Source organism: Lissotriton helveticus, chromosome 3_1, assembly GCF_964261635.1.
Source record: "Lissotriton helveticus chromosome 3_1, aLisHel1.1, whole genome shotgun sequence".
In the NCBI taxonomy this organism is placed as follows: Eukaryota; Metazoa; Chordata; class Amphibia; order Caudata; family Salamandridae; genus Lissotriton; species Lissotriton helveticus.
In genome coordinates, this window is record NC_136061.1 from 2,034,698,558 (window position 1) to 2,035,851,990 (window position 1,153,433).

At 45.2% G+C, this 1,153,433-nt stretch overlaps 1 protein-coding gene across 3 annotated transcripts; it reads left to right on the forward strand.

Moving 5' to 3' along the window:
• The first annotated feature begins 82,431 nt into the window (after positions 1 to 82,431).
• On the forward strand, positions 82,432 to 841,511 carry AKAP13 (A-kinase anchoring protein 13). 3 transcript variants are annotated; one of them, XM_078683158.1, is made up of 32 exons: positions 82,432 to 83,085; positions 114,991 to 115,072; positions 171,024 to 171,160; positions 234,007 to 234,377; positions 255,546 to 255,599; positions 268,835 to 268,897; positions 285,384 to 285,576; positions 300,736 to 300,844; positions 337,260 to 337,376; positions 363,399 to 363,441; positions 368,587 to 368,710; positions 469,203 to 469,377; positions 541,247 to 541,314; positions 589,764 to 589,827; positions 590,723 to 590,858; positions 591,221 to 591,339; positions 613,329 to 613,475; positions 614,732 to 614,982; positions 615,523 to 615,648; positions 615,741 to 615,858; positions 629,767 to 630,015; positions 655,621 to 655,697; positions 685,847 to 686,028; positions 686,133 to 686,215; positions 692,610 to 692,792; positions 693,940 to 694,098; positions 722,404 to 722,474; positions 747,687 to 747,731; positions 799,228 to 799,278; positions 800,576 to 800,989; positions 807,414 to 807,696; positions 836,973 to 841,511. In XM_078683158.1, exons 1-32 carry the CDS (start codon positions 83,005 to 83,007, stop codon positions 837,020 to 837,022), a joined length of 4,425 nt encoding a protein of 1,474 aa, XP_078539284.1. In that variant the 5' UTR covers positions 82,432 to 83,004; the 3' UTR covers positions 837,023 to 841,511. The 3 variants fall into 3 exon arrangements, with proteins under 3 accessions (XP_078539284.1, XP_078539285.1, XP_078539286.1); XM_078683159.1 differs by lacking the exon at positions 337,260 to 337,376; XM_078683160.1 differs by lacking the exons at positions 255,546 to 255,599; positions 337,260 to 337,376 and having other exon boundaries at positions 82,441 to 83,085; positions 589,767 to 589,827.
• The last annotated feature ends 311,922 nt before the right edge of the window (positions 841,512 to 1,153,433 follow it).

Genomic DNA, 1,153,433 nt, shown 5'->3' on the forward strand with positions numbered 1-1,153,433 from the left:
TGCGTGACCACTTTCGGTACTGACACGCACAGAATGAGACAAACAATTCTAAAAAATTGGCACCTCCTAGAGGGATTGGAATGTCCTTTTCCCCGCCCAATTTTCGCGTACAGAAAAAACAAAAGTCTTGGGCAGCAAATTGTAAGGGCGAATTTAACACAGCCCAAACCTAAACATGATCTCTTAGCCCTGTGGAACATGAAGCCGGTGGCTGGCCACCATCGATGCGGCAATTGTGTCGGCTGTCCAAGCACAATCGAAGGGACTGATTTTGAACATCAGGGGGTGTTGTGGAAACACTCTGGTTTCTCAAATTGTAAGACTAAAAACGTTGTATACGTAATTATTTTTCCGTGTAAAAAGATCTACATTGGCAAAACAAACCAGCAGGTCAACTTACGTATTAGCCAACACAGGTCACGGATCAAAAAAGCGGTACTAACCGCTCCCATGGTTGAACATTTCATAGAGAAGTCGCATACTGAGAACGACTTTAAATGGTCAGTACTCTTTACAATGGGTACAGTACAGCGCCCTGCTGATGTAGACAAGGTGTTGCTGTAAAAGGAAGCATACCTTATTCTCAAATTTAACAGTACAATGACAGGTCTTAACAGCATCTCTGAACTGTCAAGGATCTAAATAGCCGTTATTTACAATGGCTTTGTGATCAAACTCCAAAAACACCTTAATTTGTCCTAATGTATCACTATATGATTGGTTGTGACTGTATGGAAATGTTGGCAACACACGTAGCCAATACAGCTAAATAAGAAGATAATATTACCATGTGGAGCAGTCTAACACACTAAATAATATTTTTCTTCAAACTGTGCTGTGATTCCACCTAGAAAACACAAATGCGCACAATAATGGTTTGAGAATGGAACAATTTCCCAAAAACACGATTATGCATCAACTTTGCTCGTTTTTTTACTAAGTTTTTCACTACATTTCCCACAATACATCGGGGCACTGAACACGTGCCTCCTTAAAAAGTATCCGAGATGGTGGGCGTAGTTTAGTGAGGCATTCCAGTGGGAGCTTTACCAGCGGAGAGACAGCGCTAGCGCATTCAGGTAGGAATGGCGGAATGACCCCCTTTTTTTTTTTTTTTTGGTTAACGCCATATGTGTGATGCACTAAGATATTTAGCTCTAGTCTTGATTTGTTTACGTAGAGCGCTGGGAGTTACGAAGGATACATAGGACCCCCGGGGGGGATACCTTCCTTGGAAAGACACAACAAGGGAGAAACTCATTGTACGCACAGGTACGAATGAAACATTCTACGTAAAATGGAATTATGAAAGGCTTTGGTTTTCTACTAATTGCCTAGCCACGAGCCCCGTGTAATTAGCCCTCTATTTCCGACAGGTCGCCAAATATTTAACATTCACCCAGAGACGTCTCCTTAACTAAAATACGGATGTAAGGTATGTAACTCGCTAAAAATGGTCACGGTTTTCTGTTGAGATTTTACACGCATAAAGCTGAATGAAATTATGGATAATCCTTTTCTTTAATTAGGATTTCCGATACAGCTACTACGATCTCCTCCTTCCAAAGGAGCGCCGGATGGTGCATATGGAGGTATGTTAATAATATTTGCGCTTTTTAGCGGTAGGTAACTCTAGTGTTGTTGCCAACATTTTGTATACAATCTGCGCTCCATTTATTGTAGAAATAACACGTGAAGCCCAGCAAAACGTCCCCTCCTGACTTGTTGATAGTACTGGAAACAGCACCAGTTCAAAAGATACAGGTAGATTTCGACGATTCTATACCTAAAGAGTGGTAGGTTGAAGGTTGACAGGTTGCTAATAAAACTTTGTTTTTTGCATCCTACATAGATAAAATAACAAAGCCCTGATGAGGGTTCGAAAATTGGGTATTCGAACCTGAAATGTGTCGGCATATCTACAAGAGTGAATTGTATCATTTGTTGATATACTAAAATAATACATACTGTTTTCTCTTGTGATTTGACTTTGCTTTGTTTATCTTGAATAAGGAATTGATTTGTAATTTCTGATGTAATGAATTTTTAATGTCTAATGTTTTGTGTCATTTGGATGTATTCTTGATTTTTGTCTTATTAGGATTGTGTAGTTCGTAATGTTTTGTTGTAAATGTATCTCTCTTTGCCTATAAAAAACAAGCTTCTTTAAGAAAAAGTAAAAAATATGAGTCAAAGGTATAAATAAAAGTACCTGACCAGGTTTAATCAATTTGTACTTGGTCCTGTTTTTGAAATAGTTATATCATTAAGATATGAGGGGTTGGGGCATTCCTCTTTTTTTCTACGCCCTATAGAACTCAGCATCGCTACCTAACCATTCTAATATAGCTTTTTTTAAATATGTATATATCCGGATATGGGTTATTCCAAAAAGGATTGATCGCTTGGTACATGGTCTGAAGCCCCCAGACAAGAGAGGAGCCATATATTGCCCCACCTTTCCAGAGAGTGGATGCAACTCTCTCAGATTAGTGAAAAAAAAAAATCTGGGTTTTCTCCTGTTTGATATCTCTGCAAAATTGCTGTGGGTACATTTGGGTGGACTCTGGTATTAGCGATCACACCAGTTAGCTTGTGCAATGGATGTTTCATTGACTTGCTGATTACTAGTTATTAAAACCTTTTAAAGCTGCTTGCAAGTTTGCACACTCTTTTTGGGTTATCCTGTTCTACCACTAACTGTTTAACCATATCCTCCATTGATATGGGTTGTGCCGTGATTGCAGGCACAAGTCTATACCACTTCTGATACCACTGCGACGGAACTCGCAATCATGTTTCAGGTAAACAGTTTTCCAGGTTAATTTAATGGCTATACCATGTTTTGCAAATATAATCTGCAAGACCTCTGTCTTCTTCACAGACTCCAGAAGTCTTCCTTTACTATTTTCTTTCTCCTGTCTGCTTGCATTCACTCCCCATGGTTTCTCAGAGCATCACCCACCTTTGGTTCTGGAAGCTAGGGTCCCCCTCGAAGTAGAATAGAAACACAAAATTGAATTCAGATTCTCCCAGTGGAAATCAGCCAGTTTCACCCTGTAGTACCGTCCCCATTACATGCAGATCAGTCTGTGAGCAGACTGAGTCAAACTCTGAACATTAGTCAACTTGTCCTACAGACAGCAAGAATGCGGAAAAACCCTTGTGGCTCCCCAGGTGTCCCAAGGTTTAGCTTTGCACGTCTTCGCTGTACCACCAACCAAACACCTTTACCAAGGTTGGGTGAAATACTTGCCTGAGGCTCTGGGAACCTCAGCGCCAACTTTCCTGCGATATCTGGGCCTGAGAGTATCAAACACTGCAATCACCTGGACTTGTCTCATCGCTGGTCTCTGCGTCTCCTCCAGCTGCCCCTTATTCGGACTCCCAATTCTCCTCTCATGTGGGTAATCCTCCGGTCTCCTCCTCGAGGTTTCTGGCTTTAGGCTCCTTCCCCTCTCCTCCCTTGACGCCTTCTGTTCATCTTCCTCCTCTTGTCACTACAAATGTCCTCGCTCTTGATGGAGCAAGGACTCGTATAAAAGAGACTTGCTCGGAAGCAATCCTCTCATATAATCTTGTAACAAAGTATTAATAATGTTTGTATTACTAATTTTGCACTACATTTCATATATTTTACAAAATAGGGAAGCTTGCCTATGTGTTCTACTAACAAATAACCAGAGTGTGTTTTAAAATGGCTGCTAACGCGAGAAATTGAACTGCGCATCCGTCAACTGCCTGGCGTCTTAACGCTTGGAGGAAATATTCTGCTTCTGCGCAGTAGCATTTAATATGGCCGCTTGAGAACTCACATGCTAAGCATCTGCTTTTGCTGAAACTAAAACAAGATATATACTAAGTGCTAATGCATAAAAAGTCTTAATAAGTAAATGGGATTAGAGTAGAGATAGGTGGTATACAGTGATTTAATTTATTTTTGATTCTAATACTTTGTCTTTTGACTGCTCTATTAGTTCGTATTTGGTCTGCCACCCATGTGGGTCTTGGGGCATGCGCAAAGAGACAACTCCGAAGTGGTGAGCTCAAGTCTTGGAACCCGCCAAGGACATTCTCCACACAGGTCCTGGGAACCAGCTAACATCCTGAAGATTCAATGGACAACTGTGAAAATTGTATACAATGTTGTCGATATGGTTGCTAATTTGGGTGGGAAATAAAGCTTGGAACAAATTAATGGGTGAGAACTTAAAACAATTGAGCTTAAGCAAATATTAAAACTTAGCATGGTGTGATAATCATCCCCTCAGCTTCGTCCAATCAGAAATAGAAGTTTCATAAAGTTGAAACATTTGGGGGTGGTACATGCCCTTAGAAGTGTATAATTGAGGTAGTTAGTTAGATTAAAAAAAAGGCACAGTCATAGCCAGTACGCTGAGAGACCAAGATGCTGTCCGAATGCTGATCGAATACCTGAAGACTCAGACTTAGAATTTCAAGAAAATAGAAATGAGAAGATCGTTGAAGAATCGAGGAGGTAATAGAAATTAGAAGATGATCGTGGGAGAAACAAGGAGGAAGTTAGTAACAGTGAGGCCTGAGACGCAGGCATCAAATCCAAAAGAGGTCAACGACCTTATCCTTAAGTACCTGTCACCTGAACTTTCTAAGGGGCCCGTTAACTCATGGCTCTTTCGCACCATCCTAGGTAAATATAAATCTCTGTATTGTGTCAATGCGCTCTCTCTTTCTATCCTCTCTTTCCTGAGGTACACGTTATTGTGGAATCATAGACTAATTTGCTAAATCGATCTTACTTCCTCTGAATGATGGAGTTAACACTGTAATTTGTTTGCTCTTATGATTATTTTAGATAAACATTTGAAATCATTTTGAGTCTGTGGTTATTCAAATAGAAAATCAAGTAATTGAGACTGTCATAATCATCAAATCCTAATTAACTAAAATAGATCCACTAGTTATGAAAGGGCTTCGGATCAGTAAAATATAGGAGAAATAAATGAGCATACAATTTTAGCCCTATAAACTTGATCCCCAGCGGTGTTCACTGACCTATATGAGCGAGTGGGTGTATGGGTCCAGGTGAGCATATAGTGATAGATGTCCGCAGGTTGGTATCCCGCTGGATCACCCTTCCCAGTCATCTTCTTGAGCTCTTTTTGCTTTCTCCATCCACTCGCCGATTTTCTGTCCAATAGCTAACTAGCTCATCGCCTGTTCCTTTAAATTTTCCTTGGCAGTCTTGTTGGAAAATCCACTGTTCCCTTGCTCCCTGTTACAGTGCCAATTTAAAATAATGGTTGTGGTTGAATGGGACGGATGCACCATTTACTGCTAACAACAATCAAGCAAGAATGTGTGCCTGATCTAAAAGTATTTTTGGCATACTATTGTACTACTGTATGAAAATATACTAACGTCCAGAGACATATAATTTGCAACCAATATATAGGAGCAGTGTGCATGAATCTTGATACAAGCATAATCAAGCATAGTGTAGACATTTACATGTTTGTGGAAGAGATGCTTTATAAATCTCAACCAATAAGATCACTAGCCTTATTATTGCTCTATTGACCTGAGCACGCTCACAGTCTCAAGCAGCTTCTTCTGTCGAAATTGTTTGACCTACTATCTTTTTCTTTAACCCCTTGGCTGTGGGGTGTTTCCCCCCCGCTATGCGGGGGAAAGGGTGAGCAGCTGCGCGGCGCCGCTGTGCTGTTGAGAGGCACAACTGAACTGCCCTCGTGACGAGCTGAGCTCGTCACACCACACCCGTTTTTCGAACGTTCAGCACAGCGGGGTAATTATCCCCGCGTGCGAACGTTCCAACGGCTGTGACGAGCTCAGCTCGTCATGAGGGCAGCTCAACCGTCCCTCATGACGAGCTGAGCTCGTCAACAGCACACAAGGGTTAAAACGCCGATGTTGTACAAATGTGCAAAGTGTGAAAAAAGACATATAAATTAAGGCAGGTTGTATAAAAATAGTCTGGTTATCCCAGATACGAAAGAGACAAATTAGGATATATAAAGGTGTAATAAAATCATACAGATGGAGCTTCATAGGCCTGATCTGAAAATGTTGTTAACCTTATTATTACACTGTCTTCCTTAACGCTAAAATAGTACCTGACCGCTTCCATAGTTGATCTTAATTTTGCTTTTTTGATCATGGGACGTAAATACTTTTTATCTTAAATGTAACAGTTTAGGGCAAATACACATGATGTGCAGAAGGAATTCAATTGCATGCCCACAAAGACAACAAGCAATTTTATCTTCAAGGACTGAGCTCCATTTCCCTTTGAATTCATGAATCAGAATATAAAACAAACTGAACCGTAAACATTTTTTTTAACATGGCCTGGAAGATGTGACTCTAAATAAGATAGTAGGTATGAAACACTAAGTTCATATGAATGTATTGTTTGGCCTGTGCCAGCTCAGAGTCCCTCTGTTTAAGAGTATAGGTGCATCGGAGTAGGATTTTCTGTGCTGGTCGATTGATATGCGCTAGTGTCTATTGATCAGGTAAATCGTACGTTTCTAAGCTTGCCGGTAAGGTGTGTAACTCTAAGTCCTTGTATATAGTTTTGCTTACTTCCTGATAAATTAAATATTTTAGTGATCTTGGATCTGCTTTTTGTACAATCACAGAAGTAATACACAGTGTTGCTGTAGTGGAGCGATAGTAGAGATTTTAGACTTGATTCTAGTCTTATGACACAGTGGGAGTGGTTTTCTGAACCGAGGTGGAGAATGTTGAGTACACGTTGCATGAACATTTTATCAAGACTGGAAATAGTCGGTTCAACGCGGGAGATGCATTTAGCAAATATGGGATTAGTTTCATATTTAACACTTTCAATGATGGCCGAATTGCTTTCCCACTGAACAGATTTGCAAATTTAGGCACTGATTTTCTGATGATAGTTGACTTAAGCTTGCTAATAGCTAGATGGTTCGACCATGAAATCTTGCTGTCAAATATCACTCCGAGATAATCATATTGTTTAACTATTTCGATTGTAATATCTCCTAAGACCCACCCCACGCGTTTAGTTTTCTTCCCAAAGATTATTACTTTCATTTTGGATAGATTTGCATTTAATCCTTTCTACAAGTTATACTTATTTAGTTGATGTCGTTGGCCTATTGGTGTTTGTGACAGGATCACCAAGTCATCAGCGCAGCCCAAATATGTTATTTTTGTCCCTCCCAAATTGAAAGCAATACCCTGTTCTGACTATAATAATAAGGGGCAAAATACAGCCTTGTTTGAGGCCGTTCTCGTGCGGAATTTAGAAGTCAGGGTATTGTGGGTAGATAGCTTTACGTGTAACCATGTATCTGTATGCAATTTGATGATAGAATGTAGAAGATACAGATCTTTATGAGCTTGCCCCGCCGCCTTTGCCAGTTCACTTTGTCAAAAGCAGTGAAGCAGACATATAATGTTGATTTCTGTATAAGTGCTTTTTTTGCAAGTAGAGTCAGTGTTGTGATGTTTTCAACAGTTGAACAATCCGGTGCGGAATCCTGTTTGTGTTAATGGTATTAATGATTTTTCTTCTGCCCGATTGCTTAGTTTGTTTAGTAGGTGCTTTGCGAACAGTTTCCCTTCAAAATCTAAGTGTGCTATTAATCTCAAACTTGTTGGATCTTGCTATGGGCCCCTTTTGTAGATTGGATGCGCTATCTCGCCTTTCCCAGAGAAAGGAACTTTCCCGGACTTGATTACAAAAGTGTACTCCAAAAGGTGATGTCTAACTTAACCAGATCTATCGGTATGCCGCTTTGACAAGCTGCTTTGGACGAGCGTGAGCTTGTTTTTAATTTTGTTATTTCCTCCTTATTAATATCAGGATATGTTACGAAATCTCTTAGTAGTTAAGATGAAGAGATAACTGATTTGTTCAGGGACTTTATATGAGTTTCCCACTTATCGTTAGAGTTAAACAGGTCATCGGGCTGGTGATACGTGCTTTAACCATAGGCCACCAGAGCACGGATTGCTCTTTCATTTCGTGATTAAATAGCATGGAACAGTTTTGTAAAGGCATTTTCTTCGCTGTCCCATTTTATCTGTAAGTTTCTCTTCTTAAATGCAATCTTTAGATTGTTGAGTTTTTCATCGCGATCCTTGGACGCAGGATATTTTAGAATGTGTTGCAATTAAAAAGTATGCTATTCTACTTATCCGAATGTTCTCCGCCAAGTGCTGCTGCAGTGCTTTAGGCTGCGGACAGTCAGGTTTTAATGATAGGCCTATAGTTATCTTTTTGCAGTCACCTGTGGGTTTTGTAAATACACATCACATCCCAGTAGTGAAGGTCAATATGTATTCCACTTGTGCATTTATCTGGGCCAAGGTACTGTGGTCTCAGTTAAAGGCCATTGGGTGTAGCCAGTCTTTCACATTGTTTCAGGTTGTAAGGCTAAAAAGCATTCCATGCTCTATTTATATAACGAGCATTGGCAAAGCCAATAGGTTGCCTGTAAGGCCTTTTGGCTTTGCTGATGATTTTAGCCATGCTGTACAGCCGTAATCTAAAAAAGAAGCCGGGAATCATGGGTAGTTCCCAAGTTTTAGGTGGACAGCAGTTCCTTTACATGGAACACTCGACAACAGCCTAGACATTCCAAAGCCAATGTTTTTTCCCTCTTTGCCAGTTTCTTATAGGTGGGAAGAAGATGAAGTTAGCACAGCAAAAACTTTCTTCATGCAATTTTGTTTTCATAAACACCTTCACTTGCACAGCACTTTTGTCTTTGTTCCTGCGGCTGTAGGATAAATCAAAATATCTGTTTCTTTGCACACCCCAGGAGTGTGAGAAAAAATTAACACATTTGATCCTCCTTTCATATGTATAAAAAAGTTATGACATATTAAGTCTGTACTGTCCTATATGTATATGTAAAAAGGCTTCGCATCAGAGTGACTACCCCTTACAAATTGAAGGTTAAAACAGTCTTGACTATCGAACTGCTTATGGTCAGGGAATGGGGACCAGAAACTTATAACATTTGAACATTTTTATCTGGTTTATGGTGAAAGTAGAATCTGAAGAGCATGTCACATTGGTGCAGACTTGAAATTCACAGATTAATATCTTAGCGTACTTACACTGCTAAGTTCAGCAGGAACAATTCAAACCTCTAAAAGACCGGGCTTTAGTGCCAAAATGGACAGGTAGTCAGAGCTCTGAACCAAAACAAACAAGTAAATAAGCAAACAAACGTTTCAAATTCTTGAAAAAATGTCATGCACATACTATTGTAATTAACACTGGAACCTTTTCATAGTGGAATATCTGCAGCTCGAAGCAAGTGTAGATGTTGCCTCTTTTTAGACTGAGGCTTACTAGATAGTGCATGTAACGTTGTTGTTTGTTAGGCGTATTTTGATTCATTAAGATCATGCAGTGGCTTGGTGCCCCCCATTATGCTTACCATATGGTATGCTTTCCTTGTCGCAGTCATTTGTCTGCTTCTCATTCGTATCGCAGCTTGTCAATTTTGTGTGTTTTCCAGCCATGGGAGCATTAGCTCTTTCAGTCTTTTGATTGGTTATCTCTGAGGCTTCCATTTCTTGCATTTCAAGAAATATTTTATTCTTTTTTGGTAAGCACGCCTTAAGAGTACATGTGTTTTTGAGTGGTCTCTGTGTGCTTCTCTCTGTCTGCATTCTGTGTTCTCAGTCGAACGCGAACGCCTGCTTCTCCACACTCTCTCCATGTTGTGCTCGCCTGTTTGCCTCTCCCCCTGTTTGCGCCCTTCTTTTCTCACTTCTGTTACTTCTTCCTCCAACCACGCCCTCCATGTTGCTCCCCCAACCCTACGGTTGCTTCCACCCCCATCCTGCTCTCCCTATGTTTCTTGAGGGCACCATCCCTCCACACTCTTCCATGGTGCTTCTGTCACTGGTGTTGTTTTCACCCCCCCCCTGCTGCTTTTAATAGATAAAACGCTTTTGTGTGTTTAATTTTCTTTTGATTTCAGAAAAAGAAAAGCACCCACATCATCACTCGTGCGTGCTGCGCATGCCTGCAAAGTGACTCGATCACCCGCCTCAGTGGCTTTTTTTTAAACTCTTTAGCCATGCTTCTAAGCTACAGGGATCCTGTATTTTGTGGCTAAAATCAACTGGAAAAGCTAGTAGGCTACAAAGGCAATGCTTCTTTTCCTCCAGTAACCTGTTTATTTAGTTAATGCACATGCTTAATTCTTCTTCCTAAGAGGCCCTACTCATTGAATACCTTTTACCTCATGCCTATATCCCTCTCGAAATTTAATTGGCCTCGGTGCTAGGTTTGTACTAACAGATTGCATGTTGCCTCGATGAAATCTCTATAATGCTTTTTGATTTCAAAATGACAATAGGTCTGTGTGCTACCTTGAGTCTATTTAGAACAGGATAGTGTGATGACCTGTCTCTGTGTGGTGGTCTGGTTCCATGCTAGAACTTAGAGCTTGGAACCATCCTTCACCAATGTTCATCTATTGTGAAAATTCCATATTTGTCAGTTGTTAGCTGACTGTTGGTTGGGGCTGAATAAATACTACATGTTAACCTTAACCTGGATGAATCCTACTGTGTTACACTGGCGACGTTTGAGGAGGAATCTACATGTGCAAGTCGGCCTCAACAACAGGAGTATAGCTAAAGAAAACTCACTTGCTGCTGTGTGGAAGAAGGAAGGTCAAACGTTCTCTTCCAGGAATAGGTGTGGCACAGCGAAGGAAACGCGGTGAAAAACGAAAAGAAAGAAGGAAACGCGGCGAAAATCAGCAAAGGTAGACAATTTCAGTGATTTGTGAAAAAAAATATGTAAAAAACGGAGTTTTGAACGTGACGTCGATTTTCGAGGGTAAATTCCCATAGAAAAAAGACTATTTGTTGGAAGAAAGTTGGCTGACATCTTTGAATGGGAAAGTTTTGAGAAGAGGAAAAAACAAGCGAGATTGGCCAAAGAAAGAAGTACAATTGTTGCGTGGCGGCCATTTTGAGTCGATCTAAAAAAAAAAAAACAAGCTCGAACAACCAAAGAAAGAAGTGCTAATGTTTCGTAGCGACCATTTTGAGTTGGTTGAAAAAAAAAAAAAAAAAAAAAGCTCAATCTACTTAAGAAAGAGGACCGAATGTATATGACGAATTAGTAGCGGCCATCTTGAGAGAATTTTTTTTTCTTTTTTTTTTTTCTGTTAATTCGAAATAAAAGACAACAGGAAAAGCGGGGGTTCGGCGTGTGGCAAAGTCGAAATTGGATAGTAAAAGGAGGACTGAAAGGCGTGTGGGGCACAAGGAAGAAAAAAAAAAGTGGTCTTAGAAGGAGTGGAAAAAAACGGAAGGAGGAGTGAAGTCGGAGGAGTTTGTTGAACAGAGAAAAGCACGCAAACTGGAAGAGGTGGCAAGAAGTACTTGAAAAGAGAGTCAGGCTCAACTTATGAAAACTGGACGGGAAACTTGGAGCCTGTTAATGGTGATGGGCACACCTTTTGGGGGAAGAGAGGAAGTACATTGATGGGTAAAGAGTATAAAGGAGAATAAGGATAAAGTGTGTTAAGAGGAAAATTTAGTATAAGGGTAGCAAAATGCAGAATGTAACTGTGCCTCCTTTCTTTCTGATGGAACCAGGGGAGCCACTGATTAAGTGGAAAAAATGGAAGAAAATATTTGAGAACTACGCGAGGGTGTGTGGTGCGAATTTGAGTGGAGAAAGAAAGCATGCCTTATTAATGCATTGTTTGGGTGGAGAAGGCCAGGAGGTTTTGGAGAATCTTCCACTAATTCCACAAGCAGATCAAAGGGGGTTGAATGAGTTTGAAATATGTGTTAGGCAGTTGGATTTGCATTACTTTCCTAAAGTAAGTACCATCATGGAAAGGTACTATTTCGGGTTACGAGAGCAAGGTAAGGAAGAGAGTGTTGAGGAGTATATTACTGCACTAAGAAAGCTGGCATCAATTTGTAAGTTTGGGGGTTTGGTGGAAGAGAGAGTAAGGGATCAGTTCGTTTTGAGATGTGTGAGCGATAAAATAAGGGAGGAGTTGTGGTTAAAGGATGAACCTGCACTTGAAGAAGTGATAGGTATTGCTAAAAGGGTTGAACACATGTTAAAATGCGTTGGAGAACTGAGCAAGGTGAAGAAGGAAGAAAACCCAAGTGGTAGTTCTGCACAAGAAGTGGTGTATCAAGCTGTGAAGAAAGATGATGTGATGAAAAAAAAAGAAGGGTGCGAGGGAGAAAAATTGAAAGGGGAGGTCGATGGAGGTAATCCGAAAATACAGACAAGTAAGAAATTCACAACGCCTTTTCAAGGAAATTGCTATAGATGTGGAAAATATGGGCATATGGCGAATGCGAAAGAGTGTCCTGCCCTTAAGTTCAATTGTAATGTGTGTGGAAGAAAGGGACATATTGGTAGAAATTGCAGATCAAGGGTTGGGAGAGATACGAGGACAGAGACTAAGTTGGTTAGTTTTCAAATTAATGATGATGTTGTAGAACATCCTTCTGATTATGTGTTGGTTGGGGAAGCAAGTGTGTTGATGAAATATGATTCTTGCTCACATGTCACTTTCATTTCAAAAGAAGTGTTTGAAAATGTGTTTGAAAAGAAAAAGACTTTGTGTAAACCGGATATAAGACCAACAGGTTATCAAGAACAACCCATAAAAATAATGGGTTACTTTTTTGACTGCATTGAATATAAAGGGAGGTTTGTGGAAGCAAAAATGTATGTGGCAAACAGGGGAGACAACTTGTTGAGTTGGTCTCATCAAGCAAGGTTGGGTGTGAGTCTCAATCCACATGCTCATCCAGTTATACAAGTACAGTCTGTAGATGATGAAGAGAATAAGTTTATAAAGGATTTTGGGGAATTCTTCAGTGAAAAACTTGGATGTATAAAGGGTTACAATCACGATATCAAACTGAAGTTGGGTGCGGTGCCTGTTGCTGCTAAAGTAAGGCGTATTCCAATTTGTGTACAGGATGCTGTGGGAAAAGAGATTGAGAGGTTGTTGTCGACTGGGGTTATACAACCACTAGAAGCAACTGAATGGCTCGCACCAATTGTGGTCGCGAGGAAGCCAAATAATGAGATTCGGCTGTGTGTTGACCTTCGTGCATTAAATAAGGAGGTAATAGTTGACAAGTACCCTTTGCCAAACATAGAGGAGTTGGTTTCTACATTAGATGGGGCATGCTATTTCACCACCTTGGACATGGCTTCGGCTTATCACCAGGTCCCGTTAAGGGAAGAGTGTCAGGAGCTTACTAGTTTTATAACACCAATGGGGGCTTTCAAGTTTTAAAGGATGCCTTTTGGGCTGGTTTCGGCTGCCTCGGTATTCCAGAGAATTATGGAAGATCTGTTCAAAGGAATACCGGGGGTAAGATGTTATCAGGACGATGTTCTTATTTCTGGAAAGAATGAACATGATGAAAGGGTTCGTCTTGTGTTGAAGAAGATGATGGATGTTGGATTAACTTTACGGCGGAGCAAGTGTAAGTTTGGTGTCAGTGAGCTAGATTATTTGGGTCACCATATTTCGAGGAAGGGCATATGTCCAAAAAAAGAACTTGTGGATACAATTGAAAAGTTGAAGGAGCCATGTTCAAAAGAAGACGTGTCATCATTTTTGGGCATGGCGGAGTTTTACAATAAGTTTGTGAGAAATTTCGCAGGTAAGACTGTTAATCTTAGGAAAATCATGTGTAAGAACTCTGTGTTTAATTGGACAGAAGAGTGTAATAGAGAGTTTGCTCAGGTAAAGATGGATCTGAGGAATGCACCAAATTTGCAGGCATTTGTTCCAGGGGATCCGACGTTTATTGTAACAGATGCTAGCAGTAAGGGTCTGGGTGCTCTGTTGTTACAGGTGAGGAAAGACAAAGAGGTTCTCATAGCTTGTGCTTCGAGATGTTTAAAGGGGGCGCAGTTGAATTACTCTGTCATAGAGAAAGAGGCGTTGGGAATATATTGGGCTGTGAATAAATTCAGGAAGTTTGTTTGGGGTTCCTCCTTTACAATCAGATCTGATCACAAGCCACTAAAGGAGGTGTTTGAAAAGAAGGGGTTGGACTCAATCTCGGCGAGAATTAGGAGGTGGGTAATTTCTTTGCAGGAGTTTGTGTTCAGGTTTGACTATATTCCAGGGAAAACTAATGTCTCAGCTGATTGTCTGTCAAGGTTGGTGGACGTCATGGAAAATGTTGATGAAGCTTTGGTGGAGGATTTTGAGTGTGAATTAAAGGTGTGTGACGTTACTTTGGGTGCGGTGAAGGAAGATGCTTGGAAAGAAGAGTTGAGCAAGGATGAGGAATTAAAGGAGGTCATTAAATTGTTGGAAGGAAATATGTCTCGTTCTCTAAAGAAACCTTGGTCAATGGTTGCTGATGAGTTAGCAGTGTGGATGGTTTGCTTATGAGAGGTACTAGATTAGTCCCACCTGTAAATCTCAGAAGTGTTCTGGTGGACATGGCTCATGAAGGACACTTGGGCATTTCTAAGACGAAAGAACGCATACGAATGAATTTCTGGTGGCCAGGGATTGATTTGTTGGTGGAACGTACAGTTAGGGATTGCTCTTCTTGTCAGGCTAGTGATAAAGTTTTGAAAACTAGGTTTTCCCCAATGGTTTATAGGAGGTTGCCTAGGTCCCCCTGGGATGAGATTGCAGTTGATATTGTGGGGCCGTTACATGGTGAGCATCAAACTCCGTTTATGTTGGTTTTGTTGGACTTGTATTCAAGATGGGTGGAAGTTAGTTTGGTGAGGGAGATTACAAGTGATTCTGTTATTTTTTTCTTGGAGTCTGTCTTTAAGCGCGAGAGTTACCCGAACTCTATTCTTTCTGACAATGGGCCACAGTTTTGTTCTGGGAAAGTTGAGGATTATCTCAGTAGGTGTGGTATAGTTCACAAGAGGATTTCTTTGTATCATCCTGAGGCAAATGGTGCTTTGGAGAGACTTAACAAGACTTTGAAGGAAAGCATTCAGTTGGCAAGGGTTAACAATTTGGACTGGAGAGTTACAGAACAGAATTTCTGCTTATCGATTCTCTCCACACTCAACTACAGGAAAGACTCCGTTTGAACTCTTCAAGGGTAGGGCGCCAAATACTTGTTTATGTCCTGCCTGGATGGCAGCAGACAAGGGTGTAAAAAATAATGATGTGGGTGCATGGCGAGAAAGAGAATTGAAACTACAGAGGCAAAGGAAGATTTATGTAGATAGGAGGAACTCTGCAAAAGAATCTAAATTCATGGTGGGGGAAGAGGTAAAGATTAAGGCTCCTGTGGGTTGTCAAAATTGGTCAAAGTTTTCTGTTCCTAGAACCATCGTAAAGATTTTCAAAAATGCTGTAAAGACGGAGGATGGTCGTATCTGGAACAATAGTCGTGTTTCTCATTTTGGGGTAAAAGGGAAATGTGAGTATAATATTGTTGTTCCAGATTTGTATACAGATTCTTCTCGTAAGAGTGTGAGAGTACGCAGGCCTCCTGTTCACTTGCGTGATTACGTTTAGGAACCCTTTCTATTGTTTCTTCATATGTTTCTTTTGCTTATTTTATTGCTGGACATGTAAACCTGTTTAGTGTTTAAGAGGGAGAAGTGTGATGACCTGTCTCTGTGTGGTGGTCTGGTTCCATGCTAGAACTTAGAGCTTGGAACCATCTTTCACCAATGTTCATCTATTGTGAAAGTTCCATATTTGTCAGTTGTTAGCTGACTGTTGGTTGGGGCTGAATAAATACTACATGTTAACCTTAACCTGGATGAATCCTACTTTGTTACAGATAGCATTAATCAGTGGTGGATGTACCTCTTCTTAATACCATAGTTTACTGCACTATACACAATGAAAACAATAGGTTATGGGACCTGGGTGTTTGGAAGGTGTGAGCGGGCGGAAGGATCGAGGTCTACAACAAGGGGAGTTTGTATTGCTTTTATTTTGAACACACGTTGTGATGGTGTGGCCAGGGTTAGTGTTTGGGGATAATACGTCTTATCCTTGATTTTCCTATTCGCTGGCCTTCCTTTCTTCGGTGGCTCTTCAGGATATTGCAGCTTTCACTGAGGATTTCTTCATTGTTTAGGCTCCCTTCGGAAAACAGAAAGCAAACAGCGCTTTGTTTAATGCTGTTTTCTAACTATGCCTTCACCAACGGAGAAGGGAGTGAGGAGACACCCGGTGCACTTAAAAACAACGAAAATAGGGGCTGTGTAAGTGAGAGAGGAAGGTGGTGAGAATGGTTCAGGGATTTGGGGAATTGTTTGTCACAGTACCGCCGACCTTCTCCCACCTCCCAACCTCGCTCGCAAACCATGCACACACCTGTGAAAGCCACGCTCCTCCAGGAGCGTAGCTCGGCGAAGAATGGGGACGTTGGCCTCCAGGCTATTCTGACGCCTCTGGTTCTAGTCTCTTGGTCATCAGCACCGGAACCGAAGTGTCTTCAAACCCGGCGTGCATCTCCTTCTTGCTGTTTCTTTTCTCCACCGTCTTCCTGAGTCCGTCTTCCGAATCCCCTTCTTCAATTGGGTCGAGGCTGATGACGCGCGACCAGGGAGCAGGGTCCTGGGAGAGCAGGTTCCAGTTAAAGGGGCAGTTCATGGAATCAGACGAATGGATGTCCTTCGTAGTATACCAGCCCGGGGTCTTCTCTGCCTGTGGGGAAAGGAGAGGAGCCCGGCCATTAGGTGCACGCCACCACTCGTCTAGCGCCCTGTTATTACCACCAACGATGGGGCCCCGTGACAGAAGGACTACAGTTTTGTTTTATCTTAGTGTCTTTCCTCTATCCATCCCTAGCCCTTTGTAATCTACCTTTAATTTTTTCTTTAGCCAAACTGCCACAGTGAGGCAGTGGCAATGGTGGAAGGAAATCCTTAATCCTTCTTTCGGATTTAGATTCTTACTACTTTTTGGAGGCTGCATAATTAAAACACCTTGCCAATGAAATCTGACTTTCTTCAGGCCAAATACATAGAGGAAGACTACGAGTAATAACAGTTGCCTGGTACTTAGCAAACACAAATATGAAGAGATTAACACACACACACACACACACACACACACACTTTAATTTGCACTGCCGAGGTCTCACTTTGTGCCTTTTCCCTCTGGGTCTTAATCCGAGTCTACCACCTGAGGCCATCCCCTTATCTCATACTTTGTATTGTATTATAATTGCATTTAGATAGCGCTTACTACCCCTAAAGAGGTGTCGAAATGCTTTTTCGGCAAGTAGCACACTACTCCGGGACCCATAGAGGATTAGTGTTGAATTAGTATAGTATAACTTGCAAGTACATTTTAAGTTAGTCACTTATAGGTTAGTCAGTTTTTTGGATTCGGAAAGATAGCAGAATCTTGAAACACGCCACTCCGGAAACCCATAAAGGATTGGTGCTGAATTAGTATGGTGAAATATGAAAGTAATTTGAGTGGTGGATATTAGTCAGTTATTTGGAGTGAGAAGGGTAGCGGAGGGATTAAAGGGAAGTAAGGTTTGCATTAATGTAGAAATAGGGTAGTGCATTTGAAATGCTAAATTAGAAGAAAGTGATAAATATATAGATCCATAAGTACATTGAAAGTATATAGATGCATAGAGGAGGGAAGTATATATAGATTAAAGATATTGATAGAGGTACAGGATGAGAAATCGGGTTTTTCAGGAGAAAGGTAACAGACACTCAGATCCAAGTACATGGAAGGTATTTATTAAAAGTTAGTGGGGTTGCAGGCGTGTTTGTGGTCTTTGTTTTGCAGTCCTGGACATTATTCCTTGCCTTGGTATAGCAGTGATTCCCTCGGGTTGTGGTATGGTACAATGTGAGGGGCTTTGAGTAAGCAATCACTGTTTATCTCGGCATGTGACTGAGACAAAAATGTTTAAAAGATAGGTGATATGCCTTTCAAAACCATTTAGACTGGCATAAGCTAATAGACTTGACACTCACAGCACATCTGCAGCCTAATGTGAACGATGTCCCAATACCAGCCATTGGCTATGCATACACTTCCAATTGAACAGGCACAAAGACCCAACCAAGTTGTGGTAATGGGTGATCAGAAACACTGTACACAGATTTCCCACATTTACCCTTAACTCAGCTATGTGGATATCGCAGTGGTCAAATCTTGTCCTAGTGATCCTGTCTCAAAAATCATTTACTGTATTCTTTTTCTTTACATAAAGCTCTATTGCTTTACACCGTTTGTCTTTCTCCTATTATTTATATCTAATGCCATTGTTGGTTTAATGTTCTGATAACCCACAATGTCAGACATTTTTTCACAAGCATTTAATACTTGCTGAGTTAGAGATATCAAAATCTTGAACTCCTTCGTTTGCTTGCAACTTCAAAAATTTGGAAAGCAGTTTTCACTCGTGTTCCACCTGAGTTGTAAAATAATATTGTATAGGGCTGCTTACATAGTTGATTACACAAATGAGTTATAAAACAATATGGCGAATGTTTTAGATTTTCCTGGATTTACCAAGCTACAGATATGAATGATTATTTTAGTCATTTACGGTCTCATCGCTGCATTCATCTTGATATGTGGTGAAGTTAAATATAATTGCGTGTGAGTGATATTGACGTACATGTGTATTCGTTGTGGAGAGAGGTCGTGATTCGCAGATTAGCTTTTGCTTTTAAGAGTTTACCGGAAAAAACAGCTTGCTTTGTACAATTTCAGACTATGTGGATAAGCAGACAGTATATCACGAAACCTTTACTGTAAAACGAGTCGTGGAAAGATACCTTTTGAATGATGAATAAAAAGCAAGTCCTGTTAACCATAGTCAACTGCAGTATCATGTGGGACGAGCCTCCAGTACACCTGGGAATGTTTCCCCAAGGTGACCGACTGCTCCTTTCTGCAATTAAGTATCATGTGATCTTTAATGCGAAGACGTAAACACACCAGCAGCATCGGTGTGAGTCAGGCAGGCTCGGATCCACCTAGTATGAAATGTAATCGCGAAATCATTAAGAAATGATATGACAAAAAGAGAACCTTGGTAAAAACATACCGTTGTTCGATTTTCAACGTTGTTTCCTTTTACCGTTATAGAAAGCCTGGATATGAAATGTGAAGATGAAGTGGATTTTGCTGAAAGATTAAACTCGCAATTTGAAGATTTGGTAAGTTAAAATATGTATTCATTTGTATGCTCATAGCTACATCCCTTTTCATCCTTTTGGCGAACTTAATACTTGTGTTATTGTTGTGTTTTTTTCGCTACAGTAGGGTGAATGAGAGCAGTAGCTGTAATAAATAATAGGCTTGAACACAGACCTGCTCTTTCAAATAAGAGACCAGCCAAGGTTTTCTTAAATCTTACATAAGTCTTTAGCTCTTCTTTATATACACCGTATAACCTTTTTGAGTTCTTGGCATTGGTTCTCCTATCTTGAGAAGTTGAAAGATCGAGAAAAAAATATTAAAGTATTGATACCTTTGGTAATCTCAATGCATGTGTAAAGTAGGTGTACCGTAGTTTATTTGCAAATATGTATGGTATCTATGCTTTATTATATATGGTTTTCTAACCCTAAGTATTTCTGCTTTACTTCAAGACATGGCATACTAAATGGGTGAAGAGAGTTCGTTAAATTGTGTAATGTTTTTTTTGTTTGCTAGATGTACATTTTTCCTTTGCAGAAAATAGTGTTCATTTTGTTGATTCCTTTCCTCCATTCATATTATGAATATTGAACATGTTATTGTACATCTCCATTCTTTTAGCAAAACTGAACCATTCAGTTGTAAACGACATGTGTTGACAAGAGTAACAAATGTGGAGCAGAATATTAATAAATGTCCCAAACCGTATTATTTATTAGCGTTGATCTACTGTTCATTGCATTGCATTTTACTCACTTCTTCTCTGACACTCTTCTGGGAATGCCCATTATACTAAATTAATTTAAGAATGAGCTGCACATAGGCTGCGGTCTTGTTCTTGTGTACCTGTCTGCTTTGCATCTACTTTGTCTTCTGTTTTTAGGTCTCGCCTACGCAGTGCGCATTTACTGCATAGGAGGACCTTTAGCTGTCTTTCAGCTCTTTTTCGAAGCACATACTCTTGCTTGTGACGGCATGCAGCTTGCAGGAGTGCGCAGCGGCGCACCACAAACATGAGTATGTGCTTTGAAAAACAGTAGGCTGCGCGCGCACAAGTAGTTGTTAATTAACTTTCCTGGCCGCTGGGCCGCGCTTGCGTTTCATCCATGTTTTTCCTCGACTTCCACACTCCTATTTTCCACCGCTGTCACTAACAAATATAAGCGGCACAATGACCTGACAATTTTACGCTTTTCCAGTAAGTTCCCTCAATGCGCAGGCTGCTATAATTTTGGACGATTCCGTCCCGGCCACTTAGTCCGTCCACTTTAGCACACTTTTCTGCCCATAGGAATATATCCGATATTAGGCACCCCGCCATTTACCCATGGTCCTACTTTCACATATTTGCTTCTTTCCCGGATTTATTCCAATTGCTGCCCACTGTGTCCTCTTTTTCCTGGTGATGATGCATGCTTGTGCCCACTATCCATCTTTGCTCAGGGCTCATGGGGGCAGAAGAGGCGCGTGCATCTCTCCTTCAAAGGCAGACAATTACAGCTCTGGTTTGCTCTGGCGACTACAGAAAATCCCCCTCTCCGCCGCTTCCCATTCACATAAGCCATCTGAAAGTGGCCATATTTCATTCTGCCCATTTAAAACTGCTTTTGTTGTTTGAGTAAGGCAATTTTGGAAATCGTTAAGACAACATTTTAACATTCCTTTACCATCTTTAACACCTGATGTTCTCCTTGCAGACATTTTACTGAAATAAATTGCCCTTCGTTATTTTTCTTATGGGAATATTGTGCTGAAAAGCCCGGTGTGAGCACTGTTAATGCCCGGACTCGCCTTCTTGTAGTTAAACTGTTTTTGTGGGCTTTTTGAATGGCCACTTTTCCCTAGTTCATCGAGGAAAATGTCAGCATTTTAAATGTATGCAAATGGGAAGGTCTGCCAGGGCAGATATATACAGTGGAAACATCGCCCTCAAGCGTGCAGCGATATTGTAGTGCGTGGAAGTACAGGGCTAGTTTGTTTAAATGTGTCATTTCATAATGTAACACAGCAGCCTCTTAGTTACACACTGTATACGTCTCTCCTCTTGTTCTGTGTCCTAATGGTTTTGGGACCAGTTGAAGCCACCCTTGGAAAATCTGCGGTATCTTTATTCCATCGAGTAAGCAGAAGAGACTAAATGTTTAAAATGCAAATGTCACATTTAATGTGGAGAGTAAGTGGACAGGCTGTTGGATTGTAGCAACAGTGGTAGGCATAGCATAAGAGAAATGTCATGTAGCGCTGAGCACAACATCCTGGGTCGCTTCTTGGCACATGCCCAGGACTGCCTGCATTACAATCGGACCTGGTCAGGAGCTGAAGCGGCCTACAGTCTGGAGAAGGTAAGTTTTATATTTTTATTTAAGTAAACCCTTCCCGCCATACATAAATGTATGGCTGCATGCCCGCTCCCCACACCGGTGGGCTTTTGCTGTGCCTACAAACCACATTCTTGGAACGTGGGCTTGTTCTCCCCTCAGGACTGCGGCCGGGCAGAATCCTTTGCGTGTACTTTAAATACCATTTAAAACACTTTTCTTTTCAGCGTGATGTTTATCTTCGTTCCTCAGGGTCATACATATTGTCCTCCTGGCCAGAGTCTGTATGCCACCCAGGGGAGTCAGCTAAACAGTTTGAAGATCACTGCTCCATTGAAATGATGTGTTTATACAAACTGTGAATTACCGAACCTTTTACTAACACTGTCAGTCGAGAGGCCAACAAATGTATGGGTACAGTGACAGAAATTCAGACTCTCTTGTTTACAGTTAAATAATGTTGGTTGGCAGTGCAGGGAAGCCTCCACTCAAACCTTCAAAAGATGATTAACGTGGCCTATAAATCTCTGTAGTACTCTCAGAATTACCACCTATGCACATCTGAGCGATCTGACAGATAACGAAGCGATACATTTAAACAACAAGCATTGGCATAGCCATTAGGTCTCGCTTTTGGGACCTTATAAGTATTTAGTTATGCTGCACAATATCCTTGGTGCAACAACATCAACTGTTGCACGGCTAAACACTTATAAGGTCCCAAAGGCGAGACCTATTGGCTATGCTGATGCTGCTTCTATCAGGGTTCTGACCTACGCAAAAGCTAGCCTTGTTTGCTTCTCCACAGTCACCCGACCGAAACACCCCTACTTTTGACCAGTGGTGACTCCTCCGCTAAGGCACATTGCCACACTGCTCGTTAAGCAGTGGAAAATAAAAATAAAATGATACTAACAAGAATTTATTATCATTTTATTTTCCTTTGTGACTCCGGGTGAGACTGGCTCGCCGCAGAGGGAGCAGGAGTGCACTCCCCCTCCCCCCCTACATGAACATGATGCTTTGACCGGCCGTCTACGGCCGGCTTAACAGTCATGTGTAGTTGGCATGTTCTCCATTGGGCTTTGTTGCACAGCCCCGTGGAGAACATGCCCAGCCTCCCCAAGGCACTGCCTGAGCGGCCAAACAGGCCGCTTAGACCAATCACTATGCTGCTCCGGCAGCGTCGTGATTGGCTGGCAGAGTCCGGAAGCCACGGTACTTCCGATGCAGTCTGGAGGCAGCAGCTGAAAAGAAGACAGAGGAGAGGCATGTGGCGGAGGCGGCAGCAAAGCAGGTACGTTTATTTTTTATTTTGTAAAAAATGTTCATCCCTTTCTCCACCCCACCCCCCCTGTTCAGAGTCCGCCTCCACTACTTTTGACCCATCAATTCTTCCTAACCTCTCCTCCTATGTATACACTTCGGGTATCCAGCTGAAGGGAATAACTGTCAAGGTTTTTTTTTCTGATGCATAATCCCTGTTTGGGCCCAGAAAAAGACTTGGGCCTACAACTCGTTCACACGTTTGTGAATGTTCACTAACTTTATTTTGTAAATACTTTACCTCTAATTATTTGCAAGTCCACCTGCCCCTCCCTCTCTCGTCTGAAAACGAACTACTTGCTTTTACATAACTATACCACCTTCTTGTAGTTAACTAACCACACCTGTTTCCGTGAGCTGTGCATCTTCCTTTTGGGTCGTCATATACACCCAAAACTATCGTAACTATTGGTTTCCTTAGTAGTGTTTTGTGGCTCACCCAGAACCGTAGAAGGTAGGCAATTGGTCTAGAAGTGCAGGACTCGTTCCTGAATTACAAGAATGCTTCCTAAAATCGAATATTTATGCAGTGTCTCGAAGTATAAATGATTCTCCTTATCAGTGGTTATCAATAATATTTACGATGAATATGGCCCACGTAGACCTATCTTGGACACACCCTTTGCCTGTAGTATTTCATTTCCTAGCCAACAACACTGGAAATTGGGATTGATGAAAACCTTCCCAGCTTTACCGAATATTATGGCTCAATGGAGTTGATAAGGATGTTTATGATTAAAGTATAGGTGCGGAGAGAAGCTGTTGGCTGGATGCATCCCAACGCAGGAAAAGTCAAGCACATGTGGTAGGGACAGATAATAAGATTGCAATTCACAGATCGGTACTGGTTAAAAGTAAGATTGTTCACTGGATGCTCTGTGTTGCATTAAACAGAGAAGCAGCTGGCAATTAACAAACCAAGATACAGGCTGTACCTAGGTGCAGACTGGGGCACTAAGGAGAAAGCATTGCAAGGGAGCCTTTACTGACTCATATCAGAGTACGTGTTTTCTTGTGCAGAGTGGTATCCAAACACAATATAACAGATGTTCTTTGCAGTCTCAGGGATGGAGTTTCCGGATTGGCAGGCATTTGCAGGCATTTGCATTGGACAAATGCTGTATTTCAAGGGGCTTGGGGTATGGTGTGGTAGACCAAACAACAGGACTGAATAGTTTCTTGATAATCTGGTGGAAGTTAGATCGACCTATGGTCTTGAGCCTAATCAAATCAAATAAAACGTTTTTCGGATTTCTTTTGAATCCATGAAAGTATGCAACACATGAAAAGAATGCATACATTACAATAAACTTTTTTTAGTATAGCAGGATATAAAATGTAACATTGCATTATGCACAGTATCCTATTGGTGGCGGTATTCATAACTAATGTCCAATAAGTATACAGAACATGAGCAAAGTTAAGCAAGGTAATGAGCAAGTGAGCATATATAAAATGTTTAGCAGTTACATTAATTGGTGTCGACGTTAGGTAACCTAGTCCTGACCATAAGCCATTAAGATTTTTAATAATGTATATAATCTAGATGCGTAAGGGATTTCCTTCTATTCATAGCTTGAAAAAATATAGACAAAGACAGTTCAGCAGAGAACATATATGAAAATGGGTGTATCAGAGACATAATATCATAAAATCTGCAAAACAGGATAAAAAGTGCTGTGGATTGGGTGGCTTTTCCCATCACCTGGACATTTAGTAATATTTTTCTTCCGTGCCTCCTTTTTAGGGAAGACAGCTAACTGATGTATAATACCCATCCGCAGTCTTGTCAGATAAAATCTCTTGAGTATGTGTTACCTTTATTAAATAGCCTTGTATACCTTCTTGCATAGGTCCTGCTGTGTACCTTGAAACACTCATTCTTTCCCTTTCTTTTCTGTCGGCTCTCGTTTCGCTAATATTTGTCTCAACTCTTTTTTTCAAAATTGCAAAATACTGACGGGTCTTAACTGTTAATGTGCCATCAATTTCTTTTAGTAATTTGTCTATCTACATCAACCATGAAATCTTCTGACTGTACTCTAGTGTAAGACAGTCTTTAATGTTTTCCCTGGTAAACATTGTTCCTTCCTTGCTCCAGATGTTAAACCAACAGGTGATTGCATTAACATGAATGGTATCTTCTAAATATGATACTTATTTCCCAATGTGTGATGTATATGGGAACGGAACTGGGTATAGACAGGAGTCTGCAATGAAAGGTATTTCCATATAATTGAAATATGACGTTCTCAGCCATAACCCATAGGAGGTAGTTGGAACATTTACTCTTGTAAAATTGCACCATTTCTCGTATAGGTTTCCCAGCAAATCTAAACAGTGCCTTGATTGATCTGATAAATGCTTTGCCATATCTAAGTTGGGGCCCTAGGAACCATTGTGGGAGAACAGTATACCCAAGTAGCTGAAACTCTTGATTTCTTCTAATTTATATCTCACGTAATGTTTTTTTTTTCTTGGCTTTTCTAAGCCCGCAAGTCATCACAAATGGCGCACATTTAGTATAGGGAAATGTGCAATTGATTTTAGTGGTGGACATGCTAATATATTTTTGGGATTGAAAAGGAATAGTGAAGGGATTAAAGAGGGAAGGGCCTCGAATTTCTTTTTTTGTGTTGTATTTTTGGGGAGTGGGTTTGAGATGAGTAAAGGGGAGTTAGTATAGGGAAATATGACATTAATTTGGGTGGTGGAAATGTTAGTCTGTTATTTGGATTGAAAAGGAATAGTGGAGGTTTAGGAGAGGGAAGGGTTTTTTGGAGCATATCAGTGGGGGGAGGGTTGGGGATGAGTAAAGGGGAGGTGGAGGGGGAAGAGTCTGAGAAGAGTTTAGAAGGCTTGTTTGGGAGATCAGAATAGTAAGAGGTATGAGATGATGCAAGGAGGGGTAGAGTAGGGAAGAGTCTAGAGTGGGTTATTTTGGGGATCATAGTAGTGGTATGGGGTTTGGGATGAATGAGGGAGTGGAGGCAGTGGGTATATTGATATAGGTATAGGGTGAGAAATAGGGTAGTGCACTGGATATGCTGAAATAGTAACAAAGTAAATCACATATAGCTACATAAGTTCATGGAAGGTGTATATATACCCTGTTGAAGGCTCAGGCCGAAACTCGTAAGTCTTTCTTTGCACTGTCAGTGGCTTGAAATGAAAATAAAAAGGACTCACTTTTAACCTGCAGTCCCCTGGCTGTGCTGTTTTCTTTCATGCCCCTGGATTGGGGGGTCATAATTGGTGAAGAACCCTTGGAATATATATAGATTTATGCATAAGGAAGGTAATATATGTAGATTAAAGATGCATTTAATAAACTCAGGCTTTCAAGTGTTGTTGTACTTTAAATGATGGAATTAGTTTTAATTTTTTGTAATTCAATAGTGAAACAATTGTAGATAAATATTTATGATAAAATATTTTCTTATTTATGTAGTAACTTATATACTCGTTAAAAACGTAGAATAATGTAACTATAAGTAATATGTAAATTTTTTAAACAGGACTAACAAATATCTATATTTTTCAAAACATAATTATTATACATGTTTATACAAAGCAATTCACATATGTAGGTACATATCTATAGTCCAAATACATGCTTATATACAGAGGGATATGCTGTATATTTATCTCTGCATATGGTGGTTATGTGAGGAAGAGCCAATACTTGAGTAGTTTTCCGAAGATAAGGTGGTTATCCGTGGATCTTGTGCTCCGGGGTAAAGAGTTCCATAGTTTGGCTGCTGGAGCGGAGAAGGCTATGCCACCCATAGTTTTTTTTATTGTATGTTGGGATTTTGAGGCGAGGTGCCTTTGTTAAATGTATTTGGTGATTTTATTCTTGAAGAGCGGTCCTGTTCCATGTATCGCTTAGTGGGTGATACAAAGCAGCTTGAATGTGGATCTTCTGGTAACTAATGCAGGACTTTCAATGAAGGGGAGATGTCGGCTTGCTGCTTTATATGTAAGAGTAGTCTGGCAGCAGAGTTCTTAATCAGTTGTAGTCTCTTCATAGTCATTAAATGTGATTCGTGGTAGAGCCTATTGGCGTTATCGAGTTTGGACAGAACAAGAGCGGTGGTAGCCTGGACCTTGTGTGGAAATCCCAGATGGGGGAAGATTTGTCGCAGAGTTTTTATAATAACAAAAAGCTTGATCTTGCTAGCTTGTCCACTTGGGCATTCATTGATAGCTTGGAGTCCAAGCTCATTTCGAGGGTACTTACTTGCTTTAATTCTTTAGGCGACGAGTGGGTCATAATTTTTCCTATTCCCACATGTGAGTATTTCAACTTGAGATGACTCCACGTCATCCATTGATCCACGGCTCTGAGACAACTGAAAATTGGTTAGTTTCCATTGTCTTTGGGGCATCCCAAATGAAGGAGTATTTGTGCGCCATCTGTATAGTTATAGCACATGCGGTGAAATTGATTGATCAGTGCCAGTAATGACTTCATGTAGATGTTGAAAAGCATGGGCAAGATTATAGCGCCTTGAGGGACACCTGTGTTTGTGAAGTGCAGTTTGAATGAGAAAAGGGGGCTGTCCCCTCTATGCTGGTTTCGTAGAGTCTTTGTATAAGGGTGTCATGGTCAACCGTGTCGAAGGCAGCTGAGAGGTCCAAGAGAAGTAGCACAGCAAACCCTTTGCGGTCATCTGTGTTATTCAGGTTATCCCAGATGGCAATGAGGGCAGATTCTGTGCCTCCTCCTGGATGGAATCTCGTTTGGAAGTTTGAAAGTATATCATTATCTTCAGTGAATGGTGACACCTGGGCAAATGCTGCTCTTTCTATCGGTTCGCTCCGAAAATGGTCCATTTGTAATCAGTTGTAGTTGTCGGGTTTCTGCGGGTCCAGGTTTGTTTTCTTAAGTACTGGGTTTATGGTTGACTTTTTGAGTTCTTCTGGAAATAATCCGGTAGTTAAGGAATTGTTGATGATTCTTCTTACTGGTGTGGCAGCAGCGGTTGTTAGAATTGTCTTAAAGGTTTGTGATGGACACTGGTCAGAAAGGCTGCCGGCAGGCTTGCTTGCTTTGACCAGGTCCATAAATTCATCGTATGAAATTTGTCAAAAGGAACGGATAGGCTGGGTAAGAATATTGTTATATTGTTGTTTTGAAAAAGGTCGGTGCTGGTGCTGTGTCTCTGTTTTAAATGAGTCCATCGTGTCTGCTTTGGCCGTGAAATGATTTGCCAGTTTGTATGTGAAATCTTGAGTAACAGAATGAGCTCCTACTAGGCAGTTTAGTTTGACATTTTGTGAGAATTTTATAGATTTCTTTATTTGCACATTTAGTATTTTGAATTCTGTCTGAATAGTACATTTTCTTAGCTTTTTTGATAGCTGACTATTATAATCTGTTAACTTTCTGTAGGCAAAGTTTGTCTTGATTGGCACGTTGCAGCTTTTTTATTTGTTGCTTTATCTCTTAATTTCTCAAAGATGCCTGTTTTATTTTGTTCTGTTGAGGAGTTTTTAGTGGTATTAAGATATCAAAAGCTTCCTGTAAGCACGCATAGTTTTTTAACATAATTTTTTGTCTAGGTGTGTATTGGATGTTCTGTTTCTAAGTGTTAAAAATTGAGTTTGTTCCCCTGTTTATAGGTGGATGCAGGTAAGGTGGTTTTAGGTGCATTGATTTGTGGTGTTTTATGTAGGAAAGTAAGCACATGGTGGTCTGACCATGTGACTGGAGTCATTGATTGTAAGGTAACTAGTTCTGGATTTGCAAAAATGACACCTAGGCTGTGTCCAGCAATGTTTGTGGACGATCTGATGCATTGTTCAGTGCTTCTAGGCCAGTGATGATTGTTTTCAGAAGGGACATTTTGGGTTTGTCAAACCAAATGTTGAGGTCACCCAGAATGCATAGGTTGGAGTGTAGTGTTATCATGTTTTAAAGCGTGTGTAGGAGTGCGTCTTGGAATATTGCATTGCTAGGTGGAGGCCTGTAAAGCAGCAGGAAGTTACAGGAGGAAGATGGTGTCGGAATGCATCTGGTGGAAAGGACTTCACAACCTTGTCTGGAGACGTCGTCCGCTTTAGTGATATGTAATGTTTGCCTGAACACAACAGCTAGGCCACCTCCTCTTTTGTTTATACAATTTTGCGTGATAGTTTGATAGCCTAGAGGAACAACTTCATGCAGGACTGGAGCCATATCATCTTCCAGCCATGACTCAGTTTTGATGAGAATGTCAGGTTTTGTGTCAGTGCGAATGTTATAGATATGATTTGTTTTTATAGAGCGATCAAGCACTTATTTGAGTTCGTGAGCTGTGTTGTCTTTGTAGTGTGATTTTGTTGTGCTGTAGGGTCCTTAAAACCTGCATTCACCTGCACTCGTTTTCTTTATTCAAACAGTTGTTTCAAATGGCACCTCCTTCAGGGCCAACCTCTGTCAAGTTACCCATTATAAAGTTTGAAAGTTTGAAATAACCTTTCCAACAGCTCTTCACGGGAGGTGGAGGACCGCGTTTGAACTGCAGCATTTCCCCCCATTAAAAATTTTAATTGGTTAGGTCAGGTGCACTGTAATGCGATACGTACAAACACGTTTGCCTCTTCTTTAATTCTGCCGCTTAAATATATTACACAATAGGATGGGGAAGTTGATGGGAAACGGTGTTATTATTAAGGCTGAGGGGGAGGAGAGCTTGCTGTGGCAGCTTAATTGCTGCTGCACATGACCTGGTGCCGGTGGTGTGGCCCAGTGCTTTAAATGGGAAGAAATAAGTGCAGGTACTCTTAAAATGAGCTGAGTGTAGCAAGTGGGCAGGGCTAGGGGCGGGGCTAAGGACAAGACATATAAGACACTTCTACTATGTGACCGATTAATTATATATTCTTGAGTGCGTACTCACAGAAACAAGCAGAAATGCTCACACAAAGCACTCCAAGAATGTCCTTTAAAATACCTCCCTAGTGTCTGGATTCTCTCCCTCTTTCACTCGCTTTTCTCACACACACACAAACATGTGCACACAAGCAGGCAAACACCCAGACACAAGCAGACAGACACTCATTCAAAAGACTCAGGTGGGATAAAGGCCATTTTACCCCAGCGCTATAGAAAACTTCTAAAATAAATAAAATAAATAAATAAATCAAATAAATAAATAGGAAAAAAACAAAGGTGGTGCGTTTATTAGGCCCATGATTGAAAAAATTCAAGTGGTTCGCCAAGGGTAAAGAGATAGAGGAAGTTGGTACTTACAAGTATTTAGGCATACATTTAGGGCGATGTATGTCCTTTACGGCTCAGAAAAATGCAATAAAAGCAAAGGCACAAACCTTAATTTTTGCATATAAACAGCTACAAACAAAATTGAGTTGCCAGTCTTATAGTCATCTTTTAAAAACCATGGCAGCACAATTACTCCCAGCTATGGCCTACGGATTGGAAATATGGTATGGCCGGGAATTTTAACCCCTTCGCTGCTAGGCCTTTTCCCTTCCTGTGCTATGCCTTTTTTTGGCGATTTGGGGTAGTGCGCGCTTAGGCCCCTGTAACTTTTTGACCACATAAGGTATCCACGCCAAATTCGCGTCCTTTTTCTTCCAACATCATGTGGATTCTAAAGGTGCCCAGGGTTTGTGGATTCCCTTGGAGGGGTCCCAGAAATTAACCAAAATATAGTGAAATGTTTGTTTTTTTCAGAAAAATGGGAAAAACGGGCTGCAAATGAAAGCCTCTGGGTTTTTCCCTGAAAATGTTATCAAAAAAGGGGTTGTGGGGCTGAAATCTCCATTTTCTCAGCTTTTAGGGAATGACAGTCTTTTGTCAGAGAACCAACATTTTTCACACAGTTTTGGCATTTTTCTGGGACATAGCCTATTTTTGCTATTTTTAGAGCTTTTCACCACCTTCCAGTTAATGGTAGACATGAGTATGAAAGCAATAATGGATCCTGGAAAGCTATACATTTTCGAAAAGTAGACAAAATTCTGAATTCAGAAAGGGGTCATTTGTCTAAATCCATGAAGGTTTCTTTATAGAAACTAACAGTTACATATTGGAATAATTGAAAATTTGTTGAAAAAAACAACCTTTTGTCTCAACGTTTTCACCTATAACTTTTTGTAATTTTGACAGCTCTTGGAAAGCAATATACCGTTACATCCGTTAGACCTTCCTGGTTGTGGGGATATATAGGACTTGTAGTTTCACCAAGAACCCGACGAACCCAGATCCAAAAACTGAGCAGCAACTTGCAATGGTATTTTTTTATTTACTAGGTATAGAGCACTTTGTCTTGGAAAATGTATACATGAAAAAATCTGTATGAAAGACACCTATGTATTTCTGAATTGGGTACATATTATATTGTTTAGAAACAGTATATAATTGCACATTTTCAAATTTGGGAATACTCATACTAGCATGAGAATTATTGGTCATTTTTGAAAAAGATTTTTTTTTTACACAATGTCTTTCATTGGGAAGGGAGAAATGCATGAAAACTCAATTGGTAATAACAGTTGATTTACACATCTGAATTACCCTAAGTCTCCCGATAAAAACAGTACCTCACTTGTGTGGGTCGGCCTTGTGCCTGCGACAGGAAACGGCGCAAAATGCAACGTGGTCACACCTCAATTTTGCAGTTACAAATTGACCCTTTTATGGCAAAGTGCCTAGCTGTAGTTTTTGCACCCTAGCTCTGCTGGCACCTAGGGAAACCTATACATTTCTGAAAAGTAGACACCCAGGGGAATTCAGGATGGGGTGACTCGACTGCCTACCACCAGGTTCTGTTACCCAGAATCCCTTGCAAAGCTAAGAAATTGACAAAAAAAACGCATTTTCCTCACATTTCTGTGGTGGAAAGTTCTGGAATCTGCGTGGATCAACAAATTTCCACCCACCCAGCGTTCCCCCGCGTCACCCGAAAAAAATGGTACCTCACTTGCGTGGGTAGGCATAGTGGCTGCAACAGGAAAAGGTCCAAATCGTACTGTGGAGAATTAAAAATAACCTATAGCAAAACTACCTTGATTTTTGGGGGGGGCACCTGAGTTTTTGGCCCGGGGCTCGGCGGTCATCTTTGGAAACTACCAAACCCAAACAGTTCTGAAAACTAGACACCCGGGGGAGTCCAGTGAGGTATGGCATGCGTGGGTCCCCCAATGTTTTCCTACCCAGAATTCCTTGCAAACCTTAAAATTAGGTAAACAAATCACTTTTCCAAATCTGATTTTTTTTTTTTTGCTATAATCGAGATTTGCAAGGGATTCTGGGTAAAGGAACGTTGGAGGATCCACGCAAGCTATACCTCCTTGGAAGCCGCCGGGTGTCTACTTTTCAGAAATGTGTGGGTTTGGTAGGTTTCCCTAGATGGCCGACTAGCACAGGCCAAAAACCCAGGTAACCCCTCTTGCAAAAGCTGGTGGTTTTGACAATGGTGACAACCAGCCAAGCGCAACTCCACACACACCGCCAGCCAAGCACCACTCCGTGCACAGACAGCCAAGTATCACTCCACGCACACCACCAGCCAAGCGCCACTCCACACACACCACCAGCCAAGCGCCACTCCACGCACACCACCAGCCAAGGACAAATCCAAACACAACACCAGGCAAGCACAAGAGCACGCACACCGCCAACCAAACACCAGACCACTCACACCGCCAGCCAAGCACCAGTCCACAGACACCGCCAGACAAGCACCAGTCCACAGACACCGGCAGCCAAGCGCCAAGCCATGCACACAGTCAGACAATGGACACTACACGCAAACCAACATCATAATTTAGTTTTTTTTTTTTAAATAAAAGAAAAACAAATTGCAAATTGATACAAATCTACTAACTCAACAACTAAATCTAAAAAGACTACACAAATGCAAACTTTGAAACTGAACAATAAGACCAACCAGTTCACTTTACCACTCATTGATACTCCCAAAAATTATTTCGCGTGTGGTACAATCTAAAACAAGCAGGTACACACAGCCAGGGGTTTGAAGGGCAGTCGGGGCAGTACATACGAACCTCCTTCCGCAAACCTCTTCGCCAACAGACTCTACATCTCCGACTGGGAAAGTCTTTTGAGGTTGTAGGAGGAATTGTATCAGGAAAGTGGCGATCTTTCAATCTGGCAACATCCTCCACCACTCCAACTCTAGGAACACTTGCCTGTTCCACTAAAACAAGGCTGCCTATTACAGACTCCTGAAACTTTACAAAAGTCATCTTTAACTGGGGACAAGATTTCTGGAACACAACAAAAGCATTAAAGGTTGCCAAGTGGAAAAGATGGATAGCCATCTTCTTGTACCAAATGTAAGCCTTACGAAGAGCAGCATACGGTTCTAACCTCTGTTCTACTCTGTCAACACCACCCATGTACTTATTGTAGTGCATTATGCACACAGGTTTGCGCACTTCTGCAACCTGACCCCAAACAGTCACTGGTTCAGTGCTTTCATCATGTATTGTAGTCAACATGTAGACATCTCTCCTGTCTGAAAACTTCACAGCTAGAAGCTCCTCACAACGCAATGCACTACACTGTCCCCGAGCAAGCTTTCGACAAACAAGTTCTTTTGGGAAACCTTTACGGTTTGAGCGGATTGTGCCACAAGCAACAGTGTCCACGGGGGCAAAGTAGAGAAGTGGAGCATGGACCAGGATTCCACAGGGGAGAATCTCAATATCTTTTAAAAAAAAGATTTTTATTGGTATATCGTAATAAAGTTACTGACAGCACGACATTGGCTTAATTATTTTGTACAGTTTACAAGGTAGCATGACGAGTGACCTAAAGTACATACTTAAGTTACATTTCAACTTTCAACACAGTAAATAACAAATATCTCTTCCAAGCCACCCATGTGTGCCTATGGTAGTTCTTGCAATTCAGTCGCTTAGGTCAGTGTCAGAGGCCTAAGCTGGTGGGGAGCAAATATTACCGCGGAATGCGTTCCACCTACCCCATATCAGAGCCCATTTATGGGGACAGCCTCTGTGTGTGAATACTGTCTTTTTCACCACCATTGCCCTATCTAAGTTGTGACACCAGTGTTGGTGCAGGGGAGAAGCAGGTGCTCCCCAGTGTTGTGCAATATTTCGTTTAGCCAATGTGATCCCCAGGGTTGCCCAAGTCTGCGCTGCGTGGTTAAGATCGGTTGGTTCCCAGATATTGAGGAGGCACCGCCGTGGTTCCAGGAGGACCACTACTCCGCCAACCCTGGTGATACTAGCCATGATCTTTCCCCAGTAGTTGGCTATAATGGGACCTATAACGTGTGTGAAAATGTACCCGGTTGCCCACAGCCCCTTAAACATACAGGTGTCTCAGCTCGTCCGATCCTGTGGAGCGTCGTCCTAGTATTGTAAGTTCTGTGCAGTATTTTCAGTTACACAAGTTGTAGCCGGGACGAGATTGCCACCTCTCGAGGGGATGCTAGGGCCGCCTGCCAGTCTTGATCGTCCATGTCCCCCACGTCTATCCGCCATTTCTCTTTCAAGGTGTGTGTGGGATCTTTCTGGTTATTCACCAGTTTACGGTACATGAGAGAGATCGCTTTTTTGGTAAGATGGTCAGTCAGGAGGTGATCTTCTAGTGGCGATGATTCGGGGAGATCGTCACCTTGGGGTATGGCATTGGTGAGTGCGTGTTGATTTGTAGGTATCGGAACCGCTCCGAGTCCACCATCTGGTATGTTGTGCATAGCTGGGCAAACTTCATCATCTTCCCCTTCTTTCACAGATCCTCAACTCTGGAGATTCCTATAAGGTCCCATTGAGCGAAACCTTTGCTATTGCGGAGCATATCCAATTTTGGGGAGTCCCAGAGTGGCGTGTACTGGGTGATTTTTCCCTCCCAGCCTAGCGCACGTTGTGCCTTTAACCACGTGTGTACCTTGTGAGCAGTGGGGCCGATTAATGTGTGTATCTTGGCCTTGTTGTAGACTGGACCCATGAGTCTGTCTGTGCCTAGGGCGTGTCTGTCCATTCGTAGGGGTGGTTCCTCTAGGGGGGGCATGAAGCCACTGATTTACTACTGTAAGTTGGGAGGCCCAATAGTACAATTGTACATTGGGCAGAGCGATTCCGCCATCGTACCAGCCCCTGGTGAGTTTGGTCATTGCTATGCGAGGGGTTTCCCCTCCCATAGGAGGAGGGTCACTTCTGCCTCGATATTTTTTAAATATGAGTTGAGGACTGCAGTTGGCGTGTTTTGAAGAATGTATAAGAACCTGGGGTGGCCTATCATTTTGAAAAGGGCCGCGCGGCCGAGCAGGGTCAGGGGCAACGAGTGCCAATGCTACACATCGCTATTAAGTCTCCTAAGGGGGGGTGTGATGTTCCGTTCATAGAACTGAGCGGGATCCGAAGTAATGTGAATGCCTAGGTATTTTAACCCTTCATTTCCAAGTTGTATTGTTACGTACCTGGGCAGGCGTTTAGGGGGAGGGGGGTGCAGGAGGGGGGGACTGTGGAGAATGTACATGATGGATTCTGTCTAATTGATCGTGTGTCCAAAGAATTTGCCGTAGGATGCACATATGTGTAGCAGGTAATTGATTGAGCGACTGGGGGAGGCCATGTACAACAGAATGTCATCTGCATAAAGGGAAATGTGTTCTTCCCATCCCTCAGTCCATCGCAGTCCCAGTATCACCAGGTCTCCTCTGATCCAGGCTGCCAGGGGTTCAAGCACAAGGGTAAATAGAAGTGGCGATAGGGGACAGCCCTGTCTAGTCCCGCGCCCCAGGGGAAGTCAGCCGACACCCATCCATTGACCACCACATGTGCCAGCGGTTGCGTGTATAAGAGCCGGACCCAGACCAGAAATCTGGGCCCGAATCCAAAGTTTTGTAGCACTGCGAACTAGAAGGGCCATTCCACCCGATCTAACGCAATGCTGGCGTCTAACGATAGGATAACCGCCTCTTCCTGGATTGTCGACATGCGAGCCAGTACTCCGTGAAGCCGCCTCAGATTCATTGCTGTGTTGCGGCCAGGCATGAAACCTGATTGGTTGGGATGTATAAGGGACGTCGGGTAGGGCTAGAGCCTAGTCGCTAGTGCCTTAGCTAATATTTTGCCCTCCGCATTAAGGCGCGAAATGGGACGGTAGGAGGTGCACTCCTCAGGGGGCTTGCCGGGCTTTGGGAGCGCCACCAGGGTTGCCAATCTCTTGTCTGGTAGTAGTCCCTTTTCTAGGCTGTCCTCGTGCATCTGTAGAAGGTCGGGCCCTAATGCGTCCGCTTCTCTCTTGTAAAGCTCCACTGGAATGCCGTTCGGACCTAGTGCTTTGCGCGGTCGGAGCCCTCTGATCGCAGCCGTGATTTCGTCAGTTGCGAGGGCGGTGTCCAGTGTGTGCATATTGAGGGCTGTCAATTTTGGCAAACTATTTCTTTAAGAAGGCTAGGTTCTTTTGCACGGTGGCATTCCTGGTTGGTGTGTAAACTGTCATGTAGTGATGTGCGAAGGCTGTGACAGTGCCTTGTGAGTCTGTGATATCCTCCCCAGATGATGAGAGTACCTGAGCCACTCTGGCTTGCGCGTTCATTTGTATCTAGCCAGGCAAGGAGCTTGTTGGCTTTGTCCACTACTTCGTAGATTGTATGTTGTGTTTGCTTTACTCGAGCCTTTGCTTCTTCCCATGCATGGTCCCTAAGGGCCTGCTTGGCGAGGGCCACTTTGTGAGTAGTGTCACTGGTTGGGTCTCTCGTGTGGTCTTCTTCTGCCAGGCTAACTGCCCTCTCAAACTCCTGCACCTGTTGGGCTTCGTCTTGTTTGTGAGAAGTGATCAGTGAAATAGCTTGTCCCCGTAGGACTGTCTTGTACGCCTCACAGAGGATAGTGGGAGAGGAAACCAAATGCGTGTTGTCTTGAAAGTACTGCTTTGTGATTTTGTGTAGATTTTTCCCTATGGTCGGGTCCCTCAAATATCCCGAATATATGGGATAAATGCGCCTTCTTCCAGTGCGTTGTAAGGTGTATGTTGCTGAGATCGGGGAATAATCAGATATCCCTCTGGGGAGGTGCATGATCTCTAGAATGCGCTCAAGGCTGGATGGAGAAGAGAAGATGTAGTCAATTCTATAGATACTGTTATGAGCCCCTGAGTGATGTGTGTATTGACGCTCAGCGGGGTGGCACGCGCGCGCCAAACGTCTACTAGTCCTAGAGCTTCCGTGAAATCTCGCAGGGGTGTAGGGGAAGTCCCTTGGCACCTCGGTGGGAGCCTGTCTAAGGCAGTGTCAAGTACTGCGTTAAAGTCGCCTCCCATAATAAGTTCTCCTAGGGGTAGCGAGAGTAGGAATTTACCCAGCGCAGGGAAGATGTGACTGTGAAGTGCTGGGTGAGCATAAACCGAGATGAGGTTGTATGCCCGCCCTTCCCAATGATAAGAAAGCGCCACAGCGCGGCCTTGATCATCCGTCTGGGTGCTCTGGACCACCAGCAGGCAGCTCTTTCAGACCAGTATTCCCACCCCTCTGGAGCCGGAGGTGAATTCGGAGTGCGCTACCATCTTGAAGCCCCATCTGTCAAGCGCTTTGGTGGCAGTCCCCACCAGATGCGTTTCTTGTAGCGCGCCTCTTGAAGTAGTGCAGTATTAACCCTCTCTTTATTTTGTTACAGAGGCCCTTCATATTCAAGGATATCAGATTAAGGGGGGAACAGGGCTGGTGTGCGTCCTCTGACTGTGGCTGTGTGGGTCCAGAATTATGCTCCTCGGGGCCTTGGTGCAATTGTTAGGCATTGGAATAGTATGTGAGAGTCGTTGGATTGCGTGTGCGTTAACCTTGTGTTGTACAGCATAAGCATTGGGCAGCGAAACATCAACAAAATGAAAAGTTCAAATATGAACCTAAACTTTGGTCCATGTCTTCCTATCAGGCAGCTTAACTAAACGAGACATAGAACTGAAAACTGTCTCGCAGTCCCTCCCTGCCTCCCTGCCCGGTGGACCCCATACTCCTGAGGGTATTTCAGGAGGGAGTCCTGTCTTTAATATAGTTGGGGAGGCCCACAGCAACCCTGCCGATGCCACCCGATCTGCTGCTTCAGCAATGTCTTCCTCACCGCGGGCACACACTGCGTCTGGGATGAGGGGGAACACTGCTCTTGGGTGTGGAGGGATCCTGGCGCTATGGGCAACGGTGCCACTGTAGCGCTGCCGAAACCGCATTTAGCGATGGTAGAATGGTGCTGTTGGTCGTGTACACACCCACCACAGTTCCCCTTTGGAGGAGAGTTATCCCAGTCATCTATGTTCCCAGCTCTTCTGTTAAGGTTGTGGCCGCTGCTCGCGGTAGTAGAGGCGGCCGCCGGGCGCAAGAGCATGTCTGCGCGGTGGCGAGTCGATATTGATGGGGAGGGGGTCCCCTGAGGGAATTGCCTGTCGCCGTTGCTGTGTCGTATATTGGAGTCCTGGCGGTACTAATTGGTGTTTCATCACTGATTCGTTTCCGGAGCTCTTGATCGGCACGATTTGTTTAATAGGCGCTCTGTTGCGTTGATGCTCTGATTTCGCCTTGAAACAGCCGGATAAGTGTGCGGATTAATTGAAAGGGTTCTCCCGATCACGGAGCTCCACCAAGCTGGGGCCATGTTGCTTGGCTGCTAGCCACGCCCCCAGAGCGTCTCAATGTCTGAGAGTTAAAGGATGTCCATTGCTGGGAGCCACACCAGGTCTATGTTTGACAAGGTTTTGTGTGCTGCATAGCCCCATGGAGCCTGCCTAGGTCTATAGCTGCCAGAATCGTAATTGACATCCTGGTCATGGGGGGCTGGAAGTGTCCTGCACTGTGTCAGGAACGGCATTGGAGTTGCACCCTATCAGCATGGGGCCCTGGGGGAGGATCAACAAAAGGGCATCCAAAATGTATAATATGGATTAGATCTGTTGTTGTGGAACATAGACCGAGAAGAATTTATAATGTTGGCCAACTAGCCTAGCGGACATCACAAATGGAAATCCCCTATACAGCAGGATGGCCACTACGCCTGCTCCCCAAGAGACCCTGTGTGAGGGAGGGCACCTTAAGGTTTTGAGGGATGGTAGGCCATAGGGCAGATTAAGGGTACTGCTCTGGATTATGAATCTTCGGTGTGGGACAAGTGTCAGTGTGGTGTATGGTCAAACATACAAAATAAAACATTTAAACCACCAAAGTAACCCAACCCTCACCACATACTTCTACCCTGGAAGCATCTGTCACCCTAAACATAATGCCTATTAACTAAGATTGAGACCGATAAACCCAGGAGGAGGCCCCCTTTCGACAGAGGTTCCTAATGCCTGACAGCTATCTCTCTTAAGAACTCACAGTGGGGTGCTGGAAGGAAATCACCACTAATAAAAGGGTAGCATCAATACACAACCAATAAAAACTGAAACAGCACTATCTCCATAATAATATCGGACGAACTGCAGGATAGACTCGAGGGCCCGCTTAGTCCCTCAAGGGGTGGCACCAGGGTCACCAGTCTGAGACCGGAAGAGGTCTGACATGTCTGTTAAGGAAGCATCCTAGTCTCCTTCTCTGTTCAGCCCCACATCATGGTCCGAGCCAGAGGATTCACATAGGCTTTGGAGACGTGGACAAGTCTGATGAGAGGGGTTTGCCCCCGTCTGTGTGGTTTTGGAGGAAGGCAGGTTGCTTTATCTCCCACCTGCGGGTCAGGCCCACTAGGGCCATCCGTTTGCTAGAGCACCCATCTCTCAGCTGCCCTCTCTCAAGCTGGCTCTGGAGTATCAAATAAGTAGGTATGGGAGTGAAAAATCACTTGCAGCCTTGCTGGGAAGATGAGCACATACTGCAAATTGAGGGCACAGAGTTTGTGCTTAACCTCCTCGAATCAGACCCTTTGTGTGTTCATGAAAAATCATAATCTTTGATGAATTTTGGAAATGGAAATTCGAATGCCCCCTGGCCTCTCAGAGTATAGCGTCTCTATCTCAGTGGTTGAGAATCCGCTCAATCAGTGGGCAAGGTAGAGGTGGAGGGTGACGCGCCAGAGATCGATGGGCCTCTCCAGGACGAACTAGGGCAAGAGCTTGTCAATAGGAACCCAGGAACTCAACGTGCCTCCAGAAAGCATTCTGCATCTGAGGCTTCAGCTTCCTCAGAAAATCCAAGAAAACAGAGGTCATTCCTTTTGGAGTGATGCTCTGCGTCTTTGGCCTACTCCTCCAGTTGCTCTGTAATGAAAAGCAGTTTGGAAACTTGTATCTTAAGGGTCGGCAGCTCATCCTCCAAGGAGACTCAAGTCTTGGCCTCGGTCACCCGAGAGGTGACATCTCAGAGGTCTTGGTGCAGCAAAGAGACATCCACCAGGACCTCTCCTACCCTGATCTTCACCGCCACCTTCAAGTCTTGCATCACCTTGAGTATAGTGGCGAGATTTAATTGCACTTTCAGAGGCTGGTCGATGGTTTCTGTAGCAGTCAAGGGTGATGTGCTGTATTGGTTTATTTTAGTGAGGGTGGATGTCAGAGGTGGTGATTAGTCTCACCCCATTTTAACGTAGGGCCACAAGTCCCAGGGGCCCGCTTACCCGCAGGTAGCTCGAGCAGCCTGGGCGTTTGCGTCCCTCGGGTCCTTCCAGTCTGCAGGCTCCAGGCCAGCCCCAGGACAGGCGACCCATCAGGCCAGCCATCTGACTATCCGGGCACGGTTAGGATTCATATCAGGCAGCAAAGATCTCGGGCAATACTCTGGCCCAGCAAACAGGGGCCCCCTCAAGAAGGCAGAGGGAAGGGGCCCGGAGGGTGGTGGGGGGCAGCTTAGCAGGTGTTCAGTCCTTCTCCGGTGTTTCACCTGTGGACGGGGGTTGGGATGCAGCACCCACTGCAATACACTCGTCAACAATGGAATACTGTCAGCAGTGCTAATTCTGGAGGGAGTAGAGGGGGGGGCAACTCCTAGGTGGGAGGCCCTCTATATACCTCCAATGTCTGGGAGCCAGAGTCCGCCCCATGGTCCACTCGACAAGTTGCATCCGAATATCAGTGGTGTCGGGTGTCTCCCGGGCCTTAGGCTGATCAGTGGACAAGCCGTTTCAGCAGCACTTCAGGCCCAGGCCTTGCCCAGCATTGAGCCTTTCAGGGATTCTGCACAGTCAGCAATCAACCAGGGCCAAACACAGGTCGTATTGCTTCAGGCTTCTGCGCGGGCCGCTTCAGCAGGCCAGCAATGTGGCTGGGCTTTGATCGCTGGGCCTAGCCACGTAATGTCTCGAGTCAGCCCTCCTGACCAGGCTCAAGTCTTTGCCCCACTGGGGAGCCAATCACCCTAATGCAGTTAGCCCCTGCGGGCACCAACGCCTTCCCATGGCTAGACGCCGGCAGGCTACTTCTTGTTGGCTCCATCGAGAGCCCCCGCTTGGCTCCCCACTAAGTCCAGATATCTCCGGACCGACATTAGGCAGTGGGCCACTCCCAGGAAGCTGGCAGGAGACTCTTGCAAGCGGGAGGCAGATCCACAGACCTGAGGGGGCTGCTGCTACAGGCTAATCACTCGGGCAGCCCGGCTTTGGCTCGTGTTGCACCAGGCCAGCTCTCTCGGGTTCCCCATCGACTCAGTCATCAAGCCCCTGCACGCAGAGCAAGCAGAGGGGGTCGGAAAGAGCTGTCAAATCACATATGGAAGGGGAGGCTGGAAAAAGGGCACCCGAGCTACACTCGTTTGCAGTCGTCTTCTTGGTCAGCTTGATCACTGCCCGAACGTTTCTCTTTGTGCAAAAATGAATAATTTACAGCTTCCCACATTTTCTGAATGACCTCATACTAGTTTGTCCATGAATGACAAAATACACTAAATGTTAATGCATGACTATTCAGCATTTTTTATATTGGTTGCATATCTGTGTAAGATGAACTTCCCTTTTTAGGTCTAGCTTAACAGCTAAGCTGCCTGAATGAACCACTTATTTTTACAAATACTTTACAATATGCATATATGGCTTTGCTGCACCCCGAAAAATACTACCTTCTCACATCATGCTGTCAGCAAGCGATGTATCTTTGTGCCTTCCACAAACTGGTTCCATTAGAATGAATGCGAGACCATTCAAAATCTGGAAAATAAACTCTACTATGCTTTTTGTCACAATCAGTCCTTTTTCTCAATCGTGCATTCTGCACTGAAAGCTATCGTTATGCTACTTTTCCCAGTAACGGCAATGTCAATAGGACAGGCTTTAATGTGATAAACTGCATTTTGCCTTCACAGAATGCAAATTGCAGCTGTAAACACCTGTGTTTACATTTGTGGGTGCATTAAACCCAGCCCTATTGGATTTGCCAGTGCTTGTTTAATATTTATTGCAGCTCTCTCTGCCTCATGTTATTATGATTGGTTGAGCCTTGGTTCGGTTTTCTGGAATGTTTTTCTATTTTGTCTGTGTTTAACTGCCAGCTGGTCTCGTGACGATTGGCTCATGGACTGTTTTCTCTGTAATAAAACTCAGTTCTGTCTTATACAGTGTGTGTTAAATATTTGGTCACTACAGTAACTTTTTAGGCAAGTCTGATCAGCCTCCAACTAGCCATAGTCTTTAAACAAAGTTTCTTATAAAAGGCCACGCTGCTGTCACCCCGCCCTTTGTACCGACGCTTTGTGACTAATCCTCGGCTGTATAGATGACAATATCTCAGATGTATTAAAATAAATGTAATTGTTTGGGAAAAAAGAACACGCCCAATTTTATGGATGGTTTTGAGAACTTTTTTTCCAGAAAAGAAACCAGGAATGAAGTGGTTTCCTTTCAGTACCAAGTTTTGTTTGGCTTTGCATTTTAAACCTCTTTTACTTTATAGTTGGTTAAATTCTCAGTTGTACTGCAGTTACATGCGTCCTCTCGAAATCTTTCGTGGCTTGTTTGGTGTAGGGACGAATGTAAAGTACTTTAGGAGTTGTTTCAAAGTTTCATGTTTCTGGGTTTTTCCTTTAAAAAAACAGATAATGTTCTGAAATAACTTGCTGCTGATTTAATCATAGATCTCGTCAGAACTGAGTGTTGGGGCTTGTCCAGTACTGGATCAAAAAATATTTCCTACTGTGTTGTTTTTTCTACCTTGCTTTTATTAGCAATACGACTTAAGTAACTGAACAGGTTGTGTTGAATGAAGAAATCATTGCTGATTTTTATCTTTGGACATTGAATTTTGTAGGCTATCAAAGTACCCAACATCACCTGAAGCACAAACTCCACATGTACACACCATCTACATACACTGGGAAGCATAAGCAGAATTGTGCATTTACATCTCAAATAAGAAATAACCAGAATAAGATAGAACGTAATACCAGTAATACATAATCACAAGTTGAATCAGACTCCTGTCTGAAACGAGTAACCTCCAAAGCATGTGAAAATCTCCTGACTGCTGAATGTGCTCCGAGCTGATACTGTCTTATGCAAATGCTGATAACATAGCTGTCCACTCACTACATATTCATAGTTACCAAAGTTTGCACTAAACACTGTGCTGACTGCTTCTGTCTGTTTCCCTGTAAAGCTCTATCCCCCAAAGCACTCTGAAATGCTGAAAGGCATTATGATACTACTAGGTTATTACCCTCCCAAAATAAATACAGAAAAATAATTTAGGTGGAAGCGATGGTACCTTGGGGGGTCTATCAAATCAGTTTGTGACAGGACCCTTCATTCAGACAGGCAGAGAGTGGTGCAGTCTGGAATGGAACATGGCACATTGGTATCAGGATGTAGCTCGTATTATCTAGATCAAAGGACTTTTATTTTAGACTGGGAGGAGAGTCACTGGGAAGAGAGTATATCGAGGATGAGGAGGAAGAATTGATGTCCTGTTGTAGAGATAGCTGCTGGGTCTGCTTCACCTGAAAATAGAGTAGGCGTTTCTTTCAAGACTCAGTATTCTTTTTTTTTTTCTAGTAGAGCCCTGACTTGGGACATAGGACACTATGGGGAAGCCCAAGACTGGCCCCCGAGGAGCAGGCCAGTCGGCCTGGTGTTCACCTCATGTTTTTGTGGGGGCGTAAGGCCCTAAGGTGACGTGTGCGAGACCTCGTTAGTGTTACTGTGGTGCTCTAGTAACTATAGGATGTGTGCCTAAGATGTTATGCATAATGTTTTTATGCGAAGTGTCTTTACCAGTAGTTACTGGTTGTGCTTATTTCTCTCTACTTGTTTGTGCTAATAGTTATGAAAGTGGCCCGATTGGCCCTGTAATGTAGATAATCCCCTGGAAGGTCAAGTCAAAATTCTTTTATTCTGTTGCCATAATTTTTAGAAAACCATAAAAGTACAAATAAAAATAATTCATACATTAAAGCGTTAAAAACATTAGAAGTAAAAAACGGAAACCGTTCTAGGTGCAATGATTATTTCAGGGTGGGGAATTTAACAAGCATTGGAAATGCAATAGGTCTCGCAGCATTAGAGTTAGTGCTTTTAGAATTGTTTATGGGTTTTTTTGTAAATCTTTAGCATTTTTGTTTCCTGTAGCCAATGCTAAAGAATTAAAAAAAAAAAGCCATAAACATTTCTAAAAGCTCTAACTCAAATGCTCCGAGACCTATTGCACTGTGTGAGGGTGAGGGGTTGAGGGTGAGTGAGGGTGAGTGAGGGTGAGGGTGAGTGAGGGTGAGTGAGGGGTTGAGGGTGAGTGAGGGTGAGGGGTTGAGGGTGAGTGAGAGTGAGGGTGAGAGTGAGGGTGAGAGTGAGGGTGAGTGAGGGTGAGGGTGAGTGAGGGTGAGTGAGGGTGAGTGAGGGTGAGTGAGGGTGAGTGAGGGTGAGGGTGAGTGAGGGTGAGGGTGAGTGAGGGTGAGGGTGGGTGAGGGTGAGTGAGGGTGAGGTATTGAGGGTGAGTGAGGGTAGAGGGTGAGTGAGGGTGAGTGAGGGTGAGGGTGAGTGAGGGTGAGGGTGAGTGAGGGTGAGGGTGGGTGAGGGTGAGTGAGGGATTGAGGGTGAGTGAGGGTGAGGGTGAGTGAGGGTGAGGGTGAGTGAGGGTGAGGGTGGGTGAGGGTGAGTGAGGGTGAGGTATTGAGGGTGAGTGGGGGTAGAGGGTGAGTGAGGGTGAGGGTGAGTGAGGGTGAGGGTGAGTGAGGGTGAGGGTGAGTGAGGGTGAGGGTGGGTGAGAGTGAGTGAGGGTGAGGTATTGAGGGTGAGTGAGGGTAGAGGGTGAGTGAGGGTGAGAGTGAGTGAGGGTGAGGGTGAGTGAGGGTGAGGGTGAGTGAGGGTGAGGGTGAGTGAGGGTGAGTGAGGGTGAGGGTGAGTGAGGGTGAGGGTGGGTGAGGGTGAGTGAGGGTGAGGTATTGAGGGTGAGTGAGGGTAGAGGGTGAGTGAGGGTGAGTGAGGGTGAGGGTGAGTGAGGGTGAGGGTGAGTGAGGGTGAGGGTGAGTGAGGGTGAGGGTGGGTGAGGGTGAGTGAGGGATTGAGGGTGAGTGAGGGTGAGTGAGGGTGAGGGTGAGTGAGGGTGAGGGTGAGTGAGGGTGAGGGTGAGTGAGGGTGAGGGTGGGTGAGGGTGAGTGAGGGTGAGGTATTGAGGGTGAGGGTGAGTGAGGGTGAGGGTGAGTGAGGGTGAGGGTGGGTGAGGGTGGGTGAGGGTGAGTGAGGGTGAGGTATTGAGGGTGAGTGAGGGTAGAGGGTGAGTGAGGGTGAGTGAGGGTAGAGGGTGAGTGAGGGTGAGGGTGAGTGAGGGTGAGGGTGAGTGAGGGTGAGTGAGGGATTGAGGGTGAGTGAGGGTAGAGGGTGAGAGAGGGTGAGGGTGAGTGAGCTATTGAGGGTGAGTGAGGGTAGAGGGTGAGAGAGGGTGAGGGTGAGTGAGTGTGAGGTGATCTTCTAGGTATGTATGTGCAAAGACTCAAAGACCTACGCATCATTTGTGCCTGCCATGCCAGTAATCTTGTAGTCCACACCTTGCCTTGCCTTCTGCCGCCACATTGCTTGTTGGAGTTCATGTTTTAATGAGGAATTGTTTCTAGTACAGTGTGGGTGAGTGGGGTGAACAACAAGCTAATTTTACAGCTACAGTTTCTGCACTAACATAGCTTTTCTGCTTTTGTAGTGCAACTCTCCAAAATAGCGAGTGCATCGCAAACTCAATTTTGCTGCAAAACTACAGTGCTGTAACAATTAACGTCTGTTCTTTGTTGTGAAAACACACTTCTGTGCTCCAGTCAGTATTTTTGTGTGTCAAATGACTCAATATCTTTCAGAAGTGAAAGGTGGGGGGGCTTCCGAACGTCATTTTAAAACTCAGTTTGGGCCGGGTCTACACTATACTAGTCTGCCAACTTGAACTCACATTAAGCAGGACGCTTCCAAACTCACTACATGTGGCGTCATACAAAGTAAATAACTGCATTTGGTCCTGTGGGGGGTAGGGGCAGTCTACAACAGCCTGCGTAACCTTTTTTTTCCAAATTAAATTCCACGTGACCACGCCCCGGCACACGCACCGCAAGAGTCATTGCCGCCAGAGTTCAGCACGACGTGGAGGCGGGCAGTGTTCTTGGAGCAGCAGCAGTATTTAGCAGGCCTCTTATAAAGGCAGTGCCACCAGTAAAGTAAACCTGTGAGTAAAAATGAAAAACCAAACCATTCTACGCAATTGTATATTAGCGTTATTTTCTCCTCAAGCGAAAGGATCGGAGACACGACAGTCTAAGAGCATTTGTCGTGTGCTAGTGCACTGCAGTCCTGCTGGCCATTTAATTCCATGGAGCCAGGCGGCTGCATCGCTGTCGTGGGGCTCTGTGGACCAGCTCGCCCTTTTCGACCAGCTCGGCTGAGCTGACGGTGGTGCGGTTCTGTATGGGATGTCGGACATTGGAGCATTTTGTGCAGACTCGTCCCAGTCTGGAGCAGCCGCCTTCTCTTTTGTCAGTGTGCTCTGGCCTTTGCTGGTTGACTTATGACGGGTGGATTTGATAGCCTGGTGATGGCACATGCGTGTTGTTCGGGTTTACGTTCAGAGTTGTGTGTTGGCGGCTGCTGTTTGTACGAGGTAATTGCCATTGTGGTGCTCCGTTGGGGGTCACAGCATTCCTTTTGGTGGTGCGTGCTGGGGGGCGGGTGTTTGCTCTGCCATTTCGAGTGAAGTGATGCATTGATTGTCAGCATTGGGGCGCTTGAGCTCGGCGAGGCTCAAAAGTGCAAGCAGCAGCTCTAAAATACAAGACGGAGGGAAGAGAGGGGAGGGGGGAGGAGAAATGCGACACGGCGGGAAGGGGAGGGGGCGGAGCGGGTACAATAAACAAGACGGAAGAGAGGGGAGGGGGGAGGAGAAGTGCGACAGGGGAAATGCGAGACGGCGGGAAGGGGAGGGGGCGGAGCGGGTAAACAAAAGTTCAGCACGACGTGGAGGCGGGCAGTGTTCTTGGAGCAGCAGCAGTATTTAGCAGGCCTCTTATAAAGGCAGTGCCACCAGTAAAGTAAACCTGTGAGTAAAAATGAAAAACCAAACCATTCTACGCAATTGTATATTAGCGTTATTTTCTCCTCAAGCGAAAGGATCGGAGACACGACAGTCTAAGAGCATTTGTCGTGTGCTAGTGCACTGCAGTCCTGCTGGCCATTTAATTCCATGGAGCCAGGCGGCTGCATCGCTGTCGTGGGGCTCTGTGGACCAGCTCGCCCTTTTCGACCAGCTCGGCTGAGCTGACGGTGGTGCGGTTCGGTATGGGATGTCGGACATTGGAGCATTTTGTGCAGACTCGTCCCAGTCTGGAGCAGCCGCCTTCTCTTTTGTCAGTGTGCTCTGGCCTTTGCTGGTTGACTTATGACGGGTGGATTTGATAGCCTGGTGATGGCACATGCGTGTTGTTCGGGTTTACGTTCAGAGTTGTGTGTTGGCGGCTGCTGTTTGTACGAGGTAATTGCCATTGTGGTGCTCCGTTGGGGGTCACAGCATTCCTTTTGGTGGTGCGTGCTGGGGGGCGGGTGTTTGCTCTGCCATTTCGAGTGAAGTGATGCATTGATTGTCAGCATTGGGGCGCTTGAGCTCGGCGAGGCTCAAAAGTGCAAGCAGCAGCTCTAAAATACAAGACGGAGGGAAGAGAGGGGAGGGGGGAGGAGAAATGCGACACGGCGGGAAGGGGAGGGGGCGGAGCGGGTACAATAAACAAGACGGAGGGAAGAGAGGGGAGGGGGGAGGAGAAGTGCGACAGGGGAAATGCGAGACGGCGGGAAGGGGAGGGGGCGGAGCGGGTAAACAAAGACGGACGTGCACGCGCTTTTAAGCTCAATGCGCATGCGCATTGAGCTTAAAAGTCACGGGCACTGCAAGGAATCGCCACGATTCCTTGCAGTGTGGATAAAGAGCGGATAAGTCCCAATACTCTCGCCTTGCTCGATGCGCATGCGCATCGACAGGCGAGACCTAAAAAGGAATATTTTGAGTTAAAATGCTAGTGCATCAGGGGTTCATCATAATTTAGGCGATATTTAATACAGGCCTTCAAAAAGCAAGCAATAGATTTAGCATAAGGCTCAATATCTAAAAATTGAAGCGCGAGGAAAGCAGGGCGACAACATCGCAGACCCATCAATCTCAGTAGGGGAATAATCCATCTCCTTCGTGGAAATTCATAGTATCTACAGACTAGCACTGCGTGTATTGGAGATTGTACTGAGATACCGTCACAAGGGCACACAGAGAGGTTCCCTGACCAATCATTCTGCTTCGGAAAAATTATTAAACGGGGATAGATGTTAAATCGGAACCGGGTCAGTAAGTACTTCTCATACATATTCAAATTATACAATAGATACGGTTGCACCCCAGGGGTGGTCTGAATGTCTAAAATATGCTGGACTGAAATTTTACTGATCTCTTGGGATAGTCGTAACTCTCGAAGATGAGATAAACACAGGGATTTTAGGTTTTTCCTCGTGATTTCTGAAATAGTGGCTGGATGAGTAAAAAAAGTTACTAGATCTAAATCTTTCAGAAAATTTCTCACATAGAACAACCAACTGATCTTATTCAAATTGTCCAGCATAAGGCAGTCCAGCATAAGGCAGTCAGTAATAAGGCGATATGTCAATTCGCAGTGTTCCGATGACCAAACACGATGCCATAGGAGGATTGGCTGAATTTTGATGATATCTGTTACATAGTCCATTCCTAGTTCTACATGGCAACCGTGTGTCGAGGAACTCTGCGGGACTGCCAAAAGATATCTCAAAAGCCATTCTCAATCTTCTGTAGGGGATCCACGGTTACGTGACCCACACCCCAGCACCGTATATTGCTATGCTGATGCATTTCGCCTGATAAATCTTGATCATCTCTTTGGGTGCCCGCTTCCCAAGCTTTTGGGCGAAAGCTAAAAAGGGCGGTGGTAGCCCTGAGAAATAATAGCTTCCTCGCTTTAATTGCCTGTAACCACCGTGACTTATTATCGATTAAAATTCCTACATATGGGTAAGAATTGGTACAATCCAATTTATTATTATCAATAAAAATGGCTTTTGCCTTTTTAGAACTATTTCCTGCATGCATTACAAAGGTTTTCCTTATGTTAACCAGAAGATCTAAGCTTGCCATACAAATACAATATCTGTCAAGAAGGAGCTGGAGCTGGAGGGGTGTTCTTGCCATGATCACAGCGTCGTCCGCATATAATAGTGCAGGTATTGGACGACGATCAATTGTGGGTAAATCCTGGCTCCCTTCCAGCATTGCGGGTTCCAATCCATTGGTATAAAGATTAAAAAGGAAGGGAGCCAGGACACAGCCTTGCCTGACCCCCTTCTCCACAGCAAATGGTTCGGTAAGTTCCCCCCGTATCCATACCTAACTCTAGCTGATGCATCAGAGTAGAGTTCTTGAAGAAAGACAACCAGCGGAGGGTCTACACCCATTGCCAATAGGATCGACCACAGTTTCGTGTGAGAAAAGCAGTCGAACGCCGCGGTCAAGTCTACATAGGCCATATGTAGGTGCCCTCCCTTTGCACTGACATATTTTCCCATTAGCAAGGAGAGATTTAGGGCTTGCTCCACAGTTCCCAGACCCTCTCGGAACCCGTACTGTAGATCAGAGATTATGTGATTGTCTTTAGCCCAATCCTATAATCGTTCTAAAACAATTCGGCCTGCAACCTTGCCAAGGGAATCTAAAAGGGAAATGGGCCTATAGCACGCTGGATTATTTCGGTCTCCCTTTTTAAAAATGGGGAGCAAAATTAAGGTAGACCAAGATTTAACTAGGCCTATGGTAGTTGCGGCTTCGAGGACTCGGGTGAGGACGGGGGACCATAAATCCAAATTATGTCTGAATATGTCCACAGGAACCCCGTCGGGCCCTGGAGCTTTCCCACCTTTGGAAGCTGTCAAAGCATTAATCACCTCTATGTGGTCGAACAATAATTGAATCGGATAGACTGATTGATTGAAAAGGTCCCCCCCACCGTCTTCAATAGTGTGAACAGAGTTTGCACTTGTGCTTATACCGAAAATTTGGGAGAAATGGTTAACCCAAGCATTTGCGTCCACCGCTACATCTATCTTCGGGGCAGAATTTAGATCTGAGAGAAAGGGAGCTTTGACTACTCGCCAGAAAGTGACGCTATCGTTCGAAGAGCAACTCATATGGAGTTGTTCCCATAGGCTATTTCTTAATTCAATTTTACTTTTTTTTTATAGCCGCATTGTACTCCTTTCTTAGTTTGATAATTTCGTCTTTCCCACTTATGGTCTTACGTAGTGCAGTTTTCAGTCTAGAATAAGCCTTTATGCACTCTGAATTAAACCAGCCATTTTTACGATTATTTTTATTTCTCTGTTTTTGAAATAGCTCATCCCTTATGATAGTTGTAATGTTTATAAAACTAGACAGGATGAGTTCATGGGGAGAGTCTAACTTAAGACATATTTCGAGTAGGGGGAATGCTCGACGAATCACTTTACTTGTAATTTGATCAGAATCAACTTTTGCCCATTTTATAGAGTACCCATTCAGTCTGTCCAAGCTCAGTATTTGTTGATTCAGCAGACTTGGTGAATTACACTTCTTAAAAGCGTTAGCCACTTAGCCACTTGCAGGGTAATACTGTTTGGGAAGTGGTCACTGTTGGCATTGTCAACTGGGGCAAACTTACGCATAAACGCTTTCATATTTCAGTATTCACAAAACAGCCAGCTAGAATAAAAAAAAAATAGCCTTCAATCAAGTGACTTGTAAAGCAGGACTACTCACCAGTAAGAGTCTTAAGGCACGAGGGAATGGGGTGAGGGGGAGGCTGCTGATCCGTCAAAAGCACTGTGGTTCAGTCGAAGAGCCAGGTCTTGAGGTCCTTCCTGAATTGAGGCAGTAACTGTGATTCCCTGAGGTAGCGGGGCAGAGTGTTCCAAGTCTTTGCTGCGTGGTAGGAGAAGGATCTTCAATAAGCCGTGGTATTGCTGATATGTGGGATGGTGGCTAGGCCAGTTGATCCAAGCTGATGGGTGCATTGAATGTTAGGCAGTGGTTGAGGTTTGTAGGTCCTGCGTTGTGTAGGGCACTGTAGGGGTGTGTGAGGAGCTTGAAGGTTATTCTTTTGTTCACTGGGATCCTTCAAACAAACCTGTCGATGCTGGTGACGTAAATAATCCAGCAGAAGCATATTAGTCCCTTTTGACACTACATTGCTCCGCGTTAACTTGCCTGTTCATGTTTTTCACCCTTAAACGTCTTTGCCAACGGAAAACGAAAGTGAAAAGTGCAGAAATTAAATTTTAGGGCACAACATCACATAAAACCAAATTAACCAGTTTCTCTTGGATTGAACATAAATAATTAGATTTCAAGAGGAGTGTGAAGAGAAGTGGGTGACATTTGAAGGGCCTTGTCAGCCTTACTTACTCAGGGCAGTAAACGAATAAGCATTTTCTCCCCCCTTCGCTTTATAGGATGTTAGTCTGGCTTGTGTCTGAGTAACGACCCACCTAGGGCTCGGCCATCTTGAAATTGCATTACCTTTTTTTTTTAAACAATTTTTATTAAGACATATTGTAGAGCATTCCAATGACCGCATGACATTCATCGTTTATAAAATTATAATTATCGAAATCACATCTTTGGCTACAGTCATATGAACCAGCACGCCCATTCTCTTCCCTCTCATCCCAACCCACCCATTCATGGGAAATTGGCTTACTTAATGGGCATTTGTGAACAACAAGGGGGCATTGGGTGTCAAACTCAGGTCATAATTGCCTTCTTTCATTATTGGGTGTGAAATCTGACTTACATTTTGTAGAGCTTCTGTTTAGCTTACAAATCAGAATGCTCTTCCAAATAATATTTCACTCATTTGTCATAATGTTGCTACTTTTGTACTATATTTGGGTTTTAGAGGCTGTTTCACCATAACTTATATAACTATCTAGATTTCTGGGTCAACCGTGATAATGCAATTTTAGCGTAGAGGCACAGTGCTCCACTGCCCCTCTGGCTAGGTGCTCGCTAAATAAGATGCCTATAAACAGGCGAGAAATCAAAATTTTCATGTTCACGATGTCACTTCCCACAAACAGAAGGCACATACCCACATCCAGCAATGATTTGATAGAATTCCTAGCGTATATTCAATATACCTCACAGTAGCAATAGTCTCTAATGTACTTAGCAGTGCCAGGTATGCAGAAATCAGACCCACAATGCCATGCACATATTTTCACTTGCTGAGTAATGAGTGTGTCTCTTGACCTAGAATTTGACTAAACAATTTGTAGATTCTTCAACCCTAGTACAGAGGATCAGAATCGTTGTCCTGCCAATAGGAACCTTCTGAAAAGTGACATGGGGGATCATATTGTATCAATTGGAGCAGAATTCTCACATCCAGAGTGTTAGACCTGTCAGCCTTACGGTGGCCTCCCCTACATTTTTGCCCTTTTTGCCTCCCATTTTTATCCTATGTTTTGTTGGACTTAGGACTCTGGGCGCCTCACCACTGCTAAACAGTGCTGAGGTGCAGGTGCTCTCCCCTAAAACCTTGTGAGGCTGGCATATCTGCCACAAGCCACTGCTACCGCAGTAAGGTTTAATCCTCCATAGGCTAACATTGGGAACCTCCCCTTATGGACTAACTTCTGACAGGGACCTAATAAGTCTATCATGTTTGGTCTTGTTGGACTCGGGGCGGGGAACCCTTTCCAATGATATATAGGGTTTGGGCATTACTATGCTAGGGATACCACTTTTATAAAGGGGACCTTTTCCTGCCTACACTTAGATTAGGCTGCATACTCCCCCCTCCCCTCTGCATACTGATAGCCTGCCTGGGTTGGGAGGTGGGAGTGGTGATTCACACCTTCTTCCCTGGGATGAGCTGTGATGGGCTGCCCACTGTAGCCTTAATGGCCTGTCTCTCGTCACTGTGACAGCTAGGTCAGGGAAGGCAGGGAACATACCAGAACTACCTGGACTCTTCCAGAAGCCCCTGCCCCCAGACCCTTCCAGAGACTTCCACCACTTTCTAGCCCTTAGACTAAAAAGATATATAAGGGAGGGTCCTGGCCTCACATTCTTGTTACACTGCTGGACCTGGAAGAATCCCTGCTGGAGTGAGGACTGCTGCACAAGAGGATTGCCACTGGGAAGGAGGCTGACTGCTCCAAGGAACTGCTGCCCCACAACCTGCTGAGCTGCCCTACTGTCTGCTGATCCTGCCCTGCATTGGAGACTTCAACATCACCACCAGAGTGTCTCCACAATATCCCAAAGGAACTACTTTTCTTTAACCACATTTTAAAGAGTCTTCAACCTTTTAAAGATTGCCTTTTTGGGGACTGCACCCTTTTTAAGCTAAAGGAAACTACCTGTCCTTGAACCACAGCGTTTTAAAGACTGCCCTTTGGAACAGCAACAACACTCTTAAGATTTGCCCTGCAACGCTGTGCCTGCCCTCAGCACTGCTTGCCCCGTGATCCTCCCGAGGGCTCTGTGATTGCCTCTGCTTCTGGTGCAAGCCGACTGAAACTGGCTCTGAGGTCACCGCCACTGGGACCAGAGCGCGCTGTGTAGCGCTGAGAAGCGAAGCGCTGTGTGGCAGGAGACTCCGTCGTTGCCCCGGACTTGGAGGCACTGTTAAGCGCTGTGCTATAGGAGCGCTGTGTGGCCGTGACCTCCACCCGTGCAGCGCCTGCTAAGCCCGAGGCCCCAGGGGAGAGGAGCCTCGCGCCCGCAACCACCACCCTAGGTAACGCCTCAGTGCAACCAGGCTACTGCGAGGGGGCGGGGTGCGGGTTGGCCGGGTACCTGGAGTGTGAGCTTTGTGCTTCGCTGGGAACCGTCCTTCACTGACCGGCCTACGGGGGCATAATTACTTGGTAATTGACACTGGGGCATTTTTTAGCATTACCAGCAGCGCCTGGGCAGCCGCACTTCCTACGCTGGGAGCATCATTTCTATGAGAGGCACACTTATTACGCTACAAGGGAACTTTGGCCTAAGAACTTTCCCACAGTGAATTTTGACCATGAGAACCTACCTCAAGTGAACTCTTGCCATCCAAGGACACTGTGAGAAAGACATTACCAGCAGGAGCCCTTGGCACACATGAGCTTTTTGTGATTTGATCAGGCCTGGGAACTGGATTCATTCTTATTGATTATTGATCTTGCTTGAATACTGGAATCCTTTTTATTATTGATCAGGCCTGGGAACTGGATTCATTCTTATTGATTATTGATCTTGATTGGGAACTGAAATCCTTTTTATTATTGATCTTGCCTGGAGCTGGATTTACCTGCTTTTGGTTCTCGCATAATTTTTAGATAAAGAAATTCTTATTCTTATACAAAACTGGTGTGGTGTTCCTTTTGTGAGTGTTTTTTTTTTTTTGAAAACTTTTTATTGATTTTATAACACAAACACAAACAACTTGCAAGGAAGAAGAAAAAGAGACATCAATATACACAACGTTGCATTACATGGTGTTGGGGCGGGAAGGACAATTCAATGAGCGTTCGTTCTATCGAGAAAGAGTTACACAGTGGGGGGGGGGGGGGCCAGAAGAAACAAATTGCAATCAGTATACAATAGTGTGTGTAGGAACCCTCGGGTTACGGGGACATAGGTGCAACATCAGGGTCAGGGAGAGGAGAGGCACATATATCACCACGATAAGTGTTCCACTGAGTCCATATCTTTCCCCATTTCAGGGGGGTACCACGAGAAATATACACAGTTTTTTCTCTGAACATGCACCAGTCCATGTTTTGTTTCCATTTCTGAAGTCTGGGCGGGCCCTGAGCGCCCCACAATTGCGCAATGTCTCTTTTGGCAATCATGTTGCCCAAGGTCACCCACCGAAGCTGCGACACGGAGTAATCATTCGGTTCCCATACGTTCAGCAGGCATCTTCTAGCTTCCGGCATCGATCGCAACCCGGTAACCTCACTCATCACCTCGTGCACACGGGTCCAGAATCGCACTATCTCAGGGCACTCCCAGATGATATGTAAAAAGGTGCCCAGGAGACCACAGCCACGCCGACACAAACCATCCACAGAGAAGCCCATATGCACCAAACGGGGACCAGTGACATACACTCTATGTAGGATTTTAAGTTGCACAAATCTAAGGCGCGCCTGGATGGCCACCTCTTTAGGGGAGGAGATCGCCGCCTGCCAGTCCTCATCGTCCAGCTCCAGCCCATCACCAGTCCAGACCTCTCTAAGTCGAGACAGGAGGTCAGACCTGGAGTTGATTAACTTTTTATAAATAAGCGAAATCGTACTATCAGGAACATGTCCGTCCAGTACCCTGTCCTCAAGCGGGGGCGACTCCGGAATCTCCACACCCGAAGGGAAGACCGAGAGCACCGCGTGGCGGATCTGTGCATAGCGAAAGAATTCGCGATCACTCAAAGCGTACTCGGTTTTCAATTCCTTAAACGTCTTCATTCTCCCCTTAGTCCAAACATCATCAATCCTGCTGATACCAATCAAGTCCCACCTATCAAACCCCCGGGACTGCCAAAGTGAGCCAAGTCTATCAGAGGCGTACAGGGGGGGGCGGCACGAGTCAATTTATCATTACACCCAAGCGCCATGGAAGCATGTCGCCATACCTGAACGGCCGTCCTAGTGGGGCCCGTCACGTTGCGAGGGGTGAGTTTCGAGTAGAGGGCTCTATTGTAGTCGCCCCCCGGCAACAACCATTTGTCCATCGCGAAGGCCGGATTCGGCAAAGGGCCATACATGCAATGATTTATTGCCCCCAGTTGAGACGCCCAATAATAGCGACGAATATCAGGCAAAGCAATTCCACCGTCGTACCACGGGAGCGACAATTTAGCAATGGCAATCCGGGGCCTACCCCCCCACACCAGTCGTCTCTGTAAACTCTCGACCTCACGGAAATATGTAGCCGGGACAACGTCAAGCGTGTTTTGCAATGCGTAGAGGAATCGGGGCAGCGACATCATCTTAAACAATGCCGCTCTACCCAGGGGAGAGAGAGGAAGTTTCCCCCAGGCGACCACATCCGCCCGAAGGCGCTGAAGAGGGGGCAGTAAATTACGGTCGAACCGCAGTGCAGGGCTCAGCGAGATAAAAATGCCCAGATATTTAAATCCATCTTCCACAATCGCGATAGGACAGCCGCTTGGCAGAAGGGGGGCGGTACCCGACAGGACGTATACACAGGACTTCGACCAGTTGATGACAAGACCTGAGTTTTTGCGGAAGGACGTCAAGACATCAAACAGCACAATGAGGGATTTACGGGGTGATGTAAGATAAAGCAGAATATCATCAGCGTAGAGTGATACACGGTCCTCAAACTCCGAATTCCATCCAATGCCCTTCAGGGACGGTTCCCACCGCAACCAGGCCGCCAGCGGTTCCAAGGCAAGAGCAAACAACAAGGGGGACAGGGGACAGCCCTGTCGCGTCCCTCTGCTCAGTGCAAAGGGCGCAGAGACCCGACCATTGACCACCACCTGGGCCATGGGACCGGCGTAGAGCAATTTGACCCATCGAACGAAGTCCGAACCGAAACCAAACTTAGCAAGAACCGCCCACAAATACGGCCATTCTATTGTATCAAACGCCATCGTAGCGTCCAAGGACGCCAAGATGGCGGGCTCACGCAGCGTCTCAGCCCGTGCCAGAACTCCATGCAACCTTCGGAGGTTAAGCGCCGTGTTACGATGCGGTATAAAGCCGGATTGATCAGGGTGAACCAGGTCCCCAATAACGGACGCCAAACGTGTCGCCAGCAGCTTGGCCAAGATTTTAGGTTCCGCATTAATCAACGAAATGGGTCGAAAAGAGGCGCAGCGATCCCGAGGTTTACCATCCTTGTGGATGACAACAATAGTGGCCAGTCTCTGGTCTGGCGGGAGAAACCCCACCTCCAAAGACTCAAGAAACATAGAGCGCAAATGAGGAGCTAGCGAATCCGGGCGCAATTTATATAGCTCAATGGGGAGCCCATTAGGGCCCGAGGCCTTGCCGGATCGGACCGAACGGACAGCAGCGGCAATCTCGTCCACAGTAGGCGGAGCATCCAGAGCATCCCTATCAATATCAGACAATCGGGGAAGTGCAATATCACGCAATAACAGGTGGGAGTCCTGCTCCGATCGATCAGACACCTGGGAGTACACCTCGCGGAAATAATCGGCAAAACATGCGACAATATCAACAGGGTCCGTACAACACTCTCCATTCTCCGCAACAATCACAGGGACGACACGACTCGCACTTTCCCTCTTATCCAACCAAGCAAGCAATTTCCCAGCCTTATCACCCACATCATACAGGCGTCCCTGCTGTTCCCGCCCCATTTCCTTAGCAGCTTCAGTGACCAGGGCTCTGTATTCATGTTGTTTCAACTCCAGTAGATGTAACCCCTCAGCGGTAACCCCAGATTCCAAGCCCTCCTCCAGGGCCGTGACCTCCCCCTCAAGTCGAACCGTCTCAGCACGGTTGGCCAACTTCACGCTACCAATCAATGAGAGGGCCTGGCCACGAATGACAGTCTTGTAAGCTTCCCAAAGTACACCAGGGGAGGAAACAGAGCCCACATTTTCCTCAAAATAACAATCGTGTGCTTTAACCAGCTCATCCCTGACCCTGGGGTCCTTCAAATACCAGGGGTTGATCGGGGCCACTCGGCCCGCCGAACCCTGCCGTGCATCAACCACCAGCCAAAGCGGAGAATGGTCCGAGATACCCCGTGCCAGATGTTTAACTTCCCGTATGAGGGATGCATGGGCCGAGGGCAGTAAAACGTGATCTAGCCTCGAGAGACTACCATGAGCACCAGAATGATAGGTATATTGCAACTGTCCCGGGTGAAGCAACCGCCAGCAATCAGTGAGCCCCAACGTCTCCAGGAAGTCGCTCAACCAAGTCTGGGCCCTCGGCAGTTCCCTGGGAGGGTGACGATCAAGCATTCCCGAGACCACCGCATTAAAGTCACCCCCAACCAAAAGCAAACCCTCGGGGAGGCCCAGGATAAGTCCACTCAGATCAGCAAAGGTGGTGGCCTGGAGGCCCGGGGGCACGTAGACAGAAATCAGAATAAGAACCTTCCCCTCCCAGCGCCCCACAATGGCGGCATATCGTCCCTTATCATCCAATATGACATCATCAATGGCCAAGGGGAGGGAGGCCCGAACCATTTGTGATTGTTTTTACTGTGTCATCGCCGTTGTTAGTTGCACAAATACTTTACACATTGCCTCTGAAGTTACGCCTTTGCTGCTCTGCGCCAAGCTACCAGGACGGAAGCGTTGGTCCCTACTTGGACTAGGGTGCATACCCCTGCCAACTAGAGACGGCACAGTGCTCCACTGCCCCTCTGGCTAGGTGTTCGCTAAATAAGATGCCTATAAACAGGCGAGAAATCAAAACTTTCATGTTCACGATGTCACTTCCCACAAACAGAAGGCACATACCCACATCCAGCAATGATTTGATAGAATTCCTAGCATATATTCAATATACCTCACAGTAGCAATAGTCTCTAATGTACTTAGCAGTGCCAGGTATGCAGAAATCAGACCCACAATGCCATGCACATATTTTCACTTGCTGAGTAATGAGTGTGTCTCTTGACCTAGAATTTGACTAAACAATTTGTAGATTCTTCAACCCTAGTACAGAGGACCAGAATCGGTGTCCTGTCTACAAGAACCTTCTGAAAAGTGACATGGGGGATCTTATTGTATCAATTGGAGCAGAATTCTCACATCCAGAGGAACTAAAAAATAGGCCCCAAGTTATATGATATTCGACAACCTATCCGAGAAGTTCTAAGGTTAGAGGAGCCATCATCTTATAAAATGTCTGGACAGTATTGCATCCTGTAGACAGATTTCTTCTATCTGAAAGAAACAGGTTAGTATTAGATTCCTTACCTTAGAATATCCCCAGGCGTCAGTCTGGATCGATCCGGAAACTTTTGCGTAGCAGTACCCCTGCGCGTCGGTAGGCGTCGTCTGCAGGCGTCCCCTGCGGCTCCGCGTCCGTCGTCGGCGTCGTGCGCCGTGATGACGTCGCTGGAGTATATAGACGCCGCCTCCGCGCGCTGACGTCAGTTCTTCTTTTTTCCGCGCCAGTTAGCGCAGATCCGAAGAGCAGTACTCCGGTCTTTTGACCAAGTTTTTGATAATTCCTAATTCTTTCTACGGTGCCGGTAGGATGCCCGGTTTCAAGAGTTGCGACGGGTGCGACCGCCTGATGTCGGTCACCGACCACCATCGACTCTGCCTCCGGTGTCTGGGCGCGGACCACGACGTGGAGTCCTGCGTCGACTGCCGGGCCTTGACTAGTAAAGCTAGACGGGAGCGGTCCCGCAAGCTGCTCGAGCTCCGAGTGTCGGCCCCGCGTCGAGAGCGGTCCCGGTCCGGTCGGAGGTCGAGGGAGCGGTCGAGGGAGCGATCGCGGAGCCGCCATGAGCGCTCCGGGAGTCGCCGTCATTCCTCCGGCTCGTCAGGTAAGCGTCACAAGAAGTCGGGGCATCGTCATCGTACCCCCGACTCCCCCCGACGCCCGCGTGATGCGGCCGGGGGTTCGGGTGGCCCCACCCCCGCGGCCCCGCGTGGGTCGCCGACGCCGTCTGCCCCATACCCGTCGGTCCCTGGGGAAGGCGCGTCGCGCGAGGAGATTGAGGAGTTCCTCATGGCTATGAGGGCGATGTCTCCTCCGGCGGGGCCTACGGCGCCTGCGGGCCCGTCGGTCCCGTCTGGGGGCCCGAGCGGTTCGGGTGCTCCTGCCTCGACGCCGCCGGCGGCTCCGGCGCCGCTGGGTCCCTCAGGTTCGTCGCCGGCTGGTCTACCGGCCTCTCCGGCGCCGATTCCATTGGGCCAGCCCGTGGTGCCGCCTCCGCGCGACGCCGTGGCTCCGCCGTCGGTTCCGGCCGGCGTCGGGTCCCCGGCGCCGCGCGGCGCCACCCCCATTCCCTCTCTGACTCCTGACGCGGAGTCGAACCGGCATCGTCCGACGCCGAGTCCGGCGCCGTTGGAGCCCGTTGGCTCCGAGGAGCCTGTCTATATCGTCGACCCAGCCTACGGCGATGAGGACGAGTATGGAGAGGGTTGGGAGGGGTCTGAAGACCCTTTATCCCGTGCCTGCCAGTATGATGTGGACTGGGTAGGTGACTTGGGTGATGCCAGTGGTCTGGACGAGTCGCCCAACCCTGGGTTTGTCTCGCCTTCCCCTGTGGCGTCGGAGGCGGGGGCTGCCTATTCGGTGGTCCTGATGAGGGCTGCCAAGGCCTTGCGCCTTGAGCTCCCCGTCGCTAAGGTCAAACCTAACATTCTGACCGAAGTGTTTAAACCGCAGTCATGCCCTCAGGAGCCTCTGCTGCCGTTTAATGAGGCCCTGACGGATGTCCTTTTGGGCACCTGGTCCAGGCCCGCTTCCGGTGCACCGGTTGACCGGAACGTTGCCAGGCGTCACCGTCCGTGCTCGGACGACCCTGCCTTCCTCTCCACCCATCCCTCCCTGGAGAGTCTGGTGATCCAGGCCTCCACTTCACAGTCCGCATTCCCGTCGGCCCCGCCCGATCGGGAATCGAAGCGATATGACCAATTTGGCAAAAAGGTCTTTTCGTCTTGGAGCGCTGGACTGCGGTCTTGTAATACCGCGTGCCTCTTAGGCCGCTACACCCACTCCCTGTGGGATACGGTCGCGGAGTGTTTGCCGCAATGCCCGCAGGAAGTGCGGGACAAGCTCAACCAGGCCTTGGTTGAAGGCCGGGATGCGGCGCGATACTCGATCAGGTGTGGTCTTGACACGACCGACTCGCTGGGACGGGCTATGTCCACGACGGTGGCGATTCGTCGCTATGCATGGCTGAGATCTGCCAACTTCTCGCCGGACGTCCAGAATGCCCTCATGGACATGCCATTTGATGGCAGTCGCCTGTTCGGTGACAAGGCGGACAACGCGCTTGAGCGCTTCAAGGACTCCAGGGTCACGGCCAAGTCCTTGGGTCTTTCGACCCAGCGCCAGCAGACGGGTTCGTTTCGCCCCTTTCGTGGCCAAGGAAGGGGCGGTCCCACACGTGCTGCCAGCCACGCGCCGCAGAACGCTCCCCAGCGCGGTGGCGGCCGTGGTTTCCGCCGTGGTGGCGGTAGAGGGCAGCGGCGAGGTCAGTCCACACCTCCCCCCGCTGCAGCCTCCAAATCTTTCTAGTCCGAGCTTTCGGGCTCACGTGACGCCAGTGGGTGGCAGGGTTCGCCATCACCACTCCCGCTGGCGCACGATTACATCGGACAGGTGGGTGCTGCAGCTCGTCCGAAAGGGCTACTCCCTCCCCTTCGAGTCCACTCCTCCAGCCATGCCACCGCAGAACCACCGTGTGTCGGGGGACCACTTGACACTTCTGCAGGAGGAAGTTACGGCCCTCTTGGCCAAGGGGGCCATCGAGCGCGTTCCTGGGCCAGAAGTAGGGTGTGGTTGCTACTCCCACTACTTTCTGGTGCCCAAGAAGGACAAAGGAGGCCTCCGTCCTATCTTGGACCTCAGGAACGTCAACGGCTTCCTCCGGAAGGAGAAGTTCAAGATGTTGACTTTGGCTCAGGTCTTGGCTGCTCTAGACCCACAAGACTGGATGGTAGCGTTGGACTTGCAGGATGCGTATTTTCACATCCCCGTCCTGCCGGCCCACCGGCGTTACCTGCGGTTCACGGTAGGCCACGAGCACTTTCAGTTTATCTGCTCCCATTCGGCCTTACCAGCGCCCCACGGGTGTTCACGAAAGTGATGGCGGTGGTCGCAGCTCATCTGCGCCGGTTAGGGGTTTCAGTCTTCCCCTACCTCGACGACTGGTTGTTGAAGGCGGGCTCGCCCCAAACAGTCGTCCACCACCTTCGGATGACGGCAGACCTCCTGCACGAGCTGGGGTTTTCCATCAATGTGCCGAAATCGCACCTGTGTCCCTCTCAAAAGCTCCTTTTCATCGGAGCGGTTCTCGACTCGGCGCAGTTTCGGGTTTATCCCCCGGAACGGCGGGTCCGGGATATTCAGGCTCTGATTCCCATCTTTCAGCCGTTATCCCGGGTTTCGGTCAGGTTGACGCTGCGGCTTCTGGGGCTGATGGCCTCCTGCATCCTACTGGTGCATCACGCCAGGTGGCGGATGCGGGCTCTGCAGTGGGACCTGAAGTTTCAGTGGGCCCAGCATCAGGGCAACCTATCCGACCATGTCCTGATCTCGGAGGGCACTGCGAGACAGTTGCAGTGGTGGCTTACGAACCGCGATTGGGTCAGAGGCAGATGCCTCTCCCTTCCCCAACCGGAGCACGTAGTTGTGACGGACGCGTCCCTCCAGGGCTGGGGTGGCCACTTGGGAGAGGCGGAGATCAGAGGCATCTGGTCTCCGGCGGAGTCCCGGCTCCATATCAACCTGTTGGAGCTGCGGGCGATTCGCCTAGCACTGAAGGCATTCCTCCCCTTTGTCAACGGGAGTGTGGTGCAGGTGTTCACGGACAACACCACCGCCATGTGGTACTGCAACAAACAAGGCGGAGTGGGGTCGTGGACCCTTTGCCAGGAGGCTCTGCGCCTCTGGCAATGGCTGGAACGTCAGGGCGTGACTCTGACGGTTCAACACCTGGCAGGTTCTCTGAACGCCAGGGCGGACGAACTCAGCCGTCGGTGCTCGGTGGAGCACGAATGGCGTCTGAACTCGGACGTGGCGAACGGCCTCTTTCAGCAATGGGGAGAGCCTTGGTTAGATCTATTCGCCACAGAAGAGAACGCGCAATGTCATCAGTTCTGCGCGTTGGAGTTTCCAAGACGGCACTCGCTCGGCGACGCCTTTCGGCGCGAGTGGAGTTGCGGTCTGTTGTAAGCCTTTCCGCCTATACCCCTTCTGCCCAGAGTGCTGAAGAAGATCAGGCGCGACCGGGCCCAAGTTATCCTTGTGGCTCCGGACTGGGCTCGAAGATACTGGTATCCCGAGCTACTCAGCATGTCAGTCGGTCCCTCGATCCGCCTGCCCCTTCAGGAGGACCTTCTGTCGCAGCAGCAGGGGACGGTCCTCCACCCGAACCTGTCCAGCCTCCACCTCCATGCGTGGAGATTGAGCGGCGACAGTTGAGGCCATTCGACTTGCCTCCTGAAGTCTGTGATGTAATTCTGGCAGCCAGGCGTCCCTCCACAAAGTCGGTATACGCCTGCCGGTGGAACAGGTTTGTGGCATGGTGCACAGCAAAGGCTGTGGATCCCCTTTCTGCCCCCCTTTCCGAGGTTCTCCTCTTCCTTCTTTCCCTTGCCCAGCAGGGCTCTGCTCTGGGCACTATCAAGGGCTACCTTTCTGCCCTTTCCGCCTTCTTAAGGCTACCTGATCAGCCATCTTTATTCAAGTCCCCTATTGTTATGAGATTCTTGAAAGGCGTCACGCACATGTATCCACCTGTTCCGTTCGTGATGCCTCAGTGGGACTTGAATCTGGTTCTGACATTCTTGATGTGTGCTCCCTTTGAGCCGCTTCATTCCTGTCCTCTCCGTCTTCTCACTCTTAAGACGGCCTTCCTGGTTGCCATCACCTCTGCCAGGAGAGTGAGTGAGCTCCAGGCTCTTTCTATCAAACCTCCTTTCATGTCCGTCCATCCTGACAAGGTGGTTCTTAGGACTAGGCCTTCTTTCCTGCCCAAAGTAGTTTCTGCTTTTCACATCGGGCAGTCCATCACCTTACCCTCCTTCTTCCCGCCTCCGCATCCTTCAAAAGATGAAGAGCGGCTCCATCGTCTGGACCCAAAACGTGCGCTTTCATTTTATATGGATCGCACACGCCAGTTCCGGGTGGATGACCAACTGTTTGTTGGCTACGTGGGTGAGAAGAAGGGAAGGGCTGTACAGAAACGAACCATCTCTCGGTGGGTCGTCCTGTGCATCAAAGCATGCTACTCTTTGGCTCGGAAGGAGCCTCCTGTTGGGCTGAGGGCCCATTCCACTCGGGCCACGGCGGCTACTACTGCCCTGGGCCGGGGAGTCCCTTTGCAGGACATTTGCCAGGCGGCTACGTGGGCCTCGCTGCACACCTTTGCGAGGCACTACTGCCTGGACAGTCAAGTCCGGAGGGATGGCTTCTTTGGCCGTTCGGTCCTCCAGGACTTTCTGGTGTAGGTTGTATTGGTTCGCAGACCCACCACCGGGGTTGGTATTGCTGGGGTATCTATTCTAAGGTAAGGAATCTAATACTAACCTGTTTCTTTCAGATGAACAAGTTACTTACCTTCGGTAACGATATATCTGTAAGAAACAGTAGTTAGTATTAGATTCCTTACCGCCCCGCCCATCCTCCCCGTTCTGCGAACTGATACCTAGGGTTAAGGACGTCCCTTTCAGGGCCCTAGTTTCAAATGGCACCAGTGTTAGTTCTCACATGGCTCTGCGTGTTCTGGCGCGGAAAAGCTGTGTGCAAAGAACTGACGTCAGCGCGCGGAGGCGGCGTCTATATACTCCAGCGACGTCATCACGGCGCACGACGCCGACGACGGACGCGGAGCCGCAGGGGACGCCTGCAGACGACGCCTACCGACGCGCAGGGGTACTGCTACGCAAAAGTTTCCGGATCGATCCAGACTGACGCCTGGGGATATTCTAAGGTAAGGAATCTAATACTAACTACTGTTTCTTACAGATATATCGTTACCGAAGGTAAGTAACTTGTTCGTTTGATACATGCAGCAGTTAAAATGTTTCTGATGAAGTAATGGACTTATAATTATCTTTAGGCCTACCATGGTTCTTTTCTCGTGTTTACTCACTGAATGGAACTTATACAGAGTATCCTGTATTGGTGCAGAACACAGTCATGACTCACAGAACTTTCTGAAGATGTCTTGAAACCCACTCTAGTAGATTACAAGACCAGAGATTCCGTTAAAGTGGATGTTGGCATCTGCTTACTTCTCTATCCAGAGTGGTTCCTATAGTGTATACATAGAATACAGAGTTCTCAAGTACTTAAAACAGTTGGTTGATGTAAATGAGGAGGAATTGCACATGCAGTTTCTTTCGATGATTGAGTTGTTTATCAGATTACTGTCTTCTGCTACATTTATTGGACTGTGCAACAACTTTGGGATCAGCCATACCAAATGGTGTCATGCGCATGTTTGGATATATTTGTGGAAATATAACCCTGCACATAAATGTGGTAATATAGTTATTTGGTTTTAAGTGCGTGTTTTGTTTTGGTTTTGGCAAACATTTGTAGTTGGAGAAGCTGTTGTGCCCACATGAAGCTTTTTAAATTAATAAATTACAGACTAAGCCAAATGGTCTCAGCAAAATCTATCCATGTGGGGATGTCTTCAGGCATGAAAATGGTGGTGGTTCCCTGTTTCAACTATGTTCTGGGCATGTTACCTATCACAGTGCAGCTTGCTACCCTCCATTTGATTGACAAATATATATGCTCTTTTGTATGGGGTGCAGTACGACCACGTTTGAGAGCCTCTAAACTGATTGCCCATCGATGGACTGGGGGCCTGGGCCTGCCTTGTAATGAACACTATTACATGCCTCTGCACCCTTCCCAGTTATCCTCCATGAGACCAGGGGTGACAGAGCAATTGCAATTTGGGTGCAATTGGAACGTAACATAGCTTGATGCGGCCCAGCCCTAGACCTCTTATACTGTTATTGCACCCCCTCAACATCACCCAGCAATTCTCTCATACAGACCATGATGGAGATTTGGAACGAAGCCCAAAAACCATTGAAGTGGCATGCGCAATTGCGCCTGCAGCCCCCTCTGGAGCAATGTGGCCTTTCTGGTGGACAGTAAACTTGTGTTCTGAAGCACATGGCAGACGTACGGGATCATCACTGTGAATGACTTGATGGCAGTTGGGGATTTGAAATCCTACAAGAGACATTTCACCTCCCTCTATTCCAGCGCTGAAGATACGGACATCTCTGTCATTGCTAACTTAGCATACTTGGGCCCAAGCAGTGGGACCTTCCAGACTCCCCCCCCCCCCCATTTCGCAATACTTGAAGCTATGGAGCTCTTTTAAGGGGGTTATGTCCGGTTTGTCCAATCTTATAGTCCAACACCTTCATTCGCGACCCCAACTGTCCCTCCTAAGCAATACATGGCGAGGGTGACTCCAAATTGAATACGAAGAGCAGGACGAAGTGGAAATAGTGGAAGAACTGGACAGGGGGATCCGCTAGTATAGGATGCAGTTCTTTCTATTTAAAATACTCCAAAATTGGTACTGGACACCACAAAAACTACTGACCTTGGGCCTCCTACTCCACTCCTGCTGTTGATGGTGCAGCACACTTGCCTGACTTTACACAAATCTTATATGACTGTCTGGAGGTGCTCAGGGTCGGTTCCCAAATCCAATCCACTCTCAGCCACTCTGTTGATCTATTCCACACACTTTCACACGTTTTGATTATGATGCAGAATTCTGCATACATCCCTAACCACTCTGGGCATACGCACCAATTTCTTACCACAGCGGTGACCACCGCTAAGCTGTGCATCCAGCAGCATTTTAGGTCGGCACAGATGCCAAATGGATGTCAGAAATGTATAAATTAGCGTCTTATGAGGGGATCGTATACCGGCTCCAAGACCTCATGGACCTTTGCTGCCATCTGGGCATCTTTCCTAGACCTGACCAACATTGATTTGTTTCGATGCATTCCACATGGCACCGTTGGCCCCAGCCAGACAGGCCTCTGTCGAGCACAGCGGAATACAGTGTTCCACGAGTGTAGTCTGAGAAGGCCTTTGGCCCCTGCATATGAGATGTCTGCTATACCCTCCACCCGAATATATCATGGCGCTTGAGAATCAAACCCCTGCAGACACCCTCCCACTTCCCTACCGCACATTGTTTGGGCTCGTTCCCTCCCCATCGACTCTGCCCCATCTCACACCTGCCCCACATTGTGATTGAATACAACCTAGCTCTGCCCAACATCTTCCGCACTTGTCGATGACTCATTCTCTTGTCAATGAGGACTGAGACACTGTTTTGCTCCCACTAAGCAGTCATAATTGTACTTACCACTCTAGACTTCTACAATCCCTCTGGCCCCGAATACAGCTAGCACTTAACAGAATGTCCTGCGGTTTCTATCCCATGGCATGTATGCCCCCCTACCATCGATTAGTGAGCTACACATAGGGTCTCGGCCTATTTTCAAGATGGGCGAGCATGACAAACCTTGTCCTTCATACCATTTCATCACATGACATTTTGTACTGTACGAGTGTACTGTTGTTTTATACCTACAAACGATTAATTAAGAATTGAGACACAAAAAAACCCCATGAATATCCTATAAAAAAGTTACAGTCTCAAAAAGCACACATTCCAGTAGTGGTCCCTGGCACTTGAGGTAGCTACTTTGTGTGTGGATGTGCGCCTTGTGGTAGGGATAATGCCATCAAAAGTCTCGAAACATGGCTTTTGACTGAGGGTCCCCCAGTCAGGGATATTTTCTGACAATGCATCCTTCTACAACCTATTAGTACCCAAATGCATGCCTCTGGTGCTCCTGGGAATTCATGAATGTTCTCTTGGGTGTACAAATGCATTACTTTAATGGCTACTGGCAGGCAGGTTTTTAATACTAATAGACTCTTCCGGTGGTAGACTGAATTTGTGGCAGATTGTCCAGTATGATTTTCTCCAACCCTGTTGCTAATTAGCCTAGTGAAGCAGCTGACCCCCATTGCTGTGAAAGAGTCTTCCAGCCTGCCTAAATTAATGACAAGAGGTGTGGCATCAACTCCAATATTTTCTTGGCACAAAGCCATCAGCAAGAACATTCTTATAAGTTGTCTGTGCCCCTTGGAACTTCTTCAGCTTCTGCATCGACATTGGTGCCATCTTTGGGTATGGCACCGAAATCTGCACAGATCCCTCAAACCTCAATAACACCAGGCCATTGTAGTCTTTGACTCCTAGCCCACTCCATCTCGACCATGGTGACACCCCACTGTTGATGTAGCACAGACATTTCTTATTCATGAGACTCATGGCACACAGTCGGCTCAGACACTACAGCAACTTTTTTACCTGGACTTTGACCAGACAAACCATATTGAGTGGACTTTTTTGCCTCTTTGGAAAATGATCAATGTCGGCAGTTCTGCACCCTCCAATATCCATTGAGAGGTGCCTTGGAAGACACTTTTCAGTTGACGTGGAATTAGAGTACAAAAGGCCTTATGGGACAGTCAAGGGACCTTGGAGCCTGCAAAATTGGCCCAAGGTCTTAGTAGCAAGAGGAAAGGCAGGAAGTTTGGTAAGGCCACTTCCCAAAGTCCACAGGCCCTGAAGGAGCATAATCCTAAGGGCCTTGTGCATAAACAGGAGGCTGCTTCTCTGAGAGATTTGCCTGACTTGGCAGAGCTGCAAGAAGCAGGTAGGCCCTTTAGAGAGGACTTGATCCAGGGACAAATTACTTGTTCCATTCTTGAAGGCCGGGGTCTGGCTGTCAATCAGGAGGATGCAGATTTCACTAAAACCCAAATGATGTACTGGAAGGAGGGAATCCTGTACAGAGAGTGAAATGACCACAAATCAGGGGCAACCAGGAGAGTGGTGGTCCACCAGCAGTACGGAGTGTTCATCCTTAACCTGACTCATTATATCCCCTTAGCTGGACATCTGGGGCAGACCAAGATCTGGGAAAGGCGGGTCTGCCACCCTCAGATGTCGGAAAAAGTGAAGGAGTTTTGTCGCTCCTGTGTCACTTTTCAAGCCAGTGGCAAGACAGGAGGCAAGCGCAAGGCCGCCATTATACCACTGCCTGTGGTGTTAACCCCCTTTGAGAGGGTGGGGATTGATCTTGTGGAGTTAGACCTGTCTACTGCCTCTGGCAATAGGTTTAACAAGGCGGTAGAGGACCAGGCCACCAGATACCCTGAAGCCATTCCCCTTAGGACAGTTACTGCATGGACAAGTGGACTGTGATTTACCCTATCTTGGAAAAGTCACCAAGAAACCTCCCAACAACTCCCACAGGGTTATACATGTGAAAAGGCTCAAGATCCACCATGACAGAACAGAGCTGATATTACAATGTGCATGGTGACAGATGGAGGAGAATAAGAGAAAAGTGAGCCTATCTCTTCCTGATCTCCTGGCCGCCAACGTCAAAGAAGACTCAGTGGAGAGGAACAGCAGAGAGTCTGTTACAACTTGCTCAGTCAGTTTCCTAGTCTGTTTTCATTGAGCCCAGATCTGACTCGTTGGTGTTTCCATGATGTGGACACCGGTGACCGCTTCCCTGTCAAAAGCAAAATCTACACATAGTTAAGCCAGGTCAAAGCTAGCATCAAAACTAAAGTTGCAAAGATGCTGGAGTTGACGACGATTGAGTCCTTTAGTAGTCCATTGGCCAGTATAGTGGAGTCAGTACCCAAGCCAAACTCAAAAGGAGGAAAACCTGAAATGATATTTTGTGTGGACTACAGATATTTAAAAGCACTCAGCAAGGATGTGTCCACTCAGTATCAAGAGCTGATGTGCTCATTGACAATCTGTGGGATACAAAATATCTGAGCTCCTTTGACCTGACTTTGGGGTATTGGTAAATAGCTCTCACACCAGGGGCTAAGGAGAGGTCTGCTTTTTCAACCCCAGAAGGACACCTTCAAGTTAAACTGATGCTCTGCTGAATAAAAAATGCACATGCTACCTTCCTAAGGTTGGTGAACGGAGTACTCTCAGGAGGACTGTAGTGCATCGCATCTGGAAGATATTGCTGCGTGTAGTTCCACCTGAGAGGATCACCTGGTCCACCTCAACGAAGTGCTTCTAGCCCTACTGCTGGCAGGGCTGACTATCAAGGCAAGTAAGTGCCAGTTAAGGAAATCGTTCTAATGTGTATGAGGGCCTCTAAGTAGGTGGAGCTCATGTAAAATCTCTTCTGGCCAAAATCACACAGTTCTGGCCTGGGAAGCTCCTAAGACATAAACTCAAGTCTGAACCTATCTTGGCCTGACTGGTTATTAGAGAAGATTTGTCAAATGTTCTGGTACAATTTGGATAATTTGTTATCCAAACTGATGATTCTGAATAATGGGATTGGGACAGTGTTGTCACAGCTAAATGACCATGGTCAAGATCAGCCATATGGCTTTAGAAGTAGTCAACTCCTCCCCAGAGAGCAGTCTTGGAGTGCCATTGAGAGGGAAGCCTATGCCGTGGTTTGGTCCCTGAATCAGATGAGACCCTACCTGTTTGGGACTCACTTCTGAGTTCAACCTGGCCACAGTGTTCTCAGGCGATGGATGCATATGACAGGAGAGAACCCCAAATGATTGAGGTCCATTTCTCTACAGGTTATGGACATTACAGTGGAGCACAGACCTGGGACTGACCATACAATGCCTTCCCAGGTTCTTTGCTGATAATTACCAGGATAAGGGGTAGTTGCTCATCAACTTTAGTATGGAGGGGGCATGTAAGAAAGTTCCTCTTTTTGCATGATCACCGCCCAAAGTTGTGGATTGATGCTGCTGTTTTTTCTACTGTGAAAGTGGACTGAGGCCTGTTTACCAGACCTCAGTGCCAGTATACTAACAGCTTACAAAATGTTTGATAAATTGGCTACACTCAATTGCCAAAGTCTGACTTATAAGTCTCTAGTATATGGTACCAAGTATAACCAAGGCATGTAAGTTAGTATCCACCCAGTGCTGCAGCACTTATTGTGCCTCTCTGCGTGCGACGAAGTACAAAATGGCTCTCCGCCTGGCACTACAGTCTGGAAGAGTAGTTTACACTGCTAGTATGACTTTGCCATTTATACCAATGGCAAAGGCCTCACTTCCCTTAACAAAATGTATAAGTCTCCTTTAAGTAAGGTCTACCGAGCCATATATTAAGTGGGATCTGTATTTTAATATGCCCCAACAGTAAAACTTCCAATGTTCATCTTTACTGTGGAAAAGCTAGTAGCCCCATTGGCTAGTACCGAGTTACAGGCTGACATCTCAGGTGTGTTAACTTCTGAATTGGAATACTAAAATGGGTACTTTAAATTATCCAATTAATTGTGGCCTCAAACCAGATTTGTTGCCCAAGTCAAATTTAATGTCACTTTTAAGAAAAAGATTCAGAAAAGGGGGGTGGTGGATGGACAGAGCATCTGAATTAAACAGAACACTCATACCCAGTCAAAAGATCAGGGCTTGATCCATCACCGTTTTTTAGCTCACTACACCATCCCAGCTCAGAACCTGGCTATATGCAAATTAGTCTGACCCTGGCCCAGTGCATCATGGGAACAGGGCAGACCAAACTACCAAGCCAATTCTTTACTGGAAAGGAAACAAGCTTCCGGGGACCGGTTTCTGGCATTGCAGCCGTCTTCGGCCCGGCCCGGCTTGCTTGAATCCTGATGGTGCAGTGACCAGTTCTGAACTGGGATGGTGCAGTGAGCTAAAAAACGGTGATGGATCAAGCCCTGATCTTTTGACTGGGTAGGAGTGTTCTGCTTAATTCAGATACTCTGTCCATCACCACCCCCTTTTGAATCGTTTTGGCCACCACAAGTGTGGAAGGGTATGCTCAGATGTGAGTCCCTTGCTCACTGCACCATCAGGATTCAAGCAAGCCGGGCCGAAGACGGCTGTAATGCCAGAAACCGGTCCCCGGAAGCTTGTTTCCTTTCCAGTAAAGAATTGGCTTGGTAGTTTGGTCTGCCCTGTTCCCATGATGCACTGGGCCAGGGTCAGACTAATTTGCATGTAGCCAGGTTCTGAACTGGGATGGTGCAGTGAGCTAAAAAACGGTGATGGATCAAGCCCTGATCTTTTGACTGGGTAGGAGTGTTCTGCTTAATTCAGATACTCTGTCCATCACCACCCCCTTTTGAAAATTTTAAGAAAAGGCAGCTTTTAGAAAGTTGCTACTCTTTTGCCCAGTCCTTTTCAGATTTGCTGGCCACCAGATAGGACAATGCCCTTCTGGGAAGAAGTGTGAACAACTCCCAGGCTTAGGAACAATAGAGGCCTGCCACAGGGGAAGAAGGTGTTACCTTCCCATCGAAGGAGGCTGCACAGGGTGTTGTCCAAAAGGGCACGATATAAAGGAGAAGTAGCCTTTGGTGGGCAAATGGTGATCACACTTGAATAGGGCTGTCATTTTGTTCAGGTAGACCAGCTGGCGATGATAACAGAGGAGGGGAACCAGCAGCGAAACACTTCTAGGGTGGACTAACGAGCTCCTCATGACTAAGGGAAGGGTTCAGACATCTTGAGAGTGGGCCAAATAATGCACTCTGAGATTGCTAGATGCCACACATAGCTGGAAGTCGTCACAAGGCGGGAGAGATCCTGGTAGCCCATTGGCTAGTGACCGCTTTATCCCCCAGGGCACTTTCTAGGCATAAATATGACACCTTTGGCACCCTGAACCTCAGATCATATTCGGACTGGAGAAAGTACCAAAGAAGGACTTCCCTGCTGACCCCTGGACCTGGCAAGAGAGGGTGCACCAACTACTGAACTGCACTTGCTGCTCCCTAGGCTAGTGAAGAGAAGACTCAGCCTGTGGTGCCTGGCTTGTAAAAAGGTTGCTCCAGACTGAAACAGTGACTCCAAAGGTCAGTCAGTTCACCCCCTATTCCAGCACCAGAGGCATTAAAGCTGAAGTAGCCCATCATGGCTAGTCAGTAACCACCTGCAAGGAATCGGCGCTGATCGCTGACATGCATCCAAGAAGATCTCCACTCCAAATTTAAAGTTTCACCAATGGTTGCCCGACCCGGGAGAGTGGCCAGAGTGGGAGCTGGTCACCTAAAAGGACAGTAGCCCTATCTAAACGAAACCGCTGGACCAGCTGCACAGGAGATCTGTAACCCAGCTGCTGCTGGACTTATACTGGCCCAAGCAGGACTTCGAGGGACACTGACCCCTGTGAAGTAAGTGACCCGCTTATACCAAGGAATAACTGCAAGGCGACCCCCATCGACTGCACAGCATCCATCTTTCATCATCCTGTATCTTTAGCATCAGGACCACTCCATTTAAGTTTATGGTTTTTTTAATGTAAATTGTGGAACTCTACACGAAATTGCCTTGGTGACCAGGTAACTGTCCAAATATTCGCTATTGGCCTCCTTGACCAGCTTCCTGTCAGAAGTGGTCTCCTAGTCCAGACCAGATTAGGCAAACATAACTCTTCCAAACTTTACAATGTTTCTAAACTTGATGGTCACTAAACTTGATGGTAATGCTTGTTTGTGCTTTTGACTAAAAAACTGAGTTATGTTTTCTTTAAAAATCCATATTTCCGTAGCCCTCTGGTGGATTTCGCTCATCTTGGTGGCTTAAAATTCATAAAAATACTATACATTTCTAGAAATTGTTGTTGGATTTATTTTGTGTGACTTTATTAGTTTTGTTATTGGTGCTTTTAAATGCAGCTTAGCATCCGAGAGCTCAATGGGGGCTGAAGCAACTGTCACGTGGCCCCCCAGCCAACGATTGAAACAGGGTCGATCTGAAGGAATGGGAGGAGCATTGTGAGCCCTGCAGTTAGTCCCCAGAGCAGTGGCCTCGGGGACTCTTCAGCCTTCCAACCCACTGCCACTCACCCCTCGCACAGCTACCACCACCTACCAACCGAAAAATGGCAGTAGGACGAAAGGGATTTATCAGATTAAAGTAGAGGAGCTGAGGGTGAGGCCTGATCTCACATCGCTCCCACGGCTTCCACTCCGCTGCACTGTGTGTGTGTCTCTGTCAGTCTCACTACTGTGCAGCCCCCCACCCCCTTTTGGCTGGGCGTTCTTTGGTGCCTTGTGTCACCCGTGTGTATAGATGCAAGACTGAGTCACTGGTGACGCTGAAATCTGGAACAAGAAGGGGTGCCTGGTCTCCAATGTAAATCGTCAAAGAACACCTACACCTGGCACGTCATGAGCCCTTCCCGGCCCAGTGTGCTGGTGTCACTACACCTGTTGCACCTCTGGTAGCACCGCCCCTGACATACATATGGTAAATTATCCTGTTTCTGGGACACTCATGTGCCACCTGCACTTCGAGGAGCTGTCCTAGAGCAGATAACACTGGCCTCACTCTGATTCGTGCCTGTCCAGGGCCCGGCCGGGAGCAGAGCTGACAGGGACTCTGAGTTATCGCTGAGTTGTTGTTCACTGGTGAAGAGGGGAGTGCTGCATAAGACAAGCAGAGCATACACTGCACAGAAATTCTCATGGACCAGGGCAGGGTCTGTGTGGATACTCTCTCCCTGCTCCAGCAGCTATTAATACTTCCTTTATTATTGCAACTCATCTGTAGTTTTCAGGTGGGCTCCCTTTGCCTTTCATTTTTTAAAGTCTAAAATAGCAAGAAGGTTTTGTGATTTTTGATGTTAAACAGTGTAAATCCCTGACTAACTCATACACTTGACCATTTTCTTTGCATTCTGGGACTTGTAGGACTATCTTTATAAAAAATATAGCCAAGTCTAGGGGCGTGGCTTGATAGCCAAAGATGGCAAACGCGTGAGCTCACTGCTCTGCACCGGCCTACCACTTATCCTGATTCATCTGGCATAGCTCTCGTCCCAGATGCTCAACTGAGCCCCGGGAGAGCTGTGGAAGTAGTTGGGGCTGCCTGGGGGCTGACGGGGCTCGGAAGCCCTGAGATTGGCGGTCCGGGGTGCATGCCTGCCTCCTAAGATGGCTGAAAAAGAAACAATTGATGGATGGAAAAGTCCAGCCCGAACTGCCAAGCCAGGTCGTCCCTGGACCGTAAACAAGCATCCTGGGACCGGTTTCAGGGCTTCACCCTGCATCACCCAGGCTAGCTTCACTCCAGTGGCACAGCGAGCAAAGGAACCACGTCTGGGCATACACGTCTCACTAGGGTGACATATGCAAAAGAAACAATTGATGGACGGAATGCTGGACAATGCAATCATTCACTCCCCAGTCACAAGGATCTGGGTTCAATCCATCATTCTTTTGGCCACCACCCCAGTTTGGACCCTGCCATATACAAATCAGTCTTGACCCTGTTCCTTTTGGGAACAGTCCAGTCCAAACTGCCAAGCCAGGTCCTTTTGCTTTCTCGCCCCAAGTGCGCCAGGTATGCCCAGACATGGGTCCTGGGCTCACTGTGCCACTGGAATCAAGCTATCCTGGCTGAAGAGGGGTGAACCCTGAAACAGGTCCTAGGAGGAACTGACTTGGCAGTTTGGGCTGGACTGTTTCCATGAGGCATAGGGTCAAGACTGATTTGCATATGGCTAGGTCTAAACTAGGGTGGCATGGTGAGCAAAAAAATGATGGATTTAACCCAGATCTCTTGACTGGGGGTGAATGTTTTGATTTGTTCTGCATTCCGTCCATCAATTGTGTGACTTTTACTTTCTCGCCCCAAGTGCGCCAGGTATGCCCAGACGTGGGTCCTGGGCTCACTGTGCCACTGGCATCAAGCTATCCTGGCTGAAGAGGGGTGAAACCCCGAAACCAGTCCTAGGATGCTTGTTTCCGGTCCAGGGAGGACCTGGCTTGGAAGTCTAAACTGGGGTGGCATGGTGAGCAAAAGAATGATGGATTTAACCCAGATCTCTTGACAGGGGGTGAATGTTTTGATTTGTTCTGTATTCCGTCCATCAATTATGTGTCTTTTGCCATCTAAGATGGCAGCCCGGGATCCCAGTGAGGATGGTGCGGACTCTCTCTGGCCGCAGCTTGGCTTGTCCGTACTTGAGAGTGCTGTATGATGACTGGCTTGCTGTCAAGACTCTGTTCTCCTAGAAGAGGAGTGGTGGCGCTGGGCTAGATACCCTACAGAGTGGAATGACATCCTGCAGCCTGGTGGCTGTGGAGAAGTGGAGGGGCGGCTACATGGGGCGCCCTGTTGCGACCTGAGCAAGGTCCGTGGCCCTGCTGAGCTTGACTGTGAGTACCTCCGTCCTGAGGTAACAGACCGACAGGGAGCCGACAGGAGTGGTGAGTGATGGCGGTTGGCGCTCTACCCGGTGGCAGCTGTGAGGTGGGGAGCAATTGGGGCTTGGTCCCCACCCCTGGCGTGCCCCGCTTCCCCTGCGACATCAAGGCAGTTGATGCCCCTCTTGGTGGAGCATCTCCTGAGCCGCTGACAGAATCATGCCGCCGTGCAGGGGCCTCAGGGAGGGGTCCTGACCCCGGAGGGAGATCGCTGAAGGCCGCAGCAAAGTGGTCGGAAATCAAAGTGGCTCCCTGCTGCTCATTGGGGACCTGTGACCTCTGTGGCGGGAGACACAGCGGGCCCGGTGGAAAGCTGTGGAACCTGGGTCAACACCCTACGAGATTGGAGACTAGTGGAGATTTTCTCGGCCAGGTCGGGCATGGTGAGGCATGCTCCGGGGTGGCCTCCCCTTCTCTGTGATACCTTTTCCTTCTGTGAGGGTCAGCGGGTGGGTCCCTACATTAGCGGTACCACCACACCATAATCAAGCTCACCATTGTGTGCTGGCATGGCTGCTGGCTCAGGGCCATGCCCTGAAGTGGCTAGGCTCCTACACTACAAACATAGTCATACTGCTGCTTAAAGCACAAACTGGCGGCCCCTTTGTAGTGGACAATAGTAAAGTCACCATATACCCAGACTATATGCTAGTTGTCCAGTGACAACGTGCTTCCTTCTTCGAAGTCAAGAAAGTGCTGCGGAAGAAGGCGTCCAATACTCTCTAATTTTACCTGCCTGACTCTATCGTATTTTTTGGGAAGATCCGTTTATGTGAGGACCCCAAGATTGTGTGGGACTGGATTGAGGCGTACAAAACGAAAGGCCCACCTGCAGAGTTGTGGCCCACAGGGGCACCTCATAATCTGGGACACAGGAAAAGACCCAGGAGGCGACTCAAGCGAGGCCCACCGAAGAAACCGAGCCCGTCACAACTGAACAGGAGAGAGCGGAGGCATTACAAGCTGTAGCTAAGATTATGCAGGAGGGAGGATCTCCCTCGGAGACTGGGTCGCACTCTGTGAGTTGGACCGTAGGTTTGGACTCCGACTATTCTCGAGGAGATAGCACTATCCTGCCATTAGCGAACCCGAAGACTGCAGATGAGATTAACTGATACTGGGACCCTCCACAAGCAGTTACGAGACCTGATCTGGGGAGAAGGGCGGCGGAGAGTCTCACTGAAAATCATACAACGCATCATGACAGAGGGAGGTCTGGGAGTGCCAGATTTTGAGCTCTACCTCTTGGCGTCCCAACTGCAATGGTTATCGCAATGTCTAGAGGGAGTGAACACAGACGGGATATTTTTGATGGAGCCCAACACGGCCCCAGCCTTTTATTTGCTAAGTTCCTAAACCCCACAAGAATAATCCCATACCAATCATCGCTGCCCTGCAATGCTGGAAGAGATGTATGTATGTATGTATTGCGACTTATATAGCGCACGTATCACCCGAAGGCATCAAGGCGCTTGCCTTGGGAACCCGTCCTGGTTTTTCCCTGTGAGATAACCCCTACTGGGTATCCCCAGGGTGAAAGCCAAGCATCCCGCAGCGGGTGGGCCGCCGTAGTGGAGATTAAGCAACTATTGCCCAGAGCTGCAGAGTGGGACCCCATGATTAGAATAGGCACCGAGGCGAGAATTATCAAGTCCGTGGACATTTTGGGCTCAGGACCCTGCCGCGTCGGGAATTGAACCCTGGTCCCGGGCCAGACCTCTGCTTCAGAGTCTGCCGCTCTAATCAGTGAGCCACACTCCTGCATGGCAAAGCTGACTAAGACCCCTAGGTACACACTAGTGTTACCTTTGGTGGGTTTACCCCATGGAGTCCCACTTTTGATAATCACAGCAGAACAAATGACAACCTGGACGGAGGCAGGACTAGAGACTGTGGGTGATGCTACCAGGAGAAATACCTGCTCCTGTTCAACTCTCCCCCCGGGACAGTTTTTACAATATGAGGCCCTGATACGCACCTTTGGGAAGCTATGGGAAATGGGCAGGAAGGGGCTGGAGACATATACAGTACTACACTCCTCTGGTCTTTCTGGGCCAGATTCATCAAACCAAAATCCGCTCGCAAAGGGCCAGATTCTGAGAATCTGGCCCTTTGCGAGCGGTATTTTTGCATTTGGAATGCATCATCCCAAATGCAACAAGCATTTACAATGCAATGGTTTTGCCTTTGTTAAAGTTTGAGCTGTTGGCAAAGCTCTTGACCTTTTTTTTTTAACATAACTAAATGGCATTGTTATTTGCAATGGCACTAGCTTTTCTTATTATTTGGGTTAGTATGGCGGATGATTGTATTTCTTGCTGCTGCTCTTGTTCCTCCGTTCACTCTCAGTATGTGCCTGGTTGGTGGGGTGACTAAAGGCGGGCCAATATCAAACTTAACCCCCCCCTCTGTCACCTGGCAATAGCTCATATAATTGTATAAACACAAATATGCAGTATTAATTTAAACGGATGTACCCATTCTTCACTAAACAATCAGCACTGGTCCATCTTTCCACTCTGCTGACATTATTCTAATTTACCACCCAGACTGCACATTCAACATTTCTGGCCAACATGCTCAATCCATTTACATACCATTTATTTTTACGCAACCCCTACAAAGAAAATGAGTTGGAGAAGACTACAACCAGAGATCCTGTACGTATAAGGTTATCATATTTCGATCAGGTACCTGGGAGAAGATTGCCTCAAGGAAATGGACATCTGTGTTTTAGTTGAGTCTGGTTACCACAATGGTATGAATCCAAGACTGAGCAAAGGAAGGGGGCAAACAGTCCTCCTAGACAGCTACACATTCATAACTTTACCCACCATCAACTTTACAACTGAAAGTTATCTGCAGCAATGCAAACGATGATCAACACAGAGAAAATGTCTGGGCAAGAGGGGACCTTTATTTCACCACAACCCATTAAAAGCTTTATATGCTGAATATTAGCTGATAAGGTCAGTTCTATTTGGTACAATGTGCGAGAGAAAGCAATACTTACTGGAAAACATGTTGAATGCCAAGTCTTTAAATGCTTCAGGATAAAACTGGAAAAACCCCTCTTCTGACATCTATTATTAGAAAGTGGGTAACTCCACATTAATCAGATTTCAACTTGAGTCCCTAGCTCAAGAAGGCTATGGCAGAATTTCCTTCGCGACTAGATTTTACTTTTTATGGGTATAGAAGTGTCCTCAATCCCGTCTCAAGAAAGTTAAGGAGCCATGGAACTGTGGAAGAAACTTATAGAAGCGCAAAGATCCACCTGTCACTGTCTGAAATGAATGAATCCCGTAGCGTAGCTGTCCGGACATAAACGGTTTCGCAATACATTCCCCTTACAAATCCCAGGGACACAAACGAACCAGTCTCGTTTTAATGCAGATGAAAGCATCCCCTAAATCTAACAAATGTGGTGCTGTTAGATTACACATTACAACCAACATTACAATCCCAATCAACACCACTGCCCCGATACCCTAGATCAAAACGTGAACTGCAGGCACTGGGTTAGTTGAAGGACCTCGTTAGTCCAATAAGCGAGCGGTAAAGATTGGGCTTGTTAAGAACGTCAGAGGTGTAGATATTCATCCTTGTAAGACCACCAAGCTACAAAAGATCAAAGCAAACTACAACGTAATTACTACTGTAGCCAGCTGACACAAGGAACAGTAACAGATGCCTCCCCTCCCCCCCTCGCTATACTTCTAGCAAGCTCACTTCGATGATCTTTTCCTTTTTCTTTTGTTCCGTTTTCTTCCCGGCCTGCGGACCCGCAGCCGCCGCCGCCCCGGGCTTCTTGGGAGGCATCTTGCTGCTCGAGCACTCACACCGGCTCCGCACCTCGAGCAACCACGACAGAACGAGAGGCGCGCCAATACCGCGCCACTTCCTGCTCACAAGCGAAACAGAGGAAACAATCCAGCACTTGTGGGCGGGGCCACGTCTTATCATCTGCCATGACGGGGCCAGGCAAAATCATTGCTGCTACCCAGGCGTGAAATACACGAGGTCAGAGCAAGAGGTTGGTCGAGCCCTTTCGACCTGGGTTAGAATTGGTGTGTTGTCTCCCTTCAGACAAATGCCGTGAGTGTTGGCTACAGTACTCTGCTCATTCATAGCCAGATTGTTTACTATCGTGCCTCCAGTTTTAACATTCCAGGGAGGGGGACCAGTTTTTCAGAATGAAAAATCGGGACACTGCCATAGAAATAGGACTATGTATTGACCAGGGCTTTATCGCTTACCTGCAATTTGTTCCGCCACAGACAAGGAAACCCGACACGTCAGCAAAAAAAAAAAGGCAGGTCCCGGCAATGCCGGACCAGATTCGGGGGCGTTCCCGGCTTTCGGCTGACGTCGCGTGACGTCGGCAAAAGCCAAAGAATCGCGGGAACGCCCCCGAATCTGGTCCGGCATTGACGGACAGGCCCCTCGTCCAATGGCTAGGCTCCATTTATGGAGCCAGCCAATAAATGACGAGGGCCGACCCAAACCCCACTACAGTTCTCATCAGGTTTTCGCCTGCGCGAAAAAGATGCGCAGAGCGCATCTTTTCGCCAGGCAAAACCTAAAAATCGCAATTTTAGAAATCGCTAAATTGCGATTATTTGCATTTAAGGAATCTCAATTTGAAATTCCTTAAATGCAATGCATGAAAGTTTCTAAAATAGTGAATTCGCTAATAGGGCACGCAAATTACCATGAAGTACAACTTCGTGGTAATTTGCAAAAACTTTGAAAAATGCACTTTTGTGCATTTTTCAAAGTTCCATGTTGCGCACACACATGCCCTAAGGGCATGTGTGTGCGCAACATATGTGAACATATCAATTTCAGGGGTGCAACAGGGTGTCCTTTGGACACCCCTGCACCCTTGAAATCGCAATCTCAATTTGCGAATCGATAATTGCGATTCGCAAACTGAGATTGTCTTCCCATTCATTCCTATGGGCCTCTAGGCCCATTGGAATGAATGGGGAGGTATTCCTTAATTGCGACTCGCAATTTGCGAGTCGCAATTAAGGAATTCTAAGAAATCGCCATTTTTTATGTGATTTCTTGATGCATTCCATTTTGCAATTCCTTAATAGCGAATCGGTATTTTTCGCTATTAAGGAATCGCAAATTGGTTTGTTGATGCATCTGGGGGTAAGTGAATGTAAGGTAATTAGTTTTCAGTAAGCACAATAGCAACTCTCATAAATGTCAAAAGTGTGCTATGTGAAGAACTATGTAAGCACACATTATTGCTTGTCACAACATGAATAGGGCTGTCAGCTATTGTCCTGTATACGTTTTTTTTTTTATAACTACACATGATAAAGTGGCACTCCGTGTCATACATGAGGATGCAGATGTCTTGTAGGTACGCCCGAAAATAGAATGTCACAGATATGCATGCTGACAATTTGGCAGCTACGCACCTACCAGGACTAAGCGAAGGATTATTGTTATTGAATCCAAGGATCATCTGTGTATTGTGAGAATATTGCATGGTAAGGCCTCCCAGCCATATCACATAATATTCCACCTTGCAACAAGAAGCAATAGCATAAAAGTCCTTCCACATAGGGATGCTAAAGGGAAGGGATCCCTAGTAACAGAGGGAGGGGCCGGACACAGTGACGACAGGAAACCATGTGGCACTCTGTAATCTGAGGGAAAAACGGCCTTGAATGAAATCATTGACGAGGGCGAGGCTGTTGCCAAAGCAGAGCTCTATTTTCGAAGCGTGATCAAACCGAAGAGCTCGTATTTTGTAATCTTCGCTGTGGATTCTCAGTGTTGTTTTAAAAAAATGTTTTAAAACATTATGTATGACGGACCTATGCTACTCTTTACTACTTCTTTAAATAGAGGGGAGCTATTCATTGGCAGATCGCCCCGGTTTACTCTTATGAATCATAACGGTCTCTGCTCCTTTTAGGGAGAGGGCGCTTGGTTCATTGTATTTGCATCTTCACACGGGTTGCCTTTTTTATATTCTTCTTTTTATATTTGTTATTATTGCATCAAAATCGTCGCGCTCGGATACATGGTCGGTACCTACGAACAGCTGTTTGTTGTGGGAGAAATGCAGTGATCTTGGATGTCACATCTGTACGAGTATAGTAAGGCATGTCTATGTATAGTCGTAGGAGCGCGAGGCGAGCGTCAGGCAACGAATCTTACTGCATAGAAATGACAAATGCTGACGTTTGGAAAAGGGGAGTGTCTTTTCCCCCCTACTAGAGCCGTTATAGGATTAAGTTCCTCAAACGAGAAGGACCCACCTTGTCGAATATCGAGAAGACAAAAAGGCGTTTTATGTTTATGATTTTAAGCGGATACGCTTTGTTGGCTACGAGGCACAGCCACCGTGATTTTTCTTTATGGAAGATATTGGATTATTTTTACTTGGAATTATTTTTCCTGTGAATGACAGTATGCTGAAGTTGTGTCTAGACCAAGTCATTTTTTTCCAGTTGCTTTCCAGCGCATTACAGTTTTTCACATGACCGTCCAACTTTGGGCTGGCTCCTTTTTTCCATCTTTGTGTTACTTGAGAAGTTTAACTGCGTGGCATTGGAACTTTTTCCCTTAAACTCTATTTCTTTTCAATACGCCAAAAGGATATTGTTTATTCGACTCCATATTCCGAGAGGAGTTACCGGGCAGTTCCTGCTGTGGGATTTTCCGTCTCTTTCCTGTAACCAGAGCTAGACACTGTTGTGATTCAGAGGGCAGGACACAGGCTCCCTTCAGCTCACATATGTGAGAGATTTAGAGTCTACGCCTCCGCTGCTTTGCTTTAAACCTTTGGTATTTTTCTGTGTGAAGATGTATGAACGGTACAAGCGACGGTACAGTCTCTGCGACATTTCCAAAGTGGACAGAGCGGTAGATGTGGTGTTGTTAAAGGTACTTATTATTTCAAAATATGCTTTTCACAAACTAATAATTTGTATTTATTCTACTTAGAAGTGTATTAATTGCTTTTTTGCTGCATTTGTGCAAGATCATGTCGAAGTCTAATGTATATGTCTATGTTGATTTTTGAGATGTCGTTTAGCTTCTGTTAACACCTAATTTCTGGTTGTAATTAAAAAGAGTTTGCACATACAGTCACTACAAGGCTTTAACTCGCGCATTTATGCTACCATAATAATGCAGGAGCATGTGACGGGTAATTTATGCGTCAAATACATCCCAAACTTCGAGTGTTTTTATTACGTTGAGTTGAGGGAAAGCAGTTTGGAGAGTAGAAGCATTTACAGTAATACTTTGAAATATACGTAGTGACAAAAAATACTGCGATGCTCTAGAAACTTCTTTGCTTATACCACATACAGTGGAGTGATTGATTTCACTTTCTTTGCAGCTTTAGATCAAAAATGCCCAAATCGATATTGCATTCCCTTGTATTTTTTTAGAGACCGATGCATGTATGATATATATGCCTACAAATATAAACATTACTGGTGTGGTAGATATTTTTAACGGAATTCTCAAAAGTGCAGATCTTTTGCAGGGACAAATTGATTAACAATGCAGAAGGCATCATTGTGTGTCTGTTTGCTGAAAATAATGCCAGATCGATTGAAATGTTGTTGAGAAAACGATGGTGCTGATAAATCTGATGAAAAAAACGTGATGGGTGGAATGCTTGAATCGTTCCCATCCAGAGGTAATTATTCGGGGCCACCTTAAAGTCTGTTGTTTTTGTGCTCACCATACCATCTCAGACGCGAGCCAGTCCTATGCAAATCAGCCTGGGTCCTGCTCTAGTAGGAACAGTTGAGGCCAAACTGCCAGTCCTGGCTTCTTCCATAAGACAACCAAGCGTTTGGTTTGTGCCTATTTGGTTTCAACAATGACGTGCTGCTTGATTCCTGTGTCACTGAGCACAAATAATAATATAAACTATGTATCTGTCCTTATGGTCTGCACACCCTTTCTTTGGTCCTACTTGAAGGTGATTTCAAAGCGAAATAATATTTTCCCATGATGCTGCTACTTTGTGCACTTCAATAAGATAGAAAGCTTATGTGAGTATCTTTTAGCACATTTGTTAAAAAATTACTTATGTACACTTTTGTTGGTTGCACTTTTTTGGGGATGTTTATTTGTATATTTGCACAATAGCACACCCATTTGCAACATTCGTGAGAATGTTTTGCTAAAAAATATTTCTGTTCCACATTTAGCTATTCTATAAATGCATTTCTATATACCTCGTCTTTTCATTAGTGAAAGTTATTTGCCTCAGTGCATTTTGAGCAATTCTGTTCTTCATCAGGAGGTTCCACAGTGAACTGCTAACATTTTGAAAGCTCACTGTTAGAAATGGGGGTCTCTACTTGGCAATGGTTGGCACCTTTGTATAAGTAGGGACCCTTGCTTTTAGTCAGGATAAAGGTGTTACGCCCTAAGACAACCCTTCTCTCCACCTTGGTAGCTTGGCACGGGCAGACAGGCTTATCTCAGAGGCAGTGTGTAAAGCATTTCTGCACACATCGAGTAACAAAGTGACAACTCTACAAATGGACACCACACCAGTTTAGACAAATAGGAAATCTTTATCTAAATCAAACAAGACCAGAACAATAAAAATCCATCATACATATATCAAGATATCATAAAAAAATAGGTTATTCACAAAAATAAAGCTTGTTGCAATAAATAGCTCCACCTGGGGCTATTACGAAGTCGTTACAGAAGAGAATTCCAAAGTACGTTGCAGACCACGAGGTCTGCAGAATCGGGCCCGGAGTCACATAGACCCCAAAGAGCAGTACCTTGGCAAACCATAAAAACAAAGACAGTGCACAGCGTCGGGGAGGTTATGCTTCGTTGGCAATGGGCGGCGTCTGTTCCTTAAAACCCTAGGGGAGGTGAAGCGGCTGTTCCTTACGACCACAGGGGAGGGGAGGAGTCGGTTTCTTACTAAGATGCAGGGTAGGTGAGGTGTCGGTTCCTTACTGTTGCCATGGAGGCGGTGACAAGAAATCGGTTCCTTAAGACGGTGCTATGTCAATGGATTCGGGAGGTCACCCACGCCAGGTGTCTGCTCTACGATGATGAAGCACTGACGTGGGTGAGGTCTGGGATGCGGTGCGAGTTGGGGCAATGCGTCATGAGTGTCGTGAGCGGTGCGCTCGGCTCCGGTGCAAGAGACAGGGCATATTCAGGTGAAAGGAAAACTCCTCTCACTACTCTAAACACAGCTCTGAGTCATCCAGGAAAGGCAGGACACACCTCACCCCCAGTAGTTGTCTACAGTGAATGCACATCCACAGCCCCTGTCACTCCAAAACCAGATGGTCAATCCACAAACAGGCAGAGGCACACTGCATAGTTAAACAACAAAAGGCCTACTTTCTAAAAGTGGCATTTTCAAACATACAATTTAAAAACAATCTTCAGGGCGTGGCCAGCAACATGGCACTGTAGGCTGCACTTTGCCAAAGCTCCGTCCAGCCGACATTGATCCGCCATAATTACATACGTCCAGTCACCGGTAACCGCTCAGAAGAGTGGCGGAGGGTGCCTAGATACCTGAAGACTGTCCAGTGCGGCCCCCGGAGGTTATCTGGCCCGGGAAACAGACGCCGTAAAGGGTGAAGAACTGGCCCGGTGCTGGGCTCAAGATGGCGCCGACCACTGTGGCCTAAATCGGAGACGGGGTCCGGAGCGCAGGAGACCCTGCGGAGGTGAGGAGGAGTTCGTTGCTGCGGTGCCCGGCTAGGGGCCATGAGCGTTTGAGCCCCGGAGCCCCGAGTCAGCCATCCCGGGGGAGGCACCGAGCGCTCTGCTCCGGCCGCGCTGGTGCGGCGCGAGCGCCTCCCCCATCACCCAGCACCGAGGGAGACGGCCCAGCGGGCTGGTGGCGGCCTGCGGGGGTAACTTGAAGGAGGAGCGCCTGCCTGTGCTCCGCTGCGCCGGACGCTGCGGATCCCTGGTGTGGTGCGGGAGCGGGTGGGGGACCGCGCGGGCCTCCTGGAAGGTCCTCGCCCCTTCCCCCATAGAGCCAAGTGCCGATGAGAAGCGCAGCGGGCTAACCACTCGGGAGTGCTCCGGAGATCTGGTGGCAGACGCGGCTGGAGGGATACAGCACTGGGGATAATTTGCGCGCTCCCTGGGAGTGAGGGAGGTCGAGCCTGTAGCTGAGGGCACCTCTCTGGGGACGATCGCAGGCCTCACGTCCCATCACCCGCATGAGGTAGGCCCATGAGAGCCTGAATGTGAAGAGTTGCAAGTGGGCCCATATTGACTTCGCTACTGCAGCCCCGACCCCCCCTTCCTGGGAGAGAGCGCCCCCCCATGGCAGTTCCGGCCCGGAGGCATGGGATAGCCAGGGAAGTGCTGTCCCCCCTCATTGCCTGGCAGACCCCTACTGATGTGACGGTTGCGCCATACTGTGTGCCCTGGTTACAACGCAACGCCTGATCAAGAGGAGGACGCCCCTTTGGGACGTAGTATTAGCCACCAGGGATTCCGAAGGAGGGCAGACTGGGGCGACCTACTGGACATTATCAGGAAATCTAGAGGGGGTGCCGTGGTGGAGGGGTCCAGAGGTGCTCGGACCGCCGCAAGGAACACAACCCCTGCCCTCTCCTCCCCGGCTGCGTGATCGTGCAGGAATGGGGAAAAAAGACCCGGTCGCTAAGGCCCTGAAGCAAGGCCCCATAGATAAATTCGCGACTGCACCTCCATCCAATGCTACAGCAGGCTCGGGGGCAAGCTCGGACAAAGCCCTACTGATGGGAGCGATCCAGGCGTCCAGGGAAGACATTCAGGCATCTGACGCTGCCCTAGAGGTGAAAATTGGAGAGGTGGGAGTGGAGGTCAACCTATTGAGACAGGACTTTTGAAACCTCACGGAGAGAGTTACCACGGCGGAAACAAGGCTCGGCGAAGCGGAGGACGTCATCCATGCCTTACGGAAGGATGTCGCAGACTTGAAGGCCGCCCATAAGCAACTCCAATGGAAGGTTGATGATGCGGAAAACAGGGCGAGACGCAACAACCTCCGCTTTGTAGGATTTAGGGAAGGAATCGAGGGGTCCAATGTGGCGGAGTTCCTACGCTCTTGGCTGATCGAAATCCTGCCCCAAGCATAATTTTCAAACTGCTTTATCATTGAGAGAGCGCACAGAGCACTCATGGCCAAACCACTGGCAGGAGGCAGGCCTCGGCCGATAATAGCAAGGTTCCTCAACTTCGCTGATAGAGATATGATACTGCGGGAAGCCAGGAAACAGGGCGAGTTACGAATTGAGAACACTCAGATAATGATCTTCCCGGACTACAGCCAGGAGGTGCAGAGGATGAGGAGATCCTTTGATGAGGTGAAAGCCAAACTTAGAGACTTGAGAATTCAGTATATGCTCCTCTTCCCGGCCAAGCTTAAAGTAATCTACAAGGACAAGACACACTTCTTCACCCACCCAGATGACGCGTGGCAGTGGCTCGAGGAACGCCCGCAGCTGCGGAGTAGAGAAGAGGACGGGCGGATCAAAGAGACAGATGGACCCTCCACTGGCAACCTCTGGGAGATGGTGAAACCGCAACGCAGACGCAGACTGCGGGGGTCGAGGAAGATGCAAACGACACCTTACCCACCGCAACATGGGACCCCCAGGAAGAACCGAGACTCTGCTTCTCCGTATCAGGACACCCAGGATGGCTCCAGATTCAGGGCCCTGGCGGACAAGGAACGCTCTGAGGAAGAGGAGGACGAGGGGGGGGCTGAGTCAGAGAGCGAACAGGAGGAAGTTCAATCGCTACATCCATTGGTGGCCGCTATTAATGAATTGGAACAGGGCCCTGATCCGGGCAGCTCCCCTGTGCAGGGAGAAGGCAAAGACCTTAACACCTGAGCGAGAAGGCGTCTGGATGAACGAGATATCGGTTGGACTGACCAGAGACACGCAAGTGGCTTACACGCCCTCTAAATGTTATTTTTCTACTTAGAATCTGGTTATTTTAGTATTGGATCGTTTTTTGGATACAGAACTGTCACATAGAACTGTGGGTACAGTGGGATATTATCCTTCTTAACTGCACTTTTGTTTGATAACTTGGGGTAGGTCAAAGGGAGGGAGGGATTCTAGGGGAGGGCGACAGACCTTTTCCGGCCGATAAGTCCTGCCGTAGAAGGAGGTAGATGGTGGGACTGAAGGGGGAGGAAGGTAGGGAGGGGGGAGCGGGGGGAAAAGGGGGATGTTCAAGATGTTTATTTGGAGGGGTAGCACTGTTGTTTATTATGTCATACCAAGCACGCACAAAGTTGGGGGACGGGAAGGGTGGGGGGGTTCTGTTTTATTTCATGCCACGTCCAGCACACACACGATCAGTATTGCAGATCCCGCTACAGGGCTTAGGATGCCTCCGAATCACATTGTACAAGTACACTGATGGGTGATCAGACTCACGGTACACCATGTCGGGGGGGTTTCAAGGTACTGACTTGGAACGTAAACGGCCTGGGCTGCAAAATAAAACGCGGCCTGGTGAACAACTATTTGAAGAGGTCAGGGGCGGACGTGGTGCTCCTTCAGGAAACCCACCTACGGGGTACTAACTGCGCCTTCCTTGCGAGGGGGCATTACAAAGTCCTGGCTCTTGCGGGATTCACCACAGGGTCCAGAGGGGTGGCAATCCTGATTAGAAAGCACCCGCCCATGAAGGTGACATCTGTAGGGGTCCGAGGAAGGTGGGGGAGGCAGGAATACACGTTGTTCTCGGCCTACGCCCCGCCCAAGCTACAAGCCAGAACGCTAACCGGGGTTTCCGATATCATCATTAACACCTCTGTCACGGTTCAGATCCTTGGAGGCAACTTCAATGATGTGATGGACCCGGTGTTAGGCAGAACGGGAGGGCATGATAGATCGCGGGTGGAGACACCACTAGCTAGATCCATTGCCACGCTGGGTCTCCTCGATGTCTGGCACTGGCTCCATCCAGACACGGAAATGTTCTCCTTCTTCTCCGGGGCCCATAAAGTATACTCTCGCCTTGACTATATTTTCCTGGCACGGCACACTGTACAGATATCGGATGCTGCGGAATACGGTGCGCGTGGGGTTTCGGACCACTCGCCGCTGATTGTGACAGTTGGCAGGAACCCCAGGACGGAACCCAAAATACTTCGGCTAACGGCCTGGGACCTGCAGAACCCAGACATTCTAAAAGGGCTGAGAGCAGATGTGAAGGTCTTTTTGGCGGAAAATGTAGGATCAGTGGAATCCTGCGTAGTCCTCTGGGAGGCACTTAAGGTGGTCCTACGTGACGGGGCAAAGGGTAGGCTAACAGAGGAAAAGAGGAAGGCCCAGGCCGAGCTGCTGTCTTTAGAGGCACAGATCCTAACGATAGAAAAGGAGTACCTGAGCACCCGGGATCCGACTAAACTTAGACGTCTTGCTGATCTCCAAAATCAGTATAGGCAGACTGCAACGGGGGAGGCGAAGTCCCAGGCCCTGGCGACCTTGCACCGTTTGTACGATGTGGGCGACAAATCGGGGAGGCTCCTGGCCTGGCTTAGCAGGAAAGAGAGGGATGATAGATGGGTTGAAAAGGTAAAGAATAGTCGAGGGGAGTGGGCCTGCACGGACGCACAGATAGCGGAGACGTTTGCGGACTGCTATGCTGACTTCTATCAGGCACGAGATTTGGGAACGAGAGAGGACGCACTACATTATATGTCAAAGATGGCTCTCCCAGTGCTGGAGGAGGCTGATCAAAAAGAACTGGAGGCGGACATCACGGAGGTAGAACTCCGGTTGGCGCTCATGAAACTTCGACCAGGGAAGACCCCAGGCCCGAACAGGTTTCCCGCGGAGTTTTAAAAAAAAATGCCGGACCTCCTAACGCGCCACCTGTTGGCCATGTTTCGGGATGCTGAGACGGAGGGCCAATTCTCATTAGACCGTAGGCAGGCAGTGATTGTCCCAATTTACAAACAGGGGAAGCCCGAAGGGGACTGCGCCTCCTATTTATTTATTTTTATTTATTATACTTATATAGCGCATTATCACCGATTGGTCTCTAAGCCCCATATATATCCCTCCTCAACGTGGAGGCGAAGCTTTACGCCACGATTCTGGCCCTGCGACTGAGACTGTTTATTCCTGGGCTGGTGCATCTGGACCAGACAGGGTTTATCCCGGAACGAGCGACAAAGTATAACCTAAGGAGGACCCATAACTGGCTCCAGGAGGTGGGAAACAGGTCGGAGCCCCATTGGTTTCTGTCCCTGGACGCAGAAAAGGCGTTCGACGCTGTCCACTGGCCCTTTCTGGAGGGAGTGTTGGAACGCCTGGGATTCGGGCCTCAATACAGAGCTAAGGTTCGACTCCTCTATACGGACCCGAGCGCTAGGGTCAGGGTTAACGGTATGACATACAGAGCCTTCCCGATCCAGCGTGGATCTAGACAGAGGTGCCCTTTGTCACTCCTGCTGTTCGCCCTTACCATCGAGGAGATGGCCTGTGTGGTCAGGCAGAATCTGGAGATCCGGGGCTTCCAGATGGGGTCCTTAGGAGCGCATGAAGAGAAACTGTCCCTATATGCAGATTATGTACTGCTATATGTTACGCAGCCGGAGACCACGATACCGGCTCTATTTCTCGAACTAGACCAATATGGCGCTAGATCTGGCTATCGGATAAACTGGCACAAGTCCACACTGTATGACCCACGGGGCAGAGATGACTGGCCGGTACTGCCGGAGCGTCTGCAGACGACTAGGGAAGGGTTTCTGTATTTAGGTGTATTTATTACGATTGACGCTGCTTTTTCCTACGACCGTAACATTGGCTGAGTCATACGGAATTTTATGGCGGACGCCACTAGGTGGCAATCGCTCCCTCTAACGATACTTGGGCGAGCAGCCATGTTTAAGATGGTCTCTCTTCCGAGATTTCTCTATGCATCTCAAAATGAATTCTATCCTCTGCAGATTAAGGTCTTCAGAGCAATTCATGCGGACCTAAGGTCGTACTTGTGGTTGGGGAAACATCCCAGAATATCGTTGGTGACCCTTCAGCGACACCAATACGATGGAGGGATCTCGCTCTCGGACCTGGAAGCTTATTATTGGGCGGAGCACATGGCCCCCATAAACGAGTGGATCCATGCACCGGCCTCGCACCCCACATATGCTCTGGAACGGTACAGGATGGGTACACAAACTTGTCTATACTATCTTTATGAAGGGAAGGGACAGGATAGACTCCTGCCGGCGACTAGAATCTCGATACGGGCATGGAGACGGGTGACGAAGGCCACCCAATGGGAACATAGGCCGACGCGACAGACGCCACTCTGGGACTGTGCTTGGCTGAAAGACCTCAGCAAGTTGAAGGGGTTCCAGGGCTGGGACACCATTGGCATCTCTACCCTTGGTGATGTGACCGGACATGGGAAGCTGAAATCCTTCCCCGCGTTGCAAGCAGACTTTGGGCTACACCGCACCCAGTTCTTTAAATATTTGCAACTTAGACATGCGTGGACGGCGGAAGGAGCGTGGTTAGCCGATCTCCCCGAATATGCGCCATTAGAGGGCCGACTGTTGCAAGAAACAATACCGGAGAGGGCGGTGTCTCTCACCTATAAAACCATTATGAACAACAGACCGAACTCGCTGGAGGGTTTGCGAGCTACATGGGAACGAGAACTAGGGGACATGGATGACGTAGACTGGGGGGTCGTTTTGATGCACCCCAGAGAGGTGGCTATCAAGTCCCGCCTCCGCCTGATCCAATTTAAGATTTTGCACAGGGCCTATTTTGATAGGGTGCGCCTGCATAAGATGGGGAAGATACCAGATTCCAGTTGCTTACGATGCGGCCAGAACGGGGGAATTTTCTACACATTGTATGGTCCTGCCCACAAATCCAGATATACTGGGATGAGGTCCTTGCTGAACTCCGGGAGGTATTGGAGGCGGAAATCCCGGCTGACCCGAAGCTCATACTCCTGGGAATGACTAATGATGTGGACCTAGCCCGCCCGCTGCTGATGTTCCTGGTCCTGGCGCTGGTGATAGCTAAAAGGGACATAGCCAAGAAATGGGGAGCACCGGACAGACCACAGATAGAGGAATGGAGACGGGGATTGGATCTCTACATGGCGGCAGAAAGGGTCACCTATAAAGCAAGGGGATGCCATAAGAAATTCCGTAGGATATGGAGTAAGTGGCTTACATACCACGGGCTAGATGGAGGGTTCTAAGGGCACACGACCTTGTCCATGGTTGGCTGCGGATGAGCCAGATGGCACTTGGGGAACAGGGGGAACACTATGCGTAGCATATTGGGGAGGCACGCAGACAGAGTGGTTGGATTGGGCCGCGCTGTTTCTACATCAGGAGGTTGGTGGGAGGGGTACGATGCTAGGAAAGTGGGGATGCTGCTGGATAATATATTCAAAGAATGAGCCAGCAAGGGGTTTTGTTTGAAAATTCTAAATTGTAGCCACTGTGGGACGTAAATGAATAGATTACCCACACTACTATCAATTAATGGCTGAGTCTGATTTATACTAAAACAAATCAATATTGTTTCCACACTAACAACAAGAAAGAATACAAAAACCAGGATTTTTTGGTCAAAAAATTATTATTTTCTTTACAGTAAATATAGGAAGGGTACTGAAAAATGCATTCGGGATATACAAGGAGCGTCCTATATACTCCTATAATACATCTCCAGATAAGTCTATACTGCTAAAAAATGATAGCACAATGATTTCAAATCAACAAGATAAATGGAAATCAATGATGATTAGTGAATATCAAGCAGAATTAGACTTCGTAGTCCAATGGATAATGGCATGTTTGTTAGATGTTACTTTTTTTTTTTTTTTGGGGGGGGGGTGGGAGGGGATATGTAAAAAGAAAAGCAGATACATGGATGACTCGTGGGGGGCCCACGCTCGCTTCTGATTTTGTATTTCCAGCGTTCTACATATATCTGCCGCCCGGCCTCTGGGTTGTGGGCTAAATGGCCGTGTGTTGCTATAAGTTACTATACTGTGCACTGTGACCGATGACCAGCCGGAATACTGTTTGAACGATTGTAATCTCTGTGTGTCTGCAATAAAATACATAAAAAAAAAAAAACAATCTTCACTAAAACATGTGTTATTAAATTCTGAGTTCAGAGAGCCTAAACTATTTCTTGTTAAGTTATACTTGTAAGATGTTACAATAACCTTCCATGTTATCCTATGGGAACAGGTAGCCTTTCAATAGTGAAAAACCAAATTGGCAGTATTTCAATATCAGGACATATCACACACACTAGTACATGTCTTACCGGTTACATACACTACACCCTGCCCACGGGGGTACCTTGGGCCTACCCGAGGGGTTTCTTGCATGTAGGGAAAGTGAAGGTTTGGGCCTGGCAAGTGGGTGCACTTGCCAGGTCGAGTTGGCAGTTTTAAACAGCATGCAGACACTGCAGTGACAGGCCTGAGACACCTTTGAAAGGCTGCCTGTGTGTGTGTGGCACAATCAGTGCTGCAAGCCCACTAGCAGCATTTGATTTACAGGCCCTGGGCACACACAGGGACTTAGTAGTAAATCACATAAGCCAAACATGGAAAAACCAATCCATAAACATAATTTACAGAGGGAGCACTTGCACTTTGGCACTGATCAGCAGTGGAAAAGTGCCCAAAGTATCTAGACCAGCAAAAACGAAATCCAGCACACAGCAAATAGACAGGAGGCAGTCCAAAAAGACAAGGACACCACCCCTAGGATGCCAGGTCTAACTCACCTGTGGAGGCAAGAAGTAAAGCACACTGAAACGTTACACTTCTGAATTCATAATAGAACAAAATAGGATGCACGTGAAATAATCATACCTCTAGGTTAGGTGGCCCGCTATATGTTTTTATCGAATAATGTCTACATCAGAGTGTGTGTGTGTTCCTAATTTTAAGTAATATTACTCTTGCGAACCTTCAGTTGTCGAAAGCAAACAAGGTTTGGTATTGAGAGGGACATAATTTACGGACTTGAATGATCTCTGTTTCTTGTTCTGATTTCCTGGTGTAACGCGGTAAGCACAGGACCCATGTCTGGCCCTACCAGTTGTGTTAAATCTAAAGGCAGAACTATGTTCTTTTATCTTCTCTTAGAAATCTTGGAAGTTTCAAACGGTGCAGTATTTTGTTTGGGGTCGCGTTTGTGGCATGCTTTATTGTACTTTCAAGGGAGATTGTGCCATAAATATGACAACCTACATGGTTTGTCTCTTGATTGTCGTTTTTGATGCTTACTCTCTTTTCAGCTATGGCCATACCAGGAAAAGGTCCTATTAGTATGGTCTGTATTTTGCGTGCATTCTTCTTGAACAACTGAGTGCATTAAAGTAGATTGAAAATCAACAATTTCACGCAAGGTTAGAAATAGGTCCTGAAGAAAGCCGATTGACCCTGATGGGCAGTTACACGGCTGAAACGTGTCGTGTGAAGGATAATTGAACCTTTACGACCCCACCCCCAAAAATGTGGCATGGGCACTAATTTACCTGGGGGCCATCAGCTCACTCGCTTGTGATATTGAGAACAGCAGGTGATATTTAGGAAAATTGGGTGTTCCCTCCCTTAAATAAATTCTAGATTACAGTTTGGGAAGCTGAGGGCCCACCCTTACAAAGACTTCTCATTCCTAAGATTTGATGGAATAGGTGGTAAGAGTGAGCACCTGCCACGTGTTATGATTTTTACATATTCCTTTTCAAAAAGCTTTTGAAACATTCAAAAATAGTTCTTCTAAGCAAATACTTGGAATAAACCTTTTCTAACCGTATATTGACGAGAACGTAACATCTGAATGAATGAATTAATCTGGCTCAGTGTTGCTGACCACAACCATACTTGTATGCATGCATGGCTGTGGGAGTACTTATGTAGCTCGAACCAACCTAGGACAGAACGAAGCACTGAACAGCAAGCGACAGCCCAGGGATATAATTCAATACCTTGTAAGAGGTGTCCTTAATGTAAGCAATCTGTGTTTTATTATTTCCTCAGATATATTTTTCAGTTTCATAAGTTAGACTCCAGCAAAGTAGGTGGGGAATTGGTTCTCCAGTTTATATCTGTCCTGGAACATATGTAAGGGGAAATCTGTTACCTTTACATGCGGCTTACCTCTTTACTGTTTCCTTCTCACAATTTCATATGTTGCCAAATTCTTTTGTTAGTGGAAGATCAAGCTTTTACAAGGCAGGTCTGGTAATTGCCGTTGTACTGTTCAAAGTACCATTGCTTGCCGGACTACTTCTTCACCCGCCTTTCAGGCTATCGTGTAGATTGTTATGCGGCCTACCATTAAGAAATTGAAAGTATTCTGCTCACAAGGTGAAGAGAGGTAACCGTGATCACAGAAATCTAATACTGCCCCTCAGGAGGCTGGCATCATCCATAACCACTCAGTTGTGGGGTTAGGGGATTATTTAAGGGCTACGTGGAACTGACTAATTGACATTTCTCCTAAATTATTAGCTATTACCTTCTTCAGGAGATTTTCATTTTAGTTGCATGTTTGTTGGTAATTGATATCATTGTTATTTTTTTTAAATATAAGTTTTTATATCTTTTTCTTTAACACTTATTTTTATAATGTCAAGTTATGTTTCAATTGAAAGTCAGAAAACGTACATTTCCTCATTTGAAATTAACCACAGCTAATGTGCTTTGTTTTCCATTTCATTAGAGAGACTGAACTGCTCAATATGAAAACTTCACAGTTACTACTGGAGTGTACTTTATATTTTGTTTAATGACCTTAATACCGCAACATGATATTTTCTCATCTGCTTCACGGTGGCACACTGATTGTAAGAAAGAGAACCAATTCTATTGTTTACTTTGAATTCGCATATAGGGTCAATGCAGTTATAATCGGGCCTCGAAGTCTCTGTTTTCTGCGCAAATTAGTTGCACAGGTTTAAACCATATCTAGTGTAAGGAAAATAATTGGTTCAAGTTTCTGCTATGGTAGTTGTAACAGCTGCAAATGTAATGTTCATTAGTGGCATATTAATTATTTATAGTTATTTTTGATTTTATTTAGGATTATATTTCAGTGTATTCCAATGTACATGCTGATATCTTCCTTCACTTCATCCAGACGTTGAATGTAGGTTTGCTGCATGGATGGAAAAATCCCACTTATCGCCACTAAACAGCGCTGCAATTTTTTATTTTTGTGTAGTAAGTTGCAGTCTTTGCTAGATCAAACTCTTGTGGGTTTACTAAATTGAGTTCCTACTTCAGTTTCAACCCCTTTCTATTTTAGCAGAAGCCAGCACCCTTGAGCAATGTTTCTGCTCCTAATAATTGAATGATAGTTCCACTTCACTGTGGGAGGAATATTTTTGTTAGGCCTGGGCTGTAAATCCCGCTTCGCTTGCGGAATTGCCAAAATTCCGTGGAGAACGCGGAATTGCCGAAAATTCCGCTATCCACAGCGTAGCGGAATTTCTTCCTTGTTCGCACTTTCAAAATGTGTGTTCGCGCGCGGTTGCGTCTTACTGGGATTCTTGCGTTCGCCAACGGGTTTTCCTATCCGTTCTTGTGCGCCATGAGATTTTGGTAGCCGGCCGCGTGATCCCTCAAGATTGTACGATTGTGAACACGTCATTCGGAAGCGACATTGGACATCCGGGGTAGCGAACAGGAAACGCGCGTTGCGAGCGGGCCGGACAAGTGAAACAAGATGGCTGCGCCAATTGGTGACCCCCCTGCCCCCCGGGCAAGTCGCAAGATATTTCGCCCCGAGCACGCAAACTGTGTCCCCGAACAGAAAAAAACACATTGCGAATGGATGGAACAAGCAAAAAAAACAATCTGGGGATGGAGTCGATGCCCATGCGCACTGTAGTCCAGGGGAGGGGCCACCTATCTCGTGATACCTCGAAGACTCTTCCAGGACAACAATATGCAATCATCCGGACCCAACACTAGGCGGCGATCTATGCATAAGATATGAATGTTAGCAGCCCTACATGCTAAGAACAGATGCATACTGGTAAGTAGCATATTCATTCCGCATGCTCACGGAATTCTGCGTATCTCGAGAGATTTTTTACCGTTTTTCTGAACTTTGCGTAACACAACAAATTCCACCCCTAGTTTTTTTGTTCTACCAATGAAAATGAGTCTTTGTATTTGGAAACTAATGTTTCCCCAAGATGCCATTAACCAAGTGTTCTAAGTATTGAAAAATAGTTTGGAGATAACAATGTGTTAGACTTGACATCTTTAGCGTGATTTCCCCTGACTTTTTGCCTCTACCTCCTGTATTTTTGATGATGTGCTGGATTTCGTTTTTGCTGGCTTAGATACTTTGACACTGATCAGCAGTGGCAAAGTGCCCAAAGTGCAAGTGCTCCATGTTTAAAATGTGGTTGTAGTTGGTTATCCATGATAGGCATATTTGATTTACTGGTAAGACACTAGTAAAGTGCACTGAATGTGCCAGGGCCTGTAAATCAAATGCTACTAGTGGCCCTGCAGCATTGATTGTGCTACCCACATGAGTAGACCTGCAAAGGTATGTCAGACCTGCCATGGCAGTGTCTGTGAGCCATTTTAAACTGCCATGTCGAGCTGGCAAGTGCACTCACTTGCCGGGCACTAACCTTCCCTTTCTTTACTTGTAAGGTGCCTCTAATGTAGGCACACGGTACCCGCATGAACAGGGTGCAGTGTAGGTGAAAGGTAGGACATGTACTGAGTGGTGTGTGTGACATGTCCTGATAGTGAAATACTGTGTATTTTGTTATCAACAGTTGAAAGGCTATCTGTCCCATAGGCCAACATAGGAGTTGCTTTGTAACATCTTACAAGTATAACTTTCCATAGGGACAAGATTGAGAAGTGGAGTTGCTCTCTGAACTCAGCTCTTAAAAACACATCTTTTAAGAAGAAGGTTTTTAAATTGTGTGTTTTAAAATGCCACTTTTAGACAGTATGCAATTTTCTTATGTAACCATTCTGAGTGCCTGTGCTGGTTTCTTTATTGACTGTCTGGTTTTGGAGTGACAGTGGCTGGGGATGTGCATTCACTGTACACAGGCCCAGGGGTTGAGGTCTGTTCTGCCTATCCTAGGTGACTCATAGCTGGACTGAATAGCAGCAGCGGCTGGCACAGGTAAGGGGGATAGGATGGGCAAGGCGCAGCAAGGGGGAAGAAGACAGAATAGATGTTATTTATTTATTTAAATATACATATTCTGTTGCTTTTCAATATAAATAAGTACGGCATAGTTGGCCATAATTTTTCATTATAAACAGATCCCAACTAAGGAATCTGTGAACTGATAAGGCCTCGAAACTTTATCAATGCTGTGACATCATATACAACATAACTTACTTAAGTGCGCACAAATTAGCAACCTTCAGGTATACCTTTATAAAAATTTAAATTATGTACAAAATTAAAGTTGTTAAACTAATATACAACCCCTCTAAAAAGGGCCTAAAACAAATCATTATAGTGAAATTCTACCACCAGGGTTTATCCTAGTGAGTGATCAACACCAAACCCCTTTCCTGCTATGGTAATCTGAGATTACAATACCCTTCTATGGCCTGATATATATATATATATATATATATATATATATATAACAGTCCAATGATCGAGGCTCATATGCTTTTCGCAATAAATAAGCCTGACCTATTGCCTTTGTAATAACTTTTCGTAATAGACATGCCAGACCTATGCATGTGGCATGGTTCCACGCACACCATTCAAGCCTATAGCTGTTATCACTCACTGACTTGCCCCCATAACGATTTTGGGCCTACTGTACTGAGCGGAAGCTTTCCTCAAAGGCAACCCATCAAACATACAATCATAAAATTGCTAATATATACAAAATTCTAGTTGGCAAAGCAAAATACTATCTCTCCTAAAAGGGTGTATCAAGCAGTCTCTCAATGCAAATCTTCTATACACACGATTTGTCAGAGAGGGTAACCAACATCAAAACCCTTGCCTACTTAGGTAATCTGTCAGATACAATGTAACAAAAAATAAAAAAATACCTATTTGTCGGCTTTAATTCTGAGTAATAACAAAGCCCTGTTAAATCCACATTTACTTTAAAATGTGATTTTCATTTTCAATGTGCCAAGTAGGCACAGCAAAATATTATCTCTTGCAAGAGAGCCTAACAAGGATTTTTATAGTGTAGTCTTCTATCCCCCCAGTTTTTTTCAGGTGGATCACCAACATCAAAACCTTTGTCTACATTCTTTTAGTTGGACTTATCTTTCTACCCTGCTTTCTCGCCTTGATATCGGCCCCCGGTTGCTTAGCCTTATTCGCCCGTTATATATGGACATTAGTGCCTCCGTTCGCGTGGCTGATTCGGTTTCTAAAAGCTTTTCTGTCCGGCGGGGGACACATCAGCGCTGCCACTCCCCCTATCTTTTTGCCCTAGCCATGGAGCCGCTTGCAGATGGGTGCAGATAGACGCGCAGCTACGAGCCTTCGGGTGGGCACCTGGCATTTCTGACCGCATAGCGCTCTACGCGGATGATGTCCTCTTTTTCCTCACTGATCTCAACCAGACTGGCCCACGTCTTGTCTGCATCATGCAGATCTTTGGTGAAACCTCTGGTCTCTTTATGAATCGAGGGAAATCCTTTCAGTGGCCGCTGCGGGTGGAGATGGGCTCGGAGATTGGTCGCGGGAGGTGGTTGTGGTGCCGGATAGTTTTAAATACTTGGGAGTGCATCTCACCTCTTATCAGGCATTGGCACGGAGTAAGAACCTTGCCCCTTTGTGGATGCAGGTGGGAGACCAGACACGTGTGTGGTCCCACCTGCCCCTTTCTCTTTTTGATAGGTCCGCTATTTAAAAAATGATTTCCTTATCGCGTCTCCTATATCAGTTGCAAAACCATCCCTATCCCATAAAACCCACGTGGTTTCGTCAAATGCCATTCTCGCCCAGTTCCTATGGGGGGTGGTGCATCGCGGGTGGCTCTGAGGACATGCCTCCAATCTACATATTCTCGTGGAGTAGCCACCAGGACTTGCAGGCATATTATACAGCTTCCCATATACTTATCCTCAATGATTGGTGACCGTGGTGGCCCGGCATATGCGGTGGAACGCTGGCTGCTGGGGGACAATGCTCCCCACAGGGTTTTATATTCTGCGGCATTGCTCCATGAGCTACCACCTACCACAGCTATAATTTTCAAACTTTGGAGGGCGGCGCTCCGCCAGATGGGCTGGTGGGGTAGACTTACCTGGGAAACTCCATTGTGGAATAATGGACAACTACCACAGCTGATGCATTTGTCTGGTTTTCGGGGCTGGGAGGCCATCGGAATTGATACAGTGGGGCTGTGGTACATGGATGTACCCTTAAGTCCTTTCTTGATATACAAGTAGTGTACGATATGCCAATTTTACCGCTACCTCCAGTTCTGGCATGCCTTCACTCCATCTATATCTCATTTAACGGAGATACCTGAATTTAATCCTATCGAGGCAAAGGTGTTCATGGGCAAATTGGGGGATCACAAATATACTAAAATATATCTTACAATTATTAACAACACTCCAGCGACACTCCATGGGACCAGAGAGGCATGGCAACAAGAGCTGGGTCCCCTGGAGGAGGATGACTGAGAGGAGGCTTTGGAGTCCCCACACAGCACAGCAATTGCAGCCCGCCTGCGGTTTATCCAATTTAAATACCTGCACTGGGCGTATTATAATAGGCATAGGTTATGGCGTGCTGGACTCATTCCATCCCCACATTGTCTGCGCTGCGACTCTATAAAAGGTACCTTTTAACATACTGTCTGGGCCTGCCCAGTCCTGACAATATTCTGGAAGGGTGTAAATTAGCTCTTTTAGCACACCTATTAATGCATTGGACCATGGTTAAGGAAGCGTCTAGCATTATTACCAGTGAGCAGACCAGTGGTGACAGTCCGTGTTAAATCACAAAGATCAAAGAGCTGTAGCAGATCTGGGTTGAAAGATTGTTTTTAATTTGGTAGCAAATTGAATGAAGTTGGTCTTTTTAGGGCTGAGAGAGAAAATGTTTTGCATCCAAGTTTAAATGTTGAGTACGATTTCTCTTAAAGTTAGGATCATTTGGAGTTGTGGATTTCAGGTAAATATAGGTGTCATCAGCATATCGGTAAATGGAGATAATTGAATCTTAGCAGATTTCTGCATGTGGTTGAAGAGTATTGGGCATAGGTTTGATTCTTGAGACACTACGCAAATGATAGGAGCTGGATCAGAAACACTGTTGGGAATTTTAACAGTTAGGGGAGCACTTGGAGAGGAGGCGAGGCAAACCATTTGAGGACTGTATCTTTGAATTCAAAGCGATGCCCGAGCATATCTGAAAGAGACTATTAGTTATTGATTCCTTACCTTAGAATTACCCCCAGGTGTCAAACTGGATCCGGTAAATTTTTCTTCAGCAGTATCACTGCATGTCGGTAGATGGCATTGTTCGACTTCTTGTTCGCTGTTGGCGTTGTGATCTCCGGAATGACATTGTGGTATCCACTTAGATGTCGCCTCTACGCGCTGACGTCAGTTCTTTCTTTTTCCGCGTCAACCAGCGCAGATCCGGTGAGAACAGTATTCTTAGTCTTTTTTGACTAGAGTTTTTTTTACTTTTGTCGACTTCTTTTTTCGAGTCATGTGACTCTTGGTGCACGGAGGGATGTCACATCAACGGTGCGGCTGCAACCCTTGTGACTCCTGTCACAAGTTTGTCGTTTACGGTCCCACATCTCTGGTTCCTAGAGCGCGATCCGACACAAAGTGGTGCTCCGACTGGCGGGCCATGAACCCGAAGTCTATGCGGGAGCATTCACGAAAGCTTCTGGAGGCACGGCAGTCAGCTCCGCGCCACTCGAGGTCGCGGTTGAGAGAGAGAGGTCGGAGGACGGGCCGCGGAATCACCACCATCACTCCTCTTCAAAGTCTTCGTCTTCGGGTAAGTCGAAGCTCAAGAAGGCGAAAAAGCACAGTCCCTCTTTGCCTTTTTCCCGTCTGTCAGCCGATGGGATGCAGGATGCAGAAGGTCGTCGTCCTTCGGCTCTGCCCGCGGAGCTTGTTGAGTTGGCTCCCAGCCTCCCTCCCTTCCCTGGAGCCAGAGCGACCCCAGCTCAACTTTGTACCTTTTACTAAGCCCTCCACTCCATCTTTGGGCAGCCCAAGTCCGCCGGCGCACCATCAGGCCCCGCGGACTTGGCTGCGGTTTCTAGGCCTTCAATGCCGGCGGCTCCGGCCCAGGCCCTGCAGGGTCCCCAAGGATCCAGGCCTGGATCCAGATCGGCGCCGGTCGACCGTACGACACCTCCTCTGGCGCCGATTCCATTGTCTACATCGCCGCCGCCGGTTGTGTCCCCAGCCGGCGTTGACCACGGCCTCTCCCTCGTCATGGACACAGAGCCGGACCGGTGTCGACCGACACTGATACCGACGCCAACCGGTACTTTTGTACACCAACATCAGAAACCATGCTCATCCCGCCATTCCTACTAGATGGTAAGGGCATTGGATTGGTTTTTAAGGGGGTCGCTAATGGGCGATTGGGATTTGTGGGGTTACACAGCACATTATGTATTGATTCAGAGGACCGAATATTTCCCCCCCCCCCAAGGCTATGATAGAACCAAGGTTAGACACGACAAACAGTTCAAGATTAGTTAGTTTCTCCTCGATTAGTGACAGTCTTTCACAGATTGGAGATAGGGATGTTGTAATAAGGGCCCCCATTCTGGCCCATAGGGGCTCTTCAATTTCAAGCACTGGAACGCCAACTAAATCCATATTTCGAGTGCCCGATGTAAGGAAGGTAGGCTGAGGCTCAGTTATCGTTGGCGGTATTGGAGTTGCCGACTCACCAGTCCTGGTTGTTTTTGGCATCTTAGCATTTTTTTTGCCTTTGGGGACCCCCTCCCCGTTTCCTCTTTGTAGCCGGCTCTGGTAGTGTTTACAAAACTTGAGGCTTTGGTTTGGGCACAGACCTTGTAGCAAGACGTGGTAGGGTGGGGCATTCTGTGCCCTCTTAGACCAAATCAACAGGCACAGGGCTGGATGGTAACTCCATGATTGTTGAAATGTGCAGCAGTTCAGTTGGAGTCTGGCTAGAACCTCCTGCCGAGTTTAAGGGATCTGGGCCTTCGGCCAAACAACGTTCTGGCGAACGTGCAGACATCAAACCGCCCAGTGAAAAGCGTTTTGATACCCCGCCTCCGAGCAACCTCCCTTCTGCCAATAAACTAACTGCTCCAGGCATATCTTGGGACTACAGCTCCCGGTGCAGACTGCAAATACTGCTTGCGATTGCAGGCCCATCAGGCACTGCTTACATGTCCTAGGGTGCAAACTAAGGTTTTGCTATGTCACTCCCTTGGCCCCCGGGAACAAGGAAGACATGTGGGAACCCCCAAAATAATCATGTCCTTCCAGACAACCGTTGCCATTCTATTGGGTGACTGGCGACTCGAGTACACCGGTAAACTCTACTCCGCCAAGGTGAAATCTTTTTAGCCGACCTCTGCACTCCAAACAGAGCGTGGAGTGGCAAAACTCCACAAACTGTAGCACCCCAAGTAATGAGGAAGAATTCTGCTTTCTGACAAGTGAGCTTTAGGTTTGCCGATTTTTAGCAGTGTCCAACAGGATTGGAGTTGAGCTAGGTTTATACGAAGGTTGTGAATATTCGGTACCCATGTTCTGGTTACTGGTTGTTTCTGGTTGTCATCTGCATGTTAATGGCTAGAAACGCCTGTTAACTGAAATTCAAGTGCAACATCCCACTGGAGTACTCTGGGTGAGTGCTAGTATAGATCCCTAAGGTAAAGTATTGCAGCTGATCCACAAGTGTATTTTCTAGTCTTCACTGATTGTTGTCAATTGAAAACATGAGAAACTACTCAGGTGGACTGTGGAAACACAAGAAGCGTTTGGGGCTGTGGGTTGAGGATGTTAGATAATCCGAGGACATGACATTTGTTGAATGCCACAGAGTGGTTTTGTAGAATGAGCTAACAAGAATCCTTTGCGTATTTAAGCATTATTTTCTGTAAAAACAAATGTGTACTCTCCACTCATGGTAAAGAATCTACCATGAACGCATGATAACGGAACATGAGCAGCTCTTTACAATGCTGTTGTTTTTCTACTTCTATAAGTCTGAAATAAATCCTCATATCCAAAACTGACGCATTGACACATTGCGTGCTTAAATATAGCGCCAATTGACGGATTCACATTTCGAGTAATTTTTGCTGAAATTTAGTCTAATTACACCAAAGCAAATGACATGCTAATTATAAGGTTTATTTTGCATAACTATGTTTCCGATACACATTTTCTTGCTGCACAAGGAGGCTACTTCCAGAGCTGGTGAACCCATCCATCATATGCAGATAAAATAGGCATTGGCAACGCCAATGGGTCTCGCCTATTTTAGAGCTATTGGTTTGGTAATGTGTTTTAGCCATGCTGTACGCCATTGTGGCTGGTGTTCAACATGGCTAAATGTTAGTGGCATCGCATGGGGTGGGGTTAAATTGGGGTAGAGTGGAGTGAGGTAAATTGGATTGGCGTACATTGGAGTGGAATGGGGTAGATTGAAGTGTAGTAAATTGGGGTGGAGTGGGTTGTATTGGGTTAGACTGGAGTGGGGTAAATTGGATTGCAGTGATGTAGATTGGAGTTGAGTAGGGTATATATCGGAGAGGGATGGAGTGGGGTAGATCGGGCCAGATTGGAGTGGTGCAGCTTTGAGTGGGATAGTTTGGGGAAGAGTAGGATGAGGTACTTAATAGTGGTGTGGAGTAAGGGATATTGGAGCGGAGTAGATTGGGTTGGTGTAGGGTGGAGTATATAGGAGCCGGTAGATTGGCTAATTTGGTGTGGGATAGTTTGGAGTAGCGAGGGGTAGATTGGGATGGAGTTTAGTGGAATAAATTGGAGTGTAGTAGATATTTGAAGGAGTAGAAGGGAGTGGGGTAAATAGTTGTGTTTGGAGTGGAGTAGATTGTGATAGATTGGAGTGGAGTGGGGTAGAGTAGATTGGAGTGAACTGAAGTAGATTGGGGTAGAGTGGAGCTGATTGGGTGGGGTGAAGATGAATGGGGTAAATTGGTGTGGAATAGATCGGGTAGATTGTAGAAGATGGGGTTTTATAAGGAGCGGATTGAGGTAGATTGGAGTGGAATAGATTGTGGCAAATTGGAGTGGAGTGTGGTAAGTGGTGTTTATCAAAGGGGCGTAGAGTGGAGGGCTGTGGCATGTCATAGAGTGTGTTAAGGTGGAGGGGCATAGAGTGGAGTATAAATTCTGATGTATTCTGAAACACCTGCACAGTTCATTTTTGTTGTGTGCTTGAAAAAAAATAACATCCTACAGCCGTTCCTATCACATGGATACCAAACAGGATTGTCAAATAAAGTAATTCACTTTGAAGTCAGAACAAGAAAAGTATACACCAAGCTCCCTCGGAAGACGGAGCCTGACATTTGACCTCTGTCTTTGAATGCACACAATTGTGGCAAGATAAGACCAATAATTTGAATGCCTGTTTACAGAAAGCGAGTGCTCGAAAGGGTACAGTAAACAAGGTATTGCTCCACATGAGGGACAAAAGCAAGCTTGATAGCCTAAAGCAAATATTGCCAGCAAATAGAAAGTAAGCAACTGTGAGTTACAAACCACAAAGCCAATAGTAAGCAATGGGCGAAATGCATTCACAGGGAAGTTTTCACAATGCCCACAAGATGCTGTTGGCAAACCATACATCTATTCTGTCGGGTAGGCTTCGACTTAAAAAAGATGCTTGTGATTGCTACTTCCAGAAGAGTCTTTGTCATCGCTGTTTGGGTTAAATGGTGTGATCTGGTTGAAAATAATTGAGTTTCTCTCTCGATAAGAGATTCAATAGTAATTCACTTTTATTAGATGCTTCCTTGTGTCAATGGACGACTACAGTGGATTGTGTAACCTAAAATGCAAAAGCATATTCTAGGTCATGTTCTTTTTACAAGTGTCTAAAGATATATAAAATAGCCCTGTGTTAAAGAGCAATCCTCCCCTTTGCAGGGACGAGCATGCGTTAGTGAGACACTGTTGTTAACAAAAAGGACTTGGAGTCTGCCCGTTGCTTAAGATTTGTTGGCTTGCGTGGCACTTTTCTTTACAGCCTCGTAGTTCACGCCAGACGTAAGGTCATTTCTGTTCCTCTCTGTGGAGTAGGAACCAAGCACTGATTGATTCAACTTAATCAGTGCCTGCCCACTGCAGCCGTGATAGAGGTACTATTTTTTTTATTTTTTACTTTGACTGTCCTGCGAACAGTGGCCTCTGACTGGCAGAAACGTGCCATCAGGACAAACAACATTGAAAAGATTTATTTTCTACAGTTATCTGTTATTTGGCCAAGTCTTCTTTTCTCACTTTGCCCTAATGTTTTTCTTTTTGTTTTGTTCCTGGGTGTTGGTCTCAAAAGATGAGAATTGTTTCTTTCTTATGTGTAATTTCTGAAATGATGCTTTAACATATAATCCTGCAGGACACCTCGATCCACCCCACCCCACTCCAGTCCAGTCCACGCCAATCCACTCCACCTCACCCCACACCAATATGCCCCACTCAATCCAATCCACCCCAGACCAATCTAATCCACCCACTCCATTCCGAACCACTCACCCCAATCCAATCTACTCAAATCCATTCCACTCCAATCCTCCCAACCCAGCCCACTCAAATCTACTCCCATCCAATCTAAAATAATCTGCTCCACTCCAAAACAATCTGCCCAACTCCAATCTTTCGCACTCCAATCTGCCCCACTCAAATCCAAAATTATCTACACCACTCTAATCCAATCCACCCCAATCCAAACCATTCCCTCCAATCCATACCAATCCAATCCAATCCACCACACTCCAATCTGCCCAACTCAAGGTTGTCCCTTTACAAAATAATCTCCCCACTCCAATCCAAAACTATGTGCCCCACTCTAATCTTCCACACTCCAGTCTGCCACACTCCAATCCAAATCAATCTGCTACACTCTGGTCCAAACCAATCTGCTCCCCTCCAAACGAAAACAATCTGCCCCACTCCAATCTAATCTGCCCACACCATTTCGCCCCAATCTACTCCAGTCCATCTCACCTCAATCCACCCACTCCATCCCAATTTGCCCTACTCCTACCCACCACAATCCACCTCACCACAATCCACCTCACCCCAATCCAGCTCACTACAATTCACCCCACTACAATCCAACCCATTCCCTCCCTAATCCACTCCTCTCAATCCAAAACAATCCACCTCTCTCCTACCTGCCCCATATAACAATCTGCCCCATTTCAGTCCAAAACAATCTGCTTCACTCCAGTCCAAAACAATCTGCCCCACTCCTATCCAAAACGGCCTGCCCCACTTCAGTCTCCTAACTCCAATCCAAAACATTTTACTCCATTTTAATGCAAAACAATCTGCCCCACTTCAATCCAAAACAATTCGCTTCACTCTAGTCTGCCCCACGCCAATCCAATCCACCTCACCACAATCCACCTCACCCCAATCCACCTCACCCCAATCCACCTCTCCCTAATCCACCTCTCCCTAATTCACCTCTCCCCAATTCACCTCTCCCTAATTCACCTCTCCCTAATTCACCTCTCCCTAATTCACCTCTCCCTAATTCACCTCTCCCTAATTCACCTCTCCCTAATTCACCTCTCCCTAATTCACCTCTCCCTAATTCACCTCTCCCTAATTCACCTCTCCCTAATTTACCTCTCCCTAATTCACCTCTCCCTAATTCACCTCTCCCTAATTCACCTCTCCCTAATTCACCTCTCCCTAATTCACCTCTCCCTAATTCACCTCCCCCTAATTCACCTCCCCCTAATCCACCTCTCCCTAATCCACCTCTCCCTAATCCACCTCTCCCTAATCCACCTCTCCCTAATCCACCTCTCCCTAATCCACCTCTCCCTAATCCACCTCTCCCTAATTCACCTCTCCCTAATCCACCTCTCCCTAATCCACCTCTCCCTAATCCACCTCTCCCTAATCCACCTCTCCCTAATCCACCTCTCCCCTAATCCACCTCTCCCCTAATCCAATCCACCCCACCCTAATTCAGTCGACCTTAATCCAGTCTGTCCAATCAATCCCACCTGAATCCAGTTCACCCCACCCCTTTTCAATCCAGTACACCCCCCACTGCAGTCCAGTTTACTCCAATCCACCTAGGACAATTAAATTCACTCCACTCCAGACCTCTATACTCCATCCCATCCCACTCTAATACACCCCAGTCCACCCCACCCCACTCCAGTTCACCCTACTCCAATCCACCCCACCTAAACTAATCCACCATACTTCAATCCACCCCACTCCAATCAAATCCACCCCACTCTACTCCAATCCACCCCACTCTCCCCAACATACCCCACTCTAGTTCAGTCTACCCCTCTCAATCCTAGCCACCCGACGCCAGTCCAATCTACCCCCTCCAGTCTAGTCCAATCCACCCACCTTCTCGCCAATCCATTTCACTCCAAACCACACTACTCTAATCTGATCCATCCTAATTCAATTCGCCCCACCCTAAACCAATCTCATCCACTCCACCCCAAACCAGTCTAATCCACTTCACCCCATTTCAATCCACCCCACTTTTGTCCAGCCCACCCTCTCCAGTCCACCCACTCCAATCCACTTCAGTCTATCTCACCCTACCCCAATCTACTCCAATCGACCCCACTACCTCAATCCACTTCAACCAACGTCAATCTATTCCAACTGACTCCACTCAAGAGCACTCCACTGTACTCTGCGGCACTGCACTCTGCGACACTGGACTCTGACACCCTGCCACTGAACCACTGTACTCTGCTTCCCTCTACTCAACTCTACTAGACTCTACTCTCCCTACTCCACTTTGGGACACTCCACTCACTAACTTTTAGCCATGGTGAACAGCAGCCACACTGGTGAACAACTTGACAAAAACGAATTTCCAAAGCCAATATCTCTAGAAACCTATTGACTATCTTAATAATTGTTTGTACACTGTTTAGCCAGGTCAACGAAGGCTGGTGAGGCCTCATTTTACTTTTCAAAATAAAGGTCCTTTGCGTTATTTCCAGGTTGCTTTTCTCATCCAGAAAAAGTCATCCGTTGAAATGAAAAACCGACTGAATACTTCCCATGTCCGTAAACGCTCCCTTTAAAAAAAAAAAAAAGTTTTTTTTTTGTTAAATAATTTTTATTTAGGAGAAAGAGCACCAAGTTAAAACATTACATAACTCAGAGGATATATAGCAAGAAGTAAATAGAAGACAATACAATCTATTTGGACAAGAATAATAAAGAGAGTTCATGATGCAAATATTATAATAAAATACGAATATATAAGAAGAAAGAAATCATAAGGATAAAAAATCCTAACATCGTAATAAAATAATGTGTTCTAGAAAAAATCAGAAAAGGTTATAGTATAATTATATATTTCTTTTATAAAAAGGAGAGAGAGAGAGTAAAAAAAGGTAGAAGAAAAAAAGATGGAAAAGGGAGTAGATAAAACAACAAGCATTTACAATGCAACGGTCTCGCCTTTGCAAAAGTTAGAGCTATTGGCATTGTAAATGACAACATTTTTATTTATGTGTTGGTTTTGAAAACAGATAAATAAGTGGCAATGTCATTTACAATGCCAATAGCTTAATCTTTCGCAAATGCCACACACAAACACACAGAGCCCCACACTCACACACAGAGCCCCACACTCACACACACAGCCCCACACACACACACACACACACAGCCCCACACACACACACAGCCCCACACACACACACACACACACACACACACACACCCACACACACACAGACCCCCCACACACATAGAGCCCCCCACACACACAGAACCCCACACACACAGCATCACACAGCCCCCCACACACACAGCCCCCCCCCCCCCACACACACAGGGCCACACACAGACCCACACACACTCACACACACAGCCACACACACACACACAGAGCCACACACACACACACACAGAGCCACACACACACAGAGCCACACACACACACAGAGCCACACACACACACACACACACACACACACACACACACACACAGCCACACACACACAGAGCCACACACACACACACAGAGCCACACACACACACTGCGAGGCACACACACCCAGAGCCACACACACACACTGCGAGGCACACACACCCAGAGCCACACACACACACACACACCCACACCCACACACACACAGACCCCCCACACACATAGAGCCCCCCACACACACAGAGCCCCACACACACACAGCATCACACAGCCCCCCACACACACAGCCCCACACACACACACAGCCCCCCCCACACACACAGGGCCACACACAAAAACACAGACCCACACACAGACCCACACACACTCACACACACAGCCACACACACACAGAGCCACACACAGCCACACACACACAGAGCCACACAGAGCCACACACACACACAGAGCCACACACACACACACAGAGCCACACACACACACACACACACACACACACACACACACACACACACACACACACACACACACACACACACAGCCACACACACACAGAGCCACACACACACACACAGAGCCACACACACTGCGAGGCACACACACCCAGAGCCACACACACACACACACACACACACACTCTGACACTCCAAGCCCACTCAAATAAGCCACAGTGCAAAGCCGACACCATTTAGGAGGGACACTGCGTGTTCTCGTAACCCCCTCCCCCAAAAAATTGTCTAAGTTCTCACTGAGTCCCTCTTTCTCCATCCTGAAATTCAAATGCAACCAAAGAACATTTGCCATTTGCTTTGTAATACAATACCATTAGCAAAGCAAATGGCTTTAACTTAATCAAAGGCGCGACCTATTGCATTTTCAATGCTTGTTTTTAATTAGGTGTGATCTTGTCCACACACTCAATGGCCTCGCTCCCATTGTTGTGCTCAGGATCACAGTTCCCATATTTGTGTATGCAGTTCGACCGCTGGCTAAATTAATTTGTTTTAATAGACTTGCTTATTTACGGTAGGCGATTCAGTTAGTGGTGTGAATTCAACTTGGCAGGCATGGAGGTAATACTCCCATATCCTTGGATTGCCTGTCTTTTCCCACTTTAGTATCAACCCTCAACTATCCTCCCTCAAGCGCAAACATGCTCCTTGTTGTAATGGTTAATTCCTCTCTTCTTTCTTCACATCAATGCTCTCTCTTCTGTTCAGCCTGCATGGCTGGAGAATGATGTATGATGTCATGGAATGTTGGTGTGTGAACTGGTGGGTAGCGTCAGTTGGATGATGAGAGGCTGAGCAGTGGGAGACTGCTCCTGGTGGGGCTATACACCTATACTTCAATCTTATTTTAATCTTATTTCCTTCTTAGTTACATCTACTATTGGAACTTAAATAAAGAACTAATTGGAACTACCACCTTGTCTACAACTTGGATTATTTATTTAGAACACTCCCCTGTTCTCTTCCGCATATGACAACAACATTTGCATCAGTTTCAGAGACTATAGAAATCCCTTCGTAGTCGTTGATGGACAGCTGGCTGGCCCAGGGTATTCTTGAGTTGCAACTGACGTAGGATAACGAAATGAGGCTTGTTCTGGGAGCACCTGGTGGAGGTTTCACACCCTTGCTCCTATTGAATATACCCTATCCGGAGTCCAAAGCCCGGAGACCCCAGGGGCTTATTTGAGGACTAATCCTATAAATAACCCAATTTACATTCCAAATACATAGTTCATGCTTGAATCTAAAAACAAAATCAGAACCTTTCTCTGGGTTCACTTTCCCTTGTACCTGGTTCAGCTAGCTAAGTGATCTGAAGAGACTGTAGGGACATGCTCACGGCTGGAGATTCAGCTGAACTCATAGGCCCTGCTCTGAGCACGGATGGCTCACCTCCTCCATGGTGCTTCCCTGAGCTGCCTCATTGTGAACTGGCTGCGCAGTAGCAATGGGGCTGTGGCCAAGATCTCCTAATTCCTTTATGTTATCTAACCGTGCAGGCACTCTACATGTAATCTTTGTCTTCCCTGCACGCACTACCCTTAAAAGCACTCTCCAGGTACTCTTAGCTCCATGTAAAGCACTATTTTCCCGTACAGGCACCCTCCAAGCAATCGTACCTCCCTGTACATGCAACACTCTTATCTACCGGTACAGGCACTCTCAGCGAACTGCACAGTATTGTTATCTACCTGTAGATGCTCTGTCCAAGCAACCTTAGCAGTACTGTTATCTGCTTGTGCAGGAACTCTACAGACAGTCTTAGCTCCCCCCTGCGTGCACTGTTTTATACACTCTCCGGGTGCTCTTAGCTCCATGTGCAGTGTTGTTACCTACCCGTACAGACACTCTCCATGTGCTCAGCTCCATGCACAGTACTGTAATCTACCCGTACAGTCACTCTTCGGGTACTCTTAGCTCCATGTGCAGTGTTGTTATCTACCCATACAGGCACTATCCATGTACTCAGGCCCATATACAGTGCTATAATCTACCCGTAAAGCCACTCTCCATGTACAGGCACTCTCCAGTCAATCTTCGCTCCCGGTACAGTACTGGTATCTATCCGTACAGGCACTCGTAGCACTCTGTACATTATCATTATCTACCCTTACTGGCACTCTCCAGGCAGTCTTAGCTGCCTATACCGCACTGCTCGCTACTTCTGACCCACTCCCGGTCCTTTACCCCTTTCAGTCCGCGCTTAAAATTCAAACAGCACTCGGTGGCTCTCAGTGCTTCATGAGGTACAGCCCCTCTCTCAAGAATGTTTCAAAGAAAAACGTTCTAGTGTTATTTCCTTACACGTCTTTCAAAACGTGAGAGCAGGGAAGACAGGCAAGATAATAACAAGGGTGATTGTGAGAAGCCCTCAAGTCCTATCCCTCACTCTAACTCATCCAAGCAGAGAGTGAAAACACGAGCAATGTAAACTTGTAAATAAAAAAAAACGAATAAAGTTCTGCAGCAGTGCTTCAGTTCTCCCCCATGGCCACTTCACTGCCCTCCTGCACTTACCGGCTTAGGCATTTTGTAGTCCGGGGTGGGGTCAGCCGGTACAGGGGTCCCACGCTCTGCACCCCTCTGGCAGCTCTGCGGAGTGGTAATCTCATGTACTTCCCCAGCGGAGGGTCTGGCTACACCCATGCGCGCATGCCATCCTTCCGCCGTTGCCTCGCGTTCCCGGAAACTATTAGCTGCTCTCGGCGCCCCGGCCGACTCCCCAGCTCCCCGCCAGCCGCAACTTTTGCAACAGACACAAGTCGTCTCTGTTATATTTCAATACAGGTCATTGTTTCCTAAAGTAGCACACTAATCAAGGAGCGACTTGGACACGGAAGTGTTGACCTTGAGATTCCTTTAGCAGACGCAATATTCGGCAACAATGCAAAATATACAAGAAAAAGCCACGAGCGGATGGGGGAGCAAAGAAAAACAGACTCTTGAGCACGGCACAGCCCGAAGCAAAGAGCAGCGGAGGGGGAGCCTTGCGCCGCCGCTGCCCTCTTCCACTACGCCACTTCCAACTCACGGAATACAGTCACGGAGGGAGCCACGCGACACTTGCCTCTCCTCCCCCACCGCACAGCCAAAAGTCCTCCAGGAAAATAGGCAAATAAACAGAGCACGGTGTGCCTGAAACGGGGCCGTGCTCCGAAATACAGTAAAAAATAAAGCACATATCAAATACAGTAAAAAAACAAAGCACATATCGTTTTGACTGCCCTTCCCCCACTACGCAGTCAAAAGTCCTCCAGGCAAATAAGTAAACAAGCGCATTTGTCTCTAAGCCCCTTCCTTTTCAGACTGGGGGCGTGTTTTTGACTGTTGTTTACAGCCTAGAAAGTCAAAAACACACCCCCAAACTGAAAAGGACGGGGATTAGATTCAAAGAACGTCACTGGGACCTCTTCTCCAATGGCTGGCCACCGTTTAGGAGGCCAGCCAATGGAAAAGAGGGGCGGGGCTGAACCTCGCTACTCCAAGTCATTATATCTCACCAGCGAGACTGCGCATGTGCACAGCCTACGGTAGCCGAGACCTAAAAATGGGTATTATAGGAAAGATGAGTGATAAAAAAAGGAATCCTCCATTATCTTGGCTTTCAATGCAAGTGAATGTAATTGGTCGGAACTGAATTTCCCGGTTTATTTTGAAATGCAGAAGTTAAACTGTAAGGAACAATTCTTACACTCGAATGCTTTTGAACTTGCTTTTGAACTTAACAGAGAATGCGACCCCCAGCACGAAGCTTTTACATCGGTTAGTTCCTTACAGGACATTATAAAGTTGATGCGAATATGGAAAGCCCTAATGTTGTAGTAACATTTCTTTTAAATTGACGCTTACCTCATTTGCTAAAAACATTTTTGTGCAGATAATAAAATCTAGGATTTAAATCTGCTTTCTCATTGTCGCAACCAGGCACCACAAATGCTCCAGTTTAGTAAAGCAGCGGCTATAAATCTTATTTCTTCACCTGGAAATAATTAAATAAATCATCCTTTTTGAAGTAGTTAAATTTCATTTTCTTTTTTTTTCCAGTTTCCAAACGTGCAGCAATGTGAACATAAAAATATTCTCACACTAAAAACAGTTGTTTTTAAGACTAATCAAACCAAAGTATTTTAGTACCAGCAGTTGTAAAATGTAACTATATTTTCCCTCCAGATAAATCGCGAGAGCTGGTGTTCAGTAGAACCTTGTCCAGACCCTCAACTGCTGGAAAACAAGAACATAAATGAGTCTACAGGTAAGCAACAAACACATGTAGTCTCGGTGTTTCAATGGGAAAAAGTAAGATAAAATGTTACGGTATGCCTAAATATTGTCTTAAACGCATTTCATTGTATATTTTTGAGGCGAAGAAACAATTTCTTACTTACATAAGATGTTCTTATTAACGTATTAGAGATTTGTGTTTTCATGTAAACACACCCCTCAATAGGCAATATGCTAATTAAGAAATGTTTGTCTTCGTTAAGGTGTACATTTTTACAACAAAAACGTATTTTAATATGTGGAACAAATGTATATGTAGGAGGCATGCATTGATTCCACTAACGACCTGTTTACCTTAAAATAGCTTTGTAGCTACGACTTTTACAGAGGTAATAATGCGAAGACCAGTGCCCTAAATGTATATTTTAGTAGACTATAAATTTCTTTTTTTTTTATATATATAGCAACGCAATATTATTTTCTTAACATTTTCTTGTAAAGTACAAGCAAGTAAGCTGGCAGTCCATATTACCGTGAATGTTAGGATGTCATGCTTGTGACGTCTGTGAACAGGATTGTGTAGGCATTCATTCCATTTCTTCTGATAGGTGGACAGTATCCATAGCTTATGTTTGCTTAAAGCAGGATTGCTTCATATGCAAGAAACTAGGAGTTCACAGTTGGTGCCTCTTTAAGAGGTGGCTAAATAGGTATATTACATTCTATAGACATTTATGCTGGTAGTTTGAAAAGCATAACAATGTGGTTGAAAGAAACTATGCCTTCTAGATTTTCAGGATCATCGATATAGCAAAACACACTGTACAGTAGGGCATATTTTTGAATACAGCTAAGAGGAGATCTGTTTTTTTGTGAACCATTTGCATGGTTCATAATTTGAGCATTTGTGGCTAAAGTGCGAATATGTAATGTACTATTTATTTAAGGTCTCAGTGATGTGGCGGAAGCAGCGATATGTTGCAAAGATGTCCATTAAAATCGGTTTTGACCTCTTCTGGAGAAAGAGTATTTATTTTTATTTACACCACATAGTAACGTCACAACACTTAGGCATAGATTCTCATAATATGCCTCAAACACTGTGAGCTGAATACCCTGTAGTTATGCAAGAGCTCAGAGTATTTCAATTTAGTGCTTCGATGTAGTGGCTCATTCAAAATGTGATATGACCTGCCAGTGTTAAGATGTAACAGCCAGGGAAGTCTTGAAGCACAAATAATGCAAGATCAAATCTTTAGTTTACTGCTGATTTGCTGGCATATGTTTCTTCTGAGGGGCTTGGATTTGCTACAGCCGCCTACTTATGAGTATACAAATTTGTTTTAATTAACTTAAAAGTACAGTCTTTAAAAGAAACTTGTTATACATCTGAACTGTCTACCGGTGTGTCTTGGGAGTACCTTCTTGAGGCATATTGGTATACAGGAGTAATCTTAAGGGACTTGTGGTGAAATGCTCATCCAAATTTATTATTTTGCTGCTCGAATTCCTTTCAAGAACAGGCTTTTGCTATAATTCATACTATACCATTATGTTTTGGTAGTGCTGAAAGTAAATTCAAGTAAACTGTGTGTGGGATAAGGCACACAGACACATGTTGGATTTACTATTAACTTGTCCACAGAGTCCAGTCTGAACAGTAGGCCTGTTGCCAGGGTTTTAGTTTCAGTACTGCAAAACCTTTTCTTCTATAGTTCAGCACTAAGTACGTATTTTACTTGAGCACTCTCGTATCACGTGATACAGGCATTTCTGTTCAAGTGTGTGCTCTTTTCCTATAGTTAAACTCTGCATTTAATTCTAATAGAATACACTGCATACCAATGCTACTTACTACTATTGGAAGTGCCGTACAATCTTAAGTTCTCTGGTATTAATTCATCATAATGGTTTTTTAAAAATCCTGTTATCTCATGATTTCACTCTCTTCCTTGATATTGGCAATTGTCCATCTCCAAGTGAGGTTTACCTGAGTATCTCCAAATTGAGTTACGTTTTTTTGGGAGGGATCTCATTGGTGAAAGGTGCCTGCTGTTTAGGTGCTTTCCTCTCATAGAAACCTCAGCCATTGGGACGTCTGTTGGTATGGCAGTTTAAAAGTTGTTCCTAGTGTATTGTGTTGATGCTAACTCTGTCTGAATGTATTCCGATGTTCCTCACCTGCCACAGGTATTTCGGCTGTGATTATTACTACATTACTTTTTTAATGGGCAATGTTGAGGTTAAGATACTCCTGTTTCTGTTCAGGTAGGATTATTCCTTTGAACTTTTTCTTCCGAGGTGTATGTGCCCATAACATAATTCTGTTTACTTTGATTTATTTTGATATTGATGTGGGCATTATACCAGTCAGTAATATCATATGTGATTTGATGCTTGTGGCAACGTTTGTTACGTCCCATGGCCATTTTTTTAAATTGTTTTCAGAGCTGTCTGAAAAGTCACCTGCATGATGTCATTTACTTCCACCCTGAGTGCTCAACTATACTGTTGTCTGCATCCCTAATGCTGATTTTTATTGTCATACTCAAACACAGATCATACGTGTGAGCCGTAACATAGACCCATCTCTAGAATTGGCATTTTTTTTTATTGGACTGGGAAGGGCACCCAACGCACTTCCATCATAGTGGTGGAAGGCTACTGCTGTCACCTAGAGATAAGCACAAGAGCGGTAGAGGCATCATACTGTATAGTGATCAGTAGGAGTAAAAGATGTGCTTTTCACCCTATGTCACTGGCGTGAGGTCTGCAGGCTCATTCACCTTAATTCCACCTTGGCCTACATCTGTTAGAGGTAGAGTGCTGTGCAGCACAGGAATGGTGACTCTGTGCATGATGTGTGTTCCTGGGAAGGGTACAGTACAGGTATGGAGTAGTGCTGAGCAGTGCATGTATGGTTAGTGCATGTACCGAGTGTGCATTTACCTTCGAAGAATACATGAGAGATGTAGTGCTGGGTAGCGCCTGTGCAGTCAATAGCATGTGCTGGGTATATGTGCATTTGCGAGAAGTACAATACATGAACACTGAAGTTTTGTGCAGCACGCACATGTGTGGTGTGTGCTGTCAGTGTGTGTGGTTGCAAATAGCACACCTTGGTACAATATGGAAAGACTGCAGTACTGATTAAGTGCACACAGATTTAATGTGTATTCTCTATGTATGTGTGTCTGTGGTGGCACAATACATGGAGGTGACAGTATTGGATGGTGTGTGTGCTGTGTATGTTCACTGAGGGCAAGTGTGTCTACAACAGTATATCATATGAAGGACCTTGGGTTCCAGGGCCGGCTAGAAGGGAAGATGGCGGCCGGCTAGAAGGTCCGGTCGGGAGCTCCATTACATCTCCGTGACTGACAGCAAAAAAACCTATTCCTATCGTCCAGATTAGCTTCCTAATGGAGACCACAGCAGCACAACTACCCTTAACAAAGCAATAAGCGGTATCGGTGGCTCTCTGACGGCCGTGCATGCAAAAAAAAAGGAAGAGAACTGAAACGGGGAGGCACTTACACGAGTGAGCGAGCGGCGTTGGCATCAACAGCGACAGCGTCGGTGATCGGAGAGAGGTGAACGGCGGCAGTGGTCTGGGAAGCTGGGACTCCCCTGAAAACCCCCCCTGGCGATGAGAGACCGTGACTTGCTGGGTCCCAGAGATTTTGACGCTGAGGTCACCACGGGGGTAGTTCCTCACAGATGGGCAGCAGCCTTGGGTGCGCGACGTGACTGCCGAAAAGTGCAAGGCAGAGTGTGTTTCCTTTTCCGGAGCAGGAGCGGCAGCGAGAGCAGCAACGGTAGCGGCAGGTTAAGCGCACAGGGATCTCGGCCCAAGCTACAGTGGTTCAGACAGGACTGGCAATTTGGGCAGTGTCAACGAACAGAGAGACGTGGTCTCTCAAAAGAAAAAAATAACTCCGTTTCTGACCGGCTTACAGTATTTTACCCCCGAAGGAGAGCAGATCGGGTCGAGGAGTCAGGGAATCACGAAGACTTCTGGAGATAAAGAAAGGAGGACGGATTTAAGTTCCTGCTGTAACCCCATGAACCAGGTACGAGGGGAGGAGCAAAGTCAGGGGGGGATTGCTTTCGATCTAATTGAAGAGTGTAAGGGGAGTGACCAGGGGAGTGCACCGAGAACAGAAGTAAAAAATGCTGCTTGCATAAGGGAGAGTGGTTCAGAGGCACCAGATTTCTTTTCAAAAAGAACAGGAAAGAAGGTAGTGGGGAAGGACCAAACAGGAAAACAAGAAGTAGAGGAAGGAGGCAAGGTAAAATCAAGCTACTGCCTTAGAAATAGGCAATTCCCCAAACAAAGCTTCTCACAGCCATCAAAACAAGTGACTACCGACACAAACACAAACAAAAAAAAGTAAAAAGTGCCTCTCTAATCGAGAGCGTCAGCCCAAACCTAGATCAGATAAGGCTGGAGCCCTCCCCGATCATAAACTTAAAATCACACCCTCGCTGAGATCTTTCTTTAAAGTGCAACAACCCCCGCGATTAGAAGAAAAAAGCTCCCTTACCGTACCGCCCCACATTGAAGAACAACCTGAAAGTCAGAGCATCAAACCTCCGAAAATGAGCACAGAAACGACTAGTAGTGTACGCCCGCAGAGTGAAAGGTCAGAGGATCCAGAGAATCCTCCTCAGCTAACCACAAATGAACCGGGTGCAAGCGCCTCTAACTGTCCCCCCCACAAACCTTCCTCGAACAGACAGGGAAACTCATGGAAAGCCTCATGGAGAAGGTCCTGGGAGAGATGAGAGAGAAATTCATGGTATCTGAGTCCAACCAGGCCAAGATTCAAGAAGTCTGCGAGACCTTAGACTAAAAGTTGAATGCTTTAGGGGACAGAGTATCTGCGGTGGAATCTGAGGTGGTGTCCCTCAACAAAAAAGTAGACTCTAACCAATCCGAAATCAGGAAATTGAGAGATTCAAATAGAGCCATTAAGGAAAAACTAGAGTCACTTGAAAACCAGGCACGAAAAAACAACCTTAGGATTCTAAATGTGCCACAAAACTTGGAAGGGCAAGACCTAAAGAAATTTATCGTCTCCCTTCTTGAAGAATATTTCCCCTGGTCTAAAGATACAAATCTGAGCGATGACATACAAAGGGTACACCGAGACCCATTCAGAAAGAGCAGAGATAGAAAGACTCCAAGAAAAATGTTAATACATTTCAAAACATACACACTAAAAGAAAGACTCTAAAGTGAAGGCTTAAAGAGCAGCTCACTAAAGAAAGATAATTGGACCTTCAGGATTCGCTCAGATATGTCTAAAGCTACCCAGGATAGGCAGTGGGAACTAGGACAATACATGGCAGAACTAAAAACCCTAGGAGCCACGGTCCAGATGAGATTCCCCGCCGCTCTGAGAATCATGTGGCAGAACAAAACGCACAACATAAGAGAACCAAGGGAAGTAGAAAACTTCATACAACAGATAAAGGAACAGCTACGGTCTAAAACATAAATTTAAGATAGGAACGTAACAATTTGATGAATAATGGAGCTCGAAAGGGCGAACATACCGAAAGAATTTCAAATTTTATCATGGAACGTAAATGGACTCAGAACTCCAAGTAGACGTAGGAGAATCTTTGAATATTTAAAATCAGTAGATAACGAAGTGATCATTCTTCAAGAGACTCATCTACTGAAAGCTGAATGAGAACAAATAATAAAATCCTTGAACTGGGTGGATACTTACGTTACCAACCAAAATTGCAATGTTGAAGGTATCGCAATACTCTTTAAAAAATCGCTCAATGTAAAAGTCATTCATAAAGCAGTAGACAACAAGGGCAGATGGGCCGTAGCAAGAGTACAAATTCATGACAACAACTTTACTATAGCTGGCTACTATGGACCAAACACTGATGATCCAAATCCCCTACAAAATCTATATACAGAACTTCTAACAGCATCTGATCCAATAATTTTGGGAGGCGATTTCAATATTATAATGGACCCTAAATTAGATAGATCCCCACCAGGAAAACATTTCAACTTATCAAAAATGAGAGAATGGCTAGGCATACATAAAAGAGACCTGGAACTGATCGACATATGGAAAGAGAAAGGAAACAAGGAACATCCCTTTACACTACATAACAAAAAACTAGGCCATAAGTCCAGAATAGACTACTTCTTGATTATTAAAAATCTGCACAACAACATCAAAGACCTAGTCCATTTGCCAGAACATTTGTTCGATCATTCGGCAGTGCAACTAACCGTACAATCAGAAATAAATAAACCTCAATATAGATGGACAGTGGATCGCACTCTTTTTCTGGACCCAAAAATAAGGGAAGAACTGGGCATAACCTCAGCTAATTTCTTTGAAGATAATAAAGTAGGCACCTCCAATCAAATAACCTGGGACAGTCATCAGAGGTAAACTCATAAGCCTAGGGGCTCATAAATCAAAATTCATAAAACAAGAGGGTCAGAGATAAGGAAGAAAGTATAAGTCAACTGGATGTGCAGATTAACGCAGAACAAAACTTGGAAATAAGAAATACCTTGGAGATGGAGAGAAAATAACTAAAAGGAAATCTGGCAGACTATCTAGAAGATAGAGTGAAAGCGAGGTGGGAGGCCAGTAAACTAGCCAATCATGAGTATGGCGAGGGTTGCGGAAAACTATTGGCTTGGAAAACTAAAACAGACCAAACCAGAAACAAAATAGCCAGTATACAACTGAGCAATGAAACAGAGGTAACCTCTGATGAATTTGAAATCAAGCAGGAATTTGAAAACTTCTTCTCTAAACTGTACAGGGAAGATTCCTCCTCCTCCTCGGACCAAATAGGAAAGTATCTTGATTCTCTAAACCTACCGAAACTGTCGGAGTCAGAAAACGAAGAACTAAATGCAGAAATAACAACTGAAGAAGTAAAAACAGCCTTGAAAAACTTTCAAAAAGGGAAAGCAGCCGGACCTGACGCTCTACCAAACGAATTTTATTCAGCTTTAAGGGAAATTGTAGCCCCCGTATTAACGAAATTACTAAACAAAATCTACAGGGAAAATGGTAAAACCCCGGACTCCTGGAATGATGCTATTATCAGCATAATTTTAAAACCAGAGAAAAACCCATCAGTTTGTGAGTCATATAGGCCCATATCCCTGCTAAACTGTGATTATAAAATCTTTACACAAATAATAGCAGGGAGATTGGCACGTGTAATGCCAAAGTTGATACACCTGGATCAAAGGGGATTCATAAAAGGGAGGCAAATATCCGAAATTACACACTAACTCTTTGCTGCAATTGATATAGCAACCAGCGAAAAAAAACCCCTAACAATAGTAACCTTTGATGCTGACAAAGCATTTGACCGGGTCAACTGGTCTTTTTTAAACAGAGTTATTGGCAAATACAACCTTGGTCAAAATTTTAGTCCTCTGATAATCGAGACTTACAGAAAACTAAGAGCGAAGATTCTGATCAACGGAAGTCTTACCAATAACTTTGCGATACAAAGGGGAACGAGACAAGGGTGCATGCTGTCTCCCCTGCTTTTTAATCTGTACATTGAACCTCTGGCAGACACAATTAGAAACAACGAGTTAATAACCCCCTTTAAACATCAGGATTGGGTCAAAAAGGTGGCGCTTTACGCGGATGACCTAATGATCTTTACAGAAAACTATCAAAGTTCCTCCTCAGCAATAAACAAGGCAATCACAGAGTTCGGGAAAGTATCGGGGTACTTGACAAATGAAGCGAAAACAAAGTCTATGAGTTGGAATTCACAACAGAATACTCCATACACAAAGAATAAAATAAAATATTTAGGTATAACCATTGTGAAAGATCTTGAAAAAATCCCCCAATTAAATCTCAACAGGATTTCAACCGAGACCCAAAAACTGCTCAAGGTATGGGACAAGCTACCTCTAAACATGATGGGAAGATCAAACTTGGTAGAAAATGTCGATCCTTCCCAAATTTACCTACCTCTTTAATGTTATACCACTGGAGTTCAAAAGAGACTACTTGAAGAAAATCCAGGGAGAAATTGCGAACTTCATTTGGGCTTCAAAGGGAACAAGGATTGCCTGGAATAAAATAGGAAGGAAAAAAGAACAAGGGGGAATAGCCAGCCCAGAAATCGTGGAATACTGTAGAGCCTTCCAATTCAAGAATGCAAGATCGCTTGTGAAAAAGTATGAATTCTATCCCCAATTTCTCCAAATACTAACAAACAAAACTATTTTGTTTCGTAGACTTGGCTAAGTCCTGCACCTCAGCCAGGCTGGCCAGCTCCCACCTCTTCTCTAAGAATTATTGAATATGATAAAGGATAGAGGAGGACTTAACACGACAGATCCACCAAAGGGATACTCTATGTGGCCGGCAGAGTAAAGAAAAAGAGAGTGAAGGAATAAAAGTGGAGGTCTTAAAATTCCCCTCTGTACTCCTTACACATCCATGCGCAAAATGAGGGGGAAAAAAAGAAGGACCTTGGGTTCCATTTTGGGAAGTCCAGGCCTGATTGTGAAGACATGAGGAATAGATGGATCTCCCCAACAGATTTGTGTGTTGCTTCATTCCTGTGAGCTGGGTGAGACACACTGGAGGAAGGGAAAAACAGACTCCCCCTTTACACTTAAAAAGGGTACTCTTTGATTTAGTGGTAGATCACAAGGATGGGGCCTGGACGCATGTCAGGAAGGTATGGGGCTGATAAGTGAATTATAAAGAGCAGGCCGGAAGCTTGGGATTAACTTTTCGATGCACATTTCACCATGGCTGACATCCAGGTATGACCTCTATTCACTCCCATGGCCTGTGTTGTGGGACTATCAGCTTCGGAGTCTCTGTTATTGGGACAGACAGAGGAAAGAATAGAAAGAAGTGTACACTTCAAAAGAAGCAGAACCCCAACATTAAACTTCAAAGACACAAACCCTAAATCCCAGTTGGTGTGTGGAAATGGATTATTAGAAGGGGAGGTTAAGATCCCAAACTTTCACCTGCCAAACAGCCAAATGGCTGTGTGAGAATGGGAAGCTCTGCAAGACTTCTTTCTATGACCAGTACTGGGACCAAGGCCTGCTAGTCTCCCTGCTGGGTGAGAGGACATCATCCAGGGAAACCAAGACCACCTGCACTGTAGTCAGTAGCACCAGCACATGCCTGTGTGCCCAGACCAGTGTGCCTTGTGAGGAAGAAGAGAGCATTCGAGGTATCAAGATCCAGTGGGGAGCCCTATTGAGAGGACTCCCTGTGTGAAGACTGAGGATACAGCTGGGCACTGATCCAGTTGTTGCCCATGTACAAAATTGTCTTGGTGATCCCTGTATGCCAGGAGAGGCCCGCGTGGACTGAGTCATGCATCGATTGCCACGCAGAAACTGACCAGTCCGTCATAGCTTGTCGGGGTTGATCCAATATGAAGGGGGGGGGGGGCGGGGCACCTTTGCAGTTATTGTCCAACAAGTGGGCCAAAGACTTGAATCTACCTTAGCAGCAACTCCTGTATTCTAAGAAGGGCCGCTTTGGTTTGGGCGATCCCTGTGGACTGTAGAGGAAGCCGGGAAGAAGGTCACACCATCTCTGGGCTCTTGTATGGCACCCTTCTCCCTCTCCCACCCCATGTGGGAAAGACTGACATACTGCGTCTTTGCAGGCTAGGAGCATCTTCGTTCACTGGGGAAAGCCGGTAGTGCCACTTGGGAGAGAGTCTGCACCTGCCGGGTTACTGGCTCGTTTACTGCGTGTAGCCTGACTTCTCCAAACAGGATGAGAACTTGCAATTCCCTGCTGAAACGGTGAACATTATATGTTGCTGGAGAGGGTTAGACTTGAATCAGGCTTGTTGAGCCCCTGGGAACTCTCTGCTGAAGGTGCTGAGCACCCTAGACACTTTTGACTAATTCCTAAAGAGTCAAAGGGGATCTCTTGAGTATGGCTTACTAATAAGCAAACTCTGGATGTGGCCACCAGTGAATGGGTAATAACCCCGACCACATTGCAAGGAAAAGGGTGTTTTCTGGAATTGCCAGATAAACACTAGAGCCCTGACCTCAAGGGGATTATGGTGTTTTTTTAGTTTTTTTTTAACAGAGTTTCATATAGTGCGAACTTGACCTGAATTGGGTATCAGAGTGCTTTCCATAGTACCAGTTGCATTACATGAGGACACATTCATTTTTATTAGGCACAGGGTGATTAAGTGTTTTGCCCAGAATCACAGGCTATTTAGCGTCATTGCCGAGACTCAAGCCCAGATTCCCAGATTCGAGGTTGACCACCCTAGCCGAGTGCCCTGTGCTACTGTATATTGCTGCAATATGAGCCCCTGTATGTGCACGCGCCATAGGGTTTGTGTTTAGTAGGTTGACCCACCTCACATACTCTGCACTGAACCTGTTATTTTATTGTGTATAGTGTCGATGTCTGTTCTTAGCGGAGGCATTTCCAGTTGCTTAGAGTCTGTATTTTGTTTCGTAGACTTGGCTAAGTCCTGCACCTCAGCCAGCTTTTTTAGTATCATGTCCATTGTGCTGTTTATGTCCATTCTGTTCTTAAAGGGCGAATCTGAAAAGGCCGGTACAGCTTTCGATCATTTGAAATGAGGTTTATTCTCCTTTACTGCCATTTTGTCTCTTTTGGTGATCATTTGTTCTTGCGTGCACTGATGAGAACTTGCTCTGGTGTGAGTTATTTGCTGTAAGCTGTAGGTCTCAAGTTACCTCCATTTTTTCCAATATGACGTTGATAAGCCCTCTGCGAGGCTCTAGTATACGTTTGCTCTGCCACTGGGACCTAAAGAGTTTAAGGTTTTATGCTGTTAGTCTATTATAATGTCCCAGAAGATCCTGGAACGTGGCAGATTTAATTTTGAATAGTGCTCAGAAAAGTGTACTGAGTAGTGCCTGAGCTTACAGTCACAATTCATTCAGGCCTCACTCCACTTCAAATGCATCTTTATCGTAGATCAAGTAGTGAGGGTTTATAGGATGTATGCATGCGGTTATTATCCATTATTGTTTATTTAGGAGGCATTGTTGTGGGTTGAATTTATTGTAAATATTCATGGGAGACAGTTTGGTCTGTGTAGAACTTCAGATTGCAGTAGGATATGTAGGTTTAAACATAAACACAGTAACCATCAACCACCATCTTACGGTCAGGCAGTGATTAAGCAACTCAGGCTGAAGGAATCACTCCTGCAATACAAGGGCTGGCAATACAACTGGCATCTTCTGCATCTATATGAAAGGGAGTCAGTTTTATTCTGGTATCTCTTAAGGACCAGCTGATCAATCGTCAAGCACTTTAAGTGGTATTTGAAGCTGCACTTGCCATTTTGTGAGCTGTTGGAAGTCAGCAGAAAAATGTGTTTATGGTCCTTAATGTGGGTGGATAAACTCTAAAAGAGTTTAGTTTTGTTAAGAGATTTGCTTTTAAGTGGCGGTTGAGCAAGGCATGCAGGTCTAAATTAAAGGGCGCTGGCTCCCCGTCACCATTTTAGGGTCAGGCAGTGTTGTCCAACTATCAGTCTGTAAAATTATACATGCTTAGCAGGATTGTTGGCAAATATTTTAACTGTGGTACCTGGAGACTCTGGTTAAAAAGAATGGCAAGCAGAGATTATAGATTCGTTCAGGGCACTCGTCAGGTGTTGCGATTTGGTCTTGGGATGGCGGTTGCCATTTTTTTGTTGCGTTGAGTGTAAACATCAAATCTCATAATAAAGCCTTCAAGGAGATTGTTTGGGAAAGCAGAGGTCTAGTTCATCTTCAGGGTGTCTCCGCTGTCTGTATGTAATATTGTAGTGTGGTGAACAGGTCCCATAAGGTACGAATTTGGTGGATTTCGCTCTGCGCTGTGAAGTGACGAAGCTAGGCAGCCATGTGCTCTTCCGCCCAACCTACGCCCTTCAAAAACCCCAGTTATAACACTAGCCCAAATCATTTACACCCACCCACCTCTTGGCCTGGTATCTTCAGACATCCTACATGTCAGATTACAACAGAGTTGGTGTCAACAATTGTTAGAGAAATCTCTTCATTACTTCCCGATCTCCAGCAATCAGACCCCCCAGGATATTGCGGCATAGATTTGAAAATTTAGCGGCACAAAAATGGAAATTTAGCGGCACAAAAATGGAAATTTAGCGGCATTATTGCGGCACTTCATTTTACTTGAAATCATTTCTTTTCAGCCTTAAATCAATGTAAAGTGATTTCTCTGAATTTTCCACTGTGAAATAGGCATGTTTAAAGTGTTTGTTGCTCTGCAGAAGCACAGCTCCCATCTACACCTCGGGAGAGGGGGCCCTATTACTTTTAGCACCCATGAATGCACCCCTGCCGGGGCACTGCTGACTACTGGACCCATCCAGAATGTGCTACACCTTTGGGCCAAGAGGAGTGTTTTCCTCGGAGCCGGAGTGACCATTCTTTACCAATCTGCACGTCTCCATCTGCACGTGACTTAGGTTTTGAATGTAGTCCACAATTAATTAACAGCAGAGGTGTGTTTACAGGGCCTTAAGTAGGATGGAAGACCTGGGGGGGGTGGGGGGGGGGAGGAGTTTTGTGCAGTGGGTGCCTAAAGCAAGCCATCGATCTTTCTGCAGCATGGGGTTACTGCAAGACTGTCTTAGCATTCGCTGTAATAAACCCCCTACCTATGCCAACTGCCCCCCCCCCCCGACCTCATGTTTTCCCATGCCCCCTGCCTCACCAAAATGTTTGTGTTCCACTCCCCTCTTACCAAATGACAAACTGGAACCTATTGCTTCTAGGATTGAAACTTTTCACCTGCCGGATTTAAGATTCTTTCTAACAAAGCCCACCCCTCATCGTCACTGTGACACATTCGTCTTCAACAACCAATTCACCAGTGCAAGATATGTTACCTGTGTGCATTAATTTACTGGGGCACATGCTCAGAAGGGCCATGCAAACTGCACCCCAGTGGGCCGCGTTTGTCAGTTTCCTCTCAATTATCTTGATGATCTGTGGGGAAGGTCAGCTTGGCATAGGGTGGTACAGTGATCTCCAACCACTCTTTTCCCCTGTGTAGGACAGTCTGTTCATTATGTCTATGAAAGCGTTTGGACAAAGCAATTGACAGCTCTGTATGTGTGCCAAGCCTATTTTCCATAGACAGAATAGACTTTTCCAGAGGTAAGTAGCGGGAGCTCTGAACAGCTGAGAGATGGCCTAGGTCTGTCCTCTCCCACAGGATCTTAGAATTGTTTTTAAAAGTCCAGAACCGCACCACAAATATGAAAAACGCTTGTTTCTAAAATTTGTAGAGAAACCCACGAAAATTCACAGGTCTTCTCCAAGAATATTTTAACGTGGCCTATTATTCAGAAATTGTCACTACTATCTTCAGAATATTTAGAGCAGGTGTTTAGAAATCCACTCTCCACCATCTCTGCATTTGAATAGTTTTACACTTTTCAACTTTATTAGACCATGAGAAAACTGTTTGAAGGAGCGCACTGAAGCAACTACGAGGATGAGTGGTTCAATGTAATAAAATCATAAATTATGTGTCGAATAAAACACATTACTTGCATCTAAGCGGCAAATGAAACTTATTTTCATTATATAGAAGCCCAAAACATTGACTTTATCAATGCTTATTGAACTTTTCGCCTACTCTACAGCCTTTTTAGACTGCACGCTGGCAGAAAAGGTAATGCGTTCATACTGTCTGGCTCCAGTCCCAGCGGCTCGTAAAGACTTTTATTTTCAGGTTATCTCCGACCTCAACTTAACCTGACTTGTCATGACGCCATGTTCCAATCTGCCTCAGAGACCGCAAGAGAAGTGGGAAGAAGTCTAGTAAGGGGAGGGATGCCATCACGGCGAGGGGTAAAACAGAGAGGCTTGCGCAGCTGAGAATGCAGCCTCTTAATGTGTACAATCGTGTCAATGGGCAGGGCCCACTGACAAGAATGTACTTTGCATTTCTTTTCTGCAATCCCAAATGCCGGCCGCAGTAAGAAGCAGGCAGGTATTTACAAGCTGTACGGCGCCACGTAGTGACGTGTGTGCGTATAGCCAATAAGATGTAAGCATTTTTTTTGTATGCCTCCTGGAGACCTTTTTCGCGGCCAGAAAGGTAAAAATTGCGTTTATCGCGCTCCTCTGCCGATTTCGCGATTATTTTGCGAATCGCGATAAGCTGGAGGGTCTGCAGCAATTAGATGTCCATGATTAAAATTCACTGCAGAAAAGCATGTTTTGTTAATTAGATAAAACTTCTGGTTAATGTGGCAGCTACAGCGATCACCTTGGAGCCTGCTGTATTACTTTTGCATCCTGGCAAGGCGCGGTCAGCCTTTTGTCCTTCAGAGGTTGGTGAGGGCGTTGATAATATTAAGGGTAGTGAGTCCTTAAGCTTTCTGTGCTGCATGGGCTCAGGATCCCGCTACCGCTCTTCTGCCACCCTCCTTCTGTACTTCTTAAGATTTTGTTTGTTTTCAGCTTAGTACTGCTGTTCTATTCAGTGCACTCATTTGGCTGGACAATGCCCTTCCCCCAACTCCTTACCGCCTCGCCCTTTGGATAACCATGTATTTACATCTGAGATAGTGGGGGCGTGGCCAAGATGGCGACGAGAGTGGTCGCAAAGCTCTGAGCTCTGCTCACCGACAGAATCCTGACCCCTGCTTGCCTGGCCAATCACCCTAAACGGAAACGGCGGCGGAAGGCTTCCTGCACCTTTTCCCATCGCCTCTGGAGCTGCCGGCGGTTGCACAGGGCTACTGCGAGACCCGAATCCCGCCCGCACGGGGACCCCGGCCGAGACCAGACTACTCTGCGCGGGCCGTGTCTCAATCAGCCTGCGCACGAGTCCCACCAGATGACAGTGGGCGGGATCTCCGGCCTCTCCTGATCCCGCCGCCAAAGCATCGGGGCCTGAACTGAGGCAAACGTAGCCCCCATCCTGAAGTGGGCTGTGGCTCCGGAGACATCATTCTGGGAAGCGGGTCCGCTCACTCACCCGGCCTGCACCTGCAGTGACCTACCCTGAGACAGGGGGAACTTAGGAGACAACGAGAGCCCACTGACCTGCTGTAAACCCCCCCTCCAGACAGTGAGAGTGCGACTGAGCCCCTGATCCCACCCTTATCTCTGTGCTGGACAGGAGGGTCCGGGCCTGGATGTCCGCCCACCTGAGCTCACACAAAGGCGCCCTGCCTGGGTTGTGCGCACCCCAGCACTGTACTAGCCGTCCACGCCCCGCTGAGGACTACGGTGGGAGTCGACATGACAGAATCCTGTGACAGGCTTAAAGGCTGCATGTGGTGGGTCTGAGAAACCAGGGAGAAAAGGCCAGCACGCTTCTAGAAACTTCAACCTTGTTATCTGGGCCTAATGCTGGGGTTGTATGGTGAAGGGCCCCTCTAAAGTCCTTCTGACGCCGTGGCCGCTTTGGTGGCCCGCAACGTGAGACAAACCAAGTCACATATATTCCCAACCTAGCTACCTCTTACACCCCGTCCACCCATCTCTGCACCGCTCATAAAACTACAGTAACTCCCGTCCCTTTGAGGGGACACACAGACCAGCATCCAGCCTCTTGCCTCCCACAGACTGCATAATGGGCAAGCCTAGAGCGGAGAAATCTCAGGCACAACCTCTGGAAGTGGAATTGGTGCCCCCGGTCATTAGGATTGCAGATCCGCCGGGGCCCTCTACCCTGGGAGACCACAATGACCACTTGCACCGAGTAGAACCTGCCACGTCACACCTGCTACAAACACTGCTCACGCACGGTTGAGGTAGACATGCCGTAACAGCCATCTATACTTCTTTCAGACTAGTCGATCCACCGGCACTGACGGCACTAAATGAGTAAGCAGTGGGTGCAATGCCTTTCCCACCCTTCACTTCACTTCAATTTCCTTTATTCGGTATTTAAAAAACACCATATAAGTACATATTTACACAGTAACAGGGACAATATAAAAATACAATTTATAAACATCACCTGCCCACTGTGGGATACAATTAAAAAGAGGTTAACATAAAATCCAATCAACACAACCCTCTTGTATTCCTCAACCTTACTGCAACCTTGATAAAATTCATAACGCAAAACAACTTGAGGGGATCATTGGTCCTTTGCAGGAATAATAAGGCAGCCTGAGCTTGTCTACACTTGGCCTGTTTTAAAATACATATTAAAAATCTACGCCTAGGTAGTGCGTTAAATGAACATAATAATACAAAATGAAGGGTGTCTTGCGGAGACCGATTGTCGCAGCCGCAGGCACCCTTCTGCTCAACGATAAGAGTAAAACCTGGCGGATCGGCCAGTAAGTGGTGTAAAAGGTTGAGCCTGAAACGGGTAATTAAAAATCTATCCTGTGCGTTCGACATAAGAGCGAGATAAGGTTCAATGCCCTCCCCTGTTTTGACCAGACTATGCGCGCGGACAGTGGGTTTACCTCCTTCCAATACAGCCCTGCGTGAGGCTGCCTGCTCCAAGAATGTTCTCTTTACTCTGGATTTGGCAAGAGGGACGATTACCACTGGATTTGTGAAGAGATCCTCACAGCCAATTCCTTCAAGGGATGTTTTTACATACATTAACCATGGAATTCTTATCCCCTTGTCCCTGCCCAAACAATCCCTAATGATTTGCCTTCTCAGGTCAGCTTCAGCATTTGTCCAGATCTTTTTCCAGGCCATAAGGGGTCTGACCTTTAACAGATCCTCTATATAGGGCCTTCCCAGTTCCTCGTGGACGATCAAGGCCGATGTACTTTTTGAGGTTTTGAGAACCTTCCTCAAATATTTATTCTCCTCCACCTGTAGTGGCGTTGTGTTTACAAACCCCCAAACTTCTGATCCGTAAGTCGCCTTTGAGCAGCATACTGAACTATACAAATTCATGATTTGCTCCATAGATCATCTCCCCAGCCTACGCCCATAGTTCATTATGGCTCCGGTCGAGGCCACTAGTGTGGTGCATCGCTCTAAAATTTGTGATTTAAAATTTAAAAGACCATCAAATAGCAGGCCAAGGTAAGTGAAGGTTTGAACCTGTCCTATTTTGTGTGCACCTATCTTGTAGGAAAATTTCTTGCATGGTTTAGTGCCAGCCAACATGACAAAGAACTTCGAGAGATTGGCCGATAGATCTAGGGTGTCCATAAAATTAACAAACCCATCTATTAAACACTGGAGTTCCTTGGGGGTACGAGCAAGAAGTACCGCTTCATCCGCGTATAACAGCACCAGGATGGCTAGGGTTCCTACTCATGGTGAATCCACATTTAGTTTCCTTAATGCCTGACCTAGGTTGTTTATATATAGAGAGATACAACCCTGTCTAACCCCACTATTGCAGGGAAAAGATTCTGTAGTGTCCCCTTCCAAATTAAACCTCACATTGGCCATAGTGTTCCAATGCAATGCTCTCAAAATATTTACCAAACCCTGGTCCACCCCTAGCCTTGTCATCAGTGTCCACAGTTTCTCCCTGTTTACGTGGTCAAAGGCTGCGGTAAGATCCATAAACCCTAAGTATACCACCTCATTGCTAGCTGTGGTATACTTGGCCACCAGCAGATAGAGATTCAAACACTGATCCGTCGTAGATCTCCCTGCTCTGAATCCATACTGGACGTCAGTGATAATGCAATTATCCTCAGCCCAGTCTGTAAGGCGCTCCAAGACCACTCTCCCCAGGATTTTAGCAGTCACATCTATGAATGAGATAGGGCGATAACACTGGGGGTTGTCCCTGTTCCCTTTTTAAAAATCGGCACTATTGTTGCTGACGACCACGAACGTGGTAGGCCAGCCGCGTTTATTACCCTTGTGAGGATAGGGGCCCATAGCTCCACCCATAATCCATCTCGACCAACGCCAGATTGAAGAATACTCAATTCTATTATTTCTACCACGCATATCTCACACCCCACTGGTTGGCACGCATGGATTGAGTCGTCATGCAAATGTTCATGATGTTGTGTTGTCAAAGTCAATAAAAATAATTTACAAAAAAAAAGTCTGAGATTGCTACCTGTAGATTGAAGTATTGTTGCAGTTGAAGGTTCCAGTGTGTTTGGTCACCAGCCTAGGTTGCATGCCAAGCTTCTCCTGTTAGCTGGAATAGGTAGGCTCCTCTGCTGCGCCACCAACCTTGTTCACTGTAGAAATAGAATTCTTTCATTCCTTGATCTCTATTTGAAGGATGCCCTTTTTAAGCCCAGTTGGCGCGGGTCGCCTGGTTGCCGGATACAATTGTGTTAGAGTGGCAGTGTGCTTCCACTTCTTCGTCATCTTGACCCCAGAAGGGCTTGCACATTTGAGTTTTTGGTACCCCTGCTGGGCGGGTACCAATCTGCACAGAATTACGGTGTAATGAAAGATAGCCATGCCGAGTGATCTACCTGCACTTTAAGAGTAGACCAAGAAGAAATTCCTTCCTTGTAGCATGTAATGGAAAAATCAGGAAAACTGAAGTGAGCAATTGTATACTAAAGTAAAAAAAAATGTCATGGGTGACTGTACATAAAAATCCAATACAGATTTAAATGTATACTAAAAGGAAAACCGAGATAGTGGGGGTGGGGGATGGAGGGAGTGGACTTTTACCGGCACAATTAATTAGTGGTTCCTTCAAATCATAGTACCTGAATGAATGAATGAATGAAATATCATTTATAGTGCGCAGCTATGCCCAGTGGGCGTCAAGGCGCCTAATTCAAATAACAGGCTGTTAGCAGACAGAAACAGGGCCTACTGATATACATTAATAAAAAGCCAAGTTTTCAGTGACTTCCTAAAGAGGTCGAGGGAAGGCAGTAGTTTGATTTCCAGGGGGAGTGAATTCCACATCTGAGGTGCCAGTATGGAAAAAGCTTTGCTCCCCCATCTAGCCTTCTTGGCTCTGGGAATTACCAGTTGATTAAGCTCACTGGAACGTAGGCATCTGCTCGGAACATATCTAATGAGTAACGACCCAAGGGCATCAGCCGAGCCTGCAGTTAAAGCCTTATATGTTAGGCAGAGGAGTTTAAAAGTAATCCTTGAAGGAATGGGGAGCCAGTGGAGGTTCTTCCTCGCTAAGGTCATAGATGCCAACCAAGGCAGAGCGAGAGCAAACCGAGCTGCCGCGTTTTGTATAACCTGCAAACGCTGGAGCAGGCCCTTGTTGGCCCCGGCGTACAGTGAGTTGCAGTAATCTAGCCTTGAGCCAACAAGGGCGATCACCACCTGTTTCCGTGCCTGTGGGGACAAATAGTGAACGATCCTTTTCAGGGTCTTGATGACACCCCAACAGGTAGCCACCGTTCTGTTGACCTGCAGCTCCATGGAGAGCTTGGTGTCAAAGATGACGCCAAGGTTCCTGGCAGATTGTGAAGGTATAGGGCAGCTACCTAGAGAAGGAGGCCACCAATCACCTGACCACATGCCCTGGTCTTTGCCAAAGACCAGGACCTCTGTCTTATCCCCGTTCAACTTTAGGGAGTTGGAAATCATCCACTCTGCAACAAGTTGCATGCAGGCCCTAAAGTTCGATGCGGTTTCATTCACAGAGTGGGTCAGGGATACCATAATCTGCGTGTCGTCGGCATACGACACTACCTCCATCCCCTGAGATCTTACTAGTCTTGCAAGGGGGGCCACGTAGATGTTGAACAGGGTCGGACTTAATGCCGACCCCTGTGTCACCCCACATTGCAAGGACTTAGCAGGGGAGAGGTATTCACCTAGCATGACACGCTGCTCTCGTTGGTGTAAAAAGGAGCTCAGGAGACTAAGAGCCGGTCCTTCTACCCCTGCCTCCCTTAACCTAGATGTTAAAGTAAGGGGAGACAGGGTGTCAAATGCTGCTGAAAGATCTAGCAGCACCAGTACGGTGGTTTGACCCATATCCACTTTTCTGCGGATGTTATCCATGACTTTCGTCAAGGCAGACTCTGTGCTATGCAGCTTTCTAAAGCCATGTTGGGACCCGTCCAAGAAGCCCAAGGTATCAAGGAAGTTTGAAAGATGGAAATTCAAATGGGTCTCCAACATCTTAGCAGGGGCCGGCAGCAGAGAGATGGGTCTAAAGTTCTTCAGTTCTCCAGGGTCTAAGGTGGTCTTTTTCAGCAGCGGCTTTACAATGGCTTTCTTCCAAAGTGACGGAAAAATGCCCTGTTCCAAGGCTCCATTCATTACTTCCAGCATCGGAGGAAGAATGATCTCTCTGCAGTTCTTAAGTTGTTTCAGAGGAACTGGATCAAGTGGGGATGAAGATTTTGTTTTGTCCAACAAACTGTTAAGATCCTCTAAAGAAAGAGCAGGGAAATGTTCAAGGGACTGAGGGGAATCTTTATTCCAAGCTTCCAGTCGTTTAATTTGAGAGAAATCCTCAGAACTAAGAGAGTTCCTCTGCGACTTTAGAGCTATGTAAATATCATCTATCTTCTTGTAAAAAAAGTCTGATATATCGTTACATAGCTTCTGGGAAGCAACTACCGGGTCAGGAACCTGGAGAGAGCACAGAGAGTCAACTATATTAAAGAGCTCTTTAGAGGATGTTAAGGCACAGGTTAGGTTGGAAAAATAGTCCTGTTTTTCCTTAATGACTCTATTTTTGTACTCTCGTAATAGGATCTTATAGCCTTCTCTATCTTTGGGATCCCAGGATTTACGCCACCCACGTTCCTTCTGTCTGCATTTTTGTCTGAGAAGCCTCAAATCGGCGGAGAACCAGGGGGCAGTTGGCTTCTGTCGAGCTGCAGATTTCAAGGAAGGAGGGGCTAGTTCGTCGGCGGCTCTGGTAATGGCATCAGTGAGTTCTTGAGCCGACTCATCCACCTTCCGCTCAGTTGAAATATTGATGTTAAGAATAAAAGGGGCTAGAGCCTCATTAGTAAAATTTATGAAGCTCCTTTTAGATTGTTTTTTGCCAGTGCCCACAGTAACATCAAGGCAGGGAATGTCTAAAGACAGCGGGACTGCTAGATGGACTATATCTATTAACCATGTTGTTGAGAAATGGTCTGAAAGTTTCATAACCTTTTTGGATATTCTGGATGCTTTATTTTTTATTTTATTTTTTTACAATAAGTTCTTTCTTTTCTTTCTTTTTTGAAAACATACGCATCTTAACCAGTCTGAGTTTTTTTGCTGGTGAAAGAACAGGACATTTTTTTCCTCCTGCAATCTTGCAGGTATTTATCAGTAAGTCTGTTGCTGTTTGTCTGAGTAACTTTTTCATGTTTTTATTACTCTCTAGAACTTCCATGTGAAATTCCCATTGGTCGTGTTATTGTACTAATCAACAGACAGGTTAGATTTAGTTCAGAAATGTCGACCTGCTTTGTTATTTTGTTATCTACTTTACTTATCTTAACTTAGTTAGCTTCACTCTACGTTTTAGATTAAACGGTTTATATATTTAAACAATACTACTGTTGCCTTGTTATCATATATTCATTTACAGGTGAATATGTGTATGTGCTGTGTTCAGAAGACTTTGCAGTAAAATGCATCGCTGTATTTTATAGACGTGTGGAATGACCCACCCCTTTGTTGGGGAGCTACAATTGTAAGCAGACCACGTTCAGTTGTATGTGTAGTGCCAAGGATTTTTCAGTCATTCCCTTAGTAACCAGCTATTCAGATGAGCCCATAAGACACAGCACGTTTTAGAGTAGGTATTCGTCGGTCAAAATGTCAGTAGTCCTATTTATGTGACATGCCAGTTAAAATTAATGTGGCTTGAAAACACATTCATTTTAGTTTTTTTTGTTTATATTTTTTAATGTTTATATGTTTTATTGTTTATATTTTTATTGAAAGAAGGGATAAGTCACACAGCCGGGAGTACAATCGTGAGTACTTCCAAATAGGGAATAGAATAGACACTCCAGAGAACAAAGTGCCATATACTCCGATCCCAAACAAGTACATAGATAGAGCTTCTGAAGGTTTTGTCAACTTATAAGTGTATCTGCTGGAATGTGCAGTGAACATTGCGCGACACTAAATCAGTGCCAAATCACGAATGCTAACAGTGCAGTACAGTGCAATGGCATAATGAAAAGAGCACAGCAAGCACTTAAACCTGCACGCCAGAACCAAAAGCACGAAAACTGTTGATAAGGGTTGTGGAGGTGGGGGAGAACAACAGAGTGGAATGCGAGCAGTTGAAAGGCTAGGAGTGTGAGGTCGCATCCGGACTAATTTTAGAGGGAAATGCACAGCTTAATCGCCTGGGTGCATGGGGAGAGGGAGGGGGGCTAGAGAGGGAGTGTGGGGGAGGGGATAACTGGATGGGTTGCTTCTCTTTGTGGGTGCAGTCCAGGATCCCTATCCGGACTCAAGTCAGCTTTGACTGTCGATGGTCATAGGTCTGGGGGTCATTCAACAATGAATGAACATCTCCGTTCTGTGTTCTAGTCTATAGATAATGTGCTCATAAGTGTCAGTTTTGAACATTTTGTCAGCTATTCAGAATGAGTCAGCCTCTGGAAAGAGCGCCAACCGCGCAGAAGGCATATTTGTGCAGCCATGAAAGCTGTTGACAAACACCTCGAGGGGGTTATTCAGTGTGGGCAGATAGACCGTGTGGTGTAAGAGGGCGGGTTTCCTAGAAGTGGAAAGGCATGTCCAGGGCACCAGCTAGAGTAGCACACATTGCGGCTCAGAAAGCCCCCATGGCCTGGCACAGATGGAGTATATGGAGCAGGACCCAATCTGAGTGGCAGTATCTCCAACAGTCCCCAGGGTGTAAAAAGCCTGCAAATGGAGTTTCTTAGGGTCCAGTACCAATCTTTTAAGGTTCTTGTAGAGGGTGAGTTTCATCCTCTCCAACTCTCCTCTGAATAATCCATAGTCAGTGAGTCCTGTCATTTAGCGCATAAGTGGGTCAAGAGGGTTGGGAGTGCAGGTGGTGCACTATCATGTTGTAGATACCAGAGACCACACCTTTGAAAAGGTCTCAATGCTTTAGGTATTTAACGATGGGGAAGTCAATGAAATCCCATGCCGGGGCTTCCAGTATATTATGGAAGATGTGTTTTATTTGTAGGTATGGCCATTATTTGTCGGTGGGGCCCGTGAAGAGGGCCTAGCATGCAGGTCACATTGAAGACAGTCACCGATATGTCGACGACTGAAAAGACGCCAACCATAAAGAGAAAATGAGAATCTCTTGCTCTTTATCCCGAGAAGCTGCCCCAAGGGGCTTACTGGTAGACCAGCCAGAGGGAGAACATCATAGTTGAGCAGTGATGTGGTAGGGTGTCGGAGCAGAGAAGACAGTAGTTGTGGTCCTCTGTCCGTCTCTGGCAGGAGGAATGATAGCCAGGACACTCAGGGAACAGTCAGGGAGACTCATTCCCTTTCGCCACCTCGTTGTATGGGATGGATTGAATACCCCGGGCTGCAGTGTGTCCCACAAGATGAAGGGAGGCCGCGGTCCCTTACCGCCTCCCCAGTGGCCATGTCGGCACACATGATGTCAGCCCCGGGCTGCGCTCCAAACCACAGCGGAGTTATTGTTGTGCATTTATCTCTGGTGGGGTCCTGGTTAATGGCGGTGTGGTGGAAGAAGGCCAGGGGCGACTGTCAGGATGGCCTGGATCCTCCGTGTGGATGGCACCAGAGGGCTATTGCGAGAGCTGTGCATTGAAAGGGGACAAGAGAGACTGCCCTCGGTGGTGCAAGGCCCTCTCAACGCCGGGCTAGCCACGTACACTAAAGGCCTCGGCAGAAGCGAGTGGACTGCTCCTAGGTGCCAGGCTGTCCGTACTCTCTGGAGAAGATCGCCGATGACTGAGACGTGGATGAATTCTCTCTTACCCCTTCCCCTACAGCTTCCCAGTTAAAATGACTGTCTCGACATGACTTTTGGTCTACGTCTACCCTCGGTCCCCGAGAAGATTTCCAGGAAGTGGCGATACATTTTTAATCCATTTCCCATCTTTCTTTTTTTAGAAGGAGCACAGGTAAAGAGCCATCTTATTACCAGAGTTCAGCTAAAGTCACTGTTTACTTTCTCTAAAATTGCACGTGTTGTTTCAATGCCTAAACACAGGAAAACAACTCAATAAATAGTCTCTTCAGTGGCTGAACATTGCTGCACATAGTAAAACTTTTGTTTCTTGAGTTTGTTAAATACAATTTTTAATTCGATAGGCAATGCAATGTGACTACTATTCTATAACTGACAAAATAAAGTTTATTAAAATCCAATTTTTGTAAACAAATGCACCTGATAAAACCTAATTACATAAACCATACATATCCAGATTCAGTGACTATAATCTGCAATTGATAATCGTTGTCAATAGCACATCACAATCAGTAGCACATTGTGCGTTTGTTAGACATTTACTAGAAAAACCAAAATGTAAAGTTATGGGTAGCTTTGGTTTTGACATCTTAATATATGTTTAAAGAAACTCAAGTAAATACAAGTTTAAGTTCATTTACGGTTACAAATCGAAAAACTTAAATTATGGTTAGGACAGCAATCCATAAGTAACACAGCAGCCATGCAAGCTATTACTACACATGACTAAGCATGAAATACAGAGAATGACCGGTCGGCTCAATTTAAGGCCTACAAAAACTACTTTTTCTACTCTAATTTCTTAAACTGTTAACAGATTTATACAAAACCAAACGAAGGTACTTCCTTCAATCAAGTTTTGCTTTACTGCCAAGAAAATCTATTCAAAGGGGTTGTCTGCCACTGTGCCTCCAGCCGTGGTAATTAAAATGCCAAGTTGCCTTTTTTGCCTTCCGTCTGATAGAAATGCACGAACTTGGCATGCCAAACCCAAGTTACAAGAGCATTTTTTTATTTTATAGAACTGCATCAATGTTATTGGCAAAACAAAAAGCGGCTTTTCAGTGGAAATTCTTACCTAACAGTAACTATAGAGGTGTCCTCGCAGCCTAACATAGGTTTATGTATTTTGTTACAGTGGCACATTTACAAACTTATTGATACCACATTCTATGGGAAATTCTATTTATATCCTTGTGAACTTAGCACCCTTTGCGCAATCTCCATCAAACTTGGAGGATAGAATTTATAGGAGGAAATCTAAGAAGTTGCCAAGTGTAATGCAGATCGGACACTTGGTTGAACATGCAAATAATTTATTTTCAAACACAACATAAATGTAAACATAGAAGGAAATGTCCAACTGTGGCTGGCATCTCTTGAGTTTAGCATGAATGAAGCCCACACTTCAGTGGACCATTATTGTGCATCCTCTGACACATACAACTGCTCATACGGATAATTGGGGTTTCATTCTACACCATTGTTGGTGTTCGTGAGGAATATTCAGAGAACACCCTCAAGAGACAAACCACACACTCTTGGAGGCTGGTGTGGGTAAACCCTGTTCCATGGAGGATCATAACTTTACATCAAGTAACTCAAATAACACCTCCCTATTTCATATGGAGTTTCACTTTGCACCAATCATTTTGAACCACGGTTGATGTTTGCGAATTCGCCAAACCCTGCGTTACCCCAATTTCATTTCACACTACAATAAAGTAAAGTTTGTGAACCCCAAAAAACACAACCCCTAAAACACAAGAATACAAAAAAGAATCTTATTTCGGAAAGCAGAAAGGTGATGGGTGAAATTGATATACCTCGACATGTGCAGGGTGGCCATCTATTCTTTGCAAGAAGTAGACACATAGCATAAACAGATACCATTACTAGGTGCAACATCTAATTCTGGCCTTACCACTTTCCATAGATATCCTGGAAATAAACACCAAATTAAAAATCAGGACAGGGACCACAATACCGGATCATTTCACTATGAAGGCTGTACCTTGGTCATTAGTAGTTTCTGCTTCCACAGTTGTTGGCTAGTTGGAACCTTTAGAACCACGGGATCTGGTTTTTAATCCCAACCTTCCCTTATGACTAAATTGTGTGCTCCTGGGTACTCCGTTTTTCAATGTATTCCTCTGTTCCCTTTTTGTGTTCAAGATACAAGAGATTTAGACTCAATCTAAAAAACTTTAGCAAGTTTTTGCTAAAAATAAAAACGAATCTGGATTGAATATATTACTTTGGGTGAGGGTGGGTAGAGGGTGCCAATTTTCATGGTTTTTTCATCAAAATGTAATAAAGAAATAGCCTTTGAAACAATCAGTACTGTATTACAGTCTTGGGTCATTAATTTTACCAAACAGCTTGATGTTGGGCAAATATGACTCCAGATGTTTCTCTGTTCCCTGATCTGATTATATGTGTGCATCTTTAAAGAGGCTTAATAGAACACCAGAGAAATATTCCTAGAATGTTGCTCAAGCATGGTCTTCATTAACATATTCAGAGTAGTTGAACTGCATGTCTCCACATTTCCTATTAGCATTTGTAAAAGTGACATTGTCACCGAATCTGCATCATGCAGTACCCCTCCTATTCTGCTTCTCCTCTCTCCCAGCCAGTCAGATGGCTTAAACAGTGAGACATGGACCCCTTACAACGCTGTTTAAAGTGAGCTTCAAAAATATGGTACACTTGGCATCCTACACAATTTGGTTGTGTGCAGTGAGACAGACCACTCAATAGCAGGACAAACCTGCAAACATAGGATGGCTGAACACCTTGAACTCTATATAGGTTAAGTCCTGAGCTCACTGTGCCACAACTCTATACTTTACTGATGTGAGTACGTATATAAGACACTGTTTTATATAAATATTTTCACTTACAAGTCAAGTGTTTGTAGACAAACCGATTATGTTTGTGAGCATTGCACTGAGTTTGTTTTGGAAAAGCTTTATCTGACTAGCCTAATGAAAATGTAAGAAAAACCTGTGGTTTGATGTGCAGAAGCAAATTCAGGTGACTAGTGAGCATCTCTGGCTGCACTTCAAAAGTTATGCAAAGAGACAGAGTTGTTGTTGTACTTAAACCCGTTGAGTGCTGCCGTCGGCCGACGGCAGCACTACCTCGCTAGTGCTGGCGACTCGGCCACGTCCACCTTTTAGAACACTCTCACTGCGCCAAAATAACAGCCGCAGTTAAGGTGTTAAACTTCCATGGTAAATGCTGCCAAACGAGTAATCTTTAAATATGGCAATATGAAACTATTGTTGTTGCAGCGGTCATATTTCATTTTTTCTTTGAAGAAGTGAGTTGCTTTTAACATTAGGCAAAAAAAAATCTAAGTGTGTATATTGGGATATGTGACCAGTAACAAGGTAAGATATCCCTTCATTTGAAAGCCAAGGTGTAAACTGAGATTGTGTCTAAGATAATTATCTCCTAAATGTAAAATGATTACATCAGGATGGCACAGACCGACCTTACCCTGTTATGTAGTAAACGCTGCTTTCCATATCTGAAAGAGACTGTAGTTATAGATTCCTTACCTTAGAATTACCCCCAGGCGTCGGACTGTATCTGCAGAATTTGTTTCGTGGCATTACCCCTGCGCATCGGTGGGTAGCGTTGGCCGCGTCCGTTGTCTGCGTCGTGGTCGCTGGGATGACATTGCGGTGTTTACTTAGATACCGCCCCTGCACGCTGACGTTGGTTCTTTCTTTTGCCACGCCATTCAGCGCATATCCGAAGAGAGCATACCCTGTAGTCACTTTTTGCCTAACCCTTTTTTGACTTTTGTCGACGTGTTTGTGTCTTCAACTCCTGGTACATAAGGGATGTCCTGTCGTCGGCCCGGTTTCAAACCCAGTGACTCTTGTCACAGGTTGATGTCGGTCACCGATCGGGCTAAGTGTGTATCTGGTGCCTGGAGCTCGACCACAACACAAGTCATGGTCCCGACTGCAGGACCCTGAACCCGAAGTCTTTGCATGAGCGGTCCCGAAAGTTTTAGGAGGCACGGCAGTCAGCTCTGTGCTCTACGAGGTTTCGGTCGAGGAGAAGGTTGCAGGACCGGTCGCGGAGTCACCACCATTTGTCCTCAAAGTCTTAGCACTCCTCGGGTAAGTCGAAGCACAAGAAGAAGACGAAGTAGCATTGTTGCTCTTTGCCTTCTCGCCATCCGTTGTCCGATACAACACCGGACATGGAACGTTGTCGCTCCCCGGCTCCTTCCTTAGAGCCCGCTGGGACAGCTCTGCGCTTCCCTCCTTTTCCCGGAGCCTGAGCGTCTCTGCCCAGCTTGGTGTATTTTACTAAGCGATGCACAGCATCTTTGGGCAGCCTGACTCTGCAGGTGTGCTCTCTGGTCCCAGGGACTCAGCTGGGGGCCCGGGGCCTACGATGCCGGCGGCTCTGGCCTTGGCGCGACAGGGTCCCCAAGTATCCAGGCCTGGATCCGGATCGGCGCCGGTTGACCTTACGGAACCTTCCTCGGCGCCGATTCCAGTGACGGCGCCCCCAACGTCTGTTGCACCCCCAACTGGCATCGACCTCAGTCTCAGCCCCGACCCGAGTGGCAGCCAGAGGAGGGTGAGGAGGACTGGGAGGAGTTTGGGTGATGCCAGTGGTCTGGGTACCTCCCCAGACCTTGGTATGCTTTCTTCCCTTACCGTGCCTACGGAGGAGGGAGCTTCCTACGCTGTTGTGTTGCGTAGGGCGACTGAGGCCTTGGGCCGCGAGCTTCCTATGGTGGCTGTCAGAACTAACCTCTTGATTGAGGTGCTTCAGCCGGAAGCAATCTCATTGGTGCCCCTGCTGCCTTTACTGAGGCGCTCACTGACGTCCACTTGGCCCAAGCCAAGCACAGGGGCACCCGTGGACAGGGTGATTGCCAGATGCCACCGTCCGGCCCGAGCGACCCTACTTTCCTCACCCAACACCCTACCCCTGAGAGCTTGGTAGTCCAAGCCTCATCCTAAAAAGGCACATTCCTTACTGCTACCTCAGATAGGGAATCCAAGAAGCCGGACCATCTTCTTCCGCCAGCTTAACACTGTGGTCGGCGAACACCACAAGTCTCTTGGGCTGTTATACACACACGGTGTGGGATATGGTCCCGCAAGTGCTGCCACAGTGCCTGGAGGAGCCCAGGCCTTGCCCACCTGCACTGTTGCTGTGCGGCGAGACACAGCTAAGTACACCATGAGGTGTGGTCTACATGCCGCCGACTCGCTAGGTAGGACGTTTTACACGTCAGTTTCCCTGAGGCGCTACGCCTGGCTGAGAATGTCTAGCTTCTCTGGGGAATGCCAGTCCAAATTTGGATATTCCCTCCGATGGCCGTCGCCCGTTTGGTGACAAGGCGGGAATGCGCTTGAGCGCTTCAAGGACTCTAGGGCCACGGCCTTGGGCTTCGCAGCAACTTCTCACCCCATGCAGTCTGCTTTTCACCCCTTGCATGGCTACGTTCCACGGGGAGCCACAGGGCTGTGCAAGCTACCCAGCATATGCATGGCCGGGGACGTGGGACCCAGCGTTGCGGGTCTGAAGGCCAGCAGTCGAGCCAGTCCACCAATGTCCCCCCCCTCCCCTGCAGCAGCCTCCTAAACTTCCTAGTCTGACTTTTCAGGGCCACCAGTTGCCAGTGGGCAGCAGGATCTGCCATCACTTCCTTCACTGGCTAAACATCACATTGGACAGGTGGGTTTTTCAGATAATTCAAAGGGGCTACTCCCTCCCCTTCGAGACTATCCCTTCCTCCATGCCACCAACACTCCATCGCATGTTGTCAAAGTACCAATCTTCACGGAAGGAGAACTGGCGATAGCTCCCAATGCCCGCCTACCAGTACCCTCGCTCTGCCTTTCACCGAGCGGGTGCACCAACCAGGGGAAAGGGGAATTGGAATAAAGAAGAGACAACTCCTTCTATGACTGCTTCCATCTCTGCTCCTAGGTAATCTTCTAGTATTCTGGGAGTGAGATGGTACCTAATGCACAGAGGGGCAAAAGATAAACAACAACTCCTCACAATTATATTATTACTAACATTTAGTGAGCTGAATACTTCCTACCAGTTTAGGAAGGAATGTTTGCCTCTCTTCATATGATGCTTCTAAAGTTGTAAGCTGTCTCCCTGAACCTGAAACTAAATAAACACCTTAAGTGATAATACTGAAACAAACTGTAATGAATTGCGTGTGTTGTACTTCTTTTTTGCTATATACCTGTTAATCAAGCAGGGAATTCTGCATAATGCAAATCCAAAGATGTATATATGATTGATTTTGATGAACTTTGAATATGAATCATTTTGGCAATTACAATTTGGGATTATGAAATGTAATTTATAATGAGAATGAGAACACACGTTGCGCAGAACTGGGAGAAATTTTGTTATGTTGATTGTATAGAAGATCTATGTGGTATAATGCAATAGATGTCCTACTTGCTGGCTGAACTGAGGAACTAAGCCAATCCATGGCTCTATTGACTATCGGAAATTTGAGAAGGAGGCGCGAGGCTTTGCGCTCCCTTAAACTCCCCTTGGAGGTAACAACCCGGGGAGAAACGCCGATACATGGCGAGATTTTGTTAAACTTCCGATTAAATTGCACTGAGTAGGCGCACCGCAAAGATGGAAATATGTACCTGAATTGCTGGCTTTAACATATATTTACATGTTTAAAGATGGCGCGGCGCTTAGTTGCACTGTCAATAGTCCATCATTAATGTTTAGTTAAGCATGTGACTGTATTAATACCTTTGGCCAGCCCGCGCAGTCCGACTAACACTGACGAAGGCTTGATGCTGAAACGCGTCTGTTGTCTCTGAAAATAAAAAAACGATGGTGTGAGCATCTACTTGGTTTACGAGTGCGGTTCTTCTGAGCATATTCTTGGGAGCTGAGCATTGTGATATTGCCATATATAGTTAGGAATTAGCATTTAAAAAACCTTTTTTTACTCACACAAAACCATTGAAATTCCATATATAGTTAGTTGCACTAACTATATATCGCGCACCCGCAATCCACTGCTGATCATGTCACATATTACATCATTCATGACACGGTCAGTGACATCACTAATGACATCACTGATAAAATGCTAATTCCTAACTATATATGGTCTATAACCTATGGTTTTTTCAGTGAATTTCATTGGTTTTTTAAAAGCTAATATCTATAGCTGTAAAATGTATTTTTCTTTAAATCAAAAAATATATTTTATATGTTTATTAATAATTTTTTTTATTATTATTTTTTTTTGTTCGCTCCCGGTTCGCGAACCGGGAAGCTTCCTGTTAGCTCAATTTGGTGCCGCGACCCGGTCCGCGAACCGGTAAACGTTCCGTTTGCGCAACTGCCGCGTTAGAAATCAACATCGTGATGCGTCGCGGAAGCGCGACGTATCACATTGTCGCGTAATGCGTCTTATGATGCGCCGCGTTAGCGCACCCGGAAGTGCTCCGGTACGCGAACCGAGACGCGAAGCGCAGCTACCCGGAAGCGATCCGGGGCGCGTCGCGAAAGCGCGACGTATCGCGTTGCCGCGTAATGCGTCTTATGACGCGCCGCGTTAGCGCACCCGGAAGTGCTCCGGAGCGCGAACCGAGGCGCGAAGCGCAGCTCCCCGGAAGCGATCCGGGGCGCGTCCCGCAGCGCGTAACATAAGCGTAACAGGTCATGTGACTTGTTAATAAAACTTTTCATTGGTTCATTTCACTTTTGGTTTCCTAATGATGTAAGGCTAGGTCATGTGACCTAAAAATAACACTTTTAATTGGTTTAGAACTATTTTTTTCCAAAATGATGAAAGCCCCCACCTTTTTTCTCACTCTGACTTTCAACTTTGTGAAAGGAAGACCTATTTTGCTGAGTGGAAAATGGCTTCACTAGTAGCTGCAGCTGGTGCACCCCCACCACCACCACCACCTCCTCATAGGAAGAGAGGACCACCTCCACAGTTCCTTCCCAACACAGAGGAGGAAGAGGATGAAGAAGAGGAAGAGGAAATACAGCCAACACAGTTTTTACGTGAGGAGCCCCGGATATCTCACCATAAAAATTGTTTCATTTGGCAGTTTTTTTCTTTTCCTGAAGGACAAAAAAAAGTTAATGCTCGCTATGTGACGTGCCTCATATGCAAAGAGGACCTATCTAGAGGCACAAATAAGAAGTATAGTTACGGCAACTATACTATGCACCGTCACATGCAGAGGTGGCATCCACTAAATTACAGCAGGGCAGAGATGCGTGACCTCCAGGACAACCCACCAACTCCTGTGGCCAGGACATCGGCACAGGTAACTCTGTCGGGGCCAGAGGCACGGGAAACAGTGCCAAACATTCAAGACAACTTTGTCCACATGAAGATAGTGTGTTTATATTGCGGTACCTTACTCTCATGTGGCAATATGAGTATTAATTTGATAAACAGAGCATTTGACAACCACAAGTGCTCAAAACGCCCCAAAAAATAAATTTTTTTTTTGCTCCTGTTGAGCCCTTTCCAATGCCTGTTTTTCGTTGTTTCCCCCCCAAAAAACCAAAAAAAACATAAAATTGTTCAAAAAAAACAAAAAATTTTCAGAAAAATAAAAAAAATATAAAACAACAAAAACATTAAAAAAAAAGTTCTTTTCAGAACTACCTCCCCTTTATAAAAAAATTGCTAGAATATTTAGCACTCTGGCAACCTCTATTTCTTTTGGTTCGCTTCCCGGTTCGCTCGCCGGTACGCGAACCGGGAGCGAACCAAAAAAAAAAAAAAAAAAAAAAAAAAAGAAGAGTAAGTATAAGGGAAGTAAACAGAGAGTAATGTTAAAAGAAAGACAGCTATAGGGACTAAACCAGAGATACTGATTAATAGATTTATTTACCGAAGAAAAGATGTAAGAGGATATAATTGTGAAAAACAAAATAGATAAGGAAGTGAAAGAAAAAAAGGAGAGTAGAAGAATAACAAAGAAGAGTTTCTTAGAGAATGTGAGTGAATGTTCAAAATAAGATTAAAACATGTGGAATAACAGAGAGAAAAAACAGAAAGCAGAAAAGAAGAAGTAACAGAAAAAGAATAATTGAAACAGCAAAGAAATGTAAATAACATAGGGTCATATTATCAACATAGGCAATAAAAGTTTTGCAGCTTTTATCGGCAGAAATGTGTCGCTAAAGCCGCTTTTGCTGCAGAAAACTGCCGCTAAAACCGCTTTTGCAGCAGTTTTCTGCTGATACAAACAGCAATAATTTTATTGGCTGTGTTCATAATATGCCCCTTAGTGTGCTTCAACTACACAGAGAAAGCATAATGAACAAGTAGTGAAAGAGTGATCAGTCAGAGACACTAAGAGTAATAGAAACGGAGTGAGTGAACAAAAATGAGGAACTATGAGAAGAGAAAGACTGAGAAAAGGAGTGGAAGGAGTAGAGTAAGTAAGTAATAGAGAAAGGAATGAGGGAAGTAGCAAAGGCAGGAAAGTGAGGGTTAAAGAAATGAAGTAGTGAAACTAATAGAAGTTAAATGTGATAGAAATGTAACGAAAAGAGTAGAAAACATTTACCTTATAATTGTCGTTAACTTAGTCACTTGTTATTTTTATACTTTCAATCTGTGAAAGAGAGAACAAACATTTGAAAAATATTAAAACATGTATTTAAAAATTAGAAAAGACAAGGGAAAAGATTGAAGGACAAACAGTTTTTCAACAACTTTGACACTTACAGAAGCTTCTGCTTCTCCAGGCCCCCTACACAGTCCTAAAGATATACATTTTAAACTAACAGTATCTTGATGCAGATGAAGTGAGGCCTATCTTGGAACATGGTGCATCTTTTGCACTGCTGTTGTCTCACAAAAGTGACGCAATGGCAGCGCAAAAGAGGTGCACAATCATCATAAAACTGTTCCTAACATTTTAAATGATTGTTTCAGGATGGCAATAAGGTGTGTCCTATCCAGACGTTTGTTTCAGGTGAGGCCTACTCAGGGTTGCAGATGAAATTTAGGCTTGTTGAAGAGTACAGAGGAGATAATACATGTCCAGGCCAACCAATAAAGTTCAGACCTCCTCTGTTTCCCTGAACAGGCCTAAACTTCATCTGCACAATGTGATTCGTAATGTTAGGAAACACAGGTAATGTAATTGAAAAACGTGCAATTTTTTTTTGCTCATTCCACAATCACATCACCTGTGTTTCCTTTGCTTAGGTATCTCATTGTGCAGATGTAGTCTATCATATGAAAGACTACGTAGAATGTGAGCACTGTATGCAACAACTTTGACACTTACAGAAGCCTCAGCTTCTCCATGCCTACTACACAGTTCTAAATGTATATCATAAATACAAAAAGTACAGAATTAATTATACATGTTAAATGGTTTATTTTTGCTATTCTCAGAATTGATCAAATTTCACTAAAAACAGTGACTTGAAGGTATTCATCATATAACAGCGGGGAAAAAAAAACACAATCAAAATGATTGTGTTTAAAAAACCCATATAACATAACCAATCAGAAATCAGAACTCCTCAAAAGTAACTTACTTTCCATGACGTCGAAGGATGTCCTATGAACAGCTTACACTCGGTTGTGCTGTTTTTATTTTCAGCCCGCCACTTTCTGAAAGAAAACCTCCATCGTTTTGAAAAATATGTTACATACAATAAATGACTTCTCGCTCTCTACTACACGTTTCCACAAGGCCAAATCATGTAAGAGCCATTTATAACTCTTGGAATTCTTGTAAGCAAATCCCGTCATTTTGTATTTCCGCAACTTTCAGAAAGAAAACGTTCAAGATCACTTTCACAATCCTGGACTAGTAATATCTTACCCTTCTTGCTCACTCATGTTCTACATTTCCTATGACACTGATACTGCTTACTATGAAGCAGACTTACACTACCTCTATGACTACTACAATTATTTAATTCTCTACATCACTTTTAATCACAAAGCAATATAAAACAGTAGATAAAATTATATCAACCCCTAGAATCATTACACGCCAGTTACCTACCCTAAATTCTCTTTTCTGAAAACAGAAAGTAAGAATATTTTTAAGTAAAAAGACAACATTGTATCGTAGTCAAATGGGAATAATTTCCGAAACAGCAAATTTTTTTACATTTTCAATAAGCTGTGTAATAAGGGGATCTTGTCAAATGACCATCATGCCATATAATAGCTGCAGTTACAAATGTTCTTCCTAAAATCAACGACTGTGTAGCCACAACATTTGTAATTTAAGTTGAAGACTTACTTTCATCAGGTTTATATAATTGGATTTTTAAAATGACATTATAATCAAAAGTTTGGACCAATAATCTAGACAGCATTGCAGACTTACATTCCCTCTACTCCATGTTTTGATTGGCTGCTTGAATTAGCTTATAAAAAGAAACAGTTTTTCTGAACTCATACAAAGTGCAGTTATTTTTCCATGACGTCAAGTGTTATGGTAAGAACACCGTTTGCTTTGGGAAATACTCTGTTGTCCTTCAACTAATCTCTGACCACCACTTTCTGTAAGAAAATCTTCTTTTTTTCCAGGAACTATTTAAAACTCAAAAATAACTTTTGACTCTGTACTACACTTATCCTCAAGGCCAAATCGTGTAGGAGCCATTAGAACCTCTTGAAATTCCTCAGAGCAAATCCTGAGATTCCTTCCCTAAAATTTTGGTTTTAAAAACACCAGGTAAGAATTTTTAAGGTCAAAAGGCAATTTTGTTTTGAAAGTTAAAACAGAATCATTGCACAATGACCAGCCATTTCTAGACTTTAAATAAGCTGTGTAATGTCCTGATGTTATTGAAGGACCGTCATGATATATAATTGCTGCAGTTACAAAAGTCCTTCCTGATATTGACAACTGTGAAGCCACAAAATTTTTAATTAAAGTTGTCAATTTTGTTCCATCAGGCCTACATCGTTGGAACATTAAAATGACATACTGGCCATATGTTCGTATAAATAATGTTGACAACATTTCAGACTTACATTGGCTACACTCCATGTTGTGATCAGCTGCTTTTACTAGCTTATTAAAGGACACTGATTTACTGTCTGGCAAAGTTAAATATATAAATCTTTCTGAGTCTACACTAGTAGTACTTGATACCCTACAGTTCTCGCAGTCATGCTGCCATTGATAAGAAAGCCCAAACAGGTGATCTATATCTACACCTTCAGCATGCAATACATCAAGCATATATATTAAAAACTCCTGACAATCTTGCTGAATATTTTGAGAGAATTGTTTGCCCTGAACATCTGTCTAACAGATTTCGAATTTCAGACACACTTTCTATTTTTGTTCTATCAGTGCTACATTTCTCTAACACAGAATTCAACAAACTGCAAAATCTTTGATCCGAATTGACCACAATCTCTTCTTTTACATGTTCTAGAGAAAAGACAACATTAACCACTACATTAGCATAGCAGTTGACACCAGAACTGTTTTCAAATTGAAAACCAACAACATCTTCAACAGAATCCTTTTTCTTTCTGCTTATAATTTCAGGTTCATCGACTTTTCGTCTTTTTGCTACAACCTCCCTACTATTGGTCACATTTCTTCGTTTCTGGCCTACCACACGTTTCTCAAACAAAGGATATTGAGGCAAATGTGGCGCATACTCTCTTCTTAACCTATTGTATTCCTTAACACAATCTAGATCCGCACAAATGTTTGTGACATCACACTCAATCAAGTACAATCCCGATAAAGTTCTAACTCGTGACAATGCCACATATGCCATACCCTCCTTGAACACAGAACTGCCAATATTCACCAATGCACTGTCTACACTTAAACCTTGCGATTTATGGATTGTCACCGCATATGCCAAGCAAACAGGAAACTGCTTACGGCGAACATATAAGTCTTTTACAAGCAAAAATCTAGCAGAGCAATGACCAATTAGCTGTACTTCCTCAATGCCATCAAATTTAATTTTTAAAAATTCAATTCCATCTCTATTTCTGTATTTCACAAAATCAACAACATTACCCATTGATCCATTTACCAGACCTCTTTCAACATGTAAATTCCTTCTTAAAATTATACGGCAGTTTAAGCACACATTCAGAGTCTTTTCAAAACCTGCAGTTTTAGATATAGTCTTCTCTAATGAATCCAATTTTGTTTTCAAATTCTCAGACAACATAATTGTTGATCCCATATGCTCTACTCTGTCAATAGCTTCCAGTTTCACAATCTCTTGGTTTTCTAAATGCAACATTTTGTTGTTGAAGATGGCACATTCTGCAAGAGTTGGCATCAAACATATTCCAGATTTCTTCTCAGTAATTTTCTGAAAAATATTCTCAGGCACAACGTCTTGTTCTGGATATAAATTTGACAGTAATCGTGCATGTAAAGCTTCTTTCCCATGCTCGGTAACTTTTCCAATTCTAACATCTTGTAGAATATTCTTGTAATCTTCATCCTTCGCCTGACGCATATTTTCATGCAGTTCAGCATAATTGAAGTTTAACCATATATTGACGTTACCAATGCTCCCTAGGCACTTCCTGGTATCTTCATGCGTGAGCATTTTGAACACAGGTTGTCCTTTCACTGGTGTCAGCTGCAGAAGATCTCCGAAAACAATGATGTGTTTGCCACCAAATAACACATCATACTCTGTTTTAAGAACTTCTTGCATTCTCAAATGCACAAAGGCAAGCATGACATTGGAAACCATGCTTACTTCATCAATGATAAGAAGTTTCATTTTCCTCAAGACTCTTGAAACTTCACAACAAGCATCTCCAGATAACTTGTGGTATTGTAATTTGTTATCATGCTCCACTGGCAGCATCAATAGACGATGCAAAGTAATACCTTTAATGTTATGTGCTGCCAGTCCAGTTGGAGCGGTGACAACACAAGACAGCGATGACTCAGTCCTTTCCTGCAAATAACATGAAATTGCTTTAATGAGGAAACTTTTTCCAGTTCCCGCTTCTCCACTCACGTACAGTCGGACAGGCTTCAACGACGTACATGAGCACTCTTTCTTCTCATGACTTAATCCATGATCAATTTGCTTGGTAACTTCGTCATATATTTTCCTCTGCTCAACGTTGAGTTGTCTTTCCAAGTCGTCTAAGTTAACCACATCCTCCTGAGCATGTGCCATGGCTCTTTCTACTTCATTCATGGCAGTGGCAGCTTCATTTTCGATAACAGGTCCTCCTAGTGGATCCTGACTCAATGAAACAGAACTCTGACTGTCCTGAGAACTGTCTCTGGCAATCTCGGCTGCAATCGTTGCTTCCTGCTCGATTTCCGCATTCAACATTTCAAGATATTTGGGAAAAGCAGGACATTCTATGGTCTCCTTGGCGGCAGTGAAAGAGTCTTCGTAACAGAGGAAATCTCCAAGCAGTTCCTCTTCTGCACGCCAAGGCTTAAAAAGTTGCAAAAGTGCTAAATAGAAAAACTCCTTTTTTTCAGGAGATTCGCCACTCAATGTTCGATGGTTTACCAAGTGGCATTTTCTTTGCTTGACCAGACATCCCTCACTTCCAATTACAGCATACACTCCTTTATCAATATCTTCTTTGATGTTCCTCTTGAATATGTAATTTTGTAGACCCTCATACAGACAAACATTCTCGAGGTGACTGCTTCGATTTGGATAATATGTATCTAACATGTTGGTCTTCAAAATATCGGTACTGTTTGGCTCCTTTTCCGCCAAATACTCAATTTCCCGTACAGGTTTCAGAACTCGATTACGCGTTGCAGCAAGACCAAGACTCGCCCAAACGATACTCCGAGATTTGGCATAGAGACTTGCTGAAGACAACCGGTCAAAAAATTCGTAAGCTCCGATTTCTCGATGCGACAACATCTTCAGACTGAAACTGTACAACTTCTTACTGAGGCTCTTTTCATGGGAAATGTCCTCCCACATATCCTTCAATTCTGTCTTTTTTTTTTTGGTGATGTAAGATGTCACATACCGAGCCACAGCCATACAGTTATCAGCCACAAACTGTATATCCATGTTAGCATTCCACATGGACAAAATCACTGGGTTGTAGTCGTTGATGTACTTGGACTCTTCGTTCCTTTTCAAATTGTATGTGTTTTTAGGTGATTTCTTCATCACATTATGTCGCAGCGAAGACATCAAACTGTTCACTCTTCCTTTAGAAATCACCGGTCGTGGAAAGGCGAAACGACATTTGGTGTAGAACTTGTCCTTGTTTCTGAATTTACGACGACAGTACTTTCCGCAACGATGGCTTTGGAAGCGTAGAACTTGTTCTCTTAGGCTTTTGTCCTCCTTTGCGTTTGGAACAGCACATGTAGAATACTGTTGTATGAAACTCATCACTAAGTCTTCTGGATCTGTTCCAAACTTAGGTGCATCCTTGATCCACAGCAGCATATGTATATGAGGAGCACCTCTTGCTTGGTACTCCTTTCTCCAGAAGAAATCCAACACCTCTCCAAGAGGTGGATTCTTCTTATTCATGATGAAAGACATCATAGCTTCAAATCTATGATTGAAGTACCTGCATACATTCACTGGATCCAAAGAGCACAGTTCTCCGGGTGTCTTGAATTCGATGTTTTCAATGTTTCCATTTGCCTCTCGTAGAAATTCAAGTAAGTCTTCCCAGCCATACTCGGCACAGCTCAGAGTGAGGAACCATGTGGGAGTTCCTAAGTTCCTCAGCATACATTTTAAATCACCATGACAACGGTACCAGTACTCATTAGTACCACGCTGACACGCCATGAGATTAATCGGGTGACAATCCAAAATACTGTCTTGGACATTGACTTTATCCATATAGTCACTTGCCGAGATGTTTTGCATCTGTATACCACTTTTCAAGATGTGGTTCACTGCATATGACAGTCCAGACAGATCGCTTTCAAACAGGAGATGAAACAAATAGGGAATGCATTGTCGAAACCTAGCATCTTCTGCATACAATCGTAAAGTCCGGTATTCAGAAGCAGGAATTTGATGAGGTCGCTCATCATATCTTCCTCCTTGACCTGTTGGAAATAGCTGTGGGAAACACCGAGCTTCCAAAGTTTCCTCCCAAACACTAATGGGACTCCCTTTGGCTTGTTTCATTTGAAACAACTCAATAGCATTCCCCATGACTTCCTTGGAATGCAAAGGATGAACACTATAATGTTCATATATTTCTTCACATTTAGAGGGTTCTACTTTCTCAATTTGACCAGCACACAAATCGCTATCCTCCTCCTCACTTACTTCCTCTTCTGCAACATATACATTCTTATAGTACTTATTATTTTTTTTCAAATACAATGTTGCCTTTTTGACTTTCCTAACATCTACTAAATCTTGCCATATTTTCTTATTCTTTGTCGGAACCCCATTAACTAAGATAACCAGAGGTTCCTCTTCCACTTTTTCTACTCCAATTGTGTTAATGTTTTTCTTCAAATCTAGAGGCAAATAAACAACTCTTCACTTTAATCCTCTCTGTAAATCTGATGGAGGCAATTTCCCTGTCTTTGGCTCCATTCTTACAATAGCCTGAAAGGGATGGATACTTTGAATCAAAATAGATTCATAAGTATTTAAATCCTTCATTTCAGAAGGAATCTCAACCAATTCCAGATTATTATGAACCGCTCTAGCAGGCATCTGGTTTTGATTTAATTTATTACAACAATAAGTACACACACCTTGATCCTATCCCAAATCAAAACAATTTTCTACCATCAAGTATGTTGCGAAATCCTTCCATTCACTATTATTTTCCCTTTCACTTTTTGCATATAAATCCACTAACTTAGTCTGATTCTTATAATAAGTGCGTCGACAACACACACAAGTGAAATTAGGCCTCTCACTTGATTTCACCTGAAACGTGGCAATTTCCTTCTGAAAATTATCTGTACTGGAAACCTGTACACTATCTTCCACATTACCCTCTTCTTCTGGGTCAATTTCAACATTCTCCTCTTTACTTCCAAAGTAACAAAACTCACTTTCTTCACACATATTCTTCACATCTATTTCAGAACCATGCAAAAGAGCAGCGCATAATTGTTTAAGCATAACTGCTGGACTCTTAGCATAATACAACATTCTAACTAATTTCCTCACTTTATTATGATGCACTGCTAGCATCCTGAAATGATGAAAAACACTCTGGCATACTCTCCTGGAAAGACAAGCCAGTGAATGACCATGCAAACCTGTCACTTCTCTCACTCTGCAAGGATCTAATTCTTGCAACAACTTCATTTTCTGCTTCAAACTTTTCTTATTAAATGTCCGTACAAAATCACAAAGCAAATTGATGGAATCCTGTCGCACACTGCAAATACTACTACACTTCCAGGTGTACACAGGTCCCTTAGGACGTCTTCCTAAAACCTCATTACCTAACACCTCTTCTGTCTCTGTTGTCACAAGTTTTTCTTTTTCAACTGGACAACCATCTTTCACCTCATAAGCTCGACCATTGGTGTCAACTGCATGCACCAAATCATTATCCTGGAAATAACTCTCCTCATTAAAAAATGCCTCACAACTTGAACTATGCATCCATTCTCCTGAAAAAACTTCACAAAAATTACTACGATTAACTGTTCTCTTCCATCTACTATTTGTTTTGAAATCATAAATTGCCTTGTTTAGCTTCCTAATTCTATTGATTATCAAAATAAATAACTTTCGTTTAATTTCGAATGCCTGATCAATAACTTTCTCAACTTTTTTTTTCTCTTATAAAAAACCACTTTCTGTTGACCTTTCTTAATATTTTTTAACAAATTGCCAATTATCCTGTCGCGGAACATTCGTTTACGAATGTCCCTAAACTGTTGTTTTCTTCTACTATCATGCACAGAGTTATCTCTTGCTCTAGCAGTAACATTTTTGATTGGCCTTTCCTTTCCGTTTAAATTGCTTCTCTTTTTCTGGACTAAAACATTTTCTGTAGTACTACTTTTTTTTTTACGAATGTTTCTTATGAATGATTTCGTGGTCTTACCCGGTGCTTTCTTGGTGACTTGACGATTTTTTATTGTAGAGGACTGCTGCATTAATTGATGAACCTGCTGTCTTTGACGTTTTGTAGCCTTTCTGATTCTATCCTTAGACGGCATTCTCAAAATTTGAAATGATCTGCCGTTGAATCTGTGGTAAAATATAATAAAAAATGTTATTAACCACTATTACAAACAGTAAATCAATAACAGTCATCAAAAACTTAACACACTAATTGACATTTTTACATAGAATATTTTTTAGTGCTTTGGCAAATTTAGAATACACAAATAGCAGAAAAGAAATGGAATGCTTCTACATTTTACCTGTGCTGTTTTATATGTGAATCTGATCTAATTTTATGAGCACATTTTAATATTTTATTGAAGACACTACACATAACCTGTTTTTGAAGGTGTGTTTATTTTTAAATGAAACGGTTTACATTTTTACTTTTCATTTATTGTAAATTTTAAAAATAAATGTTTATAGTTCCATAGGCTCAAGCAGGTCAGCTTCCCACCCTATGTCATACAGTTCTGACAAATCGGCATCCTCATCATGTTCTTCATCATCCTCAGGATTTAAATCATCCAAGGGATCTACTTCCACTGATGTTTCAATCACAATTTCAATGATAATGTTGAGATCAACAGATTGATCATTATCACTCATGCTTGATGTTGTCGTTATCTTTAAAGAAAGAGAACAACAATGAGATGTTGCAGAGTAAGAGACAAATCTCAGAGACTATAATAGTAAAATTGTTTAACAAGAGTAACATTTTGCAGCTATTATTTAGCCATGTCCAGTGATGCTGAGGAGGTGAGGCCTATGTCCAAGTTTTCAGTGAACAGGACTCATCTCTTCTTAACCTTGGATAACCCTCACCGACTCTGTGTCCCCTGCTCATACTTAAATGTAAAGGGGCAGATTTATGTTAACTGGCGCATCCCCACGGATGCACCAGTTAATGTGCACCGCTGCTCTGCCACCCATAGTGTGCCGCATTTACAATGTGGAGCACCATTGAGCAAAAACAGCACAGATGCGTCACGCATCTGTGCCGCAAAAGCAGCACATTGCAGGAATCACGTCATAAGCGCGACATGTCTACTGCAATGCACAGGAGGAAGCCTCACATTGCATGGTGCATCACTTCTTATGCCTGTTTCAAACAGGCGTAAGGATTTGAATCAGCAATGCTATAAAGCTGACTCAGTGAAATCTTCTAAATTTCACTGTGTTAGTTTTACAGGGCTTTCATGCAAATTAATGCATACCTTGCAACAAAACACCTATATGAAAACTGACGCAGGTTTCATGTGGCACAGGACTTTACAGCATGACACATCTGCCTAGATGCATCAAGTTGTAAATATGTCGCCACATAGCAAATCTTTTGCACCGCCGCTGCGTCACAAAAGTGACGCACAGTGACGCAAAAGAGACATACACCTATCATAAATCTGTCCCTAACATTTTAAATGATTGATTCAAGATGACGATAAAGTGTGGCCTATCCAGAGGTTTGTTTGAGGTGAGGCCTACTCAGGGTTGCAGATGAAATTTACGCTTGTTGAAGAGTACAGAGGAGATAATACATGTGAAGGCCTACCAATTAAGTAAGTCATGTCCACTTCACTCTTGAACAAAGGCCAGACCTCTTCTGTGTCCGTGGACAGGCCTAAACCTCATCTGCACAATGTCATTCGTAAACTTAGGAAACACAGGTGATGTAATTGAAAAATGTGGAGTTTCTTTTCCTCATTTCACAATCACATCACCTGTGTTTCCTTTGCTTAGGTATCTCATAGTGCAGATGGACTCTAGCATATCAAAGAGTACACATAAGTTGAGCAGTGTATACAACAATTTTGACATTTACAGAGGATTCAGCTTCTTATCTTGTTGGAGATGAAATGAGGCCTGTCTTGCAACATGGTGCATGTTTTGCATCACTGCTGCATTGGTTTCATGTGGCACGGGACTTTACAGCATGACACATCTGCCTAGATGCATCAAGTTGTAAATATGTCGCCACATAGCAAATCTTTTGCACCGCCGCTGCGTCACAAAAGTGACGCACAGTGACGCAAAAGAGGCATACACCTATCATAAATCTGTCCCTAACATTTTAAATGATTGATTCAGGATGACGATAAGGTGTGGCCTATCCAGAGGTTTGTTTAAGGTGAGGCCTACTCAGGGTTGCAGATGAAATTTACGCTTGTTGAAGAGTACAGAGGAGATAATACATGTGAAGGCCTACCAATGAAGTAAGTCATGTCCACTTCACTCTTGAACAAATGCCATACCTCTTCTGTGTCCGTGGACAGGCCTAAATCCCATCTGCACAATGTCATTCGTAAACTTAGGAAACACAGGTGATGTAATTGAAAAATGTGGAGTTTCTTTTCCTCATTTCACAATCACATCACCTGTGTTTCCTTTGCTTAGGTATCTCATAGTGCAGATGGACTCTAGCATATCAAAGAGTACACATAAGTCGAGCAGTGTAAACAACAATTTTGACATTTACAGAAGATTCAGCTTCTTATCTTGTTGGAGATGAAAGGAGGCCTGTCTTGCAACATGGTGCATGTTTTGCATCACTGCTGCATTGGTTTCATGTGGCACGGGACTTTACAGCATGACACATCTGCCTAGATGCATCAAGTTGTAAATATGTCGCCACATAGCAAATCTTTTGCACCGCCGCTGCGTCACAAAAGTGACGCACAGTGACGCAAAAGAGTCATACACCTATCATAAATCTGTCCCTAACATTTTAAATGATTGATTCAGGATGACGATAAGGTGTGACCTATCCAGAGGTTTGTTTAAGGTGAGGCCTACTCAGGGTTGCAGATGAAATTTACGCTTGTTGAAGAACACAGAGGAGATAATACATGTGAAAGCCTACCAATGAAGTAAGTCATGTCCACTTCACTCTTGAACAAAGGCCAGACCTCTTCTGTGTCCGTGGACAGACCTAAACCTCATCTGCACAATGTCATTCGTAAACTTAGAAAACACAGGTGATGTAATTGAAAAATATGCAATTTCTTTTAATCATTTCACAATCACATCACCTGTGTTTCCTTTGCTTAGGTATCTCATAGTGCAGATGGAGTCTCGCATATCAAAGACTACGCAGAAGGTGAGAACTGTATGGAACATGGCTATGTAAGTCAAATAATCAAAATCTAAATTTGCCAAGCACACATGGGGGCGTATTTACAAGGACCTTGCACCACAGGGAAAGGTCTTAAATTAAAATGGGAAAAATAACATCAGAGAGACTCAAAGGCCTTATAAATATGCCCCAAGCAACCTATGAAGCTCTAGCATTACATATCAAGAAACCTAATTGATTTCAAAAATCGTTTTTAAACACATCATCTAAATCAATTATATACCTACATTCATCGGGAAGTGACTTAAAATGCCCTAAGACACATGAAAGCGTTTTTTTTAAGCCCTTGCTCCATTTTTAGATCACTTTTAACATGGCTATGTAAGTCAAATAATCAAGATCTAAATTTGCCAAGCACAGATGGGGGCGTATTTACAAGGACCTTGCACCACAGGGAAAGGTCTTAAATTAAAATGGGAAAAATAACATCAGAGAGACACAAAGGCCTTATAAATATGCCCCAAGCAACCTATGAAGCTCTAGCAGTACATATCAAGAAACCTAATTGATTTCATAAATCGTTTTTAAACACATCATCTAAATCAATTAAATACCTACATTCAAGGGGAAATGACTTAAAATGGCCTAAGACACATGAAAGCGTTTTTTTAAGGCCCTTGCACCATTTTTGGGTCACTTTTAACATGGCTATGTTAGTCAAAGAATTAAAATCAAAATTTGCCAAGCACAGATGGGGGCATATTTACAAGGACCTTGCACCACAGAGAAAGGTCTTAAATTAAAATGTGAAAAATAACATCAGAGAGACTCAAAGGCCTTATAAATATGCCCCAAGCAACCTATGAATCTCTAGCAGTACATATCCAGAAACCTAATTGTTTTCTTAAATCGTTTTTAAACACAACATCTAAATCAATTATATACCTACATTCATGAGGAAGTGAGTTAAAATACCCTAAGACACATGAAAGCATTTTTGTAAGACCCTTGCACTATTTTAGCGTCACTTTTAACATTGCTATGTAACACAAAGAAACAAAATCTATTTGTAAAACACTTGACACAAATCAAAATTTTAAATACACAACTTTTTTCATAATGTTCTCCCTAAACCATACTATTCTCTATCTAAATTAAATGAATCTTTTCTCACCTTAGCAAATACTTTATGAGTTTCAAAACAGTCTCAGAAACACACCAAATTGTCTTTAGCAGAGCAAAAGGTATGCACTCCAGAGTCTGCAGCTATAAAAAGCACAGAAAAGCTGTAATTCATCACACATATCTCTCATGTCACCCAATCAAAACTCTTCCCTCACTTCTTTCAAATCAACACCCTTCCCCCCTCTGCCCTTTCTGCCTTTTTTCCATAGCAACCACCTCCTGAAAGACCTCTCATGTTTGCAAGTTCACACAACAATGTTTCAATTGAACTCTGAACTCTCAGTACACCTGCATATCCAGTGCAATCTTTCATAAAATGATTTTTTTTGACCATTCAAATTACATCTTTCAAAGAACTCATCCATGCACCCTAACTTTCTGTTTTCAGCAATCAAAATCCACCAATCACTGCTACTGCTTCATTAACACAGAAACTCCACAGTTTTTTTCATTTTAAACTCTTATTTTTTCAACTCCCATTTCATTGCCACACTTCATCTGACTGCAGCAGAACCTCCTCTCACCATGTTTTCTGTCTGGATTGTTGGACATAGTTACATCTACTGGGCTCAGAGGTATGCTGATAACAGAAATTTACCTAACCTCAATTTACAAGATGTGGAAATTAAGTGGTTTGGCCACAGAGGATTAAAATGTCACCAATTGATACCATTGGTGAAAACCTTTATGCATTTGCCTAAACCTGACCTGTTAATTGTGCACTGTGGAGGAAATGACTTGGGCACTTTGACTGGGGTAGGTCTGGAAATGCTTTTAAAGGACACCTTTGAGCAATTGATGGCACTTTTTCCTCAAACTGCCTTGGTATATTCAAATATATGCCAAAGACAGAAATGGAGGTGGTCGAACCAATTTTGTCCACAAATTGAGAAATCGAGGAAGCATGTAAACAAATCTGTTTCAGCTTACATGAGAGACCATGGAATGGGCTCCATCTACAACAATAACTTACGTTACTACATGCAAGATATCTACAGAGGAGATGGAGTTCACTTCTCAGATGGGGGGAACAGAATTTTCATTCTGAATTTAAAAATGTGCATTGGTACCTACTTATAAGTACCTAAATGTACCATAAACCCAAAAGCTCTTCTCAGAGCTACCCTACATCTGATCACTCACAATTATTATTTTACTCTAACTTTTTTCACTAATTTTCAACAAAGTACGCTCCCCGGTACGCGAACCGGAAAGCTAACCGCGCGAAATTTTTTAAAAAAATGATTTTTTTTCACACATATGGGCCTCCTCAGCCACCCTCAGAAAACCTAGGGGGTCAAAATACGTCTACCGTGCCCCCTTCTACCCATTCTGAACATTATTTGCCCTCCATCTTGTATCTTATTTCGACCGAAACACAAAATGGTGGACTTCCGTAACGCTGCCGGTTCGCGTACCGGGGCGCTCACCGGGAAGCGCTCCATTAAAAAAGGTGGGAAAGTAATTTACAGAAGAAACCCTGGAGACACTTTCACCAAATATAGATTAGCTCATACTACATACCAATCCCTACCATTTTCACACATTTGTTTGGAATTCCATTTAGCCATTTAGCCTGTAGACCTCTCTAAATACCCTGAGGTAAATTACTTCACAAAACACATCTGAAGTGTTGGAATTGACAACCAATTAAAATGTTACTTTCATTTTCTACTTTTTTTTACCTGACATTTGATTGGTTATGTACCTGAATATATATAAAAAAAGAGAGAAAAACACAGCCATTTTGACTACTACTTCCTGAACTACATTGCAAGATCATTTTCACTCACACCTTAAACTTGTTTTTAAAAGGTAAGCTATTATTTTATAAATTTGAAAACATCTTCAGATAGTTATATACTATCCCTCTGTAAGAGTTAGACATTGAGAAAGGCTTGTTAATTATAATTATGGATTGATTTAGGTTTCTGTGGTATTATTATGAATTTACATAGGCTTTCTCACAGGCACTTTTTAATAGTACTACTTCATGCCTCAAAAGTACCTGTCTGAACTTAAACCCAACAGTGCCCTATCTCTACTGATATATTTATTTTTTATTCAAATTTCAGCACAAAAATGCAAGGAGAACAGAACGTTTCCTTTGAAATTGTCCTAGACATGAACAATGAGGAAATAATTGAACACATTGACTTGGAATTCATGGATGAATCACGAGACCATGAACTTCTACAATGTGTAGAATCTGTGGATCATTTACTTCATTATGATGACGGTCAAATGTGGGGAGTTATGTTCACTCATCAAGAGGACATATCGGACAGTCAAATGTTAGACGTTCTATTAAATTTTGAAAAAGAATCAGAAAAATAAAATTATATTTAATAATCAAAAATTGTTTGAGTCTTTAATCATTTTTATATGTAATTCATAAACTAGTACCAAATTGATTATAATGTAAAGTCAGACTTATAGTATACTGTGCACAATTCCAAAAATAAATTTATATTTAATAATCATTAATACTGCTACTTAAATAAAAAAATTAAAAAAAAACAACAAAAAGAACAATCAATAAACATACAATATTTCAAAATATCATAGTCTATCATTCTTTTTTCCTTATAGTACGCTCCCCGGACCGCTTCCCGGTGCGCGAACCGGGCGATACCCACGCAAAAAAAAAAAAACATTTTTTTTTTTTTTTTTTGCCCCGCGGGGCCCTTTTAAAGCCTCCACATCAAACCTAGGGGGTCAGGGAGGATCTACTATGCCCCCTTATGGTCATTTCACCCTTTGTTTTGGCCTCCTCTTGTCTCTCGATCCTACCGAGAGACAAGATGGCGGCCGCTCCAGACTGGTTAGAATGTTGACAGACACCGGAGAGCCAATCAGCTTCGCTTCGCGAAGTTCCGTTACGCGTCAAGTACGCGAACCGGGGCGCTGCCCGGAGCGCGCTTACAGATATATATATTTTTTTTAACGTTAATTTCTCAAAATTTACTGGAGCACATATATTGAGACCTAGCAAAGGCACATCGGGCTAACAGTCCCTACAATTTTGCCAAGTTTGGTGGAAATCCATTCAGCCGTTCGGGCTAAAAGTGAGGCCAACCGCCCTATGGAAATTAACATGGGAAAAACGCGTTTTGGGACCCCCCTTTTTTCTCGGCCCCCCCTTGACGAAACCCCCCCAAATTTTCAGGGGCTGCTCAGAAACAAAATGTTCCATTTTCCCGAAAATGTCAGCCAATTCCGTCCACAAACGCCAAAGTTATTAGACATAGAATTTTCAAAAATCCCATAGAGAAAAAATCCTAACTATATATACCTACTGGCGACCGCCAGTAGGTAATATATATATACATATATATATATATATATATATATATATATATATATATATATATATATATATACACACATACATATATATATATATATCGTACTGCACTGTCAGCGTACACGGATTAACGTCGGACAGAACTCTCTTGGGTATTCTCTAACCAACCCACTCCACAGCACCCACAAGCTACAAACGTTACCGCTGAGGACGCACATATCACGAAGGATCATCAAAAATGTTACAGCTGAGGAGGCACATATCACGAACGATCTTCCTAACACTGCATGCACAAGCGGTCAAACAAATTGCACAGAAATTACCGACTTCACAAGACAGGTAGAAGACGACGTGCAAGATCAATGTTAAACAACGCATAACTATTGTGCCACTTCAGCCATTTAAACGTCAGCATTACCCACTTTCAAACGCTGCTATATTTCATCTCCGGACAATGTCGGGACGGGCTGCTCATATATATATATCTATATCTATATATATATATATATATATATATATATATATATATATATATATATGTTCCAAGTTGGCTCCTGATTAGCAAGACCCCTGGCGCTCCAAAGTCCGGTGCTGAGCCCAGCCTTAAATATATCGCACACCCCCTCACAACGAGGGATTAAGTTCGCACTCACAAAGGTTTTCCAAGTTTTCCAATTTTTAGTTTATTTTCTTATTTCCAGCTCATCAGTCACAAAAACCGACGTGTTTCGCTGCTCCTACACGCAGCTTGCTCACGATTCACGTGAGCAAGCTGCGTGTAGGAGCAGCGAAACTTAATCCCTCGTTGTGAGGGGGTGTGCGATATATATATATATATATATATCTATATATATATCTATCCAGACAAAAACTGCTCGCAGTTAGAGACACCCACGCAACGTCCTGAGGCAACTCCCGACCTTTGCTGTTGCATGAATAAATAAGGTGAATTGAACGTTGCGTGGGTGTCTCTAACTGCGAGCAGTTTTTGTCTGGATATAATGTGGCCGTGCTCAGGTCACAGAGACAACCCCACTGCTGCCTGCGGATCCATGCGCCTTGTAATAGTGGCGCATTCAATGGAGCAACGTACCTGTCCGTGTGGCATGAGAGAAGCAAGGGCCGTGTTTTTCTGAAGCGGTGCTCCCGATGGAAGTGACACAGTGGAGGGCAAGAGACAAAAGCGGCATCGACTACCGAAAGAACATTGTTTGTGACTATGATGACCATGATGCATAGCGAATGTACCTGCCTAGTAGGCGGAACTAAGACTGCGTGAACACTTGAAAAGTTGCCGCTTTGCCTCACTTATCCCCCAGAATGCCATTTCATGATTAAGGACACACTCCGAAACGCGTAGGCAATTATATGGCACACGATAACGCCGTCCTGAGGCAACTCCCGACCTTTGCTGCTGCATGAATAAATAAGGTGAATTGAACGTTGCGTGGGTGTCTCTAATTGCGAGCAGTTTTTGTCTGTATATATATATATATATATATATCCATGAATCGTGCAGCCGTCGTTGCACTTCGCTCTGACCCCTCCTCTAACAACAGTGGTCCGTGCCGGGCAGCGAGCCCATCAAATACCAGCACTCACACGTATGTCCTCACAATCCAGGGACAGCATGAAGCACGGACACGAAAAAAGCGTGTTCCCAAAATATTTAATCAGCAAAATGGCAAACAAAACAATCACTCTCGACGCGTTTCGGGGCTCCTCCCCTTGGTCACGAGAAGTTATATATATATACTGTAAGTCTTTATGTCCTTTGCCTTGTCTTCACCTCTTAAGAGCTTCCGTGAAAGGATTGACGCGCAAAAGGGGACTGGGGAGGGAAGAGAGGACGGGTAGAAAGAGGAAAAACACACAAGGGTAAGTCCCAAGGACAGGGACAGGGTGCGAAAACGCGGCAGCAAACAAGTAACGCTAAGACTGCTGAGGTGAGAGCGCGTAATGATACGCCTTACTCGAATGTCTTGATTGTCTCTTGCTCTGCCGAAATACTAGAGGGTCGAAAATCTCCTTCTAAATTTGTTGAGGAAACCGCTGCTGAAAATTACCTCACCGGAGCTGCAAGATATCTTCTCTTGCAAACTCCGTGAAGCCGAACCCACTCTGGAAGCGTTGAGGAAACCGCTGCTAGAAACGACCTCACCGGAGCCGCAAGATAGCTTCTCTTGCTAAACTCAGTGAAGACGAATCAACTTTGGACGCTTAGAGGAACTCTCCGCAAATTCTACAACTGTAACTAAGGAATACCGCACCTACGCTCATAAAAATATGAGAAGGCGCGGTGAGATAACTATCTCTGACTAAACTTCAGTTGAAGTGCGCTGCGGGAAGAGTGCGCACATGTCTTAACAACCAGTGGCCTCACAGGTGTCATGAAAATGTGTCTAATAATGCAGTAAACTCGGCGGCCATCTTATAATGTGCAAGATCCCTAATGAAGGTTCTCCCAGAGGTTAACCATACATGGTTTTACAATGGTTCTAAACCTTTTCTTGTTTTGATGATTTCTTTGATCAAATGTAATAGCACCTACAATATTCCTGACACATATCAGAGGACAACTTGCTTTTCTCCGCCCGGAAGTTACGGCTCTCTTGGCCAAGGGAGCTTTTGAACAAGTACCTGTGCCAGAAGTAGGTTGTGGATGTTACTCCCACTACTTCCTGGTTCCCAAGAATGACAAAGGCTTATATCCTATCTTAGATCTCAGGGACGTCAACCGGTTCCTCAGGAAGGAGAAGTTCAAAATGTTGACCTTGGCTCAGGTCCTGCCTGCCCTCAACCTGGGAGACTGGATGGTAGCGTTGCGCTTGCAGGACGCTTATTTTCACATCCCCTTCTTCCCTGCCCAACGGCGTTACCTAAACTTCATGGTAGACCACGAGCATTTTCAGTTTACTATGCTCCCCTTTGGCCTTACCAGCGCTCCTCGGGTGTTCACGAAAGTGATGGCGGTGGTCGCAGCGCACCTGCGCAGATCCTGGGTTCCAGTCTTCCCCTATCTCGACAACTGGCTGTTGAAGGTGGGCTCGCCCCAGGCTGTCGTCTCCCAACTCCAGGCTACGGCGGTCCTCCTGCATTCGCTGGGGTTCACTATCAGCGTGCTGAAGTCGCACCTGATTCCCTCTCAGAAGCTGCTTTTCAACAGAGCAGTTCTGGAAACAGCACAGTTTTGGCCTTATCCTCCTGAGCAGTGAGTCCGGGATATTCGGGGTATGATACCAATGTTTCAGCCTCACCCGGATTTCGGTGAGAATGACTCTAAGGCTGCTGGGTCTCCTGGCCTCCTGCATCATGCTGGTAGATCATGCCAGGTGGCATATGCAGGCTCTCCAGTGGGACCTGAAGTTCCAGTGGGCACAGCATCAGGGCAATCTTTCTGATGTCTCCAGATCTCGGAGGGGACTGCGAGTCAGTTGCAGTGGTGACTATCTAACCAAGATTGGGTCAGTGGCAGATCCCTCTCCCTTCCCCAACCCGAGTTCACAGTAGTGACGGTTGCCTCACTCCTGGGATGGGGCGACACTTGGGAGAGGCACTGATCAGGGATCCCTGGTCTCTGGCTGAGCCCGGGCTCCACATCAATCTTCTGGAGCTCCGGGCGATTCGTCCTGCATTGAAGGCATTCCTTCCTTCTGTCAAAGGAAGAGCAGTGCAGGTGTTCACGGACAATACCAATGCCATGTGGTACTGCAACAAACAGGGCGGGGTGGGGTTGTGCAACCTTAGTCAAGAGGTACTTCACCTTTGGACATGGCTGGAACATCAGGGCAAGACCCTGGTGGTTCAATTCTTGGCAGGCTCTCTGAATGCCAGAGTGGAAGAACTCAGCCACCGGTGCCTAGTGGATCACGAATGCGTCTTCCCTCAGAGGTTGTGCAGGGTCTCTTTCAGCAGTGGGGAAAGCCTTGGTTAGATCTGTTCGCCACCGAAGAGCACACGCAATGCCAGCAGTTTTGCATGTTGAAGTTTTCAAGGCAGCACTCGGTGAAGCTTTTTGTCACGAGTGGAACTGCTGGCTCCTGTACGGTTTTCCGCCTGTATCACTTCTGCTTCGAGTGCTGAAGAAGATCAAGAGCGACCGGATCCAAGTCATTCTTGTGGCCCCGGACTGGGCACCAAGAGTCTGGTACCCCGATCTCCTGAGCATAGCTATCGATCCTCTGATCAGCCTACCCCATTCGGGAGGATCTTCTGTCGCAGCAGCAGGCGACGGTCCTCCACTCGAACCTGTTCAGCCGCCACCTCCTTGTGTGGAGATTGAGCGGCTACAGTTGACTAGTTGAATGCTTTTGACTCTCCTCCCGGTCTGTAATGTCATCTTGGTAGCTAGGTGTCCCTCCACTAAGACGTTATATGCCTGTCGATGAAACAAGTTTGTGGTATGGTGCACAGCAAAGGCTGTGGATCCCCTCTTCACCCCTCTTTCTGTGGTTCTTTTGTTCCTTCTTTCTTTGGCCTAGCAGGGCTCTGCTCTTGGCACTCTTAAAGGCTATCTGTGAGCCATTTCTACTTTTCTTCGGCTACCAGATCAGCCTTCTTTTTTCAAGTCCCCATTGTTAACAGGTTTTTTAAGGGCATTATTTACCTCTTTCCTACATCTCCTTTCATAATGCCTCAGTGGGACTTGAACCTGAACTTATCTTCACTTACCTTATGTCTGCTCCCTTTGAGCCTCTTCACAACTGTCCTCTTAGGCAACTTACTCTGAAGATTGCTTTTTTTGTTGCCATCACCTCTGCTCGCAGAGTGAGTGAGCTTCAGGCTCTTTCTTCTAAGGCCCCTTTCTTCTCTGCATCGGGACAAAGTGGTGCTTCAAACGAGACCCTTGTTCCTTCCAAAAGTGGTTACACCTTTTCACATTGAACAAATCATTACTTTGCCCATCTTCTTCCCACCTCTGCACCCTTCCAAGGAGGAGAGACTCCACCATCTGGACCCTAACCTTGCCCTGTCCTTCTACCTTGACTGCACTACAGATTGCCGGGTGGACTATCAACTTTCATTGGCTAAGTGGGTGCCAAGAAAGAGTGGGCTGTCCAAAAGCGTACCATCTCCAGATGGGTTGTCCTTTGTATAAATATTTACTATGCTTTAGCTAAAAAGGAATGTCCAGGGGGGCTGCGGGCTCTTTCCACCAGAGCTACAGCAGCAACTACTGCTTTGTCACTTGGAGTCCCACTTATTGACATTTGCCAGGTGGCCGCCATTTAGGCATCCAAGCACACGTTCACCAGACATTACTGTCTGGACAGCCAAGACCGAAGGGATTCCTACTTTGCCCGTTCTGTCCTCCAGAACTTTCTGGTGTGAACTTCGTTCACAGACACTCCTCGGGAATGGTACTGCTGGGGTATCTATTCTAAAGTAAGAAATCTATAACTACAGTCTTTTTCAGATGAACAAGTTACATACCCTTGGTAACAATGTATCTGTAAGAGACTTAGGTTAGTTGATCCTTACCGCCCCACCCATCTTCCCCTCTCTACGAACTGATGTCTAGGGTTAAGGACTCCCTTATAGGGTCCTAGTTGTGCGCACCAGTGGTCAGTACCTTGCGTGGCTCTGTGCTTCTGACCTGGATAGTCATGACAGACCAGACATGAGCACGCAGGGGCACTGCGACGTCATCCCGGCGACCTTGACGACGTACATGGAGTACGATGCCACCTACCGACACGCAGGGATACTGCCAAGAGAAAAGTTCTCCAGATCCAGTACGACGCCTGGGGGTAATTCTAAGGTTAGGAATCGATAATTAACCTATGTCTCTTACAGACACATTGTTACCGAAGGTAAATAACTTGTCCATTAAGAATTAAGCACCTTGTTTATTCTGAACATATTGTAAAATAGGCTGAGGAAACGAAAATTGTATGGTTTCATCTTGAAAACTTTTGTTTTTGCTTTCCAATCAAATCACAATTAAAATGTTCTCAGCATAGCGGTGGGGGAGAATTTATTTTCAAGGGACACGATTTTTAATAGGAGAGGAAATGTAATGTGTGCTAACATGAAATTTACATTAAAATGTTAATTGTTTTGTCGTCCTAATTATTAGTAAAGGATGCCTTGTTAGCATTAATATTTAGACATCCCTTGTGTTATCGTACATTTTTTATACTTCTGTTTTAAATGCAGCTTTATCTAGGGTGGATAAAATACTTTTAAAACGCTGAATAATGATTATTTTGTTTGAGTAGTTGTACATTACGTATCACTTAAAGCACATAATATAGTGCTTACTAAAACAAATTAGAAAGCTCCTTTATGTTGATAGGAACTTGTCTACATTTGTGGCTTTGATTTTAACATGATTGTAGTGGTATACTATATGAATACTTTTCCACTCTAGAGTTACCATGTTTCCAATAACAGCTACAAATATCTGTCATATGTCTTGAACTTTCTCATTATTGCATGCATTTCACCTGTTTATGTAGTAAACCTGAGCTGCACTGTTGCTTTCTAGAATGTGAGAGTTTCTTGGAGGATGGTCTGGGCAGTGAAAATACTTCCTCTCAGGGAGTTTGTCAGCGTGAATCTGGAAGTGACACTGACATCTTACACTTGCCGAGTGATGCAATGGACGATATGGTATTTGCAAAGGTATGGTTACTTTACTATTTACAAACTCTAACAAAGCCAGTTGAAACTTAATTATGACAAATGGTATTTCTTATTTTCTGCACACACAGTACCCACTCTTGTGCAGGTAGTAGTAAACCATCTAAAACCAAATACTTGTGAATTTTAGTAGCTCAGTTGAGACATTCTAAATTTAATTTCAACTGTTTAGGGCTGCGTTAATTTGAGATTACATAACCCCAAACATAAATAAATTGCCTTAATTCCGGATCATATTTATGTTAACATATTATTACATTAGTTATTTACCTCTACTCATATACTTCTTTTGAATGTCTATATTCTCACACTTAAGTTTGGACACAGGTTGCAAATTCTTCTTCTGAGAAAATAATTTCAGGAAAACATTAGCTAAAACCTTACATACAATGCATAGTTTTTGAGTGAATAAAGGCCGGTTATGTTGTCTGTGCTCTTGGTTTCAAGCTTCATTCTTCTGGTTCATGTGGAATGGTATTTTACAAAGCATTTCTTAAAAAGAAACGTTTTGTGACAAAAAATCCAGAAATCACTTCCTTTTCTCAGAAAGGTTCTTCAAGAAATAGGATCTGCGTATTGCTGCTTTCTTGCAAGGTGCCAGGATATTTTTTAATATGCAAGTTTTCTTTCAATTAAAGATTATGAGAAGAGTTTGAAATAATGGCACACATGACCATATCCATCTAAGCAAACACCTCAGTCTCAAACAGCTGGTTTAATTGTACCCAATATCTACTTTGCTGTGAGGAATAAAAAGACTAGTTAAAATCGCCTTACTAAATGATGTCCTCCTACTCTAGAACGTATTCAGGGTCATTGATTGTACAGATGTAATAATATTATTTTAAGAAAATGTGCATTCATGCTGTTCTCCTTGCAACCATCTCATGTGAGAGACTAATGCTAATAATTTCTATAGCAAAGATGGATAGGGAGTACAAACATGAATTCTTTTAGTTTTAAACTAGTACCACTTGTATTCTTATGAATCAATTTCCATAATTCATTGCTGTCGTGGTAATTACATTTTGCTTCATTTTGAGGTTTGTGTTAGCAAGGTTGTGAAAGGATATCGCTGTGATTACACACAGTTCACAAAAGGGAAAAACCCATACAGCCATAAACTTTGTGATTTTCTAAATTAACATCTTAGAGAAGTGCTGGAAGAAATTCTGATAACTGAACACAAGGTTTATTTATTTATTTATTTATTTATTTTTAAAATTTATAAAGCGCAGCATATGCCCTTGGGCGTCTTGGCGCTAAAAACTCATGGGTGCCTCATTATACTCGATTACAGTTCCAATCATGCATTCAATAATAGGAAAGGTTATTGATCAAACAACCATGTCTTCACTAATTTTCTGAATTGTAGCAGCGTGGAGGTCGATTTTATAGCTAGTGGAAGGGTGTTCCAGAGTCTAGCTGCTGCGATGGTGAAAGATCTATCTCCCCAAGTAGCTGTCCTGGTTCGTGGTACCAGCAGATTGAAAGAATTAACTGATCTTAGTTGTCTATTGGGGCGATATAAGAGAAGTCTCTGTTTGAGGAATTGGGGTCCATGTTGCTGAATTGCTTTAAAGGTGAGACACAATGTTTTGAACTTAATCCGGTTTTTGACCGTCAGCCAATGGTAGCTCCTAATTACCTGTCTAATTGGTCTATATTTGGGTGTCCTGGAAAGCATTCTCGCTGCAGCGTTCTGGATAAGCTGGAGCTTGGCAATTACCCGGGCTTGAGCATTAAGAAATAAGCCGTTACAATAATCCAAGGCTGATAAAACAAGTGCACTCACCACTGTTTTCCCTCCAGATTCTGAGAGAAATGGAATTATTTTTTTAAGAATTTTGAGTTTAAAAAAAGCAGTAGACATTGTTTGATTGGCATGATCGACGAAATTTAATTTCTCGTCGAAGATGACTCCCAGATTACGGACTTTCTTCACAGGACATGGTAAGACTCCAAGGAGCGGAGGCCACCAGATGGATGACCAGATGGGCAAAAGCTGACCAAAAACAATCACCTCAGTTTTATCTGAGTTCAGCCTTAAACAGTTGCTGGCCATCCAGTCCTTAATTGCCAACATGCCTTCCTGAAACCTGGCTGCCACCTCTTCTCCATCTTTATTGATGGCTAGCACCAGTTGCGTATCGTCGGCATACGTGGTAAGACTCATCTGGTAGTTTTTAATTACCCTAGCTAAGTCCGACACATAAATGTTAAAAAGCGTCGGGCTTAGAGATGAGCCCTGTGGCACTCCACATGGTAGTGCTAGATTGGCCGACCGAAAAGGCCCCAAGGTTACTGCCTGTGTTCTTGCAGCCAGGAATGAGGTAAGCAATGCTCGGGCCTTAGAGTGAACACCCAGCTCCCCGACACGGTCAATCAAGGTGGAGTGATTGACCGTGTCGAATGCAGCAGACAGATCTAACATCACCAAGACCGCTGTGCCGCCCTGGTCTCTTATGGCCCTGATGTCATCTGCTGCCTTGATGAGTGCAGTCTCAGTTCCATGCAACTTCCGGAAACCAAACTGAGATTCATCAAGTAAGTCATTGTGCTCAATATACTCTGAGAGCTGGATATTCATTATTCTCTCCACCACCTTGGCTAGAAAAGGCAGGCTGGCAATTGGCCTGTAGTTTTTTAATAACTCTTTATCCAAACCTGTTTTTTTCAGGAGTGGTTTTAATAGAGTATTCTTTAATCTATCAGGGAAGACTCCTGATATGAACATCGTATTACAGATTTGCATAGTGAAATCACTTATTAGGTCAATTATGGGAGGAAAAACCTTGGGAGGACATGGGTCCAAAGCCGATCCTGATCTAATAGACCCAATAATAGCTATGAGTTGATCCTTCTGTACCTTTTTGAATTCGGCAAAGGAGCATTCAATTTGCCTGTTGGGTGGATAACACTGCAAATCTTTTGGTTTGTTAGTAGTTGCGAATTCGACGTAGATGTCATTTACCTTGGAAAAGAAGAAGTTTGCCAAGGCATCACAAAAAGCCTGAGAGGATGGAGGAGCCAGATCCTGTGACTGGCCCGCTAGAGATTTTACTGTCTCAAACAATTGTCTGCTAGAGTTTTTTGCCGATTCTATCTGTTCCTCATAAAAATTATTTTTGGCCTCAAGAATAATTTTTTTATAGGCTGCTAGTGTCTGTTTATATTGTATTTTGCTCTCAGTATCGTAGGTTTTACGCCACCTTCTCTCATAGCTCCTACAGGTCTGTTTTTGTCTTCTTAAAGTTTCCGTTGGCAAGGTTTGCTTGGTACTGTTATTCAAACTTTTGAACTAAGGGTGTGGATACTTCTAACAGCAAACTTAAAATTCTTTGAATATTTCCCAGGTGCCAGACTGGCTCTGGAAATGTTTCATAGCATTGCCCTTGCGAGCCACTAGGTGGTGATGTGTGTCGCTTGGTGTTGGTTTTATTCTGCCACAGAAATGACAGTGCAGAGTCACATGTATGTGCTACCAATGGGCACCAAGAGCAGCACCTTTCTTTCCGTGCTTTCAAATGCGAATCCGGAGCTATCCTCTCTTTTTCCTCCTTATTTGCAGATATCCATATCAAAATCCTGAGAGCAAGGAACTGATGTCCTCACCTAATACTACAGGGTTCAAACCTGCAGTGACTGTAGAAAAGAGATGTTGGCAATTTAACTGCAATAGGTGTGCCTTTGGTGTTTCTGTTCGGGTCATGGCTCCAAGTTAAGCGATGGACATGCCCTCATGCACTCAAATGTGATCCTGGACGGTGAAGTTACCATGAAGCAAATCTGTACTTCGCTGAATATAGGAAAAAGTCACAACCTTCTGTAAGTCGCGTGCCTGCTCAAGCTGAAAGTGAGGACCCGCTCTTGAGGATGATCCCGCAACACATCTTCTTTGTGGTCAAAGTCATCAAGTAAATTGAAGTAGAAAATGAAGAGGAAACATAAGAAGGCGAAGGGGGACTCTAACCTTATCCCGCCATTCTCTGACCAAAGAATGTTCGCAAGGGGGTCAAGGTACCAGTCGATTTCACTCCCGAGCCCCATTGAGGAGCCGATTCTGCAATCTATCCCAATGCACCATGACATCCCTGGATCATTTGTGACGCCACAGCCAGTCAAGTTCCTTAAGGAGGCCATGCTGTGTATGTTTTTGCACCGTCCCGGCTTATTCTGGCAGGCCTTCAAGAATTCTTGTGCCTCAAATGAGGTTACTGCTGGTGGATCCGTCCTCTGTTTTATCTGAGCCTCTATAACCTGTCTTTGGTTCTGCACTGTCTCAGGTGTTGACTTCCATTCAGGCTACAAGATATACTCTGGTCCTTTTATTGACAATGGTCACGACGTCGCCGGCACTAGAAGGCATCTGGTGCCAAATTTGATGGTTCTTATCTGAGTTTACGACCACTTGGAGATGACTGGTGAGGAAGAAAATAATTTACTTCCACATTATGATTATGACAGTTTAATCTGGACTTAAAGGAAGGCCAGAGGACTTCCTCCCCCACCCGCATACTGAGGTGGACCTCCAACGTAAGACAGTACTTCCTTTGCGTTGATGCTGATGTCCTGAACCTACAACTGACTTCCATTCAACTAAGCCTAACCTGACACTCTGACGGTCACTTGGTTGGAACCTTACTCTTGACCTCAGATGAACAGGGACAGTAGCCAGATGCTACACACCTGCACCTGGTGATCCTGATTTTCTTAATCAGCATTATACTGCTGAGGGTATGGCTTCCACTAGCAAGGTGAATTCTAATTAATTCTCCATGACCTTACCAGACATGGGGAGTAGTGGCACACATTACTCCTTTATACGTTTGGTAATCCATCGCACTCCCAATGTTCTTTGCCCTGCCTTACCCATGAAAGAGAGAATCCATCAGCTGGACCCCATAAGAGCCTTAAGCTTTTACACCGATCACACCAAGGACCATTCGGTAGACAATCAGCTTTTTGTGAGATTCTCTAGGGCAAAGAGAGCTAAGGCACTGTAGAAAAGGACTCTGTTAAGGTTGGTAGTGCTGCATTAAAAACTGATATGCATTGGCCAAAGAGCAGCCTCCAGAAGAACGAAGGGCCCATTCCGTCCCAAGATTGCCAACACTGCGTTGGAATATGGAGTACCTGTTGTTGATATTTGTCAGTCCGCGACGTGGGGATCAGTGCACATATCAACAAAGCACTATTGCCCTGACAGCCAGATCTAACAGGACCAGTGCTTTGCCTGTTCGGTCCTACAGGACTTTTTGGTCCTTTCCGCAGACACTTCACTTTTGGAAGGCACTTTTTTGGTATCTATTCTACAGTTGAGGAATCTGCAGTTAGAAGTATCCATCAGAAGAACAAGTTACTTACCTTCGAGACTGCTGTTTCTGGTGGATACTCTCTCTCCGTCTTCTGTTGAGTTGTGTCTTTTTTTCCACATAAAAATGTCCCGTATTACATGCGACTCTGCTCCATGATTTCTGGGGCACAATGAAGTCAACGCATAGGTACACGGCACAACCTAGGCACGCTCAGTGGCACTGCTACGTAAAATTTCCGGATCCAGCTTGGTACCTGGGAAATACTTTAAAAGCAATTAATCTTGGTTAGATAGAGTATCTACCAGAAAGAGTGTTACTGAAGGGAAGTAACTTCTTCTTCTCTGCACTTGTTGAGGCAACGTGTAAGTAATAGGGTGGTTAGACCCACCGCCTATAAATCTGTAGTCCACCTACCTTTAAGGATCACACCCAAACAATTGAATTTAGCTATGTAGTCAAAGAACTGGGGTGTTAGAAGAAGTGTAAGGCCATGTTTGTTATGTTTCCATTGAGATTTGTACACAACATAGATCCAAGGGCTGCACTGTAGTCAGGGAGAGCACTGTCCTCCCCCATGATGGCGAACAATGATTGCCCCATATTGACTTAAAGGCAATCCATGCTGCTGAAAAATGATTGCCCTATTTCATTATTGGGCATCAGTGAAACCTTTTGGAATGGAATTGCTAGCTCATTTGGAAAACAATGAAATGATTTCATAGATTGGCATTATTGAGCAGTACCTGCTACTGTCTGTGTAGGATATGAAGTACGTTCCTCCACGGTGAGGGAGACTTTTGACCTTTTTCAAACTGTGAACATTTTGTAATTTAAAAATATATATTTTTTATTGTCCTTTTAACTATTACAGTTAACAGCTTATAATGCATTTTACACATTCTGAGTATATCAGGCGGTTTACCATACCACAGCATAATACTACCATGCCTCATACAGCGGAGGTTAGCGGTTTAGTGGTTGTTGACCGTGTAGTATAAATCTTTGAGTGCTGCGGGGCACAATTGACAGACGCAGCGATTTAGGCTGTGCAGACCACTCGATACCTTTTCATTGTAATAGCTGAGCTGATTAATAGCTTTTTAAAGCGGTCTTGCGCATTTAGCGCTGTGTGCATTTTAACAATACTGTAATTTTTAAAATATGTGTTTTTGTGACTAGTGAGTGTTCTCACCTGCTTCCTCACGCTCTAAGACCCCGTTCCGCCCCGGCTGAGTGCCGTTTGCGCGGAGGGTCGCCTTGCAGAGCGCCATTCACCCGCCTCCTTTCTCCACTTCCGCCCTGCCTCATACAGCGGAGGTTAGCGGTTTAGTGGTTAAACGCCCCCTCTACATAATATGGTGGCTTGGCGGAAGCGCAGCGGACGAGCGCAGCGGGAGCGCCGACTTCGCGCCGAAGTCAAGCCAAAGTCCTGCCCGTCTGCGCCCGTCCGCGGCCGGATGCGGCCCATGGCCCCTCACCCTGCCCTAACGCTTCGCTATTCGTCAGCGGACCTATGTTCTTTACAACATGTAGTTCCACTGCCCCTTGAGGCCATTAGGAGGTCCCAGAAGTGCGGGATTTCAACCTCTCCTTGCACGGTGAGTCCTCCCTCGCCTGGACCTGTCCCTTCCCCCGTCCCCGTTGTTTCCCCTTCACCTGCTATTGTTACCCTTAAAATCCTTTATCTCAACACGCGCTCCATGGTTAAACACCAACTTGAGATCTACCGCCTATTAGACGATACTAATGTAGATATTCTCTTTTTGTCGGAGACTTGGCTGACAGAAGATTCTGTACCCGATATCCTAGCCGCTCTTCCCAACGGCTACTATATCCTTCATGTCAACCGTCCTGGAGGGCAAGTTGGCGGGGGAGTAGCAGCCATTATTCGTAAAGAATATGCTTTTTCGATCTTAGACTGCACCCCCATCCCCAACTCCCAAACCCTTGTCATCCAACTTCGCTCAATCACTACCTCCCTCATCTGTGTTCTTATGTACAGACCCCCTACCCACATGCCTTCCTTTGCTCTCTCAGTCGGGGAACTTCTTTCCCAGCTTCTGATAAATCACTCCAGAATTCTCCTTCTGGGTGATTTCAACTACTGGCCCTTCGACCCCCAAGAAAGCAGGCTGTCTGAACTGTTCACCGAAACCCTCACCAGCTTGAACTGTCAGCAACTGATTGCCACTTCCACTCACTGTAAGGGTCATATACTCGACCAGGTCTGGGTGGCCAATCTAGACTTTTCGCCTCCACTGATCACCCCTTGTACCTGGTCAGACCATCACCTTATCTCCCTTTCTGTCGACCTTCCTAGTTTTCACCGCCCTTCGCGCCGCGCTGGCATTACGGCCCGTAATTGGAAAAACGTCGATATGACAACATTTCATTCTCTCCTGGCAGGCTCAATTCCTCCAGCCCTTGAATCTGTGTCTCACCAAGCCTCCACTCTTGAGCTCTGGCTGAAGGCAGCTGCCGACGTTGTAGCTCCCCTAAAGACCATCAAAATCTCACGCCCCCATGATGCCCAGCGATGGTTTACTGACCAGTTGAAACTTGATAAGCTAGCCCTCCGCCAGGCTGAACGTCGCTGGCGCCAGAAGTACGACCCTGCACTCAAGATTGAATTTACGAACCTACTAAACACATACAAATCTTCCATTCTGGAGGCCAAGACCTCCTATTTTTCTCGCAAAATTCTCGAGTCGGCTTCAAAAGCCAAGGACATCTTTTTAATTGTCAATGAGCTCTCCCTTCCCGATCGTATTACCCTCCCGCCCGTTCCCACCCAGGCTTTGTGCGATGAGCTCAATGTTTTCTTTCAGGATAAGATTGCCACAATTAAAAACAATATTTCTCCATCTCCCCCTTCCAAATCATTTCCCCTCCCTCCTGAAAATGCCTTTAAATTTCACACCTTTCCTCCCATTTCCATTACTGAATTTCACAGCATTCTCCATAAAGTTAGCTCTGGCTCCCCTAGGGACTGTTGCCCCCCACAAATTTTCAAGGAAATTTTTAGGCTCTGCCCTGACCCCGCCCTGGCCCTTCTCAACTCCTCTTTAACATCAGGAGTTGTTCCAGAGGCTTTTAAGCAGGCCATAGTGTTACCTATTTTGAAAAAGCCTAGCGCAGACCCTCTTGTGATGAATAATTACAGACCCATCTCTCTCCTCCCTTTCTTAGGAAAGATTTTGGAGACATATGTAACCAAGTGTCTGAGTACCTTTATGGAAACTTCCTCTTTCCTTGACCCTCATCAGGCTGGTTTTCGCCCTCTTCATTCCACAGAGATGGTGATTGCAGCAGTAATGGACACATTGAGAACTGGTGCCGACAATAATATTCCTCAAGCCCTAGTATTGTTAGACCTGTCGGCGGCTTTTGACACGGTCGATCATACTATTTTGATCGACCGTGTCAGCAACGCCGGCATTCGTGGCGCCGCCCTGGACTGGGTTCGATCCTTCTTGCAAGGCCGTTCCCAGGCAGTCCACCTCTCCACCTTCTCTGCCCCTTTTATCCCCCTCACTTGTGGTGTTCCCCAGGGCTCATCTCTTTCCCCTCTCCTCTTCAACTTATATATGCAACCGCTCTTGGCATCCCTTCGTCACTCCTCAGCTACTATATATAACTACGCAGACGACTTGCAACTGATCTTTCCTCTGGACACCTCACCCTCTTCCCGTCTTAATCTCCAAACCACAATGTTACTCATCTCTGATTGGATGGCTCATAGCCAACTCAAGCTGAATCCGTCTAAAACGGAACTAGTTCTGATGGGCGGCCCTTCCAATCCCTGGGATGACAACTTCTGGCCTTCTTCCCTTGGCTCTCCCCCTCGCCCGGTCAGCACCGTGAAAAGTCTAGGAGTGATCATCTCTGAGGATCTATCTATGAAACCTCAGATCTCAGCAGTAACATCTTCCTGCTTTTTCCAGCTGCGCAGGATCCGCAAGATCTGTAGATTCCTTACCAGAGAGGCACTCATACTAGCTATATTGGCTTTGGTCATCTCCAGGGTTGACTTCGCTAACGTCCTGTATGTGGGGATCCCTGCCTACCAGCTTCAAAAACTTCAGCTGATTCAGAACCAGGCTGCCCGCCTGGTGTTTCACCAACCCAAACACCAGCATGTTTCCCCCCTCCTGAGGAGCCTCCACTGGCTCCCGGTGGCTAAACGGTGTTTCTTCAAACTCGGCTGCACCCTTTTCAAGTCCCTTCACAAACTCGCTCCTGAGTTCATCTCCTCTAAACTCAAGCGCTACCTCCCATCTCGTAATCTTCGATCCTCTGCCGATAATCTTCTTTGCATTCCACTGATCCGCCGCAAAAAACACGGCGGCCTTCGCTTCTCTTTTTTAGGCCCCACTTTCTGGAATTCCCTCCCTTCTTCCTTTCGCCATTGTCCCACCTACGAACTGTTTCGTAAAACCCTGAAAACTCACCTCTTTAAGTTGGCTCTTGAGTAATGTCTCCCGCCCCGGCTCGCCAGGTCTGTTATGAGCGCCAAGAAACTGTCTCGGTGTACGTGCGCGGTATAAATTGTTTAACATAACATAACACATAACATGATCAAAATGGTCTGTTCTTTACAGAATCATCTATTGACAGTTGGCAGCAAAGCCAAGCTGAGTATAGATAAATTATATACTTGTAGGTTCAAAACAAAAGATAAAACCTGTGTATAACTGGAATTACTTATGCCTGCACCTACCACATGTAGCAGGAGGAGTGAATTGACAACTGAGCATGTGTAAATGTATTTGTGGTGTGCAGTTTTGGGCAAGGGTACCACTTGCGAGCTGCGTCTGGCAACTAGTGCTGTTATTCAGCAGGGAAACGACAATTAATGTGAGCTGGGTGAGTGGTCATCAGCATTCAGGCCAGCAGCAATTCCACCAGCAAAGTACCCCAGCTGCTGTAGATGGGATATTTCCGTAAGCCCTTAATGTTCTCTCTGTGTACGCTTATGTGCCCAAGCCTCAATTCAGAGTTCCCAGGCATAGGGGGTTGGGTGGGAAGGCGGGGGATACTTCCTTCATCGGGTGATCAGGCGTTTATCGAGAATAAGGGCCAGTTCTAAAAATTGCACAACTGCTTTGTTTTTCTTAGTTCGGTGCATCAGCCACAGTAGACCTCCCAGGTGTGTAATGAGGCATGAACCATGCATGGCGCCTAGTGGGCCGTGATACCAAGCCACGATTGGTAAATTGACAGGCAGGTTCAGAACATATGCACGAAATTTGCATTTGGGGCATGGCAGCAGGGGCAGGCAGCGTCTGTGCGATGAAAGTATTGGTTGCTTTTATGGGGAGTAAAGTAGGTAATAGTTGATTAATTTGAAGCAGGCATTGTGGGTCACCAGGGCAGGGTAGTAACAGCACAGCCTGCCATTATTTGCCTGCGCAATTGCAGCCCAAATTGATATCCCAGTGTTGTTGCAGCGTGGAAAGTGTGACTGCAGCATGAGCACGCAAAGAGCTGGCTAGCTATCACACAGGTGTCGACCCCTTCCCATTACATGCAAGTACCGGATTATTAAGGTGCATGCTATGCTCTCATTGTATGGCTCCCCAGCATATTCCCAATGACCGGATGAGAGACGTATATAATAAGAATTGTCCTGGAGGGAGGGGAGCATCCTCAAGAAGCTCCTCTACACAGATGTGGAAACCGTCACAGTACAGGTCTCCCATACTACAGATTCCCACCTCGTGCCAGGCGCCCAACTCCCTCAAAGTATTCATCACTCCTTCCCGTGGCATTCTAAACAGCAGTGCTGGAGCATAAGGTGTTGCCGATCGGGTTAGGAAGAGAATCCAACCGAAGCAGTGACATGTGACCTGTAGTAGCGAGTGAGACAGCGGTTGTTTGCACAGGTGGTGAAATATGTGCCTAATGCGCTTAATGTCCCACAAAGGGGATGTAGTTGTGGTGTCCTCTAGTTGGCATCCCGCAAACCAATGAGCCATCCACTGCATCTGCAAGAGCAGATAGTAATGTTCGAAATGTACACCCTATTCCTCCCTGTTCCACCGGTAGTTTGGCGAGGATCACCCTGAGATGCTTTACATGCCATATAAAGTCACTCTTCAACTGTTCCAGAGTACAGAATTGTTTTGTAATGACCTATAGAGGGAAATTAGCGAAGTAGTATAACGGGCGCAGCCACATGACTGTCTTTGAAAGGGCTATTCGGCCTGCCTCCAACCATGGCAGAGTCTGCCAGAACGACATTTATGCCCATAGCATGGCTGTGCTCTTCCCAGATTTCCATCCTTTAGATATGCTGGTGCATGATAAATTTGAATTCCCAGATTACGTAATGTGGTGCCAGTCCAGTTGGGCATCATTAATCTGTTGGGCAGGGTCTAGCATGGTATGAATGAATGCGAATAAGCAGGATTTATCCTAGTTGAGTCTGAGGCCCGACACCTCAGTAAACCTGGCAAGTAGTTGCGCTATGCTTTTGGGGACTTAATGAATATCCTTAAGATATAGGAGCATGTCATCCCTGTAAAGCGAAACGGAATGGATTCCATCACTGAGAGAGGTATACTCCATTGCTGGCCCTTTTCTCTGAGGTTGTATGTGAGTGGCTCCTTTGCCAGGAAACATAATAGCGGGGACAGTGGGCAGCCTTGCCAAGTACTTCTCTGAATCAACATTGGTTCGGATATAGGACGATCTAGCTTTACCCTGTCTGTAGGATTAGTGTAGAGGAGTTTAATCAAACAGACCAAATGTTTCTCCAGGCCATACCCAGAAAGCACCTCAAACAGATAGGGCCATTCTAGAGAGTTGAAGGCTTTCTCTAGGTCGTGCACCATGCACCCCAAACGTGGCCATGTGAGAGGAGTATACTATATGATCAGGATGGAACAGCTGTGGGACCAGGGAAGCTAGCTGTTCGACCAGGATCTTAGCAAGTATTTTGTATTCTATGTTCAGGAGCACTAGGGGTCTATAAGATGCTAGTTCTACAGTGTCCCTACCAGGCTTGGGCAATGATATATGCAAGGTGTCGCACAGCGTGGGTGGTAGGCAGACTTCTTCCATGGCTTTATCGTATACTGTTTTCAACCTAGGTGCCAGTGATGTTTGCCTAGGCCTTATAAAATTCAGGCGGTAGGCCAACAGGTCCTGGGATCTTGCCCTTTTCTAGCTCGCGGATAGCTTTCTTAATTTTGAAATGAGTAATTTCGCTGTTAAATGCCTCCCCCTGTTAAAGGGATATCTGGGTAAGGGCAACACTAACCATGAAGGACCCAATCCCCCCTGTTGATGCCATTGTCACAGATGTTTATAATGAAGCATAGTGGCTTGTGAATGTGTCATGTATGTCCCTCTGTGTATGTAATAGGACCTGTGTGTCTGCATGGATGTATAGTATGGGCTGGTGCCGCTGCTCCTGCCGTATTTCACAGCCAGATGTGCTCCTGGCTTGTCTTCGTACGTTTTCGCCGTGAGTGCACATACTTGACGCATCAGTCTCTCCAGCAATGCAGCATGTTCGCGTCTCACCTGAACCCAGTGCTCCTGTCCCACCAAGGATGACTGCGCCTATTGCTCAAGTCTGAGCAACATCCATGCCACCCATAGGACCTCGCCATCACTCTGACGGCGCATATACAGAATGTTGCCCAGGCAGTGCCCCCTGATTGCCACCCAGAAGGGCGTCCCATTCATTCTGCCGAGAGGTGGTGGTATCAGTGTTTGTTGAAGTATTTTGTAATGCTACTATAGAGGGATGTTCTGAACAGAGGGTCCTCCAGCTCTGTCGCTCGCAGTCACCACGTTGGGATCGAGGGAGGCCCATGTTCCCTGCTTATGCGCAAATGCAGTGATTTATGGTCGGAGTGCATCCTGCCTAGGTAGTCAATATGTGTAACGTGTGCGATTTCATCTGCTGTGCTGACAACTATCTATTCAGACATGTAAGTCGTGGGTGTGTCTGTAGAATGATTAGACTCTTGTGGTACCAATTCACCAGCAAAATATGCCTCATAAGCCCCAATGCTGAAGCAATCTAGGGATGTGCAGTCGAAGTAGCAGTATACAGGGGATGGGTGGGAGAAGCGGTCTAAATCCACTTTAAGGACTCTGTTAAAACACTGCCAAGGGAGTTTGCACCATCGTGAAGACCCCAGTCAGAGTGTCCAAAAATACTGCCTGCTCAGAATTAGGAGCATTTATTGCTTCAAGTAGCACCCGGCATCCCCCCACAAACACATAGCGACCTTCTGGGTCTATGACCTTGTTATTGACAACAAAAGGCACTCCAGTATTTTTCTACACCAAATCACAGCAGGTGTAAGTGGAGTATACTTGGCCCCCTCCATCTCTTTCTGTAGCCACTCAGACTCAATTTGAGTGATGTGGGATTCCTGTCTTTTTATCCCGCTTTTCGTCCTGTTAACCACGCTCCCATTGGCATGAGCACAGACTTTCTCTCACACCCTAGTCACACACGATGTTGCACTGTTCCTTTAGTTACTCCCGTCTTCACTTATTGATCGGCACTTTAATTCACTATCAACTGACTCCAGGACAGTCCATGCTTTTTTCACTCCCGCTTTTTTAATATATTTACCGTTTTTTTGTTCACAACACTCGATCCTCACTTTATCCTGTCTTCTTTGCAGAACTCCTTGAGAAAGGGCACTGCCCGAAATGCATCGGAGTTACCAATTTTGATTGTTCCTCATTTGGAAATATATTTGAACTTTTTGATATGAACACAATATCAAATCCGTTTTGATGAATAACTTCATTCAACAAATAAAACATATTGGATGAATAAATTTGAAGTATTCCTTCATCTGGTGTGCCGTTTGTGGGGATGTATTAGCATTGCTTATGCATACACAACTTAGGATCATTTTCAGGTGTGTTTCGGACGGAGACACAACCCACGAGTGCACCCAATAGACTTTCTAACCTAATTAATACCTGCTGAGTAACATTGCTGTGCATCACCTATCACCATATAACAACGACATGTGTGCTGCGTTTTGACTGAAGTAGGAATACACAGCATATCTCTGGGAAGCGGTGTGCATCCTCCAGACATTCCATGTAATTATTTTAGTATGACATCATTAACCCCTTCCACGCTCATGACGAGCTGGGCTCGTCATGCAGTAGCCTCCTGCTACGCTGATGACGAGACCAGCTCGTCATGAATAATGGGGTTCATGGAGTTCCAGCACAGGAGAAAAATCCCCATAGCATTCAAGGTGTTAAAGCATCTGTATGAGTAGAGTATGGTATTCTAGGCAGGTGCAGGTTGTAACAACCAACCAATGAAAAACAACAAAATGAACAACTATATACAATTGGGAGCAGGATTACAACCAAATATACTCTCAATAGGTTCCAGTAAACCAGCTTGGTGGCAGTGTTTGTGGTGTGAAGATGCATAGATTATGTGTTGTCTGGTGTGAAAGTGGACCCCTGTGCCACTTTCTCTCCACATGCAAATGTCTGGTAGGGGATGTACCTGCCGTATCCGGGAGTCTGCAGGTCAAGGGAGGAGGCTGAGTATGTGCTCCATTGCTGCTCCCATAGACCTCACCCTCCCCAACGGGTGCTGGTTTCAATAAGGGGGACACCTGGTTATCTCTGCCCCTATTGTGGTGTCCAGCTGCCAGCGCATGCATAGGTATAGAGTGCTAATACTGCCTAAGGGCCTCATTTCCGTTTGTGTGTGTCAAGGGGTGTCTTTGCAGCGACGCGTAGCTGCTCCACTCAACTCCCCAGGGGTCACTTGTGCCGCAGAGTGGGCACGCAGCCTAGGGCCACAGTATGATTCACAGGGTAGCACTTCTGCACCACCGTCCACCATGTGGAGCAGCAGCGGCTCAGCTGTGGGGGGGAAGGACATGGTCAACTGCAGCAGCAGAACAGTTCAGCAACAATCCTACACATGAACAAAACTACACTGGCATATGTTAAAGGATATCATCCGCAGTATGTGGCGTCACACTGGGTGTTGCATTGGAGTCTGGAGGAAAAAAGTTGGATATCAGGGAGCCCTTGTTTCCAGAAGATTTGCTCATCACGATCTCCGCGGTTACATCTTGAAAGCGGAAAACAAAAGCAGTAATTCAGTAGCCACCAACACATTCAAAAGTATAACTAATTAATTCTGACCATCACAGTAGATAACTGATTATATAAATAACTCCATAAAAACATGTTTGAGGCATGTGAGCTGTAGATGACATGCTTTGTATACTCCTGCCATCTAGTGTTGGGTCCGGGTGTATGCAAGTTGTTTTTCTTCTAAGAAGTATTTCCAGTCACGAGTTAAGGTGACTCCTCCCTACTGTGATGTGCGCATGGGCATGGACTCCAGTTTTTTTCCACCATCGGGTTCAGACGTGTGTTTCTGTGCTCTGGTTCGAAACCGTTCTTCGGTTCCCTTCGACGATCAACTCTCTCTACCTCAACAGTATAGTTCTCGTATGCGTTTCCCACTTCTCCGCGTATCGTTTCGGTCGCCGAAAACTATTTTCAATCGGAAAGCTTTGTGGACAGCCTTTGGCCTAACCGCGTCGGGTCAGCTCTCCATCAATGAACACCATTCAAATTTTTCCATCAGTGCCACGTGAAGTATCCGCGCACTGATTCACACAAAGAGTCTAACTTGTGCTTGACTGTGGAGCACAAGTAGGAAGATTGTGACACCTGCAAATCATTTAGATCGAAGAAAATTCTTTACGATTGTTGGGCCTGACATACAGAAATGCAGCGTCAAAGCATCGAAGACACACTGGATATCTTCGATGAACATTCTGATCAAGAAAATGTGGGGGCATCAGCAGCGGAGAAAGAAGAAATCTTCTCTGGCCAGCTTCCACAGAAAAAATACCAAGCTTTGGTACCACCTCTGCCATCTGGCCAAGGTCGGCACCGAGATGATGTTTCCGATGCCCCACCTCCAGACTCAGCTCCGAAACACACCGTCAAGCTTTCTGGCTCCGTACCTACTCAGCAAAAGTCCTCTTCCGATCCGAAACCTTCCAAAGCAGAAATCCAGCTCGGAGCCGAATCTTTCCACAACGAAAGTGAAACAGCCTTCGGCACTGAAGTCTTTGCATCCAAAGTTCATCATGGCATTACCAATGGAACGACTGCACTTCACTGTCGTAAAGGCTTCAAAAATATTACACTCCAGTTCTCTACTTCACACTTTATCTGGGAACATTGAAGATAACTGCTAGGTGTTAGATGTTAGGCCCTATGATATTAGTTTGGCTGGTCCCATCTGTAAAATGATATGCTATAAGGTAAATTGCATTATGATATTAGTGGATTTTTATTAGTTTAAAATTGTTCATATACAAAGAAGACTCAATCATATATTTATAATAGACAAAATGATTGTTGTATCTTTTTTTTTTTAATTTGTTTTGAGAAACGAACATATTTTACAAAATTCACTTTTATAATGATGATGTTGTTAAATGATGTATGTGAATCACATCTTTTCCTTCAAACGTATATCTAAAACGTGAATGTTAGACTGTGATTGAATCAAGACGGATGACGATTAACATTTTCCAATGAGTGGGAAAAGACCACGCCTACACAGGGTGAAGTAATGTGCTATAAATTACTTGTAAAGTCACTCCCAATAAATGTGGTCTGGCTTGGAACGTGTTATTCTCAATGACATCACTTCTTCCCTCCCTTTAGTCTCACTTAGAAAGCCACTGCAACTGTGATTGGTATGTGTTCTTCTCAGCACACACACAAAACCATTTCTACTTAGCGGTCCCTTGTTCACATAGCACAGATCAGAAAACTGTTTATTTCTCGTAATTTGAGTAGGAACTTAATGATAGCCTTCAGCTACCGAAGGTAATCTTTTTATTACGGCATTATGAGGAGGTTCCAGGGTGCAATTAACCAGATGAGTGTTGGAAAAGACGTGTAGTTCGTTTGCCAATATTGGTTTTAATTTTTTTTAATCGGGATGGGTGTCTCAGTTACCTTAGAGCAGTGGTCTTCAAACCTTTTAAAGCCGTACCTCACCCCTCAGCCCCCCCCCCCCCACCCCAGTGATAACATCAAATCAATCGGGACCCACCCTCTTCACAATTATTCTGTTAAGATGGCAATGTTTAGATATGTCTCAACTTATTTAAACACATAACATATTTAAACATTGCAGGTAAATTCCGTTACCTTTTTAAAAAAGCAACCAAATACATGAGTGCCAAACATACTATTTTCGTCAGGCAGTTAATCCTAACGTGTAACATTATCAACAGTGTGACTATTGGAAATGGGATGCATATTAGAAATGGGGTGGGTTATTGAAGAATATTTGGAGCACCTTCCTTTTTGACAAATACTCCCAGCTAGGATATCAATAACAAAAGATGTTTGTGATGGCCTATCACAGAGCAATTACTCCCCTCTTAAAACAAAGCACTGCTTTCAGCATAATGCTGCTTTTGATCAGAGCCTGGCGCGACCCCCCCTCTCCTCCCCTCCCCCAAGGATCACTTGAGGCCCCCCCAGTTTGAAGACCCCTGCCTGCTGTCGATTTCTTGCTTGTAAGCATTTTCAAGTAGTACCTAGTAAAATACCCGGTAAAAAACGGTGGTTCCCAGAAAGCATAGTCTATAAGAAGCAGAGGCCAACCATCAGAAGAGAATTGAGCTTTTGTTCTAAGCTAGGTTGCAATTCTCAACCAACATTCACTCTCCCAAGTCTTCCTGCGCTCACTTTTGATGCGCTTGACATATCATGTTCATTTTTAGGTCTCGCCTGTCGATGCGCATGCGCATCGAGCTTGCGAGACTATTGGGGCTTAACCACTCTTTAACTAACTTGCAAGGAATCGTGGCGATTCCTTGCAGTGCCCGTGACTTTTAAGCTCAATGCGCATGCTCATTGAGCTTAAAAGCGCGTGCACATCAGTTCCCTCAGCCGCACTCCAGTCCCCTGCTGCTTTCACACCCTCTCCCCGCTCCGCCCCCTCCCCTGCCCGCCGTGTCGCATTTCTCCTCCCCCCTCCCCTTATCTGCCTTTCCCTCCGTCTTGTTGTGATTTTTCTAGTACAATGATTATAAATTACATGTCCTACTGTGCCACACTTATTTTCACTGGCGGCATATTTTAGACACTCCCACTTACCAGTTTGTGTCTGGTATATCGGCATGTAAGTAATACCTTGAACTCTTACAATGCCTTTTAGCGATGCATTGCTCGAGAGGTTTCAGTAGGGTAGCAAGTGTGCGTCAGAGCTTTAAATTCATCGTAGCAGGACAATTAAAAAAAAAATTGTTAGGAAAAATACAACGAGCACGCGTTGCAGGAGGTACATTAAATGAATCAAACCCGAGCACGGCTAGAACCACGGTACTTCTATGGATTTGATAAGCTCTCTAGACGGTTTCTAATGCTGCCTGTAGGTGGCAGAGGTTCGTAAGATTCGACACTAGAAGAGGCCGGGACCAACCTAACTTGTGTTATATGTTTTGAAGGAAATATAATTTCGAAAAACCCCGTCCAATGGACTGAATTCATTTTCGGCGTTGAAAAAGACGGCCTTTAAACCTGGGGGCCGGGTTATCGAACGCACTTCTCTTCAATGGACAACTTATCACTTATCGTCCATCAACTTAAGCTATTTGTATGTTGATTCCTAAGGGGCGCCTTAATCGGTAGGGGAGACGGGAGGGCTGCAAACACATACAGCAGAGAGAGGGGCCTCAAATCTGCAGGAGCTTTGCTGCCATAACTTAGTCGAGCATTCATTGCACGCTCATTTCAGCAGCGCTACCCTTGTGCTGGGCTGCGCTGCAATCAGAGTGGTTTACGGGGGGTTTCCAATGCTCCCCGCACCACTCACAAATAATTGTAATACTAACCAAATTATATAAATAACGCATGCTATTTAAAAATCAACGGATATCTTAACAAAAAGGACAAGGTATCTCGCTCTCTTCCCGCCTCCACCCCTTCACCCCTTGCCCCGGATCTATCCTCACCCGCTGTCCTTCTCCATCCTCCGTCTGCCCCTGGGATTCCTCACCAGGATGCTGCCTCTTCCACCACCACCGCTCCTTCAGCAGCGTTTCAGCGGCCTCCGTTACCAGGGCAACAATCAGGTTGAAGGGCCGTGTGCACTGTGGTTGTGCCGACATGTAAGCTCGAGTAAGTACGACCCAGGCTTAAACTTATATTGAAAAACTTCAATAGCGAGTGTCTTCATATTTTTAAGTGTGTATATTTATTTTACATTTCATAATGTTTGATTCTATTCCTTTTTTAACTGCACAGCGTTTTTAATATTTGCGAACAGAAGTGTTTTGGTTGTTACTACGTTTATCAGAAGGCTATACTTTTGTCTTTAAAGATGGCTACTTCGCTGATGTCTGACTTTACTTTCTGCATTATGCAAACGTGCCATTATGCATTGAGCATTTTTGTATTGCCATTGTGCAAGCGCATACAAATGTATTTAAAAAAATTTTTTTTATTCATCACACACCTTCACATCCTCTCACCCTCACAAACCCTCACCCTCACCCATTGTCACACCCTCCCCCACCCTCCCCCACCCTCACACCCCCTCACCCTCACACCCTCACTCACCCCCTCATCCTCACCCCCCCTCACAACCCTCTCACCCTCACTCAGCCTCACCCCCTCACCCTCACACCCTCACTCACCCCCTCATCCTCACCCCCCCTCACAACCCTCTCACCCTCACTCAGCCTCACACCCTCACCCTCACACACTCACCCTCACACCCCCTCACTCACCCTCACACCCTCACACACCCACTCATCCTCACCCCCCTCACAACCCTCTCACCCTCACTCAGCCTCACCCCCTCACCCTCACCCCCTCACTCACCCCCTCATCCTCACCCCCCCTCACAACCCTCTCACCCTCACTCAGCCTCACACCCTCACCCTCACTCACCCTCACACCCCCTCACTCACCCTCACACACTCACACACCCACTCACCCTCACCCTCAGACCCCCTCACCCTCACACCACTCAGTGCTACAACACATATGTGTGTGTAGGTGCAAATGCAATGTTCTTGGATTTTCGTCACAATAAAATACACTGAACATAATCTTCACAAAAGTTATTTACAAACGTTTAAGCTATTGCCATTATGAATTACAATAACTTTTATTTAAGTATTAATTATTTACAAAATTAAAAGCCATTGTTATTTGTAATATCAATACATCTAAGTCACGTAAATACAACACACATTGCATTACAAATGCTATAGGTGTCACATTTGCGAAAGTTAAAACTATTGACATTGTAACTGACAAAGATATTAATTTTGCTATTTTCAAAACCAACACATAAATTAAAAAAGTGTCATTTACAATACCAATCGCTCAAACTTTCCTAATGCGAAAAGTTAAAAGTATGGGCATTGTAAATCACAAAACATAAAATGTCATTTAGAAAACCAATAGCTTAAACTTTCCTACTGCGAGACCTATTGGCAACGCCAGTGCTTGTTTTTAGTGTGTTCTATGCAAGCCTTCAGAATTATTTAGGGTATAATCTCACCCATGTAACTAAATCTGCCCGGCTGTTCAAATGTAGGAAATGTGAATAAAATCATACGTTTGTGGAGTAAATTGGGCAGACAATCTTGACATGTGACTGAAATTATCTGGAAAGTCAAAGTATGATAACCAGATTAGTTCAATTGAATTAACTCTTTTGAACAGTGTACTCCAAAGGTGTCCTCACAACTGTAAGGAGACACTGCCTGACCCTTACCCAAATTGGTATTGTGTCCTGGTAGGGTTTTGTCCTTTAAGGAGTGTCTCTACTACAGTATTTACATGGCTCGCCTCCATTTTCCTCTCATACTATTTAAAATAGTTCCACCACAAGTAGGTCTGCTGGGCCAAGAAGAATCAGAAAATCTTTCATACACAGTTGCTAATTGTGTTCCTTGTACCCTTTGCTGTACGTGAAGCTTTCAAAGCATGCAAACCAAATATCTCAGACGTTTTTGTTTAAATTCACTTGATTAAATATTGCTCCCCTGATGCCAACTGATTTTCTACGTGGACATATATATATGCCCTCTTTTTCTCGCACATCAAAAAGTATTTCTTGGCTTTTCGGTATCTTTAGCCTTTGAAAGCTGGTCATATTTTAAGGCAACTCTTGATAGCTGCCTTGCAACACCAATCATTTGAACACAAAAGGGTGCCAAATTGGAATAAAATGCTGCGAAGTATACTTTTATGCGCGGATAAACGGAGTGCTTAAATGGAAAAGGGTAATTTTGCCTGGGACCCTAGACATCCTTGCACCAGAGCTGTTTCTTGTTACCTCTTACAACAGAAGGTCATCTGGTGTGTGCTTCAGTTAAGAACTCTTATTTACAACAAGGGGTGGTGATGGACACAGTCTCTGAATTAAGCAGAGTACTCTCACCCAGTCAAGAGATCAGGGCTAGATCCAACACCGTTTTTTAGCTCATTGCACCATCCCAGTTTCAGAACCTGGCTGTATGCAAATTAGTCTGTCCCTGGCCCAGTGCATCATGGGAACAGGGCAGACCAGACTACAAAAGCCAATTCTTACACTGGGAAGGAAACAAGCTTCCGGGGACCGGTTTCTGCCATTTCAGGCGTCTTCGGCCCGGCTTGCTTGAATCCTGATGGTGCAATGAGCAAGGGACTCACATCTGAGTATACCCTTCCACGCTTAGGGTGGACAAAATTATTTACAACAAGGGGTGGTGATGGACAGAGTCTCTGAATTAAGCAGAGTACTCTCACCCAGTCAAGAGATCAGGGCTAGATCCAACACCGTTTTTTAGCTCATTGCACCATCCCAGTTTCAGAACCTGGCTGTATGCAAATTAGTCTGTCCCTGGCCCAGTGCATCATGGGAACAGGGCAGACCAGACTACAAAAGCCAATTCTTACACTGGGAAGGAAACAAGCTTCCGGGGACCGGTTTCTGCCATTTCAGGCGTCTTCGGCCCGGCTTGCTTGAATCCTGATGGTGCAAAGAGCAAGGGACTGGGCCAGGGACAGACTGATTTGCATATAGCCAGGTTCTGAGCTGGGATGGGGCAGTGAGATAAATAACGGTGATGGATCAAGCCCTGATCTTTGGACTGGGTAAGAGTGGTCTGCTTAATTCAGACACTCTGTTCATCACCACCCCCTTTTCTGTATCGTTTTTGGCCACTATAGGTGTGGCAGGGTATACTCAGACATGAGTCCCTTTCTCACTGCTCCATCAGGATTCAAGCAAGCCGGGCCGAAGAGGCTGAAATGCCAGAAACCGGTCCCGGTAGCTTGTCTCCTTTCTGGTGAAGAATTGGCTTGGTAGTTTGGTCTGCCCTGTTCCCATGATGCACTGGGCCAGGGACAGACTGATTTGCATATAGCCAGGTTCTGAGCTGGGATGGGGCAGTGAGATAAATACCGGTGATGGATCAAGCCCTGATCTTTGGACTGGGTAAGAGTGGTCTGCTTAATTCAGACACTCTGTTCATCACCACCCCCTTTTCTGTATCGTTTTTGGCCACTATAGGTGTGGCAGGGTATACTCAGACATGAGTCCCTTTCTCACTGCTCCATCAGGATTCAAGCAAGCCGGGCCGAAGAGGCTGAAATGCCAGAAACCGGTCCCCGGTAGCTTGTCTCCTTTCTGGTGAAGAATTGGCTTGGTAGTTTGGTCTGCCCTGTTCCCATGATGCACTGGGCCAGGGACAGACTGATTTGCATATAGCCAGGTTCTGAGCTGGGATGGGGCAGTGAGATAAATACCGGTGATGGATCAAGCCCTGATCTTTGGACTGGGTAAGAGTGGTCTGCTTAATTCAGACACTCTGTTCATCACCACCCCCTTTTCTGTATCGTTTTTGGCCACTATAGGTGTGGCAGGGTATACTCAGACATGAGTCCCTTTCTCACTGCTCCATCAGGATTCAAGCAAGCCGGGCCGAAGAGGCTGAAATGCCAGAAACCGGTCCCCGGTAGCTTGTCTCCTTTCTGGTGAAGAATTGGCTTGGTAGTTTGGTCTGCCCTGTTCCCATGATGCACTGGGCCAGGGACAGACTGATTTGCATATAGCCAGGTTCTGAGCTGGGATGGGGCAGTGAGATAAATAACGGTGATGGATCAAGCCCTGATCTTTGGACTGGGTAAGAGTGGTCTGCTTAATTCAGACACTCTGTTCATCACCACCCCCTTTTCTGTATCGTTTTTGGCCACTATAGGTGTGGCAGGGTATACTCAGACATGAGTCCCTTTCTCACTGCTCCATCAGGATTCAAGCAAGCCGGGCCGAAGAGGCTGAAATGCCAGAAACCGGTCCCGGTAGCTTGTCTCCTTTCTGGTGAAGAATTGGCTTGGTAGTTTGGTCTGCCCTGTTCCCATGATGCACTGGGCCAGGGACAGACTGATTTGCATATAGCCAGGTTCTGAGCTGGGATGGGGCAGTGAGATAAATAACTGTGATGGATCAAGCCCTGATCTTTGGACTGGGTAAGAGTGGTCTGCTTAATTCAGACACTCTGTTCATCACCACCCCCTTTTCTGTATCGTTTTTGGCCACTATAGGTGTGGCAGGGTATACTCAGACATGAGTCCCTTTCTCACTGCTCCATCAGGATTCAAGCAAGCCGGGCCGAAGAGGCTGAAATGCCAGAAACCGGTCCCCGGTAGCTTGTCTCCTTTCTGGTGAAGAATTGGCTTGGTAGTTTGGTCTGCCCTGTTCCCATGATGCACTGGGCCAGGGACAGACTGATTTGCATATAGCCAGGTTCTGAGCTGGGATGGGGCAGTGAGATAAATAACGGTGATGGATCAAGCCCTGATCTTTGGACTGGGTAAGAGTGGTCTGCTTAATTCAGACACTCTGTTCATCACCACCCCCTTTTCTGTATCGTCAGTTAAGAACTCAACATCAGTGGAGAGGTGATACCACATTCGCATTTGTAATATGTATTTACACTCCAGTCCTGCAAAGAGACTGTAGATAAACTCAATGTAGCTCAAATAGTAGTATGCTGCATCCCTTGTGAATGCCAGCAATGAGAAGGTGTATGATGGCTTCAGTTATTGCAATGAATTGTTTTTTTCTTGTTACTCATTCTGTGGGTTGGTATTAATTGCATGTGTACCAGTTTGCTGCTCATGATCCCCACACACAGATGGAGATTCATAGTTTAAAATGTTCCCTGCTTCTGTAGTAGGGGATCTCTGTGTATAGTCATAATCTAGTGAATAGTCCCGCCCATGTGCGAGGACCCCGGCAATCAAAAATAATCTCTTAAGTTGTCAAAAAATTGCAGAACTGCAAAGACACTTAAGAGAGAATTTAAAGACAAATAATGCAGCCTATATTCACAGGTTACACTGTCCAGTACTTCAACTAGAAATTCCACCAAAAATCCACAAACAGCAAAGCCTGTCCAGATTTCCTTTGCTTTAACAGCAAAAACCCCTCTGGAATGATAGAGAGGAAGGCATGGACAGACAAGCCCCATAGGCTGCCATTATGTGGCTTAAATAGGGTACTGTGCCTTTAAGAGAACTTTCCAGAACTTCTCCCAGTATCCCAGAATGCATAGCAGGTCCCTCTCACTTTCAGTTCTTTTTTCCGGCTCCTGCTTACAGGACCCTGTGCATTGAGCTCTCCCTTTTTCAAGGGTTTATTGGAGTTTGTACACTTTTTGGATTTAAAAGTGTTCTCATTTGATTCTTGGTGTTTCCTTTTCACTTTTGTGTGTTTGTTCAGGCTTTTAGGGATCTAAAATGCCTGCTTTATTCGACAAGTGCCCAGCATGTGGAAGGAAGAAGGCCAAGACTGATCCACACGACGTCTGCATTCTTTGCCTCCCTGATGAACATGTCCCTGAAGATTGTGACATCTGCCAGACCTTTTCTACAAGGACCCTGAGGGAAAGGCTGAAAATTAGGCTCCAAGGCCTGGAAGAGAGGCGACTGCAGGCTGCAGGTGGGTCCGGGCAGGCTGGGAAGGCTCCCTCTGCCCCTGCTGAGGCCTCTGGGGGGCTCCCCAGAGGCAGGAAGACCAGCAAAAGGTCCCGCTCTCCGTCGACGTCGATAGCATCGACAACGACGTCGAGAGGGATGACGACGGTGTGTTCCCCTTCTCCCCGGGGCTCCGGGTCGAAACAGCGTGGAAGATCGACGTCGAGAGGCCTGGCTAGGCCGCCGTCGAGGTCACCGACGGCGTTGTCGTCGTAGAAGTCGAGGCATTGCCGTCGACGAAGGCACCGGCGCTCACCGTCGAAACGACACCGCCGGTCGCCGTCGACCAGTTCGACGTCGAGGGCATCCTCGGCGTCGAGGACCGTGAGGAAACGGTCATCGAGGAGGAAGAGTCGACGCTCGCCGTCGAGGTCTGACCGCTCGTCGTCGAGGGGGCGACGATCGTCGTCGAGGAAGAAACACTCGACGTCGAGGAGACGGCGTTCGACGCCAGAGTCGAGGGATCGCCGTTCCACGCCTGAAAAACGACGCTCGACTTCGAGCAGGAAGAGATCAGCGTCACCAAGGATCTCAACCTCCTCTAAGAGGCGCAGGAGGGATTCTGGCGCCAAAAGTCACGCTGGATCTGGTGAAGGACGTCGGAGGCGTCGCTCACGCTCTGGAGGGTTTGGATCCCAGGCCCCTCCCTCGAAGAAGTCAACGGGCACGGTGTACTCGGTGGTATATACGCCGCCAAGGCCCGCGACCCCTCCACCTCTACCGAAGGAGGCTCCTCCGGCTAATCCGCCGCTCCCCTCCCTTCCTCCGCTGCCTCCTGCGGGGCAGCCTCCGCCGCCGGTCCCTCCTCATAGGCCACCGAGGTCGGTGTCGCTGCCTCTGCTTCCGACACCTCCTAAGGGTACGCCTACTCCGAAGCCCCAGGATAGGCCACGGAAGACGCCTCCACGGAAACCGGTGGAGCGCCCACGTGCTGGGAGCTCGCGCTCCCGCTCCAGGAGAAGGGAACGTTCGCGTCACAGGTCTTCCACTCGATCTAGACGGCGCCACAGGAGACACAGGTCTCGTTCACAGACCCGGTCGTCTGGGACCAGGGACTACTCCCAGACCTTGTCGGATTTGCCGGACACGAGGGTTTCACCGATCGACGATCTGGTGTCCTTCCAGGACGTGCTGTTACGGGTTGCGGCGAAATTGGGCATTATTTTGACGGTGCCCACTCCCAAGACATCGGTCATCTTCGAGACGCTCCATCAGAAGCATTTGTCTCGGCCGTTACTGCCACTGGTGCCGGGCCTGGAAGAACCGGCCCTGGATCTTTTCCTCACTCCAGCGGTGACTAAGGCGGCGCCTTCCAGACTGCAGAAGAAGTACCGGGCTCCGGACTCGGACCCGGCCTTTCTAAGGCTGGAGCCCCCTCCAGACTCAGTGATTGTGACGGCGGCGCGCAAACAGCAAGCAACCACGCCTTCCTCCACAGTTCCGCCGGAAAAGGAATCTAGGTGGTTGGATTCATCTGGGAGAAGAGTTTGTGGGACCTCGGCGACCTCAATGAAGGCAGCTAGTGCCACTGCCTTGTTGGGTCGGTATGACAGAGCCCTCTGGGAATCCCTTCAACAATTTGTGGAGCTCCTTCCGCGGGACAAGCGGGAAGACTTCCAAGAGGTGCTGAACGAAGGAATGTTGGTGGCGAATCAAGTCATCAGCGCTGCAGCCGACTCTTCTCTACTGGCGGCGCATGGTTTCTGCCACGGAATAAACCAGCGACGACATGCATGGCTCCGCCTTACGTCTCTGAAACCGGACGCTCAGCAGAGGGTTGCCAATCTGCCATTCTCTGGCGAAACCCTGTTCGGGAAGCACACTGTTGATGAAATGGCCCGCACGACGTCTGCATTCTTTGCCTCCCTGATGAACATGTCCCTGAAGATTGTGACATCTGCCAGACCTTTTCTACAAGGACCCTGAGGGAAAGGCTGAACAAGCTGGGGTTGCACATCAACATGTCCAAGTCGGTTCCGACTCCAGTCCAGTGCATTCAGTACTTGGGAGCCTCCATCGATACGCTGTCAGCAAGCGTGTCTCCTTCAGAGGAGCGACGATTATCACTGCTTCGAAAGGCTCGGGCTCTCATGACCGCTCCAACCACGACAGTGAGGACGGTGTCTTCTCTACTAGGATCGATGGCCTCATGTATCTTCCTTACGCCCCATGCACGGCTGCACATGAGACCGTTGCAAGAGTGCTTGGAGGATCAGTGGGATCAGAGGAGAGGATCTTGGGACGACAAGATACGTCTATCTCTGCATGCTCTTCAGTCTCTGAAGTGGTGGTGTTCAGCGGAGAATCTCCTCAGAGGGGTTCCCTTCCACAAGGACATTCCCACTCAAGTTATCGTGACGGATGCTTCTCTCCAGGGCTGGGGAGCGCATTCCGGAGACCTACAGATTCAAGGGACGTGGTCCCCGACGGAGTCCACGTACCACATCAATTTCCTGGAACTCAGAGCTGTTCACTTGGCACTGAAGGCCTTTCACCCGTCCTTCCAGACCAACTCTCTACTTGTGTAAACGGACAATACGACCACAATGTATTACCTCAACAAGCAGGGAGGCTCGAGGTCACGCACCCTGTCGCATGAGGCGCAGGCGATTTGGCGCTGGCTTCTGGCTAGAGGACTGACGATAACGGCTACCCATCTGCCAGGTGTGCAGAATGTTCAGGCAGACGCACTGAGCAGACTGATTCAGGAAAACCACGAATGGGTCATGAACGACGAAGTACTAGGAGAAGTCTTCGCAAGGTGGGGGACTCCAGACGTAGATCTGTTCGCCACCGCCGAAAACAGCAAATGCCGAAGCTTCGCCTCCAGGTACTACCAGCCGGGGACGCTGGGGAATGCGTTATGGATCAACTGGTCGAACAGCTTTCTGTACGCTTTTCCACCCATTCCCCTGATTCCGTCGGTTCTCATCAAGCTGTCCCAGTCCAGGGCGCGGATGATACTGATTGCCCCGGAATGGCCCAGACAGTGGTGGTTCACGGACCTGCTTCACCGGTTTCTCCTTCCTCATATTCGGCTGCAGTGCAGGCCGGACCTTCTCACGAAGTTCGGGGGGCTGATGTTGCACCCCAGCCTCTCGTCTTTGAGTTTGGCAGCATGGCTCCTGAGTTAGTGCAATATGGTCATTTGAATTTCCCTGCAGATTGTATGGACATACTGAAGGAGTCTAAGAGACCTTCTACTAGGACTTCCTATGCGTACAAGTGGAAGAGGTTTTGTATCTGGTGCAAGTCTAAGAACTATGATCCGACGACTTGTAAGGAAGATGTCATCCTTCCTTATCTTCTACAGTTGGCGCAGTCTGGCCTTAATGTCCATTCTATTAAGGTTCATCTTGCTGCTTTGACTGCCTACAGGAAATGCCCTTCACAGACTTCCTTCTTCCAGATCTCTGTGATCAAAGATTTTTTGGAAGGCTTGAAGAAAGTGTTCCCTCCTGTCAGGCTTCCTTCGCCTTCATGGGAATTGAATGTGGTGCTGTCCAGGTTGATGAAGGAGCCTTTTGAACCGATTCATAAGGCTTCGTTGCAGCACCTGTCCTGGAAGGCGGCGTTCCTCGTGGCCATTACATCGGCCCGCAGGGTGAGTGAAATTCAGGCGCTGTGTTGCCAAGAACCTTATACTGTATTTCATGCTGCTAAGGTTGTTATGCGTACTCACCCTAAATTTCTTCCCAAGGTTATTTCTGATTTTCATGTCAACCAGACCATAACTTTGCCTACGTTTTTTCCGAATCCTTCATCTCCAGCGGAAAGGTCGTTACATTCCCTGGATGTTAGGAGGGTGTTGAAATTTTATCTGGATAAGACCAAAGATATTCGTAGGTCTGACCAATTGTTTATCAATTATGGATCAGTCAGGACGGGTTTTGCGACCTCTAAGCAGTCTATCTCTCGATGGATTGTGTCCTGCATACAGTTGTGTTACCAAAAAGCTAATAAGACCTTAGGAGGTAAGCCTAAGGCTCATTCCACCAGGGGCAAAGCTGCCACGACAGTATTGCTCCGAAATGTTCCGATTGCAGAAATCTGCAAGGCGGCCACTTGGAAGTCGGTCCATACCTTTGCTAAGCATTACTGCCTGGACACTGATGCCAGGGCAGACACTCAGGTTGGGCAGGCTTCGCTGCGAAATCTGTTCGCACAGTAGTGGTGTTATTTCTCTTTTCTCCACCACCGCTTTGGTGTGGGGATGGGCTTGCCATTCTATTCACTAGATTATGACTATACACAGAGATCCCCTACTACAGAAGGAGTATTTTCTGTCCTGTAACTCCAGTTCTGTAGTAGGGGTATCTCTGTTATAGTCATAAGCTCCCTCCCGCCTCCCCGGTGGAGAGAGATGTTCATTTAAGGAATGCGACAGGTCTGGCGTGTTACACCTTCAAAAAGAACTGAAAGTGAGAGGGACCTGCTATGCATTCTGGGATACTGGGAGAAGTTCTGGAAAGTTCTCTTAAAGGCACAGTACCCTATTTAAGCCACATAATGGCAGCCTATGGGGCTTGTCTGTCCATGCCTTCCTCTCTATCATTCCAGAGGGGTTTTTGCTGTTAAAGCAAGGGAAATCTGGACAGGCTTTGCTGTTTGTGGATTTTTGGTGGAATTTCTAGTTGAAGTACTGGACAGTGTAGCCTGTGGATATAGGCTGCATTATTTGTCTTTAAATTCTCTCTTAAGTGTCTTTGCAGTTCTGCAATTTTTTGACAACTTAAGAGATTATTTTTGATTGCCGGGGTCCTCGCACATGGGCGGGACTATTCACTAGATTATGACTATAACAGAGATACCCCTACTACAGAACTGGAGTTACAGGACAGAAACTACTCCTTCTGAGGGACCATACTTGGCAAACCTGACTGAGACGCGAGGCGAGGCGGGCCACTGATCACCGCCCCATCCTAGTAATTTGTTTTCAGACCCATACCAGTCTGATAATAAAACTGTTTAGGGCAGGTTCGCTGAGGAATTTGAACCAACCACATCCTGTGATAAGATGCAAAAGGGCAGCGTGGGGTCAAGGAAGTAGTAGGTGCATTAGTTAAAACGGTTGTAGAAGTGGACGTTCGTTTTGTAAGCTACTTTGTCCAGACATTGGATTAGATCCCATATACCTTACTCCCTCTGACTACTACTAGGCCCAGACCGGGAATGATGGATCAGAAGTGGAATAAAAAAAACGAAAGTCAGGGCTTGAAAAGAAGGGGAATGTAGACTCTGTGTAAACACTTAAAATGATGCAAGATTGCCATCAGCAAGCAGCTTTACTAATTAAATTGTGATCGCACATTTTATGTCGGTGTATAGGGACTTATTTATTGTGCAGTGATTAGCTTAGCAAAGGTAATTTCACATGAATGAAAAAAAACATAACTATGATCAGTAATATTTCAAAGTTTTGACCATTTATTTATCAGAAGAATGAAAAATTGATGAATCGGTTTCTCTGAAGATTTCCGAAAAATGAATTATAGGGACTTCAGTGTTTCACCATATCCATCTCAGTCTAAATAGGTTATCTACTCTACAATTAGATGTAATATTTGGCATGTGTGAGGCTCTGGATAAAGAACGTAACATTAACAATTAGGAAGGAGAGTGAAATTTGTGTTAATCACTGTGCACTCTTGCCAGCCACATTAGTGCAGCGACCTCTAGGTGTGATGGAAGCATGTCTCACTGTCCTTCTCGTTATGCACAGTACATTTTGGCACAGAACTTGGATTTATAACGGATCCTCCTTTGAGTTTGAGTTTAAAACATTTATTGAGCGCGCGTACACCTGGCGGTTTCATGGCGCTATGAGGTACTGATCCCTAGAGGGTAGGGAAGTCGGGGAAGATGAGGAGGGGTGGATTATGAAGGGCAGGCTTGTGAAAAAAGAAAGGTTTTTAGGGCCTTTCGGAAGTGGGAGTATTGAGTGGAAGATCTGAGGTGGGCAGGCAGAGAATTCCAAATTTAGAGAATTTACTGCTGCAACCACAACAACAGATGTACTGAGATCCGTACTGATCTAATATTGTATGTTGTTTGTGAATCATAAACAGTTGGCGTAGGTGGTTATGGTCATGTAGTTTAACATAAGTTATTTTTCAGATTTTAGTTTTTGCGTCGAAACCACGACCTAAACTATCCTTTCAGCTGTACTTTCTAAGGAAAATTAAAATTTTAAATAACAAATATTAGTTTCTTTTTTGAGTAAAGAATAATAACTTCCTTTTAACACAATTTTCAGACATACATACATCCACACACCACTACATATAATCCTCCAAGCAAATACCCTACCCCACTAACCAGTGACATTAAATTATTGGTGGAAAGTGGCTTACTTTATATTGAAACACACAAAAGGGGATGTGATAAATGCTTGCAATTTGTCTAGTTACTTGCAATCGCTCGGGGTAGCATCCCAACCCATCATTCTTTCACTCACCATGCCGCATCCGTTTTTATCCAACCATATGCAAATCAGGCTAGACCCTGCTCCTCATGGGAATAGTTCAGCCCGAACTGCTGTGAGTAAGTTGTAAAACCGGTACAACTGAACAGGCTGAAGAAACACTCCTTTTCAGGTAATACCCCTAAAGAAAGCTAGTGCAGTCCCTAAAAGATGTCATGACAATGGTCAGAGAGTCTAGAGTTTTGCTGGAACAGAAGAGGAACACAGTGGTTCTGGACATCAGCCTGACCATTGGTAAGTTTTAGAGTGGGGGAAAGTGGAAAACTTGGTTGCGGTACATGCAGCCAACATTAAAAACTGCAAAGAAGAATTAACGAACTTAAGGTCGAGACCCAGTGACCAACCTTAGGAGCAGAGGATGCAGAAGAATGTTAATTACAGTGTCCGCGTTGTGGGATTCCCAGATGAAGCAGCAATGTCCTTGTGGGAAATGACCATCTTTTGTCTGATGTCCTCCCAAATTTTACCCTATTGACTTTAGATTTCTATGCACATTACCCCTGCTAAACAGGTAGTGCCTTTGCTCCCCCTCTAACCATTTTGAAATTGGGGTAAGCCTGATTGGTGCAATTAACAGTCCCATGACGTCCTAGTATATGTTGGAGAAATACACCCCTTGAATGGAAAGCAAACCTGTGTCACCTGATAGCAGTAGCTTAAACCCTGCTCCTCAGACCCATCAAATCTCCTTTGTGACACATAGGAAACCCTGATGTCAAATAAAAAATAACCAACCTCTAAGCACACCTTTCCGCCCACAGAGTACTGTGCATATTATTTACGAGTGGGGAAATGTGTGACATTAAAAACATATTACCCTTGTACTATACCAAAAACAAAATATATTCTACATGTTTTTTTAAATTCTTTTTATTAAAGTAACAGGCTCCAAAAACAGTTGCATACTGTAAAGCATAAGACAGTGTGTGGACCCACAGAAGGCAAGGTCATTTATAATACAGTTCCAAACGTTTTGGTCTGCATTACCAACTGCTACCTTACCCTTTTCCCTCCTGAGGCGGAAGCCGGGAGGTCTTCTCTCCATTCTTGGGCTTTTTTAAAACGAGTGTGTTTTGTTCGTGTTTGCAAACTGTATTTTAATTACTGTGCAGCCTAAGATCGCGCTTGTGTTATAAGCGCCCAGCTGCCTGCCTTTGACTTCCCAGCGCTTGCAAGCGCTTCGCCTGCTCCCTCACCCTTGTTTGGGGTTTTAGACCGCCCTCGGCTGAGTGTTGACGCCGATGGCAGGGATCGCATTTCGGTCGCCATCTTGGGGGTAGGACTCTCCGCCCTCGCGCTCTAGCAGCGCTATAAAAGGGAATACTGCTATTCTGCTGGTGATTACCAACTGCTACCTTACCCTTTTCCCTCCTGAGGCGGAAGCCGGGAGGTCTTCTCTCCATTCTTGGGCTTTTTTAAAACGAGGGTGTTTTGTTCGTGTTTGCAAACTGTATTTTAATTACTGTGCAGCCTAAGATCGCGCTTGTGTTATAAGCGCCCAGCTGCCTGCCTTTGACTTCCCAGCGCTTGTAAGCGCTTCGCCTGCTCCCTCACCCTTGTTTGGGGTTTTAGACCGCCCTCGGCTGAGTGTTGACGCCGAGGGCAGGGATCGCATTTCGGTCGCCATCTTGGGGGTAGAACTCTCCGCCCTCGCGCTCTAGCAGCGCTATATAAAGCTCCCCTTTCCCTCCGCGCAGCGGACGCGGTCAGCGGACGCGCCGGACCTGCGCCTGAGTCGCGCCAGAGTCCTGCCCGTCTGCGCCCGTCAGCGTCCCGGAGGCGTTGGGCGTGGCAGGTACCTCTGGCCACTATGCTTTCATACTCCGCTCAAGAGCTCTATTCGTTGTGCAACTGGAATACGTCGTGTCACTTAGTGTATCCTGGCCGATATAGGGGTAAACATAAGTGCCCTGCCTGCTATTGGCACCCTGTTCGCTCCCTCCCTTCCCCTATCCCTGTTAAGGAGTGTAGCATAAAACACCTTTGTTTACTCCTTAATACGAGGTCGTTGCACCGACACACTCAAGAGATTTTTGATCTCCTCTCGACGACCAGTCCCACCTGTTTGATGCTCACTGAGACATGGCTTAATGATTCCTCCCACCCGGATATTGTGGCAGCCATTCCCTCTGACTATACCATCCATCGACAGGACAGGGACAAGGGCAGGGGAGGAGGAGTTGCCTTGGTTGTGAAAAAATCTCTTCCGTGCACGGTCACGCATACTCACAACATTGCAGGGGCTGACTCTCTAGCCTTTACCATCTCCCTAACGCCGCAACAAGCGCTGAAGGGTATGATTGTTTATAGACCTCCGGGTCCAGTGGGATCCTTTCTTGATGATCTCCAGCAGGCCATGTCGGTCCTTGTCCTTAGATCGGAACGGTGCCTACTGGCGGGAGACTTCAATTTCCATATGGACGACCACAATGACCAGGACGCCATAAAATTGCTGGATATCGCTTCTACCCTAGGTCTCTCCCCCTATCTCTCTGGTCCGACTCACGACAAAGGTCACACACTTGATCAGGTTTTTTCCACCACACCGATCATGGCTGTAACACTTCTGCCAGTCGTTTGGTCTGATCATTATCTTGCCCATTTTGAAATACCATCCACCGAGGCTTCTCCGGCCAGGGCCACGAGGCAGCAGGGCAGCAGCTATAGGGCACTCCATCGGGTGACCCCAGATATGCTAATGCATGCTTGGGTTGATCACCCTGTGCCCTGTATGGGCGACCTGGAGAAAGATCTGGAGAGCCTGCAATCCTGGCTTCTTGCCAGACTAAATGAGCTCGCTCCCTTACAGCCACCCAGGTCCGCTGCCCCACGGGTCTCTGCCCCCTGGTTTACGGAGGAATTAGCCCACGCCCGTAGGCAATGCAAAGTTGCTGAGCGGGCTTGGAGAGCCCAGTATGAGCCTGAGGCTAAACAACGTTATAGAATCATGATGAAGTCATACCATGATCTAGTTCTTCAGGGCAAGAAATGTTATTACGCCAAGAGGATTGAAGGCGCAGCTAGCTCTTGTAAGGAGATTTTTTCAATCGTGCGTGAATTCACCAGCCCCCGGTCAATCTCTACTCAGGATGCCCCGGTGGAGACCTGGGCTTATACTATTGCCAACTTCTTCACCACCAAAATCAAGCAAATTCAGGACTCTTTTCCGTCGAGATCTCCAGATAACTTGTCTGTGGTGCCGACTGAGACAGTCTCTTTATCTCCCCCAGGCCTAGCTTTGCTAGACTTCCCTTTCCTTCCGGTTGCTACTTCCTTAGCCTTGATGAGGAACCTTAAATCGGGCTCACCGTTAGATCCGTGCCCAGCAAAATTCCTAGCGAAAATGGCAGACGTCATCAACCCCATAGCTAATCCTATTCTTAATCTATCCCTGAGTCAGGGTTGCCTGCCCCAGGCCTGGAAGCAAGCCATGGTCATCCCCCTGATCAAGAAGCCCAATCTTGACCCAGAGGCGCCTTCCAATTATAGGCCAATCTCGCTCCTTCCAGCACTGACTAAGATCCTGGAGAAGCACGTGCACTGCGTGCTCTCCAACTTCCTGGAGTCTAATGAATTACTTCATGAATCCCAATCGGGCTTTCGCTCCAACCTAAGCACCGAGACGGCGCTCCTGGAAGTCTCGGAGATCGTTAAGGAGGTGCTGGACACGGGAGGCAGGGTGATGTTAGTCATGTTAGACCTGTCGGCGGCGTTTGACACCGTCCCCCATGAGGATCTCCTCACTAGACTTCATGACATCGGACTAGGGGGGACGGTGCTCAACTGGTTCTGTTCCTTTCTGGCCGACCGCCGGCAGACGGTCTGGGTCCCACCTGGGTCCGCCGAGATGCCGCCATTGGGAGTCGGAGTGCCTCAGGGCTCTGTATTGAGCCCTACTCTATTTAACATCTTTATGACCCCTCTGGCGACATTGGCGGAGTCCTACGGGGCCCGGATCGTCTCTTATGCTGACGACACCCAGCTCCTTTTCACCTGTTGTAAGAGCGAAGAGTTCGATGGAGAAAGGATCCGTGAGTGCCTTGGGGCTGTTTTTAGCTGGTTTTCACACAACAGCCTTAAGTGCAACTCGGACAAATCCGAAATACTATTCTTCGGATGCCCATCGGAACCAGATTGGCAGGGATGGTGGCCTGTTGACATGTTCCCTCCCGCTCAGTCCTCTAAGTGGGCTAAGAACCTGGGAGTTAAAATTGACAACGAGCTCTCGCTCAAATCCCAGGTTTCTACTCTTACGGGAACATGCTTTGGGATCCTTAAAATGCTACGCAAGTTCTTTCCCCTTCTCTCGGTGGAACATCGGAGGATCACTGTTCAGGCACTCATAGGGTCCAGATTGGACTATGCAAATGTCCTATATCTGGGTCTGCCTGAATACCTCCTCCAGCGCTTGCAGGTCACCCAGAACGCTGCTGCGCGTGCAATCTTTGGCCTACACCGTCGCACCAGTGCCTCTAATCTCCTTGTATCCCTTCACTGGCTTCCGGTGCGGAAGAGGATACTGTTCAAGGCCATGACGCTTGCCCATAAGGCCTTGCATGGCAATGGTGCCAAATATCTTCAGAGGAGGCTGGACTTCTATCGACCTGCACGATCCCTCAGGTCAGAAGCCTTGGCTCTTGCTCGGGTGCCACGCGTCAAAAGGGCTCGGCTAGGCGGCCGGTCCTTCAGATTCCTTGCCCCTCAGCTATGGAATACTCTACCGGTGTCCTTGCGAAACACCGCAAACCTGCTTGCCTTCAGGAAAGACTTAAAAACTTGGCTATTCGCTGGATAATCTGTCCCATCTTCTAGGCCCCTGCTCTTTCACTTTTACTGTTATGTTTTTTTAGCTCTTTTTCTGTGGTCAGGAGCTCAAAGCGCCGGGACACTCCTTTGGAGTAGCCGTTGCGCTATAAAAGTTCCATTTTAACATAACATAACATAACATACAAATACAAAGATACATACATAGCACTAGGAGGTTATGGAGTCAGACTGGTTTTCCAGTAAATCCCCCTGTACGTTCTCCATGTCGCCCATATTTTCTCCCATTTCTTGGGACATCCTCTACTTGTATATATCACTTTTTCAGCTCTTTGGCACCAGTCTAGGTCATTCTCACAGTCTTCCACTGATGGTAAAACATTTCTACCCCATAATCTCGCTATATTTCTTTTGGCCACCATGCTCGCTAATGCCAGCCAAATCTTTTCCCACTTGGGCCACGTAATGTCGCTCGTAACTCCTAAGATGTGCCATCGGGCCTCCAGTGGAACCGCAGTGCCGACCACTTCAGACATAATGTCCGCCATTCTGGACCAGTATGTCCGGATCCTGGCGCAGTCCCACAAAATATGGAAGAAGGTTCCCACGTCTCCACAGCCCCTCAGACAGTACTCCGTGTCAATGTATCCTATGCGATATTGTGTCGTGAGTGGGGTGTAGGAGTGGTGAAGGATGCACAGCTGGAAAGCCTAAACCAGGCGCGGGTTGCTACTTCTCGGGGACTCTGTAGGGCTGTAGGGCCTCCCTCCAATCGTCTTCCTCCAACAACCCAACCTCGGACTCCCATTTTTCGCGTAGAGGCCCCAGGGCATCAGCTATGTTATTAATTAGCTTTTTGTACGTGAGGGAAATGGCTTTATCTATCATGGGATCGAGTAATAATCTATCTTCCAGTGGGGCATATTCTGGTAGTTGGTCCCCGTGGTGCATGTGTTGGTACAGGGCGTGTCTGAGCTGCTGGTAGTGAAGGAACTCCCCCTTTCCCATTTGGAATTCTGTCTGCAGGGTAGTAAACTCTAGCATTTCCCCTCTTTTCCAGACATTGCCCAATACGTCGACACCAATTACGCTCCACTTGCGAAGGCCCTTCAATTTAGCAACCTCATGCAAATAATTCCCAGCCCCTAGTGGGGTTTGTGCCGTAAGCTTCGCTTCCCATCCCAGCAGTTTAGTCGCCTTCTTCCACGTCTCCACTACTGTGGCCGTTTGAGGTGGCAGAGGCAGACTGCGTCTACCCTTATGGTAAAGGGCGGCAAGGTAGGTATCCCCCCTCAAAGTCCATTCGGTCCACTTTATACACCGGTTCGTCCATCGGAACGAACACCCACCCATTGACGTTGATTAACTGTGCCGCCCAATAGTAGAGCCTGATGTCTGGGACGGCGAACCCCCCTTCGTACGTCTCCCGCTGGAGCTTCCTCAGTGCATTTCTTGGGCAACCCCTACCCATAGAAGTGTGCGTTGCTCCGATTTGATCGCCGGGAAGATCTTCTCCGGAACTGAGAAAGGAACGTTTTGCAGAATATAGAGCAATCGAGGAAGGGCCATCATTTCAAAGAGGACGATGCGTTCCATCAAGGAGACCGGGTGAGTTCTCCAATGCTCGACATCTCCTCGTAGCCTCTCCAGTTGAGCGTATAAATTCAATCGCATGAACTCCTCCTCCGATTTCGTGATCCAGATTCCTAAGTAGCGAAAGGTCTCTTTTCATACCAGCCCCCAACACTCCTCGGACAAGTTCGGCGGAGGTCCTGCCATCAAATGACCTAAGTACTTGTCCCAGTTAATGCGCTAGCCGGAGTACTCGCCAAACGTGCACAGGATCTGCATGATTCTGTGGATAGAGTCAGCCGTCTTTGGACACAGAGTAGGACATCATCTGCGTATAAAGATATACGCTCTTCCCAGCCGCCCACCAGATCAATACCCTATATTCTGGGGTCCGTCCGTATCCAGGCCGCCAACGGCTCCAAGGCCAAGGTGAACAGTGTCTGGGAGAGCGGACAGCCCTGCCTCGTGCCCCGCCGTAGTTGGACCTCCGTGGAGAGGGTACCTCTGACGCGGACCCTTGCAAGCAGTGCAGTGTACAACAACCTCACCCATGCTCGAAAGTTATCACCAAATCCCAGTTTGGCCAAGACTGCATATATATATACCGCCATTCAATACTGTCAAAGGCCATATGGGCATCCAGTGACAGTAGGGCCGCTGGTTCATTCGGGCGCTTAGACAGCGTTTGAATCACCCCAAATAAGCACCGCAAGTTAAGCCTAGTGTTTCTGTGCAGCATAAAGCCCGATTGATCCGGGTGGATCAGGGATTGAATAACCGCCCCCAGTCTGGTGGCCAGGATTTTGCCAAGGACCTTAGTTTCATTATTGAGGAGCGAGACGGGCCTGTAGGAGCTGAATAAATCCTGTGGCTTTCACGGCTTATGTATCACCACTATAGATGCAGATCTAAGATCCTTCAGGAGTAACCCTTCCTGTTTAGCCTCATTAAACATTTTTAACATGTGGGATGCTACCCTTCCCGACACACATCTGAACGCCTCAGCTGGAAACCCATTGGGGCCCGGCACTTTCCCTGCCTGTAAATCTCCCATAGCAGCCTCTACCTTTTCCACGTTGATGTCAGAGTCTGGGATATCCCTATCGTCAGGATCTAGAGTAGGTAGGCGGATGTCGTGCAAGAATTTATCGAAACTCTTGGTTCTTAAACAGGAATACATCCAATCTGGGGGGTGTAGACCAGTCTCTCTTGGGACCCCTTAACTGCACCACCACTGGGGAATGGTCAGATATACCTCTGGCTTTATGACAGCTATTGTGAAAGAGGCCCATGTGACCTACCTGTGTAAGGAGGTAATCTATCTTGGACCCGAACCGTGCGCCGCGGAGATATGCGTATACTGTCTAAGGTGGGGGTTATGCACTCTCCATAGGTCCACTAAACCCATCGCATGCACAAAGTCCCTGAGATGGTGTATTCCCCCATGATCAGGCATGGCTGTAGTCCTATCTGTGTCCCTAGCCATCACTTCGTTCATATCTCCTCCCATGATCAGGGTTCCTTCCGGCATTTCCAGTAACAGTTTCTCAATATCTAGGAGGGTTATGCTATGCAGTTTTGTTGGAATGTAGACAGAGCAAAGATTGATCGTATGACCTTCCCACCGTCCAGTAATAGCCGCATAGCGCCCCAAAGGGTCTTGCCACTTAAGCCCCACCACCAATGGAAGAGAGTTTTTAATGAGGATCCCGGTTCCCCTGGACCCAGTAGTGAAGCCTGCGTGGGCCTGTAGCGTGTATCCGAACCTGTTAAGGGCCTTATAATGATTACCTATCAGGGGCGTCTCTTGGAGGAAGACTATATCTGGGACATGCCTATGGAGATCCTGGAGGATCATAGTGCGCTTTATCTTATTCTGCAGACCATTAATATTCCAGGATAATATGTTAACGCTTTGTGCTTTCGGTGTATGCATCATAAATGTCAGGTATAGAGAGCATCTGAGATGATTGCCCACGCCCAAAGCCACCCACCACCCAAGCGCCCACAGTTGATGCCCCAGGAGCCAAAAGAATAATACCTTGCATAAACCAAAATGTATAGAACAAACATTTAAGTTCCAACTCGCAACCCCCTGTGCCCCCCAAGACCCCCCCTTCCCTGCTACCCTGCTTTTCAGGTCAACATGACCCGACATGCCCCAACGAGCAGAGCGCCTGTCGCCCATAAAACTAAAACTTGGGGGGGGGGGGGGGGTGCTACAACCGGTTAGTCACCATAAGGTCATCGAACAGCCCTCAGCATTGCAAATCTAGCCCCTACAACATCACATCCTAGGGGAGACAGGACAGTCATTATAGCTAGTTCAGACGGGGATACATGGTTCATCCTCTCCCCCCCCCAATTGTACCGTATCCGCTGCTCCAAGTCTGATAGGGACCCAGCGCCCCTCATTCCATTCGTTGGCTTGGCTTCCCGCAATACATCAATGTCCCAGCAACTCTGTACACAGGAGAAATGTTATGCTTTACGTGCTTCCCATCTCGACACCTCCGCCCAGTCCAGGGTGCTCTCCGCGTCATCATCCATCTCCAGGTCGAGGCAGACAGACTCCGCGACCTGGACCTAGAGGACGATCGAAGTCCGTCTCGTAGCAGTCCCTCTCTCTCTGTCGGACCCGTGGAGGAGGTCGGGGAGCGCTGTTCAGTGTTTCTCCAGCTGCCTCTCAAACGTGGGTTGCTTTGCGTTCTCCTCCAGCCAAGCTTGAGCATCCTCCGTGGACGTGAAGAAAACGGATTTCCCATTGGTGATAATCTTCAGACGTGCCGGGAAGAACATCATGTATTTAATGCAGCGGTCTCTGAGCTCCTTCTTAATTCTATCAAACGTGCGGCGCTCCTGTTGGACTTTAAGGGTAAAATCCGAAAGAATCGTATGGTACCATTGTCGATCGGGAGGTCTCCATGTTGTCGTGCGACCTGTAGGATGGCATCCCGGCCCCTATAATTAAGGATCCGGGCAATAATTGTTCTCGGAGAAGCTCCAGGACGTGGTGGAGGAATTGGTGCTCTGTGCGCTCTTTCAATGACAAAAAACTTTGAGAGCCTTTTGGGTTTAAGGTGGTTTAAGATTATGTCCTCCAGGAACAGGTCGACACTCGGCCCCTCCATTTTCTCTGGCACTCCCACCACTCGGATGTTATTCCTGCGGGTCCTTCCTTCCTGGTCCTCCAGTCTGGCGGCTGTCTGTCTCTTTTGTTGGGTCAGCTGGTGAATCCTCTCTTCCAACATTTTGGCTGTTTGTTGAAGCTCGGCAATAGATGTGGCATTCTGGGTGGCCTTCTCTGAGGTCTTATTCAGATCTGTCCGCAGAAGAGTCATTTCAATCGAAACCTTATCAATTTTAGTCTCAAGTGTCGTGCCCATACTATGTATGGCCTGCATGATGCATGATGGAGGCAAGGGATGGCTCCCCATGGCTGACTCCCCAGTGTTGGCTGACTCCCCAGTGATGGCTGACTCCCCAGTGTTGGCTGACTCCCCGGGGGCAGCCTCCTCCGTTCTTCTCGCCGAGGCTGTATATTTCTCAATTGTATTAGTTTGCGTGGTGGTGGACTTCTTAGGTTTCATTGCTACAGCTGATAGGACCCACGAGATGGTTTAAGAAATACTCCACTCACTGTTTCTACGGTCCACCTGCTGCCGGGCCGCCAGCCTGCCTCTCCGGATCCGTCTGCCTCGTTTCGGGAGTGCGGCCGCGTAGAGTGTACAGTCTTCTGCAATAGGTTAGTCAGCCCCTCTGGCCCACGAGCGCTTGGTTACCAACTGACGTCCCACTGTCCCCTGCACCGCTTCGTACACTGCAGGGGCGCCATCTTCCCGCTACCCGGGTCACTAAAGTCCAACACCCAGTGATCCTTGTCTATGTCGCAGAATAGGCTGCGCGCCGACCAACGGTACCGCCCGCTTTGGGGCTAGACCTCTCAAGGGAATTGGCCTCATGAGGGGGCCCTCCTGACGTCTCCCGCGACTGTCTCCGAGGGTGTGGAGAATCGGGGTCCGCAGCGCCGCACCGTTATTGGTGGGATGGACAGTGGCAGGCAAGATGCTCCCTCCAGCTCCACTGTTTATCCTCATCAGTCACTCATCAAGCGGATCCACCACTCCAGCCCGCTTTGGGCCGCTTCACACTGCCCCCGCGAGGGTCAGCGCCCCCCAGGGACTTCCGCATTGTGGTGCCTGGAGGTCTCTGTGTAACCAATAGGCAGGGGCATAGAGGCGTGAATCTTCGCCGTCTCGATGCTTGAGCTCCGCAATGTAGCTCCCGACTTCGGCGCAGGAACCCAGCACCTGTTGACTCAGTCGCCGGTGCCTCACTGGGTCTCTCCCCGGGCCCCCCCTGCCCCCCCTCCCCGTGAGGCTCCGCGGCCTCCTCAATCCCCGGGATGCTGCGGCGCCGACCCACTGTGACAGCACCCGCCCCCCGCTGGTACTTGAGGCCGGTGCTCCGCTCTTGGTTCTCGCCGCGTGTGGGCCGCTGGGGATCTCACCGCCTCCGTTCGGCGTTGCGGTGCTTCCCGCCGTCGGATGAAGACCGGAGTGGCTCTCTCAGGCACCGGAGCACTTCCGACAGCGGAATCAGCAGTTTTTGTAATCCGTGCGGCCGGATTAATTCAGGATGTTTGGGGCCTACGGCTCTCCCTCAGTAGCGCCTCGGAACTATGCGGCCATCTTGGTTGCCACCAGGCCACGCCCCCTATATTCTACATTTTAATCTACAAATATTTCACTGCCCCAGCTAGAGACTCCATTCAAAGACTTGTTTGTATATTTAATAAAAATCCAATCTCTTGGTAAAGTTGGATATATATATTGAAAATATATGTATTGTAACTCTTAGAAAATTACCTTTATCCTGCTCGAAGCTGCTTGATTCCAATTTGCATTAGCTCTCCAGCCACTGCTCAGCCTGTACTTGGCCTAAATGAGGTGTGAGAGAGGTGTGAACACTGCTCCCAGTGCAGAAAAAATGGCCTGAGTGTGGAGAGGTGTTTTCTGCTCCTTGCAGGAAGACCAGTTAGAACTTTAACTTCAAAGTGGCATTCCTTGTCACAAGTAAATGTCAGGTGACACCTGGAAAGACCCTAGCCTTTGTTTCCCTAGTCAGGCTGCAACCAAACCCAAGTGGAGGAAAGTAACTCCAGAACTGGTTTTGTGTGAAAACAGAGGAGGGGACTGCTCATTACCCTGACTACACCTCTGGGTAGGCATACAGGCATTGTACAACGGAAAAATGGATTCTCTATCTGGAACTTTGTGAGTGAGGGACACTGTGATTGTATTTGCACAATGGCAAACAGGAACTGCTAACAGGTGGGTAGGCTTGTCACTGGGTGATTTACCACGTTGGTTGAGGAGTGTACAGGAGTCAATCTGACTCACTAACTGACACCAGGCATAAATGTGGCGCCCCAAGGCACCATCCTTAAAACACTTACTGGACCTGCAGAAGATCAGAAGAGTACTGGACCTGTTTTGTGTTACCTGAGAGAAGCCCTGATGGGCTGGAGTTGCTCCTTCCTATGCCCAGGACAAAGAGGTGAACCCCACGATTCTGTTGGCTGACCTCCTGTGTGGCTATAGGGACACAAACAGTGCTTAATTTGTAAAGAAAAGCGCCATCGTCAGGAACACCACCCACTGCCACTGCCAAATAACTGTGCCAACACAGCGACTAACCATGACACTCCTTAAAGTGTGACAATTCAGTTTATTCCAGGCCCCCACAGTTATAAGAGTGGCTTGGGAGGCAGATATTATTTACTTGTAATGTATATTTAATTAATAAACAACCGTTGTTGTGCTTAGCACTAAATTAGACAAACAGCACCACCATTTGGCAGTCTATCATAAGTGCTGATTTTGACAATTAAGTGCTAGTGCTGAGCACTGGAAACCACCGGTTCAAATTAAGTCCTGGACACAAGCTGCAAGAGACATATACCTGCAGTGCCCAGATGACCAGTGGCAACAAGACCTGAACTGGACTTAGCTGTTGTCACCTGCCTGACACCCTGATCGTAGAAGTATATTCCTGTGGTTTTTTGGACACCAGAAGAAAGTTTGGAATCTTTTGAAAACTTTTCCTACAGAAGTATATGATCAGCAGTTCCAAAATGACGGATTATATTTCAGTTTTGTTTCGCTCAAAGGTCCGAGCACCTCCGTAAAATTAGTTCCATTCTGCCCTGGGACTTAAAAGTAATGTCAACATTTTCTTTAAAAAAGTGACAAAGTCCACTTTTTTTAACTTTGAAATTTACTTAAAAATCAAAGATTACAGGGACGTTATTGTTAGGCTCAGATTTCACTCATACAAAATCATTGCGATTCAGCAGTGTAGTTACCTGAGCTAATTATACCTTACGCCCACCGAATGCACTGCTTATGACCTCACGTATTACATCACTCAATACATGGTCAGTGACATCAATGATGACACCTCAAATTACATCACTGATATTATCCACATAACCACTAACACACCATCATTTAACTTATCACACAACCACTCACATATCCATTCACAAACCCTACAAATACCCATGCGCCCATTCACTTGAGGCACTCACACACCCACTTACTCACTCACTCATACAGGCACTCACACTCGCCCATTTTTTTTTGTTTGAATATGTTTATTGCATTTTTTTTTATCATCGTACAGCATTACACAAATGCGGTCATATCGGGTAAACAGCGCTAACACATATGACAGGTAGTCCTAGGGTTCACAGATCATCACCTCCCTGCGGAGGTATAGTAGTAAAGGGGGCAAATGATCAGATGTGTAGATAATCAGCATGACAGTTTCATATAACTCCAGCATATGTATAATACATAAACGTTCAGCGGTGACAGTGCCTAGCGTCGATCTAAGGATCTCTGTATATTGGCTGCATCACCCAGTTACATTCCATACAGCTCTCATTGCATACCATGACCGGAGAAACAGGTCAACTGTTCACACTGCAAAGATGCTGTATATTCAAAATTGCATAAACCAATAAGAAAAATTATAAACCATAAAGAACAATTCTAGACATATAGAAAATCAGAAACCAGGCGATACCTAACTATGATCCTGTGTGTGCGTGTGGAGCTTGTGTTACTAAATGGAGCGCAACCTGTGGCAACGTGTCAGTGGGAACATGGTGATCCTGGTAGTCGTCTCATGCCCACTGGGGCATGCGGGAAATGTCGAGATGAAGATGAAAAGGGGGGGGGGGCAGGGGCGATCAGGGAGGGAGGCAGCAGAGGTGGGGGGGGGAAAGTGGGAGAGCAATTCTGGCAGGGGCGCCGGTGAGAACATGAAACGAGCTCACGTAATCCCATCCTGCAAACACACCTGGTGATGGGACGGTATGATACCGTCCCACTCCAGCGCAATAGGATACATCCGGAGCCCTGCTGTCTCCTCTCGGCGCAATGCCACACTCTCAGCCCTCGCCCAATTATCCAACGAGCGTCGCCATTGCGCCGTTTGGGGGGGCACATGATGCTTCCAATGCCTAGTAATAAGGCGTTTTGCCGTTATCAGCCCCAGATCCCAGAATCTCGCTTGTACCTTTGTCTGTTTCGTTCTTCTAAATAACCCCAACAGGCAAGCCTCCCACGTATTTGGCAAGGTGCCCCCTGTCGCCTTCGCTAACGCGGAAGACACCGCTGTCCAGTAGGGTTGCAGCAAAGCGCAGGACCAGAGAACATGCAAAAACTGAGCATCCACAAGGCCACATTTAGGGCAGGCTGTCGCGGTGAGTCCAAAGTACCGATTAATTTTGTCCGGGGACAGATATGCTCGGTGGATCACGAAGTACTGTATGATCTTAAAGCGTGCATTGCGCGGCACATGTCGTGATCCAGCTAGCACCTTCGCCCACTCTTTGTCTGTCCAGTCCCGTCCTCTATCTGTCGCCCATTTGTCCCGTAGACGTTGAGAAGAGAATTGTGTATGCGTGTGCAACGCTTGGGCAATCCAATGTACGAGATGGGAGCCGTGGCCCATCACGTGTAAGTATTGAATAAGCAGATGGGTCGGCGGTTCCTCCGCCAGTGCACCCCAAGCCCTCGACAAAGTATGTAATAGTTTCGCGTGAGTTAGAAATTGCCCTGCCGGCAATCCCGTGCTTTCTGCAAGTGCCTCGAAGGAAAGCAGTGCGCCCTCCTCAAAGAGGTCTCCTAAACTTTCTAAATCGACCGCTGTCCAGCAGAGGGGCCGTGAGTATCCCGGGTCCCCAGGGTGTACCCAGCAAGGGCAAATTGGGTGCATACGGCTTTACCGCCGCAGTGAGTTTCAGACCCCTGACGAAGCACTTCCGTGCCACCTCTAGATGGAGCTGATTCTGAACATGGGACCTGGCCAAGGGATGGAACAGCGCATGAATCTGAGAGACCGACATAATGGTTTCCGTAGTGGCGGTGTCACTCAGGTTACGCCCGCTCATCCAGTAAGCCACCCACTGCAGTTGCGCAGCCAGATAATACAGCTCGTGGTTCGGGACCGACAGCCCACCACTCTCGGTTGCAGCATAAAGGGTTCTCAACGCTACTCTGGGACGGCCTTTGTTCCAAATCAGTCGCCTTTGCAGAGTGTCTAGCTCGCGAAATGTGCGAGCCGGGACAAAGACCGGCAGGTTCGCATAATAGTACAGTAGCCGAGGCAATACGATCGCCTTCGCCAGAGCTACACGGCTGGGCACATTCAGCGGAAGAGTATTCCAGAAGGAAACTTGCGCAGTGAGCGAGGAAATCGCCCTCGTGAGGTTACCATCTAGCTGATCCTCTGGCTCGCGGTAAATCCGAATCCCCAGATATCGGAACACTGTGGGGTACCACAGGAACCGCTCACCCATTACCCTGACATCGCACTCAGGGGCGTCTGCCGCAAAAGATTACACTCCCGACTTTGCCCAATTGACGCGTAGCCCCGACATTTCGCTAAAAGTTCTGAATATGTCCGTCAGTGCACGCGGGAAGCAGGACAGGTCCCTGACATATAGTAACAGGTCATCGGCATAGAGCGACACCGAGTGCATCCCATCCATCAGCCGGATCCCCCAATCCTCGCCAGAGGCGCGCAGTAGCGTCGCCAGTGGTTCCATCACGAGCGCAAATATCAGTGGGGAGAGAGGACATCCTTGTCTCGTGCCCCTACGGACGCGAATCGGGTCCGAGAAGAGCCTGTTCGTCCGAACCCGCACCACAGGAGCAGTGTAGAGGAGTTCCACCATTCGGAGGTAAGCCGCACCCAGTCCAAACTTCTCCAGCACTAGCGCTAGATAGGGCCATTCTACCGAGTCGAATGCCTTCTCAAGATCGAGAATCACACACCCCGAATGCGGCCACTGGGACACAGACTGACTCTGCACTCGAAAGAGTCGCCTAATATTGTGAGACGTATTGCGGGTAGGGACAAATCCGTTCTGGTCCGCGTGCACTAATGTAGGGACCAAGGGTGCCAATCTCTGGGCCAGCGCTGATGCTAGGATCTTATAATCCGTATTTAGGAGGGCCAGTGGCCGGTAAGAACCCATGTTTAACGCATCTTTGTCAGGTTTCAATAGGGAGACCACGTTGGCCTCGTTCAGGGACGGGGGAAGTACTGCTTCTCGTATCGCCGCCTCATACACCCGCAGTAATTCAGGAACAAGGATGGTGGAGTATGCCTTATAAAACTCCGCTGGCAGGCCATCGGGCCCGGGGGACTTGCCATTTGAAAGAGAGTATATGACAGACCGAAGTTCCTCTGCAGTGAACGGCGCTCCCAGTTCCTCACACTGCGCCGAAGTGGCTGTCGGCAGCGGGAGGTCCGACAAGTACTCAGTGATCTCCGTGGCAGTCACCTGCAAGCGAGAGCAGTACAAGGCCCTGTAGTGATCTGTAAACGCTTCATGGATAGCTCTCTGAGTGGAGACCACCTCGCCCTGCGTCGTGCGAATCAACATCACGGGAAGCGTTTGGGTGTCCCTTCTGATTAGCCAAGTCAGAAGTTTGCCAACTTTATCTCCAGCATGATGCATGCGCGCCGAATGGGCTGCATAATTCAAGTTTTTCAGCCTATCAAGCAGTACCGCGTGCCTGTCGCGCGCATCCAACAAGGTCGAGTCGTCTCCCTCTACCGCCTCCCGTTCGCCCGACAGTAGTTCCGTCTCTATTCGTGTCAGGTCTCTGTCTACCTGTCGTCGTATTCCCGCCTGCGCTCCCAAACAGTGGCCCCTCAGCACCACCTTGAATGCATCCCATTCAACTTGCGGGGTAGACGCGGTGTCAGTGTTGTCTTCAAAATACTGTAAGATACGGCTCGACAGCAGCTCCCGGAAAGGAGCATCTAACAGTACGTCAGGCTGGAGTCGCCACGTGGGTATCGGTGGGTATGGGCGCTCCCAGGCAAAGTCAAGCGTGTGTGGGTTGTGATCTGAATGAGTGCGACCCAAGTACTGAGTGTCCGTGACCAACGGTAAGAGATCGCTGGTCAACATGAACCTGTCGAGTCTGACATGGAGTGCATGGGCGCCGGAGTAGTACGAGTAAGTCCGTGTCGTAGGATTGCGGCAGCGCCAAGCATCTGCGAGATCCCATTGTGCCGCCCAGTCAGCAAACGCGCGCGACGTTCCATGCATCGTCGCATTTGCCAAAGGAGGGATGGATCTGTCCAACCCCACGTCCAGGACACAATTATAGTCACCTCCCAGTAGGAGCGGCACTCCCGGCCACGCTGCAAGCGCTGACGACAGGTGTATGAGAAAGCGGCCCTGGTCGATGTTAGGAGCGTATATGGACGCCAGGACTATGTGTTGGCCATCTAGATTGCCCCGCAGCAGCACATATCTACCTTCCTCATCTATGTGGCTATGCGTCATAGCAAAGGGGACCCCAGGGCGAATCCATATGAGAGCCCCGCGCGCGTAAGCAGAGTAGCCTGTAGCATATATTTGCCCCCTCCAGCGGCGGCGCAGTGTATGTGTCTCTGGTCCTGTTAGGTGTGTCTCCTGTAATAGCGCTATCTGTACCTGATGCCGCTTGAGATACGAGTACACCTGATAGCGACGTGAGGGGGTGTGCATACCACGTACATTCCAAGTACAAAATGTAACCACAGCCATTAGAGCATTTCTTGTCCATTACCCCGGACCCCCGCCCACCCGCCCCACAGCAAAGTGTGACCCACCCATTCAAACCATCACTTGACATCAAATACATTGCCCACCAATCCGCTCCAAGTCTCCTACACACATTAAGGGGAGGGGAAAATTGTACCGGTCCTGTAACCATGAAACAGTGAATAAAAAGGGCAACTGCAGAACATGCCGTCGTCCAAACGCTCTAGTGAGCACTAACTGTTCGTACTTTCTAAAAGAATGAATGAAGGGGGGGTGTACCAGGCACGTGAAATAAGTGCACTCAGATTACATGCAAGGATGACATGGGTTCTCCCCCCATGCCACAGGCATCTCATTCCGTAGCGCCCAATGACAGTGGAGGCGCACAGATCCTAGTGCCGTCCAGGTAGCAACAGGCCCACAGATTCCGCAGTTGGTACATCTGCAAGGACTTACCATCAGGGGGCAGTGCGCCCATTTCCCCCCTCAATACCCACCAACAACAGGGCTATCCCGGTGTACTGAGCCAGTAGTTCGCTCAACGCGTAAGTCTCCGAGGTCTGGTCGCACCCCAGTGTCTCTCGAGGTGGCACTGCAGGCTTCCCATGCAACAGTATTGCGGAGACACAGAAGGCACGGGTAGGTGGAGTTCCCATTTCACTGGTCATCAGTGAGCTCACTGTGATGTCAGTTGAGGAAATCTGCAGTCTGCGGCGTGACTGTTTCGCCATTTTCCCCATCACCTGCGCGTTGCTCGTGACAGCCCTCGTTTTAGGTCCCCCCGACATGAGCAATTGCGTCGCGGCTGGTCAATGACGCAGTGCAATATGTCCCACTATGGCACAAGTGACTGGAGAACTCCCAGAAGGGGGGGGGGCAGAGTTGGTCCAAACAGTCCAGACTGGCGTGGTCTCCAAGTCTTCACATCCCCCACGTGCGTCGCGCAGGGATCACCGCCCGGGCTAGGCGGATCAGGGCCGTGGTAGGCTGTCCCGTGAGCAAGCTTGCGGCTGCGCCAGGCAAATCGCGGTCCTGGGCTGCTATTGTCTCCCTGCCTCGGCACAGTGGGGGGGTAATGCACTCCCAGCTCCAGCACCCAGTGTCAGGTCAGTGCACAGGCGTCGATGCACGGGTAGGGGGGCACCCCCACAGTAGCGCTGGTCGTCCCGGGGCAGCAGGACGTCGCCTACGTCCAATCCCCTCTGCAGCGTGCGCAGCCCGTGGAATCCGGCAGGGCGCCGCGGTCGTCGTGAAACGGTGGGGGGCGGAGGGTGGGGGGGGTGTAAGCTGTACTCTGCCCTCTCTGCTTCTAGTCCCAGTGTGTGGGCTGCAGTTCCCCTCCTCCGTACAGTGCCCCTGTATTATGGCGATGGCCCCGGTTGCTCCGCATGAGAAGAAGGGGGGGGGGGAGAAGTGCCCCACCGCGCTCCTCACCTCGCTCGATCCGGCGTGATTGGCAGCGTCTCCAGGCACAGGTAGGGCCGTCTGCCCAGCGGTATAGGCCCCAGGCAGCGACCTCACAGCAGGACCCTCGAGGAAGCCGGCACCTCTCCCGCCAGGCCCCGGGAAGGCCGCGGGTCAATCCGTCCAGTCCCCGCTGCAAGGGCGGGGCGCCTCCAGACCGACCTGGTCACTCGATCTGTACTCGCTCCTGGGCCAGCAGGGGCCAGTCTCACTCCGCTGCTCAGTTCTCCCCGATAAGCCCCACAGAAGAGTTTTCAGCAGCGCTCAGGGGCGGAAGGCAACAGTCCACTCCGGCGGGCCCACCAGGCCGGCCGGATCCCCGGCCTCACGCAGATCCCCACGCCGCTCCGCCGTCAAGCTCAGGTCGGGTCAGCAGCTCCCGCGTTCACCAGAGCGGGCGCGAGTGCACCAGCCGTCTCAAACTTCGGCAGCTAGCAAAGAAGCGTCCAGCAGGCACTCGGCTGCAATTTCAGGCCGTCATCGGGCAAAATGACGGAGAACAGACCTGTGGCAGGGGAGTCTCACACGGAGCTCTACCCAGGCACGTCTGCTGCCATTGCGTGCTTAGCCACGCCCCCGGCACTCACACTCGCCCATGCAGCTATTCATACAACCAGTCACTCACCCATATAGCCACTCACACAGCCACACACTCACCCTTACAGCTGCTCACACCAATTTATTCAGCCATAGATCCACTCACACACCCATACAGCCTCTTAAAGCAGCCACTCACCCATACAAGTACTCACACATCCACACGACCACTTACATACACATTCACTTATCCATAGCACTCCTAAATCTACTCAATCATGCATACAGTTGTTCACAAAGACACTCTCCACTACAACCACCCATTCACCAATTCACTTAACCAAACACTCACTCAAACAGCCACTCCCTCACCCATACAGCCACTTACACATCCATTTAGTCACTCATATAGCCATTCAGACACCCACTCACTCACCCATACAGCCATTGGCACATCCACTCTCTCACCAGCATAGTTACTCACACACCCACACAGCTGCTCAGATAACTACTTATACACATATACAGCCACTCACACACCCATAAAGCCACTCCCACAAAACCAGTGACTCACTCACACACCCTCAAAGCCACTCTCACACCCGTACAAACACTCGGATGCCGAATGACTTAACCAGTCCACACTTACAGACCTAGTCAGAAAATCACTCACTCGCCCATACAGTCACTCATGCATGCACTCACACACCCATACAGCCACACACTGATACAGTCAAACATCCACACAGTCTAATCCTAAAATGTTGATTTAAAGGTCTGTTGTGTTATGAATTTAGTTTCTGTAATTCAGGAAACCTTAGTTTTTCTTTTTACCAAAATCTCAATATTTCAGTGCATACACTCATCACATTAACACATTGATTTGTAGTGGATTTACATGTCCTCTATCTCTGCGTAAGCATAAAGTAATGTCAACATGTTTATATCAATGCAAGTCCCCTTCTATTGTTTGATATGAATGGATTCCCATGCTTATTAGTTGCATATATTTTGACTATGCTTGAGTTTTTAATTGAGGGTTGCATACTTCTTATCTTAATGCAATGAAACTGATCATAGAAGTACCTAAACATTAGTTTGTCTCAAAATTTACTGGGACCAGTTCTCCGATAGTGCTTCGGTAAATCTGTATATTTCAAAAATTGGTTAACAGTTTTAGCAAACTGCTTGACTAATTTATGGGGTAAGGTGTAATATTCATACGATCTTGCTACATTTTTCCTCAGTAAATAATCTAGTTTTACACACTTTCAACATGTTGAAGGAATGTCAAGTCATGTTATCTTTAGACCACACTTGTTTAGTGTATGATTAAGTGAAAAGCAAAAGGTTATATTTGATTTCTGGCGCAACAACCAGAACAAAGACAACATGACTGCTCTCAAGCACACCACCCGCAAACACCACCAGCTGATCCGCACCACCAAGAAGACAGCATTCAAAGAACGACCGAACAACAACGCCCACAACAGCAAGGAACTCTTCAGCATTGTCAAAGAGCTCTCCAACCCCAGCGCCGGAACCAACGACATCACTCCCTCGCAAGACCTCTGCGACTCACTCGCCTCGTTCTTCCACAGCAAGATCGCCAACATACACAACAGCTTCGGCACACAGACCACGCACCCTACCTCCGCACCTACGTCCCCCACCTCCACTCTCTGCGCCTGGACCCCAGTCAGCACCGAAGACACCACCCGCACGATGAACACCATCCACTCCGGATCACCAAACGACCCTTGCCCCCACCACGTCTTCAACAAGGCCGCTTCCATCATCGCACCCCAACTCCGGGACATCATCAACACCTCCTTCAATACCGCCACCTTCCCAGAGAGCTGGAAGCACGCCGAGCTCAGCACCCTCCTGAAGAAACCAACAGCGGACCCCACAGACCTCAAAAACTTCCGCCCCATCTCACTCCTCCCTTTTCCCGCCAAAGTCATCGAGAAGACCGTCAACAGACAGCTTGCCGGCTTCCTCGAGACAAACGGATCCCTCGACCACTCGCAGTCCGGTTTCCGCGCCAACCACAGCACCGAGACCGCCCTTATCGCAGCCACTGACGACATCAGATCCCTGCTCGACAACGGGGAAACAGCGGCCCTCATCCTCCTGGACCTCTCCGCAGCGTTCAACACTGTCTGCCACCGCACCCTAGTGCAGCGCCTCAGCAACATCGGAATCCAAGACAGGGCACTGGAGTGGATCACCTCGTTCCTCACATGAAGAACCCAGAGAGTCCGCCTCCCCCATTCAGATCCGAGGCTACCGAAGTCATCTGCGGCGTACCACAAGGATCATCACTCAGCCCAACCCTTTTCAACGTCTACATGAGCCCCCTCGCAGCCATCGCACGCCAACACAACCTCAACATCATCTCCTACGCCGACGACACCCAGCTGATCCTTTCCCTCACCAACGACCCGCCACCGCCAGAACCAGCCTACACGAAGGGATGAAAGACGTCGCCGAGTGGATGAAGAACAGCCGCCTGAAACTGAACTCAGACAAGACAGAAGTCCTCATCCTGGAATCATCACCCTCCGCCTGGGATGACTCCTGGTGGCCCCCTGCCCTGGTCACCACTCCCAAGCCAACGGACCACGCACGTAACCTGGGCTTCATCCTGGACTCCTCCCTCTCGATGACCAGACAAGTCAATGCCGTCTCATCATCATGCTTCAACACCCTGCGCATGCTCCACAAGATCTTCCGGTGGATCCCCACCGAAACCAGGAAGACAGTCACCCAGGCACTCGTCACCAGCCGACTGGACTACGGAAACACCCTCTACGCCGGAACCACAGCCAAACTTCAGAAAAGACTCCCAACGCATCCAGAACGCCTCCGCACGAATCATCCTGGACATCCCCCGATACAGCCACATCTCCGGCCACCTGAGAGACCTACACTGGCTCCCCGTCAGCAAGAGGATCACGTTCAGACTCCTCACCCATGCACACAAGGCCCTCCACGACCTGGGCCCCAAGTACCTCAACAACCGCATGACCTTCTACACTCCCACCCGCCAGCTACGATCTACCAGCCTCGCCCTCGCCGCCGTTCCACGCATCCGCAGAGCCACCGCCGGAGGAAGATCCTTCTCCTACCTGGCAGCCAAGACATGGAACACCCTCCCCATCCACCTCCGGCTAACCCAGGACCATCTCTCCTTCAGGAAGCAACTCAAGACCTGGCTTTTCGAGCAGTAAAGTACCCCCCTCCCCCAGCGCCTTGAGACCCCTCCGGGTGAGTAGCGTGCTTTACAAATGTCATGATTGATTGATTGATTTCATTTTAAAGTAAGTGTATATTCCTGGTGATCCTCTCCTTCTTCCACCTAGCCAAAGATTTACCTGACTAGCAATCATGCCCACAGGTAGTGCCCATCACCATATACACCAGGTGAATTTCTTACACCATAGTTATATTGCTAAATTAAAATGCTGTCCCAATTCCTACTGTACTACATATGCAGTCCTTCTCTTGCCACTCATGAGTTGGTTAACTGACCAGGCAATGCGACAACCAAAAAGATATATATATATATATATATATATATATATATATATATATATATATATATATATATCCACACAAAAAAAGGTTACCCTTTGTGGGAGCGCCCATGGACAGTCCCTTTGCAGTGAGGACCACAGTCACCTCATGCTCACCGCTGGCATCCAAAGTACAAGGCTTAACGCGTTTCAAATTTTTCATTTCTTGTTCACAAGCCATGCAAAGAGAAACGAACAACAAACTGCTTTGAGAACACCTGTTTCATTTATTCAACTGTCCCGCCCCACTGGGCGTGTACTTCCGCCCGCTAGGGCACTTGGTATTTGAAGTCCCAAAGTAAAATAAAACCCCTGTGGGTGTTTGTTGGTTCTCTTAATAAATGCAATTAAAATCCCAAGTGGGTTGACATCAGCTTTGAAGGTCACAGAGTGATTGTTTTAAATCAGGTCTCCCACGTTTGGACTCATCCACTCCTGTTTAGCGTCAGAAAGTCTGGCCCCTCCGGTTCCGTAAAGTCACGGCGGGCGACTCCCGCGACTAGGCACAGCCGCTACTAAATCCACACAAAAAAAGGTTACCCTTTGTGGGAGCGCCCATGGACAGTCCCTTTGCAGTGAGGACCACAGTCACCTCGTGCTCACCGCTGGCATCCAAAGTACAAGGCTTAACGCGTTACAAATTTTTCAATTCTTGTTCACAAGCCATGCAAAGAGAAACGAACAACAAACTGCTTTGAGAACACCTGTTTCATTTATTCAACTGTCCCGCCCCACTGGGCGTGTACTTTTTTTAAAACAATCACTCTGTGACCTTCAAAGCTGATGTCAACCCACTTGGGATTTTAATTGCATTTATTAAGAGAACCAACAAACACCCACAGGGGTTTTATTTCACTTTGGGACTTCAAATACCAAGTGCCCTAGCGGGCAGAAGTACATGCCCAGTGGGGCGGGACAGTTGAATAAATGAAACAGGTGTTCTCAAAGCAGTTTGTTGTTTGTTTCTCTTTGCATGGCTTGTGAACAAGAATTGAAAAATTCGAAACGCGTTAAGCCTTGTACTTCGGATGCCAGCGGTGAGCACGAGGTGACTGTGGTCCTCACTGCAAAGGGACTGTCCATGGGCGCTCCCAGAAAGGGTAACCTTTTTTTGTGTGGATATATATATATATATATATATATATATATATATATTTATATATATCATCACACCATGGTTACGGTTGAAATGCATTACCAGCTGCTGAAATAAACCGCTGAACGTAACCTGAACGTGTTGAGTCCTGTTTGTGGAGGAGGAACGGGAAGTTGATTGATATACATATATTTCTAGCCACAGATTCCCTACCTTAATATTATCTCCAGGTGTCAGACTGGATCTGGAAAGTTTTTCATGAGCCGTACACCTGCGTGTTGGTAAGTGGCGTTGTTCTGCTCCATGTGGCGTTGGTGTCATCCACTCCAAAAGTCATGTCCACGGTGCCTATGTAGGTGCCACCCCAGCCCGCTGACATCACTTCTTCTCTTTCTATGCCAGTCAGCGCAGACCCAAAGTGAACTTCCCCCATTCACTTTTTTGACTGACCTTTTTTGGCTATTTGTCAAAGTCTTTTTTGAGATTTTCACCTGGTGTGGCACGTATGTCCGATATGAAGACCGGCTTCCAGCTCTCCAATGCCTATCTTTGATGGAGGTTGGAGACATACCTGCATCTTGTTTGCCTCTAGTGCCTCTCGAATTCGACCACGACATGAAGACCTGCATCGACTGGCGTGCTATGCACCCGAAGGTCTTAAGGTAGAGCTCCCTCAAGCTCCTTGCTAATCGACATGCAATTCTGCGATGGTCTTGATCCCTTGCCAAGAGGAAGGTTCCAGGATCTGTTGTGGGGCTCAAGATCCTTGTGGCACTTGAGGTCATCTTCGGGTAGTTCCTACCGCAAAAAGAAGAGTAAGAAGTCAGAGGTCTTGACTTCACCCCGTCATTTAAAGTCATCCCACAAGTTGAGGGAGCATTGTCATTCAAGGGCTGGCTCCTGGGTTCAGCCTGGGCCGGCTTCATTCCTTTTCAAATCCTACCCAATTCCGTGAGTTCTATGAGGCCATGCACCTCATATTTGGGGAGCCTGTATCTGCTAGTGCATATTTGGGCCCCACAGGTTCAGGAGGGCCCCCCACTGGCTCTCCTCTGGTGGTTCTGCTCCAGCTCCAGTCGGGCCCCTCAGATCCACGGATGGATCTGGACTGTCATCGGTTGTACCGCCTATAAATTCTCCGGTGCCAGTCCTGATGCCTTTGCTCTCAATTCCATCTCTATTCTCATTCCCAACCCTGATAAATACCACCCTCTAGATCCGAATATGGACTGGTATAAGGATTTTGCGGATGCCAGCGGAAGGACACCTCTTCAAATACTGGCATGGTCTCTCCTCCTACCATGACTACGGAGGAGGGGGCCTCATTTGCTATGGTGGTGAGAAGGGTCGGTCGAGGTCCTGGACCTTAGTCTACCCTCAGTGGCTGTTAAGACTAACGTTTTGACGAAGGTGCTAAAGCTGTGAGTGACCCACCCAGTGCCGCTACTCCCATTTAATGAAGCCCTCACTGACATCCTGCTTGGAACTTGGTCCAAACCCAGCACATGGGCTCCTGTGAACAGAACGAATGCCCGTCTCCACTGCCCCCCCTCCCTGCCCCCCACCCCCGGACTACAAATTCCTTACACAGCACCTTACCCCGGAGAGCTTGGCGGTCCAATCTTCCACCTCCATGTATGCCCTGGCACATTCCCTACTACTCCACTGGATAGGGAGTCTAAGCGACTGGACACCTCAGGAAAGAAAATGTTTTCTTCCACCAGCCTGGCACTGCTGCCCGTGAACACTGTGTGCCTTTTTGACTGTTACTCTCATGCTCTGTGGGATTCAGTGGCCCAGGTGCTGCCCATGGTTCTGAAGGAGGCCTGGGCCATACTTTCCCAAGCTACCGCAGATGCGAGTGATGCAGCCAAGTTCACCATCCGATGTGGCCCGGAAATGATTCTCTCACTGGGCAGAGCGGTTTCTTCGTCGGTCGCTTTGCGCCTCCTTGCCTGTCTGATGACAACTGGCTTTCTGGGATTCACATGTGTTTATGGACATGCCCTTTGATGGCTCATATCTCTTCTGGATAAAAGGTGGACTCGGCGCAGGAGCGCTTTCAGGAACAGCAGGGCTACGGCCAGATACTTGGGTCTACCCATGGCCCCTTGCCAGCCCCAGTACATTTTCCACTTATTTTGTGGCTGTGAGATGTGTCTTTACACACCCAGCCACCAACCCAACCTTTGCGTTTCCAAGGATGCTGTACCCACAGGCCCCATGGTTTGGACAGCCAGAGTTCAGGCCTCTCCACCACCCCTGGCAGCCACAGCCTCCAAACCCCTTTAGTTTGTACTCTCATCATCATGGGCACCCACTGAGAGACTGGATTCGCCATCACCTGTCCGATTGGAGGTCATTAACATTAGACCGCTGGTTTTCTTTAAATAGTCCTAAGGGGCTACTCCCTTCCCTTCGTATCCTCCTCCACCCATGCCACCCACTTGCGACAAGCTGACAAGGGACCACCTCTCCTTGCTCTGCCAGGAAGTGAGGGCTTTCTTGACCGAGGGAGCTATAAAGAGAGTGCCGACACCAGAAGTAGATTGTGGTTGTTATTCATGCTACTTTCTTGTGCCCAAGATGGATGGAGGCCTTCGTCCTAGCCTAGACTTGCGCCCTATCCTAGACTTGCGACCTCTCAATTACTTCCTCAAGAAGGAGGAGCTCAGAATGCTCACACTTGCTCAAGTCCTGTCTGCCCTCGACCCAGTAGACTAGATGGTAGCGTTGGACTTGCAGGACGATATTACCATAGTCCGGTCCTGCCTACTCACAGGCGTTACCTGTTGTTTGCTGTGGGCAGTGAGTCTCTTCGGTTTGCTGTGCTTCCTTTTGGCCTTGCCAGCGCCCCTCGGGGGTTCACCAAGGTGACATCGGTAATTGCAGCTCATCTGCAGAGATCAGGGGTGGCAACTTCCCACATCTCGACAACACGCTGTTAAAGGCGGGCTCCCCCCAGCCTGTCGTCTCTCACCTTCAGACTTCGGCAGACCTCCTGCGTTTGATAGGGATCACTATCAACATGCTTAGTCACACCTGTCTCCATCACAGACACTCCTTTTTTATCGGAGCTGTTCTGTGCATGGTGTGGTTTTGGGCCTGTACTCCCGAATGTTGAGTTTACGCTATAATACTGATTTTTCAGCCTCTATCCTGGATTTCGTTGAGACCGACTGTGAGGCTACTGGGCCTAATGGCCTCCTGCATCCTGCTTGTGACACATGGCTCCTGGCATACGTGGGTTCTGTAGTGGGATCTGAAGTTACAGTAGGCGAAGCATCAGGGGAATCTGACTGACATATTCTAGACCTTGAAAGAAACTGCAAAAGATCTGCAGTGGTGGTTAACGAATTGCGATTGGATCAGTGACAGACCCCCTCCCTTCCCCAACCACATTTCACAGTGGCGACAAATGCACCAGTCCTGGGATGGGACGGCCAACTTGGAGAGGTGGAGATCAAAGGCCTCTGGTGGATACCTGACTCTTCATCGACCTTATGAAGCTCCAGACAATACGACTGTCATTAAAAACCTTTCTGCCCTCGATCAAGGGAAGGCTAGTGCAGGTGTTCACAGGCAAAACCATTGCTATGTAATACTAGAAGAAATAGGGTGAGGCTGGGTTGTGGAACCTTTGTCAGAGGCCCTGCATCTCTGGACATGGCTTGAAAGTCAGGGCAAATCCTTGATGGTTCAACACTTAGTGATCCTCTGGACGTCAGGGCAGACAAACCCATCCACAGATGCCGAGTGGATCATGAAGTCATCTCAATCCAGAAGTGGTGTACGGTCTCTTTAAGCAGTGGGGAGAACCTTGGTTAGATATGTTCGCCACTGCAGAGAGCGTGCTTTGTCAGCAGTTATGTGCTCGGAGACGCTTTTTATCTCAAATGGAGCTCAGGCCTCCCTGATGCCTTTCCACCCATTCCACTTCTGCCTAAAGTTCTCAAGAAGATCAGGAATAATCTGGCCCAAGTCATCATTATGGCTCTGGACTTGGCTGGGAGAGCTTGCTGCCCTGAGCTGTTGAACATAGCCATCAGTCCCCTGATGAGGCTGCCACAACAGGAGGATCTTCTGTTGCAGCAGCAGGGGAGAGTTCTCCACCCAAACCTGTCAACACTCCACTTTCATGCATGGAGATTGAGTGGTGGCAGTTGACCGCTTTTGACCTTTTGCCCATAGTCTTATCCTGGCATCCAGGCATCCCTCATCCAAAGCCGTATATGCCTGCTCTTGGGTCAAGTGTGCAGAGAAACAGGTTGACCCTATTTCTGCTCCCCTCTCTCAGGTCCTTCTCTTTATCCTTTCCCTTGCCAAGCAAGTTTCTGGTCTGTACATCTTAAAGGGCGGTCCTTCTGCCTTCTCGGCTGTCTTCCGTTGCCTGATCTGCCCTCCTTCAAATACCCTATTGTACATAGGTTCTTTTTTTTTATAATCAATTTTATTAAAGTTTTGAGCACAAGGTAATTTTTTCGCAACAAGTCACATATTCCCTCAAAACTGTACATAGGTTCTTAAAAGGTTTGTTACACGTATTCTCCTTCACCCATCATCATGCCAGAGTGGAACCTTAATCTAGTCCTAATCTTTTTGATTTGCGCTCCCTTTAAACATCTCTCAGGCTCCTTATCATCAAAACAGCCTTCCTGGTGGCCATAACATGTGTCCGAATGGTCAGTATCATCAGAGCATCCATACCCGAGTATCTATATAGAAACAGTTTCTTCACATTAGAGCTACCTTTCTGCCGAAACTTGCCACTTCTTTTCACGTAGGCCAATCCATCACACTGCCTACCTTTTACGGTCCCCCGCATCCCTCTAAATAGGAGGAGCGACTTTGATGATTGAACACAAAAAGAACATTGTCATTCTCCCTTGACCGCATGAGTGAGTTCCGGGTGAATGACCAACTCTTCGTGGGGTATGTCGAAGTGAAGATATGAAAGGCCGGTCAGAAGCAGACCGCCTTTTGATAGATCATGCTCTGCATTAACATTCCCTTTTGCAATGTTATGTTATGTTATGTTATGGAGTATTTATATAGCGCCTATCACCGCCGGTCTCTAAGCGCTAAACAGAAAAACATAACACACTGATACCCCCAGAGAATCCTCAGCTGAGCGGAAGCTCATTCCACAGTTGCGGGAGAAGCAAGGACAGAGCCCTGCCTCCTCTGGTTTTTAGTTTAAACCTGGGTTGAATCAGATTGGTAGTTGTTCCTGAGCGCAAGGGTCTCCCGGGAACATACCTCTTCAAACGTTGCTTGATGTACTCTGGGGCTTTCCCAAAGAGTGCCTTATGGGCCACACAGAGACATTTAAACTGGACTCGAAATTTCACTGGGAGCCAGTGCAACTTCTGAAGCAAGGGGGTTGCGTGCGAGTTTCTAGGCAGGGAGTGAATCAGCCTAGCTGCATCGTTGAGAACTACCTGCAGCTTCCTCAGCAGCTTCTGTGGCAGGCCAAGATATAGAGCGTTGCCATAATCAAGTCTCGAGATGACTGTGGCAGATACGATCGATTGTAGGGTGGAGGCGGATAAGATGGGAACTAGCTTACGTAGTTGCCTCAACACACCTATGCAAGATCTGACGACAGCAGAAACTTGAGGAGCCATTGAGAGATCCGCATCGATCCTTAGCGTCAGGCTTTTTACCACAGCACCGGGAGAAGGGGTGGTTCCCAACTCAGGGGGCCAATACAGGTCAGGCAATGGCCAGGAAGCAACAGCCTGAGGGTTTGTGTCCTCAGTCCACCAGAGCTAAGGCTGCGACTGCTGCATTAGCATGCAGGGGTTCCAGTCCTAGATATCTGACAGGCAGCGACTTTGGCTTCTCTACACACATTTACAAAGCATTACTGCCTTTACAGTTGGTACGGGCACCTTGCTTGTTTGGTCCTGCAGGACCTTCTAGTGTGAATTAGTTTCGCAGACCCACCTCCGGGGTGGTATTGCTTGGGCATGTATACTGAGGATTGGAATCTCTATCAGACGAACAACTTACTTACCTTTGGTAAAGCTTTAATTGGTAGAAACTTCATGTAGCTGCAGAGTCCTTACCAACGGACTCATCCTCTACACTCTTCGAATGAAATTCTAGGGACAGGACAGTTTCCCTTTTAGGGTCAGTGTTCTTCGCGGCTCCACGCTCCTGGCATGGAAAGTTGCGAAAACAAATTGACGCCAACGTGCATAGGTGGCCCTGTATAGGCACTGCGCACGTCACTTCCAGCACCAGTGACTCTACACAGAGCCAAATGACACCACCTACAGGCGTGCAGGGACCCCCCCATAAACAATTTCCGGATCCAGTCTGACACCTGGAGATATTTCTAGGGTAAGGAATCTGCGGCTAGATGGAGTCTCTACCAGATAAGGCTTTACCCAAGGAAGTTAAGTTGTTCATTGGGCAGATTCCGCCAGTTACCCTGTTATTCCATGGGTTTTAATGCTGCCCATTAGTTAAAGCACTGTAAGTTACCCATTATTCAGGGTGGCACAACATTAAAGAAGCATGATTTTGGTTTTGTTAGTATTGCTCAATATATTTCTAGATGTAGGACACCTTTAAAATAATCCTGCAATGGAACTTGCTAACACGTTTATTAAAATGATTGTGCATGATTTACAATATGATCGGCTCAATTCTTGGGCATTTTTATTTTATGAGATTTTAAATTGTTTCTGTCTCATATATATTTACAAAGCACTACTATGTTTTGACCACTAGAATTTCTGATGTTGCTGAGAAAGCCACATTGAACTTGTTGAATTTCTTTCTCAAAAAATGACGTTTCATTTGCTTTTTCAAACTTTCATATTTACGTTTCACTAATCCATTACAGCCTGACGAGGAGCATTCGCCATGTGATAGCACAAGCTCCAGCTCTTCTGCGGAAGACGCAACATCTCTGGAAAGAACCTCATCTCGTGGAAGTGACATTTCTCTTCCACGTAAACTTAGCGCGAAAAAGCAGACAAACAGACACAGTCTGGACAGCAGTGCTAGTAGCACAACAGCCACAGCTGCTGAGGAGCAGGACAATGAAGATGCTGAACCAGCAGAAATGGAAGGAGAAGAGATGGACAGTATCACTGAGGTGCCTGTGCAAGTATCGCTTTCAAGAAATTCTCTACGTTCACTTTCCCCCTTCCGACGTCACAGCTGGGGACCAGGGAAAAACACAGGAGCTGACACAGAAATCAATCAGAGAAGGTAAGTATCATTCAGTTAACACCATTACTTGACTTTCCAAATGTGACACTTGTAGTCAAATGAAAAGGTGTATTCTTAAACTAATTGCAATATATTTTATCTTGTGGGATTAGAAATGTCGCTGAAATATGTTTTGGGTCTGTAAGATAGTTTAATTCCAGAAATAATTTCATTGACCTAGTTAATTCTGGTCCACATATATTAACCGAAGTCAGCACATGTAGGAAATTTATGACAGCATTTTGCATCGCAGCTGTTGCATCAGACCGGATAGGTCTGCAATGCATAGCACAAGGTCCTCCATTTTCAATAGCTGTCTCATAATGATTTCAGTTAAAGAACAGCATCATAGTTCATTTTCTTGTACCTTGGGTGTGTCCCACCCAACACACTAAAAGTGATGGGATGAAGGCTAGTAATAAGTCTGACCACTGGCAATCTCTCAGGGTAGCATTCCAGCCCATTGTTCTTTTGACCATTGTGCCACCTCAGTGTGGACACAGCCATATGCAAATCAGTGTTTACCCTGCTCTAGTAGTGACAGTCCAGCCCGAATTGCCAGGCCATGTCCTCCCTGAACCAGAACATTCTCAACCCATAACGGTTTTCTCCCTTATCTGGGCTAGTCAGTCAGGTGTGGGTTGATTCCAGTGGCACAGTGAGCATGGAAGCCATATCTGAAAGAAACAGGTTAGTATTAGATTCCTTACCTTAGAATACAACCAGGCGTCAGCCTGGATCCGGAAACTTTTGCATAGCAGTACCATTGCGCGTCGGTAGGCGTCGTCTGCGGCTCCGCATCCATCGTCGGCGTCGTTGGCGCCAGGATGATGTCGCCGGAGTACTTAGACGCCGCACTCGCGCACTGACGTCAGTTCCTATTTTTTCCGCGCCAGCAAGCGCCGATCCGGGAACATTGGTAACCTTTAGTCATTTTCTGACTAAACTTTTTGATCTTTTTGATCTTCTTTTTCAAAGTGGAACGACTCCGACGGTGCCGGTAGGGATGCCTGGGTTTAAACCCTGCGTCGACTGCAACCGACTGATGTCGGTTACCGACCCCCATCGCCGGTGTCTTCATTGCCTGGGGACCGACCACGATGACAAGTCGTGCCCCGACTGCCGGGCCTTGATGTCGAAGGCTAGGCGAAAGCGGTCCCGCAAGCGCCTCGAGCTCCGGCAGTCTGCACCCGCGCCGTTCGAGGTCCCGGTCCGGTAGGAGGTCGAGGGACCGGTCGCGGGGTCGGATTCATCACGGCTCGGAGGATCGACACCACTCCTCGAGCTCCAAGTCCTCAGGTAAGAGGCACAAGAAGTCAAAGAGGCGACATCGCTCTTCCGACTCCCACCGACGCTCGCGCGACGCGGCCGGCGGTTCGGTGACACCGCCCACGCGGCTCCGTCGGAGCCGCATGCTTCGCGGCCTGCTCCATACCCACCGGTCCCTGGGCAGAACGCGACGCCGGAGGAGATTGACGCCTTTCTCTCGGCCATGAGGTCGCTCACTCCTCCGTCGAGTTCCGCTGCGCCTTCGGGCCCCGCGGCCCTGACTGGGAGCCCAAGCGGGCCGGGTGCTTCGGCCCCGGCGCCGTCGGCAACTTCGGTCCCGACGCCGCAGGACTCTACCGGATCCGGGTCGTTGCCGGTCGACCTTACGACCTCGCCTGCTGCTAGGGTGTCGCCCCCAGCGCCGACCACGTTCGACGCCGTCCCCAGTCGTGCTGACACAATGTCCGGAGGAGGCCCGGACTAAACTCGCCCAAGCCGTTGCGGAGGGTCGAGATGCGGCACGGTACTCCATCAGATGTGGACTGGATACCATGGACTCGCTAGGTAGAGTGATGGCAACGACGGTGGCTATTCGTCGCCATGCCTGGCTGAGGTCTGCCAACTTTTCGACTGATGTCCAAAACACCCTTATGGACATGCCGTTTGATGGCCGTCGCCTCTTTTGCGACAAGGTAGACAGTGCGCTTGAGCGCTTTAAGGGCTCCAGGGCTGCGGCCAAGTCCTTGGGCCTGTCGGCCCGCGCCAGCAATCTGCCGCCTTTCGCCCCTTTCGTGGCCAAGGAAGGGGCGCCCCCACACGTCCTGCCAGCCACGGGCCGCAGGAACATCCAGCGCAGTGGCCAGAAGTAGCGTGTGGTTGTTACTCCCACTACTTTCTGGTTCCCAAGAAGGGCAAAGGGGGCCTACGCCCTATCTTGGACCGGCGGAACGTCAACGGCTTCCTCCGGAAGGAGAGATTCAAGATGCTGACACTGGCTTAGGTCTTAGCTGCCCTGGACCCAGGAGACTGGATGGTAGCGTTGGACTGTAGGACGCTTATTTCCACATCCCCATCCTGCCGGCCCACCGGCGCTACCTACGGTTCACGGTAGGCCACGAGCACTTTCAGTTTACCGTGCTCCCCTTCGGCCTTACCAGCGCCCCACGGGTGTTCACGAAAGTGATGGCGGTGGTCGCAGCTCATCTGCGCAGGTTAGGGGTTTCAGTCTACCCCTACCTCGACGACTGGTTGTTGAAGGCGGGCTCGCCCGAGACAGTCGTCAGCCACCTCCAGACTACGGCCGACCTCCTGCACCTGCTGGGGTTCTCCATCAATCACACCTGTGCCCGTCTCAGAAGCTCCTCTTCATCGGAGCGGTTCTAGACTCGGCGCAGTTTCGGGTTTATCCTCCCGAACAGCGGGTTCGGGATATTCAGGCTCTAATTCCGATCTTTCAGCCTTTATCCTGAGTCTCGGTCAGGTTGACACTGCGGCTTCTGGGGCTGATGGCCTCCTGCATCTTTCTGGTGCATCACGCCAGGTGGCGGATGCGGGCTCTGCAGTGGGACCTGAAGTTTCAGTGGGCCCAGCATCAGGGCAACTTGTCCGACCAGGTCTTGATCTCGGAGGGCACTGCAAGACAGTTGCAGTGGTGGCTCACGGACCTCGATTGGGTCAGCGGCAGATCCCTCTCCCTACCCCAACCGGAGCACGTAGTTGTGACTGACGCGTCCCTCCAGGGTTGGGGAGGCCACATGGGAGAGGCGGAGATCAGAGGCCTCTGGTCTCAGGCTGAGTCCCAGCTCCATATCAACATTCTGGAGCTACGGGCGATCCTACTTGCACTGAAGGCATTCCTCCTCTCTTTCCGGGGGGAGTGTAGTGCAGGTGTTCACGGACAACACCACCGCCATGTGGTACTGCAACAAACAGGGCGGGGTGGGGTCGTGGACCCTAAGCCAGGAAGCTCTGCACCTCTGGCAGTGGCTGGAACATCAGGGCGTGACCCTGGTGGTTCAACAGCTGGCAGGTTCCCTGAACGCCAGGGCGGACAAATTCAGCCGTAGGTGCATGATGGATCACGAATGGCGTTTGAACTCGGACGTCGCGCAAGGCCTCTTTCAGCACTGGGGAGAGCCTTGGTTAGATCTAATCGCCACAGAGAGAACGCGCAATGTCATCAGTTCTGCGCGTTGGAATTTCCAAGACGGCACTCGCTCGGAGACGCTTTTCGTCGCGAGTGGAGTTGCGGTCTATTGTACGCCTTTCCGCCTATACCACTTCTTCCCAGAGTGCTGAAGAAGATCAGGCGCGACCGGGCCCAAGTCATCCTGGTGGCTCCGGACTGGGCACGGAGGTTCTGTTATCCCGAGCTACTCAGCCTGTCTGTCGATCCCCCGATTCGTCTGCCTCTTCAGGAGGACCTTCTGTCGCAGCAGCGGGGGACGGTCCTCCACCCGAACCTCTCCAGTCTCCACTTACATGCGTGGAGATTGAGCGGCGGCAGTAGAGGCCATTTGACTTGCCTCCTGAAGTCTGTAATGTCATTCTGGCAGCCAGGCATCCCTCCACAAAATCGGTATACGCCTGCAGGTGGAATAAGTTTGTGGCTTGGTGCACAGCAAAGGCTGTGGATCCCCTTTCTGCCCCTCTTTCAGAGGTTCTCCTCTTTCTTCTTTCTCTTGCCCAGCAGGGCTCTGCTCGGGGCACTCTGAAGGGCTACCTCTCGGCCATTTCCGCCTTCTTAAGGCTACCTGATCAGCCCTCTTTGTTCAAGTCCCCCATTGTAAATAGGTTTTTGAAGGGCATCACCCATATGTTTCCTCCAGCTCCTTTCGTGATGCCTCAGTGGGACTTGAACCTTGTTCTTACTTTTCTGATGTGCGCTCACTTTGAGCCACTGCATAACGGTCCTCTTCGCCTGCTTACTCTGAAGACCGCTTTCCTGGTTGCCATCACCTCTGCCAGGAGAGAGAGCGAGCTCCAGGCCCTTTCCTCTAAGCCTCCTTTCCTTTCAGTCCATCCGGACAAAGTTGTGTTGCGTAGGCGACCCTCTTTCCTGCCCAAGGTAGTCACAGCCTTCCACATTGGGCAGTCGATCACTTTGCCCACCTTCTTTCCTCCTCCGCATCCCTCGAATGAGGAAGAGAGGCTCCACCGTCTGGAGCCAAAATGTGCGCTCTCATATTATCTGGATCGCACACGTCAGTTCCGGGTGGATGACCAACTCTTTGTTGGTTACGTGGGCGCTAAGAAGGGATGGGCGGTGCACAAGCGAACCATTTCTCGATGGGTCGTCTTGTGCATCAAGGCTTGTTACTCTTTGGCTCGAAAGGAGCCTCCTGTGGGGCTTCGTGCCCATTCCACATGGGCCACGGCGGGTACTACTGCCATGGGCCTGGAAGTCCCCTTGCAGGACATCTGTCAGGCAGCTACGTGGGCCTCGCTGCACACGTTCGCAAGACACTACTGCCTGGACAGCCAAGTCCGGAGAGATGGCTTTTTCGGCCGTTCCGTTCTCCAGGACTTTCTGGTGTGATCATTGGTTCGCAGACCCACCACCGGGTTTGGTATTGCTGGGGTATCTATTCTAAGGATAAGGAATCTAATACTAAGCTGTTTCTTTCAGATGCACAAGTTACTTACCTTCGGTAACGATATATCTGTAAGAAACAGTAGTTAGTATTAGATTCCTTACCGCCCCACCCAGCCTGCCCGTTCTGCGAACCGATATCTAGGGTTAAGGTCATCCCCTTTCAGGGCCCTAGTTTTTATGGCACCAGTGTTGGTTTTTATCATGGCTCTGCATTTTTTGGGGCGGAAAAGCTGTGTATAAGAACTGACGTCAGCGCGCGAGGGTGGCGTCTAAGTACTCCGGCGACGTCATCCCGGCGCTGCCGCCGACGGACACGGAGCCGCAGACGACGCCTACTGACGCGCAAGGGTACTGCTACGCAAAAGTTTCCGGATCCAGTCTGACGCCTGGGGGTATTCTAAGGTAAGGAATCTAATACGAACTACAGTTTCTTATAGATATATCGTTACCGAAGGTAAGTAACTTGTGCGTCAGTGCATATACCCGTGGCACTTGGGGATGTACATCAAACATACTAATGTTGTTGGGTGGTAGGTATAAGAACTACGGGTTTCAACGCTACCGCGAGCGATTGGCAATATTGACTTTTTGCCAGAATTCCTCCCATCACCTTTTGTGTGTTTATGCCCATCAATACCCAACCTTTCCTGGTCCCATTTAAATCTGATCAGTATTTTTGATTCATTTTACCATAGTCAAATTAATTGTTCTCTTCCTTTTAAATTTTGGTGCTCTTGAGAAGCATCCTTGTGGCCCTTTTCCGTTTCCTGCACCTCTTCCATTAAAACTCTGTAAGCGCGAGGGGCACAGGTCAGAGACCCCTAGATGCAGGCCCCTGAATTCCTTCATGATCTTCAGCATGTCCTATGATGAAGGAGGCTGAAAGAGAACCACCACAGTATTAATCAGAAACAAATAGCCTTCAAATGTAATGACGTGTTTCTCCTCCCTGAGACAAAAACAAATATGAAGAAGTTTCTGGTGAGTGAGTGGTATAGAGGTTGGCGTCCGTGATAAATCCACTTTCAAGGTTCTGCCCTCTGTAATTCAATCAGCTCCATTTCGAGCATGAAGATTTCCAGAATTTTTCAAAGGACAAAAGACTTGCCAGTTCCTTAACTATTACGATGTGTTAGTACGCTAAAGAAAATACGGACATGGAACTAGGCATGGGTGGCATACCCACTCTTTAAATGGGTGCCCTTTGAGCCTAATGCAAGCTTTCAAGAATACAACGTAAAGAAATTAGACTATCCATTGATGTCCATGAATGACACAGCACAAAGTCAGTTTCTGTTGCGATGGGGGAAAAGATTTATGCTACATACTGTTTACAAATCATGCTTTACTTTATTCTGAATGTATTTGACAAACTACAAGTGCTGTTTTGATACTAATTCCTAGCACCTAAAATGTGAGCTTTAGTGGTACACAGCACTGGTTCTTAGCCTGTTGACTTTTGTGGACCCCTACTTAATCGTTGCTCAAATCCTGGACACCCACTGAATCATTGTAGGAATTTGGGCCCCCCAGTAGAGCCATTGTTGGATCTGTGGACCTGGCCTAACCAATTTCAAATATTTGAATTGCAAAACAATACACAAAAATACGGAAACAAGTATTAATAAAAAAGAAAAGCACAAATCATGAAATATTTTGTTTAATTCACAAATATACAAATAGCAAAATTGTAATTTCAGTTGAAAGGTTGAAGCGTTTCTTGATTCAATCAAGGCTACCCATTGTCCATACTGGATTCTGTTTGATGTACTTAGGCTGCTTCCCACGGATCCATCTGAAGATACTGATTTAATTTTTAGTCTCCAATTGAAATTCGTTTGCATTACAGAACGTTTTAAAATCTTAAGTTTTATATCTTGCTTCTTTATTAATAAGGTTGCAAGGGTATGAGTTTACCATAAATAAATGAAAAGAAAAGAGGTGTTTGGCAAAACAGGAACAAGTTGATTTACTTAAACGCTGCAGCCGGGAGAACCTTGACGGAGTGAGTCTGCTCAAAGTCTCTGGGTGTACAACGTTTTTGGCTGTTGTTATATACAATTCATTAGGGACAATGAGTCCATTGCTACATTTAAAAAAAGCATCTCAGTCGTAAATCAACATGTGCTTGAATCTGATAAGGACACAGATGACTCTCGACCTCGGGGAGAGCTAATGTGGGCCAGTGTGTATTTGTCCAGCATGAGGAGCGCCAAGGTGGTCATGTTGTGTCCTGATTGGCTGAGTGTTTTTCTATCTCTACGTGATATCTAACTTTGTGGTATTTTTGGGAAACACAAGCCTTTGGCCAAACGTGTTTTATAGGGGCCAATTTCCTTTGGCCTATTTGTGGTGCAACTATTGATCATGTTTTTTTCCCTGGATATGCATTTGTCTTTAGGTTAAGAGAGGCACCACCTATGATCTGGTATTCGATAGGCATGGATGTGGGTCTAACCACGTATCTCTGAATTAGGGTTGATGAGAAGATCACCCTGGGTGAATCCGACAGCAATGATGTGAGTTCATTAGAACTCCTGAAAATGATATGGCGGTCACTGGTACTATTTTTATCAACATCCCTAACATTGTACATACAGTTGTCATATCATACATTGGTATTGTTCTTAATGGTACTGATATGGTTATGTTTACGTAGGTCATAACGTAAATCAACATTTTTCTTACTAGCAACAGTATTGTCATTTGTGCATGGATTATGACAAACATATCATTGCTGGTGGTGCCCTGCTGTGCGAGTACAGTTTGACATACATTGACATTGCATCTATGGGTACTGGCATGGTCATGTAGGCACAGGTCATGGCATACATTCAGATTGCATTTATTAGTATTCTTTGTCAGGCCTGCACATATCATTAACATCGTATTCACCCATTCCAACACTATACACTTTATGAATCGGTTATTTAATTTCCTAAGCAGTCACGGACCCCTTCAGTAGATCTCACCAACCCTCAGCGGTCCCCAGTTCCAGTATTAGAATTGCTGATCTACAATTCAGGTGGGAAATGCATCTGTTACACTCTTCTTCAGAGAGTGCGCTTAAAAATAAAAGCTTGTGATTTACTCACAAGTAGTTGCGTGTGCTAATTGATTTCATACCATCTCCTGTAATTCCACATTATCACATTTGCACTGCGTACTGCAAAGAGGGATATTAAACACACTATCTCTATAGTACGTAGGGGTAGTTTTTTTTTTAAACAGTGACACATGCAAAATTAGATGACTAGTTCACTCGAATTTCTTTTTTTACATTTTTTTTTTTACTTGTGATCCTTGTTAACCCCTTCGTGCTGATGACGGCTCCCGGTCGTCTTCAGTTACGGTGGGCGTGTGCTGATGACGGCCGGGAGCCGTCATGACCACGCCCGCGTTCGGAATGTGCCGCACAGGTGCAGAATTCCGGCCGCAGCCACGGGGTTAAACTAGGAACATGTTTTTTTCTATTAGCAACATTTTGTAGTTTTTTATAGTGCAGTGTCAAATGATCCAGCAAAGTTGCCTAATTCTTAAAGCCCTGATTTTTTTGGGCCATTTCGTACAATGTTATTTTAGTTAATTCATCATGTACACTTGTGTTTGCTGGTATACTGCATAGATGTCTTTGTTTTGTATAGAGCTTGACATAAGGTTCTTAGTTCACTAGGTAAATTCAAGTTCATATTTATGTGGTGGATTTGTAACAGTTAATACGTAGCTGATTTTGGTAATTGCACAAGCTGTTCCATTATTGTGAAGTAATATTTTTATCCATTTTTACTCTTATATCTCAACATCCTAAAGTCAGAAAATCACTACAGTCCAAACTAGGTTCGTCCATTAATTGTATGCTCAATTCTTTTTTTAACACGGGAACCCTTTTGCATCCTCTGGCAGAACTGGAAATCTGTGCTACAGCAGTTTCAAAACAAATGAATGGACTGGCTTCTTAAGGCATACCCTAGCAAATGTACACTACTGTGTGAAACTCCTCTCTGCTCCTCCTTTTCTATAAACGTGTTAGCTCTAGAACTTGAGCCTTAATTCTTACTTTGGCATTGCATCGTCACTAGAGATTTAATTTGTGTCAGACTTAGTGAAAAGCTCATCCTGGATTTCTTTGCAGTTGGTTAATCACGGTTTTGCTGTTCTCAATGTAAATGCACAAACGTAGTTCGGAATACAATAAATGCTTAAATGTGACATGAAAAAACATATCTCTATTACTGTCACCAGTCTTTATGCCGTGCATGCCGTCTTGGAAAGAAAAAGACATTACTGAGATCTTCCAAACCTTTTTAGGTCTCGCCTGTCGATGCGCATGCGCATCGAGCAAGGCGAGAGTATTGCGAGTTATCCACTCTTTATCCACACTGCAAGGAATCGTGGCGATTCCTTGCAGTGCCCGTGACTTTTAAGGTCAATGCGCATGCGCATTAAGCTTATGCGCATGCGCATTGACCTTAAAAGTCACGGGCGCGTGCATGTCCGTCTTTGTTTACCGTGTCGCATTTCTCCTCCCCCCTCCCCTCTCTTCCCTTCGGCTTGTTTGTTGATTTGACCCGCTCCGCCCCCTCCCCTTCCCACCGTGTCGCATTTCTCCTCCCCCCGCCCCTCTCTTCCCTCCGGCTTCGTTTTTTTTTTTGTTTATTTTACCCGCCGTGTCTCCGATCCTTTCGCTTGTTTATTTGAATGAGCGTTTCCCTGGCTTAGAGCGGCACCCAATTCATGGGTGCCTTACTTTAATGTATACAGATGCTTGCTCTCCTCCCTTTGTGAGTGTTTCTCTGGCTCAGGCAAGCATGCTGCTGGCTTTCACGTTCCTGTAGCTGTACCCTTTACATCCGTGTTCCTAACCTTACTGCTTCAGACTATTAAGCCACCTTCACACCACCAGCCCCCTTTAGCAGCCCACGCATGCTCCTCCGCACAGAGGTTCCAATCACAGTAACTGCATGCCACAGCTTCTTCGTAACTAACGTCCTCCTGTGCCGTGAACCTCAGAGAACGAACAAGAAAGAGGTTACTGGAGGTTCTTTCAGTGGGTACACACTCTCCCTGAAATCTCAGCTGAGGGGCACCGACAGCGAAACTGGTTAATGCAATCTAGTATCGCATTTCTCCTCCCCCCTCCCCTCTCTTCCCTTCGGCTTGTTTGTTGATTTGACCCGCTCCGCCCCCTCCCCTTCCCACCGTGTCGCATTTCTCCTCCCCCCTCCCCTCTCTTCCCTCCGGCTTCGTTTTTAGGTCTCGCCTGTCGATGCGCATGCGCATCGAGCAAGGCAAGAGTATTGCGAGTTATCCACTCTTTATCCACACTGCAAGGAATCGTGGCGATTCCTTGCAGTGCCCGTGACTTTTAAGGTCAATGCGCATGCGCATTAAGCTTATGCGCATGCGCATTGACCTTAAAAGTCACGGGCGCGTGCATGTCTGTCTTTGTTTACCCGCTCCGCCCCCTCCCGCCGTGTCGCCTTGCCTACTCTCTTCCACAGCCTCCCCCAGCTCCGCCCCCTCACTACTTGATTGCACGGCCGCTAGGCCGTGCCTCCCCTACTCTCCTCCCCCCTCCTCCCCTGCCTGCCTGCCGCTAGCTGTAGCGCATGTGTATTTAGTTAACGCCTTCGATCAACAGGCTGTGCCAGTTTAAAAGGGTTTATCTTAACGCTTTGTACTCAGGCCAAGCTCATGGTTAAATAAAGAATTATTTCTTGAATCTCTAGAAGCTTTTTCTCCGCACCCGAAGAATAATTAATGTCCTTTGAAAATCAATAAAAGCGCCAACCGTATGCACAAGCTGGGTCAAAGACTGAAGTAATCACACCAAATCTTGGAAGTTGAAAAGTTAATATGTAACAAGCACGCTTGACGCGCTACCAAAACATAGCACTATTGTATTGTAATTGCATTTATATAGCGCTTACTACCCCTGACGAGGCGAGAAGCGCTTACTATGAGAACTATTGCAGACCCCACTGATAACAATAATAAAGCACCTATTTTAACATTGCACAGACAGGTCTTTTGGACGCCTTTTTAAAAGGTGTGAGTTCCAGACCGAACGACCTTCGCGTGCAAACGATTGATTAGCTCACTTCCGGTTAGCATTCCAGGGACACTAATGGGCTGGGAAGGGCCAGTCCAGAAACCAACGAAGAGAAGCTCATGTGTTGCAGTTGCCACTTCCTGTCCAACTCGAAGAGGCGCACCAGGGACCGCGGGACCCGCTGTATGTGAGGTAAGAGACATATACCAGGGCACAGTACTGGCTAAAGCGCCTCCATGGTGGAGTTTTCCTTTACTGCGCAGGGTAGTTAGCGAACTCCCCTGACGTTTTGCACAGAACGCAGATGTTATGAAAGAGGGCGGGGGCTTATGTAAGGCACGCTTTGCGGGCTGCAGCCCCGGTGTCCTCGGTCCCCATGCACTCCACGGATACCGGTTTATTTGGGAACTTCTGCACCTTAAGACTGCATTTGCTTGCGGGGACGCTTCCTTTCACTAAATAAGTCGGCATTTAAGTTTAGAATGTGTTTTTGTTGTTACGCAAGACACTCCTGCGTGGCATTGTGCTTTGGGGATTGTGGGCGGCACCTTTCCTCACCTGGAGGAGCAGGTTTGGGAGTAAGATTAAGGGACGTATTTTTTTAGAGGTTTGATAAAGTTCAGCGGTTCTTCTGGTGAATGACATGCTAATAGAAGCTATTTTTATTTAACGTCCGTTTCTATGTTCTGTAAATAAGAGATTATTACCCACTTAGGTGGCTGTATTGTATTTCAGCATTTATATAGCGCTTACTACTCCTATGTGGGGCACTTAATTGCCTGTCTGCATTGGCAGCCAGCCGCGTTATGCAGGGTGTGTGTTGGGGATTGTGTTGTCTTTCTTTTTTGATCCTGTGTAGTAAGTGTTTCCATGTCGTGCTTGAGGACCACCGAAGTGCGGTCCTTGTGTCACTAGACTTTGTGCCTAATAGTGTGGTTCATGAAGAAGTGGTGGTGAGACAGACACACAGTTTATGTTTTTCTGTAAACTTGCAGGTCCCTCTATAAGGTACTTATTATAATCCTAGTCCATACACAGCTGGTTACTGCACTGGATTGTCCAACCTAATATTTTGTTTTAAGCATGTTTGGTCCTAAGCAGGCCTGGTTAAAGAGAGAGGTGGTGGGAGATCTGCTGGGATGAGCCTTGTTACTATCCTCCTATATCTGAATGACATTGTGAGAGCCCTCAACCCCTCACTCACCCTCACTCTCACTCATCCTCACTCACCCTCAACCCCTCACCCTCACTCACCCTCAACCCCTCACCCTAACTCACCCTCACCCTCACTCACCCTCAACCCCTCACTCACCCTCTCACCCTCAACCCCTCAACATCAACCCCTCACCCTCACTCACCCTCACCCTCACTCACCCTCACCCACCCTCACTCACCCTCACCCTCACTCACCCTCACCCTCACTCACCCTCACCCTCACTCACCCTCACCCACCCTCACCCTCACCCTCACTCACCCTCACTCACCCTCACCCTCACCCTCACTCTCACTCACCCTCACTCACCCTCACTCACCCTCGCTCTCACTCACCCTCAACCCCTCACCCTCACTCACCCTCAACCCCTCACTCACCCTCACTCACCCTCACCCACCCTCACCCTCACTCACCCTCACTCACCCTCAACCCCTCACCCTCACACAGTGCAATAGGTCTCGGAGCATTTGAGTTAGAGCTTTTAGAAATGTTTATGGCTTTTTTTTTAAATTCTTTAGCATTGGCTACAGGAAACAAAAATGCTAAAGATTTACACAAAAACCCATAAACAATTCTAAAAGCACTAACTCTAATGCTGCGAGACCTATTGCATTTCCAATGCTTGTTTTGTTTAGATTTACAGTTTGTTTTTCTGTGGGCTGTATTTTGTATCACATTTGGTCTGTTAAATGGCCGATATAGCCTGAGTAAAGGGATTGGGACTTTGTTAAAGTCATTTTTAGGTCGAACCTAGCGGCAGTGCGCATGCGCTCTTCGCTCTGCGAGACTGCTGTAGTAGAGTATGGGAGAGAAGCCACCCCACTCTCCTCCCTCATTTTTCATTGGCTTGTGTCATTGTCTTTCGTAAATACTGCCATCGGATTCGTTAATAGGCTTGTTAGTCCCTCAAGGTCTTGTCTTCATTTGTACTCTCCCATGGCGACTGGCTCTTTTACTTCAGTTGTTACATAGGACCTGTTATTTATTCTGTAAGCACTACTTACTTTATTGAGTTTCTCTTACTGCAGGCCGGACATGTGCTGCTTCAGCTGAAACAGCTTTTATTTTTTTTTTAAACAGCTGGGCCGCCCCGTAACAGGGCGCTTGCTTTCAATCACTTTAACCTGACATTATCTCGTATATGTTTCAAGCCCCCAAGTAAAATGGATTTAGAAATGAATAGTGAATTAAGTCATGTGAATTCCAGCCCATCTGTGTTACTTGTCATCTACACTAAAGCCACCCGACTGGTTGTTTTCAAAAGCCTGTTTAATTAACACCACCAATACCACTACCACCATAGCATCAATACCACCAACACCATCAATACCACCATCACTACCACCATCAATACCACCACCACCAATTCCACTGCCACCAATAATACCACTGCCTCCACCAATACCACCACCTCCAACATCAATACCACCACTATCTACAATACCACCACCACCGATATCACCCCTACCAATACAGCCACCACCAATACTACCACCACTACTACCACCACCAGTACCACCCCCAAACACCACCATCATTAATACCACCACAATAGCCGCAGCAGCACCACCACCACCAATACCTCCACCACCACCAATACCATCCCCACCAATGCCACCACCACCAATACCATCATCACCACTAATACCGCCACCACCAATACCACCACCAAAATCAACACTACCACCACCAATATCGCCGCCATCAATACCATCACCAATACCGCCACCACCAATACCACATATAGCAGTACCACCACCTCAGCGCCTCTTGCTCACTAGTAATAGCAGAGGCACTGTACGAGTCCGGAGCTGCAGCTTAGACCATCCCTCCCTCCATGCCTGCCATAAAGCACAGTCTGCCCTGCACCAGGAGGTGAAGGCAGGGCCCTACTACAGCTAGAGTGTTTTTTATTAGGCCAAAGATAGCAATGACATTACGCAATGCCACATTGCACACTCAAATCACGGAGAGGGCAGGAAATAGCCACCCCCCCGCTCTTCCTCCTCAGCCCCGACATTGTAATCACAGAGCAAAAGGTGTTGGAGGGCTTTGTTAGTGTTTATAGCTCGGATCATATGTAACTCTCACATTACACTTTGTGTCTTTGTCATTTAAAACACTTACACATCTTCCTCACTGCACTATTTATCACTACTTGGTAGACAACGCAGGCTGGTCTCTTCCTCTGATATTTACAATATAACAAGCAGTCGAGAATGCCCTTTATTGCAATGCACTAGGTCTCGCATTTGCGAGAGTTTAAGCTACTAGCATTGTACATGACAATCCCTTTTATTGATGTTTTAAAACGCAAAACATAATTAAAAGGCATTGTCATTTACTATGCCAATAGATCAAACTCGTGGGAATGCGAGACCTATTGCATTGCAAATGCTTGTTTTAGTGGCTGACACCGGCAGGGCCTGTTGAACCACGTGAGGCTTTGGCTCCTGGTAAACTCCTGACTTCTTCGAGATCCAACCCGAGTGTGCTCTTTTAAGAACTATCTAGTTGGCTTACATTATTCCTTTTGGGCAATTCATGGATACGTATTTTTGCTCCAAGACCTTCCTTTAGATCTTAGAAAGTCAGTAATGCATCTGTACCAGAGTTTTACTATTACTTCGACCTACATACCGTTTGCCCAAGATGACACTTTCTGCATCGTTCTCAGTCTCGCAACTTTTTTTTGTCCTTGCGCCCAACATTCCTTTTCCTATCCTTAATTTCAATTCTGAGACTGACTGCAATGGGATTCTCTGTAGGTCTCTGTAGCAACTCTTTGTATGAGGTAATACAAATTCAGCATTTCACCCACTAGAATTCAAAGCATGATCGTCAGTTCAGTGAGCTGTCATTTAAAACGATTCCCTTAGGTCTGATTTCGAGTTCCATAAAGGTGAACGTTTGAAGTGTCCCATTTTAGGCAGCATAATCACATATCTCATTTATAATAACCTTGTCAGAGTTTGATTGTAGAGCTGCAGTGTTCTTTGAAGACCCACAGTTTATTATTAAAAAGGATCAGAAGTGATATTAGTTAAAAAAAAAAAAAAAAAGAATATCAGAACACTAAAGGCTATCATTCTGGCTCTATGTGTGTCCTTTCCACTGCTTGAAGATGAGATGGACAGGTTTATTAAGGCACTACCAACATTCTGCCCTTAAAGCATTGGATCACTTACTTTCTATGACTTCCTCAGCTTACTGACGGCGGCATTATGTGGGTGGAGCTAGGGTTTCAATTTATCATTAATTGCTGTGTGTCTTGTGGGAGGCAGATGAATGGGAGCCAATCCTGACGGTGTGCAGCAGTAGTCAAAACATAGGGGTTTTTCTGAATATCAACCTCTTTGAGCTTGGATTGTACACTGATACAGCTCGCTGCACATGCACTCCTTGGACTACTGAAATTAATTTTTAGTAGTTTCCTTTTCATCAATCACCAAATTAAGGAAGATGTTTATTAATAGATTGTTCAGTGGACTGATAGTTTCAGTCTGGGCACATCAGAACTAAAATTTAGACCACCTGTCAATACCTAGCAATAGTATCCCAATTCTGACAAAGGAACTCACTTTTTTAGGTCGAGTTTGCAGCGCTTGCACTGTGGCGATCTGGTGTATGTACTTGTGGGGTCTGACTCCTCCCTTGCTTTTGTATTGGCTTTTATGTGTGTTGTGTATAAATTACAGCCTGTAAATGGCTAATGGTGGGTGTTTGTCCCACCTTTTTTTTTTTTAAAAGTTCACTCCCATGGAGTATTGTCTCGGGAGCGAGCATCGGCACACATGTTGGCAGCTGTAAGGCACGACGCATGTTTTGCTCCAACAGTGTTTTTTTTTATACTTCCGGCCTCATTAGCTCCACTCCTTCCCCGGCCTCTCTCCAGCCCGCCACTTTCCGCCCTCGTTGCTCTACAAGAGGAAAACGAAAGTAGGTGGCCCATGTATATAAAAGTATTTACCCAGGAATACACAATATGATTTGAAGGTTAGGATTAAAGCCCAAATAACCAAGTGCCACAGCTAACAATGAGGCTTCCCTTGAAATACCTACCGGGAAGTTCTGTGTAACTTAGTCCCATCATGCTGCCAGTCTTCTTCTCAGCTTTGATTATTTTTCCAGATGGTGGCTGCCACGTTGGGTCTGTGATCTCTGCTCTGCCTCCGCAGTGTCTCCGAGGCTGATGCACACAGGTGAGAGGGGGCATAGTACACCAAGTAAGTAGGTTCATAGTTTACCCATGGACATTGACGGTACAGGGGTGCCTAGGGACAATAGACACCTCAGGGGCACCCCACACAGAGAGTTTCGCGGTAGTGACGTAAGCTCGGCGGGAGGAGGCAGGGAGAGACATCCCTCTGTTTACACAATCCTAGCTGCACATCCTTGCATCGCTTGGACATAACGCCGCAACTGCCATTACATAAGGGCGGGCCGGCTGCCTTCCCTGAGGACACCACTTTACCGAATGGTCACCAGCCGAAGGCTCTAACCGCGGATACCACGAAGGCACCACCGCGTAACACAGGGTCTTACAACTGGCACATATGGGTCCAATCCCCAGTACCACACGGCCGTCTACGGGTACCTGACACCGCAGGGACAAGCACCGGGTACGCGGGGTCTTACAGAAGGCACATAAGGGACCAACAGCGGGCACCTCAAGGTCGCCCACTGGGTATTACCTGTCACCTCCGGGCCCTGCAGCGTTCACCACAAGGCCACCCACTGGCTATAAAGCGACCGTATACCCGACACCTCCGGAACACAGGCTAAGTACTGCTGGGTTTTACATATGGCACATAACGGACCAACATCGGGCACCATAATGTCACCCACTGAGTACCATGGGGCTCTGCACTGGCCCACAAACGCCCTGTACTTGGCACCACAGGAAAACGCATCAATCATTCCCAATGGGCGGTCTGACAGATCAGTGTGTATGCCGCGTCGGGAGTCGGTGTTTCCAGTGAGTGCAGAGCCCCTGGGGGCCCATTGCTCATACCTCCTGGCAGTGTCTCCTTCTGGAGATGGGTGCCTCTGCCCCCACCACGTTGGCATACTGGCAGAACAAGAAAGAGAAGTGGGGGCAGAGTGCTAGGGGCTCCCCCTTGCTTTAGTGGGCGAAGTTAGAAATGGCTAACGATCAGTTTTGTGGTGGAAGCCGTGTAGCTTAGGACGTGTCCCATCCTGCTGCTTTGTGCTGCCTGCCTCCTTTGCAGCCTTGATTATTTTTCCTGGCAGGGGCTGCAGCATTGGGTCTGAGGTCGCTGCGCTGCCTCCACGGTGTCTCAGAGGCCAATGCTGTCGGTGCGCGTGAGGCCTCTGGGTGGGAGGGACTGAGGTTGGGTGCTGCCATGTGTTAGCTTAAAAGCATTGTGGAATAGTTTGGGAAGCACACTTAAAGATTCCCTAAGCGTACTGACCCATAGTCTGACTAGTCCACGCAAAGTGAGTTTTCTTTATGATTGTCGGGATGGCTCATGTGCACAAGGAGAACACAGAGCAGCTTGTATCTTGGCCGGCAGTTGGAGCACCAGTCTAGGTTTACTCAGCCTTCATCCTTCTGAGGTCGGTTAATGAGTACCAATTCTTTAGGTAATAACCTCTGTGCCTACGGATGCGCTTAAGAGACCTATGACTGGTTTGAAGCGCTGTGTAAAAATGGGAAGTCAACTGGCAGTTATTATGCAATTTATATTCTGACACGTACAGGACACACATCACAGAATCTTCCCGTAGGTACCTTGATCGATTGAACTATCTTCATATGGGGTCTGTTTGTAAAAAATTAATGGTCTTTCTGTTACTGACTCTATCCATCAATGCTGCTCCTCGTGATCCTAAACCCCTAAACTACTGCAATTTGTTTCGTGAGATTCCGGCATAAATGTTTCCAATTTACAGCACTGGGAACCCTCTGACTAAATCCTCCACCTACCACTCCTATTTAGCCGAAATTGTCTGTCTCTTGGTGAAACCTATTCTATTCCATAATAGCATAACTGTCACATTTCTCTTGTATTTTGATAAACAGTCATATATTTCCAAATACACAATACAATATGGGACATCCTACTCTGTGGGTGTCTTCAGTACCAGTTTTAAGGATGTCCGAACGATTGCTCCTGCTAGTTCTTATCCCATTCCAAGATGGCGACTCTTTGTGCCTGCTGTGTCTGGGGCAGATTGCTTCCGAATAAAATCGCTGTTCCAACAAAGCCCCTAAAAACCCAGAGATAAATGTAAAGTATGCTTTACAACATTGCTCTTGTAGCAGATGGGAAAGAGTTAGCACTTTAACATGCTAGACGTTCCCGTGTCACTAGCACTGCTCAATAAAGGGGGGCAGTGATGAAATCAACTGATGCAATTGGCGCCTACAGTGCTGCAGCTATGTCTCTGTTCACAGAGGTAATTCTCAGTCTTGTTCTTCTGTGTATTGCTGCCAGGTGCTCCTCTAGTTCCGTCTGTAGTTCCTCATGTTAAGTCTTCTAGACAGTGCTGGTAGCTGCTTCTCTGATATCCTAGGTAATTCCTGATTCAAAGTCCTCCAGACAGGGCTGCATCTGTGTCTCTGGTCCCAGTGGTAATTCCTCATTTGAAGTCCTCTAGGCACTGCTGGTTGCTGCTTCTCTGGTCCCGTTATTATCTCCCCCTTTCTAAGGCCTCTAGGCAGTGCTGCACCTGTTGCTTTGATCATAGTGGTAATTCCTCATTTATAGTCCTCTAGATAGTGCTGCAGCTGCTCCTCTAGTCCTAGTGGTAATTCCTCATTCTAAGTCTTCTAGGCAGTGCTGCTACTTGATTCTCTGGTCTCATCGGTAATTCCTCATTTTAGGTCCTCTAGGCAGTCCTGTAGCTGTGTCTATGGTCCCAGTGGTAATTTCTCATTTTAAGTCCTCCAGGCAATGCTGCAGCTGCAACTCTATTCATCGACCATAATACTCCAAACCAAAACACATAGGTAAAAGACTTACATTTACAACACCAATAGCTCTGACTCTCAAAAATGCTAGACCTATTGCATTGCAAATGCTTGTTATTCTTTCAGGAGCAAGGATGAATTTGACACCACCTTAGCACTTTTCCTTCCTTGGAAGAGTGATTACTGAAGAACTCCATTCAGTGAGTATGAACAAGTGATGATTGTCTGCGTCATACAGTAGAAATGCACTTGAGAGAACAGGAGTCCTGGTTTCCATTTTCCATTAGAGTGTGTTCTGTGTCACTTAGTTCTAAAATACATTTTGCAACAATTCATGCTGACTACAACAAAGTAAAAACAGTCAGCTTCACTTGGATATAACTTCTTTACTATGAGCTGATGTACAAGCATTTTGCAACTGTTTTCGTGATTTAAGTTTTAGCACAGTTTGCCTAGGTTACATTATGAAAAGATTTCCTAGATTCCTTTTCTGTCCAGCTCTAACCCCGTACACCCAAAGTCCCGTGGTTGCTTATTTTCTAAATTAGTAATGAAAAAGAGATGGGTGGAAAAAGTAAACCTGGCATTCGTTGGTCTGTAGATCAACTCTTGCTCTTTGTCACTGGCTTTGTTATGGCCATCTGATTCCATTTGGAATAGATATGATGAGCACTTGAAAAAAATCTGTTGGTCTGTGTTCATGCAGGGCACAAGTGTAATTTGTCGCCGTGAGCACTGTTTCTGATGCATCTACAAGATTATTTATCAATGTGTAGTGTCCACACAAACAGCAAATCTGAATTACTACTAGCTACCAGATGTTTTCCAAAGTTGATTTTGAAAATGTATTACTGTAAGTCATTCAAGTACTATTCCAAAAGTAATCTAAAATGTTATTTGAAAGGTGGATGTTGTGCAAGAAAATGCTCATGCATAAACAAGCACTTTTTTAGTTACAACCATGCTAGAGGTTTTACATGGTAATGTTTCCTAAGATTTAAACCGTTCGGTGAAATTGCAGTAACAGTGCACTTTAGATAGTTAAATAGTGTGAGAAATTGGGTTGTTGAATGAGGGGGCTGAAACCCTACTAAAGCACCAGCCACAATCCTGGTCAGGGTGAACCAGATAGAGTCACTAAGTTAACCTGTGCTTAGTTCTCTGGTAGCGTGGCATAAAACCTGCCCGGCTTAACAGAGGCAATGTGTAAGGTATTTATGCAGCACTTAACAAAGCGAAAACACAGCACACGAACAATTCCACACCAAAACGGCAAAAATCCAATTAGTAGAACCGGAGATATGCAGTTTCAAAGATTTAAGGTAGGTATATCGCCTGAAAGCACAAAGCGCCACTTGTGGTTTTCTAGTTATGTGAGACAGATTGAAAGTCCCAAGTTCAGACCAACCCCAATGAGGTGTGTTGGCCAGATACACAAACCAGGATTTTAGCGCTTAAGGAGTAAACCTTTGACAGTACATCGCAAAAAGTTCTGTTCGCATTGGGGAGGCTGCAAGGAGCAGGGAGAGTGTCGCGGGTGGTCGTCGCTGTAGCGCAAAGAGCAGACCAGGCATCGGGGGCAGTTGTCACTGTAGCGCACAGATCTTGTCGGGTGGGCGGTCGATGCTGTAGCGCGTAGTGCAGATCGCGCGTTGTCGGCTGCTGTAGGGCAAGGAGTCTGATTACCGGAGCTTCACGTTCAAAAACCATTGTTCATTTTCTGGTCTAGGGTGAAAGACAATATTGTTTGTAAATCGCCAAAAACAGTGCCTTAGAATAAAATTGGCAGGCAAAATAATGTCTTGCTTTTGTGATGAGCTTATGTTAACTGTTTATTCTGCCATTTTCATACATTCTCTTGGGGTACATTGTCTTTAATTGTTTAATGTGAATGTTTATCTTTTATGGATAGCACAGAAAATGCTATTAAAATGCCTGTTGCTATCTTAAAATGTATTACTGATACCTTAACTGGGTCAGAATATTTAATGTTCATTCATTTCTCGAGCTTCTCCTCCTAAAGTCCTTCAGCTGTCATTTTTTCAGTGAATGTTTCATTTGCTTCTTTGAGTCTCTGACCACTGTTCATGATTCATTTTCAGTTCAATGCGAATTCTCGGGGATGTTATAAGGAAGTCTCCAATTCATAGGAGAAGGTACTTTTTTCACACTAACAGACTAACCATTTTGCATTTCACAGTACACTAACATCTCCTGTTTCATAGTCGCTAAGTTGTGATTTGATTAAACCGTGGTATACTTTTAAACACAGTAACATCTGTCATCAAGTGCTTTAATTTCTGTTACAAATCCTTATTTGTTGCAGTTTGTAACTCAACCTATATATGTCATGTAATCAATGGCAATGTATATTCCTGATTCCTTTTGAGGCGTTTGGCACTCTCAAGGCTGGCTATTCATAGCATGAGGATTTATCTGGATTTCTACCAACCTGTCCCTCTTGCGTGACCAGGAGCCATTTGTATTTCGACTGGCAAACTAAAAAAATTGAGGTGCTCAGGACCTCTTCATTCATGGGTCCCCTTGTGCATTTTGGACTGACAATTTCTGAATCCCATTATGCACTATGACTGGATTTACGTCGCTCCTTCATTCCTTTACCTTTGTCTAGCTCATTTGAGTTGCTCACACCAGCGAGCTCTGTTTAATTTTTATACAGCTACTTTAGTCAAAAACATCTTAGAACTGATAAAAGGAGTACTCTTGTTAGTTTCATTGATGCTTGTATTCCAAACACAATTTCCTTTCAGTATTCAACTGCCTATATATTTGGTAGCAGTTGTGTGGCTTCGCTCCATTGGGTGGTCTCTATATGAATTTCCTTCACTTAAAACTGTTTTTCTGGGAATGGGCATTTCTTTACGTGGCCGAGATGATTGTTCAAAAGAAAGACCTGTGATAAACATCATTGACAATGCTCCTGTTTGAACTGTTTAGTTATAAATGTTAACGTTAAAGATTCCAAGTTTATGCTTTTCAGTCACCCGATGCCAGACCTTTGGCTCCACTTGGGCAAACAAGATAGCTTATTTTCTGTGCTCAGAGTCATCTATAAGGAGGTCTCTGGTTCTGATTATTTGAAATCTCAGTGGATTTATTCATGAATGTTATTAGTTCTGTAAAAACTATGCTAAATCTTTTCACCTGGCCCATCCATATACACTTTACATCTGAGCCAGAAAAAGATATGGATGTCTATTCATAAAAACGCCTGTAGTAGTAGAAATGACATGACATATGGCCAGGTGTTCTAGGAATGGGGAATATCCTGGTTGTAATAAGTGGCACCCTCACAGTCACCTTAGAAATGAAGAATTACCAGATAAATCTGGGCCCAATCCCCCAAATCCACCAACCCCAATAATTTTCCAGTTTCCCTGGATTTTCACACTGAGATTGGCAAAATCTGTGTGTGAAAATAAACAAATAAGAATGATCTCATAATTCAGATGGGCAGTTTCCAGTCTCATATCTGATGGGTCGCTCGTAGTGAGGACCAAAGGCTACTCAAATGACACGTTAAAACAAAAAAAGACGTAATCCACTGTTTCTTGAAAAGCAGTAGTGCTGCTCAAATAGTTAAGATAGCCTTTTCACATTATGTTATTTGTAAAAGTCTTCACAAGGCACACACCTTTTTTAAATATGTGAAACTGTCACTAAATACACAGTAAACATATATAATCATAGATTATATACTTTTTAAAATACATATGTTCGAGGCACATGAGCTGTAGTTTATATGCTGATCATAGATCGCTATCTAGTGTTGGGTCCAGATGTTAGCATTTTGTTTTTCTTTGAAAAAGTATTTCCAGTCACGAGGTAGGTGACTCCTCCTTTCGGTGATAGTGCGCATGGGCATCGACTCAATCGTTAGATTGTTTTTTTCCGACATCGGGTTCGGACGTTTATCATTGTGCTCCGGTTCGACACCGTTCTTTCGGTTCCCCTTGGCGCACAAGATACTAACCCTCAACAGTATTGTTTTCGATCACGTCTCCCTTTCTATCGTTCATCGTAATTACTTAAAATAATCTTTAGATCGGGAAGGCCTACCCACATCTGGTCGACCTGCAGTCGATGGAATGGAGTCCGAACCCGATGTCGGAAAAAACCAATCTAACGATTGAGTCCATGCCCAAATTCTGCCCTCTGTCATGCGAAATACCTGCGCACCGACTCACACAAAGTGTGTAATCTGTGGTTGTCCCCCGAAAACAGAGAACAAGACTGCGACGCGTGCCAGGCTTTCCACTCCAAGAAGACACTCCACGATTGTCAGGCTCGACGTTGCGACATGCAGAGCCAGCACACAAGCTCCATTCCGGACATCTTTGGTCAACATTTCGGCGAATAGACCGGCGAGGCCATGAGAAGCATGAGCCGATCGCTATCTCAGAACTCGACTCTGGCCAAGAGGAAGATAACCCACAGGGTCAACCTACCGTGAGTACAGCTCCCCCCTCATCCCAAAAGACAATTCCAAGTTAAACGAAGGCTCCGGTCCAACCTGCGCCCTCGGCCCCCGGTCGGCACCGAGATCATGCTTCTGACGCCCGCCCTCTGGTTCGGCACTGAAACCTTCCAAAAAGACTTCCGGCTCCGAAAAGACTCCCTCCAAACCGAGTTCGGAGCGCAGAACTTCGGGGTCGAAGCACAAGTCTGGCACTGACCCCCACCATTCGGCCCGAAAAATCGTCGGATTCAAAAGCATCAGCGGTTTTGACATCGGCACCGAATATTTTTGCGCCGAAACAGACGGAAGTGCAGAAAACAACTGCAAAGCCCAGTTTCGAGGCCCCAACCGAAAAACTTGATCCAAACAAAAGATTTTGTATATCCATCCACAGACTGGCCATATCACCACTAAAGTGACTTTAAAGAGAAGGGCTGATGCAGGAGAAGAATATCACATCAGAAGAGATCTGTCGGAACTAACCCTTCCCCTCCTCCTCTACCTCCACCTCAATCACCACCTTCCCCTCAGCTTCAACCAATTTTGCCTGAACATTCTCCACCACATACACCTGACAGCCAGGATGATGAGGATGATGATCAGCCATTACAAGATCAATGGGACGATTATAACACCAATGTGCCCCAGGCTATGATCCCGACCTGTACCATACCAAACCCTCTCCACCAGACGATAGTGTAGGCTACATTGAGTTACTAGGAAGGGCTGACAACTACCATGGGGTGTAACTACATAAGGAGTCATTAGAAGAGGATTTCCTCTTTGAAACCCTCAGTACCACACAGAAGTCATCACATACACTACCCATGCTTAAAGGGATGGTCAAGCATGTAGGTGACATTTTTAATGACTCAGTCAGAGCTCGTATTCTTACCCCTAGAGTGAACAAAAAGTGCAAGCCAGCACCATCGGACAACGTACATATAAGGGGATAATTGCCACTAGACTCCCTAGTTGTGCCCAATGCAAGAAAAAGAGCCAACTCCCAGACAACAGGAGAGGCTCCACCTCCTGATAAGGAATCAAAACTCATTGACGCTTCTGGGAAAAGAGTAGCTTCTCCGGCAGCCAATTTCTGGTGCATCTGCAACACTCAGGCACTGGTATTGCGATACAAGTGCGCGCACTGAGATGAAATGGAACAACTAATACAATATTTGCCCCCGGAACACTAATCAAAAGCACAGGATCTGGTAAATGAAGGGCAACTTCCTCTCTAGTTGCTGCAGACAATGCTGCTAGAGCTATCAAAATGAATGTCCATCTAAGAAGGCATGCATGGCTCTGTATTTCTGGTTTTAAACCTGTTTATGTTTTTCAGATTTCTGTTTTCAGATTTCTAGAGCGCATGGCTGCCCGTGAGCGTCCCAGCGCTAGTAATAGAATGTGTGAGGGCAAATGCGAGGAATTTAGGGAAACAGCCAGGTCTTAAGAAGCTTACGAAAGGAAAGGAGATTGGGTTGGGCGCGGATGTCCAGTGGGAGTGAGTTCCAGAGTTTGGAGGCTTTGTACGAAAAGAGGCGGCCTCCTGACCGGGCCCTCTTGATCTTTGGTATGACGGTCAAATGTAGATGCGTGGATCGAAGAGTTCTATTGGTTTTGTATGGGGAGATAAGGTCCTTTAGAATAGGCGGGGCCTTGCCATGCAGAATTCAATGGGTAATGCACAGGGCCTTAAAATGTACTCTTTCGACGATGGGCAGCCAGTGCAGTGACCTGAGGGCCGGCTTAGCTGAGCTGCGGTTGTTGGCGCCCGTTAAAATCTGAGCTGCAGTATTTTGCACAACCTGCAGTTTAGCTGTCACTTTCTGTGGAGCGCCCAAATACAACGCATTGCCGTAGTCCATCTGGATAGTATAAGGCCCTGTATCAAGAGCTTCCTGGACTGAATGGGAAGCAGCGAAAGGATTTTTCGCGCCGTTCGAAGGAGGCCGAAACAGGCTCCCGCAGTTTTTTCTGACTTGAGTATTAAGTGTGAGGCCTTGATCGAGCCAGATCCCCAAGCTTTTAATGTCTGATTTAGGAGTTGGAGGCAGTCCCATACACGGAGGCCACAGCGTCTCTGGGCGGAAATAAGACTGATTGCCCATAACCATGATCTCCGTCTTGTCGCTGTTAAGCTTGAGATGGGAGCTGTTCATCCAGCTGGCTATGTCACCGAGACAGGAGTACAGATCGATGGAAGGGCAGTCCTGTTGACTGAGTGCCACCACCAGCTGGGTATCGTCGGCATAAGTCAAGAGCTTAATGCCATAGGGGGTAACAGTTTTTTCAAGAGGGGACTTATAACCATTAAAAAGCGTGGGGCTCAGAGATGAGCCCTGGGGGACGCCACAGTGTATTGGAGTTGTATTGGAGATAAAATTGCCCTCTGCCACCTGAAATGACCGATTATGTAAAAAGGATCTCAGCCAAGACAGAGCAAGTCCTGAAATTCCCAAGTTCCTCAACCGCTGAACCAGCGTTTGATGGTTAACAGTGTCGAAGGCCGCGCTCAGATCCAGGAGGATCACTGCCACTGATCCCCCTTGAATCTAAGATCTTCCTCGCCTCTTCCACCACTGCTATCATCGTGGTCTCCGTACCTTGGCCAGGTCGGAAGCCCGTCTGTGAGGGTTTAAGTAAGTTGCTTGCTTCCAGATAGTCAGATAGCTGCCGGTTAATACATTTTTCTGCCATCTTGCTAGTACCTGGCAGTAAGGAAATCGGCCGAAAGTTGTTCAGCTCCAGGGGGTTGAGATTGTTTTTTTTTAACAGGGCTTTGACTACCGCCCTCTTCCAGTTCAGAGGTACGACTCCCTGTGACAAAGAGGTATTAATCAGGTTTGCCATTGGGGCGAGGATAGTAGGAGCAACTAATTTTAAGATATGTAATGGAACTGGGTCGAGCGGGGAACCGCTTTTCATAGACTGGAAGATGGGGGAGAGGATGTCTATTGTGATGGGGCAAATGAGTCCAAGCTATGCTTGACTTGCTGTGCTGCTAACGGGGGAGGGACATCTAGATCAGCATGGCTATCCGTAGGAAGGTGCTTCAGAATGTTTTGGATCTTGTGATTGAAGAACTCAGCCAGTTCATTACAGCGGCTGTCCGAAGGGGCTACCTGGCAGGGGGGGTCTGGGACTTTTAAAAGTTTTTTCACTATTTGAAAAGTTTCTCTTGACGAGCTCGTAGAAGATCTAATTTTTTCTGCAAAAAAAGCAACTTGCGAGAGTTTGAGTGCCTTTTTGTAGTTTAGAATCATCAGCTTATAGTCTCGCTTTCTGCCGAGGTCATAGTCCTTCCTCCATGCCCTTTCGGCTTGCTTGCAGAGTTTTTTTTGCAGACTGACCTCCTCAGTAAACCAGGGCAGGGTGGCTTTTTTTCCGAGGAATCAGGGTACATTTTTTGGGGAGGAATGTGTCCAGAGAATTTTCAATCCATGAGTTGAACATGGTATCCGCTAGTACGGGGTCCTCCTCACAAGTAGGCGGGGAGAGTTCCAGGGTGTGTTTCCATTTATCTGGGTGCAACTTTGACCATGGGCGCGCGGGCCTTCGGGGGGGTTGCACTATGATGGTGAATGATCGAAATCCACCAACTGAACAGGATAAGAGAATGGTCTGAACATGGTACTGGAATTGGTACGCACACTTTGAGATCAGGAATATTAGAAAAAATGGGGTCCAAAAGGTGCCCCAGGGTGTGCGTGGGTTGATGGTTACCCAAATTGAGCTGGGACGATGCCAGGTCTAATAACAGCTCAGTAGCACGACTATCTTTGTTATTATCAAAGTGAATATTTAGGTCCCCTAGGATCATAAGGTTTGGAAGCGTGCTAGCCAGGGTCAATGATGTTTCTAAAAGCGAACTACAGAATTGTCCAATAGCCCCTGGTGGGCGGTAGATAAGGAGTCCAGAAAGCGATTTACATGGAGAGACTTGAATAGTGAAATATAAGTTTTCGCAGTCTTGTATGGGACTGCCGTGAACCCGGCAGGAAAGGTGCTTCTTATATATTATGGCTATACCCCCACCCTTTCCCTGCGTTCGGTCCAGGTGTTGTATTAAGAAGCCTGGAGGCATAGCCTGGACGATGTCCGGGTCAGAGTCCGGGGCTAACCATGTCTCTGTTAGAAACAATATTTCCAATTGATATTCTTCAACTAATGTATTGATTTCTAATGCGTGTTTCGGCAGAGATCTGCAATTAATCAGGGCCATATTAAAAATAGTGTGATGAGGGCGACAGGACTCAGACTTAGATAGCACATGGGGGCAATAGCGGCAACGATTACGAGACCCCTCAAATATGAATGAATGTGCGCAGGGAGGCGGCATAGGCTGTCTCAAGAGGAGCAGGGACTTCCTGGAGTATTCTAGTGGGGTATGAGGATTAGAGGTATTAGTATTAGTCCCTAGGCCCGGTCCGGCGAGGACGGGCACAGACGGACTTACCTCTTTCGCACCTCCGGCGCGCCAACGACGCGCCCGCTGCGCTCGTCCGCTGCGCGTCCGCGTAGGAGGGGACATTTTGTAGTGGGTGGGCCAAATTGCCCTCACCACTAGTCTGCAGACCGAGATTACCCCCAAGATGGCGCCTGTGTCGGAGCGCTCGAGATCCTGCTCCCGCGTCCCAGGTGACCCAAATCGGCCGCCTAAGGAAGTGTGGACACTCGGGAGGGGCGAATGGAAAGGAAGGGGAAAGTGAGGGGATTCTTAGAAGATGCACAGAAATCGTGCCATTCTGTGAGTAGTTTTAAAATCACTATGTATCCCAGCAATTAACACAATTAAAACAATTCAATGATTCGCTTCAGTAATTCAAGAATTAAAAGGATTAAAAATAATTCGGCCCCTGACTCCCGGCTGTCCCTCAAGAGTCTAGCTTCTATCACTGAACGCGAACTCTGGTCGGTCCTATATGTAGTGGGTGGGCCAAATCGCCCTCACCACTAGTCCGTCGACCGAGATTACCCCCAAGATGGAGCCTGTGTCGGAGCGCTCGAGATCCTGCTCCCGTGTCCCAGGTGACCCAAATCGGCCTCCTAAGGAAGTGTGGACCCTCAGGAGGGGCGAATGGAAAGGAAGGGGAAAGTGAGGGGATTCTTAGAAGATGCACAAAAATCTTGCCATTCTGTGAGCAGTTTTAAAATCACTATGTATCCCTGCAATTAACACAATTAAAACAATTCAATGATTCGCTTCAGTAATTCAAGAATTAGAAGGATTAAAAAGAATTTGGTCCCTGACTCCCGGCTGTGCCTCAAGAGTCTAGCTTCTATCACCTGATGTTTAAACCTCCATTTTGAATACCTCATTTGATAAAGAACATCTATTTAGCCCAGTGGTAGATTCTTCACTTGAGAAAATGAAGAAAGACACTGAGGTAGCCAAATCCATGGGAGCCCTTCCGTCCACACAGGGTCGTGCTTCCTTTCAAAGCTCCGTTTACAATGGGGATCCAAAAACTAAGCATGGGCGGATTTTGCGAATTGGCAATCCGAGAAATTGCGTATTTACGGATTCGCAGTCCGCAAAATCCGCGAACTCTCGCGAATTTTGCGGATTCCTTTTTTTTGTGTGTTCGCAAGTGTTTCTGCCATTTCGCAAGGGTTTTTTACCAGTTTCGCAAACGCGAACTTACTTGTCGGGTAGCAACGGTCGCGACCATGTTGTTTCTACGTCTGGTTCATCACAGCACCCTCTGTTTCACCACTGCCACCCTCAGTTTCACCACTGCCACCCTCAGTTTCACTACTGCCCCCCTCTGGCTCACCCATTCCACCCTCTGGCTCACTCATGCCACCCTCTAGTTCATCACTGTAGATTATGGGGGGGAAAGCACACCTGCCCTGCCTCAACTGACATGAATGAATTAGGGGCTGATTAATGTGTCACTGAATTTAAACTTCTAGGCTGGCACCTGCTTCCTTATCTGTAATTGCTTTCTGTTGCAGTGTAATTTTTTTAACAGGACCTTTGTTGTATACTTGTAGCTATTCTCTGAGCCTGCTGTGAGGGTCAGAGCAGGGTCATAGAATAGTTGCAAGTAGGCAACTGAACTCTGAAGGGGCCCCTCAGGAAGCACTACAGGGAATGGTTACTAATGATAAGATTGAACTTTTGCACCTGCTGAGTGCTTTCAGTTTTGCAAAAATCAAATATCCAGCAGCATCCACAAAAAGTAACCCTTCCAGGTCAAGATCCAAATCAAAAGTGACCAGCACATGAAGAAAGCACTGGGAGGAGCCTGCTGGACAGGAACAGGAAGTTGGAGACTGTGGGGCACTTCCTTCCTCCCACCCCCCACCCCCAAATGGACTCCTTGCAAAAAAAAAAGTGCAGGCAAATGTCAACCTGAGGAGTTATTCTGATAAAAATCATAATTTTCAAGGTTTATGCTGCCTGCTGGTGGATTTCTTGTGCGAAATTGCAAATTTTGCAATCTCGCAATTGCGAGATTGTCGCTGCCCGCCGCATCTACGTGTTCGCAAGTGTTTACTCCCGCGATGCGTGATCACGGGCCTTTATGACGTACTCGCGTTGCCAAACTCTCGCTGTGCAAGGTGGCAAGCCGCGATGAAGTCGACAAACTCCCGCTGGATCCCGCAGCAAGATCCAAAATGGCGCAGCACACGCAAACATGGAGAAAAACAACTCTGCAAACGCTGAATGACGGTAAGTGAACGCTGCGCGCCACAAAATTGTATAGTATTCTAGTTGGCAAGTGCGACCAAGCAAAAAATCCGCTTCGCACGGATTTACTAATTTTCGGCAAATTCGCGTCAGTTCGCGGATTGCGAATTTGCCGAAAATACGCGAGCGGAACGGATTTTACGCCCATGCTTACCAAAAACAACTCATCAGAGGCTACCTCCACATATAAGGGCAATAACCAACACTCTTAGTTCAGGGGAGATTACAGGGGTAACAACGGTATGGGCAGGGGCCGGGGTTCAAACATAGGCGCCTCCCCCGCCAACAAAAAACAGTGACTTGCCTCCACTTCCCCTGACCACTCAACACCTGTCGGGGGAAGACTGTCAGATTTTCTACCAGTCTGGCAAGCAATAACAACAGACTCTAATAATTTGGGTACTCCAAATTATCCATTCTGGTTATTGCCTGGAATTCAACATGCCTCCAAATTTTCCACCAAAGCCCCACAAACTATCAACAGACCATCTACACCTCCTCAAACAAGAGGTTCAGTCTTTACTTTTAAAAGGGGCTATTGAGCCTGTGCCGCCTCAACATCACGGGTCAGGCATATACTCTTTTTATTTCCTAATCCCCCCGAAAATGGTTCTCGCATTGCTTACTCTAGATCTAAAAGACGACTAACTTCATATACCACTTCACCCTGCGCATCGCGAATTCCTCAGGTTTGTGGTAGCCACTATCAGTTCAGGGTACTCCCATTCGGCGTCACCACCGCCCCTAGAGTCTTCACAAAGTGTCTGTCGGTAGTAGCTGCTCACTAAGAAGACAAAGCATTTATGTCTTCCTGTACTTTAAAGACTGGCTTATCAAAGCCAACACATACCAACAAAGTCTGCGGCTCATTTTCACCACAATTCGGTTACTGCATCAATTAGGGTTCACTATCAATGTGCCAAAGTCACATCTCCAACCAACCAATACAAAGGACAACCTAGGACGCACAATAGATATTCAAAAAACTCTTGCTTTTCTCAGCTCAGCCAGAAATAAAAATATTCAGGATTTAGTTCTCCGCTGCCAATCCAACCATTGGATTCCAGCTCAAACTGATAAGCAGCTACTGGGAATGATGTCATCCTGCATCATGATTGTTCTCCATGCCAGACTGCACGTGTCCACTTCAAGAATGCTTAGCCAGTCAGTGGAACCAGTCACAAGGTCTAGTGTTGGTAAGCGGCGTACTCATCGCTCTCTTCAGTGGTGGACCGAAAGCGTCCCTCACTGGCTGGAGAGCTCCTCTACAACAGCACACAGTGCAAGGCTTGTGGAGCCAACACCAGAAGTTGCTCCACATCAGTCACCTAGAACTGCTTGCAATATTCCAAGCACTCAAGGCGTTTCAAACTCACCTAGAGGGCAAAGCTGTCCTTATTCATACAGACAACATGACAACCATGTATTACATACAAAAACAGGGGGGGGGCACATTCTCTCCAACTGTCCCACGTAGCCCAAGGCATCTGGAGGTGGGTCATTTACCACAAACTTTATCTCCTAGCGGAACACCTACCAGGAGTCAACAACCAGATTGCAGATTTCCTCAGCAGACAGAGAGACAGAAAATACATGAGTGGGAACTGCACCCTCAGGCCCTCCTTCCATACTTTCAATGTTGGGGAGTCACATAGACTTGTTTGCCACATACTAAAATGCAAAATCCCAAACTTCCCGTCCAGGTATCCACACCCATTGTCCAAAGGCAATGCACTGGTCAGGGATATTTGCCTACTCTTTTCCTCATCTCCCACTCATTCCATTAGTGGTTCAGAAACTCAAACAAGCATCCCTGAGATGAATCCTAGTTGCTCCCACATGGGCACGTCAACCTTGGTTCACAACCCAATTGGACCTCTCAGTAGTTCTTCACCAGAAACTACGTCTTACACAATCTTCTCACTCAGAGCCATGGAGACATAAGACATCCAGACCCAAGTCAACTCAATCTGGTGATCTGGCTCCTGAAGTCTTAGAGTTTGGCTATCTTAATTTACCGCCAGACTGCATGAATATAATCAAAGAGGCTAGGCGTCGTACTAAAAGAGCCTGCTATGCAGCAAAGTGGAAGCGATTTGTGGTATAATGTAATAACAAACTCATCAACCCACTTGATGCTTCTGTACAAAACATTATATGTTATTTGTTACGTCTAAAACGCTCCAATTTAGCATACAAGTCAATACGCTTATATCTGGCTGTAATAGCTGCATACCTTCAGAATAGACACCATCTATCTCTTTTTAGAGTGCCTGTTGTCAAAGTATTTATGGAGGGACTCAAAAGAGTCATTCCCCCGAGACGTCCACCTGCACCAGTGTGGAATCTCAACATTATTCTCACAAGACTAATGGGTCCACCCTTTGAGCCATTGCACAAATGTGAACTGCAATTTCTCACATGGAAAGTCGCTTTCCTCGTTGCTAACACATCACTCAGAATAGTGGGTGAGCTTCAGGCATTAACTATAGAAGAACCCTTTTTACAAATGCACCAAAACAAAGTGGTTCTTCGTACTAATCCTCAACCAGATTCAGTGGCAGAACGTGCTCTACACACATTATATGTAGAGAGAGCATTGCTTTTTACATAGAAAGGGTCAAACCTTTCCGTAACACAAATCAACTTTTTGTCGCTTTTGCTCCACCACATAAAGGCAATCCCATATCAAAATCAGGTATTGCAAAGTGGATAGTCAAATGCATTAAAAAATGCTATGCAAAAGCAAAACTAACGTTCACAGTTCCCCCTAGAGCACACTACACGTAAACTGAGGGCTTCTATTGCATTCTTAGGAAATATACCCATAGAGGACATATGCACAGTTGCAACATGGTCTACACCTCACACAGTCACAAAACACTATTGTGTAGGTGTGTTAGCAAGACAACAAGCTAGAATGGGCCAGGCAGTTTTCAGACCTCTGCAACAGATACAGGTTAGCCACCGCTTTGGGAGATAACTGCTGTATAGTCTATGCACAGCATATGATCTACAGCTCCTATGCCTCGAACAGAAAATGCTATTTACCCAGTATGCATCTGTTCTTGGCATATAGTGCTGTAGAGTCATATGCCCACCCGCCTACCTGGGTACCTATACCTGTTGCAGTAACGTCTTACTTAGAAACACGCATTAATGGACATCTCCTTTTACTGCTCTTAATAACGCCATTATCCTCCTCTGCGGGAAAACAATCTAACAATGAAGTTGATGCCCATGCGCACTATCACCGAAAGGAGGACTCACCTACCTTGCGACTGGAAAGACTTCTTTGAAGAAAACCAAAGTGCAAACATCCGGACCCAACACTAGATGGCGATCTATGCATAGCATATGACTACAGCTTTATATGCCAAGAACAGATGCATACTGGGTAAGTAGCATTTTCCTTTTTCTTAGTCATTTACCTTTTAATCTTTAAAATGCTCATAATATTTTCAGCCACAGTTCTTAAACTAAGCTAGGATTCAGTGATACACGTTCCAGAAAACCTTAACCTAAAAACTCCAAAATGTGTGAATTTTTCAAAGTGGTCCCCTTACTTAATTAACCCATTCCTCATTTGATAATTCGGAATTAATGCAAATTTAAACATGATTCACTGGTATATAATTAGGACATCAAATGTCAGTTGGATTAAAGTCTGCATGCAAATTTCACCTGGAACAAGATTGGTTTGGGGTGAGGCTGTGTTCTTTGATTTACCTTAGTAAACCCACAAAATTAATTATTTTTTAATTTTTAGAACCACATATACTCGGAGCTGATACTGGTAAAATAAAATGTTTCTAAAACCTGTGCTGTCATTTCCTTTTGTTTTATGAGACCATGTTTTCTAACCTAAAAGTGTGACTTTTCCTTTAAGGCTAACTGATATATATATGTACTTTATACATAAACTTTCAGTTACATTTTGCTCAATGTGCGAATTGTAAATTTGTTGAGTGTTTGACATAAACAAATTCGCTTTTTAGAGATATATGTCTTCTATCAAGCATATACCCCATCCTAAATTGAAAAATGTAATAAATAGTATAACAAAGATTTAATGACACAATATGCTTCTACTGTTTTTCATCACAAGTTGTAGTACATACCTTACACAGCTCAGCAAATGCAATATATTACTGTTACCAGTCTGTATAATAATACTATCCCTGTTTCCTTCTCTACTTTAATGTTCCCAGTATGAGTTGGTGTCCTTCTGATGCAAAATGTGTTCCATTGGGTGGTGAAATTAATTACAGAAGGTATGTTGGCACCACAGTAACAACTAACGGGCATTAACAGCTGTACTAACACAGCCCTTTTTTGTTGGTGGTTGCTTTTCTGTCGCCGTTATGGCAAAGAATGTACATTGCTATTTGTCATTTGTTTACTCCTATAGAAAACCTACTTAATATGAAAAGGCTAATCAGTCTTGCCTAGCATGCTCAATAATTTTTCCGGTTCATACAACATTACTGTTCAGTGCTTCGAAAATAGACTTGGAATACTGTGCTTGAAGATTAACATTTAGTGACAGATGCCACTGTTCTGTACCAGGAGATTGTTATTGTTTCCATGAGTATTTACATTTTGGATGGATACTTCTACCTGCAGATTCCTCACCTTAGAATATTCCATAGGCACCCAAATGGATCCCGAAATGTTTTCTAGTGGGTCTCAAGCTGTCACTGTACAGCTCGTCGCTTTCTCTGTCCCACCCCGGGAGTGATTGAGTCGAGCTGCATATAAGCACCAACCCTGCATGCGTCCATAAATTCCTTTATTTCTATGACTTCCAACACAGATCCAAAGTTCTGCTCCCAAATTAGCCACCCTCCCGATGACTCCTAAAAAGAAATCCAGTGTTTTAGAGAACGCTGTCTCCTCCTAAAATTCCAGTTTTCAAACCATGCAGTGCTTGTCTGCAGCACATTGATCTGAATAAGGAGTGTTTTTGGTGTCTAGGCTCGAAACGCGGCTCAGTTATGCAATAGGTGTGCTCTTAAGCATCCAAAATCGATACGGAATCAAGAAATTAAGTTGTACGTCACTGAACATAAGAAGTAACGACCTTTATGTAACTTTCACTCCAGGGCATGGGTGCAGGCTTGGTCCCGCTTATGGGGCCATTCCTCGAAGAGTCTCTTCGCAGTCAAAGTCCACCGGTAAGTACAAATCGAAGTCCAAACGCAAGCACAACAAAGCAAAGCGGAACTTGACCCCATCCAACCACTCTGTGTCCACGGTGATAGAGCGCATGGGCATCAACTTCTTCTAGATTGTTTTCTATTCTGTCTTATTCGGACATGTGTGCCTCTGCTCCGTGTTTCGACTCTGGTACGATTCTTAGGTTTTTTAGCTGTCTGCGGTATTGTTTTGGTTGCGCTTTTCACACCTGGAGGGCTGCTTTCGAATTTTGTCAGCTTGGCCTTTGACTGACTGCCCTTCGAGGTTCTGCCGATCTCTGGACTACTCCGGCGTGCACGCATTTCCATAGAAGATGTTTTTCTGTTGGAACGCACACCCTTCAGATTTTGGCCGCATTGGCACGCAAAAAATCCGTATACTGATCAACACCTCATGTCCAACTTGTGTCTTTAGCCAGATGTGAGGGAGGGCAGGGAGACCTCGATAAGAACCCCTTCTTAACTCTGTATCTGGTGAGGTATCCTCGTCCAGTAGGTTCCCTGGAGCCTAAAACTGAAAAGAGAAAACTGAAGCAAAAGTTATAAAACTAAAGAAGGGCTACTGGCAGAAGGCGGATAAGAAGGAATCCAGAACCATTCAGGTGGAGAAAACAAGATCACCGGGTGAGGAAGAGGAGAAAAAGGAGATGAAGATTGTAGGTGGGGTGAGAGACCAGGAGTGGTCAGAATGCGTTGAAAATTCCAACACAGATGGACCCAGGAAGGAAGACGCTGTACCTGAGGTCACAGGTCCTGACTGAGCCTCGGAAGAGTGGAGGGAGGAGTGGTGGTCACCTGCCGGGGATGTGCACAATCTGCCAGTAACTCAGGTGAGTTGCGGCAGACACGGTACCTGGGTCAGGGGCAGAACCAAATGGGGGAGGGTTGGGCTGGTTGTACTGAAATGAGGGAATGGGAGGACGGAACTGGGAGGTTGTGTTATTGGTGCACACTTCTTTCCTCACTCGTTCTCACCATAATTTCAGCCTACTGAAACCCGGATAGTCCCCACACAGTTGTTTAGATTTTAACCCTAAACCTCTGAGAAAAGAATTAGACCCGAAAGTGGGTAACATGATTCATTTAATTGGAGCCATTTCAAAGTTATAAATTCCAAATAGCTGATATTAGGTTTTTTTCACCCTTTGGAAAATTAAGGAGAGAAAGGAAATAACAAGTAGGAAATATTCTTTTTCCCTCTTTCTTGCTCTTTTCTTTCCTTAACTCGTGAGTGTGTGTGTGTGTGTGTGTGTGTGTGTGTATATATATATATATATATATATATATATATATATATATATATATATATATATATATTTATTTAATTATTTTTTCTTGTATCAATATGCCAAAGTAGTAGGACTCATGCTATATATACAAGGGTGTGGAAAAAGGGTCCTATTCTACACAAACTGACAGAAAACGAATTACTTACCGCTACAATGTTAATTTTTTTTCTGAGCCTCAGGGTGAGGGTGTCACCATCCTGGTCGAAGTAGACAGTCTAGAAGAATAAAAAAGAGAGTAAGTTGACAGGAACCACTGACTTCAACTCTGATACATATAAAAACTATTAAAGTCAATAAGATTCGCCATCATCAGGAAACATATTCAGCTTACTCGCTTATTTTTCCGCCCATCCTTCTCACACCGGGAGCGGACTGCGATGCGTGTAAGTCATTTCGGTCCAAGAAAACCCTATAGGATCGAAGGGCTCGCTGATTGGAAATGTCTCTCAGAAGCGGAGATGACACTCCTGACATTTCTTCGAAGAGCACGCCCAGGTGGAGCCTGCTTCAGAAGACAAACGGGGAGGTCTTCTCTCCTGATGAAAGCTCCAGCTCCAACATTGAGATCGCTATGGAGATGCGTAGTCTGCGATCCTTTAGGATTGAGCCAGCAACCGACCACATCTACCTCGGTGTTGAGCAAAACTCGGGTCTACACCGGAAGCCTCGTGGCGAAATTACAGAGCCTAAAGCCTCCAAATCTTCTTTGGCTTCCATTTCTCCGGTCAAGCCCATTCTCAAAAAAATAGGCGTTCGCCAATGGAAAATTCAAATCCAGGAAGGCATAGGCTGGATACTTGCTTCTCCGCCACCAAAGAGGAAGCTGTCATTCCAAGAAGCACTAGACAGCCCTGTTCCTCAACAAAGGAAGATGAAGGGCAAAGCCACCAGCCTGTACACCACCCTCCTCCACCACTATCACCTCCAATCCCTCCTACATATCCACCACCTGACCCACTTGATGCCTCACCTCCAGGGTGACCAGGTACAGATGATGGGGGTTACAAGGGCCATTAGGGGATCCTGACCCATGGGATTCATACAACACTGATCCCCTTACCCCTAACGACCTGGATCTGTATCCTGCTCATCCCTCACCTTCAGAAGATGCCACTTCTTTTCAGCAAGTCATTGCTAGGACAGCTGCTTTCCATAATGTTGGTATTTAAACAACAATGGTCCAAGACCTCTATATTTAGATAGATTGAGTCAATCAATAATCAATTCCTAGTTATATAATTCTGAGCATGTACATATAAGTCAGCTCCGTTCAATGTATCCACATATTCCAAGAAGCATAGAAAACAACAGCATCCATTTCAGACCCAAAGACAATATTTTAATCTATCATCTCAAGATTAAACAGTAGTACTTAATTCAGTTTATGATTCAATACAAAATATTAAATATTAGTTGCCCCGAGCAGAGCGTGCAGCATACAAAAGGGTGCAGTAAGATAAGTGAAGTAGTTTAAAGGGAGAAAAGAATTCAAAGAAAGTGACAAAAAATTCAAATTCGTTTTTATCAAACAATGACGGATCTACATTCAACCGTTCTGCATAACCTGGCCACTCAATTAGTACAAAAGGCTCTCTGATAAGTAAGTCAAGACAAATTATATGTCATCAATATCTGCACATAATTATAGAGAGCAAGGTGGTCCGGGTATATTTTATATAAGGCGTCGACGTTTCGACTCGTCTTCGGGTCATACGGTTATTTGAACCTGGGTCATGCGAGTCTTCATCAGGACATCAAAACGGGGCAAGCAGGGATTAAAGATGACCCTACAGGGGAAAATGGATAATTGTTATTGGGGCTGTTGCGGGGCATATATATCTCTAAGTGCTGCCTAAAGAGTAATTTGCTTACCCATATAGGAGTAAAGGTGGTGCTAAGTCCCACGTCAAACGAATAGTTTCAAAACCTATAAAATAAGAAGCACCGGGCTCTTGTCAGAATTTTAACACAAACTCTATCCTCACTATTTATTCTTATAAGACAAGGTCAAATAAATACCTTAAGTTTTTGTATTGGTGTGCGGGCATCAATGTAGGTAGTTTGTAAAATCTGTAAAAACAACGGTGCAAATCCCAATTGAATTAAGTACTACTGTTTGATCTTGAGATGATAGATTAAAATATTGTTTTTGGATCTAAAATGGATGCTGTTGTTTTCTATGCTTCTTGGAATATGTGCATACATTGAACGGAGCTGACTTATATGTACATGCTCAGAAGTATATAACTAGGAATTGATTATTGATTGACTCGATCTATCTAAATATAGAGGTCTTGGACCATTGTTGTTTAAATACCGATTGATACCCAGGTCCAGTGCCTTTTGGGTTACCCCATTACTGTAATGGCTTCCATAATGTTGAGCTGCACAAAGAGTCTCTAGAACAGGTATTTTTGTTTGATTCTCTCTTTTCCACACATAGAGACAACCAATATTTACCTGTGCTTCCCGGCATGAATGGACATGCTTAGGACATTTTTAAAGAGCCAGTCTGTACCTGAGTGATCACTCCACACGTGGGCAAAAAATACAAGGCAGCTCCTTCTGACCCACCATTGTCAGGGGCCAAGTTCCACCAAACTCCATGATTGCAACTAATGTTCATAAAAGAGCTAACAGACAGTGTACTGGGGATAGTCCACCTCCTGAAAAGGAGAGTAATCGAATAGATGCAGCTGGGAAGAGAGTCACTGCACAGGCAGATAATCATTGCTATATTGCCAATTCCCATGCCTTTCTGGCCGCTATGATGGAGCTTATTGGGATGAAATGGAGTAACTCTTACAGTACCTCCCAGAGCAACACCGCCAAAGGGGACAACATATTGTCACAGAGGGTCAGGCAGTTACCAACAATTCCATCCAGTGTGCACTAGATGCTGCAGATACAGCTGCTAGGGTTTTAATAACAGAGTGCTTCTTAGATGACACGTTGGGCTTAGGTGTTCTGGGTTCAAACCAGAGGCACCTCCGGCAGTACTAAATATGCCTTTTGAGAAAGAGTACCTTTTTGGCTCACAGGTAGACACTACCCCTGACAAAATGAAAAAGTACACTGACACCGCTAAGGCCGTGGAGGCAGGACAGACGTCCACTCCTAGGGGGTCCTTTTGTCGCACAGGCTACAGTGGTGCATATAAATCCATCACCTCAGACTCCTCCACTTCCCGACAAAAACCAGGCCAGTCTGCCTACAGTAAGGGCCATTTCAGAGGTTTCCTCAGAGACTGAAACAACAAGGGAAAGGGCAGGGTGCCCCAACTGCAAAGCAGTGACTACCCAGTCCTTCCCAACACTCCACACAATTCTGGGGCAGACTGCAATTTTTCCACCCAGTCTGGGAATCCCTCACCACAGACTAATGGGTACTAGCCATTATCCAACATGGCTACTGTCTGCAGCTCATTACCACGCCACGCAACATCTCACAGGTTATCACAGGATCATCTAAAACTTCTCGAACAAGAGGTCAAAGCTTGCAGGTCAGGCCGCTCCCATCGCCGTACAGCACCTCTGCAGTGCCCGTCCCTCTCCCCCACTGCTGCCGTAAGTTCGCTGCTCCTCCCCTGTAGATTGTGCCTGTTGTTTCTGTAACCCTGTATTCAGTTGCCCATATTTTGTCGCTGTTCCTGTAACTCAGTTTTTTTGTTGCCCATTTTCCTTCTGTGCCGCTTCCGCTATTGTTTCCCATTTTCTTCCTGGTGTGCTCCTTCCCACCGGTGCCCATTTGTTCTTCTGTGCTCCTTCTCTACTGCTGCCCACTCTTGCCATTGTTAACCTCTGATTTTATTTTATTTTGTGCCCCTTGGTGCTCTCTGTGTGGTTGCTGACCCTCCCCCTTCTGTGCCGTTCCTGCCGCTACTTCCCCACGGCCCCACCCCCTCACTCGCCCACTCACCACCCCGCTCCCGCCTCCCAGCTGCTGCTCCTCCCTCCCACCTCCCCTTATATGGAGGCTGTGATGCGGCAATGAGAACGACCCATGCCGCTCCAATCGCCGCACAGCACCTCCGCAGTACCCGTGCCTCTCCCCCACTGCTGCCGTAAGTTTGCCGCTCCTCCCCTGTAGATTGTGCTTGTTGTTTCTGTTCATGTAACCCTGTATTCTGTTGCCCGTATTTTGTCGCTGTTCCTGTAACTGGTTTTTTTGCTGCCCATTTTCCTTCTGTGCCCCTTCTGCTATTGTTGCCCATTTTCTTCTTTCTGTGCCCCTTCCCACCGCTGCCCATTTTTTCCTTCTGTGCCCCTTCTCTGCTGCTTCTCACTGTTGCCATTGTTGACCTCTGTTTTTATTTTATTTTGTGCCCCTTTGTGCTCTGTGTGGTTGTTGACCCCACCCCTTTCTGTGCCGTTCCAGCTGCTGCTTCCGCACGGCCCCGCCCCCTCACTCGACCACTCGCCTACCCGCTCCCGCCTCCCAGCTGCTCCTCCCTCCCACCTCCCCTTATATGGAGGCCGCGCTGCAGCGGGCGCGCCTAAGGCAAGCCCGTCTGCACCTGTCCACGCCAGGACTCCTGGCCCCCGCAGACACCACAACGCCCGCCTCTGTTATGACTCCAGCACCCTCCACACACTCAACACCGGACGATCACGCGATCACGCACCTGCAGCCTGGCCGCCCCGAAGCGCACCCAAGGACCCTTCATCTGCCGGAACTGCAGCTTCACCAGCATCCGGCCTGCCAACCCACGTACCGAAGAACCCAACTTCCTCAGATGCATCCTGCTCAACACCCACTCCGCCCGCAAACACACCGTCGAACTCTAGGACCGACTCGACACCAACGCCCCAGACATCGCCTTCCTGACAGAGACCTGGCTGACCCCCGCCTCGCACCCGAAATCGCCATAGCCATCCCGGAAGGCTACAAGATCACCCGCAAGGACCGCACCAACGGAGTAGGAGGAGGAATGGCCATCGTCCACAGAAACACTCTCAAAATCTCGACAGATACCGACGACGCCCTCAGCACTGCCGAACACCTGCATTTCCAGATCCACACCCACCCCAACACCACCCTCAGGGGCACCCTCATCTACAGACCCCCCGGACCCCGACCGCAGTTCAGCGACTCCATCGCCGACTTCATCAGCACTCACGCCCTCGCCTCCATGAACTACATACTCCTCGGGGAACCTGAACTTCCACCTAGAGAACAACGACCCCGCCAACTCTTCCACCCTGATTGACAACCTCGCCAACCTCTGACTCAGACAACTCGTCACAACACCCACCCACTCCGCTGGCCACACGCTTGACCCCATCTTCTCATCTAGCACCCACATCTTCAACCACACCACTGAACTCCACTGTACCGACCACCGCTGTATCCACTGCACCTTCCGGAAATCCACCATCGCACCCAGCAGATGCCTCGCCGCCACTGGAGCAAGGTCACAGAGGACCAGCTAACCATCGCCCTCGCCCAGAGCCCACCCGCAGACCCAACCGACGCCGCAGCCTCAGACAATGGATCGACGACTGCGCCAACACCCTCGCCCTGCTCAAGAGGCCCTCCAACACCCACACCAGCAAGAGAGCCAGCTGGTTCACCGAAGACCTACAGGCCTCCAAGCGAACCTGCCAAAAACTCGAAAAATACTGGATCTACGAACGAGCACCGGAAAGCTACACAGCCCACAAGAACGCCACCCACAGACACCACCACCTCATCAAATCTGCCAAAAGGACCTCCTTCAAAGACCGCCTAGACAACAACGCACACAACAGCAAAGAGCTCTTCAGCATCGTGGAGGAACTCTCCTACCCCAGCTCGAACACCAACGACATACCACCATCACAAGACCTATGTGACTTGTTGGCCGCCACCTTCCATCGCAAGATCACTCACATCCATGACAGCTTCAACGCCATCACCACCCCGGCAACCGCTGAGACCCCCGCTCCCACGACCACCACCCGCACCAACCGCTTGCTCGCCTGGACCAACATCACCGATGACAACACCATCTAGATCATGAACACCGTCCACTCCGGATCCCCGAAAGACCCGTGCCCACACCACATCTTCAACAAAGTTAGCAGCACCATCGCACCCCATCTCTGGAAAACCATCAACATCTTCTTCGAGACAGGACCTTCCCGGAGAGCTGGAAGCACGCAGAGATCATCGCCTTACTCAAGAAACCCAAGGCGGACCCCAAGGACTCAAGAACTTCCGACCCATCTCCCTATGCCCGTTCCCGGCGAAGGTCATCGAAAAAGCCATCAACAAACAACTGACCAGCTTCCTCGAAGAGAACAGCATCCTCAACCCGTCCCGGTCCGGGTTCTGCAGCAACCACAGCATCGAAACCGCCCTCATCGCTGCCACCGCCGACATCAGGACCCTGCTCGACAACAGAGAAACTGGAGCCCTCATCCTCCTGGACCTGTCAGCCGCCTTCAACACGGTCTGAAACCACACACTACGAACATGCATCCACGACGCCAGAATCCAGGAGAAGGCCCTAGCCTGGACCACCTCCTTCCTCTCCCGCAGAACTCAGACCATCCGCCTCCCTACCTTCTGCTCCAAAGCCACCGAGATCATCTGCGGCGTGCCCCAAGGCTCATCCCAACATTGTTCAACGTCTAGATGGCACCGCTCGCCCAACGTCGCACGAAGGCACAACCTCAACATCATCTCCTACGCCGACGACACCCAGCTGATCCTCTTCCTCACCAAAGACCCCCACACCGCCAAAACCCATCTCCACGAGGGAATGAAGGCAGTTGCCGACTGGATGAGAAACAGCCGACTGAAGCTTAACTCGGAGAAGACGGAGGTCCTCATCCTTGGATCCACCCCCTCGGCCTGGGGCGACTCCTGGTGGCCGACTGCACTAGGAGCACCCACCGACCGCGCACACAACCTTGGAGTCATCCTAGACTCCACCCTCTCCATGACGAAGCAGGTCAACGCCGTCTCCTCCTCCTGCTTCAACACCTTCCGCATGCTTCGCAGGTTCTTCAAGTGGATCCCCACCGAAACTAGAAGGACAGTCACCCAGGCCCTCGTCCGCAGTAGACTGGACTACGGCAACGCACTCTACTCAGGAGCGCCAGCCAAACTCCTGAAACGGCTCCAACGCATCCAGAACACCTTGGCACGCCTGATCCTCGACATCCTTCACCGCAGCCACATCACACCCCAACTGAAAGACCAGCACTGGCTCCCCGTCAACAAGAGGATAACCTTCAAGCTCCTCATCCACGCACACAAGGCACGCCACCACCGGACCAGAATACCTCAGCAGCCAACTCAGCTTCTAGACCCCCACCCACCAGCTCTGCTCCGCCGACCACTCCCTCGCCACCGTCCCCCGCATGCGAAGAGTGACCACCTGCGGCAGATCATTCTCCCACCTCGCCGCCAAGACATGGAACGCCCTCCCCATCCACCTGTGGCAGACCGAAGACCTCCGAACCTTCAGGAGACTCCTGAAAACCTGGCTCTTGGAACAGTAGCAGCGCCCCCCTATCACCCCCCCCCAAGCGCCTTTAGAGCCTCACGGGTATGTAGTGCGCGCTATAAATACCATGATTGATTGATTGATTCTTCTCAAAGGGGCTATATAACTCATCCCGCTTCAACAAGGATCAGGGTTATATATTCTCTATACTTTCTCATTCCCAAACAGGACAGGTCACTGAGACCAATCTTACATCTCACACCTCTCATCCACTTCATCCTGGCAGAACATTTCCATATGGTAGCTCTACAGAATTTTATTCCACTTCTCTAACGTGCTGACTTTATGGCAACCATGGACCTAAAGGATGTCTATTTCCTTGTACTAATACACCCTGCACACCACAAATACCTCAGACTTGTCATAACGGGCAAGCATTACCAATTCAAAGTTCTACCATTCGGGGTGACCACAGCACCGCGAGTTTTCACAAACTTTTTGGCAGTAGTTGCAGCACATCTGTGAAGACAAAATGTTCACATATTCCCATAGCTATAGACGATTGGCCTATCAAAGCCAGTGCCCACCTAAAGTGCCAATGATACACTCAGTTGACAGTAGATCTAGTTCACAGACTAGGGTTTACAATAAATGTCCCCACGTCTCATCTTCAAAACAAACTCTCACATTTCAGGCTGTAATGTGTCTGCTAGGAACGATGGGCTCTTGCACTACCACAGTTCTCCTCGTGAGGTAATACATGAGTCCCTGACCGAATTGTCTAGCCGCCAGTGGTTTCAATCACAGGGTCACCTTGAAGATCTAGTGTAGATAGACCACTGCACTCACCGATCTCTGCAATGGTGGAACACCAACAACCAGCTACAGGGGCAGCCTTTTCTAGACCCTGTTCCCCACCTCACTCTCACCACAAACTCATTGGAGATGAGTTAGGGTGTCCATCTACAAGATCTCACGGTTCGAGGCCAAACATCAATCACTACATATAAACTGCTTGGAACTTCAGCTGGTCTTCCTACCACTAAAGGCTTTCGTCCCTCACCGATCTCGCAAGGTTGTCCTAGTCCGGACAGACAATGACAGCCATGCATTATTTGCAAAAACAGGGGGTGGTGGGGGTGGTCTTCTCAACTGTCAAAACTGTCTCAGACCATATGGAACTGAGATTTTCACCACCAAATTAATCTCTTAGCAGAATATCTGCCAGGAGCGAACAACATTTAGCAGACCTGCTCAGCAGGATGCAGCAGCGGACCCACAAGTGGGAACTCCACCCACAAGTCCTCCTTCCATACTTTCAAAAGTTGGGGTTTCCTCATATAGACCTTTTTACCACAGTCGAAAGCACGCAATGTTCAGACTTCCCATCCAGGTACCCACACCCACTATCCACGGGCAACGCACAGTTCATGAGTTAGTCAGGGATGTTTTCCTACATTGTTCCACCTCTCCCTCTTGTTTTGTTTCTGGTTTGGAAACTCGGGCAAGCATCTCTTACCATTATCCCAGAAGCTCCCACCTGGGCGCGTCAACCCTGGTTCATGGCACTATTAGATCTCTCATTAGTTCCACATGAGAAGATTCCCAGCAGGCCAGAACTTCTTGCTCAGAATCAAGGACAAATCAGACACCCAGACCCTAAAACTCTCAATTCAGCATCTTGGCTTCTGAGGTCATAGAGTTTGGCCTTCTTTTACCTCAAGAATGTATGAACATTCTCAAGCAAGCACGCACACTCACAACTAGAGCATGATATGCTGCAAAATGGAAACTTTTCGTTTGCTACTGCCAACACAAACAAATTGATCCTATGAAAGCTACGGTGCAAGACATTATCTGCTACCTACTTCATTTGCAAAAGGCTAATTTAGACTACACTTTCATTAGTTTACACCTCGCTGCAGTGGCTGCCTATCTCCAAAATAGACCGCATCGCTCACCGTTCAAAATCCCAGTCATTAAGGCTTTCTTGGAAGGTCTTAAAAGAGGCATTCTTCCTCGGGCTCCTCCAGTACATTCTTGGATCCTTAACATTGTTCTAGCCAGACTCACGTGTCTCCCCCTTTCGAGCCTCTACACTAATGCCTCCTCCAATTTCTTTCATAGAAAGTGGCATTCTAAGTTGCCATTACCTTACTCAGGTGTGTTAGTGGACTCCTGGCTTTAACCTTATAAGAACCATTCTTCTAAATACATAATGACAAGATGGTTCTTCGTACTAATCCTAAATTCCTACCTATGTTAATCTCTCAGTTTTGCATCAATCAATCTCTTGCGCTCCCAGTTCTTTCCCCTACCTCTGTAGCAGAAACAGCTCTTCATACCCTAGATGTAAAAAGAGCACTCATGTTCTACATAGATAGAACTAAATCTTTCAGTAAAACAAAACCACTCTTTGTAGAGTTTTCTCCATTTCATAAATGCAACCCAGTATCCAAATTTGGCATTGCCAGTTGGATAGTCAAATGTATTAAATTGTACTGCATTAAGGCCAAAAGGCCTTTATCTGTTATTCCCAGAGCACATTCCAGTCATAAAAAGGGAGTTACTATGGCCGTTTTAGGAAATATTCCCATAGCTGACATTTGTAATGCAGCTACATGGTCTACCCCATACACATTTACCACTACTACTTAAGTACGCCAACAAGCTAATGCTGGTCAGGCAGTGCTACATACTCTTTTTCAAACTACTGCAACTCCCACAGGCTAGCCACCGTTTCTTATGAGGGACTACTTTACAGTCTGTGCAGAGCATGTGTATCACAGCAACACATGCCATCGAATGCATTATGTTACTTACCCTGTAAGCATCTGTTCGTGGCATGTGGTGCTGTAGATTCACATGTGTCCTCCCGCATGCCTGTGGCCATTGTAGTTACATTACATACTTATGTGATATGCTTACATTTGGCATGAACATCTTTGTACTTATATGTTCTTTACACTCCTTTTTCACCCCCCTGCTTTATGACGATCTAACAAAGGAGTCGATGCCCATGCGCAGTATCACCGAGAGAAGTCCCTCAGTCTCATGACTAGAAAGACTTCTTCGTGGAAAAACAACATGCACAACTCCAGACCCAACACTACGTGGCAGGAGTATGCAGAGCATTTGTATCTACAGCACTAAATGCCACGAACAGATGCTTACAGGGTAAGTAACATAATCCTTCTGGTGGATTCTGTTTCATACCCGTAGATTCATCGAGCCACTCTCACCTTCTTGCTCTGTGTTTTGACATCTAAAAATTTCGCAAGTTGGCAGTCTGTACACCGGTATTGACATTTGTTTACACTCCTTGTCTGAGGGCGTGGAAAGTGACATAAATGGACATCAGCACACAAGGGGTGGTGCTTTGATACACCTCCATCCACACTGTCACTTCTGGGGTGTACCACCCTCTCCCCTCCCCCCAGAACTGAGGGTTGAAGACATTTTGGATATGGAGGTCTCTGCAGTGGGATGTGGAGTCCCAGTGGGCACAGCACATGGGGGATGAAGCCGATTCCATCCAGCTTTCAGAGGAGACTGCAAAAGATCCAAAGTGGTGTGTGCTAGACTGTGATTGGGCCAGTGGCAAACCCCTCTCTTTACCCCACCCAGAAATGACAGTGGTAACAGATTAATCACTTCTGGGCTGGGGAGGCCATCTAAGAGAGGTAGAGATCCAAGTACTCGGGACTCCATCCGAAACCTGCCTCAACATCAGTTTTTTTATAGTTAAGGGTGATCCGCTTAGCATTAAAGGCCTTCCTACCATCCATCAATGGGAGCTTAGTACAGGTTCTCACAGGCAACATTACTGTCATGGGGTACTGCAGAAAGCAGGGTGGGTAGGGATCACGTTGCCTAGTCTCGAGGTACTACAACTCTGTAAATGGCAGTAAGACCAGGGGACATTCTTGGTGGTACACCACCTGGTGGAATCTCTAAACACCAGTCCTGGACGAACTCTGGCAGATAATAAATGATATTACACCCGAGGTGTTGCAATACGAATGCAGAGAACCATGACTCTATCTCTTCGCCACTGCTGATAACGTGCTCTGTCAGCACTTTTGCATGTTGGAGTACCACAGTGCTCCCTCACAGATGCATTCCTTCTGGGGTTCAGCTCGGACTCGTATATGACTTTCCTTATTTACCTCTCCTGCCACGGGTACTGAAAAAGTTTCAGGAATGACCAGGGCCAAGTCATCCTAGTGACACTGGATTCGGCAAGGAGAGTGTGGTATCCAGACCTCATGGGCAGTAGCATCTGTCCTCTGGTCAGGCTGCTTCAGGAAGATCTTCAGTCACAGAAGCACTCTCATCTACTCTGAGCTAAGGGGGAAGGAAAGGAGAGGCTGCCCCCACTCACATTATAAAAAACAAAGGGCCTCACATAGAGTATACTTGACAAAAATGACAAGCCCAGGGTTTTCAATTCTTTTTTCGAATCCCTCTTGTGTGATCAACTACTCTGATTTGTCACAGTATATCGATGACTATCCTCACCATTAAACAACAAATCCTACCATCCAGGCTCCCCACCTTCTGCAATTGGAAAAAAAGTGTGAGGGAAGAGAGAAAGTACCTCACGGTAGAACCGCCAACGGGGTTGCTGACTAACATTTGTCAGTTTACCCACTTCTCATCATCGGCAACTCTCTCTCTGTGCATGAAAGAAAAAAGGAGAAAGAAAACAGTATTTGTTCTCCTTTACGCAAACCACAACAAAAATTAATAATATATGTGGAAGCACACGTGATAGTCAGGAAAAATAACTGTGCTTACTATTGTGTATAAGTGCCCAGTGAACCCCTGTGAGAAATAATGAACATCATTCTCACCATTAAAAACTGGTAAGGATAGTCATCGATATACTGTGACAAATCAGAGTAGTTGAATGGATCACACTCGAGGGATTCGAAAAAAGAATTGAAAACCCTGGGATTGTCATTTTTGTCAAGACTCAGTATACTCTAGGTGAGGCTCTTTGTTGTTTATAGCACCCTAGCCTGTACAACCTCCATCTCTGTGCTTGGAGATTGAGCCACAGCAGTTGACTGCTTTAGACCTTCTTCCTGTGGTTGTCGATGTCATTTAGACAGCCAGGCATCCCTCCACCAAATCAGTATACCTCTTCTATTAGGACACGTTTGTAGCTTATTGTGCTACTCTGCAGATACCTGTTGGGTCTTTTAGCTTTTCTGCAGTTGCCCGATCATTGTGATGCACTTTTTTAAAAGGTTTGCACCATACGCTTCCAACCTCTCACTTTGTTATGCCTCACTGAGATCTCAAGTTGGTCCTCACACACCTAATGTTTTATTCTTTGAACCAATGATTAGCTGTCCTTCTCAGCTTCTCATCTCTAAGACAGTTTTTCTCGTCACCATAACATTGGGCCACTGTGCGAGCGACATACAGGCACACTCTATCAACCTGCCATACACCGTCTTCTTCCCAGATAAACTGGTTCTGAGAACCCAAGGCTCCTTTCTTTCAAAAGTATTGACTCTTTTGCAGGTCAGCAAAGTATCATCGTTCTGCTACTCTATCTAACCACAGATTCCTCACCACCCCTCTCTCCTCCGTTTTCTGTGATCTTGCTTGTTTTTCCATCTAAAAAGGTACCACGTCTAGATATCTGCAAAGTGGTCGTAGCCAATTATCTATTAGGCTCTGCGTTTGGGGCTCAGAAAGCCTGGAAAGCAACTGTTGTCAATCTGCTCCAGAGGTGATGAATGGAGCAGCACCACCCATGCAAACTAACCTCAATATGGAGCCGTACGATGCAACCTTCCGGCTCTCAAGGGTACTGCTAAAGAGTTTCTGATCCATTCTGATGCTTGGGGAATATTCAAAGGGTGAGAAATCTGTGATTAGATACAGTATTTACCAGAAAAGGCCTTACTTGAAGGTAAGTAACTTGTTCTTCAGTGCTTGCAATGGCTAAGGATAGTTCTTCATAGAACCAATGCTGTTGTAGTGTCAAAGTAGCTACTCCAGAAAACTGTGAGAGTGTCTGTTATGTTTCTTTGCTCACTCTATCCCTTGTTCATGATTCATATCGTCCCCCCCCCCGCTATTTGTTTTTCTGAAAATAAATACAGCGCAGACTTCATTTTCACCATGTCTCTGTGTTGTTGAATCTGTGATGTGATGTCTGGATGTATTTTTTCAAATAATAACAGCAACTGAATGTTGATTGTGATTTTTATAGATGTGTCAAAGTATGGATCTAGCATAATTTCCCATGGGATTTTTATTTATCGTTTCGGTACAGCACTTTCACTACCCCAAGATAGCTTTTTTTGTGCTGTTAGAGTGGCATGGACATTCAGTGGCCTTGAAACAAGGAAGTAGAGGGACAGAGCAGTTTGTAGTATGAATATATGTCTGAAGAGAAAGGCCTTTCGTTATTTTCTGTGTTTCCGAATATCTGACTCTAAGGAAGGTGGAAGCAGGAATGTGTTTCAAGTATGGTTTTTGAGGCTGACCGTAGGTGATATTGTCCAGAAATTCAGTGGAGTACTTGGTGGTTTGGATTGAAAAAGGAGGCATGTGAAAGATATCTTAGTATGGTAAAAACAGCTTCTATTTTCCCTTACTAAACTTTACAAATATTAACAAACATTGGCAACGCCAATGTGCCTGGCGTTAATGAGCTAATGCATGGAAACACAGACATGCCCAAATGGTCTGTCCCCTGTACAACCTTCAATCCTGACCTATTTTCTTTAACGATGCTTGTTTGAATTTGGCTACATTTTTCCCTTTTTATCAGCCTTCTCGGTATTTAATTTATGATACTGTTTATTTATTTCAGTTATAGCCTGGAAGGCCTTGTTGGAGATGGTGAAGGCAAAACCTTGCCTCAATCCTCTGAAGCAGTTTCCAAAAGTTCCAAGGAGCTAACTCGACCTGCATTAACCTCGAATGACGAAGGCAGTTCTTTTCTCTACCTCAAAAAAGGAGACCTGGAAGCTACTTCCAGGGAAAGCAGAGCTTCTGAGCGCTTGGTAAGTAATGGATTTCCTTCTAGGGTTTTCATAAATTTTTTTAGAATTCTTGGGGCCTAAGCTCTCTGTACATTAACATGCAAAACCATTAGACAGGATGACTTTGCATCATTGTTGAATTTTAAAAAGTAAGTTATTGGCTAAACTGAGTGAACCCTTGATTGTATCTCCTTATGTGCATCCAGTAACCTTTTTTTTAACAGTACAAAGTGCTTTAGTGGCATTGACCCATATACTTTATTTTCAACATAAGAGGAGCATTGACAAAACCAATATGTCTCACAGTTAGCACCTATTGTCTTTGCCAGTGGTTTTTAGCGATGCTGTACAGCATCTCCCTGATGCTGTACAGCATGGCAAAAGAAAAAGGAAAAATAGGCTTATGACTTGGCCTCCAGTGTCATTTAGTAGCCAGACCTCTGACCTGCTGGTGTGAGACTCTGCTCTAAGCTTCAGCAGCTCTGCTGTTGTGCTGCTGCACCTACAGCTTTGTAAGGTAGGTGTTTGAGGCCCACCTCCACCCGCAGGCTCCTGCCTGCACCTCATCCCTGGTGATCCAATAGGAGAGCCTTGCTCTTCTGCTGATCCATTGTTGTCTGTATTCGTGTTTGTGCCTGTTTTTTTGTCTGTCTTTTTGTCTTTTGTTACTGTGCCTTTAATGTTCTACCTTTAATTTGAGTCTTCTGTGTTTATGTCTATTTTGCCTGTTTCGTTACCTGTGCCCTTGTTTGTGTCCTCCGTGCCAGTTTTGCCGCCCTTTTCCTGCCGCTGCTGCCCCCGCGGCCCCTGCCGGTTCCCGCTCCCGCCTCACAGCTGCACTTGCCTCCCCCTTCCCTATTTAATGGCGGCCGTGCGCAGCTGGCACTCCAAAGGTGTGCCAAAGTAATGCCCGTCTGTGACCTGTGCCAGGGACCCTGGTACTCCGACCACCCACTGCTACGACCCAGCTGCCTATGCCGAACACCACCCATGGGCAGTTCTCCTGCCGACACTGCCGACAAACCTTCACCATCCCCCGCACCCCCACGGCCGCCCTCCCCTCATGGTGGACACCAGCCCCCCCGAAGCCCTGAGATGCATTCTGCTCAACGTGCCCATCCTGCACAGACATGCTGTGGATATCTGGGACCTGCTCTACACCTTTCCGCCAGATGTTGCTTTCTTCACAGAACCGTGGACCAACCCCACCTCTGCCCCATCAGCGCCACCGTCATCCCCGACGGATACAAGATACAGCGGAAGGACCACCCCAACCGCTATCGCACACAAGAGCTCCCTACGACTCAGCACCTCCAGCACGAGCGACTCCCCGTCCACAACCAAACACATCCACTTTCAGATCCAGAACGACCCTATGCGGCACCCTCACCATACCGGACTTTGAACCGCGTTCACTACCATCATCTCCGAACTCATTGCACCCCACACCATCGCCTCCATGGAGTACAAACTCATTGGAGACCTCAACTTCCACCTCGACAACCTCAGCGACCCCAACTCTACCACCCTCCTGGACAACCTCGCCAACCTTGGACTGAAACAACGCGTAACCACCCTCACCCTCAAGGCAGGACACTCACTCGACTCCATCTTCACAGTGGGTAACAACATCCACTTAAGCCACACCACACAACCCCCCTGGACTGACCACCACTGCGTACGCTTCCACATCAACAAACCTGCACTTTGCCCTCTGCGAAGGACTGGAGCAAGTTCACCAAGGAGCACCTCAACTCGACCCTCATCCGCGATGGCCCCCACCCCCAACCTCGACCAACGCCAACTCTGTAGCCAAAGAACTTCACAGATGGATCACCAACTGCGTAAACAAGCTCTCCCCCCTCCGCAACCCGACAGACAGTGCCCCAGGAAGGCCACCTGATTCACCGCAGACCTCTCAAGAATCCAGACGCACCTGCAGATGTCTCGAGAAAAATTGGAGAAACAGCAACACTCCAGAAGACCACACCACATACAAGAATGCCATGACCGAATACCACCAACTCATCAGATCCACCAAAAGGACCTTCATACGAAACAAAATCCTCGCCAACACCAGCCACCCCAAGGAACTCTTCAGCATCATCCTGGAATTCACCAAGCCCCCCCCCATCAAATCCACGGACGTCGCACCCTCCCAGGACCTCTGCAACAAACTCTGCTCCTACTTCCACCTGAAAATAAGGTCCCTCTATGCAACTTCAACGAACAGACCCTGGGCACCAAACCCACTCCTCCCTCCAGCAACGACTTCCGGCCCACCATGTCCTCCGGGACCCTAGTCACCAGTTAGACACCGCGTCAACCTTGAAATGCATTCACTCTGGAGCCCCCACGGACCCCCGCCCTCTGCACATCTTCCACAGAGCCTCCGCCCGCCATCACACCTGAGCTATGACGTTCTATCAATGCCACCTTCAAAGGCGCTCATTCCCCGGTGACTGGAAATGTGCAGAAGTCAAAACCCTCCTCAAAAAGCCCTCAGCAGACCCGACTGACATCTATAACTACAGACCCATCTCTCTCCTCCCTTTCGCTGCCATAGTCTCAGAGAAAATAGTAAATGTCCAACTAATGAAATTTATTGACGGGAACTTCATCCTCTACCCCTCCCAATCCGGATTCCGCAGCAACGACAGCACCGAGACCACCCTACTCGGTGCCACAGATGACATCCTCACCCTCCTCAACCACAGCTACACCACAGCACTCATCCTACTTGACCTCTCCGCAGCCTTCAACACTGTCTCCCACCGCACTCTCACCGCCAGACTCCACAATGCCGGTATACAGTGCACCACCCTTGACTGGCTCCACTCCTTCACCGGCAGAACACAAAGAATCAGACTCTTTCCCCCCACCTCCTCTCCAAACTCACAGAGATCAACTTCGACGTACCCCAAGTATCATCGCTCAGCCCCGCGCTCTTCAACATCTACATGGCTCCCATAGTATCCTATGCCGACGACACCCAGCTCATCCTCTACCTCACTAAGGACTCCCTCAACACCAGATTTAGCTTCCAGCAAGAAATGAAGGATGTCTCATCCTGGATTAGCAGCAGATGCCTGAAGCTTAGCTCAGAGAAGACAGAAGTCCTCGGCACCACCCCCTCTGCATGAGACAACACCTGGTGGCCCACTACCCTCAGCAGTCCCCTCACCCCCTAGGACCACACCCAGAACTTCTGCATTATACTCGTCTCCTCCCTCACCATGACTCGACAGATAAACGCCGTCGCCTCCACCTGCTTCAACACCCTTTACATCCTTCGCCAGACCTTCAATTTGGCCCCCCTTGAATCAAGAAAGACCATCACCCACACACTCATAACCAGCAGACTGTAGTTCGGAAATGCCCTCTGCTATGGGATCAACAAATCTCTGCTCCACAAGCTCCATTCCATACAAAATACCGTAGTAAGACTCCTCTTCGGCACCCCACGACACAAACACATCACCCAACACCTGCAAGAACTCCTCTGGCTCCCCGTCGAGAAGAGAGTAACCTTCAATATACTCACTCATGCCTACAAATGCCTCCACAACACCGGACCTCAATATCTCAACAAAAGAATATCCTACCACGCACCAAGAGAATCCTCCTATCCGCCAACCTCGTCCTCGCCGAACCCCGCGCATCCACCGAGCCAGAACGGGCGGAAGAGCAGTCTCCTACATCTCTGCAAAGACCTGGAATGAGCTCTTGATCAACACGAGACACACCCCCACGCTGCACATCTTCAGGAAGACCCTCAAGACCTGTCTCTTAGACTGACCAGAGCTGCACCCCCATCCACCCCCAGCGCCTTGAGATCCTTACAGGTGAGTAGAGGGCTTCACAACTCCCTGATAGATTGATTGTTCACCACGCATGTGCTTGAACAAAATGACGTGGTCTTTTTTTTGCTTGCATTTACCACTCCACCTTCTGTTTTTAATAATTTTTTTAAAGCAGGTGATGAAAGCAATTCAAGCAGGGTGGGTGGTAACTACACGGGTGGTCCGGGGGAGCAGGAGGTAACATGGGTGGGGTAAGTAGCATGGGGGTGTGTATGGGAGAAGCAACACGGACAACCACCGATGGGACTGGAGAAATTAAAACAAGTGAGAGAAAGAGAGCAACTAGAAGCACCGGGATAGAAAAAAAGCAAATGGGGGAAATAATGAGTGATGTGGATCTGGGGCGGGTGAACACATAGATGAGAGAAAAGCAGGGAAAGGAACACACAGCAGTGTAAGGAGGCAGGTAGAAGAACAGTGGGCAATACAAAGCAACACAGAGCGCAGAGAGAGGAAGAGAAGCGCACTAGGGAGACAGTGGTAAAAACACATTAACTGTCATAGTGTTCAAAACAAAAGGAAACTATTATTGACGAAGCCAGTGGGTCTGGCGTCGTCTGACAGCCTTTTGGCAATCCATGTTTTATCTTGCATGGCTTTTGCAAAACTATTGTTTAGAAAGTTGCTAGGTATTTGTCAATCTTAAAATTAAAAAAATTAAAAAGTTTTTTAACGAAAGGCAAACATGTTTTTTGATTAAAAAAACAACACATTACCATAGTACTACCTGGCACTAAAGGTAACTACTTTGTGTCTGGACGTTGTCCTTGTGAAAGACCAGCATGCCTTACCTCATAGTGAAGTCGGCCAATGACTGTATTGGTGTGACTAGTTGCCCTTTGATCAGTGCACGAGTGGGTTGGTGAAAGACACAACCATAGACAAATGGACAAAGTGTGGCTGAAAATCCCTATGTGTAACTAGGTCATACACATCAGTTTAGTAAAATGAAAAGGTTTTGGCTAACATAGACCTAAAACAGACTCTTGCCTTTGGGAAAGAAAAAAAGGAAAGATGGGAAGGCAAGAAAGAAGGCAATAAAAGAACAAGGGATACAACCAGAAAGCAAGAAAGAAAAGGAATAAATCAAAGATAAAAAGTAATACAAACTAAAATAGAGAGGACAAGAAATAAAGACAGAAAGCAAGAGATAAAAAAGAAAGGAGGAAAAGGAATGAAAGAAGGAAAGAAAGCAAGAAAGAAAGGAGGAGTGAAAGGAAGTAAGATTGAAGCAAAAAAAGATAAATGAAAGAAAAAAGCATGAAAGACGGAAAGAAATGATGAAAGAAGGAAAGAAAAACAAACTAAAACAGAAGGAAAGAAAGAATGAAATGAAAAAAAAGCAGCAATGAAAGGAAAGATGGAAGAGAAGGAATGAAAGATGGAAAAGAAAACGGAAATCAAGGAAAAGGTCATCCACGTTGCCCCACCGGACCTCTTCATCGTACACTTAGACATCTCGACTGCATCCACCACACCAATGGAGAGGCAACGCACCCCCAACCACACCTGGAAGAAGGTGCCCGAAGTCTCCGATGACAAAAACACAGGATGTTAAAAAAATATATATATATATGTTGTCATGTGATCAAGCCACTACGGGTGGCGAAACGCGTAATGGCCGACGAATAAAGAAATAACTTATGCACCTGAAAACGGGTCCGCGTCTGCTTGCTGAACGGGATATTGTGGAAGCAGTCTGTTGGACATATATATATATCATCTGTGAACAAGGGCGGATGCCCGAAACGCGTCAGATCTGGTAACTCGATCAAATTAAATACCTGTGCCTGAAAAAAAAAAAACGTTAGATTTGCGTGGTTTCTCTATCGTCGTGGTGGCGGTGTTGGGAGACTGCAGCTGTTGCATATATATATATATATATATATATATATATATATATATATATATACATATATATATTCCTCAAAAAATGGCTCCTTCCGAGATACTGGGACCCAGGAGGGGTGGCGCACACTCCGGCGGAGCGTGCCGGTAATTACAATCCAATACCTTTCCACAAATTGTTAGTGCGCTCTCAGGAGTAGGTTGAACACAGGTTTAATCCACACAACGCATTTCGCCTTGCAGCTTGTGCACGTGTAGACGTGTCAGAGATCAAACCACATTGATAAAGTTTTGTAAGAACATCAAAGACGGACCAAAAGGTACACATAGTGGCAGCCATCTTGGAATGTTACAAAAATAAACCAAAGAATACTCAATATGTAAATCAGAGAGTAGTACATTATGAACAAAGTATACATATTGACTCTCAAATAATCAAATGGTATCAAGCAAAGATGTGACTGTTAATGACTCAGAGAGAAAAATTGCCTGTCAACCACTGGTAATAAAGTAGCGATATTGACAAACATATACAGCGGTAATCCACATTTTAAATGGCAAGTGCCCCAATATGTAGCGAAAAAGTACAGTTCAAAGGATGGTTCAAAAACAGTACACGTGATCTACTTAGATACAGTCGTCTGTGTGGTCAACATAATGTTCAAGGACTACTCCAGAGAATAGAGAAATCAGTGGCAAGTGCCCGAATTACTGATACAATGTACCAATTGTATGCTGTTGCCATATTCAGTGCAGTTATTCAGGACCATATTCTGAGATGTTCTAAACAGTGAATAAGTGAAAGTGACATACGTGACCTCTGAAAAGGAGTGCAAAGGTTAGGTGTGCCCGTGAAAGTGAATGTTCGTGAATGGACCCCTTCCTTTCTTCCTGTAGAGAAAGAAGAAAAAAGGGAATTAAGGAAAAAATCATGAATAAAAACATTATGGAAAAAATTAATTAACAGATGTAAATAAGTATATACAGTCTAAACAGACAATAAGTACAATATTCAGAAAACCATTAGAGAATAACACTAACTAACAAAATATGAAATGCTTTGACGATCATTCTTTTAGGTGTATTGCCAGTTCTTTGTCCATGTTAAGACCCCCAGGGATCTTAGTTTGGAAATCAATTATGTACCGCGATTCTCTTTTTCTGAGAGCGAGAACTCTGTCCCCTCCTCTTGGTTTCAAAGGGATGTGTTCCAAAATCATATAGCTGCAGTCTGAAGTATTAGAGAAATGATGCTGTTCAAAATGTCTTTTTACAACAAGGGGTGGTGAGGGACAGAGTCTCTGAATTAAGCAGAATACTCTCACCCTGTCAAGAGATCAGGGCTAGATCCAACACCGTTTTTTAGCTCACTGCACCATCCCAGTTTCAGAACCTGGCTGTATGCAAATTAGTCTGTTCCTGTCCCAGTGCATGATGGGAACAGGGCAAACCAAACTACAAAAGCCAATTCTTACACTGCGAAGGAAACAAGCTTCCGGGGACCGGCTTCTGGCATTACAGCCGTCTTCGGCCAGGCTTGCTTGAATCCTGATGGTGCAATGAGCAAGGGACTCATGTCTGAGTATACCCTTCCACGCTTAGGGTGGACAAAAATATTTACAACAAGGGGTGGTGAGGGACAGAGTCTCTGAATTAAGCAGAATACTCTCACCCTGTCAAGAGATCAGGGCTAGATCCAACACCGTTTTTTAGCTCACTGCACCATCCCAGTTTCAGAACCTGGCTGTATGCAAATTAGTCTGTTCCTGTCCCAGTGCATGATGGGAACAGGGCAAACCAAACTACAAAAGCCAATTCTTACACTGGGAAGGAAACAAGCTTCGGGGGACCGGTTTCTGGCATTACAGCCGTCTTCGGCCCGCCTTCTTGAATCCTGATGGTGCAATGAGCAAGGGACTCATGTCTGAGTATACCCTTCCACGCTTAGGGTGGACAAAAATATTTACAACAAGGGGTGGTGAGGGACAGAGTCTCTGAATTAAGCAGAATACTCTCACCCTGTCAAGAGATCAGGGCTAGATCCAACACCGTTTTTTAGCTCACTGCACCATCCCAGTTTCAGAACCTGGCTGTATGCAAATTAGTCTGTTCCTGTCCCAGTGCATGATGGGAACAGGGCAAACCAAACTACAAAAGCCAATTCTTACACTGGGAAGGAAACAAGCTTCCGAGGACCGGTTTCTGGCATTACAGCCGTCTTCGGCCCGGCTTGCTTGAATCCTGATGGTGCAATGAGCAAGGGACTCATGTCTGAGTATACCCTTCCACGCTTAGGGTGGACAAAAATATTTACAACAAGGGGTGGTGAGGGACAGAGTCTCTGAATTAAGCAGAATACTCTCACCCTGTCAAGAGATCAGGGCTAGATCCAACACCGTTTTTTAGCTCACTGCACCATCCCAGTTTCAGAACCTGGCTGTATGCAAATTAGTCTGTTCCTGTCCCAGTGCATGATGGGAACAGGGCAAACCAAACTACAAAAGCCAATTCTTACACTGGGAAGGAAACAAGCTTCCGGGGACCGGTTTCTGGCATTACAGCCGTCTTCGGCCCGGCTTGCTTGAATCCTGATGGTGCAATGAGCAAGGGACTCATGTCTGAGTATACCCTTCCACGCTTAGGGTGGACAAAAATATTTACAACAAGGGGTGGTGAGGGACAGAGTCTCTGAATTAAGCAGAATACTCTCACCCTGTCAGGAGATCAGGGCTAGATCCAACACCGTTTTTTAGCTCACTGCACCATCCCAGTTTCAGAACCTGGCTGTATGCAAATTAGTCTGTTCCTGTCCCAGTGCATGATGGGAACAGGGCAAACCAAACTACAAAAGCCAATTCTTACACTGGGAAAAAACCAAGCTTCCGGGGACCGGTTTCTGGCATTACAGCCGTCTTCGGCCCGGCTTGCTTGAATCCTGATGGTGCAATGAGCAAGGGACTCATGTCTGAGTATACCCTTCCACGCTTAGGGTGGACAAAAATATTTACAACAAGGGGTGGTGAGGGACAGAGTCTCTGAATTAAGCAGAATACTCTCACCCTGTCAAGAGATCAGGGCTAGATCCAACACCGTTTTTTAGCTCACTGCACCATCCCAGTTTCAGAACCTGGCTGTATGCAAATTAGTCTGTTCCTGTCCCAGTGCATGATGGGAACAGGGCAAACCAAACTACAAAAGCCAATTCTTACACTGGGAAGGAAACAAGCTTCCGGGGACCGGTTTCTGGCATTACAGACGTCTTCGGCCCCGCTTGCTTGAATCCTGATGGTGCAATGAGCAAGGGACTCATGTCTGAGTATACCCTTCCACGCTTAGGGTGGACAAAAATATTTACAACAAGGGGTGGTGAGGGACAGAGTCTCTGAATTAAGCAGAATACTCTCACCCTGTCAAGAGATCAGGGCTAGATCCAACACCGTTTTTTAGCTCACTGCACCATCCCAGTTTCAGAACCTGGCTGTATGCAAATTAGTCTGTTCCTGTCCCAGTGCATGATGGGAACAGGGCAAACCAAACTACAAAAGCCAATTCTTACACTGGGAAGGAAACAAGCTTCCGGGGATCGGTTTCTGGCATTAGAGCCGTCTGGGTAGGAGTGTTCTGCTTAATTCAGATACTCTGTCCATCACCACCCCCCTTTTTGAATCGTTTTGGCCACCACAAGTGTGGAAGGGTATGCTCAGATGTGAGTCCCTTGCTCACTGCACCATCAGGATTCAAGCAAGCCGGGCCGAAGACGGCTGTAATGCCAGAAACCGGTCCCCGGAAGCTTGTTTCCTTTCCAGTAAAGAATTGGCTTGGTAGTTTGGTCTGCCCTGTTGCCATGATGCACTGGGCCAGGGACAGACTAATTTGCATGTAGCCAGGTTCTGAACTGGGATGGTGCAGTGAGCTAAAAAACGGTGATGGATCAAGCCCTGATCTTTTGACTGGGTAGGAGTGTTCTGCTTAATTCAGATACTCTGTCCATCACCACCCCCCTTTTTGAATCATTTTGGCCACCACAAGTGTGGAAGGGTATGCTCAGATGTGAGTCCCTTGCTCACTGCACCATCAGGATTCAAGCAAGCCGGGCCGAAGACGGCTGTAATGCCAGAAACCGGTCCCCGGAAGCTTGTTTCCTTTCCAGTAAAGAATTGGCTTGGTAGTTTGGTCTGCCCTGTTGCCATGATGCACTGGGCCAGGGACAGACTAATTTGCATGTAGCCAGGTTCTGAACTGGGATGGTGCAGTGAGCTAAAAAACGGTGATGGATCAAGCCCTGATCTTTTGACTGGGTAGGAGTGTTCTGCTTAATTCAGATACTCTGTCCATCACCACCCCCCTTTTTGAATCGTTTTGGCCACCACAAGTGTGGAAGGGTATGCTCAGATGTGAGTCCCTTGCTCACTGCACCATCAGGATTCAAGCAAGCCGGGCCGAAGACGGCTGTAATGCCAGAAACCTGTCCCCGGAAGCTTGTTTCCTTTCCAGTAAAGAATTGGCTTGGTAGTTTGGTCTGCCCTGTTGCCATGATGCACTGGCCAGGGACAGACTAATTTGCATGTAGCCAGGTTCTGAACTGGGATGGTGCAGTGAGCTAAAAAACGGTGATGGATCAAGCCCTGATCTTTTGACTGGGTAGGAGTGTTCTGCTTAATTCAGATACTCTGTCCATCACCACCCCCCTTTTTGAATCGTTTTGGCCACCACAAGTGTGGAAGGGTATGCTCAGATGTGAGTCCCTTGCTCACTGCACCATCAGGATTCAAGCAAGCCGGCCCGAAGACGGCTGTAATGCCAGAAACCGGTCCCCGGAAGCTTGTTTCCTTTCCAGTAAAGGATTGGCTTGGTAGTTTGGTCTGCCCTGTTGCCATGATGCACTGGGCCAGGGACAGACTAATTTGCATGTAGCCAGGTTCTGAACTGGGATGGTGCAGTGAGCTAAAAAATGGTGATGGATCAAGCCCTGATCTTTTGACTGGGTAGGAGTGTTCTGCTTAATTCAGATACTCTGTCCATCACCACCCCCCTTTTTGAATCGTTTTGGCCACCACAAGTGTGGAAGGGTATGCTCAGATGTGAGTCCCTTGCTCACTGCACCATCAGGATTCAAGCAAGCCGGGCCGAAGACGGCTGTAATGCCAGAAACCGGTCCCCGGAAGCTTGATTCCTTTCCAGTAAAGAATTGGCTTGGTAGTTTGGTCTGCCCTGTTGCCATGACGCACTGGGCCAGGGACAGACTAATTTGCATGTAGCCAGGTTCTGAACTGGGATGGTGCAGTGAGCTAAAAAACGGTGATGGATCAAGCCCTGATCTTTTGACTGGGTAAGAGTGTTCTGCTTAATTCAGATACTCTGTCCATCACCACCCCCCTTTTTGAATCGTTTTGGCCACCACAAGTGTGGAAGGGTATGCTCAGATGTGAGTCCCTTGCTCACTGCACCATCAGGATTCAAGCAAGCCGGGCCGAAGACGGCTGTAATGCCAGAAACCGGTCCCCGGAAGCTTGTTTCCTTTCCAGTAAAGAATTGGCTTGGTAGTTTGGTCTGCCCTGTTGCCATGATGCACTGGGCCAGGGACAGACTATTTGCATGTAGCCAGGTTCTGAACTGGGATGGTGCAGTGAGCTAAAAAACGGTGATGGATCAAGCCCTGATCTTTTGACTGGGTAGGAGTGTTCTGCTTAATTCAGATACTCTGTCCATCACCACCCCCCTTTTTGAATCGTTCAAAATGTCTGGCAACAGGGTACTTTGGATCATGATTGGTTATGGCTCTTAGATGTTCCAAGATACGTTTTTTGGCAACACAAGTGGTGCTGCCTATGTACCACAGTCCACATGTACATAAAATCACATAAATGACAAAATTCATACCACATGTAAGAAATTGTGTGAGTTTTTTTGTCACTCCATTGTAGGTCACCGTATCTTTGTACTTAATGTTTTTACAAGCCTTGCAGTAGCCACAAGGATAGAAGCCAACTAGCCCATGTTGTGTGATAGGGGGGTATATAGTTACATCATTTCTTACCACTAAGTCACGTATGTTCTTGTCGCGTCTGTACGTGATATTGGGTCTATCAGGTATGGAATTCCCTAAGATACCAACAATTTTCAGAATATCCCAATTTTTTGTTATGATTTTCTTCACTTTCTGAGAATCAGAGTTATAAGTGGGGATCATACGTGTGACATCTGTGTCATTCGATGAGTTCTCACTAGGTTTGTCACAGAGAGCCTCGCCTCTTTCCACCTCTGCAACTCGTTTGAGTGCTTTGGTAAGAACCCACTGTGGATAACCCCATTTGAGAAATCTTCCTACAATATTGGCGCTCTCTTCATTGAATGTCATATTGGTGTTGCAGTTTCTCTTTGCCCTCAGCAGCTCACCGTACGGAATGCTCCATTTCAGTGATTCAGGGTGACTGCTGAGGGCATGTAGAACACTATTGCCTGCAGTAGCTTTGCGAAACAAAGAGGTACATACATTATTGTTCATTATCTCGAGTTTGACATCAAGGTATTCAGTCATGGTATCACTAATGTTACCTGTCAGGAGGATTTTGTACCTGTTGCTGTTCAGTTTACTGATGGAGCATTCCGCTTCTTCCCTGGTCCCATTCCACACGATGAACAAGTCATCAATGTAGCGTAGCCACATAATGATTTTAGTTAGATCTCCAGAAAGGGTCGTGCTTGCCAGTATCTCTTGTCCCCAAAACCCCATGAAGAGATTCGCGAAACTGGGAGCAAAGCACGACCCCATCGCAGTACCCTTGATCGGCCTGTAGAGGGCACCATTGAAAGAGAAAAAAAATTTGGGAGACAGAAAAGTATCATTTCAACAATCATTTTCGTATGTTCCCGATATCTCAGGGCTCGGTTGGACAGAAAGTACTCACACTCTTCTATACCCTGTTGGTGATCTATGATGGTATATAGGGAGTGGACATCAAGAACTACGAACAAATAATTGGAGTTCCAGGTGGGGTTCTCTATTCTACAAAGAAAATCTTTGGTGTCCCTTATATAGCTGGGTAACTGGCAAACAAATTCACGTAAAAAAAGTCAACATACTTGGAAACATGTTCACTCACACTCCCTATAGAGGACACAATAGGGCGTCCAGGTGGTTTGGTCTCATGCTTATGTATCTTAGGTAAGAGATGCAGAATAGGGATTTTGGGAAAGTCTCTTTTGAGGTAGCAGTACTCCTCCCATGAAAGAAGACCTTTATCCTTCCACATCACAAGTTTGTCCCAGATTAAAGTAATACTCTGGTTATAAGTCAGAGTGGTCACAGGTATGTAAAAGTTGATATCACTCAACTGTCGCATGGCCTCATTAATGTAATCCTCCCTTTCTAGAATCACAATATTCCCTCCCTTATCTGCAGGGCGAATAATTATAGTGGTATCATCATAGAGGGTTTTAAGGAATTTACGGTGACTTAGGGAGAGATTGTTGTTGTTATATATATATATATATATATATATATATATATATATATATATATATATATATATATATATATATATTCACTGAAAAAACCATAGGTTATAGACCATATATAGTTAGGAATTAGCATTTAAAAAACCTTATTTTACTCACACAAAACCATTGAAATTCCATATATAGTTAGTAGTACTAACTATATATCGCGCACCCGCAATCCACTGTTGATCATGTCACATATTACATCATTCATGACATGGTCAGTGACATCACTGATGACATCACTGATGACATCTCAAATGACATCACTGATGACATCTCAAATGACATCACTGATGACATCACTGATGACATCTCAAATGACATCACTGATGACAACATCCAGTGACTGTGTATTTCTGTAAAGTTAAAATATGTCTTACATATTGAAGAATGAGTGGATGTAGAAGTGTCTGGATGAAGGATTTAGTAGGTGCATGCCTGACTGTATGAGTGAGTGGTTAAATGTGTCTCACTGAGTGCATGGGTTAGTGAGAAGCCTGGGCAGAATGTTCTAATAGCCTTATAGCCCTTCGTAGCAGGGCTATACGGCTATTAAAGTCCCGGTGTTTCGTTAAGGTCCCTCGCCTTCGGCTCGGGCCTTTAACGATTCAGCGGGCCTTTAATAGCCAATATAGCCCGCTACGGCGGGCTATAAGGCTATATTATCTCCCTTCTTATTTCTCTAGCTTTCTGCATATAAAAGTACTTTATCAAAAAACCTGTCACTTTATCATTTTAACTATATCTTCAGAATACTCATTGTGTTTAACATTTATTGAATTTTTGCAATATTCTTAACTTATATTTCCCTCATTTATTTCTCTTATTTTTGTTGTTTGACTATTTTTGAAAAATAGTTTTCTTAATCTTAACATAAATATCTAAATTCATTTTAAATTTCATCTTTTACACTGTACATCTTTAAATATCTATTGTTGTGTTGATCTCTAAACCATGCAAAATTAATCTTTATTTTGTTTAGTGTGTTTCAAGAAGTTCCAGTTTTTTTTCCTTTCATCTATGTTTGTCTTATCTTTATACTTAGCTTTACACATGCATAGTTAAATTCTTATGTATCTGGGTTCTCCACATTTACACCAACTTTATATTCAGCTATAAAATGCTAAACTCTTATGATCCGTCATGAAGTCTTATGTTATTTTAGCACTTATTTTTTCTTTCTTCTTGTATCTACTTGACACTCCTTCACTTGTCACATGTGAAGCACATGCATTATTTTGCTGTCTGCAATGAATATGTACTTTGGTAGGTGGTAGGGAATGAAAAAGAAGAGATTGAGGTGCAGACAGCAAGGTCATGCTGACAAAAAGAACTCCAGTGAATAATAATAGCACATATATTTATCTGTGCAGCTTTATGGTTCTTAATATATTGTATCATGGCTCTCTCATTGTTTGTAAAATACACACAGGCAACCATCAGGATTGACTTTACTGTTTGTTCTTCATTTTATTTGTATGCCTCATAGCCCCTTTCAAATGGTTATTTTCTATGTTTGACATTTTATTGCATTTAAATTCCCTAAAAATACATGCAGGCCTTAACTGGTATTCAACGTGTTTGTGGGGGGGGGGGGGCTTTGTATAAAGTCTTAACATCGGTAGTAATGACACTGTCTCAGTTAAATTTCTTTATTAAACCTATTGAGTATATTTCATTTTTGCCATACAATTTGCATGCTGCTGTTCTGCATGCATTCCTTTTTATCATATTCTCAAAAGTACATTAATACCCACTGTCCTTCTGTATGTGGATTTATTTTAAAACAGTCACTCATAATGTTGTGGATGCCTCACACAGGGGTTGGCCACTTACAAATTTTACAATAGAATTGTGTTCATCAGTAAGTGATGCATTATTTTGCGCTAATTTAACAACAAATAGAGGTAAGGATGCATTTTTGGTGTATCATTTATACAGTTACTTTCGTTCTTTTATTCTGTAGAAGCGCTCATCATTGCAGAACCGTGGCTTTTCATACTCTACTTCAGCCTTGTCACCTCCACTAACCAAATCAATGTCACTTGTGACGATACATCAGCCAGGATTGGATAGTGAGTATACAGATTATTGCATTTACTGTTGGATCACCACTTATACCAGAGATCCGTCCTCTTTTGGTAATGACATTTACCTTGCTTTTGTTGATGTTTTTAGTTTCTGTCCTTTTTTTTTTCAGCCCTACATTGTTATGTTATGTACTCTCCTTCAAGTGAAATATATGTAAAACCATTTAAGACAATTGATCATTTCAAATCTCTATACTAGGAAACCCAATGGGTGTGCATGTTGTTCTGACCACCGTTTAAAGGAAGCTCCATTGTTTTAGCAAAGCCCTAGCATGCTATGTTAAGTAAAATGTGTTTCTGCTGTGCGGAATTAGAGGGCTTCGTGCTACGTAAGCAAGCACTACTTGATGAAAGAAGGCATGAGGGGAGAAGAAAGGCACAATGAGGGGAGTTAAAATGCAAAACTAGAAAATGACACTGGCGGGTGGGTATCTGGCAGAAAAGAGCAACCGGAGGGAAACCTATTTATTAAAACAAGGTTTTCAAGAAGCTTCCTTAAACAGCTTAATTGGATTGGGATTCCAGAAGTTAGAGTCTAACAGCACCTCTGGAGGAAACCTTGTCACCATAGGCCAGCATTCTTGTTTTTGGGATAAAAAGTACTTCGTTATTTGCTACTACTAGAGGCCAGCTTTGGTGATGCAAACTAAACCAGGTGAGTATTGTGTATTGTTTTGTGATCAATGGTTGATCTTTAAAGGTTACCCTATTGCATATGAGCTCACAATGCCACTGGATTCAAGCTATCCTGGCTGATGAGGGGTGAAACCCCAAAACCAGTTCTCGGATGTTTGTTTCCAGTCCAGGGAGGACCTGGCTTGGCAGTTCGGGCTGGACTGTTCCCATGCGGCAAGACTGATTTGCACATGGCCAGGTCTAAACTGGGGTGGCATGGTGAGCAAAAGAATGATGGATTTAACCCAGATCTCTTGACTGGGGTGAATGTTTTGATTTGTTTTGCATTCTGTCCATCAATTGTGTGTATTTTGCTTTCTCACCCTAAATGCGCCGGGTATGCCAAGATCTGGGTCCAGAGCTCACTGTGCCACTGGATTCAAGCTATCCTGGCTGATGAGTAGTGAGACCCCGAAACTGGTCCTGGATGCTTGTTTCTGGTCCAGGGAGGACCTGGCTTGGCAGTTCGTGCTGAACTGTTCCCATGAGGTACAGGGTCAAGTCTGATTTGCATACGGCCAGGTCTAAACTGGGGTGGAATGGTGAGCAAACGAACAATGGATTTAACCCAGATATCTTGACTAGGGGTGAATGTTTTGATTTATTTTGCATACCATCTATCAATAGTGTGTCTTTGGGTTAATGAAGGGATGTCAACTCTAGTGAAATGTGCTTTCATCTGGTTATGCCCAAAACCGGATAAGCAGTGGCATTCTGTAACAGTGCAAGATGATGAAATTTACCATGTGTGGCTAGATATACCAAGTTTGCATAACTAGCCTTGATTGTACTAAAGCATTTGCAACAGGCGTATAATGATTGTTATAGATCATAGGCAAGATCTTTTTGAGGATTTGGAGTTGGCGTAATCAAAAGCTTGGCACGCTAAATGCGAGTTGAATAGCAGGTGGGAATCTATAATTACATAACTTTTGCTGGTGTGAGTAAAGACACACTTTTGCTCTACTATTTTATGCGAATAGTTTCAGAGTAGTTTCTCTAGGAGTCTTCCTGGCTATGGCACAAGGAAGGAAGGAGTTTAAATCCTGCCAGCTCAGGATTTCCTCAGCAATGGCTTTACTACAGCAGATTTCCGAGCTTGAGGGAACATACCATCAGTTAGGGAGCTGTTAGAAGGTAGAAGAAACATATTTTAGCAAAATTAAATTCATAGTAATTTCTTGAATCTAGCTGGACACATTCTTTAGAGAAGCTAATCGCAGGCAACCATTAAAAAAGCACCGAACTGAGCACCAGGTTATGGTAAAAAAGGTGCCAAACATTGCATCTGAATAATAAGGTCAGTCCATTTTCCAGTTCTCTTAAATGAATCATGATATGTTGTCACTGGCTTCCTATTGTGGCTAGATACTAGACTGGGCTTCCTATTATGGCTAGATACTAGACTGGGCTGTCTGTAGTGACAGTAACACAGGTATAATATGGAGTAGTTCCATGGAAAAATGTATGGTATATTTGACACTTTCTGCAATTTATAGATCTTTAAGCTTAGGGATTCGCAGTTGTTGTACTTTGTTTTGCGGCCTTGCAGAGTTTCCTCTAAGTCAGAAGAGATGTTGCTGGCAAAGCATGTTGGCACCCACTTGGGCAGAGAAAAGGTCTGGCGCTGGAAAACTGTTGACTCCTGGTAGTCTTTGTGCTAGGAGTTTCGCTGGAAGCCTGATACTGAAAGGGAACCCAATATAATCAGTCCAGCTGAAAGATCATTTCACAAGAAGTAACGCTCCGGACCAGGAGGCGCCCCACTTGATCTGCTTGTTCAGCTGTTATTAGCTTTAAGTTGATAACTGCAAGTTTATTTAAGAAACTAAAACACTGTACTGGAAGGGGCCTCAATCCAAAGAATTAGGTTGGCCAGTCAGTTCAAATTGTTTTTATATAATGTTAATATTGTGACAAGTTGACGACTAATGTGGTCAAATTGAAAATTGACGCTCTTTGAAGGCGAAAGGCTAAAACAAAGTCAAGGCATGTTGCTTATACTGCAGGATAGCACTAATGTTAACTGTTTTCAAGCATTACTACTGTTGTTTCAAATGCACAAATAACAGTAAATCTGAAAGAGACACGTTAGTGATAGATTCCCTACCTTAGAATATCCCCAGGCGTCAGACTGGATCCGGAAAGTTTTTAGTCCGCAGTACCCCTGCACGTCAGTAGGTGGCGTTGTGCGGCTCCGCGTCCGTCACTGACGTCGTAGGCGCCAAGATGACGCCACAGAGACGCCAGCCATGCACACTGACGTCAGTTCTTTCTTTTTCCGCGCCAGCAAGGTCAGATCTGGTTAGAGCACGTACCCTAATCACTTTTTGACCAACTTTTAGGAGACTTTTGTCTCTTCTTCTTTTGAGTCTTTGACTCCTGGTGCCCCATAGGGATGCCTTGGTTTAAATCCTGCGGGGCCTGTCGCCGTACGATGTCGGTGGCTGATCCCCATGGCGTCTGTCTCTACTGTTTGGAGCGCGACCATGACTCCCGGTCATGTTCTGACTGTCTGGTCTTGGCTCCGAAGGCTTTGCGAGAGCAGTTCCGAAAGCTGCTGGAAGCCCGGCAGTCGTCTCTGCGCCGTTCGAGGTTCAGGGGTCGCTCGAGGGAACGACCGCGGAGCCATCATCATCACTCCTCGGAGTCGAAGTCTTCACACTCGGAATCAGGTAAGAGACGTCACAAGAAAAAGTCGACGTCCCCCGGTCGGTTTCCGGACACGGACGAGGGGGCCAGTGGTACTTTCCCAGTGGCTCTGTTGGAGCCTGAGAGTCCCGAGGCCTTCCCACCTTATCCAAGTCCGTCGGCGACTCTGGCCAAGGTGCAAGAATTTCTTGCCGCCATGGACTGCTTTTTTAGGCCTCGGTCTCCTGCTGGCGTGCCTTCGTGTCCCACGGTCCCAGTTGAGGGCCCTGGCTCGCTGCAGGCGGCTCCAGGGCCGCAAGGTCCTCTGCCAACGGCACCGGCCCCGGCACCGCAGGGTCCTACACTGCCAACTCCGGCGCCTTCCGCAGCTTTGTTCCCGGTCCCGCAATGGGTCCCGTTCGTCCCAACTCCGCACTTGCCCGGGTTTCCGGACAATTTTGCTCTGGGTTGGGACCCTATTTGGGACATGGAGCCGGATCGGCGCCGACCGATTGTATCCCCCCTGTCCCTCCCCCACCGCAGCAGCCTGTACCTCGGGCAGTGGAGGAGGGGGACGACTGGGAAAGGTCTGAGAACCCTCTTGCATGACAGTGCGAGTCTGAACAGGAGTGGCGGAGGAATCGGAGGATGCAGGTGGCCTTGACCTCTCCTCTGATCCTGGTTTTCTGACTTCTCCTGCTGTCATGGAGGAGGGCGCCTCATATACTGTGGTGCTCCGTAGAGCAGCTGAGGCCCTTGACCTTGATCTGCCTACTGTCACACAAAACCAACCTCCTCACTGAAGTTCTTCAGCCGGCGGCAAGTTCTATGGAGCCTCTGCTTCCGTTCAATGAGGCCTTAACAGATGTTTTGATGGGAGGGGGGCGTGGCCAACTGCCGAGCATGTAAGACGTGAGCCGACGGAGCTCCGTCCACAAACCCCAGTTTTTGCATTTAATCCTGACAACTTGGCACAAAAGCACCCTCCCTCTACCCGCGCAGAGTGAGACCTAGCTGCCGACCGTGGGAGAAAGAGATTCCATACCCCGGGAGCTGCCCGGCTTCGACCTGACTCCGGAACGTCGGTGAGGCCTACAAGCGGAGACGCAGCCCCGACCCACAGTGAGGACTCAAGTAAGTGCCCTGAGGCCGGGGAAGTGAGTGCTCGCCCCCACACTCCCTCCTTCCGCATACACTCCAGCGGGCATAACTGTTGTGTGACCGCGTGGGCTGTGCCGTTCCCCCCCCCTACCCCCCCCCCCCCGTGCGTTACCTTGGAGATGCTGGCTTGAGGACGCCGGGGGCAAGATTGCACAGACTATCGGCGTGGGACCGGCGGCGGCCGGAGGAACGAGGCTCGACAGCGAGGGAGAGTCGCGGTCTGCCCTCTTCCCCCACCCCCTCCGGACAGTAGATTGTAGGGGGGATGGTCAGTAGCGAGACCGGCAAGACCTGAGGGCGCTGCATTGGGGGTGCGACAAATAGTGGCTGAAGCGGAGCGGAAGTGAGTCGCTGCAAGGGGGCTCGACCAGGATGAAGTCGGCGGCCATTGCCCCGAGACGCTGATGCGCCCTGACCAACTGCTACTGCCCGTGTGCTGACAGGGTGACTCGGTGGGCGCCGTATGCGTGTAGAATTCCTGCACGCGATACCTCCGCTGGCCAAATAGATGCCCCCACGCACGAACTACTGACATAAACGGGGAGCTGCACACCTCCCCCCTTTGCAGCCTGGGTCAACAGGTTTAACACGGAAGACACTGCATTGCTGTAAGCCCATTGCGGGTGTTGGGGTCAACTCTCTACAAGATGTTGTTCCTTGGTTGGTAAGCACAACAGGATATGCTGTGTGGTCCCGGGAGCGCCAGACAGAATAGCGGCGGATCGACTGTGGAGAGTGGTGAGGCTGCCCTGTCCCGGACCAGGAGGGAGAGTGCGCTTGGCTGGCACTTACGGGGGACCTGTGGATTCCTCAAGGAGCGGAGCTCTTGCATAGCTGTAGGAGTAAGGCGACACAATGGTGAGGAACGGACTCCGCCGGACTGACCCGGCACCGTGCATGATGGTCCCCTCCACTGGTTCAGAGGACCCCCTGGCGTCATCCAGTGAGGACATCATTCCACCAACGGGGCTGGAGGCGCAGGAAGCTAAATTGGACCTTATCCTTACGGAAATTTGGGCATCCAGAGAAGCGCTTGAAACGAGAATGGACACAATGTCAACGGGACTCTCCTTACTAAAAGATGACCATAAAAAACTGTCCGAAAAAGTTGCTGAACATAAACTCGCATTGGCTGATCTGATCCCCCAACAGACCGCGAACTCCGCGCGGCTTGAGGAACTGGAGAAGCAAATAAAGGGGCTGCGAGAGAGAGTAGATGATGCGGAAGTGCGCTCCCGCCGTAACAATATACGCATCTTAGGTGTGCCGGAACGCAGCGAGGGAACTAATCCGACTAGATTTGTGGAAGAATGGCTGAAGACGATTATGAAACCCGAGGAACTGACCCCAATGTACAGCGTGGAGAGAGCCCACAGAGTGCCACCTAGACCGCCGAAACCAGGAGCCCCCCCCCACGCCCGTTGATAGCAAGACTACTACACTACAGGGACCGGGATGCAATACTGAAGACTGCGAGAGAGAAGACCCCAATAAAATATGAAAACAAAACAATCTCAATTTACACGGATTTCACTCAAGCAGTGCAGAAAGCCCGGTCATCCTTCTGGGAAGTGAAACGGACACTGTGTGAACGTAACATGAAATATTCACTCTTCTTCCCGGCGCGACTCAAGGTCATCCATGACCATAAGTCCTTCTTCTTCGACACCCCTAAGGAGGCTTCGGAGTGGATGCAGGTGACACTCACACCGTCTCGCACGCAGGGGGGCAGTCGGGAGGGGCGGAGTGGAAGAACACGGAAAACCTCAGGACGACACTTGGACCAACCACTGGAAGCGGTTCTGGAGGATTGATACCCACGCAGCCGAGACCAGGCATACACGGAGGACTCTATGCAGGTTGCGGTTTTGACGACAGATGCCCCTGCAGCACACGATGCGAATAATGATGATGAGACCTCGAACAGTCGGGACAGCTCCCACACAGCTGCATCGGAAACGGATACTAGTGTGCAACTATTCCCACGCATCACGGCGCAAATGGCGGAGGACTTATGAACAATGACACAGCTGGTGCATCTTGATAACGTAGCCATGCCACAGCATACATGTTCGAAGGGAGGAGACAGGTGCCAAGTTACATATTGTTACCGGGGTAGCTAGAAGGGGAGACTTTGAGTAAATTCCTACTAACGGTTACCGGTTGGGCACATCCCCCCTGGCGTAGGCACCACTGCCTTTAGTTCACACCCCAGTTGGGTGCCATGGCTTGGTCCTTCACAGTTAGGAGGGACCTCCTAGTTGGGAAGTTCAACACATATGTAGCACTTATACTATATTACACAATGTTAGCTATATGGAGAATCAGGGTAATGTCTGTGGTGAATGCTGCTTTTTACTATGTCGACTCCTAATAATTATAAGATCTGCACCTGGAATGTGAGAGGGTTGGGCTCAATACACAAAAGACACAGGGTTGTAGCACAACTGAATAGGCGTCAAGTGTCTATAGCATGCCTGCAAGAAACTCACTTAAATAGAGATGAGGGAGTTAAACTTTTGAGGAAATGGAAAGGCCAATTATTTACCACAGAATATTCGGCATTCTCCCGAGGAGCGGCCATTTGGATTAGGAATAACACCCCTTCAGAGTACTCGAGCAAAGGGTAGACAAAGAAGGGAGATTTGTGTTTCTACGAGGGATGCTAGACGGTAAATGCATAGTTCTGGGCTTTATTTATGCACCTAACTCAGAACAGTCGAAGTTCTTTCAAGCTTTAAGTGGAGTGTTGTCAGGATGGGTGACACAAGACTGGGTGATAGGAGGAGACTTCAATGCAGTGTTGGATCTCACGCTTGACAGGTAGCACCCCCCGCTACATGCCACGGACAGTAGAAGGCAGGCAGAGGTGCTGGCGTCCAGGGCAGACGGGTGGGACCTTGTGGACACATGGAGGGTAATGAACAGGGCTAATAGAGAGTACACATTTTATTCCCCGCCTCATAAACTGCACACTAGGATTGACCCTATTTTCTGCTCACGACCATTAACCGGGTCCATAACGACGGTGTTACACATGGGCAAGACGTTGTCAGACCACAATCCAGTAGAGCTGACATTGTAATGGGGGAGGATTCCTACCCCGATACCCACATGGCGATTATCGCCCAACCTTTTGGAGGACTTGGTCTTCCACTCCGCATTGTTGGATGCTACCACCACATATTTCTCCGAAAATGAGAACACGGCCAGTTCCAGACAGATCGAATGGGACGCGTATAAGGCAATGCTACGCGGAGTGGCGATGGGCACGAAAGTGGGTGTCAAACGTATGATACTAGACAAACTAAAGACGGTAGAAGGCGGACTGGCAATGCTAGAAAACCAAGCAATGGGCACAGATGGTAACCTCACCCAGCTCCAAGAGGCACATATCCAGCATGCGGAACTGTTAGAGGAACTGCGGGTGATAGATTACAGGGAATATACATATAGACAGCACACACAGGCGGAAAGGGCGGGCCCTCTGCTAGCACGCTTGACCCGTAACGCTCCAGAGAGCGTCCCCATCACGGAAGTGAAAGATAGGAATGGGAGGACAATAAGACCTCGAATAGATATAAACAATACGTTCAAGGCTTATTACGCTGAACTATACGGCCCAAATGCCCCTCTCGAAGACCAGAACTTAGATTGCTTCCTTTCCGAGGTACAAATTCCACAACTCACGCCGGCACAGCGTACTGACCTTTCGAAACCCATAACACTGACAGAAGTTAGGCAGGCCATTAAGGCAATGCCTCGTAACAAAGCCCCTGGATCGGACGGTCTGCCGGCTGAATTTTATCTAACGTATATTGATATTATGGCCCCGCGACTGCACAAGTTATACGGGGAAGCCCTGGTAGATGGCACGCTACCGGATTCGACGCTGCAGGCATTGATAGTCTCCTTGCCGAAGCCGGGCAGAGATGCCCTACAACTGGAGAACTACAGACCGCTATCCTTATTAAACACGGATTACAAAATTCTCAGCAAACTGCTGGCAACCAGACTATCCCGCTGTGTTGCGGACATAATACACCCAGACCAATGTGGGTTTGTCCCGGGGAGGAGCACCACCCTGAATCTGCGAAGGCTGAGTCAGCTGATGATACCGTCTAGTAGAGAGGGAGGAAATGAGGATGTATATCCTTGGACCTTAGACAGGCCTTTGACTCTCTGAGATGGGACTACATGCTCGCAGTGCTGGCCAAATTCTTAGACAGGCCTTTGACTCTCTGAGATGGGACTACATGCTCGCAGTGCTGGCCAAATTCGGCGTTCCTCCTGAATACATAAAATGGGTGAGATTGCTTTATCACGGCCCCACAGCGCGCGTCGGGACCAATGCTTGTATTTCTGAACGCTTTGAAATAGCGAAAGGTACTAGGCAGGGCTGCCCACTGTCGCCCCTGCTCTTCATCATCGCATTAGAGCCCCTCTTAATAAAGATACAGACTATGGCGGTTCATAGAGGGATAACCAATCTTAATACCCATCATATCATCTCCGCTTATGCGGATGACATATTATTGTTTCTTAGGGATGTGACGGGTCCTCTAACACCACTGCCAGAAATATTTAGGGATTTCCGGGACCTATCGGGCCTTACGATCAATGAAAATAAATCATATGGATACTACTTTCACAGGCCCTCTATGAATGCCCATTTACAGTTTACGCCATACAGCTTCGAGGTCGCACCCGAGACTTTTAAATACTTGGGTATACAGATTTATAGGCGACCACAGGACCTACTAGAGGGTAATCTGGGAAAGACCCTTAGCACCCTGAGGGCACAAGTCCGCATCTGGACCACGTTACCGCTCTCCGTGGCGGGTAGAGTTACGATCTCAAAAATGGTGGTACTGCCCAGGTTGATATATTACTTCACAAATATACCTATATTGATACCCATGCCTTTTTTAAGGCTCTAAACACGGTGCTGACGGAACTGGTGTGGGGCTCGAGCCGGAGACGAATCAGCCTAGCGAAGTTACAAGTATCGACGGACGGGGGCGGGTTGGGAGTCCCAGACATGATTGCATATGGTTATGCGTGCCAACTGCAATGGCTGACCTATTGACTAGCGGGACGTAACCTACACGAACTTAATATGACTGACACTGATAGAGCTCGAGGGGCCATTCACCAGTTGCTGCTCCCACGTGCCAAGATACCGAATACTGCCCCACCTCTACTCAGGCTAGCACTAAAACACTGGAAGGCGGCGGTAAAATACACTAATAAAACTTCCACGTACGCGCCCACGATACCATTGCTGGGGATACCTCTGGGGACAGGTACACTCACGGAACGCAGGCTAAAAGCGTGGCACGATGCGGGAGTACTACAAGTCGGGGATTTTTTCTCAGACGGGACCCTACTGACCTATGCGGACTTTACCAGCTTACACCATACCCCGAGAGAATTATTCCTCACGCATGCACAGTTGACACGTTACATCACCACGCACTGGGCTAGAGACGGACAGGAACCAGCCACAAACACATTGCTGACAATGCAGTACCTGATGGGGACGGGAAGACACCTGACGAAATGGCTGACAAATGGAATACGGGTGGGCAGGGCGATGTCATTGCAGCCTCTCCGATCCCGGTGGGAAGTTGACGCTGGCAGAGCACTCGGAGACAAAGAATGGGAAAGAGTGCTAACATTTCCAAAGAGAGTGGCACGGAGCCCAACATTTAAGTACATTCAGTTGATGATAGTCCATAGAGCATACTTAACTCCACACAGATTGCACGTAATGTTCCCTGAGGCGGCAAATAACTGCCCTAGATGTGGTCTAGATGACGCAGGTATTTTACATATGTTCTGGGTCTGCCCCAAGCTTGGACATTATTGGTCAACAGTCCATGAGACTCTGACAGCGGTGGCACCGGGTAGGCCATACACCTCCTTGTTATATGGACTTTTGGGTCTGGGACACAGCGAAAAGAAGAGGAGTGTTTCCTCTAGGTTTGCAGATTTGGCTCTGCTACAGGCGAAACGCGCAATAGCGATGAAATGGAAATCAACTAGGCCGCCAGACATCACGACTTGGCATGGTGAGGTACTGAGGTGGGGGAAGGCGGAAGGTTTGGAACTACAAAGGGAGGAGCGTAGAGGGCTTAGACGGACACATATTTCAATGGACTGGAACTCAATACTATTGGAGTTTTAAACTCACGCCTCAACATACATTGAGGGAGTAGCCATGATGTGTACTAATATCTGTCTCCATACACATGAGCTCGCCGACATAGGACGCTGTTGTGAGGGTAGTGCAGCCTACACTCCCGACCCGTGTACAAAATGGGTTGCAGAGAATGTTACTATAATATGTTCAATAAGCAATGTAAAAGAAAGGAAGTGGACAGTCCAATAATAATGCTAATATGTAAATAGGAGACATTACCTACAAGACCTGAGAAGATGTAATTTGCAAGTGCTAGGGGGAGGGGGACAAGGAGTTGTTCTAGGTGTTTGAAGGGTTTAGAAATGGAGATAAAATGAAAATTGCCGTATACTACTTGAACCCCAGGCTTGATGGATCACAAATGGCGTCTGAACTAGGAAGTGGCGCAAGGTCTCTTTCTGCAGTGGGGAGAGCCTTGGTTAGATCTATTCGCCACCGTAGAGAACGTGCAATGTCATCTGTTCTGCGCGTTGGAATTTCCAAGGCGGTTGCAGCTCATCTGCGCGTAATGTCACAATAGAAAGATAATGTCGTTTTGATTATGTATATGTCACTGAAGTATTGCTGCACAAATAAAAACATTTTGGAAAAAAAAACAGATGTTTTGATGGGCACCTGGTCTAGACCAGCCACAGGGGTTCCTGTGGATAGAACATGGCCAGGCGTCATCGCCCGGCACCGGGTGACCCAACCTTTTTAACGAACCATCCAACTCGGGAGAGCCTTGTCATCCAGGCCTCCACTTCCCAAAGCGCAATTCCAACTGCCCCGCTTGATAAGGAATCAAAGAAGTTGGAGCAGTTTGGCAAGAAATTGTTTTCCTCTGCCTACTTGTGGCTGTGGTCCGTCAACCCCGCATGCCTCTTGGGCCGCTACTCTCACGCTGTGTGGGACACAGTGGCGCAGACACTACCCCAGTGTCCGGAGGAGGTTCGGCTGTACTTTCCCAAGCTGTTGCGGAGGGGAAAGACGCTGCAAAGTTCGCCATCCAGTGTGGGCTGGACACCGCAGACTCTTTGGGTAGGGCGATTTCCTCGACAATGGCCCTATGTTGCCACGCCTGGCTGCAGTCCACGGGGTTTTCAGGGGATGTTCAGGGTTCCATAATGGACATGCCTTTTGGTGCTACTCGCCTGTTTGGCGATAAGGCAGACTGTGTGCTGGATCGTTTAAAGGACTCTCAGGCTACGGCCAAGACCTTGGGTCTCTGCACCACGCGCCCGGCCACGTCTGCCTTTTGTTCTTTTCGTGTCCACAGAAGGGGCGCCCTTACACGTTCCTTCAGCCAGAAGCCTGCGCAGAACCAACCTCAGCACGGGTGTGGTGGCGGCACAAGGGGGCCAGCGTGCGGGTCAGTACACCTCCGCTCCCGCAGCATCTGCCTCAAAGCCTTCCTAGTCCGAGCTTTGGGGTGAACCCCACGCCGGTGTGTGGCAGGATTCAACATCGCCTCCCCCACTGCTGTGCTGTCACATCGGACAGGTCGGTGCTGCAAATCATTGGAAGGGGCTACTCCCTCCCCTTCAAGTCTGCCCCCCAGCCATGCCACCTCAGTTCCACCGCATGTCGGGGATCACTTTGCGCTTCTCCAACAGGAAGTCATGGCCCTCTTGGCCAAGGGGGGGCCATTGAGCGCGTTCCTGGGCCAGAAGTAGGACATCGTTGTTATTCCCACTACTTTCTGGTCCCCAAGAAGGGGAAAGGGGGCCTGCACCCCATCTTAGATTAGACCTCAGGAACGTCAATCGCTTCCTCTGGAAGGAGAAGTTCAAGATGTTGACGCTGGCTCAGGTCTTGGCTGCCCTTGACCCTGGAGACTGGATGGTAGCGTTGGAATTGCAGGATGCATATTTTCATATCCCGGTCCTGACGGTCCACCGGCGTTACTTGCGGTTCACAGTAGGCCAGGAGCGTTTTCAGTGCTCCCCTTCGGCCTTACCAGTGCCCTTCGGGTGTTCACTAAAGTGATGGCGGTGGTTGCAGCTCATCTGCGCAGATCAGGGGTTTCAGTCTTTCCCTATCTCGACGACTGGTTGTTGAAGGCGTGCTTGCCCCGGGCAGTCATCTCCTACCTCTAGACTACGGCCAACCTCCTGCATTTGCTGGGGTTCTCCATCAACGTGCTGAAGTCGCACCTGAGTCCCTCCCAGAAGCTCGCCTTCATCGGAGCGGTTCTGGATTAGATGCGGTTTCGGGTTTATCCTCCCAAGCAGCAAGTCTGGGATATTCAGGCTATGATTCCAATCTATCAGCCACTATCCCGTATTTCAGTCAGGATGACCCTCCGGCTCCTGGGCCTGATGGTCTCCTGCATCCTGCTAGTGCAACATGCCAGATGGCATATGCGGGCTCTGCAGTGGGACCTGAGGTTTCAGTGGGCACAGCATCAGGGCAACTTGTCCGATCACGTCCAGATCTCGGAGGGCACTGCACGGCAATTGCAGTGGTGGCTCACGAATCGCGATTGGGTCAATGGCAAATCCTTCTCCCTTCTCCAACCGGAGCACACAGTGGTGACTGATGTTTCCCTCCTGGGATGGGTCGGCCACTTGGGAGAGGCGGAGATCAGAAGCCTCTGGTCTCCGGCGGAGTCCCGGCTCCATATCAATCTTGGAGCTTCGGGCGATGTGACTTGCACTGAAGGCATTCCTTCCCTCTGTCCGGGGAAGTGTGGTGCAGGTGTTCACAGACAACATCACTGCCATGTGGTATTGCAACAAACAGGGCAGGGTGGGGTTGTGGACCCTATGTCAGGAGGCTCTGTGCCTCTGGACATGGCTGAAACATCAAGGCCTTGGTGGTTTAACACCTGGCAGGTTCTCTGAACCCCAGGCTTGATGGATCACAAATGGCGTCTGAACTAGGAAGTGGCGCAAGGTCTCTTTCTGCAGTGGGGAGAGCCTTGGTTAGATCTATTCGCCACCGTAGAGAACGTGCAATGTCATCTGTTCTGCGCGTTGGAATTTCCAAGGCGACGCTTTTCGTCGCGAGTGGAGCTGCGGTCTGTTGTATGCCTTTCCACCTATACCACTTCTGCCCAGAGTGCTAAAGAAGATTCGGCGTGACTGGGCCCAAGTCATCCTTGTGGCTTCGGATTGGCCGCGAAGATACTGGTATCCCAAGCTACTCAACATGCTGATCGATCCCCTGATCCGACTGCCTCTTCGGGAGGATCTTCTGTCTCCGCTGCAGTGGACTGTCCTCCAACCGAACCTGTCCAGTCTCCACCTCCATGCGTGGAGATTGAGCGGCGACAGTTGACAGCTTGCGATCTTCCTCCCGAAGTCTGTGATGTCATTCTGGCAGCTAGGCGTCCCTCCACTAAAACGGTATACGCCTGCTGGTGAAACAAATTTGTGGCATGGTGCACAGCAAAGGCTGTGGATCCCCTTTCTTGCCCCTCTTTCTGAGGTTCTTTCGTTCCTTCTCTCTTTGGCCCAGCAGGGCTCTGCTCTGGGCACTATCAAAGGTTATCTTTCGACCATCTACGCTTTTCTACGGCTTCCAGATCAGCCTTCTTTTTGTTAAGTCCCTGGTCGTAAATCGCTTCCTTAAAGGCATTACACACACTTTTCCTCCCGTGCCTTTCATAATGCCTCAATGGGACTTAAATCTTGTGTTGACCTATCTGATGTGCGCTCCCTTTGAGCCCCTTCATAACTGTCCCTTAAGTCTTCTCACTCTAAAGACAGCTTTCCTTGTAGCTATCACCTCTGCCAGAAGAGTGAGTGAGCTCCAGGCTCTTTCTTTTAAACCTCCTTTCCTTTCTGTTCATCCGGACAAGGTGGTTTTAAGCACCCCTCCTTCTTTCCTGCCAAAGGTTGTCACGCCCTTCCACATCGGGCAGACCATCACTTTGCCCACCTTCTTTCTGCCTCCGCATCCTTCTAAGAAGGAAGAGAGGCTCCGCCGTTTGGAACGAAAACATGTGCTCTTGTTCTATCTGAAGCGCACACAACAGTTCCAGGTGAATGACCAGCTCTTTGTTTGCTACGTGGGCGCCAAAAAAAGGTCGGGCCGTGCACAAACAAACCATCTCTCGGTGGGTCGTTCTCTGCATCAAAGCATGTAACTTGTTGGCTAAGAAGGAGCCTGCTGAGGGGCTGCATGCCCATTCTACCACGGCAACTGCAGCCACTACTGCCTTGGGACTCGGCGTTCCCTTGCAGGACATTTGTCAGGCAGCTACATGGGCCTCACTGCAAATGTTTGCCAAGCATTACTGCCTTGACAGTGAAGTCTGGAGAGATGGCTTCTTTGGCCGTTCTGTTCTCCATGACTTTCAGGTGTAATCTTGTTCGCAGACCCACCACCGGTGTTGGTATTGCTGGGGCATATATTCTAAGGTAAGGAATCTATCACTAACGTGTCTCTTTCAGATGCACAAGTTACTACTTGTGTAACGATATATCGGTTAGAGACATTAGTTAGTGATAGATTCCTTACTGCCCCACCCATCCTCCCTGTTCTGCTAAATGATTTCTAGGTTTAAGGTCATCCCTTTCAGGGCCCTAGTTTCTTGGCACCAGTGGTCAGTTTCTTGCATGGCTCTGCGTTCCTGGCGCGTAAAGTTGTGTACAGAACTGATGTCAGCGTGCATGGGTGGAGCCTAAGTAGTCTCCGTGACGTAATCTCAGCGCATACGACGCCACCTACCGACATGCAGGGGTACTGCTGATAAAAAACTGTCTGGATCCAGTCTGACGCCTGGGGCTATTCTAAGGTAAGGAATATATCACTAACTAATGTCTCTTACAGATGTATTGTTCCACAAGTAGTAACTTGTGCTTCTGTTCCTCTCTTACCATGATGATATGTTCTGTCTGTGGTAGTATTCACCTGCGCATCCTTCTGTGGGATAAGAAGGCTACTTTAAACATAGTCTTAATTCACCTCTTGCCCTGTGTAGGTCGAACACATTAATATGGCTCTATAATAAAGAAATGCAAACAAACATCCACTCTTTTGCAGCACTGTAGTCCCACCTGCTATACACTTGTATCTAAAATGCACTTCATTGGAAAGCTTCGCATAATGTGGCTTTGCTTATAATGTTGACGAGAAGAATTTTTATAACATAAACCATATGTGAAACGTTTACATGATATTGTCAACATGTTAAAGGCATTTTCAGTGAAGCAGTTATTTTTAGTTATGTTGCATTTCAACAATATTAAAATATGTATGGATACATAGTTTTCCCTACGATTACTCTGTATGGTTTTAATATAATTTGTCATGCAGTGAGATATTTTTTAATGCAGTCTGCTAGAAAAAAAATCATATATGAAAAATTTGATTGAAGAAAGTAATCTTTATTGTGAAAGATACTGCCTTAAAAGTGTCCCACTTTTTGATGCGTGGAAAAACCTTTTCGATCCTACATTAAATGTTACGATATACTATAAAATGTGTAAAATAATGTTAAAGTATACCTTTTAAAAATAGTAAATCATTGCTTTAGTTGGTAGTGTCTTAAAAGGCAATGCATTACAGATAAAACTTCAATACACCCTTCATACATTAAATAAACCGCTATTTAGAAACCATTTTCGGAAAACATTAGCAGCTCTTTTTTAGCAATTTGCCAACACTGGGCAAGTTGATGTCCTATGTGCTTCTAATATTCTAGCTTCATAAGATGGAAGCAGACCTGCAAAGCTCACATCTGATTTAATAAATTTTATAATGACAATTGTCATGTTGTAGCTTGGCACACAAATACATGTTTAGACTTGTTATCTGTACATTTAATTTGCTTTTGTTAATTTTTCCAATGTGAGTATACAACTACCATAAACCTTGTTTATCTTAGACTGCTTGACAGTATCCATCTCATAGCCATTGACATACACTGTACTGTTCCTCACAAGACCTCTCCCTAAGTTTTAGACCCAAGCTAGAAGAAGTAGGTAAGTAGGTTGAAACAGTGGCAGTACTTGTAGCAGGTGGTCTGAGGCCACTGGGCTTACTGTGGGAGAGGAGTGTTGGATTGCAAAGCTTGCATGTGCTTACCCTTATTAACTGAATTGCTTAACTCTAGGTGCAAAGACTCGTTGAGTATAGGCAGTCCAACAGAAATTGGCCACGGTAGCATTGCCAATTGGTTCTCAGATTTGACCATCAAGGACCTATTTTCCTTGGCACCTTTGAAGAGAAAGCAAAGGGCACAAAGCATCCAACTCGATCAAGCTGGCAGCAATTTTTCATGTTGGTGTGGACCACTCAACTCCAGCCCTGGCATGGAGACCTGGAAGCATGTACCTCTACCACACAGTAACCAAAAGAAGGGGCATGTTAGTCTTCCTTGGGTATGTTATCCCATTGCAGGTAAATAGATTTTGAGTTTTTTCATCAAGAATTGATTTCAGTACCTTGCAGGTAAGTTATTTTTTAATCGATTAGGGGCCAGATGTACAACCATTTGCTTTAGCAACTCACAAATTGCGAAAAATTGCGAGTCGCAAAAGCGAATGTACATCAGGATCAGATACACTGTTAGCGATTTCAAATGTTTTTTTTTTTTTTAAATGCAGCCCGTTTTCCGTAAAAGAAACCGGGCTACATTTAAAAAGAAAAAAACGGTTTTGCTTCATTTTTTAAGGGCAGGCAGTGGTCCCTGGAACCACTGCCTGCCCTTAAAAATATTTTTCCATGCATTCCAAAAGAGGAAGGGGACCCCTTCCTTTTTGTAAAAGCTTTACCACCTACTTGAAGTAGGTGGTAAATTGCGACTGTTTTAGGACTGCAATTGCGTTCGCAAAACAGTCATACATAGGGCACAGACTTGCTATTAGGAAGAGACGCCCTTGAAACACCCCTTCCTAATAGCAAGTTGCAAATCCTAATTAGCGAGTCGCAAATAAATTGTGACTCACCACTTAGGGTTTGTACATGGCCCTTAGTTATTTTTGGATCCGCAAACGGGATGCAATCCTGTTTGCGCATGCATAAATACGGCGTCCATCTAGCCCTAAGCTTCTTAACCATAACTTTTTGTGTTTACCCTCAGACGGATATATGCTGTTAAGGTTATGTCACTTAAATTGTAATAGTATTAATTAGTTTTGAATTTAAGTGTACAAGTGAAATAATTACATTTGAAACATTTTAAGTAATTAGCTATTTAAAAAATATATAATTCAATGTATGGGTATATAGTTTTAAATGTTTGGAGTTTATAGAAGTAGTAATATATTATTTAAACTCAGGAATGGGTAGTGTGTAGAGTTCGCAATGAGTTTTTTAAGGTTTGGAGATGGGCCGTGAATAGAGTTTTAAGACGTTTTTAGAGCTCATGACTGTTTCTTGTATAGGGTTAGTTAAGCGCTGTAAGAGTTAAGTGGTTGATAGATCAAAAATGAAAATGCACACACACTCACAAACAACGTTTCCATAGAAGGGGTGTTTTGTGTTTTGCTAAGAACTTTGGCACTGTTTGGTTGAATCTTCACTAAATCTTCTAAACTAGTACACCAGGGACTTAAGCTGTTGTGTGGAAAGTTACAGGGGTGATTTTTCAAGCGGGGCCAAGAAAGGAGGGGAAGTGAGACCCAAAAACTCATTATCCCCATGCAGTTTCCAAGAGGGATTTTAGACACGACTAACACACAAACCGCTGAACGGAATTACCCCAAATTTGTCAGAAAGCTAGATCAGTCCAGAAAGATCTCTTTTCATATTTTGGTGTAAATTTGTCCAGTAGTTTTGAAGTTATTAAAATAGAAAGATTTATATACAGCTAGGGATGTGAATCCTCCGTGGATCCGACAGATCTCATGGCAAGATCTGATTGGCTGCCACACTTCAACCAGGAAGTGACGGAAGCCATCTTGAGACTTGGTACTGAGCCCAAGACCCCCCCCCCCCATGGAAAAAAAATAAAGAAAGTGAAAAAGAAAAAAATGGGGAAATTTAGACTCTGACACTCTCTCTCTTTCACACATACACACACACACACGTTTACATAGAAGATGCGTTTTTTGCTTTGCTAATAACTTTGGCGCTGTTTGATAAATCTTCACAACATTTTCTAAACTAGTACACCAAGCACTCAAGCGGGTGTGTGGAAGGTTTCAGGGTTGATGTGTCAAGCGGGGGTCGAGAAAAAAGGGTGAGGGAGGTCACAAATTCCTATGGGGATTTTAGACACGACTACAGCCCAAACCACCGAACAGAATTGAACCAAGTTTGGCAGAAAGTTAGATCTTAGTCTAGAAAGATCTCTTTTTGTGATTTGGTGTAAATTTGTCCAGTAGTTTTGAAGTTATTAAAGAAAAAATATTTATATATTGCAAACCCTCCACGGATCCGCCACATCTCATAATGAGATCTCATTGGCTGCCAACACTTCAACCAGGAAGTGTTGGCAGCCATTTTGGGATTTGGCACTGAGCCAGAGTCCCCCATCCCAAAAAGCTAAAAAGAACAAAATGGGGAAATGTTGGAATACCGTGACCCCCTAGGTCTGGTAATGGAGTCCCACCTCGCCGGGGGCCAAAACGTATTATTTTTTTTTTTTTGCTGCAAACTCATTGTGGATTGGCAATTCTGCAGCAAAAGTTTTAAAAAAGCGTGGCCTCCCTCATTTGCTTATTCTAAAGCTTCCCGGATGGGCCAGGTCATGGGGTAAATGCCTTGTATCTCAAAGAGACACGTTAGTATTAGATTCCTTACCTTAGAATATCCCCAGGCGTCAGACTGGATCCGGAAACTTTTGCGTAGCAGTACCCTTGCGCGTCGGTAGGCGTCGTCTGCGGCTCCGCGTCTGTCGTGGGCGCCGTGATGACGTCGTCGGAGTACTTAGACGCCGCCTCCGCGTGCTGACGTCAGTTCTTCTTTTTTCTGCGCCAGCAAGCGCAGATCTGGAAAAAGCAGTAACCCTAGTCAATTTTTGACTAACATCCGTAGGGATGCCCGGCTTTAAGCACTGCGAGGATTGCGATCGCCTGATGTCGGTCACGGATCCTCACCACCTGTGTTTAACTTGTCTAGCCATCGATCACGACGACAAGGCCTGCTCCGACGGTAGCGGTCCCGCAGGCGACTCGAACTCCGGCAGTCGGTCCCGCGCGGCGAGAGGTCTCGGTCCCACGGGAGGTCGATGGACAGGTCGCGGGCTCGGAGCCACACAGCTCCGAGAGTAGGCCGCACTCCTCCGGGTCGATGTCGTCGTCAGGTAAGAAGCACAAGAAGTCCAAGAGGCGTCATCGCTCTGCGGACTCCCCCCGACGCTCGTGCGATGCGGCCAGCCCAACACCCTCCGGTCCCTGGGCTAAACGCGACGCCGGAGGAGATCGAGCGCTTCCTCATGGCCATGAGGAAACTCTCTCCTCCGACGGGCTCCGCGGCGCCTTCGGACCCGTCTGGGACCCCTAGCGGGTCGGGGGTTTCGGCCCCGACGCCGTCAGGTGCTTCGGCCCGACGCCTTCGGGCCAGGCGCCGCAGGTTCCCGCTATCCCGCCGGCGCCTTCGGGCCTGGCGCCGCGGGGTCCAGTTGTCCCGGCGCCTTCGGGCCCGGCGCCGCGGGACGCCGCTAGACCTTCTTCGGGATCTGATCGTCGCCGGTGGGCCTTACGACCTCCCCGGCGTCGGACCATCAGGTGTCGTCTCCGGCGCCGTCTTCGGGCGGTGCCGTCCCTGATCCCCCCCTTCATTCCTGTTCCGACGTCGGGACGGCCCCGATGGGCGCCGCTCCAGACGTCGTTTGGCGAGTTTCACTTCTATGAGCAGGCCCCATTAGTTGAGAACCCTGAGTTTCAGGAGATGGGTGATGAAGAGGATTGGGAGGGGTCTGAGGCCCCTCTGACCAGAGAGTGTCAGTCTCATGAGGACTGGGCAGGAGACCTTGGGGAGGCCAGTGGTCTGGACACTTCTCCAGACACTGGTTTTGTCTCCCCTCCTACCGTGGCTACGGAGGAGGGGGCAACCTACAGTGTGGTGTTGATGAGGGCTGCCAAGGCCTTGGGCCTTGAGCTCCCCGTCACGGCCGTGAGGACTAATCTCCTCACTGAGGTCCTTAAACCGCAGTCAAGCTCGACCGAGCATCTGCTGCCCTTTAATGAGGCCTTGACCGACGTTCTTCTGGGCACTTGGTCCAAGCCCGCTACGGGTTCGCCCGTAGATAGGAACGTGGCCAGACGCCACCGCCCTGCCCCGGGCGACCCATGTTTCCTTTCCACCCACCCTACCCCCGAGAGCCTGGTCATCCAAGCCTCCAATTCCCAGACCGCATTCCCGTCGGCACCGCCGGACAGGGAATCCAAGAGGTACGAGCAGTACAGCAAAAAGATCTTCTCGTCCCTAAGTCTGGGACTGCGGTCTTCCAACACCGCATGCCTCTTGGGCCGCTAAACCCACTCTCTGTGGGATACGGTCGCGGAAGTGCTGCCAGAGTGTCCGTTGGAGGTACGGGCCGAACTCGGCCAAGCCCTTGTGGAGGGCCGGGATGCAGCCAAATATTCCATACAGTGTGGGCTCGATACCACCGACTCACTAGGTAGAACGATGGCAACGACGGTGGCGGTCAGACGCCACGCCTGGTTGAGGTCCGCCAACTTTTCGGCCGATGTCCAGAACACATTGATGGACATGCCGTTCGATGGCCGTCGCCTCTTTGGCGACAAGGCAGACCATGCGCTCGAGTGCTTTAAGGACTCTGGAGTCCTCTCGGCCCCACGCCAGCAATCGGCTGCCTTTCATTCCTTTCGTGGCCACGGAAGGGGTGTACCCACACGTGCTGCCAGCCACGCTCCGCAGGGTAATACCCAACGCGGTGGCGGCCGTGGGAACCGCCGTCCCGGCGGTCGGGGACAACGGCGAGGTCAGTCTACACCTTCCCCCGCAGCATCCGCCTCAAAACCCTCCTAGTCCGTGCTTTCAGGCCCATGTGACGCCAGTGGGGGGCAGGGTTCGCCATCACCTCCTCCACTGGCGCACCGTCACTTCAGACAGGTGGGTGCTGCAGATCGTCCGAAGGGGCTACTCCCTCCTCTTCGAGGCGACTCCTCCAGCCATGCCACCGCAGAACCACCGTGTATCGGGGGATCATTTGCGACTTCTGCAGGAGGAAGTTACGGCCCTCTTGGCCAAGGGGGCCATCGAGCACGTTCCTGGGCCAGAAGTAGGGTGTGGTTGCTACTCCCACTACTTTCTGGTACCCAGGCAAAGGGGGCCTACGCCCTATCTTGGACCTACGGAACGTCAACGGCTTCCTCCGAAAGGAGAAGTTCGAGATGCTGACACTGGCTCAGGTCCTGGCTGCCCTGGACCCAGGAGACTGGATGGTAGCGTTGGACTTGCAGGACGCTTATTTCCACATCCCCGTCCTGCCGGCCCACCGGCGCTACCTGCGGTTCACAGTTGGCCACAAGCACTTTCAGTATACCGTGCTCCCCTTCGGCCTTACCAGCGCCCCACGGGTGTTCACAAAGGTGATGGCGGTGGTCGCAGCTCACCTGCGCAGGCTAGGGGTTTCAGTCTTCCCCTACCTCGACGACTGGTTGTTGAAGGCGGGCTCGCCCCAGACAGTCGTCAGCCACCTCCAGGCTACGGAAGACCTCCTGCACCGGCTGGGGTTCTCCATCAATGTGCCGAAGTCACACCTGTGCCCCTCTCAGAAGCTCCTTTTCATTGGAGCGGTTCTCGACTCGGCGCGGTTTCGGGTTTATCCACCCGAACAGCGGCTCCGGGATATTCAGGCTCTGATTCCCATCTTTCAGCCGTTATCCCGGGTCTCGGTCAGGTTGACGCTGCGGCTTCTGGGGCTGATGGCCTCCTGCATCCTGCTGGTGCATCACGCCAGGTGGCGGATGCGGGCTCTGCAGTGGGACCTGAAGTTTCAGTGGGCCCAGCATCAGGGCAACCTATCCGACCACGTCCTGATCTCGGAGGGCACTGCGAGACAGCTGCAGTGGTGGCTCACGGACCGCGATTGGGTCAGCGGCAGATCCCTCTCCCTTCCCCAACCGGAGCACGTAGTTGTGACGGATGCGTCCCTCCAGGGCTGGGGAGGCCACATGGGAGAGGCGGAGATCAGAGGCCTCTGGTCTCCGGCGGAGGCCCGGCTCCACATCAACCTGTTGGAGTTACGGGCGATACGTCTGGCACTGAAAGCATTCCTCCCCTCTGTCCGGGGGAGTGTAGTGCAGGTGTTTACGGAAACACCACCACCATGTGGTACTGCAACAAACAGGGCGGGGTGGGGTCGTGGACCCTTTGCCAGGAGGCTCTGCGCCTCTGGCAATGGCTGGAACGCCAGGGCGTGACCCTGGTGGCTCAACACCTGGCAGGTTCTCTGAACGCCAAGGCGGACGAGCTCAGCCGTCAGTGCATGATGGATCACGAATGGCATCTGAACTCGGACGTGGCGCAAGGCCTCTTTCAGCAATGGGGAGAGCCTTGGTTAGATCTATTCGCCACCGAAGAGAACGCGCAATGTCATCAGTTCTGCGCGTTGGAATTTCCAAGGCGGCACTCGCTCGGAGACGCTTTTCGTCGCGAGTGGAGCTGCGGTCTACTGTACGCCTTTCCGCCTATACCGCTTCTGCCCAGAGTGCTGAAGAAGATCAAGCGCGACCGGGCCCAAGTCATCCTTGTGGCTCCGGACTGGGCTCGAAGGTGCTGGTATCCAGAGCTACTCAGTATGTCAGTCGATCCCCCGGTTCGTCTGCCTCTTCAGGAGGACCTTCTGTCGCAGCAACAGGGGACGGTCCTCCACCCGAACCTGTCCAGTCTCCACCTCCATGCTTGGAGATTGAGCGGCGACAGTTGAGGCCATTTGACTTGCCTCCTGAAGTCTGTAACGTCATTCTGGCAGCCAGGCGTCCCTCCACAAAGTCGGTATACGCCTGCAGGTGGAACAGATTTGTGGCATGGTGCACAGCAAAGGGTGTGGATCCTCTTGCTTCCCCTCTTTCTGAGGTTCTTCTCTTCCTTCTTTCTCTTGCCCATCAGTGCTCTGCTCTGGGCACTATCAAGGGCTACCTTTCTGCCCTTTCAGCCTTTCTAAGGCTGCCTGATCAACCTTCTTTGTTCAAGTCCCCTATTGTAAATAGATTTCTAAAGGGCATCACACACACATTCCCTCCTGTTCCATTTGTGATGCCTCAGTGGGACTTGAACCTGGTTCTTACGTTTCTGATGTGCGCTCCCTTTGAGCCACTTCACAACTGTCCTCTCCGCCTTCTAACTTTGAAGACTGCTTTCCTGGTTGCCATCACCTCTGCCAGGAGAGTGAGTGAGCTCCAGGCCCTTTCTTGTACTCCACCTTTCCTTTCTGTCCATCCGGACAAAGTGGTGTTGCGTACTAAGCCATCTTTCCTGCCCAAGGTTGTCACGGCCTTTCACATCGGGCAGTCTATCACCTTGCCAACCTTCTTTCCGCCACCGCACCCCTCTAAAGAGGAAGAGCGGCTCCACCGGCTGGACCCAAAACGTGCGCTCTCATTTTACTTGGATCGCACACGCCAGTTCCGGGAGGATGACCAACTCTTTGTTGGTTACGTGGGCGCTAAGAAGGGGAAAGCGGTGCACAAGAGGACCATCTCCCGGTGGATCATCTTGTGTATCCAGGCATGCTACTCCTTGGCTAAAAAGGAGCCACCTGTTGGATTGCGGGCTCACTCTACCCGAGCCACGGCGACTACAACTGCCCTGGGCCGGGGAGTGCCCTTACAAGACATCTGTCAGGCAGCTACGTGGGCATCGCTGCACACGTTTGCAAGACACTACTGCCTGGACAGCCAAGTCCGGAGGGATGGCTTCTTTGACCGATCCGTCCTCCAGGACTTTCTGGTGTGAATATTGGTTCGCAGACCCACCACCGGGGTTGGTATTGCTGGGGTATCTATTCTAAGGTAAGGAATCTAATACTAACGTGTCTCTTTCAGATGCACAAGCTACTACTTGTGTAACTATATATCTGTAAGAGACATTAGTTAGTATTAGATTCCTTACCGACCCCACCCATCCTCCCCGTTCTGCGAACCGATATCTAGGGTTAGGGTTACCCCCCTTCAGGGCCCTAGTTTCAATGGCACCAGTGTTGGTTTTTAACATGGCTCTGCGTTTCTGGCGCGGTAAAGCTGTGTCTAAGAACTGACGTCAGCACACGGAGGCGGCGTCTAAGTACTCCGACGACGTCATCACGGCACCCACGACGACGGACGTGGAGCCGCAGACGACGCCTACCGACCCGCAAGGGTACTGCTGCGCAAAAGTTTCCGGATCCAGTCTGACGCCTGGGGATATTCTAAGGTAAGGAATCTAATACTAACTAATGTCTCTTACAGATATATTGTTACACAAGTAGTAACTTGTGCATATGGAGGGGGGTGCACACTGCCCCTATTCCCTGAGGCCTTGCCAAATTACAATACGGGGATGGGTACACAAGGCATCAAGAGGCGCAGGTTTGCTGGAATGGTGATACTTGCCTTTTGGTTCCCTTTTATCTCTTTTAGGCCTTTTTACTGATTTTTGGTTGATCACACATCTTTGTGTTATACCCTTTGTCCCGTGTGTTTTCATTAGTTGGTCATTATTTATGATTTTCTTTCTGGCATGTTCGCCAGTTAAGACAGAGAGTGCATGCTCCTTTGGCAAAGCTGAAAGTCCGTTAAATGGTAAAATCGTAAAAAATAACTTGTCAAACTAATTTTAAGTAAAATGTGGGGAAATAGGCAGGTTTAGGCAGAAGTGTTGTGTAATGTAGACCATTTGAGGCAGCCAATTTACTTTAGCTTCATAATTCGTTTATTAGTTTAGAGCATATTTTTTCACGATTATAGATCTACATTTTATAGAATTATATATTCAGTTTTCTCCATTCATTTCAAAAGACAGTCATACTTAGACCGCTATGTCAGTCACTAAGCATTACCACCACCACAAAAATATAAAGCGGCAGTGGTAAAAAACTAGCTTAGTTCAATTTGCGAAGAAGCCTCTTTGCATATTTTCGGTAGCAGATAATATTTTTAAACAAAGCAAATTATTGGCACCGGTTTAGTTGCCAATGAATGCTATAAATAATGGCTAAAACAGACCTCCTCGGAATGCCAGTAAGAAAACTCTGAATACAGTTAATACACGTTCCCACTCCTGGGAAAGTTTCTGCAAGACTCGCCCAGGGAATAGAGTTTGACAGCAACTTTACTATCATTGCCAACAAATAAATGCAACCCATTTTTTATACGTCTCTGTTTGCTGCACAGTTTTAATAAGCTTTATAGATGCTACAGTACTAGAATAAAGCATGGCAGTCCTGTATCAAATATATGTAACCGCTGGGAGAGCATGATTTGGGGCAGTGGCAAATTGCTGAGCATTCATGAATTCTTCTGCTACCTGAAAAAAGAAGACTTGAAACAATGTATTTCTTTTTATTTCTACTCTACTCTAGGTGCCAGATTTCACAAACTGTATTTGGTAATACGTAAAGTAGTACTACAGAACTTTTTACAAAATGTTATTTACAAACCTACGGGTGGAGATCTCCTCCTCTATCTCTCCTATCTTTTTTATGTGGAGATCTCCACACACCAAAGTATACTATTTTGTAGTAAATGTCAGAGGGACCAGGGAAGTTGTAGGAAAATGGAGAATAATTTCTTAAAAATGGATGGGTTGAGAGAATCTTATGGAGGAGTTTGGAGGGCATATGGTAATTCAGGACACATATACAGAAAAGGGTAAGACCATTGCAATTCACAAAATGCACTTCTAAATTTATTGCAGCCCTAATGGTGTCAACACATGCATAAGTGTACTCTAGCTCATCCTTGGAGAAAGTCAGGCAGTACACATGGTCACCACTGGTGCTGCAGGAGACAGCCGTGAATTAAGCTGACACCCCATAGGAATTAAATAGTTAAATTATCAAATTAATTAGTAAATGCATTTGTTCTGTATTTCAATTATATATCAATATTTTAGTTATAACAAAAATTAAGTGTCATTGTAAATCACTTAAAATTTTGTACATAATTTACTAAATTCTAATTTAAAAATAATGAAATACAAAACGTTTAACCAAGTTTACTACAAATAAAAGTAGAAATGTTGTGTGGTGTTTTTTTTAGTACTCTTTTAAAATTCGTTTTTATAAATAAAATTAAATGTTTAAATGATTCAATTTTTTATTTCACATTCAATCTGAGAAGTTATTGTGCTGTAATTTCTTTTTCAGCCCCAGTTTAATAATATTTATTATAAATTAGTTTTCCTTTTATAGTGTCCATTACAATAGTTAAATAGTATTCAATATAAAGTTTATTTTAATTTCTCTCTACTTCGCCATAACGAATTCCCCACCCCAGTGGCAGATATCTCCACTAACAGGTCAAAAGTTACTTATACCAACTTTACGTTTGTAAATCTGTTCAAAGGAGGCTTGTAAATTTACCTCTGTGATTTCAGGTCCATTGGGTTAATTAAAGAAAGTGTAGTGTTTCACCTTTTACTTTTTTAGTTGTATGGATTGTGAATTGCAGGCTATACTTTTTTTTTACAGCATGCAATTTAGGAAAGATTTCAAAATAAACTTTCTAATCGTCTCCATCTGCTTTGCAACATCACATGTTCACATTTTTCTGAAAAGCGTGTGGGGAGCGTGTTAACCATATGTGAAGCCATTCATGTTAAAAATAGCAACAAATGAGTGTACATATAGGACAGCTGAGCATCCGCTGACTTAGACTAATTCCAATTCACCTCGTTTGAAGAGTAGTGTCTGGTATCATGTGGTTCCAATGGCTCTGTTGATGAGACAGAAGAAAGATAGGATATTCAAGAAAATTTTCACGTACTTAGCCATGCTAGAGGAAATTATTAAAAAGGACGATAAATTATAACTTTTTAAGTATTGCGTGGAGCTATAGTAGTTTTCATTTCTAAATTTTGTAGCTACTAAGAATTGATATTTTATAGTGTCTCATGTCCCTGCCACATGTAACCATCTACATGGTTAGTGATTGGACGTGTGATTTCCATCATCCAAGTTGTACATCAACACCTTCCCTGCCCATATTAACTTGCTTCATGCCCTTTTTAGCCACTGGCTCCATCCAGATGACCAGTGGTATGATAAGGGGCATATAACAGGCTATGAAAAAAAATAGCGATGGGATTGCTTGAGCTCTTCTCATCCACTGGTGATAACTGTGGGCTGCATTTCTGTCCATTGATTTATTTTCTCACTTTGGCCAGAGCAAGATGATGATCTCTCCTTTAAAGCACACATCAACTCAGCGCCTTTAGCCAATTTTTATTCACTAATTTTACCTGGTAGATATTTCAATTTCTTCCACAGAAACATCAGTTTATGGTGGTTGATGTGTACGGTGGTTGCTTCTTGCATCCTTTCACAGCCTGACTATTGTAAATGTCTCTACCATGGCCTTCCGAACTAGGCATTTGGCAAAATACAATGGATTCAAACTGTTGCTGTGCAGCGAATCATGACATTTCAAATTTCAACTGCTTTCATAGAACTATACGATCTCCAGTGTGGCAGATGTTTCAGTTTAAGAGGTTACATGTAATCCTTAACGCATGCTATAAAAAGTTTTGTCTTTCCAAGAGTGATTTGATTTTGTTTCTCCAGTTTAGAATGTTGGAGCGCCAGACCTTCCTTTGGGGTATACACTGGACTGTGTCATTTCCTATATCAGTCCTTTAAATCATTATCACTGTGCCTTTACAGCCTTGTACCAAATGCATATAAATCACTCTTGTCTTCAGTCCAAAAGCAACCGTCTAGTCTGAACTGCTAGGCTAGTCTGGCAGTAACCATGCCTCTCCCAGGGGTGCAGAATGTCAACAACTGCTAGCAGCAGTACTTCACTATGCCACTATATGGGCAAGAAACGGGTGTCAAAGCCATTCTACATTCAGGACATTTCCCATGTGTATTTTGTGTGCTGTATTCTACATTGCAAATAACCCAGATCCATTTAAAATGTAACAATCATTATCACTGCTCCATCAGCGTGTAAGTCATCTGCAGTGCCAGGAGACAGCTCATGTAAGATCATGCAAATTTCTCTGCTGCCAAACAAAACAGTTGTATATTCTTTTGGTAAGTGATTACAAATAAATTGGACGCAAAATACCAAGATATATGGCTGCTTCATCTTTAGGAGTATGCATTGCACATGTGATGGCATCCACACGTTTATTGAACGCGAAAATGTAAGTTCACACGTTTGAACACATGTTCCTTTGCACTGATGGATGGATTTATACATGAGAATGTCATGCATAAACACTTAACCCTTTAACCAGTTGACAGTATGTAGCCTTTCTGCCTGCATTTCATGATACCATTTTGTCCTCTACAGAGGGTGTGACAAAGCACACATCCACTCACACATACCTTTGGCATTATTTAGCGAACATTCAGAAATGATACTTCATGAAAACACAATGCAAGTAACACTAATGTACACAAAATATATTTTTTTTAATAGATGCTCTTTATATATGTACCAAGCTTCCACTTAGCATGAGCGGAAGTATACCTTTAGTGCATGACTACTCGCCCATTGCCATACCTCCTCCATCCAGTCATACCTCCTCCATCCACTTTCATTCTAGTGATTTGCACCCATCTACCCCCTCAAATTATTCTTAATGATAGGTTTCAGTAAGTTGGATCAGCTGTAAGAATAGTGGAGAGCAAGCTGGATCTGAAAAATGTGAATGTGTTTGCCATTAACTGCCCCACCCTGGGGTTACATGAATTACAAGTGCCTGTGTGGTAGTCAGGTGTTGGGGCAACCTTTTGGTGTTTAAGAGTGCAGACCAAAGCATGGCATTTTAGGATCTAACTAAAAAAGCTGATTACTTGTTGACAACTCCAGTGCTGTAGTACCCCTTGGTTTTCTTCCCCCTCAACTTTATGGCACCTGTTGTTGTGACAGTAGCTAACTTACTACGTTGAATGAGGTTTACAAGCCCATGAAGTCACCATGGCCTACTTCGTAACCCAGCCTCACTTGGCGATTCACTCCAGCATCAGGACCATTGTTTTTCCCCTGGTGCATGGTGTAGGTTGATGGAGAGCACATCCGATGATGGAGCTTTGTTGGAGAAACAAGCTTGGACTTCAGTTACATGCATGACATTGTTCAAATTATGTAATACACACACTGTCTGTCTAGGTATTCAGTGTTGGTGCTTGTCAATGTGCATGAAAGCTTACAGGTATTATGCCCAGCATGTTGTCCATATTATGTTCGCCACCTATGAGTGAAATGCAGTAACAAAAGAACAAATGGGTAGGTTTCTGATGTTATGGTTGAACTATGTAATGATTTATGGCAAGGGGAGCTGATGAGCCAAGCATTGGAGATGAGAGCGGAGGCAATCACTTGCATAAATAAAGTTGGGGATTTGGAAATGGCAACTGTGGTGGGGAGAAAGATGCGGATAAAGCGAAACCGGAAGGGGCTTGGGGCTGGAGAGACAGGCACAAGTAGATTTGATATGAGAGAGGATGTCTTATTTTGTCCTAGGCCTGATTCAAGCAATATAGCTGCTGCAGGCATGTTGGCAAACATCTTCAGAATGATTCATCCCATTTTTCTCCCTCTTCTTGTCTTACCAGCAGGGCACTTCTCCACTTCCAGTGCATTCACTAGGTCATTGATATGCTCCTATGTGGCCTACCAGGAAGATACACTAAGGTTATATGTGATAGCAAGATGCATATCTGCGTAGTGCTCCCCCCACCTAAGTGAAGATACTGTCTGTGTTCTTATTGACGTGTCTCTTTCTCATGTAGCCATTCTATCACAATAGTTTGTGACTCCGTACCCAGTGATGACAGCACCCAGGAGTGTGACATTTCACCACCTATGGGCAGATTTTCCACTAAGGATTTCCACAATACTATAGGTCTGCATTATAATATATCACATATAGTTAAGCTGGTTCTGTAGTAGGGGATCTCTGTGTATAGTCATAATCTAGTGAATAGTACCGCCCATGTGTGTGGATCCCGGAGCAATCAAAAATAATCTCTTAAATTGTCTTCTTTGCAGTCCTGCATAGACACTTAAGAGAAAATTAAAGACAATAATGCAGCCTGGGCCTACAAGGCTGCACTGTCCAGTACTTCAACTAGAAATGCCAAGGATATTTTACCAACATCACATTTACCATAATGTGTCAAGTTCCATCCATAGAGAAACTTCTCCGTCACAAAAACCTTGGAATGATAGAGAGGAAGTGATGGACAGACAAGCCTCCCTAGGCTGCCATTATGTGTCTGAAATAGGGATACTGTGCCTTTAAGGAACTCTCCAGAGACCCTCGGTATCCCCGCATGCACAGCCAAGTTCTTTTACTTTCCGTTCTTTTTTCCGGCTCCTACTAGCAGGACCCTGGAGCATTGAGCTCTCCCTTTTTGGGTTTAATTCTAAATTGTTGACACTTTTCGAGTGTTTAGAGTGTTTCACTCGACGTATACCTACTCCTTCTTCCATTTGCTGGGGTTTTTTGCCACCATTTCTGTCGAAAATGCCTGCATTGTTCGACAGATGCCCTGAGTGTGCCAGGAGAAGGCCAAATCGGACGTCCACAGAGTGTGTATCCTCTGTCTCCCTTCATCCCATGTCCCTCGAGATTGTGAATTCTGTCAGTCCTTTTCCAAGAGGACCAGGAGAGAGAGGGAGAAGATCCGGCTCCAAGGCCTGGAGCTGAGGAACCTTCAGGATCAAGGTGGGTCTGGGAATGGGAGGGCTGGATCTGAGTCCTCTGCCCATGCTGCGGCCTCTGGGGGGCTCCCCAGTCAAGAGAAGGCCAGGAAACGGCACATTTCTCCGTCGACGTCGATGGCCTCAGCGTCGAGAGGGTTGACCACCGTGTGCTCCCCGTCGACCCAGGGCTCTGGGTCGAAGCGGCGGCGCCGTTCAACGTCGAGGAGGCTGACGTCAAGACCTCGGACGAGGTCGACGTCGAGAACTACATCAACGTCGAGGAGCCATCGACGACGTGATGGTTTCAGGCAACGGCGCTCGCCGTCGAGGCGACACCGCCGTTCGCCGTTGAGTTCTACTCGGCGTTCGACGTCGAGGAGCAGGCACTCGACGTTGAGGAAAAGGAGATCGCCGTTGAGGGATGTGGCGACGTCGAGGCATTAGACGTCGAGGAAGAGGTCGACGTCTAGAAAGGAGAAGTCAACCTTCGGGAGGCGATCCAGGGCAAGGACGGCGTCCCCGGGCTCGGTGGTCAGCCTGTCCTCTGCTTCCACGAGCCCCCGGTCGCGGCGGTGCCGGCGTTCGTCTAGTAGAAGATCTGCTTCTAGGACTTTGTCACGAAGGCCTGCAAAGAAGAAGAGAGTGGTCCCTTCTCGGCCAAGTTCGCCTACGCCTCCTACGTTGCCACAGAAGAGTCCCACTCCTCCACCGCTTCCTCCACTTCCGAGGACTCCTCCTCATCTTCCGAAGACTCCTCCGCCTACACTTCCTCCTCATCGTCCTCCGCCTCCTCCACCACGGCCTCCTCCAAGGTCTGTCTCGCAGCCGCGCTTCCCTTCACCACCTAAGGGGACGCCACAGCCAAAGACTCCGGCCCTACCTCCGCAGCGTCCACCCCTGACCAGGCCGGTGGATTGTCCACGAACTCGGAGGTCCAGATCACGATCCAGGTCGAGATCCAGGCAAAGACGCCGTTCTAGGAGTGACCGTCATTCATCTAAAAGGTCCCGGCGGCGTCACAGACGAGATCGGTCAAGATCCCGTCATACGGATTCGTCCAGTGCTCGGGGGTATTCGCCCACTCTGTCAGATTCACCCCACACAAGAGTGTCGCCACTGGACGACATTGTGTCGTTTCAATTGGTGTTATTGCGAGGGGGATGGTGAAGCTGGGTATTACCCTGACGGTGCCCACGCCTTCTACGTCAGTGATCTTCGAGTCCCTTCATAAGCGACAGCTGTCACGACCCCTGTTGCCCTTGGTGCCAGGGCTGGAGGAACCGGTGATGGAACTTTTCCTGACGCCGGCGTCAACAAGATCCACCCCCTCCAGGCTGCAGAAGAAATACATACCTCCAGACTCTGATCCGGCATTTATCAGATCGGACCCGATCCCAGATTCGGTGATCGTTACGGCCGCCAGGAAACACGCTACTGTTCCATCATCCACGGTACCCCCTGATAAGGAGAGTAAGCAGATGGATTCGGCGGGTCGTAAGGTCTGCGGTACGGCTGGTACGTCTATGAAAGCCGCTAGTGCCATGGCTCTCCTGGGGTGATACGACCGATCGTTGTGGGATGCCCTACAGCAGTTTCTGGAGCATCTCCCTAGGGACAAGAGGGAGGACTTTCAGGAGATCGGAAGGCTCAGGTTCTCATATCTGCTCCATCTACAACAGTGAGGACGGTGTCTTCTCTACTGGGGTTGATGGCCTCTTGCATCTTCCTCACTCCACATGCGCACCTCCACATGAGACCGCTGCAGGAATGCTTGGAGGATCAGTGGGACCAGAGGAAAGGGTGCTGGGACGACCGGATCCAGTTGTCTCGTGACGCCCAACAGTCCCTAAGATGGTGGTGCTCAGCAGAGAATCTCCTCAGAGGGGTTCCTTTCCACAAGGACATTCTCACTCAAACTATCGTGACGGATGCGTCTCTCTCGGGCTGGGGAGCGCATTCAGACCATCAACAGATCCAGGGAACGTGGTCTCCGGCGGAGTCCACGTATATCATCAATTTCCTGGAACTCAGAGCTGTTCACTTGGCACTGAAGGCCTTTCATCCGTCCTTCCAGACCAACTCCTTGCTTGTGCAGACCACAATGTATTATCTCAACAAGCAGGGAGGCTCCAGATCGGGCAGCGCAGGAAGCGCAGGCGATCTGGCACTGGCTGCTAGCCAGAGGACTAACGATTACGGTGACTCATCTGCCAGGTGTGCAGAATGTTCAAGCAGATGCCCTCAGCAGGTAGATCCAAGAAAAACTACGAGTGGGTCATAAAGGACGAGGTTCTCGACGACATCTTCGCCATGTGGGGCATTCCAGACGTAGATCTGTTCGCCACCGCCGAAAACAGAAAATGTCACGACTTCGCCTCAAGTTATTACCAGCCGGGGACTCTGGGGAACTCGTTGTGGATCAGCTGGTCGAACAGCTTTCTGTACGCTTTTCCACCAATTCCCCTGATTCCGGTGGTGCTCATCAAGCTGTCCCAGTCCAGGGCGCGGATGATCCTCATCGCCCCGGAATGGCCCAGATAGTGGTGGTTCGCATACCTGCTTCACCGGTCGCTCCTTCCTCACATTGGGCTGCCGTGCAGGCCGGACCTTCTCACGAAGTTCGGGGGGCAGATGGTGCACCCCAACCTCTCATCGTTGAGTTTGGCGGCATGGCTCCTGAGATAGTGCAATATGGCCACTTGAATCTTCCTGAGGATTGCATGGACGTATTGAAGGAGGCGAAGAGGCCTTCCACTAGGACTTCTTACGCTTACAAATCGAAGAGATTCTGCATCTGGTGCACGTCTAAGAACTATGATCCGACGACCTGCAAGGAAGATGTCATCATTCCATACCTTCTGCATTTAGCTCAGTCTGGACTTAATTTCTCTTCCATTAAGGTTCACCTCGCAGCATTAACTGCATACAGGAAATGTCCTTCGCAGACGTCCTTCTTCCAGATTCCTGTGATAAAGGATTTTTTGGAAGGATTGAAGAAGGTGTTCCCTCCTGTTCGGCTTCCTTCGCCTTTGTGGGAGCTGAACGTGGTGCTTTCCAGGTTGAAGAAGGAACCTTTCGAGCCTATTCACAAGGCTTCACTGCAGCACCTGTCGTGGAAGGCGGCGTTCCTCGTGGCCATTACATTGGCCCGCAGGGTGAGTGAAATTCAGGCATTGTGTTGCCAGGAACCTTATACTGTGTTTCATGCTGCTAAGGTTGTTATGCGTACTCACCCTAAGTTCCTTCCTAAAGTCATCTCTGATTTTCATGTTAATCAGACTATAACTTTACCAATGTTTTTTCAGAACCCTTTCACTCCAGCGGAGTGTACTCTCCATTCCCTGGATGTCAGGAGGGTGTTGAAATTCTATCTGGATAAGACCAAGGATATTCGTAGGACCGACCAATTGTTTATCAACTATGGGTCGGTCAGGACTGGTCTGGCTACCTCTAAACAGTCCATCTCCAGGTGGATTGTGTCATGTATCCAGCTATTTTATCAGAAAGGGACCAGGGGCAAAGCAGCTACAACAGCTCTGCTCCACAATGTTCCCATTGCAGAGATATGCAGGGCGGCCACTTGGAAGTCGGTCCACACCTTTGCTAAGCATTACTGTTTGGACTCTGATGCCAGGGCAGATGCTCAGTTTGGGCAGGCTTCGTTGCGAAATCTGTTTGCACAGTAGTGGTGTTGTCTGTTTTTTCTCCACCGCAGGGTTGGTTTTTGGGATGGGCTTGCCATTCTATTCACTAGATTATTATGACTATACACAGAGATGCCCTACTACAAAAGGAGTAGTTTCTTGCCTGTAACTCCAGTTCTGTAGTAGGGGTATCTCTGTTCTAGTCAGAAGCGCCCGCCCTCCTCCCCGGTGGAGAAAACGGTACTGTAATGTATGCTACAGGCCTTGCTTTATGCACCTTCAAAAAGAACTGAAAGTAAAAGGACTTGGCTGTGCATGCTGGGATACCAAGGGTCTCTGGAGAGTTCCTTAAAAGCACGGTATCTCTTTTTCAGACACATAATGGCAGCCTGTCCATCCCTTCCTCTGTTTCATTCCAAGGTTTTTGTGAAGGGGAAGTTTCTCTATGGATGACACATTATGGTAAATGTGATGTTGGTAAAATATCCTTGGCATTTCTAGTTGAAGTACTGGACAGTGTAGCCTTGTAGGTACAGGCTGCATTATTGTCTTTAATTTTCTCTTAAGTGTCTATGCAGGACTGCAAAGAAGACGACTTAAGAGATTATTTTTGATTGCTCCGGGATCCACTCACATGGGCGGGACTATTCACTAGATTATGACTATAACAGAGATACCCCTACTACAGAACTGGAGTTACAGGTAAGAAACTACTCCTTCTTCTAGTCTGTTTGTAGCTGCACGTGCTTGTATATTAGTGTGCACACACTTTTATGGTACACAAGAATACAGATATAAATTCATTTAGGGAATCATCGCAGCAGTTCACTTGTTTGATTACTTGGACACCATGTGTCATACAGTCACAACCACCAAATCAAGATAGCTGCTTATCCTGTCAATAAAATACCAACATTAGATTGACATTCTATTAAACTTTATGAAGTATTAATATATGCATTGATAGGTTTTGTAGACATGTTCTAGAAATAGAATTTTCAATCATTGATTTCCAGAAGAGATTTTGAGGCTTGCATGGCTGCTACCTGTGGAAGAGGATGGTATTTTTCTTTTCTTGCATTTAGTATGACTTTTAGGCTTTTCCATTAGAAACCTACCCTTACATTTGTTATAGCTAAAGAGCAAACCATTAAAGCTCATCATCGTCAAAATCCAGTTGGATGGATAATAGCTGTATCTGTTATTCTTAAGATCAATGTTTGAGTCTATGATTCCACATAGACGATATCTGCATCTCTTTGCTTATGTGTGTCTAAAACCAGCTGCAATGTTTTCTGTTTAATGTGCCTCTGCTTAATTAACGTTATTCTTTTCTGCGATTGTATGCATGCTCTAATGTCTGCTATTAACCTGCTTCTCAGCCCAGGGGCGGACTCGACCAAAGAGGCGAATATCCTTCTCCTTCAACATGCCACCGCTCGTTAAGTCTAAAAATATCTATCCTTTTGGCTCTTCTTCCAGTGATGAGGAGTCAGATAGTAAGTAAATCTATTACGTGAAACCTGTCCCTTTGTAACAATAACGTCTCTGGTTTTATTTTTTGATTCACCGCCTTGCCTTGGTGAGCATCAAAAGACTTGTCTAATCCTCACTTTGCATGTACCATACTAAATTTTAATTGTTAATAGGTATCAATGTTCGTATTGGTATACTCTGCTATAACTTGATTATCATAAAAACTAAAATCCACTTATTGTGGTTGTCTGGTTTTATTCAATTTAATGAAACTCTTCAAAAGCTAGTTCCTCAAATTGAGGTGTTGCAAATCCACAGCCATGGCACGGATTAGCAAATTTAACTGTTTCTTAAATGGTATACATTTTTAACCCAATAGATTGATCTGTAAATTTGTTTGAAATTAAATATGTACTTAGTGCATCACACACCTACTTTGTGATAGTTATTAAAGCTTTCCATCCAAGAATAGGAAAATTGTAACAAGTTATTTCCTATAGCAACATCCATCTTTATCCTGTAGTTCTTCTCTTTCCATGCCAGTTAATCACTGATCCGGGAAGAGCTACCCGTCTGTCGGTTTTTGACAGGCCTTTTTTCACTTTTTGTCGACTTTGGAATTTGTTCAACATTGTGTGCGAGGATGTCTTCAAGGAAGACCGGGTTTAAACTGTGTGGTGTCTGTTACTGACCCCCACCTCGCCTGTCTCTGGTATCACGAGCGCGACCATGATTCTATGTCATGCTTGTACTGTCGGGCTATGGCTCCGAAGGCCTTGAGGAAGCGGGCTACGCAGCTCCTTGCGGCCTGACAGTCAACACCTTCCAGCAAGACTCCACAGAGATCCAAGTCCCAACCGAAGAGTAGGTGGTCGCAGGACCACCCCGGGAACCCCAAGTCCTCTTTGTTCAACTCGAGGTCTTCGTCCCACTCAGCATCATTGGGACACTCTGGAAAGAGGCACAAGAAGAAGTACAAGCCGACTTCATCTTCACTTCGACTGTCATCCTTTGAACGAGGTAAGGAGCACTGATGTCCAGGCACGGCTCTGCGGAGCCAGGGCCGACTTCACGCCTCCCTCTCCGGTAGCCGGAGCAACCCCATCTCAAATTAAAGATTTTTACATGGCCATGCGCTGCATATTTGAGTGGGCTGACACCTCTAGTGAGCCCTCATGCCCTGCAGGGTCGGACCCCCATCTGACCCTGCCCCATCTGATTCAATGCAGTCTGCTCCGGCCACAGCGCCAGTGGGACCTCGGGGATCTGATCCAGACGCCGCTGGTTGTGCAAACGTGACCTCCCCCGACGTCAGACCCAAAGTCGGTGCCAGCCCCAACCTTATCTCGACATCGACGGAACCCAAGGGTTCTATGTCGTCACCTGAACATTTTGAGAATGCTTTATGCTCGGGAGAGAAATGGGAGATGTCTATGGACCCTTTAGAAGGCCAGAATGTTTCTGCAGAGCAGATGGATGGTATGGGGAACTTGGGGAGGCCAGTGGACTGGACACTTTCCCAGATACTGGCATGCTGTCTCCGCTAACTGTGGCTACGGAGGACAAGGCATCTTATGACATGGTGGTTAAGAGGGCAGCTGAGGTCCTCGGACTAGAATTGCCCTCTGTGCTGGTCAGGACTAGTCTCCTGACCGAAGTGCTTCAACCTGGAGCTTCCACCTCTGAACCCCTTTTGCTGTTCAATGAGGCACTGATGTCCTTCTAGGCACGTGGTCCAAGCCTAACAAAGGGGCTCCTGAGAATAGGAAAATTGCATGCCACCATCGCCTGGCTCCGTGCGACCCTAAGTTCTTCAGCCAAAACCCAACCTCTGAAACTTGGTGGTGCAGACTTCTACCTTCCAGGGTGCATTCCCTTCTGGCCCTCCGGTTAGGGAATTCAAAAGTCTGGAATCACTTGGAAAGGATATGTTTTTTTCCTCCAGCCTGGCATTGTGGTCAGTGAATACCACATGGTTATCGGGCCGTTTCTCCCACTCCCTTTGGGTGGCAGTTGCGCAAGTGCTGCTACTAGTGCCAGATGAGGCCTGGACTGTGCTCTCTCAGGCGGGAGAGATGCATCAAAATTCACCATAAGGTGTGGCCTTGACACAACTTATTCACTGGGCAGAGCAATTTCATTGACAGTTGCCTTGCGGCGCCACACTTGGCTTAGGACAACTGGCTTCTCCGGCAATGTCCAGGAAAATCTGATGGACATGTCGTTTGATGGAACTTAGCTTTTTGGGGAGAAGGCAGACTCAGCCCTGGTGCGGTTCAAGGACTCTCGAGCTACGGGCAGATTCTTGGGCTTTTTTTCTGCTCCTTGGTACAGTCTACCTTTCGCCCCTTTCTTGGCAATCAAAGGGGTTTTCAGCTGCGTCCGCACTATGTGAGCCACTGCCCTGCGCAGATTTCCCAAGTTGTGCAGGGACATGGGAGCGGTTCATTCCAACCAAGGAATGGCCTCCCTTCCCTCTGCAACCACTGGCTCCAGGCACTCCTAGTCTGACTCTGCAAGACCACACCATTCCAGGTGGGCGGAGAATCTATCATCATCTCCCCCACTGGAGGTCCATAACATCGGACAAGTGGGTCTTGCAGATCATTGAGGATGGCTATTCTCTTCCATTCCTTTCTTTTCCTCCTCCCATTCTGCCAAATCTATAATTCCTGCCGGAGGATCTTTTAAAATTGCTCCAAGAGGAAGTTACAGCTCTCCTATCCAAAGGAGCTGTAGAGAGGGTCCCTGATTCAGAAGTAGGCAGTGGCTGTTATTCCTGCTACTTTATGATTCTGAAGAACAAAGGGTTGCAGTTCGTTTTAGTTCTTCGGACAGTCAATCTCTTCCTCAAGAAGAAGTGAAGATGCTCACTTTATCTCAGGTCTTTCCTGCCTTAGACCAAGAAGACAGTATGGTAGCGTTGGACCTGCAGGATGCATATTTTCACATCCACATCCTACCGGACCACAGACGTTACCTTCGGTTCAAGGTAGATCACAAGCACTTTCAGTTCACCGTGCTCCCCTTCGGCCTTACCAGTGCCCCCCAAGGTGATGGCAGTGGTTACAGTTCATCTGCACAGGTTAGGGGTATCAGTCTTCCCCTATCTTGACAACAGGCTTTTGAAAGCATCCTCGCCCCAGGCTGTTGTCTCCCACCTTCAGACTACAGCAAACCTCCTGCATTCAGTGGGGTTTTGCTGAATTCACACCTGACTCCTTCTCAGACGCTTTCTTTCATCACAGCTGTTCTGGACACAGTGCAGTTCGACCCTATCCTCCTTAGCAGCGAGTCCAGGATATTCAGGTTATGATTCTGATGTTTCAGCCTCTGTCCTGGATTTCGGTGAGACTGCCTCTGAGGCTATTGGGCCTCATAGCCTCTTGCATCCTGTTGGTAAAGCATGTCAGGTGGCGTATGCAGGCCTGTTGGTAAAGCATGTCAGGTGGCGTATGCAGGCTCTGCAGTAGGACCTAAAGTTCCAGTGGGCTCAGCATCAGGGGAATCTCTCTGACATGGTCCAGATCTTAGAGGGAACTGCACAAGACCTACTCGGCGGCTGACAAACCACAGTTGGGTCAGGGGCAGACCCTTCTCCCTTTCCCAACCAGATCTCCCATTAGTGACAGATGTGTCACTTCTGGGATGGGGCGCCCATCTGGGAGAGGTGGATATCAGAGGACTCTGGTCCCTGGCGGAATCCGGACTCCACATCAGCATGCTGGAGCTCCAAGCGATCCAATTGCCATTAAAAGCCTTTCAGAGGAAGGCTATTTCAAGTGTTTTTTTTTTTTTTTGTTTTTTTTTATTAAAGACCTTTATTGCACATAATACATATACACAGCGGTGTGCCTACAACCCACTGGTAGGGCCGGCCGCAATCAGTGCACCAGTTGAAATAGCTGAATTCGCATATAGTCATCATTGGTACAAGTGTACAGCATGAAAAGGCACAGCACGGAAAGGCACCCCAAGTCGTCAAGAGGCAATGTTCAGTGTTCATTAGAAGACTGCAGCCACATCGCTCTTATAGAATCTCGGTCTCATTTTACAGTTTTTTGTAACAAACTCAAGTAACAACAATCCCCAACTCCCACCTGGTCGGTCCTAGTTCCCGGTCCCAGTGAGTATTCCGAGTCTGTGAGGTAGAATGACAAAGATACACTCAACCCTCTAATAACAAGAAAGTTATCAGACAGGGCATACAGACTTGTCAAGTACTTCCATCATTTTACAAGAAACAGCAGGTACCCAAATGGCATTCGGACTGTGATAAACTCCCAAGGCCCATGTGGACCTCCTAGACAGACACGTGGATCAGCCGGACTAAGCACGACACACGGCATTCATTTCCGCGGGAAACACTCACTCAGGTTCACCCCCTCTGTCCAACGAGCCGGCACTCCCACTCCCAGTGCTATCAACATCAGCTAGAGAAAGCATATATTGCGTATACGGAGCCCATATATCTCGTGGTCGTGCCTTCGCTGGCAGTCCCTCATAGTAACAATTCAATTGATCTCTGCATTAAGCCATGTCATTCAGCCACAATTGTACCTCAGGTGCCCTCCTCCCCCCCACTCCATAGCAACCCTTCGTTTAGCCAATTGGAGCGCCAACACAATGAGACGTCTCGATGTCGCAGCTATACCAGAGGCTATTCCCAGGAGGCATAGGCGTATATCCAGCACAACCTCAGTCGACGTCATGGCAGTGAGCGCCTCAGAGACAGCCCCCCAGAAGGCATACACACGTGAACAGCCCCAGGCCAGATGCACAAAGTCCGCATCATCCTTTCCACACCGGACACACTGAGCACTCACTCGGAGGCCATATCGAACCAGCAGGACCGGCGTGTAATACCACTGATGCACAAACTTATAATGCAGAAGACGAAAATTGCCATTGACCACGTAACCTCCAGTCATAGAGCAACATTCGGTCCATTCATCATCACTCAGTGGTTCTGGGAGGCTTCTATCCCATCGAGCCCTGGCCAGAACAGCGCCACCCCCCTCATCTTCCTGCGCAGCCTGGTACAGTTTAGAAAGCAACTTAGCCCTGTCCGTAGTGGTATAAAGCAATTGCAAAGCTCCAAGTGTCAACGGTTCCTCCGGATATGTAGGGTACAGAGCATGAACAGCAGCCCGAAGCCTGACGTATGTAAAGGTAGACATAACTGCATTAGCCGAGTGGTCTGTCATAGCCTGTAAGGAGAGGAACGAGGCCCCAGGGAAGAGGTCCCCCATAGTATGTAGCCCAGCTCCCTGCAAAATCTGTAAACCTCCAATCTCGCCCGACACCGAGATTTCTGAGTGATGGAGAAGTGGCATGGCAGGTGCATATAACGGCATCCTGGCTGCTCGTCTGCCCAGCTCCCGCCAGGCGGCCGCCGTGACTTTCACAGTGTCAACCTCACCTTTATCAAACACTGAGTGATCATTAACTATCATGGCCCTCAGCGGCTTCGGCATAACAGCACTGGCTCCTAGTGCCACATGCGGGGTATATGGAGGAGCATATAGCCAGTAGGTTGCAAAATGTGCTTGCGCACACAAATAGTATAATTTCATATCAGGTACAGCAAAGCCCCCCAGCTCGTATGGTTTGGTCAGTACCTCCCATGTTACACGCGGCTTCTTACCAGCCCAGGTTAGAGTAATCAGTAGGGACCTTAGTCTGGCAAAAAAGTATGATTTCAGCGGGACAGGGATGTTGACAAAGAGATAAAGAAACTTCGGCAATACCACCATTTTAATTAGAGACACTCGATCCGCCAGAGTCAGAGGGAGTCGTATTCAGCGCGCCACCTGATCCTCCAGCTTAGAGATGGCCACTCCATAATTAGCCCTTATAATTTCTTGGCTGTCCCTATGTACCCAGATGCCCAGATACCGAACTGACTCTGTCGCCCATTCCAACGGAAATTCTAAGGGAATCTGGCAAGTAGCATCTGTGAGGGGCAACACAACAGATCTGAAAGAAACAGGTTAGTATTAGATTCCTTACCTTAGAATATCCCCAGGCGTCAGTCTGGATCCGGAAACTTTTGCGTAGCAGTACCCCTGCGCGTCGGTAGGCGTCGTCTGCAGGCGTCCCCTGCGGCTCCGCGTCGTCGGCGTCGTGCGCCGTGATGACGTCGCTGGAGTATATAGACGCCGCCTCCGCGCGCTGACGTCAGTTCTTCTTTTTTCCGCGCCAGTTAGCGCAGATCCGAAGAGCAGTACTCCGGTCTTTTGACCAAGTGTTTGTAAAATTAATCTTTCTACGGTGCCGGTAGGATGCCTGGGTTTAAGAGCTGCGACGAGTGCGACCGCATGATGTCGGTCACCGACCACCATCGACTCTGCCTCCGGTGTCTGGGCGCGGACCACGACGTGGAGTCCTGCGTCGACTGTCGGGCCTTGACTGGAAAAGCTAGGCGGGAGCGGTCCCGCAAGCTTCTCGAGCTCCGGGTGTCGGCCCCGCGTCGAGAGCGGTCCCGGTCCGGTCGGAGGTCGAGGGAGCGGTCGAGGGAACGATCGCGGAGCCGCCATGGGCGCTCCGGAAGTCGCCACCATTCCTCCGGCTCGTCAGGTAAGCACAAGAAGTCGGGGCGTCGCCATCGCACCCCCGACTCCCCCCGACGCCCGCGTAATGCGGCCGGGGGCTCGGGTGACCCCACCCCCGCGGCCCCGCGTGGGTCGCCGACGCCGTCTACCCCATACCCGTCGGTCCCTGGGGAAGGCGCGTCGCGTGAGGAGATCGAGGCCTTCCTCATTGCTATGAGGGCGAGGTCTTCTCCGGCGGGGCCTTCGGCGCCTGCGGGCCCGTCGGTCCCGTCTGGGGGCCCAAGCGGTTCGGGTGCTCCTGCCCCGGCGCCGCCGGCGGCTCCGGCCCCGGCGCCGCTGGTTCCCTCTGGTCCGTCGCCGGCTGGTCTCCCGGCCTCTCCGGCGTCGGTTCCTGTGGGCCAACCCGTGGTACCGCCCCCGCGTGGTGCAGCGACTCCGCCGTCGGCTCCGGCCGGCGTCGGGGCACCGACGCCGCGCGGCGCCACCCCCCTTTCCTCCCCGACTCCGGACGCGGAGTCGGACCGGCGTCGGCCGACGCCGGATTCGACGCCGATGGGGCCCGTTGACCCCGACGTCTATATCGTCGACCCGGAATATGGGTATGATGACGATGAGTATGGAGAGGGTTGGGAGGGGTCTGAGGACCCTCTATCCCGTGCCTGCCAGTATGATGTGGACTGGGTAGGTGATCTGGGTGATGCCAGTGGCCTGGACGAGTCGCCCAACCCTGGGTTTGTCTCTCCGTCCCCTGTGGCGTCTGAGGCAGGTGCTGCCTATTCGGTGGTCCTGATGAGGGCTGCCAAGGCCTTGCACCTTGAGCTCCCCGTCGCGAAGGTCAAGCCGAACATTCTGACCGAAGTGTTTAAACCGCAGTCATGCCCCCAGGAGCCTCTGCTGCCGTTTAATGAGGCCCTGTCGGATGTCCTTTCGGGCACCTGGTCCAGGCCCGCTTCTGGTGCGCCGGTTGACCGGAATGTCGCGAGGCGTCACCGTCCATGCTCGGACGACCCTGCCTTTTTATCCACCCATCCCTCCCCGGAGAGTCTGGTGATCCAGGCCTCCACTTCGCAGTCCGCATTTCCGTCGGCTCCGCCCGATAGGGAATCAAAGCGGTATGACCAATTTGGTAAAAAGGTCTTTTCCTCTTTGAGCGCTGGACTGCGGTCTTGTAATACCGCGTGCCTCTTGGGCCGCTACACCCACTCCCTGTGGGATACGGTCGAGGAGTGTCTGCCGCAATGTCCCCAGGAGGTGCGGGACAAGCTCACACGGGCCTTAGTTGAAGGCCGGGATGCGGCGCGGTACTCGATCCGTTGTGGTCTCGACACGACCGACTCGTTGGGACGGGCGATGTCCACAACGGTGGCGATTCGTCGCCATGCTTGGCTGAGATATGCCAACTTCTCGCCAGACGTCCAAAATTCACTCATGGACATGCCATTTGATGGCAGTCGCCTGTTTGGTGACAAAGCGGACCACGCGCTGGAGCGCTTCAAGGACTCCAGGGTCACGGCCAAGTCCTTGGGTCTTTCGACCCAGCGCCAGCAGACGGGTTCGTTTCGGCCCTTTCGTGGCCAAGGGAGGGGAGGTCCCACACGTGCTGCCAGCCACGCGACGCAGAACGCTCCCCAGCGCGGTGGCGGCCGTGGTTTCCGCCGTGGTGGCGGTAGAGGCCAGCGGCGTGGTCAGTCCACGCCTCCCTCCGCTGCTGCATCCAAGCCTTCCTAGTCCGAGCTTTCGGGCTCACGTGACGCCAGTGGGTGGCAGGGTTCTCCATCACCACTCCCGCTGGCGCGCGATAACATCGGACAGGTGGGTGCTGCAGCTTGTCCGAAGGGGCTATGCCCTCCCCTTCGAGTCCACTCCTCCAGCCATGCCACCGCAGAACCACCGTGTGTCGGGGGACCACTTGCAACTTCTGCAGGAGGAAGTTACGGCCCTCTTGGCCAAGGGGGCCATCGAGCGCGTTCCTGGGCCAGAAGTAGGGTGTGGTTGCTACTCCCACTACTTTCTGGTACCCAAGAAGGACAAGGGAGGCCTGCGTCCTATCTTGGATCTACGGAACGTCAACGGCTTCCTCCGGAAGGAGAAGTTCAAGATGTTGACTTTGGCTCAGGTCTTGGCTGCTCTAGACCCACAAGACTGGATGGTAGCGTTGGACTTGCAGGATGCGTATTTTCACATCCCCGTCCTGCCGGCCCACCGGCGTTACCTACGGTTCACGGTAGGCCACGAGCACTTTCAGTTTATCGTGCTCCCATTCGGCCTTACCAGCGCCCCACGGGTGTTCACGAAAGTGATGGCGGTGGTCGCAGCTCATCTGCGCCGGTTAGGGGTTTCAGTCTTCCCCTACCTCGACGACTGGCTGTTGAAGGCGGGCTCGCCCCAGACAGTCGTCCACCACCTTCAGATGACGGCAGACCTCCTGCACGAGCTGGGGTTTTCCATCAATGTGCCGAAATCACACCTGTGTCCCTCTCAAAAGCTCCTTTTCATCGGAGCGGTTCTCGACTCGGCGCAGTTTCGGGTTTATCCTCCGGAACGGCGGGTCCGGGATATTCAGGCTCTGATTCCCATCTTTCAGCCGTTATCCCGGGTTTCGGTCAGGTTGACGCTGCGGCTTCTGGGGCTGATGGCCTCCTGCATCCTTCTGGTGCATCACGCCAGGTGGCGGATGCGGGCTCTGCAGTGGGACCTGAAGTTTCAGTGGGCCCAGCATCAGGGCAACCTATCCGACCATGTCCTGATCTCGGAGGGCACTGCGAGACAGTTGCAGTGGTGGCTTACGGACCGCGATTGGGTCAGGGGCAGATCCCTCTCCCTTCCCCAACCGGAGCACGTGGTTGTGACGGACGCGTCCCTCCAAGGCTGGGGTGGCCACTTGGGAGAGGCGGAGATCAGAGGCCTCTGGGCTCCGGCGGAATCCCGGCTCCATATCAACATGTTGGAGCTGCGGGCGATTCGCCTAGCACTGAAGGCATTCCTCCCCTTTGTCAACGGGAGTGTGGTGCAGGTGTTCACGGACAACACCACCGCCATGTGGTACTGCAACAAACAGGGCGGTGTGGGGTCGTGGACCCTTTGCCAGGAGGCTCTGCGCCTCTGGCAATGGCTGGAACGTCAGGGCGTGACTCTGACGGTTCAACACCTGGCAGGTTCTCTGAACGCCAGGGCGGACGAACTCAGCCGTCGGTGCTCGGTGGATCACGAATGGCGTCTGAACTCGGATGTGGCGAGAGGCCTCTTTCGGCAATGGGGAGAGCCTTGGTTAGATCTATTCGCCACAGAAGAGAACGCGCAATGTCATCAGTTCTGCGCGTTGGAGTTTCCAAGACGGCACTCGCTCGGCGACGCCTTTCGGCGCGAGTGGAGTTGTGGTCTGTTGTACGCCTTTCCGCCTATACCACTTCTGCCCAGAGTGCTGAAGAAGATCAGGCGCGACCGGGCCCAAGTTATCCTTGTGGCTCCGGACTGGGCTCGAAGGTACTGGTATCCCGAGCTACTCAGCATGACAGTCGGTCCCTCGATCCGCCTGCCCCTTCAGGAGGACCTTCTGTCGCAGCAGCAGGGGACGGTCCTCCACCCGAACCTGTCCAGTCTCCACCTCCATGCGTGGAGATTGAGCGGCGACAGTTGAGGCCATTTGACTTGCCTCCTGAAGTCTGTGATGTCATTCTGGCAGCCAGGCGTCCCTCCACAAAGTCGGTATACGCCTGCCGGTGGAACAGATTTGTGGCATGGTGCACAGCAAAGGCTGTGGTTCCCCTTTCTGCCCCTCTGTCTGAGGTTCTCCTCTTCCTCCTTTCCCTTGCCCAGCAGGGCTCTGCTCTGGGCACTATCAAGGGCTATCTTTCTGCCCTTTCCGCCTTCTTGAGGCTACCTGATCAGCCATCTTTGTTCAAGTCCCCTATTGTGTTAAGATTCTTGAAGGGCATCACGCACATGTATCCTCCAACTCCGTTCGTGATGCCTCAGTGGGACTTGAACTTGGTTTTGACTTTCCTGATGTGCGCTCCCTTTGAGCCCCTTCATTTCTGTCCTCTCCGTCTTCTCACCTTAAAGACGGCCTTCCTGGTAGCCATCACCTCTGCCAGGAGAGTGAGTGAGCTCCAGGCTCTTTCTATTCAACCTCCTTTCTTGTCTGTTCATCCTGATAAGGTGGTTCTTCGGACTAGACCTTCTTTCCTGCCCAAGGTAGTCTCTGCTTTTCACATTGGGCAGTCCATCACCTTGCCCTCCTTCTTCCCGCCTCCGCATCCTTCAAAGGATGAAGAGCGGCTCCATCGTCTGGACCCAAAACGTGCGCTTTCATTCTATATGGATCGCACACGCCAGTTCCGGGTGGATGACCAACTGTTTGTTGGCTACGTGGGTGAGAAGAAGGGAAGGGCGGTACAGAAACGGACCATCTCTCGGTGGGTCGTCCTGTGCATCAAAGCATGCTACTCTTTGGCTCGGAAGGAGCCTCCTGTTGGGCTGAGGGCCCATTCCACTCGGGCCACGGCGGCTACTACTGCCCTGGGCCGGGGAGTCCCTTTGCAGGACATTTGCCAGGCGGCCACGTGGGCCTCGCTGCACACCTTTGCGAGGCACTACTGCCTGGACAGTCAAGTCCGGAGGGATGGCTTCTTTGGCCGTTCGGTCCTCCAGGACTTTCTGGTGTAGGTTGTATTGGTTCGCAGACCCACCACCGGGGTTGGTATTGCTGGGGTATCTATTCTAAGGTAAGGAATCTAATACTAACCTGTTTCTTTCAGATGAACAAGTTACTTACCTTCGGTAACGATATATCTGTAAGAAACAGTAGTTAGTATTAGATTCCTTACCGCCCCTCCCATCCTCCCCGTTCTGCGAACTGATACCTAGGGTTAAGGACATCCCTTTCAGGGCCCTAGTTTTCAAATGGCACCAGTGTTGGTTCTCACATGGCTCTGCGTGTTCTGGCGCGGAAAAGCTGTGTGCAAAGAACTGACGTCAGCGCGCGGAGGCGGCGTCTATATACTCCAGCGACGTCATCACGACGCCGACGACGCGGAGCCGCAGGGGACGCCTGCAGACGACGCCTACCGACGCGCAGGGGTACTGCTACGCAAAAGTTTCCGGATCCAGACTGACGCCTGGGGATATTCTAAGGTAAGGAATCTAATACTAACTACTGTTTCTTACAGATATATCGTTACCGAAGGTAAGTAACTTGTTCATTTGTCCCAGTTAATGGTCAGACCGGAGTGGCGCCCAAATTTGATAAACTCTCGGAGTATGGCTTCTAGATGTAGAGCAGGTTCGCGCACATAAAGGGCCATGTCATCGGCATACATGGACACTGCCAAAGACCTGAGAGGGAACTTCAGCGCCGCCTCTGCATACCTCTGCCTCAAGATACAGGCCAGCGGTTCCATCACAATAGCAAAAAGCAAGGGCGAGAGAGGGCAGCCCTGCCTCGTTCCCCTCTGAACCGGAAATGGGCTGGAGACATGACCATTGATCCTCACCCTTGCCATGGGCTCAGTGTACAGGAGCGTTACCAATGATGTAAAGAAAAAAGGCACCCCCATTCGGTGTAATATGGCTATCATATATCTCCACGCCACTGAATCAAAGGCCTTGGCAGCGTCCAGCATGACAGCCACCGCAGCTAGCTCCGGCTTAAGCAGATGTAGCACAGCAAACAGAGCCCTCAGATTATGAGTAGTGGATCGGAGCGGTACGAATCCAGATTGATCCGGCAGCACCATGACTGGGAGAAGTAAGCGCAATCTCGTGGCCAAAACTTTAGCTATTATTTTTACATCGGTATTCATGAGGGAGAGAGGGCGGTACGAATCACATTTATTCGGGGGCTTTCCCGGCTTAGGCAGCGCTACCAGTAGCGCCTCTCTCATTGTGGTTGGCAGCCGGCCGCAGTCAACCGCCTCTTCCAAGACCATTGCCAAGTGTGGTATCAACTGATCTGCATATGCTTTATAGAATTCAGAGGACAAACCATCCGTACCGGCTGCCCTGCCATTTGGGAAAGCGGCTATTGCCTCTCTAAACTCCTCCTTCGTAATATGTTGCATAAGGAATTCCTGTTGCCCCCTTGATAACCACACCAAAGCGACGTCCTCGAAGTACCTATTTATTTCCTCCTCATCTGCCGTGTCCCTGTGCTCATACAGCTGTGGGTAATGTTTTGTGAAGCAAGCCAGAATACCATCCGTGCTAGTTACTACGTCCTCGCCGTCTTCTATTTGGCTATTTCAAGTGTTCACTGACAAAACCACCACCATGTGGTACTGCAACAAACAGGGTGGAGTGGGGCAATGGAGTCTTTGTCAAGAGGCCCAGCGTCGCTGGACAACGCTGGAACAGTAGGGCATATCCCTGGTGATTTAACACCTTGCAGGCTCCCTCAACGCCAGGGCAAACAAACTCAGCTGTCGATGCCTAGCAGATCATTTACGTCGTCCCCATCTGGAGGTGGCACAAGGTCTCTGTCAGCAGAGGGTAGATCCTTTGTTTTATCTGTTCGCCTTTGCAGAGAACGTGCAAAGTCAGAAGTTTTGTGCGCTGGAGTTTCCAAGGCAGTTCTCGCTCTGAGATGCTTTTCATCTCAAGTGAAGCTCAGACCGCCTGTACGCCTTTCTGCCTATACAACTCCTGCCCAGAGTTCTCAAAAAGATCAGAAATGACCGGGTCCAAGTCATCCTTGTGGGTCCAGACTGGGCATGGAGGGTCTTGTATCCCAAGCTTCTACAAATGAGCATTGATCCTCTGACATCCTGCCCCTTTGGGAGGATCCTCTTTCGCAGCAGCAGGGGAGGGTCGTCCACACAAAGCTGTCAAGTCTATGCACCCTGGTGTGGACATCGAGCGCAATGATGGTTTTCAACCTTCCTCCCAAAGTCTGCAATGTTATTCTGGAAGCCAGGTGTTCCTCCATTAAGATGGCATGCGCCTGCTGGTGGAACAAATGCGTAATATATTATACAGAAAAGTCTATTGACCCTCTTTCTGCTTCCCTTTCTCATATTTTACTTTTTATTTTGTCCCTTTCCCAGCAGAGCTCTCCTCTGGGCACCTTGAAAGGTTATCTTTCGGCTTTGTCGGCCTTCCTCAGGCTGCCAGACCAACCCTCCTAATTTAAATCACCCATTGTATATAGATTTTTGAAAGGCCTTGTACATATATTCCCACCTACCTTTTTTATTGTATCTCAGTTGGACCTTAATTTGGTTCTCACTTTCCCAATGTGTGCTCCCCAGCATAATTGCCCCTCCGGCTGCTCACCATCAAAACAGCCTTCCTAGTTACATCTGCCTTGAGGGTTGAGTGAGCTGTAGGCTTTATCGTTCAAGCCCCCCTCTCTCATAATATTCCCTGACAAGTTGGTGCTTCGCACTAGGGCCTCTTTCCTTCCAAAAGTGGTAACTCCATTTCATGTAGGGCTATCTGTTATCTTGCCCACCTTCTACGCTCCTTCACAATCCTCTAAAGAAGAGCAACTACTCTACCGCCTGGACCCAAAAAGAGTGTTTTCATTCTACCTTGACTGCACAAAAGTGTTCTGGGTGGATGACCAACTCTTTTTGAGGTACGTCGAAGCGAAGAAAGGTTGTGTGGTGCAGAAGAGGACCATCTTCCGGTGGGTCATTGTTGTATTCTCTACACTTATTGGATCAATCTCTTCATTTACAACAGTCATCATCTGCATCAAAATTTGCTATGCTCTGGCCAAGAAACAACCTCCTGAAGGCTTAAGGGCTAATTCCACCAGAGCTAAAGCTGCTACCACTGCATCGCACTGTGGAGTCCCAGTCGTGGACAACAGCAGATTCCTTACCGACTCACCCATCCTCCATGCGTTGCGGACATGTTTCTAGGATCGGAGCCATTCCCTTTCATGGCCCTAGTTTTTTAAAAACACACCTAAGTCAGTGCTCTTCATGGCTGTGCATTTCTGGTGTGGAAAGTCGAGAAAAGTAACTGACAGCAGCACACTGAAGTGGGCCCTATATAGGTGACGCGGGCTTCTGTTCTTGCTGCTGACGACATCACACATAGCCGACCCACCTTCCGGACTATCCAAAACCCCCAAGGACTGCAAGGCTCCTTCTCTTGCTGCTGAAGAAGAAAACAAAGTATTATTGCGAAGAAAGGGGACACTCTTCCTCAGAAAAACATAACAATTAGGGCTCTTCCTTATCTGACAAGGAGGTAAAGAGGACAAAAATCCCATACCTGTAATACTAGTGTTGAGAGGTTGAGGGGTAAGGTGCCTGCTGAGCCTTCTCCCTCTCACAGAAGATCTCCCTAATCACCATTATTTGTTCCTGATCTCGGCTCCATCTCTGCTGCTAACATCCTCAATTGCCCCATCGGCTGCACTGTCGATGGCTGTGAAAGACACTGTATTTATCTCAGGAATGCCATTCAAGTGCCATATTTATCATGGCATTTCAAAATTGTCTCCTTTGCCTCCAGCACTGGAGATGCAGGAATCGGGATGAGGGTTTCTTTGGCCATGCATACAGCCCACATAGCAAAATATCTTGTGTCAGGAAACCGGATGCTGAACAAGGTCCTTCTGGCGATCTAGAAAGTGATAATTCTGTACGAAACAGATGTCTGGGTCGGCTCAAGAATATGAGACCTTCCAAGAACATTACACTTACAATGAGCCAGAAGAAGAACAGCATTATGGCCAGGGATTCTCTGTTGCGGTCCCTATATCTTTAGTCATCGATTTACACATGATGATTGACTACTATAAGATATTTCCTGAGGTCAGTGCCCAGACACAGCACACCCCAATGCACTTGGACTCTTCAGAGCCGGTATCTCTTCTAAGGAGCCCTAAGAGACCACAGCAAAAGTGAAGGCCAGTGTTACCACCTATCATGATTTGAGATACCTTTTGGCAACAGTGATGGGAATCAAAAGCCAGAAAAAGATGACGTTCCTTTTAACACGTCAGGGGATCACCCAGAATGGTACAAACTATGTGGTCCCATTATCTGCGTCATCAACCCCAGCCCTTGCGGACACACCTCCAGCTGATATTGGTGGCTTTTATTGAGCTTCTCAAAAGATTGTCCAAGCTCTTCGACTTACTGCTCCCAGCTAAACAAAGCAAATCCTTTCTTTTTGACTTTAAGAATTCGGCCCAATGCACATTAAGATCTATCCAAATAGTAGAATTTATCTGGCTAGAGGGATTGAAGCGAATTAAGACGAGAAATGGCCTTAACAACATGGGCTGAGCCCGGCGTGCCTCTTCCCCACAAGCCGTACCACGATTGCCTTAAGCACGCATACGCTGTCAAGTTGCCGAGCGGAAGGGGAAGACAGGAAGACTTGGACTCTGAAGACTCGGGAGAGGACAGTGAAGTAAGTAGGGCTGGGTCTTAGGGGTGAAGGGGTAGTTTATCAGGGTGGGAGTAGGTTTTAAGACTAAGGAGGGGCTTGGGTAGTTTTTAGGGTGTGGGACTGTTTATAGGGCTACGGGTGGGAGGAAAAAGCAACAGTTTCCAGGCCAGGGAGCAGGGTCGGGGTAGTTTAGGGATGTAATGGATAGTTTTTAGGGCTCAGTGCTGGGGTCGTGGTCGTTTTTTGGGCAGGGGCTTAATTTTTAGGGCTCGGGTCGGCGGTGAAGGGATAGTTTACATGTCCGGGTCGGGATAGGTTAGGGCTCAGGACAGGGTCCGGGGTCGTTTTTGGGTTGTGGGTTTATTTTTTAGGGCTCAGGGCAGGTGGTAAATGGACAGTTTACAGGGCGGGGAGCAGGGTCAAGTAGTTTAAGGATGTAGGGGATAGTTTTTAGGGTTCAGGGCAGGGGGTCTCGGTCAGGGTAGGTTTTGGCGTATGGGCTTAATTTTTAGGGCTCAGGGAAGGGGAGAAAGGCCAGTTTACAGGGCAGGGTCGGGGTAGTTTAGGGATGTAGAGGATAGTTTTTAGGACTCAGGGCGGGGTAGTTTTTGGGGGCGAGGGCTTAATTGTTAGTGCTCAGTGCAGGGGGAGAAGGGACTGTTTACAGGGAAGGGTCAGGGTAGTTTAGGGATGTATTGATAGTTTATGGCTCAGAGCAGGGGGGCTGAGGTCGGGGTTGTTTTTGGGGTGTGGGTTTTTTTTTTAGGACACAGGGCTGGCGGAAAAGGGACAGTTTACAGGGCATGGATCTGGATCGTGGTAGGGAGGTAGTGGATAGTTTTTAGGGATCAGGGCAGGGGGGCTGGGCTAGGGTAGTTTTTGGGGCATAGGTTTAATTTTTAGGGCTTAGGGCAGGGGGAGAAGGGACAGTTTACAGGGCAGGGTAGCAGTAGTTTAGGGACGTAGGAGATAGTTTAGGGCGTGGGGCTGGGCTCAGGGTAGTATCTGGGGTGTGGGTTTGATTTTTAGGGGGCAGGGAGAGAGAAAAGAGACAGTTTACAAGGCAGGGGACAGGGGTATGATCTTTAGACCACATGCCCCTTTACCCATCATGTCTTTACCATTAAGTTGTGTGGTAAAGGCATGCGTGCTAAAAACACGGGCGTGGTAGAGACCCCATGGTACAAGCATGCTAGTTTAGGCATGCGTTGTACCATCATACACCCGATTAAGACACCGGCTTCAGAGGCTGCTGTTTTTCCAAAACTGGATAAAAAGTATAAGGCCCCTGACAACTTGCCAGCCTGTCTTATAGGTCAGCCTCGACCTGACTTGGTTATATTGTAGGCCGCCCAATGACGGTCTAACAATCCGTCTGCCCCTTGCTCGTCTTCTACAGACAGGGAGGCTAGAACATTGATTAATATCAGCAAGCGTTTCCCAGCCATGGCGGCAACTCTGATTAGGGCTTCCAATGCGCTGGCCTTAATGGGAAGATATGGTTGTCAGATGTGGTCTGACATTTCAGCATTTTTGGACTATCTCAGAGGACAAGAGAAAAGAAGCAAAATAAATACTGGGGGAAAAGGTCTCCGCAGTGATCATTGATGTAGTCATGGATATTACATCTACTGCTTTTCCATCAATGGCAGCTGCTGAAGTCTTGCATAACTAGGGTTGGCTAAAAGCGACATCGTTCCACCCAGATGATCAGGCTAAGATTCTTGACATACCATTCAATGTGGAAAATCTCTTTGGAAACCATGTGGATGATGCCTTACTGTCCATAAAATCGGACACGGAAGCTGCATGGTTCCTGGGCACATTCCCACACACACACACACACACACACATTCCAGCAGCGACGCTTCCAGCCTTTTTGAAGGGGCAGAGGGAGAAAATAATTTGCATCTTGAGTATCTTACCAGCAAAATAACTATAACTCAGCCCTCCGCAGTGTACTGCTTATGTCCTCACATATTACATCATTCATGACATGGTCACTATAACGTCTCTGTAACCTTTGGTTTTTTCAGTGAATTTCGAAGGCTTTTTTAAGTCAATTTCCTAACTATAACGTCCCTGTAACTATATATATATATAATGTGTGTGTGTGTTTTCTCTCCAATCCTCTGTAGCAACAAAGTATGGTGCACACTCGAGACTTTAAATATATCAGATTACTTTATTCCTGTCCCATGGATTGATATATATATAGGGCTAGTGAAAAAGACCGTCCGGTCGAAACACGTCGCCAATAAACATACATTGTTAAACACGGACCCTGGAGTGCGAGTCATCTTTTGTCCTGGAGAACATCTAACTCGGAAACCTTCGTGAATATACATATATATATATATAAATAAATAAATACATCAGCAATTTCGCGGGGCTCCTGCCACTCTAGGGTGGCGGGCTCACGGCGAGGTCGGGTACCTCATAGACCTGTGAGGAAGGAGTGGCCGCTCCGAAACGAGTCTAGTATTTTCGCTGTATGGAGTAATGAAACAGCACTCGCGGAGTAATGAAACATCACTCGCACTGAAGGAATTGGACTCGGCATTGGTTTCTTGATACAAAACAGAAGGAATGAATGAATATGGATGATTTCTATTAAGAATGTTAATTGCAGTCTGGGTTCGCTGTGTTTCAAATCGCCCACTTTCAAGGCGATCGAAAACCATGCAAAAGCCAGTCGTTGGCGGTGCCATTGCCCTTCCGCTTTCGGCGATCACAAACAACGATTCAGTTTCGGGCAAATTAGACGCTCTTGCTGGCAGTGCAGGCTCACGGCTGAACCACGCTGTTAAATATACAACAAAACCTCTTCTTGGGGAAAAGGAGACGGCCACACTCCACAGCGATTTTAAACCCTTTAATGAATGCTGGCAAAGTCCTTACATGTTTCGATCAGCATTGATCTTCTTCGGAGGTACGCCGAGACATCGACTGAGGGGCAAAAAACCAACAAATCAATCACCAGTTTGTATACTGCTCGCCCCCTAGTGGATGCCCACATAAAGTTGGGTTCACCAGAGAATGGGTTTTTGTCCCTTAATAAATTTGCACCCAGTTCACAAATGTCGACAAAATGTTAGACGTGTTCCATTCGTTTTGTTGTCACAGGACTGAACATTTTGCGGAGTTTAGAGACGGCTTCTGTGACCGTTCTGTTCTCCAGGGCTTTCTGGTGTGAGCCTAGTGCGCGGACCCACCTCCGGGGTTGGTATTGCTGGGGTATCTATTCTAAGGTAAGGAATTTATAACTAACTGTTTCTTTCAGATGAACAAGTTATTTACCTTCGGTAACGATATATCTGTTATAGATTCCTTACCGCCCCACCCATCCTCCCCTTTCTGCGAACTGACTTCTAGGGTTAAGGACTTCCTTTCAAGGCCCTAGTTTTGTGCACCAGTGGTCAGTGTCTTCTGGCGTGGAAAGTCATGTACAGAACGGACGTCAGCGGGCAACGGCGGCGTCTATGTAGCTACCGCAACATCATGCCGGCGACCACGACCGACTTGGAGTCGACCAACGCCACCTACCGACATGCAGGGGTACAGCTGATGAAAAACTTTCCGGATCCAGCCTGCCGCCTGTGGGTAACTCTAAGATAAGGAATCTATACCCAACCAATGTTTCTTACAGATATATTGTTACCGAAGGTACGTAACTTGTTCATCAGTAGGCATGCCTGGATGATTTCCACGGGCTTCTTCGGCTATATTCAGTCCATGTTAATGGACATGCCTTTTAATGGCTCTTAACTTTTTGATGAGAAGGGAAGCAGGGCCATGGCGTTCTCTTTGCACTTGTCCACCCCCATGTGAGCAGCATCAACAGATTCGCCCCCTTCCTGGCAATAGTAGCAGCTCCCAATATTGCCATTAAGTCACCCGCTCAGCAATGTGAACCGCGTTTCCATGTCTGAGGTCATAGTACTCACAGTCCATGTGGAGAGCAGGGGCAGTGTGCAGCACAATCTTTCACCCCTCCTGCTGCCGCAGCCATAAAACTGCTTAAGCGTGTCCTTTGTGGCATCCAGCCATCCTGCTGGAGGTTGGATCAGATCTTTCTGACAGGGCCGCAGGTGATAACTTCTGACATGTGGGTCCTACAGAATGCCTGACGTGGTTACACCTTATATTTCGTATTCCCCCCCACTGCACCGTCAGCCATCCACATAACTGCTGACAGAGGACCATCTAGCTTTCTTGTGGCAGGAAGTGCAGGCCCTTCTGGCCAAAGGAGCCGTAGAAAATGTACCGACATCAGAAGTAGGCCTCGGATTCTACTCCTGCTACTTTCTGATGCCAGAGTAGTATGGAAGCCTATTTAGACCTTCACACTCTCAATGCCTTGGTGAAGAAGTACAAATGTATTATGCTTACCCTGGCCCATGTTGTGTCTGCCCTCGATACTTGATGGTAGCGTTGGATTTGCCAGACTCTTTATTTTCACATTCCCATCTTCAGGCCCATGGGGCAATCTGCCTGTATATGGTGGGAAAGGAATATTTTCAATTCTCTGTGCTCACCTTTAGCCTTTCCAGTGCCTATTGGGTGTTGTCAATATTTCAAGCACATCTTCGAGGGTTGGGGGTTCCAGTTTTCTCCTACCTCGACTAATGGTTGTTAAAGAGGGGCTTGCCCCAATCAGTCATCCCCCACCTTCAGATTCCGGCAAACCCCCTTATTTCTTGAGGTTCACCTTACACATGCATAGGTCACACCTGACTCCTTCACAGATGCTCCTCCTTTTCTGAGCCATTCTGGATTGAGTGCAGTTGTTTGCCTTCACCCCCGTAATGGAGAGAGTCCAGGATATTTTGGTCTATGATCCAGCCTTTGTCCTGGATCTCTATGACAAGGACTCTGAGGCTCCTGGGACTGATGGCATCCTACATCTTGTTGGTCAAGCATGCCAGGTGTCATATACAAGCTCTGCAGTGGGATCCCCTCCGATCAGGTGTAGATTGCAGAGGAGACTGCAAAAGACTTGCAATGGGCGCTACTGAACTGTGATTGGGTCAGCGTTAGACCCCTTACCCTACCTCATCAAGAGCTAGCAGTGGTGACTGACATGTTGCATCTGGGTTGGGGTGGCTACTTGAGAGAGGTTGGATTCAGAGGCATCTGGTCTTTGGCAACTGACTCCACATTAACCTTCTGGAGCTGCGAGCCATCCAGTTGGTGTTGAAGTTCTTCTTACCATCCGTCAAAGTGAGGCTGGTGCAGGTGCTCACAAACAACGCCACAGCATGTATTATGGAAGAGGCAGGGCAGGGTGAAGTTTCCTGGTGGTACACAACCTAGTGGAATCTCTAAACACTAGGGTGAACGAACTCTGCAGCTGATGCCTAGCAGATCATGAGTGCCTATTACATGTTGAGGTGGTGCAAAGTCTCTTACCCAAATAGGAAGAACCTTTCCTCAGTCTTTTCGCCGCAGCCGAGAAAGCACAATATCAGCCCTACTACATGCTGTGGTTTCCAATCTCTCTCTCTCTCTCTCTCCCTCTCCCTCTCCCTCTCCCTCTCCCTCTCCCTCTCCCTCTCCCTCTCCCTCTCCCTCTCCCTCTCCCTACCCCTCACCCTCCCTCTACCACCTCTTCCCTCTCCCCCTTCCCCCTCACCCTCTTCTCCTTTCCCCCTCCCGCCCCTCTCTCTCGCTCTCTCTCTCTCTCCTGCCAGGTGTCCCTTAACAAATTCTGTACACGCCTGTCCGTGCGACAAGTTCATGATTTGGTGTGGTCCAAGCCAGGTTATCCAAAATATTGCTTTTGGTGTTTTGGCTGCTCTTTTGGCTTATTTTTTACGATGCCGGATCACCCCTCTTTGTTTAAATCCCCCATTGTGATGCGATTTTTCAAGGGTTTACACAATTTGTTTCCACCCTCTCAATTTATCACGACCTAGTAGGACCTTAACTTGGGCATCACCTTCCCGGTGTGTACTTCTTTTGAACCAACCCACTACGGCTTCTTTTCCTCAAGACAGTGTTCCTCATCACCACAACATCGGCGGGTGATTGAGCTGCAAGTCCTCTCCTTCAACCTGCCTTCTGGTATTGAGAACTTGAGCTTCTTATCTCCTTCAAATTATCACTCCTTTTTACGGGAGACAAAACATCACTCTATTGGCATCCTTCGCTTCAACTCACCCCTCATAGGAGAGACTCCATCAAGTGAATCCTAAAAAGGCTCTTAGCCTTTACATCAATAGTACCGGGGAAGTTGTGGATGCTCAGCTCTTTGTGGAATTTGCTGGAGCAAAGCAGGCAAGGCAGTGCAGAAGAGGATTCCCTCTCAGTTAAAATGCTATGCATTGGCTAAAAAGCAGCCTCCAAAATTGTTGCTGGCTAATTCCATCTCGGCCAAGGCTGCTACCACTGTGTTGGCATTCATGGACCTCTTTTGGATATTTACCAGGCTGCTACATGGATGTCACTCAATACATTCATGAAGCAACTCCGACCAAGTGGCGCTCTCGGCTAACAAATCTAAAGAAATGTTCTCTTTGGTTAACAACTTGGCCACCTCTGATCGTGCTTGCCCTCACTTCACTCCCTCCCAGGCTCTTTGCTCTTCTCTTAACAACTTCTTTATCGAGAAGATTGTTAAAATTAAATCTAACATCTTGATCACTCCTTTTACTCCTCTCCACTCTGTCCCCTCTGCGCTTAATTTTTCTTTTTCTTCTTTTCCCCCCCTTTCCTTGGACTCTTTTCTAGCTCTGCTCACTAAAATTAAGTCTGGCTCCCCCACTGACTGTGCCCCTGCCCGCATTCTCAAAATCCTTTTTTCTTCCTGTCCTGATACCCCTCTCTCCCTTCTTAATGCCTCTCTCTCCACTGGATCGGTCCCTTCTTCATTTAAATCTGCTATTGTTTCTCCTATTCTTAAAAAACCTGGTCTTGATTCTTCTCTTCTCTCTAACTTTAGACCTATCTCTCTTCTTCCTTATCTTTCTAAAATTCTCGAATCTTATGTTACTTCCTGTCTCTCTGCTTATGTTGAACAGAACCAGCTCCTGGCCTCTCACCAAGCCGGTTTCCGTTCGGGTCATTCGACCGAAACCGTGGTGTTAGCCGTCCTTGACGAGCTTAAAGCCAAGGCCGACGTCAACTCTCCCCAAGCTTTGATCCTCCTCGACTTGTCCGCTGCGTTTGACACGGTCGACCATAACATTCTTTTGGACCGTGTCAGCTTAGCGGGCATACGAGGCTCTGTCCTCTCCTGGATCACTTCCTTTTTGACAGGTCGTTCTCAAGCCGTCCACCTTCCTGGCTTTTCTGCTTCCCCCCTCCCGGTGCCCTGTGGGGTTCCCCAAGGTTCCTCCCTTTCTCCCCTTCTCTTCAACCTCTACATTCACCCTCTTATCTCTTCCCTTCTTGAGCTGGGGGTCTCTGTGTATAACTACGCTGACGACCTCCAGCTCGTCTTCGATCTTTCCTCTTCTTCTCACTCTCTATCCTTTTTTCACTCCACCATGGTCTTTATTTCTGGGTGGATGAGCGCCAACCACCTCAGGCTCAATCCAGATAAGACTGAGCTTGTCCTGATTGGCGGCTCATCCAGCCCTTGGTCCCCTGCCTTCTGGCCTTCCATTCTTGGCCCTCCTCCCACCCCCGTCCCCTCCGTTAAAACTCTGGGCATCAAGGTCAGACAGGACCTGTCCATGCATGGCCAGGTCAGTGCCTAGGTGTCCTCCTGTTTTCTCTCCCTCCGGATGATCCGGAAAATCTCTCGTTTCTTTTCTTTTGACTCCCTTAAAATCATTATTTCTGCCCTTATTACCTCCCGCCTTGATTATGGCAATAGCTTGTTCGCTGGCATTCCTGCCTATGAATCCCGCCGCTTACAAGCTATCCAAAATCAGGCCGCCCGTCTCATCTTTCACTTGCCCAAAACCCATCACATCACTCCCGTCCTCAAATCCCTTCATTGGTTGCCCATTTCTCAGAGATCTTTGTTCAAATTGGGGTGCCTGGTTTATCGGGCCCTTGATCACTCTGCACCGGCTTTCATCAATTCTCTGATTTCCCTTCACACCCCTGCCCGCACTCTCCGTTCATCATCTTCTGCCCTCCTCACTGTTCCCCGTTTTCGCAAATCTCGCACTGGTGGAACCCGTTTCTCTGTTCTTGCCCCCCGGTTCTGGAACTCTCTTCCTCTTTCTATGCGCTCGATCCCTATCTTTTCACAGTTCCGTAAAGCGCTAAAAACTTTTCTGTTTGCCCTGGCCTACCCCCGCTAATCCTCCTGGCCCTGTCTGTCCGGTTCTTTAGAGCTCCCAGCGCCAGGAAGCCGTTTTGGCCATCGCGCGCTTTACAAATATTTTCATTCATTCATTCATTCAAGCACTACTGTCTGCACAACCAGGTCAGTCAAGATAGACATGTTGTCTACTTAGTCCTGCAGGACTTTGTCTTTTGTTCCAGATCACAGACCCACCACCTGGTAGGTACCGCAATGCAAAAGCTGCAGAATCTATGGTTAGAAGTGTCTATCAAAAGAACAAGTTACTTGCCTTCTGTAATGTTCTTTCTAATAGATACTCTATCTAACCTCAGAATCCTCACCGACACTCCCATCCACTCTGTTCTGTAAACTGGGCTCTTTTTCATTTAAAAAGGTCTAACTAAGTATAGAAATCTGCAAACTGGTCAAAGTCAATTTTCTGTTGGGGTCTTCATCTGGGGTTACAGACAGCCTAGAAAGAAACTGATGACAGATTGTTCAATTGGCATTCATAAGCAGGCCCTCATGTCCCTTCTGGAGCAGAATGACATCGGCACAGAGGCGTACCCCGCCCCCTACCAGCATCCAGAGGTCCTGATGAAAAGTTTCCAGATCCAGTTTGATGCCTAAGAAATATTCAAAAGGTGAGGAATCTGCGATTCCATAGAGTATATACCAGAAAGAGCGATACTGAATGTAACTTGCTTCCAGGCCCAGATTAAGAGCCTTTACTCTCTAACACTGCACAACTATATTTGTAGAAACCACAGTCCTGATTTGAAAAATTAAAGAAATGAACATACTCAAGCATCTTAAGAAATTATAAATATGGAGTAGAAACCACCAGCTGAATATCCTCCGCCATACAATCTGAACAATGGAAACAATACATCTGGTGGCTACTTCCCATATTTTATTTATTCACACTGAAAAATTTGCAGATGCTTCTGATACTCCAAATCAGACACTGTCCTTTTGTGGAACACAGTAATGGTCTCCATTGCGGCTTATATTGTTTTGACTTTGGCCAATACCTACCTTTCCAACTTCTTTATATGTTTATATAAATTTTGAGAATAATTTGCACAAAGACTCTGAACAACAAGCAGGCATAATCTTAAGCCATGCTTCTACAGAAGGCCATGAGTAGTGCATACTGTGGGCAGGAGTGTTGGTTCACATAGCGGACAATTAACAAATTCCCAGAGTTTTTATGTTTTGGTTTGAAACACGATGTTGCACATTAAAATATGATTAAAAATATAACATGCCAAATATTCAATTTCTTCATTCAAAATACACCCAAAATTGTAATTCTGTTAAAATATAATTCCTTTACTGACACCTTGCATCACTCAAACTTTCAGAAGCTCAGTGCTGCCTACATCGCACTGCTAAAGTCAGATAAGTGCTTACCGTAAAATCTAAAGAGCTTGGGTTATTTATCCAAATTACTATTGCTTATTTTTCAATGGTGATTGATTGCTTTTATCTTAAACATGTCATTTCAAAAGTTGTTTGCAGGACTACAAGAGGTGGTCCAATATTTAGACACCTAGGTTTAAGCTAATATATTGACTTCCAGCAGCCATTTTGGAAAATTCTCTTTGAGTGATTTGGATGGAGAATAGTGTGTGCCAGGAAAGGCATTGGTAATGGGTGCTGCCATGAGGTCTTTCCATATCAGGATGGTGAGAGAGACTATTATGAAAACAGTTGCACTGTGACTGTTTATATGATTTATGACGCAACGACCACCAACATCAAAGAAACTGGATCACAAATCCCAAACATGTGCTTTGGTATTGTTCATTATTAACTGCAAATGTTCAGAACTATAAAATGTACTTTGATATATTACAAAATAATGCCATAACTTATTTTAAATTTCTCTCTTTCAGGTTCACAGTCGCTTAGCAGCACAAGTAGCTCATTGGCTCAAAGGTACAACATATCATTAGTCAATTATTGTATGGCTTATTAGTAGCTGTGGAGTAACGTTTTTCCTTATCTGGCATAGTCTGTCATTTACTATAATTATTTATATGGAAATACATAAAACATTGTTATATTCATTGTTACATTTTTGACCTGTTTAATATATGTTTTAGCTTAGTACAGCACAACTTGGACAAGATCCAAAAACCTAAAATGTGCGGTTTCTTTGTTTAGCCACATCATGTAAGGCATTGGTTTATATGTTGGAAATTTGCAGTTTCTAGAGGTCAGAATAGTTTCTTCTTTAGGTGTGCCACGGTCATGTAGTCCGGCTTAAATGTGTTTTCAATGCCTCATGGATGATGTAGATGTGATAAAACAGATCTCCTCTAAATTTGTGTGTTTCGATACATATTCTGGATTGACCACTATGTCATTTCTTAATGCTGTAAGACTAGAGTGATACTGCCCATTACCCTTCTCTGCCGGCACTTTCCAGTTCCTTTTTATGCGTAAGAACCTTGCTCGGTTCATGTAGAATTGGCTTTTCCAGACCCACAGTATCTAGTCCTTGAATAGTTGTACTGCCTATTACCCTTTTCTGTTGACTCTCTCTGGCTCATTTTTATGCTTAAGAACCTTGCTCACTTTAATAGAATTGTCTTTTGCAGACCAGCAGGACCTAGTCCTTAAATTTGAATTGGACCAAAAATTCAGAACAGTTTGAAGCTGATCTTTCAAAAACGGTATGCTCTGTGTATTCTATAGAGATGTAGGCACAGGCTGCTGGCTGCTGTATCGGTTATCAAAAAGAGTGTTGTCATTATTTGCAACTTAACTTACATACAGTCCTGTTGGCCGCTAGTATGATATTGCAGCAAATTTGTCAGACTTAGTGAGTTGTGGCTTTCAGTTTGAGGCTGGAGGGCTTTGTACCTAGGCAGTTTGTGTACCTTCTAATTTAGTGCATGTTCCTCTTGCATGGCAGATGTGTTTGTGTAGTTGGCATCTACTGGACAGAAATATGGTTTGAAATAGGGAACTTTACAGGACAAAAGAGATGAATACATTCTTGTTAGTGTTAAGCAAAGAAGGACAAGAAGATGTAAGTTTGATTTTTCTTGATGTTGTACCCTTGTGGTAATTTCCTGTGCCTGAAAATGGATTGTGTTTTTGGATTGGATATGAAAGTGGATTCAGTTGTACACGTCACCTTTTGTCTCTAAATTGCACCGTGATTTATTGCAGTTGCTGATTGACATAGTCAGGTAAAGAAAACAAATTTATACCAATCCCGCATGCGTGCTAATGATTTTAGTGGAAGGTAGTGGCAGATATTACATACAGAACCAACTATTAAAACACCTTTTAATTTTTAAAAACGGGATTGTACCCCTTTGTTATGTAACCTGATAGTATAGAAGAAAAGAAGTAAGAGTTTTTGTTTATTTATTTATTTATTTTGTGGACTTGTAATGCGCACAGCTACACCAAGGGATTTTCCGGCGCAGGATATTTGCCGACCATGAGGACCTCAGCCAATAGCTAGAAGAGCCAAGTTTTGAGATTCTTACGAAACGACATGAATGATCTACATTTCCTAAGGGAGGCAGGGAGAGAATTCCACAGCTTGATGCCAAGACAGTAAAAGGAACGACCTTAGATGCGGGTTAGGCAGGACCTAGGCGTGGTGAACAAAGCATGGCTGGCAGACCTCAGCAGGCTCGTAGGCTCATATGGAGTTACCAGACCTTGAATTTATGCGGGAGCCAGGCATGTTCGGCCTTGAACATATAGCAAAGTGCCTTAAATTCAATGTGTTTTGAAATCTTTAGCCAGTGCAGTTCCTGGAGCAGAAGCGAGGCCGGGGTATGTCTCGGTAGACGAAAAATTAGCCAGGCAGCAGCGTTCTGAATGGTCTGAAGGTGTCTAATTGACGTCTTGTCAGTGCCTAGGTACAGCACATTGCTGTAGTCCAATGTGGACGTGCCCAGGGCCTGAATGACTGTTCTCTGTGCCTCTACAGATATTAGCCAGAGGATCTGTTTCTGTCATTTAAGGACTGAGAAATAAAAAGTAGTGAGTTTGTCATCTATGATGAAACCAAGATATTTGACCTTCAGGAGAAGGAGAGAGGGTATTGGCCCCAGAGAGTCCGGCCAGTAGGTTGGTCCCCAGAGACCTAGATTGTTGCTCAAGACCAGGATCTCCGTTTTCTGCCTTCGGGTTTTAGTGCATTATTGTTCATCCAGTCGCAGATTTACAGTCTGCCTACTTGAAGCAGTGAGGGGTCATTTCAATGGACATCCGATAGTGAGAAGATGATCCGAGGATCATCAGCTTAGGAAAACAGTGTGAGCCCACATTTCTCAAGTTTAACGAGTTTATGCAAAAATCTCAACCTTTAAAACGTTCTAAGTGGCATTTGGCTATAAACAAGTATTAACAGCAATTTGGCAATAATTATTTTTTTTTTTAAATAAGTAAAAAATGTATACTTAAAAACATCCATTTCAATGTGAGGAAAGGAGACCTCTTTTGGCGTTTACTTGTTCAGACTTTGTGCGTCATTAAGAATGCCTATGTTCATCAGCAAATAGCTTGTGTAGTTTGAAGCAAAAATCCACTTTTGCGTGAGTATTGTACAATTAGCATCTCTCTGTGTTATAAACAAGCATCTAAGTACTAAGTGCTCAAATTATATAACAAATGTTATTGTAATTCATGATTGTTCACTCCAAAGTTAGCCCCAAATCTCACGGAGAGTCAATAAAATGTTAACATGTTGAGACATACAAAGCAAAACTGTATGTAAAAGTGTTAAATTTTCTTGTCTACCATTGTCTTCTAAGCTTTTAAGTTACGTTTCCTTTAAGAGAGAAAGAAAATGACAGGGCAATTCCAGAAAGAGGAGTTAGCAGAGAGGAATAAAGATAAAAGGTGCAGTATGAAGGAGAGGCTACATCTCTGATTTAAATGATTCTGGAAACAATAGGATTAGATAAAGAAGTGAGAGCCAATGTCAAATGAAGAAACAATGCCCATTAGGAAGCAATTCAGTAAGACTTTAATTTAATAATTTTGTGTCCACTATGTAACTTTAAGCCTCTTTACCACTACCCTGGTAAATAAACAACAATATGCTGCATCATGTATGTTATGGTTTATATTGTAGAGTTGCAAATGTGCATAAATGTGCAAGTCGTTTTTTTGTGTTTCTAATTTCTACTCCCATGGAAAGGCGGAGTAAAAGCTACATTGTCTTCTGCTCATGTAGAACACATCTTCCTCTCTGCAAACAATTGTCAGTAGTAGAGGAAGCCCCTTATTGGAAAGAGAATAATTGTACCCTCACCTACCTACTTCTAAATATTAATCTAAATGATATGGTTAGATTTTGCATGCTGGGAAGTTTCAGAAATATTAAATTGTAAAAAACAGTTTTGAGATTTGTTTCAGATAAGGATGCAGTATGTGTTATACAGTTTACCTCCTTTGATTGATGGTCTCATTATTATGTGTTGAAATAATTGTCTACATCAGATGTACAGGCTAGCTCAGATTTTAATTTATTAGATCTATTTTACGTACTGTTAGTAGAACTGTGGAAAAGTGACCCTGATAGTTTTGTATGTAACTAATGATTCAATGAAGGCACTCTGGGATTCATCACACACAGTGCAGTGATAATTATGTAACTGTTCTTGTCTTAGTAGCACTGCAGTATTGGGGAAGGCATCATCCTCACACAGTTAAAAGCAATCAAGTCATTGCTTAAGTCATTTGATGTCTTTGAATTCATACATATTATAGAATGTTGTACAGAAATTATATTTGTTCATGGCAAAGAAAATGTGTAGGAGAGCCACATTTAAGACACACCCATCTAATAGACCATTATTTTGGTGCTGAAAATGTAACCTCCCTTTTTTCAGTAAATGCTTACTGAAATGTAGTGATGAACCACATAGCAGCTTAGTGCAGTTGCAGTGTAGCAAAGGTTTAATATCCTGGCAATAATCTTGCTACCATGTGATTGACTATTACTGGTCTGTAGGTTATGTGAGTGTATTCTCTACTGATGCCTATCAGCAAAACTGAACGTTTGTGTCATCATTGTGTAGCAGCCTTTTGAGCCATTAGATAGTTGTTTGGTGTTCTGTTTGTATGCAAATATTTGTAGCATCTTCAGGCAGCATACTGCCAAACGAGCGGAACCAATGTAATGGGTAACTTCCAACCTTTATGCAGTTGTAAATAAGGCACATTCATTGAGAACTATATTCCTTTGTTTATTGTAGTCTATACTTCTTTTAGTGTGCGTGAAACTGTTGCAGTATAAGATATTTGAGAGTTATCTAGCAGTGTGTCATAATCCATGCATACTGTTATTCAAAGTTTGAAAAACCTCAAACAGACCAGTAGGACATGCTGTAGTTATGATAGATTTGCAGTAGGCAAAAAGATTGGGCTGCAACTAATTGCTTGCAAACCTTCCTGAGATGTAATGTGGCTTCATCAACTTGATCATCTACTCTTATCACCTCTGTTTAGTATCTGTGGTTTTCTGTTTCATGCTTTCTTCAAGGGGCAAACCTGCTTCTGCATCAGCGCTAGAACAAAACTGTTCATTTTGAACCATTATTGCTCAATCCTGCTTTTTCGGTAAGGGCAAAACCACAGAGCTTAAAGGCCAGCGGCCGGAGTCATTAATTTCATGTATGGTTATTTTCCTTTCAAATGGTTAGCATTTAATTTGCGAAGCTTTTTAGTCAGAAGTACTAGTCTAATACCAGTTCCAATTAGATCTTAATAGTCAAATGATGCACATTTAGTCGACAGGAACATTCATACAGCTCTTGGCTTTATCATGAGTTATATTCCTTATTTATTTATTTATTTATAACGTTTTATATAGCGCGATCAAGATCCCGAGGGTTATCAGAGCTTGAATTGGTAATCAGACATGAACTGTGTCTTCGGTTCATTTCTAGTTTTTGTGGGATTGGCATTGTTTGAAAACCTTTAAACGAAATGTAAAAGGTTTATTGATTGTTAACTTAGTTTATCTGTTCAGTTTTTTGGGGGGTAGAACATTCAATAATTGTATGCATCACAAACATTATTGTTTTTTTCTTCTTCTTTTGTTAGTATTTCTGAAGAAAGTTGTAACCAATTGCCTCCGAGCCCTTTACGGAAAGATATAGAAGGTAAAGGTGGAATAAGCCGTACCTTTAGCTACATCAAGAATAAAATGTCAAGCAAAAAGACCAAAGTAAGTTTTTTCACTGCACATACTGTGTTTACGTCTTTCAAGGTTTTACATCGAAACAGTGCCCTTTGTTATGCATAAATTGAACTTTGCAGGCCATTTCCAGATGTGTCTGTGATTACACCAACTGACTTTGACCAGCACATGTATAAACCTTTCTCCAGTTCCTACATAAAAGTCCAAATATAGTCATTTGTATGTCTTTGTTTAAAGAGGTTAGACCCTATTTTCCTCTCGACTCTAAAATGACTCCCGGCCTCCTTAACAATTAGGTTTATTACACCTTCTTGAGCAAACTCTAACAGACTTCCCTAACACACATTCATATCTGATTATGTGCAACATCCTCCTCTTCTGACTTCATGCTTTCCTTGTAATTATCTATTATTTTAGGCTGCTTAGGATCAAACGTGACAGACTTTTTATATGTGGGCCGTTACCTGTAATAATTACCTATAGGGTAATATCCGTGGTCTCAGTTAAGTTAGAAGTTAACACCATATCTCATTCTTTTTCTAACATCTAAGTTTTAGCCCCAGCAGTTTTGCTTCTATTCTGCAATGGAGCTTTGAACGTTACATTTTTTTAAAGATGCACACTTTTGGTCTGTAGGGCCTTTCATGCAAATCTTCAAACACTGATTCATACAATGTCCAGTAATAAACTGAACACAGATACATGTCTAGGTAAAACAGTGGCAACTGTTAAAACTCTAAATAGAAGCAGTTGGATAGAATAAAAAACTAAGGGTATAAAAATATATCTCTCAAAATTGTACTGAGACCAGCAGATGTCGAAGTAAAAAAATGGGAAGACTTACTCCAGCCAAAAAAGTGAAGTCGGTGCTTTCACCAACCTTTGCCGCCACCCTCCACTAGGAAGGAACCTGTCAACCAAGCCTCTACACATTGTTTCACCCCTGGAGCAGTCATGTCCTGTGGGATCAGGTGTAAGGTGTCCCAGACTTTTGTAATACAGTTCTGATATCGGCTAGATTGAGGAACTGGGCAAATTTTCCACAACCTTTGTCCATCAGATTGTTTGATGCAGTACCTTTCATTTTTTGATGCCTATTTCAGTGATCATGACTGATTGGTATCTGCGATCTAATTTCATGGCAAATGTTTGGGAGTGATTGGGTCAGAGGTGCAATTTCTCCTAAAATGTTTTTTTTGTACATTTTTCCATGCTTAACTTCATTACTCAAACCCTCGATATTCTCCTTAGATCCCATTATTTCTCATCTTATACTAGGTTTCTTATGTTATCCTGCATAACGGTGTGTCTGTGTAATGCAGGGCCACTCGTGCAGTGTTGCCATACACCCTACTCCCAGCTTCATTGACTTTAAGCCAAATGTCCATAGGCCCAGATACTATGGTTTGAACAAAATACTTTGAAATGGGGCAGTGCTGCCATGTGTCAGTGAGACCATAGTCTTTATGGCTATATGAACATCTATGCATATAAATGAGATGTATGTGTATGGATGAATGAGAGCCTGTGTCACACAAGCATACAGCCATACAACCCTTTTTCTGAAAGAGAGAAGTGCAGAAAAATATTCTGCAAACATGTTCAAAATATGGAAAACTTTTCTGCACTTTAAATTGCTCCCGCTTAAAAAATGGCTGTATTTGTCAGTTATAAATTACACTGTATCTAGCTATCAGAACAATGAGTTGGTCGAGACTATCGAAGCGCGTTTGACAACCAGGTCTAGAGCCCTGTGAAGGGTCACAACACAGCCATACCGGTCACGCAGAGCCCAGGAGGGAAGGCATAAAATGGGTGGCAAGCACATGGGAAGGGCAAGCAGAGCAGCCCAGGACGAGGCCTGGAGCCTGGAGAGGACAGGTGGACGGGAGCCCCGGGGTGCATCAAGCACTGCTGCCCGTCTACTGCAGATATGTGGGTCCCCAGCGAACTGGAGAAATACCGCGTTGCTCCTGTAGAATAATTATCGAATGGCCTAACTACAGCACACAGTTTGGAAGTACACCTGGAAAGTAGGAAGCCCGAGCTGCAGTGCGGGTTGAGCCGAGCATCGACCCTTTACGTCCTGCTTCATTGGTGGTATCTTGACGATGCTCAGAGAATGCGGTCCCCAGCCCGAAGATTACAGAGCCAGGGAATCCCCACCAGCAGGGAACCGGACCCTATCCAGCATCACGTGAACGCCAGCCGTGCTCCTGGAGGAGCGTGGCTCCCAGAGACCATGGGATAACAGAGTATTGTTGCCGATGCAGGGCCGGAACAGACGTCAGACGCGGACTCCAACGGACCTGAACGTGGGAGGTTGCTGAGCTCCGCGTACATTTTGGTGGGAGCTGGGAGCGAGGCAATACTTGAAGGCAGGAGTCCTCTATGGGGGCTCACATCTACAGCCACATTTCCAGCTGCATATCATCCTAAACTGACTTACAGGCTATTACCACTTGGATGCTAAGGGTATTTGTTCTTCTTCATGTAATTTCCATTGAAATCAATGGAAACTCCATGACGAGTTACCCTTGTCATTAGCATTCAAGTGGTTAAATATCCTCTGGCTGCTTTCTCCTGCACTGCTGCTTGGACTTCTGGGAGCTGTAGTTTCTCAGACTTCTGCTTTTGGAGACCGTTTTTTTTACCTTGTTCTTTCATAAACAGCAGCACCTTGAGGACCGGAGCAAGCACCAGCACCCGCAAGCATACTATCTCTATCACTTTACCCCAGTGACCAAAGACTACAGCCCCCGTCATCCTTAGCGCTGGGGGCTGTAGGGGGCGCTTACTGCGAGTGGTACGCGCCAGGAGGCGCATAAAGGCAGTTGCAGGCTCACCGAGGCTGGAGGAGGCTGGGCTGGGCCAGGTCATTAACATCGACGGATCTGGACTGGCGGAATGTAAGGACACTTTTCAATTTGGACCTGAACTGAGCCTGTAAGGCATTGGGTTGTTGTTGAGAGGCCGTTTGAGCTTAGGTTGAATATGCTTTTTTGTTTGTTGTATATTTTGAAATCGGTAGTTGTGTTTTCTAACCCTAACTATTGAAGATCTTGTCTATAAATTAATTTGGTGGCTGTCAGTTTGTGGTGTCAAGTAGGGCTTTTAATATGGCAAAATCTAAGGTTGGCCATGGTGTAGTAGGCACACTTGACGCTTTTCTAACTAGGGCTGAATCTGCGCTCCTGCACAAAATTGAACTAACTGAGCGCAGACTGTCCCTAGATCCACAAGTGTTACCCAGTCGGCAAACCCATATCTATACCCCCGGCACTCCCAGTACTTTAAGTACACAAACAACCTTGGCAAATCGACCACTACGAAGTAATAGGACAAACTCCCCACCCGCTGAGCCTGCTACTGGTCAAATCAAATCAGTGACTTTGTAAAGCGCGCTACTTACCCGTGCGGGTCTCAAGGAGCTGGGTGGGGGGGGAGGTGCTGCTACTGGTCGAAGAGCCAGATCTTGAGGAGCCTTCTGAAGGTGAGCAGGTCTTGGGTCTACCGTAGATGGGTGGGGATGGTGTTCCAGGCGCTTTGTGTGCGTGGGTGGGGAGTGTGAAGGTGATGCTCTTGTTGACGGGGAGCCAGTGCAGGTCTTTAGGTGGGAGGTAATGTGGCTGCGGCGTGGGACGTTGAGGATCAGTCGGGCTGAGGCGTTCTGGATGCGTTGTAGTCGTCGTATGTTTTTGGCCAGTATTCCTGCGTAGAGTGCGTTGCCGTAGTCCAGCCTGCTGCTGGCGAGGGCTTGGATCACAGTTCTTCTTGTTTCGGTCGGGATCCACTTGTAGATCCTACGGAGCATGCCGAGGGTGTTTTAGCAGGAGGAGGAGATGACGTTGACCTGCTTCGACAGGAGAGGGAGGAGGGGATGAATCCCAGGTTGCGTGCGTGGTCCATGGGTGCTGGGGATGCTCCAAGTGTGGTCGGCCACCAGGAGTCGTCCCACGCAGAGGGGTGGGACCTATGATGAGGACCTCCGTCTTGTCCGATTTCAGTTTCAGACGGCTGCTCTTCATCCACTCAGCGACTGCCTTCATTCCCTTGTGGAGGTTGGTTTTGGCCATGTGTGGGTCCTTGGTGAGGGAGAGGATGAGCTGGGTGTCGGCGTAGGAGATGATGATCAGGTCGTGCTGGCGGGCCACTTGAGCGAGGGGGGCCATGTAGACATTAAACAGGGTCGGGCTGAGGGATGAGCCCTGGGGTACGCCGCAGATGATGTCAGTGGATTCGGATCGGATGGGCGGGAGGCGGACTCTCTGGGTTCTGCCGGAGAGGAAGGACGTGGTCCAGTCCAGGGCCTTCTTCTGGATTCCGGCTTCTTGTAGGCGTGTTCTTAGTGTGCAGTGGCAGACCGTGTTGAAAGCGGCTGACCGGTCCAGGAGGATGAGGGCTGAGGTTTCGCCGTTGTCTAGCTGGTGCCTGATGTCATCTGTGGCGGCGATAAGGGCAGTCTCGGTGCTGTGGTTGCGTCTGAATCCGGACTGGGATGGGTCTAGGATGTGGCGGGTCAGCTGCATGTTGGCGATTTTCTCGATAACCTTCGCCGGGAAGGGGAGCAGAGAGATGGGCCGGTCAAGGGATATCTGACCACCAGGCTACCGTGGTTAAGCCTAACGTAGTAACGAGGCCCCAGAAATCCAAAAGAGAGGTTGGATGCAGTTCTGCACCCCCTTCAAAGAAAAGGGCAGGCAGCAATTAAGTTAAATAAATATAGCCAACTTACATCTAAATCACAGAGAGGAAAGGGGGAGCAACTGGTTAGGGATCTTGCACCTGCAACAAATCAAGATATAGCTCCAGCAGAAATGGTACCTAAGCAGACCCCTGACTTATAATTTAGAGGAGGGTTTCTGGGATAAACTGGAAACAGTAATTGCTGCACACTTAAACCCTATCTTTCAAAAATTCATTGACATAGAGAGCAGATTATTATGCCTAGAAAAAGATCCCCCTAGTGTTTCTGCACTGCTTGAGGAGCATAGGCCTAGGCCAAACATATCCATGGGAGGAAACAATTAAGGGAGTGTTAATAACCCATAGCCTTCAAAGAAAACTACTACACAGGAAGGGTCTCATCGAGATAGTTTGGAAGACAACTGCCCGTAAACTATTGTGTCTTTGCCTCAGACTGAAGGTTACCTCCAAAACGATTGCCAGTCTCTAAATCCCCAAAATATCGAGCAAATATAGAGTTCCTAATAATAATAGTGAAAGGTCCCAAAGTGTAGGTGCTTTAGCAAATCGCCATTTGGGTCACTTACGTTCCAGTAATATAAACTTGTATCTACATCTGCCCCCTGAAACAACACCCTATAGTGTTGTCCTAGCTAATGTTCCACCATTATTGCCTGGTGATAGGGAAGATTGGTAATCTTTGAGAAATAAGTCCCTGCATTTAGTAAATACAAAGACAGGCATAAATAATAAAACTCTATTTTCTGAATTTAAGATGGCCGGTAGGGTTAGATGGGTAGGGTCAAGTAATAAGATATTGGATGGGCACTGTGCAGTGTTGACATTCAGGCCGCCAGGCCTAGTAAGTTCTATACTAGACAGGACGGATGGTCAACCCATAAACAAGGCAAGGATTTCCATATTACCACTAGGCTTCTTTTATCGAATGCCTAGATTGCAACCCTACTTCCACCTTGGTTTCATGAAAATCGCTTTGAGCTATTAAGTGGTCTCAGGGACATAGACTGACTAAAGCAGAAAACAAGTTCATTAGAGGATAAAAGCCATGTTTCCGAGACTACTCTTAATATATGTGGTAGTGCTAAAGAGAGTGGACCTCTTGTTAGCCCCCGACACAACCTTTGCCCCCCGCAGTCTCAGCTGCTCTCTAACAAAGGTTTGGAGACACTAGGGGCTAAGAGGATAGATCTAACTGTCGCCCAAGTTGAACAATCCCCGAATAGTCAGGATGGCAATCTTTTAAATCCACAAAACTGCCAAACCAATAGTCCTAGTTTTTAATTTCCTGGATCGTTGTTGGTATCTCACGAAGGTTACTGGATGAGGTATGGCTCCAGTTGGACGGATATGACATACTAGCTGTCCAAGCTGAACCATCATTGACCGGGAGGGCAAAGGGAGGACTAGTTACCTTAATCTCGGTATAGTACGAGTTATTAAGGGGGGGCGTGGCCAAGTACGCGATGTGAGGAGACGTGCCCGAGCTGAGCTCCGAGCGCGGCTCCCCTTCCACGGGCTATTTCTCCTCCATTTCTAGTGCTACCGGGCCCAAACTCGAACCGAGTGCACCTGAGGACCTGGTCAGCCATCACCGAAATTTTCGGAAGGATCAGAGTACTTGACCCTCCGACCGCCGACTGCCACGGCGCCTGCCCGCCCGGGGCTCACTTCCGGTCGGCGGCCCCATCTACCCGAGACCGGGGATCCAACCCATCGAGGTAGGCCGCGACAAGTGTGCACTCCCCGGCGCGCTCAAGTGGGGGAAGGAGATCGCGCCGCAACGCCGGCTGCCCGCCGGCGCACCAGCTGCGCAGGAGCCCCAGCCACTACTGTAAGGCACACCACCCTGGCTTGCAACTGGCGGTGAAATCGGCCCGCCCTGCCCACCGGCTCTGGAGGCATCCTGCCAAGCCCTGTGAGCACCAGAGAAGGGTTGCACTCGGGTCTCTGGGGGCCCATTTGGACAGCATTGCCCCTGGCTCCCGACAGGCTACAGCGAGGACTGACCCGCTCTGCCCCCTGGGCCCTTGCACCCGCCCACCGCCTCGACGCTGGCCCAGCAAGAGGGAAGGGACCGTACCACAACGCCCGGTGCCCCCCGGCGAACCCACAGCGCAGGGATCCCAGAAGCTACCAGCGGGCACGCCACTCTGGCCCGCGGCGCCCTGTGCCACTGACCCGCCTTGCCTGCCGGCACTGGGGACTTCCCGCCACAATTAGCGGATACCGGAGGACGGTCGTGCTCCACTGTTTGGAGGCCCGCACTGGCGTCATCCCCCCCTGGGCCTGAACAACCAGCGACGGAGACTGTGCGACCCCACCTCCTAGACACCAGCACCCGCCCGCTGTTCAAGTATAGCCGCTGGTCGACGCAGGACCCATCCAGCGCCGAAGAGCCCGGCCCGCACGACACACGAACTGCGGCCACGCTGCAACGGCCCATCTCACAGTCTGCCCTGTCCACAGTGGCCTACCCGGGCCCACGCGGGTGAGCTCCCAGGACAGCCCCGCATTCTCCACTCCGGCCGCCCCGGTGCTGACCTCCACGGTGCCCCACACATCGCTAGGTGGCGTCTAGAATCCTGCGCGCCACCCGGCAAGGGCGGAGCTGACGGCCTGACCGGGAGAGACCAGAGCACACGGACCCCGTCAGTGTTCACCGCAAGTTCCTGCCCACTCGGCTGCCTACCCGTGACGACCACCCTCATGTCAGGAGGGACCAGAGCAAAGTCCGGCACCGGTGGGACACTGAGCAAAGGGAAGATGGTGAAGAACACAGAGACTGACCAAACCACCTCCAAACTGGACACTATGCTGGCGGCCATGGAACGCCTGGAGGAATCCATGCAGCTGACCCGTACGTCGCTGGAGAACAGGATCGATAAGGTGGCTGTGGACCTGACGCTCCTTCGCGCGGACCACAAGAAACTGTCCGACCGCACCACGACCTTGGAACAGACGATGGCGGAGACCACGCCCAAGCTGTCGCAGACGGAAAAGCACGTCCGTGACCTACTCAACCGGGTGGAGTTCCTCGAGGACAGGGCGGAGGATGCAGAAGGACGGGCCAGAAGGAACAATGTGCGCATAGTGGGCCTGCCGGAACGATGGGAACGGAGGGAGACGGCGGAACATATGGAGACCTGGCTCAGAGAGCTCCTACCAGAAGGCACACTGTCTCCACATTTTGTGGTGGAAAGGGCGCACAGGGTACCATCCCGTCCACCCCCGGAGGGCTCCAACCCGAGGCCTATGCTTATGCGGGTGCTGAACTACCGTGACCGGGACGCCATTCTCCGCGAAACGCGGAAACTATCGGACATACAGGTAGACAACGCCAAGGTGATGTTCTTCCCTGATTACACCATCCAAGTCCAGCGTCGGCGTCAATCGTTCCTCGAGGTGAAACAGCGGCTCAGACGCCTGGCTCTCAAGTACTCCTTGCTGTTCCCAGCACGTCTCAGAGTGGTGGCGCAGGACAAAACCCACTTCTTCGATACTCCAGAGGCGGCGGCGGCCTGGCTGGATTCAGGAATAGATGCGAACCACGTACCCGCGCCGAAGGAGTAGCGCCGAAATCGTGGTACTCGTAGGCGGAGACACCGACACGCCTCGAGGGCCGGGTCGCCAACCACGGACGCGGAAATCGGACCCACTCCGGAGCAAATACACGCTGAACAGCAGGGGGCCATTCGAATAGTAGCTGAGATCAGTGGATCACAATCACCCATCCTGATCTCCAACGCAAGCCCAAGATCACGCGGGAGCGAAGACGACGACTTCATATACGGGCTGCCAGATGACACGAGCACGGAGGGCCTGCCGGATGTCACACCCCAAACATCGGATCAGATTGTATAAGCCACTCCCCTCAACCTAGTCCGGGCTAGGCCGTTGCAACTGGCATCTTGGAACAGCTTGATCACCTCTAAGGCAGGCTCGGCCGGAGGTCCACGACGGCACTACTGGGAACCACGGCAGCTATGTTCAGCCCCTTCTCCGGGATCTGAGCTCCACTCCTGATCCCCCCCCCCCCTGCCGATCCGTCACGGACCCCCCGTGACAACGAGAGCGGAGCCGGAGCGGTCCCTATGGCACATCACCGGGTGCGGGTGTCTGAAGGGGTGGACGGACCCCCAGAGGTGAGTGTCCCCCCCCCGAGGGAATGGCAGATGGGATCCCCCTTCTGGGGTGGACTGTCTGAGACCAGTGACATTGGGAACTCTGATCTGTCTGCGGACGCTGCCACTGACTTTTGGTGACCCTTGACCCACTGCCCGTGGTGGGGAGCCGCCACGGCTCTCTTGGCGACTTGAACTGACTTGTTCATCCAAGTGCTAAACTTCGTCATCCCCCCATTGAACTCACGGATTGATTGAGCTCGATTGAGCGTTTGGGCGGCGACTTGTTCTGTTGTCGCCCTTTTGGTATTATGTTTCTGTTAAAGTTCTTCCTTTTGAGACTAGTGTGGACATTGATAAGTTACGACGTGCATCCCTGGGCCTGTGTGGGTGGGCGAGGGGAAACAATGGTCGCTGTTCACGGCTGCTGTGCGTGTGTGGGTGGGGCGGGCTGGGGGTTGGGGGGGGAGGGCGGGCGCTTGGGCACGAGGCACACTGTGATGGCTACGGTTAAATTTTGTACCTGGAATGTCAGGGGCATGCACACACCCTCACGTAGATACCAGGTGTACTCATACCTTAGGCGACATCAGGTCCAGATTGCACTACTACAGGAGACGCACCTGGTCACCGCTGAGGTAGCCGCACTTCGCCGTAGGTGGAGGGGGCAGATATTCGCCACCACCTTTTCAGCGTTCGCACGGGAGACCCTGATCTGGGTCAGACCCGGGGTTCCATTCGCACTAACACACAGCAATATCGACACTGAGGGACGTTACGTCTTCATACAGGGCAGGCTAGACGGGCAACAGATTGTCATAGCCTCCATATATGCACCTAATGTAGAGCAGGGGAAATTCTGCACGCGCTTGTCAGCAGTAATTGCGCCCTGGCCAGACGTACCTTTGCTGGTGGGTGGGGATTACAACTGCGTACTGGATGTTTCCCTTGACCGCTCGTCCCCCCCAGCAGCGATCGCCCCAGCGCAAGCAACTTCCAAGGCCCTGCTTGATTGGGCAACGCAATGGAACTTACACGATGCCTGGCGAGTCAGAAATCCCACCGCCCGGGTGTATTCTTATTACTCGGGAGCCCATTCACTGCATGTCCGGTTGGATCGATACATGCTGTCCCGCGCCCTGATTTCCTCCGTGACTGACGCAGATTATCTGGGACGGACGCACTCGGACCATAACCCGCACACACTGGTCTATGGATGGCGGCGCCCGCGTCCGCCCGTACCCACATGGCGCTTGCAACCGGACCTCCTGCTTGACACACCTTTCCGGGAGGAGATGTCCAGGAGAATCATACAATATTTCGAAGACAACGACGACTCGACCTCCTCACCGAGAGTTGTGTGGGACGCCTTCAAGGCGGTCACCCGGGGAGGCTGCCTCAGTGTGCAGGCGGGCATACGAGGTCAGGTAGAGAGGGATCTGATAAGGGCGGAGGAGGCACTACTAGATAAGGAGCGGGAGGCGACGGGGGGCGACGATTCCCAACTGATTTCGGCCAGAGCGGCTCACGCTGTATTGCTAGAGCGCCTAAAGAACGTTAACTTCGCAGCCCACTCCGCGCGCACTCACAACGCGGGGGACAAACCTGGTAGGCTGCTGTCGTGGCTGATACGGCAGGACACGCAATCCGCGTCGGTCCTGTCGATCCGCACGACCCAGGGCGTCGAGGTCTATACCCAGACGCAGATCCACGAGGCGTTCACGTCACATTACAAGTCCCTGTATAGCTCACGGCTGCGGGCCACTGTGGTGGAGATTGTGGACTATCTAACGACTCTACGGCTCCCAACAGCTACTGCTGCCCACCAGACTGAATTGGGCGCTGCGCTCACCGGTGAGGAATTACGGGAAGTGATTTTCTCCCTTTCCAATAGCAAAGCGCCGGGCCCTGACGGGCTCCCGGCAGAATTCTATAAAGCCTACTCACTGGTTTTGATACCGGAACTGCTGAAAATGTATAAGGCGGCATTGGAGGATGCTGAGCTCCCGGCGTCCCTAAACGAAGCTAATGTGGTCTCTTTACTGAAGCCGGGTAGGGACGCGTCCGAACTTGGCTCATATAGACCCTTGGCACTCCTCAACACCGATTATAAAATATTGGCCGCGACGCTGGCTCGGAGACTTGCACCGCTAGTCCCCACGCTGGTACACGCTGATCAAAATGGCTTCGTGCCCACCCGGAGCACGTCCTACAATCTACGCCGCTTTTTTAGGATCCAACGGTATGCAACCCCCACCTGGCCATGTTCAGGGTGTATCGTGCTCGATCTGGAAAAAGCGTTTGATTCGGTGGAATGGCCGTATCTTCTCCGAGTCCTCGAGAAATACGAACTAGGCGAGGCCTATATCCAGATGGTGGGGCTCCTTTATCAGGCGCCCGAGGTGCGCGTCCGGACTGGACGGTTGTTCTCTGGCAGGATCCGCATAGGGCGGGGTACCAGGCAGGGCTGCCCCCTCTCCCCTATGATATTCGCCCTGGCGATGGAGCCATTGGCGGAGCTGCTCCGCACCTCCGGCGCCACATGGGGCATCCCGCTAGCGGACGGCGTACACTCGGTGTCTCTGTATGCCGACGATCTACTACTGTATGTCAGGGACCTCACGCATGTACCCAAAGCAATCGCGGACATCTTCCGTACATTCGGGGATATGTCGGGCCTCCACGTTAACTGGGCCAAATCGGGAACTTATGCATTCAGTAGCGAGCTGCCGCAATGTGAGGTGCGCATGATGGGGGAGACGCTCCGGTGGCACCCGACGGTATTCAGGTACCTAGGGATCTTGATATATCGAGACCCCGTGGATCTCCTGGAGGGTAACCTGGTGAGAGCTATATCCTCGCTCACGGCCCAGGTCACGTTCTGGAACTCCCTCCCACTGAATGTGCCGGCCAGAGTGGCGCTGACCAAAATGATAATGCTCCCCCGGCTCCTTTATTATTATGCTAACCTGCCAGTGTATGTGCCAACGCACATCTTCAGAGGACTGGAAACTCTCACCAGGCGCCTCATTTGGAACAAAGGGAGGCCCCGGGTAGCGTTAAGGACCTTATATGCTGCCACGGACGCTGGAGGCTTGGCAGTCCCCAATCAAGAGCTATATTACTTAGCGGCCCAGCTACAATGGGTCGCTTACTGGCTGAGCGGCAAGAACCTGATGGACACCGCCACGGCCGACACCATCCTGTCCCCCGTGCGGGTGCTAACACTCTTCCACCCCCTAACGCAGGGACGGCACCTCACACAAGTCCATGTGGCGCTTGCAAGGCGGTGCTTTGCGCGGGCCCTCAGACTCACCAAAGGTACCACACCCTATGCCCCGAGCCTACCTCTACTAGGGACTCCCTTGGGCACGGGCATACTGTCCTCGACTGAGCTACGCAGCTGGACTGCGGCAGACCTAGACGACCTGAGCGGCCTGTATAGCGACGGAGAGCTGCTGCCCTTCGAGACCCTGGCCGCAGATACCGAGCTACCGGTGGGTCAATTCCTGACACATGCCAGACTCCTCCATGAGCTGACGAAGGCATGGGGTGACATGAGCCAAGAACCGCCCACTCATCTGCTCATCCAGTACCTACACGTGATGGGCAATGGGTCTCACATAGTGCACTGGCTGGCACAGGCTCTACACACCCATACCCAATTCTCCTCCCAAAGATTGAAGGAGAAGTGGACGGCCGACCGGGGCTCCGGCTGGACGGACAAACAATGGGTCGCGATACTAGCGGGCGCTAGAAATGTTCCCCGCAACGCGCGATTTCGAACCATCCAGTATATCGTTCACCGAGCGTATTTGTCTCCTGACAAACTGAATCGCTATTTTGGACTCACTTCGTCGGCGTGTCCCCGATGCGGCCTCCTGGACTCAGACTTCCTACACACACTCTGGAATTGTGCCCACCTCGCCTCGTACTGGTCAACGGTCACTGACACGCTGTCAGCGGCCACAGGCGAAACTCTCCCCAGGACGTGGGAAGTATGCCTATTGGGACTCTACAAGAGATCCAAGCAGACCAAGCTGCGGGCACGTTTTTGGGACTTCGGCCTCATCACGGCCAAGCGCCTCATAATGAAACGGTGGAAAAGCGCCACTCCACTGCGGACTGGCATCGCTCTTTTGGCAACTGGGCCTGTGCGGAGAGTGTGTCACTACACAGGGAGGAGACCGCTGGCCTACGGAAATACCCGATCGCCCAAGACTGGGACGCTACCCTGATCGCGTACCATCGGGCGTGCGCCCAGGCCGGTATAGAATGCCGCCTCGACGCAGACTAGACAGGACCCAGTTCATTGCTGTCCATGTAGGGCACGGAATTCCCCCCCCGCTGCCGCGCCCCCCCCTCCCCCCCGCCGCCTGCCCTGACTGCTGAGATTTTACACAACGTGGGGTGTCCCCTGCCGCTCCCCGCCGCTGCCCTTCCCCCCCCCCTCCCTCCGCCCTGCAGCAGCAGCGACCCCACATCCTCATTTACACCCGCCCCCGCGCAGCCCACATAGGGTGCACCACACACAGCTAGGCACCTAGATACACACTACCACACACACATATACTAGTCCAACAGTTGTTGAAATATTTTTCCCTTTCCCTCTTCTTTTATTTCCCAGTTATATCTTTTGGTTGACGCAGAGATTGTTGATAACCAGGGAACGCAACTTCATACAATGACTGTTGGACTTCTTGGACACCATGGCCTTTGCGCAGTGCTACGAGTCGCGAGCACTGCGACACAAGACATTTCCTAGCACTGCCACTTGTGAACTAATGCCTCTCCACTGGCTACTGTTTATTTTCACTTGTATATACTTGACATGTCATTTTGTGCTGATAGCCAAGTACCGGTTGTAGTAATGTTTCATTGGTATGACACTGTATGATTACTGCTTACCTCATCTGTGAAACTAAATAAAGTTTGGGACCGTTGGTCTTAAAAAAAAATAATAATAATAAAATAGTACGAGTTATTAAGAATTGATAAAGTAATTGACTCCCGATGGTACCAGCTTACTTTGTTTTAAATTGATTAGTGTAACTATATTATGAATCAATTGGTACCATAACATTTTCGATACACAGAATTCGGGGGTTATTAACTCAATTGACCTTCAGATTGTTAAGGTAGCTGGGAAGATTTCCCCCTTGTGTATTATCTGGGTAGGAGACTTCAACTGTACCCTATGCCTGCATAAAGGGAGCAAGGATTGTGGGCTAGTAGATACTGATGATCAACCCTTGACACATTTTAAACATACCATACAGGGTGATGCGTTATATTCTATTATTGTAGCGAACAACTTAAGTACGATTGATACTTTGGTTGGTACCCCACCGGTGCAATATCCGACATCCAAGTAGGGGTGGGGGGGTATTCAAGCACAATCGATTTTATGTTGAGTTCTAGTAGGTACTCCCACCTTGTCGAAAATTTTTCAGTTGAACCTAACCCTGCTAGTGACCATAATCCTCTTGTTTCTTTGTGTATTGTGGCACAAAAGGGTAAGGTTTCTGAATGTCTAACAGAATATAATCATAATCGTGGAATAAGGTTAAAATGGGACACGATTAATCATAAGGCTTTTGCAGAGTCTATTATTAAAACGAATCTAACTCAAGTAATAACCTGCCTAACCGAAACATCACAGCCAGATGTAACAATACAAAGGCCATGGATACTAGCATAACAGGAGTGGCCTGGGAGACCCATTTTGCTAAAATATTCAATCCAAAGGGTATCCTATTAGGCGAATGTGAGGAGGAAATAAGTATTAATATAGAAACCGCACAACAGTTTAGCACAACACTTTCACTGGGGGAGGTTGAGGAGGCATTGAGAAAGGACATTTCCCTAAAAGCCTCAGGCCCAGACGACGTGCCCTTGGACCTATTCAAAAGTAACTTACAAATTTGGGCTCCGCTGTTACTCAACGTTTTTAAAGCAGTAATTGTGGGTCGTATTCCATTGTCGTGGAAAAATGCTGTGGTGGCATCAATTGTTAAGAAGGGAAACAGTAGCGATCCAACATCCTATAGACCTATTTCTTTAATAGCTGCCTCATGCAAGCTGCTGGGGTGGGTAATCCTTGCACGCCTGGAGTCATGGGCCAATACTTCTGGCCTTATAATGAACTTCCAGTTTGGTTTCAGGAAGGGAAGAGGAACCACCGAGCAGTGCCTCAATCTGTCGTTGGTTATGGGCAAGTACATGAAGGCCATGGATGCTTTGATCCATTTGGCCTTCATGGACTTGTCCAGCGCCTTCGATACAGTTTGTCATGGTAAACTGTGGTCATTAATTGATGCCATGGGTTTTGAGGAACTTCTTGTTACTCTGTTGCGCAGATTACATGTTTCTACCACTGTAGCTATCCGGTATGGCCCAGGGGGAGAAAAGACTAACTTAATTGCTTCAACTGAGGGAGTGCGCCAGGATTGTATATTGGCCCATTTTCTATTCCTGGTTTATACTAATGGCTTAGAGCATTTCCTGCTTCAACAACAATTGGATTTGCCAAAGATTGCTGGTAAAAGGGTACCTTTACTGTCCTATGCGGACAATACTGTCCTGATGACCTTAACACCGAACAGTTTACAAAAATGTCTGACTGCCTTTAGTAAATTTATGACAGGACTGGACCTTAAGGTCAATTTTAGTAAATCTTTTATTATGACCTGCTGTCCAAACAAAACTATATCACGCAAACATACAGTAAATTATATAATTAATAATAAAGTGCCAACTTTTACCTATCTGGGGAATCTTTTTAATAATAAACTGAGCTGGGACAATTTGATCATGATGAGGCTTTCAACAAACTAATAGAACTATAGAGGGGCTCTTCGTTTTGCCAGTAAACTAGGGCACACGCCCGTGGCTGATTTGAAAACATTGTACAAATCTAAATGTCTGTCAGTGGCCACCTATGGGGCAGGAGAATGGGGATAGTATAAAAGTGCACAGATTCAAACATTAGAAAACAAATGTTTAAAACGTCTCTTACTTATCCCCAGTAATTCTCCTACCTCATTTTGTCATTCGGAGGTGGGCCTAGAATATGTTACTGACAGAATCAACATCACCCCCTTGCTTTTATGGGGAAAAATCTGGACCTCAGAAGACTTATTATTCTCAAGAGGCAATCTAAGGGACTGTTTGAATCTTGATAATGTGATGGCAATTCCATGGCTTCTTTATGTGAAAGAAACCTTTTTGTAAGATGGGCCTTGAAGATCTTTCCAAAAATCCAGAATCCATTCAACTTAATGTGAAGATGGTTATTAAAAATGCTTATTATACGTTTTTAAGTTTGTCAAGTCAGAACAATGATACAGTGGATCGTGCACTTTTAAATCAGCCACAATTTTAACTGTCATTCACTACCCAGGTTCACTCACGCTTTCTAATGACCAGACTTCGTCTAAGCACATCGCGTTTTCTTGTGGCTTTTCCAAAACAGGGGGATGGTGTGAGAGACTCACCCCCTGTCCGTGTAACAATGTAGCCAAGTAGAGCACAATGCACCTCATGCTTTTTTGCACACTTTATAAAGATCCAAGGGCCCGCTTTCTTAAGCCTATCCTAAGAGATATTCGTCTGTGTTCTTAAAATGAGGGTTTTAATCATCTGAGGTCGCTATCTACTGTCATTATCTGCAGCTCTGTGTTTAGCTTTTTTAAAAACTGTATTTTTAATTAGAAAAAGTAATAAACTGTGAATTATTTTATTTGAACCTGTTCAATCCAGAATCAACTTCTGTGCACTGCTTTTTATGTAATTTAAAGGAATGTTTGATCTTTCTGCAAACTTTTATGATTCACTTGAATCGATTAACGGTATTTGACTGACTGACACGGTATCTACCAGACACTGGGAGCAAGATGTCTGCTGTGAGTAAATGCAACAATTCAAAATTGGAGAAAACTAAACTAAAGAGTTAACTTTGTTTATATGTATTCCATAAAACTCATCATTTAAATGTTCTCCCATTTACAAACAGCAGGTCTCTTGCCCACACTGGCTGTAGATCGTGCCAAATTTAGAACAGCCATTTGTTTAAATGGGAGGAATTTAAAGTGAAGAGAATTCTATATAAATATTGAGACGTAAGTGGCTTAATAGAGAGTGGAGAAAAACATGGGCTCAATGTTTCTTCACTTCAAATTTCTCCTATTTAAAAAACAATTACTTTATTTTTCAGTTATGAATATGGCATGGTACCTACTGGCCAGTGGGAGCAAGAGACCTTCTGTTTGTAAATGCAACACTTTGAAATGGGAGATTTAAAAGCATTCAGAAACATAACTTTGTTCTAATGCTCCAATATTGAGCTGACAAGGACTTTTATTTAAGATGTAAATTCCTCAGTGCTTCAGTTCTTCACCTCTGTGCCCTAGGTTGTAAAGCTGACTCCAGCATTTCTCATTATCAGACCCTGCTTTCTCCAGCCTGAAGATAATATTGTAAAATAAACCCAACCGTCCCTTACCTTTAAAAGGAAAATGTGACGGTGCCTATTTAAAAATTAACTCAAAGCTTTGAGCTACTCTAAAGGTGTCTGTGAACTACTGGTAGCTCCCGATTGACTGGTTGGTGACACCTGGTGTAATGCAAGGAGTTTCTGTGTATGAGTATGAATCTTGTAAATGTAGGCTTTGAAATATGGGTTGCTATGTGGGTGTTTCAATATATTTTTATACCAAGGGAGGTGTACCTGATGACTAGGTTAAAGATATCACTTCCAAGTCGAAACAATTTCTGGTACCCTCTCTTTGGGTACAAGTCAAAAGTCAACACTTCGTAAATGTTAAAGGCCTGGCCATTTCCTTCAAAGTAAAACTTGCTGTACATGTTTCATCCCTCTGCTGTAGTGGACCCCTTGATATTAAGGATTCTACTACTACTTTATACCCATCACAGTTCGAAACTATTCACTTCCATTGTATGTTCTGTTGTGCCTATTGCTCCATAGCCACATTTCTTGAAGATTTGTGAGTTCTTTGCTTTGTTGCTAGCTCCAGTTTTTTCTTCCTCGAAAGTGTGCAGGTTTTTGGCTTGCATAAGACACTCGCCTATAGAATGAGTTGATAGATAATTGCAACACAGTGTTGCTGTTCCTTATGTTAAATTGCAGTACTTGTTTCTTTTGGTTGCATTTGCCGGACTAGCACATTGGATCCTTTACAATGTTTTTTTTTCCACAATTGACTTTACTACTTAAGACATGGGACAAGGCTACACATTCTCATGTGTATGTAACATTTGCTCCTCCTGCAACACCTTTTCTCTTACTCTAGTTGGGAGGATCTATATAGGATTTCAGTGTTTCAGATTGTTCTAGGTAAGGGCATTTGGTATCATAGAAGCCAGTTTTCTCAGAATTCTCCAATCATGGTTGAAAGTTCCCATTTAAAACTCAGGTTTTGAATCTTCTTGAGGGTAAGATACAGTTTCTCCTTTATTTATGTTTGAAAAAGATTATGCTCATTCTAAACTTTCCATTACATTTGGAAATGATCATGTCTGTTTCAGACCAGCGCCTCGAGTCCCTCACAGGTGAGTAGTATGCTTACAATTCTATGATTGATTGATTCACCAATGCTGTATGAAGATGTCTGTTACCTAGTTACTACAACACAAGTTAAACAATTAAATACTGAATGATGGGTAGAAATCAGGGTTTTATCATTGCACAAGCTTGTTAATCAACCTTCCCAATAATGCTTCTGGGAAACATGACTTAAAATAGAGCATGTGTGTGCTGCTCGAGTCAGGAAAGCTTGTCAATTCTTTCCCCATTTGCCTAATTTAGCATTACAATCTTCACATATGAGGGAAGCATCACTCGAGCATTGGATGGATTATTTTTCAATCCAATCATTCTGTTTAACTGCAGTTCAAATTCATATATTTTCTTCAAGTAAGCTATACATTGAGTAACCAAACAATTGAGTGATTCAGGAAAGTTGTTTTGGTTATTTGAAGTAGGTTATGCCCTGCTTTGTCATTTTATACCCAACAGCAATTCTGGAGCCTCCCAGAAAGCTTGACCTTGAAATCAGGCAGAGCCAAATTTGTGAATTCAAGGAATCTACAGCCGGTTCTGTGACAAAGTGTTTTCCAGGGCCAGAATTTCATAGTTTTTGGGGACTTTGTAAAAGCGGTGTTTCCGACGTTATTGGATTCTTCCACATTTTGGGAGTCTAGTGCTATTTTTTCTAGAGAAAAGGACACATGGCTGTATCTACTCAAATGTTCAGTCCTAATCTCCATAGGTTTGATTTGTTGAACAGGAGTTTTCTGTTTTTGGCTGTTTGATCTTGTCCCAACATATCTATATATACAGTGTGCTCCTTCATCTTTGCACCAAAACTAACAATGCAGCCCCGTAAAAGTCAACCTTTGCTGTTGAATGTGTACAGGCTGTATGCATGTATATATTAAATAAAGTTTCCCCGGATCACTGTTACCAGAGATCTTCTTAGACCCATCCTGGAGAACAGCTTTCGTGTGGGAATCAGCCAGTTTGATCTGTAGTCCAAAATGCAGAACTGAAACTGCTTTGCTTGGTTTTGAAGTGCATACTGAAAGCTTCAAAAGGTTACTATTAATTCTTACTAAGCCTGCATCTGTCATTCAGTAATTTAAATCATGCCATCCTTTTGACAAACCCTTCTTCAGTTTGTTATTCAGTCACCCAAATTATTTTAAAGTACCATTCACAGTGTTCAGGCGCATCTTGGCAAAAAAAACGTATTTCTTAGGTTGTAGATTATCTGCACTATTAAAGCTTTCGTTTTTACATCTATTTTAGGCTCATTTTATATCTCTAAGTTTCATTGTTTTGGTGTTAGCCTTAAGCGGTCGACATCTAGTTTATCTTATTACTAAACAAAAGAAGAGAAATATTACGCTACAAATGATTTAATGAGAAAAGCTGCATACAATCAATGGAACTTCAGTAATGTGGAAAAGTGAGTCTATTGTCTTGCCATTCACTCTGCCATTTTGTGATTCACTCCACCATTTTGTGCTGTGGCCTTGTGTCTGACTTTCTTTCTGTATCACGAACACTGTGAAGCTCCACTTTTGACCTGCTACATTTCCTGCACGGATACTCACACCCTGTTCGTGCTTTGGCCTGCTACAAACTGACCAGCCCGTGCTCAACCAGTCGGACAGGTAGTTTCTCAGATGTTTATCGACCTCATTCTGTACATTACGCCCTGCAGGCGTCCATCAACAGGCCTATCCCTGCTTGCTGTGTAATCATACCTCTCACTTGTGCCCTGCAGTGGTCCAAGCAGCTAATATTATGGACTTATTGTATAAACATGCTTTTCGCCTACACCCTGCAGGGGCCTCACCGTTACCTGTGCTTATCAGATGAACCTTTGTTTGACATGTAATCATGCTATGCCCTGCAGTACCAATTAATCAGAGTGACCTCTATGTACTATGTAATTATAATGTTTTGCCCATATCCTGCGAAAACCCCCAAAGGCTACTCACCTGCTGATTCTCCAGATTGACTATTTGTTTAGAAAAATGCAATGAAGTATTATTGGTACAACTCCCTTACATGCCTGGGGCAGGATAAAGGGTATATAACATGTAAAGTAAGACCATTCTGCAGACTGCCTCCTCAGACAGCTATGGGTGTCTGTTGTTGATGCACCTCTCCATCTCATGAGATTTTAATAAATATCCTTTCTGTCTGGCTCCAGCGTTGGTCTCAGTTTGTATTCTGGACCCGTGGACTATAGGGTGCTTCTGACACCTTTGGTGGACTGCCAAAAGACCCCCAAATCCACAGTAGCATGAAGACTCTTAGTCTTCGGGAAGACACCACATTCGTTTTCGGTTTCGGATGGTTTCTCAAAATGATATCTGGAATTAAGTTCTTAAACTAATAACTCTGGATGTGCACTGTTATAAATGGGGTTCTCTAGTTGCCAATGGTTTGCACCTTTGTCTAGTCAGGCTAAGGGAGTTACGCCCTTTGACAACCCCTTCTCACCCCCTTAGTAGCTTAGCATAAGCAGGCAGGCTTATCTCAGATGCAGGGTGCACACGTACAGTAACACAGTGAAAACACTACGAAGGGACACCACATCAGTTAAGAATAATGGGAAATCTTTATCTAAACACAAGATCAAAATGACGAAAAAATACTATACATATAGCAAGATATCACCAAAAATAGGCTATTCACAAAAAGAAAGCATATAGCAACAAATAGCTCCACCTGGGTCTATTACAATATTGTGACAGTTGAAAGTCCCAAAGTACGGCGCCGACCGAGTGGTGCGCGGCATCAGGCACGGAGTCACATGGACCCCAAAGAACAGTACCTTGACAAATGATGAAAACGAAGAAAGTGCATGGCCTCTGTGAGGTGATGCTTCATTGTCGCCGGGCTGTGTTGGTTCCTTACGACCACAAGGGAAGGTGATGCGTCAGTTCCTTACTGCAATGCAGGGGAGGAGAAGCATCGGTTCCTTACTGTTGCTGGAGAGGTGGTGTTGCTGTGCCGTAGAGGTGTTCGTTCCTTACTGAGATGCAGAGTCGATGGATTCAGGAAGTCACTTGACGTCAGGTTTGTGCTCCACGATGATGAAGCACTGGAGTCGGTGTGGTTGGGGCTGCGGTACAAGTCGGGGTGGTATGCGTGAGTGTCAAGAGCGGTCCCCTCGGCACGGTGCGGCATCGGCAGGCGTCGGGGCTGCGTTGTGTCGTGCAGTTCACGAGTGGGGCCCACAGCTTTGTTGCAGTTCGCAGCGCCGCTCACCGGTGTTGGTGTTCCTTTTTTCTTCTGTGGCAGCTGAAATACCAATTCCAGATCCAGGAGCACAGAGGCAGTGAAGTGTTTGTGTCCCCAAGACTTCAGACCAGGAGGCATGCCCAACATCAAGCCCTTGGAGATCTTCTTCAAGCAGGATACACAGCACACAGCAAAGTCTTGGTCCTCTCCTTGCCAGAAACAGCCACTGCAGGCCAGACCCACACAGCAAAGGGACTGCACTTCTCCTTCAGCTTTACCAGCTCTTCTCCTTGGCAGAGGTTCCTCTTGAGTCCAGAAGTAATCTCATGTCCTGGGGTCTGGGTCCCAATATTTATACTCGATTTCTCTTTGGTCTCTTGTGGCAGAGAGGCTCTAAGCACAGTCCGAACCAGTTCTGTCCACTCTGGCCCAGCTTCCTGGCAGGTTGTGGAGACAGCATTGTCCAAGGCAGACCAGAAGTATTCAGGTGCAGGGAAATCTCCTCTCACTACTCTATATGCAGCCCAGGTCTATTCAGCCCAGCCCTGACTCATCCAGGAAAGGCAGGACACACCTCAACATACCCAGTGGCTCCCTGAAGAGAATGCACATCCCCAGCCCTGTCACCCCAAAGCCAGACGGTCATTCCACAAACGAGCAGAGGCACACAGGATGGTTAAGCAAGACAATATCCACAGTCTAAAAGTGGTATTTTCAAACACACAATATAAAAATCATCTTTACTAAAAGCTGCATATTTATATTCTGAGTTCAGGAATACTAAACTCCAACTTTCGATCTTGTCCCAATGGGAAGTTATACTTATAAGATGTTATAAATATACTCCTATTCTATCCTATGGGACAGATAGCCTTTCCATATTGAAAAACAAAATTCACTTTATTTCACTATCAGGACATGTCACACACGCCAGTACATGTCCTACCTTTCACATACACAGCACCCTGCCCACAGGGGTACCTTGGACCTATCTAAGGGGAGATTCACACATAAAAGTGAAGGTTAGGGCCTGGCAAGGGTGTGCACTATCCAGGTCGACATGGCAGTAGAGACTGTGTGCAGACACTGCAGTGGCAGTTCTGAGACCCTTTTGAAGGACTGCTTGTGTTGATGGCACAATCAGTGCTGGAGCACCACTAGCAGCATTTGATTGATTTACAGGCCCTAGGCAAACACAGTGCACTGTACTAGGGACGTAGTAGTAAATCTAATAAGCCAATCATGGAAATGCCAGTCCATAAACACAATTTACAAGGAGAGCATATGTCCTTTAGCAGTGATCAGCAGTGGTAACGTGCTCAGAGTCATAAAACCAACAAAAACAGGCCAGAAACAGGAGGCCAAAAAGCATAATGGGCCTGAATCCGCTGAAAAAGCCGGGTCTAACATTCCCCATTAGCACAAGCATTTTGTTTCAAGTCAACACAGCCACTGAATAGAGTTTCACACTAATCACTTCTTTTATTGTAGGAGGTTCTGCCAAATTAATAATAACCTCCAAAATATTGTGGCAGAATGGCACTTGTATTAAAAGAATTACATTTCCCACAGGTTTCTAGCAGTGGTTTCACAAGGTTCTACCCCACTTTTTATTTTTAGGCTATATGGTAACACAATGAAGCATTCAGTGAATTAACTTGTTAATTTTCTGTTATAAATGCAAGAGTTACTACTAAGTTAATTATGAAGTTCAGTTCATTATGGCACAATTTACCTGGCTTTCAAAGATTTTTTGTTTCTTTGACCCACACGTTTCTAGCAGTTTTTTCCTAGGTGGACAATCTAGTTTACGTAATAATTTACCAACCATATTACAGAATGATTATATCTGTTTTGCTATTAAAAAATACAGACATCCAAAAATGTTTAAGAAGGTAATGAAAAATACTATTTTGACAGTTCAGCTAGCAGCTTTCTTCCCAACATACTCGTCCCACTTCCTGTACAGAATGCAATTACATAAATCACTTTAATCATGCTATGACAGATATTACAGCCCTAGAGAAGCAACTCAAGAAGCTGGAAGGTACTATACACAAGAAGCTAGCTCATATGACCAGACTAGAAAAATATATGTATACCACCCATAGAGAAAGACTTCACATGGAGGGGGACAGATCGGGGGCACTCCTTGCGTGACTGAGACAGAGAAGGAACACACACCTATGTTACAGCTCAAAATCCGGCGTAAGGAACATGGTACATACACAAGGTGTGATTCTGGAGAAATTTGCAACTCACTTAAACACATGCGCGACTGACGCCTGGATTCGACTGAACACATTGCAGGAATTTCTTGAGAGTATGCCACTTTCTACCCTAGATGAGGCGGAAACTTAAGCTCTGGGGGCTCCCATTTCTAGAGACAAAGTTCTCATATCAATTAAAAAATTAAAACCAGAAAAATTCTCTGGGAGTGATGGGCTCCCAGCGGAGTTTTACCAAAAAGTTGTCCCACAGTTGGCTATGCGCCTTCTTGATGTGTTTCACAAAGCCCTGGTCCATACAGATTCACCCAAACCATGCTGTAAGCGATGGTGTCTATGATCCCCAAGCCAGATACAGAACCCCTCTTCCCGAGCTCCTATAGGCCTATTTCCCTCCTGAACATTGATGCAAAAAATCATAAGCGGCATATTAGCAGCTCGGCTCTTGCCGTACATGACCGGACTGATCTATCCAGACCAAGCAGGATTTATTATTGGGCAGAACACCATGCACAATTTACGCAGGCTTGCACATATTTGGTATACACCGTATGCCGAAAAAGAAACTGGGCATTGAGTCTCCTGGATATTTAACAGGCCTTTAACTCAGTGGAATGGATCTATATGTGGGCGGTACTCAAAGAGATGGGACTGGGTGACAAGTATAGATCCTGTAGACCAGTCCCACGGCCAGAGTGCGCCTCCGAAACCATGTGTCGCATAGTTTTGTATTAAAAAAGGGTACCAAGCAGGGATGTCCCTTATCCCCGCTCCTGTTTTCCATCGCGATGGAGCCTTTGGCGACCATCCTTAGAAATAGGATGGGGGTGGTGGGGAATCCAGCTGGTAGGCACCAATCATGTGGTGTCTATGTATGCAAACAATACGTTCCTGTACCTTCGGCACCCCGAAGAAGCTGTACTTGTGCTTGTCTCGGAGCTGGCAGAATTCGGGCAGTCTCAACCCATGGAAATCTAAGTTTTTCCCCCATGGGTGGCCTGGTTGGGAGGTAAGAAGACAAGTTACCTCAGGTGTGGATGCATTGGATCAGAGATGAGGTACGATACTAGGCGGTTAGACTAGTACACACACAAACAGCCTATTTGAAGAGCAATATAGGGAGCTGCGTGGAGGCCATCCAAAAATTGATTGCCTTCTGGAAGGAACTCCTGTTGTCCCTGATGGGTAAAGTGGCACTGACGAAAATGGTGCTGTTACCACGCTGCCTGAATGTTATACAAAATTTGCTCTATTGAATACCACACAAGTACTTGCAACATTTAGACCGCCTACTGGTGGACCTGCTGGAGGAATCTGAAAGCAAAAGAATAAGACTGGATACCTTGCAGAAGAGACGGGAGCAGGGAGGACTTGAGGTCCCTCGGCTGGAGTTATATTATATGGCAGCGCAGCTCCAGTATGCAGTGCACTTGCTGGACGACCAAGATAACTGGGAGAAACGACTATTGGCTGGCACACATCAAGGGATCTCGCTCCCAGAGCTTCTCATGCTGGGATCAAGAGTGCCTGAGCACCTCCTGTACATTATTAGGCATGTAGCCGCAATCTGGGAAACTGCAGTTAAAAAAGTAGTTAAAAGAGCACCCTACACCCCACTGTGGTCTGGGCAGCCCATCAAAAAGATAGGACAAACTGTCACTCAATAAATCTTTAGAGGGAGGCTGTCACGTGATGGGAGATCGATAAGCTGTCCAGAGATTCCTAACAAGGGAAGAATCCGAAAACATGTTTGACCTGGGCAGGGGGCAATACTTGCAATATGTGAAAATCTTGGCAGGGGCCCTCGAGTTGTGGCCATCATTCCCACAGGAACCGCACACCACAGCAGTTCTACAGATAATAACCACCCTAGCGGGGGCATAGACTGGTCTCACATATTTACATACTGCTTAGGGAGGACCTCCATCCGGTCCCCTCCCAATACATGCGACATGGGACGCTGTACGAGATGAACCCCTAACAGAGACAGAATGGAAGAAAGTGCACAAGGGGGTCAAACAGATTAGCTCCAACACCAGGTTGAAACTCACACAATATAACATTGTTCACCAAACTTATCTAACTCTGCGGGTGCTCCATAAAATATACCCAGACCGATCCAATCAGTGTCCGAAATGTAGATATACAGACGCTCACTTCCGGCACATGATATGCGACTGCCCGGAGTTGGCATCTTACTGGGGGAAGGTGATAGATTGCTTACAGAAGGCCACGGGCAAGAGGGTACTGCACACAGTCAAAGAGGTAATACTAGGACTTCTCCCCGCACCCAATGCTTAAAAACTCAGCAGGAAATTCCTCCAGCTGTTGCTAGTGCTAGCCAAACAATGAATAGCAATCAGATGGATGAGCTCGACCTCCCCCACGGTAGGGAGCTGACCTAAAGACAGCGGGGATGGGCCACTGCGGAGCTAATCCTGATGAAAAAAGTTAGAAGGGATGACAAACTAGAGGAAGATGCGAGGGGGTGGTACACCATGAAAACAGACATAACACAGGATGACGACCTCCCCCGGGAGGGAGCAGATGAGATGCGGGACAGAGACAGTAGCGACACCTGGACGTTCCCCAACGCCTGAGGATGGTACAGCTACATAGACCACATAGGCAGTGATCTGACTTTTTATAACTCAGAACAGACATGGCATGACTAACACGACCCTGGAGGGGTGAGGGGGGATTCGTTTTATCGTTTAGGTTTATATTGTTAGCATACCGCTTTTAGCGCTGACCTGTAACATACTGAAATCCCATTAAGCTTGATAACATTAGCATGTCTTTCTTTGAAGCACACTGTATTGAATACACGGCTGCAACAATTTGAACTGTATAACTCTTGGTTTGATCTTCATGTTATTTTGGAAACTGCTAATAAAACTGTTTAAAAAATAAAAAAGATGCTATGACATTCTTGCCCACTTCTGCAAAAAGAACAGATGGACGTAATGCTGACCCCCAGTCCCATATCTGGGTGTAATCTATTGTTTTGTTGCTCACTATGCCACCCCAGTTTGGTTCCAGCCTTATTATGCAAATCAGTCTTGACCCTACTCTACATGGGAACTGTCCAGTCCGAACTGCCAGGCCAAGTTGTCCCTGGACTGGATAACAGCATCCTGGGACCGATTTCGGGGTATCGCCCCTAATCAGACAGACTAGCTTGAATCTAGTGGCACAGTGAGTACGTGAGGGCAACAAAAGAATAGATGATGGGCTGGGATGGTCTTCATCCGGTCGCCGACTGGATGAAGACCAGCCGTCTGAAGCTGAACTCAGACAAGACGGAGTTCCTCATCCTCGGCTCCAATCCTTCAGCCTGGGACGACTCCTGGTGGCCGACGGCACTGGGGGCAGCCTCGACACCCACCGACCACGCACTCAACCTGGGAATCATCCTCGACTCAACACTCTCAATGACCAAGCAAGTCAACGCCCTCTCCTCCTCCTGCTTCAACACCTTCCGCATGCTCCGCAAGATCTACAGATGGATCCCGACAGATACAAGAAAGACAGTTACCCAGGCCCTCAGCAGCAGCAAACTCTACTACGGAAACGCCCTCTATGCGGGAGCCCCGACCAAGCTCATCGAACGACTACAACGCATCCAAAACGCCTCGGCACGATTGATCCTCGACGTACCACGCCACAGCCACATCACCGCCCACCTGAGAAACCTGCACTGGCTCCCCGTCAACAAGAGGATATCCTTCAAGCTCCTCACCCAAGCACACAAGGCACTCCACAAGACCGGCCCAGCGTACCTACATCTCCAACCGCCAGCTACGCTCCGCCGACCTCTCACTCGCCACCGTCCCGTGCATCCGAAGAACAACCGCCGGTGGGAGATCCTTCTCCCACCTTGCTGCCAAGACACTATCCCCCTGCGCCCCGCCCCCCCTACCCTCACCCTCCCACTCCCACTGTAGGGATCTGGAAGCAAACCTACTATTTTGCTACCAGAAATCAATAAAAGTGTTCTAAAGTTTGCTTCTCAATCTAATAAGACTGAAAGACGAGCAAAGTATGTCCTGAAAACCCAAACAGATTAGTAAAATAAGCTACTTCAAAGACTGTAGAGGTATGAAAAAGATAGAATCCAACATGCAAGGAGGTGGAGCGCTAAGATAAATAGAATAGGAGATTTCTGTCACCCCTGTCTTGGATTCCTTTTCAGTGGAAATGAGTATGACAATACCCTGTTAACCCTTGCTCTTGCCACTGCTGTTTAATTTTACAGCCTAGATCCTCTTTTCCAAAACATTCACTTGAAGGGACATTTTATTCGATCAAAAGCCTTGCCAGCATCCAAAGGAAGCACTATCATTGGCTCGGTGACCTATGTTGTGCTATATGCAGAGGTTCATTTTGGGGGCCGAGCCAGTCATAAATATCCATTGATTGGATTGATTCTTTTTATTGAACACTCAAATGATATAGCAAGCTACACATTGGTTGGTGTCTCCCTTTACATTTATAATTAAAATTAGAAAGTATTTGTCGCCCATGCTCCTAGGTTTCCTTTGCTTACAAATGAGAACTCCTGTGACCAACCTGAGGTCACTTGTCAAACTTTTTGATTACCTTCAGCAATTAAGGGACTATTTTCTATAATATTTTACTGGACTTAATATTGAGAGTTTTGCTAGTTTGCATTCTGAAAGTGCAGATCGAACCTCATAGTTCAATATTTTAAGATGTAGGAGTTCTCCTTCATGCAACGTAAGACACTGCATAACAGTTAATCTCTAAACTCCCACATTTCCCATTTGCCTTCTTACACTGTAGAATCGCAGCAGTCTGTAAAGCTGTTCCAACTCTACAGCCCCTTTAAAACTGGTTCCTTTTCCTCTCTGACTTCTGGGATCCATATTATTTCCTGCTCTCATTTAGTAATACATGCCAAGAGTTGTTATCAGAGTGTTGCATTTAGGAGGTAGGAAATTGAGCCCTTGCTTAATTTAAAACTAACCTTTTATACTCCTCCGCTATGATAAGTCTTTGCTTGTGAAGTCCAGAAGCAGAAGTTATTTGTTGCTCATCATCCCAAGCCATCAGCTTCTGTTCTAACTCTCACTCTTCTCTATCTTGTCCTTCCTTTTCCCCCAGAAAATCATGGCTAATGCCTAGTCCCTGACTATAGCCATATACACTTTCCACAATATGGCAGCATCTTCATCTGTGTGTTTGTTCTCCCGCAAATAGTGATCTATAGTCTCGTATTTTGTCCTGAAGTAAAAACATGACCCCGCTGTTATAGCATATAGCAACATCATTAACAGGGAATGTTCTCATATCTTTCTAGCAAGGTTATTGATATAATGAGACACAATTGATGCAATGAGTTGAAAGTTTCTTAACTTTAATCTTGATTGTCACACCCAGGGGTATAGTTTATTCAGTGAGATTTGAGGAGATGTAAATCTTAAATTTTCCGACTAAAAAAGCACTGGGCTGCAAGGTGGAGGGGAAGATGACCAAGGTTCTGGATGGACTTTTTCCATGATGTACAGGTCCAGTACTGATTTGTATTAAGGTGGGCTCCTGTCAAAAGTGGCACAGTAGGCAGAAATCGATGGCTTGGAATGATACCCGGAGTGATTGCTACTGGCTAAACTACTTGCAAGCATTCATCTCATCACCTTTTGGGTGTTGGTTGCGAGTGGTTTTCCTGGAAAGTTTACAATGGAGCAACTTTTCCAGACTACTATTGCCAATGTTTTTGAATTCCAGAAAGTAGTAAATTCACCCATTGAAAGAGTACTTCTGTGGGTGCCGATTTTCTACAATTTTTGGGCAAAATGGTTAGAATATATATTTAAGATCCCAATACAAACAAAGAACCTTTTATACCTCTTAGTGAAATGAACGATGAGAAAAACGGACACAAACCCTGTAGACCCAACTCAAAGCCCCCAGACTCAATTACCAAACCAAGAAAGCATTTGAGAGCCGTCATACCCCAAACACTCCCACTGAAGTGACACTTCTGCCTGTCCGAACTGGGCCTGCTAATTCTCCCTGGGAACTCAAGACAGTGGTCATGTAGAGCACAACGCTTGCAGTTCCTGCCCTGCGATCACTTATTGTAAATGTATTTTTACTGCATGCACTCTTCTTTGTCTCTGCTGCAAGAAGCCTTGATGGTAGAGTTGTCAAATCGGTGCGTGTGAGCAGGACTCTGTATTTCTAGCCATCAACTTTTACATATCAATTTGTAAAGTTACTGATTGCCCCGTGTACCAAGGCTGATTTACAAATATAGAACAGAGCTTAACCATTGGTCTGGCTTGGCTCCAAGAGTCTGTGAACGAGCTGAGCCAACTTTGGCATGTATCTTGTGCATCAAACATGTTTTGAAAACATATTTTATTTGATTTTTAAACATTTACCATTATTTAATTGTGCATTAAACATAATGCAAAAATATGATTCTTTTATGGAATTGTACGAGATTGTATTTCTGTAACATGCAAAAGTGTTTGAGCTCAGTACATCAGATTATATCACTGCATAGACAAACATTTAAAGTTATTGTTTTAAGAAACATTTATGGTTTTACTCCCCCCGTGATAATGCCATTAGTGATCTAAGAGGCAGTCAGTAGTCTTGTAAACCCTAAACGTGGCCTAGATTTTTATTATAGACAGAACAAGATTTATGACTATTACATCAAAAATAAGATTTTCTTATACTGTCTACCATCAGAGAGGTGGTGGCTTTGACAGCTAAGACTAAACCTTGTTTGGGCTATGACTAAATCTTGTTTGGGCCCCATCTCTTCATGGGAGATGATGTGTCCCAAGTATTTTAAACTTTTTGGGGAGATTTATATAGTTCAAACTAGACCCGAGACATCGGGTATCAGAGCGCTTTACATGAGCATCAGTTTTGTTACAGTGGAACACATCCATTTGTTAGGCACGGGGAGATTGTGATTTGCCCAGAATCACAGGATGTTGAGTGTTGTTGCAGAGACTCAAACCCGACTCCCCAGGTCCGAGGTCGACCGCTCTAGCCGTAAGGCTACATCCTCTCCCCAAGGACTGACCTCACCCCAATCTTGAACTTACCTTTCTTAATGTGAGTGCTATGGTTTTGAAACAAGTAAGTATTTTTTCTCAATTTTTTTATTACACTCAGTAACTTCTATGCCACGTACTATAAAAGCATTGTGAAAGAAAATGACCTTCAGGATTTCTATCTGAAAGAGACACGTTAGTATTAGATTCCTTACCTTAGAATATCCCCAGGCGTCAGACTGGATCCGGAAACTTTTGCGTAGCAGTACCCTTGCGCGTCGGTAGGCGTCGTCTGCGGCTCCGCGTCCGTCGTGGGCGCCGTGATGACGTCGTCGTCGGAGTACTTGGACGCCGCCTCCGCGTGCTGACGTCAGTTCTTCTTTTTTCCGCGCCAGCAAGCGCAGACCTGGAAAAAGCCGTAACCCTTAGTCAATTTTTGACTAACTTTTTGGATAATTTTTGATCATTTCTCTAAGTCTTACGACTCCGATCGGTGCCGTAGGGATGCCTGGCTTTAAGCACTGCGAGGATTGCGACCGCACGATGTCGGTCACGGATCCTCACCACCTGTGCCTAACTTGTCTAGTCGTCGACCACAACGACAAGGCCTGCTCCGACTCTTCGAAAGCCAGGCGGGAGCGGTCCCGCAGGCGACTCGAACTCCGGCAGTCGGTCCCGCGCCGCGAGAGGTCTCGGTCCCACGGGAGGTCGAGGGACAGGTTGCGGGCTCGGAGCCACCACAGTTCCGAGAGAGGGCCGCACTCCTCCGGGTCGAAGTCGTCGTCCGGTAAGAAGCACAAGAAGTCCAAGAGGCGTCATCGCTCTTTGGACTCCCCCCGACGCTCGCGCGATGCGGCCGGGGGTTCGGGTGACACCACCCACGCGGCTCCGTCGGAGTCGCAGGCGCCGCGTCCAGCTCCACACCCTCTGGTCCCTGGGCAAGACGCGACGCTGTAGGAGATCGAGCGCTTCCTCATGGCCATGAGGAAACTCTCTCCTCCGACGGGCTCCGCGGCGCCTTCGGGCCCAGCGGACCAGTCTGGGGCCTCTAGCGGGTCGGGGGCTTCGGCCGCCGCCGGTGCCTTCGGGCCCGGCGCCGCAGTGTCCAGCGGGCCCGGCGCCGCGGGACCCCGCTAGACCTTCTTCAGGATCTGGGTCGTCGCCGGTGGACCTTACGACCTCCCCGGCGTCGGACCATGGCGCCGACCCCGATACCTCCTTCGTTCCTGTTCCGACGTCGGGACGGCCCCGATGGGCGCCGCTCCAGACGGCGCTTGGGGAGTTTCACTTCTATGAACAGGCCCCATTGATTGAGAACCCTGAGTATCAGGAGATGGGTGATGAAGGGGATTGGGAGGGGTCTGAGGACCCTCTGACCCGAGAGTGCCAGTCTCATGAGGACTGGGCAGGAGACCTTGGGGAGGCCAGTGGCCTGGACACCTCTCTAGACACTGGTTTTGTCTCCCCTCCTACCATGGCTTCGGAGGAGGGGGCAACCTACAGTGTGGTGTTGATGAGGGCTGCCAAGGCCTTGGGCCTTGAGCTCCCCGTCGCGGCCGTGAGGACTAATCTCCTCACTGAGGTTCTTAAACCGCAGTCAAGCTCGGCCGAGCCTCTGCTGCCCTTTAATGAGGCCTTGACCGACGTTCTTCTGGGCACTTGGTCCAAGCCCGCCGTGGGTTCGCCCGTAGATAGGAACGTGGCCAGACGCCACCGCCCAGCCCCGGGCGACCCATGTTTCCTGTCCACCCATCCCACCCCCGAGAGCCTGGTCATCCAGGCCTCCAATTCCCAGACCGCATTCCCCTCGGCGCCGCCAGACAGGGAATCCAAGAGGTACGAGCAGTACGGTAAAAAGATCTTCTTGTCCCTTAGTCTGGGACTGCGGTCTTCCAATACCGCATGCCTCTTGGGCCGCTACACCCACTCTCTGTGGGATACGGTTGCGGAAGTGCTGCCAGAGTGTCCGTTGGAGGTACGGGCCAAACTCGGCCAAGCCCTTGTGGAGGGCCGGGATGCAGCCAAATATTCTATACGGTGTGGGCTGGATACCACCGACTCACTAGGTAGAGCGATCGCAACAACGGTGGCGGTCAGACGCCACGCCTGGTGAGGTCCGCCAACTTTTCAGCCGAAGTCCAAAATTCTCTGATGGACATGCCGTTTGATGGCCGTCGCCTCTTTGGAGACCAGGCAGACCATGCGCTTGAGCGCTTTAAGGACTCCAGGGCTACGGCCAAGTCCTTGGGCCTCTCGGCCCCGCGCCAGCAATCGGCTGCCTTTCACTCCTTTCTTGGCCACGGAAGGGGTGTACCCACACGTGCTGCCAGCCACGCTCCACAAGGTAATACCCAACGCGGTGGCGGCCGTGGGAACCGCCGTCCCGGTGGTCGGGGACAACGGCGAGGTCAGTCCACACCTTCCCCCGCAGCATCCGCCTCAAAACCCTCCTAGTCCGTGCTTTCAGGCCCATGTGACGCCAGTGGGGGGCAGGGTTCGCCATCACCTCCTCCACTGGCGCACCGTCACTTCAGACAGGTGGGTGCTGCAGATCGTCCGAAGGGGCTACTCCCTCCTCTTCGAGGCGACTCCTCCAGCCATGCCACCGCAGAACCACCGTGTATCGGGGGATCATTTGCGACTTCTGCAGGAGGAAGTTACGGCCTTCTTGGCCAAGGGGGCCATCGAGCGCGTTCCTGGGCCAGAAGTAGGGTGTGGTTGCTACTCCCACTACTTTCTGGCACCCAGGCAAAGGGGGCCTACGCCCTATCTTGGACCTACGGAACGTCAACGGCTTCCTCCGAAAGGAGAAGTTCAAGATGCTGACACTGGCTCAGGTCCTGGCTGTCCTGGACCAAGGAGACTGGATGGTAGCGTTGGACTTGCAGGACGCCTATTTCCACATCCCCGTCCTGCCGGCCCACCGGCGCTACCTGCGGTTCACGGTTGGCCACGAGCACTTTCAGTATACCGTGCTCCCCTTCGGCCTTACCAGCGCCCCACGGGTGTTCACAAAGGTGATGGCGGTGGTCGCAGCTCACCTGCGCAGGCTAGGGGTTTCAGTCTTCCCCTACCTCGACGACTGGTTGTTGAAGGCGGGCTCGCCCCAGACAGTCGTCAGCCACCTCCAGACTACGGACAGGTGGGTGCTGCAAATCGTCCGAAGGGGCTACTCCCTCCCCTTCGAGGCGACTCCTCCAGCCATGCCACCGCCGAACCACCGTGTGCTGGGGGATCATTTGCGACTTCTGCAGGAGGAAGTTACGGCCCTCTTGGCCAAGGGGGCCATTGAGCGCATTCCTGAGCCAGAAGTAGGGTGTGGTTCCCACTACTTTCTGGTACCCAAGAAAGGCAAAGGGGGCCTACGCCCTATCTTGGACCTAAGGAACGTCAACGGCTTCCTCCGGAAGGAGAAGTTCAAAATGCTGACACTGTCTCAGGTCCTAGCTGCCCTAAACCCAGGAGACTGGAGGGTAGCGTTGGACTTGCAGGACGCTTATTTCCACATCCCCGTCCTGCCGGCCCACCGGCGCTACCTTCGGTTCACGGTTGGCCACGAGCACTTTCAGTATACCGTGCTCCCCTTCGGCCTTACAAGCGCCCCATGGGTGTTCACGAAGGTGATGGCAGTGGTCGCAGCTCATCTGCGCAGGTTAGGGGTTTCAGTCTTCCTCTACCTCGACGACTGGTTGTTGAAGGCGGGCTCGCCCCAGACAGTAGTCGGCCACCTCCAGACTACGGCAGATCTCCTGCACCGGCTGGGGTTGTCCATCCATGTGCCGAAGTCACACCTATGCCCCTCTCAGAAGCTCCTTTTCATCGGAGCGGTTCTCGACTCCGCGCGGTTTCAGGTTTATCCACCCGAACAGCGGGTCCGGGATATTCAGGCTCTGATTCCCATCTTTCAGCCGTTATCCCGGGTCTCGGTCAGGTTGACGCTGCGGCTTCTGGCGCTGATGGCCTCCTGCATCCTACTGGTGCATCACGCCAGGTGGCGGATGCGGGCTCTGCAGTGGGACCTGAAGTTTCAGTGGGCCCAGCATCAGGGCAACCTGTCCGACCACGTCCTGATCTCGGAGGGCACTGCGAGACAGCTGCAGTGGTGGCTCACAGACCGCAATTGGGTCAGCGGCAGATCCCTCTCCCTTCCCCAACCGGAGCACGTAGTTGTGACGGACGCGTCCCTCCAGGGCTGGGGAGACCACATGGGGGAGGCGGAGATCAGAGGCCTCTGGTCTCCGGCAGAGGCCCGGCTCCACATCAACCTGTTGGAGTTACGTGCGATTCGTCTAGCACTGAAGGCATTCCTCCCCTCTGTCCGGGGGAGTGTAGTGCATGTGTTCACGGACAACAACACCGCCATGTGGTACTGCAACAAACAGGGCGGGGTGGGGTCGTGGACCCTTTGCCAGGAGGCTCTGCGCCTCTGGCAATGGCTGGAACGCCAGGGCGTGAGCCTGGTGGGTCAACACCTGGCAGGTTCTCTGAACGCCAGGGCGGACGAGCTCAGCCGTCGGTGCATGATGGATCACGAATGGCGTCTGAACTCGGACGTGGCGCAAGGCCTCTTTCAGCGATGGGGAGAGCCTTGGTTAGATCTATTCGCCACCGAAGAGAACGCGCAATGTCATCAGTTCTGCACGTTGGAATTTCCAAGGCGGCACTCGCTCGGAGACGCTTTTCGTCGCGAGTGGAGTTGCGGTCTATTGTACGCCTTTCCGCCTATACCACTTCTGCCCAGAGTGCTGAAGAAGATCAAGCGCGACCGGGCCCAAGTCATCCTTGTGGCTCCGGACGGGGCACGAGGGTACTGGTATCTAGAGCTACTCAGTATGTCAGTCGATCCCCCGGTTCGTCTGCCTTTTCAGGAGAACCTTCTGTCGCAGCAGCAGGGGACGGTCCTCCACCCAAACCTGTCCAGTCTCCACCTCCATGCTTGGAGATTGAGCGGCGACAGTTGAGGCCATTTGACTTGCCTCCTGAAGTCTGTAACGTCATTCTGGCAGCCAGGCGTCCCTCCACAAAGTCTGTATACGCCTGCAGGTGGAACAGATTTGTGGCATGGTGCACAGCAAAGGCTGTGGATCCTCTTGCTGCCCCTCTCTCTGAGGTTCTTCTCTTCCTTCTTTCTCTTGCCCAGCAGGGCTCTGCTCTGGGCACTATCAAGGGCTACCTTTCTGCCCTTTCAGCCTTTCTGAGGCTGCCTGATCAACCTTCTTTGTTCAAGTCCCCTATTGTAAATAGATGTTCGAGGCATATGGGCTGCAGATGGTACATTTATGAATAGATCGCCATCTGGTGTTGGGCTCGGATGATTGCACTTGTTTTTCTTCTGGAGAAGTCTTTGTCGTCATAGATGACTCCTCCTCTTGGTGTTAGTGCGCATGGGCATCGGCTCCATCCTTAGATTGTTTTTTTCCGCCATCGGGTTCGGATGAGGATCGAAGCGCTCCGGACCGACTTCGATAAAGAAGGTTATATTCGGCGCGTAACCCTTTCCAATTCGACGGTATTGTTATCGAACGCGACTTCACTTCCATACCGACGCGTTTCGAAGGACGACGACTACGAGAAACTCGAAGTAGTCCAGCCCGGGGTCCATGGAAAGGACTCCATTCAAAAAATGTCCAACGTGTGGTGCTAAGTTCCCACACAAGGACCTACACGAGGTGTGCAACCTCTGCTTGCCCCCTGAACACGAATCCAGGGACTGTGAGGCCTGTGCAGCGTTCTCTTCAAAATCGACGATTAGAAACCGTCGAGCCCGAAGACACGAGGTATCGAGAATGCAGTCACAAGCAATCCCGGAGCTGTTCGAGGACCAGCACCCAGAAGAGGAGGAAGAAGAGGCCGACGAGGCGGGGTCTGAAGTGGACGAGTCCGACGTCGAGGAAATCGACGTCCAACAAACCGTGAGTGACGACGTCCCTTTACCAAAGAACAGACCCCGCACGGTGTCGACCCCACCCTCGAGCCCGGTCAGACAACCGAAAAAAGTTTCCGACGCCCCGCCTTCGAGCCCGGCAACGAAACCGAAACACTCGGTCTCCCATCATGGTGGTTCCGATAAACGGACCACATCGACACCGAAGCTCCAAGTCAAGGAAAGCTCTAAGTCGAAGCAGTCCATGTCGACACCGAAACACGTTTCAACGTCGAAAACACCCTCGACAACGGGGACATCTTCGATACCGAAGACATCGGATCCGAATAAAATCTCGGTGCAGAAAATACAAATGGACAGTCAGAAGAAAAAACACCTTTCGGAACCGAAAACTGCGGTACCGACACAGGAATACAAGACCGATCCTAAACAAAAGACTCTGTTTATTGATCCAAAAACTGGCAAGGTAGTCACAGAACTACCTAAAAAGAGGAAGAATGAACATTCGGACGACAAAACTCATCCGAAGAAGAGAACAATGGGGACAAATACAACTCCTCCCCCTTCTCCAAAACCTAGACACACACCATCTTCTCCTCTTCCTCACAATAGACCAAATATTCCTCCCACACGACCATCTACACCTACAACAGATGTAGAGAGTGACACAGGGGAGGGGGAACATCCTGGGGATGATGAAGACACAATCCCAGAGGAGGCAGACCCATGGGAAGAGTACAATGTAGGGTCAGATAACGATAACGACCCTGAAATGTATCCTTCAAAACCTTCACCTCCTGATGATAATACTGGTTTTGCGCAACTCATTAATAGAGCAGCAACATATCACAAGGTAGAACTACATGCAGAACCTCAAATAGAGGATTTCTTATTAGAAACACTACCTACTGCACAAAGAACATCAGGAACACTACCAATGCTTAAGGGCCTTCTCAGTCATACATCAGAGATATTCAAAGACCCAGTGAGGGCTAGGGTACTGAACCCAAGAATCGATAAGAAATATAGGGCAGCTCCAAAAGACCCAATATACATTAAAGGGCAAATTCCTCTAGACTCACTAGTGGTCACAAACGCTCGTAAGAGAGCAAACTCTTTATCTACAGGAGAAGCTCCACCTCCTGACAAAGAGTCTAAGCTAATAGATGCCTCTGGCAAGAGAGTAGCATCTCAAGCGGCAAACAGCTGGCGCATAGCTAATACGCAAGCACTACTTGCAAGGTATGACAGAGCGCATTATGATGAATTAGAAAAACTCATCACACATCTCCCTAAAGAACATCAAAAGAGGGCAGATCAACTCATTCAAGAAGGGAAGTTAATTACTAACACTTCCATAAAGTGCGCCCTAGACGCGGCAGACACTGCAGCAAGATCTACAAACACAAGCATCATGTTAAGGAGACATGCATGGCTCAGGGTATCAGGGTTCAAACAAGAGGTACAAACATCGTTACTGAACCAACCTTTTGATGGGAAAACACTTTTCGGCACAGGGACAGATGAGGCCTTAGAAAAGATGAAAAAGGATACGGAAACGGCTAAATCAATGGGAGCATTGCAACAGCCGACACAAAGAGGTTCCTTTCGTAGGTCCACCTATAGAGGAGGATCCAAAAATACAGGTACAAGCCAGCAACAAACCTCTTTTACACCTACATCACCCAGAGGTAATTCTAGAGGTAGTTACAGAGGTAACAACAACAAGGGTAGAGGTCGCGGAAACAACAACAACCGCAACTCTCCAACCCCAAAGCAGTGACTTCATACAGCTCCCCCCAGACCATATAACACCGGTCGGGGGACGCCTATCACAGTTCCTACCTGTCTGGGAAAACATCACATCAGACAGGTGGGTGAGACAAATTATCCAACATGGTTATTGCCTGGAACTCACATCTACCCCACCAAACATCCCCCCCAAACAGCGTCCAATGAAACAAGATCACCTGACACTGTTAAAGCAGGAAGTACTATCCCTGCTAGGAAAGCATGCCATAGAGAAGGTTCCACAGCACCAACAAGGAACAGGAGTATACTCCCTATACTTCCTAATTCCCAAAAAGGATGGGTCTCTAAGACCGATACTGGACCTAAGACCTCTCAACGCATACATAAATTCGGAACATTTCCACATGGTCACGCTCCAACAGGTACTTCCTTTACTGAAGAAAGGGGACTTTCTTTCTACACTGGATCTAAAAGACGCTTACTTTCATATCCCGATTCACAAAGCCCACAGGAAATACCTCAGGTTTGTGGTAGAAGGACAACATTATCAGTTCAAAGTCCTTCCGTTTGGTGTCACAACGGCACCAAGGGTGTTCACAAAATGCCTGGCAGTGGTGGCAGCTCACCTAAGAAGACAACAAATACATGTCTTCCCATACTTGGACGACTGGCTAATAAAGGCCAAGTCACAAGAGGAATGTCTTCAAAACACACAAAAGACAATTCAGCTACTACACCAGCTAGGGTTCACGGTGAACTACACAAAGTCACACCTACAACCAAGCAAGGTTCAACAATATCTGGGGGCTACTATAGACACAGAAAAAGCCAAAGTATACCCCAATCCAGTCAGGATCCAAACAATGCTTACAATCATTCAAAGATTCCAGCCACAACACTCACTACCAGCAAGAGTGTTCATGCAGCTATTAGGGATGATGTCATCCTGCATACTGCTAATACCATATGCCAAACTACAAATGCGTCCGCTACAAGAATGCTTAGCGACACAGTGGAATCAGGCTCAAGGACAGATTACAGATCTGGTGTTGGTAGACGACCGCACACACCGCTCTCTGAAGTGGTGGAACACAACAAACATTGCCAAGGGGCGGTCGTTCCTAGAACCAATTCCACAGGTGACAATAACAGCGGACGCATCGCTCACAGGATGGGGAGCACATATGGAGAAATACACAGTACAAGGAAGGTGGAGTGTGCAGGGAAAAAAGACTGCACATCAATTACCTAGAACTACTAGCGGTGTTTCTAGCATTGAAAGCCTTCCAAATACATGTTACCAACAAAGCAGTCCTGATCAGAACAGACAACATGACAGCAATGTATTATATTCAAAAACAGGGGGGGACGCACTCTCTCCAACTATCCAGACTAGCACAGGAAATCTGGAGATGGGCCATTCCTCAAAACATCTATCTGTTAGCCGAACACCTACCAGGAGTCCAAAACCAGATAGCAGACATCTTAAGCAGACAGTCGGAACAAATACACGAATGGGAACTGCACCAACAAATACTGCAGCCATTCTTCCAAAGATGGGGACAGCCAGAGATAGACCTCTTTGCCACTCATCAGAACGCAAAATGCCAAAGCTTCGCGTCCAGGTACCCGCACCACCTGTCGCAGGGCAATGCGTTATGGATAAATTGGTCCAACAAATTTGCATACGCTTTTCCCCCTCTCCCACTAATCCCATTAGTGGTCAGAAAACTACAACAACACTCAATGACCATGATACTAGTAGCACCCACGTGGGCAAGACAACCGTGGTTCACCACGCTCCTGCAACTCTCACAAGTGCCACATCAAAAGCTACGAATTCTACCCATGCACCTTACACAGAACCATGGAGAAATAATGCACCCAGATCCCACACAATTGAACCTAGCGATCTGGCTCCTGAAATCCTAGAATTTGGGTACTTAGATCTACCCCCAAATTGCATGGAGATAATTAAACAAGCGAGACGTCCCACCACCAGAGCATGCTATGCAGCTAAGTGGAAGAGGTTTGCTATACACTGTACTAATAACAATATCAACCCTCTGGACGTATCAACAAAGGAGATTATTTGCTACTTATTACACTTACAGCAATGTAATCTAGCGTACACATCTATCAGGGTACACCTAGCAGCTATAGCAGCGTACCTACAAAACAGGCAGCACATATCACTGTTCAGAGTACCAGCGATAAAAGCCTTCATGGAAGGCCTTAAAAGAGTCATTCCACCAAGATTACCACCTTCCCCAGTCTGGAACCTCAACGTAGTACTCACCAGACTAATGGGGCCACCTTTCGAACCTATGCATAGGTGCGAAATACAATTCCTTACATGGAAGGTGGCTTTCCTTATAGCCATTACCTCACTCAGGAGAGTAAGTGAATTACAGGCATTGACAATACAAGAACCATTCCTACAGTTACACCAGAATAAAGTGGTTCTTAGAACAAACCCAAAGTTCTTGCCTAAAGTAATTTCAGCATTTCACATCAACCAGCCAGTGGAACTACCAGTCTTCTTTCCAAAGCCACAGACGGTAGCAGAAAGGGCTCTACATACACTAGATGTCAAAAGAGCCATTTTGTACTACATAGAAAGAACATAAAACTTCAGGAAAACTAAACAACTATTTGTAGCATTTTCCCCAACACATAAGGGCAATCCTATCTCTAAAGCAGGCATCGCTAGATGGATTGTAAGATGTATACAAATATGTTACATTAAAGCAAAGAGAACATTAACTGTTCCTCCTAGAGCTCATTCTACACGAAAACTAGGAGCATCTATGGCATTCTTAGGGAACATTCCCCTAGATGACATATGTAGAGCAGCAACTTGGTCTACACCACATACATTCACAAAGCACTACTGTGTTGATGTACAGGCTGCACAACAAGCCAGAGTGGGCCAAGCTGTATTAAAAACTCTATTTCAAACAGTTGCGACAGACACTGGTGACCACCGCTAGGGAGGTAACTGCTGTACAATCTATTCATAAATGTACCATCTGCAGCCCATATGCCTCGAACGGAATATGCTACTTACCAGTATGCATCTGTTCTTGGCATAGAGGGCTGCAGAGTGGTACATGCCCTCCCTGCCTCCCCGGAAACCTGTGTCTGTCCCAACATTATCTTATTTAGATACACTTACATGGGCATATCTTTATGTATTATACTACACTACTCCATCTAACCCTACTATGGCAAAACAATCTAAGGATGGAGCCGATGCCCATGCGCACTAACACCAAGAGGAGGAGTCATCTATGACGACAAAGACTTCTCCAGAAGAAAAACAAGTGCAATCATCCGAGCCCAACACCAGATGGCGATCTATTCATAAATGTACCACTCTGCAGCCCTCTATGCCAAGAACAGATGCATACTGGTAAGTAGCATATTCCTTCTAAAAGGCATCACACACACATTCCCTCCTGTTCCGTTTGTGATGCCTCAGTGGGACTTGAACCTGGTTCTTACGTTTCCGATGTGCGCTCCTTTTGAGCCACTTCACAACTGTCCTCTCCAAGGTTGTCACGGCCTTCCACATCGGGCAGTCTATCACCTTGCCAACCTTCTTCCCGCCACCGCATCCCTCTAAAGAGGAAGAGCGGCTTCACCGTCTGGACCCAAAACGTGCGCTCTCATTTTACTTGGATCGCACACGCCAGTTCCGGGTGGATGACCAACTCTTTGTTGGTTACATGGGCACTAAGAAGGGGAAAGCGGTGCACAAGAGGACCATCTCCCGGTGGATCATCTTGTGTATCCAGGCATGCTACTCCTTTGCTAGAAAGGAGCCCCCTGTTGGATTACGGGCTCATTCCACCTGAGCCACGGCGACTACAACTGCCCTGGGCCAGGGGGTGCCCATACAGGACATCTGTCAGGCGGCTACGTGGGCATCTCTGCACACGTTTGCAAGACACTACTGCCTGGACAGCCAAGTCCGGAGGGATGGCTTCTTTGGCCGTTCTGTCCTCCAGGACTTTCTGGTGTGATTATTGGTTCGCAGACCCACCACTGGGGTTGGTATTGCTGGGGTATCTATACTAAGGTAAGGAATCTAATACTAACGTGTCTCTTTCAGATGCACAAGTTACTACTTGTGTATATCTGTAAGAGACATTAGTTAGTATTAGATTCCTTACCAACCCACCCATCCTCCCCGTTCTGCGAACCGATATCTAGGGTTAGGGTTACCCCCTTTCAGGGCCCTAGTTTCAATGGCACCAGTGTTGGTTTTTAACATGGCTCTGCGTTTCTGGCGCGGAAAAGCTGTGTCTAAGAACTGACGTCAGTACGCGGAGGCGGCGTCTAAGTACTCCGACAGCGTCATCACGGCGCCCACGACGACGGACGCGGAGCCGCAGACGACGCCTACCGACGCGCTAGGGTACTGCTACGCAAAAGTTAACCGGATCCAGTCTGACGCCTGGGGATATTCTAAGGTAAGGAATCTAATACTAACTAATGTCTCTTACAGATATATCGTTACACAAGTAGTAACTTGTGCTTTAGGAGGTGTTGTATAATTCACCTAAAGACTGCTGCAGCTAAAGCAAGACCAAATAGCAGTATCTCTAGACCCCTAGGTGCGTCACAGGTGAAGTGAGATGTACTGAATCTGGATGGTATGCGGAAGAAAAATAAAGAACACTGATACAGCTTGCCATATCCTACATACTAAACAGTTCATTAATTTTCAGAAAGAGATGCTGTTAGACCTGTCATCCTTAGGGTTGTCTTCTCTCTACGTTTTGCCTGCTTACCTCCAATGTTTGCTGTATCATTTTGTTGGCCTTAGGACTCTGAGCACTTTACAACTGATAATCAGTGCTAAAGTGCAGATGCTTCTCCCCTAAAACATGGTGACATTGATATATACCTAGTTGGCATATTTCGTTTACTTGGTAGTCCCTTGTAAAGTGGTATCTCATATACCCAGGGCCTGTAATCTAAATGCTACTGGTAGACCTGCAGCGCTGATTGTGCCACCCACACAAGTAGCCCTTCAAACCTGCCTCAGGCCTCCCATTGTAAGTCCTGTGTGTGCAGTCTTCTGCCACTCAACTTGGCATTTAAAACCCCTTGCTAAGAATTAAACTCACATTTTATTACACATCTGTCACCCCTAAGGTAGCCCCTAGGCAGCCATAAAGATAGGGTGCTGTGTAAGTAAAATGTAGACATTTACTTTTAAGTTTTGTATGTCCTGGTAGTGACAAACCGCTAAATTATTTTTTCACTACTGTGAGGCCTATTCCTATCATAGGCTAGCATTGTGAGTTCACTAAAACACTGTTAAGGTGTAATTCCAAATTAGGAAGGAGCATCTAAATCATGTTTCATATGTTTGGAATGGTAATGATAAAGCCTCTTTAGTGGTAAAGTTTGATTTGACATTACTACTTTTAAAAAGTCTACAGTTCTCTGTTCTTAACTTCACTCAGTGTGCATGCAGCCTGTCTCCAATACCAACTGCCACAAACACAGGTAGGGTGGGTGTGGCAAAGGACTCATCTGCATTCTGATAGCCTTCCTGGGCAAGAAAGGGGAGAGGGTGCGCACTCTTACATCTGAATACGCTGTGGCCTAACGCGACACAAAGGACTGATTACCCCCCACCCTTGATAGCCTGGCAGATAGGGCTGGTATGAAAGGGGACCTATGCACTTCAAGAAGTGTTGTACTGTTTCCACTTTCCAGTAGGAACTGTTCGTTTGTTGGACAACATAAACGTTAGGATGGTGCTAGACTGATTCCATGCACCCCCTCAGGATATTTTGGTCTAAAGACCTGCTAGCTCACAGTGCCACCATATGTACCCCTAAACCTGGGATGGTAGAAATGGTTTGGGCAACCTCAGAGCATGATCGACCTGAGTTCCCCAGAAATTGTGGTAACAGATCTAGAACCTTTTCACTCGTGCTCACTCAAGGAGATACACTAAGGGGTGTTTTCAATATTTTTTTAACCATTGTGATTCTTGTATAAAACAGATGCGCTGCAATGATTAGTAGACAGAAGCAGATAAAAGTGATTAGCAATACAAGGGCAGTGAACAGAATGTGCGATTCCACCATTGTGCTACAACAGTGTATATATGCTGGCTTATCAGTGCTGAATGTATTGTACTCATAGTTTGCACTCCCTAACCTAGTTGCCTATGGTGGGTGTCCGCCCAAGTATCCCCTACAGGATGATCCAAGTCCCCATTACTTTAAGGCAAAGTGTATAGGTCCCCTTCTTGGTTACACGTTGGAGATCCCCCCCCCCCCCCTTGCAGAGGGTAAACTGGAATCAGCTTGGCTGAGAATCCGACACAGCAAGGACCTCGCAATGACAGCAAAGTGTTTATCTAATTTGAGCACAGAAATGCATGTTTAATTATAATAATATTATCCATGCTTCTGTGTCGAGGATTCAGCCGGGCTGACTTTGTTTATTGTCTCTTTGATAGCCCTGTCACCTCATGGACGAATAATGAACCATAATATTTGCACATGTGAAATCAGGCTTTGTAAATATTGTTCAAGGTGTCATGATAGTGTACTTACTAAGTGGAATTATTAGCAATGTCGTTTCAGAGAAACGAATTCTGCACTGTCGAGCAAGTAAAAGTGTGTCAAAAGTCATGTTTTCGAAAAGAAGGCAACTTAAGAAACGTGTACATGCAAAATGGCAATGTGTCCTTCCGACCCCAACCTAGCCACGTGACAGGAGCTGCTTTGAAGTCACCCCCCACTTCAAAGGGACATTTGGGAATAAATACAGATGCTCTGACACTACCAAATCAATGCACTACTGGTCCCTTGGTAGAACTCTGTTAGAGTAAAGACGACTGTGCTGTAAGGATTGCCACTTTGCTTTACTGACTGTTCTGAGAAACTACTTCTCTGCTTTGCTGAGGTGCCCTGCTGACCACTGCCCCACTGAGGACAAGGACTGGATCCATCTCACTTGAACCCAGAGTGACTTCAAGGGCTTGCCTCCTGTTTTCTTATATCTCAGGGACACAAAAGGCTCCAGACAATTCACCTAGTACTGCTGGATTCTGCCATCTGTGAGTCCTACCTTTGCTTGAGCTGTCCCTCCAGTTCTGGGCCTCAGAGGTGGGTTTTTGCAGTTTTTTCCCCATCATTGTCGACACAGCTGTAACTTTGCACCAATCTGAACAGATGCATCAACTTCAATGCCAAAGCAGCGGTCATTTCAACGATTCTACAACTGGTGTGGCTTGACATTGATGCAACACCTACATCGCAACACTTTGCTCCATCCAAGGCACTGTGTTAGTGGGAACTTTCTGAGTCCTGTAGGCGGCCTGCCCTCCATCGCGGTCAGCCTGAACTTTAGATTTTCCCCGGTACCTCACAACTTCAAATAACCTTTTTAGCGTTATTGACTTCAAAGCACTGTTTCTGCATTGTTGCTTTAAAAATGCATATTTCGACTACTACAGATCGGATTTTTGTCGTTTTGGTCTTGTTTTACTCAGATAAATATTCTCTTTTTCTGTAAACCTGTATGAAGTTTTTTTTCAGTGTGTGTGTGTATGTGTGTTTTACAAATACTTTATTCATTGCCTCGTTAGCCTGCCTGCTCTGTACCAAGCTACCAGAGGGTGAGCACTCATTAATTTAATGTGTTTATCTAGCTTACCCTGACTAGGATTGTGGTCTCTACTTGGACAGGGTGCAAACCTTTGCCCACTAGCAACCCAATTTCTAACAGATGCTGCTCCCCTGAGATTCTAACATTGAGGTCCCTTAGGTTGATGCAAAGTCTGGTCCCCTTCTGACTGATTCTTTTGGTCAAAACTATAGGACGGAGCCACGATAAGTTCTATACCTAATCCCCCCATCAACCCTTTTCAGTTCTTCTTCAATGGGTTTCTTCCTGAGAAGGGAAATGAGGCAACTCTTTTGGGCACCTGGAATTGTTATTTTTCACTGTTATACACTACAAATTATTCAGGTGGCCAGCTTGTCTGTGAATACCTACAGAAAGTCCTTTCATATATCATTTTCACATAAGGACCTACTAATCCGATAGACTTGGTGTAGGAAAATGCATTTTTGCTTGATCACCCTAATGTTTGCTAGATGATATGGCTAATTTTTGTAGTCTGCTTATTAAGTAACTGCTACCCATAGGTGCGTCATTTGATCGGACCTCTAAAACATGTATAGATTGCCTACACTCTTTTTGGCATATTTAACTTACCTATAAGCGCCTAGTATAGGGTATAAAGTGTTCCCAGGGCCTGTAAGTTAAATGTCACTAGTGGACTGCATCACACATTGTGCACTATTAAGGCAACAGTGCAATGCATGAGTGAATGCCTACAACCACAGCCTTTCAGTGCAGTATTAAATCTGCAATTTTGACCTGTCAATAAACCCCTTTTCAGAGGTCATTCCCCTCTTTTTAAATATTAATGAGTTACCTCTAAGTAGACCCAATAAGGCAGGGTACATGGCATTTAAAACGTAGGACACACCTCTAGGGTGCTCTGCACAGGGGAAGAAAGTTGGGTGTAGGTACAGAGGGGAATTGTGGGATTGTTTGCAGTAGAGCACACAGGAACTGCTGCATACATAGTTACTTGTTTCCTATTGGTTTGGTAGAGGCCATGAGTCACCCCACTCACAGTCTAGTGCCAGGCATAAATCTGCCACCCCTGGGCACCCTTTTCAGAACACTGTATCTGAAGTTGAGAACTGTGAGGAGACCCGAGAGGCTATACCTGCTCCCAGGACTACGACGTAGACTTCAAGGGTAAGTTGGCTGACATCCTGCTAAGCAACAGAGACGCATCGAGCTGCAAGGATCCTCTTTTACTGAAGAGCCCATCTGTCCAGTTCCAATTGGACTTGCACTGGACGCTGCTGGTGGCTTCCTCTGTAGTGAGTGTTAACCCCCAATTACTGTTCCTAAAGTAATGGACCCTTGGATGTGTCAAAGTGTAACTCTCCTCTTAACATCCTAAGTAACCTGAGACTTAGAAATCTTTTGGCACCAAAGACCTCAGGAGGACCAGGGCAAACCTGCCTAGTCAAATCAGCTGAAGGTGCGTTGCTGCTGGGCCAAAGATTTAGCTTGTTCCCACTCTGAATTTTTCGCAGCAATCAGTTTCAGCGGGACGCCGCCGAAAGGCTATCTGGCTTCTTGGAGCCCTTTTTTGGCTACAGCTTTCAGTCTTTCCCCGCTGGAGGATTGTGAGCTCCAGTTACTTAGCACGAAGGTAGAAACCTTCAGGTGGGCATAGGCACCAAAGTTTCTGTCCAGTGATTGGACCTTCTTTGGGCGTGAATTTGGAATTTTTCATTCTCAGAGCTTTTCTGCCAAAAGTCTGTGGCTTAACTATGATAACTATCTAAGCTCGTGGAGTCCTTTCCCGACCCAGCCTGCTCTTTTGCCCTTCTGAGAATTTCGAACTTCCATTTCAGAGACTTAGTAAAAGGTGAATCTTCTGACCAGGGCAAACCTGGTTTCTGTATCCAACCTGCACTCCATTGCAGGTGGCCTTTAATCCCGCTTTGGTACTGTTCAAGTGCAATCAGATGACTGCTCTTGGCACTAAAAGCTTTTTGGCACTATTTTCATTTGAAACTATATACATTCATATTGTATCTATTTCTTATTGAATTTGTTTCATTGTGTGTCATTTTGTTCATTACATTATGCTCTGTTTTAAAAAACTGGAGGTGAATTCTTATTGTGTTGTGTTCTCAACTTTTCAACTGTTTTGTTATATGGTTGTACCTTCTCATTTGTATGTATGTGAAAATCAACATCTTGACGACTTCTTCCAACTCTTCAACAACAGTTACTTGTTTGTACACATTTCCTCTACACAGGGCCGGTGCCCCCCCCCCCCCCAGGGCTGGTCTAGCAGCAATCTGCCAGGGCTGATTGCTGTTCCCAGTCCGGCCGTGCCTCTACACACCTGTGCATTGTATTACAATTTCTAGAAACTTGTATTACTGTTGACAAGATGCCCAGTGCCCACACACCGAACATATTTCAACTTAATATAGTTAGTGTTAAGCTTATTTTTGGTCCCTGATGTTTCTCTGGGCTTGGAAAATTTTATAGTCATTTTTCTATCTTGTACTTCACAAATAGACAAATAGAATTCTCTCTGGCAGTCTTTATTTCTTTAACACCTGCTCTGCTATGTGTTCAATATTCTTCACAAGATCAAAGGTACCTTTACCATCAGAGCTGCCAGCTAACAAGTTTTTCCTGTGTTCTGGGATTGTTCGTAAATGTTAATAGTTGATCACATTTTAAAGAATCACGAAGGTCTCCAAATTTGCATGTGCTGGGTAAGCCCACAGACAATGCAATATAAGTCTTAACTTTCTCCTTTTTTACTCGTTCACGTACAAAGAAATTACCTCTTAACCCCTTCGATGCTTGTGAGGGGACCGGTTACGTCAGGAGCGCCGGTTGGGCTGTGCTTATGACGGAACCGTTCCGTCACGGCCACGCCCGATTTTTAGAACCTTCAGCACAGCGCGAAAATTCACGCCGCGCTGAAGGTGTTAAATACCATATTTAGATTATCACCAAATTGTTCTTCAAATAATTTTAATATAACTTGATACATATCCTCCTGCTCTCTCCTACATTCCTCCACCACTGGTACAGGCAGGATTTCATACCCCATTAACCCTTCTATAATCCTCCCCACCTCTCTAAGAGCCCTTGTTTCAGTTCAAATAGTTTAACCCATTGTTGCCATGTTAAAATGGGTTTACCTGCATCTTTTAAAAAGGGAAGAGTATAGAATATACTTGCAGATGCCATGTTAAATGAAGAAGATTGTGCTTAATAGTACCATGGAAACATGTATGGTGACTAGGTTCAACATAAGGAAAGTGTTCTGGAACAATATAGATGGCAGTGCGGCCTTGTGGCGTGAATCACACAACCATATCAGTATGTTTCAGAGGATTTTTTTATTAATAGTTTAGGATTTTTCTTGTCGCATGATCTTCAATATTTTTCCCTTGCAGCCGGTGTCTTGGGCTCGATCTGTCTCTTCTCTCGTCCCAGTAAATGTCTCCTGCTCTTTTTTCCCTCCCAGACCGGTCACCAATAAGTTGGAGATCCTCGGGGCAAACCACACAAATAGTATCAGTAGGGTGTTTTTCATTTTAAGTTTTCTTTTACACTACCTCTCTTTTATAATCCCTCCTCTTTGCTCTCTTCCATCTTCCCTCCCCCTCGTAGTAAGGTGCTCTTTCTGCCACCCCAGTGTTACTACCACCACAACTTCATAAACTGTAACATGGGCATTTGGTGCCCCTTTGCCTCTCTAGGCCACTGAGTGTACAAGTGGTATCTTGTAGGCTCTGCTCCTCGCCACCGCCATTGTTGTGCCCCTCTCACTTCGAGTCTTGCTGCCGGAATCCTCTTCAACGTTCTTGGGGTGGTCATCTTCTTCCTTTGACTCTCCATCTCATCCTCCTCCTGTTCAGACTCCTTTTCCAGCTTCCTTCGCGTCTGGATTTCTTCGTTGGGTTCCAGATCCCATGTCTCCTTGCTCTCCTCCCACCATTTTGCCCGACCTTCCTCGCTTTCTTCTCCTTGTTTCCCCATGGCACCTTGTTGACAGACCCATGAAAGACTAGACCATTGCTTCTTTTTCCTCCACGGAGCATGCTAGCTGCCATCTTGTGGTTCTCATCCTCCCCCCGCGATTCACCAAAGGCAGATACCAAACAATGAAAATCTGGGGAATGCTTAATGAAATACAAGTAGCTCACATACATATTGTTTGCCAGAGCATGTGATACCCCTAATTGACAGTCTGCTGTACAAATTGTGCCCAGCAACTACAGCATAGAGGTAAACTTGCAAAGACAAAGCACCAAAGGCATAACTCCAGTGTGTCTATGACCAACATCGTGTTCTTGCAGTCACTGCACAGCTTGAATCCTGTCCATGTTTTAGGTGGGGACATTCTTCCCTAGCAAAGTGTGAAAAAGGTTTTAGTTGTCAGAAAACCAACAAGTCGGGAGCAGAGCACCAAATCTGCGTTGGAAGGCATGGAAAGAAAGAAACTGATGTCAGCGTGCAAGGTTGGCACTTACATGCAACTTCGCTCCTGACACTTATTTGGGCATTATGGAGTCAGTGCAGTGCATTAATCTCACCACTTAATTGCATGTAGAGTGCTGCTTCAAAAAAATCTCCAACCCTAGTCTGGCGTCTGTGCAATATTTTAAGGTGAAGACTCGAGTATCCACCAGAAAGAATGTTGCCAAAGGGAAGTTACTTATTCGTCATCTAGGCTTCCTCAAGAAGACGTCAAAATGTAGTCAGTTACTTTGTACTTAGTCAGGCACTGTCCCACATAACACATACCTTTCTTAAACTTACTTCTCTCCATACAAATGAAGCCTGATCACACGAAAGGCAGGTATTTTTCAGTGGCTGAACATTGCAGTTGCTTCTCATGTGCTAAGTAGTTGTGCATTCTCAGTCAAGAGTTTGAGTCCTTGAAGAGATGAACGCTTACTACCAGGATGGACACAGCATTGTTATTCGCGGAAGGGACATAATGAGCTGACAGGTCCTCACTCATGCACCAATATCACATATGATGGTGCATGCTCAATATTGCTGTCAGCATTTCCTTGGGTGGAAAGCTCATGCCAAGTACAGTACACTCGAAGGGGGGCGCCTCAGAACTTATAAGGGACGAGGTGGCAGCTTGTCCTGACCCCGCTTGACGCCTACAAGCTTTTTAGAGCGGATGCTCTGTAAGATTATTGCTGCATTACTCCCTGGATTTTAAATGCACTGATTTTAAAATTGATTATGAATTTTAGAAAACGATCTTTTAACTTACCTAGCACCTTGCACTTTGCACTAGCGGCGGATAGCTGTTGAAATTGACTAATAATTTTAAACTGTATTCACCTGTATTGCTATTTGCACTCTGCCTAAGCTGCTAAGGGTCACATTTTCTGTCTGTGCTCAATAATCCAGCCTGCCCGCCCCGGTCCGACTCGGTAGCCAATACCGTTGTGCGGAGGGCGGGGCAGGGCAGGCAAGAGCCAGACACCCACAGGAAGTCGAGCAGTCAGCGTTCTAGCTGCTCACTCCTGAGGGCTATTTAGGCGGCGAGGAGGCACGAATCATTGCGGTAAGGGACGAGGTGGCAGCTTGTCCTGACCCCGCTTGACGCCTACAAGCTTTTTAGAGCGGATGCTCTGTAAGATTATTGCTGCATTACTCCCTGGATTTTAAACGCACTGATTTTAAAATTGATTACGAATTTTAGAAAACGATCTTTTAACTTACCTAGCACCTTGCACTTTGCACTAGCGGCGGATAGCTGTTGAAATTGACTAATAATTTTAAACTGTATTCACCTGTATTGCTATTTGCACTCTGCCTAAGCTGCTAAGGGTCACATTTTCTGTCTGTGCTCAATAATCCAGCCTGCCCGCCCCGGTCCGACTCGGTAGCCAATACCGTTGTGCGGAGGGCGGGGCAGGCAAGAGCCAGACACCCACAGGAAGTCGAGCAGTCAGCGTTCTAGCTGCTCACTCCTGAGGGCTATTTAGGCAGCGAGGAGGCACGAATCATTGCGGTAAGGGACGAGGTGGCAGCTTGTCCTGACCCCGCTTGACGCCTACAAGCTTTTTAGAGCGGATGCTCTGTAAGATTATTGCTGCATTACTACCTGGATTTTAAATCCACTGATTTTAAAATTGATTACGAATTTTAGAAACGATCTTTTAACTTACCTAGCACCTTGCACTTTGCACTAGCGGCGGATAGCTGTTGAAATTGACTAATAATTTTAAACTGTATTCACCTGTATTGCTATTTGCACTCTGCCTAAGCTGCTAAGGGTCACATTTTCTGTCTGTGCTCAATAATCCAGCCTGCACGCCCCGGTCCGACTCGGTAGCCAATACCGTTGTGCGGAGGGCGGGGCAGGCAAGAGCCAGACACCCACAGGAAGTCGAGCAGTCAGCGTTCTAGCTGCTCACTCCTGAGGGCTATTTAGGCGGCGAGGAGGCACGAATCATTGCGGTAAGGGACGAGGTGGCAGCTTGTCCTGACCCCGCTTGACGCCTACAAGCTTTTTAGAGCGGATGCTCTGTAAGATTATTGCTGCATTACTCCCTGGATTTTAAAAGCACTGATTTTAAAATTGATTACGAATTTTAGAAAACGATCTTTTAACTTACCTAGCACCTTGCACTTTGCACTAGCGGCGGATAGCTGTTGAAATTGACTAATAATTTTAAACTGTATTCACCTGTATTGCTATTTGCACTCTGCCTAAGCTGCTAAGGGTCACATTTTCTGTCTGTGCTCAATAATCCAGCCTGCCCGCCCCGGTCCGACTCGGTAGCCAATACCGTTGTGCGGAGGGCGGGGCAGGCAAGAGCCAGACACCCACAGGAAGTCGAGCAGTCAGCGTTCTAGCTGCTCACTCCTGAGGGCTATTTAGGCGGCGAGGAGGCACGAATCATTGCGGTAAGGGACGAGGTGGCAGCTTGTCCTGACCCCGCTTGACGCCTACAAGCTTTTTAGAGCGGATGCTCTGTAAGATTATTGCTGCATTACTCCCTGGATTTTAAACGCACTGATTTTAAAATTGATTACGAATTTTAGAAAACGATCTTTTAACTTACCTAGCACCTTGCACTTTGCACTAGCGGCGGATAGCTGTTGAAATTGACAAATAATTTAAAACTGTATTCACCTGTATTGCTATTTTCACTCTGCCTAAGCTGCTAAGGGTCACATTTTCTGTCTGTGCTCAATAATCCAGCCTGCCCGCCCCAGTCCGACTCGGTAGCCAATACCGTTGTGCGGAGGGCGGGGCAGGCAAGAGCCAGACACCCACAGGAAGTCGAGCAGTCAGCGTTCTAGCTGCTCACTCCTGAGGGCTATTTAGCCCCTCGTCGGGTCTAGCGCGCAGCGGTTGCGCGCAGCGGGGCGCCTAAGACAAGCCAAAGACCTGCCCGTCTGCGCCCGTCCGCGCCAGGACGGAGCCAGGAGCCAGAGGCTATGCCCGCAATTCATGCCGCACAGAGAACCATCAGGTATTCCATCACAGACCTATTGGCCCTTAAACCAGCTCATCCACTCTGCTGCAAAAATGAGAACTGGACATATCCAGAAGGCCCTTTCTCCTGTAAACTATGCCACTTCCAAGCTAACACTCAATCTCGACCAGATTGTAAGATACCACAGACCATTCAACATAAAAACGAACTACAATGTTTACTGCTAAACGTACGGTCAATGCCGAAACATCAACTTCAGATATGGGATCTAATCCACACTTCTCAGCCTGATCTGTGTTTCCTGACGGAAACATGGCTCAAACCCCATACAACCCCCGCCATTACGATCGCAATCCCTTCAGGATATAAGTTCCTACATATGGACCGACCCGTTAAAACAGGAGGCGGGCTAGCCATCATACATAAGGAGCACCTGAAAGTAACTATTATGGAGGAAAAATGTAGTCCAACTATTGAATTTATAATCTTCAGGATTAATCTCTCCACTAAAATCGCCAAGAAAGGTGCACTTGTTTACCGCCCACCGGGACCTAATGCAGGGTTCTCTCTTTCCCTCATGGAATCACTGACACCTTACATTAGAGCCAAGGAAGACTTTGTCCTCCTAGGCGACTTCAATATTCATGCAGACAACCCGGAATTAAATGAATCCATATCCTTGCTTCAAGACATGTCCACTCTAGGACTCCAACTTCATAATTCGGACCCCACTCATGAAGGGGGTCACCTTCTAGATTTACTTTTCTCAAACTACTCGACCATGTCAGGCATAGTTACCTCCCAGTTAGATTGGACAGACCACTATCTGCTGGAGTTCCATCTTCCAATAAAAAACAAACTGCCACCCCATAAAACTCTTCCTCCCATATGGCGACGTCAATGGCATAAAGTCACCATAGAAGGATTACAGAAGGTTTGGGAAATACCCGCATCCCTGGCAACAGACAGAGTAGAAGATACCCTAATCAAATTCAAGGGTTCCCTAACAAAGGCAATAGACAAGCTAGCACCCCTCAAACTCCACAAACAATTCCCAACTCACAAGAAGGAGAAATGGTACACAGAAGTACTAAGAAGTGAGAAGCAAGGGTGTAGAAGATTGGAAAAAAAGTGGAGGAGGTCACACCTCACCGTGGATAGGAAAGCCTTTTCTGATGCTCAATCTATATATTACAAAAATATCAGAAAAGCCCGCAAGAATAGTTTGGCCCAGCAGATTTCAGAGGCAGGCAACTCCTCGAAGGAATTATATAAAATACTTGAATCCTTTGTGAAACCGACTGCATGCGCCAGCGCAGACGATTTTTCACTGCCACTCTGTGAAGAGATATCCCTGTACTTCGAGAGTAAAATTAACATCATCTACGACAAAATCCTGAATGCCACTCTCACTAACAGTGGCAGACACGCCCCCAGTGTTAGCCCCACTAGGACTGCCTCACAACAAAGAACAGTATCGCTACTTACTTTTCCTCTAATATCTGATATCGATCTCCCCCCTCTAATAAACCACATAAAATCTGGCTCTCCTAACGACCTCATACCTGCAAGAATGATGTCCCCTCTCTGCCCCTTCCTAGGTCCATTCATACAAACTATACTAAATAAATCCCTCAGCGAAGGGCAGGTGCCGTCTGAATGGAAACAAGCAGTCGTAAATCCAATTAGGAAAAATACCACACTACCCTGGTCAGATTTATCTAATCTGCGACCCATATCCCTCCTACCCTATCTCAGTAAACTTACCGAGAAACATGTAAATACCCACCTGTCGAACTACATCGAGGCAGCGGGGGCCTGGACCCATCCCAATCTGGTTTCAGGCCCAACCACAGCACTGAATCAGCCCTCCTCTCCGTGACCGACAACATCAGGATGTCACTGGACAGGGGGGAATCAGTGATTCTAGTGCTGTTAGACCTGTCCGCTGCCTTCGACACGGTATCACATGATCTTCTACTCGAAAGACTGAGAGATGTGGGGGTGGGAGGTACAGCCTTGTCATGGCTGCATAGCTTCCTCTCTGACCGAACCCAAGGCGTCAGACTGGGCTCTCATTCCTCACCATCAAGAGAGCTAGCAAAGGGAGTGCCACAGGGCTCGTGCCTCAGCCCCACGCTGTTTAACATTTATGTGGCCCCTTTAGCTAATCTGATAAGATCCTTTGGATTTACCCCTGTATCGTACGCTGATGACACCCAGCTGCTCTTCCCTTTCCAGACCCTAACACCGGCAATTCAGTCTTCATTTGCTGATGGGATGAGGGCAGTAGCACGCTGGATGTCAAAAAAATTTCTTCAGTGCAACGTGTCAAAAACCGAGGTCATGCTGTTTGGAGGGGCGACTCTTCTCTGGTCCCCGCAGTGGTGGCCTCTGGAGCTGGGCCCCGTCCCCAACCAAACAGCAAAAAATCTCGGCGTCAAATTAGACCAGGCACTCCTGCTTAAGGAGCACACCACGCAAGTGGCGGGTGCCTGCCTCCATGTGGTGGGGCTTCTGAGACGCGCCTTTCCTTTCCTACCCGAAAGCCATAGGAAAACTCTCATTCAGACCCTCATTATAAGCAGAATGGATTACTGCAACGGCCTATATCTCTCAGCAAATGAAGAACAGCTAGACAAACTTCAGGTTGTACAGAATACGGCTGCTAGGCTGGCCCTCAATGCCCCCCCCCCAGAACGCCTTCCCGCCCTCTTCTTCGTCAACTTCACTGGTTACCTATAAAACAACGCATCAAATTTAAAGTCTGCAACATCATATATCGATGCCTGTTTGGTACCAGCCCCAGTTACCTGAAAGAAAAATTCTTGCCCTACATCCCTGGACTCACTCTCCGCTCCAGCAACCATCTGTTGCTTCAGGTCCCAAAGATAAGAAGAGACAGACAGGGTGGTCAAGCACTGTCCTATAAAGGACCAATCCTGTGGAACTCCTTACCCACCGAGTTGAAACAGACCAGGACCCTGGAGTTATTCAGGAAAAAACTGAAGACATACCTCTTTACCCTGCCTTAAGTCTGCCCGACCCCCCATCCTCAGCTTTATTCTTACAGTAATCTGCCAAAAGCAAGTAACAGCGCAGTGATATCCCTTCGGGAATTGATTCATGCGCGTAACAAGCAAATAAATAAATAAATAAATGCACATAAATGTGGCCAATGCCTGGGGGCGTCTAAGGGGAAACAATGCTGACACGTGGAGCTCGATTTATTGTGGCTGGTAGTGGTGGTGTCAAGCAGCTCTTCCCCGTAGTCGGCAACAATCTCATGCTGCAAGTGATATGAGAAGATTGAAAACCTATCTTTAATCCTCAAGTGCGACACCACCTCACAGTTGCCCCAGTCAGCGAACTTTCCTAACAAGTACACATGAAGCAAAATACCTAACATCCTGCACTGTCTTAAAAAGGGGGTGAGAAGTAGACCAAAGAAGAGAAAAACATTCATGCATTCACAGTACAACAGTAATGCACGTCTGTATGTTCTATTAAGTGTGAGTTATAATCCCGTGAGTTAAACCAGTAGTGTGTTAGCACTCGTGTAAGCCTCCTTATATCTGTGAGACCAAAGGTTTCAGTATGTCCCTCAACCAAATTCGATCAAATGCTCCCTGGTGAGCTAAGACGGTAGATGCACCAATTCAAACACCACTCTCTCACCATCCCAATTGCACGCTGCCACAACATAACAGTCCAGGGTATGGAGAAACAGTTTATGCAACAAAAAAAAGGAGTCGTTTTTTTAACACTGCAAAGAACAAGAACATGGTTCGCACTCAGATTATTGTCCGCAAAACAACTAAATGAGCTAAGAATTTAAAGGATTTATTTTTGCGTTATCATGAACCATGCACAAGAAAGATGATCAGCACTGGTTGTTAGGGTTTTAAATATGTTTCATTAAGATGAATTTCCTACCTAGTATTTTTTGTATATTTTACTACTTACTGATCCTGCTTGCATAGGCATCTTTCTCACTTGATCAAAAATATTTTTGTGGAAAGCAGTATCATAGTTGTCAATATGGGTCTTGTTCAAATTGATGTGTTAATCCCGATAAACAAGCACCTAGAGTTTTGTTTGCCAGCACTATTTATGCTAAAGAAACTGCACCATTTTTTTCTTCTTTTGTGCACATCGGAATGGAGGGATACATGTATCAGTAGTACGTTATCCACAGTTAAAGGTCAGAAACTGAAAATAGTCCTAAATTGCACACCTACAAAGCACCGAAACCTGCACTGTTGATATTTACTGCGCGCAAACGTAACACTCTAAATATCGTCCAAGTGAGATTAAGGGTATAGATGTTTTCTAGTTCAGTTGAAGAAATATTTTGGTATAAAAATATATATTCTGTCAAAATGATATATAATGCATGTTTCAGTCTGATCAAAAACTGTTAACACGGAGGATGTGTGTTAAAATTGGCAGATTATTTTGTACCATTTATATCTTTAACAGTATACTAAATGTTAAGGTCTGTTGACTATGCAGATACGGGGGTAGAAGCTCAAAATGCTCACAAAGCTCACAATATTTTAGTTATTTCATGCAATGAGTGGGTGAGGAAATGTTTACAACACACCAGTTGTCATTGAGTTCCCTTTTGTGGTCGGATATCCACATGGGGTAGTATCTTGTCTCTTTAAAGTTTGAAAACATATATTTCACAACATGTAAATGAACGATTTTCCCAAAGTCGAAAAAAAAGTGTGTAACATTGTCAATACAAGAACAAAAACTGGATTTAGATGCCTAGTTGCACTACTGACTTGCATGACTGGACAGAAAAAAAAGTACCAAGTTTTGGGAAGCTAAAAAATAATCATGCATGAGCGTTCGCAAATTTCGCTATTTTTTTCTTTTCTATTCTCTTCTACACTCCCAGATTGGACAAGAGGACTGCTTCATGAGAAAAGCATGAATGGTATTTTATAATATTTCCCTATTAACTGGAGCACGTGTACCTTATTGTGTGGCAAATCCACAACTTTTACTTAAATCCGTGTTTCCTTATCCACAGTATTGCCAAGTTACACGTAATTGGTGAAAAGTGGCTTGTTAGTTAAATATAAAATAAAATGTTTTAATGTATTTGCTTTATGTGTTCAGAGATAGGCACCAATCTGCGATATTAAAAATAGTTTGTTAGTACCTCAAAGGTCATTGGTTCAAAATATGTTCTAAAATTATATATAGAAAAATATATTAGTACGGTCTTTTATTTAGTTAATATATCATTTTCAGCAAACAGGCAGCTATGCATGAGGCCAAGTATCTGTACTCTGACTCTTGAGGTCCACCTATGTGTTTTGCGTGGTCTGAATTGACGCCCTACTGTGTTTTCAGTTGCACGGCTTATACATAGTTAAACTGCTTTAGAGGAAGTCCAAGCCTTCCTCCTCCCACAAGCCCTCCCTTCATCATTAGCTTCCTCTTGCAATTCTGTCATGGCGGTTTCTACCTGATGAGACTATTGCCAGTATGTCACCCACATAACAAAAAGATTTCTATCCTTTGTCTTTTTCGGAGCATGTCGTGGGGTAAATTTTGTTCAGTGCCCCAAATAACGGTGAGATTTATTGGCCTGAAATATTGTGAGGTAAGAGATTAAGATTTCGTTCAACTTTGAACGCAAATTCTGTTTGGCATTTTAAAAGAGAAGTAGCATTGGAGTAAAATTTGAAACACGTTTTACGCTTTTATGTAAATGAGGTTTCAACTCTATTGTTTTTTTAACAGTGCTTTAGTTTATTGCTACCTTTTGTTGCATTATTTAAACCTTCTGTAGAATGTCCTTCTGGGAACAGTGCTATACTCGTAAAAGTGTTTTTATTCCTTTTTCATTCGCCCTGACTTCCAGCTAACTGAATGAGAAATAGCTTTTCTTCTTCTTTTTTTTTTTTACTTTATTTGAAGCAGCGTTACAGACGGATCACATAACAGACATTGAAATAGATGTTTGAAGACACTTTAAAAGTGAAAAATCTTCAGAACTAGTGTTGAACTTTAACAAATATTTTATTTGAGCAGCCTAAGAAAATGGATCTAACTGACAATACAGCGCCCATCCTTTGCACAACCACATTAAATATTCTGTGGTTATAAACAGGAAGCTGAGGCACAGCTGTGAGTGCAGCAGCTGCCTCAGGTTATGGTTTGCATGCCGTTGGCAAAAAGAAGTTACAATCTCCCGTTTAAAAAATATTAATAATTATCCCTAGATACTGATAAAATAATTAAGTTCTGATTGCCATTATGAGAATGAAAGTTTGAAAATATTTACCACGTTGCTAAAACGGTAATGTAACTTTTACAATCCATATGTCAAGTCAAAATGAGTATTCACTAAACTGCTGGACATTTTGTAAAAGGACATTTTGGTGTCAATGCCTTATGGGCCTCTAACATTAATTTTGCAGTAGTCATCCATTGACTCGAGATCTAGCTTCATACAACACAATTTACGATTGGGTTCTTTTGTAAAGGCTGTTGTATGTCATAAGAACTCCGGCAAAGAGGCCCCCTAACGGGCCCCTTGGGCATTGCTGCGCTGGCCCAATTAGGAGATGCCAGATGATGAAGCATGACACTTTTCAGGTTGTGTGAGGGCCCTTGCTCCTAATAGGAGTGCTCACTGGATTCACCACACTAGGAGAACTAGATCATCACGCAGGAACTGCTTGTTCTCATTCCTGGTAATCTTGCCAGCAATGCTTTGTGGAAGAAGTTTTTTTTTGTGAATAAAGCCCTAACTGTGTGTCATCTGTTAGCATAAGGACTTCAGGAAACCTATCTTGTGAGATAGCAGCCAATCGGAAAGACCGACCACCTCTTTATAAGGGAAAGGCAACCTCACTTTGCCGACGTGGTCCATTAAAAAAAATAGTAGTGTTTTTGAAGTTCTTCGTGATTTATTACTGAATCAGAAATATTATTGTACTTAGTTTATGCCTTCCCACTCGTCATAATCTAATTGAACAATGGTTTTGTTAGCAATAAAGAGCATATGTACTTTGGAAATAGCTGTCACATCTTTGAGAATAGACAGTTTGGTACAAATATGCGGTACCTGAGATGTTTAACAGATAGACAGGAGCACATATCAGTGCTTGGCAACAGAGCCAATATGTCTGCTGCATGTAGACAAAAGTTCAGCTGAACAACCTTGTTTGTATATTTCAAAGAATGCTTATTAGACAAAAGATTAAGATGCAGCCTATTGTATTACTCAAGCCTTGGTAGAGTAGTTTGATTAAGAATTAAAATCCTGCCTTTTGCATTACTCATGCCTTGGTAAAATGATGGCTTATTTGAATATCCAGATTTTTCCATTATGGTTTAGGTAGAAGTGCCATAATAGTATTGTGGTACTTCAGATGATAGAAATCAGAAAAGGCTACTCAGTTGACCTTCGCCTTCAGTGAATGCTCTTCCTACAATCCAACTCCCTAGTTTTAAGACCTGGGTAGACAATTGTGTTGCTCATAGCTTAGAATATTGGAGTAGTTTCTAGTGTAGATTCTGTGAAGGAGTTCCAGTCGCACAGTTACGATGATGGAATAATGCAAGGCTGTTGGATTGGTAGGTTTGGATAGCAGATAGTTTGCCTGGTGCTATCGGCATAAAGATGCTAATGTAACTGGTAGATTACAACTGCCAACACATATAGTAGACAAGGCTTGGCCTGCTTAGCTCTCCAACAGAAAAAGCCCATCCTGTCCGAGGTTATACACTGAAAGTGTGCCTTCCAGTCTTAGCGATTTGAACATGATTTTGTTTCAGAATTTGTCTTAAACTGATGGCTAACAAGCACATTCACAGTACAGAGGCGCACCTGGTCTAATTTTTGCAGATATTGTGTGCGCACCAACATAAGATCTGTACATCACTGTATATCATATGAATCTTATTAGCCAAAGAACTTGATCATCTTCTGTAAATCACATTTGCCTGGTCATTTCCTATTTTGAGAATCCAATTGACAAATCCTCTATTTGAGAGGGAATGCAGATTTTTCCCTAGGAAGAGGGACGTCACTCCGTTTTAAAAAAAACACAAACTACATTCTCTGAAAACAGTGCAAATTGGAGGCATTGTCTTCTTTCATGTTTGAGGCAGGGTAACAAATGCATCTTCGTAACCACCAACATCAAACCCTGATTAACATTGTATATGCTCCGCTATCATCTGAGAATGAGAAATGTCATTGGAATTGGGACAATGCTCAGCGCATGCATTAAATAGCTGGATAAAACAGAGATTAGCTGACATTCTGATTCTGGACTGCAATATGAAACATTGCTGCCTGCATAGAAATAGTCTTGACACAAAGGAGCAAATGGTGTCAAAAGTGACCATTCGTTGCAAATAGTTAACAATCCTGTGGATATTTAAAGCCCATAAGCAATATTCAATAAATGCAAATATGCCTAAATTAAAGTCCACAATTAAGTTGTGAAAATTAGTTACTTGTTTTGAAACAGACTACACATTAAAGAAATGTGTCTGTGGTTATGCTTCTGAAGGCAAACCGGGTCGTTTTTACCAGTGAGCTACCTTAACGCAGTCAGTGCATAATAGTGAGAATTTGGGGCAAAAACAGCACATGCTGCAATGAAGTGCTGCACATCAGACATAAATCGTTGCAAGTGGTACATCACAGTTGAAATTAGTCTGCTGAATACTATTTTGAGCTCAGTGACTTCTTTGCATACAAACGTGGTGGAATTACGAGTTGGAAGGTATTTAAGGTAGGTGATAATTATGGGATGTCTTAAATACTTCAACCTTTGTTAAATTTAATCAGTTAACACGAGAAAAGCTTATAGTATTTTCTATATGATGCAGATTTCGGTGCTTTAAACACCAAAATCCACTTGTTATTCCCAAAAAACTTGTAATAGGTGCTATTTATCACGCTCTATAAATAACATACCCTGTGCCAGCGTTATTAGGTGCAATAAATAATCTGTATATTCGTAATCAGGCCATATGGTTGAACTTCATTTGTTGCTTTCTCAGGTTTAGTGAAGTTTTGCCACCACTTTTTCAATGTAGTGGTCAAGTGTACATATACATGGGGGCGTGGCTAGCAGGCCATGATGGCGGTCGGAGGTTGTTAGAGCTCCGGTGCTGCCGGGAAGTCAACATCCTGTAACGGCCTCCACAGGGCCGAATAATACCTAGGAGGGGACAGTCCTAGATGCGCTGACCTCCCTGGCGACTTTGGCCGGATTTGGGGATTCTGGCGATTGTGGAAGCGGAGCGGCGAGACCCAGTACTGATGCGGCCTGGTCCCCTGAGAGAAGCCGGGACCTTGAGTTTGGGGCCGGCCGGACCTGCCAGTGTTCTGGTGCAGCCTCTACGGGGCTGACTGGTGTCCCACGGGGGCCGGACTTGACTGTGGCGGCCCGACCACTCTGAGGGCCCCCGGCACAGCTGTGGGCTGAGGGGGAAAAATCGACGGGTCCGGCGTTGCTGCGGCCTACTCCCCCTGGTGACGACCAGGGCCTCGAGTTTGAGGCGCGGAGCGCCTGTGGCCAGAGACTCCGGCATTGCCCTGGGTTGGACCGCAGTGGACCTGAACTCCTCGGCGTCGTCGCGGAAGGTGAGCGGTGGCGGCGGGGCGAGGACCCCCCCACCCGAGACTTACTGCCTGAAGCAGCCACTGCACCCGACTGCTGCCCTGGACTGCACCGTGCGGCGGGATACTGGGGAGGGTGCAGGAACGGAGAACCCCACAACCCTGCTCGCTTGACCGGTGAGGGGTGCGGGGGCGAGGGGGGGGGCACCACCTGCAGGCGATCCCTGATATCGGGCCCGGATTCCCCCTTTTTGCCCCCTCCTCCCCCACCCCATTTGGACCTCCCTCCCCGCATCTCTGAACCCTTCTGGGGGCGGCCGCGGCCGGCAATGGAGCTGCCATTGATCGTGGACTGGGCCCTGAGACGGTGCGTGCCGCTTACAGACGCCGTGGGGACATTGGGACCACCTGGGCCCCCGTGCTGCGACCCCGAGGGAGTGCGGAAGGAGGTGCCACGGCGTCTGAGAAGCGGTGAGATGCGGTCATAACACCCAGTGATCCGGTGGGAGAAGGACACCTAGAGAGGCCGGGGAACTGCCTGGAGTACCCCCCACGCAGACGATCACGCCCGGTTGCTGGCCACGCCTGACTGGGGCAAACATGGTCCGGAAGGGAGCTCGGACATTGGATGGGAAGGAGGGTCCAGCAACTACGGGACTGGCCCCGGGGGCCATGCAAGACGGGTCCGTACTAACACCTCTTGACTCGGGCGGGGATCAGCAAGCCGACAAGTTGGACTTGATCCTGCAAGAGATCAGAGACTTCCGACTGGCCATGGACACACAACTAGGCGCCCTCACTACTAATCTCTCTTTACTAAAAGCCGACCACTGCAAACTGGCTGACAAAGTGAAAGGCCAGGGGGTGACGCTGGCGGAGATAACTCCGACAGTGGCAGATCACACTAACTCTATCAAGCAACTGCAAGAGCAAGTGACGACCCTCATGGACCGCGTGGAGGATGCTGAAGGGTGTAACCGACGCAATAACATCCGCGTCATTGGGCTTCCGGAACGCAGTGAGGGGACCCGCGCAACGGACTTCATGGAGCGGTGGTTCCGCGATCATGTCGCCCCGGAGGACCTGTTGCCGCTCTTCTGTGTGGAGCGGGCACACCGAATTCCTACGGGGAGGCCTAAGGCGGGTCAGCCGCTGCGACCACTGATCGTCAAGATCCTAAACTACCGAGATAGTGATATGCTCCTTCAGAAAGCCCGGGAGAAATCGGTCATTGAATATGAAAACCAGCGAATCTCACTATACCCGGACTATACTAATCAAGTGCAAAGACAAAGGTCCTCCTACTTTGCGGTCAAGAAAAAGCTCCAGAAGGCAAACCTCCGGTACGCCCTGTTATTCCCGGCTCGCCTCAAGATAATCTATGACAACAAGACCCACTTCTTCGAGAGCCCCACTGACGTGGAGGAGTGGCTGGAAGTGATGGGCGTCGAGGCAACTCAAAGGGAGGCGTCCAGCGGCTCCGGGAACAGCTCAGATCGTAGGGGACGAACTTCCCCCACACCGTCGGCGCAGCCCAGACGACGCAAGCCCTCTGTCGCACAACAGAGGGAAGACCAGATGACAGCAGTCAGCATGGTGGGCTCTTTTCGAGATGAACACGAACTAATTAACACTGATACGGAAGACAGTACACTACATTCAGACTCAGAACACAGTGTGATTCTGTTTCCGACTGTGACGCAGAGAGCGGCGGACGAACTACTGGAAAATGGACAGGAGTAACGGCTCAACTTGGCGTGCCCTATGACTTTGTCTGCTACCGATATCCTTTTGATGGTGACTTACACAGGGTTGAGGGGTACAGGGTGGAGGATGCGGGTACTTTGTATGTTTGGGAAGTGCTTCATTCTGTGACACTTGGAGGTTGAATCCACACTACGACATTGAGTGCTCGGCCCTTGATGGATGTACTTTATTGCCCGGTTATATTAGACCTTTACAAGCTGAGATTACCGATTGATGATAGAGTGAGCGGGGCGCGCACACGCCCCCCCTTCCTCTTACTCGCCCCTTTCTTCCTCCCCCCACCCCTCCCCATCTCCCCCCCTTCCCCTCCTCCCCTCCGGAGGTCGCTGAGAGAAATATAGATTATGCAAAGACTTCCCCGACGGCGCCGTTGAGCAGACAGCGTAGAACTGTAAGACTAGGTGGACAGGGTCCATGCTATGCCAACCCCCCAGTGGCGAATGCACCAATGTTTGGTTTGTTATGGTTTACATTTCATGGTTCTGCACAGCAATGTTTTCTAGCTGCGCCAAAAGAGTTCAAGTTTGGGGTGGGCAGAAGTACGTCTCCTGGTTATTACTGATAATACTTGAGCTGCAGCTGAGGGCACTGTTTCTTGCGACACTTATCACCGAGTATGGCTGACACTATAGGGAAGTATAGGCTGGCTACCTGGAACGTGCGGGGACTTGGCGCCATACAAAAGAGACACAGAGTGCATGCATTCTAACTCGACAACATGCCCATATTGTATTCCTACAGGAGTCCCACCTAACACACTCCGAGACACTCACACTGCGGAAGAAGTGGCGAGGAACTGTATTCTCTACAACATATTCCGCTTTCTCCAGAGGGGCTACCATCTGGGTGAGACACGGTACTCCCTTTGTAGAACTGGGAAGGAAGGTTGATGACCAGGGTAGGTATATCCTAGTGAAAGGCACACTGGACGGCACACTCGTAGTTCTGGACAGCATATACGCCCGAACTTTGATCAAGACACATTCCTTGCGAGAGTGGGACGAGCACTGGCTGATTGGGGGGACATCCCATGGATTTTAGGGGGGGATTGGAATATGGTTTTAGACGTAGACCTTGATAGGTGGCACCCCCCCTCCAGACGACAGGTATACACAGACTGGCGGACTCTTTTGGGACATGGCTTCAGGGCTGGGGTCTAACGGACATATGGCGAACACTCCACCCGACACACGGGGAGTATTCCTACTATTCCCCGGTGCATGCCTTACATACCCGATTAGATAGATTTCTGTGTACTAACTCCTTGGTGTCTAAATGCACGTCCTCAGATTACCTTGCTAAAACCTTCTCCGATCACTAGCCTGTGACACTTGACTTGCAATGGGGACGGGTGCCATCTCCGGTGCCAACCTGGAGACTTAATCCGCTACTGTTAGAGGACGGCCCCTTCCGCGATTCCTTGTCGGTCACCTTAGACAATTACTTTCGGGAGAACTGGGATTCAGTGACCTCTAACTTGACGGTGTGGGACGCTATGAAGGCCGTGATAAGGGGGGCAGCCATTGGTCAGATAGTGGGTGCTAGGCAGGAGATCCACAGGAAGCTGTGCGACGTAGAGACTCGCCTACAGGCCCTAGCGTCGCAGTGGGTGAGAACCCTGATCGCAAGGGGGAGTTGCGACTGGGTAATATAGAGCATGCCGAACCTTTAGAAACACTGAGAGTTATTGACCACAAAGACTACTTGCGACGACAACAGGCTGAATCGGACAGATCAGGTGCTTTACTGGCTCGGCTGGTACGAGACAGTCCCGAGGTCCCAGTGATTACACAGATTAGGAACAGCACAGGAGGACTGGTGGCTACACAGTCGGCCATAAATGACGCTTTTAGGGATCACCTTAGTACGCTATACACCCCCCCCCCCCCCCCCCCTCGAGGACCGTGAGGAGATGATAAACTTTCTGAGGGACCTACCTTTCCCAGTCTTGTCCCGAGCTGAGCAGGAAGAGATGAGCGGACCCATCACGCAGCAGGAAATCAAAATAGCCATCCGATCTCTTAACCGAGGTAAGACTCCTGGCCAGGACTGACTGCCGGTAGAGTTTTATCAGACTTATTCTACGACCCTAGTATCCGTCTTGGAGAATATCTATAAGGAATCCTATGAATCTGGTCACCTGCCTAGCACGACGATGCAAGCCTCCGTTATTTCAATCCCTAAACCCGGTCGGGACTCCCTTGATCTTGCCAATTACAGACCCCTCTCAATGCTCTCTACGGAGTAAAAAATACACAGTAAAGCCATAGCTCTGCGAATAGAGTCCCATCTTCCGGTCTTAATTCATCCGGATCAGTGCGGATTCCTGCCGGGGAGGAGCACGCCCCAAAACACGAGGAGACTCCACGCCCTTATGGCTGCGACGCCACCGACTCTCCCTCAGGCTGGCTGTGTCGCACTGGATCTCCGACAAGCCTTTGACTCCCTGTCCTGGGCATTTATGTTTGAGGTCTTGAAACGTTTTGGCCTCCCCGACTCCCTGATACGATGGATCCGGCTGTTGTACACGCGCCCAACGGCTAGGGCGCGCACGGGTCGACACGTCTCCTCTAGTTATAACATATATCGCGGCACCCTACAGGGTTGCCCGCTGTCGCCCCTGTTGTTTGTCTTGACCCTTGAACCCCTGGAGATCGCCCTCCGGACCGGGATGGCTGAGAAGGGCATCTCCATCAGTGGAACACCCAATTTGATATCAATTTACGCCGATGATATCCTTTTGTATTTCCGGGATCTGGAGGAGAATCATTCGGCCCTAGCGACCATCTTTGACCGGTTCGCAAATGTGTCAGGCCTGGCGATCAACCCGGCGAAATCGGTGGGGTTTAATTTCCATGACGGACAACGGCCAGCCCACATACAATTTGGCGCCTCCCCAATTCCGATAGCGCAGACTACCTTCAAGTATTTAGGCATAAATGTCTATAGACGATCGGAAGACCAGATTGAAGGCAATATTCGGCGGGCCATTACCGGCCTCCGTAGTAGTGTGCAATTCTGGACGTCTCTGCCACTTTCCGTCATGGGTAGGATAGCCGTCTCTAAAATGGTCATGCTCCCCCCGCATGCTTTATTACTTTGTAAACCTACCGGTTCTCCTCCCGCAACATATTTTTAATACATTAAATACACTCTTGATCACCCTCATCAGGGGTTCTGGCCGGCGGAGAGTAAGTGTCAAGAAACTTCAATTGGGAACCAGACGGGGAGGCCTAGGCGTACCAGACTTTCGCGGTTATTATTACGCGAGTCAATTACAATGGCTGTCAAGATGGGTGGCGGGTACACATTTGCACGAAATCGGTTTCACCAGTGAACAGATGGCACGCGGAGAGCTGCACTCCTTACTATTTCCCAAGGCCAAGGTACCCCGGGATTGCCACCCTCTTTTGCATACCACCCTGATATGCTGGCGGAAAGCTCTGGCATATACGTCAACGACCCCGCCCTATGCCGATAACATCCCCCTGCTGGGAATCCCAACGCCACAGGGTCGGCTGACGCACCGTAGATTACAGACCTGGACGGATGCGGGGGTAGACAGAATAGGTGACCTGTTTGGAGATGACACACTGTTAGATCACGCTTCCTTTGTGCAAGCCACAGGAGCCCCACCACGACTATACATCCTACATGCCACGGTGACACACTAGATACGTAATACATGGGCCCCACAGCATAGTAAACCAGAGCAGCACGAACTAGTGCACCTACTTAACTTCATGGGGACTGGGGGACACCTAGTACGGTGGTTATACACTAGCATTAGGGAACACGCTGCTACGCCTCGTACTTCACTCAGGAACACCTGGACGTTGGACACAGGGGAGGCTGTGACAGATGGGGCCTGGAAGGTTGTTCTGGAATACCCTAGAAGAGTGTCCAGAAATGTGAAGTTTACATTTATACAAGCCATGATACTACATCGGGCATACCTTACACCCCACAGACTGCACAGGATGTTTCCTGCCTCTTCCCATTGCTGTCCCCGGTGTCAAGCAGATGAGGCCGGTCTTCTCCACATGCTGTGGTCCTGCCCACGCATAGACGGCTACTGGGGACAGGTCCGACACATACTCTACACTGCCACGGGCATGCAGATACCAGAGGGGGCGCTGCCTTGCCTGCTCGGACACAGGAAAAGACCCAAAGGACATAAGGCCCCACTGAAGCTCCTGGACTTAGCATTGTTATTGGCAGTCAGGGCACTGACCATGAGGTGGAAATCTGCACGACCCCCAACTGTAGAGTCCTGGTGATCCGAAGTATTGAAGTGGGGTAGGGCTGAGGGTGTAGTTCTGCGGAGGGAAGAGGAGCGGGGGCTACGGAAACACCCGATTGCACAAGATTGGGAACGGATGCTGCTGGAGTTAGAGGACATGGATTTGACGCCCTCCCAGACGAAGACCGCGTAGCGGAGATGGTCGGGTGGGAGAGGGTGTGACCACGAATAGAGATTTGTCCATGGTGTGTACAGGTTTGCCAGTGGATTATGATCACACTTATTTGGATGTGTCAGCCCTACGCGATTACTAGGCTCAGGAGTACAGCACAGACTATGCTGGGATGCCAGGAGACGTACGCAACGGGGAGGGATGTTGGGAGGGATGGGGACTGGCGATGTCTTAACCTATGGGTCCACAGATGTATACACGCTGAGGAATGATCGGGCATTAGCAGTTTGCACCCATTTGTAAAGAAATATTACTATTGCATAGAGTTGTCCACGCTGTCATAGACGAATTATACGGACCCAACCATGAGAGACAATGAGTCAGTTGCCTAAAGTTTAAAAGGGAGGAAAAGAGAAAAGACTGTAAAAGATGTGCGATACATGTATGTACAATGCAATATCTGATCGCAGTCATGAATAAAGAGTTTTAAAAAAAAAGTGTACATATACATTGCCGTGTTTGTGAAATGTAGGCAAATTCCAACAAGATAAACAATCCCTCTGCATATTTCTGGTGACTGCTAAGAGAAACCACTCTAATGAACTGAAAAAAGTAAAACTACTAACCTGAACAGGAACCTCTGATAGTTTTCTTGCCGCGGCCATATCCTAATCCTTAATTTCATTACAAATATGAAGTTGTTTGAAATTTAAGAAGTGGAACAACTGAAAGAGGTTGAAACTTCTTGTGACCAAAATGGTCGATGGGTACTCCGCAACTTTCTACTTCTCTGGGCTGGTACCTAAACGGCAGGAGAAATGTCTTATGATTTAAATGATAAAGACTGACCACAGGTATGTGGAATGACTCCAAGTCAGACATGCTCACTCGTGGACTCCATAGTGGGTTATGCTCCTTAAAAACTAGAATAGTTTGAATGTTGGTAGTCATGAGGGCTTAACACTATGCCATGAATCCTAATATGTGTTCTAGATTGTTAGTGATTAGGTGCAACCCTCTGACACCGAAGGTCCACTCTGAGCGACAATTTCAACTAAAATAAAATATGGCAAATTAAGTTGTTAGCATATGGTGGTGCCTGTAGTGTAAGAAAACTGATAACAGAATCCCCCACCCCGATAACCTAACTCTCACTCTCATGAAGGAACGAATGCAAACTTGGAATAGATCAGCAGGAGCTGACCATTTTGAAATATCTGTGAGTCATCCGGTTGTATCTGTAAGTGCCTTTCAGGTGGTCAAGACAGCAGCAATTGGAAAATTATCATATTCGCATGAAAGACCCTGCACACTGATCTAGTTGTGTAAACTGTTTGTAATTGGGGTTGTTTACCTGCAACTGTGTCTCATAATCCCAAGCAATCAAGACAACATATACCCCACGTTTCAATTACAGCCGCTGGCCCCACTCCAATAGCAGATGGTCTGAATCAGAAGTGGAGTATATCATTGCTGATCTAAGAAATTATTTACAAACGATCAGTGGTAGAATCAAATGAGCAGCTAGTGCAGTCTGTCACTGGGACAGAGCAAACTACTAACCTACCAATCTCTTATCTGGAATTGAAGCAGTGTAAATATGTCATTTTACATCAGGTTCCAATGCTTGTATGAAAATACAAAATCGAATGCTTGACGCTCTGTTTCTGTGTGGCTGCAGGCACGTACCTCCCACTTCGCCTCTCGCCTTCCGGCAGCAGTTTTAGTTTCGGAGTCACTGACGCCGCGGTAGCGTCTTCCCTCATTCTACTGCTTTGAGCGGGCGGTAGACAAGGAAAAGCGCTGCTTTGTGGCCTGAGGAGACCCAAGACCTGAGGAGAGAGAGTTTAGTGGGGAACGCGCTGCAGTGGACCGCGAGCCTAGCGGGCAGCGCGGGAGGTGGGGGCGCTATCCAGTGAGACGGTCCGTAGTGGTCTGCAGTGGCAGCGCAGGGATAGAGCCACCCCCCCCAGCCGAAAAACAGCAGAAAAAAGGCGTAAGCAGGCACTGGGCAGACCCACTAAGGAGGCTGCTAGGACTGAAGCGGCGATGGGAGAGCCATACCCTCGAAGATAGTGAGGAAACACAAAAGCCACAATAAGACAAAGGTGGTGATCTTTTATTAGCAGTGGTCTCAGCCCAGAGACAGTTTGGTGCTTGGAAAAGTGAGTTCCTAAGGGTGAAGTGTGGGAGGAAAGCGCGGGCCCACAGAACAGAGGTAAGTGAAAAGGTCAATCTATCCATCCCTAATAATTGTATTAAGTGTATTGGACACAGGGGTCTGTAATGCTCCTAGGAACTGTGGAATACTAAAAGAAAGTGAAGGAGAATTCCGCCCTAAAACTTTGTTCCTCTGGAAATTAGGCGTCAAGGAGAAAGAAAAAAAATGGCCCTGGGGAAAAATAAACCACTGAAAGCCCCGAGGAACTCCAAGAAAGCAGGAAATAAAAGCCAAGGAGCGGACGACCTAACAGAATTACCTAAAGACTTGAATAACGTAATAAGTGTTAGGGCAACAACTACTGGAAACAAAACACCAGTGATGAGGTCTACCCCGCCTTCAGGTAAAATCCAACAGAAGGTGCTGGTGCCCTCTAAGACAGCAGGTGCAAAAGGCGGATCGGCAGTCTCAAAATCTATTAAAGACTTTTTGGGCAAGCACTTTAAAGTGAAAGAGACACCTGAAAGGGATATGAATGTGGTGGAGTCTCCACAAATCACAGAGGACCGGTTAATAAACGCGGAAACTCTGAATCAGACAAACTTTGATATCGCCGAGATCCCGATGGAACCACGCCTGTCTTCCTCCCCTCGGTTATTCCAGTCTTTAATTATTCAGGACATTGAAGTAGAGGTGGAGGAAGAAGAAAGCGATATTCAGAGTGAAAACCAGAGTGAAACCCAGAGTAAATCCCTGCGGGAGGAAGACTCTCTCGAAGGGGAATTAAGCACCAATGTGAAAGAAAGACTGTTAAATGTCAATGCTGTCTATGCGGATATATCAGGTCTACCCCTGCATAGTCTGGAGGTGACGGGCTCCTCAAGTTTATCAATGCTCGAGGTTATGTTGATGCTCCAGAAAACCTTGCAGGGCATTCTAGAGGTGTCTGTTTTAAATAATGAAATCTTAAAGACACAAAGTAACCAGTTTAAGAACGTAATTGGGGAGCTGACGCAGATTAAAAGCCAAATGCCTTCTTTAGTAAGACCTGTAGTGATTAATGTGGACGAGGGGGAAGAAGTGACAAGGGTGAACAGATCCAAAGAGGAGGATCCAACAGTATATATTTCCCAATGCCGCATGATTATAAAAAGGTATGGAGAAAGGAGGTGTTTCCCGAGTAGGAGGAAGGGGGAAAAAGGCCTCATGCATAAGTCAGGTAGTATAACAACAGGAGAATGGGATGGAGGTAACAACCGAGCTAAGGCCAAAGACAAGGACGCGCTGCCAGAAACAAAAAAGCGAACTTTTGCGGGCATTGGAGCAAGCTCCCTTAGGCTTGAGGAACAAAGTAGGTGGGAATCAGGGGAATCGGGGAAAAACCTGGTAAAGAGTGTGAAACTCCCCCAGAGGAAGTACCCAGGGGTAAAGGAGGAGGTTGCATCCAAATGGGGGACGGAGACATCTGTAGGGGCAGGGCCCAGTAACCCAACACCAGGGAAAGTCTGTAGGAGTAGGAATAGGAGTAGAGTAGAAGTCAATACAAATAGAAGGATAGGATATGTGAAAGTCTAAAAAGTTCACAGACAAACAGAACTGTGGATACCTGGCTATTTGTAGAACCTATTGGACAGGGAAAGGGGGGGAAAAGGGCTAAGCAATTAAAGCCTCTAAATCGTCCTCGGCTACTCTTGTCATTTGCAAAATGCCCCCGCCTAAAATATGTCAGTACAGATGATTTAACAGAAGTGGGATTTTTGGTTAATACAAAAGGAGAAGAAATAACAAAGGTCCTTCTCCACTCAGCACTAATAAAAGTCGCAGTGGAAAAAGCTGAGGCTGAGATGTTAAGGGAAGGAATTAGATTACTTAAGAGAGAGGATGTGACAATGGATATTCATGGGAAACAATTCCTTAGAAACCATGCGGGGCTGGGAGAACGGCAAATAAAAATGATTACCGCAGGACGGGGAAATAAGGAAGACCTGGAAATCACTATAATCCCTAAAAAGATAGGGGGGGGGGAAGATGTCCTGTTTGGAAATAGGTATAGAGAACTAGCCTATATGGATTGTGAGGAAGAGGGGAACCTGAGTAACATTGATTAGGAATGCGGGTCTTCGCGCAGCCTATTCTTCTTGTTCTGGAATGTCATTGGGTACAAAAGAATACGGTTCCAGGAAGGTTTTAAAAATATCCTGGGGAAGACTGATGTTCTATGCTTACAGGAGACCTGGCTGTGCGACGAAACCCCAGTCACTGAAGGGTTTACTCACCATGTAAAACCTGCAAGAAAGAACCAAGTAGGTAGGGCATCAGGTGGACAGATGACGTTGGTTTCCACAAGGATAGCGAGGGATATACAACTTCTTGAATTAAAGTGTAACTGGGCATTATGTGCCCTATAGACTATATCTTTACGCAGGCATGGTGTTTCCACTTAATATGACACTTTGAAATACTCAGCGTAGAGGGTAGTGATCACTTCCCACTACGGATGGAATTGCAGGTAAATAGGGACCCGCCGAGACAGAAAGTGTTACAAGTAGGTATTGAATATCCAAAGCGTCTTACAACCCAAATTAGCGAAGAATACATAAAGAAACTGAGCGCAGTGCAGATATTAGTCGAGTTAGTAAATCTACCAACAGGAGAGGATATATCCTGGTATGAGAATATAATAAGGCAACTTGTAGAATGCCTGAGGATAAAAATCAAACGGGGAAACCTGAGTAAGCTAAATCGAATCCAAATAATAAACCAGGGTTTGACGAAAAGTGCCGGAAAGTAAAGGCCGCTATTAGGCAATACGAAAGACGCCTTAGGCGTAGATACAACGATGCAGCATCATTAGAACTTAAGAAGCTGAGGATACATTATAAGGCAACTATCAGAGAAAAAAAAGATCCTTTCAAGAAAAATGCTGGGTGAACTTACTAGAGACAATAGAAGAAAAAAATGTCAAAGTCTTTTGGAAAATGATACAGGAATGTACATGGAAAGGGGTAGGGACTATGCAATGCTCTCTTCCAGTGGATAAGTGGGTAACCTAACTTGAGGAAATCTATGGCAAATGGCCAAGGAGGGGGGGAAATACCATCAACCAGCTGGCCAAGAGTCAGGGAAGAAGTTATAGGGCAGATCTCCCCAGGCCATATTAAGACCATAATAGCTGGATTAAATTTAACATGGGCTGCTGGCCCAGATAATCTACCTGCAGTCATTATAAAAACCAATCCAGAGTGGTGGGCAGAATTCCTCTCAAAGATGAAATTCTAACTACAGGAATTATGCCAGATAGTTGAAAAGGGACAATTATAAGACCGATACATAAAAAAGTGATGTAAATTCCCCTAAAAATGATCGCCTAATAAATCTTCTCGATATTGTGGAAAAAATATTCTCAAAAGTAATCCTAGGGCTACTGAAAGAATGGGCAGAAGATAATTTGATAGTACCCCGAACAGGGTGGATTTAAAGAAGAGCCTTCAACTGTGGACCACTGCTTCGCTCTCTGGGCGGTCGCGCGGAAGTCGATAGAGCAGAGGGGTAATCTTTTTTGCTGCTTTGTGGACTTCCGCGCGGCATTCTACCTTGTGGGGAGCAGCTGTGGTCAACCCTGGTAGGCTACAAAATACACGATGACCTGCTCGCCTTTATACAGGCCTTGCATTCAGATAACTGGGCCCAGGTAATCTTGGATGAGGAGGTAGGATTGTCTGGGAGGATCCAGATTGGAAATGGCCTGAGGCAGGGGTGTGTACTAGTCCCCTTGCTTTCTCTTTGTTTATAGCAGACCTACCACTGAAATTAGGAGTGGTCAGAGGGTCTAACCCAAAATTAGGAAGTAACCATATATCATACCTGCTATATGCGGACGACCTGGTGATTGTGGACCAGACAGAGATAGGTCTCCAGAGAAAATTAAACGTGTTTAATGAATACTGCTTAATAAAAAACTAGTGGTGAACATGGAGAAGACCAAAATATCATGTTTCGGTAAAAGTAAGACTAGGTTCCCTTGGTGCCTAGGTACAGTTTTATTAGAGAGGGTAACAGAATAACGATACCTGGGAATATGGTTTAAGAGCAATCTGAAATGATCTACCCATCTGGATGCTTTAAAAATGAGGGCATTGGCTACCGTGAAGGGCCTAAAAAGATTTAACAGCGTCTATGGTGAAATATCAGATGGGCCGTTAATAAAGGGCTACTCAACAATGGTTCCTGCACAGTTTCTATATGGGGCAGAGGTACTTCTTCTAAGTGGGAAAAAATGTTGGGATAAAGAGGAGGAAAATATCCTGAAAAGCTTTTTCTCGTTGCCAAAAGCATCAATGGTACAAGCAGCAAGATTAGAGCGGGGATTCACCTTTTGGGCAGTAACTGCCAGCATGGCCCTAATACGTTTTTGGCAGCACCTAGGGTCAGGGGAAATTCAAAAAATCTCCCAGTGGTGTAGAGGTGAAATTGCCATTAGCGAGCTATCCTGGGCAAAAAAACAAGAGCCTCTTTGAGAAAAGTGTATGGAAGGCTGGGTCTAAAGTTATGCCCGCAGCTAGGTCATGCAATAATAGGTAAAAAAGAACTAAGGTCTCTGGGAGCCGACATGTCCCGTATAGGTGACGAGAGTATCTCTTGCGGAAAACATCGGTGGCCCATATGATACAGGTGTGGGAATTAGAAGTACAACAGGTTACCAAACTACCGTCTAAGACGTGAGGTACTAAAAGTGAGAATGGGAATAAACCCCTGCTATGTAAATAATAGGGTTAAAAATCTCATGATAAATAGCGATTGTCAAATGTACTTGTATGTTAGGTTCCCCCTGCGATATTGTACATATTTTATTAGACTGTAGGTCGGTTTTAGATATACGAAAAGAGATTTTAAGCCCGATATTTAAAAAAAATATAGTATTGTGAATAGGATGCAAGCTGCTAATCTTCTAGTGGAATTGAAAGCGTTAGATGTAGCCTGTGCTTTGGGGAAATTTATGAGCAAAATTAGGGTGTTTCTCCAGTGTATAGAGTAACAGGTGTAGCAGTTCACCCAGTATAAAATGAGTGTATTTTTAAAGGTTCATAGTAATGTATGTATTTTGGAAAGATTGTATATATATGATTGAAACCATTGTGATTTTAACATTTTGAGGAAGAAATCTGATTGGCACTTAAAGGAGCTGGGTTACCTTTTGTGCAGTGATTATGAGCTGCTTCAGTTTTTTAACAATGTATTATGTTGTGTTTTGAAAAGGTTTATAATATGCAAAGTGTATACTTCTATGGTTATGGTTATAAAAAAACAAATAAAGTTTTATTGACTTACTGAATGCTTGTCTGTCACACCTATATAAATAAATAAAAATAGGTTCAATAATCTTTAGTTGACCGTTTAGAAAATATGGTGCAGGTAGCATATGGTTTCTCATTATGGAGTAATGTGCACATCATTTCTGCTGGTATATTGGGGAGAGAACTTCAGTTCGATGTTTATCTCCGAGTAATCTGCACACAAACTCAGTATTTCTAAGCTCCATGAATTGTATTTAGCTATATATTTTTTTTTATTCTTTCAAAGCTCTTTGAATGTATTCTTATTTGGCATTAGGATTATTACCATGTCGGGAGTGGAACTATTTTGGCTGCTCACAATTAAGTATTTTGCACATATATTTTCCTGCCATCTCAGTGGGACAATTTAATTAAATGATAATTTTGAAATAAGTTGTATATAAGATCTGTATTTTATAGCTTCATGAATGGAATCTGGTCAGTATCTAGATGACTGTTATAGAAAGGAGATTATGTGTTCATATATTCTATTTTCAGGTCTTGCCTTGACAGCGCTTGTGCTGTCTCTTCGAGACCTGCTGTATTCAGGTATAGATTTTATGCTACGCCGGTTTTCCACCCATCTTTTCAATTGGCTCCTGTTACTGTGCTTTGTAAATGGTGCCTTTTGATTCGTCAGTAGGCTTAGTTGTTCCTCATTACCTCCTTTTCTCCTGTTGGAACCTTCCATGAGGAGTGCCCCTGTTACATGTGTTGTTACTCTGAATGTTGTAATTGCAGTCTGTGAGCACTATTTTCTTAAATGACCATCTCCTGATTGCGGAGGCAGGATACGCAGCTGCCATTCACATATGTGAATACTTGTAATTAATTGCACCTCATTATCCAGTTTACAGACCTACGGGAGAAAGGAGAGCTCAGGGGACCTCACAGGTGTTAGTTCTCATAAACTTGTGTGCATACGCACACGCGCTCCAGTGGATGAAATGTAACCGACCTAGCAAACGTCCTCCTTTATAATCCTGCACAGATGTGTTTACAAACAAAAGCATGCTTAACACTTGCACCGACCAGCCGACTTTACACAGCAACCAGCGTGTGGCTAATGATCTTGCCTCATACATCAAGCTTGTGGCGCCCCCAGGACTGTGTTTTCAGAAACTTACTGCTATTTCAAAAGAAAAAGCAAATGATTGTTTCCCGCAATAAAGGCCGCTCTGTGCTCGCTGTCCTTCCTCTCAGGCCCCCTTTACCGAAGCTCAGTGCTGCTCAGGAGACAGGCAGCCAGCTTTCACCAGAGATAGAAGGGGGCATGCGCTTCAGCATAGTGCTGGCTCCAGCAGCACACTTCTGTGTTCCTATGTGTGTACTCTGCGCTCCCAAGCACTCAGCCTGTTCTTCGGCTGGAGCGAGAGGGCTGGTATCCACCCATGCTCCAGCGGACCTTTGCACCTGCAGCAGGCTAGAGACAGTCATGGCGTTAAAAATAAAATAAACAAGCACTGGCAACATTAATACTGCCGACCTTCGCAGGCACGAGCGATGGTAACTAACTGAAAGCATATGCCGGAGAAATAAAACATGTTTATTTTTTTTTACAAAATAAACAAAAGGAAGCGTGTAGCTCTTTGACTTGCACAGAACGTGTATATTTATATACTTTTGGATATCTTTTGGCTTTTATTTTATCACCACGGGCCACTTCAGGGACACCGTACTTCTGATCATTACCTTCTTTCTTCACCAGCGCATCAGGGGAGGGGCATGGCTGCTTCATTTATTACATTCCTCCTGCTACTATGAAATAAAACATGAAACGGCAGCTCCACCTGTCACTGCTGAACACGCTGTTCTCCTAGCTGACAACACCTTTGCTCTCCACTGAAGGTCCTCTAAGCCTCTTGTCTTTCCCTCTAAAAGGTCTTAGCCTTTTCTTTCCCCACCTACTCCTTTTCTGTACCTTTACCTTAAATAACCGGACGGAGTCTGCCTTTCTCCTATGGCTTTGTTGACATTGTTTAAAATTATGTTTTTTTTGCCATTTAAATCGCAACTTGAGAAATAGTTTGTGCTGCTACAAATCTTCCTTCAAACGTTGGAACTTTGGGGAGGGGTTCATGACATTGTGTATTTTGGAAATGGTTGCAAGCTCTTAGGTAGAAGCAATGATGCTTAAACTCATACCCCCGCCACCATTAGGTAATGCAGTAGCTTTACCGTGTGCAGTGGAGCACCATGGTTGTGTTTGCTTTTTTAAAACTCTATTTTTGCTCCTACATGGCTTTTGAAATTACAGGAGCCACAAAAAAGCGTTGTGCAAACCAAGAATGACACCTTTTGCAGTTTGAAAAAGGCTGCTTTTATGAAGTAGGTGTTTGTGGCACATGCCTTACAGGCTATTATGGCCTTACTAAAGATTAGCGAAAACCTGTCCACATAACTGCACACCGCATAATTCCACTACACAACATATTTCACCATCTCATTATTCCACAACATACCACATAGCGCCAAGCCATCAAATTCAACTCCACAAAGTTCCATGCCACATAATTCTAATTCACATAATACCACTACATGCAACATAATTCCAGTACACTCCACGCAACACAAAGCAACTCCAAATAATTCCACTACACATATTGACACTCAAACCTACATAATTACGCTTCACACCACATAATTACACTCGTAATATATCCACTCTGCTCCAAACAACATAATTACACAACAAAATTCAACTTTCCAATCTCATATTTACGCTCCACATAATTCCACGCCCCACAATTCTGCACAATGCCACTTCACACAATTTAACGCCACGTAATTCCATACCATACAACATAATTACACTCCACTCCATACCATATAATCACACTCCATATAAATTTACTCCATGCCACAAACCAACACTCCGCTTACTACAGTCCACACCATGCCACATAACTCTCCTCAGCATAATTTCACTCAATGCCACAAAAGACATAGTTCCATTCCATGACACAAAAATTCGACTCCACAACACATTACACTACACACCACCATTGAGAAGTGTGGCTCAATGGTTAGAGCGGCAGACCCTGATGCAGAGGTCTAGTCCGGGACCAGGGTTCAATTCCCCGCCTCGGCGGGTCTTGGGCTCAAAAATTCCACGGAACTGATAATTCTCGCCTCGGTGCCTATTCCAATCATGGAGTCCCACTCTGCAACTCTGGGCAATAGCTTGCTTAATCTCCACAACGGCCCCCACAACGCTAAAGGATGCCTGGCCTCCACCTTGGAGGTGCCCAGGAGTGGACGCCTCACAGGGAAAGCCAGGATGGGTTCCACAGCGGTATTCGTACAAGCGCCTTGAGACCCTTGCGGGTGAGTAGTGCGCTATACAAGTTTCAATTTACAATCCAATTCACATCACAAAATTTCACATCATGCAACGTAATTCAACACCACGTCACATAATTCCACTCATTACATGCGACTCCACCACACACTATACCACTACACATAGGTCCACTACACTTAATACCACACAATTACTATCCACATAATTCTATTGCATAGGCAACCACTGATTGAGTATTTCTCATATTAGTTCACTTCAGGTCTTTCAGCACAGTTCCAAACCGCAAACAGACACTCTCCTCCTCCTTCTTTTGGTGTCTTCTGCGTACACAAGCGCAGCCTCTTTATGCGTCTATAACCTTCTCTCCTTTTCATTCTCTTTCTCTCACACTCTTTCTACTTGTCTATGTAGAGTTAATTCACCACTTAATACACAAACTACTTATCCCTCTCCATCTTACTTTCCATCTGTTCTATACAACTTTAAACTTATCTATTCATCATTTCACATAATTCAAAAATACAAATACCCTACATACCACACAATTCAACATCGCACAATTCTCTAAGAAATCCAAATCAAACCACATATTTCCACTACAAACTACATACATCCACTCCACTGCAAAAAATAAACAAAAGTAAAGAAAAATATTTACAACGCTAATAGCCCTAGCATTCTCAAATGCGAGGCCGATTGCATTACAAATGCTTGTTATGAAGTGTAATGCGATTGGATTGTATGTATTGTATTGCTTTGATTCTATGTGGGATTCTTTTGAGTTCCACATCTTGAATAAAGAATTGAATTGTGACGGTGGCAGGTCCTGATTGGTTTACAGTTCAAGATCAGCATCAGTAAATAAAACTCAGTTACTGTTCTGGCATGAAGGAAAGATGTTCAAGGTCTCCTGGATGCTGTTCTCGACTCTGTGAACGGATTGCGATCATGTTACCCATTCATGTATTTTTGCTTTAAATTGCTTCATACTCTGCATTCTTGAGCGATATAAATGGTCTTACTACTGCTTATTTCGCCACCATAAGTTAATAGAATAACTCAGCAGTTAACTCTTTGGAGAGGGTGGGCAGTGGGTGGAGCAATGTGTGGTTTGCCCTGAAGGTTTGTGAACACCCACAAAGGTTTGAGTGTGTGACCATTTACAAACTCCAGTCCTATCCTTACTTACCCTGGAAATGATCGAAGTTTCACTCCAACAGTGGTCTGGAGTGACTCCGGCACAAGAGGGGCAAAGTAAATAGATCAACTCCAGATTTGAGGGGCATATAATCAAAGGGGTTTCTCCTCGTTCACAATGTTTTCCCTTTCGAAAAGAAAAAACATGCATTTTCTCAACCGGCAGCATTTCCCCAGTGTGTAATTGTCATTCATCATTGCGAAAGCTGTTGACGGGTAGCTGGCGGTTTCTACAGATTGTTATGCTTAAATGTGGGCTGGGCCCAAAGTGTGCTGTGGGTGGACGCAGGCCAGCTATCCGCAGCTCACAGCTAATATGTCTCTTAATGGACATAGGCATTGTGAGGGTGACCTCAGGGATCCTCCGTATCACCCATTTTATTCTTCTTTTCTATGGAAACATAATCTCCCATAATATAGGACATAGGCGAAACAGAGAAATAAAGGGTTTTAAGTTTGAGGGTGAAGTCCATAAACCTACACTTTTCTGATATCCTGGTTATCTAGAACATGCAGTGAGGGTGCTAAAATTAAAGCTAGACCTATTTGAGAAAGTAATAATGGTTTTAATTAACCAGAGAAATACTGAGTCACTGATGGGAGTCGGAAGAAATGTAGCCTCCCATCAATAACCCCTACTCCCAGTTAGATTTCCCTTGTCCTTAGGGACCTTGTGCCTAGCCTGCGTATATGCAGAACTGAGAAAAGATGTGTTCTAACTAACACTTGTATTGACATAGTTCACACGAACGGCCCAGTAGGTAGACTACCTAAGATTTCCCTAAGAGACTGCAGGATACATTTAGATATGTGGGATCCCACACTAAGTCCTGCGAAGTCAGACATTCAAGAATATTTATTTTTCTAGTCTTAGTTTAAAACCTATGTACAAGCAAGGCTATTATATTAAAATTAAGTCTAACAATCGCATAGATGAGTATTGAAATTTGAACAGATAGTAAATGCATGTGATTTTAGTGAGCTAAGAGCTTGTGCCTAATTTTCTGGTGATTTACTAGATAATACAAACCTTCAAATTGCCTCATACCTCTCCTTTGGTCATCAATAGTCTGTGCACACCTCATGGTGGTCATATTGGTATTACAGCCAAATTGCTTCACAAAATATATTGGTGAGCATCACAAAGCGTCTGCTGAAGGTGGAGAGGAGAGACAGTATGCATTTATGGTGGTGTTGCCTCAAAATGATGATTTTCTGATATTACGTTTTGAATACAATTAAGGGTATTTTGACTTTTGGCCAAGCCAGGCTCAGAAGATACTGAATGGTTCAAGTCATGACCCACATTGTGCACTCCATGCAGTCCCCCAATTTCCCTTGGAATATAGCCTTTGCACTCAGGGTGACCTTAGTCACACATTGTTGGCAGTCCAAACATTGATGGCTGTCTTCTGTCTCTCAGTTCCCATGGGCACTGTCTTTGCTCATGTCTAATGAGTAATGTGCTCATTACAGTAGCCTTAATCTGCGTGCTGTACAGTTCCCTCTGCACCTAGAGGATGCAAGACAGATAGTAGTAACCTTGGGCATGTTCCTCAGGTATTCTTTACACCCCCATTATTTGAGGAATTAAGTCTTTGTCGGTCGGAAGTAGATACTGGGCATAGGTCATTCCGTTGCCCATTGGGTGCAGAACATGATTGTGCAAGTGTGTACTTGACATAATGTGTGACCATTGACAATGCCAAGTCTCCTCACCGCCCAGACTACATAGCAAGGATGTATGCCATGCTCTGGAGGTAGGAAACACCGGATTTAGCCTTCGACCACATCCTGTGGACTTTCACCGGCACACAGTACTAACTGAGCTTGCTCCTTTTGTATTTCAAAAATAATTTCATATTGAAAATGTTAATGGACACTGTGGGCCAGACGTATCAAGAATTGCTTTTGCGATACTTGCAAAATGCAATGTATGTAGTATTGGCAAAAAAAAATTGTGAATACTACATATTCCTTAATTGTGAATCGCAAGTTGCGAATATCTTCCCATTCATTCCTATGGGCCTTGAGGCCCATAGGAATGAATAGGATTGCATTCGCAATTTGCGAGTATTTATTTTAGTTATTTATTTGGCTTATAGAGCGCGACAGATACCCAAAAAGGGCTTCCCGGCGCTAAGCAGAATAATGAACTGGAGGGGTAGGAAAGGATTATGAATGGGAGGTCAGAGGAGGTCACTGGTTAAAGAGTCAGGTCTTAATGGCTTTACGAAAGTAAGAATACCTGTTTTCATGACGGGGTGGTTGGGGAAGGGAGTTCCAGAGTTTTGGTCCGAGGAGGGAGAAAGATCTACCTCCCATCCTTGCCCGACGTGTTTTAGGGACGCAGAAGAGACCTTGGGTTGCAGATCTCAGGCAGCGGGCAGGCATGTAGGTGTGCACAAGGAACTGGAGATATTTGGGAGCCTTGCCCCACTTTATCCTGTGCATGAGGCTGAGAGTCTTAAATTTGACCCTATTTTCGATTTTAAGCCAGTGGAGTGCCTTTAGGGGGCTGGACATACGAACTCTCCTATTGCATTTACAAAGCAGCCTAGCTGCCGCATTCTGAACCAGTTGGATGCGTTTTGTAATTGCCTGGGATGCCCCCAGATAAAGGACATTCCCGTAGTCCAAGCGGGAGGTAATTAATGCATTTATCACCGTCTTTTGAGTGTCACCAGGGAGCATCCATATGATCTTTCTGAGCCATCTTAAGATTGTAAAACAGGTGGCTGAGAGGGCGTTCACCTGGGGCTCCATGGTTAGTTCTCTGTCAATAATAAAGCCCAAATTACGGACCTGGTGCGATGGTATTGGCAGTGGGCCCATTTCAGATGGCCAGTGTCTGGAGTTCCAGAGGTTCTGGTCGAGGCCTACTATCAGAACCTCGGTTTTACTGCCATTGAGTTTGAGCATGTTTTTGTTCATCCAAGATGAGATGTTCCTAAGGCCTGCCTGAAGGCGTGAAGGAATGTCTTGGTTGTCATTTGAAAGAGAGAAAACTATTTGGGAGTCGTCAGCATATGTGTACATGATGAGACCTGCGGATTCAGCAATCTGGGCCAACGGTGCTGCATAGAGGTTAAAAAGCAGGGGGCTTAATATTGATCCTTGTGGAACCCCGTGCGAAGAAGAATGGACCTTAGATGTCGCATTGCTGGAGGAGATTTGGAATGTCCTAAGCGTCAGAAAAGATGCTACCCATTCTAATGCCTTTTCTCTTATGCCTATCTTGTAGAGGGAAGCGAGCAGTGTATTGTGGGAGATGGTGTCGAACGCCGCGCTGAGGTCTAAAAGTATCAGCGCGGCAGTGTTACCTGTGTCGACCAGATGTCGGAGGTTTTCCACAACTCCAAGTAGCGTGGTTTCCGTCGAGAATCCCGTGCGGAAACCAGATTGGGAGGGGTGCAAAATGTTGTTTGCCTCAGTGAACTTGGAGAGATGTTCATGGACATGCTTTTCCAGAATTTTGGAGAGTGCAAGCAGGAGGGATATTGGACGAAAATTAGCCAAGATCTTGGGGTCAGCCGCTGGTTTCTTAAGGAGGGGGGAGACCATGGCGTGTTTCCAAGATGACGGGACTGTGGCCGTGGAAAGGGATAGGTTTCAGGTTTGGCTTAGCACGGCAAGGAGGGGAGTGTCCAAGGGTCTAAGAATGGAGATCGGGAGAGGGTCAACTGGCGACCCGGATTTGACCTTTCCTAGGATGTCCCGTAGACTTAGGACGTCTATCTCGGGCCACGAATTAAGAGGCATGTGAGACAGATGAGGTTGAACCAGGGTGACATCTGTATTGGATCTGAGGTTTTGCGTACTTGTAGATTGGGCTTGCTGTTGTATTGTAATGTCTTGATGAATGGTCTCGATCTTGGAAGTGAAATATTTTGCCAGTTCCTCACATTGAAAGCTGTCAAGGGGAAGAGGTTTGGAAGAAGAGTTTGCGCCTGCAAGCTCTTTTACAAGATTGAAAAGAGTTTTTGATTTGTTAGTAGCTTCAGTTATGGATTTAGTAACGTAATTAGATCTTGCTTTCTTGCAGGCTTTATGGTAGAGCTTGAGCTCACTTTTGTAGAGTAGATTGGCAGCCGGGGAGTACTCTTTCCTCCACAGGCGTTCTAGTCGTTTACATTTAGATTTAGAGGCTTTCAGCTGCTCGTTGTACCAAGGGGCAGGTGGTTTGTGGGAAGTGGTTTTTTTGTGGGCTGGTGGCAGGCAGGTGTTTAAGGCATCTAGGAGCCATTTATTGACGTTTGTGGCTGCCAATTCAATGTCTCCGGTGTTTAAGGATTCCTCTGGAGTGGTCAGGCTAAGAGTGGACATAAGGCGTTTAATGTCCAGATTTTTCCAGTTTCTTTTAAAGGACTTGGTGGACCCACTGGTGGGGCTGACTGCTAAGTGGTCTCCCAACTGGAATTTTATAAGGAAATGGTCTGACCAATCTAAGGGCAGAGCCTGCTGGCACTGTAGCTGGGGTAGGCTGGAAAAAATAGGGTCCAAAAGGTGTCCCTTATTGTGAGTAGGACCTGAGTTCCCTAATAAGAGATTCCTGGCGGCGAGATCTTGAATTAAGTTTGTGCCTGGTTTGTTGGCAGGATCATCAAAATGAATGTTCAGAGCTCCAAGAACAGATAGATGGTTGTAGTTCACCCTTACCGAGGCAATCCAGTCCACTAGTTGTGTGGCCCAAGGTAGAGTGGGGCCAGGCGGGCGGTAAATCAGAAGGCCAGTGAAAGTGAAGGTCGGGTGAAGTTGAAGTTTAAAGAGAGCCGCCTCACTTGCAGGAAGATTAATAGGCTCCAGAAGGCATTGCAGCGTTTTCCTAAAAATGACTGCAATCCCGCCTCCGCTGCCGGAGGGTCGGTCCTGACGAATGATGGCGTAGTTGGATGGTAGGGCTTCGGCGATGTCTGGGCCAGAACTAGCGTGTAGCCATGTCTCTGTAAGAAAGAGAGCGTCCAGGGAGTTATCGGACAAAAGGTCGAACAGATCCCTTTTGTGTTTACAGAGCGACCTGCAGTTGAGACTACCAAATAGCCAAGAGCGAGTTGTCTTGTGGTCTTTGGGTCTGGGTCGCTGGCCACATAATTGCGGGGTATCGAGATGGAAGTTGCACGCACGACATGCGATGCTATTATCTCTATAGTTGGTTAGAGTTTCGCAGGTGTGTGTAACAGGAGGACATAGGGACCGTAATAGGTCGGGTGTGTAGGTAATCACTCCACCAGCGTTTAAGGGCCCTGGGCCCGGACGGGCGCAGATGGGCTTCCCTTAGGCGCTCCCGCTGCGCTCGTCCGCTGCGCTTCCTGAAGATACACATTTTAACTCATAGGGAAAGGGCCGGAAGGGGCGTGGCCTCGGGAAAGGGGGTGTGGCCTGTGGGCTCGCCAGTAATGGCGGCAAAGGACTTTATCGTCCCGCGGCAGCGCTAAACTCCGCTGCGCTGGTGTCTGGGAGGAGTAGCAGAGCCACAGAACAAAGTGCAGGTTTAAAAACACAACAAGGTAAAGTGACACTCAAATATTAAAAATCGTAACAGATTTGTCTGCTCCCGGCTTTCCGCCTCAGGAGTTCAAAGTATCTAATGACGCTAGTGATTCAGCGCTTTAAATACGGTATAGCATACCAAATAGCATGCAATTTCAAGGGTGCCAAAAGGACACCCTGTTGCACCCCTGAAATATGCATGTGGTGCTCATGCATGTGTGCCACATGCCACTTAGAAAAATGTTAAAAAGTGAATTTTTAAAGGAATTTGCAAATACCAACTAGAAGTTGGTGGTAATTTGCGATTCCTTAAAGCCAGGGCGCAATTTTTTCTTGCTTTCGGCATTGCATTTAAGGAATCGCAAATTGCGATTCCCTAAATGCATTTGCAAAATAAGTAATCGCAGAAATTGTGATTACCTACTTTGCGAATGCCTTTTGGGATGATACATCCCAAAAGGCTTTTTCCTGTTCGCAAACGGAGCGATTCTGCGAATCGGCACGTTTGTAAACCAGAAAATGCTTGGTACATCTGGCCCTGAATGTTTTGGACCCTTCCTATAAGTTGTGCTAAGTAATATGCATGCAACTTTACAAAATCAAACTTCAATGGAGAAATTTGTTTTGATAAGTTCAGTGCAAATTTGTTGGTGCATGTCCAAAGTTAATATACAATCCAACATTTTCTGAACAGCTGCACACGTTATTCTGTCTGAATACCTGGTACTGTAGGGCGGGGATGACCTTGAGTGTAGTATTCTTGTGGCTAAGTGGACTAATGTTTCCACTGTAGGGGCCTGTATTCGACCTCGTGGTTATAGGTTTAAATCCCATTGGGTCCACTCAGCCTTTCATCCTTCTGACTTCGATAAAATGAGAACCATTGAGTTGGATAACAATAAAGATCAGTTATTCATCGGAAAGATGCCCTTCTGGGTGAACGTACACTTTACAATACACATTATGGTATGTTACTAGTGCAGAGTTTCGTAATACTGTAGAGGAGAGCTTAAAAATGCCTGCTCTTAATAAATGATCTGTGAAGAAAAACAAACTCTTGCCAGCTGTTTGTGGGCTGTACGTGAAGCTGTTTTTGTTGGTGAAAAGGGTATTTTCCGTCAATATGGATCTTCCCAGCCTCTCCATGAGGTGAATTGTTATCTACCTAAAACCTCTAATACATTTTTTTTTACAATACATTTTATTGAGATTTTACAACCAACGGCAAATAATGTTCATGCAAATCACGGATTACAGATATAAAAGCTGCTGATGAGGGTAGCATTTGAGGAGAAATACCGCAGTTAAACCAACAACCCCCACCTTCGCCACCCCCCTCCCTTGCACCGCATTTCCCACTAAAAACATTGTACAGGCATATAAACATATCTCCACATTGGCCAATCCGCGTCTTGAATTGAGGATTCGTTAAATAGTAAGTCTGTCTATAGGGTCGGAATCTGCTGATGGTGATAAGAGGGAGAGGTCTATGCCCCGATAGGTAGCCCATGCTTTCCAGATCTTCCCATGCTTCTTTGGGCAGCCTCTGGTTTGAAACACCACCACTTCGGCTGACATACATTTGTCTAAAGTGGATTTCCAGGCCGCCACCCCCGGGGGGGAAGAGGACTTCCAGTGCTGAGCTATGACTGGCTTGGCCAAAGTAAGTCCCAGGAATATCAGATGCCGTTTATATACGTTCCCCCTAATCACTCCCATCCCATCACTCGCCCCAGGCAGGAGAACACTTGCGACCAGAAATGTTGCAGTGCTGTACAGCCCCAGACCGTGTGCATAAAGGAACCGTCGTTAGATTGGCATCTAAGGCATTTTGGGGACGGGGTAGCTCCAGAGCCGGAGACAGGTGTAGTACACCTGATGAAGGTATTTAAACTAGATTAATCTGTATCTGTAGGACACTGCAGAACCTCTGGGACTGGCGAGGGCCTCAGTCCAGTCATCATCTGAGAGGGTCGATATATCCGCCTCCCATGCTGCTCTCTTCCGTTGTAGGTTTGTCTTAGAATGTGTGGTCAGTGTCTGGTAGAGTTGGCGAATTTTATGTTCTCCTAGATCCCCCATCAACAGTCTACCCTCTAACGGGTGAAATTCTGGCAGAGTCGTAAGGTTTTTAATCAGAGGAGACAGGGCGTGGCGAAGCTGTAGGTATTCATGGAATTGGTACTTGTGTAAGTCAAACTCCTCCTGCAGCCGTTGGAAGGATTTAAGTGTGGGCCTACGCATTACATCATCTAGCTTTGAGATCCCTATATTGTTCCATCTGCGGAACCCGGGCAGAGTCGCGACCGGTCGGAGGCACGTGCCCCGCCAGAGGGGGGTCTCGCACGTCAACTTGCCCCACCAACCCAGGGTCCTAGAGACTCACCTCCATATCTGTATCACCGTGCAACAGGCCGGGGGAAGAGTTGCTATATAGGAGATCAAGCAGGGGATATACCTCCAGAAAGAGTCTCTCCACCGCGTATGCCGGGTCATTGGGCGGGTTATACCACCAGTCATTAATGACTAGCAGCTGGGATGCCCAATAGTGGGACTGCACTTTTGCCGCTGCGATGCCCCCACAGTAAGTAGGTTGAACACAGGTCACCAGAGCCACCTGAACCGCCCCGCCGCCCCAAAGGAAGCTATTCAGGACTGCATTCATTTGACGGAACCAGGACGGCGGGATTGAATATGGGTAGTTTTGCAGTCTGTACAGCCAGCTTGGCAGGGACACCATTTTAAAAATCGCAGACATGCCGTATAAGGACAGGGGAAGATGGGACCATACGGTCTCTTATACATTTTTAACAAAACAACATTGCACATTTCTTGGCTGGTAACGGACATCATTTGACCTGACATAAAATTGCATACGAAACAGGCAGTAATATAAATTCCCACTTATAAAATTGTAAACCCCATTGAATTTGTGCACATTGACGCCTATATAGATATATATATATATATAGGAAAAGTCGTCACCTCCATTCGCTGGCCCTTTTCAAGCAGAAATGACGAAAAGTAGACCCATAATTTGCCGGTGCAGGTATTTAGAGTGACTTTATTGTGCCCAGCGCGTCCGCCATGACGCGTTTCGCTTCCCTCTGAAGCTTGATCACATGACATGCTACGTGACTTCTTGAAGGCTTTTTAAAGTGGCAGTGCATTACATATTCAAATGAATACAGTGCAAAATAAGTTGTATACATAGAAAAAATACTGTGCAAACTACGCAAGATTACTTTATACAATATAATACTGTTGGTAATCTAAAACATCGTACAATTAACACTATGGGGATCATTAAATAGATAAAAATCAAGGTTATTCCAATGTAACAAGGGCGGATAATTATTCTTCCAAGCACACCACTCACCAACCAATTTGAATACCTAATATCTTAATACCAATAAATATAGGCTTGGTTCCCAACTGAAGGTGTACTAATGTACAGATTACACTAAACTTGGAAGAAAGCCCAGAAGAACTCTTGTCTGTGCATGTCGAGTTTGGTGCCATTTGGTCTAGCAGTGTTTTTTTGTAGCTCGTTTAAAAACTGTTAGTGGCAGTAGAAATGGAGTAATGATGTTTTGAGAGCCACCGACTGCAGCATAATTTGTGGCAAACTTTCACGGATGGAACCGAACTGAAATGCATCTTTTTTTTTTGTGCTGCGGTGCCAAAGTTATTTCCTAAACAAAGTGTGCCTTTCATGTGGAATAAACCCTAAAAGCAAGACTACAAGGCACTGTCGCCTTATCCGTAATGTGAAAAAAGTGCAGCTGTAGAAGTTTGACAGCAGTTGCTTTGGTTAGAGTTGAAGGTGATTGAAAGGAAAATTCCATGTTCAGATTTTTTTGATTTACCTAAAATGAACCAAATTACGAAACGCAGGACTCCTTGACGATTAAATAAATGAAGATGGACGATTAAATAAATGAAGCTGGACCACCTTGGAAAGAAAATGTTTTCTTCCGACAGCTTAGGACTGCAGTCAGTGAGCATGGCGTGTCTCTCGGCCTGTTACTCCCGTTCTGTGTGGGACACTGTCGCGCAGGTGCTGCCACAGTGCTTGGGCCATGCTCTCCTGTGCAGCTGCCGAGGGAGAGACACAGCAAAGTTTGCCATAAGATGTGGACTGGACACCGCCGACTGGCTGGGCAGGACAATTTCAACGTCAGTAGCCCTGAGGCGCTACGCCTGGCTGAGGTCCATTGGCTTTTCGGGTGATGTCCAATCTACACTTTTTGACATGTTCTTTGATGGCCGTCGCTTGTTTGGTGACAAAGCAGACAACGCGACAGAGTGCTTTAAGGACTCCAGGGTTATTGCCAGGTCCTTGGCCTCGCTTCTACCTCTCGCCCGTGCAGTCTGTTTTTCTCCTCTTTCGTGGCTACGGAAGGGGTCCCCCGCAATGTTCCGTCTAGTGCCACAGGCGTGCGCAAGCTGTCCAGCCTCTGTGCAGCAGGTGAAGTGGGACCTACCGTTGTGTGTCTTTGGCCAGGAGGCGGGCAAGTCCACCAGCGCCCCCTTTGCAGCAGCCTCCAAGCCCTTCTAGTCCGACCTTTCAGGGCCACCGATTGCCAGTGGACGGCAGAATTCGCCATCACCTCCCCCTCGGGCTCAACATCACGTCAGACAGGTGGGTTTTGCAGATAGTCCGAAGTGGCTACTCCCTCCACTTCGAGACTACCCCTCCATCCATGCCACCTCAATTCCATCACATTTCGGAGGATCATTTTCTCTGCCTGGAAGTTACGGCTCTCTTCGCCAAGGGAGCCATCGAGCAAGTTCTTGTCCCAGAAATAGGTTGTGGTTGTTATTCCCACTACTTTCTGGTGCCCAAGAAGGATAATGGCCTGCGTCCTATCTTGGATCTCAAGAACGTCAACTGCTTCCTCCACAAGGAGAAGTTCAGAATGTTGTCATTGGCTCAGGTCCTGTCTGCCCATGACTCTGTAAACTGAATGGTAGCATTGGACTTGCAGGATGCTTATTTTCACATCGCCAGCCCAGAGGTTTTAAATATGGTTTACGGTAGGCCGCAAGCACTTTCAGTTTACCGTTCTCCCCTTTGGCCTTACCAGTGCCCCTCTGGTGTTCACGAGTGTAATTGCGGTGGTCACAGCTCATCTGCACAGATCGGGGGTTCCAGTCTTCCCCTATCTCGATGACTCGCTGTTGAAGGCAGGCTCGCCTCAGGCTGTCGTCTCCCGCTTCCAGATTAGCCGACCTCCTGCATTCGCTATGGTTCACCATCAACGTGCCGAAGTCACACCTGATTCCTTCTCAGAAGCTCCTTTTCATCTGGGCAGTTCTGGACACAGCGCAGTTTCGGGCTTATCCTCCAGAGCAGTGAGTCCTGGATATTTGGGCTATGATTCCGATCTTTCAGCCTCTATTCCGTAATTCAGTCAGAATGACCCTGAGGCTACTGGGACTCCTGCATCCTGCTGGTGGACTATGCCAGGTGGCATAGGCGGGCTCTGCAGTGGGACCTGAAGTTCCAGTGGGCACAGCATCAGGGTAATCTTTCCGATTGCGTCCGGATCTCGGAAATTGCAGTGGTGGCTAACGAACCAGGAGTGGATCAACGACAGGTCATTCTCACTTTCCCAACCAGAGTTCACAGTGGTGACCGATGCCTCACTTCTGGAATGGGGCTGCCACATGGGGTAGGCAGAGCTCACAGGCTCCACATCAACCTTCTCGAGCTTCGGGAAATTCGTCTTGCACTGCAGGCATTCATTCCTTCTGTCAAAGGCAGAGCGGTGCAGGTGTTCTCGGACAACACCACCTCCATGTGGTACTGCAACAAATAGGGTGGAGTGGGGTCGTGGACCCTATGTCAAGAGGCTCTTCACCTTTGGACGTGGCTGGAACATCAAGGCATGTCCCTGGTGGTTCAACACCTGACAGATTCTGTGAACACTAGGGCGGACAATCTCAGCCAGCCGGTGCATGATGGAACACGAATGGCGCCTTCACTCGGACGTGGTACAAGGTCTCTTTCAGCAGTTGGGAGAGCCTTGTTAAGATCTATTGGCCACCGAAAAGCACGCGCAATGTCATCAGTTCTGCTTGTTGGAATTTGCAAGGCGGCACTCGCTAGTTGACTTTTTTCTTTGCAAGTGGAGTTCTGGTCTTCTATACGCCTTTCCGTATATAACACTTTTGCCCAGAGTGCTGAAAAGATCAATCGTGACCGGGCTCCATACTGTGCACGAAGAGTCTGGTACCCCAAGCTCTTGAACATGGCCATCGATCATCCGATCAGACTGCCCTTTCGAGAGGATCTTCTGTCACAGCAGCAGGGGACGGTTCGCCACCAGAACCTGTCCATCCTCCATCTCTTTGCGTGGAGATTGAGTGGCAACAGTTGACAGCTTTCGAACTTCCTCCCGAAGTCTGTAAGGTTCTCATGGCAGCCAGGCGTCTCTCCACCAAAGCGGTATATGCCTGTAGATGGAATAAATTTGTGGCATGGTGCACAGCAAAGGCTGTGGATCTCCTTTCTGCCCCTCTTTCAAAGGTTCTCATCTTCATTCTTCCCTTGGCCCATCAGGGCTGTTCTCTGGGCACTCTCGGCCATTTCAGCCTTTCTATGCCTTCCAGATCAACCTTTTCTTTTCAAGTCCCCTATTGTAAATCCTTTCCTTAAGGGCATTAGTCACTTGTTTCCTCCTATTCATTTTAAATGCCCCAGTGGGACTTGAACTTGGCTCTGACCTATCTTATGTGCGCTTCTTTTGAGCAGCTGTATAACTGTCTTCTTAGACTTATGACACTCAAAACTGCCTTTTTGGTATGCTCGCAGGGTGAGTGAGCTTCAGGCTTTCCTCCAAGCCTCCTTACCTGGCTGTTCATCCATACAAGGTTACTAGGCCTTTTTGTCTTCCTAAATGGGTTACCCCTTTCCATATCAGACAGACCATCACTTTGCCCATCTTCTTCCCGCATCCTTCTAAAGAGGAAGAGAGGCTCCACCGCCTGGATCCAAAATGTGGGAATTCATTCTATCTGGATCGTACAAAACAATTCCGGGTGGATGACCAGCTCTTTGTTGGCAACGTGGGCGCCAAGAAAGGTTGTGCCGTGCAAAAGCAGACCATCTCTCGATGGGTTGTTCTTTGCATCAAAATCTGTTATTCCTTAGTGAATGAGGAACCTCCAGCAGGGCTGCGCGCCCATTCCATCAGGGCGACGGCAGTCACTACTGCTTTGGGACGTGGAGTTCCCCTTCATGACATCTGTGAGGCAGCCATGTGGGCTTCATTGCACACATTCACCAAATATTTCTGCCTGGACAGCCAAGTCTGGAGAGACTGCTTCTTTGGCCGTTTAGTTCTCCAGGACTTTCTGGTGTGAACTTAGTTCGCAGACCCACCTCCGGGTTGGTTGCTGGGGTATTTATTCTAAGGTGAGGAATCCAAACTAATAGGCTCTTTCAGATGAACAAGTTACTTGCCTTTTTTTTGTTTGCAGAAAGGCTTGCTCCAGCAGACTTTATTGTTTGTGTTTTTACCCTTAACGCCTCTAATTAGCGAGTGGGACACATACGGATGGCATTCCCCGGCCTGAGCTTGGTCCAGCAGCTTGGTTGGTAGGTAAGGTTTGGGACATGATTCCCTCTCAGTGCGAGTGCATAATATTGTTTACCCACCCCTATGCCCAAATTATTTGCTCAAAGCCTCACTCAGCGCAGAAAGATAGTTACGAGCATTCTCGCAAGAATTCGGTTGCTTAGAAACTGACCACATACATGAAATGCATTTGGTTTCAACACGCATTTAAATACAGACAGAAAGCATGGAGGAGATAGTAAAATAAGCCCTGGGTCACTTTTCAGGTGCGCCATCTCTTGCTGCAATTGAAGCTCTGATTGAAAGAGACACAGAGACAAATGTATGGGGTAGAGAAGGCCCTCCACCTGCTAAAATGCCTCACCTTTCTGAGTTGGCTGATTCTGATATGGAAGGGCTAAGTTTATTCTGGGAGAGAAGTTCTGTGAGTTGTTCCAGCATCGGAGAGATAACATTGGACTGTCGGTCTCCGAAGCTGTGATGGGGAAAGAGGATTACCATTCCCAGTATATGCGCCCTGAGCCTGATTCCCTTCTGCTGCCTGTGGCCGTTAAGCCGTTGTTGATCATGAATGGAGGGATGTGGACAAGGCTTCTTTCTCTAGTTTTTTGACCAGACGCTACTCGATCGATAAATTTGCAGAGGCCTTCCCTGCAGTTGCCAAGGGGGACAACCTTATGGCAGAGCTATCAACAGAGGCCCAGTTGTGCCTGAGGATGCTTCACCTCCAGGCTCGATTGATCAAAATATGTAGGGTGCTGTGAAAACAGTTTATGCATCCTCAAATTCCCCTTTGGGAGTTAATACTTATACTGCATATACAGTACAGTCCCTCCTTAAGAATTTTTTAGCCTTTGGTGTCCCTTATGGCAGATGGTTCTGACTGTTCTTCACCCCTGAGTTTGTTGGAGCAACAAGTCTGTTTTACTCTTGGATTTTTCATTTGACAATGTGTGTACTTCAGCGGCTGCATCTGGGACAGTGGCAGGACTGCACCTATGGATGCGGTCCTTGAATTGCCTTTTGATGGTTGTTCACTCTTTGGCCAACAGTTGGAGGACATGATAAAAGAACACTGTGAAAAATAAAAAGGTGCTCACTCTAGTGAAATTATATCCTGAAAGATGAGGTATTGGCTGCAAAAGTGTTTTACCATAAGCAGCTGGAAAAAGTGTTTTACAGCCCTTTCGAGATAGAGGTCATGGCCGGGGGCCCGAACCTCAAAAATTCTGGTCCAAATCAGCTGGATGCTCAGTCGTCCCTGGTCTATTAAACCCATGACGACCAGCATCAGCTGCTAGTGGGTGGCCGGCTGTCCCTTTTCAAGTATTGCTGGACTCAGACTGTGGCAGTTCTATGGGCAGTCAATTTGGTGTCCTAAGTTTATCGTTTGGAGTTGGCAAGCCAGCCCCTCAGATAATTTCCAGCAATTTTGCCCCTCTTCCTCACGACCTGCGAAGGAGTGCAAGCCCTGTTAGCTAAGAATGTGTTGTATCTGGTTCCAACTCAAGAACATGACAGGTTTTTATTCCATTCTATTTCTAGTGCAAAAATCCTCGGGTGACTTTCGTCCTGTGCTGGAGCTGAAGAGACTCAACAGATTCCCAGTGTATCAATCCTTCAAGATAACAGTGCTTCAGCATATGTTTACACTTCTGGCACAAAGATGTTTCCTGATATCCCTGTACATGAAGGATGCTTACTTACACCTTCCCATTTTTCCTGCCCACCAGACATACCTTTGGTTTACTGTACGCCTCCAACATTTTCAATATCAGGTCCTCCATTTTGGCCTTACTTTAGCTCCGCGAGTCTTCACAAAGCTCTTGGCTCCGTTGGTGGGTATTCCTCATTGTCGAGGAATCCAAGTATACTCCTAGCTTGATGAATGACCGAGAAGTCTCACCTCCAGCCAGTCCAGCTCCTGCACTTCATAGAGACTCTGTTTTGGTTGCACAAGGGTGCAATACTCCTCTCTCACGACATAGTCCAGAGACTGGTTTCTCATCTCCAGGACTTACTGCGAAGGTCTCAAGCCTCAGCATGACTGGTTGCAGCATCAGGGGGACCTATCTTCAACATTACCCATAATCCCCTGGAGCCGTCTTTATCTGTACCCTTGGTTGTATCATATGTTGTGCCATTGGGATCATCTCTCTGAGAACTACGAAGCACGGATTCCTGTCACACCACTGGTTTGGGAGGATCTTCAATGGTGTCTCGATCTGTTGAAATTTGGCCAAAGGGCATCAGTTATGTCAGACCCTGCCCCCGCATCCCCACCTCAATAGCTCAATAGTTATATCAACAGATGCCAGCAAACTGGTGTGGGCAGTGTTGGGATCCTCTACAGTTGGTCACGAAAGAGGCCTATTGTTCCTCTAATTTGAGGAAGCTAACTGTAGTCGGGAAGGCTCCAGTTGTCTTTAATCCTCAGATCAGTCGTCAAACAGTGCATTCATTCAGACAACCAGCTGGTGATGGTGTGTATAAATAGTCAGGGAGGAATGGTTGCTCCCCTTTAACACCTGGCCAGAGAAATTTGCTCCTGGGCGGAGGCCAATCCTCTATCTCTTAAGGCAGTGTATCTTCTGGGGAGAGAGAATGGGCCTGCAGACCAGTTGAGCAGGAGATTCCCCTCAACAGTGTCTCTCTGTTTATAGAACACAGTGTATCAGGAAATTTGTTCTAGGTTAGTCACCCATGGCTAGACTTATTTGCGTCTAAAGATAATGCTCTACTGCCTTGCTTCTGCTCTCTAATTTCCAGCAGAAGCAAGGCAGGGAACGCATTCTCAGTGAAGCGGTCTCAGGGTCTACTTTATTGTTTTCCCCAGGTCCCACTCAATATTACAGAAGATCAGGGAGGGTCAGGCTCAGTTCCTACTAGTTGTGCCAAAGTGGGTTCTGAGGCAGTGGTTTCCATTTTTGGCAATGATGGCTATAAAACCCTCATGTTTTTCCCACTTCAATCATCCCCACTGAGTCAACCACAGCTGTCCCAGGCCTCTTTATCATCTGAGTTGAGGGGTTTAGCGGCTGAGCGGGGAGCACTTGTTATCTAATGGGTGTGCCTTGGAAGTGGCCGCTTCCATTCCGCAATCTCGTAAACCTGCAACAAGAAAGTAATATAGTCGCCATTGGTTGAATTTTGAAAATGTGTGCCTAGACAAGGGTTTAGAGGCTTCGCAACTGTGTTAAAATTCTGGATTTCCTGCAAGATGTTTTTCGTTTGGGTTAGTCAATATCCACTATTTGGGCTCATTGGGCGGCAATCCAAAATTGCTCCATTGGCTTCACACCCATTGAGAGGCATTTTCTACAACCCTGGTGTACCACCCTGAGCTCTCACTTTAGTTTTACTAGCTCTTACTCTTTCTCCATTTGAACCTCTAGAGTCAGTGTGTTTAAAGTTACTAACACAAAAAGTGGTGCTTTTGGTCCTTATCTGCTCAGGGGCCAAAGCAAGTGATCTGGGTGTTTTGTTGTCAGTATCCCCTTATATTTGTATATTTTTCTGAAAAAGTGGTTCTGCTCCTCAGCTCTACTTTTTTGCCTAAACTTCCATCCTGTTTTCATTCTTCCTAGGATATTGTTCTTCCAGTATTCTTTCCAGAGCCTTCCTCGGCTGAGGAGGAGGTTCTTAATGCTTTGAATTTGCTTAGAGCACTTTCCATCTATTTGTCCGAACTGCTCTATTTCGAAAGGTAGATGCTCTATTCATTACCTTTAGCTGACCTAATAGAGGATCACATCCTTCAACATCAACCTTATCTAGACAGATCAAGTCCACCATATTTTGTTGCCCCATAGTCCTCTCCCTGTTGTCATTGAAGGTAGATCAACTTAGAGGGTTGTCCGCCTCCTTGGCTTCCTTTAGGGTGGTTCTTTGAGAGACATCTGTTTTGCCGCAACATGGCAATCCCCTCACATTTTCCTCCACCATTACAGGGTTCAGTTGGGGCAAGTCTTTTCTACTTCTTTTGGTAATTGTGTTTTGTCATCTGTTTTAACATTGAAGTTGTAGGCGACTTGACTTGTCCACTGCTTTTATTCTGTCAATAAAAAAGATTTAATACTAAACATTGAAGTTTCTACAAGCTTATGACAAAGGTATTATTATTAAAGATTTTACCTGCATCTTTGAGATTTTGATGTTTATAGTTATAAACAAACCATTTTTGCTTGCTTGTTCTCTCGCGGGTAAGGACTGTAGAGGGGAAAATAGAGGAGGAGGTAATGCCTGGTTACTTACCGGTAATCGTCATTACTCTGAGCCAAAATCTTCTTGATGCAGTCATGTATTCTCGCCCTCCCTCTCCCCTTTCCCCAGAGAGTGGGATTGATTATGTCATCTTGTTTTATGCTGCTTGAAAATTGACAGGATGTGAGGTAGTATTTACTCCCTTTTCTACTGCCTCATGGGTAATGGCAGCAATATTGGGAGGAAGTTTTTGACGTCAGCTAGGGAACAGGTTCTGCAGAGTGGAAGTTCAATCTCGCAGGTAAAGGTTTGTATCGGGGAAGACTTGGACTCGTAATAATGAAGATTACTGGTAAGTAACCAGGAATTCCTCTTATGGGAACAGTTAATGAAGCACCTTTGTACTTCTCTTACTAATCTAGTAGCTATCTAACATGACACCAAGTATCATTGGAGCCCCAATAGGTTTCAGCATGAGGTTCTGTTGCTAGCAATTGGCTAAGGTTGGAAGCTGTGGAAGTATAGAGTGATGGCTAAAGTAATGTATAACAGCCATCTCGTTGGTGTGTATACACAAAACCAGCCACTAGGTACCTAGTTTTCAAAGCTCCAAATGCAGAAGAAAATAGCAAGAGTAGTATCTGTCATCGTCACCACAGCATGCTTCTCTCTGGCAAACTTGTCACTTAAGTAAATGTCAAAGAACCACTGGCATAACTTCCAGTTTCCTTACCTAATTTACAACACTAGTTCATGCACATTATCAGTTAGGGGAGGAGTCAATATACCTTGTGACTCAAAAGACTTCTTCAAAGAAAAACAAGTTGTACACGTCCGAGCCCAGCACTAGGTGGAAGGAGTATGCATATCATGTGAATCTACAGCACTGCATGCCATAAACAGATGCTTTTAAAACAATGTTTTACTTTATTGGATACCAATTAAGGGCTTAGAATACTGATTCAGCAGCACAAGTAGGCCGTCATTACATATTAGAGAGCATGTCAATACAGAGAGGCAATTAAAAAACAACAGGAGCCCCCTCCCCAGCATCGTTGTACTTTAGGACATTGATATGCAAGACCCTCCCTGCTATCCTGCTTCCTCCCATACCCTGGGTACATGTGCATCCCCGCAGCCTACTCAAGCGCAACCGTTACGTCATCAGCTCTATTTCTGAGATGCGTGGCCAAGGGCGCCCATCTGTCTAATGGTCTGGATCTTGCTTGCATGAGATCCTAATACGCGTTGAGCTCCTCCCGGCATGTGTGGGTGCAGACTTCTCCGGCCCCAATGCATTGCAACCCTGCTGTTTGCCAGTAACAGTAGCATCGCTGACAGCCGGCAATATGCAACGTGTATCTCCTCGACATATCCTAGCAGGCAATTCACAGGGTGCGGTGACAGGTGGGCCTCCGCGATGCAGCTAATTGTATCACTTACCTTCCCCCAGATTTCCGCCATCCTCAGGCACTCCCAGGCCTAATAAAGAAACGTGGCACCCTCTGCTGAGCAGTGGCTGTAGGTCGAGATGTCCCGAAGCCCCATTTTGTGTAACTGTAGTGGTGTGCAGTAGAATTTGTGGAGATATTTAAAAATGTATAAATCGCAGCCTATGATGGGGAAAAGGCGCTCCGTTTGCGTGCAACAGTGTGCCATGAACAGATGCTTGCAAGGTAAGTAACATGTTCCTTTAAGAATCATCTTTCAGACATATATAGAAAATAGTTTCAGTGAGATGTCTTTATCATGGTGTGAGTCTTTGTTTAAGGCCTCAATTCAGCAAGATAACAATTTTCCTTTTCTATTTAATACTGTGGACTCAACTCTTTTCGAAGTTTTTAATTATTTGCTTTTCTTCAAAAGGAAAAAGAAAAGGACAAAGACAAGGCTAAGGAAAAAGAGAAGGATACTAAGGAGAAAGAAAAAGATAAGAAGACATTAAATGGGCACCATTTCACCACCACCCCAATTGTGGGTCCAATGAATTGCCTCCACTGTATTAAAACCGTCACATGTAAAGATGCTTACCTATGCTCCAGTAAGTCCACTAACTTCTGTAAGACTGTCTGTGACTATCAAAACATGCTTACTTTAAGAGTGTTTGAAAACATTTGGGTTTTAGTCCTCAGTATTTCAAACATGTCTGCAATGAGCATATATTTGTGATTATTTACTACAGTGTACTTTTGAAGTCCCTAAAAATTAGCATTTACAAGCAGCTTGACTAAAATATTTCACTTTCTGGAATGTGATGTGACTTTGGTTACCTTAGGAAACATGAGCATCATTGTGTTACTAGATAATGTTTTAACTTACAAATAAATTGCAACACATGGTATGTAATGAAGCCCTTAAGATGCAGACTCTACCAGCCTCTATGAGAGAGGCTCTGGTGGTCATGGCCTCCAAGGTAGACAGAGACCCCCAATTATCAAGTTTGTACCAACCTATCTCCCTGTTAAATATAGATATAAAAATCATGAGCTGAATATTGGTGGGTCGGCTCTTGCCACATATGCCGTACCTAATACATCCTAACCAGACGTGGGTTATCCCCAAACGTAGTACCTCCCATAACCTGCAGGGACTGGCTCACATATGGCACTCCCCTTCTCTGGACCGGGACGACCATGCTTTGACCTTGTTGGACATAGAACAATATTTTCATTCAGTGAACTGGTCCTACATATGGGAGGTGCTGCAAGTAATGGGTGTAGTAGGAGTGGAGTTCCGTAAATGGATGCAATTGCTTTACACTGCCCCCATGCCAGAATACGAATGAGGAGTATCAAGAGCCTAGACACGGATTCCGCTTCTATTTGCAGCAGCGATAGAACCATTAGCAGTGACACTGAGGGAGAAGCCGAGTGTGTGGGGGATTTCATTGGGCGATACTAATCATGTGGTTTCGATGTACGCGGACGATACTCTAGTGTACATGGAGCAGCCCGCTGAAGCGATTCCTATACTACTAGATACATTGCAGGGTTCTGCGATGGTTCAGGATTAAAACCAAACCCCAGCAAAGTGAAATTACTCCTGGTTGGACGGTTGGCCTTAAAGCCGCGTGAGTTGCTACCGAGGGTGGGACTCCAATTGGTGGAGGACGAGCCCAGATATTTGGGAATTAAACTGGCAGATACGACTGAGAGGTACTTGAAGATTAACATAGGGAAGGTGACGAAGAGAATACAGGGTTTGTTGCATTTCTGGCGCAAACTACCTCTGTCCCTTATGGGAAGGATTGCTATAATAAAAATTATGATCCTGCCCTGATGCCTATATGCGATGCAGCACTCACTCTATAGAATCCGTGAGTACTTCTTTAAAACATTAGATAGCTTGCTGGTAGAACTGTTATGGGGCTCTAAGCACAAATGGGTTAGCCTGAGCACACTCCTGAGAACATGGCAGAAGTGGGGATTGGAGGTACCGTCTTTTGAATTCTATTATATGGCCTCTCAGTTACAGCATGCAGTCCACTGGCTAGATGAAGCCGAGAACTGCGAGAAGAGACCGCTGGTGGGAAACTTCCCAGGAGGCTCACTCTCCGAGCTCTTGATGTTCGGGACCAGGGTGCCCCCTACATAATCCGTCACGTAGCAAAGGTTTGCGAACACACTGTTAGAAAGGTGCTAGGTCGAGCGCCATATGCCCCAGGTATGCCACTATGGGTGATACAACCCTTCTCTAAAATTACAGATTCTATGTCAGTCTGTAGATGCATAGAAGGTAGATGCCTAACGAAAATAAACAATACATCGCGTGAGAAAGTGCAGAGACCACTTTTGATCTGGGAAACTGGCAGTTTCTGCAGTATAGGAAGATATCCCAAGTAGCCCAGGAACTATGGTTCTCGTTCCCGGAAGAACCCCCTGTCACAAATGTACTGCAAATAATGCTGTACATGGCCCAGGGACGTCGGCTGATTTCGCACCTATACCGGGCAATCCGGGAAGATAAGATGACCCACATACTCCCTATTGAGACGCGATCGCGTCAGTAGTGGAACACACTTTAACAGCAAAGGAAAAAAATAAACAAATGGCAAAACATAAGTGAAGAGATCATATCCACGTCATGGCAGAGCTAGAAGTAAAATACAGTGCAATGGTTAGCTTGCTTCAGACTTTGAAAATTATGTCCTTATTGGCAATTACTGTTGATCGACTGAAATATGTTGGGTCTGTTTTTCTAGATGATACTTTTTCCTTAGAATTAGCCTTCGTCATTTGCTCCATTCATTGTGAGTTTTCTCAATGATAAGTAATGGAGAAAGGTTTCTATAAGGTAAGTTACTGTGTTTATATTCTTCCTGTCCCAGCCAAATGGTGTATTCAGAGACCCAGATAGGAATGCCTCTTCAGTCTCCATATGTTTAATGTGATGGCTAAAATGAATAATTCTGGAGAAGGTAACTATTAAAAGTAAGCATTTGAAATACTTCTTCATCCTAGGTTTCTGCTTCTCCCACCCTATCGTAAATCCTGCCACCTATTAGTAGGCCCAAAAAATTCTCTTAAAAGTAGTTGTCTCTCTTTACATTCTGAGAGTACTCCGACATCCTGGTCTTGATGTGGAAAGTCTCTCTCTCTCTCTCGGATTCAAGCTCTCCCCGCTGATATATTGCTGAAGCTTGTTTGAGAGTAGCTCAATCAATCAATCATAAAGCGCACTACATGCCCGTGAGGGTCTCAAGGGGCTGGGGGGGGACTCTTCTACTGTTCCAAGTGCCAGGTCTTGAGGAGTCTCCTGAAGGTTATGAGGTCTTCGGTCTGCCGCAGGCGGATGGGTGGGGGTGTAGAGGCTGAGACGGCTGTTGAGGTACGCTGGTCCGGTGTCGTGGAGTGCCTTGTGTGCGTGGGTGAGGAGCTTGAAGGTTATCCTCTTGTTGATGGGGAGCCAGTGCTGGTCTCTCCAGTGGGGTGTGATGTGGCTGCGGCGGGGTATGTCGAGGATCAGGCGTGCGGAGGCGTTCATGATGCGTTGCAGCCATTTCAGGAGTTTGCCCAGGGCTCCTGCGTAGAGTGCGTTTCCGTAGTCCAGTCTACTGCTGACGAGGGCCTGGGTGACCGCCCTTCAAGTTTCGGTGGGGATCCACTTGAAGATCCTGCGAAGCATGCGGAGGGTGTTGAAGCAGGAGGAGGAGACGGCGTTGACCTTCTTCGTCATGGAGGGGTGGAGTCGAGGGTGACCCCTAGGTTGCGTGTGTGGTCGGTGGGTGTAGGGGGTGCTCCTAGTGCAGTCGGCCACCAGAAGTCGTCCCAGGCTGAGGGGGTGGATCAGAGGATGAGGACCTCCGTCTTGTCCGAGTTCCGCTTCAGTCAGCTGTTTTTCATCCAGTTGGCGATGGCCTTCATTCCTTTGTGGAGTTTGGTTTTGGCGGTGTGGGGGTCTTTGGTGAGGGAGAGGATCAGCTGGGTGTCGTTGGCATAGGAAATCATGTTGAGGTCGTGCGACGTGGGCGAGCGGTGCAAACGTTGAACAACGTTGGGCTGAGGGATGAGCTTTGGGGTACGCCGCAGATGATCTCATAGCTTTGGAGCGTTAGGGTGGGAGGCGGACGCTCTGCGTTCTGCCAGTGAGGAAGAAGGTGGTCCAGTCCAGGGCCTTCTCTTGGATCCGGCGTCGTGGAGACGTGTCCTTAGTGTGCGGTGGCAGACCGTGTCAAAGGTGGCTGACCGGTCCAGGTGGATGAGGGCCGTGGTTTCTCCGTTGTCAAGCAGTGTCGATGAGGGCAGTTTCGGTGCTGTGGTTGCTGCGGATCCCGGACTGGGACGGGTCCGGGATGTTGTTCTCTTCGAGAAAGCTGGTCAGTTGTTTGTTGACTGTTTTTTGGACGACCTTCGCCGGGATCGGGAGCAGGGAGATGGGTCGGAAGTTCTTGAGGTCCTTGGGGTCAGCTTGGGTTTCTTGAGTAAGGCGTTGATCTCTGCGTGCTTCCAGCTCTCCGGGAAGGTTGATGTCTGGAAGGAGATGTTGATGGTTTTCCAGAGATGGGGTGCGATGGTGCTGCTGACATTGTTGAAGATGTGGTGTGGGCACGGGACTTCCGGGGATCCGGAGTGGACGGTGTTCATGATTTTGATGGTGTCGTCATCGGTGATGTTGGTCCAGGCGAGCAAGCGGTTGTTGCGGGTGGTGGTCGTGGGAGCGGGGTTCTCAGCGGTTGCCGGAGTGGTGATGGCGTCGAAGCTGTCATGGATGTCAGTGATCTTGCGGTGGAAGAAGGTGGCCAAGGAGTCACATAGGTCTTATGATGGTGGGATGTCGTTGGTGTACGAGCTGGGGTTGGAGAGTTCCTCCACGATGCTGAAGAGCTCTTTGCTGTTGTGTGCGTTGTTGTCTAGGCGGTCTTTGAAGGAGGTCCTTTTGGCAGATTTGATGAGGTGGTGGTGTCTGCGGGTGGCGTTCTTGTGGGCTGTGTAGCTTTCTGGTGTTCGTTCGCAGATCCAGTATTTTTCGAGTTTTCGGCAGGTTCGCTTGGAGGCCTGTAGGTCTTCGGTGAACCAGCTGGCTCTCTTGCTGGTGTAGGTGTTGGGGGGTTTCTATAGCGGGCGAGGGTTTTGGCGTAGTCGTTGATCCATTGTCTGAGTCTGCGGCGTTGGGGTCGGTGGGATCTGCGGGTGGGCTTTGGGCGAGGCCGGTGGTTAGCTGGTCCTCAGTGACTTTGCTCCAGTGGCGGCGAGGCATCTGATGGGTGCGGTGGTGTGTGGTGGGTTTCCGGAAGGCAAAGTGGATGCAGCGGTGGTCGGTCAATGGAGTTCTGTGGTGTGGTTGAAAAAGACGTGGGTGCTTGCTGAGAAGATGGGGTCGAGCGTGTGGCCGGCGGGTGGGTGGGTGTTGACAACTTGTCCGAGGTTGGCGATCAGGGTGGTGGAGTTGGTGTCGTTGTTCTCGAGGTGGAAGTTCAGGTCCCTGAGGAGGATTTAGTCCGTGGAGGCAAGGGCGTGTGTGCTGATGAAGTCGGCGATGGAGTCGCTGAACTGCGGTCGGGGTCCAGGGGGTCTGTAGACGAGGTTGGTGTTTGGGTTGGTGAGGATCTGGAAGTGCAGGTGTTCGGCGGTGCTGAGGGTGTCGTTGATGTATGTCGAGATTTTGAGAGTGTTTTTGTGGAAGATGGCAATTCCTCCTCCTACTCCGTTGGTGCAGTCCTTGTGGGTGATCTTGTAGCCTTCTGGGATGGCTATTGCGATGTCAGGTGCTGAGGAGGGGGTCAGCCAGGTCTCCGTTAGGAAGGCAACGTCTGGGGCGTTGGTGTCGAATAGGTCCCAGAGTTTGACGGCATGCTTGCGGGCGGAGCGCGTGTTGAGCAGGATGCATCTGAGGAAGTTGGGCTCTTCGGTGGGTGGGTTAGCAGGCCGGCTGCTGGTGAAGCTGCAGTTCCGGCAGGAGAAGGGTCCTTGGGTGCGCTACCAGGCAGCCAGGCAGCAGATGCGTGATCGCCCGGCATTGAGCGCGTGGAGTGTGCTGGGGTCGTAGCAGAGGCGGGCGTTGTGGCGTTCGCGGGGCCCATAGGTCCAAGCACTGGGCGCGGTCCAGGCACGGACGGGCGCAGACGGACTTGCTAGCTATTTGACCTTGTCTTATATTACATTTTCATTCCCTTTTGTCCATTCGTTTTAATGTTGTCAGTGTACCCTAGTTTTCATATATTGTTTATGGGGTACAATAAACGAAATTGTAGCGAAGGATTGTATCAAAGCGTAGGATTTCAACCTTGTTCGAAATTTGTGTGCACTTTTAAAGTGTGACATCTTGTACAGGGTAATTAAAGCTTTTTATATGCACTTAACATCGTTTCCAATCCATTTGCAATACAACTGAGAAAACCAAAGTGAACATGGCATTTAGTCCCCGGTTATCAACCAAGCCAATTTTTTATGTAATTATCAAAAACACTGTTTACGGGTGTGTGCTTTAGTCATTGTCTTTCGGTAGCCATTCCTGAGCTAAAGAAAACTATTTTTTTAATTTAAACTCAGACCGAATAGAGGCAATTGTGTTTTTTTTATTTAGACTTCCCAAAGTTAAAATGTAAGATGAGGTCGTTAAAATAACTTTGATAGTGTTGTCTTTAAAGGAAGTGGAACGTTTTATCATGGAAAACCTTGGAGTGCCTTTCCCCTTTGTGTACTCCGGAAAGGAGATGTCCTTAATCATAACACTAAGCATCCTGCAAGTGTGGTGCAGCATACACTGTGCATGTAAACATTCTTTTGGATAGGATTTTTGAAGACTTATTTTGTTGATCAGGAAATAAGACTTCCTTTACAGCATTTCTAAAATTACTTTGGAAAGAATGTTTGTTTGCAGTTTTCACCGTTTTTACACTCCGAACGGTAAAAAGCATGAATTGTTAGAGAGTAGTATATGATGATATTCGCATACCTCCGAGTGGCACAAAATACCATTGTGGAAGAAAATCCGTGCCTTCGCGCCTACTTGTAGCCTAAACATGTTTATTGAAACAAAAATATAAAAAATTAACCCTCAGTGGTTTGCCGCCCGCGGTAATGAACAACAATGCTAACCCGTCCCACAGTTTAATCGTTTTCATACATTTTCAACTCATAAGCAGCCATGGAAAATGTGCACATGTCAGAAACGTAAACCGCTAACAGTGGGGGTTTCAGCAGGGGTTCGCCTTTTCTCAAGAGAAGGCCGAAGAAGATCTTGAAAAGACACAGATACTAAACATTTCTCAGACGCTGAGCTCCTCATTTATGACTCCTCTTTACAAGTGTCAACAAGAAAAGAAGGCTACGCACATCAGAAGCATGAACACAGCATGGGCCTAAGCATAATATTGGCAAATAAAATGGCTACGACTAAACAACATGGCTCTATTATTAAATGTATATTAATCTGCACAAATCTTTGAAAAAGACAAAAGGGGTTCACAGCAGAATTTTCCGTGCCCATAGGCCGCTTTTATGCTAATACCAAATTCCTTTTCTGTAGACTCTGCCTCAAATTAAGTTTAAGGAATGTATTTTCCTTGCAATATTAACGGGAGGAAAATGCACATATTTCACTTTCAAGGCCAACTTCAGCATTCCTGACAAAAGAGGGAGAAATGTCGGACATGGAGCTGTTGATTTTGACTAGTTGGGAATGGTTAAGTTACCGTTTACCCTCAAAGATTGTACAGCCAAGCAATGTTAGTATATATATATATATATATATATATATATATATATATATATATATATATATATATATATATATATATATATATATATCCACACACACCAAAACTTTTATGGTGTACATTGACCAAATTTCTGCCATTTAACCTCGACTTGACGTAGTCTGCACTGTATAAAGCTTCAAATAAATACATTACAGCCCTACACACGTGTAACATTCAGTAGTATCTGTACTCTCCCAGCTGTGCCTTGGTCTCCGTCAGCATGCTGTTTTTTTCCCCTAATGCCTAGAAGCCATCATCTTAGTGATCTCTAAATGGCACCCAAGGATGAACCCATTTTTTTTTTTTTTTATATAGTTCGAGCTAATCAACTTCCCACCTAATTTATCATTGTTGCTACTGAAGAGGTCGCCATAGAAGTTTGCAGGAAAGTTTCTTAGCATTTTGCTTATCCAATGCTTGTGTGTTTCTATGCAGTTATGAGGTGTTTTTGTGTGATAATATTTGTACTAGTCGCTTGCTTGTGAAGCATAATGAAGAGATGTTTGTTGGTCTGGTTTCTGAGGACATGGATGTTGCATTAGGGAGGAGCTTCAGTTGCCCATTGACATCAACAACAAAGCACTTCTGGGCATGTCCCCTGCCACTACAAGTAGTTCCTTTATTAGATCTATTGGCTCTTTATCCTTGATGGCTTTCACATTGATTGGGCCTTCTTTTTCATAGCATTTTCTTTACTTCCACCAATAATGGCGTTCTCATGCTCTGTGAGACTGCTGCATTCTTGATCATGTAGGAGATTTCACTCAAAACTCTGAAAATACACATCAGTGGTCCAAAAAATGTATTTTTCCACTTTAAGTTAAAGAAATGTATTTCATCCCATTTTACAAAACATAATACATCTTTTCTGGGAGTACATCATTTTTTTTGTGTTTTGGACACTTGGTGGCAATTATTTGCAAGCAAGTCTTTGGTCAAAACAAGATACATTTGTCACAAATATATTCGAATATTTCACAATTAATCTACCTTCTAGGTTCCTAAATTTAGAGGTTCAAATCAGATAATTGGTAAGGTGCATGGAGTAACAAGATCAGTATTTCTGTAGTGATGAAATTAATGTCTTGTTTATTAAACTAGATAGTGGTTGTCACCTCTTGTAATTCCTTATGTTAAATACGTTGAATTGCGATTTTGGGCCCTTGGATCAGTTAGAGATTCAACACACAGATTGAGGCCATGAAGAATGGACAAATGTGGCTACTGCACACAAATGCCAACATGAGTTTCGATCCTGTATAATAGCAGGCTCATTTGCTAGAATAGCCAACGAAAGCACTGCCCCTAACAGAATTACTTTCTTATATCTCAGAATGAAGTGCATGCATGGTAGGTGAGAGACAGCTGCATTAGTATATTGTCAACTCCAGGAGTCTTTTATCCAGTGTCCATGCAGATGCTTCTCGATGTGATCAACAAATTCGGAAACATGAACAACAATAGACCTGGTCTTTACACGGCTACTGACTTGGCTCTAATGAAAGTTGGTATTAAAATGCATGGTGGCAAACACAGGAAGCCTAATACACTGCAGGTTAATTGCATTTATTTTGTGTTGCCCATGAAGTAGACCACTCCGTACCAGTGGTTTTGAGTATATCTGATAGACCACTTAGTCATCAATCACTGAAAGCATAGGTTGTCAAATATGAGAAATCACCACTGACTAACAGTAACAATTAATTTTAGTTGCAGTTATTTGTCGGGTTTTTAACCCTTTCCACAATCAAGGCCCTAGCTATATCTCCAGCAATATCACAAAATAAACACAGAACAAAGCCTCATTATCACAACATGAACATTATCTTTTCAGCTTCAATGAGTATGAGACAACATGCAGCAGATGGTTCTTCATGAACGGCAAAACTGTGTGCAATTAATAGCTAATGATCTTTAGAAAGTAAAGAAACTTTTCTGAAATGCTCAAAATTGCTTGCTACTCTTTTTAACCTGTAAGGGATAGAGCAGCCTAAGGATGGGTGCACCTAGATGCTGTTCGCTCTGCAGTGAGTGTTACATGTTAATTGCTAAGTAACTTGGTGTCATGACCACCTACCCTGTCCTACACTTCCAGGGGATACTTGTTACTCCATTTGAGCAGACCGCTTACCCAGGTTCTGCAGATCCCAGTGCAATTCACATGTCATAGTGTTTACTCATGATAGTATTGCCTTTTTTGGTTTAAATCTATTGGGACAACTGTTCCAGAAAGTATGTTTGCCTATTGAAAGGGGAAGAGCTACAGAGAAATGCTAATATCTAGAAGGAAAATGATCAACATGGTTCTAACCAGCTCATGCCAATGGCCTCTTGCTCTCTAGTAGTCATTCAACTTAGTCTCATATTAAGATGTACCCTTGTTTGTGTCCTTGCAAAAGAAGACCAATCAACAGTCCAAATAGGTGCTTATACCTCCTATAATCTTTGCAGATATCTTGATGGCCTTCTGACAGCGCTTTGCTTTTAAAACCAGGGTGCAAACCACAATAACAATAGAACATGTTTTTGTTTCTCCTTAGAGAAGTTAATGTTCGTTAGCTGCTAAGAGCCAGTGTTGCATCTCTGCAGCTCATTAGCTAAACAGTTGAAGGAATGTCTTCTGGGGCCGTGCTTGATTAAAGTGTAACGAGTTGTTGTGCAGTTTCATTTGTGTTAGTTTCTTCTGCTCAATTCTGGTTAGTGGACATACCAAAATAACACACTGTCAGGTAGTACTGATGGCAATGTTCTAAATTGGTTCTCTTCATTTCTACTTAACCGTTTCCAACTCGTCAAAATCAACAGCTCCACGTCCGACATCTCGCCCTTAACCCGAGGGATGCAACAAGGCTCAGTCCTCTTCAACATTTACATGAAACCCCTCATCACCATTCTAAAACAAGCAAATATCTCGTACCACCTATATGCTGACGACACCCAGCTGTACCTAGAAATATCCTCTCTTTCCAACATTCTCCACACTCTCAAAAGTTCAAAGCTGGCTATCACTCAGCCCCCTCAAACAAGTAAAAACAGAAATTATAGCTTTCTCCAATCTGAACCACCACACACAGATCCAAGAGTGGATAAACAACCTGGATTCCCTAAACTGCAAGCTTACTCTATCAGACTCAGCTAAGTCTCCGGAGATCTCAATGGACTCCAAACTACGCATAAGATCCCACATAAGCCCAACTGTTAAGAGCTCCTTCTACAGCCTAAAACTCCTTAACAAAATCAAGCCCTTCCTTCCACCCTGTGACCTAAAAACAGCAACACAAGCTCTTTTTTTTATCCAGACTAGACTATGGTAATGCCACACTCACTGGAGCACCCAAAGCACACGTAGCCCCCATGAGAGCCACCCTCAACGGCTGCAGCACGAATGTTCATAGGAGCACAAAATCGTAGAAATCGTATTACATCTCCAATTGGCTCCTCTTTAATCTATCAATAACCACCACCACAAGTTTTTCAATTGCACCTTGTATACTCCACTGGTTTGGTTATGGTTACTTCACTGGGGGTCACAAATCACTTTCAAATGTGAAAATGTACATAATGTAAATACACAGACAGTAAAAAATCTTGTTATGACTTTTTGGATGTTAAAAACTGTTCTGCAAAATAAATAGCACTGACTTCGGCTGAAGTGAGGACAAAAACGTTTTGTCCTGTGGGCTGTAAAGCTTAATCCTGTTAAAATTTTGGTATGCCTTATTGAGCTAAGGCTTCATTCTATATCTGTCTGCTCTGTTTCAGTCAAGCAGGATACCTTAATTGCTGTGATAACTGTTAAATTGTTATGAAAAATGAGTTCCTTGTGAACATTGTCTCTGCTTATTAGCAATACCCAGTTCGCAAGGACATATGGGTCGCTCTTGTTTTATGTAAGATTTACCCAGTTCGCAAGGACATATGGGTCGCTCTCGTTTTTTGTAAGATTTAGTGTGTTTGCAGCTAGCCAATACTTGTTTCTCTCAATTGGCACAAATTACATGGCTCTAAATACTTTTCATTCCTGCTTATTCTGTACTTGTGTATCTCTCTAATCGGTAGGTCTCTTCTGAATGCTTTTCTGCATTCCTTGATACGAAATGGCAATGCCCGTGTTTTGAAATTTGTGAAATACTAAACTATTTAAGATGACCTAATTTAACCGGTATTTTAGTCCCTGGCGTTAGGAGCTGCCCGATTGATTGCAGACCTTTATTGCACATTTGTAATTTCATTGTCAAAGTAGTAGTATAGTAAAATAGGAGATGAAAGAAGAAAAATAAGTGATACACAAATCGGCTGTTGTGGTGCTGTTTAGCATATGCTTGAAAAGCAAAGCTCATATGATTAGCTGGGGCGGTAATTTGTGTATGTTATTAGTAAATTATTGGTCTCGCTTATCAGTAATACTATCGTAGTAATTAAGTGGACTGTGGACCCTTTTTTGAAGCGAGCATCAGATGAAAAGTTTGGTAAGAGAGGGATCTATCAGTACGGCTTCTTGGATGTCAAAATATCAAACCACGCATGCAGATCTAATGGTTTTAGCATTGATTCACGATTGTCCTTACAGGACAGTGACCGAGAAGCTTATTGAATCTGTGCTTAGATCATGTCAGGGTGTATGTTTGAATGTGACTGTGTCTAAATCTGGTTATTCACAGTAAATAACAGAGGAGCTGCCAGGTGTTTGATGTTCATAAATGTGCATCTGTAGATTCGACAGGATTTAGCTGCGTTGTGTGAACTGTGCAGTCTCGCAGCATGCGCGAGACTGCTTTCCTACTGAAGTATTTCTGTTTACTGAAACAGGAGTATTTCGAAGTGCGTGCTGCTTTTACTTATCAGAGCCATCTCTGTTTATACCTAACACAGATTCATTCCTCCACCCATTTTCTTTTTCCCGAGACGCATTGTTGTGCATTGCTTTACTCTCGGTTGTGACATGCAGTATTTCAAGTGCCCTTGAGAGCACAGGTGCCCTCAGCTCTGCGACCAATGTGGCTGTATAGAATGAGTAAGTGCTAAATATTCTTTTATTATTTGATTTTCTGGGTTGTTGCCTAATATTGTTATATTTTTCGTTACACATTTTAAAAAATCGTCTTTAGTATTCTGGTAGATCTTATTGCCACTTAAATTATTTTTTACTCTATTAACAAAGTTCTTTGATAATGTAGGAGTTATTGAACAACGCACTTTCTAGCTTATCACAGTAGCCTGCCTTGCCGAGGTACTGTGGAAAATATATTGATGGTTTTAAAAGTAATAATAGCACAGGAAGTTACGCGGTGTTTTTGCCTGCTGCTACTTGTTATTTGGCGATAAAAGCAAAGAGGAAACATTAGCCTAGTACCAGCAAATTCCGTATTGCTGTCCTCAAGGTGTGTACAAACGTTTCACATTGTCTTTACGGAATAAACATTGTATTGTAACTTAAATAGACCCCATTACTTCGGATTTTGACCTAAGCAGGCCGCCTTGGGCTTGGTGACGGTACTGCTGTGAAGATGGATCAAGGGTGCTGCTTTTGTGTGGCACTGCACTCCGTAAAAGATGTTCAGCTGTGAGCGTGAACTGCTTTACTCGCCTGTCCTTACCTGCAATTTAATTAAGTGTGACCCACGGATACATCGATGGCATCGGCAGTGTCGCGGTCTTTGGAGCTCAGGGGCACTGGTCAGGGGCGGCTGGTGACATTTGAAAGTGGTGGGGCGTAAACTAATTTGCATATTGCAGCGAGCGCAGCGAGCGAGCCCGAACCACCTTGCATCCATCCATCCATACATCATTCATGCATCCACCCATCCATCCATCCATCCACCCACCCACCCATCCACCAATTCTGCATTCATCCTGCATCCATCATTCATTCATGCATCCACCCAGCATCCATCATTCATTCATGCATTCACCCATCCATCCTGCATCCATCATTCATTCATGCATCCACCCATCCATCCATCCATCCACCCTGCATCCATCTTTCATTCATTCATGCATCCACCCATCCATCCACCCATCCATCCTGCATCCATCCATCCATCCATCATTCATTCATGCATCCATCCACCCATCCATCATCCATCCTGCATCCATTCATGTGTCCACCCATCCATCCACCCATCCTGCATCCATCATTCATTCATGCACACATCCATCCACCCTGCATCCATCATTCATTTATCCACCCATCCACCCATCATTCATTCATGCATCCATCCACCCACCCACCCACCCATCCATCATCCATTCCTGCATCCATTCCTGCATCCATTCATGCATCCACCCATCCATCCATCCATCCTGCATCCATCATTCAGTCATGCACCCATCCATCCACCCTGCATCCATCCTGCATCCATCATTCATTCAGCCACCCATCCTGCATCCATCATTCATTCATGCATCCACCCATCCATTCATGCATCCACCCATCCATTCATCCACCCATCATTCATCCTGCATCCATTCATGTGTCCACCCATCCACCCATCCATCCACCCATCCTGCATCCATCATTCATTCATGCACCCATCCATCCACCCATCCTGCATCCATCATTCATTCATGCACCCATCCATCCACCCATCCATCCTGCATCCATCATTCATTCATTCATCCACCCATCCATCCACCCATTCAGCATCCATCATTCATTCATGCATCCATCCACCCACCCATCCAGCATCCATCCACCCATCCATCCATCATTCATTCATGCACCCATCCATCCACCCTGCATCCATCCTGCATCCATCATCCATCCATCCACCCATCCTGCATCCATCATTCATTCATGCACCCATCCATCCACCCTGCATCCATCCTGCATCCATCATTCATTCATGCACCCATCCACCCATCCATCCTGCATCCATCATTCATTCATGCACCCATCCATCCACCATCCATCATTCATCCACCCATCCAGCATCCATTCATTCATGCATCCATCCATCCACCCATCCATCATACATCCTGCATCCATTCCTGCATCCATCCACCCATCCATCCATCATTCATTCATGCACCCATCCATCCACCCTGCATCCATCCTGCATCCATCCATCATCCATCCACCCATCCTGCATCCATCATTCATTCATGCACCCATCCATCCACCCTGCATCCATCATTCATTCATCTACCCATCCACCCATCCTGCATCCATCCTGCATCCATTCATGCATCCACCCATCCTGCATCCATCATTCATGTATTTTTATGACCATATAACTTAGCACACAGCTTGTCAGTGTTTAATACCAGTCTCGAACCTTGTACTCCAGCACCAATGATACATGATTAATATTAATTGTTTTTAAAAACATGTATTTATTCAACACCAATTTCACACCTTAGTCGGAACATCATTTTTATTTGTTTTTTAAAATATCTATTTATTTAACACCAAAGTAAGTCATGTATACATTTTTATGGTTCGATAAGAGGCTCGAACCTGGTTTCCCAGAACCAAAGTCGGCCGTGCTATCCGTCAGGGGTTATGTAACCGGGCTATGTAGTGACCAGCCAATCCTGCGCCCGGATTGGCTGGGGGGGCACCATGACTCCTCGCCCAGTCGCCCTGTGTAACCCCGGGGGCTGCGGCCCGCCCCCTGGTCCTCTCTCTAAGGGGGAATTCACAAGAAAACGATCTGCGCATGCGCGGGCATGTTTGTGCCCAAAAATACACTTGCGCAGCTGCAGCAGCCCGATCCTCCCCCCCACCCCCCTTGCGCACTCCGGGAAGGTCGGGTGTCTCCCGGTTTCCCGGCCGGCAGATAGCGCGATTTTTTAAAATAATTGTGTTTGGCTTCTAGTGACGACGTGGTGGGTCCATGGGGCTTTTTTTTTTGGGGGACCCAAAAACCAGAAAAAAAACCCTGCTCGCCTTGGAGAGGAGGGACAGGTAAGGCTTTTTTAGACGTTAGAATGTTGTACCTCAATTGGCACATTTTTCTCGTCTGTCCATCCTATGTCGTTTGACGACTCGCACTGTTATGATTAGTGTTTTATGCAGTGGTCGAAGTGGGCGGGATCGGCAGGGCACGGCGGGCCCCTATTTCTTTAATTCAATAGATTCTGTTCCCCTACTTTATTTTAAAAATGCGTCCCAGGACTTGAATTACGACGAACATTATCATAGGTATTCGTTGTGCTACAAAGTTTTAGGTAATTATTGAATTACACATTGTGCGCTATATTTTTAGGTATGTGAAGTAATTTGTAATTGCCTCCCAACTATGTCAAAGTGACTGTCAATAATAAGAAAGCATTTCTTGGCTTACAAAAAAACCTGAAGGATATCGCAGTTTCATTACCCCTAAAGCTTACTTACACTGGGAAATCCAAGTTCTTTAATGAAATAATACTAATGCTTCAGCGAGATGTATAATACACATTAATATTAAACACACGTATGAGAACGCACGTTGGTTTATATGAAGAGTAGAAGGAGTGCATGTGACATATGGTTAGTGTACAAGTTTATTGTAGAATTAGTTCTGCATCACTGGCGTCCCTCAACATTTGGAACTGGTGCAGCACCGAGCCAGAGATTGCACAGCGCCTGGTGAGATCACGCCTTCAGAACCTTTCCGAAGAGGTTGCTACCGGTTTATCTAGAACATAGTTCCCTAGCAGCTCCAAATAACAATGACCTATGATTTAACAGGTATTTCTCAATACATGGAACACCAAAGAATCAACACAAACAGCAGCAGAACTTTCAGGGTGCTGACTTGGGTTAGCACTTAAACAAGAATGGTGTCAGAACTTGCATATTCACTAATTCCTCCGCTCAAACATTTATCTCAGTGACTTAAGCAGCCAGTTCAGAAATCTGTCGGTGACCTACATGTCATTCATGCCTTTTCTGTATATGGTCTGTGAGAGAGGGAAGCTTGCTTTGTTACTGCCATACTGTCCCTATTCTGTGAGGAAGTGAAGCTTGTGCTGCTGCTGCCTAAATTTGACCTGTTCTGCGATGGAAAAGGTGTGTGTTCATGCTACCCTCTCAGTACCTGTCCTCTTAAGTTGTGAAACTTACACTGTTTCTGCCCAAGGCGCACCTATTCTATGCAGAGGGGTGATTCCAATGCTGCTGCCCTATCTTATAAAAATACAGAAGATATTTTAAATGCTTTTGCATAGCATGTCCAGGCCAGTCAGAAGCTTTTGCTGGATGCACCGCAAACACTACTTGTGGAGCCCTGAACCAGAAACTCTGGTTTCATTCATAGCCTACCATCTTGTCCAAAACTGTGAGACCATGTGCAGTTGCCGTTCTTCCCTCTGCCTCCTTTGAGAGCACCTTGAAATAATTCACTTCAGAATGTGCACTGTACAAAAACCTTCATGTGTAGTATAATAAACTATAGCGATGCTTCATCGACCGCATCAATAAAGGCCTTGAGTAGGTGTCATTTCAAAACAGACCCGCCTCTCGGATCATCCTACACTCGCTTTTGGCACCAGGACATTTCTTTTCGAAGCATCTGTGTGTTTAACAAAATTTCATGTTTTTATTTGCAAAAAATATCATGAGGACAGAAGGGAAAATAATGAGACACTCATTCAGTGGTTAATTTTAGCCAGTGGTTTCTGGTGCTCGGCACCAGCACTCAATTGTCAACACCGGGGGTTGTGACAGTCTTCCTCAAGGGCAAAAAGAACAATTGATGGACAGAATGCAGAACAATGTCATACATTCACCCCAGTACAGAGATCTGGGCCTAAATCGATCGTTTTTTTGCTCACCATGCCATTCTAGTTTGGAGCCAGCCATATGCAAATCAGTCTTGACCCTGCACCCTGGATTTAGGCCCAGATATCTGTACTGGGGTGAATATATGACATTGTTCTGCATTCTATCCATCAATTGTTGTTTAGGGCTCGCCTGCTGATGCGCTTCAGCGCATAGCTGGCGAAGCTCTATAGGGGCTTATCCAGTGTTTATCCACTGGCGATTCCACTGGCGATTCCTTCAAGTGCATGTGCTTTTTAGGTCATTGCGCTTGCGCAAGCCCTAAAAAGCGCGTGCACAATGCCACCAGCCGCCTGCCTGCCTGCCTCGCATTACCACATCAAAGGCAGCCCTCCGAGCGCATTTCTCACCCCCTAATTATTCACGGCCGGCCGGCAGGCACATCAAAGGCTGCTGCTGCCGTGACTCGCATTTCTCCTCCCTCCTCCCCTATCACTGCCCAGGCCGGCCGTACTTTCTCTTTACAAGGGCGCCCATTCCTGAATCACTTGAAATCTCTCCACATTATTTGCATTTTGTTAATTAAAAAAATTAACTTCAACACAGCGTTGCACATTTTTCTCGACTTCGGAAGGATGAGTCCCAATCTCATTTGTACAAAGTGTTGTAATGGGATTATTGGAGAGTTAGAGAAACGTGCTCACAAGTTACATTTTTATGCAAATCATCTGAGTAAATAAACAATAGCATGGTGCCGTTTGCGTCCTTGACTTGATCTGGTTTTTATTTTTATTTTGCTATTATTCTCACAAAGGCTAAGAAGGTCTGCCTACTTTAGTATTAAGTGCTATACGTCGCATAAGCAACAGCTAACCATTCACTCACCCACGCATCGCCACTCACCCATGCAACGCCACTCACCCACGCAACGCCACTCACCCACGCAACGCCACTCACCCACGCAACGCCACTCACCCACGCAACGCCACTCACACACGCAACGCCACTCACACACGCAACGCCACTCACACACGCAACGCCACTCACACACGCAACGCCACTCACACACGCAACGCCACACACGCAACGCCACACACACACGCAACGCCACACACACACGCAACGCCACACACACATGCAACGCCACACACACATGCAACGCCACTCACACATGCAACGCCACTCACACATGCAACGCCACTCACACATGCAACGCCACTCAACCACGCAACGCCACTCACACACGCAACGCCACTCAACCACGCAATGCCACTCAACCACGCAATGCCACTCACCCACGCAACGCCACTCAGCCACGCAACGCCACTCAGCCACGCAACGCCACTCAGCCACGCAACGCCACTCAGCCACGCAACGCCACTCACACACGCAACGCCACTCACACACGCAACGCCACTCACACACGCAACGCCACTCACACACGCAACGCCACACACACACGCAACGCCACACACACACGCAACGCCACACACACACGCAACGCCACACACACACGCAACGCCACTCACACACGCAACGCCACTCACACATGCAACGCCACTCACACATGCAACGCCACTCACACATGCAACGCCACTCACACACGCAACGCCACTCACACATGCAACGCCACTCACCCACGCAACGCCACTCACCCACGCAACGCCACTCACCCACGCAACGCCACTCACCCACGCAACGCCACTCACCCACGCAACGCCACTCACCCACGCAACGCCACTCACCCACGCAACGCCACTCACCCACGCAACGCCACACACCCACGCAACGCCACTCACCCACGCAACGCCACACACACACGCAACGCCACACACACACGCAACGCCACACACGCAACGCCACACACACACGCAACACCACACACACACGCAACGCCACACACACACGCAACGCCACACACACACGCAACGCCACACACACACGCAACGCCACTCACACATGCAACGCCACTCACACATGCAACGCCACTCACACATGCAACGCCACTCACCCACGCAACGCCACTCACCCACGCAACGCCACTCACCCACGCAACGCCACTCACCCACGCAACGCCACTCACCCACGCAACGCCACTCACCCACGCAACGCCACTCACCCACGCAACGCCACTCACCCACGCAACGCCACTCACCCACGCAACGCCACTCACCCATGCAACGCCACTCACCCACGCAACGCCACTCACCCACGCAACGCCACTCACCCACGCAACGCCACTCACCCACGCAACGCCACTCACCCACGCAACGCCACACACCCACGCAACGCCACACACCCACGCAACGCCACACACACACGCAACGCCACACACACACGCAACGCCACACACACACACACGCAACGCCACACACACACACACGCAACGCCACACACACACGCAACGCCACACACACACGCAACGCCGCACACCCACGCAACGCCGCTCACCCACGCAACGCCGCTCACCCACGCAACGCCGCTCACCCACGCAACGCCGCTCACCCACGCAACGCCGCTCACCCACGCAACGCCGCTCACCCACGCAACGCCGCTCAGCCACGCAACGCCGCTCACCCACGCAACGCCGCTCACCCACGCAACGCCGCTCACCCACGCAACGCCACTCACCCACGCAACGCCACTCACCCACGCAACGCCACTCACCCACGCAACGCCACTCACCCACGCAACGCCACTCATCCATATGCAAAACGAAAAATGTCAAACTCTTCTATTGCGAGACCTATTGCATTTTCAATGCTTGTTTTGCATTTGTCACCCCGAGTTGGAAGGGTATGCCCAGACATGGGTCCCGTGCTCTCCATGCCACTGGAGTCAAGCTATCCTGGCTGATGAGGGGTAAAACCCCCAAACCAGTCCCAGGATGCTTGTATCCAGTCCAGGGAGCACCTGGCCTGGCAGTACGGCTGGACTGTTCCCATTGGGCACAGGGTCAAGACTGATGTGCATATGGCTGGGTTCAAACTGGAATGGCATGGGGAGCAAAAAAAACGATGGGTTTAGGACCACATCTCTGTACTGGGTTGAATGTATGACATTGTTCTGCATTCTGTCCATCAATTGTTGTTTTTGCTTTAGTCTTCCACAAGGGGGCGCTGTCTGGCTAATTCAGAAATGACCACATCAAGAGTTAATTATTAATTCAATATATATAAAAAATGACTGTTACCTGCCACCCAAACCATTCTTATAGCTTTGGGGTCCGGAAATAGTTATGTTGTTAATATCATTGGTAGCATGACAGGGGCAATGTGTGGTGCAAGCTGCAGTTGCCTCCTGAGGAAAGCCACAGCACTTATATTTTTCACTAATTAAGCACTGCACCCATTCAATATCAGAACTTAATAATGCCTAAACAAGAAACCTTGTTTCATTCCTGACTTCCACTCTTGACTAAAAAGTGTGATCCTAGCCAATTACTTTTCTTCCATGTGCCTTCTTTTCCATGATCATCGCAACAGAGAGAAACATGAAAACTGGTACAACAATCTCTCTTCTGTATGGTTTAATAGGCCCTAATATTTCTCCATAGGAGAAACAACACAACCAACTTGCCTCCCGAGTTATTAATAAAGCTGTCAAAGCAGAAAGCATGTGGTATATTCATTCTTCTAAATGCCACTCAGTGCAGTGATACAATGTATTGTGCTTAAGGGAAACAATCCAAAATACACTTTTCATCTTAAAGTTCACACCTCATCTATAAATAAAGTGGCAGTCAGCGACACTTGCTGCAGGTTAGGAGGTGCAGGAGGAGAGCTGCTCTCCTTGGCCTCCACTATGCTGATTTTCCACTGCTGTGACGCACCCTGCTTGATCAAGTGCATGCTGCAGGTGCTGCCTGGTGGGGCCGTCAATGTTCTGGATTGAAGGTTTGAGCAGTGATCGTGCTCTACTGTTACAGATTTTTATGTTTTTTTATTTTTGTCCTCTATTAACGTGCCTAGTGTATTTGCACACTTGATTACACATTGATATAGTATTGTTGTCTTTGAAACAAATTCTCTATGATTGTAGAAGTGCGTTTTTCCGACTCTTGTTAACTATGGCTCAATTTAGACCTAAGCGCAATCTTCTCCAAAATGGAAGTCATCCTTGTCACTCATGCTTTCCCCTGGCAGATCTCACGGTCTTTCGTTTCATGCATCACTCAGGCAAGTGAATTATTATTTATTTCCATTGCGATTGCTCCAGGCAGCCTTTGGTGATCTTTCCTCATGTCCCTCACAAAACTGCAAATATTTATCCAAGGCCCTTCCGCTAGATCACCGTGCCCTATTCATTCATCTCACCCGCTGTAGTTTAGGAATTTAGTTGGTTCTAGATCTCCGTATAACATTCGCATGGAGGAAGCAGAATAAATATTCATGCAGTGGGATGGTGCTTAGGTGGTAAGGCAATATGACATTTAATTTTACTGTGCTCGGATTTTCTGATGAAATGATTCAATTCACGTTTGTTTAGATCAAAGGGAGAGAGAGGACTAGATAAGCTAGGCCGGATCCCCTGAATTATATGTACAAATATCAATAAGGACTAGCTAGTTTAGTAGGATATAAGAGACTCTGATAGGTACGTCGAGGAGCAACATAGAGTGGGGAAAAAACATTGTTTTCCTCATAAAGCCCTCACCCACCGACCTAGTCGGTGGCATGCTTCATCATCGGGCCCACCACAGTGGCACCGAGTGTGCCCCGGGTGTGCTTCAACGCCAGGAGACTGCGGAGCTGGTATGTTGCTGAGTGTGCGGTGAATAGGGTGAGAAGGTGTAGATTAAAAGCTATGCAGGAGGTCCCAGCACCCGAGGGTTGTTTATTTTTAATGAACTGGGCCTCTGCTAGCAGATAAAAAGGCAAGGAGACGTGATGGAGTGCTGATTATGACCTCCAGCGTCTAGTGCGGTCTACATGTTTCAGCCAGTGCCTTGTTGATTTTAAGCTGGCTTTCCTCAGGACCATTTACTATGTGAAAAGTGCAAAATAAACTTAATTTAAGTGAAGGTGGTGTTTTGGCTATGTGTGGCGCTCGCTAAGGCGCTGTAACTGTTAGAGGGGATTCCCTCAAGCTTGACTACATTTAACACATAGAACAAAAACAAGACGTACAAGGTAGAGTCATATCAGTATGGTAAGATTTACTACAAGCTGCCGGCTTATAAGGTGGTGTACGGCCTATAAACGGCTATTGTGGGCTCATGGCACGTGCATGAGACAGGTGATAATTTTATCAAAAACCGGTGATGTTTAGGTGGTGGGCTAAAAGAGCGTATTTACAAGGTGAGGTACAGGTAAGTATAGTGCTAGGTCCTCACTCTGTTTTTCCTTGTAAAAAGCTTCATGGGTCGCTTGGCAGAGAAAGAGACCCTGTTGGCAGAAAGGTAAATTCAACACGTGTCCAACCTGTAGGGGAAGAAATAGGTGGCTTACCCTGTTTGTAGTTGTAGCGGTTCTATTGTACTCACGAGATTTTCGGTCTGGTTCCTCCTTGGACCTATTCGTCCTTCCGCGGCGCCCGTTATGAGGGAAATGGAGCTAGCCGCCTCTTATTAATACTGCCCGGTGGAGTAGTTTCACCTGTGTATAGTAGAAATAGAGGGAGGGGGACGCGCTAAAAGCCATGTCATTGCGGGCTGGGCGCGCAGGTACTGAGGAGTAGTGAGCGATCTTGCGCATGCGCAAAAGGTAGTTGCGTGTTCTTGCGCATGCGCGGGTTGTTGCGCATGCGTTTTGGTGAAGAGTAAGCGCCGGAGTGTGGCGCATGCGTGTAAGTGCCCAAAGAAGTCCGAGTGGGAACTAGGGTGTGGGCATTTCTTACGTGGTGGCAGGGGAACTGCCAGTATTGCATGGTCTAGGACATCAGGGAGTAATCGGCCTGCATAGGTGGTTAGAGGCCGATGGAAAGTATTTTATTACTGGCACAAGAAGTGCGTGGGGAGGGAGGAGCCCGTCAGAGAGAGGAGGAGCGTGGGCGGGCACGCTCATGCAGGGTTTGCCCTGGCAATGATATCACTAGGGTTGTGGACTCTTGTGCACACGAAGTGGGGATTAAACAGCTAGGGAGTTCCATGGTATGGCATCGTTAAGGCCATGGATGTGTGTGGACAAGCGGTATATCCATCGTTGTTCTTTTTGAAGGAGGAGTCTTTCATTGATTGAGTTGTCAAATTTTTCAATGACAGTCCAGGAGAAGTCATTGGGGGTGTGGTTATGGGTGAGAAAATGGTCTGTGAGCTTGCTGATATTTTTACCACATCTTATCGTGCTCCTGTGTTCAGTCATTCGTGTCCTTACTTTCCTTGTGGTCATGCCAATGTATTTGAGGCCGCACCGGCAGATTATCAGGTACACCAAATTGGCTGAGTTGCAGTTAGTAAACTGCCGTTGCGTCCAAACCTTGCCAGGTTCTAGGTCCAGAGTTTTTGAGGGGGACGTTAGGTGGCATACGCTGCAGTTGTTGCAGGGATGGTGGCCTGTGACTTTCGGTAGTCCCCAGATGTTGACTAGGGTGTTGTCGCTGGTATTTTCCTTGGGCTGGGGTCTGGTTTTGACTAGTTGGTCTTTTAGATTGGTGGCTCTTCTGTATGCAAAGCGCGGTTTTTCCCATTTCCTGGTGCCAGAGTTGATAATCTTCCAGTTGCGTTGTATGATGTTGGCTACCTGGTTGGACGCTGTATTGTAGGTGGTCACACACGTTAGGGTGGGTTCTTCCTGTTGCTTTTCATAGGTTTCTAAGAGTGCTTCTCTGTTCTGGTTTCTTGCTCTTTTGCAGGTTTTGTTTATTATCCTTGACGGATAGCCACGTTCTTTTAGTTTATCTGTTAAGTCATTGGCTTGTGACTCTAATCTACGAGCCCACTGGTTCCAGCACTTGGTGATTCGTCAGGACCAGAAACAATACACCATCTACACAGTGATTGGTTCGGTGATGCTCTCCAAGGTGATCCAAGCACTCTTCTTCCTAACATTGAGGTACCTTTTTATTATATATAGATTGGACCGACCTGTACAAATAAAAGGACAAGGAAGCACAATAACTGAAATCGTAATTAATGAAAAAAGACAATGGACACAGCAGCCGCCTAAGTAAAAACATTACAGAAAAGGGGGTGGTGATGAACAGAGTGTCTGAATTAAGCAGACCACTCTTACCCAGTCCAAAGATCAGGGCTTGATCCATCACCGTTATTTATCTCACTGCCCCATCCCAGCTCAGAACCTGGCTATATGCAAATTAGTCTGTCCCTGGCCCAGTGCATCATGGGAACAGGGCAGACCAAACTACCAAGCCAATTCTTCACCAGAAAGGAGACAAGCTACCGGGGACCGGTTTCTGGCATTTCAGCCTCTTCGGCCCGGCTTGCTTGAATCCTGATGGAGCAGTGAGAAAGGGACTCATGTCTGAGTATACCCTGCCACACCTATAGTGGCCAAAAACGATACAGAAAAGGGGGTGGTGATGAACAGAGTGTCTGAATTAAGCAGACCACTCTTACCCAGTCCAAAGATCAGGGCTTGATCCATCACCGTTATTTATCTCACTGCCCCATCCCAGCTCAGAACCTGGCTATATGCAAATTAGTCTGTCCCTGGCCCAGTGCATCATGGGAACAGGGCAGACCAAACTACCAAGCCAATTCTTCACCTGAAAGGAGACAAGCTACCGGGGACCGGTTTCTGGCATTTCAGCCTCTTCGGCCCGGCTTGCTTGAATCCTGATGGAGCAGTGAGAAAGGGACTCATGTCTGAGTATACCCTGCCACACCTATAGTGGCCAAAAACGATACAGAAAAGGGGGTGGTGATGAACAGAGTGTCTGAATTAAGCAGACCACTCTTACCCAGTCCAAAGATCAGGGCTTGATCCATCACCGTTATTTATCTCACTGCCCCATCCCAGCTCAGAACCTGGCTATATGCAAATTAGTCTGTCCCTGGCCCAGTGCATCATGGGAACAGGGCAGACCAAACTACCAAGCCAATTCTTCACCTGAAAGGAGACAAGCTACCGGGGACCGGTTTCTGGCATTTCAGCCTCTTCGGCCCGGCTTGCTTGAATCCTGATGGAGCAGTGAGAAAGGGACTCATGTCTGAGTATACCCTGCCACACCTATAGTGGCCAAAAACGATACAGAAAAGGGGGTGGTGATGAACAGAGTGTCTGAATTAAGCAGACCACTCTTACCCAGTCCAAAGATCAGGGCTTGATCCATCACCGTTATTTATCTCACTGCCCCATCCCAGCTCAGAACCTGGCTATATGCAAATTAGTCTGTCCCTGGCCCAGTGCATCATGGGAACAGGGCAGACCAAACTACCAAGCCAATTCTTCACCAGAAAGGAGACAAGCTACCGGGGACCGGTTTCTGGCATTTCAGCCTCTTCGGCCCGGCTTGCTTGAATCCTGATGGAGCAGTGAGAAAGGGACTCATGTCTGAGTATACCCTGCCACACCTATAGTGGCCAAAAACGATACAGAAAAGGGGGTGGTGATGAACAGAGTGTTGCACCATCAGGATTCAAGCAAGCCGGGCCGAAGACGCCTGAAATGGCAGAAACCGGTCCCCGGAAGCTTGTTTCCTTCCCAGTGTAAGAATCGGCTAACTTGCACCATCAGGATTCAAGCAAGCCGGGCCGAAGACGCCTGAAATGGCAGAAACCGGTCCCCGGAAGCTTGTTTCCTTCCCAGTGTAAGAATTGGCTTTTGCACCATCAGGATTCAAGCTAGCCGGGCCGAAGACGCCTGAAATGGCAGAAACCGGTCCCCGGAAGCTTGTTTCCTTCCCAGTGTAAGAATTGGCTTTTGCACCATCAGGATTCAAGCAAGCCGGGCCGAAGACGCCTGAAATGTCAGAAACCGGTCCCCGGAAGCTTGTTTCCTTCCCAGTGTAAGAATTGGCTTTTGTAGTCTGGTCTGCCCTGTTCCCATGATGCACTGGGCCAGGGACAGACTAATTTGCATACAGCCAGGTTCTGAAACTGGGATGGTGCAATGAGCTAAAAAACGGTGTTGGATCTAGCCCTGATCTCTTGACTGGGTGAGAGTACTCTGCTTAATTCAGAGACTCTGTCCATCACCACCCCTTGTTGTAAATAAGTAAAAACATGCCACATCACTTCAATGGATGGTTTGTGCAACTAAAAAGTGTTTAGCTGTATAAAGTCATAGCAGCAAAACGTGACACATCATGGTACTGAGGTGAAGGGTAGTGGTAATCAACAACTGTCAAATAATTGCAGACAGGAACTCACCCGATTTGTGTTATGGTCAAGCTCTATCGAGTGACAGGCAGAGGATGTACATTACAAAAGTGAACATCCTGCTGGTTCCGATTCGAATAAAATATTGCCAAGGTTAAGAAAAGCAATAAAGATGAGCTGAAATGGGCGTATGCCGTGCAGGCGTTAAGTGGTGCCCCCAAGGGAGCGATCATACTCCCAGTTCAGCCGGGATCCAGTGCCAGGAACCTACCCCTCGCTCCGTCTGCTCGGAAGAGTGAAGAGTGTGTGTACAGGTCTGGTTTAAGTATCCGGAGAGGCGTTGAACTCCGCACAAGTGGCTTGCATTGGAAATGGGCGGCGGCTATTTTGAGTGTCGAGTTTTGAACGTATTCAGTTGGCTACATAATCATGATGTGAAGTTGAGCAACATGGAGAGGTGGGCAGACATTAAGGGCATATAGAAATATTGCCATGTGTATTCCAGTTGCGGCTTAATCATGATATGAATCTGGGCAACAGCGGAACGTGGGTAGACACTAAGGGCATATAAAGTTATTGTAGTGTCGGCATGCATTGCATGGGGTTCACTAACTAGGTAAAAAGACGAATATATGTAGGAAGGAGCCTATTAACTAGAGGCGGAAAGAGTCCGTCAAAAAAATTGTTCAATAAGATGAGTGGGTTAGAGCACCCAAGAAGGGGGGCTTGGGCTTGTCTAAATAATCACATAACAAAGCGGTCGCTCAGAGGATTGGTGGGCAGACATACGGTGCTGTGTCTGACCTCAACTGCTACATGTCGTAGGGAGCACTTAGGGGTTGGTTGCGTGGAAGAAAGGATGTCATTGGAACTTCATGGGGGCAAGGTTACGTTAGTTTATCTTTTGTCCTCACACCATGGGATGTTTTAGTTTAGTCCATTCTTGTCACAGGACAGACGGAAAATCCAAAGCAGTCCTTTCCTAAAGAGGGACTGCTAATTCAGATGTGGGTGTGCCTCTATGATGGTCCATCTCAGACTATCTGGAGGGTGACCCTTTTCCGCAAAGTGCTGACAGAGTTTGGTCTGGACTCTGCGGCAACGGATATTACTGGGGTTTTCCATAATCCTAGTTTTTGCTAATCTCATGGTCATGCCAATATAACACAAGTTGCTGGGGCAAGTGATGGTGTAAATGCAGTTGCTTGTGTTACACTTGGTGTGCCTCTTTTGAACCCATGTGAAGGTGGATGAGAGTTGGAGCTCCTTCGTCATTTAAGTGAGGGGGCAAACAGAGCATGACCCTCTGGGGAAGTGGCATGTAACTTGAGGAAGGCCCTATAGGGGAGGTTGGTTGGTGCGGATGTTAGGTAATGGTCTAGTGTGGATGAGGAGGTCCTTGAGATTGCTCGTGCATTTGAATGCAAATCTGGGGGGTGGCATTGTGAGACCCCTGTCTGTAGGATACCCCAATGTTTATTGATTATCTTTTTGATGCTGTTCGAATTTGGGGTAAATTTTGTCACACAAGTCAGGATCTCATTGTCGTTCTTGGGGTTCTGTTCAAGTAGGGCTTCTCTGTTATTATTGCAGGCCGGTTTCCTGGCTGTGTTAGTATTGTGTGCTGGGTAGTTACATTGTCTGAGGTTTTGTCTTAGTTCTGCCATCTGGACAGTACTGCAGTTCCGTCTAAGTCGTTGGAACTGCCCAAAGGGGAGGTTGTCCCAGAGAGCTTTGGGGTGGTGACTGCCATAGTAGCAAACTGTTACAGTGTAGGTTTTTTATGAACAGTCGTGTGCAGTCTTTCCACAGTCAAACTGATCTTTAGGTACACAAAAGGGATGCTTGTGTCAGAAATGGTGCTCGTAAAGCGCAAGTATGGGTTGAGGGTGTTGATCCACCCACAGAAATTCTCACAAGTTGCCATATCTCCTTTACAAAACACCAGGATGTCATCAGTGTACCTGCGCCACAGGAGTATGTTCTTAGCATACGGATTGGAAGTGTCAAAAATGCATCTGGCCTCAAAAACTGCCATATAGAGGCATGGCAGGCTCGGGGCAAAGGTGCTCCCCATAGATGTACCCTGGGTCTGGTGATAGAGTTGCTTCATGAACTGGAAAAAGTTCTCAGTCAAGGCCAGAGTGGGGCATTTCATAATGAAGTTGATAAGTGTAGGAGAAACCCTGTCCTCTGACAGGAGTGCTGCCTCTCCTACCTCCAAAGTGGCTGCTTGTGGGATGTTGGTGTAGAGGGCCTCCACATCCAACATCACTAATAGGTCAATCTCCGGGGTAGTGTCAAGGGTATGGTGTCCTGTAGGAATGAGGGTGTCTTTTGGACAACAGGTTGGAGGAAGTGGTCGCAGAAACGTGATAATGGTTCAGGTACTGAGCCTATCCCAGAGATAACAGGACACCCAGGTGGGGAGGGAGGGGTTGGTTTTTATGTACCTTGGGAAGGACCCAGATGTAAGGAATCTTAGGTTCATTCTTGATTAAAAAGTCAGCCTCCTTTTGACTGACCCAACCATCAATTTCAGCAGTAAACACCATGGAAATGATACAGGTCATAAAGACACCCGTGGGGTCCTGGTCAATGGGAGTGTATTGTTATAATCAGTAGTAGACATAATCACGATGGCATCCCCCTTGATGGTTATGGAGGTGTCATTAGCCAAGGTGGAGATGGCTGTTGTCTCATTAGAAGATAGGTTGTGAAAGTGCCGTTTACTGTCACCCTTGGCTACCTCTTCAAGGACAACCTGTTAGAACGTGAGAATTTCTTTTGGGACTTGGCCGGCATTGGGGTTAAATTTCGATGGATTATGTAGACCTGAGTCGTTGTGTGGCTGTTCAGGTTTATTTTGGAAAAAGGCTTATTTTCTGTAGAAGTTGTGTAGTTCACAAGATTCCCAAAAATTGTCCTGCTTGGTAGTGGGGGCAAACCCCATGCCCTTTTTGAGGACCTGCGTCTCCATGGTGGTCAGGGGTCTATGGGACAAGTTCACTATGAGTTTTTCTTGCCAGTCTGACTCCAGGTCTGCACTGGTTGATGTGGTGGTACTTGCCACCGCACCCGTTTGTTTCCTCTTCTGCGTCCTCTTTCTCTGCCCCAACCTCTGTCTAAAAAAGGAGGGGGTGTTGAGGAATGGGAATAGAGTTGTTGAGGTCCATGTGGGAACATGGGGTATGGCCTAAATGGGAGGGCCTTTGAATTGGGGTCCCTCATAAACAAAGCATGGGGTTGTGAGCCACGTCTACTTCCACCGATACCCCAGTTATCAATACTGGAGTTGCTGTTGGAGGAGTTTCTCCTCCGAGATGTTTGGCTCTCATCTGATGAAGTATCTCCCCTTGTAGGTGTGTAGTCATCCTTGAGATAAGGGTAAACCTTGGAAGTAGGTTTTAGAGTGTTGGATTTTTAGATGACATTTTATTCTTGTTGTTTGCAACTTGCATTAGTGATGTTTAAATCATATTTTGCGTGGTTATTTTAGATGTGTTGAGCAACCGGGTGCACCTGTTGAAATAAACTTGTGTTTTAGCTAAAGTGTATTTTTCTTAACATATCTTGTGTGTGTATGATTGAGGAGAATGAAAAATGTTTGTTTCTGATCACCAGGGTGTCCCTGGAACTGTTAGTAACCCGAAAGTATTGACCTCACTTCAACTATGTATAGGTGAAGTCTGATGGAGCTACAAAATCCAGTCTTAAACAACTGACTCAGTAACCCCTTATTTTGAATTTTGTTATAAAATCCTTTAACTTTTCCATTGATCTATACCACACTTATTAAGCGGGGCCATCTACTTAATACACTATAATTCTGATATTTTGCTGTATTGAGAGGTGCTTTAATATAAGGATACATAGGCTCATGAAATTGAGGTTTAACACATTTCTCTGTTCCAGTGAATAGTGGGCATTCTGATTGAGGTGAATTTTGAGGTGTTAAATTACATGGTCAATTGCATCCACACAACTAAACATCAGCAAATGTACTGGTCACATTCAAGGTTCAAATCTATAATCCATGGTGGGCATTCAGACTATGCCAATCTGTGGTGTGTAAATGTGTAGTGTGCAAATAATTATTAGCAACGGTGTAACTGTATATTCAGTGTTCAAGCTGGGCAACGTGGTTAGCCAGATAATTGTCACTTACAAGTTTTTAATGTAATATGTTAGTTTGTTATAGCATTGTAGAATTATAGAACTATATTGTCATTAGCACTTGATTGTGTTGCCTCTTTAGCTTGTGCTCGTTTGATTGCCTGTCAAGGATCGACATGTTTAAACTATTATAGATCACTCTCGAGCCAGGCAAATCTGCTTGCTCTGATATGTCTGCCTTTAACTTTAAAAAAAAAAAAAATTTATGTTATCGATCAACATGAGGAAATAAAAAATAGGAAGAAGAACAATAAGCAAACGCAATGAATAAAAGCAACAAAATCAAAACATATCTTATTTCAGGGAAATTAATTAATTTACAGAAAATTGATTGTGTAAATAATTATACCAAAGCATGAGACCAGCTTAATTCTGCAGTAATATTCCTTAAGCTTTAAAACAACGAACCCCAGATTTTCTTGAGTTTACATAGTGAACGGGTCCCCCTCAGTTTAGCCAGTGCTAATTCCATGTCGTGCGTCTCTTTATCTAACCCCCACCAATCCATGACTGACGGAGGATCCCGTGAGATCCAAACCCGAGCAATTGTCAACCTTGCGCCTACTATTAAGATAGTTATTGAATCTTCATGTCTAAATCTCACATTCTGTCCACCCATCATTACATCTATTATTGAAAATTATGTTCCCCTCCCCAGTGTCTGAGACAGTACTTGAGCGACCTTCCGCCAGAATTCTGCTAGGTCAGGGCATGTAAAAAACATGTTTTATATCAGCTGTGTGTAGATCACATTTTGCACACTTTGTCCGGTCGCTAGCTGGGTTGATATGTTTGCCTTTTCCTACACTCACTACAGATACCATTCATTAAAAACTGATTTGTAATGTTAGCACTCTTCACTTGGCTTGTAGAAGATTAATGTAATGTTATTTACTGACACCACTATAGTTTGGAGCTTGCTTAGTTTTGTGCGGTTGTGTAGGGCCTTCTGCACTCAGATTAGTATGAGGGCACAGGAACCGGGGGATCAGTGTCCCCCTCGGGAGGAATGGGGGAATTTGTGTTACTCTTTACTCTTGCTCATCTTTCTAAATTTTTCCTAATTCTTTTCTATTCTATTTCACTTCCTACACAGTGTCCCACCCTCAAAGGGAAGACCGAAGCGAAAAGTAAACATCTCTATGTACAGTGTCACACACCCAATAAACTTCATCAGCCCAGACACTACCCATATCGGAAACATCTAATTTGCATTCCCTGTAGAAGGCAGTTTATTATCATCTACGGTTTGGATACTGCTCCACAGTGTTTGTTAGTCACCTAAAATAAGCTCTGTTTAAAACTACCTACACATACGTGTATTGAGTAATCAAATTCTAAAAAGAACTTCCCTAAACACAAAAACAGTTAACCACCCAGTGAAAAGGAAAAAGATACAAAATTATTGCCACAATCTTAAAGGGGACATAATGCTATTGCAAGAACCTAGGATTAAGTTCAAATCCACATGGATAGAAGACTGCTTATGCGCCCCTGCCCAAAGAAGGAACAACTGTATTGTAATCCTACTTTCTGAAAAAATGGGTTTTGCAATTCTTTTTACAGATGCAGGAAAGTCAAGGGTAATCATAGAAATGAAGAAAGACAATAACATTCTTCATATGATAAAATGCAGGCTCTTAAAAATGACGAACCAGGACTATGGTCTACCCTCAACATAACAATTTCTAATCTACCAGAGAAGATTCCAGCCTTATAATAAGGGAGGATTTCAACCTACCTTTGGATGATGCTCTGAGTAGGATCTCAAACACCACATTTAGAAGTAATTACATGGGCAGATGACCCACTTATTGTAAACCCACAAATGAATGGGCATCTGGTGGCTATAAAATCCTACCAGGAGAGATTTCACATTCAACTTTCATCCTCAATACTCCTTCTCCAGAAACGATTAACTCCTAATCAACCACTCACACCAAATAAACAATGGAGGATGAATGACTTACTTATGGATAATGACGAGAGCAAAATAAGAATTCTACAATACATCATTTATTTACCAGAAAGAAACAACTATTAGGAGGCTTCCCCTGGACACAGTCAGAGGCACAATGATAAGCATCATACTTGCAAAACAGACAATATGAATCTAAACAAACTAGAACAAAAAAATCTTTGAACTTCAATACAAACTAAAGCATACTAAAGGTACAAGGGTTATTACACTTAATCAGCCTTAAGTACAATGAAATCAAGGGTGAAATACCACATAATGGGTTGCATTAGGTAAAGCAAAAAAGTTTGCTTTAAAGCAGTAACGCCGACAGAATTCCTGCAAACAACTTAAAATACGAGAATACTATCCCTGTAGTTTTCCTACAAGTGTAATCCAGCTTCAATATTCTTTCGACTGTCGGCTTTTCATCGCTCATCCGTTTTGCAGTGTTCCTTAAGCCTTCTCTCCGGTGGGCAAAGAACTCTTCATTTCTGGACTCAAAGTTTTATCTCACTTGTTTTGTCCAATACCAAAGTATCTACCAATATCCTTTGTCTCAGCTCTCAATGGATAATGCACCTACTTTTTATGTTTCACAAATGCAAATAAAACTTTTGAATAAAAAAAAGAGAATTAAAGACAAAACTAATATCCCATCTGCATTGAAAAACATATTGGGGTATTTCATAATTTTTTCAAAAACTTATGTAACTCTATTAAGAAATCTCCATAAAGGAATAGGACAAAACTTGAAAACATCACTCTGCCCTCCCTACACACATAAGGAAAAAAACCTACATTAACAAATTGCAGAGGCAGAAATCTTTAAAGCAGTCAAAAGTATTACATTTGGAAAAGCCCTGGGTCTGCCTGAATGGCAAATTCTATAAAGAATGTGTACAGGATTTAACAAGACCTCCTAAAACATTTTTCTACTGCTTCCAAAATCGGCTAGAATTCTTGACAGCTAGTGCCACTGTAAGTGTAATAACCAAAGAAGGAAAAGAACAGCTAGTTTGTGAGAAACTATTGCTACATAAATACTGACTGCGAACTATATGCAAAAATACTTGCAAACAGGTTAGAAAAAGTAATTCAACATTCAACCCACCAAAACAGGGTTCTTAAAAAACAGACTGGCATCACAAACATTACACTCTTCTGTTGTGCAGAAGAAAGCTAAACACCCAGAATCTCCTGGATAAAGCCTTTGACATTGTCTCATGGACCTACCTGCAGGTGGTTCTAGACAAATTAAATATAGAATACTTTATCCACATGGACCTTTGCGCAATACTCAAAGTCTGAGAACAGAATAAGAGAGTAATACTGTACAAATACATCACAAAATGTGTATGGAGAGATAAAAAACAAGAATTTTCTTAACCAAGCTTAAATTAAAACAAAAACCAAGGCAGTATCAATCTGCTGGATCCCTGGAGATAAGAAGCGACATTTCCTGTGAGACAAGGGACATTCGATTCAACACAGACGAATTTGTAATACCAAAAAGGTTGCCAATTGAATGCGATCTCCTCTCTCCCATAATTCCATGCTCTATCCTGCTAACCAAACATTTTAAAGTGCCACAGTCTCACAATTTATTACAGAACATACACGCTGCCTCCACCAGTTTCAACTGCCTTCGCATCCTCCGAAAGACCTTCAAGTGAATCCCCGCCGACTGCAGAAGGACTGTCACCCATGCACTCATTACCAGCAGACTGGATTACGGCAACGCCCTCTATGCCGGTATCAGCAAAACTCTTCTACACAGACTCCAGACCATCCAGAGCGCCGCAGCCAAACTTGTCCTCAGTACTCCACGCCATGAACACATGACCCAGCACCTACGAGGCCTCCACTGGCTCCCTGTCGAATAGAGGGTCACCTTCAAACTCCTCACCCACGCCTACAAATCCCTTTACAACACCGTCCTAAATGCCTCAACAAGAGAGTATCCTTCTATGTACCCAAGAGGAACCTCTGCTCCACCGACCTCGCCCTGGCAGCGTTCCCCGCATCTGCCATCTTGAGACCCTCACAGGTGAGTAGCGCGCTATATAAATCCCTGGTTGATTGAAACAGGACACTCTTCAAACACTAGATAAAAAGCTGTCATACCAAATGACCAGGTTGAGCAATACCTCCCTATGGTTTAATAAAAGTATCAGAATCGATTAGACGACACCGTTCTGGTTCGAGTGAGCATACAAAGGTATATACCTCATGAGAGACTTAGGCTCCCACATTGACCCAAAAAACCCTGAAGAACTACACAGAGAACATAACCTTATGAATATGGAGTTTTATACATTTCTAAAAATCAAGCTTGCATAAGAAAGTTGGGGAAAATACATAATACCCACTCTACCTATTCATGTAAAGAAACTGTCCAATCTGGAATATGTAGGCGCTAGAATATACTAATTACTTGGGGTGGGCGAAATTTGTATAGTTGCGCTACGTAAAGCTCCGCGAAACAGTAAAATTCATACTCTGAATTGCTTGTTCTGCCCGTTCACGAGGCTTTTTTCCTGTTAGCGAATGCTGTTTGCGTACTCGTGGAGAAATATCTCGTGAACACGCATATTGAAAGCGCATACAAGCAAAAAATTCCGCAAAGCTGAGGATCGCCGAATTTCGGGAAATTCCACGTTCTCCGCGAAAGGGAAATTACCCAAATTCCGCAAGCGGAACGGAATTTACCGCCCAGGCCTACTAATTACTCGCTTTAAGGGATACAAGAATAATTACATCTTTAATGAGTAAATAGAATGCACAGTCTTGAAACCACAAATGAAGCCCTATTTTAGTCACAAACTAGCCGATGGTCTGGCATTCCCCCATTTACAGCCAGAATTGCTGTCACTAGGACAATCAAGAATAGGGACAGTTATTAAAGCATTCTGGTCCTCAGAAGAACTTTACAAACTGGGCCTGATCAAATCTAACCAGCGCTGAAATTGTGAAAAAATTGAGTAGGTGGTGTTAACCTTATGTTACATTGCTGCAAATATGACAAATTCGAGATTACACACAAAAATCCCTTGCTACCCACATGGTGCTCAACTGTTTTACAATAGCTCTAGTCGTCTATACATGCACCCCCATTCCATCATTCAAACAAGCAGAACTTCACTTGTTTCATCTGCTCCTTGCTTTATGTGTCAAATACAATCTGGTATAATGGAAAAAGCTCAGCCAACGTTTCCTCCCTACATGGTTGGCTTTTTTGTACTTTATAAGTAGAGCAGGTAATATAATTCATGTTATTCAACTAACCACTCATTCATCTAAACAACTTTGGAATAAAAGTGATGTTTACCTTAAATCTTCGTAAAAACATACCATAGCCACAGTGACCAGTACATGTAGGTTATGCACATGTAATGTAACTGTGTCATAACATAGAATTAAACAAAACCTCAAATCCTCATATCTCCTATAAACATTCACCACCATAGAACACAAGGTCCAATGCACAAATTCTACATGATTAACCTGTTGCCCAGAACGCACCTCTTCCTCACACCTTTCCACTTTGTAGACCTTTATTTCATGTGATCCAGGCCTTAGGTAGGCCAAAATTTGTCATGGCGGTGGTGCAGTGGCTTCAATAAAATGATTGCACTGAGTATTGGGTCTGCATTAGTCTGTTCCTCGAAAAGTGGATGTAATCTGGCGAAGTTTTGCAGCATATATATATATATATATATATTCACTGAAAAAACCATGGGTTATAGACCATATATAGTTAGGAATTAGCATTTACAAAACCTTATTTTACTCACACAAAACCATTGAAATTCCATATATAGTTAGTTGCACTAACTATATATCGCGCACCCGCAATCCACTGCTGATCATGTCACATATTACATCATTCATGACATGGTCAGTGACATCACTGATGACATCTCAAATGACATCACTGATGACATCACTGATGACAACATCCAGTGACTGTATGTTTCTGTAAAGTTAAAATATGTCTTACATATTGAAGAATGAGTGGATGTATAAGTGTCTGGATGAAGGATTTAGTAGGTGCATGACTGACTGTATGAGTGAGTGAATAAATGTGTGTCACTGAGTGCATGGGTTAGTGACTAAACTGTCTTAATTTGTGCATCATTATGTCTGTTGTTCTGTAAACTGCTGCATGTGTTGATCAGTAGCTATATGAGTAAGTATATGGGTTATTGTTTGGTTGCCCAAGTATTTGTATGGGAGACTGAGTGTGTGTGTGTGTGGGTGGGTGGCTGGGAGGTGTATGACTCTGCATAGATGTGTGAGCAGTTGATTCACTAGATGTATGGGTTCAAAAGTGCATGTAGAAACACCTGTATGGGCGGTTGACTGAGTGCATTGGTGAGTGAATGGATATCTCAGTGCTACATGTCAAAGTAAGTACATATGTAAAACACAGTACATGTGACAGTTGACATATATAAATAACTGTGCATAAGAGCCAGTGAATGTGTGAGTGGCTGTATGGATCATTGTGAACTTGTATCAGGCATTGTAAAAGAGAGTAAATATGTGTTAGTATATGTTTGAATAAGTAAGGTGTGTATAACTGTATAGTTGAGGAAATGGAGGTGTGATTGATTCTTTGCATGACTGACTAGGTGTGTGAGTAACTCCATGGATGAGTAACAGTCTGTGAGTGTCTGTTTACACTGAGTGTATCTAAGGTTATATAAGAGTCTGAAGAGGTTCATCATATTATCACATGGATGATGTCATCAGTGATGTGATCAGTAATGTCAAATGAGATGTCATCAGTGATGTCATTTGAGATATCATCAGTGATGTCATCAGTGATGTCATTTGAGATGTCATCAGTGATGTCATCAGTGATGTCACTGGCCATGTCATGAATGATGTAATATGTGACATGATCAGCAGTGGATTGCGGGTGCGCGATATATAGTTAGTGCAACTAACTATATATGGAATTTCAATGGTTTTGTGTGAGTAAAATAAGGTTTTGTAAATGCTAATTCCTAACTATATATGGTCTATAACCTATGTTTTTTTCAGTGAATTTCAATGGTTTTTTAAAAGCTAATATCTATAGCTGTAAAATGTATTCTTCTTAAATCAAAAAATATATTTTATATGTTAATTAATATTTTTTTTTTATTATTATGTTTTGGTTCGCTCCCGGTTCGCGAACCGGGTAGCTTCCCGTTAGCTCAATTTGGTGCCGCGACCCGGTACGCGAACCGGTAAACGTTCCGTTTGCGCAACTGCCGCGTTAGAAAACAACATCCTGACGCGTCGCGTCAGCGTGACGTATCGCGTTGTCGCGTGAAACGTCATATGACGCGCCGCGTTAGCGTACCCGGAAGTGAACCGGTACGCGAACGAGGCGCGAAGCGCAGCTTCCCGGAAGCGATCCGGGACGCGGCCCAAAGCGCGTAACGTAAACACAACAGGTCATGTGACTTGTTAATAACACTTTTCATTGGTTCATTTCACTTTTGGTTTCCTAATGATGTAAGACTGTCATGTGACCTAAAAGTAACACTTTTCATTGGTTTAGAACTATTGTTTTTCCCAAATGATGAAAACCCCTCCTTCTTTCCTCACTCTGACTTTCATCTTTGTGAGAGAAAGACCCTTTGTGATCACTGAGCAATGGCTTCATTAGTAGCTTCAGCTGGTTCTTCCCCACCACCTCCACCACATCCAAGGAAGAGAGGACCACCTGCTGAAGTTATCATTCAGCAAGAAGAGGAAGAAGAGGAAGAGCAGGAAGAGAGGCATTTTTTACGTGAGGAGCCCAGGAGGTCTCATGTGAAAGAAAATTATATTTGGCAATTTTTTACATATCCCAAGGGCCAAAAAAAAGTCAATGCACGGTACGTAACTTGCCTTATATGTAAAGATAGACTATCCAGAGGGACCGAGAAGTAGTACAGTTACGGAAATTACACAATGCATCGCCATATGAATAGGTGGCATCCTATCAACTACAGTGCTGCGCAGTTACGTGACGAGCAAGATAATCCCCCTTCTATGGCAAGAAGATCAGTTGTACAGGAAGTGACGGGACCAGAGGCGAGGGAGACTGTCCCAAATATACAGATGAGGTTCGGGGAAGTGAAACAAGTCTGCGTGCGTTGTAACCAATTACTTTGCTACAGAGAAAGTAGCATCACTCTGATCAACAGAGCTATAGACAATCATGATTGTCCGAAACGCCCCAGAGAATAAATTTTTTTTTTGTTGCTCCTGTTGAGCCCTTTACAATGAATCGTTTTCGTTTCCCCCCCCAAAAAAACCAAAAAAAATATAAAACCGTTCAGAAAATACAAAAAAAGTAAAAAAATGTTCAGAAAAATAATAAAAAAATATAAATCAAAAAAAAAAAAAAAAAAAAAGTTCTTTTCAGAACTACCTCCCCGTTATAAAAAAATTGGTAGAATATTTGGAACTCTGCCAACCTCTATTTCTCTTAGTTCGCTTCCCGGTTCGCTCTCCGGTACGCGAACCGGGAGCGAACCAAAAAAAAAAAAAAAAAAGAAGAGTAAGTATAAGGGAAGGAAACAGACAGTTATGTTAAAAGAAAGACAGCTATAGGGAGTAAAGTAGAAATACTGTTTAATAGATCTATTTACTGAAGAAAGATTTAAGAGGGTATAATTGTGAAAAACAAAATAGATAAAGAAGTGAGGAAAAAAAAGGAGAGTAGAAGAATAACAAACAAGAGTTTCTTAGAGAATGTGACTGAATGATCAAATTAAGATTAAAACATTGGAATAACAGAGAGAAGAAGTAACAGAAAAAGAATGATTGAAACACCAAAGAAATCTAAATAACATAGGGGCATATTATCAACATAGGCGATAAAAATTTCACTGCTTTTATTGGCAGAAATCTGCCGCTAAAGCCGCTTTTGCGGCAGAAAACTGCAGCTAAAGCCGCTTTTGCAGCAGTTTTCTGCCGATAAAAGCAGTGATAATTTAATTGGCTGTGTTGATAATATGCCCCTTACTGTGCTTCAACTACACAGAGAAAGCATAATGAACAAGTAGTGAAAGAGTGATCAGTCAGAGACAGTGAGAGTAATAGAGACGGAGTTAGTGAACAAGAGTGAGGAACTATGAGAAAAAAGGGACTGAGAAAAAGAGTGGAAGGAGTAGAGTAAGTAAGTAATAGAGAAAGGAATGAGGGAAGTAGCAAAGGCAGGAAAGTGAAGGTTAAAGAAATGAAGCAGTGAAACTAATAGAAGTTAAATGTGATAGGAATGTAACGAAAAGAGTACAAAACATTTACCTTATAATTGTCGTTAACTTAGTCACTTGTTATTTTTTAACTTTCAATCTGTGAAAGAGATAACAAACATTTGAAAAATATTAAAACCTGTATTTAAAAATTAGAAAAGACAAGGGAAAAGATTGAAGGACAAACAGTTTTTCAACAACTTTGACACTTACAGAAGCTTCTGCTTCTCCAGGCCCCCTACACAGTCCTAAAGATATACATTTTAAACTAACAGTATCTTGATGCAGATGAAGTGAGGCCTATCTTGGAACATGGTGCATCTTTTGCACTGCTGTTGTCTCACAAAAGTGACGCAATGGCAGCGCAAAAGAGGTGCACAATCATCATAAAACTGTTCCTAACATTTTAAATGATTGTTTCAGGATGGCAATAAGGTGTGTCCTATCCAGACGTTTGTTTCAGGTGAGGCCTACTCAGGGTTGCAGATCAAATTTAGGCTTGTTCAAGAGTACAGAGGAGATAATACATGTGCAGGCCAACCAATAAAGTTCAGACTTCCTCTGTTTCCCTGGACAGGCCTAAACTTCATCTGCACAATGTGATTCGTAATGTTAGGAAACACAGGTAATGTATTTCAAAAACGTGCAATTTCTTTTGCTCATTTCACAATCACATCACTTGTGTTTCCTTTGGTTAGGTATCTCATTGTGCAGATGTAGTCCAGCATATGAAAGAGTACGCAGAAGTGCAGCACTGCATGCAACAACTTTGACACTTACTGAAGCCTCAGCTTCTCCATGCCTCCTACACAGTTCTAAATGTACATCATAAATACAAACAGTACAGAATTAATTATACATGTTAAATGGTTTATTTTTGCTGTTCTCAGAATGTATCAAATTTCACTAAAAACAGTGACTTGAAGGTATTCATCATATAACAGCGGGGAAAAAAAACACAATCAAAATGATTGTGTTTAAAAAACCCATATAACATAACCAATCAGAACTCCTCAAAAGTAACTTACTTTCCATGACGTCGAAGGATGTCCTATGAACAGCTTACACTCGCTTGTGCTGTTTTTATTTTCAGCCCGCCACTTTCTGAAAGAAAAGCTCCATCGTTTTGACAAATATGTTACATACAATAAATGACTTCTCGCTCTCTACCACACGTTTCCACAAGGCCAAATCGTGTAAGAGCCATTTATAACTCTTGGAATTCTTGTAAGCAAATCCCGTCATTTTGTATTTCCGCAACTTTCAGAAAGAAAAGGTTCAAGATCACTTTCACAATCCTGGACTAGTAATATCTTACCCTTCTTGCTCACTCATGTTCTACATTTCCTATGACACTGATAGTGCTTATTATGAAGCAGACTTACACTACCTCTATGACTACTACAATTATTTAATTCTCTACATCACTTTTAATCACAAAGCAATATGAAACAGTAGATAAAATTATATCAACCCCTAGGATCATTATACACCAGTTACCTACCCTAAATTCTCTTTTCTGAAAACAGAAAGTAAGAATATTTTTAATTAAAAAGGCAACATTGTATCGTAGTCAAATGAAAATAATTTCTGAAACACCAGCTTTTTTTACATTTTAAGCTGTGTAATAAGCGGATCTGTCAAATGACCATCATGCCATATAATAGCTGCAGTTACAAATGTTCTTCCTAAAATCAATGACTGTGTAGCCACAACATTTGTAATTAAAGTTGAAGACTTACTTTCATCAGGTTTATATAATTGGATTTTTAAAATGACATTATAATCAAAAGTTTGGACCAATAATCTAGACAGCATTGCAGACTTACATTCCCTCTACTCCATGTTTTGATTGGCTGCTTGAATTAGCTTATAAAAAGAAAGTTTTTCTGAACTCATTCAAAGTACAGTTATTTTTCCATGACGTCAAGTGTTATGGTAAGAAGACCGTTTGCTTTACTCTGTTGTCTTTCAACTAATCTGTGCCCACCACTTTCTGTAAGAAAATCTTCTATTTTTCCAGGAACTATTGTCTCTGTACTACACTTATCCTTAAGGCCAAATCGTGTAGGAGCCATTAGAACCTCTTGAAATTCCTCAGAGCACATCCCGAGATTCTTTCCCTAAAATTTTGGTTTTAAAAACACCAGGTAAGAATTTTTAAGGTCATACGGCAATTTTTTTTGGAAAGTTAAAACAGAATCGTTGCAGAATGACCAGCCGTTTCTAGACTTTAAATAAGCTGTGTAATGTCCTGATGTTATTGAAGGACCATCATGATATATAATTGCTGCAGTTACAAAAGTCCTTCCTGATATTGACAACTGCGAAGCTACAAAATTTTTAATTAAAGTTGTCAATTTTGTTCCATCAGGCCTACATCGTTGGAACATTAAAATGACATACTGGCCATATGTTCGTATAAATAATGTCAACATCATTTCAGATTTACATTGGCTACACTCCATGTTGTGATCAGCTGCTTTTACTAGCTTATTAAAAGTCACTGATTTACTGTCTGGCAAAGTTAAATATATAAATCTTTCTGAGTCTACACTAGTAGTACTTGATACCCTACAGTTCTCGCAGTCATGCTGCCATTGATAAGAAAGCCCAAACAGGTGATCTACATCTACACCTTCAGCATGCAATACATCAAGCATATACATTAAAAACTCCTGACAATCTTGCTGAATATTTTGAGAGAATTGTGTTTGACCTGAACATCTGTCTAACAGATTTCGAATTTCAGACACACTTTCTATTTTTGTTCTATCAGTGCTACATTTCTCTAACACAGAATTCAACAAACTGCAAAATCTGTGATCCGAATTGACCACAATCTCTTCTTTTACATTTTCTAGAGAAAACAAAACATTAACCACTACATTAGCATAGCAGTTGACACCAGAACTGTTTTCAAATTGAAAACCAACAACATCTTCAACAGAATCCTTTTTCTTTCTGCTTATAATTTCAGGTTCATCAACTTTTCGTCTTTTTGCTACAACCTCCCTACTATTGGTCACATTTCTTCGTTTCCGGCCTACCACACGTTTCTCAAACAAAGGATATTGAGGCAAATGTGGCGCATACTCTCTTCTTAACCTATTGTATTCCTTAACACAATCTAGATACGCACAAATGTTTGTGACATCACACTCAATCAAGTACAATCCCGATAAAGTTCTAACTCGTGACAATGCCACATATGCCATACCCTCCTTGAACACAGAACTGCCAATATTCACCAATGCACTGTCTACACTTAAACCTTGTGATTTATGGATTGTCACCGCATATGCCAAGCAAACAGGAAACTGCTTACGGCGAACATATAAGTCTTTTACAAGCAAAAATCTAGCAGAACAACGACCAATTAGCTGTACTTCCTCAATGCCATCAAATTTAATTTTTAAAAATTCAATTTCATCTCTATTTCTGTATTTCACAAAATCAACAACATTACCCATTGATCCATTTACCAGACCTCTTTCAACATGTAAATTCCTTCTTAAAATTATACGGCAATTTAAGCACACATTCAGAGTCTTTTCAAAACCTGCAGTTTTAGATATAGTCTTCTCTAATGAATCCAATTTTGTTTTCAAATTCTCAGACAAAATAATTGTTGATCCCATATGCTCTACTCTGTCAATAGCTTCCAGTTTCACAATCTCTTGGTTTTCTAAATGCAACATTTTGTTGTTGAAGACGGCACATTCTGCAAGAGTTGGCATCAAACATATTCCAGATTTCTTCTCAGTAATTTTCTGAAAAATATTCTCAGGCACAACGTCTTGTTCTGGATATAAATTTGACAGTAATCGTGCATGTAACGCTTGTTTCCCATGCTTGGTCACTTTTCCAATTCTAACATCTTGTAGAATATTCTTGTAAACTTCATCCTTCGCCTGACGCATATTTTCATGCAGTTCAGCATAATTGAAGTTTAACCATATATTGACGTTGCCAATGCTCCCTAGGCACTTCCTGGTATCTTCATGCGTGAGCATTTTGAACACAGGTTGTCCTTTCACTGGTGTCGGCTGCAGAAGATCTCCGAAAACAATGATGTGTTTGCCACCAAATAACACATCATACTCTGTTTTAAGAACTTCTTGCATTCTCAAATGCACAAAGGCAAGCATGACATTGGAAACCATGCTTACTTCGTCAATGATAAGAAGTTTCATTTTCCTCAAGACTCTTGAAACTTCACAACAAGCAGCTCCAGATAACTTGTGGTATTGTAATTTGTTATCATGCTCCACTGGCAGCATCAGTAGACGATGCAAAGTAATACCTTTAATGTTATGTGCTGCCAGTCCAGTTGGAGCGGTGACAACACAAGACAGCGATGACTCAGTCCTTTCCTTCAAATAACATGAGATTGCTTTAATGAGGAAACTCTTTCCAGTTCCCGCTTCTCCACTCACGTACAGTCGGACAGGCTTCAACGACGTACATGAGCACTCTTTCTTCTCATGACTTAATCCGTGATCAATTTGCTTGGTAACTTCGTCATATATTTTCCTCTGCTCAACGTTGAGTTGTCTTTCCAAGTCTACTAAGTTAACCGCATCCTCCTGAGCATGTGCCATGGCTCTTTCCACTTCATTCATGGCAGTGGCAGCTTCATTTTCAATAACAGGGCCTCCTAGTGGATCCTGACTCAATGAAACAGAACTCTGACTGTCCTGAGAACTGTCTCTGGCAATCTCGGCTGCAATCGTTGCTTCCTGCTCGATTTCCGCATTCAACATTTCTACATATTTGGGAAAAGCAGGACATTCTATGGTCTCCTTGGCGGCAGTGAAAGAGTCTTCGTAACAGAGGAAATCTCCAAGCAGTTCCTCTTCTGCACGCCAAGGCTTGAAAAGTTGCAAAAGTGCTAAATAGAAAAACTCCTTTTTTTCAGGAGATTCGCCACTCAATTTTCGATGGTTTACCAAGTGGCATTTTCTTTGCTTGACCAGACATCCCTCACTTCCAATTACAGCATACACTCCTTTATCAATATCTTCTTTGATGTTCCTCTTGAATATATAATTTTGTAGAACCTCATACAGACAAACATTCTCGAGGTGACTGCTTCGATTTGGATAATATGTATCCAACATGTTGGTCTTCAAAATGTCGGTACAGTTTGGCTCCTTTTCCGCCAAATACTCAATTTCCCGCACAGGTTTCAGAACTCGATTACGCGTTGTAGCAAGACCAAGACTCGCCCAAACGATACTCCTAGATTTAGCATAGAGACTTGCTGAAGACAAGCGGTCAGAACATTCGTAAGCTCCGATTTCTCGATGCGACAACATCTTCAGACTGAAACTGTACAACTTCTTACTGAGGCTCTTTTCATGGGAAATGTCCTCCACATATCCTTCAATTCTGTCTTTTCTTTTTTGGTGATGTAAGATGTCACATACCGAGCCACAGCCATACAGTTATCAGCCACAAACTGTATATCCATGTTAGCATTCCACATGGACAAAATCACTGGGTTGTAGTCGTTGATGTACTTGGACTCTTCGTTCCTCTTCAAATTGTATGTGTTTTTAGGTGATTTCTTCATCACATTATGTCGCAGCGAAGACATCAAACTGTTTACTCTTCCTTTAGAAATCACCGGTCGTGGAAAGCCAAAACGACATTTGGTGTAGAACTTGTCCTTGTTTCTGAATTTACGACGACAGTACTTTCCACAACGATGGCTTTGGAAACGTAGAACTTTTTCTCTTAGACTTTTCTTCTCCTTTGCGTTTGGAACAGCACACGTAGAATACTGTTGTATGAAACTCATCACTGAGTCTTCTGGATCTGTTCCAAATTTAGGTACATCCTTGATCCACAGCAGCATATGTATATGAGGAGCACCTCTTGCTTGGTACTCCTTTCTCCAGAAGAAATCCAACACCTCTCCAAGAGGTGGATTCTTCTTATTCATGATGAAAGACATCATAGCTTCAAATCTATGATTGAAGTACCTGCATACATTGACTGGATCCAAAGAGCACAGTTCTCCGGGTGTCTTGAATTCGATGTTTTCGATGTTTCCATTTGCTTCTCGTAGAAATTCAAGTAAGTCTTCCCAGCCATACTCGGCACAGCTCAGAGTGAGAAACCATGTGGGAGTTCCTAAGTTCCTCAGCATATATTTTAAATCACCATGACGACGGTACCAGTACTCATTAGTACCACGCTGACACGCCATGAGATTAATCAGGTGAGAATCCAAAATACTGTCTTGGACATTGACTTTATCCATAAAGTCACTTGCCGAGATGTTTTGCATCTGTGTACCACTTTTCAAGATGTGGTTCACTGCATATGACAGTCCAGACAGATCGCTTTCAAACAGGAGATGAAACAAATAGGGAATACATTGTCGAAACCTAGCATCTTATGCATACAATTGTAAAGTCCAGTATTCAGAAGCAGGAATTTGATGAGGTCGCTCATCATATCTTCCTCCTTCACCTGTTGGAAATAGCTGTGGGAAACACCGAGCTTCCAAACTTTCCTCCCAGACACTAATGGGACTCCCTTTGGCTTGTTTCACTTGAAACAACTCAATAGCATTCCCCATGACTTCCTTGGAATGCAAAGGATGAACACTATAATGTTCATATATTTCTTCACTTTTAGAGGGTTCTACTTTCTCAATTTGACCAGCACACACATCGCTATCCTCTTCCTCACTTACTTCCTCTTCTGCAACATATACATTCTTATAGTACTTATTATGTTTTTTTCAAATACAATGTTGCCTTTTTGACTTTCCTAACATCCACTAAATCTTGCCATATTTTCTTATTCTTTGTCGGAACCCCATTAACTAAGATAACCAGAGGTTCCTCTTCCACTTTTTCTACTCCAATTGTGTTAATGTTTTTCTTCAAATCTAGAGGCAAATAAACAACTCTTCCCTTTAATCCTCTCTGTAAATCTGATGGAGGCAATTTCCCTGTCTTTGGCTCCATTCTTACAATAGCCTGAAAGGGATGGATACTTTGAATCAAAATAGATTCATAAGTATTTAAATCCTTCAATTCAGAAGGAATCTCAACCAATTCCAGATTATTATGAACCGCTCTAGCAGGCATCTGGTTTTGATTTAATTTATTACAACAATAAGTACACACACGTTGATCCAATCCCAAATCAAAACAATTTTCTACCATCAAGTATGTAGCGAAATCCTTCCATTCACTATTATTTTCCCTTTCACTTTTTGCATATAAATCCACTAAATTAGTCTGATTCTTATAATAAGTGCGTCGACAACACACACAAGTGAAACTAGGCCTCTCACTTGATTTCACCTGAAACGTGGCAATTTCCTTCTGAAAATTATCTGTACTGGAAACCTGTACACTATCTTCCACATTACCCTCTTCTTCTGGGTCAATTTCAACATTCTCCTCTTTACTTCCAAAGTAACAAAACTCAATTTCTTCACACATATTCTTCACATCTATTTCAGAACCATGCAAAAGAGCAGCACATAATTGTTTAAGCATAACTGCTGGACTCTTAGCATAATACAACATTCTAACTAATTTCCTCACTTTATTATGATGCACTGCTAGCATCCTGAAATGATGAAAAACACTCTGGCATACTCTCCTGGAAAGACAAGCCAGTGAATGACCATGCAAACCTGTCACTTCTCTCACTCTGCAAGGGTCTAATTCTTGCAACAACTTCATTTTCTGCTTCAAACTTTTCTTATTAAATGTCCGTACAAAATCACAAAGCAAATTGATAGAATCCTGTCGCACACTGCAAATACTACTACACTTCCAGGTGTACACAGGTCCCTTAGGACGTCTTCCTAAAACCTCATTACCTAACACATCCTCTGCCTCTGTTATCACAAGTTTTTCTTTTTCAACTGGACAACCATCTTTCACCTCATAAGCTCGACCGCTGGTGTCAACTGCATGCACCAAATCATTATCCTGGAAATAACTCTCCTCATTGAAAAATGCCTCACAACTTGAACTATGCATCCATTCTCCGGAAAAAACTTCACAAAAATTACTACGATTAACTGTTCTCTTCCATCTACTATTTCTTTTGAAATCATAAATTGCCTTGTTTAGCTTCCTAATTCTATTGATTATCAAAATAAATAACTTTCGTTTAATTTCAAACGCCTGATCAATAACTTTCTCAACTTTTTTTTTTCTCTTATAAAAAACCACTTTCTGTTGACCTTTCTTAATATTTTTTAGCAAATTGCCAATTATCCTGTTGCGGAACATTCGTTTACGAATGTCCCTAAACTGTTGTTTCCTTCTACTATCATGCACAGAGTTATCTCTTGCTCTAGCAGTAACATTTTTGATTGGCCTTTCCTTTCCATTTAAATTGCTTCTCTTTTTCTGGACAAAAACATTTTCTGTAGTACTACTTTTTTTTCTAGAAATGTTTCTTATGAATGTTTTCGTGGTCTTACCCGGTGCTTTCTTGGTGACTTGACAATTTTTTATGGTAGAGGACTGCTGCATTATTTCATGGACCTGCTGTCTTTGACGTTTTGCAGCCTTTTTAATTCTATCTTTGGTTGGCATTCTCAAATTTTGAAATGATCTGCAGTTGAATCTGTGGTAAAATATAATAAAAAATGTTATTAACCACTATTACCAAACAGTAAATCAATAACAGTCATCAAAAACTTAACACACTACTTGACATTTTTACATAGAATATTTTTTAGTGCTTTGGCAAATTTAGAATACAGAAATAGCAGAAAAGAAATGGAATTCTTCTTAATTTTACCTGTCCTGTTTTATATGTGAATCTGATCTAATTTAATGAGCATATTTTAATATTTTATTGAAGACACTACACATAACCTGTTTTTGAAGGTGTGTTTAATTTAAAATTAAACAGTTTACATTTTTACTTTTAATTTCTTCTAACTTTTAAAAATAAATGTTTATAGTTCCATAGGCTCAAGCAGGTCAGCTTCCCAACCTATGTCATACAATTCTGACAAATCAGCATCCTCATCATAGTCTTCTTCATCCTCAGGATTTAAATCATCTAAGGGATCCACTTCCACTGACGTTTCAATTACAAGTTCAACGATAAGATCAAGATCAACTGATTCCTCATTATCACTCATGCTTGATGTTGTTGTTATCTTTAAAAAAAGAGAACAACAATGAGATGTTGCAGAGTAAGGCACAAATGTCAGAGACTATAATAGTAAAATTGTTTAACAAGAGTAACATTTTGCAGCTATTATTTAGCCATGTCCACCGACTCTTTTTACCCTGCTCATACTTAAATGTAAAGGGGCAGATTTATGTTAACTGGCGCATCCCCGGGGATGCACCAGTTAACGTGCACCGCTGCTCTGCCACCCATGGTGTGCCGCATTTACAATGTGGAGCACCATTGAGTAAAAACAGCACAGATGCGTCATGCATCTGTGCCGCAAAAGCAGCACATTGCACGAATCACGTCGTAAACACGACATGTCTACTGCAATGCACAGGAGGAAGCCACACATTGCATGGTGCTTCACTCCTTATGCCTGTTTCAAACAGGCGTAAGGATTTGATTCAGCAATGCTATAAATCTGACTCAGTGAAATCTTCTAAATTTCACTGTGTTAGTTTTACAGGGCTTTCATGCAAATGAATGCCCACCCTGCAACAAAACACCTATATGAAACCTGACACAACTTTCCTGTGGCACAGGACTTTACAGCATAACACATCTGCCTAGATGCTTCAACTTGTAAATATGTCACCACATAGCAAATCTTTTGCACCGCCGCTGCGTCACAACAGTGACGCACAGTGACGCAAAAGAGGCATACACCTATCATAAATCTGTCCCTAACATTTTAAATGATTGATTCAGGATGACGATAAGGTGTGGCCTATCCAGAGGTTTGTTTAAGGTGAGGCCTACTCAGGGTTGCAGATGAAATTTACGCTTTTGAAGAGTACAGAGGAGATAATACATGTGAAGGCCTACCAATGAAGTAAGTTATGTCCACTTCACTCTTCAAGAAAGGCCAGACCTCTTCTGTGTCTGTGGACAGACCTAAACCTCATCTGCACAATGTCATTTGTAAATTTTGGAAACACAGGTGATGTAATTGAAAAATATGGAGTTTCTTTTCCTTATTTCACAATCACATTACCTGTGTTTCCTTTGCTTAGGTATCTCATAGTGCAGATGGACTCTAGCATATCAAAGAGTACACATAAGTTGAGCACTGTATACAACAATTTTGACATTTACAGAAGATTCAGCATCTTATCTTGTTGGAGATGAAATGAGGCCTGTCTTGCAACATGGTGCATCTTTTGCATCACTGCTGCATCGGTTTCATGTGGCACGGGACTCTACAACATGACACATCTGCCTAGATGCATCAAGTTGTAAATATGTCGCCACATAGCAAATCTTTTGCACCGCTGCTGCGTCACAAAAGTGACGCACAGTGGCGCAAAAGAGTCACACACCTATCATAAATCTGTCCCTAACATTTTAAATGATTGATTCAGGATGACGATAAGGTGTGACCTATCCAGAGGTTTGTTTGAGGTGAGGCCTACTCAGGGTTGCAGATGAGATTTACACTTGTTGAAGAGTACAGAGGAGATAATACATGTGAAGACCTACCAATGAAGTAAGTCATATCCACTTCACTCTTGAACAAAGGCCATACCTCTTCTGTGTCCGTGGACAGACCTAAACCTCATCTGCACAATGTCATTTGTAAATTTTGGAAACTGGTGATGTAATTGAAAAATATGGAGTTCCTTTTCCTTATTTCACAATCACATTACCTGTGTTTCCTTTGCTTAGGTATCTCATAGTGCAGATGGACTCTAGCATATCAAAGGGTACACATAAGTTGAGCACTGTATACAACAATTTTGACATTTACAGAAGATTCAGCATCTTATCTTGTTGGAAATGAAATGAGGCCTGTCTTGCAACATGGTGCATCTTTTGCATCACTGCTGCATCGGTTTCATGTGGCACGGGACTTTACAGCATGACACATCTGCCTAGATGCATCAAGTTGTAAATATGTCACCACATAGGAAATCTTTTGCACCACCGCTGCGTCACAAAAGTGACGCACAGTGGCGCAAAAGAGTCACACACCTATTATAAATCTGTCCCTAACATTTTAAATGATTGATTCAGGATGACGATAAGGTGTGACCTATCCAGAGGTTTGTTTGAGGTGAGGCCTACTCAGGGTTGCAGATGAGATTTACACTTGTTGAAGAGTATAGAGCAGATAATACATGTGCAGGCCTACCAATGAAGTAAGTCATATCCACTTCACTCTTGAACAAAGGCTAGACCTTTTCTATGTCCGTGGACAGACCTAAACCTCATCTGCACAATCTCATTCGGAAACTTAGGAAACACAGGTGATGTAATTGAAAAATGTGGAGTTTCTTTTCCTCATTTCACAATCACATCACCTATGTTTCCTTTGCTTAGGTATCTCATAGTGCAGATGGAGTCTAGCATATCAAAGACTACGCAGAAGGTTAGAACTGTATGGAACATGGCTATGTAAGTCAAATAATCAAAATCTAAATTTGCCAAGCACACATGGGGGCGTATTTGCAAGGACCTTGCACCACAGGGAAAGGTCTTAAATTAAAATGGGAAAAATAACATCAGAGAAACTCAAAGGCCATATAAATATGCCCCAAGCAACCTATGAAGCTCTAGCAGTACATATCAAGAAACCTAATTGTTTTAAAAAATCGTTTTTAAACACATCATCTAAATGAATTATATATCTACATTCAAGGAGAAATGACTTAAAATGGCCTAAGACACATGAAATCGTTTTTTTTAAGGCCCTTGCAACATTTTTGGATCACTTTTAACATGGCTATGTTAGTCAAAGAATTAAAATCTAAATTTGCCAAGCACAGATGGGGGCATATTTACAAGGACCTTGCACCACAGGGAAAGGTCTTAAATGAAAATGGGAAACATTACATCAAAAGGAACTCAAAAGCCTTGAAAATATGCCCCAAGCAACCTATGAAACTCTAGCAGTACATATCAAGAAACCTAATTGATTTCAAAAAACGTTTTTAAACACATCTTTTAAAGCAATTATATTCATACATTCATGAGGAAGTGAGTTAAAATACCCTAAGACACATGAAAGCATTTTTGTATGACCCTTGCACTTTTTTTGCATCACTTTTAACATGGCTATGTAACACAAAGAAACAAAATCTATTTGTAAAACACTTGACACCAAGCAACATTTTAAATACACAACTTTCTTCATAATTTTCTCCCAAAACCATACTATTCTCTATCTAAATTAAATGAATCTTTTCTCACCTTAGCAAATACTTTATGAGTTTCAAAACAGTCTCAGAAACACACCAAATTGTCTTTAGCAGAGCAAAAGGTATGCACTCCAGAGTCTGCAGCTATGAAAAGCACAGAAATGCTGTAACTCATCACACATATCTCTCATGTCACCCAATCAAAACTCTTCCCTCACTTTTTTCAAATCAACACCCTTCCCCCCTCTGGCCTTTCTGCCTTTTTTGCATAGCAACCACCTCCTGAAAGACCTCTGATGTTTGCAAGTTCACACAACAATGTTTAAATTGAACTCTGAACTCTCAGTGCACCTGCGTATCCAGTGCAATCTTTCATTAAATGATTTTTTCTTGACCATTCAAATTACATCTTTCAAAGAACACATCCATGCACCCTAACTTTCTGTTTTCAGCAATCAAAATCCACCAATCACTGCTACTGCTTCCTTAACACAGAAACTCCACAGTTTTTTTCATTTTAAACTCTTTTTTTTCCAACTGCCATTTCATTGCCACACTTCATCTGACTGCAGCAGAACCTTCTCTCACCATGTTTTCTGTCTGGATTGTTGGACATAGTTACATCTACTGGGCTCAAAGGTATGCTGAGAACAGAAATTTACCTAACCTCAATTTACAAGATGTGGAAATTAAGTGGTTTGGCCACAGAGGATTAAAATGTCACCAATTGATACCATTGGTGAAAACCTTTATGCATTTGCCTCAACCTGACCTGTTAATTGTGCACTGTGGAGGTAATGACTTGGGCACTTTGACTGGTGTAGGTCTGGAAATGCTTTTAAAAGACACCTTTGAGCAATTGATGGCACTTTTTCCTCAAACTGCCTTGGTATATTCAAATATATGCCAAAGACAGAAATGGAGGTGGTCGAACCAATTTTGTCCACAAATTGAGAAGTCGAGGAAGCATGTAAACAAATCTGTTTCAGCTTACATGAGAGACCATGGAATGGGCTCCATGTACAACAATAACTTGCGTTACTACATGCAAGATATCTACAGAGGTGATGGAGTTCACTTCTCAGATGAGGGCAACAGAGTTTTCATTTTGAATTTAAGACTGTGCATTGGTACCTACTTATAAGTACCTAAATGTACCATAAACCCAAAAGCTCTTCTCAGAGCTACCCTACATCTGATCACTCACAAATATTATTTTACTCTAACTTTTTTCACAAATTTTCAACAAAGTACGCTCCCCGGAGCGCTACCCGGTACGCGAACCGGAAGCTAACCGCGCGAAATTTTAAAAAAAATGGTTTTTTTCCGCACATATGGGCCTCCTCAGCCACCCTCAGAAAACCTAGGGGGTCAAGATATGTCTACCGTGCCCCCTTCTACCCATTCTGAACATTATTTGCCCTCCATCTTGTATTTTAATTCGACCGAAACACAAAATGGTGGACTCCCGTTACGCTGCAGGTTCGCGTACCGGGGCGCTCACCGGGAAGCGCTCCATTAAAAAAGGTGGGAAAGTAATTTACAAAAGAAACCCTGGAGACACTTTCACCAAATATAGAATTGCTCATACTACATACCAATCCCTACCATTTTCACTAATTTGGTTGGAATTCCATTTAGTTATTTAGCCTGTACACCTCTCTAAATACCCTGAGGTAAATTACTTCACAAAACACATCTGAAGTGTTGGAATTGACAACCAATTAAAATGTTACTTTCATTTTCAACTTTTTTTACCTGACATTTGATTGGTATGTACCTGAATATATATAAAAAAAGAGAGAGAAACACAGCCATTTTGACTACTACTTCCTGGTGTACATTTCAATAGGATTTTCAGTAATTACTTCAACTTCTTTATAAAGGTAAGTTGTTATTTTAAAAACTGAAGTATATTGTGCACTTTAAGATAATATGGTACATTTTTTCTGATAGTTATATACTATCCCTCTGTAGTAGTTATACATTTAGATAGACTTCTCTGTTATAGTTATGGATGGAGTTAGGCTTGTCTTGTATAATTATGAATTTATTTACCTTAAATCACACACTTTTTTATATTCCTACTTCCACTCTGATACTATACACTGCCCAAAGATAAATTCACTGTTAAAAACTGCCTATCTAAAATTAATCCCAACAGTGCCCTATCTATACTAATATATTTTTTTTAATGCAAATTTCAGGCAAAATGGAAGGCGAACAGAAAATTTCATTTGAAATTGTCCTTCCAGAGACCAACGAAGAAATCATTGATCCAAATTACATTGATTTTATGGCTGAAACTTGGGACGAAGAACTACTGCAATGTGTGCAATCAGTAGATGTCCTCCTTGAAAATGAGGACATTTTACACACTCAAACATTACAAACTATGTTCAATGAAAATGAGGACATTTCAGACAGTGAAATGTTAGACATTTTATAAAATTTTGAAACACAATGACAATAATAAATAATTGCTTAAAAAATAAAGAAATAAAAAAAAATCAACAAAACAAACAATCAATTAACATACAATATTTGAAAAGTCTATCATTCTTTTTTCCTTATAGTACGCTCCCCAGAGCGCTTCCCGGTGCGCGTACCGGGCACTCCCCACGCGGGGCCCTTTTAAAGCCTCCACATCAAACCTAGGGGGTCAGGGAGTGTCTACTATGCCCCCTTATGGTCATTTCCCCCTTTGTTTTTGCCTCCTCTTGTCTCTCGATCCTACCGAGAGACAAGATGGCGGCCGCTCCGGACTGTTTAGAATGTTGACAGACACCGGAGAGCCAATCAGCTTCGCTACGCGAAGTTCCGTTGCGCGTCAGGTACGCGAACCGGAGCGCTGCCCAGAGCGCGCTTACAGATATATATCTTTTTTTGAACGTTAATTTCTCAAAATCCACTGGATCACATATATTGAGACCTAGCAAAGGCACATCGGGCTACCAGTCCCTACAATTTTGCCAAGTTTTGTGCAAATCCATTCAGCCATTCGGGCTAAAAGTGAGGCCAACCGCCCTATGGAAATTAACATGGGAAAAACACGTTTTGGGACCCCCCTTTTTTCTCAGCCCCCCTTGACAAACCCCCCCCCCCAAATTTTCACTGGCTGCTCAGAAACAAAATGTTCCATTTTCCTGAAAATTTCAGCCAATTCCGTCCACAAACGGCAAAGTTATTAGACATAGAATTTTCAAAAATCCCATAGAGAAAAAATCCTAACTATATATACCTACTGGCGACCGCCAGTAGGTAATATCTCCAATAATCCTCAATTGAGCCAGTGGCAAACGATCCTCGCCTCTTAATTTGTTTACTCTGTGCAGGTAAATTGCAGCCTGTACTTTACAGGTGTGCTGTGCGAAGTGTGCTATTAATTACTGGACGCCCAATTTCAAGTCCTCATTGGTTGTGGTCTACGTTTTTCACCTGCTTCAAGATAAACTGCCCAGTTAGTGTTCCATAAAAAAAGAAGTCTGAGGCCTTAACGCCCCTTGTTGGACCTGGCCCTCTAGGCAGAATTACCCCCAGACAACTTGTCTTCTAGTACTGACCTCGTTTTTATTGTAATTAGGACTCTGTGCACTTTGCCACTCCCAAACAGTGCCAAAGTGCTTGTGCTCTGTCCCTAAAACAGGCTAAAATTGACCTAGACCTATTTAGCACATTTAATTTATCCGAAAGTAAATGGCACTACATGTACTCGGCCTCTAAATTAAATGCTACAAGTGTGCCTGCAGCACTCTTTGTGCCACTATCTACAGTAGCACTATAGAACGTGTCTCCGGTCTGCTACTGCAGCCTGTAGTGCAGTTATGAATTGCCATTTCGACCTGGCAAATAAAACTTTTGCTACATCTAAACCTTCCTTTTTAATGCTCATCAGTCCCCTAAGGTAGACCCTAAAGGCACATAGCGCGGGGTGTATTGTAGGACATATGTACTTAAGTATTACATGACCTGGCAGTGGAAAACTCCTGAATTCGTTCTTTACTGTTGTAAGGCCTTTCTCGTGCATTCCCCAATACTGCATTACCTTATTACATTCAATAAGTACTAACTTTAGATTGGGAGCAGCAAGAGCTATTCTGTTTATACGCAAAATAATTGTAATTTAAAATCATCTTTAATTGTGAAACTGTATTTTAAGTTATAATTATGAAAATGGCACTTTTAGGAAGTTAATGAAAATAAACTAAATATCTGGCTGACCATTTATTGGGGTGCCAACCTTTTAAGCAGACTCAGACCAAATTCATGAATAAGATGGTTTACATCATTTAATTATTTGTTGTTTTCCATTATTATTCTTTTTGTACGTTCACGAGACATATATGGACTACACTTCGAATTATATACCATCACGACAAAACTAAAAAAAATGAAAACATCCAAACAAATTGCAAATGACAATCAATATAAACGATTACCAGTCAGAAGAGAACAACAATAAGGTAACCCACATTTCAATCAATATCAGTTTTAGCGAAACGGGCTAGGGTTACCAACCAACAGGGGTAAAACATTTTGCGCAACAGAAGATATACATTTTAAGCACATTATTTCCCTGAGTCGCTATACATGTTTTTATAGGAACTCTTCCCCTGATGGGGATGTGTGCCACTGCATTTCGACTCCCAATTTATTTCAGGGTATTCTCTTCAGGGCTGTGACCGGATTCTGTTTATAAATCTGAGATTCACTTCGTAGTTGCATTAGCCGAGTTTACTCACATAGCTGACCAACAGGCTTTTAGCTTCTTTAGATGTGGACAAAGCTAGAAGTTTTTAAAAAGGCAGGTTTGTTGCTTAAAGGAAGGGTTTATATTGCCAGTCAGATCGCATATCGTTGGGCACTTAATGTAAAGTAGAAAGCCGTGACCCTCAAAGTTTTCCTGAACACGTGTCAATTTATTTTATACACACAAATGCAGCCATGAATACAGTTAATTCCGCTTCTAGTGGCAGCGAACATTATTTTTTATTTTTTATTTTTTTGTGCTCCCATCTGCAGCCGTAGATACAGTATATTGTAGGGCTACAGTATACTGTATACATATAGGCTACAGTATACTGAGGGCTACGACACCGTATTGTGGTGTCCGATGACTGCGGGCGCATACAAGATATTTTCTTTTCACCTCTCAAGCGGTCAGCGGTCGAATTCTTCAGCTTCTGTCTGCCCTGGCATTTTCTTGTCCTAACTATTTGTGCCTTTTGCCAGTGTCCTGTGTCATATGAATGACTGTGCTGTTTGTGTAATGCTTTCAGACAGAAACACAGAGCAAGTGTTAGGTGTGGCAGGTTTGGCCCTCCCTTGCAGGATGACAGCCCCACTTACACTTAAAAGAGCGTTGCCTCCTGCCTACAAAAGAAATCTGACACCTGGCCTGTCTTGACCTTTTCACTCCAAACAGTTTGGAGCCTTGACATAGGAAGGAGAATAACTTTCCATAACCAGATGTGAGAGTAGGACTGGGAGTCCCCCCCCCCACACACACACACACAAAGACTGGTACCAGGTATACATATAGGACCTCCAGAGCCACTCTGGACCTGTGGAAGTTACTGAAGAAGGACTACCCTTTTGTCTGAGAAGGAAGACTGGACCTCATTGCCTTCATCCCAGGCTGAACATGGTGATTTAAGTGTCAGTTGGCTGACCTTCTGTTTGAGCTACAGGGACACAACACACTTCAGATCCCTCCCTGCAACTGCCTAGGTGGCCTGCTGCACTGGATTTGCCTGGACCTGCCTAACCCTGCTGGCCTCTGATGGAGTGACTCCCTGATCCCCAAGAGGTGCCTCCCCAGGCCCTGGAAGCTTGGCTGGCATCAGTGTACTCCTTCTAAAGGCAATGCAAGAAATCCTGAAGTTTGGGTTCCTCATAAATGGATCAGTTTGCACCAAGACTCTAGCAACAGTGCACATTTTCTGGTGACACCTGCTGTTCACGCCAACAGCGACAACCGGAAAGTTTTGAGAGAGAATGGGTTTGTGTTAAGAGAGCAGGAAGCAGTGGCGCTCTGAGCAGTGTGATCTTGCTGTTAGGATTGTTGTACGGTAGGCACGCAGTGCAAAATCAGGACAGGGGAACACAAACCCAAAGAAAAACACCCCCTGGGATGGTGTAGGGAGGCCTAAACCAAAAGGGAAGAAGAGCAAATCCTGTGCACACGCAAATGTAGGCTGTGGTCCTAGTGTGAGGACCAGTAAAACTTCTTGGGAGAAAATAGACACTTCAAAGTTAAAAAAGGCCAGATACAAAGGTTCGTGTGAGTGAAAGTTTGTTTATCGGTAAAATATTGGTCAGTACAGAAAATAGTAGCCAGCCGACACGTGTTTCGTCACACCGTGAGGGAGATGTGACTCATCAAGGCTGCAGGGCTAAGGTGGAAGACGTGGTCGCGGAGGCACGGAACGGTGGAGGGTCAGCCACGTCCGTGTAGAAAGTAGATGGTGAAACGTCGGAGAGCTGCTATGCAGGCAGGCGTTGTAGGTGGGGACGGTTGCGTCCCGAGTTAAGCAGGCAGGCGTAGTAGTTTGGGACGGTTGCGCCTCGAGTTGAAAGGGAAGCCTGTGGCGGAGAAAGGAACGCACCCGGTACGTGCGTCTTGTGTGTCGAGCGAGGTCCGGATAATGGATCTAAAGCGACAACCGGAAACGTTCGATGTGCACTTTGTGATACAGCAACAACAGCCCACACCGACCACCACCACAAAACTACAGTAACGAGGGCCTGTGCCGCTCCACTAGCTCTTTGTGCTACAGAGAGAGGACTACCTACAGTGGCGACCGTTGTGATGGGTCTTTGCCCTACAGCGATGATCATCTGTGATACTCTCCCTCCGCCTTCTCCTCCAATGTGAACAGAAATCTTTGCAGCAAACTCAAAAGGTAACTTTTTGATGGGACTAACCTGGTCCCCTGAACTTGTGACTTGCCCCAGGTCTAGAGCAGCCCCATGACCATGAACTATGTTCTTCCAGGCACTATTTTCACTTAAAACCTTAAAATTGAATATTGCTAGTTCTGCTGGTTGAATATTTGTTGTTCTATTTTATTTAATAGCATGTACTCCATTTTTATAAATTGGTTTGGTATATTCCTTCTGTGTAGCTTTCCCTTTATTCCGGTTTGTGTGCTGCATAAATACAGGGCCTGGATTTTAGAAAGCTGGAGAATTACAGACCAATTTCACTCCTTCATTTTCCAGCTAAACTGTTGGAGGTCCATGTAGCCACCTGTCTTAGTTCTTTCCTAGAAACCAGTACGTTTTTGGATACTCATCAGACAGGCTTTCGCCCAGCGCATTTCACCGAATCTGTGATCCTAACAGTCATGGATGATCTTAAAGAATAGGCTGATATTGACCACTCTTAGGCCCTGATCCTCCTGGACCTGTCTGCCGCATTTGACACTGTGAACCACACTATTATGTTGGATCGCATTGCCGCAGCGTGTCTCATGGTCGCAGCACTGGATTGGTTCAGCTCCTTTTTAGAGGACCGCAAACAATCAGTGTGGCTTTCGCCATATAAATCCAACATTGTTGAAATGAGATGTGGTGTTCCACAGGGATCCTCCCTTTCACCTATCCTTTTTAATAAATACATATGTCCCCTGATCTCTAGTCTAAGGCAGATGGGGGTGAAAATCTTTTATTATGCTGATGATATGCAGCTAATCTTCACCCTAGAGAACTCAACAGAATCCGAAGATTTCGTCAGGAGTTCCATGATGCATGTGAAAACATGGATGAACAATAACCAAAATAAAATTAAACTCAGAAAAGACCGGGATTATTATTCCAAGTAATAAACGTATCTGCTGAACGCCTTCCTAGTGGCCGTCTGAGCTAGGTGCGGCCCACTTCCCAAACTAGTGATAAAGAGTCTGGGTCTTTATATTGCTTCAGATCTCTCTATGCATGCCCAAATTGGCTCAGTTACATCCGCCTGCTTTGTCCAACATCGCAAGTTGCGCAAGATTAGGCGGTTCTTTAGCAAAGAGGCCAGTATCCAAATTGTGATTGCTCTTATTCTGTCAAAAATTGACTATGGAAATGCCCTTTACCTTGTCCTCCACAGAATCAGAGACGCCGTCTTAAAATGATTCAGAACCAAGCAGCTTGAATTATCTATCGTAAGGAGAGACGCTGTCATATCACCTGCTGCTTAAAGATCTCCACTGGCTTTCAGTGGAGCAACAAGCTATGTTTAAAACTGGCTGCATTCTATTTAAAGCTATTCAAGATACTGGCCCAAGTTTCATCTCTTCGCAAATCAGTAAGCATGTACCTCAGCATACTCTGAGATCTATACATCAGAATCTTCTGACGATGCCCAGAATCAAACGCAACGCATCTGAGGGACCCGGTTTTCTTTTTTGGTCCCGATGTTCTGGAATTCACTTCCTATTTCACTCAGTCTTGAGGTTGATTATGTGTGGTTTAGGAGACAACTCAAAACCTGGCTTTTCTCACTAGCATACAATTAGATGTATGCTGCTTGCTCTTCTCTCTGCTTAGACTCCCTAGCGCCAAGAGACCTGTTGGTGGACGTGCGCTTTAACAAATTCCCATTTAACATAACATACTTTACCTAGTTTCCTCTAAGTTAAGCATGACTGCTTTGTGCCAAGCTAGCAGAGGGTTAAGCACTGGTTAATTCAATTACTTTTGTCGTTCACCCTTACAAGGATTGTTGTTGCTTGGGTGGTGCTTTTACCCTCTCAACTAAAAACACAATTTCCTACTCCACTGTTCTTTGAAAACTGGGAAATCTGTTTTGGATATTGGTGCAATTTATTTAATACAAGTCCGATTCTCTATAAAGGTAGTTCTATTGGCTGCTGGTATGCTATCAAAGCAACACATCTGGACAGCTTGTGGCAGTATTTTATTCAATTTGGAATTTAGCTGAGTGGTGTTTGATTTCAAGATAAATCTTGCCCTTCAGCCATAAAAATAGTAATCTAATTCACCACATTTCTTTGCCTATTCTTTCATGCATGCATGTTTCAGATGGTGCAATTGGCAGTAAAAATGGAAACTAAGTGCTAAATTCCAGTTACTGACATTAACTTTCATGTATCAATGGTTGTTTTACTTCAACTCATTTTTATTTGATTTTAGCCTAACCTACTCCTTAGACCTCATTGATCAAGCTTTCCATTGCCATTCCATAGCCATACCATTTTGCATGGGAATCTGTGGGTCCCCTCCCAGGCCTTCTTTGAAATTACACCAGTGAGAGTTTAGAAATGTGGAGCTTGGTCTGTGGGTCAAGGAATCACGTGGTTATGGTCAAGGAGGGAAACTGTTGGGGGGGAATTTGTAGGAGTCCCCACTCTGCATATCTTGACGAGCTCATTAAAATTTGTTGATGGATGAGGTGTGAATAATGAAAGTTGAATGGGTCTGTAAACTGTGATCTGTATTATCATTTGAATAATGGAGGGCCTCCATTTCAGCAAGGATTTCTATCTCGCTGTGAATTTGCATGCTCTCTGGATGAAGTTGATTGTTAAAAGTTCCATTGCCAGAAGGTGCCATAGTATATTAAAGCAAAGTGTGATAGATGGGGGGCGTGAGGGTTACTTCTTTTTCCAGAATACGGCTATAAGTTGTCTCTCCAGCTCATTCATACATATTGTTAGTGCCCAATATTGTCAGATCCACTATCAGACCTGATTTATCCTTAACAGCACAAGGCCAGGGTCAGCCAGAATAGGGAAGCCGAATGTCCCTTTAATATAACCCTAGACATCTTTGAAAATGTTGGTGTGACTAAGCATGACCAAGATATGTGGAGAAAATGTGCTGTAAGTGCACCAGTAGCATGTACCATTGATGCATTATCTTTTTGGTAAGTTCCCTTTGTGGAATGATTTGGTAGATCGTGGGTGTGTATGCCCAGTGGTTCTCCCACCGGTCACTCATAATCCATCTTTCCTGGTCTTCCTCCTTCCTTGCCTGATAGAGCATCCTCTCAACCACATTGCTAATCTGAATAATTCTGTATATATTAGAGAACAGTATGTCAGAGATCAGTATTGTGAACCTTTGATAGTTTTTTGTAATGCATTGGTACAGATGGCCACTTTTGCATTGGGCAGGTTTAAGGGGCTGTATCTTATTTAGCAATATTGGATTCAGCTTGTATCAGAAATGCTGAAGGCGTCTTTACATTGTTCAAAGGATTTAATTTGACTCTGGCAGAAGAGGTCTTGCAACATTCTGCATTTCCCCTTTACCATATGAGAGATGGCCTCACTTCTCATACCTGTGGCATGCATGGTCTGTTCCCCCTAACTTTGACCTGGTCCCAAACCTTCATAACTATCTTTTGTAGGGTGGTCAGGCATGCATTTTGCCTGGTCTGTGTCTTCCCAAGCTAAGGCCTAGCATCAAGATGTGCGTCCTTTAGGTCAAATGAGATCTGAACATGCCAGGGCCCCAAGTGTTAGATGCATTCAGCATTTTCCTTAAGATGTGAGGACACCTCACACACAGTCAATCACCCTGCTCTGTATAGCTTCTATGTCAGCCCTGGGAGTGCTCCTCAAAAGAGATAGTGGTCTCTAAGGAGTTTATTCAATTTAATGACATAAACATGTGACAATTCTCAAATATTTTGTATTATTGGATTTGAAAAATGTAACAAAGTCAAAATGCTAACACACCAATAAAATTAAAAAAAGAAAGGACATAAAATAACATTGTGAAGTATTTGTCCACCATCTCTTGCACTGAAGCGCACCTCATTTTAGGTATATTTGCACTGCTTGCCCCATACAGTTATTAATTTGTTCAGGTTGGTTCCAGTGGACACCATGGCTACTTATTTCAGGGGCTTGCCAACTACTACATGGTCACAATCCCGGTCCTGGTCTAAGCAGTGGTTGAGGACAGAGTAGTCCTTTTATTTCCAAAGGATATAGAAATAGAAGGAAAGCCACAATAGTGAACCTTCACCATTCAGTATCGCTATAGTCCTTCACTATTTCCAGGACCCACATTGGTCATTAAGTAAGACAATTGCTTTCTCTCCCACACAATGTGCATGCTGCTTACTGGTTAGGCTGACTATGCTGCCGATGAGTAGGCCTCTGGCAGAGGTGCTCACAGGCTCCGGGCATTACTGGTGCTCAAGTTACTAGTTAGGCCCTCCCCCAGCTCGGACCTCTTCCGCCCGAAAACGTTCGGTATCAGTACTTATTTGTTTACTAATTAAGTACTGGCCCAATGCTATAGGCTCTGGTGGGCAGGAGACAAATTATGGCAGTTGAACATACCAATAGATGAAGAGGACAGGCCTTGAGCCCCTTCATGTATGTACATGTTTATGTATTTATAAAAGGTTTGGTTTACATGAGGCTGATGGAACAGTTAAAGCCTTCTCTATGCCATACCTAAAAGGCTCCACTACTGAGACTAATTTTCTGAAAGATCATGGTATTTCGGTAATGGTGAGCAATGACATGGAAATTGGTGCCAGATAAAACCACAATGCTAGTTAGTCTACATTTTCTCCAGCTCTATCTGTACGCTTTGACTATGGTTGTTCACGTGGGAGCCCCTTACCTTTTGCTTATCATTTCTCCTGCATCGTTCAGTAGGAATATTTAAAGACAGAAACGCATTTCCAACGAAGTATAAGGTTTATTCTTCAAGTAAGTACAACCAGGAGCGTCGCACCCTCAGAGGCTCGGTCAGCAACTGACAGCAATGGATCGAACCTCCGGGGATGCACACTCCATGCGCGAGTGAAGCAAAGAATGTAATGACATCAATGGTAACATCAGGCAAATACAGCATGTTTAAACAGCAGCAATATTATAACTATTACAATCATGTAGAGCATTTACAACCCTGTACTTGATCCTGAATATTGTCACAGCACTTCCGTGCCCCCTAAAAACGTTTTACATTGCAACCCTTTCTTTCAGAATCACAACTCAGTTCAAATATGCATCACTTGTACATTTACTCCACTGCTGAATACGTGTTTCTCTTTCCTTCACATTCCTAGAACCAGAAAACCCTTATCTCAGTGTTGTGCTTTATAAAAGACCTAAAATAAGTACTTATACCTTAAATTGCAATTCTCATATTACCATGACCAGAGAATCTGATTCCATTAAAGACACAAAGGCTAACATTATGCATTATTCCGTAAATGCAACGTCAGGCCGCCAGTTTAAAGTTAATACATCGCAAAGCTCTAGAATACTCATAGGTTACACTGGCAACAAGGCTAGATAGATCTGCCTCTTTTAAATGCAATGAAAGTCAGAGTTCAATTATTATGAAAAAGATTAGCTTCTTCTTTAGGAACTGATGAAATCCAAAAGAACAAAAGGTACGATGTCGAGACTTGCTTGGAGGGAAATATTAGAACTCCAAGTGAGATCCTGCATCTTGTGGAGGAACAAATTACGTTAAATTGTCAGAAAAAGGATACATTATTAAAAATTGCACTAAAATCCCTATGAAAAGGGAAAACATTAAGGGTATTAAATAACTGAGATGTTTCCTCATTTTACATCCTTTTTTTTTTTGTCTAATCTTCAAACAAATACAATAAATTAATAACATGCTATAATAAGAGTCCACTCCCGGGAGGGTAGGGTTGGAATAATGTTAGCCTCCGTGTCTTTAATGAAATTCAGATTCTCTGATCATGGTAATAGGAGAATTGCAATTTCATTACAAGACCGGAGGCTACCATTATGCATGTTGGTAGACTAGTAAAACTACATCAGACATATGTTCTACAGTTTGCAGAAATGTTTTGCAAAGCTATAAGAACTGGACCAGTCGGCCGCCTTAAGAATATCATCTAACTTACCTCCTTTCCAAAAAGATTGGCTAGCCATAGCACCTCTTGCAGAATGTGCTTGAAATCATTGGAGGTCACACCTGCCATTTGCATAGCTAATTTAACCCATCTAGCCATAGAGGAAGAGGAGACAGGTTTGAAGGGTTGGACAAAGGAAATAAGAAGCTAGTTTGCACCAGCAATGCGTGCAATGTTTGTTCATCCTTGCATCATACTCCTTCATACAGTGTTACGCATAATTTTGGGCAAGCATCAAACCTAGGGTAAAAAAATCTTGTCAGACATGGTTTTAGTTCTTTTGATACTTTGAAATCTGTCACCGAAGGCGTCATATGATCTATTGGTTATTTCCAGTGATTTGACATCTGAAACCCTACGACAGGATATTAGACATTGGAAAGAAGCTAGTTTAATATAAAGTTTTTTATTATCTAGCAGATTATTATTGGGCCAGTTACAAAATAGGTCAAGTAATAATTTTATGTCCCATAGTGATTCGTATTTAGCTTTAGGAGGACTTTTAACACCTTCCCTGCGCTGCGAATTCCGCTGCTGCGCGGGGGGCTAGGGGGTCAGCATGGCTCTGTGGTGCTTATGACGGAACCATGCCGTCATGAGTCACGGGCGGCGTGTGCTCATGACGACATGGTTCCGTCATGACCCCGCCCGCTCATTAACCACTTCCATGCTAATGACAAGGTCAGCTCGTCATGCAGTTTACTGGAGCTGTGCTTATGACGAGTTGACCTTGTCATGAACAATGGGAATTGATGATGTTTAGCACCCAGCGGGAATTGCCTTAGCAGGCAAGGTGTTAATTAGCCCGCACAGGCGGGGAATTAGTGCCGCGTGGGTGGAGCGGCAGCAACATGACGGCGTGGATCCATCATAAGCACGCAAGGGGTTAAGCCTGATGCTTTTCATAATTCTGCATATTATAGACTTCTTACCAATAGATCTACCATTTAAAAGGGAATTTCCTGCAAAAGTGGCTGATCTATATCAGTTAATTGATCTATAAGTAAGACCTCTTTCAAATTGTTCGACATGAAAGTTGGCTACATGTACGATAGGAGCCTACACGGAATCCAAGTTCCTTTCCAAGCACCAATGAACCCATCTTTTCCAAATACTGTTGTATCTATAGTGTGTACCAGGGCCCAGGATTCTTGGAGGAGAGAGGAAGCCTACGGTGCCCAGGATTCTTAGAGGAGAGAAGAAACCTGCGGTCTGAGATTTCATCGGCTCGCCTGATCCTGTCTGCTTTTCCTTCCACCCTTCTACTCGGGGCCCTCTTCTGCAGGCTGCCTTTCCCTCCCTGCCTTCGGTGTTGTCTCCTCCGTCACAGGAGTCCCGGTGGTTAGATTCCTGGGGGCGTAATATTTTCGCTTCCTCCAGCACTGCTTTGCGGGCGCTCAACACTCGTTGTGTGTTAGCAAGAGCCACTTCCAGCTTGTGGGATTCCGCGGAGTCCCTTTTGTCTTCTGCTTCTCAGGATGGTGCCTGCGCTGATCTGCGGCACCATGTGTTGGATGACCGGGAGCTGGCCGCGTTTATTCTTCGCTCGGCTCTTGATGTCTCTGAGGCTCTTGGTCGCTCTATGGCTAGTTCGGTGGCTAGTTCGGTGGCCCTCCGTCGCCATGCTTGGTTGAGGGATAGTGTTTTCCCTGAGAATGTGAGGGAGCGTCAGGTTGACCTTCCTTTAGATGGCACTCTTTTGTTTCACGCCCGGCGGATTCTGCCATTCAGCGGTTCCTTGCAGGGCTTCGTCGTCCTCCTCCTCCTCTCCTTCTGTAAACCTGGATGTCGGCTGGTGTATTCTGGGAGGTGTTCTCCCATTCTTTTTCTGCGTGTTTGGTGACCCCGGTTGTGTGTTCTGTGTGATTGAGTTGCCTTCAGGGCCGTTCGTTTGGCCCTTCGGTGCTGTTGGCTGCTGGTCCAGCCCTACCCCCTTCCTTTTAGGCCTTGTGGCTTTGGCTGTCGTTAGCAGCCGTGTCAGTCCTGAGATTGGGCCTTCTGTGTCTTCTTTTATTGGCTGACTGGTAAGCCGTCTGCTGGTCTACCCGCAGGTCTTCCTATTTTAGTCCTCTGCTGCGGAATGTTTTTCCTAAGAGGTGTTCCCATGTTTTCTTGGGACGTAGTTTACCCTATGTGGGGTACTTGTAGCTATTGTATAGCTCTGTCATGGGCTGGGGGGGCGCAGCCCCCTTTTTCGGGATCCGTGCCTTCCATGGCGTCGCGGTATATCGCAGGAGCGGTCTCTTTAACACTTGTCCTGTTGCAGCCTGCGCTGCGCCCAGATTGTCCTTTTCCTTGTTCGATTAGTCGCTAGACCAGCCTGGCATGCTGTCTTCGGCATCGTGTTGTGGCGCTTCCGCCCATTTGTCCAGCATTCGACCTGGTCCTCTGTCTGGTGTTCCAGGGGGACTAGTTTTCTGTGTTCTTGTTGAAGGCGTCGGCCATCCTCTGTCTATCTCTTTCTCTTCTCTTCTACCTCGTCCGGTCCCCCCTTTGGGGTGTGTCCTGGCCTTCCCTGGCCTCTGCCTTTGGCCTGCGCCTGGCTTGTTCTGGGTGCCCTGTTCCTTGGGGCTGCCTCTTGCTGGCTGCGCATGCCTGCTTGCTCTGGTCCACCGTCGTGGCCCTTGGTATGTACCCTTGTGCCGCTGCCTCTTGTCTTGCTGGGGCTTCGTGTATTTGTGTCTTTCTTCTCACGCCTGCGCTGTTGGCGGTAGGGCAGTTCCTGCCTTGTCCGCTGCCTTGCGGCTCCTGTCTGCTCAGCTGTTCCCATCTCTGTGTGTGTCTTCTACGGTGGGCCCTTCCTCCGGTTCTACCTATTCTCCCTGGCGTTGGAGGTGGTTCTTTGTTCTTTATGGCACTTCAGGCGCTATCTGTCCCGGCGGGGTGTTAGGGCGGTTCTCCCTTAGCTGAGCCTGGGATACCCTGGCCTTCCCTTTTGTCCTTGTGACATGTCCCCTGTTAGGACCCTGTGTGTCTCTCTCTCTCTCCCTACTGAGAGGCTCTCTCGCAGGCCCTCCTCCCTTCTGGGTATGGCTTGGGTATCTAGTCTACGTTCAGGAATCTGCGGCTAGTAGTCTCTATCAGATGTACAAATTACTTGCCTTCGGTAACGATGTATCTGGTAGAGACGATTCTAGCCCCAGATTCCTAAACGACTCGCCCTTCCTCCCCGTTCTGCGAGGGCCTTCAGCTTCGTTTTCTGCACTCACCTCCCTCTGGGTGGCTTGTCTCCTGCGAGTGTCCTCTTTACTTCCTCCCTGACGGGAGGCTTTGTTCTACCCTTTCCTTGCTAGTACAAGGTTGGTTGGTTCATGTGTACTTAGGCGTCCCTACACCCTGGTTTTCTTTTCCGGTGTGGGGGCCTACTTTTATTTTTCTTCCCTTTACTTGCTTGGGGTTTCTGCCTCCTTTGCAGTCCTCTTGGTTGAGGTCTTTTGGCTATGCCTCACCCCTTGGCTCCTTCCAGGAGATACTACCTTCCTTGATGGTGTTGTCTTGGGGTCATTTGCTGTTACTCATCTGTTACGGACTTGTTGTCCTTCCATGTTGAGGATTGTAATGGTAGACTCTCTTCGTCTGCTAAGATGTTCTTCACATGCTTTTCTGTCTCCACAGAGGATGTCGCCTTAGCTTGAAAGGTTGCTCCTCAGAGCGGTGCTCTGCTCTTTCCCTGCTATGGCTTCAGTACCTTAGCACCTAGCACTTTTCCAAATGGTGCTGTTCCTCTCCTTTTGTCCCTTTTCTATATTTACTGTTGTTTCGCACACTGTTCCCATACTCTCTACAGTTTTGTTTGTGATGGCTCCGCGTTGTGGCGCGAAAAAGTTCTCTGAAGAAAACTGAGGTTAGCGCACGGGGGTGGGTGTTATATGACCTTGCCTACGTCGCGCCCGCGGATGACGTCAGGGCGGAGTCACGTGGTACCGTCCCCGGCGTGCAGAGATGCTTTGGCAAAGAAAATTTTCTAGATCCAGTCTCGCGCCTGGGAATAATTCTACATTAAGGTATCTGCGGCTAGACTCGTCTCTACGAGATACATCGTTACCGAAGGTAAGTAACTTGTACTTCCAGGTGTGTTAAAAGTGTTTTAGGTGACCCCCCACTTTCCCCGTTGAAAAGGAAGGATGAGGTGGAAAGGTACTTACTTGAAGTATTGGAGGAGTTCTGACCTCTGGTTCTGAAGCCTCTTGAGCGGAAGGGTCTTCCTCTTTGAAGGTAGAAGCTGGGATTGGACTGGTAGGGATGACCATAACCGTGTTCTGTAGAAGGATCTTTGGTAGGCACAGCCGGTAGAGCGACCTCTTCTGCAGGCCCTGGCAAAAATACTTGGGTTAAAAACTCTGCGCATGGTAGTTTGCACCTTATCCAGTGCAGCGAATGTTGTCAAGTATTTGCCTAATCCCTTGATCATCCCCAAAAAGAAGTCAGTTTGGGTTGACTAAGGGGTTTTTTTTGGGCCATGTCACAGAGTTTATGGTAAATTTTTGATAAAAACAACTTTCCTTCTTAAGGTGTTAATTGTTGCGTTAGCGTTACCGAGGAGGATTAATGTCCTCTGGCTCCAACCCCTAAACAAAACGTTGTTTGGTGAAGAGCCATTAATATGGCTCTCCTCAATTAAATCAATCATTCTGCACAAGGAACCTAGCATATCGAGCACGTGGTCTTGGCAGGTTTTGATGGAGCGCTCCATCCCTTTCCTAGGGTCCCTTCCCAGTTTAAATAAACTTAATAATTTTTGGGTCCAGGTTTGGAAAGAGACAACATTTTATCTTGGACCATAGGTCTAGGGCATTTGGCTTTAAGGATATTCCTTGTGTCTTTTTCAAGGGGGTTTCCTATCCACCTCTTGATAAACTTGGCCACGTCGTTTTGAGGCCACCATTGGGAACTCTAGGGTGTTGAATGTTATAAGGGGAGAACATTTCCTTACCCAAGGGATCAATGACTATTTCCTTAAAGGAAGAGGGGAGTTCGCCCTCTGAGAGAGCAAAATCGGGGTCATTATCATCCTGTTCCAGGTCAAGGATTCTGTTGTTCCTTGATCATCGTCAATTAAGTGGGGGTCAGATAGAGCACTTGGATAAAGTTAGCCGCTTAGAGCATCCAGATAGATTGTGCCGTTATGGACACCAGATATTTTTGGGGCACGTAGGCCTCCCTTAGTGTTTGAGGTGCTGAGACCTCCTTTCTGGTGTGAGTTGTGTAAGCCTCCCAATAAGTTTAAGGTGCTTGGACCTCCCAGTGTACTCAATGTGCCCTCTCTATCAAAAATGTTGCTTTTCCTTGATCTTTTACTCCCACATTTAGTTAAATCGTCAATGTGCACTCCATGGAGATCAATAGGGTTGGTAGATTCAGGTAGTGGTCTTTTCCCGGCAACAATTGAACTAGTCTCCCTCATGCTTGAGCGTATTTCTTTTTGTTTCATTTTTTAAAATAATTTCCTTATTTGAGTTGGGAGTAGAGGACTGAGCTTGTGAATCATCGGATTCAAACTCAGACATAGTCAAAAATTGAATCACAGGGGGTTAAGTCCTTGAAAAGGGTGTTAACACCGATTATTATTATAGGTATTGGGTAAATAGTAGAATAAAATGTATGCTCCAAGCGTTTAGTCGCTTAATTAGATAATATAAACTGCTTAATAAGGTTAATAGGTAATTTTGTTAAAGCAGTTTTCAAACAAGAAGTCCTCAAAACAGTATTAAAGTAATGTTATTAAAACAGCAGTATTAAATCTATTAACGCAGGTGTATTAATTGTTTTATGCCTAATCTCTTTCCAAACGATAAAATCGGACTTAGCTGATCGCTAGCGTCTCAACCGTCAAGAGACAGCACAAGCGATCAGCTGTATGCAGTATGCATTGCTGGGCAACACAGTGTAAATATCGAAGGAAGATGCCTTCAGGGCACCTCCCCTATGTGCGCTTCGTCTAGGAAGCATAGCGCGTCACTCTGTGCTCGCTAAGGGTCTCTCTAAAATAGGCTAGACCCTGGCTTTACAAAGGCCCGAAAAGCAGAGCATCCCGTACGGGCCAAAAGGAGGAACCGGGATGAAACCGGAGAACAAAGGTGTCCGCAACAAATTGTAAAGTCTTGCGGTCTGGAAAAAAGTGAAAGAAAAGCAGAAATCGGAAAGGGAGAGTGGTGTATCTCTTTTGAAAGGGTGTAGAAGGCTCGGTGGAGGTGACAGCATCGCCAAGGTATGTTGGGAGCAGCAGAATCCCAAAATATTAATAATCAGCAAAGTAAAAAAGGTTAAACAGAAAACAATGGTAGCAGGACATGTTATAGCTATAATATAAGGTTTAATCAAGATTAAACGTACTACAATGAAACCTTGACAATAAAGTATAGAGAGCAATGAAAAACAAAACTTATCTGCTTGAAGCCGCATTTAAAAGAGGCAGCTCTATCTAGCCTTGTCGCCAATGTAAGCTACGAGTGTTCTAGAGCTTTGATTTGTGATGTAATAAGTTTAAAATGGCTGCTTGAAGTTGCATTAAAGGAATAATGCACAATGGTAGTCTCCGGTCTTGTAATGAAATCCCCACACATAATATTGAGGTATTTAAGTTGCACGTATGTTGAGCCTAAGCAATAAAAGAGATTGGTGTTATAAACAGTGTTAACTTTATATTTTTAGTTGTGGGGAAAAAAAGGTTTTCATTTTATGACAACTTAAAAGTAATCCATTGTTACAGGAATCAAGTGGCACACAGCTGGTATGAAAATGATTAGTCCTCAACATATTTAATTATGCATCAAAGAACATCCAGCCCGGGAGATGTACGACCTAGCCCTTTGCTATTATTGGCTAAAGTGCCAGTCATTGACACTTTGAGATGTGCAGCTTGTAACTTGCACCATGTCCACGCAGTTGAGCAGACACGCTATGAAAAACAATAGCTCAAGACCGTAAAGGTGTCTCGTTCACAAACAGCCAACCAGACTGAACGCTATACAGTTTAGCTAAGCCACAATCTCCCCAGCCTATGAGGTGTTTTGCAGTTACTTTGCATATGTTTAGAAATCTGTTGATTTTGCTTGTGGAGAAAATGTATTTATTTAATCTTGCCGAAATGGGAAACTTGTATCTTGTATGTGCTCTGTATTGTATGTCGCTAGTTCAGAATTGATCACTAATGTTATTTGTTAACATTCTCCTATTCTATGCTAAATCTTTTCAGGTTTTAATTCTATATATTCACATTTTTTCAGATTGTAATTCAATTGTGCACAAAGGCTGTAGAGAGAGTTATGCATCGTGTGCAATGGTGAAAATGAAGGTAATTTAAGTAATGCTTTTCTTGCTCTATGTAATTCTTTTTCAAGAAATCTGGGCAGCTTAAGTGAGGGGTACACACCTTATTCAGTATGGGCAAACATCTGCAGGCAGACCACCTAGCCTCACATTTTTCAAAGTATTGCACTAGATAGTTGATTTTATGTGCTGGATGCATGTGATAAAAATCCAATGGAACAAAACTTAATGTTTGTCAGTTCTCTCAGTGAATCTGTCTACAGTATCATATCCAGTCAATACCCCTCCTAGGTTATGACAGCAAAGTAAATGAAATATTTGAACAGATCAGTTAGAATATTCATAAATAGCTATATATTTGTGGATTTCAAGCACTGATGTCTTGTGCTTTTCTGATTGATTTCAACTTCTTCCAGCATGAATTGCTCTAGTTTGTATAATAAAACCTCCAGGCAAGTCATAGAAAAAATAATATTTAAAGATGGCTGAAAAGACATGCATGGTTCAAATAATTAATCTATGAGGCAGTTCAGAAGTTGTAGGGCTTCCTATTATCTATGGGCACTCGCTCGGCTGCAAATAATTGGATGATTTAGTTAACAACTAAATCAAACTAAAGGAGTTACCTGACCAGAGACGGTCTTGACTCACAATAGATTAATCAGTCACCAACACCAAGATGAGGAAATAGGCAAGGCATCACCTAGATCATGAGGAAAGCAAGAAGGTACAATGTGCTACCGTCACTTATAATGCCTACCAGAAAAGAAAGAAAATTGAAAAGGAGTGAGTCGTGCATCTTAAATCAATCCATCTCATTTTGCATGAGCTCAGCACGTTTTCGAAAGACATGGTAAAAAACTGGAGAAAAGAAAGCGTCCACTGTGCTATTTTTCATGCTTACTATGTCTTTCTTTACAGACTTTCGTTTTGAACAAATTTGGCTGGATTTCCTAAAAATATTCTACATGCTTATGGTGCTTCTCAATCTGAAATAGATTAACAAATTGAACGATAAAACAGCGATTCCTTTTCTCCATGACAAAGGAAAAAGTGATTGTGCTCTGACCACACACTATTGCATAGATCACCATCTGGTGGTGGGCCCGGATGATTACATTTTGTCTTGGAAGAGTCTTTGTCTGTTGAATGACTCCTCCTGTAGATCTTAGTGCGCATGGGCATCGACTCCATCTTCAGGTTGTTTTTTCCCACCATCGGGCTCGGATGTGTTTATCGTTCAGTCCCGTTACCAACCTCTTTTTGACTTCCAGTCCTACATCAAACCATCGGCATCGTCTTCGACAGTAATTCCAGTTACCTGTGTCGAAGAAAGGCTTGCACTTCTCGATTCCAGCGTTCGTCGGGCCCAACTGCGCCATTGGGCCTTTGGCTCATGGAAAGAACAACCTTCAAGAAGTTCCCTCAGTGTGGACACAAATTTCCTCACACTGATCTTCATGAGGCTTGCAATCTGTGCTTGTCTCCAGAGCACGAGAGTCGAGATTGTGAGGCCTGCGTTTCGTTCCGGTCCAAGAAGACCATCAGGGACCGTCGAGCTCGAAGAGTCATGGCGCAGTCATCTTCATCGACACCAGACCTCACCATAGGCGAGGCTACGATCGAGGTAGAGTCCGAAGAACAGCAGCGGGATGACATTGTTTCCGAAGCAGAGGATTCAGCTTCCGGAGCAGAGGATCAATCAGAAGACGACTATCTCCTTCCAGCTGGTCAATAGGTCGTGAGTACAAGCGTTGACCCTGTTTACCCCCCCCCCATACCGGGACAGGCTTCGGTTCCACCTCCACCTCCGGGTCCAGGTGCACACCGACCAAAACCTTCCGACGCCCCGCCTTCTGGCTCGGCAACGAAGATTCCAAAGAAGCCTCCAGTCCACTCTGGCTCGAGTCAGTCTGTCGGTCCGACAAGCAAAAGGTCCTCAAACCAAAATTAACCCCGGCACCGAAGCAGCCATCGGTACCAAAACTGGTCGACCTGAAAACAAGCTCAGCACTGAAAGATATTCCCAAGTCTACCGAACCGAAGACAACTCCGGTTCCGAAAAAAGTCGATCCGAAGCCTACTTTGACACCGAAACACACTTCGGCTCCGAAGGTTGATGATTCCAAACGCACTTCGGGAACAACAATTCCGGATCCAAAATGCTCAGATCCGAGAAAGAAACATGATACCAAGTCTACATAACCAAAGCCAAAATCCGCTCCAAAGACAATAGACACTGTAAAACCTAAGCATTTCGGTCCCAAACAAGAAAATCGAAAAAAGGATTTTTCAGCAGAAGAGCTTTTCCACCCAGACCCAAAGCAAAAGACGCTTCGTATTAATCCAAAGACTGGACATGTCATTACAGTGCCTGAAAAGAGGAAAATGGACTCTCCCAAATCTCCTCCAGGTCCTCTCAAAAAGCATGCTCAACTTTCCCCCATAAGAATTCCTTCACCATTAATAGAGATACCAACAGATATTTCTCCTGTACACTCACCATCCAGCACACATAGCCCTCTACCGGGGATGATGATGTTGAAAACAATTATTCACAGGGGGTATAAAGTGAGCATTATACATGACACAGATGACCCAGACAATATTCCTGGGCCATCAGATGATCCCTGGGGGGATTATAATGCGCCAGATGCACCAGATCTGCCACAAGATGAGGCATACCCTTCTAGACCATCTCCCCCAGATGACACTATTGGGTTTACACAGCTCATTCATAGAGCAGCTACTTTTCATGGGGTGGACTTGCATACAGATCCAGTGGAAGAGGACTTCCTTATGGATACACTACTGTCGTTACATAAAACCATGACCACATTACCAATACTTAGTGGAGTGGTGAAACATGCACCAGAGGTATTCAAAGACCCCGTCAGAGCCAGGGTAATTAACCCCAGACTGGGAAAAAAAAGTATAAAGCGGCTCCAACTGACCCAGCATACATCAAAGGTCAGCAGACATTGGACTCATTAGTAGTATCAAATGCGAGGAAAAGAGCTAACTCGCAGACAACAGGGGATGCTCCACCCCCTGATAAAGAGTCCAAGCTTTTAGATGCTTCAGGAAAACGCACCATCGCACAAGCAGCCAATGTCTGGAGAATTGCTAACACTCAAGCTTTGTTAGCGAGATATGATCAAGCTCATTATGATGAGTTAGAATCACTCATGCAACATTTGCCAGAGCAATATAAGACCAGGGCTTCAGACTTAATACAAGAAGGCAAGGTTATTACAAATACCTCAATCCGCTGTGCATTAGACACTGCAGACACAGCCTCTAGAGCAATAGATACAGGAGTACTGTTGCGTCTTCCCATACCTAGACGACTGGTTAATAAAATCCAAGTCATACCACCAATGTGCACAGCACACGCATCAGACCATATGCCTGTTACACAATCTAGGATTCACAGTAAATCAAGAGGTCACACCTCCAACCATCCCTGTCTCAACAGTATCTAGGTGCCACAATAGATAACTCCAAACAATTGCATACCCCAATCCAACAAGGATACAAACTATGCAAGCTCTGATACAAAAATTCCAGCCACAACACTCACTACCAGCTCGAGTGTTCATACAATTAATCTGAATTATGGCATCTTGCATTTTCATAGTACCATACGCAAGACTACAAATGCGCCCCATACAAGAGTGCTTAGCAAGTCAGTGGAATCAGGCTCAGCAACAAATAACAGATCTGGTGGTGGTAGACGAACAGACATATCACTCTCTGCAGTGGTGGAACACCAAAAACCTTTCCAAGGGCCAACCGTTCATAGAGCCTGTGGACGCATCTCTCACAGAATGGGGAGCGCATTTAGAAAAAAAACACAGTACAGGGTACATGGACACCGCAACAAAAACTACTCCACATAAATCATCTGGAGTTGTTAGCAATTTTTCTAGCTCTAAAATCATTTTAACATTACCTATCAAGCAAGGCTGTACTAGTCCGTACAGACAATATGACAGCCATATATTACATCCAAAAATAAGGAGGAACACACTCCTTACAGCCCTCTCCGCTGGCGCAGAGCAAATGGAGGTGGACCATTCCTCAAAAAATCTTTCTGTTAGCAGAACATCTACCAGGACTTCACAATCAAGTTGCAGATCTGTTAAGTCGTCAAAGAAATCAGATACATGAGTGGGAACTTCATCCTCAAGTTCTTTAATCGTTCTTTCACAAGTGGGGCCAACCAGAGATAGATCTGTTCGCCACACACCGCACCTCCAAATGCCCAAGCTTCGCCGCCAAATACCCACACCCATTGTCCAAAGGCAATGCGGTATGGATGAGTTGGTCAAACAAATTTGCGTACGCTTTTCCACCTATCCCACTGATTCCATTAGTGGTACGCAAGCTACAGCAACATTCCCTCACATTGATTCTCATAGCATCAACGTGGGCAAGACAACCGTGGTACACTACACTACTAGAGCTTTCAGTAGTACCACATCAAAAAATAAAACTCTCTCCACATCTACTGACACAGAACCATGGAGAGATCATGCATCCAGACCCAATGCAGCTCAATATAGCGATTTGTCTCCTGAGGTCTTAGAATTTAGATACCTCAATCTTCCGCCTGATTGCATGAATTTCATAAAAGAAGCCAGACGCCGCACCACTAGAGCATGCTATGCAGCCAAGTGGAAAAGGTTTGTTGTGTATTGTACAAATAACAACATTAACCCATTAGATGTTTCCATACAAAACATCATATGCTACCTGCTCCATCTACAAAGATGTAATTTAGCGTACTCCTCAATCAGGTTACATCTTGCTGCTATAGCAGCCTACCTTCAAAACAGACATTTGTCATTGTTTAGAGTACCTGCCATCAAAGCGTTTATGGAAAGACACGAAAGAATAATTCCTCCCAGAATACCACCCTCTCCAGTATGGAATTTAAATATTGTTCTCACTATACTTATGGGTCTTCCATTCAAACCATTACATAAGTGTGAGTTACAGTTCCTTACATGGGAAGTTGTTTTTTTAGTTGCTATTACCTCACTCAGAAGATTGTGAGATCCAGGCATTAACAATTCAAGAACCATTTATACAACTCCATCTCAACAAAGTGGTTCTTAAAACAAACCCGAAATTCCTTCCAAATTCATTCCACCTCAACCAATCTATTGAGTTGCCAGTATTCTTTTCTCAACCACAAACAGTTGCGGAAAGAGCTCTACACACATTAGATGTAAAAAGAGCGCTCCTCTACTACCTTGATAAGACAAAACCGTTTCGTAAAACAAAACAATTGTGTACTTTTCTCCTCCACACAAAGGTAATCCCATTTCAAAATCGGGCATTGCAAGGTGGATTGTTAAGTGCATTCAAATCTGTTACCAAAAAGCAAAACACACTCTATCCATTCCCCCTACGGCTCATTCCACCCGTAAATTAGGGGCATCTATGGCATTCTTGGGAAATATACCCCTAGATGATATCTGTAAAGCAGCTACATGGTCTACACCGCACACATTTACAAAACACTACTGTGTAGATGTGCAGGCAAAACAACAAGCTAGTGTGGGCCAGGCTGTACTCAAAACATTATTTCAAACTACTGCAACAGATACTGGTGGTCGCCACTAAGGGAGAAAACTGCTGTGCAATCGATGCAATAGTGTGTGGTCTGCAGCCAATATGCCTCGAATGGAAAATGCTACTTACAAGTATGCATCTGTTCTTGGCATGTAGGGCTTCAGAGCCACGCATGCCCACCTGCCTCCCGGCTACCTATATCTGTTCCAGTAATATCTTAATTCGATACACAAGATATGGACAGCCTTCTCTGTACTCTCCATAATTTCCCCAATGGTGAAAACAATCTGAAGATGGAGTCGATGCCCATGCGCACTACGATCTACAGGAGGAGTCATCCAACATACAAAGACTCTTCCAAGACAACAACAAAGTGTAATCATCCGGGCCCAACACCAGATGGTGATCTATGCAATAGTGTGTGGCTCTGCAGCCCTACATGCCAAGAACAGATGCATAATGGTAAATAGCATTTTCCTTTTAAAGCAAGGAATGGTGTGCTGTGATGTCACCAAGAGTTTGGCACACCTTAAAGTCATGGGTTGGTGGCGATGGTGTGCTAATGGACCCTTCGATAAGTGTAAATACTAAAGTTTGGTGTTGTGTAAAAAGTTTACTTGTGTTGCAAAACATTGGAAGGTTTACAACATTCCAAACTAAGGGACTCACCATAGACACGTTTCTTTAAATAAACCCTGTATAGTTCATTGTGGTCAATGCATTGCTTTATTTGATTCACACTCATACAAGTAGCCCTACGGAGTCAAATTTAAAAAATGGCATCCTACCTGACTCACACTTGTGCGTAATCTCACTTTTATAAAAGATATTCATGTTCCGCAATGGATTTGGCTTGAAATGCTACCGTCATGTTTTGGTTACACAGACCTCACTGTCCCTATGTCTTATCTTGAAAAACAGTGCATTGTTGACATCAATCCAGTACCCACCTGGGAGCCTTCCTCAAAGTTTGACAAAGAGCTTTATAAACAGGTGTTTTTTAGTTGATTTTCACATTAAAACTGGGGAGGCATAGTAAGATTGTTACTAAGGGTTTCTCTCCAAGCCTGTTTCTTGACTTCTAGTGGTAATTCTTTCCACAGAGCATAGTATTTCATAAAATAACCTTTTCCATTTTTAGTCATTGTCTTGCAAAGTCATGTAAAGAGTTCACTGACATTGTTAGCTGTGCAAAAAAACGAATCTCATGAAAGAAGCCCTATCTAAAGATGGCTTTGGATTCAGAAATTTGTAAACTAGACGTAAATCTACAACTTTGAAATACTCCAAAATGGAATATTGTAGATTTGAATGATCGACCATGAAATGCTACAAATTCCAACATTTGAGTTTTTTATATTGTTTTTGCGTTACTCATTGCATTATTAAGTATTTTATCTGTAGAGTTACTTAAGGCGGGCATGTAAATTAGGGTTAAAAATCAAGAAGCAAAAGAATTGTGCAGATGTTATGAAATTCAGTTTTGATTTTTATTAACTCGGTTTTGTACTCTTGGGGCTAAAATGGTGTTTGCCACGGTCACATACAATTCCCCCTTGTAACTTCCAGGAGACTCTTGTCTTATTCTGCACTTTTCCATCCATGTGACTCCCTAAAAAGCAAACTTCAGCCTGTAAGATACTTCAGTGGATTGATTAATCCATTGTAGACATCTTTCTGTGATCTAAAGGTTTACATCCTTTCATCCTTCTGCATTCGATAACATGAGTACCATTGAGCTGAGTAATAATTAACATATGCTATCTGCTTCTAGTGACTAGCCATATGGTAGAGTGCACTGTAGAAATGTAGTTATTATAATTATTATTACTATTACTTAATGTTAACCAGAACAGTCGCAGTTGACATTCTCTCTGGACTCCAAAACTCTGATCACATTAAGCATTCTCCACAGTCACTGTTATAACTATCATTCTTTCAATGGATCCCGTTTCAAGCTCTCTGCTTTGTCCAAAGAGCTGCTCCCAACACTGGGCCCCTCCCCTGCAAGATTCTCCATAGCCAGTTCTACCAGTGCTGAGTCCTATCTATCCAACGGCTTATTCATTTACAAAGAACCACAGAGGTGGTCTCCTACTAGTTGCAAATGCACCTGCTCACCTTCAATAGATAATTGATTCCATTTGCTTTGAAACATCGTGATGCTGTAGTAGTGCAGTACAAATCTTGCATAACATATTGCTGTAGTTATCTGATAATGAGAATTCAATGGCCTGTTCCTCACGAATACTTAAAACAAGTATAGTGTGGGTAAAATGCAGAATTGTGTTAATTTTTCTCAGCCTTTCTGAAGTGTTGCAAACATTTGAAAAAGAATGATTACAACAAATTGCTGTAAGTTGTTTGGTTTGCCTGTTAGTATTTAACATGCCTGCCCTTAAGGTTCCAAATGACTATTGTTTCCCTTATAGTAGTAAACATAATATATCTTTATTTTGAAGACTATCACAAGATATCATTCTTGTCGGCCATAGTAACACCTTATCACTTGGGATGCCAGATAACCTCAGAGCCAAATTGTAAGGAATACAATATATAACCACACAACTTATTACAGAGACAAAAAGAACCGAAACATATGTAACTTTTTATTTTTATTTCCTGATTTTATTTAGTAAATTGTCCCTTTTCCGCTAGCACCTCTGTAACTGACAACCTAGCTTATCTTAAACTAAACAACTGATATTCCCATGTTTCTGCAGTACCCACTCGGGGCCCAGCACTATCCCTACTGGCTCTTTTGACAGTAATTCATTAACGCCGTTTTACTTACCTTTAGGAAGATGTTTGTGTTATTGAGCTCAGTAGCCAGTCATAGTGTCTAACTGACCTCTAGCAGTAAGTGGCTAACAGTCCTCTTGCTATATAGAATTCATAACACATCTGAATCACAAACTACTTGAGGAAAAGTACAAGTGGAATGTTGTCAAACAATACTGTCTATAAAAACCAGTTCATATATCGTGTGCGCCAAAGCTGCGCTCTTTAATATCAGATTTTTTTTCTATCATAGTCCCGGTGTTTGCTGACAGTTATTAGTGATTGTTTATTTTAGTAGTGCATCCCGAAAGCAGAAAGGCTGAACCAGGGATTTCACTGTGGTGCATGTTGTTCAGTGAAGAACTTTTCAGCTTGTCCTGTCTTCTCTTTGGTGCCAAAAAGATACTGCATGTGTTGGCTTTGCTTTTTATTATGCACAATTCTTTCTTGAGTGCCCCTGATTTTCACGGGTACAGGCCCCTGATCTTTACCCATGCCTGGAGGGAACTCAAGGTAGAGTCTGCAGATATGCCTGGCGAACCCTAGTGCAGACATAGCCTTCACAATATTAGATATGAGCATAAGTTTTAAAGGCATTTAAGTTTGGGTAAGGTGTTCGCAGTGTTTAAACCGGGACCACCACGTGTTTGCCATTGCGCTCTGATTTACAATTAGTCTTTCTTTATAAACTTTATTCGGTGTGTATGAAACAACCCCAAAAGTATGCATAAAATCAAATTATGATGCTAATGATTAATATCAAATAAAAACATGTTGAATAGCACTTGTTGGACAACATGGGGTCAGAGTTAATCACATCATAAGAGCACGTAAGACATGATTTTAAAAAAGCAATATAGTTTCTTCAAATCCTCCTGGGCTCTGCACTATATTGGGACAATTATACTTTTACCTATATTAAGTGCATTTAAAATAAAAAGTGCCACGTTAAGACAGACCTTGGCATCATTAAATTCAGACAAATATTTTAGTGCAGCAAGATGCGATTCATTGCCGTATGCAAGCAGATGTTTTTTAAGTAAGAACTTCTTAAATCAGAATTAAAGTCACGAAACAGCATACAGTGCAGTGCTGTGTTTACTCCGTCCATCGCATGGACAAGGAAACCCGTCCAAATGACAGGTTTTAATTTGTGGAACAGGAAACGAAATGATGGACAATTCCCATTCTGAATCTGACTAGGACAAAACGGCGCATAAGATTGGGAATATAAATTAGATATTCCTGACAGCCAGCTGCTAGAGTAAGTGTTAAATAAAACATGACAGTTGATTGCCTGCTTTCACTAGCAAGCCAAATTTCCCTACTAATAACCCTAAAAGGTTCTCTATTAGAGAGCTTTCTAAGTAATGACACTTGTAGGGGGTTAGTCCTGACTTTAAACAATATTAAACAATTTGCTATACACAGAATTAATATAACTTAGCCAAGGGATCATCATGGCATTATCCAAGGTAGAACAGTCTTATATAATTGCTTTTGGAAAACTAGTTTCTTCTTTGAATCATATAGAGTGCTGTAGGAATATGGGGCATGATGCGACTTTATCTGTGAGGTACTGGAGCCCTACTTCTCTGTGAGTAATCTCAGATGAAGCCAAAGTGGGCAGACCAAGGAGACGTTTAAGAAAAACATTTTCCTTAGTCTGCAATGCTTTACTACCGAAGTGGCCCCACATACCAGCCCTGTATGTTGCAGTGGATACAAATCTTGACCTATACGTTGCAGACATCTCCTTGACCGGCCTAGAACCCAGCTTGACTGAAAATCTGAAAATGCCATGGGTACTTCTGTCCATTTTGCTCCTGACATTGGTAATTTCTCGAGTCCATGTACCATTACTAGAGAAAGTAATGCCCAGGTAGCAGAATGAACAGACGGAAGTCACAGATGACTTGTCCATAAAAAAAAACTCTACTTTTTTTAACCCTGGGCCTGCATACCATTGTATAAGTTTTACTTTTATTAATAACAAATTTCCGGGCAGCAATAAAATCCCCAGAGGCATCTATTATACGTTGCAAACCCACAGGGGTCCTGGTCAGCAGGACTCTATCATCTGCGTACAGTATGACTGGGGTGGGGCGAGCAGCCACTTGGGGTACATTGGCGTAGACTATTTGTAAAATCGGATCCACCCCATTAATAAAGAGAATAAAAGAGGGGCTAATACACAGCCTTGCCGGATGCCACGTTTGACTGCAAAATTATTGGTACATTCCCCACGGGGTCCGTAACGTACTTTGCTCACCATGTTCTAGTATAGTCTAGCCAGGAAACAGATAATTGGCTTGGGTGCTCCGATGTCGACCAAAGTGGTCAAAAGAATGGAATGATCTACTGGATCAAAAGAGCTGCTCAAGTTAGCGGAACAGATATTATCTTCCACCTTTGGCATGGGTGTACTTGCGTTTGAGCAGATCGAGATTCACACGTTGCTCGAGGGTCCCCAGGCCTTTCCTAAAACCAAACTGGGCCAGTGAAAGTATTGAGCAGTCCCAAGCCCATTTTTCTAGTCTTTTAAGCAGGACTTTGCTCACCACTTTTACAGATGAATCTAGCAATATGATAGGCTTATCATTTTTTTACATCTACTGGGTCCCCATCTAGGTCTGAGGCTTTACCACCTTTACTTTCCTCCAGGGCCCATACCACATCCTGTACTGTAATATCTAAGGGTAAAGGGGGACATAACAGCTGCTCCTTGCTTGCTTGCTACTGTTGAAGGGTTAAAAATACCAATAAAATGGGCAACGCAAGCCTCACTAGTAACATGAGACAACAATTCAGGGAGGGAATCGTCCTGTATCCGTTGCTTTGGACAGTTTCGACCAGGCCACTTCTAGCAGTTCTTGTTTCCTTGCTAAAAGTACCTCTCTGTGTTTAGATCTAAGAGATTTAATCAATAAGCTGTCTCTAGGTCTTTTACTGAGGGCCTGCTTCACGTCCCTAGTGGCAGTGGTACATGCATGGTCAAACCGTCCGTTGCATTTTTTGTTTAAAGTCTGTTTATTAAGGTCAAGCATATCATCCATACATGTCGCTATAGAGATACCGGTGAGGTGGCATCACAGGTTAAGCTGGACAATGAGTTAGGAGAGCAAAATACTATTCAACAGGACAGCCCCTCCCCGCAATACATGATAAACAGGAATGGGGCATGGCGTGGAACCCTCTCAAGTCTTGAGCAGCAAAGCCGAAGGGCCCAAGCCAAAAGGGAGCATATAGGAGGAACGAGGGCACAGCAGTCAGACCAGAGTCCTAACTTCATTAGAAAAATGACATAACTGAGCAGACAAAAATGCAATAGAATCTAAAGAGACATCGCTCCAGCAGCAATGAAACCTGCACCGCACAGAAGGTAACTACCTCACCTCGCGACATTAGTGAGTACTCCGTGCCTTATGTAAAACAAACAAGAACCCACAACAAAAGAAAAGGAGAGACATGAATCAGAAAAGAGAAAAGTACAGAGTGTAGGAGGGAGAGTCAGGAGACAAAACCCCCTTCCTGGGGATCGGATCTGGATGCGCCATGAGGAGTCTATATTCAGAGTGGGAGCCAATAGACCCAGGGGCCGAGGAATCTGCCTGCTTGTTCAAGTAAATCAGTCTGGGGTTTCCGGCCTCCGGCCCCAGGAGAAGGGCTACAGGGAGTCTTCAAACAGCTGCAGGGCACGTAGCCTAGGGGGCATCAGGCGGGAATGCTCAGTTTTTGTGAAATTACGTATAAGTGGCTGCCAGATATGCTCAAATCGGGTGTCTGTGTTGGTAAGGCGTACCATGAGTAACTGTAGGGCCAGGACATCCTATAACCGCAGGAACCAGGCTGGGGTAGTGGGGGATGGGTTAGTTTACAGTGGGAGGCAATGGACTGTCTCCCCACCCCAGTAGGTGAAGGATCAGATGCCATTCCACTATGTCTACCTCAGAAAAAGACAGACAAGATTATACAGTTGTGGTCACTGAGACCCAGGGAGACTACTTGTGGCGAGGTGCACTACTTACATGCATTGGCAGATATTAGGATATGGTTGATAACGGACACTAAATTCCTCCCTATAAAGGTTGGGATAAGATCCCCCTTATTATCTCCGGCACTCTCTAGCAAATGTAAATCAAACTTAGATATCATAGAATGTAATTGTTTGCTTTAGTCAGTATGGGGGAAATGCAAATAACCATTCCCAGCCTCATCAGTCACCCCACATACCCATGTAGTAATATGTGGGCAAGTGTGAATATTAAAATCTCCAGCCCATATCAATATAAAACTACGATTAATGGACTTGAGTAGGGTCTCCAATCCCCCATCGAGGGCTAAAACCACCTTGCCCCGGGTATTGTTAAAAACATTATTATAAAAGTTAACCAAAACAATGTCCCAAACTCTCCTAAAAGTTAGCCCAAAAATTAAGAAGTGGGGGCCAATTGACATTTTCCTCGACAACTTTATCAGAAGTTTATTTGATATAAGGACCATAAGCCTCCCTTTCGCTCTTCCTACTGGCGATGACTCAGCCTCCAGCCAATAGGATGCAAAACCCTCAAAGTAGATGGACTCTGTGCACCATATTTCTAGGATACATAATATATCCAAGTCGTTAATAAACTCCAACCACCCTGGGTTAGCCTGTTTTTTCACTAACCCACCTAATTTCCAGGTCGCAATTCTATAGCCACCATCCATCCCAGGGCCCCTACCACTTGGTTGAAGTTGATTGTGTGTAGCAACTGTTGGGTATGTAGGAACCACTTCAATATCATGAAGCGATGGGGTTACAGGTGCAATACTGCGGCCACCGTCCATCCCATGGCCTCTACTACTAGATTGTAATAAATTAGATGTGGCAGCTATTGTATGTGTAGGGACAGCTATATTATCACTAGGGACCAAGGCAGTGACTGGTGATATAGGAATAATATCGTGATAGTCCAAGGGTCCCATATGTGTGTAATTGTCCCTTCCTTCATGAAGTTGATTCCTTGCCTCAAGTCAATCAATATCCTGAATATCACTCAGTGCCTCAAATCTACTAGATACCACCAAACGTTGGAATGGGTGTTATACTAATGCAGGGATATTACCTGTTGGGCTGAGTCTGCTCATCTCGGGGGCACAATGCCTAAAATGCCTACAGAAAAAACCTAGGGGCTGAAGTGACATATTGCATTCAAATTAAATATGACGCACCTTCCCCATAAGGACACTCTCAGCGCACGCACCTGGGTTCCTGGAAATTATTATGATGCAGTCCATTGCATAATTTTTCCTAAGGGGTCCAATCCAGTGCACTCTCGTAACAAACAGAATATCATTGGCATCCCTTACTGAGAAGTGACAATTCCTACTGAGCCTATGAATCACTTTATACTTAAGTGAGTCATAAGTTTCTATTTGACCGGGGCGTAAAGGTGGTATATTGCCTACATCTGCTACATAGGGGACACATTCCAGTGGTAAATTAATTTAAGCACATGCATCTATGACACTGGCTTCCATTGGATTGATATTAATGGGGCTCGTCCAATATCACCATGTGTTAAAGATTTGTTATTCTTGTTAGGAGCCTGAGGCTGTAACAATGTGTTTGGTCTAGATGCGAGCGGTCGTGTACGATCCCTGCAATTAACTTCGGGTGTAATGCCTGTGATCTGTAACTTCTTTGCCATAGTACTTGGTAGCGCTGGGTTGTCGTTCAGTACTGTTACTGATGTATTTGGGGTTACTGTTGGTAGTAATGCCCTATTCAGCCCCTCCTTTGATTATCCTATCGGGAGGGTAAGGTGGTGTGTCCTAATCTTAGGTACCGCGACACATAAGGCCACTAACTTCTCTACAATCAGTGCTAACAAAGCTTCTAGTGTGGAAGTAATCCCTGCCATTAATGATATCCATTGTGGATCCCCCAAATCGCCTGAAATAGACCCACTCTCATTACAAAAGGTGACTGGAGTCTTAAGTGTTTAGCCCTTTAGAAACCTTTGGCACAACCAAGGTCTTTTTACATTTCCTTTTCCTTTTGGGAGTAGGAGGCCTAACGGAAGTAGTACTGGGGGATAGTATTATCTCGTTATTTTGTGGGATGGTTGGATTATCGACAACCCCCCAGCCATTGTCTTCCTTATTCGCACTGTCATTTGCTGGGGGTATTGCTATTATATTGTTAGCTAACCCAGTAGTCCCACACCTAGACCCTCCACCAATAGAGAGGTGACTTTCGACAGTATCTATCTCCTGAGAGATCACATTTACTGCCCGCACTAAATACGAGTTAATAGTTGACCGGCCAGTATCACATGCTGATGGGATATTTGCTGCTTTGCGTTTACCCATCGCCACCTGGATAACTGGGCAGCCACACCAATCTATACGAGAAAAGGTATATACAAGCAGCAACCAATCTTAGTAGCCAGTGGCCAAATATTCTGGAGGGGGGGGTCCAGGTTGATGAATAACAGAAGGCAGAAGGTACGTCAACAATTTAGCCCATACTGTTTAAATACTCCCGCGTCCCACATACCCAACGCTAAAGACAGTCACAATAAAAACAGTACCTTTGGATAAATGTCAGAGGGGTGGTTCAACCCCGCCTTCTCCAGACAGTGACGGGTAAGCACAGGCCCGCCCGGGCGCGTCCCGCCCTGCGGGTGTCTGTGTCCCCTTTTGTGCGCCTCCTGGTGTGACCGAGAGGGCAGAGGTCGCAGTCGCGGCTCCTGCCGCAAAGGATGTTGGGGATTGAAGTCCCCTGCCAAGTTGCTGGCGTTTAGAATTAGTATGCCCTATCATGTTGAAAGAAATTGTCAGGCCACCTTTTTTGGCCATAGAAAATATTTTAAAAAATAAACCAAAGGGCAGTAACCTTGGTAGTGGGAATGTCCTGTGCTCAGTGCATTTAACCCCTTCGCTGCTAGGCCTTCCCCCCCCCCCCCCCCCCCCCCCCCCCCTGTGCTAAGCTTCTCTTTTTTTGGCTATTTGGGGTATTGCACTCTTAGGCCACTGTAACATTTTGACCACATAAGGTATCCAGACCAAATTTGTGTCCTTTTCTTCCAACATCATGGGGATTGTAAACGTGTACCTAGGGTTTGTGGATTCCCATGGAGGGGTCCCAGAAAGGAGCCAAAATACAGCTAAATTTAGTTTTTGGGGGGGAAAGGGCTGCAAATGAAAGCGTCTGGGTTTTTCCCTACAAATGGTATCAAAAAAGGGTTCGTGGGGCTGAAATCACCATTTTCCCAGCTTTTAGGAAATGACAGACTTTTGTCAGAAAACCAACATGTTTTACACAGTTTTTGCATTTTTCTGGGACATAGCCTATTTTTGCTTTTTTTGTGTGCTTTCAACCTTCTACCAGTTAATGGTAGAATTGGGTATGAAAGCAATAATGGACATTTTAGAGAAGTAGACAAAATTCTGAATTCAGCAAGGGGTCATTTGTGTAGATCCATCAAGGTTTCTTTATTCACGCAGATTCCAGAACTTTCCCACACACAAATTTGAGAAAAAAAGTGAATTTTGTCTGCGAAATTTGAGGTTTGCAGCGGATTCTGGGTAGGACAATGATGGGGGACCCACACAAGCTATACCTCGCTGGACTCCCACGGGTGTCTAGTTTCCAGAAATGTGTGGGTTAGGTAGGTTTTCCTAGATCGCTGCCGAGCCCTGTGCCAAAAACTCATGGGACCCACCATGCATAACAAGGTTGGTTTGTGATAGGTAATTTTGATGTCGATTTTGGGCCCTTGCCTGTCACGGGTACTTGACCCACCCACGCAAGTGAGGTACTTTTTTATCGGGAGACCTGGGTGGGAGGAAATTTGTGGATCCACGCAGATTCCAGAACTTTCCCACACAGAAATGAGTGATTTTTTCGGTGAAATTTAAGGTTTGCAAGGGATTCTGGTTAGGAGAATGATGGGGGGCCCACGCAAGCCATACCTCGCTGGACTCCCCCGGGTGTCTAGTTTCCACAAATGTGTGGGTTAGGTAGGTTTCCATAGATGGCCGCCGAGCCCCGGGCCAAAAACTCATGGGACCAGCCTTGCAAAACCAGGTTGGTTTGTGATTGGTAATTTTGATGTTGCCTCAATAGGTTTTGGGCCCTTCCCTGCAGCGGGTACTTGGCCCCCTGCTGGGGGGTTGGACATTTGTTGTTACTTTCTGCAGTGTGAATATTTGGACACAATAATGCAAGGAAAATGTCAGTCACATTTTGAGGTTTATAGGACATTGATGATAAGATAACTTGTTGGGATCCACAACAGAGACATCACCATGCACTCCCATGGGTGTTTAGTTTACGACAAAAACGACAGTTGTTAGGTTTTTCTTAGATGAAATGTATAGCTTGGCAGAGAGACAAAACAGACAAAGATTACTGCACAGCCATCTTTTCCTCAAGCACACACACATACTGGTTGGATTTGGCACGAGGGTGATTGATGGTTCAGTATATACAGTTGTATTAACCAGAGATTTCACAAAAATTAAATGCACTATTAATTGAAAGGACGAGAAACTGAACCATTGACTCACAGCTCACGAGCTGTAAAGCCATGACAAGGTACCAACCTCTTTACAGGCCATTCATACACCTTTCATACTTGTGACACATACAAAGCCATTCACAATGCCTGCCGCCGGCCCAGCACATTACAACACTCACACCAGCAGACAGCGCCATTCAAGGGCCCATCACTTTCACATGACCACATTCCTGACACAGTAACCACACCAGCTCACAGATTGCGTTGAGTGGCGTTTGGCTAGCAGTGCGTGTAGTTGTCATGGTTTGTTTGTTTGCCCCCGTACCCTTGTCATCGGTATGCCTGTGCGGTGCAGGAACCATGACTCATGCGGAAGTGAGCCTCCTCACTTCCGGGTTTTCTGGCGGTTAGCGATCCAGCCTGCCTTGCCAACCGCGTCACTAGCGCTTCCGAGGGGATCCACATAATTACAGCGGCTTTCCTCCGGATCGGCGCTTTGTATTAACGCCTGTACCAGACGTCTTCTCCTTTTCTATCGCCTACAGGTAAATTAGGAGCCGCACATGAGCGCTGCTTTCCCCTCTTGTTCCCATGTTAGTCTGCTGATTTCCATGCTGGAGTGCTTGTCTCGTTGGCTGCCCTCGGTTCAGCCTCACCGCGCAGGAGCACTTGCCTCACCCTTGCTTTGCCCGTGTGTTGCCAGACCGCGCAGGAGCGCTTGCCTCACCCTTGCTTTGCCCATAGGTTGCCATGCTTTTGCCCTTGATACTGCCTATAGAGAAACTGCGCATGCTAGAGTGTTGCCTATAGACTACCTTCGCCACACATGAGCACCTGTAGTAGTACTTGTCCTTTCCTTGCCATGCCGCGCTGGAGCGCTTGTTTGTGTTTTCCGTGACATTGCCTCACCGCGCAGGAGCGCTTATTCTTGGGTTCTTTTTCTTGGTGGCGCAGGAGCGCTTATCTTGTGTTTTCCGTGACATTGCCACACCACGCAGGAACGCTTATTTTTGGGTTCTTTTCTTTGGTTGCGCAGGAGCGCTTATTCGTTCTCTTCAAGGATGGCTACAGGCTTAGGATGTCCAGATATGAGGTAAACCCTAAACTTCCGCATGAGTCCATGTTTGTGTCAGAAGAAGGTTGTTTGGACTGAATGTAATGGTGTTCTCTTGTCTCCCTGTCCAGCTGGTGCCCAAGGTTATCCAAACTGAGAGACGTCCTCCACTGGTCCTCCTGACGCCATCCTGTTATTTTTAGCTACCTTCCTCATTCCCGTCTTCATCCTAGTTTGTTATAGGTTCCAGATTGGGATAAGGTGGGCAAGGGTGCGATAGCTCATGTCGTCTCTGCGAGATCTCTCCACAAGAAGCAGCTAACTTGTGGGGTACCTGACAACTGACAGTAGTGACCAGCAGCTAGTCACTACTTGCACACTGCCAGCCAAGCGCCAATCCACGCACACTGCCAGCCAAGCGCCAATCCACGCACACCGCCAGCCATGCGCCAGTGCAAACACTCCGCCAACCAAGCGACAGTGCAAACACACCGCCAGCCAAGCGCCAGTGCAAACACACCGCCAGCCAAGCACCAGTACAAGCACACCGCCAACCAAGCGCCAGTCCACGCACACCGCCAGCCAAGCGCCTGTCCATGCACACCGCCAGACAAGTACCACTCCACGCACACCCCCATCACATTTAGGATTTTTGATATATTAATAAGAAAACACAAACAAATTGCAAATACATACAAATCTACTAATACAAAATCTGTAACTAAATACACTAGACAAATGCCAACCTTGAAACTGAACAGAAATTATTAAACAATAGAGGCCAGGCAGTTCACTTTACCACTCATGGATGCTCCCAAAAATTATTTTGCGTGTGGTACATTCTAAAAAACGCAGGCACACACAGCCCAGGGTTAGAAGGACACTGGGCAGTACATACGAGTCTCCATCTGCATACCTCTTCGCCAACAGACTCTAAATCTCCTACTGGGAAAGTCTTTTGAGCGTGTGGGAGGAATGTGATCAGGAAAGTGGCGATCTTTCAATCTAGCAACATCCTCCACCACTCCAACTCTAGGAACACTTGCCTGTTCCACTAAAACAAGGCTGCCTATTACAGACTCCTGAAACTTAGCAAAAGTCATCTTTGAGGCAGGACAAGAATCCTGGAACTCAATAAAACCAATAAAGGTTGCCAAGTGGAAAAGATGGATAGCCTACTTCTTGTACCAAATGTAAGCCTTACAAAGAGCAGCGTAAGGTTCCAACCTCTGATCTACTCTGTCAAAACCACCCATGTGCCTATTATAGTCTAAAATGCAAACAGGTTTGCGCACTTCAATAATGTGACCCCAAACAGTCACAGGTACAGTGCTTTCATCATGGATGGTAGTCAGCATGTAGACATCTCTGTTGACTGAAAACTTCACAGCTAGAAACTCCTCGCCACGCACTGCACTGTGCCCGCACAAGCTTTTGACAAACAAGTTATTTTGGGAAACCTTTACGGTTAGAGCAGATTGTGCCACAAGCAACAGTGTCCACTTTGGCCAATTCCCTGAACAACCAAAGTTATCTACATACAAATGGTGGGCTTTGTTAAAAAAAGCCTCTACCAAGTTCCCACACAATTTTCTCAGTTACTTCAAAAGTGGACGGACAACCAGGGGGGTTAATCCTGGATTCCTTACCGGTGTACACCCTGAAATTAGAGACATATCCAGTCCTACTGTCAAACAGCACATACAGCTTAATTCCATAGCGTGCCCTCTTACTCGGAATGCATTGTCTAAAAACCAAGGGACCCTTGAACAACACCAACGACTCATACACTGCAATTTCTTTCCCTGGAGCATAGATCTCAGAAAATCGATCAACAAAGTGATCAATGACAGGCCAAATCTTAAAAAGACGGTCACAATCAGGGTGATCTCGTGGCAACGATAAACCATTATCGACAAAATGCATCATCCGAAGCAGAAGCAAATACCTATCACGACTCATGATTGCTAGAAATATAGCCTTTGCCATCAAGGGACTAGTAGACCAATATGAAGACATTGATGCCTTTCGTAGCAAACCCATCAAAAAAGTTAAACCCAAGAACTTCAGCTCTTCCAGATATGTGGGAGTCCACCGGGTTGCTCTAGAGTGGGGCTTAAAGCTGGCACTATTGTCCCTCAAAAACTGAACGGCATACAAATTAGTCTGCTCAACAATCTCTGCCAAAAACACATCGTCCATAAACAACTGGAAAAAATGTATCAGCAAAAAGTTTTCAGTATTCACTCTACAGTCTGGAACACCAGTAAATTCTGGCAATGCCAGCTGCAAAATGTCTGGGGCAACCCAGAGGTCAGCACTTTCAAGGGAAGCCTTGCAGTCCCAGGCTGCAGCCCAGATGCCTCTTGCCTCACTAAACCAACGGAAAGCCTTGCAGCCCAGGCTGCAGCCTAGATGCCTCTTGCCGCACTATTGGCACATTAATGTCCTCCTCTAACGCAGGCACTTCATCCGCACTAAGAGTAGCTTCATCCGCACTGAGAGTACCTTCATCATCTGATGATTCCATGTGGAGAGAAAACTCACTGCCTGAATCGTCCCCTGCCTCCTCTGCCTCAGATGCAGTCAGTCTCTGAACCATGGTCAGAGGAAGACTCAAAAAGCTTACCAAGAACCTGCTGAGCAGTAATCCTGCAGCTAGCCATTATCCTTACTAAGGAAGGAGACTGCACCAACAAGTCAACAACAACCAACACTGTGCAAAACAAGTAAGTAAAAAAAGTGTGCCTTTATCACAAAGATCTATATCCTCAAAAACTATACGATTCACTTACAAGAGGCAGCTACGCTCACCAGCACCTACTCTGCAGAGACACAGCAATAACCAACGATATCCCACTAGAAAGAAAAAAACAAAACCAATTACTCACAAGACAACAAAATACACAACAAGCACAAATGCAAAAACTTTTTGACACTCAAAAAACAGAAGCCAAACATACTGCTATTACAGCATTTGCAAAAAAATACATTCATGCAGAGAAATAAAACTTGTTTACATTGTACAAAATAAGTCTCTTACCAAACACATGCAACTACACAAACAGCAGAACCACCAATAACAAAACCGCAACCTGGAACAGTCTAAAGAGCAAAAAACCTTGAACTAGAACAAAAAGGGAGAAATAAAGCATTACAATTGCAATTCACAAGAAATAAAACAATTAACATTATAACACGCTATGTCACTACCCAAATGGAGGCAGAAAGGCCAAATAAACGGGCAAATCTGCCCCAGGGGGGCCAGAATACACGTAAAAAAATATCTGGAAGAGGCACGTTAGTGATAGATTGAGAAAAGGGGAGTGTGTGTTCCTTGAAAGGTCAAAAGTGTACTTTTTTTGGATAAATATCCGTTCTTTCAAATTTCCATATGGAGGACAGGACTACTTTAAATTGCAGTGTGACATCTTTATTATTTTGTTGTGAAACATGGACAGCCGACACGTGTTTCGCACCCTATTGGCGAGTTGCGCCGGGGCTTTCTCAAGGCTATTTATACAAGTGCAGCGTATAATGCAGTTGTTTTCATATTTTCAAATATCCAAAGACAAGAGTTTCAATACTCGCAGGACAACATTCTTCTGTAAGTTTCGTCCGTCTTTCCTCGAACTCTCGCTGCACTTTGCGGACCACCCTTGCTCTGACGTCGTGCAGTAGGTCGTCCCAATCCAAAGCTAAAGTAGACCCGCCCCGCTGACAGGAAAGACCTGGCGACGGGGCGGGCCTACTTTAGTTTTGGGTTGGGACGACCTACTGCACGACGTCAGAGCAAGGGTGGTCCGCAAAGGAGAAGGCGGGGTCTGCCGTGCAGTGTCCACAGTGCAGCGAGAGCTCGAGGAAAGACGGACAAAACTTACAGAAGAATGTTGTCCTGCGAGTATTGAAACTCTTGAACACACACTCCCCTTTTCTCAAACTTGCTTTCTCTTATGAAGCTCAAGAGGTCCAGAGCTTCGAGTGTGTTTCCATCCACTTATAAAACCAGCTTACTAAGCGTTGTTTAGCCTTGGAATCCTTGGACCTTTCCTGCTTTGTCAGTAACGTTAGTGATAGATTCCTTACCTTAGAATAACCCCAGACGTCAGACTGGATCCGGAAACTTTTGCACAGCAATACCCCTGCGTGTCGGTAGGCGTCATCCGCAGCTCCGTGTCCGTCGTCGGAGTCGCCAGCGCCGGAATGATGTCGCCGGAGCACCCAGACGCCGCCGGAGCAGCGCTGACGTCAGTTCTTTTTTCCGCGCCAGCTAGCGCAGATCCGGAGAAGCAATACCCCTTAGTCACTTTTTGACTAAACTTTTTTGATCTATTTTTCTCGAGTCGCTACGACTCCTACGGTGCCGGTAGGGATGCCCGGGTTCAAACCCTACTCCAAGTGTAGCCGACTGATCGCCGGTGTCTTCAGTGTCTAGGCCTCGCCCACGACGACCGAACCTGCTCCGACTGCCGGGCTCTGACGTCTAAAGCTAGGCGGGCGCGGTCCCGCAAGCGGCTTGAGCTTCGGCAGTCGGCCCGCGCCGTTCAAGGTCCCACAGGAGGTCGAGGGACCGGTCGCGGGGTCAGAGCCCTCGTAGCTCCGAGAGTCTGCATCGGTCTTCAGGATCCCGGTCCTCAGGTAAGAGGCATGAGAGGTCGGAAAGGCGTCATCGTTCTTCCGACTCATCCTGGCGCACGCGCGACGCGGCCGGGGATTCGGGTGACACCACCCACGCGGCTCTGTCGGAGTCGCAGGCATTGCACCCTGCTCCATACCTTCCGGTCCCTGGGCACGATGCGATGCCAGAGGAGATCGAGCGGTACCTCATGGCCATGAGGTCTCTCCCTCCTCCGCCGGGCTCCGTGGCGCCTTAGGGCCCAGCGGTCCCGGCTGGGGGGGCCTAGCGGGTCGCGTGCTTCAGCTCCGACGCCGCTGGGTGCTTCGGCCCCGGCGCCGCTGGCTACTTCGGTCCCGGTGCCGCAGGCCCCCACTGGATCCGGTTCCGGATCCGGGTTGTCGCAGGTCGACCTCACCGACGCCGGCCCCTAGGGTGTCGCCTTCGGGCTACGCCATCCCCAATCCTACCCATTATTCGGTTCCGGCGCCGCTCTCGACGTCGTATCGAGACTTTTACTTCCACGAACCGGCCCCATCCGTTGAACCTGAATTTCAGGTGATGGGTGACGAGGGAGATTAGGAGAGGTCTGTGGACCCTCTGGCACAGGAGTGCCAGTCTCAACAGGACTGGACACTTCGCCAGACACTGGTTTTGTCTCCCCTCCAACCGTGGCTACGGAGGAGGGGCTGCCTACAGTGTAGTGTTGACGCGGGCGGCCATGGCATTGGGCCTAGAGCTCCCCGTCGCGGCCGTGAGGACTAACCTCCTCACTGAGGTCCTTAAACCGCAGGCAAGCTCGACTGAGCCTCTGTTGCCGTTTAATGAGGCCTTGTGTGACATTCTTTTGGGCACTTGGTCCAAGCCCGCTACAGGTCAACCTGTAGATAGGAAAGTGGCCAGATGCTTCCGCTCGGCTCCGGGTGACCCTTGCTTTTTGTCCACCCACCCCATCCCGAGAGCCTGGTTATCCAAGCCTCTACTTCCCAGACCGCGTTCCCAACGGCTGCGCTCGATCGGGAATCCAAGAGGTACGAACAATTCGGTAAGAAGGTGTTCTCGTCCCTGAGTTTGGGACTGCGGTCAGTCAATACCGCTTGCCTCTTGGGCCGCTACACCCACACTCTGTGGGACACGGCCGCGGACGTGCTGCCACAATGTCCGGAGGAGGCCCGGACTAAACTCGCCCAAGCCCTTGCGGAGGGTCGAGATGCGGCACACTATTCCATCCGGTGTGGGCTAGATACCACGGACTCACTGGGCAGAGCGATGGCAACGACGGTGGCGGTTCGATGCCACGCCTGGTTGAAGACCGCCAACTTTTCGGCTGATGTCCAGGCCACCCTTCTGGACATGCCGTTTGATGGCCGTCGCCTCTTTGGCTACAAGGCAGACCATGCGCTTGAGCATTTTAAGGACTCCAGGGCTACAGCCAAGTCCTTGGGCCTCTCGGCCCCACGCCAGCAAACGGGTGCCTTTCGCTCCTCTCGTGGCCAAGGAAGGGGCGCTCCCACACGTGCTGCCAGCCACGCTCCGCAGACTAATACACAGCGCGGTGGCGGCCGTGGAAACCGCCATGGCGGCAGTCAGGGACAACGGCGAGGCCAGTCCACAGCATCCGCCTCAAATCCCTCCTAGTCTGTGCTTTCAGGCCCATGTGACGCCAGTGGGGGGCAGGGTTCGCCATCACCACTTCCACTGGAGCACTGTCACGTCGGACAGGTGGGTGCTGCAAATCGTCCAGGTGGGTGCTGCAAATCGTCCGAAGGGGCTACTTCCTCCCCTTCAAGACAACCCCTCCAGGTAATGCCACCGCAATACCACCGCGTGTCGGGGGATCACTTGCAACTTCTGCAAGAGGAAGTTACGGCCCACTTGGCCAAGGGGGCCATCGAGCGCGTTCCTGGGCCAGAAGTAGGGTGTGGTTGTTACTCCCACTACTTTCTGGTACCCAAGGAGGGCAAAGGGGACCTACGCCCTATCTTGGACCTACGGAACGTCAACAGCTTCCTCCGGAAGGAGAAGTTCAAGATGCTGACTTTGGCTCAGGTCTTAGCTGCCCTAGACCCAGGAGACTGGATGGTAGCGTTGGACTTGCAGGACGCCTATTTCCACATCCCCGTCCTGCTGGCCCACCGGCGTTACCTGCGGTCAAGGTAGGCCAAGAGCACTTTCAGTTTACCGTGCTCCCCTTCGGCCTTACCAGCGCCCCATGGGTGTTCACAAAAGTGATGGCGGTGCTCGCAGCTCATCTGCGCAGGTTAGGGGTTTCAGTCTTCCCCTACCTCGACGACTGGTTGTTGAAGGCGGGCTCGTCCCAGACAGTCGTCAGCCACCTCCAGACTACGGCCGACCTCTGCACCTGCTGGGGTTCTCCACCAATGTGCCGAAGTCACACCTGTGTCCCTCTCAGAAGCTCGTCTTCATCGGAGCGGTTCTAGACTCGGCGCTGTTTCGGGTTTATCCTCCCGAACAGCGGGTTCGGGATATTCAGGCTCTGATTCCAATCTTTCAGCCTTTATCCCGAGTCTCGGTCAGGTTGACGCTGCGGCTTCTGGGGCTGATGGCCTCCTGCATCCTTCTGGTGCATCACGCCAGGTGGCGGATGCGGGCTCTGCAGTGGGACCTGAAGTTTCAGTGGGCCCAGCATCAGGGCAACTTGTCAGACCATGTCTTGATCTCGGAGGGCACTGCAAGACAGTTGCAGTGGTGGCTCACAGACCGCGATTGGGTCAGCGGCAGATCCCTCTCCCTACCCCAACCGGAGCACGTAGTTGGGACGGACGCGTCCCTCCAGGGCTGGGGGGGCCACATGGGAGAGGCGGAGATCAGAGGGCTCTGGTCTCCGGCGGAGTCCCGGCTCCACATCAACCTTAAGGAGCTGCGGGCGATCCGACTTGCACTGAAGGCATTCCTCTCCTCTGTCCGGGGGAGTGTAGTGCAGGTGTTAAGAGACAACACCACCGCCATGTGGTACTGCAACACACAGGGCGGGGTGGGGTCGTGGACCCTCTGCCAGGAGGCTCTGCGCCTCTGGCAGTGGCTGGAACAACAGGGCGTGACCCTGGTGGTTCAACACCTGGCAGGTTCTCTGAACGCCAGGGCGGATGAACTCAGCCGTCGGTGCATGATGGATCATAAATGGCGTCTGAACTCGGACGTGGCGCAAGGCCTCTCTCAGCAGTGGGGAGAGCCTTGGTTCGATCTATTCGCCACAGAAGAGAACGCGCAATGTCATCAGTTCTGCGCGTTTAAATTTCCAAGGCGGCACTCGCTCGGAGACGCTTTTCGTCGCGAGTGGAGTTGCGGTGTATTTGACGCCTTTCCGCCTATACCACTTCTGCCCAGAGTGCTGAAGAAGATCAGGCGCGACCGGGCCCAGGTTATCCTTGTGGCTCCGGACTGGGCACGAAGATATTGGTATCTAGAGCTACTCAGCAGGTCTGTCGATCCCCCGATTCGGCTGCCTCTTCAGGAGGACCTTCTGTCGCAGCAGCAGGGGACGGTCCTCCATCGAACCTGTCCAGTCTCCACCTACAAGCTTGGAGATTGAGCGGCGACAGTTGAGGCCATTTGACTTGCCTCCTGAAGTCTGTAATGTCATTCTGGCAGCCAGGCGTCCCTCCACAAAGTCTGTATACGCCTGCAGGTGGAACAGATTTGTGGCATGGTGCACAGTAAAGGCTGTGGATCCACTCTCTGCCCCCCTTTCTGAGGTTCTCCTCTTCCTTCTTTCTCTTGCCCAGCAGGGCTCTGCTCTGGGCACTATCAAGGGCTACCTTTCTGCCCTTTCCGCCTTTTTGAGGCTACCCGATCAGCCATCTTTGTTCAAGTCCCCAATTGTAAATAGGTTTTTGAAGGGCATCACACACGTTCCCTCCTGTTCCATTCGTGATGCCTCAGTGGGACTTGAACCTTGTACTAACTTTTCTGATGTGCGCTCCCTTTGAGCCACTTCATAACTGTCCTCTCCGTCTTCTTACTCTGAAGACTGCTTTCCTGGTTGCCATCACCTCTGCCAGGAGAGTGAGTGAGCTCCAAGTACTTTCTTCCAAACCTCCTTTCCTTTCGGTCCATCCGGACAAGGTTGTGTTCAGGACAAGACACTCTTTCCTGCCCAAGGTAGTCACAGCCTTCCACATCGGCCAGTCCATCACCTAGCCCACCTTCTTTCCGCATCCCTCGAAAAAGGAAGAGAGGCTCCACCATCTGGACCCAAAACGTGCGCTCTCTTACTATCTGGATCGCACACGCCAGTTCCGGGTGGATGACCAACTCTTTGTTGGTTACGTGGGCGCTAAGAAAGGAAGGGCGGTGCACAAGCGGACCATCTCTCGGTGGATCGTATTGTGCATCCAGGCGTGTTACTCTTTGGCTAAAAAGGAACCTCCTGTTGGGCTGAGAGCCCACTCCACTCGGGCCACGGCGACTACTACTGCCCTGGGCCACAGGCGAGTTTGCACAGTGGTGCAGGGCGGGGCCTGATGTGACAAGTGTTCAAATGCGCCCTGTGGCACATTTTAAGTTAGGGGATTAAGTCCCCTTGAATCCTGAGTGTCCCTGGGGGCCAACTAGCCCACCAGGTACCTCAAGTATGCGCCAGGGAGCTGCGTTGCTGAGAGGTGTTCAGAGGCCATGCCCCTTTTTACATCTCCCTGCAACGCAGCTCTTGGGCACTTACTGGAGTTATCTGGTGGGCTAGTAGGCCCCCAGGTGTGGTATTGGGTTTCGTAAGGTCTACATACTCTGCAAAAACTCTCAATCCCCATAGAATAGAAGTTGGCACGGAAACTGGAAATGCAAAAGACAAGTTTATTAGGACCCCATGGGGTGGTGGTACATTCCTACAGCACCCTTCGGTAATGCAAGAAGTATCACACCGGACATCGGTGCGTGACCTCTTTTATACAATTTAGACAGCAATAAAAATGGGTAGGCGGTATACTTTTGCACAGTTTAGGTACATATAAGGGCATTTATGAAACACAGCCAACATGTGGGAGGAGTTTAATACCACTGGTCAGTTTTGGAGAACATTCCTAAAAGGTGACCACTCATTAATCTAAATGTTCGAGTACGCATGCGTAAGCTTGACCGGTGCTAAAAATAGCCTGTTGCCGGGCAAGTTAAAATGGTCATTGGTACAGAGAAAGGACAAAAGGGCATGCTGACCACGAGGCCGCACGTTCATAGAAAATGGAAGCCAGGAAATACAAAATGGCCCCCGCAAGTATGGTCAATTTAAACACAAAAGTTCGTGTAGCTGAGCTAAATGCTAACCTAGTCACTGCCAAATTACGACAGACGGCCCTTTTAGCATTTAGCTGAAGCTACCTCATAACGGAAGTAATCAGGATATTCATCATCAGTGTTAATCAACATTATATTCATTATTTCTTTGCTAATCATTTGCTCGTTTTTGGCAATAGCTCGTCTGGACGGAATGCAGGCAGTAATACATACAGAACACAAGGCAGGGCCACATTGGATACATAAACACAAGAAGAAGAGTATTCCAATGATCATACACAGGATAGTCAATAATTTCCAACCCCAGGTACTAAGCAAAGTCCAGAACCAATTAGAGAATGTCCATGTACCATTTTCAGGATGAATTTCAGCAGCAATTTTGTGCAATTTAGAAATGGCATCATACACAGAAGGTGAATTATCTGGAACGTACAGACAACAACTACTACCGATAATGCGGCATGCACCCCCACGATCAGCTAATACTACGTCCAGAACCATTTGGTTCTAAAGCGTTACAATTCTAGTAATTTGGAGTTCCTCAGTCAAGTTCCCTAAGGCAGAGGCGGTTTCATTAGCAACAGCTTCCACAACACGTGTTAGCCGTCTTATTTTCCTGCTATTTAAGGCAGCACCAACAAAGGAAAACAGGCCTAAATTAAAATCTACATATTGCTGTAAAGAGGTGTCAGTCTGATCAATATTCTCAATCTCTAATGTTCTCTTAACCCTATTCAATATAAAATCATGATATAATACAAAATCATTATGGTACATGGGCGGGGCAATAAATACAGGGGGTAGCACAAAAGATATATAACAAGTTCCTAACCATCCAATGGGAAGTCGGTGGTATCCTTTATTGCCACAAATAAAGTAAGTATTTCGTGAGGCTACAAAAGCAATACCATTTGGTGTGTCAAATGTGAGAGTAGTAGTACATTCACTCTTCCCCACCGGAATAGTACCTTTATTTCGTACACATAAATCAGCTTTGGTATCAATAACAGTAATCACATGTAAACTGGACATATTTGTAATTCTTTGATTAGTGAAAATACGAGGTGTAGATACATTGTCCGGTCGATATTCTTCCCATTCAAATTTAGTTCCTTCTGCCTGTGGGTAGCCATCTCTGTCATTATAACAAACTTTATTAAGCCGAAAAAGTAGTCCACCTTTTGTCGGCCATCTCAAGGTAAAAAGAAGAGTGTACCAGGCATTACAAGAACCATTATGAGAGAACGGAAGAGGAATAAGTGGAGTTCCTCCTTTCTTCTGATGTCCAGGCAACATTCCACATACCCAACAGTTCGAAGTGTTCGTCATATTATGGGTATGATGTAGAATTTGAATGAAGCTGTTATTTAAGTAAGTCTGTCTATGTCTTTCTTCATGATAAGGCAGAGTGAAATGAAAATGTTCAGATGGGATTGGAGTGGTAGGCAATAAATATTCTCTTGCCGGAATCAATCGTTCTACAATCCAGGCTATTACTGCTATTACCACTATAGTCATAACAAAAAGCACTGCACCAAGAATTCTTGTTTCTCGTCGTAATAGGTTCCATAGTCCAAAAAAAAAACAACAAAAGTTTCAAAACAAAGCTAAAAATAAAAATGAGTGCTGAGCTCCGAGGTAGCCGCTGGTTTCTTCTCCGAGATTCAAAACGGGTGTCGCTACACTGGGCAGAACTGATCCCCCCCCCCTTGATATTCTCAGGTTCCGTTTTCACAAACCTCAGAACGGTAACTCAACCAGTCTCGCACAAAACAACTACTTTCTTGTCCGTAGGTTATATTTCACTCCACCAGAAACAGTATGGTCCGGGAAGGCTCCCTCCAATTCGTGAGGCGTAGTAGCTGGGATCTTCTCTGCATCCAGGATGTCTCGATAATCAGACAGCACCGCAGGATTCACCAGATCCGGAGAGACACGACGACAGTGAGTGGAATGTACCCACCGCTTCTTACTCGTGACTCGCACAGCCGTCCGAGTTGCCAGCAATACTTGTTCAGGGCCACGCCACCTCGACTCTAAACTGCTGGTTCTCTCGAACGATCGGACCATTACATGATCCCCAGGACGGAGGTCGTGAGCCTCTCCAATGGAATTATCGGGGAGCGCTTCTCGAACCTGTTGATGAATAGAAAGTAAATCATTTGTTAATCGTGACAAATAATCGTTCATCATTATACAAGGCACATCATGTACTAAGCGAGGCTTAGGGACTCCCCATATATTCATAGGCCTTCCAAACACCACTTCATAAGGTGTGAGGCCAGATCGGGAATGTGGCACTGATCTAATAGACAATAATGCCAAGGGCAAAGCGTCCGGCCATTTCAAGGACGTGGATGCCACGATCTTTGCTAGCTTCAGCTTCAGAGTTGCATTATACCTCTCTACCAAACCTGCTGACTGCGGGTGGAATACAGCGTGGAACTTCTGTTTAATTCCCAATCCTTTCAGGACATACTCCACTATCTTCCCAACAAAATGAGGACCATTGTCATTCCACAAAAATTTACAAACACCAAAGCGCGGGAAGTACTCTTTAAGTAACACCTTAGCTGTTGTCAATGCTGTATTATCCTTCGTGGGGTAGGCCTCGATCCATTTACTGAAGGCACACACCACCACTAAGACATACTTGAGACTATTACAGCGTTCAAGCTGGATGTAATCCATTTGCAGTACTTCGAATAGTGCAGTAGGTGGAACGAACCCTCCTTTAGGAGTATAAGTCCCTTTAGCAGGATTGTACTGTAAGCATATCAAACAGGTCTGCACTACTCTCTTAGCCGTACTGGCAATCTGAGGATGCTCCCAAACTTGTGTAAGCATTTTAGTAATTGCAAGAGCTCCAACATGTGCCAGCCCATGTGTCATTTGAACCATTGCTTGCAAATAAGCAGCAGGCAATTTCCATCTCTCCATATCTTTGCTACGCCAACAACCCTCATCATCCAACACTCCCTCTGTTCCTCAGGTTGCAAGTTCCGCTTCAGATGCTGATTTTTGTATGTCTAATATTTCCTCTCTGGCATCATGCCATCGCTCAGCCTGTGATTTCACCACATACATAGGAGAGACATTTTGTAACATGGCAGTCTCTCTCGCTATGTGATCTGCAAAAGCGTTTCCTTGTCCAATTTTGTCTGTCACCTTCTTATGTGCACTACATTTGACTATCGCCACATTCTTTGGACATAATAGTGCATTCAGGAGATCATGTACCAATTCTCCATGCATGATGTGTACTCCATGCGAGGTCAGGAACCCTCGTTCCTTCCAGAGTAGGCCGAAATCGTGCACTACTCCAAAAGCGTAACCACTATCAGTGTAGATATTCACACATAATCCGGCACTTAACTCACATGCTTTCGTTAAGGCTATCAATTCAGCTGCTTAGGCCGATTTTTGCGGTATTCGTGCTGTTTCTACCACTGTCTTAAGTGTCGTGATCGCATAGGCTGCGGAAGTCGTACCATCTGGCAACTTTAAACACGATCCATCAACCCACAGTTCCCCATCTACATCTGAAAGTGGCGTATCCTGTAAGTCGATACGACCCTTTGTTTGTTCTTCAGTTAGAGAAACACAATCATGGTGTTCTTCCTTCTGGGTCTCAGCAACAGGATATGGCAATAAAGTAGCAGGGTTCAAAGTGGCGCACCTCTTCAATGTAATATGTGGCGCCAACAGCGTTAGCTCGTATCCTGTTAAACGAGCGCTAGTTAGATGCTGTGTTTTCGTTTTGGTTCAATAAAGCATCTACTGCATGGGGAACTAACACCAACAATTTGTGTGACAAAACTATTCCCTCACTCTGTCGTAAAGCCACAGCTGTTGCTGCAACTGCTCGAAAACACACAGGCAGTCCTCGAGCCACAGGATCGAGTACTGCTGAGAAATTCGCACAAGGTCTCTGTTTATCTCCAAGTGTCTGTACTAAGACTGACAATGCGCACCCATCCTTCTCGTGTACATATAATGTAAAGATCTTTGTATAATCTGGCGTACCTAACACTGGTGCAGAACAAAGAGCTTGTCTCAATTGTTCAAAAGCATTCTGACATTCATCTGTCCATTCAAGGGGAATTGGTGTAGTTTTGGACAACAATGCTAACAAAGGTTTTATAATGTGCGAAAATCCTACTATCCACTGTCTACAAAAGGACGTCAAACCTATGAAAGCACGAACATCTTTCTGAGTGCAAGGGACTGGTGTATATAAAATTGCTTGAATTCGGTTTGATGTCAATGCACGTCCCTCTTTAGACAAAAGATGACCGAGGTAGGTCACCTTTGGTCTACAATATTGCAACTTCTTCCTCGAAACCTTGAGATTATTCTTGGCAAGAAAAGAAAGCAGGGAAAGAGTACTCTCCTCGCATTGTTCCTGCGTGTCTGCTGCTAATAGAATGTCATCAACATATTGAATAAGAGCCACCCCAGACTGTAAGTCGAAAGAATCAAGCTGTCTTTTTAAAGCCTGACTATAAATGCTAGGGCTTTCTGTGTAGCCCTGAGGAACTCGACAAAATCTATATGATTTGTTATTTAATGTGAAGCCGAACAAATATCGACTATCGGGATGAATGGGAATCGAGAAGAAAGCATTCTTCAAATCGATAACAGTGAAGGTAGTAGCTGTGGGTGTAATCAAAGTAAGTAAGGTGGTAATTTCAGACACCACCGGATACTGGGGCACTACTATCTTATTAATTTCCCTCAAATCAATAATAAAACAATAGATCTTAGTGTCTGTGTCTTTCTTTAGGATCGGAAGAATCGGGCTGTTACAAACATTAGAGGGGACTTCCTCCACCACCCCTGCCATAATCAAGTCATTTACGATATGTGTCAAGGCCACTTCACCTTCTCTGGAAATTTTTTACAGTGGTGCACGAGGCAAAGACACTCCCTCCTTTACAGTAATACGTACGGGAGGGATAATCATTTGTCCCACATCAGTATCAGAAGTAGCCCATAAAGTGCTTGGAAGAGAAGCTAACGCATCGACCTCCTGCATGAGGCACAATCTCTCAACCTCTGGGTAGTTCTCATTCAAAATAACCCGTACCCCTTCAGGGGCACAGCGTATAGTTGCTCGAAAATGTTTAAGCATATCAAGTCCCACAATATTATCTGGTGTGTTTGGAGATAACAAAAACGGGCATGGGGTAGTAAATTTATCAATGTGAAATGTAAGGGGTTGAGACAATGGGCTAAGAGAAGGTGTTCCATCGAACCCTATTAATGCAATCGTTTCGCCAGACAGGGGAGCCCTTGGAACCAAGTGTTTGGACAGAGCGTTACGAGTAGCTCCCGTATCAACCAGAAACTGATCAGTAGAACCCAAAACATGCGCTGATATATATATGGACCCCTTTGATCTACTGGTACTTCAACCGATTCCACACCCCATCCTACGCAATCCTATGCATATGTATTATCCTGAGACTCAGTAAACTCTCCTTCTGATACTGATTCCGTCGATCAATAATATTATGATCAGCCTGACCATGACCCCTCGCTTCAAACCTACCACGATCATTCGCTCCACCCCTCGACCGCTAGACCTTCTTCGGGATCTGGATCGTCGCCAGTGGACTTTACGACCTCCCCGGCGTCGAACCATCAGGTGTCGCCTCCGGCGCCGTCCTCGGGCGGCGCCGTCCCCGATGCCCCTTCGTTCCTGTTCCGACGTCGGGACGGCCCCGATGGGCGACGCTCCAGACGTCGTTTGGGGAGTTTCACTTCTATGAACAGGCCCCATTCGTTGAGAACCCTGAGTTTCAGGAGATGGGTGATGAAGGGGATTGGGAGGGGCCTGAGGTCCCTCTGACCCGAGAGTGTCAGTCTCATGAGGACTGGGCAGGAGACCTTGGGGAGGCCAGTGGCCTGGACACCTCTCCAGACACTGGTTTTGTCTCCCCTCCTACCGTGGCTTCGGAGGAGGGGGCAACCTACAGTGTGGTGTTGATGAGGGCTGCCAAGGCCTTGGGCCTTGAGCTCCCCGTCGCGGCCGTGAGGACTAATCTCCTCACTGAGGTCCTTAAACCGCAGTCAAGCTCGGCCGAGCCTCTGCTGCCCTTTAATGAGGCCTTGACCGACGTTCTTCTGGACACTTGGTCCAAGCTCACTACGGGTTCGCCCGTAGATAGGAACATGGCCTGACGCCACCGCCCAGCCCCGGGCGACCCATGTTTCCTGTCCACCCACCCTACCCCCGAGAGCCTGGTCATCCAGGCCTCCAATTCCCAGACCGCATTCCCGTCGGCACCGCCGGACAGGGAATCCAAGAGGTACGAGCAGAACGGCAAAAAGATCTTCTCGTCCCTTAGTCTGGGACTGCGGTCTTCCAACACCGCATGCCTCTTGGGCCTCTACACCCACTCTCTGTGGGATACGGTTGCGGAAGTGCTGCCAGAGTGTCCGTTGGAGGTACGGGCCAAACTTGGCCAAGCCCTTGTGGAGGGCCGGGATGCAGCCAAATATTCTATACGGTGTGGGCTGGATACCACCGACTCACTAGGTAGAGCGATGGCAACGACGGTGGCGATCAGACGCCACGCCTGGTTGAGGTCCGCCAACTTTTCGGCCGATGTCCAGAACACCTTGATGGACATGCCGTTTGATGGCCTTCGCATCGTTGGCGACAAGGCAGACCATGCGCTCGAGCGCTTTAAGGACTCTAGGGCTACGGCCGAGTCCTTGGGCCTCTCGGCCCTGCGCCAGCAATCGGCTGCCTTTCATTCCTTTCGTGCCCACGGAAGGGGTGTACCCACATGTGCTGCCAGCCACGCTCCGCAGGGTAATACCCAACGCGGTGGCGGCCGTGGGAACCGCCGTCCCGGCGGTCAGGGACAACGGCGAGGTCAGTCCACACCTTCCCCCGCAGCATCCGCCTCAAAACCCTCCTAGTCCGTGCTTTCAGGCCCATGTGACGCCAGTGGGGGGCAGGGTTCGCCATCACCACCTCCACTGGCGCACCGTCACTTCGGACAGGTGGGTGCTGCAGATCGTCCGAAGGGGCTACTCCCTCCCCTTCGAGGCGACTCCTCCAGCTATGCCACCGCAGAACCACCGCGTATCGGGGGATCATTTGCAGGAGGAAGTTACGGCCCTCTTGGCCAAGGGGGCCATCGAGCGCGTTCCTGGGCCAGAAGTAGGGTGTGGTTGCTACTCCCACTACTTTCTGGTACCCAAGAAGGGCAAAGGGGGCCTACGCCCTATCTTGGACCTAAGGAACGTCAACGGCTTCCTCCGGAGGAGAAGTTCAAGATGCTGACACTGGCTCAGGTCCTAGCTGCCCTGGACCCAGGAGACTGGATGGTAGCGTTGGACTTGCAGGACGCTTATTTCCACATCCCTGTCCTGCCGGCCCACCGGCGCTACCTGCGGTTCACGGTTGGCCACGCGCACTTTCAGTATACCGTGCTCCCCTTAGGCCTTACCAGCGCCCCACGGGTGTTCACGAAGGTGGTGGCAGTGGTCGCAACTCATCTGCGCAGGTTAGGGGTTTCAGTCTTACCCTACCTCGACGACTGGTTGTTGAAGGCGGGCTCGCCCCAGACAGTCTTCAGCCACCTCCAGACTACGGCAGATCTCCTGCACCGGCTGGGGTTCTCCATCAATGTGCCGAAGTCACACCTGTGTCCCTCTCAGATGCTCCTTATCATCGGAGCGGTTCTCGACTCGGCGCGGTTTCCGGTACATCCACCCGAACAGCGGGTCCGAGATATTCAGGCTCTGATTCCCATCTTTCAGCTGTTATCCCGGTCTCGGTCAGGTTGACGCTGCAGCTTCTGGGGCTGATGGCCTCCTGCATCCTGCTGGTGCATCACGCCAGGTGGCAGATGCGGGCTCTGCAGTGGGACCTGAAGTTTCAGTGGGCCCACCATCAGGGCAACCTATCCGACCACGTCCTGATCTCGGAGGGCACTGCGAGACAGCTGCAGTGGTGGCTCACGGACCGCGATTGGGTCAGCGGCAGATCCCTCTCCCTTCCCCAACCGGAGCACGTAGTTGTGACGGATGCGTCCCTCCAGGGCTGGGGAGGCCACATGGGAGAGGCGGAGATCAGAGGCCTCTGGTCTCCGGCGGAGGCCCAGCTCCACATCAACCTGTTGAAGTTACGGGCGATTCGTCTAGCACTGAAAGCATTCCTCCCCTCTGTCCGGGGGAGTGTAGTGCAGGTGTTCACGGACAACACCACCGCCATGTGGTACTGCAACAAACAGGGCTGGGTGGGGTCGTGGACCCTTTGCCAGGAGGCTCTGCGCCTCTGGCAGTGGCTGGAACGCCAGGGCGTGACCCTGGTGGCTCAACACCTGGCAGGATCTCTGAACGCCAGGGCAGACGAGCTCAGCCGTCGGTGCATGATGGATCACGAATGGCGTCGGAACTCGGACGTGGCGCAAGGCCTCTTTCAGCGATGGGCAGAGCCTTGATTAGATCTATTCGCCACCGAAGAGAACGTGCAATGTCATCAGTTCTGCACGTTGGAATTTCCAAGGCGGCACTCGCTCAGAGACGCTTTTCGTCGCGAGTGGAGTTGCGGTCTACTGTACGCCTTTCCGCCTATACCACTTCTGCCCAGAGTGCTGAAGAAGATCAAGCGTGACCGGGCCCAAGTCATCCTTGTGGCTCCGGACTGGGCTCGAAGGTTCTGGTATCCAGGGCTACTCAGTATGTCAGTCGATCCCCCGGTTCGTCTGCCTCTTCAGGAGGACCTTCTGTCGCAGCAGCAGGGGACGGTCCTCCACCCGAACCTGTCCAGTCTCCACCTCCATGCTTGGAGATTGAGCGGCGACAGTTGAGGCCATTTGACTTGCCTCCTTAAGTCTGTAACGTCATTCTGGCAGCCAGGCGTCCCTCCACAAAGTCGGTATACACCTGCAGGTGGAACAGATTTGTGGCATGGTGCACAGCAAAGGCTGTGGATCCTCTTGCTGCCCCTCTTTCTGAGGTTCTTCTCTTCCTTCTTTCTCTTGCCCAGCAGGGCTCTGCTCTGGGCACTATCAAGGGCTACCTTTCTGCCCTTTCAGCCTTTCTAAGGCTGCCTGATCAACCTTCTTTGTTCAAGTCCCCTATTGTAAATAGATTTCTAAAAGGCATCACACACACATTCCCTCCTATTCCATTTGTGATGCCTCAGTGGGACTTGAACCTGGTTCTTACGTTTCTGATGTGCGCTCCTTTTGAGCCACTTCACAACTGTCCTCTCCGCCTTCTAATCCAGGTGGATGACGAACTCTTTGTTGGCTACGTGGGTGCTAAGAAGGGGAAAGCGGTGCACAAGAGGACCATCTCCCGGTGGATCATCTTGTGTATCCAGGCATGCTACTCCTTGGCTAGAAAGGAGCCCCCTGTTGGATTACGGGCTCATTCCACCCGAGCCAAGGCGACTACAACTGCCCTGGGCCGGGGGATGCCCTTACAAGACATCTGTCAGGCAGCTACGTGGGCATCACTGCACACGTTTGCACGACACTACTGCCTGGACAGCCAAGTCCGGAGGGATGGCTTCTTTGGCCGTTCTGTCCTCCAGGACTTTCTGGTGTGATTATTGGTTCGCAGACCCACCACCGGGGTTGGTATTGCTGGGGTATCTATTCTAAGGTAAGGAATCTAATACTAACGTGTCTCTTTCAGATGCACAAGTTACTACTTGTGTAACGATATATCTGTAAGAGACAGTTAGTATTAGATTCCTTACCGACCCACCCATCCTCCCCGTTCTGCGAACCGATATCTAGGGTTAGGGTTACCCCCTTTCAGGGCCCTAGTTTCAATGGCACCAGTGTTGGTTTTTAACATGGTTCTGCGTTTCTGGCGCGGAAAAGCTGTGTCTAAGAACTGACGTCAGCACGCGGAGGCGGCGTCTAAGTACTCCGACGACGTCATCACGGCGCCGACGACGGACGCAGAGCCGCAGACGACGCCTACCGACGCGCAAGGGTACTGCTACGCAAAAATTTCCGGATCCAGTCTGACGCCTGAGGATATTCTAAGGTATGGAATCTAATACTAACTAATGTCTCTTACAGATATATCGTTACACAAGTAGTAACTTGTGCGTCACTACCCATGCACTCCTCCAATCACCCATCCAGCATCATGTACTTATCCAATCACACCGCCAAAACCCAAGCAGTTATAAAATCACCATGCACTGTCCTTGCCACACTCAAATCATCCAGTCACTACCCATGTACTCATGCACTGACCCAGGCACTAACTCATGGCAAATACAGAGGAGGTCATGCTCATTACAGGGTTACCCCAACACATACTGTTCCCTGGTATATGTAGGTGTTTTCACTGTATTCTAAGTGTCTTTTAGCATAGCACTGGCTTACGATCTTGGTTAGTCAGAGTCAAGTTACCACCAGTACCCTTCACTAAAAAGTTGGGGGCACAGGAAGGCTTTCTGCTCTTCTGTTGGTTCTTTCTGCACATCTCTTGCTTCTTCTTGCACTTTTCTTCGTCTTTCTGGACTTCTGTTACCTCTTTCTGCCTTTGTCTTGCTACGTGGGTGCTAAGAAGGGGAAAGCGGTGCACAAGAGGACCATCTCCCGGTGGATCATCTTGTGTATCCAGGCATGCTACTCCTTGGCTAGAAAGGAGCCCCCTGTTGGATTACGGGCTCATTCCACCCGAGCCAAGGCGACTACAACTGCCCTGGGCCGGGGGGTGCCCTTACAAGACATCTGTCAGGCAGCTACGTGGGCATCACTGCACACGTTTGCACGACACTACTGCCTGGACAGCCAAGTCCGGAGGGATGGCTTCTTTGGCCGTTCTGTCCTCCAGGACTTTCTGGTGTGATTATTGGTTCGCAGACCCACCACCGGGGTTGGTATTGCTGGGGTATCTATTCTAAGGTAAGGAATCTAATACTAACGTGTCTCTTTCAGATGCACAAGTTACTACTTGTGTAACGATATATCTGTAAGAGACAGTTAGTATTAGATTCCTTACCGACCCACCCATCCTCCCCGTTCTGCGAACCGATATCTAGGGTTAGGGTTACCCCCTTTCAGGGCCCTAGTTTCAATGGCACCAGTGTTGGTTTTTAACATGGTTCTGCGTTTCTGGCGCGGAAAAGCTGTGTCTAAGAACTGACGTCAGCACGCGGAGGCGGCGTCTAAGTACTCCGACGACGTCATCACGGCGCCGACGACGGACGCAGAGCCGCAGACGACGCCTACCGACGCGCAAGGGTACTGCTACGCAAAAATTTCCGGATCCAGTCTGACGCCTGGGGATATTCTAAGGTATGGAATCTAATACTAACTAATGTCTCTTACAGATATATCGTTACACAAGTAGTAACTTGTGCGTCACTACCCATGCACTCCTCCAATCACCCATCCAGCATCATGTACTTATCCAATCACACCGCCAAAACCCAAGCAGTTATAAAATCACCATGCACTGTCCTTGCCACACTCAAATCATCCAGTCACTACCCATGTACTCATGCACTGACCCAGGCACTAACTCATGGCAAATACAGAGGAGGTCATGCTCATTACAGGGTTACCCCAACACATACTGTTCCCTGGTATATGTAGGTGTTTTCACTGTATTCTAAGTGTCTTTTAGCATAGCACTGGCTTACGATCTTGGTTAGTCAGAGTCAAGTTACCACCAGTACCCTTCACTAAAAAGTTGGGGGCACAGGAAGGCTTTCTGCTCTTCTGTTGGTTCTTTCTGCACATCTCTTGCTTCTTCTTGCACTTTTCTTCGTCTTTCTGGACTTCTGTTACCTCTTTCTGCCTTTGTCTTGCTTCTTACTGCTCTTTTCTTCCTCTTTCTTCACACGTCCTAACTTTGTAGGCATAGTTAGAAATTAGCATTTAAAAAACCATTGATATTCACTGAAAAAACATAGGTTTCAGGCACGTTATAATTAGAAATTAGCATTTTATAAACCTTAGAAATTCACTGAAAAAAACCATAGGTTTCAGGGATATTATAGTTAGTTGGACATTTCACTCATACAAAACCATAGAAATTACCCCGTTATAGTTAGTTCAGCTAACTATAACTCGCGCCCCCGCAATGCTCTGCTGATGACGTCACATATTACATCATTCATGACATGGTCAGTGACATCACTGATGACAGGTGGATTTCTATGGTTTTGTACGAGTGAAATGTCCAAGATGGCTGCCAACACTTCCTGCTTTGGAGAGTTGACATCCAATTAGAATAAAGCTCGTGGTCGAGAGGGTGCGCGTACATCAAAATAGATTTTTTTTATTCTTATTTTTTGAATTTCTCAAAAACTACTGAACGGATTTACACCATTTAAAAAAAAAAAGGTTGCTTTCTGAACCAAGCGCTACCTTTTTGCAACGTTTGGTGTAATTCCGTTCAGTAGATCGGGCTGTAGCCCTGGCTAAAGTTTCTTATGGAAATTGACATGGAGAAAACACTTTTTGGGACCTCCCTTTTTTCTCAGATCCCACTTGAGGAATCCCCCCCAAACTTTCAGGATAGGAGCTGACCTGGATAGACTTTTTTTGGGGAAGAATTTAGCGAAGATTCGTCAAACGACGCCAACGTTATTAGCAAATCAAAAAATGCTTCTCCTATGGAAACTCGGTTCTAACTATAACTACCTACTGGCGACCGGCAATACTGTGTGTGTGTGTGTGTGTGTATACACGCACACACACACACACACACCCACACCTATCTACCTACACCTGGCCTGTCTGATTCCACGTTGTATTCTGTTATCAGGCGGATCTCATTCCCCCCTTCTTTGGGTCCTGGTCTTTTTACTAGCAGGGAAGCCCTATCTCTGGATTCAACTCTTGGTCGCTGCGCTTAACACTCTATCGGGATAGCCTCGCTGTCTGAATCTCTATGTATATATATATATACCTGAAGTCGCCGCTCCAAAGCTGCCTCCAAGGAATGCTAACAGCAAGCAGACACGGACCCAGATTGCGTGCATAAACTTCAACGTTTATTTTCAGACGGCCACGGTATATATAAATACACACACACACGAAACACAGAAATGTCTAACCATATAAAAATTATTAGAAGTGTGTACGTCCTGGTGCATAGCTATATAATACGGTTTGTGTTTTGCATATAAAATGTAAGTGTTATGTGTATGTCTGTATAAAAATTGTTATAGTCTTAGATGTGTGGGAATGTCTCTATATTAATTCTTACATTTTAGGAGAAAATTATATTTTCTCTTTCAAACTCTGCCTGCACCTCTAGTCTCCGACTCATCCTAAACCTTAACGACTACCAGGGGCTCTCTTGCCTCCTTTCCAAACTCTTCCCTTTTTCATCCAGTTCATCAAACTAACAGGAGCACATGTCCACTACCCAGTAACGCCTCACATCATTCCTTTACTAATCCACTTAAATCTGTGTTTCCCATTCTGAAGAGCACAGACGTAGCACACTTAAACAAATCCCCACTTTTACTAATTTTCTACCTTTTTTACCTCAACCCCTGGGTTCCAGAGTACCTTGCTACTCTACATCAAGTGCTTCAGTGCCTCTCCGGTATTAAAATGACAAAATATCTGTTAGGATGGAAAGTCTCTCATGGTGATGGACATGCACCCCTGCCCTGAATGCCGCAACTGTAATGTTGTCTGGATCCCTGATGCCGATTTTTGCTGTGTGGGACGAACACGGACCATGCGTGTGCGCCGTGACAAAAGATCTGTCTCATGGATTGTGCTCTTGTTGGGCTGGGAGTGGTGCCCAAAGTGCTATCCTCGAAGTTGTGAAAGACTATTGTCATTACCAGGAGTTTAGCAGCACAAGCGCTGTGATGGAAGCATACCATGTTGGGATCAGTAGAGGTGAAAAGGTCCCTTTTACCTGTGGCACTAGTGTGAGGCCCATCAGCGTACCCATTTAAAGTTTCAGTGCTGTGTGCTTAACGCACCCTTGGCCTACATCAGCTTGTTGTGTAGAATACATGTGCTAGGTGTATGTGTGCTTGTGACTAGGAAAGTACAGGTATGATGGTGTCCAGTGTATGTATTTAATAGACATATGCTGGGTGTTTGTTTGCCTGGGAAACGTACAGTACATTAAGCATGTAGTGCTATGCAGTGCATAAATATTCTATGCGTGTGCTGGGTATATGGTACAATGCCTGGAAGATTCTGGGATCCATTTTGGGAGACCCAGGGATACCATGAGGAGGTAAAGGATTTCCCCCCAGAAAATATGTATATGTATGTATGTATGTATATATGTATATATATATATATATGTATATATATATATATATAATGATTTGTTTTTATTAACGGCAATACTAATCTCAGCAGACTGGCTCATACTCTCAAGTATGGGACCCATACAGGGGCAACACTATAATGCAAAACAGTCAAGACAATAACCTCTGTATGTGCACTCATTCGTGTGCACATAAACCTGCACAAATAGTTACAAAAACAGACAACTGAATAGGAAGTGAAGCAGTGTGTGTGGGGTGTAGTCACCAGAAAAGATAAAGGGGAATGACAAACTAAACGAAACTAGGGAGTAACACCACAAGAAAAAGGAATGAGAGATGCCTAGTAGCCAGCGATGGACAAGCAAGCTTGTACATGGTCAAGTCTCTGCAGTCCTCTCTGCCCTACAGTGTCACCACTCACATTTAGCCTATTTAGATAGCTTCTTTTTTCTATCCCTGGAGAGTGGAGCCTCTGGGAGATTCTCAAAACTTAATCTTAACATCATGCAAGGATCAGGGGTAAGTTGCAGAAATGCAAGGTGATTGTGTTCAATTTAGTTCTGGAATACAGGCCCAACAGGCAGGTCACCAGGGACAGATTATGGTGTGATCCGGAGCAGGGTAAATAAAGTTCACCACTGTCTCCCAATAAGAGTTATAGCCCCCCCCCTCCCCGGATTGTATGAAAGAAATCTGTACCTATTTCTTGACAGCAAAGGCATGCAACCCATGTCCCCTGAAACATACGTATAATGCGTTTGGGCAGAAGATATACCCTATTGATATAATAAACCTGAGTGAGATGGAATTGGGCATTCCGAGATGTACGTGATCTGTGTCGTACAATGGTGTGCTAGTCCTCAACTATGAGTTTCCAGACCAGACCATTGATCTCTCAGATCAGACAGCATGAACTGGGTCTGTGTTAGTGCTTTATAGATGAGAGTAATCACCTGGGACTGGCCAGTGTGGTGCAAGTAGTCCTCAGGGCTTTATGGCAAGAGGATTCTTGCCCCACTTACCCCCATGTCCACAGCACAATGACCGCTCCCCCTCCTCACTCCCCAGTATAACACGAAATAGTGAGCAGGTAGTTCATAGTCATCAACTAAATCAGTGAAGTCTCGCAGTTTCACGTTCACATACCAGTTCCCAAGCATTGTCGTGCTCCTCCCTTCCCAGTCTCGTAACTCAAACCATTTGCCCACATGTGGAAGTTGCATAATGCCATCAGTGAGAGGTCCTTCGCATAGGAGTGGCCTCTTCATGTGCTTTGCAATGCCTTAGCCCATGCACACCTTAGTGTCTATTAATAGCCGAGGGCAATTGTTGTCCAGCTGAGCACTTGGATCAATCAATGTGGACAACAAAGAGATGGCTAAGATGCACCCCGATACAGGAAGGGTCAGTGAAAAAGTAAAGGAGGAGCATAGGGACGTCTATACTAAACACAAATTTCCCTCAAAAACATCGGCCACCATGTGGTAGATATGGACACCCAGATACTGAAAAGTGTGGTTTCCATCAGAGAACAGAGCCTACTTCCAGTGGTGTAATGGTCCCGTCTGGTGCATGGATCGGAAAATTGTTCAATTTATCCCAGTTTACAGTGAGACCCGATAAGCAGCCATATTCCTCTAGGGCACAACAAATGCCGCCCTCAACATCTCCCTACTGAAAGATTTGTGGATTGTTGCATTCCTGTGAGCTGGGTGGGTAGAACTTGGAGGAAGGGAAAGCCAGGCTCTTCAGTACACTTCTTAGGGTGCAATTTGATTTAAAAAGATCACTAGGAATGGGCCTAGGCACATCTCTGAAAGGGGATGGGGCTGAAACGAGAATCATAAAGAGTAGAGGCCCTAGGCTAATCTTTGGATATTCATCACTGTGGCTGACTTCTAGGTTTGAACCTCTAGTCGCTCCCACCCGTTGTGGGGCAATCTGATTTGGAGTCGCTCCTGCTGTTAAAGGCTGCCTTCTGGAAAAATGCTGCTTTCTGGAAAAAGGGCAAGGCAGAGGAATGGGAATTTCAAAAGGAAGCAGACCCCTAACATAAACTTAAAAGATTGAGTCTAAATCCGATTTAGTATCTGAAAATTCACTATAAGAAGGGGAGATCGAGGCCGCGAAAATTGACATCTGTCAAGCACCCAAGTCAGGCTGTGTGAGGAGGAGAAGCTCTGCAAGACTTCTGCCTGTGACTAGGGGACCAAGACTTGCCAATCTCCCAACTGGGTGATGAGACTACACCCATGGACTTCAAGACCACTTGCTCCTGGAGCACCAGTGCGTTTCTGCTTCCTAAGATTGTTATGCTCTGTGAGGATGAGAAGCATTGGAGGGAGCGAGGTCCAGTGGTTGGATCCTGTCGATTGTATTCTTGTGGTGAGATGTGTGAAGGAGGCTGCTGCACTAATTGGGTCATTGCCCGTGTGCAGAGAAAAGTTGATGACCCCCGTGTGCCAGAGGATGGCCGAAGTGAGTCGTGACCGCTGCTGTACCAATCGTGTCATTGTCCCTGTACAGGTTGTGAATTGGCCATCACCTATATAAGGAGGCGCTGCTGTTAGAGTGCTGCAGAGCCAATCGGGTTGTAGCCCATGTGCAGAGTTAAGGCGCAGACCCGGTATGCCAGGTGGTGCTGTTTTGAACATTGCTGTTGTGCTGATCGGTCCGTAGAAAAAGTACAAAGGAAGAGAGGCGATCATAATCCCATATGCCGGCGGAAGGGGTAGCGGGTTGGGATTGTCATCGGGTCTAGGGAGGGAGTGTAGTCTCGTTAAGCCCATCGGAGGAGGAAGGAGGCCTCTGTGGTGCCAAAGCCGCGACTGGTGACCGGCATCAGTAGAATTGCACCCTAACTGTGAGGAGGATTCTAAGGAACTTACCAGCATCAAATAAGCATTGAGAACCCCCAGGGGCTTCAGGACCATGTGTGAGGAACTCAAGAACACCCGACAACAGCCCTCCTGGGTCACGTGAGAAAGGCTTAAACCACTGCATTTTCAGCACCTGCTGCAGTTTCAGCACCCGCTAAGGGGTTGCACTCAGCAACTCTGGTTGCTCAGATCCTGCTGGTGCAGGTAAGACTGAATTTCAGGCCAGACGGCTTAGTGAACCTATCTGCCTAGTAGCACTTTGGCACTTGGAACACTTTTGGCTTTCATAAACAGTTGGAGAGGGATTCCTGAGATTTAGAATTCTAGTAGACCATAACCAGAATGTCACCTATAGTGAATAGGGAATAACTATTATCACTAGGGACCTGCCTATTAACCACTAGAGGTCTGATCTCAGGGTACCCTGTGCATTATCTGTGAATGTTGCATTGTGAAATTTGTTTGTATATAAATTCTTTTTTTTAATTATTGCAAGTATTTGATTGGACTATCATGTATTGCTGCTGCTGAACATATTTTGAGTTGTGAGCCAGCGTTCAACCCCCCTCTGTCCACCGAACCACCACCCCCCAAACCATCCTGAGAAGCCTTGGACTGCTCAACTCACGCTACCACTGAGAGTCAAGTACTGAAGGGGTACTTGGCCCAATTGCTCAGGATCCATAGTCGGTTAGGTTGGGACCTGGGACATCAGGAGTAAAAGGCCTTAACCCCCACAGTTGAGCCAAGCTCCTGCTTGTTTTGTGACCCTCTGCACAGCCTTCCCGGTATGGGTAGGCCTTCTGTCGTGCGTGATGCCAGATTTGTGTTCTTTTCTTGTTTTCGTTGCAACACCTTTGCCCTCTGAGTTCTTTGAATAGGGGTAATTGGTGCAGGACGAAGAACTATTTTAAGTACCACCATGACATGGTTGTGATGTTGAGCTCCGAGGCACAATGTAAACTATTGCCTCTGATGACTGTCATCTGTCTTTCAGTTTTTCTCTTGAGCAATTAGTCTGCGACTCCCTGGCCACCTTCTTTCACCGCAAGATCACCAACATCCACAACAGCTTCAACTCCGACACCCCCGCACCCACCTCCGAGTCCACCACCCCTGCGACCACCAGTCGCCTGACCGCCTGGTCCAACGTCAGCGACGAAGACACCGTCAAGACCATGAACTCCATCCACTTCGGATCCCCATCTGACCCCTGCCCTCACCACGTCTTCAACAAAGCCAGCACAACCATCGCGCCCCACCTCTGGAAAACAATCAACAGTTCCTTCGAGACAGCAACCTTCCCGGAAAGCTGGAAGCACGCCGAGATCAACCCCCTTCTGAAGAAGCCCAAGGCGGACCCCAAGGACCTCAAGAACTACCGGCCCATCTCCCTGCTCCCTTTCCCGGCAAAAGTGACAGAGAAGATTGTCAACAAACCGCAAACCCGCTACCTCGAAGACATCAACATCCTGGACCCTTCCCAATCCGGTTTTCACAGCAACCACAGCACCGAGACCGCCCTCATCGCCGCCACTGAAGACATCAGGATCCTGATGGACAAAGGGGAAACAGCCGCCCTCATCCTCCTGGACCTATCAGCAGCCTTTGACACAGTCTGCCACCGCACCCTATCAGCCCGCCTCCATGACGCCGGAATCCAAGAGAAGGCCCTGGCCTGGACCACATCCTTCCTCCCCGGCAGAACCCAGAGCGTCCGCCTCCCACCCTTCCGCTCAAAATCCACGAGATCATCTGCGGCGTCCCACAGGGATCCTCCCTCAGCCCGACGCTGTTCAATATCTACATGGCGCCGCTCACCCACGTCGCACGACAACATCACCTCAACATCATCTCCTACGCCGACGACACCCAGCTGATTATATCCATCACCGAAGACCCCCAAACCGCTAAAGCCAACCTCCACAGAGGAATGAAGGCCGTAGCAGACTGGATGAAGGACTGCAGACTGAAGCTGAATTCAGAGAAGACGGAGATCCTCATTCTCGGACCTGCCCCATCAGCCTGGGACGACTCTTGGTGGCCAACATCGCTAGGCACAGCCCCGGAACCCACAGACCACGCACACAACCTGGGGGTCATCCTCGACTCCACCCTCTCCATGACCAGGCAAGTCAACGCCGTCTCTGCGTCCTGCTTCAACACCCTCCGAATGCTCCGCAGGATCTTCAAATGGATCCCTCCCGACACGAGAAAAAACGTCACCCAGGCCCTCATCACCAGCAGACTCGACTACGGGAACGCCCCCTACTCAGGAACAACAACCAAACTCCTGAGATGACTACAACGAATCCAGAACGCCTCGGCACGACTGATCCTCAACGTCCCCCGACGCAGCCACATCACACCCCACCTGAGAGGCCTGCATTGGCTCCCCGTCAACAAGAGGATCACCTTCAAACTCCTCATCCACGCACACAAAGCACTACACAACACTGGACCTACATACCTCAACAACCGACTCAGCTTCCACACCCCCACCGGAAGCCTCCGCTCAGCCAACCTCGCCCTCGCCACAGTTCCTCGTATCCGGAAAACCACCGCCGGCGGCAAATCCTTCTCCTATCTCGCCACCAAGACCTGGAACGCTCTCCCTACCAGCCTACGACAGACTCAGGACCTGCCGGCCTTCAGAAGACTTCTCAAGACCTGGCTCTTCGATCAGTAGCGCCCCACCCCCAGCGCCTTGAGACCCTCACGGGTATGTAGCGCACTTTAGAAATGCAGTGATTGATTGAACTATGAGAAATACTAAGACCTGGTAATACAACCTAATTATCGTGTGGAGAAAATTTGATAACGTCATTGAGCACTGATTGTCAGAGGCTGTACAAAGATCAAAAGGAATGTAATTGTATGGTCCTTATTGTCCCAGCCTCATAGATATCACAGGTTACTGTGCATAATGGCTATTCAGTCATGTGTAGCAAGTAAAAACAAATTGGGAAGCATATACTTTTCACGCATGGATGTGAACTGTTGGAGCTATTTAGTGGTCAGCTATGCTTCATTTTTAACAAAAAGTCCTTTGCGATAAAGCCAATATGCAGGAATACTACAGGTAAAATTAATTATTAATTACAACATATTTTTTTTTTGAGGGGGACAAGATTGCTAGGATTCTCTTTTACCACTCACCTTCAACCTCCAATCCTTTTGTTTTTTAAACCTTCAACACTTTTGGATCGCTTGCCCATCAGCAAATTTCTTATTCTACCCATCTTCTGGCTTCTTGTTGCTTGTAGAGTTGGAGTACCTTCAGATTGTTTCTGCAGGTTTGAACTTTTTATTTTAACAGTTGAGTCTTCAGAAATTCAGTTGTGGATCTCTTTTAAACTGACTGATAATACATCCTGGTCTTCACATTACACACATATTAACTCCATTAGTGTCCGCTCATATTGGTCACTTCATGAGAGAGGTGTTTAAGCAAAGTCCAGCATATTGGATATGTAGCGGTATAACACAGTTACTTGAGTTTCTTGACTGTGCTCAATGCATTACTTATTATTTCATTACTTCATTTCTTTTAGCAGCAAAAACTACCTCAAGCACATGATACTTCTTCATTACCCACAGTTGTCATGAGAAACAAGAGTGAGTATTCCTATTGCATTATGAATTTTGTTAAAGCGCTCACGCGACTGAAAATATAACTGTATGTTTATGTTTAATGTTAACCAGTAATTTGCAAATTGGGCTTAATTTCAACAATATAGTTTGTTAAAACCATCTCCCATGTAGTCTTCCTAGTTATCTATTGATTGATTTGTGATGTTCACTTCCTTCCCATATTTTTCTATTTTTCCTTTTCACCAACACTTCCACCCTATTGCACTAGTTGTCACGTCTTTCTAATTCACTCACTATTCAAATTTTCTCACCTTATTTTTGTCCCTTTCTCATCACTGTTTTTTCCTTCCCAACTAATTACACCTAAACCTTTATCTACTTTCAACCTAACCAGTGTTTCCTCTCTCTCTCCATCATTCCGTTCTTGAAACTCAATTGCATCGCCACAGGCTGCCATGGAAATAGTTTTTAACCCATAGGGCATAATCTGGACTCCAGCCACTAATCCATAGGAGGTGATGCCATCAAATTCTGCATGACGGGGCATCATTTTTCACTACTCCACTGCTAGATCCAATGAATTCCTAGCATTTTGAGGCCTTTTCTTGCTCTGTCCCCTATACCAAGTGTAAACCATAATTGTTTAACTGGGAGATTAGTAATCTTCAAAATTTATGGTCACAGTCTCTTGACCTGAATTTGGGCTAATGTTTTCACAGACTGTGGCGTGGAGGCTTTTCTACATGTGGGTAAGGGCATTAAGTGGTGATCTTAAACTTCTATTATTTGGAAAATGCATGTTTTATTTGAAACATATAATTTGTTTAAAGGGTGTTTGGCACTGGGTATGTGTTGTGAAGGAAACTAATTTGTATTTTTTTATGATTAATTTCTCCATCTAACTTTATAAATATTGTAGACTCTCAAACGAAGGAACGTCCTCGATCTGCTATAGTGGTGCCTGATGAAAACACCTTTGCTTTGACGTTTAGCAATAAGCGACCTCTGACAAGCTTATCCCTTTCAAAGAGTGTCTCCATTCAAAACATTGCAGGGTAAGCGTTAATCTTGTTATATAAATGGAACCATTGTTGCATGCAAAGAATCTCACTTTTCTTGCAAAAGTCATGAAGATTGGGATTTGTTAATATCTGTAAAATTAGCATGTGGCAGTCTCTCACCTCCAGTTCAATCTTTCCTTACTTATACATTTTCCTGGTGTTTGAACTTTATTTCTAATGACAATCATGTAGACATAATTAAAAATCTAAGACCCTAAATTTGAATTCAAAGACATACCTGACCCACACAAAAAATAAAATCAGATCTCCTGCAAAATATGAGATGTGTATGTGTTTAAGTGAAACAGTTAGCTTGATATGATCTATACTAAAGGTGTTCGTGTCATTCCTTTTAGTGCTGGAAATGATGAAAACCATCTGAATACCATTAAATATTTATCACGTTCCACGGACTCATTGAACAAAATGAACAATACCAAGGTTACTGAATCAATGGAGTCACTAAATGATGAAGGTAAGAAAACTGTATCATTTACGCACTGTGAAGTGGGGAGAAATAAAGATTCAATAACCAACAAAACAAAACAGCTGTCCTGAACATTCACTTGATCACTGATAAACGATGACGACGAGTTCATGACTTAAATTTTGTGAGTGTTTAGTCATTAGTTTGAAGTATTAGTTTAGGTAATGTCCACTGAGTTTAAGATTACTGTGAGTGCTTGCCATGGTGATTAATTTGTTTTATATTCTTCCTCTTCACCAACTGGCAGGGACTCACCAAGTTGAGAGCCTGCGAAATCAGCTTCACTGTCACTTGAAGGCGAGAGTTTCCAGAGGTTCTCTTCCAGAGAATCCTCATCAATAGATCTAAGTATTAGAATATTCCCGCCTACATGTGGGGACCCCGGAGCATATATCAAATATATAATATATACATATGCATAGCATAAAAACATGTACGTAGTACTTTAAACAAATATATATATATATATATATGAATAAATATTTTTACAAAAATATATGCAGCCTATGTTAAGGGCTAAAATGGCCCTATGTACATTGAATTTCCCTTTAGTATACCTCTAACCAGACCTAAGCATTTCTGTAGATCATTAAGAGAGAGCATAAGGTTAAAACACACATCCTTTATTGAAGAGAAAACTGGAAGGAAATACAAAAAGCATGATTAGCAATAGGCTGCATTAAAAGCATAACAAGTGAATTCTGGCACTGTGCCTTTAAGACCTCCAGGACCTCCTTTATCACATCATGCCCTGAAGGTGACAGTTAGGTCAGTTCCTTTTTTCCAGCTCCTTCCGTGAGAATCCTGAAGCATTGAGCTGTCTCAGTTTTTTTACAGAAATTGTTTCCAAAGATAATTTATTTTTACTTCATTCGATGTCTTTTTACAGGAATTTACTTTTTTTCCTATCATAAAATACCTCCGCTTTTTGTCAAGCGCCCTGCCAAAAATCTACCTGAGTCTTGCTACCATTGCCAGAAACTCTCTAAAAGAACCTTAGGAGAGAGAGAGAAGATGCGTCTTCATGGGCTTCAGGAGAGGAAAAAGGAGGACTTCCTCCAAGGCTACCTTTCCTCACCAGACTTCATCAAGAGGCAGATCTCTGCTCAGACGTGAAATAAAACAAGATGTACTTCCAGCGCTAGAAAAATACTGTTTGTTCTCCGTCAGCGTCAGGATCTACGTCGGAGGTGCCTGCAATGCAGAAACTGCCACATCAGACGTCGAGAGATTCAACACCAAGTAAGTCTCCATCAACCTCGATACACAAGTCGTCAAAGACCATGGCATCAAGAGAAGTACACCGCTTGACCTCCACACAAGAGAAGTTTCCTATGATGACCAGTGTTCACCGGTTGACGTTGAGGCATCTGTTAGTCACCCCTTTGACGGCCTTCCATCATCATTCGACTTCAAACCATAGTACGACGAAGACTCTATTGGTGGCTTCCCTTTGCTGTTCGACGTCAATCATGTTTACATAAGACAGTCTCCGTCAGTGACAGCCAGGCGCGCTCAACGTTGAGGCAGAGGTCTCCATCGCTGGCAACCAGGCGCCACTTGCCACCGAGGCGCACTTCTTCGTCGGTGGTATCCAGATGCCAATTGATGTCGAAACGACCACCTTCTAGGCACTCTGTCAACATCAGTGATACGCCTGTCGAAATAGAGGCCGCACTCCTCACCTAAGCAATTTGCCCAGTCCACCAGGCCACCATCGACGACAGCACCTCTTTGCTCGAAGTGAAGGCAGCATTCTTTTGCTGGCAGGTTTACACAACATGAAAGGGGGGTCAACTACATCTTCAGGAGCTTCTTCCCGCTGCCCTGCATGGGGACGAACGACTCCCAAACAACCATAAGCTCAGCAGATGCCTGTTCATCTTTCTCCACGTTGGCTGAAGTGTCCGCTACTGGGCAGTGCCACAGAGTCTGGATTCCAATACTCACAGACCTCTTCACCTTCGAGATCTCGTAGAACACAGTCACCAAAGCTCCCCCGAAGACTCCTCTAACCGACTTAGCGGAGGCCAGCGTTACAAGGTCCCCAGCGAGATCCAGGGTACCTAGAGAGACAACTCCTCGCCATAGAACATGGTCACACATAGGGCTTAGTCTTACAGGTCTGAAGCCAGAGGCACGCTAACGCATCCCAAATCTTCCTTTCACCAGTAATTCCTTGTTTGCCTCCCACACGGATGATGAGATGTCAAAAATGAAAACAGAATTGGATACACCTGCAAGGAGATCTCGAAGGTCTCGCTCATGCCAACGAGCCCCTAGATCTCCTAAATGGTCTACATCCATCAGATCATCAAAGAGTACTACTCACCGACTCTTACGGGCACTCCACTAGTGAGAGTATCCCCAACAGATGACCTAAATTCATTCAATGAAGTGTTGGTGAGAGGAACTGCCAATCTGAACACATATTCCAGCACCCACAACAACCTCATCTGTCACTTTCGAGACCTTGCTTCATAGGTCCTCCCCAAGACCATTGCTACCCTTGGTTCCTTGTCTGCTCCAGCTTGTCATAGATATTTTCCTTACCCCGGCCTCCTTTCAAGTGTCTCCTGAAATAATTTTAAAGAAGTACAAGGCTCAGGATCAGGAATCTTTATTTCTAAGAACCGACCAACCCCCCAACAGACTCGGTTATTATAGCTGCCGCTAAAAAAACGGACTCCATTGTGGCTTCATCATCCGTCCCGCCGGACAAGGACAGCAAGCAAATAAATTTGTTGGGCAAAAAAATCTGTGCCACCTCTAACTTTCATATGAAGGTATTTTGCGCACAAACTTAACTAGGGCGCTACAATAGAGCTCTATGGGACTCTTTGACCAGAAAAGCTCCCTAGGGAAGATAGACAGGACGTTGAAGAGATCCTGGAAGGAGGAGGTCTGGTTGTTAAGCACATAATTAGTGTGGTGGCAAATGGTTCTTACCTTGCAGCGCACGGTTATTCCCATGGTATATGTGCCGATGTTCTCCATGGCTTTGTCTTACAGGTCTGACCAGAGGCACGGTAACGCATTCCAAATCTTCCTTTCACCTGTAATTCCTTGTTTGGCTCCCACGCGGACGATGATATATTAAAAATGAAAACAGAATTGGATACACTCAAGGCCGTCAGCCTAGATAAATGGGAGGACTTTCCCTGATGGTACAGGCCTTATGACAGACATCCTTACCATCAGAGGGTTCAAACCCCTCACTAGGTCCAACAACAAGAAGCCAGGTCTCACTACCCCACAGGTCAATGCGTGGACGAAGAGCTAATAGACCACAACCAGCTTCCTCCAAGACACCAGGAAAGCAATGAGGTGCCGCTTTCCCAGTCACTGTTATGCACTCAGGTGGGGGGGGAGTATCAACGAACATACGAAACGAGGGGCGCAACATCAACAGCATCAACTGGGTGCTGAATACTGTAGAGAATGGGTACGCACTGCATTTCAAATCCCCAACTCGGTAAGTTCCACTATTAAAAACCTCTTGCCATTAGCAAAGGCTTCTACAAAACGAAGTCCTAAATCTACTTCGAAAATAGGCCATAGAGGTGGTTCCCTTCTAAAAGAGAGGAGGGGGAGTGTATTCTTTGTATTTCCTAGTAAGGAAAAAAGGCCCCAACAGAGAATTCAGATCCATTCTGGACATACGCTTCCTAAACAAATACATCAGAAAGGAGACATTCAGAATTTTTTCTCTCCTCCTGCTATACCCCCAATTGTATCAGGGAGTATATCTGGTGGATATGTGTTCCATCGTCCTTCAGGGTGCCTAATTCCACATCCCATTCGCCAGGAAGAAACAGAAGTTTCTACGGTTCAGAGTGGCATCTAAACATCACCAGTACAACGTGGTGCTGTTCAGCCTGAAATCAGCTCTGTGCACATTCTCCAAGTGGATGGCCATCATAGCAGCTTTCTTATGAAATAAAAGCATATTTGTCTACCCCTACCTAGGTGGCTGTCTAGGAAAAGCTCCTCTCCAGATCAAGGAAGGAAACATTATGATTTTTCTATCGAGACCCTCCAGTCCTTAGGTCTCCAAGTCAATACCGAGAAATCCATCTAGATTCCTACTCAAATACCTAGGTGCGACCCTGGACACAAAAATTGCGAAACGGTATCCTTCTTAGGAGAAATTATGGCCTATTGCACAGAAATGTTACAACCTCTTACACACGCCTCAGTCAGACAGATGGCTTTGCTACTGGGGTCAATGTCCTCATGCATATTCCTAGTCCACAATGCCAGACTGCACATGAGGCTGCTCCAACAGAATCTGGAGGATCAATGGAACCAATGCACAGACCATTGTGACAACAGTCTCACTTGGTCACAAGCGGTGAAGAGTTCACCACCATGGTGGTCTCAATGGAAAAATCTACTCATTGGTGTCCTGTTTGACCAGGACACTCCGACGAAATTCCTCACAACAGATGTGTGTCTCCATGGCTGTGAGGCTCACATGGGTCCCCTGCAGACACAGGGCCTGTGGTCCAATAAGGAGCAGTTATACCAAATCAGCATGCTAGAGCTGCGATCTGTCCATTTAGCCCACGATGTGAACAAGTAAGGGGGCACGCTCTCTCGCCCCCTAACCCTGGAAGCACAGGCTATTTGGAATTGGCTTATAGCGAGGAAGCTGATGTTCTCTCTGATTCATCTGCCAGGATTCCACAAGCAGACTCCCTCAGCCGAAACTTCACAGAAACACATGACATGGATTCTGCACGACAACGTCATGCAGACGAAGGCTCCAAAAAATGCCTAGACTTCACATCCAGATTCTACCCACCAGGAACAAAGGGGAGTGCCATTTTGATCTGGTTTGGGACATTTCTGTACACGTTTCCTCCAATTCCCCTAATGCCAACAGTCATCAACAAGATATACCGAACCAGGACCAGAAGGTTCCTAATAGCTCCAGAACTAACGTAATAGTGGTGGTATGCTTATCAACTCCACCTGTCCGAAAGACCACAGAGGAGGCTGCCCTGGAGACCGGATCTCCTCTACAAGCTCGGAGGGAAGATTTTCCACCCCAACCTTCTCTCGCTGAGCTTGACAGCATGTGTCAAAGTTCTGCAGTATTGACATGAAGACCTTTTGCAGTAGTGTATGGGCATTCTTCCGGAGTCCAGGAGGCCCTCAACCAGACGATTTTACGCTTTTAAGTGAAAGATATTCTACGTGTGGTGTATTCCGAATGATTTCCATTGTATTTCAGGGCAGGGGGATGTAATATTAGCTTACCTTCTCCATTTACAAATTCCTGCCTGCAATTCTCATCCATTCAGGTACATCTTTTGCAGCCGTAACTGCTTACAGAAAGTCCCCTACACAAAGGTCATTCTTCCATATTTCTGTAGTGAAAGATTTCTTAGAGGTATTAAAGAAGGAGTTCCCACCAGTACGATCTCCTTCTCCGCCTTGGGAACTGATTGTGGGTCTTTCAAAGCTCATGGGGCCACCGTTCGAGCCCATACATAAGGCATCCCTACAACACCTTACCTGAAAAGCTGCTTTTCTGGTAGCTATCACTTCGGCACGCAGGGTGAGCGAGATTCAAGCTCTCTGCACCAAAGAGCCTTAACCAGTGTTCCATGCTTGCAGGGTATTGTTGAGGACTGACCTGGTTTCCTTCCCAAAGTAGTGTCTGATTTCCATATTAACCAGAGGATTTCTCTCCCTACTTTCTTTCCAAACCCTTCCACAATAGTAGAAAGAGCGTTACACACCTTAGATCTCAAAAGAGATTTGAAATTATATTTGGACAGGACCAAAACCATCAGACAATTTGACCATCTGTTTGTTAATTATGGTCCTATCAGGACAGGTCTCTCATCCCTTAAATAGTTCATCTCTAGGTGGATAGTTTCTTGTATCCTGTTCACTTATCAGTTAGCCAACAGACAGTTACTTGCTAGACTCAAAGCTCACTCTACAAGGAGCAAGGCAGCAACCGCAGCCCTTCTAAGGTTTATCTCAATCTCTGAAATATGCAAAGCTGCTACATTGAGATTAGTGCATACTTTTACAAGGTATTACTTTCTAGATTCAGACACTAAGGCAGACACCCAATTAGGGTAGGCCCCCTTATAAAATCTTTTTCAGTGATGATGACTACTGCATTTATTTTTCATGACTCTGCTGCAGGGGTATGGGATGGGCCTGCAATTCTATTCTAATACTTATGACTATTGATGAGGATCTCCTGGAAAAGAAGGATTATTTTCTTGCCTGTAATCCTAGTTCTTTTCCAGAGGAATCCTCTTTAAAGTCAGAAGTATCCTGCACACCTCCCCGGATGAGATTTGCATACAGCAGTTCCTACAGGTCAATGTATTCTGTCGAGTCATGTCACTGTAAAAAAAGAACTGACCTAACTGTCACCTTAGAAGCATGATGGGATATAGGATGTCCTGGATGTCTTAAATGCCTGGTGCCAGAATTAACAAGTTATGCTTTTAATGCAGCCTATTAGCTAACAATGCCTTTCACATTTCTTTGCAATTTTCTCTTCAATAAAGGCTGTGTTTTTAAACCTTATGCTCTCTCTTTCTGCTCGAGTCTGCTGTGAGGTTTATTAGAGGAAGATTCAATGTACGCAAGACATTTTTAGCCCTTAACATAGGGTGCATAGATATATATATAACAAGCATTTGCAATGCAACAGGTCTCACATTTGTGAGAGTTTAAGCTATTGGCATTTTAAATGCCAATGCTTTTTATTTATTTGTTTTTATAAATAACAAATAAATGAAAGGCATTGTGATTTACAATTCCAATGGCTTAAACTCTTGTAAATGGAAGACCTATTTCATTTCAAAGAAGCGTCAAACATTGTCCCGGGCTGCTTAGAAAGTAAAAGCGCACATGGCACGCTGAATGTTGCAGGAAAGCATGTGGTGCCTGCAGTAGGAGAAACTCATTAAAGAAAAATAGTGCTTACAGACTAAATAAGACCTACGTGTCGGCTGCCTGTTATCAATATAAGCAGGAACCCAGCAAGTACAATCTAAATAATTTTAAAACAAAAACTGAAAGTCAACATGGTCTCCATCCCCCCCAAAAGCCTTTGGAAGACTCCTTATGTAGATATAATAGCATTTTCTAGAATGCCCTGCAGAGTGTTTCTGAATAACCTGAAAAAGGAAATCGTCTGCATTCTGATACCTGTAAATGTGACACCTTATTGAAACTTGTTCCTTTTAACAATATTTTTGTAAATGTATCCAATGCAAGGGTTAGTCTGACCTAATTAAATCTTCGACCTTAATCTCTCACTAAAAAAGAAAGACTAAGCTAACATGCATCCTTTGTTTTGTTTACAAACTGATCTCACTATTAACCCCTTCGCTCCAGGCGTTGGCCAACGGCCGTCGCGAGCACTACCTCGATAGTGCTGCACAGGTCCGTTGGCCGGCGCGCCCCGCCCACTCGAGGGGTTGGCCTAACGGCTAAGGCGCTCGACCTCGGACCTGGGGATCTGGGTTCGAGTCTCGGTAACGACGCTAAAAACCCCCTGTGATTCTGGGCAAATCACTTAATCTCCCCGTGCCTAAAAAAAAAAATGAAAGTGTGTCCTCATGTAACGTAACTGGTGCTATGTAAAGCGCTCTGATAACTGATTCGGTTAGGTTCTAGTTCGCGCTATATAAAACTCTGCAAACAAAGAAAGAAAAAGAAAGAAAGAAAAAGAAAAGAAACCGCTGAGGCGCAGCGGTATTCGCGCCGCAGTTAAGAACTAGGGCAGCATAGCATGTTTACATACCCTGACTTCTCTCGGTGGACCGTGGATGGCTAGCAGTGCCTGCACAATATCTGAGGTCCTTCTCCCGCCTGAAGCAGGCACAAAATCAAGACAGGTATACAGATACACTGACATAAAACATGCATACAGGAACAGTGGAAACCCAGGCTCATGTGCATTAGAGGTGCATACGGATGCACATATTTAAAACATGCAACACACACACAAACCAGACATGAGTTTAGAGGCACGCTCATAGGCCATGTGTACAAACAGTGGTCAAAGTGGGGGGAAAAAAGTAGGGGAACTGTTGGCAGAGACTCCGATGGCGGGGATAGCACAAGGATTGGATCAGTGAGTGGAGTCAAAGGTGTGGCCAGAATGTGCCAAACATCCCAATTTTTAGTATTTGTTTGCCATTTCATGGACCAGTCACAGCTTATTGTGTTATTTAATTCAACTAATGGATACACTCGATTATTTAAGGTTTAATAGGAGTTATTGGCATTTAAATACATTCACAAAGTGGGATACATTTCCAATCACACAATGTCCCAAATACACTTAAAAGTGGAATCACAAGCCATTTGTCTCCAAGCCATGCAGTTTCTCTCCTTAGCACTTCTCCTCCCTTCTTCCACAAGAGCAGTTCAAACATGAATGGCAAAATATCCTAGTTTGAAAATGTTTTCTATATAATTATGGCTCTGCCATATTAGCCACATAATACATCATCCACTGCATAATCTTACAGTTTTATCTAATAATTTTTGTAGCTCAAACGGATATAAAGTTGCTAAAAAACGTGACTTGAGTTTTTGCACAGTTGACTGCCCTTTGCAAAGGTTGATTATCACCTTTCTCACTGCTGCATTTGTATGTTATACTGATACTAATGAAGCAGAATCTTTGCAGAGAGAGTTAACGTGTAAAAAAAATGTCTAAATAATAAAGTATAAGAAAATATATTGCATTACGCTTCAGCCTTTTTTTTGTTGCATAATTTAGTCAACACTGCAGCATCATTTTGTCCCCCATTGCTGCATAATTCTAGTGGCTCCAGAGCAGGTAGCACATGTTAAAAGTGCTTGTGTATGAAGCAAAGAGACTGTGAAGTTTGCAAACTTAATTTGGTGTGCGTTCAAATCCTGCATTGCCGATCCCTGGTGAGTTGCAGCTACTACTGCTGAAACCAGGCCAATGGAGGTACCAATGGGAGAGGCGGATTGGCCTCCATGGCAGGGCCAGCTTTAGTGCTGGTGGCGCCCTGTGCAACAATGTTTGTTGGTGCCCCCAATGATCACCTATGCCTCGGACTCCCTCACTACCACCGTTTAACAGTCCCCCTCAAGTCTCCATAACCACACTCTTTCTCAGATGCATTTAATTTGATTTGCAGTGCCACTCATACCAGTGTACGGTGTCAGAGCACTTTACATCACACACACTACACAGCGACAATCATTTATGTGTGTAAATCACTGTATAGTGAGGCCCACGGATGCGGCTACCAGCTTTGGAGCATGCATGCAGGAGCTTGCCTCCTGGATGGATAAGAACTGCCTAAAGCTGAATGGTAGCAAGACCGATGTACTGGTGGTAGGGGGAAATGTGTCCTCTTGGACCTCGGAGTGGTGGCCGCCGAGTCTGGGTCCCACCCCCATCCCCTGCACAGAGGCAAAAAATCTGGGAATCTGGGTAGATCCTTCCCTCTCCTATGATGGTCACATCCGCCGGTTAGTGGGGAAATGTTTCGGTGTTTTAAAAATCTTACGGAAAACTTTGGATCTTCTCACTAGAGAGGCCAGACAGACGCTGATACATGCGCTCATCACATCCCGCCTTGACTATGGAAATCTATTGTATCTGGGAGCCTCGGCCAAAAACTTTGATAGGCTGCAGGCTCTTCAGAATGCGACAGCAAGGCTGGTATTGATGCGGCCCAGAAGAGCGGCGTCTAAGCCTGCCCTTGAGCTCTTGCACTGGCTTCCTGTCAGGAAACGAGTGATATTTAAGGCACTACTCACCTGTCACCGCATCCTTCATAATGTTGCTCCCTCGTACTTGGGGAATCTGATTACTAGGTATATACCTGGAAGATCTCTCAGATCATGTGGGACAGGGCAACTAGTTATCCCAAAGATAAAGAAGGCGAGAATGGGCGGCCGCTCATTCCGCCTCCTAGCAGCACACAACTGGAACAAACTACCTCTTGCTCTCAGGCTGGAAGGGTCGGAAACTAATTTTAGGAAACGACTAAAAACCTATATGTTTACGGCCTAGTCTTGCCCAGCGGGAATTGATGCTCTGTAGGCCCTCTCACCTAGCGCGGGGACACGAGATGGCGTAACCAGGCGCTTTAGAAATTTCGTTATTATTATTATAGGAAATGTTTATGTGAGTAAAATACCCAGGCAAATCCTCAATAGAGACACTAGCACATGAACAGTGGCATTAGCCCAACCATGGTTTAGAAAAAATATAATCAAAAAACGTTTTTGCACATATTTGTGTATTTTAATTTCTGTTATAAAACATGATTAAATGATAAAAAATATTGAGTACATTAATATTTATACATGATAAAATATTCCAGCATTATAGCATATGCATGGATCTAGACATACATCAGGTACATATATGTTATACAATAAAAAGATGGTTTCCTATATACGCGTTTCGACACAACTGTGTCTTCCTCAGGACTGTACCATCATATTTCTGTAAAAAATATACATACAAATATTTTATGTGCTAGTGTCTCTATTGAGGATTTGCCTGGGTATTTTACTCACATACATTCTTGCCCTGACCCAGGAAATTGATCCAAATCAGGGGGTCCTTGTTTATTTCACATAGTATTATAGGAAATGTTACATAAGACAAAGGACTACAAGGTGTAGAAGCCACATGACAACCATACTAGTAGGCAGTATAGTTCAATAACTCACTGTTCTATGTTAGGATTTTAACTTATAAACTGCAAGTAACAAAAGGATCTCTCTGACAAAAGCAGCAACCTTCTAACCTAGTTAACATTATGTGCACTTTGTGATCTGCATGGTACATGTTCTTTGCTGGAGGCACATTAGCCCTCTGTGCTACCTTTCCAGGAGTCAACCCTTTCACTAGAAAAAACTCTGATCTCTCTCTAGGTAGAACATTAATCACAAGTTATCATGACATTTTTATTGTTGCTGAAAATTGCTGGAGTCCAGGAATGAGGCAGCACTTTTTTTTTAAGCCATAATATACTTGCAAACCCTGCGCACCCACCCGATATAGGTATCCAGTGCGGTCACACCGTTCGCACCGCCCTAGCCTGCTGAAAGTTCCTGTGACCTCAGTGACAGAGTCACAGTGACTGGATCACTGTTGCTCTAGGGTGTGCTGCTTCGTAGGCCTGCCCGCATGACAGGAGATGAACTTCAGTATTGATTGTGGTGGACAAGCCTTCAAGGTTAACCCATACTTGCCACCACAAGGGTCCTCTTGTTGGTGCTAAGACATCAGGGCTTATAAGGTGTAGCAGGGCCTTCTAAGGTCTAGCATACAAATGTGCTCCTTCAGGAAAGTGGTCTGGTGGACTGGTCATTAAAGCTGAACCTTGATTCCCCAGTTACAAATTCAGCAGCGCTGGCCGTAGTGCAACATCCTCTCCTCCAATGAGCACCATACTGCCCCAGTGAGAGAAACTCGCACTGCCTTCAGCTACAACCTAATTGTGCTCCGCTATAAACACCTGGATGTGGCTGAATTCAAATTATGCACTAGACAAGAGTAATATGCTGCCTTAAAAAAAAAAACAAAGGTAAAGGGATGAGGCATAATTTTGCCCCAAACCGATTGCACGGCTACACCGCGCTGATTCAGCTACATCATATGTTTTGCACCATTTTCATCCTGTCTTGTCCATGTTGAACCATAATTTTTCAAGCTATTCCTTTTGTTAAATCTTTTCTGGAATCCACACGAAAGATATTGTGCCATTTTCAAATTTTCTCTTGTTGAGGCTGTGCCCATCCGGACCTCTTGCCAAAACATGACAGATGCAGGAGTTCGTCAAAAAGCAGCATTTATTTAAAATACCCAATGCATTTCGGGCAACACGTGCCCTTCGTCAGGGGTAACTTTAAATGACAATAAAACAAAGCAATCCACTACCATCAGACCCACAAATCAGCATGTGACTACATTACCATAAATTGCTAGAAACCCATACCACTATAGCATCTGAATTCATCCTTAATTCAAAAAAATGAACCCGTTTAGCACGCAATGTAAATGATCCCCCGCTAGTTGTATAGCTAACAAATATTCCTATTAGGCACTTTCCAGGTGACTCACAACCCTCCATTTCACCAGGCACACATCTATCCCTAACTTTTATCACTTCTTCCTGTGCCCTGGTGTTGCGATAACATTCATTCCTCATACACCCCCTCTGCATGTTGTCTCCACTCCCCGTGCTAATTAATCCAATTTCTCTGTGTCTTTAAACAATCCCCTCGGTTCGTTGTGATACTCGACCCCCCCCCATGCACACTCATAATTTCCAGACATACACACATTAACAGCACTTGGACCATTCACTCCGCTGTCATCCATTATTCAAAACAGAAAATTCCAGTGCTTAAACATACCTGCTTCTGACATTCAAACTAGTCCATCATCCTCTCCATTTCAATAAGTGTCGACGAGCCTCTAAGAACCACCCTTTTTAAACTGCAACCGCCCTTGCTCAAGCCACCTCATTGGCTAAATAGTGAGTTTTTCCCGCCATGGAAACATGAACAAATGCAGCATCATTTTCACGTTGCGGCAACTACATCCAGGTGACTCACAACCCTCCATTTCACCAGGCACACATCTATCCTTAACATTTTATCACTTCTTCCTGTGCCCTTGTGTTGCGATAACATTCATTCCTCATACACCCCCTCTGCATGTTGCGTCTCCAATCCTCGTGCTAATTAATCCAATTTCTCCGTGTCTTTAAACAATCCCCTCTGTTCATTTTGATACTCGACCCCCCCATGCAGACTCATAATTTCCAGACATACACACATTAACAGCACTTGGACCGTACACTCCGCTATCATCCATCATTCAAAACAGAAAATCCCAGTGCTTAAACATACCTGCTTCTGACATTCAAACTAGTTCATCACCCTCTCCATTTAATAAGGAAAATTCAAACACTCTTAGGGAATGCAAGATTAAGTAAAGCATGTGAACTGTAAGCAGAAACAACATGGTTACATTAACGATTTCTCACTCACTATTTTGAAATCAGTGAGTGCTTTTACCTGAAAAGATAAGGACATGACTACAGGGCCATGAAGGGAACCATTTCAATGTACATTGCTTATATCCATACAAAACGTAAGCAGTATGGACACCGATAGGAACACGGTGTGGCCAAACACCAGATGCTCTCTGTACCACACACGCAGCAGCTCTGTTGGACGAGAGCACTTCCGGTGTGCAGCACACACAAGCGAGAGGTGAATACGAAAGCCTGGGTGCGGGCTTCTCGGCCTGTGGATAGTTATGAAAGTTCCCCTCGAACACAGATTAACCTGATGAAACTGTAGTTAGGTGGTGCTGCTTCCGGAATAAACGGAATAAACGGAAGTGAAGCATCGCCTCTACAGCCAATAATAAGCCTAATAAGAAAATGGGAAGAGGCAGGAGAAATTAAGCGAGTTTCTCCCAATATAGAAATTACTTAATGCCTCGTAGAGGCAGCACATGCACTGCCCTATGCGAGACCTAAAAAGGAAGCAGAGCACTCGGAGTAGTTCTCAAATTTAGGTGGAAAGCAGCTCCAGTATAGAGCACTTTCAACACCAGCAACACACTAAATGTGTGCACCTCAAATGTGTGCTTTTCTATCAAATTGCAATCCACTGTGAGATAGAAAAGGACCAAAGTATTTTGCCATCTCTACAGCAAAGTCTTTAACCCCTTCCGTGTGGGGCATATTCCCCCGCTGTGCTGGGGGGAGGGGGCGCGCACAGCGCCCCCATGCTCATGACTAGGTCAGCTCGTCATGATGCACAGTGCTCGTGTGCTCATGACGAGCTGAGATCGTCATGACCACACCCGTTTGTGTGGAACGCTCGCACAGCAGGGGAATTAGCCCAGCATGCGAGCGTTCCAACGGTCATGACGAGTTTAGCTCGTCATGAGCACACGAGCACCGTGGCTCATGACGAGCTGACCTCGTCATGAGCATGCAAGGTGTTATATATATATATGTGTATGTATATTTATATATATATATACATTTATATATATATATATACACATAGATAGATAGATATATAGATATGTATTGTAGTGAGGACAGAGGAGCAGGATAAACAAACTCATACTGCAAGAACTCCTGCGTCTGTAAGGAGGCGTCAAAGACAAACGTGACATCCGGAGACGTCAGACGTAGCCCATTGAATCTACCGTGGGTCTAAGGCTTTTGAATTTGGTACACTGGCTTTCGTCACTGCTTCCAGGGCAGGATACGGGGTAACAACCAACATGCGTTTTCCCTGCGACAATGCGCGTTCCTTTAGAATCGCCATTTGCACTGCTGTCAACTTTTTCCACAGTGGAAAACCGCATTTCAGCCGAAGTGTACAAGTGTGACATGTAAGCGATAGGTACTGTGTCTCCTTCATTAAAAGTAAGGTACGTGAAACCCACCGCCCCAGGTACGATTCTTATCACCAGGTTGGTGTGGTTATCACAAGTCAGCAAGAATTTAGATTCAAGAAGTTCAGCCTGCAAGGATTGCAAGATGGCTATATGCTCAAACTGCCAGCACGATTTGGTAAAAGTTAGTTGTATCAAGGCATATAATGGCTTGATATGCTGGGCATAATCGGGAATGTAAGTACGCCCGAAATTAAAAAATCCCAGCAAAGATTGTAATTTTTCAGAGTTGTAGGAGCGCGCAGTTGTGCACATTTCTCCAAGAAGTGGGGAGCTAAGCCTCGGCCTTCATTGTTGAGCTCATAGCCCAAAAACAACACAGTGTACTCTGCAATGTGTGACTTTGCAAAGTTGAATTTGTAACCGAAGTCCGCAAAACAAAAAATTATGCGGTCAACGCGACACAGATGCGCCCAAATTTCAGCGTCCGTGAGATAGATGTCATCCACGTACGAACACGCTTCTGTGTCAACTCTCTCTAAAAGAGAGACAATACGGGCAGCAAACACGCCTGGACTATTCTTATAGCCCACAGGTAAACGTCTGTATTGGCGCTGTTTGCCACCACTAGTAAAACTGGTCCATTGACTACTTAAACCGGACAAGTTGTGGGCAAAAAAACCATTGGAAATGTCAAACTAGTTCAAATACCGGTAATCCAATACCAAAAGGTACGAACCGTCAGGTTTGGTCACATTAAAAGTGGGTTATTCATAGGAGACACACAAGTTTCAATTACTCTTTGATTCTCCAATTGCTCATGGATTTCTGCCACGGAAGCCTTCGCTTCACGTTGCATGGGATACTGAGGTTGAGGCTGCGGCATTGACCGTAGGGGAATCTCGTGTCGGGGAGAAAACTTATCCCAACCACAGTGAGTACGGTACAAAGCCGGAGCTAGGGCCTTAGCCCACTCTTCTTCAAAATTCAGTGCATGCTCTTTCGACTCCGTGTGCGCGAAACTAGGGAGTATTACCTCCTCCCCTCTCGGAGCAGCGAGCACAAAAGGTGGGGGCCAGTCGGCCTCCGCTAACAAAATGTCATACTTTGTAATTAGATTTTCCCAAAATACCCCTTTTATATTACGTTGTATGTCACCTTCAATTAAAAGTTGAATCTCAAAAAGCCTGTCAAGGGGAGCTACTCTAGTGTCAGCTGTCTCTACAACAACATAAGTGTCAGTCGCTGTCACCTTCAGTAGTGGACGGAGCGCCTTGCGAACTATGGTAATCTCCGCCGCGCTGTCCAACAGCGTCCGCGCCCATGTCTGATTCCGAAGCTGCGTTCTCACTATCTGTGGCATATCTCGCTGTTTATGCGGCGACCTTCTTTTTCTGAAACTGGGGTCTTTTCGGTGTAGAATCGTCCTGCTTGCCTTTTCCGTCTTTTGGGCGGGGCTGGTCGCGACTCTGCTGGCCACCCCGACCTCTGCCGCCCCCTCCACCACCACCACCGGTTGATGAGTCCTGTAAAGAACGAGGAGAGCGTTGTTCAGAAACCTGAAAACTATCAGGTGATTTTATCTTCGCACAAGTCATAAATACGTTCTGTAGATGTAGGCACGGGAGATGCAGGACGTGACTCCTGCTTCTGTTGTTGTTTACTCTGTTTTTTGTTCTTAGACCAATTTTGCTTTTTAGATTTGGGCTGTTCATCTATTTCTGACTTCGGCCCTTGGGGTTGCTTTTTCTCTTTAGTAGAGAACGGCTTGACACCCAAACTATTACGGCCAGTGGTTTTATAAGCAGCCGTAATAATTTTCGGCAACTGACGGGCCTTATCAGCATCGGGGACCGCTTGTAAAGCATTAGACATCTGAAAGTTCACTGCATCTCCCTTTATATTAGATAGGATGAGATCGGAAACTACGTCAAATGTGCCGCATAGTCTCATTCCCAATTCAACCGCTGCCTCAGGTCCGTGCTCGTCCTGAACACGCTTAATGACCAAGGGAAATGACTGACGGTGTGCCAAAGCACCTCGTATACACTGCCGCAAAGATCTTTCCCCATGACTCACAGTCACCGGCTTCCGGTATCAAGTCTTCAGGCAAACTAATTGTAAGAATCCTGTGTTTTTCAACAGGAGTCGTGTTAGGAAACACTGCTTCCAGATGGTCAAATTTCTCAGCAAGCCAAAAGGGCATATCATCCTTATCTTGGGGACGCTTGCCCATTACTGCATTAACCATTACAGTGTAGATCCAGCCAAAACAGGCCGAGTAGCGCCTGGAATGGACAAAGGACCTAATCTAGTTGTCGTTAAAGAGTGGGGAAGGGCTCCATTAAACCAAACTTGTTGCTGCCAAGCATTAATTGGAACTTCCTGTGTCCTATAAGGAACATATTCTGCAGGCACGGCTGTGTGAGTATATGTGTGAAACACACCACTATTTGCGTTCACAGCAGGGAAGGTCACCCACGAGTAAGAGATCTCAAAAGGTAAGCTACTTCAGCACTAACAGCCATGATAACCGCTATGCCTTCCAGGTCGACGTTATACGTTTGCAAATGGTTGCGAACCGCAATGCGACTATGCTGCGGTATGTCAACGTCACCCATAGCGACACAGTAAGAAAGTAGTACAGTGAAGAATCTATGTAGCACAACTGGGTAGTAATTCAAAAGGAAACAGTTTGCAAAGATTCAAGCTTGAAAAGACCTATGTAACTATAGGTAGGTGTATCCGTCACTACCGTTATCTGGAAACCAAAGTGAGGGGGTTAAGGACTGATATAAGCACCTCTCAAGCGCCTTGTAAATACGACCAAACCACGTTGGGCGCCATGTTGCAGGGATTCTGCTCCTACACAGAACTGTGCATAGAGACTTAGAACCTCAGTGAATTAGGGTGTATCAAAACCCACCTTAGTACCCAATCCCCCTACCAGACTAGCAATCAGTGACTCATTGGTTTTTCATCCTATAGCAAAAACACCATGGATTAGTCAACCCAGAACATGCGACTTAGGTTACCTCAGGTAAGGTGGATAACAAGAGCACTCTTTTGTTACTGTCTTACACCAGTCCAAAACAAGAAGTAAATAGAGACACTTGCAAGTTTGAAATGTTTATTTCTAACGCCGTGATCTCATGCGCAGTACCTTAGATAATACAAGCACACATATTATCAGAAACAAGGTTGTCAGCATTGTTACTATTCCATAAAATACAAAGGGAGAAAGCATCTTATAATGCTAACAGGAAACAGGTGTAAAATGTGCCTAGATTTCACCCTCCCTAGTTAGTGAGTTAGTTTATAACTAATGAAGGTCTCATAGGATTACTTGGGCGGCCCCATACCTCTGGTACTCAGCAGTAGTGGATCACATCGAGTTCTGCACAAGCTATCAGGATACAAATGTTCTCCAAGTGTGTCTGATCATGCCTGCACAGTGCATTATTAAACGCGCCAGTATCAGAGGTGGCCACAGCTGCATATGTGTTATGGCTAGAACATGCGAGGATCATTCCGAATAACAGACACAGTGTCCAAGATAACCTTGACAGTCTCGGCTCTCCATGTGCAGACTAAAATAGCGAGGCAGTTTAGAAATGAAGCATAACAAGCTATTCTCATGTGAAGCAAAATACTCAGCCTTCTCAAAACAATATCGCAAGTGCGTGTCGTGTGCAAAGCAGGAAAGCAAAAATGGCGTTTAAGCTTCTGATAAACCCATGCTAACTTAACACTGTGTGAAAGTAAGGCTCGTCCTCACTACAGTATATGTATGTATATTTATATATGTATATAGATATACGTATATGTGTGTGTGTATATATATATATATATATATATATATATAATTTTCAATATGTTCTCTGGGGTTCCCGCATGTAGGTGGGAATATTCTAATGCTTATGACTGTTGAGGATTTACCTGGAAGAGAACTAGGATTACAGGTAAGTAACCAATCCCTTTTTGGAAGTGCTTCTGGAGCCTGCTGCATTAGGTGCCCATCTTAAATTGCTCTTGGCCTCATATGCCCTAGCACTCATAGCTTTGTCTTGAGTCAAAAAAAAATGTTCAAAACCCACACATTCTGAGGCATGGTCCTAGCGTAATAATTTACATTGTTACCTACACCCTAAAGGATCGACAAAGAATCCATATATCACAACCTTGTTTAGATCATCAGTTCAATATAATAAAATAAGGGGTGGATATCTTGGTTTTTAGCTTGGTCACCTATTAAAATAGCTCTGTCTTATTAATGTGTTCCTTGTACATTTGAATGAGCCTGGGAAATCTATCTGGATCTGTCTCCTCTGGTGCACTAATGAACTCAAAGAAAAATATTATGCTTACACTTTCACACCAGCAGGCTTAGCTTGGGCCAGAAGCTGGCTGGCCACATCCTATACTGAGCTTGTTTCTTCAGTTGAACTGTCTGTCTTAGCATTCTTTTCTTATGTGACTTGGAGATTAGTTTAGCTCCATGCTGATTTCAGAGATTCTAATTCCTTCTCAGCCATTCCATACCAAGATTCTTTTATGGACCCTGGATTAATCCCCCTGAATCAGCTCCTGGCTCTTGATATATTCGCTAAGACCTAGGCCTTCAGCAGGTACTTCAATCCCACATAGCACAACTAACTGTGCCCTCACCTGTACTCTTATCATGATTTCTTCTAAATTCAGAAAGAGCCTGTTTGTGTTTTGGCTACAATTGTAAGGAAAGAATTGGGTAGCACTGTTCTTGAAACAAACCAAATTATTTCCCTTTGTCATGACGTGTATGCAAATATTTTCAGCACAAGTGACAAGTTTCAAATTTAGTTTCATCACTATCTTTCTCGTCACTTTTAAGTTATTTTAGATGATTAAACTGGAAATTGTATGAAAACTATTTTTTCCATGCCTCCATTCTTCCATAACCTAATTATCTGTTATGTAATTGGTGGGTAGGCAAAGTAGATCTTTTTGTTAGGACCTGTAGCTTGGGGCCAACAATGGTTTTTAGCAGAGTGAATATCATGTTTCAATATAGAGCCTGTTAAAAAGTGTGACCCTGTTTGACTGGTGTATAAGCCCTCGGCAAGCAGTAACCACAATACAAGTCAGGGTACGGTACAAGCACACCCAAAAGTAATCCGTGCTCACCCTTTAGTAGCAGTCAGGCCTAACTCCTAACTTTAGAGGAAATGTATAATGTATTTGTGCAACACTTCAAACATTAAAACTGTGGAAACACCACACAAAAAATTGAATATCAGGTAAGAGTAATAGAACCTAATGTTATAAATAAAATAAGACCAAAATGACAAAAAATCAATAAGTAAAAACTAATTGAAAAATAAATAAACTGTAAAGTTGTGCTTAGAAGCATAAACCACCAACCGGGGATATATAATCGCACTGGACTGGGTCAAACCCAAAAGATCAGGCCTACTACGATTGAGTGCGGGTCGCATACGGTCCGAGGTTAGTCCCACTGAAGACCTTCTTAAGTTTTGTGTTAAGAGTCACATTCCTCGAGAGAAGTTTTCTGGCAGTAAGGAGAGCGTCGCTGCCGGTGGACGGCATGGCACGAAGAGCAGGCTGGCGTTGCGGATGGGCAGGCTAGAGCCTTGCAGTGACACGCCAGCGGATGATACTTGCTACGCAAAGAGACTAACTTGCGACACCTCTCAATGATTCTCTGTGCAAGTGCAGCGGATCCGAAACAAACTGGCTCGTTCGCGAAGAATGCAAACGCATGACTTTAAGAGCTCAAGATACATACTAAGGGCCCAGGGACCTGAGAGGCGCCTCTTGGTTTTTAGGAACTCGTTGAAGACAGGTCCAGGAGCTGTGGGGAGCCTGTTATGTCTCTGTGGCGCAGATCAGGAGGCCAGCAGACTAGCCCATTCCCTCTGGGTTCCTGGATTCAAGATGAGTTCCAGATCAAGTTCTTCATCTCCAGGCAAGAGGGCAGCTGGTCAGCACAGCAAGACCTCTGCTCTTCAGAGTGGCAGTGTAGCAGAGTGGCAGTCCTTTCTGAAGAATAGCAGTCCTTCTTACTGGCAGAGTATCCACAGGTCGATAGGTGTACTTAAGTGGCTGAGTCTGAGGTCCAGTACTTCTACCCAGTTCGCCCTTGAAGTGGAGGGAAACTTTAAAGACATGCATTTGAAGTGCACAGAGTCAATGTCCTTCCTGGTTTCTCCGGAGCCCTCTGCAGGGGGTTATGTAGCACTTTGCGTGTGGACAGGACACAAACTATTCAGTTATAAGTGAGGCTTTGCCCAGCTCCTTCCTCCCTTCCTGCCAGGATGGCCCATCCGGTCACACCTAAGCTCCCATTGTGTGCAGCTGTCAAGGAAGGATACACAAAGCCCAACTGTCTCCCACCCCAGACATTTGATCAGAGACAGGCAGCAGACACCGAGTGGAATTGCAATCTAAAATCCAGATTTACCAAAAGATGTGATTTTAAATTGTGGTTCAAGGGACACCAAGCTTGGACTATTTATAACTTCCCATTCAGAAATAACTTATAAAATGTAATAAGGTATTCACAATGTTATCCTATCGGGATATACGCCTTGTAGTAGTGAAAAACGGGTCTGAGAGTTTTTCACTACCTGGACATTTAATACCTGGGCATGTAAAACTTAGAAGTATATGTCCTACTTTTTTAATACACTTCAACCTACCCTTCGACCGTCCAGCGCCTTCCTTAGGGATGAGTTATATGAATTATAAAAAAAGTGTTGGGCCTGGCAAGATTTTTAACTTGTCTGATCGACACAGCAGTTAAAGCTTCACTCACAAGCTCTGCAGTGGCAGGCCTTAGACATGTTTAAAGGGCTTCTTAAGTGGGTGGCAGAGCCAGTGCGGTAGGCCTACTAGTAGCATTTAATTTACAGGCCTTGGGCACCTGCAGTGGACTTTACTAGGGACGTTTAAGTAAATTAAGTATGCCAATTGCGGGTAAGCATATGTTACCATGTTTTAGGGAAATAGCACACTTTAGCACTGGTAGCAGTAGTAAAGTCAACAAAAACCAGAGGTATGAAGTCAAAATATCAGGGGAAACCACGCCAAGGATGACAGGTCTAACTGTACCCATGCGTATGGTCCTTAAATCCGATATTGATGCAGATCATGGTTTTCTGAAGAAAAATGAAAACAAAAGTCTGAATAAGTGTGATTAAACTTTGTAATTTTTTGTCATGTCTTATTTTTCAATTGATTGTTATTGCTTTTTTCCCCATTGACACGCACAGTTATTTTGGGGTAAAATGGCTACTAAACCACAATGACGAATTCTCAGGCAAGTAAAAAAAAAGTGCAGATACCTTGATTGTTCTCCTGCCTTGGTCATTCTCCAAAAGAACAATAGAGAGAGAACTAGATTAGGTAAGAATTGTGGTAGACTTTGCACCTCTGTCCCTAAACTCACAGATCTGTTTTGGTTTCCAGATATAAATGCAGTACTTATACGAGTGGTTTTCTACACTGAAAATAAAATAATTTAAGTATTTCTGCTTTGGGGAATGCCATTTATTTTCAGGAACAGATATGAATGAAGGTCAGCTCATGGGTGATTTTGAAATAGACTCAAAACAGCTTGAGGCAGAATCCTGGAGCCAGGCTGTAGACAGCAAGTTCCTCCGACAGCAAAAGAAGGATGTTGTCAAACGGCAAGATGTTATTTACGGTATGAAAGCAAGAAATTATTTGAATGTCCAGTTCTGTCAAAACGTTTGTTTAATATGCTGATGTTCAACTTGGCGCATACCTCTTATTACCTAGCTAAAAGAATGTTCACTGTGTTTACATCCGAATACTCAATGCAGTCTTTTTACTTTAAATTGTTTATGAAATCTAAAAGTGGTGTCTTAAAGATGTCTCACTACAAAATGCCACTAACAATCAGCATTTTGAATAGTAAGAGAACTATACACCTGAATCTGATATTTGCTTTTTCTCACAATGATCAGCATTTGCGTTTTAGTTATGCATTTGAGGTGAGATGTTTAATGAAACTGAGCCAAATGTAAACTGCATGTATTATTTGTATACTCTTCAAATGACATAAGCCTCTAGATTTTCCACTAAATCTGCTGCTGATTGAAGTACCTTACTGATATTTTCAGAAATTTCCATCTTTAAAGTACAGTTGGAGTCCTCACGTGTTCACTAGTTGTGGCTGGAGTATTTGTGAACCTGGCATGTTCGATTGATATCCTCACACTAATTAAGTGCAACAAAAGTTGCCTGGTCAGAAGCTTCCCTTTTAAATTCCTGAATTAAGCTTTTATGCTACTTAGTGTGTGCTTTTCACTGTGAGGCGCTCACTAATTTTGATCTACTCCTCTTGCACACACTAGAGGATAATAGATAAGTCCTTTTATGTGCGCCTTCATAATTTAGGATTACAAATACAGTGATATCGCATAGTGTTCTTTGTTTTATGTGCCTCCTAAATGTTAACATTAAAAAAAATGTGCCCTATGTAATTAAATGAACTGTTTCCCATTAATGTTGCTTTGCTTGGTTTGTAAAATATCATTTTTAGAGTAAGAAATTAAATATATTGCACCTATGTTTCTTTAGGGTGAACAAGGTATCTTATCAGTTACTCTATTTTATCCCCTCCCTTGGCTTACCTGCACCTTAAAATAATAATGTTGCCAGCTATGAATAGCTTGTCTTATCTTTTGTGCAATGTCACATTTGTAAAGAAACATTGCCACTCATTAACTAATTTGAAATAACCTATAACTTTAGTTGCAATATCCTTATATTAATGGTCATTGCAGCTTGCAAATGGAAAATTATGAATACGCCTTTACTCCGTTTGTAATGTGAAGTCATAAGCATGCATTAGTCTTTAGTTTAAGTTTTCAATAATGTATGATTGGTACATACCTTAAAGAAATATCTTGTGAAATCTTTTGTCACTCTTTGTAGAACTTATGCAAACAGAAATGCACCATGTCCGTACCCTGAAAATCATGAGTGATGTGTACAGTCGAGGCATGATAACCGAACTGCAGTTTGAACAGCACATGGTGGAAAAGATATTCCCTTGTCTGGAAGATTTACTGAAAATCCACAATCAATTCTTTCAACATATATTGGATCGCAGGAAAGGGTCCCTGGTAGAGTCAAGTGATAAAAATTATGTCATCAAGAGAATAGGGGACCTCCTAGTACAACAGGTGAGCATTAGAAGTTGCTACTATTGCTTAAACTTTTGAAATTAGAATTTAGGCATGGTTATCTAGTATTGTGCCAGGTAGGTGTTCCACGTCCCTATACTTCTCAGTGTAATATATTTCAACTATGATTTAGCAACTATTAGCAATCAAGCTACTACAACACAAATAATAGTTTGCCCAAAATACCCCTACCATAAATTGACCTGTTTAAAACTGCCAGTTTTCTGAAAACCTTACACCGGGTGCCTATCTTTTACACTTGTTCATTCAGCACACTGCTAAGCAATGTGTCCTACATCATACCCACACCCACGTGGTCATCACACATACCATGGAAACAATTCCTACATGGGATCAAAACCCAAGACAACACCTTTCCAACCACACGTCAAGCGCTTCTGTTCCCCACTTAAGACACGCTATAAAAACTTTACAATGCAGTGTTTTGCCTCATTGTTTTACAACATTCCACTGATTGTTGGAAAAACAGAAGTAAACAAGGTTTTTAAATGAAATTCTTATGCTTAACTCTTTATTCAGTTTTCTGGGGAGAATGCGGAGCGAATGATGAAAACTTATGGCAAGTTTTGCGGCCACCACAATGAAGCAGTGAATTATTTCAAAGACCTCCACTCAAAGGAAAAACGGTTTCAGGCTTTCATGAAGGTACACATCAGGATGTCTTAACTGTTTTTTTAATATTGATCTGCATACTTTCTCTTTCATGTGTGATACTCGCCTTGTGTTTTTGCTTTTAGAAGAAAATGAGCAGCACAGTGGTGAGACGACTGGGAATACAAGAATGTATCTTGCTGGTAACACAAAGGATCACCAAATATCCAGTTCTGTTGCAGCGCATATTGGAGTACACCAAAGGTTAGTGTTGGATGCACTTCTGTAAAATGAAGTGGTTTTGAATTAATTACAATGTAAACTAATATGCAGAATCTTAGTTAATGTTGAGCACAAATTACGGTGTCTCACATAACCATGATGTGGTCAAATTTGGGTGGATTAAGATGAAGTCCATTAGTAAAAGAAATATCTAGTTCCCACTGCGATCTTTTGCTTGAGCAATTTGTTTAATAATGAGCAACAGTTTTTAGGTGAGCAGTGTTCTCTAGGTTGTTGATAACAATGTAATCATTAGAGCATGTAGCCTTTGTATTTATGCAGCTCATATTTTATGCTGTATCTAGTAGTCCTGTAGATTATCTATGCTTGGGTCTCAGTCTTGGAAATACCAGTGCACAATATAATTTGGATCGCCCTTGAAAAAACGTGAAATACAAGATGTTGGCAGTTTGCAAAAACTGGTATTTTTGTTATTGCATCGGAAAAATACCTATTTGAAATAGGTTGAAGGACTAACCACATTTCTAACTTTAAGGTATTGTACTATTATTGGTATCATAGTTTAAGGCAATAGCACACCACGTGTAAAAGAGTCATTTCTTAATACATTTGGGGATATTAAGACTGAAGTGCTCACTGAACAGTTGGACAGCTTGCCAAGAGTATGTGTGTTATCTTAAAAGTTATTTAAGCTTGTTTATGCTCTCCTAAAAGCTAATTTTCAGGATTTGTAGTTGTTTCAATGTGCACGAGGTTGGATTCCAAAACCGTTGAATATTCTGTAGAGCAGAGTTTTGCATGTTTCCCCACTAAACATTCCAAAGATAGGAAAAAGTAAGGAAAGTGTTCCTCACATTTCCTCCTCCCCGAATCAGAGCCTGGGAAAGATAGAAATCATTTACCAAGCTCTTCAAGCATAAGCTTCCAGCAATAGACACTGGTAACACATTTGCAGACACAAAGGACTAACAAGTGTATTTTTATCAAGATGCAATACCCCACAAGGGATCAATAACATCAAGGCAAACAAACCCCCTAAGGGGTGTATGGAACAAAGGAAAACAAATAATTACTAGTCTTGGGGAAGGTGAACTAAATCTGTATGATCTGGTTGGGGGGAGGGGGAATAATTCATGCCTCCTGGTCCTTAATGGAATTGAAACTTTCTGTTACAATAGCTAGGATATTTTTCATTCTTTGCCAGTACTGGAGGAGAGGATGATGCCAGTTTAAAGTTTGCTCATCACAATCCGAGCTACATTCAGTAAATTGAAACTCTGCATCACATCCGCGCCCATGCGATCGTAACCCCTCTCACACGCCACCAACACCATCGCGTCCATGCAAACCGATAACTCTTGTTGGTGCTGTCTGCCTGGACCTTATACAGGAGCTCCTGAACCTTGCTAAAAAAGGCCTGGGACCGACCTGCGACTCCGGATACCCTCCACGCCATGAGTCACAAGGAGCCCTCCAACACCATTTGATGAGGAAAATGATCCTGTCTAAGCAGAAGAGTCGGAAAGAGGGGGAGAGTCGGGTTGGAAAATCCAAAGAAAGTTCTAGTAGGACTGGAAACCTAACTTGAGATTTCCAAATCGGGGTGACCAGAACTACCCCCGCCTTCTGGTGGCTGATTTGAGCTAAAGCCTTGTAATCATGGCAAACGGGGAAAACACGTAACATTTTTTCAGACTCCAGTCGTGGAGAAAGGCATTTGTGGCACATGCTTGAGGTTCTGGTCTCCAACTGAAGAACCGGGGCAACTGATGGTCCAGCCTGGACGCAAACAGGTCCACCGTTAGCGGACCCCATTTGGTCTGGATCAGGGTGAAGACATCCGGTTCAGTTTCCAAATGCTGGAGTCCCAGAAATTGCGAGACTGCCAATCCGCCGCACAATTCTCTTGGTCGAGAATGTATTCCGCCATGACAGAGTTCTGGTGATTTAGGCAGAAGTTCCAAAAAATGGTCACCAGATCAGAGAGTGCCCTAGATCGAGTACCACCCAGATGGTTGACGTAGCCAAAGCAGGATCTGTTGTCCATTTTGAGAAGCATCCAGGACTGAATCCTGTCCCTGGTCCAGCAGCAGATTGCGAACAATCCAGCCAGGAGCTCCAAATAATTTATAGGAGACCACACACCACCTGTAGAGAACTCTCCACCTTGAGTGCCCCAGCCTGACCTGCTGGTGTCGGACTCTATAATGAGGTCTGGGGCCAATCTAAAGATTGCTCTCCCATTCCTGGCCTCCATGTGTGAGCCACCACTGAATTTCTTCTCACGCCGTGGACAGAGGGACCAGGAAACATAAGAGAGCTCTTGCATAGATGGTCCTCCATGATGCATGGCAGAGCCTGGTAGTGGAGAGGTCCCGGGAAAATGTCCTGAATAGAGGCCGATAGAAGCCCCACCAGGTGTGCAAGTTGGCACACGGGTACACACTTTGGCGTGACAGAGCCTTCCGGAGCTTAGGAAAAAATCTTTGCCACCTTGTGTGAGGGGAGGCTCAACGTTGCTGCCACATAATCAATTACATGGCTTTTTGAGAAGGTACGTGGAGGAATTTCCAATCGTTGATAACAAAGCCCAGGCTAACAGATTGACATCATCTTGCAGGTGTACCAACAGTCTGGCAGGATCTTGCTAGTTGAAGAGTATGTTGTCCACGTAGACAGTCATGTGCAACAAATAAAGGTGTCTCAACAGGTAATATTTAGAGGCAAATATTCAGAACATTCACAGTAGTTGCAGAGAAGAACAAGAAGAAACAACACAGGGAGACATCAACGAGTTGTTCAAAAATTGCTGGAAAAATTCTTCCTGACGGAACGCTTGCATGTGCAAGGACTTATGCCGCTGCAACTTAGTCTCCCGATGGCCCCTACCACTCTCGAAGGAGCCCTATTGGCTGCCAAATCCCTTAGACGACGCTAACGCTGGACGCTCAACGTCCTGGACGCCGGGCCAGGTATGTGTAACTCCCCGTACCACCTCCAGTGACTCTATGTCTACCAGCCCTGTTGAAACCTGGCTGATTATTTGCCTTTCCACCTCAGCATACTTCAAGACACCTACGAGACATCTATTTGTTTGTTTGCTCCGGACATTCCACCAGTGATGCTCCTAATCAGACCTGTACTCGCAAACCCCCCTGACTATTGAAAACATATACTTCCTGACCACCAGCAGTCCTCCCCTGTTAACCTACTGGCCCTGTGCTGTGCAGATCACCCTGCTGGGTGCCTCACACCTTTTCCCCCTGCGCGATTGATAATTCGCAGCACTACAAACTTCTTGTAACCCGGTCCTGATGATGACCTATATTGATATCAGGTCAAAACGTTGTTGACTTTCTAGCGCAATTACTTGCCACATTTTTGTCCTGCCTTATTACTCAATTTATCCATCGCTAAGCTAATCTCGAATGTATTTGGACCACTATGATGTTCTTTTGTAAATATTGGTATCACTCTTTTCTTGCGCCTTCTCTCACTGATTTCACTTGTCACTTTGTGACATTCACTTACTCACAATTTTGCACAAGTGTACATGTTACATATCATCTAATGTAATACAGTGCTTCCTCTTCAACTCATCTATTTTATGTATATAAACCACTCTGAGCAATATTTGCAGAACTCATTGATGTCTCCCTGTGTTGTTTTTTCTTGTTCTCCTCTGCAACTACTATGAATGTTCTCAATATTTATTGCTAAATATTACCTTTTGAGACACTGTTATTTGTTGCACATAATTATTACCCTGGTTTCAACCAAGTTTACGGGACACCTCTTGTTATCTGTTCAGGTAGACAATCAGGCTCAAGCCCTGTGCCATAGGTGCTTTACGACCGTTTTGAGAACCTTAGTGAAACACCACGGACGGAGGACAGTCCGAAGGGCATATTGGAAAACTTGAAGGCCTGTTGGCGCCAGAGAAACTGAAGGAAATGCCTGTGCTAGGGGAAACACAGGGACGGACAGGTAGATGTCCTTCAGGTCCAAACTAACCATCCAGTCGGCGGGAGGAAGCACATCGTGAAAGAGGTGGATTCCCTCCATCTTGAAGTGGTCATTGAATTCACGTGAGTTTATTATTGCCCGCTGGCCCTCATCTGCCTTGTCGACCAAGAATATGTTGCTGATAGAGCCGTGAGGGTGCAGAGCAGTAGGGAAAATAACCCCTTTTGCAAGAAGTGTGGTGACCTCTGCCTCCACCAGCGTGGCTTCTTGGGCCGAGAAAAAGAGGGGACGTGGACGGATTGCTTGGACAGGGGAGCAAAGGAACTGTTTTTGAAACCCCTGGATGGCCTGCAGGAGCCATGCATCTGATGTGATCTGTTTCTTTACCTGGATAAATTTCCCAAGACGGCCCCCTACTTTTAGAAGGGTGAACACCGGAGTTGGAGGCCTGATGGAAGCCTCTTGATCCCCGCCCTCGGAACTAACTTTCTCTGGTTGGGTAAAATCTGCCGAATCAGGACTGGTCCTGGTATTGTCCCCTTCTGGAGCCCTGCCTTCTAGGTTGGTATTGTGAGAAGGATTGGCCGTTCGATCGTCCTCTGCCTCGACTGCCCCACTCCCTTCCCCGGAGGAAAACTTCAGTGTGGAAGACTCTTTTAATGGAGGACTGGGCCTTGTCCAAAGACTTGAATGTATTAACAAATGTTCCCAGTTCTTTAATAAAGGTTTCCCCGAAGAGTCCCCCTTAGGCCACAGCAACAGCCTCCAAATCAGCCAGATCCTGAAACTTCGGTTCCAACTTTATAAGTAAGAATAGGTGCTGCTTGGTAGACAGTGCACAATTCGCATTGCCCAAAAATATGATTGCATACTAGGGACGCCCTCTGAAGGATCAATAAGAGGTCAGGGAGAAGAGGGGAAGTACAAAAACATCAAAACAAAAAATCTCCCTCTGACCTACAGTTATTTTACATTGACATTATTTCAATTTAATATGTGAGCCGTCCAAGAACTGTTCAGAACACAAACTAGTTCACAAAAATATCTATCTGAACGTTAGTGATAGATTCCTTACCTTAGAATATCCCCAGGCGTCAGACTGGATCCGGAAATTTTTTGCGTAGCAGTACCCTTGCGCGTCAGTTGGCGTCGTCCACGGCTCCGCATCCGTTGTCGGCGCCGTGATGACGTCATCGGAGTACTTAGACGCTGCCTCCGCGTGCTGGCGTCAGTTCTTCTTTTTTCCGCGCCAGCAAGCGCAGATCTGGAAAAAGTTGTACCCTAGTCACTTTTTGACTAACTTTGTACGATCCTTTTTGATCTACTTCGAAGTCTCTCGACTCTGACGGTGCCGGTAGGGATGCCCGTGTTCAAGCCCTGCGCCGACTGCAACCGACTGATGTCGGTTACCGACCCCCATCGCCGGTGCCTGCGCTGTCTAGGCCCGGACCACGACGACAAGTCCTGCTCCGACTGCCGGGCCCTGACGTCTAAAGCTATAGATGGAAGCGGTCCCGTAAGCGACTAGAGCTTTGGCAGTCCGCCCCGCACCGCTCGAGGTCCTGGTCCGAAAGGAGGCCGAGGGACCGGTCGCGGGGCCGGAGTTACCACAGTTCCGGGAGTCGTCTTCGGGCTCGAAGTCCTCAGGTAAGAGGCACAAGAAGTCGAAGAGGCACCATCGCTCTTCTGACTCCCCCCGACGCTCGCGTGACGCGACCGGGGGTTCAAGCGACACCGCCCACGCGGCTCTGCCGGAGCCGCAGGTGTCACGGCCTGCTCCATACCCACCGGTCCCTGGGCTGAACGCGACGCCGGGGGAGATTGATTACTTCCTCATGGCCATGAGGTCGCTCGCTCCTCCGTCTGGTTCCGCGGCGCCTTCGGGCCAAGCGGCCCTGACTGGGTCCCCACGCGGGCCGGGGGCTTCGGCCCCGACGCCGCAGGGCCCCACTAAATCCAGCTCCGGATCCGCATCACCGCCAGTCGACCTCACGACCTTGCCGGTGCCGACCCCAAGAGTGTCGCCCCCGGCGCCGTCCCAGGACAACGCCTGCTCTTGATTCGGGTCCGGCGTCAGTGCATTCGACGCCGATCGAAGATTTGTACTTCTACGACCCAGCCCCATCCTTTGAGCCTGAGTACCAGGCGATGGGTGATGAGGGGGATTGGGAGGGGTCGGAGGACCCTCTGGCACGTGAGTGCCAGTCTTCTGCAGACTGGACAGGAGAGCTTGGGGATGCCAGTGGTCTGGACACTTCGCCCGACACTGGTTTTGTCTCCCCTCCTAGCGTGGCTACGGAGGAGGGGGCTGCTTATAGCGTGGTGCTGATGAGGGCGGCCAAGGCCTTGGGCCTTGAGCTCCCCATCGTGGCCGTGAGGACTAACCTCCTCACTGAGGTCCTTAAACCACAGTCAAGCTCGGCCGAGCCTGTGCTGCCGTTTAAAGAGGCCTTATCAGACGTTCTTCTGGGCACTTGGTCCAAGCCCACTACAGGTCAGCCTGTGGATAGGAACGTGGCCAGGCGTCACCGCCCGGCGTCGGGTGACCTTTGCTTTCAGTCTACCCACCCCACTCCCAAGAGCCTGGTCATCCAGGCCTCTAATTCCCAGACCGCATTCCCGTCTGCTCCCCCGATCGGGAATCCAAGAGGTACGAGCAATACGGGAAGAAAGAATTCTCCTCCCTGAGTTTAGGGTTGCGGTCCGTCAACACCGCATGCCTCTTGGGCCGCTACACCCACTCTCTGTGGGACAGGGTCGCGGACGTGCTGCCAGAATGCCCGGTGGAGGTCCGGGCTAAACTCGCACAAGCCCTTGTGGAGGGTCGGGATGCGGCGCGTTATTCCATCCGGTGTGGGCTGGACAATACTGACTCACTGGGGAGAGCGATGGCAACGACGGTGGCGATTCGTCGCCACGCCTGGTTGAGATCTGCCAACTTCTCGGCTGATGTCCAAAACACACTAATGGACATGCCGTTCGATGGCCGTCGCCTCTTTGGCGACAAGGCCGACCATGCGCTTGAGCGCTTTAAGGACTCCAGGGCTACGGCCAAGTCCTTGGGCCTCTCGGCCCCGCGCAAGCAAACGGCTGCCTTTCGCTCCTTTCCTGGCCAAGGAAGGGGCGCCCCCACACTTCCTGCCAGCCACGGGCCGCAAACTACCATCCAGCGCGTTGGCGGACGTGGAAACCGCCGTGGCGGCGGTCGGGGACAACGGCGAGGCCAGTCCACACCTACCCCTGCAGCATCCGCCTCAAAACCCTCCTAGTCCGTGCTTTCAGGCCCATGTGACGCCAGTGGGGGGCAGGGTTCGCCATCACCACCACCACTGGCGCACTGTCACTACGGACAGATGGGTGCTGCAAATCGTCCGAAGGGGCTACTTCCTCCCCTTCGAGGCCTCCCCTCGAGCCATGCCACCACAGTACCACCGCGTGTCGTGGGATCACTTGAGACTCCTACAAGAGGAAGTATCTTGGACCTACGGAACGTCAACGGCTTCCTCCGGAAGGAGAAGTTCAAGATGCTGACATTGGCTCAGGTCTTAGCTGCGCTAGACCTTGGAGACTGGATGGTAGCGTTGGACTTGCATGATGCTTATTTTCACATCCCCGACCTGCTGGCCCACCGGCGTAACCGGCGGTTCACGGTAGGCCACAAGCACTTTCAGTTTACCGTGCTCCCCTTCCGCCTTACCAGCGCCCCAAGGGTGTTCACGAAAGTGATCGCAGTGGTCGCAGCTCATCTGCGCATGTCAGGGGTTTCAGTCTTCCCCTACCTCGACGACTGGTTGTTGAAGGCAGGCTCGCCCCAGACAGTCGTCAGCCACCTCCAGACTACGGCCGACCTCCTGCACCTGCTGAGGTTCTCCATCAATGTGCCGAAGTCACACCTGTGTCCCTCTCAGAAGCTCCTCTTCATCGGAGCGGTTCTAGACTCGGCGCAGTTTCGGGTTTATCCTCCCGAACAGCGGGTTCGGGATATTCAGGCTCTGATTCCGATCTTTCAGCCTTTATCCCGAGTCTCAGTCAGGTTGACGCTGCGGCTTCTGGGGCTGATGGCCTCCTGCATCCATCTGGTGCATCACGCGGATGCGGGCTCTGCAGTGGGACCTGAAGTTTCAGTGGGCCCAGCATCAGGGCAACTTATCCGACCATGTCTTGATCTCGGAGGGCACTGCAAGACAGTTGCAGTGGTGGCTCACGGACCGCGATTGGGTCAGCGGCAGATCCCTCTCCCTACCCCAACCGGAGCACCTAGTTGTGATGAACGCGTCCCTCCAGGGCTGGGGGGGGCCACATGGGAGAGGCGGGTACAGAGGCCTCTGGTCTCCGGCGGACTCCCGGCTCCACATCAACCTTCTGGAGCTGCGGGCGGTCCGGCTTGCACTGAAGGCATTCCTCCCCTCTGTCCGGAGGAGTGTAGTGCAGGTGTTCACGGACAACACCACCGCCATGTGGTACTGCAACAAATAGGGCGGGGTGGGGTAGTGGTCCCTATGCCAGGAGGCTCTGCGCCTCTGGCAGTGGCTGGAACATCAGGGCGTGACCCTGGTGGTTCAACACATGGCAGGTTCCCTGAACGCCAGGGCGGACGAACTCAGCCGTCGGTGCATGATGGATCACGAATGGCGTCTGAACTCGGACGTGGCGCAAGGCCTCTTTCAGCGGTGGGGAGAGCCTTGGTTAGATCTATTTGCCACAGAAGAGAACGCGCAATGTCATCAGTTCTGCGTGTTGGAATTTCCAAGGCGGCACTCGCTCGGAGATGCTTTTTGTCGCGAGTGGAGTTGCGGTCTATTGCACGCCTTTCCGCCTATACCACTTCTGCCTAGAGTGCTGAAGAAGATCAGGCGCGACCGGGCCCAGGTTATCCTTGTGGCTCCGGACTGGGCACGAAGATATTGGTATCCAGAGCTACTCAGCATGTCTGTCGATCCCCCGTTCGTCTGCCTCTTCAGGAGGACCTTCTGTCGCAGCAGCTAGGGACGGTCCTCCACCCGAACCTGTCCAGTCTCCACCTCCATGTTTGGAGATTGAGCAGCGACAGTTGAGGCCATTTGACTTGCCTCCTGAAGTCTGTAATGTCATTCTGGCAGCCAGGCGTCCCTCCACAAAGTCAGTATACGCCTGCAGGTGGAACAGATTTGTGGCATGGTGCACAGCAAAGGCTGTGGATCCACTCTCTGCCCCCCTTTCTGAGGTTCTCCTATTTCTTCTTTCTCTTGCTCAGCAGGGCTCTGCTCTGGGCACTATCAAGGGCTACCTTTCTGCCCTTTCCGCCTTCTTAAGGCTACCTGATCAGCCTTCTTGTTCAAGTCCCCGAATGTTAACAGATTCTTAAAGGGCATCACTCATATGTTACCTCCTGTTCCTTTCGTGATGCCCCAGTGGGACTTGAACCTGGTTTTAACTTACCTGATGTGCGCTCCTTTTGAGGCGCTTCATAACTGTCCTCTCCATCTTCTTACACTTAAGACTGCTTTCCTGGTTGCCATCACCTCTGCCAGGAGAGTGAGTGAGCTCCAGGCTCTTTCCTCTAAACCTCCTTTCCTTTCTGTTCATCCGGACAAGGTTGTGTTGCGGACAAGACCCTCTTTCCTGCCCAAGGTAGTCACAGCCTTCCACATCGGGCAGTCCATCATTTTGCCCACCTTCTTTCTGCCTCCGCATCCCTCGAAAGAGGAAGAGAGGCTCCACCGTCTGGACCCAAAACGTGCGCTCTCATACTATCTGGATCGCACACGCCAGTTCCGGGTGGATGACCAACTCTTTGTTGGTTACGTGGGCGCTAAGAAGGGAGGGGCGGTGCACAAACGGACCATCTCGTTGTGCATCCAGGCGTGCTACTCTTTGGCTAAAAAGGAACCTCCTGTTTGGCTGAGGGCCCATTCCACTCGGGCCACGGCGACTACTACTGCCCTGGGCCGGGGAGTCCCCTTGCAGGACATTTGTCAGGCAGTTACGTGGGCCTCGCTGCACACGTCCGCAAGACACTACTGCCTGGACAGCCAAGTCCGGAGGGATGGCTTCTTTGGCCGTTCCGTCCTCCAGGTCTTATTGGTTTGCAGACCCACCACTGGGGTTAGTATTGCTGGGGTATCTATTCTAAGGTAAGGAATCTATCACTAACGTAAGGAATCTATCACTAACGTGTCTCTTTCAGATGCACAAGTTACTACTTGTGTAACGATATATCTGTAAGAGACATTAGTTAGTGATAGATTCCTTACCGACCCACACATCCTTCCCCGTTCTGCGAACCGATATCTAGGGTTAAGGTCATCCCCTTTCAGGGCCCTAGTTTCATGGCACCAGTGTTGGTTTTTATCATGGCTCTGCGTTTCTGGCGTGTAAATGGTGTGTATAAGAACTGATGTCAGCACGTGGAGGCGGTGTCTAAGTACTCAGACGACATCATCAATGGACCGACGACGGACGCGGAGCCGCGGACAACGCCTACCGACGCGCATGGGTACTGCTACGCAAAACATTTCCTGATCCAGTCTGACGCCTGGGGATATTCTAAGGTAAGGAATCTATCACTAACTAATGTCTCTTACAGATATATCGTTACACAAGTAGTAACTTGTGCTTTTAATTTATTTCTTTTATCAAAAATATTTTTATCATCTTATTCTCTTTTTTTATATGTAAAATATTTGTCATTTTTTCACAATTATAGAATAACAATACATGAATTATTCAAAATCAGAATATATATATATATATACAGAAAATTCAAAAGGCATAATATACACAACAAATATTAGCCCCGAGAGAGGAAATACACAACAAATTTCCGTCGACCATATCCAGCAACTGCACAAGGCAGGATCTTGATCAGGCTCTAGTCTGAAATAATGTCAATGTAAAATAACTGTAGGTCAGAGGGAGACTTTTTGTTTTGTTGTTACTACACCTTTCCAGACAGGACCTCCGGGGAAATCAAGGCACCCGAAGCTTTGGCGTCCTCAGCCATGTCTAAGATTTTGGCGAGCTAGCCAAGAGCATCAAACAGCTTATCCGGACACGTTCACAAAGATCTATCAATCCCCATCCAACTCCGGGGTGAAAGCCACCTATCCATCTAAAGAGGGCAAGGACACTCAGCCCTCAGGCGATTACTGGCCTCTTTGCCCATAGGGGACCTGATTCTTGCTGCCATGTACTGCCGACTTTCATGGAGGGAGCCCACTCAGATGAGCGGGGATGCAATATCTCCTCAGGATCAAGCAAATAAGTAGAGTCCTCAGTAGCAACAGGGGTATCATGCCATGGAACCGGGGTTGGACGAGAGGGGTGCCAGGGCCTTGAGGGGACCGCAGCTTCATAATCACCAAGGGGTCAGGTGAGGCTTGTTGGGGGATACCTAGGCCTGTTGCATCCAAATTGGGAGTAGAAGGTGGGTGTTGTGCCAAGAAAGGCTCTCTAAGAAGCTCAAACGTGTCAGAATCCACCCCTTCTCGCGAGGGCTCTTAGCTGGAATCAGGCCTAGGTCCTGAAGGAGGGGAAGGGGGGTCGGAGGAGTCTTGGCGGCAGTCAGCTTTGCGCATGCTATCTGTTGAATTGCTGTTCCATGGGTGTCATGGCTTCCTCCGTAGCTCGATATATATATAGAGACGTCAACTGCCTGATAAGATTGGTCATCCCAAGGAAGGGCACTTAAGGGGTCTATCTCACCCAACATATCTTCTGACATCTCTATAGCAAGCCAGGGGGTGATTATGGCAATCAATGGGCAGTAGTTACTGCAGGGGGGGGCCACAACACCCTGAGGGAGCACTATCTCAGTCGTTGATGGTGGGTACAAGCAAGGTAGAAGTGCTGCAGTCTTTATGTTAGAGCTGGGTGTCAGCTGTAAAGAGGGGTGGGCAAAGCCACACAATCAGATGGTTCATAGCCCAGGGACACACACCCTGGTGCAAAAATCTTAGTGGGGATATCAATACTGATCTCCGCGGGACGATTAACACACATGCACTCTACAGACCCTTATCAGCATCAGACGATTTGAAAAGCAGGCCGCATCCTGTACAGACCCCGATGCTCAGAGCATCACTCTCTAGGAGGGCAAGGCCCAGTGGTGGCAACACAGGGAGAAACAACGCGCAACTCGGAAACCCGTGCTGAAGGGATTCTAACTTGTGCACCGTGATCATAGTAGCACCGTGTCACAGAGCCCTCTAGCAGGTGGAAGACCATATCGCCATGTGAGCCGCATCAGAACGAATCGCCGCCTTGGAGGAGCACTTAACGTTCCCGCTGTGGGTACCTTCACACGTACTCCCAATCAATTGCGAGTAATAAACAACAAAGAAGCACAAACCCAACAAGTTAATCGCCGCAAATAAGGTCTACACGCAAGCAATATTAGAGAAAGGGACTGAGCTTGGCTGCGTTGGCTGCGAGCAGTTGTTTGTTGTTAATTTTCCCTAAATTCCCGGGGGTTCATGTGAATTGTGGTTGTGGTTAAATCATAATGAAATGGCTACTGTTAAATAAACAAAGAAAGTGATGGCAGAATTCTCACCTCCTGTCCTGCCAAAGAATTAGTGTTGAAAATAGTCTTTATAGTTCTATTGCTTTGTATGCAATCACTTCTCAGTGCAGTGGCTGAAGAATAATGCAACCTACAAATTCTGATATGTTAATTTTCCATTGTATTGTAGTCTGCTCCTATTTGTTAATCATAAATAAGAATGTATCAGTCAAAAAAGCCTGTAAGGTCTCCCAGCCTTTCATTAAGTAGATGTATAAATGATAGTAACAAAACTCAATCTCTGTTATGCAAATTGTTTGATGGCTAGAGCCTTTGATGTATGTTGAGCTGGGATTTTACAGTAGTAATCATTGGTATTAGTAGATACACCATTTTCTTTCCTCAATTATGAACTGTCTGAGAATCTTAGCTGATATTTTAGCTGCTCAAAAATATTACAACATCAAAGCAAATTAAAGGCCTGAGGTACTGGCCGAACTGCAGTGTACATTTGAAAAAATAGAATAGATGATTTGATGTAGTAATTCTTAATTACAGTCCTCTCCAAGAACTGTAGCAAGCACACCTCCAATTTCCATATGCGCTTTCTATGCAGACCACCCAGACACAATTTAAAAATATTTTGAGGACATTTTAAAGATCTATGAACTGCACATAAGGTGACTTAACTACATCAAATCTATCAATAAGTGGATTCCAGGACAGTCAAAACTACTAGAATGTACTGCTTTGTTAATGAATTACCAATAACGAATTCACAGGGCAACCATTATAACAATTCTTAAACCGTAATCCACAACAGTGTTAATTGGGCACTGGAGTGTAGGTGGGTAGGACATATGCTGTCTTGGCAACAGTGTGGAGGTGCCAGCTGCTCTATGGGTCAAAATTTGCTGAGTTTGATGAAATTAAAGATAAATGGTATGAAAGTAAAGACATTTTTTGTTCCCATGAAGTTTGTATTGTATCTTATATTGGTTTGCAGTTCATTTTTCACCACTTGACCAATTTTTAATACCTATATCAGACAGACAACACTGATAGTAAGTTTAGTAGCAAATGCATTTGACTTATAAGGTATGCACAAGAAACGTTTCAGATATTAGTCAGCACTAGGAATAGAAGAATTATATTGCCTGAAATAACTTTCCTTTTTGATTTAAGGTGATGTTATCATAAAGGTAGCCTATTTTCATTTGATCAGTTGGAAGTAAGAATTTGTAAATGTATTTAGCAGATTTGCTACATTTTGATGCATACTTTGAAAGTGTGGTCTCCTAGAAGATTCCGGAGTGCAATTTTATTTGCACCTTGCAAATCAAATCATTGTTATAATATTCGTGAATAGTGCAAGAATCTTTAGGATCAGAATTAAAATGTTGGTTCTTGCATTCAAACTACATGTTGGGACTTATTAAAAGGAGAGGCATTGCTTGCTAACCAGATCTGTTTCTATATAGACAACAAGGTGGAACATGAAGATTTGAAACAATCATTGATTCTGGTGAAGAAAGTGATAACGGAAGTAAATAGCAAAGTGAATAACTATGAAAAGAAGATTCGTCTTCATGAAATTTACAGTAGAACAGACAGCAAATCTATCCAAAGAATGAAGGGTGGCAAGATGTTTGCAAAGGAAGATTTAAAACGTCGGAAATTGATCCGTGATGGTCCTGCCTTCTTGAAAACAGCAACTGGGCGATTAAAAGGTAAGACTTGAAACACTTAAGAAACAATCCGAGATGTAGATCAGTAGAATTTACATGGTGGGGTCAGTTTTCGGTCTTCCAGCTCCTTAGCATTTTCCTTGTGCCATACATTCTGTGCTGAAAGCTCAAATTTTACCTTAAAAGCTTGCTTATGTAGGAATGGATTTTGTTTCTTATAAGATTATTCTGCGCACCCAGAGTGTAACCTGCTTTGTCTCTATATATTTCACAAGTACATTACCAAGAGCAGGCCCCTGCACCTTATTATTGGAAATTCCATGAATTAAGTCAAATAGAGTTGGTTATCCAAGTATAAGTGAGAGAGTGAATAAAGCAGGGGGTTGCTACTATAGAAAATGTTTCACAAAGCTATATTGTTTGACTTTCTAGTTATTCAGAAGGCAACTTCAAGATGTTAAATTATAGATAGATAGCTAAATTACAAGATATGGTAATGTATTGTTTCCATTTGTAACTCCTTTAGTCCCTTACTCTCTGCACAGCAGAATGTATTTCTATACAAGCGATAGATCGTACACATAGAAAGAACCACAATTTTCCCCAAAACATCCATACTATCAAGAGCACCAAACTATTCACAGGAAGCTACATTAATTTTCATCTACCAGTAATATAGATGTGCATGTGAGACTATATTTAGACATTGCAAATTTCTATGATGAATGATCAGCTGAGACATCTCCCTATCTTTTGTATCATACAGAGAGTGCTGTTTGTCTCCTGATAGTGCCGTAGGTCTGGGTTTTGTCTCTTGAAAGTATTTTACCTTGGTACCAATCACTAATATAATTTTGATACTGGGAGAAGCTGATAACTGTTTTATCACATTCTGAATTTTTATCCTAAAATTTTAAATATATTGATTTTCTCTCGCCACAGTTGTAATTTGAGGTAAAACATGACAATAAAATTCAAACCTGGAATTTGTTTTCTGATTGTAAGAACCTTCATATTTTGTTAAGCAAAATGTATCACCAAGAACAGCTCAGTCTTCCTGAAGGCTTCCAGTTTCATACTAAAATGGTCTCTTGCTTCCGAGGACACTACTTGCTGGGATGAGCACCCTAAAACAGTGTGGGTATGCCTACATCAAAGTGACAGGCTATCTTAACTAAACAAATTGAAAATCACAGTGTCACAGCCATTTCCCCTCGTTATATTCCAGGTTCTGGTAACACCTGCAACTCGTGAAAACCCAACTCTGTTACAAAATAAGGTTTTCACAATCCTATCCCCTCCTTTCACTCTTCGCCTTATTCGGTCATTTGAACATTGCCCAAACTTTGCGATTGGGATATTATGTTATTTATGGCTGTGGGAATGGTTGTTTGAATGACTCCTTTAATTGCTGTGTAACATAGGAGATACTTTACAATGAATGGTATAGTCTATTGTGAAAATGGAGAGAGTTGACGATACCACATTCCACAGTCTGTCAGAATGGTTGTGTTCTGTAGCCTGTATGCAGGATAGCGATCCAGGGATGTCAGAGTCTTTAACAGTTAGAGGGGAAGAGCAGAAAAGAATTGTGGAATTCTAAAAGGGAGCAGAGCAGAGTTTCTAGGCAATGGAGTACTAGCTACCCCAGTTATAAATATCTACAAAATTAAAGACCTCTTCCTCTGCATGAACAGTTGCAGGAAGTAGATTAAAACAGGCACATCTGATTTGCTGCTGTTTGCCAGAGCAGGATTTAGTAGAGATAAGAGCAGTCTCTGCTCCTAGTGTAGCAAGGCAAAGTAGATCTGAAGCGTCACATGAAGTACAGTAGGTGAAAAGATAAGGAAGACCAGGTATGCAGCATGTGTAACACAGCGAATGAGAATGGCTACAAGGAGAAAAGGTGGCCTCTGCCAAATGTGTAATATAACATGAAAAAGGCTAGGAAGAGTATGGTATGTAACATAGCAGATGAGAGAGGCTAGTAACATAAATGCCAAGATCTGTGTATGTAACAGAACAGAGAAGGAGATAGGCCATGCTTTACAGGCAGTTAAAAAACAATCATCTGCAATGCAATCGGTCTTGCCTTTGGGACATGTATGTATTTAGCTATGCAGCACATTAGCCTGGGTGCTGAAACATCTACTGTTCTTTAACATTGAAGGAAAGTGAGCACCAATCTGTGGAACACGCCAGGTATGGAACACTTGGAGAGAAATAAGGCCGATCAGCGGGAAATTGAAATGTCCAAAGCTCTGTTTTTAATATAAAATCAGCATCTTCGGTGGTCATATCACTGAAAATACAAGATTTAAAGAATGAGTTACTTACCTTCGGTAACGATGTATCTGGTAGACACACAGTCTAGCTGCTGATTCCTTAACTTAGAATATCCCCAGGCGTCAGACTGGATCGGAAAAACGTTTTACCCGGCAGTACCTCTGTCCTCCGGCTGGAGGCATCGCCCGGCTCCGTCCTGACTACATCCATGGAAGTTATGTCAGTGGAGCCATTTAAGTCCCCCTCAGCGTGTTGACGTCAGTTTTCTACTGTAAAACTTTTCCGCACCACAATGCGGAGCAACTACAAAAACTGAAAGATTATAGGAACAGTGTGCCAAAAAAAAGGAGTAAAAACCTTTGAAACAACAGTGATAAGAAGTCATAGTATGATGAGAATTAACACCATGTTGAAAAAGTACTCAATACTTTGAAGGGAGCAAACAGAGCACCCGCCCCAGAAAAAGTCCCACCCAAAAGCGAAGAGCCCTGCCCGCCTCTAAGAGGCAACGGCAGTGGAAATGAATGACATGACAAACAAAAGGCAGTTCGCAACCACAGGATGGAACTGAATAAAAGACAGTCTGTAACCACAGGATGTAACTGAAAAGGACCACAGGACTGGAACAACATGTCTCAGGGTAAGTGAACATCCACATAGAATGGTCACCACACCCCCCGCAATGACCTATGAACTGTAGCATAGTCTTATAGAATCTTAACCCAATTGACTGCAGCATAGACAAGGAGGCCCGAAAGAAATGGGGAGAAACAGAAGAGGGCGGAGGGAGGGTAGGAAAACATGAGAATCTCCACACCAGAAGAACCATGGTGAAAAATCATTAAAAAGCACAGAACCTAGCCACCCAACAACAAGAATGGGTGGAGAGCCAATGTGCCCAAAACAGAAGGACACACCCTGCCCCGTAGGTAGGTAAACTAGAGCACCCCTCAGGAAGACCAAAGACACCTGTAAGGTGGGGAGGTGGTAGAACCCCACCTGGAAAGGTCCTCGCAGAGCAGGAAGGATGGGCGGGCGTTAAGGAATCTGCAGCTAGACTGTGTCTCCAGCAGATACATTGTTACCCAAGGTTAGTAACTTGTTCATCTGATAGAGGCATCTATCCGCAGATTCCTTAACTTAGAATAGATTCCCAAGCTATATCCCATTGGAGAGGGTCTGCGAACGAACCCACCAAGTTTCCCAAAGGAAGTAGTCCATCAAGAACATAGACTTAAACAAGGTGGGAGTAGCAATGCCAGCGGGCTGACACCAGACCCATAAAGCTCAGCATTGCCAGTGTAGCTGACACCAGACCATGAAGTTCATGTCAGCGCATGAGCAAGGAATGCTAGGTACCACAATCCGTCAGAGGACGGCTTGAGTCCACTGTCACCGAGACAGGGATGAAACGAAATCACAGAACCAGAAAGGACAGTGCAAATTAGCAGAATGCCACAAATGTCTATGAAAGGAGGGAATCTGAGAATAGGACCCCAAGACCCGTAAGAGACAAAGGGCCCAGCAAAGGGACTTAAACATGATGACATATTCAGAACGCGCAATCGGAGCGGCACAACATCAGGTGCCAACAAATTACATGTCAGGGCAGACGGTATCATGCAGAGATATACAAAGTAAAGACTAACAGGAGATACATAGATTTAAATTACAAGACACAAAACTTGTACCATGAGAACCACACCACACAATGCATACCTCAATAAAGTGTAACAACACCATCTGCGCGTCAACCGAGAAGACGGGCACAGCACCAGGTAGCCAACCAGGCAACCGTGCACCTAGGTTCAACGACCAAGGGCCACTGGCAAACCGAACACGCCCAAAGCTATCTCCCATGAGGGAGAGAGAGAAGGAGGGAGAACGAGAGAGAGAGAGAAACAGAGAGGAACCTGTGACAATCCCCAGAAACCACCACGGGGAGTCTCCGCATGCTTGCCCCCTCGTGTACGTACACAGCACATAGAAATACATGGAAAAGTCAAGAAGTGACAACAAATGGTAAACTGGAAGAGTACCCGTAGAGAATAGAAAGTTGCCCAAGAGGTACAAACGGCACCGACTTCTCTGAAATGTAGCAGGCCATACAGTCCAACCACAAAAGAAGGCAACCCCAACCCCTCGATCGGGAAGGAAGACCGAGCCACCGCGATACAGCCTGGAATACTGACTATCACACCAACAAAGAAGAAAAAGAAGTCTGTAACACTCAGACATGGAAAGTCTGAAAAAGTATATAAATAATATATATAGAAAGGATGAAGCCAGAGTTAATCTGGAGATAGAATAAGTCTGTTGAAAATCGCATCAGAGGCCATGGAAAGAATACCTGAGCCATGTGCGACAACTAAAATAAAAACCTAAGCCCAGGCAGGGCCGGTCAGAGGGAAGTCAGGAGCCCAAGGTAAAACCTAATAAAGATCCGCTCTGGCGAAAACTCTACCACCCATAGGCAAACCCCCGACAGGATGTGCCCATCCTTTCCCAACACCAGGGAAGAAGACAACAGGAAGAGAACGCAGCTAAGAGAATGGCTCAAGTAACACTACGGGTCCCTGTGACAACACACCCACACAGTGTGGACCACATGTGGTGCCCCCCCAGAGTACAGAAATAACCCGTCCTCAGCGGAACGGAACAAATCACCCACAGGGACGCATACCCACGCCCAAGACAGCCAATAGCACTAGGGGCAGAAAGAAGGCGGAAGATGAGCCAAATGCAAGGCAGGAGGACATGAAACGCCCTCGGGCGAGTCAGATACGGCAGAACCCCAACAATACATCAGAGCATAATGCATCCACAGACGCATAAGAGTGCAACGGAACAACCGTAGTCAGCAATACAGAAGCTCCAGGAGAGGGCCACGTCAGTCCATGGAGCTCCACCACAGTCTGGACTGTTCCCATGGGGCACAGGGTCAAGACTGATTTGCATATGGCTGGGTCAAAACATGGGTGGCTTATTGGGGGAAAGAACAATGGATTTAACCCAGATCTTTTGACTGGGGGAGAATGTTTGCATTGTCAGCATTCCGTCCATAATTTGTTTGCTGTAACACTTTTCGCCCTTAGTGGGATGGGTATGCCCAGTCGTGGGTCCCTTGCTCGCTGTGCCACTGGATTCAAGCTAGCCTGGTTGAAGAAGGGTGACATACCCTGAAACCGGTCCCATGATGCTTGTTTCCGGTCCACGGATGACCTGGCCTGGCAGTTTGATCTGGACTTTTCCCATGGGGCAAAGGGGCAAGACTGATTTGCATATTGCTGGGTCCAAACTGGGATGGCGTAGTGGGCAAAAGAATGACGGATTAAACGCAGATCTTTTGACTGGGGAGAATGTTTGCATTGTCAGCATTCCGTCCATCATTTGTTTGCTGTAACACTTTTCGCCTTTGGGCGGATGGGTATGCCCAGACGTGGGTCCCTTGCTCACTGTGCCACTGGATTCAAGCTAGCCTGGCTGAAGAAGGGTGACATACCCTGAAACCGGTCCCAGGATGCTTGTTTCTGGTCCGTGGAGGACCTGTCCTGGCAGTTTGGTCTGGACTGTTCCCATGGGGCACAGGGTCAAGACTGATTTGCATATGACTTCGAGCGAGCGTTCTTAGAATTCACTCCTGAGGCGGAAGCCGGGAGTTAGCACTGTTTTTACTCTGTGTATTTGATTTTACCTGCTAAATTCCCCTCATTCACTTGAGGAACAACAGACCGGCCAGCCGAATTAGGGCTGACGCGGTACACCGCTGCCAGGGCAACGCCGCCTTCCTCATCCTGCGGACACGCCCACACGCGCTGACCACGCCCCCTTTGACTATTAGAGCGAGCGCTGACTACGAGCGAGCGTTCTTAGAATTCACTCCTGAGGCGGAAGCCGGGAGTTAGCACTGTTTTTACTCTGTGTATTTGATTTTATCTGACTATTGATTTCACTGACTATTAGAGCGAGCGCTGACTTCGAGCGAGCGTTCTTAGAATTCACTCCTGAGGCGGAAGCCGGGAGTTAGCACTGTTTTTACTCTGTGTATTTGATTTTACCTGCTAAATTCCCCTCATTCACTCGAGGAACAACAGACCGGCCAGCCGAATTAGGGCTGACGCGGTACACCGCTGCCAGGGCAACGCCGCCTTCCTCATCCTGCGGACACGCCCACACGCGCTGACCACACCCCCTTCCCATGGCACACGCAGGGCAATAAATCATGTGTTGTGACCGGAAGCGCAGCGGACGAGCGCAGCGGGCGCGCCGAAGGCGCGCATAAGGCAAGCTCGTCTGCGCTCGTCCGCGCCGAGGACGGGCCAGGGGCCACCCCCCCTGCTGCACAATTAGCAAGACCACCTACGAATACGGTGAGACTAAAATACTCAACTTCTGATTTACTAGAACTTAGGCACAATGCAGCTCTACCCCATGTTCCCCCTCACCTAGGATATTCCAACCCCATCCTAGGCCCAATCCGATGTCCAACATGCATTAAAACATCCTTGAAACCCGGTATAGCTAACCCTTTACTGGTCCAAGCAGCGCTAATAAATGCCAGATCGCTCCCCAAACACAAAGTAGAAATCGCAGACCTGATCGATGCGCACAAATTGGATCTCCTGTTCATTACAGAGACCTGGGGTGATGAAGCCTCAGGACCTGATTTTAGAGCAGCCACCCCCGCCAACTTCAACGTATGTAGACTGGATAGGCCAATAAAGAAGGGCGGTGGTATTGCGATAATTTATAAAGACCACTTTAAACCTACAACGAAACACCTAGCCTGTCCTGAATACGAATCTCTCCTTTTTTCACTATGCCTCTCGACTACATCTTCCTTTAAGGGCATGTTAATTTATCGCCCGCCTGGCTCAAGAGCCAAGTTCCTAGCCAATATAGGCAATTTAATAGAAGCAGCTGCAGATTCCTCTCATTTTACATTACTAGGTGACTTTAATTTTCACCTTGAAGCTCTTAACAACCACGATACCTCACAGCTACTAACAGACCTAGCAGCTGCTGGCCTGACCCAACTGATAACTTCTCCCACGCACCAGGCAGGCCACACACTGGATGGTCTGTTTACCAACAGTCCCTTAGTAACTGTTACCCAAATTATCCCTCTCATTTGGACAGACCATGCAGCGATCCTCTTTACTGTAGAAACTAACCCTACAAAACCCACATTCACAGCCCCCTCTCAATATTCATATAGAGATTGGAAAAACATCAATCTAGCTCACCTAGCCGAGATGATGCAAGAAAATTACAATCCTTATGAGCATGACCCAACTATAGCGTCTTCCATCTATCTGAGGAACTTAAACAGGGCCTGTAATAAGCTGGCCCCCATCAAAACCTCCTATCGGAATAGGAAAATACCATCAGCCCCATGGTTCAATGAAACCCTACGGATGCAGAAACAACACTGCAGGAATCTTGAAAGGCATTGGCGCCGCAATTATAGTCCTGCAGATAAAACGACCTATAAAAACGCCCTGGCCGTCTATAAAAGACTCATAGTTGCTGAAAAAAGTCGCTATTACATTTCTCAAATCGAGCATGCGAAAAACTCAGTAGGAGAATTATATCGGGTGGTCACCACTTTGTCCAAACGCCCCCCCCCCCCCCCCCCCCGCGCTTAGAAGGCTCTCAGTCATTAGTGGATGCTCTGGCCAACTTTTTTGAGGAAAAAGGTAGATCCATTTTCCTCACCTTTACGCATTCCGCCCCCGCACCCCTTACTGAGGCACTTCCCACTAATACCTCGCCCACCCTATTATCTTTTGACACTATCGATCAGGATTATACTCAACGCCTGGTATCCAGCATAAAATCCGGATCCCCACTTGACCCTTGCCCTCCTGCTGTTTTAAACCGCATCCCTGATGCAATCTCTCCTGCTTTGACTACCATCTGTAACGCCATGTTTGCATCTGGCATATATCCCTCAGTCTGGAAGGAGGCTATCATTAAGCCCCTTCTAAAAAAGCCTACCTTGGACCCTCTACTTCCCGCTAGCTACAGACCCATCGCCTGTCTCCCTTTCCCAGCCAAAATTTTCGAAAAGTCTATGAACATCCAACTTTCGAAATTCATCAATGATAACAACCTTCTTGATGAGTCCCAGTTTGGTTTTAGACAGGGGCATGGGACGGAGACAGCACTACTAAATGCCGCAGATGAAATCAGAGCAACCATGGACATGGGAGGAGCGGCAGTCCTAATACTTTTGGACCTTTCGGCCGCATTTGACACGGTCGATCATGTCACTCTGATCGACCGTGTCTCAGCTCTAGGAATAAGAGGCAAAGCTAAAGATCTGATTGCTTCATTCCTAGCTAACCGCCCTCAGACCATCAAGATGGGCAATTTCACCTCCCAGACCTTCTCCCTCCCATGCGGTGTTCCCCAGGGCTCTTCGCTAAGTCTGACGCTGTTTAATATCTATGCGTCGGACTTGGCGAGGGTGATAAAATCTTACGGAATCGCCCTCACTACGTACGCCGATGATACCCAATTAGTATTATCGGTGCACAACAACGGAGCATCCGTTGCAGCCAACTTTCAGGAGGGAATGAAGGCGATAGGCTCCTGGATGTCATCAAACTGCCTCAAGCTTAACTCCGATAAAACGGAGGTGATGACATTCGGGAGCCTACGTCCAGCATGGTCCCCTCAGTGGTGGCCACCTCACTTGGGGCCACCTCCCCAGCCAGTGGCAAAGGTCCGCAATCTGGGGGTCATCTTTGACAATAAGCTGACTTTTCACCACCACGCCAATGCCGTTGTTTCATCTGCTTTCTACACCCTCAAAAAAATAAAAAAACTGCTTCCTTACTTACCACAATCAGCTGGCAAAACACTCATCAGCACCTTAGTGTTTTCAAGAACCGATTACTGCAATTCACTTCTTCTGAATGCGCAGGAAGGAGTTCTCAACAAACTACAAACAGTACAAAATGCTGCAGCTAGAACTCTACTATCTATTCCTAAATTTACATCCATTTCCCCGCACATTAGAAAACTTCATTGGCTCCCTATTAGGAGCCGAATTAAATTTAAAGCTATGTGTATAGCTTATAAAACCCTGAACAATGTAGGGCCACAGTTTTTAAAAGAAGCTCTCCGTCCAGTTGAACAACATAGGATTCTACGATCGTCTTCAGCCTTTTTGTTGAAAGTCCCCCGGACAAAAAAGGCCAACTGGGGAGATAGATGCTTCACTATTGCTACAGCCAAACTGTGGAATACTTTACCTCTCCATATTAAAACTGCCCCCACGCTTCTAAAATTTCGTAAAAGCCTCAAGACATGGCTATTTTCTACCTGCTAATTCCCCCGTTAAACATAAGTGAATTCTATAAATTGTAGCGCCGAGACACCCGTATGGGTATTTGTTTGCGCTTTAAAAATTGCAAAAACTAAATAAATAAATAAATAAATATGGCTGGGTCCAAATTGGGATGGCTTAGTGGCCAAAACAATGATGGATTTAGCCCAGATCTTTTGACTGGGGGAGAATGTTTGCATTGTCAGCATTCCGTCCATCATTTGTTTGCTGTAACACCACCACAGCAGGTCACAAAGGGAGATGCCCACAGCGTAACCCACAAGAAAAAATCCCCAGAGGGACGGACAATAACGAAGAGAGCTCCACGGGATCCTCTGAAACTTCCTGGCAAGGAAGAGCAGCTACACAATAGTGAACAAATACCCCACATAGTGTATGTCACATCCCTATAAAAAGCAAGGGGCACCTCATGAGACAAGCTCATAGGCAGAGGTCAAAAGGAACCATATAAACAGCTGGCCCAGCTGCACCAAAGGAAGGAAAAACCTGGCTGAGCAGCCGTACAGCCTGTTTGGGAAATAATGTCTTGAACCCAGAGACGTAAATCCTAAAACAGTGACAACACCGCACACGAATACACAAGTCCACCATAGGAGACTAAAAACCTGGCAGCCATGGAAATCCAGATAGGAGGCGCTGGACCGCCTAGTCGGCATACTCATCAAACAGATGGGTCACATCAAAGGGCAGAACCCTGAGTCGCTCCCTAACGGTCTTGGGGAAACTGGCATCGGGTAGCCATGCATAGCGATGCAGAGCAACTGACCTGGCCATAGCTCGACCCTCGTGAGTCAGTGGTGATCATGGCCGACCGGACGGAAAACTGCACCCTATCACGGCCATCCCGACTAGGCTGGACCAGGTCAGCACGAGGGCCCTCCGGCAAAGAGGGAAGGAGTTGTTCAACTGAGTCCCAAAGGGCAGAAGTAGCCCAAGCAAGCACGCAGGTTGTGTTCAGGGACCGAAAGCCCGAGCTGGTGGACGCAAAGACATTGCAGCCACACAACTCCAACGACCTGGCCCCCCGAGTGGGAGGAAGCACCTCTGTGTGCCTTTGAGGACGATTTTCAAGACGTGGGAAAATGTTTTGGTCGCTACACATGTCAGCATATGGTTCATTACTGGTTGAGGAAATCCATGAAAGTCACCTCAGCTGCCTGGACTACAAGTCCTTGAGCCCTAGGATGGAGGGACAAACAGGCAGGATAATCTTGAGCCGGCCGATGGCGATGTGCAATACCACGATCCACTGGGTCACCCGATGAGGGTCTGGCCGAAGTCCCCAGAAGGACATCATACAATGACCCGCCAAAAGGCAACAAAGGCTCCACATCCACCGTACCCTGGTGGAGAAAGGATACGGAGGCAGGGAGACAGACGGCGGCTGCATATGCAAGATAGCCTCAGCCCTGCGAACCGCCCTCGCAAAGTCTGCGCCAGCCGCAGTGGCCATCCGAGGTGGGGACAGCAAGTCATCCGTTGGGGACGGCAGCAGGCTAATCCGTCCACCCAACAACATTGGCCCTGCAGAAAAATGAGCTGGCCAGTGCCCCATGTGCCCCTGCTCCATGGAGCATGGAAAGAAACGTGGGGGCGAAGACCCCACTGGGGTCACGTCCTCCACCAGCAGCGAAACAGCCGGAGACGGAACTTGCGTCGACCGACGACAGGACTGCATCGACGACCCCTGAAGAGGACTCGTCCGGCCAGCGTCGGACCGGCCTCGACTCGACCTCCACCAAGGCAGTAGCCTGCGGGAAGGAACAAGGTCGACTCAGAGTCAAACTTGTATTCAGCAACGACGCAGGGAGCCCCGCAGGACTGTGTGAAGATGCGTCAGGAGGGCTAGTCGTCAAAGTGGGATGCCCCTCTGGGCCGTGTCCCGAGGTCGCAGTGACCCGGATCCGGAGTCAAGGCATTCGGTCGGTGCCGAGAGCAAACCCGCCGGTGAACTCCTGGCTGAATCCCTACCCCCACTGTGGGGCCCGAAGGCACGCCAGGCAGAGGGAGTGACCCAAAGATGGCCTGCAGAGCCCTGGAATAGGCCTCCATCTGGGTCCGAGTCGCTACAGCATCAACGAACGGTGGGTAGGTAGGGGCCGACTCCCGAGGACCTGAGAGAGCAAAGGCAGAAGCAGACAAGCCCTAGGGCTGATCTCCAGATCCCACAAAGTACATACAACAGATCTTCCAGACAGCACAAGCGCTGTCTAGGCTCGACTTAAAAAAAGAATAGCAACTTTATTGTAAAAACAGATGGGCCATGCTCTGTATTCATTGGTACAGTGAGAGGAGAAAAAATGTCGAGCTTTGCAGCAACTTAGTAATGCGGAGGAACAGCAGGTTGGATTTTGTAGGCACGCCGTATAAAATACCAGCAATGTTCCTTCAGGGTCAAATATGCTAATCATACGTTCCATTTTTGTTAACATTTCCATGGCATTCTAGCTGTGCTACGGAGCTAAGGATAAAATTAACCTCTTCGAATTAATTTATTTTAACAATAATTCTTTCCTTAATATTCATAACATCATAGTATAAGGTTGGGGTCACCTTATTTCAACAGTTTTCGGCAGTACCTTGAAGGGGTTAGTGGCGTAGCAGATGGTCACTAGTTTTTTTACATTCTGAACGGGTGTAGCTGTGCTCAGTCTAAATATTAGTTTTGGCACCCTAGAGGCAAGCAAAATAAATTATTGAGATGTGCATTTGCAGAGATCACGTATTAGTCTTTATTGAATTAGACTTTTTATTTTTATTAACATTCAAGAAAATGATTGGTCTGATGTGTAGACCTGCATCTCTGTGTGCCTTTGAGGACTTTTTTCAAGACGTGGGAAAATGTTTTGGTCGCTACACATGACAGCATATGGTTCATTACTGGTTGAGGCAATCCATGATAGTCCCCTCAGCAAGATCCAATGTGAGAACAGCTATTTAAATAAAGTGCTGTATTTATTTCAGTGTAGATCCTACATATCCATGTAAACATTACTTTATTTGACAATTAAGTCATAAAAGCATCACAAAACATACATTTATCACAGTATAAAAACCTTAAAAAAAGACATTTACAATTGTCACAATATAAGATCCTTTAAAAAGGCATTTACATAAATATTTAAAATGTTACGAAAAAAATTAAACTCCGCAAGACTAATGTCGAATATTCCTTAAAAATAGGGGACAGAATATCCTACATATCTATTACTTTTTTAAATACAAATGTTGATTAGATTCCTAAACACTTTTGTATGGCAAGTATTATGTTTGTAAGAAGATATCGAGAAATTGACTGTATGTATTTTTGCTGGAAAGCAAGCAGCCCTTCTCTCCTTCCCCATGCCCCCACACCCCCCACCCCTAATTTAAAGAAAAACATATTTTCATTGAGTGGTGGATTTTCTATAGCATTCTGAAAAGAATGGCTGCTCTCCTCTGTTCGAGTCTCAGCTATGGATTTCTTGCACCAAAATAACTTGCATAAAGTAGGCAAGACTGCTGATCGATGTAAGTGAGCATCTATAAAAGCTGTATGCAGAGTGTTTGATAGATTATTTGAAAGAGCTTGGAAGAAGATATCAAACTAAATACCAAGGCAGAGAAAAACATTTTTGTTTTGTTTGGCGCATCATAAAATTGTGTGGTAAATGAAGTGCGCTGCAGCAAAGAAAATAGCAACACTTTAGTTAAGAAAAGGGCCTCTTTAGTGATTCAGTTCAAGTTGAAACTTAAATAAATAAACTCATTCAAAGGCACTATTCGATAAATGATAAACTACACTGATAAAATTGTATATTACCACAGTCATTATCGTCATTCCTTTTAGTGGCTTTTGGAGCCCAGACAGTTTTCAAATCTCTTCACGTGGTGTTATGATTTCTGTGGCCATCTCTTTTTCCTATACCTATGACGTTTAGTTTTTTATGATTGACTCATGGCCTGGTTTTCTTTAATCCATCTAAAGTCAATAACATGAGTATTGTTGAATAGGAAACTACTAAGAGCTGTTAGCTCCTATCTGCTTCATGGCTGTAATTTGGCTGCTGTCATTTTATATTATGAGACTGCAGTAAAGATCAGATTTTTTTTGTTTTTTAATTTAAGGGTGCGATTTATACACCTATTTCTGTCCTAGAACTCTAACAGTGAGAGAGAGGACATGAGGTTTTAACCTCCAGACAGACGCTTGCGCGTGATAAGCATGTCTGACTGGAGCTGATGAGACAAATGGTAGGCTTTCTCAGTTGACTGGCTGAGGTACATTTCATTAGTATGAGAGTTCTGAGAAACAAGCAGTTTTATATATATATATATATATATATATATTTAAAATGTATTTACAAAGCCATTTGAGGAAATGAATACACTAGACTGTGCCCTGTGAACAAAACCTATGTAGACCAAACGACTTAGGTGCCCATTTTACAGTTAACCAAACACTGCATCGAGCCCATCCATAAAGCGTGAGCTCACCCACTACAGTATGCTTCTGATCGCTTTCTGTTGTTTACATCGGCTATCTGCGCATTTGTGCAGCGTTTTAAAGCTTTTTTAGGTAGATGTTGGTATATTTGATGAAGAATTTTGTGCAGTAGTCTTGTTATATCTTCTTAAAAATATCCATACGCACTTAATATAGGAGCAGACTGAAAATATGAACCAGGGCTTGTTAATTATGTTTCAACATATGGGAACATTCCATGAAAAATATATTGGCTTTAGTTTTGAGTCTGGAGTGTATGAAAGAGTAATATCTTCTGTGTACTACAAGGAATATAGATACATACTATATAATAAGTAACTTTTCCTTATGTCTTTCAATGTCAACATCTAAGGTTTCAGGGTGCAGATTTGTATCAATATGTATTGCAAGTTCTGAGAAACGTTCAATGTAGTTAGTTTCCTATGAAAATGTTAATAAATTATTACTGTTGCAGGTTTTGCAACATTTCAGGCCATCTGAGAAATGTGTGGTATCATAAAATCCTGAAAATATAGAGAAGTAAAAGCTATACGGTGCCTAGTATGGGATCTCAGTATGTATCCACTTTTGATTGCTGTGGAGACCTATGTGTTTAATTTTAGAGTGCAGTCAGACACGGTTATGTTGAAATTTAGACAGCCAAGGAATAGCTTAGTACGGAGGTTTGAACAGGAACCCTTATTCTCTCTCTTAGCTACATAGTTCACTAAAGCTGTTATTTGAAATGAAAGATTGGAAAATAATCCATAAGTAATGTCCTCAAAACGACACCCAATAAACTCTGCAGCCTCACCTCTTCAATCAATGCCATTTACGACATTAATCGTCCTCTATCAAGACTGATCAGCACTCCATGATGAATGCCCCAAGGTATTAGTGATGCAAGGACAGCAATATATGGGCTTGTTTCCAAGAGAGTATCTGGATGCAGTGACATACTAAACCTTTAAGGTCCTAGATATTGAGTCGGCAATTCAATGAAAGTGGTACGGATATATTGCCAATTAAAGGCGCTTAATTGACAGCACTGAAATCTGCCGCTCCATGTGTATAAAGCGGCCTGGGAGTTTGTTGGGAAAAAAAGCACTATGTGCTGCATTTCTAATTTTCTTAATCTCACATGTTTGTTTCCATGGGGCTAGAATACAGAACATACCTCCTCAAATTCAAGGGGACAGAGTAAAATTGAACGGCATAACTGCCCCGGTACAGTGCAATGCTGTTTATAGATAAAAATCGTCGATGTGTTTTGTGAGTTTAATTAACTTTTTCCACAAAATGTTTTATGATATTCCTGTGACTGTCGATGCCTTTTTTATGTTTATTTCGATCATGTTTTTATGGTGTCGGTTTAATATTTATGCTTGTATGTGCATTCTTTATTTATAAAACTAAAACTTTTAATATTTAGTATAATAGGATTTTTTTTTGCACACTTACGCAATTTTACTGATTTATTAGTTAGCTATGTATGAATGCATGCTCATCCTTAAACAATCTCAGAGGAAGTGTAACAAAGTAGATGGATGCACCAACAAGAAGTCAAAAGCGTATCCAATATGTTAATTCCAAATATGCTTATTTATTTTCATCCATCAATTTCAATAAAATCGAGCCAACAAATAGATCTTCGTCAGGGCTGAAAATGATACACAAACATATATATATATATATATATATATATATATATATATATATATATATATATATAAACACATATAGAAATGCAATTCCTACACTTAGCACCAACATATGAAATGTTAGCATAAATATACAATTCACAATAACAAAACATAAACATAAACATAACCAACAAAAAATAAAAAGTATGTACCAACAATACTAAGACTGGCACTTTGAGCCTTAGATTATAAATACATAATCAACATATATCAAACATAAACTGTAATAAATGAGGGTTAAAAATAAATGTACTAGTGACAAAACATGAAAAAATATATATGTATAGCACAACCACATATTCCAAACATGCACCAAGTGTACAAATACACCTAAAAAGACAAAAGCACTGCTTCCTAGTGTACGTCTTTATAATTCGACTTAAAAATATTGTTTTGAGCAATATTTAATCACTTGACCATAGGAATCCCACCTTAATGCAATGACACGTGAATACATCCATATCATGCGTTGTGAATTAATACAATTTCATCCAGAACATGGTTGTATGAATGCATCCGTATCAAGTGTAGTAAATTACTGCAAATCCATCCAAGTCCTGCTCAAAGATAACTCTTGACAAATTGTGCCACTGAATCCCGAAATACAGTAGTCGAGATAGTGTGGTTTCATGGATCATTGCCAGCTTAAGTATGCCACAAATACTTACAATAAATACAAAATAACTACCATATGCGCTTAAAGATGACCTAATCTGTATGCAACATTAATCAAGCCCCCAAAAAATGAACCATGTTTAGGACTAAAAATTACCCGTATAATAGATATAATGTTATGAGAGTCCCAGAAACGACTTTCAAACCACAGCACGTGTCACCCCGGCTACATGGTCAACACCAAAAAAATACAATTTTGAGTTATTGGGGTGAGCCGTTCAATAGTGCTCAGACATAAGGTATCTCATATTGCTATATTTCAGTACTCTGCAATGTTCCTGTATACATATCTTGAGGCTGCGTGACATACTTCCCATGTAGATCCTTTTGTACTTGCAGCGATTACATATACAACAAAGCTAGTATTACAATTGATAAAGTGTCTGAAACTGTGTTCATAAGATGTATTGAACCGGTTTTGTTTTATTTCTACCAAATGGGCAACATTACAGAAATTACATACATAGAAACCACATGGCTTTGTTGGCAACCAAGTTTGTGTTTGCTGGGTCATTGTCACATAACTTGGGCAAAGTGTATCCCTCAGTGTTCGCCCCCTACTAAACACTGCTGATGGATGTCTGTCAATTGAATTATGAAGGCCCGGGATATCTAACAAAAGATGCCAATTTCTTTTTAAGATATTGAAAATCTTATTGCTATGTTTGGAATACCTCGTGATGAAAGCCACTCTATTGTATTTCGACCCACCGCATTTCCTTTTATTATGTGGACTGGTCTGCAATGTTGTTTCTCTTGCCAGCTGGTGTATCCTAGTCTCAGCATCCACCAGTACCCTAGCATCATAGCCTCTGCTTTGGAAGCCATTTTGATGTTCGTGATATTGGCCATGTAATTCAAATCCTCGCCCCAGTTTCTCCTTACACGAACCATATCACCATAAGGGATGTTCCTGATTACAGATTTAGAATGTGCGCTAGATGCATGTAAAACACTGTTGCATACTGTTTCCTTGTGGAACAAACTGCTAAGTATAGCGCCGTCCGTTATATAAAAATGTAAATCTAAGAAATTAATTTCATCTTTATGATGGTACATATTCAGTTTACTATTGAAGGGGTTGTCATTCAAATAAACAAAGTACTCAAGTAAGGCCTCATTGGGACCTGCCCAGAGGTAGATGATGTCAGCAATGTAGCTCCCCCAAAAGACTATTTAGGCAATCCAGGGGGAGGCCCATTTGCCCCAGGCAGGCTCCCTCTTGTACAAGCCCATGAATAGGCAAGTGTAAGAGGGGGCAAACCTGGAGCCCATAGCTGGCCCCTTTAATTGATGGTGTCCACTGGCCGTCATGCAAACAAAAAAAAAACTTAGAACAATATCCATCATGTCAAGTATCATAGTGTTATATTCAAAATGGTCCACTCACTCCTTATCCAAGAAGGATCGAGCCGCCATGAGTCCAAAATCTATTTGTATACACGTATGCAGGCCGGTTACATCTAGGGTTACAAACTGTGACTTGTCCGTCCATGGGAAATCACTAAACTTAACCTGAATGTCCTTAATGTTCTTTATGTAGGATGGTAAATTTGTCATGTTTCTAAAGTCGAATATCGACAAATTTGGATAATTTCTCAGTAGAAAACCCCAAACCTGATATAATCGGTCACCCAGGGAGGAAGCTACCCACCTTATGGACCTCGGGTAGAATGTAAAACAGGGAAATCTTGCGTAAACTCATGAATAAGTATTGATACTCATCATCTGAAAGCAAACTAATGTCCCTCCATTCTCCGAGTTTCTTATTGGTGAGAATGGTAAGTTCACTGTTAGGGTTTCTTTTAATATGTTTGTAGCAGTGGCTGTCATTGAGTTGGCGACTGATCTCATTCATGTAATCTGTCTTTCTCATGACTACCTCGTTGCCGCCTTTATCAGCCTCCCTTAATACAATATTGGCATCATTACATAGTCTCAAAAGTGCCTGTCTCTCTAGATATGAGAATTTTTGTTGCTGCTGTGAGAAATCTAGTGGCAGTACTCCGGAGGTGTAATTCAGATATCACCCTTTCATCTTACACATCAATGTTACTGTGATATCTCATGGATGGGACAAATTTAGACTTGGGTCTCAAACCACTGTCACTATCCAAATTTTCAGTTACATTTAGTACAACAAAGATCGTATTTAATATCTGCATCATCTTCTAGAGAGAAGACACTGCAAGTTCCATATTTCAGAGATGGTATGTAATGAAGGCAAAATCTCAAATTTCAGAGACACAAATTTTAGGTTTGTGTGTATGCCCAGAGAAAAATTCCTTTAATTTCAAAGATCTCCCAAATGTAAATAAATCAACATACAAGCCAACCACATTGCCCCTCTTTGTGGGACAAACTTAAATTAACCACTCCAGTCAGTGCAACAGTAGGTAAGGTGTTGGATAGCGTATGGGTAAAACTTAATATTCCCACTCCAGTGAGTGTAACAGCAGGGAACTTTTTGGATAGCAAAGATGTAAAAATTACTATTCCCACGCCAGAAAGTGCAACAGTAGGTAAAGTGTTGGATAGCGCAGGGGTAAAACTTACTATTCGCACTCCAGTCAGTGCAACCGTAGGGAAAGTGTTGGATTGCGTAGGGATACAAATTACTATTCCCACTCCAGTCAGTGCAACAGTAGGGAAAGTGTTAGATTGTGTAGGGGTAAAAATTACTATTCCCACTCCAATGAGTGCAACAGTAGGGAAATTGTTGGATGGCGGAGAGGTAAAAATTACTATTCTCACTCCAGTTAATGTATTAGTAGGGAAAATATTGGATAGCGGAGGGGAAAGATTTACTATTCCCACTCCAGGGAGTGCAACATAAGGGAGAGTGCTGGATAGCGGAGGGGTAAAAATTACTATTCCCACTCCAGTGAGTGGAACGGTAGGGAAAGTGTTGAATAGCAGAGGGGTAAAATTTACTATTCCCACTCCAATGAGTGCAACAGTAGGGACAGTGTTGGATAGTGGAGGGTTAAAATGTACTATTCCCACTCCAGTCAGTGCAACAGTAAGGACAATGTTGAATTGCAAAGAGGTAACATTTAATATTCTCACTTAAGTCCGTTCAAAAGTAAAAACAAACAACATATTGGAAAAACTAAATAAATAAAAACAAAGTTTAAAAATTAAAATACAACTATATTTAATATTACAAATTAAAAAAAACATGTTAATTCATATTACAAAATACCCACAAATATATTAAATAAAAAATCATTTTCAAACAAATATTTTTTGTTCGAAATTATTTAGAATCAAAAACATTGTTTTTTTTTTTTTATTTCCTACCCTATACCACCACACAATTCACAACACACATCTGTTTTATTTTAAAAATGTACATACATAATTAACATAATCAATTAAAAAAAATATTAAGTATAAATGAAATTAAAACTCATAAAAATTAATGAACTTCCCACACTTTACCCCAATAATCCCCACAAACTCCTGGTAAAAGTAAACTGTAAAAAAGTTCATTATAAAAACTTATTTTCAATTATAAAACTAATAATATATGAGAGTGAATTATAAAGTAAGTAAAACTAATTTACTCTCAGTATTAATTAACCTTAATGATCAACCAATTAATAATTAAGCATAAATTACCCCATAACCCACACCTAAAATTAATTACACAAATTATATATTTAATTTTCAAATAATTACCAACTAATTATCAATTAATTAAAGGGAAGAGGTGTGGGCCAGGGGGACTGACTCAGGAACCCAGGAGCTCACGGTTCGTTCGATCCCCGGTGCCGGCGGCAGATCAGCACAGCACCATGTGACTCTGTGCAGTAGATCACTTAATCTTCCTGACTGCCCCAAGCGCCTTGACTCATTTGGGTAATTGTGTGCCCTTTACAACTACTGGGCATTTAAAAATAAATTACTTCCCACCCTTTACTCCATAAACCCCACAATCTACACCTAAAACAAATCACACAATTACCATAATTGTCAATTAATTAGTTAATATAAATTAACAACTAGTTATTAATTAAACATAAATTACTTACCACCCATTACTCCTATAAACCCCACAACCTGCACCTACAATTAATTACACAATTTCCATTTATTAATTTTCAATCAATTAATATAAATTAACTAATTATTAATTAAAAATAAATTACCACCCTGTACCCCTATTGTATTGTATTGTATTATATTGTAATTGAACTTGTAGGGCGCTCAGCTACCCACATGGGGTCTCCCGGCGCCAATAGAGGTGGCAATAAAGTCCCAACAATTGTCACTGAGGGAAGAGCCAGGTTTTAAGATCTCTTTAAAATTTCATCCAAGAAGGTTCTAATTTCAGCGCCACAGGGAGAGAATTCCATAGCTTAGGAGCCAGACAGGAAAAGGAGCGTCCGCCCATTCTCGTCAGTTTAAAACGTGGAATCAAAAAGTTCCCTAGAGATGAGGATCTAAGAAGAGGAGGTGGAGAGTATTGTTGGACCAGGGACTGGAGGTATGCCGGGGCAGACCCCTGCTTGATCTTAAACATGAAGCAGAGGGCCTTAAATTTAACTCGGCTTACAATACGGAGCCAGTGTAGGTCTTTTAAATAGGGGGAGATGGAGGACCTCCAGGGGACATTGCTGAATTTTGAACAAGCTGGAGTTTCTTCTGGATTTCCACGGTGGCTCCAAGGTAGAGCACATTGCCGTAGTCCAGGTGAGAGGTGACCAGGGCCTGGACCTCAGTGCGCTTTGTTGGGTCCGGGAGCATCCAGAGGACTTTCCGGAGCCACCCTAAGATGGAAAAACAGGTGGCTGCCACTCTGACCACTTGGTGCCGCATAGAAAGCGAGTCGTCCAGAATAAAACCAAGGTTTCGTACCTGCGCAACAGGCATGAGTAGCGGGCCCATTTCCGGAGGCCAATGTTGAGGGCCCCAGAGATGTTTATGCTTGGCCAAAATGACCACCTCCGTCTTGTCGCCGTTCAATTTCAGGAGGTTCGACTGCATCCACTCTGCCACTCGGCTGAGTCCCTGTTTGAGAGCAGATGGAGCACTTGACTCTGCCGAGGAAAGGGAAAAGATGATTTGAGTGTCATCTGCGTAGGAGTAAAGGGAAAGACCAGCGTCTTCCACGATAGTTGCCAGGGGCCTCACATAGATGTTAAAGAGCATAGGGCTCAGTGAGGCACCCCATGCGCAGACGAGCGGGCAGAGGAAGAGGAATTAGAAGAAACTACCTGAAATGATCGTCCGCTCAAGAAAGAGGACAGCCAGGCCAGCGCAGAACCGGACACCCCAGCCACCCTCAAAGCGTTCAAGAGGACAGGGTGCGAGACCGTGTCAAATGCGTCGCTTAAATCTAAAAGTATAAGCGCGAGGTTTCGCCCTGATCGAGGCGAGAGCGTAGGCTCTCGGTGACCCCCAAGAGGGTGGTCTCCATGGAGAAGTGGGTACGAAACCCAGATTGAGATGGATGCAAGAAGCCAGTAGTCTCCACGTGGGAGGTCAGATGTGTGTTAACATGCCTCTCCAAGAGCTTTGAGAACATTGGCAGCAGAGAGATGGGGCGGAAGTTAGAAAGCGTCTTAGGGTCTGCGCCGTTTTTTTTTAGGAGTGGAACCACCATAGCTCTTTTCCATTCATCCGGGACGATAGATTCCCGTAATGAGGAGTTGAGGAGCTCTTGAATGACCAGGAGTATATCAGGCGATAGCTGTCGAAGAATATCGATTGGAATAGGATCCAGGGGAGAACCTGAATTTACCCTGGCCATACAGTTCCTAAGCGAACTCTGATCTAACTGGGGCCACTCCGTAACCTGTGCCGTAGAAGATGGAAAACCATGAGTTCCCAAAATGAGAGGGTCATGAAATAACCCGGTGGAAGCAATTGAGAGAGAATTATAGATTGTGTCGACTTTAGATATGAAAAAGTCAGTGATTTCATTGCATTGGGTTCCCCCCAAAGCCGGTGGGGTAGGAGAAGTGTTTGAACCAGCTAGCTTCTTCACCATTGAAAAAAGGGCTTTCGGACGGCTAGTGGCCCTATTGATGGTCTCCGAAACATATAGGGCCTTCGCCTTTCTGCAGGCTCGATGGTACTGCCTGAGAACTGAACGATATGTCAGTTTGTCGCTTGGAGTGTATGTTTTTCTCCAGGCTCTCTCCTGATGTTTGCATTTGGACTTCAATTTTTTCAGGTCGTCCGTAAACCACGGGACCGGGGGGAGGTGTGTAATAGGTCGTCTGGAGCATAATGGCAGATGGCGGTTAATGTTAAAAGTCAACCAGTGGGAAACTTCCTGATTGAGAGAAGTTCATGTTAGCTTCATGTCTGGGCGGCTATCTGATAATGAGGCATTAAACGCCTGGATGTTCAACTTGGTCCAGGCCCTGTAATTACCCATAGCGCCAGAAAAAGTCGCTTTCTTAGCACTCCCTGCGGCCAGGCTGAAATGAATGGCAAAATGGTCAGACCAGTCGAGGGGAAGAGCGGGAACGCTACAATCAAACAAGATGTTAGAAATGATGGGATCAAGTAAGTGTCCCGCCTGGTGGGTTGGGCCTTGGTTGCATAGTATTAAGTTAATGGCTTCGCAGTCAGATAGAAACATATTGCTTACGCTGTTTTTGGTGACTTCTAAATGGAGGTTCAGATCCCCCAAAATACTAAAATTGGCTGACTACAGAGCAAGTGAAGCTACTTGCTCGGCAAAGGTTAGTAGCCACTGGATTGGTTTGTTGGGGGGACGATAAATCAGCATTCCTGACAGTGTCAGTTGGGGGAACACCGCTAATTTGAACAGAGCGGCTTCACAGTCAGGGAAGGGTAGAGCTTCCAGATGACAAGAATAAGTGGACTTAAAAATAATCGTTAGCCGTCCCCCTCTCCCAGTGTCTCTGTCTTGTCTAATAATAATGTAGCCGGGTGGCAGGGAGCTGGCCACATCTGGTCCGGAACTGGCATGAAGCCAGGTTTCTGTTAAAAACAGGGCGTCAAGCTGGGTAGAGGAGAGGAGGTCAAAAATGTGATCTCTATTTTTGGCAGTGAGCGGCAGTTAATGCTACAAAACGTATATGATTGAGATGATTGCGCTGCAAACCCAGTTTCGTTCCTGAGAGCAAGATGACAGTGGGGGCATTTTGCCGGGACTTTAGCTGATAGGTCATGGGTAGGGCAAGTGGGGGAATTACCTCCAAACCGGCGCAGCTCCTCAGCAGAGTATAAGTATGAGGCAGAGCAGCAGGTTTCTGCCTCATCATGAACAGGGTTTCTGCCCGCTGGACGCTGCAGGGCGCGGACGGGCGCAGACGGGCTTGCCTCTGGCGCGCCATCGGCGCCCCCGCTGCGCACGCACGCTGCGTGTTTGCATCCGGTGGTTTAAATACCTGCTGGTCAGTGCAGAAGGGGCGTCCTAGAAGCCGGCAGAGTCCTTCCTCTATCCCGCGATTGAAGCGGGAAGGGGAGGGCGCCGAGTTTAAAGGGTGTAGTTCTCCCTAAAGGCTGAGATAACGTCGCAGGGATTAAGTATTGCCCAGTCACAGCGCAAATCTACAGTTAAAAAGATTTGTAGAACAAGGTTCCAGTGCGTTTAAAATTTTAATGTGCAAGTATGCGGGACAAAAAGAAAGTAAAGCTTAAAAACAGGCATCAACACAGCAGTAATGATAAAGGACTGTCCTCACTGCGCGTTTGCATCCGGTGGTTTAAATACCTGCCGGTCAGCGCAGGAGGGGCGTCCTAGAAGCCGGCAGAGTCCTTCCTCTATCCCGCAATTGAAGCGAGAAGGGGAGGGCGCCGAGTTTAAAGGGTATAGTTCTCCCTAAAGGCTGAGATAACGTCGCAGGGATTAAGTATTGCCCAGTCACAGCGCGAATCTACAGTTAAAAAGAATTGTGGAACAAGGTTCCAGTGCGTTTAAAATTTTAATGTGCAAGTATGCGGGACAAAAGGAAAGTAAAGCCTTAAAACAGGCATCAACACAGCAGTAATGATAAAGGACTGTACCCCTATAAACCCCACAACCCGCACCTTAAAAAATAATTACTTGATTACCATAATTGTCAATTCATTATTATTAAAAAGCAACAAATTAATAATTAATTACAAATAAATGACTTCCCACAATTAACACAATAACATCTAAATTAAATAAATAAAACGATAATCATTAATTTATCATAACTAAATTATTTCCCTCCCTACAAACCCACAACCTGGTATGGAACTAAAAAACGCAAAATGTAATAAAAATAAAAATGATAATTCCTGAAAAATTAACACACATATTTAAAAACATAAGCAATACTTATGCAAAAAAAATCACTTTAATTAGAATATCAATATTTTAAACAACTATATTTTTGCAAACAAAATGAATAATTTCTATATTTTTAAAAACGATATTTCTTACCTTAAATTCGAAATTCTTGACCACAATATTCTTGCTGTCGATATTTCTGAATCACGATATTTTCAGCTCGATATTTGTTTAAGTGGACATTTCCAATTTGAAATTCTGTCTCAACACCAACGTGGGGTATTCCTACAGACGGACGTGAGGGCCCTTAGAGCCTGTTGGAAGTGTCAGTCGGGCCGCCCCTCCCTCTGCCCCAGACCGCCACTCATCATGATGCGGTGGTCAAACTGCGGCACCAGATGTCGGCCGGACGGTTGTGATCCGACCAATATCCTAATTTGGTTCTAGGTGTCTTGTATTGTAGTTTACTGGAGAGAGAGTATTTTGTTTGCCTGTTAAAGTAAGTCAGTCATTGGTTCTTCGTTAGGTTGTTAAATAGATTATCAAATAAATACATTTTCATTCTAAAAGCACCAGTTACATCAGATTTCCACCCAGTGCATTCCATTTATTATTGCTCTGATTGACATTCCCAAGCACATTTTCATGGTAGTTCACCTTGTTTCATGCAAGTTAATCGGTCTTAGACAATATTATTTCTGCACCCTGTATCCACCACAAAAAGTGAACCATGGGGGGTGTATTAATTAAAAGATTTCGTATTGAAATGTTGTAGGGGGGGCGGCCCAATGGCATGTCTCAATATTTATCCTCCTGTTGGTTTATTGTGAAAAATGATTGTAGGTGAACGTCTTTTGTGATTATTATGAAATACAAAGACACATTGATAAAAAAATGTGAATGTTTGTTTTTGCAGAGGTTCAGGCTGTTCTCCTCTCCGACACGCTTGTTTTTCTTCAAGAAAAAGACCAGAAATATGTGTTTGCGTCACTGGTAAGAATTTCTTTTCAATTCCAATGAGTTTGTACTTGTGTTTTTTGTAACTTAAACTGGTCCAGCTTTTAAGACATTAGTCCGAGAATGACGGCGAGGAGGAAAACCTCTCCAAAGTGCAAGTTGTGTGTTTTTTAGTGTGTTCGCTTATGATAATGTATGTTTTCCAACATTCCCACCACAGATTAGCGAGGGAAAGAAAAGTTTAAAGGTTTTCCCGGCTTTAGTAAAGTTGCTGTTTACAGCCTACAGCAGTTATTCTTTTTGGTCCCTTTTATTTGCGTCAGCACCTAAATGCTATGGCAAGATCACTGCCACAAATAATTTATTTCCGAATCCGTCGACCATTAGCACTGTTAGGCCATGCTAATAGAAGAATATGATACCATGTTAATTTCTATTTCCTGCCTTTAGAAACATTTACACTATGTGGAATTGATGTAAATTAAGCTGCCACTACCCAGTCTGTTCAAGTATAACCAACTTAAAGATTTATGGTGCCCTGGGCACAGGCACATTTTAGGACCCTCCATTTATAATACGTACATGCAAAAACCTGACACAAACGCCATTGAGTGGTTTCTTGCACCTTTTAGCACGTGTACAAAACATCGGACTTATCATTAGAAAACCGCATTTGCACATATTTTCTGTATATTAGCCCTCATGTACAGTTTTAATGTGTAGTTGCCACCAAATAAAATCTGATGGTGCTGCAAAGCCAGGAGTGAATACTATTTTTGCTAACCTCATAGTAGGTGACAAACTAGGAGCATACATAAATTGTGTTTGCACTTGTATTTTTTACACTTGCACCGCTGGGCCCAAGAATGGCGGTTCTAATTAGGGATGGATTTTACACAGCTGTGGAAGACAGACTGGAAGGGCAGCCCATTCCTACAGGGAAAAGTCCTGGAAATACAGCTGTTGAGAACTTATATTTCATTATATTCATTTTAGAACAAGGGAGTCATATTGCATCTCTTTCAGAAGCATTTTATGTTAACGTTTGGGCTGTAAACATTTATCTGAAAGAGACACGTTAGTGATAGATTCCTTACCTTAGAATATCCCCAGGCGTCAGACTGGATCCGGAAAATTTTGCGTAGCAATACCCCTGCGCGCCGGCAGGCGGCTCCGCGTCCGTCGTCGGTGTCGTTAGCGCCAGAATGACGTCGTCGGAGTACTTAGACACCGCCCATGCGCGCTGGCGTCAGTTCTTCTTTTTTCCGCACCAGCTAGCGCAGATCCGAGAAGCTCTACCCCTTAGTCATTTTTTGACAAAACTTTTTTGATCTTTTGATCATTGCTCTTTTCGAGTCTTCGACTCCGACAGTGCCGGTAGGGATGCCCGGGTTTAAACCCTGTTCCAAGTGCGACCGACTGATGTCGGTCACCGACCCCCATCGCCGGTGCCTGAAGTGTTTAGGCCTCGACCACGACGAAAGTACCTGCTCCGAATGCCGGGCCCTGACGTCGAAGGCTAGGCGGGAGCGGTCCCCCAAGCGGCTCGAGCTCCGGCAGTCGGCCCGCGCCGCTCAAGGTCCCGGTCCCACAGGAGGTCGAGGGACCGGTCGCGGGGTCGGAGTCCTCGCAGCTCCGGGAGTGGACATCGGTCATCGGGATCCAAGTCCTCAGGTAAGAGGCATGAGAGGTCGGAGAGGCATCATCGTTCCTCCGACCCACCCCGACGCTCGCGCAATGCGGCCGGGGGTTCGGGTGACATCACCCATGCGGCTCCGACTGAGTCACAGGCGTCGCCGTCTGCCCCACACCTTCGGGTCCCTGGGCGTGACGCGACGCCGGAAGAGGTCGAGCGGTACCTCATGGCCATGGGGTCCCTCCCTCCTCAGCTGGGTCCTGTGGCGCCTTTGGGCCCAACGGCCCCAGCTGGAGGCCCTAGTGGGTCGGGTGCTTCGGCCCCGGCGCCGCCGGCGACTTCGATCCCGGCGCCGCAGGACCTCACCGGATCCGGGTCGTCGCCGGTCGACCTCACCGGCACCGGCCCCGCGGGTGTCGCCCCCTGTGGACGCCGTCCCCATTGTTCCCTTCGGTCCGACTCTGGCGCCGGAGCGGCGCTTCAGACGGCCTTTGGAGATTTCTATTTCCATGAGGAGGCCCCATCTGCTGACCCTGTTCTACAGGAGATGGGTGACGAGGGTGATTGGGAGGGGTCTGCGGACCCTCTGGCAAAGGAGTGCCAGTCTCAAGAGGACTGGACATATGAGCTTGGGGAGGCCAGTGGTATTGACACTTCGCCAGACACTGGATTTGTCTCCCCTCCCACCGTGGCTACGGAGGAGGGGGCTGCTTACAGTGTAGTGTTGACGAGGGCAGACAAGGCCTTAAACCTTGAGCTCCCCGTCGCGGCCGTGAGGACTAACCTCTTCACTGAGGTCCTTAAACCGCAGGCAAGCTCCAGTGAGCCTCTGCTGCCGTTTAATGAGGCCTTGTGTGACGTTCTTGTGGGCACTTGGTCCAAGCCCGCCACAGATCCGCCTGTGAATAGGAACGTGGCCAGACGCTACCGCCGGCTCCGGGCAACCCTTGCTTTTTGTCCACCCATCCCACCCCCGAGAGCCTGGTCATCCAGGCCTCTACTTCCCAGACCGCATTCCCGACGGCCCCGCCCGATCGGGAATCCAAGAGGTACGAACAGTTCGGGAAGAAGGTGTTCTCGTCCCTGAGTTTGGGACTGCGGTCTGTCAATACCGCATGCCTCTTGGGCCGCTACACCCACACCCTGTGGGACACGGTCGCGGACGTGCTGCCACAATGTCCGGAGGAGGTCCGGGCTAAACTCGCCCAAGCCCTTGCGGAGGGTCGAGATGCAGCGCGATATTCCATCCGGTGTGGGCTTGATACCACGGACTCGCTGGGCAGGGCGATGGCAACGACTGTGGCGGTTCGACGCCACGCCTGGTTGAGGACCGCCAACTTTTCGGCCGATGTCCAGTCCACTCTTCTGGACATGCTGTTCGATGGCCATCGCCTCTTTGGCGACAAGGCAGACCATGCACTTGAGCGTTTTAAGGACTCCAGGGCTACGGCCAAGTCCTTGGGCCTCTCGGCCCCAAGCCAGCAAACGGGTGCCTTTCGCTCCTTTCGTGGCCACGGAAGGGGCGCCCCCACACGAGCTGCCAGCCACGCACCGCAGAATGTTCAACAGCGCGGTGGCGGCCGTGGAAACCGCCGTAACGGCGGTCGAGGCAATGGCGAGGCCAGTCCACACCTCCCTCCGCAGCACCTGCCTTAAAACCTTTCACGTCCGTGTTTTCAGGCCCATGTGACGCCGGTGGGTGGCAGGGTTCGCCATCACCTCTTCCACTGGCGCAATGTCACGTCGGAGAGGTGGGTGCTGCAAATCGTCCGAAGGGGCTACTCCCTCCCCTTCGAGGCGTCCCCTCCAGCCATGCCACCGCAATTCCACCGCGTGTCGGGGGATCACTTGCAACTTCTGCAAGAGGAAGTCACGGCCCTCTTGGCCAAGGGGCCATCGAGCGCATTCCTGGGCCAGAAGTAGGGTGTGGTTGTTACTCCCACAACTTTCTGGTACCCAAGAAGGGCACTTTCAGTTTTCCGTGCTCCCCTTTGGCCTTACAAGCGCCCCACGGGTGTTCACGAAGGTGATGGCGGTGGTCGCAGCTCATCTGCGCAGGTTAGGGGTGCCAGTCTTCCCCTACCTCGACGACTGGTTGTTGAAGGCGGGCTCGCCCCAGACAGTCGTCAGCCACCTCCAGACTACGGCCGACCTCCTGCACTTGCTGGGGTTCTCCATCAATGTGCCGAAGTCGCACCTGTGTCCCTCTCAGAAGCTCCTCTTCATCGGAGCGGTTCTAGACTTGGCGCAGTTTCGAGTTTATCCTCCCGAACAGCGGGTTTGGGATATTCAGGCTCTGATTCCAATCTTTCAGCCTTTATCCCGAGTCTCGGTCAGGTTGACGCTACAGCTTCTGGGGCTGATGGCCTCCTGCATCCTTCTGGTGCATCACGCCCGGTGGCGGATGCGGGCTCTGCAGTGGGACCTGAAGTTTCAGTGGGCCCAGCATCAGGGCAACCTGTCCGATCATGTCTTGATCTCGGAGGGCACTGCGAGACAGTTGCAGTGGTGCTCACGGACCGCGATTGGGTCAGTGGCAGATCCCTCTCCCTACTCCACCCGGAGCACGTGGTTGTGACGGACACGTAACTCCAGGGCTGGGGAGGCCACATGGGAGAGGTGGAGATCAGAGGCCTCTGGTCTCCGGTGGAATTTCAGCTCCATATCAACTTTTTGGAGCTGCGGGCGATCCGTCTAGCACTGAAAGCATTCCTCCCCTCTGTCCGGGGGAGTGTAGTGCAGGTGTTCACAGACAACACCACCACCATGTGGTACTGCAACAAACCGGGCGGGGTGGGGTCCTGGACCCTATGCCAGGAGGCTCTGCGCCTCTGGCAGTGGCTGGAACATCAGGGCGTGACCCTGGTGGTTCAACACCTGGCAGGTTCTCTAAACGCCAGGGCGGACGAACTCAGCCGTCGGTGCATGGTGGATCACGAATGGCTTCTGAACTCGGACGTGGCGCAAGGCCTCTTTCAGCAATGGGGAGAGCCTTGGTTTGATCTATTCGCCACAGAAGAGAACGTGCAATGTCATCAGTTCTGCGCGTTGGAATTTCCAAGGCGGCACTGGCTCGGAGACGCTTTTCGTCGCGAGTGGAGTTGCGGTCTATTGTACGCCTTTCAGCCTATACCACTTCTGCCCAGAGTGCTGAAGAAGATCAGGCGCGACCGGGCCCAGGTTATCCTTGTGGCTCCGGACTGGGCGCGAAGATACTGGTATCCCGAGCTACTCAGCATGTCAGTCGATCCCCCGATTCGTCTGCCTCTTCGGGAGGACCTTGTGTCGCAGCAGCAGGGGACGGTTCTCCACCCAAACCTGTCCAGTCTCCACCTACAAGCTTGGAGATTGAGCGGCGGCAGTTGAGGCCATTTGACTTGCCTCCCGAAGTCTGTAATGTCATTCTGGCAGCCAGGCGTCCCTCCACAAAGTCGGTATACGCCTGCAGGTGGAACAGATTTGTGGCATGGTGCACAGCAAAGGCTGTGGATCCACTCTCTGCCCCTCTTTCTGAGGTTCTCCTCTTCCTTCTTTCTCTTGCCCAGCAGGGCTCTGCTCTGTGCACTATCAAGGGCTACCTTTCTGCCCTTTCCGCCTTCTTGAGGCTACCTGATCAGCCTTCCTTGTTCAAGTTGTAGGAGAGTGGGGTCTGCAATCCTATGGTCACCCCAGATTTTTGCTTTTTGCTTCACTGGTTTACGACTTTCCCTGGCTGTGGGCCTGCTAATCAGACCCACAGCCTACTGTTCTCTCTCTAAATTGACATCCATGTACTTTAGGTGCATTTACCAATTGGTACTGGGCCACCTTGTCAGTCCCTGTACAGTGTACCTTAGGTATCCAGGGCATAGGTGTACCCAGGGCCTACCAGGGGCTGAAGCATGTATTATGCCACCCCTGGCTGGCCATCTAAAACTGAGAGAGAGAGAGAAAAACTCTGTTTATTTAGACCTTAGTCTTTAAAACCAATTGAGTAAATTTCAGGGTATTGTTCATAATTAGTTATTAGTAAAACAATATACAGCTTTTGTTAAAATCTATAAAAAGTATAAAAATGTACAAAACATTCTACTTAAAAGCTAAATCGTCTTGGACATTTAAAATCAAGGCTATTAGTCATCTTCAGCAGTGCACCACTACAGTATGGAGATTAAAAAGATATTAATACCCATAGGACTTGTCCCGTCTAAGTTACTCTTCTTCTTTTATTGTATGCAGGGTAACTGGGGTTTCTCACTGCACTTCTTTGGGTTTTCTCCTGACCTTTAGATTTATTTATTTCAGGTAGTAACCCAGAGCTATAGCTATTTCTAGATATTCCATTCTTAGCATTAAATTGATTGCTTGGGCTCTCACTCTTGTGTCATATTTTATGAATATGGGTCGTAGGATCCGTTTTCTCACTTCAACACACATGAGACAATCAAGAAGAATGTGCATGATCTCACATTTAGTCCCCATACCGCATTTGCATAAACCCTCTGGGTACATCATTTCTGCCGTGACTTTCTCCTCCACTCGCCAGGGGTTGATGCCAATTCTCATTTTTAAAATATCCCATCTAAAACCATAGTTCGGGAGTGCTTCTAGGTATGGATATCCCATATCGGTTTCCCATACTTCTATCATGTTTTTTACCGATTTTTTGTTTCTTAAATAACCTAGGTCCTGCATTCCCGAGTGCTCCCTTCCTTTTGCTCTAAGTGTCACTTTTGTGAAGACTACTTCTAGGGGGTTTTGGGTTGGACCCACATCTAGGCCACAAATTGTCTCTTTTATCTTCTTTTTTGCCTCCACTGCCCATCTTAGGTTGCTGTGTTGTATTTCCTCACTACACCAATGTGACACTTTTTGAGCTTCTTCTAGAGTTTGGCGTTTCCAAAATCTAGCCACCGCCATTCCGGCCTGGGTATTCCACCCTACCAATCCTGTTTCGAGTCTAATTGCCTGTAGCATGGCTGACTTTGGCAAGCACAGTAGTGTTTTTACAGCTTTACCCTCCTCCTGATTCCAATCCCCTTTACCACTAAGGAATAGGACCTCTGCCCCATATAGTACTTGTGGGGGACCATAGCTGAGAAAGCTTTTATCATCGGTTTGTGTGACATATCTCCGTACATTTTATTGAATTTTTTCAGGCTGCAGATGGAGGAAGAAGCTTTTGCATTTTGGTTTTTTACATGATTGTTCCATTTTGAGGATGATTCAAACCATAGGCCCAGATATTTATATTATTTTACTGTTTCCAATTTAATTTTATCTAGGTACCAGCAAAAGCTTTTTGGCTTTTTACCAAAGCACATAACCTTTGTTTTGTCCATATTTACTATTAGCAGTTTACTCTTGCAGTATTCATTAAAAGCATTTAATTTCCTCTGTAGCCCCAACTCTGTTTGGTCAGTAATGACAAGATCGTCTGCATACAATAAGCATGATACTTTCTTGCCACTCATTCTGGGGCTAGCACTCTTTTCCACCTCCAATACTACCGGCAAGTCTGCTAGGAAGATTGAAAAGAGTACAGGAGCTAACACGCAGCCCTGTCGGAGTCCATTGTTTATAGCTATTTTCCTTGTGAGAGCTCCCTGTGTATCTTTTACTACTTGGGCCCAGTTTCCTCTATGTAGTTCTTTTAGTATTGCTAATAGGTCAGTTGGGATATTGTTTTTAATCAGGCACTCCCAAAGTTTCCCGCGGTCCACTGAGTCGAAGGCTACCCGGAAGTCGACAAAGCAGCAGAACAAGTTTCCCCTTTGCTCTATCGACTTCCGGGCCAACGCCAAAAGTGCATAGCAGTGGTCCATTGTGGAATGGCCTTACTTAAATCCTCCCTGTTCCACAGGGATGATTAGGTTTACTTCTACCCAGTTTTTTAATTTACCTAGGACTATTTTGGCAAAGATCTTCTCCCCAATGTCAAGTAAATTGATTAGTCTATAATTTTTTGGACTATGCATATCCCCTTTCTTATGTATGGCCCGTATTATGGCCCCTTTCCAGGAGTCAGGGATTCTCCCGGTTTCGAGGATTATTTAAAACATATCCGCGAAGAATTTTGCCCACCAGTCTGGCTGTGTTTTAATTATCAGTGCCAGGTGGTGGCCAGAAGAAAGCAGACCAGAAGGGTAATAATGAGAATAAGCAAAATGACCAGAAGTCTTCAACAGGGCCCCAACAATCTAAGGAGGGTGGGTCCCAGAGTTCCCAAAAGAAGAAGAATGATGGTCCTAAGAAACCATGTTGCCAATTCTGTAAAAGTAAAACTCACTGGTTTAGTGAGTGCACCAAGAAAGGCCAAACTCCTACCACTACTGTCCCTAAGACACCTGCACCCTCTAGTACAGTTAGTAGTGGTAGTGTACCTCCCAAGGCTATAGTTGGATTAACCCTGGGAACTGAGGTGGGTTCTGACTTAGTCAGAATTGCTACTCAGGCAGGTCTTGTTTGTACTGGGGACATGGATATGACCCCTACTATAAGTCCTAGTACTCTGGGCAAATACAGACAAACGCCTTTAATCAATGGAAAGATGGCTCAGGCCTACAGGGACACATGTGCCAGTGTCACTATGGTGACACCAACATTTGTGGACCCTGACCAGATCATGCTAGGTTCAGACTACCTAGTGACCAATGCTAGCAATGTCACTACCAATCACAGTATGGCAGTTGTTAATTTCTCCTGGGGAGGGGTAACTGGCCTCAAAAGGGTTGTAGTTAGTTCAGACCTCCCAGTAGATTGTCTTTTGGGCAATGATTTGGAATCCTCACTGTGGTCAGATGTGGAGTACAGGACTCATGTAGAAATGCTAGGTCTCTCCTCACATGTGCTTGCTGTGACCAGGTCACAGGCCAAGAAATGCCCAGCTGAACTAGTGCTGGATCCTGGAAGAATGGACCAGACACTAACCAAGAGGAAGAGCAGTAGGGGTAAGGCTGAGCCTTCCCCCCTGCCTCAGGTTGAGGATCAGCTCTCACTGGAGGCTGACCCAAAGACCCCAGAAGGAACTGTCCTAGAAGAGCTTGAACCTGAACAGGTTGAGTTTCTTGGGACAGGGTGACCTTCCAGGGCAGACTTGAGACAGGCACAGTTAGACTGTTCCTCCCTTGAACCCCTCAGACAGCAGGCTGCTGCTGAGGCTGCAGGGACTGCTACAGGTGCCCATAAGGTATATTGGGATGATGGACTCCTATACTCTGAGGCAAGAGACCCCAAACCTGGTGCTACCAGGAGGCTGGTCATCCCCTTGTCTCTTAGAGGTTTCCTTCTCACCTTAGCCCATGAGATTCCCCTTGCAGGTCACTTAGGCCAGAACAAGACTTGGGACAGGCTTGCCCCACACTTTCACTGGCCTCATATGTCTGAGGACACCAAAGAGTTTTGTCGCTCATGTGTCACCTGCCAATCCAGTGGCAAATCAGTTGGCACAACAAAGGCCCCCCTTATACCACTACCTGTGGTGGGGGTACCGTTTGAGAGAGTGGGGATAGACATTGTTGGACCAATGGACCCCCCAACAGCATCTGGGCACAGATTTATACTGGTGGTAGTGGATCATGCCACCAGGTATCCAGAAGCTATTCCCCTTAGGACCACTACAGCTCCTGTTGTGGCCAGGGCCCTACTTGGAGTTTTCTCCAGAGTGGGGTTTCCTAAGGAGGTTGTCTCTGACAGAGGTGCAAACTTCATGTCAGGATACTTGACTGCTATGTGGAAGGAGTGTGGAGTAAATTACAAATTTACCACACCCTATCACCCACAATGCAATGGGCTTGTTGAGAGATTCAACAAGACCCTCAAAGGGATGATAAAAGGGTTACCTGAAAAGCTCAGGCGAAGATGGGACATCCTTTTACCCTGCCTCCTGTTTGCTTACAGAGAGGTCCCACAGAAGGGGGTTGGTTACAGCCCTTTTGAGCTTCTGTTTGGGCATCCTGTAAGAGGACCCCTATGTCTGGTGAAGGAAGGATGGGAGTTACCTCTCAAAAAGCCTAAACTTGACATAGTGGACTATGTACTTGGTCTCCGCTCCAGGACGGCAGAGTACATGGAGAAGGCATCCAAAAACCTTGAGGCCAGCCAAGAACTTCAAAAAGCTTGGCATGACCAAAAGGCTGTCCTAACTGTTTACCATGCAGGACAGAAGATGTGGGTGTTGGAGCCAGTGGCCCCAGCAGCTCTCCAAGACAAATGGTCTGGACCCCATACCATCATTGAGCAAAAGGGAGAAGTCACCTACCTGGTAGACATGGGAACTCCCAGGAGCCCCCACAGGGTGCTTCATGTAAACAGGCTCAAGGCATTTGTCAACAGGGAGGACATGGGCTTGCTCATGGCCACAGATGAGGGGCAGGAGGAAGAGAGTGACCCTCTCCCAGACCTGCTCACTCAGAACCCTGATGATGGGTCAGTAGATGGTGTAGTCTTTTCTGACAGCCTCACTGAACATCAACAAGAGGATTGCAAACAGGTTCTTCAATCCTTTAGACAAATGTTCTCACTGACCCCCAGTCAGACAAACTGGTGCACCCATGAGGTGGACACTGGTGACAGTCTGCCTGTCAAGAGTAAAATCTACAGGCAACCTGACCACGTCAGGGACTGCATTAAGAAAGAAGTTCAAAAGATGTTTGAATTGGGAGTCATTGAACCCTCAGAGAGCCCTTGGGCTAGTCCTGTAGTTCTAGTGCCAAAACCTCACACCCAGGATGGTAAGAGAGAGATGAGGTTTTGTGTAGACTACAGGGGTCTCAATGCTGTCACTAAGACAGATGCCCATCCAATACCTAGGGCAGATGAACTGATAGACAAGTTGGCTTCTGCAACTTTCTTAAGTACATTTGACCTAACAGCTGGTTATTGGAAGATCAGGTTAGCTGAGGATGTCAAGGCCAAAACAGCATTTTCTACCCCAGGAGGTCATTACCAATTTGTGGTGATGCCCTTTGGTTTGAAAAATGCACCTGCCACTTTTCAAAGGTTGGTGAACCAAGTTCTCACTGGGTTGGATGACTTCTGTGCAGCATATCTAGATGATATTGCTGTCTTTATCTCCACCTGGGAGGATCACCTGATCCACCTGAGGAAAGTTTTGGAGGCCCTGCAAAAGGCAGGGCTCACTATCAAGGCCACCAAGTGCCAGATAGGGCAGAGTCAGGTTGTGTACCTGGGCCACCTTGTAGGTGGAGGCCAGGTTCAACCATTGGAGAGCAAGATACAGGCCATAAAGGACTGGGCTCCTCCAACCACCCAGACACAGGTCAGAGCTTTCTTGGGCATGTCTGGTTACTATAGGAAGTTTGTCAAGAATTATGGGTCCATTGTGACACCACTTAATGACCTGACAAGCAAGAAAATGCCAAAGAAAGTTCAGTGGACAGTTAGCTGTCAGAAGGCATTTGATGACCTAAAGCAGGCCATGTGTACTGCACCTATTCTCAAGAGTCCTGACTACTCCAAAACCTTCATTGTCCAAACAAATGCATCTGAGTTGGGTGTGGGAGCTGTTCTATCTCAACTGAATACAGTGTACCTTAGGTATCCAGGGCATAGGTGTACCCAGGGCCTACCAGGGGCTGAAGCATGTATTATGCCACCCCTGGCTGGCCACCTAAAACTGACACAACTGGCTGCACGACAGCTGGGGCAAGGTGGTGTAATCACCCTTTGCTGTAGATATAGTATACCTATATCTAACCCTAAAATGGACACATATATTCCTATCAGTCTCTCCTATGGCAGGCCTTATCAATCCTGTAGGCAGAGTGCTTGGCATTATGTGAGAGGGTGCTCTGACATGAGCTGAGCCCATCTGCAGCTTGCGGAACCAAGTCCTAATAGCTGTTCCATGATAACGCTATACCATATACTCTTAAGTGCATTATCAACCTCGCGGTTAAATGCTAACTCTGGTATAACATTATCAAAACATGTCGAGTAAGGTGTCATACGAATTGGAATACTACCCCCTCGCCAATTCTGGCGACGGGGGTAGCATTCCACCCTTCTAGAGGGGCACGACATGTATGTAACTGAGAACTCCGGTTAAAGTTAACTCGAGCCGTGGCATCACAAAATGGATGCTGCCACCACAGACACAAGTCTGACCTCCTGCTGCTGGGAGTCCTTCCAGCGAGGGAGGCCTGGACAAAGGGTTTCCTGCCTTGGGAGGTGCTAGCACCACCCCAGACAGGATTTTGTGTATTGAGGTAGGGAGGCCTGAAAGGAGTGAGACATGCCTGGGGCACACAAGGTGTCCTGTGCATACACCGGTTCAAACCAGTTGCTGGGGCATCCCTGCCCCAGCTCTGGCGCGAAATCGGACAAAGGATAGGGGGTGTAGCCACCCCCCTTCCTGGTCCCACCCAGGGGAGGGACCTAGTCAGTAGTGCAGCCCCCTTTAGGAGAATAAAAGTAGGAGCTGGTCCCATTCCAGATTAGATTAATCCTGAACTACTCTACAAGAAGAAACTCTGGACTTCGACGTTCTGCTCCACAGAAGACTGAAGGAATATCCCTTGTGGGCAAGGAGTGTCCACCTTGCAACTGCAGGCACCATCAAGCGTCCAGCGGCTTCACTTTGTCGTCTTCCCTCGAGGATCCAGACATCAGAGCCCGACAAGACCCGGATTCCCAGACCTCTCCGACCTCAACTCACATCTGCAGCAAAGCTGAGACACGTGGGACCGGCCATCTTGAAAGAAACTGCACTTCGCTTCCAGCACGACTCCCGAGGTAAACTCGACCAAGTGCTTTGGGGATTGAGAAGCCCCAGCTCCGAGCAGCCCCTGCACCGGAGATCAGCCCTCCAGCTTCCACGAGATCTGCGTGGGGCCCTTCTGCTTGTTTGCTGCTCGACGCGTTGTCTGGTCACTTGCCGGCTGGCTAGTGGCCTCCTAGACAACGAACCTTGAAATCTTCACTGCTGGTCTGGGTGCTCCAGACTGGTCCTTGCTCCCTTCCAAAAGAGGGGCACCCCGGACTCTCCTAGTCCGCACCAGACGCCTTTTCCACTCACCGCGTGGGTTGCCTTTGCCAAGGCCTGTTGACTCCAATTCCGGATCCGACACCTCCGACAGCGAGAGCCTGCGTGGGACAGCTCGTGCCTCCATCCTGGTCGTCGAAGACACCTCCTGGTCCACGTGGCTGCAGAGTCAAGCGTCCACTCTTCACCTGATCGCGACGACAGCATCTGGTTCCTTCCTGGTTCCACACCGGTCACTGGCTAGTGACTTTGAACACTGTCCCCTCTGCTTTCAGGTCCTCTTCTTCACCGATCCACCCTTGGATCACACCGGACATCTTCCTCCTGGTCGCCTGCAGTATCTTTTCTTCCAGGCTCCATAGACTTCAACGCGAGAACCCGACACACTTTCACACCTATGCACCCGCAGCCCGTGGGTTAGGTAACGAGAGCATTTCGGTGCTCAAGGGTAGTTTAACTGTCCTAGTGTCCAGTTCCACAGTCGTTTTAGTCCTAACTAGTCAGGATTGTCCGTACTTACCTTTTACTTGAACTGTACTGTCCATAGACGCTGTTACGCATCTCGCGTGTGAGTTCACACTCTGCACACGCGTTCCGTGGGCCTCCTATTACTTACCTAGAGTTAGTGTAGCGTGGTCCCAATGATCCTACAGCCTCTGGACAGCTCCATTCCTTCTATCGACTTTCACATTCCACTTACTTAGTATATGGTTTGTCGTACCTCTAGGGCACCATTGTAATTTTGTGCAACTTATCGTATTTTTCTTAAGAGATTGTCATGTGCTTAGCCCTCTGATCTCATAAAGAGTTCAGAGGTGTTGTTAATAATAAATATACTGTTTATTTTCATAACAACCTGTGTGGTGTCCTTTCATCTGATATTTAAGGGGTTATATTGTGGTAAAACAGCTGGCTTCACATGCCAAAAGAGTTTAGCCTAAGACTGCTCTGTCCATGCTACCATTAGGATAGCTGGTCTATAAGGTTGACTTACAACCAATCACCATAAAGGTTGTTTGGACTGATACAAGGTGATCACTAGAACTAGTGAGCATCATATATCAGGCCAACTTCTCACACAAGTCCCCTATTGTAAATAAGTTTTTGAAGGGCATCACACACATGTTCCCTCCTGTTCCTTTCGTGATGCCCCAGTGGGACTTGAACCTTGTTCTTACTTACCTAATGTGTGCTCCCGTTGAGCCGCTCCATAACTGTCCTCTCGGTCTTCTTACTTTGAAGACTGCTTTCCTGGTTGCCATCACCTCTGCCATGAGAGTGAGTGAGCTCCAGGCTCTTTCTTCCACACCTCCTTTCCTCTCTGTTCATCCGGACAAGGTTGTGTTGCAGACAAGATCTTCTTTCCTGCCCAAGGTTGTCACGGCTTTCCACATCGGGCAGTCCATTACTTTGCCCACCTTCTTACCGCCTCCGCATCCCTCGAAAGAGGAAGAGAGGCTCCACCGTCTGGACCCAAAACGTGCGCTCTCTTACTATCTAGATCGCACACGCCAGTTCCGGGTGGATGGCCAACTCTGTTGGTTACGTGGGCGCTAAGAAGGGAAAGGCGGTGCACAAGCGGACCATCTCCCGGTGGATCATCTTGTGTATCCAGGCATGTTACTTCTTGGCTAAAAAGGAGCCCCCTTTTGGATTGAGGGCTCATTCCACTCGGGCCACGGCGACTACCAGTGCCCTTGCAGGACATTTGCCAGGCAGCTACATGGGCCTCGCTGCACACGTTCGCACGACACTACTGCCTGGAGAGGCAAGTCCGGAGGGATGGCTTCTTTGGCCGTTCCGTCCTCCAGGACTTTCTGGTGTGATTATTGGTTCGCAGACCCACCACCGGGGTTGGTATTGCTGGGGTATCTATTCTAAGGTAAGGAATCTATCACTAACGTGTCTCTTTCAGATGCACAAGTTACTACTTGTGTAACGATATATCTGTAAGAGACATTAGTTAGTGATAGATTCCTTACCGACCCACCCATCCTCCCCGTTCTGCGAACCGATATCTAGGGTTAAGGCCATCCCCTTTCAGGGCCCTAGTTTCATGGCACCACTGTTGGTTCTATCTTGGCTCTGCGTATCTGGCGCGGAAAAGCTGTGTATCAGAATTGACGTCAGCGCGTATGGGCGGCGTCTAAGTACTCCAACGATGTCATTCCGGCGCTAACTACGATGGACGCGGAGCCGCGGACGATGCCTGCCGGCGCGCAGGGGTATTGCTACGCGAAATTTGCCGGATCCAGTCTGACGCCTGGGGATATCCTAAGGTAAGGAATCTATCACTAACTAATGTCTCTTACAGATATATTGTTACACAAGTAGTAACTTGTGCCTCGGGTAAAGTTGTGTATTTTAGTTTGATTGGAAGTTTTGCACCTCACTGAGGCCTTTGGTTAAGTGATGTGTTCTGGCTGTGTACGGCTACATTGATTCTGCTTTGTTAGTTAATATATATGACACATATCTAATCAAGACCTTGCAATATAATCGGTATACAATGGTTGTAGGCCAGATGTGCCCAGGCAAGGACTTTGAAGGTCCTTAAGAATGAAAGTTACAATAATGGCATGCATGGTGCAGGTCTCATGTTACCATATCTGAGGAGGGTGAAATATTAGAGGTAGACGGTGTCAGCACAGATGTTAAAGGCTCTAACTTTAGAGAGGATATTCATCACCCATTTTAATGAAAAAAATGAACTTAAAGATTTCAGAGCAGTCTCACACCAGAAATATCATAAAACAGTTTTATATTTTATGCAGCGAAGGTATCCCCCAAGTTACACAACCTCACAGGCAGAAATCTTTACAGAGGTCTTGTAGGGTCAGGGTGTAAAGCTGCCTCTTGTGTTACAATGAGTGTTCAGGCCCAGACTTTAGCACTCCATTGCTACAGAACTCTCATGCTGTGAACAGTAAAGCAATTTCTCAGATTAGAGTTCTTACAGACTAAAGTCTTAAACCTAAGAGCTATCAATCCACTTTAAAATTAGGTAACACATATCTCACAAACCTGGAGCTTGGAAAGTAAAACTAAACCTTTGGGTATACATATATATAGGATCATTAAACAATCTTTTGGGTTACAGAGCTCTTTATTTATTCATAAAGTTGTATCTAGCGCGAACAAGATCAGAGCGCTTTACTTTAGGATAGAAGGAAGGACATAAATGCAATATCTACATCAAGTAGGAGTAAAAACAGGAATGATCGCAGATTACAAGACAATTGCAACATGGAGAGTTAAAATAAACAGGTGTAAATGTGCAACGAAGGGGTTCACAGTATGAGGTAAAGAAAAGCAGTATCAAATGATAGTAGTAGGGTCAATGTCCTCATGCAGGTGAGTCTAGCCCAATTACGGTAAGAATTTATTCATAAGTAATCTTTTGACTTCCAGTTTGAACACCGTCGTTGAGGAGATTTTGCTACTTCCGGTGGTAGGGATTTTCATATCTTTGGGGCAGCACCAAAGAAGGCTCGGTGACAAGTTCTCTTTTTGCCAAGGATGAGTGGTTTCAAGAGGAAAGTATTGGTGCTTCTTGAGGCTCTTATATCACAGGATAGTTCAAGTTTTTGTGCAAGGTACCTGGAAGTATTGAAGTGAATGGCTTTGTGCATCGGAACGGCATTCTTTAACTGAATACGTGCTTCGTAGGGGAGCCAATTAAGAGATTTTAGGACTGGGGATATGTGCTCATTACGTTTGGTGCCTGCCGCAGCATTCAGTGATGCCCTTAGTGGAGACAGGGTGTATTTGGGAAGGCCACAGAGGGTAGCGCTGCCATAGTCTAGCCTCGACAAGACAAGCGCTTGGACCACCTGCTTGAAATCATTAAGTGGAAGGAAAGGTTTGATATTTCTGGGTTTCCTCGTCAAGTGGTTTGCTCCCTTACATATATTGCTGGTAGGATTTTTCATATTCAGATGCTTTTCCATGGTGACTCCGAGAGATTTGGCTGAGTCTAGGAGGAGTGCAGTTGAAAGCAGTGATGTGACTCATCCAAAGGTCTAGCTTGGGGATGGGGTTCAGGGGGGAGATGAGCAGGAACTCCGTTTGAGCTGTTGAGTAGGAGATGGTTCTCAGTTAACCAGTTTTGAGTAGACCTTAGGGTAGTGTTGAGTGAGATGATGTTTTCGGAGAATGAGATTTTCAAATAGAGTTGCGTGTCGTCCGCATACATATGGAAAAGAATGCCAGTGGGGTTTAGTGAGTTAGCTAATGATTCCAAGAAAAGGTTGAAGAGGATAGTAGATAAGGCAGACCCTTGGGGGGGGGGGGGGGAGGACCCCCATGAGTACTGGAGAGGGCTGAAAGAGAGGGTGATTTGCCATGACTCTTTGAGATCTGTGGTGGTGGAAGGACGAGAACCATTGTAGCACCTGATCAGAAAAACCCACCCTGTTTTGCAAAATGGATAGGAGGTTGTCATGATTAACTGTGTCGAATGCGGAGGAAAGGTCAAGGAGGATCAGGAGGCAGGACTCTTTTTGATCGAGCATTTTTAAAATGTCATCCATAACGTTAGTGAGACCAGATTCGGTGCTGTGCCCCTTCTGAAAGCCAGATTGATGCTGGTCTAGGAGTTAGAAATTCTCTGTGAGCACAGAGTTGGGATTGTATGCATTTTTCTAGGAGTTTCGCTACGGTGGGGGATGTTGGAGATAGGTCGGAAGTTATTGAGACCAGCTTAGTCATTGTTATATTTTTTTAGTATAGGTGATACCTGAGCTGCTTTTGGGCAGTCGGAGATCGTGCCTTGTGATAGAGAAGCGTTTACAATCGTTGTCCAGGTGGGGATGAGAGCTTTCTTGATTTATTTGAAGATGGCCGGGAGTAACGGGTCACTAAAGTAGTTGGATGGGTTGATATTCTGAAGGATCTTGTTGATGTCTTTTTCACTGAATGGGGTACAGGGGCCCATGACGCATTGTTCTTAGTGTTTGGGGTGGTCGAATTGCGCTTTTCTAAGAGGTCAAGGTGTGATGCAGCCCTGGAGGAGGGCAGTAGAGCCTTCTTAGAGGCGAGGTCAGTGGAGATGAGTCTTGATTTCTCAGTGAAGAAAGCAGCAAGTTCATCTCAAGAGGGTGGGCTGCCACCAGGGTCGGTGAGGTTTGGACCTACAACTGATTGCTGTTTGACCAATTAGGAAAGTTTCTTGGGGCGGTTAGCCGCTTGATCCAGTTGGTGTCTGAAGTAGTTAGCCTTAGTGCTCTTGATTTGTTTTTTGTAGAGGCTCCTAACATCTCTAAGAAGTTATAGTTGGTCCGAGGAGGGATTTGATCTCCTGGAACGTTCAACTTCCCTAAGGTTGCGGCGTTCCGTGTTCAAGTTGTCATTATACCACGGTTTGCATATTTTTGTTGAGGCTTTTTTTTGTTGGAATGGAGCAATGTCATCGATGATGTTGGAGATGGTCGAATTGTAGGAGTCGGTGAGTGACTGCACCTCAAGCAAGTCAGCTTGGGAGGAGAGGGCAGATTTACACTGGGCAGCTAGTTCAACAGAGTTTATTGATCTGAGGTCCCTTTTCCATATCTTTGATTTTGTGCGTTGAGCCTTCCTCATCAGCACCTCCCTGTTAATATAAAAGAGGATGAAGTAGTGGTATGACCAGTCACACGGGGTAATAGAATCCAGGGTGATGGTCTGCCCTTTCGATATAATGAGGTCTAGAGTTTCTCCTTTAATATGGGTTGGTTGGTCACAGTGCTGAATCAGATCTTAATCATTTAAGAATAATTTAAGGCAAGATACAGCAAGGTCGTTAGGGTTTGCCCAGTGAAGGTTGAAATCACCAAGGGAGATTTGGGACACGGCTGAGTCGACATTGCCAGAGATGATTTCCATTAGTTGCTCATTGAAGGGGAAATTGTCTCCTGTGGGGTGGTAGAAGGTGTGAAGTTTGCAAACCGGAAGGTTCTTACTTGAGATGCTGAGACAAAGGCATTCACAGGAGAATAGGACTCCCAAGTGATAAATCAAGAGTGTGTTCCTATGAATACAGGCAAGGCCACCACCCAACTTCCGAGCTCTGTCTACCCTAATTATACCATGAATGGGAGGTACTAGGAGGTCTAAGATAGGAGTGGAAGCAGGATTTAGCCAAGTTTCAGTGAGGATACTAATATCTAAGTCCTTGTGTTGGATGAGGTCGAAGATATCAAAGGCGTATTTACTGGCTGATCTGCAATTTAGAAGTACACATTTAATTCGTAGTGGATTAGGGGGGTAAGGAGTCTGGGTGACGTTCACACAAGTGAGGGTGTCATTATTGCAGCCTCTAAGATTGCAAGGTTCTCCATTCGGGTTAGAGAGGATGTATTGTATTTGTCTCGGCGGAATCATGTTGGGGTTGGAGCAAGTAGGGTAAGAGTTGTGAAGGTCCTGGAGATCAGTGGACTCAAGGTGGGTCTCATCTTCTGGGGCGGGTAGGATCGTTAGGAAGGGGAATGGATTTTGAGATGGAGGAGGCTAAAGGCAGGTCCATGAGATTTCTATCACTAGTGCAAATTCGCAGAGGTGAGGAAAGAGCTGATCATGGGGAAAAGATCATTTGAGAGGGGTTTCAGGTCATGTGGCGCAGAAGTGAGAAGGTACAAATGCAGAGATATATCATCTAGGGGCACAGCCAAGTCTGAGTGTTGGGCGAAGGGTGGATGGTGCGTTGGGAAAGCGAGCGGCGAAGGGGTGTCTTGGTGTAAGCCTGTGGGGTCCGCTGTGGTGGTGAGTAGTTCCTGGTGAGGATGTTGGTTATTTGGGACTAGCGGACTTTCATTTCCTTTTAATAGGGAGGTTGGAGCATTAGCAAGGGGGGTGTGATCATTAAGCTGAGGGGTAGGAACAGTCAAAACTAAAATTGACCGATCATGATGGGTAGTGGACAGTTGCTCGGACTCCAGCCTAGTATGAGTTGAAGGGAGAGGGCTGAGGGAAGATGGATCAGTTGTTGAAGGCAGTGCCAGTCGGTCACCCGGGGAGCTCTCCAATCAGGGAACGGATAGGATCGGACTGGCTAGCTGTGCGCCGAGTGAACCCGAGAAGTCTCTCACCTTCAGATTCATGGGGCTAAATAGTTGGGGCACATCAACAGGGAACGGAGCCACTCTGTGATGATCTTGTGGTGAGGAGTGATTTAGATGGGGTGAGGACCTTACCTGAAGTAGAGGGGGGCGGACTCGTCAAGTCCTGAAAGATGGTAGGGTGAGTGTGGGTGTCATTGGTTTTCGAAGAAACCGAGTTTTTGAGTAACGGGAATCTTGGATTAGGATGCTACCATTGTTATAGAGGGTCATGGTGGTATTGGTGTTGAGTGTTGACGAGGGTGCTGTAAGCTTGAGACCATAAGGAGTTTTTCCTGGTACCTGCTATTCAGAGCATGGAGTAGAAGACTTTTCCCCACCATGCTCTTTTCCTGGTGTAGAACATAAGGTCACTAACTCTAGTACCTTTGTTTGTATAAAAGTAGACGTCCGAGATTAAAGTTTCGGGCCTGGCCCTGAGTAAGTGATGCTTGTGTTTCTTTGCTGCGTTTTTCGAAAGGTTGGGTGGGTACTGATATTACTCTGTTTTATTACTGATATCTTTATTAACTGTACAATTAATTAAAATCTTTACAGTAAAAAAGAGAGAGAACAAAAAGAACAGTGATTGAAAACTTCTTTGCTTAATAACATGTGTACTTCTGTACTAGATAAAAAATTTAAAAAGTAAATAAATACAGCACCCCTGTCTGAGTCACGTATGATTGGCCTTTTCCCAACCTTGTGTGCCTTGAGGATGGTCTGTACAAGGGACGTTTCTTTCTTTGGGGGCCGTGCAAGTGGGGCACTGTCAATGGTACTGCATAACGAGATCCCTTCAGCTTTGGTCCGCAGCACTTGCCGTGGATTTCCCATGAGTTGTACTGCTTTCGTTAGCAACTTTTAAAGCTAACCTAATTTGGTGAACAAATTTCGCCAGTCTCGCTAGGGTCATTGTGTTGAAGGTTGACAGACACAAGGCTGATACTTCAGTGCATGACTTTATACTCTTGTTGAGGCAGGGTGGGTAGTTGATGATGAAAGCGTTGGATCCTGAGGGATCGGGACTTAAATCCATTGTTAAAGTGTGTCTGTTGTCCGATGGTAATGCATTATCAGTGGGAGGAGGGTGGTGTTAAAGTGACAATTCCTGGACCCGAAGTGTGGGATAATGCCTGCCAAAAACCCTTTGTGTGGGATAATGACTACATGCCCACTCCAAGAGGGCCCCCAAAAGCAGGGGGTGCAGCTAGTCCTTTTCTCTTTTTATGACCTACCCAGATCTGAGAAATGATGACCACATGCCCATTCCAAGATGGCCACCAAACGAAGAGGGTGAGGGTGGAGCCAGCCCATTTCTATTTCGATGCCCAGCCAAGCATAGGGACCAGGGAGGGGCATCCAGCTTCAGATTCAAGTCCAGAAAACAAAATGGGAGCCCGAGAGCAGCAATAAAGCTAAACAAAATGGGGTGCCCAAATTAAGAATTTAAGCAAAGCTGCTTCAATTAAGGTACCTTAGCGAAGAAAAGTGATGTGAAGTGGCACTTCAAGTCGTGGGGCACTCGGAATGACAAACAGTTTTATTGCTGTTTCCAACATTGAGCACCTGAGAAAGATGTTCTTCATCCGCCATTATGGAAGAATGCAATTATATTCCATCGGTGGGAGTAACGGGCGGCAAACATGCTTTCTAACACCTTATACCGGCGAGGAGGCATCCACATGAGCACCCGATCGATGGGCCCATGGGCGGCAGCCATGACTCTCCTGTACAACAAATCAATTGACGTGGTATCCACATTAGCAGCGCTCTGTCAGTAGGGCGCGGAACACTCAAACTTCCCACAGCAAGTGCAGAGTGACGTTGGCAGTCCGCCACAGCTCCTCAAACACCTCCCGCAGTGTGGAGACAAGGAAGCAAAGCTGCAAGGCGGAAAGGACTCCAGAGCTCCTACCCCTTCAGGGGTCTCAGCAGCTGGTGGGAGGGAGCTGAGGAATTCTCCCTCCCTCAGCGGCTGGAGCGTCGGATCTAGGCATCCGTATCAATCCCCGACCCGGGATGCTCCGCTCTCAAGTCAGAGGCAATATCCAGTGAGCATCGCCATAACAGAGGTCATTAAAGTAGGTTTTTTTGCCAGATAATCTTTTTTGCATGGGGGTAGAACAGAGCGTTCCGTTGCAGACGAGTTACTAAAATGCTGGGAGTCGAGTAGAAGGGTGAATGGTGGGGATATGCATGGATATTCACCAAAGAGTGATCCCTAGCCCCAGAGCTGCTTAGGCAAGCTCCACCACATCGGCCATCTTGATACATACTTTTTACTTTTATAGTCTCAGAGCTGGACCTTTGCGTTATGGTGATTGTGCAAGTATATTCGTCAGACATCAGAGCTATCCCCTCTGCTCCACACCATTCATACTTCTTACTCTATCCGGTCACACATATCTTATAGGGTAAGTTCTCATACAGAGTAATCACCCATACAGTTACACTGATCTCACAATTGCAGGCTTCAGGAAATAAAGATATTCTGTAGGTTACACATCTTAAAAACTCAAGCTGCTACCCCTCATTTTACGGTGACAGGACGAGCCCAATCTTCAGAAATGTCACTTGGGCTACAGGGAATACAGGATCTGAATTCATTTCGCAGAACTATCCCACATGTTACACTAATGCATCATGCTTCAGGCAACAATTTATCCTTCAGGTTTCAGAGGTATTCTTTGTAGGCGAAGCTATTGTAAAGAAGAATTATGTCACATTACACTGATCTTAAAGATTCAAGATTTGGATATCTTAGATATACCTCAGGTTATTGTTGAAAACTGGGTGACTGGTTGAGAGGGAAATTTCTACTCAAACAGCAACCACAATTTTTGTTCGGTGAAGTCATAAGCAAACCACACACAGGATTTGGGCAGCTGCATTACAGGCAGATGAAAGTACTCAGTTTAGTCTGGGAAAAATCACTATAAGATTTAGGGTTATGTTGTTCTCACTGTGGATTAGATTGAGGAATATATTGTCTAATTGAAGCCATATTGGTGTTACATTATGGACTACTCATTCAAATTGAGCCCTGAAGAAGTTTTGGCAAAGGAGTATGACAAAACACGTGTTGGCTAGCGGAAAATAAGAAAAGAAAAGACTGATCCCAGAGAAATACGTATGAGACTTTGTTTATGAAATGCGTGCCTTCTCACTGGGAATTTATTCTTAAACCCTAAATTAACCAGTGCTTAACACTGGCAGCTTGGTACCAATCCGTCAGGCTTAACGTAGAGCCAGTGTGTAAAGTATTTATGCAGCACTTAAAAAAGTAATAAAGTGAAAACACAACACAAGAAAAATTTCACACCAATTTAGAGAAATTGAGTACAGTTTAATGAATCATTTGAGACCAAAACAACAAAAAAGCAATCAATAGAACTAAAGATGTACAATTTCAAATTTTTAAGTAAAGCCAGTGTCTGCAGCGCAAAGTGCTAACTGTGGTTATCTGGTTGCACTGGACCGGGACAAAGTCAAAAGTTCAGGCCAACCATGATGGAGCGCAGGGCAGATGCCGGGACCAAGTTGGACCTTCTGAACAAAGTACAGTAAATCCTGGTTTACGAAGCTTTGCTAGGTTCTGCATCGAGAATGCATCGCATAGCGTTGGTTCCAAGGAGCTGCGGGGCAGAGATGCAGAGTCATTGTGGATGCCATCAGTGAGAGCCATGCGATGCGAAGGCGCGTGTCCAGGATGCATGGTGAAGCAACCGTTCCGAAGAAGCTGCGATGTGAGGTCTTGTGTTTGGGACACATCATGCAAAAGCAGAGCTGTGAGGAGATGCATTACCCTGCGTCGGTTCTGACCACATCTGGGTGGCAGAGCACCTTCAAGCCCGCTTTGAAGGGTCCAGGACTGCAGTGGCACCACTTAGAGGGCAAGACTCACAGCAAGTAGATTCCAGGTCCTGGTTTCAGTATGGGTGGAGCTTTTTCTCTTCCTGAGTCTTTGATCAGGAGACCAGCCCTTGGAGTCACTCTCTTGGTCTTGTGACAAAGATCAAGAAGCAGGTCCAGTCTTTTTCATTCAAGCAGCAGGGCAACAGATTAGTAGTCCTTCTTGCAGAGCAGTCCTTCTGAGTCTTCCCCAAGTCCAGAGGTGAACTGAAGAGTTGGGTCAGTAGGTCCAATATTTATACCTGGTGTCAGCATTGAAGTAGGAGAAGGTTCTGGAGGTTTCCACTACCAGATATGTTTTCAATTTCCTACCTCTCTGCCCTGGCCCAAGCTTGTCTGGGCGCACAAAAGACTAGTGTCAAACCCTTTGTGAGTGTGCTCAGCCAAAGCCTTTGTGATGGCCCGTCCTGCCAACAACTATTTCCCCTTTGTCTCACTGTCTGCAAGCAATACACAAAGCTCAATTGCCAGCTACACTTAGTCATGTTACCCAGGATACAGGCTGCAGGCACCAAATTGTTGGTACAAAATCTTTTCCAATTTCATGAAATCAGTGCGGAGACAACATGGTTCCATCTCGTTTCTTTATTCGACTTTTTCATATGTAACCTGCTTCCCGATACAGACATTACACAGCAACACGTAAGAATCGAGGTGAAACGTGCACCAAAGTAGGCTAATTACTTTATGCCCAATGCATTTCGAGCCTGAAAGGCTCTTCGTCAGGGGGTCTCTGCAACAGAAGAGAACGACAGCTCAGCTAAATATGCACTGCTGAACCTTCATTGTATAAACAAAATATGCCACTCCCAATAACACCACCCTCATTCCCCTGCAACTCTCACTTTAGAAAACCCGTTCCTCAAACATCATACACATCCATTCCCCTGCCACTCCTCAACCCCTTCCACCCACTCACTCAAACAATATCGTAATATGCTGCTAAATAAACATAAAAACTCATAACAAATACATATGCAACTCCCAATGTGCTAAATCCAAACCCCTCTTTCAACTACCGATTCTCCCCGTCTAACTGTGCACTTTGCCCAATCAAAAACATGTGTCCCTTCTTATCAAAATCATGACAAATTACCTTTCAAAAGCCTTACACAAACTGCAACCGGCAGCCTGACCTCTCCATCCACCTATTTAAAAGCTGTTTGTTCTTATTTCGTGTCAGTCCGTTATTTTATTGAAAAGAGGAACATGACCCACCCATGTGTTTTCAATTAAACTAAGTGCTTCCCAGCACTAACCCCAGGACCTATTCACCCTATGCCTATGCTCAGTAGTTCAAAAATGATAGCATAAACTCCAAACTCCACAATGCACTCCCCAGCGCTGCAACTTGATGAAACTAAAATAAAAAAAATGCAGAAAAATAAACACACCCTTTTACTCTTCCTCCACCCTCTCTGGTTCAAAACAAAATCACGATGTTGTCTATGAAAGTAAATGACATTACATTGACTAAGAAGTGCATGAAATAATCCATTAATGAATTAGTGTGACTAGGAATACTGGTAAGACAAGCAGTGGAACAATCACAGATAAAGGGGAATGAGGGTGGTGTTATTGGGAGTGTCATTTTTTGTTCAGAATCTGATCGCACTATGAATTTACCAAGGGAAGGAGTGCATTCTTATTACATATTTCTCTAGCTTTCTAATAGTGGCATTTTCAGAATTGTGACTTAATTTACGACTTCTCTATTAAAAAGTGTTTCTTTAGACATCAGACTCTTTTCTCCCAATTGAAAGTTATCGCTTCTTAAATGTAATGAGGTTGCACATGTTATTCTATGGGACAAGCAGGACTTGCTGTGGTGAAAAACAAATGTCAGAGTTTATCTGATAAAGACTACTAGCCGCAGATTCCTTAACGTAGAATTATCCCCAGGCACGTGACTGGATGCGGAAAATTTTCTTTGCCACAGCATCTCTGCGCGCTCGGGCCGGTACCACATTACTCCGCCCTGATGCCGTCCGTAGGCGTGACGTCAGTGAGGGTACATAAGCCCCACCCCAGCGCGCTGAAGTCAGTTTCCTTCTTTTCCGTGTGCTAATGCGGATCCGGATAGTGTCCCAGGCCTTCTTTTTTCACGTTTTGCATTTCTTTTTTTGTGAACAGTGTGCGAATGCCTTCGGGCTTCAAGACGTGCTTGTATTGCGCGCGCCAGGTTTCAGCGTCGGACCCTCACCCCTTTTGTATGTGGTGTTTGGGTGAGAATCATGACTCCACGGACTGTGAAGCTTGTTAGCAGATGAGGCCGAAGTCCTTTCCACCTGCATGTCCAGGTCAGCGTTGTCACCTCGTCTGTCCCCCGCGGAAGGGGCCAAGAACAGCTGTTCCGTCTTTGACATCGTCCTTCTCCGAGGCTGCAGGGGCGTCGCTCGTCCGCTAGTAAGTGTCGCAGCTTGTCCCAGAGGCCCGGTCCCTGCCCTGTGGGGAGGGCAGGTCCTCCACGGGTCGTGCGACCTCATACTTCTCCACCCTACCTGCCGTTTCCCGGTGTGGGGGCGACCAGAGCCCAAATGGAGGTCTATGCTGCTGCCCTTTAGGCCTCTTTGGCTCCTCCTCCTCTTCCTGGGACGTCCACGGCAAGTGCTAGAGAATGGAGGGAAAAGCATAACATAGAACTAAAGAGAGGAAATAAAAAGAGGAGCTTGTTAAAGATAATCTGTTTGAGGACTGACCTACAGAGAACGAAGGAGCAAGTGTTAAGAGGTCGAAAACGAAACTCTTTTGCTTAGTAACAAAATGGCTGGTTGTTTCCGATATGAATACAAGATGCATTTTAGACCGTCCTCCTCTCTTCTCCTCCCTTTTGACTTGTTGCTCTTATAGCTAGAGAAAGAGAATGCTATCTGACCCCACTGTTAATGGAAATGGGTATGCCCTTTGGAAGCACACTTACTAAATTCTGGAGGTTTCCCTCGGAAGCTATTATAAGAAGCTATTATAAGTGTCACTCTTAAGTCTGAAAGCCGGCCAACCATGCAGGAGGTTTTTGACGTTAATATTGGGTTAGGGGATAATCATCCTTTAGTACAATGGAGAGATCAAAGAGTGACAGCACTTCACAAGATGTGAGTCCTCCTAGCCCATGCTCCTCCTATCCCAAAGCTCGGTGCCATCCACAAAGTCAGCTGCAGGTAAGAAACTAAGAAAATCAGCAAACCTCTTCTTTGTTGACGGTTTGTTGACCAGAAAATTGAAAGGTTCAAACATATTATATTACACTGTGGCAAGATGGACTTAAAATGTACCCTACATTGAAACGTGGTGCTTTGGGAGCAATGATGGATTCAACCCTGATCTATGACTGGGGTGAGTGTCAGAAAAGTTTCAGCACTCCATCCATCATCTCCTTGCGTTTGCTTTGTTCGCCCTAAGTTGGCAGGGTATGCCCAAAAGTGGGTCCTCTGCTCACTTTGCCACTGGATTCAAGCTCACTGGCTGAAGAGGTGTGTTACCCCGAAACCGGTCCCAGGATGCTAGTTTCAGGTCCAGGGTAGTCCTAGCCTGGCAGGTCGGGCTGGACTGTTCACAGGAGGGACAACTTTCAGAAACAGGAATTCCCCTTTGGGTAATTTTATATGTCACATATACTCACATTCACAGCAATAAATCAACAATAAACAAAGAAGAAATGTAAAAGTTACTTCATAAAAATTGCTCAACTTATTCAAACAAATGTTAAAAACTTAATATTTCCTGACCTAAATACATGATGAAGCAATAAGAAATACACATAAAAATATGCACATTATACACATAAAAACACAAGTGGGAAACAGAAATAAGGAAAAAATACAGTTCCTATTGAAAATGATGAAAATAAAATAGTTTAACAGTAATTAGACTCTTAACACATATATCTCTTTTTGGAGTCAGAGTTGTTGCTTTACAAACTTAGCGTATTTTCTCTCAAGTGAGCATCGACGCTTTTCGGTGGGCTGATTAAAGAGCCAACACCCTCTTCAGGATAAAAATATTTTGAATCCCACATGAACATACAATATCTGTAATATAAAAATAATAAAAAACAAAACACATACATTTCATGGCTGAAACAGGATATGATTAACATCCTATCACTACATACTTTTACATGCCCTCTGTGTTGAAAGCTATATCTCGACAACATTCATAACTCACTCTCTCCCATTAAGTATTGTGAAAACTGCCTTATATTTCAGCATCTCTATTCACTACTCAAGAAAGGCCATAATTTATTGCCCGATCCTTTCTATGTTTACTGTAAATAATAGAACAGCATTGTATTACGCTTCATCTTACTCTTACTGCCGTGTTAAAAGGATCCTAGTCATAGGACCTATTATTCCTATACTCACTTGGTATCAATTTTAGTATTTTTAAAGTTCATGCTTGACTACGAAGATCAGAGCTATTTTATTGGGCTCTATTCCATGTCATACAGCAGATTTACTGAGTCTATGAATTAAACAATAAAACATTTTGTGATGGTATAAGTCGTTCCCTATTACCTATCAGCAGTAGTGGTGTACATAGTTTACCATATGTGGGGTCTTAGCAAACCTCCCAATGTTCGAGTGTTCACCGCAGAGACCACTAATTCGTTATCTGTATGTCGGGAGATCAAAAATAGAACAGTGTTCTAGTGTCAGTCAACTTATTCTATGTCCCTAATGGCTAGACATGATACTACCACACATATTTCACAACAGTAGTTGATAGGCTGCGTTCTCCAAAATACTTTATTAGTTGACATTCATTGTCTCAAATATGTCTGCAACACAGATTATTCCAAAATGTATGTATGCAACCTACGTTGTCATAATACGCCTGTTCTCATATCTTCATACATAAGACAGAAACAGATCCATATATCTCCGTTCTCAGATAGTTCAATGGATATTCCACAGTGCATCATCAATATCTCTATCTTAATGGAAGCCATGCATATTAACAAATAACGCAAAGATGCCTGACTCATTTTAATAACGAAAAATAAATAGGAACTGTATTTTTTCCTTATTTCTGTTTCCCACTTGTGTTTTTATGTGTATAATGTGCATATTTTTATGTGTACTTTTTATTGATTCATCATGAATTTAGGTCAGGATATATTACGTTTTTAACATTTGTTTGAATAAACTGTGCAATTTTTATGAAGTAACTTTTACATTTCCTCTTTGTTTATTGTTGATTTATTGCTGTGAATGTGAGTATATGTGACATATAAAATTACCCAAAGGGGAATTCCTGTTTCTGACAGTTGTCTTTCCTGGTACCCTATTCCTTTTGATTGTTGGGTCCCTCTCTTTTACTAGAGACTGTTCCCAGGAGGCACAGGGTCAAAACTGATTTGCATATGGCTGAGTCTGAATTGGGGTGGCGAAGTGAGCTAAAGAATGATGATGGATTTAACCCAGATCTGTGACTGGGGATGAGTGTCTGAAAAGTTTCAGCGCTCCATCCATCATCTCCTTGTGTTTGCTTTGTTTGCCCTAAGTTGGCAGGGTAAACTCAGATGTGGGTCCCTTGATCACTTTGCCACTGTATTCAAGCTAGCCTGGCTGGTGAGGGGTGTTACCCATAAACCGGTCCCAGGGTGCTTGTTTCCGGACCAGAAAGACCTAGCCTGGCAGTTCGGGCTGGACTGTTCCCATGAGGCACGGGGTCAAAACTGATTTGCATATGGCTGGGTCTGAACTTGGGTGGCAAAGTGAGCTAAAGAACGATGATGGATTCAACCCAGATCTGTGACTGGGGTTGAGTGTCTGAAACATTTCCGCGTTCCGTCCACGATGATGGATTCAACCCAGATATGTGACTGGGGGTGAGCCTCTGAAATGTTTCTGCGTTCCGTCCATCATCTCCTTGTGTTTTCTCTCAACTAGTTAGTCATGTGTAATGCCCAGTGGTGTGTATCGTTATGAAGATTTCCCAGACTTTCCTCCATGAGTTAAACTGTTACTTGTCATATTAAAATGTGGATCTGTAGAATTTAAATAGTATCTTTTAACTAAATCATTTCACGAGGCTTATTCCAAAAAGGTTGATTGAACGTGATCTAGACTTCAATGGCTACGTTGGTCCCGCATTTCCTCATTTCTTGGGAGACGTGTATTGTAAATATTACTGTCCATAGTGTCCAAAGTGAATTTAATATCCCTACCACAAACGACCTGTCATTGTGTGAGTCCTCAAAAATCAGTCTTTATTAAGGAATGTAAGTTCTAAGTACACTCTATAGATATATATTCTTGAATATTGTTAGTAGTCGCAGATTGTGTTCAATGTTATCTTTAAATAGTTCATTTTAGCTCTGACAAAAATGTACTTATAACTGATTTTGCAGTCGGACATACTGCAAAGTGTATTAGACTCTATGTACCTCTTAAGGTAATATGGAATAGAGTGTTATCCCTAGTACAGTGCTAGCAGTTGTATAGTGATTGGATTTGGTATTCTTTTTTTTCCTTCCTTCATGTTACGTAATGTATGATCACTTGGGTTATATAAATGGTTGATTCTGAACTATTGAATTAATTGTACGGGAAATAACTTCTACTGTCTGTTATAGGAGCATAGATCAACCGTAATTTCTTTGAAGAGGCTGATAGTAAGAGATGTCGCTCATGAAGAGAAAGGACTGTTTCTCATTAGCATGGGAGAAAAAGATCCAGAGATGGTGGAAGTTCACACAAGTTCAAAGGAGGAACGAAACAGCTGGATACAAGCTATACAGGACACTATGACTACAATGTAAGTGAGCTGTTCTATTGCAAAATAATCAAACACCTATCATCAAGTTACAAAATAAGCGTGAAGTATTCCAGAAACAAAAAATGTGTGTTTCTGTCTCCAAGGGGAAAAGATGAAGATGAAGGAATCCCTAGTGAGTCTGAAGAAGAAAGGAGAATTTTGGACACCAAATCCAAAGAATTGAAAGGTGAGCAGAACATGTTAACACATTAAACATCTGAGTGGCATTGCAAAGGGCATGTGTTAGATCTGTTTCATGTCAGTGTTTACCTATGGATAGAGTTTGGTGGATGAGATACTTGGTCACAAACGTGCCTGGAATCCTGACTGCTGTTTTGCAAGTGCCAAATGCTGAAATGCACTTGTTATTCTGTGCATGGGACATCTGCCTCTTTCCTGACTTAGTATTTTGTCACCCTCTTTGCCCTTGGGAATCTCCAGCTACCCCCTCCCCCTCCGCCCCTCTCCACATCCCCCCGCCTCCCCCTAGGAATGACTTTCCCCGTGCCGTCCAGGCTCATACCCTCCCTGGTTCCCTGCCCCCTCTCACGAAAGTCCCGACGAAGTCACGAGCAGCCACTCCCAGCAGAAACTCTACCTCCCTCGCCCCGCTAGAAGTGAGCGCACTCGTCACTTCACACGAACTCCCCCCGAACCAGCCTGCCCTGGCCCCTCACGTGACTTCGACCCTCTCCTCCTCGATCCAAGTCATCACCGGAATAGGTAGGGACCTGCCCACTCGTAGAACTGTCAGACCCCCCTCTTTATCTGTCCCCCATTCCCAGAGCCATCCCTGACTATTTGAAAGCAAAAGAAGACCCCCCCCACTTGAACTGCATGCTTATCAACAGCCGGTCCGCAGTCAAACATGCAACGGAAATTGCTGAATCCATCCTCACCCATGACCTGGATGTGGCCTTCCTTACTGAAACGTGGCTTAACTCCCTATCCCACCCCATTCTGGATATGCTGGTGCCTCCCGGCTTCTCAATTATCCGTAAAAACAGGCCCATTCACAAAGGCGGCGGCATAGCGATCATCTACAAAAGCAACCTCGCAATTTCGGAAGCTCCCTCCTACCTGCATAGCTCCTTCGAATGCCTGTCGGTCAACATCAAATTGCACGGGCATAGCTCTCGTCAGTGCCATCTCCTCTACCATCCCCCAGGCAATGCCAACGAATTTAAAGCTCAGTTATCGGATCTGATCACCCAATCCGCACTTAATGGCGACGACAATCTAATTATGGGCGACCTCAACTTAAGATGGAACGACCACAAAAACCCGCTGATTCAATCTCTCAACACCATGCTACAAGACAACGATTTGGTCCAACATTGCTCAGAAGCAACACACTACAGAGGAGCGACCCTGGATGCCATCATTGCGAACAAAACTGCAGTCTCGATTGACCACATCATCCCGGTGGACTGGTCAGACCACCACATCATTTTATTTCATATCATCCAGCCGGCCGTGTCACTCCCACCCACTCAAGCCCCCCCTAACTGGGTCAGGAACACCACCAGAGTTCCCCGAGACAAGCTTGGGGAAGGACTAAACAAGCTCCTCCCGAACACGGTGGAGCCCCTCTCTACCTCGGAACTCACCTCGCTCTACCATTCCAATCTAGAGCTTGTCCTAGATCAGCTGGCACCTCTGAAATTAAAAAAAACCAGAAGCATCCCCTCCAGATCTTGGTTCTCTACTGACATTAATGAGGAAAGAAGACACCTTAGATCCTTGGAAAGAACTTGGAGAAACAACCCCTCTCCCTTGCATCGGGACCAACTGAAGGCAGCCCGAAAATTATACTATACTCACATCAAAAATAAGAAGACTTCCTTCTTCAGTTCTGCATTAGACAATGCTAGAAACCGCCCCAAGGAACTCTTCGACATCATTAGAAACCAAACCTCCATTCCCAAGGCAGCCAACTTAACTGCCTCCAAAACTCAATGCGACAACTTCGCAAGCTTCTTCAATGAAAAAATCGCCAAAATCGATCGCTCCTTCAGCCAGAGCCCTGCAGTCATCCACTACCCCCCAGTAACCTCCTCTCTCCGCTGGTCTTCTTTCCAGCCGATCGAGGTTGAAATGATATGCAATCTTATCGACGCAGCGAAACCCTCCTCTCACTCTCTCGATCTACTTCCCGCGAGACTGACCAAGGACCTGAAGCTCACCCTAGCCCCAATATGGGGCAAGATCATCAACAGCTCCTTAAGCGAGGGCCTCATCCCTGACTGCCTTAAACTAGGACAAGTCACCCCTCTGCTCAAAAAACCCGGCCTTGATCTCACAGACATGAACAACTTCAGACCAGTCTCGAATCTTCCGTTCCTAGCCAAAATTCTGGAAAAATGTGTGCTGTCACAACTAAACCAACACTTAGAGAACTCTAACCTACTGGATCCTCTCCAATCAGGGTTCAGAAAGGGCTGCAGTACGGAAACCGCTATTCTAAATTTCCTTGATGACCTGCACATGTCACTCGACTCCAACCAATGTAGCCTCCTCATTCTCCTTGACCTCTCGGCTGCATTTGACACGGTCGACCACTCCCTCCTTCTTAATGTCCTCCGAGAAAGAGCGGGCATCCAAAACACAGTCCTAAAATGGTTCGCCTCCTTTCTGAACAACCGCTCTCAAAGAATAAAGATCAACAGGTTCGAGTCAGACCCCCTCCCCATCAACAGAGGTGTTCCACAAGGATCAGTACTCTCCCCACAACTTTTCAACATCTACATGGAACCCCTCACCTCTCTCCTAAGGAACTCTAACATCCCCTTCCACCTGTACGCGGATGACACTCAACTCTACTTGGAAACCACCTCGATCGCTGACATTCACAGACTTAATGCCACACTCATGGAGGTCCAACACTGGCTCTCAGCCAACCACCTCAAACTAAACGAAGAAAAAACGGAAGTTCTCCTAATTTCGAACAAAGATGAAAACCCACAAATAATGGAATGGCTCAAAGCCTTAAATGCTCTCAATGTCTCTCTTACTCCAACGGACTCAGCAAAATCACTAGGAATCACTCTCGACCCCAAACTGGACATGAAGAAGCACATCTCAAAAACAGCCTAAAGCGCATTCATGAACTTGAAACTTCTCTACAAAATTAAACCCTTCCTCCCCCCCCCAAAGATCTGAAACATGCCACCCAGGCACTTGTGCTCTCAAGAATTGACTATGGCATTGCTGTACTGACTGGAACAGCCAAATCACACCTGGGTCCCCTCAACTCCACCCTCAACGCTGCCGCAAGAATGGTCACAGGAACAAAGAAATTTGACCACATCTCACCGGCGCTCAAAGAACTCAAATGGCTTCCGATTGACCAACGAGCCAACTTCCGCACAGCCTGCCTCACACATAAAGCCTTGCATACAGGCAAACCAGAATACCTGGCCTCTAAACTCAAAAGGGCTGGACAATCCAGGAACCTCAGAAGCTCCAACACACTCCTGCTCATCCCGCTGAAATCACAGGAACGCAAGACCTCTAATAAATCCTTTGCGGGGAACGCTCCCAGGATTTGGAACTCCATCCCCCCACATATCAGAACGACCGCCTCCTTCCCACAATTCAAAACGCTACTCAAAGCCCTCTTCCTTGAACGCTCCGGTGCTTAGCGAGAAGCCCATCTCCCAACAGCAGAAATCTGATATCCTTTGCGGAACTCAAATCTATCCGATTCGCCCCCAATATCAGTCTCGTATTGCGTTATTATTGCTGTTGTTTTGCTGGTGTACAGGCTTTATTCCCCTTCTATCGTTTCCGATTCTTGTATTCTATGCTTATTGCCTTGATTGCACTTCTCTATTTGCTGTGAAGCGCTCTGATACCCCCCGGGTCCAGCTAGCGCTATACAAAACTTCAATAAATAAAAAAATAAAAAATAAAAAAATAAGGCGCGTATTTATTTAATTGAGCATTTAGTGTATATGCAAACAAGAAATAGACTAGAGGGCTGGTTTAAATTGTGATGTATGGTTTATAATAAAATACTCCAACCCCATGACGGAGTTCCAGCTTTCCTCATTTAGAAATGTCCGCCAGCCCTGCAGACATCGCTAGTCATTGACCGAACCACTGTTGTGGCGGTTCCTTTCAATATGTTAAAAGTCTGACAGATGGTACAGTCAAATTAATATGCGTTTATCGTGCTTTTAGTTGTTTTTTTTTTTTTTTAAAGCAAACTCCCAGAGCAGGAGCTTGTCTTTGAAAAGAAAATGACTCCCAAACCAGGACGTTTTCTCCCATGGTCTGGGAGTCATTTCACTGTCCATTACAGCCAGGTTCACCCGATGGTGAGGGATAGTTAAACTGGCCATTTGAACATCCACGCCCAGTCGGGCAAATTATAAAAACTCAGACGGCCTGGAGTAGGTCTGCGTTGAAATACTGAAAGTCCGCCTGCCTGTAAGTTGGGTAGGCCGACAGAGGGTTTGGCACTACTCAGTCACAGGAACAATACAGTACCCTTTTTGCAAAATTCTAAATCCGGCACTAGGTTTCATGATGTGCATTGTAAGAAGTAGCAAACGCAACAAGATGATGGATGGAGCACTGAAACCTTTCCACCACTCACCCCAAGTCAAAGATCTGGGTCTAATCCATTGTTCTTTTCCTCACGAGGCCACCCCAGTTTGGACCCAGACATTTGCAAATCAGTCTTGACCCTGTTCCTCTTGGGAACAGGCCAGCCCGAACTGCCAGGCCAGAGTCAAGGCTGATTTGCATATGGCTTGGTCTAAACTGCAAGGTGTTGGTTGCAAAATTACGATGGATTAAACCCTAATCTATGACTGGGGGTGAATGTTTGACAATGTTCAACATTCCGTTCATCATCTTTTTGTGTTGCATTTTCACCTTACGTCCGAAGGGTATGCCCAGACGTGGGTCCTGTGCTCGCTATGCCACCGGTTTCAAGCTAGCCTGGATGATATGGGGTGATGCCCCGAAACTGATCCCAGGATGCTTGTTTTCCGGTCCAGGGAGTTCCTGGCCTGGTAGTTTGGGCTGGACTTTATCTTTGGGGAACCGGGTCAAGACTGATGTGCATATGGCTGGGTCCAAACTGGAATAGCGTGGCGAGCAAAATAACGATGGATTAAACCCAGATTGTGACTGGCGGTGAGTGTTTAAAAATGTCCATCATCTTTTTGTGTTGTATTGTAAGAAGTAGACTGATTTTTTAGGAATTTTCGTGTTAATCAGTGTCTTCAACAACTGAATTATTTAATTATAATGTGGTCTTACAAATGCCGGACATTTGGCCTGAAATAATTGAACTTGTTTTTGTAACATCCCCATGCGGTCTGTTGTGATGAAAATTGAATATTGTTTGAGAATGACTATATTTTTAAAGAGGCGCGGAGTAGATTACAAAATGTACTCCTATGCTAATCTAAATTGGTATTGTGAATTGTCTTCCGTCTCCCACTAGTTGTTCCTTGAGTTCTAAAAGGAAAGTCAATCATTAAAAGTGGTTTAGGCGTCTAACTATGTATACCTTTGGCCTATATATTATAATGGTGGGTATGTATCTATATATTTACATATTATACTTCCTGGAGGACAGAAAAAGAGAACAATGCTATATATATGTAAATATTTTTAGAATGTTATCCATATCTTAAATAATCCTTTCCAAACTGTGCCCCCAAACACACACGTATCCCTCCTTTATCCTACTCACCCAACCAACAGGAGCACAATCCACCACTCCCAATAACAATTTACATTTCCCCCTGCTAAACCACCAAAAACATTCTATCCCTTCTGCACTATACATTTAATGCATGCAATCTCAAAGAGAAATTAATTACTTAACTCAATTTTCATCAATAATAATAATAATAATAAACATTGGGTTCCAGAATAACCTGCTACTGCCGAAAAGCGCTTCAACTAACGCTATCAGGAGTAGTAAGCACTGTGTGAATACAGTTTACAAAGCCCTTTGGCAGAGTGCGTGTTGTCAATGGCAATTTAGACGTATCTAAAAACGTTTGTTCCACTGATGTGAAAAGTACTGCCATTTCAGTTTTGTTTATCTTTAGACTGAAAACTGAGGTTGCATGGCGTTTAGTTTAGTCCGCGGTACTGGAATGATTGTGTGTGTGAAACTCTAGTAGCCTTTCGGCACGCACTGTGCCTCCATTTTGTGCACGCTTGGACAGTTTACAATTAAGAATGCAATGTGCTTGCATGAAACGCGGTAAATGTCCCTTGCGCAGTCATATCATCCTTTGAGGTTAATTTTTATCAATATGCGTATTTCTAAAACACCGACTCATCGCTAGATGGTGATTATAATAGAAGTCTATATTTCCACTGTCTAAAATTAGAGTTTAGGACGAGTAGGCAAAGAAATTCCAGAAGGTGGCACTGTTGTAACATATATTTTTTATAGTGTTTATTATTCGGGAGCACATTTGTGAGGATCATCGCCGTTGTTGAGGAACATGACGGTAGGATCATTCTTCATGTGCTCCAAAAATGTATAATTATTACGTTATTCTGCCCCAAACACTATAATTAAACTCCTATTCTTTACTTCACAGAGCAACTTCAGCAAAAAGACAAACAGATCTTGACGTTGTTAGATGAAAAAGAAAGCATCTTCCGAAACTTGTGCTGTGGCCAGGAAGACAGCTCCCAGGATTTGGTGTCCAGGGCACTGTTTAGGGCCAACTCCGAAGAGGCACTAAAGGGGGAGGAAATAGTGAAAACGGCGATAAAAGAGGGTAAGCAACGTGACATTTTGTCAAAAGGTTCGATAAAGTTGCAGATTTGGGGAAGTTGTGTTTAATTTTCTTGACTCTTTAAGGCGGAAAAGAAATGGAGAGTGGGGAAAGAATATGCAAATATAAAGTTTAATTTGGGAGGAAATTCCTATCTCGGGTTTCAAATCCTGATGGAATAAGTTATGTTCTTAACCAGGAAGGGTTGGTTGCTTGACAGTCAGTTGTATGTCGTTTCATTAAAGAGCCTAGTGGAATTTTTGAAAATCATGTTGATGATAATATATTAAAAAAAAGTAATCTATTGTTAAGTCAAATTCTGATCCTTACCCTCATGCACACCTAGTTTTATCTATATGGACTTTCTAGTTGTTCCGTCAGTGCTGTTTCCACAAATTAGTATAGAAGAAAGGTAGTAACTACTGCGAATTCAGTTATTATAGGCCTGTGCTTCCCCCGACTTTGGAACCTGCTACTAATGCATATGGGCGTAGCATGGCTCATGGAATGTGGACCTAAAACCTTCAGGTTGGTTCCTTGTATTCCAGGAGCAGAAGTAGAACACGTGAAGTGTCATATTGTGTTTTTATCGAACGAGCCTCCGTTTTAAAACACAAGGTGCAGAAAGAACATACACGATTTCAGAATTACTGTTGCTGGAGTAATGGGCACAGATAGCCGATACCCTGATGCCGAACAGCGCGATTCATAAGTAGAATCAAAATATTATGAAAAATGAGTTGCCAAGCACTTTTTCCGGATGGATACCTAGGGGCTCCGTGGCGCCAATCCACTGACACCTGCTTCATCAGGTTTCATTCAAGATGACTCCGTGAAAGTTTTTCGACCACCAAAGGAGTGCTTTTTCTCCAAAGATAGTTACGTTTGTACACTATAACACATTCGAAATAATTTTTTAGTCGGAAGAAATTGTTTTCAATAATTTTGATTACATTTCTGAAATTATGTAAATTAAAAAAATCACAAGTCATCTGCCTGATGAAACACCTGTGCTTGAACAACTGATTTGATTGTTCTATGAAATGTATCTCACTGTCTTGATGTAAAATTGCCTGTTTCAAAGCAGTCATCTGTTTCTGTTTAACAAGAGAACATGCTGCAAAGTTCTAATTTTGCTATGTTTTTTCAGTTGAAACCCTTCAAGATATAGTGACCAGCAATCTGGGCAGCACTGTTGGACACCAGATCAGCAGTTCTACAGAACTTGGAGTGGCGACCCCGGTCTCCCTTCCCAGGAGAGCTGAAACCTTTGGAGGATTCGACAGCCATCAAATGACTTCTCTAAAAAGTATGCTTTCTCCTCTTCTTTTTTTCCCTGTGCACTGCGTCCTTTGCCTTCCCAAACCATATGTTTCAAGTGCTTCCTCATACTGAGCGTCCTCTAGATGCTTGTTGTCAGGTTAAATGTAGAAGTGGGCTTGGTATGGAGCCACTCTGATCATACCCCCATGTGAAAGTCAACTAGTCCTTCTAATCGCTTCTAATCACAGAGCCAGTTCCTCAACTGTTCCCGGTGCTTCTGGAGTTCGCTGGGCCGTCGGCATTGCCGCACTAGGCATGGGACTTTTGAGAGTAATGCCATGCATTTGCGGCCTTTTACCTGGCTCCCATTAGTGCACTGTGGGATTCCAAAGTTCTGCAGTGGCCTCCTGTTGGGTTACTGTCTCGGCTCCATCTATGCCCCTTGAACCTGCCTTGGTTTATCACCGACTTCTATTCCGGCTCCAACATCTGTAATGGTCCCTTCACCACCAATGCTGATACTGATGCCACGGCGCCAGCTGTCAAGCCCCTACCAACTTCAGTGTCAGACGTTGAACAGAATCGGTTTCGAGCCCGACCTGGCAGCATTTTTACTGCACTGTTGAAAATGTGAAGTGCCAACACTTTGCATGTTTGAGTTTCCATGAAAGCTCCCCCTTGGTGATGCATTCAGACCAGAATGGTGCATGGGAATCCAATATACCTTTCCCCCGCTGCCACTAATTCCCGGAGTTCTGAAGAAGACAGAAACAACTGGGATCAAGTCATTCTAGTGCTTCCAGATTGGGTCAGGAGAGCGTGGTGTGCTGAACGTCTGGGCATGAGCGTTTGCCCTCCTATTAAGCCACCTCAGAGGGAGGATCTTTAGTCCCAGCAGCACGGCAGGGTCCTGCATCCAAATCTGCACAATCTACACATCCATGCATGGAGATTGAGCGGCTGCAGTTGAGTGCATTTGATCTTCTTCCGGAGGTTGTGATCTCGTCCTTGCATCCAGGTGTCCTTCTACAAAGTCTACCTGTGCTGGATTTGTGGCCTGGTATGGAAATAGCAAAACAAGACCCCATACAAGCCAAGATGTAGTACAAATGCAAATATAGATGCTAGTTACATTGCACAGATTGATTTTCTGGAACTGGAAAAGAAAGCTGATGTTATGGCGGAGGTGCAACAAAGCCTCTACTCCTACATGCTGCTAATATCGAGTGTCTTGAGAGGAATAATTTTTGATACTGAAGGAGTATATTAACCTCAAAACCAGACACGGTTCCTGTTCAGGCTTGTTGGGAACAACTATCTTTTGCGCTGAATACCTCCATGATCTTTGCTATGTTCACTTTACCTCTCCTAACCAGTGTTAAAGTGCCTGTGCTACTCCTGTAAGTATGGTAAAATTAGCATACCCCTAATTGGTATATTTAACTTGTCTATACTTCTCTACTATATGGTACATAGTACCCCGGACCTGTAAGTTAATGTCAAGTAGTGGTAACCCATTGTGCCACCCACTGCAGTGGCAGCACAAACATGACTGCTGGCCTACGATTGTAGCATGGTTGTTATGTTTTTAAACTATCCCATTTTAGCATCTTTATTCGTAAGTCACCCTTCGGTAGGCATTATTCTCCAAAAGGCAGGGTGCATGGTATAGGCAAGTAGAATTCTGATGTTACACATGTCCTTACAGTGAAAAGGCTCCAGAAGCTATTTCCACTGTAGCAGAGTTGGCTGTTCCATTGGAAAGCATTAGGATACAATATTGAATTTAATAATGTTCTCTTAAGCCAGGAAACACCTACCAAATTCTTGGACTTTTTAAAATATTTATTACAAGTCCAAATCACTGGTGAAGTCAGATATGTCAATAAATATTTTGACAAATGGTACTTATAAAATGTTACACTATTCCTGCATAAAGCCCATTTGCATGAGCTCTACCTGTCACCTGGCAGCTGAATAGCTCCTTTGGTGAGATGTGAAAACAGCTCCCAGAGCAGGACAAACGCTCTGTGTGTGGGGAGGGGGGGGGGGGTCTGATTCTCTGGCACGATGACTATTTGGACTGGGTTCAGGAACTTGACACTATCACAGGCAAATGTTAGCTGACAACTGGGCAGGGCTTTTGTTTGTTGCCCCAGTCAGGCAGGCATCAATCCCAGTGGGAAAGGAGCTGCCCCTGGAGCTGGTTTAGAAAGAACACAGAGAATGGTCAACCATTTTATTGGCCACATGTCTGGGGTGGGTAAAGATGCTCTGCAGAGAGGGGTAAAGGTTCTGGCATCTTGGTTTTAGGTGGAGAAGAGCACTTTTAAATTGTTTGTTGTAGGGCAAATAGGGAATGCTGCAAGGGTGGGTAGGCCTACCACAGGGAACGTTTACCCTCTTGGGTTAAAAAGGAGCCAGAGGCACCCCATCCATAGGCTGGTGCCAGACATGAATGTGACACCAAAAGTACTGTCCTCAGAACACTTTCTGCACCTGAGGAATAACAGACTGGGACTGAACTTGCAGAATAACAGACAAGGACTGAACCTGCTGTCTGTGACCTGAGAAGAGCCTAGAAAACAGGACCTGCTCTCCTTTTACCTAGCTGAAACAAGGGGACTCCAAGGGTTATATTGATGACCTTCTGTTCAAGCTTTCTTTAAACGTTGCCTCCAAGTTAAGCCTGTCTGCTCTGTCATAGCTACTGGGGGATGGGATGGGGCGGGGGGGGGGGGGGGCTGGAGGTAGTACTCAGGTTTATGTAGTGACTCTAGTGGTTCACCTTGACCAGGGTTGCAGTTATTATTTGAGGTGTGTACACACCCCTACCAACTAATATCTCAACTTTCTGCAAAGCCCTAAAGAAGTTCTGGATATGATGGAATTAAACGCGGTGGCTTGAATGAGTTGTTTATATGCATCGAAAGAAAATAGAGAATTGTTTTATGAAACAAAGGCAGTGTTGACTTTGAAATTCAATCCTGGGCCTGTGCATCAATAACTTTTACATGCTGCTTCTTGCCTTCAGGCAGCTGGATGACTCTAACCTTGTGTAAGCAGAGACAGTTCACAGCTTCCAAACTTCATAGAGTTCCTGTGAGTGCGACCCTGGTTTGTATCTTCAAGGCAGACCGTCTCTTTTAGTCGCTCGGAGTCTACCTAAGCCAGTGGATAGTGTCTCCCACCTTCCCTGGTACAAGTTCATCCTTTGGTGCTGACATTTGAGTCCTTACCTTCCACTGAAAAAATCGTCTTCCAAACACATGTTCACAATGAGTGGAAGTATGGATTGTTAATCACTTTCAAGTTGCAGTAAAGAATCTTGATACAGATAAATGCAAAACCTGTTACAGCTTGTCAACCTGGCCTACAACACATGAAGAGTTTTTCCAGAGGACCTTTTGTGTCCCTAGCAGCTATCAGGAGATGAGCTCACTCTGATCCTCTTTTAGATCATGCACAGTTCTTAGCAAAGGTAGCCACAATCATACCCCACTGTTTTAGCACTGCAGTCTCTTTAAAGCTTACGATTTCTGCACTATGTCCATACGTGGCTTCTTTCTTGACATGTTCGGATTTCTAGCCATGCTTTGTCTCCTGAGAGCACTCCTATCATATCTTTTCCATCCACATGCCACACACAACTTCCAAACACTTCCTCCTGGTTGATGTCTCTGGCCAACCTTTGTCATGCATTTGTCAGGGAAGCAACCTTCACAACCCAAGGTTTGCTAGTCGGAGCTGGAGCTTCCACCTAAAACACCATCGTTTGTAGGTGTAGAAGAGGTGTGGGAATGTCCGTACTCTAATCCTCCACTACCAGACTCTCCCTAGTTTACCACAGGTGTCTCACTTATGGCTAAAACTCTGAAAAGTGGATTGGTGGGTCCCAGGCCAAGCTCTTCCTATGCTGCTGCATCACTCCTGCTTCCACTCAGTTCCCTTGCTTTTTTCTTCTTCTTTTGAGTGCCTCTCTCTTTTTTCACTGATTTGTCTCCTTGTTTCCCCATTTTTCCTTTGCTTTTTCTCCTTATTCCCTGATTTCTTAGTGTCTCTCCATGTTTCCCCTGTTATTTCTTTGAATTTTCTCTCCGTGTTTCCTTCTCTTTTCTCCTCTTTGCCACTCCTCTCAGGTGCCCTCCTGCTGCTGTTTTTCCACCTCCCGCTTAGTCCCACTGACCTCCTCCTAACATACCTTCCTCCTCCAAGAACCTACATACTGGAGGCCACAGCGCAAACCCATTGAGCAGGTCCCAGGCCTAGCTCTTCCCATGCTGCTGCTTCGCTTCTGCCTCACTTGGTTCCCTTTTTTTTCTGAGTGCCTGTGTCCTTGTTACCCCCATTATTTAGATTGATTTCTCACCCTGTTCACCTGTTTTGTCATTGATTTCTGTCCTTGTTCCCTGTGTTTTCTTTGTATTTTTCACCTTATGTCCCTTTTTTTTTCCTCTTCTACTCCGTTTTCCTTTGCCACACGCTTAAACCCACTGCCGTTTTCCTGCTTCCTGTCTAGCCAGGCCCAGCGCTCCTCCCAGGACCTACTTAATGGAGGCCATATCACAGTTGGCACGCTGAAGGCGCACCAATCTGTGCCCATCCGAGCCTGGACCGCACCCAGCAGCAGAACCCCTGGCCCCACCCACCACCAGCAGATATGACGCTGCCCTCCATGAACTGAACACCGGAAGATCCAGTGAATGCTGATGCCACACCGGACCGCACTCTACGGTAGGGCTGTTCTCCTGCACCAGATGCATCTTCTCCTGCATCAGCACATCCATCAATACGCCACAAAGTACCACGTCGACCTCTCTTCACACAATGCCAGAAGCAACAGGCTGACTCCACTGCCTGCTCCTCAACACACACGCGATGAAAGCATTCCACTGAATTATGTGACCTCATCGACATCCTTGCACCCGACAAAGTCTTCCTCAACCAAGACCTGGCTCAACATCGGCCCCTGACATTGCCACAGCGATCCCCAATGGATATAAAATCACTCCCCAGGACTGGACCAATAAGCCGGGGGAGTAAGGGAGGAACAGCTACCATCCACAAAGAGACCATAAAGTGCAACACCAACACAGACAACACCACGACCCCCATTGAATATTTCAAACTTTAAGCGCGACACGGATGACAAGACAACAATCGGAGGCATCCTCACATCCAACACGGAGGCCTGCACTCCAGCTCGTAGCCTTAGACACCAAGGACCAAATCTTCCTCTATGACCCAAATTTCCACATCAATGACCCCAAAGACAGCCACAACGCACACTTTCCTGACCACTCAAGCAGCCTCGGATTGACTCAGATTGTCTACAACCCCACACATTTCGCAGGACAAACGCTGGACCCCATCTTCACCTCCAGCAACCATATAAAATACAGCCATGTCACACAACTCACATGAGCCGATTGCTCCATCGTCCAGTCCAGGCTCTCCTACCCCCGCACCGCCACCCCCAAAACGACCAGCACCGCCCCACCGGAGGTGGAACAAAATTTCAGAGACCAGCTGGGCAGACGCCCTCCTCACCTCCAACCCTGCTACTGCCATCAACCTTAATCAGGGAGTTAAGAACTTCAACGCTTGATCACCAGTTGGAACTGACAGCATCGTCCCCATCAAGAGCAACATCCAGAGAAAATCCTCCTAAGAGGCCATCTGGTACACCCAAGAACCCAGGATCGCGAAACGAGACAGCAAACAGATGGAGAGCTGATGGTGTGCAAGCAAAGACTACTCTCACAGGGCAGCCTTCAAGACCTCTCTCAACCTCTACCACCGCCTGCTGAGGGCAACAAAAAAGACAACCATAGCCGCACACATCGAAACCAGCACCAAAAACACCAAGGAACTTTTCAACATTGTCAAGGAATTCTCCTACCTGACTGCCAGCGAAAACATCACACCCTCAAAGGAGCTGTGCGACAACCTCACCAACTTCTTCCACTACAAGACCGTAACCATGTACAGAAACTTCAAACTCTACCTCACACCTATGGACTTTCCTGAAAGATGCACCACCACCGCTACCGACACGAGCCATAGACTGACTACCTGGAAGCTCCTCTCCACCCAGGACTCCACTCCCACCATGAAATCCATCCACGCAAGAGCTCCCACAGACCCATGTCCGCACCACATTTTCAATCTCGGAAACCAAAAGATCGGCCTGGAACTCATCACCCTGCTCAACACCTCAACACGCCAAAGTTAGACCACTACTCAAAAAACCCTCTTCCGACCCCATCAGACTAAAAAACTACCAGCCAATCTCCCTTTTCTGATTCCCAGCGAAGGTACTGGAAAAGATCATCAACGAGGAACTCATGACTCATCTGGAACAGAACCAGCTACTCGGTGCCTCCAAATCCTGCTTTTGCAGTAATCACAACACAAAGACTGCCCTCATAGGAGCAACCAACGATGTTCAGACCTTAATCGACTGACGAGAAACAGCAGCTCTGATCCTCCTCCGACTCTCAGCAGCCTTCAACACTGTATCTAACCACATGCTGATCGAAAGGCTCCGCCACATCAGCATCCAAGGGGACGCATTTAGATGGATCACCTCCTTCCTCACCGGAAAAAGCAAGAAGATCCATTTCCAACCTTTCACCTCCAAACCCAAGTGTATCACCTGCAGTGTCCTCCAGAGCTCATCCCTCAGCCCCATGCTCTTCAACACATGACCCCACTGGCCGACATCATCAGATCCCACGATCTCAACATATTTTCCTATGCACCACTGCCAACTTCCACAGATTCATTACAATCGTTGCTGACTGGATGAAGAACAACTGCCTGCAGCTGAACACAGACTAGACAGAAGTACTGATCTTCAGCGACAGCAGCAACACATGGAACGACTCCTGGTGGCCATCAGACCTTGGACCCGCACACAATCTCGCCGGTTACACCAGAATCCTCAAAATAATAATTGAAACAAGGTCACCACGAAGTCTCAGATCAACGTAGTCTCTTCCGTCTGCTTCCTCACTCTACTCAATATCTTCAAGTGGCTACCCCAACCCAAGAGATGCACAGTGACTGGAATACAGCAATGCTCCCTATTTAGGAATCACTGCACACCTCCTACATAGACTTCAGCCCATAGAGAACGCTGCAGCCAGACTCCTCTCGACCTTCCCCAACTAACCCATATCACACTCCACCTCTGGTAATTCCACTGGCGCCCCGTACAGAAGAGATGCTAATTCAATCTGCTAACCCATGCACACAAGCCTCTATACAACCAAGGACCCGCCTACATTAACCACCATTTGAACTTCCACCAACCATCGAGAAGACTACGCTCCGCCTCCCTAACACTTGCCCATACTCCACTCATCTGCAGAAGTGGAAGGCATTCCTTCTCCCACATTGCAACTAAGACCTGGAACAGCCTTCCCACGTAACTTCGGACCATCACCTCACTTCAGGAATTCTGAAGGGCCCTCAAGACCGGACTGTTAGAATGAGCCTTCAGGACCTGCAAGTGCCTGGATAACCCATCGGATGATTAGCCATGCACTGGAAGTCTTTCTTCATTGATTGAAAGCTTTTTAAAACATCACAAGATATCCCAACTCGTCCAGGTAAAAATGTGTCAACCCTATGAAAAGCAATACACATTTGCTCTCTTCCATAGTAAACCAGTGCTTCTCAGTTAAATAACCCATGAACCAATGCTCTTAGAAAAATGGCCTTTGTTAGAAATTGGGTTGACTGTGGTATGAACCCTTGTCAAGCAGCGACCACAATCGTAGTCAGGGTAGGTGCAGGCAAACCCTAAATCTTATAGGCATCCGCAGATTCCTTACCTTTGAATTTCCCAGGCATCAGACTGAATCTGGAAGATATTCCTTTGAGCAATACCCTTGCGTGCCGATAGGTGGCGTGGGCCTGCACTGCGTGACTTCGTTGGCATCCTCTCCGCAGTTGTGATATCTCCGTCACCTATATAGGCACCACCTCGGCACTCTGACGTCAGTTCCTTTTTTCCTTTCCAGCCAGCGCAGATTCATAAAGAGAGCAACCCTCTGTCACTTTTTGACCGTTTTTTATTTTTGGGGACGTTTGTTGTTTTTTTGGCATGTCCAAAACTACTTCTGGATTCAAACCGTGCTGCACCTGCCATGTCGGTGACGGTTCTACACTTGGTTTGTCTCTGGTGCCTGGAGCGCGATCACGAATCAAAATTGTGCTCCGACTGCTGGACCATGGCTCCAAAGCTTTGAGGGAGCGGTCCGTAAAACTGCTTGTGGCCCTGCGCTCTGCACCAAGTTGTTCGCCCCAGAGGACTTGTTCACTGTCATGGTTGAGAGGAAGGTCCAGGTACTGCTCTGGGAGCCCTAAGTCTTCATCCTCCCACTGGAAATCCTCGAGTAGGCCAGGTAAAAAGCACGAAAAACACAAGAAATCGAAGCATACTTCGACATCTACCGATTCATCGGCCGGCGAGACAGAGAAGTCTCTGCGCTCTAGGCCTCGTTCCGCTTTACCTGCACCTGGGTCAGTTCTGCACTTTCCCACCTTCTCAGAAGCCGGAGCGACCCCCACCCAGCTCAAAGGATTTAATGATGCCATGTGCCTCATATTTGTGCTGCCTGACCCTACCGGCACACCTTCAGGCCCCAGAGGCTCAGAGGGGCCTCCATTAGGCACTACACCAGCAGCTCCTGCGCCGATGACCCCCTCTACCCCCTATGGATCCGGAACTAAGTTGGTCATGCCACAGCGACCGACCCTGGTTCCAATGCAGACACCAAGACCTTTTACACCCCCAGTGCCCATTCTTGTCCCCGACAACCCAGAGCCGGATTGACGCATACTGGCAACAAATTCGGCAACCACCGATCCCTTGGGTTCTAAGTTGCTTCTTCAGTCCTATTCTGAACGACTAGGAATGGAGGATGATTGGGAGGGGTTGCTGAACAAGACTAGCCTTATGGGATGGACTAGTATGAGGAATTGGGTGAGGCCAGTGGACTGGATAGTTTTCCAGATTCTGGCCTGCTTTCTTCTCCATCCGTGGCTACAGACGAGGGGATGGGATACCAAATGGTGGTGCGAATGGCAGCTGAGGTCCTGGGCCTTTAGTTCCCTTCTGTGGCAGTCAAGACGAACATTTTGACGGAAGTCCTGCAACCTGGGGGTCTCCTCCTCAGAACGCCTGTCAACAAGGCCTTGACCGATGTCCTGCCAGGAACCTGGTCCAAGCCCAGCACAGGGTCTCCTGTGAATAGGATAATTGCCTGCCATCACCCTTTATCGGGTGATTCAACTTTCCTCACCAACAACACTACCCCTGAGAGCATGGTGGTCCAAGCCTCTACTTCCCAAGGCGCATTCCCTTCCGCACCTCGGGATAGGAAATCAAAGAGGCTGGATAGTTAGGGCAAGTACATTTTATCTTCTGCCAGTCTTGCATTGTGGTCGGTGAACACATTGTACTTATTGGCCCGTTACTCCCAGACTTGTAGCAAACAGTTGAGCAAGTGCTGCCACAGGTCCCAGAGGAGACCTGGGCCATCCTCTCCGAAGCAGTGTCGGATGGGAGAGAGGTGGCAAAGTTCACCATTCGTTGTGATATAGACTTGACCGACTCTCTAGACAGAGCAATTTAATCAACGGGGCTGTTTGACAGCCGACTGGCTGAAGACATGTGGCTTTTCAGGGGATGTTCAAGCCTCTCTCATAGACATATCCTTTAAGGGCACCCATCTCTGGAGGCGAGGCAGATGACCTCCCAAACCAGAACACTTAGTAATGACCGATCCGTCACTTCTGGGATCGGGCAGCCTTCTGGGAGAAGTGGAGATCAGAGAACTCTGGTCTCCGGCAGAATGCTAACTCCACATCAATTTGGTGGAGCTCCAAGTGATTTGCTTGGTATTGAAAGCCTTTCTTCCTTCAATCAATGATAACCTGATTCAAGTGTACACGGAGAACACCACCGCCATGTGGTACTCCAATAAATAGGGCTAGGTGGAGTTGTGGACCATTTATCTGGAGGCCATGCTTTTCTGAACATGGCTGGAACAGCTGGGCATATCCCTGGTAATTCAGCACAAACTCTTTTGTCGATGTCTAGCTGATCACAAATGACTTCTCCTTCTAAAGGTCTCACAAGGTCTCTTTCAACAGTGGGGGAAGCCTTGGTTAGGTCTGTTCACCTCCAGTAAGAACACGCAATTTCAGGAGTTTTGCACACTGGTTTTTCTAAGGCGGCACTCACTCTGAGATGCTTTTCGTCTTGAATGGAGTTCAGGCCTGCTATATGCCTTTCAGCCAATACTACTCATGTCCAAAGGGCTCCAGAAGACCATTAACGACCGGGCCCAAGTCATTCTTGTGGGGCAGGACTAGGTACGGAGAGTCTGGTATCCAGAGCTTCTCCAAATGAGCCTCAATCCGCAGATCAGGCTGCCCCTTCGGGAGGATCTGCTGTCACAGCAGCGATGGAGAATCCTCCACCTGAACTCTACGGATCCTTGCGTGGAAATTGAGCAACGGCCGTTGGTAGCTTTCAACATTCCTCCAGAAGTCTGTAATGTTATTTTAGCAATCCGCGCCCCTCTACCAAAAAATATTGTACAGAGAGGTCCATTAATCGTCTTTCTACTTCTCTTTCTCACGTTTTGCTTTTCGTTTTGCCCTTTGCCCAGTGGGGCTCTGCACTGGGCACTCTCAAGGGATATCTTTCTGCCTGGTCTGCCTATGTGAGGCTGCTGGACCAACCCTCTTTATTTTAATCCCCTATTGTAAATATATTTTGCAAAGGGCTTGTACATATGTTCTCACCTGCCCCTTTAATTATGCCTCAGTGGGACCTTAATTTGGTTCTCACATTCCTGATGGGTCATCCTCTGCATCAAAATTTGCTATGCTCTGGCCAAAAAGCAGCCTCCTGAAGGCTTAGAGGCTCATTCTACCAGAGCTAAGGCTGCTACCACGGAGTTGCAATGTGGAGTTCCAGTCCTTGACATTTGCCAAGCAGCAACGTGGGCATCCCTGCACATGTTTACCAAGCACTACTGCATCGACAGTCAATTCCGAAGGGACAGCCTTTTTGGGCACTCTGTGCAACAGGATTGCCTGGTCTAAAGTTTTCTGCAGTCCTACCCGGTATGGTATGGCTTGTGTATATATTCAATGGTAAGGAATCTGCAGCAAGATATCTCTATCAGATGGACAAGTTACTTACCAATGGTAATGCCTTATGTGTTAGAGACATAATCTAGCTGCAGATTCCTTACCAACCCACCCGTCCTCTCTGCACTGCGGACTGGTTTCTAGGGACAGGTCTTACCCCCTTTCTGGGGCCTATTTGTTCAGAAATGCATCAATGTAAGTTGTGAAAAGTAACTGAAGTCACTGCGGTGGTGCCTATATAGGTGATGCGGACTTCACAGTGCCGGAGACTCCGATGTCACAAGGAGATGACTGACTCCACCTACTTGTGTCCAAGTGTATTGCATGATAAAAACCTTCCGGATCCAGTCTGCAGCTAGATCATGTCTCTACCAGATAAGGCGTTATGGAAGGTAAGTAACTTGTTCATTAACCTGTGCTTACCCTCTGGTAGCTTGGCACAGAGTAGTCAGGCTTAACTTAGAAGCTGTGTGTAAAGTATTTGTGCCACACTTCAAACAGTAACTGTTAGACCTGGCATCCTTGGCGTGGTTTCCCCCTATCTTTTTGCCTCTACCTCCTTTTTTGATGCTGTGCTGGTTTAGATGCTTTGGACACTCTGCCACTGCTTATCAGTGCCAGGGTGTAAGTGCTCCCTATGTAAACTGTTATTCTGATTGGATATACATGATTGGCATATTTGTATCACCATAAAGTCCCTAGTAAAGTGCACTGGGTGTGCCAGGGCTGGTGATGACAAATGCTACTAGTGGGCCTGCAGCACTGATTGTGCCACCCACATGAGTAGCCGTAAAATGGTGGCTCAGGCCTGCCACCGCTGTGCCTGCATGCAGTCTGTGGACTGCCATGTCCTCCTGGTCAGTGTCCCCACTGACCAGGCCTAACCCTTCCCTTTTCATGCACATTAGTCACCCCTATGGAAGGCCCAAGGTACCCCCCTGGGCAGGGTGCAGTGTATATGACAGGTAGAGCATGTACTGGTGCAGGTGACATGCTCTGGTAGTGAATGGCAGCCATTTTCGTTTTCACTATTGTAAGGATATCTTGCTCCATAGATTAACATGGGGGATGCTGGCTTCAGTGGCTACAAGCATTTCTTCTCATAGGAACAAGATAGGACATAAGAGTATAGTATACCTGAACTCAGAATTTAATAACACATCTTTCTGATAGATACTTCTGCCGTGTGGATTCCTCACCTTGTGAATATCCCCTTGCGTCAGCAACATTCGGAAATTCTCTTCGTAGGTTCGCGCCGACGTGGACGTCATAGAGACACGGCATCGCACGCGACTCCGCTGACGTCACTGACGCCTACAATAGGCCCACGCCGGCGCGATGACATCAGTTCCCTTTTTTCCGCGTCGTCGACGCTAACGGTTTCGGGATACTCAGTAGCTTTTGGTAACTCTGTTACTTTTTTCTTCGTTTTCTTTGTTCTCTTGCCTCTTTGTCTCCCTATAATGTCGACAAAGAAGACTGGATTTAAGCCCTGCAGGGAGTACGGAAAAATGATGTCCGTTACGGACCCACACCAGGACTGTATTTGGTGTTTAAGCTCTGACCACGACGTGGATGGATGTTCATCGTGCCAGAAAATGAACCCAAAGGCCCTGCGAGAGAGGGAGACCAAACTTCTTGTGGCAAAGCTGAAAGCCGATAAAGGAAGAAAGACTTCAAGATCCCGTTCGAGGAAGTCGAGATCGAGGTCAAGATCAAGATCTCGAGAGGCATCGGCTTCGAAGTCATCGTCGGATCATGCTTCGAGGTCGCATAAGAAACACAAGAAAAGGAGGCATGAGTCTCGACGTCATTCGGGTGAGAAGTCGGGCTCGAAGTCGAGGTCGCCCAAGAAGGTTAGATCGAAGGTGATCACACCACAAGAGGCTTCGGATCGAGAAGGCGAGGCCTCGCCTTCGGAGTCGCAAGTTCAATCTCCGACTCCGGTTTCCGATCCGACTCAGACGCCGTCTCCGGCTCAAGAAGAAGTGGATGAAGTTCCTAATGAGGAAGGAGAATCGGCGCCTGTTGAAGAGCCGGATTCGAATCTACCTCGAGATCAGCCTGAAGGTGATCATCCACCTTTTCCTGCACCAGGTCAGGATCCATCAGCGTTCCTGAACGCTATGTATGGGGTATTCTCGAGATCATGGTACCCCTCTGGTGCACCTTCGGGTCCCATGGGTCCAATGGCTTTTAATTTGGGTGTTCCGCACTCTTATGCCCCGGCACCTTTCATGCCGTATATGCCAGCCCCGACTCCGCTGTGGCAGTACCCGGCTCCGCCGAGATCGACACCGAGGTCGACGCTGGCTCGACCGAAGTCGACGACTCCGGTACCGGCGTCGCCCGCTCCAAGCAAATCTTTGGAGCATCCTTCTAAGCCTTCGGATTCTGTACGGAGTCGGTGGTGGATCCGGCTGCGATCCGTGTTAAGGAGAGGTCCAGGAGGGAAGCTCAACGCCTTCTGGAGGAACAGAGGTATTACGAGTCTCATTCAGACTTGGAGGAAGGTGAACTGGATGAGAATTATTTCGAAGAGCTGGCTGATGCTAGTGGCCTTGATTTTTCCCCAGAGTGGGTATTACCATCAGGTCCGGATACGCCTTCAAAGGATGTCCAGCCATATCACGTGGTAATGAGAAAGGCAGCAGGACTTTTAGGCTTGACATTACCAACTGTTGAGTTTAAGTCAATCTGCTTACAGAGGTACTCCATTCCCCAAGCTCAGCTGTGGAACCGTTACTCCCATTTAATGAGGCATTAACTGAACCTATTATGGAGGTGTGGAAAAAGCCTCTTTCTGCTCCTGCTGTCTCAAAAAGTGTGGCGAGGAGATGTAGGGTGGCTCCCGAGGACCCAGCCTTTTTATCATCTCACCCTTCTCCTGAAAGTCTAGTGATTCAGGCTGCGTGCTCTAAAAAGTCGGTTGGTGCTTTTCCCCAAGTGCCTGGGGACAAGGAGGCCAAGAAACAAGATCAAGTGGCCAAGAAAACTTTCTCCTCCGCAAGTATGACATTAAAGTCAACGAATGCCACTTGTCTTATGGGGAGGTATGTGCACGCACTTATGGACTCAATGCGTTTGTTGATTCCTAAGGTTCCAGAGGACTACAGGGGTGACTTTGAGGAGGTGTTATCTGATACTCAAGCAGCAGCTCGTCAGGTTATCCAGAGCGGTCTAGATACTGCAGATTCTGTGGCACGGATCATGGGCACTGCGGTTGCCACAAGAAGGTCAGCTTGGCTGAAATCCTCGGATTTTTCTGCGGATGTGCAGTCTGCACTATTAGATTTACCTTTTGATGGAGTTGGACTCTTTGGCAAAAAGGCAGATACAGCCTTAGAGAGATTTAAAGACAGCAGAGCAACTGCTAGATCTCTTGGTCTTCAAGTAAGAGGTTCAACGACCAGAAAGTTCAGAGGTTTTGGACGCTCTTCTTTTCGTACCTATAGACAAGGTCAACAGCAGCAACAACAACAGCAGCAGCAAAATACCTTGTATAGGTCATACAGGGGAAAGCAAAGGGCACGTCCTCGAGGGCGTCAAGCCTCTTCCTCCTCCACCTCCTCCAACCCCCCAGCCACAGAAAAGCAGCCCTAGATCCGCCATTCAGGATCATGCGGGTCCGGTGGGGGGGTCGGCTTACCTACTTTCTATGGGATTGGGAATCGGTTACATCAGATCTTTGGGTTCTCAATCTCGTAGAAAATGGGTATGCCCTTCCCTTTCGGGAATTCCCTCCCAATTACCCTCCTTGCCAAGGTTTTTGCACGGAGGAACATCTGTTGCTCCTTCAGGAGGAAGTTCAGACTCTATTAAGAAAAGGTGCGATAGAGGTGGTCCCAGAGCGGGAAAGGGGTCAGGGATGCTACTCCCGGTATTTCCTGATTCCCAAGAAGGATGGCAGACTTCGTCCAATCCTGGATCTCAGGATCTTGAATCTCTATCTGAAACAGGAGAAATTCAAGATGCTCACCCTTGCTCAGGTTCTTCAAGCGCTGCTAGAAGACTGGATGGTGTCACTCGACTTGCAGGATGCGTATTTTCACATCCCAATCCTGAAGTCGCACAGGAAGTATCTCCGTTTTACGGTGGGATCGCAGCACTATCAGTTTGCGGTCCTTCCGTTTGGACTTACTACTGCGCCTCGAGTCTTCACCAAGGTGATGGCAGTGGTGGCGGCGCATCTCAGAAGATCAGGGATTCCAGTATTCCCTTATTTGGACGACTGCCTGATCAAAGCAGAGTCGTCAGAGAGAGTGCTTCATCATCTGCGAGAGACAACCCAGTTGTTGTACAGGTTGGGTTTTTCGATAAATGTACCCAAGTCTCACCTGGTGCCCTCCCAGCGCAACCTGTTCATAGGTGCTGTACTGGACACAACTGTATGTCGTGCATTCCCTCCTCCTCAAAGGATTCGCGACATACAGGAAATGATTCCTTTATTTTACAATGGAGCGGTTGTTCCAGTCCTGAAGGTCCTTTGTCTGCTCGGTCTGATGGCTTCTTGCATTCTGTTCGTCAGCCATGCACGCTGGCACATGAGGGCGCTCCAGTGGTGCCTCCGCAGGCAGTGGTATCAACACAACGGAGATCTCAGGGAGTCAGTGAGGATCTCCAGAGAAGCTGCGGCGGATCTGTCTTGGTGGGGCGTGGAAGTCAACCTGTCTCAGGGGAAGCTTTTTCAGTTGCCTCCTCCGGTGGCCACAGTGATTACGGATGCATCCACTCTAGGGTGGGGTGCTCATCTGGGGGATCTGGAGGTCAAGGGTCTTTGGTCTCCAGAGGAAAGGCTGTTTCACATCAACCTTCTAGATTTGCGGGCGATACGTTTGGCGCTCAAGGCCTTCCTCCCTTCCCTTCGCGGTCGTTCGGTCCAGGTCCTGACGGACAACACGACCACGATGTGGTACATCAACAAACAGGGAGGAGTGGGGTCGCAGTGTCTCTGCAGAGAGGCTCTGCGTCTCTGGTCCTGGGTTCAGGACCATCAGATTTGTCTGATGGCAAATCATCTGGCCGGAGTTTAAACGTTCGTACAGACAGTCTCAGTCGGCAGTTCTCCGCCGACCACGAGTGGAGGCTTCACCCGGAGGTGGTTCGTCACGTCTTTCGGACGTGGGGGACTCCTCGGGTGGACCTGTTCGCCACTCGTGAGAATGCTCACTGCCTGTCATTCTGCAGTCTCCAGTTTCCGATGCAAGGAGCCTTAGGGGACGCGTTTCAGTTGAGTTGGGGAAATCAACACCTTTACGCGTTTCCTCCCATACCTTTGATTCCTCGGGTTCTGAGGAAGGTTCGCCAAGACCGGGCCCAAGTCATATTGGTCGCCCCGGACTGGCCAAGAAGGGTGTGGTATACAGATCTTCTCCACCTCTCCTCTCACCCGCCGCTCCGTCTCCCTCTCAGGGCAGACCTCCTCTCTCAGATGGAGGGGCAGGTTCTACACCCCCACCTCCAGACATTACACCTTCATGCCTGGAGATTGAACGGGGCAACCCGCCTGACGTGGTGGATGTCATCTTGTGAGCCAGGCGTGACTCCACTAATTCCATCTATTCTTATAGATGGTCAAAATTTGTCACTTGGTGTGGAGAAAAATCTATTGACACTTTGAGAGCCCATTTGTCTGATGTTCTCCAGTTTGCCCTTTCTCTGGCGCAGCAAGGGCTTGCTGTTGCCACAGTTAAGGGTTATCTATCTGCGCTGTCGGCTTTTCTCTGTTTGCCTGATCAGCCATCTCTTTTCAAATCTCCTGTGGTTTTGAGGTTTTTAAAGGGTCTCACAAATAAGTTCCCTCCTGTTCCTTTTATTGTGCCTCAGTGGGACTTAAATCTTGTCTTGACCTTTTTGATGGGTGCTCCTTTTGAGCCTCTTCACAAATGTCCTTTGAGGCTTTTGACTCTTAAGACAGTCTTCCTCGTTGCAATAACCTCAGCAAGGAGGGTAAGTGAGCTTCAAGCTCTTAGTTCCAAGCCCCCTTTCTTGACCATTCATGCTGATCGAATGGTTCTTGGGACCAGGGCTGCTTTTCTTCCAAAGGTGGTTACTCCTTTCCACCTTGGTCAATCCATTACCCTCCCTACCTTTTATCCTCCCCCACACCCTTCCAAGGAGGAGGAGAGGTTGCACCGTCTGGACCCCAAAAGGGTGGTGTCCTTTTACTTGGACAGATCTAAAGACTATCGTTTGGATGACCTGCTCTTCATTGGGTTTGCTGGCTGCAAGAGAGGAAGAGCGGTCCATAAAAGAACTTTATCAAGATGGATCGTCCTCTGTATAAAGATCTGTTACTCTTTGGCCGGTAAGGAACCTCCAGAGGGTATAAGGGCTCATTCTACAAGAGCTAAGTCTTCAACCTCAGCATTGGCTAGAGGTGTTCCTGTAGAAGATATTTGTAGGGCGGCAACTTGGTCTTCCCTCCACACTTTCGCGAAGCATTACTGCTTGGATTCCGAAGTGAGGAGGGACGGCCACTTTGTGCGCTCTGTCCTCCAGGATTTCCTGGTTTAGAAGAGTGGACTCCCTCCTCCGGGAGTGGGGACTGCTGTGGGACTCTATTCACAAGGTGAGGAATCCACACGGCAGGTGTATCTATCAGAAGAACAAGTTACTTACCTTCGGTAACGCTTTTTCTGGTAGATACAATATCTGCCTGTGGATTCCTCACTGACCCACCCGCCTCACCGTTGTCCACTCTTCTATACCAGAGTTTCTGTAATGTATTTATTTTATTGTCAAGGAGTTGTTTATTTCAAATGTTTTATTGCATTTGCTTCACACTGTGTGTGTTACCTTGATATTTGTACTGCGTATACTGTGTATATGTCTACTGTCATTGGTCCAGCCGTGTGCCTCGAAGGCACGGAAAAAAGGGCGGAACTGATGTCATCACGCCGGCGTGGGCCTATTGTAGGCGTCGGGGACGTCAGCGGAGTCGCGTGCGATGCCGTGTCTCTATGACGTCCAAGTCCACGTCGGCGCGAAGCTACGAAAAGAATTTCCAAATGTTGCTGATGCAAGGGGATGTTCACAAGGTGAGGAATCCACAAGCAGATATTGTATCTACCAGAAAAAGCGTTCCCAAAGGTAAGTAACTTGTTCTTTAGGAAATGTTGTTTTTAAATCCTGTATTTGAGAACAGCACTTTTAGAAAGTTGCTTTTCTCTTGTCTGACCCTTCTGTGTGCCTGGGCCTGTTTGTGTATTGACTGTCTGGTTTGAGAGTGACAGGGGCTGGGGATTCCCCAGGAGGCTGGCTGAGTGAGCCCTAGGCTGAATGACTGCATTTGCAACTGAAGTGGTGGGAGGAGTTAGCACCTGGGCCTGAATAGGGCTGTGCCTGCTTCCACAATGCTGGCTCCACCTCCTGCTGGGCGGCTGACAACCCTGCCCCTCACTCTGAAAAGAAAGAAGAAGCCAGGCAAACAAAGTGCTCAAGCAACACCCAGAACTGGTTCAGACCGGGCTCAGGGCCCACTTCCACAAAGAGAACAAAGACTTTTAGGGGTATAAGTACAGGACCCCTGACAACAGAAAATTAGATTATCCTGGAATCAAGAAGGAACCTCTGCCAAGGAGAAAGCTGAAACTGAAGAAGGAAGACTGTCCTGCTGTTGCTCTGCTGGACTGACCTGCTGTTGCTTTGCTGCCAAGGAGAGGGGAAGGACTTTGCTGTTGTGCTGTGTCCCCTGTCTTGAAGGAATCTCCAAGGGCCTGAGAAGAGCTGGCTCCCTGTCCTGAAGTCCCAGGAACAAAAGGACTTCACCCCCAGCTTCCCTGAACTCTGCTGAGTGAGTTCTGTCATTCCTAGAGTGCTTGATCCAGTTGTGGGGCCTCTGGAAGTTGTACCTGTGCTGGGAAGCTTGAAACTAAGCTTGAGAGACTTTTGCAATTGAAAAGTTATCGCAGCGCTCGGTGCGGAGCGCATCCCCGACAGTGCGAGGAAATTCCCGCCGCTACGAAGGCCGAGATCGTCGCAGCGCCTGTTGCCGCTGCCAGAGCCGTCGCATCCTTCGTTTGCGGGACGCACCAGACCGGTGCGGGAAAGTCTAACATCGCTTCGAGTGTCGTCGCAGAGCCTGTCGTCGCTGGATGAGATCGCCGCACCGCTTGCTTGCGGACCGCATCACATCGCTGCGAGTGTCGTCGCAGAAACCATTGCGTCGAGGAGCTGCGAGAGAGAAGATCACCGCTGGTCCGCGCATCGTCGCCCCAGAGATCGTCGCAACTCCGAAGATCGTCGCATCGTGCCTTTGCGAGAACAAACGTCCTACGGAACCTCTGCACCGGAATCCATACAAGTGGCCTTCCTCCCCATACAGACCGGATTAGTCGCAACACGCCCGCTGCTGCAGCGGGGCTGTCGCAAACGCCTCCCCAGGGTCTAAGGAGCAACGCATCGCTTGTTTTCCACCGCACCAGCTTCTGCTTTTGGAACTTTATCGCAACTAAAAGGTACTGTGAGCTAACGTGACGCAACTGTGAACTTTTCACGCAACTGTGGATTATTTTATCGCAACCTACAGAATTTTTATTGCAACCTTAAGAACTCTTTTGAAACCATATTCGTGAACTGTGTATGTTGGATTTTTGTGGTTTGGTCTTGTGTAGTTTAGATTAAATACCTTTATTTTTCTAAACGGTTGTGGAGTCAGTTTGTGGTGTTTTCACTGTGTTACTGTGAGGATTGGTACAAATACTTTGCACATTGCCTCTGGTTAGCCTAGACTGCTCGTGCCAAGCTACCGAGAGGGTGAGCAGGGGTTATCTCAGAGGGTTTCCTCCTTACCCTGACTAGAAGCAAGGGTCCCTATTTGGACAGTGGTACCTACCCCTGCCAACTAGAGACCCCCATTTCTAACAGTAACACAGTGCAAACACCACATAAAATGAATCCACGCTAGGTTATTAAAAATAGCTCTGATTTTAATTTTTAAAAAACAAGACCAAAACTACAACATTTCAATTATTAGAACCAGAGATATTGATTTTAAAATTTTATAGTGAAAAATAGTGCTATAAAGTTTAAGCACTATTGGGGATATCTGGTCGTGCCTGACCTGAACAAAAAGACACAAGTTCAGGCCTACAGCAATGGAGTACGGGCTGGCTAGAGGAACCCAGTTAGGCCCTCTAAACAAACTACCTTAAATCGCGGTTGCGGAGCGCTCTGTGGATCCGCGTTAGAGATGCTTTGCACAGCCGAGTCGATGTGTCCGTTCCAAAATGCGGCATGGCTGCGGTGCTGGGTCCTGATGCATTGACGTTAAGGATCCTGATGACAGGGCTTGCAATGCAAAGTCTGTTGTCGAGGCGATGCTTCAGTCCTGATGAGGGGTGAAGCTGCGATGAGTAGCTTTACCGTCAAGGCTGCTGCCTACAAGGAATGCGTGTAGCTTTTGTTGGGAAAAGCAGTGCAGTGTGGCGATTCCAAAGCTGATGCGTCTGTGTACATTTTGAAATTGTATATTCATGTCTCAAAGTGGCTTACCTTTTCTAGCTCAGTTTTTCACAAGCAGTAACAAGTTAACTCTGTTTAAAAGGTTTTGTATTTTATTCCTCCTAGCACCATTCTGCCATGTCTTCTTTCTGTCTAATATAACATGGTAAGGGATTGAGTGCTAGATAAATAGGGCCTTTGTCAAGTACTACTTTTTGTTGTGTTTTTCTGTTAAACTTTGTCAATTTCTTAACTTGTGCATTGGTGTATAATGCATTAATAATTTTAACAACCTGTTTTCAAATTCTAAATCTATCAATTACATATGCAAATTCACCTTATAAATGATTTTTATATCTGAAAGAAACAGGTTAGTATTCGATTCCTTACCTTAGAATACCCCCAGGCGTCAGACTGGATCCGGAAACTTTTGCGTAGCAGTACCCTTGCGCGTCGTCTGCGGCTCCGCGTCCGTCGTCGGCGTCTTTGGCGCCGGGATGATGTCACCGGAGTACTTGGACGCCGCCCTCGCGCGCTGACGTCAGTTCCTATTTTTTCCGCGCCAGCAAGCGCCGATCCGGGAACGGTGGTACCCTGTAGTCATTTTTTGACTAAACTTTATGATCATATTTTTCGAAGTCGGTAGGGATTCCCGGGTTTAAACCCTGCGTCGACTGCAACCGACTGATGTCGGTTACCGACCCCCATCGCCGATGTCTTCATTGCCTGGGCCCGACCACAATGACAAGTCGTGCCCCAACTGCCGGGCCATGACGTCGAAGGCTAGGCGGGAGCGGTCCACCAAGCGCCTCGAGCTCTGGCAGTCGGCCCTGCGCCGTTCGAGGTCCCGGTCCGGAAGGAGGTCGAGGGACCGGTCGCGGGGCCGGAGTCATCACGGCTCGGAGGATCGACACCACTCCTCGAGCTCCAAGTCATCAGGTAAGAGGCACAAGAAGTCGAAGAGACGACATCTCTCTTCTGACCGGCGGGGGGGGGTAGAACGCGACGCTGGAGTAGGTCGACGCCTTCTTCACAGCCATGAGGCCGCTCACTCCTCCGTCGGGTTCCGCGGCGCCTTCGGGCCCAGCAGCCGCGACTGGGAGCCCAAGCGGGCCGGGTGCTTCTGCCCCGACGCCGTCGGGTGCTTCGGCGCCGTCTGCGACTTCGGTCCCGACGCCGCAGGACTCCGCTGGATCCGGGTCGTCGCTGATCGACTTTACGACCTCGCCGGCGCCGGCTCCTAGGTTGTCGCCCCCGGCGCCGACCACGATCGATGCCGTCCCCAGTCTCCCCCCCCCCGCCCTTGGTCCGGTTCCGCCGCCGCCGCATTTGACGCCGATGGGAGATTTTTACTTCTATGATCCGGCCCCATCATTTGACCCTGAATACCAGGAGATGGGTGGCAAGGCGGATTGGTAGGGTCTGAGGACCCTCTGACACGTGAGTGCCAGCCTTATCAGGACTGGGCAGGTGAGCTAGGGGATGCCAGTGATCTGGACACTTCGCCAGACACTGGCTTTGTCTCCCCTCCTACCGTGGCTACGGAGGAGGGGGCAGCCTATAGTGTGGTGTTGATGCGGGCGGCCAAGGCATTATTCCTTGAGCTCCCCGTCGCAGCCGTGAGGACTAACCTCCTCTCTGAGGTCCTTAAACCGCAAGCAAGCTCTTCGGAGCCTCTGTTGCCGTTTAATGAGGCCTTGTCTGACGTTCTTCTGGGCACCTGGTCCAGACCCGTTACAGGTCCTCCTGTAGATAGGAACGTGGCCAGACGCCGGCTCCGGGCACCCTTGCTTCCTATCCACCCACCCCACCCCCGAGAGCTTGGTCATACAGGCCTCTAATTCCCAGACCGCATTCCCGACGGCTCCCCCCGAACGTGAATCCAAGAGGTACGATCAATATGGCAAAAAGATGTTCTCCTCCCTAAGTTTGGGATTGCGGTCCATTAACACCGCGTGCCTCTTGGGCCGTTATACCCACTCTCTGTGGGACACGGTCACGGACGTGCTGCCACAATGTCCAGAGGAGGCCCGGACTAAACTCGCCCAAGCCCTTGCGGAGGGTTGAGATGCGGCACGGTACTCCCATCAGATGTGGCCTGGATACCACAGACTCGCTAGGTAGAGCGATGGCAATGACGGTGGCGATTCGTCGCCACGCCTGGCTGAGGTCCGCTAACTTTTCGGCTGATTTCCAAAACACCCTTATGGACATGCCGTTTGATAGCCGTTGCCTCTTTGGCGACAAGGCAGACAGTGCGCTTGAGCGCTTTAAGAACTCCAGGGCTACGGCCAAGTCCTTAGGCCTTTCGGCCCGCGCCAGCAATCTGCTGCCTTTCGCCCCTTTCGTGGCCAAGGAAGGGGCTCCCACACACGTCCTGACAGCCACGGGCCGCAGACTAACATCCAGCGCGGTGGTGGACGTGGTAACCGCCTTGGCTGTGGCCGGGAACAACGGCGAGGCCAGTCCACATCCACCCCCGCAGCATCCGCCACAAAGTCTTCCTAGTCCGAGCTTTCAGGCCCACAAGACGCCAGTGGGGGGCAGGGTTCGCCATCATTTCCTCCACTGGCGCGACATCACATCGGGCAGGTGGGTGCTGCAAACCGTCCGAAGGGTCTACTCCCTCCCCTTCGAGGCGACCACTCAAGCCATGCCACCGCAGTACCACCGCGTGTCGGGGGATCACTTGAATCTTCTGCGAGAGGAAGTTGCGGCCCTCTTCGCCAAGGGGGCCATTGAGCGCGTTCCTGGGCCAGAAGTAGGGTGTGGTTGTTACTCCCACTACTTTCTGGTTCCCAAGAAGGGCAAAGGGGGCCTATTCCCTATCTTGGACCTGCGGAACATCGGCGGCTTCCTCCAGAAGGAGAGGTGCAAGATGCTGACACTGGCTCAGGTCTTAGCTGCCCTGGACCCAGGACACTGGATGGTAGCGTTGGACTTGCAGGACGCTTATTTCCACATCCCCGTCATGCCGGCCCACCGGCGCTACCTTCGGTTCACGGTAGGCCATGAGCACTTTTAGTTTACCGTGCTCCCCTTCGGCCTTACCACGCCCTGTGGGTGTTCACGAAAGTGATGGCGGTGGTCGCAGCTCATCTGCGCAGGTTATCAGTCTTCCCCAAACTTGACGACTGGTTGTTGAAGGCGGGCTCGCCCCAGACAGTCGTCAGCCACCTCCAGACTAGGGCCGACCTCCTGCACCTGCTGGAGTTCTCCATCAATGTGCCCCTCTCAGAAGCTCCTCTTCATCGGAGCGGTTCTAGACTCGGCGCAGTGTCGAGTTTTTCCTCCCGAACAGCGGGTTCGGGATATTCAGGCTCTGATTCCAATCTTTCAGCCTTTATCCTGAGCCTCGGTCAGGTTGACGCTGCGGCTTCTGGGGCTGATGGCCTCCTGCATCCTTCTGGTGCATCACAGGTGGCGGATGCGGGCTCTGCAGTGGGGCCTGAAGTTTCAGTGGGCCCAGCATCAGGGCAAATTGTCCGACCATGTCTTGATCTCGGAGGGCACTGCAAGACAGTTGCAGTGGTGGCTCACGGACCGCGATTGGGTCAGCGGCAGATCCCTCTCCCTACCCCAACCGGAGCACGTAGTTGTGACGGACGCGTCCCTCCAGGACTGGGGAGGCCACATGGGAGGGGCGGAGATCAGAGGCCTCTGGTCTCCGGCGGAGTCCAAGCTCCATATCAACCTTCACGAGCTGCGGGCGATCCAACTTGCACTGAAGGCATTCCTCCCCTCTGTCCGGGGGAGTGTAGTGCAGGTGTTCACGGACAACACCACCGCCATGTGGTACTGCAACAAACAGGGCGGGGTGGGGTCGTGGACCCTATGCCAGGAGTCTCTGCGCCTCTGGCAGTAGCTGGAACATCAGGGCGTGACCCTGGTGGTTTAACAACTGGCAGGTTCCCTGAATGCCAGGGCAGACGAACTCAGCTGTCAGTGCATGATGGATCACGAATGGTGTCTGAACTCGGACGTGGCGCAAGGCCTCTTTCAGCAGTGGGGAGAGCCTTGGTTAGATCTATTCGCCACAGAAGAGAACGCGCAATATAATCAGTTCTGCGCGTTTGAATTTCCAAGGCGTCACTCGCTCGGAGACGCTTTTCGTCGCAAGTGGAGTTGCGGTCTGTTGTTCGCCTTTCTGCCTATACCACTTCTGCCCAGAGTGCTGAAGAAGATCAGCCGCGACCGGGCCCAAGTCATCCTTGTGGCTCCGGACTGGGCACGGAGGTTCTGGTATCCCGAGCTACTCAGCATGTCTGTCAATCCCCCGATTCGTCTGCCCCTTCAGGAGGACTTTCTGTCTCAGCAGCAGGGGACGGTCCTCCACCCAAACCTGTCCAGTCTCCACTTACATGCGTGGAGATTGAGCGGCAGCAGTTTCGGCCATTTGACTTTCCTCCTGAAGTCTGTAATGTCATTCTAGCAGCCAGACGTCCCGCCACAAAATCGGTATACGCCTGTAGGTGAAACAAATTTGTGGCAAGGTGCACAGCAAAGGCTGTGGATCCCCTTTCTCCCCCTCTTTCAGAGGTTCTCCTCTTTCTTCTTTCTCTTGCCCATCAGGGCTCCGCTCTGGGCACTCTGAAGGGCTACCTCTCGGCCATTTCTGACTTCTTAAGGCTACCTGATCAGCCCTCTTTGTTCAAGTCTCCAGTTGTAAATAGGTTTTTGAAGGGCATCACCCATATGTTTCCTCCTGTTCCTTTCGTGATGCCTCAGTGGGACTTGAACCTTGTTCTAACTTTTCTGATGTGCGCTCCCTTTGAGCCACTTCATAACTGTCCTCTACGTCTCCTTACTCTGAAGACCGCTTTCCTGGTTGCCATCACCTCTGCCTGCAGAGTGAGTGAGGTCCAGGCCCTTTCTTCTCAGCCTCCTTTCCTTTCAGTCCATCCGGACACGGTTGTGTTGCGGACGCGACCCTCTTTCCTGCCCAAGGTAGTCACAGCCTTCCACATCGGGCAGTCCATCACTTTGCCCACCTTTTTTCTGCCTCCGCATCCCTCGAAAGAGGAAGAGAGGCTCCACCGTCTGGACCCAAAACGTGCGCTCTCATTCTATTTGGATCGCACACGCCAGTTTCGCGTGGATGACCAACTCTTTGTTGGTTACGTAGGCGCTAAGAAGGGACGGGCGGTGCACAAACAAACCATTTCTTAATGGGTCGTCTTGTGCATCAAGGCTTGTTACTCTTTGGCTCCAGAAGAGCCTCCTGTGGGGCTTCGTGCCCATTAAACACTGGCCACGGCGGCTATTGCTGGGGTATCTATTCTAAGGTAAGGAATATTAACCTGTTTCTTCCAGATGCACAAGTTACTTACCTTCGGTAACGATATATCTGTAAGAAACAGTAGTTAGTATTAGATTCCTTACCGCCCCACCCATCCTCCCCATTCTGCGAACCGATATCTAGGGTTAAGGTCATCCCTTTCAGGGCACTAGTTTTTATGGCACCAGTGTTGGATTTTATCATGGCTCTGCGTTTTGTGGCGCGGAAAAGCTGTGTATAAGAACTGACGTCAGCGCGCGAGGGTGGCGTCTAAGTACTCTGGCGACGTCATCCCGACGACGGACGCGGAGCCGCAGACGACACCTACCGACGCGCAAGGGTACTGCTACGCAAAAGTTTCCGGATCCAGTCAGACGCCTAGGGGTATTCTAAGGTAAGGAATCTAATATTAACTTCTGTTTCTTACAGATATATCGTTACCGAAGGTAAGTAACTTGTGCCTTAAAACAGTATATTTTGTTAAACTAGCAATATCAAGTACATGCCAAATGTTATTGGATACCGGCATCCTTTTTAAAAAATTCAGTTTCTGAAGGATGTAGATGTAATTTAGTTTTAGCTAACAATTTTATGATAGAATGTAACTATAGTGGTGGATGAAAGTTTACACATTTAGCTCTGTATTTATTGGACAAAGTAAATGTGGGGACAACAGCTATTGGCACTGCATTTATTCTCTTATGCTTACTTTAATAAGCAGTGACCATACTATAGAGCTAATTTGATTTAACGTTTTTTTATTGAGGTAAGGTCATCTAAACATGGAGTTTTTTCCTGATTGTAATATGCCAATTAATAAAATACCTTTATTTCTATAATTTTTTTAATCCTCATTGGGACTCTTAGTCCAGTGATAGAATGTGTAAGGACGCAAACAAATTATTCATTTGCTCAACACAATGGACACTTCCTTCTGTTTTTAGAACTATTAAACAGTTTATCTTCATGTAATTTACTGATGTTTACCATTTTTAAAAAGTAGATACCTACAGATTATATATTTTTATCACCTAATGTTCACTGTACAGGTTTGGCCATTTATTTGCCTGAGCTCTTAACATTGTTCCCAGTACTACTGCTTAGATAAAGAGACTACTTTTTCAGTTTTATTCTCAAAAATGAGCAATTCCTTCCCAGCTGTAAATAGTTTCTGCTTAGCCTATTCTGTTTCATTGTTCTTCACTTTTTAATGTTATTCTAGCCTTTCATTGTTTGGTCTAATACCTTGTTTGATCTGATAGATGCAGTGTTTTCGACAGCATCATGACCATGCTGAAACACCAAGGGATTAGAATACCCAATAATATCGAATGTAAATTCACTGATTTGTTATGTTCAGTTGATTAGTAAAGCCTGTATCTTTAAGTAAACTCAGATTTCCTTGTATAGGAATCTGAGAGTTCTCTTAAATTACTTTTAAATAACGACAAAAGACCCACAGAATATTGTCAGAATGCAGAGCAAATCAAACATTCTCCCCCAGTCAATAGATCTGGGTTAAATCCATTGTTCTTTTGCTCACCATGCCAGTCTTGACCTTGTGCCTCATGCGAACAGTCCAGCCCCGAAACAAGCACCCTGGGACCGATTTCGACTGGGGTGACGTGGTGAGCAAAAGAACGTTGGATAAACTCATATATTTGTGACTGGGGGTCAATGTTTGTATTGTTCAGCATTCCATCCATCATTTGTTTCTTTTGCTTTTGTCGCCCTAAGTGGGAAGGGTATGCCCAGACGTGGGTTCCGTACTCACTGCGCCACTGGATTCAAGCTAGCCTGGCTGATGAGGGGTGATGCCGCAAAGCCGGTACCAGGATGTTTGTTTCCAGTCCAGGGAGGACCTGACTTGGCAGTTCGGGCTGGACTGTTCCCATTGGAGCAGGGTCAGGACTGATTTGCATATGGCAGGGTCCAAACTGGGGTGGCGTGGTGAGCAAAGGAACAATGGATTAAACTCAGATCTTTGTGACTGTGTGTGAATGTTTGCATTGTTCATCATTCCGTCCATCCATTTGTTTCTTTTAACTTTTAAATGACGGCACAGAAAGAAAACATACCCATTTTATTTCCCTTTTGTGTTACCTTTGACAGTGGACATTGATTACGATTTGTGATGGACGATCAAGCAGCATAGTACTGTTTGAATAACATGTATTACTCAAACAAAATAGTGGGTTTTGTGCATGTTTTTATACGATTTAAGAATACTAGTCATAGGTCATAAGTTTAAAAATCATAAATGCATCATAAAAATGATTTATATTGTTCAGAAATAGCTTTTATTGAACTCGTAAAAATATGTTCTTTACTGGGAATTAAAAATGGTACCTTGCAGTAAAAATTATACTATGGCACCACTGCAACATTGGCTCTGTTACTTTAAGAGGAAAATAGAATTGTAAACAATTCAGCAAAACATTATTATTTTTCCAGATGGAGACAGAGATGAAGGTGATGATAACCAGGATCTTCGTAGAACAGAATCAGATAGCGTCTTGAAAAAGGTATTTTCCTGTGTACATGTTTTCATTTATGGAATATATCCACTGATTGAAGTCTTGATTGGGAGTGTGTACATTCATGTGTATGCCTGTGTGTGTACCATGAATATAACTATGTGGGTTGAAATCAGGCGTAGCCAAATTGAATTTGTGCAGACATGTATTTCCTTGTTACGAGCCCTCTGCTGAGGAATATTCTTTCCCCAACAGCACCTCCTGCTCTTAAAATAATCAGGGGACATCTCTTTTCCTTGTTTTTTTTTTTTTTTACAATGTTTTAAAATTTACCATTTTTACTTTTACACACAGTTGTAAACCATAAGCAAAAACTAACATCAATAACATCAGAGTGTTCACTAGTCTGATAATCCAATAATCCGTTCCAGTTCAGAGCCATACCACTCATCCAGATTTAGACGTTACATCCATTTCCAGTAACAGTGAATGAACCAGAGACAACCCTCGACAGTCCAATTTTCCTAACTGTCCCCCCACCTCATCACAGCTGCCCTTCCGTGGTCGGTATTACCGCCACACTCCTCCCCATCCCCCAACCACCTTGCATACCACAGGAGAAACCCTGTATTTTTGACCCGTGGTGTCACGTGTTCTCCAGTATTGGGGTGTCTTTCATAGATTCACATGCCTGAATCATTCCCCGTCGTCTGAGTGGGAGTCCCACGGTACATAAAAAAGCAATAATTTGCCTATAATAAACCAAAACCCTTGGTAATAACCATCCAGGAAGTAAAGTAGCCGTAAGCTACAGTGAAAAAACTTCCACACTCATGACTATCCTAGTTCTTTTGTATAGACCAAACTACAGCCAATCAGGCGACAGCACCCACCAGAATGTTCTCCTCAGAGGCTGAGGCTCTCAGATTTTCTACCACCCGTTGTGTGAAGGGAGTCTCCCTGAGCTCTGCTCAGTACTTCACTTTTCTGACTGAATTTATTCATCCAGGATGTCATCTTCTAAGAAATATCACTTCAGACCTTGTGATTCTTGTGGGAAGCTCCGGCTTTTTAAAGAAGACCCCCACAAAAAGTGCATTTATTGCCTTTATCCGGATCATGAGGTTAAAGACTGTAAAATCTGCAGGACCTTCCCTCAGAAGACCCTCAGGGACAGGGAAGGACGCCTTCTTTTATGGCTACAGAAGTTAAAGGACCAAGACAGCGCTCTTTCTGAGGTAGGAAGTGTGGCCTCAGGGTCATCTAAAACTTCTAGGAAGAGGATGGCTGAGGAAGATTCATCTTCCACTGGGGCTAAGGTGTTGAGGAAGGTTCAGCCCACCAAGGGATCTGTGTCACCCCCTTAAAAGACTGGAAAGTCTTTGACCTCTTAAAGGCTTCCTGAGAAGATGTTACCTCAGAAGAAAAAGTCTACTCCATCGACGGAGTCGTCATCTGTTCCATCGTCGTCGATTACCATAATCGACACCACCTCAACGTTGACGGTAACCTTCTCGTCTCCTAAGCCCAAGATGATTATGTCATCGGCCTCTTCACCGTCGACGCTGGTCTCGGTCACGCCTATTTCGTCGGCGAAGATCATGCCTTCCATCGTCGACGCTCTGCCGCCGACGAGTGCTTCATCGACGAAAAGCAGCTTGATGTCGACGACCCCACCTTCGACGAAGTCTATATCGTCGACGAGTGCTCCGTCGATGAAGATTGTCTCGACGTCCCCACCGTCGACGAAGACTTCCTCGTCAACGAAGATTCCACCGTCGACGAAGGCTGCCTCGTCGTCGACAGCTTCATCGTCGACGAAAAATGTCCCGTCGACGACGCCATCGTCTACAAAAGATTCTACATCGTCGAAAATATCGTCGCACACCATCGCTTAAAGTAACTGTCTTGTCGACGCAGTCGTCATCGATGACGTCACCGTCTACGAAGAAACTGTCGACGCCACTTTTATCAAAGTGTACTGACTTACAAGTATGTTCTTCTACACCAGCTAAGACCTCCTTTAGCCAACCAATTACGTCACCTTCTGTGCTTCAGAGACGTGGCTCCTCATTACAAGCACTATCACCGCTTAAATTGCCTGACCAATTGCTGGATTCAGATGAAGATGAGGAGAAATCTGACATTGATGACAGTTTCCGCACTGCTACTAGTCCATCGGAACTGCTCATAAAATATCGAGAGGAGGATCCAGACGACAAACAGTTCTCTGTATCCGTAGACCAAGTTCCGGCCGTGGTGCCCATAGCACAGATGCCTCTGGCGCTTCTTGATAATTTACAGTATATGTTACAAGATTATTATCGTCGTTTTCCTCCCTCAGAGTCGGCGGCATCCCTTCCATCCACTCCCATGCCTCAGGCCTCTATATCCACTTTGAGATCTCCAAGACCACAATCTCCAGCACCTTCTCATCATTCTCAAGTAGCAAACACCACTGATGAGGATAGGGAAGAGGGAGAAGTGGATGATAAATCTAGTCTGTCGGAGTGGGATGATTATCAGATTCAGACGCCATCACCTTCGGCCCCAGCTACAGCTGATTCACCTCCAGTTGAACAGTCCATTCCGAACTACCTAGCCATGTCTTTCCCAGACCGGAATCAAGCATCCAAAACCGGTCCTTGGATGCTTGATTCCGGTCTGGGAAAGACATGGCTTGGTAGTTCGGACTGGACTGTTCCCATGAGGCACAGGGTCAGAGCTGATTTGCATATAGCCAGTGTCTAACCCAGGGTGGTGTGGAGTGCAAAAAAATGATGGATTTAGGCCCAGATCCTTGTACTGGGATGAATGTATGACATTGTTCTACATTCTGTCCATCAACTGTGTTTTTTGCATCTTTCAATGGGGGATCACATGGCCACCCTCGATCTTCAGGACGCTTACTTTCATGTGCCAATCATCCCCAAGCACAGAAAATGTCTACGATTCAGAGTGGCTGGCAGGGATTTTCAGGTCAAAGTTCTCCCCTTTGGACTTCGTTCAGCGCCCCGTGTTTTCGCAAAAATGATAGCTCCGGTAGCAGAACATCTCCGCCTGGAGGGCATTCAAATCTTCCCTTACCTGGATGATTGCCTTATCAAGGCCAGTTCTTTTGCAATGGCAAGCGCACATGGTCAGAGATGCCTGCCTCTTTTCCAATCGCTGGGTCTCTCCATCAATTTCGACAAATCTCATCTCATTCCATCTCAAAGAAAGCCTTTCTTTCAAGAGAAAGGCAACACAAGATCTGCAGGATGGCTCGCCAACTACAAGAAAAAGAGTTTGTTTCAGTTCGAAAGTACAAATCTTTCCTGGGGATGATCTTATCCTGCATCCCTCTAATACCAAACTGTCGTCTCAGAATGAGACCTCTACAAGAAGAGCTCAACCTCCAATGGTTGCAGGTTTCAGGGTCGTTCAACGACATTATTCACATAACCCATCGTGTGAAGGAGGTTTTTTAATGGTGGACTCAGGTAAAAAATTTACAGGAGGGATGCGCAATCCTGGCATAAATGCCAAGGTGTACCATCACCACGGATGCTTCCCTCGAGGGATGGGGAGCACACCTTCAGGGGATGACTGTCAACGGAAAGTGGAATGTAAAGCAAAGGAAGTGGCATATCAACCTCCTGGAGCTACGGGCCATATTCATGGCCTTGAAATCTTTTCGAAAATCATACAGGAGTCATCAGTACTAATCCGAACAGACAATACAACAAGTATGCATTACTTTAACAAGGCGGGACAAAGTCAGCCCTTCTCTCCCAACAAGCCCAGGATATTTGGGATTGGGCTCTGGGTCACGGGATCACTCTTTCAGCGGTCCATGTTCCCGGGATTTCCAATGTACTACCAGATTCTCTCAGGAGGGCAAAAAGATCCAATCATGAATGGGAGATCCACCAACCGACGCTGGACTGAGTCTTTCCGAAGTGGAGGCACCCAGATCTAGACCTGTTTGCGACAACCGCAAATGCCCACACTTTGCAAGCTGGCTTCCCCACAAACAACCATGCGGGAATGCACTTTCGATGAATTGATCTCAGATATATGCATACGCCTTTTCTCCGATTCCGTTGGTTCCCAGGGTCATCAACAAAATGAAGAAACAACCATGTCGCATCATCCTCATTGCTCCCAGATGGCCTCATCAATACTGGTTCACCGAGCTTCTCCTCCTCTCGGAGTGCGAACCCATTCAGTTTCCACCAATACCAAACTTTTTCACCATCCAAGGGGGTCAAGTTTGCCACCCGGACCCAGCCTCCTTAAAATTAGCAGCTTGGCTCCTCAACACCTTGAGTTTGCACACTTAGATATTCCTGCGGATTGCCAAGAAGTCTTAGCCAATGCTAGAACACCTGCAACGATTAAGAAATACAAACTCAAATGGAAGAGATTTTGTGCTTGGTGTCATTCTGCTAACTTGCATCCAATTCAGGCCAAGCCAGAACAGATCTTACCGTTCTTTCTCCATTTGGCTAAATCGGGGTTATCACATTCCACGTTGAAAGTATTCTTGGCAGCCATTTCGAGGTTCCGTCAAGATGGCTCTAACTCTCTCTACTCAACTAGAGTGATTCAGCAATTTTTTTTTTTTTTTTTTTTAATGTTTCCACCTGTTCGGCGTCCGCCTCCATCCTGGCTTTTGAATGTAGTACTCTCAGCTCATGCGCATTCCCTTTGAGCCTATTCATAAGGTGGATCTCAAATTCCTTACCTGGAAGGTTTCTCTTCTTCTAAAACTGGTATCGGCACGTAGAGTCAGTGACATTCAAGCATTTACTATCAAGTCTTCGTTTTTGCAATTCACTTCAAACTCAGTGGTGCTTCGTACCAATCCAAGCTACATGCCTAAAGTTCCATCCGACTACCATCTTAACGAACCAGTAATTCTGAGGACATTCTTTCCCAATCCTCAAACGGTAGCGGAGAAAGCTTTACATTCCTTTGACATCAGAAGATGTCTAAAATTCTATCTACAAACAACTGCTACATTACGTAAGACTGACCAGTTATTTGTAGCATATGGAAAGATACGTCAAGGATACGCAGTATCTAAACAGACTACAGCCCGCTGGGTGTCCTCAGCTATCAGTCTATGCCATCAGCAAGCAGGAAGGCCACTGCAATCATTGCCAAGGGCGCATTCTACGAGAGCGGTCTCCTCCTCGACAGCCCTTTTTGCTGAAGTGCCTCTTCATCATATCTGCAAAGCAGCAACCTGGTCCAGCAAGCATACCTTCACCAGGCACTACTGCTTAGATGCTGCCAGCGATGCAGATACTTCAGTGGGACAAGCAGTGCTTCGCAATCTTTTTAAATAAGGTGAGCCTCTATGCTCTTTTAGACGCTTATTTTACATGTCATTGTTGTTGGCAAAGCATGTGTATGCATTATGATATAAGAAGCGTCTATGAGCAGGATGGTGTGTACCGCTATCTACTCTTATTCAGGCATATGAATCTATGAAAGACACCCCAATACTGGAGAAGAACAATAGTTACTTACCTGTAATCTGTGGTTCTCCTGTATTGGTGTCTTTCATAGATTCACATGCACCCGCCCACCTCCCCTCAGAGGCGCCTCAGGCGATAATGTTGGTTTCACTCCTGTGCGAGAAAATCTGAGAGCCTGAGCCTCTGAGGAGAACATTCTGGTGGGTGCTGTCGCCTGATTGGCTGTAGTTTGGTCTATACAAAATGACTAGGATAGTCATGAGTGTGGAAGTTTTTTCACTGTAGCTTAGGGCTACTTTACTTCCTGGTTGGTTATTACCAAGGGTTTTGGTTTATTATAGGCAAATTATTGCTTTTTTATGTACCGTGGGACTCCCACTCCGACGACAGGGAATGATACAGGCATGTGAGTCTATGAAAGACACCATTACTGGAGAACCACAGATTACAGGTAAGTAACTATTGTTCTTCTCCTCCATGTCCTTAAATGCTGCTAGCTGCAAAAACCTCTAGGTCCTCTAGCAGTTTTTCGTCCTGCCTACTACCTGTCAAATGTACTTAGTCTGCTAATGCACATTCTACAGTGTCCTTGTAAAGGGGACTTTCTTCTTAAATTGATTGTGCTCATGAAGGAGTATGGCCTTTTTGAAACCGGTTTAATGCTCTTATTTGAAACCTTAGGAATTGTTTTTAATTTTTAAAAAAGACTCGGTGATTTTCGAATGGGATGGGGAATTGTTTTGTATGTCTACTAATTCACATTTAATGATGGATTTTGTGGGGCTGATTTAAGTACTATAAATCTTCAGTTGAATAATACAAATGTTCAAATAAAGATTCAAATCATTCAGTTGGGTGCAAGAGAGATCTTTCCTCCAAAGTCACAATTCAGAAGTCTAGAGTCTAATTGAACATTTAGCACTGTTTCTATGCCTTTACAGCACATAATTAATTTGAGTTGGATGATGTCCACTGGAGTCTTGAGGTATTTTTGATATGTGAATGCATATTATCAAATCGTGTGTTGAAAATATTTTCATGGTATTTTAAAAGTAGGAATGTAAGATCATGCTTTCATATGTTGTGTTGGTCTTTGCAAGGTTCCGGAAGATATATTTTACCATCTGAAAGAAAATAAAGAAAAATAAATAATCTTTCATTGAAATTAGCAGAGCCAATTCATACTTTTTTATTACAGTTAAGTGTATTTCCTTTCAAGTGACAATTAAATAAACAAGGAGAGTTCACTGTGCATTCACATGCAATAATGAGCTTGTAGGTAGCTTATAAGGATCACAGTCTGAGGAGCTTCGCCTTACTTAAACTGTATCACTAGGCGCACACCAGTATTGACACCTGCACCCATGAGACAGTAAGTTCATGTCAGGGAGGGGCAGTGAGCAATCACATAAATCGAAAGTTTGAGTATGTATCTTCTAGAAATCCCCATGACAGCATAGACCATGGACAGCACAGGATAATACCTGTTCCCCATGTTCCTAATCGTCCCATCTCCCAGCCTAATATCAGTCACAAATGGGACACATCATGGCTGAGTAAATAGCTTTGCAAGAGGCTTCAAATGATGTGTGGTCTGAGTGCCTGTGTGATTGTGGAGTAGTAGATCTGAAGCTGCTTGTTGCTGTATATCATATCATTTAACCAAAGCATAACTGTCAGAGTATGATCTCTGCCTCACACACTGGCCACTCGTTGTTTGGCTAGTAGGAGGGCTATTGAGACTTTTCTTCACTGATATGGTACATCCCAATAGGACAATTTGCAGGAAGGTTTGAGGGTAACGTCTGTCGTGTTTCATACATATAAAACACCTTGCCTCAAAATTTGTAGATTAGATCTTATAAGGAGAGTGAGGTGTTAACCTCCCTCCGTGATTTGGAGAAGATTATAATGCGTGGAATAGTCGGAACCCCCACAGTGCACTTGTATTGTCGGACCTCAGGCATATGAATAGTAAGTGGCCAGCGACCTATGGCTACTCCACTATTGCGTGAAGTTGAATAGCGAGTGTGTGCAGAGATGCGTCTCCTAGAGGAGGACCACGTTTATTTTATGACGGTCATGGTATGCTTGTAGGTGTCTAACTTTGCGGGGATCATTGACACCCCTCACGTTCCATGTTAAAAGATGGATAAATGTTACAAAGCCAACAGCTGTGGCTCAGGTCTCAGCATGGTACCTGATGGACACTGTGAACCTGGTGTGAATAGTGTAAGGGGATTTCTGTGGGTGATCTTAAATCTGTGATCCAGTAAAACCACAATGTGGTGCACTTTGTACTGAGAAAACATGGTTAAAATATTCCCATCCATTCCAGCCCTCCAACCTCCCAGTGACTTGTCCCCAAAAAACTATCAACGTCTAAAACAAAATAGGTACCAAGCGCGCATAACAAGACAGGAACACAAGTAGGGGTTTACCCTGTGTGGGGAGTCTAAGTGACGACCTAACAGTACCTCCATTCTCTGGGAGGTGCTCGGGGGGAGAAAAAAAAGACACTGGTGGCAGCAAGGAACAACACCCAGCAGAGCCTCAGAGTTCATGCATGTGGCAAAAGGGAGGGGATGGACTAGTCTTCACATCGAAGATCCAATCAAGTTGTAAAGTACAGGGTCATGAAGTACTGGTCAACCAGGAGGCACAAGCCCCTCCCTTATCAGTGAAGGTAGCCCCCAGTGCCAAGAAAAGGCAAGATAAGAAAGATAATCACTTGAAATCACTCAAGCCTCCATCAGGTATAAGTGACCCATGATGGGAGGTGGCGTTTATATTAAGCAGGAGCTTCTTCACAAAGGGCAATTCGTGCTGCGCAATGGAGAAGATATGAGTCCTATTGCTGTGGGACATGCGTAGGCATGCAGGATATTTCCTAACTTACGGAGTACCTGCCTGCTGGAACTTGCACTTGAGGGGCAGGAACTTTCTTCTGCACAGAGAGTAAAATTCGGGTACATTGTAGGCATAGTTTCTCACATGCCATCCGCAGTATCGCATCTCCATCATTGAAGCTCAAGAGTCTGGCGATGATGGGCTATTGTGGCACCCAGGGAGGAAGCCTAAAGCCCAGAGAATAATGTGCCTGCCTTTTCAACTTTGAACAGGGGTGAGATTTTGGTGGGGCAATATAGAGATTTTAGGAGGGTCTCCACAAAATCTGGCATGTTCCCTGTGTTTATCGACCAAGGAATACTTCCAATGTGGAGATGATTGCATCGGAACCTAAAACTGAAGTTCTTGTTTTTTTACTTTGATAAGGTTCAGAACTTTTACAGTGTCCAGGTGCTTTTCATTGTTGCACATGGTAGTGTCCTTAAGTGCAGAGATATATATCTCTGCTGTGGTAAGCTGATGTTACTGCTTGTTATAGGTGGTAGTCCGCTGGTCCACCTGGGAGGTGAGGGTGTCCAGTTTGGTGTTAATGGAGGTTAAACTCTTCTGCATATGCAGCAGAAGTGTCTTGGCATCCACATCATCCATTTCCGTGGTGGTACTTGGGCAGGATGGTGTATTGTCAGCAGCCACGGTCTGTGCAGGTAACCGCGGTGGGCCAGGTTAGGGGGGATTTTGAGGGACGATGCAGAGGGGAAATTAATTATTTATTTAATTTCCCCTCTGCATTATCCCTCAAGATCCCCCTTCCCCTACCCCACCGCTGTTACCTGCACATCCAGCGGCTGATTATCAGTAATTTGTGCTTTGCCTGGACACCTGTCCCTAAATTGGAGTGTAGATTGCTATTATCTCCCTTACCCATTTCCCCGGCGGTGGCAGGAGCTGTGGAGGGGGAAGCTCCCCAGTTGGAGCCAGTCCAGGGCAATGAGCACTCTAGTTAAAATCAGGGTTGGATCCCCCCCAGACCACTGTCAGCAATAGATAATGGAAATATCCAACTAATGGGAAGCCCATCTTACTGAGCGCGCCAAATCATCCCTGCTGCAATGCGCCTATTCCATGCTGCAGTGAACTACTCCACGCAAGGCCACTTACTAGTCCCAGAATCTCTCCCATCAGCACACGTCTGCCCCCCACTCACAGTTTAGGGGTGGCCTCGCTCAACAGTACAGCTATTTATCCACCTGCAATTGCATCAGCGTCATGGATATCAGCGCCAGGAGGAAGGCTGAGCCGCCATCTTGTGCTGCACCGGTCCATGAGCCACTCAAGACTAAATTCTCTTTTAGGGGCACTACAGCTCCGTGGCAACACCCAACTTAACTGGCAGACTCAAGTGGGTACTGCATCTGTTGGGTGCAAGTTGTCTTGGATGGCGACCTATGTTGCGTTATACAGACGGATGCTGAGCCCAACGCCTAGAGGATCACTAAATTGCAGCCATCTTGGAGCCGGGACATGTTTGTCACATTTATGCTTGCTTTTTCTATGTTGTTTCTGGATTTCCCAATACACCGATATATGATGGGAATTATTTGTATGTATGTTTCCGTAACTGAAATAAAAACCACCATTAAATGATACCCCCACTATGAGTAAATTGTAAGTAGGTGGTGAGTAAATTGTAAGTAGATGATGAGTATATTGTGAGTAGGTGATATGTTGAACCTGCATGAATGGCTGTATCATGCCCTGTCCATTCCACATACACACTCACCCATGTCACCCATGTATCTCCATGAAATGTGAAGGCAGACAAAGGCTACCAGGCCCACCTCATGTGCTCATTTTCCTGTGTATTGTAGTAGCTGTTGCCCACTTTGTGTTTCTAATGTTGACCTATTTCTAGCACCCGTAAATTCTGCTTTTCGAGTAAGCTTCTTTAAGTTCTCTTTTTCGTTAAGAAGCACCTATACCTTTAGTATATTTGGATAGAATGCACATTCCTTTAAAAAGCTCACAGGTACATTCTGAGCATGAATCCTCTCTCCTGTGCCAACTTAATAACTTTAGGAATCTCCCAAGTCAATCAATCAAAATGTCTTTATTTCGACTACAAGTCATAAAAGACAACATATTTAAAAACGTGAGATAAAAGTAAAATCACAACATCAGATCCATAATGCAACAATGGATGGTTATTTCATCCGTTATTTTACAAGATCTAAGGGATGTTCTTATTTACACTTCTAAATTGATCCAGTCCACTGATTGTTCCATACACATTAGTTAAGAGAATAAATATTATAAAACTAGAATTAAAAACATTAAAAAAATGAATTAAATTTTCAATACATTTCTAATTTCTGTACAGTCAAAGTTTAATACAGGATTAAATTAATGGAGTGTTCAGTAATTTTAATTTGTTCCTACGAATTACCCACATCCATTTCAAAAATTTGGCCACGGCGATTACAAAGCTATCAGATCCATCTGTTCTTAAAATCCTTAGCGCTTCAGTACCTCTTTTAATGCCTTTCTGAATACATAATGGCCTCAGCCATTTGGAGCGTGGAGATTTGTACTCTGGGCATACAAAAAGGACATGAGCTAGGCTTTCTGGTTGGGTAGTACAGAAGGGGGCACGAAGCATCATTATTGTTAGTAGACCATGTACTGGTGAATGTGTTGATTGGGAGAGTTCCCACCCTGTACTGGTGGAACAATTTCCTATCGTCAGGGATGGTAATGACATTCCAGTATAGTTCATAGGCCGGTATGTGTTTTTGCTCCAAAAAATCCCTGGTTATTGAGGGGGCAGTGCATTTTTGAATTACCATGGCCCAGTAAAGCTCTTTTAGGGTCTTACGTGACGGAAAAGAATTTTGTGATGGGTTATCCAATGAATCCCCCAGTCCCATAGCTTTGTACATCAGCCTAGCTTCTCTGAACCAGGGTATTCTGCTCCCTTTGTCCATATCTCTGGTTTCTAATAGAGCCTGAGCATAGTGAGAAAGTTCAGGGGTGACCCAGATCCTCCGCCAGTATGCGATCGATCTGAATAGTGCAACATCCTGAATTCTCTGACAGCCCAGGTCAAGGTAGAGGGGTATCAACGGTGTGGATGGAGGTAGCCTCGCCAGGCCCCTCATGAACTTATTTTGTGCTATTGTCAGGGTCGAAATGTTAGATACCCCCCATAATTCTGCCCCATATAGCACAGAGGCAAGTCATAGACAAGATAATTTTCTGTTGAGCTCTCACTGAGCTGTCTTCACACAGCAGAGCTAACGAGGTAGTGTCACTATCAGCTGTACCTCCAGTCTGCTTCTAACTCTTTAAAGAAGATTGTATTTCAGTTGAGGAGACCACTAACTAGTCTGGTTTGCGCAACAATGTGGTGTGACTTTAATCCTTATTTGTTTCAGGAGATATTGTTGTTACCCTAGTAGGTTCACATTTAGGGGCAAAGATGTGATATAGATGGTATTCCGGTAGTGGCTGGTGAGCTTTGAACGTGATGGTTTGGCAATGAAATGCCCACCCTGAACTTCACCAAGCATGTGATTGATGGCGGCAAGGCCACTTCCTCAAAAGGGGATCTGGTTCTTTCTAGTCGGAGAAAAAAATAAATAAGGAATGGTCCTCTGTTGTCATGTTGCAGCATAATTCTTTACTTAAATTGACTAAAAATCCATAGGTTCTTAAGATAGCACTTATATAATATTCCAATTATTGAATGGTGTGCAAGGCAAGGCTGTGCCTGTGGGTGCTTGGAGTTTCCCCTAAATTATCTTAAAGCCACAGTTAGCACAGGCAATTTAGTAAACCGGGATATGCAGTTTCTCATCGTTTATACTTTTTCTGTCCTTGCCATTACAGGTAAATTCATAGAGAGTCGGAAATATGGTGGAACATTTTCATTTTTTTTCAGATATACTAATTAGTGGTAGTAGCTCTCCAAGACTCATGCAGCTGTTGTCCCGCACTGATTACACACAAGTTACAGGCTCAGACAGGTTGCACGACTTAACTCCTTAAGCTTCAGACAGCAGAGGTGCTAGTATCCCCACATGAGTAGCCTTAGCAGTAAGTGTGATTCCAAATGTCAGCAGTAGGCATATTTTGAAAATACTAAGCACTAGGTTGTTTTCTTTAAACGCTCACATGTACTGCTGCCACAAATGGACATATTTTGCCTCACATGTCGACTGTGTCCATCATACGCCAGGGACTTTCAGTTTTGTCGGGGATGGCCACACGTATGTCAAGAATTAACACAACCATATCAGTGCCAGGATTGCACTTAGGACGGCAAAAGATGTCAAAAATATTTAAAGCGTGACCAGCGTTGTTCTGGATGCACTGTCATGCCGAGTCTCCCAAAATATGTCAAAGGTTACCAATATTTTGCTCGGCCCAGCATTATCATATTGTGTACACCGTCATGCCAAGAATATCCACAGTATTCCCGTAATTGCCTGCACTAACGGCTAGGGCGGAGTTAGCCTAACGGCTAAGGCGGTCGACCTCGAATATGGGGAACTGGGTTTGAGTCTCAGCAATGACGCTGAACATCCTGTGATTATGGGCAAATTACTCAATCTCCCCGTGCCTAACAAAAATGAATGTGTGTCCTCATGTAACATGACTGGTGCTATGTAAAGCGCGCTGATACCCGATTCGGGTCGAGTTTGTATATAAGACTCTGCAACAAAAAAAAAATTATGCTAGGGCCCGCATTATGGCAGAGGATGAAACCATCTGTTTAAAGATGCCCATATTATGTTCACGTTTATCACCAATATTTGATTGCCACCATTATACTATTCGGTAGTTTTTGACATGTCAGCTGTCCCCCATATGTTGACGGCAGCTACCCGATACACTCAATGCTTGGGGTCAAGTGGTTGCCTGATAGTGAATGGCACTACCAGTTTAAGGACTAGCACAGACAGTTGGGAAACACACACACTCCCTCATATGCATGCCTTGCATATGGACAGTCCAGCCTTCATCAAATATTGGATTATTAAATATGCCCCCACCAGAGAACTGAGATCCAGTCATAGACACCAGCTATCCCTCAATTCAAGAGGAAGAGGACAGGTGGCACTAGGTTCTCAGTCATTGCCCCCAAGCTTGGAACTTACAACCACCTTAAACTATATTAAATTCAGACCGCTGCTGAAGACCTGGCTCTTTAAGCACCCTACCAATAAATATCTTGAGCCGTGCTGACTCTGTTGCCTAGCGCCACGAGACCATTTAGTGAAAGTGCGCTATAGAAATTGCAGTAACATAACAAGCACTTATCCAGCACATCCAGAGCTGTAAATTTATGTGTGTGTAATTATCCATCTCCTCCAGCTGATTTACTCTCGGCCCACATGACAGTTTAGTGTTGAGAGCACCCCTCTTGTGGTAGGCCATACTCAAATGCAGTCTGAATGGCTGAGTAGGACCACAAACACAATCATCCACCTCCATCCACATGTCAAATGTCAGTATCCAGTGTTGCAGAGCCTGGTCTTTCAGTTGTATTTGATAGTTAGTAGGAAGGTTTGGGGGCTTGCACCTAAGAGAAATCCACGTTAACTCCAATCTGCACAAGCCTTCCACCTTCCTGTCCACCCCACGCTCTGATATTCTCCCAACGGCTACTTATCCACTCTTTGCAAAAATACCATTGTATAACTGTGAAACTTTAATTTAAACCAAAAGGTGCACAACTCTAAATGATCTGTTTAGTTCATTAACTCTGCCCCTTGTACTTGGTTTAAAAGGAAGGGTTTAAAGCTCTTTAGAGTTGGGAGTTTTGAGTTGGGACCTATGAAAGATCATTTTGTTCAATTAGATTAATGGGCGAGATATACAGAGACCAAGCTAAGCAGCCAAAGTAAAAGTGAATAAAACAAGCATTTTCAATGCAATAGGTCTCGCATTTGTTAGAGTTAGAGCTATTGGCGCTGTAAATGACAGTCTTTTACCCACGTGTTTTGGTTTGGAGTGTACTGGATGTATGTAATATGGAGTGGAATTATGTGGGTTGAATTGATATTAGTTGTGGAATTGTGTGTGGTGGAATTGTGCGGTGTGGAGTGGTTTTTGTGTAGTGGAATTATGTGGCATGGCATGCAGTGGATTTCTGTGGACAGTAATGATGTGGTATTGAGTGTCATGGAAGGATGCAAAGTGGGATTGCAATTATGTGGAATGGTATTATGTGTTGTGGAGTGGTATGTAGTGGACTTTAATTATGTGGTGTGCTGTTGAATTTTGAGGCATGATCTGGGTTTTTGTGGTATGGATTGGATGTATGTGGTGTGTTGTGTAATTGTGTCGAGTTGAATTATATGGTTTGTTGAATTATGTGGTGTGGAATGGAAATGTGAAGAGTTGAATTGTGTGGTGTGGAAGTGTGTGGAATTGTGATGAGTGTATAGGGAAGAGAAGGGGGATGGAGCACGATGGGGATGAGAGGGACAAGAAAAGGGTGATAGTGGAACTGTGAGAAGTAGAAATGATGCTGATTGCAGAAGGGGGTGCAAATAAAATAGAAGAAAAACAGAAATTGTAAAGGGACTGGTAGAGCTAAAGGGGGAGAGAGTAGGAGAGGCAATGGTAAGAAAGAAGTTGGGAGATGGTGGAGAGACCCTGCCGGATATGGATATGGGAGGGTGACCTGAGAAAGTGAGGACAGTGGAACTGGGAGACAGAGAAACAGCTAAGAAATGTGGAGAAGCAGAAGTCATAGTCTCATGTACCAGAATGAGGGAATCTGGAAAATATGAGGCAACAGTGTAAGAGTGGAGGCGGGAGATAACCAGGGCATCAAAGCGAAGCAGAGGGAAATGGGGAAAGAGGGGTAATCGCCAGACCGGAAGTGAGAGCGCACAGTGGAGGTTACCTGTTTATTTTTTATTGGTTATTTGTTTCCCCTGTTGTCTGTGCGTGGAGTAAGTCACTGAGGAATGTGAATGAGAAGGAACGACCGGGGAGAGCGAGGTAGGGAAGAGAGGGGTAGAGTTAGTGGCAAGAAAGCAAACTGGTAAAGATGGAGTCGAAGAATGAGTGGTGCAGGTGTTGGTGAGAGACAAATAGAGAGATGAAGGTGAGAAAACGAGTGGCAGAAGTCAGGGCAACTCTATGAAGGTGGCGAGGGGGGGTGGGAGTATGAGAAAACAGTGAAAGGGGAACTGGGGCGGATCACGGGCGGCTCTAGGCTCATGGAGGCTCTGTGCAGGGAGCGTGGGTAGGGGGCCCCGGAAGAGGGGGTCCGGGCGGGGTGGAGCGCGGAGGCAGCTGAAGAGGGGGAGGGTCAGGGTGTTTGGAAGTGGAACAGAGCCGGAGGCCGCCAAATCCCTGCCAGGGGCTGCCACGCAAATATGTATCCATCCTCAGAGGATTATTATATTAAGGATATATATTGGCGTGGTGGCCCCTGGGGTTTGGTGGCCTTGTGCAGGTGCACAGCTTGCACATCCCTAAGGCCGCCCCTGGGCGGATGTAGGGAAGAGTGGGACTGGTACAGATGTGTGCAGCACTGAAATAAAGTGTGGTGCCGAGTAAATGTTCATCCCTGAATAAATGTTCTGTGGTTAGTACTGAGCTGGGCAACCGTGTGTGGGCTCAACTGGCCCAGACGGAAAGCATGCCTGACACAGAGCATACACACAATCTAAATTACGTCCATCACAACATATGGTAAATGCCTCCTGTAGCAAGTGTCTGAAGGCCACGTTCTGGTGGCAATGGTACTTAGTTTAAATGATGTTGCAAAACTCAACGAGGATCAGCTGAAAACACAAGCTCTCGCAAAAACATGAAAACGGGCACCGTGCTGAAACAAAGCGTTACAGCACGTGAAGCAAGCACCATGGTAATTAAAAAAAAAACATAAAAGTGGGTGACACTCTAAATATGCGAGCCTGGAAAATAAAGTAGCCTTTATGTTGTAACCAAAACCAACATACACACTGGTTGAATGAATAAACCACAGCCTACTGGCTTCATGTTTTTAACACTGGTTAGGCCAATGAAAGGCCCCCATGGTGGGGCGCTTCATCCACCCCCACTTGATGCCATAGATGGGGAAAGCAAAAAACACAAACACACCAACACAGCACAACAGAAAACGAGAAACAACTCAGGCTAGGGTTAGATAAATCGAGGCACACCACTTGATGACGTAAACGTCAAGCCCCAGGGGCAGTTCCACAACAAAGTACTGTTAGGGAGTATGGGGAGGGCAACCAGAAAACAGCTGAGACAGCAAGTGGTTGAAAAGAAGTTGAACAGAGTTAGAAAGCTTCTCCTCATGCCACAGTTACATTTTGAGGAGCACTATGACCAAATCACGACTAATGTCAGGCGGATAATCTATAGATGGGACATTCGACAATTAATGGGTACACATGTTTTTTTGGTTTTCTTTATCAAACGTTTAAGTGAACTCAGTTTCAGATACGCTACAATTTAACCATTGTCTGAAAGACTGCCTAATACTAAGGGACAGACCAACAACAACGGAATTAGCATTTCAATGCCATGTCTAATTGTGAGGCAAATTAAATTACCCCCAGACACTGCTGCTCCAAGCTCCCTAAATCATAGCTTTATAGGGTGGTAAGTGATAGTTCATGGAGGCTGCACACATTTTTGTGACTCTCATTTAACTCAGAGTGATTTCACCAGGTGGGTCACATTTTTAATACCTAAAACAGGGAGACAATTTTCCTTGAAATAAGTTGTAAAGGAAGCTCACTTTTGATGAAGCGACAAGATGCGTGAACCTGTTTAAAGCACAGTTGTGTAGCAGAGTACTTTCTGCATTTTCCTCCAGACAATAGGACTGAAGGTTAAAAACACGCTTTTTTAAAACACGCTGACACAATCATTAAATGCTCATGGATACACCATGAAAGAGCCTCTTTGGCTGTTTTAACCATAGTCGGCTCGTTCAGAGACTGTGATTTCATTTTTTTTATTTCACCTCTTATGAGTTATAAATATAAAACATGTGGGTGCCGTGAGTAGCTATTAACCAGCTCACCGATGCCCCACATTCTGTAGTAGGGGGATCTCTGTGTATAGTCATAATCTAATGAATAGTCCCGCCCATGTGCGTGGACCCCGGAGCAATCAAAAATAATCTCTTACAGTGTCAAAAAATGCAGAAATGCATAGACACTTGAGAGAGAATTTAAAGACAGATAATGCAGCCAAAAAAGGCTACACTGTCCAGTACTTCAACTAGAAATTCCACCACAAAATCCACAAAACAGCAAAGCCTGTACAGATTTCCCTTGCTTAACAGCAAAATCCCTCAGGAATGATAGAGAGAAGAACCTGGACAGACAAGCCCCATAGGCTGCCATTATGTGGCTTAAATAGGATACTGTGCCTTTAAGGAACCTTCCAGAACCTTCTCCCAGTATCCCAGAATGCATAGCAGGTCCAACTTAGTTTCAGTTCTTTTTTCCGGCTCCTGCAAGCAGGACCCTGGAGCATTGAGCTCTCCCTTTTCAAGGGTTTTTGTTGGTGTTTTTCACTAAATTCGATTTTTTTGTACTTTTAAAGTACTTTGGTGACTTTCTTCTTGGATTCTGCACTCTTTTGTTGTCCATAATGCCAGCGTTATTTGACAAATGCCCGGAGTGCTCCAGGAAGAAGGCCAAATCAGACCCCCATGAGGTCTGTATTCTCTGCCTTCCCTCTTCCCACATCCCTGAGGATTGTGTGATCTGTAGAGGCTTCTCTGGCAGGACCCTGAAGGACAGGCGGAAGATCAGACTTCAGGGACTTGAAGAAAGAAGATTGAAGGCTCGAGGTGGGTCTGGAGGGGCTTCTACTGCCCATGCTGTGGCCTCTGGGGGGCTCCCCAGGGGCAGGAAGTCCAGCTCACGCCCAAGCTCTCCGTCTGGGTCAGTTGCGATGACCACGACGTCGAGAGGAAGGTCCACGGCCAGTTCCCGGTCTCCCCAGGGCTCTGGGTTGAGAAAACGTCGTCCGTCGAGGGACGTTTACAGGCCGCCGTCGAAGCCGGTGTCGATCTCGTCGTCCTCGTCGGCGTCGAGTGGTCGACATCGGAGGACCCGGCGTCGGCGCTCGTCGTCGAGGCGACACCGCCGTTCGCCGTCGAAGTCATCGTCGTCGAGGGGATCCTCGTCGTCGGGGTCGCCGTCGAGATGGGAGAAGTCTCCGGCGCCGAAGATGTCGACGTCAAGACATTCAAAGAGATCGACGTCGAGGCGTTCCAAGAGGTCGACGTCGAGACGTACGAAGAGGTCGAGGTCGCCGTCGAGGCACCATCGCCCGTCGTCGAGATTTCGTGGTTCGTCCATCTGGTCGGGGTCGACGTCGAGACGTAGACACCGGTCGACGTCGAGGAGTGTGGAACGGTCGACGCCGAAAGGCCGCTCGACGTCGAAGGACCCACGGTCGTCGTCTGAGCAACGATCGTCGGCGTCAGGAGGTCGTAAGGCCAGGCCCAGGACTGTGGGGGGCTCCCCACAGTCCGGACGGGATGATGGTTCGCCGGGAACGGCATATTCCGAGGTATATACCCCGAAGAAGCCTTCTGCACCTCCTCCTCTGCCTCCTTTACCCAGGGGTCCACCTCCGAGGGCTCCGACCCCTCCTCCTCCGTTGCCTCCTTTGCCGGCTCCGCAGGCCCCGGTTCCGGTTACTCCCCCGGTTCCACCGAGAGCGGTGTCGATGCCCAAGTTTCCGACTCCGCCGAAGAAGACTCCTAAGTCGAAGCCTCCGAAGCCTAAGGCTTCCGAACCGGGGAGGCCGACGGAACGTCCCAGGCCCAAGAGATCGAGGTCTCGCTCGGGTAGAAGAGACAGATCTAGGAGTGGACGCGGATCTTCCTTGAGATCCAGGCATCGCCATAGGAGGCGTAGGTCCAGGTCACGTTCTGCCTCTGGGACCCGTTCTTACTCGCCTACGCTGTCTGATTCGCCGGAGACTAGAGTGTCTCCGATAGACGATATTGGCACATTCCTAGAGGTCCTCCTGCGAGGGGCGGCGAAGTTGGGGATCAAGGTTGAAGCGCCTACGCCTTCTACTTCTGTGATCTTTGAGACGTTACTTAAGAAACACATGTCTCGCCCCCTACTGCCTTTGGTGCCAGGACTCCTCGAGCCGGCTGAACAGCTCTTCCTAACACCGGCAGTGGTGAAGTCCGAGCCTTCCAGGCTCCTCAAGAAATACAGAGCTCCAGACTCGGACCCAGCTTTCTTGAGAAAGGACCCGGTACCGGATTCAGTGATTGTGACGGCGGCTCGAAAGCTTCATGCCACCTCCCCTCCATCCACTGTGCCTCCGGATAAGGAGAGCCGCTGGATTGACTCTGCGGGACGGAAAGCGTGTGGTACGTCCTCCTCCTCGATGAAGGCCGCCAGTGACTCGGCGTTGTTGGGACGATACGACCGCGCACTGTGGGACTCTATGGAGCAGTTTGCGGACCTTGTTCCTCGAGACCGCAGAGAGGACTTCATGGAGATCGTCCAGGAGGGGATGCTGGTCTCTAACCAGGCCATCAGCGCCGCGGCAGATATCTCCTTGCTGTCTGCGCATGGATACTGCCACAGGATTAATCAGAGGCGCCATGCTTGGCTCAGATTGACGTCACTTAAACCGGAAGCGCAACAACGTGTGGCGAATCTTCCGTTTTCTGGAGACACCCTCTTCGGAAAACACGCTGATGACGAGATGGCCAGGATGAAGGCCGAGGCGGAGACCCTGACGGCGGTGGGCTTGGAGAAGCCCAAGGAAAAGAAACCCTACCGCCAGTTCCAACGGTGGTTCGGGTCACAGGGTCGTGGAAGGGGACAGTCTTCTGGGCAACATCAGCAGCAGCAACAACAGCAGCAGTACAGAAGACCCTTCCAGAAGCGTCAGAGGGGTAGAGGGACTCAGCAGTCCTCTGCCGCGACCAAGGGCCCGGCCGGGTCTCGACCCTAAGCTGTTGCTTCCCCTCGTCCGTTACCCGCTCCGGTGGGGGGAAGCGTTCAATTTTTTCTGGCAGAGTGGAGAAAAATTACTCAGGACAAGTGGGTGCTGAATATTGTTTGCAATGGATACAGTCTTCGGTTCATCAGCCCGCCTCCATCGATCCCTCCGGTCAGCTCGCAGTACCAACTGCGCGAGCTCCAGGCGGAGGCAGACATCCTGCTAAGGAAAAGGGCGATAGAAGACGTACCTCCGTCTCAAAGAGGAAGAGGTCTTTACTCTCGGTTCTTTCTTGTCCGCAAGAAGGACAAGAACGAGTTCAGGCCTATTCTGGACTTGCGACAGGCAAACAAGTGGATTCGCAGAGAAAAGTTTTGCATGCTGTCGTTGCATCAGATCTACCCTCAGCTGCAACGAGGAGATTGGATGTGTGCCATCGATCTACAGGATGCATACTTCCATGTGCCTATTGCATGCAAACACAGGAAGTTTCTGCGCTTTCAAGTCGGCACCAATCACTATCAGTACACGGTGCTTCCCTTCGGGCTGAAGTCTGCACCCAGGACTTTTTCGAAATGCATGGCAGTGGTAGCGGCACACCTGAGGAAGAACAAGGTGTTTGTCTACCCGTACCTGGACGATTGGTTGATCAAGGCCTCCTCCTTCTCGGAAGCTCAAGCACACTTCCAGAAGACGTGCGTTCTCTTGAACAAGCTGGGGTTGCACTTCAACATGTCCAAGTCTGTCCCGACTCCGGTCCAGTGCATCCAGTACTTGGGAGCCTCCATCAACACGCTGTCAGCAAGCGTGTCTCCTTCGGAGGAGCGACGTTTATCACTCCTTCGGAAGGCTCAGGCTCTCATGTCTACTCCATCCACGACAGTGAGGACGGTGTCTTCTCTGCTGGGATCGATGGCCTCGTGTATCTTCCTGACGCCACATGCGCGGCTGCACATGAGACCGCTGCAGGAGTGCTTGGAGGATCAATGGGACCAGAGGAGAGGATCTTGGGATGACAAGATACGACTGTCTCTACATGCTCTTCAGTCTCTGAAGTGGTGGTGCTCGAAGGAGAATCTTCTCAGAGGGGTTCCCTTCCACAAGGACATTCCCACACAGACTATCGTGACGGATGCTTCTCTCCAGGGCTGGGGAGCGCACTCCGGAGACCTGCAGATTCAAGGGACGTGGTCCCAGACGGAGGCCACGTACCACATCAATTTCCTGGAACTCAGGGCTGTGCACTTGGCGCTGAAGGCTTTTCACCCGTCCTTTCAGACCAACTCTCTGCTTGTTCAGACAGACAACACGACAACGATGTATTACCTCAACAAGCAGGGGGGCTCGAGATCGCGCACTCTGTCGCAGGAGGCGCAGGCGATCTGGCACTGGCTTCTGGCTCGAGGACTGTCGATAACGGCCACCCACCTGCCAGGTGTGCAGAATGTTCAGGCAGACGAACTGAGCAGACTCATTCAGGAAAACCACGAATGGGTCATAAGCGACGAAGTTCTGGGAGAAGTCTTCGCAAGGTGGGGGACTCCAGACGTAGATCTGTTCGCCACCGCCGAAAACAGAAAATGCCGAGGCTTCGCCTCCAGGTACTACCAGCCGGGGACGCTGGGGAACGCGTTATGGATCAACTGGTCGAACAGCTTTCTGTACGCTTTTCCACCAATTCCCCTGATTCCGGCGGTTCTCATCAAGCTGTCCCAATCCAGGGCGAGAATGATTCTGATTGCCCCGGAATGGCCCAGACAATGGTGGTTCACGGACCTGCTTCACCGGTCTCTCCTTCCTCACATGAAGCTGCCGTGCAGGCCGGACCTTCTCACGAAGTTCGGGGGGCGGATGGTGCACCCCAACCTCTCATCTTTGAGTTTGGCGGCATGGCTCCTGAAATAGTGCAATATGGCCATCTGAATCTCCCAGAGGATTGTATGGACATACTGAAGGAGGCTAAACGCCCTTCCACTAGGACTTCTTATGCTTACAAGTGGAAGAGGTTTTGCATCTGGTGCAAGTCTAAGAACTTTAACCCTACGACATGCAAGGAAGATGTCATCCTTCCATATCTACTGCATCTGGCGCAGTCGGGCCTTAATGTCCATTCCATTAAGGTTCATCTGGCTGCTTTGACTGCCTACAGGAAAGGCCCTTCACAGACTTCCTTCTTCCAGATCCCTGTGATCAAAGATTTTTTGGAAGGCTTGAAGAAAGTATTCCCTCCTGTCAGGCTTCCTTCGCCTTCGTGGGACTTGAATGTGGTGCTGTCCAGATTGATGAAGGAGCCTTTTGAACCTATTCATAAGGCTTCGTTGCAGCACCTGTCCTGGAAGGCGGCGTTCCTCGTGGCCATTACATCGGCCCGCAGGGTGAGTGAAATTCAGGCGTTGTGTTGCCAAGAACCTTATACTGTATTTCATGCTGCTAAGGTTGTTATGCGTACTCACCCTAAGTTTCTTCCCAAGGTTGTTTCTGATTTTCATATCAATCAGACTATCACTTTGCCTACGTTCTTTCAGAATCCGTCATCTCCAGCGGAAAGGTCTTTACATTCCCTGGATGTGAGGAGGGTGCTGAAGTTTTATCTTGATAAGACTAAAGATATTCGTAGGTCAGACCAATTGTTCATTAATTATGGCTCAGTCAGGACAGGTCTTGCTACCTCTAAACAGTCCATCTCGAGGTGGATTGTGTCCTGCATACAATTGTGTTACTGCAAAGCTAATAAGACCTTAGGGGGTAAACCTAAGGCTCATTCCACCAGAGGCAAAGCTGCCACGACAGCTATGCTTCGTAATGTTCCCTTTGCAGAGATCTGCAAGGCGGCCACTTGGAAGTCGATCTGCAAGGCGGCCACTTGGAAGTCGGTCCATACCTTTGCTAAGCATTACTGCCTGGACACTGATGCCAGGGCAGACGCTCAGGTTGGGCAGGCTTCGCTGCGGAATTTGTTCGCACAATAGTGGCGTAATTTCATACTCTCCACCGCCGCTTGATGTGGGGATGGGCTTGCCATTCTATTCACTAGATTATGACTATACACAGAGATCCCCTACTACAGAAGGAGTAGTTTCTGTCCTGTAACTCCAGTTCTGTAGTAGGAGTATCTCTGTTATAGTCATAAGCGCCCTCCCGCCTCCCCGGTGGAGATTTGTTCAGGTGCATAATGCTACAGGTCTGGCATTTTTTACGCCTTCAAAAAGAACTGAAACTAAGTTGGACCTGCTATGCATTCTGGGATACTGGGAGAAGGTTCTGGAAGGTTGCTTAAAGGCACAGTATGGCAGCCTATGGGGCTTGTCTGTCCAGGTTCTTCTCTCTATCATTCCTGAGGGATTTTGCTGTTAAGCAAGGGAAATCTGTACAGGCTTTGCTGTTTTGTGGATTTTGTGGTGGAATTTCTAGTTGAAGTACTGGACAGTGTAGCCTTTTTTGGCTGCATTATCTGTCTTTAAATTCTCTCTTAATTGTCAATGCATTTCTGCATTTTTTGACACTGTAAGAGATTATTTTTGATTGCTCCGGGGTCCACGCACATGGGCGGGACTATTCACTAGATTATGACTATAACAGAGATACCCCTACTACAGAACTGGAGTTACAGGACAGAAACTACTCCTTACGAGTGATTAACACTAAAAAAAAGTCATATTTCAGAAAGAGGTTTAATAGTTTAGAAATGTAGGCTTTAGTAAACAAATAAGTTCTATTTTTCTGTACAATATTAATATTAGTATCTGGTCAAAAGATACTAAAAAAGTAAAGATGCTGCCATAATAACTAAAAGTATTGAGGTCTAAAAATCAGAAGGTAAACACATCTTTGGAAAAGGTTAACAATCTACCGAACCTTCTGAAATGGCTGAAGGGTTGTGCCCGAGCAGAACGACTAGTAAATACTCGTCCGTACTTTTTCTGGTTTACAGTCTATATATAAACTCCCACAACAACCTTTTTTTAAGTACTTACAGCTAAGAGACTACTTTTTAAGCCAAGTGATTCAGATTCCGAATAATTCTGACTTCATGGCATGTTTAATGCACCCTAACAAAAAAACAAGAATCAGCACAATGGATCTGTTATTTTGTCATTATAGGGGGGATGATAGTCAACAACTGGCCAACAAGTGGAGCCAAGCTTAGAGCTAGCCATTATTCCCGCAGAACTTACATCCGCTCTAGATACTTTGGATGGGGCTGTTCACTCTACCAATTTAAAATTACAGCAATTCCGCACTATTTGCATGTTGTACTATACTCCTGATAAGATTGTGAAATCGGAACAAACGGTACGGGGAGATGGTGGAGATAGGACGCTCTGCCCAAAATGTGGAGTGGCAGCCACTAACATCGTACACATGTTTTGTACCTGCCCTATGCTCGTTAACTTTGGGGGGGAAGTGGGTAAAGTTATTGAGAATCGCTTGGGGCTGGATTGCTCTCCTACTGTTAAAGAAATTATGTTAGGCTAAAAAGAGTGCGCTAACAGGGATTTGAGATCTTTTTTCTCAATTATTTTGGTAGCTGCTTACCGCTATGCAATGCAAGGGTGTGGATCTCGCCGAATCCTCCTATTGCATTAGAATGGTAGGCCATTATGAAAGATGTATATGAGAAGGAGCGCGCACTAGCTAAAACTAGAGGTATGCGCTCACTCCAGAAATTCGATCGCATATGGAACAGATTTGTTTGATTTTACGCATTAGATCTAGATGTAAAATGGAAATGATGATTCTTTGGGGTTTTTTCCGCTCTCCTTTTCTATTGCTATTAGATTAAGCAAAATATAAATGCAATGCAACGTATATTGTATGTACCCTTTGGTCAAAATCAATAAAAAAAGTAAAGAAAAAAGTAAGAAGTATGTTGTTGGAATTTAGGAGACCGTATTAAGCAGCTGATGTGCTAAATACGTGATGCGCGTGTTTGATTTATATTTCACTGAATGTTTTTCACTTTCTTATATTTTTCTAGGGTGGAAATGCCAATTTTATGCTTTTGCTTAAAAGGAACAGCGAGGTAAGTAAATGTCGTATTTGCCTTCTGTTGCACTGAATATTGCTTACAAGATATAGGCCTGCAGAAAAGACCACAACGAATAATTAAGTGTGCTGTCTCTTTCTGTATACAGAAGCAGGTACATATTGGGTAGGGTAAAGTAAAGATGCTGACGCACTCGTTTAAGTAAAGTTGATATGAAGTTTGCAGAGCTGTGTGTGAGTCTTACTGTGCAAGTGCCAATGATATAATTACAAAAGAAAGACCAGTTCAAAATCGGAGACTGCAGGTTTCTTTGTTGACGCAGCCTTAAAGTACCTAAAAGTTTGCAATCAGTTGGCTTTTCAAGAGTGTGAAGTGGTGGGAACAGTAGAAGGTTGTGCCTGTCTTTAGATAATCCAAGAGATGTGTCTGTCGCTGTCCGCTGTAGAGCTATCAGTGAGCAGTGCATATTGTTGAGAAGGCAGTCTAAGGGGTACTCCAGTTACATATTGCAGCTCTTGCTTATAAGCCACAATGATGTCCTGGGCATTACTGGTTTTTGCAAATTAATGACCCGCATTTTCAGTATGGGGATTTTATTAGAGTAGACTGCACTGGGAGTGAAGAGTGAGCCAATCGACCCATTGAAGTCACACTTACTGTGCTGATCCCTTTGAGAAGCTATAAACTGCTATTCCTTGTCAAGTACCCATCCCCTTACATCTTATAGGGATTATGGGGCAGATGTATCAAGATACCATTTTGCGATTCTCAAATAGCGATTAATAAGGAATCGCTATTTGAGAAGTGCAAAATGGTATGTATGTAGAAATTCGCTATTTTTTAGCGATTTCTTAACATTCCTTAATTGCGATTAGCAAATTGCTAATCGCAATTAAGGAATAATTTCCCATTCATTTCTATGGGCCAGGAGGCCCATAGGAATGAATGTGAAATTATTCTCAATTTGCGATTAGCAATTTGCTAATCGCAATTTGAGAATAATTTCAAGGGTGCAAGGGTGTCTTAAGGACACCCTGCTGCACCCCTGAATTTGACATGTGTGCGCATATGGCGCACATACATGCCCTAAGGGCATGTATGAGCTTCAAATGGCACCTTTAGAATTTTAGAAAAGTGCATATTGAAAAGAATTCGCCAATTACCACCAACTACAAGTTGGTGGTAATTTGCGAATTCTTAGTCAAAAATCGCAACACTGAAATGCTTAATACATTTCAAATAAGAAATCGTAATGTGCCATTTCTTAAAAGCCTCGCAATATTAAGGAATCGCAATATTTGCGATTCCTTAATATTGTGAGGCTTTTTGCATGATACATTCCAAATCCCGTTTTTTTTGTTGCAAACGCTGCTATTTTGCGAATCGCAGCGTTTGCGACAAAAAAAACGGATGATACATCTGCCCCTCAGTTTCTGAAAATGGTCAGGTCCTCAACTGACCAAAAAAACGTGTGCATCGCTGCGGGCACGGAACTGTAGTTTGTCAAAGAAGATGGTTAATTAATTGGATAAAGTGTATTGGCGTCACCTGACCCTTGCAGACGTAACTCATTTCGAATGGAAGAACATTTCACTTGAAATCTTTTGAAGTTTCGAGAAGGAATTCATAGTGTTTAATTTCTGGGTTTCTGCCCTGAATCTGCTGCAGTTTTTTATGTTTTACTAGACTTTGTGAATTAAATAGGTTGGAGATTGAGGTCATTCACTTGGGCAGAGTCCACGCAAAAAAAAAATCACCATAATACTTAGAACACATCAACACCCTCTTGCAATTCTGAGGAGGATGTCTATTATCTAGTTAAACATGGACTCAAATTCTCACCCACCAACCTTCGCAGAGCCTGTCGTGCGTACTGGGGAAGATTTCACTTTCCAGTGCTTGCTTGGGCCATTACATTTTACCTTCATTCGCGCCATAAACGAGTTACTCACTCGTTCAGTTCATGGTGTACTTTATAATTTATAGTGAAGGACCTCAAAGGTAGAAGAAAAAATAAGCACTACAATGCTCAAAATAAGTTGGGTCTTATTAAAAAACGCTCTAGCAAAAGGAGGCTCTTCCCTGTAACGCTATTTCTATTTCTTCGAGGACCACAAGTTGTACCTGGGGGGCTTCTGCACTGCTCCCGCCATCACCGTCACCAGGGGCAAGGACTTCAAGTCCCAGCACTCCCCCTGCGGCGCATACCATCCATGCCAGCAGGAAGCGCCCGGAGGCGCTTGAAAAGAGGAGTGCTACTTCAGCCCCGCGGGACGCGCGCCGGGCGAAGCCCGGGACAAGGGCACGGCCGTTTAAGGCCGGGCCACCCCTCTTAATATTTATTTTTGAACACCCCCTGTGGATTTGTGAGTAAGGCTCTGGGCCAATTTATTTCTTGAAATAGCACACGGTTTTGCAATATATGTTCTGCTTAATACTGACAATCACGGATACTTTGTGAATAGCGGCCTGGAATATTAGCGGGTCTCTGTCTCAAGCTTTTAAGATACTTGTGGAATAAGTTATTTATATGTAAGTTTATCTTTACTATTTACATTGTTACGGCATATATGCATGGTAATATTCTGTAGTAGCATGGTATAGTTTGCTGTGCGGCCACTATAAAAAACCAAGCACTGCGGTTCAGCATCAAGCTAGCCCAGGTATTATTTTTTTCTTTTGGTTAACTTGCTGTATTAACCTTTGATCCCTACCTGTTTTGTGGTATTTATTATTTTGCCTATTGAATCGATTACATTTTTTTTTTAAATGAGCAAACGAACAGTAGGTGTGGGTTTAGGAGTGGTTGGAACGCTAGATGCCTTTTTGAATAGGGCAGAGTCAGTTCTCACTAAAAAAATTATACTGACTGAGCGTAGGTTATCCCTGGAACCATCACATGGCAGGCTCTCTATTACCCCCGCCTTCCCAGATACTTTGATTGCCCCTAATCACACTAACCCACCTCCTGAACAACAAAGGATTTTCCGGACGGAGGCCGACACATCATTACTGAATGAAACTAGGCTTTCTGGGACTCAGGAACAGGTACTAGAATTGTTGCTGACTAACTTTTCGAAAGTCACAGATATAGCGGTTTTACAAAAGCCCGAAACCCAAGTGCCGATTGTGAATGATAGAGTGGGGGAGAATAGTGGCAAGGACGATAATCTGCCAGCTTTAATAGAAAGCCCCATGTTGCAGGAGGCCTAAGTAATCCCAGGGTGGATACTAGAGACAAAATAGACTTAAGACAACCCTCCGATGTCAGAAGTACCTCTCCTTTGCCCCAGTTAAACTCGAGGTTAGAGGAGGGGTCTCGCGTGTCTCTCAGATCATCAACTATTGATCTTCCGCCAGAAGCTACCCCATATGTAGTTATATTGGGGCATGTTCCTGCCCTCCCTCCAGGAAAGAGTGAAAATTACGGGCAACTGTTGAATAAAATAAGGCATTGGTTTTCCCGGAACATCTTAGGTGGAGCCAATCTAATCAATCATATAATTATGGCACGCAGGGTTAACTGGATTGGCAGATCCAGCAAACAAGGGATGGGTGACCATATTATTTTTAATTTTGATAACCCCTACATTGTAGGCCGAATACTCTCATGGGGTTTTAGTCCACAGCCAACAATGGGCACTGCAATTCCACTATTACCTCTGGGGTTCTTTTAAAGGCCACTACCGCGGAGGGATCCGGTGAGACCCGGCATGGAGGAAGATTATCAGGGGGATGGCTGGTCAAGGCCGAGACCCTTATTCCACCCTGCTTTCTCAATGACACCACAGATACCAACAAACAGGCAAAGTGACACCGGGTACAGGGTGCCAGTACATAACAGATACAAAACTTTGTCAGGCATGGAGGCCTGTGATTGACTCGGGGAAACAGTAGCTTCAGGAGGGGGGAAGGTCACATTAGGAGTTGATGGGGCCGAGCAACAAAGGGGGAGTTTGAATAATCTTATCTCCTGGAATATAGCAGGGTTGGCTGTTAAGCTAGGGGACCCCAGATGGATAGCCTATGTGAAGCAATTTTTGATAATTTGTTTACAAGAAACTTGGTCAGTAGAATGTGACCTCTTTTTGGTAGGCTATAAGGCATACTTTGTTCCAGCCATAGCATCCAATAGGGGAAGACCAAGGGGGGGAATGGTCATCTATGTTTCCGTAGCTGTCGCATGCAAAATCTATGTAGTACCCACTTCACATTTAGGTATCCTTGCATTAACAATACGTAGGGGTACCTGCATTGGGGGATTAGTACATTTTTATAATTCAATCTCACCCTGCCTCGATCACAGCAACATAACGGCTTTGAGTGACTTTATTAATAATTCTATGAGTCATAGCCTACATAACCTTATGGTTGTAGGTGATTTTAATATTCATCCATGCGGTGACCCGTTATTGTCATGCATGTCTAAGTTGAGCTGTCCTCGAATGCATGGATTTCATTTTCAGCACTCGGGTGAAGGGGAGCGGCTAAATGATATGATTAATGACCTAGATTTGACATCTACCATGGCAATAACGGATCCGCATACCAGATTTATGGTGCCCACGTTTAAGGGTCACGGGAAAGGATCTTTTATTGATTTTGTCTTAATCTCATCATTAATGCAATCATTTGTACGTACTTTTTTAATTACTGAGAGCGAATTTAGTGACCATAATCCATTATCTCAGCATCTAACCGGCCCTTGGGTAATTAAAATAGGGGAAATCCCTAAATTGGGCCTATTGCGTCCAACCGATGGAAAACGCAGATTGAGATGGTTGCAAGTAACTCCGGCATTGATTTTTAACAATATTAAAGCTGCATGTGTGGATGAAATAGCCTTTTGCACCCAGGGGGGCATTCACCTACGAAGGTGTTAGTGGCCTTTCTTGCTATCACAGAAAAGGTGACTGAGTTGTTATCTGCACCAGCTAAGAAACAAACATGTGTGGGCCCCAGAGGGTTTGATCATCATTGCTCAAAGACAGCAAAAAGGCTGAGGAAAGTCTTAGCTATCAAACCCAGAGTTCGAGCTGATATTACAGCGTGTCGTAGGGAATATAAAGCAGCTTTAGCTACACGAAAGGGAGCTTTGAGGGATGAAGCTTGGGGGGAGCTAGTGGACCCTGAAACCCTCAGCAATAGCTCGAAGTTTTGGAGCGTGCTAAATAAACCACTCTTTGATCAGGAGGCGGGGGGAGGCCTTGAATGTTAAATATCAAAGGAGGAATGGGAGGCCCACTATGAGCAGATGTATGCCTGTTCCTCTGAGCAGAATGACAGTCCGTCACCTGGCCCCAACGCTGTAGAAATAAAGTTTGGGATGGGTGAAATACTGGAAAGTATTGTAGGCCTAATAGCTGGCAAAGCCCCTGGTCCCGATGGGACCCCCCAAGATCTTTATAAGTCCGACCCCTCCCTTTGGGCTCCAATATTGGAGTCCGTTTTCAACGCTGCGGCACAACACGGCTGCCCTCAGTCTTGGGCGACCTCTGCTATAGTCCCTGTTTTCAAAAAAGGGGACAAAAGTAGTCTGCACTGTTACAGACCCATATCACTTATAGATTCTGTGGTGAAAGTAGTGGGGAGGGTTTTCCTGCAGAGACTCACATTATGGGCAGAGGACAATAAGATCATGTACGATGTTCAGTATGGGTTCTGTAGGGGGCGATCTACCACTGCTCAGTGCCTCAATTGTTGTTTGATATTGAGTAAGTATACAGTTGCCCACCAGGGGACTATTCACCTTGCCGTCATGGACTTGTCCTCAGCTTTTGACTGTGTCAACAGGAAGAAGCTCTGGCAGTCCATGAGGGCAATCGGTGTTGAGTGTGGTATTGTAGATTTCTTAGAAGACATCCATAGGTCCACTAGAGCAAACGTCAGGTTCTCCCAGGACCTGAGTGTTACAAAGGATTTTAATATTAAATAGGGAGTCCGTTAAGGATGTATTTTGGCTCCCTTTTTGTTTAACTTTTACATCAATGATCTAGATAGCGTTTTAAGGGGGCTGATTGCCCCAGAGTGGGACGTCGTGGAATTCCGGTCCTTTTATATGCGGACGATGCTGTCCTCATATCCAGGACAGAAAGGGGTCTACAAGCACTTTTAACTGCCTTTGATGCTTTTATGTCAGACAGGGATTTAACAATAAATAATTCTAAATCCTACATTATGCAGGTAGGGCAGTCTCCAAAAAAGAATTTTCAATTTAAGGTAGGAGACTCTAAAATTCCCCTCACTAGCATGTTCTCGTATCTTGGGGTCCTTTTTGATAATAAGCTGAAATGGGACCCCCATGTTCTGAAAAAGAAAGGGGACGTTGTTAGGGTGAATGCAGAAATCTTTAATTTTGCATCCAAGTTGGGGAAAAAGCCTACTGGAGCAATGTTGCAAGTCTATAAGGCTAACTCCATGGCTACTGCAACTTATGGCAGCGAAATATGGGGGTATAACGTGGGAGATTGTTTACAAAGAGCGGAGAAGGTTTTCTTGAAATGCCTATTGTGTGTCCCACGAGGAACATCAAACCTAGCTGTTCATGAGGAACTGGGGATCCAGTTTGTTAGCGATGTATTTTCCCTGCGCCCTCAGACCTGCTGGTTAAAAACGTGGTTAAACCCTGATATCCCCTTGACCCATATGATTTTAAAATACTGCCTGTCATTGGACAATTCGAACGCAGTACCGTGTTTGAATTATATCAGGAAAGGCCTTGTAGGTCTAGGGCGGGCGGAGTTATTTGATAACGCAGAATGTATCAATAAGGGGGATGTGGAGGCAATAAAAACGGCCTTCCTCCTAGAAAGGAAATTGACAAGGGATGCTAAAGAGGTACAGAAACCTAGTGTTCGGACATATATTATGTTAAAAATAACACCAAATACTGAGCCTTATCTTGTACCTTGTCCACGCACGAGAAATTTTTACTAACCAGGTTTCGTATGAACTTGTTTCATCATATGCTTGTAAGGCCAAAATGTTTTACCTATAATAAAGCAGCAGCTCCCTGCGGCTGCGAAGGAAAGTCTCCGCAGGACATTCTGCATTTTATGTTTTTATGCAAATTGTATGAATTCCCACGCAAACGCTATCTGGTCCCTCTTTTAAAAAAACGTAACTTTGGTCAGGTGCGGCCAGCCATGATGTACTTACAATTATTGAACGGAGATTGCATACTTTTTATATTAGAATTCCTAAAATCAGTTGTTAAGTCTAGGAAGTTTATGGACTTGTAATGAATCCTTTAAAAAAAATGTTTTTAATTATTTATGTATTAATTGTATGCTGCTATGGAGGTCACTTTAATAATGCACTGTCACGTTTCATTGCCGTTTCAATGTATTGTAACAATTTTTTATCTAGTGTTTTAAATTAATTACTAATTGGTTATTGCTGCTGATAGTATCTTACACAATGAAGTTTTTTCCTTATGTATCTGTCTGTGTAACTTTTATGGTTTGCTATTTAAACCGAATACATTTTCTTGAAAATAAAAAAATAAAAAGAATAAAAAAAAATAGTCCTAAAAGTACGATCCTCCATTTAAATCACCACATGAATGTACTTTTTCAACTTTTTCTATCCACAAATATGCCCAGAGGTTCTCCCGGATATCTGCACCAGGCATTGGTTTCCAGGTGTGCTTCCGGAAATGTCGTGATATTTTGTAAATGCTCATGAACACCCTTTGAAGGGTTATATTAGCTGAGAACAGGAGCCTCATACGCAAATGCACTTTGAGTTTATAAGTATCTAAACTCAATTTTTTTTAGGCAGTGCTTTACATTTTAATAATATTTGTAGCACATGGCCTGCTCCTCTGCTTGCTGAAACCGCAGCTGCTTAACCTTCCTTTACGTGAAAAGTGTTCTAGGCACTTAAGATAGAGGAGAGGAGAAATATAGGACTTCTCCATATTTCTGGTGGCGCCATAGTACACCTGACTGCAAAACTAGCTGGCAAACGATTTGAATGAAAAACTACAGTTGTTGAATTGTATCCCTATTTTCTACCTTAATTTATGTGACAAACCCCTAAAAACTGGAACGCCAGCTTTCTAAGGCCTCTGCTTACAGAAGTTCTGAACCAAGGCAAATCTGTGAATCTGGTGGTTGCTGAAAACACACTATGCAATTTCAGCTAGCAGAATGCTAAAACGTGTGTGTACATACACATGTTTGAAGGTATTTGGTAAACACTAACAAACGCAAGGAGTGTAGGACGGACGCCTTAATTACATGGAATGGTGGCTCTTCATGGTTCATTTGATGCTCCTTAAAACGTGTTTACTTATTTGAGCTCCTAGGAGGAAAAGGTGAATTTCCAAGTTAAACTTTTGGTAGTCAATAATCTCCAACCTCGGGAAGGCCTGGTTTCTTGTGATGCACTGACCTTGGAGTAGGATTAATTCATCTGCCAATAAATTACTGTTGTACTCTTGACTTAGCAGGTGTTGAAGAGACCAGGGCTTGATATGGATTCCTGCGAGTACTGCGTCCCTTCCATTATCCTGATTTTTCATTACCTAGAATAAATATTGTCCACAATTAACACCGAGTCATAATTTTTTTACCAATGCTTTGTTGTTTGGTGTAATGCTGGTATAGAGAAAATGCAAAAAGAACAGTTGATGGTCAGATTGTTGAACAATGTCAAACATTCACCCCAGTACAAAGATCTGGCGTAAAGCCATCGTTTTTTTGCTTCCATGCAAATTAGTGTTGACCCTGCTTCCCATGGGAACATTACATCCCAAACTGCCAAGCCAGATTCTCCCTGGACCTAAAACAAGCATCATAGGACCAGTTTCAGGGTATCACCCCTCAACAGCCAGGCTAGCTTGATTCCAGCAGCATGGAGAGCACAGGACGCAGGTCTGGGCATACCCGTTCCACTCGGGGTGACAAATGCAGAACGAACAGTTGGTGGACAGAATGTTGAACAATGTCACTCACTCACCCCAGTACAGAGATCTGGTCCTAAATCTATCATGTTATGTAGCAAGGCAACAATTTGCTAACTAAGGGGCCACCAGAAAGGGGTTTCAAAGATTGCTTTAAAAGTTTCAATTGTGGCCCAATGCACCATGAACAAGGCTTATTTCTAGAGTTATCTATACACATGAAGATCTTGTAACTGTTCATCAATAGAGAAATTACATCTCTGTGAAAATTACCAGGAGACACTTGATGGCATGTGTGACACATGGATATGGAGTTTTCGAGAAAAAAATGCTTAGAAATTTAAATTCAGGCCAGGCTCCTCTATTCTTCTTTCATAATAACTACAGAGGAACAGGTTGTTCTGGGAATTGTAGCTAGGTCTACTGCCTTACAATCAAAATCGTTCTATTACATCTACTCTTAATTTAGCTGAGTATTATCAGTTGTACCTCAACATTGATTAACATAAACAACATTACTGTTCCTTCAGCTACATTTTCGTTTATTAATAGCACCAATGGCTTGTCAGCTTGCATCCACTTGAAAGCGTATTATATTATTTTATGAATTATATAGCCTAATATGTTGGGTCAAGTTTGTGTGTAGTCCGGCTATGAATGTGGCATAAGTTGTGTAGTTGGACCTGTATTTCACTGATCTTCAGTGCTGATCCTTTTGTCCCTCTTAACCCCAGATTAAGCAGTTGCGGTATCTAGTGGGGTGCATGCATGTCTTCTCTCTCTCTCTCTCTCTCTCTCTCTCTCTCTCCCTCTCCCCCTCTCTCTCTCTCTCTCTCTCCCCCACCTCTCTCTCTCTCTCTCTCTCTCTCTCTCTCTCTCTCTCTCTCTCTCTCTCCCCCCCACCTCTCTCTCTCCCCCCCACCTCTCTCTCTCTGTCTCCCCCAGCTCTCTCTCTCTCTCTCCCCCACCTCTCTCTCTCACTCCCCCCCCACCTCTCTCTCTCTCTACCCCACCTCTCTCTCTCACTCCCCCCCACCTCTCTCTCTACCCCCATATCTCTCTCTCTCTCTCTCTCCCCCACCCCTCTCTCTCCTCTCTCTCTCCTCTCTCCTCTCTCTCTCTCTCCCTCTCTCTCTCTCTCTCTCTCTCTCTCTCTCTCTCTCTCTCTCTCTCTCTCACTCTCTCTCTCTCTCTCTCTCTCTCTCTCTCATTTATATATATATATATATATTCACTGAAAAAACCATAGGTTATAGACCATATATAGTTAGGAATTAGCATTTACAAAACCTTGAAAATTCACTGAAAAAACCATAGGTTATAGACCATATATAGTTAGGAATTAGCATTTAAAAAACCTTATTTTACTCACACAAAACCATTGAAATTCCATATATAGTTAGTTGCACTAACTATATATCGCGCACCTGCAATCCACTGCTGATGATGTCACATATTACATCAATCTGAAAGAAACAGGTTAGTATTAGATTCCTTACCTTAGAATATCCCCAGGCGTCAGTCTGGATCCGGAAACTTTTGCGTAGCAGTACCCCTGCGCGTCGGTAGGCGTCGTCTGCAGGCGTCCCCTGCGGCTCCGCGTCGTCGGCGTCGTGCGCCGTGATGACGTCGCTGGAGTATATAGACGCCGCCTCCGCGCGCTGACGTCAGTTCTTCTTTTTTCCGCGCCAGTTAGCGCAGATCCGAAGAGCAGTACTCCGGTCTTTTGACCAAGTTTTTTGTTAACTGATTGATCTTTACGGTGCCGGTAGGATGCCCGGTTTCAAGAGTTGTGACGAGTGCGACCGCATGATGTCGGTCACCGACCACCATCGACTCTGCCTCCGGTGTCTGGGCGCGGACCACGACGTGGAGTCCTGCGTCGACTGTCGGGCCTTGACTGGAAAAGCTAGGCGGGAGCGGTCCCGCAAGCTTCTCGAACTCCGGTTGTCGGCCCCGCGTCGAGAGCGGTCCCGGTCCGGTCGGAGGTCGAGGGAGCGGTCGAGGGAGCGGTCGCGGAGCCGCCATGGGCGCTCCGGGAGTCGCCACCATTCCTCCGGCTCGTCAGGTAAGCACAAGAAGTCGGGGCGTCGCCATCGCACCCCCGACTCCCCCCGACGCCCGCGTGCTGCGGCCGGGGGCTCGGGTGACCCCACCCCCGCGGTCCCGCATGGGTCGCCGACGCCGTCTGCCCCACACCTGTCGGTCCCTGGGGAAGGCGCGTCGCGTGAGGAGATCGAGGCCTTCCTCATTGCTATGAGGGCGAGGTCTTCTCCGGCGGGGCCTTCGGCGCCTGCGGGCCCGTCGGTCCCGTCTGGGGGCCCGAGCGGTTCGGGTGCTCCTGCCCCGGCGCCGCCGGTGGCTCCGGCCCCGGCGCCGCTGGTTCCCTCTGGTTCGTCGCCGGCTGGTCTCCCGGCCTCTCCGGCGTCGGTTCCTGTGGGCCAGCCCAGGGTACCGCCCCCGCGTGGTGCAGCGACTCCGCCGTCGGCTCCGGCCGGCGTCGGGTCCCCGGCACCGACGCCGCGCGGCGCCACCCCCCTTTCCTCCCCGACTCCGGACTCGGAGCCGGACCGGCGTCGGCCGACGCCGGACCCGACGCCGATGGGGCCTGTTGACCCCGATGTCTATATCGTCGACCCAGAATATGGGTATGACGAGGAGGAGTATGGTGAGGGTTGGGAGGGGTCTGAGGACCCTCTATCCCGTGCCTGCCAGTACGATGTGGACTGGGTAGGTGATCTGGGTGATGCCAGTGGCCTGGACGAGTCGCCCAACCCTGGGTTTGTCTCTCCGTCCCCTGTGGCGTCCGAGGCGGGTGCTGCCTATTCGGTGGTCCTGATGAGGGCTGCCAAGGCCTTACACCTTGAGCTCCCCGTCGCGAAGGTCAAACCGAATATCCTGACGGAAGTTTTTAAACCGCAGTCATGCCCCCAGGAGCCTCTGCTGCCGTTTAATGAGGCCCTGACGGATGTCCTTCTGGGCACCTGGTCCAGGCCCGCCTCTGGTGCGCCGGTTGACCGGAACGTTGCCAGGCGTCACCGTCCCTGCGCGGACGACCCTGCCTTCCTGTCCACCCATCCCTCCCCGGAGAGTCTGGTGATCCAGGCCTCCACTTCGCAGTCCGCATTTCCGTCGGCTCCGCCCGACCGGGAATCAAAGAGGTACGACCAATTCGGAAAGAAAGTGTTTTCCTCTTTGAGTGCTGGACTGCGGTCTTGTAACACCGCGTGCCTCTTGGGCCGCTACACCCACTCCCTGTGGGATACGGTCGAGGAGTGTTTGCCGCAATGCCCCCAGGAAGTGCGGGACAAGCTCACCCGGGCCTTTGTTGAAGGCCGGGATGCGGCGCGGTACTCGATCCGTTGTGGTCTGGACACCACGGACTCCCTGGGACGGGCCATGTCCACTACGGTGGCGATTCGTCGCCATGCCTGGCTGAGATCTGCCAACTTCTCACCAGACGTCCAAAATACGCTTATGGACATGCCATTTGATGGCAGTCGCCTATTTGGTGACAAAGCGGACCACGCGCTGGAGCGCTTCAAGGACTCCAGGGTCACGGCCAAGTCCTTGGGTCTCTCGACCCAGACCCAGCGCCAGCAGACGGGTTCGTTTCGGCCCTTTCGTGGCCAAGGGAGAGGAGGTCCCACACGTGCTGCCAGCCACGCGGCGCAGAGCGCTCCCCAGCGCGGTGGCGCCCGTGGTTTCCGCCGTGGTGGCGGTAGAGGCCAGCGTCGTGGTCAGTCCACGCCTCCCTCCGCTGCGGCATCCAAGCCTTCCTAGTCCGAGCTTTCGGGCTCACGTGACGCCAGTGGGTGGCAGGGTTCGCCATCACCACTCCCGCTGGCGCGCGATAACATCGGACAGGTGGGTGCTGCAGCTTGTCCGAAGGGGCTATGCCCTCCCCTTCGAGTCCACTCCTCCAGCCATGCCACCGCAGAACCACCGTGTGTCGGGGGACCACTTGACACTTCTGCAGGAGGAAGTTACGGCCCTCTTGGCCAAGGGGGCCATCGAGCGCGTTCCTGGGCCAGAAGTAGGGTGTGGTTGCTACTCCCACTACTTTCTGGTACCCAAGAAGGACAAGGGAGGCCTGCGTCCTATCTTGGATCTACGGAACGTCAACGGCTTCCTCCGGAAGGAGAAGTTCAAGATGTTGACTTTGGCTCAGGTCTTGGCTGCTCTAGACCCACAAGACTGGATGGTAGCGTTGGACTTGCAGGATGCGTACTTTCACATCCCCGTCCTGCCGGCCCACCGGCGTTACCTGCGGTTCACGGTAGGCCACGAGCATTTTCAGTTTATCGTGCTCCCATTCGGCCTTACCAGCGCCCCACGGGTGTTCACGAAAGTGATGGCGGTGGTCGCAGCTCATCTGCGCCGGTTAGGGGTTTCAGTCTTCCCCTACCTCGACGACTGGCTGTTGAAGGCGGGCTCGCCCCAGACAGTCGTCCACCACCTTCAGATGACGGCAGACCTCCTGCACGAGTTGGGTTTTCCATCAATGTGCCGAAATCACACCTGTGTCCCTCTCAAAAGCTCCTTTTCATCGGAGCGGTTCTCGACTCGGCGCAGTTTCGGGTTTATCCCCCGGAACGGCGGGTCCGGGATATTCGGGCTCTGATTCCCATCTTTCAGCCGTTATCCCGGGTTTCGGTCAGGTTGACGCTGCGGCTTCTGGGGCTGATGGCCTCCTGCATCCTTCTGGTGCATCACGCCAGATGGCGGATGCGGGCTCTGCAGTGGGACCTTGAAGTTTCAGTGGGCCCAGCATCAGGGCAACCTATCCGACCATGTCCTGATCTCGGAGGGCACTGCGAGACAGTTGCAGTGGTGGCTTACAGACCGCGATTGGGTCAGGGGCAGATCCCTCTCCCTTCCCAGCCGGAGCACGTGGTTGTGACGGACGCGTCCCTCCAAGGCTGGGTGGCCACTTGGGAGAGGCGGAGATCAGAGGCCTCTGGTCTCCGGCGGAGTCCCGGCTCCATATCAACATGTTGGAGCTGCGGGCGATTCGCCTGGCACTGAAGGCATTCCTCCCCTTTGTCAACGGGAGTGTAGTGCAGGTGTTCACGGACAACACCACCGCCATGTGGTACTGCAACAAACAGGGCGGTGTGGGGTCGTGGACCCTTTGCCAAGAGGCTCTGCGCCTCTGGCAATGGCTGGAACGTCAGGGCGTGACTCTGACGGTTCAACACCTGGCAGGTTCTCTGAACGCCAGGGCGGACGAACTCAGCCGTCGGTGCTCGGTGGATCACGAATGGCGTCTGAACTCGGATGTGGCGAGAGGCCTCTTTCAGCAATGGGGAGAGCCTTGGTTAGATCTATTCGCCACAGAAGAGAACGCGCAATGTCATCAGTTCTGCGCGTTGGAGTTTCCAAGACGGCACTCGCTCGGCGACGCCTTTCGGCGCGAGTGGAGTTGCGGTCTGTTGTACGCCTTTCCGCCTATACCACTTCTGCCCAGAGTGCTGAAGAAGATCAGGCGCGACCGGGCCCAAGTTATCCTTGTGGCTCCGGACTGGGCTCGAAGGTACTGGTATCCCGAGCTACTCAGCATGACAGTCGGTCCCTCGATCCGCCTGCCCCTTCAGGAGGACCTTCTGTCGCAGCAGCAGGGGACGGTCCTCCACCCGAACCTGTCCAGTCTCCACCTCCATGCGTGGAGATTGAGCGGCGACAGTTGAGGCCATTTGACTTGCCTCCTGAAGTCTGTGATGTCATTCTGGCAGCCAGGCGTCCCTCCACAAAGTCGGTATACGCCTGCCGGTGGAACAGATTTGTGGCATGGTGCACAGCGAAGGCTGTGGATCCCCTTTCTGCCCCTCTATCTGAGGTTCTCCTCTTCCTCCTTTCCCTTGCCCAGCAGGGCTCTGCTCTGGGCACTATCAAGGGCTATCTTTCTGCCCTTTCCGCCTTCTTGAGGCTACCTGATCAGCCATCTTTGTTCAAGTCCCCTATTGTGTTAAGATTCTTAAAGGGCATCACGCACATGTATCCTCCAGCTCCGTTCGTGATGCCTCAGTGGGACTTGAACCTGGTTTTGACTTTCCTGATGTGCGCTCCCTTTGAGCCCCTTCATTCCTGTCCTCTCCGTCTTCTCACCTTAAAGACGGCCTTCCTGGTAGCCATCACCTCTGCCAGGAGAGTGAGTGAGCTCCAGGCTCTTTCTGTTCAACCTCCTTTCTTGTCTGTTCATCCTGATAAGGTGGTTCTTCGGACCAGACCTTCTTTCCTGCCCAAGGTAGTCTCTGCTTTTCACATTGGGCAGTCCATCACCTTGCCCTCCTTCTTCCCGCCTCCGCATCCTTCAAAGGATGAAGAGCGGCTCCATCGTCTGGACCCAAAACGTGCGCTTTCATTCTATATGGATCGCACACGCCAGTTCCGGGTGGATGACCAACTGTTTGTTGGCTACGTGGGTGAGAAGAAGGGAAGGGCGGTACAGAAACGGACCATCTCTCGGTGGGTCGTCCTGTGCATCAAAGCATGCTACTCTTTGGCTCGGAAGGAGCCTCCTGTTGGGCTGAGGGCCCATTCCACTCGGGCCACGGCGGCTACTACTGCCCTGGGCCGGGGAGTCCCTTTGCAGGACATTTGCCAGGCGGCCACGTGGGCCTCGCTGCACACCTTTGCGAGGCACTACTGCCTGGACAGTCAAGTCCGGAGGGATGGCTTCTTTGGCCGTTCGGTCCTCCAGGACTTTCTGGTGTAGGTTGTATTGGTTCGCAGACCCACCACCGGGGTTGGTATTGCTGGGGTATCTATTCTAAGGTAAGGAATCTAATACTAACCTGTTTCTTTCAGATGAACAAGTTACTTACCTTCGGTAACGATATATCTGTAAGAAACAGTAGTTAGTATTAGATTCCTTACCGCCCCGCCCATCCTCCCCGTTCTGCGAACTGATACCTAGGGTTAGGGACATCCCTTTCAGGGCCCTAGTTTCAAATGGCACCAGTGTTGGTTCTCACATGGCTCTGCGTGTTCTGGCGCGGAAAAGCTGTGTGCAAAGAACTGACGTCAGCGCGCGGAGGCGGCGTCTATATACTCCAGCGACGTCATCACGGCGCACGACGCCGACGACGCGGAGCCGCAGGGGACGCCTGCAGACGACGCCTACCGACGCGCAGGGGTACTGCTACGCAAAAGTTTCCGGATCCAGACTGACGCCTGGGGATATTCTAAGGTAAGGAATCTAATACTAACTACTGTTTCTTACAGATATATCGTTACCGAAGGTAAGTAACTTGTTCTTCATGACATGGTCAGTGACATCACTGATGACATCACTGATGACATCTCAAATGACATCACTGATAACAACATCCAGTGATTTTATGTTTCTGTAAAGTTTAAATATGTCTTACATATTGAAGAATGAGTGGATGTATAAGTGTCTGGACGAAGGATTTAGTAGGTGCATGACTGACTGTATGAGTGAGTGATTAAATGTGTCTCACTGAGTGCATGGGTTAGTGACTAAACTGTCTTAATTTGTGCATCATTATGTCTGTTGTTCTGTAAACTGCTGCATGTGTTGATCAGTAGCTATATGAGTAACTATATGGGTTATTGATTGATTGTCCAAGTATTTGTATGGGAGACTGAGTGTGTGTGTGGCTGGCTGGGAGGTGTGTGACTCTGTGCAGATCAATGTGTACTTATATCAATGATTGTATAACAAGGTAAGTATGTGTTAGTATATGTTTGAAAATAGAAGGTGCTCTATGTTTAACTGTATAGACAAGAAAATGGAAGTGGGATTGATTCTTTACAGGACTGACTAGGTGTGTGAGTAACTCCATGGATGAGTGGCAGAGTGTGAGTGTCTGTATAGGTGTATGAGTGCATATGATAGTGTTGTAAAGATGAGTGATTGTATGTATGAATGATTGTATGGGTGAATGAGTGAATGTGTGTGTAGACGTAGGAATCAGTGAGTACATATGTAGTAACTAGTATTGGTGTGTCAATGGTTTCAAAAATTATACTCTGTATTTAACACTGGGTGAAACAGAGGTTATATTAAAATGTGAGGAGATGCATTGTATTGTCACATGAATGATATCATCAGTGATGTGGTCATTGATGTCAAATGAGATGTCATCAGTGATGTCATTTGAGATGTCATCAGTGATGTCATCAGTGATGTCACTGACCATGTCATGAATGATGTAATATGTGACATCATCAGCAGTGGATTGCAGGTGCGCGATATATAGTTAGTGCAACTAACTATATATGGAATTTCAATGGTTTTGTGTGAGTAAAATAAGGTTTTTTAAATGCTAATTCCTAACTATATATGGTCTATAACCTATGGTTTTTTCAGTGAATTTTCAAGGTTTTGTAAATGCTAATTCCTAACTATATATGGTCTATAACCTATGGTTTTTTCAGTGAATTTCAATGGTTTTTTAATAGCAAATATCATAAGCTGTCGAATGTCAAGTACGTGGTAAGTGAAAACATTTTCGTGTTTATGCACACTGATCTGCTTTGAATGGTGCCCCCCCCCCTCATTTCTATTAGGAGTACTCTCTCTTTGCAGATGGTGAAAGGTAGTTAACGCAGGCCTTTGCCCCCGTTGTAATCCGTCGTGCCTGCTTCTCTCTCCATTTGATTGATTGTTATCCAAGTATTTACTGTTTTAGAATTAGTTCTCTTTGGTTCATTCTCTATTTACAAACAAACACAGAGTCGCAATACTCTGTTTAGTCTTTGCAGATAACGAAAAATCGTGTAAAAAAAAAGAAAAGGAATCGAGCAAAATCAGTAGGCCACTAATGGGATCTCTTTTTGACCTCGCTAAAATAGAAACATTAGGAACAACCCCTCATGACAAATACAAAACTAGTGAGATGAACTGAACTCCACACAATGATGGCTGCAAAACAGCTCGGCTCCGCCACCCACCCCGCCCAAAATAACGATAAAGAGCGGCTGCCATGATTGGTTGCGGAATGGCCACGACGGAGCTACGAAATGGTGCTGCTCTCATGCTAACCCCAGCTTCAGTCTGAAACATCCAGAAACACTGTAGACTACCAATTCGATCAGTTCCGGTAGCGCCCCAATGTAACCCGGTAGAGAAGAACTAGCCCTCCCCTCTTTGACTGATGGTTCTTGTTGCCTGTCCCTTCTGTTGTCATTTAACAGAACTATTTAGCCTGCTGAAAGGGGTTGTGTTCCGACCGCTGGTTGGTGGAGACATTTTGACTATATTCTGGACCTGCGTTGTCGCGTAATGCGTCATATGACGCGCCGCGTTAGCGCATCCGGAAGTCATCCGGGGCGCGCAGCGCGTAACGTAAGCATAACAAGTCATGTGACTTGTTAATAAAACTTTTCATTGGTTCATTTTACTTTTCTTATTGTAATGATGAAAGGCTTGGTCATATGACCTAAAAATTACGCTTTTCATTACTTCCGAACATTATTTTTTCTTAAATATATGTTATAATGTTCCAGGCTAATGTACTTTCCCGGAAATTTTACAACTGTCCTGCAAGTAAAATATATTCTTTTTTCGAGAAAAAGAGCGTTTCTTCGTCCCATGACGGAGCCGTTGAGCAAAAGAGGGTCGACCTGCTGTCTTAGTCGCCGATACGCCTGAATATGAGATTCTTATCGATCACTTTATGTTGCAGGAATAGAAAACACAACAGCCCTTGACCATTTATCTTTACTGCGTTCCTTCGTATTATACCTTTTACCCTTCATGTAATTGGTCTGCTTTATTTCACTTGCCTTTTAATGATTCTAAAACAGTGACTATTATTAAAAACTTTACCAATGTATATACTACTACCATGTTTTCTTTTAAAAACCTTTATTGTGAAAATTTCATTATACAAATACGAGCCTATAACCATGTGGGCCTGCCACGGAGCAAACTGTAATCGTATATGATGAATAGACATTTACACTGTAGAGGAACGTAACGGGCGGGCCATTAGGTTGCAAGAACTAAGGTGTCTAACAGTTACGGAATCGGTGGACGTACATTTTATAATTAAAATACGACAGGGCCAGTTACAATAAAATTATCTAGATATACATTTGCGGGCAAGTACCATGGGTGACGTTAATTCGAACTTTCAACAGTACAGTAATCAATAACACATCAGAACTTAATATCAATAGGGATGTCGAAATATTCAATCAATTCTCGTCCCCGCCCGCCATGTGCTTCAAAACTGCATACGTATCTCGTGATTTCAAGGTTCTGCAACCAGTACACAACAAGGAGTTACGAATCCCATTTATTCCGGCGCCATTTTGGGCGAGGACGGGCAGGTCCAGGATATAGTCAAAATGTCTCTACCAACCATCGACTATGATGATGTTCATATGCTGTATTTATTAGAGTAACACTCATCTGTCCACATGAAATTAATTTGCCACAATCTAAACATGTCATTTTAATCTTTCCAAAGTTCTTCTAAATATTTGGGACCGTTTCCCTTGCCTCTGAAGCTCTCAGTGCCACTTCTTTGATGAATGTACTAGCAGGTCAGGGGTTCTCCTCCAAATCTCTCTTTTATGCAGCACTATAATTAATTGGTGCCACCTCTCCATATGACGATGCATGGTATAGTTACCACAACTATATTTTTTTTCGGTTCCTCTGGAGAGTTCATCGTGGCAGATGAAGCGTGTAACGTACCGGGCATTTACCTTTTTTTGCATGTACAGGAAAGGAAAAAAAAATCGAGCGTCCGAGTTCTAAGGTGTCCCAGGGCCATTTTAGTGGACCAGGCCCAAATCCAAAGAACAGGCCGCCATTTTGAGAGTCCTCTTGCAGCCACCTGTCGCTGTAGCATCAAGAGCAGCCGAAACTCAGCTGAATGGCAACTGAAACGGTAAAGGGGCGCCCCACTACAGCAGACGAGCCTCCACCTAGGAAGGCCCATTCACGCCGGCTCCCCCCCCCCCCCCCCCTTCGGGCACCCCACGCCGTTATTCGGAGCAGTATTGTAGGATGGCTACACCAGTGCGGCAACTTGCTAGACATCACCTCGGTGGTAACCGAATCTCAACGCCTTGTGGTGTCTTCTATTCAGAAAACATTGTTATGCTGCCTTCGACCTATTCGCCGCAAGTGCGCACACAACTCAACTGCATAGCTTGCTAGACACCACCTCGGTGCCATCCGGATCTTGGAATGTCAGCGCCTTTTGGTGTCTTCTCTTCAGAAAATATTGTTGCGCTGCCTTTGGCCCCATTCGCACATCAGTCCGCTACTGACGCCATCTCACAGGCTAATGGGGCGCCCCACGCCGACTTTCAGCATTGTAGGATGACCACACCAGTACAGCAACTTGCTAGACATCACCTCGGTGCCATCCGGATCTCGGCGCCCCACTGCAGATGAAGTGCCTCTCAACTATGAAACCACCACGGTGACATCCGGATCTTGGCGCGTTGTGCTGCCTTCGGCCTATTCGCACATCGGTCCGCTACTGACGCCATCTCACAGGCTAATGGGGCGACCCACGCCGAGTTTCAGCATTGTAGGATGACCACACCAGTACAGCAACTTGCTAGACATCACCTCGGTGCCATCCGAATCTTGGCATCTCAACGCCTAGTGGTATCTTCCATACAGAAAATATTGTTACGCTGCCTTTGGCCCCATTCGCACATCAGTCCGCAACTTGGACATCACCTCGGTGCCATCCGGATCTTGGCATCTCAGCGCCTTGTGGTGTCAGTCAGAAAATATTGTTGCGCTGCCTTTGGCCCCATTCGCACATCAGTCCGCTACTGACACCATCTCACAGGCCAACAGGGTGCCCCACGCCGACTTTTACCATTGTACGATGGCCACACCAGTGCCACAACTTGCTAGACACCACCTCGGTGCCATCCGGATCTTGGCGCGTTGTGCTGCCTTCGGCCTATTCGCACATCGGTCCGCTACTGACGCAAACTCACAGGCCAACGGGGCGCCCCACGCCGACTTTCAGCATTGTAGGATGGCCACACCAGTGCACCTTACTAGACACCACCTCGGTGCCATCCGGATCTTGACGCGTAGTGAAGCTGCAGCAGCTGCAAATAAGCTTCAGACAGTGTTACAACCGCTGCTCAGAACTCTCAACTATGACACCACCTCGGTGCCATCCGGATCTTGGCATCTCAGCGCCTTGTGGTGTCAGTCAGAAACTATTGTTGCGCTGCCTTTGGCCCCATTCGCACATCGGTCCGCTACTGACGCAAACTCACAGGCCAACGGGGCGCCACACGCCGACTTTCAGCATTGTAGGATGGCCACACCAGTGCGGCAACTTGCTACACACCACCTCGGTGCCATCCGGATCTTGGCATCTCAGCGCCTAGTGGTGTCTTCTATTCCGAAAATATTGTTGCGCTGCCTTCGGCCCCATTCACACATCGGTCCGCTACTGACGCCATCTCACAGGCCAACGGGGCGCCCCACGCCGACTTTCAGCATTGTTGGATGGCCACACCAGTGCAGCAACTTACTAGACACCACCTCGGTGCCATCCGGATCTTGGCGCGTTGTGCTGCCTTCGGCCTATTTGCACATCGGTCCGCTACTGACGCAAACTCACAGGCCAACGGGGCGCCCCACGCCGACTTTCAGCATTGTTGGATGGCCACACCAGTGCAGCAACTTACTAGACACCACCTCGGTGCCATCCGGATCTTGGCGCGTTGTGCTGCCTTCGGCCTATTCGCACATCGGTCCGCTACTGACGCAAACTCACAGGCCAACGGGGCGCCCCACGCCGACTTTCAGCATTGTAGGATGGCCACACCAGTGCTGCAACTTGCTGGACACCACCTCGGTGCCATCCGGATCTTGGCGCGTTCTATTGCCTTCGGCCTATTCGCACATCGGTCCGCTACTGACGCCGCCTCACGTGCCAACGTATTTTCTCCGCATTTTATACCCTATGCCGCATAACAGGTCATGTGACTTGTTTATAAAACTTTTCATTGGTTCATTTTACTTTTGGTTTCCTAATGATGGAAAGCTTGATCATATGACCTAAAAACAACACTTTTCATTGGATGAAAACTTTTTTTTTTTTTCAAACGATGAAAGCCCCACCTTGTTTCTGGATGTTTCAGACTGAAGCTGGCGTCAGCATGAGAGCACCACCATCTCGTAGCTCCGTCGTGGTCATTCCGCGAGCAATCATGGCAGCCGCTCCCCACCGGAAGCCTGCGGGAGTCGGGGCTCCCAAAACTTTTGATGAATTCTCAAGGCGGAGGGGACGCTTTCGAGAATGGGGTCCAAGACCTAGCAGACAAGCGTCCGATTTCCAAGGTGTCCCAGGGCCATTTCAGTGGACCAGGCCCAAAAAGGAAACAGCCTGCCGCCATTTTGAGAGTCCTGTGACAGCCGCCTATCGCTGCACCGCAAGAGTGGGCGCAACTCAGCTGAATTGCGGCTTTTGACACAGTGGACCAAAAACGGACGGAATGGCAACTGAAACGGTAAAGGGGCGCCCCACTACAACAGATGACACTCCACCTGGAGAGGCCCGTTCACGCTGCCTCCCCCGGGGCGCCCCACGCCGTTATTCGGAGCAGCATTGTAGGATACCAAAACCAGTGCGGCAACTTACTGGACATCACCTTGGTGCCATCGTTCTGCTGCCTTGGAACTATTCGCACAACAGTTTGCTACTGATGACCCACCCCCCGCGACGCCCCACGCCGTTATTTGCTGGGTGGCAACTTACTAGACATCACTTTCGTGTCATCTAGATTTCAACGCGTTCTGCTGCCTTGGAACTATTCGCACAACAGTTTGCTACTGATGACCCACCCCCCGCGACGCCCCACGCCGGAAATCTGGACATTGTGCTGCGTTGGGACTATTCGCACAGCCGACCGCTACTTCGTTGTTTTTCCCTAAAAATGTTTATATGTTATTACTATTTTTGTTTTCTTGTATATATTTATAAATTATTAAAGTTTTATAATCTTACTACTTTGTCGGAGTGCTATATATTTTTAATGTAACACATAATTGTAAAAACTTTGATGTACAAAGAGTCATCCCTGGAATCTTCCGCTTCAGGCTCGGTCCCCTCCCCAATCACAATACAGGATGGTTTTCAGATAATAGCAACGCTTCTGCTGTGACGGATCTCATCGAGTGTGGGCCTTGATCTACTATAACTCCTTTGAAGAGGGGTGATTCTTTACAGCTGTGGCCATAAACTACATCTGCAGGGCTAGCTGATACCCTAGGACCAGCCTGGACAATCGGACACAGAGGAAAAGGAGTGTGGGAGGGTGCGGTAGTGAATAGGGCGAAAGGGAGGTGTCGGGCGGGCACAGGGTGTGATTCTCAGGGAAGAGCAGCTCAGATGGGGGGAGGTTTATTACCCATGCATAAGACAGAGAGCGGGGGTGACCACTGCCTGGGGGAGATGCTTGCGAGGGTGGGGAGCCATGCTAAGGATCGACAGCGTGCAGAGAGTGGGTCTGGTCAAGGCATCTAAAATGGCTGCCGTGCACGACAAAAGTGTGGCATTTGAAAAAAGACAAGATGGCGCAGACAATGTTTTTCAACACTTCCTGATTTCCTTCGAATCGAACGTTAACAGACGTTGGGGCATATTACCAAAGTCAAGCGATATTTATCCCTAACGATGCTTAGCAACGATTTTTTTACCGTCAGAAATTATCGCAGATAAACCTTGCTATTATCAAGGTTTATCGCAAATACGATAAAAAACGACCGCAATGCATTAATATCGCTGAAAACTCAGCGATATTCATGCATTACCGAGCTAATGCTCTTAGCCATGTTATCCACCTCCCATTGGATAACATGGCTAAGAACTGCTCAGGGCAGGTGCTAGCTTTTGGAGATATTCGCGCTTATCTCGAATATTTCCAAAAGTTGATAATAGGAGATAGCGATGTTAGCGACTGTTTCCAGTCGCTAACATCTTGGCATGCCCACTTTGCATGTCATTAGTGATAAATATCACTCACATGCAAAGTGGGGCCCAAGATGGTCGCTATCTCCTACTAGCCGTCGCTAACTGGTGTTAGCAACAGCTAGGTAATACAGATATAATTTTATCTCCGCGAAGCGGAGCGCTGTTACAGATATATATCTTGTTTTTGAACGTTAATTTCTCAAAATGCACTGAAGCACATATATTGAGACCTAGCAAAGGCACATCGGGCTACCAGTCCCTAATATTTTACCAAGTTTCGTGCAAATCCATTCAGCCGTTCGATTATTATTATTATTTATTTTTTTTGCCCCGCGGGGCCCTTTTAAAACCTCCACATCAAACCTAGGGGGTCAGCGAGGATCTACTATGCCCCCTTATGGTCATTTGCCCCTTCGCTTTGGCCTCCTCTTGTCTCTCGATCCTACCGAGAGACAAGATGGCGGCCGCTACGGACTGTTTGGAATGTTTACAGACACCGGAGAGCCAATCAGCTTCGCTTCGCAAAGCTCCGTTGCGCGAAAAGTACGCGTACTGGAGCGCTGCCCGGTCCGCTGTTACAGATATATATCTTTTTTTAAACGTTAATTTCTCAAAATCCACTGGAGCACATATATTGAGACCTACAAAAGGCACATCGGGCTACCAGTCCCTACAATTTTGCCAAGTTTCGTGCAAATCCATTCAGCCGTTCGGGCTAAAAGTGAGGCCAACCGCCCTATGGAAAACTCAATGTTAAAAACACGTTTTGGGACCCCCCTTTTTTCTCGGCCCCCCCTTGACGAACCCCCCCCCCCCCAAATTTTCAAGGGCTGCTCAGAAACAAAATGTGCCATTTTCCTGAAAATTTCAGCCAATTCCGTCCACAAACGCCAAAGTTATTAGACATAGAATTTTCAAAAATCCCATAGAGAAAAAATCCTAACTATATATACCTACTGGCGACCGCCAGTAGGTATATATATATATATATATATATATATATATCCAGCACAACCACATTAAGGACCATGCCTGAGTGGTTAATCGGCTTGAACATAGATACCTCAAAGTCAGGCAGCTTCTGTTTGTTGTATGCTGAAGATATTTTTGCAGATGGGTCAGGCATGGTTTAATATTTATTTGTCATTAAATCATTAGTCCAACAGCTTTGCATGTTTCATAAATGAACCCATCTTGTGATTTATCCTCATTTTATACAACATTAGCAATGAAAGCACTGTGTAATGGCTTCACTGCACTTTACCAATCTGCATAACCCTCCACATGCTGCATGGTATCAGTTTGTAAATTGTATTTTCTGGTAGAGACAGGCACTGACGTGTGTTTTCTTAGCCTTAAGAAGACAGAGCTTTTATGCCCTTCAGCTGGAGTGAAAGTATCACACTTTGTACTTCGCTTTTCAACTCCCCATACCCAAGACAATTACATCCCTAATGGAAAAGGCACAGCTCCTAGTCTGACGTGATATTCTCACTCCACACCCTAGCCCAACTCATCTGAGACTGTATCTGACACTTCCTCACTGTAGCCTAGCTCTCCCACACCATCTTGTATGATCTTTATGCGTGCTTTTCACTAATGTCTATGCTTTTCGTTGACTGGAATACGTTCCTTCCCAATCTGACGACTACTATTCCCTGAGGTCATTCCAAATGGCCCTTTTTTTTGTTTTTTAGTGTTTTATATAGCGCAAACTCGACCCGAAGATACCAGGTATTAGAGCACTTTACATGAGCACCAGTTTCATTACAGATGGACACATTCATTTTTGTTAGGCAAGGGGAGATTATGTGATTTGGCCATAATCACAAGATTTTGAGCGTCGCTGCTGAGACTCTAACATGGTTCCCGAGCTTCAAGGTCGACTGCTGTAGCTGTAAGACTACATCTCTCCCCAAAAACCTTCCGCCCTTAAAACCAACTTCTCTAACCTGAGATTTCCATTTTCATTTCTACTCTTTTGACTCCTATAATTTGTTTAAAATCATGTGGGCTTTAGTGTACTGATACTTATCACCACACAGCAGCAGCTTCTGAGTTCCCATGAATTGAGAAGCAAAAGTAGAACGTTAATAATTCAAATTGCCATAAGGGTCTGTTCAGCTTCAGTATGAAATCTTCATGTGGGATTTCAATTCATGTAGGTAAGTAACTAGAATGGATGGATGTCAGAAATTCGCGCTTGGAATAGGATAATTTTAATAAAGGCATCTAGCCTTCGAGAATAGGGATATCAATCAGTAGGCAAATATCCAGAGTCTCAGCATGGAAAGTGAAATCTAAACACAGACCTGACTGAAGTGGAGTATTTCCAAGTTTCTCAGAATTCGAAGATTTTATTTCAAGTCTTAATTGGAGTGGCAAAGTATTCTACAGTGAAGATTCATGGATTTGTTCGACAAGATTTACCACTGAACCTGGCCTGATGTGTGGGTAGTGGGTTCAGGTTTGCTGACCAAAGGCTTTTGGGTGGCTGATCGGAAACAAAAAGCTTTGCAGTGTGCCACAGCAAGTGAAGTGACAAGGTTGTGCAGGTGCTGCGATAGTGCCCTGAGGAGGCCCGGGTCGTGCTCTCCCGTGCAGTTGCTGAAGGGAGAGACGCAGCGAAGTTCGCCATCCGATGTGGGCTGAACACTGCCGATTCACTAGGCAGGACGATTTCCACTTCGGTAGCCTTTAGACGCTACGGCTGGTTGAGGTCTACTGGCTTTTCGGGTGATGTCCAAGCTACGCTTTTGGACATACCCTTTGATGGCCGTCACTTGTTTGGCGACAAGGCGGACAGCGCGCTTGAACGTTTTAAGTTCTCCAGGGCTACGGCCAATTCCTTGGGCCTCGCATCCACCTCCCGTCCAGCGCATTCTGCCTTTCGCCCCTTCCATGGCTACGGAAGTGGTGCCCCACCACGTTCCGCCCATAGCCACAGGCCTGCGCAAGCTGTCCAACCTCTGCATGGCCGGGGACGTGGGTCCCACTGTTGTGGGTCTAGAGGCCAGCAGGCGGGCCAGTCTTTAGTAGCCTCCAAGCCAGGAATTTGAGTGTTTTTAACCGTCCTTAATGCTTTTTAATACTTGCCTTCATTTAGCACTACTTGTTGTACTCTCACTCAGCACTGCTGCTTTTTAGAAACCAATCTGGGGCATATTGGAACTGGTTTTTAATACGAATTTGGGTGTTTATAACCTGTTATATGACATGCCTGTGTGATTTTAAACTTGCACTTTGCACTCCGTGGACATACCTACTTATAGTCCACAGTTCTCATTCCCCCGCAGTCTAAACGCCGGACCGCCACCATCTTACTTGTACTCCGGTCAGCGGTCTAGCGTTGGGAGACCCTGCTGGTACATAAACAGATGCAGGCGCGGACGCGCGCCGAAGGCAAGCCCGTCTGCGCCAGTCCGCGCCAGACCCGTGCTTATCGCCAGCCCCTCTGGTCGGCTCCTTCCAGGTAAAGACGTTATTCAATATCCAAATATCCTGCTTAAAGCCCTCAATCCCAACCCCACAGCCCAGAAGTGCTCTATATCGCACACGGATTTTGAACTCCCTCAGGGCAGCAGGTCTTGTCCTGAGTGCAACATCATGCGGCCAGAGCTTCTTCTGGAATCAATAGCGACCCTATGACCACAGAATACAAGCGGTGTGAAAAACATCTCTCACTCGGCTCGGAAATGTACCCTGCTCAATGCCAGATCTCTGGTTAGTGTGGAGTGTGCCTCCCTAATCGAAGAGGAAGAGATCATGGTCGCATTTATTACGGAATCATGGACGGATGACTCATCTGGTCCAGACCTAGTTAAAGCCACACCACCCAATTACCTCTGCTACACTTTGAATAGACCCCATAAAAAAGGTGGGGGGCTGGCAATCATATATCATAACTCCATTTCTGCGTCATTCAGCCCTATTATCATGGAGGAATGCGAAACCTTGGAGTTCTGTTTTAATCTCTCACACCACTACTCTTTCAGAGGAGCACACATTTACAGGCCCCCCGGTCCAAGAGGGTGGTTTCTGCCACAAATAGGATGTTAACTAGAAAGAGGGATTAGCTTCGACTCCTACACCATTTTGGGAGATTTTAATTTTTATCTGGAGTCCTCCCTAGATCCAGATACTTCCCGGCTGCTGGAATTAATGGAAGGTGCAAACCTAAAGCATCTAGTGAGGGAAGCCACTCACATAACCGGCCACAACCTAGAGGGGATTTTTTCAAATAACGCGCTACTGACAACTCTCAATATCCTTCCTTTGGCATGGTCAGACCACTCGGCAGTCATATATAAGATTACTCTGCCTGACCGCGTGGCCCCTAAACCTCTGAGAAAAAATTCAGTGACCAGATCATGGAATAAGATAGATACTAGGGAAATACACCAACTACTCACATCAACCATGCCATCGATCTCAAGAGACATAGATGAGGCTCCCAGCTCTTACACTAATTGGCTAGCAGAGGCAGGTAAGGAACTAGCACCTATAAAAAATATCCACCATACCAGACAAACTCCCTCTGCCCCATGGTACTCTCCTGAACTCAGGGATCAGAAACTTGCTTGCAAGCATTTAGAAAGAAAGTGGAGGAGGCTACAACGACAAGGACAGGCAGGACCATAAAACAAGTCTTAACCTATATAAACAGCTGCTCCACAAAGCAAAACAAGAATATTTCCCTGACAGAATCACTCAAGCTAAAAATTCCTCCAAAGAGATCTTTAAAATAGTAAAACAACTGTCTTCCATGCTCCCCAACCCTCGCAGCCAGCCAATAACATTGCTAACTGTTTTTTTGAGAAGGTGAACAACATTTTTGTCACCTTCACTGACTCCACTCACGAAACACAGAGCTTAGCGTCAGTTCATGCAGAAACTAACAAAGACAGCCCGCTTTTACTTAACTTTACCCCTTTAACAGAACTAGACACTTGCAACTTACTCCTGAAGGTAAAGTCAGGCTCTCCAACTGATCCATGCCCCACTTCAGTAGTTATTTCAGCTGCAGAACCTGTTTCAAAAATACTGACTCCTATCTTCAATACTATGTATTTGGAGGATTATTTCCCTAAAGACTGGAAGCAGCACTACTAAAAAAAAATCCAATCTGGACGTCACCGATCCTAATAATTTCAGACCAATTTCTAGAATACTACTCCCAGCGAAGGTCATAGAAAGGAATAATAATGCTCAACTGAACACATTTCTGCAAGATACTCAGGCCCTAGACCCAACCCAGTTTGGGTTTAGAGGAGGCCACAGAAAGGAAGTGGCGCTCGTAAAATCCACAGAAGAGATCAGAATGATTTTAGATCAAGGAGGGAATGCCACACTGATCATGTTGGATCTCTCGGCGGCTTTCGACACGGTCCACCATGTGATGTTGATGGACCGTTTACAGAAGATAGGAGTGAAGGGCTCGGCCTGGAAACTTCTCAAATCATTTTTAACCGATAGAGTACAAACCGTAGCCCTTGAGGAATTTGAAGCAAAGCCATTCTCTCTGCCTTGTGGTGTTCCACAGGGCTCATCTTTGAGCCCGACCCTTTTTAACATTTATGTTTCCTCGCTGGCACCCCTTATTGAATCATTTGGGTTCACACTAACATATGCTGACGATACCCAAATAGTGGTCAACCTTCTTCCAGGCGGCACTCAGACTACCTCTCTGAGGCTACAAAATTGTATGAGTGCCGTGGGGGGTTGGATAGCCCAAAACTGTTTGAAACTAATCTCCCAACAAAACAGAGGTGGTTTTGTTTGGAAACAATCCTAACCTCTGGACGCCAGACTGCTGGCCAGCAGACCTAGGCCAGCTTCCCACGCCAGTTAAAAAAGTAAAAAATCTGGGTTTCTGGATCGACGAGAAATTAGGCTGCAGGGGCCAGGTTAACAAAGTGGCCTCCACTACCACCTATATTCTAAAATCTTGCAAAATAATATTGCCATTTCTCCCTAAAGAGGCACAAAAAACAATTGTCACTGCTTTGATTATGCCGAGGCTGGACTACTGCAACAGTCTGTATCTTAAGATACATGAGGGATCTCTAAACAAACTACAGGTTCTTCAGAACGCAGCGGCCAGATTACTTACCCGCACACCTAGATCTGAATCCATCTCTGCCCAAATCAAAGCCATACTCTGACTTTCAGTGAGGAAACGCACCCAATTCAAGGCCCTGTGCTTGTTTTTCAAGGTCCTTCATGGAATAGGGCCGGAATTCCTTAAGCAACTCACCTACTGGTACACCCCGACTAGAACACTACACTCCTCTGACGCCCAAACTGGTGACAGTACCTAGGGTAAATAAGGCCAACGGGGGGTGGGGGGGGGGCAGAAGTTTCACAGTTAACGCAGCAAAAGCCTGGAAAGCACTTCCTCTTTCTCTAAGAAGCTTGACCAACCTCCTTGCTTTTAGGAAAACACTAATAACTTGGCTTTTCACAAATTGATCCAAACCAACAATCTGGCTTGATTCCTCTTTAGGGCTTCTCCCAGCGCCAGGACACCTTTTTGGTAACAGTTGCGCTTTACAAATAGCTATAACATAACATCCTAGTCTGACCGTCAAGGCCAGCTTTTGCCAGTGGACGGTAGGATTCGCCATCACCAACCCCACTGGCTCATCATCATATCAGACAGGTGGGTTTTGCAGATAGTCCGAAGGGGACATCATCCCCTTCGAGACTACCCCTCCATCCATGCCACCTCAGACCCATCGCATGTCGGAGGATCACTTGGCCTATCTCTAACAGGAAGTTATGGCTCTGTTGGCCAAGGGAGCCATCAAGTGTGTAGGTCATAGTTGCTATTCCCACTACTTTCTGGTGCCCAAGAAGGACAATGGCCTGCATCCTATCTTGGATCTCTGTAACATCAATCTCTTCCTCCGGAAGGAGAACTTCAAAATGTTGACCCTGGCTCCGGTCCTGTCTGCTCTCGACCCTGGAGACTGGATGGTAGGGTTGGACTTGCTGGACATTTTTTTTCACATCCCCATCCTGCTGGCCCATCGGCGTTACCTACGGTTCATGGTAAGCCAAGAGCACTTTCAGTTTACCGTGCTCCCCTTCGGTCTTACCCACGCCCCTCGGGTGTTCACGAAAGTAATGGCGGTGGTCGCAGCTCATCTGCGCAGATCAGGGGTTTCAGTCTTCCCCTATCTCGATGCCTGGCTGTTGAAGGCAGGCTCACCCCAGGCTGTCGTCTCCCACCTCCATACTACAGCCGACCTCTTGCATTCTCTGGGTTCACCATCAATGTGCAAAAGTCACACCTGATTCCCTCTGAGAAGCTCCTTTTCATTGGAGCAGTTCTTGACACTGCACAGTTTCAGGCTTATCCTCTCGAGCAGCGAGTCTGGGATATTCGGTCTATGATTCCGATCTTTCAGCCTCTATCCCGGTTTTAGGTTCGTCTTGCACTAAAGGCATTCCTTCCCTCTGTCAGGGGAAGAGTAGTGCAGGTGTTCATGGACAACACCACCGCCATGTGGTACTGCAACAAACAGGGCGGGTGGGGTTGTGGACCCTATGTCAAGAGGCTCTCCGCCTTTGGACATGGCTGGAACATCAAGGCATATCTCTTGTGGTTCAACACCTGGCAGGTTCTCTGAACGCCAGGGCGGGCAAGCTTAGCCGCAGGTGCATGATGGATCACGAATGGCGTCTTCACTCGGAGGTGGTGCAAGGTCTCTTTCAGCAGTGGGGAGAGCCTTGGTTGGATCTATTCGCCACCGAAGAGAATGCACAATGTCAGCAGTTCTGCATGTTGGAATTTCCAAGACGCGGCTTGCTAGGTGATGCTTTTCATCGCAAGTGGAGCTGCGGTCCTCTATACGCCTTTCCGCCTATACCACTTCTGCCCAAAGTGCTGAAGAAGATCACGCGCTACCGGGTAAAGTCCTTCTTGTGGCCCCGGATTGGGCAGGAAAATGTTGGATCTCTCGGCATATCCATCAATCCTCCGATTAGATTATCTTTATCGGAGAATCTTCTGTCATAGCAGCAGGGGACGGCCCTCCACCGAACCTGTTCAGCCTCCGCCTCCTTGTGTGGAGATTGAGCGGCAACAGGTGACAGTTTTCGACCTTCCTCTCGAAGTCTGTAATGTTATCTTGGCAGCCAGCATCCCTCCACCAAAACGGTAAACGCCTGTGGATGGAACAAGTTTGTGGCATGGTGCGCAGTAAAGGCTGTGGATCCCCTCTCTGCCCCCCTTTCAGAGGTTCTCCTCTTCATTCTTTCTTTGGCCCAGCAGGGCACTGCTCCGGGCACTCTCAAAGGCCATCTTTCAGCCATTTCAGCCTTCCTTCGGGTGCCTGAGCAGCCTTCTCTTTTCAAGTTCCCTATTGTAGATTGTAACATTAAGGGCATTACTTGCTTGTTTCCTCCAACTCCTTTCATGATGCCCCAGTAAGACTTGAACCTGGTTCTTACTTATCTTATGTGTGCTCCTTTCGAGCGGCTACATAACTGTCCTCTCAGACTCCTGACCCTTAAAACTGCCTTTCTGGTTGCCATCACCTCTGCTCGCAGTGTGAGTGAGCTACAAGCCCTTTCTTCTAAGCCTTCTTTTCCTGGCTGTTAATCCGGATAAAGTTGTCCTCCGCTCTAGGCCTTATTTCCTTCCCAAAGTGGCTACCTCTTTCCATATAGGACAGATCATCACTTTGCCCACCTTCTTTCCGCCTCCTTCTAAATAAGAAGAGAGGCTCCACCATCTGGATCCAAAATGTGCTCTTTAGTTCTATCTGGATTGCACAAAACAATTCCGGGTGGATGACCAGCTCCTTGTTGGTTATGTGGGTGCCAAGAAAGGTTGGGCCGCGCAAAAATAAACCATCTCCCAATTGGTCATTCTTTGCATCAAAATCTGCTATTCTTAGCGAAAAAGGAACATCCAGTGGGGTTGTGTGCCATTCCACCTGTGCAACGGCAGCCACTACTGCGTTGGGACGTGGAGTCCCCCTTCTAGACATCTGCCAGGCAGCTACGTGGGCTTCACTGCACAGGTTTACCAAACGGTACTGCCTGGACAGCCTAGTCCGGAGAGACGGCTCCTTCTGCCGTTAAGTTCTCCAGGACTTTCTGGTGTGAACTTGGTTCGCAGACCCACCACCGGGGTTGGTATTCTAAGGTGAAGAACCCATAACTAATTGTCTCTTTCAGATGAACAAGTTACTTACATTCGGTAACAATATATCTGTAAGACACATAGATTAGTTATGGATTCCTCACCACTCCAACCATCCCCCCGTTCTGCGAACTGAATTCTAGTGTAAGCGACTTCCCTTTCAGGGCCCTAATTTTTGTGCACCCGTGGTTAGTGTCTTGCATTGCTCTGCGCTTCTGGCGTGGAATGTCATGTAAAGAACTGACATCCTCGCCCGAGGGCTGTGTCTAAGTAGATACCGCAACGTCTTTCCGGCGACCTCAAAGCCAACGACTAACGCGGAGTCGACCAACGCCACCTATCGACACTCAAGGATTCTACTGAGGAAAAAATTCTCTGGATCCAGTCTGACGCCTGAAGGTAATTCTAGGGTGAGGAATCCATAACTAATCTATATCTCTTACAGATATATCGTTACCGAAGGTAAGCAACTTGTTCGTTAGAACAGAGGAGTATTCAAGCCTCATCCCATGGACTGGCATTCTGATGCATCATTCTATATTTTAGTGAATGGTTCAGTCTGAAAAGTGCACCTAAAATTAAGTAATGCTAATTTATCAAAGTCAATACTTAACGTTTTTTGTCATTTTTCACTGCAAAGGGATATTTCCAAATGTTTTTTACTAGGGGCACAATACTTTGATGTCCCTTGCAACCACATTCAGCCACCGAGCAGCTGATTAGAATCAGCACGACTAGCAGAGCCCCCGCCCTTGCTGCCGGGCCATTGCTGTTATATAATTTCATTGAACCCAGACAAGTTGACAAAACCACTATGTCTATCTTATGCAAATCCTACCTCCTGGCTCGTTTTCAATGGCAAAAATGTTTTATTCCATGTAGATACATTTTGTTGTAACCTGGTTAGTGGTAGAATAGAACATAGTGATTCAGTTGGACTTGCCCCTTCGCAGGGTTATCCCCAAACCTTTTGCTTCTTCCTCCTATTTTTTCCTGACCTTTAGTTGTTGGCTTTACCGTCTGGATTACCTCCATTACGGTCGCTCCCCCAGCACTCTGCCCACATAACGGAAGGCTTCTCCTCACTGCCCGACGAACCTGCCCTGATACCTGCTGCCTGCTCACATAACGGAAGGCTTCTCCTCGCTGCCTGCCGAACCTGCCCTGATACCTGCTGCCTGCCGCCCTGCTACAGCGCATAGCTCACTTCACAGCACTTGGTATCGTTATTGCCTGCATTACTTTAATACTGCCATTTACTGCATAGAGGCGGATTAGATTATTGCGAAGCGTTTCTCTGCCTACTTTATATCAATTTAATTTGACTCAAGCTCCGGCTGTGCCCCAGTTTCGATTTATTACCGGGCGGCCATTTCAGTTGTTTTTACTTTTTGCCGTGTCTCCTCCTAGACCCCGTCTCCCAGCTGACCCTCCCACGCTCCGCCCCCTCCACTCTCCATTTATGTCGGATGTCCACACGCGCAGCGTCCACGCGCTACGGCTGCGCCGAAGGTGCGCCAAAGGTAAGCCCGTCTACGCCCGTCCGCGCCAAGACCGCGCCCAGCGCCAGACCCCCTGGTTCCCTTAATGCCCAGCCCACTCGCATCACTTACGTTGCCACCACCCTCCTAGCCCTGAACCCCGGCAGTTCCCCCAAATGCGTCCAGGCCGCTCCTGGACACACCCATGGACCCTTCTCTTGCTATTCCTGCAAGTTCGACGGCACCAAAACCAACTCCTCATCCACCAACACCAAACAGAGACCTGACACCAACCACCTAAAATGCATCCTGCTCAACACCCGCTCGGTCCACAGACACGCCATCGACCTCTGGAATTTACTAGACACCATCTCACCGGACGTCGCCTTCCTAACAGAAACCTGGATGAATGCCTCTTCAGCCCCAGACATCACCATTGCCATCCCGGAAGGATACAAGATCATCCGTAAGGACCGCATCAAGCAATCAGGAGGAGGCTTCGCTATCGTCCATAAGAACTCCATCCGCATCTCAACCAGCTCAGACGTCAACCTTGCCAGCGCAGAACACCTCCACTTCCAGATCCACACCGACCCCAACACCACACTCAGGGGCACCCTCCTCTACCGGCCTCCAGGACCCCGTGCACAATTCAGTGACGACATCACGGAATTTATCACCCCACACGCCCTCCCCTCCGAGGACTACATTCTATTGGGAGACCTCAATTTTCACCTGGAAAAGAGCAATGACAGCAGCGCCACCACCCTTCTGGACAATCTCGCCAACCTCGGACTCAAACAACTTGTCACTACCCCCACCCACATTGCAGGTCACACACTCGACCCCATCTTCACCTCCAGCAAACATGTCTCATTCAGTCACACCACAGCTCTTCATTGGACGGACCACAGCTGCGTTCACTTTATCTACAATAAGACCACAATCCACAACCATCCTCAACCCACCCTGCGAAGAAACTGGAACAAAATCAACATCGACCAGATCTCCTCATCGCTTCTTCTAAACCCCCCCGCCCACTCCTCAAACCCAGACCAAGCAGCCATTAACCTCACCCAATGGCTATCCAACAGTGCCGACATCCTAGCTCCGTTGAAAAAACGTCAAATCAAACTAGGCAGCAAAAACGCCTCCTGGTTCAACGATGATCTTAAGAAATCGAAGAAACTCTGTCGCTCCCTCGAGAAGGCCTGGAAAAAAGACCCAAACACCAGCACCAGGGACGCCTTCAAAAACGCCACCCACATACACCACCAACTAATCCGGGCTGCCAAGAAAGCCGCATTCAAAGACCGACTAAATACCAACGCCCACAACAGCAAGGAATTATTCAACATCGTCAAAGAATTTACCAACCCATCAGCCAACTCCAACGACATCACCCCCTCCCAAGCCCTCTGCGACTCCCTAGCTTCCTTCTTCCACAACAAAATCGCTGACATCCACAACAGCTTCGACAACCGACCCGGAGACCAACCCACCCAACCTGCTGCAGGACCTTCACCCCCCTTGAACACCCTTAACGACTGGAACCCAATCTCCACTGAGGACACCATCCGCCTGATGAACTCCATCCACTCAGGATCCCCAACTGACCCATGCCCTCACCACATCTTCAACAAAGCAGAATCCATCATAGCACCACACCTCCGAGATGTCATCAACTGCTCCCTCAACTCCGCCACCTTCCCGGAAAGCTGGAAACAGGCTGAACTCAGCGCCCTTCTGAAAAAACCCACAGCTGACCCCACCGAACTCAAAAACTACCGCCCCATCTCGCTTCTTCCATTCCCAGCCAAAGTCATCGAGAAAGCTGTCAACAACCAGCTCGCCACCTTCCTCGAAACCAACAAATCCCTCGACTCCTCACAGTCCGGCTTCCGAGCCAAACACAGTACTGAGACCGCACTTATCGCAGCAACAGACGACATTCGAACTCTACTGGACAATGGAGACACAGTCGCCCTCATCCTCCTCGACCTCTCCGCTGCCTTCGACACAGTCTGTCATAGCACCCTTCTACAGCGCCTCAGAAACGTCGGAATACAAGGAAAAGCATTGGAATGGATCACCTCGTTCCTCACCGGAAGAACCCAGAGAGTCCGCCTCCCACCTTTCAAGTCAGAGGCCTCTGAAGTCATCTGCGGCGTGCCACAAGGATCGTCACTCAGCCCCACCCTCTTCAACGTTTACATGAGCCCCCTTGCGGCCATCGCTCGCCAACACAATCTCAACATCATCTCCTACGCTGACGACACGCAACTGATCCTCTCACTCACCAATGACCCTAACACCGCCAAAACCAACTTACACGAAGGAATGAAAGAAGTAGCCGAGTGGATGAAGCACAGCCGTCTGAAACTGAACTCAGACAAAACCGAAGTCCTCATCTTAGGCACCTCCCCCTCCGCCTGGGATGACTCTTGGTGGCCAGAGGCCCTTGGAAAAGCACCCATCCCGACGGACCACGCACGAAACCTGGGCGTCATCCTCGACTCCTCACTTTCGATGACCAGACAAGTCAACGCCGTTTCATCATCCTGCTTCAACATTCTTCGCATGCTCCAAAAAACATTTCGCTGGATCCCCACCGAGACTAGAAAAACGGTCACCCACGCACTGGTCACGAGCCGCCTGGACTACGGAAACACCCTATACGCCGGTACCACCGCAAATCTCCAGAAAAAACTACAACGCATCCAGAACGCTTCAGCCAGGCTCATACTAGACATCCCGCGCAAAGAACACATCTCTGGTCACCTGAAAAACCTCCACTGGCTTCCCGTAAATAAGAGGATTACTTTCCGCCTCCTAACCCACGCACACAAAGCACTTTACGAACTTGGACCCGAATGCCTCAACACACGACTGTCCTTCTACACCCCCTCCCGTCAGCTTCGATCCTCCAACCAAGCCCTCGCCACTGTACCTCGCATCAACAAAACCACCATGGGAGGTAGATCCTTCTCCTTCCTGGCAGCTAAAACCTGGAACTCACTTCCCACTCACCTTCGCCTTACTCAGAACCACCTAGCATTCAGAAAGCAACTTAAAACTTGGATATTCGACAAGTAATTCCCCACCCTTCCTCAAGCGCCTTGAGACCCTATGGGTATGTAGCGCGCTATATAAATCTCTTGACTTGACTTGACTTGACTGGGTACTTTACCACTGCTTGCCAATTAGCTGCAAAGTGTATATGCTCTCTATGTAAATTGTTATCATGATTGGTGATCCATGATTTTCGTATTTGATTTACTTGTAACTCCCCAGTAAAGTGCACTGAGTGTGCCAGGGCCTGTAAATCAAATGCTACTTGTGGGTCTACAGCACTGAGTGTGCCACCCACATAGTAGCACTGAAAAGGTATCCCAGACATGCCACTGCAGTGTCTGCGCGCACTGTTTTAAACTGCCATGTTGACCTGGAAAGTGCATCCACTTGCCAGGCCCTAACCTTCCCTGTTCTTACATGTAAGGCACCCCTATGGTAGGTGCTAGGTAAGGCACCCCATGGGCAAGGTGCAGTGTATGGAAAGGTAGGACATGTACTGGTGTGTGTGATATGTCTTGATAGTGAAATGCTGCCAATTTCATGTTTCCCTATTGAAAGGCAATCTGCCCCATAGGATAGAATGGAAAATACTGTGTAACATCTTACAAGTACAACTTCCCATTGGGACAAGATAGAGAAATAATGTTTTGGCTCTCTGAATTCAGAATTTAATAGCACATCTTTTAGTAAAGATGGTTTTTAAATTATCTGTTTGAAAATGCCACTTTTAGAAAGTATGCTTTTTCTTGTTTAACCATTCTGTGTGCCTCTGCCTGTTTCTCTCTCAATAAACTTTATTCGATCTAATTTAGAAAACATAGATCATCAAAGTATACATATTAAAATGATACAATATCATTCTTCTTAATACAATACCAATTTATAAAAACTATCAATTAAAATAGCAAAGTACAATATACAGGTTACAACTCCAGGACAATGGGGGTTAGGGTTGGACTGTATAAAAGTACGCAATTCAGTGTCTATAGTTGAGCAATCAACGCAGTAGAAATCAAATAAAGTTCTGGAGGTTCCTGGTTACCACATAAATTCATAAATAAAGAATTAAAACAGTTGAAAGGTTAGAAAAGACACCCTTTGGGGTTTTAAAACCATTTAAGAGTCTTGCATGTATTATACGAGTCCTCTATCACATCGAACCTGTTTCGAGTAATTTTCATAATATTTTCGGGAGTTCAAATGAATATAGAGCTAAAGATTAGCATGACTTTCCATTTCTAGTGAGTGTCTTCTTTGCTTACAAGCCCAAATGAATGAAGCTACGCAGAAACATACGAAAGGGTCATGGCGCTTCTTCAGGGCGACACGGCATTGCTTAAAATTGTGCTGCTGTATTAGAGGTATGATATATTTGGCTCTCTGTTCCTTATAAAAATAACAAAAGAAAAAGGTGAAGATCTGACTGGGCGGATAGATTATCACAAGGGCAAGCCATTACGTCGCTAAAAGCATACTTTTTCAGAGGGAAGCCCAACATTAGAGGAATTAAGTTTAGGCGGAACCTTAGAAGGATGAACCTATGGTGCAGGTTCCTTACCGCATCCAAATATGAGTATTCACCCTCTGTTAGAGGTGGAATCCAGTGATAAAATTTCACAGTTGTATTTACCTTCTGGGGTTACTTCCTTTCATAGGCTAGCTTTGCTAAGAATAATGCCTTTAGCCTCTTTTTTTGGGAACCTGAAGTATGAGCTGGGGTTTACATACAATTTGGGGATCCTAGCAAGTACAAAGTCAGTTTAACTTACTCCATCCAGGGAATTGTATGTGCCTTTTTCTAGTGAAAGGCAATTATGTATGATAATCTGATTAAGGTCCACTGTGTCCTTATTCCATATTGAGTGCCAGAGCAGGATCGGGGTTTCTCTCGCTATGTCAGACACATAGGGCAGATCCAGCTCTAAATGAGTGACATAGTGTGAGAATGAGGGAGGGAGCGAGGAACTCCTCTTGAGAAACCCGTCCTCTACCTTCAGTAGGGAATCGGTTGGTGCTATGCCTCAGACCCCTGCTCATATGTCGTTGCAAATATCGTTTTGGCATTGTAGTACTCTTTTATTGTTGCTAGGGGCTTTGAGTCTAATTTCGGGGTAAAAATGGAGACTGCCGCCAAAGTGCGGCTCATCGTTTGTGCCCTACTACCCACCATGTGTGACCCAGTATGTTTAGTATCAAAAACAACTCCTAGGTATGAAAAGGTCTCCGCAGCAGCTAGTTTACGAGTCCCAATATGGAACAATGGAATATTTTTAAGGGTAGTTAGTCCTGACACTAAGATAAAGGTTTTTGACTCGTTTACTTTAAGATCCATGGATGACATGAAACTGACGTAGGTAACAATTAGGCGTTCAAGTGCTACGCATGTCCCTGCTAACAGGACCGCGGCAGCCGCATAGGCCAGGATTGGTGAGAAAGTGTTCAATAAACAGCTTACTGAATTCGTGGAGAGAGAGGCACTCTTGCACCCAGCTCTCTCACGGTTTTGGGCATCTCATAGTACTGAGTCTGTTCTAGCGGAGGTGTCGGAGGCCATTCAGGAGTGTCTTGACGCCGGCGGGAGAGCGGCATTCATTTTGCTGGACCTCTCGGCGGTGTTCGACACGGTCCCGCATGCACTTCTTCTGGCGCGACTGGCTGGGGTTGGTGTATCGGAGGCCGTCTGGGGTTGGCTTAAGTCTTTCCTGGAGGGGTGGGCTGAGCAGATTTGGCTCCCACTGTCCTCCTCCCCTCAGTCAGTGAATACTGGAGTTCCGCAGGGATCCTCCCTTAGCCCTCTCCTTTTTAATATTTATGTCACGCCACTGATATATCTGGCTGAGGAGCTTGGGGCTAAGGTGATGGCTTATGTGGACGATACCCAGCTGCTCTTTACCTGGGACAAAGATGCGGACTCTGTTTCATTGGCGCAACACTGCTTAGCTTCTATTTTTAAATGGCTGGCGGATGCACAGCTCAAGTGTAATGAACAGAAGTCTGAGATCCTGTTATTTGGTAAATTCCCTCCCAATTTCCGAGAGCAGCTGTGGCCGCCTAACTTTCCACTGTCCTCCACCTCAGGGAAACCCGTAAAAAATTTGGGAGTTTGGTTCGATGAGTCTCTCTTTCTCAGCACATATGAAGGAACTGTCCGGTTGCTGTTTCGGGCTTCTTAAGACTCTCAGAAAAATGTTTCCTCTTCTACCTCAGGCGGCGAGGGAAACAGTCATGTGTGCACTGATTCTGTCGCTGCTGGATTACACCAACGCCCTTTATGCTGGTATTTCTGGCTATCTGTTGAAAAGGTTACAGGTGGTTCAGAATACGGCGGGCAGACTGTTACTGGGCATTTCGGCGAGGAATAGTGTTCACCATCAGCTGCGATCTCTCCATTGGCTCCCCATGGCGGACAGAGTTACATTTAAATCACTGGTTCTGGCCCATAATGCTGCTCTCCATGGGTGCGGACCTCTCTATCTGCAGAGACGGTTCTCTTTTTATGTTCATTTCCAAGCACTTCGAACCATGTCCCTTCCCTTTGTCCAGGTCCCTCGCTTCAAGTATCAGAGGTTAGGGGGCAGCTCCTTTGCTGTGAAGGCTGCCGCAGCTTGGAATGACATTCCTCTTGTCCTGTGGCCTATTCAGGACTCTGTTTTTAAAAGGAAATTAAAGACACACTTTTTTGCCTCATAGTCTGTCTCCATACCCCTTTAGGACTCGTGCCGGGACACTCTCGGGTATTCGTGCGTGTTATAAATATATGTAACATAACATAATGAACCTGAGAAAAAAGATGGAACATCAGCCGTACACCTTTTCAGGGCGGCTTCCACCCCATTTGTATAGAGTGAAAATTCAAATGGGGCGAGTAGGCAGCCTTGCCTGACTCCTCTCATGATCTTAAAAGGTCTGGTACATTCCCCGTCCCTTCCGTAATGGATAGAGGCCTTCGCCTGTGAGTACATTTGGCGTATAAGGGTAATCAGCCTGGAATCTTTGCCCATCTCAGCCATGGTTGCCCACAATTTTGGGTGGGCTACGCAGTCAAAAGCTGCTTAGAGGTCCATAAAGGCCATGTATATGTTTCCTCTCTTTGCTCTGGTGTATTTAGAGATGATCATACTTCGGTTTAGGCATTGATCAATCGTGCCTCTGCCCTTCTGGAATCCATATTGAGATGGCTTGAAGACCTTGTTTTCTCTTGCCCAGTCTTCTAACCTGTTCAATAGAACTTGCCCCATGAGTTTGGCAGTGTAATCCGGAAAAGAGATAGGCCAATAATTCTGAGGGCTGGATTTATCCCCTTTTTTTATTAATTGGACTATAATACTTGTTCTCCATGATGGGGGTTGGACTCGCTTACAGATCGCATTGAATACATTAGTTAACAGGGGGGAGGGGGCATAGATCTTGATATTGTAAAAAGAAATCGATGTGGGCTGCATCCGGTCCTGGTACTTTGGAGCGACTACATTTGGCAAGGGTAGGTTTTATTTCCTCCAGGTTGAAAGTCACAAGCTTGAGTGGAGACTCTTATGCCGTTCAACCCCTATTGAGGTTTCGCTCCCAAACATCATTTCACAATACACCACCCATGATGGTTTAGGTTAGGTTGCAAAGGGGTGTCCCGGCGCTAAAGCAAAAAAAAAGGCCGCTAGCAACACGAAGCCCATTGAGCGAAAGAGAGGCCCAAGGGCCACAGAGACAGAAAGAGGCATGGACTAACCAAACCTAGAGAGATGGAAAAGGGTGGGTTTTCAGTGCTTTCCAGAATGTCAGGTAGTTATCTAAGCTCCGGATGTGAACAGGAAGGGCGTTCCACAGCTTAGCTGCCAGAATGCGAAAGGAGCGCCCACCGGCACGAGCCCTGCTGACCAGGGCGACAACTGCGAGGTGTTGACCTGCTGAGCGAAGGTGACGAGAAGGAGCGTAGGCGGAGAGCAGGCCAGCCAGAATGCCAGGAACAGGGGAGTTCAGGATCCTGAACGCAAAGCAGAGAAACATGAACTCCACCCATTTTGCCACTGGCAGCCAGTGAAGCTGACGAATAGTGGCGGAGGTGGCGCAGCGTCTAGGTAGACCTAGAAGAGTCCTGAAGGCCACCTTTTGGATGCTTTGCAGTCTTATAATCTCCGTCTTGTTGGCCCCCAAGTAGAGCGAGCTGGTGTAGTCCAATCTCAACAGCACAGATGCCTGGGCAATCCCCTGTCGGATGGAAGGGTCGAAAAAACCCAGCAGGGGTTTATGGCCACGCAGGATGCCAAAACATGTCGCCGCCACCTTCTTAGTCTGGGTTTGGAAACTCAAGGCCGAATCCACCCAGACCCCAAGGTTCTTCACCACCTGTATGGGGGTGGGTGCAAGGCCCAAGGTGGTGGCCCACCACTGTTCACTCCATAGATCATGATCTTTCCCGACCAGCAAGACCTCAGACTTGCTGGCATTGAGCTGGAGACAGTTGGCCGTCATCCACCCTGCGACGTCCGGGAGACCGCTCCGGAAGTTTGCAGCATCGTTCAAAGAATCATTGGATAGGGCGACTATTAATTGTGGGTCATCAGCATATGACACAATAGTCAACCCTCTCCTCTTGGCTACCGCAGCTAGGGGCTGAATATACAGGTTGAAAAGTGTTGGACTTAACTCAGAGTCCTGCGGCACTACCTGTTTGATAGGATGGAATCTGGAGGTGAAAGGGAGGGGCAAACACCTGGAAGGACCTGTCCGAGAGAAACCAATCCAGGGAGAGGCCCATTATGCCAGCCTCCTTCAACCTCTGTATCAAAATCTGGTGATAGACCGGCACTAAGATCCAATAGGATTAGTGCTGAAGTGCGTTCCTCATCAAGTGCTGCTCTTAGATGTTCAGTGGCAGCTAGGAGGGCAGACTCCATGCTCAGAACTGGGCGAAACACGCTCTGGGAGGAGTCCAGTATGTTATTGTCCTCCAAGTAGCCTGACAAGATGGAATTGATATAGGCTTTGGAGATCTTAGAGGCCCAGGGAAGTAGGGAAATAGGGCAAAAGTTCTCCAGTTTAGTTGGGTCGAGGGTGGGCTTCTTTAAAAGTGGCACGACCCTGGCCTGCTTCCATAACCTGGGAACCTTGACATGTTGATGACCTGGCCCAGAAGTGTGAGTAGCACAGGGAGCAGTCTCATCAGCTGGTCAGGCTTCATGGTGTCAGCCGGGGAATCAGATTTAACCTTTCCGCAAAGTACACGTAGTACCTCCTCGGACACTGGCGGCAGGGGGTGCAACCCCAGGATCGGGTCCCATGGTAACCTGAGGGAAGGTCTTATAGATGTTATCCACCTTATTTATAAAGGAGGCAAGGTCTTCACAGTGTTTGTCAGACTTGATGGCAGACGTCACAGGTACCTCAGCATTTCTAAGGTTTTTAAGAATAGTAAAGATCCTTTTAGAAGGATTGTGGCTGTTTTTTATGTCATCTGCAAAATGTGCTGCCCGTGCTTTCTGGACAGCCCTATGATATTTCTTAATGGCAGCCTGGTAGCAGCTTTTGAATATTCGATCAGAGTCTCGCCTCCATGCCCTCTCCCTCTGTTTACATGCTTTACGCATATTGGTGACGTTAGTGTTATACCATGGGGTTGGATTTAGTTCTCCAACACTTCGATTGTTTGGCAGGGATCATCTCATCGAAAGGATGTCGTAGCCAGTCTGATAGTGCTTCGCTGGCGGCATCGGGATCTTCCGGCCAGCTGGGCACGCTCAACGAGAGGATGAAACTGAGATGATCAAAGTTAAGTTTGTGACAGGGAGGACGGAGCAAGAGCTTCTGGCGTGATTTTCGAGAGGGCACAACCCTGGAAAGCAACATAGGGATCAAAGAATGATCCGACCAATTTATCGGGATAGGGTTTGAGATGTGAAAGATTGAAAAAACTGGGTCAAGTAGGTGTCCAGCAGAATGGGTGGGACCATGTACCAGTTGGTGCAACTGGCAGGCCGCTAGGTCAGCTAAGAAGTTAACTGCTTTTGGGTCCTGGGGGTTGTCCAGATGTAGATTTAAGTCACTTATGACGGAGAAGTTGGCATATCTCACGACCAGCGAGCCCACTGTCTCAACCAGAGCATTCCTGCGAAGGGCAAGAGGGGGCGGGACGCCAGTATGCCAAACATGGTAAAGTTGGAATTAAAAGCTATCCCAAACAGTCTGCATTCACAGCCCATTACAGTTTCCTTGACAAATGTAAAGGTATAGCATGATTTGAAAACGACTGCCACACCACCACCTCTAGTCTCCCGATTGAGGGTGATGATGTTATAGCCCGGGGGCAGTGCCAGCCCTGGTTCTGCCACCAAGTCAGCTGACAACCATGCCTCTGTCAGGAAAAGAACATCTGGGGATTCGTCGTGTAACAGGTCATGCACATCTAGATAGTGTTTCACAAGTGATCGGCAGTTGAGACTAAGCAGTTTAATATCCTGACCCTGGCCTGATGGATAGGAGGTAAGAGATGACGTGGGTGCCCATGAGTTGAAGCCACAACTCCTACAGCAAAAGGGACCCACAGGGAGACTGCAGAGGGGAGGACTGCAGGTGTTCCTGGCTGGCCTGATGGATAGGAGTTCATCGCGCGAATAGAAAAGCATTTTACCCCCGGAACTGGCAGCATAACTGGCGTCTGGCGACATCCAGGCACGGACGGGCGCAGACGTCCACGTGATGATCTAGTAATTGTCTAACTAGTAATTGTTCCTGCTCCTTCTTAAAGAAAGGGGCATTTACTATCATCCAGAAATTCCTGCTACTGTTTAAGGATGCTGCCTTAGCCAGAATTTCCTATGCCTCTTTTTTTAGCTCATCTTCCCTATTTTTTCGGGCTTTGTTATACACCAGTCTCAGATCCTTGATCTGGGATTGATTTCTATGGGATTTTTATTTATTTATTTATTTTAGTGTTTTATAGAGCGCAAACTTGACCCGTGAGGGTATCAGAGTGTTTTACATGGTATACAAGGTCAACAAACCAACATAAAATGCAGAGAAATACAGAAGTTATACAAAAGGTTGGCGGGGCAGGGGTGTTGGATGTGGGGAAAGGGGATAAACGTGAATGATTACAATCATAGTTAGAAACAGTAAAAACAGCGGCCCACATATTCTTTGCGGGATAATTAGTGATCAGGGGAGGAGGCAATAGTCTTAGCTTCTTCCGGAAGCGATAGTCTTAGATTAGTCAGGCATAATGTGGTGGGTGAGGGCAGGGATTAGACGAGGAATTTACCAGTGAGGAATGTTTTGGCCTCCTTCTTGAAGCGTGCGAGAGAAGGGATTTTTCTGATGTCGGGTGGGAAAGACTTCCAAATTCTTGGTGCGGCCCCAATGAACCCTCGATGGTAGGTTTTTTTTTTCTACAAAAAGGCAGGTTGAAGGAAGAGGTTTGTGGCGGACCGGGAATTTCTCCTTCCTCCGGATACCACTAGTTTCTGTGCCAGATAGGCAGGGGAGTTTGTGTATAGGACCTTGTATGTAATGCATGCCAGTGTTAACTGGATTCTGGCTTCTAGCGGGAGCCAATTCAACGCTTTCATATGTGGAGCGATGTGGTCGGATTTTCTGGTGCCAGTGAGTAGTCTGGCGGCCGCGTTGGGGAGGCTTTTAAGGTGCTAAAGAGATCTTGGGTAGACCGGTAAGGGTGGAACATCCATATTCCAGTCTAGAGATGACTAGAGCTTGAACTGCCATTTTCAGGTCAGGAGCATTGATGAAAGGTTTCCGCTTCCGTAGGTAACTCAGGTGGAATCTGGCTGCTTTGGCCATCGAGTTGCTGTGGTCTTGCATGTTCAGGTTACAGTCCAGGATTATGCCCGGGGATTTGGCAGAGTCCACGATGGTTGGCGGGCAGTTTAGGGCGGTGATTGCCTTGATCCACTTCTGAATCTCCGGGTCGGCTTTTGAAGGGTAGATTAGGAGAAATTCAGTTTTCTTTGAATTGTGTTTGAGTTGGTTTCAAAGCCCCACGAAGGTCCTTTAGAGCCCGGGTACAAGTCTCATCGAACCATCATGTTTCAAGTCTCTACCTATTGTTTTTAGGCTGAGTCCGGGCCATTTGGATCTCCTGAAGTAGTGTAAAAAAATGTATTAGAATATCTGGTACAGTGTCTGGGTCTAGCAGTTTATGACCAGATTCAGCTTATTGGTTACCACTTGCTGAATGATTTTATTGTTATCTTTGTTGTCCCATTTAAGCTGATATCCATTTATCCTGGCCAGGATTGGATTTGGAACTTTCTCCGTTTGACGGGGGAGGATTCCGACGCTAAGGAGCTCAAGGAATAGTGCTGCGTGATCGCTAAGATTTGAAAATATAGTGATGGTATGACAAATGTGTCCCTGACAATTTGTGGGTGCAATTATAAAATCTAGTGTAGAATTGGATCGCTCCGAACCAAGGTTTTTTCCAATCCTGCTGCGTCTACTTATTTGTACACTTCCAAGCTCTCAGATGATTAGAACCTATTTAGAGCGTTCCCATAATCATGGTGCATGAAGTGGACTAGTGGCTCCCCCTCGATGTCAACCATGCCACAAACTGTTCCCAAGAGTTGGGGCACGGTTTGGGAATTAAAATCAACTAGCCATATAATGTTAAGTTTGATGCACAACAAAGACGTTGTGAAATGTTCAAGTCCTTTTTCCAGTAAATCTATAATTGCCACCATACTGCCACGAAAATTGTTGTTATAATAATTTATTAGTATCCAGCACTGGTGGCGTCCTCTTTCAAATGCTAAGAGATGGAAATACTGGGAGGAATTTTCTAATTTAATAACCTTAATGGGGAATGTATTCGAGATTAAGGTTACTAAGCCCCCTTTAGCTCTTCCTGCCAGGGAGGGGATCGCATAGGTTTGGTAAGTTCGATAGCCGTTGATAAATATTGGGTCCAAGGCACATGTCTCCTGAAGACATATAATGTCTCGACCCTCCCATAGCGCTAATCACTCAGCATTAGCCATCTTTGTTGCAACACCTGCTACATTCCACATGGCTAAGTATACCCCCTTCTTTTGTTGACCCATCCGATTTACTGGGGACAGTGTTCCTGAGTTGCTTGTTAGGGCCTTACTACTAGGTAAATTGTCGGCTACTGCCCCCTCCCCCTCCCCCTTAGATGGTTTTGTCCGGTCCCCGGGAATCTGTGCGGCTGGAATGTAAGGGGACTCACTAATGGCGGTTAAGGCACCTGTTGATCCCCCCTCGGGTAGTCAGTCGCAGGCCTCAAGGTCATACAAGGGGGCAAAATGATGTGATACCTCAAGCCTCGTCCTCAGTCTATAGGGACTGGGGGATCCCATAATGAGAGCAGGGGGGGGGGGGCATGGATGATTATGTATAAGTCTCTGACAGTGGGGTGTGAAGTAGGTCTGTAAAATATCACCAGAGGAAAAACAGAAATCTGTGTAGAGGGCAAAGGGGCATTTGTGGAAGCTCTCAACAGGCTTCTTACAACATTCCGGTTATAAACGTTAACAACGCAGTCACCATTGATGTCTTTGGCAGAAGGACCAACCCATCCAACCCTTCTGGCCATTATAATATGCTTATCCAAACTGGTACCCCACAGGCCGTGACCTTTGAGATGAGTGTTGAACCAGTATAAGGCTTTATTCATTAAATGGTCCATAGATTCCCTTTGGCCTGTACTTACCCGGGGTACATTAGCCAAGACTAAAACATAAGGAAGAACTGTTGGGGGGAGGTCTAATGTGTGTAACAAGCTTTTTCCTACAGGCAGAAACTCTAAGGTCGAGGTAGCCTCCCGCCCTTTGCTTCCTTCCGTTGTTTGTGTGTTGATGTGGATGACCCGGTGGAGGTTTTATTTTGCCCCTGGATAGTATGGGTTGTGCTTGTGGGAACGATGGGGAGGGGGAGAGGATGAGGAGGGATTGTGGGTAATATCGCAATATCTGGGGGTTTAACCTGGTTTACCTGCCTTAAGATTTTGTCCCTCCCGGCTGGATCCCTCAGGGATTCGGGCCGCATTCTGCTACAGGAGGGTTAGGCAGACACGTAGGAAGACCACATGTGCTAGAAGAGCGCCTATTAATGAGGAGCTCTATTTTCTTCTCAATCTTTCCCAAGCTACAGTTTAGGGGCTTGAGTAGGGAGCAAACCATCTGTTCCAATTTTAATATCATATCCTCACATATCCCCATTGCAAAGTCTCTTTTAGGGTAGCGATAAGTTCAGTGTCCTCGGGCAATGGGTTAAAGTGGGTTGTAACGGTGAGCCATTTCTTTTCCCTTCCTCCAAGTAGAGACAAGGCTCTGTAAGCTCAGTTTCCTTAGATGACGCGTTTGCGTCCCTGACCTGGAAAAAGTCATGAGTGTTAACTATTTCGCCCCCTGATATTTGCCCTGCAGCTTTGCGCTGACCTATCTATTGGTGTCCACTTCACCAGCTGTTGCTTGAGACGGTTCAATGTCTTTGTTAAGAATATCCCCAAGTGGCAGGACTCAGAGAAATGGCCCAGCCCAGCCTCTGACAGGTGTGGATGGGCCTGCCCTTGGCCTTGGCTTAGCCAGGGCACGTCTGCGCACTGCGGGAGACCTACGGTGGTTAAGAGAGCCTCCGGGTGCAAAGTAATGTTGGTCTGGTGCAACGTTTCTGGGACTTGTAGGCTCACGGCTCACCTGGAAGAAATTGCCGGGCTAGCGGGCTCCCTACGCTGTGAGATACCCGCGGGGGTTAAGAGCGCCTCCGGGCGCAAAGTGACTTCAGTCCTGGGCAGCGTTTCTGGGACTTGTAGGCTCGTGGCTCACCAGGAAGAAAGTGTCGGGCTAGCAGGCTCCCGCGCTTCGGGAGGCCCGTGGTGGTTAAGAGCGCCTCTGGGCGCAAGGTGACGGCGGTCCCATGCAGCCCTTCTGGGACATTTAGGCTTGTGGCTCACCAAGAAGAAAGTGCCTGGCTAGCAGACTCCTCCTCTGCTTGTGTGTGGATTGACTGTCTGGTTTTGGAGTGACCGGGGCTGGGGATGTGCATTCACTGTAGACAGCCACTGGGGGGTTGAGGTGTGCCTTGCCCTTCCTGGATAACTCAGAGCTGAGCTTAATAGACCTTGGCAGAATTTAGAGTAGTGGGAGGAGTTTTCCTTGCACCGTAATAGGGCCTGTCTTCTTGCACACTGCTGTCTCCACCCCCTGTGGTCATACTGCAACAGTGAGGACAGAATTGGTTTTGTACTGGGCTCAGAGACCCTTGCACAAAGAGAACAAAGACAAAATGGGGTATAAGTAGTATACCTGAAACCCCAGAAATTTAGGTCACTTCTGGACTCAAGAGGAACCTTTGCAAAAGAGAAGAGCTGTTAGGAGGAGTACTGCCCCTTTGCTGTGTGGGGTTGGCCTGCCGTTGCTGTTTCTGCCAAGGAAAGGACAAACATTGGAACTTTGCTGTGAACCTGCTTGAAGAAGATCTCCAAAGTACTGAGTGTGCTGGTCGTCTGTTCTGAAGTCTCAGGGACACAAAGACTTAAATCCCAGCTCCTGAGGACTCTATTGCTTTGAGTTTTGACCTACCAGGAGGTGCCTGTAAGTTGTTCCTGCTGTTGGCAACTGGAAGAAACCTAAGAGAAGAAAACCTGTCTCCGACGCCGTCAGCAACGCCACTGTGATGCTGCGACCTGTACCGAGGCCGGGGGCACCACTCGTGAAATGCATGGTGCACCGCCCGGCCTGCACCTTAGCTCCGACGCCCTTCAATACCTGCAGTTATCGGTAATTACCAACGCCAGCGCTCGCACCGTTTTCGTCATCACCAGCATATACATTCTGTTATCGCGGCGCTGATAACTGCCGAGGGTGACTCCACAAACTCACCTACTTCGCATTGTCACCGGAGCCAGCGCCTCACCGCTGATGCAACCGACTTACCCTATCCTGGACTCAGAACGTCGCCTCCTAGCTGACACGACGCCTCGCCTCCCCCGTGGCAGACATAGAGCCGGCCACGACCTCTGCGTCAACGCCTCACCTCCATGCCGTGCATCGTCATAGACTTAGTTTCCAAGGTACTGTTTGTTTGGGGGTCCGTGTGACTCCATGCCCGACGCTGCGCTTCTACTGGTCGGGCCGTACCTTGGATTTATTGCGGTCACAAGGTCGCAATAAAACCAGGTGGAGCTCTTTGTTTCTACAAGCTTTAATTTTGCAATAACTGTTTTAAAGTCATATCTTATTGCCTGTATGTCTCATTTTTGTCGTGTTGGTTTAGATAAAGATAACTTATTTTTCTAAACTGGTGTGGTGTCCGTTGGTGGTGTTATCTCTGTACTACTGTGTGTTTTGAGTACAAATTAAAGTGTGTATCCCCCTTACCTTGACTAGAAGCAAGGGTCCCTATTTGAACAAAGTTACCTACCTCTGCCAACTAGAGACCCCCAGTTCTAAAATGAACCTTCACTGCAGGGTTGGAAAGGGGCTTAAGCTGAGATTAGAATGCAAGAAAATGCAAATCCAATAGGTGTTTTTTTCCAGCTTACCTTGTTTGCTTTTAAATCCAAACTCTTAATCCGTGTGTGTTTCTGTACCAAATGGTTGATTGCATCTTAGATGATATGTATTGTATCATACTGATATTGTTTCAAGCGCACTGTAATTAATATACTGTGCCATCTGCATCAGCATGCTCGGAAAAGCTCTTAGTGCCTTGGGGCTGCCAAGTTTGCATTTGATGATTTTAGTTCTGACGAAATAATTTGGCAAGTGGCCACACTTCTACTTTTTCGATAGTGCATCTCTTCCATTCTGTATGAGCTACAAACCTCTACTTGCAGATGTAATTGGTTGAGTTATAACCACCCACAGCCCTCCTGATTTGCGGTTAATTTTACTTTCCAGACGAACCATGAATATTTTTAAGATTAAACATTGCCTTACCATTTAAATGTACACAATACTCCCATAGTCGTTTGGTGACAGTACTCGTTTTTGTTCCCATTTAGCAGGTGCTTTGCAGCGTGTCTCACCTACATGAACTGCTCAGCACTTTACAGGTAAGTTCACTTGCCGTGTGAAAGTAGATATACCATAATTTACAAAATGATCACATTTCTCCCTGTTTAAGAGTGCAACTATTTATATTTATTTTTATAAATGAACTTTAACCAGTCCATATGGAACTCTAGGGTGGCTACAGTCCAATAATAAAAACTCTAAGGAGATTTCTATTTTGCTATTTTATGGATACTTTTTTCTAAATTACCTTTTCCAAATGATTAATACATTTTGTACAGCAGTGTTGTATGATAGGCACGTGACTGTTGTAGATGAAGATGTGTTCACCAGCGAATTCACCATGAAGAGATAGCTATTAGTCAAGAGTTATCATTTTTATTGTTTGCAGTATATGCTGAATGGTGAGTTTCAAAAATAGATTTTTTTCTCTAACTAAATTGAAAGGTTTATTTAAAGCTTAAGTAAACCAAAACTAATATAGCCCACCGAGCCAAACGTGGGTTAGCAATTGGGATGTTTGTCCAGCAGTTAAGTTACATCTCTTTAGAAAAATGACTCCTTTGAAGAACAATGTATTAGTTTTGAAGTAGAGATTGCATAGTAGATGGATACATGGCAGAATGTAAGTCCGAAAAATATAAAATATGATTTAGTTTAAAGGTTTGTAGAGAGGAGACATAAGTAACACCACAGAGGACCAACATATTTTCATATCATGGACAAGTGACTATAGCTACCTGTATTTGTATTGGGAAAATATATCTGTGAGTAGCATAAAACCGCATACAAAACCAACTCCACCGACATGTAGTGTTTGTTAAAAAACGAATTTCACAGACTCAAAGTATAGGTGAATGTTGAACGGAATAACTGAATAAATCTGCCACATGCTGCTTGCCCAAGGAGGGCTTTACATTAGTAAACCATTGCAGTTCCCCGTAATATCTCAAAATATCTCAGAATGGACATCCCAGTGCTGTAACCAGCTAAGTGGACTATGGTCATACGAAATTCCATTAAGAGATCTGAAGAGCTGTTCAGTGCTGCCAGCTTACTGAAAAACCACAAACTGCATTCCTCTCTCAGACTTCTTCATCCAGCATACTGGTAAGTGCTGCACCCAATAACAGGATCAAAACAAAGAGACCACACATTCACCACACACCTATATGGTGTAGCATGCTATCCATGCACTTTAGCATCCCATGCAAGGCTAGTAGGTGCTATATAAATGATGCAATACAATACACCGGTATCCATATGTTTTTTTCTGTAATGATTGTGAATTAAATGAACTTATTCTGTCCACTTGTTCTTTTACCATATATGTATTAGGCTGTAGTGCTTCAACAGGACACGTACATAGAAGATCAAAAACTGTTGTTAAATGAGAAAACAATTTCCAGAACTTTATCAAAGCCGAATTCTTTGATTGAACAAGAGAAGCAGCGCAGTTTAGAAAAACAACGACAGGAACTGGCCAATCTTCAGAAACAGCAAGCTCAACATCTGGAAGAAAAACGCAAGCGGGAAAGGGAATGGGAATCAAGAGAGAAAGAGCTTACCGAGCGGGAAGCTAGACTCGCACAAAGAGAGGAGAAGACTGAGAAGGGACTGCAGGAACTGGAGAAGGAGAGGGAGGAGCTCCAAGCTAGGAAGGAGGAGTATCAGCGTGATCTGGAGCGTCTCCGAGCTGCCCAGAAGCAGCTGGAAAAAGAAACAGAACAGCTGAAGCGAGATATGGAGCAGGTAATGTTTTAGAGTGTAAAAATAGATGATGAATAAGTGACCCCCAACACCTGTTTTTATGGTTGTTCCATGTTCCTTATGGAAGAATACTTGTTGCTCTGCCAGTGTTTTAATTTGTAAGAGAATAAGTCCCTATGCCTAACGCACTGCTCAGGCGCACTTCCGGCGCGAATACCAAGGCTGCATATATTGAATCTACTTCATGCCGCTGACCAGTCACTGCTGCCCTTCTAGGTCTCACTCTTGCAGGTGCTAGCTTTACTCCTGTGACTGTTTATCCATCTTTTCTCTTTATACTTCTGTCCCCTTTGTGCATTTTTCCCTCTCCTACTCTCTGTAAATCTCTCCTCTGCATGCGCGTCCTAGTCTCACCTCTGGTTTGTACCACCATATCTCCCCCCTACTGTCATGTCTGTGCCCCCAATCTCTTTTCTTATGTCCCCATCTGTTATCACATACAAATGGCTGATAGCCAGAAACCGGTCCTAGGATGCTTGATTCCGGTCCAGGGAAGACCTGGTTTGGCAGTTCGGGCTGGACTGTTCCCATGAGGCACAGGGTCAAGACTGATTTGCATATGGCCATGTGTGAACTGGTGTGGCGTGGTTAGTAAAATAACAATGGATTAAACCCAGATCTGTGACTGGGGGTGAATGTTTTGCCATTGTGCAACATTCCGTCCATCATCTTGTGTGTTTTGCTGTCACAGTGTACACATACCTCTTTATTGTTTTTTATCAGACATGGCATTTTTTGTTTTAAAAGTCCGTACGATTCTATGTTTCCTTCTATTATTTAGCACATCATGTATTGCATAGTGGGCGGTATTTTTTCTTATCCTTAAGCATTGCCACTACATGGCTCCAGTAATCTAAAACTCAGAGAGGTCTCGTAGGAGCTAAACGTAAGCAAAAACGCATCTCTTTTGTAATAAGAAGCTTAGTCAGCTCTCACCATGAGCCTGATAACAAATGCCAGCAACAGGCGCCACTTGACAGCCTGTGTGACTGAAAGCTTCAGACAACTTGCTTGCACTGAGGTTGGGAGTTTTTAATGGTTTAGAGCAGAGGAACGTGTGGGGTGGCAGATATTCAGACCATGAAGTAAGACGTGCATGCTGCTAATTTTACCTTGGGATGAGTTCAAATCTCCTGGGTTAAAGAAGAGAATTGCATTTGGGAATGATTGAATAATTCCCACATGCGCTGTACTGCATGTGAAATGTAATATATTGAACAGTAGATTAACCTTGCTCTTTCACTGTTCAGCAAAGGGAGATCTGCTTAGAAGCTGTGTAAGCTTGTGCATGAGTGTGGCTACACGCTGTAGTGTTGTTTCTGTGTTTTATATGTGCCATGCATGTTTATACACTTTTTAAATAAAAAGCTGTTTTTCAAAAGAATGCCTACCAGAAAGCTGACAAAACTACAAGGCTGAATTGGAAATTGACTATACAATGTACCAGGACGAGTAACACAACTTGAAACACCCGAGAGGTCCAGGTCTCCTCTCACCATTACCCTCTGTTGAAAATCCTTACGTCTTAACTAACGGTGGAAAATGGATTTGTCTCTTTTCTAACTTGCTTTGTCCTGAGTCAGGTTATACTTTTCTGGCTCTGGTCTGTTTTCCAATATTCAATATCATCTGGACCGATGCATCTACTACTTAAGTGCTCACCCACCAGCCCTCTGAGCTTTAGTGGTTCGAAGCACTTGTTGCCCATGGCCCATTTCTTTACCTTAGACTTGTATTTTAGTTTTGCTAAACCATTGACATTGCTAAGTACTTTCCTGGTATTTTAGTTTTGCCAAACCATTGACATTGCTAAGTACTTTCCCGGAGACCTTCGCACTTGCTGTGTTTAATCACAGTAACAGATACATTTCACCAAGTGGCTGGGGTGGTGGAAGTGATAATAATTATAACAATCAAAAGGATGGGTGAAGGGTCCGAGGGAATATTTAGAGACCTCAACAATTACACTCCCTAAAGTAAACTAGCGAAAAGACAAATAGTAATTTTGGGTCTAAATTGAAAAGAGGACTATGTGTGTGTACAGAAGACTATGTATGTTTCTTGTGTGGAGTCAAACACTGGACATATACCTTATGTGAATAGTGTCCATCAGTTACTTTTTCTGTACCGCCCAACTCATCATCTGGGCTACTTCACATGGTAAGTAGTCAGTATTTCAACCATCTCACAGGATATTAGATAGAGATGGATAGCTCTCCGGGTATTTATTTCAAAGATGATTGGTGGATATTCCTTGTTGGTAACTGAACGCAGTGCATATGTGGTTAATGAAAAGAAAATTTGTGCTTATAATAAAATTGGAGAGTGTACGCAATATTAATTTTATTCTGGCGTCGTGCACTTCCAACGCTAAAAACAAAGAGTGCAAAAAAGTCAGGTGTTTCAAACAAAATACTTCTGACTGGGTTTACTGGTCGACATGTTTCTGCGGACTTTTAAAGGCCCAAAATGGTGCCCGCCGCTTCCTCAGGACCCATTAACTATATTGCTACTGCTCAAAAGGTGATAAAAATAATAGAATTGGTGAACAACAATGGTAGATATCACCTGTTCACTTCTGGTAGTCCTCCTGGGTAAATGGAAGAGATCCAGACGATGAAGTCATCATAACACACAAAACATAGACAAACAAAAGAACAAAGCAGAATAGCAGACATCAATTAGTATGGATAACTACTCGCTCTATCAAATTCAGTGTTCTAGTTCATTTACGGTCCATTGACCCATTTGATCATCAACTATCTACAGTAGATCATAGGCTCACCTTAAATTAAGGAGAACGTGCTTCACCTCACCTGGCAAGCAGCTCAGGACAATGGGGCACCGCTCTGAGTATAGAAAAAACATTTAGCTGTGACAGACCTTGTTGACCGCTCAACAGGTAAGAGAACTCTTAGGAAAATTACATTCTTTGAGCTAACTAATAAAGTTTTTAGTATGCTCTCATGTAAATGTATCATTAAGCAGAAGGTGATCGTCTCTGTCGGTTGTCTAGAGTAAATAATAGATATGTCTACAGATTACAGGCTTTTTTATGTTCAAAATTGCTCACGTGAACATATCATCTACCGTTATTCTGTACAATTAATGGTACGATATTAATCTCATCTATTTATGTTGTTGACAGATTTAGGTGGCAGAAAACATACCTTGCAGTCGCTATAGGTAGTTGTTTATAACACGCGTTTGTCTCGAGTGTTTATAGAGAGAAGGGTGAGAAAACGCCATAATGTAGGTAACTGAAAAAGCCATAGTTTAGGTAGCAAAAAACATATCTTGCAATCGCTACAGCTAGACGCTTATATTGCGTTTTTGGCTCAAATGTCAGGAGGGATAAGAGCGCCGCAACATAAAAAGTAAGTGCTTGTGGTCTAAATCAAGTCGCGTGTGCAGCTCCTCTCTTTTCGAACAGAGTGCTATATTAATGGAAGCACATACCCGCGCGTTTTTCACTCACCTGTCCGTCGGTACTCCTTGCAGCCAACCGGGCTGTTTGGGGAGGTACCGCGGCAGGTTAGGACTGCTTACTTATTTGTTTGTACACGTCTCCTATTGGGTGTGGGTTGCGTCATTACCCCGCGACCTGGAATTATGGGAAGTGGAGTCTATACAGGGCAAGTTCACCAAAACGGCACCAAAACGCTCGTCTCCCCTTGGGTGTAAGTCGCCTCATAACCCTGCGACCTGGGATTATGGGAAATGGAGTCTTTACAGGGCAAATCAACGTAAAAAAAACGTGATGATTAAACATGGCACTATTCGGGATTATAAAACGCTTACTGGTTTCATATCCTGATGTATGATTATACATGACTCTATTTAATGGGTTGGTAATAGGGTATATAGCATAAGCAGAGAATGTAGTATCATGTTTGGTGTCGTACTGCAAGGGCCATTATTTGTGTAATTATGCATATATACACACGGCAGACGACAGTGTTTAAATCTCTTACGATTGGTGAAAAAGGGGAGATTTAACGTAAACATCCAGATTTATGTTTCAGAGCGACATCCAAGGGATGTCCTCATTCAAACCTGCCTTATCACAATTAAGTCTATATACCCATTTTTGCTCTATTTTAAATAGATGCTTAGACACATCAGTTCTGTGTGTTGGAATAATGGGTTGTTCCAACTCAGTCCATTCGAAATCAGTTGGCTTGTGGCCCACTTCCAAGAAGTGATTTGTTAATCGTGTTGCTTGTTTTCTGCACCTTATCGTGCTCTTATGTTCTGAAATTCTGGTTCTTATCTTGCGGGTAGTCATACCGACATATCTCAACATGCAGGGGCACGTAATGAGATAGATCAATTGGCTACTGTTGCAGTTTGTGAATCTCTTTTGTTCCCAAGGGCGGCCAGTCCCGATATCGATTGTAGTTGAGCGTCTGGTTTGAGGACAGGCCGCACAGTTCCTACAGGGATGGTGTCCTGTCACCGGTGGCATGTCCCATAATGTACCTATTTGATGTACTTCTCTTGTTGGTGGTCTCGTATGTACCAGTCGATATCGTAGACTGGTACTTCGTTTATAGGCAAAAAGAGGTTGATCAAGAGAGTCAGTTCCTGTATTCAGTATCTTCCAATGTTTGCAAATTATGCGTTGTATTGTGTTGGATCTTGTACTGAAGGTATTCACACAGGTCATCCTTTGGTTCTTCTCTTTAGGGACTGAGGGCTCCAATAAAGCCTCCCGATTGTTGTTTGCTGCCCTCTTCTTCGAACGTTTAATAAGTTTTTTCGGATAGTTTCTGTCCAACAGCTGTTTTTCCAGATCTTTGGAGTGTTTGTCGAAGTCCTCTTTTGTAGAACAGTTGCGCTGTATGCGTAAGAACTGCCCGAAGGGCAGATTGTCACGTAGTGACTTGGGATGGCAGCTGTTGTATTGTAAAAGAGAATTACGCGACATTGGCTTCCTATACAGTTCGGATTTGAGACCTTCAGATGTTACTGTGATTAATAGGTCTAGGAATGCCAATGAGTCTCGGTTGTGTTCCACTGTGAAACGTAAAAAATCGTTTCGGGTGTTAAGCCATTCGTGAAACAACAGAAGAGAGGACATCGTGCCCCGCCACACCACCAGAATATCATTGATGTATCTCTTCCAAACCCGCACTGATGTTAGATACGGGTTTTCGGTGTGTAGTACATGGTCCTGTTCAAATTTGTGCATGTACAGATTTGCCAGACTCAGCGCGAAAACGCTGCCCATACTGGTCCCTGATGTTTGCAAATAGCATTGGCCCTCGAATTCAAAGAAATTCTCTTTCATGGCTATCGTAGCCAGATTCATGATCACTGGAATAGGTGTTATAGAATCCAGATCTTGTTCTCCTAGTAGTGTTTCAACTACCTCTAGGGTTTTGTTCTGAGGTATGGAGGTATATAATGACTCCACGTCAAAAGACACTAAAAGGTCTGTTGTAGGATCAAACTCTATCTCGGGTAATAACCTGAGGAGATCTTTAGTGTCCTTCAGATAGGTCGGCATCAGTTTGACCATTGGTCTTAGGAAGGTATCAACGAAGGTTGATAACGGTTCCAACAACGATCCAATGCCAGAAATTATTGGCCTGCCCGGGGGAGGTCTCTGTGTTTTGTGGATTTTCGGCAGTATATAAAAATATGGTCTTACTGGGTGTGGAGTCTGTAAAAATGCAGCCTCATTAGTTGTAATCCACCCTTCTGCCAAAGCCTCCTCTACAATGTGTCCAATCGTCATTGTTAGTGGAAGTGATATCATACACCCTTTGTCTCATAGTGACATCTCAGCTCTCGTGTTGCTGCTACGGGACAAGAGTTATTAGTACTTGTAACCTACGTTTCTCCTCACTGCTTCAACATCCCTTGAATCCAGGGTAGAAAGAGCAGTGCCAAATTTTCAAAGGATAAGACCGGTTAGCAACGGCTACTGTTAATTATATGGCATTATATTTTGAATAGTCAAATAGTATTTTTCTAGCAAAATTAAAGGCTATATATATCGAGCATTACGTGTGTAATATCCCACTGTTCCTCAATCACGAGCCAGTCTGAGCTTCCTGGCTTACGCAAAACTTCTCGTCATATCTAATGGCTCACCAATTCTTCTGTGACACTCTGAATATACTATATGGTTATCTTTTGCGTACATGCTTAATATGTAGCGTATTTTGCTACCCGTAATAAATGTGACTTTTAAACTTTATTTAGAATTTTTCGTGTAGATGTATCTCTTCAGTTTATTCCATGCAGTGTATTCCCAATCTTCTAGACAATGCTAATGTGATACATTTGAGACTAATGACTGCAGTTATTCTAATATGGTTTCAATTATTTTTCAGTAGTCAGAACTGTAGGGGCAAGTATGCATTACCCATCTTAATACTGTGTTTTTGGCTTTCAGGATTCACTGCAACATGATAAAATTACACGGACATCCTCTATGACTGCTGACTGTTTAAAACAGCCCAGTTCTTCTTCACCTAAACAAGACCATCTGGAACCTACATCACCAAAAAAGGACAGTCTCTTTAGGACAGATAGTAAACAAAAAGGAAAAGGTCCTTTCCACTTACTGTCTACGACGAACCAGACTAACAAGCCGACAGATAGACTCTTCAGTTTGTCAAAGCCAAAGGAAAAGAAAGAAAAGAAGAAGAAGAATAAGGGACGTTCTGAACCTGCTGGTGAGCCCAATTCCAATACTAAATTCGTATTTTAATATTGCATATGAGATATCCTTAATATTTTAACTATGCTTGACTCTAAGCATCCTTATTCCATACGACTCTTCTAAAATGGCTGCGCAAAGGGTGATGGGTAAATCCATAGTTGAGCTGAGTTAAGCAAAGAAAATTGCAACCTCCCCTTAGGATTGATAGTTAAATCACAAGACCGTAAACCGGTAAACAGAAGCAGAAAGGTGAAAGTTTAATAGACAACTGTGCGTAAAGATAAGCAACTACTCATTGGCTACTTTAAACCACCTCCTCTGTTTTTTTCTGACTTGTGTGAATTAAATCCGAAGTATGTAAACTCTTTCAGGCAGAAGACTATAATAGATCTAATCTAAAACCTTGACGCTTTGTTTATAGTGGTCCGAAATACATAGACTCGAAGTCAAAACTAAAACATTGAATGACATAACACTGAAAGCTAAATCATTGAGTTCCTGCCATTCAGACAATTTTATAGCTATAACAGTTGTGCCATGAGTAAAAAACAAAAGTAGTGTTTCTATTGTTGAATTATGGCTAAAGAGGGAGTGTGAACGGGATTTACACTCAAAATATCTGTACAATGAACAGTGGTTCCAGATAACTTCAGCTGTGCCCCCAAAAATGGACATATTTTGAGAATTTAACAAAAAATGTTTAATGATTAAAAAAAAAAGATTATTAATGCAGGTCCGAATAAGGCAGAATTTCCTCCATTATCTAGTGCTGTACAGATTGTGTACGCAAAGGTATTGTTCTAACTATCTTATGGCTGACAGTGCCCTTAACTTGATAAATAACTTGGGTTATTATTTTTTATAATCACAGGTCGGATATAACTTTGGGGAACACAACGTATAAGAGAACAGGGACCCACGGTGACATATTGGGACATTAACAATTGCCTGTGTAGTACGTAAAGGTTTGATGACTACAGATATATGTGAGGTCAAAAGTAACCTGTTCGACATAGAAGGGTCATGTCATTTATATTGTGCAGAATTGAGTGGGGGGCTTGACTTGATCCGCATTTAACCCTTCAAGCTCGGTGTTGAATAGATTGATGAGAACGGCAGATTGTAAGAAATCACTACAGGATATCCACTGTTGTTGCAGACACACTTATTTAAGTACTACCCTATTGGTTCACACGATCAGCATTGTAGGTCATGGAGAAATATTGTTTGTATTGTCAACGCTCCGTCCATCATCACCTTTGGTTTTTCTTTGTTCGCCCTAAGTTGGCAGGGTATGCTCAGACGTGAGTCCCTTGCTCACTTTGCCACTGGAGTCAAGCAAGCCCGGCTGAAGACGGCTGTAATGCCAGAAACCGGTCCTGGGAAGCTGGATTCCGGTCCAGGGAAGACATGGCTTGGCAGTTCGGGCTGGACTGTTCCCATGAGGCACAGGGTTAGACTGATTTGCATATGGCCATGTCTGAACTGGGGTGGCGGAGTGAGCTAAAGAACGGTGATGGATTAAACCCAGATCAGTTGACTGGGGGTGAGTGTTTGTATTGTCAACGCTCCGTCCATCATCACCTTTGGTTTTTCTTTGTTCGCCCTAAGTTGGCAGGGTATGCTCAGACGTGAGTCCCTTGCTCACTTTGCCACTGGAGTCAAGCAAGCCCGGCTGAAGACGGCTGTAATGCCAGAAACCGGTCCTGGGAAGCTTGATTCCGGTCCAGGGAAGACATGGCTTGGCAGTTCGGGCTGGACTGTTCCCATGAGGCACAGGGTTAGACTGATTTGCATATGGCCATGTCTGAACTGGGGTGGCGGAGTGAGCTAAAGAACGGTGATGGATTAAACCCAGATCAGTTGACTGGGGGTGAGTGTTTGTATTGTCAACGCTCCGTCCATCATCACCTTTGGTTTTTCTTTGTTCGCCCTAAGTTGGCAGGGTATGCTCGGACGTGAGTCCCTTGCTCACTTTGCCACTGGAGTCAAGCAAGCCCGGCTGAAGACTGCTGTAATGCCAGAAACCGGTCCTGGGAAGCTTGATTCCGGTCCAGGGAAGACATGGCTTGGCAGTTCGGGCTGGACTGTTCCCATGAGGCACAGGGTTAGACTGATTTGCATATGGCCATGTCTGAACTGGGGTGGCGGAGTGAGCTAAAGAACGGTGATGGATTAAACCCAGATCAGTTGACTGGGGGTGAGTGTTTGTATTGTCAACGCTCCGTCCATCATCACCTTTGGTTTTTCCATGGAGAAATATTGCCTAGCATTTACTGAAGTTCATATTGCTGCAATATTAGAGGGCCCATTACTATTACCAGATGCCCCATTGGCAGGTGTAACCACAGCCCGAGAAGAGTGGGAAAAATAGTCCAATATCAAGAAGCGCCAAATACGCATAGCCCTTCGTGGCGCGTTAATGACGGAATACTTGCGAGCTGGTGCAGCACCAGCTAGTCTCTGGGTCCGCATCGAACCCAAAATCTTCCTAGACGATAAAAGATTCAGAGTGGACTGGAGCTACGTTGCGAATAAATGCACCAGGGATTAGTTAATCCTTATAATAAATACCGCCAAGAGACTCAGTGAGGAGCTTCTCAAAGAAATATTGAAGATTGAGGAGACCATTAAGGCTGATACCACCATCAGTGACGCCAAGGAACATCTAGCTAGGATACAGAGTGACCTGGGCGAGTACAAAACGTATATGGTTAACCAAAAAATAAAGGGACTCAAACGCAATCTTGAGAGATATAGCCACGAGTGGGCTTTCCCATACACTGAAGACAAACACTACCAACTAGCCGCGGAACAGACATTACAGGCAACGGGTAAAAGAGGCGGACGACGCCAAGGCAGAAGGGGTCCTAACAACTGGACCTTTGAAAATACAAGTAGCGAGGAGGACGATCTCAATGATCAACCCTCCACTTCTAATCAGAGTAGGGTCAGGTTCAATCCCGAAGAAAGATCTAACTAGGATTTGGGGGCTCTTTTCCGCTTTTTTTTAGGTCAGCAACACACAGACCAGAGAGGGGTTGGTCGAAGGGGCAGAAGCAGAGGAAGGGGCCGGGTACATCACAATACAAACCCAGCATGGCAAGCCTTCTCCCCCAGGATCACCCACAGTCGGGGCAGAACACCACTGTAATTACAAATAACATAGTTGTAAATCTTTCAGATCAACTCACAGAAGAAGAACTTGGGGTGTTGAACAAGGGTCTGGGCTTTGTCCCTACCCCTAAACATGACAATTTCAAATGCCGTAGTGATCTTAATGGGCTTATGCGTAAAATAAAACGTGAAAAATTCTTTGAAGGGAAAGAGCAGAAAGCACCATCGATGTTCTCCACTAATCTCCATTGCCCCTCTCAATTTTGTCCTACCAATAATATGGTAGGTCCTGAAGTTCAGGTCTTTGAACAGAAAGTCCTTGGTGATATCAGGCACCTGGAACAGACCCATATGGAGAACAGAAAGACGAATGCCAACAAGAGGGATTGGCAGGCCATAAAAAGCCTCCAGAACAATGTGTCCATAACCATCAAGCCCGCTGATAAATGTGGAGCGGTGGTGGTTATGAACACAAAGGACTACGAGGCAGAAATAACTAAACTCCTGGGGGCCCGTCAAAACTATCATCCGTTAGTACGTGACCCAATGAGTGAACTCCAGGAGCTTATCACTACTATGGTGGCAGAAGCTAGGGAGAAGAAGTGGTTGACTTACAAAGAGGCAGACTTCCTAATTATCAACAAACCCCTGATACCAGCGTTTTACGTGGTGCCCAAGACCCACAAACCTCAGCGAACCTCCACCGGGACGCCCGATAGTTTCGGGCATCCAATCACTCCTCGAACCATTATCTCAGCTCTCAGATTTTTTTCTGAGGGAATGTGTTATTCCACAACCCTCATATATCCAAGACACCACTGATGTCATAAACATCATAGACACATTGGATTTTGACCCCACCCAGCAATTCCTGGTTACCATTGACACCAGCATCCCCCAGGAAGCCACCTTGGTGGCAGCGGCGCAGGCCCTGGGGGAATGCAAATGGTTCTATGATGTTCCACAATCCTTTGTCCTACAATGTACAGAGATAGCCTTGACCAGAAACTTTTTTGCCTACAAGGATCAACTGTACCTACAGGTGTCGGGCACTTTTGCCCCCAGTTTGGCCTGTATCTATGTGGGTTTATTTGAGGCTAATTATGTATATCATTCTGTGAACCCCATCCGGATCAATCTTGGTCTCTGGAAGAGGTTCATAGATGATATCCTCTGCATTTGGAATGGCTCAGAAGATGATCTGATCAAGTTCTTGAATTGATTGAACAATCTGGATTCCAGTCTGAAATTCACGTGGACTTACAGTAGAGACACAGCGGTCTATCTGGATTTGGACATCTATATAGAAAACAACAAAATTCTGACAAATGTCCATCAAAAACCTACAGACAAGAATTTGTTACTCCACTACAGGTCATATCATCCTCGCGCTTTGCGCGATAATTTACCAGAAGGGCAATTTTAAAGGTATCGCAGAAATTGCACCCAGGTCCAAGCATTTGCTCAACAATCGGATGAATTGGTTACCAAACTGGAACAAATGGCTTATACCCCCAAAGTGATCAGACAGGCAAGGAAAAGAGCTTTCAACACTCCAAGGTCAGTGCTGCTTGAAATATGTTGCAGTAGGCATGATCACATTGGGGCGATACAGTGCATGAAGAAACCAGTATCAGCACCATACATATATTCAAATAGGCACATCAACATTGGCGGGCTATATAAGATACAACGGGTACCACACTAGAAATGCCATATTGTTGAAAAACGTTTTTACACAAAGCATTTAAGAGATTTTAACTTCATAGGAACAACATCTATGGCCTGCTAGTGAAAACGCCATATCAACGCTGTGATATTATCTAAAGTAATTATCACATTGTGGTGATATAGTGCATGAAGCCATGATCAACCAGCCCTACATTTACATCGAAATAGGGACTAATACATTATCTCTAAGGGGCACCAAGATGGCGCCCACGTTACTATGCCAGGACCGGTGTAGAAACACTGGATATTGCGTACCTACAGCCTCCGGCCAAACGAAGGGGCGGGATGTGAATGGCAGCGTCTTTGCTGCCTTTTTAACTGACACCAGCTCAATACACGAGCGAGCGGTTGATGGATCACTCCGTATCCAAACTCACCCGGTAAGAAGTAGTTATGCAGCTAGACACATTTTTGGAGTGGCGTGCAGACGGTATACCAGAGGCACAGGTCCCGCTGTCCATTTTTAATATGTCAACAATCCTCGATTTAAGCATGAGGACAGATACGAACTGTGGTACATTAGTTAATAAAGGGTAGAAATGGTAGGAAACACCATGGAACCATGTGAACATGGTAGTTGTGATGAAATACCATTTATTGCTTTCCCGCATTTATGACGATACTGAGAACTGGGGTGTACCGAAGGGTGATGATGTTAGGATCAGTTAACATCTATTAGGATTACGGGCTGATTTTAGTAACAAGAGTATTATCTCCACAGACTAACCAAAGGTAAAAGGTGATAAAGACCACAACAAAGATCACTGAAAGAGGGTCACTGGGATGCCCAAGAAGGGCACTATAGTGGTAATTATACAGTGGCTAATCGTGTGAACCATGGTGTGTGTGAAAGGGATTTACCATCCCGGGATGTACTAACTATTTGTTGTCTGTGGGTTTTTTTAAAATGTGTTCTCCAGGTACTCATTGGCTGATGAAATTAAAGCAGAGAGTTGAGAACTGACCCTTGCCCTGAAGAAATTGCCCCAAACAATTTAAGGCAATGAAACATGTTGGCCCCTTATATAACTAAAGGGCATCTGAGTGTCTTTTAAGTGAGCAAACCCACGGCATAGAATAAAGGACGACTGCTAGTGTTGGTTTAGCTTGTTTTTAACATAATAAGGTGGTCCTATTAGCAGGAGGTTCCACTTCATTCTGGGTCAGGATTTTAAGCATTAGGGAGACACGTCCTATTGCTTATTTTACCAGTCAACAATAACTCACTGACTGGGCTATTATCTCCTCACTACACCTGTGCACTTTAATTCCATATTTTCTGTTTACACACTTTTTTGTTTGGTATGGAAGTGCTAACGATGAGAACCAGAGCCCACTGGTGGGAACCTACCAGTGGACTCCTATGGGGTTACTTCCGTGAGGCACTCCATACCTATGTTCACCTTTTTTTATGTTTTCTGTTTGTTGATTTTTTCACAACAGTGTAGAATGATTAGTGCTGCACTACACTTCAGGATGAGTACATGTGGGGAACACAAGTTATAGGAGAACAGGGTCCCACGGTGGCATATTGGGACATTAACAATTGCCTGTGTAGTACGTAAAGGTTTGATGACTACAGATATACGTAAGGTCAAAAGTAACCTGTTCGGCATAGAAGGTTCAGCTCATTTATATTGTGCTGATATAACTTCTGCCATCTGCCATGATGGTCTGTTTTTCACTTTTTTCAAGGCGTTCGACTCAAGTTGTTGTTGCTTTGTTAAGCTTAACTATCAAATTTCTTTACATGATCACCTTTGAACCAGATGTGTCAACAAAAAGGGGGACCAGCATAGGTGCCCTATAAGATCCTGCTAGCTAGTAAGATGCTGTTCCTCACAAAGTGGTGCCCAGTCAATAAAACTCAGGGAACCAACCACCATAATTGGTAATGATAGTAAAGGTGGAACCTGATTTAGGAGAGAGATTGGAGGGGATCCCTCTCTTTTGGAACTAGGGTCTTCACACCCCCAGCAAGCTAGGTGTCATGCTTTATCATCTGGACCAGTTCCTCATTGGGTCGGCGCTGCATTACCCAACAGGCACCCGTAAACGGGCTCTTTATCGGAGATCTTTTGTTCCTCGCATTATGATGAAGTGGGGGTGTGTGGCAAGTGATGTGTAGCTAAAGTGAAGTGAACTAGTGATTTAAAATAGGTGGGATAGTCCAAATAACACTTTTATTCTGGCTGGCTACCTCAACAAAAACAAAAAGAGTGGCATCTTTCCTGACGTCAAAGTTCAGTTACAGCTATGCTCATCTCTTGAGGTCAACATGTTTCTTGCCTCATGGTTATCTCAATCCATGGCAATTCTTCAGGACCTAATCTGTGAACGGTGAATCTTATCTACACTATGTGATGGGGCTATTTGCTACCTGGGTCAACAATGGGAGAGAAGAGGGGGGGACCGGGAGCTTGATACGGTCCAGTGTCTGTGCTCCTAAATGAGTCGTTATATCAAAAAAGGACACAGTTCCATGACCAGAGGGTGCATGTATGTCACCCACTGTATAGATACAGGAAGAGAGAGGGTAGAAGGTAGAGAAAAGTCAGAGGGAAAGGGGGTGAAAAGAGTTAGATACTGTTCCCCGGTCTCAAGGATACACTCCCGAAGGGGAAGATCAATTCTCCAGTATTTGGGGTGTCTTTCATAGATTCACATGCCTGAATCATTCCCCGTCGTCGGAGTAGGAGTCCCACGGTATATAAAAAAGTAGTAATAAGCCATTTGTACATAGCAAATAACAGTTACAATAAACCAGGAAGTGAAGTAGCCTCAGCTACCAATGAAAAACTTCCACATTAGTGACCATCCAAGTCATTATGTTAGACCAAACTGCAGCCAATAAGGCCACAGCTCCCACCTAGGTATTCTCCCCAGAGACCCAGGCTGTCAGATTTTTTACCGCACGTCGTGTGATAGGGAGTCTCTCTGAGCTCTGCTCAGTTTTTTCTTCTTCAACTTTGAAATTTTGAAAGTTTCTTCTTTCCAACATGTCCACATCTAAGTCCCTTTTCAGGGCTTGTGACTCATGTGGCAAGGCAAGGCTCTTCAAGGAAGACCCTCATTCTCTCTGCATTTACTGCTTGTATCCAGACCATCAGGCTAAGGAATGCAAGATTTGTCGCACTTTTCCAACTAAAACCCTCAAGGACAGAGAGGGTCGCCTCCTACTATGGATACAACGGAATAAGGACAAGGACTTGCCACTCTCTGAGGTAGGAAGTTTGGCCTCTATGTCCTCTATGGGATCAAGGAAGAGAATAGCTGAGGGTACAGTAACTACCCCTAAGGCTAAGGTGGCGAAACAGGCCCAGCACGCTGCTGAGGAACCTTCAACTTCTAAGGTGAAGAAAGCCTGTCAAAAATCTGTCAAACAGCCTGTCATTAAAAAGGCTGTCCCTTTATTGTCACCTCAGAGGCCTACAACCAAGGCAGCACCTTCTCTGCCGGTTTCCTGTCAGACTGCCACTACAGTGACTTCTACTGTGTCCTACTCCTCACCAAAACCCTCTTTGGTGGTGTCCTCAGTGTCCTCACCTACTTATGTGCATGTTCAAATTCGTCCCATCTCGTCGACGAAGAAAATTCCTACCGTCGACGAGCCTCCGTCGACGAAGCCCTCTCCAGCGTCGAAAAAGCCCATCCCGTCGACGATGACACTACCGTCGACGAAGAAAGCCTTGCCGTCGACGGCTTCACCGTCGCCGAAGCACCCGTCGACGGACTCATCGTCGACGAAGAAGACTCCGTCGACGATCCTACCGTCGACGAAGAAGACACCGTCGACGGCCCCGTCGACGAAGTCGTCGTCGACGACGGCCTCGTCGACGAAGAAGACGACGCCGTCGACGGCCCCGTCGACGGCCCCGTCGACGGCCCCGTCGACGGCCCCGTCGACGGCGAAAATTGTCCCGTCGACGACAAAAATTGTTCCGTCGACGACGACGTCGACGACATCGAAAAATGGATCGTCGACGAGGCCTCTCCAGCCACAGTCGTCGACGACGGCGAGTTCGTCCCTCAAAGCAAAGTCTATGCCACAGGACCAAGGGAATTCAATGACGCCAAGACTGTCAACTTGCACAGATCTTCAAGTATGGTCGGCAAAGAGCAGCACCATATCGTTGCCTTCTCCAGCAACCACTGCTGCGATTTTACAACGCCCATTACAGTCTGCAGGTATGTCACCACTCACGATGCCAGACAGGCTTTTGGATTCCGACGAGGACTCTGATGGAGACTTGTTTCCGGCAGCTACAAGTCCATCTGACTTACTCATACACGTTAAGGAACAAGAGGAGGAGGAGCAGGTGACGCAACACACAGAGTTGGATCCTGCACCCCCGTCAGGGACACAAATGCCCATGGAATTATTCAGAAATTTGATGTCCATGTTGGATGATTATTATCAACGATTTCCGCCCTCGGAATCGGGCGAATCACACATCACTTCCCCCCCGCCTAGAGGTACTCCGCATTCAGTCCCTCCTACCAGGGAAGAATCGGTACATGCCCCATCCATACCGGTACCATCTACTCAACCGGTGGACGACGTCTCTGAAGAGGAGGCTCATGAAGAGGGAGAATTGGATGACTCGGATTCGTCGGAGTATGAAGATTATCAGGCTGACTCCCCTGCTCCAGATGAACAGCCGAAGGCTGAATCACCACCGGTGGATATTGCAAATTTCCATAGAATTATGGATAACGCTACCAAACGATTTCTCATTACTATGGAGACAAAACAGGATGATTGTTTCCTGTATGATTTCAAGAATCTCTCCCAAAGACAGAGCTGGTCGATACCGATCATAGAGTTTATTTGGAAAGAAGGTCTGAAGATCATGGCCACTCCAAACTCTTTACCTCCAGTTTTGCCACGAGTGGATAAAAAATACAGAGCGCCTGCTTCTTCACCGGCTTGCCTGATTGGACAGGCCAAGACAGACTCAGTCATTGCACAAGCAGCTCAAAAAAGGGCGAAAAACCCATCATCTCAAATCTCCACGCCTACAGATAGAGACGGAAGACGACTCGATACCATTGGCAAAAAAGTCTCCACTATGGCAGCAACCACAGTCAGGGTTGCTAATTCTATGGCGATTCTTGGCCGATACGATAGGCAAATGTGGTCTGACATTTCGCCTTATATTAACAAACTGCCTGAACCGGACCGGTCTGAGGCGATCAAAATCCTACAAGAAGGGGAGTGTGCGTCTTCAGAGATCATTGACGCCGCAGTGGATGTAGCAGCTACAGGCTTCAGACAATTGGCAGGAGCCGCAGTCCTTCGAAGAGAGGGATGGTTAAAATCTACATCTTTTAGACATGAAGTACAGTCCAAGGTCTTAAACATGCCTTATGATGGCGAGTTCCTATTCGGCTCGCACGTGGATGAAGCTTTGCAGGCCATCAAAAAGGATACTGAAACTGCACGATCTTTGGGCACTCTGCAGTTTCGTAAATCTTCCTTTCGTGGCACAAGAGGAAGGGGAAATTTCTCCAATAGGGGAGGATACTACCAACAGCGTAACTACACCTCTTCTCAAAACACACAGAGGTACCAGCCATACAAGCAACAGCCTTATGGCCAAAGACGTAACTCTTACACACAGCCCCGAGGAAAACCAACATATCGTGGAAGAGATAACGCCAACAAGAAGTGAGGTTCACTTCCTGCCGCCAAAGTGTCCCCGCCAAAAACAAATTGGAGGAAGAATATCCCAACATTACTCAAAATGGTCCAAGATTACTACAGACAAATGGGTGCTGGATGTGGTATCCAAGGGACACATTTTAGAATTTGTAAAAACCCCTCCAAATTCTCCTCCAAAAGGGCCGCCCCCAGCACATCTCAAAGAACTCTTCATCCAAATCAATTCCATGATTCGAAAAGGGGCAATCGAGAGAGTACCTCGACACCAGAGAGGGACAGGTTTCTACTCTCGTTTTTTCTTGATACGCAAAAAATCAGGGGAATGGCGCCCAATCCTCGATTTGCGTGCCCTAAACAAATTCATCAAAAAATTAACGTTCAGAATGTTAACACTCCAGGAGATCCTACAGTTTTTGGCAGAAGGGGACCACTTGGCAACACTCGACCTTCAGGATGCCTACTTCCACGTCCCTATCTTCCCCAGACACAGGAAGTTCCTAAGGTTCAGAGTGGCTGGCAGGGATTTCCAATTCAAGGTGCTTCCCTTTGGGCTACGTTCAGCCCCGAGAGTATTCACGAAAATGCTAGCACCCGTAGCGGCGCACCTACGATTGCAGGGAATTCAAATATACCCTTATCTGGACGATTGCCTTATCAAGGCCAATTCCTTCGCCACAGCAAACGACCATGTCCAAAAATGCCTTTGCCTCTTTCAAAGCCTGGGATTTTCAGTGAACTTCGAGAAGTCGGATCTAATTCCATCTCAAAGAAAGTCCTTCTTAGGAGCAACACTGGATTCCAAGCTCGCCCAGGTCTTCATTTCAAACGAAAGGCAGCGAAAGATCAGGACGATGGCCACCACACTCCTCAGAAAAGAGTACGTTTCTGTCCGGAGATTCAAATCTTTCCTAGGGATGATCTCTTCGTGCATCCCTCTCACTCCAAACTGTCGTCTGAGGATGAGACCATTACAAGAGGAGCTCAGTCACCAATGGGTGCAGGTATCGGGGTCCTTCGAGGATCTCATTACACTGACGCCTCGAATGAAGGACACAATCCGGTGGTGGAGTCAGGCACGCAACCTACAAATCGGCTGTGCCTTCCTCGCAGAGGTCCCAAGATTCATCTTGACCACGGATGCCTCCCTAGAAGGTTGGGGCGCTCACCTTCAAGGGATGACGATCAGCGGCAAATGGGACGCTCAACAAAAGAAATGGCACATCAATCTGCTGGAGTTACGAGCCATTTTCCTCGCCCTAAAATCCTTTCTGGCAATCCTACAAGGCTCCACAGTGTTGATTCGAACAGACAACACAACGAGCATGCATTACCTGAACAAGCAGGGGGGCACAAGATCAGCCCGGTTGTCTCAACAGGCTCAAGAGATCTGGACTTGGGCTCTGGATCACGACATCAACTTGTCAGCGGTGCATGTTCCGGGAGTAGCCAATGTATTGGCAGATTCGCTGAGCAGATCCAAGAACAGCACTCACGAATGGGAACTGCATCAGCCGGCGCTGGATCGGATCTTCCAGAGATGGGGTCTCCCCGATCTGGACCTGTTTGCAACTTCTCAGAACAAGAAATGTACTCACTTTGCGAGCTGGATTCCCCACAGGAACTCTTGCGGGGACGCTCTCTCACTCAATTGGGAACGGATCTTTGCCTACGCCTTCCCGCCAATTCCACTCATACCCAAGGTCATCAAGAAAATGAGAAAGCAACCGTGTCGAATTATCCTGATTGCTCCACGGTGGCCACGACAATATTGGTTCACGCAGCTTCTCCTTCTATCAGAATGCGAGCCAATCCAACTGCCCAGAATTCCACACCTTCTAACAATCCAAGAAGGCAAGGTGTTTCATCCAGACCCTCAATCTCTGAAATTATCGGCTTGGCTCCTCAACACCACGAATTTGCGCACTTGAACATTCCACAAGACTGTCAGGAAGTCCTGGCCAATGCTAGGGCGCCTTCCACAAACAAAACTTACAAACTAAAGTGGAAACGTTTCTGTGTTTGGTGCCAAACTATGAATTTGCATCCAATGACTGCGAAGCCAGAAGAGATATTACCCTTCTTTCTACAACTCGCTAAATCAGGTTTGGCGCACTCAACACTCAAAGTGTTCTTAGCCGCCATATCACGATACCGTCAGGACGGTAAGACTTCTCTATACTCCTCAAGGATAATACAACAATTCTTTAAAGGCTTATTTCGTATGTTTCCACCTGTACGCCGGCCACCTCCATCTTGGCATTTAAATATAGTCCTAGCACAGCTTCTTCGCCATCCCTTTGAGCCTATTCATAAGGTCGATCTCAAGTTCATCACTTGGAAGGTTGCATTGCTGCTGGCACTAACATCAGCCAGACGAGTGAGTGACATGCAAGCATTCACCATTAAGCCACCATTCTTGCAATTCACACCTGACTCTGTGGTACTACGCACCAACCCGAAGTACATGCCCAAAGTCCCATCGGATTTCCATCTCAATGAGCCGGTGATACTTAAGACATTTTTTCCCAATCCGCAGTCACCAGCTGAGCGGACTTTACACACATTAGACATTAAGAGATGCCTTAAATTTTATCTTTCAAAAACAGCTGCCATCAGGAAGACGGATCAGCTATTCGTGGCATATGGTAGACCAAGACAAGGGTGTGCTGTTTCAAAACAGACTATAGCCAGGTGGGTCTCATCCACGATAGGGTTATGCCATCAACAAGCAGGTAAACCCTTACAGACCTTACCTAGAGCCCATTCTACAAGAGCAGTCTCCTCTTCAACTGCGCTATTTGCTGGTGTGCCTCTCCCGCATATTTGCAGAGCAGCAACATGGTCCAGCAGGCACACATTCACGAGGCATTACTGTCTGGATTCTTCAAGCGACACCGATGCCTCGGTGGGGAGAGCAGTCCTGCGAAATCTGTTTCAGTAAGGTGAGCCTCTGGTGTTCTCTCCCACCTCCTTTCCGCTCTTTACGCTTTCTTATGATGTTGCATTGCTTTCTGTTTATGCATGATAACTATGTTTTGGCGTATAAGAGCGACATATTATGTTACTGCTAACTACTCGGATTCAGGCATGTGAATCTATGAAAGACACCCCAAATACTGGAGAAGAACAATAGTTACTTACCTGTAATCTGTGGTTCTCCAGTATTGGTGTCTTTCATAGATTCACATGCACCCACCCACCTCCCCTCAGAGTCTCACCCAGACTGTTATGATATAGCTCTATATACTCTGGTACACTCCAGTGCTACAAAAATCTGACAGCCTGGGTCTCTGGGGAGAATACCTAGGTGGGAGCTGTGGCCTTATTGGCTGCAGTTTGGTCTAACATAATGACTTGGATGGTCACTAATGTGGAAGTTTTTCATTGGTAGCTGAGGCTACTTCACTTCCTGGTTTATTGTAACTGTTATTTGCTATGTACAAATGGCTTATTACTACTTTTTTATATACCGTGGGACTCCTACTCCGACGACGGGGAATGATTCAGGCATGTGAATCTATGAAAGACACCAATACTGGAGAACCACAGATTACAGGTAAGTAACTATTGTTCATCTTGCCTCTCTTTAGCCCTCACACACCCCGAAGGATGTCATGCTTTATCATCGGGCTTTTTTGTGCTCCTCGTCGGACCGGCGCTGCAATGTCCGACGGGCCCCCGAAGGGTCTCTTTGGCGTAGATCTTTTAAAGAGAAAACGCCGTATGATGCATGCAGGTGTGAGGGCAGGGATTGAAAATGGGAGGGTTTCTTTTAAGTGAAGAGATGCGTGCTAGTGAGTTAAAAATACCGAAGGGCATCCAGTCTGAGATACTTTTATTTATGTGGTGTCCTTGGTATAATAAAAAACCAACAGGTTAGTGTGTCACGTGAGGTTTCGATGTGCCTATGTGACAAGTCAAAAGGTCGACATGTTTCACGCCTGGGTGTCAGAAAGATCGATGGCGTTTCTTCAGGACCTAAAATGAAGTGCACGTCTAGTTAAATTGAGGGGGGCACACATAAAAAGGACTATCCATTAGTCGCCTTGTCACTAATGGTTAGGTGTCCTAGAGTAAATCTTGGGGTGCATAACAGGATCTCCGTTGGTAGATACTGATGTGTGTGCCCTCTGTTAAAAGCCAGGTGTCTGAGGCTATGCTGCGCTGGTCGTGCAAGCATCCGGGAATAGGTTGTCTCGGAATGCTCTTGCTTCCGCACCTACCCCTTCCAGCGGCTGCCTTGAGACCGGGGAACAGTATCTACCTCTTTTCACCCCCTTTCCCTCTGACTTTTCGCTATTTGCTACCTACCACATGTATGCACTACGGTACAAATCCTTAGTAGTGTGGTTCAGTAACCTAAAGAGAGGGATATATGAAAATGGAAAAACCTCTCTACAACCGGTTTTATGGTCACACAGAATTCCTTATTTGCTTTCTAAAACACCTTATTTACTCTCCTATCACCACTAGATTGAGATCAAATGAAACGACAATCTAGACACATAAAAATAGATAAAAGTGTGGGTGATGGGGGCATATCTCTAATGCTCCAGTAAAACCATACAACAATAATTAGAGGACTGTCCTTCCCCCCCAGGCGGGGTGGTGGTTGTGAGGGGGTTGTCGCTTAAGTCTATGGGGGTTATCTTATACATATGTAGCTTGTGAGCGTGACCTGGTGCATTCATGGTGATACGAAAATGGTAGTGCACCTAGTCGTGGTATAGCTCACCTCCCTGTATTGAGAATGTCACCTCAGTCGGTGTGCGGCGGTACTAGTAGACACCTGGAAACATGGTGTCCTGCAAAACAAAAGGTAAGGAAGGTATAGAAGTCACGAGACATTAGAATCAGGTACGTGGTATGCTCACCATTACCTCTGCCCGCAGGGTGAGTGAGCTTCAGGCTCTGTCCTCCAAGCTGTTCATCCGGACAAAGTGGTCCTTCACACTGGGTCCTCTTTTCAGCCTAAAGTGGTTAGCTCTTTCCTTATATGTCAGACCCTCACATTGCACACCTTACCGCCTCCACACCCTTCCATAGAGGAGGAGAGACTCAACCGTCCTTCTACCTTGACCGTTCTAAAGATTTCAAAGTTGACGATCAACTCTTCGTGGTTGGTTGGAAATTGAGACCAAATCACAAAAATACACTTTCCCGATCAATATGTAGCTTTTGGATTGTAGTTGTATCTAAAATACCTATGGGTTAATTGCATTTGGAAAACATTTTTTGAGACTTCCTCCCCCCCCCCCCCTGTTTTTTTCTGCTCCCACTTTATGAATCACCCCAAAACTTTACAAACAGCAGATGAAGTGAGCAGCAAACTAGTTTTTAAAATTTCTGAAGATTCATCATATGGCAGCAAAGTTATTAGCAAAAGAAAAAATGTTTTTCCTAAGGTAAGTAGGTCCTAACTATAACTACCTACTGGCGACCACCAGTAGGATGGATATATATATTCATATATATAATAGTATTGTGTCCCTTGACCTCCAAAACAGCGAAAAGGAATACACGAACTCCACTTGAAGTGCGATAGGATTCTTTGTTCCCTCCACATCGTAGAGGCAACCACCGTCTCCCTCGCGCAATCGTTTCCCCTCGACCACGCCTGCGGACACAGACACGGACCAAACTTTCTTGGATGCTGTTAGTCTATATATATATATACATACATACATCCATTCTTCCTCCTTGTTGCCCCTCGAGTAAGGACGTAACTTCACAAGAGCTCATTCCAACAGGAATCTTTATTTAGGAAACCAGTATTTTCCCTTTCCGCATATAATTATCCCTGACGCGTTTCGGGGTGGCGGATCTACGGTGTTTATACTTACTAGCACCGCGTGGAATGAAGGGGGCCTCACCACCGGGGCTCAATGGACAGCATGACAACCGTCTTTATCTGCTTCTACCCACAGGGGATGAGACTATACTTTTAAACTTTCCCACTGAGGATTATTATGAAAAGGAGTCAGCGGCACCCATCCGGGTTTTGTATGGCAACTGTGAGTCCCAGGCATAAATTCAATGGACTATCATATCCATGATGCATTACTGTTTACGCCCACATGGGCGGGACTCTGTTATCAATTAAATGCGTAGTTCCACCCAAGTCCGCTGTTCCTGTTATTTTATGCAGCCAGTGATCAAGAGCAATCAAGTGCTCGAAACGCGTTTGGCAGAGAATGAGGAGGCAGGAGGGAGGCTTTGACATTGCTGTTGCCGGGGGTGTCTGTGCTGTAACCCCTTCCTGTGAGACATCTCCAGTGGGGCAACCTGTTGTTTTGATATATATGTATATGTATATATAGTTATATACATATATATATATATATAGTTATATATATATATATATATATATATATATATATATATATATATATATATATATATATATATATATATATTCAATTCAATTCAATAGTTTTGGAGAAATTAAGGTTCACATATAATTGTATAACTGGATGTTTGGCTCCCAGAGAGGCTCGAAAGGCTATTGCAGGCGTGCCAATTTAAAAATAGTGTTCTTATTGGCCCAGGGAACTTTATTTCCCTTTGGCCATCTCGCTACCACGAGAGTCACGCCTGTAAGAGTGAGTGCTCTGAATGGCTGCCAGCAGCATCAGATAAATGTTGCTGGCAGCCATAACAGGACTCAGGGACTTAGCAAACTGTCCTGAAGTTAAAAATAAAAAGTAATATAAGGGGCAGGGTAAGGATACCTCTACCCCCTAAGGCCAAAACCCCTCCCAGGGCCAAAAATAAAAATTGGCAATAATTGCTGTGAGCCCGTGGGATAAAAGAAAATGGTGGACAGGCTGCAGTCTCTAATTATAAGCCCCAGGGAACCCAACCCCGGCTCTGTATGCTTCCCCTCCCTGAGCCATTAAAGTGCCCGGGGTAAGAACTTTGCATATATGGGGAGTGGGTCACATGGCCCCTCTCCCACCCTCCCCAAGCAGGGCAAAGATTCTACATACTACGTTTTGTAAGCAGCATTGAGTTATTAGACAAAATCTCTTTAAACATACAATACTGTGTGCACAAGATACTAGCCTATGTGCATGTGCTTGTTTTGCTTCAGAAGATGAGCCGTCTGTAAAGTTTTCACCACAGTATAAAGGGTGCTGGTAGTAGGATCCTTAACACAGTAGGACCTTGGTTATTGTAAGTGAACTGTCACTCTTTTGCATAGAGCGTACCCTGTTCTTAGTAGATATTTTGTAATACTCTGTGGTGTATTTCTAATGAGAGTTTCGTTGTCTGAAACCAAACTGTTACAGAGTAAATTCTCTCCGTAGACTAATCGGCGTCAACAGTACCCACTTTGCTACTCATATCCACTTCTTTTCTCAGTGTAGGTTAAGTGATTGTCATTAGGTATGTAACGGGGCTTCAGGATGTGGAGCAACTTGGATCTCCCTGAACAGTTGCATACAGATTGAGCACCGAGTGCAGCAGAGGTTAACCTTACATCTGTGGTTCATAGTCAACAGGAACTTGGCTGCCTATGGAGTATCTAATCTAGGGTCAACTGAACAATCTTGCGTTACCTATGTGGGTTGTATGACAGCAATAATAATGCTTCATAATAGTCTGAACTATTTTGCACTTACTTTCATAGCTCTAATGCTTCACCCATATTTAGAGCAATGTGTGCAATAAAAGCATGTGTGATGTCATAAATGATGTCATAGAACATGTGATGAGTGATGTACTATGTGAGGTCAAAAGCAGTGCATGAATGGGCGCAAGGTACGCTGACGTCCGTTCTTCATTTTTCCGCGCCATCAAGCGCAGATCCGGATTGAGCACGTACCGAAGTCACTTTTTGACTGCTATTGTGAGACCTTTTTTCTCCTGGTGCACGTAGGGGTGCCTGGCTTTAAGTCTTTTGGGCCTGTCGCCGTTAAAGGTCAGTGGCTGACCCCCACGATGTTTGCCTCTACTGCCTGGAGACCGATCACGACTGCCGGGACTGTCGAACCATGGCCCCCAAAGCCTTGCGGGAGCGGCGCTGGAAATTGCTAGAGGTCCACCATTCATTACATCGCTGCTCCGGGTCTAGGGTTCGTTCCCGGGACTGCTCACGGGACCGGAGCCATCGTACCTCGGGCTCCAAGTCTTCACCTTTGGATTCTGGTAAGCGACACCATAAAAAAAAGTCGAAGAAGCGTGTTCGCTCTCCGACGTCGCTCCTCGGAGGGGGACAGGGGCTTCGCCCCTGCGGCTCCTCTGGAGCCTGGGAGTCCCGTGGCCTACTTGCCATACCCGGGTCCGTCAGCGACTCCAAAGGGGCTGCAAGAGTTACTTGCTGCCTTTGACAGCCTTGTTAGGCCTGGGCTCCCGCCGGCACGCCTTTGGGCCCCGCGGTCCCGTGTCCAAACCCTGTTGGCCCGGCGGCTCCGCCACCAGCTCCAGCTTCGGCGCCACAGGATCCTACGCTGCTGGCTCAGGCCCCGGCGCTACGAGGTACAGAGTTGCCGGCCCAGGCGCCACCCTTGGCGCCGCACTGGGTGCCGTTTATCCCACCCTTGCCCCTGTTCCAGGACCATTTTGTTCCGACCTGGGATCCGCATTGGGAGGTTGCGCTGGTCCTTGCTCCGGCTCTCCTGCCGCGACCGGCCTCCTCTACACCAGAGGCGGACAAAGACTGGGAAGGGTACGAGGACCCGCTTGCCCAGCAATGTGACTCCGACCAGGATTGGGTGGACGACTTGGAGGATGCAGGTAACCTCGATGTCTCCTCTAACCCGGGGTTCGCCTCTCCCCCGCCTATGTTGGAGGAGGGTGCCTCCTACACGGTTGGGCTACTGAGGCCCTCAACATTGACCTCCATACAGTGACCCTCAAGACAAATCTCCTCACCGAGGTGCTCCAGACGGCGTCAACTTTGTCGGAGCCGTTGCTTCCCTTCAATGACGCCCTTACAAAAGTCGTCTTGGGCACTTGGTCGAGGCCAGCCACGGGGGCCCCGGTGGATAAAAACGTCGCCAGATGCCAACGACCGGCGACCCCGCTTTCTTGACCACTCACCCTACGCCTGAGAGCCTGGTCATTCAGGCCTCGACGTCGCAGAGTGCCTTTCCCATGGCCCCGCCAGATAAGTACTCTAAAAAACTGGACCAGTTTGGGAAGCGGTTGTTCTCTTCGGCAACCTTGGGGCTGCGGCCGGTGAACACTGCTTGCTTGTTAGACCGCTACTCAGGTGTTGCCTCAGTGTCCTGAGGAGGTGCAGACTGTCCTTTCTCAGGTGATTGCTGAAGGTAAGGGTGAGGCTAAGTTCACCATTCAGTGTGCGTTGGTCACCGCCGACTCATTGGGCAGGGCAATTTCTACGACTGTGGCGTTGCGGTGCTATGCCTGGTTGCATTCGAGTGGGTTCTCGCCCAATGTCCAGCGCTCACTCATGGACATGCCTTTTGATGGCACCCGCCTGTTTGGCGACAAGGCTGACAGTACACTTGAGCGATTTAAGGACTCGCGGGCTACGGCCAAGTCCTTGGGTCTTTCTACTAAGAACCCGGGCACTCCTGGTTTTCATTCCTTTCGTGGCCAAGGTAGAGGCACCCAACAGGCCTCCGCATAACCAGCCTCAGCGTGGCTGTGGTCGCGGTTTCCGCAGGGCGGGGAACCAGCGCGTGGGTCCGTCCATCTCCACCCCTGCTGCTTCCACTGCCAAACCTTCCTAATCTGAGCTTCGGGGAGCACCCCACGCCGGTGGGTAGCAGGATCAGCCACCACCTCCCCCACTGGCACGAGATTACATCGGACAAGTGGGTGCTGCAGATAAACTGCCACGGTTACTCCCTTCCCTTTCAGTCCCCCCCCTCCGGCCATGCCAACTCGGTGTCACTGCATGTCGGGGGATCATTTGGTTCTTCTCTAACAGGAAGTCACGGTCTCCTGGCCAAGGGGGCCATCGAGTGCGTACCTGGGCCAGAAGTCGGGAGTGGTTATTATTCCCACTACTTTCTGGTCCCCAAGAAGGACAAAGGGGGTCTGCGTCCTATCTTGGACCTCCGTGACGTCAATCGCTTCCTCCGGAAGGAGAAGTTCAAGATGTTGACGCTAGCTCAGGTCTTGGCTGCCCTCGACCCTGGAGAGTGGATGGTAGCGTTGGACTTGCAGGACGCATATTTTCACATCCCTGTCCTGCTGGCCCACCGGCATTACCTGCGGTTCACTGTAGGCCAGGAGCATTTTCAGTTTACCGTGCTCCCCTTCGGCTGTACCAGCGCCCCTCGGGTTTTCATAAAAGTGATTGCGGTGGTCGCAGCTCATCTGCGCAGGTCAGGGGTGTCAGTCTTCCCATACCTCGACGACTGGTTGTTGAAGGCGGGCTCGCCCCAGGCAGTCTTCACCCACCTTGAGACTACGGCCGACCTCTTGCATTTGCTGAGGTTCTCCATCAACGTGCCGAAGTCGCACCTGAGTCCCTCTCAGAAGCTCCCCTTCATTGGAGCGGTTCTGGTTCCCCCTGAGCAGCAAGTCCGGGATATTCAGGCTATGATTCCGATCTTTCAGCCTCAATCCCAGGTTTCAATCAGGATGACCCTCCGGCTCTTGGGCCTGATGGTCCCCTGCATCATGCAAGTGCAACGTGCCAGATGGCATATGCCGGCTCTGCAGTGGGACCTAAAGTTCCAGTGGGCGCAGCATCAGGGCAACCTGTCCGATCATGTCCAGATCTCGGAGGGCACTGCACAACACTTGCAGTGGTGGCTCACGAATCGCGATTGGGTCAATGGCAGATCCCTCTCCCTTCCCCAACCGGAGCACACAGTAGTGATGGATACGTCCCTCCTGGGATGGGGAGGCCACTTGGGAGAGGCGCAGATCAGAGGCCTCTGGTCTCCGGCGGAATCCCGGCTCCATATCAACCTTCTTTAGCTGCGGGCGATCCGACTTGCACTGAAGGCATTCCTTCCCTCTGTGCGGGGAAGTGTGTTGCAGGTGGTCACGGCAACACCACCGCCATATGGTATTGCAACAAACAGGGCGGGGTGGGGTCGTGGACCCTATGTCAGGAGGCTCTGCGTCTCTGGAAATGGCTGGAACGCCAGGGCGTCACCCTGGTGGTTCAACACCTGGCAGGTTCCCTGAACGCCAGGGCGGACGAACTCAGCCGCCGGTGCATAAGGGATCACGAATGGCGTCTGAACTCGGACGTGGCGCAAGGTCTCTTTCAGCAGTGGGGAGAGCCTTGGTTAGATCTATTCGCCACCGCAGAAAACGTGCAATGTCATCAGTTCTGCGCGTTCGAATTTCCAAGGCGGCACTCGCTCGGCGACGCCTTTCGTCACAAGTGGAGCTGCGGTCTGTTGTACGCCTTTCCGCCTATACCACTTCTGCCGAGAGTGCTGAAGAAGATCAGGCGAGACCGGGCCCAAGTCATCCTTGTGGCTCCGGACTGGGCACGAAGATACTGGTATCCCGAGCTACTCAGCATGTCAGTAGATCCCCGATTCGTCTGCCTCTTCAGGAGGACCTTCTGTCGCAGCAGCAGGGGATGGTCCTCCACCCGAACCTGTCCAGCCTCCACCTTCATGCGTGGAGATTGAGCGGCGGCAGTTGAAGCCATTTGACTTGCCTCCTGAAGTCTGTGATGTGATTCTGGCAGCCTGGCGTTCCTCCATAAAATCGGTATACGCCTGCAGGGTGAACAAATTTGTGGCATGGTGCACAGCAAAGGCTGTGGATCCTCTCTGCTCCCCTTTCAGAGGTTCTCCTCTTCCTTCTTTCTCTTGCCTAGCAGGGTTCTGCTCTGGGCACTCTTAAGGCCTACCTCTCAGCCATTTCTGCCTTCTTGAGGATTCCTGATCAGCCTTCTCTTTTCATGTCTCCTGTTGTAAATAGATACTTGAAGGGAATCACGCACATGTTTCCTCCTGTTCCTTTCATGATGCCTCAGTGGGACTTGAACCTTGTTCTAACCTATCTGATGTGCGCTCATTTTGAGCCACTTCACAATTGCCCTCTTTGTCTTCTGACTCTCAAGACTGCATTCCTGGTTGCCATCACCTCTGCCAGGAGAATGAGTGAGCTCCAGGCTCTATCTTCTAAGCCTCCTTTCCTTTCTATCCATCAGGACAAGGTTGTTTTAAGAACTCGTCCTTCTTTCCTGCCCAAGGTGGTTAGGGCCTTTCACATCGGGCAGTCCATCACCTTGCCCACCTTCTTTCCGCCTCCGCATCCCTTGAAAGAGGAAGAGAGGCTCCACCGTCTGGACCCAAAACGTGCGCTCTCCTTCTACCTTGATCGTACACGCCAGTTCCGGGTCGATGACCAGCTCGTTGTTGGTTACGTAGGCGCAAAGAAGGGATGGGCGGTGCACAAACGGACCATCTCGGACCGTCTCTTGGTGGGTCGTGTTTTGCATCAAGGTCTGTTACTCCTTGGCTAAGAAGGAGCCCCCGGTTGGGCTGAGGACCCATTCCACTCGGGCCACGGCGGCTACTACTGCCCTGGGTCGGGGAGTCCCCTTGAAGGACATCTGTCGGGCAGCTACGTGGGCCTCGCTGCACACGTTTGCTAGACACTACTGCCTGGACAGCCAAGTCCAGGGAGATGTCTTTTTCGGCTGTTCCGGTCTCCAGGACTTTTTGGTGTGATCTTGGTCCACAGACCCACCACCGGGGTTGGTATAGCCGGGGTATCTATTCTAACGTAAGGAATCTAACACTAACCTGTTTCTTTCAGATCCACAAGTTACTTACCTTCGGTAACAATATATCTGTAAGAAACAGTAGTTAGTGTTAGATTCCTTACCGCCCCACCCATCCTCCGTGTTCTGCGAACCGATATCTAGGGTTACGGTATTTCCCTTTGAGGGCCCTAGTTTTATGGCACCAGTGTCGGTCTCTGGCATGGCTCTGCGTTCCTGACGCGGAAAGCTATGTGCAAGAACTGACGTCAGCGCGCGAGGGCTGTGCCTAAGTACTCCGACGTAATCCTGGCGACCACGATTATGCCGACGACGGACGCGGAGCCGCAGATGACGCCTACTGACGCGCAGGGGTACTGCTACGCAAAACTTTCCGGATTCAGTCTGTCGCCTGGGGATATTCTAAGGTAAGGAATCTAACACTAACTACTGTTACTTAAAGATATATTGTTACCGAAGGTAGGTAAATTGTGCGTTTAAGGTAGAAGGATCAAGAGGGATCCCGCTTTGTCGGAACTAGGGTCCTCACACACCCAGCAAGCTAGATGTCATTTTTCATCATTTGGACCTGCTCCACGTTGGGTAGGCGCTGCAATTCCCAACGGGCTCCCATAAAGGGGCTCTTTGTTGGAGTTCTTCTGTTCCTTGACGTATGAGGAAGTGGGGGGGTGTGGCCCGTGAAGTGTGTGATTCAAAACAAGTGTGATAATCCAAATAATATTTTTATTCGGGCTGGTTTTCCCCTTGAATAAAAACGTGTGGAGTGGCAGCTTTCCTGGCTACTAGGTTCAGTACAAGCTATGCTCATCTCCTAGGGTCAACATGTTTCTTGCCTAGTGGTTCTAATAATCCGTGGCAGGGTTGGTGGGTCAGTACTCTACTTTGCCAGCTCTTTATTCTTTAACCTTTTTACATTTCTTTTAGTCATCTATTACTGTCCTGAGTTACAGTACAGACAGTGAGGGAATGCCTAAGTCCAGCAAATGGTATACTCCTCACAACTTTTTTTTTATGGATCACTTGGGGCCTGATTATGAGTTTGGCAGTGAGGGAACGATGTGGATCTTCACCTCCCGCTCCCACACTGGCAAACTCTGCCGCCGACTGTCTGCCGGATTACAAGTTGTAATCTGGGTGGGTGGTCCTGCGGTGGCTGGCCCACAGCGCTGCCTTTCCAAAGGCTCATAGGAGATCCTTAAAAAAGGCACAGCCCTGGGTCAGCCACAGCGCATTTCAATGCAGCATTCACTGTAAAGCATGTGCCATGAACCATAGAGTCCATGATGTGCTGGAACTGGGGGCGCACACAGACAGGGGGGGGGGGGATTCACACCATGTGCCCCCCTGCATGCACCCACTTGCAGGAAGGCTAGGTTTTCTCACCACCAGCAGTTTCATAGCGTGAACACCACTGTTAGATTTGGGGGCCTCTGGTTTGCACAGGTAGGTACTTGTGATGAACAGGGACCCTCTCCTCTAGTCAGGGAAAGGGGATTACACACCTAAAATAACCCCTGCTCACCCTCTAGGTTGCGTGGCGCGAGCAGTCAAGGCTTATTTCAGAGGCGTTGTAAATTAAGCAGTTGTGACCACATACAGTAACCCAGTGACAACACTACAAATGGACACCACACAGGTATCGAAAATAAGTAGACTTTATATAGAATTACCACAAGACCTTAAACAACAAAAATACACACTATGATTACTTTAAGATGGTAGATTTAAGCTTAGTTCAGTTCAGTTCTTAGATGCGACACTCTTCGTCAATGTACCTTAAGTTGCGTTGCGCTTCCACGACAAGCAATGTCGCAGCGATGGAAAATGCGGCAAAGTTCAGATACAAAAAATAAAGACGTGAAGATCTTCCAGATGTGGCACGCTCTTCGGGGATGCAAGAAGTTCTCGGTCTAATGCGTGGACTACAGCGGCGACATCCAAGATGCGACGGCAGCAGCTCCAGCGGCGACGCTCTTCTCCCACGATGCGTGAAGCTTCCGCTCGATGCGACAACTACAGCGGCGACATCCAAGATGCGACGGCAGCATCTCCGACAGCGACGCGCTTCTCGGGGATGCGAGGTGCTCTTGATCGATGCGGTGCAGTGCGACAGTTCCAGCGGCGACACCCTCCTTCTCCAGAGTTGCGACGGCAGGCACGGTGACACGCTCCGACCTCGTTGAGAGATTCTTCTCCTGATGCAGTGCAGTGTGACAGCCCCAGCGGCGACACCCTCTTTCTTCGGAGTTGCGACAGCGACATGCTTCCTCTTCGTTGCGGCACGCTTCTCTCCTATGCGGTGCAGTGCGACAGTTCCAGCGGCGACACCATCCTTTCTCCGGAGTTGCGACGGCAGGCACAGTGTCGGCGACACGCTTCTTCTCGTTGAGTCGGGCTTCCAGCTCCTTGCGACACGCAGTTCCTCAGAAGGCCATAAAAAGCAGCAGGCACTTCCAAAAGAACTCTGGGGAGCTGGGGTGTGAAGTCTGTTGTCCCTGAGACTTCAGCAGGAGGCAAGCTCTTTTCCAAGCCCTTTGAGATCCTTCACAAGTTGAAAGCGAAGTTACAAAGTACCTACTTTCTAAAATTGGTATTTGCAAACACAGAATATTAAAATAAACTTCACTAAAAGATGTATTTTATTATTCTGAGTTCAGGCATACTAAAGTCGAATTTCTACCATGTTCTCTGAGCCTGTTAGGATTATAAAGTGTAACAATTCTACAGCCCATTCTGGCCTACGGAGAACAGGTAGCCTTGCAATAGTGAAAAATGAAAATGGCTGTAATTAACTATTAGGACATGCCACACACAATGCACCCGGCCCTTGGGCCTACCATAGGGGTGACTAATATGAAGAAAAGGGAAGGTTTAGGGACAGGCAAGTGGGTGCACTTGCCCAGTCAGCATGGCAGTACCAGACTGCACGCAGGCTCTACAATGGCAGACCTTGGACACATTTTACAGGGCTGCTTCTGTGGGTGGTACAACCAGTGCTGCAGGCCCACCAGCAGTGGTCTTATGGAGGTGGTACCGACGCACTCAAAATGCAGTGGCTGGACCGCCAGTGCAGCAGTTGCTGTCACGCCACCATGAATACACCCTGCTTGTAATCAGTCCCTTAGGGCTGATGAGATCTGTGTAATTTCAGTTACTGCATAGATTGGGTGCAAATGCACAGTGTCACTGATAGTCTGATTGGTGATCACATGATCATAATTTACAAAACCGGTATCATTTAAAGGCCTTTAAAGATATTTGAGTTGTTTCTCCTATTCATCTTAAGTCGGATTTATATAAACTAGTGATTTCTTGTGTAGTTACAGATTAACAAAAAGTGGCCCATATCTCTTATTTGTGTGTATAAACTTTCAAGAGCTTTCTGCTTCGTATCTTCGATAGTTGGGTAATGTTGTACATGTTTTTTTGTGTGAATATTTTACGTGATCAGTAATTCCACAGTACGAACTTGTGGTGTGGAGTATAATTTTTGTACAAATTGTCCGAAAAAGTATTTTTATTTTTAAACTTTATAATTTTCCAGATAAAATAGGTGTCAAATATTCACCAACGACAATCCAAACACAACAATAACTCACATAGTCACAATTATGGAATTATGGGAGGTTGCAGGAGAGAGAGGCTCAATTAGCTCTATCGTTCCTAAAACTTTTTACCATGACATATGAATTATGGAGCTCCCCGCATCTGCAAAAGCCAGTGCACATTCCACTAATCCCAGATAGTGCCATGACACAAGTCCTCAATCTAACTGCTTTTGTTCTATGAGCCTACAGGGACGTAGTGTCTGGGGGGGTCCAATAATTTATGGATCATTTCAGCCCTAGTGGCAAGTTCTTCTACATTTATTGTCTTTCCTGGCAGTTGTAATATAAGACTATTCCTCAACGGCCCATTGTAACAGATTGCTTTCCCATGCCTTTTCAATAGGACTTTGGGCATGTAGCAAGTGGATGGGATTCATAGGATTCAATTGAGTCTTATACATCAACATACCTAACATTATAGAGCACTGATAACAGATTGAATAACAGTATAGTCCTCTGTTAGAAGATGTGTGTTGATTGAACTGTACAGTGAACAATATTGGGGAGGGGAGGTCTGCGTGTTTGGCTGAAGGATGAAAAATGGGTAGAAGTAACAAGTAGTCATAACGTAAAGATCCTATAGTCAAGACACAGTTTAAAATATAATTGTAAATTGTGGAACTGTACATCTGCTCAACTTAATAAAGCACAATTAACTATATGCTGGAGATATGTAAAACATAAATGTGTTTTTTGGTCAAGCCCTTTATCATAAAAGTATTGGGATCCAGTTCAGCAGAAAATGTTCTACGATACAGAGAAAAAGTCCACAGATTTGTGTACTACACAGTCTTTTTATATCGAAGCCCACGGGGATACACGGGACATTTATTGATTACAGGTTGTGTGGTAGCAAAACAAGTTGTACTACTAAACTCAACAAGGAATATTTCAGCTTAGAAATCAGATTATATAGAGTGGAATCGTCTCACAATAGGTTCATATGGTGAGCTTATGACCAAGAATGGCAGTATTTTAAAAAATTAGCATTTATTAAATTTCATAAGGTGTCTAATGTCAAGAACACTTGAGAATGTAGGCTGGCTAAATGGAGGAAATGAATGTCTCACAGAGTTTAAGGGAGTTTAGCGCAATGCTCAGAATTTCAGGATTTGGCATACATTTCCAGTTGAATGTGTAACGATTAGTAACCTTCCAGGAAATACTAATGCAAGTCCTTATGTGTTGGCTTCATAATAAAATGCATTTATTTAGAGTATCTTCTCCTCTAACTATTGTAGGTAGGATAACATTGAACCTTAGATGGCAAAGTAGTGTTGAGCAACAAGTGAGAGCACAAGAGTAGGTTTAACATTGTTTGTTGCTAGGCAGGGAATGGGTAGTTACTACTCGATTGGGAGTTAAATGCTCCTTGAAGAGATGTGTGTTGAGCTTCTTCATAGAAGTGTAAAAGCAGTTCATATGTTGATAAGAATACTGAGTGTGTAGACACAGTCCATTATTTATTTTTCCTTTTTGCATGTCATTCGCTCCAGTCTGATCCTATATCCTTGGTCAGTCTCTTTCACAGTTATGGGTTTTTTCACTTAGTGGGACATTTAGATCTTGCTCTGATTGGATGATGATCAAGGTCACTAACTTTAAAACAATATTATGAAATGGAAGAGCACTTAGTCTTTGAAACAGAAGCTTGCTAAAGCAAAGAATAAAATTTAGCAGATAAACCTATGCTGTTTTCCACTCGACTATGGCACAGGGCAACATTTGACAAAATATCCATTAGGGCAGCTCTAACTGGTCAGGACATAGTTTCCTACATGTAATGAGTAAAGTACTTCATATCATGATAAATGTGTTTCCATTAAATGCTCTTCTATAGCTTCTACCAAACCATTAAGTTCAAAATTCTTTGTTTGTTACTTGGACATTTCTCCAGGTACTGACCCCTTTCCATCTTGAAAAACTAAAGGAGTATAATGTCATTGCTCAGCATAATGTAATGATGTCTGTGTCCCACATTTTCTTTGGGTACAATAGGAGTATAGAGCCCTCTTAATCTTAGCAGAAAGTATTGTGGATGCACTGTCTTATAGTCCACAAAATGGGAAGAATTCATTTTGCTGTATTTTTTTAAATAAATAACAGTAACAGAGTTGTTCACTGAGGAATGATGCCTTTAAGAGATTCTTTAGAATTGACGTATGACCTTCATTTTGTGTCATCTGTTGGACTACACTTAAACAGCATTTATGCCATTAGTATATGCAGACAGTGCCTAAGCACTATAGCAAAGTAGAGCAGCATGTACATTTGACTATTTTGATGGATGCAACATTGGTGATACTTGTTTTAATGGTTGTGCAATTCTAGCAAAAATGTGAAAATGTTGATGTTGGGAATCTTCGAATTTTCAACATAATTCTTTAATGTTATGACCAATGCCAATTTTACAACTAGTAGATGACATATGTTGGTTAGATTCAACATTTCTTCAGCGTGACCAGTCATAATTGTAGTTTCTTTTTTTCCAGATTGTCCTTCCACACAAACCGCCCAGGAAGGTGAAGAGATCTTCTGCTAATTCTTTCATTCATTACACTTCCTCTGTTCTCTGTCACATTCTCTGGATGAAACCCACAATGATCATAATTGTCCATAAACATTCCAACTGACTAATTTATGATGGCTGATTCAGCAGTGCACCTGTGCACAGTGTATGGACCATCCCTAGTGATGTTGTGTAACATCATCCTGAATAACTGGATGTATGTGTTACATGGTTAATGAATCTTGGTTAATGGTTTTTTTTATTTACCGCAAACTTTCAATGTTCTCTGCTTACCTTGGTTTTGGGTCTCAGACTGCAAACAAAACAAATAACTGTTAATTCATTGTCCACTTGGTGTTCTAATTTGCTTCGCCACAAAGATCAGTCAGCTAAAAATGTAGTAATTAACGTACACAACATACTGTAGCTGTATTTATGGAAGCTTTGTGTTAAGTATTTTAATTGAATTCCATTGACAGTTTTATGAATACTCTTGGTCTGCAGATATATTCAGCATCATAAATTCCCAAATCTGGTGAAGAGATGACATTTGTTTCCTATATCAATAACTTTTATTTATTGGAAATGTTGAAAAATTGCAGTGTAAAAAGCATTTAGACATTGTACACATTAAGACAATGTTGTCAGGATTTAAAGAGTGCCAATTATCAAGTGTCAGCTTTTCTTGAAACAAAATGATGCAAAACAACAATCATAATGGATTTGAAAATGTATATATTTCTTTATATAAATAAATGTATGTAAATGTGTAAATATATAAATGTAAACCCACAAAGAATACCTATCTGTTAATAAGCATACTGAACGAGTTTTATTTGTAAGCTTGCACTACTTGAAAGAGTTGATGCGATCAACCTGTTAAGTTCAATTGTTCAAATTAAAATTTAAAAAAATTATCTGAAGATAAATATTTTCAAATCCCTAAAACAGATTATATTAAAAACTATTTTCTTCTGGAAGTAGTTGTTGGCATCTGTTTTACCATCTAGCAATGATTAATACATAATAAGTACATAGGTAGGGCATAACTATCAAGGGCAGAAGTTAATAGTTTGAGGATTATCCACATGCAGTTTAGCTACAGTATTGAAGTGAGGCTGCAAGACTGTTTTCTCATTAACACACTGTTAAATAAGGGCAGTTTATTTCCTTTTAATACTGTAGTCTAACTATTCACAGTATAAAATAATGATCAGTTTACATATGTTGTTATGTTTTATTTGTGTTGCACTTTGTTATTTGCAAGCTGGCTTTGCAATAAGTATTCCTCTTTTTACCTTTAAGAAAGAAACCTGGAATGTTTGTATGTTTACATTTCTTTATATGTCCCGATACCAATAAGCTTTATTAACGTCTACTTCAGTGTCAGTACCAAATTATTGTTGATGAAAGGTTCAATGAAAATAAGTATTACATTGAAGACTAATAATGACAGCCATCACTTTCAAAGCAATACATGTAAAACATTTTTACCCAAATTCTACTAATTCTAATACATTAGTATTCTCCTGTTGTAAGCATTACTTGGTTTGTTTAACAATTCCTGCAGAAAATGTTATGCATAAGAAAAGCACAAACTCCACTGTATTCTGTAAATATTACATGCTGTTGACCAGCATGTAACAATTACAGGCTGATCAACTGGTGTCTCAATGTTTAATATAACTCAAATAATTTTTTGTACAGTCTCATTTGGTATAGTTTCAAGTAACCTATACCTACGCTTCATTCATGTAGAGCCAGTACTTCCAGTCTGTCAAATGCAGTTGTATTTTCTGATGAGTTGATTATTATTTTTTAAACTGCTTCTCGGCAAATTTATAGCTAGCTAAACAAGTAATTGTAAATGTTGTAAATAGCTAACACCTATATTTTCCAAAGTATCAAGCTTTCTGGCCTGTTTATCTGTAATTATTAAACATATGTTCATGTAGAATGTTTAGGAATATCCTCTGGGATTGTTAACATTCATGAATCAAAACGTTTAGTGCCTGTGTTCCAGTGTTATAAAAACTTACAACTTTGTACTTTCTCTCCGTCTTCTTACTTAGCCAATATTTATCATGAAACATGCCATCTGCTTGCTTTAATGCATGACTGATATTTTATGCAGTAGTAGGTCTTCTATATATAACAGGGTTTGTTTAATATATAGTTCATGGCCTGATTGAATGGTTATTAATATTAATTTACAGTTCAAAACTGTAACCGCACATTTTGTTTAGTTTTGTGGTTGATTTGTATTATTTTGTCATTTTACAGCACATTATTAAGTAGGATGGGACAGAATGAAAATTAAAAAGCACGTTCTTATAAAACAGTTAGTAGTGAAATTGTTATGTAGATGGTGCCAGAAATAAGGCTGTGTTATAAGTCTTTGCAGCATCCTTAATAGGGACCACTATCATTCACCTGTATTGTTAGGATGGAATTGAAGGTCAATGAAAAATAGGCATTGTTCACTTGAACAAAGTTCTCTTTGTGCAACTCTGCCTTTGCTATATTAATTTGACTATGAATATGGACATTGCGATTAGTGCTACAATTGCATGCCCCTAAAGCAAATTTGAAGAAAGTTATGAAGGTCATAAACAGAAAATGGTTTAATCAATAGATGGCTAAATGGACCCACAATTTTAAAAAGAATTAACGTACTAAAGAGGAAGATGAACACTGTACACTCTATTTATGGTAGGCTGTAGATATCAAAGAATTCATATTATTTTGCCTTAAAATGATCACTTCTGTTGAGTGAGATTATTTTACATCACAAAGCACTTTAGTAGAAATGTGTTTTAGTATTTTCAAAATAGAAGACAATGGCCATATAGTTTCTTTGTATTTCTCTCAAATAGTTTTTGTGTTATATGAAAAGCATTTAAAGTAGAAATGAGTACATGTCCAGCTCTGCCATCTTTCAGTTTTGAAGGTTATGGAGTCTACGAGTATCCCAAAAAAAAAACATTAACAGTTACACTGACTTTGAAACAACATAGGTTGTTAAGTTATGATCTTTAACTTCTCATTTACTTGTAGGGATAACACCACTGAGAAAAAAATTGTTGGTTTGCACACATTGATACTGTGATCCCTGTCTCAGTTCATACTTCACAGGATCAAAAAGTGCTATCCTAAACATTGGGCTACCTTATTGGTCATATTCCCATTTATCATAAGCCCAAATTTGCAATGTTGTCCAAATCATTATTGAAAACATTTTTGTAGTCTAAACGTTACCAGTTTTATAGCTCATCAAGCTGTTTGTTACTAATTAGATAGGCAGGTTAAATGCAATCCTAATGGCCCACTTAAATTAACAATCACTGTTGACTACTACAGTTTCTTGTTCATTTTTAAAATATGCGCATTCATTGTAGTTTAGTAATGAAACATCATAGCAAATTGACACCCCAAATTGATAGATTGCTACTGGTTAGACGAAAATTGTTCTAAAGTTATAAGGTGCTGATTAAGAAAGTCAAAAGTTGAGTTGCAGGAATAGTTTAAAAATAATTGTAAAGGCTGGCTCAAGTTGGGTATCATTAATATGTTTTAATTTTCACACATACATACTTTGCATACGTATGTTTTGAATTATACCTTCTAATAAGCTAAGAGGGCCTACATGAGAGCACTTAAGATTCCCATTGTGGTCAGAGCTCAGGCCTTGAGTTCACAAAAGCAGTTTAGATTCTTTAAGCACTGTTAAACTTTGGAAGGGGTACTTTATATCCAGTGCAAACGAAGGCTGCTTCAGCTACTACTGTGGTAAATTTCACACTTTAGGTTTTTGAATAGCCCAACATTTGTAAATTACAATCAGAAATGTAGACTGCCTGTTGAAAAAATAAATAAAAAAGCATTCCTTGTCCACTGAAAGTCAAGGAACTGTACCTGCTGGTCAGGTTGTAGCATTTAAATAATGCAATCCAGGCCTTAAACACTTAAATTACTTAATCAGCAATTTAAACTACTTTTCTTGAAGAAAGCTGTGTTTTAAATATTTGGGGACTGAAATGGGACTGCAAATTGCATAGTGGTTTATTTTGTGAGATGATTTAGAAAACCTAAAAATACCTGAAGTGAGGTATTGCCATTATAGACAATATTTAGAAACATTGAAGTTCCAACATGTACTAATATTGACAAACAAAATCCATTTTTAATTTAAAATACAGCTTTCAGATTATCTTGTACTAATCTGAGGTTTACTCAAAATACCCTTAGACTGCTCATAAGGTTTATATAATAATGTATACATTTGATACTTGATGCTTGTACTTCATTACATATATTGAATCTGTTATGCTCAATTCTGTAAAACTGAAAAAAAAGGTAGAGCTTAATTATCGAATGTTAATTTGTAATTATGTAAAAAGTTATGTGAGCAAGCTATAATTGTAAACGTGTCTGATTTGTATTTGATAATTTGATTATAAGGTCTTTCTGACTGTGTCAAACACCTATATAATTTTCGATGAATAAATTTAATTTCCAGTCAGATCGCTTATCTACATTTCTTCTTTGAGCTAAAATTTGAATATTTTATTATGTATTGTTTCAGCACTCTAAGTAGTTAAACGCCCCCCCCCCCCAATTCTGTTCATTCTGATCCTACTATTTGTTCTGACACAAGTGGAATCCTACAGAAACAGTTGTAAGATTAATAGCTTGCATTGGAAACGATCCACAATCTTGTTTAACACATACTCTGGGCTCAGTTGCCCAGAATACCATCCTCAGGTGCGAATTAACAGATTGTGATTAAAAGAATTTGGATGCAGTGCAAATTATGACTGTATATACAACTTCTAGCTTGGCAATATCCAGCAGTATGTTGAATGAGGAATATTGATTGGGTGAGAGGATATCTTGGGTTAAGGCTGATGGCCATGTAAAATCAATAAAACCTCTACTGAGATGCATCTTTTTGGATATTCACAAAAAAATGTATATTGTGATTGCCATGTTGGAAATACAGTTGTATTAATTGTGTTTCACTTTATGTCAAAAATAAGATTCCCTTTGGGTATATAAATTTTACGGACATCAACTTCTCAGTGACATAGAAGGATAACAAATATTGTAAACATAAACACAAATATAACCATGGAGACTAGGAAACTAAGAGCAATGCATAGGGTTTAAAATTATGAGATAACAGTAAGTTCAAATAAGCACAGTTTATTTATACATAAAATTAATAAAAAATACATAAAATCACAATAGATTTGGGAACACAGCGAATATAACAAGGGAATGAATCAAAACCATAAATTCATCTAATCAAATTCATACACCTAAAACAAGGAAATACACAAAAATCCTAAATCAAATATCGATAGTATTATTCCCTTCAATTCAACGCGTTTCGACGGACATTTAGCCTATCGCCGTCTTCATCAGAAAATATAGTCTGTATTCCCAAGAAATCTTGTATCTCGAGCCCGTCACCCACGTGAAGAAGTAAATTACTCTTATCACGGACAGTTTGCCCTCTATTCGTTGGGCGGCTGAAAAACTACTCCGCAGATTCGAGATAGAAGAATTGGAACAACTTTCAGATTAGACAAGTAGTGATTCGGTAAATAGTCTATATAAAAAGTATTTAAGATCCAGAATGCTCGCGGTACAAGTCTTGGATCACAGCAAGTTTGACATTATTCATATGGCTCCGACACGGTTGTCCCAATGTATCTTTACTTTACAGTGCGTAAATATAGTCACTGCACACCGACGTTTTCCAGGCTCTTGTTGGGTAATAATTATTCCTCTGATGGCCTCGTGAATTCAGGAGCTGCTATCGTCCCGCGAGTCAATCCGCTCGTCTCCGACTACTTGTCTAATCTGAACGTTGTTCCAATTCTTCTATCTCGAATCTGCGGAGTAGTTTTTCAGCCGCCCAACGAATAGAGGGCAAACTGTCCGTGATAAGAGTAATTTACTTCTTCACGTGGGTGACGGGCTCGAGATACAAGATTTCTTGGGAATACAGACTATATTTCCTGATGAAGACGGCGATAGGCTAAATGTCCGTCGAAACGCGTTGAATTGAAGGGAATAATACTATCGATATTTGATTTAGGATTTTTGTGTATTTCCTTGTTTTAGGTGTATGAATTTGATTAGATGAATTTATGGTTTTGATTCATTCCCTTGTTATATTCTCTGTGTTCCCAAATCTATTGTGATTTTATGTATTTTTTATTAATTTTATGTATAAATAAACTGTGCTTATTTGAACTTACTGTTATCTCATAATTTTAAACCCTATGCATTGCTCTTAGTTTCCTAGTCTCCATGGTTATATTTGTGTTTATGTTTACAATATTTGTTATCCTTCTATGTCACTGAGAAGTTGATGTCCGTAAAATTTATATACCCAAAGGGAATCTTATTTTTGACATAAAGTCTTCTGTTGGTACCCCATCCCTTTGGTTCGGGTCCCTCTCTCTTTTATTAGAGATTAATTGTGTTTCAACCATCAGAAAGGAAAAGGATAGACCCAACTTTATAGGAAAATGTGATTCTCCTAGTAATTTGCAAATGATTTAACAATTCAAAGGAGTAGGTCTGTGAAGCAGGTTTTGTAAGCCAGATGTAGATCCAGAGGAGAGAAATTACATCTGCATTTGTGAAAATTGGAAAAATCTGGGAGCAGCGCATCCCTTGAATGGCTATTTTCTTTTGCCCGTCATACCCTAAAAGTAGGTCATACCCTATTGCTCACCAAAGCAAGCACTGTTGGGTGTATATCGGGTAGACCTTTTGACAAATATTAGAAAATGTCAAGTTGAAATAAATCTACTCTATGATGGGTAATGCATTTACGGTGTGGTAGCGTCAACAACATATTTTCTTGCAGACTCGACTGGGGCAGAATTAGACATTGACCCAGAGTCAGGCAGCCACGCGTTGACTTTTTAAATCTGTTGTGTTGTAGAGCTCTGCCAGAGGGCAAGAGTATCTGGAGCTGGTATCGTCAAGCTCCTTAACAGAATACATCACCCCTGGTCCACACCCCCTCACCCACAAGAAGGTTAGACAAGGCTAGAGAGAGCTGAACGAAGATACATACAAAACTGTGCTGAAGAGCAGAATGATACACAAGAAAAAAATCTCAATGGCTAGAGCATGAATACAACTATAGGTTCTCAATTATACTCTGCTTCATCATAGAAAGTATCAAAACTTGCTATTGATAAGGAAAGTTATGATCATCACAAATTTCCTCCACTTCAAACTCAAGATAGTCTGTCAGGATCCTCTGCCAGAACAGGTTGTAGCAATAAATGGTCCACCTCCTGATCTCACAAACACTCTGATATAGTAAAACGCAGAGTATTCATATGATCAGATGAGGGACAAAGGGGAGGAAGGGGACAGCAGGGACAAAGGACCTTTAACGACAAAACACAGATTAGCACATACATAGAAGTGTAGTCTACTCTCATTTCATTCTCGCTAAGAACTGAGATGTACCTTCAATGATGTCAAAAAGATCTTATACCATGAACTCCTTACTTCTCCCTGAAGTCAAGAACCTATACAAGAAGAAGCAACAGGTCAGAGCGTAAATAACAGCTATATTGGAGAGAACAGGCAAGGTGATTCTATGACCTGATATACCTTTAAAAGAGCTGAAACTCAGCCTAGCTGTTAATCACCTTCACAGCAAATACCCAGTTCTTTCTATCCTCCCCTTCGTAATGGTTCATAGTACAGATAAAAGTTAATCCAGGCTGTAGTTAGGTTGCATCACCTAAACCTGTAAACACGGCAACCTATTAATTCATAGGGTTCTTAAGAAATCAGTACTTCCTTTTAGTGTCCTCCAAATGCGGTAGAACGTGGCCCCGCCACTGATCTCCACTTTGGCATTTATAATCCAATTGAGCACAGAGAACAGTTAGTACACAAAAAATGCACACCTTCAAAGAAACGGCAATGCGTAGCAGCCACTACTGCATTCCGCTACTTCCAACCTCTTTATAATGTGTCCTTATAAAAGAGCCCTGGAAAGAAAACTCCAAGCAAGTACAAGAACGGGCCAGAGAAAAGGTCCCCCGTTGCTTCCACTCTATTACAACTCCTTAAAAGAGCCGCAACCACACGGAAGTTTTAACTCCATAGTGAATGTTACACACGAGCACAGCGCTGCTTACTGTTCTGGATGCGGGACTCCAAGGAACCAGCGGATGTCTTCCGCCACTCGAACTGGTCTTTTCCTCAGATGCCGCTGATCCCAACGGCCAAGAACCTCGGTGCTACAAACCCGGAAAAAACGCCCTCAGGAAAACACACAGAATTATGCACGACGTGATGTGCGTCGCACACCTACATAAAGCCCCGCAACGCGCATGGGCATTCTGGGAACTGTAGTTCGGGGCAGCAATGTAGGCGCAACAAGTCAATTCCTGACATAGTCATCAACAGTAGCTGTGGCAGTGGTTTTAATTCACACTTAGAAAATGAGCGAGACAAGGCTGGTCTGAGGAAATGGGTGATACAAGACTGGTCTGATCTACCAAATATGAAAAACAGGATGTATCTTCCGTGTAGGAGGTAACAGAAGGGGATTGCATAATGACAAATAGAAAATGGTCATAGAATTGAAGTGCAGGTTGTCTGGACACACTTTTATATGGTAGCAATTTAGAAAATAGCCACACCTTTTTTCCTACTATGTATCGGGGGAAATTCAAATGAGCTTTTGTTTGCAACTAGTCTTTTTATGATTTCATTACAAGACCGGAGGCTACATTATGCATACATCTTTAATGCAGATCCCAGCAGCCGCATCACAATATAACAGTTCCAAAACAGAACAAAGGCAACAGCTAAGAGCCATGAGCCAACAACACACAGCCTCTTTTAAATGCGGCTCCCAAGCAGATAAGTCTTACTTTAGCTTGTCTCTGTCTTATCTCTCTTTTAGATTTTGAGCTTATATTTATTATTATTCTGCTATATTATCGCTATGCTGTTGTATTTAGCTGTTCTATTTAGCTACTGTTGTATTTAGCTGCTCCTTTGGTATGGGTGTGCTCTTATAGCGTGGTACTTTCCTTTCCCCGCAATACTTCACACCCTTCCCCACCAATTTCCAATCTATGGAAATTCCCCTCATCGCGACCCCCCCCCCTCCTCCGAGTGTGTGTAGCGCTCATCGCGATGTGTGACCTTCGTCTAGAGCTTTTTTATTTCGACTCTCCACGTTATTGACTCACTCCTAACGTGCCTCGCACATCTCCTCTGGCGATGACCATCGTTTTCCGTAAGTATACATAATTGTTTATTTTCGTACTCCTCGGAGTCTCTCGCGCTCTTGACGAGAGACTCTGAGCCTTTAGAGGAATGACTCTTGGCAACCGCGACGCTGCGTAGTCGCGTTGCCAAGGGCATTTTCTTAAAATGCTTCGCCCCGTAGCATTGGAGTTTCCTTGGCAACCCCTCGTCTCCGCATTTCGCTCGTCATCGCGAGTGACAGTTTGTGTGTCGGCGAACTTCCCCTTCTGCTCGAATACTTAGCCAAACCTTACAATTTATTGGGATTTACTGTACCCGAGTTCTTTTCTCAGTGGATCTCATTTATTGTGTCTCAGCTAAGCACATTATTTGTGATTTCTTGCCTACACATACTTGGCTTTGGTCTTCATCGCTTGCCTTTACTCCCCTGTTAGAGCCATATTATTAGTTAGTCTCATGTCTAGCTCAGGCTCAGAAGAGGCTTCTGCTCCCTCCCAAGACCTGGCCAACGTCAAATTTAACAAAATGCTCCAGAAGGAGATGAAAACCTGTCTGAGGAAGGGGCTCTCTCAGATCATCAGTTCTAAGCGCCCCCCTCAAGAAGACGGCTCAGCCCGGGGTAAGAGACAGAAGAAGAATAATTATAATGAATTGAGCATGGAGGGTCTTTGCACCTCATTGGATAAAGGAGGTCCTAGCACCTCAAGGAGTGAAGGAGGTCTTCGCACCTCAAATACTTTGGGTGTCCCTGGCGGCACAAAAAAACAAGGTGTCCGAAGCGACACACGCTTAACCGATGCTCACGATAGCTATGATGAGATTGGATCAGATGACTCTGAATTTCTTGACGAGTATGTCCTCGACCTTAATGATGAGGATCATGACTTCGGAGAGCCTATCGAAGAGGGAACACCCTCCTCAAAAGATGTGATCTGTAACCCCTTTGGCGAGGAGATGCTCTCACCTCAAAACTTAAAACACCCCCGAAGCTCTGAATGGTTCCCTCAGAAACACGTTGCGAAGTATGTTAAAAAATGGATCAGATTCCCTTTGGAGAGGGAGACTCGCAACATTCTAAGAGCAGAATGCGCTAGACCTTCTGTGGGTGATAAGTCGTGTTACACCCCCAATCTCGACCCTGATCTAATTAAATTTCTTTTTAAGCTGGGGCGTGACCCCAGGAAAGGTATGGAGAAATCCCTTAAAGTTTGCCAGTATCGTCTTCTCGACGTCCTTGGCCCTCTCACGAGGATTCTCGACTCTGCAGAACAGAGCCACATTGATGGCACTCACCTCGATGCCGAATTAATTAGAGGCTGGAGCCAAAGGGCCATTATCCTCTTGGGAAATGCGCAACGCCGAAAGGCGTAGAGTGGTCCTCACTCGGATTAACCCTAAGCTCAGTGATCTTGCCGATAAAGAACCTACCAAAACCCAGAAAGGACTCCTCTTTGGAGAAGATTTAATTAAATCCCTTGGGAAATATGTCTCGACCTTTACGGCCCTCGACAGGGCGCAACAAAACATGCGGAAAGTTTTTAATTCTGGTAATAACCTTTTCGGAAGGGCCGGAAGACGAGGCCAATCTTCCGGCCGTTACGTCCAGAGGCCCAACTTTAGAGCACGTGGAACTGGCAGAGGATACCAGCAATTTCAGCAGTACCAGCAATATTCAAGCCCGCAATTCTACCCTCAGAGAGGTAGAGAACAGCGTGGCAGAGGTTTCAGATCTCGTGGATCAAGCGTCCAGAATAATCCCTCAGGTGAGTGTTCCCCCTCTTCCTTCCCTTTCTTTCCCCTTAAAGGTAGGGGGCAGACTGAAATATTTCTTAAAAAATTGGGAATGCATCACTCAAGATGCGTGGGTTCTGAGCACCGTGAAAGGCTTTACAATAGATTTCGACTTCGAACCCGTCCAGACTTCGCTCCCGATGAGTATTCCCATGTGCCCGGCTCAACAAGCCATCATCGAAGAGGAAATCTCTTCAATGATTCCGAAAGGTGCAATACTGGAGGTTCCCATGGATCTCATGGGTTTCGTGAGCAACCTTTCTCTAGTCGAAAAAAAGGACAAGGGTTGGAGGCCGGTTATAATTCTCCGCCAAGTAAACAGATTAATTTCTTACAGACATTTCAAGATGGAAGGTATTCACCTTCTGAGGGACCTTCTTCTAGAAGGGGACTGGTTAGTCAAACTAGACCTCAAAGACGCCTATTTTACCATTCCCATGGCCAAGATTCATCAGCGTTTCCTCCAGGTTCTATGGAAAGATCGCTTATACCAGTTTCAAGCTCTGCCCTTCGGTCTCTCTTCCGCACCATGGTGCTTCACCAAGGTTATGAGGGCCGTTGTGTCTCACCTAAGATCAAGGTGTTCGTCTCATTATCTACCTGGACCATATTCTCATTATGGCGCAAGAAAAATTGCATTTAATTCAGGACCTGGATTTTTCTATGAAACTCATAGAAAGCCTAGGTTTCATTATAAACAAGGAGAAATCTTCCCTGATTCCCTCAAAATCAATAGAATTTCTGGGTTTCACGGTCGACATCTCTCGTTGCCTCCTCCTTCTTCCTTCCAAGAAAATCTCAAAAATAAAAAAGCAAATAAAGCATGCTTTAAGCCGTCAGACTCTCTCCCTCAGGGACTTGGCCAGACTTCTAGGTCTTCTTTCATCTTCAATTCAAGCAATATTTCCAGGCCCACTCAACTATCGGGCTCTTCAGGGGGTCAAAGCAAGAGCTCTGAGATCAGGTCTCTGGTATGGGGACCTTATTTCTCTGGATTCGGATTCTCGTTCGGAATTGTTTTGGTGGCTGAACAACCTGGAGGCATGGAACGGGAAAGCCATTTTTGGCTCGTCCCCGGATTTCGTCCTGGAATCGGATGCCAGCCTGCACGGTTGGGGTGCTTGCCTCTTGAATCAAAACACAGGAGGTCTTTGGTCTCAGGAGGAATCTCTCCACCACATAAATTTCCTGGAATTGACCGCCGGTCTTTATGCTCTTATGAGCTTCAGGAATTCTCTTCAAGGCAGGTCTGTCCTTTTGAAGATGGACATGTCAGCGGTGGCCTATATCAATCGCCTTGGAGGCACGAAGTCTGCAGACCTCTCGGACTTAGCCAAGAAGCTTTGGATGTTTTGCCTAGAACACAAGATTGCTCTGAAGGCAGAATACCTTCCAGGTGCCGCCAACTCCTCCGCGGACTGGAACTCACGTTTCCTTGTGGACTTCAGCGATTGGAAGCTGAATCCTTGTGTCTTCAGGACCCTGAATCAGATCTGGGGCCCCCTAGAGGTGGATCTTTTTGCAAGCAGACTCACCTCCCAGCTTCCGGATTATTTCAGCTGGATGCCCGACCCGGGTGCTCGGGCATTCAACTCCTTCCTCCAACCTTGGGGCAATATCCGGGGTTATGCCTTCCCTCCTTTTTCAATGATTCAGCGAGTACTTCAGAAGGTGAGACACGACAAGTGTCTCCTCCTTTTAATAACTCCTTTCTGGCCCTCCCAGGCCTGGTTTCCCACTGCTCTGGAATTGACTTGCAGCATTCCCTTCCTGATCCCTTCACTGGAAGATCTCCTCATAGACTCGGACGGTCGCATTCACCCTCTTATCCTCAATCAGAGTTTATCCCTTCTTGCCTGGAGGGTGTCAGGAGATCTAACGAAATCTTAGGTCTTTCGAACTCAGCTTCTATCCTTCTCAGGGAGTCTTGGGCGCCAGGCACCCATTATAGATACAATAGAATCTGGAAACTTTGGGTTTGTTGGTGCCTGGAAAGGAACCTGGATCCCTTGGAGGCCCCTATTGTTGATGTGACTAACTTCCTGGTTGAACAATTTGAGAAAGGTCTTAGTTACAGGTCCATTAACTGTTTTAGATCTGCAATTTCCGCAGGCCATTCCCTTATTAATGGTAAATCCATTGGTAAAAACGTCATTATTTGTAGGGTCATGAAGGCTATTCGTATCAAAAGGCCTCCTAGACCCAAATATGACGTCCTTTGGGACGTTGATTTGATTCTTCGTCTCTTCTCTAACTGGCCTTCTAATTCTCTCCTTAACAGGAAGAATCTTTCTTTTAAACTGGCTACCCTTTTATGCCTTGTTTCTTGTAGAAGGTCTTCAGACATCCGTTCCCTTGATATTACTTATCGTTCTTATAACCCTTTTGGTGTTAAGTTTGATGTCCACAGGAGGACAAAAACAATGTCTGACTCCATTTTTTATCCTCGTTTTGACCTTCATCCTAAACTCTGCGTTGTAGAGTGCATGAAGGAGTATGACCGTAGAATGTCTGGACTTCGTCCAGTCGGCGTTAATCAATTGCTTATTTCCTTTGTTAGACCGCATAGAGCTATTAGCTTCCCCTCTATTGCTAGATGGATTAAATCCGTTATGAGCTTAGCTGGAGTCGATTTGACCAAATTTCAAGCTCATTCCCTTAGAGGTGCTATGGCTAGCAAATCACTTTGGTCTGGAGGTAGGTTGGATGACATCTTGAAAGCTGCTGACTGGTCCAATGCCGGTACCTTTGCTCGTCATTATTGTAAACCTATCCAACACATGTCTGATGCTGTTTTAGGAAGCTTCCAACATGCATAATGTAGCCTCCGGTCTTGTAATGAAATTGCGATTCTCATATTTACATGACTAGAGAATCTGGATTTCATTAAAGACTCGGAGGCTGACATTATCCCTCCCTCCCTCCACCGGAGGCATTTCAATTTTACATTTTACCATGTACAATTTATTGTAATTTATTGCAATGTTTACTGCCTAACCTCTTATGACATGTTTGGATTTGTTTCCTTTGGGCTTCTTGGACTAATTCCTTTATCCTTTCAGATGTTGCCTGATCCTGAATACGTCTCTCAAGAGAACGTCCTTCCTGGAACGCCATTCCTGGATTTCTTCCTTCTACCTTCTACAGTCAAGTTTCGTGATGTCCTGCCTTCCATCTCCTCCGTTGCGGAGTTTCTACTCAAGCCTTTGAACTCTTCTTGAACTTTCTACTTTTCCTCATTTAAAAGAGGCTGTGTGTTGTTGGCTCATGGCTCTTAGCTGTTGCCTTTGTTCTGTTTTGGAACTGTTATATTGTGATGCGGCTGCTGGGATCTGCATTAAAGATGTATGCATAATGTCAGCCTCCGAGTCTTTAATGAAATCCAGATTCTCTAGTCATGTAAATATGAGAATCGCAATTTCAAATTATCTTCTAAATGTTTTCTGATAGTTTGCAAAATAGAAAGAAATCTGAAACTGTTGGCACATGATCACTGAGAAACCATTAGTAGCATACAAAATTGAGAAAAGTCTGCACCCGTTTGCACCACGTTGTATGCAAACTCAGCAATGAGATGCATTAATGAAACAGCATCAATATTGATCAAGAATTTAGTTAACTCTTGTTCATTATATATATCCATGCATTCTTTCACATGCTGCCTGCCAAAAAGGTGAGATCAATTGGGGACCATGGTCTGAAATTATTTTCTTCTTTTACCCACAGAATCAAAGAATGTTGTATAAAAAGACTAGGGTTTTCTTAAAAGTTGTTGATAACTTAGCTAAGGGACTAACCATCAGATGTACAAAGCCTTTTAGCAGTCTTGAGTTCGGTAGTTTACTAAATCACAGGGGTTGTGACCTCTGAATGTCTTTTTGGAATGTACTAAACCCATTTTGAGATTTGATAAAGGGTTACTGAATCACAAAATGGTTTTAGAAGGGCATGCCAAAAAGCTGTTTAAAAGGCGTCATGTGTAGGACATCTGTTCCAAATAGGGATTCCTTATGGTATGTGTAAGAAATTGGGGCACTAGTTGAAGGGGATAAACCCGTACTCAAGCAGCAACCACAATCCTTGTAAGAGTGAAGTTACAAGCAAACCCTAAATTAAGCTGTGCTCAACCCACTGGTAGCTTAGCACAGAGTAGTGAGATTTACCTCAGAGCCAATGTGTAAAGTATCTGATAGAGACATCGAGCAGCAGATTCTTTACCATAGAATTCTCCCCAGGCACCAGACTGGACCTGGAAAAAAAATGTCAGCAGTACTTCTGCACGTTGCTAGCCATCGGTAGTGATGTCTGACAAAGTCTATATATAGCCCCTCCCGACAGGCTGATGTCAGTTTCTTTCCAGCGTTTCAACACGGATCCAGTAAGTTATTCCTCAGGCTGTGTTTTGGCCTACTTTGACTTTATTGTTGAATGGAACAATGTGATTTTAAACCATCTCTCATGTGCTCAGTGTACAAGCCTTGTGGGTCCTGTGGTCAACAAATGTCTGCCACAGACCCTCACTCTATTTGTATGTTTTGTCTGGGGGAGAACCATGACTCTGAAGAGTGCAACACCTGTCACCAACCCTGCCCAAATGCACTGAGGGAACATCGAATGAAGCTCCTAGTACGTGGATGTCGCAGGCTTGCCATCGACCACGCTCTCCTTCGCACCTTGGACAGCCCACGGGCCCGTTCCAAGAGCCGATCCCATGGATATCGCTCCCCATCGACATCCTGAGGTAGGTCACAAAGCAGGCGGTCGAAGTCACGGCTCTCCCCCTGACTTAGCCGCATAAAGCCTCCTCCCAATCTTCGGCTGAAGAGTCAGTCCATGAGTCTACCCCATGTCCTCCTACCTTCACTGGAGCTGGAGCAACACTGACCTCGATGCAAGAATATTACAATTCTTTTCATACTGTCTTTGGTCTTCACCTTCCCCCGGAGCGCAATTGGGCCCCAAGGAGGTGTGAGTAGTTGTGACTGTGTCCACGCCAGGGGATTCGTCCTCTGCCTCAGTTCAGCCTTATATTTTCAATCACTTTTGATACTGGTGCAAAGCCCTTCAGGGTTACCACCTTCGGCGTCTCGGTCCTCCTGTTTTTCCTGCTGAGGAGCACAATTGTTAAGGTGAGGGAAAGGAATTGGGGTTTTTCTACCCCATCTCTGGCACTCCCCAACTTCCTCTGGAGCAAAAAGAATAATTGATGGACAGAATGCAGAACAATGTCATACATTCACCCCAGTACAGAGATCTGGGCCTAAATCCATCTTTTTTTTGCGCACTATGCCTTTCCAGTTTGAACCCAGCCATATGCAAATCAGTCTTGACTTTGTGCCCAATGGGAACAGTCCAGCCCGAACTGCCAGGCCAGGTCCTCCCTGTGGGATGGGATGGGTATGCCCAGACGTTGGTCCCTTGCTCACTGTGCCACTGGATTCAAGCTAGCCTGCCTGATGAAGGATAATACCCAGAAACCGGTCCCAGGATGCTTGTTTCTGGTCCAGGGAGGACCTGGCTTGGCATTTCAGTCTGGACTGTTCCCATGAGGCACAGGGTCAAGACTGATTTGCATATGCCTGGGTCTAAACTGGGATTGCATAGTGAGTAAAAGAACGATGGATTTAACCCAGATCTCTTGACTGGGGGTGAATGTATGATTTATTCAGCATTCCGTCCATCATTTGTTTACGTAGCACAACTTCCTCTGGAGGAGAGCTGGCTCACTAAGTTGGTTGAAGCAAGTGGCTTAGTCTTCCCCAGCCTCTGCCCTCCTCTTGTTTCCTGGCCTCTTTACAGAGGTGAGCGCCTCCCTGGCTGACATGCTCATGTGAGTTTCTGTGGTTTTGGATTTGCCACTTCCTTCTGTGGAAATGATGGCTGATCCCTTACTTGGCGTCCTCCATCAGGGCCAAACGGGGTAGAGCTGGTGCTTCCTTATAGTTAAGTTCTATTTCACATTTTGTTGAGGGCTTGGGCTAAACCCAATTCGGGGTCCCCTGTAGATCACTCTATTTCTCACAGACACCGTTCAGCCTCCGGACAGCCACCCTATCTTTTCCAGCATCTTACTCCTCGCACTTTTGTGGTACATGCTGCTTCGGCCTCCCAAAATCTCAACTCTCTTCCTACTGTCCCTCCAGAAAGAGAGACTAGACACTCCCTCAACACTCCCTTTTTGCATTCTCTGACACTTCTCCCATACATTGTGCGATTCACTGGCACATCTGCTGCCCTCCCTTCCGGATGATACCTGGAATGGTCTTGCCCTGTTAGGACAGGATGGGCAACAAACAGCTAAATTAATCATTTGTTGTAGAATGGATTGCACTTATTCTGTAGGTTGGGCTACGGCTTCTTCAGTGGCACTACATCAGCATGCCTGGTTGCGCACATCAGGGTTTTCAGAGATTGTTCAAGTCACCTTGATTGACATGCCTTTTGATGGTCCCCATCTATTCAGCACCCATGCTAACTTTGCATTACTCTGGTTTCGGGACAACAAAGGTGGTGCATTCCTAGCTCCCCAAGTACTTTATCGTGGGACGTGTTTCTTTCTTCCCGTTGAGCAATTGGCAGGCTTCCTGTTTCTGTTTCATTTTAACCATTCTGCTTTTGGGTGGCACCCGGTGAGGTGTTTCTGCCTTTGGCAGTTCTTTTTTCTTCCGAAAGACAGATTGTAATTCCCGTTCTCCAGGCTATTTTTTATTTTGTGGCCCTGAGTGGGTTTCAATCCCTGATGGTACAAGGGTTTTCCTTATTTCTAGTCTTCATGCATGTAATCATTATTATGGTAAATTGCTCACCTTGTGTGGATTGCCTTCTTTCCTGTTTATAGTTGAACATCTTCTGGTTGCGTCATGGGCGTACTTGGGTAGACTTATGGAATTTTAGATCCCCTTATAGGGGATTTTTTATTGGAACACTAGAACTATTCTGCATGAGACTTTTCCCCTTGCACTTAAGCCCTGTTGTTGGAGTGTATCTCGTGTCAAAACTTGCTTCTTTTCTTGGAGTTTCCTTCCTCTCTATGATGGTGTTATTCAGTATTACCTGACACTCTTCTTTTCCTGCCACAGTTTTGGGATGCGTAGTATAGTCCCTTCCCTGTAGTATCTTGTGTCCCATCAGTGCGTCTTGCACTGCGTTAGCTGGCAGCTGTTGATATTCCGGATAAGATGGCCCTTCTTGGGCACCCCTGGTGCTTGTTTGTTTAAAAAAGAAACAGGAACATTATGCTCTAATTTAATGAAGCACTATATTGTAATATAGTAAGTTATATTTATATATTACATTATACGTGAACATGGGAAAACAATTTTTCCTTCCTTTTTCTACTGGTCTATTTTCAGATTGTGGCAATTTCTCCGACTCCCTTGTCCATCATTTCAAGGACTTGCTCTCTTGTACCGCCACCCTTGGTCTTGTTTGACTGCTTCATCTTTGCAGTACGATGTCAGTCTTTTCCACTTTGGGGGAGCTGTGTTCCTTTGTCTTACCACACTGCTCTTTGAGGCCAGCTATCGCCCATGTACCTAGCCCTACCCATATACTCCTCGTTCTGTGGGGTGTGTGGCTGCTGGTTAACTCTTTTAGCGAAGGCCTTTGACCCTTGCCTTTTGTAGGTCTCGCCTGAGCCAACGCACATGCGCTGCTCTGCGAGGCATTTAGTAGCGGCTTTTGACCTCTGAAAACACGCTCTTGCGTGTGTTCAGAGTTCAAAACACCAGAGACCACCAGAAATTGACCTGCGCATGCGTCTTTCTTAAATAGACCGCACACAATTGGTCCAAGGCTGATGATTGTCCCACCTTCTTTGTTCCCTGACTGAGGCTGCTCGGTAGCGAGTATTAATGCCATCTGTTTCCAATTATCGCATTCACGTTAATTGGAAACAGATGGCGCTCGCACTCGCGTGCTTGTTTGGATAGCGAGGGAGTTTTTCAGGGCTGGTGACGCTGTTCAAGTCTATGGGAAGCTGCTGGGAGGTATGATTGAACTAATAATTTGTATAGTCCGACTGTTACAACATGACATTTTTGGCCTTCTCATCCATTCGAATACAACTACAAAACTGTCCCCGGCTGGTGCAATATTGCTTGGAATTATTGCTTAATTTTTATGTTCTGGTGCAGCTTTTGCGACCTGATCTATGTTTTCATTCAGACTTTCTCCGTCTCCTGGCTCTGTTAATGTGAATTTGGGGCAATTTGCAGGGTCCAGCACCTGCTCTCACAATGAACTGAAACCGCTCATGCAATCTTTCTCCACCTGCAGCTTTTGATACAGTTCTGGGTTTCATTCATGAAATGCATAGGTTATAAAAACAACTCACTTCCCCTTCATATGTTGTATTTTAAAAGAATCCGGGTCGGTGCCCAGGACTAGCGGGTGGGGGACTCCAGCTTGTGACCCCGCCCATCACCTGTGATCAGACCTCCTTGCCTCTTGGAAACGCAGAGGGGGTAGGGGGGCTTGCATGCACTTGATCCGCTCCCGACTTGTTTTTGTCATCCTGTCCCGCATTCCATTGTTCCAAGCGCCGTACCACTTCCCCTTTATTTTCTTTTGTTTATGAGCCCTCCTCCCGAGCATTGGTGTTTTAATTAGTTTTGAGCACCGTTTTTTTCTTAGCCCATCATGTGCCCTGTCTCTGCATGCCCTGTGTTTCTCCACGATCACTCCCCCTTTTTTTTTCCCTTATTTTACGAGCCCTCCTCAGGAGCACTACTGTTTTATTTCGCTCCAAACGCCATTTTCTTTCTTATCCCATGCCGCACCCCATGGCTGTTTGTTCTATTCATCTCACGATCACTTCTCCTTTAAAAATTGCACTCAAACAGAACATTGTCTGAATATCCTCTGACCGGGATTCAACCGTGGTTTCTTTCTTGTTGCCCTTAATGATCTTGTGGCCTGAGACAACCTGACCCATTTACAATCGCATTTATTTCAGTGTACATAGGAGATTAAGGGGAAGCTTTCCACAACAACTGATGTGAGCCAAAAAAACTTATTGCAAAAGCGTTTCAAAAGGTATTGTTTAGGTGAAATCTCAAACTGTGTATGGATATTTGTAAACTTTGAGGGACAAAGGTGGTCAGGGACACGAGGGGATGGCATAACAAAAATGAGTGCATCTTTCTTCATCCATGTTTTCTTTCTACACATCTGCCGCCCGTTCGTGTTGCGTGCGTGCATGTTATGTTTCCGTGGGTTTTCAGTCCCTCTTAGGCTGTTGGTCGCAGCATGTCAGGTGCGGTTTTGTCAGTTGTGAATCTGTGTGTGCTTGTGTAGAGTAGTTTAAAAACTTTTTGAGCCCACCCATTGGGATGGTGGTCGGGTTTGCAGTGGTACTGCTGTGGTTGGCGGTTGGTTCTTTTCCCACCACCCTTCCCCATTGGCTTCATCCTCCTTCCCATGGGCGCTTTATTCCTGTTTCTTCTTGTTTACTCTTCCAATTAAAAACATTTTAAAGGTTGCATATTTAATAGCGGTCCCAAGTAAAAAAAACAAAAAAAAACAGCACTCGTCCGTTGTGGCATGCAAAATTATTTTAATTATTGTAATATATTGGCTATCCTTTGTCCGCAGCCTGCATGGTAATTGGTTGATTCCCTGCCGCAACACCTCTTTTACCTTCTCGTAATTAGGCACTCCTATTGGCGAATGTGATTGGCTATGCCAATGCTTGTTTCTCTTAGTGATTCGCCAGGAACTTGGTTCCTCTTTGCGACCTCTTTTCTTCGTTTTTCCTCTTGTTCCTGCACTAAATATATTAATGCATCTAGCCCATTCAGGGTTAGTTGCACCAGTCCCTCTTTGATTTCACACACTAAATTCTTGAGAATTCCTTCCTCTTGTTGCGTCTTCACTTCCATTTGGAAGCTTTGGAGTAGTTTTTTCTTCATGAACGGTGGTGTATTGAAGGAGTTTTCTGTGATCTCCATATGTGGTATTCTGTAGGGGTTTCTTACGATAGATGTATACTTCCTGCACATTTCTGTTCCTAGTCTCATGATAGAGACGCTCTTTACTGGACACCATACTTGTATTCTTGTATGTTCTATGCCCTTTTGGGTTCAGCTTTTCATGCATGCTATTGTTTGCACTTCTGCTTCTTAGGTACTTTGTTATTGTTTGATGATGTACCCTCTCTATCTTCTCTGATACCTTAACCATGTCCTCCTCTGTCTGGCTCACTTACTATCTGATGTATCTGATAGAGAATTCTAGTTGTAGATTCCTTCCCTTTGAATTCCCAGGTGACAGGCTATATCCGGAAACTTTTGCTGAGCAATACCCCTTGTGTGCGCCTTCGGGTGGCTACATTCCACTCAGCATGTCTTCGTTACCTATATAGGTGACACCCAGGTGCCCGGGCATCAGCTCTTTCTGTGCCAGTTAAGCGCTGATTTGGAAAGACTGGATGGGAGTGTTGGACCTGCAGGATGCCTATTTTCACACCCCCATCCTGCCGGGCCACAGGTATTACTTGCGGTTCAAGGTAGGGTGCGAGCACATTCAGTTTACTGTGCTCCCCTTCGGCCTTACCACTGCCCCTCTGGTGTTCACCAAGGTGATCGCGGTGGTCGCAGCTCATCTGCGCAGGTTAGGGGTGTCAGTCTTCCCTTACCTCCACAACTGACTGTTGAAGGCGTACTCACCGAAGCCTGTCGCCTCCCACCTGCAGACTACGGTGGGCCTCCTGCATTCACTGAAGTCACACCTGATTTCTCAGACGCTCCCTCTAATAGGAGCTGTTCCGGACACCGTGCAGTTTCGGGCCTATCCTCCCGAGCAGTGAGTCCAGGATATTCAGGTTATGATTCCGATGTTTCAGCCTCTATCCTGGATTTTGATGAGACTGACTCTGAGGCTGTTGGGCCTCATGGCCTCCTACATCCTGTTATAAAAGCATGCAAGGTGGGGTATGCGGGCTGTGCAGTGGGACTTGAAGTTCCAGTTGGCACAGCATCGAGGAATTCATGGCCCAGATTACGTAAGGAACTCCAAGAGATCTGCAGTGGTGATTGAGTCAACAGCAGACCCCTCTCCCTTCCTGAATCATAGCTCACAGTCGTCACTTCTGGGATAGGTCGGCCATCTGGGAGAGGTGGAGAACAGGGGACACTGGTCTCCGGCGGATTCGGGGCTCCACATAAATTTGTTGGAATTTTGAGCGATTCGATTGGCACTGTAGGCATTTTTTCCCTCTGTCAAGGGGAAGCTAGTGTAGGTGTTCACAAACAACACCACCCCCATGTGGTACTGCAACAAGCAGGGCGTGGTGAGGTTGTGGATACTTTGTCGAGAGGGCCTGCATCTCTAGACATGGCTGGAACAGCAGGGCATAACCCTGATGGCTCCACACATGGCAGGTTCTCTGAAGGCCAGGGCGGACAATCTCCGCCGTCGATGCCTAGTGGATCACAAGTAGATTCTCCAGTCGTAGGTGGCGCATGGTCAATTTCAGCTGTGGGGAGAACATAGGTTAGATTTGTTGGTCTCCGAAGAGAACGTGCAGTGTCAGCAATACTGCGTGCTGGGGTTTCTAAGGCAGCTATCATTCGGCAGCGCCTTTCGTTGCGAGTGGAGCTCAGGCCTGCTGTACTCCTTTCTGCCCAAACCACTCCTGCCCAGGGTTCTGAAAAAGATCAGGAGCGACTAGCCCCAAGTCATTCTTGTGGTTCCAGGCGGGGCGAGAAGTCTCGTATCCAGAGCTTCTGAAAAGGAGCATTGATCCTCCGATCAGGATGCTTCTACGGGAGGATCTTCTGTCGCAGCAACAGGGGGAGGGTCAACTCTGTGCCTCTATACATGGAGATTGAGCAGGGGCAGCTGATAGCTTTTGACCTTCCTCCCGAAGTTTGTAATGTTATTCTAGCAGCCAGGCTTCCCTCCACTAAGATGGTATACGCCTGCCGTTGGCAGAAATTTGTATTATATTTATTTTTATTTTATGTAGAAAGTTTTATATAGAGTGAACATGACCACTGAGGTTATCAGAGCGCATTACAGATTGTGCAGTAGTAAGAGTACATGCAAACACAAATAATCAACATATTGAAAAGTACACAGACTTAGAATGTCCAATATTCTCATGAGCCTAGCATCTAAGACACCCGGGAGTCAAGTGGGGAAGGCTGACTGAGGCAGATATTTCTTGATCAGGAGCCCTTTAACTTCTGATTTGAAGAGGACAGTGGAAGGGATCACCCTGACTTCAAGGGGAAGAGAGTTCCAGATCCTTGGCGCCATAACTGAAAATGTTCGATAATTGGTCTTTTTTTATTGAATTTCTGTGGTTTAAGTAAGAGGGTGATGGCACTTCTGGATGCTCTTAAACCACATGAGAGCTCCAGTTTCTGAACGAGGTACATCAGGGTCTTGAGGTGAATGGCTTTGTGTGTCATGCATGCAATTTTCAACTGTATCCAAGCTTCATATGGGAGCCATTTCAGAGCTAGCAGGTCCGAAGACATGTGGTTGAATTTTTTTTGTGCATGGTACGAGCCTGGCCACGGCATTGTATTTTTTGTAAAACAATTTTTATTGCAGAGCTATACACTTGACACATCAACAGTTTGCACAGCGTATTTGCAGGCTCATTCCCCACCATAATATGATACACAGCCATTTAGCCCTCAACCCGGAGGTCGGGCGGCGGTCCTCGTGGTCCTGTTATGCTCCTAGGTGTGCTGGTTCGTGTAGGGGGAGGATGGTTCAACCGCCCTCTGCTTTATGTGTTTATTCTCCCCTTCTCACTCCACTCCTAGTATTGGTCGTTGAGCTATGTCAATGCTCTTGCTGGTCTGCGCCCCCCCTCCCCCTCTGTGTGTCTACGCCCATGTCTGGTGCTAGTGCATGTAGTTATGGCGTTGGTCGAAGGAGTTTTACGTACTTCCCTGTGTGTGCTGGCCACGGCATTGAAGGTCACCCTAAGGAGAGCTGTTTTCACTCTGGGCAGGCCACACACAGTGTAGCACTGCCATAGTCAAGCTTTGCGATCACCAATGCTTGCACTGCAACCTTAAGGTCATGAGCAGGGAGATAGGGTTTGAGCGTCCTAAGGATGCTGAGATGGAAGTTCGCACCTTTGGTGAGGGAACTGAAGGGTTTTTGCATGTTCAGACTCTTGTCTAGTATGATACCAAGCGAGGATGCCGAGTCCACGAGGTGAGGTCTGCAGTTAAGAGCCGTAAGCTGATTCAACCATTGTTCAATGACCGGTGATTGCTTACGGGGTGAGAAAAGGAGGAATTCTGTTTTTAGAGCATTGAGTTTCAGGTGGTTACGTGTCAGCCAGCTTTGTGTTTCCAGCAGGACTGAGTTAAGGGACTGAATGTCCTCATGGGAGGCAATCTTCAGGTATAGTTGAGGACCGTCCATATACATATGATAGTGAATGCTGGATGATTTCAGCATTTCGGTTAGAGGCTCCATGAACAAGTTAAAGAGTGTGGGAGAGAGTGCTGAACCTTGGGGAACCACCAGCGAAACTGGTGCAGGATGGGACAGGGATTGGTTCACCTTGAAGCATTGTGATCTATTCAGGAGGAGCGAAGAGAACCAATTAAGCACAGGCCCTGAAAACCCCATCTTGTGTTCTAGGAGGTCAATTAGAGTATCATGTTTGACAGTGTCAAATGCTGACGAAAGGTCAAGAAGGATCAGTAGGTACTAATTGTGGTTCAGCATTCTTAATGTGTCATCGACAATGTGCTTTAGGGCCGACTCTGTTCTATGGCCTGAGAGGAAACCAGATTGGCATTGGTCCAGGAGTTGGAAATGGTTGATATGGTTGCAGAGTTGGGCAAGCACACATTTCTCCAGGAGCTTTGCTAGGGTGGGGATGTTGGAGATTGGGCGGAAATTATGAAGGTCCGTGGGATCCGCAGTAGGTTTCTTTAAAATCGGAGTGACGACCCATTTTTAGGCAATGTGGAATAACACCTTGCTGCAGTGATGCATTGACGATCGTAGTCCACAATGTTAGTAGGGAGGATCTTACTTCCGGGAAAAGGTTCGATGGCAATGGGTCATTGTAGTGATTGGAAGGTTTCAGAGTCAACAGCATTTTGCGTATAGCGTATTCATGCAAGGTTTGGAAGAGACTCCAGAAAGCATTGTTTTTGGGGTGGTGTGGTTGCACCAGGACCATGAAATCCCTACCAGGTGGGCATAGGTTAGTGCACTGTTCGACAGGTGGTTACAGGCCGATCATAATTGTTTCAATCTTACTGGTCTTATCTGTGAAGAGATTTGTGAATTATTCGCAATGTCCCTTGACCCAGTGATGCGGTGTTCAGATGACTATTGGCTTGGGACTTGATGAGTTCGAACGGTTTTTTTGGATGTTTTTTTGCTTGGTCTAACTGAGTTCTGAAAAAGTTGGCCTTCGAGCACCCGATGCGTTTATTATAGGTGCTTCTCAGGGATCTTAGGTGGTAGAGATGCTCAAGGGATAGATTGGACCGCCACAGCCTTTCAGCAAGTCTTAGGTTTCCTCTTTCTGAATTAAGAGTATCGTTAAACCATGGTTTGTAGATTTTAGAGGAGATTCTTTTGAGCTGTAGTGGATCAACCGAGTCTAATACATTCAGCATTGCGTGATTATAATGGGCCGTAAGGTCGTGGGCATCCGACGTGTTCGATGGCGCGGGCAGGATGTTATCACAGAGAGTAGTCCGATCATGCGTGTTGATGTTCCGTAGGCATCTTTTCAACTGTTTTGGGTTCCTGGGCTTTGCTTTAGTTGTTCTTACCAATCTAGGATATAGAAGGTCATGCAATAGTCATCTGTCCAAACAAACAGGAGTATAGAATCCAAGAGGATGGAGTTGGGCTTACCAATGATGAGATCTAAGGTAGCTCCTTTGATATGCGTGGGGCTGTCACAGATTTGAATTAGGTTGAGGTCAAGAAGGAAGGATTTAAGGCTATTGACCACCACATCGTTTACATCATTCCAATGGAGGTTGAAATCTCCCAGGAAGATTTGGGAGCCATGGAAGTCTACACTGGCTAAAATAACGTCCATGATATGTTCTGTGAAGGGAAGATTGTCGCGAGGGGGGTGGTAAAACGTGTGCAGTTTGCAGGAGTGAGTTTTGCCCCCAGTCACTTCAATGCATAGGTATTCATAGGACGGCAAAAGGTCAGTCTGTGTACTTTCACTGTAAGATTCCTCCGATGTAAACATGCAATGCCTCCACCTTGCCCTAAGGATCTGTCCAACCTAATGATATCATAGTTGGGAGGTATTAAGAGGTCCAGGAAGGGGGTAGCTGAGTCATTAAGACACGTTTCCGTCAGCATTACAAGGTCAAGGTTCTGCGCCAGGGTGAGGTCGGCAATATCCGCAGCGTGTTTAGCTGCCGATCTACAATTTAGGAGCACTCCTTTGAGACTAATGATGGCGTCTGTTGGAGCGGGTAGCGTGGTGGTTACTCTTGTGCGGTTGTTCTCATTTAAGGATCTGGTGTTAGGCCTAGGTTCCCTGAAGGGATTTGTGGTGAAGGAATACATTTTTTGCAAGATTGCTATGGCGGGTGGGTGAGCTGGAACATAAGAATGTAGGAGAGAATTAATATCTGTATCGGACAAGGAGGCTCGGCATCTGGAGGGGCGAGCAGGGTCATTAAGGAACGGAGCGGAGGCCCATCTATGAAGTATGTGGAAGACGTGAGACGGTGACCTCCGTGCTTCAAGGGGGGGAACCTGGAACGCCCGCAATCAGGGAGCAAGCAGAGATGGTGATTTTTCGTGGTGGTGCAACTTGGACTGGAGTTTGCAGACAAGGCCTTAGTGATATGTAGTAGACTGAGGACCTCTGTCTTAAGTTGTTGTAGGCAGAGTCCTGTCTCGCTCATGCGGCCTTCCAGTGAGGTGTGTGGATGGGATTGGGAGGCACGGTCCTCAGTCAATTTGCCTTGTTTTCCTATGCCAGTGGATGTTCTTTTCCGTCTGTGTGTCATGCTTCTCACACTTTCCCTTTTCTTTTCCAGTTGTGTGACTCTTTTCGGCCAAGTACTCTTGTTGTCTCCGACATTATTGTGTCATCATTGATGTTTGGCCCCTTTGCGACTCTGGCCAAACAACGGAAACTAAAGGAAACTAATGAAGAACAAATTTTAGATGTAATCGATAACACCAATGAGACATCAATCATCGATCTAACGAACATACAACTGTCACCTGAGGAAGAAAGAATCCTAAATCTATGTTTATCTTTTTGCCCAGTAGCAGATTTGAATTATGTCCAGACAAGGATCGACATCTTTAAGTATACGGGACTATTGAAACTAAAGAAACACTTTGCGATCAACCAGGGATCTAACACTGTGACATCGATCACTGGAACAAATGAGGACTTACCCGGTGCTCTAAAGGTTAATGACATGGATTTAATGATGGGAATACGTCAATTGACACTAGGAGCAGAGACATCAGAACTATGGAGAAGGAATGACTAATGATCAAGCTAATTTATTAGCATCAGAAGAAGGAATCGTCATTGATTAGAGTGAAACCACTGCTTTTAGGCCAAGTTCTCAATATCCCAACATCAGCAAGGGATGCGATTGATGTCTATTACGAATTAGTGATTAATGACTTAATATAAAAGATTATCTAAGCAGGAAAAAGAGCAGGTTGCTTTAATTATAAAATTGAAAAGGGATGAGAATTGTCTAGTACATAATGCAGTCAAAGGTGGGAAAGTGGTGTTATGGGAGAGGAAAATATTTCTAAATAGGGCTTACAAACAGCTGAATAACAAACACTGCTATATTAAAATAACATCAGACACCGTGACATAGAGCCACCAACTATATAATTCAGAGTTATGTAATTAGTAAGGACAAGGCATGCTTACACTGGATGAGTATAGGTTTCTGAAAATCAATAATTCGGTTATGCCTGTTTTTTATCTTTTGCCGAAAGTGCATAAGGACATTGATAACCCTCCTGGTCGTCCCATTATTTCGGCCATTGGGAGTGGTTTGGAAAATACCTCGAGCATTAAACATGATGACGGACTTAATGCTGTTAGACACTTTTTGGGTAATAGACCAATTAAGTTGTGGTCTCATACCCAGATGCTTCTGTCTATGGTTTCCACCTGTCTGAGGAACAATTGTTTCATCTTCAATGATTAATTATTTCATCAAACTTGTGGTACTGCGATGGACACCTGCTTCGCCCCCAGCTCAGCTAATTTGCATATGGGCTGGTGGGAGGAGCAGGTGGTCCGGAAGCAGTACCCAGAGGATTGGGACAATATTGTACTCTGGAGTTGTTATCTAGACAACCTATTTATTGTGTGGATAGGCACTACAACATCGCTTAATGCTTTTATCTCCCAATTAAAGGTGACAAGTCTTAATCTTAGATTCACCAGTACATTGAGCGATGTGTCTGTAATTTTTTTAGATTTAACCATCTATGCTAAGGATTGTAAATTACATACAAAGCTCTACAGAAAGGAGACAGCCGGGAATACACTGCTACATGCAGGGAGTTTCCACCCGTCCAATCTAGTGAACAGTATTCCATATGGAGAATGTTAAAGGGTTTTGCGTAACTGTAGTGAACCAGAAGTTAAAGATAATGAAATTGAAAAATTGATTCAGGAAGAGAGGCTATACTGACAGGTGCCTAAAGGCTTCCATAGAAAAAGTGTAGAAGCAAACAAGGGAAGAAGTCCTCTTTAAGGTTAAAGAAAAACAAAACACAAAAAATTAGTGTAGATTAATCACAGATTATAATAAAATACACGGTCCTGTTAGAAAAATCATGACAAAACACTGGCATGTGAATAAAGATGATTCGATACTAGGAACTCTAGTGCCTAAAAAACCTTTAATAACTTTTCGCAGGGCAAAATGTTTCAAGCAGATGCTAGTCAGCAACACGATTACCAAGGAGAAAAACACAGTCAGCAGTTCTTGGTTGACACGTAAAGAGGGTTTTGTAAAGTGTACAAAGTGTAAAGCGTGTGCACATGGTAAGAATCTCTCGATTTACAATCCTGGTCTGTCCAAGAGAGTAAAGAAAATCAAGGTACAGTATAATTGTAAAACGGAGTATGCTGTTTATGTTTTGAGGTGTGCATGTAATTTACAATATGTTGGTAGCACTATTTTACCTGTGCACAAACGCATTCTACAACACCTTAGAGCAATTAAGAAAGGGGGCAGGACATACCCGGTAGCACGCCACTTTGAACGATTTCACAGCAAAGATTTTCAAAGTCTAGTTTACTTTGTAATTGATGCTAATCCGCCGAATAATAGAGGCATGGATAGAACGAAGAAATTAGAATCTTGGTATTTTGTGGAGTTAAATTCAAGGGCCCTGCTGGTCTGAATATAGAAGAGGATCTATATACTCATCTATTAGAGAGTGTATATGTATTGTCCAAATTGTTTGTAAATTGTTCAGGGATTACATAGACCTGTAAAGAGATTTCTGTATATATTCCCTTTCTATTATTTAAAGTTTTTGTTAAGTTTTTTGAGCACCCCCACAATCAGGTTTTCTTTGTTTCTTATTTTAACCTTTTTCATAGTTATTATTTTTTGGATAACTACACAGAGGCTAGCTAGTTTGCCATTGCCCACTTGGGCTTTAATCCCACGTACATTATGGAATAGTGGTTATAATGTACTATTTTTATGATTGTTGGAGTGCTGTGCGTTTGCCAACTTGGGCTGGACTGCATGTTTTATGATTGGTTGAAACCGAAACGTAAAGCAGATGACACATGAAATTCCCTTGTAATTATTCTTTTGTCTTAGGCAATAAGCACAATGTATTAGGAGGTGTATGATTTTCGCTTCTGCCTTTGTGCCAGATGTAGGTAGCCCAATACCGGTCGGAAACGGCCGAAAATCGGTATTTTCGACCGTTTCCGACCGGTATTGTGCTTTTGGGATGTAGGGGACTGAAAATCGCCCGATTCGGTAAATATACCGAATCGGTAAATAAGAAGTGGTCAAATAGAACATTGAGATGTAGGTAAGCTCTTAAATACCGAATTTGCTTGAAATGCGGTATTTAAGAGTCTGTATTTACCATGGATTGAAATCAGGTGGTTACCAGGTGCAGCCTATAAAAAAGGACCCAAAATGCAATACTTTCTTCACAATGGTGGCATTCTATGTCATTGCGAGGCGGCTACGGCTACAGGAGGAAGGAGAGAGGGAATGGCAGAGACAGGAGCAGGTCTACAGAAAGAGGATCACCTTGTTCATGCTCACAGAGCCAGAGATTCTCCAGAGGTACAGGTTGGACCCAGACACCATCTTGGACCTCATCAGGGACCTCCACCCACTGTTGGAGCACACTACCCCAAGGGCGCACGCCATTCCACCCCACGTGCAGGTGCTGTGCAGCCTACACCTGCTTGCGTCTGGGAGTTACCAGAGCGTGGTTGCTACAGTAGGTGGAGTGACCCAGAGCAGCCTGTCACGCTTCTTCCACATATTCCTTGATGCCATGGTACAGAGGATGGACCAGTATATAACATTCCCTGAAAGCCATGCAGAGCTGCTCCAAACAAAAACAGATTTTTATCTGATGGCGCGTTTCCCCAATATCATTGGCTGCATTGATGGCACCCACATTCCCATTTGTCCCCCTGCTGCAACCGAATACATATATAGGAATAGAAAGTCCACCCACACCATCAATGTGCAGGTGATCTGCAATGCCAAGTGTGCCATCACTGACCAGGTGGCTAAATTTCCTGGGAGTACCCACGACTCCTTCATATTTCAAAACAGCGGTATCTATGCACGGCTGACAGCAGGGGAATTTGGTGAAGGATACCTTCTAGGTAAGACACAGTGTGCGACCCCATTAACACCTATTGCAGTAAGAAGTACTTGTATGCATGTGAGTAATGTATTCCCATTTCCTTTTAGGAGACAGTGCATATGCCCTCCGCTCCTTCATACTCACCCCCTACCTCAACCCCTCAACACCCAGCCAAAGGAGACATAACAGGGCCCACAAGAGCACAAGGAATTTTGTGGAGCGTACCTTTGGTATATGGAAGAGCAGGTTCAGGTGCCTGCATAAGAGTGGAAGTGCCCGGCAGTATACCCCCATCACCTGCTGTAAAATCATTGCTGCCTGTGCTATGTTGCGCAACCTTGCTGTGAAGAAGGGCACTGAGGTGGAGTTGTCAGACTTTGAGGATCATGACGACAAGGTTGCTGTGCCTGAAACACAACCTGCTGGAGTGTCAACACCAAGTGATGGCAGATACAGACGTGAGGAGATTACACACAACTATTTCTGAGTAAGTAATGAGACACAGACAGGTTGTGTATGGGACCGACGTATTTTAATGGTGCCACAACGTTCAAGCACTTAAGTGCAACAAAATAAACATTATACACGTGGGGACTGTATGTCCCGGGTTACTTCACCCATGAACGGTAATGTCACTTGCGCCCGCGCTTCCCTGAACCACTTGGATGTTGTTCGCTTTGTTCAGCGTGCCCTGCAGCCTCAGCTTGGCGCGTGGTACTCCTCTGTGTCTCCACATTAGTGCTTGCTATGCTGCTCCGGCTACTAGTGTCCTCCCCCTCTGCCACGTCCAGGGCAGGATTCTGTGCTGTGTGGGAAATCAACATTGCCTCTAGAGCACTCGTCATTCTGGCCATGCCCCTGGTGACCTCAGTTGTATTCTGCGTCAATGCCTCCTGCATATTTATGCCTCTCCTGCATAGCAGGGATGTGGCAGTGTCCAAGCGATTGATGGCCGTATTGTGGGCACGGGCATCCCTGCGCCTTGTGTGTGACACACTGTCAAGTTTGGAGCATAGCTGCATAACTGAGTTGCTCATCTGCTGCATCCCTGCTGCAATGTCCCTATTTGTTTTGGTAACTTCTTTATTCGCTTCCACTATGTCTCTCATGCCCTTCCCCATGTCTCCTATTTGCACATTCAGGGCTCTGAGTTGGCGTTGGCAGGCTTGGATTGATTTGCCCTTCATCCTTTGAATGCGCACCATGCTCCCCTCCAGCCCACGGAACACAGTGCCCTCACCACGTCCACCTGCACTGCTGGGTCTGCGTTGTCTTCTGCGAGAAGTGACCGTCTCATTTGTGGACTGCAGTGCTGCTGAACTCACATCCACGGTGACATGAGCCTCCCCCTCACCCTCTGCTGCCACCATTGATGGTAGTGGGGCCACAACACGCCCCCTGGCTGGTGGGGTTACAGGAGTGGACTGGAGCAGTGATGGTGAAATTTCTGGTGAGAATGGCAAGTGAGGGGATTGGGAAAGCTGTGGGGAGTGCAACAACTCTGGGGTCCGTACAGTGGCATCTTCCACGGACATGCCAGTTGTGTCACCTTCGTCCTGCGAGGCTTGCACTTGGCTTGGACCTGCTTCCTCACTCTCCTCCCTCTCTGGTGCAGTCCCTTCTGTGTCAGTGGGTCGACTGCCTGATTTGGCCCCTAGATATAAATAAGCGTATATCAACTGAGTGCTACTGTGTCACAGTCACTACAATAAATGCTTTACACATTTCACTTTCATTTATCTGCAATCATTTCACTAACTTGCTGATGTCTGCGCTGTTACACATGGTCTTACATTTGCTGACTACATTTCCCATAATGCATTGCTCCTGTATAGTTCTAGCAGTACTGGACTGGGGTTTGCTTGTCCACAAAGGGTAAAGGGAAGCAGGTTGGTATGGGGTGTAATGCTGCACATGCGTCTTACCTTTTTTTGTTGCAGCTCTGGCTGAGCTGTCCACATCTCTCAGTCCGCAGACACTGTCTGCCTCAATGGTTGAGGCCACCAACTCCTCCAGGTCAGTCAGGGGCGGGGGCTGTGTTCCTGCCTCCACCGGTTAGGCCTGCCTGCTTGTGGATTTCAGCCATTTTCTGAGGTCATAGAATCTTTTTTTAAGGTCCTCAGTGTTCCTGGTTGTGACTCCCACAGCATTCACTTTTTCAACAATTGCCAGCCAGATTTTTCTTTTGGCAGACTCGGGAACAGTGAGGGAGTGCCTGCCAAAAAGTTTGTTGTGCACCCTCACTACCTCCTCTACAAGTACCTGCAGCTCCATGCTGCTGCACTTTATTTTCCTCTTTCTTTCTGCCTTTTGGCTTTCACTGCTGCTTGCCATTTTTCAGTTGGTAAAGTTTCAAAAAACTCTCCCTGCTGCTCTGTGACTCTGCTCAGCTCTGACTGCCTCTCCAGAACCTTCTAGTTAGTTGCAGCTGCCTGGGTAGCAACTTCCTGGTAGGGAGGGGGAGTGTGTTTGCACCTGATTGGCTGCCTTCATTGGTTTCACTTTTGTTTTTTTCGTTTTCCGATTCGGTATTTACTGATTCGGTATTTCCCATGCAATCCTATGGCCAATAAGGCCCATAGGAATAAATGGGGAATACCGATTCGGTAAATTCCGAGTCAGTAAATACCGAATATTACAGAATCCGTAAAAATTACAGATTTTTTTGCTACATTTCGTTTACCGATTCTGAAATACCGAATCGGTAAAATTCGGTATTTTAGAATCGGTAAAATGGATTTACGTACATGTGGCCCTAAGTGTATAATTTCCACTTGGTTTATGAAATGTTTTAATGAACTCACGATCAACAGATTTGAAATAATGATGTATTTAAGATTCACGATGTACGAAGAACTTTAGACCGTTAAACTACGAGTCTGTTGTTTAGCTTCATCACCGTGTAGTTTCACGTGACCGAGGACATGCACAGGGTTTAAAAATGGTGCTTTTGTAATGTGAAAACTTTATTCGTGAACAAGCCTGCTGGTACAGGCGAAACTCATTGAAGATCGACATTAAAAGCAAATAATATCACCACACGGCGTTGTCTTTCCTCGTTGTGAATGAGGTTGATGTTGGATATATATTTATATATAGATAGATAGATATTCCAGCAATCCTGTTCGCACCGTACCCAAGCCTCTTGACGACGGCGGGTGTGGTGGGGTGGCGAGTCCCTATATCTCCAGTTGCATTGCCAGGAATAAACTTGCTTGAAAGCATTTGGGCCATGGTGTGTTGTTCTTGTAAGAGGATACAACAGGTGTGTTGGATATATTTATATATATATATATATATATATGTATATATATATATATACATATATATATATATATATAAAACGCTCCAACTCCTTCTCAAATAATGAAAAAGACAAAACAGCACTTGAAAGGGAGATATGCCAGTCACGCTAGTTTTATTCTTCGCGGAAGTGGCTCACACAGACGCGTTTCGGCGTGCTGCCTTCGTCAGTGTGTATTCAACACTCTCTGTTACAGACATGTTTTAATAAAGCATTTTGATGGTGATGAACATAGACAAGGGACTAACATCACGTTGTTTGAAGTGAGCGCCATCTTAGAGTGACATATTTTTTCATGTAACTCCGCTACACACACATACAAGAAATTGAATGCAATAAAGCCCACAGATGGGCAATCACACTTTCAAAACCACAGTGATGTGATGTTATTCAATTGATTTTCGTATAAACACAAATCAAGCCGTGGATCGGCTGGTGTCCCTTATCATTACATGTTGCCATATCCAACGATATATGTGATGCCAGCGAAGAAAAAAGCACAATATTACATTGCTATTATCACCTCGAGAAATTAATGAATCATATAGGATTATGTCATCATCATTGTCATACAATTATAATACATTATATACCTCCGAATATGACAACTTAACTCACTTATTCATAAAAGGAAAGAATAGGTATTCACACTTAAACTCTCTAAAACCAAATAATGTCAGCATTGATAGGTTTTCCCAGTTCATTATTAAATTGATATCAAATCAATGTCAAATCACAATTTCAATTGTTGCTATATAGTTGGCATAGTTATAGCTCTGACAGCAATTACCATACTCCACAAAATTGAAGATGCGGCAAAATTCCATATCATGCAATCAGCAGATCATAATTGCTCATAACCTGATCAAATCCAATTCAGTTCAATTCAAAAGGCACAATCAATATTGTACGGTCAGGATTCCAATAGCTGCAGCAATCATCAGATGCTTTTATCAAATCTTGTTACTAGGGAGGACATATTTACATATTTACATTTCACGGCAATGCTCATACAGTATTCAGCTTCTACACTTCTTTTCTCATTTTATCTGTGAGCTATGTCTCTTATTTGCCCAGGTGAAATGCCATCTCCTCCCCACTATTTAAGCCTTTTGGATGTTTCGTGGAGAGATCAATTATATATCTCGACTCTAACCTCCGGAGTCTCCTCAAGCGGTCTCCTCCCCTCACATTTGGGGGTACAACATCTATTCCAAAATATTGTAACTTGTTTCGGTCCTGCCCGTGAGCATCTGCAAAGTGGCGAGCCACTGGATAGGCAGGGTCAGCTTTGTCTATCGCTCTAAGATGTTCAAGTATTCTTAGTTTAAGTTCTTTAATCGTACTTCCGATGTAGCGGAGGCCACACGGACATTGGAGGCAATAGACCGCATATTGCGTAGTACAGGTGATAAATTTGTTAATAGTCATTTTCTTCCCTGTTTCCGTTATTGTGTACGCCAAGACCCGTATACTGCCTGCGCACGCTTTGCAGCGGCCGCAGGGGTAAAATCCTTTCTGCTCCCTTAAGGTGTTAGTTCTGGGAGCAGGTTTGTCAAGATGGCTCGTAACCAGCATATCTCCAACTGATCTTGCTTTGCTGAAGGTTAGTAGTGGGTAAGTTGGTAAATCCTCCCTAAGTACATTATCAGTTAGCAGAATGTGCCAGTTTTTCTTGAGCATCATTCTCACATCTGGTGCCCCTAATGAATACGGGGTAATAAGCCTGAATTTCCCTTTGTTGTTCGTTGTCTTTTTTTCTTACCTTCCTCCCCTCTGGGGTTGGGGGTAAGAAGGGTTTCCCTCTTGATCTTCCTTACTTTGGTCAGTGTCTTATTCAACAACCTTTCGCCATACCCCCTGTTCTTAAAGCGGGATACACACTCAGAGGCAGCCGCCTCAAAGTCAAAATCTCTGGAGCAGTTTCTGCGGAACCTCAATAGCTCCCCATAGGGAATATGTTGTACAGTGCTTTGCTTCTTTCTTGCGTCAGCACTCTGGATTCCTCCCTAGGTTCTGTACTGTCTTCTGGTGGTCCTTCTGTGCTCAACCCCTTGTCAACTGGACGGGGGGAGGTGGGTGGTGGTGATGCCTCCACATCTTCATGTTCCTACTATAATGGTTCTGCGGTTAATTCTTCTGCTCCTGTTTCTCTTGCTCCTGCCTCTGTATCTTGTGATCCTGTTTCTTCCTCCTCTTCCTTGCTTGATGCTGGTTTGAGGAGCTCTCGCTCCCGTCGTCCACCCATGTACTTAGATGATTATGTACATTAGTGTTTCTTAATTCTTTTCCGTGTTTCCTTTCCTTACAAAGAGGGGAGATATGTTGTACAGTGCTTTGCTTCTTTCTTGCGTCAGCACTCTGGATTCCTCCCTAGGTTCTAAGTTCTGGAACTCTCCTTTGCCAGGTTGACAGTTGGAGCTGTGGTTGGACGGGGAGGCTGTTCTACCTATACCTGTACTGCAAATAAACCTCTACTTCACTTACCAGCTTATGGAGTCAACTTTTCATTTATAACAGAATACTATTGACAAGTTGAGGAGGATGGCTACTGCTGGCAAAGAGTGTAGACTTGCCAGCAGTCTCCTTTCTGTATAGAGTGGTGTGGAGATGTTCTGTAGTAGGGGATCTCTGTGTATAGTCATAATCTAGTGAATAGTCCCGCCCATGTGCGTGGACCCCGGAGCAATCAAAAATAATCTCTTACAGTGTCAAAAAATGCAGAAATGCATAGACACTTAAGAGAGAATTTAAAGACAGATAATGCAGCCAAAAAAGGCTACACTGTCCAGTACTTCAACTAGAAATTCCACCACAAAATCCACAAAACAGCAAAGCCTGTACAGATTTCCCTTGCTTAACAGCAAAATCCCTCAGGAATGATAGAGAGAAGAACCTGCCCCATAGGCTGCCATTATGTGGCTTAAATAGGATACTGTGCCTTTAAGGAACCTTCCAGAACCTTCTCCCAGTATCCCAGAATGCATAGCAGGTCCAACTTAGTTTCAGTTCTTTTTTCCGGCTCCTGCAAGCAGGACCCTGGAGCATTGAGCTCTCCCTTTTCAAGGGTTTTTGTTGGTGTTTTTCACTAAATTCGATTTTTTTGTACTTTTAAAGTACTTTGGTGACTTTCTTCTTGGGTTCTGCACTCTTTTGTTGTCCATAATGCCAGCATTATTTGACAAATGCCCGGAGTGCTCCAGGAAGAAGGCCAAATCAGACCCCCATGAGGTCTGTATTCTCTGCCTTCCCTCTTCCCACATCCCTGAGGATTGTGTGATCTGTAGAGGCTTCTCTTGCAGGACCCTGAAGGACAGGCGGAAGATCAGACTTCAGGGACTTGAAGAAAGAAGATTGAAGGCTCGAGGTGGGTCTGGAGGGGCTTCTACTGCCCATGCTGTGGCCTCTGGGGGGCTCCCCAGGGGCAGGAAGTCCAGCTCACGCCCAAGCTCTCCGTCTGGGTCAGTTGCGATGACCACGACGTCGAGAGGAAGGTCCACGGCCAGTTCCCGGTCTCCCCAGGGCTCTGGGTTGAGAAAACGTCGTCCGTCGACGTCGAGGGACGTTTACAGGCCGCCGTCGAAGCCGGTGTCGATCTCCTCGTCGTCGCCGTCGGCGTCGAGTGGTCGACATCGGAGGACCCGGCGTCGGCGCTCGCCGTCGAGGCGACACCGCCGTTCGCCGTCGAAGTCATCGTCGTCGAGGGGATCCTCGTCGTCGAGGTCGCCGTCGAGACGGGAGAAGTCTCCGGCGCCGAAGATGTCGACGTCAAGACATTCAAAGAGATCGACGTCGAGGCGTTCCAAGAGGTCGACGTCGAGACGTACGAAGAGGTCGAGGTCGCCGTCGAGGCACCATCGCCCGTCGTCGAGATTTCGTGGTTCATCCATCTGGTCGGGGTCGACGTCGAGACGTAGACACCGGTCGACGTCGAGGAGTGTGGAACGGTCGATGCCGAAAGGCCGCTCGACGTCGAAGGACCCACGGTCATCGTCTGAGCACCGATCGTCGGCGTCAGGAGGTCGTAAGGCCAGGCCCAGGACTGTGGGGGGCTCCCCACAGTCCGGACGGGATGATGGTTCGCCGGGAACGGCATATTCCGAGGTATATACCCCGAAGAAGCCTTCTGCACCTCCTCCTCTGCCTCCTTTACCCAGGGGTCCACCTCCGAGGGCTCCGACCCCTCCTCCTCCGTTGCCTCCTTTGCCGGCTCCGCAGGCCCCGGTTCCGGTTACTCCCCCTCCCCCGGTTCCACCGAGAGCGGTGTCGATGCCCAAGTTTCCGACTCCGCCGAAGAAGACTCCTAAGTCAAAGCCTCCGAAGCCTAAGGCTTCCGAACCGGGGAGGCCGACGGAACGTCCCAGGCCCAAGAGATCGAGGTCTCGCTCGGGTAGAAGAGACAGATCTAGGAGTGGACGCGGATCTTCCTCGAGATCCAGGCATCGCCATAGGAGGCGTAGGTCCAGGTCACGTTCTGCCTCTGGGACCCGTTCTTACTCGCCTAAGCTGTCTGATTCGCCGGAGACTAGAGTGTCTCCGATAGACGATATTGGCACATTCCAGGAGGTCCTCCTGCGAGGGGCGGCAAAGTTGGGGATCAAGGTTGAAGCGCCTACGCCTTCTACTTCTGTGATCTTTGAGACGTTACATAAGAAACACATGTCTCGCCCCCTACTGCCTTTGGTGCCAGGACTCCTCGAGCCGGCTGAACAGCTCTTCCTAACACCGGCAGTGGTGAAGTCCGTGCCTTCCAGGCTCCTCAAGAAATACAGAGCTCCAGACTCGGACCCAGCTTTCTTGAGAAAGGACCCGGTACCGGATTCAGTGATTGTGACGGCGGCTCGAAAGCTTCATGCCACCTCCCCTGCATCCACTGTGCCTCCGGATAAGGAGAGCCTCTGGATTGACTCTGCGGGACGGAAAGCGTGTGGTACGTCGTCCTCCTCGATGAAGGCCGCCAGTGACTCGGCGTTGTTGGGACGATACGACCGCGCACTGTGGGACTCTATGGAGCAGTTTGCGGACCTTGTTCCTCGAGACCGCAGAGAGGACTTCATGGAGATCGTCCAGGAGGGGATGCTGGTCTCTAACCAGGCCATCAGCGCCGCGGCAGATATCTCCTTGATGTCTGCGCATGGATACTGCCACGGGATTAATCAGAGGCGCCATGCTTGGCTCAGATTGACGTCACTTAAACCGGAAGCGCAACAACGTGTGGCGAATCGTCCGTTTTCTGGAGACACCCTCTTCGGAAAACACGCTGATGACGAGATGGCCAGGATGAAGGCTGAGGCGGAGACCCTGACGGTGGTGGGCTTGGAGAAGCCCAAGGAAAAGAAACCCTACCGCCAGTTCCAACGGCGGTTCGGGTCACAGGGTCGTGGAAGGGGACAGTCTTCTGGGCAACATCAGCAGCAGCAACAACAGCAGCAGTACAGAAGACCCTTCCAGAAGCGTCAGAGGGGTAGAGGGACTCGGCAGTCCTCTGCCGCGACCAAGGGCCCGGCCGGGTCTCGACCCTGAGCGGTTACTTCCCCCTCGTCCGTTACCCGCTCCGGTGGGGGGAAGCGTTCAATTTTTTCTGGCAGAGTGGAGAAAAATTACTCAGGACAAGTGGGTGCTGAATATTGTTTGCAATGGATACAGTCTTCGGTTCATCAGCCCGCCTCCATCGATCCCTCCGGTCAGCTCGCAGTACCAACTGCGCGAGCTCCAGGCGGAGGCAGACATCCTGCTAAGGAAAAGGGCGATAGAAGACGTACCTCCGTCTCAAAGAGGAAGAGGTCTTTACTCTCGGTTCTTTCTTGTCCGCAAGAAGGACAAGAACGAGTTCAGGCCTATTCTGGACTTGCGACAGGCAAACAAGTGGATTCGCAGAGAAAAGTTTCGCATACTGTCGTTGCATCAGATCTACCCTCAGCTGCAACGAGGAGATTGGATGTGTGCCATAGATCTACAGGATGCATACTTCCTTGTGCCTATTGCATGCAAACACAGGAAGTTTCTGCGCTTTCAAGTCGGCACCAATCACTATCAGTACACGGTGCTTCCCTTCGGGCTGAAGTCTGCACCCAGGACATTTTCGAAATGCATGGCAGTGGTAGCGGCACACCTGAGGAAGAACAAGGTGTTTGTCTACCCGTACCTGGACGATTGGTTGATCAAGGCCTCCTCCTTCTCGGAAGCTCAAGCACACTTCCAGAAGACGTGCGTTCTCTTGAACAAGCTGGGGTTGCACATCAACATGTCCAAGTCTGTCCCGACTCCGGTCCAGTGCATCCAGTACTTGGGAGCCTCCATCAACACGCTGTCAGCAAGCGTGTCTCCTTCGGAGGAGCGACGTTTATCACTCCTTCGGAAGGCTCAGGCTCTCATGTCTACTCCATCCACGACAGTGAGGACGGTGTCTTCTCTGCTGGGATCGATGGCCTCGTGTATCTTCCTGACGCCACATGCGCGGCTGCACATGAGACCGCTGCAGGAGTGCTTGGAGGATCAATGGGACCAGAGGAGAGGATCTTGGGACGACAAGATACGACTGTCTCTACATGCTCTTCAGTCTCTGAAGTGGTGGTGCTCGAAGGAGAATCTTCTCAGAGGGGTACACTTCCACAAGGACATTCCCACACAGACTATCGTGACGGATGCTTCTCTCCAGGGCTGGGGAGCGCAATCCGGAGACCTGCAGATTCAAGGGACGTGGTCCCAGACGGAGGCCACGTACCACATCAATTTCCTGGAACTCAGGGCTGTGCACTTGGCGCTGAAGGCTTTTCACCCGTCCTTTCAGACCAACTCTCTGCTTGTTCAGACAGATAATACGACAACGATGTATTACCTCAACAAGCAGGGGGGCTCGAGATCGCGCACTCTGTCGCAGGAGGCGCAGGCGATCTGGCACTGGCTTCTGGCTCGAGGACTGTCGATAACGGCCACCCACCTGCCAGGTGTGCAGAATGTTCAGGCAGACGAACTGAGCAGACTCATTCAGGAAAACCACGAATGGGTCATAAGCGACGAAGTTCTGGGAGAAGTCTTTGCAAGGTGGGGGACTCCAGACGTAGATCTGTTCGCCACCGCCGAAAACAGAAAATGCCGAAGCTTCGCCTCCAGGTACTACCAGCCGGGGACGCTGGGGAACGCGTTATGGATCAACTGGTCGAACAGCTTTCTGTACGCTTTTCCACCAATTCCCCTGATTCCGGTGGTTCTCATCAAGCTGTCCCAATCCAGGGCGAGAATGATTCTGATTGCCCCGGAATGGCCCAGACAGTGGTGGTTCACGGACCTGCTTCACCGGTCTCTCCTTCCTCACATGAAGCTGCCGTGCAGGCCGGACCTTCTCACGAAGTTCGGGGGGCGGATGGTGCACCCCAACCTCTTGTCTTTGAGTTTGGCGGCATGGCTCCTGAAATAGTGCAATATGGCCATCTGAATCTCCCAGAGGATTGTATGGACATACTGAAGGAGGCTAAACGCCCTTCCACTAGGACTTCTTATGCTTACAAGTGGAAGAGGTTTTGCATCTGGTGCAAGTCTAAGAACTTTAACCCTACGACATGCAAGGAAGATGTCATCCTTCCATATCTACTGCATCTGGCGTAGTCGGGCCTTAATGTCCATTCCATTAAGGTTCATCTGGCTGCTTTGACTGCCTACAGGAAAGGCCCTTCACAGACTTCCTTCTTCCAGATCCCTGTGATCAAAGATTTTTTGGAAGGCTTGAAGAAAGTATTCCCTCCTGTCAGGCTTCCTTCGCCTTCGTGGGACTTGAATGTGGTGCTGTCCAGATTGATGAAGGAGCCTTTTGAACCTATTCATAAGGCTTCGTTGCAGCACCTGTCCTGGAAGGCGGCGTTCCTCGTGGCCATTACATCGGCCCGCAGGGTGAGTGAAATTCAGGCGTTGTGTTGCCAAGAACCTTATACTGTATTTCATGCTGCTAAGGTTGTTATGCGTACTCACCCTAAGTTTCTTCCCGAGGTTGTTTCTGATTTTCATATCAATCAGACTATCACTTTGCCTACGTTCTTTCAGAATCCGTCATCTCCAGCGGAAAGGTCTTTACATTCCCTGGATGTGAGGAGGGTGCTGAAGTTTTATCTTGATAAGACTAAAGATATTCGTAGGTCAGACCAATTGTTCATTAATTATGGCTCAGTCAGGACAGGTCTTGCTACCTCTAAACAGTCCACCTCGAGGTGGATTGTGTCCTGCATACAATTGTGTTACTGCAAAGCTAATAAGACCTTAGGGGGTAAACCTAAGGCTCATTCCACCAGAGGCAAAGCTGCCACGACAGCTATGCTTCGTAATGTTCCCTTTGCAGAGATCTGCAAGGCGGCCACTTGGAAGTCGGTCCATACCTTTGCTAAGCATTACTGCCTGGACACTGATGCCAGGGCAGACGCTCAGGTTGGGCAGGCTTCGCTGCGGAATTTGTTCGCACAATAGTGGCGTAATTTCATACTCTCCACCGCCGCTTGATGTGGGGATGGGCTTGCCATTCTATTCACTAGATTATGACTATACACAGAGATCCCCTACTACAGAAGGAGTAGTTTCTGTCCTGTAACTCCAGTTCTGTAGTAGGGGTATCTTTGTTATATTCATAAGCGCCCTCCCGCCTCCCCGGTGGAGATTTGTTCAGGTGCATAATGCTACAGGTCTGGCGTTTTTTACGCCTTCAAAAAGAACTGAAACTAAGTTGGACCTGCTATGCATTCTGGGATACTGGGAGAAGGTTCTGGAAGGTTCCTTAAAGGCACAGTATCCTATTTAAGCCACATAATGGCAGCCTATGGGGCTTGTCTGTCCAGGTTCTTCTCTCTATCATTCCTGAGGGATTTTGCTGTTAAGCAAGGGAAATCTGTACAGGCTTTGCTGTTTTGTGGATTTTGTGGTGGAATTTCTAGTTGAAGTACTGGACAGTGTAGCCTTTTTTGGCTGCATTATCTGTCTTTAAATTCTCTCTTAAGTGTCTATGCATTTCTGCATTTTTTGACACTGTAAGAGATTATTTTTGATTGCTCCGGGGTCCACGCACATGGGCGGGACTATTCACTAGATTATGACTATAACAGAGATACCCCTACTACAGAACTGGAGTTACAGGACAGAAACTACTCCTTCCCCTTCAATAAATATTCTCAGATCCAGATATTCCGCTGCCACCGGCCTTACTGAACCTGAGAAATACAGATTCAAATTGGTATTAATTAATTAATTAATTGTGGGTTTCTAAAGCGCTAGCATCGACTCCCGAAGGAGTATCTCTGCGCTGTAGACCGCTGGGGAACCCGTCCTGGCTTTCCCTGTGATATGGTCCCTACTGGGTATCTCCAAGGTGAAACCAGGCATCCCCAGCGTATGTGGGGGGCCGTTGTGGAGATGAGGCAAGCTAATGCCCAGAGTTGCCAAGTGTGATCCCTAGTTAGAGTAGGCACCGAGGCGAGAATTATCAAGTCCGTTGACCCTGGTCCAAGACCCTGCCGCGTCGGGAATTGAACCCTGGTCCCGGGCCGTCCTCTGCTCCCAGGTCTGCCGCCTCTAACCAGTGAGCCACACCACTCCACTATATTGTTGAGTATGTTTATATATTCATATGCTGTTTCCTCCCCACCGTCCCATACGATATATATTTTGCATGCAAAGTGATCCTTCAAACCCTGTTTGCGCTCCACTACCGGTGCTCAGCATAGGGGCCGGATCATGGCCCAAAACAACAATTTTCCTTCAATGATGCGGCACACAGACTTGGGTGATTTTCAGCTTGGTTTATTCAGCACCAACTCTAACCTAACTCTAAAAAAAAATATATATATATATATATATATATATATATATATTACCTACTGGCGGTCGCCAGTAGGTATATATAGTTAGGATTTTTTCCCTATGGGATTTTTGAAAATTCTATGTCTAATAACTTTGGCGTTTGTGGACGGAATTGGCTGAAATTTTCTGGAAAATGGAACATTTTGTTTCTGAGCAGCCACTGGAAATTTGGGGGGAGTTGGTCCAGGGGGGGCCGAGAAAAAAGGGGGGTCCCAAAACGTGTTTTTAACATTGAGTTTTCCATAGGGCGGTTAGCCTCACTTTTAGCCCGAACGGCTGAATGGATTTGCACGAAACTTGGCAAAATTGTAGGGACTGGTAGCCCGATGTGCCTTTTGTAGGTCTCAATATATGTGCTGCAGTGGATTTTGAGAAATTAACGTTCAAAAAAAGATATATATCTGTAAGCGCGGACCAGGCAGCGCCCCGGTACGCGTACTTGACGCGTAACGGAACTTCGCGTAGCGAAGTTGATTGGCTCTCCGGTGTCTGTCAACATTCTAAACAGTCCGGAGCGGCCGCCATCTTGTCTCTCGGTAGGATCGAGAGACAAGAGGAGGTCAAAAGCGAAGGGGCAAATGACCTTAAGGGGGCATAGTAGATACTCCCTGACCCCCTAGGTTTGATGTGGAGGCTTTAAAGGGGCCCCGCTAAGCAAAAAAAAAAAAAAAAAATTTTTGTTTTTTTTCGTGGTTAGCGCCCGGTACGCGAACCGGGAAGCGTACTGGGGAGCGTATCACAATAAAAAATGAATGATAGACTTTTCAAATGCTGTATGTTAATTGATTGTTGGTTTTGTTGATTATTTTTTTTTTTTTAAACTTTTTTTATTGTGTTTCATAATTTATTAAACTTTCTAACATTTCATTGTCAGAAATTTCATAATCATGGAATATAGATTGTAGTCTCTGAGGTTGTAAAATGTCCTCATTTGCAAGGAGGTTATCTACTGCTTGCACACATTGCAGTAGTTCTTGGTCCCATGTTTCATCCATAAATTCAATCTCATTTGGATCAATGATTTCTGTGTTGGACTCTGGAAGGATAATTTCAAATGAAATGTTTTGTTCACTTTCCATTTTTCCTGAAATTTGCATAAAAAAATATATATTAGTAGAGGTAGGGCACTGTTGGGATTAATTTTAGATAGGCAGTTTTTATCAGAGAATTTATCTTTGGGCAGTGTATAGTATCAGAGTGGAAGTAGGAATATAAAAAAGTGTATCTAAATTTATAAGTACTACAGAGGGATAGTATATAACTAACAGAAAAAGTTTGCCATATTAACTTAAAGTGCACAATATACTTCAGTTTTAAAAATAAAAACTTACCTTTAAAAAGAAGTTGAAGTTATTAATGAAAATCCAAATGAAATGTACACCAGGAAGTAGTAGTCAAAATGGCTGTGTTTCCTTCTCTTCCTTTATATATATTCGGGTACATAACCAATCAAATGTCAGGTAAAAAAAGTAGAAAATGAAAGTAACATTTTAATTGGTTGTCAATTCCAACACTTCAGATGTGTTTTGTGAAGTAATTTACCTCACGGTATTTAGAGAGGACTACAGGCTAAATGGCTAAATGGAATTCCAATCAAATTTGTGAAAATGGTAGGGATTGGTATGTAGTATGAGCTATTCTATATTTGGTGAAATTGTCTCCAGTGGCTTTTCTGTGAACTACTTTCCCACCTTTTTTGATGGTGCGCTTCCCAGGAAGCGACCCGGTACGCGAACCGGTGAGCGCCCTGGTACGCGAACCTTAAGCGTAACGGGAGTCCACCATTTTGTGTTTCGGTCGAATTATGATACAAGATGGAGGGCAAATAATGTTCAGAATGGGTAGAAGGGGGCACGGTAGACTTATCTTGACCCCCTAGGTTTTGTGAGGGTGGCTGAGGAGGCCCATATGTGCGGAAAAAAAAACATTTTTTTTTAAAATTTCGCGAGGTTAGCTCCCGGTACGCGTACCGGGTAGCGCACCAGGGAGCGTATTTTGTTGAAAATTAGTGAAAATAGTTAGAGTAAAAAAATAATTGTGAGTGATTAGATGTAGGGTAGCTCTGAGAAGAGCTTTTGGGTTTATGGTACATTTAGGTACTTATAAGTAGGTACCAATGCACATTTTTAAATTCAGAGTGAAAACTCTGTTGCCCTCATCTGAGAAGTGAACTCCATCTCCTCTGTAGATATCTTGCATGTAGTAACGCAAGTTATTGTTGTACAGGGAGCCCATTCCATGGTCTCTCATGTAAGCTGAAACAGATTTGTTTACATGCTTCCTCGACTTCTCAATTTGTGGACAAAATTGGTTTGACCACCTCCATTTCTGTCTTTGGCATATATTTGAATATACCAAGGCAGTCTGAGGAAAAAGTGCCATTAATTGCTCAAAGGTGTCCTTTAAAAGCATTTCCAGACCTACACCAGTCAAAGTGCCCAAGTCATTACCTCCACAGTGCACAATTAACAGGTCAGGTTTTGGCAAATGCATAAAGGTTTTCACCAATGGTATCAATTGGTGACATTTTAATCCTCTCTGGCCAAACCACTTAATTTCCACATCTTGTAAATTGAGGTTAGGTAAATTCCTGCTTTCAACGTACCTTTGAGCCCAGTGAATATAACTATGACCAACAATCCAGACAGAAAACATGGTGAGAGAAGGTTCTCCTGCAGTCAGATGAAGTGTGGCAATGAAATGGCAGTTGAAAAAATGTGAGTTTGAAATGAAAAAAACTGTGGAGTTTCTGTGTTCATGAAGTAGTAACAGTGATTGGTGGATTTTGATTGATGAAAACAGAAAGTTAGGGTGTAGAGATGTGTTCTTTGAAAGATGTATTTTGAGTGGTCAATAAAAAATCATTAAATGAAAGAAAGCACTGGATATGCAGGTGCACTGAGAGTTCAGAGTTCAATTGCAACATTGTTGTGTGAATTTGCAAACACCAGAGTTTCTCCAAGAGGTGGTTGCTATGGAAAATAGGCAGAAAGGGCAGAGGGGGAAGGGTTTTCATTTGAAAAAAAGTGAGGGAAGAGTTTTGATTGGGTGACATGAGAAATATGTGTGAAGAATTACACCATTTCTGTGCTTTTGATAGCTGCAGACTCTGGAGTGCATACCTTTTGCTCTGCTGAAGACAAATTGGTGTGTTTCTTAGACTGTTTTCAAACTCAAAGTATTTGCTAAGGTGAGAAAATATTTCTTTACTTTAGATAGAGAATAGTGTGCTTTAAGGAGAAAATTATGATTTATGTGGCGCAATTTGCTAGTAAATATGCTCTCACATGTGCATGGAAATTTTTGATTTTGAATGTTTTTGTTATATAGCCATGTTAAAAGTGACGCAACCATGCTGGAAAGCCAATCAAAAAATGCTTTCATGTGTTTTAATGACATTTTAAGTCATTTTCTGATGTGCAGTGTTTAGAAATTATGATTTGAAAATCGTTTTTGTGGAAAAGGAATTGTTTTTAAATTCATGACAAGGATATAATGGTGTATGGTTATTTATAAGGCAATTGACTGTCCTTGATGTTATTTTTCTCATTTTAGTGTAAGACCTTTCTCTGTGGCGCAAATTGCTTGTAAATATGCTCTTACATGTGCATGAAAATTTTAATTATCAATGTTTGTGTTACATAGCCATGATAAAAGTGAACCAACCATGCAGGAAAGCCAATAAAAAAACGCTTTCATGTGTTTCAATGACATTTTAAGTCATTTTCTCATGTGCAGTTTTTTGAAATTATGATCTGAAAATCGTTTTTGGGAAAAAGGAATTGTTTTTAAATTCATGAGAAGGACATAATGGTGTATGGTTCTTTATAAGGCAATTGACTGTCCCTGATGTTATTTTTCCCATTTTAATGTCAGACCTTTCTTTGTGGCGCAAATTGCTTGTAAATATGCTCCCACCTGTACATTGAAAATTTTGATTTTGAATGTTTATGTTACATAGCCATGTTAAAAGTGACCCTACCATGCAGGAAAGCCAATCAAAATACGCTTTTATGTGTCTTAAGGACAATTTAAGTAATTTTCCCATGTGTAGTGTTTTGAAGTTATGATTTGAAAATCGTTTTTGAGGTAAAGGAATGTTGTTAAAATTTATGTTCGCCATATGCCCCCAAATTTCTTTCTCAGGGTTGCAGCAGGGTGTTCTTGAGACACCCCTGCACTTTTGGAATAAATTCCTAATTTGTGATGAGCAAATTGTTAATCGCAAATTGCACCTTCATTTATATGAGCCTCCTAGCCCATGGAAATGAATGGGTAATTTGCAATTAGCAATTTTCTCATCGCAAATTTGGAATGGTAAAGAATCGCTATTTATTCCTTAAAATTCGCTTTTTTGGAAATGCAAAATAGTTATATGATACATATGGCGGTTGATGTCTAACAAGATAAGAAGCTTATGGATACATTTATGATGACTGGTGCAATGAAGTAGAAATCACTTACTTCATTGGTAGGCCTTTACAATAAATTATCTCCTCTGTATTCTTCATCAAGCATAACTTTAATCTGCAATCCTGAGTAGGCCTCACCTTAAACAAACCTCTGGATAGGCCACATCTTATTGTCATCCTGATTTAATCATTTATAATTCTAGGGACAGATTTATGATAGGTGTATACCTCTTTTGTGCCACTTAGAAAACATTGTCCATGGGGAAATGACTTAAAATGTCATTAAGACACATGAATGTTTTTTTTTTTAAACGTTTGCAATTTTTTTGGGTCACTTTCAACATGGCTATGTGTCTGAAACAGTCAAAATCTAAATTTGCAATGCACTGGTGGGAGCATATTTACAAGGAATGTGCTTCATGGGGAAAGGTCTTATAATGTAATATGGGAAAAATGACATTAGAGATACTGAAATGCCTTATAGAGAAGCATACACCATTATGTCCTTGTCATAAATTTGCAAACCATTACTTTTCCCCAAAAACGATTTTCAAATTATATTTAGAAAACAGTGCACATGTGGAAATTACTTAAAATGTCAATAATTCAAAATTTGTGATTCCTTAAATGCAATGTATAAAAAAAAATATGTAAAAAATGATATTAAGGATTTGGAAACTACCACCAACTTGTAGTTTGTGGTAATTTGCGAATTCTTTTCAAAAAGCATTTTTTTTTTAAAAAAAAAAAGGTCCCATATGACGCCCATACATGCCATTAGGGCATGTAGGTGTGCCATGTGCTCCCAAATTTCTTTTTCAGGGGTGCAGCAGGGTGTTCTTGAGATACCCCTGCACGCTTGAAAAAAATCCTATTTTGTGATGAGCTAATTGCTAATCACAAATTGCAACCTTCATTCCTATGAGCCTCCTAGCCCATGGAAATGAATGGGTAATTTGCAATTAGCAATTTGCTCATTGCAAAATAGGAATGGTAAAGAATTGCTATTTATTCCTTAAAATTTGCTATTTAGGAAATGCAAAATAGTTTGATGGTACATATGGTGGTTCATCTGTAACAAGATAAGAAGCTTAGGGATACATTTATGATGACTGGCGCAATAAAGTGGACATTACTTACTTCATTGGTAGGCCTTTACATATATTATCTCCTCTGTATTCTTCATCAAGCGTAACTTTAATCTGCAATCCTGAGTAGGCCTCACCTTAAACAAACCTTTGGATAGGCCACACCTTATTGTCATCCTGGATTAATCATTTAAAATGCTAGGGACAGATTTATGATAGGTGTATGCCTCTTTTGTGCCACTGTGCGTCACTTTTATGATGCAGCGGCGGTGCTAATTTGCAATTAGCAATTTGCTCATTGCAAATTAGGAATGGTAAAGAATTGCTATTTATTCCTTAAAATTTGCTATTTAGGAAATGCAAAATAGTTTGATGGTACATATGGTGGTTCATCTGTAACCAGATAAGAAGCTTAGGGATACATTTATGATGACTGGCGCAATAAAGTGCACATTACTTACTTCATTGGTAGGCCTTTACATGTATTATCTCCTCTGTATTCTTCATCAAGCGTAACTTTAATCTGCAATCCTGAGTAGGCCTCACCTTAAACAAACCTTTGGATAGGCCACACCTTATCGTCATCCTGGATTAATCATTTAAAATGCTAGGGACAGATTTATGATAGGTGTATGCCTCTTTTGTGCCACTGTGCGTCACTTTTATGATGCAGCGGCGGTGCAAAAGATTTGCTATGAGGCGACAAAATTACAAATTGATGCATTTAGGCAGATATGTCATGGTGTAAAAAAAACGTACCACATGAAACCGATGCAGCAGTGATGCAAAAGATGCACCATGTCGCAAGACAGGCCTCACTTGGGGCCATATGTATCAAGCTAATTAGCATTCGCAAAGATCAAAATTCTACGAATTTCGGCCTTTGCGAATGTTAATTAGACAAATGGTATGTATCAAACAAGTTTGATGCAAAATAAGGAGTAGCAAAATTTGCTATTCCTTATTTTGCGATTGCACTGAAGGATTTGCAAATTTTGTGATTACTTAAATGCAATGTATCAAACAAAAAATATGTAAAAAATGACATTAAGGATTTGGAAACTATTGTGGTAAATTGGTGGTAATTTGTGAATTCTTTTCAAAAAGCTTTTTTTCAAAAAAACAAAAGGTCCCATATGACGCCAACACATGCCCTTAGGGCATGTATGTGTGCCATATGCCCCCAAATGTCTTTTTCAGGGGTGCAGCAGGGTGTTCTTGAGACACCCCTGCACCCTTGGAAAAATTCCTAATTTGTGATGAGCAAATTGCTAATCGCAAATTAAACCTTCATTCCTATGAGCCTCCTAGCCCATGGAAATGAATGGGTAACTTGCAATTAGCAATTTGCTCATTGCAAATTAGGAATGGTAAAGAATTGCTATTTATTCCTTAAAATTCGCTATTTAGGAAATGCAAAATAGTTTGATGGTACATATGGCGGTTCATCTGTAACAAGATAAGAAGCTTAGGGATAGATTTATGATGACTGGTGCATCACCAGGGATGTGTCAGTCATCCTGCGCCGCTGTTCCGCCACCCATGGTGTGCTGCATTTACAATGCGGGGCATCATGGGGCAAAAATGGCACAGATGCGTGACGTATCTGTGCTGTAAAGGTAGTGATTGCTGGAGTTGTATCGCAAGTGCGATGCAGCTCAAGCAAGGCTCAGGGGTGCCCCATCTCCACAATGTTGCGTCAAGACCTATGCCTGCTTAAAGCAGGCGCAGGGTTTTGACGAAGCTTTCTCCTATCTGATTGTAAATACGGCACACCATGGGTGGCAGAGTAGCGGTGCACGTTAACTGGTGCATGCCTGGGGATGTGCCATTTAATATAAATCTGCCCTTTAACATTTAAGTATGTGCAGGGGACACAGAGTCGGTGAGGCTTATCCAAGGTTAAGAAGAGATGAGTCCTGTTCACTGAAAAATTAGACATAGTCTTCACCTGCTCAGCATTGCTGGACATGGCTAAATAATAGCTGCAAAATGTTAATCTTGTTATACAATTTTACTATTATAATCTCTGAGATTTGTCTCTTACTCTGCAACATCTCATTGTTGTTATCTTTCTTTAAAGATAAAGACAACATCAACATGAGCGACAATCTGCAATCAGTTGATTTTGACCTCATCATTGAACTTGTAATTGAAACATCAGTGGATGTTGATCCATTGGATGATTTAAATCCTGAGGATGAAGAAGAGCGTGATGAGGATGCAGATTTGTCCGAATTATATGATATAGGATGGGAAGCTGACCTGCTTGAGCCTTTGGAATTATAAACATTTATTTTTAAAATTTATAATCAATAAAAAGTAAAAAGGTAAACCGTTTAATTTAAAAATAAAGACACCTTCAAAAACAGGTTATGTGTAGTGTCTTCAATAAAATATTAAAATATGCTCATAAAATTAGATCAGATTCACATATAAAATAGCATAGGTAACATAAATATAAATCTCATTTCTTTTCTGCTATTTCTGTATTGTAAATTTGCAAGGACTAAAAAATCTTCTATTTAAAATGTCAAGTAGTGTGTTATGTTTTTGATCACTATTACTGATTTACTGTTTGATAATAATGTTTAATAACATTTTTATTATATTTTTCCTCAGATTCAACTATGCCTACAAAAATAAGAGAGATGAAGGCTGCAAAACGTCAAAGACAGCAGGAGAAAAAAAAAATGCAGCAGTCCTCTAACAAAAAGATTTCTCAAGCGATGAAGAAAGCACCGGGTAAGAGCTCTAAATATTTCATAAAAAATATTTCTAATAAAAAAAATATTAGTACAGAAAATGTTTCAATCCATAACAACACAAGTAAATCAAATGGAAAGAAAAGGACAAATGAAAATGTTACTGCTAGAGCAAGAGATAAATCTGTGCATGATAGTAGAAGGAAACAACAGTTTACGGAGATTCGTAAACGAATGTTCCGTAACAGGATAATTGGCAATTTGTTAAAAAATATTAAGAAAGGTCAACAGAAATTAGTTTTTTATAGGAGAAAAAAAAAAGTTGAGAAAGTTATTGATCAGGCTTTTGAAATTAAACGTAAGTTATTTATTTTGATAATCAATAGAATTAGGAAGCTAAACAAGGCAATTTTTGATTTAAAAAGAAATAGTAGATGGAAGAGAATAGTTAATCGTAGTAATTTTTGTGAAGTTTTTTCTGGAGAATGGATACATAGTTCAAGCTGTGAGGCATTTTTTAATGAAGAGAGTTATTTCCAGGATAATGATTTGGTGCATGCAGTTGACATCAGTGGTCGTGCTTATGAAGTGAAAGATGGTTGTCCAGTTGAAAAAGAAAAACTTGTGACAACAGAGGCAGAAGAGTTGTTAGGTAATGAGGTTTTAGGAAGACGTGCTAAGGGTCCTGTGTACACCTGGAAGTGTAGTAGTATTTGCAGTGTGCGACAGGATTCCATCAATTTGCTTTGTGATTTTGTACGGTCATTTAACAAGAAAAGTTTGAAGCAGAAAATGAGGTTGTTGCAAGAATTAGATCCTTGCAGAGTGAGAGAAGTGACAGGTTTGCATGGTCATTCACTGGCTTGTCTTTCCAGGAGAGTATGCCAGAGTGTTTTTCATCATTTCAGGATGCTAGCAGTGCATCATAACAAAGTGAGGAAGTTAGTTAGACTGTTGTATTATGCTAAGAGTCCAGCAATTATGCTGAAACAATTATGCGCTGCTCTTTTGCATGGTTCTGAAATAGATGTGAGGAATATATGTGAAGAAATTGAGTTTTGTTACTTTGGAAGTAAAGAGGAGAATGTTGAAATTGAGCAAGAAGTAGAGGGTCATTTGGAAGATACTGTACATGTTTCCAGTACAGATAATTTCCAGAGGGAAATTGCGACGTTTGACATGAAATCAAGTGAGAGGCCTAATTTCACTTGTGTGTGTTGTCGACGCACTTATTATAAGAATCAGACTAAGTTAGTGGATTTATATGCAAAAAGTGAAAGGGAAAATAATAGTGAATGGAAGGATTTTGCAACATACTTGATGGTAGAAAATTGTTTTGATTTGGGATTGGATCAACGTGTGTGTACTTATTGTTGTAACAAATTAAAACAAAACCAGATGCCTGCTAGAGCAGTTCATAATAATCTGGAATTGGTTGAGATTCCTTCTGAATTGAAGGATTTAAATACTTATGAATCTATTTTGATTCAAAGTATCCATCCCTTTCAGGCTATTGTAAGAATGGAGCCAAAGACAGGGAAATTGCCTACATCAGATTTACAGAGAGGATTAAAGGGAAGAGTTGTTTATTTGCCTCTAGATTTGAAGAAAAACATTAACACAATTGGAGTAGAAAAAGTGGAAGAGGAACCTCTGGTTATCTTAGTTAATGGGGTTCCGACAAAGAATAAGAAAATATGGCAAGATTTAGTAGATGTTAGGAAAGTTAAAAAGGCAACATTGTATTTGAAAAAAAATAATAAATACTATAAGAATGTATATGTTGCAGAAGAGGAAGTAAGTGAGGAAGAGGATAGCGATTTGTGTGCTGGTCAAATTGAGAAAGTAGAACCCTCTACTAGTGAGGAAATATATGAACATTATAGTGTTCATCCTTTGCATTCAAAGGAAGTCATGGGGAATGCTATTGAGTTGTTTCAAATGAAACAAGCCAAAGGGAGTCCCATTAGTGTTTGGGAGGAAAGTTTGGAAGCTCGGTGTTTCCCACAGCTTTTTCCAACAGGTCAGGGAGGAAGATATGATGAGCGACCTCATCAAATTCCTGCTTCTGAATACCGGACTTTGCGATTGTATGCAGGAGATGCTAGGTTTCGACAATGCATTCCTTATTTGTTTCATCTCCTGTTTGAAAGCGATCTGTCTGGACTGTCATATGCAGTGAACCACATCTTGAAAAGTGGTATACACATGCAAAACATCTCGGCAAGTGATTTTATGGATAAAGTGAATGTCCAAGATAGTATTTTGGATTCTCACCTGATTAATCTCATGGCGTGTCAGCGTGGTACTAATGAGTACTGGTACCGTCGTCATGGTGATTTAAAATGTATGCTGAGGAACTTAGGTACTCCCACATGGTTCCTCACTCTGAGCTGTGCCGAGTATGGCTGGGAAGACTTACTTGAATTTCTACGAGAGGCAAATGCTAACGTAGAAAACATCGAATTCAAGACACCCGGAGAACTGTGCTCTTTGGATCCAGTCAATGTATGTAGGTACTTCAATCATAGATTTGAAGCTATGATGTCTTTCATCATGAATAAGAAGAATCCACCTCTTGGAGAGGTGTTGGATTTCTTCTGGAGAAAGGAGTACCAAGCAAGAGGTGCTCCTCATATACATATGTTGCTGTGGATCAAGGATGCACCTAAATTTGGAACGGATCCAGATGACTCAGTGATGAGTTTCATCCAACAGTATTCTACGTGTGCTGTTCCAAACGCAAAGGAGAAGAAAAGCCTAAGAGAAAAAGTTCTGCGTTTCCAAAGCCATCGATGTGGAAAGTACTGCCGTCGTAAATTCCGAAACAAGGACAAGTTCTACACTAAATGTCGTTTCGGCTTTCCACGACCGGTGATTTCTAAAGGAAGAGTAAACAGTTTGATGTCTTCGCTGCGACACAATGTCATGAAGAAATCACCTAAAAACACTTACAATTTGAAGAGGAACGAAGAGTCCAAGTACATCAACGACTACAACCCGGTGATTTTGTCCATGTGGAATGCTAACATGGATATACAGTTTGTGGCTGATAACTGTATGGCTGTGGCTCGGTATGTGACGTCTTACATCACCAAAAAAGAGAAGACAGAATTGAAGGATATGTGGGAGGACATTTCCCATGAAAAGAGCCTCAGCAAGAAGTTGTACAGTTTCAGTCTGAAGATGTTGTCGCATCGAGAAATCGGAGCGTACGAATGTTCTGACCGGTTGTCTTCAGCAAGTCTCTATGCCAAGTCCAGGAGTATCGTTTGGGCGAGTCTTGGTCTTGCTGCAACGCGTAATCGAGTTCTCAAACCTGTGCGGGAAATTGAGTATTTGGCGGAAAAGGAGCCAAACAGTACCGACATTTTGAAGACAAACATGTTGGATACATATTATCCAAATCGAAGCAGTCACCTAGAGAATGTTTGTCTGTATGAGGTTCTGCAAAATTACATGTTCAAGAGGAACATCAAAGAAGATACTGAGAAAGGAGTGTATGCTGTAATAGGAAGTGAGGGATGTCTGGTGAAGCAAAGAAAATGCCACTTGATAAACCATCGAAAATTGAGTGGCGAATCTCCTGAAAAAAAGGAGTTTTTCTATTTAGCACTTTTGCAACTTTTCAAGCCTTGGCGTGCAGAAGAGGAACTGCTTGGAGATTTCCTCTGTTATGAAGACTCTTTCAATGCCGCCAAGGAGACCATAGAATGTCCTGCTTTTCCCAAATATGTAGAAATGTTGAATGCGGAAATTGAGCAGGAAGCAACGATTGCAGCCGAGATTGCCAGAGACAGTTCTCAGGACAGTCAGAGTTCTGCTTCATTGAGTCAGGATCCACTAGGAGGACCTCTTATTGAAAATGAAGCTGCCACTGCTATGAATGAGGTGGAAAGAGCCATGGCACATGCTCAAGAGGATGCGGTTAACTTAGAAGAGTTGGAAAGGCAACTCAACGTTGAGCAGAGGAAAATATATGACGAAGTTACCATGCAAATTGATCATGGATTAAGTCATGATAAGAAAGAGTGCTCATGTACGTCGTTGAAGCCTGTCCGACTGTACGTGAGTGGAGAAGCGGGAACTGGAAAAAGTTTCCTCATTAAAGCAATTTCATGCTATTTGCAGGAAAGGACAGAGTCATCGCTGTCTTGTGTTGTCACTGCTCCAACTGGACTGGCAGCACATAATATTAAAGGGATTACTTTACATCGTTTACTGATGCTGCCAGTGGAGCATGACAACAAATTAGAATATCACAAGCTATCTGGAGATGCTTGTTTTGAAGTTTCAAGAATCTTGAGGAAAATGAAACTTCTTATCATTGACGAAGTAAGCATGGTTTCCAATGTCATGCTTGCCTTTGTGCATTTGAGGATGCAAGAAGTTCTCAAAACAGAGTATGATGTGTTATTTGGTGGCAAACACATCATTGTTTTCGGAGATCTTCTGCAGCTGACACCAGTGAAAGGGCAACCTGTGTTCAAAATGCTCACGCATGAAGATACCAGGAAGTGCCTAGGCAGCATTGGCAACGTCAATATATGGTTAAACTTCAATTATGCTGAACTGCATGAAAATATGCGTCAGGCAAAGGATGAAGTTTACAAGACTATTCTACAAGATGTTAGAATTGGAAAAGTGACCGAGCATGGGAAAGAAGCTTTACATGCACGATTACTGTCAAATTTATATCCAGAACAAGATGTTGTGCCTGAGAATATTTTTCAGAAAATTACTGATAAGAAATCTGGAATATGTTTGATGCCAACTCTTGCAGAATGTGCCAAATTTAACAACAAAATGTTGCATTTAGAAAAGCAAGAGATTGTGAAAGTGGAAGCTATTGATAGAGTAGAGCATATGGGATCAACAATTATTTTGTCTGAGAATCTGAAATCAAAATTGGATTCATTAGAGAAGACTATATCTAAAACTGCAGGTTTTGAAAAGACTCTGAATGTGTGCTTGAACTGCCGTATAATTTTAAGAAGGAATTTACATGTTGAAAGAGGTCTGGTAAATGGATCAATGGGTAATGTTGTTGATTTTGTGAAATACACAAATAGAGATGGAATTGAATTTTTAAAAATTAAATTTGATGGCATTGAGGAAGTACAGCTAATTGCTCGTTGTTCTGCTAGATTTTTGCTTGTAAAAGACTTATATGTTCGCCGTAAGCAGTTCCCTGTTTGCTTGGCATATGCGGTGACAATTCATAAATCGCAAGGTTTAAGTGTAGACACTGCATTGGTGAATATTGGCAGTTCTGTGTTCAAGGAGGGTATGGCATATGTGGCATTGTCACGAGTTAGAACTTTATCGGGATTGTACTTGATTGAGTGTGATGTCAGAAACATTTGTGCAGATCTAGATTGTGTTAAGGAATACAATAGGTTAAGAAGAGAGTATGCGCCACATTTGCCTCAGTTTCCTTTGTTTGAGAAACGTCTGGTAGGCCGGAAACGAAGAAATGAGAACAATACTGGGGAGGTTGTAGCAAAAAGACAAAAAGTGAATGAACCTAAAATTACAAGCAGAAACAAAGAGGATTCTGTTGAAGATGTTGTTGGTTTTCAGTTTGAAAACAGTTCTGGTGTCAACTGCTATGCTAATGTAGTAATGAATGTTTTGTTTTCTCTAAAAAATGTAAAAGAAGAGATTGTGGTCAATTCTGATCAAAGATTTTGCAGTTTGTTGAATTCTGTGTTAGAGAAATGTAGCACAGATAGAACAAAAATAGAAAGTGTGTCTGAAATTCGAAACCTGTTAGACAGATGTTCAGGGCAAACACAATTCTCTCAAAATATTCAGCAAGATTGTCAGGAGTTTTTAATGTATATGCTTGATGTATTACATGCTGAAGGTGTAGATGTAGATCAGCTGTTTGGGCTTTCTTATCAATGGCAGCATGACTGCGAGAACTGTATGGTATCAAGTACTACTAGTGTAGACTCAGAAAGATTTATATATTTAACTTTGCCAGACAGTAAATCAGTCTCCTTTAATAAGCTAGTAAAAGCTGCTAATCACAGCATGGAGTGTAGCCAATGTAAATCTGAAATGATGTCCACATTATTTATACGAACATATGGCCAGTACGTCATTTTAATGTTCCAACGATGTAGGCCTGATGGAACAAAATTGACAACTTTAATAAAAAAATTTGTAGCTTCGCAGTTGTCAATATCAGGAAGGACTTTTGTAACTACAGCAATTATATATCATGACGGCCCTTCAATATCATCAGGACATTACACAGCTTATTTAAAGTCTAGAAATGGCTGGTCATTCTGCAATGATTCTGTTTTAATTTTCAAAAAAAAATTGCCGTATGACCTTAAAAACTCTTACCTGGTGTTTTTAAAACCAAAATTTTAGGAAAATAATCTCGGGATATGATCTGTGGAATTTCAAGAAGTTCTAATGGCTCCTACACAATTTGGCCTTGAGGATAAGTGTAGTTCAGAGACATAACTTCTAATCAAAGGATTGGACATCATGGAGATGTATGTGCACTTTAAATGAGTTCAGAAAAACTGTTTCTTTTCATAAGCTAATTGAAGCAGCCAATCAAAACATGGAGTAGAGGGAATGTAAGTCTGCAATGCTGTCTACTGTTTTACATTGCTTTGTGATTAAAAGTGATGTAGAGAATTAAATAATTGTAGTACTCATAGAGGTAGTGTAAGTCTGCTTCATATTAAGCAGTATCAGTGTCATAGGAAATGTAGAACATGACTGACCAAGAAGGGGAAGATATTACTATTCCAGGATTGTGAAAATGATCTTCAACATTTTAATTCTGAAAGTTGCGGAAATGCCAAATGATGGGATTGGCTTACAAGAAATCCAAGAGTTATAAATATCTCTGACTAAATTTGGCCTTGTGGAAAATAGTGGTAGAGAGCAAGAAGTCATTTATTGCATGTAACGTGTTTTTAAAAACGATGGAGGTTTTCTTTCAGAAAGTGGCGGGCTGAAAGTAATAACAGCACAAAAGAGTGTAAGCTGTTCATAGGACATCCTTGGACGTCATGGAAAGTAAGTTAACTTTAAGGAGTTCTGAATTTTATTTTCTGATGTTGTATGGGTTTTTTAAACACAATCATTTTGATTGTGTTTTTTTTTCCCCGCTGTTACATGATGAATACCTTCAAGTCACTGTTTTTAGTGAATTTTGATACATTCTGAGAACAGCAAAAATAAACCATTTAACATGTATAATTAATTCTGTACTGTTTGCATTTATGATGTATATGTAGAACTGTGTAGGAGGCATGGAGAAGGTGAGTTTTCTGTAAGTGTTAAATTTATTGTATGCAGTGCTGCACTTCTACGTATTCTTTCATATGCTGGACTACATCTGCACAATGAGATACCTAAGCAAAGGAAACACAAGTGATGTGATTGTGAAATGAGCAAAATAAATTGCACATATTTCAATTACATCACCTGAGTTTCCTATCATTACGAATCACATTGTGCAGATCAAGTTTAGGTCTGTCTAGGGAAACATAGGAGGTTTCTACTTTGTTGAAGAGTGCAGTGGACATGACTCACTTCATTAGTAGACTTTCACAGATATTATCTCCTCTGTACACTTCAACAAGTGTAAATCTCATCTTGAACTCTGAGTAGGCCTCACCTCAAACAAATCTCTGGATAGGAGACATGTTATTGGCATACTGAAGCGACACTTTTCTGAAACAAGAGCAATGCAAAAGATGCACCATGTTTTAAGATAGGCCTCACTTCATCTGCATCAAGATACTGTTAGTTTAAAATGTATATCTTTAGCATTGTGTAGAGGACCTGGAGAAGCAGAAGCTTCTGTCAGTGTCAAAGTTGTTGAAAAACTATTTGTCCTTCAATATTTTCCCTTGTCTTTTGTAATTTTTAAATACATATTTTAATATTTTTCAAATGTTGTTTCTCTCTTTCACAGATTGAAAGTATAGAAATAAAATGTGATTAATTTAACGGCAATTACAAGGTAAATAGTTGTACTCTTTTCGTTACATTTCTATCACATTCACCTACTATTAGATCCACTGCTTCACTTCTTTAATCCTCAGTTTCCTGCCTTTGCTACTTTCCTCATTCCTTTCTCTATTACCTATTTACTCAACTCCTTCCACTCTTTTTCTCAGTCCCTCTGTTCTCATAGTTCCTCAGTCTTGTTCACTCACTCCATCTCTATTACTCTTAGTGTCTGTGAATTACTTTCCCAACTTTTTTTTTTTTGGGACCGCTTCCTGGGAAGTTGCCCGGTTCGCAAACCAGCAGCGTTATGGCAGTCCACCATTTTGTGTTTCGTTCGAATCAAGATACAAGATGGAGGGCAAATAATGTTCAGAATAGGTAGAAGGGGGCACGGTAGATGTATCTTGACCCCCTTGGTTTTCTGAGGGTGGCTGAGGAGGACCATAGTTCTTCACTCTTGTTCACTCTCTCTGTTTCTATTAATGTCACTGTTTATGACTGATCAAAAAAATGTTTTTTAAAAAAGAACAGTAACTATAAGGGAAGGAAATAGACAGTTATGTTAAAAGAAAGACAGCTATAGGGAGTAAACTAACGATACTGTTACCTACAATCCACTGCTGTTGATGTTACTGACCATGTCATGAATGATGTAATATGTGAAATCATCAACAGTGGATTGTAGGTAACAGTATCCTTAGTTTACTCCCTAGAGCTGTCTTTCTTTTAACATAACTGTGTATTTCCTTCCCTTATAGTTACTGTTCTTTTTTAAAAAATATTTTTTTGGTTAGCTTCCGGTACGCGTACCGGGTAGCGCTCCGGGAGCGAACTAAGAGAAATACAGGTTGGCAGAGTTCCAAATATTCTACCAATTTTTTTATAATGGGGAGTTAGTTCTGAAAAGAACTTTTTTTTTTATGTTTTTGTTGTTTTATATTTTTTTTAGTATTTTTTGAACATTTTTTTACTTTTTTTGTATTTTCTGAACGTTTTTAAAAAATTTTTGGTTTTTTTGGGGGGGGGGGGAACAAAAACGATCCATTATAAAGGGCTCAACAGGAGCAAAAAAAAAAAAAGAATTTATTTTTTGGTGCGTCTTGTGCAAACATTAATATGATTTTGAATTGCTCGCAAAATCAAAGTGATGCTACTTTCTCTGTAGCAGATGAAAGCGCCACATTCCACGCACACTTGTTTTACGTGCCCAAACAACATTTGGATGTTTGCAATCACCTCCCTCGCCTCTGGTCCCGACACCTCTGGAACCACCGATCTTCTTGCCATTTGGAGGGGATTTTGTTGTTGGTCACGTAGCTGGGCAGCACTATAGTTATTTGGGTGCCACCTACTCATATGCCGATGCATAGTATGATTGCCATAACTATATTTTTTATCAGTGCCCCTTGACAATCTGTCACCGCATATGCGGCAAAACACGTAACGAGCATTCACTTTCTTTTGCCCCTCAGGAATTCTGTAGAATTGCCAGATATAATTCTCCTGTCGATTGTACCTCCTGGGCTCCTCTGGCAAAAACTCATGCTCTTCCTCCTCTTCCTCCTCTTCCTGTTCTTCCTCTTCTTGCAGAATTATTTCTGCAGGTGGTCCTCTCTTTCTTGGATTTGGTGGAGGTGGTGGGCTAGCACCAGCTGAAGCTACTAATGAAGCCATCACAAAGTCTCAATAAAGGGTCTTTCTCTCACCAAGATGAAAGTCAGAGTGATGAAAGAAGGAGGGGTTTTCATCATTTGGGAAAAACAAAAGTTCTAAACCAATGAAAAGTGTCCATTTTAGATCACATGACCTTGTATTACATCATTAGGAAACCAAAAGTGAAATGAACCAATGAAAAGTGTTATTATCGAGTCACATTACCTGCTATGTTTACATTACGCGGTCGGCGCCGCGCCGCGGATCGCTTCCGGTTCGCGTACCGCTGCGCTTCCGGGTACGCGAACGTAGCACGTAATATGACGTATTACGCGAGAACGCGAAACGTCATGCTGACGCGAAGCGTCGCGATGTTGTTTTGTAACGCGAGAGGTGCGCTAAAGGAACGTTTACCAGTTCGCGTATCGGGTCGCGCCTCCGGATTGAGCTAACGGGAAGCTAACCGGTACGCGTACTGGGAGCGAAACAAAAAAAAATAAAAAAAAAATTGTATAAAAAACATGTAAAAAATATTTTTCTTTTTAAAGAATAATACATTGTAAAGGTTTTGATATTAGCTATTAAAAAACCAATGAAATTCACTGAAAAAACCATAGGTTATAGACCATATATAGTTAGGAATTAGCATTTACAAAACCTTAAAAATTCACTGAAAAAACCATAGGTTATAGACCATATATAGTTAGGGATTAGCATTTAAAAAACCTTATTTTACTCACACAAAACCATTGAAATTCCATATATAGTTAGTTGTACTAACTATATATCACGCACCCGCAATCCACTGCTGATGATGTCACATATTACATCATTCATGACATGGTCAGTGACATCACTGATGACATCACTGATGACATCTCAAATGACATCACTGATGTAAGGTTTTGTAAATGCTAATTCCTAACTATATATGGTCTATAACCTATGGTTTTTTCAGTGAATATATATATATATATATATATATATATATGCTTACTTGTTCCAAACCAGCAGCACGTCAATTATAAAAACGCGACCAGGAAGAAGGAACGGAAGACCCAGGATGCGAGTGAGATTTTTTATTTGTCACAGCACGCCAGCATAACATTTCGGCCTACACAGAGGCCTTGATCATATATATGTGTTTCTCTCTTTCCACCAACCGTCGCTCCTCTCACAACCTCGGGTGCCTCCTTACCGCACAGTGGGTTACTATTTCAAAAACACACGATCCTGATCCCTCGGACCGCTTCGCAATTAAGGGCACTCCAAGCCGTATTACAAAGTTTTAAACGCCATATTTATTTTCAGCGCTGCAAAAATCAAGTCCAACAAACGCGTTTCGGTGTTGCCGCCTTCGTCAGTGTCCACTGATTCTACCAATTGACATGTTTAAATAAAGTTACGCAGTGATATTTCATCACGTGATTAAAAACAACATAAAAAACAGCACATTCAACTCATTTCATTGATGCGGCGGCCATCTTATAGTGTCTAAGTGTTGTTCGATTGTGATCAATTCATATTCATTTCTCAATATCACACAATTTCCAAAGACAACGTGAACATAGATCACTTTACAATATTGGTTCATAATCATTTCATTCTAATCTTATTATTTTGCTCTAAATGGGCTATTTCTTGTTATAATCACAAGATTATTTGAGTTACCACAATCGTCCTGACATTATGGCCTATTTACAAGTGCCTGTTAGGTCAAGCTTGACAATTTCCATCCTGCCTTAAATAGGCAATTTTCTCATTTGACACAAGCTTGATAATTCTGAAGTTTAAGTTCTCCGGGAAAGGAAGGAAGGGAGGGGGAGGTAAGGATGCAAAGGGAAGGAAAGGAAAATGTATTCTATCCAATGTGTACCCACATCTCCTCCTCATTGTTCAAGCCCATCGTTTTCTTAGTTTGAAGCATTATTATGTATCTCGATTCTAAGCTTCAGAGTTTCTTAACCCAGTTGCCTCCACGCTCAGTTCGGGTTAGCTGGTCCAAGATAAAGAAAGTTAACAGATTACTGTTACTTTTGTGCACTTCTTCATAGTGCCTGGCCACTGGATAGCTCTGATCTTTTGTATTGATGGCTCTCATATGTTCCAGGATTCTAAGCTTTGTCTGTTTTATGGTACTGCCCACATACCATAAAACATATTTCTTGCCACATGGGCATACCAGACAATACACAGTGAATTCTGAATTACAATTCAGTTGCTTAGAGATAATAGTTTTTTTCGATCTCCATGGTACCTCAAACTCCTTAACCTTGTGTGAATTCTTGCGCGCCTTACACTTCATATACGGTTAAAATCCCGGGGTGAGGGCATTCTTCTGTCTCTTAGGTTCATAATGACTTTTCACTAAATGATCTTTCAGGCTGTTTCCCTTTCGATATGTGACTAGTGGGTAGTCTGTTATAAGTTTTCCCACTACATTATCCGATTTTAATATGTTCCAATTTCTCTTTAAAATTTGGAACATATCGGGAGATTTTTCTGTGAAATCGGTAATCAATCTCACCTTCAAATCTTTACTTTTAGTGTTGTCAATTAGCAATTCATTCCTTGTTTTAGTGTCATTTTTTAATTCCGCCTCATTTAGAACACCCTTGCAGTATCCCCTTTGTTAATGTATTCTTCAGCCTCGCTTTGTGTGCCACGCCATACGATGAATAAATCATCTATATAGCGTGTCCACAAAGCTATCTTTTCCACCCACTTCTCATTGGTACCCGCCCAGGCCACGTGCTCCTCCCACCAGCCCACGAATAAATTTGCGTAGCTGTGGGCGAAGCACGTGCCCATCGCGGTCCTTTGCAGTTGTAGATATAATTGGCCTGAGAATAAAAAAATATTGTTTTTAGGCAGAATTCAGTGAGTTCAATTAACATGTGATTGTGTGTTCTGAACCTTAATGCCCTCCTGTCCAGGAAGAAACCCATGGCCTTCATGCTATCTGCCTAAAAGACAGATAGCACACATACGGGATTATCACGTAGATCCAAGAATGGGCACGCAAAAAGAAACATCATGAATATACACCTAACTTGCCGATGTGTATAATTTTCTACTCATCGGATACACATAAAGCTGAGTGCACTTTTAACAATGATCGTAGAACAAACCACATATCCCACATTACATTGCACGGGGCAAAAGTATGAATAAAGAAATAGATGAGGGACAAACTGTAAGAAACTGCCGTGAACAAGAACTTTTGGTTCGAAACGCGTAGGCGAACACAGTTTTGAATAAAGAACTTTGAAATACTACCGAATGGAGTGCAGTCACTGCTTTTTTTAGTGGTAAAAAAATATATATATATATATATAAATTCATTGAAAAAAAACATAGGTTTTATATCAGTTATAGTTAGCTGGACAATTTACTCATACAAAACCATTGAAATTCCCACGTTATAGTTAGTTGTACTCACTATAACTGGCGCGCCCGCAAAGCACTGCTAATGTCACATATTACATCACTCATGACATAGTCAGTGACATCACTCATGACATCACTGATGACATCTCAAATGACATCACTCATGACATCAACCTATGGCTTTTTTAGTGAATTTCAAAGGTTTTTTAAATGCTAATTGCCCTTCCTTTAGTTTTTCAGTCCCCTTAACTCACTCCCCTACCCTTAGTCCCCTTCTTTCAGTTACTCTTCAACTCCTCTTTTGTCACTCACCATACTCCCCTTTTCGCGCTCTTTCCCTCAGTCGCTTCCTTCCCTCATTTATTTCAATCACTCATTTATGCACTACGCTTTCATTAAAAAAAATGAACGACAGTGTTTAAGAATATAACTCTTTTTAGAGAATTGAATGAGTTCTGAAAAGAACAGGTTTTTTTATTTTGTTGTTTTATATTTTTTTCCTTTTTTTTTTAAATTTTGAGATTTTTATTTTTTTTTTAAAGAAAATTCAGGAACTGCAACAAGGAAACTGTTCGACCGGAACACAATAAATGAAAAATAGAAAAAAAAATATCTCCTTTCAGAGCATTTATGATTCTGAATCATGCATTCAATTATATTCAGGCTCTGTTCTCCATAAACAATAATATCAACGTCCATTTCTGCTGTTGCTGGCGATGGAGGTGGAGCTGTAGATGTGCTGGCCACAGCTGGTGGAATCTGCTGGGCCAGAGCTCTTGTGGCTGCTTGGGCATATTGCACAGGGTGCACATTTTTTACATGTCTTAACATGGTATGGATAGAAAAAGAGTTTTTTGTAAGAGGGTTTCCCCTTGAAAGAACAGTACCACAAAGGGTACATGTTACTTTAGGAGCATTTACCTTTTTTTGATGCTCAGGAAAAGTAAAAAACTTCCAAATAAAAGAAGATTTCCCTTTCTTAGCTGGCTGACGATATTCCATGTGGGAGTCAGAAGAAGAAGATGATGTTTCTTGTCTTTCTGTCATCCTGTTCTTTTTTCTACCTCCAGCTCCAAAAAGGGTCCTTCTTCCAGGAGAATAAAGCAAATAGTGAGGGAAATGGGTGGGGTTTTGAAGATTCTAGATCTGTAACTAATATTAACCAATGAAAAATGTTGTTTTTGAGTCACATGACTTGATTTTTTTTTTTTATTCAATTGTGAGGTGCGCGACCGGGTGCGCGCAACCCTCAAATAAAAAAATAAAAAAAAGTTGTTTTTGCCCGTCTGAGTTGTTTAGGGACTCCCTGAGAAACTCTAGGGGGTCAGGGACTGTCTCTGTTTCCTCCTTTTCACGTTTTGAAACTTTTATGTAAATCGGGTAAAACGCCATTTTAACCCGACGTGCGCGACCAGCACCTCGCAACTTTTTAGAAAGAAATAAAGGATTTTTTGGACCTTGGGGGTCCTTAATGGACCCCCTGAGAATACCTAGGGGGTCAGGGAGTGTTTACCAAGCCTCCTTCTCACATTTTTAAACTTTTATGTAAATCAAGTTGAACGCCATTAAAAAAAAAAATTTTTGGGCCCGTCGAGATTTTTCTGGGACCCCTTGAGAAGGTCTAGGATGTCAGGGTGTCTCTACCTTGCCTCCTTTTTACGTTTTGAAAGTTTTATGAAAATCGGGCAAAACGCCATTTTAAAGCGACGTGCGCGACCGGGTGCGCGTACCCGAGCGCGCACGTTAAATCATGTGACACGAAAACAACACTTTTTATTGGTTCATAGTACTTTCAGCTCTAGAATCTTCAGGAACCCCACCCACTTCCCTCACTATCTGTCTTACTCTCATGGGAGAAGGAGCCTTTTTGAAGTTTCCAGAGAATTATCTGAAATGGCTGCAAGACAGGATTCTTCTTCTGAATCTGGGGAAGATTATCAGCTTCCACAAAGAAAAGGCAAGGAATCTTTTATTTGGAAATTTTTTACGTTTCCTGAAGGACTTAAAAAAGTGAATGCCCCGAAAGTCACTTGTACTATATGTGGCACTGTTTTATCCAGAGGAAATCCATCCAAAAAGTACTCATTTTCAATTCACACTATGATAAGGCATGTCAGACAAGTGCATCCTGTGCAATTTGCACAGGCATCAACAAGAGCTCTGGCCACGCAAATACCACCAGCTGTGGCCAGCACATCATCTGGAGGACGACCTGCATCTCCATCAACTGCCAGATGGACCTAAGACCATTCTTATCCAAAGTCCATATGAGATGCAACAAATGTTTTGAAATTGTTGTGTACGGGGAGCAGAGCCTTACTCTGGTTGAGCGCAGAATTAATGAACATCAATGCTCCCAGAGAAGATACATTTTTTCAAACTTTGTTTTTTTTTTGTTCCTGTTGAACAGTGTTTCAGTTGAAGATTTCAGTTCATGTTAGAAAAATAAAAAAATATATAAAACTTTCAAAAAAGAAAAAAATATATAAAACAACAAAACAAAAAAAAAATCTTTTCAGAACGTACTTATTTTTCCAAAAAGAGCTCTATCTTTTACGCACTGTCATCTTTCTTTTGTATGAATGTGTAGTGTATAAATGACTAAATGAAATGAATGACAAAAACGGAGTAAGGGACTGAGCAAATGAGTGAGGTAATGGAAGTATAGTGACTGAACATAGTGAAGTAAAAGAGTGACTGAAACTACAGGACAGATGTACGTTACATGGTACATCTCTGCAAATTAGCGGGGATGCGCCACATAACCTATGACAAGCAAAACCACCTGTGTGCCACCACTGATGTACCATATTTACAATGTGGCGCACCATGGGGCAAAAACAGCACATATGCGTAACGCATCTGTGTCGTAAAGGTGTCACATTGCTGGAGTTGCGTCATATGCGCAATGCAGCTCCAGCAATGCTCCTTGGGGGGTCATTCAACTAATGCTGCTTCAATGCTGCTTCAAGCCTTACGCCTGCTTCAAACAGGCGCAAGGTTTTGACATGGTCTAAAAGTGATTGAGTCAAATCTTGTAGATTTCACTTAGCCACTTTTAGCAGGCGTTCCTGCGCAGGAACGCCCCCCCCTGCACCATAATGCTTCCTTAACGCACAGGGCTTTACAACATGACGCATCTCCCAGATGCGTCACGTTGTAAATAACATGCACCATGGTGCATCTTTTGCACCGCCGCTGTGTCACAAAAGTGGCGCAAAAGATGCGGAAAGGGCTTGTAAATTTGCCCCGAGATGTTTAAAGGTAGGGTAGTGAGTTAAAGGAAAATAAAAATTATGGAAAGAACAGTATGGAAAAGAAAGTAAAGGTGCAGGACTCAAAGAGGGAGAGAGAGGATGAATATATGGATGGACAGTAAGGGACAAAGAGAGATACATAGAGTAGGGTTAGGGGAGTGAAGGTAAAGGAAATGGAAAGATGATGAAGGAAGGGGATTTGAGGTTGATAAAAGGGAGGTAAGTTAAAGTGAGAATTCGTAAATTAGTGATTAAAAAATTGAATAAGAGAATGAAGGGACTTAGGAAAGCATAGAAAGGGAATGGAACAGAGGGACAGATTTATGTTACCCAATACATCTCTGCAAAATAGTAAAGATGCACCAGGAAAGATGCGATACACAAATGAATCCTTGCACCACTCATGATGTACATCACATCTAGGGCTGAAAGTTTGCACAGTATTGAAATTCTGTTGCATGCAGGACGCAACTCCAGCACTTTTCCAACTTCCTCTATCTGTAACGTGCTATGCCAACCTTTACACCTGCTTCAACAGATGCAATGTTTTGACACATTAGTGTTGGTGAAGTGACTCAGTGAAATAATCACTTTACAAAGGAGTTCTTGTGACGGAACGCCTACCCCTGCGTGGAAATGCCCACATGAAACCTGAGACTGGTTTCATGTGGTGCAGGGTTTTACAACGTGATGCATCTCTCTGCACTATGGCACTTCTTTTGCACTGCCACTGCGTAGGAAAACTGATGCACAGGTGGTATAAAAGAGGCGCAATGGGTTTTTTAAATTTGCCCCATAGGAATTAAATGAGTGAAAGAGTGTGAGGGAGAGTAATGGAAAGATAGAGGAAAAGCGAAAAGGGGTTAGATACAGACAGGAAGAGAAGTTAGACTGAGTTACACACAATAAAAGGAGAAAAAAATATTCAAAATATGAGTGAGAGAGTAAATGAAAAGGAGGTAGCACAAAGGAATGAGAAAAATAAATTAGGGAGCAAGATTGACAGATGAAGTGAGGAAAAGAAAAAGAGGGGTACTGAAGAAATTGGAGAAGAAGAAAAGGAATGGGAGTGATGCACAGAGAAGAGAACATGTAGTGGGATTAGACGAGTGAGATTCAGTGAAGGGCAGTGATAGTGAGGGAAGGGATATAAGAGTGAGGGGAAAAGAGTAATGGAAAAAATAGCAAGACAAACGTAGTGATAGTAGAAGATAGGAAAGACAAGTAAAGGACAGAGAGAGAAAAAGGTAGTTAGACAAGGTGAGTGAGGCTGAAAAAACAGTATTAATAATGAAAGAAAGAAGGGAAATAATGGGAATAAATAAAGGAAAGTAAAAAGAGTTAAGGAAGGCGAATAAGAGATAGATTTAACAATGACCAAGACACAAAGAGAATTAAGAGTGATTAAAAAGTATTTCTGTTTTTCCTACTTATCTTAGAAATAGTAACAAACTAATAGTAAATTTCTTTTAAAAATATACTATCTGTGAAAGAAAAGAAAAAATTGAGTTATAATATACATTTCATAAAACAAAAAAGTAGGACTGCAGGAAACAGAAAGTGAAACAAAGGAAGAGAAAGGGAGAGAGAGAGAGAGGGACAGAATGTGTAGTGTATAAATCAATGACTAAGATGACTGAGTGAAAGAGAGGAAGGGACTGAGGGAATGACTGTGGAAAAGAAAGTATGGTGAGGGAGGAAAGGAGAGTGTGATGAGAAAATGGAAGATGAGAGAAACAATGTGTAAAACAAAAGGACTAAGGGTAGAGGAGTGAGTTAAGAAGAGTGTTAAGGCACTAAGAGAAATAGAGTTAAGAAGAGTGAGTAAGAGAAGGTGAATGGGGTAGAGACAGGGAAGGAGTGTAAGGGATGGACAAACGGAAATAGAGTAGGCTAAGGGAACTGAAGTATGGATTGAAGTATAGAGAATGAGGAGAAGTGAAGGAAGCAGAGTAAGGGAACAGGGGTGAGGTTGGGTAAGAGAAGGGCATTGAGATTGAGGAAACGGGTGATAGAGGGTGGATAAAGGCGAATGAGCATGAGACAAGGGGAGTGAGAAAGGAAAGAGACAGAGGGAGTGAATGAAACAGTGACAGAAGGGCACTCAGGGAAGGAGCAGAGAAAGGTAAATGACGAAATGTAGATGAGTTAAAGGGAGTGACCGTGAGAGAAGGGGACTGCCAAAGTGAGGAGATGAAGGGAGTTAGGGTAACAGAGAGAGAGTGAGGGAAGTATAGGGAGAAACAGAAATAAAAAACTAATGAAAAAGTATTTTTTATTAGTCGTACTTACCTTATAAATGTAATATCTGTGGAAGAGAGTAAACAAAACAGTTATAACAAATATTTGTGAATACAAAATAACTTGTACAATATGTTATATGATTTATTTTTGCTGTTCTCATAATATATTGATTTTCACTATAAATAGTGAGCTCACTACTACTCATCATATAACAGCAGGGGAAAAAAAACACAATCAAAATGATTGTGCTTAAAAAACACAGACAACATTTGATTACATAGTGTAAATATGAGAAAAAAACACGTCTTAAATGTTTTTCTCTAAATCGCAATTTCTTGTGGAAGTTTGCTACATCTTCAACAATCACAAAGTAATAAAATAATATGACTTATTTTTAATTACCTCTCAATAAACTTCCGTACAGGCATGTTTTACCAACATTTATCAGAAGTAGTCATTTTGTTCTCAGATACTATTCCTCACGGCCAAATAGTATGAGTAAAGTCCTTATTTTGCAAATTACTTAATTGTACTCTTAACCATTCTTTTGCCGACCTTTAGAATAAAACGTTCCAACGTTTTCTGTTCTATGAAACATTACTTTAACCTGTACCTGATACTCACACTATGCCAAATACAAGTTTCAGTTTTTAAATTCCATCACCCTCACTCGCATGATATTTCTGACCAACAGAGTATCTTTTCTTAACAGTAGTAATCTTCCTACGCCAAGTAATTTTACTGAAATTTGGGTTCCAAAACACCAGATAAGAATTTGGTAAGTCAAAAGGCAAACGTTTTTTAAAAGTCAATTGACTATCATTACAGTGAGTCCAGCCTGTTGGAGATTTCAAATAAGCTGTGTAATGTCCTGATGTTGTTGAAGGACCATCATGGAAGATAATTGCTACAGTTACAAAAGTTCTTCCAAAAATTGATAGTTGAGAAGCCACAACATTTTTTATTGAAGTTGTCAATTTTGTTCCATCTGGTCTGCACCGTTGGAACATTAAAATTACATACTGTCCATATCTTCTGATAAATAATGTTGATAACATTTCTGAGTTACATTGAGAACAGACCATGTTTTGATGCGCATCTCTAACTAGATTATTGAAAGACACTGCTTTACAGTCTGGTAATGTTAAATATATAAATCTTTCAGTGTGTATATCAGTGAAACTTGAAAATGAACAATTGTCGCAGTTATGTTGCCATTTATAAGAAAGGCCAAAAAGACTATCAATATCTACACCTTCATCTTGTAAAACTGTAAGCATATACATAATACATTCTTGACAATCTTGCTGAATATTCTGAGAAAATTGATTTAGTCCAGTACATATGTCTAAAACATTTTGAAGTTCAGAAACATTTCCTATTTGACTATTATCACTGTTACATTTCTGAAACACAGAATTTAGTGAACAACAAAATGTTTGGTCCCGATTTTCAACAATCTGTTGCTGTAAACTTTTAAGGAAAAAAACAACATTAACCACTACATTTGCATAGCAGTTGACACCAGAACTGTTTTCAAATTTAAATCCAACAATCTCTTCAGTAGTAACTTTTTGCTTTTTGCTACCAATCACAGGTTCATGTATTTGTTTTCGTTTCTCAACTACTTCAGTACATTTTTCCTCATATCTCCTTTTTCGAACCTGTTATACTCTTTCACACAATTTAGATCTGCTCTAATCTTTGTCTCATCAAAATCAATCAGATATAATCCAGATAAAGTTCTAACACGAGATAAAGCAACATAGGCCATACCCTCTTTGTACACAGTACTTCCAATATTTATCAAAGCACTATCTACACTTAAACCTTGAGAATTATGAATAGTCACCGCATATGCCAAACAAACAGGAAACTGTTTTCGTCTGACATATAAATCTTTTACAAGCAAAAATCGATTTGAACAACGACTGACTTGTTGTACCTCTTCAATTCCATCAAATTTGATTTTTAAAAATTCAATCTCATCTCTATTTGGGTAATTCATAAAACCAACAACATTACCCATTGCTCCATTCACCAAACCTCTTTCCACATGTAAATTTCTTCGTAAAATAATACGACATTTTAAACATTCATACAGATTCTTTTCTAAACCAGCAGTTGTAGATATTGATTTCTCTGAAGAATCCAATTTTAACTTCAACCTTTCTGACAAAATAATAGTACTTCCTTCATGCTCTATTCTATCTTTAGCTTCCAGTTTCTTAATTTCTTGATTTTCAAACTTCAACATTTTTTCATTGAACATAGTACATTCGTGTAGAGTTGGCATCAGGCATATAACTGATTTATCTTCTGCCTCTTTACTATATATTTTCTCTGCCACCTTATTTTCATTTGGAAACAAATTGGAAAGTAATCGTGTTTGTAAAGTTTCTTTGGCATGTTCACTTAGTTTTCCAATTCTTATAACTTGGAGAATATTTCCATATTTAGTATCCTTGCCTGTCGCATATTTTGAATAAGTTCAGTATATTTGAAATGTGACCATATATTAACATTTCCAATACTTCCCAGGCACTTTCTGGTGTCTTCATGTGTCACAGTTTTAAATACAGGTTGTCCTTTTACAGGAGTTAGCTGCAGTAGATCTCCAAAAACTATGACGTTTTTGCCTCCAAATAACACATCATACTCTGTTTTAAGAATCTGTTGCATTCTTAAATGCACAAAGGCAAGCATTAGATTTGATACCATGCTTACCTCATCAATAATGAGAAGTTTCATTTTTTAAGGACTCTAGAAACTTCACAACAAGCTTCTCCAGATAGCTTGTGGTATTGTAATTTATTTTCATGTTCAACTGGCAGCATCAATAAACAATGTAAAGTAATCCCTTTAATATTGTGTGCTGCCAACCCAGTTGGAGCAGTAACAACACAAGAGAGTGATGAGTCCGTTCTTTGCTGTAGATATATAGCAATTCCTTTAATTAGAAAACTTTTTCCAGTTCCAGCTTCTCCACTCACATATAGTCGGACAGGTTGAAATGACGTACATGAGCATTCTTTTTTCTCATGACGAAAACCATGCTCAATCTGCTCTGTCACTTCATCATATATCTTTTTTTGCTCAAGATTAAGTTGCTTTTCCAATTCTTCTAAGTTTATTACATCCTCTTGAACTTGTTCCATTGCTCTTTCCACCTCATCCATGGCAGGGGCTGCTTCATTTTGGATAATTGGTTGTCCAAGTGGATCTTGACTCAACGATGCAGAACTTTGACTATCTTGAGAACTGTCTCTAGCAATCTCTGCTGCTATTGTTGCTTCTTGCTCTATTTCGTCCTTCAACGTTTGCTGATAATTACTAAAAACAGGACATTCTATACTATTTTGAGATGCGTTGAATGAATCTTCATAACTGTCAAAGTCACCAAGTAGTTCCTCTTCTTTACGCCATGGTTTAAAGAGTTGCAAAAGAGCTAAATAGTAAAATTCTCTTTTGTCAGGAGTTTCACCACTCAGCTTTCGGTGATTAATCAAATATCCTTTTCTTTGTTTCACCAGACATCCTTCACATCCAATCACAGCATATACACCTTTATCAATATCCTCTGTAATATTCCTTTTAAAAGTGAAGTTTTGTAGTATTTCATACAGACCAATGTTTTCAAGCAGATTACTTCTATTTGGATAGTATGTATCCAACATGTTTGTCTTCAGAATGTCTGTACTGTTTGGTTCTTTCTCTGCTAAATATTCAATTCCTTGAACAGTTTTCAAAACTCGGTTTCGTGATCTTGCCAGTCCTAAACTCACCCAAATGATTGTTCGAGATTTTGCGTAAAGACTTGCTGATGATAATCGATCACAACATTATATGCTCCAATTTCTCGATGAGATAACATCTTCAAACTGTAGGTATACAATTTCTTACTTAGGCTCTTTTCATGAGAAATGTCTTCCCACATATCCTTTAGTTCCGTCTGTTCAGATTTTGTGATGTACGACGTTACATATCGTGCCACAGCAATAGAGTTGTCTGAAACATATTGAATATCCATGTTCGCATTCCACATGGACAAAATGACTGGGTTATAGTCATTTATGTATTTTGACTCTTCGTTTCTTCTTAAATTGTACGTATTTTTGGGTGATTTTATTGTAACAGTATGTCGCAAAGACGACATAAAATTGTTCACTCTTCCTTTTGGAATTACTGCTCGTGGAAATCCAAAACGACATTAGGTATAGAATTTATCTTTTAATTTGAATTTTCGTCGACAATATTTGCCACAACGATGGCTTTGAAATCGTAACACTTTCCCTCTTAAGTCCTTATCAATTGTACTTTTGGGTATATCACATGTTGCATATTCTTCAAAGAAAGACAGTACAGTGTCATCTGAGTCTTTTCCAAATTTGGGAGCATCTTTGATCCACAATAGCATATGAATATGAGGAGCACCTCTCGCTTGATACTCTTTTCTCCAAAAGAAATCCAGAACTTCGCCAAGAGGAGGATTTTTTTTGTTTGTAATAAAAGACATCATAGCTTCAAATCTATGATTAAAATATCTGCAAACATTAACTGGATCCAAAGAGCACAGTTCTCCAGGTGTCTTGTACTCTATATTTTCGATGTTTGCATTTGCCTCTCGAAGAAATTCAAGTAAATCTTCCCAAGCATACTCAGCACAGCTTAGAGTTAGAAAACCATGTAGGTGCTCCTAAGTTTCTTAGCATACATTTCAAATCTCCATGACGACGGTACCAATACTCATTAGTACCACGTTGACATGCCATTAGATTAATTAGGTGAGAATCCAAAACAGTGTCTTTCTGTTGGACTTTATCCATAAACTCCCTTGCTGAAACAATTTGCAGATGTACTCCACTTTTTAGTATATGGTTTACTGCCTAAGAAAGTCCAGATAAGTCACTTTCAAACAGAAGATGAAACAAATATGGAATACATTGACGAAATCTCGCATCTTCTGCATATAATCTTGTTGTCCGGTATTCAGATGCAGGAATTTGCATAGGTCGGTCATCGTATCGTGCACCTTGACGTGTTGGAAATAACTGAGGAAAACAACCAGCTTCCAAGCTCTCTTCCCATGCACTAATGGGAGTTCCTTCTGCTTTTTTCATCTGAAATAATTCAATAGCATTCCCCATTGCTTCTTTGGAATGCAGTGGATGAACACTGTAATGTTCATAAATTTCTTCACTTCTGGTCACATCTACTTTTTCAATTTGTCCAGCAGGCAAATCATTTTCCTCTTCTTCATTTATTTCTTCTTCTCCTACGTATACATTTTTATAGTATTTATTGTTTTTGACCAAATACAACGTTGCCTTTTTTACTTTTCTACCATCACTAAATCTTGCCAGATTTTCTTACTCTTGTAGGCACACCATTAACTAGAATAACTAAAGGTTCCTCTTGTACATTTTCAACACCAATTGTCTCAATGTTTTTCTTTAAATCAAGAGGCAAATATACAACTCTTCCCTTTAATCCTCTTTGTAAATCTGAAGAATTTAATTTCCCTGTCTTAGGCTCCATACGAACAATAGCCTGAAATGGATGCACACACTGAATCAGAATAGTCTCATAGGTATTTAAATCCTTCAGTTCAGATGGAATACTCACCAACTCAAGATTATTATTTACAGCTCTAGCAGGCATTCTAATATCACTTAATTTATTATAACAATATTTACAAATACGTTGATCAGAACCCAAATCAAAACAATTTTCTACCAACAAATAGGTTGCAAAAATTTTCCACACACTATTATTTTCCTCTTCACTTTTGAAATATAAATCAACTAACCTGGTTTGATTTTTGTAATGAGTGCGTCGACAACACACACAAGGAAAATGTGTTTTTTCACCTGCAATAACCTTAAATTTTGTTACTTCCTGTTCAACATTTTCAGTATTAAAATTCCGGACATTTTCTACCACATTTCTATCTATTACTGTATCAGTTTCTGCACTGTCTTCTTCTGGACCAAAGTAACTAACCTCAATTTCTTCACATATCTTCTTTACATCTAATTCAGATCCATGCAGAAGAGCACTATTTAACTGTTTGAGCTTAAGTGCTGGACTTTTTGCATAATACAACCTTCTCACTAATTTCCTTACTTCGGTATGATGCACTGCTAACATCCTGAAATGGTGAAAAACACTCTGGCATACTTTTTTAGAAAGACAAGCCAGAGAATGCCCTTGCAGACCTGTTTTTTCTCTCACTCTGCAAGGGTCTAATTCTTGCAACATTTTAACTTTTCTTAGCATACTTACATAAGAAATTGCGAAATAAATCAATTGAATCCTGTCGTACACTGCAAATACTACTACAATTCCAACTGTACACAGGAGCCTTAGGAAGTCTCCCTAAAACTTCATCAGCTATCACCTCTTCTGTATTTCTAGGCACAATTTTCTCTTTTTCAATAGGACAACCGTCCTTCACCTCATATGCTCGACCACTGGTGTCAACTGCATGCAACAAATCATTAGTTTGAAAGTAACTCTCTTCATTAAAAAATGGCTCACAACTTGAACTATGCATCCATTTTCCAGAAAAAACATCACAGAAATTAGTCCGATTAATTACTCTTTTCCACTTACACTTATCTTTTGAAACTTTGATTCCCTTATTCAGTGTATTTATTCTATTAATTACTAAAACAAATAACTTTTTTTTGTCTGAAATGCGCATTCAACAACATTCTCAATATACTTTTTTTCTTATAAAAAGCAGATTTCCTTTTGAAATTTTTTCATTTTTTAACAAATTCGAAACTACTCTATTATAAAACATATGTTTCCTGATTCCCGCAAACTGATTAGTACGTCTATTAATTTGTTCACCGCAGAGTTGGGAAACATTTTTCTTTTTTCTCTGATTTGTCCTTGTAGATACTGCCAAATGTTTTTCCTTTCCCACATTATCCTTTTTTTTTTACTTTGACATAATTTTTTTAGAAAATCCTTGGTTGTCTTACCAGGAGCACTCTTCTTTTTGTCCGTCTTTTGTTGATTACGTAATTCTTCTAATTGTTTTCTCTTGGAATAGTATGTTTGTTTTTGTTTTTTCCTTTTTTCATTTTTGTTCGGCATGTTGATTTTTCTTTCTGTTCAAAATTATAATCTGTTATGAATAAAGAAAAAAAAATATAGACCTCTACTAACATATAACATAGAAATTATAACCACTAAATAATGTAAACATTGGTCCAGTTTATAAGTAAAATTAAGGCATAGCAACAGTCTCTGAACAGAGTAGGAAATCATGTAGTGAGTGCTGTTTCTGACTTGATGGCAGAGCATTGATATGTCAAAATTATAGACGTATTTGCTGAGAATAATATTTCAGGGTTAAAAATAGTACAGTAGTTTCCAGGCAGTGTAGGGGGTCATAGTGGAATTAATGTTTGTGACCCTAATCTCTTACATACTTCAATAAAACATTTATTCTCATATTAATTAAAAACATGAACGATCAATACTACAAGAAGACTGACTCAAAAAATGTTTTATTATACATTTTAAATGTATTCGTCAAACATTTCATAGTCCAATAAAACTTGCAACATGACATCATCCGGTATTTCATTTTGATCATAAACAAAATTTTGATTTTCCAATTCAAATGCTTCTACCACTTCAACAAAAGAACTGTCCAAACTCTCATCCATAAAATCTTCATTTACAGTATCATTTTCCTCCGGAAAAAGTTCATCTTTTAGTTCCTCTAATAAATCACTTGAGATTTCAAAATTCAAAGCAACGTTTTCTTGATGCTCTTCCATTGTATATTGTAATATTATGTTGCTGGTCCTTCCAAAAAAATATAAAGACTTAATTATATCTTTTTCACAAATAGATAATTAAAAATTACCTTAACCAATTTTATAAGTATATACATTACCATACTTTTAAATACATTTACTACACAAATTAATCTGCCACCTTCCTCTTTTTTGAAAACAGACTCACACTGTGATCCTAGTCACATAACACTGGGCCAGATGTAGGAGAGGAAATACCGGTCGGTAACGGCCGATTTCGGCCGTTACCGACCGGTATTTAGGATTCGGCATGTAGGGGCCAACATTTTACAGAATCGGTAAATTTACAGATTCGGTAAATTTACAGATTCTGTAAAATACCGAATCGGTAATTTTACCGAATTGGTAATTCCACATGTAGGTGACACTCCTGAGAGTGCCACAGGCCCTTAAAAGTTGGTATTTTACCACCCAATCCTATTAGGTGGTAAAATACCAAATTCAGGTGTGCATGCACATCTGTGCATGCACACCTGTGCCGTGTGACACACAGACATGCCCTTAGGGCATGTCTGTGTGCCACATGGCACACTTGCCTGTATTTGGGGTGCTAGAGGGTGTCAAAGTGACACCCCCTGCACCCTTGCAGGATTTAGTATTTACTGATACAGTAAATACCGAATCGGTATTGCCCATTGATTCAATCGAATGTTACCGATTCGGTAATTCAAATTTAAGAATTACCTACATCTCCCACCTTCCTATTTACCGATTCATAAATACCGATTCGGTAAAATTCGGTATTTATGAATCGGTAAATAGGAATTACCTACATCTGGCCCACTATCCTTTGCAATTACTGCAGTCAAAGGAGGTCTTACTGTGAGTTTTGTTTAAGGGTTTTCTGGACTATAGAACTGATGAAAGACTTTATAATTTATTTCTAGGAATGGATTTTCTAAGTTTAGCACAATAATCTGGTGTTTAATCTGTGTACAGACTGAAGGTGGAACTAACAGTGCAGAAATGTAAATTCACTAAAAAGATTACTACTTGCCACAGAGACAGTTGCTTTTGCCTTTGAACAGAACACTCAGAATCTAAATTGCACAGCATGTGCAAAATTTCATGCTAAACATGAGCAATCATATCATAGTAGACCTCTGCAAATGCATATAAAAGGGTCTAGAGAGATGGTATAGGCACACATATAGAGAGATGGTGCGGACGAAAAATAAAATAACGCAGGCAGACAGTAAACTGTTACAGTCAGAGAATAGATGGTGCAGTGCTGTAAGTAAAAGAACAGATGCAGCAGTTACAAAAAAGAAGGTGTAGAGACACAATGAGATGGTATGAGCAGAGAGACACATAGTACAGGCAGAGACAGACATGTAATGCTGGTCATGTGTCTTAAATCACACTGTGAGTCAAATTTGATTTTAAATTAATCTGGGTGAATAATCTGCTTAGTTGATGTGTTTTAAAATCATGTTTAGAAGACAATTATGCTTCAGGATATGTACTATTAGAGAATCTTAAGCAACACATCTGTTAGGTCTCTTATTTGCTAAAAAGGCTCTATGTTGTGCATGTATATGATCTGTCTGTTTTTTGCCAGTAGAGACGGTGAAATGGTATGAAAACAGACCCAGATAAGAAAATAGTATAATACAGAAAAATTACTAGAAACAGACACTGAAATGTTACATCCAGAGGCTACAAGAAGCATACAGAGGCGCAGATAGAGAACACAGACAGAAAACAGTACAACCAGAGAGTGCGAAACTACAGACAGAGAGGAAACATATTTTTCATGTTAGGACTGCATAACACACACCAACAGCCAAATCATAATAGGTCTCTGCAATTACACAAGAACGGATGCAGACAGATAGTACAGCCAGAGTTAGAGAGATAAGGCAGATTTAGAAGAAATAATGCATGCAGACAGTAAACTGTTACAAGCAGAGGATAGATAAAGTAGGACTGCAAAGAATACAACACATGGAGCAGTGCCATAAAAAGATAGTGCAGAGAGACAGTAAAATAGTATGAGAACATACATAAATAATGCAAGGAGATACAGACAATGTACACATAAAAGATAAAATGATACAACACAAAACAAATGGTGGAAACATTGAGAGAATTTTTTCTTATTATTTTAAACTACAGAAAAATAGATCCCCTTTACAAATTAGAAACTCACCTTTAAAAATGAACACTCTCAATTACACTCTAGATTCTTGGATTTGAGCAGCAAACACAAAAAAAAAAGAAAAAAAATGTATTACCATGTTACACACATTTTTATTACACAGCATAGAGCCTTTTTGGCAATTAAGAGGCCTAACAGACATACTACCTAAGATTCACTAGCAGTACATATCATAAAGCCTAACTGACTTCAAGAAATGATTTTTAAACACATCAAATTAGTAAATTATACACTCATATTCATTTAAAATCACGCTTGACTCACAGTGTGATCTTAGACACATGAGCAGGATGTTATATGTAATTTACCATCTCTGTCTCTGCAAGCAGTATGTGTGTCTCTGCTCATAATATTTCACTGTCTCTACTGGCTAAAAACAGGCCACCTATATATAAGCATATATATATACCAGACTTTTTAGCAGAAAGCATTTTCCATACTAAATCGTTTTTAAGTCATCTTAAACACATGAGCAGCATGTTGCATGTAATTTACCATCTCTGTCTCTGCAAGCAGTATGTGTAATTTACCATCTCTGTCTCTGCAAGCAGTATGTGTGTCTCTGCTCATAATATTACATGAGCAGCATGTTGCATGTAATTTACCATCTCTGTCTCTGCAAGCAGTATGAGTGTCTCTGCTCATAAATCGTTTTTAAGTCATCTTAAACACATGAGCAGCATGTTGCATGTAATTTACCATCTCTGTCTCTGCAAGCAGTATGTGTGTCTCTGCTCATAAATCGTGTTAAGTCATCTTAAACACATGAGCAGCATGTTGCATGTAATTTACCATCTCTGTCTCTGCAAGCAGTATGTGTAATTTACCATCTCTGTATCTGCAAGCAGTATGTGTGTCTGCTCATATTATTTCACCGTCTCTACTGGCCAAAAACAGGCCACCTATATATAAGCATATATATATACCAGACTTTTTTAGCAGAAAACATTTTCTATACTAAATCGTTTTTAAGTCATCTTAAACACATAAGCAGCATGTTGCATGTAATTTACCATCTCTGTCTCTCCAAGCAGTATGTGTAATTTATCATCTCTGTCTCTGCAAGCAGTATGTGTGTCTCTGCTTAAAAATCGTTCTTAAGTCATCTTAAACACATGAGCAGCATGTTGCATATAATTTACCATCTCTGTCTCTGCAAGCAGTATGTGTGTCTCTGCTCATAAATCGTTTTTAAGTCATCTTAAACACATGAGCATCATGTTGCATGTAATTTACCATCTCTGTCTCTGCAAGCAGTATGTGTGCCTCTGCTCATAAATCCTTTTTAAGTCATCTTAAACACATGAGCAGCATGTTGCATATAATTTACCATCTCTGTCTCTGCTAGCAGTATGTGTGTCTCTGCTCATAAATCGTTTTTAAGTCATCTTAAACACATGAGCAGCATGTTGCATGTAATTTACCATCTCTGTCTCTGCAAGCAGTATGTGTGTCTCTGCTCATAAATCTTTTTTAAGTCATCTTAAACACATGATCAGCATGTTGCATGTAATTTACCATCTCTGTCTCTGCAAGCAGTATGTGTAATTTACCATCTCTGTCTCTGCAAGCAGTATGTGTGTCTCTGCTCATAAATCGTTTTAAGTCATCTTAAACACATGAGCAGCATGTTGCATGTAATTTACCATCTCTGTCTCTGCAAGCAGTATGTGTAATTTACCATCTCTGTATCTGCAAGCAGTATGTGTGTCTGCTCATATTATTTCACCGTCTCTACTGGCCAAAAACAGGCCACCTATATATAAGCATATATATATACCAGACTTTTTTAGCAGAAAACATTTTCTATACTAAATCGTTTTTAAGTCATCTTAAACACATAAGCAGCATGTTGCATGTAATTTACCATCTCTGTCTCTCCAAGCAGTATGTGTAATTTATCATCTCTGTCTCTGCAAGCAGTATGTGTGTCTCTGCTTAAAAATCGTTCTTAAGTCATCTTAAACACATGAGCAGCATGTTGCATATAATTTACCATCTCTGTCTCTGCAAGCAGTATGTGTGCCTCTGCTCATAAATCCTTTTTAAGTCATCTTAAACACATGAGCAGCATGTTGCATATAATTTACCATCTCTGTCTCTGCTAGCAGTATGTGTGTCTCTGCTCATAAATCGTTTTTAAGTCATCTTAAACACATGAGCAGCATGTTGCATGTAATTTACCATCTCTGTCTCTGCAAGCAGTATGTGTGTCTCTGCTCATAAATCTTTTTTAAGTTATCTTAAACACATGATCAGCATGTTGCATGTAATTTACCATCTCTGTCTCTGCAAGCAGTATGTGTAATTTACCATCTCTGTATCTGCAAGCAGTATGTGTGTCTCCTCATAATATTTCACCGTCTCTACTGGCCAAAAACAGGCCACCTATATATAACCATATATATATAACAGACTTTTTAGCAGAAAACATTTTCTATGCTGAATCGTTTTTAAGTCATCTTAAACACATAAGCAGCATGTTGCATGTAATTTACCATCTCTGTCTCTGCAAGCAGTATGTGTAATTTACCATCTCTGTCTCTGCAAGCAGTATGTGTGTCTCTGCTCATAAATCATTTTTAAGTCATCTTAAACACATGAGCAGCATGTTGCATGGAATTTGCCATCTCTGTCTCTGCAAGCAGTGTGTGTAATTTACCATCTCTGTATCTGCAAGCAGTATGTGTCTCTGCTCATAATATTTCACTGTCTCTACTGGCCAAAAACAGGCCACCTATATATAAGCATATATATATATACCAGACTTTTTAGCAGAATTTTTTTTCTATAATAAATCATTTTTAAGTCATCTTAAACACATAAGCAGCATGTTGCATGTAATTTACCATCTCTGTCTCTGCAAGCAGTATGTGTAATTTACCATCTCTGTCTCTGCAAGCAGTATGTGTGTCTCTGCTCATAAATCGTTTTTAAGTCATCTTAAACACATGAGCAGCATGTTGCATGTAATTTACCATCTGTGTCTCTGCAAGCAGTATGTCTGCCTCTGCTCATAAATCGTTTTTAAGTCATATTAAACACATTAGCAGCATGTTGTATGTAATTTACCATCTCTGTCTCTGCAAGCAGTATGTGTAATTTACCATCTCTGTCTCTGTAAGCAGTATGTGTGTCTGCTCATAATATTTCACCGTCTCTACTGGCCAAAAACAGGCCACCTATATATAAGTATATATATATACCAGACTTTTTACCAGAAAACATTTTCCATACTAAATCGTTTTTAAGTCATCTTATTCACATGAACAGCATGTTGCATGTAATTTACCATCTCTGTCTCTGCAAGCAGTATGTGTAATTTACCATCTCTGTCTCTGCAAGTAGTATGTGTGTCTCTGCTCATAAATCGTTTTTAAGTCATCTTAAACACATGAACAGCATGTTGCATGTAATTTACCATCTCTGTCTCTGCAAGCAGTATGTGTGTCTCTGCTCATAAATCGTTTTTAAGTCATCTTAAACACATGAGCAGCATGTCGCATGTAATTTACCATCTCTGTCTCTGCAAGCAGTATGTGTGTCTCTGCTCATAAATCCTTTTTAAGTCATCTTAAAGACATGAGCAGCATGTTGCATGTAATTTATCATCTGTGTCTCTGCAAGCAGTATGTGTGTCTCTGCTTATAAATCGTTTTTAAGTCATCTTAAACACATAAGCAGCATTTGCATGTAATTTACCATCTCTGTCTCTGCAAGCAGTATGTGTGTCTCTGCTCATAAATCGTTTTTAAGTCATCTTAAACAAATAAGCAGCATGTTGCATGTAAGTTACCATCTCTGTCTCTGCAAGCAGTATGTGTAATTTACCATCTCTGTATCTGCAAGCAGTATGTGTGTCTGCTCATAATATTTCACCGTCTCAACTGGCCAAAAACAGGCCACCTATATATAAGCATATATATATACCAGACTTTTTAGCAGAAAACATTTTCTATACTAAATCGTTTTTAAGTCATCTTAAACACATAAGCAGCATGTTGCATGTAATTTACCATCTCTGTCTCTGCAAGCAGTATGTGTGTCTCTGCTCATAAATCCTTTTAAGTCATCTTAAACACATGAGCAGCATGTTGCATGTAATTTACCATCTGTGTCTCTGCAAGCAGTATGTCTGTCTCTACTCATAAATCGTTTTTAAGTCATATTAAACACATGAGCAGCATGTTGCATGTAATTTACCATCTCTGTCTCTGCAAGCAGTATGTGTAATTTACCATCTCTGTATCTGCAAGCAGTATGTGTGTCTGCTCATAATATTTCACAGTCTCTACTGGCCAAAAACAGGCAACCTATATATAAGTATATATATACCAGACTTTTTACCAGAAAAGTTTTCCATACTAAATCGTTTTTAAGTCATCTTAAACACATGAGCAGCATGTTGCATGTAATTTACGATCTCTGTCTCTGCAAGCAGTATGTGTGTCTCTGCTCATAAATCGTTTTTAAGTCATCTTAAACACATGAGCAGCATGTTGCATGTAATTTACCATCTCTGTCTCTGCAAGCAGTATGTGTGTCTCTGCTCATAAATCGTTTTTAAGTCATCTTAAACACATGAGCAGCATGTTGCATGTAATTTACCATCTCTGTCTCTGCAAGCAGTATGTGTGTCTCTGCTCATAAATCGTTTTTAAGTCATCTTAAACACATTAGCAGCATGTTGCATGTAATTTACCATCTCTGTCTCTATAAGCAGTATGTGTAATTTACCATCTCTGTCTCTGCAAGCAGTATGTGTGTCTCTGCTCATAATTTTCACTGTCTCTACTGGCCAAAAACAGACCACCTATATATAAGCATATATATTTACCAGACTTTTTACCAGAAATCACAGAGCACAACCCATTTAAATGACCACTACAAAGTAAAGCAGAAACCTAACTCATTAAAAAATTATTTTCCAATATACACCATACAAAAACACAATATGCTTCTTAATCTTCCCCATACTGCATACAGCAGTGTATCTTCATTAAATAAATCATATTTCAGATACCACACAGGCACAGAGTAAGATATGAGACAGGCACAGAAAACCCTTTAAGCTAAAAGAGGCAAACTGTTACAAAGCACATGTGATATTATTGAAAATTATATAAATATAATTTCTGACTTTAAACAGACACTCAGAGTAATCCTTGACCAAAATTTAAACACCACACTTTTTACCAGAAAACATTTTCAACAGTAAATCGTTTTTGACACAGAGCACAGCTCATTTAAATTACCACTACAGAAACAAAGCAGAAACCTAACTCATTTTGAAAATACATTTCCAATATGCACCATTCTATTTTTAAACAGCATTACAAAATAACATGACACAAAATACAAGAATAAAGAAGCACAATAAGCTTCTAATCTTCCCCATAGTGCATACAGCACTCTATCTTTATTAAAACAATAATTACTCACCTTTAAAAATGCTTTGGAAGATGTAGACAGTGTCACTCACAGTCAACAGATTTTCTGAAGCAGAATCTCTGAATTATGCTTCTGACACTAGAGCCTGATAATAAGGGCACAGATTCGTTTTCATTTCAGACCCATATTTTTGTACCTAGCCAATAAAAATTCTTCCCACACAAATTCAAAACCAAACTGCACATTTTAATTGGTTGTACATTTGAACACTTTGAAAGTCACATAACATTCACCCATCCCCATAGTGCTCATTCCCCTGTAACCATGGTAACTCCCTCCTAACCCAGCACACCTGCAGAAGTTCATCATACAATGTTGCAAAATATTCCATCAAGGGTGCTTGACCTCTCACTGTACTACCTAATCATGTGCCATGTTTGTTTAAATTACTTTTTCTCAACCATTGAAATGACTTCTTTCAAAAAAAAGCATGCACCCTAATTTTCAGTGCTGAATTTTAAGAAAGCACCAATCATTTCTTGTTTTTCAAGTGCACTGAATCTTAACCAGTTTTTTTCATAACTCCCACTTTCAAACTGCCATTTCATTTCCAAAACTCATCTGAATACAAGCACATCTACCTTGAAGATGCAAAAAGTCTGGTTCGTGGGTCATAGCTATGTCCACTGGGCTCAACAATACACAGCTAACAGAGGTAATTACAACCTTGATTTACCAAATGTGAACATTGTATGGATTGGACAGAGAGGATTGAGATGTCACCAATTGATACCATTGGTAAAATCCTTTATGCATCTTCCACACCCTGACCTTATAATTGTGCACTGTGGTGGCAATGACTTGGGCACTTTGACTGGGGTAGGTCTGGAAATGCTTTTAAAGGACATCTTTGGGCAATTGATGACACTTTTTCCAAAAACTGCCTTGGTATATTCTAATATATGCCAAAGGCAAAAATGGAACTGGTCCAACCAATTTTGTCCACAGATTGAGAAAGCAAGGAAACATGTAAATAAATCTGTTTCTGCGTACATGAGAGACTATGGAATGGGTAGTATATACCACAACAACTTGCGTTACAACATGCAAGGCATCTATAGGAGAGATGGTGTACATTTCACCGATGAGGGGAATAGAGTCTTCCTCTGTAACATAAGACTCTGCATCGGTACTTACTTGTAAGTATCAAAAACACCCAATAAACACAACGGCTCTTTTTAGAGCCATCTAACATCTAAACACTCAAACATATAATTGAACTCAATTTTTTTAATCTTTTTTTGTCGCCGTGCCTGCACCGTGCGCGCACCTGTAACTTTTTGGCGAGAAAAAAACAAAAAAAATGTTTCTTTTTGGCGGTCCTTAATGGACCCCCTGAGAAAACCTAGGGGGTCAGGGAGTCTCCACCCTGCCCCCTTTCCACGATCTCCGCTATAGTTTTTAATAGTCTTGTAAATTGAGGTGCGCGATCGGGTATGCGCACCTCGCAACTTTTTAGAAAAATAAATGATTTTTTGGGCCTTGGGGGTCCTTAATGGACCCCCTGACAATACCTAGGGGGTCAGGGACTGTCTACCAAGCCTCCTTCTCACGTTTTGAAACTGTTATTTGAATCGAGTGAAACGCCATTTTGAGTGAAACGCCATTTTGAGACGGAGTGCGCGTAGGGGTCAGGGAGTCTCCACCCTGCCCCTTTTCCATGTTGTGCCCCTTTGTTATCTACAATATGTGGACTCGCATTGACAAAATGGCGGTCAATACTTCCTGATTTCCTCCAAATCGAATGTTGACAAACGTCAAACAACAAATCAGAATTCCACTCGTGCACAGTGCGCGCTTATAGATATATAAATGATTTTAACTTTAATTTTCTCAGGCACTACTGGAGGGATTTACACTATTTAACCAAAAGCGTGATCTGATTACCAGACTCTACCATTTTGCCAAGTTTGGTGTAATTCCGTTCAACCGTTCGGGCTGTAGCCGTGTCTAAAGGTCCTATGGAAAATAACATGGGGAAAACACATTTTGGGACCCCCTTTTTTCTCGGCCCCCGCTTCACGAATCCCCCCGAAACTTTCAGGGAAGGAGCGGAGCGGAGCTGGCCAAATGTTTGGAAAATTACACGCAAATTCCTCCACCGGCGCCAGAGTTATTCCCAATAGAATGTTGCTGATTTCCTATGGAAACTAGGTCCTAACTATAACTACCTACTGGCGAACGCCAGAAGGTAATATATATAAATTTATATATCTATATATAAATATATATATCCTTCTTTTACAGTTACAGTGTTCTGTTTTTTCTACTCCATATGAGTATCTTATGGGTGCTTTCAGGGGTGCTACATCTGTCTCTGTTAGTAGTTTCTGCTTCTAGACAGCTGTTCTTGTTGTCCTTGGAATCTCTTTGTTCAAGTATTGCTCCATGCTCTTGCTTGTGCATGGGTTATGGTTTCCGTTCTTCCTTTTTCTATGAAACAGTTTGGCTACAATAATGTTTTCCTATGAAGAGGAGCTATGGCTCAGTAACCCTTGCTCTGTCCTTCCTCACTACCTACCCTGTTTCGAGTTCTGTTGTGCCTGAGCACTCATTTTTAGGTTGAGGTGGAACGTTGTCTTCAGACTCATTACCCTTCCTCTGCCAGGACTACAGCTTTTTCTGTCTTCTGCTTTTGTTACCTGTGGTTCCTACCATAGTTTTTGGGCTGCAGAGCAATTTCTTGCTAGTCCTCCTGCCTTAGAGCGGCCGGTCCGTTCCTTCTTCTTATGCTTCAACTAGACACCGGCTAGTTCTACTCAGGGATTTTGATCAGTTAGCAGGCCCTCCTCCTCAGGGATGATTTTGCATTGGTATCTAATTCTAAGGTAAGGAATCTGCAGCTAGATGTCTCTATAAGATGAATAAGTTACTTACCTTCGGTAATGCCTTGTCTGGTAAAGACAGGATCTAGCTGCAGATTCCTTATCAATCCTCCCTGTTCTGCATACTGATTTATTCCTCCCTACAATATCCTGCTTAATATTCGTATATTCCTCCTGCATGAGATTGGGATACTCCTCCTTGCAGATCTGTCAGTATTAACAGAGAGATATTCCTTTACTGATTCCATGGCCAATTTCTGTAAGTGCTAAACAGATCCAGTCTAGCTCCTGGGGGAATTCAAAGGCAAGGAATATGCGACTAGATCCTGTCTCTACGAGATAAGGCATTACCGAAGGTAACTTATTCATTTGTGCAACACGTCAAACAGTAACACTGTGAAAACACACCACAAAAGGATCCCAGACCAGATTGAAATTATAGTATTATTTATTTAAAAAAGACCAAAATTAAAAATTCTGATCAGTAGAACCGAAGATATGCAGGTTTAACAGTTTCAGTGAAAATAGTGCCACAACTTGTCCATTCACTGGATTCAGGGTAGTTGTAGCTTTCTGTCTCTCAGACGCTAGTCAGGAGGCCAGCCAACTAGCCCTTGGAGTTACTTTGGAATCCTGAGTTCAACAGATGCAGGTCCAGTCCTAAGCCAGGCACAAGGGTAGCAGGGCAGTGGCCGTTCAGAGCCGCATGCCAGCAGAATGGCAGAGTGTTGAGAAGCACAGCAGTCCTCCTTGGCAGAGTAACCACAGGTCCAGAAGTGTACTGAAGAGGTGGCATCTGAGGTCCCATGTTTCTAACTGGTGCGCCCCCACCTCCTGAAGACGTGAAACTTCTAGAGGTTTCCCTTTGAAGTCCCCAGGCATCCTGCCGCCTTGGCATCAGACTAACTACAGGGGGTATGCCACCCTTTGTGTGGAGGATAAAGCCTTTTCAAGTGTGAGTAGGGCTGCGCCCAACGTCGCCCTCCCATCCCAAACCAGGCACACCTAAGCTCTCTGTTGCGTGTGACTGTCTAGGAGGAATACGCAAAGTCCAACTGTCAGCTACCCTCATTCATGTGACACAGGCAGGCTACAGGCACTAAATGGCTAACTGGCATTTCCAAAGCTGTAATTTTAAATCCTACTTTATCATAAGAGAGGATGTTTTGATTAATATTACAAAGACACCAAACATGAACTGGCTACCGGCTCTCATTTGGAAATAAAAGATCATTAAATGTAATAATTTAAATCCAGTATTATCCTACGGGAGAAGTAGGCCTTGCTGTAGGGAAAAACAACATTTTGCACTACTGATGCAAATAAAACTTAAAAGTATATGTTCTACTTTTTAAATACACTGCACTATGCCCTCTGAGATTACCCTTAGGGTGACTTAATGTATTAAGAAGGAAGGTTTGGGCCTGGCAAAGAGGTGTCATGTTTCAGGTCAAACTGACACTTTAAAAACTACACACACAGGATGCAATGACAGGCCTGAGGTATGTCTAAAGGACTACTTAAGTGGATGGCACAATCAGTGCTGCAGGCCTACTTGCAGGCTCGAGGTAAATGTGCCAATTGTGGTTAAGCCAATGTTACAATGTGTTAGAGAGTGAGCACATGCCCTTTAGCACTGGTTAGCAGTGCGTAAAGTGTGCAGAATACTAAGGCCAGCAAAAATGAAGGAGTAAGGAAAAAGGTTTGGGGAAGACTATCCTAAGACCTGCAGGTCTAACAAGTGTCCCCCCCCCCCAACTGCAAGTGGAGAGAACTACTCAACCTCTTGTGAGTTTCCATTATTAAGGTGGAAGAACATGGATCAACCATTGGCACCAAAAAGTTCATTCCGTGTAGGGAGATGGACCAACTCAACAGTTTTTTCATCCCTCATTTGCATGACCCATTGGAGGGGCCTGTCAGCTGTCTGAACCCAGAATTGAGTCCCAAATAGGTGACCCCAGCAAAGGCCTCCCTTTCAATCGTGCTTCACCTCTGTTCCCAAGGAAGTAACCTCCTGCTAATGAAGCCTACTGGTTGGTTTAGGCCCTCCTCATTTACCTGTGCTAAGACAGCTCCTATGCCATGCTCTGAAGCATCTCTCTGCACTATGAACTCCTTAGAGAAGTCAGGAGCCTTGAGTACAGGTACAGTACACATGGTCTCCTTGAGGGTATCAAAGGCTTTCTGGCAATTCTCTGTCCAGATTCTTTGAAGTCAGCTCAGTTAAGGTGGCAACAATGGTGCCATATCGTTTAACAACCCTCCTGTAGTATCCTGTGAGACCCATGAAGGTCCTCACTTCAGTCTCTGTTTAGGGGGTTGCCAGGATAGATTCAATCGTGGCCTGAAGCGCTGCACCTTGCCTCCATGTACCATGTGGCCCAGCTATACCACAGAACCCTGCCCGATCTGGCACTTAATGGCCTTGATAATCAGGCCTGCCTGCTGCAGGGCCTGAAGCACCTCCAAGAGGTGGTGCAGGTGTTCTTCTCAGCTGGAGCTGAAGACCGCTATGTCGTCCACGTAGGCACCACAAAATACTTCTTTCCCAACTAGGACCCTGTTGACCAACCTCTGAAAAGTGGCAGGGACATTCTTTAAGCCAGAGGGCATCACCCTAATTGGATGTGGTCCTCTGGGGTCAGGACTGCAGGCCTCTCTTATGCCCACTAAGTGAGAGGAATCTGCCACTCCCCTGATGTAAGATCAGAGGTACTGAGGAACTTGGCAGAGACCAGCCTTCCAATGAGCTCATCAGCTCCAGGGATGGGATGTGAATCTATCTTTGTGCTGGAATTGAGCCACATGTAGTTCTGGAATTATGCCTGGTGGGGCAGCGTGGAGTATCAGCGCCACAGGGCTGGACCATGGACTGTTGGAGGGCTCAATCACCCCTAATGCCAGCATCTTGGAGACCTCTTCCTTATTTCTGGTCCTCACCTTGTCCGACAGCGTATACATTTTTATCTTTCACAGGCAAACTGTCTCCAGTGTCGATGTCATAGGTATACAAATGTATGAGCAGTGAGGAAGGTCAGAGAGGAAAAGTTCCATCAGCAGTCACTCTGCTGTTCTGGAATCAGATTAGGGAATAGGTTGACACTATGTCTGACCTATTGTGCGGTTAGGCAGACAGGAGGTAATGGAGAGGCTCGCTTTCCTCTTCTATCCCTTCATCTGTCACCAGGAGGATATTGACTTCAGACCGCTCAAAACGGGGTTTGAGGTGGTTCTTGTGGAATACCCTTAAGGGATTTCTAGAGGTCCTGAGATCACTCAGGGAGGTGGACTCCCCCTTCAGCTCTGTCACCTTATATGGGCCTTTCCAGCGATCCTGGAGAACTCTGGACTCCACAGGCTCCACAACCCACACCTTCTGGCCCGGTTGAAACTCTACCAGAGTGGCCTTCTAATCATACCAAAGTTTCATAACTTCTTGACTGGCCTCCAGACTGGTTTTTGCCTTTTTCCAGAAGCGATGCATCTGGTTGCAGAGGGTCAGTATGTAGCTGATCACGGTGCCCCCTGGCAGTGCCAAACCTTTTCTGATCCTCCAACAACCCGGAGCCGGTACCACATTGATGGATCCCGATACTGGTGCAGATTTGAACCTCCAGGTCCAAGATTGTTTTCCTGAGTCCAATTCTGAGGGGCTAGGTGTGGGAGAAGATTTGGAGGGGTCGCAGAACCTTTGGAAAACCAGCCTTATGAGGAAATGGACTGGTATGAGAAATTGGGTGAGTCTAGTGGACTGGACACCGCTCTAGAGTCTGGCCTTCTTTCTCCCCCTACTGTGGCAGTGGGGGAGGTATCATCACTTGCTATGGTGAATCAGAAGGCGGCTGAGATCATAGACCTTTAGCTCCCTTCCATGGCGCCCAAGGCTAATAACTTTACAGAGGTCCTGCAGCCTGGGGTCTCCTCTTCTGAACCCTTGCTGCTCTTTTGAGGCCCTTACAGATGTGAGAATTGCGTAGCCAGGGCACGGCTGGTTCTGACCCATGGGTCAGGCAGCCAGATTTTGGGTAAACCCACCTCCCTCTCAGTAACCTCAGCGTCCAAGCTCTCATGGTCTTTTACTTCTCAGTCATGGGCTACCAGTTCCAACACTGAAAGACCATCACATCAGACAGGTGGATCCTCCAGATAGTCCTAAGGTGCTACTCTCTCCCCTTCGAGTCTCCTACTCCCATGTCTCCATCTTACGGCCGGCTGACGGAGGATCATCTTATTTGGCTTCAGGTTTGAGTCATGGCTCTCTTTGCCAATGGAGCCAGAGAGAGGGTTCAGGTGGCAGAAGTAGGTTATGGTTGTTATTTCTGCTACTTTCTGGTCCCGAAAAAGGACAAGGTCCTTTGTCCTATCCTAGATCTACGAGCCCCTCTATTACTTCCTGAAAAAGAAAACATTCAAGATTCTCACATTAGCTCAGGTCTTGTCAGTTTGCTGTGCTCCCTTTTGGCTTAACTAGCGCCCCTCAGGTGTTCACCAAGGTGACGGCGGTGGTCACAACTCATCTGCTCAAATCAGGGGTGTCAGTCTTCCCCTATCTCAACAGCAGCTGTTGAAGGGGGGTTTGCCCCAGGCTGTCTCCTACCTCCAGACTACGGAAGACCTCCTGCATTCGCTGTGGTTCACTATGAACGTGCTGAATTTACACCTGACTCTCTCTCAGACGGTCCTTTTCCTCAGAGCTGTTCTGGACACAATGCCGTTTTGGGCTTATTCTCCCAAGCGGCGAGTGCAGGATATTCAAAACTCTGATACCGATGTTTCAGCGTCTATCCTGGATTTTGGTGAGAATGACCCTGAGGCTGCTGGGGCTCATGGCCTCCTGCATCCTGTTAGTGACTCATGCCAGATGGTATATTCAGGCTGTGCGGTGGGACATGAAGTGCCAGTGGGGCGGGCATCAGGGGACTCTCTCTGACATGGCCCAGATCTCAAAGGGAACTGCACAGGAATTGGAGTGGTGGCTGACAAACCGTGAGTGGGTCACCAGCAGACCTCTCTCCCTGGCCCAATCAGATCTCACAGTGGTGACAGATGCATCACGTTTAGGATGGGGCGGCCATCTGGGAGAGACTCCTGACTCAACGTCAACTTGCTGGAGCTTTGAGCAATTTCTTTAGCATTGAAAGCCTTCCTTCCTGCCATCAAGGGGAAGCTAGTGCAATTGTTAACAGACAACAGCACTGCCAAGTGATTCTGCAACAAACCGGGCGGGGTGGGGTTGAGGAACATTTGTCAAGAGGCCCTGCATCTCTGGACTTGTCTGTAACATCAGGTCATATCCCTGGGTGGTTCAGCACCTTGCAGGTTCGCTGAACACCAGGGCGGATGAAATCATCTGTCAATGCCCACCGGATCATGAATGGCGTCTCCATCCGGAGGTGGCCTAAGGTCTCTTTCTGCAGTGTGGAGAGCCTTGGTTAGATCTGTTTGCCTCTGCAGAGAACGTGCAGTGTCAGCAGTTATGCGCCCTGGAGTTTCCAAGGCAGTCTCACTCGGAGATGCTTTTCATCTCGAGTGGAGCTCAGGCCTCCTGTACGCCTTTTCGCCTATATCACTACTGCCCTGAGTTCTCAGGAATATGAGGAACGACCAGGCCCAAGTCATTCTTGTGGCTCTGGACTCTGGTATCCCGAACTGCGCCTTCGTGGGTACTGTTCATAATATCCCTGTTAACTATATGCTTTAATGTCACCACCAAGGCACAAAGTGGTCCTAGTATCCACAGCAAAACTTTGCAAATGTTCTATTGTTGAAAGTGTGCTGATCAGTTTATTTGCTCTTACTCAATGTCATCTGTTTGCTGACTTGTAATAGTATCAAAACGTCTTCTCGAAACTTCTGTATGTGTGAATAAATACATGTTTCATCTTGCCTCAGGAACTTAACTCCTTACTAGATGGCAGACGATCACCTTGCTTCATTACTGTGCGATTCAGAGCTTTTTTTGTTTATTTCAATAAATGCATTTGTTTAACTCGACCGAAGCCGGAAGGCAGGTAAGGGGATGAGTCTGCAGCTGGAATATAGGATTAGATCTTTATATGGTTTTGTAATTAGCATTATAATGGCTGATCTCATAGTAGGCAGTCTATAACTCTTTTATAACAGATTACTAATGTTTTGCAAGAAGTAGGGGCAGTCAATGGAATTCAAACAATTGAGTTTAAACTCCATTGTACCTGTTTGAACTACCATATTTAAGCATATTTTTGGAATCTCAACTTTGACTAGTCATCTCTCTCTCCCAAAAAAATGTCCTTATGTTAAGGAGGTAATACTAGAGTTTGAACATAGCATCAGCCTCAATACCAACATTTTGGGTTTCTTCTGTGAATTGTATTAATATGCAAACATGAATTTGTCGTTGGACCTTTTTTGCAGTTAGCCAAAATTGACCAGTTCTTTCAACTCCTTTCCAGTAATTTTGCATTATTTATACGTAGATAACTACTCGTAACAACTAGAGAATACAAATTCACATTTTTAAAATAAAGAGATATTTCTAGGTTTACTAAGGCAAAGTTTGAACTCAATATTGTGATTCATGACTAAGCTTAGAGTGCAATGAGATGTTTGAGACAATGAGCTTGATATCTACTATCTGAAAGAGACAGTTATAGATTCCTTACCTTAGAATTACCCCCAGGCATCAGACTGGATCCAGAGAGTTTTTCATCAGCAGTACCCCTGCGTGTCGAAAGGTGGCGTCGGTGGGCTCCGTGTTCGCCGTTGGCGTTGTGATTGCCGGGATGGCGTCGAAGTACCTACTTGGACACCACCCTCGCGCTCTGATATCCGTTCTTTCTTTTTCTGCACCAGCAGGCTCAGATTCTGAGAGAGCAGTTACCTCCAGTCATATTTTGACTGAATCTTTTGCGACTTTTGTCGACTCCCTTTTATGAGTCGATCGACTCCTGGTGCACGCGAGGGATGCCCAGTTTCAAGACTTGATGGTCCTGCTGAATACTGATGTTGGTGACGGATCCACAATGTATGTGTCTGTGGTGCTTGGATCGTGACCACGACCCCAAGTCGTGTTCTGACTGCCGGACCATGAACCCGAAATCTTTGCAGGAGCGGTCCCTAAAGCTTATCGTGGCCTGGCAGTCCGCTCCGCAGGGTTTGAGGGCCCGGTCCCGCTGGAGGCTGAGTACCCGGTCGCGTAGCCACCATCACCTCGTCTTCGAAGTCTTGGCACTCCTCAGGTAAGTCGAAGCACAAGAAGAAGTCGAAGAAGCACTGTCGCTCTTCGAATTCTCCTCGTCCGTCGGCAGACTCAACGAGAGACGCGGGTAGTGCCCCTCCTGCTGCGCTGTGTGCGGAGCCCATAGGGTCTGATACGAGTTTCCCTCCCGTTGCTGGACCCGGAGCAAACCCTGCCCAGCTTCAGAGTTTCTACAAAGCGATGCATGCCATCTTTGGTCAGCCCGACTCCGCTGGCATGCCTGAGGGACCTGCAGACTTGACTGGGGGCCCTGCGCCTTCGGCGCCGGTGGCTCCGGCTCTGGCACTGCAGGGTCCCCTTTGAACCAGGCCTCGATCCAGATTGGTGCAGCTCGACCTTGTAACATCTCCACTGGCGCCAACTCCACCGGCACCATGTTCGCTACCTCCGGCGGTTGTGTCCCCAGCCGGCTCAGACCCCGGCCTCCACCCAGACGTAGACACAGAAGCCATATCTTGTGCCGATGGGTACTTTTGACCCCTGTTCTACCCTGGTTCTTTTAGGCCAAATTGGCAACCAGAGGAGGGGGGAGGACGGGGAGGGGTCTGGAGACCCTTTAACTGATCTGTATGATCCAGTCTGGAGATAGGAGTTGGGGGATGCCAGTGATTTGGATACCCCCCAGACCTTGGCATGTTGTCTCCGCCTACCGTGGCTACAGAGGAGGGATCGTCTTATGCAGTGGTGTGGCGTAGGGCGGCTGAGGCTCTCAACCACAAGCTACCTACATTGGCAGTCATGACTAACCTCCTGACAGAGGTGCTTCAGCCAGTAGCGAGCACTTCAGAGCCACTGCTGCCGTTCAGCGAAGCCCTCACTGACGTCCTTTTGGGCACCTGGTCCAGGCCCAACATTGGGGCTCCAGTGGATAGGATGATTGCCCGACGCCACTGCCCTGCACCGGGCAACCCCATTTTCCTCTCCAAATACCCCACCCCTGAGAGCTTGGTGATCCAAGCCTCCACGCCCAAAGGAAGCGCCTTCCTTACTTCACCACCTGATAGGGAATCCAAAAAGCTAGACCATCTTGGGATGAAGATGTTTTCTTCTTCCAGCTTGGGACTCAAATCAAATTTCCAATGACAATTCATACCTTTTCCTAATTGACAGCGCAGTTCTAATTAAGTTGAGCACGGCACTACAAATTTCAGTAGTGGGCAAAGATCATAAATAATTAAAAACTTCTTGATACGAACAGGGGCGAATTTCCTTTAAAAGAGGCTTATGAAAGAGTGCCCTAATATCTCTATAAAGTGTGCAAAACAGCATAAAGTACATAGTACGTCTCTTACACCAACTCACCTGTTCAGGGAAAGCCACTAGAAAGTGCAAAGACAAAACCTAGTCAGAAAGAAACAAGCTTTTGTATGAATAGTAATGGACAAATAAAATTGCTGGTGGCGTAGCGACCCATCATTAAAAACATATTTTTCCCGATCTGCGGTTCTTATTTCATTATAATATGCATTTTTTATGATTGATTTCATATTATATTGAATACCATCAGGATTATCGTAATAGTGTCCCAAGCCGATCCTATGGAAAGTGTTCTTGACATAACAAAGCCAGGGAATAGACATGGCCTGTTCCAAGTTCATACAAATTCTCAAGTCCATACCTTTCCCCATAAAATCAATGGGGCAATACTTATTTTATCTCTGAGATAGTCTAAACCCACTTCAGAGTGACAAAATTTTGTTGAAGAGCTAATGGGGATCATTAGTAATCTTTTCCAGAATTTATTTTCTAAAATTTTTATCTGGCTGCTTTTTTGGTGGCCCCATACTCCTGCCCCATATGTTGCAACCAGGAGGCATTTTGATTTGTATAAAATCAACATTTCTGTCACTGGCTTATGTCCCAATTTGGATGCGAAACGGAACAGCCCCTCTACAATTCTACTCGTATGTTGGGCCCTAGCTACAATCAAATGGTCCCAATTAAGTTTGTTATTAAAAACGTTCCCCAGGTATGTAAAATTGGGTACCTTAGCAATGATCTTTTCTTTTACCACAAATGTTCGTGTTTTAGTCTGCTTGGGGCCACATACCATGATGAATGATTTACTAAAGTTTACTTTCAAGTCTAGACTCTGTCATTGGCATATGATAATAGGGGGACCAAATGCTCTCCTATACTAGGATAATCCAGATGCTGATCTAGTAAACATTTCTCCACCCCATTTGTATATAAAATAAATATAAAGGGAGCCAGAATACAGCCCTGTGGCAATGGGCCTAGTCTTCTCTCCTCCTGGGCCGTAACGAATAGAGACAGTAGTTGATGCATGCAACATGCGTCCCCAAAGCCCATTTTTTCCATGAGTGTCCATAACTTAGCCCGGCTCACTGTATCAAAAGCACTGGATAAGTCCATGAAGGCCAGGTGGATTAAGCCTCCCCTGGCCTTCATGTACTTACCCATAATTAAAGAGAGATTAAGACACTGTTCGTTTGTCCCCTTTCCCTTCCTAAAAACATATTGGCTAGAGGACATTAAGCCAGTATCACTGGCTCACGATTCCAGGCGGGCAAGAACTACCCTCCCAGGACTTTGCATGTTGCATCGATTAAGGAAATGGGCCTGTAGCATACAGGGTTATGCCTACTACCTTTCTTAAATATAGGTACCACTACTGCCTCTTTCCACGAACCAGGAATGTGGCCCACTATCATTGATTGAAAAACTTTTGCCAACATAGGTGCCCATAATTGTAGGTTACTTTTAAACAAATCGAGCAGCAACCCGTCAGGACCTGGCGCCTTTGAGGGAGCCCTTTATCAATGCCTCTTCAACCTCACCAAGAGAAATAGATGAACTACGTTGATTTGCAGTTTTCAAGTTAATTACTATTTTATCTCTTTGATCATACAGTGGTAAGCCTTTTGGGTTAAATATATTTGAAAAGTGTGCCTCCCAGACTTCAGCAGTTATTGTTGAGTCAATGCTCCTTACATCATTTGTAAATAGGGGATGATTTATAATGTACCAGAAGCCCCTAGAATCTTTGAGAGCGCCAGCTTTCTCAAGATCTTCCCAAGCAAGTTTTCTGAGTTCATCATTTCTACATCTGGTTACTTTTTTATAGGTTTGTCTAGCTATCCTAATTTGTTCCCTATCATGGGGGACTATATGCAGGGAATTTTTAAAATCTTTTTTCGCACTAGAGCACTCTGCGTTGAACCATCTGGTTTCTTGTGGAACCTTTCTTGTTATTGAGCTTGTTAAATTATTGGCCACGTCTTTAAAAATGCTTTCAAAACACTCTATGACCTCCTACGAAGTAGAACCATCAGATAGACATGTCAAACTGAACAATTTGCATACTGTCAAGCACTATAACAATGGCGTAGTGGGTAATTTTGATTCCATTCTAGTTTGTCTTGGCAATTCAATAAATGCAAAATCTGCCCTACTTATAATCTCCTTCTCAGAAAGTATAACAATAATCAATTTAAACCCAGTTGGGGGCCACACATGCGTGCAAGAACGAGACTCCAGTAACAAAAATCAGATCAAATTCAAGTAAACCCTCAGTACATTTAAATAGCACCTTGCAGGAAAATGATACAGTACTCACAGCATTAAATAACTATAAGGATCGGAAAAAGGTTATAATATAGCCTTATGGCCCGCTGTAGCGGGCTATACCAGCATTAAAGACCCGAGCCGAAGGCGAGGGCCCTTAACAAGGGAGCGGGACTTTATTAGCCGGTATAGCCCAGCTACAAAGGCCTATAAGGCTATTAGAACATTCTGCCCCTAGAGGGCAGAATCTTCTAAAAACATTAAACAAAGGCCTCTGGGAGCCCGAGGGATTGAAATCCCCTTGGGCTCCGATACGCCTTTGTTTAAACAGCATTGGAATGTTGCTCTGCGGCCCTTTACCGGCCCGTGGAAGCTCGGAGCACTCCATTGTCTGCAATGGAGTGCTCCACATTCCAATGTTCTAACAGCCGGTATAGCCCAGCTTCGAGGGGCTATAAGGCTATTGGAACATTCTGCCACTAGTGGGCAGAATGTTCTAACAAATTAAACAATGTCCCGTCGGAGCCCGAGGGGATTGAAATCCCCTTGGGCTCCGAGGCCCCTTTGTTTAAACAACATTGGAATATTGCTCTGCGGGACTTTACCAGCCGTTAGAAGCTCGGAGCACTCCATTGCCTGCAATGGAGTGCTCCACATTCCAATGTTCTAATACTATTTGAAGCTCTAGAAATCGAATTAAAGGAATAGTTAATGGAGACACTAAAAAACGTGGCTCAAATTAAAAGGGCAATCTTGCTGAACAATCAAGCTGGCTGCCTTTTTTTCAAGATTCTGAGGCAAAAATGAAAAATTAAGCACACCAAAAATGCAGGGGTGTGCATAGCTCAAAGAAGGACAGAAATTCTTAATATGATTGGATGCCGCTTCAGAAGAATTCGGAAAGCAAAACCCAGCTGCAAATCACTATTTCGGGACAGAAAAGGAAGATGCCTTTCAAAATCAGTGGCTTGCACTACAAAAACCAGCACTCGAGAAAGATCTGCTGTCCTTCTGACAAACAAGTGGCCAAGGGCTAGGAGCAAAAAAAATGGTTTAGATGCAAATGTCTTAGAAGAAGCCTGGATAAATAATTGTCCCACTGTATTTGGCTCATTTAACCAACCATCCAGGCACAATTATAAGGCAAGCTTCGAGTAGCCACCAGATAAAATTGAGACAGAGATGGATTGAGACACAAGAAGAATATTTTTAGAAGAAATCTTCAGAGAATATAAAATGCTCAGAGCTGTAAAGGAATTTGGAGAATTTCTTCAGAGATGTATTGAGAGCTCTATGTCAATTCTTTGTCCTTCCTTTTGTTGAAACTGAATAATCATTCCCCTGTACAAGATAGATGCTGAAAGAACTTAAAATTAGGTAGACCCATCAACTTCTTTACATTGACTCTAAAGTCTTCTCTAAGATGATACTCAGTGTTTTGGAAGACTGGATCTTAAAACCTGTTTAAAGGAGGTTTTAGAGATAGCCTTGCCACCTTCAATCAGATACTAACTTTCCTGCATTGAATTCATAAGTACAACACATCAAATGTGTTGCTTTATGTAGCCTTTCTGGATTTCAGGGCAGCTATTGACCTACTTCTAAGGCATAGACTAATGAAAAAGCTGCATGAAATGGCCCTGGATCTGGCATTATGGTCCTTAATAAGAATGCTGTACATGTATAGTAACTTACATGTCAGGCTTAACGTAAAAGGCCTACTTAGCATGCGATTTTGCCACAGTTAGTGGAGTTAAACAAGATTGTCTACTTGCCCCTTTACTATTCTTCTGATGTAGAGAAGTCTTGAAATCAACTGTAGATATGGTAGCAATTATTAGTGTTTCAGTGCCCAGGCACTTATATGCAGTCAATTACATCTCGATTATCCAAACTCTGAATGGGTTTCAAGCCCATGTCGTAGCAGTAGACAAGTATTGCCAAGTGAATGATTTGTAAATAAACACCCAGAAAACAAAACTATGCTTTTCAGAAAAAAAGTAAGATACTAAAGCCATATATGTGTGTGTGTGTGTGTGTGTATATATATATATATATATATATATATATATATATTCACGCTCCAGATCCTTTCTAGTAAGTAGAAAAAGAAACGGCACTCGCGGGGCTTCAGATAGCAGCAGTGGAATTTAATTTCAGACGCGTTTCGGAGTAATTTCCTTTGTCAGTGTGATTCACATGACACGCTAGCGGCTGCCATTTTTAAAGTGCTCAATGCAGATACATGGAATCGACAAGGGACTATTGCGCGAAGGACGCGCCATCTTTAAGAAAGTATCTCTATTCGTGACAATCAGATAACATGTTTCAAATCATTATGTGTGTCAAAAACGGCAAATACGCCTGACATTTTGAATAATTCATCAATTCACATGAGACATGTATATTTGGCCGTAATACAGTAATAATCTTGCCGTGGATCGGTAATTGCAGCCTATTGTTAAGGCTGCACAGAAAGCCCTCTATTTCCACAAATTTCGCCGTGTATTTTGCCTAATGAAGTGATGTTCGCAAAGCAAACAAAAAGGACAAAAAAGGGGCCAAAGAAAACAATACAATCATCAATGTCAAGCTTTTTCTACAGAAATGATGAACAGTAAAAAATACATCAGTTTCCTAAATGAACAGTCAGTTCCTCTCCACTATTCAACCCATTAGGAGATTTTTTTTTCTTTTTTCAAATTCTTTTTTTTATTGTCAGTATCAGTGTGCACTTTATACGTTATCACATTAGGAACACAATGCAATATTATAGCGTACACATACGTACATCAAATGTCTAAGCATCATTCCACATTTTCGTTCTGATTATCTATAACCCAACTTTTAGGTAAACTAAACTCCCCACGCCCACCCACTCCCGGCACTCTGGTAGTTACATTAGAAAGTACATGTTATATGGCCACAACTGGCACTTGGCATCTCATGTTGCAATACATCACAGCACCTCCGGGGACGGTACATCTAATGCGAAGGCTATCAGTCCTTCCTGTGCACCCATGTCTGTCGGGGCTGCCGAGGTACATGACAGCATGTCTGCCTGAATAGCATGGTGACACCCCACTCCCCCCCCAGCTTCTATACAACTGAGAGCTCAGAGCCAGAGTCCGCGGACCCCATTGTCTCGAATGTCCCAAGCGCTGCATTCCATTCCAGTGAAGCTAGGTTCTGCCTCAGGCCTCTACGCTCTTCTCGCAGTAGCGCTTCTCCTTCCGCCTTCCCCCATCGAATTACCTCCGCCCTCCATACCTCTGGGTTTGGGGTCTAGCTGACTTCCAGCGCATGGTGATTGTACGTTTCGCCAGAAGCTAGGCTAGGTCCGCGAATCGGGTAAGGACACTCTTTGTACGCTCTGAAGGGCCGAGTATAGAGTAAGCTATACTGGCATACGGCCTAGATGGAGCCAGTTTAATCAGGGCGTCATGCACCGTGTTCCAGAAATACCCTAGCTTTGGGCAGTCCCATATCATGTGTAGCAGGTGCGCATTTGCTATACCGCAACGTGGGCAACTATCAAGTGTGGCAGGGAACATTACGTGTAAACGGTGTGGCGATAGGTAAGCCCTGTGCAAAATCATGAGCTGTATGAACTTAAATTTGGGGTTACTGGAAACTTTTTGGGGGAATTTGAGTATACGTTCCCATTCCTTATCTCTGAACGGCCAGCCCACAACACAACCCACACCATTAGGAGATTTAGTCTGCAAAAATCTATTATATAGCATGACTCCCATCTTCTTAATTTCAAAACTATGTCACCTCCCCTGGCACTTAGTGGCACACAGTCTATGCTGAAATATGGTAACAGGTCCCTGTTACTGCTGTGTTTAATAGCAAAGTGACGTGCTACTGGGTAACTTAAATCCTTTTTTGTGATGGCACGCATATGCTCCAATATTCTCAGTTTAAAGCTGTGTATTGTACTCCCTATGTACCGAAGTCCACAGGGACAAATCAAACAGTAAACTGCATGTGTGGTCAGACATGTCATAAATTTGTTGATTTTCTTATTCTCTTTCTGTCCCCTGATCTGGTATGAAAGGACCCTCTTACTGAAGCACAGGCCTTACATTTGCCACAACGTTAAAATCCCCTCCTATCCATTAGGGTTCCTTGTCTTGATGGTAAAACTTCCAAGTGGCTATGTACAAGGCTGTCTTTTAAGGAACGTGCATTCCTATAAGTTATTAATGGACCTGCTGGAATATCGGCCCCAATGATGTTATCCGTTTTTAAGACATGCCAGTTTTTTCTCATGATGTTTCCGAGTATTTCTGCATCATCTGAGTATGTGGTAATCATTCTAAATTGATCATTTGTCTTTTTAGGTCGATTCTGTTTCAGTAAGTCATTTCTAGATTGTGTTTTTGCTTTAGTCAAAGAGCTCTTTTAGAGTTCAGCATCATAACCCCTAGCCAGGAATCGTTTGAAGCTGCCTTGTACTGCCAAGTCAAAATCACAATCTCTTGAGCAGTTCCGTCTGAGTCTAAGGAACTCCCCGTAAGGGATGCTGTTGACTAGTTTCCTTGGATGTCCACTTGAAGCATGAAGCGTGCTGTTGCCCGCAGTTGGTTTTCTGAACAGGGAAGTGGTAAGCTTGCCATCTATTACTTCCAACCTAAGGTCCAAGTAGTTTGCTGCCACAAAACTAACTTCGCCTGTAAATTGCAAATTGACTTCATTGTCATTTAATAATGCAATATATTCCTCTGCCTCACTAACAGTACCCCTCCACACCATAAACAAGTTGTCTATGTATCTATACAACGACACAATTTTTTCTGTCCACTGCTCGTTTCTAGGGGACCAGGTCACCTGCTCCTCCCACCAGCCCATGAACAAGTTCGCGTAGCTGGGGGCGAAGCAGGTGCCCATCGCGGTGCCCGAGACCTGCCTGAACAATTCTCTCTGAAAGATAAAGATGTTGTTAAACAGGCAAAATTCAATAAGTTCCAATAACATGATATTAAGCATTGCGAACTTTAAAGGTCTCTTGTTCAAGAAATACTTCACCGCATTCAAACCCTGTCTAGAACTATTAGACAATATAAAGGCTGCCATTCCAAGGATTCCAAGTGTACCATAAAGTCAGTAGTGTCTTTAATGTACGATTTCAATCCCAACACAGAATTAAACAAAAAATGGTCCAAAAACTTAGAAAGATTCTCCGTTAGACTTCCCATCGAGGAGACAATTGGTCTCCCAGGTGGCAGTGTTCGGTCCTTATGCACCTTACCAACACTCTCCTATTAGGATTCAAAATTATATGTAGATCTCTCTGATCCTTTCAGCCAAAAACTGACAGACCCTTTTTTGCAATGTAAAATTTTCCCATCTACTCGCTGTTTTTAAATTTGAAGACCAGGGTTCTGAACCATATGAAATCGATCTTCACACCAGAAAATCCCTCTGGATTAATGTCAGGTTCTAATACCTTGCATCCAAGTTTCTTAACGAATTTAGAATTTCACACTTCTTCATTCACTATAGTGAATGGAGAGCCTGAGTCAGCATACTTTTGTACTTCCACACCTCTTTTTTTCTCCAGTATTCGTATCATAGATATTCAACACAAAAGATTCTTATTGATTCAGATCATTATTTCCACAATGCATAATCCTCATGACAATGTCTTCCTCTTCACTAAAGGTACCTTCACCTACACACTTTACCTTAAAATTCTTCCTTTTTCTGAAAACGTTTGGAAAATGTCCTGTCCACCCACACACAGAACATCTTTGTTTAAGTGCTGGACAAGCCTTATTTGAAGCTAAATATGAAGCTCTGTAACACCTAAAACCATCTTTTTTCTTTGTATTTTCAAATTCTCTACCTTGATCTCTTTTATTGAGATCCTGACTTTTCACACCATCTTTTTTTATTTTTGTTGAAAATCCTGTTTTTAATTTTCCCCACACATTCCTTTGAACTATCCTTATTTCTCACTTTTAGAGCTTTGTCACTATGACTTGAGAGTTCTGTCTTCCTCACAATATCCTCTAAAGCAGCATCTCCATTTCTCCACAACCGTTCCTGTATAGCGGGATTATACACATGCATGATCACCTGATCACGTATGAATTGTTCTTCCAAATGATCAAATTTGCAATCATCCTCTAATCTTTTGAGTGCCGCAACATACTCAACACTTTCTTCAGGTTCTTGCTTTCTCAGAAAAAATGTAAACCTTACTATACCCATACACACTTTTGGTGCAAAATTATTATCAAAATCTCTGAAGGCAGTTTCAAACATTTAAATCCCCTCCTCCTGTACATTTTTTCATTTGGTTAAATGCTATTAACATCTCTGCCCATATGGAATGTAAACAGAGGTTTTTTTTTCCTTTCAGGTTTCATTTTTTCATCTTTGTCTATAGTATCTTAGAAATTCAGGAAATAAGACTTCTATTCATTCCATTTCATGCACAAACTTGCTCCTGCTGGCCAAAATGCTTGTGGAGAGAGAAGAGTAAAATTCTGACTTGCCATAATGAGAAGTAAAACTTAAGATATAACAGTTCTAAATACTTTAGCAATATGTAATATGTAGAAACTCACGTTATGTTTCAAAAGTTCAACAAAATATATGAATATACAATCTGCCACGTGTACAATCTTCACCCCACAGGCTAGGTTACTGATGGCACATGTGAAAGAAAAAACAAAACATGGTGGAAGTACTTGATTCTTCACTCAGGGGGCTAATTCACACGATAAGTTTTACTTGAGAAAAAACACAGAACTTCTAACCAAGATGCATTAATACCATGAAAACTTGAACACTTACTGCAAGTGCGGTCACAACGAAATAGAGTCGCAGCAGATGCAGTGAAATAAAGCTTCCTGAGCTTATATTGCTTCACCTTTTCCTAAAAAAAAGTCTGATAATTCTTAATGGCGGCACGCTTGAAAGCGTCTTGACGTAATCGCTGCACTAGTAATGCTTCACAAGGCAAAAAAACCCCACTTCTGATAAACCCAAGATTGTGGCACACTCTGAAGCTTCTTGACGTATTCGCCACAAGGAACGATGTGACTGCAAGCTGGATGTCACAAGGAGAAGTTCCCATCCATGAATGTACACCGCCGGTTGCTGCTGTTTTGTTCTGGTAGACCACGCCGTTTGATGGTTTGCCGATGGGTGTGTTCCACCCATGTTAATGTGCCTCATGGTAGGGCCATGTAAAGGAGGGGCCAGATGCAGTATTGTGAAATAAATAGGGGTACTGAAACTGGATCTCCACATTCGGATACCACCCCAATGTGCTACTGGTGTGCGTGTCATTCATTCACATTAGCTGTATGCTCACTCCGCATGATCCAGTGTGAGCACACAACATTTGGCGTTGAGGAGTGGTCGATCCTACACGTACCTGCGGTGCCGTGCCCTGTGTTCGACGTACTTGGCCTCTGCCCTGGTGCTCCCCGGGCATCAGGAATTGCCAGTTTCCACCCTGTGCTGTCCTCGGAGGGGGTGACATTGTTGAAGCATGGCCAGGTAAGGCCGCCACCACACACAACATTCATCTGCCCGGCCTGTTTCTGTGGTGCATTCCTGGAAGGTCGATCCTGCGCAGGGGCACGCGCTCATGTGCGAGATCAAGCGCTGAAGCCACACCCCATTCCGACGCACTGAGCATTTGGTCCTGTTCCTCTCAGGGTGAGTGAATGCTCTGTGCTGGCGTGCCGCTGGCAATGTGAGGAAGCAGCTCAAGGCAAGTCCCTGCACATCTCTACTGCCAGTTCGAAATATGCTCTTTTAAGTTGATATATTCCTGCTCCCTGTGACTTGAAGGGGACATCCCTGCCATCGTCACCCAGGGTGGGTTCACCAACTTGAGTAAACAAATAGGAGAGACTCTTGGAGGGACACATGATGTAGCGCACGCAGATAAGCATCAGAAGGGCATTTTCTTTTGCAATCCGGCTCGCAGCCACACCGTTCCACGCCAGCCTAGCTTATCACAGACCCCACCCCAGCACCTGCAAGTCATTTGCACAATGGCCATGGTACAGCCCATTGAGCCATTCCTGATGGAGGGTCCGCTGTCTGCGCTAGTGGCTAAGTGAAAAGATTGGTTGGACCCACTGGACACGTATTTTGTATTTTGTCATCGATGATATTCTTGTACATGCCCTCACCCTAGAAGCATTCGGTGGCCTATTGGCCCCTGATTTCGGGTTTGATTCTGCACCATTTCTATTTTTCATTTTTCGTTTTTTATTCTTAATATTATTGCCTTTTATATATCCTTTTAAGTCTTTTGCTTTATTCTTTCATCCCTCTCTTGCCCTTGTAAGGGTTAATTGTTCTTAGCGACGGGTTCTGAGACGCTCGATCTAACTCGAGTTGTCCCTACACATTCAGGATCAGAACGGGATAGAAAGCATTTCATCGGGGCTTGGCGCTTGTGTCTGCCCGACTAGGTCCCTTTCGTGCAGATAGGCTAGTTTAGTAATTGTAGATTGTTATTGAATGGTGCGGATGTGCAGCCATGCGTCCACTCCGGGTCTTTGCTTTTTCTCATCCCGCCCCGATGACCTCGCACCTAAGAGAGGGTGTGTGGCCTCCTTTTCTCTCTTTGAAACGCGGGAATTTGATCTGAACTCAGCAAACAGCTGAACCCACGTCCACGCCCGGATGGACTGTCGTCACGGCGAGACTTGAATCGGCTCTCTTCAGGTATGCCCTTGGTTGCTTTAGGCTCCCGTATATGCCACGAGGAACCCCTCCTTAATTCGACAGGTCTCCTCTCTTTTCTAAAAAGTAGAAAACTTAATCCTGTGAGGCTTGGGGTTTATCGAATCTAGCAGAGACTCAGAGTCTTCTGTTTTCTATGCATTCTATCGGGGATGTTTATTGTAAACCGAGAACGAGGGTTGGAAAAAGCCTTAGTGACGGCCGCAAACCGTTCTAACTGAGATAGATTTTGGAAAGCTCAGAGCTAACCGCAAATGTCGCTGTCACACGGGATTGTTTAAATATATATTTTTTCCTGAACAAGTTTCTCTGTCCCCATAACCCCTAGAGCCTGTCTACATCGTAACTCTGGACGCCCGTCCTAACAGCCGCTGTCTCCTTGATATTGTGAAAAACCGTGAATATCCATTCCTAGAGCACAATCCTCGACCTGCATACGTCCACTAGAGGGTGAGTTCCTGTTGAAACACCAGCAGTCCTTTGAGCCCTCTTTTGTGTAGGCAACAGTGAAATTGAAGCACAACCTTAGTCCAGGATATATGTATATATTTTAAAAGAAGATCTTCTTGTCTCTTTAGGCTCCCCTGTGGAAAACACATTATACCATACCAGGGAAAAACATCCACAAAGCTGTTTCCTCCTATCAGCCTTGCCTTACAAGTAAGTTCGACTTCGAGGATCACTGGACTATCTCCCTAACTGTACCGTTCCTAGTGTGACGCGAATTTAGAAACGCTTTAGCCAGAGTAGAGACTTGAACGTGTGGTGCTCCGGTGTGAAGGTCCGCGCATAACACACTCTTTCCATATAAAAGTATGTGATCTTCTGCAACTCCGTTTCCCCAGTGCGATTTTAGCCACTGTCTTTGTCTGCTTGGGATATCAAAAACCCAAAATGCTACGGAAGACCTGCTTACACTGTGTATATTTTGGTTTCAGGCTGCTCCGTGACACCCTATTCTAGCCTGGAGATTTTATCCTCTAAGCAGTGCTTTGCATATATCGTCCCGTGCTTACAAGTAAGTCTCATTCTTGAACATGCTCCACCATCTTTTGTAATCCTCTCTACATGGGTAATTTTAACACAGGCACCCTTGCTGTTTTTTCAGCTGAGCTTCTTTGCCTTGGGGTGTATTTATGATCCTATCTGTTTAGAGAAGTTTTCCTCACTAAGAAGAAGTGCCTATGTCTACCACTCCATACATCTGAGCGTGCCGGAATATCCTGTGCGATTTACGCATATAAGGTAAATGCCCAGAGGAAGTTCTTTGGCAAGCAGGGATACTTAGTTAGCCTAGGACCTTCTCCTGGAAACCGAACAACGGCCTCTATAACGGCTTAGAAAAGGCTACTGTGCTATGCCCTATTGTGCATAACCGTTAAAAGAAACATGATGAAAGCACTATTCTTTCTCTCTCCTTCTGTTTTTCTAAATTGTTCTTCGGACCCTATGAATATGTTGAATGAATGGATGGGATTTTGTACCACTTGGGATTCCTGTGTCTTTGAGCCCTATTGGGCCGTTGCTTCAGATTATCTAAGTTAGAAATTAGTTTGTCTACAACGTTCTGAGCTTACTGTGCAAAAATTTGGAAATGAAGAATTATCAAATCTTGAAACTAAAGAAACTGAACTCTATATTATGTTATTAAATATAATTGAATGAATCTCTTTGTTAAAATAAATTGCTGTCAGAAATCATGAGCTATGTGTGACACCTAAAACCACTTTTTTTATTTACCACAGAGTGACCACCGTTTTGATGTCTCGTTGCCCAGTTTTGTTTCCCATCGTATACTTGCCCTGATGAAGGTGCGGCCGTAGATCGGGCCTTGCACTGAAACGCGCGTTGGCATGGTTAGGTTTTGTCCTGCTAGTGCCATCTTTGATCCCCAGCAAGTTGCTGAGAGGACACCACAGGACAACTTCAGTGTATCTGTGTACGATGTGTACTGAAGTGTGTTGGAGTGTATGAAATGAATATGAATGTAGGAATGTGTGATGAGAGAATAGTAGAATGCCCGTGATGATGGATGGAAGATGAATGGGAAACTTGGGCACTTTATTTAAAGTCCACGTGATTGAATTATTGTTATTTATGTACATGCTTAATATTACACCTTTTGTATATCTTGTGAAAAATATCTACCAAAAATAAAAAATATTTGTTCACTTTGTTGTCTGAGTCACAGTTAGCTGCATGAATTAACAGTGAGCTCTAATTTGTTGACCTAACAAATGTTTCTGGACTCTTTTTTGAGCCTTTAAATTAAATATATAGGGCAGACCTAACCCTTCTGATTCATGGTCTCACCCTAGAAGAACACTTAGACCGCTTGAGAGTTGCCTTCCAGCGACTGCGAGACAGTGGTGTCACCCGTCATTGAGAGAAAAGCGTTTTTCTCCAGAAGGAGATAGCCTTTTTCGAATATCGTTTTTCTCAATTCAAAGTATCCCCGTACCCGGCTAAGTTTCATGACATCCAGATGGCTCCGGCCCGCACCTCTGTAATCGGAGTGAAGAGCTCCCTTGGCATGGTAACATACTGTGGGCAGTTTATCCGGAACCTGACTGAACTCACCGCTCCCCTGAGGGAACTCACGAAGACCACCACCACCTGGGAATGGGGTCCCGGCCAAGAGAAAGCATTTCATGACACGAAGACCACCTTGTTGGCCGACACCACTTTAGTGTACTTTGACCAAGCCAAAGAATCAGAACTGTCAGTTGATGCCAGTCCCATTGGTCTAGGGGCAGTGCTGTTGCAAAAACAGTAGGATGGGGAGTCGACGCTCATGGCCTATGCAAGCCGTGCCCTGACAGACATTGAGCAAAGATACTCGCATATAGAAAGGAAGCGATTGCTGTTCACTGGGGATGCCGACATTTCCATTTATATCTCTATGGACAACCGTTCATAGTGCACATGGATCATAAGCCGTTGATCTCACTATTCATGGGAGGCTACTCAAAACCTCCACCAAGGATTGAAAAGTGGATCCTCCAATTACAAGAATATAATTTCCAAGTGATGTATCACCCTGGTGCATAGAAACCCACCGATTTCCTGTCAAGGCACACCAGACCAGCTACGGAGGAAGAGGAATCAGCAGCAGAGGAACTGGAAGTGCAAGTAAGGTTGATAGTGGAGCGATCCCTTCCCCGGCCCATTTTGCTCGAGGAGATCGTAAGAGCTACAAAATATGATGAGTGTCTACAGATGGCCATCGCTGCAGTGATGTCAGGGAGGTGGCATCTGCCACTTGACAATCTGCCCAGTAGGACGGAAGAAGCTCGCACCACACTGAGGGTACTACGCAAAGTCATGGAGACCTGGTGGTGTCCACTGAAGACTGCCTCATGAGAGGATCCCGTTTGGTAATTCCCCGGATGTTGGAACAACGAATGGTTGATTTGGCACACATAGCACACCAAGGAATCGTGAAAACGAAGTTCCATCTGCGCTGTAAAGTATGGTTTCCCCGCCTCGATGACCTCGTAGAGCAAACTGTTCATGACTGTGTTTTCTGACAACGTTATTAACAAGGGGTAACCCAATAGGAGTCAAAAAGGACCTGGGTATCAAATGTTATAGACAAAAATGGTCCTAGACGTTAATTCAACATACGCACTTGTCAACATAAATTAAATATTCACTTCACTTTTGATTACCATTTGATTAAATCATTTTGGTTCATAACAGAAAACACTTGTAAGCCCGAGATAATTTGTTGAAACAAGAAGACCACACCTGAAACAAAAGAAATTTGCCCAAAAGATGGGAAGTTCTCTTATTTACTACTCATTTACAAAAAAGCACATTAAATTTTTACAATTTAAAAGAACATCATTATTTACAAAGAGAGGGGGTTCATTTGTCGCAAAAGACGTGCACAGAAGAGAGTGGAAGTACGTGCTCGTGTGTGAAAGGATGACCAAGAAGGTCAGTGAAAAGATAAAAATACAATTGAGTACTTTAAGCCACTTTTAAGGTAGGAGTCCTTAGAGTGGTGGACATGAGCCTGCCCTTGATGTTATTTTAGCAACAAATGTAATTCTTTCTTGCTAATGATAAATCGAAATTTCCTCCGAATTTAGATCAATACATAAAAAAGGGGGTGGGGTGCGTGGGAGAAACAATATAGGTACAGGCTCCAGGAGATTATGTCGACGTTTCGACCCAAAGATAAACAGGGTTGCTGATTCCCTCAGAAATGGGTCTTCATCAGGACATGGGGAAAGGGGGGAAAACTCAGTATGCACGGAAAAAGAATGACCCCAAGGGTGGGCACCTGCAACAACAAATAAAAATCCGGGCTACGTATTTTCACAAGTGACACATATCTAGTGTCAACCAACCATAGATCGGTTGCAAACATGGCACTCGCCCAACAATGGTGTGCCCCTTGGTGCGTAATCAATCAGCAGCACACAGCTTGTCAAGAAATTCAGTTCAGACCTGCTCCATCCGCACTGTAAATGCAGAGGAAAAATAGCCATCAGTGCTATACATTAGAAAACGCCATACATGTATGGCAAACCAACAGTACACACAACCGCAATGTTTATTCACAGCGTGTAAGCAGTATATGCCCATCCTAGGTTGTTAGACATATCATTGTACACATGAAACATAACGGCATGCTGTGGTAACAACCATACCCTAGAACAATATTCTCACTCTCATCTTTATTCATCCCAAAAGTCAAGAGACTTCCAGAGAGCTCCGACACTGGGGTACCTTCTGAGAGAAAAGACATAGACACAGAGTCTGTTGATGTTTCGCTGCCCTCGGTGCCCTGTGAAGAAATTCAGGGAAGACCTGGTGGCTACCTGGAACCCAAGAGCTGAGACAAATCCTCTGCTGGAGTGGGAGCACCAGTGTGGTCCTGCAGAACGTCAGCAGCCCCGAATGAGCCATGGAACAGATGGTCCAGACTGGGAGAGCAGTTACGGAAGTGGGAGGTACCACCTCAGACCTAAGCTGGCAGCCTCTTCCCATCTGTGGGATTATGTACTGATATGTCAAGTGTTCAGAGAACATGTTATATATATATATATACATATATATATATGTATATATATATTCACTGAAAAAAACATAGGTTTTACACACGTTATAGTTAGGAAGTAGCATTTAAAAAACCTATGAAATTCACTGAAAAAACCATAGGTTTTACACCAGTTATAGTTAGCTGGAAATTTTACTTGCATAAAACCATTGAAATTCCCACGTTATAGTTAGTTGGACTCACTATAACTTGCGCGTGCAATGCACTGCTGATGACGTCACATATTACATCACTCAAGACATGGTCAGTGACATCACTCATGACATCACTGATGACACCATCCTTGTGACAGAGTGACAGACCTCCTTTCACTGTAATGTAACCCTTGAAACACATATTCAAAAATAGAAACTAACATTTTCAAAACAATGGAGATACCCATATCAGTTACAACAACCAATTAAATAATTCCACCATCTATATATACATCCAGTCATTTACAAACAGTTTTATATAGTCACTCATACATATACTCACTCATCATATGTAGTGATACACCTATACATCCTGTTACATACCGACAGTCATCCAAAAGTTACTCACACACATACTCACACATGCAAATAAACTATTGAATATCTATATACTTGCATATACAGATATACACACACTACCACCTTACTTCTAAGGAAACGTACACATACTTACACTCTTAAACAATCACTTATAAAAACACATACTTATTTAAACAGGAACTCTTACAATCTCTTACTCTCACATATACTCACTTATATACATCAATATTCACATATACTAGATTAAAACATATGTAGTTACTGATAAAGACACTAGTGAGACAGTCATTCACTCACTAACACACACATATACACACTCATCCACCCATACAGTCCTGTACATATGCTGTCTTCAAAACACATACAAAGAGAAAGTCAGTCATTCATGCATCTATGTGCTAAGTAATACCCCCACCAAACCATACAAACACTCATACTGATACTAAGAAAAGCATCTAATAACCCATATACATACACATGTAGCTACTCACCAACCCATGCAGCCACTTATACACAAAGTGAAACAATAATACATATATTTAAAAATTTAAACATTACTCACTAATATTTATTTTTCAGAAAGACATACATTCACTGGATGGTGTCATCAGTGATGTCATGAGTGATGTCACTGACCATGTCTTGAGTGATGTAATATGTGACGTCATCAGCAGTGCATTGCACGCGCAAGTTATAGTGAGTCCAACTAACTATAACGTGGGAATTTCAATGGTTTTATGCGAGTAAAATTTCCAGCTAACTATAACTGGTGTAAAACCTATGGTTTTTTCAGTGAATTTCATAGTTTTTTTAAATGCTACTTCCTAACTATAACGTGTGTAAAACCTATGGTTTTTTCAGTGAATTTCATAGTTTTTTTTAATGCTACTTCCTAACTATAACGTGTGTAAAACCTATGGTTTTTTCAGTGAATTTCATAAGTTTTTTTGAAGGCTACTTCCTAACTATAACATATATAAAACCTATGGTTTTTTCAGTGAATTTCATAGGTTTTTTAAAGGCTACTTCCTAACTATAACATGTATAAAACCTATGGTGTTTTAGTGAATTTCATAGGGTTTTCAAATGCTACTTCCTAACTATAACGTGTATAAAACCTATGGTTTTTTCAGTGAATTTCAAAGGTTTTTAAAATGCGAATTATTAACTATATTTTCAATGTACTCTATAGTTTTATCATGGTATTTCGAGAAATGTTTTCATAAGATTACAAACTTTTCTTCACTGTCAGAATTGTTTCGGGACTCCTTATAAATCTTTAGTGGTTTACGAAGTTTTTACTTTACCTTCTTTTTAACGTTTTCAGACTTCTCACTAAATGTTGGAAAACGTACGGTGGTGCGCGACCGCGTGCGCGCACCCCGGTATTTTTAAAGATTAAAAAAAGGATGTATACTTTATCGGTATTGTTCTTGAGACCCCATATGAAGGTATAGAACATCAGAGAATGTCTACCTTTCCTCCTGTTCACATTTTAAAACTTCATTAAATTAGACCGATACTTCCAAATGACATACGTGTCCGGATTCCGTCACCACGTATACGTCTTAATACGCGCATGTCAAATCATGTGACTTGAAAAGAACACTTCCTATTGGTTCATAGTAGTTTCTATTCTGCAATTTTCCAGAAACCACCAACTTCCCTCACTATCTATTTGGCGCTGAACGGAGAAGAACTTTTTTCATCTTTCCGGAGACTTTGCTGAAATGGCTGCTGCACACAATTCATCCTCGGAATCTGAAGAAAATGTTCGTGTACCTTTAAAGAAAAAAAAAGAATCTTTCATCTGGCAGTTTTTCACCTATCCTCAAGATCAAAAAAAAGTAAATGCTCCGAAAGTAACTTGCACAATTTGTGACACAGTACTTTCAAGAGGTAATCCTTCCAAAAAGTATTCCATGAAGAGACATGTGAGCCAAGTCCATCCTGTGCAATATGCACAGGCAGCGACAAGAGCTCTGGCAACAGAACTACCACCAGCTGTGGCCAGTACTTCATCGAGAAGAGGACTTGTATCTCCATCTACTGCACAGTTGGAGTTGAAACCATTTTTGTCGAAAGTGCATATGAAATGCAACAAGTGTGAAGGAATGATTGTGTACGGGGAGCAGAGCCTCACTCTTGTCGAAAGAAGAATTCATGACCATGAAAGATTCGAATGTATCTAATTTTTTAACAACTTCTTATGTTCCTGTTTTACAGTTCAAAAATTCGGCTCCAGTTTAACAAATTATAAAGAATAAAAAACGTGTCAAAAAATTTAAAAAAAGTTAAAAAAACAACAAAACAAAAAGTTCTTTTCAGAACTACCTCTTTGTACCAAAAAGAGCTCTATTCATAAGCTAAAGTATCGCCGCATTTTCAGAACAATTATTAAAGAATGCGGCAATACTTGGGGCATATTATGAAGAAGACGTGATAATTTATTGTCGCTTTTATCGGCAGAACGCTGCTCTAAAACCGACGATAATCGCCTTCATAATATGGGCCATATTATCAAGGACGGGCGATACAATATCGCCGCTTTTATCGGCAGGAAACTGCCGATAAAGCGGCGATAATGGACTTGATAATATACTGTATGGAATTCCTGTCGAAGCCCATGTTAGATGTTTTCACATCTCACATGGGCTTCGATAGGATTTCCATAGGGCATATTATCAAGCCCATTAACGCCGCTTTATCGGCAAGTTCTTGTCGATAAAAGCGGCGAAAATGTATCGACCGTCCTTGATAATATGCCCCTATGTTCTACAAATTCCAATCAAAACGTATGTTATATGTCTTTATATCTAACATTACGTTCGACTGCAATTTAAAAAGCATATTATGAACGCCGTTTTTGCCCCTATATCTGCAACTTCCTGCCGTTAAAGGCAGCGATAATGTCTTCCGTATCCTTGTAAATGTTCCTGAACACCTTTGTGACAACGTCATAACACCGCCTGCGGTAAGAGCACTTTGCATGTGTGCCGCACAAACAGTTAATGACATGCATAGGAGGCGTACGTTAAACCACAAGCAAAATGTGTTTGGAGACGAAAATACTATCACAAACACGGCAATTGTTAGAAAAACACTTTAAATAAACGTCTTTACCGTACGAGTGCCACGGCCTGCTTTGATGAAGCATTTGGCAGCGTTAACATGGAGGTGTGGAAAATAAAACTAAATCAACCCCCTCTCCTAATTACAAAGCACACAGTGTATAAAAACAACGCTTGTTTTCACGCGGTAATGTTAACTGCCGCTGTCTGTTACAGGGGTACTATCACATACATATTTAAATTAATAATGACGTAGTTACACTGCGGAAAACTCTGGCGATACTTTTAAAACTTGTGATTCCCAAACTGTGCACCGTGGCTCCCCAGTCCGCCGTAATGAAGGGCCAAGGACACAACGCACACTAGGGTGACCAACCGTCCATAAATTCCACAGACGTCACTACCCTATTATGTGTAACTGTATCCATCTCAGAGAGCTGCGTGCTCCTCCCCTGTGAGAAGGCTGACAGCCCCTGGTCGAACGGCCTTGGATTTCACTGCTACAGGAGCACCCCTCCCGCACACTGAAATTCTCTATGGAACTTATTGGCACTTACTGAATGAGAATATGGCAGTCAAGGTTTTTTAAAGCAGATAGCGCTCTTCCTGCCTCAACGAACAGAAAGCATTATCTTAGATAAAAAAATAAAACCACCAGCATACCATATTAGAAAACACCTCCTTTAAAGAAGGCTATGAAAGAAAATTTAAAAAACAGATTAACGTTCTTTCATTCTCTCATGATTTTTAAACAGCAGTATTTTCATTAATATATTCAACAATGCCATGGTTACTGCTTTTGTACTTAAAGGAACTAGCAACCAATGTCAAAACCAATTTGCTTGTTCTTTGTGTAAAGATAGTTGCTATTCTACATATCTGCATGCAATCAGACATACAACATAACACCAGTCGAGCACAACACTGTGCTAGACGCATATTTGTAGCTTAGGTGTCTTAAAGTGCCCTCGGAATTACATCCAACACATCCTTTGAGAAAAAAAAATCCATTTTTTTTCAACAGTGCATAAAGCCATGGAAACAATACCATTTTACAGTAACCTCACATCCTGTTACTGGACATCATGTATAACTGATAACTTCTACCTTTTCAGTCTCCCTATGTACGGAGGCATTGTAAACTCTCATCCACCGCACCCCACCCCTTGCTGTAGTTTGTTCTTCACAGGCCTCTTCTCCCTACAACTCTGCAGAGAAAGACTCAGGTCATAAAGTACAAAGCTGAGTGAGTAAATACATTTGGAATCTCTAAATGGCTGGATCGATTACTGAAAGAATGAATGGATGAATGAAAAGCGAATAGTTACATAATCAAAGAAAACATGGATGCATAAATGAATGACTGTAAGTATAGATGAGAGAAAAGATAGATAGATGTATCGCTGGAAGGTTGCATAAATGACTAGAAGAATGGATAGATATGTTAAAGGATGGATGCATGAGTAAAACAGCACCTGATGCATCAGTGATTTAGTGGATAGATGTGTGAAAGGATAGATAGATAAAAAGTGAACGGGTAGATGATGGGCAAGTAAATGCGTGGATAGATAAAATGATAAGTGAAAAAGTAAAAGAATGGATAACTGAAAGGGTGATTATAAAGATTAGTTAGTAAGTCAAAGGGGGTAGATGGAGAAAAGCATGGATACATCAGTGAAGTAAAAGGGTGGCTGGTTAAGAGAGCGGATGGCTGGATGAGTGAACGGATGATTGGATGAGTGAAAGAATGTGTCCCAATTACTTTAAGAAAGGTAACAGAACGTACATACCACCTACCAACCGTTAAATAAAATGGTGAGGAACCACTGTAAACTGCTGAGTAAGTCAAGGAATCCACAGGTGAACATTGTTTACAAACCACTGTCCTAAGTGATAAAAATCGGTCCAAATACATAAATATTGTTGTGAAGTCAGCAATATTCATCCATTACCGAGCTATTGGCCTTAGTCATGTTATCTACCTACCATTACATGACATAACTAAGAACTGCTCAGGGGCAGCTATTAGATTTTGGACATTTTCGACCATAGCACAAATATCTTCAAAAGTGGGTAAAAGGAGATAGCAATGTTAGGAACTGTTTCCAGTCACTAACATCTTGCAATACTAACTTTGCATGTCAACAATAATAAATTTCACACACAAACAAAGCGAATCACAAGATACGCATTATCTGTTATTAGATGTCGCTAACTGGTGTTAGTATCATCTACATACTAGAGAGATAATTTTATCTCCGCTTTCTTGGCTTTTAAAGCCAAAAAAACAGAATAAAACCCCCTTGATAATATGCTCCAAAGTTCTTTAACACATATCATTTACCTGCAATGTTTTGACACATCCGCATTAGTGAACTGACTCACTGAAATGTTGCTGAAATTAATTTTTAAGAGACTCCTTGTGACCGTACAGCCAATCCTCCATGAAAGTGCTCACATAAAACACAACACCAGGATACTCAAAAAAATGACACAGTGATGAAAAAGTATTTTTTATTTTTTATACTTACCTAAGAAATAGTAATAAAGAAAAACTTAAAATCTTTAAAAAAACATGGTATCTGTTGAAAAAAAGTAAAAATAAGGTTATAGTGTCATTTAATGAAACAAAACAAAGTAGAAGTGATTGAAACAGAAAGTGAAAGAAAAGAAGACTGAGGGACAGAAAAAGACCGAGACACAATTATTTGAAAGAAATAATAGCACTCAAAGAATGACTGTCTAAAGAAAAGTAAAGTGAGAGACAAAATGAGAGTATAATCAGTGATAATACACGAAACAAACAGTCTGTAAAATAAACAGACTAAGAATACTGAAATGTCTTAAAGAGATAGATAAAATAAAGCAACAACACTAAGAGAAACAGAGTGAAAAAGAATCAGTAACAGAAGATGAATGGAATAGAAACAGATATGGAGTGTAAGAGAGACAGATAAAGAGAAATGAAGTAGGATGAGAGAACTAAACTATAGATTTAAGTTTGGAAATTGAGCATAATTAATGAAAGCAGAGTAAGGGAACAAATTGGAAGGAACACTAAAACAAAGAAATTAATATTCAGGAAATAAAGGTGATAAAGGGTCAATAAAGGTGACTCAGTATAAAACAACGTAAGTAACAAACTGAAGAGTTAGATAGACTGAATAGAATATTAACAAAAGAGATGTAAGAGAAACAGCATAGAAAATTTAAAAATGCAAAATGTGCATGAGTTAAAGGGAATAAACATGTCTAAACACCACTAACAAAGGAAGAGGATGAAAGAAATAAGGATAAGACAGAGGTACACGACACTCTCAGATATGATTAGTTGTACTTACCTTAAAAATGTAATATCTGTGGAAGACAATAAAGAAATCTGTTATAATACATATTTCTAAATCCAATGTAACAAAATAACTTAGACAACATATTAAATGGTTTATTTTTGCTGTCCTCAGATAAATTGATTTTCACTATAAACAGTGATTTCAATACTAATCATCATGTAACAGCGGGGAAAAAAAACCACAATCAAAATGATTGTGTTTAAAAAACCCGTACAAGATCTCTATACATACTATAAATACCTAGAAAAAAACATGTCTTAAATGTTTTTCTCTAATTCGCAATTTCTTGAGTAAGCACACCACATACTCCACAATTACAAACTAATTAAAGTATACCAGTAACTTTTAATTTCCTCTCAACAAATAACCGTGCAACTATGTTCTTAAAACATTTATCTCAAGTCAACATTTTGATATCTCATTTTTTTCCGCATGGCCAAATACTATGAGTTAATTCGTTATTTTTTGAGTAACTGTCAACAAACTTGCGAGTAAGTATGTTCTAGAAACATTTATCTCAAGTCCACATTTAGATATCTCATACTTTTCCGCGTGGCCAAATAGTATGAGTTAATTCCTTTTTTTAATACCTCTCAAAAAACTTCAAAGTAAGTATGTTCTAAAAACATTTATCTCAATTCCACATTTTGATATCTCATTGTTTTCCGCATGGCCAAATAGTATGAGTTAATTCTAACATGTCCTGTACCATAAACATTAAGGAAACCTTACCTGATACTATATAAAAGTTTCATTTCTAGATTTGAACACCCTCAATCACATGATATTTCCAAACAACACAGTTTCATATCTTTACAGTATTACTCTGACTAGACCAAGTAATTTCACTGAAATTTTGGTTCCAAAATATCAGATAAGAATTTCTTAACTCAGAATGCAAACGTTTCTTAAAACTTAATTGACTATCATTGCAGAGCATCCAACCAGTTGGACACTTCAAATAAGCTATGTAATGTCCTGATGATATTGATGGCCCTTCATGAAAAATAATTGCTACAGTTACAAATATTCTTCTAGAAATAGATATTTGAGAAGCCACAACATTTTTAATTGTAGTTGACAATTTACTTCCATCAGCTCTGCATCGTTGAAGCATTAAAATTACATACTGTCCATATCTGTGGATAAATAAGGTTGATAACATTTCTGAGTTACATTGAGAGCAGACCATGTTCTGATACGCATCTTTAACTAGTTTATTAAAGGACACTGTTTCACAATCTGGTAATGTTAAATATATAAATCTTTCTGTGTGTATCTCAGTACTACTTGTAAATGAGCAATTATTGCAAATATGTTCCCATTTATAAGATAGCCCAAAAAGACTATCAATACCTACACCTTCTTCTTCCAAAACTGTAAGCATATACATAATAAATTCCTGACAATCCTGCTGAATATTCTGAGAAAATTGATTTACTCCTGCACATATGTCTAAAACATTCCTTACTTCTGAAACACTTGCTACTTCACTATTACCACTTGTACATTTTTCAAACACAGAATTCAAAGAACAACAAAATGTTTGCTCCTGATTTTCTCTAATCTGTTGCTGTAAACTTTTTAGAAAAAAAAACACATTAACCACTACATTTGCATAGCAGTTGACACCCGACCTATTGTCAAATTTAAATCCAACAATCTCTGTATTACTAACCTTTTTCTTACTCCTACCAATGACAGTCTCATATTTTTTTCTTCGTTTCTCTACTACTTCAGTACATTGTTTCTCATTTCTACTTTTCTGACCAACTATACTGTTTTTAATTAAAGGATATTGAGGTAAACTTGGAGCATATTCTCTTCTTAACCTATTATACTCCTTCCCACATTTTAAATCTGCACTAATCTTTGTCTCATCAAAATCAATTAGATAAAGTCCAGATAAAGTTCTAACTCGTGATAAAGCAACATATCCCATACCCTCTTTGAATACACTATTTCCAATATTTACCAAAGCACAATCTACACTTAAACCTTGAGATTTGTGAATAGTCACTGCATATGCCAAACAAATTGGAAATTGTTTCCGACGGACATACAAGTCTTTCACAAGTAAAAAACGACTTGAACAGCGACTGAATTGTTGAACTTCCTCAATTCCATCAAATTTTATTCGTAAAAATTCAATCTCATCTCTATTTGGGTAATTTACAAAACCAACAATATTACCCATTGCTCCATTCACCAAACCTCTTTCTACAAGTAAATTTCTCCGTAAAATAATCAGACAATTTAAACATACATACAGATTCTTCTCTAAGCCAGCAGTTTTAGATATAGATTTCTGAAGAGTATCCAATTTTAACTTTAATTTTTCAGACAAAACAATAGTACTTCCTTCATGCTCTATTTTATCTTTAGCTTCCAGTTTCTTAATTTCTTGATTTTCCAACTTCAACATTTTCTCATTGAAAACTGAGCATTCTTTTAGAGTTGGCATCAAGCATATGACTGACTTATCTTTTACCTCTTTACTATATATTTTCTCAGGTACATTATCTTCATTGGGAAACAAATTACAAAGTAATCAAGTTCGTAGAGTTTCTTTCGCATCTTCAGTTAGTTTTCCAATCCTTATATCTTGAAGAATATTTCCATATTTAGTATCCTTTGCCTGTCACATATTTTTAATCAGTTCAGTATATTTGAAATGTGACCATATATTAACATTTCCAATACTGCCAAGACACTTTCTGGTGTCTTCATGTGTAACAGTTTCAAATACAGATTGTCCTTTCACAGGAGTTAGTTGCAGTAGATCTCCAAAAACTATGACATGTTTCCATCCAAATAAGACATCATAGTCAGTTTTAAGTATCTGCTGCATTCTTAAATGTACAAAAGCAAGCATTAAATTGGATACCATGCTTACCTCATCAATAATGAGAAGTTTCATTTCTTTAAGAACTCTAGAAACTTCATAACAAGCGTCTCCAGATAGCTTGTGATATTGTAATTTATTTTCATGTTCAACTGGCAGCATCAGTAAGCGATGTAAAGTAATACCTTTAATATTATGTGCTGCCAATCCAGTTGGAGCAGTAACAACACAAGACAACGGTGACTCAGTTCTTTGCTGTAGATATCTAGTAATTCCTTTTATAAGAAAACTTTTCCCTGTTCCAGCTTCTCCACTTACATATAGTCGAATAGGTTCAAATGACATACATGAGCATTCTTTTTTGTCATGACGAAAACCATGCTCAATGTGCTCTGTCACTTCGTCATATATCTGTCTTTGCTCAAGATTAAATTCCTTCTCCAATTCTTCTAAGTTTATTATATCCTCTTGAGCTTGCTGCATTGCTCTTTCTACCTCATCCATGGCAGTGGCTGCTTCATTTCGGATAATTGGTTCTCCCAGTGGATCCTGACTCAACGATGCAGAACTTTGAGTGTCTTGTGAACTTTCTCTAGCAATCTCCGCTGCAATTGTTGCTTCTTGCTCTATTTCATCGTTCAACATTTTGAGATAATTTCTAAAAACAGGACATTTATACTACTTTTTGATGCGTTAAAGGAATCTTCATAACTAACGAAGTCTCCAAGTAGTTCCTCTTCAGTACGCCATGGTTTAAAGAGTTGCAAAAGAGCTAAATAGTAAAATTCTCTTTTGTCTGGATTTTCACAACTCAGTTTTCGGTGATTAATCAGGTGTCCTTTTCTTTATTTCACCAGACATCCTTCCTGTCCAATCACAGCGTTTATACCTTTTTCAACATTCTCTCTAATATTCCTTTTAAAAGTGTATTTTTCAAGTACTTCATACAGACAAATGTTTTCAAGCAGAGTACTTCTATTTGGATAGTATGTATCCAACATATTTGTTTTCAGAATGTCTGTACTGTCTGGTTCTTTCTGTGCTAAATATTCAATTTCTTGCACAGTTTTCAAAACACGGCTTCGTGTTCCTGCAAGACCTAAACTCACCCACAGGATACTTCGAGACTTCGCATAAAGATTTGCTGATGATAATCGATCACAACATTCATATGCGCCAATTTCTCGATGAGATAACATCTTCAAACTGTACGTATACAATTTCTTGCTTAGGCTCTTTTCATGAGAAATATCTTCCCACATCTCCTTCAGTTCCGTCTTTTCAGATTTCGTGATGTAAGACGTTACATATTGAGCCACAGCAATAGAGTTATCCGCAACATATTGTATATCCATGTTAGCATTCCACATGGTCAAAATGACAGGGTTGTAGTCATTTATATATTTGGACTCTTCACCTCTTCTTAAATTGTATGTATTTTTGGGTGATCTTCTTCTGATATTATGTCGCAAAGTTGACATCAAATTGTTGACTCTTCCTTTTGAAAGCACCGGTCGTGCAAATCCAAAACGACATTTAGTATAGAATTTATCATTTGATTTGAATTTTCGCAGACAATATTTTCCACAATGATGTCTTTGAAACCGTAACACTTTTCCTCTTAAGTCCTTATCATTTGTACTGTTAGGTATGTCACAAGTGGCATATTGTTCAATAAAAGACAGTACAGTGTCATCGGAGTCTTTTCCAAATTTGGGAGCATCCTTGATCCATAGTAACATGTGAATATGAGGAGCACCTCTTGCTTGATACTCTTTTCTCCAGAAGAAATCCAGAACTTCACCAAGCGGAGGATTTTTCTTGTTTGTAATAAAAGACATCATAGCTTCAAACCTATGATTAAAATATCTGCAAACATTAACCGGATCCAACGAACACAATTCTCCTGGTGTCTTGTAGTTTATATTTTCAATATTTACATTCGCCTCCCGAAGAAAATCAAGTAAATCTTCCCAGGCATACTCTGCACAGCTTAGAGTTAAAAACCATGTTGGTGCTCCCAAGTTTCTTAGCATGCATTTTAAATCTCCATGGCGACGGTACCAATACACATTAGTACCACGCTGACATGCCATTATATTAATTAGGTGAGAATCCAAAACACTATCTTTCTCTTGCACTTTATCCATAAATTCCTTTGCTGAAACATTTTGCAGATGCACTCCACTTTTTAAGATATGGTTTACTGCATAAGAAAGACCAGATAAGTCACTCTCAAACAGAAGATGAAACAAATATGGAATACATTGACAAAATATAGGATCTTCTGCATATAATCTTGTTGTCCGATACTCAGATGCAGGAATCTGCATAGGTCGATCATCATATCGCGCACCTTCACCTGTTGGGAATAACTGTGGAAAACAACGACCTTCCAAACTTTTTTTCCCATACACTAATAGGACTTCCTTCTGCTTTTTTCATCTGAAATAACTCAATAGCATTCCCCATTGCTTCTTTCGAATACAGTGGATGAACACTGTAATGTTCATAAATTTCTTCCGTTCTGAACAAGTCGACTTTTTCAATTTGTCCAAAAGACAAATCATTATCCTCTTCTTCACTTACATCCTCTTCTTCTACATACACATTTTTATAGTATTTATTATTTTTGACTAAATACAACATTGCCTTTTTCACTTTCCTAACATTCACTAAATCTTGCCAGATTTTCTTACTCTTTGTAGGTACACCATTAACTAGAATACCTAGAGGTTCCTCTTCTACATTTTCGATACCAATTGTCTCCATATTTTTTTTTTAATCAAGTGGCAAATATACAACTCTACCCTTTAATCCTCTTTGTAAATCTGTAGGATTTAATTTCCCAGTCTTAGGCTCCATACGAACAATAGCCTGAAAAGGATGTACACATTGAATCAGAATAGTCTTTAAATCCTTCAGTTCCGATGGAATATTTATCAACTCAAGATTATTATATACAGCTCCAGCAGGCATTCTATTTTCATTTAATTTATTATAACAATATTTACAAATACGTTGCTCAAAACCCAAATCAAAATAGTTTTCTACCAGCAAATAAGTCGCAAACTCTCTCCACTGAGTATTATCTTCATCTTCACTTTTTTAAATATAAATCAACTAACCTAGTTTGACTTTTGTAATGAATGCGTCGACAACACACACAAGTTAAATTTGGTTTTTCACCTGCAATCACCTTAAACTTTGTTATTTCCTGTTCAAATTCTTCAGTATTAAACTGTGCAACATTTTCTAACACATTTCCTTCTATAACTATATCAGTTTCTACATTCTCTTCATCTCGAGCAAAATAACTTACCTCAATTTTTGCACAAATATTCTTCACATCTAATGCACATCCATGCAAAAGAGCACTATTTAACTCTTTAAGTTTAAGTGCTGGACTTTTTGCATAATACATCTTTCTAACTAATTTTCTCATTTTGGTATGATGCACTGCTAACATCCTGATGTGATGAAAAACACTCTGGCATATTTTTTTAGAAAGACAAGCCAGAGAATGGCCTTGCAAACCAGTTTTTTCTCTCACTCTGCAACGATCTAATTCTTGCAACATTACAATTTTTTTTTAGACTTTCCTTAGTGTACTTACGTAAGAAATTACGAAAGAAATCAATTGAATCCTGTCGTACACTGCAAATACTACTACAATTCCAACTATAAACAGGAGCATGAACACGTCCCTGTAAAACTTCTCCACCTATTTCCCCTTCTGGATTTGTGACCTCATTTTTCTCTTTCTCAAAGGGACAGCCATCCTTCACTTCATACGCTCGACCACTGGTGTCAACTGCATGCAACAAATCGTTACTTTGAAAGTAACTCTCTTCATTAAAAAATGGCTCAGAATTTGAAGTATGCATCCATTTACCAGAATTTTTTTTACAAAAATTAGTTCTATTTATGTGTCTCTTCCATTTACTCTTAGCTTTTAAAACTCTGATTGCCTTATTTAGTGTATTTATTCTTTTAAGCACTAAAATACATTTTTTGTTTTTTGTCTCGAACGCATCATCCACAACTTCCTCTATATATTTCTTTTTCTTATAAAAAGCAGATTTCCTTTTAGAAACTTTTTCCTTTTGTAATAAATTTATAACAACTCTCTTATGAAACATACGTTTCCTTATTTCCGCAAACTGATTTGTACGTCTTTTACTGTACATACTTTCCTCACCACTGTTTTCAGACACCGTTTTCTTTTTTCTTCCACTTCTCCTTGTAGATACTGAAAACTGTTTTTCCTTTTCAACATTATCCAATTGACTTTTCCTTTGACACAATTTTTTAAAAAAAATCCTTGCTGCTCTTACCAGGAGCACTCTTGTTTTTCTCCGTCCTTTGTTGATTAGGTAAATCTTGTGCCTCTTTTCTCTTCAAATGGTATGTCTTTTTATACAGCTTTCTTTTTTCATTTCTCGTTGGCATAGTGATTGATGTTTGTGATATAATGACAATCTGTTTCTGTTTGGAAAAAAGTTAAAAAATATTATAGACCCCTACTACCATATAACATACAAATTATAACCACTGCTTGATTTTATAACTTGAATAAAGACAAAGAAACAGTCTCTGGTCAGAGTAGAAGATACTATAGTGAATATTGTTTCTAAATGTATGACACTCCATATCTGTGTTATCATTACACATGTATTGAATGAAGGTAATTTTTCAGGCATATAAGTACTATTCTAACTTTCAAGCATTGTAGTTGTTCCTAATGCTTTTTATTTCTATAACTTTAATCTTTTATGCACCTCATCACAACTTTTACTGTCATTCTCAAAAAAGAGAATACCGATTAATAGTACAACAATAATATTTTGAAGTTTATTTTTAAACAAAAATAATTTTATTAATTTAATAATTCATATTCCAGAAGCACATGTAGCATCATTTCATCAGATACTTCATTATTGTTTTCCTATTCCAAACTCTCTTCTTCTTCCACCATTTCTAAATATGCACTATCAAAAGTGCAGTCCAAAAACTCCTCATTTTCTGTTGTATTTTCCTCTTCAAATAGTCCTTCTATTAATTCTTCAATCAGTTCAGTTGCCATTTCAAAATGGACATTCATATTTTCTGAGTAATCTTCTATTTTATTTTTTATTTTCTATCTTCTGTGTCCTTTTAAAAAAATATAAAGACTAAATTATATCTTTTTTATGATTAGTTAACCAAAAATTACCTTAACTAATCTTTCAACTACATACATTTTCATACTTTTTAAGACATTAACTACATTGATTAATATAGGACCTACCTCTTTATTTTAGAAAGAAACTGATACTATGATCCTAGACATTAACACTATCCCTTTTAATTTCTTTAATTGAAATTATGCTGTAAAAACACATTTCAAAGTGAAATTTGTTTTCTGCATTTCTATGCTGTAGAAGTATGTATACACTTTCTAATTTAATTGTAGAGATCTATTTTCTAACTTCACCACTACAAACTGTGATTCAAACTATATGCAAACTGAAAGAGTGACTCACAATATACCAATTAAACATTCACTAAACAGATTGCTACTTCCCACAGAGGCAGTTGCTTTTACCTTTAACAGCATACTCAACATGTAAATTTCATCTAATGGAAAACATTTCATCATAACCATATGAAACCATATTCAGCCGCAACTCGTGGAAGGAATTATGATGGGACAGGCAGACGAGGAGAGGGAGGTCTACAGTGGAGGGACCTAAAAACCAGGATATAGATAGTTTGTAGTAAGTACATAATTTAATTATTTAAATGAATTTTGCAGTGTGCACTGCATTCCAAAATGCGATGCTGTGTACACTAAAAAATTTATTTTATTAATTGAATTGTATACTTTCCTGAATTTATCTATAGGCCACATTTTAGATCTCTCCACCCTACACCTCCCCCTCCCTCCCTCCCTGCCCCACCGTAAGTCCCTCCATGGCGTCCGACTGACCTCATCATAATACACCTGTACAAATGCATATAATAGAGTGCAAATAGATAGTACAGTCACAAAAATGCATCCGAAATGCCCATCACGCCAACAGCCATGTCATAATACACCTCTATAATTTCAGAAAAATGACTGTTCACAAATGATACAGCATAAGTTAGAGACATAATGATGACTTAGCAAGAATTAATCCACGTAAACAGCAAACTCTTACAGTCAAAGAATAGATGAACCAAAACTGCATAGAAAATAACACATGGACCCGACCCATAAAAAGGTTGTAGCAATAAACAATGGAACTGTATTTCAAAATACATATCTACTACAAGCATGTACAGACATGTTTATAATAGAATTTAAAATCCTCCTGCAAAAGAGAAGCAGTGTATATTTTCTTAAAAAACATGCATATTATGGTAATCTGCTCAAAAATTAAATTATCATTTAAAAATTATCAACTCACCTGTAAAAAAGTATTTTCTGTTTGTATACTCTCACGTTCACCTCAGGTTGTTGCTTTTCAGCACCAAACACTCTTTAAAAAAAATAAACAACTGAATTTTACTTAACATAATACAGACATATGTATTAGACAACATACACCCATTCTACCAAATATCATGCCTAACAGATACATTCCCTAACTTTCTATCCAATATATATCGTAAAGCCTAAGTTTCAGATTTCTTTGTGAACCACATTTATTTACCAAATTTTTCACCCACATTTTCTTTAAAATCAATCATCATTTACAATATAATCTACCATACATTACCAGGATACTACATGCAATATTTTTGATATACACTGCTACACAATCTTACTTTCTATATTTATTTCCTAAATACATATAGATTATGTACAGGGTGTTTTTTAACAAAATGGCGGTCAACACTTTCTGAATTCCCCCGAATTGAATCTTTACTAACGTTAAACAGCAAATCACAATGCCATTCACGCACACCCGCATAACTGACTAAAAAGGAAGAAAAAGTGTCTATGCATTGAATGTGCAAAACCGAGAAACAATCCTGTGTAATGAAAAGGAAACGTGGTTTGTAATTAAAATTTAATGGTGCAAAAGGAGAGGAGACATGAAGATAGTTTTAGGTCTTAAAGTTTTATCATTTTGCCTTTTTTTCCAAATATGCAAAAATGTACAGTTAGCGGAATTATAATTTGCTGCTCAACGTCTGTCAACATTCGATTCCTAGGAAATGAGGAAGTCTTGTCCGCCATTTTGTTAGTGCGAGTGCATATATTCTACCGAACAAACGGTGAGAACATGGAAAGAGAAAAAGGTACAGATTATTTAAGCGAGTACGTTTTCTCAGGGGGTGCAGTATAGATCCTGAACGCGAAAACAACATTTTTTTTTTCTGAAAAAGTTACGGGGTGCGCGCACTCGGTCGCGCATCCCTATTTACAAGACTGTGATTCACGTGGTTTATAAATAAAATTTAATGGTGCAAAGGCAGACGACACTTGAAGATAGTTTCAGAACTTTAAGTTTAGTTATTTTGCCTATTGTTTAAAATTGCAAAAATATACAGTTTACAGAATTCTGATTTGCTGTTTAACGTCTGTCAACATTAGAATTGGAGGAAATCAGAAAGTGTTGCCCGCCATTTTGTAACTGCGAGTGAATGTATTCTACTGAACAAAGGGTTAGAACATGGAAATGAGAGAAGGTACAGATTATCTAACCGAGTAGGTTTTCTCGGGGGGTCCAGTGTAGACCCTGAACGCGAAAGAAACATTTTTTTTCGCCGTAAAAAGTTACGGGGTGCGCGCACTGGGTCGCGCACCCCTATTTACAAGACTGTAGACTATTGCCTTTTCTCACAGATTATTAGCTGCACATGTTAAATAAACCTTAATTTACATATCTCACTAATGTTTATCAAACTTCAACTTACAGTCCCGCTGACACTATAGCAATATTCTCATACCTAAGTTTGTTAAAAAATAAAAAGTATTCCATACTAAATGTAACTCTCTTTAAAGGTTTTCCGTTCCGTAACTACACTACACTCACCTAACATCATTTCATTGCGTCACTTCTCCACTACTCATAAGTACACAGTGTCAAAAATATCAATGCTGCACATAATCGTTCACATCCAGGCACTACCAATTCCATGACTTGATTAACAGGAAGCGCTGTAATGTTGCATGTGTTTTCAAAGGTACACCGGTATCTCCTATAATGCCGAATTTTACCTTAACACTCAGCAGTAATTATTTATTTTCAAGCAATGTCAATTACTATGACTTTTTAAACGACAAGCTTTAGTCTGTAATAGTCACTCTGCATATGCCTCTCTGTAAAAATAAACTTCATCCACCCACGCATGGGAACCTTGATGTTTCCATCTGGCCGCAAAATACGGCCTTGAACTCAAAGTTCCATCCCAAGACTTGAACAACAGCCTTATTGTCCCAAATGAAGCTACCCGAGCAACTGTTCACAAACATATCTCATTCACTTAGCTAACACTCACAGAAAACTGCATACCTTATTAAATAGTGACCTTCCTTTACAATTTTCTAAGGTGACTCATAATCTTTAATGCTCCTCCACTTCCCAGCTGCACTATTTTTTTTGCAACTACTAACCAATGGTTTGGTGATTTTTTTGCACCAAATCATTTAAAGGCATTCTGCTACTCTCACTCCACACTCTCAGATCTATGTTTCTGAACTTCCTCATCTACTACCAGCAGCTGCAACTTTTGTATTCCTATTTTCTTTATTACAAAATGGATGTCCGTCCTGCCTTCGCAAACGCGCTGGAACACTTAGAACTATTTCGCCACAGGATGCTTGACCAGTATGGCATTCTGCCACTCGCGACTTTGAGTGCATCATATGGATTATCGTTTCGATTTTCCTATTTCACCTGTGTGCAGCCTGTATTTCATTGCCTGAGCTGTGATTTCATGTGGGCCCTGGACTTATGTCTCTGCAACTCCGTACCTCCTGAAGTGAATTACAATGATCTCATGAATCCGTTACTTGATCATGAACAGCTTTGTTCCGACGGAGGGATTATGGCCTTTGCAGCGATACATGGAATTCTGGGTCATTGGAATATTTTCGCAGCGGCGCAAGATTTCTTGGCACACAGCTACATTGAAAATTCACCGAGTTCTCCTCTGATGCTACTAGAGGCTCCGGTAATTAATGGCCATGTATGTTCATTTCCTCTTTTCAATTAGATGGCTGACTTGTTTTCGGATGATAACAATGACTTTCTTTTAGAAGCGGTTGCCACTTACTTTGCCTATTCAATGGAAGGATAATTGTTATGCAAGCCATTGATATCTTGACTGTTTTTTCCCTTCCTAATTTTTCTTATTATTTTTTTATTTTTATATTTTATATAAACAGACCTATTGGCTTTACTAACATTGGACATTGCAATTTCCTGCTGGTGAGATTTTTTTATTTTTTGTGGAGTGAATTTTTTTCCCACACCTACTCGATTTTCTTCAAAACATTTCATGATGCTCTAATTTCAACAAATCACTACCTTATGTTATCTTATCTGATTTGAAATATTCTCGAAGCAAGGCTGCGTAAAATATGGTTAAATTTGCCCTGATAAATGTGTATAGTTACAATGACTTTTTATATCGTTTATCACCATTTTCCCTTTCTGCTCCTTATTTCCGCCTCACACACATGTGCTACTTTTGTTTTATGCCTATTGAAAGATTTTTGATTCATAACTGAAAAGTATATGATTACCCTAATATTACCCTAGCTTATCAACCTGTATGTCACATCGAGTACTGAAACCTTTCAAAAAATTATCTCAATACAATAGTTGTTTTAAGTACTGATTTTCGAACGTCCCTGCAAATAACATACATGCACCTCCAGCCAAGTTTTCGCTTTTGGCGCGTTTTTCATTTCCTTTCACAATACCATACAACAAGCTTGTTACTGCTTCGTATGCAGAAAACTAATTGTTAATGAGGTGATGTTTAACCACTAGCATTTTCATATATGATTACTGAACTTAAAATCAAAGGACACCTTCTTGCATGCAATATAATTTAATATATTTGATTGCGGGGCTGTACAATATGTTTTTTAAACGTTATTCATTTTGCTTCATACTACATTTCCATCATTTGTGTTGTATGGACTAGTAAATATGCCCACTACTTTCTTTATAATATGTTTACTTGTATTACATCAAAAACTTCGCTTCAAAGCACTGCATCAGTGAATAAAAATTTGAAATATATACGTTCCCTCTTTTATCCAATATTCACAACTGAAATAATGTATACTAAAACTGTATTCATGTGTTTGACGTAATCTCAGCTGTACTCAATTCATGTTTTCTTTTGTCAACCTGAATTATTCATAGTTCAACCCGCTGGCCTGCAACGGTCACTCAAGCCTTTCTTTGCGGGTTGTGAACCATAGCATCAATCGTACCTCTGGCAAAAAAATAATTTATTACTGTAACCAAGCACCGCCGCAGTTGTGGTTCACTCAGACTGTTAATCACTGCTCCCCCGCTTCCACAGAGCACACGCTATCTCGTATTTCAGTACTTATCACCCTTTCATCTCCACTATAACAAACACTTCTTTGCCAGCCATCAGACAACAAAGTGAGAAACCAAACGGACTAAGAAGAGAAACACAACAAATCCTCAGCTCTGTGGAGCCCACCGAGCGGTAATTCTGAAACTCGACATACACTGACTAACGCTTCCAAAAGCCATCTCAATTATATAAATAATATTTTCAAAACCTGCCAAGTACTTTGATGTGACTATCTGTGTCTGCCTGCAGAACAAACTTCCTCAGCCCAGACTGAACGCACACACACACACACACACACTAAGATAACACAAAGCAACTGATACGGAAAGCAGGAGTGAGATGAAAATACAGTCACACGGCGGAACACAGAAACCTCTATATATATTTGGTCTTCTACATCAATTTATGAAGGCATATACTCCACGAACCTGTGTACAACCTCATGGTCACAATTTTTCATTTGATTGTACTGGGACACCTCTCCTTCTCACCCCACCCCCACCACTGCATCCCTCAGCCGCAAACCACACTGTAATTTTTTCCTCAAACTTAAAGTTTAAAATACCTAAAGCATTCCCACTTTTTGTCGACGATATCACATATAATCTACTATTTTTCTCTCTACCTGCATTATCAGTGTCTCTGCTAATTTCTTTTTTTGATCTGTAACCAACTTTACAAATTATGTGCAAACACTCCCAAATCTCAATTTATTTCTGTCTATTTTATTACATTTTATATTCCGTTTATTCAGTATACCATAAATACATTCGAAACTATAATTCACACTTGAAAGAAAGTGAAAAAATGGCGCACAACCCCCATTAACTTCACAGAAATTCAGCCCCCTTCCCCCCCTCACGTCTGCTGTGGAAGCCCAAGATAACATACATCCCAGATACACACAGAGCCGCACCTGAATGTTTCACATCTGTATAAAGAACCATTTCAATATTAATTAGGCCTTGCACTTGTTTTACCCATTCTAAGAGCCCCTCCAGCTTTACTCTACCTACTGATTACACGTTCATGTCCCCCTACAAAAAATCTTTTTTTTTCGTCCCCCCCCCAAAATTCATTGCAGATCCGTCTCTAACTGACATTTAATTCATAGACCTAACAGTAACTGATAGCATAAGAACATGACTGAAGTCCACTAACCTTAATCAAATTTATTAATCGTAATTTTAAACTAATAATTACAAAGATACAATGTTTAAAAACAGTGATGTAATAAAATGGAACAGTAGTTGAAAACATATAAAACCGTAACAAAGTCAAAAATGTGTTTGCTTAGACACTGTAAGTCAAATAATCAAATATAGTGATCAAACCACATTTAACGGTACATCATAAAACAAACATTTATACACTCACCTTTACCAATGCTTTATCAGATGTAGAACAATGATAGTAGCAAAACGATAGCCGTTTGACGGAGCTCTCAATAATACTTCTATCACTGCAACCACAGAATAATGGCATAGATTTCCTGTCAATACACACTCATATATGTCTCTCCAACCAATCATATTTGTTCCCGCACAATTTCACAATCAAATTAACATTTCATTTGGTTATCCTTTCAATATTTTCAAAGTCACATAACGGTCACCCTTCACCCTCTGCCTTCTCTGCCTGTTACCATGGTAACAGCTCATTCTGCACCTGCCTGAAGGCACAGGTCAAAAGTTCATATCTCAACGTTCTAAATCAAAGCAAAAAGGCGCAATTCCCTGCAAACACACCTGCCTATCCACTGTTTTTTTACATTTCTTTTTTTCCACAACCAATAGAACATTTCGTTTTTAAAAAACAGTAACATACAACGTAGTCTTCAATCTTGAGGTATAACAATCAACCAATCATTTTCAGTTTTTCATCAACACGACACCTCATACACTTTTTTATCGTGACTTTCACCATCTACTTGCCATTCCAATTCCAGAACCCATCGGAGTACTACTGCATCTGCCTTGAAAATGAAGATTTGGCTTGTAGGACACAGTTATATTCACTGGAGTGAAAAATATGCTGCAAACAGACGAATTTCTAACCTTGACTTACCAAATGTGCAAATTACGTGGATTGGCCAAAGAGGATTAAGATGTCACCAATTGATACCATTGGTGAAAACTTTTATGCATCTCCCTGAACCTAACCTGATAATTGTGCACTGTGGTGGGAATGATCTAGGCACATTAACAGTGGTAGGTCTGGAAATGCTTCTAAAAGACACCTTTCGTCAATTGATGTCACTTTTTCCTCGAACTGTCTTGGTGTTTTCAAATATATGCCAAAGACAAAAATGGAATTGGTCCAATCAACGTTGTCCACAAATTGAGAAAGCAAGGAAACATATAATTAAATCTGTTTCTGCTTTCCTCAGAGAATATAACATGGGTTCTATATACAACAACAACCTGCGTTTCAACATGGAAGGCATCTATCGGAGAGATGGTGTTCATTTCACGGATGAGGGAAATAGAATTTTCCTCTGTAACATGAGACTCTGCATCGGAACTTACTTATAAGTGCAGAAAAAACTCAATTAACACAAGGGCTCTTTTAAGAGCCACCTTAGATCTAAACACTCAAACTTGTAATTTATCTCCATCTTTCTTTATGTTTTTTGATCGCCGTGCGCGACCGGGTGCGCGCACCACGTAACTTTTAGACTTTTGTCATCCTTAATAAACCCCTCAAGAAACCTACGAAATCAAACACTCTCCACCCTGCTCCCTTTCCATTCTCACCACTATAGTATTTCACAGTCTTGTAAATAGGGGTGCGCGACCGAGTGCGTGCACCCCGCAACTTTTTTCTCCCAAAAAAAATGGTCTTTTCGCGTTTAGGGTCCATACTGCACCCCCTTAGAAAACCTACCGGCCAGACAATCTCTACCTTCTCCCCTTTCCATATACTAACCCTTTGTTCTGTACAATATATTCACTCGCACTAACAAAATGGAGGACAACACTTCCTGATTTCCTCCGAATCGAATGTTGACAGACGTTAAACAGCAAATCACAATGCCGCTCGCGCACACCCGCATAGGTGCGCGCACCCGTGAACGCTTACAGATATATAACTGATTTCAACTTCAATTTTCTCAGCAACTACTGAACGGATTTACACTATTTAAACAAAAGCGTGATCTGCGACCCACACTCTACCTTTCTACCAAATTTCTTATAAATCCATTCAGCCGTTCGAGCTGTAGCCGTGTGTAAACGTCCTATGGAAAATAACATGGGAAAAGCACGTTTTGGGACCCCCCCTTTTATCTCAGCCCCCACTTCATCAATCCCCCCAAAACTTTCACAGAATGAGCGCAGCCGACCGAGCCATCTTCTTTGAGAAATTCGCAAACATTCGTCCACCAGGGCCAAAGTTATTCCCAATAGAATGTTACGGATTTCCTATGGAAACTAGGTCCTAACTATAACTACCTACTAGCGACCGCCAGTAGGTAATATATATATATATATATATATATATATATATATATATATATATATATATATATATATATATATATATATATATTTTTTTATTTTTTTTGTCAGGGGTGAAGGGGGGTTTGGATATGAATAAACTTTGATCCATCACGACATCGGAGTGCTTGCCGTTTTTCCTTGACCTGGATAGGTTGGATTGTATATATATATATATATATATATATATATATATATATATATATATTTATATCCTACTGGCGGTCGCCAGTAGGTATATATAGTTAGGACCTAGTTTCCATAGGAAACCCGCAACATTCTATTGGGAATAACTTTGGCGCTGGTTGATGAATCTTTGCGAATTTCTCAAAGAAGATGGCCCGTTCCGCTCTGCTGCTTCCCTGAAAGTTTTTGGGGGATTTGTCAAGTGGGGGCTGAGAAAAAAGGGGGGTCCCAAAACGTGTTTTCTCCATGGTATTTTCCATAGGACGATTAGACACGGCTAGAGCCCGAACCGCTGAACGGAATTACAACAAAATGGTAGGGACTGGTACGCAGTACGCCCTTTTGTTTAAATAGTGTAAATTCTTCCAGTAGTTTTGAGAAAATTGTATTTGAAAAAATTTATATATCTATAAGTGCGCACCGTGCGCGAGCGGAATTTTGATTTGCTATTGGACGTCTGTCAACATTCGAATCGGTCGAAATCAGGAAGTGTTGGCCGCCATCTTGTCTTCGAGGCCGAAAGGAGCCTAAAAAAAAATGGTAAACATGAAAACTGCCCAGGGTGGAGTCTCCCTGACCCCCTAGGCCTTCTCAGGGGGTCCCTGAAGGACTCCTGAAGGCCCCAAAAAATCTTGAAAAAAAAAATCACGAGGTGCGCGCATGGTGCTCGCACCCTCCAGATGCCATTTTGTGTATTTTAAGAGAATAGTGCAAAACAAAAGTGGAAAACTTGAGAAGGGGGCAGAGTAGAGTCTCCCTGACCCCTAGGCCTTCTCAGAGGGTCCCTGAAGTACCTCTGAAGGCCCCAAAAATCTTTTTTGTTTACAAAACAAATCGCGAGGTGCGCGCACGGTGCTCGCACTCCAGAATAAAAAACAAAAAAAAAATAGATTTAAATAACAAGTTTGTGTGTTTAGATGATGGGTGGCTCTAAAAAGAGCCGTTGTGTTTATTGAATGTTTTTTGTACCTACAAGTAAGTACTGATGCAGAGTCTAACGTTTAAAAGGAAAACTCTGTTCCCCTGATCTGTAAAATGTACACCATCTCTCCTATAGATGCCTTGCATGTTGTAACGCAAGTTGTTGTGTTATATAGAACCCATGCCATAGTCTCTGAGGAAAGCAGAAACAGACTTATTCACATGTTTCCTTGCTTTCTCAATCTGTGGACAATATTGGTTGGACCAGTTCCATTTTTGCCTTTGGCATATATTAGAATATACCAAGGCAGTTTGTGGAAAAAGTGACCTCAATTGGCCAAAGGTGTACTTTAAAAGCATTTCCAGACCTACCCCAGTCAAAGTGACTAGGTCATTGCCACCACAGTGCACAATTATGAGGTCAGGGTGTGGGAGATGCAAAAAGGATTTTACCAATGGCATCAATTGGTGACATCTCAATCCTCTCTGGCCAATCCACATAATATCCACATTTGGTAAATCAAGGTTGAGAAAACATCTATTTGCTGCATACCTTTCACTCCAGTGAATATAGCTGTGTCCTATAATCCAAACTTTTAGCATTTTTAAGGCAGATCCGGTAGTACTCAGATGGGCTCTGTAAGTCAAATGGCAGTTTGAAGCTGAGAGTTTAGAAAAAAATGTGGATGGGATTCAGTGCAATTGAAAAACTAGAAATGATTGGTTGTTTCTTAAAATGTAAGATTGAAAACTAGGGTGCATGGTAATGTTTTTTAAGATGGCAAAATGTTATTGGTTGGGAAAAAGTCATCAAAAGTAACATAGCACTGGATAAGCAGATGTATTGCAAGGTCAAACAGCCTTGCTGGATTGATTTGCAACATTGAGATATGAACTTCTGACCTGTGTGTCCACCCAGGTGCTGTATGGAATGTTACCATGGTAACACGCAGAGAAGGCAGAGGGGGAAGGTTGAACTGTATGTGACTTTTCAAATGTTGAAAGGTAGAACCAATTGAAATGTTAGTTTGGTTTTGAAATTGTGTGGGAAGAAATTTGATTGGTTATGCACAAGAATATGGGTCTGAAATGAGAGGGAATCAGGGCCATTTACTGGTTGCAGTGTCTGAGGTACATTCAGATTCAGCTTAAGGAAATCTGGTGTGCGATTGACACTGTTCTAATTCTTCAAAAGCATTTTTAAAGGTGAGTTGTTAATTTGTAGGGGGATCTATGTTTGTGCAGTTTAAGTTAATAAGATAAATGTGTTCTAATGTGGAAGTCTCTCACTGTCCCTGTGTCTCTCACGGTGTCCCTTTCTTTGCACTACTGTTCTTTTTCTTTCCTTTCTTTTTCCATAAATCTTTCTGTTTCATGTATTCCATTTTCCTTTCTCTTAATATGGTTCTTTTTCCCTTCTTTCTCTTTTCTCACCTTCATATATCTTCCCTTACTGACACTGTCTTTCATTGAATTTCTCCCCTCTTTCCCCACTTTATGTTCTCTTCTTTGTACATCACTCTCATTCTTTTTCTCCTGGTCCCATTCCCTTACTGCCCCTCACTTTTTTGTTCCCTGCATCTGACAATCCACTTCTTTTATTTTCCTTTTCTCATTCCCTTTTGCTAACTCCCATACTTTTTGTCCCTCATTTGCTTTCACTGCATTTGTCATTTTCCTCTGTGTTTGGCTGCCATAAGTGTGGCAGGGTATGCTCAGACGTGAGTCCCTTGCTCACTTTGCCACTGGATTCAAGCAAGCCGGGCTGAAGACGGCTGTAATGCCAGAAATCGGTCCTCGGAAGCTTGTTTCCAGTCCAGGGAATGCATGGCTTGGCAGTTCGGGTTGGACTGTTCCCATGAGGCACAGGGTCAAACTGATTTACATATAGCCATGTCTGAACTGGGGTGGCAGAGTGGGCTAAAGAACGGTGATGGATCAAACCCAGATCTTTTGGCTGGGTGTGAGTGTTTGATTGGTTCAGATGCTCCGTCCATCACCACCCCCTTTTATACCGCTTTGGCCACCATAAGTGTGGCAGGGTATGCTCAGACATGAGTCCCTTGCTCACTTTGTCACTGGATTCAAGCAAGCCCGGCTGAAGATGGCTGTAATGCCAGAAACCGGTCCTCGGAAGCTTGTTTCCGGTCCAGGGAAGGCATGGCTTGGCAGTTCGGGCTGGACTGTTCCCATGAAGCACAGGGTCAGACTGATTTGCATATAGCCATGTCTGAACTGGGGTGGCAGAGTGGGCTAAAGAACGGTGATGGATCAAACCCAGATCTTTTGGGTGGGCGTGAGTGTTTGATTGGTTCAGATGCTCCGTCCATCACCACCCCCTTTTATACCGCTTAGTCACTATAACTGCCACACTATCTTGCAGTTACTCACTGTCCCTCTCTTTCTCTCTCTCTGACTGACTTCCTCTCTTTCCACAACTCTTTCTTTAATTTCCTCTTTCTTTCCATAAATTCTACTCTGTCACTTACTCCATTTTACTGTGTGTGTACCATTTTTGTGTTTGCTTGCACCATTTGTGTTTCTCCTTGAACCATGTCTCCCGCTCTGTGCACCATTTTTACTTTCTGTGTTTGCATTATAGCTGTCCCTCTGTCTTGCATATTGTCATGTGTCTAAAATAACACTGTGCGTCAAGATTCATTTTAGATGAATCTAGTTGAATAATTTGATTAGTTGATGTGTTTAAAAATATGGTAATGATGTATTCTTGAAGTGAGTAACGCTATAGGACATGTAGAGCTAGACAGACCTATGCAGAATGTGTGTCAGGCCTGTTAATTTCCCAATTAGTCTCTATGCTGGTCAGTAAAGATTCAGGATGTGCTGTTGAATTGAGGAATGAATGTAATGTATTGCTTATATATATGGGCTGTGTTCTGTCTGTAAAATATAGTTTTTGGTTGCATCATGTTCTTTTCTGTGTCCACTATAGCTCTCCCTCTGTGTGGCATATTGTTATGTGTCTAAGATCACGTCTAAGATCACACTGTGCGTCAAAATTCATTTTAGATGAATCTGGCTGAATAATTTGCATTAATCTCTCTCTTATTAACCTTCCTTTACTGATCTTACTCACCTTTTCTCATTGTGATTACTGTCCTTCATTCACCTCTACATTCCTTTTCTCACCAAAACTACTCTTCCCTCATCATAACTGACGTTGTATAATTCTGTCTTTCCACTGTCTGTCTCTCACTTTCCTATCTTCTTCAATCACTACCTTGTGTTGCTGTATTGCTCAATCTGTTGTCACTCCCCCCTTACTCTCTTTCTATTACATCATCCGTCACTGACCTTCACTCATTCTACTTCTCTCACTCTTTCACTCCCTTTGCTCACTCCCCTTCCTTTATTTTCTCCTTTCCTTCATCTGTCTCTAAGTCTCTTCCTCTGTCTCAGTCAGTATAACTGATTTACTCTTTCACACTTCTTCACTCTCTCTCTGTTTGTGTCTCTCACTGTCTCCCAATCTCTTCACCACTCTTTTTTCCTCTCTCTTTCTATAAATCCTTCTCTCTCACTCACTACTGTTTAATCTCTCATAATATGCTTCTTTTTCCCCTCCCTGTCACTGCCGTTCACTAACTCTCACTCATCTTCTCCTACTTCATATTCTCATCTCTGTACATCACGCCTATTCTCTTTCAGCTGTTTCTATTCTCTCACTCCCCCTTATTCTCTTTCCTTCACTCTATCCGTCAATACTCTTCCCTTACTTCACTTTCCTCATTCACTTTTGCTGACATTAGTTTACTCTTCCACTCCCCTTCACTCCATTTTTCTCTCCCTCTCTTCTTCTCACTGTCACTGCCCTTCATTCAATCTGAGTCCTCTTCCTCCATTTAATGTTCTCTTCTGTCTGCATCACTCTCATTCTATTTCTCCTGCACCCATTTCCTCACTCTCCCTCATACTTTTTTGCTCACTCCATCTAGCGATTGCAATCCCTTTTCGTATTCTCTCACTCCTTTCAATCCATTTCTCTCTTACTGTCTCACTTTCTCTCTCACTCTCTTCCTCCGTGTTTGTCCCTCATACTTTCTTTCTTCCCCTTTCCATTTATTTCAGTTCTACTTACTTTTGTATTATGAAATATATATTATAACTCACATTTTTCTTGTCTTTCACAGATACTATATGTCATTATTTATAAGGTAAGTATGACAAAAAGAAAATACTTTTACTTCATACTATTTCTATTCGTTCTTTTCCATTCTTTAATCTCTCTCTTACTCCTTTTCCTCTACTCATCTTAGTCTCCTTTTCTAATTGTTATTACTGTCGTTCATTGACTTTTATAGTCTTTCTGTCACTATCAGTACTCTCTCTTCACCCTCACTCACGTTGTTCAACTTCCTCTTTCCCCTGTCTGTCTCTTATTTCTGTTTCCTATCTTCCTTCATCACTACCCTTGTGTTGCTGTATTGCTTAGTCTCTTCTTACTCATCAGTTACTCTCTTTAAATAAAATCATCTCTCATTCACCTTGACTCACTCCCCTTCTCTCACTCCTTCACTCTCTTTTGCTCTCTCCCCTTCCTTTATACCCTCCCTTACTCCCCTTTCCTCCATCCGTCTCTAAATCTCTTCCTGTGTCTCAGTCACTATAAGTGCCTCACTCCTTCACAGTCCCTCCCTCTCCTTCTCTTTCTCTCTCTCCCAGTGTGTCTCTCTCTCTCTCTACAAATCTACCTTTTTTCCTGTGTCTTTCTATAAATTCTTCTCTCTCACTCACTACTTTTTCCTCTATCTTAATATGCTTCTTTTTTCCTCACTCCTTTTCTCTTACTCTCATATCCCTTCCCTCTCTATCACTGCCCTTTACTCAATCTTACTCCTCTTCTCCTACTTCATGTTCTCCTCTCTCTGCATCATTCCCATTCACTTTCTCCTGCTCCCATTTCCTCACTCCCCCTAACTCTTTCCTTCACTCTATCTGTTAGTCTCTTTCTCTTACTCTTCTTTCCTCATTCACTTTTGCTAACTCCCATTCCTTCAGTTCTTTAGTACTTTCTGCCCTTCATTCACCTTTACACTCCTTCTCTAACCATCAGTATTCTTCCTTCACCCTCACTCATTTTGTCCAACTTGCTGTTTCCCCTGTCTGTTCCTCACTTGTTTTTCTATCTTTCTCCATCACTACTCTTGTCTTGCTGTATCGATCAGTGTCTTTTCACTACCCCCTTACTCTCTTTCCTTCACATCATCCCTTAGTGACCTTCACTCACTTTACTTCTTTCACTTTATCACTCCCTTTTGTTCATTCCTCTTTCTTCCATCCGTCTGTGTTAGTCACTATAACTGATTTAGTCCCTCACACTCCGTCACTCTCCCTGTTTCTCTCTTTTAGTGTCTCCCTCTCTCTCTACCAGTCTTCCTTTTCTTTTCTCTCTCTTTCCATAAATCCTTCTCTCTCACTTACTTCGTTTTCCTTTTTCTTAATATGCTTCTTTTTCCCTCACCTTTATATCCCTTCCCTTACTGTCACTGCCCTTCTCTCAATCTCTCTCCTTCTCTTCTATTTCATATTCTCCTCGCTGTGCATCACTCCTATTCACTTTCTCCTGCTCCCATTTCCCCATTCCCCCTCACTCTCTTCCCTTACTCCATCCGTCAGTCCCCTTCCCTTTCTCCCTTTTCCTCATTCAGATTTGCTAACTCTCATTCCTTTAGTCCCTCACTCACCTTCACTTCATTTCTCTCTCCCTCTCTCCCTCTGTGTCACTCAGTCTAACCGCCTCACTTCGTCGCAGTCATTCGCTGTCCCTTTCTTTCTGTCTCCCTCTCTCTCTGTCCCTCACCCTTCTTCTCTTTACCTTTTTTGTTTCCTTTACTCCTACTTTACCCTCATTAAACTTCTCCTGCTCCCTCTTTCCGCTCTGTGTCCCTTGCTTCTCTTTTCTTTCTTCCTCCATCACTGCCCTTCTTTTGCTTTATCCATCACTCTTTTCTCTCTCCCCTTTCACTCTCTTTCCTTCACACCATCCCTCACTCACTTTAGTCACTCCTCTTTTGTTATTTTCTCACTTCCTTTCCCTCACTCCACTTTCTTTATTGCCTACCTCACTCGCCTTTTCATTTCATTCTTCAGTCTCTTTCCCTTACTCTTCTTTCCTCATTGGTTTTTGCTAACTCCCATTCGTTTATTCCCACACTCTCTTTCATTTCATTTCTCTCTCCTTCTCTTCCTCTATCTCACTCAGTGTAACCACCTCACTCCCTCTCAGTCACTTGCTCTCTCTCTTTGTCTCTGTCACTCTCTTTCTCTCCCTCACCCTTCCTATCTTTCTGTTTCTGTTTCCTTCGCTCCTCTCGCAGTCCCCTTTCCTCTCTCTTAATGTCCTTCCTTCTGTCTCATTTTCCTTTCGTCACCCTCATACCCATTCTCTCATTGTTACTGCCTTGCACTCGCCCTCGGTACTTTTTCCTCACTCAACTTCCGTCACTCCTTTTCCTTTACTCCCCTTTCCTTACTCCCTCACTCCATGTCACTTATTCCTGTTTGTTTATCCCTTTCCCCCTCTGCACTTTATCCTATCTGTATTTCTCACCCCCTCACATGCCTGCTCTCTTTTCCTCACTCCCCCTCACTCTGTTTCTGTCACTCTTCTTCCCTCACTCTTTTTCCTTTAGTTCTCTTTCGTCACTTTGTCACTCCTTTAGTCACTTTTGAACTCCCCTTTCCTCAGTCACCATACTACTGTTTCCTCAATCATTCCATTTGTCCCTTTCTCCTCTACACATTTATTCCAAAAAAGTATGACACAGTATATAAGACATATAGCTGTTCATGGAGAAGTGAACTTTCCCTCTGTGTTCATTTTTAACCTTTTCTGTCATTCTTCTTCCCTCATCTTTATACCCCTTCCCTAACTGTTATTATCCTTTACTCATAGTCACTCTCCTTTCTCCACTACACTTATTCCTGTCTGTATGTCACACCCCTTCTCTTTTTTGCATTCTTTCCCTCACTCTCCCTCACTCTCCTTCCCTAATTGAAATCCTTACTCCACTTCTTTCACTCTAGTTTCCTAACTCCCTTCATTCCTTCACTCCACTTATCTCTCCCTCATTCCCCATCTCTCACTTTACCTTACCCCTCTTTTCTTATCCTCATACCCCTTCTCTCACCATTACTCCAGTTCTCTTACCCTGCTTTATTTCTTCCTCTCAATCTAACTCTCCTTTCCTGTCTCTGTCCTCTGCTCCCCTTCTCTCACTTCCCCTCCCTCACTCTCCTTTCCTTACTGCCATTCCCTTACTCTTACAATCCCCTTACCTCACTCTCCTACCCTTAGTCCCTTTTTTCAGTCACTCTTTGACTTCCCTTTCCTCGCTCACCATACTCCCCTTTTCTCACTCATTCTCTCAGTCCCTTCCTCCCCTTCACTCAGTCATTCAGTCATTCATTTATACACTACACTTTCATTCAAAAAAATAATGACAGTGTGTTAGAAATACAGCTCTTTTTGGAGAAGTGAGTTAGTTCTGAAAAGAACTTTTTTTTGTTTTGTAGTTTTTTTGGAGTTATTTAACAATTTTATATTTTTTAGTTTTTTTTTAACAAAAACAAAGTTAACCATAAAGTGCTGAACAGGAACAGAAAAAAATTAAATGAAAAAAATTATTGCCGGGAGCATTGGTGGTTGCGAATTTTCAGCTCCATTAAATTCAGACTTTGCTCTCCGTAGCAAAGTACTTCATAGCATTTGTTACAACGGAGATGCACTTCCTTGAAAAGTGGCCGGATGTTGAGAGCAGAGTCCTTTGACTTCTTGGCAGGTGGCAAGGTATTGCTGCACATCTGAGTCAGAGGAGGAGGAATCCTGCTGTCTGTCTGCCATCTTTTCAATTTGCAAACAAAAAACAAAGTCCAAAGGAGGAACACCGCAGTAAAGGTGCTTCTTCCAAAAAAGTGAAAGAAATAGTGAGGAAAGTGGGTGGGGTTATTGAATATTCTGGGAAAGAAACTACTAATAACCAATCAAAAGTGTTGTTTTAGAGTCACATGTCTTGACGTGCGCACACGGTGCGTGCACGCATCGCAAAAGAATTACATTTTACCCGCATTTCACAAAACATGAAAACAAAGCACGGGAAGAAACTCCCTGACTCCCTAGGCTTTCTCAGGGGGTCCCTGAAGGCCCTCGAAGGGCAAAAAAAAACATTTTTTATTTTTCAACAAAATCGCGAGGTGCGCGCACGGTGCTCGCACCCCTCAGCCACCATTTTGTGTTTCTGAAGTAAAACAGAGCCAAAAACAAAAGTGCATAACGTGAAAAGGGGGCAGGGTAGAGACTACCTGACCCCCTAAGCTTTCTCAGGGGGTCCCTGAAGGACTGACAAGGGCAAAAAAAACATGGGCACATGTCAGAAAAAAAAAAGAGAAAAAAAAATACAGTTAATTACAAGTGTGAGTGTTTAGATGTTGGTTGGCTCTAAAAAGAGCCGTTGTGTTAATTGACTATGTATATATATTAAATGTATATATATTTTTATTCACTGAAAAAACCATAGGTTTCACACACGTTATAGTTATAAATTAGCATTTAAAAATCCTTAGAAATTCACTGAAAAAAACGTAGGTTTCACATACGTTATAGTTAGGAATTAGCATTTTAAAAACCTTGCAAATTCACTGAAAAAACCATAGGTTTCAGGCCTTATATAGTTAGGAATTATCATTTTAAAAACCTTGCAAATTCACTGAAAAAAAACATAGGTTTCAGTCCTTATATAGTTAGGAATTAGCATTAAAAAAACCTTTGCAATTCACTGAAAAAACTAAAATATTTAGGGCTGTTATAGTTAGCTGGACATTTCACTCATACAAAACCATTAAAATTGCTCCTATATAGTTAGTTGTACTAACTATATTTTGTGCACCCGCAATCCACTGCTGATGATGTCACATATTACATCATTCATGACATGGTCAGTGACATCACTAATGACATCTCAAATGACATCACTGATGACATCATCCTTGTGACAATCAAATACACCTCATCACACACTAGTATAATCTTTAATCACTCACTGTAAAATAGAAAGTGCCATATTTGAAACCATTGACACACCAATAGAAATTTCTAAACACCCACTCAGTTATTCATAGAACTATACACACATCTAATCACTTACCTTTAGATTCAGTGTTATATGCAGTGAATAATCAACAGAACACTATCAAATATACTTATACACCTATTTCAACATTACACACCAGCACACATTGTATTCACTTATAAAGACATCCTATTGACTTATGCAAACAATTGATTATACTTACATTTACTCACCTACACACTTATACAAACACCACTTCATCTATTTATATAGATAGTAACTCACGCTTAGTGTGTTATAAAATCACTATTACAAGTATACAGTTATCCATATAGTGACTCATACAATCCTAGGCACACTTAATTAGATATAACTGTCACATACACTGCCTTTTTTTCCAAGTTTAATGGAGATGTACCATTGAGAGAAATATTTCATCACCACCACACCCATAAACATATACACTCACTGAAACAACTGTTATAACATGTAGTCTTAACCTCATATACCTACTGAATGAACTATTCACACATTTTTGGGCAATCACACACCCCTCAGCAAACTACATAGACATTCGTTTACCCATACAAATACTCAGTTAAGAAACTAATAACAAATATAGTCTTTAACATAGCAATTAAGACAAAGCAATAAAGACGTTCACACAGTTTAGTAACTACACATTATATATAGTGAGACTCTACAAATTAGTCAAGGAAACAATCAATGACACTGTTACTAAATCCACCATCCACACATTTATATTTATATATCCACTCATTCTTCAATGCAAAGTAGTGTATTTATATTACATATTTAAATATCAAAGCAAACCACATTCACTGGATGATGTCATCAGTGATGTCATTTGAGATGTCATCAGTGATGTCACTGACCATGTCATGAATGATGTAATGTGTGACATCATCAGCAGTTGATGGCAGGTGCGCGAAATATAGTTAGTACAACTCATACAAAACTATTGAAATTGCTCCTATATAGTTAGTTGTACTAACTATAATTCGCGCACCCGCAATCCACTGCTGATGATGTCACATATTACATCATTCATGACATGGTCAGTGACATCACTGATGACATCTCAAATTACATCACTGATTTTTTGTGAAATCTGTTTATTGACATTTTTATATAGAAATTCAACAATACAAGAGGCACTGTAGTACAATCAATATGACTGTGCGAGTGTTCATGGGTAGCATTACATCAGCATCTCGACTAACAAGGGCGTGAAGGTGGAATACACAAGCAGTCCGTATGCAGGATAGAGCACCCAGACGCGTCCTCTGTGTAGAAACAAGAGATTAATACGCCCCCCCCAACAAGGAAGGGGACAAGGTGTGCCTTCCCAACTCAACCCTGGATAAAGAACATGTGCATAGAAACATAACAGCTAACTGAGACACTGTCACCTAGATACATTATTAGCATTTGCCCCCATTCTCGACCCCCCAGCCCACGCCCCCCTCCCCCTCCGTTCCCATCATTTATCGCACATGGCCCCTCAAATAGTGTCATCTTGCCGCTGTGTCGCACAGTGCTCAGAGAGTGTGTCCGGCGCAGCGCTCCCTGGGCCCCCACCCCTCTCGCCTAACGCGCCGGCTAAGCGCCCTGTCGCCCCCTCCTCCGCAGCGGTGCCCGCCTCCTGTAGGGCGTTCAGCATGTGTTCCCACCTCTCCGCCATGGGCTCCTTACGGAGTCCCATGACCTCCTCCCTCCTGATGGCCGTCCATTCTGCGCGGGCCCAAGACGAGAGCGACAGGATCCACGCCCTGGTGGCGGGTGGGTCCCCTGCCTTCCACCGTCTGGTGAGGAATCTGGACGACGCCTTATCCTTAGGCGGCCTCCTGAAAAGATGCAGGAGATACTCAGGCCAATTGCAAGGAATGACGCGGCCAGTGCTCCGCGCGAGCAGTGCATGGATGTCCCTCCAGTAGGCGCCGATGTACGAACAATGCCACAGCATATGGAGAAGATCTGCACTCACTTCTCCGCATCTAGGGCAGGACGCATCTGTTCTTTGAAAGTATTTATTTATCAAGTCAGGGGTGAGATAGGCTCTGTGCACTATATACACCTGAATTTGGCGGAACCTCATATTCCTGGGGATACGGACCGGGCCCCTGAGGAGCTTTCCCCATTCTCCGTCCTCTAGCACCCGCCCATGTCTCTCTCCCATTTCGCCCGTAGTGATGCTAAGTCCTGCTCCGTATGCGTCCGCAGGGACGCAGCAAACCACTTAATTAAATGCCTGCCGCTGCCCATAACGTGCAGGTACTGCATCGTCAAATGCTGCGCCGGCTCTTCTGCGACGTCGCCCCACCTGCCCGCCATATGCGCTGTCATGGACCTATGTATCAGGAAACCCCCTGGCGGAAGCCCGGTGTCCGCAACCAAGGTGTCGTAGGGTATTAATACTCCATCCTGATAAAGATCGCCCAACGTCTGGACGTCCGCTTCATGCCATTGTTCTAGCATGGAGTGGGTGAGCGTCCCCCCGCCTCCGGGTGCGCCCTCCAGGGGGACCGCTGGTGCATACGGGTGCACCCCTTTTGTGAGGTACAGGGCCCTGCGAAAGCATTTGAATGCTACCGCCAATAGTGTGGGAGTGGGGTGTGTCGATGCCGCCAGCGGATGGAAGAGGGCGGTAATCCGCTCCAGAGTATACGGTGGGTCTGCCGTAGCAGTCTCCTCCCTGCCTCTGTCCGCCAGCCAGCGGGCAACCCACTGGAGCTGCGCCGCCAGGTAATAGTGTTCGAAGCAGGGGGCGGCCAGCCCACCTCTGTCCGTGGGCAGGAACAGTTTCCCAAGTGCCAGGCGGTGCCGGGATGCACCCCAGATAAAGTCTCTCAGAAGCCTATTGAGGCTAGAGAAGAAAGACGCAGGCAGGAAAATGGGTAGGTTCGCAAAATAATAAAGGAGGCGGGGGAGCATCACCATATTAGCGAGGGCCACTCTGCCTGTGGGCGACAAAGGGAGCGTGGACCAGAAGCTTATCTGAGCCCTGAGCGCCGTCACCGCCCTCCCCAGGTTCCCATCCATGAGGTCCGGCTGCAGGTGATAAATCTGGATTCCCAGGTATCTGAATGTGTCCGCCTGCCATTGGACTCTTGTGCCATGTAGGCTATACTCTGGATCCGCCACCCCCTCTACAAACGCATACAGGCACGACCTGCCCGCGTTGACTCGGAGCCCCGAGAGATCAGGGAAGCGACTCAGCAACGGGGCCAACAGGTCCGGTATGTGATGCACGTCACGGACGAAAACCAATAAATCGTCGGCGTACAATGACACTTGATGAACCCCGTCGCCAAGTGGGATGCCATCGGCCAAAAGCTGTCTCATGGCCGGAGCCAAGGGCTCCACCGCCATAGAGAATAGGAGAGGCGACAGGGGGCAACCCTGCCGAGTCCCTCTACCAATCGCCACCGCCTCCGAGACGTACGGTCCCATCCGGACCCGGACCACGGGGCCGTCGTACAAAAGCCCTACCATCTGCAAAAAATTGTCATCCAAGCCTAACACTTCTAACACTGCCGACAGGTATCCCCACTCCAGGCAGTCAAAAGCCTTTTCCAGGTCAAGCACCAGGCATCCCACCCTGGGCCAGGCTGATGTTGCTTTTGCCGCTACCCGGAAGTACCTCCAAAGGTTCAGGGACGTGGACCTCGCCGGCACGAAACCATTCTGGTCCGGGTGCACTAAACGCGGGACCACCGGTGCCAGGCGTTCTGCAAGGAGCTTGGCAAACACCTTGTAGTCGGTGTTCAGCATCGCCAGCGGGCGGTAGGAACCTAGGGACATGGGGTCTCTGCCAGGTTTGGGTAAGGACACTACAAACGCTTCCCTCAGGGAGGGCGGGAGCCGGCCGGCGTCCACTGATGCCATGTATACCCGCAGGAGCTTGGGCGCCAGGACATCACTGTTCGCTTTATAGTACTCGGCCGGCATTTTCCCGGATGCCAGCGCGCGGATTGCATCCACCTCCTCCAGCGCCAGCGGTGCACCGAGCTCTTCGTTTTGGCTGTCCTCAACGTGAGGCAGTGTAACCGACTCCAGAAACTCTGCCAGCTGGGGCGCGTGGCCAGCGCCACATGACCTGTAGAGTTCCCGGTAGTAATCTGTCGGCGTTCGGTGGATTTCGCGCTGTGTGTACACCACCGACCCGGTAGGAGAGCGGATCGTGCCAATCGGGGCCACGCGTTCGGCACTTCGGATCAGCCAGGCCAACAGGCGGCCAGCCCGGTCCGCCTTTGAGTGTGTCCTGGCCGTGTGTGCCGCGTAGTTGTGGCACCTCAGTCGTTCAAGCAGCGCTGCATGCTTCCCGCGAAGCTCTCCCAGTGTACGCGCGTGCCCGCCTGTTCCCTCCCCCTCCCTCTCGTGACGCAGGAGTGCAGACTCAATACGGGTTAGAGATTCAGACACTTGCGCGCGGATATTCCAGGTGGCGCCCAAGCAGTGCCCACGCATGGTCACCTTGTGAGCATCCCATTCTACCCCTGGATCGCTCGCTGTGCTCTCATTTTCTTCGAAGTAAGAGAGGATGGCTGTGCCCAGGGATGACTGGAATTCAGCATCCTCCAGCGCTGCGGGCTGTAGTCGCCAGGTGGGCACTGGGGGACGGTCCGCCTCCCAGTTGAGGTGGAAGCAGAGAGGATTGTGGTTGGAATGGGTCCTACCCAAGTACTCCGTCCGGGGCAGTAGCGGGAGGAGGGACCGAGAGCCCACCACTCGGTCTAATCGGACGTGGAGGCCATGCGCAGCTGAGTAGTATGAGTATATTTTGTCCGCTGGGCGTTGCGTGCGCCAAAGGTCGTGTATGTCCCAGTGTAATAGCCAGTCTCTAAAGGCCTGTGCTGCTGATGTTGCCGCCACTGCGCGCAAGGGTGGAAAGGAACGGTCTAGGTTCGTGTCCAGGACCATGTTGTAGTCCCCGCCCAGCAACCAGGGGAGGCCCGCGTAGTTCTGGAGGACGGGGTATAGGGACGCCAAGAAGGCAGGCTGGTCTGTGTTAGGGGCATAAACGGAACCCAGCAGCATCTCCTGTCCATTAAGCCGCCCCCGAACAAGTGCGTATCTCCCGTCAGTGTCCACCTGCGTGCTTATACATACAAAGGGGATGCCAGCTCTCACCCACACCAGTGCGCCTCGCGTGTGTGAAGAGTATGCAGTACCGTACATCTGCCCCCTCCATCTCCTGCGAAGTTTATCTAACTCCACCTGTGACATGTGTGTCTCCTGGAGGAGTGCAACCCCCACCCTATGTCGCTGCATGTATGCGAATATGGAGTATCTGCGCGACGGGGTATGCATGCCGCGGACGTTCCATGTCATAATAACGGTGCGTGTTGGAATGCAGACAGCTGGGGGGTCGGGGGGTTTGTTCCTCGGGGCCATGGGGGGGGGGATCGTTGCATAGTGTTTGCCAAGTGTCGCTCCTGGAACATACAAATTAACTTTAACATTTTAACTTGACGGGCGATTACCCAATGGGGCAAACGTCCAAACCTGGTAATGCAAGTACCCTTCAAGGCAACGTGACCGCTGTTAGAGTGCGTGTGGGGTAGCGCGCAGTCTGTAGCGTATTGTGTTAGTCCCTCTCTCGTAAGGCCCTCAGGTTTGTGGCGGTGGTTATGCAGTGCTCAGCCGGCGGGGCGCACCTGAATGCTCGGAGCCAGTCCATGAAGCGCCGCACGCGCGGGGGCGGGAAATCCCCCCTCCCAAGGTGTAATGCACGCTCTGCACCAAGGCCCCGCACCTGCGCTAGCTATACATGTGGCGTTCAGGGAAAGGATACATTATACACAGTACACAACCCGGGCAGTAAAGCTGGTGGACCCCAGTCCATCGCCGCTCATGGTATGAAGTCCACTTCCTGCGGCGTGACGAATCACCCTAGCTTCCTGCCCCTCACCCACGCCGGCCGCTGATACATGGCCACAGCGGAATGCGCGCTAAGCACCAGGCCCAGTAGCCGCCATAACAGTACATTAGGCAATCAATGAAAAGATACAGTATACAGTTGGCTCAGTCCAGCCGGCATGGCGGAATGTCCCGAAGCCGGCTTTAGTCACACTATGAAGTCCGCTGTTTGAGGTGTAACCGCAGGCATAACGACGTCATCCGACATCTCCGTGAATGACGACGACGGCCTGCTGGCTTGCGCATCGCCGTGCTGACCTTGGCTTAGGTCGTTGTTGATGGGCGCTACGCCTAGGGTCGCCACCGCCTCCAGAACTTCCTGTCTTTCCTGACGCATTTTCTCTGGGCACGGGCGGCCTGCCCCAGGCCTTCGTTTTGTCGAGCACCTCTCTTCCTCCTCCACCTCCTAGAGCGCTGCTCCTGCCACTCACCCTCCTCTGGGCCCCCCGGTCTCGATCCCGACCATCGCCCTGTTTCCTCCAGCCAGTCCCAGACTTCTGACGGGGCTTCGAAGAAGCGTGTGCCTTCTTTGGTGACCACTCTGAGGTGCGACGGGAAGAGTAAGGAGTAGGGCAACTCCAGCGTTCGCAGTTGCTTTTTCACTACCAGGTAAGAGCCGCGTCTCCTCTGCACAGTCGCTGTGTAGTCCGGGAAGAACAGGACCTGACTGTTGCCCACTTGAATGTCCCCCAGCTTGTGGGTTTTGCGAAGCACCGCATCCCGGTCTCTGTAGTTGAGGAGCTTGAAGAGGAACGGGCGGGGTCGAGTCCCAAGTTTGGGGGCTTGCGCAGGCACCCTGTGGGCCCTTTCCACCACGAAGTGAGGTGACAGTGTTCCATCCGGTAAAAGTGTCCGCAGCCAGCTTTCCATGTACTTCTCAGGGTTCTTCCCTTCTTCCCGTTCAGGCAGGCCCACCACCCGGACATTACTGCGCCAAGAGCGCCCTTCCGCATCCTCCGTGCGATCCTCTAGTGCGTGCACCCTGTCGAAAAGGTCCTGCAGGGCAGAGGTGTGGCTACGCACCACCAGCTGTAGTTCCTGGACCGTTTGGCACTGCGCGGCGACTGACTCCGACAGTTTGCAGTGGTCCGCGTGTAGCAGCCTGAAATCGGAGGTGACTTTGTCGAGTCGGTCTTCCAAAGAGGTCTTGGTCTGTGCCAAGGCAGTTCGGATGCGCTCCACCGCTGCTAAAACGGTGTTCATTTTTGCTGCCAGGGTTGCCACAGGCTCCGAATCGACCCCCTGCGTATCCTGTGGTGCGTCCAGGCCACCCGGACCTTGTTGTTTTGTCTGCGGTTTGTCACGCAGCCTGCCCATTGCAAGTTGCTGCGCCGTGGGCATCGACACTCCCGGTTCCGGACCAGCTGCAACGGCGCAGGGGCCCCCAGGGTACCGGGTCCACTGCACTCGACTGGAGGGTCAGTTGCGCGCGTCGACCGGTCAGCCCTTCCCAGCCAATGCGGCTTCTAGTTGTGACTGCAGGTGGGGTGGGCTCGCTCGGCCTGTCGAGCCAGAGGATGCAGCCGGCTATCGTCTCTCCCGCGTTTCTCCTTCCGTCGCCCACCCAGCAGCAACTATGGGGGGAGCAGTTCAACTTCGGCAGGCCCCACCACGCGTTGAAGAGCTGCCACAGGTCTCCTCCAGCAGGTGTCCACGTTAGACGGTTAGGGGCTTGGCGCCACGTGGACCGGCCCCGGGTCCGCAGCGCACACCCCCGACAGATGAGTGTGGGCACAGTCAACAATGTTCACCCCAGGTGCACTCCGGCTCCCACCGCACCAATGGGTTCCTCACCTCTCAGTCCTGCAACGATGACTCAGAGCCGGGGTTCCACAGCACCCGCAGCAGAGGGAGTGACTGACACAGATCCGGAACAGGGGAGCAGCCCCCCGCGGGCACCTGGATCGCCTCCTGTATCAAACTGGCGTCCTTGCAGCGCCGGCAGTGGCCAGACCCAGCCTCACGTCTCGTCTCACCCTCGCCTGCACTCGGCCTTGGCCCTCAGCTCAGCCGCCAGTACAACCAGGGAACGTACAACAAATGGTGGCCCAGACGCCCTCCAGCCGCCAGTCCACTCTGTGCCACTCTTTTACGAGCCTCCTGACAGTCGGGGAATCAGGGGTATCTCCCGGTGCGGCGCAGCTGGCCGGCCCGATGGGGACCGATTGCAGCTGGTCCCTCAGGGGTCGCCCGTCACAGCAATGAAGTCGGGACTCTCAGCTGGCACCCCCCGGCAGTCCGGTGTGTGCCCGTGTGCAGCAACTCCCTGCTCTGTACACCCCCGCCCCGGTGGCGCAGATGGGGGTGTGTGATGATTTCTACTGCTCGAACTCTAGGGCCCGGGACGTCTGAGGCAGGAGAACAGCCCAAGCAGACTGATGAAGGGAGGTGAGGGAGGGGGGCCAGGGGCCTCCGACAGTGCCGGCTGGTGAAATGGCGCCCAGCACGAAATGACGCCCGAGGGGGCGGAGACCACCGTCCGCCTCCCCTTCTGCGCCCCGCAGATCTGGCCTCCGCTGTCCCTCCACGCCCCCCCTCCCTAGGTGCAGTGTCCCTGTTCGTGTCTCATCCCACTGCAGCTGCTGTATGGCCAGGTCCCGCCCCAATGTTCCGTCGGCAGGCTTCAATAATGGCCCCGCAATGGCCGCTCACCTCACTTGTCAGTCACCCGGCCTCCGCCGCGCTCCTCAGTCCGCTGGAGCCCGCGGCTCACACCAAGTCCAGGCCGGGCACGCAGCAGTCCGCCACCGGTGACCAGGGTGCGCCGCTAGCCAGAGTCTCGCCGCCGTCCCTCTCCCCACAGTGTGCGCCCTCCGCGGCGCAGGCAGACGCGGCTCACGGGCTCTCCGCTCTCGGTGCCTCGAGCTCCGCCCCCACCGGGCCTCGCCTCCCGGCCTCCTGCACAGTTTCCCGGAGCTTCTCCCGTCACCCGGACCCCACACCAGGGCTGCCGCCGCACACCGGCAGCGCACACGAGGCTCCGAAGCCCCAATCCGGTCAGCCCTCTCCGTTACCACCGCAGTAAGGGGCCTCCTAGCCCGTCCGGGCTTCGGCGGGTTTCGCGCCTTTCGTTTTCTCTCTCTCCGCAGTGGCCTATCAGGCGATCGTCCACCGCTCCGGCCTCGCTGACCGCCGCTCCACACAACGGCGGACTCCCTCGACAATGCCGCACCTACTCCGCCCGGCACTGTTGAGCACGAACCGCTTTCACAGGGGGATCTCAGGATAAGTCAGGGCCCTGCAGACGGAGCTCTACAGAGTTGCGTCCACCATGTTACTTGGCTGGCCACGCCCCCCCTCATATTACATCACTGATGACATCACTGATGACATCATCCACGTGACAATCACATACACCTTTTCATACACTAGTAAAATCTTTCATCACTCATTGTAAAATACAGAGTATCATATTTGAATCCATTGACACAGCAATACAAGTATCTAAAAACCCACTAAGAGATTAATAGATGTATACACACATCTAATCACTTATCTGTAGATTCACTCATACATGCTGTTAATGAACAATAGAACACTATCAAAAATACTTGTACAACTATAGCAACATTACACACCAGCACACAACCTATTCACATATGAAGTTATGGTACTCACTTATGTAAACAATGGATCATACTTACATATTTACTTAGCTACACAGTTATACAAACACCAGTTCATCTATTGATTTAGATAGTAAGTCATACTTAGTGTATTATAAAATCATTATTACAAGTATACAGTCATCCATATAGTCACTCACACAATCATTGAGTCTTATGTATACTTATTTATATACAACAACTGAAACATACACTGCCTTTTATTTTTCTAGTTTGTTGGACATGTACCATTGAGAAATATATTTGCTCATCACCACACCCATAAAGATAAACACTCACCCAAACAACTGTTAGAACATATAGTTTTAACTTCATATATCTACTGAATCAACTATTCACTCATCTTTGGGCAGTCACACACCCCCCACCGAACCACACACACCCTCACTCTCCCATACAAATACTCAGTTAACTAATCAATAACTAATATAGACTTAAACATAGCAAGAAACCCACTGGACAACCAGTTTTTACAACACCTGACAAAGTGATACAGATATTAACACAGTTTAGTCACTATCCACTATATTTAGTGAGACACTATAAATTGTTAAAGTAAACAGTCAATTACACTGCTACTAAATCCTCCATCCAAATATTTATTTTTATATATCCACTCATTTTTCAATGCAAATTGCTATATATATAATGCATATTTAAATAACGAAGCAAATCACATTCACTGGATGATGTCATCAGTGATGTCATCAGTGATGTCATTTGAGATGTCATCAGTGATGTCACTGACCATGTTATGAATGATGTAATATGTGACATCATCAGCAGTGGATTGCGGGTGCGCGAAAAATAGTTAGTATAACTAACTATATAGGAGCAATTTCAATGGTTTTGTATGACTGAAATGTCCAGCGAACTACAACCCCCCTATAACTTATAGTTTTTTGAGTGAATTTCAAAGGTTTTTTAAATGCTAATTCCTAACTAGATAAGGCCTGAAACCTATGGTTTTTTCAGTGAATTTGCCAGGTTTTTTAAATGCTAATTTCTAACTAGAACATGGCTGAAACCTATGGTTTTTTCAGTGAATTTCAATGGTTTTGTAATTGATAATTTCTAAATGTATTAATTGTTATATTTTTTATACTGATTTACTACATTATTTTAAATTATTTATTTTTATATATCTTATTTTTTTTAATGACATTACATATTTTTAATATAAATGTAAAAAAAAAAATGTTTTCACACCTCTCTGCAACGCAGGCCCCTGGCACGGTTGCAGAGGGGGAACTAATTCCCCTTGTATACTGGGGGTCCCTGGGGGCCAACTAGCCCACCTGGAACCTCCAGTATGCGCCAGGGGGCTGCGTTGCTTTGCCCCGGGGGCGGCGGTCCCCGGGGCAGTGTGGGGGGGATTGGGGACCCCCCACACTATGCCCCCGCGATTTAGTTCCCCCGGGTGTAATTTGAAAAAAAAACGACCAGGTTTTTAAAAAAAACAAATTGGGGCCTTGGGGATCCTTAGGGGACCACCTGGGCAGGCCTAGGGGATCAGGGTGTGTCTACCCTACCCCCTTTTTGCGTTCTACATGTTTTTTTCTGCTTTCTTGTGCCTCGGTCTGCCGAGCACAAGATGGATGCCAACACTTCCTGGTTTGAAGTGTTGACAGCCAATGAGCATGCAGCTTTCTCGGGAAGGCATGCTGATTGGCTGCCACTGTCTGTCAACACTCCAAAACAGAAATTGTTGGCAGCCATCTTGTGCCTCGGTAGACTGAGGCACAGGAAAGCAGAAAAACAAACGGTAGAACTCAAAAAGGGGGCAGGGTAGAAGCACCCTGACCCTCTAGGCCTGCTCAGGGGGTCCCACAAGGACCCCCAAGGCCCAAAAAAACATTTTATTTTTTTCGAAAAATCGTGGGGTGCTCGTACGGTGCGCGCATGGTGCGCGCTTATAGATATATACATTTTTTCAAATTTGATTTTCTCAACAACTACTGGAGGGATTTATACCATTTAAACAAAAGGGCGATCTGCAAATCAGACTCTACCCTTTTGCCAAATTTCTTGTAATTCTGTTCAGCCGTTCGGGCTGTAGCCTTGTCTAATTGTCCTATGGAAAATAACATGGGGAAAACACGTTTTGGGACCCCCTTTTTTCTCAGCCTCCACTTGACGAATCCCCCCAAAACTTTCAGGGAAGGAGCGGAGCGGGCCATCTTATTTGAGAAATTCGCGAAGATTCATCAACCGGCGCCAAAGTTATTCCCAATAGAATGTTGCGGATTTCCTATGGAAACTAGGTCCTAACTACATATACCTACTGGCGACCGCCAGTAGGTAATATATATATATATATATATATATATATATATATATATATATATATATATATATATATATATATATATATATATATATATATATATATATATATATATATATATATATATATATATATATATGGTCATGTGATCAAGGCAGGTATCTGCCGAAACGCGTCGTGATGGCTGGTGGCACTCGTGAAATAAACTAAAATCAACACAAAATTGGGTCTGCCTCATCTTACTTGCAAGTCCGTTGTGAAGTTGTGGTGGAGGCGAGCTTTTGAAGCATATATATATATATATATATATATATATATATATAGCGGGTCTGCTCTTGGGGCAGCGGGGCTCCTTCAGCGGCTCGGGCCGGCCGCTAAACATCCACAACGAAGGTTACCCACAGCAGAAGGGCCCACACAGGTGAGTATTGCCAAAATCATTTAATGGAGGCTGTTGTGAGGTCCACAGAAGTACTGACACAAATAGAATCAAAGTCCAGGCCGACGCGTTTCGTGTATTAACACTTCCTCTTGGGCTTAAGGAACCCCGCTGCCCCAAGAGCAGACCCGCTGTGACGCCATCCAGCGCTACAGCAGTAGGGACAGGAGCCGTGAATGGAGTTGGTAAGGTGTCTGTGTTGAGCCCGGAGTCTGCACCACAACCCACTGGGGTAACACTTGTACAAATTTGACCTTGATATGCATGGCGACTCAAAAGAGGAATACTACGGCACTACAGATCCCAGGAGGCCATGGGGTGGCAACGCCGACTGGGGCGGGGATCTACATTGAATATTTAGTGCTTATAAACTGCTGCTGCATACTCACTGCCTGTTGTCCATAAGCCCAAGAGGAAGTGTTAATACACGAAACGTGTCGGCCTGGACGTTGATTCTATTTGTGTAGCAGTACTTCTGTGGACCTCACGGCAGCCACCATTAAATGATTTTGGCAATACTCACCTGTGTGGGCCCTTCTGTTGTGGGTAACCTTCGTTGTGGATGTAATATGTGACATGCAGCCAACCCATGCAGCCACTTATAGACAAAGTGAGACACTGATACAGATATTTACATATTTAAACATTACTTGCTAATACATGTATTCACGAAGATACACTTAATAAGTCAGTTATGCAATCATTTTTACAAAAGAACATCCATTCAGACACTTATTTACCCATTTATCCTTCAATCGACGTTTAGATATAGATATATAAAACATATTTATTTTGTAGAAAGACACATTCCCTGGATGATGTATTCAGTGATGTCATGAGTGATGTCACTGACCATGTCATGAGTGATGTAATATGTGATGTCATCAGCAGTGCATTGCGGGTGCGCAAGTTATAGTTAGCTGCACTAACTACAACGGGGGAAATTCAATGGTTTTGTATGAGTGAAATGTCCAGCTAACTATAACATGGGTGAAACCTATGGTTTTTTCTGTGAATTTGCAAGGTTTTTTAAATGCTAATTCCTAACTATAACGTGTGTGAAACCTATGGTTTTTTCAGTTAATTTCTAAGATGTTTTATTTTTATTTTTTTATTTTTATCATTTTCACAGCGAAAACACATATACCGGAAGAAAAATCCATTACAGTTCATAGATTTCAAAGAATACGACAAAATAAGTAATTAAATCAGCACAGATCATCCTAATAAATAACATGATGATACTTAAGCAAGGAAGAGGAGAGAAAAACATACAGAAGAATACATCCATTAAATTGTTTTCTACACACATCATTCATATCAACAAATATCGATCCTCATAATAATAACTAAAAGCAGCCCATATTTTCAAGACCAGTTGTCTCCTCCTAGAACCCTTAACTGAGAAGAGCCCCCATTCCAATGTATATAAACTATACATTTTAGCTCGCCATAGTTGATAAGCAGGTGGATTTTCCTGTAGCCACTCAGTTGCTATACACAGCCGGGCTACCGTCCTAGAGAAAAAGACTAAATAGCGATGTTGATATAATACATTCAGCGACCTATTTGTAGGAATTTTCCCCAATAGCATCATGGCAGGTGTAATAACTAAAGGCGTTTTAATAACCAATGACAAAAAAATGTCAATATCTGCAATAAAGCTTTAGAGTTTAACACAACCCAAAAAAATATGCAAACTGTCCGCATCATCCTCCCTACAACGAAAACATTTGCCCTCTTACCCACCCCCCCATTTTGCCATTCGTGCCGGAGTATAATATAAATCAAATAAGGTCTTAAAAAATTGGACTTTTAAATCTGCAGACATTAATGATTCTCTCGCCAACATAAGCATATCCTCTAATTCAATTTCAGAGTCCCCTAGAGAAGTGTGGCTCACTGGTTAGAGGAGGCAGACCTGGAAGCAGAGGTCAGCCCGGGACCAGGGTTCAATTCCCAGCTCGGCGGGGTCTGGAGTCCTAAAAATGTCCATGGACTCGACAATTCTCGCTCCGGTGCCTACTCGATTCACGGGTTCACACTCTGCGACTCTGGGCAATAGCTTGCTTAATCTCCACAACGGCCCCTCGCGGCGGGATGCCTGGCTTTCACCTTGCGGATACCCTGTCGGGGTTATCTCACAGGGGAATACCAGGACGGGTTCCCTAAGCAAGCGCTTAGAAACCGCTTGGTGATTTTGCGCTATATAAATTCCTGTACATTTACATTTACATTTACATTTACAGTAACCCACTTCAACCTGACTTTATCAAGGTCATCTAGTCTGCCCAAAAGCAATATTTGATATAAAACTCCAATTTTAACTTGTCTTCTAACCCCTTCTACCACCGTGTTTGTTTGCATAGCCACCTTAAGACGGGCTAAAAAATCACGAATTTGAAGAAATTTAAAAAAATAGGTTCTAGGAAAGGCAAACCGAACCATTAGTTCATCAAATGATTTAACACTCCCATTATCCATGTACAAATCCCCCAAATATCGAACCCCTTACCTCTGCCACATTAGTGACATATTGTCTGAGAATATGCCTGGTAAAAGCTTGTAGGCTTTAAAGGGAGTATAGTAAGACATTTTCCCCATTGTAGTTGTCTTGAAAATCCATTTCCAAACTTTAAATGCACTGACCAATACTTTGAAACAGGTGCGTTTATAATAGCTACCATCCAGCTCACTAAATAAACATTGTTTCGCAATTGGGCCTAATAGCATTTTAAAAATAGTAGGAGCAATAGCCCTATTAGCAACCACCTCCCCCGTGATCATTACCCTCATTTTTAACAAAAAACAGGTGACATAATAAAACAAAAAATCAGGCACCGACATCCCCCCTCTCTCCAGCGGCAGTCATAAATTTCATTGCCCGTCTAGGTCTCCCTGGGCTCCAGATGAATTTACCACACTTTGATTGTAAATGCTGTAACCTTTTTTTAGATATTTCCAAAGGTATTGACCGGAATAAGTAAAGAGCCTTTGGTAATACATTCATTTTAACAATATTACACCGGCCAATAATAGTAAAATATAATCGTTCCCACCTATCTAATGAATTCTTGATTTTGAAAATCAACGCGCTCCAATTAACATCCACCAGTTCAGTCATATTTGCTCTAATCTGGATCCCTAAATACGTAACTTCTTTTACAACCCTATCGTCGTGCCATACTAAGCTATCCGAGTACAAAAACTGCGTCTTTGACTCATTAAGTTTGTAGCCCGTTACGCTACCAAACTCTTTAGCTAGTCGCTCAATTTCTTCAATAGCAAGTGCAGGGTTCACTGTAACTACAGCAATATCGTCCGCGTATGCGAACACAGAAAAGCGATAATCAAAATCTCGATACGGTGGAATAAATGCACTCCGAGACAGTTGTTCGATAAAAGGGTTAATATACAGGGCAAACAAAAGAGGGGAACAGGGGCAACCCTGCCGGGTTCCCCGAGTTATAGTCAAGGAATCGGAAAGCAACCCCATAGCAGATATCTTAGCCATGGGGGCTAAATAAAGCGACTGTAAAGCAGCAATACATTTCTGGCCAAAACCCATTTTATCCACAAGTCTCCACATATAGCCCCAATGAACGCGGTCGAACACTTTCTCAGCGTCGAGTAAAATGAGCGCTAACTCCCTTTTCTCTACACCTGCAATATCAAATAAAGTTATCACTTTATTTACATGATCAACCGTGCCTCTTTTCGGTATAAAACCGTTTTGATGTTGGCACACTAGGGACACTGGTTGGCCAGAATCTTAGAATAGATTTTATTATCGACATTTAGTAATGATATTGGGCGATAAGATCCAACCAAGTCTGGGGCCTTGCCTTTCTTACAAAATACCGCGATCGTGGCATCCGACCAAGATCTAGGAGGATAATCCACCTGCACCATCTGCATAACTTTAAGCAGCTCATCCTTGATAATATTAAAAAACTGCCTGTAAACCTCCCCGGGGATTCTATCAGGGCCTGCTGCCTTACCTAAAGCCAAACTTATCACGGCACTTTCCAATTCCAGCATAGTTATCGGGGATTCCAGTTCTTCTAATTTTGAGGGGTCTAATAATTTCAGATCTTCTTTCAACATTCCTGTCCAATCCCCTCCCGCCTCTACCCCACTTTGCTGCGTATATAACTCAGAGTAAAACTGCTGAAAGATCTTAAGAATTCGGTGAGGTTCAGAATGCGATATCCCGTTCACATCTCTCAATGCCTGAATATTTCTAGCTGACTCCTTCATCCGTAATCGTACAGAAAGCCGTTTCCCGATTGTCTCACCAAATTCATGGCTTTGCATCCTAGATATTAAGTACCTTCTGGAATTCTCTGCACTCCAAAACCCCAGCACCTTAGCCCTCTCCTTTGCCACCTCATTCTCTAACTCAGGTAGATCGTTCATGCAAGTGGCAATCCCCTTGGTTAGTGAAGTATCAGCCTCAATCAGGCGCTCATAAAACGTTGCCAATCCTTTTTTAAGCTTCTTTTGCTGCCATTCGCTAAAACTAATACATTCACCTCGGAAACACGCTTTAAAAGTGTCCCAAACTATACTAACAGTGGCCATCCCATCATTATTCCCCAACAAAATCTGAATCCACCTATCCATATGCTACCTAAATTCCATATTTATTCCTAATTTCCGATCATATGTAAAATTTAAACACTTAGGTCTATTAAGGCAACCCCCTAATTCAAGCACGATTGGAGCATGATCCGATGTGATCCTTGGATAAACACGTATTGTAGCCCCACCCAATAAAGAAGCAGGTGCAAAGAAATAATCAAGTCTTACCAGCTTTTTGTGGGGGTAGGAATAGAAAGTAAAACCACTGTCTTGACCCCTCAAACTACCCCACACATCCACTAATCCTTGGTCCCTAACTAAATTATAAAGTGCCTTAAAAACTTTAGGTTTCCGCCCCCTATATTTATCAAAACCATCCTGAAGTGCTTCATTCGTCAGATTTATATTGATGTCTCCACATACCACCACCGGTTGCGGCCAAGTGGCCAATTCAGAATTTATTTCATTTAAAACCACCGCTTCATCCACATTGGGTCTATATACCGTACAAAGCGTTATCTTTCGCCCCTCAAAATTACACTCTGCTATAGCCCACTGCCCGTTCTTATCAATTAATTTCCGATCTACATTGACATAATTTCGCCTAGCAAGGATAGCTACCCCCCTTATCATACTAGATTGGCCTGTTGCAACAATTAACCAGTATCCCAGTTCCTTTAATACCCCCCTCTTAAACCACGGGATATGGGTTTCCTGAATATAGACTAAGTCTGGGCAAATATGTCTTAATTCAGCTGCTACCTTTTGTCACTTTAATACATTATTCAGCCCAGACACATTCATTGAGCAAATTCTTACTCCTGTTATAGACATTTTAAATCAAAAAGCCTAAACTCAGAAACACTTATCCTTTCAAACTCAGATCTGCTGATTATTATCAGCCAACAGCCAGACTGCCCTTTGCAATAAACATGTAATTCTAGTGTTAATCGCTATGAAATGCTTTTTCCTCCTTTTTTACACCCCCCAAGTGCTACCCACCTCCCCCTGTCCCAGCTACCCCTACCCCCCTGAACCTCTCCCACTTACCCTCCGCAAACCCCCACCCTCCCATCACTGAGGCTTTAGGACCGCTGGTCCTTTAGATGCAAGCTTTACCTAAACCTCTTGCGTTCACCTGTCGAGCCGCACTAATCCAGCATAAAGAATACTTTAGAATATATATTAAGAGAAAACAACACATGGGGGCAGTGAGCCTTACTTATACCCCGAGAGAAAAAATATACAAAAAAACATACTAACTTAGATTATCCTAACTATTGTTATACTGAACAGGTTTCAGGTTTCTTTTTTATCCTCTCACTAACTGACAAACTCCATGAGCTATATTAATCGTACAAATTCAGTAGCTGTAGCAATATTTGTGAAAAACCTGGTTTGATCCTTGGTCACTATTAATTCAATTTAGCCGGGAAGATTAAGAAAGCTGATGCCCCCTTCGACTGACACTCAGGAATTAATTGCCGAAATTGCCATCTCAGTTCTACTGACTTCTGGCACAAGTCCGGGAGGACAAAAAATTCAAGCTCCCCGGCCTTGCCCTTCTTGTCTGGTCTAGCTAATTTGAAAATCTCATCACGGGCCAGAAAGCTATTAAATGCAATTATTATTGCCCTAGGTCTGCTTTCCTGAAACTGTCCAGGCTTTAGCCGAATATTAAAGGGGAATCTGTGTGCCCTTTCGATTTCACGTTCCCAGTCCCACTGAGTTAAACCAGGAAAAGCCACCTTAAACAAGCCAACCACAAAGCCCCTTGGATCTTGGCCCTCTTTTCCCTCCGGAATTTGAAGCAGCCTCAAATGATTGCGTCTTGCGCGATTCTCAATGTCCGCAAGTTTCCAAATCATATCTTCTTTTATTGAGAGGCTCTGTTCCACTGCTGCCTTCTGCCTTGCAAAGTCGTCTTCCAAGTTTGATACCCTGGTTTCAACTTCATTAACTCTAACCACAAAGTCTCCATGTGATTTCACCAGCCATCTCACAGAGTTTTGTAATTTACGGCAAATGTTCTGTACCCTTACACCCTCTTCCTTAGTTTCCTCTCGGTGTTGCATGATGGTTTTATATATTAATGTCAAGGACACCTCTACGCCCTCGGAATCATCCATTGGATTCCTTTCAGCGACGTTATCATTATCATTATCATGTAATCCCGGTTTCAAACCTAAATCCAATTTCCTAACTGTTTGTAGCTGGCCTTCCACCAATACTTCAGGGTCCTCAGTCACTGAGCTTCCACCATCACTACAGTCCACCATCCATTCAAAGCTGTGCTGAGTACTGCTCAGCCAGATCTTCACAAGAGGAACCGGAGTGTTCTGACAGTGAGTAGAAATCTCCATATTCCTCAATGCCAGCCTCGAAGCCTCCAACACCCCCAGCGTCGACAGCACTTGCCTCACTTTGCAACCCCAAGCTAGCAGTACCTAGTGCAGAAAGTTCAACCCCCTCTAGCAAGGCTAAAGCCTCTCCCTCTTTATTCCTACTCTTCTCCTTATTCCTACTCTTCTCCTTTTCTTGCTGCCTCTCTGCTGTAACAGTGAAAAGTGCTGGAATTTTCTTACCGCCAGTTTGAATGCCTTTTCCCTTCTCTGCAAGACCAGTCCCCAGATTTTGAGTGCCGTCTCCCTTTTTTTGTGCCTTATTAGCTGTGTTTATAACAGCGTTATCTTCAGCTGCCTGCTTCCCTCTTCCCTTATCAGCAGCCTCTGCTGGGGCTTCCGCGGCACCTTCTTCCATTCCCTTCTTGCTCCGTAAGCCCTTCGGCGGCATCTTGCAAACTTAGACTTATCGCCACTAAACACCGCTGTGCACTCACTCTGTTCATCAGAAAGGAGCAGCTACTCCTGGCGTCTTTCTGGCGTCCTCCTTACTCCTTCCCTCCCGCTCCTCTCTCCTCAGGCCGCCACTGAACATCACGAGGGACCGCTGAACACTCACTCTGCTCGTCGCAAACACCTATTACTGACGTCCTCCTTACTCCTTCCTCCTCGCGCTGCACACGACAGGAAAGGAATCTCAGCTGTGCCTGGTGAAAGTTACCGCTCTGCACCACGATGCAATGATACAATGTATCAGCGGGCTTCGCGGCTATTACACACCTCCCACCTTAGGAATCAACCGGGACGCTCTTTGCCACGGGTCCCCTCCACTCAATTATCGGCTAAAAACACACGCTTTTCCTCCCGCTATCAGTCCGCTTTCAAATCAGCATATCCAGCTCTCTTTCCTTGAACTCTTCACGCTCACCGCGCCCCCTGCTCACTCTCCGATACTCGGCTCAGCAGGATCCCGCAGGAGAGGTAAAACTCAAGCGTCTTGCACGGGCGCCATCTTGCCTCGAAGTAATTTCTAAGGTTTTTTTAATGCTAATTCCGAACTATAACGTTTGTGAAACCTATGGTTTTTTTCAGTGAATTTCCAAGGTTTTTTAAATGCTTATTCCTAACTATATCATGGCTGAAACCTATGTTTTTTTCAGTGAATTTCTAAAGTTTTTTAAATGCTAATTCCTGACTATAACGTGCCTAAAACCTATGTTTTTTCAGTGAATATATATATATATGCACTGAAAAACTAAACACCCACTTCCTTTACAAAGAAATGGAAAGTTTGCATCTCTACAACCTCTCTAATTTTTCAAGTTTTTCATCTTCCACTCAATGTACACATCATCCACACATAGACAAATCTAATTGCAACATTCCTTAACTGTGATTATCAACTATTCTACTATTTTATATTCATATTCAAAGTGAAAGCCCTTTATCCAGCCTTTTTGTTGTAACTACTGTTCCAGGAATTCTGCTCATACACAGAACTGTGCATAAAGACTTAGGACCTCAGTGTATTACGGTGCTCCAAAACCCACCTTACTACACAAACAACCTACCAGACTAGCAATCAGTGACTCATTGGTTCTTCGCCTTAGAGCAGTGTGGTCCGCGGACCCCCATGAGTCCCTCATACATTCCTAGGGGGTCCGCACTCAGCAGTTTTAAAAGCACTGCAAACTATCTTGTTTAATTACCAGTCTTCAAAGAACAATACAAATGTTAAGATAACAACAGTGATTGATTTCCCTGCTGGAGAGATATGAGAGTTTTGTCCAGTGACAGCTGTGACTGAACTAATGTAACACAGAGGGTTAATATGCCTACTGCAAAGAAGTGTACCATACATTTTAAAAAACAGTATTTGATATGCATCGGTCAGTGGATAACTGCTTTTGTCACACAGATACTTTTGTTACACTGCAGTTCATAAGTGACAATTGTAATGTAGGACAGTGACCAAAAAACTGTCATCAAACAACTGCTTGCAAACTGCAAGGTACAAGTTAGTGACATGCTTTTTTTCAGTCTTTCAGTATCCTGATGCTTTTAAAAAGGTTTCTTTGGGTGGAAATACATTTTTTATTGTTAAAGTCAATGCTAACCACTGTGTTATGTTCTGAATCCTGAGTTTGTGCTTCTCCAGACCAGCACTCCTTAAGTTTATGCTTCTGCAGACCAGCCTCCTTGGCTTCACAACACACTCTACTACTTCAGAAACGCAAGGCTGCACCATATTTACAAGAATATGGTGCAGCCCTGCGTTTCCCCTACACTGGCGCTACATTTAATAGAGGAAGATTGTTTATGTGCAGGAAGGTCCCCCTTCCTGCACATAAACAATATTGAAATCTCATTTTGTCACTTCTATGTGTAATGCTTAATGCATCACACATGGAAGTTGCAAAATGCCTTTTTTTTTAAAAAGATTGTTTATGTGCAGGAAGGGTCGCCTTCCTGAACATAAACAATCCAAAGCGTTTTACAAAAACGAGGAGAAATGAAGCATTTCTCATTGTTTCGCCAAGTTAAGACCAGGTTTTCCCTGGCCTTAATTTTGGCGCTGCTTCCCATTTACGCTGCTTTTGTAAATAGGCGGCAGCGTCAAAATCAATGGGTGTCGCAGAGAATACGCCCACCACAACACGCACTGCCCACCGCTTTCACGCTAAGCATTGTGTCAAAGGGAGTCTTATTTACAAGGGACCGTTAAGCCAGGTTAAGTGGCTTAACGTTGCCTTGTAAATAAGGCAAAGCCCCTATCGCCACAGAAAACTCTCAGAAAGTGATATTCCCATGGTGATAGGGGCTTGTAAATATGCCACTAAAATCATTAGTAATTTGAGTATTTGTTTTGTATGCACATATGTGTTAATTGTTTCCGAATTACGGTTTTAATGTTTGAAATTTAAATCCTACAAATTGCTTGGGGGTCCCCAGCTTCCAGTGGTAACTCTATGGGAGGTCCTCAGGAGTCAAAAGTTTGGGAACCACTGCCCTACAACAAAAACACCAACAACTAGTCAACCCAGAACATGCCACTTAGATTACATGAAGTAACATTGATAACAATAGCACCCTTTCATTATGCTCTTACACCAGTCCAATACAAGATGTAAATAAAGAAATGTGCAACTTTGAAATGTTTATTTCTAACGCCAAAATCTCATGCACAGTACCTTAGATAATACAACAAAACATATTATCACGGGGCGTGGCCAAGATGGCAAGCTAGGAGGACGCTTTCCTCGTGAGCTCCCGAGACCCCGGAGCCTTTGCACCGCCCGACACCGCTGATCACCCCCGGATCGAGCGGAGGCAGTGCCCGGTACTGGTAGGCGAGTGGTGACGCGAACGGCAGCCAGTGGGGCCAAAGAACGGAGCCCGCCGGAGGTGCGGCGGGGGGCGTTAGCGGAGCTGCGGTGACCGACGGAGCGGAGGCGCACCCAGTGCGAGCCGCAGGCGAGGCAGCGGAGCAACATCCCGCGGCGAGCCGCCGGTGCGCCGGCCGAGTCCTTGAGGGGCGGACCCGGCGAGGTCCGTCTACGCAAGCCCGGGGATCTGGAGGGCCGGGAGGCCTACCTCTGTGCGCCGGCTCTCGGAACCCCTCACAGCACCCCAACAGACTGGAGGTACGGTGCAGGGAGCGGGGGGCATTCAGGGGAGCCCTGGGGTGTCCGGGCGTGGCACGGAGCCCCCGCCCCGACATAGATCCTAGGCGGGCCCCGGTGGGCCTACAGCGTAGAAGCGGCGCTAAGATTGAAGGCCCTAATTGGAAGGGGGCCTCCCCCCCTCACCACCCACAGCATCGGAGCTTGTCCGCTGCACTGGGACCCCTCGGCGGAGGCCTCACTGGCGACGAGATACTTGCCTGGCCCATGAACTGAGTGGCGCGTGGACAGCGGTGGCATGCACCGGCCACGAGGGGGATCGGCCTACGCCATTCCTACTGCGACACGGAGGGGGGGGCTACCCCGACCCCTACAGGTGGATTATACTGCTGCAGCTGCCCCGGGGGTATGGAGGGAAACCGGACAACGCAACACTTTGGCTTGGATACGACGGAGTGGGCCCTACTGCCATTGCCCCTGGACGCTTTCCCCCACGTGGTGGTGCAGAGGGGGTGCCCGGCTGTCGGTGGCGGACTGATGCACCCACCCTAGAGGGGACGACACGGACATCTGGGAAGCCCTACAGCTGAGATTATACCGCGGAGGGACATACCGGGGGGTGCTGACACGTGAATCCCGGCCCCCGCGCTGCTCAGGACCTTATCGGTGCCCTCTCTATCGCGGAACGCTCCCGCTACTATGATGTCAGGCAACCGAGGGGGTAAGAAAGGTGACCGCACCTTGCCTGAAATGCTGAGCAGGACTGCCCCAAGACAGGCCCCCGAGCCCCCCAACCAGCTCTCGAGGGGCAGAGGGAGGGGAACCTCCGGTGACCCGATCGTTTCTAGAGTCGCTGTTTGGCACCCTCAGGGAGGACTTCCAAACGCTGAAGCAGGAGTTGGCGGGGGGAGGTCCGTGAGGTAAGAAGGGAGGTCGATTCCCTTGGAGAGCGAGTGTCCACTATGAAGCATGCGTATTACACTGGCGGCGATCGGTGTGGCCGCCAACTCGCGCACAAACTTCAGATGAAACACCAGCATCAACGGGTTACGGAACTGTCGATTCCCGGCGGGACGTCCGCTACGGAGGACCGCCAGATCGCGGAGGGCTTCCGTCGCTATTACGCCGACTTATACGCGGACGAACCTCCCTCGGCACTGGCTGAGGCTGATTACCTCGCATCGGTCGAACTTCCCGCTCTCGCCCCGGAACAGGCGGAACACCTGGAACGGGACATTCGCCCAGAAGAGGTGATTGCGGCTATCTCCCGACTCAAGCATGGGAAAGCCCCGGGACCCGATGGTTACACCCCACTTTTCTACAAAACGTTCTGCCAGGAACTGGCGCCACTGTTGACACGGCTCTATAACTCCTTTTCGGAGCCGGGAGCTATCCCTCCGGATTTGCTCCGGGCAACAGTATCGGTTATTCCCAAGCCGGGGAAGGACAGGACCGAGTGCGGCTCCTATCGGCCGATCTCGCTATTGAACGTGGACCTCAAGCTCTACACGGGGATCCTGGCTACTCGTTTGGCGCAACATCTGCCAGGACTTGTGGACCCGGATCAGGCTGGGTTTGTCCCCGGTCGTCAAACGGTGGACAACACTAAAAGGGTGGTACACATCCTAGAGAAGGCCTCCCGTATTCCCGGGGAACACATGCTATTATCGGTCGACGCGGAGAAAGCGTTCGACCGAGTGCACTGGTCTTACCTTGAGAAAGTGCTTTGCAAACTGGGTATGGGGGAGAAATTCCGCACCCTCATATTTAACTGTTACAGATACCCGGCCGCGGTGGTACGGGTGAACGGGTGCAGCTCCGACCATTTCGCGATAGAGAGGGGAACCAGACAAGGGTGCCCACTGTCCCCGCTTCTCTTCGCTCTTTACATGGAGCCATTTGCCCAGAGGATTCGTCAGAACCCGAGGGTGACTGGCGTCCGGATGGGGGGCTACATTCACACCATTAGTCTGTATGCGGATGACGTGATCTTAATGCTTGATGACCCGAGGGAGGCGCTCCCCGCCTGCATTGCCGAGATGGACACCTTCCCCACGGTAGCGGGCTTCAAAATGAATATGAGGAAATCGGCAGCCCTGGACATCTCGCTGTCCACTGCAACGAGACTTGAGTTACAAAGACGTTTCCCCATGAGTTGGTCTAAAGATCTGATCCCATACTTGGGCGTCTTATTGGCACCCTCTTTGCCCGCCATGGTGACGGCGAATTACACAGCATTAGGCAAAAAGATAAAGGAGGAACTGTCCCGTTGGAACAAGGGCACATTGTCGTTGTTGGGACGGATCGCTGCGGTAAAGATGACTCTCTTGCCGCAGGTACTGTACTTGTTTCGGGCCCTACCGCTTCAGCCACCGAAGGGTTGGATCCGACAGGCCAAGACTGACATCGCACGCTTTGTCTGGCAGGGCCGTACACCCAGACTTCGGAGAATTTTGTCCACGCTGGCACCTGAATCCGGCGGCCTAGGCATACCGGATCTCCACAAGTACTTTCAGGCGGCGCAATTGCGGTATTTAGTGGAATGGAGCAAGTGGGAATCTGACAGACACTGGCTGTTTCAGGACCAGGCGGTGGCGGGCAGGACCCTACAGGAGATACCCTTCATGCGCAGAGCTCATCGCCCCCCCAATCTTTACGCGTCCTTTGTCACGCAAGTTCCGCTCAAAGTATGGGATGCTGTGAATGCTACGCGTGAGCTTACCACCTGCTGCCAAGTGTTGCGCTTTGTTTCACATCTATGGTCCGAAGGGAACTGTGTCATTCCAAGACCTCAGACGGGATTACAACCTGCCCGAGACTGAACGTATGCGGTATCTACAGGTCCGCCATTGGGCGCTGCAGCCGCAAGTGCGGGACCTAGCCGACAGGAAACTTACACCTTACGAGATGTGGTTGGCGACGCGCTCTTCGGATGACAAGCTCATCTCAGACCTGTACCGACTCTTGCAGCCCCCCCTTTCCACATCCATAACCCCGGACGGGCTCGCTGGGAGCGGGAGTTGGGGAGGGAACTCAGCCACAAAGACTGGGACGACATCTCCTACCGCGCGCGTCATTCGGCTTACCACACTGGGCTCACCGAGACCTTTACTAAGATAACCACATACTGATTCTACACACCCCAACGACTGCATGAAATGAACCATAACATCCCAGGCACCTGTTGGCGCGAGTGCGGACATATTGGCACGCTTACACACGTCTTGTGGGATTGTCCGTTGTTGGGTCCCTACTGGAAGGAGATCTTAGATGAGATAGACCAGTGCTTTGACATTGAATTGCCTCGCTTCCCAGCCTATGTCCTGCTTGGGTTACCTAACGGGTTGATGTATCCTCTGAGGTCCAAAAGGGGTAGACAGATAGCGATTGCATTAGGCTCAGCGATACAGAACATACTCATATATTGGCGCACCACCACCATTCCCAACACTATAGGCTGGCTGCACAGGTTATGGCACGTTCTGGGTATGGAGAAACTGTCCCTCACAGTGGCGGGCGAGGTGGATAAGTTTGAGGGATTGTGGCAGCCTTTTCTTACCTTACTACAGTCGGAATTCAAGGAAATTACATGTCTCCGATACCTCAGGTTAATGCGACTGACATCCCTGACTACTCCGCAGGCCTAGTTAGCTTAAATGAAGTACGTGATGAGAGGTGTGGTTCCACCGTAGAGGTGCAGGAGGTGTGAGACATTCGCTCAGCACGGGGGGGGAGGGGGTTTGGGGGGAGGGCAGGGAGAGGGCAGTTGGGGGGGGGTTGTTGGTTTTGGAATTTGTCGTCATTGCCCTTACGCCTAGCACGTGGCTCTACAACATGTTCTTACTGTAATGTCTGGAATTCTGATGGCGCTCATGGAGCAGAGACTCTGCATAGCACCTTTCTGACGACTGTATACATTGTATGTATTGTTTTCCTTGTTCATAAACATGCAATAAAATGCTTTAAACCTAAAACATATTATCACAAACTAGGTTGTCAGCATTGTTACTATTCTATAAGATACAAACGGAAAAAGCATCCTATAATACTAAAGGCAAACACATTTAAAATATACCTACATTTTACCCTCCCTACCTAGCAGATTAGTTTATAACTACAGAAAGTCTCATAGGATTACATGGTCAGACCCATACCTCTGGTACTCAGCAGTAATAGATAACATTCAGTGCTCCACAAACTATCAAGTTATGAATGTTCTCCAACTGTGTGTAACTTTGCCTCCACAATGCATTATGAAAAGCGCAAGTATCAAAGGTGGACACAACTGCATATGTATTTTGGCTCGAACTTCCCAGGATCATTCTGAACAGACACAGTATTCAAGATAACTTTGATGTTCCATGCTCTCACTATACACACAAAACTAGCGAGGCACTTTACAAATCTAGCATACCAAATTATTCTCATATAAAACAAAATACTCAGCCTTCTCTAAACAATATCACAAGTATGTGTCACGTGCAAAGCAGAGCAGGAAAGCAAAAATATTGTGTAAGCTTCTAATAAACCCATGCTAACTTAACAGGGTGTGAGTGAAAGCCTCAGCCCCACGGCACCCTTTCTTCATCAAAGCACACGATATAAACGTGTGCCACTTAGAAACGCACACTCCAAGACTAAAAACCAGAGTCAAGTTCACACTTCCAAAAAAAAGTTATTCGCTCTTTGATAGAAAGCAGTAGCTAAAAAATAAAGAATAGGCAGAAAAATCAAAGAGTCTTAATCCAACAGCGTGCAAGCACAGTAAGTAGCAACAGCCTCGAACAGGAAGTCATTGTTCTCATCTGAAAACATTTCAGCCATCCAATTCAATAGTGGGAATGAACATACAAGTTCCTCAACGACTGGAGCCTCTATCACCATCGGAGGAAAACTCGGGTCATCTTCAATGTAACTGCTCGCCAAGAACTCAAGCGCCGCTGCAAAAACAATCCAATGTCCCATTATTCCATGTGTCGCTGCTAAAGCCATAATCCCGCCGAAAGAACAGAGCACGTCATGAACTACTAAAGGACTCATCAACTGGTCATAATCCGCGTTGGGAGACACCGTACTGCAGACACACAAATCCAGGGCCCAGTCGAAATCACAGCTCAGACAATGGAAGACCGGCTGAACGCATGTGAAAAAGGAGAATCGAAACGATAGTCCATAAGCTGCACTCAAAGTTGCAAGAGGCACCGCGCCATAGTAACTAAGCATTCGGTTGCGGACAAGCAACAACTGAGAAATATTGTCGTCTGCTGCAAGATGTGCATCCATTTTTAAGTGAACAAATTAATACAAGCACACTGGCAACTAATGTGACCATTAAGCACAATTCACCAAAGATGCTGCAAAAAATGCAATGAAAAAACACCGACAAGACACCAAATATACTTTCTACAGAAGTCACAAGACCAATTCTTATAATTTTAAAAAAGTAAGCTAACCTCCTACTCGAGGACGCATTAAAGATAGTCTAAATTTACTCCCTAAAATTCCACGGCACGTCTGTATTTAACAAAGCATACACTTCTGTGCGGGTGTTTGCTACATGAAGGACAAATGTTTCTCTAGCAGATGTAAGAGCGACCTCTTTTTGAGACAATAGCGCTCTTATACGACTCATTTCGTTGACTCGACTTTCAAGGTTAAAATCGACAGCCAGATGGAAACATCCAGATTCCCATGCAGAGGAGTTAACACAACTTTTTTTTTAATCAAACCGCACGCTCAGTTACCGTAATCATGTAAGCGATGCCTGCTAACATCGCACAATAAGACACACAGCTGAATCGGATCTCCAATGAGTGACCACTTCTAACTATTCTCATAGCCTGCCCTGTGCTCTCATTTGACAGTGAGAGAGTGATTGCACCATAGTTTCCACTGCTAATAATTCTCAGCATACAATACGAATACGATACAACGTCGATAATTTTAACACCGGTCCTTGATGATATGCCCCAAATTTCGTAACGCGCCCTGCATCCCAAAATGCCATGCAGTGCACGGAACGAAGCGGCATATTATGAACAACATAAGGCGATACATTATCGCCAGAAAACTGCAGATAAAGCGGCAAAAATGGGCTTGATAATAGGCCCTTTGTAAATTCCCATAGCAGCCCAGGTTCTGGTGTTAACCTGAGCTGCTCTGAAAATTTACAAGGGCATATTATCAAGACCATTATCGCCGCTTTATCAGCAGTTTCCTGTCGATAAAAGCGGCGATAATGTATCGCCTTATGTTGTTGATAATGTGGCCCGAAATTCGTTTTATTAATGTAATTGTTTACTTACCTACAATCATCCAGATTCCGTTCTTTATCACCAGCCACCCTGCCCCTCCCCCGGTCCGCCTGTCTCACCGCAACTCCCTCCAGGGGCCGCGTCTGGGCTTGATAATACGCCCTTGTTAATTCCCATAGAAGCCTGTGTTAACACCAGAACATGGACTTCTATGGGAATTAACAAGGACGTATTATCAAGCCCACCCTCCCAACATTTAAAAAAAACTCCAGACAATGCAGGTACCCGGAGCTGGAAGGTCATTTTACAAATCACTGCCCCAGAAAGGTGGCGTTCCCCGCGACCTGTACGGTGAGAGAGGGAGGGAGAGCTCAAAACATATTATTTCTTTTAAAAAGACCCGAGGGGTGCCGCTCCGCGAGACTGCGGGGAGTAGGACCGCAACCCTCCCCGCATACTTCAAAATAAAACCAGAGAAGTGCCGTTCTTCAGTGCTCAGAGCACCTTACAAGCCCCCATTATGCAGAAAAATTGCCCCCGTAATTTGCCCCCGGGACCTAATGAATAAAACTGACTTCTACTTTTTTTCTTCACCTTTTCTACCGCGTACAAGTACTGCACGAGTACCCCGCCATTTTTTATTAAAAATAAAAATAAAAATTGAGCCTAAAGATCCATGTACCACCCCCTGACCAAGACTATAGGCTCAGAATGTTTCTACCCTGCCCCCTTTCCTTATTTCTCAACTTTGTTTTATTGTTTTCTTGTGACTCTGCTCTCCCGACAAACAACATGGCTGCCAACACTTCCTGGTTTGGAGTATTGACAGCCAATCAGCAAGCAGCTCTTGCTCGTAATTGTAGGTATTTACATGCGCGTACGCCGCGATTTTTCTTTAAAAAAAATAAAATAAAAAATAGAGCCTAAACATCCATGTACGATCCCCTGAGCAAGCCTAGAGGGTCAGAATGTCTCTACCCTACCCCCTTCCCTTATTTCTCAACTTTGTTTTACTATTTTCTTGTGACTCGGTTCTAGCGAGGCACAATATGGCCGCCAACACTTCCTGGTTTCGAGTGTTAACAGACAGTTCACAACCAATCAGCATGCAGCTCGCGCTCAAAATTGAACAGATTTCAGTACGCGTACTGAACTCCGACTCTAGATATCGCTATGATTTTACTTGCAATTTTCTCAGAAACTACTGAACGGATTAACACAGTTTAACAAAAAGCACAATCTGCGAACCGAACTCTACCTCTCTGCCAAATTTGGTGTAATTCCGTATCAGCCAGATGTAGCCCAACTATAGCCCAATGACAGAATGTCCCAGAGTGTTCTAAAGAACAACTAGAACGCTAACAGTCTTACTTATGACAAAAGTATGGCACACATGAAGTCATCTTGATTGAAATAAAGTGGTAACACTTAATACATTTAATTTGAAAAGGAACTAAATGAGGGGTTTCATTTTGCCATAGAAATTTTATATATATATAGTTATATATATATATATATATATATATATATATATATATATATATATATTACCTACTGGCGGTCGCCAGTAGGTATATATAGTTAGGATTTTTTCTCTATGGGATTTTTGAAAATTCTATGTCTAATAACTTTGGCGTTTGTGGACGGAATTGGCAGAAATTTTCAGGAAAATGGAACATTTTGTTTCTGAGCAGCCCCTGGGAATTTGGGGGGGTTCGTCAAGGGGGGGCCGAGAAAAAAGGGGGGTCCCAAAACGCGTTTTTCCAATGTTAATTTCCATAGGGCGGTTGGCCTCACTTTTAGCCCGAACGGCTGAATGGATTTGCACGAAACTTGGCAAAATTGTAGGGACTGGTAGCCCGATGTGCCTTTGCTAGGTCTCAATATATGTGCTCCAGTGGATTTTGAGAAATTAACGTTCAAAAAAAGATATATATCTGTAACAGCGGACCGGGCAGCGCTCCGGTTCGCGTACTTTTCGCGTTACGGAGCTTTGTGAAGCGAAGCTGATTGGTTCTCCGGCGTCTGTAAACATTCCAAACAGTCCGTAGCGGCCGCCATCTTGTCTCTCGGTAGGATCGAGAGACAAGAGGAGGCCAAAGCGAAGGGGCAAATGACCATAAGGGGGCATAGTAGATCCTCCCTGACCCCCTAGGTTTGATGTGGAGGTTTTAAAAGGGCCCCGCGGGGCAAAAAAAAAAATAATAATAATAATCGAACGGCTGAATGGATTTGCACGAAACTTGGCAAAATTGTAGGTACTGGTAGCCCGATGTGCCTTTGCTATGTCTCAATATATGTGCTCCAGTGGATTTTTAGAAATTAATGTTCAAAAAAAGATATATATCTGTGACAGCGGACCGGGCAGCGCTCCGCTTCGCGTACTTTTCGCTTTACGGAGCTTTGTGAAGCGAAGCTGATTGGTTCTCCGGCGTCTGTAAACATTCCAAACAGTCCGTAGCGGCCGCCATCTTGTCTCTCGGTAGGATCGAGAGACAAGAGGAGGCCAAAGCGAAGGGGCAAATGACCATAAGGGGGCATAGTAGATCCTCCCTGACCCCCTAGGTTTGATGTGGAGGTTTTAAAAGGGCCCCGCGGGCCTGGGGAGCGTACTACAAGGAAACAAGAATGATTGACTTTTAACTTATTGTATGTTTATAGACTTTTTTTTTTCTGCTGAGTGATGTCTCGGCCTATCTCCACGGGATGCAGTCCCTACCATCTCGGCGTTTAAGCCCAGGGGGACCGGTAGTGTGGTAGAGATAACGTCTGTTAACGTTCGATTCGAAGGAAATCAGGAAGTGTTGATAAACATTGTCTGCGCCATCTTGCCTTTTTTCAAATGCCACACTTTTGTCGTGCACGGCAGCCATTTTAGATGCCTTGACCAGACCCACTCTCTGCACGCTGTCGATCCTTAGCATGGCTCCCCACCCTCGCAAGCATCTCCCCCAGGCACTGGTCACCCCCGCTCTCTGTCTTACGCATGGGCAATAAACCTCCCCCCATCTGCGCTGCTCTTCCCTGAGAATCACACCCTGTGCCTGTCCGACACCTCCCTTTTGCCCTATTCACTACCGCACCCTCTGACACTCCTCTTCCTCTGTGTCCAATTTTCCAGGCCGGTCCCAGGCTATCAGCTATCCCTGCAGATGTAGTTTATGGACCCAGCTGTAAAGAATCACCCCTCTTCAAAGGAGTTATAGTAGATCAAGGCCCACACCCGATGAGATCCGTCACACCACACGCGTTCCTACTATCTGAAAACCATCCTGTATTGTGATTGTGGAGGGAACCTAGCCTGAAGCGGAAGATTTCAGGGATGCCTCTTTGTACATCAAAGTTTTTACAATTATGTGTCACATTAAAAATATATAGCACTCCAACAAAGTAGTAGGATTATAAAACTTTAATAACTTAAAAATATATACAACAAAACAAAAACAGTAAAAACATTTAAACATTTTTAGGGAAAAAGAAGGAAGTAGCGGTTGGTTGTGCGAATAGTCCCAACGCAGCACAACGTCCAGATTTCTGGACGGCACCCAGGTGATGTTGCCTGGGTGCCGCACTGATTTCGGTATCCGGCGTGGGGCGTAGCGGGGGGTGGGTCATCAGTAGCGGTCTGTTGTGCGAATAGTTCCAAGGCAGCAGAACGATGGCACCAAGGTGATGTCCAGTAAGTTGCCGCCCTCCGAATAACGGCGTGGGCCGCCCGGGGGGGGGGGGGGTGAGGCGGCATGAACGGGCCTCCCCAGGTGGAGGCTCGTCTGCTGTAGTGGGGCGCCCCTTTACCGTTTCAGTTGCCATTCCGTCCGCTTTTGGTCCACTGTGTCAAAATCCGCCATTCAGCTGAGTTGCGCCCACTCTTGCGGTGCAGCGATAGGCGGCTGCCACAGGACTCTCAAAATGGCGGCAGGCTCTTTCCTTTTTGGGCCTGGTCCACTGAAATGGCCCTGGGACACCTTGGAAATCGGACGCTAGTCTGCTAGGTCTTGGACCCCATTCTCGAAAGCGTTCCCTCAGCCTTGAGGATTGTACAAAAGTCTTGGGGGCCCCCGACTCCTGCAGGCTTCCGGTGGGGAGCGGCTGCCATGATTGCTCGCGGAATGACCACGACGGAGCCACGAGATGGTGGTGCTTTCATGCTGACGCCAGCTTCAGTCTGAAACATCCAGAAACAAGGTGGGGCTTTCATCGTTTGGGAAAAAAAAAAGTTTTCATCCAATGAAAAGTGTTATTTTTAGGTCATATGATCAAGCCTTCCATCATTAGGAAACCAAAAGTAAAATGAACCAATGAAAAGTTTTATAAACAAGTCACATGACCTGTTATGCGGCATAGGGTATAAAAAGCGTAGAAAATCCGTTGGCACGTGAGGCAGCGTCAGTAGCGGACCGATGTGCGAATAGGCCGAAGGCAGCACAACGCCCCAAGAACCGGATGGCACCGAGGTGGTGTCTAGCAAGTTGCCGCACTGGTGTGGCCATCGTACAATGCTGAAAGTGGGCATGGGGCGCCCCGTTGGCCTGTGAGGTGGCGTCAGTAGCGGACCGATGTGCGAATGGGGCCAAAGGCAGCGCAACGCGCCAAGATCCGGATGGCACCGAGGTGGTGTCATAGTTGAGAGTTCTGAGCAGCGGTTGCAACACTGTCTGAAGCTTATTTGCAGCTGCTGCAGCTTCACTACGCGCCAAGATCCGGATGGCACCGAGGTGGTGTCTAGCAAGTTGCCGCACTGGTGTGGCCATCCTATAATGCTGAAAGTCGGCGTGGGGCGCCTCGTTGGCCTGTGAGTTCGCGTCAGTAGCGGACTGATGTGCGAATAGGCCGAAGGCAGCACAACGCGCCAAGATCCGGATGGCACCGAGGTGGTGTCTAGCAAGTTGCCGCACTGGTGTGGCCATCCTACAATGCTGAAAGTGGGCGTGGGGCGCCCCGTTGGCCTGTGAGGTGGCGTCAGTAGCGGACCGATGTGCGAATGGGGCCAAAGGCAGCGCAACGCGCCAAGATCCGGATGGCACCGAGGTGGTGTCTAGCAAGCTATGCAGCTGAGTTGCGTGCGCACTTGCGGCGAATAGGTCGAAGGCAGCACAACAATATTTTCTGAATAGAAGACACCACAAGGCGCTGAGATTCGGTTGGCACCGAGGTGGTGTCTAGCAAGTTGCCGCATTGGTGTGGCCATCCTACAATCCTGCTCCGAATAACGGCGTGGGGTGCCCGAAGGGGGGGGGAGGCGGCGTGAACGGGCCTTCCCAGGTGGAGGCTCATCTGCTGTAGTGGGGCGCCCCTTTACCGTTTCAGTTGCCATTCAGCTGAGTTTCGGCCGCTCTTGATGCTACAGCGACAGGCGGCTGCAACAGGACTCTCAAAATGGCGGCCTGTCCTTTGGATTTGGGCCTGGTCCACTAAAATGGCCCTGGGACACCTTAGAACTCGGACGCTCGAATTTTTTTTCCTTTCCTCTACATGCAAAAAAGGTAAATTCCTTGTACGTTACACGCTTCATCTGCCACGATGTACTCTCCAGAGGAACCGAAAAAAAATATAGTTATGGTAACTATACCATGCATCGTCATATGGAGAGGTGGCACCGATTAATTATAGTGCTGCATAAAAGAGAGATTTGGAGGAGAACCCCCGACCTGCCAGTACATTCATCAAAGAACTGGCACTGACAGCATCAGAGGCAAGGGAAACGGTCCCAAATATTTAGAAGAACTTTGGAAAGATTAAAATGACATGTTTAGATTGTGGCAAATTAATTTCATGTGGACAGATGAGTGTTACTCTAATAAATACAGCATATGAACATCATCATAGTCGATGGTTGGTAGAGACATTTTGACTATATCCTGGACCTGCCCGTCCTCGCCGAAAATGGCGCCAGAATAAATGGGAGTCGTAACTCCTTGTTGTGTACTGGTTGCAGAACATTGAAATCACGAGATACGTATGCAGTTTTGAAGCACATGGCGGGCGGGGACGAGAATTGATTGAATATTTCGACATCCCTATTGATATTAAGTTCTGATGTGTTATTGATTACTGTACTATTGAAAGTTCGAATTAACGTCACCCATGGTACTTGCCCGCAAATGTATATCTAGATAATTTTATTGTAACTGGCCCTGTCGTATTTTAATTATAAAATGTACGTCCACCGATTCCGCAACTGTTAGACACCTTAGTTCTTGCAACCTAATGGCCCGCCCGTTACGTTCCTCTACAGTGTAAATGTCTACTCATCATATACGATTACAGTTTGCTCCGTGGCCGGCCCACGTGGTTATAGGCCCGTATTTGTATACTGACATTTTCACAATAAAGGTTTTTAAAAGAAAACATGGTAGTAGTATTTACATTGGTAAAGTTTTTAATAATAGTCACTGTTTTAGAATCAGTAAAAGGCAAGTGAAATAAAGCATTCGAATTACATGAAGGGTAAAAGGTATAATACGCAGGAACGCAGTAAAGATAAATGGTCAAGGGTTGTTGTGTTTTCTACTCCTGCAACATAAAGTGATCGATAAGAATCTGATATTCTGGCGTATCGGCGACTAAGACAGCAGGCCGACCCTCTTTTGCTCAACGGCTCCGTCATGGGACGAAGAAACGCCCTTTTTCTCGAAAAAGGAATATATTTTACTTGCAGGACAGTTGTAAATTTTCCGGGAAAGTACATTAGCCTGGAACATTATAACATATGTTTAAGAAAAAATAATGTTCGAAAGTAATAAAAAGCGTAATTTTTAGGTCATATGACCAAGCCTTTCATCATTAGAATAAGAAAAGTAAAATGAACCAATGAAAAGTTTTATTAACAAGTTACATGATCTGTTATGCTTACGTTACGCGCTGCGCGCCGCGCCCCAGATCACTTCCGGATGCGCTAACGCGGCGCGTCATATGACGCATTACGCGACAACGCAGGTCCAGAATATAGTCAAAATGTCTCCACCAACCAGCGGTCGGAACACAACCCCTTTCAGCAGGCTAAATAGTTCTGTTAAATGACAACAGAAGGGACAGGCAACAAGAACCATCAGTCAAAGAGGGGAGGGCAAGTTCTTCTCTACCGGGTCACGTTGGGGCGCTACCGGAACTGATCGAATTGGTAGTCTACAGAGTTTCTGGTTGCTTCAGACTGAAGCTGGCGTTAGCATGAGAGCACCACCATTTCGTAGCTCCGTCGTGGCCATTCCACGAGCAATCATGCTAGCCGCTCCCCACCAGAAGCCTGCGGGAGTCAGGGGCCCCCAAGACTTTTGTAGAATCTTCAAGGCTGAGGGGACGCTTTCGAGAATGGAGCCCAAGCTCTAGCAGACAAGCGTCCGAGTTCCAAGGTGTCGCAGGGCCATTTTAGTGGACCACGCCCAAATCTGATGAGCCGGCCGCCATTTTGAGAGTCCTGTGGCAGCCGCCTATCGCTGCACCGCAAGAGCGGGAGCAACTCAACTACATGGTGAGCGAGACGTTGTAGTCGAAAGAGCGGGCGGTAAACAGCTGAATAGCGGAAGAGGCACAGTGTAGCAAAAGCGGGCGGAATGGCAACTGAAATGGTAAAGGGGCGCCCCACTACAGCGTGTCTTTAGGTGAAACGGATTGTGGGACAAGGTCAAGAATGGAAGAGTTACCAAAAGGCAAAAAGTTCCGCTTGATCCCGGGAGCCGGCCACCTATGTCGGGGGCGATCTCAGGCCACACCAGGAGAACACGACTTGGGGAGGGGGCCGGAGCCAAGCGCCCCCTCCGAGTCCGCGCCATCACACCGTCCCTCGGGGGCCTCCGTTAAGCGGTTCAGGGTGGCACCGCATCACATTGTTTACAAATGCAGTAACGTACTCAAACAGCCCCCACTTACTTTTAGAATAGTGAAGATGAAGCAAGTGCAAATAGGCTTCAGACAGTGTTACAAGCACTCTTCAAAACTTTGAATCATCAGAGTGCATGAGTTTCATGCTCGATCGATTGAGCTAGCCGGATCGGGCAACAAAAAGTTTAAAATAGTTATGTAAATAGTTGTTTAATAAAATGTTTTACCCTGTTACTTTGCTGGTGTGTTGTATATATTTGCATAGAGTTTATCGTTATTTTGGGCGGGGTGGGTGGCGGAGCCGAGCTGTCTTGCAGCCATCATGGTGTGGAGTTCAGTTCATCTCACTAGTTTCGTATTTGTCATGAGGGGTTGTTCCTAATGTTTCTATTTTAGCGAGGTCAAAAAGAGATCCCATTAGTGGCCTACTGATTTTGCCCGATTCCTTTTGTTTTTTTACACGATTTTTCGCTATCTGCAAAGACTAAACAGAGTATTGCGACTCTGTGCTTGTTTGTAAATAGAGAATGAACCAAAGAGAACCAATTCTAAAACAGTAAATGCTTGGATAACAATCAATCAAATGGAGAGAGAAGCAGGCACGACGGATTACAACGGAGGCAAAGGCCTGCGTTAACTACCCTTCACTATCTGCAAAGAGAGAGTACTCCTAATAGAAATGAGGGGGGGGCAGCATTCAAAGCAGATCAGTGTGCATAAACACGAAAATGTTTTTTCTTACCACGTACTTGACATTCGACAGCTTATGATATTTGCTATTAAAAAAACCATTGAAATTCACTGAAAAAACCATAGGTTATAGACCATATATAGTTAAGAATTAGCATTTACAAAACCTTGAAAATTCACTGAAAAATCCATAGGTTATAGACCATATATAGTTAGGAATTAGCATTTAAAAAACCTTTTTTTACTCACACAAAACCATTGAAATTCCATATATAGTTAGTAGTACTAACTATATATCGCGCACCCGCAATCCACTGCTGATCATGTCACATATTACATCATTCATGACATGGTCAGTGACATCACTGATGACATCACTGATGACATCTCAAATGACATCACTGATGACATCACTGATGACATCTCAAATGACATCACTGATGACATCACTGATGACATCTCAAATGACATCACTGATGACATCACTGATGACATCTCATTTGACATTACTGATCACATCACTGATGACATCATTCATGTGATAATACGATGAACCTCTTCAGACTCTAATATAACCTTAGATACACTCAGTGTAAACAGACACTCACAGACTGTCACTCATCCATGGAGTTACTTACACACCTAGTCAGTCATGCAAAGAATCAATCACACCTCCATTTCCTCAACTATACAGTTATACACACCTTACTTATTCAAACATATACTAACACATATTTACTCTCTTTTACAATCCCTGATACAAGTTCACAATCATCCATACAGCCACTCACACATTCACTGGCTCTTATGCACAGTTATTTATATATGCCAACTCTCACATGTACTGTGTTTTACATATGTACTTACTTTGACATGTAGCACTGAGATATCCATTCACTCACCAATGCACAGTCATACACCTCCCAGCCACCCACACACACACTCAGTCTCCCATACAAATACGTGAGCAACCAATCAATAACCCATATACTTACTCATATAGCTACTGATCAACACATGCAGCAGTTTACAGAACAACAAACATAATGATGCACAAATTAACACAGTTCAGTCACTAACCCATGCACTCAGTGAGACACATTTAACCACTCACTCATACAGTCAGTCATGCACCTACTAAATCCTTCATCCAGACACTTCTACATCCACTCATTCTTCAATATGTAAGACATATTTTAACTTTACAGAAATACACAGTCACTGGATGTTGTCATCAGTGATGTCATTTGAGATGTCATCAGTGATGTCATCAGTGATGTCATTTGAGATGTCATCAGTGATGTCATCAGTGATGTCACTGACCATGTCATGAATGATGTAATATGTGACATGATCAGCAGTGGAGTGCGGGTGCGCGATATATAGTTAGTACTACTAACTATATATGGAATTTCAATGGTTTTGTGTGAGTAAAAAAAGGTTTTTTAAATGCTAATTCCTAACTATATATGGTCTATAACCTATGGTTTTTTCAGTGAATTTTCAAGGTTTTGTAAATGCTAATTCCTAACTATATATGGTCTATAACCTATGGTTTTTTCAGTGACTATATATATATATATATATATATATATATATATTCACTGAAAAAACCATAGGTTTCACACCAGTTATAGTTAGGAATTAGCATTTAAAAAACCTATTAAATTCACTGAAAAAACCATAGGTTTCACACCAGTTATAGTTAGGTGGAAATTTTACTCGCATAAAACCATTGAAATTCCCACGTTATAGTTAGTTGGACTCACTATAACTTGCGCGTGCAATGCACTGCTGATGACGTCACATATCACATCACTCATGACATGGTCAGTGACATCACTCATGACATCACTGATGACATCTCAAATGACATCACTGATGACATCATCCAGTGAATGTGTATCTTTCTGAAAAATAAATATTTTTTATATATGTATATCTAAAGGTTGATGGAAGAATAAATGGGTAAATAAATGTCTAAATGGATGTTTTTTTGTGGAAAATTGATTGGTTAACTGACCTATTAAATGTATCTTAGTGAATACATATATTAGCGAGTAATGTTTAAATATTTAAATATCTGTATCTATGTCTCACTTTGTGTATAAGTGACTGCATGGGTTGGTGAGTAGCTACATGAGTGTGTATATGGGTTATTAGTTGTTTTTTTGAGTATCAGTATCAGTGTCTGTATGGTTCGGTGGGGGATATTACTCAGAGCACAGATGCATGAATGAGTGACTCACTGTATGTATTTTGAAGACAGCATGTGTGCAAGACTGTATGGGTGGATGATTGTGTGTATGGGTGGGTTAGTGAGTATGTGTTTTTATAATTGATTGTTTAAGAGAGTAAATATGTTTCCGTTTCTGTAGAAGTATGTGTAGTGGTGTGTATATAGCAGTATAATCAAGTAAATGTTTTTTGATAGTTTATTTGCATGTGTGAATTTGTGTGTGAGTAACTATATGGATGAGTATTAGTGTGTAACAGGATGTATAGGTGTATGAGTACATATGATGAGTAAGTACATGCATGAGTGACTATATAGAACTGTTGGTGAATGAGTGGATGTGTATGTAGATGTTGGAATTACCTAATAAGTTGTTGTAATTGGTATTGGTTTTTCCTTTTTTAAGAAAATGTTAGTTTCTATTTTTGAATGTGTGTGTCAAAGGTTATTTTATGCTGATAGGAGGTCTGCCACTTTGTCACAAGGATGTTGTCATCAGTGATGTCATTTGAGATGTCATCAGTGATGTCATGAGTGATGTCACTGACCATGTCATGAGTGATGTAATATGTGACGTCATTAGTAGTGCATTGCACGCGCAAGTTATAGTGAGTCCAACTAACTATAACGTGGGAATTTCAATGGTTTTATGCGAGTAAAATTTCCACCTAACTATAACTGGTGTGAAACCTATGTTTTTTTTCAGTGAATATATATTTATATTATTTGCATAAACCATCCTTATTACCAGAAATCCTTGTTGATACTGAATTGGAAGTTTAATAACAATGGAATGTTGAAAGCAGGCCTTTGCAATGTGAAAAGGCGAGTGCAGCCTAAACAATGAGTTAGCACTTTGTATATTGCTACTTTTTGGTTTAAAATGTCGACATACACAAATATCGAATTTTAAATATTGTGATACAGAAATATTGAGAGGAAGAATATCATGGTCAAGAATATCGACTTGCAGGTAAAAAAATTGTTTTGGGAAATATTGAAGTTGTTAATATTGTTTGCAAAAATATAGTTGTTTAAAATATTGATGTTTTAATTAGTGTTATGTATTTTAGTGTGTATTTTAAAAGTATGTGATCTATTTTTTGTATAAGAATTCGTTTCGTTTTCTAATATATGTGTAACATTTTTAGTAGTTATTGATTTTATCGTAATTACATTTCGCATCTTTAAGTTCTGTAGCGGGTTGTGGGTTTATAGGGGCATAGGGTGGGAAGTAATTTAATTATAATAAATGAATGATTATTTTTTATGTATTGGTGTTTATTTAATTTAGATTTTATAGTGTTAATTTAGGGAATTAATTCATTGTTAATTATGTATTAATTAGTTGTTAATTATTCTTAATGAATCAATTTGCAATTATGTTAATTGTGTCTTTTTTTCGGAGCGAGTTATGGGTTTATAGGGGAATAGGGGGGGAAGTAATTTAATTATAATAAATTAATTATCTTTTTTTGTATTATTATGTATTTAATTTAAATGTTATAGTGTTAATTGTGGGAATTAATTTGTTATTAATTATTAATGAATTGGCTGTTGATTATTATTAATTAATTGGCAATTATGTTAATTGTGTCATTTGTTTAGGGGCTGGTTGTAGGTGTAAAGGGGAATTGGGTGGGAAGTAATTTAATTATAATAAATGTGTTAATATTTTTAATTTATTAATATGTATTTCATTTATATTTTATAGTGTTAATTGTGTGAGTTATAGTATTATTAAATGTGTATTAATGTTTTTTTTTGTCCTCATATATGCCACCAGTAGATGTTAGCTCTAAATAGGCATTCTTCAAGCCACTGACACAAACCTTCCTTTCCAACCCTGATGTTTGTGGATAGCAGGGGAAGATTGCCCAGAGGTAGGGTTATTTCCCATCCAACTCGCGATGTTTTTTGCTACCTTGGGAGGACCGGACCACTTAACCTCTGGCATAATCATTGGACTATTAGGTATTATTTATCACTCCAGATTTTTAACGCAGACCACAATTTAACAGACTTCGCCCCTCCACAAAGTGTATCAAATTTACTCACTGCCATGATGTTTTTAAGACATTCTGAAAATTTTGGGGGCAGTTCCGACTTCCACTCTTTACAGATCTCTCTTCTGGCGATGACAACCACATAGAAGATAAACTGTGATATATAGCTGTTAATGTCATAATCAGATTGAAGACCAACGAAGACTAATCTGGGGGTACATATGCATGGAAATAACAGAACCTCTTCCAAGAAACAACACACTTGTCTCCAGTAATTAACTATTTCAGGACATTCAAGAAACATGTGAGTGTCATTAGCTTCAGGAAACTTACATCTAGGACAAGTGTATTGTACTGTTGACATTTTAGAAAGTTTCGCCGGAGTCCAATAAGCCCTATACATTGTAAATAAGTGATTTCTTCTCAAGTTTGCAGGTTTTATGGTATTTTGAGACATTGTAAAGGAATCTATCCAAGCTTTCACTAAATTATCTGAGTTCTGAACTATGGTAGTCTCCCATAATTTGATAATTTCTGTTTCGAGGTTATCCTTGCTTCCCACTAAAATTTTATACCATACCGCAGTCTCACCCTTCCTTCCCGTATTACTGCTCATTAGTTCCAACAGAGGGCTCTCCTCTTCTGTACGCCACTCTTGACTCCCCCACCAAGCAGACAGTTGGTAAAACTTGAACCTCGTGAGGGTACCCCCAGTTAAACTCACTAAAGAATCCCAACTTAATAGTGTTGAGGCATTACAGAGGTCCCCCCATTTCACAAGACCGGCTCTCCTCAATGGAAGAGCTAATTGGTCCATTAAGCACTCTGGGGTACCGGGGGAGTCCCAAATCCGGGCTTGAGAGTGGTAGTAAGGAATACCTAATATTTTACAGATCTGTTGCCAATTATCTAGGGCGGCCCTTAACAGTTTCAGGCGAATTTTTTAAAAAAAAATTTGGTCAACAAACTTAAACAAAAAGAAATCTGCACTATGTGGAGGTTCTAATAACATAGCCTGAACAAGTCTGCCATGTGAGGTAAAGTCTTGTTTATTGGCTAGAAGTCTAAAATGTTAAAATTGGAAGGGAATAGCAATAAAAAAGTAAGTCTGGAAGTGCCAAACCACCAAGTTTTAATCCTCTCCTCAACTTCTTCCAGGCTATTCTGGGAGATTTTGTAGCCCAAATAAAAGAGCCTATCCTATCTTGCAGGTTGAGAATATCTGTTTTGTTAAAGATTAAGGGAATGGAGTTGAAAAGAAACATTACTTTTGGCAGGATTATCATTTTAATTAAATTCACCCTGCCGTAGATGTTTAAGGGCAGGGTGTTCCACCTAGTCAGGATTTTTTTTTCCTCTTTTATTACAGTTGCCCAACTGGTCTTAGGGGTATCTTCCAGGTTTTGAGTAAGTTGGATTCCAAGATATCTGATTTTAGATTTAGCTTCTGGGATGGAAACAGGATTATTCCAGCACATTATATCAGTCTTATCTCTGTTAATGCCATATCCTGATACTGTACCAAAATCCTCTGCCAGCTCAAATAATCTAAATAAAATTAAAAAAAAATGTGTATTAATGTGTTGTTCATTTTATTAATTGTGTTAATTGTGTCATTGTTTAAGAGTGGGTGGTGGGGTTTATAGGAGTATAGGGTGGGAAGTAATTTATTCATGATTAATTAGTAATTGTTAATTAATACTAATTAATTACAATTAAAATATGACAATTGTGGAATTAATTGTTGATGTAATTTGTGGGGTTTACAGTGGTATAGGGTGGGAAGTAAATTCTTTTAAATTAATTAATAAGTTGTTTATAATTGATAATAATTTATTAATGTAAAATCAGTTAAGGAAATTGTGTCATGATTTTTAGGTGTGGGTTGTGGTGTTTATTGTTGTAGAGGGTGAAACGTAATTTATGTTTAATTAATCAATAATTAGTTGATTATTAATATTAATTCATCAATTGATAAATATTTATGGTAAGTGCTTATTGTTTTTATTGGGGTTACGTTTGAGAAGTAAATTCATTTTTATTTGTTTACATTTTTTTAAATGATTATTTGTTTAATCGATTATTAATTATGTTAATTATGGAGGTACATTTGAAAAAAATCTAAATGTGGGTTGTGAATTGTGTGGTGTTATAGGGTAGGGCAAAATATTACATTGATGTAATAAATAATGTTTTTGTTTATAAAAAAGTTCTATTAAAAAAATATATATATTATTTTTGAATTTTTTTAAATAATCTTTCTAGGTATTTGTTAAATCTTTTTAACAATCTAATCTTTTTTTATCTTTTGTAATATTTAAAACTTTTATAAATGTTTTATTTTTTTGTTTTTTAGAATCTTTTGTGTTATTGTTGTTATTTGTTTGTTTTTAATTATGAACTGACTCTAGTGGAAATATTCATTTTTACCCCTCCACTTTCCAACACTTTCCCTACTGTTGCAAAAACGGGAGTGGGAATAGTAATTTTTACCCCTCCGCTATCCAACACTTTTCCTACTGTTGCACTCACTGGAGTGGGAATAGTATTTTTACCCCTCCGCTATGCAACATTTTCCTTACTGTTGCACTCAAAGTAGAGCAAAATGTAATTTTTAAGACTATTAAATATTTTAATGTTTTAATTTATAATATAATGTTTTTCTATTAGATTTTATGTTATAAGTGTATGTAAATATATATCTATTTGTAAATGTTTATATTTTTATAAAATTATAAAATAAATGTAAATTAATATTTTATTAATTCTTTTAAGGAAATAGATACAGATATATTACATTTTATATATGTATGATTAAATATTTTTCAAATTAAATTAATTTTATTATATTTGTTAGCATGTATATTAAATCGAAATATTTATTTTAAAATTAATGTTATTATTTAATATATTTAACATTAATTTTTTATTTAAATACAAAATCGATATTTTGTACATCTATATTTTTTACATCGATATATTTGTTTTCAATATTTTTGTACTTACAATTTTAAAAACAGGATGTCGATATTTTTGACATTGATAGTTATGTATGGGGATATTTAGGGAATCAATATTCTATCAGAGAACCAATAGGCATTTTAATTCCATATTCATCATGCCATATCTCTACATATTATTCATCCAGGTCTTTTTGTCTCCAAGGTCCTTCTTATAGTTAACTTAGTTAATATTAAATGTAGGCTTCCCAGCATTTGTACAATTGTTTACTTTGACTTGTCCAAGCTGTAGCTTCTAGCTACAACAGTTCAAGCATGTAATGGTACTCCTGAAGCAATGCTTTTAAAGTCTTGCCTGCATGGTTTTGAGGTCACACCACAGCCAGCATATGCAATCTATCTTTAGATCACTGGTACCCTTTTAGGACATATTACAATGGCCTTATTAAAAGGTCATGTACGCCAATTAGAATTAACTGTTGCTACTATTGGGCAGAAAGAAAGCATGTGGAAGTGTTTAACACAGTAGACCACGCAGTTCTTATTAGAGACCCGCTAATATGGACATAAAAGACAGTGTGCCAAAATGGCTTATGTCACTGCTTGAGGGTAGGAGCTTTCAAGTGTTAGATAAAACAAGTCATTCAAATGTGTTTCCCTTGAAAAGTGGAGCTGCTCAGGACTCGTCATTGACTCCTACCCTTTTTTATCTATAATTGCGTCCCCTTGCTGAGACTGTACAGGCATTTGGGTTCTTGATAGTCTCATACGCAGACGACACCCAAATAATGCTGACCATCTCTCTAGAGCTCTGCTCGAAATCACAACTTGCGCTTTGTCTGAATTAAGTGGTCAAGTGGATGGCCAAGTGTTGCCTTAAACTCAATGGTGACAAAACTGAGATTATGCTGATGGGCAACAATCTTGACAATCACCCTTTGTTTACCTGGCCAGACTGCTTAGGAAAACAAACTACTCAGAAAACCCCATAAAGAATTGGTGTGTCTGGCTAGACAAACTCATCATGGAATCCCAAGTGAGGAAGCTTTCAGCGAGTTGATATAGGTTACTCAGAATGCCCATGAAAATACCAGACCTTCTCCCTTTCCCTTCAAGAAGGTTTATCGTAAATTCACAGGTGATATCTCGCCTCGACTATGGTAACTCTCTTTAACTGGGTACCTCTCACTATGTAATTAAGAGTAGACAGGTAATTCAAATTACGGCAGCTTGACTCCTTCAAAATATTCGTAGACATCAGTCAGTATGGAGTGCATTGGCAGAGCTTCACTGGCTACTGACCTGAACAATGGGTGACGTTTAAGGCCCTCTGCATTGCTCAGAGTAACTATCACAGAAAAGGCCCTCAATTACTATAACCCTTACTGTAGTGCTACACCCCTGGTAGGGCTAGGAGGTTGCTAAATGCACAACTCATGGCTGTTCCTACAATTTGGAACGTATAGTGTGTCTTCCCAGTTATCAGCACAGTCACTGAGGGTTGATGTTTCCCCCCTTTTGATTCCATCTGTGCATGCAGTGTTGTACTGGGGTGTGTATGAGTGTGTGTAGTGTGTGTCAGTGATACGATTGACGAGTATGTGGATGAGGTGTGAGTATGGGGTTGCTTTTTGGTTTTTTTGACGAGTGGATTTTAGTTCTCTATGACGACATGTTAACTATATATTGGATCTATATATAAAGCACTGATAACGTTTGTCTAGTGACAGAATTAAACTGATTATGTACATATATTGTTTTGCAAATGAGGAACATTGCCTTGAATTATGTATTGCATTGAAAAATCTTTTTTTCCTTTGTTAAACTAAATGACAAAGAAAAAAAATAAATTTTGAAAAATAAGTAATGTTTAGAGACATATTGTATAACAGCAGATGACCCATTGTATTGCTAAATGTTAGCTAGTAGCAAAGAAATATACGTCAAGTGGGAGGCTCTTTATGATTTAATTGTTTATTCCTCCTCACTCCCAGATCCGTCTAGTTATCCTTTCTAGGGGGGCACCTTTCGCACGGAAACACCTACTTTGCTTGTCATTAGTGATAAATATCGCTGACATGCTTGGCGTTAAAAAACAGTGCCGCCATCGCCAAAAAACTGGCGCTAAGTCTCGTTTGCTGCAGCTTGCTAATACTGTGATAATGATATTGGCGCTTTAGCGGCAGAAAAATGCAGATAACAGTGATAATGGGCATGCCCACTGTGTGTGTCGTATCATCTTGCCAAAATCTTCCTTTTCACATACTAAATTTCAAATATGTAAGCTCCCCCTAAGATAATTCTTTTGGACAGAGTGACTGTGCATAATAAGAGCAATTACTGTCCTGTCAATTGCCATTATGAGGACTCTTAGCTCCCACACCGCAGTCTCATCTTTCCACATACAGAACCAAGTCACAGTGTTCCTAGTAACTTCAGCACGTTGATCCGCGCTTTCGATGCACTTGGAAGGCAGCCGGTAAAAGTAGTCAATGCCTGGATTCGAAACTTCTGACTTAGATTGAGACAATCTCAGTTTTCCTTTGAGAGTTCTAAATTAAAAAACTCTTTGTAAGGGCTGAGAATAGGTTTCCTTGCTCCGATGAACACCCTACTTTCTGTGGTGTAAAATGTCTTACTGTAGTAAGCATCTTATGGTTTGTGTTGATTTTTCTGAATTCGTTGAGTTTATGCCAATTGTTGAATACAATCCATAATCGATTGATGCATTTTACATCTGGTTTTATGATAAATGTTTTATATATTTTAAATAACCAAATGTGGCTGTGATGAATAGCAGACCTAGGAAGAATGCCATGCTTTCTTATATTCACTACCTCTTAACACAAGCACCAGATAGTTAACTGCACTTTCTGTTTTCGTTGGGACATTCTATTCTATTCTATTGGATTTGTAAAACACATGGCTACCGAATGGGTCTTGCAGTGATGATGTAAATGTAAATGTAAATGTAGTATACTTGTAAAGCGCACAGCTGCCCCAGCAACGGGGCGTCCCGGCGCTGTATAACTCTGGGGAACCCGTCCTGGCTTTCCCTGTGGGATGGTCTCTTGCTGGGAGTCCCCAAGGTGGAGCCAGGCATCCCCGGAATTGGTGGGGCCGTTGTGGAGATTAGGCAAGCTAATGCCCAGAGTTGCCGAGTGGAACCCCTGATTAGAGTAATCACCGAAGCGAGAAATATCGAGTCCGCTGACCAAGGTCCACGACCCTGCCGCGTCGGGAATTGAACCCTGGTCCCAGGCTGACTTCTGCTCTCAGGCCTGCCGCCTTTAACCAGTGAGCCACACTACTCCACTACCAATGAGCCACACTATGTCCAACTGGCACTAATCCAACAGTGAATCTGAGTACTTTGGTCCAGAAGTTAGACTAGATCACAAAAAGTCAAACTGTCAGAAATTTTCTGAAAGTGGGTTCTTGATCCATTTGCTGAAGCCTAACCGGCAAGGTTAGACTTCAGGTGCTTTCTGCCCTAATACAGCGAGACCAAAACGGGTATGTGCATGGATGCACAGAGTCCACCATTGAGAAGTGCGGGGGTGTCTGGACAGCTGTGAGGTGGCAAAACCCCGTAAAGAACACTGGATGGTGCGTGGAGGCTGGGTTGTGTGTGTGAGCATGTGTTGTTAAATATTTGAGGGAAGTCTTACCTCTAAGCTGTGTCCAGTGTCTTTGTAGCTCCTGCTCTCCAGCATCTGCTTCCAGGAATAGGAAGTAGGCAGCCAGGCTCCCTCCCCTGAGTCAATCACAACACTTTGATGCAGCGGTGGGATTGTTAATTGGCAACGGGACAAGTCATGCAGCCAGGGGCCGGAGGGGTGGGCATGTACTCCAAGCAGGCTGTAATGCAGCCTGCATTGTGAACAGAGAAGAGCGCATGTCCGCATTGGCATTGCGCACTTGAGTGTGCATGCTAATCTGCACATTCCATGCTTCGTGTTTGGAGCAGTCCGACCCACACGCCCATCCCCTGAGGATACTTAGCAAGATCACATCAGCTAATTATCCCTTGTTTTTCCCATTTTTTGGCTTCTCTTAACCCGCACTTTCCGCTGTTGCTGCCCTTGTGGCCCACAACCATGTCCTCCACACTCCCACCTCCCAGCTGGTTGTTCCTCCACCCTCCCTTACTTAATGGCAGACGCTGCGCAATTGCACAGTGGCGCGCACATGATGCACCTGCGACAAGCCCATCTGCGCATGTCTGCGAACCAACTGCGACCAGCGCCAGGAAGCCTGGATCATGGGCCACCCACTGCCTCAGCACCGCCACCCTACATGCACTCAACCCGGGCATAGTCAGAGACTGACAACAGGCCTCAACAAACACGACCAACGGCCAGTTCTCTTGCCGCCATTGACGAAAGAGCTTAATCACCATCCCGGACTCCAACACTGCCGACGCCAGCACCGGCGACACCCTAGGATGTATCCTCCTCAACGGGCGCTCCGTGCACAAACATGCCATGGAAATCTGGAACCTACTCGACTATCTCTCGTCTGACATCAACTTTTTCATGGAGACCTGGACCAACACCTCCTACGCCACTGACATCAACACCGTTATCCCGGACAGATACAAGATCCAGTGGAATGACTGCACCAACCACCCAGGAGGGTGCCTTCACACACGAACTGCAACGCACCATCAACACCACCTTCAAAACAGGAACCTACCCAGACGACTAAAGCATGCAGAAGTCTGGTCCCTTCTCAAAAAGACCACAGCTGACCCCACCGACCTCAAGAACTACTGGCCCATTTCGCTACCACAGATGACATCCGCACACTCCTGGACCAAGGCCACTCCGCAGCCCTCATCATACTCCACCTTTCAGAAGCCTACGACACTGTCTCCCACCAAACACTAGTCGCCAGAGTACATGACACCGGCATACAAGTAATGGCCCTTTACTGGATCCGATCATTCCTCCTCGGAAGAAGCCAAAGGATCAGACTGCCAACTTTCCTCTCCGATCCCATGGAAATCACCTGCGGAGTCCCAAAGGGACATCTCTGAGCTTGACACTCTTCAACATCTACATGGCACCCTCGACGTCATCGTCCGACAACACAGCCTCAACATCGTATCCTCCGCGGATGACAGCCAGCTCATCCTCTCCCTTACCTAAGACCCCACCACCACCAGACTCAACTTCCAGAAAGGAATGCAGGACGTCACAGTCTGGATGACCAACAGCTGCCTGAAGCTCAACGACGAGAAGACCGAAGTCCTCGTCCTTGGAACCACACTGTCATCATTGGACAACACATGTTGGCCTTCGCCCTTGGAAGCCCACCTACCCCCTTGGACCATGCCAGAAACCTCGGCATCGTACTCGACCCATCCCTCACTATGAACAGACAGGTCTACGACGTCACCTCCAGCTGCTTCAACACCCTCCGCAAGACCTTCAAAAGGATACCCCCAGAGTCAAGGAAGACAGTCACCCATGCACCCATCACCAGCAGACTGGACTATAGAAACGCAATCTACGCTGTCATTTACATTTCCCTACTCCTCAAACTACTGACATTACAGTACACAGCTGCAAGACTCGTCCTCTGCATCCCCCGGCACTAACACATCGGTCAACACCTACGTAGACTCCACTGTCCCAAAGTGGTCAAAAGAGTCACCTTCAAAATCATCACACACACCTCCAAATGCCTATGCAACAATGTAACCGAATACCTCAACGACAGAATCAACTTCCACGTTCACAAATGAGACATCCGATCTTCCAACCTCTCACAGTCCGAGACCCATCGCCTCCACAAAGCCAGAGCAGGCGGAAGATCCTTCTCCCACATTTTATACAATACCTGGGGGTGCGTCATCTACGTGTGATAGGCATGGCTGACCCCCCGGCGCTACACGGCCCACCTACTCCTTACCTGGACATGGACCCTGTGGCGCAATTCACTGCACTCCCTCCAAATCTGTGACTCAGCCAGCAGGAGCCTGAGCCAGGTGTGCATTCACTGGACTGGATACAGCAGTCACCTCATAGTCCGCTGGTGGACCACCCGATGCAGTTGATGCAGCAGGGCTCCCTCAGGCGTGAAGTTGCTGCGCTCAGACCACACAATGTGGGCATAGCACAGGGAACTCACCCTCCAGAACGTCCGGCCAGCCCAACATCATCCGTCCTGTGATGCAGGGAGATGGCATCCACTGTTGGTAATCCCCTCTGTGCACCCCGGTGTAGTGGTGGATCATAGTATGCGAAGCGGACCTCACTATGTTGGTGCGCAGGATCACCTCTACCATTGACTGCATCAAGGTGCGCAAGGGGGGCTTCTCACACAGGTCAGCAACTTGTCAACATGCGACCTGTCGGACGTCACTACTAGGTACGGGAGATCGTTGCACATCAATGTCTCCCGCCATGGCTCCTCGACTCAACAGCTACTCCACGTCCCACTCCAGGCCACAGATGGAGGACCAGCGAGTGATCCAGGAACCAGACGCAGGTCCAGCAAGGGATCCAGGAACCAGGTGCAGGTCCAGCAAGGGATCCAGGAACCAGACGCAGGTCCATAAAGGGATCCAGGAATCAGGCACAGGTCCAGCGAGGGATCCAGGAACCAGACGCAGGTTCAGCGAGGGATCCAGGAACCAGACGCAGGTCCAACGAGGGATCCAGGAACCAGACGCAGGTCCTGCGTGGGAACCAGGATCTCATCCTGTTCAACTGGGATGTTGGTGGCTTGCGGGGGTTGTTGCTGCACTATGCCCTGGCTGCTGAAATCTGCAATTTTCCATTTTTTGTGAGAATCTTTTATATTGGAGGTGGACAGATAGGCCGAGTCCAAACGTGAGAGTTAGCATACCTTTTTCCATCGCTAAGGGCTTATTGCTGGATTCCAACCCCTATCGCCGGTTTCATTAATGCCATTGCGCTAATGCCTGTTAGCAAAACTTTGCTAATACGTCGCTAAAAGGGCGATAACTTGCGGGGATTGATGGTGATGGCGTGGGATTAGCAGCTCAGTTTACCACAGCCGCGGCCCGTGGAGGGAGTTCGGTGGGGCAGGGAGGCGGTGTGGGGGAGGGGCAAGGTGGACTGTGGTAAACACCGGAATATGGACAATTGCAGGTAAGTAAACAATTTAAAAAACAATTCAAAAAATAAAATGAATTTCGTAGCGCACGCTGGATCGCATTTTGCGATGCATGGTGCGCTAAGAAATTTGTTTTATTTATTAAATTGTTTACTTACCTGCAATTATCCATATTCCGTTGTTTACCAATGTCCACCCTCCCCCTCCCCCGCAACGCCCACCTGCCCCACTGAACCTACCTTAGTTATACCATTTTCCAGGGCAAAGTACCACCCCCCAGTGTTGCAAATTAGTGTATTCCCTTCATTTGATTGGTCAGAAAGGCAAGGAGAGGTCATCACACCATACCAGTATGAGGTTATTTCCATTCAATAAAGTTGATCAATGTTCCCGCCCATAAATTACTTTCCCATGTTTTTATTCCACCCAGCAATATTGGTTTCAAATCATATACAATGTATTAAATACAGTCCATATCCTTCCTGGGGTCATTCGTTCAGGTTCCCAGGAACATCGTGGGTAAGTCAGGACTTTGGCGGCGATTCAATGACAATGCTTCAAAGATCTTGGTTTCTGACTGCGCATGAACAGCAATTTCAAAATGGAGTTTGCGACACCCTTCAGGCCCAAATACGAGCTAATAATAAAGTCAAAGAGAGACATGGTATAATCCAAAAATAAATGAATGCACGGTATACCACTTATCTCTACTCTAACCCCATTACTTTAATTTAACTATAGCATTAATAGTTAAGCAGAACATACAAAGTTTAGTTCGAGCATGTACATTAGTATTTAAAGCATGAAAGCGGCCATCTTTGATACTAGTGCGCAGCTGCAAGAATCAGGTCAATATCCTGGGTCTTGATGTCCCGAGGGGAGGTAAAGAGCTCTGGTCGTCCCAGGTCTGAGAACGCCTTCTTCAGATAGGCCAACCATGGGACCCTTTGAAAATGGTCTAAAGACAAGACATCAGCCATGATCTTATGGTTGAGTGGCAGATCTTCATTAAGCCAGGTCTTCAACCAAAAGATCAGGGGTGCCATGTTTAGCCCGTCAGTGAGGAAATCTAGGCCCACCTCCATATGTATGGAATAAGTTGGTGTAGACTGAGGGACAGACAGGAGGGTCCGTATAAATCTGTTTTCCGCTTTCTGAATTGGTTCCAGGTTTACGTAACCCCAAAGGGGTGAACCATATGAAGCCAAAGCGACTGATTTACATTTATAAATCTTCAGAAGCGCTTCCATGGGCCTAGCGCCTAGCCTGCCCGCAAAGCCCATGAGGGCTGCCGATGATCTAATCACCGCCAGCCTCTTTGCCCTAACCTGAGGTCCCCAGGATCCTCTCTGATCGAAAAGAACCCCCAGGTAGGGGAACGTAGAGACTCTGGGGACAACCTCACCCTTACACTCAAAGACTTCAATTTTCCTCTTGCTACTTTGTCGCCCCACAACCATGGTATGGGACTTATTTGTGTTTATTTTTAAGTCCAACTGGTCCATGAATGAACCAAAGGCATCCAGTAGGCGTTGAAGGCAGACGCCAGTGCGAGCAATCAGCACAGCGTCGTCCGCGTACAGGAGCGCGGGGATCTTAACTGCTCCTGCACGCGGAACGTCGCCCTCAACCTCCTCCAGGTAGGCGCCCAATCCATTAATGTAGATGGTAAAAAGCAGGAGGGCTAGTATACAGCCCTGCCTAGCCCCCCGCATGGACTTAAAACGGGACGTACACCTTCCTTCATTGGTGACCCGCACCGCAGGGAAAAGCTCTTGGTGAAGAGACGCCATGAACTGTTGAGGAGGAGGAACATGTGGAGAAGTGTGTCTCACTGGTTAGAGGCGGCAGACCCGTAAGCAGAGAACGGCCCGGGACCAGGGTTCGATTCCCGACGCGGCAAGGTCGTGGACCAGGGTCAGCGGACTCGATAATTCTCGCCTCGGTGCCTACTCTAGTCAGAAACCACACTCGGCAACTCTGTGCATCAGCTTGCCTCATCTTCACAACGGCCCCCCAGACCGCCGGGGATGCTTGGTCGCACCTTAGAGATACCCATCAGGGACCATCTCTCAGGGTGAGCCAGGACGGGTTCCCCAGCGGTCGAAGCGTGGAGATACTCCTCCGGGAGTCGATTCCTAGCGCTATTTAAACCCGCAATTAAATTAAATTAAATTAAATTAAAATTAAATTAAAACTTGACCAGTGCCTCATCTATCCCCATCTTCAGGAGGGTCAGCCATAACTTAGACCTGTTCACCAAGTCGAAGGCCGAGGAGAGGTCCATAAATGCTAAAAACAAGGACCCCTCCTTGGCCACCGTGTATTTTGAGATCAACAGGTGTAAGTTAGAGCACTGCTCAACCGTTCCTTTCTTCTCTCTAAACCCGTACTGGATCTCAGCTAGCCCTCCACAACTCTCTACGTTAACCCTCAATTTGGTCAAGAGGACTCTGCCTAAGATCTTTACTGCAGAGTCCAAGAGGGATATGGGCCTATAACACCCAGGATTATCCCGCTGGCCCTTCTTAAAAATAGGGACGATGGTAGAGGTGGACCAGGTGGAGGGTATGTGGTTGCCATTAACGGCAGAAAAGACATTGGCCGAGACCCCCGCCCATAGCTTTGGAGAATGTATAAAAAAGTCAGCCGGCACCCCGTCTGGGCCCGGTGCCTTATGCTTGGTTGTGGCCAAAATAGCTTTCTCCACCTCTGAGCTAAGGAAATAGATGGGAGCGGCATCCAAGGCCACCAGGGGCCTAACTTGACCAGCCATTTCGTTATCCCCATACATCTTTATAAAGTGGTCCAGCCATTTATCGTCCGGGATGACACAATCCATGGCCTCATTATTTTGGTCAGAGAAGAATGGCTGTTTGATTATTTCCCAGAATTGCCGGCTATCCTTCAGGATGGCCACGGAAAGGAGGCTCTCCCAAGCTTCCCTTTTGATGTTGTCTTGTCTGGTCTTAATTGCTAGCTTGTAATTTTTCCTCAGTCTAACAATGTCGTCCCTTATCCTCGGTGTTTTCTTCAAGGCTGACATTAGGGACCTATGTGCATTCGAGCAGGAGGCGTCAAACCAGCGCTGCTTATTTGGCACTCCCTTCCTGGGTTTTGCCAGAAGATCCTGCGAGACCTGCCTACAAATGGTCTCGAAGGCCCCTATGATTTCACAGTCCTGAGCATTTGGGTTTTGGCACACCGCCACCTGTGCCTCAATTTTTGGGAAAACCTCCGCATAAAAGTTCTCCGGGACCACCTTGGCCCATTTAACTCTTCTGCCCTGGTCAGATATGCGCAAGGTATGCTCCGGTCTAACTGGTCCCGGGATTGGCCCCATATAATCTCCCCAGGCTACCTCGAGTAAAACAGGATTGTGGTCGCTGTAATGAGAGGGCACTCTACAGTAGGTAGTGACCCTGTTTAGGATGCCTGGTGTAACACAGATATAATCAATTACAGATCCGGGGTTGGTACCCGTGAAGGTAGCTATTCTTGGGCCCCCCTCCGGTTCATACAGGTTAAAATTGGCCAAAAAGTCTTCTAGCTCCTCCCCTCTAGTGGTGTGCTCGAAGTGGGGTCCTTCGGGTCCTTCTCCCCCTTCCTTGTTATTTGTACCACAGACTAGCTTACAAATTCTTTGTGTATTCAGAATTACTCCCACTGAAGGTATCAATGCACTAAATATACCTCCTACAATTTCTGAAAATCTAGCTCTTTTATTTCGTGTAAGTCCATTATTTTCTTCATTGCTTCCAGTGATTCTTTTTACATGGTAGACCTTCGGGAATACTATTCCAAAATAGCAACTCCCATACCAATGATCAGGCAGCTTATAAAAAGCCTTGTTCCCACAAATATAATAAATTCCAGGAAATACTGGATCAGTTCCCCCTTTTAGTCCCCAACCCCCAATTATCAGGAAATGTGTTCACATTCACTGGAACCGATGAATATGCTATTATACTCTGTTTTTAACCTATGGAGACAGATGCTCCCTTTCTTTCAAAGTACAGATTCATAGCAGCTTGAGTCTTGCCAGTTGCAATAAATTCTTCTCTTTCAGCTCATTTGGGTATCTGGGTTTTGGTTCAGTTGCCTTTCTATGGAAATCCTGTCTCCTCTTTTCTACTGAATTTAAAAATATTTTCTCTTCTTCATGTAACCTGTTGCAGGTATTCTGCTCAGACACATAACTGTACACAGAGACCCAGGACCTCAGTGAATTGTGGTGGACCAAAAAACTCACCTTAGTACCTAGAACCCCTAACCGACTAGCATCAGTGTCACATTAGGTCTTCGTCCTATAGCAAAGTAACCAATGATTAGACAACCCAGAACATGCGACTTAGGTTACTCTCAGGAATGGTGGGAATCAAGAACACTCTTTTGTTTGTTATTCTCAAACCAGTCCACAACATGGATAAAAAAGAGACACAGTAAAGTTTAAAATGTTTATTTTTAACGACGTGCTCTAAGATGCAGTATTTTTGCAAGCATAAACAGGCATATGATTAAAAATAATACAAGCAGCATTGTTACAATTCCATAAAACACAAAATGGTAAATCATATTATAATGATGGTGGGAACAAGTCCTATATTGCCTTGTATGCCACACCCCCTAGCTAGGAACTATGTTTTATAAAATATAGAAGGTCATTAGGCTTGTGTGGGGGACCCCATACCTCTAAGATCAGCAGGAGTGAATCACATCAGAATCTGCAAAAGCTCTCTGTCTCTCTGGAAACAGAATTCTTCCAAGTGTGTAAAATCATGTATGCAGTGCCATATTAAAGGTGCCAGAATTTCAGTTAACTGCAGCTGCGTGTATGTTGTGTCTAAGCGTGAGCCGATCAGCCTGAACAACAACTAACATTTGTTATGATAACCTTGGAGGCTTTAGCACTCACTGTGCAGACTAAGGTTGCGGTGTAATTCTAAGGATGTTGAAAACAAGCTATTCTCATGTGAAGATATTCATGCAGTCAAACTTACAACAACAGCTACCTGCAGTGTTGTGTGCAAAAGTGGCAAAAGGGCAAAATTGCGTTTAAACTTCTAATAACCTTATGCTAACATAGCAATGTGCGCAAGTAGAGGTCTGCCCTCACTACTAACCTACATGTTAAATTGTCCTTATGTGCTTCAGATATATCCATTGTTTTCATTGTTTGAAAATATTCACCCATAAACTGCGAGTCCCTACTCCTAAGGACAGGGTTCATGTTTCTGCGTACAGGAATTTCTGAAAAAATCACATCTATGTTAGAATAATAATATTGTAATTTTCCAGTTTTGTAAAATAAACTAGCTGGAATACTAAATGAAATACCATATGTCAATGATAAATGATGATATGTCACTAACTTCCACTGTTTCTACATAATGCACTAACAGGTTACCAAATACATTTAAATCCGTCTCATTTCTAGTTTATACTGTGGTGTAATTCCACCTCATCTGGTGCTTCTAATTCTACTCTGCCTTGCTTAAGGTTAGCTACCTTTCCATGTGCACTAGTGTCGTTTTGCCTGCTCTCATTCATTAAGTAAGGTATAGCTATTGTCAGTCCTAACCATGCTGTAAGTACTATCAATATACTACATATGCATATTCTACAACAGGTCTTTATACAATTTCTTTTCGATTTTCCAGCAGCTCTATTATCAGCCATTTCTGACTAAGGAGACTTATCCCCTCTTTGTAAGTTTTACACAGAATATAACCTGTGAAGTTAATTTCAAGTTGGTCTCACTTCTATGTCAATTTGATCAGCAATTAATTCTTCATCACTTTCATCACTGATTTCCAAATTCTCAAAATCCTTGAGAATTATGTATGTCCATTCAGGACCTTTGAATTTATTACTCAGTCTTTTCAATCGTGGACTTTTCCTTCTGGGTTTCTCTATGGATGGTCCAGACTGACTTGTTACTTCATCTACTTGGTCTGGGTCTTCACTTATTGCTTTAAGGTGATATTTCAGTTTTTTTAATAATACTAGGCCAAGTATCACCTTTTCTGAGTATTTTAGCAGGCACTGTGCTTTTATTTTCTTCAAGTGTCCTTTTATTAATTTGTGGCACACTTTGATTTTTGTCGTCTTCAGAATTCCTCTCTATCTGACCTTGTCCAGGATTTATTATTTCTGCAGTTTCTGCCTGGATGTGTTCTTCTACACTAGTCTGACCCTGTTCAGGAGTTTGGTGGATTTGGTTTTGATTTTGGCTTGGTTCTTCTTCTTCCTGAACTCATTTTTCTATACCTGTCTTTGTTTTTCTTTATTGTCTTCCGCCTGAGCATTTTCTCTAATGCCTATCTGTCCCTCCTCAGACACATTGGTATTACTGTCGAATTCGTCTGTCTGAGTATTTTGCTCTTTCCTTATCATGTCCTCCTCAGATTTGACATTTGCTTTGGGTTCTATAATCTGAGTGCGTTCTTCTATTCCTGACTTATCCTTACTATCACTCTGTCTATCTAAATATGTTTGACTTCTTGTTCTCACAATTATTTCAGGTATGTCAACTATGGCAATCCATTCATCCTGACTCGTGCTATGTCGTTCCTCATCAGCTACTTCAGGATCTATTTCTTGGGATCCTTCAGCTGTACAACATTCAGCCTCTGCTTTGTCAGGTTTTGTCACTCTTTTAGTGTGACTGACATGAATCCAGTTTGGTATTCCTTTACACTTCACAGCTGTGGTGGTAACCAGTATTACTTGATGCGGTTTTCCCAACTTTGGTGCTAAGCAGGATACTCAAGTGTGATCTTTTATCACCGCCCAATCTCCTGGATTCAAATCATGTGCTGGAGTTGATTGTCTGGCCACAGTGTCTTCCCCAAGCTGGTGAGAGAGCCAACTCTTTGCAGTACTCCAATACCAAATCATCAAATATATTTAACAGCTTGTGTCCTGGTACACATTCTTGCCTCATTGCACTTCCAATGAGTATTTCATGGGGACTCTAGCCTTTATTTTTGTCTGGGATGCTTCTGAGTCCCATCAGAACAAGAGGTAAAGCATTAAGCCATTCCAATGTGGTGGATTCATACACCTTTCCCAATATTGATTTGATTGTGCCATTGAGTTGTTTTAGCCTCTGGGCGATATGCACATTGCAGCTTTTGCTCAATTTTGAATGCTTCACAAATTAATCAAATTATTTCATTATTAAAATGAGACCCTCGGTCTGATTCAATCGTTACTGGAAAACCGCACCTAGGAATGAGCTCTCTCAACAGGAGTTTGGCTACAGTTAAGCTATCATTCCTCCTGGTCGGGTAAGCCTCCACCCATTTGGAAAATAGGCAAACAATGACAAAGACAAATTTTAATCCTTGACAAGCAGGTAACTGAATGAAATCAATTTGGAGTCTTATGACTGTACCTTCTGCCTTTCCAATTTTCCCAGGGCAAACTTCCGTTTTCCTACCAGGGTTCATTTGTTGACAAATTAAGCATCTCTGACAAAGACTCTCTGATACTCTCCTGAACCTTGCGTTAAACCAATCCTGTCTACACAACCTTATCATAGCGTCTCTGTCTATGTGTGTGTCCCTGTGGTACATCCTAGCCATAGGTGCAAGCATACAATCAGGTAACACTGGTCTCCCATCTAAGTAAATTATCACACCATCTTCAGTTCTTCTTTGACAACCTATTTTCTCCCATTCTCCAAACATGGTGTCTGAGGCTGGAGAAAAGTTGGACCAGGCTCAGTCCTGGGACTATATGTTTGGATATAATTTCCTGTGTTGATCCTGTTCCTATCCAGTCTCAGGGGACTTGCCTGTTTTTGCACAGAGTGTCTGGAGTGAGGTGTTCATGACCTGCATCGGCCCTCTCTGCCTCCTATCATCTGCTGACGATACGATGACGATGCATCCAAAGCTGGCCAACGTCATGCACAACCCTGCAACCATACTGACTATCAGTGTAAATGGTTACTTTCCAATTTTTTCCAATTTTGCAAGCCTTTATTAAAGCAATCAATTTCGCTACTTGTGCAGACTTGACTCCTGGTAAATAGGATGCTTTGACTATACCAGCCAATGTGCACACAGCATAAGCAGCACTCAATCCTCCTTCCTCATGTGGCATGCATGAACCATCTACAAATAGCTCATTTTCTGGATCTTTTAGTGGTTCTTCCTTTATGTCTGGACGTGGTTTAGTACTGTATTCTGTGAGGTCAATAAAATTGTGTTCAGGTTCCTCCTTTACCTCTTCAAAATGTGAATGAGGCAACAGGGTTACTGGATTCAGGACAGTACATCTGGCTATTGTCACATTTTCTGCACCTAGAATGACTCTCTCATACTTAGTCAGCCGACTAGGAGTTCGGTACTGGGTACGGGTTCTGGTGAACAGAATCACAACTGAATGTGGAACATGCACAGTCACAGGATGTCCCATTATGATGGATTCACTTTGTTCTAGACTCATGCAAGTTGCTTATGCTTCTGGGTCCAGTGTGGCAGAAAAGTATGCCACCGGACATCGCATTAAGCTGTGCGTCTGGGTTAGAACTGAGAGAGCACAATTGTCTCTTGCATTGCATTGCAGGATAGTGCAAATACTTTGGAATAATCTGGCATCCAAAATGCTGGGGCTTCGCACAGGCAGTTGCGTAATTTTAGGAAAGCAGTAATGCTTTCATCATCCACTGGATCTCTGGCTCTTTTCTTTGTCAACTGTATCAATGGCTTGGCTAGTAGTACGAATCCCACAATCTACTGCCTGCAGTAACCTACAACTCCAAGAAACATCCTCATTTCTTTCTGCGTCTGAGGTAATTTCATTTTTCTAATTATTTTGATTCTTTCTGAAGTCACTCTCCTGACCCCTCTTTCTATCTGGTGTCCCAGATATTTGAATGATGTGGTACAAAATGGCAACTTTTCAGGTGACACTTCGTGTCCTTCTTCAGCCAAATGATTCAGTAACGCAATTGTATCAATGATGCAGTCACTTTGGGTTTTAGACGCAACCAGTAAGTCGTCTATGTACTGCACCAAAACGGACTGTCCAAGCAGCACCAAAGATTCAAGGCATTTTTTCAAAATCTGATTAAAGATCAATGGACTTTTAGTGTACCTTTGAGGAACAGGGTTCCAAACGTCAACATACTCGTAAAATTTAAACAAGAATAACAATTTACTGTCTGGTGCAATGGGATGAAGAAGAAGGCATGGCATAAATCCATTACAGTGAACCATCCTGCACTCCATGGTATCTGATACAGAATCACTGCTGGATTCGGTACTACTGGGCAACATGGAACGACAATTTTGTTTATTTTCCTCAGGTTTTGAACCACCCTATATTTGCCACTTGGTTTCTTTATGCCAATTATAGGTGAATTACAAGAACTGCTCATTATTTCTTTTAGTATGCCTTGCTTAACCCTTTCGATGCTCATGACGGAACGGTTCCGTCATGAGCGTCGGTTGAGCTGTGCTCATGACGGAACCATTCCGTCATGAGCCCGTTGGCTCATTAGAACGTTAACGCTCAATTTCTGCTGCAAAACCTGCTTTTATTTCTGGGCTAATTTTGTACTGTTGTGTATTTGGGAAAACTGCACCTTACTTTACTGTCACTTTTATGGGATCAACATTTGCCATTAATCCTACTTCTTTTCTGTTAAAATGAAACACATCAGGGTTTACCGTATGTTGAAGCTCTTCTGGTAAATCTTTTAGGGTCATCCTTTTAAGTTCAGTTTCTTGTTTGGATAACATGATTTTATACACTCCACCTTCATCTGGAGCCTGAATTTCTACACCACTTGGTGTGCAAAAGATTGTGCAATTCATTTTGCACAACAAATACCTTCCTAGCAGGTGTACAAGACTGGAATCACACACAACAAATTTGTGCATTTCTTTAAAATTGCCAATGCGTACTTTCATTGGGTTTGTAAAAGTGGTCCTAATCTGTTTATTAGAAATGCCCACTACTTGGATCACTTCTCCCGAGAGGGGTAGGTTTGGGATGTCTGCTGTTCTCACAGTAGAACGGGTAGCACCACTGTCCAACAAGAAGGTGATGTCATTTCCCTCAACCTTACCATCAATGTAAGGACCTGACTGATCTATTGGTAAGGATGCACCAAGTACGCATTCCTCTTCCCCCGCCCCCTCTCAGGCACCGTCAGTAACTATGCTCTTCAAAAAATGTTTCTTGCAAAATAAACTGTGGTGTTACCGTATTTATTCTTACCACTTCCCTCCCGGAATCTGTTGTCCACACTGTATTTAGCTTGACTTACAAAATCTGGCAGAAGGGTAGATGGTAATTGATTCTGTATTAGCTGTTGCGGTTGCCTCATTGACACTTCATTCTGCATCTGTGGATTTAAATTTTAAGTTTGGACATTATTATTATGTATTAATTTGCACTAGTTTTTCCAATGCCCCAATTTTTCGCACCAGTGATAGGGAAACTTTTTCTTTGCCTCTTCTTTGCTCATTCTTCCTCTAGCTTGCCCCCACTACCTTCACCTTGACCTTCCCCTCTTCCTTGATTATTTGCCTGTGGACTTAACTGGCCTACTGTTCAGTTAATTTTACTTGAGCCCAAGTTTCTTTTTCTTGCTCTAATTTTGTTCGCCTAATATCTATTTCATCCCCACAGTATTTTGCATACTTGAGAATTTCATCGATAGGCTTTGCGTGCCAACATATTTTATGCTCCTTAATCATTTGTGATATCTCTGGTTTTATTCCGGACACAAAATGATATATAAAATGTGTCATGTCCTTATTATCAATATTTTCTAATCCACTATTCTGTTTGAACACCTGTAAAAGACGCTCATAATATGCATGTACTGATTCATCTTTGTCTTGGGTTGTTCTGTCTATTTTTGTCCAATCTGTCTCTTTTGGGGGTACCTTTCCTTTTAAGTAAGTTATTACTTGATTATATTTTTTCATTACAATTCCTGACAGAGCTCCCGCTTTGGATCTCTAGGGTATTCATCATCTATAGTGGTCTCATGTACAATCTGTGGAACCAAAGGTGGTTTTAAGAACGGAGCACTAGGGGTAACTCAATTTGTCTCTTCCTGAAAAGGTGGCATATTTTTCATTAATAAATCCTCAAAGTAATCATCTTCTGAATCACCAATACTAGTCATTAAATGTTTTGTTTTCTTTGTACCTTTACTTCCTGACGCTTCTTCTGTGGTAAATACGGGATATAATAATTCCATTAACATAGACTGTCTCCATTGTTTCATCTGCTTATCTCTTGTCTCTCTGGGAAATCTGGGATAGAATTTACTTAGATTCCTGTCAAATCGAGGTCAGTCTTGCTCAAAAGCCTCAGTCTCCCACTCTTCTAAAGCGTCATACGGCGTTAATCTTGGTCTAGGATCTAATTCCTTCATTCAAGTTTGTAAATTGTGTAAAATTCTCCCATTAAAGGGACCCTATTCTGAAAATGCCAATATACCATCATTCTTTGTGTATTCTATCCAATTTTCTAACCATACACAAGTGTGGTAGCACATTTCTATCATCATGTCTGAGGCGGGCGTTTTCGGTGGTGGAATAATAATCCCTTCTCTCACCTCAATGGGTTTGTCCTTTTTAAAATAATTATGAATTTTCTGCAAAATATAAATTCTCTTTTCTCCCTACATGGTATATGGTCTTCCTCTAATATGCTGTTCTTGGGCAAAACCTAGATATCTTCTATCAGGGCGATTTCCTATAAATGTTGGATCAAGATGCCACATATAATTACCGCTGTTTATTAATGCTGAAATTTGTTGCAATCAATTGTTTACTTCACTTAAAAACGTCTCCAATATCAGCGCATCTTTTATTTTCAATGACCAATCAACATTTAATTTTCAAATCAATTCAACCAATGCTTGTGAAGCTTTTCTGTGAGGTGAATTTCACTCTCTGCACTCACCCCTCCTTTACAATATTACCTCAGCTACACACCCGCTGTCTCAACCAATCCCAGCACGGCTTCCTGTGACGTCAGTGCAGCACCCGCAACTGACCCCTCCTTTGCAAGGTTATATGAAAACTCAATTTCTTTCAATTTTAAATGCACATTTCATTAATTAACAACATAGAAACATTTGCCCCAGTGCCTGATAGACTAAATTTAAAGGAAAGACGATTTCTTACATGGCGAGTAAAAGTTTTCCGTTTACCCTTCACACACTATGAGTAAATCTTTTCCGCTTACTCTTCACTCAAGCAACAAGGAACCTGTTACTCCTTCAGACTTACCCTTTCTAGCTGATATAAGACCAACGTTTCACCAGCGAACTCCTTTGCTATCAATTATTCTCACTTTTATACAGAAATAATCCCTAACCAGTGCTTCAAGTTCTACCTAACTTTACGCACTTATTTCATCAGGCCAGAAAAATAATTATTAAAGCATACATTCTGCAAGACTTTAAGGAAATCCCTTTAGACATAGGTATCTGGGAAGGGTAAGAAAGGGAAACAGTACAAGGACATACCACACAGATTGATATTTACCTAAAATGGTGCGAGGACCAAGTCTGGCCAAGGGCCGGGACAAGAAGGGCTCACGATTAATCAGGTGCCAACAAAACAGGACAGGTGCAGGACAGGACAGGTATCCTCAGCTAAGTGCATGCCAGCGTCACACCCCTCTCTGCAACTACACTCGGACCCGACTGGGTAGATCGATTCTTCCCCCCCGATACACCCCGATTCTTCTGTCAGAGTGCTTGACCAGCCCTCTGCTCTCGATTCTCCTTCAGCATACGTTGGGTCAGTGACAGGTGTGTGACAAGTCGGACAATCTAACTAACTACCTTTGTTATACCATTTTCCAGAGCAATGTACCACCCCCAAGTGTTGCAAATTTGTGTATTACCTTTATTTGATTGCCCAGAAAGGCGAGGAGAGGTCATCACACCATACCAGTATGAGGTAATTTCCATTCAATAAATTTGATCAATGTTCCTGCCCATAATTTACTTTCCAATGTTTTTATTCCACCCAGCAATATTTGTTTCAAATCATATAAAATGTATTAAATACAGTCCATATTTCTTTCGTTCCTGGGGTCATTCGTTCAGGTTCCCAGGAACATCGTGGGTAAGTCAGGACTTTGGCGGCGATTCAATGACAATGCTTCAAGGATCTTGGTTTCTGACTGCGCATGGCCAGCAATTTCAAAATGCAGTTTGCAACACCCTTCAGGCCCAAATACGAGCTAATAATAAAGTCAAAGAGAGACATGTTAGAATACGAAATTAAATGAATGCACGGTATACCACTTATCTCCACTCTAAACCCATTACTTTATTTTAACTATAGTATTAATAGTTAAGCAGAAGATACAAAGTTTAGTTAGAGCAGGAGCATATGCATTATTATGTAAAGCATGAAGCAGCCATCTTTGATACTAGTGCGCAGCTGCAAAAATTCCCACCAAATGCAAAGATATGTTACACCATGTAGATGTGGCAGACGCATGCGCAGAAAGGTTCCCGCGATTTCGGCGGTCATTTTAAGACACTCGGAATACTGTTAGTAAAAGCACATAGGAAAGCAACCCCTGGATACTATAAATGTCGTGTGATGCAGTTATTAGTGATTACAAAACATGTTGATTAATAAGTTACATGTTATTTAGAGAGGACTGATCCCGAGCAAGTTTCTTCACATATGAAACCTTGCTCCATCAACGGCGATAGGAAAACAAGAGCTAACCTAGGTTAGCGATAGTTATCACCATTTCTTGATAATATTATCTACCCAGTGATAGCTGCAGAGTAGAATAACCACCGTAACTGACTTTCATACAGCACTTCATATTGCACTACTGTTGTTTCTATGCGGAAAGTACTAGGTGCTAATATTATTACTTTCATTGGTACTCAAATTAACAGCATCAGAAGGGAGGGAATGCTGCGTTAACGTTGCCGGGATTCAAACTCATAACCGGCAGCTCACAGCAAATGTCAGCAGTGTGCATGAACTTACTTAGCCATTCTCGTACATATCTAAGTCACTAGACGCATTTGACTGCTTAAGTGGATTAGTCAAAAGCCAATAATGCCCTCATAAAAGGTCAATAATGAGCCCTGCCAGTTGCTTGCGAAGCTGTCTCTTTGTTGCAGGTTAATACCCGAAAAGCAGTATCCCTAATAAACCAATCGTATGAAGTTTGACTGGCCTAGTTTATGAGAAGAGCACTAACCTTATCTAACCCTTATTGTTACGAATGCCCTTTTTTCACTCTAAATGAAATAAATAAAGGTGTTCCAGTAGATGCGACAGCATCTTTTGCTGAAAAGGCAGTCCACGTGCTCATGCTTAAAAAGGAAATCTCTTTACTTCAGTCTGGCTGACTGTGCGGCTTAGTTGCCAGGCTCCAAATGGAATCCACTGTGCGCTGATCTACTGATTTCAATTATAAAGGCAGGAAGGAGGGGAAGTTAGGTTACATTCTGCTCAGCTTGCCAGACCTGAGCGAATATTGAGGCTATAAAAATCGTTGTCCTATGCATTATTTATTGTTTTTCCTACTCTAGACTTGCATTTCAATTATCAGCTTATAGAAACACAGAGTGTTCCTAGCATTCTCTCTAAAAGGCATCACCCTATTTAACCTTGTGCCCACAATGAAACGGTATTTAATTCACAGACCATTGCACAGGCATATGCCAAACATCGACTGGGTAATTTTTTCTGTACTTTTCAGCCGCATGGTATTTATTATTAGAGAAATAAAGCAGCGTGGTAGCAAAGTGTATCCTGTAAAGCAATCTAAAGGCACTAGACACTGGAAGCAAATTCAGTTTAATTTTTATTAGTTTTCGGTAGCCCTTAGCCTTTGCCATAACGTGACATTTTACAATAGAAGCAGATATAAAACATATTTTAAAAGAGAAAGGAAACAAAGCAACTCTACATTGGGAAGACGAGAAGCAAGGGATGTCTTAGTTACATAGAAGTTAATTTACTTTAACAACCAAATCCTTAGGGGACTATAATCGGACATGGAGAAGGGGACACATATCATAGACCTGGGCCCAGCAATTTGTCACAATTGAGGTGACCACCTCCTTCTAGGTCATCACAGACAGGGTTTCCAGTTCTGGGCTTTTGTGTGATAGAGTAATGCATTCTGGGTATTGTAGTTTTGTTGAGCTTCCTTTGAACTAATTGGTCTACACACCTGACATGGAAGAATTGCTAGTGAAAAGTTTAGTATTGGAAGCAGTGTCCTTAATGTCCTGAAGTGAGGTAGTCACTGTAGGATATCTGCCTTTTCTGTGTGGTCATCCCAGAGTTTTCACAGTGTTCTGTTCCCTATTTTATTGCTGGTCTTTAGACTGTGCACACTTGGGCACTGCTGGCCAGTGTATGCACTCTGACTGTTAAAACATGGAGAAATTGGGTAATCCCTAATTGGCTTATTTCACTTTTCTATAAGGCCATAGCATTTGGAGGTAAATGTACCCATGACATAAAAATTCACTTGTATGGGCTTGTAAATGAGGACCACATTTCTGAACTCTCTGAAGCCTGGCAATTACCTGGCCTTGACCCTTATCAGAAACGCACAGGCATCCCAAATGCGGTAGTCAGCCTGAAGGGAATCTGTAAGCCATAAAGTGCTACAAACGCAATAATTGGTATGTTCGGCACATTTACATCCACATTTAAAGCCAGCTGCCATTGCTATTATCTCACTTTTGTCATGAGTAGACACATTCATAACAGCTTAGCCATTATTCTTTATTATTCTACATTCACAGTCATAAAGAATGGCGGAATAATACATTATGAAATGACTCTCCACCAGCTCCGGAATACCTCAGGCTTAACAGCGCTTACAACATTATCATGGAAGACCAAATATACACAGATTTAATTTTCTTTACAATTCTCTGAATCTTGGCTTCACATCTTTGTAGAGGCAAGCATTATTTCCTTACCTAATACTGTCCCAGGGGGATGAACTACTGGATGTCACTGAACAATTAACATATGCCCCTATTATGCTTGAGGTCACACACAAATCAAGAAGGCCTCGTGTTGGACTTTTTGCCTTAACCCTCCTGTTTTATGAACCTGTTTTTGTTGACCTTTGGGACCCCGCATGCTTTACCACTACTAATCAGTGCGAAAGTGCTTGTGTCTCTCCTTTTAAGATGGTGAAATTATCTTACACCCAATTTGCACATTTAATCTACTTGTAAGTCCCTAGTAAAGTGGTACTACTGGTAACCAGGGCCTGTAGATAAAATGCTACTGGTGGGTCTGCAGTACTGATTGATCCACCAAATTAAGTAACCTCTTAAAACATGTCCCAGGCCTGCGACTGCTGCCTGTGTGTACACATTTGCACTTCCATTTCAACTTAGCAAATCAATGTTTTACTAGGCTTAAACCTTCCTCTTTAATACAAATAAGTCACTCCTACGGTAGGCTCTAAACAGCCCATAAGGCAAGGTGCATTATATTTAAAAGGTTTGACATGTCCTTTTAGGTTTTACATGTCCTGGTAGTTACAAACTCTTAATTCATTTTTTAACTACAGCAAGGCCTCCCTATACCACAGGATAAAATTGGATTAACTTATTACATTTAATAAGCGACAACATTTTCGTGACAGCAGGTAGGAATGTCATGTTTGGTGTCTGAGGAATTGTAATTTAAAACCATCTTTAATGTAATGAAGGACTGCAAGTCACAATTCTGCAAATGACAATTTTAGAAAGTTGGCATTTTCTTGTCCTAACTGTTTGGTGCCTTGTAACGACGGGGACAGGAAGAGGCAATAAGCGGGTCTTTGTAGTAGCAAGGTTTAATTTTGCAAGTAGTGAGTCAGTACAGGTTTTCCTTATGGCTCCTCTCCGGGGGGATCTGCTTCTCTCTCGTGGGGTCTTCCTCCGAACTTCTTCTTCTCCTCTACGGAGGGGACTCCGCCTTCTGCTGGGCGCCGGAGGCTCCGTTCTGACGGCTCTCGCCGTTCGCCGGGGTACATGCAGAAAGGAGAAGACACGTAAGTAATTCAATTAGCGATTCCGTTTGTTTACCTAGCCAGGGAGCGGGGAAGTGAGGGATACACCCGGTGCTCTGAAGATACTTAGGTAGTGCTTGTGACGGTACAAGTGAGGGAACGGGTACCACAACGGTAACAGTACTCTTAGGGGCTAAGGGGTCCCCCTTCCCTTATTCCTCCACCACCCCAGGAAGCGCTCACGTACCTCGAGGAGCCGTACCCCTCCTGGCGTATGGCTGGGCGGCTCGTAGTGTTGGCCTCCGGGCTCAGCTGTTCGTGCAGATCGGCTTCCTGCTTTTCCGGTGCTCCTTTCGGTCTCAGCTGAGTCGGTGGATTCCTCCTCGGGTCCCCGTCCTCGGCTCTCGTTCCTCTCGCCGTCCGCTGTACTCTCGTCTTCTCTACGCCACGCTCCTCTCCTCCAGTTCTCCTCGCTGCTTCCCGCCTCTCCGCTCTCTGCCACACTGTCCGCTCCTCCAGTGTAGAAACACCCCGCTTGATCGTCCGCTCCTCCCTTATACAGGTGAGACGACTCCTCCATCAAGCTGCTTGTCCATTTAAAGGGCCCCCAGTCGTCATCGTCTTCCTCGTCACAGGAGTATACTTCGGGACCAGGTCCTCCGAGGGGTTGTCTAGGCTGCGGAGAGAAAAGGGGGGGGTCGGACATCGTTATTGAGGACCCCTCTTCGGGGCATGACAGCTGACCCCTGTTACACACCATCCCCCCTGGACGCTTCCGCTCGGGAAGCGGATTACGGGACAAGTAATCGGCCCCCGTGTTGTCCACCCCTTTCTTGTGACGGATGTGAAAGGAATAAGGTTGCAGGGATAGGAACCAGCGCATGACCCTAGCATTGGTGGATTTGTGTCGCGCCATCCAGAGAAGGGGAGCATGGTCAGTATACAGCGTGAATGTTCGCCCCTCCAAGTAATACGCCAACTTGTCCACAGCCCATTTAATGGCCAGACATTCTTTCTCCACGGTTGGATATTTGTGCTCTCGGGGAAACAGCTTCCGACTAACGAACAGAATGGGGTGATCGACTCCTTCCCCGTTCACTTGGAAGAGTACCGCCCCGATGCCATAGTCCGAGGCGTCCGTGTGTAGCGCGAAGGGCCTCGAAAAGTCTGGCGAGGCGAGGATTGGTGTCGAGGTTATGGCTCGTTTCAATGCTGAGAAGGCGTCAGACATTTCCGGTGAGGGTGTTCGGAGGGTCGACTGTTTCACTGTGGCTTGAAGAGCATCGGTGAGGGGGGCTGCTAGCTGCGCAAAACCCGGTATGAACCTCCGATAATAACCTATTAAGCCCAGAAACGCTCTGAGTTCTTTCTTTGTCTCCGGGAACGGGGTTTCAGCAATGGCCCTCACCTTCTCGGTTTGTGGCTCTATAAGGCCGTGTCCTAGTACATAGCCAAGATATTTTACTTTCTGGAAAGCGATCCTGGTCTTCTTGGCATTAATTCTCAGGCCTGCCTGGGTTAGTGTGTCTAACACCTGGTCTAGGTGTTGCAGATGGGTTGTCCAGTCTGGACTAAACACAACAATATCATCCAGGTAGGCTGACGTAAAGGTCGAAATCCCCTTCAGAACGTTGTTCATCAATCTTTGGAAGGTGGCCGGGGCACCGTGTAGGCCAAAGGGGAGAACCGTGAATTCGAATCTTCCTTCCTCTGTTGTGAAGGCGGTTTTCTGTCGGTCTTCCTCACGCAAGGGGACTTGCCAATATCCCTTGGTAAGGTCTATGGTACTTATGTATTGGGCTTCCCTCAATCGTTCGATGAGTTCATCTATCCGGGGGATGGGATAAGCGTCGAAGGTGGAAATGTCGTTCAGGGCACGGAAGTCCATACAGAAGCGGCGTGATCCGTCTGGTTTAGGGATTAGAACGATCGGGCTCGACCATTCGCTGTGGGAAGGTCTGATCACCCCGAGTTTTAACATGTCCGCTACTTCTTGACTGATCCCCTTTCTTCGGGCTTCCGGTATCCTATATGGTTTGATTTTTACGCTTTTCCCAGGCATTGTATTGATGCAGTGCTCAGCCAGGTTGGTTTTTCCGGGGGTGTCGGAGAAGACCCGGGAGTGTTTCTCCAGGGTTTTCTGTAACTCTTGTCGCTCTGTGTCCATGAGGTCTTCGTTGATAACCAGACGATCTATGGTAGACAACGGGTCATGCCTTGTAGGGGTGACCATATGAACCTCGGCCGGAGGGGCACCAAGCCATTTTTTTAACATGTTTATGTGGTACACCTGTGATTTGTGGGGTCGTATCTGAAGGCGGTAACTTGTGTTTCCGATCGTTTCTATTACCTTGTACGGCCCTCCCCACTCAGCTTTGAATTTCTGGGTCGATGAGGAGAGTAACACCAAGGCCCACTCGCCTCTATTCAGCCTTCGCCACTTCTTTCCTTTGTCATACGCCTTCTTCTGTTTCGTCTGGCTCTTTTCCAAATTAGCGAACGCCAGGTCTCTGAGCTTTCCCAATTTTGAACGCAGGTTCCTAGCGTACTCCAGGGTTTTAGTTATTTCTTCCGGGGTCTCCTGCTCCCAGGCTTCCTTGGTCATGTCTAACAGGGACCTGGGTTGTCTACCGTACAGCAGTTCGAACGAGGAGAACCCCAGGCTGCTTTATTTTTGTCCTCTGATTACATACAGGGCGAGGGGGAGCACCTGGTCCCATTCCGTGCTGTTCACCTCCAGCATTTTCCGTAGGGTGGTTTTCAGGGTTCGATTGTATCGTTCGACCAGGCCATCTGTTTGAGGATGGTAGACCGCAGTGCGGATTTGGTGGATATGTAAGAGAGCGCACACCTCTTTCATGAGGCGAGACACGAATGGGGTCCCCTGATCTGTTAAGATCTCTTTTGGGAAGCCCACTCGGGAGAAGAGCTCCAGCATTTTATCGGCTACGTTCTTTGTGGTTGCCGTGGTGAGTGGGAAGGCCTCTGGGAACCAGGTGGAGTAGTCGACGACCACTAACACGTATTGATGTCCTTTCTTGGTTTTAGGTAGCGGCCCTATGAGGTCCATCCCTACTCGTTCAAAGGGGACACCGATGATCGGCAGAGGCTGTAGCGGAACGGCCGGTGGTCTGGTCATATTCCGTTTTTGACACACGTCACATTCCTGGCAATACACCATGGCATCCTTGTAGATCCCCGGCCAGTAGAAGCACTTCAGCAGGTTCTGCGTTGTCTTTTCGGCTCCGGTATGACCGGCTACTAAGTGTGAGTGTGAGTAGAACAGCACTTGTTCACGGAAAGGCACGGGCACTAGTAACTGTTCGGGGTCGGTTTCGCTCCCTTGTCTGTACAACAAATCGTTTTTGATGAACAGTCTAGGGTATTCGGGTGTAACATTATCCTGGTCTCTGTGTGCTTTTTCCCAGGCGTTGAACAAGGTGGCATCGTTCGCCTGAGCGAACTGGAAGCTTCGGTCCAGAATCCAGGGTTCCGGCGAGACCAAGGAGTCCAGGGTCTTCGGTTTCTCGGGGTGTTTCTCTACCCTGCCCTGGGGTTCTAGGCATTGTGCTTTCAATTAACTCGCATTGTTTAAACATGTCCAGGAAGGCCGGGTTGTCTGTTCCTATAATCAGGTCTTTGGGTAGGGAAGACAACACTCCTACTCTTACGCGGTAAGGTACGCCTTTACTGGGTACCAACGGAAGAAGGGCCACGGGGTACGGCTTTACGTCCCCATGGACGCATCTGATGTACACTCTTTCTTTGGGCAGTACTTGGTGAGACCTCACGTGGTGGGATTGTACTACTGATTGTCTACAACCCGAATCCAGAAGGGCTTTCACTGGGTTGCCATTAACGTTTATACTCACTCGATAGGCTCGTCCCATCTCGGCCGAATACAACACGGTACGGGGTAAGTACCCGACCTCCATTGGTTCCTCTTCTTGCTTTCGTCGGGGACAGTGTCTAGCGATATGTCCCCACGTACCGCACTCGAAACACTGCGGTCTGCTGTGGGGTAGAGGTTCTGATCGCCAGGGACGGTTCTTGGGTGGCTCAGGAGGCTTCAAGGGTCGTTTCTCCGGTCTGACGGGGGTTTTCTGTCTTTCTGTTTCTGTGGCTCCGGTTGGTCTTTGTTGTACTCTAGAGAAAGTGTTGGCCATCTCTACTGCCTGGCTGGTGGTGAGGTCGTGGTGTTGCCTCAACCACCTCTGGGTCGAGAAAGGTAGTGACTCAAGAAACTGCTCGAGATAAATGCGATCCATTATCTCTTCCTTTGTGCTCTCGTGTGGTTTCAGCCACTTATCCGCGGCCATCTTAAGGCGGACAAACAGAGTCTTGGGCGTTTCCCCCGGTACTCCCCTTTCCCTTCGGAACCTCAGCCGGTATGCCTCTTTATCCAGGCCGAGGTGATCCAATATTATTTTCTTGATTTCCCCATAGGGGGTGTCTCCCCGGGGGTTAGCCACCTGATAGGCGGCTTGCGCCTCCCCAACCAACAACGGTGCCAAAAAGAACGGCCATTTGGCCCCTGGCCACCCACAAGCGCGAGCGGCCCGCTCGAAATTAAGGAGGAAGGCATCAGGGTCCTCTCCGGGTTGGTATTTCTGCAGCGACACCCCTCCGAAGCTATGTGGTGTGCTTCCAATCGCCACGGGGCTGGAGGAGGTAGGAGGATCCATCGCCCGGGCTACTACGGCGGCTTTAATGATCTCTCTATCAGCCTCGGCCGCGCGGAGCTGCTGCTCAGCGATCCTTTCTAGTCTTTCTTGTCCGTGTACCAGGGCCTGTATGACTTCATCCATCTTCGGGGTACAGACGGAGGTTATGCCCCCATTCTCCACCACTGTAACGACGGGGACAGGAAGAGGCAATAAGAGGGTCTTTGTAGTAGCAAGGTTTAATTTTGCAAGTAGTGAGTCAGTACAGGTTTTCCTTATGGCTCCTCTCCGGGGGGATCTGCTTCTCTCTCGTGGGGTCTTCCTCCGAACTTCTTCTTCTCCTCTACGGAGGGGACTCCGCCTTCTGCTGGGCGCCGGAGGCTCCGTTCTGACCGCTCTCGCCGTTCGCCGGGGTACATGCAGAAAGGAGAAGACACGTAAGTAATACAATTAGCGATTCCGTTTGTTTACCTAGCCAGGGAGCGGGGAAGTGAGGGATACACCCGGTGCTCTGAAGATACTTAGGTAGTGCTTGTGACGGTACAAGTGAGGGAACGGGTACCACAACGGTAACAGTACTCTTAGGGGCTAAGGGGTCCCCCTTCCCTTATTCCTCCACCACCCCAGGAAGCGCTCACGTACCTCGAGGAGCCGTACCCCTCCTGGCGTACGGCTGGGCGGCTCGTAGTGTTGGCCTCCGGGCTCAGCTGTTCGTGCAGATCGGCTTCCTGCTTTTCCGGTGCTCCTTTCGGTCTCCGCTGAGTCGGTGGATTCCTCCTCGGGTCCCCGTCCTCGGCTCTCGTTTCTCTCGCCGTCCGCTGTACTCTCGTCTTCTCTACGCCACGCTCCTCTCCTCCAGTTCTCCTCGCTGCTTCCCGCCTCTCCGCTCTCTGCCACACTGTCCGCTCCTCCGGTGTAGAAACACCCCGCTTGATCGTCCGCTCCTCCCTTATACAGGTGAGACGACTCCTCCTCCATCAAGCTGCTTGTCCATTTAAAGGGCCCCCAGTCGTCATCGTCTTCCTCGTCACAGGAGTATACTTCGGGACCAGGTCCTCCGAGGGGTTGTCTAGGCTGCGGAGAGAAAAGGGGGGGGTCGGACATCGTTATTGAGGACCCCTCTTCGGGGCATGACAGCTGACCCCTGTTACATGCCTGCAGCTTGTTTCTGGGTCACATCACTAGGTATAGTTAGCAGTTGACCTTTGGGCTTTCCTCCCAGGCAGCATCACAATAGAGGGTCTGTATGTTGGCAGGATGGGGGGGCAGCATTTGTGACTTTGTTCCAATCCGGCACGACCAGATAATAACCACACCTGGTCCTTTGTGCTTTTGAGCACTACTTTTATCCAAAGCTTTAAAATTACTTATCTCTGGTTCTACTCTTTAGATCTTTGTCATTTTGGTGTTAAATCATTTCTTAAAATGTATTTTTGTAAATTGATTTGGAATTTTTATTTTGTTGTGTTTTACATACACATAAACATAACACATAAACACTTTAAGCATTGCCTCTAAGTTAAGCCTAACTGCATTTATGCCAAGCTAATATAGGGATAAGCTGAGGTTAATATGAGACTTTTTGTAGTTCACAATGAAAAGAATTGCAGCTGTTGCTTGAGTAGGGTTTCACCTCCCCCCTCAACCAACAAACCAATTTCTCTCACCTCCAAACTTAAGTTGCCCATCTTAATTTTGTTATGTTATGTTATGTTAATAACAACTTATAGAGCACGCGGACATCCGTAGGCTTCATGGCACTAGGTGCTATGATCTCCACATATATACATTAATCTGCAATAGCATTAGTAAGGAGTCATGAAGGGTACTTGCATCCTGTTAACTTCAAGACATTCAGCACCTTATCTTCTAACCACAACAACTTTCTGTTTTTGTCACCATACATCTCCAAACCATCAGTCATATGACTTCTCACAATACCATGCATCACACAAAAGATATAGCTGTGGCTTAACTGTAAACATAATAAAGGCCCAACAAGCTCTACTGTATGCTCACAATCATAATCAACAATAAAAGGAACAGTTAGTGACATAAGTATTCGTCCTGTATGTGGCTTGCCTCCCAAATTAACACTCTGGGAAATACTAAAATCTCCATTAACAACACCAGATCTGGCTCAAAAAAGTGACTATGATCAATGAGATGATTAGTCATAACTAAGTGGATATTTTAGCATAAAAGTGACTTAGGTCGATGATGCCTACAAGCCCACCATGCTGAGCCCTATTACTGCATACTAAAGCATCATACTTGCAAATCAGAAAACAGCATTGACCAAGGCACTGAGGGCCATTTACCACTATACACCTTTCCCACCAACCTGCTCTCCTCACACAATTCTTTACTGTCCCTAATTCCTTGCCTAGAGGCATATTTTTGAGCAATCTTATCATCTGAACAAATGATCCCTCAAAAAAATATGCTTAAGATATCTGATACATTGGGTATCCACAGCTTCCTCCTAATTGTTTGTAAATAAAACACACGCAGCTGGTTACAGACTGAATGTGATTTGTTTTCGAATCCCAAAACTATGTAGCTCCAATTTTACCACTCTCATGCTTGGTCTCGTCGTTGTCTGATCAGAGAAGAAATATAACCTGCTAAGTAACCTATAGTTAAACAGCCTCTTCCACTATTTAGGAACTTTCATGAAATGTCTTTTCCACCTTGTTAACACCACTTAACAGCCATTTAAGTTTAAAAACCAGCATGTCATTGACATTGGGTTCATTGACCAGTCTGTACAATTGAAACTCCGAAAGCCTTACAGGATCAAATCGTTACAAAACACTTGTTTCAATGATGACCTTTGGAAACAAGGCAAGAGGGTAGAAAACTAGAGAGCTGCTTGATAAAGTCTCAACTCCTCTTCGACAAGAGCACAGAACAAAATACAATTACTACCACACAAGAATCACTGAAGCTCATATTTCTAGGAAGAATTCGTTTAATATTATACAATAAATTGTTAACATCACCTTATCAACCTCCTAAAAATATGTGAAAAAATGATAGCCTTTTTATCATCAAATTCATCACTCATTCATTTCAATATTTTTAGTACCAGCTTAACGTACCCTGTGGTGCTCGCATCTACATCTGACAAATTCACAAATATTCACAAAGATTGTCAATTACTTTCAAAGGACTGAGTGAAACATAAAAAAACACATACTGTCTTAAAAATTCTCAGCAATATTGTATCACATAAAAACAGCAATCATTGTGGTTCTCTAAATATTTATGTTTGCATTTAAGCTTGTTTACATGTTGTATCAAGGTGTTACAAAGAGATCAGTGTGAAACTTTTATTGTCAGCTAATAAGTTTTCTCTGTCGTTTGTCTACTATATCTACTATATCTCAATCATCTATTGGCACTGATCAATCAGAAAACATACAAAAGAAGAAGCGCTGAAGAATAGTTGCCACTTTGCAATTCCTTTTTCCTAGCTGACCACAATCCCCTTCATCCTACTCCTCCGACATTGGGTGTCTGTGGTCTCATCATTCTTCCATGGCGATTTGATGTGGAGCTGAGGGAGTGTCTACTAAAACGGATGCACACTTCTCACAGTAGGGGAACTTCACAATGAAAATGTTGATTTGAAGCAATATATACAATAGAATTTAGGGTTTTGCTCTTAAACAGAGGATTAAAGACATTTTATTGGGCCTCAGGTGTTAAACCTTCAGCCAGGCTTGACAGGGAACGAAGAAACCAATGTTTCTTACTATTTCAACCTTCTTGATAAGGTCTCAGGACATCAGCAGTTTCTTTCAATAGTTTGTTTGTTTGCAATTAAAAGTAGCCAAGAAGGATGCAGGCTTGTCATCAAAACTCATGCGGAGATCTAGCTCATTGCTTGCAATGATAGCACCAACCTACTTGACATAGCAACCCATATAGCGGTAAACTTTCTTGCCATTGAACTAAACATATTTTTACTCCTTTTGTATTTGTGAAGATATTGTACCCTTCTGTTGAGCTGCCATCACTATGAAAGCCTGAGAAGTTGCCTAGTTCTTGTTGCCCCAAGAACTCTTGAGTCTGTTTAACATTCTGTAGTTTAATAATGACTAGTGGATTGGATGCCAAAACAATAGTGAGAAATTGGGTGATTGGTTGAGGTTAGTGTTAACCCTTCTCAAGCAACAACCACAAAACTTGTCAGGGTGAGCAACAAAAGTCACTAAATTAGCCTGTGCATAACTCCCTGGTAGCTTGACGCAGTCAGGCTCAAGTTTGAGGCAATGTGAAGAGTATTTACACACCAAACGACAAACATCCAATTAGTAGAACCGGAAATATGCAATTTCAAAGATTTAAGGTAAGTATAGCACCTAAAAAGGCGTGGCTTGACTGCCGAGCGGAATGACTGCTTAACTCGGCAGCTCCGCCGACCAAGCAATAAATCCGACATTCATCCTGCAAATTGACGCTGCGTTTCGGACCCACATAGAGCCTGCCTACCTAGCCGATCTTCCGATCGATTCTCCAGCTGATCCGGGGCCCCGAAGTGTGAGGAAGTAGCTGTATTTTTCAGTGGCTGGCTGAGGAGGTGCGGCCTGCGAGCGGAGCCGAGCCAGGGCCTGAATTTCCACCCAGCCTGCGGGAGAAACGCACAGAGACACAGAGACGTTGGGGACTTGCACGGAGCTCTGCCGGCATCTGAGGCGGACGTCACTATTGGCCGGTGAGCTGCCCCCCCCGAGGCCGATTCGCGACTGGGTGAGTGCCAGGGCAGGGCGGCCGCCGCGCTGAGAGGAACCGGGACACGTTGCGCCCCATTGGACTTCACCGCATGCAGCCGGTGATGAGCGCCGGAGTTTGTGAGCAGGACAGGGGCGCTCCGGGCTTGTATTAAACCGCAGCAGAGCTCATTAACTGCACCATAGGAGGCTGGGGCTGCGAGCGAGGAGCCACTGAGGCAGACCCCTATACGAGTGTCGACGCACCCGGGCCGCAATCTTGGAAAGGGCTGCCCTGCTCTGCTGTATAACCACTGCTGCTTAGTGGCGGGAGCGGGGATACTCCATGAACCCTGCTAGAGGGGCCTGATGACCACAGGCTGGAGACTCTGTAAAGGTGGCGCACCGACTCGGGCTAAGCTGTGCCCTGGGTGATGGTGAGAGATTAAGCTGGCAGGGTCCTGGGCATCGCTACCACACGCGCCGCAGCGAAACTGTATACGGGCGGCAGACAGCGCGAAGACACGGATGGAGCAAAAGCCTATAGCCCGAATACATACCAGCGAGGTAGTGGGTGCTGCCCCTGTTGGAGAGTCTGGAAGGGAAGGGCCGTCTTGACAGCTGTGCCACTTACAAACATAGTGAAGACCCGGCCAGCCCGACAAAATAAGCAGTGTGAATCGCTGAACAAGGCATACCTGGTAGGCGACTGGCCAACGTCTGGCATTGAAGCCTTAGGCATCATTGGCAAGCCTGACACGAGACAACCGAAAATTACGTTTGATAAAACGAAACAGAAAGCTGCCAATCAGGACCACCCTGAGCCAGACACTGGGGGTGAGACTACACAACAGTTCCCGGCTGATGACATCCGCCACATGTTCCAGGACTTAAAAACGAGCCTGCAGGCCATCGATGCTAAGATGGACACCCTGGCCGCCCGCATGGATGGCATCACAAAGCGCATGGACAAGCAGGAAGGCAGGGTGAGTGTGCTGGAAACACGAGTGACTGAAATGGAGGAGAGCCAGACGGAGCTGGAGAAGAAAATAAGAGGCATGGATAAAGTCCTGGACTTAATTCAACAAAAGAATCACGATTTGGAAGTGCGATCGCGCCGGAATAATATTCGCGTCACGGGTATGGCAGAAACCACGGATATACCGAACATGGAGTGCTATATGGAGAACATGCTGAAAGACCTCTTTGATGACGGATTGTCCCCAATGTTCTTAGTAGAAAGGGCGCATAGAGCACTAGGGCCTACACCTAAACCGGGAGCCCCGCCAAGGCCGATACTCGCCCGGATCTTAAATTACAGAGACCGAGACGCGATTTTGAGACTGTCAAGAGAAAAAGGCAAGATACAATATAAAGGGAATAACATTGAAATGTACCCGGACTTTACTCCTCAGGTGCAGGCGGCCCGTAGAGAATTCATACCTGCAAAAAAGATATTCCAACAGACGGGCACGAAATATGCGTTAATCTATCCGGCAAAGCTCAGAGTACAGGGCCCAGGGAAACCAACGTTTTTTGTTGATGCAAAAGCCGCACTCCAATACGCTAAGCAACTGGCGTAAGAGCAGAAACAAAGACCTTCTCAGGAGGAACAGGAAACCCCGGACCGACTAAGTATTGTTGAATGATATATACGTTTCTTGCACTGGCCTATTGGTTCTGGTGACTGAGCTCATGGCACTGCGATGCGGTAGGGAGCACGTCCGTATTGAGGAGAGAATTGGACAAACCGCCTGACTTGTTATAAGGTATGGTTCGGGTGGGTCCTGGAGAGGCAGCGTTCTTGGCTGCGCTTGGTCACCCTGTCACAAGTACGGGGTAAGGAGGTGGTCACCCCGCGTACCCTCTGGGATGATTCCTGCAGTTACTGGACCTGTTGAACTGATCCCCGGTGATTGTTCATTCACTGTATGTTGGGATGTGGCGTGGGGCGGGGGGGAGAAGATTCACAACCTAGTTGGGGAGTTGGTGTGGGTGGGGGGGGGAACGGGACGTTTGCTGTTATTTTTTGTCTTGCTGTTAGTTACTGGGTCACCATGCATGCCAACAAGATGGAACGCTGAAAATGTCTGTTTTAAGCTGTATGCTGTAAGTTTGCTGTACGTTGTATACGGATCTCTTGAGCTGCTATTCGGCATGCCCGCACAACAATTGAAGTATTGGCGGATTCCGCCTGCAGATGTTATTTCATGGCCTGAGTGATGGCAGGTAGCACAGATGTACATTCTATGCACACATTGAAATGTCTTACGTGGAATGTTAGGGGCCTTAACGATCGCCGAAAAATCAGGCTTACGCACTCGTACCTGACGAGGCATGGTGTTGATATTTGTTTCTTACAGGAAACACATCTACTAGGTCCTGACACAACCACCCTAAGGAACAGAAGATGGGAGGTGATTGCCACAGCTGGGTTCTCTAACTACTCCAGGGGGGTGGCGATAATGTTAAGAAAGGGCCTACACTGGCGCACACATACCACAATCATAGACAAGGATGGAAGATACGTGATACTGGTTGGAGCGCTGTATAATACATCTGTTGCCCTAGTGAACATTTATGGACCTAATACTGACAGCCCTGATGTTTTTCGCACAATATGGCATGAACTACAAAAGCTAGGCCCTGTGGCGATTCTGTGGGGGGGGATTTCAATATTCCCCTGTCTGCGGAACTTGACAGACAAGGGGCCTCACGCGCGCACCACCCAAGCGGGAGACTTACTACATGAGATAATAGACGATCTCCTTCTGATAGATTCGTGGAGAGCCACACACCCGACATGCAGAGAGGGCACCTGCATAACGCACCACAGAAACGCCTGGTAGCGATTAGACTACTGGTTGCTTACAAGAGACTTGCATGCTTGGGTGATTGAGACCTCGCACCTCGCTCGCACTCTGTCTGATCACGCCCCTGTACAGATAACAATTAGAATACCCCCGGCATACACTCAGCCTTTTACATGGAGGTTCCGGTCTGTAGCCTTACGAGACCAAGTATTTTGTGAGGGCCTTCGAGCCAAAATTGAAGACTACTTCACTCTAAATGAGGGCTCGGTAGACTCGCCCGGGTTGTTGTGGGAGGCCTTTAAGGCTGTAGTGCGAGGGGATTGCATAGCCTTAAAGACTGGAGTACTACGCGACATACGAAACACTTTACAGAGATTGGAGCGAGAAATGCAGGACCTTGAGAGGCAACAGGTAGCTAGGCCGTTACATGACACACTAGCACACATATGGACCAAACTCACTGAATATCAAACTGAAGCGGAGAGGGAGGTAGCATATATACATAAATACGCGCAAGCACGAAGATATGGCGAAAGTGACAGACCTGGAAGGACACTTGCAAATTTACTTCGGGCGCCCAGAGGCAACTCTTATGTTGCAGAAATACAGACATCTGATGGTGCGACAGTGCGTGCGCCACCGGACATTCTGGAGGAGTTCGCTGGTTATTACTCAGAGCTCTACACCTCTAAAATATCCCGTCGCAGGCTGATCTGACTGACTATTCAGATGAGATATGCCTTGCGTGGTTTAATGACGGCGCACGGCAATATATGGAACTGCCGTTCACGGTAGAAGACATCAGAAAGGTCATAAGCGCTATGCTGGGCGACAAGGCTCCAGGGGCAGACGGACTGACAGCTGCCTTTTATAAGGAATATGCTGACATGCTGGCTCCCTGGCTGCATCGTATGTATCAAGAGGCACTCGAGGTTGGTAAACTACCGCCTACTGTTCGAGAAGCCATAATCATTACCATCCTGAAGCCAGGTAAAGACCCCACTAAGACGGACTCATATCGGCCGTTGTCCCTTATAAATCTCGATGCTAAGATTTATGCTAAATTGCTTGCGGATAGACTGACACCTATGGTACCTCAAATTGCATTGACAGATCAATCAGGTTTTGTCTCGGGTAGATCTACAGCAAATAACCTGAGAACTTTTTTCGGTATGCTCCACTATTTGGCCCCTCATGTGCAGTCAACGGCTGCCCTGCTGGACGCCACGAAGGCGTTTGACTCCCTGGAGTGGGACTTCTTGTTTACCCTGTTACGTCGGCTGGGTTTCAGCCCTCTATTCCTAAAACAAATTCAGCTACTATACACTGAACCCTCTGCCAGAGTTCGAGTAAATGGTCGCACGTCTGCGCCCATCATCATAACCAGGGGCACCAGGCAGGGATGCCCACTGTACCCCCTGCTATTTTCAATCGCGACGGAACCCCTGGCTGCCAAATTACGACAGCAACTTGCCCATAGAAGCATAGGATTCACTACGCGTGGAATCCTCATCTCACTATACGCAGATGACATCACTGTTTATCTCAATGACCCTCGAGATAACTTCGACACGATAATGCGAGAGTTCATTAGATATGGCGGCCTGACAGGCATACAGATTAACTGGGCCAAATCCACTATGTTCCCGCTAACTGATTGTGAGAAGTTGGCCTGGTATATGATGCTCACTAGTTCTAGTGATCACCTTGTACCATGACAAGCAACCCTTATGGTGCAGGTTGTAAAGTCAACCTTATAGACAAGCTATCCTAGGGGTAGCATGGACTAAGCAGTCTTAGGCTAAACTCTGTAAAGGCATGTGAAGCAAGCTGTTTTACCATACACAATCCCTTGAATACCAAATGAAAGGACACCACACAGATATATATTGAAAATATATATAGATTTATTTCAACAAATAACCCTGATACTCTTTATGAGCACAGAAGCAAATGCGTTAAAACAAAACACAGTTTAAATACACAAAAGTTGCACAATTATGGATGAGCCCTAGGGGCCACCTAAACCATATACTAAAATAGTGGTATAAGAACCACTATGGCGAAAGTGAAGAGGCCTAGGGCCTGGGGAATCGCTGGAGCTGTTCGGGACTAGCAGTGAAGAAGTCGGGAAAGGCCCGCGGGACTCGGGTGCAGTGCGGAAAGTGCACGCTTTACCAATGCAATGTCAATGGTGCGTAAAAGTTACAAAGTTAGTTAAAAAGGAACCTTCCGAGTGACCTAGAAGGATGACACTTTAGACACAGACACTAGAGGTGTGTACCAGTGTGGGAACACCGGCGGAGCTGAGTTACCTCACCCACAGGAAGCGGGTGCATAGGGTCGAAGTAGTGTCGGGTTTCGTCACGCAGGTCGATGGTGCTTGGAGCTGAAGATGCTGCAGGCGACTCAATGTGAAGAGTTCCGGTGGATCCAAGGGTGGATCTGAAAAGGTGAAGACCTGAAAGCAGAGGGGACAATGTTCAAAGTCACTAGCCAGTGACTACCGTGGAACCAGAGTGGAACCAGGCGATGTCGGGTGCAAACAGGCGTCGAGGTGTAGCTTCTCTCTGCAGCCACGTGGACACGAGGGGTCGAAGACGTCCAGGAGTCGGTCACGAGCTGTCCCACGCAGGCTTCTCGCTGTTGGCGGTGTCGGCAACTTGATTGAAGCAAGCAGGCCTTGGCTAATGCAAGCCACGCAGGAATCGAAAAAGGCTTGTTACTCGGACCAGCAAGGTCAGAGCAGGGGCTCCTTTTTACAGGAGCGAGGGCAAGTCTAGAGCAACTAGACCCGCAGTGTAAGTTGAAGGTTTCGTCGCCAAGATGGCCGCTAGCCACGTGGCAAGTGGACGGGATGGCGCGACGAGTGGCACAGTGCAAAAGGGCCCCACGCAGATCGTGGAGATGCTGGGGGGCTGATCTTCGGTGCAAGGGCTGCTCGAGGTTGGGGCTTCTCAAACCCCAAAGCACAGCGTCGAGGGTGCCTCTGATGCTGCGCAGTCAGCGTTTCGGGGGTCTTTCAAGAGGTCCGGTCCCACGTCTCTCGGTGCCTCCACGGGTCCCTTCTTTGCAGGGACTGTGGATCAGGCTGTGAGAAGTCTGGGAGTCTGGGTCTTGTCAGGCTCTGGGCTCCGGCGGGAGGCGGCGGCAAAGCAGACGTCGAGTTGCTGGTTGGTGCCTGTGTTCACAGGGTGGTCACTCCTTGGCCACAAGGGAGATTTTCTTCCATCTTCTGTGCAGCAGAATGTCGAAGTCCAGTCTTCTTCTGTATTTCAAGTTGATTCAGGATGATCTGAAGTCTCAGGACACAGCTCCCACTCTTATTCGAATCTGGGGGGCCGGATCACCTACTAGGTCCCTCCTCTGGGTGGAACCAGGAAGGGGGGTGGTTACACTCCCTTTCCTTTGTCCAGTTTCGCGCCAGGACTGGGGCTGGAAAGCCCCAGCACCGGTTTGAACTGGCCTATGCACAGGGACACCTTGTGTGCCCCAGGCATGTCTGATTCTATTCAGCCCTGTCCTACCCAATACACAAAATCCTGTCTGGAGTGGTGCTAGCACCTCCCCAGGCAGGAAACCCTTTGTCCAAGCTGCCCTCGCTGGAAGGACTCCCAGCAGCAGGAGGTCAGACTTGTGTCTGTGGTGGCAGCATCCATTTTGTGATGCTAAGGCTCTGTTTAACTTTAACCGGGGTTCAGGCTAGGTACATGTCGTGTCCCTCTAGAAGGGTGGAATGCTACCCCCGTCGCCAGAACTGGCGAGGGGGTAGTATTCCAATTCGTATGACACCTTACTCGACATGTTTTGATAAAGCCAAACCCAATATAGCATTTAACCGCGAGGTTCATAATGCACTTAAGAGTATATGGTATGGCAATATCATGAAACAGCTAAAGGACATGGTTCGGAAAGCTGCAGACAGGCTCAGCTCATGCCAGAGCACCATCTCACATATTTCCAAGCACTCTGCCTCCAGGATTGATGAGGCCTTCCATAGGAGTGACTGATAGGAACATATGTGTCCATTTTAGGTTAGGTATAGGCATACTACACCTAAGTAAGGGGTGGTTACACCGACTTACCCCAGCTGAGTGATCAGCCAGTTGTGTCAAATATGGAGGCCAGGCCAGGGGTGGCACAATACATGCTGCAGCCCCTGGTAGGCCTTGGAAGCACCTATGCCCTGGGTACCTGGGTACACTGTTACAGGGGCCAATAAGGTGAACCAGTTCCAATTTCGTTATGCACCTAAAGTACATGGGTAACAATTTAGAGAGAGAACAGCAGGCTGTGGGTCTGATTAGCAGGCCCACAGCCACATTAAGTCATAAACCAGTGAAGCAAAAAGCAAAAATTTGGGGTGACCATAGGATAGCAGACCCTACTCTCCTACACTGATGACACGGCACCAATTACTTCAGAGTTTCCTATAACGTGGGCGACTGACGAGGTTCGATACCTGGGCATTCAGCTGAGCTGCTCGCTTCAAGAACTGTGGACATTGAAGTATGGACGAGCGATAGATTGGATAGAGAGCAAAGTGACGCGGTGGAAAACGCTTCCGTTGTCGCTGACGGGGCGCATTGCCATTGCTAAGATGATAATTCTCCCCAAGCTGCTATATCTTTTTGTAAATTTGCCCATACCTCTGAACTCGCATTTCTTCACACGCTTACGCACCGCGGTGCTGGTCCTGATATGGGCGGGCGAACAGCCACGAGTTTCCTGGCAGGTTTTGACTCTGCCCTTTACACAGGGTGGCTTGGGGGCACCGGACTTCGAACTCTATGCGTACAGTGCACAAGCCCAATACCTACATTATTGGCAACATCCGGTTCCCTATCAGCTGCATGTAGCGATCGAAATTGATAGAATCTCCCCTCTTCCCCTAAACACGGCTGTTTTTCAGCCCTATAAACACCCACGACAAGATGTCGACACCGTTGAGAGTGTACGATGGGCTTGGGGTAAGATAGCAAAGAGAGCGCACATTACTAAACTATACGCCCCGTCGATGCCCTTGAAAGGGAATCCATTGCTTACACCTCTGACGGATGAGGCAATAGCAAAAAGAGCACAGTCGCACAACTTACGCAAAGGGGGAGACCTATACCCGGCAGGGGAATTTCTAACTATGTGTGGCGCAGAAGCCCCCACGGCATCTGATACCTTACTTTACTACCAGTTGAGGGCTGCATGTAGAGCCACTTATGGCAACTTTCCCAGTGAGCCCCCTATGCTGCCAGCACTAGAGAACGTACTAGCAAATGCATCGCCCTGCAAACTGATTACGCGTATATATAGTATAACACAGAAAGAGTGTCAAGTCACGAGAGGCCTGGAATAGCGAGGCAACCTTAGACATCACAGAGGAACAGTGGAGCTATTGCTTTACCCAGCTGAAATATCTATCGCCCAACTACAGGCTCAGGTTCATCCACTTTAACTACCTACATCGCCTATACCGCACACCCACTCAGATGCGACGTATGGGGCTATGTTAAGATGACAAGTGCTGGAGATGCAATGTACATACTTCACACACATAGCATGGGGCTGTCCTGTGATCTCACGTTATTGGGGGGAGGTCTTCACACATATTGAGCACATAATAGGCACTGCTGTTGAGAAGACGATCAGACTGGCGCTACTGGGGTATGTGAGAGATATTCCGGTGAAGCGGCGCAAACTCGCTGCAATGCTGCTGCTGCTGGCTAAAAGACAGGTGGCTATTCACTGGCAGAAGAGGCAACCGCCGGCAGTAGCGGCCTGGTTAAAGGCGGTCGTATATTGTAAAGATCAGCTTGAGGGATATTGGGAACAGATGTCGGGGAACTCTAGACCGGCGGATATATGGTCCCCATTTGCAGACTGGTTGAGACTGAGAGGTGCAGACTTTCAGACAGAATATCTAACGTTCAAACAATCACTATTCAGTCACATTCACACTGTAGAGGATACTTGTAGGAGACGCAACGTGCATCTCCATTGTACATACTGGCGGGACGTATGGAGGGTGGTAGGAATTGACATGCGAGACACTGACGGGTGCCAATCTAGGTGATGGATTAAGAAACTGTCGATGCTGTGCTCCTTGTGGTTCCATATTGACATATAACACCTACAACTACATTTCTGTGTACTTTCATCCAAATTTTTATTACGCTGCCTGCCCGTGAGGTTGTTGGCCGAATAGCTGTGTTCTTGGATACTACACGATTGCTGCCGGCCTCTGGGTTGTAGGCGATGAGCTGTGTACTGTATGATGACCCAATAAAGGTTTTTGAAACGCAAAAAAAAAAAAAAAAAGTATAGCACCTAAAAGCACTCATGGTCATCTGGTTGTGCAAGACCGGGTGAAAGTCACAAGTTGAGTCCGGCCACGATGGAGCTGGATACAGGGAGAAAGTTAGCTCCGCTGAAAAAGGTACCTTCTCACAGTTTGGCGCAAAAAGTCAACTGTGCTATAGAGGGATTACAAGGAGCAGACAGAGAGTTGCATCAGGCATCACTGGTGGCTGATGCTGGTGAATTGTGCTGTTTAGGGCCTACCCCAGGGGTGACCCGTACGTATTAAAAAGGAGTGTTTAGACCTGGCAAAGGGTTGATCTTGGTAGGTCGAAATGGCAGTTTAAAAATGCACACAGCCTGCAATACCAGGCCTGGGACATGTTTAACAGCTTAACTGGGTGGCACAATGAGTGCTGCAGGTCCACTAGTAGCATTTAGTTTACAGAACCTGGGTACAAGTTGCACCACTTTACTACGGATTTATAAGTAATTCAAATGTGCAAATTGGGTCTAATTGGCACATTTACCAGGTATAGGGGAGAGAGCAAACACTTTAACATTGGGTAGCAGTGGTAAAGCCAACATAAAACGAATTGCAGCAAAATAGGAGGTTAGAAGGCAAAATGTTTTGTGGAAACTCACAAATAGTATGTGAGGTCTACCAACATTGCCAAAATGCTTTCCTTTTATGGGGATAGAGCAGATGTCTATATGTGCAATTACTTAAAGGCCTTCAGGAGCACCAATAAATAGTAGCTTGGATACAACTCTGTGATCTACTGTATTGACTTTGGTATCAATGTCAGGGTCACTGACAGGATCCGCTTAGTACAACCTCCTGTGAGAACGGGTGTCATCAATGCTCAGAAGCCCACCAGTATTAACATTGGGGTAATTGCCTAGAGTCATGGACTGGATCCACTAATCAAAGCCTCTTGGGATGAAAAGGCCAGGTTTTGAATCAGCTGGAGCGTCACAAGTCTTTAAAGGTCCTACTGAGTATCTTGTGCTGATGAGCAGCAGGAAGAGACAGTGTTTTTATTTTTTTTACTTTCCCTTTAAGGTGTTTTTAAAAAATTATTTTATTTAAAGCTTTTACAATGGCTAACAACACAGTACAGTACGACTTTACATTGGCTGAAGACAGTACAGTCCACGGTGATCACGTGCAACACCTGCGTCTTATAACAAACAGAGTAGATATGCTAACCGGTGTATTACAGTAGTTACTATTTACTAATGCTCATTATTCTTCCTAAACACAAGTGCAGAGAAATATATTTAACTATTGCTTCCCATGCATGTTATCATCCTGCCTTAGGCAAACCCTATAGCCATTCTATTCTTAATTTCCTTTGCTTCCTTCTGGCTCTCCAGTTTCCTTACCCACCAGATAGTGTTGGTATAATTCCCAAAAGCCATTGGGGTGATTCTGAGAAGGTAGCAACTCACTATACGTGTCTGATTGAGTGTTGCAGTAAGACATATCTTTAGCCCAATCTTCCAAGGTCGGTACAGGACCTTTAACCCAGTTTATAACCATTCTATGCTTGGCAAGGTGTAGACCTATCGCAACTAGACGTCTTCCTTCTTTGCTTATTCCTTTGTTATGCCCCAGTAAAACAAGTAGTGGGTCTGGAGTAAGTAAGCTTGTTTAATGTGTGAAAAATCTGATCCCAGAATTGTGAAATCTTGGAGCAATACCAGGCTAAATGTGAAACTCAGCTTTGCTTTCCATGCATCAAGGGTAGTGCTCAGTCCTGCAGGACATACCTATACAGTCTTTCAGGTGTATAATAAACCCTGTTGAGATATTGTAAATTAGTTAGATGGTGTCTACCATTGAGTGAGATGTGTTTAGTCATTTCACAGCAATATTGCTAGGTACTGTCTATCACTGTGCCCAGTTCTCTCTGCGAGTCCTGTCAAGCTTTTATAAAGCTTGGTCTCCTGGCTTCTTGTGTAAGTTTATAGATGGTGGTCACCAACTTTACAGGTGTGGCAGAGCGCATGATATAGGAGAGCGTTGGCATCTTTATTGTCTGCTGTATGTCTTCTCCTAAGAGGTCGCGCACAGCGTGCCTAACTCTATGACATTTGTATGTGTAAGGGGAGAAGACGCATATCCTTCTGCCAGTATATCCTCCCATTTGTATGCCATCCCATCCTGAAAGAGGTCCCCCATCTTAGTGATGCCCAGTTTCTTTAATGCCAGGACTACTTATCTGACTTGACATGTCAGGAACCAGGACCACCATTCTAGGGGATTAGAGGGGAGTACAGAAGGACGTCTGCCTGCCTATTTAGTAAATTGGGCTAGGCATGCACTGTGGAGTTTATAGAGTCTAGTATGCCGTGTCTCCTAGAGGGGGGTTGGAACAACATCTGAGGGAGAGTATCAGGATCAGCAGCCACCTTTTCAATGTATAAGTGCGGTAAACCCTGTGGCCCATGAATCCAGAAACGAGCGTGAGACCTCAACACCGTTCTATAGTACAGTATTAGATCTGGGGAATTTAGACCACCCATAAAGTATGGCAAGGTAAGAGTGTCCCCCTTAACCCTAGATTGCTTACCTGCCCATGCCAATTTTATTAAAAATGATCGTAGTATGTCAAAGGAATGTTTTAGAAAAAGCATCAGAATATTTTGAAACAGGAACACGAATCTAGGAATGACTATCATTTTCATGATGAAATATATCCTATGAACGAGTGTGACAGGCGAATCGAAAGAGCTGCCTTTTCTTCCAACTTGCAGATTGCCTTCCAATAGTTTTCAGAGAGTACTACCTCCGGGTCAGTGTGCACTTGCATTCCTATGTAGTGTACAGAATCTGTGGTCCATTTTTGGGAGAAGTCCAGCTCTGTCATGTCGTTCCTATAAACCTGTATAGGGTTACGAGAGGACTAAATTCAATAGCAACTGTATCAATTAAGCATGCTTACAAATGATTCCATATCATGTTATTCTGGTTTTGCCATACTGTTCTCCAACAAAGCACTGAGGGTGGAGGGTCCTAGGGGAAAGTTTACCGACCTAATCTGCTATGACCCCTAATTCCGTAACTACACCAACAACAAATAGCAGTAAGTCAACACAACTAACTAAAGTATGTATCTATGTGTGAACCTTGATATATATAAAGGCAGAAAGTGAGATCTTGCCTGTGGAACTTCCAAATGTAAGAGTTCCCATCAGTCAACCAACGAGACCGCCCTTCATCATCTGGGGACCCTCACGTTTAAAAGGTCGAGTATCCACAATAGATTGGCAGATGTTATAAGCCTAATCTATACCAAACGTATCGTGAGTGAAGGTAAGAGTGTCTGTGGATGACTGAGCAGCAGTGCAAAAGAAAAGAGTGAAAGTGAATCAGTGAACAATAAAGAAAGATTATGTTAAGATTGGGTAGTGACAGGGGAAAAAACATTTATTCTGTACCCCTTCAATCCCAAAGTCAATAAAAACAGTACAAGTAGTAGTGTAACAAATAACTACTAGAAAGTATCTTAGGTCGACATGTTTCTGTAGACAAACGTAGCCAGGTGGTCTCCTGCTGCTTCTTCAGGACCATTAATGCTACTGCTAAAGATAAAAAGAAATAATATCACCTTAAACGTGATCTGTTACCATCTTCCTGACTTATTAGCAGGAAGGAATAGCCCCACCTCACCTGGCTTCAGCTCAGGTACAGGGAGCACCGCTCTCTCCGTCGGTACCCCGGACGTCCCACTGGGCTGTCTGTTGTCCCCAACGTCACGTTTAAGGTGATATTATTTCTTTCTAGTAGTTATTTGTTACACTACTACTTGCACTGTTTTTATTGACTTTGGGATTGAAGGGGTACAGAATACATGTTTTTTCCCCTGTCACTACCCAATCTTAACATAATCTTTCTTTATTGTTCACTGATTCACTTTCACTCTTTTCTTTTGCACTGCTGCTCAGTCATCCACAGACACTCTTGCCTTCACTCACGATACGTTTGGTATAGATTAGGCTTATAACATCTGCCAATCTATTGTGGATACTCGACCTTCTAAACGTGAGGGTCCCCAGATGATGAAGGGCGGTCTCGTTGGTTGACTGATGGGAACTCTTACATTTGGAAGTTCCACAGGCAAGATCTCACTTTCTGCCTTTATATATATCAAGGTTCACACATAGATACATACTTTAGTTAGTTGTGTTGACTTACTGCATACTGTTCTCCAATCTTGCTCCAGCTGTTATCACAATAAGCTGTTGTTATGTTCCTATATTGTTGTCAAGGTTTGTTGACACTATGCACATCAGATACAATACTGTTGTAGTTGCCAATGATTGTAGTAACTTACAAATGCGTGTGGTTATGACAAATATTTGTAAAACACATGGGTTTCCGATAGGGGTGGGTGGAATTTGCGTAATTGCGTTACGCAAATCTCCGCGAAACGGTAACAAAATTTCCGCGAACACGCAGAAATTCCGCGAACACGCAGAATTGCTTGTTCGCGATGCTTTTTTACTGTTCGCAATCGCTGTTTGCGTGCTCGGGGGAAATATCTCGCAAACGCGCATTTGAGAATGTGAACAAGCAAAACATTTCACAAAGTCGCGCAAGGCAGGATTTTGGGCAATTTTGCGTTCTCCGCAGAACGCAAAATTACCCAAATTCGCGAGTGGAACGGAATTTACCCCCAAGGCCTAGTTTCCGAGCATTAGGGAAATGAGCTTTCAACTGCATGCACGTGTAAATTGCTCCAACGTGCACACGTGGGATCGGTAACTGAAACGGAGCACTCATGTATTTAAACGCCACCTGCCTTTGCTCGCATGCTTTGCTTTGAGGATTCCAGTGCTTACCTGACTCTGGACCTGATTGCCGTGGCTCCCTGTCTTCCCTCGGCGTCCAGCGATGGTGTTCCGATTCCGGGCATACTTCGACGCTCCTTCCTGTTTCCTGTAAAGACATAAAAAGAAAAAGATTATTCAACAAAAAGTTGCTAGGCAGTGCCCAACACGAATGGTAAAGCATTCTCGAGACCAAGACTTTGCGGTAAGCTTTAATAACATTTAAAAAGTTTGTCAAGACTGCTAAACCGTGTTGTTTCAATTGAATTTTTGGGGAACGTTGCATAACCTTGTTACTAACACGGTAAGCCTTTTTATTGATAAACAATTGTCAAGAGATAAAAACAAAAAGGAGTTCCAGACTGTGAGCATTTGGAACACTATATGTAATTAAACATTTGACTTTTGGAAAAGACAACAAAAGAACTTAAGGAACGCTATGACATGTGTTAAAGGATTTTAACTAATTGAGAACTAGTATTCTTCATTGTAAAATATTACAGGACAGTTCATATTGCTGATCATAGTAATCTCTACAATAAGTGTTTAGTACAACACAGAACACAATTGCTCTGTTCTTTTGTTTTTTAAATTTCTTTATTTTATTTTTACGGATTGTTTTGGGCTAAACACAAGCAAAGTTCAGGGATGTGAAGCAAACATAAAACTAAGTAATGCTTATGCTCAGTGAAGAGAAATGCTGAATACAGGCATTTGATATCATGTTTTGATAATTTTTAAAAGATATACATAATTAAGAAGGGAATTTGCAGATGCTTATTTGAAGAAGTGAATCAGGGCATTCTGTTGAATCGGGTAGGTTGTCTAGACAACAGGTAGTGTATTTGAAGTCCAATAGTATTGTACAACAGAAATAGTGACAATTGTTGTTTCTCCAATAGATAACTGTTCATGAAACAGTCACTAGTAGAAACCTGAAGTCCCATCACATTTCGTTGTCCCTGAGAGACGCTCAAAAGAGACTTCTACAGCGAGTCAGTCTGCAAAAATCCAGTCTCTTGTTTTCTCTTGTCTCCCACTCCCATTCCCCTTCCCCAGAGGAACTATCAGTGAGATAAGTATACTACTTCCTTGCCATTCTGGTAGTTTCCAGAGGGATCTGGGAAAAAGGCAGCATCAAGAAAGGAACAAACCGGAGTGCAGGTGGGTGACTATCTTGACATATAATATTTGAGCGTGATTCCACTGGGTGTGTTCGCCAGTATACCTAGCTAGCTCACAGTGCCACTGTACAACTACTCTTACCAAGGAGAGATTAGTTCTCTGCAACTATCACAGATGACAACCCTGTCCCATCAGGGATCGTGGATACAGTACTTTTCGCTCAGTCGCTCGTGCTCACTTTGTCTCAGAGAGATTCACAGAATAAACGGTGGGGACGATTTCAGTATTTATTGAAACAGCATCATTCTAGTGTAAAATAGGTGTGCTGAAACAATCAGAAGATAGAAACAGATATAAATGATTATAAGCACCAGCAGAGTAAATGGACAGTAGATTTCTACCATTGTGCTAATACAATGAATATATGCAAGCATATAAATACATGACAGTAAAAATGCGTACTGCTACGATGCACCCCTAACTAGTTGTACCTAAGTGTACCTAGCATATATGTAGGCGTAGAGCCAAGAATCCCCCATGCTGAAGCCAACCCCATTACCTGAAGTGAGAGACTGTGGGACCACTTCTTGGTCTCAAGATGGACACCCCGCGAGGGATGTCAGACGACTGTGAGCTGAATGTCTGCGTGCAGCAACTTCGGGGTCTCACGTCTGTGTGTCAACATGGAAGTCTTTCTCCTCTGCCTGCCCTGGCAAAGATATGCCAGGGCAGGCAGAGGAGCAATCCGCCCGCTATCCTATTGGGCCCCTAAAAGTCCTTTAAAAATATGTTCATATATATATAGTCTAAGCCACTGAGTACTTCTGAAAGCCATGGAGCTCAATATTAGCATAGAAAAAAGTTTTTGTTTAAAATTCCAATTACACTTGTTTTAGAAAAAGGCTGGATTCTTCCCAGCACCCGGAGATCAAAATGTTTATGTGTCCTGTGTGGGAAACCCAATATCACTGCTGTTTGCCTTCGCAGATGACGGTCCCTGTAACACCTCACAGATCAGGTCAATTGAGCAAAGATGATCTCCCTTAGTACCCACAGCCGATGCTGGGGAAGCATTTGTAACATCCAAAGCCTGTGTGCCTGTAGTAGAGCCGGTATCAGATCTACCATGAGTTGAAGCATCCCGAGGTGGTTCTAAGAATGCCAACATCAACATTGGAATACGCTGAGGATACTGCAGTACTTGTGCCGTTAATGGGTCGAGCAATGCATCCATGTCCGGTGGCGATGATGGAGCAAGGATTCAAGAAAATGAAACTTGCTCAGATCAATCTCTCATTAACAAGTACTAATCACTAGAAATAGAGAAGAAGTGAAAAATAACATGTGCACGACATTCACATATGGGAAAAATAGCTTTTTGCACGCTTAAATAACAAAGAATAATTTGCAACGCGACCGAATCCCGCTTGAAACCGAAAAATGCTTTTGTGCATGTGCAAACCAGAACTACGTAGATAACCATGTGACTAACCTGTTTGAGAGGGAAACTCTGACGCATGTGCAAGAGTTACTAACTGTAGGTCAAGAGGTACCGCATGCCTGGAATATGCTTACCTCAACTTTAAAAGAAGCCATTGCTGCTAATGTTTCTGCTTAAAGAAAGAGAATTTAACATGGGATAGAGTAGAAGTGGGTGGTGAACGGTGACAATCACATATTTGAGAAATTAAAATCTGTTTATGTTTCCTTTATTAATAGTGTATGTTTAGGCCTAATGTGTTAAGCCAATGAAAAAGATGGCGGTGAAGATGTACGCCAGCTGGGACATGTGCGGTGTGATAAAATTGTGACCACCTGACTGGATCGCTGACAGGCTGCCAAAAGCCAAGGACGAGCCGCTGTGTAAACACGTTCGTCGACTGTAGAATCCTATTGTAAAATTGTTTACATTGATACACCAGATGTATGAGAAAATAATAAGGCAGAATAGTAAATGAGCTAAAGGGGGAGGGTTTTGCGAAACAAAGAATTAGTTAAGAAATTGAGCATGGCAGCATGTCCAATCATAGTCCATGACCCACTAATATTTGCACCTTTTAAGGATGGAACATGCAGAAATAAAGACTATAATTAAGCTGACCAAAAGATTGAGAGAGTGTGTGCTGCAGGAGATTGCTGCTTATTGCTGAGAGAGGTGTGGGCGAGAGCTGCTACTTCAAGAAGAAAACAGACTGCAAAGATTCATTCCTGAAAAACAGCCTGATTAGATTGAAGAGAGGGATGCGCTCCTGTGTGTCGGGGTTCTAGAGACGTTTTGTAAGTATTATCCTATCTTGATTCTGTCCTATAGTCTTTGTCTCCGGATTCTTAATCAGGAGACCTACCCCAGTCCTTTGTCCAGAGGGTTGGGTTTCTCATTTCACCATTGGGTAATTATTATTCTGCCTTAAATTTGCATATCCGTTTGCACATGTATGATTTATTATGCCTTTTGTTTCTCCATCTATCCACTCTTAATGCATTGAATTTTTGAATGAGTCTCTCTGATGAAAGGTGATGGAGTTTGCACTGGGCATTTGTACAAATGAGCGTTCACTTTGACTGAGATTTAGATAAAAATCATTGAGTCTTACCCAGAGTCTGTGGTTATTTTATGAAGATCTGTAAGTTAATTAGTTAATTGTTAATGTTACCATCAAATATTCGACTAATGGTCCATTGACCAAAGGAAGAGAGCTGATCTGTGAAGATAAGTTAGAAATTGATTAATCAAGATGAAAGTGAATATAAAACTTGACCCCCAGCGGAACAGCCAGGAAACTTGAATGTGTATATGGGTCCATTTGAAATTTTTGCTGACTGAAAAGTGTCAATCCTGGCCTTCTGCTGGATCAGCACATCCGATGGAAGTGTTAGACAGAGGTCTAAAACGCATTCATAGCTGTAGCACAAGAGTGGAGGACAGGCAAAACACAGTCAATCCTGACTGGTCAAAATGATAGGAAGCAAGACTTAGTTAGCTTCCAAAGATGGAGTACCATGCGATCATGGTAAGGTAGCTCCAAGAGCGCTTTTTCATTTCCTTGGTGACGGGGAAGTCCATTGCGTAGCAGACAAATTAAAATCAGGATACCCATTACTAGTAGCAGGGTTAGCGGAAGCCCTCCAAAAATGCTCCAGAATACGGAGTATATAAAAGCTGGAATCATTCCGAAGACTGTCTGAAAGGTGCTTAACACTCAAGAACCTATGGTCTTAAATAGGTGTAATATACCCTTTGTATCAGACTTGTTAAAGATACGTTGTACCATTTATCCAAAATGTAAAGGGAAATTTGTTCGTACAGGTGCCTGTATCTCATCTGAGGACCTTGCAACCTGGAGATCAAAAGTCTCTCGGGCTGAAGTTAAATGCACATCCTTTTGTAAAAGCATGGCTTTCATTCGGCTCAGAGTATCAAACCGTATAAAGGGAACATTCAACAAAGGCCATAACGGTGCCTCCCTGACTGTGTGGGTCGGTGGAAACAATACTTAAATACAACAAGTAAACCTGGAACTTACAATGACAAGATATGCGATGCCTAGATGTATCCCACAACAACCTTGATCATTCAGCATTAAGTAACTCCCATTTGAGAACAGCCTGAACACTGGATTAAACACAGCAGCTGGGGAACCTTTCAAATAACAGAATAAGTTAGCTACTGAACTAGTACAGACCCCATGAAGCATGATATCCTAGCAAATTAGAGATCCACTCAAAGAATTCTCGCAGTCTGTACCGCTGAAAAAAACTTCAGTGTCCCTTTTCCTGCATCAAAATCTATACGGTAATTCCCAAGATTCATAGATGAATTCCATACCCATTGCCTGGTGGTGTTCCAGGCAATATTGAAACTGGAAGGTTTTTACTGGCAATGATATATGGCCATGAATTAACCATTCTGTGGATGGTGACTCTGCCACGGTGGAAGGTAATTGGTCTAACTTTTCGATGCATAGCATTGTATATTTTGCATCCTTTTGTGCCATTGTTATCTGCGTTTCTGTCAAATTATATGCTGAGAACGGATGTATGACGTTACAACGCATACTTTTACCACGCATACCTTTACAACGCGGTTTTTACATCGCATACCATTACAACGCATAGCGCTTTTGGGAGTTGGATAGTGAATAGTTTAATTTACTATTCCAACTCCAGTCCCCGTGGACACTAGGGAAGGTTATTGGATAGTAAATTAACCTATTCCCTATCCTAGAGCGCCCCCCAGCGCAATGCGTTGTAATAGTTTGCGTTGTAATGACCGCGTTGTAATGGTAGTGCGTTGTAAAGGTTTTGTTGTAAAGGTTGTTTACCGCTGAGAACAGAGGCGTACTGTGGGCACATAATAAGAATGCAGTGATTGTAGCATCCAGCTTGATAACATAATAGAACATAGCAGTGATTGTCTGTGTTGTAAAATGGACAGATCTTGTTCCATTATATCTATAGCAGAAGATACAATGCATGCTGCCCAGTGAATAACCCTGGATGTTAGTGTAGTCATGCCATTGTCAACCACAGCCAAAGTCTTTTCTTAGTTAATTCTGTCAAATTCTTTCTCCACAGAGTCCTGTTGAGAGATTTTCAAAATGTCATTATATACAGCATATAAAAAGCAATTCTGACGTGGCCGCCGGGGACCTATCAATAAATCCCAAAGTTCCATGTCATCTGACATTAGGGATAAGTATTGTTTCACCTGTGACAGTGTTGAGGTTCTTAGCCAATCTAGGCATAACTTCCCAATACTGTATGATGTCACCACCCCCGGATGTTCTCGTTGTACATAGCGTGAGTCGGGTCTATAGATACTAAACCCTTCGGTGGTACCCTTGAATTGTGACTGACACCTATTTCTGTTGATAGGCCAAACTAACCATCCCTCCCAATTGGGGTCTGTTGAGTTGTATGAAACTCCATGCGTGATTCCTAAGGTTGTAACTCCTTTCGGAGGGCTCCTGTTGAGGAGACCCACCCCTGGATTGAGGCCTATTCTCTCTAATCTTTTACCATTTCTTCTTGGAAGAATCAGGGGCTTGCTTGATGTTGTCCACTTCAGGACCACCTTTGAATTGAGGTTTTGTTGCTCTAGCTCCCAAATTATCTCTACCTAATTCGGTATATGTGTCTTTGTTAATTTTAGGTAACTCATGCTCCTGTTGTAAAGGAGTGAAGTCCCCCATGCGTTGGCGTATTGCCACTGCTACTGCCTCCCCTTTTATGTTTGCTAATATAATGGTTGATACCTGGGCAAAATGTCCTAACAATTTCATCCCTAAGTTCAGAGCAGGTTCTGCTCCATACTCACTCTGTATCTGCCTTAATACATCTGGTATTACTGCTATTGAAGGGATACCATGAGTTCTGGTATATATGACAGCGAAAACTAAACTGTGCCCTAAGAGGTACAATCCTCTATCTGGGGAGCTATCCCCATTGGCAAGCAGATTGTTAGCATTCTGTGTTTTTCTTGAGGGCTTGTGTGTAGAGGTACCGCCTCTAACTGGATGATTTTCTGAGCTATCCAGAATGGCATTTTCTCACAACTAGTGGGCATTTTACCCATAACTGTGTTTGGTGTTGTGGAGTTATTTTAGTTGCAGACCCCCTGCTGGTGTAGCCCTTGTTGGCTGAAGTGTGAGTGTTCTCATCACAAACTGTGTCAGGTTTCTGTAAAGTTTTATTATTTCTTTGTGTAGTGGATGTAAGTCTGCTACCGGCATTGTTTCAATGTCTGGATGCGGTGTGTAAGCCGCTAGGACCGGCCAAGTTGCTCCGTCTCTACTGAGCGGACTGAGTCTTATTTTATCTTTTGTGTGTGGGAAGGCATCTTTAAACAAGTTTATGTGCTCCTGCTAGGTGAGCGGAACTTCAATGTCCTAATATTGACAATATTCCTCTGGTATTTCATCTTCAGTGTAAGAATTAAATGTGTTTGTGCATGCATCTGCTGGTGGGAATTTGATCCATGAATAGAATACCTCTGTTCTGTAGGACTAGTCTGCCTCAATCACGAAAGTTACCATATCAACTCTAGCTGTGAGTCCGTAGTCTGCTAGTTTTAAAGTACGGACAGTTCTAACATTTTCAGAAATGTTTATTGCTCCTTCTTGCAATTTCTCTCTCGCTGCATTCATATGTAATACCGCTGCAGCGTCGTCTTCTTCAGTCATTGTTGAAAGAGTTTCAAGGAAACTGAGATAAGGTTTTATGCACAATACGGAATTTTCTATCCTACTGTCAATACAAAGGATATACCTACTCAACTTTGACGGATTTTTCCCTTCACACTCAAGACGTCTCTGGGTAATGTGAGTAGAGGTCTCTGAGAAAAGCATGATTGAACTACTCAGATTTGACCGTTAGATAAGAACCAAACCAATGTTGGCGGCACCATGTCGTGTAGTTCATATAAACCTATATAGGATCTCCGCGTTTAGACAACATCGACTGTGGGATTGGTGTCCAGACTGATTCCAGATACCCCCACCAGGGGATAGTTCTCTGCAACTATCGAACATGACAACCCTGGCCCATCAGGGATCGTAGAAACTGTACAGTACTTTTCACTCAGTCACTCGTGCTCACTTTTTCTCAGAGAGATACACAGAATAAACGGTGGGGACGTTTCAAAGTATTTATTGAACTAGCGTCATTCTAGTATAAAATAGGTGTGCTGAAACAACCACAGATATAAATTATTATAAGCACCAACAAAGTAAATGGATGGTAAATTTCTACCATACTGCTAAAATAATTAATATATGCAAGCATATAAATACATGACAGTAACAATGCATACTCCTGCGATGCAACACTAGCTTCATGTACCTAAGTTTACCTAGCATATATGTCGGTGTAGAGCCAAGAATCCCTCTAGGCTGAAGCCAACCCCATTACCTGAAGTGTGAGACTGTGGGTCCCTGTCTTGGTCTCAAGATGGACACCCTGCGAGGGATGTCAGACCACTGCGAGCTGGAGAGTCTGTGTGCAAAAATCTCAGCGTCTCGTGTCAGTGCGTCAACATGAAAGTCTATCTTCTCTGCCTGCCCTGGCAAAGATATGGTGTATATATACCCAAAAGGTACCCTCAGGGGACTGTACCTTGCTGTGTCATGTCGGCCAAGGATAACGGAAGGGATGACCCTTATACATAGTTATTATGCAGAAGATGGTAAGCCTGCTGTGATTCTGAGAATCCTCATGCATTAATAATGAGGTTAGTTTTCAGGGAAAACCACAAGACATTTATGCAGTGCTTAACTAGGTAAAAGGTCAATACTAAAACCTGTTATGTAGTGTAATGGTATGGTAAATGTAGGTGAAGGGTTAGGGGACTACTCAAGCCCATATTAGGGTACCCTATGAAACATAACAGCTTCACTGGAGTCATAGATGGAGTCAGAGGGAAAAATTATAGATTTAGCCCAATTGACCTTTAGGCCTGATAGTTCCATGTAGTGTGTAACCTCAGTGAGCACTGGGGTAAGATTCCTTCTGGGATCTAGAATATACAGGAGCATGTCGTCAGCATATACGGAAACGATAAAATGAAAAGCAGGAAAACACAATCCCCTGTGCTCATGGTACTCTCTCATGCATATGCCAATGTTTCTGCCTCTAGGGCATAGAGGAAGACGGTAGCGGACAGCCTTCTGAGTTCCTCTCAAGATTTTAATAGGAGGTGTAACTGTGATGGCTACTCTTATTCTAGCTACCGGGGTATTATACAGGACTGCTAGGAGGCAGAGAAAGACTTCGCCTACTCCGATGTGCCACATGACACCCATTATAAATGGCCACTCCACTGAGCCAAATGCTTTTTCAGCATCTAGGAAGACAGCAGAAGCTTCAACCTCAGCGTTTTTGTTTTGAATGGTGCCAAATACAGTTCCCAGATTGTATGTTACGTTACGTTCTGGGACAAAAACAGCCTGTCCCGGGCTCACCAACAGTAGAACCAATGGGGCCAGGCGATTAGCTAGTATTTTAGCAAAACGTTTTGTGTGACACATTCAACAGGGATAAGGGTCTGTAGGAAGAGCATTCGTCTGATGGTTTCCCCGGCTTCAGTAGTGTAACTATCAGGGCTTCTCTCTTGGTAGGCGGCATCACATAAGCTACAACCATTTCTTTGTAGAGAGTGGATAAATGCAATATGAGCAAATCCTGAAATGTTTTGTAGAATTTCACTGGAAGGCCACCTGAGCCCGGGGTGTTGCCTTCGAGAATTGTTTTGAGTGCGCTAAGAATCTCACTGGGATCAACCGGTGCAATAAGGGGATCCCTGTGAGTGTTCGTGAGTCATGGCATTCAGAAATGCTCCGCATATTTCTTCTTAGCCTCATCGTTTGGGATTATCAGGCAGCTATCCCCTAATAAATACCTTGAACGTTTCCCAGACCATGAAGAATTGGGAGACTGGGCTCACATTATCTGCAAAAAACTCCTCGATAGACGAGGCCCGATCTGCCTTAAAGACTAGGTCCAGAAGTGAGAATGGGGAACCTCCATGTAAAGGGTGTGCTTCTCTTAGTGGGTAAGTCAATATCTAAGAGCACCAGAGAATGACCTGAGTACGTTCTAGGGTGTGGATCGCAGGCAGTAACCCGGGTATACAACGTCTTGGAAATCAGCCAGTAGGCTATTCTGGTATGTATGTCATGAGAGGCAGAGTCATGAGTGAACCCTGAGGTGTTAGGGGAACACCAGGGCCATATGTCTAGTAAACCTAGTTACCAAGTAGCATCAACTATCGCCCTAGCAGCAGCGGATGGTCGGTGAGGAGGGCCACTTGAGCGGTCCCAGGTCGAGTCTAGGACACAATTGAAGTCACCCCCTAGATTTGTGGTAGGTCCGCACCTTTGATTAGACGGGAAGCTAGTGAATGATAGAATTTTGAATCATCATGATTAGGGCCGTAGATATTGACTAGATTAACATTCAGCCTTTCTTTATGACACCTAGAGATGGCAAATCTGCCATTCGGGTCTATATTTATTGCTTGCAATGTGATGCCAGATTTCAAATTCACCCACATGAGGACGCCCCTAGCATGAGAATTGAACCCTGACTCTATAGTCTTTATGTAAGCATGTTACTATTGCGGGCTAAATTAATCTCTTGGATCAATGCTACATCCACTATTACTTTGTGTAATTTCCTAAAATCAATTAAACCCCGTACATTCAATGTCAGGAATCTGACTCTGTTGTGTGTTTTATGTGCTGCTTCAATCGAAGCCTTTCTATCTGTCATAGCGTTACACTGGGTCACTGCACGTCCTGCACTGCCTGCCAGCCGTTAGCATTTTGTACACAACTCACATTGTCTATTAACTTAGTTACTAAAGCCATCCGACCCACACTATGCAGCCCTCAACTTGGCATAGTCGAGAACTTACCCACCCCCCCTTTAACAGAACATATCCCATCTCGAAACAATAGTCAAAAACAGATTCATTAATACACTGTGATTAACACATGAGGGCGGATGTTACCGGGTAAGAACTCCCTCTGTGTTCTGTAATTGTAAATATAGCAGACTTCCCATATTAAAAATTAGAACATGCTTATAATCGTAGCCTAGAGCGAAAACTCACCCTCCCCTCCAAATTGACTTCATACCATGGTTGTTACAGCCATGCAACCAGTAGGAAAAACAGAAATCCCATTATCTTCTTGTATAAAGAATGACTCTCAGATGCAGCAATAAAAAAAGAAGCACATTAGGACTGTGACCAACACAAGCTAGCAGAAACAGACGCCGGGCCTCCTGCATCTGTTGCGTAAAGTCCGGGTATATTGAGATGTCCATTACCTCATGCTGCAGCGTTTGTACTTCTCTGGCTTTGCGTAGGGCGGTGTCTCGATCCCTGTAATTTAGTAGCTTGGCTCTGATTGGAAACTGTGGGGTTTCAGGTATCAGCCTAGGGGCCAACGAGCGGTGAGCTCGGTCCACTATAAACACATTTGAGAATATATTTCTGTCGAGGGGAGTGACCAGCAGGTAATCAGCAAAGAGTTCCATATTTGGGATATTGGTTGATTCAGCTAGACCAACCAGTCTTATACTGTCTAGAGCGAGCTTTTAAGTCTTCTTCCCTGGTTTGTATAACATGCAGTAGTTTATCCGTTTTCGTGTGAGCGAGAGAAGTAGAGCTAAAGACGTCCTCTGTGTCTGAGACCCGTTTTTCCACTGAGTCTAACCTTTCGGCATGCTTATCCAGTCGCTTGGACATCCTGTCCATTCGGAATGAGAGCGCATCAATCTTACCATCAATTTTGGTCAGACTGCGCTGCTTCGCAGCTAGGATTTGCTTTATTTTCAGGTCTGCTGGTGGTTCTCCAGCCTCAGAACCAAACTCAGAGATATTTTTGTCCATATCTTGTTTTTCTGGGCATTTTGTGCTGTTCAAATTGGAGCTTGGACTGGGATTTTTGAGTTCTCCCCATGGTAGGGGCTACTTGTGTACTCCGCTCGTATGCTGCTCGTACGCTGCGCCCCAAATACACAGTGACAAAAGAATTCGCGTTTCCACACTGATTTCCAACCGACTGTGCCTTCTATCCCTGTTATGTTGCTGGCAGGCACTTGCAGCAAAAAGTAAACTGAAAAGGGCCCTGCAGGCCGAAGCGACAGTGATCCGCCTTAGCGTATGACAGTCAGTATAGTGCTACTATGCTCCCAGTTTGCTAGCCTGTATTGACCAGTAATGAAGTGTAGGGCCTGCGGAGTCCTTTAAACTCACGATTGCTGGTGTGCTGCGCTATCTGAATGTACAATGTGCACAATGCCTCTGCAGTTAGCTTCGCACGTCGCTCCAGCGAGTAGGCCAGGTAGGCTGTCGCTGTAAAATTAGTGCCACTATCTGCACATGAAATCTCAAGAGGCTTGCAATGATTCCAATTGTATAGTTTCAGCAATACGGGCTCAGGGCGATCTTCCCAGGCCTATCGTCACCCAGCCAGCACACCGCCGCAGGTCTCACCAATGACCAGCTGGTTATCACATATATGCTCGCATGCCCCTTTTCCCTGTCTCCGGCAATCAAAGGATAGTCACTGCCGCGGCTCGAGGGTGAAGACACACCTCCCAGGTGAGCGTCTTCTACCTTAGTTGCCGCCACAGGGTCTTCCAGGCCACAACAGCATTGTAAGTGTTCTCGGGTAGCTGTAGCCGGATCTGGGGCCACAGCAGCCCAGCGCGCTCCCCATGGGCTCAACTGTCTCAGGAGAGCGGACCACCATGGATCGGGTCTTTGAGGTAGCTGCAGACGCCAGGGATGTCAAGGTCTGAGACTTCTCCTTTTCCACTCTCACCATCTAATCCTGCACAGCAAAAGCCGCTCGCTGGGTCAGATGCAGGCTCTTGTCACTCTACGGCCCCCAGAAAAGCTGGAAGCTGGCTGCTACTCAGCAGATCCTACTTTGTTGCCCTCCAGGGGGGGTTTCAGTTACAAACTATTTGGTGGGAAGCAGGATTCTACAGAATTGACTGCCGGATTGGCGGAGTTACGCTAAAGCGCAGCTTTCTGGGAGCCATGCAAGCTCTGCCCTCCCAGGAAGAGACATTGGTTTGGGTATTCAATTGAATTGGAAAGCTGGGGAGGCTCTAGAAGGAGTGGGGTCACAATGGCTTGAAGATAATCTGTTTCTCAGGTAGCTAGAGCACCCTTCAAACCACTACCCTGCACTCCAAGGCATCACGAAATTAATTAGCTTAAGCCGTATGTGAGCATGTTAATGAGCCCCATGCTTGGAATTTATGGAACCAGTCAGACTGGTCCAAATTAAGGCCCCACTGTTGCTGCTTTAATAGGACACATCCAACCAGTATTCTATGGAGTCCACCATCTTGGGGTTGAGGACAGTCAATAGGGAGCCCTGAATTAATGTCTGTAATGTCTGACACTACTAAGACACCAGCACTGCAGAATAAACTCCCTTGCTCCAATATCTGGCATGGGATTTAAGTGGATGCTGCCACAAGGTGCGATGCTGATCCGGCTTTGCAGCTATCTACATAGTGGAATTTTATTTGTACTTAGCTGAAGAGATATTTTCAGCAAAGGTTGGTTGGAGTGCATTTTAGGGAGATTTCACACAGTCTCTGGGGGGTGGAACTCTCTGTTGCTTCCTTCTACGACAAGTAATTTTGCCCCTAAGCAGTTTTCCACAATTCATAAGCCTCTATCTTGGCTTCCAGAGTGACTGATTATAATGGCACTTAGACATTTAGCCAAACATTCCTTAAAATGTCTCTGTCTTCCAGGGTGTGTTCTTGTGTTGTTTTCATTCTAGAAATCCAGGTATATTTATTACTTTTGTAATTCCACTGTCAAATATCACATTATAGGAAATTATTTTTATTGTTCTTAGTCTGGTGAGCTTAACCTTAAGCGATGTTTGGAATGTGGCACATGCTACAGCTACTACTCCGTTTTAGGTCCTCAAAGCCTCACTGCTTCCAAGACATTAATGTGCTAGAGACATCTTTCTTTTTTTCATGTGAACTCCTAGGGGCATATTATCAAGGGCTGGCGATAACATTATCGCCGCTGTAGCGTCCGTTTTCGGGCAAAAAGCGGTGATCATTTTATTGCTTTATTAACAAGGACACCCTAGCGCGTGTTTCCTTACCTTAGCGCCCGGTTTCTTATAGCCTTGCATCGCTAATGAGATGCAAGGTAGGCGTGACCCTTACAACTACATTATAAAATATCGTTAACAGGGCTTCGCTGTATTTACAACGAAGCCCCATATGGTTTAGTGCTGATTTTTTGCGCGCTAATTGGGCCTTAACACTGGAATTTAACGTTTGTTAAATTCCAGACTAAGGCATACCTAACATCATAGGTGGATTGTGTGGCTAAGACCACAGGCCCTATCATCAAGGATATCGCCGTTTTCCATGGAACATCGCTGGCAAACCAGCGTTGTCCCATAGAAAACGGCGATTTCACCGCTATCGCTGGAATATTTATCGCCATAGCGCTAAGCGTTGTTAATACAGTGCTAACATGGCGATAAGTTCCAGCGATAGGAAAATGCGCGCTAAGCGCGGTCAGCAATAACTATAGCTGCTGCTTGATAATATGCCCCCTAATCTTTTGTGTGGCATTCATATAGGGCAACACACCCTTTACCCTACATCCACACAGCCAAAATACCAACCGTTACATGTACCCACATAATCAATCAATCAATCAATCAGGGATTTGTAAGTGCGCTACTCACCCGTGAGGGTCTCAAGGCGCTGAGGGGGGGTATGCAGATCCGTTTCTGCCGAAAAGCCATGTATTGAGGGTCTTCTTGAAGGTGTTCAGGGAAGGGGCACGCCTGATGTCTGTTGGTGGCTCGTTCCAGGATTTGGCTGCCACGTGGGAGAACGATCTTCCACCGGCTCTGGCTCTGTGGATGCATGGGGTTTCGGCTAGTGCGAGGTTGGCAGATCGGAGGTTCCTCTTGGGTACGTGGAAGTTTATTCTGTCATTGAGGTATTTGGGTCCGCTGTTGTGAAGGCATTTGTAGGCGTGGATGAGGATTTTGAAGGTGACTCTCTTCTCCATGGGGAGCCAGTGGAGTTTTCGCAGGTGCTGCTTGATGTGTTTGTGCCGTGGGATGCTGAGGACGAGTCTGGACGCAGTGTTCTGTATAGTCTGAAGTTTTGGGAGTAGCGTTTTGTTGATGCCGTGGTCTGATGAGGTAGGAGGGCTTCTGAGGGCGGTGGGCCACCAGGTGTTGTCCCATGCAGATGGGGTGATTTCGAGGACAAGGACCTCAGTTTTTTCGGCGTTGAGTTTTAGGCAGCAGTTGGTCATCCAGACTGCGATGTCTTGCATTGCTTTCTGGAAGTTGAGTTTTGCGGTGACAAGGTCCCTGGTGAGGAAGAGGATGAGCTGGGTGTCGTTGGCGTAGGAAATGATGTTGAGGCCGTGACGTCTGACGATGCCAGCGACGGGGCAATGTAGATGTTGAAGAGGGTCGGGTTCAGTGATGGCCAACACCCACTGCCATATGTTAACAAACCTATCAACATTCGTCCATGCAGCCAACTTCATACACCAAAATTCATCCATGCAGCAAAACTTCATACACCAACAACCCATCACACTACCACACAGCCAACATCATACGCCAATAAACCCAAAAGCATACGTTCACACAACCAACATTATATGCAAACATAACTACCAATTTATTGCAACATATCCAACAACATATTCCATATGCTCCATAGCTAAACACACACAGCATAGTAAGTAAACTTAACAAACATCATCACACATTAACATATACCCCATCATATATCTAAGCAACCCTGTGGTGTTTACAATTTTATTTCTTGCATGCATTAGTTGTCTCCTGCATATGTATATGTATCACTCATGCAGGCAGGCAGCTAGCTCTAGAATGTGGAATTTGCTTGATGCCTAGCGACCAAGTCATTTCTGTCAGTTACTGCTGAGTATCTACTGGGTAGGACGCTTATGTAAGATTATCCTGTAATAAAGAAGAACTACACACCATTTTGCTGTTTCAAGTAACTTCTTCACACTGGCGACAAGCGAAGAAGGACGGCTCCGGCAAGGCAAGAGGAGAAACCTTTCATCTCACGAGGTTTTTCGCACCTTACAGAAGCGTCCTAACACAGATAAGTTCATTTGACTGAACTTAAAGGTACAGTGTGTATCCTTGCAGTGCGTAAAACTCTATACTACCGCCCTCTGTTTCACAAATTTTAATATTCTTTAATTATTCAAAGCGATACCTCGTGATTATTTCACCTCGTTATTGACATTTCAAGAAATGTTGTCTGCTACTACTGCTTTCGTTCACCTATTTCCGTGATTTCAACAATCTGTACATGTTTTCAAACTATTTATATTTTAAACGATGAATTTCCATGCTGCGTTATTCAAAATTCCTCTCGCGCAAAGCATCAGCTTGTTCAGCTACTCGAGCCTCTACACGTCACAAGTCCAGCGTCCAACGCAGGTCTTCACTTCCCTGAAGCTTATGTCATAAGTGACGCTGCACGCCACGACGTAGAAGGGAATTACTTGGTTTCCCAGGCAACGCCCCGATGCACAGCTTTGAAGTAACAGGATGATGCAGTTTACTTGCATTCTTCGTCACGCTGATAAGCACAGCATTTCATAGCTTGTCAATGTGCTGGTATTCACAGCGCGTTCACTGCCTGACACGTACAGCTGATTTAGTTTGATAATATTTGCCAATGCGCATCTTTGAACAATTTCTTTGTTGTAATTACACACAGATTGCTTATATTCTTTGTCACGCTGACAAGCACAACATTTCATAGCTTGCCAACGTACTACTATACAAGCTTATTCTGTCTCACTACACTGACACGCACAGCTGATCTAGTCTGATCTCAATTGCTTATTGGCTTGAGTATTTTCCAATTCTCCTACGCTGATACATACAGCTAACAATGTTTTAATTTACTTGCATATCATTTGAAGCTTACTTTCTCGCTGATGTGCACAGCCATATATATTTTTTAATCTTTCAGCTGTTAACGCTTTTGTGTGCAGACTTCGCTGACAGCTTGAATTCTTACAACTATACAACTTTCAATATTTATTGTGTGCTGATTACACTGATGCACACAATTTGAATCTTTTATTTTATTATTGAACATTTCTATATTGTTACTCACAGCTGATTGAATTTATATTCACACATTTTTATTAATTTATGTTATTTACACTTAAGTTGAAAGGTGTTCTTATTTTTTTTTTTTACTGTGCTATAAATACTATTCTCTCATAAATGTTCTTAACCCCTTCCGTGCGGCCGCGATTCCCCCCGTGTGCGGCTGCGGAACGAACAGGGCGGGGCCGTGACGAACCCCAGCCATCATCCGCACACGAGCACCGTGGAGCATGATGGCTGGGGTTCGTCACCAGCATGGAAGGGGTTAAAACATAAGGTAATTCATTCTTTTCTGCAACATGCAAAATGTAACACCTCCTCCCTCTTTCTTTCAAACCCTGGCGATCCACCTTTGCGATTGTCAAAGTGGAAGAAAGTATTTCTAAACTATGCAAGAGTATGTGGTGTGTCCTTAAGTGCTGAGAGAAAATCAGCACTATTATTACACTCTCTGGGGTCACAGGGTCAAGATGTGTTTGAACACCTTCCTGATTTGAATGATGGTGAATCTGACAACCTTAATGAATTTAAAATTTGTCTCAAAAAGCTAGATAAACACTATCTCCCAAAATTAAGTACTATGTTGGTACTATATTGGAACGTTACCATTTTAGGAAGCGAGGACAGAAATCAGATGAGTCTGTTGAAAGTTACATCACAGCTTTACGTAAATTAGGTGCAACTTGCAAATTCAAAGGGTCATTAGAGGAACGCATGCGTGACCAGTTCATGCTTGGTTGCAATGTCGAGAAGATAAAGGATGAACTTTGGCAGAAAGACGATCCAAAACTTGATGAGGTCATTGTCTTAGCCAAGAGGATTGAACCTCGTGGAAGTAATAAAAAAAGAGAATGGGGTTTCGGAAGAGAAAGTTCACGCTATTAACAAAAATCCTGTGAAACCTGTTTGGAAGCAAAGTGAACCTGTTTGGAAGCCGCGCCCTTCTAATAGCTTCCCTCCTATTTCCAGATCAAAAGAAAATGCCAGAGTTAAATGTTAGCATTGTGACTTATTTGGTCATCTTGCTAATGACAAGTCTTGTCCAGCACTTTCTTCTAAGTGCCATAACTGTGGGAAAATTGCCACGTAGCTAAGGCTTGCCGGGCTAAAAAGATTAAGTCAAGTAAGGGTGTCAAAGAAGTTTTTTTTTTAAAGTGATGAATTTAAATTTGTACATGATGACTTGCATTGTGGGGAGATTATCACGCCTAGTGAAAGAAACAAGCTTAAAGGTCCTGTTGATGTAGTTTTAGTTAAGGACTGAAATATAAGAATGCTTTTTGATTCTGGTGCTAAGATTTCTCTTATTCCCAAGGATTTCTTTGATTTAAAACTACATGGGAAGGTTAAAATGTAAAAGCCTGACATCAAGCCGTTAGCACATGGTGGCCAACCCATAAAGCTCTTTGGTTATTTTCTTGGTAACATTGAATATAAAGGAAGACTAAGTGCTGGAAAGATTTATGTGTCATGCAGAAGTAACAGCATAATCAGCCGGTTTCACCAGGCTGATTTGGGGGTGTCTTTGGATCCTGGTGCTGATCCCTGCATTGCTCTGAGAGACATGTCTTCTCATTTTCTTCCTATAAGCAATATCTTGTGTAGCAAAGTTTGCAATGATGTTTTGAGTGTGGGTGTTTCTTGTTCTTCACTACGAACTCTATTCAAGGAAGTTTTTAGTGAAACGTTGGGTTGTCTCAGATTATATTCACAAAATCACCTTGAAACCAGATGCTGTCCCCATCACGTGTAAGGTGCGGAATTTATCTTTAGCCATGAGAGAGTCCATGCGTGCAGAACTTTAGAAACTTAAGGGTCAAGGGATTATCATTGAGACTGAGGCCAGTCAGTGGTTGGCCCCAGTTCTTCTAGCATGCAAAGCCTCAGGTGAGGTGTGCCTATGTGTGGACCTGCGCTGTCAAGCTATCCACGTCGTCCCCTACCTTGCCTTGATAGAAGCCCTCTAGGATGACGCAGATGATTTCGCAGAGACGCAAGGGACCAACTTCCCAAACCACTAACTAAAACTTACTGGTTCTTAAAGTTACAGTAAGGATTTAACTAGAAATTAGGGAGGAGGGCCGGTACTGGACGTTGAAGAGTAGAGTTTGGGGTCTTGCTGTCGACCTGCGAAGCAACAAGCACAAAGACTTTACTAATCTGACCTAGAAGACATCTCCTATCTATTCTGAAACTCTTTAGCTATTCTAATCTAAGAACCAAAATTCTGTCTGGGTTTCTTGATGTTCCCCTACCTGCGATCAGTAAGAAGTGGGCCTTCGTCCAGTATTTCTTTCTAGGTTATGATGATGAAGTCGTCAGACGTCCTCTAGGATTCGGTCAGCTTGTAGATGGTCAACTTGTATGCACTAGTTGTACTATGCTGAAAAATAAAAGGTTGGATTACTTTATATTCTTTAAACCCCTTTTTGCAAACACTCTCCTCACTATTCTATCACTTACTTGCAATCAACTTCTTGCTTCCTAGATCTGGGGTTCTTGTATTACCTTCTTGCTTCATAAAAGAAAAGCATCGACCAAAAAGGGCATACGAAATCCTATGTCTTTCTTCTATCACCTTACAATAGCAAAACAAAATCCGCAATCTAAATAATGTTGCAAAGAGCCTCCTTACTTGAGGTTCACAACTGAATTCACAATCTGAAAATAATTGCATAAAACATTCCACACATGTAATGCAGTAAACAAATGGTCTTCACTCGAAATCAGAGAAAGAAATGTCCAAAGTCTCTTTCTAGCATTTTCTTCTGCTAATGTAGAGTTCCAAAAATTACTGTTGACCTTTCTTGCGAAGGTCGCCTTTAAAAAATATGAAAGTACTTAGCTTTCTCTTTCTTTATCTTCCAGAGTCATCATTCCGGTTGGCAAAGAAGAACCGCCTGGAAAATGAGCTGAGTAGGAGTTCTGCCGGTATCAAGAAGCCTCTGGGTAAGTTCCTGCTCCTGACGCGACCTTCACCGAAGAAAGTCTGAAGGCAAAGCGCCTTCTAGAAGGCTAGGTGCGGTTTAAGTACAGGACCGCACCCAGCCCCTCCCGGTTACGCACTAGAACGTGCGTGAGGACGAGACCTTCAAAATCCCTCCAGGCGCGCACCAAAAAGGCGCGTGTGAGGGATGCAGGGAGAGAACACACAAACCTTCCTGGAACGAAGGCTCAGTGTTCTTTCAGCGCTCAACCTCTTTCCTGAAATACAACAATCTTAGACCATGGAAACAGCGCAAGGCACCAAATTAGACCATAGAAAACTAGCGCAAGGCACAGCACAGTAGCACAGTGAAAACATGTTAGATGAAAATAAGTACAATAAAGGTACAAGGCATGTAATACAAAGTTTCACCAAGCACACTGACTTTGACGCGTGCGGGGCGCACGGGACAGGGGTGGGTTTCAAAAAGGGAAACGCTACATGTACCTAAAGGGCATGTGCACTACATGACAGGGACGTGGAATCATGACAGTACTCCCTCCTCAAGATCCCCCCAAGAACGGTGGAAATGGGTTTTGGATTATCAGGGTGTCTTAAATGAAAGAGTCGGACCAACCGTGGAGCATTTTTAAGATGATCCAAGGGTTCCCATGACCTTTCCTCAGGACCATAGCCTTTCCAGTCTATGAGATATAACAGCCGACCCCTAACTCTTTTGGAATCCAAAATTGATTTTACTTCAAACTCTGGATTACCTTCAACAATGATGGAAGGCGGAGATTTAGAGATACGAGTTTGGGGATGGAAAGGTTTAATTAGAGAGACATGGAAAACAGGATGTATCAAATACTTGCGAGGGAGAGTCAATTTCACACAAACCGGATTTATAACCTTTTCGATAGAAAAGGGGCCAATATATTTTGGATTACATTTCCGGTTCCCCTTTAATTTCAAGTTTTTTGTGCTTAACCAAGCTTTATCCCCTGCTCTATACTGAGGTTGTTCAGAGCGATGTTTATCTTTGGCTTCTTTTTGGGATTCTTTTGCTCTGGCCAAGTGGAATTTAGCTTCCTCTTGAATGGTGAACACTTGGGATACATAGTCAGAAACTGCAGGTACGGAATCATCGTTGTTAACGTTAAAATCTTCTGGAATGCTTTTTGGATGAAAGCCAAAATTACAAAAGAATGGGGACATTTTAATGGAAGAATGTTCGGAGTTGTTGTAGGCGAATTCCAAAGGACTTAAAAGTTCGGACCATTCTTCAGATACATTAGGCAATATACAACGAAGATATTGTTCTATGGTTTGGTTTGTTCTTTCAGTTAAACCGTCAGTTTGGGGATGGTAACTAGAGGATAAACGAACATCCATATGTAATAACGAACTCAGCTTTTGCCACACCTTAGAAACAAATTGGGAACCCCTGTCTGAAATAACTACCGAAGGAATTCCGTGTAACCTTATCACATGGGTCATGATTAAGTGAGCTAGTTCCAACGCAGTGGGAAGCTTTTTTAAAGGAATAAAATGGGCCATACGGGTGAACTGGTCCACAACTGTCAAAATAGTATTGAATCCCTTCTTGGTTTCAGGTAGTTCGACTATAAAATCCAATGATATGGTATGCCAGGGTTGAGGTGGAATAGGTAAGGGCATTAACAACCCACTAGGAGCTTGATGAGAAGATTTGTGTTGAATACAAATACTACAAGTTTCTACAAATTGCTGAATGTCTTTGGACATTGAAGGCCACCAAAACTTTCTTTTGATAAGTTCCATAGTTTTCAAGATACTTGGATGAGCTGACAAAACTGTATCATGATGAAGATGAATAATCGATCTTTGAATCTTTTCTTTTGGAACGAAAATCAGATCATGGACCATCATCAGACTGTCTTTCTCATAAAGAAAAGGATGATCTTTTTTCCAATGCTCTAAGCCCTTTTCCTTAACAGCTTCTTTGATGTCATTTAAGATGTCGCAAACAGATAAACTTCCCTGAAAACAAGAAGTTGGGATTACTGGATAAATGGTTTCAGGATGATCTGGGCCCTTATCTCCAAGTCTAGATAAAGCATCCGCTTTTAAATTTTCTTTCCCTGGACGATAAGTAATCACAAAATTGTAGTCATTGAAGAACATTGACCAACGTAATTGTCTAGCAGTTTGAGCCTTCACAGATCTTAAAGCTTGAAGATTTCGGTGATCTGTATAAATAGTCACTGGATGACGAGCTCCTAACAGGTAGTGACGCCATTCTTCAAACACCGCTTTTATTGCTAATAACTCTTTATCAGCGATTGCATAATTTTGTTCAGATTCGGATAATTTCCTTGAAAAGTAAGCTATAGGGTGCATTTGGCCAGTGTCTGAATTTCGTTGAGAAAGAATTCCCCCCAATGCAAATTGAGAGGCATCTGCTTCCACTATAAAGGGTTGACTGGGGTCTGGGTGACATAGAATTGGAGCCATAGTAAATCTCTTCTTTAGGCTCTGAAAGGCTTCATCAGCGGCTGGGGTCCATAAAAACTTGGCTCCTTTTCTCAATAACTTGGTAATGGGTGTTATAATTTGGGAGAAGTTTTGAATAAATCTACGGTAAAAATTTGCAAACCCAAGAAAACTTTGGATTTGTTTCACAGAAGTGGGACTCGCCCAAGTTGTTACTGCTTCTACCTTTTTAGGGTCCATTTCAATACCCTCTGGGCTAATAATATATCCCAGAAAGTCCACTCTGGAAACATGAAACAGGCTCTTTTCCAATTTTACAAAGAGTGAGTTTGAAAGCAGTTTTTGAAGAATGGCGCGAACCTGTTGTACATGTTCTTCCTCAGAATCAGAATAAATAAGGATATCGTCTATGTAGACTACACAACAGATGTCAATGAACTCGTGTAAAACCTCGTTTATAAAAAACTGGAAGGCGGCAGGAGCGTTACAAAGACCAAACGGCATAACTTGGTATTCGAAAAGACCGACTTTTGTACGGAATGCTGTCTTCCATTCGTCTCATTTCCTTACCCTAACTAAATGGTAAGCTCCACGTAAATCCAGTTTCGTATAAATCTTAGCCTTCTTAATTTGGTCCAAAAGCGTGGGGATCAAAGGTAGGGGGTACCTATTCTTTATGGTCACATTGTTTAAAGCTCTATAATCAATGCAGGTGCGCAATTCCCCTCCCTTCTTTGGAATGAAAAAAAGAGCTGATGAGACTGGAGACTTAGAGTGTCTAATGAAGCCGTTAGCTAGGTACTCATCTAAGTATTCTCTCAGATGAACATTTTCAGCCTCCGTAAGAGCATAAATTCGACTGCAAGGCAAGGTCGCTCCTGGCACTAAATCAATCCTACAGTCGAAATCTCTATGTGGTGGAAGGGTGTTGGCTTTCTTTTTGTCAAAAACGTCAGCAAGATCATTATATACTGATGGAACCCCATCCAAGATTAGTATATTGGGCGAAACCATTCCAAAGTCAAAACCTTGAATCACATCTTTAGATCTCTTAAGAAGGAAGCAATGATCTTTGCAAGTAGAAGATTGAAAAGTAATTGACTTAGTTACCCAATCTATGAACGGGTTATGTTTTACCAACCAAGGTATTCCTAAAATCAACTTAAATTGAGGGGCGTCTATTATGTCAAATTGTATTCTTTCTCTATGTATGGGAGAACAGTCCATTTCCAGTATTTCAGTCTGTCTATTTACTGGACCCGAAGTTAATTCTTTGCCATCAACAGCTCTGACAATTTCAGGATGGTCCTTTAACAAAGACTTAAAACCTAACTGGAGGAAGAAATGAGAGTCTATAAAATTTCCAGTAGCTCCAGAATCTATAATGGCTTCAACCTGTCTAGAGTTAGATTCTGGAAGTAGTCCTCTAAGTTCTACTAGAATAGAGAAGTGTCTGCAACCTATGGGAGGAAGAGTTGAGGCCAAACTAGAGAACCAACCCGATAAACTGACCTCTCCCTTTACTGAGCTTTCTAGTTTTCCGACTTCTCTTGTGTGATAGCTAAGTCAGAAGTCTTGGTTTTAAATTTATTTGGTCTTGTGGGACATTCCTTTACAAAATGCCCTGTCTTTCCACAATACAAGCGTTGATTTAATCGTCGTCTCTTTTCTTTCTCCTCCTTTGATAAGGGACCTCGAATAGTACCTATTTGCATAGGTTCTACAGTATCAGATTTAGAACTAGTTTCTCGATGAGGTGTGGACCTTTCTTTTAAGAAAACTAACTTATGTTCTGGCTTCCCTCTCTCACCCTTTCTTTCTGAAATACGGTGATTTAATTTAACCACTAAGTCGATGAAAGCACTTATATCTTCGGGAGGATCTAAAATCTGGGTGATCATATCCTTTAACTCGTCCCTCAAGCCTCTGTGGAAGATTGAGACTCTTTTGTCATATGGCCAATCAGCTTCTAACACCAAACGGTTAAAGGTAGATATGTAATGTAATAAATCAGATGATCCTTTTCTTTAAACCTATAAGCTCGTTATCTGCTGACTGAACAAATACATGTTTAGCACACATCTTCTTTAAAGCCTTCTCAAAGTCTTTAAAGTTATACAAAATCCGATCATTGTTTTCCACTAAGGGGACAGACCAAAGGGCTGCGTCACCTCCCATGTAAGATAACATGAAAGCTACTCTGGAGGAATCATCTGGAAAGGCTGTAGTCTTTGCTATGAAATGCAAATGACATTGTTGTAAGAACACTGAGAATTTATTACAATCTCCATAAAATCTCTCTGGAGGGGCTAAAGGGGTTGGTACCGGAGTCACAACTTGAATTTGCGTCTGAGAACCTAAATTGGAGGAACCCTGGGACCCCTGGAAGGTTGCTGGTTTCAAGACTGTCTTCTGTTGCACTGAGTCTTGGAGAGAGGACAAATCTCTTCAAAGGGCCGCGTTATCCTGTCTATTTGCGTCTAACACTGTGGCCAAATCCTGCAGAGTAATTTGATCCATTGCGTCTGGGCGAAATAATCAACATGGGCTTTGCCTTCTGTCAAGCTATCCACGTCGTCCCTTACCTTGCCTTGATAGAAGCCCTCTAGGATGGCGCAGATGATTTCGCAGAGACGCAAGGGACCAACTTCCCAAACCACTAACTAAAACTTACTGGTTCTTAAAGTTACAGTAAGGATTTAACTAGAAATTAGGGAGGAGGGCCGGTACTGGACGTTGAAGAGTAGAGTTTGGGGTCTTGCTGTCGACCTGCGAAGCAACAAGCACAAAGACTTTACTAATCTGACCTAGAAGACATCTCCTATCTATTCTGAAACTCTTTAGCTATTCTAATCTAAGAACCAAAATTCTGTCTGGGTTTCTTGATGTTCCCCTACCTGCGATCAGTAAGAAGTGGGCCTTCGTCCAGTATTTCTTTCTAGGTTATGATGATGAAGTCGTCAGACGTCCTCTAGGATTCGGTCAGCTTGTAGATGGTCAACTTGTATGCACTAGTTGTACTATGCTGAAAAATAAAAGGTTGGATTACTTTATATTCTTTAAACCCCTTTTTGCAAACACTCTCCTCACTATTCTATCACTTACTTGTAATCAACTTCTTGCTTCCTAGATCTGGGGTTCTTGTATTACCTTCTTGCTTCATAAAAGAAAAGCATCGACCAAAAAGGGCATACGAAATCCTATAAGTCTTTCTTCTATCACCTTACAATAGCAAAACAAAATCCGCAATCTAAATAATGTTGCAAAGAGCCTCCTTACTTGAGGTTCACAACTGAATTCACAATCTGAAAATAATTGCATAAAACATTCCACACATGTAATGCAGTAAACAAATTGTCTTCACTCGAAATCAGAGAAAGAAATGTCCAAAGTCTCTTTCTAGCATTTTCTTCTGCTAATGTAGAGTTCCAAAAATTACTGTTGACCTTTCTTGCGAAGGGCGCCTTTAAAAAATATGAAAGTACTTAGCTTTCTCTTTCTTTATCTTCCAGAGTCATCATTCCGGTTGGCAAAGAAGAACCGCCTGGAAAATGAGCTGAGTAGGAGTTCTGCCGGTATCAAGAAGCCTCTGGGTAAGTTCCTGCTCCTGACGCGACCTTCACCGAAGAAAGTCTGAAGGCAAAGCGCCTTCTAGAAGGCTGGGTGCGGTTTAAGTACAGGACCGCACCCAGCCCCTCCCGGTTACGCACTAGAACGTGTGTGAGGACGAGACCTTCAAAATCCCTCCAGGCGCGCACCAAAAAGGCGCGTGTGAGGGATGCAGGAAGAGAACACACAAACCTTCCTGGAACGAAGGCTCAGTGTTCTTTCAGCGCTCAACCTCTTTCCTGAAATACAACAATCTTAGACCATGGAAACAGCGCGAGGCACCAAATTAGACCATAGAAAACTAGCGCAAGGCACAGCACAGTAGCACAGTGAAAACATGTTAGATGAAAATAAGTACAATAAAGGTACAAGGCATGTAATACAAAGTTTCACCAAGCACACTGACTTTGACGCGTGCGGGGCGCACGGGACAGGGGTGGGTTTCAAAAAGGGAAACGCTACATGTACCTAAAGGGCATGTGCACTACATGACAGGGACGTGGAATCATGACAGCGCTCCCTCAACCGTGCAGTTATTGTGGACAGATACCCTCTCCCTAAAATTACTGAAATGCTAACACAATTGAGGGATTCACGCATTTTCTCCACACTTGATTTACGTGCTGCTTATCACCAGGTAAACATAGATGATGGTTCCATGGATCTGACTGCCTTTATTACCCTTTTTGGGACTTACAAGTTTACACATCTTCCTTTCGGCTTGGTTTCTGCAGCCTCTGTTTTTCAGAGGGCGATGGAAGATGTGTTGAGAGGTGTAGAGGGAGTCAAGATCTATCAAGACGACATATTGATTCATGGTTCTTCACAAGCCGAACACAATGTGAGACTAAGGTGTGTTCTTGAACGTTTTCGCTTGAGAGGTTTAACTCTCTGTGAAATTAAATGCAAGTTTAATATTACTGAAATTCATTATCTGGGCCATCGTTTGACCTGTGATGGGGTCAGACCCAAAGAACGCTTAGTAAAAACTATAGATGAACTGCCGGTCCCTCAATCCAGGGAAGAACTGGTATGGCCGAGGTATGGCTGAGTACTATAATAAGTTTGTGCCATGTTTTGCCTGACGCTCTCATTCTCCTAGGTCACTTTTGAAGAAGGGTGTAAAGTTTTCATGGTCGCCTCAGTGTCAATTGGAGTTTGAGGGAATCAAGAAGGCTCTTAATTCTGCTCCTTCCTTACAAAGCGTTGACTCTTCTCGGACTCTGTTCTTGTCACTGATGCAAGTTCTAAAGGTTTAGGAGCTGTTCTTAAGCAAATAAAGTATAGAAAGGAAGAAACCATTATGTTCCTTTCGAGAGCTTTTGTTGGTCCAGAATTACAGTATTCTGTGATTGAAAAGGAAGCACTTTGCATTTTCTGGGCCATCAAGAGGCTCAAGAAATTTCTTTGGGGCACCTCTTTTGTTGTCCATGCGGATCATAATCCTCTTAAGGACCTGTTTTGCAAGAAAGAGCTGTATGCTGTACCTTGTAGGATTTGAAATGGGTCATAATACCCCAAGATTTTGATTTTGTTGTCAAGTATATCCCAGGGGTGGACAACAAAGTGGCGGATTGCCTTTCTCGTGTAGTACCTAAATGCTGTGATGATGTTGATGCTGAAGACACATGGGAAATCGATAATTTCTAAGTGTGTGAGGTTGTTGAAGGTGTTGTCTCTGAAATGAAATGGAGAGATTCTTTAAAGAATGACAATGTCTTACTTGAAATTTGCAAGTTTGTGTCTTTTGGGTGGACAGGTATTAAGATTCTGTCTGATGATGCATGAAAATTTTGGAATGTGAGGCATGAGCTTTCACTAGGTAATGATCTCTTGTGGAGAGGAACGCGTCTTGTACCTCCGTCCTCTCTCTGGGAGAAAATCATTAATTTGGCACATGATGGCCATCAGGGCATCTCCAAAACAAAGGAGAGGGTTTGTTTGCACTTCTGGTGGCCTGGGGTTGACATTAATGTTGGCGATTGGTTAGAGATTGCTCGGAGTATAGAATGTGAGACAACGTTTGCAAAACTAGAACTCAACTAATGATTATACGTGAGTCTCCCACTAGATGTTGGCAACATGTGGCACTCGATCTCTTGGGGCCTTTCTCCTCCAAGACAGGCCAGTTCTATGTCTTGGTCCTTATCCATATGTACTCTAGGTGTTACTCAGAGTGTTGAAACCAGGGATGTCATAATATTTTTGGAAGGGATCTTCTACAGGGAGGGTCTTCCTGAGTCTCTTTTGACAGACAACGGTGTACAACTGGTGTCAAGAGAGATTAAATATTTTCTAGCTAAGAAAGGAATTTTTCATAAACGATGTTCTGTGTACCATCCAGAATGTAATGGAATGGTTGAGAGGTTCAACCATGTTCTAAAAGAATCTATTCCATTAGCCAAAGAACAAGGTCGCAACTGGAGAACTGCAATACTTGAGAAGGTTATGGCTTATCGTTTTACTCCCCACTCCACTACTGAGAAAGTTCCCTTTGAGTTATTTAGGGGGCGTACACCTAACACCTATTTCTTTCAAACTTGGATGAGAGGGAATGGGGCTGATATTAATGTTCCTGAGGATCCTCCATGGAGGGCTCTACTGGATCTTTAGTCAATTAAAAGGAAAGCCAACTTCGATGTGAGACATGCTGTTGCTCATACCTTATTCAACATAGGTGATTGTGTGCGAGTACGATATCCACAGAAGTCTGGAGGCACAAAGTTCTCTACTCCTCGCAAGGTAATTAAGCTATTTCCTAATGCTGTGTGTTAGACCTGGCATCATTGGCATGAGTCTCTCCTCCATTTTTTCTGTTTGCCTCCTCTGTTTACGATGTTTTTTCTGGTAAATGCTTTGGGCACTGTGCCACTGCTGATCAGGGCCACAGTGCAAGTGCTCCCTATGTGAAATTGCTGTATTGATTGAATTCCATGTTTGGCTTATTTGGTTTACTGTCAGTCCCTAGTAGAGTGCACCAGGAGTGCCAGGGCTTGTAAATACAAATGCTGCTAGTGGGCCTGCAGCACGTGTTGTGCCACCCACAAGAGCGGCCTAGTAAAAGTATGTCTGAAGGTCTACCATTGCTAGACCACGTGCAGTCTGGTACTGTCACGCAGACTGTGCAAGTACACCTACTTGCCAGTCCCTAAACCTTCCCTTAACTTCATGTTAGTCACCCCTATGGTAGGCCCAAGGGCAGGGTGCATTGTAAGCATAAGGTAGGACAAGCCTGACAAGGTTGGCATGTCCTAATAGTGAATTACAGCCATATTCGTTTTTCACTAGTGTAAGGTAACCTGCTCTCCATCAGTTAGAATGGGCTGCCAGGATTATTAATGCTATAATCCTAGCGGGCTCGGGGAGCATGGTGCAATGTCGAGTTTGGTATCCCTGAACTCAGGGTTTAATAACGCATCCGTTTGTGTGGATGGTTTTTGGACTCTGTGTTTGAAAATAGCACTTTTAGAAAGTAGCTATTTTCTTGTCTAACTGTCTACCGGTCTCTGCTGGTTCTGGTGTGCGTGTGACAGGAGCTGGGTGGCTCCAGAGGTCTGAATGAGTCAGTGTGGGATGAGTGGGGCATTTGCATTGAGAGTAGGGGAAGAGTAGTTCCTGATAGCCTGCCCTGCCTGATACAATGCTGGCTCCGCCCCCCTGCCAGGCGACTGATGACTCTGTGCCTGCCTGGGACTTTCCTGGCCCACCTCCTGCCGGGCAACTGATGGCCCTGCCCCTGCCAGTGACAATGCTGGCTCCGCTCCTGCTGGGCGGCTGAAGACTCTGCCCTGCACAGTGAATAGGCCAGGTGCTTCGGCCTGGCAACACCCACAACAAACCCAAGATGGGGGGAAATTCCCCTGCATGGACAAAGGGATCAAAGCCAAAAAGGGGTATAAGAGAAGGACCCCTGAACCAAGAATTTAGATCACTTCTGACAAGGAAACCTGAACCAAGGACAAGAAGCCTGCTGATCTAAGGACTGCCTACCCCTTCTGCCAGAGTGCTGTTTGTTGGGGGAATCCTGCATTGCTTCTTTATTTTTGCCAAGGAACCAGGAGAGAGGAACTGTGTGTGTACTCTCAATCTTTGCTAAGAAAATCTCCAAGGGCTGGAAGAGTGCCAGTCTCCTGTTGAAGTCACAGGGCTAAAGGACTTCATCTGCTTAAAGTGCTGTTTGCTGGAACTTGTGAATCCAGCACCTCTGAAAGAATCCAGCAATCTCAACGCCGACGGACGCCGCCGAATCCAGCTCGACATCGTGAGTAACGGCTCCAGTGTCCCGCTTCCTCGACGCCGGCCGCCGGGCCCGATCGACGCCAGCAACAACGCCAGTGAGTAGTGAGTTCGGCTCCAGCTCCAAGTGACCTCGTGTCTGCACCGCTGCTGATCGCATCGACTTCGAGCCCTCTCGACGCCGTGAGCGCTGCTCACTCTTGCAACATCGACATCGACGACGCCGTATCCTGCTTCATCTCGTGAGCGCTGCTCCTGCCTGACTTCGGTCGACGCCGCTGCAGATCGCCCCAACTCCGAGGCCCGATCGACGCCGAAGACGCGACGCCGGACATCTCGACGCCGCTGATCATCGAGTGCTTCACTTTTCCAAGGTACTGTGTTGTTGGGGTCTGTGCGACTCCGGGCTCGACGTAGCGCTCCTCGCGGTCGACGCCGAACCTTTGGATTAACTTTGCCTCGACGTCGTGTGACTCCCGTGTGGGTTACATTGTTGCCAAGAAGTGTGTTTTAAAGAAGAAGAGTTGCTTTTGATACTAAAGACTGTGTGCTAAGAAGAAACTACGCTTGAACTATTATTTTTCCTTCCAAGAGTATTTATTAAGACTGTGGTATATTTTTGTCGTTATTTGGTCTTGTGCTAAGCCTTATATAAAAATCCTTATTTTTATAATACTACTGTGTCGTGTCCATTTGTAGTGTATTCACTTTATTACTGTATGTGGTCATAAATGCTTAACGCACTGCCTCTGAGATAAGCCTGTCTGCTTTGCCAAGCTACCAAGGGGGTGAGCAGGGGTTATCTAAGTGTGTGATCCCCTTGCCCTGACTAGAAAAGGTGTGTCCCTATTTGTCAGAAGCGTATACCTCTGCCAACTAGAGACAGCCGCTTCTAACACTGTGAAACTTGATGATGGTCGCATTTGGAATCTAGGTAGAATTACTCTTGAACGTTCCTCTAATTATCATACTCAACCTATGTCTTCCAAGTTTATTTCTCCTCTGCGCAGGAGCACTCGCACATGTACTACTCCTGTGAGACTTCATGATTATGTCTGCGAATGAACTCTTCAGTATTGTTCACAATCTATGTGTTTGGGGGAAGGTGTGTGGTATTTACAATGTTATTTCTTGCATGCTTTAGTTGTCTCCTGCCTATGTATATGTATCTCTAGAATGTAGAATGTGCTTGGTGCCTAGCGACCAAGTAATTTCTGTCAGTTACTGCTGAGTGTCCTGTGGGTAGGACGCTTATGTAAGATTATCCTGTAATAAAGAAGAACTACACACCATTTTGCTGTTTCAAGTAACTTCTTCATAAACCCACATCATAAGTCAACACATCTTGCATGATGCATGCAAGACACTCACCTTTATACGTTCACATCAGTAGGGATTTGCAAGAGGCAAGTAAGAAATAATGATAAATGACGGCAAATCGGATAGACATTGCTAAAAAGAAATGGAGTGATGCTTCCACTATATAATAACATGCCTATATGTAAAGCACATTCGACCCCTGGATGCATCTAAGTGCTGAGTAACATATTTATTACCCAACTCAATTGTACTCATTTTATCAGCCTTGGAAGGATTTAAAACTATAACCCCGAAGTCAAACACTGCTGCATTAGGCTGCTGAGCCATGATACCCGATATGCTGCTCTTGTTAAATGCTGAAAATGTATTCACCAGGTTGAAATGGGGCTTTCTTGTAGCAGCACTAACTGCTGCGGCCGAAGTCAATAATTCTATGAAGGTGAACATAAAACTAGACATAAGACATCTCTGCTCCTTTCTTTTTTCTGTTTCTGCTACTTTTTCAAACCATTCCACAGTAAGCGTGGATGGTGAATGATATTCGGGAAATGATGCCAGGAATAGGGGAATTTATACTTTCACTTTATGCTAATAATATCTTGGTCTCCCTGTTGGACCTTGTACCCTGCCTGCCTCCTTCGCTATCTGAGTTCGAGACGTTTGTACATCGCTGGGCTTTAAACCGAAGAGGCATACATCCAAGGCTTTAAACATAAACATAGCGAAGAAAAATCTTAAAGAAATTTTGGCTGCTTTACCATTCAGCTGGTGCTCATCCTTTATTAGATATTTAGGATACAGTGTCATTATGCTCAAACAAGTTTCTGACGATGATTAAAGCTATAAAGTCAGGCCTCCAGTGTTGGCATAAACAGTTACAGTGAACCAAATAGCCCCTGTTCAAATGATGATCTTGCACCAAATTGTTGTTTTTATTCCATGCCTATGCTGGTCGAACAGAAAACACTTAGGGCACAAGTAAGAACATATTTACTGGTCGCAAACCCTGCGATTTAGTCAACTGCGGGGTTTGCATTAGTAAATGTGTTTTGGATTAACTAAACCCATTTAGTGTTCTTGTAAAGGCTACTGAATCAATAAGTAGGTTTAGAAAACAATATTGAATAGGCATTTGGAAGGAGCATGTTTTGGGTGTCCCTTCATAATATAGGGCCTGATTCACAGAACTAACTTAAGACGAAATCCTAAACTTACTACCATTTTGGTATTCACAGAAGGCACTTACTCATTTCAGTGTTCACAGAAGTTAGGAGTCTTAAATGCCTTCTATGAATACCTAAAGTCTTAAAGTTAGGATATTTCTCAGTTTAGGAGCCCTAAATCTAGGAGTCATAACTTTAGGACTCCTAAATGCCTTCTGTGAATACAGAAAGTCTTAAAGTTAGGAGTTTTCTCAGTTTGGAAGTCCTAACTTTACTACTCCTAAACTGAGAAAAATCCTGACTTTAAGACTTTCGGTATTCACAGAAGGCATTTAGGAGTCCTAATTTTACTACCCCTAAACTGAGATAAATCCTAACTTTAAGACTTTCGGTATTCACAGAAGGCATTTAGGAGTCCTAAAGTTAGGACTACTAACTTCTGTGAATACCGAAATGAGTAAGTGCCTTCTGTGAATACCAAAATGGTAGTAAGTTTAATATTTTGACTTAAGTTAGTTCTGTGAATCGGGCCCATAGATTCCTTTTGGTATGTATTAATGTTTTGCGACAGGCAGAAATCCGGTCGCAAAACATTAATATTTTACTTGCTACTGAAAATTAATTAGTAACCCATTTGCAAAGGCAAGGAATCTCCCTTCTCATTTGTGAATAGTCAATTGGTGAATGGTCCTCCAAATTTTTGTTTAGGAGTAAGGACCACTGCCTGCTCTTATAAAAAAAAATCTACATTTTTAATTTTTTTATTTTTTTTAAACCCAGCCCCTTTTCTTTTACGGAAAACAAGCTGCATTTTTTTTCAAAGATTGCTTTATTTGAAAGCTATCACAGACATGCCCCTGTGGTGGCAACAAATTGTTGTGAAATGCAATTTGCAACCTATCTGATTAATATGCAAGAGGTAGGTCCGATTCAGACCCACTAAGATTTAAATTTTTAAGAACCGGCCTATTAGATCATAGGTCAGTGCTTGAAAATCTTTACAGGTCACAAATTGTGACCAGTATTTTGAGACCAATAAATAGCACATATGGCCCAAAGACGCTTACAAAAATTAGGTGCAGATGTCACTAGAAGTATGGCAAGGGCCAACACTAAACACGCTTAACTACTTACCCTCACACTTTACATCTTTGTTTTGGAATCCCTTAGATGCAGAAGCTTTTTAACAGTGACAAGCAGAAAGATGTATTAACCTGGGGGAGATGGTTGATAAAGGGAAAATAAAACCCTTGAAGTACATCAGAGCAGGTTATGGGATAGGAGTGTTAGAAAGATATCACTACATGATGGTCTCGCATTGCATCAGAAAACAAGCAGCCTGGGGAGGGGAGACAAACAGGCCTAGTGAATGAGCAGTGGGATAGGATATTGAGGTGCAACCAGAAGGGAATTACTCATTTGGAGAGACTGGATGCAATAACTAAGATAATATTGCAGTGGCACCTGGCCCAGCATTCCCGATTCATGTCATAAATAGGAAGAGAATGGGCTTGCAGTGGAGGGTTTGGGGTGGTATAGAGATGACATTGCACATCTTGTGGGAATGTGACTTTAATACAAACTACTGGAAAGAGGTACTAATGGTGACAGAACGATAACGAGGGTACAGCTCCTCATTATCCCAATGAATATAACATTGGGATGATTTCCAGAGGCAAAATGACCATCTTCTTTGCTGGTCAATATGATGTTGCCATCTGCAAAAAAACTCTGTTGGCTCAAAGGAGATCAGCCCATATACAAGATCACTTCAGTAAAATTTGGTCGGTTTTAAGAATGGAAAGTATAACTAATGACATTTGAGGGCCTGAACAAGCCTTTACCAAGATGTGGTCCCCAATCGTGTAATATTTTAGTACAGACATGAGAGAGATTACGTTTCCAAAGACTTTGAGGGTATTACACATTACACAATTGAAATTCTCATGGTTTCATAACTTGGCCATGCGAATTCTTAACTGATGTTATCCAGATGTCTGGGGGGCGGGGGAGGGCTTCCTGCAGAGTTGGGAGTGACTGTTCAGTTAGTAAATATTATAGCTTGAAAAATCAGCATAAAAATGTATTGAGACTTTAAAAAAATGTCTCATCTATTTCTAAACTACTTTGCCGCCGAAAACAGGACCTTAGAAAAGGGTGAGGTAAAGAATAGTTCACATTACATAGCAATACAGAAGAGTGAAAAAGAGTTAAGGAGATTGCAACAAATACTAATGTTTTTGAACGGAAGCATGATCTTTGCAAATGGCAGGAACTTTGCAAATGGCATGATCTTTGCAAATGACAAAATGCCATTTCTCAATGCTTGGCCACAGTAGTATTTGCCGCAGTGATCAAAACAAAGAGAATAAGAGTGCCAGTTTGTGTTGTCATTGAAGTGGAATGACCTGTCTCTGAGGATTGTGCTGCTCATGATATTTCTAAAGTAGATTCACTGATTTCAAGAGATCACCATTTTGGTTCTCACCCAGCACATGCTGCTCTTGAAGTGGCACAACTGCATCACTGTTCTTAGTGTGTTGTTTTATGCGACCGAGTGTATGCATAAGACTGAGGATTGTTGTAGTAGTGTGATCTCCGGAGTTGTCCCATTATTGTAGTTGGGCTTAGACTGTACCGAGGAGGAAGTTCACCATGTTAAAGGACATCACATTATTGTTGAATTATCCCTTCCACATGCTAATGATCAACGCCATCCAAGGGTTCAAAGTAGTCGCATACCCTTACTGATGGCATTCCAATCATGGAAAACACCACACATTTACCTATCTTACTGCGAGGTCAGGGGCCATCAAAGCAAAGGGGCATTATCAGGATCTGAGGAGAGCCCTGCATGTGGTTCTTCAGTTTTGAGATCAATGTGTGATCTCAGTGTGAAAAAAAATAAAAAAATATACTTATGAACACTAGTCTCACAGATATTGTGATTCTAGTTATTGCTTCAAGGATTGGTGCTTCCAGAACTTAGTTGTTTAAATTAAGCTCGTACCCTGAAATGAGGTGGCTCAGAGTGAAGAACAGCAACTATAAGGATGGGTATTGTTCTGTGGATTAGGTACCAATTTTACCCATTTCTGGTTGCCTTTCTTGTGAAATTTTATCATTAGTCCAATGTTCAACTGAAATCTAAATGAAAGTTAACTTTCCAACAAACCTGTGGCTGTACAGAGAGGTGCTGAACTTGCAGCAGCTGTTGTTAGTGTTGTCGTAGTTGGACGTCGAAGCCCCAATAATTGCTAAGTGCCCCCTTATTTCAGGCCACATGCACATGTGGAATACTGAATGGCAGAGTACGCAAACAATGTATTTGGTAATGTGTAAAGTTGTGTTAATATGTCTGAACAGCAGACACAACTGTGTTCAAGGAAGACACATTTTCTACAATAGTTCAATACAAAAGAGCCTCCCACTTCCTTTTTTAGGCGTTAGGCCTTCATTGTCACTTTCATTATCATCCTCAGGAACAGTAAGCGTAAAAGCATTCTCAGTGCCTTTATTTTTGTAAGAGTGTAGGATGGTGCTCCTAATTAATTTCATTGCTATGTATAAGACAACCACAATTAAAATGACTGCAATAATTGTTTCATATATTTTCACTTCTCAGGGTCCAAAGTCTTTTCCTGTCACATTCATTTGCAATTGGGGCTTAGGTCTGGCCCAATCCATTTCTCAGTTAGTTTTCTGACAACTTCCTTAAGGGTATTTATTTTTTCAGGCAAACTAAGAAGTGTTGGGAAGATGTGTGCAACATTCAAAACCTACAGTAGAACAGACGCCACACCCTCCGACCTCCCAAGAGGTAATGTAGTGTCATTCTACTTTGAATTAACATTGTGGCATTGACATCTAGTTGTTCTGTTACTAATATCAAAGCTATGGTTGTAGAATTTACTATCTATCAAAGATCTCTGATTTTCTTTTTTCATCAAAAGCAACTTCTTCCTGTATGTGAGGTTGAAAGCAAAAAAAGTCCTAGTGGTAGACGAAACAGCTTGGTCATCCCATTTGAAAGGATGGGCATACTTTCTCTGATGGGCCATAATGCTAATGCTATGGCACTGGGCCATTTTAACTGTGTTTTTGAGCATATCTTCTTGAGCTTGTTCATGAAGGTACCATTGCTCTTTTCTACTTTGCCAGCCAACTCAGCGTTATAGGCACAGTGAAAATGCTTATCTACTCCTAGGGCCTTACAAAGTGCCTGCCCTACTGATAAAGAAGGTGTGTTCTGCTGACACTGCTGATGTTGCTCGATACCCCGAACCAAGGATAAAGCCTCTTCGTAATCACTCAGCTATTGTAATGGCATCTGCATTGCCGCCTTTACTGGTAATTACAAAACGTACAACGATTTTGGACATATTGCCTGTTTTTAATAATGGAGGTGAAGAAACCCATTTATACCCACATGAGCCCAAATTTGTGTATCACTCCAAAACCATCCATGTATACAGTGATAATCTTTTCTTTGGCTAGAATGCGGGATCAAATGAGAGCAATAAGCTCTACAATTTGAGATTATGTCATAGATAACAACTCTCCTACAACTTAATACACAGTGCATGTAGCAGAACTAGTAACTTGGACTCTTCATAATTTCTGAGACATGATCCATCAATGCAATATATTAATTAACGGTCAATAACCGGCACATCGGTCAGATTAATAAAGGGTTTGTTAACATTGGCAATAACGAGGATGCAGTTGTGGAGCTCTCCATCCTCACTGATGGCAGAGAATTGGTCTGTGATGAGGTGGATGATAAGGTACGAGTGTGACTGTGAGTGTAGTGAGGAGTGCAATCACAGAACGGAGTACAGCAACAGCTGAAGAGGAACTCAACACAACATTGTCAGATGCTTGAACAAGATTTGCAGCAGCTGCCACAGACGATAAACATGGTGGGAGCCCACCCACAAATGGGTCCAGAACTGAAGAGTAACAAGCTATGAGTTATGAGCACTTGGTGATCTCCATGGCTTTGTGCCAACACTCTAAAAGCACATCCATTATGTTCTGGGAAATATAAAGTAAAAGGTTTGGCATAATCAGGAAGTCTGAATGTAGATGCGGACATCAATGCGTGTTTAGTTTAATTTTCACAAATGCAATTTCAGCTTCAATAGTGGTATTGTTTTGGACATAATCTTGCTCGGGCTTCGCCACCTTGTGTAAGCCTGAGTCCACTGTCTAAAATACCCAGTCATTCCTGGAAAGGTCCATATCTGAGAAACAGTTACAGAACAAACCAGCTTATGGATGGTATCAACTTGTTCAGAGGACAGGTGGCACTTGCCAGCAGAGATTTCATGACCAAAATATCTTACTTAGGGAAGGCTGATCAGTCATTTGTATTTTGTAGCTTCGGGCCCTTTATTAACTGGTTCAGTGAGTAGATACAGAGTCCCCCTTACACTAATCTAGGGTAACAGGTGGGAGAAGTAAGTAATCTACATATTGTATTAAAGTAGTATCTCAGGGGAAATCTAATAAAGTAAAAAAGTTAGGCCAGAAGGTACTGGGTAAGAAAGTTGCACACAACAAAATTAAATTTCCCTCTGTGCTTCAATTAATAAAAGTGATGTCAATCAAATAATAATCACTGAACCAAAACCACTACTGTTAATACATGTAATCAAAACCATTCATTATATCAAATTCATATTAAAAACACCCTCAGAATGTGATCAAAAAGAAATCCTGTATGGGGTGGAGAAGAAAGTGGAACAAAGGTCAACCACGTTGAAAAATGTTGGCGTTTGTGGGGATGAAGGATGGTGGCAGAGTTTGAGACCACCGGGAAGCATGGGATAACCATATTATTAATGGCTTTGAGGTCCAGTATGAACCTGTACACGTTGACTTTCTCCGCCTTGCTTATCAGGAGAATCGGAGTATTACATTTACTAACAATAGGTACTAAAAAACCCTTGCTTAATCAAAACTGTTATTACAGGAAGGATGCCTTCCTTTGCTTCAGGTTTAGCAGGTACTTTGAATAGCTTTTTCTGATGTTTGACCATCACCTTTATGGGTTCCATTGAGAAGATGAAACCTGTATCGTGACCTCTGTGGAACACATGAGTTATGAGCACTTGGTGATCTCCATGGCTTTGTGCCAACACTCTAAAAGCACATCCATTATGTTCTGGGAAATATAAAGTAAAAGGTTTGGCATAATCAGGAAGTCTGAATGTAGATGCGGACATCAATGCGTGTTTAGTTTAATTTTCACAAATGCAATTTCAGCTTCAATAGTGGTATTGTTTTGGACATAATCTTGCTCGGGCTTCGCCACCTTGTGTAAGCCTGAGTCCACTGTCTAAAATACCCAGTCATTCCTGGAAAGGTCCATATCTGAGAAACAGTTACAGAACAAACCAGCTTATGGATGGTATCAACTTGTTCAGAGGACAGGTGGCACTTGCCAGCAGAGATTTCATGACCAAAATATCTTACTTAGGGAAGGCTGATCAGTCATTTGTATTTTGTAGCGTGGGCCCTTTATTAACTGGTTCAGTGAGTAGATACAGAGTCCCCCTTACACTAATCTAGGGTAACAGGTGGGAGAAGTAAGTAATCTACATATTGTATTAAAGTAGTATCTCAGGGGAAATCTAATAAAGTAAAAAAGTTAGGCCAGAAGGTACTGGGTAAGAAAGTTGCACACAACAAAATTAAATTTCCCTCTGTGCTTCAATTAATAAAAGTGATGTCAATCAAATAATAATCACTGAACCAAAACCACTACTGTTAATACATGTAATCAAAACCATTCATTATATTAAATTCATATTAAAAACACCCTCAGAATGTGATCAAAAAGAAATCCTGTATGGGGTGGAGAAGAAAGTGGAACAAAGGTCAACCACGTTGAAAAATGTTGGTGTTTGTGGGGATGAAGGATGGTGGCAGAGTTTGAGACCACCGGGAAGCATGGGATAACCATATTATTAATGGCTTTGAGGTCCAGTATGAACCTGTACACGTTGACTTTCTCCGCCTTGCTTATCAGGAGAATCGGAGTATTACATTTACTAACAATAGGTACTAAAAACCCCCTGCTTAATCAAAACTGTTATTACAGGAAGGATGCCTTCCTTTGCTTCAGGTTTAGCAGGTACTTTGAATAGCTTTTTCTGATGTTTGACCGTCACCTTTATGGGTTCCATTGAGAAGATGAAACCTGTATCGTGACCTCTTTGGACCACAAAGTGGATGGTACCTGTCAAAGAAATTTAGATAAACCTGGGGATGTAACTACGTTGCCCATTTCACTTTGGAAATATAAGCTCTCACATAATAGAGGGAATGCCTGGTTTTCTTGATGTTGAGGTATATTTAAAAACACCCCTTCTGGAGTCTAACACACAGTGCAATTCAGCTTTTATAAGATATCACTGCCTACCAAATTCATTGAGGATATGCCTGAGCAAAATGTTATTTATGTTGGAATAATCACAGTCGTTTGGGTAATTTAGCATTACTCTTGCATTTGTAATCTGTATTATATAGCGTTTACCATCCCTGACGAGGCATTGAAGTACTTTGTGGCAAGTAGCATGCTTCTCCGTAACCCAAGATTAGAGGTTAATAGATAGTGAATTAGTAATGTTTTTTCTTTACTTTCTGCATTAGTTGTGTTAGGTCTATGCTCCTGATTTTTTCTGTGTTTAGCAAAGTTTAGAGGAGGGATATATTGATGTGAATGGATCTGAAAGGGGAAGTACTAGGTTATTTTTGTAAGAGGCGGTAATGTGTGCTTGTTAGTTGGGTGACATAGCTAAAACAGGAGAGGAAAGTTTGAGAAGTATGTTTAGGGATTCTTAGTAGTAAGAAAGGTTAGAGATGAGTCAGACGAGGAGAGATAGGGTAAAGGTTGAAAGGAGGATATTTTAATTTTTAATATGTTTTTATAGGGATAAAACTGAAATTAATTTATATATGTAGGCACCTGACACTTGTAAAGGTTGTATTGGCTGGAGAATGCCCCTCTATATAAATATGCCTGTGTGCACAGAAGCGGTAATCTTTAAATGGCTGATGTACATATTTATCTTGTGCTAAAATATGCAAATTTTCATGACATTTCTTAAAGTTTTAGCAGCAGGCAAAACACTTCTGTGTAGGCACCTATTTATAGATGGAGGCAGAAATTATGACATTGTTTGATATACACATGTATCTTGTGGTGTAATATACATTTTTCTTCTTATATGAATGTATGTGCTAATAACAGGAGGCATCGTTCAATGTACACAGCATTACCCAAATTATGCAATTATGCCTGTGTGTGTAATTTGAGGCAAAAAAAAGTCTATAGTAAGAGCACGGGACAGAGCGCGAGCGGCTGCTGCTGTGCCTGTTCTGTTGCATACTCTATTTTGTAGCGCAAAATGCATCCTTGTGTCTATTTTGGACGTAAGGGTGCATTTCGCTTTAAGAAATAGTGCTAAATGCAGGGTTACACTCCTCACGTGATTCTGTGTAATTTTGCCGTCATCTTGCATAATTGTGCCACAGCAAATTACGCAAGGAATGCTTATTGCTAATATGTTCAGTAGCAGCGTGTCCCCTGCCAAAGGGGAGGTGGAGTCGGTCCGGAGGAAATAGAACAGAGGTGTGGAGGGTTCCGGGACTAAATAGTTAAATAAATTAAGTAAACATACCTTAGTGCCGTCGTTTCCCACCGCATTGTGCTCTTCCTGATTCTGACCCTGGGCTCCCAGACTGCCCTGCAGCCTATCCTGAAGCATGAGAGCAGCTTCAGGATGAATAGGCCACATTACATCGCATGCGTTTACAACGCATGCCATTACAACGTAGTCTTTAAAACAAATGCGTTGTTACATCGCATACCATTACAACGCAAGTCATTACAACGTCTTGCTGTGGGGGAGTGCTGGATTTTGGAATAATATATCATTTACTATTTCAACTCCAGTCCGTGCCACAGTAGGGAAGGTGTTGGATTTTAAATCCAATACCTTCAGCAGGTCATTGTAATGGTATGCAATGTAACAATGTGGTTGTTGTAATGACCGCATTGTTATGGCATACGTTGTATCGCATGCATGGTAAACAGTGTTTACCCTTCAGGATTGGCCTGACCTGGGGCTGGAGAGAGCTTCACTGCACATGAGGGTCCTACCACTCCCCCACTAGCAGTGTCATCCCCTGGACTCATCAGAGTCCTGGGGGTTGGTGAGGGATTAAAATAAAATTATAATAAAATGGGTTTAAAACCCATGTTATTATAGTTGTATTTGCTGGTGGTGGCGGGTGGGGGCACTCCTCTGCTCTAATTGAACAGCTGCCGCTGAATATCTTCAATAGAAATGTATATGGAATCAGTAATGTAATGGAAAATGTTGGTTGGAAATACTAACTGCAGCAAAGGACATACCTGAGAAAAGTAAACAGGGGAATTCTGGGTATTTTACAGCTGAGTGAATAGCACCAATGTCAATAAGGTGAGTAGTATGTTTACCATCAACAGTTCATTCACAAAAGTCTGAAACCTCTTGGGCTGTCCTAAAATTCAGGGTAAGTGTTTTGGGCAACTTGATGGAAACTAGACTGATTGGAGAGAACTGACACATTAAGTGCAGTATTGGGGAAATATTGTTTCTTGTGCAAGTTGACCACAAGCGAAGCAAGAACCTCCTGCTCCCAGGGCATCTGACCAGCCTGTTCTGTTATCTTTCCTAACGTCCCCACCTGCCTGTCTGCCCCTCCTGTCCCCTTTCTATATTCCATCCCCTTGACTGGCCTCTGTATGTTTTTCAGATTTATGGACATTCATTTTAATTTAGCATTTTCTTTCTTTTTCTCTTGCAGGGCCACACAATGGTTTGTTACAGTCCCCAGTTTAGTATTTTCTTTCTTTTTCTCTTGCAGGGCCACACAATGGTTTGTTACAGTCACCAGTTCAGCTAACATCTGAGTCTGCCATCCAATGCACATTGTCGTTAACTGATTCCTAAATTTCTGTAATGGTCCCTGCGCAAATGAAGCACTTACAGCTTCCTGAGCAATCACTGTTGGACGGGATATGCCCGAAAGTTGAGCTTGTGTTTAATGAAAAACAGTAATCAGCAAAACAAATAAGTAAAAGGTAGGAATCATTTCAACTGACCAGAGCTCTCACTAGAAAAGGGTCAGGTGGAGTATAATGCTAAAATACATAACATTAAGGACAGTTTATTTAGATTTTCTCTCAACACATGTTTATTGAACCAATCAGTTAGTTAAGTACAGCAAAAAATGGTCTACTGAGCAGTGGGCAGGCTCTTCTCAAATGGCAAGTGCAGATGTCCTTTAGGAGAAGAAATCATTCATGAGTACAATACTGATCTCATTATTCTCTCAAAATCCTGCTTTCAGTTGCCAATACTGGAAACGAGGATAGGCTTTGCAGAAATGTGCGGATATACTATCCTGAATAAAAGGCTTCTGAGCATACCAGAGCATACTTGAGGCTAAAGGATACTTCAAATCAATACGAAACAACATTCACATTTGATTACAAAATATATTGCCACATAATGCATACTGCAGATAATATATATGTATATTACCTACTGGCGGTCGCCAGTAGGTAGTTATATTTAGGACCTATTATCGATAGGAAAACCGCAACATTCAATTGCCAATAAATTTGCCGTCGATTAATGAATCTTCTCAAAAATGTCCAAACATTTGGCCAGATCAGTTCCACTCCTTCCCTTAAAGTTTGGGGATGATTGGTCAAGCGGGGGCCGAGAAAAGAGGGAGAACGGAATTACACCAAATCTGGAAGAGAGGTAGTCCTCAGTTCCGACTTGTGCCTTTTGCTTATTTGGTGTCAATCTATCCGTTGTTTCTGAGAAAATTAAGGTTAAAGTCATTTATATATCTATGGGAGCGGTGGATCCGCGGATTGTGCGAGGATTGGCATCGTAGCATAAGCGCACCATCCCGATCATGGACTCAATTCTAATTGGTTGTCAAGCAGTTGTAAACATTCCAAACCAGGAACTGTTGGCAGCCATTTTGTGTCTTGGTAGAAGCGAGGGTGAAGAAGTCTGTGAAATATGTGTGCAAAACGTGAACAGGGGCAGGGTAGACACACCCTGACCCCCTAGGCCTGCTCAGGGGGTCCCATAAGGACCCTTAGGGCAAAAAAAGAACAAAAATAATTTGTTTTTAATAAAAAAGTCACGGGATGCGCTTAGGATCCGCGCATTTTGCCACCGAAAAAACCCAAAGCATGTATTTTTGAGATATACATCAAGATTTTGTACATACTCGTGCTCCCTTCATCATCGCAGGTTCTTCACCCGCTCAGGGCTTCTTATACCACTTACTCAGTGACTAAAGAGGCCACACACGTAGTGGTGGGCCCCCCTACTCGTTTGAATCACTAGGACGGGCCATCACAGCGCTTGGTATGGGAGCTACTCAAAAATGGCGTAGAGCACCTGCGCTGCGTCTTTTTGATTGGTAGTGTCACTTGTGTTGTGATGCAGGTGCTGGATGGGTGTGGTGTGGGTGTATACCAGCCATGAGGGAGTGTGTGTGTGCCGTTCTGACAACTAGAACTGGAACTAACAAATCACTACAATTAAATCTGGGCAATATTTCGTGGTTGTGTTTTCCTGGAAGCGTAAGTGGCGTGGGCTGGCCTGACGTATGACAGTGCTGCACAAAGCTCTGAACGATGATTCCAGAGCTATGGGCGTGGTCCCCTCGTGAGCTATATGAGAAATCAAATGATTCGGGTGTCCTTTGTAGTGCTGACCTCACTCAGGTCTTAAAAGCAAATGTGTCATTATATCTGTAAAATCCCACAACTTGGACAACATGGAAGGTACGGGGTATCACTGACTCTATATTCATTCATAGTTGCATACATAAAAGATGGTGGACATGACGCATTTCTGCGATTATGAATCTTTGTTGTACATTCAGTGGAGTGTTGTAGCTGTAGTAATTTAGGGCTGTGAAAGGTAAGGTTTAAGTTGCAGTTTTTGGCACATGAAGGGCAGCTTATATATATATATATATATATGTATATATATATACTCATGTGGTTATTCAGGTACACTGTAGAACCTGGTGCTGGAAATCAGTGTTCGAGCCTCGGAGTTGTGTCCACATCCTGTTATTGTAGAGTAATGACGTAATGTACGCGTGCCTGGAAAATGTATTAGTTTTGGGTTGATTTTGCGCTATTTAAATTTGCTTAAAAAGAGGAGGAATAGCCCACACTTACTGTCACATGTAAGATGGTTGCATACGCTTTTTATAGCACTATATATTGTGGTAGGGTGGAGGAGCAGCATTTTATAAACACAATAAATACACAGACACAGATAGATAGTTGAAGTGAGTATGGGCACGTGTGCTCGACTCCATTATATTACGTTGTTGTTGGTAACAAGTAGAATGGTAATCATGATATCATATACAGATAACTAATCGTAAACAGTTTATGACTTCTGCTGTACAAAGGTAGGAGCATTGTATGTCAAATAATACGCAGAAGATTCTATCGTAAAGAGTTCATGAGTTGTGGTGCACTGAGGTAGGATCGATTTCTGTGGAGCCTGCGATGATGCATGGTCCAAGCAGACCGCACTGGTAAAAATGTGTGTTTGACTACGGTGTACTGAGTTAGTGGTACGTCTGGTGTTTATTGTGTGCTCACCCTGCGATGATGCGTGGTCTGAATGGGCTGCACTGAAACCATTCTCTGTTGCATACTGGAGTATATGAACTTTGAGGGGGAAAAAAAAAACTAGCATCGATGGGTATCAATTGCTGTGAAAACTAGGTGTACTGATTGCTCCTCATAACAAATTACACTATTCCTCTTCAAGCAGTGTATTGTAACTTTCACAAATTGGGGACGTATGTCTGGTGGTAATGTTGAGGGTGATACCCCAGAGGTACTTGGTATTGCTGGTGGTGGAGGTACATTTTGGCGCAAACTTGTACATTGTTTGCTATCATAGTTCACATGATGCAGCTATTGAAGGTGCTTGCACATACTAGCAGTGCAACAGGACTATTTTTCTCTCTGCTTTAAATAAATCGAGGCTAAATTTAATGCTTATGCGCCACTGGTATCAAGCGGTAAACTCTTTTGATTACAGTGTACATTTGAAAACAGAACTCACTACAGTCATTGAGGAATGTTTTTTGTGGCATCCTTTAAGAAAATAATCTTTGCCGTACAAAAATCAAGGATATCTTGAATGCTGTCCGTAGTGAACCCTGTTGTACGCAGTGTAGATTTAAGGCAGTAGTCGACACAAAGATCAAAGCATGCTATTTTGTCACAGAATCTGAGGACACAGTACAATTGTGTCTGCCTTAAATAAAGCAAGGCTGGATTCAATGCTGTTAATAGTGTTGATGCAAAGCTGCATTCAACTGGTATCAAGTTGTCAACTCTACTGACCGCAGAATAGATTTTAGGCACTTCTCAGCACAGATGCTGAAGACAAATTTAGATCCAAAGTTGAATTCAAGTTGTGAACCCTGCTGTCCGCAGTGTCGATGGAAATCACTAGTCGATACAGACATACGTCTGCAGTGCTGTGGCGCTGAGTTCGCAATGGGCCTGTATCGAAGAGGTACGTAGTCATGGCGGCAGCCATGTGGCAGGGTGTGGACCTTCGCTGCGGCGCAGTCCCTTCTCTTTGCAGAAGTGAACAACACCCAAGGCGTAGCTTAATTATTTATAGTCGTACATTGACGTTGTTTACGTTGGACTAGCCTACTCCGCTTCTGTTTCAAAGGAGGGGGTGAATACAGCTACATGACTGAAATATTCCCCAGTGTCTAAGATAATATGGTTGCATCCACTATTCAGTACACTACATGTATCAATGGTATATCTACACACTGAAAAGTTTTTGATTTCTATAGTGAATTCTGTATAGTATTTCACCAGTAGTGTTAGCGTTGTGTACATTATTATTGATGTTCGAGTTCTTTCCCTTATACATACTTGGTTGTCACATCTCTGTAGATTAAGCTAGTGTGCTGTTGAGGGGATATATTATTTTGGAAAGGTTTGTTGTCCTCTTTTGTGCTGCCTCTGAGGTAGTAGGAAGGAGAGGTCCGTGGGGGTGGTTGTAGTGGTAGTGGCGCTGAGTATTGTGATTCTGTTGGGTGTCGCAAGTGTATAATTACAATCTCTAACACATATTGCTCTTTAAACATGGGTGTGAGTTCGATGTAATTCACGTAGTACTTGTTCGAAGTTCTTACAGTAGTTAAATGTTAATGTTTATTTGTTAGTGGTAAGTGGAACTATTGCCTGATTTTTTACGTAGCATTGCGGATTTGGTTTCTGGTTGAAAATATGGGGAAGTTGTCAACATAATAAGTAGAAATTGTCATTTAAAAAACCTTTGAAATTCACTGAAAAAACCATAGGTTTCAAGCAGGTTATAGTTAGGAATTATCATTTAAAAAACCTTTGAAATTCACTGAAAAAAACATAGGTTTCAGGCAGGTTATAGTTAGGAATTAGCATTTAAAAAACCTTAGAAATTCACTGAGAAAACCATCGGTTTTTAGGAATGTTATAGTTAACTGGACATTTCACTCATACAAAACCATTAAAATTCCTCCCTTATAGTTAGTTGTACTAACTGTAACTATCGCACCCGCAATCCACTGGTGATGACGTCACCTATTACATCATTCATGACATGGTCAGTGACATCACTTATGACATCTCAAATGACATCACTGATTACATCATCCATGTGACAATCAGATACACCTCATCATACACTACTATAATCTTTCATCACTTACTGTAAAATATAGAGTACCATATTTGAATCCATTGACACACTAATACAAGTATCTAAACCCCACTCAGCCATTCATAGATCTACACAAACATGTAATCAATTATCTATAGATTCATTCATACATGCTGTCAATGATCAATAGAACACTATGAAATATACTTAAACACCTATATTGACATTACACACCAGCACCCATCCTATTTACTTATGCAGTCATCCTGCTCACTTATGCAAACAATGGATTATACTTATATTTACTGAACTACACACGTATACAAACACCACTTCATTTAATGATATAGATAGTAACTCATACTTAGTTTGTTATAAAATTACTATTACAAGTATACAGTGATCTATACAGTCACTCATGCAATCACTGAGTCTTATGTATACTTATTTATATACTACATATGTCATATACACTGCCTTTTATTATTCTAGTTTTTTGGACATGTACCATTGAGAGATATATTTGCTCTTCAGCACTTCCATATACATATTCACTCACCCAAACAAGTATTTTAACATGTAGTCTTAACATCATACACCTACTGAATCAACTATTGACACATCTTTGGGCAGTCACAGACACCCTACCGAACTACACACAGATTCACTCTCCCATACCAATAATCAGTTATCTAATCAATAACTAATATTGACTTTCACGTAGCTAGTAACTAACTGGTGCAGCAGTTCACACAACAATTGAGAAAGTAATACAGATATTCACACAGTTTAGTAACAATCCAATATATTTAGTGAGACACTATAAATTAGTCAATCACACTGCTACTAAATTGTCCTTCTCGACACTTATACATCCACTCATTCTTCAATGCAGATTGCTATATATATGATACATATTCAAATATGGATCCAAACCACATTCACAGGATGATGTCATCAGTGATGTCATCAGTAATGTCATTTGAGATGTCATCAGTGATGTCATCAGTGATGTCACTGACCATGTCATGAATGATGTAATATGTAACATCATCACCAGTGGATTGCGGGCGCGAGAGTTACAGTTAGTACAACTAACTATAACGGAGGAATTTCAGTGGTTTTGTGTGAGTGAAATGTCCAGTTACCTATAACATTCCTAAAACCTATATATATATACATATATATTCACTGTAAAGACCATAGGTTTCACACACATTATAGGTAGGAATTAGCATTTAAAAAACCGTGCAAATTCATTGAAAAAACCATAGGTTTCACACACGTTCTAGTTAGGAATTAGCATTAAAAAACCATGCAAAATCATTGAAAAAACCCTAGTTTTCACATGTTATAGTTAGCTGAACATTTCTCTCATACAAAACCTTCGCAATTCCTCCGTTATAGTTAGCTCAGCTAACTATAACTTGCGCGCCCGCAATGCACTGCTGATGACGTCACATATACCATCACTCATGACATGGTCAGTGACATCACTCATGTCATCACTGATGACATCTCAAATGACATCACTGATGACATCACTGATGACATCATCCACTGAATGTGTGTCTTTCTAAAAAATAAATATTTTTAAATATGTATATGTAAAGGTCGATGGAAGAATAAATGGGTAAAAAAGTGTCTAAATTGATGTTTTCTTTGTAAATTTCATTGTATAACTGACTTATTAAATGTATCTTATTGAATACATGTTTTAGCGAGTAATGTTTAAATATGTAAATATCTGTATCAGTGTCTCACTTTGTGTATAAGTGGCTGCATGGGTTGGTGAGTAGCTACACGAGTGTCTATATGGGTTATTAGTTGTTTTTTTTAGTATCAGAATGAGTGTATGGTTTGGTGGCGGGTATTACTTAGGGCACAGATGCATGAATGACTGACTCACTGTTTGTATGTGTTTTTCAGACAGCATGTGTGCAGGACTGCACGGGTGGATGAATGTGTGTATGGGTGTGCTAGTGAGTGAATGACTGCCTCAATAGTGTCTTTATGAGTAAGTACATATGTTTTAAACATGTGTCTGTATCGATGTATATAAGTAAGGATATATGACAGTGACAAATTCAAAAAGTTCCTGTATAAATAAGTATGTGTTTCTATCACTGATTGTTTAAGAGAGTAAGTATGTGTACGTTTCTGTAAAAGTAAGTGTAGTGGTGTGTGTATAGCTGTATATGCAAACAAATGGATGTTTGATTTTATTTGCATATGTGAGTATGTGTGTGAGTAACTGTATGAATGAGTGTCGGTGTGTAACAGTATTTATAAGTATATGAGTACATATGATGAGTGAGTACATGTATAAGTGACTATATAGAACTGTTGGTGAATGAGTGCATGGGTATGTAGATGGCGGAATTACTGAATAGGTTGTTGGTAAGTGGTATTGGTATCTCCATTTTTTTTAATTTTAATTTTCTATTTCTGAAGGTGTGTATCAAAGGTTATATTACGCCAAAAAGAGGTCTGCCATTCTTTCACAAGGATGATATCATCAGTGATGTCATCAATGATGTCATTTGAGATGTCATGAGTGATGTCACTGACCATGTCATGAGTGATGTTATATGTGACGTCATCAGCAGTGCATTGCTGAGCTAACTATAACGGAGGAATTTCAAAGGTTTTTTATGAGAGAAATGTTCAGCTAACAATAGAATGCCTTCTGAGTCGAGGGGGACTCAGAAGGGATTCGAGGTACTGACGGACAGAGCGGGGCCTCATTGTCCTGAGCGAGCGCCAGGCGAGGTGAGGCCATCTCCTAGCAAAATTGCGGGAGCAGTTGGTTTCAATATACCATGACTTCATCTCCTACCTATTTATCCACACAAGGCTGTAGGTCACTGTCCTTGGCATGGTATGTACCCTAATATCTAGATATTCACATATTTTTCTACCACAGTTGCAGTAGTGTCGTATTAGGTCCTGATGAAAGCCTTTTTCGGCTGAAACATGTCGACCGATTGATTCACCTATGAATGGTAATATATGCTCACATCCATTCACACTCTGCTTTTAATGTTGGCACCATGGTGACTGTCTGAAAAAAGGTTTATTAGGCACCATGCTAGTCAATTTTATCTCACCACTTTTTCTATAGCACATATGCTTTGTACACTGCAACTTTCTTCACTTCCCACAGCCCTCTATACACGGCTACCCAGATTCCCATCACTGGTGTATCATACACTAGCCGTTGTACTCACATTCCTCTCAAGGTGAGACACCTAGTGGATACCAGGCTGGTGTTTCTAAATCCCAGATGATGAAATTCCGCCAATGGGTGGGCTGATGGGTTTACTTTTTCATTGCTCTCTCACCCTTACAGTCTATACTTTCATCTTTTGAATACACGGTAGACATTTGAGGCCACTACAGACCTTAGCACCCCTTGTATGTTGAATGAAATGTTATACATTTCACTCAGTCACTTTTAGGAGGTGTTGCTGCACCCCCTTCTGCACAGGAAAGCCTCTTCTGGCGCAGGGCTTTACAATGTAATGCACCCTCCAGATGCGTCACATTGTTAATAGCACACACCATGGCACATCTTTTGCACCACCGCTGTGTCACAAAAGTGACGCAACAGCTGTGTAAAAGAGGCACACGGTGATTGTAAATCCGCCCCTAACACATACAAAGTCACCCATGCAGTTTCACCAGCAGCGCAAATTGAAGCATAGACTTCTAACATATTTATGTACATATGTTACATTCAAGTGCTTCGCACATACTACAGTATACTTTAGGTAAACACCTTATAGATTTATGCTAAAGCACTTCCTTATAGCTCTGCACTTTCACATTCTCCATACACTAGTAATATATTCATTCATTCATTTATGAACTACACATTCATTCTGACAAACTTTTACACACTAACATATAAATATAGTTCTTTCTTTGACCAGTGAATGTAGTTCTAAAAAGAACAGTTTTTTTGTTTTGTATTTCTTTTGTGTTTTCTCAACAAATTTCAAGCGGAACAAAAGAATGAAAAAAAGAACAACTAATGTCGAGGACACAAATGATCCTGTATCCTGCGTTTTATCAGGTCGATAGACTGTTCCCCATAGCACAAAAGTTTATCGCAATAAATGCAAAGAAATTTAACTATAGCAAAGTCAGAATCAATATGTGGGTGTGGACTGCTTGCTGAAAATACTGCCGCAGATGATGTGCTTGGTGTAGCAGCAGGTGGGTTCTCGTGCAACCTCCGTCTTTCAGCTCGAGCAAAGTTCTTGGGGTGCAAGTTCTTCACGTGTCGCACCATATTTGCTGTGCCAAAGGAGTATTTTTTACATCGATCACCCCTTGAAAGAGTTGTTTGGCAAATTTTACAGGTTACTTTTGCAGCATTAACCTTTTTTTGACCTTCTGGAAAAGTGAAAAACTTCCAAATTAGAGCTTCTTTCCTCTTCTTTGGAGCTTCTTCAGGAATGAAATCTCCCTCTGAAGAACTGCTGGAAGATGACTCCATTGCTCTTATTATGGTGATCTTCCTTCTATTTGAGAAGATTCTCACAACAAATGCTTCTCCTTAGAAAGTCAAAGTCGAATAATTATAATGGGACGGACCTTTCAACACTCCCAATAGGAAAAGTTACGAACCATTCAAATCTCTACTTTTAAAGTCACGTGGCTTTGCGTTTGCTTATGATGCGCTTGCGCAGCTCTTTCAATATGAGTACGCATGATCTTCTACCGCGATTTGTGTAATTCTTTTTAAAAGTAATATAGGATTATGTAAAGTATTTAAAAAAAATCATAGTTATCCCAAATGTCTGCCCTTAGTATCTACATTAAATACATACATGTTTTAAACCAAGTAGAAACATTGCCCCCTTTCGCGTACAGAATGCCGTACATGACGTCACACCGAAGCGTTAATGCGACGCGTAACGTCAAAGCATATTCGTACCGTATGCGCGGGTACACGCTGAGTAGGATAAGCAGTACAAACTATGGTGCAATCACCCTCTCAGTGACAAATCAGAGCTCAGGGCACGCTAAGAAGAATGATTAGAAGTGCTGACTCATTGCAGATCCGATTCTGGGCCTGCCTCTGCGTACATTATAACACCGCCCCCATCTCTCTCGGTTGTGAATTATTGGTGCACACACTCATACTTGCACATGTGCGGTGCACGCCCGCCCACACTACCCACATGCCACCACCAAGCATGCTTGCTATCATTTAGCCTGGAAACCAATACATTAGCCAATGTGATGTCCCCCAGAGCCATCATTCTTATAGACCGCGAAAACTCTACCAATGACGCCACTGGGCTTGGTTTGGTCAGCCCCCGCGGTTCCCATATAATGCGGGCTCTAACGTGCGCACGCTCTCTTTTGCCTGCCTCTGCTGCGATGACAGACAGATTGTCGAAAACACCCCAAACTCAGCAAAACCGCAGCCTTTCAAGACACGACAAAAGACGACAGAAACAAAGGTAAGAGAAGACGTCACAACATCAGCCTCCACTGTAAATTGTATATGCATAATACTATTTTTTTATCCTTCATATGGCTTTCCTACCCCTCAATGGTTTTAAATTGTACTTACATAATTGAAATATTTCTTTATAAGTCACGAGGTCCTATACACCTCTAATCTTAAAAATTGTGCGTGCATACATTTCTGCGTCGTATTTCTGTACTACGCCACGTGCTTAGGCCTCTTTTATTATTAATTGTGCGTCCATGATCGTATTTTTTTTTCTGCGTCACGAGGCCGTCCCAGGCCTTTATTAACTTATTGATCTTCCTTTGTTTGCTGGAATTGCAACAGTCTTAACTACGGAATATTAAGAACCCACTTTAAAATTCACTTTTGATAGTAGTTACGCAACTCAGTTTACGATGACTAATCAAAACGTCCTTTTGTTTCCTTCAGCAAACATCCTTCAGAAGCAACCACGGCCTATCGAGCAACAGCAATGGAATTCTCTGCACCTTATTGAAGTAGAATGTACCAGGTACACTGCACTCGTAAAACTGTAGTGTAACTTTTATTTATGAAAGGAGAGAGGGCCATAGTATCAAACCTTGGCAACAGAATTATCGCCACTTTATCGGCAGGAAAGTGGCGATAATGGGTTTGATAATATACTCTATGGAATTCCAATCGAAACTCATGTTAGATGTGGAGGACATCTGACATGAGCTTCGATTGGATTTCCATAGAGCATATTATCAAACCCATACTAGCTCCTTGCATCACTTTACCCATGTTAAAAGTGACTCAAAAGTGGCGTAATAAGGTTGATGATCTGTTTGTCAGACTGTTGCCACTTTATCAGCAGTAAAGTGTCGCTAAAGTGGCGATAATGGGTTTGATAATATGCTCTATGGAATTCCAATCGAAGCTCATGTTAGATGTGAAGGACATCTGATATACGTATATATATATATATATATATATATATATCAATCAAGAAAATGTCGCCTCCACCAGGAAGATAATGAGGAACTCAGCGGGCAGTGGAAGGTAATTGTAAACAGAGATTCGTAAGGCATGACGCGTTTCGGGATTCGTCCCTCTTCAGATGCCTGTGCTCCCCTCCTGACTCCTTGCTGCAGTCCCTTTTGAATGTTGAATGCACCCTCCTCATTGGGGAAAGATGGTGGACTGCAAGTACCAGCATCCCTAGTGGTGGGATGTTTGAACAAGCTGCCAGGATTCTGATATATATTACCTACTGGCGGTCGCCAGTAGGTAGTTATAGTTAGGATTGTTTTCCATAGGAAATCCGCAACATTCTATTGAGAATAACTTTGGCGCCAGTGGGCGAATGTTCGCGAATTTCTCAAAGAAGATGGCCCGCTCTGCTCTGCTCCTTCCCTGAAAGTTTGGGGGGGATTCATGAAGCGAGGGCCGAGATATTTGGGGGGTCCCAAATTGTGTTTTCCCCGTGTTAATTTCCATAGGGCGGTTGGACTCACTTTTAGCCCGAACGGCTGAATGGATTCCCACCAAACTTGGTAAAATTGTAGGGACTGGTAGCCCGATGTGCCTTTGCTATGTCTCAAGATATGTGCTCCAGAGGATTTTGAGTAATTTAGGTTAAAAAAAAATCTATATCTATAAGCGCGCCCCGGTACGCGCACCGGGCGCGTACCAGCGCGTAACGCGAGTTCGCGAGCGGAAAGCTGATTGGCTTTCGGGTGTCTGTCAACATTCCAAACAGTCCGGAGTGGCCGCCATCTTGTGTCTCGGTAGGATCGAGACACAAGAGGTGGCAAAAACAAAGGGGGAAATGACCAAAATGGGGCAGGGTAGACCCCCCTGACCCCATAGTTTTGATGTGGGGGCCATAAAAGGGATTTTCACGGGGGGAGCGCCAGGTATGCGCACCGGGGAGCGTATCGGGGAGCGTACCATGGGGACAACCAAGTGAAACAGTAAAATAATAATTTAAAGTGCTTAGAGGTGGGGTAGCTCTGAATAGAGTTGTTGTGTTGTGTGGGTGATTTAAGTACCAACATGTAGTTACCAATGCAGAGTCTTAAATTCAATGTACACCGTCTCCTCTGTAGATATCTTGCATGTTGTTACAGAAGTTATTGTGGTATATGGAATCCATACCATAGTCTGTCAGGAAAGCAGAAACAGATCCTTTAAGGACTCCCTGAGAAGGCCTAGGGGATCATGGGTAGTCTACCCTGCTCCCTTATGATGTTTTTAAGTCACAAAATTGGCGGTGATATGGTGCATTAGAGACAGACAGTGAGAGAAAGGAGGCAGGAGATGAAAAAGAGATGTGAAAAACACATTGGAGATAATATAGTGGGAGGAAGGAAGTAACTATGAGCAAACTTACTATGTAACACAAAAAAGTTGCACAGTATACTGTAAGTCTCAGTTTATATTATAATCATTTTGGTAGTATTTCATGATTTACATATAAAAATGAATAATGTCTCGAACAATTTTTAATTATTAAATATAAATTTATTGTTGAGATTGTTCATAATTTAATAACACTTCTAACATTACATCATCCGGAATGTCCTCCAAATTTCATTACATGATTCAATTGCTTCAAGACAGTCAATTAGTTCTTGATCCTCAGACTCATCCATGAAATCCAAGTCTTCGTTAAGAATGTCCTTATCCATAATTTCAAAAGAAATTGTATTGGTCTCCTCTTTACCTTCCATTTTTTTGCTGTAAATTGCATAAAAAATAACTATATCAGTAGAGTTAGGGTACTGTTGGGTTTAAGTTCAGACAGGTACTTCTGAGTTTTTAACAGTGAAGTTATCTTTGGGCAGTGTATGGTATCAGGCAGGAAGTAGAAATATAAAAAAGTGCATGTGATTAAGCCTAAGTAAATTCATAATTATACCAGAGAAGCCTAACTCAATCCATAACTATAACAGAGAGGCCTATCTCAATCTATAACTATAACAGAGGGACAGTAAAAAACTATCAGAAAACGTTTTTCCAATTTAAGTTAAAGTGCAGAACATAGTTGCCCTTACAAATTAACAACTTACCTTTCAGAAAGGAGTTGATGTTTTCAGAGGAAATCTTTTATAAATGTACCTCAGGTAGTACTAGTCAAAATGGCCGTGTTTCCCTCTCATTTTTAATATATATTCATGTCTATAACCAATGAAATGTCAGCACATAAAAAAACAAAATGAAAGTAACATTTTCATTGGTTGCAAATTCTAACACTTTCATATGTGTTTTAGTCATGTAAATTACCTCAGGATATCTAGACAGGGCTACAGGCCAAATGGCTCAATGGAATTCGACAACATTTGGGAAAATGGTAGGGACTGGTATGTAGTAGGGCCTTTTCTGTATTTGGTGAAAATCTCTACAGAGGTTTTTACGTAAATTAACTTTAAAAAAATTTTGGGAGTGCTTACCGGTGAGCGCCCCGGTACGCGTACCGGTAGCGCTACGGAAGTCCTCCATTTTGTGTTTCGGAAGAATTGAGACACAAGATGGAGGACAAACAACGTTGGGAATGGGTAAAAGGGGGCACGGTAGACACCCCCTGACCCCTTAGGTTTTCTGAGGGGGGCTTTTTTAATTTTCGCGGGGGGAGCACCCGGTATGCGCACCGGGAAGCGTACCGGGGAGCGTACTTTGGTGAAAAATAGTGAAAAAGTTAGAGTAAAATAATCATTTTGAGTGATCAGAGGTAGGGTAGCCCTGAAAAGAGCTTTTGGGTTCTGTGGCTGATTTAGGTACCTACAAGTAGGTTCCAATGCTTAAATTCAGGAGGAATATTCTATTCCCCTCATCTGAGAAGTGCACACCATCTCCTCTGTAGATATCTTGCATGTTGTAACGCAAGTTGTTGTTGTATATTGAACCCATTCCATAGTCTCTCATGTAAGCAGAAACAGATTTATTCACATGTTTCTGTGCTTTCTCAAATTGTGAACAAAATTGGTTGGACCACTTCCATTTCTGTCTTTGGCATATATTGGAATATACCAAGGCAATTTGTGGAAAAAGTGTCATCAATTGCCCAAATGTGTCCTTTAAAACCATTTCCAGACCTACCCCAGTCAAAGTGCCTAGGTCATTTCCACCACAGTGCACAATTATAAGGTCAGGGTGTGGCAGATGGTGAAAGGTTTTCACCAATGGTATCAATTGATGACATCTCAATCCTCTTTGGCCAATCCACTTGATGTGCACATTTGATAAATCAAGGTTGTGAAAATTTCTGAGAGCTGCATACCTTTGAGCCCAGTGGATGTAGCAATGTCCAATAATCCAGACAGAATACATGGTGAGAGGAGGTTCTGGTGCAGTCAGATGAAGTGTAGGAATAAAATGGCAGTTGGAACAGTAGGAGTTTGCAAAAAAAAAACTGTGGAGTTTCAGTGCTCTTGAATCACAAGCAAAGGTTGGTGGATTCAGATAGTTGAAAACTGAACGTTAGGGTGCATGGTTCTGTTCTGTGAAAGAAGAAATTTGAATGGTTAAGAAAAAGTCATTTAAAGAAACATAGCACCAGATAAGCTGGTTTATTGAGAGGTCAAACATCCTTGCTGAGTTCATTTGCAACATTGTAGAATAAACTTTTAAACCTGAGAGTTCAGTGAGGAGGGAGTTGCTATGGTAACTGGTAGAAAGGGCTGAGGGGGGAAGGGTGTTGGATTGAAAATAGAGAGGGAAGAGTTTTAACCCCTTCCACGCTGATGACGAGCTGGGCTCGTCATGAGGTAGCCTCCTCGCACGCTGATGACGAGCCCAGCTCGTCACGTAAAGTGCGCTTTTAAAAATCTCAGCGTACGAGCGGAATTCCGCCCGCACGCATGCGGTTAATTGGTTAACATGAGGGATATGTGTGTAGAATTAGAGGTTTTCTGTGCCATTAATGGTTGCAGTGCCTGGAGTACATACCTTTTGCTCTGCTAAAGAAATATCGGTGTGTGTGTCTGACACTGTTCTCAATCTCCCAAAGCATTTGTAAAGGTGAGTAATGATTCATTTAATTTAGATAGAGACTTGTATACTCTATGGAGAAGATTTGGAAGCAAAATGTGGTTTTGTAACGTGACTTTTTTCATGTTTTTGAACATGCTTGATAAAAAGTTGTTGCTGGAAAGAGGAATTGTATTTTGTAAAAATGGGAAGTTTCAGTAGTGACCTGGAATGCTTGTACATATGATCTGTGCTTTGTTTCTAAAATGTTATTTAAAACACGATTTGGGGGCAAATGAATGGCTTTTACATTTTTGAGAAGGATTAAATAGTGTCTGCATGATTAAATAAATATATTTGAACATTTCACAATCATGTCACCTGTGTTACCTCAGATTAGGAAGCACATTGAGCTGCTTTGCTGTTGTTTTGTGTCATGTTTTTTGATAATGCTTGGTAGGAATGTTTGCAAGAGAGTGGAAATGTATTTTGTAAAAAAGTGAGGTTTCAGTAGTGACCTGGAATGCTTGTACATAGGACCTGCGCTCTGTTTCTTAAATCTTATTTAAAAAACGATTTTGGGGCAAATGAATGGCTTCGACATTTTTGAGAAGGAATAATTAGTGTCTGCATGATTAAATAAATATATTTGAACCTTTCACAATCATGTCTCCTGTGTTAACTCAGATTAGGAAGCACATTGAGCTTCTTTGCTGTTGGTTTGTGTCATGTTTTTTGATAATGCTTGGTATTAACATTTGCAAGATAGAGGATTTGTATTTTGTGAAATAGTGAGGTTTCAGTAGTGATATTGAATGCTTGTACATAGGACCTGCGCTCTTTTTCTAAAATGTTATTCAAAAAACGATTTTGGGGCAAATGAATGGCTTTCACATTTTTGAGAAGGAATAAATAGTGTCTGCATGATTAAATAAATATATTTTAACATTTCACAATCATGTCACCTGTGTTACCTCAGATTAGGAAGCACATTAAGCTTCTTTGCTGTTGTTTTGTGTCATGTTTTTTGATAATGCTTGGTAGGAATGTTTGCAAGAGAGAAGAAATGTATTTTGTGAAATAGTGAGGTTTCAGTAGTGACCTGGAATGCTTGTACATAGGACCTGCGCTCTGTTTCTTAAATCTTATTGAAAAAACGATTTTGGGGCAAATGAATGGCTTTGACATTTTTGAGAAGGAATAATTAGTGTCTGCATGATTAAATAAATATATTTGAACCTTTCACAATCATGTCACCGTGTTAACTCAGATTAGGAAGCACATTGAGCTTCTTTGGTGTTGGAATACTTGGTAAGATCATTTGCAAGATAGAGGATTTGTATTTTGTAAAATAGTGAGGTTTCAGTAGTGAAATTGAATGGTTGTACATAGGACCTGCGCTCTGTTTCTAAAATGTTATTTAAAAAACGATTTTGGGGCAAATAAATGGCATTTACATTTTTGAGAAGGAATAAATAGTGTTTGCAAGATTAAATAAATATATTTGAACCTTTTACAATCGTGTCACCTGTGTTTCCTCAGATTACAAAGGAGATTGTGCAGATGAGGTGAGGCATGTGCAGGGGTGCAAAGGAGGTGAGGCCTGTGTCCATGAGTGCAGTGTAGAGGTCTCACGTCCTCTGACTCTTGGACAAGACTCATCTCCTCTGTGCCCCCTGGACAGGCCTGAATGTATTGGGTATAATTGATGGTAACAGGGTGCAGATGAGGTGAGGCGTGTCCAGGGGTGTAGATGAGCTGAGGCCTGTCTAGGGGTGCAGATGAGGTGAGGTTTGTTCAGGGTTGCAGATGAGGTGAGGATTGTCCAGGGGTGCAGAGGAGGTGAGGACTGTGTTCAAGAGTGTAGTGGGAGAGAAGCCTGTCCAGGGGTGCAAAGGAGGTAAGGCTTGTGTCTAAGAGTGCAGTGGGGGAGAGGCTTCATGAAGTCCATTCCACTGCCCTCTTAGACACAGGCCTCAACACCTCTGCTCCCCTGGACAGGCCTCACCTCATCTGCACTCCTGGTTAGGCCTCACCTTATCTGCATCCTGTTACCATTAATTATACCCAATACATTGAGGCCTGTCCAGGGTGCAGGGAGGAGGTGAGGCTTGTTCAAGGGTCAGAGGAGATGAGTCCTGTCCAATGCACTCTTCGACACAGGCCTTACCTCCTCTGCACCCCTGGACAGGCCTCACCTCATGTGCACAATGTACTTACTAATCTGGGAAAACACAGGTGACATGATTGTGAAAGGTTCAAATATATCTATTTAATCTTGTGGACACTATTTATTCCTTCTCAAAAATGTAAAAGCTATTCATTTGCCCCAAAATCGTTTTTCCAATAACATTCAAGAAACAGAGCGCTCGTCCTATGTACAAGCATTCGATTTGAAAGCTTATTGTGCAGATGAGGTGAGGCTTGTCCAGGGGTGCAGAGGAGGTAAGTCCTGTCCACAGCACTGTTGGACACAGGACTTATCTCCTCTGCACCCCTGGACAGGCCTCACCTCATCTGCACAATCTGCTTACTAATCTGAGGAAACACAGGTGACATGATTGTGAAATGTGCTAATATATTTTTTAATCATGCAGATTCTATCTATTCCTTGTCAATAATGTAAAAGCAATTCATGTGCCCGAAATCTTTTTTTAAATAACATTTACAAAACAGAGCACAGGTCATATGTATAAGCATTTCATTCCTCTACTGAAACCTCACTCATTTAGAAAATACAATTCCTTTATGCACCAACATTTCTTTACCAAGCATTATCAACAATGTATTAGTCTCTATTATATTCTCTTCCTGACTTACTCTATTTTTCCACCTGTCCCCTTCTAACACCCTCTCTCTGACTTATTCCTTTTTACATCCTGACTCTGTGTTACACTCTCTTACACTCTGTCTTTGACTTACTTTCTCTTACACCCTGTCTCTAATTTATTCCCTCTCTCTCTTTTTTACAGCAATTTGTAAGTCATACTTTCTATTACATCCTCTTCCTGATTTACTCCGTCTTACAACCTTTCTCTTTGTAACATTCTCTCCCAGACTTACTCCCTATTACACCTTTTGTCTGTTTACTCCCTCTCTCCCTCTTTCTGACTTTTTTTATTCTCTTCCTCTCTTCCTGTTACACCCTCTGTCTGACTTACTCCTTGTTACATCCTCTCTCTGATTTACTTCCTCTTACACCCTCTCTCAAACTTACTCTCTCTCTCTCCCTTTTACAGTCTCTCTCTGTTTTAGTCTCTTTTACATACTCTCCCCTTCTAACACCCTCTCTCTATCTTACATCCTCTTACACCCTCTCTCTGTCTTACACCCTATTACATCCTTTTTCTGACTTACTCCCTTTGTCCCTTTCTTTGACTGACTCCCTCTCCCTATTACATCCTTTTTCTGTCTTACAACATATTATACACTTTTCTGTCTTACTCCTTCTCTTTGTTTTACTCCCTCTACCTGTTTCTTTGTCTGACTCTCTCTGTCTTTTTGTGTTAGTTCCTCTAGCTCTTTTTCTCTGTCTTAATCCTAGCTACATAGTTGTTGTGATATAAACTTAGATATGTTGAAAACTAGTGTTTATATCGTTTGCTTATTGTCATTGCTTTGTTGTTTGGTAATAGTGATCTAAAATGTGTTATTTTTTTCTTTAATACAGATTGAAATCAAGATTTCAATAGTAAACAAATATGCCCTCAAGGCAGAGGAGAAGAAAAGATGCCAAGCGGAAAAAATCAAAAACAGCAACGGAATTAAAGCACTCGTCTACAACAAATACTTAAAAAAAACAGGAAAAAAGCTCCTGGTAAGACAACTAAGTCTTTATTTCGGAACATATGTAGATCAAAAAAAAATGTTGATGAGGATGGGAATATACAGAAGGAGAGAGCAAATTTGAAAAGGAAGGAGAGGCCCCCCAAAAATGTTACTACTGGAGCAGGAGAGAATGATATGTATAGGAATAGAAGGCAAAACCAATTTAGGGACATTCGTAAACGAATGTTTCGCAATAGGGTGGTTTTAAATTTGTTAAAAAATATTAAAAAAGGTAAACAGAGAGCTGCTTTTTATAAGAAAAAGAAAAGTGTAGAGAAGATTGTTGATCAGGCTTTTGAACTTAAGATTTTTTTTTATTTTAGTCATCAATAGAATTAGGACACTTAACAAGACAATTGATGTTTTCAAATCAAAGAGTAGATGCAAAAGAGTAATTAATCGGACTAATTTTTGTAAAGTTTTTTCTGGAGAATGGATGCATAGTTCAAGTTGTGAGCCATTTTTTAATGAGGAGAGTTACTTCCAGGAGAATGATTTGGTGCATGCAGTTGGCACCAGTGGTCGAGCATATGAGGTGAAAGACGGTTGTCCGATTGAAAAAGAGAAACTTGTGTCTAGAAATGCAGAAGAGGTGTTAGCTGATGAAGTTTTAGGGAGACGTACTAAGGGTCCAGTGTACACTTGGAAGTGTAGTAGTATTTGTAGTGTGCGACAGGAATCAATCGATTTGCTTCGTAATTTCTTACGTACATATAGTAAGAAAAGTCTAAAACAGAAAATGAAGATGTTGCAAGACTTAGATCCTTGCAGAGTGAGAGAAAACACAGGTTTGCAAGGGCATTCACTGGCTTGTCTTTCTAGAAAAGTGTTTTTCATCATTTTAGGATGTTAGCAGTGCATCATAACAAAATGAGGAAATTAGAGAGGTTGTATTATGCAAAAAGTCCAGCACTTAAGCTTAAACAATTAAACAGTGCTCTTTTGCATGGAACTGAATTAGATGTGAAGAAGATTTGTGAAGAAATGGAGATTTGTTATTTTGGTGAAAAAGAGGACAGTGTAGTAATTGACATAGTAATAGAAGGTAATGTGGAAGACAATGTACAGATTTCAAGTACAGAAAAGTTTGACCAGGAAATTACCAAGTTTAAGGTGAAATCAAGTGAAAGGCCTAATTTTACTTGTGTGTGTTGTCAACGGACTCATTATAAGATTCAGACTAGGTTAGTTGATTTATATGCAGAAAGTGAAATGGAAAATAATAGTGAATGGAAGATTTTTGCAACTTTTTTGTTGGTGGAGAATTCTTTTGATTTGACTTCTGATCAGCGTATTTGTAAATATTGTTATAATAAATTAAATGAAAACAGAATGCCTGCTAGAGCTGTTCATAATAATCTTGAGTTGGTAGACATTCCTCCTGAATTGATGGATTTAAATACATATGAATCTATTTTGATTCAATGTGTCCATCCTTTTCAGGCTATTGTTCGCATGGAGCCTAAGATAGGGAAATTGCCTCCTTCAGATTTACAGAGAGGATTAAAAGGAAGAGTTGTTTATTTGCCTCTAGATTTCAAGAAAAATATTGATACAATTGGTGTAGAGAAAGTGGAAGAAGAACCTCTGGTTATTCTAGTTAATGGGGTTCCGACAAAGAGTAAGAAAATCTGGCAAGATTTAGTGGATGTTAGGAAAGTCAAAAAGGCAACGTTGTATTTGGTCAAAAACAATGAGTACTACAATGATGTATGTGTTGGAGCAGAGGAAACAGCTGATTGTTCAGCCGGCCAAATTGAAAAAGTTGATGTGTCTAAAAGTGAAGAAATATATGAACATTATACTGTTCATCCTTTGCATTCCAAAGAAGTAATGGTGAATGCAATTGACTTGTTTGAAATGAAATCAGCAAAAGGAAGTCCCATTAGTGTATTGGAAGAAAGTTTGGAAGCTCGTTGTTTTCCACATTTATTTCCAACAGGTCGAGGTGGACGATATGACGATCGACCACTTCAAATTCCTGCATCTGAATACCGGACTTTAAGATTATATGCTGAAGATCCAAGGTTTCGTCAATGTATCCCATATTTGTTTCATCTACTGTATGAAAGTGACTTGTCTGGGCTTTCTTATGCAGTAAACCATATACTGAAAAGTGGAGCACATCTGCAAAATGTTTCGGCGAGGGACTTTATGGAGAAAGTCAATCTGCAAGACAATATTTTGGAATCTAATCAATCTCATGGCATGTCAGCGTGGTACAAACGAGTATTGGTACCGTCGTCATGGGGAATTGAAATGTATGCTAAGAAACTTAGGAACTCCTACATGGTTCCTCACTCTTAGCTGTGCCAAGTATGCATGGGACGACTTACTTCAATGTCTACGAGAGGCAAATGCAAACATACAAAATATAGAATTCAAAACACCTGGAGAACTGTGTTCTTTGGATCCAGTGAATGTATGCAGATATTTCAATCATAGATTTGAAGCTATCATGTCTTTCATTACCAACAAAAAAAACCTCCCCTTGGAGAGGTTTTAGATTTCTTTTGGAGAAAGGAGTATCAAGCGAGAGGTGCTCCTCACATACATATGTTGTTATGGATTAAAGATGCACCCAAATTTGGAACAGAGTCGGATGAAACAGTGATGAGTTTCATTGAAGAGTATTCAACATGTGTTGTTCCGAAAACTACAGAAGAAAACAGTTTAAGGCAACAAGTTTTACGCTTTCAATCCCATCGTTGTGGAAAGTACTGTCGTCGAAAATTCAGAAACAAGGAAAAGTTCTACACAAAATGTCGTTTCGGGTTTCCACGACCAGTGATTTCTAAAGGAAGAGTAAATAATTTGATGTCTTCTCTACGACATACTGTGACGAGAAAATCACCAAAAAATACATACAATTTAAAAAGAAACGAAGAGTCCAAGTACATCAACGACTACAACCCAGTGATTTTGTCCATGTGGAATGCTAACATGGATATTCAATTTGTTGTTGACAACTCTATTGCTGTGGCTCGATATGTGACGTCTTACATCACAAAAAAAGAAAAGACAGAACTGAAGGAAATGTGGGTGGACATTTCACATGAAAAGAGTATAAGCAAGAAATTATACAGTTTCAGTTTGAAGATGTTGTCGCAACGAGAAATTGGAGCATATGAATGTTCTGATCGGTTATCATCAGCAAGTCTCTACGCCAAGTCTAGAACAATTATTTGGGTGAGTCTAGGTCTTGCTGCAACACGAAACCGAGTTTTGAAATCTGTACAAGAAATTGAGTATTTGGCGGAGAAAGAACCAAACAGTACAGATATTTTGAAGACAAACATGTTGGATACATACTATCCAAATAGAAGTAGTCATCTTGAGAACAGTTGTTTGTATGAAGTTCTGCAAAACTATATTTATAAGAGGACCATCAGAGAAGATATCAACAATGGAATATATGCTATCATTGGGTGTGAAGGATGTCTAGTGAAGCAAAGAAAAGCCCATTTGATTAATCATCGAAAATTGAGTTGCGAAAATCCAGAGAAAAGGGAATTTTACTATTTAGCTCTTTTGCAACTCTTTAAGCCATGGCGTACAGAAGAGGAATTACTTGGAGATTTTCTCTGTTACGAAGATTCTTTTAATGCAACCAAGGATACCATAGAATGTTCTGATTTTCCAAATTATCTGCAAATGTTGAACGAAGAAATAGAGCAAGAAGCCACAATTGCAGCAGAGATTGCTAGAGACAGTTCTCAAGACAGTCAGAGTTCTGCTTCATTGAGTCAGGATCCACTAGGAGGACCAATTATCCAAAATGAAGCTGCCACTGCCATGGATGAGGTGGAAAGAGCTATGGAACAAGCTCAAGATGATGTAGTTAACTTAGAAGATTTGGTGAAACAACTAAACCTTGAGCAGAAACAGATATATGACGAAGTCACAGAACAGGTTGAACATGGATTCAGCCATGAGAAAAAAGAGTGCTCATGTACATCATTTAAGCCTGTCCGACTGTATGTGAGTGGAGAAGCGGGAACTGGAAAAAGTTTTCTGATTAAAGCAATTGCAACTTATCCGCAGAAAAGGACTGAATCACCGCTGTCTTGTGTTGTTACCGCTCCAACTGGGCTGGCAACACATAACATTAAAGGGATTACTTTACATCGTTTACTGATGCTACCAGTTGAGCATGATAACAAATTACAATACCACAAGCTATCTGGAGATGCTTGTTCTGAATTTTCCAGAGTCCTGAAGAAAATTAAACTTCTTATCACTGATGAGGTAAGCATGGTGTCAAATATCATGCTTGCTTTTGTGCATTTGAGAATGCAAGAAATTCTTAGAACAGACTATGATGTCTTATTCGGAGGAAAACACATTATTGTTTTTGGAGATCTACTGCAGTTGAGTCCAGTGAAAGGACAACCAGTGTTTAAAATGCTCACACATGAAGATACCAGGAAGTGCCTAGGAAGCATTGGAAACGTTAATATATGGTTAAATTTCAAATATGCAGAACTGCTTCAAAATATGCGACAGGCAAAGGATGAAGATTATAAAAATATTCTACAAGATGTAAGAATCGGAAAAGTAAGTGAGCATGGGAAAGAAGCATTACATGCACGATTAATTTCAAATTTGTATCCAAATGAAAACATTCTTCCAGAGAATATTTTTAAGAAAATTACTGAGAACAAATCTGGGATATGTTTGATGCCAACTCTGCAAGAATGTTCCATCTTCAACCACAAAATGTTAAAGTTAGAAAATGAAGAGATTGTGAAACTAGAAGCTATAGATAAAAATTCATTAGAGAAGAGTATATCTAAAACTGCTGGTTTTAAAAAGACTCTGAATGTGTGTTTAAATTGTCGCATCATTTTGAGACGGAATTTAAATGTTGAAAGAGGTCTGGTAAATGGAGCAATGGGTCATGTTGTTGATTTTGTGAATTACAAAAATAGAGATGGAATTGAAATTTTAAAAATTAAATTTGATGGCATTGACGAAATAGAACAAATTTGTCGTTGTTCAGCTAGATTTTTGCTTGTGAAAGACTTATATGTTCGCCGAAAACAGTTTCCTGTTTGTTTGGCATATGCGGGGACAATTCATAAATCTCAAGGTTTAAGTGTAGGTAGTGCTTTGGTGAACATTGGAAGTTCTGTGTTTAAAGAGGGTATGGCATATGTGGCATTATCACGAGTCAGAACTTTATCAGGATTGTATTTGATTGAATGTGATGAAACAAAGATTTGTGCTGATCTAGATTGTGTTAAAGAATACAATAGGTTAAGAAGAGAGTATGCTCCACATTTGCCTCAATATCCTCTGTTTGAAAAACGTGTGGAAGGCCGAAAAAGAAGAAAGGAGAATAATTGCAGTGAGGTAGTAGCAAAAAGACAAAAAGTAGATGAAAATGTAATTGTAAGCAGAAAGAAAAAGGATTCTGTTGAAGATGTTGTTGGATTTCAGTTTGAAAACAGTTCTGGTGTCAACTGCTATGCTAATGTAGTGGTTAATGTTGTTTTTTTTCTTCAAAATTTACAAGAACAGATTGTTGAAAATCGGGATCAAACATTCTGCTGTTTATTGAATTCTGTGTTTGAGAAATGTAGCAGTGATAGAGCAAAAATAGAAAGTGTTTCAGAAATTCGAAATCTTCTAGACATATGTTCTGGTCAAAATCAATTTTCACAGAATATTCAGCAGGATTGTCAGGAATTTTTAATGTATATGTTTGATGTATTGGAAGATGAAGGTGTAGATATAAAAAATCTTTTTAGCCTTTCTTATCAATGGCAGCATGATTGTGACAACTGTAGTTTATCAAGTAGTACTACAATAGACACCGAAAGATTTATATATTTGACTTTACCAGACTGCAAATCAGTGCCTTTTAATAATCTAGTTAAAGCAGCGGATCACAATATGGTGTGTACCCAATGTAAGTCTGCAATGCTGTCCACATTATTTATACAAAATTATGGTCAGTATGTCATTTTAATGTTCCAACGATGTAGACCTGATGGAACTAAATTGACAACTTCTATTAAAAATTTTGTGGCTTCTCAGTTATCAATTTCAGGAAGAACTTTTGCAACTGTAGCTATTATTTCTCATGACGGTCCTTCAACAACATCAGGGCATTACACATGCTATTTAAAATGTCGAAAAGGTTGGACTAACTGTAATGATACTCATTTGACTTTCAAACAACGTTTGCCTTTTGACTTAAAAAATTCATACCTAGTGTTTTTACAACCAAAATTTAAATAAAGGTAATTGGCTTATGAAGACGGGAGCAGTTAATAAAAGTTAGTCTGCTGTTTAAAATGATATTGTGAATAAAAGTGATGAAGATAATATAAAAATTATAGTTCTCATATAGGTATGGTAAGTGGATCGCATAGTAAGTGATATCAGTATTATAGGAAATGTTCAACATGAGAGAGCCAGATATGGAATTATGAATATTTAAATATTGTGAAAATGTTGTTTGAGCCTTTCTTTCAGAACGTCAGGAAAACGGTAATTTTAGTGTTTGTTTTAAGTAATTTGAAAATATACTGCTACATCTGACACTATTTGGCCTTAAGGAAAGGTGAAGGAATGAGCAAAGAGTCATGGCTGAACACAAGGAGTATATGAAAACATTGAAACATATTTCAGATGTTCTTGGAGCTTTTCTTCTAGAGAGTCGATGAAATGGAATTTTTAGAGAACAGCAGAGTACCTTACAACGAAAAGGACCTTCATGATGTACTATTTGGCCTAAAGGAAAAGTAAGTGAATCAAAGATTAGTGTACATATGTGATTTCTAAGTTTATATGTGAAAGAGAGAAGAAATAATAAGATATAATTAGTAAAATATATATTTTAAAATAAAAGATACAAATGAAGAGGTTAAAAATCATAACAGTGTATTAAGAAATAAAGTACGAGTGAAAGACACAGAAAGGGAAATAAAGTGATGTAGAAGGACAAAAAGAGGGTAAAAGAAATAGAAGGAGAGCAAATTACTAAGAGTAAGGCATATAGATTCACTGACAGAGAGGAAGATAAGAAGAGAGAAATGAACTGAAGGTAAGAAATATACTAAAAGAATGTGAGTTAGCAAAACTAAATCAGGAAACAGGAGTAAGTAAAAAGACAATGACTGAGAGGGAAAGGAGTCTAATTAAGGATGCATTTAGAAGAATGAGATATGGAAGATAACTGAGAGTAAGTGAAGCAGAGTCATAGAGTGAAGGGATGAAGGGAGAGAGGATAATATAGAAGGATTGAGGGAAAAGGAGTGAGGAATTTAGTACACAGAGAGACTAAGGGAAGGACTGAGTGAAGTGGAGTACGGTGAGTGAAGAAAGGAAAATGAGTAAGGGAGCAAAAGAAAGAAAGAGAGGAGAAGAGGACTAAAGCAGTGGTACTGAGAGAAAGTGATTCGGTGATGAAAGTAAAGAGAAGAACATTGAAAGATAGGAAATGAGGGGTAGTAATGGAACCAGACTAAAAGAAATGGGGTGAAAAATGATGAGAGAGGAGCAGTGAAGTTGTTCTAAGAGAAATAGAGAGGACATAGAGGTAGTGAACGGAAAATAGAGAGAAGAGGTAAAAAAAAGGAGCAAACAAAGATAAGCGAGGGAGAGTGGGTGAGTTATAGTGACAGAGTGTGACAATACTGTTGAGTGAGTAAAGAGGAATTACTAAAAGAGCAAAAGAGGAAAAGACGGAAAAGGGAAGTAAAACAGAGAGACTGAAAGCTGAAAAGTGGTGCAAGGGAGAGAGGGGATGCAGACAGTTGAAATGGAAATGAGGGGTTGTGAAAGAAGTTGAGTAAACGAATGGGTGTGAAACAGAATTAGAGAAAGGCAGTGTGAGTGAGTAAAGAGAGCTGAAAGAGAGAGGAAAAAGGAAAATGAGTGTGAGACAATGGGAATACAATATAAAATACACAATACAAACTATAGAATAATTTGTACAACATGTTAGATAGTTTGTTTTTGCTGTTCTCAGAACATATTGAATTTCATTAAAACAGTGAGTTCAAACTATTCATCATATAACAGCGGGGGAAAAAAACACAATCAAAAAGATTGTATTTAAAAAAAAACATATAAACTGTAAGGGTGGATGAGTGTGTATATGTGTGTGTTAGTGAATGAATGACCGACTCACTAGTGTCTTTATCAGTAACTACATATGATTTAATCTAATATATGTGAATATTGATGTATATAAGTGAGTATATGTGAGAGTGAGGGATTGTAAGAGTTCCTGTTTAAATAAGTATGTGTTTCTATAAGTGATTGTTTAAGAGAGTAAGTATGTGTAAGTTTCCTTAGAAGTAAGGTGGTAGTGTGTGTATAGCTGTATATGCAAATAAATGGATGTTCAATAGTTTATTAGTATGTGTGAGAGTATCTTTTGGATGACTGTCAGTGTGTAACAGGATGTATAGGTGTATCACTACATATGATGAGTGAGTATATGTATGAGTGACTATATAGAATTGTTGGTCAGTGAGTGGATGTGTATATAGATGGTGGAATTATTGAATTGGTTGTTGTAACTGGTATGGGTATCTGCATTTTTTTGAAAATGTTAGTTTCTATTTTTGAATATGTGTTTCCAGGGTTACATTACAGTGAAAGGAGGTCTGTCACTCTGTCACAAGGATGGTGTCATCAATGATGTCATGAGTGATGTCACTGACCATGCCATGAGTGATGTAATATGTGACGTCATCAGCAGTGCATTGCACGTGCAAGTTATAGTGAGTCCAACTAACTATAACGTGGGAATTTCATTGGTTTTATGCGAGTAAAATTTCCAGCTAACTATAACTGGTTTGAAACCTATGGTTTTTTCAGTGAATTTAATAGGTTTTTTAAATGCTAATTAACCAATCAATTTGTTTTAAAAAAAATCCATGTAAACACTTATTTAAACATGTATTCTTCCATCAACTGTTACATATACATATATAACACATATTTAGTTTTCAGAAAGACACACATTCACTGGATGGTGGCACTCGAGGGGCAGGAGAGCAACACCCGCTAGAAATTAAAAACCGGCTTTTCCTTTCATCATCGCTCACTGCCTGCAGTCTGGCACTAGAGCCAGCCGACCTGGGGGCAGGTACTGAACATCGAACGCGGGATTCACAGAGACGCTGCTGTTTTCATGCACTGAGGTCCGTGAACAAGAGGCAGGAGCCTCGAAATGCGTAGGACCTAACACGAACTTTATGAATGAGAACTGCTGGTTTTTCAAAAGGGAATAAAAGACACTGTCAAACGTCATGGTGTCTTATGCGCATCCAAGCTGCATGGCAAACTTTATACACATATACACACACACACAGATATATACATATAAGCACTGCAGTACATAGGAGCATATGATAGTATGTTCACAATAATAACAGCCTCTGCAGAGAGTCACCTTGGCCTATAGTTTTTTTAGTTGCCTTTTCATGAACACTAAACCAACGCCAGAAAATTCAATCAGGGCTCATTGTTGGCTCCATCAGGGCTCATTGGTGGCTCCATCATGCTCCAGTGTTAATTAAATATCGCAAAAGTAGTTTTGTATTGGCAAAGCAGCACCTATGCATGAAAGCTGAAACTTCTAATTGCAATTGGGCCCATTGGTAGGTCTACCTTGCTGGTAATAGCTTCAACTATCTATTATATGTAAAACTAAGAATGTTTCTTTTAAGATAAGGAAAACTATGACTAATTTACCAGAAAGTCTTTTTTTTCAACTACACAATTAAACACTCTTCCTTTGTTTTTACTAAAGACAATCAAACAATATAGTCCAATATATCGCTAACGGTTTTCAATAAACCATTTCCTGTTTGTGAAATGAATGATACCTAATGAGTAACAATCCACTAAGCTTTTGGCCGTATTTTTTATTTCAACAGATGAACAGTGTAGCACCCTCTCTTGATCTTCTATCTCTCGCCCCCTCTCAGGGTGGCCAAAATCCATCATAAGCTCTGATTTCTGTATCTAGGCTATTTGTCATGGTTTCTTTTGGATCTAGGAGGATCCCTTCTGTAGTGACACCAGTTCAACCAAAGTGATGGCTCTTCTGTGGGCAGCGTCTAGGGACATATATCGAAATCTCATGCAATGATCTACCCCTTTCTCCTAGGTTTTTGACAATGGAGTGTCTATACTCTTCCATGCTTTGGCAATGTCTCTTTTTGCTACCAGGCTGATCCATAACAGTGTGGTGTGATATCTGGTTCAGTTCAAGTCGGTTGTCACATGCAAAAAGACCAGTTTGGGATATCTAGGGAGCCCCCATGCCAGTACATGGCCCAGGCATGTCAGGACACCCTCTCAGCAAGGCATCAGTCATTCACAGGCCCATACATTATGCAACCAATTACCTTCCTGCTTTCCAGACCTTAGTCAATTTGGGGTGTCTGGCCTATCCATCTTCCATTGTTTCTTTTGAGTGTATTATGATCTGTTTAAACATTTCCATTGGATGAGTTGGAATTGAGTGGTGATGGCGTCGTCGTTGGGGGGAGGATCACTCCTCCCTCCAGTCATCATCCATCAATGGAACCAAGGTCACCGACCCAGGCGCTACCTCATCCACTCAAACATGTCAGTTGAATTGCTTACTAAGGAACGGTATAAGGTCAATAGCTTGTGTGTGGTTAATTCATCTGGGCGGACCTTTGCCTCCATAGACCTTTATTCATGTACCTCCTCCAGGTCTTTACCATGCAGTGTAAGTACATGCTCAGTCGCAGGTATATGTAGAACTGGCTGAGGTGTCATTTGTATTCACTTGGCTAGTCTGTGAGTCACTTAAGATCTCCTCCAGCCATCACATCACCCACATTTGAAATGTTTATGGTGTCCCATAGTCTGAAGCACTGAAGTGCAGCCATTTGTTTCAGGAGTGTCCCAGATGACATAGGGGTTCTCCCTATCTACTGCCCCCATCACCCAAGGACGTTTTCTCTCCATGTCTGGAGCACCACTTTAATTGCTACAGGGAAAGACTCTGGGGTTTCTTCCCCATTGAGGAGTTGCAAGAGTTGCATGCCCAAATTGCACATCTGCATTTGTTAATGCTAGACAGCTGGGAGGCTCTGTAGTATGACCGGAGGTCTGGCGCTGCTATGCCCCCCTCTTATTTTCTCGTGAAGGAGTTAGTTAAAGCTAACCATTGTCTAGTCACTTGAGAAAATTTTTGGGCAGGTGGAAGGGGTAGTTTTGTAGTTGATATAGGAGGCAAGTTAGGACCACCATCTTGTCGATCACTGACCTGCCCATGATAGAGAGAGGGAGTGTTGTCAAGTACCCCAGGTTGTGAGCCACACAGTCCGGCAGGTGTTGTATGTTTCTGTGCCACACCCTTAAAGTTCTCTGCACATCCTTGGGCCACCTCTGGGTCTCCAATGGTGTAAGGGTAGGATTTGGATTTATTGAATGCAAGCCCGAACATCAGTCGAAAATCCAGAGTATTTGGATGAGCCAGAGTCCAATGTTTGGTCCAAGAAAAAGAGAACTTCTGCATATAGTGTTATCCTGCCCTCAGCACTCTGTTTCCACTCTAGCCCGCAAACCAGGGCGTCAACCCTTACCCATGCTGCCAAGAGTTCTATTGCTGTAGCGAATGACAATAATGACAGGGGGCACCCCGTGTCTCATGCTCCTGTGGATGGGGATAGAGCCTTGAAGAGCACTGCCCATGCGATCAACTCAGTGTACAGAAGGCAGACGGGGCTGATGAACTTGCTGCCTAAGTTTAATTTGGAAAGGAGGAGAAATAGATAGTCTAAGATAAATGAGTCGAAGGCCTTGTGGAAGTCCACCAATAGAAACATCTGATTCCTGGGTAGTGCGGCATCCAGGGAAAGTGCATTGTGGACCCAGTGTATGTTGTGTCTGGTGGAATGACAGAGCATGAAGCCGGATTGGTCAGGATGGGTCAGGGAACATATTAGTTTTTGTATGTGCGTAGCTAGCACCTTGGCCTACATCTTCGCCTCGCTATTCAGGAGGGAAATGTGACGGTAGGACTAGTATCGTTACAGCGGGCAGATTTCGGTGGACAGCACCACTATTTCCGCTGATCAGCGGTCAGGTGAATATTGCTATATTATTTGGGCCTCCATAAACAACTCAGTTAAGGGGCCTATGTTGTGAGATTGATATGATGTGAAAAATTCAGCTCAGAAGGCTATTGGTCCCGGGGCCTTGCTCGTCCTCATCTGTCCTAAGGTCTATGCCAATTCTTCCTCCTCCACATCCTCCAGTAGACTGTCTGTGGGTGACAGGAGCTGAATCAGCTGGTCCTTCATGAAATCCTGAAGTTCAGACTCATCTGGACCCTCTACATCCAGGATGTAGGCAATAGGTTCTTACCCGACAGGGTTTGTGCACAGCCACTAGACAGTTTCACTAGATTTGTCCCTCATTGATATATATGGCGAGTCATGTAGGTCATGCCTCCAACAAGAGTTTGACAGTTTGGGTATGTAGTGGACCTCTCAGTGAGGTGTCTGACCCTCAATTCCACTACTTTACCCTCCAGCTTGAGGATACAGGCCTCCAAAAGCAGCACCTCCTGTTTTTCCCGGTGACATCTACCTGTTGTGTGACTGATTAGGTGCCCCAAAGAGAAGCCTTACGCAACTCTCACACTGTTTTGGGGGACGCTACGGAGTCTTTGTTTTCAGTTCAGGAGGTTGTGATAGCATCCGATATGTGCCTTCTGGTTTCTGTGTCTTGTAGGCTTAATGCTCCCAGTCACCACCTTGACTTCACCCTCCTTGGGCCCAGCCGCAACCTCACCTCCACTGAGGAATGGTCTTAAAATTCTGTAGCATGGATGTGTGCCCCCACTCCTCCATGTCCCTCTGAGATTGGCATAAGTAGATAACCCAGATGGGAGAACACTCCATGGGCCCCTGAGGAAAGGGTATATCCACACTCCGGAGGATGGAAAGGTCACCAAATATAAAGAAGGCACAATGCCTCTATGAACCTGTCCAGCCATGTAAGACTATCAGTCCTGTCAACAGAACTGTTTTGATGACAGCTGATATCATCTTACACATTTATCTGTTGCATATCATTTATATATTATATGTGCAGATCCACAGTGTAATATGTTTTTATTAGTAATGTTGATTGGGTTCAAATATGGTTAAAAACATAGTTCACACATTTATTGTGTCAAAAATAGCATTTACCACAATATCGTGCTGCTATACTTATTATGGTAAGTATAATAATATTGGAAACAAAATATAGTTGACCCTAATATTATACAAAATAGACACAAATATAATATTTTTATATAAATCATTAAAAATAATAAATGTTAATATATAAATGTAGTATAATATAAACTAAATATATTACACTAATATTCAAAACTATGTATAAATATATACTCATATAAATACACAAATACATATTTGCATGTGTTTGTATCTATATGTAAATATGCATTTATAGATTGATGTAGCTATTTACATATATAGTAACATATTTAATACAAAATATTTATATTACATTATGTTATGTTTTATATTTTAAATGTATTACTATGGAATAGGGAAAAGGGAATCCTTAAAATGAAATGGATGCAAAAAACTGCAAGCAGCCTCGCTTTTAGACTGGATGGTAGGAGCTGCATCGTGTGACCTCTGTAAAGCTCAGGGCATTTGAGAGGAAATGTTAAATACAGGGCAGCCTTGGCCGAGGAGCACCATTTCCAACAATTGAAAGGAAAGGCTTGGAAAGGAACTTTTTCTCTCCGTGTAAGCATGCAGCCCCATGGCAAAACGAAGCCTGCAGTTTGGCAACCAAACCTACTCAAGGACTAAAACAAGCTTCAAATTATTTCACAGAGACAATGAATTTTTTGACTCACCTTAGAGACTACGTGAACCAGCATGCTATTGTGCAACTCTTGTGTGTAACGCCCAAAGTGGGTGGTGTTCTCAATAAAGCAACCAAAGAGACAACACTGGTGAGTCAGTCATTTTCCCTGTGTAGCAGCCCATGAAGAAGAGGCGCTGGCCTCGAAACGCGTGGGGAACAGAAAAGGGAATCCTTAAGGGAACAGAAAAGGGAATCCTTAAAATGAAATGGATGCAAAAAACTGCAAGCAGCCTCGCTTTTAGACTGGATGGTAGGAGCTGCATCGTGTGACCTCTGTAAAGCTCAGGGCATTTGAAAGGAAATGTTAAATACACGGCAGCCTTGGCCGTGGCAGAGGAGCACCATTTCCAACAATTGAAAGGAAAGGCTTGGAAAGGAACTTTTTCTCTCCGTGTAAGCATGCAGCCCCATGGCAAAACGAAGCCTGCAGTTTGGCAACCAAACCTACTCAAGGACTAAAACAAGCTTCAAATTATTTCACAGAGACAATGAATTTTTGGACTCACCTTAGAGACTACGTGAACCAGCATGCTATTGTGCAACTCTTGTGTGTAACGCCCAAAGTAGGTGGTGTTCTCAATAAAGCAACCAAAGAGACAACACTGGTGAGTCAGTCATTTTCCCTGTGTAGCAGCCCATGAAGAAGAGGCGCTGGCCTCGAAACGCGTGGGGAACAGAAAAGGGAATCCTTAAGGGAACAGAAAAGGGAATCCTTAAAATGAAATGGATGCAAAAAACTGCAAGCAGCCTCGCTTTTAGACTGGATGGTAGGAGCTGCATCGTGTGACCTCTGTAAAGCTCAGGGCATTTGAAAGGAAATGTTAAATACACGGCAGCCTTGGCCGTGGCAGAGGAGCACCATTTCCAACAATTGAAAGGAAAGGCTTGGAAAGGAACTTTTTCTCTCCGTGTAAGCATGCAGCCCCATGGCAAAACGAAGCCTGCAGTTTGGCAACCAAACCTACTCAAGGACTAAAACAAGCTTCAAATTATTTCACAGAGACAATGAATTTTTGGACTCACCTTAGAGACTACGTGAACCAGCATGCTATTGTGCAACTCTTGTGTGTAACGCCCAAAGTGGGTGGTGTTCTCAACAAAGCAACCAAAGAGACAACACTGGT

Excerpts from the sequence above, each read along its gene's own strand:
- AKAP13 (XM_078683158.1), top strand. The coding sequence starts at position 83,005 with ATGTATGAACGGTACAAGCGACGGTACAGTCTCTGCGACATTTCCAAA. Across the intron at positions 686,029-686,132 it reads CAGGACACTATGACTACAAT|GGGAAAAGATGAAGATGAAG; the intron begins GTAAGTGAGCTG and ends TCTGTCTCCAAG. Across the intron at positions 686,216-692,609 it reads CAAATCCAAAGAATTGAAAG|AGCAACTTCAGCAAAAAGAC; the intron begins GTGAGCAGAACA and ends TTTACTTCACAG.